General features: G+C 46.5%; 6 protein-coding genes and 3 long non-coding RNA genes across 32 annotated transcripts; 4 read left to right on the top strand and 5 right to left on the bottom strand.

Moving 5' to 3' along the window:
- Positions 1 to 18,512: 18,512 nt before the first annotated feature.
- On the top strand, positions 18,513 to 34,413 carry SKP1 (S-phase kinase associated protein 1). 6 transcript variants are annotated; one of them, XM_060416506.1, is made up of 8 exons: positions 18,513 to 18,614; positions 20,428 to 20,487; positions 21,312 to 21,408; positions 21,881 to 21,973; positions 24,891 to 24,964; positions 27,696 to 27,839; positions 28,771 to 28,911; positions 29,518 to 34,413. In XM_060416506.1, the coding sequence occupies exons 2-8, from the start codon at positions 20,485 to 20,487 to the stop codon at positions 29,551 to 29,553; spliced, it is 588 nt and encodes a 195-aa protein (XP_060272489.1). In that variant the 5' UTR covers positions 18,513 to 18,614; positions 20,428 to 20,484; the 3' UTR covers positions 29,554 to 34,413. The 6 variants fall into 6 exon arrangements, with proteins under 6 accessions (XP_060272489.1, XP_042106457.1, XP_060272491.1 ...); XM_042250523.2 differs by lacking the exon at positions 20,428 to 20,487; XM_060416508.1 differs by lacking the exon at positions 20,428 to 20,487 and having other exon boundaries at positions 21,294 to 21,408.
- On the bottom strand, positions 34,334 to 66,677 carry TCF7 (transcription factor 7). Of its 10 annotated transcripts, XM_042250518.1 has the most exons (13): positions 66,219 to 66,677; positions 65,965 to 66,031; positions 65,316 to 65,440; positions 43,865 to 43,973; positions 42,991 to 43,081; positions 41,450 to 41,542; positions 40,236 to 40,355; positions 39,647 to 39,809; positions 39,427 to 39,534; positions 38,890 to 38,938; positions 37,301 to 37,373; positions 35,797 to 36,041; positions 34,334 to 35,457 (listed from the first exon to the last, which is right to left on the bottom strand). In XM_042250518.1, the coding sequence occupies exons 1-13, from the start codon at positions 66,468 to 66,470 to the stop codon at positions 35,186 to 35,188; spliced, it is 1,767 nt and encodes a 588-aa protein (XP_042106452.1). In that variant the 5' UTR covers positions 66,471 to 66,677; the 3' UTR covers positions 34,334 to 35,185. The 10 variants fall into 10 exon arrangements, with proteins under 10 accessions (XP_042106452.1, XP_042106453.1, XP_060272487.1 ...); XM_042250519.1 differs by lacking the exon at positions 41,450 to 41,542; XM_060416504.1 differs by lacking the exons at positions 65,965 to 66,031; positions 66,219 to 66,677 and adding an exon at positions 65,705 to 65,772.
- A 53,560-nt stretch (positions 66,678 to 120,237) lies between these two features.
- Positions 120,238 to 127,850, bottom strand: LOC132659889 (uncharacterized). The gene is made up of 2 exons (XR_009600860.1): positions 127,444 to 127,850; positions 120,238 to 121,529 (listed from the first exon to the last, which is right to left on the bottom strand). It is a non-coding gene; the product is annotated as an uncharacterized LOC132659889 (long non-coding RNA).
- A 12,641-nt stretch (positions 127,851 to 140,491) lies between these two features.
- VDAC1 (voltage dependent anion channel 1) lies at positions 140,492 to 175,027 on the top strand. Of its 8 annotated transcripts, none has more exons than XM_042249335.2 (9): positions 140,492 to 140,596; positions 157,759 to 157,828; positions 158,367 to 158,416; positions 159,320 to 159,472; positions 159,568 to 159,620; positions 168,221 to 168,448; positions 171,278 to 171,428; positions 173,104 to 173,161; positions 174,085 to 175,027. In XM_042249335.2, the coding sequence occupies exons 2-9, from the start codon at positions 157,762 to 157,764 to the stop codon at positions 174,174 to 174,176; spliced, it is 852 nt and encodes a 283-aa protein (XP_042105269.1). In that variant the 5' UTR covers positions 140,492 to 140,596; positions 157,759 to 157,761; the 3' UTR covers positions 174,177 to 175,027.
- LOC105607070 (uncharacterized) lies at positions 170,964 to 177,781 on the bottom strand. The gene is made up of 3 exons (XR_001040480.4): positions 177,730 to 177,781; positions 175,189 to 175,474; positions 170,964 to 171,517 (listed from the first exon to the last, which is right to left on the bottom strand). It is a non-coding gene; the product is annotated as an uncharacterized LOC105607070 (long non-coding RNA).
- A 58-nt stretch (positions 177,782 to 177,839) lies between these two features.
- On the top strand, positions 177,840 to 190,516 carry C5H5orf15 (chromosome 5 C5orf15 homolog). The gene is made up of 3 exons (XM_004008797.5): positions 177,840 to 178,017; positions 186,276 to 186,799; positions 189,041 to 190,516. Exons 1-3 carry the CDS (start codon positions 177,879 to 177,881, stop codon positions 189,170 to 189,172), a joined length of 795 nt encoding a protein of 264 aa, XP_004008846.2. The 5' UTR covers positions 177,840 to 177,878; the 3' UTR covers positions 189,173 to 190,516.
- A 36,766-nt stretch (positions 190,517 to 227,282) lies between these two features.
- On the top strand, positions 227,283 to 995,454 carry FSTL4 (follistatin like 4). 3 transcript variants are annotated; one of them, XM_060416502.1, is made up of 21 exons: positions 227,283 to 227,335; positions 248,046 to 248,511; positions 290,937 to 291,141; positions 370,376 to 370,480; positions 508,732 to 508,776; positions 521,162 to 521,352; positions 574,055 to 574,190; positions 603,343 to 603,376; positions 765,557 to 765,805; positions 856,806 to 856,999; positions 860,382 to 860,505; positions 934,387 to 934,553; positions 946,277 to 946,397; positions 961,194 to 961,355; positions 961,735 to 961,869; positions 962,800 to 962,826; positions 966,723 to 966,841; positions 971,534 to 971,683; positions 979,580 to 979,687; positions 986,857 to 986,966; positions 989,377 to 995,454. In XM_060416502.1, the coding sequence occupies exons 7-21, from the start codon at positions 574,065 to 574,067 to the stop codon at positions 990,080 to 990,082; spliced, it is 2,532 nt and encodes an 843-aa protein (XP_060272485.1). In that variant the 5' UTR covers positions 227,283 to 227,335; positions 248,046 to 248,511; positions 290,937 to 291,141; positions 370,376 to 370,480; positions 508,732 to 508,776; positions 521,162 to 521,352; positions 574,055 to 574,064; the 3' UTR covers positions 990,083 to 995,454. The 3 variants fall into 3 exon arrangements, with proteins under 3 accessions (XP_060272485.1, XP_042106450.1, XP_027826047.2); XM_042250516.2 differs by lacking the exons at positions 227,283 to 227,335; positions 248,046 to 248,511; positions 290,937 to 291,141; positions 508,732 to 508,776 and adding an exon at positions 324,022 to 324,186; XM_027970246.2 differs by lacking the exons at positions 227,283 to 227,335; positions 248,046 to 248,511; positions 290,937 to 291,141; ... (1 more) ...; positions 508,732 to 508,776; positions 521,162 to 521,352 and adding an exon at positions 566,051 to 566,236.
- LOC106991156 (protein PIGBOS1) lies at positions 751,972 to 752,358 on the bottom strand. The gene has a single exon (XM_042250517.2). It carries the CDS (start codon positions 752,245 to 752,247, stop codon positions 752,083 to 752,085), a length of 165 nt encoding a protein of 54 aa, XP_042106451.1. The 5' UTR covers positions 752,248 to 752,358; the 3' UTR covers positions 751,972 to 752,082.
- LOC132659888 (uncharacterized) lies at positions 983,090 to 989,338 on the bottom strand. The gene is made up of 3 exons (XR_009600859.1): positions 988,972 to 989,338; positions 984,358 to 984,409; positions 983,090 to 983,171 (listed from the first exon to the last, which is right to left on the bottom strand). It is a non-coding gene; the product is annotated as an uncharacterized LOC132659888 (long non-coding RNA).
- Positions 995,455 to 1,153,433: the final 157,979 nt, after the last annotated feature.

The raw sequence follows: 1,153,433 nt of genomic DNA, 5'->3' as shown, positions 1-1,153,433 counted from the left end.
TACACAGAGTATATCATGTGAAATGCTGGGCAGAAAGAAGCACAAAATGGAATCAAGATTGCCAGGAGAAATATAAATAACCTCAGATATGCAGATGACACCATCCTATGGCAGAAAGTGAAACCAAAGAGCCTCTTGATGAAAGTGAAAGAGCCGAGTAAAAAGCTGGCTTAAAACTCAACATTCAAAAAACCTAAGATCATGGCATCTGGTCCCATCACTTCATGGCAAATAGATGGGGAAACAATGGGAACAGTGAGAGACTTCTTTTCTTGGGCTCCAAAATCACTGCAGATGTTGACTGCAGCCATGAAATTAAAAGATGCTTGCTCCTTGGAAGAAAAGATATGAGCAATCTAGACAGCATATTAAAAAGCATAGATAGACATTACTTTGCCAACAAAGGTCCATCTAGTCAAAGCTAAGGTTTTTCCAGTAGTCATGTATGGATGTGAGAGTTGGACTATAAAGAAAGCTGAATGCCAAAGAATTGATGCTTTTGAACTGTGGTGCTGGAGAAGACTCTTGAGTCCCTTGGACTGCAAGGAGATCCAACTAGTCCATCCTAAAGGAAATTAGTCCTGAATATCCATCATAAGGACTGATGCTGAAGCTAAAACTCCAATACTTTGGCCACCTGACGTGAAAAACTGACTCATTGGGAAAGACCCTGATCCTGGGAAAGATTGAAGGCAGGAGGAAAAAGGGACAATAGAGGATGAGATGGTTGGATGGCATCACTGACTCGATGGACATGAGTTTGGGCAAGCTCCAGAAGTTGGTGATGAACAGGGAAGCCTGGCTACAGGGGGTCACAAAGAGTTGGACAGGACTGAGCAACTGAAGTGAATGGCTTAATTTTTGTTATTCAGTCGCTGAGTCATGTCCGACTTTTTGTAACCCCAGGGTGGTGCTAGTGGTAAACTGTTGGGGTCCTTCAATGGACTGGGACCTGGTGGTCCAGAGGCGACGATAAGAAAGTGAAAGACAGGCTGATACTCCCTGGTTTACGCAGAAAACCAATAAAGCCCTTGACACAGAACTTGCGTCTCTCACGAAGGCACCGGGTGACTTCTTGAGAGAGTCTTAAGAAGCCTGGGTAGGAGAGTGAGCAAGACGGGTCTCTGTGCTCCAAAGAATCAGCTGAGGAGAGAGAGAGAGAGAAAGACACGGGGACCCAAGCTCTGATGGAGCAAAGGTGCTTTAATGATTTCTCTGTGAGTATGTAAAGGCTATGGTACAAGAAGTTTCTTTCGACAATGATAAAGATCAGAAAACTAAATGTACAGCAACTGTCACCAATGGAACAAGGGATAACAGCCACAAGGTCAGGAGACAATCCATATCTCAAGAAAGGGGATCGAGACTAAGCAGTTTTGTCGTAAAGAGAATGTTTACTAAAGGAGATTCAAGCCTGTCTCACACAATGACCTCAGTTCCTGGGAGCAGAGTGCTGTTCCGCTTAAAAAGAAACAAAGGACTTGTGAGAATCGGCACGTAGGAATCCTGTTAAACATTCCCTGACAGTAAACCCACCTGCCAATGCAGGAGGCATAAGAGATACCAGTTCAATCCCTAGGTCAGGAAGATCCCCTGGAGGAGGCCATAGCAACCCATTCCAATATTCTTGTCTGGAGAATCCCATGGACAGAGGAGCCTGGAGGCCTCATACAGTTCATGGGGTCACAAAGAGTCAGACACACTTGAAGCGACTTAGCATGCATGGACTGCAGCATGCCAGGCTTCCCTGTCCTTCACTATCTCCTGGACTTTGCTGAAGTTCATGTCCATTGAGTTAATGATGCTATCTAACTATCTCATATAGGTTTCTAAAGAGGCAGGTCAAGTGGTCTGGTACTCCCATCTCTTGCAGAATTTTCCACAGTGTATTGTGATCCACACAGTCAAAGGCTTTGGCATAGTCAATAAAGCAGAAATAGATGTTTTCTGGAACTCTCTTGCTTTTCCATGATCCAGCGGATGTTGGCAATTTGATCTCTGGTTCCTCTGCCTTTTCTAAAACCAGCTTGAACATCTGGAATTTCACAGTTCATGTATTGCTGAAGACTGGCTTGGGGAATTTTGAGCATTACTTTACTAGTGTGTGAGATGAGTGCAATTGTGCGGTAGTTTGAGAATTCTTTGGCATTGCCTTTCCTTGGGATTGGAATGAAAACTGACCTTTTCCAGCCCTGTGGGTACTGCCAAGGTTTCCAAATTTGCTGGCATATTGAGTGCAGCACTTTCACAGCATCATCTTTCAGGATTTGAAATAGCTCAACTGGAATTCAATCACCTCCACTAGCTTTGTTTGTAGTGATGCTTTCTAAGGCCCACTTGACTTCACATTCCAGGATGTCTGGCTCTGGGTGAGTGATCACACCATCGTGATTATCTTGGTTGTGAAGATCTTTTTGTACAGTTCTTCTGTGTATTCTTGCTACCTCTTCTTAATATCTTCTGCTTCTGTTAGGTCCATACCATTTCTGTCCTTTATTGAGCCCATTTTGCATGAAATGTTCCCTTGGTATCTCTAATTTTCTTGAAGAGATCTCTAGTCTTTTCCATTCTGTTGTTTTCCTCTATTTCCTTGCATTGATTGCTGAGGAAGGCTTTCTTATCTCTTCTTGCTATTCTTTGATACTTTGCATTCAGATGCTTATATCTTTTTCTTTCTCCTTTGCTTTTGGCTTCTCTTCTTTTCACAGCTATTTGTAAGGCCTCCTCAGACAGCCATTTTGCTTTTTTGAATTTCCATGGGGATGGTCTTGATCCCTGTCTCCTGTACAATGTCATGAACCTTTGCCCATAGTTCATCAGGCACTCTATCTATCAGATCTAGTCCCTTAAATCTATTTCTCACTTCCACTGTATAATCATAAGGGATTTGATTTAGGTCATACCTGAATGGTCTAGTGGTTTTCCCTACTTTCTTCCATTTAAGTCTGAATTTGGCAGTAAGGAGTTCATGATCTGAGCCACAGTCAGCTCCTGGTCTTGTTTTTGTTGACTGTATAGAGTTTCTCCATCTTTGGCTGCAAAGAATATAATCAGTCTGATTTAAGTGTTGACCATCTGGTGATGTCCATGTGTAGTCTTCTCTTGTGTCGTTGGAAGAAGGTGTTTGATATGACCAGTGTATTTTCTTGGCAAAACTCTATTAGCCTTTTCCCTGCTTCATTCCGTATTTCAAGGCCAAATTTGCCTGTTACTCCAGGTGTTTCTTGACTTCCTACTTTTGCATTCCAGTCCCCTATAATGAAAAGGATATCTTTTTGGGTGTTAGTTCTAAAAGGTCTTGTAGGTCTTCGTAGAACCGTTCAACTTCAGCTTCTTCAGCATTACTAGGAAGCAACAGAACTGGACATGGAACAACAGACTGGTTCCAAAGAGGAAAAGGAGTACGTCAAGGCTGTATATTGTCACCCTGCTTATTTAATTTCTATGCAGAGTACATCATGAGAAACGCTGGGCTGGAAGAAGCACAAGCTGGAATCAAGATTGCCGGGAGAAATATCAATAACCTCAGATATGCAGATGACACCACCCTTATGGCAGAAAGTGAAGAGGAACTCAAAAGACTCTTGATGAAAGTGAAAGTGGAGAGTGAAAAAGTTGGCTTAAAGCTCAACATTCAGAAAACGAAGATCATGGCATCTGGTCCCATCACTTCATGGGAAATAGATGGGGAAACAGTGGAAACAGTGTCAGACTTTATTTTTTTTGGCTCCAAAATCACTGCAGATGGTGACTGCAGCCATGAAATTAAAAGACGCCTACTCCTTTGAAGGAAAGTTATAGCCAACCTAGATAGCATATTAAAACGCAGAGACACTACTTTGCCAACAAAGGTCTGTGTAGTCAAGGCTATGGTTTTTCAGTCTGCTAGTTTATTAATTGCTGAGGGAGGATTATTAAAATCTTCAACTGTAATGATGGATTTGTTTGTTTCTCCTTTCAGCTCTAGTAGTAGTTGGTTTCTGCATGTTAAGCTTTGTTACTCAGTTCAGTTCAGTTCAGTCGCTCAGTCGTGTCCGACTCTTTGCGACCCCATGAATCGCAGCACGCCAAGCCTCCCTGTCCATCACCATCTCCCAGAGTTCACTCAGACTCACGTTCATCGAGTCAGTGATGCCATCCAGCCATCTCATCCTCGGTCGTCCCCTTCTCCGCCTGCCCCCAATCCTTCCCAGCATCAGAGTCTTTTCCAATGAGTCACCTCTTCGCATGAGGTGGCCAAAGTACTGGAGTTTCAGCTTTAGCATCATTCCTTCCAAAGAAATCCCAGGGTTGATTTACTTCAGAATGGACTGGTTGGATCTTCTTGCAGTCCAAGGGACTCTCAAGAGTCTTCTCCAGCACCACAGTTCAAAAGCATCAATTCTTCAGTGCTTAGCCTTCTTTATGGTCCAACTCTCATGTCCATACATAACTACTGGAAAAATGATAGCTTTGACTAGACGGACCTTTGTCAGCAAAGTGATGTGTCTGCTTTTTACTTTTTTATTAATATTTTATCTAAGTTTGTCACAGCTTTCCTTCCAAGGAGCAAGCTTCTTTTCATGGCTTCGGTCACCATCTGCAGTAATTTTGCATCCACTATTGTAGTATATACAGAGTGTTCTCACTGCACCAAATATGTTCTGTGCTCCACCTGTTCACAACTCCCTCACCCCACCCCATTCTGTTGCATTCTATCTAAGTGTGATAATTTTCTTTTCTCCCTGTTAGCCCAAATTGATTTTTGAGTATTCCATACCAAAATGATCCTGGTATTCTAGAGTCTTTAATTAAATATCTGGTATTTTGTACAGGACCGTTGGAAACTAGTCAGTTGTTTAGGCTTTAACAAGGAGAGTAAATGGAAGCTTCTGCTTGCTTTTCATCACTTGACAACCTCTCCTCCTTTCTAAAGACCATTAACTTAGTTGATATTTTAATACTCGTAGTAAATTCAAGCAATAAAGATGTATACAAAAGTCTCCCCCGCCTTACATCCTGTGAGGTTCTTTTGATGATTCTAGATACCTTCACAAGCATACATACCAGCACGTGCCTTCTTGTATGATGGTCATGCTATATCCCTCATGATAATCATGAAAAGTAAATTGCTTCCCTGGGAGTAACTTGGGTTCGCTTTACATTTGTCCATCATCTCCTGGAGTTTGCACATAGTATTCTCTGTGTGTTACTCCTGGCCCTTTTCAAACAAATGGTCACAGACACTTCGGTACACTGCTTTGTTTTAGCACATTATCCAGGTTTTAACATCTTGAATATTGTGCCAACTGTATGCACTTCCACTTATTTCACAAGTAACAATAGAGAGCTGGTGAAAGTATGCTGGGCCTTTGATGTAGCTAAGTTTTGAACAGGGAGGCAAATAAAGTTAATTCACAAGGTGTTTGTTCTGTTTTTGTTTTTAATTTATTTAAGATGTTTGGATATGGTAGTAGTTGGGCACAGTTCCAACACAGGGTGTTTGCGAAGGCCTTGAGAATGTCCCAGGAAGCAGAGCTTTCAGTTTGAGAACTGGAACAGTTGATCACCCAATATGGGGTTCTCTACCTACCTCTTGTGCATACATAAAATCTCTCCTGCTCTTAGCAGCTTGGCAGAATCGAGGCTCTGCATGGGCTGTCATCTGGGTTTCTGGTGGAGGAGTGTGGGAGGGGAGATGGTAGCTGGATGGATACATTCACACCTGAATCCTAAGTCCTATTGGTGGACTGGTCAGCAGGAACCAACCTATATTTAAAAGCCTGTGTCTCTGGGGTTTACTGATTCCCAGCAAAGAGATATTTGTCTAAAGGGGAGATGAGAAGTAGGAGTATCACAGACAAGTGACAGGATGGCCTGGGGATGGGGGACTTGGGAATGATTTTGATGTCATTGAAGCACAAGGCTGTGTCCTTTCCTCATAAGACAACTGGATGGTGAAGAAAGTGGAAGAGTATACTGAGGCAGGCCTCCTGATTGCTGGTGTGTTGTCCTGGGTAACTGTAGCTTTGAAGTTTCTTCATTAGATACTTCTCTTTTGTTAGCCAGGAGCTTCTTAAAATATAACAGACTTTGAAAGTGCAAACAGATTTAAACACTCATTCAGCAACTACTTACTGAGCCACCTGTTAGGTGCCAGGTGTTATTCATTTCAGTTCAGTTCAGTTGCTCAGTCGTGTCCATCACCAACTCCTGGAGCCTACTCAAACTCATGTCCATCGCCTCGGTGATGCCATCCAACCATCTCATCCTCTGTCATCCCCTTCTCCTGCCTTCAATCTTTCCCAGCATCAGGGTCTTTTCCAGTGAGTTGGTTCTTTGCATCAAGTGGCCAAAGTATTGGAGTTTCAGCTTTAGCTTCAGTCCTTCTGATGAATATTCAGAACTGATTTCCTCTAGGATTGACTGGTTGATTTCCTTGCAGTCCAAGGGACTCTCAAGAGTCTTCTCCAACACCACAGGTCAAAAGCATCAATTCTTCAGCACTCAGCTTTCCTTATGCTCCCACTCTTACATCCACATATGACCACTGGAAAACCACAGCCGTGACTAGCCAGACCTCTGTGCACCTGCCTTTTTGTCCCCCATGTCTTAATAGGCAAGACTCCAGCCTCCATGATATTCCCTGAGTTCCAAAGAGCAGAGTCAAACAGTTGCTAATCAAGCGAGGTGGTTGTTATTCAATCACTCAGTTGTGAACAACTCTTTGCGACCACATGGACTGCAGCATGCCAGGCTTCCCTATCCTTCACCATCTCCCAGAACTTACTCAAATTCATGTCCGTTGAGTCAGTGATGTCATCCAACCATCTCATCCTCTGTTGTCCTCTTCTTCTGCATTCAATCTTTCCCAGCATCAGGGTCTTTTCTAATGAGTCAGCTCTTAGCATCAGGTGGCCAAAGTATTGGAGCTTCAGCACCAGTCCTTCCAATGAATATTCAGGATAGATTTCCTTTAGGATTGGCTGGTTTGATCTCCTTGCTGTCCAAGGGACTCTCCAGAGTCTTCTCCAACACCACAGTTCAAAAGCATCAATTCTTTGACGCTCAACCTTCTTTATGGTCCCACTCTCAAATCCACATACATGACTACTGGAAAACCCATGAAAGTGAAAAGTCACTCAGTCGTGTCCAACTCTTTGTGACCCCATGGTCTGTAGCCTGCCAGGCTTCTCTGTCCATGGGGATTCTCCAGACAAGAATACTGGAGTGGGTTTCCTCACCATCCTCCAGGGGATCGTCCCACCCCAGGGATGGAACCCAGGTCTCCCACATTTCAAGTAGCTTCTTTACCATCTGAGCCACCAGGGAAAACCCATAGATTTGACTATAGGGACTTTTGTCCAGATAGGCAAAGATCAAGAGAGGAGCACCCACAAAACTACCTGATTAGGAGAACTGAGCAGCTAAAACCCTCTACCCTAACACCCCAATCTTGTCAGAAACCCTACCCACCCTTTTAAATTTTGTATAAGAGAATGCCAGACTGTTACTCCCTGGATCCTTATCACATAACCCTGCCAGACTATGTAACCTTTCCTTATTCCTGGGGTGGGGGTTTGGGATGGCACAGTTCTTGAGGTTTTAGCCTATGTTTTCCCCTTTGCCTGGCAAATAAATAAATCCACTCTTTCCTTCTCCTCCAAGACTCTGTCTCTATTTCTGTGCACCAAGAGCCAAAATTTGGGTAGCAGCAACATCCCCATCTGCAAGGAGATTAAACCAGTCAGTCCTAAAGGAAATCAGTCCTGAATATTCATTGGAAGGACTGATGCTGAAGCTGAAGCTCCAATACTTTGACCACTTGATATGAAGAACTGACTCATTGAAAAAGACCCTTATGCTGGGAAAGATTGAAGGCAGGAGGAGAAGGGGGACTACCGAGGATGAGGTGGCTGGATGGCATCATAGCCTCAATGGCCATGAGTTTGAGCAAGCTCCAGGAGTTGGTGATGGGCAGAGAAGCCTGGCATGCTGCAGTCCATGGGGTTGCAAAGACTCGGACACTACTGAGTGGCTGAACTGAACTGAATATCCCCAGAGATTTTTGTCTTCACCTGCTGGGACAGAGAGGTTGGGGGCAGCAGGATAGAAGCTGCTGAATGGTAACCTGTTATAATCTAGCCTGGGATTTTCTGACCAAAGCCTGTGGCTGAACCTGAGCAAGCAGGACATGGCTAGGGAAACTGACACAACCATACTGTAGGGACTCATACAAATATCGAAGGGACCTAGTTACCACCAGAGGATCCCCTTCACTTCCTGAGATTTCTTCTCAGTCATCAGAAGGACTGACAGAGATTGCCAGCACCTTCCCTCCAGAACTCTGTTTACCTTGCCTGTTAAAACCAGCACAGTATAATCAGACAAGATCTCTTTCCTTCCTCCTGCCACCAGCTCCATCAGCTTATCTCTAATTTTAATCTTCTCAAGTGGATTATTCTCAGCAGCATAAACAAACATGGCCCATTATCTTCAATCCTAAAAGCAAACTCCTTTTTTTTTCTATACTCCTCTTCTTAGCAAAGCTCCTTAAAAGAAATGCTATCTATTATTTTCATATTATATTCTTATCTCAGTACACCACTTTGCTGAAATGATTAACTTTATTAAGATTGCTTACATACTGCCAAGAACAGCAGATATTTTTCTGAATATTAAATTCCAGTTTCTTGCATTTGAAGGAATTGATCTAAACAGTTTCCTGGAAATAATTTATTCTTCCACATTTACTCAGTTGGAGAAGGAAATGGCAACCCACTCTAGTACCCTTGCCTGGAAAATCCCATGGACAGAGGAGCCTGATGGGCTACAGTCCATGGGGCCAAAAACAATCAGACATGACTGAGCGACTTCACTTTCACTTTACTCAGTTCAGTTCAGTCGCTCAGTCGTGTCTGACTCTTTTCAACCCCATGGACTGCAGCATGCCAGGCAGGCCTCCCTGTCCATCACCAATTCCCGGAGTTTACTCAAACTCATGTCCATTGAGTCGGTGATGCCATCCAACCATCTCATCCACCTTCAGTCCCTCCCAGCATCAAGGTCTTTTAAAATGAGTCAGCATCAGGTGGCCAAAGTATTGGAGCTTCAGCTTCAACATCAGTCCTTCCAATGAATATTCAGGACTGATTTCCTTTAGGATGGACTGGTTTGATCTCCTTGCAGTCCAAGGGACTCTCAAGAGTCTTCTCCCACACCACAGTTCAAAAGCATCAATTCTGCCCCCTCTCCCCTACTTCAGCTCTTATTTTCTTCATGGTACTTACCTGCTTAACAGTCCCTTATTTGTGCTTGTCACATTAGAAGATAAACTCCCTGGTGTCAGAAGTCTTTTTCTTGTTTACCACCGCCTCTAACATGGTGGGGTGCAGCGGAAGCTAGAGAATATGAGATAAATACTCATTGAAGAACTGGCGAAGTCCATATACTGGCAGTTTTCTGGGCCAGTTAGTGGGTCACTAGTCACAGATTCTCCTGGGGAAATCCTTGACACTCATTGGCCTCTTGGCTGATTGGCCTTTCTGCCTGGGCATTCAGTAGTCACAAGCTGACACCTGCCTTGTAGGACCTAATCAAACCACACTTGCCTTCCCTTCACTGATGTCTTCCTGAGTCTGGCTCCTAGAATGCTCAGCATCTCAGGGCCTGGGCTGGATCTCCATAGGCCAATAGCTAGAAGGCGAGGCTGCAAGCCTTTCAGACAGATTGCTCTGTCTGGTAGTCTCTGTCCCAGTGAGCTGGCTCCAGATTCTACGCTGGTACTGGGGTCTGCTGATCCCCCACATAGGCAAACAGTGGGAAGACACAGCTGGAGATTGTAGGTCATGCCTGTCATAGTTTTGTCATTTGCAGAACAAATTTTGATGCCCTGCACTGCCCTGCTCCTGACTGAGCCTAGCTGACTCCTGCTGCCAGGACTTGCTGTGTGTGAATTCGATTTCCCAGAATGACACTGTGGTCCTCAGAACTGCAACAACCACAGTGTGTGTGAAAAAGCTGTCCCAGCATTCATGCTCTAGTAGTCAGACCAGGGATCTGGACAGGATTCTGGGTCCAGAGGGGAGAGGGCAGGGCAAAGAGGACAAAACTCGGAGGGGAAAGACTCAGTAAAGATGCTCCCCTTGGAGAGCCATCTGGGCTCTCAGGCACCATCTGCTGCCTAAAACTAGTCAGTGTTGCTAGTTCTTGGGGATTGTCCAAGACCAGCGTGTTGTTGTTGTTTCAGTTGCTCAGCTGTGTCCGACTCTTTGCGACCCCATGGACTGCAGCACGCCAGGCTTCCCTGTCCTTCACCATCTCCCAGAACTCATGTCCACTGAGTCGCTAATGACATCCAACTATTTTGTCTTCTGGCGCCTGCTTCTTCTCCTGCCTTCAGTCTTTCCCAGCATCAGGGTCTTTTCTAATGTATCAGCTCTTTGCATCAGATGGTCAAAGTATCAGAGCTTCAGCATCTGTCCTTCCAATGAATATTCAGGATTGATTTCCTTTAGGATTGACTGGTTTGATCTCCTTGCTGTCCAAAGAACTCTCAAGAGTCTTCTCCAGCACTACATTTCGAATACATCAATTCTTCGGTGCTCAGCCTTCTTTATGACCCAACTCTCACATCCATACATAACTACTGGTAAAAGCATAGCTTTAACTATATGGACCTTTGTTGGCAAAATAATGTCTCTGCTTTTTAATATGCTATTAAGTTTTTTAAGGAGCAAGTGTCTTTTAATTTCAAAGCCATAGTCACCATCTCAGTGATTTTGGAGCCCAAGAAAATAAAGTCAGCCACTGTTTCCATTGTTTTCCTATCTATTTGATATGAAGTGATGGGACCAGATGCCATGATCTTAGTTTTCTGAATGTTGGGTTTTAAGCCAGCTTTTTCACTCTCCTCTTTCAGTTTCATCAAGAGGCTCCTCTTCGTTTTCTGCCATAAGGGTGGTGTCATATGCATATCTGAGGTTATTGATATTTCTCCCGGAAATCTTGATTCCAGCTTGTGCTTCATCCAGCCCAGCATTTTGCATGATGTACTTTGCATATAAGTTAAATAAGCAGGGTGACAATATACAGCCTTGATGTGTTATGCCCAGAGTCCGAGTCCCCAAAACTGAGAGAATAAGACATCCACAGCAATGCAAAAGCATGAAGGGGTTTTATTTCTAGCTCGAGCTAGGGCTCCCGCCACATCCAACGCAGTGGAGTGGAGCGAGGAGCCCCGAGCCCAGATTTACAGCAGTATTTATAGGTTTTAGAACAGAGAGTTGGCAAGGGCTGATTGGCTGCAGGAGTTTCCTAGTATTTACTAATTGGCTAATCTTTATTGGCTGCAGGGGTTTCCTGGTATTTACTAATTGGCTATTGGCTGCAGGGGGATGTCTTTTACGTCCTGATAAACTCAAACCAGGTTATGGGGAGTATGCTGATTAGACAAGTCCTGGCATCCGCGGGGATGACCTCACTGCTTTCCCGTGAGTCCTACCTTAGTCCCTGAAGCCTATCATGGCGTTTGTTAGGTCCCAACAGATGTACTCCTTTTCATACTTGGAACCAGTCTGTAGTTCCATGTCCAGTTTTAACTGTTGCTTCTTGACCTGCATACAGATTTCTCAGGAGGCAGGTAAGGTGGTCTGGTATTCCCATCTCTTTAAGAATTTTCCAGTTTCTTTTGATCCACACAGTCAAAGACTTTAGCATAGTCAATGAAATAGAAGCAACCTACTTCTACTTTTCTGAAATTCTCTTGCTTTTTCTATGATCCAATGGATGTTGACAATTTGATTTCTGGTTCCTTGAATCTTTTCTGAATCCAGCTTCACCATCTGGAAGTTCTCTGTTCACGTACTGTTGAAGCCTAGGTTGGAGAATTTTGAGCATTACTTTGCTAGAGTGTGAGATAAGTGCAATTGTGCGGTAATGTGAACATTTTTTGGCATTGCCTTTCTTTGGGATTGGAATGAAAACTGACCTTTCCAGTCCTATGGCCACTGCTGAGTTTTCTGAATTTGCTGGCATACTGAGTGCAGCACTTTCACAGCATCATCTTTTAGGATTTGAAATAGATCAGCTGGAATTCCATCACCTCCACTAGCTTTGTTCGTAGTGATGCTTTTTAAGGCCCACTTGACTTCACAATCCAGGATGTCTGGCTCTAGGTGAGTGATCACAGCATCATGGCTATCTGGATCATTAAGATAATTTTCGTATAGTTCTTCTGTGTATTCTTGCCACCTCTTCTTAATATCTTCTGCTTCTGTTAGGTCCATACCTTTTCTGTCCTTTATTGTACCCATCTTCGCATGAAATGCAAGACCAGCCTGTAGGGCAACACTATACCTGTCCCTGCCTTCACGGGGTACAGTCTGCCCACTCTGAGCCCAAAGGGGCACCTACATGTTCCCATAAACTTTCCTTCTGGGAGAGAGAGGGGAACAGAGAAGAACCTGTGTTCTTCTGGGAAACCTTGATTTTTCTGCAGTGAGTCAGCCAAAACTAGGTTCAAATCTCACCTCCCCACTTGTCTGCTGTGTGGCTGGGACAATTTTCATAATCCATCTCAGTCTCATGGGCAGGCCCACTCTGGCTTGACAGTCCTCCAATCGAGCCTGTGCCCACAGTTCTGTGATGGTGCTTGGTACAAATATGGATCAGGACATTTTCTCCTGTACCGTTTAAGTTGGATGCCCTTCTACAGGGAGCTTCCATGGCAACTTCCAGTGGGTGGGTCCATAGTCCTCCAGAGGAGACCCAGGGCACCGACTGGCTGTAACAGAATCAAGGAAGCGGACTAGTGGCAGTTTCCATAATGTTGTCTAAGGCCTCAGTTAGATACTTCCACCCTGGGCAGATGAGACACAGGGGCATGCAAATCTCCTCCACCTTCCCTCCCAATGTCTTTCAGTACTTCTGCAGACTGGGTTGTGGAAGGCTGGTAGCCATGTGAAGGGCAGGCTGTGTGCACATGTGCTCGGTCCCTCAGTCGTGTTCGACTCTGACTCCATGGACTGTATCCCACTAGGCTCCTCTGTCTATGGAATTTTCCAGGCAGGAATACTGGGATGGGTTGCCACTTCCTCCTTCAGGCAATCTTCCTCCCCCAGGGGTGGAACCCGCATCTTCTGAGTCTCCTGTATTCTTTATGCAGATTCTTTACCACTTGAGCCATCTGGGAAGCCCTGAAGGGGAGGCTACAGGGGCTTGAAGTTCCATCTGGATTTGACTCTGGACCCATGCTAAGCACACAACATCCATTTTCATACACCCCCCCACACACACACACACACACTTTTAAATTGCTATGACTTGTATACAATACACAAATATGGTTATAGCTCAGTAAATTTTTATATGTGCATACACCTGTGAAACTGCCACCTGAATCAAGATAGGTAACTGCCAGCATCCCAGAGCTTCCCTCATCAGTACCTGCTTTTCCTGCAAAGGAAACTACTATTCTGTCTTCTCTCACCAACATTAGTTTTGCCTGTTTTTGGTTAATTTTAATGGACTCATAAAATAAGTACTCCTGTGTCTACCTTCTTTTGGTCAACATTGTGAGATACATCCATGGTTATATAAGTGGTTTCTTTTTCATTGCTGTTTAGTATTCCATTGTATAAAGATATAACAATTTATTTTTTCATTTAACAGTTGCTGGATTTATTATTTCTATTTTTTTTCTCTTAAAAGTTACTGCAAACATTCCTAAATATATCTTTTGATGGACATGAGGACTTACTCCTGTTGGAGATTAGTCCAGAATTGGGATTACTGAGCCACTGGGTATATGCATGTTTAGTTTTAGTAGATGCTGTCAATTTTCTGAAATATACCGATTGGTACTCCCACCAGCAACATGTGAGAGTTCCATTTATTCCACATCCTTGGTAATACTTGGTATTATCACTCATGCTTAGCCATTCTAGTGATTGAAATAAGTTTCATAAAAATTCTGAGGTAGGTATTGCCAAAAGCCCCATTCTACAGACATTGAGACTGAGGCTAGAGAGGGGAAGACATAGAGTCCACCCAGATCACACAGGATGTGAAGAGCAAGTGGGCAGCAGCAGATCTATATGATTCCTGTGCACCAAGGATGTATGAAATTTTGTCAGAAATTTTGGGTGTGCCAAAATAATAGGTCTCTTTTTTATATATATAATTTTATTTATTTTTGGCTGTGCTGGGTCTTTGTTGCTGCTCTGGATTTTCTCTAGTTGTGGCAAACGGGGGCTACTCTCTAGTTTTAGTGTGTGGGTTCCTCATTGAAGTGACTTTTTTGTGGAGCATGGGCTCTAGGCCACTCTGGCTTCAGTAATTGTGGCTAATGAGCTCAGTAGTTGTAGCTCTTGGGCTTTAGAGCACAGGCCTAATAGTTGTGTTGATTGAGCTTTTTTGTTCTGCAGCATGTGGGATCTTCCTGTTCCAGGGATTGAACCCATGTCTCCTGCACTGGCAGGAGAATTCTTTGCCACTGAGCCACCAGGGAAGGCTGATGGCTCTCATTACTTTCTATAGTACCTACTTCCATTTGACAGCAAAAATATAACCTGTTCATTTCAAACGGTTGTATGATCACTCAGTCATTTCAGGGGTGTGCTCAGTCAAGTTGAGGGTTTTGTCCCTCTTCTATCCAGGGTCACAACTATATCCTGAGCTTATGTGATCATGGCATGGAGTGGGAGTTGAGGGGGCTGGAGATTGTCTGGCCCTTGGTCAACATCCATCTTCCTCAACTGCTCATCGAGGCAGGTAGACTTGACCCCTACTAGTTGTGAACTGTCATCCTTGATTTCTACTGTGCCCACAGATGTCTATGTCTGTCCATAGTCTCTGGCTTGGATTGACCAGATTCTTCTAGGTTCATTTGGTTCTGTTTATTACATCCCACAATCTACTGTTTGCCTATCTAGGCCCTCTTTGAGCAACTTACACACCAAGCACAGATTCTCTTCACTCTCAGAGCTCCTAAACCTTTCTGGGGAGTCCTATTCTCCCCCTATCCCTGGGTAGAGGGAATTGGGAGAGGAAATGAGAGAGAGTCTCTTCTCAGAGACCCACCCCAGTAGCTAACTGTATTGCTCTCTTTGATATAATTTTTTCCCCACCCCCACTCTTTTGGAAAACTGACTCTGGTATCATCATGCCTTCTTCCTGACTCTACTATTGGTGATGTAAAACATGAGTCCTTTAGCCTCTTGGGCTTTCACTGCTCCAAAAGAGTTTTCTTGCTCTAAACAGCTTTGGGTTTCAAGAGTCCATTTGGCAAATCAAGATCCAAGAATTTCACTTTTTTTTTTTTTTTTTGCATTCGGCACTCTCTCCACAAGAGTAATAAGGAAGTCTTATTTTAGATGATTTTAGATGGAAGACTTAAGAGTTTGACAACAGGGAAGAAGGAGGGGCTAAGCAGAGGAATGTGAGGCTTAGAGAGGTGAAATAACTTGCCTAAGGTTACGTAACAGTCAACAGTGGCTGTGCTCACCACTCTATCAGAAGAGCAAGACTGAGAAAGCTGACACAGGAGGAGAGTACAGCCAGTGGATTTCTGACCATGAAGGCTGGGTTACTTCTTAGCTTACATGCTGTCCTATGGCTATGGGTAGTTGTCTGAGAAAGGGAATGTGATTAGAGGGCAGGTCTTCATACGAATGCTGTCAACCCTTTTCAGCAGTGAAACTATTTACAAAGGGAGATCATCTCTAGAAATGAATTCACCATAAAAACCAGATTTTCCCACCTGGACTGTTTGAATCCCAGGCTTTAGCTTCCCTGGAGGTATAATATGCTGGGAATGGTTAATCAGAAAATATTCCTGGCATTTGGGGATGGGGCTGAAATTCAGTATCTGGGTTGTGGTTACAGAAGCATAGCTGGTGCTGGAACCTCAGCCCTGCTCTGCAGTGGCTTTGTGACACTGGAAAAGTCCTTTCTCTTTGGTTTTATTTTCTTCCTCTATAGCACAAAGAGTTTTGCTCACATGGTGTGTGGAGTAATTGAAGTAAGCATGAGACCTCAGCCTTCTCAATGCCATTTTGGAATCAGTAGAACTCCCCCCACACCCCCATATTCTGAGGGGACTCTGGGGGGGGCTAGTCCTTTCTGATATGGGCTAGCGATTATGTATATGTGCTAAGTCGCTTTAGTTGTGTCTGACTCTATGCGACCCTATGGACTGCAGCTCATCAGGCTTCTCTGTCCATGGGATTCTCCAGGCAAGAACACTGGAGTGGACTGTCGTTTCCTTCTCCAGTGATTATGTATAAATGAGTGGAAATTCATGTTCCCCTGCCTGTAGCTCACAGTCCTGCAACTGTTTTATCTCTCCTGAGTGGACGGTAAGGTTGATTCAGAAAATGTGAAGCTAAATGAGTCACCTTTGACAGACACTGCTGGCCCCTTCTTAGCAGTGCTTCATCACTGAGTTCCTACCATAGTGGTTTCTCAGCTTACCCTTTAAGAATCACTTGAGAGAACTTGTTCAAAGGCAGAAAAACCTGCCCCCAGGGAGTATGATTCATTAGATCAAGACTGGACCTAGGAATCCTCATTTTTCTTGACCTGATACCAATTTTTAAGTAAAGAAATTTTTGAATATGTAATACATTTATATGGATCAAAATCCAAAAGGTAGAAAGGGTATAAAGTGGAAAATGACCCCAACCCTCTTCTCTCTTCACCTAGTTCCCCTCCCCTGAGGCAAACAACTCCATGTTTATCTTTCCTGAGATAATCTATGCATATGATAGCTGTAAGGGTAATAAGATCTGCATTTTAAAAACAAGACTTTCAGGGAGTTCCCTGGTTAAGACTTCACCTTCCAATGCAAAGGGAGCTTCCCTGGTCAGGGAGCTAAGATACCACATGTCTCTGGCCAAAAAGCCAAAATAGAACCAATACTGTAACCAATTCAATAAAGATTTTAACAATGGTGTACATCACAAAAAAAAAAAAAAAAAAAAGATTCTCTTGGTGATTCTAATGCTGAGGGACCACAGACATACTTGGAAAAAGCATACTCTTACTTTATGCCAGGCCCTGTGCCAGATCTTCAGACTAGACGTGTGATTGGCACTGATTAGTATGCTCAACAAGACTAGACGGTGCCACCTGGTATGCCATATGCAGGGGAGCAAAGGGACTCCAGTGGGCCTTGAGGGAGACCAGAAACTGGAGCTACTGAGGGCAGGGTTGTGCTGTGACAAAAAAAGTATGAGGCCTGTAGGTCCTTTCATCTTCCTGTCATCAGCTGTGGCACCTGGCAGACACTGGATACCACAGCCTGCAGACAAAGACCTGGTAACCCAAGGAGCTGCTTGGCCTCCCTGTCCAGTCCCATCCCAGAAGAGCTGTAGGCCTCTGCTTTCTTTAGGGGCCCCTGTGTGGAAGTGTCTTTTGTCTCTTTGGCGTCAGGAAAACCAGTCACGTGCTTGTTGGTTAGGTGAGCTGGCGCCTTGTCTCCTGGGGTGGGGTGGCTGTTGTTCCCTAGGCAGAGCAGGGTAGAGCTGGTCAAAGTCCCTGACTGGCGAGGGTGGGGGTGGGAATTTTCAGACTAACCCCTTTCCCTTAAGGGTTGGGTTCATCCAAAGGAAAATTATCAGGGAGCATCCCACAGAGGCGTTCAGAGCGGGTTGGACTCTGGCTGCCTAGTTTGCTGCAGAGCTCTTCCCCATTTCAGTCCTCACTCCCACCCCCCAACTCCTGCCCCAGGCTCAATACACTTATGCAGAACGGATGTTCACCGGTAGAGAGAGACCTCCACTCTAGACTTGGGCTCTCCCTGGTTATTTTGGACTAGAGGCCTTTTCAGAAGTCCTTGGTAGGAAATACGGGTTAAGAGTATCAAAAACTCCTTGCACTGCCTCGTTTTGAACCTGTTCCCTCGCAAATTAAAAAGGGAATAACGATATTTCACCATATGGATTATTGTGAAGAGTGAGGTAACTCATGTTAGGTTCAGGGGAGGGCACGGAGGCACTAAGCAGAATCTCACAACTTGCTGACTGGAAACGCCAGCTCCATTCTGAGTCCCAGTTTCCCCACCCTGAAAGGGAGTCACAGCCCCTCCCAAACATCACCCACCCAAGAACACCTCTCCTCGCTCAACCCCTGCTTCCGCACCTCTATCCCCATCCTTCTCCTCCCAGTTCACTCCCTTCCCCCTCCTTCCCCTACGCCCGTGGCTTTTAGGCTTTCGGCTTTTCAAGACCTGGGTCTTTAATTCAGTTTAGGACACCCCCGCCTGAAGGACCCCTGGAGACCGTGAATTTCAGCAGCCAGTCCGCTGTTCCTGCTTTGAGGAGAGCGAGCCGAGCTTTCGAGGAAGTGGGTGAGAATCAGGGCCCGCTGGATCTCTCTCGCACAGCCGTGTCTCCACCTTGCCCGCCCCGCTGGCCTCCGCCTGCCGTCAGGCGATCTCGCCGGCCAGCCCCGCCGGTTCTGTGACGTCACGGACCCAGGGTCCTCGGCGCCTTCGCCCGCTCCTATAAAGGCCGACGCCGCGCCGCCCCTCTGCGCTGTAGTGGCCTTGTTCTCCGCTTTTCAGTTTTGCTGATTGACGACGTCGCCCTGCTCACTTCAGCCTGCGGCCCGCCATCTCCTTGAGACCTAACACCGTAAGTGGACGCCGACGGGGCTGGAAGGGGCGGGTTGCGAGCTGGTGGTCATACCGTTAGGGCTTTGGCCAGCTGAAGGCGGGAGGCACCTGGGCCTGGCCTCACCTCAGGCCTGGTGGAACAGTTGTCGACCCCATTCTCCGGGAGGTGCCAGCGGGCCCCATTCTCCCACCCCTTGGGTCGACTCGAGGAGGCCTCCTCTAGTCGCGCGTCTTCACGGCCCCCCGTGAGTGCCCGGCGGGCGGGAGGGAGAAGGTGCGAGTCGAGCCTGGGATTGGGCCTCCTCTTCACCGGGCGACCATCAGCCGCCGCGGTGTTCGGCTGCAGGCCCAGTCTGGGGCCGGGGGCCTCCCTTGTCGGTAAGCCTGCCGGCCCCAGGACCCAGGGCGAGGGTGGCGGTGGGGCTTTTAATGGAGTTCCCGGGGCTGTCGTGAGTGTGGGCGTGTGTCCATGTTTATTGTTTTGGTGTCCGGAGCGAGCGTGGCAGTGGTAGTCCGGGAACGCTGCATTCTTGGTTCATATCCTTTCTCTCCCGTGTATCTGGCGTCACTAGTCACCGGTCCTACCTAACTGTTGGGACCGAATCTTGGCAGAGAGCCGCTTGCTCCTTCAGAATATTTCTGTTTTGCCACAGCCAGGGATTGCTGAAACGGTTGTTGTAATAGCAGATGCCATCGTCATAGTGGTGTCGTTTTTTAGGTGCGTTAACTCGAGGTGCCTGGCTTTTTTTTGAAGGGATATTCATTCCCTGCTTTTTGGTTCACTTTTTAATGGAGACTTAAGGCTTAGATTTGGGGTCATGAATTTTTTTCATCAGAGCCTTATTATAGTGGAAGGTTTCTGTGTTATAGAGCAATGCAGATTTCATTCTACCCCCTAAAAGGTGTTAGAATTTCGGGTCACTTAAGAGACAGGCTTTTTCCTTTATGATGATAAAACCCACCTCTTAGAGGGTGATTTAATTTACAAATACCGGAGCATAAGGAGTTGAAGGAATGGTCTTGAAAGCATTTCAAACAAAATTTCATCCATTATTAAATTTTGCTCTGAATTCCAGATGTTTAACACTAAAAAAGAATTATTTGAGTATCAAGTTTAGTGTTACAAAGGGCATCAAATTACAGATTAAGCGATTGCTTCCTTGCTGTTGAGTAAGATCTCAACTCCTTTAAAAGTAACCTAATACACGAATTTGACTATGAGTAAGCAGATCTTGCTGTTTATCTATCGAAAGTTACTTGAAATATGCTTAAACGTAATTTTATCAGCTGTTTTGCCAGACTTGAGGTTCTCTAATAATGTTCACTCCAGTACATGGAAAGTAAAAAAAACAACAAAGAATGTTTCATAGTTAGAAATTGAACTCACATTAAAATACTTTTTGGGGGATACCTTTTGTTATCACCTTGTTACAGAGAAGGTCCTCTGCTCTGGGTCTTTACCCATGGAGCTTGACAACTGCATTATTGGCAGGTAAGGAGCAACATGGAGAAACCACATATTGGTGAAATGAAAAATGAAATGTGATTCTCTCCAACCATGGATGAGGGAGAACTGGGTATTTCAATGGCTGGTTTTAAAACAACTTTATATTTTTGCTTCCTTGTGCTAATTTGTCTCTTTGGGAAATGGGGATTCTTATCTGGGGAAAGCAGAATAAATATTTTAACTGTTTTAATGGGTTTTAAGTCTTGGGACCTTAACAAAGGTTCAGTCGGTGTTTTCAGTGTCAAATTCTATGTTTTTAAGTTGTAATGACCTCACAGGATTGAAAAATCTATACTTGAAATTGAAAGAGGTCTTGAATTTTTAGGGTCAGGTATTGCTGCCATTACCCACTTCCCTGAAGCACTCCCCCCAAAATCTGAAGATGGTAAGAAATTGCTGGCTTAGAAGCTTAGAACGTTTCAGTTTTAAAGAGGGTTGGTTTTTTTTTTTTTGGTCAGAATTCAGCTCTTTTGAATTGTTTAATTTTATGTAAGAAGTGTCCTTTTCCTAATGACTCATAATTAATGTTGAGTTAATAAATTTTTTTGGAGCAAGTAATAGGTTTTTACTCTGAGGATTTTGGAAGATCTCAAACTGGGGATACCTGGACAGTCAGTAATGAAAGATAAAAAGGAAATTTAAGTTATTATGTTTTAAGTCATTAGGACAACATCTGCTTATTAAATATTGTATTCACTTGTTTATGGTCTTGCATTGATCCAAACATAAGTATATCCTGATCTACTTTGGATCTGAACTCATTTTTCACTGATAAGTCTCACTGCTGGGAAAATTACTATCTTACTTGGTAGCTTTGTTGATTTTGTACTGACCTGTCTCAGGTTTGTAGGTGGTTAATAGTGGCAGTTAACTATTCAAGTAGGGGTAGTCAGTGAGAGCAGAAAGGCAGAGTCAGTAAGTCCATTTTAGATGTATTTTGCATCAAAGTTATAAATTATTTTTTCTAAATCTTAGACCAATGAGAGCAGGTGTTAAAAGCTTCTGTACCTAGGAGTTATACTTAGAAAAAAGGTTTCTATCTTTGTGTGCTAGCCTGTGAATAATGAGTGTTTATAGTGTTATATATTGTAGGTTCTTAGGATTTTATGGTTAATGAGTTGGAAGGGCTCTAACAGGCTACGGTTGATGAAATGCCATATAGAAGTATTATCTCTTAAATTTCAAATTCAGTATAATACCTTTTTTTAGATGCCTTCAATTAAGTTGCAGAGTTCTGATGGAGAGATATTTGAAGTTGATGTTGAAATTGCAAAACAGTCTGTGACCATCAAGACTATGTTGGAAGGTAAGTTTATTAGAAAACCTGAGTCAGGGGAAAGGGGAAGAAATATGTAGTTTGATATAACCTGTAAACATAGTCTGGAAGTAACATTCTGTCAAAATTGCTCAAGGGTATGAAGAGGTAAAGTTTTTTCTTTAAAGTATTAACTACATCTATCTGATAGAAGTCATTTTTTCAGCACTTTCTGAGTTTTTTCTCTTATTAAGTAGATAATATTGTAGGCTGTTAATAATATGGAAATGATTTCCAGGACTCAGATAATGGCCCATTTCTCTTCCAAGTAAATTTGCATTCACATTTCTAATGGCAAAAACTAAAGCCTTTGTAAAGAGATACCTTATATATGGCAGTTAAATAGACCACCTTGTTTCAACAGAGGGAGTAAGCTGAGTATGTAAACCAAGTAAAAAAACCAAGGTGTTTTTTTTTTAAACAAAGTTTTCCCTTTTATTTTGTCATTCCTTTGAAACTGCAGAGCATGAACACTACATAAAGAAGCCAAGAAAACAAATCCTGGAGCATTTTAAAACTTCTGCTGTTAACATGGATCTCTTACTAATATCAGTGGGTTGGTAGACATAAATAATATATGGAGATACACAAATCAGTTTCTAGAACTGGTGGAGGAAAATACTTAGAGTGGTAAGAATGTTCTTTAGTTCAGTTGTCTCTGTATCTGCAAGGGATTGGTTTCAGGACCCTCTGTGAATACCAAAATTTATGGATACTCAGTGGTCACATGGTATAATTAATGCATTAGTCCTAGCGGTGCTATGGCAACATCTTGGCTGCTGTTATTCTTTAGGCTTGTGGAGAGAATATAGTGTGTAGTCCTAGTGAGGTGATAGTTCAAACTAGTAAAGATGTTTTGGGAGAGCATTCTGAGGTAAACTGAGACAGGATGTGTTTAAAATTTGAGGTTTTTTGTTGGGGTTGTGATTGTGATGCTGTAGTTGATAGAGCTGAGTAACAAGTTTGAGGGGAATGGAAAGTAAATGACTTTGAGCTTGAACATGTTGTATAAGAGATTCTCTCAAAAGATCTTTGTAATAACCTACTGGTCAATTGACTGTTGGCTCTTGGTCCCTGAGTTATAGATCGCTGGAGATAGACTTAATTTGGGGGTGTGTGTGTGTGTAAGTAAATGAGATTGGCAAGTGGCCATATTGAGGCAGGATGGGATGTTAGGAATGGAAAAGTCAGAAGTGGAGAAGCTGGAGTAGAATTTATGAAAGCCAAGGGAAAAGGGAGGATTATCAGATTGAAGACTGATCAGTTAGGATTTCAGGGATAATTTAGACTTCTAACAAGTCAGATACTAGGTGTGGTAGAGATGGAAGCTGAGAGGCAGAAGGTTTGTCTTCTGTTTTTTTTTTTTTTTTTTAATCTGAACATGCTTTCAGATTTTCAGTTTTTTGATTTGGTAGTTGACAACAATTATATGGCACTTACAGTCCTGTACACTGGTTAACTTACATGGCTTACTTCAGTTAAGTTGTAAACCCCTTGATACATCCCATAATCACTGTTCATCAAGTACGTGTTGAATGAAGAACTTGGTCACATAGGTGTGAAAGCTAACCAACTATTCCTAAAGGCAGGTGAGTAAGGCTTTATCTAGGAGATGTAGAAACTGATGCCAAAATTACTGCCTAAATACTTGGCTTTGGCAATGAAGTAAAGTGATCTTTACTTCATCTTCGTTGGTGCCTGGCACCCTAATTGGTCCTTTGCTGCTTCAGAGAAGCATTTGCCAGTAAGAACGAACATAGGACTTCTTGGATCACTGAAGCAAGTGAATAGTAGGCAGCAACAGTTCATTTCTCCCCATAGCCTTTGGGCTTCAGAGGTGAATGGCTTTATCTAAAGTACCAGTGGTTCATATAGAAATTTAGCCACTTGAGGACTGGAGTGTATTGAAATGAAATCTAATAACTGTAAAATCAGAAGTGAAAGTGTCATGTATACACATGAATTGACTGATTTCTTCAGGTCTGGAGTGTGGTATCAGGATACAAGTGTTTTTCAGACATTCTTGAAACTAAATAGCTTAAAGGAATGACTCTTGGTACTTGAGCCATCAGTTAGCAAAAAAACATTGCGAATTCTTGGTTTAAATGCTAGAGAAGTGGATCATTTACAACCATAAGGCCCTTATTTTTAACATGAGTTATGGCTTCCAAATAACATTTATATCTTCTAAACAAGCTGGTCTTCTGCATTTCCTCTAATATGTTCACTCCCCAAACCACATGTATATTATATAGTAGAACTTTCTCTGCCCTCTGATTTAAAAATATTTCATACCAGTTCAAGAAAAGCGTAAGTGGTTTGATCCAAATTGAAATATTGTCATTTTGTAGTTTTATTCTCAGAGATGGAATCAGGGAAAGGCATTGGTGGAGAGTAGAGGGGACATGAGTGAATGCATGCATACAGGAAAATAGGAAACTTTTTGAATCTACTCTTATCTTTACCACTTGATTGGAGAAAGCTCATTGATCTCCATGTTGTCAGGTGCATCATTTCAGTTCTCATCTATACTTACTGAGAGCTTCTGACATTTGATCAGTCCCTTCTAGATTTGGCATTCAACATACTTATTACTTACCTCACTCACATCCTGTCTCCCTATTTTTAAAGGCTTCAGTTCCCCAGGATTTGCTTAATCATTGTACCTCTTCATTACATCAATACTCTTTCATTCCTTGGTTACCTCAGCTAGTCTTATAGTGTTCAGAATGATTTACGCATCAATTCCCACCTACAGTTCTGATTTCTTTGGATAATCATAGCTAATTCTTCACTGCCTAGGATAGCTGTAAATTAGGGACTCAGAAGGTTGAGCCATGTCAGCATAACTGATGCTGTGAAACAACCAGTATAGCAATGCAGTAACTTTTGACTTCTAATCTTGGCACTGTTACACATTTCTTTGGCAACTCTGGAAGACAGACCCATTTGGTTTGAAAAACATTCTTTCTTAGAATCTGAGTAACATACAGATTTTAAGTTTTTTCTTTGGAGCTCAGCAACCACTTTGGTAATCTGAAAGTTATGATGACATCTGGAAGCCTGTGTCCCCAACGTGCCATATGATGTTTAGTTGATACATTCAGAGAAACTTTTCGTCCAAAGAAATGCCAAACAACTATTCTACCAAGAAACTGAGACACTGCTATTCTCTGGAATAAAGTTTCATACTGAGATAATTCTGATATAAGATGCCACAACAGAATGCTTTAAAGCTTGGGAATAGGAATTTATTAAATCACTTTTCCTAATTAAGAACTCTGTTTATATAATACTCCTGTATTTGTTAACTCACACGTTTTTATATAGTTTTGGGTGAACTTGTTTTAATGAGAAAAAAGTATTTTACTAAGTCTTTAAGATAAACCTGTCTTGCAAATTACTTGTGTGAAACAGCCTGATTGTTATAATGGAGTTAGATAATAATGGCAACTCCCCTCTTGTTTTCTTAGATTTGGGAATGGATGATGAAGGAGATGATGATCCAGTCCCCTTGCCAAATGTTAATGCAGCAATATTAAAAAAGGTAACGGAGCAAACTACACATAAATACATATGTATCCTTTTTTAAACTAGCAATATGTTGGTGATCTTTTTATAGAGATATAAATATAGTGTCCTTAAAAAAAGCTATAGTAAGATTATGACTAAGGTATTTGTTTTGTTAACCAAACCCTGTGAATATTTAAGATGTCTTTTTCATTAGCAGATTTGAATTATTGACATATGATAGTATAAGGTTAGCAAAAAGGAAAATATTTTTGATTGCATGTCAGTACTGAGTGGGTGTGCCTCAAAAGGAGTTTGAGAACATGATATGTGCTTTTTTTTGGTTGGTTTTTTCTCAGTTGATCACCTTATCCTGTGCATAAACAACCATCTACATATTAGTGTTTCAGGGAGTGTGGCTTCTTAATAGAGCCTACTGTGTAATTGAATGCTCTTCTGAAGAAATGGCATCCAGTTTCCACACTAGGGGGAAAACTGGCTAGGCTTAGAGATGGGAATAGTTGGTTCCAATTGGTCCCTTCTTTTTTCAGAGCCATTAACCATACATAGTTGGATTTTATGTGTTCTCTTGAGCTTGGCATGAGATGCAGCTATACTGCATATTTTTCCATATTCTCACTGTGATTGGCTGTTACCAGTCTTTTTAAGTCCCTAGTGTAGGTAAAAAGTATTTTATAATCACTGTTCTGTGTATGAATTTGACTGTACTGGGTATCTTTTAAAAATGGGATCATAGAATATTCTTTGTGTCTGGCTTATTTCACTTAGCATAATGTTTTCCAGGCTAATGCATTTTATAGTCTTTATAGACTTTATAGGAGTTCTTAATGAATTTTTTTTTTTTACCACATTGCTTTTTGTTTAGTCAAAGTCGTGTCTACTCATTGCAACCTCTTGGAGCCTCCAGGCTCCTCTGTCCTACACTGTCTCTTGGAAAGAGAAAGAGTTTGTTGCTCAGTCATGTCCAACTCTTTACAACTTTGTGAACTGTAGCCTGCCAGGCTCTTCTGTCCATGGAATTTTCCAGGCAAGAATACTGAAATGGGTTGCCATTCCCTTCTCCAGAGACCTTCCCGACCCAGGAATTGAACCCAGATCTCCTGCACTGCAAACAGATTCTTTACTGAGCCATCAGGGAAGCCCACTATCTCCTGGAGTTTGCTCAAATTCCTGAGTCAGTGATACTATCTAACCATCTCATCCTCTGCCGCCCCATTCTCCTTTTGCCTCTCTAATCTTTCCCAGCATCCGGGTCTTTTCCAGTGAGTCAGCTCTTCGGCATCAGGTGGCCACAGTACTGGAGCTTCAGTTTCAGTATCAGTCCTTCTAATGAGTATTCAGGATTGATTTTCTTTAGCTAATGAATATTCAGGGTTGATTTCCTTTAGGGTTGACTGGTTTGATCTTCTCTCAAGAGTGTTCTCCAGCATCACAATTCAAAAGCAGCAGTTTTGTTGGCAAAGTGATGTCTCTCTTTTTTAATACGCTGTCTGGGTTTGTCACAGCTTTTCTTCCAGGGAGCAAGCATCTTTTAATTTCATGGCTGCAATGATTTTGGAGCCCAAGAAAATAAAATCTGTCACTGCTTCCACATTTTCCCCTTCTATTTGCCACGAAGTGATGGGACCAGATGCCATGATTTTAGTTTTTTGAATATTGAGTTTCAAGCCAGCTTTTTCACTCTCCTCTTTCACCCTCACCAAGAGACTATCTGTCATTAGAGTGGTATCATGTGCATATCTGAGGTTGTTGATATTTCTCCCAGCAATCTTTATTCCAGATTGTGATTCACCTAGCCCGACATTTCGCATGATGTACTTTGCAAATAAGTTAAATAAGCATGGTGGCAATATACAGCCTTGTTCTACTCCTTTTCCATTTTTGAACCAGTTGTTTCATATCTGGTTCTAACTGTTGCTTCTTGACCCGCATACAGGTTTCTCAAGAGACAGGTAAGGGGATCTGGTATTCCCATCACTCCAAGAATTTTCCAGTTTGTTACAATCCACATACTCAAAGGCTTTAGTGTAGTTATTGAAGCAGCAGTAGATGTTTTTCTGGAATTCTCTTGCTTTCTCCATGAGCCAGCGAACGTTGGCAGTTTGGTTTGGTTCTTCTGCCTTTTCTGAATTCAACTTGTACTTCTGGAAGTTCTCAGTTCACATGCTGCTGAAGCCTAGCCTGAAGGATTTTGAACATAACCTTGCTAGCCTGTGAAATGAATGCAATTGTACAGTAGTTTGAACATTTCTTTGGCACTGCCTTTCTTTGGGATTGGAATGAAAATTGACTTTTTCTGGTCCTGTGGGCATTGCTGAGTTTTATAGATTTGCTGGTTGAGTACAGCACTTTAACAACATCATCTTTTAGAATTTGAAATAGCTCAGCTAGAATTCCATCACCCCCACTAGCTTTGTTCATAGTAATGGTTCCTAAGGCCCACTTGACTTTCAGACTCCAGGATGTCTAACTCTATCCACACCACCGTGGTTATCTGGGTAATTAAGACCTTTTTTGTACAGTTCTTCTGTGTGTTCTTGCCACCTTTTCTTAATCTCTTCTGCTTCTGTTAGGTCCTTACTGGTTCGCTGTTTTATAAGATCTTCCATTCTCTAGGAATTGTCAAGCTTGGCTACTAACTTTATTCAAGTTAGTATAGCTAGTCCCTGTGTAGAAATGAACTTGCCCCAGCAGTGGAAGTACCTTGTTATAAAATGCCACATAAGAATAAACTTTTTATGTTGTAGGTCATTCAGTGGTGCACCCACCACAAGGATGATCCTCCTCCTCCTGAGGATGATGAGAACAAAGAAAAACGAACAGATGATATACCTGTTTGGGATCAAGAATTCCTGAAAGTTGACCAAGGGACACTCTTTGAGCTTATATTGGTATGTTTTTAATATTTTTGGCATAACCTTTAGCACTTTTCATTTGTTACGTTCATTGATACTGAATTTTAACTTTAAATTTGTGCAGTGCTATATTTAAACCTACGTATCAATAACCGCATTAAATGTAAATGGTCTGTGGGGAGGGAGAATGGAGAATTAAATGTTTAATGAGGACAGAGTTTCAGTTTAGGAAAGTGAAAAATTCAGGAAATAGAAGATGGTAAGAGCTGCACAGCAGGGTGAATGTAGTTAGTGCCACTGAACCGTGCAGTTAAGTATGGTTAAAGTAGTATGTTTTATATTATGTGGCTTTTTACCAGAATAAAAAGATGTAAATGGTCACCACAAGTAATTGGATAGAAAAATAAGACTTAGCTATTTTTACCAGAGAAACTCACTTTGAATATAAAGACACAATTAAGTTTGTAAAGGGTGGAAAAAATATGCTAACAGTAATAACCAAAATAAAACTAGAGTGACTATATTAGATTTCAGGGCAAAGAATGAAAGGATTAAAGAGGTTCACTGTATAATGATAAAGGATCTGTTCATTATTGAGAGGACATAGGAATCCTAAATGTTTTTCTACCTAAAAGCAGAATTTCTAGAAAGTGAAACAAAACCAATAGAAGGATAAGTATGTAAGTCCACAATCATAATTGTAATCTCAGTTGAGATCTCAACATCTGTCTCTGGTGAAACAAGTAGACGGAATCCATAAGGATGTAGAAGATTAATGACAGCAGAATATACTTTCAAGTATATACTTCCAAGATAGACCTGTTTTGGGCTTTAAGATTTAACAAAGTCTTTAATTTCTTAAAATTGACTAGCATTTTAAGGTAAATTAAGTGTTCATTGTTAGTCACTAACTTTGGATTTGATTTAAAGCATCAAGTATATAATAAAAACAACAATTATTTTACAGGCAGCAAACTACTTAGACATCAAAGGTTTGCTTGACGTTACCTGCAAGACTGTTGCTAATATGATCAAGGGCAAAACTCCTGAGGAGATTCGAAAGACATTCAATATCAAAAATGATTTTACTGAAGAAGAGGAAGCCCAGGTAGGTAGCTAACAGCTTGTTCTTAATCAAATGCTTTTAAAGAAACTAAAAACCCATAGCATGCTAGGAATAGAGGTGTTTATATCAATGAGTCTTTACCTTACTTGAGGGGGAATAGGTCCCTTTGGTATGCTAAAAATATACTGATCTCTTAGTCTAAGCACTTAGATGATACTGATCTTTTATAAGCATAACAACAGTTAGTTCTTATAGTGCAGTTTGATGTTTGTTCCTTAGCAGTTACTAGTTTTGGACCTGGGACCTTACATGTAAACCATCAATATTTTGCTTCAGAAGAGCAGGCCCTGTGGATTGTGCCAGGATAACTGGTGTACTGAGAAGAAATGAATGACCAGATCAAATGATTTTGTTGACACAGGTCATGACCAAAGTTGTCATTGCCAATTGTCTTTGCTTTTTTTGATAATTTCAGCAGGGCACAATAAAAAAGCAGGAAGGAAAGAATGGCAACCTGAAAGTATACTCTTAACCTGTTTTTTTCCCCTAGTTTTCAGTCTGTCTTTCTAATCTACCTCACAGGCTATTGATGAGTAGTGGTTTTAGTAAAGACTACTTAAGGTACTTCCTTATATCTGTCTCTTCTAGGTACGCAAAGAGAACCAGTGGTGTGAGGAGAAGTGAAATTTCATGTCTAATGCTGTAACACTGTAAGGATTATTCCAAATACTAGTTGCACTGCTTTGTTTATAATTGTTAATATTAGAAAAACAGTCAACAAATGCAGCAGCAAGTCAATTGTATTAGCAGAATGTTGTCCTCATTGCATGTGTAGTTTCAGTACAGTTCCCAAACTTAAGGCCCAGTTTCTTCTAGGATGATTGAAAGTTTCTTTTCTTTGCTCTGAATAAAATTTAACTGTGGGTTCCCTATAGAAAGTGGCATTTTGGGCTTTCCCTTTTTGTAAAGCAATTTCTGCCTAGTTTATTGTCCAGTTAATTTTAGTTTAGTGACTTTTAAAGTTGGTGTTGTAAATAAAGCAACTTGCAGAAAACCTTCTGAAATAGAATTTAACAATGTATTATCTTTATTCAATTGGAAACTGGATAAAGGCTACTTGAGGTAAATGCTTTGAGTGGGGTTATCAGAGTGTCTTTAATCTTCCTGGAGGAGTAAGTACCCCTGGTATTCACTAGCCTGTATGTAGCAGGGCTTCCTTAGTTGGATCTGAGGGCTTATTTTTGCATTTTTAATCCTCTCCGCTTTGAAGGCTCAGTTACTACTCGGTTTGTGGTTTGGGAGGAGATAGAATAGTTCGCTAGCTTTTCAGTTAAAAAAGATAGCATATATGATGTGTCATCTTTTTATAATCAGTGATCCCATGTGGGGAAAACTATTCATACTACTTGCATGTAGAAAATAATTTAACCTTTAATGGTAAAATGTGTGGCATAACCCAGAAAGCATCCGTCATGAATGCAAGATACTTTCAATAAAGTTACCTAGTAGGTAGTAAATGGTTTGATTTTTGTGTACTTAAATGTTTCTCTTAATATTGAAAGAGTTAAATTTGTGTGTGGTTGTTTAGTTGGAAAAGACTTGGAGGCAGTTCTTGTCCTAGTTCTCTGGAGGCTGCTTACATAACTAAGGTTCTGATAGACTTCTGACTCTTCTAATTGTCATTGATACCATTCAGGGGAACCACTGGCTCAGTTTTTTACTGGTGTTCTCCAAACTGCTCTGCTCTGGTTTCTAGCCTCTCACTTATGGCTGAATTAAGTTTTTCTTGGTAGTTTGAGATAGCTCACAAATTTTTAATTTTCTTTCTTCCTTGTGCTCCCTGTTTTTCTTACTTTAGAATTATCTGTATCCACATGTAGTTTTAATGTGTTCCCTTCGTGTAGCTCTTGTGGCTCAGATCATTACTGAATAGTAGTTTGCCTTTATTTCCTCTCTTATTTGTCTCATATCTACCTTTACAATAGTGTGTGTGCGCTTAGTCATATCCGACTCTTTGTGACTCTCTAGACTATAGCCTGCCAGGCTCCTCTGTCCATGGGATTCTCCAGGCAAGAACACTGCAGTGGGTGCCATTTCCTTATCCAGAGGAATAATTGACACACCAAAGACTATACCTGACCAAAAAGCCTAAAATACTTACTCAGTGGCCCTTCACAGAAAAAGAATGTCAACCCTATCACTACTTCTGGATCCCTGATTCCCTTTACTCAGGAATTAAGCTATTTTTCCATTTGTGCTGGTTTTAGTGGGGAAGGTAGCAGCATTCAGTCTAGCTAGAGTGTCTCATTTCTATTTCCCAGAAGAGAAAGGTCTTCCTGAATATGTAAGATTGAGTGGACAGACAATATAATTATTCCCTTCCTGACTTTCCGTAGACCTTGGCCATAGTCTTTAAATCATGTTTAATAGAGATCTGACAGCTCATCTAAGAAAACAGGCAATTTACCGACACTATTAAGAGGCCCTTCAAACTGGCTGCAGCACTTACCTAACCTTTCCCTCTTTCTGCTGTATACTCATCATTTCTTGAATGTGTCTACCAGTCTTCCAGCCTCTTATTTTATCCAAAGAAAGTGAGGGGCCGTTTCCCACAGCATAACAGCAAACCTGTCAACCTGTCTGCCTTCTCATTTCCGAGTTATTCTGAGCTAATTCTGTAGTATGAAGTCAAGCTGTGAGGCTGGAGTCTTGCCTCTGCCTCTTAGGACCTAGGTGGTTTTGGATAAGTTGAAAACAGTAGCTCGCTGAAGTGTAATGCTGTTGGTGAGTTGATGCTTAAGGATATATGCCCTCTAAGAATTCTTAACCTCTTTTGAAGTGCTATTATTAGCTTGCCTTCATAAATCCATCTTTAATATACAAAGTAGATATTACTTAGTTTTGATATTTTTCCAAAGATTCACAGAGGTATCCCTTACAAAAGTTAGAGATCCCAGAGTGGCATTATACTGTGATTTGCTTATTCTACAATTGTTTGTACATACCTGCTGCTGGAATTAATTAAGCAAAATCTGTCTATATTGTAACTTGTTGGATAGCATGACGTCATGCTAATTCTTAGTCTGGAACTAGCTGGAGAAGGATGGTGGCAGTGAGTCACTGGGCATGTGTGACTCAGGGCTTATGAAGTTTTCTCTGTACCTCTCCCTGCTGTACTCCCTGCGTATATTCAGTTAGGGCTCCTCTGAGACCCCCACTGCCCACTGTGGACAAGCAGACCAATATAGAGAGCCTGAGGTCCATGGTGATTTGAGGTCTGAAATGGGTGATTAGAATAGTTGGGATTAGGGGGTGACACAACCTAGGAACCAGTTTCTGCTTTGCCGACTGGCTCTGTTTCAAGAACCCATGTGTGTAAGCGTGCTCAGTTGTGTCTGAGTCTTTGTGACCCCACAAACTGTAGCCCGCCAGGCTCCTCTGTCCAAAGGGTTCTCTAGGCATTTGCCGTGCCCTCAGGGGATCTTCCTGAGATAGGCATCAAACCCTGGTCTCCTGCTTAGGCAGGTGGGTTCTTTACCACTTAAGCCACCTGGGAAGCGCCTGTGGTGAACTCTTAAAGCTCTCTAGAGACTTGAAGCAGTTATAGTAAAACAGCTTTTCTAACCTGACAGAAAAGGCAGTTTAGCTTTTTTAATATAATGAATTAGTTTTTGGTTTCACATCTTATAGGCCTGGCAAGTCTGTGTTACCCTTGCCCACTCTGTGTGCAGTTTTTTCCCCCTAGAATTGCATGCAGGAACTAATAGCCTTTCTGCTTTAGAACAGTGTAGAGAACCATTTAAGCCAGGCTTAACACTGAATAAGGTTGGGCAGCATAGCTTCTGGGCTGTTCAAAATGTCGTTGCAGTTCTGAAGTTAAGCCACAGGGCTTCATATAGAGGGGGGGAATATCGTCTATTTGGGAGGCTTGGGAAGATCCTGCTAGCTTGTTGGGCAGAGCCCTCACCGAGTGTTCGAGCCCGGGAGGGCAGGGGGAGCAGCTTTAGCAGGGGATGGGACAAGCTCTGTATTTCAAGCAAATCTGCCAGTTGTCTAGGAATCTGTAAGGGAAGTTTGGGTATCTCAGAAATATCTCAGAAAATGACTAGTTTTTGGCTGGAAATGAGGTGGGACTGCTGTGGTATTTGAAATTGAATTTGAGGCTACACTCTCAAGTCACCCTGTGGCCTCACAGGAATGTGCTGGTATGATCTCTGAAGATTTGAGTTTCCTCTTTGAAGTCAGGTTTTTTTTTTAATTTTTATTTTTAAGGCTGGTTTGATTTTAAGAATGTTGCCAAAGCTTTCCTCTTTACTCTCACATACACAAAGAGTGCATTGTTATGTATCCCGTGTGCTTTTAAATAAGACACCAGATCAGATGCAGCAACCCGGTCTTGCATAAGCCTTGGTTAAAATGCGGTTTTTTGAAACAACTAGGCCAGTAGCCAGAGTGGATTTCTTTAAATGGGACAGATGTCAAGAGAATGGCTGGTCTCCTCTAGCACCCAGAGAAAAGCAAGTCTAGGATTACAACTTCCAGTGGCCTACTTCAATAGATACTACCCTGGAAGATTACTTTATATTTTAAAATATAAAGTCCAAAAAGAACTGCATTAAGTGAAAATTGTAAAACATGATGGTGGCCCAGCAGCTGGCTATTGTGACATATCTTGGTCACCATTTGTATCTAATGGTTGACTGACCTTTTGAGCTGGCTCTGTAACTTCAGAGGTTTTGTATAAAATGAATACTTCAGGGGCTTCCCTGATGGTCTAGTGGCTAAGACTGCGCTCTCAATGCTGGGGGCACGGGTTCCATCCCGTCAGGGAACTAGATCCCACATGCCGCAACTAAAGTTCCTGCATGCCTCAACTAATTACCCGGTGCAGTCAAAGAAATAAATTAACATTAAAAAAAATGAATACTTCAGGAAATACATCACACATCTTGCCAGTCTTTGGGAGGAAAGGGTGCTTAAAATACCTGTCTTTTGGATTTTACGATGATACCAAGTTATAAAAGATTGTTTTGTGTTCATGTTTTCCTTAGAATAGGATATGCACTTGTCTTCTGTTTGCCTTCAGAGGGAAATTGAGCCCAGTGATGTGCGCCTGTTTCTGGTTGGGTTGATTTAGGGGCTGTGGGTGGCAGTTTCCAATCCATCCCCGTATAAACAATGGGGGCAGGTTGGCCTGTGCCTGCATCAGTGTGAGGTCAGAGGACCAGCAGGGTTATGATCGAAGCTTGGAATGGGGGCTGTACACCTACCATGAGCTCTCTAGGTTGGAGCAGGCCCCAAGCCCCTTCAGGAGAGGTGACCAGAGTAAATCCCTGGCTCAAGGTCTTGAACATGTGTACCATAGTAGAGAAGAAACCCACAGTTTTGTGACTGTGGAAAAGAAACAAGTGGCTTACTGTCGGTGAAACAGCTTATTGTTCAGAGGCAGGATTTGAAAAAGAAACCCAGTAAAAAGTATCTTTATTCTCATATCAAAGTTTTTCTGTGATATGCATTAACAATACAAAAATATCTTGAATATTACAATGGTCCTTTTTTCTCTCAAGACTTCTTGCAGCACTACACTAGAACATACGATCTTTGGATTCTGAGAAGCCAGTGGCTAAAGTAGGAACTAGGCTTTTGTTGAGGGGTGTGTGTGGGTACAAGGATAGCCCTTTCTCTTTGGATTCAGGCTACGTACAGTGAAGTGGAGGCAAAAAGAAAAAAAAAACTAAATTAAATTAAATGTTTGTTTTTTAAGGCTCAGGGTTGACGCTTGGCTCAGAAATGGGTTAAAGTAGGCTGTGGTGAAAACCCGATGTTCACCACTAGAGGTTTTCTGGGCTCCTGCTTTAGTTGCATGGTCTTCCTTCCTGCAGCCCCATAGGGAAACTGAAGCTGGCCTGCTTACACGCTGGAAAATAGGTACTGGCTGTCCTGAGGTTTGGTTTGCCCTTTCTTACAGCTGTCTAAAGAGCTGGCTAGACTGATGTGGATAAGCTGGAACTGGATCTGTGGACAAGGCTGTCAGAAGTGGGGAAGGATGCACACTGGTTTTGAGCCACAACTGACTTGAACCAGTGACTAGGGCATTAGGTATCAGGGCTTCTAGTAGGTTACAGTCCACGGGGTCGCAAAGAGTCGGACACGACTGAGCAACTTCACCTTCACCTTAGGGGGCTGAATTTCTCAGGAAACATTTCCAAGTAATTTGAACTACAGCCACAAATGCTCACCACCCACACTTGCCTATAAGGTAGTGTCAGGTTATTCCAGTTGCTGGGCTGATAGGCCTAAATCTAACCTATTCCATTCACTTATTGAAAGCTGCTAAAAAGAATGTGGGCAGAAGCTTCCCTTGGTTCAGCTTACAGATAGCAGATGGATTTCTGTAAACAGGGCTTCTCCAGGCCCTTAAGAGAGAAGCAGTGTCATCTTGAGCTTTGTGGTTGTGACCATGCTTACATGTTGTTTGGTAAACCAGCTGGTTCTTGGTCCATGAAGTATCTGGTACAGGGAAGGTGGGGCAGTGGTGGAGGGGATGAGTACGGAAAGCAGCTGGGCTCAGTCCAGTCCACCTATGACCTATAGAGGAAAAGCAAGGGGGGCAGGGGCATCTGGCTGTCAAGACAGAGGGAGGGAGCCTGCCCTAGGCATGGGGGATGCCCCTGACGAAATGACACAACACAGATCTGATTCCCATCACTTGGAGCAGTTTGAATTGAGGGCCTCAGGTTTAGGCAGAAGTTGTGCAGACTCTGAAATCTCCAGGGCCTGAGCTGTGGGAGGGAGCCAACAGGCCCCCTGGCCGGTTTCCACCTGCTTTGGGACTCTGTCGTCTCCTCTCAGAGGGTGAGCCCCTGGAGGAAGCCATGTGTCCTGTGCATGCTAGGCTGCCTGTCTCTGAGATTCCTGTTGCTGTACCTGTGTACTCTGCTGGTCGCTCTGAGGGGGCTGAGAGGCTGAGAGTGGCTGAGAGGCCTGGTGATGTAGGCGCTGGTTCTGCAGGGCTAGCAAGCAGTTCTGTGGGGAGGTGGGGCAGCAGGAGGTACGAGGGCGAATCCTGGGGAGTTGGGGACCTGGGGCAGCCTAGAGCACTGTCATCGGAAGGAACGGGGCTGGGGCAGCGGCCTTCTCCGGGTAAGTACCGAATGCATTTCTTTTTCCTCCTAGGAATAGTGAAGAGAGTTATCTGTAAACAGAGGGTGAATTCATAGTCATACACCACAACCAAAAAATGCTGTCCTTGCACAGGCCTATCTCCCCATGACTTACATACATATGCCTATGCCTTAGGACTTAGCATGGCAACTGCTGGGCCTGGCCCAGACCGTGGACAGGTGCAGTTCTCAACAGAGCCACTAGATGGCACAGGGACCTTTTGTAGCTCCATGTGTGGGCTGCCTGCTGTCTTCTAGGACAGCTGTCTCCCAGTCTAGGCTGTTGCAGCTTGCTTCACGTGTTTGTGAAGCTCAGATCTGATTAATGTGTGCTTGTGGCTTCTAGCCCTGAGCATGTCAGATACTTAGAGCTAGGCTAGGAGCAGAGAAGGGGAAGAAAGGGAATTGCCTCACCCATTCCTACCATCTTATTTTCTGTTTGAGGACAGGGCTGCCTACCATCATGTGTACATATGTACATACACTTATTCCCCCAAATTCCTCTTTGTTCTTGGACAGGGAACGTGGGGGTACCCTTCGGGGCTGAACAAGTATTCCTTAGTCAGTGAACTTACTGCCTGGAACAGCCTCAGCCTTGGCCCTGGCAGGCCTGGCCTGAGCCTAATATAGGTATATTTGGTAGGTATATTTTCTTTTCCCATATACAAATATTGTATGGTGAAACACAGGTTTAATGCCATAGGATCTGAGTATGGGTGCCAAGGGTACCTGTGTTGACCTCTCCCTCCATCTGGTCTCAGTAGGTCACATGGCTATTGTGCATTTGCCTTATTCAGGGTATTCTCTACTGCAGTACTGCTTTGCTGTTCTTAGATTTGAGGCTCAGTATGGTACAACAGGGATCCCAATTTGACGTGAAGGAGCTGGTGGACCACGATGACGCTGAGGCCTGGGGACGGGCTTGAGCCACTTAAATGCTGTGTGCGAGATTTGTCTAATATGGACCTGCTCAGCCTGATTAGCACCAGACAACCGTTACCAGGGAACCCTGGGCACCAGGCCCCAGAGATGCCTTTAAAGCCCGCCTTTCCTTCCATCTAGGATATTCTCTCCTGTTCCTTCCACTTAGACCCAAGTGATCTTCCTCAGAAGCTGTGTTCATTCTCATTCTTAGGAGGCATTGGCTTCCCAGTCTGTGGGTATGTTGGGGTGCTAGAGGCCAAAGGAGGACAGCAGGCCCAGCAGAATCTGCAGAGTCAGGGAAGCAGCTTGAAGCAAAGGGAGGGTGGTGGTGGGGACAAACCCACCTGCACGGACCACACCAATCCGTCTGCTGGTTGAGGCCAAAGCGAGCACGGCATTTCTTAGGCGAGCCAGGGTCTGCTCACAGCCATGCCAGAGGGGCAGAGCAGGGCAGAGGGCGAGCAGGCAGGCAGCAGGGCAGAGCAGGGCCCAGAAAGAAGAGGTAATATCAGTGTTAGCCAGTCACAGATACCCCACAGTCCCTACAGGCAAGGGCCTCTCCATGGCCTGTCCAGTCTTAGTGGGAGGCCAAGGGCCCAAAGCCAAGGTATCAGAAAAGGCTGGCACCCAGCTGGCAGTATAGAGGCAGGGGAAAAATGGTGGGGGTGGAAGGGAGCAGACCCTATCAGGCTGGCTCCTCTCTGCCTTGTGGGGCCCCCTGCAGCAAAGGGGCTGAGAGAAGGGCCTGAGGGGCCCATGGGGATCAAGCTTCTGCCTTAGGGCTTCCCATCCCCTCCCCCAAGGTCTTGCCCATTTTATCCATCTATTTTAGCTGTCAGTTTTTCTTCATCTTTGCCAGTGCCCAGTCCTGCCTGATTGATTTCCCCTATATTATAGCTTAAAGCCTATGCTACACACAATTGAACATTGTCCAATCTTAGAGAAAAGACTGAGGACTCTACTGAGCCCCAGTGCTAGCCTCCTGTGTGGGGGCAGCACAACTGAGAAAGTCATTCATGGATGTGGAGTGTGAATTATCAGAGTTGGGACAGGAATTCACCCACAGGAAGATTACCTAGAGCAGGGTATGGCTTTCCTGGGTCCTCATGGAGTGTACTTGGCACCTCCATGAGAAAGAGGGGTGGGGCAATAGAGAACCTACTAGGCACCAGCCAACAGGCTGTGTGACCATAGGGCTCAGGCCTGGAGCGTGGCTCGCACTCCACCCAGACACCTCCACGAACTAATCTGGATGCAGTGTTTGGGTTTAGTCTTGATTCACACACTCAGTTCCTTACTAGGTTCTCTGGCAGAGGGTGGCTGTTAGGAGGGCTTATAGAGGAGTGTGTGTTTGTGGTGGGTCACAAACCATTGCTGCAAGAAATGGCTTCAGGCTTCCCTGGTGGCTCAGTGATAAAGAATTCACTGGCAGTGCAGGAGACACAGGTTTGATCCCTGTTCTGGGAAGATCCCACGTGCTGCAGGGCAACTAAGCCTGTGCACCACAACTGTTGAGCTGGTGCTCGCAAGCTGGGGAGCCACAGCTCCCGAACCCTGCATGCCCTAGAGCCTGTGCCCTTAGGCGGAAATGAAGGCCCAGCCCAGCCAAAAATAAAATTCTGCTGGTCTTCCCTGGGACTTAAAATAGCAAAGAGTATCAGTCACTCAGCCATGTCCAACTCTTTGTGTCCACTCATGGTGTCAGTCTCCTCTGTCCACGGGGTTCTCCAGGCAAGAATACTGGAGTGGGTTGCTGGAGTGGGTTGCTGTTCCCTTCTCCAGGGGATCGTCCCGACCCAGGGATCAAACCTGGGTCTCCTGCATGGAAGGCAGGTTCTTGACCATCTGAAACTCCCTTGGATCTAGTGCAGCTCTTTCTCTGGTGGGGCTTTGATTTGTGAGGTGCAGGCCTAGCTCTGAGGGAAGGCCTCACCTGAGTTGGATTCTTGGTGCTTTTCCCTCGACCGTCTCTTCTTCTTCCCCTGCAGGGAACAAAGTGGATGCTCAGGACTCTGGATGGGAGTTGGGACACCTGCAGCCTACTGCCTAGTCCGGCTGCCCCTGGGGTTCCTGGCCCACCATCCCCTCTGACCTGGGGCCCTGGTGTTTTCTTGACACCAGTTTTTGCTAGGTAACCACAGGGAAATTAGGGGCTCCTCCTCCCTTCCCCACACTGGCCTCCATTTTGGAGGAGGAGGTGACTTCAGGCTCATTTTCCTCTTTGTGCTGACCTAGTCAAATACTGCACAACGGCCCTGTGTGGAAGCACATCCTGGGGAGGGGACGGATGTGAGCCTGCCTTCAGGGCCGGCTCCCCTCACCTGAGCCTCTCCTGAGCTAGCCATCGAAAGTCTTGAGCCTCTGCTCCACCCTGTCCCCTCCTCCTGTGTGCCTTCAGGACAGCAGTCCTGACTTCCTCTAGGGTATGGCATGCAGAAGGCTCCCCTACTGCGTGTGTCTGGCCACTCACGTAGTTGTCCCGCGCCGACCAGCCTGGGTATAGCTGCATGTGCAGCTGCCTCTCCTTGCGGGCCAGCTCGTAATACTTGGCCTGCTCTTCCCGGGACAGTGCGTGCCACTGCAGTGGGGAAGGGGGGCAGATGGAGGATGCATCAGGGTTGGCAGGCTGCTCAGCGTGAAGGTAGTCAGGGTAGTCACCCCTACCAGCCCTCTTGCCCCCGCGGCCTCACCCGACGGCCCAGGATCTGGTTGATGGCAGCACTCTCCTTGAGCGTGCATTCGGCAATGACTTTGGCTCTCATCTCCTTCATGTATAGCATGAAGGCGTTGAGGGGCTTCTTGATGGTCGGCTTCTTGGCTTCCTTCTCTGCCTTAGAGTCTGCTTGAGCTTTCCTGAGGGACATGTGAACACTCAGGAGCCTTCACGGTGTGCACCTAATGCGCCCCTCTCGTGTCCCGTGTGTCTGTCTGTCTCTGTCTGTGATTGGGTAGATATACTAGGATTTTGTAAATGGTATCTTATTTTAGCTGCCCCAGAGTAGGTGAGCGGAGCTCACTATTGTTCCTTATAGGAATTTTGTAGCTAAGTAAGGAAAGCCCCTCCTCTCTGGGCTCAAACTAAATCCTTGTTTCCCATTCCATCCACCCCACTCCTGCTTCTGAGGGTCAAAAAAACAGTGGTCAGTGGTAAACTGCCACAAGATGGCTTGACAGGGGATCTGGCAGTCCCTGGAGGGAGGGCTTGACCCTGGTGAGAGGAATGTGTGTCCTGGGGTCTGCTTATTTTCCCTCCCCGCCCCCAAGTGTTTGTTCACTCACAGGCTGCGGTCATAGGGCTGCAGCTCCTGCTTCCCTGAAGAGGGTACGATGGCTGGGTGGGGGATGGCTGCGGGGTGACCAGGGACACCAGAACCTAGCATCAGGGGTGGATGGGTGAACCTAGAGGCAAAAGAAGAGTTACCGCTGAGCCAGGCATCACGGCCCGGATCTGTGGACACACAGAGGCCGCCGCACAGCACGCGAGGACAGGCGAACGGTCACCCAACTCCACTGGCTGCATACAAGACACAGAAATACAGACACCTGCTCCCAGCACTGCCCAGACACTGCGAGAATCTACATGTGCAGCAGATTCAGGTGCTTCCTGGCGTCCTGAATAACTTGTGAATCTGTCCCCTTCTCACCTCCTGCTCTCACCAGCTCAGCCTCAACCTGCAGCTGCCCTGTGGGCTTCCTTCCTTTCCTCATTGACCCCTCCAGGTCTCCCTCCATATAACAGCACTTGAGTGCTGTTCCCCCTACTGCTCATAGAATAAAACCCAGGCTTCTTCCTAGGGATTGCACACCCATTCCGCACCCCATTTCCCATCACTTCCTGCCCCTCAGCCATCTCCGGCTGGTTGCTGTTATCTTTGTCCCCCTCGCTCAAGAGCTATCCTCATGAAGCTTGTCCTGACCCATCAGACATGGCTGGGTCTCCTTGGGGCTTCCCCTTCACCCAGATAGCTGCTGTATCTCTCCCTCCCACCCTGGGCTGGCGGCTCCAGTAGGTCTAGAAGTGTCTGCTGACAAACCTGTTCCATGCCTGGACAGGTCTGTCTCCGAGGAAGTGAGCTAAGTGAGAGGACACACGTGGACACATAGTTCCCACTTGTACAGTATGGAGTCACTGAGCAGGTGGCCCCTAAGACATGTAAAAGGTGCTGCCTCAAGTTTGGACAGAGCTCCAGGAATGTCCAAGAGAGGTGTCCTGACCCTTTTCGGGATGCACAAGAGGTGAGTGTGCACACACCTGCACACGTGTGCCTGCACGCTCTCTGGCTGCTCTGGTGCTTTGCACAGTATGACTTGGGCTTAAGCCTCCTACACTCCCACTGGCTTCATTCTCAGTCACAGGGCAGCTCGGGGCTGGAGAATGACAGACGGACGGACAGACGACAAGAGGGCAAGCACTGGTCTGGGCATAGCCTCTTGTGGGCACTGAAGCCTGGGCAACAGGAAGCAGGAGCCTAGCTGCAGGGTGGGGGACTCACCTGGGGTAGGGGGCGCCAGGGGCTGCGGTGGGGGCAGGGAAGTGCTGTCTATATCCGCAGGAAGGGGACAGGGGGTAGAGAGGAGGGCTGGGCCTGTGGTTGGGAGAGATAGCTGTTAGCAGTCTGGCTACTGGCCAACTGTTAGTCTGACTACTGGCCAGATGTGGGGAAGGAGTTCCCCACTGTGCTCAGGCCTGACCCCTAGTGTAATAAGGTAAACTGGCTTCCGCTTGGACCACGCTAGTGTATGTTTTAAACATCTGCCACCAGAGGGCAACCTTTCTCTCTGCAAGCTAACCTTTCTACTAGTGTCTAAGGGCCAGAAATGACAGCACTCTCCTGGCACTGAGCTTAGAAGATCCCTGGGTCCCCTCCAGTCTCATCTTGTGAAATTTGGGCTTGATATTTCCATGCCTGCCAATAGGACCTTCATGCCCACTGTTAACACTTAGGATTGTTCTGTCCCACTTTGCTTCAAACTCCTGGTCATCTGTCAAGGTCTTACTTAGCCAAAACAGCCTTTCTTCTGAAACAGCCCTGGGAATCCCAAGATGGACGAGGTGTCCCCCCAGGCTTCTACAGCCCTCAATCCAAGCACTGCTCCCATGCTTTGTAGCTGGCCTCTTGTCTGAGTTGTACACAAGGTGGACTGAGAGATGAGAGGCCAGGGACCTGAGGATCAACCTGCTGCAGCAGTGCTTCTCTGGTGCCCAGAGCTTGCCCGCCACACGCCAGTCCTGGGGGTAGTCCTGATTTGTCTTCAAGGTGCAGCTTTATCCAGAGAGAATCTGGACATGGAAGAGTGAGCTGAATGTGGATAAACGACAGGTAGAAAGAGGTAGGCAGGCCCAGGGAAGCCAGCCTTTCCTACTTTTGGGTGACTGTCCCAACCTAGAGAGGCCAGAGACCTGCCTCGGTCAAACTGCGGTTGATGAGCAAAAGGTCACATACCCTGCCAAGACCCTGCTCCAGCCAAAGACAGGCCCTTTGGCTCATGGTTGGATTTGCTGCATAGGATCCAGGCTGGCTTTTCCTGGCCCAGCATTAGTGGACTCTACAAGCAGGCTGCCAGGAGTTTGGACTGAAGCAGGCACCATACGGGCACAGACGGACCCTGACCTTCGAGCAGCTCTGCCAAGGAGGGGACCAGCCGGCAGCAGACACAGAGACGAGTGGGTAGCATCCCCCTGTCCGCCAGGCCACTGAGAAACAGCGGCCTCTCCTGTGTCCCTGCAAGCTGCCACCTCCCTGCTCAGGCCTGCCTTTCTATCTCACACACTCATATGACCCTAAACAGCCCAGGGTTCCCCCATTCAAGTCTCAGACATTAAGGCGGAGCACGACAGGGCTGGGTCTCCTGCCTTTCCAAAGGGAGTTTGTGTGGCTGGCTGAGGTATGGCTAGAGGCGCTGGCCAACCCCTGTTACCTGTATAGAGCTGGCAGCAAGGTGCTCAGCACAGAAGAGTGGAGGAGGAAAGTGGAAGGGCGGGTATGGGTCCAGCCAGCACAAGGGGCCCCTTTCCCACTGAGCCCTCACTTACCAGCTCACAGTGTGGGGGAGCTGTCCCATGCTGCCTGAGGTCAGAGAGTAGAAGCCAGAGAGGTCAGGGGTCTGCAGAGGCCTGTGAACTCCTGCAGGGGAGAGGGGCAGAGTAAGTGAGCTAGCCTGACCTAGAAGCCACTCCAGCTGGTTCCTGCATCCTAGAGCCTCCCGTGGGGCCCTCAAGATCCCGTGTCCCTGTGCTAGAGGCCCAGACATACTGGTCTTTTCAGGACTAGCCTGGTGTGATCAGAGTGCCCCATCTGCAGACTGTGGGCACAAGGGCAGATGGTTGGTGTGACTTGCTTGTGGACAGTGGCTGGGTAGTGGCAGAGCTGGAGTCATGAAGGACTGGAAGACCAAACCTTGCCACGCCCTGGCTCATTGCTGATCTCCAACTGGGGCCTCTCTGCTGGGGTCTCTAGCCTGGCTTTCTGGGCAGGAGGCAGACCCCTTGGCCCAGGCACCCAGGGCTCCACCCATTGCTCTTGCCCCCTCCTCCCCAGGGTTGAGTCAGCAGGTTTCCCACAGCCGACAGTGGCTGATTTCAGAATGACTTTGCCCGAGGCTGAGGTGAATCAGCCATCACAACCACCACTTTCCATTTTCTCACTGTGGGGAGGGAAAGACTACAAGTTCTCTATTTATCATCTTCACACAGAGGCCTACTCCCATACTGGCACTGGTTAGCCACTTAGGATTCAGTCTCCTACCTAAACCTCAAACCTTCAAATTTTGACCTGGTACCATCTTGCCCAACCCTTTGGTGCCTTCAAAAAGGGTCTAGCCTCTTGCTCTCAGAAGGCAGGGACTTGATCCCCTTTCCCCACCACTCCTCTGGGTCTTATTGGGCCCTTCCCATCCAGGATCCATACCTTGCTTCTGGCTGATGTCAGCTGGTGCAGGTGTGGGGTGTGGGCTGCTGAAATGGTCATAGAGAGGAGAAAGTTGGGGGACACCATGGGAAGGCTGACTGGCCTTGTTCTGAAAAACAAGGAGGGTGGGTGGGTGAATGGGAGACCTGAGGAAGGCACAGGACTGGGGTGCACATATGAGCAAAGTCCCAATTTGCTGTGTGGGGGTAGCCCAACCATCAGAGCAAAGTGGAGGTGGTCAAAACCACAGGCTTCACTGGACAGAACCCCACTCAAGCCACCCTGTGTCCTGTGGCTCTGTTGCCCTTCTCCACCGCCCTCGCCCCAGACTTTGCTCAAGGAGTCCAATCTCCCAGAGTCTCAGTCTTTCTTTGTCCTCAGCTGTAGGAGGCATTTTCCCCCTGCCCAGGAAATTCTTCCTGTCTCTTGGTTTCAGAGATCCCCCAGTTTCTCTGAGGCCCAATTGCTTGTCTGGTGCGTTGCTCACAAGCCTTCAGCCTTAGGACAGCCTAGAGCTTGCTTTTCTCCTCTGGCCCTTAGACTGAGGGGCTTGTGTCTGACCCTCTGGAGCCACCACTTAAGAGGATTTTATAACAGTGGAGGGGGCCTTTTCTTTCTCAAGGGAGGTGGAGCAAGCTGGCTCCAGGTGTGGCTAGGCTCCCTCCAGAGCCAACCCACCCAGCCTCCACACTTCCTGTTCCCTCGGCACCACAGGACTCTTACTTTTCACACTGGTCACATGGATTTGTCATGAGATGACTCATTCAGGCTGGGACGGGGGCTCCCCATCAGAACCTAGCCACAGGGAGTGTGCTGCTCAGGGCCACGGCTCAGCTCTGCATATCCTCAGTGCACACCTTTGCTGGCTTGGCCCTGGAGACATCATCTAAAACTCAAGGTTAGCACCACTTGTAAAAGCCCACCTATGGGGACGCTGCCGGCTGGGCTCACAGATGAGCAACCACTAACCCATGGCACAGAAGAAGTATCTTTGGGATGTATCTGGGGCAAGACACTAATGATTATAGAGACTGTGGTCTTGGCTTCTTCCCAGCCCATAAGTGAAATTTCTCACTGGATGAATGTAGCCAGTATGATGGATGCGACTCATAAACCCCTTCATCACCAGCTTTGGGGAAGGTTAGGGTAGCTCTTGGTGGGAAGACCTGGCTTAGGTCCTTTGGCACTGGCTCTTGGCAGTCCAGGTGAGGCTAAAGGGACCGACAGGTATGAATCACACTGTAGCCGTGGCAGGAGGCTCCCAGGTGGGCACAGGATCCCACATGTGTCTGCAGCAGTCCTGGCCACCATCTCGCCTACATTCCTGCCTCCAGGGAGCTTCAGGCTGGGCTACAAGCTGCACCCTTCCCCCCAGACTCTGGTAAGTTGCCGACATTACCACCTGTCAGCCTCCCGCTCATCCCTCTGCCATCCACCAGGAGGAGTCTTAGATCCCAGGGCTAATCAGCATGTCTCAGGAAGATAGGAATTAATGTTCTAATAGTGCTGGCTCCTTTGTGGCTGGCATGGATTTGACACTACACCAACTTCCTGAGGCCAATGCCTCACCTCCGACCAGAGCCTGCTCCTGAGCTCTTGGGGCAGGCAGGAGAGCTTTCTGAGGGCTCTCCACTGGAAGCCTGAGAAAGAATCTGCCAGCTAGGTCCAGTTCCTGGAGCTAACTTTATTGCCATACCCGGGCACCCGTTACCCTGTCGCAAATGGCTGTCATGACGCCGTGTAAGAAGCCCCTCATTCACCCTGAAGAGTGAGGATGAAACGCTACTCCTGGTACCTTCCCTTTCCCTCTGGTGCCCGGTGCCACCTGCGCCAGACCCTTTGGTCTTATTACGCCAGAGGAGGCCTGCCTGGAGGCGGCAGACATGCCTGGCAGCAGCACTGGGGAGACTGATGAGTGGCAGACATGCCTGGCAGCATCACCGGGGAGACTGATGACAGGGCCATGTCACTTCCAGGTTTTGGTTGCTGCGACCGAAGGCCAGGCTTTCTGAGCAAGCTGGGGAAAGGAAGGTCCTGTCACTCTCAGGTCCTCTTTTATTCCCAGCACAGACCCAGACAACAGTAACAGGTTTGGATTGTGTCGGGGAATGGAAGGTGGAATGTAGGATTCTTAGGCCCGCAGGTGTCTGGCAGGAGAGAGAGGAAACTGGGACAGATATGGGATATGTGGGGAATGCGATTTCTTCATGTACTGAGTTTTTGCCACATGCCAGGCCCTGTGCTAGACCACTCTCTATTCCCACTCAGGGCACCAGCAGACTGCCATTTCTCCAAGCTGTAAATGTTCGGGTGTTACCTCATTTCTTGCTTCCCTTTATTGCACATCTCAGCAGGGCAGTCCTTGTTCTCTACCTCCAGTCCTCAGCCCTTGTTATCCCTTCATCCAAGCCAGCTTCTTGTCCCCGTCCCTTCACCAGATGACTTGTCAAGGTCCCCAGTGACTTGCACATTGCTGAACGCAGCAGTCAGTTCTCAGTCTTCACTGTACCTGGCTTCTTGGCACATTGAACACAACTAACTTCTCCCTCCTCCTCGCAGTGGGTTCTTCACTTTGATTCCAGAATGCCACACTTCCCGATTGTCTTCTAACCTCTGAGGCCACTGCTTCTTGGCCTTGTTTCTGGCTCTTTATCATTTCCCTGTCCTGACCCAAGCGTGGCCCTCAGTTCTTTATCAATCCTCACCTCACAAGGGTGCCCTCATCCAAGCTCACGGCTTTAAACTTCATCTGATGATGCTACATCTGTATCTCTGCAGCCTCTACTTCTCCCCGGAACGCTACTCTCCAAATGCTCCCAAATGCAACACGTCCAAAGTAGAATCTTTGACTTTTTGCTCCAAACATTCCTCTCCATATTCCTCAGTTAATATCAATTCCGTCCTTCCAGTTGCTGAGACCAAACAGCTTGGAGTCATCTCTGATGCTCCTTTATCTCACACTCCACCTCTAGTGTGTCAGCAAATCCTAATGGCTCTACTTTCTAAATATATCAGAACCCAACCGTCCCTTCCTCTCTCCCTGTGCCCACCCAGTCTAAGCCACAGTCACTTCCCACCTGGCGAATGCAGCAGTCTCCTGCTTCGCCATCCACAGCCATATAAATCACATCATGTCCCTCGTCAACCTGGAGCCTGCTCCAGACTTCCCCAGCCTCTACCACCCTAGGTCAGACCCTAATCACCTCTCCAACCCCAACACCTTCCTCTCTCCCTGCTCATTATGTCCAGGACTTTACCTCGTTGCTTTAGCCTCCAGCCACCTCTTCCACTTACTCCAGTGGTCATTTTTTAAGTGTCCCTAGGATACGGAGGAGCCTGGCAGGCTGCAGTCCATGGGGTTGCTAAGAGTCGGACACGACTGAGCGACTTCACTTTCACTTTTCACTTTCATGCATTGGAGAAGGAAATGGCAACCCACTCCAGTGTTCTTGCCCGGAGAATCCCAGGGATTGGGGGGGGCCTGGTGGGCTGCCGTCTATGGGGTCGCCCAGAGTCGGACATGACTGAAGCGACTTAGTAGCAGTAGTAGGATATGAAGTGGGTTGGGAAGTGCAGCTACTAGGCTTGCTGACCTTTTCAGTGACCTTACCTCTGTAGGATCCAGGGCCAGTTTGCTCCTTGTAAAATAAGCATGAGCCTATTCAACTCTGCTACCTAATTGGTCACAGATGCAAAAATCCTGCTTTATCCTAGAATTTTGGAGGCAGGAACCCAGGGCCTATGAAGGTAGAAAGCTTTCTAGAAACCTCAGTGGCCTCCTTAACCTGATAAATTCCTAGGATAGGGATTAGCCAGATCCGAGGCCTCGTGGCACACAGGGAAGACTAGCCTCAGGGCCTCCCTCGAGAAACTGGGACCTTAGTGGGGGCGTCCCACCATTTGCCATCTTAAGGGCACAAATGCCTGGAGCCCAGCACAGGTGGTGGAGTGAACAGGTCCCTCCAGGCCATAGGGCTTTCAAGTTTAAACCGCTTCAGAGAAGGCCCTGCCATCCCACCTTGGTGCTGGCTTTTCAGCCCTCGGGTAAAAGCCTGGCTGGTGGAGTGGGCAGCTCTGAGCTTGGGAAATCTTAGGAGCAGAGCCTGGGGTCCAAGGTGCCAGCTGTAGGAGGACAGTCCCAGAGTGCCACCCTTCCCAGGCTGGGAGGGTGAGAGGGGGTATCTGCTCCAAGGCAAGGAGAGGATGCCTCCACAGTGGATTTCTCAGCAAACCACCTTCCCTGAAGACGGCTAGCATGGGCCAGAAGTCTTAGAGAGCTCTCTCACCTGACAGATGGCTAGAGCTGACCCTCCTCAGCCAGGCTAGTTAAGCTCCAGGTTGTATGTAGCACAGCTCACGCTAAGCCGAGGAGTCCTCAGAATCTAGCTCAGCCTCAAGCTTGGTATGTACGTGTCCAACAGGGGCAGGTGCACTGAGGCCTCATCCTGTCCACCAGCCTTCCCTGGGAACTGGGAAAAGCCTCATTAAACAGGATTCTGCTGCCAAACCACAGGAGAGGTGCCAGGTGGGCAGAGAGGGCACTGAGAACCTGCAGGCAGCTGGAGGACCCGAGGTGCCAGGGCTCCAGGGCAGAGCACTGAGGGCCTGGCCGGTCCTTCCCACGTTTGTGCAGGCTGCCTCTGAGTTCACTCCCCAGCCCCCTTCACGCCTGGTGGTGGTGGCTGGGGGGTGGGAACTGTCTGGCACAGGACCTGGTGCCCCATGCCCCCCTCGGCCAACAGAACGTCCCGCTCCACGGCCTCAGCACAAGGCTGTCTCAGGGCTAGGCTGCCCAGACAGCAGGGTGGAGTTGCCTGGGGCCTGGCCTGCGTCTGGGGAACTTAGTGACTGGAGCTCCTCTCCTCCCCTGATGGTGACTGCCCCATTCCTAGGGAAGGAAGCAGGCCTTGATGGATTGTCTGCCACCCCTCGTCCCTGAATATCTGGACGGCACAGCCTCTTCTCACCTCTGCAGGCAGAGAGCTGGGCACTCATGGTAGGATGTATAAGCCAGTGACAGACTCGACAGCAGACTGTATTCCTTGACCAGTACACTCCCACACCCTTGTTTTGACCTTTGCATCCAGCCCTTTCCCGTTTCCCTCCAGACTGCAGCACTCAGGACGAGTCCAGGACTCCTGGACTGGGAGGCCATGCCTGCTGAGGCCTTAGCACAGGCAGACCTTCCTGCCTTGGCATTGCTCTTACTGTTCCTCCCACGCCACTTCAAAACCCATCATCCCAAAGGGGGTCCTCATCCTTCTGGGGTTAGCCCATGGCTGGAGATTCCTCACTCTGGTGCCCTCATATGTCCTCCTGTTGAGCAGGCTGGAGCTAGGAAGGGGCCCAAGGGCAGGGCCAGGTAGGAGGAGGTGGAAAGGAGGGACTCCTGAGGTCGGTCTCCCCTGCTCTGGAGGCAAGCTTGGGCCTGGCTGCTCCGGCCTCCCTCTCCCCACCCCCACTTCCTGCAGGCTCAGGTGAAAAATAAACACAGTCGGCATTTTCCCTGCAGACCGCAGAGGTCCGCTTACAGGCTGTGTGCACCCTGAGAGCCCTTGCCACCGCCAGCAGAGAAACTCCCTCGCCTCTGACGGTTGACTCTGAAAACCCCCAAACGCTTGAGCCCCACAACACTTTCCCAGCGAAGAAAGTTGCTGCTTCCTCTGGTCTCAAGCCTGGCGGGGGTGGGGAGCGTGTGAAGCCTGACAAGGTCCTCCCAAGAAGGCCTCCCCTTGGCAGAGGACTGTGCCAGGAGAAGCACCCCCACCCTCCCTGCCCCTACCCAAACACACACATAAACACATTGTACCAGAATTCACAGTTGATCACTATCAGCAGACACATTCAGTCAGACTGTATTTACTAAGCTCCTACTATGTATCAGGCAAAAGAACGTTCTCAGCTAGAAGAGCGAGCATCTGCCAATGGCAGATGATTAGGAGAGGCATAGCTGTACCCTGTGCAGGCATAGTTCTGAGCGCCTTGCAGATTTTAATTCATAGACTCCTAAAGCAAACCTGTGATACAAGGTGTAATTATTATCCCCATTTGATAGACGAGGAAACTTGAGGCAGAGACATTACATAGCTTGCCAAACGTCACACAGTTTGTAAATGGCAAAGCTGAGCTTCCTTCCTTCCACCCACTGTGCTGCAGAGGCCCTCTGGTTGTCGTGGACTGACAAGGGGGAGCAGGGGAAGGAGCCCCAGTCCTCAAATCAGTCTCCCTGCTTCAGCCTAGTTGGTCAGTCACCCAAGTCAGTGCTTCCCTGACCCTAAAAGATGCTCCTGTAAGTCCTGAGACCCCGCACTGGGAGCTTCCCTGACAACAGTATTTAAGACACGACCCCCAGGTCCCCAGCTCACATCACTCCTCACCCTCCCACAGCCACACCCCAGCCTTGTCCAGCCTCACAGGCCTGCTTTTCTCTCACCCAGGCACGCAGCTCAACTTCACCTCAACACCTTTGCCTACCGCTTGCACGCTGCGCTCTCCTCCTAGCTTTCCATATTTCCTCCTACTCTTTGCCAGATTCCTTCTCATCCTGACCTCACTCTAAGGGCCACTTCCTTAGAAAGGGCTGTGACCTGGGAGGGGCTCCAGCAGCCCCCCAGGTGGATGTGCCTACTTGCTGCAGGAGTGGCTGGGGGTCCTGGAGGGCAGAAGGGGTTTGTTGGTCCTCTCTGCCTCTCCAGGGTCTGTACTTGGCTTGTTCACGAAGGCTTTTAAACAAAGGCCTCTAGAAATTCTGGTGCCCCAGAACTTCTGCATGCCCACTCACTCATCCACCATGGACCTGACTCCAGTCTCTTGGCTCCTAGAAGGCGGGGGAGGGTATTCCTGGTGCCTGTTTTGAAGCTGGGGAAAGGCCTTTGGGGACAAGTCCACAGAAGGAGTCAGATCCACACCTTGAACCCAAGGTAGCCTATTGAGAGTGATTGCTGTCTGTGCCAAGGGCACAGACATGAAGTTGAGTACTGTAAACGCCACACTGACGGCTCATTTGAGGCCAGCATTATCCTTCCCATTTTACACGTGAGGGAAGTGAGGCTGAGGGACACTGAGAAAGTTGCTCAAACATACTCCCTCGAGTCAGTGCTGGGGACCCCTTTAGGACTCTCGGGGTCTTCAGCGATGTCAAACACAGTCTCATCTCTCCCCTCCTCTCCCTCTGCTTCAGCCACTGAGGGCTGCTGGCTCAAGGGCGAGGCTGTTCCCTCTGCCTGGAGAGCCATTGTCCACAACTTGCTGGGTCCTCTCGCAGTGTATGTGGGCAGGGCCCAATACAAGCCAGAGTTTAGGGAGAATGAGGCAGCACTGGACCACAGCAGCACACAGGAGGCTGGGAGGAGCTGGGCGACTGCTGGGACTCAGGGACATCCTGCCTGGCACCTGGGAACCCGTGCCGCCTTCCATCTCATCTCCTTTCTCCAGACGGTCAAAGCCAGGGTTGCCAAGTTCATACAGTACCTTTGTGCTAATTGGAAGCAGCACCTCCTCTGGAGAGGCACCTGGGTCCACCCCAGGGCACACGGCGTGGGGAACATAGTGCAGGCTGGGTCTCAACTCCTTGGCCCAGATCCCCTGCGTAATCCCACAGAGTGGCCCTGCTCATAAGGCCCTCTCCAGTTCTCACTTCTCTTCCCTGCATTGCCAGAAACTACACGTGTCAACTCTGAGTGCCCCTGAGCATCCACTCTGGTCTTGATCAGTTCCTCTGGACCCCTCCCAGCTCCAGGGTCCCCTAGCGCCTACCACAGCTCCCCCAGGCCTCTCTATCATCGATGGTGTTTAAGTGCCAAGGAGTCTGGCCAGTTGCTGAGTGGGAACCACCCCCCACCCCCACCCCCAAAGGCCTGGGACAATGAGAGTGAACTTCCCAGAAGGAAGCAGGTCCCCTTTCCTAAGGGGAACTCACCTGCGTATCAGCCAAGCCTTGACGTGTGGGTTCCCACAGATCCCACCTCTGCAGATACACCCTAGCTGGGCTCATGCCCTCTTATCCCCACCCCTACTCTGGGCCCTTCTGCCCAGAACATGGCGCTCTCCAGGGGATGGCCCTCCAGCTCCCCGCCCCTAACAGAGCATGGAGCCGTGGCACTGTGGCCCCGCGGAGCTGGGGGACTGGGGGATGGCTGGACCACCCCCTAGTAGACCAGGAGGCTTCAGTCCTCCCGCCAGCATGGGGCCCTTGCCAGGGATGCACAGAGCCCTACCAGGCCCCTGTGGCCAGTCCACCAGCTGCCTGGTCCTGACATCAGATAGTGGGGCCCTGCCACAGCAGAGGTGAGGACCGGAGACCCACAGGCAGCCTTGGCAAACCACAGGCCTGCTCTAGACCCAGCCCAGCCCCGAGGCGCCCTCAGAGCTAGCGGAACCTCACTGAGTTGAGTGGCCTGGCCCACAGCCTCCAGCGGTTTCTATGCATTCGTTTACTTTTGTTTTCCTTCTTCCTCTTTGAGGTAAACGCCCCTCAGGACAGGATGTTTTTAGAGGAAAATATAAGCTTCCGGGAGCTTCTGCAGCGGAGCTGCTAGTTGATACAGCGACACATTTTTGAGGACACTGCAGCAGCCCTGGGGCTGGGCATCCCCTGGTCCAGGGAGTCACTCTCCCAGCTCGTCGATCTCAGTGCCCAGCCATCTGGGACCCTGGGCGGGCTGAGGCAGGCCAGGGGCACAGCATCAGCTCAGGCTGTCTGAGGCAGTAGGGAAAGCTGGGCTCTTGGAGGACGGCATCTGAGGAGGTCAGAGGTTTTGTTACCCTGGGAGTTAAACCAAGAGGCTTTGTGGAAAAGTCCTGAAGAAGGTGAACGTGCAGGTTTAGAGGTGGCAGCCCCTACTAGTGACAGCCTCCTATATGCCTGGCACCCTGCAGAGTCCCACCCTGCAGAGCCTTCCCAGCCACTGTGTGATCTGTGTGTACAGACTGTGCAGATGAGGAACAGGAAGACAGAGGGAAAATGACTTGCCCAAGGTCTCAGAACAAGTAGTGATAGATCTGGATTTGAATCCAGCCTCTTGGGTTCCCGGCCAGAGGTCTTTACCACTCAGTGACAGGCCCCACAGGCCAGCTGGTGGTAGCCAGCAAGGAGACCACACATGTGAGGCCCAGGGGCCGAGTGGTTGCCAGATTCTCCCTTGCCCACACTGGATCTCCTCACTGAGACCTCCACCCACCCAGGACCCCAGGGATCACTGACTTCGCCAGCAACACCCTGCCAGTAATCTCTCTTAGAAAAAACTGAGCTGCTGTGTGACTCTGACCCCCATCTCGCTCTGTGTGAAGGGCGTTTTCACCCTGCCCTATAGGTGGTGATTTTGGTCCTCAGTCATAAATGACTAAAGGAACCATGAGAAGAAATTCTTCCCACGGGGTCTGGCCTCTGTTTTCCCAGTCCGCGTGCAGCATTTGCAGGGGTGGGGATGGCAGGCAGGGATGGCCACTGGCAGAAGAGTGAGTGTTCTGCTTAGGAGCAGGAGCCAGGCAGGCCCTGGAGAGGTGGGGGCTGATGGTTAGCAATGGCTCGAGGCTGGGAGGTGGAGACTTGGAGATCTCATCCCCAACCTTGGCACTGCACTCCTGCCCCAGTTAATTCCAGCCAGCTTCTGAGGACCAAAGATAAGAGAAGGGTCTCTGAGTTTCCCAGTCTGTTTAGCTGCCTGTACCAGCCCCGGTATGACAATTCTGCCGTGGGGCCACAGTTAGGAAGCTCACTTGGGTCTGACCCTGGCAGCTAAGGCCCTTGGGGCTCTGCCCAGACTCGGTCCAGCTAAAGGTTTATCCCCTGTGAACAAGGAGTGAAAAGGAGTTGCTGGAGGCTTCGGGCCCCAGGATGCTCCCCTCCCCAAACCCTCACGCCCAGTGTAAGCTGACAGAGGAGGGCAGGGCTGCTTCAACTGCCACAGAGGCCCTCGTGAGGTGGAGCACTCTAATGAGGTTGAGTCAGGGGATTCTGAAAAAAGCCACACCAAACAGCTTTTACAGACACACACCTGCGTCTAACAGTATAAACACAGAGGAGAGGGTAAAATGCTACATTCTTGGTGGGGCGGGGAGCCACGGGGACCCAACTGTAGCTAAAAAACCCAATTTTTCAAAAAATGAGTGGATAGCTATGTTGCCCAAGAGGCAGAGTGGCATGTGATAAGGGCAGGGAACAGAGAGGTAGATGTTGGAACGCATGTTTCTCCTCCAGCATGGGCAAGATACATATCTCCATGCTTTGGCTTCCCCATCTGTACTGTGTCCATATCTCATAGGGATGAAATGAAATCATATTTGTGTCTGGTAATTTTTTTTTTTTAATTAATGAAGAAGAAAACAAAAGACAAAGGAGAGCATGTTCCTAGACCAAGGCTTTTCAGGAAAGCTGGCCTTTGTATCAGGCTGGGGCTGCTGGCCCTTGATCTCCTTTGGACTGCAGCCAGATCGCTGTTGGGCCAGACTGCTGAGCTCCTGACTAGCCTTCAGTGACAAGAGCCGGGGTGGAACCAGGGTGGGAGGTGCAGAGGAGGGCAGCGGTAGAAGCAGAAACTCTCAAAATGTCCTAGCAAGGTTGGCAGGTGGATCTGGTTCCCAAGCAACTTTCCCAAGGGGTTTGGGAAGGGGACACCCACACCCAGGGATGCCCTCAGATTCCTCAGTCCAGCCAGTCCCACTGTCTCAGAACCGAGGATACCCCCTAGTCCATTCCTGGACCACACAGAGGAGGGCCCCTGGGCCAGAGAAGTCTAACAATGAGCTTCCAGCTGAGCCCGGACCAAGGTTAGAAAGAGGGAATCCACTGATACACAGTCCTAAACTGTTCTTGCATCAAGCATCAGAACCTGATGCAATCTTGTTTTTTATTTGGCCCCGCTTAGTGGCTTGAGGAACCTTAGTTCTCTGACTAGGGATTGAACCCATGCCATTGGCAGTGAAAGTGCAAAATCCCAGCCACTGGACCGCCAGGGAATTCCCAAACCTAATGTAATCTTGAATGTCATTTATAAATACTTTTCCAGGTAAAACACTTTTCCAGGTAATATTTATTCTGGAAGCCCTGAGGTCCTGCTTTCAACCAAGAAACACAGCTCTTGGCCCTGGTAGCCCTGACCTTGCCAGGCATTGGTCCAGCCCTGACCCAAGTCCAGAACTTTGAGGTCATGCCCGGGGTGGGGGGGTGGGGGGGTAGGAAAGGACCAAATCTTCCCTTGAGACCAGAGGAATCCAGCTCATAAACTCAACGGGAGTGGGGGTAACGTTCAGCTTTGCAGCCTACAGTGACCCCAAATAATTGCACATATTTGAGAGCAGAGGGACAGAGCAGAGTCTGGGCTCTGAGGGAAAAGAGTCCACGTCCTGACTCTGCCAGGTACTAGCACATTCTTAACCTCTCTGAGCCCGAGTTTCCCCATCTGTAAAACGAGAGCTATATAGTGACTACTTTCTTGGCTTCTTGTAAGGATCTTGATATCAGGATTAAAGGTCCCTGGCACAGGTCTGGCACTTGGGAGGCTCTTGACACATGCACTATTACTGTGGCTGTTGTTACTCTTTCAACAGCTGTTTACAAGCACCTACTTATGTGTCATGCTCTCTGCTGGCCACTGAGAGAGTCTAGCAGTGAAGAGGACAGATATGGTCCTGGCCCTGTAGATCCTCTCTCTTGATCCAAACCACCATCCCTAAACCCCTGTCCCAACATGGCCATCAACCCCTATGGCCTCTGCAGGCCCAGCTTCATCTGTCCCACACCCTCTGGTCTATGTTCATGCCCCAGCCCCACCCAGGGGGTTGCCCACCACAGCTGGGAGGTTCCTGGACTGCATACTGCTTCAGAGCCTGCCAGTGAGCTCTGGGCTGGCTGCTGCAGCACAGCATATACTCAGGGCTGCCCTGCCTGGACCCCAGCTACAGCCAGCAGAGGCCTCACTGCAAAACTCTCCAGAGGCTGCTGCTCAGCGTCCCTAAGGGCCCACCCACCCTCTGCCTGCCTGGCCACCAGGCCAGCCACAGAGCCATCTGATTTAAATGAAACTTAAAACTTAATGACTTTCATGCTGGTTATTTAAAACGCAATGTAATTTTCTTAAACACCCTATTATTTCCTTTGATAGCTACAAAGCTTCCCCCAATCCCATAAGCATGTTTATTTTTAGGGAAAAGAGTGGTTTTGCAGTTGGTCATAGAGACCAGAGGGAAAGGAGCCCACAGAAAATAGGGCAAAGAGTCAACCTTGGCAGCCTGGAGACCCACAGCTGCCCTGTGTTCGTGCTGGGACAGATTCCCCACTGACACCATGGGGTCCAGGGCAGGACCCTGCCCTTCTCATACCAGCACATCCACCAGTTGCCCTCCTGTCCACCATCTGACGGCAGTCAGGTCCCCCTTCCCGTGCTTCACCTCCACAGTGCCCCAGTGTCCCTCCTGTGAGACAGTTCCATTGGCTTCCCACAGACATGCCAGCCATATACAGGTCTGAGGAAGGGGGCCTGTGGTTACTGACACACCCTGGGCAGCCTCCTCCTGGCTCCTCCAGACATTGTGCCTTAGGGAAGGCCTTGAGGCCTGAAGCTTTGACCAGCTAGATGAGATCTGTGCTCAGATGAAGTGGCCTCAGGCAGTGGCTGCCCACACTGGGAGGGGGGGGGGTGTGGCCCTGCCAGTGGGGGCTCCCTGGCAAGGGGGACAGCCTAGTGGTGGGTGTGCGTGCGGAGGTCAGCTGAGCCCCGCCAATGCGGGGCGTCCTCTGGGAGTGGCTATTTTTAGATCCCAAGCTTTCATGTGGCTGAGTGATGTGCAGTTTACAAAGCATTGGTAATGTGTTTCAGATGGCGGCCCAGCAGACTGGGAGGCTGGGCCTGCTGCCACCAGAGCCAGGTCAGAGTTAGTCAGAATACCCTCAGCTGGACTCCTGTCACCTGTCCCTCCTGCCCTCCAATTCCTTCTTGCCTGATGGGGAGGCTGGGTGGGGAGCAGTTCTTGCAGTGGCCAGCACAGCCCCAGCTGAGGCCCACCAGAGCAGCAGGCCTCTCCCACTAATGCTTATCTGACCCTCAGGAATCCTCAGGGCCAGGGCTCCCTACCCCCATGTACAGGGGAAACTGAGACCTAGAGAGGTTGACAGATTTACTTGAGGTCACACGCCAGGGAGGAGGTGGCCTTGGCTCCTGGCTTCCTTGCCCAACAGAGCCTCCTCCCGTCATGGGCAAATTGGGCTCCCTGGGAGGGGGTGATCTGCCCTCCCTGGCCAGGCTGCCCAGACTTGGTGGGCTAGGGCAGCTCTGACCACGTAAACCCCCAGAACCCACTGTTCCCTGGGGCCACATCCTGCCCATCCATGCCTGCAGCCCTAGCCACATATTCGTCGTTATTTGCAAGCAGACAGTGTGGGGCCCAGACAGCCTCCTGTCCTTGGAGAGAAGAGATGGTTGTTTCAGTGGGAGGGGTAAAGGGGTTGGCAAAGCATCTGCTTTCTCTGATCTCCAAGGAGCTCTAGCTGTGGAGTTGGCTGTGACATGAAGGCCGTGTGTCACCATCTCCCTCTGCGCTCTAAAGCCGTATCTGCTGGTACAGCCCAGGCAGGCAAGATCCATGGGTGGGATAGAATACAAGGCAGCCTCCCCACAAGAGAGGGCCACACTCAGGCCCACCTTGGCCAGGGACCCTATCCAGTAAGGGACAGTCCCTTTTCCCCCCAGGGAATGGGAGCCCCATGTCCTGCAAGTCCCTCTGACCAGGACAAACCCTCCAGGCTGCAGCTCAGAGACTACGTGTGCCAAGGATGATGAGGTCCACACCTCTTTAAGGGGAGGGAGGCGGCACCCACATCCAAACCCCAAGCATCACAGGTCTGTGAGCTGAGGCAGCACACTACCTGAAAGAAGGAGATAATAATGTCCTGGGTTCTCAGAGACCTTCCACAGACTCCTGGGGCCTTGGAGTCCTGCTAGAGACAGAGCTGATGATGGGGGCTATCCAAACCCTGGCCGAAGCACCAGTGGCTCCACCCCCTTCCCTCCGGGGTTCAGTCCCCTCAGGGACAGGAGGCGAGGCCCTGGCCTCATGACCCTGGAGACAGACTGAGAGTCAAATGAAGTAACACAAAACTTCCACCTCTGAGGCACTCCTGCCTGGCATGTGCCAGCTCGCTCGGGTCTCCCCTGCCCAAAGCCCACCCCCTCCCTGGCCCTGCCCGCCTCCTCCAGTCACCCTGTGCCTCCCAGCATCCGCCTGTCTGCCTCCCCCTCTCTGTCCAGTCAGACCATCTCCCGTGGGCACCATGTTGCCCCTCAGGCCTCCAACTCCTGGGCTGTGGCACCAGTACCGCCTGGGCACATGCTAGGCCTTCCATGCTGGCCCTTCTCCAGCCTCACAGACCCTGGGCTTTGGCGGGTCCTTCCAGTGGCCAAGAACATACTCATTTCTACCCCTCCTCCTCTCTCCAGCTGTCCCCCAACCTAGAGCGTTCCCCCACTCCCGTCTTCAGAGGTTCTGGGCCTGACAGAACAGCCCCCTGTCAGGAAGCCTTCCTAGCTGCCCCACCGGCCCCTCTCCCTCCTCAGCGTGCTTTATCCAACACGGCAGGCACTGAGCCCCAGGAGAGTCTGCCTTGCCAGAACTGAGCTCTGGGGTGGGGGTGGGGGGTGGCGCAGAGGCAGCCGTCCCCTCTGTGCTGAGCCAAGGCCAAGTACCCGGGGGTGCTCAGTGAATACCAGTTAGGGGTCTGGACCAGGATTCCAGATACAGCGGGCACCACATCATTGACCAGCTGAGGGCCCTTGGACTGGCCGGGCGGACAGTTGTCCTCTTTGCTCTGCCCCAGGGGAGCCGGCTGAGGGGCCAAGGACAGAGCGCGTCGGGGGCTTCAGCCCAGCCCCCTTCAGGGGAACTTACTGCACCTGCTGGCACGGCGTCCTTTACAAAGGCCATTCCCCACAGTGTTAACAACCCCTCCCAGGCTGGCACCGACTGTGTGGCAACAACTCCATATACATGAGCTCATTCCATTCCACAGCAACCCAGGGAGCTAGGAACCTTCACTATGCTTTTTTTCAGGTGAGACAATAAAGCCCAGAAGAGTTAACTTACCCAGAGCCACTCAGCCAAGGAGTGGAAGGTAAGGCGTCTGAGGGTGGAGCTTCCCAACTCAGGCCTTCCACCTCCACTCCTCTAAGGGGCCATGGATAAGTCCCTTCCCTGACATGACCTGCTGTTCCCACCTGCAGAGGAGGGTTGGCACCCCAGGACCCATGCACTGTACCACTGGGGGAGGGGGGAGCCCTGTGACCTGATAAAACACCTGTTTCCTCCACCGGAGTCTTGTTTGTCCACAGTGGCAGGAAGCAGCCAGTCACAAGGTATGAGGGAGTGTGACTATATGGCTTCGGGACCGCAGCTGCTCCCCCTGCCCCTCCACGCGGCTCTGTGCCCACCCTGCTCCACCCGGACCTCAGCTGTTGTGTGACTTGAAACCACTGCCCTCAGAGCTCATTCTCACAGCTCAGCTAAACCTCCCTTCATGCGGGGACAGGGGGTGGGGAGTGATCTCAAGAGGGTCCAGGAGGGCATGGGCTGCCAACTGCCTGTGAGAAGGGACCACCAAGGACCCCACCCCCAACTCCAACCCCACTCACATCTAAGTCTCGGGGCGCCTGGGGAGATGGGCAGAGCTGGTATGGACAGCCCTGTTTGCTGCCTGTGACAGCTGGCTCGGGAAACCCTGTTCAGGCCGGGGGAAGAACACCTGGGTGCCAGCGACCCACACAGGGCTTGCTGTCAGCCCCTCCCTCTGCTCCTGAGCTGGAGGCGCAGATGGGCAGTCCTAAGCTAAAGCTGCGGTGGCAGGTAGGGCAGGTCTGCAGGACAGGCGGGCCTCCTCCAGGGTGCCTCCCTGGGCCTGAAAGGCATCACGGAGGCCCCCCTGAAACAGTTACCACCCTGGGGGTATGCGGGTGGGGGGACTGCAGATTTTCCAAATACCACACAGCCCTCCAAGTCAGGAAGGAATCCAAGTCAAAATTACTTTCAAGTCTCACTGCCCAGCTCGAACCTATAAAATGAACAACAAAAGAGGGGAAACGCCATGTGGGCTGGGCTTGGGCTCTGGCAGGAACCCTCCGTGAACTGGGGCCACAGGGAAGCAAAGCCACGATGCCTTCCTACCTCTTGAGCCCACAGTTCTCACACTTTGCTCCAGGAAAACAATCAAACAGTGAACATCATTCCCACTGGTAAAGAAGGCAACCTGTGAGAAAACTAGAAGCCACATGAGGGAGAAGCGAATAATAAACATGAGGGGAGACAAGCAAAGAAGCCACACGTGGGCACTGCCCGGGGTGCACCCCACACGCAGGAAGCACTGGGACGAGACACAGGAGGTTGTGCACAGGGGGACGTGTGAGAAGAGCTCGGAATGGTTCAGAGGCTAATGGCCACGAAGGTCTTCCCCCTTTTTTCCCTTACAAAATAGCTTCAGCCCCTAACATCATATGTAAAGGGCGTCTGTATGGCTAGGGAAGGAGGGACCTCTTACAGACAAGTAGGAGAGGATTCTCAGGACAGAATGAGTGGCTGTGACTGTGGCTCCCAGCCTGGTCCCAGGATTCACACTTTTCCTCCCAAGCATCCATCCCTGGGTCAGGAAGTCATCGAGAAGGGGCCCATATACCCAAGTCCCTACTCCAGCATTCAGACCCCAAACTCTGTGGCCCGAAGTAGAGTTAGTACTACTGAGCCACCACCACTGGTCCCAGAGGGGCCAGGACAGCAAAGGAGAAGGGATCAGTTGTGGCCAAATCCTGACCCCCAAGCCCACACCACACTGGCACCTTCCTGGGCACGTCCCTGGTCCCCCTGCCTGCCCCTAGTCCTCACTCGAATTCTGGGAGGAGGGCTTACTACTCCCGTTGTGCAGAGGAGGAAACTAAGGCTCAAAGATACTTCTGACACATGGGCCGCCTCTGGCCTGAGCATGGCAACTGCATCATAAACCAGTGTCAACCTCCTTGGCCTGAAATGCTGCTAGGGTGGGCAAGGCGGCTGAGGCCTGGGGCAGGGTGTGATGGAGGGCCCCACTTGGATGGTCAGAGCCAAGCATCTCTGAAGAGGTGACATCTGAATAAACCCTGGGTGAGGAATGAGAAAGTGGCATGAGGTGAAGAGCTGAAGAGAATGCCAAGCTGAAGGAATGAGCGTGAAGGTCTTGAGGTGCAAAGAACTCAGTGTCCTGTCAGGGCACTGGGGGGCTGCTTTTTAGGGAGAGAGGAAGAGTGTGGCGCAGATGAGGAGGGGGGTCAGCAGGGGCTGGCCATCTAGGCACTAAGGCTGTGCTGAGTGGCTCAGATTTTACTCCAAGAGCAATGGGAGCCTCTACAGGGTTTAATCCGGTGAGAGATGGGGTCTGACTTCTGTTCAGCTCCTTGGGGATCCTGGATTGAGGGTGAGGGTTAGGGTGGGGACCCAGGTCTGTCAGAGGGACTATAGAGGCGGCTGCCCTCCTAGGGGAGAATGGTTTGGGCTTAGGGGTGGCAAATTCAGTAGAGAAGCAGATGATCTGGGATGTCAGAGAGGAGCCCAGATGCCTGCCAGTCCCTGGTGCCTTTATTTGGCAGACTACTCCTTCAAGGAGCCGCTCAGCAGACCCTCTCCCATAGCCCAGCAGGCGCCAGGTATGCCCAGGACACTGCCAGCAGGCCCTTTTGTGACAGGACTCCTCTGGCCAGGGATCCAAGTCTATTCATCTGTCTCCTCCGCTCAGCTGGGCACCCTCAGAGAGGCTGCTTCTGGTCCATCTGGTACCCAGCCTGGTGCCAAACTCATTCACCCCAACTGGTGACCAACCATCACTAACCCTCCCCCGCAAGGCCTCAATGCTTGTCTTCAGAGGGATGTGGAGGGCTGGGTGGGTGCATCTCTGCAGAGCTCCCCAGGACAGGCTGGCCATGCGTCAGCAGCACTTCCTTCCTCTGCTCAAGTCTTGCTATTACCCTCACCTCCTGCTCCCCCAGGCTCGCTTGCACAATCCTCACTTGGACCTCAGACCTTGGAGTCAGAGAATGTGAGCCCGATGGCCAGGAGCCCAAGCATGAGACCACTGCTTCAAGTGGGCACCTCCACCTCAGAGGTCTCGGGGCATGCCCAGACACCAGGGTGGCACAGGGAAACAGCCCCAAGTCCCTGCAAGAGCCAAAAGGCTCAGCTCAACTTTTTTTTTTTTGGAATTGAGATGTAATTTACATACCTTGAAATTGGCCATTTTAAAGTACACAATTCAGTGGCTTTTAATATGCTCACAAGGTTGTGCAACCATCCCCATGATCTAATTCCAGAACATATTCATCACCCCCAAAAGAAATCCCATACCCATTAGCAGTCACTCCCTATTCTCTTCTTCCCTGAGCCCCAGCAAACATTCCCCTACTTTTTGTCTCTGGATTTGCCTATTCTGGGCACTTCACCTAAATGGGGAAAGGCTCACCAGCCTTCTGGGCCACAGACACCAAGCGGAGCCCCTGGAAAGGGCCAGAAGAGTGACGAGGCCTCATATCCTTTCTGAGATGAGAATTTGCACCAAATTTTCAGTTCTGCACATCCTAGAGTCTGAGTTTCCCTAAGAAGTGATGCCTCACTCATCCCAGAAATCCCTCAAAGTCTGGCCCAGGAGCAGGTCATTGCCCTCCCCACTACAATCCGAGAGTGGAGCAAACAAAACAAACAGTAGCTACGGGTCTAGGTTTGTCTGCAAACCTACATGAGACTCCTGAAAGACATTAGCTGTGAGATTAACTTTGACCTAATTTCCACTTCCAAAACCAGAGTTTGCGAGGAGCTAAGTATCAAAAAGAAGAAAAATCTCCCTCTGCATCCCCCTGGTAGCTCCTGACAAGATTCCAGTCTGCCTACTTTGAGGTGTCCAGCATAGTAGCCACATGGGCGTTCCATCCAGACAAGGGCAGAGGAGGTCCCTGGCATGGGTTTTCCCTACTGTCAGGGAAGGTCAAGCGATCAGCCTTAAGCTCCCCAGCACAACTGTTGACCAGTTGATTCTCTCAGAGAGGGCAAAGAGCAAGAAGGGCTGACTTTCTGCGCCCATGGGCTAGTTCCAAAGCCCTGGGCAGCGTGTCCTCTCTTCCCTGAAGATGGCCTCGGGAAAACACAGCAATGGGGGAAAAACCTCCAAAGGCAGTTCTTCCTGAGGACCTCAAAAGGGGCTCCTAACCCACTGTAAGAGTCTTTCCTCATTCTAGACACAGGAACCTTGAATCACATGAGAAATGGGTTCCCAAAACACAGGGTCAATTAATTTTGCCTTTTAAAAGCTCACCATATTTTAAATGTCCACATAACTTTTCTAGTAACACAAACACCTACTACTCTTCTAGCTGTTTCTTTGTAACAGGTTTGCTTAAAGGAGGCCCCCCATATTCGCGTACATCTTCCTCACCCAGCGTCTCCCCAGTGCAGGCCCTCCTGTGCCTCTGTTCTTGTGTCCGGCCCTACGGAGCAGCCAATGCCAGGGCACAGAAAGTCAGCTCCAGAGCCTGTCCTCTTCCTGGGAGCCCAGAAGCCAGGCTATGGGAGGCAACGGCAGGCTGGGGAGGAGGACAAAGGGATTCGTCCCTATAAGAGAGAGTGTGACACACCGAAATGCATCTGCTGCAGCTTGAGAAAGATCTCAAAGTTTAAAAGGTAACTGATCCAGGCCAGGGGAGTGGTGGTGTGCCTGCTCCAGCCCCCGCTCCCCCGAGTCCTGACTGCTGGAGGCAGCCGGCCATCTGCAACACTCTGACCAGTATAAGCTAAAGGACACCAAATGGTTCCATCACCACACCCTTGTGGAGAACAAGGCACTCCCACTCTGGGCGCTCCCCTACCACTTGCCCAGACTGTGAAAGGAACTCAGAAACACCGCCTTTTCCCTGCACCTCTGTGGGATCACAAGACGCTGGAGGGAACCTGCCTGCAAGGTCTGTTTTGAGCCTTTTGTTTAGTTTTGGTTATCAGCAACCCCAGCCTCCTGTCAGCAACTCAGCTGCCGGTGTTTAGGTAGTGGTGGATTATGTCCCACCACCTGGCCCCAAGTCTAAGAGTTTATACCTTGTAGGGAGCCCCCAAAGCATTTTTGTTAATAGCAGGCTCATGGAAGGTAGAGGTCTCTGAGGAGAGCTGCTGTGTCAGGTGGCAAGGTCAGAAGGCAAGCAAGCCCCTTCCCCCACAGACTTGGAAGGAAGCAAATACCTCACAGACGGAGCCAGAAAGCGACAGACCACTCAACCAACCAACGTGTTCCTTTACAGATGAAGGAACGGGGGTCCAAAGGGCAAGGAGCTTATTTCCAGGCAGCTGTCTACCAGGTTTTCCATCTTGGCTTTCTGGAGAGAAGCCCCAGTCTACTTTCTCACGCCCCACCAGCTTCAGCATGAAACTGCTTTCAGAACCTACCCTCCTCGCTCTTGATCGGAAAGAGCCTGACAGTCATTCTCCACCCTCTGGGTGATGGGTGACCCCCCGCCACTAGCATATGAACATCCCCCTGCTGGCCTGACCTGCACCAGGGTCTATGTTTGCACCCAACACCCACCCACCACAGACCCCAGGCCCTTTCATGTACTCTTGAAGCTCTAATCTCACCCCTGACTTGGGCCAGCTGAGCACAGTCTGGAACACTAATCTGAGTTTTTCGTTAAGCACAGCTTTACTGCTGGCCTGAAGCACTCAGAAAAGGCTCTTCACACTTTAGGTCATCTGCACCAATGGGCAGAAAAGCACGGTTTGTAATGATCATGCAGTCTTCTCAAAGCACTGTGTACTTAAAACAGTTCAATTTGCAAATTGATTAAACAGGCCCCTAACTGACACTACTGATTTGAAACACCTTTGCAAGCCCTTCCTGGTGCATTTGAGACCAAGCCAGCTTCTTAAAAACCTAATTTCCCCACATTGTGGTCAGGTTCTTTCTCTGGGAAGGCCACATTCATGCCAACAAGGACAGAGCGAGTAGGAGATGTTTCTCCTGTACATCCAGAAGACCTGAAGCAGCCCAGCTTTTCTACCCATTCCCCCCAGCTTGGGACTTAGTGGGAGAAGGCTAACAGCAAAACTCAGAACTCCATGCGACTTACACCACCCTGAGGAGGGGGTGGGTGGTCTCAGCTTAAAAATTCTTCAAGAAGATGCCACCCCAGCATCGCCAAACTCCAAGACAGAGCCAGCACCTGCTAGTGACCAAGCTGGGAAGACAAAAGCCAGCCGCTGGAGGTAAGCGGGGGTGCCTGCGGCTGTCCTCTTTCCTTCAGGAACAATCTCTTTCCGGTGCAGATCCCACTGGGTGTGTATGGGGAAAGGGACAAGAACCGCGTTCTTCCGTATCTATTTCGTTCTAGGTAAAAGTCACTTGCCCATGCCTCACATACCTGATGAAGGAGGTAGCAGGCGCAAGGCGGGCTGGGCTGCTGGGGCCACTTACCAGCGGGGGCTGCGGCTGGGGGTGCTGCCCTGCTCCCGAGGGGGGCGGGTAGTGCATGAGCAGATTGAAGGCGGAGTAGACGGTGTCTTTGTACATGCCGCTGGTGCACTCCGGGGCCTTCAGGCCTGGAAAAACCACAGCTGGTCAGAAGCGCCAGCCCGGGGCGGCTGGGGCTGAAGACTGTCTGCTCGATCGAGAGAAGATCAGAATTGCCAAGGGGTCCCCTTCAAGTTCCTGACTTGAAGGGCTGGGGCGTAGGGTCCCCGCAGTGCCAAGGTTTGACGAAGGACCCCGAGTTCCGGCCTCCCTTCCTCGACCCCAACTCCGCCCTCCGGCCAAGGAACCTTGGCCAGCGCTTCCTCCTCAAGACGGGGGATTAGTCAAGTCACCTGGACAGGAGGGGAGGCGGAGATGGCGGGGGTCTGTTTACTCCTATAAAGGTCAGGGCACCGGAAGTGACTCGAGCCTGGCGGCGCCCGGGAAACCCGCCCCCCACTCCCCCACCCCCTCGGTTTTACCGCCTCCTCGAGCTGCCGTGGGGGGCGGGGGGAGGCACCCCCTCGGCTCCCTCCCGTACTCGGCGGCCCGGCTCTCCCACCGAGGCCGGGCCTTAGCGGGAGGAGGGGAGCTGGGCCGGGCAGAAACTCACCGTCTTCCAGAGACTCTGGAAGTTTGTCGGGGAAAAGTCTCTGCGAAGTGTGTGCCCGCCCGAGAGCCTGCGGGGAGATCCAAAGGGGCCTTGAGAGGGCTGGGAAAGCTTGGGGCTCGGGGCCCAGGAGGGGTCTGAGGGATGGGGACCCCTGAGAGCCACGGGAGGGAGGGGCGGGGCACCGCGAGCCGAGCGCCAGGGGCGATGGAGCGACGAGGCTTCTGGGGAGCAACGGGGCGCGGGCCAGCGCTCACCTCCGCCCCGACCTCGGCCTCGCCGCGGGCACCGGCGCCCGCCCCCGGGACCCCCGCGTCGCTGGCCGCGCCCTCGGACTCATTGACGAGCGACGACTTGAGCTCAGCCAGGTCGCGCTCGGGGCCCGCGGCGCTGTCGCGGCTCTTGTCGTCCTGCTCCTCGCCCTCGTCCTGGAAGGCCAGCAGCTCGTCCGGCGCGCCGAGGTCGTCGCCGCCGCCCGCGCCACCCCCGCCCGAGTCCAGCTGCGGCATGGTGCGCTCAGCCTGCGGGGGCGCGGGGCTCGGGGGTGCGGGGCGCGGAGCCGGCCCGGGAGGCGGCGAGCCCGGAGTCCGGACCTCCGAGCCCAGATCGCAGCGGGCGGAGCGCGGGCTGACTCCGCCTGGGCGGGCTGCGGGCGCGGGGCGCGGGGCGCGGGGCGCGGGGTTGAGAGGCTCCGGGAGCTGGCGGGTCAGAACATCAAAGGCGCCGCCGGCGGAGTGCCGGGGGCGGGGCGGGGACGCCGGGGGGCGGGCCCGATCGGGGCGGAGCCAAAGCGCCCCGCCCCTCCTCTCCTGGGAGAGGCCAGGACGCGCCCAGTGGGCATAGTCTTAAAGGGCTCGCTCTCCCAGGCGTAAACCGAATGGTGCGTCGGAGGAGCCTGAAAAGCATCACCCTTCTCCTGAAATGCTGGGAATCTAAAGGAGGTTCTTAACCCCGATTCCTCACTTACAACCAGGGATTCCTTTCCTGCGCCCAGGTTTCTTCCTCAGCTGTATAGTGCTCAGGTCCCCTAGGCCTTTGGGGTTTGGGAGTGCCTTGCTTCCCTGGTGTCTCAGACAGTAAAGCCTCTGCCTGCAATGCAGGAAACCCGGGTTCGATCCCTGGGTCGGAAAGATCTCCTGGAGAAGGAAATGGCAACCCACTCCACTTGCCTGGAAAATTCCATGGACTGAGCAGCCTGGTAGGAGCCTGCTCCATGGGGTCGCAAAGAGTCGGACACGACTGAGCGACTTCACTTTGTCACGTTGGATAGGGAGCCAAGTTGTAAACAGTTTCTGTACCTGGGCTCAGTATAGCATGTCCTGGGCTTGGAACTGGGGTCTTCCTTGAGCTTAGGGGCTGCTCGAGGCTATGCTCGAACACCGGGCGGCAGAGTTAGGACTCCTCAAAACTCCATTCTCTGGGTGCATCTTCCAGCCCTCTGCCAATCTGGGACCTTCTTCCAGGTTCCCCTCACACAGCGCGAGCACAGGCATTATACCCTCTCACACATTTATTGAGTGCCTCTTATATGAGGGACTCATACATTGCATAATTGTGACGGGCCTCGCAGCCACGTGGCGGCTCAGAGGCGCGAACGCAGCCAAGAGGGCAAGAAAGAAGTATCCCTCCAGGGCCCATGCCAATCCTCCAGACCCGACCCACCCCCCACAACAACTCGTCCACCTGAGTTCCATGCCCGGAACCCGTGGCCCGGCCCGGGAGGCGAGGCTTTGGGCAGCTCCATGGGCTGCTGGATTGTGATGTGATGAGGGGTTGACGGTCCCAAGCAACTTAACCGGGAAGTCCCATTCGCGCAGAGTCCATTGACTCCGAGCCTGGCGCAGGCTGGCCTTCAAAAGATCTAGGCTTCAGGGTCTATACGCGGAGGAGCGCCGGAACGTGAGACAACTTCCATCTGAACTACCAGGCCCCTTGGGTCTTGTCCACGCGGGCCTCCTCAGCACACTTGACTTCAGCTCAGCCACTGTATCTAGGCAAGATACAGGCCCTTTAGAATCGCGGTGCAGTGAACCGCAGACCCAGCAGGTTTCCGTGTTGGATTTATTGTTGACCTTACCATGTCTCTCGAAAGCAACCGGTGCTGAGGGTATTTGAGAAGAGAGAGCGTCTTAGACGCTTGTCAGGTTCAGAGTCCCACAGGACTGCAGCGGCGTAAAGCCTGGCCGGAAGAGGGCCGAGCCGCCCCGGCGGGTCCAAGCCCAGCCGGGCTGGCTGCGGATCAAAGAGCCGCCCTTCTCTGCGTTCAGATCCTATCTGCACCCGCCCAGCGGGGCGCCTCGGCCCCTCACTTCAGGGCTAGAGTGCCCATTTTTCCTCCCTTCCTGGTGCTGCGGGTGGGGTGGGGGCGTTTTGGGGCACTAGGACTCAGTTTGGTGATGGAGATGTGGGAAGACCCTGCCCATTAGGTCTCCCCAGACTCCTTTTTTGGGTGTGAGCTGTCTGCTCAATCTCACTCATCCCCGAGAGAGAGAGAGAGAGAGAGAGAGAGAGAGAGAGAGAGAGAGAGAGCGAGAGCGAGCAAGCGAGCTCATCCCCTCTAGTGTGTGTTGAGGCCGGGGTTGTTTCAGCCTGACTCAGCCCAGTTGGGAGGGGAGAAGGTACTGGAGGAGGGGCTCGCAGCTTCCCCCACCTTCTCTGCCCCCGAGGTCGCTGGGTCTGGCCTTTGACTGAGCCTCCTCTGGGAAGCTGAATGGGTGTATAAATCTGCCCAACCCAAAAGGTTTGGAGGTCCTCCTCTGTTTTCGGGTGGCCGCAGCTTGGCAGGAGCCTCCTCTGGCACAAAGGTCCGCAAGCCCGCGGGGTCTCAGTGGCCATAGGCCCGTGGGGATTGAAGGTTTCTCCATGGAGAAAGGAGAGAAGTCAGGGCAACAGTGGAGCGGCTGGTTTGTTTTTCCCAATAAGGCTAAATTTTTTTTCAGCTTAAAGTATTAGCCTTTAGTCAGAGCTTATGAGCTTTCTATGCTATTGGTGTGAAAACAGCCTTTCTTTACTAAAATAATGGTAAGAATTGATTTTTAAAATATTTTCATTTATCAGAAGAAAAACTTGGCCACTATTCCCTCTCCAAAATTTCTTTGGACATTTTATGGGGCTGTGAAATCCCACCGTCTGGGAACTGCTGTCCTATGGGGTGATGGCCCCAACCTCTTGCTCTGCTGGGTGAAACAAGGGAGGGGTAGGTGAGTAGGAAGAACAAGGTGTGAGATGGGGTAAGGTAGGGAGAGAGAGACAGGCTCAGACTTCCACAGCCACGCTAGAATCAGCCTGAAGGTGTACTGAGGGAGCATCTATGCTGTACCAAACCCTGGACTCAGGCTGTGGAGAAGGGAGGGGCCGAGGAGGGGACCTGCCCTCTGGGAGGCATTGACTGCTAAAGAAGCTGAGAAATTACTAGAGCTGAGTCTGCCACTTCATTAACGTATTCAGATGATGGGCAGAAGGAGCTCAGATATGGGGAGATCAGTGTGGCTGGACTGGTCAGGCCGGCTTCCTGAAGGAGATGGACATATTTCATCTGGGCCTGGAAAGCTCTGTAAGGCTTAGGGAAAGAGAGAGGAAAAGATATTCGGGCTTGTCCCCATAAGACAGATCCACCTGTGCAGCAGCCCCTTGTCTGGTCAGCACGGATTCCAGCAGCAGCATCCACACAGAGATGTCATAGTACTGATTACTATGTGCCAGGCATCAGGTCAAGAGCTTCACACATATTATCTCATTTAATCACCATATCAATTCTATAACATAGGGATAGTTATCCCCATTTATGGATGAGGAAACTAAGCCTCAGAAAGTTTAAGTAAGTTATCCCAGGTCTCACAGCTTAGAAGTAAGAGTATTTAGTATTCTGAACCCTGGCAGTCTAACTTTTGAGCTCCCCTAACTAATACATTCTAGTGTTTCATTATGACTTCTAAAATTCCAGAGTGTGTCCTTATCTGCTTTGTGATCTTTGAAGACAAATGGGGATGAATGAGCTGTCACTGGGGACTTCCCCAGTGGCTAAGACTCCACGCTCCCAATGTGGGGGCCTGGGTTTGATTCCTGATTAGGAAACTAGATCCCACATGCTACAAATAAGGGTTTGCATGCCTCAGCTAAAGACTGAAGATACACTACAACTGACTTGGCACAGCCAAATAAAATTTTTTAAAAAAAGAAAGAACTGTCATTAATAGAATCTTAGCTTTCTGGGTGGCTCACGTTGCATACAGGGGCCACCTGGAGGATTGGGGAAACTTCCTGACTGGTCTATATAAAGTAGCTCAAGCCATTTGCTGGCTGAGAGGGCCCAACCAGGCTCGTCTCCCTTGAGTCAGAGGGACCTTGGCCTGTACCATCTCTCCCATGATGTGCCATCTCTCATCCCACTCTCGACACCTGCTCTGGGCACTGACTCAGATCCCAAACAGAGATGGTAGGCTCTGGGGTGTTTCTAAGGGGTGGTGAGTAGAATCTGTGGCTGCTCCCCTGAAGGTGACCAGGGAGTTTGGGGACCAAGGCCAGCTGCAGGGAGGCCCCAGAATCTTCTAATGGGGCTTCATCTTCACGCTAATGAACATGGTGGACTGTGCTGTCATCAGAATCTGAATGCAGGACAAAGTCAGAGCGCTTAAGAGTTGAGGGATGGAACAAAAGAGCTCTGGGTTTGGATTTAGACAGACCTGGTTTCTATCCCTGCCCTGTCATTTGTAAGCTGGGGGACCCCAGACAAATCACTGACCCTCTCTGAGCCTCAGCTTCCTCATGGGTAAAATGGGTATCACCCTGAGCCTGCCTTGCTCTGTGGGAGCGAGGGTGAGATGACTCATGTTTCCTAGGAAAGAGCTTAGCACGACACCCAGCACATTCCAAGCACTCTAATAAATGGCTGCTCTTGAGCTAGATATTTTTCGGAAGTTGTTAGGCTAATTGGCTCTTCATGTAACGTCATGTAAATCATCTAAATGTTCTCATGGCCCGAGCCCACTTAATCACAACTATAAGACTGAAAATATACATTTCCTTTCCTTTTCTTTCAAGTTCCTTTAACATGAAAGGATCACATGAACCCTCTGACCTTTTCTAACAGGGAGACCCTTGAGATGTGGGGTTTCCAGAAAAAAGCTCAAAGGAGCCCCAGATGGATTTGCTAAATTACAACGAGGAGAGGTTCAGAGTGGGTCTCTTCCTGCCTGCCAGCCGCCTGGCATCCTGTTAGGGCTTGCTGAATACTGCCTGGAGGCTGGGCTGCTGGCTCTAGGCAGGAACTCTTCCCGTGGAGCTTTCTTTCTCAGGGCAAAGCCTGGTCACACATCCTAGAGGCAGACTGTGGTTTGTTACTAGAAACACAGTTTGCTCTCTGAAAACTCTGTGTAGTCTCACTGCATGTCTGTGCATGTGTGTCTGTGTGTGTACATGTGGGAGGCTGTGGCCTGCAGAATGGTAAAGATACACGGTTGCTGGAGGCAACAGCTCTGGCAGCTGCCTTTAAAATAAAGCAAGAGGGGACTTCCCTGGCAATCCAGTGGCTAAGACTCCTCGCTCCCAATGCAGGGGCTCTGGGTTCAATTTCCTGGTCAAGTAACTAGATCTGGCCTGCCACAACTAAAAGATGCTGCGTGCCGCAACTAAGACCTGGTACAGCCAAATAAAAAAATAAAAATAAGTAAATGTTTAGAAAATAATAATAAAATGAAGCAAGAGGGTTTGCTTTATAATCTTCTGTGTGTTCTCCCCTAGACTGCTCCCCCCATGAATGGAATAACCAAGAATTACTTTAAAAAATATTTTATTTATTTGGCTGTGAGGGGTCTTAGTTGCAGCATGTGGGATCTAGTTCCCTGACCAGGGATCAAACCCAGGAGCCCTGCATTGGGAGCTCAGAGTCTTAGCCACTGGACCACCAGGGAAGTCCAAGAATTACTTTTAAAGTAGAAATTTAATAATGAAGCTCCATGTTAACTTTCCCTGATGATAACCCAAGGAAGTTTGACCAAATTGGCTTGAGGGGCTGTGGTGGGGAGAGTGTAAAGAGAGCTGCCCCACAAGTTCCTGGGGCTCCTAGGACAATTTCCCAGGACTAATTTACCATATATGGGCCAGCTATTGTTCCCAGTGAATGCGGCTGGAATTCGCTCACCCACCCACCTGCAGGAATAAATAGCCCTGGGTTTCCACTTGAAGGGGTCTGCAGTCACAGGCACTAAGGTGTCAGCAGCAAAGGCAAGCTGGGAGTGGCTTCTGTGTGCCAACCATGGTGTGCCAAGGGCCCTGTGTGCCACCAGGATGCACTGATCTCCAAACAGCTCAGTGACAGGTGGCTGGGTCCCAAACCCTGCTCCACCACTGGACTGCTGGGTGAACTGCCTTCTCCAGGCCCAGGACTCCTTACCTAGTTTCAGGAATGCAGTGAGGAGTCTCTGGCAATGAGTCCAGAGGTAAGAGACAAGAGGCACCAGAAATGCCACAGGAAGTGGGCCCAGGGTCCATGGAAGACGCACCTTCAGCTTCACAGAGGAGTGTCTCCACGTTCACTTCTGTCTGGGGTGTGGGAACACCCCTGGACATATTGACATATGAATGTGTTACCATTCAATGTCTCTTTTTGAAATAGGGATATCAAGGCTTTGCTGCTTATCGCTAGGGTCTGACACAGAGCTGGCCAACTGCAATGCTCAGAAATTTGTAGATGGATGACTTACTGGCTGGATGGATGTATGAGTAGATGGATAGATGGATGGGTGAATCATTCACAGTGGTGATCACTTAGAATAATGGGAGAAAGTAGCAAGCCCAGTACCTGCTTTCAAGGAACTTGTCATCTTGTGGGGGACATCAGGGCAACAGAGTTCCCATGAATCAGGCATTTGGAAACATGACTGTTATATGCATGGTATGGTAGACGAGGAGGGCTTCCTGGAGGAAGAAGGTCAGTCCAGGAGGCAAGTAGAATTTAGGAGGTGGGGCAGTAGCCTACACTCTAGGTTGTGATGAAGTTTGACCCCATAGGGTCTCTGGGGCCTAGGTGAGCCAGGGTCTTGGAGGAGAGTTTGGTTATCTGTTGAGCCTTGCTCAGCGTGGTACATCTTCATGGCCTAGTTCCTACAGTCCTCTCTAGAGTCCCCTCATCCCTCCTGTCCACCAACTGGGACAATTTCTCCTAAGAACCCCCTCTCCAGACACTGGCTCTCCCTGTTTGCCCCCATCCTAGGACAGACTACCTCCGGGGTGCACAATCTACCATCTCGTACTGGGCCTCAAGGCTTTCCTGGCTCTGTGCCCCGTGTGGAATACCCTCTGTTTTCCAGCAGCTAGAGGTAGGGGTGGAGAAACAGGACGTGGAAGGCAGGGAGGATTGAAGCGGATCTTTACCAGATCCTGGAGTCACTGCCAGTCCCAGTGTGCGTGGCCAGTAAAGATTCTGAGAAGTCCTGTACCAGAGAACTCCTGTCTAGCCCCCTTTATTTAGGTGCCTTCCAAGTTTATTGGACCGTAAAACTATTTTTCCACATATGTATGATTTTCCAAAGAACATGGCTCCCCTGAAAGTCTTTTGGGGAATGCTCTTATCTCCGGTTTCAGGAGGCAGGGATGGGCACTCCTTATCCAACACACTTTCCAATTTTATCCCTGATATGGAGGAAATTAGCAACACTTGCACTTCAAATTGGTCTTCACAGCTTTAACCAGGCTTCACTCGAGCCCTACTAGGTTCTTGGCTTCTTGGGATCATAGAACTTTCATCTGTGTCCTTGCTAAGCACTAACGTGGACCAAGCATACTGTGGCATTTAATAAATGCCTACTGACCATAGGCTGGGGCTGTTGTGTAAAAGTCCAACCCAACTCGGTTCCTCAAACTCGCGTGGCTGTTTCCTTTGGTTTGTTAGCATCTGAGAGGCTGTGCTTTTTGAAGGCTCATCTCTGGTCTCTCTCTCATTTAGGAAGCCTTCTTGGCTACTTGGCTCCACAGGGATCTCTCTCCTGTCCAAAAGCAAGATTCTCATTGCTTTTAGAATTGGAGCCCCTCAACTGCTCCTGAGCTGTTCCGTCTGTTTCCTGTGAATGAGTCCTCCTGACCTTTGACTACAGCAGGGCTTGGAGCTCACAGCCTGTGTATGAACTAGGGCTTCTCCACCTATGCACCGTGGGAAGGACCTTGGGCGAGTCACCTCCTTCTAGGAGCCTTTGGTTCCTCATCTGTTAAGAGGGAGTTTTAATAGTATAGTCTGGGACTTTCCTGGGGGTCCAGTGACTAAGACTCTGTGCTTCCAGTACAGGGAGCCGGGGTTTTGATCCCCGGTCGGGCGAGGACCTGGATCCCACCTGTTGCAAATAAGAGTTTGCAAGCTGCAACTAAGACCCTATGCAGCTAAATAAATACATAACATTTTAAAAATATTTAAAATAATCATATTGTCTCAAGAGCTGGGAAGATGAGTTCTTGCTTGTAAAGTCCTTGGCACAGTGTCAAGTGTGGAGTAGTTTCTTGCTAAGTGGCAACCAGTTTCAATTATTATTGTTGCTCCCAGCCAGCAGGGCTGCGCTCAGGCCCAGCTCTTTGAAGTGCTTCACAGAAGCTATCCCAGCCAGCCTGCAGTCCTGCTAGTCACGGGTGGGGAGTGGGGACCAGAGTGGGGAAGGCACAAGGAACCTATCTTCTGAGGCCAGGCCGAGGCCACCAAGTGTTCAGCCTGAGTGGGAATTCCTCATGCCAAGAGATGGCCTTTTCCAAATGTCTGCAGGCCGGAGGGAGCCAGCTGGCCTGTGGGGCCCGAGGGCAGAGACTGGACTAATGGGAGGAAATTACACGGAGAGATTTCATCTCAGCTTGAGGAAGCACGTCTACCAGGCAGAGCTGGCCAACCATGGCCTGCCCAGGCCACCAAGAGGTGGCGAGCTCCCTGTCACCAGAGGTGTGTGAGCAGAGGCTGGGGGCTTCCAAGGGAGGGGAGCCGCTGAGCAGGTTTCTGCCCCTTAGGCCCCTCCAAAGCTGTGGACAGTCTCTTGTACTTCCTGAGTGGGTCTGCCCCTTGCTGGCTCGTCAGTCCACAGCAGGTATCTAAGAGTGAGGGCAAAAGCGTGGGTACCTCTGACTCTAACCTGGGCCTGGAGGCTGGAGAGGAAAGGGTATTGCTCTAAGAGGCTGATCTCAAGTAGGTTAACAACCACAATGTCACCCTCCTGAGGTAGCAACTCAGTGGATTCCACCTTAGGCCTGCTAGGGTCAGGGAAGACAGAGATTGGTGGTGGGAGGGGGCTTATTCTTAAATCAGCCTCCCCCAACTTGCTTCAACTTCTAAAACTAGGGGCTGAGGAGAAAGATGGGAAAGAGCAGGAGAGCAGAGAGCATGGGTTTCAATGTCAGTTCTGGCACTTGGTAGCTGTATGACTTTGGACAAGTCACTTAACTGCTCTGTGCTTCAGTTTTCTCTGTAAGACAGAAAGACAATAACACTTACTTCACTGGGTTCTTGTGATGATTAAGTGAGTGTTTATTTGTGGTCCATAGTAAGTACCATGCAAATATTTGTTAGATAAAAATTAATTGATAAACTCATCTATGCCTAGCCTAGTACCATGCAAGTTTTTTTTTTCTTTTTTTTTTAAGGTATCAGTGACTTCTTATTTTATTTACTTGGCCACACCCTGCAGCATGCAGGATCTTAGTTCCCCAACCAGGGATTGAACCTAATTGAACTTGTGGAGTCTTAACCACTGGACCGCCAGGGAAGTCCCCAAGGGTATTTATATCGTTCAGTTTGTTTAGTCTCCACAACAACCTAATGAGGTTGAAACTACTATTAGTAGTACTATTAGTAGAAAGTGAATCTGAGAAAGTCAAGTTCCTTGCTCAAGGTCCCACTGCTGGTGGGAGGCACAGTGAAGGTTTAAATTTAGGAGGGTCTGACTCTCAGTCCCCCACAGGTCTGCAGCCTCTCTAGGGAGGTAGAGTGCCAACGAGAGCAGGGCAACAACAGATGAGTTGGCAGGAAGGGGTCAGCGGTGTCCCCCTACCCCCGTCCACCTTGCTCAGGAGGGAAACCACCTCTCGTGGCTGCTGCCTGGGAGAGATTTATCTGACTAATTTGTGGAAACATTGCTGGGTGACTTTGATGACAAATTACAGCCTTGCTTCCTTCAGCTGAGTAATCTCCATGGTGGGTGGAGGGGATGGTCTTGGAAGTAGCTGGAGTTCTGGGCTGGCAGTGTTTGCCTTGGGGGTGACACTGCCAAGGGAGCTGTGCCTCCCCAGACAAGCTCCAGGGATAAGGGACAGGAGCTGGGCAAGAGCACAGCCTCTCTGGGTGGTGCAGGGCTATGGACCCATGGTGTCCTGCTCGCTCCCACTTTCTCTTGTCCCAGCTGGACTCCTCTCTCTTGCTCATGACTGTGTGCCCCGGGCTGAGCCAGGGCCTAGCAGAGAGCTGAAGTCCAATAAATACGTGTTGGATTCCAGAGTATCTCCAGACATGGTACTTCACTGTTTATGAAACTCCTTCCCCTCTATTATCTCATCTGATCCTTACAACAACCCTGAGAGGTAGCTCTTTTAACCCCATTTTACAGATGAGGAAACTGTGGCTCAGAGAGAGGAAGTGACTCGCCCAAGGTCACACAGCTCAAACCCCGTTTCTGAGGCTCTTAAATTAACTGCAGCTCCATAGCCCACAGAGATGCCTCCCCTGTCCTTGTGTGAGAACAGTGGGAGGACAGAGGGAACCCCTCGTGGATGGAGGCCCCCCATGGCCTCCTTCGGCACAGAGGTACTCCTCAGAAATGGTCAGGGAAGCTGTTCTTACTTGTCTACTGGGGCACGGAGCCCCTCGGGCTTCAGACTGGGGAGTGGGGGCTCTAGCATGCCAGGTTCTTTCCCAGCCTCTGCTGGATGTCAGATGGACAGGTCCAGGCCCTCAGAAGCGGAGGCAGTTTGTCCTAGCCACCGGCCCAGAGGCCAGCCTCCATTCTGCAGCGGTGAAAGTGCTTCGCTTCACCTCTGGGTCACGGGTGGGCCTCTGCTGACAGCTGCGGTTTTCTTCGTCAGCTCTGCTGTCTTTACTTTTTGTTTGCTGCTCTATTATTACTGATATTTTAAAGGGTTTCCCCTTCTGGTCAAGCTTTGTCTTTTGTTTTTATAATTTGGGAGCTACTCTCCTCTTTTCTTTCTCCTCTCAGCCTGGTTTTGGAAGATGCTGAAGCAGGAGGTGGGTGGGAGGCAGTTTAAAAGCCTCATCCCCCTGCATCCTTCCTCTCCATGTCCCAGCCCCCAGCAGGCCTGAGGAGCCTCCCTGGTGGACCCAGCTCTGAGGGGAGCACTCAGGGTAGAAGGCACTCCTTTGAACTAGGAATTCTTTTTCTTATTCTAAGTGGGGCCCTGCACATACAAACCCCCTTGGTGCCATGACCCCACCCCTTCTCCTTCCTTCCAACATTCTCCCCCCACTCAAGGCTGCCCCCACTGCTAGGGGAAGCTTCTAGCACAGATGAGACCATTGACCATAAACAAGTCACCTTACTTCTTAGCGTCTGTAGTGCCTGGGAATATAGCCCATGGCAGATTCTGATGAGATGGGGTTAGGAAAAAGCTTTTGTGGGGCCTCTCTGCGCATCCTGATTCATTGTGGGACTAGATCTAGGCCAAAATCTCCCCTTCTGAAATTTGCAGCCCTCTCCCTGGGACAGGGGTTTCTGCAGCTGCAACACTTGGGCCACAGCCACTGACCCATTGCAGTGGATTCAGGGCCTTAGGCAAGGGCTGCGATGGCCCTTCCGTCCTGACTGTGGGGCTACTGCTTGGCAGTTGGTATTTGGGAGGGCAGGACTGCAGAGCTCTCAGAGATTAACTTGAATTCCTTCCTCCTCCATCTTGGAGCCAGAGAAATGCTCCTGGCTTCTTGCTCAGCCCTGTACCCAGAACCCTCAACTGAAGGGACAGAGCTGAAGGCTTTTTGCCTCAGTTCTTCCCCCTCCAAAATAGTACGGTCGAGACCTGGCTGATTCTCGAACGACTTGCTTTTGTGACTGAGCTCTAACTTTTCGTTTTATGTTCGAAGATGAGATTCAGATCTGCAGGGGGAAAGGACTTCACACCGCTTTGGTTGCTGAGTCCTGTACCTGGGACAGACCCACAGCACACCAGGGTGGGAAATGCTGGCCTGGCCTTTGCTTTACACCCACAGAAATTCCCAGAGGTGCCCAGGGCACCAGCTCACAGGCTGGTTGGGGAGCTGAGCCATGACGATTGCATAGGGAGGACAGGGCCTGTCTTGCTGACGCTGGTGCCAGAGCCCCCAGAGAATGGGGGCTTGCCGGAGGGAAGTTAGAGGGTTCCGCCACATAAACAAGAGCCTGGTGTAGCTCCAGGCCCCCAGATGGCAGGATCTAGCTGTGCTGGCCTCAGAGGGAAGAGAGCAGTGAGGACCAGAGCGGTCACGGAGGGTCCCCCGTGGAAGGGCCAGAGCTGCGCTGGAGGGCGAGTGAGATGGGACACAGGAAAGCCAGCCCTAAGCACCAAGGAAGGCCAGCTGGTTAGAGCTCAGAGACACCCAGGAGATGGCCAAGACCCCCAGTTGTGCAGACAGGGGAAAGTGAGGCCCAGAGAGGAGGTCTCACAGGCCATTGGAACTGCTTTGTTTATTCCATGGCCCAGAGAATTCAGGAGCCCCTCACCCCAAGTTCAGGACATCAAGAAACATGCAGCAACCTAAACAAAATTCAAAGCACCGCTTTAGGACACTGAGCTTTTTGCTTTTGCAATAAAAAATAAACCACTGAATGTTATTTTTTTTTTAATGCAGGTGGAAATAAACACTTTGGGGATTGGGCGGGGCTTGGGAGCTTGCAGCATTATACTTAGTTCACACCCTCACTGCCCTGGCCCAGGGTGACCAGCCTGAAAGGCTGGCTCCTTCCACAGCCTCCTCCCTACCCATCTTGGGAAGGCCTGAACTTGCTGGGGAGCAGTCGGGTCTGTGTACAGCGCCCCCTGGTGGCTGTCTCTGGAAGAGGCTCTGTGTGAAGGACAAGTTCAGTTCAGTTCAGTTCAGTTCCGTGGCTCAACTGCCTCCGACTCTGCGACCCCATGGACTGCATCATACCAGGCCTCCCTGTCCATCACCAACTCCCGGAGCCTACCCAAACTCATGTCCATTGAGTCGGTGATGCCATCTAACCATCTCATCCTCTGTCGCCCCCTTCTCCCCACACCCTCAATCTTTCCCAGCATCAGGGTCTTTTCAAATGAGTCAGTTCTTCACAACAGGTGGCCAAAGTATTGGGCAGGGGTGGGAATTGAGGAAGTTGGTCCCTGCCTCCCTCCTCAGCTGCTCACACTGAATGCTAGGGACAGGTGCTCGATCTCACTGGCAGAATTCCCCTCTCTCAGTTATCCAGGAGCTGTGACAGGGCTCTCACCTAGGCTCTGGAACAGGCCTGGCAGCCAGATGTACAGATTCAACTGAGCCCAGAAGGGGAGTCTTCTGGAACACAGCTGCTCCCATGGAACCCAACAGGTCTGGCCGGCTGCAGGAGAGCCTGGAAGCCTCTTGTTGCTCCTGAGCCTCAGTCTGAGCCTCACCTTCAGGGTTGCTGACAGACCTGTGGTGTACAGCTGGTGACCGACCGCCCATGGTGTGGGCTGTCCTGAGAGGCCCGGCTCCGCCCCGCTCAGCTGCTCAGGCTGGCAGGACAATAACAACGATAAAGCAGTAGCAATGTCCCTTGGCCTTCACTGAGTGCCCTCTGTGGGCCAGCGCAGCCAAAGCCTCACAACAGCTCCATGAGGCAGGTAGGGTTTTTCCTTTACCTTAAAGGTAGAGATGAATTCGCATACGTCCCGTCACCCCAGTCTCACGGTTGTCAAGAGTTACCACCAGTGTTTCCCTTTTCCTTCCTCCCTTCATCCCTCCTTTCTCTCCTCCTTCCTTCCTTTTCTTTCTTCCTGCCTTTTAAATATTTTAAAGCAAATCCCATATATCATGTCATCTCACTCTAGCATGCGTTAGTGTGTATTTCTAAAAACATGGACATGTGAAATATTTAATTAACTGATTTGTCTGCACCAGCTCTTAGTTGCGGCATGTGGGATCTAGTTCCCTGACCAGGGATCAAACCTGGGCCCCCTGCGTTGGGAGCATGGAGTCTTAGCCACTGGACCACCAGGGAAGTCCCTGGACACTTTCTTAATAACTGCAAAGCCATTATCACATTTAAAAAAATGAGTGCTAATTCCTTGATGTTATCTAATACCTAGCCTGTGAAGCAGGTACTCTCATTGTCCCCATTTTAAAGATGAGGAAGTGGAGATTCTGAGAGGACCGGTAACTTGACCACATGTTACACAGCTTGTGAGTGATGGGGATGGGATCTGAACCCACAGAGTCTGACTTGGGAGCCCACCCACTAAACCATTCTTTCTGATTCCCCAATTTCCCTCTCTGTAAAGTGAGGACTACTTCACAGGATAATGCATGCATGTACCATATTATTCTTACTTCTAACAAAAACAATGAAAATATTAATGAAATAAAACAATCAGAAGAATTAATATGATGTTGATATGACAGCGAAAAAATATGGCAGTTAAAGGAAATTAAGGTTTGCTTTGTCCCCACTCATCTCTCAGTTTATGCTTATCTCATGTAATCTTTAACCCAATCCTATGTTTCCTGATTAGCAGCTTCATTCTATAAGTGAGGGAACTAGGAGGCGCAGAGGCAGGAAGGGCCTTTCCAAGGTCAGGATACTGGTAGCTGACAGGAGGAGGCTTTGAAGCCAGGCTGGTCTCTCGGGGATGGCAGACATCCCTGGGGTGTGTCAGTGAAGATGACCTTTGCTGAGGGCTCCAGGTCATTCTGCCATCACAGGGAAAGTGTCAGCTGGGATTACTACTCGCAAGCAACAGAAATCAGCTTTGGGAATTGGGGGCACAATAGAAGTTGTAAGGATTGTAAGGGTATGGGATGGCTCACAAAATGGACCGGAAGGAGACAGCCAGGCAGTCAGGCTGGGAAAAGATGAATGTGAAGTCACCCTAGGGCCTGGAAGGCAGCAACTACTCAGAGGTCTCAACTGGCATACCCCCCGCCCCACCACCGCCAGCTGCCAATCCACACCCTGGGATAAATCCACTCCTGCCTATTTTTGTGCTTCCACCCAGAGACCTAGGAGAGAGCAGTCAAGGAACCCAGCCTGGAGGCACAGCCACTGCCCATCATGGCTGGGAAAGCACAGCACTTTCCCTGAGGGTTCCAGAGCGCTGGGCGGTGCCAGGGCTTTTTAAAGGAGTGAAACAGAAGGGAGCTGGAGGGGATTCCCCAGAGAAGACTGCCGGCTCTAGTTTTCACACTGTAATTTTGCTTTTAGTGCTTGGTGTGTGAGTCACACGTGAAAGTCTCTTGTTTTTTGAGGCCTGTGTCTGCTGCTGCTACCACCTTCAGAGCAGCTGCCACCTCTAGGTAGGAGGCCCTGTTCAAGGGCAGGATCCCCCGTCTGCCACTGTGTGCTCCAGATATGGGAGCACAGCATTAGGGACTGTCATCTTGGGGCCCACTGTTGGGGAGGGATTTTCCATCCTTTGCATCACAGGCAAAATGGATGCTAATATTATGCAAATGAGTGGATGCCCTCAACACCCAGCTGGGTAAGATGTGAAGGGAGGGGACTTGGCTCTGGTTGGCTTGTGACCTCCAGAAAATGCTCACTTGCCCCAGCTTGCCCCCAGGGAGAGCCTCGACTTTGGGCAAATTTGCTGACACCACCTTCTCCTAGAAGTGTGCCCTGGGCACTGCTAGAGTCTGTACCCCTGGGCACTTAGTATTTCCTGAGGGGCCTCAAATCCTTGCGAGAAGTAGGTAGGACATAAAATCTACATGAATAAACAAAAGGCATCCTGCTGCTGCCATTTGCTCCACCTGTGGTCCACACGCAGGACTGGACACACAAGGCCTGCTGGATTGGCCCAGGGCCACCAAGGAGCTGGGCTGTACCAGCAAGGCCTGGGAGACATGGGGCAACGCCCTTCCCACTGGGCCTAAGCCCTGGGCCTAGATAGTGGCTTTTGGTGAGGCGAGGGAGGCAGTTGGGAAAGGCTGACTCCAGGGAGGGTGTATGAGGGCTGTTTAACAGCTGGCAGAGGCCTGAAAACTTCCTAGACATGATACCCTGCTCTCTGCAGGCTGTGACAGGTAGTTCAGATGAGAAGACAAGCCAGTGGGGTAAGTGGAGAGGAAGGGAGAGGGAGGGACCCCTGTGGGCCTTCGGGGCCCTGAGAGGTAGGAGGGCTTCAACTTCTGGGAACTTAAAGGGCCAGCCCCATCGAGGGGCAATTCTATGGTGATCAGAAGGCAAGCCAGAAACAGTTCCCTAAACCAGGCCCAGCCAGATGCTGACTGGTCCAAATTACAGTCTCCCCAAAGCCCTGCTTCCAAGAGCCTGGCCTCAGCCTGAAGCTCTCCAGGCTCTGGTCTGGTAAATTTCCATGAGTTCTGTCTTTTCTGCCCATCTGTTTACTTTCTCTCCTCCTCCTTTCCTTTCCCTCTCATGCCTTTTCTTCATGAGGCTTCATTATTCCTCGGCCTCAGAATTTTATCTCCACTGGGGCAGCCGTGGAGGGTCTCACCTTCCTGCTCATCATAGTGTAGGATCTGAGCCTGGACTCCAGCCTGGCTTGCTCGCTGCTCCTGAATATACATAGACCCCCAGACTCACAGGCCCTCAAACCCAACTTGGAATCCAGGGTAGCCCGCCTGGATTGTTGTCCTTATGGACCCAGACTTGGCCTGTTTGGATTTGGCTCCCTTGCCAGGGCCTCAGTCTCTCTGGGTGAGCCTCCAGCCGTGATCACCATGGCTTGAGCCCTCTACTTATGCAGCTGCAGATAGTTTCAAGGATGAGGTTGGGCTGAGCAAATTCAAGAAGCCTCAGATGCCTGCGGTCAAGGATCTTCATGTGATGGAGATGCAGCTGGCGGTCAGGGCCACACAGGGGATCACCACCGGTCCAGGCACAGAGGATTGGAGGGTGAGAGGGGAGCAGTGTCAGAAGTTGGCAGAGGATTGTCCAAAAAAAGAAATCCTTGTGTTGGCAAGACCTGTCCGACTTGTCCCATGAGGGTACCAATGGGAAGTTCCCCGGGAACCTGAGCCCCAGTTGCACAGAAATTAGACAATTACCTCCTTGATGGTTGTGACCTTCAAACACACACTGCTGCTCCTGTCCCCCTACCACCCAGAGGGGCACCCACTCACCAGCACCCCCTTCACAGATGGGGGTGTGCAGAGTGGCAGAAAACAAGCACCCTTGAGTCACTGGCGTGACCTCTCCCCGGTGACACAAGGGGGGCTGTGGGTTTCCCGAAAGAGGTGGCTTCCCTATGCCCGTGCCCAGCTGCCGCTGGAAACACTCCCTCACCATTTCATCATCTGGAGATTTATTGAAGGTTTTGTGTTGTGGCTATTCTGGGTGAAGCTCTGATCTTTAAAAGCCTTATTTCTCTGCCTGGACCCTCAGCAAGTTGCCCTAGAGATACTTTAGAGGCAAAAACAGAGCTAATGAGCTTGGCTGTGCCTTTGTGATCCAGAATGTTTTCCATTCTGAGCCCTTAACTTATAATTAAAGATTACTTAGCATGGACTTTTTCTTTTATCATAAATTAATTTCAAAACCAAGTTCTGAGGTTAAAAAATGATTGTTAATCAATCCAAACTGGGTTTCCTTCTAGAAGAAAACCGGATGCCATTGTTTAAATGTTGGGAATGGAATGTTTAAGAATTTGGGGGTTTTGCTGATTGCAGAGATGTTAAGGGTCCTAATGGTGCTGATATGTGTCCATGTCTTTTCATTAGACAGGGATGGGCTTTGCAAAGAGGCGAAACTGGAGATGCTGATAGGAATACGAGCTGGGAGCCGTGAACCTCCAGCTATGTTTTGGGCCTAGGAAATTTAGAGCTCCCTTGAAGGGGACTGTCGGCCCCTTGGCCAGGCCTCAGCTTGCCTGCTGGGGAGCTCATAGGTGTCTACACAAACTCGGAGAAGCGGATAAGGAGGGCTTGCCGCTCGAGCCGCGAGACAGGTTAGGTCCTCTTGCAGTTTCTCATGCTGCCCTCCCCCAGTCTCTCTGTTAGAGAGATTTCTGATGCTTTCCTCAGAGTTTCGCAGGCTTGGTACTATTGACATGTCAGCCAGATAGTTCTTTTTTGTTGGGGGTTGTCCTGTGTGTCGTGGGATGTTTAGCAACATCACTGACCTCTACCCACTAGATGCCAGTAGCACATACCCACCCCTCCCCCACTGCCGAGGCACAAAAAGTGTCTACAGATGTTGCCAAATGTCCCCTTGGGGACAGGATTATCCCCAGTTGAGAACTACTGAATTAAAATATAATACATGTTCATGGTAGAAAATGAGAGAAAAACAGTCTATAATTCCAGTACCCAGAGTTAACCCCTTTTAAAGTTTGTTTGTTTGTTTGTTTGTTTGCTTTTGGCCGAGCCATGTGGCATGAAGGATCTTGGTTCCCTGACTAGGAATGGGGCCATGCCTCTTGTAGTGAAAGCTCTCGGAGTCTTAACCAGTGGACCACCAGGGAAGTCCCCGTTTTAAGGTTGTGATGTTCTTCCTTCAGACTTTTTTTTCCATGGATGTATGAATTTTAGCTTTTTTTTGAACCCAAGGCCATACAGTCCACTGTTTTGTCACTTGCCAAGCCATGGGCTGCACAGTGGATATTCCCCTTCGTCTCCAGATCTACTCCACGGCACCTCTTTTCAAGCTCTGTTGGCAGCATCCGTCTTCAGTAATGGTGAACTGGAGGGCCTGGAAGAGAGGTGTGAAACCCACCAGGATCACACTTTAAGCTTTCGGGGTCTGGGCAATTGACATGCTCATTCACCAAGAGGTGATGTGGGGACTGACCCCATGCACACCCGGGCACCATCTACCAACGAGTCACCCCAGACCCGTTCCTACCTGGCCCAGAGCCTGGTTGTGCTCTGTTGGGCTTGTGTTTCGATGGATAGGCCTGGCGGAAAGCCCACCTTACAAGGAGGGGGATGCAGGGCGGACTAAGGCAAATCAGAAGCTGTCAGGTGCCAGGCAGCAGGTGGAGGAGGTTCTGAGCTTACGATGGATTGTGGCCCCTTTGAGCAGCTGATGAAAGTAGGAGCCTTTCTCAGGAAAAATACCCACATCTGCCTGGTTCTGCATCTAAGTCCAGAGCCCACAGGTTAGGAACTTCTGAGGGCAGTGGTTTTCCTGAGGACTTGTGATCACCTAGCTGGACATACATTCCTCTCTTCTAGGAATATATGTCCAGGCCCAGGGCAGGCTGTGACCTCTGCCCTCCCCACTACACAGGGCAGGGTCTCTTGCACAGGACAGCAGTGTCATTCCAGGCAACAGATGGATGGATGGGTGGATGGATAAATGCAGGCATTCATGGATCTGGAGAACTGGTACTAAGATGTGAGCTTCTCCAATGATAATGTTGATTAAAGCTAGCATTTGCTGAGCCAGGCTACTCACCTGGTGTGCTCGGCTTCCAATCCCATGGAAAGGAAGGTACCATGATTCTAAGTGAGTTGACGTTTTCCTGAGCTGGAAGCAGGCTGAGACTTGTTCAAGGACATGGAACCTTGTGATTGGAGAGCCAGAATGTCCATGCTGTCAACCTTGATGATGTGTTGCATGTATGGAGGGCAAGATGGTGTTGCTGGAGCTGTGAAAGGTGAGTGTACCCTGACCCACTGGGAATTTTGGCCCTGGGCTATCTTCCCAGCTTGGGGCTTCCCCAGGTGGGTAAGTGGTAAAGAATCTGCCTGCAATGCTGGAGACCTGGGTTTGATCCCTGGGTCAGGAAGATCCCCTGGAGAAGGAAATGGCAACCCAATCCAGTATTCTTGCCTGGAGAATTCCATGGACAGAGGAGCCTGGTGGGCTAAGGTCCATGGGGTCAACTGAGCATGCATGCATATCTTCCCAGCAGGGATCATATTTTATGCTTAGAAGCAGGAGGCAGAAGTGTGGGTGAAAGGGCTGGAGTGGAGGGAGGGGAATCAGCCTTTCATGGGCATGGAGTTTGAGTGTGGAAAGATGAAAAAGTCTAGAATTCCATTGCAGAACAATGTGAATTCACTTACACTACTGAACTGTACACTTGAAAATGCTTAATATGGTAAAATTTATGTTATGCGATTTTTACCACAATAAGAAAATGCAGGGGGAAGAAGCCAGTTGTGGAAAGCTGAATGCTGGAAGAAAAGAAAAGGAGAAGAAAGCTTCTTGCTCCGGCCTTGCCTCTTTCCCTTGAAGGTGGGCAGCTCCCCACCTGCTTCTCTGAGCTCCGAGGGGTGGTCTCACCACATTATCTGTAGGAGTCCAATGGGACCAGAGAGAAGCTAGCAGTTTGGGGGAGATCTGTGAGAGGGTGGCACTTGGACCAGCCTAGGGGCTGAGAAATGGAAAATATTTGTGCACCCCAAAGCAGCTTTATGAAAATTTTTTAAATATAAATTTATTTATTTTAATTGGATGAAATTTTATTTTATTATCTTTTGAAAAGACTATAGGTAGTAGGACAAACTTCACAGAGTACAAATAAGCAGTGAAAGTTGCCTCCTTTCTTTCTCCTCCCCTCCCCCATCCCTTCCCAGAGATAGCCATTGCCACCACTTTCCTGCATATCTTTTCAGAAATAATCAATGCTCCTACAAGTGTATTTGTAGGCAATTTTTTTTCTGCCATAAAAGCATATTAAACATGTGGTCCTGCATTCTGTTTTTTTTTTTTTTTTCACTTAACAGTATATCTTGGAGATTGCTTTATGTTAGTACAGAGAGATGGCTCTCCACCTACTTTAATAGCAGAATAGTATTCCACTATGTAAATGAATCATATTTGAATGGATCAGTCTCCTTGTGACCATCACTTGGGTTGTTTTGGATATTTGCGGTCATAAACAATGCTGGCGTGAATGATCTGGTACATTCACCATTTCACACATGGGCAAGCTATTTGTGGGCTGCTTCGCAGCTGTGGAAGCGCTGGGTGAAAGAGGATGTGCATTAGTAGCTGTGAGGGCAATAACCAAGCGCTGTTCCATTGAGGCGCACTGCTCAGAAGGGTGCCGGGCCCTCCACTCCTCACCAACACTCAGTGTTATAAAATGTGTCAGTCTTTTTTGTTCTGATGGGAGAAGGGTGGTATCCTGTTGTAGTTGTTTGTCTTTTTATCTTCTTATATGTTTAAAAGCCGTTTTTAAAGTTTTTGTTGCTTCTTTGTCCTTTGCCTGTTTTTCCTTTGGGTTGTTAACCTTCTTACAATGAGTTTATTGGAGCACTTTTTTTTAAATTTAAGAATTAAGGTTTTATTCTAATGAGAGTCCACCAAGATTTTAATCCAGGAAGTGACATGATTTAACTAACGTTGTTTAAAGATCTCTCTCTCTCTCTCTTTTTTTTTTTTTTTGGCCACATGGCATTCCAACCAGCGATGATCGAACCGGCACAGAGGAAGTGCAGAGTTTTAACCACTGGATCATCAGGGAAGTCCCTAGAGTGCTTCTTGAATTACAGGAGTGTGCCTGTGATTCAAATGGCAGCTTTTTAGAGAAAGAGCCTGTGGGTTCTTGGCCTCTCCCTGCCCCACATCCCATGCTAATGGCCTAGGTTGGGCTCCTGGAGGAACTGGGTGGGGCTAGACTCTGGGTTGAAGCAGTCGCTCCAGGAAAGGAGGGGTGAACTCCCTGCCCTGCATTGTGGACAGTGAGGGCCCCTTCAGAACATGCCCCCTGTCAGCCTGGCTCCATCTAGGGCTGCTGTTCGTGGCCACCAAACTTGGCCCAACTGACGCTAGAAGGCCTTGTTTATGTGGACTGTCGTGTGAATGGCGACACCAGGAATTCTGAGACGTGGTGGCCCTATTGGTCCAAGTAGACCAGGGGTGGGCGGCTAAACTGGTCTCTACCTTCTGGTTATTGGGAAGGCCGTGTGACCTCCTAAGCACGCAGGCCTGGACAGGGCCAGTCTACAGCCAGCTGTGTGTAGACCTACATCCAGGTAGGGCAGGACAGCCACGTGCGGTGTCTGTTATCACAGGCTTGGCTTCCTACAGGGTCTATTAGCTCCCCAACATAGCAAGCTGCCCTGCACGGGAGTGCCCAGGGTACCCTCCCCTTGAGGGAAGGCGCAGTCCTCTCTGGGCAGCAGGGAAGAGGATCCTCATCCCTACTCCCCCCAGAACTCCGTGGGTACAGACCTCTGCCCTGCAGATAAGCCTGTTTTCTCCTGTCCAGATCCAAGCTTTGAACTTGATTTAAGGAACCCTGATGGGAGATCTGGAATGCTCCCTGCTGTCTGCTCTGGGAGGTCTGAAGACACTTCTGTCTGGAAGATCTGGTTGGGCCTTGTGAAAAGACATCACCAGCACCCGGGCAATTATAGGGCTGTCGGGCTTGGGCTGAGGGGGGCTGCTCAGCTCTGCCTCAGTCTGGTGTTCTGTGGCTGGACCTGTCTCCCTGTGAGGGCACTGGACACACAAGCAGGTTACCATGGAAACACTCTGGGAGCACCACTCACATGGGAGCCCTGTGGCTGTGCTGGGGATATACACACACGCGTGTGTGTCAGTCTTGCCCAATGCACATCTTTGCTCAGCGCTGTTCAGTACCCCCATTATTTGACAATCCAATTTGATTGAAAGTAACAGGCAGTGATCTTGCCCACCCTTGGAAACAAATGGCGTCCTTTGGGGCATTTGGAGTGGGTTCTATTGACATCTAAATTTGCAGGACCACATCCAGCTCTATCAGGTGAGAAGCACCTGTGCTCTGATGACTCACATGCATTCGGGTTGCCAAAGGCCAGGGTAGCTGCTGCTCCCAACTACAGCAGATCGCTGGCAGATTTACAAATCCATCAGTCACCTTTATTCCCTGGAAGGATGACTGAGCATTAGATTGAAAGAGACCTTTGCTGCAAGTGTCTTTGGCAAACCCTGGTCAAAACTTTTAGCCATCATCAGGAAACTCCAGCCCTTTTGCTGGTTCCTGAGAAGTTGTTCAGTCACCCAGTCGTGTCTGACTCTTTGCGGACCCCATGGACTGCAGCACATCAGGCCCCTCTGTCCCTCACCATCTCCCAGAGTTTGTCCAAGTTCATATTGATTGCATCAGTGATGCCATCCAGCCATCTTATCCTTTGGCGCCCTCTTCTCCTGCCCTTGATCTTTCCCAGCCTCAGGGTCTTTTCCAATGAGTTGTCTGTTCGCATCAGATGACCAAAATATTGGAACTTCAGCTTCAGCATCAATCCTTCCAGTGAATATTCAGAGTTGATCTCCCTTCAGATTGACTGGTTTGATCTCCTTGCTTTCCAAGGGACTTTCAGGAGTCTTCTCCAGCACCAGAGTTCGAAGGCATCAATTCTTTTGCATTCTGCCTTCTTTACTGAGAAGTGCTAAGGGCCAAAAGCAAGAAAGACTTGGATGTGGATCTGTGGTAACCTATGCCCCAGAAGTGAATTTACTGAACTAGGCAGCGATACTGCAAGTACAGTATCTTTCTTCTGTCTTCGTGTGGGGCCAGTGGAGGTTGGTGGTGGGCATTGGCAGGAGTGGGAATATCTAAAACCCAGAGAAACCTGCACATCTTCTAGATGAGGCAAGAGATCCAGAATGATGATTTAACAGTATGTGAGGGGCAAAGCCTGGACCCCAGCCTTGGCCTTCCATGCCTGGCCCTCATCCTGGAGCCCTCCCACACACAGCTCTCTCTCCAGAACAGAGAGCCAAGACGGTGACTCACAACCCACTTGGCAGTTTTGCTGATAAATTTTGTTGTTTTGAAGCGAGAGGTTCTGCCTCTATTAAAGTCTTTAGGAAATTATAGTGATCTTGACTTTTTCAGACATGTTTGAATTACTCACAGTCTGGAATTCCCAGGCAGAGGGTGAGACCCAGAGAGACTGCACAGAAGTTAGGGGCTCAGGATCTGGGGTCGGATGGATCTGAATACAAAACTGTACTCTGCCGCTTAGTAATTGTAAGCTAACCACTCTGAGCCTCAGTTTCCTCACCTGTTTTGGTAACGAACACCGTGATTTTGCTGGAGTTGCTGTGGGACTAAATGAGGTCATGAGCAGAGAAGGCGTGGCCCCTGGAGAAATGGGCAGTGGAGTCATTCCCTGTCTGAGCTGGAAGGCTGGGGTCTTGCTTAGCAAGCACAGAATAGGCCTGTGCTGAGACCTTATGGATCACGAGCAGGGCTGCCTCAATTCTAATGCAACTCCAACTGAACTGGGGCCCAAAGGACTTGCCCTCTCTGAGGCTGTTTCCCTGAAGGAAGAATGAATGCAGATCATGACAGCGCAGGTCTGTTGCAAGGACCTGCATATTCAGCGCTTAGAATTGCTGCCTGGCATACAGCTGGGGCTCATGGATGATCGCTTCATCACTGTCCCTGTTCTCGCTACCTGTGTTTCCGGCAGGGCAGCGACGGCTCATGCAGAGGTAGTGGGAGAGTTTCCATAGCTCTATTTCTGCCAAATATGGTGTGAATTAGAAGCTTCTCTTGTTAGGTTTGTGGCTAAGCCTTTGCCAATGCTGTTCCATTGCTAAGAAGTCCCTTACTTCTCCATCCCTGTCTCTCAGCATCCTTCCAAGGGCCTAGCCCACAAGGCTGGGGAAAGAATGGGAAGAACTTTCCTGATCTCGCCAGTCTGCAGCCTTCGCTGAAAGTTCAACATATACTTAATGAGTGTCCAGCACCAAGCTGACATTAACTTCCCCATTCTTTTTCTCCAGTCCATTTCTGTACTTGAACTCTTAAATATTCCACCTTATCCTGTAGCATGATTTTTCTCTCTAGATTTTAGAAAGCAAAGGGCCTTATAAAACCAGCAGCCTCTAGGTCTTTTCTGACTTTTCTCCTTGCCCATAGACTCACCCAAGGAGCAGATGTGTCTGTCCCCTACCCCCAGCCAATGGCAGATGAATCTGAGCATGCTCAGTAGGATCGAGGGGGGTACCATCACCCAGCTGGGGATTCAAAGCCCTTGAGAGGTAGCCCCCAAGGAAAGACAAAGGCTTTAAACTGTTATTGTGTGTCTTCTCTCCGTGGGTTGCATGGAGATCAAAGTCTGAAGGAAGTAGAAGGTTGCTCTCTGACAAAAACACCGTATTTTTAGAAGCGCTTGGTGGTTTAGGATGTTTGCCCCAATGCTGCCTTTCAGTGGCAGGGGGTGGGGCTGGGGGTGGAGGCCGAGGGATGGGACCTGAGGCTGAGGGTTGGTGGGAGTGGGTTTCCTGGCAGCAGAGGGCCTGAGGGTGGAGGCTATCATCACTTCTCTTTCCTGAAGAGCCCCCAGACCTGACACTAGGCAGGCAAGAGGGGTGCCTGTGAGGCCTCTGGCTCCATCTCCTTCCAAAGATGGGAGCACTAAAGCTGAGAAAAGGAGCAGAGAATTGGCTAATTTCCACCTCTCCACTCCCTCCACGCTTCCCTGTCTGGGGATTTGGGACTTGCATACATGAAACCGTTAAAGAACAATGCATGCATTCTGTAATCAGTGCTAATTGGTGTGGTTCAGAGGAGCAGGGAGGAATGGCAGGCATTTGGGGCAGGACATCAGTGGGCTGTTAAACCAACTGCTCACGAATAGCCCATGGAGAATTAGAATCACTCCCAGGGTCTGGAAAGGTAAAGGGGTCTGTTAGGATAACCCCACAGCCGTGGGCAAAAGTTAGGAGGTGGAAACTCACTGGGCCTGAACATGGGGAACGATGCGAGACACGCGGTGGGGGCAGGGGCTTGACAAGACGGGAGGGGGCCTCTCTGTACTCCCATTGCTTGGAGCCTGCCTCACTAGGTTCTGTTGAGCCTCATTTTCAATGGTGACAGGGGGAGGTGAACTGGCTACTCCCCACACCCAGAGGGGAGCAGAGAGACTGTTGGGGGGCTGCCCAGCCCAGCCCACCTCTCTTCAGGGCCCCTACCTTATAATCAGGGTGGCCCCTCCTTAATGTTTATGCCAACATCCCACACAGCCAGGCTGGGATGGTGAACTATAATTTATATCATTTTTCATATGGGTTATAGGCTCCAAAGGCTTAGACTCCTTCAAATGGGAACCACATTGAAGAAGGGGTAAGCCAATGTTAAGAAATCTGGTCCCAGGAAGCCACCTGCTTCTCATTTGGGATGTTCCTGGGTTTATTGTTTGTTTCCAAGGCCCAGCTGGATTTGAGAGATGGCAGGGCAACCGTGGATCACTTCCCTTGCCAGGCGTCCGTGCTGAGGCTGGGGTGAGCCTCCACTCTGAGTCCTCGGAGTCTCTGGCGTGCCCCCACGTGGAGCTCTGTGGGGGAAAGCTGTGCGGGAGCACGCTGTCTTTGTACTCGCGTGTCCTCACAGAGCAAAGCCAGCTGGAGACAACCGAGTCTGGGCAAAGCCCCATGGCCTGTGGGAGGCCTGGCGCCCCAGGCTGGTTCCGGGGAGCAGGGTCTCTGGGCCTTCCCCAGCTACTGCTTCTTGCAAACTGAGAGGCAGGGCAGCAAACAGGCCAGGGAGCTGGCTACAGTGAAGATGAATGAACCGAAGCTCCTCACGACAACATGGATGGATCTTAAACACAAGGTGTCGAGTGAAAGAATACGAATGATGGGCTCCATTCATACATGGTCCCAAACCAGGTAAAACTACTCTGTGGTGTTGGAGATAAAACTAAAGTTGGAAGGGGTTACCCTGGAGGTTTGGCTAATGGTACCCTTTAGTGAGGAGTTTGGTGGTTGGATGAGGCAAGGAGATTCCAGGCAGCAGTCCACGTTCTTGCTGGGTACAGGGTACTTTCTGAATAGGCTATTTTTCACAATAAAAAAGATGGGGACTTCCCTGGTAGTCCAGTGGCTAAGACTCTGTGCTCCCAATGCAGGGGGCCCGAGTTTGATCCCTGGTCAGGGAATTAGATCCCACATGCCACAACCAAGACCTGTCTGACTCTGTGCGACCCCATAGACGGCAACCCACCAGGCTCCCCCGTCCCTGGGATTCTCCAGGCAAGAGCACTAGAGTGGGCTGCCAGTTCCTTCTCCAATGCATGGAAGTGAAAAGTGAAAGTGAAGTCTCTCAGTCGTGTCCAACTCTTAGTGACCCCATGGACTGCAGCCCACCAGGCTCCTCCATCCACGGGATTTTCCAGGCAACAGTACTGGAGTGGGGTGCCATTGCCTTCTCCAACCAAGACCCAGTGCAGTCAAATAAATAAATTTTTAAAAAGCCTAAGAGGGAATTCCCTGGCAGTCTACCCACAGAGTAAGTAAAACTCTGTGATTCCACTGCAGGGGCCTGGGTTCAATCCCCAGTCGGGGAACGGAGATCCTATGTGCTGTGTGGTGCTACCAAACAAAAAACAAAACCACTAAGAAAAAAAAACCAGGATGTCTGACGACTGAATGCAGCCCTCACTGCCCTCTCCTCTCCATCTCACTTTGTCCTCAGGGCCCTGAAACATCTCTCCCTCTTCTCTCCCCACCTAGTCCCCACCGCGTGAGTGAGCGGTCAACCCTTTCCACTTGTCCCACCATAGCCTGGCTCAGGCCCAGGCCTTCCCTCATGCTGACGGCGTCACAGGTGAGGGGGGAATTCCTGGTTCCCAGAGGGCTCTGAAGCCCAGTCCTGGGCCCCTGATGGACAGGCACAGCTTTCCTGGCTCTGAGTGGTCCTACCTGGTCCCTCACCAGGTTAAGGGGCGCCAGAGCTGCCTGGACTTCCTGCCTCAGTTCTTGAGTGGATGGGTCAGAGGACTTCTGAGGATGGCCTTCGGATGACCTCTGATAACAGGTCTGCCCTGGCAACTTCAGTTTTCTCTGAGGGATGCCTTGGGGGGACCCTGGGTTCACTGTGAACCAAGGGCAATCTTTAGAACATGCATCATTTTTGAAGAAAAAAAAAATCTCTGATCTTCAAAGTTCTGTTTGCTCTTTTAAAGGGAGGTATAGGAGAAAATGAAAAGTGTAGGGTTGGGGTTCCTGGGTGGGAGAGGCAGGCTCTGGGGACTGACTTCCTCCACACTTGTGATTTCTGGGAGCAGATGAGTCTCCCCCCAGTGCACCCAGGCTTGTGAGGGGGGTAGGGGGCTCTTCCGCAGACCTTTCAGGTGAGAAAACTTTCCATTGTTGCCTTATCTCGCGGCAATCCTTGCCTCGCTGCAACCACAGGTGCGCGCAGATCTGAGGCCCTGATCTGTTCCACTCGCTTTGTGCCAAGCAGAGCTGGGGACGCGAACCCCGGCATGAAACGGCGCCCACAACCGCAAGGCCCGGTGTGCGCCCTCTGAAACTGTAGGTAAAGACAATTACCGGCAATTTCCACAGCACGAATTGTTTTCTGTTCAAAGGCCATGAAGGCATTCTCAGCAGCAGGCCCAAAATATAGTATTCCCACCGCATGCCGCCCTCATAATGTGCGATAAAAGCTGTGGTCGCTTTGTCCCGGCTCTTCCTTTTAACAGTCACCCCTTCAAGTCTGATGTTGAAACTGCTTTTTTCTCAGTGTGTACTTTGATGGCCCAGATAACGCTCCATGATAAGGAACTGCCTTCAAAACCACTCACTGTACCTCGTGCTCACCAATAGGATGCGCGTCACAAGAGAAAATCAGGCGCCCGAACTTATGAGAAGTGGGATAGGAATGTGCTGAGTCTGAAATTCTCCTCTCTGCTGCCTGTACTGAAGATTTTGCAAAGAGAAAAAGAAGCAGGCACCAACTGGAAGAGGAGAAAATGCTGGACCACATCCTAGAAAGAGATGGTTCTCCTTGGCAACAGTTGCCAAGACTATGCACCCAGGTCCATCAGTTTTCTTTAAAGGAAAAGACTCCATGAGGCTGATGTTAATCGGCCTGAAGAGCTTGGGAATTTGGAGGTCTCCTGGGGGAGTCTTGAGGTTCTAGTCTCATCAGGCACTGCATCTCCCATGGTTGAGTGTAAGCTCTTTTATTTGCTCATCAGTATTTGGAATCTAGTAGCTCAGATGGGAAAGAATCTGCCTGCAGTGCAAGAGACCTAGGTTCAAACCCTGGGTTGGGAAGATCCCCTGGAGAAGGGAATGGCAACCCACTCCAGTATTCATGCCTAGAGAATTCCATGGGGCTGCAAAGAATCAGACACGACCGAGCAACTAACACTTTCAACACTTTCACTGAGGGTTGCACTGGAGGGTTCCACTCCACACTGGAGTCATTACCTCAAAATCGGAATAGACCCTTGTATTGTGTAAAGAACGGTTGTTGTATGTGTGTGTTTTTTTTTAAAATATTGGTTTATTTGGCAGCACTGGGTCTTCATTGTGGCATATGGGATCTTTAGTTGTGGCATGTGGAATCTAGTTCCCTGAACAGTGATCGAACACGGGCCCCTGCATTGGGAGTGTAGATTTTCAGCCACTGGATCACCAAGGAAAGTCACAATGCTTGGTTTTTTCAAAGAATTTTTCATGTCCATTATTTCATCTCCCAACCCATGGAGAAGACTGACATCGATATGGTGGCCAGCACAAGCCCCAGGTAAGGTAAGAGTGACTAAAGTGACAAGGTCAAGAGAGGGGCTTCTTAGTGGAGGTCTCATAATCATGTTTGCATTTTCAAAGGTTTCTAAGCTTTGGGCTAAAATCAGTGGCTGCCCAAGTCTCTTGGGAGAGACCATCTTGACTTCATTTCTGGCTCTGACTTCATTTTTCACTTTGCCTTGTTCCCAGGAACCCCAGAGACCCCCAGCATGCGAAGCAGAGGGATTAGAAATGGCTTAGATCACACAAACTGAGGCTTGGTGAGTTACTTTACATCTCTGGGCCTCCGCTGCTTCATCGGGAAAATACAAGTGTCATGGTGAAAGCGCTTCAGGGTCCTTAGTAGGCATGACAGTCTGTGATTTTGTGATTCTATGAATTACCCTGAATTTGCATAAACATAACATCTTATAGGTTTCGAAGCACTTTCACATACCTTTTAGCAGTTCATTTGATCTCGGCCACAGCTCTGTGGGGTAGGTAGGCAGGCAGGCATGCCATATTTTCACAACCCCATTTGAGAGATGGAGAAATCGAGGTGCGGAAAGGTTAAGTGGCTAGCTGTAGGTACTCTGGCAAGCTGGTGCTGGCCAGGACCTGAGCAGACATGTGGAGATTTCTGTAAGGTCTCATGGGTAGCTCCTTCAGTCAGGCATCCCTACTGTGATATCCTGGAGGGATGAAGAAGTGCCAGAGCTTCAAGGTCTGGCTCAGCGTGCCTGGCTCTGGGCTTCCTTATCATGTGCAGCTCCAGTGGCTAGATCGGACAAACTGAGACCCACACAGAACAGCTGGCAACATTTTAGGAGATGCCCTGGGAGCCAGCTACAAAGGCCTTTCCGGGGCCGAGGCAGGGGAATCACCACTCTGGCAGACTCTTCCCACCACAGCCCCTTTCCTATGTGCCTTGGATCACACAGGTTTCCCCCACTGGAATCACCTCATTCCTCCTGCAAGTCAAATCCTTAACTATCCTCAAAGTCCAGACCAAAAAGCCCTCCTTTGAGCCAAGTGCTCTGCATACACTTTCTTATTTAATCCTTTGTTGTCTCATCTATAAAATGGGAATAGAAATACCCACAACCAACATCATTTATCCCCCAGTTTGCAGATGGGGAAACTGGGGCTCAGAGGGTCAAGCCGCATGCCTGAGGTCACCCAGCTGAAAGGGGCTGGAGCCTGTATTTGAACCTTACGATGTAAAATGCTCACGGTTGTAGGCGTCATGCAGCATTGACTTCTTTATGCCTTTCGCAAAGCACCTGGGGACCACCCCCCTGTCTTCTGAGCATTCCATCCTCACTGTATGTTCCATGGATCTCACTTGTCTCCTCCTCTGGGCTCTGAGCCTTGCAGGTCAGAAGTTGTGTCCTTTTTTTCAGCACCATCTGCTCCACACACCTGCTGGGCACATAGCTGGCCTTGGGAAGCCCTTGCTAGCTGAAGGCTCAGAGTGAAGGCCCCTGGTGTGTGGAGGGGGCCTGTCAGCCTGGAGGCTGCCTTTCTGTCCACCTGGTCCCACAGGGCCAGGCTACTGATGCTCCAGCGCTCTGACTTAGCACTTACGGGATGGCATTGCAGTAGGGTAGCCCAGTGTGTGCTTTTCACGTTGCCCACAAACTTGCTCCTGATATTTTTTAACTATATAGAATAATGTGCTATTTAAAAGACAGGGTCAAGTTTGGACACTCTGTCCCCTATCCACTGTGTGACTTGGGGCAAATGACTTCATATATTTTGTGAATCTGATTCCATCCGTCATAAGGTGCACACTATTTTATGTCCCAACAAGAAAGGAAAAAAACCCCTCCCTGCCAGTTAAGCTATGTTAAGCCATCAACTTTAAGATATATCTCAATTTCAGAGATATTAAGACTTGTCTAGACACTTCACACACAAAAATTCAAATGGCTGATAAGCATGTGAAAAGATGTTCAACATTGTTAGTTGTCAGGGAAGTACAGCTTAAAACCACAGTGAGATACCACTACCATATCCATCAAAATGGTTTTTAAAAAATCCCAAACTGACTGTACTGGGTGTTGGCAAGAAAATAAAACAACTGTATTGCTTCCGGGGACTGTAAAACCACTTTGGGTAATAGCTTGACAGTTTCTTGAAAAGCTAAACATATACCCATTAGATAATCCAAACCATCTACTTCTAGATATTTACCCAGAGAAATGAGAACATACGCATACAGTGACTTTTGCATGAATGTTTATAACAAACCTATTTTGTAATAGCTCCAAACTGGAAACATCCCAAATATCTACCAGAAAGTGACTGGATCAACAAATTGTGGTACGTCCATTCAATGGACTGCTGCTGCTGCTGCTAAGTCACTTCAGTCGTGTCCGACTCTGTGCGACCCCGTAGATAGCAGCCCACCAGGCTCCCCCGTCCCTGGGATTCTCCAGGCAAGAACACTGGAGTGGGTTGCCATTTCCTTCTCCAATGCGTGAAAGTGAAAAGTGAAAGTGTAGTCGCTTAGTTGTGTCCGACCCTCAGTGACCCCATGGACTGCAGCCTTTCAGGCTCCTCCATCCATGGGATTTTCCAGGCAAGAGTACTGGAGTGGGGTGCCATTGCCTTCTCCACAATGGACTAGTACTCAGCAATTAAAAGTAGTTAACTATTGCCATCTATAACAACATGGATAAATCCCACAATAATTATGCTGAATGAGGAAATCCCGATAAAAGAGAAAACATATTGTATGTTTTTACTTCTATAAAACTCTAGAAAATGTAAAGGAATCTATATTAACAGCGACTATGTCCGCAGGTGCCTAGGGCTGGGGTGGAAGGAGGGAGGAATGGATTACAAAGAGGTATGAGGAACCTTTGGGGGGTGATGGGAATACTTGTTAAGCTGATTGTGTGGGTATAAACAGGTCAGAACTAGTTCATCGTACACTTTATTTTTATGACTATTGATTCATTTTTGGCCGTGCTGGGTCTTCACTGCTATGTGGGCTTTCCTCTAGCTGCAGTGAGCAGGGGCTACTCTCTGGTCGAGGTGTGAGGCCTTCTCACTGCAGTGGCTTCTCTTGTTGTGGAGCACAGGCTTTAGGACACTCAGGCTTCAATAGTTGCGGACCCTGGGATCTAGAGCACAGGCTCAGCAGTTGTGAAGCCCAGGCTTAGTTGCTCCTTGGCATGTGGGGTCTTCTCGCATCAGGGATCGAACCTGTGTCTCCCGCATTCACAAGCGGATGCTTTACCACTGAGCCAGGGAAGCCCCATTGTACACTTTAAACGTGTACTCTTTATACCTCAATAAAGCTGAACAATGTGTGCATTTAGGAAAGCATGCTTTCCATGTCTGTGACCCAGGAAGATTGCTATGAGGCTTCAGTGAGATAAGACATTAGCCCAGCATCTGGGGCTTTACCTCTGCAGGTGTCTTGCAGTTTTTATTTCACCATGAGGTCCCGTTAGCGACAGAGGCCTGGGGCTGGGACAGGCTGAGGACCCTGCCCAAGGTCTGATGGGGAGTTGGTACAGTGCAGGCCAGCATTCCTGGTCAGAATGTGTCCCTGGCCTCATGTGTCATGCACTGGTCCAACCTCAAGCAGAGAAAAAGGAAACAGTCCCGGTCTCCAAGGGCCTGAGAATGGTCTGGCTGGTGGCAGCCAGGGCCACTGGTGACTGTGACTTGAGAAGCCCTCAGCATCTGATGCTGGGTCCTTCTCGAGGGTGACTGACCGCACCGAGCAGAGTGGATGTTGCCCACCCTGCCGCCTACCCCTGTCAACGCAGTGGTCCTTCTATGCAGCCTGCCCAGGGCGGGCCCCAGGTCCCCTGCCAGCGAGTGATTCAAAGCCACTCTTCACAGAAAGTGTGAGAAGCCCCCACCGCAGGCCGCCTTCGCCTTCGGGGCAGGCCAAGATTCGACATTACTCACAGCTTCCAGTACCTGCCCAAGTTCAAACAGGAAGCCTGGTTTTTCCTCTCGTGTCAACAACAGCCTTTCTTTCTCTCTTCTATTCTGGCCTCTGGGCTGTCTTGTGGAGAGGGTTTCTTGGGGGTGAAGGTCTGAGGCAGCAGTGGGCCCCACCAGCAGATGCCTCAGCCAGTACCTCCTTACCTGGGAAGGCTTGGAAGAGGGTTTTGTGCCAGTAAGCTGTGAAAATGATGCAGCTCATCTACCGCTTTGTAAACCCAGGGAGCACCTGGCCAGGGACACAGTAAGCCTTCCATTTATTTTTGTTCAACTGATCTAGACTGAAATGTAGTACCGCGTGTCACCAAACAAATGCAGTTCCTCCTAGGTTTCCGGCTTAACAAATAGCCTCCACCTGCTCCCTTGGCCTAGACGTGCTGGAGACCGCGCTCTGGCTTCTCTATTCCCTCATTCCTCGCCCCGAGTGGACACCGAGGGCACGGATCCTTCTTCCTCAGTGTTCCCCAATCCACACCTCCCCCAACCCTGTCTGAGGTGGCCCCTTTCCGGCTCCTGTTGTGTGATGCGATCACTCTCACCTCCATCTCCTCTGGCCCCATTCCACCCACATCCACACGGTGCCCAAAGCCATCCTTTCCAGATACTTGAGGGACCACACCACAAGTGAACCCTCTCTGCTCACTGTCCTTGCACACCCTGTGTGGGACACCTAGAGCCCCTCCTGTGGTCTGCAAGGCCCATCTCTCAGAAAGCATCCTGCTCCCAGAACGTTCTCTGTGCTGAGAATACTCGGCCACTTGGGCTTCCCTAAGCAAACCTTAGTCCTCCTGGCCTCCTGAGATTTGCACAATGTTCTGAGCAGGCCCCTGCCTGCCCCTGCTCTCTCCCTTCCAGTGCAACTGCTCCCACCCTCTAGCCGAATTTCCATCCACCTCCCCACGACCCATTGCCCTTCGCCTTTCCTGTGCAGCAGTGAGTTGATTTCCCTCCTGTGCACATATGTGTGTGCAGCTCGCTTTTGTATGCATCACCCATGTGTATTTCCAGCCTCTGAGGGCAGGGGTCCCATTTGGCTCTGTGTGTGCAAGCCAACCCAGCCTTGTTGGGTCAAGGCAAGTCCAACGTGGAGCAGGCAGGTATGTGCTGGATTGCCATTCCTCTGTGCACTTCACAATCTCAGGAGAACTGATTCTAGAAACAGCTGGCACCTGGTGGTGACTCCCCATTTCTCCCTTGCCCCCTGCCCCAGGCTCCCTGATACAGCTTGCTTTATAAGGAACACATCCCATGGCACTGATGATTAGGGCCAGGGCCAGGGGGAAAGGGTCTCTCTCTGGAGGGAATTTCTATGGACATTGAATACCTTTTGTGTCCTTCTCTGGCTTTAGCTGGAGATCTGACCTGTGGCCAAGGCTGGAACGCTCAGATGACTATATTGTGTTTTTTGCCAAGTTCTGAAGACAATATTCCTGGATTGCCAGAGAAAAGGGCCTTCCTGGGTTGGATGCGTGCTAGGAAGACAAAAGGGAGGCCTAGCTCTTCTCTGTGGTTATTGTGGAAATCAAACGGGTAAATATCCATGAACAGACATGGACACATGGTTAGTGCCATATGTCTTGATGGTGGTGGTGGTGGTGATGATGATGGGGGTCTGTGGTTATCCCACTGTGATGGGAAGTGGACTGATCCAAGTATGGGGAGGACAGGCCCCAAGCACATGGGGCTGGGCCACACACCTCTCTCTCATGAAGGCTAAGTTCTGTGAGGGTTGAGGCTGCATCTGACACATGCTAGATGCTCAGTTTTTTGAGAGGAGTTACAGGTTTTGTGTGTGTGTGTGTTTTAGACCAGGTGGTGGTAAAGTTTTTTCCTCCTGTGTCAGGGAAGGAAGACTTTGTGGGACAATTGGGAGTAAGGAGGTTTAAGGATGAATGTTTAATCTCTTAAAAGGAAAAACGCTTTATGTGTTTATTCATGAGGGTAGTGCTAATTAGTAATAATTATTATCTGGTCATTAAGTCAAACCTCCCCCTAGAATTGTTAGGTACCCACACAGACTCAAATTGGGCTAAGAGCAAGGAAACTGCATTTTTTAACAACAACAACAACCTGATTCAGCTCCCAGAGCGTCAGGTATTTGTCTCTCTTGCCCTTTCAGCCTCCTGCACCTAATGGCCTGGGGCTTTGGATGGTGCCCTGTAGAGGCCATCTGGTCCAGCCCTCTGCCTCAGGAATGAACGTACATGGCCACCGTGGAGGAAAGGCCATGTCTTGAACACTTTGAAGACTGTCATGCTGCAAGAACTCTCAGCCTGGGTCTGGAATCCCTCCCCCACAACACAGCTCCTCCGTGGACCTGAATCCCACTGGGTACCAGGTTGTGCTGGGTGCTGGGGAGAGAGCGGCAAGCCAAACCAACTCTACCCTGCTCACACGGGACTCAGGGGCCAGGAGGGGAGGTGGGGAGACAGACATTGCACAAGCATGAGGCGTGCATACACATCATGATAACGTGTGCTGCGTACAAAGGAAATGTCCGAGACGGAAACGAGGCTGACCTCAGCAGGAAGTGACCTGGTCTGAGGGACTCAGGAAGGCCTCCCTGAGAAGCTGGTGTTCAGCAGAGATCTGAAGCACATGTTGGAGTTATCTGGGTGAGTGGGGGTTTGGGGAGAGAGCGCAGTAGGCCTAGCAGTGTGTGAGAAGGTCCTGGGGCCTATTGAAAGACAGAAGGAGGAGGGGCTGCTTGATTGAGCAAGGTTACAGGGGATCTAGAGGAGAGGCAGGGACCCGCCCATGAGGGCGCCCTTAGCTCTGTCTAGATTTCCATGGGAAACGAGCCTTGGGCGTTGGACAGCATGTGCGAAGACTATCTCATACCAAATCTTCGTTCACCTGCTTGACATTCCCTCCATGGCCCACGATTCTTTGCAGGGTGGGGAAAGCATTGTTCTTCTCCAGGTTTCTTGAGAAAGAGGAGCCAATAGTTCTCCCACTGCTAAGCGGTTGGGGTTAAGGTTGCTACAGATACCTTACAGGTTAGGTTGACCAGGCCTAACCAGCAAACATAGTGCCTTCCCCTTGCCTGATCCAGCACTTCCTTCTCCTCCAGGTGCCCTGGTGACTGTGAGCCAGGGTGGGACCTCTGGCATCCGTTGTCCACCCAGGCTCTGTGCTGACACCAGCTTACAGTACACCGCCACCTTAGTATGCTTGCCTCTGGAGTTAATTTTCTTTCTCAAATCAGATTAACTTCAAAGTTTTTATTCATTCTTTTAAATTGACTTAATGATTAATTCTTCCTAATTAAGAGATATTGGAAAAGAAAAATAGTATGGTTAGAACTAGAGTTCTCCCATTCCACGCCCCTCCCTAGAGGGTATCAGTCTTTTTCAATGCATTTTCATTTATATGTATATAAATACATAGACAGATAATTTTGTTTGGTGTATGTTGGATTTTTTTTTTTAATTGAAGTATAGTTGATTCACAATGTGTCAGTTTTTGGTGTATAGCAAGTGATTTAGTTATATATTATTTTTCATGTTCTTTTCTGTTATGGTTTACTACAGGATATTGCATATAGTTCCCCGTGCTATACAGTAGGTCTTTATTGTTTATTTTCTGTATAGTAATGTGTATCTGTTAATCCCAAACTTCTAATTTATCCTTCCCGTATCCTCTTTCCCTTTGATAACCATAAGTTTATTGTCTACATCTGTGAGTCTATTTCTGTTTTGTAAATAAGCTGATTTGTATCCTATGTTAGACGCCACGTATCAGTGCTATCACACTTATGTCTTTGTCTTTCTCTGTCTGACTTAACTAGTGAGGTCATCTCTGTGTCCATCCATGGTGCACGCATGGCACCCTTTCACTCTTCTCTGTCTGAGTGATCTTTTGCTCCATGTGTGCCTCCCCTCCCTTGTCCACCCCTCCCTCATCATAGCTTCTCTGGATCTGCCTAGGAGCAGCACGCTGCCTCATACAGCAAGTCCATTTTTAGTTTCTGAGGAACCTCTGCACTGTTTTCTCTAGTGACTGCATGTCCTTTTTTAAAAAACATAAGTCTGAGTCCTTTGTTTTATTTACTAACTTTCTTTTTCACCTAATGGTCCATCTTGGAAATCTTTGCATATCAATATATGCAGTCTTACAATGTTCCTTTTTAATGACTGCATAGTATTCCAAAGTATATATTCCTATGGGTTATTTACTCATTCTTTCACTGATGAACATTCATTTACATTGTTTACAGATTTCACTATCACAAGCAAATCCTGGTAGGAGACTCTCAGTCTAGCTCAAAGCAAGACTATCTGTCTTAATTGGTGGTGAGGTCTCCATCAGAGGAGGTATTCAAGTGAAAGGTGAAATAGTGTCTTCTTTAGCCCAGAACAGTGATGCTTAAACTTTCCTGTGCATGAGAATCACCAGAAGAGCTTTTAAAGATACAGATTTCTGGGATTGCTGGGCCAGACCCCCAGAGTTTCTGATTCAGGCGGTCTTGGATGGACCTGAGAATCTGCATTTCTAACAAGTTCCCGGGTTAGGCTGCTGGTTTAGGAACCCTAATTTGAGAATCATTGCCTCAGGATGGTTGGCTTCTCAGCCTCTACTCACTTATTTGAAGAGTCATCTCACCCTTGGAAACAATGTTCAGGAAGAATTCACTCTGGGCCCCTCCCTCTGCTAGGAAGCAGGTTTTCTACCCAGCATCCCTCTGGGAGGCAGGGCCCTTCAGGGCTCTGGTAATGGGTCCAGAGGTCTGGCAAGCAAGGCTGTTGGGCAGATGCTCCAGCTGGGGCTGTGAGCTCCAGGGCCTCTTGACTAGACACAGCCTGCAGCACCAGACTTTTCTGGGTACCACCCCCCTACACGCACACTCTTGACCTCACCCCATTCTTCCCTGCAGAGTCTAATGAAGAGCTGAGACTGAGTGAGCTGTTTACACAGCCTGATTGGGAAGTGCTCTGGGGTTTTCATAAAAGAAACAACTGGAGACCACATCCCCAGAGAGGGTCTTCTAAAGGTCTTGAGGTTTCAGGACCCCAAGGCACTCTTTGTTCCCAGCTGGACTGCAAGGGGTCACACTGTAGTTGGGGGAGAGCCTCTCTGGGGTGGGAGTGGGGAGACTAGGCACCTGGACCTTAGGAACTGAAAAGCATCACCCTTCTCTGACCTTCCCGGTGACTGTTTGAAGAGGATACTTCTGTGCTTAAGGGTGGTCAAGATGCAAGTTGACAGTCAGACCCCCATGGGCATTTGGCCCATACCACCTCCCAGAGTGAGATTCTGATACCCTGCAGCTCACCAGGTTCCTTGCTCTTTGACCCCAAGTGTGTTGTCCATGAGCATCAGCAGTCTGGCTCATCAGAAGGAAGCTTCCTCTGAGTTCAGTGTTCAAAGGTAACAGAAGGGAGAAGGGGAAGATGCCTCATCCACTATGCCCCAAAACCACTGGGAGGAAGAGGAGAGCTGTTCCAGGCCCCTGTTATCCATGGGGGCGAAGTTTAGACCCAGTTCTCGTCCCAGGCAGGAATGTCAGTTGAGCCTGTGTGCCGCACTCTCTTGGGTTATGCTTAAGGTTTTGAATATTCTATCTGATTTGCAACCCTGGCATCTAGCATATGGTGAGAGTCTAACAGATCCTTGTTGGATAAATGAACAAATATCTTAGACGGTATTTGCAGGATGGGCTCAGGCTTCACATCCCTTGGATGTGAGGTTAGATCCTAAGGGCAGCTATTCAGCTATTCAGCGCAGCAGCTGTGAGGAGCCGGGTCCCATCACAGAAACCACCTCTACACAATCTCAGATATGAAAGGGGCCCTGGGGCAGCTCTGCCTCCTAAGCGGGCCGTACTCTGGAAGGGGCTGACAGCACAGAGTGTGGAAAGGCGGACTGGCTTCCGGCTTCCCGGGATGCGTGCTTTCAGGGCGCAGCCGAGGTCTGGCGGACTGCACTCAGGGCAGAGGCAAGCCCTGTCCAGGGTCCCATCCCCCATCCACCGCTCCACCCGCCTTCTCTTGCAAACTCTGCAGTAATACTGGAACTGGCGGGGTAGGGAGAGAGAGAGTTTTTTCATCCTTTCAGACTCAAAACTTAACTTCTCATTTATCTCAAGATACCCGCTCCTAACCCAAAAAGCGAAAGCGAGGCTGGGGGAATTCTGCTTGGTGGAAAAGCTCAGGGTGTTACTTTTGGTCTGGGTGGGGCCAGTCTTCCGCGTTCACAAGTCGCTCCTTGCAGCAAACGTGCCCCAGACTGAGGGCATCGAGGGTCTGTGGGTCGGGTCCCTGAGCTGGGTTATGGGGGCAGGGGCACGGAGGACCCCACCCCGCCCACCCCAGGGGCTAGGCGAGGAAGCTGTCCGGCCCCCTGCATAGCGGTGGCACGATAGGGCCACAAGTGAGTTCCCGGCTCTGTGGGAAGGAGCGCATCCTCTGGAGGCTTCCCTCTGTGGGTCTCCAAGCAAGGCCCCTTCCTCTGCGCCTCTAACCGAGCGCTTTGAAGTGGCCGAGTCTGCAGCCCTGGTCCCCAGCGCGGCGCCACTCCCCGCTGTGCCCGCACCTTGGCAGTGGGCTAGTGTTTTACATGGGAATGCGCCCCGGAGCGCCCGCTGGGCTCCCTTTGTAAATTTGTCCCCGGAAAGGTCCCACCAGAGGCCTCTGGGGGACTCGATTCTGGGTCCCAGGGCCGGAGCCTACAGGCTTAGCTTCCCTCCTCACCTCCAAAAGCGCTTCCAGGGTTAGATACCTCCTTCGGACTTAGGGTTGCACAGTCGGAGCCCTCACAGATTCCTCTGAGGAAAGTGGAATCAGCTGGGCAGGACTGAGGAGTCTGCTGGGGCAGGGCATCCACCGAGTTTTCAGTGAAAATCCAACCAGCTATTTGCAACATGTTTGTATCAGTGCTTAAAAACTGTGCAGACCCTTTGATCCAGCAACTCCATTGCTGCTAAGAAAATAATCATTCACTTCAGTCACTCAGTCGTGTCCAACTCTTTGCGACCCCATGGACTGCAGCACACCAGGCCTCCCTGTCCATCACCAACTCCTGGAGTTTACTCAAACTCATGTCCATTGAGTCGGTGATGCCATCCAACCATCTCATCCTCTGTCATCCCCTTCTCTTGCCTTCAATCCTTCCCAGCATCAGGGTCTTTTCCAATGAGTCAGTTCTTCGCATCAGTCCAAAATATTGGAGTTTGAACTTCAGAATCAGTACTTCCAATGAATATTCAGGACTGATTTCCTAAAGGATGGACTGGTTGGATCTCCTTGCAGTCCAAGGGACTCTCAAGAGTCTTCTCCAACACCACAATTCAAAAGCATCATTTCTGCAGTGCTCAGCTTTCTTTATAGTCCAACTCTCACATCCATACATGACTACTGGAAAATTATAGCTTTGACTAGACGGACCTTTGTTGGCAAAGTAATGTCTCTGCTTTTTAATATGCTGTCTAGGTTGGTCATATCTTTTCTTCCAAGGAGCAAGCGTCTTTTAATTTCATGGCTGCAGTCACCATCTGCCATCATTTTGGAGCCCCCCAAAATAAAGTCTGTCACTTTCCACTGTTTCCCCATCTACTTGCCATGAAGTGCTGAGCCCAGATGTCACGATCTTAGTTTCTGAAATAATCATAGCTCTCTGCAAAGACGACTGTACATACAACACATTGGAGTGTTGTTTAGCACTGGGAGACTGCACACACCCAGCTGTGACAGTGTGAAAGTGTTAGTCACACAGTCATTTTCAGCTCTTTGTGACCCCCATGGACTGTAGCCTGCTAGGCTCCTCTGTCCATGGAATTCTCCAGGCAAGAATATTGGAATGGGTAGCTGTTCCCTTCCCCAGGGGACCTTCCTGACCTAGGGATCAAACCTGCGTCTCCTGCATTGCAAGCAAATTCTCTACTATCTGAGCCACCAGGGAAGTCCTATCCAGCTCTAGAGCTTGCTTATATTCACTAATGAATTAGTTTACCAGGGATCAGATATCATTGGAGGAAATACTTAACTTCAAATCATTAGCAATGATGATACAGAATATTTACTACCCCCCTAATCCTCTTAATATTGAATTAAGGCAACAGAGTATATATGTATATGGCAAAAACTGCAAGGTAGAAGATAACAAATTATTAGTGGTGGTTTTCTTTGGATCATGAGATAAAAGATGACTATTATTGTCTTAGGTTTTTCTGAAATGTGTTATAATTTATCATATAATCATGTATTTAAGATAAACTTTAAATAAAACTCCAGTTCTAAGAATTTAAAACACAATCTTGGGGGACTTCCAGGTGGTCCAGTGGGTAAGATACCATGTTCCCAATGCAGGGGATGTGGGTTTGATCCCTGGTCAGGAAACTAGATCCCATATGCCCCAACCTGGCAGAGCCAAATAAATAAATAAAAATATTTTTTTAAAAACCCACAATTTTGTCAGGCTTCTCCATAATTTCTAAATGTGAACAGCATGCCTCACAGCACTTTAATATGTGTTTCTCTTTGATTTTCAGAACAGGCCTCCAGCTCTGAGGGGTGAGTGGGCAATTACTGTTATCCTCATTTCACAGAGGAGAGGGCTGGTGCCTCAGGAGGGATGGTTGGTAGGTAGGAGGCAGAGCAGAGCCAGACACTGGGCCTTCCATGGTGAGAATCTGTTTGCAGACCATGCATGGAGTCAGGGAGTGGAAAATGGGGAGAGGGTGGCGTGCAGAGTGGAGCCTCCTGAGCAGGCTCCCTTGGGCTTCCCCTGCTGCAGGTCAGATATCCCTGCGGGTGTGGCCAGAACCCAGGCATTCTGGGTTTCCTTGCTACCACCAACATGCAACACCCTACCCTCAATGGCAACCCAAACCCTTAATGGTGGAGAAATGAGAAGTGTGAAAAAGTGTCAAATAGCAGGAACATGACCCCCAGTCTCCCAGAGGTCCTGGCTCTGGTTTTTTTCATCCTTTTCTCTGATGCCACTCAGGAACCCCGAGGTGATGGGAGGAGGCTTCTACAGGACTTGGACTTGTCCAGGGTTCAGCTTTCTTCCTAAAATGTGGTGATTAGCTAGCTGTAGGAAAGTCCCTCCACCTTTGTGTGGTCATCCCTCCATCTCCGTAAGTCCCTTCCTGGCTGGCCCCTCACATGGTAAAGAACAGGCATGAGTGATGGGGAAGAAGTGTCAAGGAGAGGTTTGTTGTCTTGGGGTGTATTCAGAGGGTTGGAGCCCAATTGAAATGGCTTCTGTGATAGAAATGGGCCCCTCAGTCTTCCCCATAAGGTTTAGAGAACACTAAAAAAAAAATTTCCCTTTTCTCTAGTTAGCTTCGGTGATCTTTGATGTTCTTGTTTCTAACTTGGCAGCTTATTACTCTAAGTCATTTGACGCTTCTGACTTCTTTAACATTCATCCTTGTTTTCTTCTGAAAGCACAGTAAAACCTGGGGGGTGGCTGTGTGGGCTGAGTTTTGCTGGGGCCCCCGGGTACTGCTGCTAAGTAAAATTTGGTTTCACTAAAACACACAAAAATTACCTCCCCCAAATTTTTCTGTTCTAAATTCACTTTAGACAAAGGTACCAATTCAGTATAGAGATTTTTAAAAGATTGAAAATAAATGAGAAAAAGAAACCAAGAAATTGAAAAGGATGGAAAAGCAGAGGATAGAAAAGCAGGTCAAATACTTCTAATATGAATTTCAGAAGACGATAGTTGAGGGAATGGGAAAGAAGCAACATGCAAAGAGCTGACAGCTACTAATTTTGCGGAACCGATGGGTACAAAAATCTTCCAAATGAGAGGCAGAGTAATTCCTGGGTAGAGAAAATGTAAATTGCCTGTATTTTGCTGCATTGTAGTGAAAATTCACCACACCAGAGATAATGAGAAAATCCTAGGAGAAGTCACAGTAAAAAGAAAAATTCCCTGCAAAGAAGTGATAATTAAACAGCAACGAAGGAGGTGAGAATATTTTGCTCAGAGTGCTGGAAGAAGGAAACGGTCATCCTCAAATTCTCTGCTGAACTACTTGTCCTTCAGAATGAGGGCAAAATAAGGACTTTTCAAACAAAAAAAGGACTGAAGAAGATTTTTTCACTTAGATGCCTCTAATGAAAGCAGTCCTAAAGGATGTTCCTCAGAAAGAAGGAAATTGATACCTGAAGTAAGGGGTGAATGAAATAAGCAACACTGAGGGGAAAAAAGTATATGTTTGGGTAAACCTAAATAAGCCTTGTTTGTAAAAAGCAACAACAGTAACACTGGAAACTGATTGCAGAGGGGTTAAAAATAAGGGGAAAATTTCTAAACAACAATAATTAGTAAGATAGAAGAGGATGATTGGAGTAAAGCATTCTAGGATTTTTCTGTCATTTTGGAAAAGAGAAGAGTAGAAAGGGAATTTATCATGAAGCTAAGGAAGCATGAACTGCAGGACTAATTATCTTACTCTTCTTTTCCTAAACTGAATAAACTGCAGATCCCATAAAACCTTGATCTGCCTCTGTGTGCATGTGTGTGTGCTCACTCAGTCCTGTCCCACTCTTTTGTGACCACATGGTATGTAGCCTGCCAGGCTCCACCGTCCATGAGCTTTTCCAGGCAAGAATACTTGCTGCTACTGCTACTGCTAAGTCCCTTCAGTCGTGTCTGACTCTGTGCGACCCCATAGACGGCAGCCCACCAGGCTCCTCTGTCTCTGGGATTCTCCAGACAAGAACACTGGAGTGGGTTGCCATTTCCTTCTCCAAAGCATGAAAGTGAAAGTGAAGTTGCTCAGTCGTGCCAGACTCAGCGACCCCACGGACTGCAGCCTACCAGGCTCCTCCATCCATGGGATTTTCCAGGCAAGTGGGTTGCCATTGTGGGGGTTGCAGTTTCCTCTTCCAGGGGATCTTCCTGATACAGGGATCGAACCTGAGTCTCTTGCATCTCCTGCATTGGCAGGTGGATTCTTTACCACTGTACCACCTGGGTCAGAGGATCTAGCTCTGGCGTCATGTTAATGTTTTACACACGTTAGTAAAGTAATGTTCAAAATTCTCCAAGCCAGGCTTCAGCAATACGTGAACCATGAACTTCCTGATGTTCAAGCTGGTTTTAGAAAAGGCAGAGGAACCAGAGATCAAATTGCCAACATCTGCTGGATCATCGAAAAAGCAAGAGAGTTCCAGAAAAACACCTATTTCTGCTTTATTGACTATGCCAAAGCCTTTGACTGTGTGGCTCACAATAAACTGTGGAAAATTCTGAAAGAGATGGGAATACCAGACCACCTGCCCTGCCTCTTGAGAAACCTATATGCAGGTCAGGAAGCAACAGTTAGAACTGGACATAGAACAACAGACTGGTTCCAAATAGGAAAAGGAGTACATCAAGGCTGTATATTGTCACCCTGCTTATTTAACTTATATGCAGAGTACATTATGAGAAACGCTGGGCTGGAAGAAGCACAAGCTGGAATCAAGATTGCTGGGAGAAATATCAGTAACCTCAGATATGCAGATGACACCACCCTTATGGCAGAAAGTGAAGAGGAACTAAAAAGCCTCTTGATGAAAGTGAAAGAGGAGAGTGAAAAAGTTGGCTTAAAGCTCAACATTCAGAAAACAAAGATCATGGCATCTGGTCCCATCACTTCATGGGAAATAGATGGGGAAACAGTGGAAACAGTGTCAGACTTTATTTTTTTGGGCTCCAAAATCACTGCAGATGGTGACTGCAGCCATGAAATTAAAAGACGTTACTTCTTGGAAGGAAAGTTACGACCAACCTAGACAGCATATTCAAAAGCAGAGACATTACTTTGCCAACAAAGGTCCATCTAGTCAAGGCTATGGTTTTTCCTGTGGTCAGGTATGGATGTGAGAGTTGGACTGTGAAGAAAGTTGAGCTCCAAAGAATCAATGCTTTTGAACTGTGGTGCTGGAGAAGACTCTTGAGAGTCCCTTGGACTGCAAGGAGATCCAACCAGTCCATTCTGAAGGAGATCAGTCCTGGGATTTGTTTGGAAGGAATGATGCTAAAGCTGAAGCTCCAGTACTTTGGCCACCTCATGCGAAGAGTTGACTCATTGGAAAAGACTGATGCTGGGAGGGACTGGGGGCAGGAGGAGAAGGGGACGACAGAGGATGAGATGGCTGGATGACATCACAGACTCGATGGACTTGAGTCTGAGTGAACTCCGAGAGCTGGTGATGGGCAGGGAGGCCTGGCGTGCTGCAATTCATGGGGTCGCAGAGTCGGACACGACTGAGCGACTGAACTGAACTGAACTGAAAGCAGTCTGTGTGTAAAAAGTTGTAAATATAGCTACTGAAAGTATAAGAAACTGTGTAGTTTCTAATGTGATAAGGAAATTAAAGATAAGAAAATTGATCAAGAGTTCCGCAGTGGTCCAGCAGTTAAGAATCTCCCTTGCAATGCAGGGGATGTGGGGTGGATCCCTGGTCAGGGAACTTAGATCACACGTGCTGAGTGGCAGCTAAGCCCAAGCGCCCTGGAGCCTGCATGCACAGCTAGAGTGCAGGCGATGTTGGCTGTGACAGGCCTCCGCAGGTTGTCCTGTGCTTCCCATGTTAGCTGAGGGAGTCTTAGCAAGCAGTAGAATGGGCAAGACCCAGTGCACAAGTATCTCAAGCCTCTGCCTGTGTCACACTTTTCTGTGTCTCATTGGCCAGATGTAACAAATCACGGCCAAGGCAAGTCTCTGTGGGAGGGATTGTATATTGGTAAGAATACAGGGATAGGCATTCATTGAGGGCTTGTTTCTATAGCAATCAACCAAAACTGTAAAGGAAACATAAAAATCAACCCTCCCTAAATATTATGTGGTAGTCCACATTGGATGCTGGAACAGAAGAAGGACATGGTGGAAAAACTGGTGAAATCTTAGTAAAGTCTGGAGTTTAGTTAATAATGATGTATCAATGTTAGTTTCTTATTTTGACAAATGTACTACGGTTTTGAACCCTTATATTAAATTAGGGAAATCTAGGCAAGATATATGGGGAAACCTCTTTGCTATCTTTGCAAAACTTTTCTGTAAATCAAAACTTATTTCCTGGCAGTCCAGTAGTTAAGACTCCATGCTTCCAATGCAAGGGGCACAGGTTTGATCCCTGGTTGGGGAACTAAGATTCTGCATGCCACACATGGTGTGACCAAAAATAAAAGAACACTTATTGCAAAATTTAAATTTATTTTTTTAAAAAAGAAACCACCCTCCAACACATTGAAGCACAACCCAGATAGTTTCATGGGTGATTTTTGCCAAATTATTCAAGAAACAGATATTCTTTTTTTATTTAGACTTTCAGAAGATGGAAAAAGAAGAGACATCTTGTAATTAACTTTATGAGGTTAGTGTAATCTTAATATGCAAGCTGGTTAATGACAATATGAGAAAAGAAAATTATAGGCCAACCTCAGTTATGAAGAGAAAGGCAAAAATCATAAATCAAATATTAGCAAGCTGAATATATATATATATATATATATATATAATTGACTTAGCAGTTACAAAAGAACAGTTTAAAATGAGAAAATTCAAAATAACTTACCAAATTAAGTGCTGCAAGGAGATTAAACCAGTCAGTCCTATTGAAATCAACCCTGAATATTCACTGGAAAGACTGATGCTAAAGCTGAAAGTCCAATACTTTGGCCACCTGATGTGAAGAGCCGACTCATTGGAAAAGACCCTGGTGCTGGGAAAGATTGAAGGCAGGAGAAGGGGACGACAGAGGACGAGATGGTTGGATGGCATCACTGACTCAATGGACATGAGTTTGAGCAAACTTCAGGAGATGGTGAAGGACAGGGAAGCCTGGCGTGCTGGTGTCCCTGGGGTCGCAAAGAGTCAGGCATAGCTGAGCGACTGAACAACAGCAAAGAAGAGGAAAACTCACATAATAAAGTCAATAGGTGCAAACAGAAAAAGCACTTGGTACAAATTTAGCTTCACTGATTATAAAAACTCTTGACCAATTCAGAATTGATGCAAACTTCCTGAACCTGATAAAGGCTGTCTAGCAAATACCAACAGCAAACAATATCCTTGGTGGTGAAATATTTGAGGCATTTCCTTTAAAATCATGCATGGGAGAAATCTGCCTGCTATTGCCGATACCATTCAACTTTGTACTACATGTTTTAGCCAGCAGAGTGAGACAAAAAAATAATAATAATAAAATTGACAATGGAAGAAAAAATCGCCGTTTTATGTGCAGATGACATGATTGTCTACAAAAACAACTCAAGGAAATCTACAGGTAAACTGTTTGAAGAAAGAGTTCAGTAAGATGGCTGGATGTAAGGTCAATGTATAAAAAGTCATGTACAAATGATGACATGTACAGTGTACAAACTGTTGTCTCCAGGAGGAAAGATGGGAAACAGGATGGAGGATAGGCTTTGGTGACACGTGTAAAGTTTATTTATTAAAGGACAGAAAGAGAAGGCCTGAAGCAAATAAAATCTTACTTGTTAAATCTGGATGCTAAATCTTACCTGTAATAGATATTATGTGGTTTTCTGTTTTAAAAGTTTCTGTATTTTATGTGATTTATGCAACAGATACGTGTCTTGGGAATTATAATTTAAAAATGAAAAGTGAGCCTGGTGGCGACGCCAACACCGTTTTGCTGCCTGTGTTCCGCTTGCCCATTCCTCGTCTTAAGCCCTATCCTGAATGTTGCATCTATAAATTCTTTGCTGTTTTAAAAATAGAGTTTGAGAACTTCCCTGGTGGCAAAGTACATAGGAATCCACCTGCCAATGCAGGGGACATGAGTTCTACCCCTGGTCCAGGAAGATTCCACACGCCTAGGAGCAACGAAGCGCCTGTGCCACGACTGCCGAGCCTGTGCTCTGGACCCCACAAGCCGCAGCTGCCGAGCGCAAGCGACTAGAGCTCTGCAGCAAGAGGAGCCACTGCAATGAGAAGCCCCAGCACCACAACGAAGGTAGCCCCTACTGACCACAGTCAGAGAAAGCCCAAGTGCAGCAGCAAAGACCACAGCCAAAAAAAAAGGAGTTTGATGTATCATATTTTTTCTACACTTTTCCATGTGTTCGAAATGCTTCAAAATTAAAATGAATAAAGCAAAATGTGTCTGTTTACAATCTTGAAAAGAAAAGTGATTCTAAGAAAGAAAATTTGGAAAGAGTACCTTGGTGGAGAACTCTGATTTCTTCTTCTGTGTCCACTTCGTTATTCATGCAACGATATTTCCTGAGCGAGTGCATCCCTAGTGTCAGGAATTGGGGATTTGGGCTCTTAGCATTGTTGGGTGGGTGGCTGAGGCTGGGATCACGCGTGTGTGTTGCACTGGCATGGTGACTGGAGCACGGCTGCCACTCAATGTATGGGGACCATTACTATTATCGGGTCTTAAGAAATGGCACAACTGCCAAGTTTTCAGCTGCCAAGGCAAAAAAAAAATCATCTATCCCTCATTAATCCTAGCCTTGGCTTCACTGTGCCCAGTGCCTGCTCATTCCAGTCAATGTTCAGCCCGGCGTGTAAACAAGTCATCGCCAGTAGGGCTCTTGGTGGTGTAACTTGGGCACTGGAGGGCATGGAGGTTGCAGGGAGGCCTGTAGATTTCCTGAGCCAGAGAGTGAAGGACAGAGCCCTGGTGGGGGTGTGATTGCTCCTGCAGGAGACGCACAGTCTCCCTGGGCCTCTGCCCAGGCCTGGCTTTGGCCCTTCTTCCTCGCTGCCCATGCCTTTCTGCGTCACCTTCAGCCACACAATCAAACATGTATAACAAAAGAAAATAAACAAGACATCCAACTTGGGTAGCCTGGGTAGCATTTACTGTTTGCTGTTGCTGAGAATCTGTCTTTGAACTAAAAGGCACAGTGTGTGGGGCAGGGTTGGGGGTGGGGGTGCAGTATGTCTGGCTTCACTATTCTAGAACAGAAGAATCACCCAGGTCCCTGAAGACTCTGGAAGCCCTTGCATGCTAAAATGGCTTGGGGAATGTGCAGATGCTCAGGAGTCCCGTCTGGTGACTGTGAGCACGGAGGCTTTGGCGCCAGATATGGGGCATGTCTTGGAGGATTGGGGAGCCCCTCCCAGGGCCCAACACCCACTGCATGTGGCAGACGCCCTGGCACTGGATTCTGCTGGAGTTTCGGATGGAAGATGGAGGCTTTGAAACTCCACTAGACTCTGAGGCCAGCCAGTTTCCTTCTTGTCTGGAGCTGGGGAAGACCTGGGTCCAAGCACGTCCAAGCGTTCTCCCTGGCCTTGCACCGCTGAAACTGGGCCTTGGCTCTGTGGCCTGGGAGCTCACGAGCCTCCCTCCCGTTGGCTGGTGGGGAGGGAAGCTGTAGGAGAGCCGGTTTGCTGCTCCTGTCAGGACCTTTCTTTCTTTCCCCATCGCCCCAAGCCCAGAACTCTGTAGCTCCCTGCCAGCGCTGCAGCCTCACAGGCTGGCAAAGCCTGCTCGGACGAAGACTCGCAATTTGTGAGTCATGACTTGTCTCGGACCAGGAACCACGGGCCATGCTGAGTCACTTGGGCTTGTCTGTTCTGAGATGTGCTGGGAGGGCCAGCCTTGCAGGCACTGGGGGGAGTAGTGGAGCCTACCTTCGACTGCTGGGTGGACTGGCCTCAGCTCAGGGGCATCAGAGCCGATCCATTGGGGTCACATCTCCCTGGAGAGAGGCTTTTTGAGAGGCCTTTGGAGCCCAGGTTGGTGTTGCTTTGTCGGGGCCTCTGCCTCAGGAAGCCCTACATGCTCAGGTCCCTGCAGTCCCTGGGACTCTGCTCCCCATCAGCTCTGACTGGGACACACCTCGTATGACTGAGGCTGGTGCAGTGGGCAGTCTGCCCAAGGTCTCTCAGAAAGTATTAAGACTCAGAGTTCTGGGCTTCCCTGGTGGCTCAGATGGTAAAGAATCTGTCTGCAGTGCAGGAAACCTGGGTTCAATCCCCTGGAGAAGGGAATGGCTGCCGACTCCAGTATCCTTGCCTGGAGAATTCTATGGTCAGAGGAGTCTGGTGCGCTACAGTCCATGGGGTCACAAAGAGTCAGGCACAGACTCGACTGAGCCACTAACACTTTCCGTTCAGCCAGGGAGGGCCAGGCTGCTGTCCTGGGTTCTCCAGTAGCTCACTCAGCCTTCCTGCACTACTTACTTGGAAAACAAGGACAGAGGCGACAACATTGAGAAGCACCTTTTGTCTCTTTTTTCCTGCTCATTAGGTTGGCAAAAAGTTGAAAGGACTAATAATGCCCAGTGTTGAAGAGAATACAGGGAAACAGGTACTATACTGTGAATATGGCAGGGAGCAAGGGGCCCAGCCTGCTCCTGACAGGCCAGCTGGCAGGATCTATTAATATTTAGATCCTGCACACTTCTAAGGACATTTCATAAAAAAACTTACACAGTGACACAAAAACATGTTGCAATTCCAAGTATATCTACGAGGGTAGATAACACAGAAAGTTATGTTCATGTCCCTGCAGCTTAGTTTGCAATTGTTAAAAAAAAAAAAAAAGCAAAAACCTTAATGTCTATCAATAGGGTGAAACAAACTAGACTCTACTATTGAATCTTCATGGCTCTTCAAAAAAAGAGGTAAATCTGTGTGTACCAAATGCTATGAAAGGATGTTTGTGATACAAAAGTGAGAACAAGTCACAAAGTGAAAACAAGTCACAGAACCCTGTGTTTAATATGATCTCATTAAACAAATAGCCGTGTGTGGGTGTACATGTGCGCGTGCACATACATAGGTATAGAGCGAAAGGTCTGGAAGAAGATCAGTGGTGGTTTTCCCTGGGAGGGGGCTGATAATTGAGATAATAGGAGACTTTCACTTTTTCATCTATATATTGCTATATTGTGTGATTTTTTTTTTTTTTTTTTTTACTGGTGTGCCTTTACTTTCAAGTAAAAAGAAAAAACAATAAAAAAAAATAAGCAACTGTCCTTATGTGTCATGAGGACTTGAATGAGCCTGCGTGTATATACATGTGCATGCATGTGAGATGGGGGAGAGGTTTCTCCTGTCTCTCCCAGGACGGAAAGCTCTTCCCAGGCAGGCTCTGTCTTCCCTCTGGTCAAATCACCCAGTAGCCACCACAGCTGGGTGTAACTCCCATTCCTAAACAACTTCCCATGTCTACCCTCCCAGCCTCCATGTGACTCCCCGACCCCACGTCCCAAAGCCCCCTGCCCATCTCCTCTGCGGCCTCTTCACACTGGTTTTCCACCACCCCCTGACCACATGCAGTTGCTCTGTGGGTCCCTCCACCATAGGGTCCTGCCCCTCTTTGCTATTCATTTATACGCACACAGAGAGGGGCTTAATAAACGTTCAGTCAGTGACCTAAGAATGAATAATAAAGAACCATGAGTGGGACGGTGGACGGAAAGAGACCTCTGAGATCAGCCAGCCCACTCTTCTACCCAAACACCCAGGTGCCCTTGGCTTGACACCGCTGGTGACGGGGCGGCCACGCCCACCCAAGGCAGCTCACCCCCTCTTCCTGTACCGAGTGAGTGGTTTCCTTGGGTTAATCAGGAGCAGGGGCTGTGGCTGAGCATTTCCAGGTAGATTTAAAGCCCATGGTCAGTTCAGCTGGCAGTTTAGAAGTTGATCTGGCGTGAGATGAAATCCCTCCGTGTCTCCAGCCAGGAGAGACCATAGCTGCTGCAGGTGACGCCTCATCCAGTTTCAGCAGGTCAACCCCACCCTAACCACCACGTTGGCAGAGTAGATTAAGCATTAAAAACAAACTAATTAGTACTTCAGGGTAGCTTCATTCAGAAAATTACCGCACCAAGGAGGTGTCTCATTTAGAACTGACTTAATTAAAAGACACTTGGTAAATTCCTGTAACAGATGAAGACAGCACTTTTCAGAAATGCCATAATCGAAATGTTTTTACTGCATATATCAAATGGTTATTAAATCTTTAATATCCTAATTCCTTAAGAATGCCGTTGTCAGTGACAAACAGCAACCCTGGCAACAAAGGAGCCAATTGTTCCCTCCTCTTGGCTCTGTGAACCTCAGGAAGTCGTTACTTCTCTGGTGGACTCCGATCTGTACATTCTTAATTGCCTGTGAGTACATGCCAGCTCCGGGAGGAATCATCATAAAGATTATTAATGGGAAGAAGACCGCTTCTGACTGGTTGACTTCTGGTTTAGGAAAAAAAAGCATGGCAGGTGTTGGTTGAATATCTGCCATGTGTGTGGGCTGTGGTCTGGAGGGAGCACAGAGAAGCTGAGTGAAGTTGTCCAAGTTGCCCAGCAAGCTGGAGGTTGGAAAGAAGGCCTTGCCCATCAGTGTGTGATGGCCAGGCTTGGCTCCTGCCCCAGATGCGGCCTGAGGCAGGCAGGATGAAGTGAGCAACTGCTCTGTGCCCCCCACCCTCACCCGAGGGCTTCCTTCCAGTCTAGTTCTCCTGGGACCCAGCACTTCTCCCTGAAGGATGGGGGCCAGGCCTTCTCTCAGGGCACCTGGCCTTGGCGTGGCTCAGGAGAAAGTGAAATTGAAGTCGCTCAGTTGTGTCCGACTCTTTGCAACCCATGGACTGTAGCCTACCAGGCTCCTCTATCCATAGGATTTTACAGGCAATAGTACTGGAGTGGATTGCCATTTCTTTTTCCAGGGGACTTTCCCAACCCAGGGATCGATCCCACATTATAGACAGACGCTTTACCGTCTGAGCCACCAGGGAAGTTGGCAAATGGTGGAGGGTTGGGCAGTGGGTCCATTGACCCAGGGGAAGTTGACAAAATGCAGAATCTCCCAGGCTTTGGGAGGCAAGGGGACTGAGGAAGCTTGTGAACAGAGTGGGGGCCCTCTCAGAATAAACAGAAAGTAACCTTTTTGCTGACTTGCTGCGGGGCTTGTAAGTGGCATGACCACTCCTCGCTTCTGTTTCCTCACCTGCAAAAGAGGTGGACGCACCACGAGAGCCTGGTTTGGAGACAGTGTGATCTGAATTTGAATCTTGCTTAGTTGTGTATTTTGGTATTTGGAGCCTTTGTTCTCTAACCTTGCAAAATGGGGAACGTGTCCCCGGGTCATGCAGGTGAGTCAGCATGAGCACATTTGAGGATACTGGGCAGGGCTCAATACATTGATTGGTTTTGATTGTTCCTACCCCTTTGGGCTTCCTTGGTGGTTCAGAAGGTAAAGAATCCTCCCACAATGTGCAAGACTTGGGTTTGATCCCTGGTTTGGGAAGATCCTCCAGAGAAGGAAATGGCAACCCACTCCAGTCTTCTTGCCTGGAGAATCCTGTGGACAGGGGAGGCTGGTGGGCTACAGTCCATGGGGTCGCAAAGAGTCAGACATGACTGAGGGGCTAACACACACACACTCACCCCTTGAGCTGGGTTTGCAGGAAGAGGAAAGGGAGATGGTGTGTTGGTACCACATCCAGATGGTGAGCAGGGGGTCCTGGCTGACTTACCAAGGTTCTGACAACAATCAGGCCCTCAAGATACAGCTGAGGAGGGTTGGTTATTGGTCACCCAGCCCTGTTCAAGCACCCCAGGGTGTCTTTTCTCTCACCGCAGTAGACGGAGCTCACAGTGGGTAGTGCAAGGGCTGCCTGTAGACTCTGAGAATAGACTCAGAGTGCTGTGCTCCATGGCAACCATTGGAATCAGCTAGCCAACAAGCTCATCAGATGGATGGGGGTACTAGGCACAGAGAAGGTATTTCAGGTCCCCATCCGGAGAGCCATGGCTGAGGTCCCTGGTCTTCCGGACACCCCCTACCCTGTCCTTAATGGTTCTTTATTCTTTAAAATTTTATTTTTTAAATAGCTTTATTCTATTTTTCTTAAGTTTTATTTTTTATTGAAGTATCATTGCTGTACAATATTATATGAGTTACAGGTATACAATTACAGTGATTCCCAATTTAAAAAAAGGTTTATTTATTAGGTTGTGTTGGGTCTTAGTTGCAGCACCCAGGATCTTTATTGCATCTTGCAGGATCTTTTGTTGTGGCCCAGGATCTCTTGTTGTGGCGCTCAGGCTGAGTTTCTTCACAGCATGGTGTATCTTAGTTCCCCGACCAGGGATTGAACCCCTGTCCCTTGTATTGGTAGGCATATTCCTAACCATTGGACCACCAGAGAAGTCCCCACAGTGGTTCACAATTTTTAAAGGTAGTACTGTGGCAGGAAGGGGGAACCCTTGCAGGGCCTGAAACTGGGCTCTTGTCTAACAGGCGGAAATGAATTGTCCGAGGAGACACATGTGCTGACAAAGCAAGAGATTTTGTTGGGAAAGGGCACCCAGGTGGAGAGCAGCAGGGTAAGGGAACCCAGGAGAACAGCTCTGCCACGTGGCTCACAGTCTCGGGTTTTATGGTGATGGGATTAGTTTCTGGGTTGTCTTTAGCCAATCATTCTGACTCAGAGTCCTTCCTGGTGGTGCACGCCTTGTTCAGCCAAGATGGATGCCAGAGAGAAGGATTCTGGGAGGTGGTCGGACATGTGGTGTCTTCTTTTGACCTTTCCGGAACTCTTCCGGTTGGTGGAGGCTTATTAGTTCCGTGTTCCTTACCAGGACCTCCTGTCGTAAAACAACTTATGCAAATAGTTACTATGGTGCCTGGCCAGGGTGAACGGTTTCAGTCAGCGTGCTTCCCCTGACAGTACTCCTTTTATAAAGTATTGGCTGTATTTCCCCATGTTGTACAATATATCCTTGTAGTTTTGTTATTTTTATTGGAGTATAGTTGCTTTCCCAGTGGCTTTTGTGGGGGAGGCAGCGAGGTCTTTATCCACCTGGGTCATTGCCCATCGTGCTACTCTGGCTCCTACCACCCATTCACCCAAAGCCCGTTCACTATGAGCCCAGCAACACCCTCATCCCCAATTTGACATATTTTTAATATTCCATTTGAACAATTTTTTGCCTCCTGTAGTTTTTCAAGGAGTTTCTTAAGCCAGTTCTTATTTACAACAGTTCTGCCTTAATGAGGGTCAACCGGTGAACTTGAGAAGCTTAAAGAAGAAATGGACGAGACCTTCTCTGTCCTGTCTTGATTTGCTGAGGAAGGTTGTGTGAATGGTCAAATTGGTACCCAGGGAGGAAGAAGAAAAAATGTCCCCCCTCCTGCAAAACACAGGATAAATTACAGTAATATAAGTAGTGAGAATATAAGAATTCTATTTCTTGGAATAAGCGTTTTCTTGTTCCTAGTTGTAGTCCCTAGTTGTAGGGACCCCCCATTTTCACCTTCTCATACCGTGCTGATTCACAAGAAATAGTGTAACCTTTACAAAAATTTCATCTGAATGAGATATTTATTTGCAATGGTGTTTGAGTACTGTATTTTTTTCCTGTGTATTACGTTAGTGTCATAATATTGTCTTTATTTTAAGATAACGTGCATGCTCTCCTGCCAAGGAACCTTTACACAGATGCAAACAAACAAAAATTCCTTCGTATTCTGAGAAAATGAGGCACAGCATGGAAAAGGAGCAGGAAGGAGAAATCAGTCTCAACTTGGGTCACAGACATACGGCAGAAATGACTGCAAAATCAGTGTACAAAGAAACAGTGGGCCTGGGTGAAGGGTCATGTTAGTAGGACCACTAAATAAAGAATAAATCAAAAGATAAGGGGGGAAAAAAAAGAAGGAAATGGAAGACCTTGGGAGAAAGTCATTCATGTGTAGAAAAAGGGGCTCTCCTTCCCCTGTAATTAGGAGAACACCAAGAATTTCTCACTCTCCTTATTCTCCATTCCCTTTCATCTCTCTCCCCTGCCCAGAGGAGGGGGGATTCCTGGGGGGACTTGGAAGTGTAAATGGGGGCCTTTTCTCTAGCACATTCCCCAAAGGATTCACTGAAGAACTAAAGGGCTAAATAATTTAAAAGCAAACTGTACAACCAGTAGAAAATAGAATTATTAACTTTCTGGAAAGGGAAGATGTTTCAAAGATGGAAAGTGGATAAAAATGTAGACTAGTAGGTAGTGGATTGGCTAGGTCTGAATTTCCATATGTAAACCAAAACCCAAACAAAACATAATTGAAGGGAAAACATGCCCGAAAGCTTTAAAAACACACCATTTGAACCAGTAATTCAATTTCTGGGGAGTCTTTGCTAATGAATAGACATTACACATGGAATTTGGTTATGTATAAAGTTGTTTATTGTAGAATTATTTATGAAAGCAGGGGAAAAAAAAAAACAAAAAAAACCCTGGATATGCTGTGATTGAGGAATAGTGCAGCCCATTGAAAAGAATATTATGAAGTCATTTTAAAGGCTCTTTATAAAAATTCACCGAGAGGCAGTGATACCATGTGTTAGCAACACAGGCTCGGGGTCAACTGGACCTGAGTGAGAAGTCAGGTGCTACCTGTGTAACCTTGGGACTTAATCTCTCTCCCTAAGCTTTAGTTTATAAATCTGTAAAATGGGGGATAATAATAGTACCTACCTTACGGGGTTATTGTGTCACACGAAACGATGTTGATAAAGTACTGAGCTCAAAGTAAGCCCTCAACTGTCACATATTATGATTATTATTACTTTTGTATAACATAGAAAAATGATCTCTGTTCATTCATCTTAATTCAGCAAATATTTATTGAGGTCCTATTTGTGCCAAATACTGTGCTACATACTGGAGCTATAGCAGTAAATAAATTAATGCTAAGTGAAGAGAAATCAGAAGGCCTGCAGCATGAACACAGACATGTTAAAAAATAGAAGATGCCCAGGAGGGAAAAAAAAGATGAAAGAAAAATAAACCAACGTGTTAGCTGTAATTTCTTTGGATAGTGAGGCCATTTGGTGGTCTGTCTTACTACCCATTTTTCTTTAATGAGTATGAATTTCTCTTATGAGTAGTGACAAAGTTTCTATATTTTTAAAAAGTCAGAGAAAAATGCTGGAGCACATTGATTAGCCTTTTAAGGGCCAGGATCACATGAATTAAGGACATATTCAGTACTTTTGGTCACAAGACAGTGAGGAGGCAGCCTCGGGGGAGCGGCCTGGGAGGTCCTGATGTCTTTCAGTCATGGAGTTCCCTGCTGCGGGGCTGAATGAGGACCTTGTGGCCTGGAGATGGGCAGGAGAGCATCTTTTCTTACGGTCCTTGGAGGCCTGGCTCCACCCCCTGCCCTGGAAGCCTTCCCAGTCTCCTGGGAACCTCTCCTTACCCCATCCTAAACTTCTAAACTTATTGTGTCACACGAAACGATGTTGATAAAGTACTGAGCTCAAAGTAAGCCCTCAACTGTCACATATTATGATTATTATTACTTTTGTATAACATAGAAAAATGAGTTCAAGAGCACTTGGCAGCTCCTCTGATGTCACCTCTCCCTTCCAGCTGTGGGACACTTACCGAATCTCTGGTGCCTCTGTGTGGGCAACCCCCAACATGGTGGCGGACCCCAGGGACTTCTTTCCTGAGTCTGCAGTCAGGAAACATCCAGCTCTATGAATCAGGGTTTCTTCCCTGTACCAGTAGGTGGCTTTTCATGCAGAAAGCATCCCTTTGTTTCCTTTCTGAGACCCAGTTAGGTATCAAAGGCTTCCTTCCCTGGGGAGATGCCAAGAAAGTGGCCACCCCACTGCTCTGGGGAGGGGCAGGAGAAGGTCTCCAGGGGTCAAGGGCACTTCTTTGGTTGCCAGTCCTGCTAGGTGCCTGTGTGCCTCCTTCCCTCTCCTGGCCCTCACTTCATGAATTTCCAAATGGGATGAGTTGGGGGTGGGGCAGCTGGGATCACTACCAGGACTGGGACAGTTCAGTCAGGACACAGGCTCATTGGAAAATCAACAAGCCTTCGCGGTGGCTCTCCTCATCACCCCACTTCACAGATGGGAAGACTGAGGTGCTGAGACATTAAACTACATGTCCAAGGTCACCCCGTTAGTAGGTGGTGGAACTGGCATGAAAAGCAAACCAGGTGTGATGGACCAGTCAGCACAGCATATTTAAAGAGACTTAGCTTAGGTTTTGGGGGCCAGCTTCTTTTACCCCATCCTGAGGTGCTGCCCCAAAGGACATAGAACTGGGGCCCTGCAGCCTGAGTTCTGACCTTCACCAAACCCTTCAGACCTTGGGTAGATCCTTTCATTTCTGAGCATGGTAGGCAGAACAGTGTTTACCACCTGCCTAAAATGTCTGGGTCCTAGTCCCCAGAACCTGTGACTACATTCCCTTACATGGCAAACGGGACTTGGCAGATGTACTGAGTTAAAGATCTTGAAATGGGCCTGGGTATCCCAATGGGGCCAAAGGAGTCAGAAGGCTTCTTCAAAGCAGAAGCCGGGAGAGTCTGTGGGAAGAGGGGACACACCCAAGCAGAGATGAGGGAGGTTAAGAGCCGCTACGCCCCAGGTGCTGGATGAGTTCAAGAGCCAGGGAAAGCTGGCTGCTTCCAGAAGCTGAAGAAGGCAAGGAAATGATTCTTTCCTAGAGCCTCCTGAAGGGATGCAGGCATACTGACACACTGATGTGCGGACTTCTGACCTCCAGGGCTTGTTTTGAGTCATTAAGGTTGTGGTAATTTGTTACAGCGGCAACAGGAAACAGATACACGGGGCCTCAGCCGTGCCCCTGTAAACAAGCCTCAGAGTGGCCGGGGGGCCAACACACTGCACGTTCTCCACAGGCGGCCCAGGCTCAGCCAGTGGGGCCTGGAGTTATTTGGACTGATCTTGTGGGTTTTCTTTGGGCTTCTTGATCCCTGGCTGCATTTCCTCACGGAAGGACCTGTTGCTTTGCCTCTTGTTCCTACTGGGGGGTGCCCTGTGATGAGGGCAGGGAGGAAAAGAGTGAGAGAGGCTTTGCAGGGCGGGCCTTGTTGGGGGGTGCTGGGCCCTTGCCTTGAGACCAGCCCCTCAAAGGTCAGTAGTGCCCTCTGGCTCCCATGCATAATTAGAGCCCTTGCTCTGGCCTCTCTCCCTAGACGGGCCTTGGTTGAGGGCACCTGGAAAGAGGGCTCTGCTCTCCACTTGGCCCGGTTCTCTATTGTGTTCCCAGCACGGGCACAGCAACGCTCACGGAGCAGGTGGTCAAGAGTTGTTTGCTGAATGAGTGATACAGTGACACAGACACACAGCTCAGCAAACCACGCCGTTATCTCTGTACCCGGACACACACTAGGTACCTACACACAAGTGAGCACACAAGCACCCCCAGGGAGGAATGCGCACACACACACACGCACACAGGAATGTGTACACGTGCACCTTAATTCAGCAAATATTTATCGAGGTCCTATTTGTGCCCAGGAGTGCACTATATACTGGAGCTATAGCAGTAAATAAATTAATGCTGAATAAAGAGAAATAAGAAGGTAGGCATGCACATGAACACAGACATGTTAAAACATAAAAGACGCTCAGGAGGAAAAGAAGATGAGAGAGAAATAACGGTGTTATCTGTAATTTCTCTGGATGGTGAGGCCATTGGGTGGTCTATCCTTACTACCCATATGCACACACACACACACACACGTTGTTGAAATTCACACGTGTTGTTGAACTCCTCTACTTAAGGAAGAGGAACCTCTGTTTTGTGCAGACAGTTAGGATGCCAGCTAGCTTAGTGGGGCCTTGGAAGTTTTCATGAATCCACTTGTTGGGCCCAGCAGCTGAGGAGGACTAGGCAGGAAGGAGGGGGAAGATTTCCCGCTGATAGTTGGTGGGTAGCCAGATGCTGGCTGCCGTTGGTGGGTACACACACCTGCACACCACGGGAGCTAGAGCTGGGCATGGGGAGGGACTGGGACCCCCACAGATGTCTGAGTCCACCTCCCTCCAAGGGGGCAATGAGCCCCTACAAGTTAGGCCTTGAATCATAACCCACCTGGGATCCTGGAGAAAGCCCAACATTAGGGCCTTCTCAATGTTGATCTGATCTTTTAAGAGACAGGGCAGGGAGGCAGGGTGCTGAACAGGAAAGAGCCTGCTTGGGAAAGGCTGGCTTTGAGTCCAGGCTGTCATTGGCCAGCTGAGTGACCTTGGGCTGGTTGATGAGTGTCAGCTTCCTTATCTGTGAAATAGGCTGATGAAGGCACCAACTTGTCAAGGGTGGAGGGAGGATTAAGAGTCAGGTGCTTAAGTTGTTGCCAAAGAACCAAAAAATGGTCATAGCTTAAGAAAATTGAGACACCCAATACAAAGTCTACTCAAGCCATCCTAGACCCAAATGACGGGGGAGGAGATGAGGAATCCCCACAGCCTAAAATCCTGTTCCAGGCAGGTTGAATCCTGGGAGGGGTATGACCCACGCTGACCAGGTGCTGACTTGCTGTGTGACCTTTAGTAAATTGTTTTGCCTCTCTGAATCCCAGCTGTCCCATTTGAGTTCATGAAGCTCAAATGAGACCGTGTATTTGAAACTTTTAGGATAAGTGAGGAATTCTCACTCAGCTGGGAGCATCTCTGGCTATCCTTGGATATTCATTATTTTTTTAAAATTATTTTTAAAAAGTCTGTTGAATTTGTTACAATATTGTCTCTGTTTTATGTTTTGATTTTTTGGCCATGAAACATGCGGAATCTTAGCTCCCCAATTGACCGGGGATTGAACCCAAACCCCCTACCTTGGAAGGCAAAATCTTTAACCACTGGATTGCCCAGGAAGTCCTGGACTTGCATTATTGATGATACCACTCTGCTAGGCCAGCTGACCCTTAGTCGCTGACCACAGTCCTCCTGCTGCCTCTCACAGCAGGCTCATGGGTGTTCACGGAGGCTGTTGACAGGATCCCGGAGCACCAGCTGGGCCTCTGCAGGCCTGGCTTCAGTTGCTCCTGTTTCCTCATCTAAACTCAGGACACGACCCAGGCAGCGTCTCCAGCCAGCATGGCTCCCGGAGCCCACATGTCCTGGGTGTCAAGATGGGGAGTCCCCAGTCTCTTGGAACATCCTGGATTCTGCCCTCTGTGAGCTCCCGCCTGGAGGTGGAAATGTGGGGGAAATACAAGTCCTACAGGCAGATGAATCAGAGCCTGGCCAGACCCTCCCTGTTGGCACCAGTACTGAGGGGGTCTCACCTGCTGACCTGGTGTTCCCATGAGGCTGGGCTCTGGGCACGTTCACCTTCCTGGTTCCTCAGCGTGGCCTGTGGGTCTGTGGGCTGCTGAGACGGGAGTGGGTTGTCAGGTCGAGTCACTGACCCGGTGTCCATTGCTGCGCCCTGTCTTCTCACCAGTCCTTGCTAAGCGAGGAGGCCCAACCCCCCAGGGCCTGGTCCCCTGCCAAGTCCGCACTGCCCAGGGTGATCGGGAGGGGTGGCTGCAGCCTTGCGCCGCTGTGATGGCTGTCCGACCTGGGTCACTGGTGCCGGGTCGGTGGGTAGCCTTGTCTCCGAGCCTGCCACGCCCTCCCTTGACTCATTCGGAGGCAGCACTTCCAGGAGGGTTTTTGGCCTCTGAATTCACCTTTGGTTTGGTTTCTGCTGGGGCAGCTCAGAGCAGTTTTGTTTTCAAGTGCAAACCCACAGAACTGCTTTCCCCTTTCTCTGATCCCCCAAAACAAACAAAGGATGTTGGTCTGCATTTTGGTTTGTTTTGAAGCTGAGGGAAATGGGTCACCTCAGGAGCTTCGAGGGTGGCCAGGCTGGTCAGGGAAGCGTGAGAGTGTCTGGTGAGGGCTGGGTGGGGGCCCCGGGCGGCGCCTCCCTCCCTCCCTGGGCGGGCTGGCCAGCCCACCCCACCTGGTGCGGGCCCTGCTTCCATATGGTTTCCAGTCACCAACAGGGATGCTTGGAGCTGGGGATTCCTCGTGGGGCGGGAGGCCTGGGTCTGAGGCATGCCTCTGAGGCCCCTTTCTGTGTGATGTCAGGCAAGGCCTGCCCCTCTGTGAACTTTCATATCCTCCCTGGTGAAACTGGAATTGGCTCCACGTTGCCCTCTGGGGAAGTAGGGTAATTCAGAGAGAAACGCCTTCGTGGAGTCCCCTCCTTATTATTTTTGGATTAGACACTATTGGGTGACTGGGTTTTTCTCTAAAGGGCATTTGGAGGTGGAGAACTGGTGACTTCTCTTAAGGCATGAGCACTGTCTGCTTAGAGGGTTCTCTCTTGGTCATCAAGTGGGGAGGTAACTTTCTTGTGGACCCTGGGAACTAAGGCCCCACACCTGGTTCCAGGAAGGACCTATTTTGGTGTTCCTGGAGCTCCCTACCTACAGAGGGTACGCTGGTACCCCTTGTTTTCTTAGTTGACCATATCACAGGTGTGGGGGAATTTGCTTTGTATGTGTGTGACAGGGGCACTCTTTTCAGGATCCCCTGCAGCCCACTAAGGTCCACATGGGACCAACCAGAAGCAATCTGAAAATTTTGGGGAAATGTCTCTGGGCAGATACTCCACAGTCTTAGGGTGAAAAAAAAAAAAACCCAAACAACACATCTCTAGTGGCTGGAGGCTTGGAGAAGGCAATGGCGGCCCACTCCAGTACTCTTGCCTGGAAAATCCCATGGACGGAGGAGCCTGGTAGGCTGCAGTCCATGGGGTCGCTAGGAGTTGGACACAACTGAGCGACTTCACTTTCACTTTTCACTTTCATGCATTGGAGAAGGAAATGGCAACCCACTCTAGTGTTCTCGCCTGGAGAATCCCAGGGACGGGGGAGCCTGGTGGGCTGCCGTCTATGGGGTTGCACAGAGTCGGACACGACTGAAGCGACTTAGCAGCAGCAGCAGCAGCAGTGGCTGGAGGCTAGTACCTTAATCCCTAGGGCTTTGTCTCCTCCCTGCGACCCAGCAGCCCCTTTCGGCCTGATTCTATCGCCATCTGGTGGCTAATTCTCTAATAGCAACCGGGTCTCCGCCAGGCTGTAGAAGGTTCTCAGCCCTGGCTGCGTGGTAGTCACCAGAGAGAGCTTTTCAAAGTACTGGCCGCATCCCCCGCCCCCCACCCCCCCCCCCAGCCCCCGACCAATTAAAGCGTCATCTCTGGGGGTTGGGGCTGGCATTAGGGGTTGGTAGGGCTCTCTGGGTGATACCAGTGTGACGCTGCAGTTGGACATCACTGTAGCACCAATAGTTTGTTTCCCTGGTCCTCAGCCCATCAGCTGGGGAGGGTGTGGGAAGAGACTCCAGACACTTTCTGAAGAACACGCTTCACTTCCCTTGTGTGGACTCGCTCCAGTGCTCTGAATATTCAGAGGCAGGCAGACCAGTGAGTCATGACCAGGACCGTGGAAAATGTGGCAAGTGAAGAATGTGTCTGTGACTGGCCTTTACATCAGTGTCTGTTGACATTTAGCTGAGGGCCACAGGTTTTCTATGGGTGTTTGTTCATTTTATGTCTTGTCTCAGTGATAATATTCACAAGTCAACATAGACGTGTCTTGCATTACCTGGAGGGCTGTTAACTGACTGGTTGATTTTCGTTAATTTTTTGGGTATAAGAAATATTGTCATGGTTTTAGGACAAAAAGATAAACTCAGAGAGAGCACTCCCTCATCATGACTTCTATCCATCCCCCTTCCCTCCTGCTCCTCATCCTTTCCCATCGTCCCTTGTAGGTAAGCATCCTAATTGATAATGAGTTTCTGCTTCCTCATTTTTTTTTCCAGAATGAGCAGATATATATATATTTTCTTATACTCCTTTTTATCTTCTATGAAAATGTATCATACCATAGATACTCTTTTGCATTTTTTTTTTGTGCTTAGTATCTTTTAGGAATCAATTTGTACTAATTTCCTCGTTTTTGTTTATAGCTGCATACTATTCCATCAAGTGGTCACGTCAGAGTTTATTCAACTACTGTCCTATGCAGGAACACTTAGTCATTTCCAGTGTTTTTCAGTTACAGACAATTCTACATCAAATAATCTTGTGCATTCGTATTTCACATTGGAGGTGTAGCTTCAGAGTAAATTCCTAGAAGTGGGTTGCTGGGTCAGAAGGAAGGTACACATGTAGCTTTGTTAGGCAATATATTAGTTTCGTAATGTTGCTGTAACAAGTTGTCACCATTTTGTGGCTTGTGAAAGTCTTTCAGTTGTGTCCAACTCTTTGCAACCCCATGGACTATACAGTCCCTGGAATTCTCCAGGCCAGAATACTGGAGTGGGTAGCCTTTCCCTTCTCCAGCGGATCTTCCCAACCCAGGGATAGAGCCCAGGTCTCCCGCATTGCAGGAGGATTCTATACCTTCTGAACCACCAGGGAAGCCCAAGAATAGGGGAATGGGTAGCCTATCCCTTCTCCAGGGGATCTTTCTGACCCAGGAATTGAACTGGGGTCTCCTGAATTACAGGCAGATTCTTTACCAGCTGAGCTATCTGACAAGCTTAAAGCAGCATGAATTTACTGTCTTACAGTGTTCAGTTCAGTTCAGATGCTCAGTCGTGTCTAACTCTGCTACCCCATGGACTGCAGTAGAGTTCTAGAGGCCAAATATTGGAAATGATTTCGCTGAGCCCAAATCAATGTATTGTCAAGGTCATGTTCCCTCCACGTTTCTAGGAGAGAGTCTGTCTCCGTGCTTTTTCCAGCCTCTAGACTGGACCTGCATCCTTCGGTTCCTGGCCTCTTTCTCCAATCTTCAAACTAGCATGTAGCGCTATTCAGTCTACTACAGGTAATGCATGCTTCCCTGAACTAAGTGGATTTGATCCTTACAGATTTATTCCAAGTCTTCATTTTCCCGTCTGTAAAAGGCAAGTATAAGACCAGAAGGTCTTTGAGGTTCTTCTCTGTCTGAAATCCTATACCTGGGTTGAGTTCTCTCGTAATCAACTGGAATGGTCAGTAATGGCTACTTCTAAATCTGACAAGGTGGTCATCCAGGGCTGCTTTGGGACACAGTGTGAAGTCCTTGTGGTCCATATCATGAATGACAAGTGATGGTAATGAAAGTGGTGGGTGACGAGGGCAGTCTTCCTGTGGGGTCCCCTGGGCTCCCTAGGGGTGAGAACTTGTTCTAGAAAATCTGGGCCTAGTTCATGATTCTAGCACAAATGGAGAGGTGAGGAGAAAACTTTTCTACCCCCAAACCTGCTGGCTTGAACTTTCTTCTTATTAGAGCTGCCAGACAGACCTTGAGAGGCTGTGAGTTCCCTGTCACCAGGAAGATCTGAACAGAGGCCAAATGACTCAAAGATATTCCAGGAGGACCTGCGCATTGTTTAGGGGCCTCACGGTCCAACATGTTAGGCACTAGCTACCTGTGCTATTTAATGCTTCATGCTTATCTCATATTTTAAAAAAACGTAAACTCTTTATTTTGAAACAATTATAGATTTGCAGGAAGTTGCAAAAACACTGCAAAGAGGTCTCATGTACCCTTTGCCCGTTTCTTTCAATGGTTGCATCTACTATTACTGTAGTGCAATATCAAGACCAGGAAACTGATGTTGGTACAATGTGTGTATAGCTCTGTATCATTTTCTCACATGTGTACGTTTATGTAACCACTACCGCAATCAAGAGACGGAGCTACTCCACGGCTGGGACTTCCCTGGCACTCCAGTGGCTAAGACCCTGCACTCCCAGTGCAGGAGACCCAGGTCCTGGTTGGGCATCTAGGTCCCACATGAGGCAACTAAAATGCCGCAGCTAAGGGCTTCTCCGGTGGCTCCATTGGTAAAGAAACTGCCTGCAGTGCAGGAGACCTGGGTTCAATCCCTGGGTCAGGAAGATCCCCTGGAGAAGGAAATGGCAACCCACTCCAGTATTCTTGTCTGGAAAGTCCTGTAGACTGTGGAGACTGGCAGGCTACAGTCCATGGGGTTGTAAAAGTTGGACATGACTTAGTGACTAAACCACCAAGAACTGGCCTGGTGCAGGCAAAAAAAAAAAAAAAAAAAAAAAGACCCAAACTACCATGGCTATGAAAATCTCTCACAAGTTGCCATTTTATAGTCACACCCATCACTCTTTCCCCAAGCATCGCTAACCCCTGGTAACTACTAACCTGCTTTCCAATCCATAATTTTGTCATTTTGAGAATGTTCTATAAGTGAAATTATATACGTGTAATCTTTAAAGTTGAATTCATTAAAATTTAAAAATTCAGTTCCCTGAATCTACCAGTCACATTTCTAAGCTCAGTAGCTGCAGCTGACTAGTAACTGTCACTTTGGACAGCACAGATGCACCGCTGTTTCCTCTTGGAGAAAGATCTATTGGAAGTGCTGCTTTAGGGAATAAGACCAGATCCATGGTTCACTCTTGTTGATTCACAGCTCATGTCACCCAGGAGTGTCATGAAATAGAGAGTCCTGAGCATATTACTCATCTATTGTTGTTTAATAAATTGGCCCCAATGTAGTGACTTGAAACAACAGTCAGTGCATTGGGACATAATAAACAACCTTTATTATCTTGCATAATTTCTGGGGGTCAAGAGTTAAAGAGTGACTCAGCCATGTAAACAGGCTCAGAATCTTCCATGAAGTTGCAGTGAAATATTGATCAGGGCTGCGGTGGCAGGCCTGGGGCTGGAGGACTGGCTGGAAAGGTGATGCTGCCTGTTGGGGTGACTGGACTACTTGCCAAGGTCTAAGAAGTTTCCTGGGATGTGGGGTTTTAGTGTGAATTAATTCTGGGACTGTCTCAGACAAAAGAGAACAGCTGTAAGCAGGAGGACTCAGTTCCTCCCAACGTGGGCCTCTATCAGGGCTACTTGAGTGTCCTTATAACACAGCCATCTTCTCCCAGAGTGAGCGATACTAGGGAAAGCAGGGTGGAAGCTCTGATGTCATTTCTGAGCTGCCTTGGAAGTCATATGGTATCACTGCTACTGCATTTTTTTTTCATGAGAAGCAAGTCACTAAATCCTCTGGTCCACATTCAAGGAGAGGAGAACTAGGATCCACCTTTCGAAGGAAGGACTGTGAAAGAGTAAGTGGACATATTTTAAATCCTCTGAAAAGTGAAAAAAAAGGGAACATGTTAGTCACTCAGTCATGTCTGACTCTTTGTCATCCTATGGACTGTAGCCCACCAGGCTCCTCTGTCCATGGGATTCTCCAGGCAAGCATCCCGGAGTAGGTAGCCATTCCCTTCTCCACAGGATCTTCCTTATCCAGGGATTAAACCTGGGTTGGGTCTCCTGCATTGTGGGCAGATTCTTTACCTACCGAGCCACCAGGGAAACCCTTTTAAACTGACCTATACTTGAGATCCAGATTGGGCAAAGGGGGCAGAGCCCAGGAATCCATACTTTATCAAGGTTCCCTCTTGACCCCTGATGTGAGGTCCATTTGCCCATCTCAAGGTCCTGTCCCACCGTAAGATGGTGGGCATCCCACCTACCTCAGTGGACACTCACAGGAGAGGAGAGGTGGAGGGCAACTCCAGGCTGATGAGATAGGTGAGTTGACCATGATTCCAGAAACTCTTATTAGATGACTAGGATGTCTTTTCCCACAGGATGAACGAGCAACAAATGGGGAACCATTTAGAAAACTCTCACCACACTGAAACATTGAATGCTGTTACAAATAACCAACACCAAACTACACAGCAATAAGGAAAAAAAAAAAAAAAGGATGACACAATGTATACATCCTTGAGGGATGGCTGAAATGCTATAGCAGTTCAGGGTCAAGGTCTGGAGATGAATTTATTATACAAACAGGAACATAGCTGCAGTTACAGTAAGAGGGTGGGGACAGATGGTGAGTAATGCAAAGAAATGCATGTTAGTATTACTTTCAATAAAAGAGGGTGGTTCCTTCTTCAGACTTCAACTGTCACCTTTCAGAGGCCTTTTCAGTCCTCTTGGTTAAAGCTGGTTGAAGCCCCTCTAGTTTTTGGTATCTCAGTACCTTGTTTGTGTCCACATAGCACTCGTTACATTTGAAAATATGCTGTCTGTCCCTGCAGCCTCTGAGCTCTGCGAAATAGGCAGGGAGCTTCCATCCCCTGCGGTCTCTCCAGGGCTGACACAGTGCCTAGGACATGCTTGCGGATCAGGAACTGTTGAGTGAGGCATGAAAGAGGTGAGGTCTGTGAGGAGAGGGGAGACCGCAGGTGAGGGAGGCAACAGAGGCCTCTCATGGCTGCTGGGGGAGGGGAGGCTGGGAGTCAGCCTAGTCCAGTGGCCCCTGGTCTGTGGATGTCTGAAAACTCCTGGGGCACCCACTCTTGAGAATCTGATTAAACTGGTTTTCTCACCTTCGGCACTGTTGCTCCTTTGGGCTAGATGACTCCTGCTGTGGGGACTGTCCTGTGAACGATGCTTGGCAGCGGGCTTGGCCTCTCTCCAGCATCCACCTGAAGCGCATGCTCCCCTGTGGAGACAATTTAATGTCTCTCCAGATGTTGCCAGATGCTCCCTGGAGATTGCCCTTGGAGTTGGATGAGAGAACTAGCCCAGCACCCTAGTGGCCTGAAATCTTTGTCTGAAGATGAGCCGCCAGTGTAAATGCGGGAGTCTAGTCAAGGCTGTGGTTTTTCCTGTGGTCACGTAGGGATGTGAGAGTTGGACTGTGAAGAAAGCTGAGCGCCGATGAACTGATGCTTTTGAACTGTGGTGTTGGAGAAGACTCTGGAGAGTCCCTTGGACTGCATGGAGATCCAACCAGTCCATTCTAGAGATCAGCCCTGGGTGTTCTTTGGGAGGACTGATGCTAAAGCTGAAACTCCAGTACTTTGGCCACCTCATGCGAAGAGTTGACTCATTGGAAAAGACTCTGATGCTGGGAGGGATTGGGGGCAGGAGGAGAAGGGGACGACAGAGGATGAGATGGCTGGATGGCATCACCGACTCGATGGACGTGAGTCTGAGTGAACTCCGGGAGTTGGTGATAGACAGGGAGGCCTGGTGTCCTGCAGTTCATGGGGTCGCAAAGAGTCGGACACGGCTGAGCGACTGAACTGAACTGATGCCTGTCTCACAGGGAAAGCTTCTTAGATAATTTGTTGTTCAGAGGCCTCTTGGTGACCGGCACGACATGTGCTGCCACCTGTTGGTCGGTGTCTGGGAGTGCACCCTTGGCTCAACCAGCCCTGGGACACAGGGAAGCAACTTGCCTTCAGGTGGGCTCCAGTGGGGGCTCCAGTTCAGGGCCTCTCCCTGTGGCTGGGCCAAAGTGAAGTGAAGTCACTCAGTCATGTCTGACTCTTTGCAACCCCATGGACTGTAGCCTATCAGGCTCCTTTGTCCATGGGATTCTCCAGGCAAGAATACTGGAGTGGGTTGCCATTTCCTTCTCCATTTCCTTCTTCCTGACCCAGGGATCAAACCTGGGTCTCCTGCATTGCAGGCAGATGCTTTACCCTCTGAGCCACCAGGGAAGCCCAAGGCTGGGGCAGGGAAGCCCCAAATGAGGCCAGCCAGCGTGTGTGGCAACCAGGGAAGTCAGCGGGAATGGGACATTTTCCTATTATTTTGGTTAAATATTTAATGATGTAATTGTTAAAAAAAATCAGGTCAACTTTATTGATTGCTCTCTCCTCTTCTCAGACTCTCTTTCCCCCATGCTGTTTGGCGCCTCCAATAGTCAAACCCAAATTCGCTGTCTTTTCTATACCTGACCCTCCTCAGAGCTCCCAGTTCAGTACAGACAGCATCAGCCCCTCGATACACAGCCAGAGGGATCATCTCCATCACTGAGCCCTACAGGCTCATCTATCTTCTCCACTCACCCCACCTTCACTGCTGTTCTCGCCATTGTCTGAGCCACACTCATCCGAAGCCTGCGCCAGTGCAGTGGCTCAGCTTGGAGGTTCCTCTGTTCCATATTGTGTTGCCTGGGGTCATGCTTTTGGTTGCATTAAGCTGGGAGCTTGGCAGAGCTGGAGATGGTTACTGGGGATGACAGTAGGGGTGGGAAGGCAGCTGGGCCTCTCTCTCCAGCAGGGTAGTTGCACTTCTTATTTGCAGGGGACTAGGCTATAAACTTGGAGAAGGTAATGGCACCCCACTCCAGTACTCTTGCCTGGAAAATCCCATGGACGGAGGAGCCTGGTAGGCTGCAGTCCATGGGGTTGTGAAGAGTCAGACATGACTGAGCGACTTCACTTTCACTTTTCACTTTCATGCGTTGGAGAAGGAAGTGGCAACCCACTCCAGTGTTCTTGCCTGGAGAATCCCAGGGATGGGGGAGCCTGGTGGGCTGTCATCTATGGGGTCGCACAGAGTTGGACATGACTGACGTGACTTAGCAGCAGCAGCAGCAGCAGCAGCAGGCTATAAACTTGGATTATAAAGAAAGCTGAGCACAGAAGAATTGATGCTTTTGAACTGTGGTGTTGGAGAAGACTCTTGAGAGTTCCTTGGACTGCAAGGAGATCCAACCAGTCCATCCTAAAGGAGATCAGTCCTGGGTGTTCATTGGAACGACTGATGGTGAAGCTGAAACTCCAATACTTTGGCCACCTGATGCGAAGAGCTGACTCATTTGAAAAGACCCTGATGCTGGGAAAGATTGAGGGCAGGAGGAGAGGGGTCTACCGAGGATGAGATGGTTGGATGGCATCACTGACATGGGTTTGGGTGATGGACAGGGAGGCCTGGCGTGCTGTGGTTCATGGGGTCGCAAAGAGTCAGACACGACTGAGCGACTGAACTGAACTGAACTGAGGCTATAAAGTAGGCGGGGTCTTAGCTGCTGTGTAGGCTTTTCTCTGGTTGCAGTGAGTGGGGGCTACTCGAGTCGCGGTGCATGGGTTTCTCATTGTGGTGGCTTCTCTTACGGTGGAGCACGAGCTCTAGAGCACAGGCTTCGGTAGTCGCGGTGCACGGGCTCAGCAGGCTTGGCTCCCGGGCTCCAGAGCACGGGCTCAGTGTTTGTGGCGCATGGGCTTTGTTGCTCCACGGCATGTGGAATCTTCCTGGACCAGGGGTTGAACCTGTATTACCTGCACTGGCAGGGGGATTCTTTACCACTGAGCCACCAGGGAAACCCAGATCCCTGGATTTTAGGCCAGTGTCTGGAAAATAGTAACTTGCAGTGAATAGTGGCTGAATGAATGAGCGAGAGGGACAGGACGAGGGCATAAAGTGAAGCATCTTCCTAGACCGTCATCCCTCTTTACAGCACACAGATCTTGATGAAGAGGGATATTAAAAAATGTTCTGAATTGATTTTATTTAATACCTCAGGGAACTGGTGTTCAGAGCAGCCACACCCTGAATTTCTTCCTGTGAAGTTACGTAAGGTCACAGCCATTCTCTGAGGCTGCTGTTCCAGGATCTCTCGGGGTGCTTGTGAAAAATGCAGGTGCTTTCCCGACCCCAGAAATGTTAACGAAGAAGCTTAAGGGGGAGGCCCAGCCACCTGCACATTCTGCCAGCCCTCCAGGTGACTCTCACATGCACTACATTTTCGGAAGCATCACTTTTCCATTTCTGTGTACCAAGTTTGGATTTTCTTGGGCTGGTTTTTCCTTTAGGCCACCTGTGTGTCTTTTAAGACACTGGTAACTTGATTTATTTATTTTCCCTGAAAGGCTTTGTGAATAAGCTCTCCATTCTATAACCCCTGGAAAACAAAGTGTGTTTCCTTACCTTCTGCTGAGTGAGCCTGAGGCTCAGGGGTCATGAAGAGGTCATGTCGTCCAGTCCTCTGTGGTTGTGAAGGATGATGCTGATATCACACCAGGCAGGGAGGAGGCCAAACTTGGTTCTTTCCTTCTTCAGATTTACTGTGGGTGGAATAATGAGTTTTGTGTTTGGGGTTTAGGGAAAGGAGGGGTGAGCTCCTTGGGTAGGGGTGGAGGGTTAGCACAGTTAACGGGAAGCAAGGATTTTCCCAGAGGTGAGGAGGAGCTGGGGAGCAGTGAGGGAGGGAATAAAGGGCCTTATCTTCTTATGTAAGACTCATAGAAGAGCTGGTTTTATAATACCAGCGTGGCAAGGATGCTAAGTTTAGATTTGAACCTGAAACTTCAAAACTTCAAGAGGCATCGGAAGCTGCTGTCTTGGGCTGTGCTGGCTCTGCAGTCCCTTTCTGGGTCGCTGGGGGAGCTGGTGGGCAGTGGAAGAGGGAGGGTCCTAATAAGTTTTAGGAGAGCTCAGGCACTTCCAGAGAAAACCCTTGCTGGTCAGCCCATCGTCCGCAGTCTCCTCTCCAGCAGACTAGAGTAGTCACAGAGGAGGGGCCGTGAGAGGCTGGGGAGGGACAACGGCAGGGACACTTGGGCTTCCAGCCAACTTGGCTGCTGACTTGTCTACCTGTCACTGCCTACACGGGAAAGTTCTTTCTGGCAGCTGGGAAAGAGGAGTAGAGGAAGCAGCTACTCTCCAGCTCCTGGAGGAAGCCTTGGGGAATAAGAACCAGCAGACGGTGTGGTCCCAACCAGGGCAGACACCTGGTCTGAGAGCAGACCACAGTCAGCCAGGAGAAACCAGGAGAGGCCAGTCTTCAGGCAGTGTGTGTGTGTGTGTGTGTGTGTGTGCATGCATGTTGGGGGGGTTCAGGGCATCTTGTGTGTGTGTGCATGGTGGTGGGGTTCAGGGCACTGTGTGTGTGTTTATGTGTGTATGTGATGGGGGGTTCAGGGTACTGTGTGTGTGTGTATGTATGTATGTGGTGGTGGGGCTCAGGGCACTGTGTGTGTGTGTGTGTGTGTGTGTGTGTGGTGAGGGGGTTCAGAGCACTGCATTTATGTGTGTGCATATGTGTGTGTATGTGATGGGGGTTCAGGGCACTGTGTGTGTGTGTGTGTGTGTGTGTGTGTGTGTGTGTGTGTGTGTGTGATGGGGGATTCAGGGTACTCTCTGTGTGTATATGTGGTGGAGAGTTCAGGCACTGTGTGTGTGTGTGTGTGTGTGTGTATGTGGTGGGGATTTTAGGGTACTGTGTGTTTTGGGGGGGTTCAGAGTACTGTGTTTATGTGTGTGCATGTGTGTATATGTGGTGGAGAGTTCAGGACACTGTGTGTGTGTGTGTGTGTGTATGTGTGGTGGAGAGTTCAGGGCACTCTGTGTGTGTGTGTGTGTGTGTGTGTGGTGGAGAGTTCAGGGCACTCTGTGTGTGGATGTGTGTGTATGTGGTGGAGAGTTCAGGGCACTGTGTGTGTGTGTGTGTGTGTGTGTGTGTGTGTGTGGTGGAGAGTTCAGGGCACTCTGTGTGTGTGTGTGTGTGTGGTGGAGAGTTCAGGGCATTCTGTGTGTGTGTGTGTGTGTGTGTGTGTGGTGGAGAGTTCAGGGCACTCTGTGTGTGTGTGTGTGTGCATGTGTGTGTATGTGGTGGAGAGTTCAGGGCACTCTGTGTGTGTGTGTGTGTGTGTGTGTGTGTGTGTGGTGGAGAGTTCAGGACACTCTGTGTGTGTGTGTGTGTGTGTGTGTGTGTGTGTGGTGGGGGGTTCATGGCACTCTGTGTGTGTGTGTGTGTGTGTGTGTGTGTGTGGTGGGGGTTCATGGCACTCTGTGTGTGTGTGTGTGTGTGTGTGTGTGTGTGTGTGTGTGTGTGGTGGGGGGTTCATGGCAGTGCAACATTAGAGGGAGTACAGTCCACAGAACGATTCCCACTGTCGATACAAACTGCAAGTTTGGGGTCTCTAAGACAGTCTTTACGTTTGCTAATTCACTAGAAGAACTTGCAGAACTCACCAAGGGCCGTTAAACTTCCTGGTTGGTTACACAGAAAGCATACAGATAAAGATTAGCCAAAAGATGGGAAACATGCATGGGGCAGAGTCCAGGAGGGCTGCAAACACAGAGCATCCAGCTGTCCTCTGCCGGTGGACTCCTGGACACTCTTAACTCCTCCAGCAGTGACGTGTGACAGTACACATGGCATACTGCCAACCGGGAAGTTCTCGCAAGCTTTGGCATCCCGAGGTTCCCTGGGGCTCTGCAATCGACTGCCCACTCAGCTGAGAGCAGCCTCCTGTCCCTCTGACATCCTGAGAGTCAAAGCCCTCACCCTAAATCACACTGCTAGCTTATCCTGCGTGGCCAGTCCCCACCCTGAATCGCACTGTTGGTTTATTCTGTGTGGCCACAGGATAAGCCCTGTGGCCTAACCCTTGCCCTAAATAAAGATACTCCTATCTGGCATGACACTGCAAGGGCTGAGATTTCTTTCCAGAAGTCTAGGGCAAAGGTCAGACCTTTCTTGGGTGCAGATTAAATGCTTAACTACATGGACAAATTAAGCAGTCCCAGCCTACTCCACGGCTGTGAGTCCATTCTTTCCAGAGGATTCTCAACACATAGAGCCTGATTCCTAGATGTCCAGCCATTAGGACAGAAAATAGCTGTCCCCAAGGTGTGTGACCTGCAAAGAGGGCTGGTAAGTGACTCCAATTCAGTCCCCTTTCTTTATGCCCCATATCCCTCATCATCTGTTCAGTCATTTATTTACTCACCATTTATTGAACAGCTGCAATGTGACTGGCACTCATTCTAGCGGGGGAGGGGGAGGACAGATAACAGAGAGCAAACCAACTATTCAGTCATTTAATTAATTTAAGTTTTTATTTTTTTATTTGGCTGCACTGGGTCTTAGTTACAGCACACAGGACCTTAGTTGAGGCACGCATGATCTAATTCCCCAACCAGGGATTGAACCCAGGCCCCCTGCATTGGGAGCATGGAGTCTTAGCCACTGGACCTGCAAAGGTCTAGGGAAGCCCCCTATTAAGTCATTTAAAATGTGCAGTGTGCTATGGAGGGGAAAAGGGCTGAGCTCCAAGCAAGGGCGGAGAGGAGAAAGGAACCTACCTTAGCCTGTGGGTGGGGAAAGGCAGCTCTGAGAAGGCCGCACTGAAGCTGAGGCCCAGAGAATGAGAAGCCACCCGCTGTGGGAAAAGCAGCAGACAATGCCTGGCAGAGGGATACATGCGCCTTAGCTGCCAGCTGACACATCCCAACAGATTGTGAAAAGTTGCCCAGAAGCAAAAACACAGGCCTTTCCTTGTGGTGGACGCAGTCTCATCGGGACCGAAGTCTCCATTATCTGTGCGTGGCCGGAATTTCAGCCCCACATATCCACGTGGCTTGTGCGTGTGCAGTGTGTAAACCACTCCTCCCTGCATGGCGGGCCTGGACAGACAATGCCTGGAGCCAGCACCTCTGGGCAGCCCTACCAGGTTGGTGTCAGACACACAACCATTTAAATTTCATTTGACCTCACTCACAATTTAAATAAAAACAAAACCAAAAAGCAACCAAGCTGTGCCTGTTAGCAGAGTCTGTGATGAAGAAGTTGCGGGACTTCCCTGGTGGTACAGTGGATAAGAATCTGCCTGCCAATGCAGGGGACACAGGTTCCATCCCTGGTCTGGGAAGATCCCACATGCTGTGGGGCAACTAAACCCATGCTACTGAGCCCTCGCACCCTGGAGCCTGTACTCTGCAACAAGAGAAGCCACTGCAACGAGAAGCCCGCTCATCTCAACGAGAGAAAGCCTACGCACAGTAACGAAGACCCAGCGCAACCAAAAGTAAATAATTTTTTTTAAAAAAAGAAAGAGCAACTCTTGGTTTAAGTTGCCAGCACAGAGCCTTCTCTCAAAAAAAAAAAAAAAAAAAAAAGAAATTGGAAATTCTTCATCAGACCTTCTTTCAGTAAATGTAAGTATGCAAGTGCTGGGGAAGAGGCAACTCCATTTCTGCCTTTAGGGAAAAGCAGATGTGTTCACTCTCTGGTGGGGTCTGGGAAAGGGTTTCTTATCCCTTGCAATAAAAGGGGGCCCTAGCTGAATTCCCCCTGGTATTCTTCATTTCTCTAAGGAGCCAGCACACGCCGAGCAGAGGAGAAACTCTTGCTTCTCTTAGCTCAGAGGTCTCTGGTAGGATTCTAGGACACGCCCATCCTACTCACAACCCTCACTCCCACCCCCACAGCCCACACCCATGTGCAAAGGCACACGCACTGGTGTCCCTCGTAGGGGACCTGACAAGTACCAGTGCAGGGCCTGGATAGAGGTCTGGGTTGGCCACACAAGGGTAGGAAGGTCTGTGCTCCAAACTGCAATTAGCTTTATATAGCAGGAGTCCCTGCCTCTTTTTATTGTTGTTTGATTTTTATATGTTTACCACGTTATTTAAAAGTTGGAAAGTAGAGAATGTAAAAGAGAAAAGTCACTGGGAATCTTGCCATTTATTATGGACAGCATGTTTGTGCTCCACGCTCCCACCCCACCCCCCCTCTCGCCAATTCAGTTGTTGAAACCCTAATCACCAATTTGAAAGGTCTTGGGAGGAGCAACCTTAGAGAGGTGATTAGGTCAATAGGGTGGGCCCCCACAATGGGATTCATGCCCTGATGAAAAGGAGAGGAGACACAGGATCTTTCTGTCTCTGCACACCAAGGAAGACCCTGCAGGGATGTAACTAGGCAGAAGGCTCTTAGCAAGAACCTGGGCATGCTAACACCTCGATGTCAGACTTTCAGTCTCTAGAACTGTGAGGAGTAAATGGCTCTTGTTTAAGCCACCTGGTCTTCTGTTACATATAGCAGCCTGAGCTAAGACAGCATTCCAATAAATCATTTTTAATATGGTCTTCCAGGGCTTCGTGCATTAGTTTCCTATTGCCATCATAACAAACTGTCATAGGATTAGAGGCTTAAAATAATTGAGATTTATTATTTTACATTTCTAGAGGTCAGAAGTCCAAAGTCAGTCTCACTGGCCTAAAGTTATCAGCAGGGCTGGTTCCTTCTAGAGGTCCTGAGGGAAGAATCCATTTCCTTGCCTTTTCCAGCTTCTCCAGGCTGCCTGCATCACATGGCTCATGGCCTCTTCTTACATCTTCAAAGCCAGCCCTGTAGCATCTTCTAGCTTCTCTTTCTCACCGATCTCTCTTTCTGTTGTTACATCACCTTCTCTCACCCTGTTGTTGTTGCTGTTGTTCAGTGGCTATTAAAAAGCAGAGACATCACTTGGCTGACAAAGGCTGTACAATCAAAGCTATGCTTTTTCCAGTAGTCATGTATGGATGTTAGAGCTGGATTATAAAGAAGGCAGGCACCAATGAATTGATGCTTTTGAACTGTAGTGCTGGGGAAGACCCTTGAGAGTCCTTTGGACTGCAAGGAGATCAAACCAGTCAATCCTGAAGGAAATCAAGACTGAATATACTTTGGAAGGACTGATGCTGAAGCTGAAACTTCAATACTTTGGCCACCTGATATGAAGAAACAACTCATTGGAAAAGACCCTGATGCTCAGTTCAGAACGATTGAAGGCAGGAGAAGGGGGCAACAGAGGAAGAGATGGTTAGATAGCATCATGGATTCAATGGACATGAATTTGAACAAACTCCAGGAGACAGTGGAGGACACAGAAGCTTGGCATGCTACAGTCCATGGGGTCCAAAAGAGTTGGACACGACTTAACGACTGAACAACAACTCAAAGGAGGAAGAGAAGGGTCATTCCTCCAAAGGATAATGTTTAGGCTTGATCTAGTTTGCAAGAGAGGACCTGATTGGCTGCTCTTGGTGCCCATCCCCATCCCAATCAGCTGTGGCAGAAGGAGTGGAGGTGGGCTGGCGGAGGGGCTCTTGGCGGTGTGGTGAGCCTGGTAGGATAGGCTACCTTTACTCAGCTCTTAATCAGGACTGCGGTGCGGAGGGGTCAACACTTGGACCTCAGGGCTTCTGTGACCAGCCTGGTCCTTTCACAGTTTTCTGAGTGTTTACTTCTATGTCTCCCATTTTAAACTCACGGTCAGTTAGTCGGTTCAGTCACTCAGTCATGTCCGACTCTTTGAGATCCCATGGACTGCAGCACACCAGGCTTCCCTGTCCATCACCAACTCCCGGAGCTTGCTCAAACTCATGTCCATCGAGTTGGTGATGCCATCCAACCGTCTCGTCCTCTGTCATCCCCAACTCTCACATTCATACATGAGTAACGACCCTCTAAAGTTGAAACTGAGAGACTAGACCTCTTGCTCAGGGTCACACAGCCAGCATGTCACTCAAAGGGCACTCAGGTGGATTAAACTGTAAGTAGTACCTAGAGGAGCCCCAGGAGCATGGGGCATTCTCCCCAGGCCGAAGGGCATGGAAGGGGGATTGACAGGGAGGTGCTGGAGGGGAGGGGCACCTTGGACATTTGGTTCAAATGTCACACCTGGGCTTTACTGACCCTGGGAAGGCAGCTGCTCCTAGCTCAGGTAAGGGTTCTGAAGCCCTGTCTTTCCAGAGTCTGGCCCTGCCTGCCTCCCTGAGTCCTTCTTGCCCCCAACTCTGCCTCACTGCACTGGTGGGTGACTCGGAGGCTTTTCAGACCCTCTTCCAGGAGTGGGCTGTGCAGGTGAGGACGGCCAGGTTGGGGAGCCCGGAGTCCTCAGTCAGTCATGGGACAGATCATGGACCTGGGCTGAGTTGTGGCGTGGGCCTTCTATTCTCCAGCACCTCAAGGGGCCCAGGAACTCCTCCTCATAGTTTCAGTAAGACTTTAGCCCTTCCAGGGGCCAGGGCGCTGTTCTTCTCCCCACCCCCACCCCTGCCCCCAGCCCCCTGCCTAAGCTGCCTTCTTTCTCAACACCCCAGGACGATGTAACACCACTTGCCACTTCCCGCACTGAAGCTGCCACCTTTTCCCAGTAGCCTGACCTGATTGCCTCTCTCCACGCCCCAGTTGCCTACTCTAATCTGTGCCACAGTTGCTTGTGAGCGAGTGTCCTGATTCTATAGACTGGCGCCGCCTCCAGGGGGGCCCAGGACGCCTCAAGCCTCGGAGAACGTCTGCTGGCTGAAGGCGAACGATGTGCAGAGTTCCCACCTGGCTAGGAATTCATTAGAAGGCAGTGGCGCCCCACTCCAGTACTGTTGCCTGGAAAATCCCATGGACGGAGGAGCCTGGTGGGCTGCAGTCCATGGGGTCGCTGAGTTGGACACGACTCAGTGACTTCACTTTCACTTTTCACTTTCACGCATTGGAGAAGGAAATGGCAACCCATTCCAGTGTTCTTGCCTGGAGAATCCCAGGGACGGTGGAGCCTGGTGGGCTGCCGTCTGTCAATGCGGTCGCACAGAGTTGGACACGACTGAAGCGACTTAGCAGCAGCAGGAGGAATTCATTAATTCTCGAAGTCCGCTAGGGGTGGGTCTCGCAGGCCTGGTAGGGAGACTGCGCACTCTAACCACGCCGGGAGGGGAGGCAGGCCCTGCCTGGAGAAGGGCTGTTGGAGGAGCCCTCAGCTAGTCCGCGCGCCATTGGACTCAGCAGGAGGACATTCTTGCAAAACGAGATTTTCATTTCTCAATGCGAGCGGTTTAAACTGTCTGCCCATCTTGAGTGCATGCTCGGCGCACGGGGGTTTTCTCTGCGCGCTGGGTTCCAAGCCCCTGTCGGGATCCGGATCTGCGAGCCTAGAGAGGCAAGAAGCGGGGTCAGAGGAGCTTGAAACATTGTGTCAGGGGCTGGGAGCCAAGAGCCGAGGAACAGCCTTCGTGGGCGCTACTCTGTATCCGCGCCGCCTCGGGCGCCCATTACTCTGGCCAGAGCTGTAACTGCCCTCAGGGGCTCGGAACCCGCTTTAACAGCCCGAGCGGGCTCTGCTGGCGAGGGGTGGGGGACCTGGGGGTCACTTCGTCCGCCCAGGCCAGGCCGCGGTCCAGCGCCCCCCGCCACATCAAGTCCCGGGGGAGGGGGTGTTGTCTCCCAGCCCTGAGGCCGAGCAGGAGATCCAGAGCCCCGCGTGGCTTCTGTTGGTGCAGAGGACCTCGGCCACTGCTTAGCTAAGCGGAAGACCCCTGCCTCCCTCCCCGAATCCTTCAACCAGGCGAGATTTCCAGCAGGGACGGCCGGCGCGGGCGGCGACAAGCGTGTCCCCGCGCACGCACACAGCCCTGAGCACGTCGGTCCCACGCCGTCCCGCCGCGCTGTGCCCGGGCGCGCGCAGGCAATCACGCGCTCCCGCTCACGCCGCGGGCACAGCATCCGCGGCGGGCCCGGGCTGGGTGGGGCGGTGCCTGGAAGGTCGGCCCGAGGCTCGGGGGCTGGAAGCGGACTCGGGCCGGGCCGGACCGGGGCGGGGTCCCGGGAGGGCCCGGGGGGCGGAGCTCGCGGGCCGGGCGCGCCGGGTCGGGGCGGGTCTGCGCCGCCGCGGTCCGCGCCGCCCCGCCCCGCCGCTCGCTCCGTTCCTCGCGCTGCAGCCCCCGCCGTAGCCGCCGCGGAGCCCACTGCCGACGCTTCCGAGGTAGGCGCAGCGCGGAGGGGCCCGGGCTTTGCCTGCGCCCTGGGTCGCGGGCCGACCCCCGGGAGCTGGGGAAGGAGACGGTGCGCGGGGCGGGCGGGGGCGAGGGGCCCAGGGCCCGGCCGGGGCGGGGAGCGGGAGTGGCCCGCGCGGGCCTGGCGGGTCAGCGGCGGGCAGTGCAGGCCGCGCGGGGCGGGCGGGCGGCGAGCCGGCCCGGGCGCGGGAGCGGGAGCCCAGACATCCCGCGGCGCCTGCGGCTGGGGACCAGAGCCGGCGGGGACCTGCGGGCGGAAGGGCGCGGGCCGCCGCGTGGAGGCCCGGCCGGCCGCCGGTCTAGGTGACCTTCCTCGGAGGCGCCCTCTGGCCCTCGATCCCGCCAGCGCGGGTCGGGCAGGGGCCAGCCCGCCACCTACGCTCGCCGGGCCGGGCTCACGGACCTGTGCGAGCCATACTGTCGCCTCGATCGTGGTCCCGCGGTCCGGCCCTGCACGCCCTGTCGGGTCCACGCCCGGAGAAGCTGGCCTCCAGCACTGTCCGCGCGTGCCAGCGCCTTTCGGGAGGAACGGGAGGCCGACGGTCCAGTTAGGCCGCGGCGACCAGGGCCGGAGCTGGGACCTGGGTAGAAGGTTAGGCGTTGTAAAAGGAGGTTCCGCGGGGAGCCCTGTGGTCTCCTTGGCCTTAGGAGAAATTCCTGTTTAATCGATGGCTCATTCATTCACCGAATGCAGTGGTGGATTCAGGAAACTGGTTGCTAGTCCTTTGGATTTGAGGCCAACAGGATTAGTGACTTGTCCAAGGTCACACAGTGGGGAAGAAACCAAACCTCAGTTTTTTCATCTGTAGAATGGAGCAATCATCCCTCTTCTTCATTGGGTTTTTGGGAAGAATGAGTTGATTAACTTCCAGTGTGCAGAACAGTGCCTGATATGGAGAAGGCCTTGGAGGAAACCTTGACACTTACCCTTGAGACTTTTTGGCGGAATCTAGCCCCACCCCTGCAGACTATTTTGTGCCACGTGGTGCTCTGGAAAGGGTTCAATAACCGTAGCCCCTGTTATTTTAGGCATTATTATTACACATTTGTGTGCCAGGCATTGAGTAACTTTCAGGATAATTCATGAAAAGCCTTTAAGTTTACCGACAGCCAAGGTCAGGCTGGAGCAGGAAGTTGAATGTGGCTGCAGACTTGGGCTGAGCCTAAGCGTGTTCCACCTGAGGCCTGGAGCTGCCGAATCACCTCCCCTCTCCAGGGAAAATAGGGAAATGAGCTCCTCCTTTGCCTAAATATGCTGTTGGTAAGGCCAGGGCACATTGCCCAGGGTCTGCCTTCTTTCTATCCCAGCTCTGAACTGAGTTCCTACAGGGTCAGACTTAAGCCTGATACAGCTTTGTTTTCAGTGCTTGGAGTGGTGCCACTTGGCAGTAGTAGGTACTTGAGAAGGGTCTGTGGGGGTAAATGTACTCTTACTTTTTATCCAAAGTAGACTCACCCTTTTGACAGAAGGATAGGTTTTTGTTTTTTTTTTTGCCATTCCAGCGTGTGACTTAGTAGGTGCTCACTCAGTATCAATATTTGTGGGATTATTGAAGGTTATGTGTAGTGGCTGCAGGCCCAGCCCACAGTCCCTTGGTCATGGACATCCTCTTCGAGGGACACACATCTCATTCACTTCCAGAAGATGATAGTCTTTGTCTTGCAGAGTCACAAATAATTAAGGAGCTACAGCAGTGTGTAGAGCCCTAGAGCTGTGAGAGGCAAAACTGCTTCCTAATTTGAAATAATTGCTTTGAACATGTTATCCTCATTCTGCGACTTTCCGAGTCCTTTGGGAAGCTTGTTGAACTGGTGTTTCTGGCTTGTGGGGAAGGGTGACTTTGGTGAAGGGGGTTCTCCTAAAGCCCGTGGGCCTGGTGCCTCTTCTCTCTCTGGTGGTGAGTGGGTCAGAGGCTTCTGCTGGAGTTGTCCTGAATAAAGTGCTTGACTCTGGGGTTGGAGGCTGTTCTCAGTTGATTACTTTATTTCTGCTATTCTGTAGGCATGGGCTGTTTGTAGATAAATGGAGGGGCTCAGGGGAGGACCAGGAGTGGGGAGTTGTCTGTGGGTCTCTGACCCCATTGGATGCTAGGCGGAGGTGGACAACCACCTCCAAGCTGGTGGTCATGGGGGATCTTCACCCCTGCCTTTACTGGTAAGATGCTTCCAAAGTCCACTTTGCTGTCAGTGGGGATTTCTCAAGGAGTGACATCTTTGGGAAGAGAGGCACATGTGCCTGAGGGTCAGCCCAAGCCTGCAGGCAGCCCCTCAGGGTGCTCAGGGCAGCCTTGGGCTCCACTGTGGTCGCCCCTCAGTTGCACTTGGGCACAAGCTTCCATTTCACTGCCTGCTCTCCCAGGGCTGAGGGTGAGTGGAAATCTTAGCTCTCTGCCTGGAACTATGCTGGAAAGAGTCCTGGGGAGCAGACTGAGCTTGTGCAACACAGCTCTGACATGAGCCACAGGGTCTAGTACACAGGCTGAGTTACTTGCTCGTTCCTGTTTCTCTGCTGTAAGAGTGTGATGATCATCGTTTCAGCCATTCTTTATTGAGGGCCTGCTCAGCACCCTCCTGGCCGGTTGACATATGAACTATGATGTTGAATCCGCTGCCCTCCAAGCCCTGGGGGAGGAGTACTGTTGTTTCCATTTCGTGGGTCGGGAGGCTTGAGCACAGAGTGGTGAGATAGCCGTCCCAAGGTTACACAGCTCAGTGGGAATGGTGTTGGAATTCAGGGCCTGGTCTGGCCAGCCCCCGGTCCTGGTGCTTTCACTCTGCAGCTGCCACTCCAAGGTGCCACTCTGAGGAGCTAATAGATTTGCGTGCCTTTTGAAAGGTAGACCTTGCTGTTCAGAGGGAAAGTGTTACTCTTTTACACACTGATCAGAGTGAGTGTGTACCTGGGTGGGTGAGCAGCAGTCAGTGGAGTCACTCTGTTTATTGCAAGGGCAGTGGCTCAGGGTGTTTGTCAGGAGAAGGGTCAGTTTTTTCTTGGGATGAGGAGGGAGGCATTCTTCCAGGACCTGGCTGGACAGTATTCAGCTAAACAATGCCTCATTATGGCTGGGGAGGAGTCTGGACCCTGTGATTCAGGATGACCTTTTGGCAGCCTGCCCAGCAGCTGTAATTATGATAGGAAACATAAAGTGACAATCTTAAATAAATACTACCTGTGCCTGTTACATGTTTTCTGGGTCCCAGCTACTGTGTTGTTGCTTAGCTGTTTATGTACTAAGTTGCTGCCGTACTAAGTGCTGTATACCAGCAGTCTCATTTAGTCCTTGAGAGGGCTGCTGAGTCAAGTACTCTTACTCTGCCCTGGAACTGAAGAGAAATGAGATGCAGATAGGTTACGACCTGCCTAAGATCTCAGAACGAGAGACTGGTGGTGGAGTAGAATGGGAACTCAGGTGTGCTGGACTCTCGAGTCTACCCGCCCAAGCACTGTCTGTTTTACCCCCACTGGGGCAAGCCAGGCAGCAAACCTCCTGCTCGGGCAGGAGCCTCAGGGGCTCCTGGGACCCAGACCTTGGCATGCTGCCTGCCAGCCCAGGTCTTCTCCTCTTGATGGGTGGGTGGGCAGGCAGGGTGTCCCCAAGTCAGCTACATTCTCTCGAGGCTTGTGGAAGGCTGTGCCGGTGGTGGCTCCGCTTCCAGGGTGTTTTAAAATAGAAGCAACGCTTGGAAAGCCTGGCTGCCCTCTGTGAGACACTCATGGAAGGGTGTGGGGAGGAGGACAGCCGCATTGAGAGCACAGACCTCCCCGAGCCCGGGCATTGCTTTGCCAGCATCCCGGAGATCCAGTCAAAGCCATTCTCCTGGGCTGCCTCTTCTGGTGAGAAAGTGTGGGTGTAGCGAGGCTCCTGATGGTGTTGGCCTCACGTGTTGGCTTTCAGAGCAGCTCTGGCCTCCTCCTGGAGAAGTTTCTTTTCCTGGGCCCCAGAGTTTGGAGGAGTTGCTTTTGCTCTAATCCCTGGCTGGTCGGATGCTCCTCTTATAGGCTGGCCCCGTTCTGCCCTCCATAGATTGTCCAGAATGGCGTTAGAGATAGCAGAGCTGATAATTCCCTGGTGGTCTACTGGCTAAGACTCTGTGCTCCCAATGCAGGGGCTAGATCACTGGTCAGGAAACTAAATCCCACATGCTGCAACTAAAGATCCCCCATGCCACAAGGAAGATCGAAGATCATGAGTGTCACAACTAAGACCCAGGGCAGCCAAATAAATAAATATTAAAAAAAGGAAAAGAAAGAGCAGAGCCAAAGGCTTTTGCACAAGTCTTCCTTCCTAAGGGGAACCAAAGATGGTGATGCTGATGGTGATTGATTGTGTGTGGATTAGGGACCTGTGGGAATCAGAGGTACACTCCCACGGGGTAATTAAAGAAAGCATGATGAAGGGATCATTTGCAAAGGTGTGGGCAGAGTGTGGGGGACCTGAGAGGGAGTGTGGGCCTCTGGGTCCTTTAGAACCAGGAGGGGGCCCTTTGGCAGGAGCTGTGGCCTTGAGTAGAGGGAAGTCACTGCCCACCTGAGGCTGGTACTCCCTGTTGGCTGAGCCTACCCCACAGCCCACAGGATCAGTTCTTTGGGCACAGATTAGGACGCAGGAGGAAAGTGCATCTGGAGGGGCAAACAAAGAGTGTCTAGAGTAGGGGGTTGTGGCAGCACTACCATTTATCGGGTACTCACTGTGTGTCAGACAATTCTCCGTGTTCTGTTTACCTTACTTAATCCTTGCAACAACAGCAGTAGAAAGACTCTGTTGTTAGCCCCATTTTATAGATGAGCAAAATGAGACCCTAAGCGTACCAGTGGCTTGTCCAAAGTCACACAGCTAGAGCCTTTGCCAGTCTCGTAGCCCCTTCCAGTAGTCACTGCGCCCTGCTACCTGGGTACTCAGATGAGTGGAGAAATTCCATGGCAGGTGGCTCTTGATGTTTAGGTCCTGGTCTTCTTATATCCTTGTCGTTGAAAATATTGTCTCTTGATTCACTGGGTGTTACCTGTGTTCAGAAGACTTGCTCTCAGCTGAGCTGTTCCTGCCTGAGCCCTTTGGACCCGTGGCCACTCCGCTCTCTGTATCAGCGGTTGCAGTGGTCGTTGGCTCTCTGAGGGCATCAAGGCCCTGCTGCCTGCATCCTTCCAAGGGAGCTTCTGCGGAGAAAAGAGCATACTTCAAAGTGGGGGATTCTGGTGGGTGCTTGATGCAGGGAGCCAGCCCACTCTTCTCTGTGGCATCTGAGGGATGCCCTGCCTGTGTGATAAGCAGGGAAGGAGGCTTCTGAGTCAGTGCCTCAGGCGAGTCGCACACACTGAAGTTAGGGAGCTCTGCCCTCCTCCTGCCTTCTGGGCAGGGTGGCCAAAGCTACAGCTGGTCACCTGAGGGTCGAATGTGCCCCCCGCAGGCCTTACCTATTAACCCTGCCACCTCTGTGATTTAACTCTCTTCCTGGAACCAGTATCGACACTGAGAGAGCTTTTCCTTCTGGTACTTCTGCTGCAGCAGCCTTTTGCAGTGTGACTTAATTTCAGACACATTTGTTAGGTTTTTAAATTTTCTGTTCTTAGCTTAGAAAAAAATTACCAAGTGCCCAGACAACTTAAGTGATTAAATAGAATCAAAAACGAAAATGCTATTTTAATCTCGCTCCTTTCCTAATCCCCTTTTCCGTTCTAGAAGCAGCTCTGAGGTAGCCACAGTAAGTTTTCCTTCAGCCACATGGAGTTATACGTATTCTGTGACTTGCTTTTTTCATTGACGTGTTAGTGGCTGTCTGTGCCACCGTGTGAAAATCTCCCTCATCCTTTTTGGTTACCACACGGTGTGCCTTAGTTTGCAAGCACCATAATTTTTATTCATTTGTTTCTCTGGTGGTGGACATTTAGGTTGCTTCTGGGTACCGTGTTAAAAACAACCCTGCAGTGAGCACCCTCGTGAGCACTGGGTGCCCCTGCAAGTGTGTTCTTAGCAGTGGCATGGCCACTAGGATTACTGCGTGTCCCCTTGGGCGCTGCCAGCAGTGGGCTCCTCGGGCGCTGTACTGTACTGTAGTCTCCTGCTTGGCGAGAACGGGAGTGATCATTTTCACCAGCAGTAGGTACTGTCATTTGTACTTGTGCAAATCTGTTGGTTGAGTGACCTTCCCAAACACAGATGTGTCGGTCTCTGTAATGTGGCTCCTTGAAGCCCTTTGAACAAAGTCCGTGCTTGGTTCTGAGGTTAGAAGTGGCAGTGCTGTCTTCTGAAGGCGCTTGGTTGGTCTCCTCAGCTTGAGTTCAGCATTCCTTAGGCCATTGTGAGGGTGGGGCACGTTAGTTGTGGGTCTCCCCAACATCCGTGGTGGGCTTGCTGGGTGGCTCAGCAGTGAAGAATCCGCCTGTGAGGCAGGAAACACTGGTTCGATCGCTGGGTCGGGACGACGCCCTGAAGCAGGGCATGGCAACCCACTCCAGAATTTTTTAAAAAAATAATTCTGTTTATTTATTTTCTGGCTGCGCTGGCTCTTCGTCTCTGCGTGGGCTTTTCTCTGGTTGCAGTGAGCGGGGGCTGTCCTGTAGTTGGGGTGCACAGGCTTTTCCATGCAGCGGCTTCTTGTAGAGCACACACTCCAGGCCACGCGCTTCAGTAGTCATGGCACGTGGATTCAGTAGCTGTGGCTCCGAGCTCAAGAGCACACGTTCAGTAGTTGTGGCACACAAGCGTAGTAGCCCTGCAGCCTGTGGGATTTTCCCAGATCAGGAATTGAACCCATGTCTCCTGTGCCTCCTTCATTGGCAGGTGGATTTTTTACCACTGAGACACCTGGGAAGCCCCCACTCCAGTATTTTTACCTGGAGAATCCCATGGATAGAGGAGCCTGGCGGGCTACAGTCCATGGGGTTGCAAAGAGTTAGACATGACTGGGGTCCACCCCTGGCAGCCACCCCCACCCACCAGAAAAGCCCAGCAGAGGGGTGGAGCCCTTGTCGCCCCCTGCAGAGTCCCTCTGAGCACGCCTGCCCACCTGTGCTGGGGCTGCAGCTTCCCAGTGGGCGGAGCTCCTGCCTCCTGGTTACATGTTTACTTGTCCCTATTATCAGATACTGTTTCCTTTTTTTCTACTGTAAAAATACTTTGATGCTTGCTGCACATTTACTCATTAAACAGACATTTATACTGAATACCTGCTATTTACTGGGCCTTGGCATGTTTGCACACATAGCCTTGTCCATATTTTGGATAAATGTGCGCATGCCAGGCTCTGGGATGCTCTGAGTCCAGTGGTGTGATCTGGGGGCAGGTGTGCATTTTTTAGGGGTAGTGGGGAGCTGGGAGCAGAGAAGCTGCCACTGTCATGTAGCTCATGAGTCCAGGAGGATGTGTCCTCCCGTGATGGAGGTTACATAACTGTTACGCAGATCCTGCTGGGCGATACACTATCTCTCCCTTCTGAGCTTCCAGTATGGGCTGGCTTTTCATTCCTCAGCTGGAGTGGAGCTTGCATAATCTGTTCAAGGTCAGCTAAGGAGTGTTGGGTAGGTAGGCTGGCAGGCAGTGGAGGGGAACCAGTGATTCCTGTCTTCTGGTGTGACTTATTTGTCTTTCCCAAAGTCATCAGTGACTACAGGCAGGTCTGCTCAGCCTGACATGGCCATTTCTTGCTTCCCACTTATCTTTGGGAACCATGCTCCCAGGCTTTGCCTTGAAGCCATCACCCAGGTAGAGACCCGGGGCCTTGCCTTCCCCTCTGGTTTCCGTCTGTCCAGGGCTGGCTGCCTGCCCATGTCAGAGTATCCTGTTTTATGCTCAGTCTCGGGAAGCTGAGCTTCTGATAGTCTGTGCTTCATGTGTACATCCTTATGTTTCTACTTCTGTATCCACTGCAGTGAGCTCACCACCAAAAATTGAGTTTCTGTCTGTCACCATATAGTTGATCCTTCACCCTCAGCCCCCGCCCCCGCCCACCACCCTTTTCCCTTCTGGTAACCACTACTCTGTTCTCTGTGTTTGTTTGGGTTCATTTATTTTTGTCTCTTCTTTTTGCATTCCACATATGAGTGAAATCACAGGGGACTCAAAGAGGATATGTCTCTCCAAGATGGAGGTTACATAAAAGTCTTCTCCGTCTGACTCATTTAATTTAGCATGATACCCTCAAGGTCCATCCATGTTGTCATAAATGGCCAGATTTCATCTTTTTTTTTTTCAGTGGCTGAGCAGTATTATGTCACGTGTGTGGATGCACACACAGACACACATACACATGCGTGCCACATCTTCAGTGTCCATTCAGTTGTTGATGGGCTTGTAGGCTGTTCCATTTCTCGGCTGTTGTAAGCAGTACAGCGACGAGGATAGGCGTGCACATGTCTTAACGGATTCGTGTTTTTGTGTCCTTTGGATGAACACTGGAAGTAGAATTGCTGGATCATGTGACATTTTAAAGGATCTCCATACTGTTTTCCGCAGTGGCTGCGCCAGTTTACACCTCACCAGCAGCACTCGATGGCTCCCTTTTCTGAAGACGCTTGGACGGATGCTGCAGAGATGATGGGGAGTGGTCTGGAGCTGATCCAGGTGGTGGGAGGGGCCAGGACCAGGGTTCAGCCCTGTGCAGGCAGGCTGTTAAGTGAGTCAGTGCAGGCAGGCTGTTAAGTGAGAAAGCAGGGTACTGAGTTCTCTCCCCCTCCAGTCCTGGCCTGAGAGAGCATGGGTGGCAATCATTATTTCTACAGTCAGATTGTTTTTGAAGCAGGTGCTGAGAACTGTGTTGGGTGCTGTTTGCCGTTGTAAGAAGGCTGAGCTCAAACAGGCGGAACTGCTTCGGTCCTGTCAGATAAGTGCAGCCAGAGACAAGAGGCAGGCAAAGAGGAAGACCACAGGAAGAGCAGAAGGGGGAGCTACAGCCACGCAGTTGTAGGGAGCCTTTGGCGAAGAGGGCGGCAGGGTCATGCTCTCCTTGGCGGGTGTTGCCTCAGGCTGAGGAGCGGGTTTGGCTCCACTCAGCCCCTGGCTCCTGTGCGCCCTCCCTGCCAGCTGCTGTGCTGGGGATGCAAGGAGGGCCTGGTCTTATGTGCGCTCGCTCCGCCATCCTACCTCTCTTGTCCTGGATGGTAATCTCCTTAGTGGCCACTTTAGGGTGATTTTTGCTGTGGGTGGAGTGTGTTTTGACAGGTGGCTTTGCTTTTCAGTTTTGGGGATTAGGGATAAGCAAGGGCATTTGGGGAGCATTAAATGATGAGTGTTCTGCCTCTTTCCTGAGGGATGGACTGGTCCAGATGTGAAAGTCGCATGTGCCTGGTGAGGTGGGTCCTGGAGCCAGGGGAGGGTACTTGGGAAGGCCTTGACCCCTGAGGTACAGGGGGTCTTAGCTGACCTGGAGATGTTGGGACTGGACCGCTCTCCCTGTCACCCGGCTGGGGCTGAGTTTGTGCCCAGGTGGGAAGGGGACGGCACTGAAGAGGGGTCCTCTGTCCACTGATAACTGTTAGTGCTGGTGTGTGTGCAGAATGTTTGGGGCCCTTTGCTGAGACATTCTGCATGTTTCCTTGGGGCTCTGTTACCTTAGCCGTCAATCCCCGGTTGTTTCCTTGCTTCTCCTGGGAGGGGCCGAGGCCCATCTGTGGGCTAAAGCAGGGAGGGCCTGGTGGTTGGTTTCCTGGTCTGTCCCTGGGGTGGGTGTGCCTACGGGGTTCGTTTGGGGTGAAGGGGGAACTGGTTGGGAGAGGGAGGTCCACAGACTTGGGAAAAAACCAGTCGAAGCAGCCTAAAATGGGTCTTCCCCTGTGTTCTTTGTGCCCTGATCCTAATGTGGGCTGAGTTGTCTTTGGTTCCAGCCTAATCATGTGCGAGAAATAACAACAGCAATAAAAATAGGATCACGTAAACAGCTTACTGGGCTGCTCCTCTCTGCTCTGATACAAAAGAGAGCTGGGACAGAGCTAGCAAAACCTCTGAAAAAAAGTAAACTAGGACTTGGACCGCAGTTTTATAATTTAAACTGTGGAGGCTTGCAGGTTGGTTTGTTTTTAAACATTATGCTCGTGGGTTCTGTGTGCTCCCTGCAGTGTCTTTGAAGTTAAGGCTTTGGTCAGGCTGAACTTACACTTGTGACGCTGCTTCCCCGGGATCACTTGGACCACTTTTCACTGGTTTCCCACTTAACCAGGAACATGCCCTGTGGATGTTTGTTTACGTGGGTACATGTGTATGTGACTTTACACGGGGTGTATGCAGTTCCCGTTGGGTAATTTAGGTGTCCTGTATTTAAAATAGATACATCTTTGGGTTACTTGGAGTTTTGGCCAATTGAGGCTAACAGTTTTGGAGATGGAGAAGATGCAGAAGATAATGCTTTCTCACGTTCCCCTCTCATCCTGGGTGGAGCACGGGGTGTGTGCCGTCCAGATTAGAGTCTTAATTCTGGGTACATAATGTGTCAATGCGGAGGCTCCCAGCAACACAGCGTGGTCCTTAGGGTGAGGACTATTGGGAGTTCTTGCCTTCTTTGAACACTGAGGTGTTTAATAAATGCTTGTTGACTGACATAGTGATATGCATCAATCCCAAGTAGTACTTTGAGAGTCGGTTTTAAAAATAAAGTCACAGTGGTACTCAGTAGATGTTTGTTTGAATTAAATTTGGGAGGGATGTGTTTGCATTTCCTTCCATGGGAAAAAGTTGCCTAGTTAGGTAGGTAGGTTTTACTCTTTCCTCTGTGAGGAATATGATACTCTAAAAGTGGGTTCCCATAAAATACAAATGTTTTGTGAAATGTTGAGTCCATTCTGACACATAGTAGGTACTCCATAAATGTTTGTTGAATGAATGAAATTAGAATTGTTTGGAAAATATGATACTCTGAAAAGCCCTGATTTCTATTCAGTGTATTTAATGTCCTAGCAGTCAATATTTTGTAAGAAGATAATGTTTCATTGGCAAGAGTCCTGCAGTTCAGTAAAGTAGCTGGCTCATGGGAGTGTGTCTTTGACAATCAATTCATTTAGCAAATACTGACTGACTCCTGCCATATTCTGGGCCTGTGCTTAATCCTGGGGATACCTAAGAGAAGAGGTCTCTAAAGTCAGACTGGTCTGCTGTCAATAAAAACCTACTGGGTGTTTCCACCTCTGGCCGCAGAAGCAGCAGGAGACTGCACAGGTATCTTTGTCCACACGTGGGGGAAAAAGGTACCTGGAAGTCAGTGCTGATGATTTTTATTGGTGGAAAATGAATATCTGTAATTTCCAGAGTGTTTATTATGGTGATTCTTTTATTATAGCAGAAGATGGCTGTGCCTCCCACGTATGCAGATCTTGGCAAATCTGCCAGGGATGTCTTCACCAAGGGCTATGGTGAGTGTTGCATGGAGTGGCCCTTCAGCTCAGAGACTGGGTCCGCTTGTTTGGTATTCTGCCCGTCACAGTTGGAGAGAGCTGGGTCAGTCAGCTCTTAGAACCTTCATGTCAGGGGAAAGAGATAAGCCTTCTATGGCTAGTCAGGCAGTTTTGGTTGCGTACCCAGTTCAGGTCGGCGAGCGAATTGCTCAGACTAGTGGACCTTCTTGTTTCCTCTCCCAGGCGGGAGCAGGTCTGGGTGCCGCTGCGGTGGACTGCGGCTTCTAAATTTAGCTTTTCCTTAGGCTGGTGCTCATGCTGTCACACACCTTTTTCTCAGACTCCGCTGGGGCTGCAGGTGGGGCTGTGCCTGTTCCCTCTGCCACTGTTCCGTGGCAACCAGTCTCCATGGCAACCAAGCTCCACCCACAGAGGCAGGCAGCAGTGGAGACTGGTGCCCTCTGCACTCATGGCATTTTTAAGATTTCCTAAGGGAGGCAGAGATGCTGCTCTTGAGTTATTTAACCTATTAACAGTGACCATGTTCTTTCTTTAGGATTTGGCTTAATAAAACTTGATCTGAAAACAAAATCCGAGAATGGATTGGTAAGTTGTCTGGCCCACACGGAGTATGGATATTTATTGTAGATCAGTAAATAATAAATAACTTCCATCTGAGTGGCAAGCAAAGGGACTTTTCTGATTGTGGCAACTTGTGGTTGTCACATTTATTGCCTCTTCTGTGGAATGGGTGGTCCAGGGGAACCAAGCCACTAGGTCCCCAATTCACCACCTATTAATACTCATAGGAATATGAGGCAGGCCTCCGATTTATTTTTCCTTATGTATCTTATTTCAAATATTGACCTGTGTTCCATACCACATGATTATTTAATAAAAAAATTAGTAGTATCTTTTAGATTGTGCATGTAGTAATTGTTGGAAGGAAGAAGTTTTGGGTAGAATTACTGCAATGTCTGCTTTAGCTCAAAGCCTTTTCTCTGTGTGAGCCTGGAGACAGGATGGAAAGAGGACATGATGCCTTCCTGTCCAGACTGAAGAGTTGCAGGGGAGGAAGGAAGCTGTCTCTTGATATAGAATTCTCCGTAAGATTCCTTTAGTTAGCGGATTCCATCTTTAAATAGTTGTTTAGTTGCAAAGTCGTGTCCAACTCTTTGCGACCCCATGGACTGTAGCCCACCAAGCTCCTCTGTCCTTGGAATTTCCTAGGCAAGAATACCAGAATAGGTTGCCATTTCCTTCTCCAGGGAATCTTTCCAACCCAGGGATAGAATTCGCATCTCCTATATTGGCAGGCGGATTCTTTACCACTGAGCCACCGGGGAAGCCTTTTTGACACTTTAAATATCTAATTGAATTATAGATGGAGCTTTTGCACCCAGACGTTCAGGGTCTCACCTTTTGCATAAAGGAAAGTGCAGTCCATTTAGGGGTGGAGTGATGCAGAATGAAGTGCTGGCATGCAGGCTGTGACTGTCTTCTTTAAAGGAATTTACGAGCTCAGGTTCAGCCAACACCGAGACCACCAAAGTGACGGGCAGCCTGGAAACCAAGTACAGATGGACTGAATATGGCCTGACGTTTACAGAGAAATGGAACACTGACAACACACTAGGCACAGAGATTACTGTGGAAGATCAGGTAATGGTCATCTGTGGAAAGAGGCAGTTTTACCAAGTGACGTCTGCTGGCCTGTCTTGTGACTAACCCTGTTGGTGAATTTCTTTTCTGTTCAGCTTGCACGTGGCCTGAAGCTGACCTTCGATTCATCCTTCTCACCAAACACTGGGTAAGAATTTCATCTGTTTTCTCCTTAAGGACACTTAGCAGTGTTTTATGGTGAGGTTCATTCTGTGCTGTTTGTTATTGTTTTACTGGCCTCAGCTGAGGAGGCTGCAGGATTTCTGGTCCAGTGATGCTCCATTCCTTGTGAGTGAGGCTGCTGGTAATGTTAAGTGGCCAAGGCTGTAGGGCGGTGTTTGGAAGCAGGGGCTAATGGGTTGCTGTTGCTAGCCTTATTTTTTTCAGGCTGGAGAGCCCTTTCCCCAGCTTCCTACTTAGGGACACTGAGAGTGTGTGGGCTTTAATTGCAAGGTGGCTCCTGAGGCTGCACATTTCTGCTTCAGGCCCTCCAGCCACAGGCAGATTAGGCTTGCTGGTTATTGAGGACCTCGGTCTTCCATCAGGGAAGGTAATGAGCCATCAGTGCTGCAGTGCACGAGACACAGAAGATGCAGGTTTGATCCCTGGGTCAGGAAGATCCTCTGCAGGAGGAAAATGGCAGCCTATTCCAGTATTCTCGTCTGGAGAATATCATGGACAGAGAAGCCTGGTGGGCTGCAGTCCATGAGATTGCAAAGAGTCGGACATGATTTAGTGACGAAGCACAGCACAGCACGGGAGGCAAGAGGATGTGTTGGTCTGCCTCAGCTCCTGGAGCTTTTCACAGTGACTGAGGGAGTTGTTCTCTTCCAGAACACACTCTTGTTTTTTTCTACTCAGCAGTTGGGTCCTTTAGGTCTGAGAAGGTTGTTTTGCAGACTGATGATAAGCCTCAAGGGCATGTATTGAATTTCATTTCTTATTTAGTTTTAAAATTATGGTAAAATGCACATAAAATTTACTTCCTCAACTATCTTTTAGGTGCGTGGTTCAGTGGCATTCTGAATTCCATTTTTTGCCATTTGATGTTATTTTCTTCTCTCTCTCCTTCCTTTTTCTTCTTCCAATGAATATTTATTAGAGGGAGACGCTCCCGAGTTCAGACCCTGTGCAGGGTGACCACAAGGACTGGGCACATTGGGATCCTGCCTCTAGATTATAGTCTTTTTATAACTTGATTATGGATGGTCTGAAGATTATTGGCCAGGAGCTGAATTTACCTTGTTCTCATCTCTGCTGTAGTTTCTCCTGTAGGAGCATGGCCTTCCTGCTTGTCTGCTTCCCCCCAGGCACCGTGATGGGAGAAGTTATCCAGAAAGACACTGATAGCACAAGGGCTGGAGGATGTGCCCACATGCTTGAATTTGCTGTTTAGGACTTTGCTTGCTGCCCTGAGGTGGCACACTTTGGAATTTGTAAAGGGTTTGCTCACTGCCTTTGGGGAGTTTGCAGAGACGACTCTAGGACTTGCAGTAATATATACATAACCAAAAAGTTTTTTTATTTGGAAATTTAACTATTTTTATACTTAACATATATAAAAATGCTGCACAAATAGTGTACAGAATCCTCTTATATTCTTTACTTGCCTTCTCCTAATGTTAATATCTCATATAATTATCAGACCAGGAGATTTGTTAGCTAATCTTTTGTCCTTCTGATGTCTTATTTCTCATTCATGATCTGGTTCAGGATTCTACATTGCTTTTAATTGCAAAGTGTCCTTTGTCTCTTCTAACCTGGGGCATCAGTTCAGTCGCTCAGTCATGTCCAACTCTTTGCGACCCCATGAATTGCACGCCAGGCCTCCCTGTCCATCACCAACTCCCAGAGTTCACTCAGAGTCGCCTCCATCGAGTCAGTGATGCCATCCAGCCATCTCATCCTCGGTCGTCCCCTTCTCCTCCTGCCCCCAATCCCTCCCAGCATCAGAGTATTTTCCAGTGAGTCAACTCTTCGCATGAGGTGGCCAAAGTACTAGAGTTTCAGCTTTAGCATCATTCCTTCCAAAGAAATCCCCAGGTTGATCGCCTTTAGAATGGACTGGTTGGATCTCCTTGCAGTCCAGTGGACTCTCCAACACCACAGTTCAGAAGCATTGATTCTTTGGCGCTCATCCTTCTTTACAGTCCAACTCTCACATCCATACCTGACCACAGGAAAAACCATAGCCTTGACTAGACGGACCTTAGTCGGCAAAGTAATGTCTCTGCTTTTGAATATGCTGTCTAGGTTGGTCATAACTTTCCTTCGAAGGAGTAAGCGTCTTTTAATTTCATGGCTGCAGTCACCATCTTCAGTGATTTTGGAGCCCCCCAAAATAAAGTCTGACACTGTTTCCACTGTTTCCCCATCTATTTCCCATGAAGTGATGGGACCAGATGCCATGATCTTAGTTTTCTGAATGTTGAGCTTTAAGCCAACTTTTTCACTCTCCTCTTTCACTTTCATCAAGAGGCTTTTTAGCTCCTCTTCACTTTCTGCCATAAGGGTGGTATCATCTGCATATCTGAGGTTATTGATATTTCTCCCAGCAATCTTGATTCCAGCTTGTGTTTCTTCCAGCCCAGCGTTTGTCATGATATACTCTGCATATAAGTTAAATAAGTAGGGTGACAATATACAGTCTTGACGTACTCCTTTTCCTATTTGGAACCAGTCTGTTGTTCCATGTCCAGTTCTAACTGTTGCTTCCTGACCTGCATACAAACTTCTCAAGAGGCAGGTCAGGTGGTCTGTATTCCTATCTCTTTCAGAATTTTCCACAGTTTATTGTGATCCACAGAGTCAAAGGCTTTGGCATAGTCAATAAAGCAGAAATAGATGTTTTTCTGGAACTCTCTTGCTTTTTCCATGATCCAGCGGATGTTGGCAATTTGATCTCTGGTTCCCTTGCCTTTTCTTATTTTTTCCTTTGCCTTTTCTAAAACCAGCTTGAACATCTGGAAGTTCGCGCTTCACATATTGCTGAAGCCTGGCTTGGAGAATTTTGAGCATTACTTTACTAGCGTGTGAGATGAGTGCAATTGTTCAGTAGTTTGAGCATTCTTTGGCATTGCCTTTCTTTGGGATTGGAATGAAAACTGACCTTTTCCAGTCCTGTGTACTGCTGAGTTTTCCAAATTTTGTGGCATATTGAGTGCAGCACTTTCACAGCATCATCTTTCAGGATTTGAAATAGCTCAACTGGAATTCCATCACCTCTACTAGCTTTGTTCGTAGTGATGCTTTCTAAGGTCCACTTGACTTCACATTCCAGGATGTCTGGCTCTAGGTGAGTGATCATACCATCGTGATTATCTTGGTCGTGTAGACCTTTTTTGTACAGTTCTTCTGTGTATTCTTGCCACCTCTTCTTAATATCTTCTGCTTCTGTTAGGTCCATACCACTTCTGTCCTTTATCGAGCCTATCTTTGCATGAAATGTTCCCTTGGTATCTCTAATTTTCTTGAAGAGATCTCTAGTCTTTCCCATTCTGTTGTTTTCCTCTATTTCTTTGCATTGATCACTGAGGAAGGCTTTCTCATCTCTCCTTGCTATTCTTTGGAGCTCTGCATTCAGATGCTTATATCTTTCCTTTTCTCCTTTGCTTTTGGCTTCTCTTCTTTTCACAGCTATTTGTAAGGCCTCCTCAGACAGCCATTTTGCTTTTTTGCATTTCTTTTCCATGGGAATGGTCTTGATCCCTGTCTCCTGTACAATGTCACGAACCTCATTCCATAGTTCATCAGGCACTCTGTCTATCTGGTCTAGTCCCTTAAATCTATTTCTCACTTCCACTGTATAATCATAAGGGATTTGATTGAGGTCATACCTGAATGGTCTAGTGGTTTTCCCTCCTTTCTTCAATTTAAGTCTGAATTTGGCAATAAGAAGCTCATGATCTTAGCCACAGTCAGCTCCTGGTCTTGTTTCTGCTGACTGTATAGAGCTTCTCCATCTTTGGCTGCAAAGAATATAATCAGTCTGATTTCAGTATTGACCATCTGGTGATGTCCATGTGTAGAGTCTTCTTTTGTGTTGTTGGAAGAGGGTGTTTGCTATGACCAGTGCGTTCCCTTGGCAAAACTCTATCAGCCTTTGCCTTGCTTCATTCCATATTCCAAGGCCAAATTTGCCTGTTTCTCCAGGTGTTTCTTGACTTCCTACTTTTGCATTCCAGTCCCCTATAATGAAAAGGACATCTTTTTTGAGTGTTAGTTCTAAAAGGTTTTGTAGGTCTTTATAGAACCATTCACCTTCAGCTACTTCAGCGTTACTGGTTGGGGCATAGACTTGGATTACTGTGATATTGAATGGTTTGTCTTGGAAACGAACAGAGATCATTCTGTCGTTTTTGAGATTGCATCCAAGTACTGCATTTCAGACTCTTTTGTTGACCATGATGGCTACTCCATTACTTCTGAGGGATTCCTGCCCACAGTAGTAGATATAATGGTCATCTGAGTTAAATTCACCCATTCCAGTCCATTTTAGTTCGCTGATTCCTAGAATGTCAACGTTCACTCTTGCCATCTCCTGTTTGACCACTTCCAGCTTGCCTTGATTCATGGACCTGACATTCCAGGTTCCTATGCAATATTGCTCTTTACAGCATCGGACCTTGCTTCTATCACCAGTCACATCCACAAATGGGTACTGTTTTTGCTTTGGCTCCATCCCTTCATTCCTTCTGGAGTTATTTCTCCACTGATCTCCAGTAGCATGTTGGGCACCTATGATCTGGGGAGTTCCTCTTTCAGTATCCTATCATTTTTCCTGGGGCATAGTCTTTATCTTTTATGACTTTGTCACTTTGAAAGATAATTGGCCAATTACTTTGTAGAATCCTTTGATTTGGATTTGTCTGATGTTTTCTCATGGTTAAATGCAGGTTGTGCATTTGTGACAACCTCAGACTTCATGTTGTGTTCTCTCCATCTTGCTGTATGACATCAGGAGATATATGCTAATGTGCCTCATTACTGGGTCACTTGATTAAAGTGGTGTTTGCAGATTTATCTGTAAAACATTTTTTTTCTCTTCATAATTAACCAGTATCTTGTGTGGGAGATGCTTTGAGACCATGCAGATATTTTATTTTTTATACTTTGACTCAACAAGTATTTGGATCCATCAGTGATTCTGGCCTGTAACAGTTATGTTTGGCAAATGGTGATTTTCTGTTCCCATCATCCCTTCTACATTTATTGAGATTTTACTGTGAAGAAGAGTCCTTCCTTCACCACCTTTTATTTATTTGATCAGTTATTTGTATCAGTATAGATTCTTAGACATTTATTTTACTGTACAGGTTATAATCCCTTACTGTATTTTGTTACTCATGCTGTCCCAGGTATGGCCATTGGGAATGCCTTCAAGTTGATGTCCTGTGTGCTTTTGACAAGCCCCTGTCGTGAACACTTCTTCAGAAAGTGTCCTTGTCCTTTTCTAGTCCTGCTATCAGCCATTTCTCCAAGAAGCTTTGGTTCCTTTTATTGAGGAATGGTGTTTAGTAACCAAGACTGTGGGCACAAGATGTACTCATTGCTGTTGGGTATTTGAGGAAGGTTTTGAGCACTTGATGAAGATTGGAAATGAAAGCTGTCTTTCCACGTGTCTGAGGGTACAGCCTGGGAAAGCATCTTGGCTTCCTTTAAGGAGCTAAACATCACCACAGCCAGATGAGGCTGCAGACGACCTCATCAGGACACGGATACCTGCCGCGTATAGAGCCAGCTCATTAACCACAGCTTAGAGTATACCTCTCAGGTGCCTGTCAAATTAGCACCATTGTTTAAATAGCTTCAAAAGAATCCCAATAACATCTGAAAGGGGAAAAGCTCCAAAGGTGTGGAATGCTGCCCTAGAGCCAAGCCTGGAGGGAAACCTGAGTCAATGCCTCAGCAGTGTGCATTCCCTGGGGACCTGGTGCCTCTGGCCAGAACCCATGGAGGTGACACGTGGAGGCACCTTGGAACTGTCCACTGTGGCTGGTCCACACCACTGGTCAGAGGCCCTGGCACAGGTGTTGTATTTTGTGTCAGCAGCAGCATTTTCCCTGTGCTTAGAAGATGCCTGCTATTTCCATGTCTTGGTTTCTCCCTCTTTCTAAATATCAGCCTCTGAGCAGCTGTTTTTTCCATTAGTTATCCTACCCTGCTTGGTGCCAGTTAGGTACATCGTCATAACCCAGGTTTCTTCCCCTAAAGAGCAGGCAGACCTAAATAGGTTTGTTTTCTTTTTTTCCTTTTGGCCACCCCGTGCAGCTTGTAAGATCTTAGTTCCTTGACCAAGGATCGAACATGTTCCCCCTGCATTGGGAGCATGGAGTCTTAACTAGTGGACCATCAGGGAAGTCCCTTAAGTTTTTCTTATTGAGAGAGAGAGAGTTTGGTTGTCACTCCTTTTCTTCAAAGCTTGCAAAAATGCACAGAAGCAACTTGAACAAAAGTTGCAAGTTTCACTGTCACTAGGGAAGGCTGTTCGTTTTATTTTCACCTGTGATCTCTGAAATTTTGACTCATTGAAACTTGGAGTGTTTAATCTTTACATTTTTTATTATTGAAAATTTCAAACATGCAGATGAATGCCAAAAAGTATATTATACCTTCATCATGTTCTCATCACTGAGCTTTTGATAATTATCATCCCATGGCCAGTCATGTTTAATTTATACATCCATAATCAATCCCTCTTACCCTCAGATTATTTTGAATAACAGATATCACATAATTTTATCTGTGTATATTTTAATATGTATCATTAAATAAGATTCCTTTTGAAGAAAGCATAACCACAATATTACGTTGTGAAAATTAATCATAATTTCTTCATATTGTTAAGTCTAGTCTCTTCAGATGTAGCTGATTTCATGAAACTATTTTATAGAATCAAAAATTGTCCATACATAAAGATTGGTTCATATGGCCCCTAAATCTTAGTTTTTAAGAATCTTTTTTTTCCCCCAAGATTTATTTTTTAAAATGAGATCATTTGTTTTCTAGAATTACACATGAATTTTGCTGTTTATATTCTGTGGTGTTGTTTAACTTGTCCCCCTGTCCCCCACATTTCCTGTGGATTGCTAAGTCTAGAGGCTTCATCACATTTAGAGTCCATTGGGCAGGTGTGGTGCTGAAATATGCTTCCATAAGGATGCACACAGGAGTCTGGTTTTCTCTTTGTATGTTAGTGCCATTCATGATCTACTCAAGGGGTTACACACTGGTGATATTTCTACCTTTATCTTTCCTTCATTTTTTTTAGCTGGAATATTTCAATAAAGAGAAACTTCTCATCAACTCTGGTTATCTTGCAGTATAGTTAGTATAGGAAAGGTGGGATACGTGTTTGGTGCCTTTTTAATTGACTTTTCAAAACAAATTGATTCACTAGTCTCTAAAGATGACCAATGTGTATGTGTCTTGAGTTCGTAGGTTGAAATGTTTGATATACTTCAATCCATTGCTCATACTGTCCCATGTTTGAAGCCCTTGGGAGCCTCTTCATGTTAGTTCTCCTTTTGCTCCAACATTGATTCTTTGATAGCTTTGATAGATGCTTCAAGCTCATCCTGCACCTTTCCTGCCTCAACCTGTAATCTGCAGTTTTCTGAGGAGTGTGGGTTCCTTTTAGGAGGGAATGGTATTTAGGGCCCACAGCTGGGTGCTGGAGGTGAAGCTTTAATCTCAGTATGAATGAAGTTGGGGTGGACAGGGCTATGTGGTTCTTGATCCTTGAAGCATACCTGCTTTCTCCTGAGGTCTCCACTGGAAGTGTTCTTGCTGTGGATGAAGTTCATTTTGCAGTTGAATGACAGAAACTATCAGTTGGAAATAGTCAATTTTATTGGATAGATATGATCTTGTCTCTAATGCTGATTTTTGGTAAAAGGCATGAAGATAATGTATTTGAAGGTGACACAACTCACCTGCACTTCCTGAGAAATGCTGGGTCTTGTGAAATAGGGAAGGGAGGCACTGGTCTGGTCATACATGCAAATCTGGGGTCTTGTTCAGACTACAAAGACTTCCTGGCCCCTTATGACCGCAGGAACTCAGGTTCTACCTCACTACCTGGTTCTCTGAAATCTATGCTCATTGGAATAGCATGGATACTGAATTAAAAGCCGCCTGTTGAATTTGCTTAGAAAGGATCTAGTGTTTGTTTCTTAATTTACTAAGTGAGCCACATAGTAAAAGCTGCTGTTTAGGGACTTCCCTGGTGGTCCAATCAATGGTTAGGACTTGGTGCACTCACTGCTGGGGTCCCAGGTTCAATCCCTGGCTGGGGAACTAAGATCCCACATCCTGTGGGATGTGACCAGAAAAGAAATTGTTGAAAAGGAGCTGCTGTGTAGATAGCTACCTTCATGACAGACTTTTTTCCCCCCAACAGATAGGGAAAATAACAAAGATGCATCTGTTTCATAATTACATGGTGGCACTCTACCTAATGAATGCCTGTGTAGGTCGCTACATTAAGCATAGGGAGATGCTAGTAAAAATCACTTAGTGTTTCTTTTACAAGCCTGTGTTCTCACTTCATTAAGGTGGCATTTCTGCATTATTTTGGATTTTGGTTGAAGAGAGGTTGCAACAGCTGCTTAAGGAGATCTGGGGCCCTGACTTTGCCTTCCTACTCCCCTATTCAAATAGGGATTAGTGTTTTAAAATGTGTATTTCTGGAGTGGTTGTCATGAAATGAGTTAACTTCTGATTTTAATATGATTTCTTTTCCTCCAGGAAAAAAAATGCTAAAATCAAGACAGGGTACAAGCGGGAACATATCAACCTGGGCTGCGATGTGGATTTTGACATAGCCGGTCCTTCCATCCGGGGTGCTCTGGTGCTGGGTTATGAAGGCTGGCTGGCTGGCTACCAGATGAATTTTGAGACTGCAAAATCTCGAGTGACTCAGAGCAACTTTGCAGTTGGCTACAAGACCGATGAGTTCCAGCTTCACACTAACGTGTAAGTGTTCATGATTTTTTTCTAAGCTCAATTTTTAATCACTGTGAAATGAGTTTGTTGGAATCAGAAGAGCCAAATGGCCTGCTAGTGTTTTTCTTTTTTCTCACCCATTTCCTGAGGTGATGTAGGTTCTTCCTATTCTGTGGACAGTAACATGTTGTCCCTGGTGCACATAGAAAGACTGATCAGTTGTGGCAAGAGCATGATGTCAGTCCGCAGGAGCATCCCTTCCCTGCAGCCTTACGGACATTGGCGGTCCTTTCATTGTAGTTAATAGGGTGGGGGTGGGGAGTTGTAGCCCTCTCTCTTTCTCTGTATACTGCCTGAGAACCAGCTTGCTGTACTGAATGGAATGTTGGCATGGCAGACAAATTAGGAGATGATTGTCTCAGTTAAATACTGTCTTCTCTGCATGGCAGTCCATTTAAAAGTTTATTAACTGGACAGTATTGTGAAGGGAAGAGAAAATTACAGGGTAGGTTAGAGAGGACCCTTTGTAATCAAACTTGAGGGTTGAAGTAGAGTACTGATTTAGATTGAAGGGAAACAAAAATTTCATCCGTGATATCTCTGCAGATACAAGAAACTAATGAGTGGTATAAATTGGGAACAACTTTACCAGATTTCTTTCTTTCCACTAGAGGTCACTAAAGAAGTGACTTAAAATTTACAGACAAGTAAATGGTATGTGTGTCTAAACTAGTAACATTTCTATTAATAAAAAATGAGTATTTTTTATAATAAATTAACAAAGATGTATATTAGCATAAAAATTAATAAAATGTGAGTCTTTTAAAACTAAAACATCAAAGGAAAACTATAGAGATGGACAGCCCAGTGGTTGAGAGAGGGGAACAGGGAAGGTGTTATACAAAGGGGTGCACAGGGGAGTTTGATTGTGGGACTGTTCTATATTCTGGCCATACAGGTTTGTCTATAAAAACTCACAGAAGTGTATACTCAAAAAAGGTTAAAAAAAAGTAAATTTTAAAAAGATAACATGCAGAAAAGTCATAGGAATAATATCACAAGCATACAACTATTTTTTAATTGAGAATTTTGGCTGATTCAGAAAGTGCTTCCTTGGTTTGGAATTGGGAATTGTACAGTTCTAGGAAGAACAAGAAGGCAATGGCATTCCAGTACTCTTGCCTGGAAAATCCCATGGATGGAGGAGCCTGGTAGGCTGCAGTCCATGGGGCCGCTAAGAGTCGGACACGACTGAGCGACTTCACGTTCACTTTTCACTTTTATGCATTGGAGAAGGAGATGGCAACCCCATCCAGTATTCTTGCCTGGAGAATCCCAGGGATAGGGGAGCCTGGTGGGCTGCCGTCTCTGGGGTCGCACAGAGTCGGACACGACTGAAGTGACTTAGCAGCAGCAGCAGCAGAAAGAGCAATGACTGTTAGTTATTTTTCTTATCTGAGCCTCAAGGCTTTCAGTAAGTGGACATGGTTCATTTTTGGAACTGGCATGGAAACAGCTGACACAGCTAGTTTGGGTTGCCGTGGTCTTGCAGAGGCCCAGATGTGTAACAGATATTCTGTGTGCTTCATACAGATGAATTCTGTACAGCGAGTTCCCTCTGTCTATGGTTTTAAGAGTGCAGTACAGGAAGGAAGTGTTGCTGGTTTTAGAACGCATTGAGAAATCTAACATTTAAACACATTTAAGCCCAAGAAAATTTGCCTCTTTGAGTTATACCAGTCAATCCAGAATCTATTGTGTTTGACAAGCTGCTGTTTTATAGCATACTGACTTTCTGAAGAAGTTAGATTCCCTATGGATCAGGTGGTGTCTGGGCTCTTCCTATACTTTTTGGAATCACAGTGTCTGACTGGCTAAATTTCAGGGGAGAACTTAAGAACTTAGAATGTGTTCTGTGAGCATCTACTTTAGGAGAGTGTATTAGTGAAGAGCAGAGTTTGTAATGAAACAGCAACAATTTTTTTCTTGGGTTAGTGAGTTCTAGGCTCTTTGCTGGATTCCAAAGTATATAGGCTCTGCCTTAACAGTTTCCAGTGTCATTTCCACTGGAGACACTCAAAATGATGGAGCAGAACTTTGACATTGTTTTTTTATATTAAAAATGTCAGGGAGGGGAAGAGGGTATTCCCAGAGGCTGCGAAGAGAGGAAACAGTTTGGTCTGCTGGGTTTCATTCCATTTTTGAAAGACAGAAACATTTTATAATATGGCAGGTTGCTCCTTTTCAGGGCTCACCGAGACTGTAGGTGTTGCAGCATGGCTTAACAGTATGCATGGGCCAGCGAGCCTCAATTATAGGTTAAGTTCTTTTGTAATTGCTGCTCCTCCTACTGGCCGTGCACCCTCAGCAGTGGGTGCAGCAGCTGATGCTAAGCACTGGCTATAGGCTGCCTTCTGAGGAGTATGAATGGCCTGGACTTTCTTACCATTTCTGGCTTTGTTCTTGATGTCTATGTTTATAATACAGCATTTCATAAATATAATAACTTTAGCAGCTGAAGGAAGAAAGCACTCAGAATTCACAATCCCATTGCCCTAGTCTCCATTTTTATTTTAAAGAATATTTTGGAAGCAAACTTCAAGTCCCATGCAGCCTGAGTAGTTGACTGAGTTGCCTTGCATGTTCCCAGTGATGCCTGAGATAGCTTTTACCTTCTGTGAACCCTCCCAGCCCTGGTGTCTGTGCCATTCCTGTCAGGCTGCTTGTAATTTGGTGCCTGTTTTGTGATCAGTTCAGTCCATTTACAACATTCCCATCCTCTGTTAAGACTTGGTTGGCTTTGCCCAGCTCAGCCCCCCTTGCTAAGCTGCTTGGTATCTGTGCTGTGCTTATTTGCAGAAATGATGGAACAGAGTTTGGTGGCTCCATTTATCAGAAGGTGAACAAGAAGTTGGAGACTGCTGTTAATCTGGCCTGGACCGCAGGAAACAGCAACACTCGCTTCGGAATAGCAGCCAAGTACCAGATTGACCCTGACGCCTGCTTCTCGGTGGGTACCTGTGGGATCATGCATCGCTGAGATCCCACCTGATCCCTTGGGCTGATGGAGTTCCATGCTTCAGATAGTGATTCTTCTCACTGTGAAAGGGTTTACCATGAGTAAAAAAAACAATGAGAGTAATAGGACTTTCTGTACTTACTGTGGGTGCCAAACACTGTATGGAGCCTATTATATGTGAATTGCTGTATTTAGTTCTTATACAACCCATTTGAGATAGGTGCTGATTTAAAACTATTCCATCCATGTTTTCACAGATGAGGAACTGAAAGCTCAGAGCAGCTGGGTGACTTCCCCAAGGGCAGGCAATTGCTAAGAGCTGGGGTTTGTGTTTGACCCAGAGTGCCTTGCTGTGGAGCCTCCTTCTCTAACCAGTGCCTAGTCCATGCTGCAGACTGTAAACCTTGAAACCAAGGTTTTAAATGTTTCTTTTCCCCTCAGTTTTCATTCTCCTGCCCTGCTCCTGTACTGCATATTAAGAAATCAGGTCCTCGTATTGACTGATTGGCCTCTTATCTTGCAGACCCCTGTAGCATAGCTTGTAGACCCTTGGGTTGCTGCAGTTTTTGCATTAAATCTTGTTGAGCTCATCTCTGTTGTCATAGGGCACTGCCAGCTGTAGCCCTTTTGGGGTAGAATGAGGAAGTCTCATGTTGCAGGATGCTTCCTGGGCTGGCTTGTGTAATTTACAGTCTCCTGAGATAGGAACTGAATTTGGCTTCTTTAAGGTTAGGCACTTTAAAACAAAGGAAAAGGGGCCATGTTATTTGGATGGCATGGGCAAAATGGAACAGCTAGATGGGGCACTGCCTGCCTGGAGGCCTTCCTTCCTGTTTTCTCCTGTGGGAGATGCCAGGTCTAAAAACAGCCATGTGAGCGGGAAAACATGCGCCCTGGTAGCTCTCGCTTTTGCCAGGACTCGATGTTCTCACAGCCTGAGCTTGCTCTGCTGACCTCTCACTTCCCAGAAAGGGGTCAGGGAGAGGCCTGGATTTCCCTACAACTCAGGCAGGAGAATAAAGGGAAAATTATTATTGACTCATTTGCTTTATTGATTATTAATCAGCACTCACTAAGTATAAGATTTAAGTCATTCTCCAGGAATTCTTTTGCTCCAAATATTCAGGCTTGTCTGTGCTGAATTTCCTTCATGTCATTATGGTTTTTATTTCTGTTTTTCATGAAGAGAAAATTCAAACAATGTTCTGCCACTTAACAAAAGCTTCATAACCTCATCAGATATTTGCTCTGTATTTCCTTATCGCAACAAGTAGATCTTGAAGAACTCCTTTATACAAGAAAGTCTTTCAGGTCTCTGGGCATAAGTGAAGGTGTTCTCACCTGCTCAAAAATACAGATATACTAAAAAATACAGATACACTCAGTATAAATGGAATTGGGCCACATACCATAAGGGATCAAATGTAAATAATAACTTCCCTTTAATTGAAAATTTTGTTATCCCTTTGTGTTATTTTCTGAGACCTAGTTCCTAAATTTAATATATTTCATATTGAATTTAATGAATCCTGTAAACAAAGAGGTCATGAAAAAATAGAATTTGATACTGAAATCCAGAGTTGGTTGGTTAAAAAGCTCTTACTCAGTTCGGAGACGGTAACATGAAGTATTTAACATTTTCACTCTTAACCTTTTCCTTGACTAGGCTAAAGTGAACAACTCCAGCCTGATAGGATTAGGATATACCCAGACCCTAAAGCCAGGTATGTATTAGTGAAATTAGTTGTCTTAAAATGTGGTGCTGGTTTTGCTGCTTTAGGTTAATTGCTTATAAATAACTGTACAGAACATTGTAAATGAGTGTATATCATTTTACAGTTGAATGTTTATAAAGGAGTGCTATCATTATAAAACATTTGGAGAACAGGAGAGGTGATAAGTAGGAGAAAAAAGGCCAAGCCTAACATATATTACATTTTGAGTTATTTTCTTCCATTCTTTGTCCCAGTGTATACCTAATACTTATTTCCAGCAAGTTCTTTAAACCAGCCTGTTGATCATCCTCATTGTAAAACTGGTTTCCAGGTTTCTTCTGCAAAGATAGCTAGGCCAGTCCATCGAATTAATGTTACAGCTATAGGAAATAATACCACCTTGGGGTTAGTTTGGTTAAACTGGGGCTTTGAATTCTGGACATCTAAGATTACATGATGGGCAGAATCAAGCTATTCTAGAGAAAATAGCATTTAGTTGTGTGGGTGTGTATGTATCCATGTGTTTGTATCCGTGCTGTGAGTGGGAGCGTAAGACCTTGGAGTCTGATTCATGGCTAGGGTTTTGTTTCAGGGGGCTTTTGCTAAAGAAGGTTACTGCATGGTGCTGATTACAGCAGGGATATTGAGAGGATAAAGGAAAGCAGTCCCTTAAGTGGATTTGGGTGAGCTGTGGAAGAATCATTATTGTTTTATCAGCTCATCCTAGGCTGCCTAGTCATTAGTCAGATGGTGTTGAGTAACAGGGATTGAAGGGCCCTGTGGTTTTGCTCCTGCTGATCACACACGGCTGGAACAGGTTTTGAACCTGATGTGGTGTCTCCAGTGTGCTGCAGTGATCCTCCTGAGCTAACCTTTCTTCTCCTTTCTTTTCTACCTCTCTCTTCCCTTCCTCTCCCTGATTTCTCCTGCAGGTATCAAACTGACACTGTCGGCTCTGCTGGATGGCAAGAATGTCAATGCTGGTGGCCACAAGCTTGGTCTAGGACTGGAGTTTCAAGCATAAATGAATACTGTACAATCGTTTAATTTTAAACTATTTTGCAGCATAGCTACCTTCAGAATTTAGTGTACCTTTTAATGTTGTATGTCTGGGATGCAAGTATTGCTAAATATCATGTTAGACTTCCAGGTTAAAGATGATTCAGCTTTAGGGTGTTACCCTTTCAGAGGTACAGAAGAAACCCAATTTCAAAAAAGGTCCTTTCAGCTGTAGACTTGGTGGGGAGCTTGCTGGCCCCATGAGATGTCAGGTTTCTTTTTTACCTAGAAATGGCTGCAAGTGGAAGCTGATAATTTGCAGGCACTTTGTAAATTCCTATTGAGTAATCGAATGAAATTGTAACTTCCTGAGAATTGAACCTTGGTTTCCTACCCTAATTGATTGAGGAGAGGCTCTTTGTTTGATGGTGTGTACAAACTTAACTGAAAGGGACTTTTATAGGCAGGGACTTTTTCCACCTCCATCCATCACCTCTTTTACACAAAAAGTAGTCTGCAGGGTGTGGTAGCTGTTTCTTTTGTGCCATTTTGGGGTGGAGAAGTTGTGATGAAGCCAATAATTCAGGACTTAATTCCCTCTCATGTTGTGGTTTTTTTGCCCTTGCACCAGAGTATGAAATAGCTTCTAAGAGCCCCAGCTGCAAGCTGGGAAGAGTCTCTGTGACTGTAATCACATGGTGACAACACTCAGAATCTAAATTGGACTTCTGTTGTATTCTCGCCACTAAAGTTTATTTTTTAGCAGTTTAATGGGTACATTTTAGAGTTCCATTTTGTGTGGAATTAGATTCTCCCCTTCAAATGCTGTAATTAACATCACTTAAAATAAAACTTGAATAAAATATTGAAACCTTATCCTTCTTTGGTTGTCTTTATTAATAAAAGTGTAAATAAACAGGGCTTATGTTTATCTTGTTTCTCAGCCTCTTGCTGTGGTTATATGTGTGTGATATTTTTAGTTTTCTATTGCTGCATAACAAATTACCACAAATTTAGTGGCTTAAAACAATACTTACTCATTTCACAGGTATGTCAGTCGGAAGTCTAAGCACTAGTACCTGGGCTCTCTTAAGATTCTCACAGTGGTGAAGTGAGGATGTCAGCCAAACTGTGACTTCATCTTAGGCTTGGCGTCTTCTTCTAGGCACATATGCTTGTAGCAGAATTAAGTTTCCTTTAGTTCTAAGACAGTGGTTTGTATTGATATTTCTTTGCCAGCCATCAGCTAGGGGCTGCTTCAGCAAACACAGACCATCTGCATTCTTTGCCACGTGGTCTTCTCCATTTTGAAAGCTGCAACAGCTGGAACAGAAAAATTTCACCAGCAAATCCTTGCCACACTTCTTATTTCCTCGAAAAGAGCCCAAACACCTAATTCTCAAAAAATTTTATTTTTAAAATTAAGATATAATTGGCATATAACATTGTTAGTTTCAGGTGTACAACAAATGATTTGATATTTGTATGTATTGTGAAATAATCACCATACCCGGATGTCCAATTAACATCCATTACTTGTACAGAATTGTTTTTTGCTTATGATGTGGTTTCTTTTTTTTTTTTTTTAATGTTTTTATTTATTTATTGGACATGTGGCATGTGGGATCTTAGTTCCCCAACCAGGGATCAAACCCATGCCCCCTCCATCGGGAGCTCAGAGTCTTAACCACTGGACCACCAGGGAAGTCCCTGATGAGAAGTTTTAAGACCATTAATTACGGTCACATTACATTATGGTACGTTACATCCCCATAACTATTTTATAGTGTCCTAATCCTTTCAAGGGCTCACCTGATTAGGTCAGGTCCACTGAAGATAGTCTCCCATTAAAGTCAACTGTCCACATAGCATAACCTAATCACAGGAGTGCTAGCTCACATTCACCTGTCCCTCCCAAGGGCAGGGGATCATATAAAGGTATGGATCACTGGGGATGGATTCTGCCATATGTATTTAAAAATAACACGTGGACTTCAAGCATTTACAAAACATGAATAGTAACTCTGCATGTGTATTACTCAGCTTCATCAAATGTAAACTTTATTCCTATTCATCGATAAATGGTTTTAGGCAGAATTCCTTTTTATGGATGTTTGGAAGTGGCAATTCCAAACAGGTATCAGATTTACTTTTAGCAAACTGGTCACCCCAAACCTGCTGGCCTCAGTATTTGTCATATTTCATTAGGTTCATAAAGACCTGCAGCTATTTCAAAGAGAACTTTGTTAAATGTGTTCAGAGACTGTGGTGCATAAAGCTTGTTGGGTACATCCAGTCAGATGCTAGGTACAGTAATGATATTTTGAAAGGTACAAAGGGCTCTCTGAGCGAATATTTTCCATCTGTATATTGTCTGTTGCATGCAGCATGTCAGAATATTGTGCAAAATGCCCTGAGTTCATGATACACCAGTAGAACTGAAACAATCTAGTACGGGGACAAAGGAACAAAGGGGACAAAAAAGAGGACTGAAGGTGTTTATTACAGGAAAAAGGCTTGATTAAGCCCGAATCTCCCAACATGCAGATGCTACAATTGAGACTTATTGGTAAAACTGAGTGATGGTTTTTGTACTCACAGAGGGAAAGCTCTAGGGGAACTTGGGAGGACTTTGAACCCTGGCTATCCTGAAAGTTTTGCAATAAGGGTACCATTCAGTCTATTTGGGCTTGTGGCTGGCTTGGGGAAATGAATAGATGAATGACCTTTTAGTTTTCTTGACAACACAGAGTTTGTGTCTTTCCGAGCGGTCACCAGGGCCAGATAAATGTTAAGGGAAACCAGATTCAGGAGAACACAGGCCCTCTCTCCTCAGAGAGGCAGCTCAGCTGTATACGGGGGAGGAGCAAGCTTCTTAGGGAATCATGGAGACCCGAGTGGAGAAGCTGTGGGGTGAAATAAATGTCTTGTTTCATGACACGATTTTCCTGTAAATCAATCAGATGTAATTTTATGACCTGAAGCCTACACACATTTATTAAGAAAACATTCTCAGAACACACAGACCACAGCATTATGGCTGGAACCTTAAGGGAACTTCTGGAAGCTTCTAAATTTGCATTTTCATATACTGGGGGTTTTAAGTGACAGGATTTAAAAATAGAAGCTTACTCCTCTTTTCCTAGCCCACTTCTCTGCTTTTCCTTCATAAAACCTTTACCATTATATAGTATGTATTTTACACTGTAGTCTCCCTCACAAGAAAAGAAATTCTACAAAGGTGGGGAGTTTCAGTGCTGTATACTGAAATATGAGGAGGTGCTAAGTATTTGTTGAAGTAAATGGTTATGGGGAAAGGTAAAAAATAAAACATTAACCTAAAATTCCACCACCCATTCTTAATATTTATGTTTCCTTTGCCTTTGGGAGGAGGAGGGCAGTTACTTCTCTTTTGGGATCACTCTATTACGAAGCTGAATACTTATAAAAATCTTCTAAAACAATTAGCTGTAGAGTAGCCCATCACGTGGGAGGGAGAGTCTTCACACCTTACAAATTACATCCTTAGTTTGCAGCCGACTTTGAGGTGCTCCCCCTTGCCCCAAATCCCACTGTACCTCTCCTTTCTCGTTTCCAGAACTCCATTCCGGGCCGCGGCGTCATCACGCTGGGACGCAAACTCCTACGGACGCCGCGATGCTTTACGCAATGTCTGACGTCACGACGCAGAGCCTAGCAACCGCGCAGGCTCGTGGCCGAGACCGTTATGGCTGCCGCCGCCCGGAGAAGGATGAGCGGCGCGGAGCAAGCAAATCTGCTGCCCAGGCCAGGTGTCCAGGTTCCCGGAGGGCTGGCGCGGCCGCTGGTCCTGGCCCTCCTGCTTGCATCCGCCATCATGCCCAGTGGTAAAGGGGGCGCGGCGGCAGGGCGGGCGCGGGAAGACGGGGCGGGCCCCGGCGCGGAGCGCCAAGACGGGCCCCCGAGGGAACGGGCGATTCCGAGTGTCCGGAGCAGGTGGCGGTATCTATAGGAGCAGGGTCTCTACAGCCCTGGCGAGGCTGTCTGAAGGGGTCTGTGAAGGTAGGGTCTTTAAGAGGCCTCAGAAGTGGGCTTGAAAGCTCCGGGGACTCGGGCAGCGAGTGTGTAGATGGGCGGGGAAGGAGGAGTGGCCGTGGTGTCTAGAGAGTCTTGAAGAATGGGTTGCTACAGAGAATGGCTGTGATACGGTCTCCAAAATTCCTTGGAGGTGTGGAGTAAAAAAACAAAACAAAAAACCACAACGCACAACTGTAAGAGCTGTGAGTTGAGTTTATTCAGTGTCTTATTAAAGGTTGTAGCGGGCGGAGCCAGCTTTTCAGTTCTGAGCAATTGTTCGAAGAGGTGGAGAGAGGAGCCAGAATATGTATGATTTTTTTTTTTTTTTTTTGGCTGGGACATGTAGTCGAACATCAAAAGATTATTGCTAGTAACAACAGATCTGAAGGTTATAATTTTAGTACTTTTCTCTATATGGGAAGACACAGGAATCTGGGGTTATTAAAGTTTTTCCTTAAAGAGGCATTTCCTTAGATAGGACCCGTATATCATCCTGTTTTTCTCTGTCCTGAATTCCCCTCAGGCCCACTGTGATGGGCACTTGCAGTGACTAATAGCTTGATTCTTGTGGAACTGGAATGGCACACAGCTTTTTTTTTTTTCTTTTTATTTATAGAGATGGGAGTTAGGAGGGTCTAGAAGAGAGGACAGAGGGGAGAGGTGCTGAAGAGTTTAGAAGGTGTGGTATCCAGAGAGAGTCTCAAGGGTAGGGGTGGGTGCCCAGGGGTTTAGTTGGGCCAAGGGACGGTGAGATCAGCCGTAAAGATGAAGGTGGGTAGGGGTAGTGACTGGACTGAGCTGATGGAATATTTTGGAGAGCGAAAGGGAAAAGAACTATCTTTGAGGACTGTTGCCTCTCTGAGGACTGGGAGGTTCTGGTGCTTGGTAAAGAGCCAGAATGCTGGTGTTGGACTTCTGAGGGGCTTAGGAGGACAGGAGTTCTGGGACAAGTGAGACTCTTTGTAAACATAGTCCCCCTTCTCTGTGTCCCTCTGTGTCCTAGATAGCCCTGCTTCATTTTGATGAATCTGTAGGATTTAAACGTTTCTTTTTTAGTTTTTTGAGTCATGATTGATATATTAGTTTCAGGTGTACAGCATAATAATTTGATGTTTGTATACAGAGATCACCACAGTAAGTCTAGTTGCCATCCAGCACCCTGCATCGTTAACAAAAATTTTTTTTCTTATGATGAGGACTTTGAAGATTTACTTTCTTAGCAACTTTCCAGTATGCAGTATTATTAATTATGGTCACCATGCTGTACATTGCATCTGCTTGTCTTATTTAATTTATAATTGGAAGTTTGTATCTTTTGATTCCTTTCACCTCCACTCTCTCCCCCTGCCTCCCCTACCATTTTGTTTTCTGTATCTATGAGTTTAGCTTTTTTGTTTTGTTTTTTAAATGCCACATGTAAATGAAATCATGATATTTGTCTTTCTCTTACTGACATATTGCACTTTAGTGTAATGCCCTGAATATCCACTCACGTTGCAGATGGCAAGATTCCATTCTCTTATGTCTGAATGATAATTCATCCTGTATATATACCTCAATTTCTTTATCCATTCATTGATTCATGAGCTCCTTGGTTGTTTCTGTATCTTGGCTATTTTAAATAATGCTACATGATTAAGTACTCCTTTTCTTAGAAATGTTACATTGTTAATCAAAATATTGAAGGCCTTATTGAGAAATGAAACCTGTAAACCATGTTCTGAGACTTGGGAGGAACAAATGCACTAATAATTTATAATGCATTTAAGCAGTATCTTGTGTAGTAGCTCCTTTTTATTTTCAGGCCGAGGCACAATCCTTATGCCTAAATCTTTTCTGAGTTCAGATGAAAAACAGTATGAGTAGGATAGTGTTCACTTACTTGCCAGCGGGGCTGTCTAGCCACACATTCCTCTGCTACAGTGCTGTGACTACTTACTTGGGTTTCCCCAGCAGGACTGAGAGTGTGTGGACCACCGTCCCAGAAGTGTTTGTAAGTCTGGGGAAGGACTGTGGTCCATTTTCCTAAGGTCCTTTCACAGCTAGTAAATAAGGGGGATTTCTCCTGTTGATGCAAGTATTCCTGTTCCTAAAGTACTTAAGTAGCATGGTTGTTTTGGTCATTTAATCATCTAAGAAAAAACTGACATGTAAACATTTATATTTCTTGCTGGAATGCTTAAGATATATGGTTTAGGGGTATATGTAGCTGGTAACTATAATTTCAGAAACAACTTTTGAAAGATGGTTGAAAATCTTCTGACATGTGCTTTTAATAGGGAGGCAGCTCCTTGCAGTACAGTGTAGCATGTGTAGAACTTTGGCTAATACAAATGTTCTTTGTAAGTGTACCTTAGGGTAGAGTGATTTCAAAATAGTTACTCTTGTCAGAAGAAAATGGAAGTCTAGCTAGAATGTATTGAGTTTCAAACTTCAAGTAACCGTAAAATGTTAGAAAGTTGCCATATCAGTTTTATTTAAACTTGTTCCATGTTAGATTTCTTAAACTTTCAGTGCTTGCTTGGGTGTATTCTTGGCAATCTCTGAGACTTTTTTAGTTTTATGTGTTTGTTTTGATGAATTAAAACTAATGTAAGCATTATTTTGGATTATGGGATACTCACTGTAAGACCAGGTCTGCCATGCTATTTCAAAAGTGCCTGCTTTCTACGTTCTGCCATCATATTGCTCCCAGATGTTGCCTTAATTTATTTAATACGTAATGTATTCAATTTTTAAGGCATTGTTTCTTAGAATTCAATGTGTGAATGAATTCTCAGAGAAACATTGATACAGTGTAAGGAAGTTTTTAAAAAGGGACCAGTAGAAGAGAAATTAAAAACTTTTTATTTTTAAAAAGTTAAGTTTTAACTAGAGAGATAATATCAAATAGGGAAGGGTAGAGATGGAACATATACTTAGAAATCTAAAGTTATATACATATATGCTGCTGCTGCTGCTGCTGCTGCGGCGGCGTCACTTCAGTCGTGTCAGACTCTGTGCGACCCCATAGACGGCAGCCCATCAGGCTCCCCCGTCCCTGGGATTCTCCAGGCAAGAACACTGGAGTGGGTTGCCATTTCCTTCTCCAGTGCATGAAAGTGAAAAGTGAAAGTGAAGTCGCTCAGTCGTATCTGACTCTTAGATACCCCATGGACTGCAGCCCACCAGGCTCCTCCGTCTGTGGGATTCTCCAGGCAAGAGTACTGGAGTGGGGTGCCATATATATATATATATATATATATATAAACTTGAACAAGTAAATCTGTGAGGTCAGAGTTACCACTTTGTTCTGAATACATGTCATAGCTGACTGGGTCAGCCTCTTTTCTTTGAAGGAGTGGTGGTCCAGAAGGTTGATCTAATTTACATCAAATGTTTCAGATGAATTCCAAGTTTGTTTTCTTGAATGTAACGTCTAGTGTTTTTTATTGTTTGGATGCACTGCAGGGCATGCAAGATCTTAGTTTCCCAACCAGAGTTCAAACCGTGCCCCCTGCAGTGGCAGCACAGAAGCTTAACCACTGGACCACCAGGGAAGTCCTAATTTCCACATTTTTGCTCCTTGAACAGTATTTATTAACTCTACTCCTACCTGGAGCTTCCCTGGTAGACTCCTACCTGATGCTGGTATCGGAGTTACAACAACAAATAGGGTGATGTTGGAGATATCCTTAGAAGAGTCAGTGGGGATTTACCTGGCTGAGAACTATGAGAAAGGTTTTTGAGAGGGTGTGGCACAGACGGTAAAGCGTCTGTCTGCATTGCAGGAGACCCGGCTTCAATCCCTGGGTTGGGAAGATTCCCTGGAGAAGGAAATGGCAGCCCACTCCAGTATTCTTGCCTGGAAAATCCCATGGAGGGAGGAGGAGCATGGTAGGCTACCGTCCATGGGGTCGCAAAGAGTCAGACACGACTGATCGACTTCACTTTCACTTTCAGTAGGTACAGAAACAGTACTTGGGAAGCAGTGTAGGATTTGTGGAGAGAGTTGGGTCAAGAGCATGTTCAGTAAGTGTTTATTGAATGCCTGCTATCTGTTAAGTAGGCAGTGGGGATAGAATAGTTTGGAAGATTAGTAAGAGGTAATAGCATTGAGATAATGGGGACCAGGTCATATAGGAGTTTATAGGCTATTATAAAGGCTTTGAATTTCACTTTTGAGAGAAACGGAGAGCGACTGGGTGGTTTTAAGCAGAGCAGTGACATCATTAAGCATAAGGTTTTACAGGGTGACTGGCTGTTGAGTGGACACTGGGGATTATGGTAGAAGCAGGCAGATCACTTAGAAGACTACTGTAGTAATCTAGGTGGAATGATGGTGGCTTGGATTAGGCAGTAGCAATGGAGAGGTGAAAACTCTTCAAATTCTCCATATATTTTGAAGGTAGGGTAACAGAGTGGATGTGGAGTGTTAAAATAATGACTGCAAGGCTTTAGGCTCGAACAACAGAGAAATGGAGTTGTCATAACTGAGAAGGAGACAGACTGTAGATAGAACAGGGTTTTTTTGTTGTTGTTTCTTTGTCTTCTCTTTTCGGAGTGGGGAGTGAAAATTCATGTCTTTAACCTTTTCGTCTTGAAATAATTGTAAATTCGCTTGCAGTTGTAAAAAAATAAAGTACAGAAATTCTGTGTACCCTTTACCCAGTTTTTCTCAGTGATAGTACCCTGCAAACCTGTAGTGCGGTAGACACTGATATTGATGCAGTCAAGATGCAGAGCACTTCCATCACCATAAGGACTTTCTCTGTGGCTCTTTTAACAGTCACCCTCACTTTTCCCCATCCCTACTCCCTCCTGAATTCCTGGCACCGCTAATCTTTTTTATTTCTATAATCTTGTCATTTTGTGCATGCAACGTATGGAATCATATAATATGTAGCTTTGGGGAGTTGGCTGGTTTTACCTAGTATAATTCTTGGGAGATGCATCTGAGTTGTTTCATGTATCAGTAGTTTGTTCCTTTTTATTGCTGAGTAATGTTCCTTGGCATGTATGTGTACTTCAGTTGTTTAACCATTCATCTATTGAAGGACATCTGAGTTGTTTCCAGTTTTTGGCTATTGTGAATAAGGCTGCTATAAACATTTATGCAAAGATTCTTATGCGAACATAAGTGTTCGTTTCTCTAGGGTAAATGCCCAGGACTGTAACTGCTGGGTCATGTGGTGGTTGCACATTTAGTTTAAGAAACTGCCAAACTGTTTTCTGAAATGGTTGCCACATGTTATGTAGCCATAGCAAAATGTGAGTGATCTTGTTACCCTGTGTCCTTGCCAACATTTGACATGGTCATTATTTTTTATTTTAGCCATTCTGATAGGTGTATGGTGATATCTCATTGAGATTTAACTTGCATTTTGCTAATGGTTAACATCTTTTCATGTACTTGTTTGCCATCTGTATACTCTTTTTGGTGAAATGTCTCTTTATGTCTTTTGTCCATGTTCTAATTGGGTTGTTTGCTTTTTCAGTTTTGAGTTGTCATAATCCTTCATGTATTCTGGATACTAGTCCTTTGATGGGTATGGGGCTTACAGATACTTCTTCCACTTGATAGCATGTCTTGTCTTCCTCACGAAAGTCTTTTACTGAATGAACAAAAGTTTTAAAATTTCGACGGAATCCAGTTTATGAGGTTTTCCTTTTATGTGTTGTGTTTTTGGTCTAAGAATTTATCTAGTCCACGATTCTGAAGATTTTGTTGGCGGTCTTTTCCTAAAATCTGTGTAGTTTTTTAAAAAAATGATTATTTTAATGGATTTATGTAAGCTTTGGTGGTGGTGGGTCCTTGCTGCTGCGTGCGGGCTTTCTCGGGTTGTGGTGTGTGGGCTTCTCTTGTGGGGCACAGGCTCCAGGCGCATGGGCTGAGTAGTTGAGGCACATGGGCTTAGCTGCTCCACGGCACGTGGGGTCTTCCTGGACCCGGAATTGAACCCATGTCCCCTGCATTTGGAGCTGGATTCTTATCCAGTATACCACCAGGGAAGCCCCTAAAATCTGTGTAGTTTTACATTTAAACTTGTGATCCATGTTTTAGTTAATTTTTGCAAAAGGTGTGAGTCTTAGGCCAAGGTTAATTTAGCTTGTTAGATTACATTGATTTTTGAGTATTGAGGCGATCTTGCATCTCTGAAATAAACCTTATTAATCATGGAGTATCATTTTATATATCGGTGATTTCTTTTTTCTTTTTTTGGCTGTTCCATGTGGTTTGTGGTATCTCATTTTCCCAGCCAGGGATTGAACCTGGGCAGTGAAAGCTTGGACTCCTAACCACTAGGTCACCAGGGAACTTTATAGTGCTGGTTTCTATTTGTTAATAATTTGTTAAGAATTTTTGCATTTCTGTTCATGAAGGATACCAATATGTGGTTTTCTTTTTCTGTAGTGCCTTTGGTTTTGGTTTCAGGAGCTTCATAAAAGGAATCATGAAGTGTTCCCTCCACAGGTCTCTGGAGGAGGTTGTACAGAATTGATGTTAACTATTCATTAAACATTTGGTAGAATTCTCCAGTGAAATTTTCCAGTGAATTCTCCATTCTCATTTGGGCTAGGATATTTAATTTTGGGGAATTTTAAAATTAAGAATTCAGTTTCTTTAATAGTTAAAGGGCTAGTCAGATTATGTATTTCATATGTGGTAAGTTGTGGTACTTTGGGTTTTTAAGATTCTGGTCTTAAACTTTCTCTTTTAGTTGCTTTTTATGACATTGCTCTGACAGGGGAGGTGGGGTTGGTGCACATTACTTGCAGTTAAAGCTAGACATCTAGGGTCTCTGCTTGATCTGCGTTGAGCCTTAAGGACAGTGGTGGTCCTGGTAGCTCTGGGCAGAGGTGGGAGTTTCGGCTCCTCTTGTCGCCTGCACTGATGTACTGATGGGGACAGCCTCGTTACTGCTGGGCCATGGCTAAAGTCTTGACTGTCCGCTAGGCCTCCTCTGACACATCCTTTTATGGAGGTGAAGGGGCACCTCACTGCAGCTTGGTCAGGGGGTAATCTAGCTTCCCCACTTGGTCTTTGCTCTGAGTGGAGAGTGGTGCTCTTTGTTTGGAGAGAGTAAGAGCAGTCGTCTAAAAGTTTTCTTTCTTGCTAGGCTGCCTCTCTCCTGATCTTCTGGCGAGAGCAGGCTTTTTTGGGGGCCTGTTTTGTCCATACTCTTGGGTGTTTCCAGGTTACTGCATTCTTCAGCTCCAACTCTGGAATACATGAGGTAAAAAGAAAATTCGGGATAGTCAACTCTGGGTTGTTTCTCAGGTCCTGAGGTCTCTGATCGCTCTGCCTTATTCTTTCCACCTTTCACAGTTGTGTTATTTTCTATGTTATTTTCTAGGAAGAGTTTTATTTGTTTTTAGTGGGAAGAATAGGGAAAAATACATTTACTCCATCTTCCTAGCAGTGAAAGTCAGAATTTCATTTTGAACCTGTTAATTTGAATGACAAATCTAAGCGGACATGTCGGGTAGACAGTTGGACTTCTGAGCTGAGAGTTCTGGTAGTTTGTGGACCTTCTCTTTTGAGGGCTTCATTTTTCTGAGATAAGTCAGGAAGCTATATTAGCCTTTGACAATGAGGAGAACAGAAAAGGTTTTAGAAGTTTGAGGACAGAGCAAACTGTGAATGGTCTACTAAGAGAGTAGAAGGATAAACAGGCTAGGAAAACACAGTATAATTGCTGAGAGTGTAACATGTGCATCTGAATTTGGGTGTTGCATTTAAAATGAAATAAAAAAGTGAAAAATAGAAAATGAAATATTCATCAGATAACAGTTGCCTTGCCAGATAGTAAGAACTTAAGCAGCATAAGAGACCTGTTGCATTTCATAGCCTGCCACCATAAGAAAAAGAAAGAATAGAGAGGGATCTGACTTTAGGTCACGATGGCAAAGTCCATACAGCGCTTGTGTCCCCTGTTCTAATTTCACAAAGGTTGGATTTCACTACCGGCAGAACAGAAAGGTGACTAATCCTAGTTTAGTGAAAAATATAGGTGTATTTCCTTTTAGCTTGGTGGAGATAAATTTGGAGATTTCAGTGTAACATTTCTTTCTTTACTTGTTTTAGTTCAATCACAGATTGAGTCATTGAACCAGCCCATACTCAAGTCAGATGTTTCTACTCCAAATACGAATGCTTTAACAAATGAAAACCAAACCACACCTGCTTTCCAAACCAGCACCACTCTCCCTCCCACAACTAGTACAGAAAAAAGTGGAGTGGCGTCCGTGTCCCCTCATCCCTTGCCTACTACTTCTCTGTCCCAAGAGGAAGGTGATAACAATGAAGATCCTAGCATAGAGGAGGAGGATCTTCTCACACTGAACAGTTCTCCGTCCACTGCCAAAGACACTCTGGACAACGGGGATTACGGAGAACCAGACTATGACTGGACCACCAGCCCCCGGGATGATGAGTCCAGTGAAGCCTTGGAAGAAAACAGGGGCTACGTGGAAATTGAACAGTCAGAGAGACCTTTTAAAACCCCACCCTCAAATATAGAAGAGGAAGATAGCCATTTCTTTTTCCACCTTATTATTTTTGCTTTTTGTATTGCTATTGTTTATATTACATATCACAACAAAAGGAAGGTAAGTTTGAGATTTTTTTCACCCCCTCTAGTTGCCCTCTGTTGTCTCAGTCATACTTCTTATTGATGCTTTCGCTTATTCAGAGGTTTTTTTCCCTCTTTTAGTCAGGTTTCAGTTGATGGTAAAATATTGTGGTATCTCATCAGCTTGTATGTCTGTATGGATTTTTAACAAATGACAGAATACTTTACTGCATGTGAGTGCGTGAGTGAAAGTTGCTCAGTCATGTCTGACTCTTTGCGACCCCCATGGACTATGCAGTCCATGAAATTCTCCAGGCCAGAGTACCGGAGTGGGTAGCCTTTCCTTTCTCCAGGGATCGAACCCAGGTTTTCCACATTGCAGGTGGATTCTTTACCATTTGAACCACAAGGGAAGTCCAAGAATACTGGAGTGGGTAGCCTATCCCTTCTCCAGTGGATCTTCCCAACCCAGGAATTGAACCGGGGGCTTCCCTGGTGGCGTAGAGGGTAAAAGCATCCGCCTGCAATGCGGCAGACCTGGGTTCAATCCCTGAGTCGGGAAGATCCCTGGAGAAGGAAATGGCAACCCACTCCAGTACTCTTGCCTGGAAAATCCCATGGACGGAGGAGCCTGATAGGCTACAGTCCATGGGGTTGCAAAGAGTCGGACACGACTGAGTGACTTCACTTTCACTTTCTCCTGCATTGCAGGCAGATTCTTTACCAACTGAGCTATCAGGGAAGCCTACTACATGTGCTTTTTAAAAAAAGAAGCCAATTGATTTTGAGCAAAGCCAAAGCCCGATGATTTTTTTTTTAAAGGTTTTATGTCTTAATTTGGTATTGCTACTTCATTGGGAGTGCTTGTGGAGAGAGATGTTAATTTAGGACTTATGATTTATTTACATTGAAGGTAATGTTATTTTGATAACTTTTTCCCCTGGTTGTTAAAGTATTAGATGTCTTTTTTAGGGACGCAGAAAAATGTAGAAAAGAAAATACAAGCTACTACCCAAAGCTGAGCATTATAAACATTTTGGTATATTTCTGGCTTGTAAATGTGTGTATGATTCAGATATATATGTGTATGCTAATAATTTTTAAATGAACTTGATTTCATATATAGTTTTATATCTTGCCTTTTACCTAACAAATTATGAGCATTTTTCGTATTATTAATATTCTTTAAAAACATGATTGAATAGCTATATGATTTAACTTTTTCCTGTTGAGTATTCAGGTTGTTTTCAATTTTTGATCCAGAGATAATAATCTGATTATTAGTAGTAGTGTAGAACGTGCTGTACTGACATTGGTTTGTTGGATGACATGAGGCAGAGGAGCATACATAGGACTGCATGGGTAATTCAGTGTGAGGGTTCATCTGGGGGCTCTGCAGTCCCTGAGCTAAACAGTTAAACTCTTTAAATACTTAAAGGGAAATCAAACACAGTGTCCTTTTCAGTACTTACTGGTCAGGAAATCTCAGTTCTTGACTTTTGTAACTTGCTTTGTGATTCCTAGCACCCACCTCCCCTTTAGGACGTTGATTTTCTCACTGGCAAAAATGATACGGAGGTAATTTCAGAATGCCTTCCAGCTTCTAGAGTCAGTGATTCTAATATCTCATTTTTGGTTTTGCGTTGGTTTATTTGCGGTTCATTGGTCTCTCACTAGCTCTGTATTTGTAGGTGGATGGAACTTTGAATGCCAGTTATGTTTTATTCCACTGTTCAGTGTTGGACCATCTCTATTACAAACGCCTAAAGAAAGAAAGGGAAGGTGCTCAGTCGTGTCTGACTCTTTGCGACCCTGTGGACTGTAGCGTACCAGGCTCCTCCGTCCATGGGATTTTCCAGGCACGAGTACTAGAGTGGGTTGTCATTTCCTCCTCCAGGGGATCTTCCCGACCCAGGGATTGAACCTGGGTCTCCTGCATTGTAGGTAGACGCTTTACCATCTGAGCCAGCAGGGAAGCCCTAGGGACTTAAACACCTAAGGGACTTGTTAAACAGGTGGGTTCCTGGACTCCACTGCTATCTATTAGTTCATCCCTGAAGAGAGAGGCCAGGAATCAGTCTTAACAGGGACTTCTGTACACGTTAAAATTTTAAAAGCACTGTTTCAGCTTATTTACAAGATGGAAAACAAAATAGCCCTTTTGTTGTTGACATTTTACTTTTGTGTTTGGGAACCTAGGAGACAGTTATTTCAGTTATAAAAACTTTAAGCATGTCCTCTATTTTCTCTTTTGAGTATCTGATTTGTTTTATTCCAGATTTTCCTTCTGGTTCAAAGCAGGAAATGGCGTGATGGTTTTTGTTCCAAAACAGTGGAATATCATCGTCTTGACCAGAATGTTAATGAAGCAATGCCTTCTCTGAAGATTACCAATGATTATATATTTTAAAGCACTGTGATTTGCATTTGCTTATTATGTAATTTTATTTGCTTGACTTTTTATATGATATTGTGCAGATGTTTGCCATTGGCAGTTCATACTTAAATGGGAGGTGGGCCTCTCTTTATTTTGCCTTGGTGCTTTGGAAATTAAGTATCACGAACAAGGAGTATATAATTTTTTATCTATGTTTTTAAAGGTGAATTCAATCAGGTGTCCAAAATGTGGAGCTAAGTGTTACCTGTTAGTTTTTTATTGTTTTAGATTTCTTTATTGTACTTCTTCTGGAAGTGTTAGTAATGCTACTTAAAAAAAATCCCAAACTTATAATTAAATTCTAACACATCTGATATTGCTGACTCAGATTCTCTTTCTGCCATCCAAATACTGTTTCTTAAGCACACATTTCTTTGTGCTGTCGAACTGTAATCTACAAGGATGTATGTAATAATGCTTTACATATAAGTAACATTTTTTTCTTCCAGGACTCTCTGCTTTGGATATTTTTGGATAATTTATGTATAATTTATTATTGCTCATTCTGACCATGATTTTAAGTAGCACATTAATAAATGTGTCTAAAAATTCTGGCAATAGAGACTCTGCAGTTTGCAGTAGACGTAAATAAGATGTTATAGATAGCTTTTTTGCTTTGAATTACTGAATTAAATTTAGAGGTAGAAATTGTTGTGAACTATTAAATACACATACAATTGCTTTTACTTAGCAATTGATTGTAGCACGGGTTCCTCTAAGCTTTCAAGCAAGGGGCAGAGTTTAAAATTATATCATATTTGTTCACTCGCTTATTTTTTATAGTAAGTTTGAATGAATTTTAGGAGACATTGTAATTTAAATAATATTGGATCTAGGGCTTTCAAATTAAAATGATACCTGTTTGTATACATAAAGGCTGTATATGTACACTGACTCTTTCTTCCTTTGTGTTTGGTTTCTTGTTCTTTTTTAATAGCAACTGGAAATTACTTACTATATTTAATTTTGACTTGTCTTTCTATCATAAGGAGTTGATCAGTATGTAAATATCTGATTTGAAACATAGTTGACTTATAGGTGTCACAACAATTTTTTAGAAAACATAACCCCTAATATATGTTAAACGCCACTCACAAAACCCAGGTGAGCTAGTGGGCATATGGTTTGTGTAGAGGTGGAAGAGGCAGGGTAGGCCATCCTTTCTCTTGGGTGGACAGTTTACTGTTTGAGAAGGAAGGGGGGCACACTGGAAGTACACCTGAACTGTTCTTGCAGTAATTTTTTTCATATCTGAAATTGTATTATTTAATATTTTGAATAAGATTTTAAAAAATAAATGGCAAAGATATAAATTCATGATTTTATGAGCGTGTTTCATTTTAATGATGCGTCCTTCACTGGGTGGTGATAGATGGGTAGTGTATCTTTGGGAGGAAAAAAAAGAAAATGTATTAGCTTGCTTTTGTTCCTTTTAACACTGGGACTCTGCTTCTGTGAATTCCACATAACATTTCTAGATCCTACTTTAGATCTAGTTTATGGCCATGTACTGTGGTTCATTGAAAACCATAGCAAAGTAGGATTGCAAACGAAAGTAAAGCAGCTGAATCAGTGTGCTGCGCTTCTGGCATCCCGCTTCCTTGTCTTCCTGTTGAAGCCTCTCCCATCCTGGAGGATTGCCCCCCTTAGTGGATCTGGGGTCTTTGGTGATTCCTGATGGCACAGTCTTTGCTACCCACGTCCTAGTGCTGCAATCAAATAGCCTCTGACTTGGATCATCAGATTGTACATTGATCAAAAATGCTTCCAAAGGCACCCAAGTCACTGGTCTATAAGTCTGTGTATAATTCAGACGTACATGTGTATGTTAACAATTTTTAAATGAACTTGATTTCATATTGTTTTGCATCTTGCTTTTTACCTAACAGATCATGAGCATTTTCTATGTCATTAATATTGTTAAAAAACATCTAATAGCTGCATAATTTATTTAACTATTTTCCTCTTGACTGTTTAGATCGTTTCCAGTTTTTGGCTCCGAAATAATATTGTGGTGAATGTTTCTGTATTGGAATTGGTTTGTTGGGTTAAATGAGGCAAAGGAGGCATAAATAGAAATGAATGGCACAAATAAGACCTACATTTGAGTCTTACGGCACCAATGTATCCTACTCATATGTGGTGTAGTCTTTCAGTGTCAGTTTCTGGAGAGACCAGGAGCATTGCTCCAAATGTTGGTACTAATGGCATAATAGATAACACTTTACTTACCATTTCTGTGTCTTATCTGAAAAAGAATGTGTTGAAAGTCATGAGGCGGGCAGAAGCGGACACTTAGAATTTGTGCCGGCAGGCATGTCTGTCTGTTTTTTAAGGTTCATATATTTGTGGCTGCTCTAGGTGGTTGTTGCTGTGAGTGTTCTTTCTCTAGTCGCAGTGTGTGGTCTTCTCTTGGCGCGGAGCATGGGCTCTTGGGTTCAGGAGCTGTGGCACACCGGCTTCGTACACCGGCGTCGTTGCTATGCACCGTGTGGGATTTTCCCAGACCAGGGATCGAACCTGTATTCCCTGCAGATTCTTAACCAGTAGAGCACTAGAGAAGCCCCTCAGGAGGGCAAGCATGTCTTGACTGGGTTTTGACTTTATTTTTAAAGATTTTCAATTTTGTTTACTTTTTGATATGTATGTATATTTATTATTCAAAGAGATGGGAATACGAGAACATGTTACCGCCTCCTGAGTAATCTGTATGCAGATCAAGAAGCAACATTTGGAACCGGGCATGGAACAATGGACTGATTCCAAACTGGGAAAGGAGACCATCAAGGCTGTACTGTCACCCCACTTATTTAACTCATATGCAGAGTATATCATGCAAAATGAATCAAGATTACAGGGAGAAATTTCAATAACCTCAGATACGCAGATGATACCACCCTAATGGCAGAAAGTGAAGAGGAACTAAAGAGGCTCTTGATGAAAGTGAAAGAGGAGAGTGAAAAAGTTGGCTTCAAACTCAACATTCAAAACATGAAGATCATGCCATCTGGTCCCATCACATCATTTCAAATAGATGGGGAAACAGTGGGAACAGGGTCAGACTTTATTTTCTTGGGCTCCAAAATCACTGTGGACGATGACTGCAGCCACGAAATTATAAGATGCTCCTTGGAAGAAAAGCTATGACAAATCTAGACAGTGTATTAAAAAGCAGAGATGTCACTGCTGACAAAGATCTGTATAAACAAAGCTATATGGTTTTTCCAGTAGTCGTGTACAGATGTGAGAGTTGGACCGTAAAGAAAGCTGAGCACCAAAGAATTGAGATGCTGGGGAAGACTCTTGAGGTCCTCTTGGACTGCGAGGAGATGAAACCAGTCAATTCTAAAGAAAATCAACCCTGAATATTCATTGGAAGGACTGATGCTGAAGCTGAAGCTCCAGTACTTTGGCCACCTGATACAAAGAGCTGACTCATTGGAAAAGACTTTGATCCTGGGAAAGATTGAAGGCAGGAGGAGAAGGGGGCGACAGGATGAGATCGTTGGATGGCATCACCGACTCAGTGGGCAGAAATTTGAGCAAGCTTTAGGAGATAGTGAAGGATACCCCCTGGCATACTGCTGTTCATGGGGTCGCAGAGTCCAACATGATTGAGCCACTGAAAAACAATGAAACAACATTATTTTTTGGCTACCCCAGTTCAGTTCAGTTCAGTCGCTCAGTCATGTCCAACTGTTTGCGACCCCATGAATCGCAGCACACCAGGCCTCCCTGTCCATCACCAACTCCTGGAGTACACTCAGACTCACTTCCATCGAGTCCATGATGCCGTCCAGCCATCTCATCCTCTGTCCCCTTCTCCTCCTGCCCTCAATCCCTCCCAGCATCAGAGTCTTTTCCAATGAGTCAACTCTTCACATGAGGTGGCCAAAGTACTGGAGTTTCAGCTTTAGCATCATTCCTTCCAAAGAAATCCCAGGGCTGATCTCCTTCAGAATGGACTGGTTGGATCTCCTTGCAGTCCAAGGGACTCTCAAGAGTCTTCCTCAACACCACAGTTCAAAAGCATCAATTCTTCAGCGCTCAGCCTTCTTCACAGTCCAACTCTCACATCCATACATGACCACTGGAAAAACCATAGCCTTGATTAGACGGACCTTTGTTGGCAAAGTAATGTCTCTGCTTTTGAATATGCTATCTAGGTTGATCATAACTTTTCTTCCAAGGAGTAAGCGTCTTTTAATTTCATGGCTGCAGTCACCATCTGCAGTGATTTTGGAGCCCAAGAAAATAAAGTCTGACACTGTTTCCACTGTTTCCCATCTATTTCCCATGAAGTGATGGGACCGGATGCCATGATCTTGAATGTTGAGCTTTAAGCCAACTTTTTCACTCTCCACTTTCACTTTCATCAAGAGGCTTTTAGTTCCTCTTCACTTTCTGCCATAAGGGTGGTGTCATCTGCACATCTGAGGTGATTGATATTTCTCCTGGCAATCTTGATTCCAGCTTGTGCTTCTTCCAGCCTAGCGTTTCTCGTGATGTACTCTGCATATAAGTTAAATAAGCAGGGTGACAGTATACAGCCTCGACGTACTCCTTTTCCTATTTGGAACCAGTCTGCTACCCAAGACTTTAAAAAAAAAATTTTTTTTTTTTTTCCTCACAAAGCAAGAGACTATAGTTAAGGGGTGCCTGGGTGGAGAGCAGTAGGGTAAGAGAACCCAGGACTGCTAGGCCACATGGCTCTGTGCCGGGTCTTAATTGTGGCATGTGGGATCTAATTCCCTGACGAGGGATTGAACTTGGGTCCTCTGCATTGGGAGTGTGGAGTCTTAGTCACTGGACCACCAGGGAAGTCCCTGGGAATTTGATCTTATATGTGAATTATAGAGGGTGAGTGCAAGCTCTTTAATAGAATGTGTGCAGGAAGCAGCTGTCTATATAGTTGTCTGCCCCAGAGTGTGAGCTTGAGACCAGAGCCTCTTACTCATCTCTAGCCCCTTACTCAGCACTGCATGATGCCTGCTAGGCCCCTTGAAATCAATCATTTGATGACATAGTTGTGAAATTAGAGGATGAGAAAATGGGCTCATGAAGCTGGCATACAGTCTAATACTAGTAACATCTGGGACCTGGCACTGCAGGGAGTGGGGAGAACGCGATGGAGTGTGTCCGCTCTGTCTGAATACCCACATTCCTACATGAAGCGAAAGCCCACGTTAATTGTGTGAGACACGGCTTCTTCCCACAAACCCCAGGTTCTGATCAGAGCAGCTGCTGCCCATGAAGGCGAAGGGGATGAAGGTTACTGTGAGCACAGCTACCAGTGTTCTGTTTCTCTCTCCCTCTCCAGCTGACTTTGCCTTTTGCCCTTTTTCTGCCCGATCTGGTGGTGCAACAGTTTGCCTCCTTTTTGGGTTCAGCAGTAAGCTGAAATGGTGTGGAAACATCCCAGCAGAAGCTCAGGAGATTACAAGTAACTTGTGAGGGCCAGAAATCTTCCAAGGGAGCTGAAAAGGGGGCTGTCCTGAGGTTTGAAGTCAGTTATAGTTAAATTCTGTTCACCTGTGGTTTTACTTCCTTGAGGAGGGTAAGTTGCCACGACAGGTTCTGGAGATGGAACTGGAGCTGCCTCTGACTCCCATCTCAAGAGCCCTGTGTGGTTGACCTGCTGTTTAGAGTGAAGTGACTCCAGGGATTTTGGACCTGTAAGCAGCAGCTTTTTCCCCATTAGCTCTAAGCCCACTCTCTTCAAGCTCCCTCCTAAGGAGTCCCAGACCCCTTTTGCACTCTTGATGAGGCTCCAGATTTAAAAGCCCTGCTGTTTTTAAAGGTAGGAGGCCTTTCTATACCTAACACACCAATAATATCTGTGCTCTGAAACCTTACGGTTCTTTCCCTCAGACCCCCAAACCTCTGCTGGGAAATCTAGAGATGCCATGTTCTGGGAGTCTTCCTTCCAACATGCCCTTCTTTATAGGGTCCTTTGGGCTTCTCTCCCAGGCCACCCTTTGGAGTATGGTAGGACAGCACTCCCACCTGAGACCCTTCCAAAGGAGGCAGTGCCTTGCCATGGGTTAGAACTCTGGTGGGCCCTGGAGTCACAGATCTGGGTTGGCTTCCCATTCTGGGCCTGACCTCTGGACCCTAAGAGTCCCTCGCACGCCATTTTGCAGCCTCTTGGGAGAGGCCAAACCCATTTCCTGATCCCCTGGGAGTGAGGAAGTATCTGGGGTCTCCAGGGCTAACTTGCACATCCTGGGCTTGGCTGGGGCTGAGGATGTCCTGGCTCAGGTTGTATCTACCTGTTCTAGGAAGACAGACCTGGGAGAAAAGGAAGGGAAGGAGGAGTATGAGGTGAGGTCAGGGCTGGATGACTTTGGTCTGAGCTCTATGTTTAAGTAAAATGGGCAACTGATAAGATTATGGGTTTGTAAGGAAGAAAAAAATGGATTTATGTTTGTGAAAGAACTTTGTGTATGGAGAAGAGTTCCCAACCTGTCTTAGATGACAGAAGAGCCAGCTCGAGCCTTGGGTCCCCCAAGGGGAGAGGCTGAAGGAGCTGGTAGGAGCTGCCTACAGTCCCGGGACTGCCCACCCAGCTCCCCCCTAGGACTCCCCTGAAACCTCGCAGCTTCCTTCCTATCATGCCTTGGGCTGTTACCAAGAAGCTTCGTCTAGAGGCCGTGAGACCCAGGACCCCAGGGAAGGTTTCTTTCAGGCTCCTCAGTATGCCTGAGCTGGGATCGTGTAGCTCTGCAGTGGATGGGGGGTTTGCAAGGATGGAGGCAGGGCTTGGGTGCCAAGGTTCACCCTCAGGTGTCCACCTTCTGCCATTACCACAGTATTGCATTGAAAGCTGAACACCTGGGCTCCTTTCACTCTGGTTCTGTGCTGCGAAATGGGGAGGACAGTGGGTCAAGGCAGACACTGTCTCTGTCCCCATGGTGCCCTCTGTCAGGCAGAGAAGAAAAGAAATTAAGCAGTCACAGTGAAGTGTGATGAATATTACACACCAAAAACTGGATTTCATCTTTGCTTTTGGTTTGTTGTTGCTGTTTTTGGCTACACCACTTGTCTTGTGGGATCTTAGTTCTCTGACCAGGGATCAAACCCAGGCCCATGGCAGTGAAAGTGCTTAGCCCTAACCTAAGTCCTGGCCCCGAGGCCAGGGAATTCCCTCGCCTTTGTTTCTTCATGGTCAAGGTAATTTAGACTTGTTACAATAGCAGCTAACAATGAGGGTATCCCACGGATCAGGTAAATCACTCTTCCATGTCTGCAGACTGGCTAAATAAGGTGATTACTATTATTATCCCCACTTCACAGATCAGGAAACAAGCACACGGTTAAGCGACTTTCCTGATGTCATAGAGCTGATAAGAGACAGCTGGGATTTGAATTAAGGTAAGGTCTGACTCCAGACTCCCTTAATTACTAATTGCCTGTTAATACAGAAAATGAGACAGCTACTCAAAAGTTAGAAGAAAAACTATCCGAAGCTTTTTCTCCTCTTAGGCCCTAAACATTTAGGTGTATTCTCTTTTTCGTCCATTAAAAATTGCATTTATTATGAATATAACATAACACTCTAGAGGACTGCGACAAATGTACAGCTTAAAGGTGATTAAAAAGCAAATGCTTATGTAGTAACAGCTCTCACCCTCGTCCTTGCTCCCTTTCCCGACCATCACCATCTCTCTCCCTCTGTCGGGAGTTATTAGTTGACCTTCATGGCAACCATTACCTTGCTTTTCTTTTTAGACTTGCCATGTAAATATATATCCCTAAACGCTGTAGTAAGTTTTGGATTGCATGTAAATGGAATCACGCGGTATGCATTGTATACGTTCTTGCGTGGTCGTTGGGTGGAAAGTGAGGTGAGAGGCAGATGCTGGCCTTCCCCCGCTGGGCCTCCGGCTTACCCGGTCCTAGGCCGCTGTGTGAGCTGGTGGCCCAGGAACAGGCTGCGGGCTGTGTCCTACGGGGCTCCAGAGCCCTCACCAAGCCCACCGCTGGCCGGGCCCGGGACTTGAGGCAGTGGGGAACCTGCCCCGCCCCTGTCTCTGTGACCTGCTAGCAGTGACAGACCTGGTGCTCCTCTGGGTGAGGGCCAGTTTGGCGGGTGCCTGGCTGCCTCAGTGGTGACAGCTGGGCAGGGTCTGGGGACCTGGTGCGCAGACTTGGGATTCGGTCACAGATTGAACCGTGTAGTACACAACCTTCTGGGGGTGGCTTTCGCATTCAGCATAATCATCTGGAGGTTCATCTGGGTCCTTGCACACAGCAGTGGGTCCTTCCTTGTTGTTGCCAAGTAGTATTCCATGGTGTGGATATGCCATGTAGTTTTTAACCATTCACCTCCTCAAGGACATCTGGATTGTTTCCAGTTTTTGCCAATTATGAATTAAGCTGCTGTAAACATTTAGGTACAGATTTCTGTGTAAACATAAGTTTTTATTTCTCTGGGATAAATGCTTAAGACTGCAATTGCTGGGTTATATGGTAGCTGCATATTTAGTTTTTTAAATAAATGCTAAAGAGTTTACCAGAGTGATTGTATTGCTTTACATTGCTGTGAGCAACAAATGAGTGAACCAATTTCCCTGTATCCCAACCAGCATTTGGTGTTGCCACCAGTTTTTGCTTAAGCATCCTGCTAGGTGTGGAGCAATGTCTTATGGTTTTAATTTGTATTTCCTTAATAGATGATGATATAGAACATCTTTCCATGTGATTGTCATCTGTATATCTTCTTTGGTGAAAAGCCTCTTCATGTAATTGAAATATTTCCTTTTTTTTTTGCTGTTGGTTTTTTTTTTTAAAATTTATTTTGTATTGTGGTATAGCCAATTAACAATGTTGTGATAATTTCAGGTGAACAGTGAAGGGACTCAGCCATATATAACATATATCCATTCTCTCCCAAATCCCCCAACCATCCTGGCTGCCACTTAACGTTGAGCAGAGTTCCATGTGCTAGACAGTAGGTCCTTGTTAGTTATCCATTTTAAATATAGCAGTGTATACCATCCCAACATCCCTAAATACCCCTTCCTCCTAGCAGCCCGTAAGTCCATTTGCTAAGTCTGTGAGTCTGTTTCTGTTGTTAAGTAAGCTCATTTGTATCCTCTCTCTTTAGATTTCCCATATTAGGGATGGCATATGGTTTCTGTCCTCTCTGTGTGACTTACTTCACTCTGTATGACACTCTCTAGGTTCATCCCTGTTGCTGCAGATGGCATTAATTCATTCTTTTTAGTGGCTGAATATGGTTGATTGTATGTATGTACCATGTCTTGATCCATTCCTCTGTCGATGGACATTTAGGTTGCTTTCATGTACTGGCTGTTGTAAACAGTGCTGCAATGAATATTGAGGTTGCTGTTGGTTTTCTTTTTTAACCTTTTTATTGTGGTAAAACATAGCCTAAATTTATCATTTTACCCATTTTCACATGCGTAATTCAGTGGCATTAATGACATTGACACTGTTGTGCAGTCATCACCACTGTTTCCAAACCTTTTTATCATCCCAGCTGAAACTGCAGTCATTATGCAATAGAAACCCCCTCAAACCTTATTAAGCTCAAATCTACTTTCTGTCTCCATGAATTTGCCTAGTGTAATATTTTACATGAATGGAATCATATGCATATTTTACATGAATGGAATCATAACCCTAACCCTAACCCTAACCCTTATTCACATAGTACAATGTTTTCATGTTGTAGCTGGATTAGAACTTCATACCTTTTAATGGATGAGTAATATTCCATTTGTTCATCCGTTTGTTAATGCACACTTATTTCTACCTTTTCAAAAATTTTGTTTTTGGCTACGCTGGATCTTTTGTTGCTGCTTGTGGTCCTTCTCTAGTTGCGGTGAGTGGGGGCTGCTCTCTCGGTGTGGTGCGTGGGTTTCTGACTGTGATTGCTTCTTTTTGTTGTGGAGCATGGGCTCTAGGGTGTGGGCTCAGTAGTTGTGGCTTATGGGCTCTGGAGCACTGGCTCAGTAGCTGTGTGCACGGGCTCAGCTACCTTGCAGCACATAGGATCCTCCCAGAGCAGGGATTGAACCCGTGTGCCCTGCACTGGCAGGTGAGTTCTCAACCACTGGACCACCAGGAAAGCCCTGTTTCTACCTATAGTGTATTGCTGTAATTAACACTGGCGTACAAATATCTGTTTGAGTCCTTGTTATCAATTTTTCTGAGTATGTACTTAGGGGTGAAATTGCTGTGGTTTAGCTTTTTGAGGAACTACCAAACTACTGCAGCAGCTGCGTCATTTTTACAGTCCCACTAGCAGTGTAGAAGGGTTCCAGATCCACATCTTTGCGAACACTTGTTATTTTCATTCACTCCTTTATTTATTTGTATCCTAGTGGGTATAAAGTGGTATCTTATTGTAATATTGAGAATATTGAGTATTTTTTCATGTGCTTGTTTTTATATCTCTTTGTCCAGATTTTAATTGGGTTATTTGTTTTCTTTTTAGATTTTTTATTTTTTAATTTATTTTATTTTATTTTATTTTTTTTAATTTTTATATCTCTTTGTCCAGATTTTAATTGGGTTATTTTTGTTGTTGTTGTTCAGTTGGAGGAGTTCTTTGTATATTTTGGATCTTAATTCCTTATCAAATATATGACTTGCAAATATTTTCTCCCATTTTATGTTCTTTGATGCAGAAAAATTTTTTAATTTTGATAAGGTTAATTTATCTATTTTTTCTTTTTTTGCTTATGCTTTTGATGTCACTGCTGTATCCAAGATCATGAAACATAGTTTTATTCTAAAAATTAATGGTTTTAACTCTTCATTTAGTTCTTGATCCATTGGGAGTTAGTTTTTACATCTTGTGAGGTAAGGTTACAACTTCATTCTTTTCTGTATGTGGAAATTCATTTGTCTTAGGACCGTTACCTTTTGTTTTTCCAGCACCACTTGTTGAAAAGACTGTTCTTTCTCCATTGAATAGGCTTAGTTAGCATCCTTGTCAAAAATAATTTCTGCAGATATGTGTGTTTATTTCTGGACTCTCAGTTCCATTCCACTGGTCTACGTGTCTGTTCTTAATGCTAGTGCTACACTGTTTTGACTTTTGTAGCTTTGTCGTAAGTTTTGAAATCAGACGGTATGAGTCTTTCGTTATTTTCAAATTTTTCAAAGATTTTTTTCAAACTTGTTTTGGTTGTTTAGGGCCCCTTGAAGTCCATATGTATTTGAGGATCAGCTTTTCTATTTCTTCAAAAGAGTCTATTGGAATTTTGATAGGGGTTGCACTGAACCTGTAGATCTCTGTAGAATAGACATTTTAATAATGTTAAGTCTTCCTACTGATAGCTTAGATTTGTGATCTCCAAAGAAGATTTAACTTTGGGACCAGGGACCAGGCTTGATCACTCAAGAGCTTTTGTGTAGCAGAGTTTTATTAAAGTATGAAAAGGACAGAGAAAACTTCTGACATAGACATCAGAAGGGGGATGGAGAGTGCCCCTCTTGCTAGTGTTAGCAAGGGAGTTATATACTTTTAAAATTAGTTATTACAATAAATCAAAAGACTGTCTCAAGGTTGTAAAGATCTTACTAGACCCACTCCCATAATTTACATTTTAAGACAACAGGATTAGCCAGAAAGTTTTCAGGAAGGAGAAACAGTCCTCAAGCAGGATACATTGTTGTTATATAATCCTTCAGTTCAGTTCAGTCACTCAGTCTTGTCCAGCTCTTTGTGACCCCATGAATCGCAGCATGCCAGGCCTCCCTGTCCATCACCACCTCCCGGAGTTCACTCAGACTCACGTCCATAGAGTCCGTGATGCCATCCAGCCATCTCATCCTCTATCGTCCCCTTTTCCTCCTGTCCCCAATCCCTCCCAGCATCAAAGTCTTTTCCAATGAGTCAACTCTTCGCATGAGGTGGCCAAAGTACTAGAGTTTCAGCTTTAGCATCAGTCCTTCCAAAGAAATCCCAGGGCTGATCTCCTTCAGAATGGACTGGTTGGATCTCCTTGCAGTCCAAGGGACCCTCAAGAGTCTTCTCCAACACCACAGTTCAAAAGCATCAATTCTTCTGCGCTCAGCTTTCTTCACTGTCCAACTCTCGCATCCATACATGACCACTGGAAAAAACATAGCCTTGACTAGACGGACCTTAGTCGGCAAAGTTATGTCTCTGCTTTTGAATATGCTGTCTAGGTTGGTCAAAACTTTTCTTCCAAGGAGTAAGCGTCTTTTAATTTCATGGCTGCAGTCACCATCTGCAGTGATTTTGGAGCCCCAAAAAATAAAGTCTGACACTGTTTCCACTGTTTCTCCATCTACTTCCCATGAAGTGATGGGACTGGATGCCATGATTTTAGTTTTCTGAATGTTGAGCTTTAAGCCAACTTTTCCACTCTCCTCTTTCACTTTTATCAAGAGGCTTTTTAGTTCCTCTTCACTTTCTGCCATAAGGGTGGTGTCATCTGCATATCTGAGGTTATTGATCTTTCTCCCGGTAATCTTGATTCCAGCTTGTGCTTCTTCCAGTCCAGCGTTTCTCATGATGTACTCTGCATAGAAGTTAAATAAGCAGGGTGACAATATACAGCCTTGACGTTCTCCTTTTCCTATTTGGAACCAGTCTGTTGTTCCATGTCCAGTTCTAACTGTTGCTTCCTGACCTGTATACAGATTTCTCAAGAGGCAGGTCAGGTGGTCTGGTATTGCCATCTCTTTCAGAATTTTCCACAGTTTATTGTGATCCACACAATCAAAGGCTTTGGCATAGTCAAGAAAGCAGAAATAGAGGTTTTTCTGGAACTCTCTTGCTTTTTCCATGATCCAGCAGATGTTGGCAATTTGATCTCTGGTTCCTCTGCCTTTTCTAAAACCAGCTTGAACATCAGGAAGTTCACGGTTCATGTATTGCTTAATACAGAGTTTAAACTGAGTTGTTTGTTGTGTAATCATCAGTTCAGGGCTTAAAGAAAAAGATGTTTTATGGGACTAAGACTAAGGAATGTAGAGAAAAAAAAAAGATGTTTGTCTTTTCCTCTTCCTTGAGAATTCCAGACCCCTATCTCTGCTTTGAGAGCCCCAGACCCTTTCTCCTCCTTGCGGACGCTGGACTTCTTATCAACCTGCCTAGGAATTGACTTTCATTCCCCCCTTTTCTTTAAGGAGAATTATGTTGTCAAGGGAAAGGGGCATTGTTTTCATCCCATAACTACTTCCTGCTGTGATGGGGCGCTGTCCCTGAATTGTTAAGGCAACATATTCTCCTAATCCTCATATTGAGGGTCTCTGATCCAGGGGCCTCAAGTAATAGTTGGAGGAGGTTGTGTCACTCATAGGAGCTTGGACAACCGTTTGTAACTTAAAAGCTTTCAGACGGTTAGAAACAAACCCCGTTTTATAGTTACAGATATAAGGCAAAATAGTCATTAAACCAAGTTAAAACATAATCAAAATTAAAAGTTACATTATGTCCATAGTTATATCAGTCCATCTTAGCATTGTTAGATGTCATCACAGAGTTGAAGAAAGTTCTTTCCTTGAAGCAGAGAAACCCACCGTGGGAAGTCTTCAATTGATGAGGAGGGGAGTGCTCTGCAGACCCAGCAATTAGACCGATTTTGGAATGCGGTGTAGGAAGGCGCCCAGGACAGGAAGGTGTTGTCTTGAGGGTCAAATGGCAGGCTCAGGGCTTTCAGAATCACCAGAAGCCAGCTCACCTAGATTCTCAGGCCCATCTTGGTTCCTGGCTCAAACAGCGGCTTGTTTGACTCAAAGACTGGGTCAGGAGTTAACCTCCTGGTAATGTCTGTTGACAGAGAAGGCAATGGCAACCCACTCCAGTATTCTTGCCTGGAAAGTTCCATGGGTGGAGGAGCCTGGTAGGCTGCCGTCTATGGGGTCGCACAGAGTCCGACACGACTGAAGCGACTTAGCAGCAGCAGCAATGTCTGTTGGAAAACTAAAAGGTGAGTCACATAGTTAATTTTAAGGCTTCAGGATCTATGGCAGTGTCTGTGCACAAAAACAGTCTGTCATAGAGACAGTCCCTTTTGAGGAGGGGGCTAGTTCGAGCCCTCATTGGCAGAACTGTAAACCAACTGTCTTGTGTTTCCTGAGTTAGCTTACATGGATGTCTTTTAACAATGTCATTAGCCTTTCAACTTTTTTGAAAGATTGGCGTCTCAAGGAACAGTGTGATACTCTATTCCTAGAGCTTTTGACATCCCTTGCATTACAGCAGCTTTAAAGACGGAGCCCTTGTCACTCTGAACTTTAGAGTTTAAGATCCCACTTACATCATGAGAAGTCAGTACAGTAAAATTTCACCCATTAGTAGACTTACGAGCTTTAGGCATTAGTGAAACAATAGTAACAATTACCCTTAGGCAGTGTGGCCATAGCCTTTTTTCAGTAACAAACTAAACTCTGATCCTGTGGGCAAGCTCAAAGTTGGAGCCTGTAAGAGAGCAGTTTGAAGAGCCTTAAAAGCCTTTTGTGTCTTTGGGGACCAAACCAGCTTGTTGGTTTGGGCCTACTGAGTCTCAGTTAGAAGTTTATATAAAGGCTGGGCAAATTTCCCGTAACTTGGAGTCCAAATGTGGCAATAGCCTGTAATGCTCAATAATCCTCTCCATTATCTTAAAGTCATATTTGGCTTGTTCAGGAATTTCAGACAATAAAGTATAAAGATTAGACACATTATTTGTGTATCTTGAACAAGTCTCCATTTATCATTTGACTTTTTTACACCCAAAATAGGAGTGTTGTGTGGACTATTAACAGGGAATTAATAGCCCCTGCTCCTTTAAATTCTCAATGATGGGTTTTAACCCTTCCTTAACACCTCAGGCTTTAATGGGATATTGCTTTTGATGTGAAAATAGGTGAGGTCTTTGAACTTGATAAAGACAGGAACAGCATTTTGTGCTCGACCCACAGTTTTTCCATCAGCCCATACTTTAGGATTTACATTTTGTTCAGTTAAAAGAGTGGGTTCCATATTCATGAAAACAAAGGCCTGGACCTTGTTCAGTATATCCCTCCCCAGAAGGGGTGAGGGAGACTCTGGCACGATTAGAAACTCGTGAACATAGCACAGCGTCCCAGTTGTAGCTTAAAGGATGACTGAGATAATAGTGTTTGGCTCATCCAGACAGTCCCATTTCAGTAGTGGATCGGGAGGAGAGCAGACCAGGGGCTCAGTGAGCACAGAGAAAGTTGCCCCAGTGTCCTAAAGAAGTCAACCAATTGGCCCTCCACAGTTATTAACACCTGGAATTCCTCAGGTGTAAGTAGGACTGGAGCTTGTGGGCACCCCTTGGCACCTTCAGTCCAGCTTGTCTTGAGAGTCTGACCAACCCCTGGGGCCTACACTTCAGAGGGCAGTCTCTTCTCCAGTGTGGTCCTTTGCAGACTGGACATGGAGCTGGGCGGGGGGGGCTACTTAGATGCCTGAGGGCAATCCCGCTTGAGATGCCCCTTCCTTTCCACAGTAATAACAAGTCCATCCCTTTTCGTCTGGGCATTTTTCTTCAGGCTGTTTCAGAGCAGGTCTAACAGCCGTTGTTGGGGCTTCAGTCTTTTGCCTGGTGCTTTTTTGCCTCTGTTTTCCTCCTCATATTCTCTACCGTAATATACCGCCTGAGTCAGCTGCAACGGTTTTCTAAAGACGGATTTGGTCCAAACGCCTGTTTTCATAACTTATGGCAGATATCTGGAACTGACTGAGTGAGAAATCTATCTTTTAAGATCATTTCTCCCTCGGCGCTTTCAAGATCAACGTCAGTAAACCTGAGGAGAGCCTCCCATGGTCTGTCTAGGAATTTACCAGGAGTTTCCGTCTCTCCCTGTAGTATGTCAGCCAACTTAGCACAGTCTAAAGTCTTGGCATGCACTTGCTTAAGTCCTTTGAGAATACATCGGGCAAAGTGGCTCTGTTATTGGAACCACTTGGCTCCTAGTAGGACGGAAGTCTATTTCATGTTCCCTCTTTCCCCTTGTCTCATGTTCAAGCCATTCATCTCCAAAATAGTAGCTTCCTCCAAAACTCAAGTTTTTGAGTCAGGAGTCAGTGTCTATCCCAAGATACACATTATATCTCTTCAAGTAAGCTCATAAAGTAAAGTTAGTCCTGTGACGGCTTCTATATACTTTTCTGGCTCCTCTAAATAGTCTTGATTGCAATTGGTACTGTTTGAATTTCTGCCGAGACTGAGGCAACCCCTCCTGGAAGGGTGCCCTGATTCTCAGCCTATTCATTTGAGAGCCCTGGATACAGGGGCAAAGTAAGAGGACAGGAGGGAGCTGAAGGTTACACACCCAAACCTGCATCCTTAGGACCTAAGTCTGGCACGTCTCACAGAGATAAAGAGCAACACATATGGCACTTCTACCCATTTCTCTTGTTTCCTACAGAACTGGTCTAGTTGTAACACAGTAATAACTGAGATCCTTCACCAGGTCAGCGTTCCCTGGCTTCCAAAGGATACTGTGGCCATTCAGTACCACAGAAGAAGATCAGGAGTGTCTTTTTAAATTCTAGGGATCAAACATGTCCCAGTTTTTACGTACATTTTAAAGGAGTGGTTCTGGAACTTTTAGCTCCCACCTGTAAGAGAGAAAAAAACGGCATCCACAGCCGTGGCTTTTTCCACCGGAAGCGTCCTTCCCTGCTCTAGGTGGGGGTGTAGATAGACTCTTCACCAAAACTTCCCTTCCCTGGTCGGACTTAGTCCATCCCTTACCGACGCAGGCATCTTACTCGTCCCTCCCGGTTCTACCACTGAGGCCGGGTGGAGATACACCAGGGGTAGACCTGATGGCATCCCAGGTTGATTTAGTTCCATGCCACCAAGACCTTTGTTTGAGTTGCCCTTTGCTCTGATGCCACCCAGAGTGTAATAGAGTAGCTTTTTGGAATGCCTCCCAAGCTAGTACTACTTGCGGGGGGAAGCATCTGTCTTTCATGTGCCTATACACATTCCTGAGAACAGTCCTGACCACAGTAGCAATGGTGAGTCATAAAGGGAGGAGCAACAACCAGGAGTGTCACCACACCAGTATGTGTGATAGCACAAGAGGTTGTGGAGGGTTGGCCAGTGAGGAAAGAGTGATTTTTTCCTCAAGCTACTAGGGCCAACCCTTCCAGTTCATTTCCACAGCTTCCACAAAAGAAATACCTAAGGACTTGAGACAGAAGCCATCAGGGAGCCTTCTCTGGTCTGCCAAGAGCTAGTGCTACCAAAGGAAGAAGCCCGTTGCAGTTCCAATCTGACAAGATCCTGCAGTTCCCAGTCTGTGTCCTCGGAAACCTCATGGTCACCAGCAGGGCTTCTGTGCACATCAAGAGGAGACACAGCCGTGACAAAGACTCACTCTCAGGTCGCTGGCCCCTGAGGGTCACTAGAGTACCCTCTAGCCTGAGAGATGTTCCTGGAGCTAGAGCTCCGCCTTGCTCCCAAATGTTCTCTTGGTAGCTTTCTAGCAAGGCTTGCCTAGTCTAGCATGGCTAAGCGCTTCCATACCTGGGGTCTAAGTAAAAGTGCACAATAACAGCATGGATCACAAGTCCCTTGAAAGTCTATGATCCAACAGATTATGTTACTAGTTGTAATTCCCCGCTCAATTACAAAGTGGTCAAAGAGACCAGGAAAAGGTGACCGAGAAAGGAAAGTTCGGTCCACACACTTGGCCCATTTCTGGCTGCTCCCTTCTCAGGGACATTGGGTGTCTTGGCATTGGCAGGTTGGTATAAACCCCCCAACAAGGCTTCCCTTTTTGGGCCTGCCTTCAGTCATTATGAGGCACCGTGAAACCACAGAGCAGGGCTCCTCACTTGCTTTGCACAGGCTGTGTCATTCATTCACACGAGTACACCATAGAGTTAGTAAAGCAGAGAATGTGTATCCTGAGAAAGCAGAGAGGCTGGAGCTCTGAGTGTTCCTACCTTGTCCTGAAGATCCCGGACGAGCCCCCAAGATGATAGCTTTCGGATTCATGATCTCCAAAGAAGATTTAGCTTCGGGACCAGGGACCAGGCTTGATCACTCAGGAGCTTTTGTGTAGCAGAGTTTTATTAAAGTATGAAAAGGGACAGAGAATCAAGTGATCAAGCCTGGTCCCGAAGCTAAATTTTCTTCTTTGGAGATCTTGAATCCAACATCGATGGTTCACTGTAAGCTATCACTGTCTATGGGCATAGGATGTCTTTGCATTTAAGCCTTTTAAGATTCCTGTCAGCAATGTTTAAAATTTTCAGTGTATACGTCTTTTACTAGATTAAAGTTATTCCTAGGCATTTTATCCTGTTAGATGCTATTGTAAATGAATTTGTTTTCTTAATTTCATTTTTGGATTGTTCACTGGTGGTGTATAGAAACAAATTTTTGTATTTTCATCTTGTCCTCTGCAGCTTTCCTAAACTTGTTTATTAGTTTTAGTAACTGGATTCTTCAGGATTTTCAATATATAGAATAATGTCATTTGCAAATATAGTTTTACTTCTTCCTTTCTGATTTGAATGTAGTTTTTTTCTTTTTGTTTTCTGATTGCTCTGGCTAAAGCTTTCAGTATAATGTTGAATAGCACTGGTGAACACGGGTATTCTACTTTTATTCCGCATCAGTCTTTTGCCACTGAGTATGATTTTAGCTGTGTATTTTTTGTAAATGTTTTTTTTATCATGTCGAGGAAGTTCTCTCTTAGTCCTAGTTTTGAGTGTTTTTTAAATCATGGAAAGTTCTTTCATTTTGTCAGATGCCTTTTCTGCATCAATTAAGATGATTTCCTCCCCTCCCCTTTTTCTATTAATGTGATATATCGCATTGTTTGGTTTTCATACTTGAACCACCCTTTCATTCCTGGGATAAATCCCACTTGGTCATGAAGTATAATCCTTTTAATATGCTGTTGGGTTGGTTTGCTAGTATTTTGCTGAGAATTTTTATATCTGTATTCATAGGGGTATTGGTCTATAATTTTTTTTCTTGTGATTGTTTATTTAATTTCGGCATCATGGTGAGGCTGGCCTCATAGAATGAAAGGCCATTCTCGTTCTATGTTCCCTCCTCTTCTATTTTTTGGAAGAATTTGAGAGGAATGGTGTTAGCTCTTATTTAAATGTGTGGTAGAATTCACCAGTGCAACCGTCTGGTCCTGACCTTTTCTGTCAGAAGCTTTTGATTACTGATTCAGTCTCATTACTTGTTACAAATCTGTAGAAAATTTTCTGTTTTATCTTGAATCATTTAGGTAATTTGTGTGTTCCTGCCTTTTTCCTTTATTAGTCTAGCTAAAAGCTTGTCAGTTTTGTGTGATCTTTTCAAAGAACTAACTTTTGGTTTTCCTGATTCTATTATTTTTCTGTTCTCTATCTCTTTTCTAATCTTTATTTTTTCCTTCTGCCTAGCTTTGGGCTCATTTGCTCTTCTTTTTTTCTAGCTCCTCAAGGAATAAAGTTATTTATTTAAAAAAATATTTATTTATTTCCTTGTCTGTGCTGGCTTTTAGTTGCAGCACGTGGGATCTTAGTTGTGACGTGTGAGATCTTTTTGTTGTGGCATGCAAACTCTTAGTTACAGCGTGTGGGCTCTAGTTCCCTGACCAGGGATCGACCCTAGGCCCCCTGCACTGGGAGTGTGGGATCTTAGCCATTGGACCACCAGGGGAGTCCCACAACTCTCATCTTTTCAGTGACCTACCTCTCAGATTATAGCTGCTTTAGCTGCTCTAAACTCTGATCTCTGCCTCTTCAGCTCAGTAAGCAGTACTGTTATGCTCTGTTTCGACTCCGGTTCTTTGCAACATGATTGGGAAATAAATCAATGAATGAACAAGCGAATAAGCATTCCAGTTTTATATTTGTCTATGGTGGAAGGACTGGACCGGTACTATCTGCTTTATCATAATTAGAGGCAGCATGTTCCCTCTTTCTGGATGAAATGGTTCAGCTCAGTTCAGTTTAGTTGCTCAGTCATGTCCGACTCTTTGCGACCCCATGAATTGCAGCACGCCAGGCCTCCCTGTCCATCACCAACTCCCGGAGTTCACTCAGACTCACGTCCATCGAGTCCGTGATGCCATCCAGCCATGTCATCCTCTATCGTCCCCTTCTCCTCCTGCCCTCAATCCCTCCCAGCATCAGAGTCTTTTCCAATGAGTCAACTCTTTGCATGAGGTGGCCAAAGTACTAGAGTTTCAGCTTTAGCATCATTCCCTCCAAAGAAATCCCAGGACTGATCTCCTTCAGAATGGACTGGTTGGATCTCCTTGCAGTCCAAGGGACTCTCAAGAGTCTTCTCCAACACCACAGTTCAAAAGCATCAATTCTTCTGCGCTCAGCTTTCTTCACAATCCAACTCTCACATCCATACACGACCACTGGAAAAACCGTAGCCTTGACTAGACGGACCTTTGTTGGCAAAGTAACGTCTCTGCTTTTGAATATGCTATCTAGGTTGGTCAAAACTTTTCTTCCAAGGAGTAAGCGTCTTTTAATTTCATGGCTGCAGTCACCATCTGCAGTGATTTTGGAGTCCCCAAAAATAAAGTCTGACACTGTTTCCACTGTTTCCCCATCTATTTCCCATGAAGTGATGGGACCGGATGCCATGATTTTAGTTTTCTGAATGTTGAGCTTTAAGCTAGCTTTTTCACTCTCCACTTTCACTTTCATCAAGAGGCTTTTTAGTTCCTCTTCACTTTCTGCCATAAGGGTGGTGTCATCTGCATATCTGAGGTTATTGATATTTCTCCCGGCAATCTTGATTCCAGCTTGTGCTTCTTCCAGCCTAGCGTTTCTCATGATGTACTCTGCATAGAAGTTAAATAAGCAGGGTGACAGTATACAGCCTTGACATACTCCTTTTCCTATTTGGAACCAGTCTGTTGTTCCATGTCCAGTTCTAACTGTTGCTTCCTGACCTGCATATAGGTTTCTCAAGAGGCAGATCAGGTGGTCTTGTATTCCCATCTCTTTCAGAATTTTCCACAGTTTATTGTGATCCACACAGTGTCGGCAAAAGTGCTGAGACAGATGTCAGGCAGAGCGAGCCACTTCTTCTGATCCCTTGCCTTTGTCAATTCTTTCTGAGCAGTAGGACAATCACTTGTTAGGCTCTGCCAATCAATAGATATGATCTCCCTGTCCTTAGTGTACTTCAATCAAGGGGACTTCTACTATATGAGCATTGATGGCAAGAGTCTCATGGACCCTGGAGGTCCTCCACCTCATTGTTGCCAACAAATAAAGAGTGCGTTCATTTCTCATTGAGAAGTCAACTCTGCCTACATTAGCTTGCCCTTTTTGCAGCAAGGAAATTAAGGTTGTCCTGTTATTTGGTTGAAGGTGGATGGGAACACAACACTTTCAAAATCTATTTGGCTTCTTTGCTGTTGTAAGTCATTAGCACACAGACCAGACTCCAGACCTTGGGCCTGAAGGCAGAAAGCCATGTCATAGACCGTGTTTCAGCAGAGGAGGACACACAAGCAATGTCTTTCAGCCCATTAGGAAGGGGGCACTGCCAAGTCAAACACCAAAACAGAGAAGTTACTCTGAGACATGCTACGCCTATAACCAAGTATAAAGTTTGCATTTCACTCTGCTCCAGGAGCCCACAGGCAACTCATTCATGTAATAGACACTTGATGACTGCCTGTACTGAGCCAGGTCCTATGCTGGCAGCCAGGGATGCAGGGCAAGGGGATGATTCATCCAGGATATGATGCTTGAGTTGGCTCCTGGGGTCAAATCTTGGTTCCAAAGAAAACTGAGGGAAAAAAAATCGCAATAAACTAATTTTCCCCATATTTCTATTTGAATAAAAGAACATACAGACTGAATTTATTTTCTGGAAAGGGACCCAGAGATGCCATTTTGGAGGCTGGGGCACTGGTCCACAGAGGTGGACCTCTGGCCTTCTGGGGGACCCACATACTCTTAGAGCAGGTCCTCTCCAGAGCCCATGTCAAGTTATGTTTCCCCAGCTTAAGGTATGAGAGGACTCTGGTCTTTCTGGAGGGTTGAGGAGCCCTGGCTTCCCTTCTCTTCTCTAAGGAATAGCTGTCTGAGCTTGAGGCAACCCCCTCCTCCCACATGTAGGATTAGGTGTGAATCCTTGGACTCCGTTCCTAAGTTACTCCTGGGACTGGACCCTCTCTTCTTGCCCTCTTGGGACCCTCAGTCTGTAGGTGGGTTTCTGGGAGGTAGAAATGGGGAATTTTAGGTGCTATTTAGCCTCACCCTGGAGCAAGGAGACCATTGGCCAGGGTGAACATTTGTGGATCTGTGTGTTCTTTGAATAAGTGAATCTCCATCCTCAAATAATGTGTTGGTATTTTCTCTGAAGATTCAGTTTCTGTTGAAGGGAGATCTCTGCAGCATCTAAGGGTCCTGAGACTCCAGACACTTGCTATGTTTCCACAGATGATTTCTGGGCTTGCTTATTATTAGTTTTACAAATCCGTCCCTGACTTCCTTTCTTGGTCATGTTCTGTGAGCCTCTGGCTTAGCGGGTCTGAAGCTGTAGAGTAAGGGAAGGCAGGCAGAGGAGGACACACAAGCGATGTCTTTCTTGCCCACGGGGTGTAGTTCTGAGGCTCTCTTGGCCACACTGGTGGATAAGCCTTCCAGGGTGAGGTCAGATGCTGCCCAGGCCTGTGCGCCTGGCGATACCCTTAGCATTCCTTGTCCTGATTTTCCCATCTCTCTCTGCTCCTCCCACCAGGTTGCACAGCCCTTTTCTCATTTGCCCAATGTCCCGGCATGATGGTGCTGCTTACCAACCAACATGGTATCTGTCCATAGGCAGGCTTAGATTTTTAAGGAAACAGATATTTTTTTTGTGTGTGTGTGAGGGAAACAAAGTCTATAATATCATGTTTAGAATTAATTGTGATAGAAATTTATGGATTTAAAAATAAAACAATTAGGTCTGGAAAAGGTAGTTTAGAGGAGGTTCTCTAGGTAGAAGTATGTGGACTATGTGGTATATAGCCTGTGGCTGGAATGGGGTTGACTCAGGAGCTCTAACCCTTGGACCGTAAGGAGATCAAACTAGTCAGTCCTAAGGGAAATCAATCCTGAATATTCATTGGAAGGACTGATGCTGAAGTTGAAGCTCCAGTACTTTGGCCACCTGATGTGAAGAGCCGACTCATTGGAAAAGACTCTGATGCTGGGAAAGATTGAAGGCAGGAGGAGAAGGGGACGACAGAGGATGAGATAGCTGGATGGCATCACTGACTCAATGGACATGAGTTTGAGCAAGTTCCAGGAGATGGTGAAGGACAGGGAAGCCTGGCGGGCTACAGTCCATAGGGTTGCAAAGAGTGGGACATGACTGAACAACTGGACGATAGGAACTGGAGACTGCCCAGAGGAGCAGAGGGAAGCTAGTCAGCACCACCTCTAGGTGGCGACAGAAATCACAGTTGCCGCATTCCTGGGCAGTGTTTTTAACGCCTGCTAGTTCTCAGAATAGGTGTGAGTGCTAGTCAAGAAAGGGGACCCTGTTCTATAACCTCTGTTGTACAAAACAAGTAAGCTCTTTGGTAATACCACCTATGATCACCAGGGAGTAATGGGACCAAGGCTTAGAAACGGAGCTTTGGACTCTCCAGGAATGTACCAGAAGGGGAGGAGAGTTGGGGACAGGGAGACAAGGGGGAGTTCACAGTTCTGACTCAAACAAAACAAAACTAAAGATGACAAATTAATGAATGGCAAAAATATATGCAGCTGTGAGCCAGTATTGGCCAAATGGATCCAAAGCTTTCCCCTAGATAAGACTTTGAGGACTGGGTTTTCATGGTACATGAACTGCTCTCAGCCCTAATGAGTTCAATTTCTCCCTTCTCACTCTCCCATCAGAATGAAAGGCAGCTTTTTTTTTAAAAAAAATATAATTGGCCCTTGAGACAGTACTACAATCACTTTGTGGTCTCCTTCAGCTTATTTTTAATTACAAGGTCTATTGCATTGTTAAAGTATTAACTCTGATAGTTACTTATCTTGGCATCTTTTTATCTTGATGGAAATGAAAACAGCAAGGTCATGTTAGCTCACTTGAAGTTTTGGTCTGCTACAGCTCAGATTGAGCTGGGTCAGCTCAGCTGACATGTGTAGTATGGGGGACAACCAAGTTTGCAGAGGGTTCGCTAGTGGAAAGGGGCTGAGGGACTCTGCACCCTCAGGTGCTTGTTCTGGCTGGTTGGGGCCAGGCCGTCCCTGGGAGTGGGAAGTGCTCTTGCAGGCAACAGTGTTGTAAGCGATGGTGTTGCCGGTGTGTGCCATTACTTTAAGCTCAAGAGGAAGGGCCCTGCACGCAGGGCTCACACTTGCGGAAGCTGTCTTTCTGGTCACTGAGATGGCCAAGGCAAGGTCAGGAAGTGGAGCATATCACGCTGCCTCACCTGATGTGTCCCAACTCTGTTCTGGCTCATGGTCCCCCTTCGGCTCTTCTAACTCCCACACATCTGAAGCCCTTTCCGGACCCCTGCTTCACTACCCGTCTCAGGCCACACTGACCTCCCAGAGTGCTTACTGTATGCCAACACTGACAACAATGACAGAAACTAAACAGCTATGGTAACAATGATGAACGTGTATTGAGCCCTTACTGTACACCTGGTGTCTTGCCCACAGCTCACTCTTCTAGGCTCATGTTTACAAACGCGGGCTGTGGCTGGCCTTATTGTTATTCTGCCTTTTGTCCAGCAGGGGGCAGTGTGGCTACACCTTAAAGGGGACCGTCCTTCACCTGTGTTCTCAGGAAAAGTGAAGCTTCAGTTTCGGAGGAGCCTGGAAGAGGGCTTCTGGCTTTGAAAGTGGGTCCAAGGCTCCGCCTGACTGAGTAAAAGGCTGTGCAACTCTCGCTCCCCTTTCCCTCCAGCCTCGGGCACTTGGGGTTTATCAGTTCCAATGTCAAGTCATTCTGTGTTTGGTCGGCAGCTCTACTGACTCCAAGGAGAGCAAAGGGCAGGCAGGAGCTTGGAGAAATGGCTTGGGCCTCAGTGGACTGAGCTGATTCCACGGCAAGTCCTTGACACCTTACTTCCTTAGGGATATGCAGATGGTTCCCAAATCAGACAGCCACTTGGTAGGAGCTAGAGATTGGGGATGTGCGGATCCCCAGATGTGTTATACACATTAGTGGATGGTACTGCTTTTGAGAGACCAATTGGCCACATGGGGCACTGGTTTCAGTAGGCAAATCTCTAGCTGTCAAGTGTTGCTCAGGTAAAAGCCTGTGAAAAAACCCCATCTTTTTCATAGGCTGGGAGCCAGTTTTTCCCAGTGGGGAAGGGGAAGGCTACTGGTGGGATGTAGTTGTGTCAGCCTGACGTTTCTTGCTCATGGAAGGCCTCGGTGAGAACGTAACGTATGAGCTGGCTTCTGCCCTGAGAAGTTTCTGTTGACCCAGCTCTGGCCGTTGTCTCCTGCTTGAGGAACAGGCAAGAACCTCCCAGAAATGACTCCACTGGCAGGACTGTCAACACCAGGGTCTGCTCCGGACTCTGAAGGCTGACTCATTGCTTTGGGGAGGATTTTTCCCCTCTGGTCCCCAGCAAAGATGGGCTGGGAGATCCCTGACTGACTTCCCTGAGGAGTTCAGATCCCGGGTCCCTCAGTACAGCCCACATAGTTCTGATGAACTTAAAGATCAGTGTCGCTGCCCAGCCTCTTGGGTTCAGAAGTGCTTTCAGTTCAGATGTTCAAAGCAGTCCTGAGTTATCTTTGTAGCTTCTCCAAATCCCTCGCCTATTCTCTAGGGCCCTGTGAAAAGAAAATGCTGATCTATCACAGCCTGCTCCCTCCACCGCTCAGCCGTCTACCTACCGGCAGCCAGGGTGAAAAGATCAATCAGAAAGTGTTGTAGTGGTAAAATGTCTGCATGTTCAAGGCAGTGCCCACACTTGAGGCCTCTTGCTCCGTACCGCCAGGCCCCACCCAAACTGGCTTTTGCTGTAGAAGGGCTTGAGTTCGAGGAAACTGTGTGTATGCGTATTCACTCCAGGTCCATTTTGAGAGACTTGGCTTTCACTGCCCGAGCTGGTGCTGAGGAGGCCTTGTGTCCTACCTGGTAGATGAGTTGGGGTTGTTTGCGTACTCTGTGTACTAAAATAATGATACTAATAAAGGTAATAATGATAACTGACATCTTTGACCACTTTAACGCTAGCTAGGTTCTTCACATAGATTACTCAGTTGCATTTTTGCAAGAGACTTTATGATATAACTGCTATATATATATACATATGATATTATACATGTATTTTTTTATAGTATTTGTAATTTAAGGAGATGAGGGTAACAGAAGATGAGATGGTTAGATAGCATCAGTGACTCAATGGATGTGAATCTAAGCGGACTCCAGGAGATAGTGAAGGACAGGGAAGCCTGGCATGCCGCAGTGCATGGGGTCGCAAAGAGTGAGATGTGGCTGAGCAGCTGAGCAACAACAACAGAGTTCCCACTGTGTAAGATAGAGTCAGAGGTTTTTCAGGGCGGACGTTGCTGAGGCAGAATCTGGGGGATGGGGCTCAGAGGAGGCTGGCTGGGGAGCAGGAGACACGCTTCAGACCCCTTAGTATCCCAGCTTCTCACATGATCTGGAGGGCCCCGAAGCTTGGAGGTATAGCACCACCTGCCCTGTACAGTCTTAGAGGAGGGAGGAACGACCATGGCCTTCAGGTTTGAGAAAGGTCTTCCGCCACAATTGGATGTGACGGAAGGATTGACTCCCTGGAATTCAGGGAGGATGGCCGGGCAAGTGCCTAGCAGATGGGGAAGCTGGGCCAGGGGCCCTCTCAAGTCAACAGCAGGCTTTTTTTTGGCTCACTAGCACCTTTATCTAAGACCACATAGCTCCTGAGTTGAGACTCTGAATGTCTCTGTCTGAGAAGACTGTCCAGTGAGATCAGAAGCAAGGAGGTCACTTAAAATTTTTTTATTTTAAAATGTGATAGGTTAATTTGCATTTAAAAAAATTGCTAAATCATCTACATGAGAGATTAATTAACAATAGTTGTTTAGTCGCTAAGTCTTGTCTGACTCTTTGCAGCACCATGGACTGTAGTGTGCCAGGCTCCTCTATCCTCCATTATCTCCCAGAGTTTGCTCAAATTCATTGAGTTGATGATGCTATCTAGCCATCTCATCCTCTGTCATCCCCTTCTCCTCCTGCCTTCAATCTTTCCCAGCATCAGAGTCTTTTCCAATGAGTCAGGTCTTCACATCAGGTGACCAAAATGTTGCAGCTTCAACTTCAGCATCAGTCCTTCCAGTGAATATTCAGGGTTGATTTCCCTTAGGATTGATTGGTTTGATCTCCTTGAAGTCCAAGGGACTCTCAAGAGTCTTCTCCAGCACCACAGTTTGAAAGCATCAATTCTTTGGCACTCATCCTTCTTAATGGACCAACTCTCAGATCCATACATGACTACTGGAAAAACGGTAGCTTTGACTATACAGACCTTTGTTGGCAAAGTGATGTCTCTGCTTTGTAATATGCTGTCTAGATTTGTCATAGATTTTCTTCCAAGGAGCAAGCATCTTTTAATTTCATGGCTTCAGTTACCATCTGCAGTGATTTTGGAGCCCAGGACAATGCTTCCACTTTTTCTGCATCTATTTGCCATGAAGTAATGGGATTGGATGCCATGATCTTACTTTTTTTTCCAAATAGTATAATATGGTGAATAGTGAAAACTAGGAAATGGCAACCCACTCCAGTGTTTGTGCCTGGAGAATCCCAGGGAGGGGGGAGCCTAGTGGGCTGCCGTCTATGGGGTCGCACAGAGTCGGACATGACTGAAGCGACTTAGCAGCAGCAGCAGCAGCAGCAGTGTAAACTAAATTTCCTTCCCACTTCTGTCCCTTGTTCCTCTCCCCTATATGGTCACTGTTCTTGTGTATCCTTCTAGAGACAGTTCATGCTTATGTAATCATCTATGGATATGATCAGCCCTGGGATTTCTTTGGAAGGGATGATGCTAAAGCTGAAACTCTAGTACTTTGGCCACCTCATGCGAAGAGTTGACTCATTGGAAAAGACTCTGATGCTGGGAGGGATTTGGGGCAGGAGGAGAAGGGGACGACAGAGGATGAGATGGCTGGATGGCATCACTGACTCGATGGACGTGAGTCTGAGTGAACTCTGGGAGTTGGTGATGGACAGGGAGGCCTGGCGTGCTGCGATTCATGGGGTTGCAAAGAGTCGGACACGACTGAGTGACTGAAGTGAACTGAACTAAACTGAACTGATGGATATGTGACAGGTTGTTGAAATGGGTTTTCTACCTAAGTTTCATCCTAGGTCGCAAGCCCAGCAAGTCTAGCAGGAGGGGTTTGCTAAGATCACTTGTAGGAGAATCGCTTGGGTGTGGTCTCTGGAGTTGGGAGTCTGGATAGACACCTGAAGAGTCTAAATGTGAGATAGAAGGGCGTGGATGGGAAGAGGAATCACAAGGAAAGGAGGAGACATGGGAGAGGGAGAGAAAGGGGAGGAAGGAGAGGGAGAGGGAGGTGTGAGGAACATTTGGAGCTGCGCTTCTGCCAGGGCTTCCCTGGTGGCTCAGGGGTAAGGAACCCACCTGCCAACGCAGGAGACGTGGGTTTCATCCCTGGGTCAGGAAGATCCCCTGGAGCAGGAAATGGCAACTTTCCAGTGGCGACTCCAGTGTTCTTGCCTGGGAAATCCCACGGACAGAGGAGCCCGGCAGGCTACAAAGAGTCAGATATGACTTGGTGACCAAGCAACAACTGCGATGCTTTTGCCACGATCAAGGCCATTGATATGGAAATGCTCTTACAGACCAGATGTGGGCATGGGGCAGAGGGCTGGTCCAAAAAGATAGGCTAGGAGGGGAAGGCAATCCTAAAGATGGGTAGACCCACACGTTCCCACAGGTTGAGGGAGGGAGGAAATCGGAAGCCATCTAAAGGAAAATGCAACTAAATGTTCCCAAGTTGGTCTCTAAAGAATCCACGAAGCACTCAAGAGAGGACGGTAGTGCGAACTCCAGCTTCAACAGTTGTGACCAGAGAAGGCCAATGCCAGGTGGCACTGGTGACTCGGGTGTCTTCCTCCTTCCCGCATATTCAGTATGGTAATCAGAATATTTTTGTTCCTGCACATTTTGGTTGGTAGCTGCTCTATCATGGTGCTCCCGGGGATGAAGTAGACGGGCAGCATACTCAAAGACTACTCATTCTGCATAGTAGGAAAAATGAGGTCCAGTGGCCAGAAGCCTGATGCAGAACCCACCATGAATAGCCATGGTCTCTCTTACAGTTTTTCAGATCGATGCCAGGCCACGTCCCTGAAACTACATGACTGAAGAGGGATCCTTAGTCCTCTTGAGGAAGAAATTTACAGCAGTGCCTTGTGCTCCCATGCTTTCCCCAAGGGAACCCAGAGCCCTTTACTGGGGTGATGTGGACTAAGGAAATATGTAATCCTTTTGGGGGCAACTTGAAACTGAAACTTAATCTTTGCTAAGTCCTGGGGATTCAACATGTCACTATAGTCTACCAGTCACAGAAAAGGTTTATGACGGTCAGGTGATCGATGAGGTTTTGGACAATCTTCATCTCACACTGTGTCCACGGCCCTGCTCTGTGATGTTGCCTTGGTCTCTAAATGTGTAATTGGCATAGATATACTCAGCAATTGGCAGAATCATTACACTAGCTCCCTGACCTGTGAAGTGAGAGCTAATACAGTTTCCCTTTTCCGCAAGGATGGTAGGAAAACCAGTATTACATTCTTGGAGGGATTGGTGGAGGGTAGGGGGAGGATTTCAGAGATTAGCATCAAAAAGTCTTGAAAGATGTAGAGGTCGTGGTTTCTATCATATGCCCATTTAACTGGTCATATATTTGATCCATGTAGAAAGTGAGGGGATCTTGGAAAGTTACTATGGATGATCATAAATGTAGATTTGCTGGTAATTCTGGTTGCAGCCACCATTCCAGCTGTGGCATTTTTATTGGAACAAGTCAGCACAGCCCCTGGTACTTCGTATGATCTGCCAGGTACTTTGGATTTTACCTGCCAGGTACTGCTGACAGGGCACCTTTCTAGTGTCATCTCAGGATTATGTCATCTTCCCAGCTATTTACCGTCATATAGATGTAGAGGTCTTGATCATCTTAGCATTCCACAGAGCATCACACAGATACGTTTCACTGATGACAGCTTGCTGATTGGACCAAATAAGCAGGAAGTACTTAGTATCTTAGAACCCTTAGAAAGACACATACAAGCCAGAGGATGAGAGATTAACCTCATGAAAACTCTTCAAAGTGAAAGGAAAGTTGCCCCTTGCTTTTAAGGAGGCACAATGCTCGAGGGGCCTCTTTAGATCTTGGAAGCAATATATACAACATTTGAAAAAAAATTTGAGTGTGCTGCTTGGACCTATTTATTAATTTATAGGTTTCTTTTTTGCGCAGAGCCCAGAGCAAGAGAAGACTCTGCAGGAGGTCCAGGCAGCAGCACAGAGGCTCTGAGACTGGGCTTTAGGACCTAGCAAGTGTCTGTGGTAAATAGGACACTTCACGGAGACTCTAGTAAACCCCAAGAGGATAATAATCAAGGCAGAGACCCTTAGGATTAAAAAAAAAAAAAGCCATACTTTTTAATGCAAATAAATGTTCTCCATTGGAAAAAAACTCCCGATTTCCTCTCAGGCCCTGGTAAACTAAACTCCTAATGTCAGTGACCATGGACCCTGAACTACCCATCAGGCACTGGGTCCTGTATGACCACAGCCACGGCCTGGGCTTCCATAGCAGCAGTCCCTCAGGTGGAAGTGGTTGCTGAGGAAACCAGCAAGTACAGGTAAGGCACATGAGTAAGGAAGCAGATGCTCTTACTGCACTGCCTTCTCTCCCTCAACCCACACCTTTGGCCAGATGGGGGATTTTCCTTATAACTACTTGAATGAGAGAAAAAGAAGGGCCTACTTTGCTAAAGGTTCTCCAGGATATGCTGGCACATTGTGGAGGAGGATTGCTAGGGTAGGAATGTCTCTGAAAGAAAGAAGTGAAGAGAAATCCTCCAAGAGGACAAAGCTTCGAGAACCTCCTGTGGCTGACCATCTTCTCTGGGCTCAGAGGTGTTCACAAGTGTGAATCTACTCTAGTTAATGGGCAGTGGCTGACAGTTTGGCAATTGGTAGAGGTTTAGATAATTGGTAGAGGTCAGTTCAGTTCAGTTCCTCAGTTGTGTCCAGCTCTTTGTGACCCCATAGACTGCAGCATGCCAGGCCTCCCTGTCCATCACCAACTCCCGGAGCCTGCTCAACTCATGTCCACTGAGTTGGTGATGCTGTCTAACCATCTCATCCTCTGTTGTCCCCTTCTCCTCCTGCCTTCAATCTTTTCCAGCATCAGGGTCTTTTCCAATGGGTCAGTTCTTTGCATCAGGTGGCCAAAGTATTGGAGTTTCAACTTCAGCATTGGTCCTTCCAGTGAATATTCAGGACTGAATTCCTTTAGGATTGACTGGTTTGATCTCCTTGCAGTCCAAGGGACTCTCAAGAGTCTTCTCCAACACCACAGTTCAAAAGCATCAATTCTTTGGCACTCAGCCTTCTTTATAGTCCAACTCTCACATCCATACATGACCACTGGAAAAACCATAGTGTTGACTAGACGGACCTTTGTTGGCAAAGTAAGGTCTCTGCTTTTTAATGTGCCATCTAGGTTGGTCAAAGCTTTTCTTCCAAGGAGCAAGCATCTTTGAATTTCATGGCTGCAGTCACCATCTGCAGCAATTTTGGAGCCACCCAAAATAAAGTCTGTCACTGTTTCCATTGTTTCCCCATCTATTTGCCATGCAGTGATGGGACCAGATGTCATGATCTTAGTTTCTTGAATGTTTAGCTTTAAGCCAACTTTTTCTCTCTCCTCTTTCACTTTCATCAAGAGGCTCTTTAGTTCCTTTTCATTTTCTGCCATAATGGGGTGTCATCTGCATATCTGAGGTTATTGGTATTTCTCCTGGCAGTCTTGATTCCAGCTGGTGCTTCATCCAGCCTAGCATTTCTCATGATGTACTCTGCATATAAGTTAAATAAGCAGGGTGACAGTATACAGCCTTGACATACTCCTTTCCCAATTTGGAACCAGTCTGTTGTTCCATGTTCGGTTTTAACTGTTGCTTCCTGACCTGCATTCAGATTTCTCAGGAGGCATGTTAGGTGTTCTGGTATTCCCATCTCTTTAAGAATTTTCCACAGTTTGTTGTGATCCACACAGTCAAAAGCTTTGGTGTAATCATTAAAGCAAAACTAGATGTTTTTCTGGAACTCTCTTGCTTTTTGGATGATCCAGCAGATGTTGGCAATTTGATCTCTGGTTCCTCTGCCTTTTCTAAAACCAGCTTGAACATCTGGAAGTTCACGGTTCATGTATTGCTGAAGCCTGGCTTGGAGAATTTTGAGCATTACTTTACTAGTGTGTGAGATGAGTGCAATTTTGCGGTAGTTTGAGCATTCTTTGGCATTGCCTTTCTTTGGGATTGGAATGAAAACTGACCTTTTCCAGTCTTGTGGCCACTACTGAGTTTTTCAAATTTGCTGGCATATTGAGTGCAACACTTTAACAGCATCATCTTTTAGGATTTGAAATAGTTCAACTAGAATTCCATCACCTCCACTAGCTTCATTCGTAGTGATGCTTCCTAAGGCCCACTTGACTTTGCATTCCAGGATGTCTGGAATGAGTGATCTCACCATCATGGTTATCTGGGGCATGAAGATCTGTTTTGTATAGTTTTTCTGTGTATTTTTGCCACCTCTTCTTAATATCTTCTGCTTCTGTTAGGTCCATACCACTTCTGTCCTTTATTGTGCCCATCTTTGCATGAAATGTTCCCTTGGTATCTCTAATTTTCTTGAGATTTCTAGTCTTTACCATCCTATTGTTTTCCTCTATTTCTTTACATTGATCACTGAGGAAGGCTTTCTCATCTCTCCTTGCTATTCTTTGGAACTCTGCCTTCAAATGGGTATATCTTTCCTTTTCTCCTTTGCCTTTAGCTTCTCTTCTTTCCTCAGCTATTTGTAAGGCCTCCTCAGACGACCATTTTGCCTTTTCACATTTCTTTTTCTTGGGGATGGTCTTGATCACTGCCTCCTGTACAATGTCAGGAACCTCCGTCCATAGTTCTTCAGGCACTCAATCTATCAGATCTAATCCCTTGAATCTATTTGATACTTCCACTGTATAATCGTAAGGGATTTGATTTAGGTCATACCTGAATGGTCTAGTGGTTTTCCCCTACTTTCTTCAATTTAAGTCTGAATTTGGCAATAAGAAGTTCATGATCTGGCCACAGTCAGCTCCCGTTCTTGATTTTGCTGACACTATAGAGCTCCTCCATCTTTGGCTGCAAAGAATATAATCAGTCTGATTTCAGTATTGACCATCTGCTGATGTCCATGTGTAGTCTTCTCTTGTGTTGTTGGAAGAGTGTGTTTGCTATGACCACTGCATTCTCTTGGCACAACTCTGTGCCCTACTTCATTTTGTACTACAAGGCCAAATTTGCCTGTTACTCCAGATATCTCTTGACTTCCTACTTCTACATTCCAGTCCCCTATAATGGAAAGAACATCTTTTTTGGGTGTTAGTTCTAGAAGGTCTTGTAGGTCTTCATAGAACCATTCAGCTTCAGCTACTTCAGCATTACAGGTTGGGACATAGACTTGGATTACAGTGATATTGAATGGTTTGCCTTGGAAATGAACAGAGATCATTCTGTCGTTTTTGAGATTGCACCCAAGTACTGCATTCGGACTCTTTGTTGACCATGATGGCTACTCCATTTCTTCTAAGGGATTCCTGCCTGCAGTAGTAGATGTAATGGTCATCTGAGTTAAATTCACCCATTCCAGTCCATTTTAGTTCGCTAATTCCTAGAATGTTGACATTCACTCTTGCCATCTCCTGTTTGACCACTTCCAGCTTGCCTTGATTCATGGACCTAACATTCCAGGTTCCTATGCAATTTTTTCTTTACAGCATCAGACTTTACTTCCATCACCAGTCACACCCACAACTGGGTGTTGTTTTTGCTTTGGTTCCATCTCTTCATTCTTTCTGGAGTTATTTCTCCACTGATCTCCAGTAGCATATTAGACACCTGCCTACCTGGGGATTTCATCTTTCAGTGTCCTATCTTTTTGCCTTTTCATACTGTTCATGGGTTTCTCAAGGCAAGAATATTGAAGTGGTTTGCCATTGCCTTCTCCAGTGGAACACGTTTGTCAGAACTCTCTACCATGACCCATCCATCTTAGGTGGCCCCACACGGCATTGGATAAAGGATATATTCTATCTACCTACCTATCAGTCTATCTCCCTCTCTCCCTCGCAGGTCCCTCCCTCCCTCCCTCTCAGGAAGGACACAAGGCACGAAAGCGGCTTTATCCCATGTGAATCCTCACCAAATTATATCCACCACGAAGGAGGCTTTCAGTAGTAAGGTAGACATGGTGATATCTTCTGTAAAGCTAGTGAGCCTCTTTCCCCAGTGTTCCCAGTGCTTGCTCAATGGGCCCATGAACCAATAGCCCATGGTGGAAGGAACGGGACTACACATGGACTCAAAAACCCTGGGCTTGTCTGCTCTGTGACTGATCTGGTTATGCCAGCACTGCTGAGTGCTTAACCTGCCAGCAGCAGAGACCAGTGCTGAGCCCCTGATACACCAGCATTCCATGGGATATTTGCCCTCTTCTGTCATGGAGGGGACAGCCATTTGTTCTCTCTGAAATAGACGATATTCTGGGTATGGATTTGTCTTCCCTGCCTCCTGCTGGCACCACCAATAACGGACTTATAGAATGCCTTATTCACTGTAAAATACTCAGGGACGTGCTTCTGACTAAGGAACTCATTTCACTGCAAAAGAGACACAGCAATGGATACATGCCTATGGAATTCACTGGTCTTACCATGTAACCCATTGCTGAGAAGTAGCTGCCTGAAAGTAGGTTGAAACATGTGGAATCGTCATTACTCAGTTGTTTTTGACTTAGAAAATTGGAAATTTCAATAATTCAGCTCAATATGACAGTGGATTGGCCAACTGAGATTCATGCATGGCACCAGTTGGGAGATAACATCCTGAATGATTGGTATTCTGTCTTATACCATGCAGTGTACACTCTGAATCAAGGACCAATTATGGCACTGTTTCTCCTCCAGCCAGTATACGGGGATCCAAGAATCAAGAGAGTGAGTGTGGGGGTGGCTCCCTTCACTCCTATATCCAGTAACTCACTCAGATGATTTTTGCTTCATGGTCCTGCAACTCTGGGCTCAGCTTGTTTTGAAGTCTTGATTTCCAAGGGAGAAAAGCTTTCACCAGCAAACATAACAGTCACACAGTAGACTTGGAAGTTGAGACTGCCATCTGGCCATTTTGGGCTCCTCATGACCCTGAGTCAACAGGCAGAGAAAGAGTTAATTTACTGATCAAGCCCAATTACCAGTAAATTCATTGCTTTGCTTAAGTTAGAGTTGCTTTTCTGTCCTCTGCAACAAAGATATACAATAGGAGCTCAGTAACTACTGAATTATATCAATAGATTAGCATCTCTTCTATCTGTTTGGGTTGTTCCACAGGTGGGTCACAGAAAAGCAAGTGTGATTTAATTTTTTCTCTGGGTGGGAGCTTCCTGTCCTGATGACGCCTAGAGATGCAGTGCGCTCCAGGAGGTTGAAAGAGCAGACGGGACAGAGCAGCAGAGAACAGAGCCAGACTTTTGGTTGGCATTTAAAACGTGAAAAATGAAACAGAAAAGGAGCAATTTCACAGTCATCGGTTTCTGTTTAATTCTCTCCCCCTAAACTCTCTCCAGGATCTCTCCAAGTACAACGTTTGAAATTGTTTCTTTATTGCACACCTTTGGCCAGGGATGGCTTAAGGTCTGAGTCAGAGCTCTAAGTGAAGTTGCTTTTCTTCCCCTTTCTCCTTGTTACAATGTCCAGTGATGCCTATTTAGTGGGTCGGAAATGAGGTCTAGTCAAGGGTTTGAGAATCTTATCTGGTGGTACAGCTTTCACTCAAAATTAATGCGCTGCATGGTGAGGAGGGTGAATAAACTCATCAGGAGAGCTAACCAGCGTCCTCATTGTCGCCTAACAGCATTCATTGTGTGTGTGCTCAGAATAATGTCTTTTCTACAAGCCAAATGCGAAGCTGCTCTAATGCATTTCCCTGAATTTGGCCTGCCACTATTGTAAATTACCTTGCTTAATGGACTCTGGGATTCTGTTATCTATTTGGAAACTTCTGAGCTCTTTGAGAACCAAATCAAGTGCCTTAGTCCCCAGGAAGGGAAGGCAGGCTTAGAAGATTTACAACTCCATGAACATCATTATTGATATCTGTTGTGTTTTGCAAACAACTTTCCAGTGGAATAAGTGCTTATGATGAGGCCATAGTTAGGTTTTTTTTTTTTTTTTTTTTGTTAAGTTTCTCTGAAATAATGACTCCCAGTGCCCATAAATCCCCTCTGGAAATAACATGCCAGGAAGGTATTTGGCAATTATTCCACCCCCACCGTGACCCCAGCTGCAGGTAGGAACCCTGCCAAGGCCCTCAGCAACCTTCTGGCCATTTGCCGAGAGCAGCTAAAATTGTCAAAATGATTGCCGCCACCACCACCACAGCTCACATGGTGTAGAGCACTTTATAGCTGACGGAGAGGTTCACAGGCCTTGTTTCATCCTCTGAGATGTGGAAACTTGGGCCTGGAGAGATAAGCAAGGAGTAAGGGCCAGAAACATGGAACCCAGGCCTCCTGGCTCTCTTCTGCTGTCTTTGCTGTGTGTTGACATGACTAGCCACGGTGCCCAGTTGTTGATTTGAACATTATTCTGGTGTGTCTGTGAGGGTGTTTGTGGATAAGATGAACATGTGAATTGGTAGGCTGAGTCAGGCAGACTGCTCTCCCCAGTGTGGGTGGGCCTCATCCAACCTGTGGACTGACTAGAGCAAAGGGCAGACTCTCTCTTGAGTAAGAGATTCTCTTGCCTGGCGGCATTAGAACTGGAACATCAGATTTTTGGCTGGCCAGTCTCCATAATCACGTGAGCCAGTTCCTAAAATTCGTCACCCTCTCCGTCACACGTATATACTTCCTACTGGTTCTGCTTCTTTCTCTGCAGGTAGTTACATGACATGCCCTGACCACCGGTTCCTGAGTTGAGGCATGGGCCTGTGCCTCAAAAAGGCTACAAGTGGTTGTGAAAGTAAAACTTAAAAAAAAAAAAAAAACTTAAATAAATGTATTCTTAATTGTGATAAATAGCACATTATATAACGTGTAACATCTTGACCATTTTGTTTTAAAGACCTGTGTTTTTAAATTTTATATTGGAGCGTAGTTGACTAACAATGTCATCTTAGCTTCAGGTGAACAGCAAAGTGATCCAGTTATGCATCTATTCCTTTTCAAATTCTTTTCCCATTTAGGTTATTACAGAATATTGAGTAGAGTCCCCTGTGCTATACCGTAGGTCCTAGTTGGTTATTTATTTTCAATAGTGATGTGTACATGGCCTTTCTAGGTGGCACCAGTGGTAAAGAACCTGCCTGCCCATGCAGGGGACCTAAGAGATGAGGGTTCAGTCCCTGGGTTGGGAAAATCCTCTGGAGGAGGGCATGGCAACCCACTCCAGTATTTTCGCCTGGAGAGTCCCATGGACAGAGGAGCCTGGTGGGCTACAGTCCATGGGGTCACAAAGAGTCAGAAACAACTGAAGTGACTCAGCACACAACCAATAAATACGTGTCAGTCCCAAACTCCTGGTTTATCCCTATCCCCCGACCCCATCTTGACCACTGAAAATTGTACAGTTCAGCTTTGTTAAGTGCATTCCCGTTGTGTAAAGTTTGGATTTAAACTGGGGCTGGCTAAGGCTTTTTAATACCTGAAGATGAGATCATTCTTACAGCGAGAAGTGACCCCAAAGTTATAGGATTTGCCTGAGATGTCTCCAAGCGACAGGAAAGGAGATCCAGTGGAGTGCATTTGGAGGCGGGGATGAGAGGAAAATAAAACACAAAGCCCCTGGCTGTTTGCCTCTGTGGAGCAGAGGCCTTTCTGTAAACCAGGAACACAGCCAGCTGCGGCATCAAGGTGAAGCGGGCTGCAGACACAAAGGAGGCCTGGGGGAGGGGTGGCTGAGTTGAATGTTGAAGGACGGTGGGGTTTGAACAACTGAAGATAGGAGGGGGATGAGGGGATGTGAGGCAGAGAGCAGCGTGGGTGAAGACCAGCCCTGCCCTGCACACTGGCCTCCCTGCAGCCAGGATGGTGGTGGTATGTTGCTGGGCTGTGTCTACCGTGGTGACCCTACGTGTTCCCACCAGCTCTGAGGCCCTGAACCTGGGCTGCCAGTGCCTCTGAGTTCTGGAGGAGCACCGTGCTCACCCCCCAGCTCCCCTTGAGCTTCCAATCCACGCCTGAGAAGCAGCATTTTATAAATAGCAGTGCTGACAAAACCTTAAATATAGCACCTCTGGGAGCTTAATTACCCAGTAGCAGAGCTGACAGTAAGTACCATCTGGGGTGTGACTAGTGAGGCTGGTGGTGCAGGGAGGGGCAGGGGGTCTGAAGTGCGGCAGGCAGTCCTGGCTTCATGCGCCCCTCACCCTTCTTGCACCCTCCTCCCACATGCCCACCCACACTGAGGTCATTACCACCAGGCCTGGCCTGGAGGAGCACAGTTGGAGCCCCTGGAAGCTACACAGAGGGAAGTGCCACCCCAGCCCCCTCCTATGGTCCTACCCAGTTCCCTGTCCCTCATCTGGGCTGATCTTTGGGTCCTCTGTCCTGACTGGCTTCTCTTTGGAGACTGTGAGATAGTGGAGGACACAGTGGGGGCAGTTTTTGGAAGGAGCCAGCTGTCGGAGGCAGTCCTGGGACCCTGCTCAGAGGATTTTGCTTGAGCAATTCACTCAAGTGGACCATGTCCCAGGGCTAGGGGCTGGCTATGGCCTGCTCTTAGCACCCCCAAACCTCCACTGTGCTTCTCACACCGCGACCCCAGGCACCTTCCTTTGGGACTTCATAAGCACCAGCCCTGGGCTCCAAACAGTCCTCCTCTCACCTTCCTCTTCTTGCTCTCCTAACTGCCCTTCCCCTCAACCTTCGCATCCTGACCTCACTCCTGCAGGTGGGCTTCCCCTAACCCCTGCACCCCTGCCCTGGTGGAGGGCACCCCCCCAGGGCACACTTGTAAGGCTCTGGGTTTTTCTTGGGTACCTCGGATTCTAATCATTATTGCGTCCTCATTGGTGTTGCTGTTAGGTGCTTGTCTGCCGCGTTTGTGAGACTGCAGGCTCCATGAGGGCAGGGGCAGCATTCGGCTTGTTTCTCCCCGTGTTGCTAACCCCTTGTACAGGGCTTGGCACTCAATATGTGTGCAGTGAGTATGCAGTGAATGAGAGGACTGTCTAGCAGAGCCTACACTACTTGAGAACCAGAGGCACCCGTACTCCATGGCTGAGAGCTTCCTCCACCTCCCTGGAAACATCTGGCGACAGCAGAAGGAGGTGGAAGGGTTAGCTGAAGTCTCTCTGAGACCAGGGTGTACGAAGGATGTCGAGCAGGCAGCACTGGGCTGAGGCCTCTGGCCAGGAGGAGTGATGGGAGCAGGATGATGGGTGCACGTTGGTTCATGGTTGGTGCCATTGCCTGATTCAGAGGGTCAGGGAGACCACCAATACCTACGAGGGAGGCTGTGGAGGGCTGGAGCCTCCTAGGGGAGGGGTGCTCCCCTAGGAGGGAAGCGTAGGCTGCCAGACTTCAGGAGGGGTTACACAAGGCTCCAGGGTTTGTCAGGAGACAGCGATGAGGCAGAGATTGGCCTCAGTTCTCACAAAAGGCCTTAGCCTTTTCTGACGAATCCAGGCTTTGTTCCATACTAGCAGCTTGATGGCAAGGTCATTTGGCTTCCCTGACAGAGAGCTGGAAGTTGGGCACCCCAGCCCAGCAAGTCCCAGGGGCAAGCAGAGAAGTGGCCAGCAGGGGGCAGTTGGTCCAGCCAGGTCTCCATAGCTCAGAGGTCTGAAAGCAGGAGGATGATGGGAGGGGGGCGGGGGGTGGGGGGGGGGAGGGGGGCGGGGGGGGGGGGGGGGGGGGCTGGGGAGTGGGGAGGCTGCAGGAGGGCAGGAGAAGGAAGGAGTTGGAGATGCTCTGGCCTCATGGTCCCTGGGACAGGTCTGGCCAGTCACATGTGGACCCAGTGCTCCCCATGGGGTGCAGGGCCTAGCCTGGTGCCAGGGCAGGGAGCAGGCACCTAAGCCTCCCATTCACAACTACCTCTTTACATTCAGACTTTAGGAATTATTGCAAGTGAGATTTTAATGTTGAAAGAAGTAATTTGTTAAATGTAAGTCTTTAAAACATGCCACAGGTTTATAGCTCTATCTTGGCGTGTCTTTGTTTTTTAATCAGAGGACTAGAAAAGTGGAAGTGGTCCAGATCTCTTGGCGGTGGGCAGCCTGGCAGAGAGCGCCTTTCTCAGGGACAGAGCCCTAGGCCCAGTCTGGACCTGTGCGCTTTTTCTGGGTGTCTCCCCTTGCTGGCTTTGCCTAGGCCGCCATGCACCTCAGGGCAGAGAGAATATAATGATGTTTTCATTGCTTTTGGTTCACCCTAGGATGGTGGGAATGTTGGACACTTAGCTCCCAGAACTGGACAGATGAGACTGGCACCAATTTATGGGTCATGTATACGCCCAGCCTGGGGAAGGAGGACACAGCGCATGAAACAGGGCCACATGGAGGCTGCATGTGGGGATGGAGTGGACAGCCAGGGTTGATGAGTGGCAGGTTTTGTAGTATAAAGAGGGTGAGGTGGCCTCCGTTCCGGTGGGAGGATGTGACTGGCCTGTTTGAGCAATTTAGTGACTGGCAGGGAACTGAGCCCAGTTACTCAGGGTTAAGCAGGAACTGTGACTGGCCCCTGTGATTTGGAAGGTTATTGGTCAGGGCACTTTATCTGTGGGGGCAGGTTGAGGGAGGGGCAAAGCAGTTGGGCTGTTTGAGGGCCTCCCCTCTTCACCAGCTGCCGAAAAGCACATAGTATTAGGCCTTAATTGCAGGTCATAGAGCTCTTGGTGAAAGTGGAAGAGGGTGACGCAGGCTGAGACAGGGCAGACAGCCATGTGTGCAGGGGGCTCATTGAGAGCTTGAGACAGATGAAAGGTTTCCCCTAGCTGGCACGTTGCTGTGGGTGCTTCTTGAGTCTGCCCCTGCTATGTTTAGACCAAATCAAGCTTACTCCCTCTAGAGCAGAGCTCCATTTTCGGACCTGGGGGAGAACATAAGTGTGAGTGTCCTTGGATGAGGGGTTGCAAGGCCTGGAGCCCAGCCACTGGGGGGATGGACTGACCCTGGTAGGGGCAGGCTCAGGCTTCTGGGAAGTGGGGAATCTCTCAGAGTGTCCACTGCTGCCCCCCATCCCTAGACTCTGGAGCCAGGCTCATGGAGGGCCTTGGGGAGCCAGGGGCAAGATAGAAAGATATGGCCCAGAGTCACATATTCCAGATCTCCATGGTTCTGCCCTTGGGTCAGGATCTTTGCCTCCACCTTCTCACAGTGACATGTGAGCCACTCCAAGTATGCTCTTCACTGTAGCAGCCTCTGCACCCTCCCCGCAGGCTTGCTGCCCGGCCCTGCCCTGCCCTGCCCTGCACCAGACCCCAAAACCTTGGCCTTCCCCCGGCCTTCCTGAAGCTCCTGCTGGGATGCCAGCTGCCCTTCCATAGACCTTTTCCAGTGCCACGCACACCGAGCAGCAGTCCTCCAACGTCCTGGTCCCTGGTGCAGCTTCCCGAGGTGTGTGTGACATACAGGGCGCAGGCGGCAGTTAATCTGAATATAGGTCACTTTTGTTCTCGCTGAAACATTTGGGGCCCTTTTCCTAAACATGGGAAGAGGCTGGTGGTTTCATTTGCAGGTTTTACAATAACGGAGATGATAGTGCCCCAAGCCTAGGCGTTCCCTAAGGAGGGGCAGGACCTCAGGGAGGACAGTGTGTGAGATGGGCCTCGCAGCGCTCCACCACTGATGCCACATCAGGGGTGAGCAGAGAGGACTGAAGATGTTAGATTCTTCTTCTTGAATATTCTGCTCTGTACCCCAAGAATACTGCACGACTTTAGGAAAGGGAAAGAGGCCTCCCTAAATCCCAACAGATGTTTGATTTCTCATCAGCCTTGGTGGGTGGCACGCGCGTGAAACTCTTCAAGCTCATTTTATTCAAGTAATTTGTCTCAGGAAATTGGGAACAAATGAAAAAATTTTCATGCAGCCAACTTCAGGCAGAGGTTGGCACAACTGCCATTCTGGTGTCTTACCCTGTAGTCACACCTGATCTGTGTTAGAGGTTTACAGGGTGGAGGTTCACTTGTAAACAGAGTTTTACTTCTGCCTTGGGTTTAACAGCTGCACAGTATTCCACTCTGTGGATGTGCAGTCATATAACACTTTCCCTATTTTGGGTAATTTGGGTTGCTTCCAGTTTTTTTGCTATTATGGGTAATGCCGCAGTAAATATCCTTGCATGTCAAACTGTATGTATGTTTCTGATAAAGTGACTTGTCAGGCGTCACCGTGCAAAGCCTCTGCTTGGGAGTCAAGGAGGTCTCCTGGCCTCAAGGTCCAAAGCCAGAGGCAAACGCCCATCTTTGGAGCTCTCTTCTACTTAGAGCTAAACTTCCCTCTACTTACGTGATATCATTTACACCTTCCCTGCGGCCTTTTAAGGACACTATTCCTGCCCCCACTGGACAGATGAGGGAACCGAGACACAGAGAGAGCCAGTCGATCACCCACGGCCACAGAGTCAGTAAGTGGCAGTACTGGACTCAAACAACAAAAAAAACTCCCCCCGTGGTGCAGAGTGTGTGTGGGGGGTAGTGTCTGCAGCGCCTCTCCAGTGTCTCTAGAGGCCACCCGCTTGCCCCCATCACTGCACTTCACTTTCTCCCCTTGTGTTTCAAGCACCGCAGCTTTCCAGTGGGTGTTCGGATGCTCCCAATTCAGGACTGTTGAGCCTCACACTTCCTCTGCATTTATTCAGCTGAGAGCTGCTGTCTACCTCCACCTACTGCATCGATGCAGTGAGAAGAAGCCTTGAAAATGCCAGCAGGGTGGTCACGCTCTCATGTGGGGGCCCTGCTGTGACTCATGGTTGGGCTCTGAGCCTCTGGAAAAACACTCCTCTTGGAAAGGGATTCACTGTGGCTGGAGGAGCTTGGCCAGCCCCAGGCCCTGCAGAAGCTACCCTGGAATAGAGGACACCCCTGGTGCTTCTGGAAGGGCCCCCATGGTCTCCCACAGCCTCCAGAGATGCTTTGAGAAGCAAGACCCAAGCTGTAGGTGGCACTGGCAAATCCTCGGTCACCACCGCACACTCTGGGCTCTCTCTGGTCTCTGGATCCTGCAAAGCTGCTGGGCCACCTTTCCAGAATATTCTTCCTGCCAAAGCCTGAGGTGCTGAAGAAGAAGAAGCAAAGTGAGACCACGATGCTGGAGAGTATGTGCAGGGGGTGTTTTGCGGGTTGAACCATGCAGGCGTTATGACTACTGTGTGATTGACGGGAAAACTGAGGCAGCACAGGGTGAAACGACACGTCCATGTTGCCGCAGTCTGGGGGGTGAGCCTGACTCCTGCCTGAAGTCCAGGTCTTGTAGCCTGGATCAGTAAGGAACATTAATTAGTACTTGCTAATTTTGACATTGAAAAAGAAAACAGCTGGCCCACCCAGCGTTTTCCAGAATGTGCTCTGAGAACTTTGGGCCCTCAAGTAGCTTTGTGAAAAATCAGCAAACTCTAGTCTCTTGCACAGAGGGCGTAAGGGTACATGTCACTGCACGTTCATCAGCTTATCCAAGGAGCCCTGCAGTGAGGCCGCCCTTTTAACTTCCTGGAGCGCTGGCTTTGCCTGTGACTTTGGACCTTAGAAGCCTCCCTCCTTACTCTTTCCCTTCATTTCTATAAAGAATAACCATGCTGCAGTCCTGGCTCAGCTGTGAAGAATCTGCCTGCAATGAGAGAGACCGGGGTTCGTTCTCTGGGTGGGAAAGATCTCCTGGAGAAGGGGAAGGCTACCCGCTCCAGTATTCTGGCCTGGAGAATCCCATGGACTGTATAATCCATGGGGTCGCAAAGAGGTGGACATGATGGAGCAACTTTCACTTCACTTCCTGCTGCAGTAGATGACTTGGACTCCATCAATTCTTTGGTTTCTCCTCAGAAGAGCCCTCATTTGCCATTTTCAGATGATAACTGGAGAGGAAAAAGGCACAGGGCAGGAAATTCATGCAAAGCCTCAGGTCTGGCGCTGAGTCCTCCTGGTCTCTTGGACTCGGTGATGTTCTCAGGAATCACTGGGCTCCCCGGGAGGAAGGGGACCTCTGCAGTAGCTAGGGGCGCTGGTGGTCCGGGAGAGAGCCGAGTCCTGTGGCGGCAGCTGCCCTCCTAAGCTGAGTGGAGCAGACTGTCGTTAATTATTTGCTTTCCTGAATAGCACTGCCTATCCCTACCAGCGGCTCCCTGGGCCTGATTGCATTACCCCTTTCCATGAAGATTCATCTCCAACTTGTTTGATGCTTCTCCAAAGAGCTCCATCTGGCTCCCTCACCGTTTCTGACAGGTGGCTAACACGGCTCTCTGAAGCCCCCTGAACACCAGGAAGCACCTTCTGCAGAATTGACTTGGCTTTTATGTCATATTTCTGTCTCCCAGTTGTGTATTTGCCACAACCACAGACATTTGTATGAAAATAGAATCGGTGTTCATAAGGGCTCATCTGCTCAGGCTGCCTGAAAGGAGGCACTGGGGGACAATCTGCCAGCCTGGTACCCATCCATGCAGTTCCCCGGTTTCCCACGCGAGGTTCCCCCAGCCTCTGAGAGAGTGGGACACCACCCAGCCTGGGTTTATGGCCTGAGTGGGCCTTCTTGGACCTTGGAAGTGGCTACTTCAACGTTGTGCCATCCCCAGGCAGCTCTCTGGACTTTGGAAGTGGCATGTGGGGCCAGAGAGTGAGGCCAGCCTGCTGGGCCAGGAAGGGCCAGTGTGGTGTCCTGGGCTGATGACTGTAGAGAGGCCAGCAGGGTTGGAGATGAGCCATCAGAGAGGGTATGGAGTGAGGTGTTAGCGCCTGGGTGAGGGCCAGCACTGGCCCCAGCCTGGTGAGACTAGACAGGGAGTGTGTCCCTTTCCCTTCCCTATGAGCGTGGAAATTTAGTCCACTAGTACCTCACCTCAGTGTGGTGCTAGGGGCCAAATGTTTGTGTCTCCTCCAAGTTCACATGCTGAAGCCCTACCCCACAATGTGATGGTGTTTGGGAAATGGGGCCTTTGGGAGGTAATTAGGTTGAGATGAAGTCCTCAGGGTGTGGACCCCATGATAAGATTAATGCCCCTGTGAAACGAGGAAGACACATCAGAATTGCCTCTCTCCACCGTGTGAGCACACAGTGAAAAGGAGACTGTCTGTAAACCAGGAAGAGAGCTGTCAGTAGAATGCAGCCATGCTGGCACCCTGACCTCAGACTTCCCCTGCAGGGTTCTGAGCAGAGCAGTGGTGGTGCCTCACCCATGTTTGGACAGGAGCACTTTGTTGAGAATGGACGGCTGGGCAAGGGTAGAAGCAGGGCGGCCTCCTGGGAAGCTGGCTCAGTGTAACCCAGATGAGAGACAGCACTGGGTGCCTGGACTGGGGAGGAGGAAGTGGAAGGGGTCAGAATTTGACATATTTGCTGACCATTTGGATATGGAGAGAGGAAGTAAAGGTGTTTGTGGCATATGCAAATAGAAGGATGGATTTCCACTGAGAAGTGGCTGATGTACGAAGAGCAGGCTTGGAGCAAAAAGACAGGCTTTCCATCCTGGAAACGTAAGGTTTGTGATGTCTGTTAGAAACCAGAGTGATGTTGTCAAGAGACCCTGGACCTGGGGGGGTGAGTCTGGGATGGAGAAATCAAGTTGGGAGGGTCAGCAGATGGAGTGCGTTTAAAGTCGCAAGACTGGATGATATCACAAGTAGAGGATTGTTGGCAGAAGAAGATGCTTGAAGCTTGTGTCCTCAACTGGCCAATGTTGAACAGTGGGAGAGATGGGGAGAAACTGACAGATTCTGAAAAGAAGGCACCAGGGAGGTAGGGGGGAAACCAGGAGGACATGCTTGCTGGAAGCTGTTTTCAAAGAAGACGCCTATTACATTTTTTTTGTTTCTCAGTGTTTGGTTCACACGTATGACCTGCTGCTGCTGCTGCTAAGTCGCTTCACTCGTGTCCTACTCTGTGTGACCCCATAGACGGTAGCCCACCAGGCTCCCCCGTACTTGAGATTCTCCAGGCAAGAACACTGGAGTGTGTTGCCATTTCCTTCTCCAGTGCATGAAAGTGAAAAGTGAAAGTGAAGTTGCTCAGTTGTGTCCCACCATCAGCGACCCCATGGACTGCAGCCTTCCAGGCTCCTCCGTCCATGGGATTTTCCAGGCAGGAGTACTGGAGTGGGGTGCCATTGCCTTCTCCAATGCATGACCTTAAGTTGGTCTAATTGGAGTACACTTAGGGCCCTTATTGGAATTACAAAGAATAAGAAACATGCTCTCTTTTGCCTCATGGTTCTTAGCTGGAGCTATTAGTGGACATTTTACCCATAAGAGTGAACAGCCAGCACAGAATCAGAACCGAGGAGACACAGAGCCCTGAAGGCATCGTCTCTGCCCTGGATCCCACCATGCCTGAAATCCCTAGACTTTTAGTTTCCCATTTTTGCTTAAGTCACTTTGAACTGGATTTCTGAATTTGCAACCAAAAAAGTTTTGGCTGAGGCAGTGATGCACCCCTCTTCTGATACTATCCATGTGGAGAACACCTCCCGCTGCCATTCTGAGGCGCCCCTTCCCCAGTGTTGCACACCTGTTCCCTGTGGCACTGAGCCTTCTTTCACAGGGACATCTTTCAATAGTTTCCTTTATCTGAGGCTGAACAAAGAGGGACTAAGGAGAAAGCAATGGAGAATCACTGCAGAGGATATTTGTTGTTTGTTTGGTGATTTATTATTTGCTTTGCTTTTTATGATTTGAAAGTATTATTTTTCTTATTATTTGCTTTATTGATTTGTTGTCATTTTTCAGTCGCTCAGTCACGTCTAACTCTTTGCAACCCCATGAACAGCAGCATGCCAGGCTTCCCTGTCCTTCAATTTATTGATTCATTTTTTTAAAAAGGAAGAATGACAGGCACATACTTATATTTTGTACCAGTGACTGATAGAGGTGAACTGGAGGGGCTAAGGCTCCCAGCAGGGTGGGGAGGGGTATTAGGGGAGTGGGCTCCTGAGCTCAGGAATAGGCAGGGTGGTGGTTCAAGGGAAGTGGAAATCTTTAAGAATTGTGACATATTGACTTGAGGGGATGTGCAGAGAATGGTGTCAAGGAGGATTCCTGTTTTGTTTTGTTTTGGCTAAAGCAACTGGCTGGACAGAGGAGAGCCATTGAGTCCGATAAAGTATTGAGAGAGACCATCCCCCAGGAGGGGCAAATTCAGGCCTTGGGCTGGGTGGCCCTCTCCCCAGATTACTAACCTCTTGCTCCATCTACATGTTTGCTTTTGAAGGGCATTTTTTCCCTCTATGCCTCGGAGTCACTTAATTCATTAGTTCATCATTTATGTCCTATTTCATTATGTTATAATCTTTACAGTTGTTAATTTGCAGTGACCAAAAAAAAAAAAAAAAAGCAAAACCCACCTTACCCATGAAAAATGTTATTGTTGTAAATATTAATATAAGTCACAAATGATCACCATCCAGACCCCGTTGCACAGAGCAACGGCTCTCTTTGTCTGAAGCTGGGAGGATTTGGGGTAATTACCAAAAGCAAGAGCTCTGCATGCCCGGAGGCTGAACGATCAGAACCAATCACAAGCCCTGAGATAATGTTAAAAAGAGGCAGAGAAAACAGCACTTGCAGTCATAGCCCACTTGTGCACCTACTGTGACTCTCGATGCAGACCCCGCACCACCTGTACTTGAGGGGCTCAGAGTCTAGAGGGACAGATGGTAGCCTCCGTGCCCCATGGGTGGGGGAGAGCCTGTGCCCAGGAGCTCAGAGGAGAAGCAAGGTTGAGTCTTCCCTGGAGGGGAGCCAGGGAGAAAGGGGCACTGGGAGGGAAGGAGAGAGTGGGTGGTGTGTGAACTGCTGCACAGATTCCAGCCCCAAACCCCTCAATTCCTACTCTCTTGGTCTAGAAGAGGACTCTTGCATTGTGTCTTTTTCAGGAAAATTGCACTGCAAAGAGTCATTTCTTTGCCCTGGAGACCAGAGATGATCCATCCCCTTGAACTGCCTTAACATCTAGACCTGGAAGGAGACACCCATCACTCCTGAGAAGTTTTGTGCTCCCGTCCACCCCCCCACCCGCAGTCCCTGGCCACGTAAGAAGCTCCAGAGCAAATCAGGGGTGGCTGAGTCAGAACTCCTCCTGACGTGCTGGGAGGTTAAGTCTGTTAAGCTGTGAACAGCTGATGCCGTTTCTAGAGCACGGAAAGTACAAAGTGGACCTGGAATATCATAGACTGGAAAGCAAGCAACTGATCCAAGGTTTAATGGGGTCATGTTTGAAAGACATAAGAACCAGCCATAAGGGGATCCCAAGGGTCAAATTTCAGACAAATTTAGTAACAAAAAGAGTCCATCTAGTCAAGGCTATGGTTTTTCCAGTAGTCATGTATGGATGTGAGAGTTGGACTGTGAAGAAGGCTGAGCGCCGAAGAATTGATGCTTTTGAACTGTGGTGTTGGAGAAGACTCTTGAGAGTCCCTTGGACTGCAAGGAGATCCAACCAGTCCATTCTGAAGGAGATCAGCCCTGGGATTTCTTTGGAAGGGATGATGCTAAAGCTGAAACTCCAGTACTTTGGCCACCTCATGCGAAGAGTTGACTCATTGGAAAAGACTCTGATGCTGGGAGGGATTGGGGGCAGGAGGAGAGGGGGACGACAGAGGATGAGATGGCTGGATGGCATCACTGACTCGATGGATGAGAGTCTGGGTGAACTCTGGGAGTTGGTGATGGACAGGGAGGCCTGGCGTGCTGCGATTCACAGGGTTGCAGAAAGTCAGACACGACTGAACGACTGAACTGAACTGAACTGAACTGAACAATGATCATGGAAATTCTAAGACATTTAATGGGGGAAAAATCCAAGAGTCCATAATGATAATCAAAGAAAAAAAAAAAAAACAAAACCGTGTTTTTGTATATATAAGGAGGGAAAAATGGAATGGGTAAGAAGTTCCGTGGGAAAGAATCCACCTGCCAATGCAGGAGATACAAGAGAGATGCATTTGATCCCTGGGTTGAGAAGATCCCCTGGAGAAGGAAATGACAACCCATTCCAGTATTTTTGCTTGGAGAACCCCATGGATAGGAGCCTGGCGGGCTATAGTCCATAGGGTTGCAAAGGGTGGGCCGTGACTGGACGACCGAGTGCACACACGTGAGAAAATGTTAACACGGGTGCGCAGCTGTCCACAGCACTGAGTAGTTTTTCCAAGAAAGGACCGGAGAACCTTGTTTGAACCCTAGATTTGAGATTGACACGTTGAATAATGATTTTGAACAACTTCATTTGTGTCTCAGAGCCTATTTATCCCTCTGTACAATGGACATGACATCGTTTCCATCTCCCAGGCCAGCTGGGAAGGCTAGCTGGGCTAAAGGGTGTGAATTCAGCACAGTGACTGGCACTTATTAAGTCTTAGTAATAGCTAGTGATATTAGCGTTAGTCACAAATCCAGGGCTCAAAAAAGGTGCTCCCTGTCATCCAGAGTACTAAGCATGGACTAAGGTACCCGCAAAGCCAAGGCACTTGCTTTTGCTAAACTGGGCCCCCTAAAAGCTATGTCCATATTCTGGGACTTGTGAATGTGACCTTTTGGGGAAAAAAGGATCTTTGCCAATGTAGTTAAGTTACAGATCTTGAGAGCATCCTGGACTGGGTATGTGTGTTCTCGGTCGCTTCAGTCATGTCTGACTCTGTGGCCCCATGGACTCTAGCCCGCCAGGCTCCTCTGTCTGTGGGGATTCTCCGGGTGAGAATACTGGAGTGGGTTGCCATGTCCTCCTCTAGGGGATCTTCCCGACCCAGGGATTGCACCCATGTCTCTTAGGTCTCCTGCATTGGCAGGCAGGTTCTTTACCCCTAAGCCACCAGGAAAGCCTACCTCAGCCCCAAACCCAATAGCAAGTGCCCTTATGAGAGCTAGAGAAGAAAGAAAGTCACGGAGGAGGCCATGTAAAAACAGAGGCAGAGATTATTGTTCTGTAGCTAGAAGTCAAGGAAGGCCTGGAGCCACCAGAAGCTGGAAGAGGCAGGGAGGATTGCCCCCAAAGTCTTTAGGGGAGCCTGGCTCTGTAAACACCTTTTTTTAAAAAAAATTATTTCATTAAAAATTTTTTATCTATTTTTAATTGATTGATGATTGGTTTACAACATTGATTTAATTTCTGTCATACATCAACATGAATTAACCATTGGTATACATATGTCCCCTCCCTCTTGAGTCACCCTCCCACCTCCCGCCCATCCCTTCTCTAGGTTATTACAGAGCCCCAGCTTGAGCTCCCTGAGTCATAGAGCAAATTCCCGTCGGCTGTCTATTTGCATATGTTAGTGTATATACACCCATGTTACTCTCGGCATTCATCGCACCTTCCTCCTCTCCCCCACCCTGTCCGTAAGTCTGTTCTCCATGGCTGCATCTCCATAGCTGCTCTGCGCACTGATTCGTCAGTACCATCCTTCTAGATTCTCTGTATATGCATTAATATATGATACTTGTTCTTCTCTTTCTGACTTACTCCACTCTGTGTAATATGCTCTAGGTTCATCCACCCCATTAGAACAGACTCAAATGCATTCTTTTCACGGCTAAGTAGCATTCCATTGTATAAATGCCCCGCAGCTTCTTTATCCGTTCCTCCGTCAGTGGACTTCTAGGTTGCTTCCAAGTCTTGGCTATTGTTAATAGTTGCTGCAGTGAGCACTGGGGTGCATGTGTCTTTTTTTTTTCAGTTTCTTCCGGGTATATGCCTACAAGCGGTATTGCTGGGTCATGTGGTGGTTTTATTCCTCATTTTTTAAGGAATCTCCATACTGTTTTCCGTAGTGGCTGTATCAATTTACATTCTCACCAGCAGTGTAGGAGGGTTCCCTTTTCTCCATACATTCTCCAGCACTTGTTTGTGGATTTTTTGATTATGGCCATTCTGTCTGGGGTAAGGTGATATCATTGTAGTTTTGATTTGTATTTCTTTAATAATGGGTGATGTTGAGCATCTCTTCATATGTTTATTAGCCATCAGTATGTCTTCTTTGGAGAAACGTCTGTTAGGTCTTTTGCCCGCATTTTAAGTGGGTTGTAAAAAAATGTATTTATTTATTTTAAAATATTTATTTATTTTTAATTGAAATATGATTGCTTTTACAATATTGCATTGGTTTCTGCCATGCATCAATATAAATCAGCCATAGGTATACATATGTCCCCTCCCTCTTGAACCTCCCTCCTACCTCCTACCCCATCCTACCCCTCTAGGTTTTTACAGAGCCCCAGTTTGAGTACCCTGAGTCATACAGCAAAATTCCCATAGGCTTGCAAACACCTTGATTTTTGACTCCTGGTTTCCAGAACTGTGAAAGAATAAATTCCTGTTGTTTTAAGCTGCCCAGTTTGTAGTGCTTGGTTAAGGCAGGCCTTGGAAACTCATACAGGCACTAAGAGAAAACTTTGCCTGAATAAAGCATGAAAGTATTTACCACAGAGTGGTGTGAGGTCATCTTACACTTTGGTATGATTTGTTTTGTTTTTATCTGGAGTCACTGCTTGAGTCCTCTAAGGTCTTGATAGGCCCAGCTCTGCCCTGTGTTCCTGATGACTGTGGACGCCTGGCTCTGTGGCGTTTGCTATGGTCTGATGTAACTCCCTAGATGTGGAGTGGCCTGCTCTGGGACCTGCATCCGGGGGTCTGCGGGCTGCCTCGCCCAGGGCGCTGCCACCAAGTCCGATGGTCCTCCCCAGTGCAGGAGGTGGCTGGTGGCATCCGTTGTCTGCACCCCCTGTTCCCTCGTGCGTGCACTCAGCCACAGGACTGGAGTGGGAGCACTGAAGGATTGGGGCCCAGGGCAACACTAAGGTGATGCTGATGTGCTGGTCTGGAGCCACTGTCATCGCAGCAGTGAATTTTGGCTGACTAATTCTGAAATTGCTGGGCTGTGGAGCAGCCTGAGCGTGCACTTGCGCCGAACCACAAAACCAGATGAGGGCTGGAGAGGCCAGGGGTTCTGAGAGAGCCTGGCTCTATGAGGCCTGGAGGCTGGAGCCTGTTTGATGACTTGATGACGTGTGTCTGCTGGAGGGCATGGCATGAGCCCCAAAGGGCTGAGAGGCTGGCTGGTTGCAAACCCAGCCCAGAGTCTGCCTGGTGACTCAGGGAAGAGACAGGCACTTTGGGCTCAGCATCTCTCTTGGAAGAGCCAAAGCTGATTCGCTTTTGAGATGTGTCTGACTGCAGGCTTTGCTGAGTATTTTTGCCCCCTGAATGGTTTGGAACTTTTGAGAAGGTGGGTCCTTAGAGGTGAACCAGACCGGGGTGCCTCGTGACATAGGCCCTGGGGACAAGGGGACTCTAGAGGAGTGTTTCTGCATAAGCCCCTACCCATCTCTCCCTGGGACAGACAACCTTGGCCTTCAGACTAGAGGAGGGCAGGAGGAAATGACCTTGGGTCCGAGGTGAGCCCTCTAGCTCTAAAGTTGGGGCATCGCTATGACACTCCTGATGGCCACTAATGGGCAAACAAAATCATAAATCCCGATTAGGGAGACACTGGTTGGCAATGACATACAAAAAAGTTTGTGATTAGTGAACTGTAAAAGCTAACATGACACGCTCATAATTGGGATGTATTTACTGTGCGAAGAAACGCCACACTGCCATTCGAGCAAAGTGACTTTGAGGGAACTTTCGAAAGGAGTCCGACACAACTTCCCTCTTTTGCTTACCAAACAGCAATAACTGTTATTGATGGTGCTTTTCACATGGCAGCTACAGAGAGAGAGGGGCTGTGATTTCTTGTCAGAACTGTTTTATGGTGTCGTATTTTCCGGGTGTTTAAGAAGCCCGGTTCATTTGCAGCATTATCGTGGGTGATTTATGGACCCTCAAAAAGCCTACTTCATTTCGATGGTTTAGGCATTTCGCTTTTTTACAACAAACCTTCTTCCAATATAATCAATGGAGGTTTCTCCCTCTGGCCTGGGAGGGGAGTGCTGTGTGGGTTTATAGCAAAATCAATATGAGGATAAATGGACAGCAAAGAAGGTCCGTTGTCAGGGTGGAAACAGGCTGCAAAGTCCTGGGCCGAGCGGCACAGCCGTCAGTAGGCTCTGGTCCGGAGGCCTTGCTGAATGCGGCTACAGGGAGTTGTCCTGGCCGACCAGCCCAGAGGGACACTGGGAACAACACAGCTGGGCAGTGGGGAGAGGGCTCAGCCACACTTTAGTTAAAGTTTGTTTGTAAGAGACCCTCCCCTGCACGTCCAATGAATGTTTGATGCTGTTTGAGTGTGTTTTCTAGTTAAAGTAAGAAATGATTCCCAAATGCATCAGTGTTCCAACCAGTGAGAAGGGGATGAGAAAGCAAGCCAGATGAGAAGCTCGCAGATGGGGCTAATGTTCCCTGAAGGAGCCCGAGCAGCTGCAGAGGCCCCTGGAGGAACCTCAGATCCACTAGCTAACCCTTGTCCCCCAGTCCTTGCCAGGGAAGTCCTCAGGTTTTCTCTAGAGACATGGTGGGGGCGGCGGCTACCATAGCAGGCTGGCTGCTGCTTCTGGGGGGCTTGGAAGTGGGAGAGTATGAAGCACCAGGATGGGGTCCACTGTACTAATTACCTGAGGTAAATGAGGACATTTAGGACAGATATGAGTTTGCTTGTACAGAAGGAAAACTTACAGGCCTCTTGAGGTCCCTTGGTGGAACACAATAAACATTAACTTAATGAGCAAACAAAGGGAGTTCTGGCAGGAAGTAAAATCCAGCTCCAGGCAGAATGGGCAGACAGGTAGAGGGCCACCTCCCTGCCCTGGGCAGCTTCATGGTGCACGTAGCAGCTGACTGTCCCGTTAGCAGGCCTTGCATTCATTCACTAAGCACCTAGCATGGGTCAGGGCCTGCAGGCGCGGTGATGCCTGGGAAGGTAGGTTTCAGCCCTCAGGGAGCTCATGGTCTAGTGCAATAGTTTCACATGTATCCCTGCCGATGATCAGGGTCATGGAGGAGAAGAGCCCAGTCAGCTCCCCAGCCCCCTAAAGGACCCCTGCTACCCTCTGGCCAGGCCGTCCATGCTGTTCTACTGTTTGATGGATTTGGTTCTGGTCTCAGGCCTTTGTTTAATTGATCCTCCATCTCCAGAAATCCTTCCAAGGAAGGTCAACAGAGCACTCAGGGCTACCCTGCCGGCTTTTCTGCCCCGTCTCCTCCAAGCAGTTTAATTTGAGCCAGCGGAGGTCTTATGAGGTTGGCTCCATGCCAGTCCTTGTGCTGGGCACAGAAGAGTCAGCCAGCAACATACAGAAACAGTTCCTTTTCTCCCAAAATTTACACCCTCATCTTTGTGCCAGGCACCACTCAGCATTTGATTATCTCCTGCCTTGGTTGGTGACTGCTGATCTCATGCATTAGAGTTCCAGTACATCTGGTGGGTCCTAGAGGCTGGGGCCTCACTGCTCACTTGGTGGTCTCCTACAGCGTGTCTGAGCATGGGGCCAGACTCAGAATGGGGCCTCCTGATAAACTTGTTCTTGTTCCCTTGGGAGACTCATTACTTGCTCTAAAACCACAGTGATTCTATCACTAGCTCAACCACACCCAAGCCAAAGCTGTGTATGGCAGAGGTGGCCAGCTGCCCCCCAAAACCCACCCTCCCACAGCCATTGCAAAGAGCAGTGTCTGGAAATCCCATCCAGGAACATTTTCCAGCTAGATCCCCATTTCCCTACCGCTATTCCATGCACTTAAGCATGACTGTGTGACTAGTTTTTTTTGTGACTAACATTTGACCATAGAATGTGAATGGAAGAGAGAGATGTTGCTTCAAGGGCCACATTCTTTGTCCTTTCATCAGCTGTATGAAGATGACCAAAGGCTGTAAGAGATGGTAGAGCCACAGAAATAATGATCCTGGGGCCTTGAATCACGGTGTGGAGGATGCTGTTCACTTCCTGGACACTTGCTTGAAACTGACAGGCAAGCGAGCTGTAAACTACTATTAAGGAAGCAACACCCCCACACATATTTAGGTCTGCTGGCTGGGTGCCTGTCCTCCTTAGTCTGTACACTAGTATGAGACCCTCTGCTTCCAGCACCCCCTCCCCCAGGCTCTGCTTCCTCAGTCACGCACTCATCTCCCTCAGGCTTTTGCTTATGAAGGAGAATTGTGCCTTTGGCTAGAGCAGGTCTCAGAAATCATGTTCTTCTTGTTTGTGTGGTTTTTAAACTTTGTATTATGAAAATATGTATACAGAAAAGTAGAATGAACAGGATAATGGGCGTATATACTGTGACGTGTATTACAGTAACATAGGGAACACTCTGTGCCTGTCACCCGGACTGGACTGCTGTTTACATCATGTCATATGTGCTTCATCTGCTTTTTACGTTGGAAGTATTAGAAAATAAATTACAGATATCATTGCATTTTACCCATAGTTATTTTAATACACATCTCCGAAAAATAAGATACCACTGATACATAATCATAATTCCATTGTATGGTGGCTCAGAGGTTAAAGCGTCTGCCTGCAATGCGGGAGACCTGGGTTCGATCCCTGGGTCGGGAAGATCCCCTGGAGAAGGAATTGGCAACCCACTCCAGTATTCTTGCCTGGAGAATCCCATGGATGGAGGAGCCTGGTGGGCTACAGTCCACGGGGTCACAAAGAGTCGGACATGACTGAGCGACTTCACTTCAGTAGGGGTTCTCCAGAGAAACAGGATGTATATAGGTACATAAAGAGTTATTGTAAGGAATTCACTCATGTGATTCTGGAGGCGGAGAAGTCCTAAGACTGGTATTAATTGTTAGCAAGTGGGAGGCCCAGGAGTAGTTCCATTGTGAAAGCCAGCAGCCTTGACACCCAGGAAGAGCTGATGGTTTGGTCCAGTGTCCCAGCTCAAGCAGGCCAGCAGGAAGCGTGCCCTGTTACTCGTGGGTCAGCCTGACAGCCTTTTGGTTTTATTCAGGCCTTCAGCTGGGCAGATGGGTCTCCCCACATGAGAAAGGGCAGTCTGATTTACTCAGTCTACCTATTCATCCAAAAAACCCTCCCAGACACACAGAGAACAGTGTTTGACCAAATGTCTGAACACCCTGGGGCCCAGTCAAATTGACACATGAAATTAACCATCACAGTAATTATTGTACCTAACATATAACCCCTGATACCATCTAGTACCTTATCTACATTCAAATTTCCCCAAATATGGCTTATAGAATCGTCTCTTCAGACTAGTGTCTAATCAGAGGCCAAGCGTTGCATTTGGTTGTTGCCTATGACCTTTGAGAAGCCCAGCAATAGGGGTCCATGCCTGACTCCTCTAGGCTGGGAGGAGGGGGGGGACGTTTGGTTGTGGAGTTGGGCTGTAGGTCTAAGAAGATAATTATTCATCACTGAGAACAAGCACAAGTGAAGCATCAAAACGCTCAGGGCTCCATCTCTGGTAATTTATGAGCTCCAGCCATCAAGCACTTGTGTGTCTAAGTGCTTTACATCGCTAATTAGATACACCCAGAAACTCCAGCAAGGGCGAGTCACCATGGCCAGGGTTACAGCCAGCAGAGTGTGAGTGGCTGAGCCCACTCAAGGTCACCAAGCAGGTCTGGGTCCGAGTGTGGGTCTCTGCCCCAAGAAGACTGTCCTGGACTCCTCTTCATGGGTAGACGGTGAAGCCCAGCCAGCCAGAGGGGCACCAACCAACCCCGAATTCCTGGGCCCAGAACACTGAGCTTTCTTCCCTGTAGGGATATTGGCAGGACAGCAGCTGGGGCACCCAGCGTTCCCATAGCTTCCCATAAGGTCACAGGCAGGACACCGGAAATCAGACCACATTTTAAATGCATTAAGGAAGCGTGGCCCAATCCCAGGTGGGTCCGTTCCCAAAGTGAAAGATCCTTTTGTTATGTGGATGATTTGTTCCTGAACTATCAGATTTCTGTGAACTGGGTTTTCTGAAAACAACTGTAGACGCACCGGAGTTAAAAGTGGGGGACCCCCGGATCCTAGACTCCACCTCACCACAGGTGACTTATCTGTACAAGCCTCGTATGTAAAATGGGGATTATAGCAGTGTCTCCCGCAGATTCTGAGGGTTATGCAAGATAATGCTTAACTGAGTGACTGCTCTGGGTGTGTATGCTCAGTTGTCTGACTCTTTGCAACCCCGTGAGCTGTAGTCCATCAGGCTCCTCTGCCCACGGGTTTCTCCAGGCAAGAATACTGGAGTGGGTTACCATGCCCTCCTCCAATGGATCGTCTTGACCCAGGGATCAAACCTGAGTCTCCTGCATTGGCAGGCAGATCCTGTACCACTGGGCCACCTGGGAAGCCAAAAATTATAAATTTAATACTATTTAATCGCAACTTAGTGGCTGGCACATTACAAACATATGTGTTGCCTAGCTTTCTTGTTATCATTATGTTGTTATCTATTGACCAGATAGACAAATAGACGATCACACACAGAAAACTGCGCAGAGGGTAGGTTCAAGGTTTCCTACGGGTCAGTCACCCAGAGTGCATCGAAGCCTGGGAGAAGTCCCTAGGGCACAGCGACTACAAGCGTGGCTTCCTGGTGGGGCAGGGAGGCGGAGCAGGACAGGGCGGTTAGAGCCTGGGGAGGTGTCTGGGCTGATCTATGCACTGTCCATCTCCAAACTCAAAAAAAGGTCCCATGGTTCATCCAGGACTGGACTGTCTCAGGCTAGCACAGGACTGAGGCTTGGCCATGTTCCTTAATCTCCCTTTCACCTTAGTTTTCTTGTCTGTCAGATGAGGGTGATAGTGTCTACCTCCCAGCATGGTGAAGCCAGAAGGGGATTCAGTGGTGAAGGTGCTCTGGAGTAGCCTCTCAGAGTGTTAACTTGAGTCCTGAACACTCGTTGAGGGCAGCTCCCAGAGGTGGCAGCCGCCACCACAGGCCAGAATATTGGGGTGTCCGGCCTCCCCAACCAGGTCCAGGGCCTGTCCCCAGCTTCCAGCTCAGGAGTGGAGAATCCCTCTTGGAGTGCCCTGTGGCCCTGTGGCTCTAGATGTCCGGCTGCTCAGGCCCCTCTCTGAGCAGCAGCCCTATATGCTCCTCCTGTGTGCTGTTCACAGCCAGCTGCCTCTGTGCCTCTTGCAACATTCTTTTTCAAAGTGATGACCCAGTGAAGCGATTACCGTTTCAATGGGGATGAGATCTTCCGTCTCTCCAGCCAGCAGGCGAGCTTGGCCTCTGCAGCATCTATTCCTCTCCATGGCTCTTCCTCAGCCTCGCCAAAGACCTTCTCATGTTCACGCCCACCAAGGGTCTCGAGAGCCTCCAACAGCCTGGCCAAACCCCTCTCTGAGTGGAGGCTTTTCCTGAGAAAGGGGGCCTCCCAGGATCCCAAGAGCCTTTGTGAAAAACCCTTTGTTTGATTCCACCCGTGCTGTTTGGATTCTAGGAGATTTTTTCCTCCTCAGAGAGCAAACTTAATGAAAACTGTGCTTTATTTACAGACATGTGATGACTGCAGACTAGAAAGTTTAACTGTGGAAGAGCAGTTCCGTGACGCTTGGCTAGGAATTGGTGGTCTATGAAAAGATGGCTTGCTCCAAGGTGCCCTCAAGAAAAAAAAACTGTGGAGCAGAATGAAGTAAGAAGGGGATCCTAGAAGTTGGGTCTGCACTGATTCCACTTTTGCACAGTGTGTGGACATGGCCACTGAAGGGGCAGGGACCATCTCAGCTGGTGGAGGTGGAGAGTGGGGACCTCAGGTACTCCATCTACAGGTGGACTGTTAACTGCAGGGCTGGGGCCTTGCACGTGGAAGCAGGCTGTGGGGGCAGGCTATGGATGCGCTGCCTTCTCCCGAGGCTTCTGCTCTTATCCCCGCTTACCCCAGAAGCATCCCTCCAAGGTGCTCGGCTGGCTCTGCCAGACAGTCCCCCGGAACCCCCATGTTCCCTGAGAAGCCTTCTCCAGGTAAAGGAACAGGGGACAACCGTGGTGGGTGCGCCACTCCATTGAGCTGCCGTAGGGAGTTCCACCTCCTGAACGGTGTGTGCCCTGTGACCCTCAGCTATGAATCTGGACCAACCTAGGACCTAGGGTGGCAGAGCCCTTGCTCCCACCTGGCTAGGGTCTATGTACAGGTATTTTCTAGTCTCTGAAGAGGCTGTAAATCTGTGTGGCTACAGGTTGCTTTGCTGGGAAGGGGGACTGTGAGGGACATTTCCTGACGCTGCAGTATTCCTCCCAGTTGCCCCGCTGAGGCCGCTCAGTTGCCCTCCTTGTGGGATGCGATGGTCACCTAGTCGTTGCTGTCAGTCTCCAAGTCGTGTCCGACTCTGCGAGCCCATGGACAGCAGCACACCAGGTTTCCCTGTCCCTCACCATCTCCTGGAGTCTGCCCGAGTCCACATCCTTTGCATCAGTGGTGCCACCCAGCCATCTCATCCTCTGTCATCCCCTTCTCCTCCTGCCTTCAATCTTTCCCAGCATCTGGGTCTTTTCCAATGAGTCGGCTCTTCGCATCAGGTGGCCAAAGTATTGGAGCTTCACCTTCAGCGTCAGTCCTTCCAATGAATATTCAGGGTTGATTTCCTTTAGGGTTGACTGGTTGGATCTCCTTGCTGTCCAAGGGACTCTCAAGAGTCTTCTCCAGCACCACAGTTCAAAAGCATCAATTGTTTGACGCTCTGCCTTCTTTATGGCCCAGTTCTCACTGCTGTGCATGACTACTAGAAAGACCGTAGCCTTGCCAGTGGGGACCTTTGTTGGCAAAGTGAGGCCTTTGCTTCTTAACACCGAGGCTTACAGGTAAACCCCAAAGCCTGCAGTTAGGATGCCCCCTTCTTGTGAAGGGCCCGGCTTCAGGGCTGTCAGGACAGTGATGTGTGTTGAATACCGGTGCCCGTTCCCTGCGGGACAGCTCGAGACCGCGCTCTCCCAAACCACAAGCAGCTGGCAGAGCAACTGTCATCACATTGTGCTGTTCTCCGCCTGCATTTACATACCGTTTCTGCAAAGTGCTTTATAATCATTTCATTAGTCATTCGTTTACTTAATTGCATAGCCTTCAATTCAATTAGAAAATCTGATTTTAAATTCAAGTTTCCACCACCACAAGTTTTAATTCAGAAAAAGTTTTTCTTGTTTTCATTGGTTAACATTTAATATGTCTAAGTTTTGAGCCCCATCCTGCCAACAGTGACTGGAGTATGGAAGGAAAGACGTTTAAAAATGGTAGCAGTGGTGGCCCGCTTCTAAAGTCTAGTTTAGAATCGCTGAGGACCCCTGCCTGCCGCCTTGAAACAGGAGTGTCAGGTTGAGCACTAACGTGGCTGTTGGAAAGCAGACTCACAGGACCCCAGGACACGACACTTGAGAACCTGCAGCTTATTGCAGGACAAGCATGCAATGCAGCGAGAGCATTACAGAAAGGACCTGTGTCCTTGCCAAAGTCTGCCTTGAGGCACCACCCAGAGAGGCCAGGGTTGGGCTCCAGCTGTCCCGTCTCTTGGACCAGGAACCTCCAGCACGGAACACCTTGAACTGAGAAGCCTGAAATGGAGTCTTGGCCAGGACTCTTACCCCAACTGGTCACAAAGGCGTATTTCTTGCCTTGATGCTGGCCTAACAACAGAACCTCTTGGAGGTCTTATTGAGACCAGGCAGGAATCATCAATCTCACTGTTTTCAATAAATGATGCTGTCTAGTGGGTACAAAGTGCCCTGAAACTCCTCGGACCCATGGTTGCAAAACAACACTATTAATCAGTGAGTTTCCTGCGCTGTTCGTGGCGGACAGTGCTGGGTGGTATATCTCTTGTTTCAGTAACAGCTCAGCCCAGTACCAGGCCTGCTGGAATTAGCCCTCCCAGCTCAGCACAGGGAATGTGTGTGGCCAAGAAAGAAGAGGGCATAGAAGCCCCCCGCTCTGCCAGCGTGAGCCTAGGGGGTCCCTTGGGGAGAGCCACAGGGCTCACCTAACCTGACCATAGCCTCAGCCCTGCTGGTGGCCACAGCCTCCAGCGTCCCTTCCCATGTGTTCTCCATTGGTCACCCAAGCCCTGCTCCTGAACGTGCAATTTTGGTCATGGCGTTACTTTAATCGAGCCCTTCCCTGCACTCGCTGTTTAGAATTGCAACCCCCCTTCACACTTCCTATTCCTGTTCTCTGCTTTATTTCTCTTTTTCATGTGTAACCAGCATATCTTGCTTCTTATTTTCTATCCCACTAGAGTGCAGGTGCCATGAAGCAAGGGTTTTGCATCTGGGTTTTCACTGTGTCTCTGTGCTTAGGTCAGTGAGTGCCTGGCATGCACTCAGTGTCTCTAACTTGGTGCCTAAAACCCCTACATTCATTCCCCTGGGTATTCAGGATCCTAGCCCGGGCCCTCTCTAGCTTGGCCCAGACAGCCTTTTTGATCTTCTCCTGCATAGCTTCCTCCGTCCCACCTAACACATAGCTGCCATTGCCCCCCACTGCTTCCTGGTCCTTTAACCCCTCCCACCTCACACATACTGTTCCTCTGCCTGGATTCCCTCCTATTCTTCACCTTCCCACCATCCCCAGCATCACTGCCTCCAACCCCACTCTCCCAGTTGCTATCCATCTTTCAAGCTCTCTCTGAAACGTCTCTTCTTCCCAGATGCTTGTCCCTGCCCTGCCTCCCCCAGACCAAACCCACTGTCGTAGCACGCTGTGCTCTCCCTGCCGCACAGCCCTGCCCCGTGGCTTGGTAGCCTGTCTGTGAGCACCTGCCTGCTGCACTCTGAAGCCTTCAGGGAAGTGAGAGCGGTTTCTCTGGCAGCTGCCATGGCTCCCACCATCAGATCCTAGGTGTTAGGTGGAGGGCTTGATGCGGATGATCTTATTTGATTTCTCAGGCTCTCCATGAGGTAGGCATGTGACCACCACCATCATTTTACAGAGGAGGAAACCGAAGCACGGAGAGGTCAGGAACCTCAGTGAGTGTCGCACAGCTAGAGCCGAAAGTCAGACCCAGGTCTGCCTCCAGAAGCCTGTGCTCTTAACCACTCCCATCCCACCTCCTGCTCCCGGATTCCTGACTTAAAAAATTTTTATTTTACTTAATTAAAAAATTTTACATTTAAAAAATGAAATTTAATTTAAATTTTTAGTTTATGTTGGAGTATAGTTGATTAACAATGTTGTGTTAGTTTTAGGTGTACAGCAAAGTGGTTCAAATATGCATATACATGTATCTATTCTTTTTCAAGTCCTTTCCCATATAGGTTTTTACAGGATTTTGAGCAGAGTTTCCTGTGCTATATATTAGGTCCTGGTTGGTTGGTTTTCTATTTTAAATATTTGTCAGTGTTTTTATTCACCGTGATGTTGGGGGAAATATCATTTTCCCACACCTCCGGTTTCCCCTGACAGTTTCTGACCCCTTGCGCCGCCCATTACTGTCCCTGGTGGACAGGTTTGGGGGAGGAAGTGGGTGTACCGCCCTGTCCCTTCTCTTTCGGTTCTGGGAGCCAGGCTGTCCCCAGACAGCCTGTGCTCCTAATTGCTGTCAGTCCTCTGGTGTGTCCCCAGCTGACAGGGTGGGAAAGCCTTCTTATTTTTGAGGTCGAGTATCAGAGAGCCCCTTGCCTTCAGATACAATTCCTCAATTGTATCTGCCTTCAGATACAATGAATTCCTCAATTCATCCTGTTCAAAAACCAAGGTAACCTTTTGGTTTCTCCTTCCCTGAGTATCTTATTTGTCAGTTGACTAAGGCTTCCCTGGTGGCTCAGATGGTAAAGAATCTGCTTGCAATGCAGGAGACCAGGCTTAGACCCCTGGGTCAGGAAGATTCCTCTGGAGGAGGGCATGGCAACCCACTCCAATATTATTGCCTGAAGAGTTCCATGGTCAGAGGAGCCTAGTGAACTGTAGTCCATGGGATCACAAAGAATTGGACACAGCTGAGCAACTGACCCTTTTCACTTTCAGGTTCAGGCAGAGAAGGGGTAGTTATTTACTGGGTCCCTGAATAGAACTGAGGCGGTGTGAAGGGAAGAGAATGTGAGGACCAGAAGACTTGGTGGGGGATGGGGTGCTGGGCAGAGGAGGCTGCACCAGGCTCTTTGCACTGAATGGAGGTGTGCTCCAGACGTAAGGAGAGCCTGGGACAAAGGAGAAGCCACAATAACTTTTCAGGGTGATGAACCTGGGCCCTAGGTGGTCCCATGCTGGGCTTGAAGAGACCAGGGTTATGGGGCAAGGTGGTCCTTAGAGGGCAGCTCCAATGCTGGCATTCTGAAGATGCCTTTGGCCTGGCCCCCATCTGGCTGGCATCCTGCTGGCCCATGGCCAGTCTGCAAGGAGCATGTAGGCTGTGGTCTTTGGTGTTAGGCCAAAGTTCTCCAGACTTTACTCCGGGCCCTGTGCATCTGTCCTGCACACTCAGGCCTGGCCTGCTCCCAGCCAGCTCACCCTGCCCCCTACAGTCCTGCCTGTGGGGCTGTTTGGAGTGTCCATGGCTACAGCTCACCTCGAGACCCCCTTCCCTCCTCCGAGAGCAGCAACTCCAGCCTACCTGCCTGGCCATACTTGGCTGGATCATCCCTGGAGGTGTGACGTCACCCGGAGCAGGCAGCCTGAGGTGAAAATGCTCCCCTGTGAGGGTATGGCTGCTCAGAGCTGAGCACTCGGGGGCTGGGTGGCTGTTCTCTCCATTGAATGTAGCTTCTGAGCCTGGGCGATCTGCCTCTGGGGTTTGGCAGGTGGGAAAATGACAGAGGCTCAGGAGTGTCCACAGCTCAGCCAGAGCCCTCAGCAGCCTCCTTGTTCCCCACTTTCTCTAAGAAGATCAGAGGCTTTCAGTGGGGCTTATTGGGTGCAAAGTGCCTTACACGCAGCACCTAATCCCACCCTCACAGTCCTTTCCCCCCTTACAGCTGGGGCTGGAGAGACCAGGCCTGAGGCATCAGCGGGCGCTGCACCTGTGCTCATTTCTCCATCCTTTCTCCACCAAGGCGGGAGCTTCTCCCATCAGGTCCTTCTGCCTCCCTTTGTGATCAGACGTGCAAGAGCCCTGGAGGCCTGATCTGAAGCCCAGGCGTGCCTGCCTGTGGAAAGCTCCTGCCAGGACCAAGCTCACTAGGGCCTCTGGTTTCCTTTCCCGCATGGTGGTTTTCTGCCCTTGGCTGGATACGTGGTCCTTCAGCGGTCACTCTGCACCCATCCCCTGTGCCTTCTGAGCTGGGAGAGGCTCGGCAGTATTGGTTACGGCCCTTTGGGGCTCTTGGGGTCTATCAGGGCAAGACAGAAAATTCATTAACGTTTCAGTGGCTTAGACCAATAAGGTTATAAAGTTTATTTCTTACACCAGTAGGTGTGACTCTGGTCAGGCAGCTGATACAGTGATTCAGGGACTCAGGCCCTCTCTGCGTCATGACTCTGCTGACTTCAGTGACCCACGGACACTTAGGGGTCGTTTCCTCTCCAGCCAGAATGGAAAGCAGCCAGGGTGACTCCCCCATGGGAGGTCTGTCCGGGCTTGCAAGGAGCGTACAAGGAGCATTCATCGCTTATGTCCACATTCCCTGTGATCAGGACTCATGGCCACATTTCACCACCGGGGCAGCTGGGAAAGGCCATTCTGCTGAAGACCCAGGAGGAGACACGCTTTGGTGAGCATGCAATACTCTGCCCTGAGGCCTGTCTTGGCCATGTGGGTGCCATCTGCATCCGCAGAATCCTGGCATCTCTCCCTGCTGCTCCCTGGGGCATCTCTCCTTGCTGAAGGCCCTACAGCTTCTGCAGGATCAGGGCCCTGAGAGGTGCAGGCTGGGTTTGTGCCTTGATTGATGTGCAGGTGACCACAGATGAAGCCTTGCACCTCTTGTGGTTCTAATACCTGTTGAGCCCCCTGCCTCTCTGAGTGGTCGGAGGAGCAAGTAAAGGCATGCAGAGAATATAAGGTGCTGAAGGGAGGAGGAGGCAGAAGGAAAGGGAGGCTGATTACAGTCAGGCACGGCCCTCAAAAGTCTGTGGACACTCAACCTGAGGATTCTTAGGTACCCAGCACGCGCAGTTCATCAGGCCCTGCCGTCCACGGCCAGGCTGTCCACCTTGACCCTTTGTTTGATCACTTCCTCCCAGGGGATCTTAACACACAAGTAGCATTTGATTCAGCACTGTTCTCCTCCAGTTAAAAATGAGGCTCATAAATTGAGGCCATGCCCTAGGGGACAGCAATGTTATAAGCTCATCACCTGATGATGTTCAAACCTAGTTATAAAAATACACAGCACTTCTGCACTGGGGAGTGAGTGACCTACTTTGTACCTCATGGACTGGTATTAAATTGGTAGGGGGCAGGTCCGGGCCCTTGTTCTGTCTTTAAATTCCTGACAACCCATGCTTTCTGGCTGATTCCGGAAGCCCCTAGCTGGTGTGTTTTCCTGGGCTGGTGCTGCGGCTCGCTCGGCCCTGGGGCTCAGGTTCTCTGGGTGCCTGACTGGGAGGATTCTTGGGTCTCTCTGGTCTCCCCATGGCAGGGTGTTGGTCCGTGGAGTGAGGGGTGAGGCCTTCCCAGGTGCTGGTCTCCCCCTTGCACTGTGCTTGGTGCCGAGGTCTCGGCAGGACGGGCCTCCCTGGTCCTTGCTCTCATTACTCCTGCCTCTGCGGTCAGCTCAGTGACCTTGGAGCCTCCCGTGGGTCCAAGGCCGAGGACAGAGGGGACCACCCACTTGCTCTTCACTACTTCATTCAACAAGTGTTTACTGAGGGTGTTCTGTGAGCCAGGCCTGATGGGCAGCAGGGCACATAGACGTGAAGCCTTCCATATGGAGCTCAGCCTGCTGGGGGAAGGTGGATGTTTACCTACTAATTTCCTGAGTGTGTCTGTTTATATAAATCTCGATCTGTGTTTACAAATCTGTCTATATAAAAATCGACAACGAAGGTAAATTCCAGGGAAGGGGGACACCTTCATGGTATGGTCCTGAGAGGCTACAGCATGGAAGTTTGACCTAGTCACTGAAGTCAGGGAAGGCCCCCTGGAGGAAGTGATGAGGCTGAGGAGATTGAAGATGAGCGAAGTAAGCTGGGTCAGGGAGGAAAATGTAGAATCAGGACATGGGCTGTGGAGCAGAGTGAAGGAGGTCAGCTGAGGACACCTCCCCAGGGCTGCCTAACCACAACCTAACCCTTGGTGCCTCTGGGTCCCACCGAGGGTGCCAGGGCTGGTGGCCAGCGTTGTATCTGCTGACCCTCTTCCTCTAATATCTGTGAGACTGGGTTCACACCATGACTGCACAGCAAGCGCTTGCTGGGTTGCATTCACCCCTGGCTCTCGTCCACTCTGCGTTAGTCTGGAAAGGGCCTCGTTTGCAGTGCACGCTCTTGCAGTGAGGGCTCTGACTCCCTCCTCACATTGGAGTTGATTTTTATCACCTCGTTTGTCATTTCCAAGGTCACTCCCAGCCCTGATTGTGGAATCACCCGACCTGCCACACTGGTCTCAGGGAGGCACCCTGGCGGGGGGGTGGGGGTGGGGAGAGGCCCTCCTGTGTTCTCCCAGGACCTCCTGGAAGATCTAGGATGGAGTCAGGAGGGGTCTCCAGATCTCTGAGGCCAGAACTTGGCATTAGGAGTGTGGCTCGAGAGATCATTGCTGATGTTACTCTTACCCTTTGTGGGATGGTTAGAGTGTAGTCAGGTAAATAAATGAATTGGACAGCAATGGTTTTCCCTTGTTATGTTTATGCTTACCAGAGGGCTTCCCAACTGGGCTCTCATTTATTTCCCTCTAAAATGGTCCTGTCTGTCAGAGGGTATTATGACATACAGGTACTGCTCATCCGATTTGCCAAAAGAGGAAACTGAGGCCAGAGAGGCTGCTTGACTAGCTCCCGTTTTTGAGTCAGTTTGTGGCAGAGCTGTGAAGACATAATGTACGACATGCTTCCTGCCCCTGCTCTTGGTTGCTTGTCCAGAGAAATGAGGTTTAAGGCACAGATAGGAGGCACTCTCTCCCCACCCCTCCTGTCCCTGCATGATCGAAGTCTCAGAGAGAGAGACAGGCTGCTGGTGTCACCCTGTCCAGCATACTCGCTGTAAGACCTTAACTGAGAGGTGAGTGTGACTTGAGGGTCACATGCAGACCTCCCGGGACAATAGAGGGACTGGATCGCTCAGCAGTGGATGTGGTGGGCTCCCAACTAGACATGTTCTCGCTCTGAGCACCAGGGCTAGGGCTTCCTGGCCTCTGTGAGGTCTTCTGGTTCATGACCTGGGTAGGGCAGAGGAGTCAGAAGGGCAGATAGAGCAATCCTGGCCAAACATAGAAGGTCAGACTTAGGGACACTGAAGAGAGAGGGAAGGACCCTGAGAGGCCCAAGCAGATCCATCCTCAAAGAGGGAACACAGGTATGTCTCGGTTCTGACCCCGGCACTCCTCGCTGGAAGGGCCCCGGGGCTGGGACTCTCCCATCGGAACGCTCAGAGTCACCCTAACTCCTGCTATCCAGCCTTCCCTGCCTGATGCATTATTAATGAGGCCGCCTTCATTTCCAGTTTTGGGGTGGCTAATTTGTTCTTACAATCATGATTTCAAATATCACATGAATAATTCAGAGAATTATTTTAGATAAGCCTGTTAGCCGTCACACATCTGAATAAATTAGCTTCTCCATCCCGTGGGGCATGGAGAAGGGGTGCTGGCCATGCAGCGGGGGTCTAGCCCAGGTTAGCATAACACCTGGATCTTGGCTTCAAGAGACCAGGTCTGCCTCGGGGCTGAGGGTATAACAGGCATTGTCATTTGTCGCGGAGGAGTTTGGTTGCTGCGGAGTATGGGTCCTTCCCAGATGACAGTCTCCCTTGCTCAGATCTGGATTGAAGATGTTCAACAAGCCCTGGATATTGCCGCTGAGGCCCCTCAACTCAGAAACGTGTCTAGGGTCCATGCTCTGTGTGCAAAGCAGGGAACTCTGCCAAGTGACAGTTACAAACAGGCTCCGCTCTCTCCCGCATCCATATACTCCTTTCAGGAAGGCGGGGCACAGATAGAAATTAACGTTATATTTAATGTTGCTGTTGGTGGTGGTGGAGTGCTCTGGCTCCATCCCTTATTAAGTGAGTTATCTTTGGGAATTTGCTTCCCTTCTTTGGGGCTTGGTTTCTTTATCTGTAAACTGGTTACAGTATTCTTAACATGCCTCAACCTACTGGGTTTTTGTGAGAGATGAAAATGAAGTAATGAGCATACAAAACCTTTGCAAACTGCAGTCTTATAGGGCTATCCAGGTTATTCAGTGCTGCCTCCTTCAGGAAAAGCCTCCGTCCTCAATAAATAGCTGTTGTTCAATTGTGTCCGACTCTTTGTGACCCCGTGGACTTCCCTGTCCTTCACTATCTCCCAGAGTTTGCTCAGACTCACGTCTATTGAGTCAGTGATGCCATCCAACCATCTCATCTTCTGTCACCCCCTTCTCCCACTGCCATTAATCTTTCCCAACATCAGGCTCTTTTCCAACGAGTAGGCTCTTTGCATCAGGTGGCCAAAATATAGGACCAGGCTCCGTGGTCCATGGGATTTTCCAAGCAAGAATACTGGAGTGGGCTGCCATTTCCTTCTCCAGGGGATCTTTCTAACCCAGGGATCGAACCTGAGTCTCCTGCCTTGCAGACAGATGCTTTACCATCTGAGCCGCTAGGGAAGCCCACCAGCTTTAGAGTCAGTCCTTCCAGTGAATATTCAGGGCTGATTTCCTTTAGGATTGACTGGGTTGATCTCCTTGCAGTCCAGGGGGCTCTCAAGAGTCTTCTCCAGCACCACAATTTGAAAACATCAGCTGTTTGGCACTCAATCTTCTTTATGGTCCAATTCTTACATCTGTACATGACTACTTGAAAAACCATAGCTTTGACTATACAGACCTTTGTTGGCAAGCAATGTCTCTGCTTTTTAATATGTTGTCTATGTTTGTCATAGCTTTCCTTCCACGGAGCAAGTGTCTTTTAATTTCATGGCTGAGAAAAGGCAATTCTGGCCCTCTCCTCAACACCTATCTAGTATTTGAGAATCTATTCATTTCCCTGTTTATGTAACCATCACTGGTCATAAGCCAGGACCTGCCTTTGTCCTCTGTCCTTGTACCCCTGGATATCATTCTCAGAAACAACTCTGGTTAGGAGAGGTGGTCACCTGTGCTGGGACAGCAAAGCTTCTGACTCTGAGGATGGAGCTAGCTGTGGTGTGACTGTCTGAACAACTCTGTTGGTGAAGGAAGGATACAGTGCCCATAGGCCCCCTCAGGGAGCAGCCTGAGCTCCACAGAGCAGGGAAAGAGGCAGGTGTGGCCTGGCAGCACTTCCTGGTGGAGTGCTGGCAATGGCATCATCAGCAGTGCCTCCTGAAAGAATGACCAATCCTTCAATCCTACTTGGACAATGCGGGTTGGGTCCCCACGTGCATCCCAGCTGGAACTCAGCTTGAGGGGGAGGTTGGGGAGAAGCTGGATGGGGCCTGTGAGGTGGATTGAGGTCTGCACCTGGGGTGACCAGGGCTGTGATGGAGGTGAGGTTGAGATCTGGGGCACCCTCACTGAAGGGGAGGGAAGGGACCGAGCAGCTGGGAAGGACTGGCGGGAGAGGGAACTAGGGGCTGGAACTGCAGAGGTTACGGTCAAGGGCAGCCTGGCCTGGAGGAGGATGATACAGGGTCTTGGCTCAGACCTAGGGTCAGTCCAGGGCCCACCACAGCACAAGGGCCATGACCTCTCCAGACTTTGATTTTTTTCATCTGTGAAGTGGAGGTGAGAAATGCACTGGGTACCGTGGTATCCGTTTCGTGAGACAGTACTTTGAAAGCTATCAGCACAGGACCTGGGCTACAGGGAGGATTCAGAACACGTGAGCTACCACCCCTACCCTCATCATTGTACCAGTTGTCATGGGTTTCTAGGCACTTGCCAATTGCCCCAAACTGCAGAGCTTTCCCTGGAGTCCTGGCCAGATGGGTATGGGGGTACCGGGGGAGGAGATATATACGCTGCCAGCCCCTTTCACAGCTTCTCTGAGGCTATGCTGAGCATCTTTCTAGCACCACACACTACCCACTACTTGGGAGTTCAGAACCTCCTCATTGGCTCCAATTTTTGCCTTTGCCTTAGTCTGGGTCAGACGCTTAGGTCCAGCTTAGATGCCCTCAGGGGTGCATGGGTTGACACTTGGTTAATTGAGTTGGAAGATCATTCATCAGTGCGCACAAGCTGGGGCTGGTTGTGGATGTCTTGGGGGAATCCTCAGTATTAGGGAGCCCCAGGACAGAGTGGGAAGACCCAACCTGCCCAGGGAGGAAGGGTTTGAGCACTATGTGAAGGAGGAATCTGTGAGGCTGTGCAAGAGAACAGGATGACTGGCCCAAGATGCTGGAGGCAAGCAGGGCTGCTGAGCAAGCCATCTGTCAGGATCTCGGTGATAGGTATTCAAAAGGAAAAGTATTTGCATTTGTATGTTTTTCCCAAAATGATTAATATTCAAATTAGTGTTGGAGATTCAAATTGCTAAAGTGTAACTAGGCAGAAAAATTCTCTGATAGCTTGTAATTTTCGGTTCGGTCCACCATTCCCCACTCCCCCCATACCTCCCTATCTAGTTCCCAGAAGTACTCTGGGCTCCTACAGACTTGTCCAGAATGGCATCCCCAGAATTCAGTTCCAGCTCCTGACCATGCTGTGGGCACTTGGCCTTCCAGGCCAAAAGAGGGGGTGCCCTGTGACCAGCCAGAGCCCTTGAGGTGCCCACCTCCTAACTTGCTCCCCGCTCCCCACTCAGGCATCTCCTGCACACATTGTATGCCAGAGGTGCCATCTTAAGGCACAGCTGTAAACAGTCCGCCCTGTGCTCTGGTAGTGTCAGTGTGACCCTACTGTTCGCACAACAATCTCTGAAATCCTTTTTCTGGAAATCACCAGACTAGCTTCAGAGCCCTCTAACCTCTGCTTCCTTCTGCTCTGGTCAAATGGGCGCCGCCCCCCATCCCCACCTTCCTCTGTGGGTCCCTGGGCATGAATGCATTCCCCGTCTGGACTGTTTCTCAGGCTGTGGCCTCCATGGGAGTGATTCACTGCACTATGGCATCATGTTTCAAAGTGCTTTGGGGCCCACTTTCCCTTAACCAAACATAATCCCACTTTGCAGTTGGGAAAATGAAACTGGCAGAAGGTGGTAACAATAGTTTTATTTCTCAGGTTTAGCGCAGGCTGTAAATGTGCTTTGCAGTTTAGAGATTGTTCTTTTTTTATGCTATAGAAATATATATTCCGTTTTATTAATACATTAAATAAGATACGCGATATCACTATAGCTTTCATAATTATGAAGTTGTATGGATATAGGTGATATTACAAGGTTTCTGCAACCTCTGATTTGTCATGAAACTATGATTTCTGTGGGTGACAAAGGCACAAGTACTTTTCATCTATTGTGGTTTGTTATCTCCTTTCATAATTGAAGGAGATGATAAATTTCATTTAGTGATAAAAGAAATCAAGGGCATCATTCTTTTCTCATCCAAGTTCACAGACTCCCTAAATCTTACACAAGGAGCCCTTAGGAGTCCATGGAGCTGTGCTTAGAAGCCGCAGAGTTCTCATCCTGATCTCATCTTACCAAGGTATTTCCTGATGCCAGATAGGATTCTTGGAACCAGAACTCCCAAGTGAGGTAAAGGCAAGCAGCAAATAAATGGATGGACTCCCTTGTCACCAATAATAATAGTAACAGCACATACTTTAGAAAAAAAATGATGGACAAAATGTCTTATGTGCCAACACCTTGCAGAAGCCTTTTAGAGATTGTTCTTAATCCTTTAAGATACCCATGGAGGAAGGAAGTTCACTGCAGTTCACTGCAGTTCATTACTTTTAACCAATCTTAGGTTCTAGCTATGAGATCATTTATCTGAGAATGACTCACTGAGCCTGTGTCCCATGAACAAACCTCTAGCAGACTGGTTCTACCAGCCAATCACACATTTCACCCTCTCGTAGTCCCTGCATCCTTATTCTTGGCTTGTCTTTCCTCTTATGCCCTGAGCATTCCCTAAGGGCAGGTATGACTCTCCATGTCGCGGCACTTAGCATCCATTTGCCTATCTGTGCACTCATCCATCTCTTCATCCATTAATCTAAACAATATTTATCAAGCATTTGATGAGTTTTATAATTGCTGGGAATAAAGCAGCTAACAACCCAAATCCATTTCCTGCCCTCTGAAAGCTCCTTGCCTGTTGGCTAAGGCTGAAATGCAAGCAAGCAGTTACGGTGCAGGGTTAGGGGGCTATGGGAGCCAGAGGAAGCACAGACCCAAATACTGTGGGGAGTTGCCTTCCGGAGTAAGTGACGGGTGGGCCAGAAGAGCAGGTGCTTAATATGGGGGATTTGGGGTCTGGTGGCCCTGGATGGGGGGCTTCTCTGGTGGCTCAGATGGTAAAGAATCCACCTGCACTGAAGGAGACCTGGGTTCAGTTCCTGAGTCAAGAAGATGCCCTGAAGAAGGGAATGGCTACCCACCCCAGTATTCTTGCCTGGAGAATCCCATGGACAGAGGAGCCTGGCGGGATACAGTCCATGGGGTCACAGTCCCAGCTGTGCAAGCTGAGGGACTGTGGATGAGTGAGTTCACCTCTCCGAGCTACGGTCTCCTCATCTCTGAGACGGAGATAATAATTTCTGTCTCCTCTGGTTATTGTGGGGATTTAATGGAATAATATATGTAATATACTTAGAATAGTGTCTAGCACTATGCTCAAATCTCTAGCTAGTAAGCTGAGACCTGCAGGCTGAGTAAGAAATAGCCGAAGATGGAGCATTCTAAGCACTGGGGCTGGCACATGCAGAATCCAGAGGTGGGAGAACTCATGGAAGATTCTCTCTCTGGTGGGCATCTTGGCGCTCTCTCCTGCCTCTGGGAGTCGGGTGAGGGCTGGTGAGGAGGAGAAGGGAGAGGGGTCCAGCCTGGTGGAGTGAGTGTAGGGATGGTCACGGCCATTACAGGAGGGAAATGCCTGGAACAGACAGCAGGGGGCGCCATTTCAGAGAGCTGGAGCGGGTGTTCTCAAGTGGTGGCTTAGCCCCTGGTGTCCTTGGGGCTGGGTCCAGAGCCAAGACCAGGCCACATGTGCACGTGTCTGGCACTCAGAACGAGGTCCCAGACCTTGGTTGTTGACTCCAGCATCTGTATCCAGCCACCAGCTTCAGACTGGAGCCGCAGATGCCCCTTTCCTAGATGGGAGCAGGATGAAAGCATCCAGACCCTCCTTCTCTCCAACCTCCTCCCCAACCCCGCCCCAACTAGAGGACCCAGCTTTTGTATGGTGAGCCCCACAGCCAACTTTCCACCAGGTAGGCCAGAAAACCACAAGTTGGAGGCAAAAATACTGATGTAAGAAGGAGTAAGGACAGAAGAGATCAGGGGCATACAGGGCCTGGGTGGGAGAGTTTTAAGGGTGGGTATAGCCGCAGGTGGGTGGGATGCTGACAGACTGAAAAGTGGAGAAAGATTTTAAGAATTTTTACTATGCTTTATGAAGGAGTTTCCTCTTGGAGATTGTTTCAGCTTGCTTTGCAATTTAATTTTTGAACTGGTACTTGAAAAAAAAAAGCAAAACAACTTTATTTTTTGCAGTGCTGGGTTTTTGTTGCTGCACGGGCTTTCTCTAGTTGTGGTGCGTGGGCTTCTCATTGCGTCGTCTTCTCTTGTGGAGCGCACTCTCTAGAGCGTTTGGGCTATAATAGTTGCGGTGTGTGGCCTCGGTAGCTGTGGTTCCCGGGCTCTAGAGCACAGGCTCAGTAGTTGCTCCACAGCATGTGGGATCTTCCTGGGTTAGGGATCCACCCTGTGTCTCCTGCTTTGGCAGGCTGATTCGTTACCACTGGGCCATCCAAGAACCCCTTGGTCCTTTTTTAAAAGCAAAGTTTTACTCAGACTTACCCATGAGGCTCCCTGATGGTTCAGTGGTAAAGAATCCACCTGCAATGCAGGAGACCCCGGTTCAATTCCTGGGTTGGGAATATCTCCTGGAGAAGGGATAGGCTACCCACTCCAGTATTCTTGGGCTTCCCTGATGGCTCAGTGGTAAAGAATCCATCTGCAATGTGGGAGATCTGGGTTCGATCCCTGAGTCGGGAAGATCCCTTGGAGCAGGGCAGGGCAACCTACTCCAGTATTCTTGCCTGGAGAATCCCATGGGCAGAGGAGTCTGGAGGGCTACAGTCCACAGGGTCACAGTCAGACATGATTTGAAGTGACTTAACACATACGCATGCCCATGAGATGGGCCAACGCTGCATGCCTTATATATTAGGGCCTCATGTCTGAGAGTTTGGGCCCATCCTTGGTCACATGTGTTGAGCCAGTGATCACATCTGAGCACCCCACACAGGAACATTCTCCCTAGAACATGCTGAACTGTGGGTAAAATTGCATGTACCTTATTTCCAACCATAACCCACGAGGTTTGGAAATAAATGAAAAGTAATTTGAGGGTGAAGTGTATTACTACACAGACATTTAAAAAGTTGCCTGGAAGTATGCCTAAGTCAAGCGGAAAATCCAGAAAAAAACCCAGAATAATTAAAAGTACAAAATATCAACCATATGGGATGTTGCCAGAATAGTTCATTTAGAAAAACGGTATAATTCTAAATTCCTATGTCTCTAGGAAACATAAAAAGAGAACAAAATAAAAAACCATACACACAGTGAACTGAATCCACTGAAGCTCTTAGATTTGTAAAAAAAAAAAAAAGAGAAAATTAGGAAAGCAGGCAATAATAAACTGAATAAATAAGACAGAAAAAATGAGTATTGATGGATAAAACCAATATTTAAGCCTTTGAAAAAACTCACAAAGCCATTAGTTCAATTGATCAAAGAAAGAACATGTACAGAAGCAAATAGAACCAGAAATGAAACATGAGATGCAACTGATAATATGAAAAAGATTTGTAAGATTTGAGCAGAATATTGACTTTATTTATATGATAAATATGCAGATACGGACATGTATCTGCAAAAATCCAAGATAGAGTTTCCACTGCCACTAGCACATTTGCAAAGAAAATGTATCTTCTTGCTTTGTCACTGAGATCTTTAATGGCTTGAATTGTGTTCCCCCACAAGATAGGTCACGGTCTTAACACCTGGTGCCCTTGAATGTGACCTTCTTTGACGATGGAGCCTTTGCAGATATATTATCAAGTAAGATGAAGTCATTAGGGCAGTCCCTGTTCAGTCTGACTGATGGCCCTACAGGACGAGGGGAAACTTTGGACACAGAGAGAGAAGACACCCTGTGATGATCAGGGCAGAGACTGGAGTGATGCAGCTGTGCCCGGGGCGCCAGGAGGTGACAGCACTGTCACAGGCTGCGAAGAAGCAGGAAAGGTTGCACCCAGCCTCAGAGTGAGCATGACCCTGCTGATACCTGGCTTTCAGACTTCTGGCCCTTGGAAGTGTGAGAGGATTTCTGTTGTTTTAAGTCGCTCAGTTTGTGAAATTTTGTTACAACAGCCCTAGGAACTTAACACAGGTTCCTTCCATATGTCAGCTGTTGGATCACATTTGTAATGTTCCTCTGTAGTTTCCCTATTTATTAATCTTTTTGATCTGTCACTCAGAGAGTTGAATGTACAGTCAGGGGACATTTGTGTCCATCTTCCTGTGTCTGTGCTATTCTGTGGCCATGGTATTTGAGTCACATATACCTCTTGTTGCCATTGTTGATTCATTAAAGAAAAATCTATTCTGTTGTACCTTTGGGTACTTCATAATACTCTCTGCTAGCATCTACTTTGTTACAATGTAATTCTTCGTTAATTTTTTTTTTTAAGGGCTTAGCACGTGGCTCAGTGGTAAAGAATCCACCTGCCAATGCAGGAGATGCAGGGAACATAGGTTCGATCTCTGGGTCGAGAAGATCCCCTGGAGTAGGAAATGGCAACCCACTCCAGAATTCTTGCCTGGAAAATTCCATGGATAGAGGCCTGGCGGGTTGCAAAGAGTTGAACACGACTGACTGCGTGTGTGTGCGCTCACACATACACACACATGTTGTACCGTTGAGTATCTCATAATACTCTTTGCTATCATCTGCTTTATCTATTATAATGTAACTTGGTTAAATTTTTTTTTTTTTTTTGCATACTAGAGCAACATTTTAGCTTTTACTACTTAGGGGTAGGATTTGCTAAGGTTTTTCTTAGGGTTTCTATAGTTTCAGAGTCTACTCGTGAAGTTTTTCTGAGGATTACTTATCATGAAGATGTTATATGCAGGCACAGGATTGGCACTGGGGACAGAGATGCCCTGCATCCCTGACTTTGCCCTCCCAGACCTCAGAGTTCAAGGAAGTTTTTCAAGTATCAGCTTTTCTTTTTGTAGGGAGGTCAGCTCATCTGCAAGCCACGTTGGCACCGACACAGATGGACTCCTCTGTCACAGCCAGAAAAGAGAGAGTGAAGAGTGAAGGAAAGCAGGGGGCGAAGACACGAGGGCAGGATACAGTGAAAAGGCAGGGCTTGAGGTCTTAAGGATCTTCAGAGAAGTGTTATTTTCTTGCAACCAGAGACTTAATAGGGGGTATCCCGGGTTCTGTTCCCTGGAGAAGATGTAATTTCAGGTGGAGGTGGCCCTAGCACTGTGATGGTCTCACATTGTTCCTTTTGGCCGTCTCTAGCACCCAGGCCCTTCCCGCCCGACCCACTCTCTCTGCCTCTGGCGTAGGTGAGGGGTTGGGGGCTGAGAGCAGCTCAGGTTGTTCTTTGTTCTCAGCTCCTGAGTGAGCCGGATCTGTAAACCCTCTGCTGTCATCATGATCAAGAATTCCTTGGAAAACTGGGCTTCTCTGGAGCAAAGCACCTGATTTTCATCTTGGGAGGCAGTGCCTTTTAATTATTTGTATTGGGGTATAATAGCTTTACAATGTTGTAATTTCTGCTGTATGATGGAGTGAATCAGCTATGTGTATACGTGTATCCCCTCCCTCTCGGGTTTCCTTCCTGCCCCTCGTCCTTCCCGTCTGGGTCAGCACAGAGCGCTGAGCTGGGCTCCCTGTGCTCTGCAGGAGGCTCCTATAGCCGTCTGTATTACACATGGTGGTGTGTACATGTCATTTCTGCTTTCTCAATTCTCCCCGCCGTCTCCTTCCCCCGCTACCTCCATTCTCTGTGTCTGTGTCTCTATCCCTGCCCTGCAAACAGTGCCTCATATTCTGATGTCTCTCGTGCCCCTGACTTTAAGAAATTCTGGCGTTTAATGAGAGAGAGGGCCCCAAATCTCACCATCCTCACAGACCATCCAGTTCAGCTGGCTCCCAGGATGGGTGAAGAGACCAATCCAGTGTGACAGCCCTCAGTGAGCTGCTGGCAAGTGGCCTGACTCGCAAGCTGGAGCTCCCTTGGCCCTCGGGGTGGACACTGGTAGAGTGTGTGTGCTCAGCTGTGTCTGACTCTTTGCGACCTCATGGATTGTAGCCCACCAGGCTCCTCTGTCCATGGGATTCTCTAGGCAAGAATACTGGAGTGGGTTGCCGTGCCCTCCTCCAGGGGATCTTTCCCACCCAGGAATCAAACCTGTGTCTCTTATATCTCCTACACTGGCAGATGGATTCTTTACCACTAGCGCCACCTGGGAAGCCCAGGGCATCTGTACTGGTCACCCAAGTCTCTCTACCCAAATGAGACAGCCGAGTCTAAAGCAGTTGGTTTCCTGGCTGGCCTGTTCTGAGCTGGTCCTGGCAGCCAGCACAGGGGCCTGGACAGAAGCGCCTTCTTCTAGCACTGGGTACTGCGTGTTCTTGCCTCACTTTGATTTCCAGCTCCAGTCCAGCCATTAGAGTGAGTGCATCCATCATTCCTACAGCTTCTACCCTGGAGCCTTCACAGTTTAAGAGGCCTCTGCTGAAATAAGCCCTATTAACAAAAGCCATGGGTCCAAGTCTTCACGTGACCTTCTGTGGCCTGGGACTTCTAACTTAGCCAAATTTATTTATCCTGATCTTCATTGGCCATAAGGGGGTAGCCCTAACAGCCCGTAAACCAAACTGTATGGGAAAGGGTTGAGCAGCCTGGAAATAAATTACCAACCCTGGTGACTCTATGCCCGAACTCAGGCCCAAAGACTCAGAGTGACTCCTCTGGCGTCATCTTAGGAGGAACAGAGAGTGGTGGTGGGGGGCCATGCTCTGGGTACGATTCAGAAACAGCACTGTGTGTGGAGTGGAACCGCAGTACCAGAAAACACAAGGAAAGCCAGAGCCTCCACCAAAGGAGACATAGTCTTGCCCTGGGGCCCGTGTGGCCACCCAGCTCACCTCCCGAGCAATGGACAGCAAGCTTGACCAGCCATGCAGCATTTCACTCAAGGCTCACGGCTACCTTGCAAACTAGATGTAATTTTTATTCCCATTCCCATGGTCTCAAAACCAGAAAGTGGCAGAACTGGGGTTCGCACCCAGGCGCCTTTTACTCCAGGTCTGTGTTTCCATGTACCCACTGCCCTCAACTTCATAATTGGGGTGGGCCTGGTGGCTCAGATGATGAAGAATCCACCTGCAGTGCAGGAGACCTGGCTTCAACCCCTGGGTCAGGAAGATCCCCTGGAGGAGGGCGTGGCAACCCACTCCAGTATTCCTGCCTGGAGAATTCCATGGACAGAGGAGCCTGGAGGGCTACAGTGCATAGATTCACAAAGAGTTAGACACGACTGAGCAACTAACAATTTCACTTTCCATTGACTCAATGGACATGAACAAACTCCAGGAGGTGATGAAGGACAGGGAAGCCTAGTCTTCGGTCCCTTCTGGAACTTACATTCTCTGAGTCCTTTCTTTCCACCAACCAGACTATTCATAGGGAAGAAAATGTCCATCAAGCTCACTAGCTCTTGAGGTCAATAGCCTGGTGAGACAAAGGCCAGGAGGCCAGAGGTGGGGCCTAGCTTCCCTGCCAGTCTCCCATATTCTACCAGCACCTGAAGCCCAGTCCCTGCTATACTCCGAGACCAAAGAGGTGCCCCAAAGGTCAGAAGGGGGTTCAGCTCACTTCTGGCCTGGCCCCACCCCTAGTGTCCTCTACACTTAGTCCCAGGGGGCAGAGGTGGGTGTGTGGCTTTCCTAGCCCCTCTGTGAATCTCCTTCCCAGCTCAGCCCACTCAACCATGGCTTAGGACTCTGTCTAAAGATTATTCTAAACAGTGACGGCCATCCCACTGTCATGCCAGACCCTGAAGGCATGCCAGACCCTAAAATGCAGTGACAACAGTTGTCTTTGGGGGATATTTTTAAGGGTAATTGGATCTGAGAGTCATTAGTGCCAGAAATGTGGGTCTCATCTTATTTTAAAAAAACAAGGTGTCGTATCACCAGATGCTCCTGCCGACACCTCAGACCATGTCATCAAACAAGCACAGCCCTGGGGACTCCTGAGTGCTGGGGACACAGATCATCCTGGTGGGCGTCCATGTTCACCCAGGACCTCCATTGCTGTTTTTATTTTTTTAAACTTTCTGTTTTGTGTTGGGATATAGCCAACTAACAGTGCTGTGGTAGTTTCGGGTGAACACTGAAGGTTGTCAGCCATATGTATACGTGTATCCATCCTCCCCCAAACTCCCCTCCTGTCCAGGCTGCCTCATAACATTGAGCAGAGTTCCCTGTGCTATACATTAGGTTCCTGTTGGTCATCCATTTAAAATATAGCACTGTTTACATGTCCGTCCCTAACTCCCTATCTCTTTCCCGCAACCATACGTTCATTCTCTAAGCTAATGAGACTATTTCAGATGAATCATGTAAGATTACCGAAGGATGAACAAAAGATAAAACAGGTATGTTTGGTGAAGTTAATGTATACATTTAAATTTTGAAATGTACAGTATGAAGAAGGCCACGAAATGGCATGTGCTTATTAGTACATTGCTGTTTTTATTAGCTGACACACACCCAGGTAAATTTCCCTTCTCTGAATTGCTGGCACTGATCAGGGCTACAGGAGCACAGAAACCAGAATGCAGTTAGAAGGTGTCTCAGATACTTCACACCTGGAGAGAAGCTGCCTGAGATAGCTCTGAACTTCGGGAAGACTCTGGAAAGTTGAAAACCATACAGGGAATGAAAAGAAATTCCTGAGATTTAATCCCAAGATGCCTGCATCAGTTTCTAAATCTTCACTATTCCAATTTGGCATCTCCGAAACTCAAAGAACAAAAACATCATTAACGTGCACTTTAGTTTTTTGGGAAACCCAGGGGGTTGGGACTCTCAGATGCACAGAGTATCTGGCTCAATGTGTCCCTGAGAGACCTCTAACCTGTGAATGTGGGGGAGGTGAGAAGTGGATTTGGGGGAGGGCTGATGGTTGGTCCGTGAGCTCTCTAGGGAAGGTTACCCAGGAAGTCTTGGTTTGGGCACCCCATCCTGCTGCTGCCCCTCCCCAGCAGCAGCTGAGGTGCAGCCCTTGAACCTGCCCACATCAGAGGGGGCTGGTCCCACCTCCTCCACTCCTGCTCCCTGCACAGACTCACACATCTGCAATCTCCACCCCAGCTGGGCCCCGGAATGTTTGCAGCCTTGGAAATAGTCAGATTGTGCTAAAAATGCAGTGACAACAGTCGTCTTTGGGGGATATTTTTAAGGGTAATTGGATCTGAGAGTCATTAGTGCCAGAAATGTGGGTCTCATCTTATTTAAAAAACAAGGTTTCATATCACCAGATGCTTCTGCCGACACCTCAGACTGCGTCATCAAACAAGCACAGTCCTGGTGACTCCTGAGTGCTGGGGACACAGATCATCCTGGTGGGCGTCCACGTTGGGTCCCATGTCTTCACAGTTCTGACTTGGACAGAGAGCCTGTTGTGAGGATGGTGAGCTCCTAACTCATTGCTTCTCCTTCCACATTTCCCATGAGGCCTACCCTAGGGAAGGGCGACGTTCGGGGCCCTCTGGGCATGAAGGCTACAGTCAGCAAAGGAGGCCCCACATGGAGCAGGGGTGGTTGACCCCTCTGGCCAGTGTCTGAGGCTCAAGCTGCAAGGGGTCTGGGCTCCACAGGCACCCAGAGTGTCCAGTGCATCCTGGTTCTGGAGGGGGACCCAGCCCCCTAGTTGTGGTGCTACACAGGGATAAGCATGAAGCTTGGGGATTTCAGAGGTAAGTCCCCCTCCTCCCCGACTTGTGGTCAGAACTACTGCTCAGATGACCTTTTCCTCTAGATCTGCGCTGTCCTATACATAGAATGCAAGCCAAGTAGAAAGCAAGTAACATTAACTTGAGCAATACATTTAACCCAATCTATCCAAAATGCTGTTATTACAACGTGTGATTTATATACAAAACTGTTAAGGAGCTAGTTGACATTCTTTTTTTTTGTACAAAGCCTTTGAAATCTGCCACATATTTCGTATTCACATGTATCCATTTAGATGAGCCATATTTCAAGTGCTCAGAAGCCTCATGTGGCTAGTGGGTAACATGCTGGGCAGGGTAGGTCTAGGGCCTGTTCTTGGGGAGTGTGTAGAAGGGTTAGAGGGTGGGGAGGTGGGATAGGCTTTGGCCCTGTGGGAGTTGATAGTTTGTCATTCACAGTTGCCTTTTCCTAGGGGATCCAGGACCGCTGGGAGTGCTGGGGTCCCCCTCTGGCCTTTGCACATACAATTCTCTCTCCAGATGGCCCACGGACCAGGTCTTGGGACTCTGGTTCATTGCAGATCCGGGAAAGAGAGCAGAGGCAAACTTCCTGGGGGTGTGGGCCCTCTGAAGAATCAGCTTTCCTTACCTCCTTTTGCCTCCCTCAAAATATGATTTCTCTGTGAGACAAGGAGCAAGGCCATCCATCTTTCAACAAATATTCCAAACCACTGACTATTGGAAAGCTTTACTCTAGGATCTGGGAATAAACAGAGCAGTAAAAGAAAAAAGACAAAAGTTCCTGCTTTCATGGAGCTTTTCAGTTGGGGGAGGTTTGTGGAGAGATTATTAACAAATAAATATCAGTAGTGATAGATGTTGTCTTAGTCTGTTTCGGCTGCTGTAGCAAAATATCATCAACTGGGTTCAGTTCAGTTCAGTCACTCAGTCGTGTCTGACTCTTTGTGACCCCATGAACTGCAGAACGCCAGGCCTCCCTGTCCATCACCAACTCCCGGAGTCCACCCAAATCCATGTCCTTTGTGTCAGTGATGCCATCCAACCATCTCATCCTCTGGCGTCCCCTTCTCCTCCTGCCCTCAATCTTTCCCAGCATCAGGGTCTTCAAGTGAGTCAGCTCTCCACATCAGGTGGCCAAAGTATTGGAGTTTCAGCTTCAACATCAGTCCCTCCAATGAACACCCAGGACTGATCTCCTTTAGGATGGACTGGTTGGATCTCCTTGCAGTCCATGGGACTCTCAGGAGTCTTCTCCAACACCACAGTTCAAAAGCATCAATTCTTCTGCACTCAGCTTTCTTCACAGACCAACTCTCACATCCATACATGACTACTGGAAAAACCATAACCTTGACTAGATGGACCTTTGTTGGCAAAGTAATATCTCTGCTTTTCAATATGCTATCTAGGTTGGTCATAACTTTCCTTCCAAGGAGCAAGCATCTTTTAATTTCATGACTGCAATCACCATCCATAGTGATTTTGGAGCCCAGAAAAATAAAGTCAGCCACTGTTTCCACTGGTTCCCCATCTATTTGCCATGAAATGATGGGACTGGATGCCATGATCTTAGTTTTCTGAATGTTGAGCTTTAAGCCAACTTTTCCACTCTCCTCTTTCACTTTCATCAAGAGGCTTTTTAGTTCTTCTTCACTTTCTGCCATAAGGGTGGTGTCATCTGCATATTTGAGGTTATTGATATTTCTCCTGGCAATCTTGATTCCAGCTTGTGCTTCTTCCAGCCCAGCGTTTCTCAGGATGTACTCTGCATGTAAGTTAAATAAGCAGAGTGACAATATACAGCCTTGACGTACTCCTTTTCCTATTTGCAACCAGTCTGTTGTTCCATGTCTAGTTCTAACTGTTGCTTCCTGACCCTGCATACAGGTTTCTCAAGAGGCAGGTCAGGTGGTCTGGTATTCCCATCCCTTTCAGAATCAACTGGGTGGTGGTTTATAAACAATAGAAATTTATTTCTCACAGTTCTGGAGGCTGAGAAGTATAAGATCGAGGTGTCGTCTGACAGTATCTGGTAAGCGCCTGCTCCTTCATGACCTGATTATGCCCTTAAGGACCTGTCTCCCGATACCATCACTTTGGGAGTTAGGTCCTAACATATTCCTTTGTTGGGAGGCAAGCATTCATACCTTAGTACATGTGAAGATGTAAAATAAAGTAGGAAAAGACATGGGGAGTACCGGGAGAGGATGGCCACACATCGGGACAGGAATCTGAGACCTCTGTGACGGGTAACACTCCTCGGAGACTGGAGGAAAGCTGCAGGAGGGCGGTCAGAGCATGGAGCGGGGCCCGTATAGTGTGGGTCTTAAAAATCTTTGTAAGGTCATTGGCTTTTGCCCTGGGTCAGAGTAAAAGTCAGTGTAGGGTTTGAACAGAGAGAGGACAGCATCTGACTTACATTTTACCAGGCTGTTCGATTAGTTTTCTGTTGCTGCTATAACAAATTTGGTGGCTTAAAAATGGAAGTATATGGTTCATTTACAATGTTGTATTAATTTCTGCTACCCCAAAATTGATTAGGTTGTATACACACACATACATATATATTGTCTTCTTTTTTAGCACTCTTTTCCATTATGGTTTATCATAGGGTATGAATATAGTTCTCTGTGCCATGTAATAGGACCTTGTTTATCCATTCTATACGTGAAAGCTTACATCTGCTAACTCCAGCCTCCCACTCCTTCCCTCCCCCAGTCCCCTCCCCCTTGGCCGCCACCCGTCCTCTACATCCATGGTCTGTTTCTGTTCACAGACAGGGTCATTTGCATCATATTTTAAATCCACATATAAGTGAGTTCGTATGGTGTTTCTCTTTCCCTTTCTGACTTAGGTCGTTCAGTACGATGGTTGTATCGTGTTGCTGCAGATGCCATTGTTTTGTTCTTTTTTGCGGCCGAGTAGTGTTCCCTTTTATATATGCGCCCCATCTTTATCCATGTCTCTGTCAGTGGACGTTTAGGTTGCTTCCATGTCTTGGCTGTTGTGAACAGTGCCGCAGTGAACACTGGGGTGCATGTGTCTTTTTGAAGTAGCCATAGTTTTCTATGCATATGGATAGTTTTATAGAAAATTCTCCATAGTTTTCTCTGGATATAGTCCCAGGACTGGGATTTCTGGATCATATGGTAGCTCTATTTTTAGGTTTCTGAGGAACCTCTATATGGTTTTCCATAGTAGCTGTACCAGCTTATATTCCTACCAACAATTTTAGAGGGTTCTCTTTTCCCCACACCCTCTCTAACATTTGTTTTTTGTAAATTTTTTGATGATCGCCCTTCTGACTGGTGTGAGGTGGTACCTCTTTGTAGTTTTGATATGCATTTCTCTAATAATTAGTGATACTAAGTATCTTTTCATGTGCTTTTTGGCCAACTGTATGTCTTCTTTGGAGAAATGTCTATTTAGATATTCCATCTATTTTTTTTTATTGTGTTGTTTGTTTTTTGATGTTGAGCTGCATGAGCTGATTATATATTTTGGAGACTAATCCCTGGCTGGTCATTTCATTTGCAAATATTTTCTCACATTCTGAGGATTGTATTTTTGTTTCATTTATGGTTTCCTTCCACATCCTTGAATAATGACAATAAAAACAAAAACAAACAGATGGTACCTAGTTAAATTTAAACGCTTTTGCACTGTAAAATAAACCATATACAAAATGTAATTTTCTTTCTGGTGGTGTCTTTGGTTTGGGTATCAGGGTGATGGTCACTTCATAAAATGTCTTTTGGAGCTTTCCCTCCTTTTCAGTTTTTTGAAAGAGTTTGAGAAGACTCAGTATAAGCTCTTCTTTTTATATTTGGTAGAATCAGTCTGTGACGCTGTCTGGTCCTAAACTTTTGTTCATATGGAGTTTTAAAATTTAAGGTTCTATTTCACTTCCAGTGATCAGTCTGTTCAAATTATCTATTTCTTCTTGATTCGATTTTGATGGGCAGTAGGTTTCTAGAAACTTGTTCTCTTCTTCTAGGTTGTCAAATTTGTTGGCATAGATTGTTCATAGTATTTCTTATGTGTTTTTTTTTAAAATTATTGTGATATCAGTTGTTACATCTCCTTTTTCATTTCTTATTTTGTTTACCTGGGTTCTTGCTTTCCTTCTTAGGGAGCATGGCCAGAAGTTTGTCAATCATTTTTATTCTTTCAAAGAACCAGCTCTTGGTTTTATTGATTTTTTCCCCCATTAAAACAAAAATCTCTATTTTATTTATTTTTTCTCTGATCTGTATTATTTCCATCTTTCTGCTGACTTTCAGTTTTGCTTGTCCATCTTTTTCTAATTTTTAAAAGTCATGAGTGTATGTGTGTGTGTGCTAAGTTGCTTCAGTTGTGTCCGACTCTATGCAACTCTGTGGACCATAGCCTGACAGGCTCCTCTGTCCATGGGATTCTCCAGGCAAGCACACTGGAGTGGGTTGCCACATCCTCCTCCAGAGGATCTTTCTGACCCAGGGATCGAACCCTCACCTCTTACATTTCCTGCACTGGCACGCAGGTTCTTTACCACTAGTGCCACCTGGGAAGCTCCTTTTAGGGTAAGTAAATAACAAAAATTTATTATCTCCCACTTCTTTGGGTCAGAAGTAGGACATGGTCTCACCAGGCTAAAGTCAAGGTGCTGGTGCCGGCGCTGTGTTCTTGTCTGGAGACCCTGGGGACGCTTGGCTTCCTCATTCGTTAAGGGTTTGGCAGGATGTGCATTGACGCAGTTGTAGGACTGAGGTCCTGTTTTCTTTCTGACTCCTGACTGGGACTGCTGTTTGCTCCTCAAGCCCATTCTCCAATCTAGAATGAAGGTTCCTGTATCTCAGAGCCGAAAACAGACATGGAATTCTTCTCATGCTGCCCTGTCCTTCTGTCATGTCTCTCTCTGCCCACAGCTGGAAAGGTTCTCTGACTTTATAGACCCGTGTGATTAGATTGGGCCACCCAGATAATTCAGTGTGATCTCTCTGTCCCTAATCACATTGGCCACAGCCCTTTTGCCAGGTGAGGCAACATATTTCCCAGTTGCAGGGATCAGTGAATGAGCATCTTTGAGGGGATAGCAGTATTATTTTGCCTCCTATGGGGATGGATGAGATGGTGGTGGGTGGGGGACAAAGGGTGGAAGCTGCGTGGACAGGAGGAGGCCAGGGCAATGCGCCACTGAGAGGGAGTGCGGGCTTGGCCTAGGCTTGTAGGATGGCAGAGGAGCAAAGTGATCAGATAACGAGTTTGTTCTGAAGGTAGAGCTGACAGCTTCTGTTGTGAGGTTGGGTGTGGCGTGCATGAGAAAGGAAGAAGTCAAACTCCGGGACTCTTCCATTTTGGCCTTAGTCATGGGAAGGATGAACTTCTAGCTGCCTGGCACAGGGGAGACTGTGAGAGAAGTGGGTTTAGTGTTTGGCAGGTGGGGAGGGACTCAGGATTTCTAAGAATTCCTGTTTTCTGAAAAGTCTTGTTCAACTTAGGGAGACAGAAAGATGGGGAATATCATGGAGGAACTGAGCAGCATGTGCCATGGGCTGAGATCACCAGCATAGCAGTGTCCATTGATGAGGGCCAGTTATCTGCCAAGTAGTGCGGAAGGGACTTTATGACATCAGCTCAGTCTGACATTGGGTCTCTGTGGCAGGAGGCTGACCACTACTGTACCGCCTTGCTGTCTCAGCCCCCATAGAGCTTCGGGTCTTACTGAGAGGTCAGAGCCAAGTGCAGAAATGACTAACTGCCAGGGCCAAGCCGCAGCTACCTGGTGCTGGCAAGGGGCCCCAGGGGGAGAAGCTGAGGGCTGCCATCCAGACAGGCCCGTGAGACTGCAGTCCTGGGCTCCTTGGGAAGTGCCCACACCCTCCACTCAGCCAGCGGCCCTGCTCTTCCATATTTGGTGGCTGTGGTACCCAGTCAGTGTTCGTGATTTCCTGTGTCGGGTCCTGGACAGCTGGTGTCCACAGGTGTCTCTGTGTCTGACTGTGATCCCTCTTGCTTAATCGTCATGGTTCCTCACGTCACTGTCCAGCATCTCCCACGTCTGGTGTCCACATTCTCTCGTGTCTGGAGTTTTTCCCTGAAGCAGCCAGCATGCCACCCAGCACCTGGTGACTTCCTTCTGGGAGCACAGGGAGGAGGCGGCTAGTGGGGGCCAGCCTGGATTTCTGGAGGGCTCCCTTACCCTGCAAAAGGAGGAGTCTTATGTGAGGGTGGTGAGAAGGCCGCCTCTAAAGATCGCTTGGTCGTTTTCTCTGTTCCAGATGGGAAGCCGATGGGCTTGGGAGGACACCCTCGTCAAGACGCCCCCAGGAGCTGAGGGCCTTGAACGGCGCTGCTCAGGGCCATTGCCCGGGGGGCTTCTTTTCTCTTTTTATTAAACTCTTTATTTTGTGTTTTGGTATAGCTGATTAATAAACAATGTTGTGATAGTTTCAGGCGAGCAGTGAAGGGACTCAGCCATATATATATATTATATTTATTTATTTATATCTACCTATCTACTAACTACCTATCTATATCCATTCTCCCCAACCTGCCTGCCCTGGGCAGCTTCTCTTCCAGGTCCTGCCCCTGCTTTGAGGGGCATGCTCCGGCTTGTCCTCTGTGCCCTCAGGCTCCTCCTCATGCCATACCTCCTCCTCCTCCAGGTCTCCCTCATCCTCCTCCAGCAGCACCACTCGCCTCCCCTTCCTCCTTGACCAGGCTCCTCTAACTCAGGTCCCTCCTCCTCCTCTTGTTTCTCCTCCTTCTTGTGCAGGCTGTAGGGGTAGTTGCGGCTGGTTGGAGGTAGCATTAAGTGCCCACAAGCTGCCTGGGCCTTGTGGTGGTGGTGGGGGGGGGGTGCGGGCAGTGAAGCAGGAGGCCTGACGGCCATCCTGATGCAGGTTCCTGGCTCCCAGGGAGGGTGTCTGGAGATCCGACTGCCTTTGCTGGGGAACCTTTGGGGCAGAGACTGCCTTGAGAGCCTTCTGTAAGTGGAGGGGACCATCTCAGAGGAAGGCCTGTGACTGTGACCTTCACGGGGCTCCTTTTGTTGGGCTATGTGGTAAGTAACGTCATTAAGATGAATGTGTGTTTTGGTAAAGGGTGTAAATATATGAAGAGTGTCCTCTCTAGCCCCATATATCACCCTGTGTTTATTTTGTGCCTGGTGCATAAGCTACAAGGCATGCATTGCTATTTGGGGCTCTGAGTTTTAAAGTACATTAAAGGAGTTTACTGAAAACTCTTGGCAAACAGATAAAATACAATTACTCTAATTCCCAAGGCACTGCAGACAGAGTGTCCTGAAAACCTGCAGTGTAATAATTCACAGGGAACCGTGGCAGGCGCCCTTTGAGGCATCGGAGACGCTGCTTTTGTAAACTTCAGAGGCGGCCAAGCGCTGTCCCTCGGGAGACCCACGTTCCGTGTTTTATTAACCTCCCTGTTTCTGGCTGAAGAGCTATTGGGGGGGATCTAGCCAGCAGGAACTGGCTCCTGCCCTCATGAGCTTTTCTTGGGTCACCATATCGAGGGAAGCAGGGAATGAGATGTTCCATTTTCTTCTGGCTGTAACCTTCCCCATCTATCTGCTGTTTAGTAGCAGGCTATGCTGGTTAGTTGCCTTGCATGATGGGAAATTCTCGTTGTCCATGAAGTAGGCAGGACTCTTAGCCCCTTACTGGGAAATGGAGGTTTTTGGTGGGATACCTGGAAGAAAGATAGTAGTGCTCAGGTTTTCACCTTCCCAGAGGACTTGAGGTTGATTTCCAAGCTCTACAGAGGGGACACAGGACAAATTGTGATGCAGAGGTGGAGCCCCCATGGGGCTTGAGCAAGATCCCACAAGTGCTCTGCTCTGCCTTGCTTCCCCTACTTGCCAGGGAGATGGAAAATACCCCCAGGGCCTACAGACTTTAGGTACTGCTGAGCAACTGGCATCCTGTTCCCAGGAGAGGCACCACAGCTGAGGAGAGCCTGGGCCCACATGAGGGGGAGGCTTGGTAGACAGTGTGTGACTTAGATTTTGGGCATCTCCATGATGAGCAATGAACAACAACTAACGGGTCAGAACTTTGGGGGCCCTGGACCCTTGCTTCTTGGAGAGGAAACAGTGGATGAGCCTTCCCTGAGCAAGGCTTCTTCCTGGCGCCCAGCCCTGAAGCTCCCAGTCTTGGATCACCCTTCAAAGCTGGCCTGGGTCTGCTGTGTTGAAGATCATGGGCAGGGCCAGAGTATTTGTGCAGGGCAAGCAGGGACCTCTCAGAGGTGGTGTGTTCAGTGGGGAGAGGCAGTCGGAGGGCAGAGTGGGTGAAGACTTGGGTGGCTTGCTCAGAGTAGAGCAGACCCCTTGGGAGAAGGGCCTTCTGTGGACATTGAACACTGCATTGAAGAGATGGCTCAACAGCCAAACCCCAGTCAGTTGCATGAGCTGAAATACTAGGGGCCTGAGGCAGGAGTCAGGTGGGCTGAAAGTTTAGAGAAGATTTCTGGAACCTAACTTCTACCTGCTCAGTAGTTCACTGCAATATTTCACCCTTGCCTGTGTTACAAAAATATAACAGTAAACAACTCCCCAAACAGCAACACCTAGGGTTTATAAAGCAGACACTTCCAGGGTACTCCCAGAGCTGGTGAAGGCCTGGAGAGAACCTGGTTCCTGTAGCCACCTGGCTGGCAGGCCTCATGAGCTGCCCTTTGGAGGGAGGCCCCAGGGCCTCCAGCTGGAGTCTGGCTTTGATGTCTCGAAAATCAGAGACTTGTTTTCTTTTTCATTAGCCTGTTTGTGAGGCTTCCAGCAGCAAGCGAGTCTTACCCAGCCCTGTCATGTAGCACATATGGCCTCGGAGTAGGGCGTCCTGCTTGGAGCCCAGGCAGGGCTCCACTGGGTGTGGGGGTGGGGAAAACTCCAAGTGGTCCACATGGACTCAACCTGGACCTTCTTCCAGTGCCAAGTTCACAGAGGCTGGGTAAATTGATAGCTTTGGCTGAGATTTAATTGCTCAGATAGAGCAGTATGGGAAGTCTCTTGTGAGAGATAAGAGAAATTAGACCTGCTTAACTGGACTGACCCCTGCTCATAAGCCACCGCCACTGTTCACAAGCGCCCTCTTCCTCCACCAGGGAGACTCTGTGAGTGGTATTGTTTACAGTAGTTGTTCGACGGGGCTGCTTATTAATCTAACATTAGTTACGGTAGTTAAGCTTTTAGAGATAATGAAATGTAAATGTGCCTCCAGAACTCGCCACATTCCCCGAAACTGAACACATTCGTGAAGAAAAATTGTTGGGCAAAATGACTACGAATATTAATCGTGTGGATTTACCCCCTCTACAGATGGCAGTGCAGACGCTGGGTAGAGTCAGGACGCCGGGGGGCAGGAAAGGGGAGCTGGGCTCGCCTTGCTCTTCTAGCTGGGAGTGTTGCCCTCACTGGCCACCGAAAAGTCTCACGGGAGTTTCACTGGGGCCAGCGGTGGGGTGGGGCCTCAGCTTGACTCTGAGCTCTGCTCTTCACCAGCTGCCCCACCAGGGTCCCTGGGTGGTCTGCCCACCTGCGTCCCATTGGGGGCCTCCACTGGTCCCTGCACATTTACCCTGACCACCTCCCTCCTCTGCAGCGCCCTCCCACCCAAAGTCAGAAAGGGCCAGTGATGTTTATTTTTTAACCAGCAGTAGTTAATTGTTGAGTGCCTTTGCATGCCAGGCACCACGCCAGGCATCGAGGTTACTCTCACTCATGGAGCTGACGTCCCAGCAGTCAGCAAGTACTCACCAAGTAGCTGTGCAGTTACTGACTGCGAGAAGGGCCACCAAGGCAAAGCAAGGAGAGTGATAGGAGATCATAATATGATGGGAGTAGGAATAATGGCTGACGCTGGGCTTCCCTGAGAGCTCAGTTGGTAAAGAATCCGCCTGCAGCGCAGGAGACCTCGGTTCGATTCCTGGGTTGGGAAGATCTGCTGGAGAAGGGACAGGCTACCACACCAGTATTCTTGGGCTTCCCTTGTGGCTCAGCTGGTAAAGAATCCACCTGCACTGTGGGAGACCTGGGTTTGATTCCTGGGTTGGGAAGATCCCCTGGAGAAGGGATAGGCTACCCACTCCAATATTCTGGCCTGGAGAATTCGAAAAGAGTTGGAAATGACTGAGTGATTTTTACTTTCACAATTATTTACTAGGCTTTCCAGGTGGCTCAGACAGTAAAGAATCTGCCTGCAAAGGAGGAGACCTGGGTTCCATCCCTCAGTAGGGAAGATCCCCTGGAGAAGGGAATGGCAATCCGCTCCAGTATTCTTGCCTGGGAAATCCCAGGGACAGAAGAGCCTGGTGGGCTATATAGTCCACAGGGTCACCAAGAGTCAGACATGACTGAGCAACCAACACTTTCACTTTCGCAGTTATTTACTATGTGCTCCACATGGCTCAAAACACTTTCAGTGGCCTATGTCCTTGATCCTCCTAACTGAGCTATGAATTCCATTTCACAGATGAGGAAACAGAGGTTCAGAGAGGTTAAATAACTTGCCCTTGGTCACAAAGCTGGTAAGCAGCACACATTTGAATTAGGAAGTCTGATCCCAAATTCCCTGCTGCTAACCACTATGCTCTATTGCTTTAGAAAAGAAAGAATAAATTTGGGTGATGCAGGATAGGGAAGACTTCTCAAAGGAAGCCGTGTGTAAACTGGACCCGAGAAATGAACTGGCCAGGTGGGGAAGCCCTCGAGAGGAGAGAGCTTGGTGTCCTGAGGGAGCTATCAGCACCCACAAGGCCAAGGCTGGGAGTGCTGGCCCATGCAGTACAATTCAGTTTCATGGGGACTCTGGGGCTAGTGAGTTCTGAATCCTTATCTTACAAGTCACAGGAAGCTGTGTCAGAGTTTTGAGCAGGGGGTTGACAAGAACCAATCCTTCTTTCCCTGCTTAATTCCCCAGTGAGGCGATGAACCCCCCTTTCCACTGTACAGAGGGTCAGTTTCATAAGCTGGCATTTGGTCTGTAGGTAGAGCATCTAAGCTGAGGGCCGACTGGGTGCAGAGAAGGCATCTGTCAGCTCCACTTTCAGGCTCTGAAGAGGCAGGGGGGAGTTGGGACTTGTCACACTCCAGGTGGTGTGGCCCCTGCGTGACAGATGTGTATGTGAGAGAGAGGAGGAGGGAGGGAGACGCCTTCTGAGATGAGACAGTTGGTGAAGGCATTAGGCACGGGCATGCACGTTTATCTCTGAGGTAGCTGCGGCCAGGCAGTGGCTTATTTGAAAGATTGCAGCCCTGAGGATTGAAACACATTGGTCAGCATTGACCTGTGGTTTATGAGCCCCAGGACCCCTGCCCCTTAGAGGGAAATGACTCCATTTATTGCATAGAGGGAAGCATCCTTTCTCTTAAAAAGGAAAAGGCTGTAATGCATGTCTTGGGAACTGCACTGCGCTTATAGCAGGAGGAGATGGGGACTCAGGAAGCATCTGATTCTGCCCTAGGGTAGGCTCTTAGGCGGGAAGATTTTGGTGGGCATATTATTTTATCAAACTCAGGGAGAAGGCCAGGGTCTGAGATAGTGATTAGAGTAGGTAGAGAGCTGGAAATGTACAACGTACTTATCTCAAAAAATAGAAATACACCAGTGGACTAGTTGAAGAGATGAAAGGGAGTGAATTCACAAGCTGTAAGAAGGTGGAAATCTGGGAAGATTTCTTGGAGGAAAATTCCTCCTGTAGGAATCTCTTCCTTCCTTCCTGGAGGAGGCAGGCCTTGAGCTGGACTTTAAAGCCCTTAAAGCCCTTGTAGAGACCTGGCCCTGGGGAAAGTTCCTGCTTGTGTTGGAGCCTCATGAGGATCTATGAGGCAAGGTTCAAATAACAGCCCTCAGGACTCAGTCCAGGCTTCTCATTCAGTGCCATGCTTTGGCGAGTAGTCCCCACCTGTAGGCCTCTACAGGTGGGGACCACTCAGTCCACGAGTTCCTACATGGATTGAGGGGTCTGTGGAAAGGAAGGCTAGAGGACTGCTGTGTTTAAGCAAAATAAGAAACTTAATTTGCTTATGTAAGCAAATAAGATTGTCTCATTAAGAGTGGGGGCAGTGATGGATCTGAGTGGGCCCCAAAGATAGCCCCAGTCACCCCTTAGCTCTCTTACTGTTTTCATGGTCTGCTCTGAAGCCATTGCTAGGCTGAGGAGTGCTCCTCAATACCAGCCTTCTCTTTGGCTCTTACGTCCAAGGACAGACTTACACATTTTTAATTCCCCAAGGGCTATTCTTGACCTAGCACAATCTCCATTTTTCTGTATCTATCCAGATCCCAGCTATCCTTCAGGACTTTTCCCCAGGGTTTCTTCCTCCCCTCACCATGAGCTCCACAAGTGCAGAGATGCCCAATTTCATTCCCTGGTGTTTTCTTAGCTTATAGATCAGGATCTGGCGGGTAGTGAGTGCTCAGTGGATAAATGTGGAATGAGTGAATGAAGCTTTCCTATCCTTCCAGCCCTGGATTTTTATGACCCTCAGCTGGCAGTTGCAGTGTTCATTCCTGTGGTGGGTTGAATAGTGCCCACCCCCAAATTCATGTTAACCAGGAACATCAGAATATAACCTTATTTGGAAATAGGGTCTTTGCAGATGTAGATAGTTAAGGATCTTGAGATAAAATGATCTTGGATCTAAGATGGATCTAAGTGAAAGTGAAGTCGCTCAGTCATGTCCGACTCTTTGCGACCCCATGGACTGTAGCCTACCAGGCTCCTCCCTCCATGGGATTTTCCAGGCAAGAGTACTGGAGTGGGGTGCCATTTCCTTCTCCAGGGGATCTTCCCAACTCAGGGATGGAACCCAGGTCTCCCGCATTGTAGGCAGACGCTTTACCATCTGAGCCACCAGGGAAGCTAAGATGGATCTCAGATGGGCCCAGATAAGACTGGCATCTTACATGAAGCTGCTGCTGCTAAGTTGCTTCTGTGGTGTCCGACTCTGTGTGGCCCCATAGACGGCAGCCCACCCGGCTCCTCTGTCCTTGGGATTCTCCAGGCAAGAATACTGGAGTGGGTTGTCATTTCCTTCTCCAATGCATCAAAGTGAAAAGTGAAAGTGAAGTTGCTCAGTTGTATCTGACTCTTTGCGACCCCATGGACTGCAGCCTACCAGGCTCTTCCATCCGTGGGATTTTCCAGGCAAGCGTACTGGAGTGGGGTGTCTTACATGAGGAGAAGACATAATACACAGGCAAAGAAGCCATGTGAGGATGGAGGCAGAGACTGGGTTGATGCATCTAAAAAGCCAGGGAATGCCAAGGATTGCTGGCAACTACCAGAAGCTGTGGGAGAAAAGGCATGTGACAGACGCTCCTGTATAACCCCCAGAAAGAGCCAACCCTGACTACACCTTGGCTTTGGACTTCTGCCTCCCGAATCGTGAGAGAATACATTTCTGCGGTTTCATGTTACCTGGTTCGTGGCAATTTGTTATGGCTGTGCTGGAACACTAATATGATCCCTATTGCCAATATTCCTAATGTAATATTGTATATTACAATATATTGTAATATCTCGCTCCCTTCTAAAGCAAGGGCTTGGTCAGGGAGCGAGTCTGGGTTACTGCCATAGGCCTAGTGCCTAGCTCGTTGGGTGACTGATCACTTTGGTTGTCAGGGACTGAGGGGAATCCCAGAATGTAGGATTTTTAGAGCGAGAATAGGGATGCGTGCATGTTCCGCCACTTCAGCGGTGTCTGACTCTTTGCCACCCTATGGACTATATACCCTGCCAGGCTCCTCTGTCCATGGGATTCTCCAGGCCAGAATATGGGTGGGTTGCCATGCCCTCCTCCGGGGGGCCTTTCCAATTGAGGGATCAAACCTGCGTCTCCTGTGTCTCTTACATGGTACGGGGATTCTTTACCCGTGAACCATCATGGAAGCCCAGAATAAGGGTGGTCCTGGGCAAAGCAGGCTGCCTGGCACAGGGTCAGCACCTGGTAGGCGGTGGCAGTTGTGTCTTGAGTGTGGGAAGAGTATGGGTCAGGCCACATGCAGGTGGTATGTGCAGAGAGTTTGTGCGAGATGAGCCTGGAGCCAGACAGAAGAGAACTGAGGAACAGGGAATTTACTCTGGGGAATAAGGAGCCACAGTAGGTCTCTGAGAGCTGTAGGGCTTTTCTTGCGAGACCTGGGGATTCCCATGCTGGAATCCCTGTGGGCTTCCTCTAGGCCTGTTCTCTGGAGGCCCAGGTACTTCGCCTCCAGGAGTTCTCCCACCCCCAGGCTGCTGCCGGCACCTGCTGAAACCAAGTGCAGAGAAAACCTAGGCGTGCCCACGGTCACCCTTCCCCCTATTTGAATATACTGAATGGAGCTGATTGCCTAAATTGAAGGTATTATAGTATAATGATTGTTATAATTAAAACTATTATCATCTGAAAGACACCAGAACATGGGAACCACGGCAAAGACTTTCAAAGCTTTTAAAGCATGTTTCTGAACCAGATAAAAGCTCCTTTGTGTGGAGTGTTTTAAAGAGAGGGAGTCTCTGAGTGGGCACCTGTGGGCTCTGAAATGCAGCCTGGTCCTCCACGAGCTGGGTGGGGGTGGCAGGGATTTTCAGCCAGAGGGTGGCAGCTGCCCCACTGGCCCGGACGTGGTGTGATGCCCTCAACACTGTGGGCGCAGGAGGATCCACTTTGAGGGCCCAGGCTGGGTGGGGATCTGACAGAGGAGCAGCGTTCTGAATGCGGTGCCTTTGGAAGCAGACATGCTGCACCGCCCCCCACATTTGGGAAGGGTAGTCTGGCTCTGGCTGGAGAAAGAGGGACAGTGTTGGGCCTGAAGGTGTGAGGCCCTGAGGGTCTCCAGATGGCAGTAGGGGGCAGACAAGCCTTATAGAGTGGCAGGCTCAGGGAGGGCTCTCAGCGGGCTCTAGACTTGGTTGACAGGAGCCCCCTCTGCTCACAGGACTGGGCTCCCAGATGCCCAGGAGGAAGTGGAGCTGGAGACAGCCTGAGAGGAGCTGGGGCTGGAAGAGCTGGCAGTGGCTCTTCTAAGTCCGGTCACCTCTCACTCCCTTGGCTTCCCACCGGCACATTGTACAGGTGAGGAAGCTCAGGCTCAGAGAGGGAAGCGACGGGCCACGCTCACCCAGTAGGTAAGTGGTAGGGCCCCGACTCCAGACTCTGGACCCGAGCTCCGAAGTGCTGTGCCCTGCACCTTGGCCCTCTCGGCATCTGGTGGCCAGGCCTGGTCGGCTCTCTCAGGTTGGTACTGTGTGTACCCTGTGGTTCTGGATGGGCACTTGGTTGTATCTTGTCCCACCTTGGTTTCTTCCTTTTCCTTCTTTAAAAAGTTATGCAATTAATACACAAAACCATTCTTATTAAGAAATCAAACATTGCGAGTGCTAGTCATGCCAACTAAAGAATGTTGCTTGCCATCAGTTCTACAAGGATTGAGTCATTAGCCTGCAGTTGCTGAACTTGAACACACCCTGAAAGCAATGCCAGGTGGAGATCAGGAATAAGACACTTTGTGCTCTGGGAAAAGTGGTGGAACAGGCCTCCAGATAGATGTTTTTACGAGAAATTTTTATGAACCCAAATTCTCGCAACTTTTCATACTTATAAAAGCACTAAAACCACTAAGATGTCTGTTCCTGGTGCCTAGCAGCAAACTCCTACTGAGATGTGTGCTTGACTATAGGTGCCCTTCCCCTATCTCATGTATACTGACTTGCCCAATCACCACTTTGAAACAGTCCTCAGACCTCTCTGAGAGTCTTGTCTCCCACGCTATAGTCCTCAATAAGACTCTGAATAAACTCGACTCACAGATTTTACACAGTACACTTTTTTTTCAAGTTAATAATAGCTAATACAGAGGAATGATCTTAGATGTGTGTGTTTGTGTGTATATATATATATGTACATAATACATTTACTCCTCATACAACCCTATGAGGTCAGTTTTGTTTTCCCTAGCTATAGAAGAGAAAACGAAGGCCCTTGCCGGAGGCTACATAGCTGGACTTAGAACCAGCAGGCTGGTCAGAGCCTGTGTGTTTGATTCCTGTGCTTATAGAGGAAGTGAAAATTCCCTTGAGACTATCCCTTCCCCTCTAAATCTTACTCCTCCTCCTCCTGGAGTGAAGATTAGTTACTATTTCATGGATATTCTTTCAGACCTTTCTCATGGATTTACACATAGCACAGAATTTTTGTGTACATGTTTTTGGATATTAACAGTATCATTTGGTGTTTACTGATTGCAAATTGCTTCCTTCACTGAACAATACATTGTGGGGATATTTTCTTGCCAGTACATGTCAATGCTGTACCCTTTTAAAATGTTGCAGTGTGTTCCCTGCTTTATTTATGATTGAATAGATACTGGTGCCACGGACTGAATGTTTGTGTCCCTCAATTTGTATTGTTGTTCAGTTGCTCAGTCATGTCCAACTCTTTGCAACCCCATGGAGTGCAGCACACCAGGCTTCCCTGTCCTTCACCATCTCCTGGAGTTTGTTCAAACTCATGTCCATTGGGTCAGTGATGTCATCTAACCAATCTCGTCCTGTGTCATCTGCTTCTCCTCCTACCTTCAATATTTCCTGGCATCATCGTCATGGCACTGTTTGCAGTGGCCGGGACAGGGGGGCAGCCTGGATGTCCATCAGGAGACTAATGGGTGAGAGGGCTGTGGTGTATGTATGCAATGGAGTATTGCTCAGCCATTAAAAAGAATATATTTGAATCAGTTCTAATGAGGAGGATGAAACTGGAGCCTATTATACAGAGTGCAGTAAGTCAGAAAGAAAAACACCAGTACAGTATACTAACACATATATATGGAATTTAGAAAGATGGTAATGATGACCCTATATGTGAGACAACAAAAGAGACATAGATATAAAGAACAGTCTTTTGGACTCTGTGGGATAAGGCGAGGGTGGGATAACTTGAGAGAATAGCATTGAAACATGTGTATTATCATATGTGAAACAGATTGCCAGTCCAGGTTCAATGCATGAGACAGAGTGCTCAGGGCTGATGCACTGGGATGACCCTGAAGGATGGGATGGGGAGGGACGTGGGAGGGGGGTTCAGGATGGGGAACACATGTATACGTATGGCTGATTCATATCGATGTATGGCAAAAACCACTACAATATTATAAAGTATTTAGCCTCCAACTAAAATAAATAATTTAATTAAAAAAATATTTCCCAGCATCAGGGTCTTTTCTAATGAGTCAGCTCTGCACATCAAGTGGCCAAATATTAGAGTTTCAGCTTCAGCATCAGTCCTTCCAATGAATATTCAGGATTGATTTCCTTTAAGATTGACTGGTTTGATCTCTTGCCAGTCCAAGGGACTCTCAAGAGTCTTCTCCAACATCACAGTTTGAAAGCATCAATTCTTTGGTGCTTAGCCTTCTTTATGGTCCAACTCTCACGTCCATACTTGATTACGGGAAAAACCATAGCTTTGACTATACAGACCTTTGTTGGCAAAGTAATGTCTCTGCTTTTTAATATGCTGTCTAGGTTTGTCATAGCTTTTCTTCCAAGGAGCAAGGATCTTTTAATTTCATGGCTGCTATCACCATCTGCAGCGGTTTTGGAGTCCAAGGAAATAAAGTCTCTCACTGTTTTCCCATCTATTTGCCGTGAACTGATGGGACCAGATGCCATGATGTTCGTTTTTGAATGTTGAGTTTTAAGCCAACTTTTTCACTCTCCACTTTCACCTTCATTAAGAGGCTCTTTAATTCCTCTTTGCTTTCAGCCATAAGGGTGGTGTCATCTGCATATCTGAGGTTATTGGTATTTCTCTTGGCAAACTTGATCTCAGCTTGTGCTTCATCCAGCCCGACATTTCACATGATGTACTCTTATAAGTTAAATAAGCAGGGTGACGATATACAGCCTTGATGTACTCCTTTCCCGAGTTTGAACCAGTCTGTAGTTCCATGTTCAGTTCTAACTGTTGCTTCTTGACCTGCATACAGGTTTCGCAGGAGGCAGGTCAGATGGTCTGGTATTCCTATCTCTAAGAATTTTCTACAGTTGTTGTGATCCACACAGTCAAAGGCGCTAGCATAGTCAATGAAGCAGAACTAGTTGTTTTTCTGGAATTCTCTTGCTTTTTCTATGATCCAACAGATGTTGACAATTTGATCTCTTGTTCCTCTGCCTTTTCTAAACCCAGCTTGTATATCTAGAAGTTCTTGGTTCACGTACTATTGAAGCCTAGCTTGGAGAATTTTGAGCGTGATCTTCCTAGCATGTGAAATGAGTGCAATTGTGCAGTAGTCTGAACATTCTTTGGCATTGCCCTTCTTTGAGTTTGGAATGAAAACTGACCTTTTCCAGTCCTGTGGCCACTGCCGAGTTTTCCAAATTTGCTGGCATATTGATTGCAACACTTTCACAGCATCATCTTTTAGGATTTGAAATAGCTCAGCTGGAATTCCATCACTTCCACTAGCTTTGTTTGTAGTAATGCTTTCTAAGGCCCACTTGACTTGACACTCCAGGATGTCTGGCTTTAGGTGAGTGATCATACCATCCTGGTTATCTGGGTCATTAAGATCTTTTTTGTATAGTTCTGTTGATGATGTTGTTAGGTGATATTATTAGAAGGTGGGGCCTTTGGGAGGTGATTAGGTCATGAGAATGGAGTCTTCACAAATGGAATTAGTGTCTATAAAAGAAACCACAGAGAGCTCCCTTGCTCCACCCACTATGGAGGACACAGCAAGCCACTTAAAATCAGGAAGCAGGCCCTCACCAGACACCAAATCTATTGGCACCTTGGTCTTGGACTCCAGTCTGTAGAACTGTGAGAAATAAATGTCTGTTGTTTATAAGCCACCCAGTCTCTGGTAAGTCTGTTACAGCAGCCTGGACAGACTAAGACAACTAATAATCACAAAGATGTAAATCGAAAAAAAATAAAAAGAGGTGCAACTTTTTCATGTGAAAGTTCAGCAAACATTGAGAAGGTTGCTATCATCAAGTGTCAGCAAGGATGCGAGAGGCCTCAGTCACTGCTGATGGCTGTGCACACTGGCACGGCCTTCGTGGAGGGCAGTTTGGCAGCCTCTATTGAATGTAAGCTGGCATGCCTTTGTCCTAGCCACCCAGCTTCTAGGCCTCTAGCCAAGAGTCAGATGTTCATGCACCAGCAAGGCATCCCAGTGGTGTTCACACAGCACTGTTGGTAGTGGTGCAACACTGAAATGGCCTGTTGTTGCTTGCTGTCCTTGTCTTGTGTCTCAGCTGGATTGTAAGCTCCCAAGTTCAAGTGTGGGTCCTTGGCCGGCTCCCAGCCTCCCAAAAGAGGACAGTGACCAGCCCCTATGCCAGGAGGTCAGCAGGTACTTTCTGGGCTTTTTTTTTCTTCGAAGAGTCAACTCATTGGAAAAGACCCTGACTATGGGAAAGATTGAGGGCGGGAGGAGAAGGGGGCGACAGAGGATGAGATGGTTGGATGGCATCACTGACTCAATAGACATGAGTTTGAGCAAACTTCAGGAGATAGTGAAGGACAGGGAAGCCTGATGTGCTCCAGTCCATGGGGTCACAAAGAGTCGCAAAGAGACTTAGCGACTGAACAGCAAAGATGAGTGTTTCTTATCCAGGTTGTGTGTATGTAGGTTCAGAACCCAAATAGAACTAATGAGCTTAGAATGAAAGATGGCGGCGCCCTGCCCCCTGTTCCCTATTCCCAGCTCCCAGGAATCAACTGTATTCAATGTTTAATTCAATGTTTTCTTATATTTTCTCCACATTTCTATACTACTAGATTTAACTGCTTTTACTTGTTCCTCCCCCCACTTCCCCATTTTTGGATATCACCCATATACTTTCTTTTGTGGAAAAGAAGGATTTTTAGTTTTTGTTACTGGCATGGCACTGTCCTTTGCTCTGCCCCTTCCTCTCCACCCCTCCCAAGAGTTTCCCCTTTTCTCTCCTGAGAGTGTTAAGTCCTCATGTTGGATTAAGTCAATATTCAATGTTTACATTATTAGGACTATGTAACTATTATTTACGGAGAGCCACCTGCAATACCGTGATTATAGTTTCTTGTATATGCAACTTTTAATTTTCTCAGAAGTTAATAATCACTCATTTCTTTTCCTTTGTTTTGTTTTATGTGTACCAATTACAAATTATTTCCCATACTCCGTGACAGCAATGAAAATCTCTGAATATTTTAAACCCAGCACCAAGCGACTTGTTTTATTTGCTTATTTTTCAGAATGCCCTGTAGAGCCTCCCCCAGCCTCCAGCTGCTGTCCAGACTGTTCTCTGAAAACAGCACCCAGATTCTTGCTTGAAGTTTCCATCACCTTCTCCAGAGCAGCTCCTGCACCCTGAGTACCACTGCGTCTTCTTCCTTGGGTTCCTCCCTTCTTCTGGGGGAAGACGTCTTCCAGTAGCTTCCTGAGGAAGGGGACTGGGAGGTAAGTTTTTGGAGACCTTGTTTGTCTGAAAATGTTTTTGTTCTAGCCTCACGTTTGATTGATAGTGAGGCTGACTCTAAATTGGAAATCATTTTCCCTCAGAATTTTGAATGCCTTGTTCTATTGTCTTCTTGCTTCCATTGTTGTCGAGATATCAGATGCCTTTCAAATCCTGAGGTTTCTATGTGACCTGCTTATTTACTTTGAAACTTTTAAGGATTTCTCTCCAGTTTTTTCATCTATGCTTCATGATGGTGTTCCTCAGCTTGGTTTAAAAATAAAAAAAATTTTTTTAAAATTTTTGTTTTAAATTTAATTTCATTTAGTTTAATCCATGGTGCATATTCTTGGAATATGTGTTAAATCTTGAAATACATTTCTTTCAGTACTGGAACGGTATCTAATGTTAGTTTTTGATTATTGCATCCTCTCTGTTTTCCAGTTTTCTTTTTCTGTAACTCCTGTTAGTTGACTAATGGACCTCTCAGGTTAATCCTTGGATTTTCTTATCTTTCTTATTTTCAGCTTTTCCCCTAGTTTTAATGGAAATTTCTGTTTTACTTTTCAAGTATCTTGTTGACCTAAAAACTCAGCTCTCATATTTTTAATTTCCAATTTTTTAATTTTCTGAATATTTCATTTTATAGCTCTTTTGTTCTTACTTTATGAGATGAAATATGTTCTAATTTTTCTGAGGTTTTAAAATACAAACATTATGGCCTTTTCTCTTTTCTTCTGTTTCCTGCAATCTCTCTATTTCCTTTGGAATTTTTTTATCTCCTGCTTGCTCTGATCCTGCAATTAGAAGGATCAGAGGTGGGGTATAGGTCTGGGTAAGAACTTTCCAGAAGCTCAGTGGGAGAAGGTGGCATGAGTCTTCACTGTTCAGCTTATAGAATTACCCTTATTCTGCCTGTTATAAATGACTTCTCTGGTGGCTCAGATGGTAAAGCGTCTGCCTACCCAAGTTCAATCAAGTTCAACTTGGAGACCCAAGTTCAATCCCTGGGTTGGGAAGATCCTCTGGAGAAGGAAATGGCAACCCACTTCAGTACTCTGGCATGGAAAATCCCATGGACAGTAAATACGGCCTCATGCTCAGCTGCATCTGCTACCCTTGATGCAGAAACCCTTTGACCCAAACTCTCCAGAGAGCTGGCCTCCCATCTATTTTCATGATGATGGTAGGGTGGTCATCTTGCTGGGAGATGGGGGTAGGATTCCTCGTTCTTCTATGGACTGTCTATAAATCCTCCTGTTTTTAGCCCCATCTATTGCCTCTGCCCTCTGAAGTAGTATTTGTTGCTTCAATTCCTGGACTTTTCAGGGTTCTGAATGGGTTTGCTCATCTAAAAGCAAGCTTAAGTTTCAGCTTTCTCTGATCCACTAAGCCAGCTGGCTTTTGCCCATCTGCTTTCCAGCTTCCAAATTGTTGTTGATAGAACTTGTCTTCTGTCCTCTTCTCTTTGTCCTTGTGGATTCCTGTCACTTTTAGACCTTCACTGCTTTTTTTTTTTTTTGGTGAAGGGGGATGTTTTCTTTTGGTGAGTAGTAGAAATAAGTGTGCATGTTTAGTCCCCCATGTTTACCCTGAATTCCTGAGTTTTTTCTTTATGATGCAAGCATGGGCAGCTGTTTGTTATATGTTCTCATGAGGATAGCAGATAGAAGACGGCTCTGTCTTCTGGCTGGCATGTTGTCCTATGCCAGAAAACCCAACCCAAACAGCTTAAACTGTAAAGGGATTTATCTCATCTAATAATAAGCTCTGGGGTAAGGTGGATCCATGACTGCAGCCAAGAGCCTGTGTGTGAGCTCAGTTGTGTCCGACTCTTTGCAGCCTCATGGACTACAGCCCGCCAGGCTCCTCTGTCCATTAATTTAGCAGTGCAGCAGTGCCACTGAGGGCGCAGGTTCTGTCCGTTTTTCCGCTCTGCTTTAGTTTACTGCCCTTCACTGTCGAAAAATGGCTGCTGTGGTTATACCCGGCCATCATGTCCTTGGACATAAATGTCCACAAGCAGAGAAGATAGCATCCCTTCATTGTTTTACTGTCTTTGAAAATGTAAAATCATGTCTTAGTCTGTTCAGGCTGCTATAATAAAATACTATAGCCTGAGTGTCTTATAAAGAGCAAACATTTATTTCTCACAGTTGTGGAGGCTGGGAAGTCCAGAATCATGGTTCTGGCAGGTACCAAGTTTGGTGAGGGCTTTCTGCTTCATCAGATTGATGTCTTTGTGCAGTTTCCTCACAGGGCTGAAGGGGCCAGGGATCTCTCTGGAACTTCGGTTATAAGGACACTAATTCCATTCGTGAGGGCTCTATCCTCACGACCTAATCACCCCCAACTAAGGCCCCACATCCTAATACCACCACCATAGGGTTTAGAATTACAACATGAATTTGGGAAGGAGACACAGATATTCAGTCCATAGCAAATTGCTTGAATATGTGTTACATCTGCAGGTTAGCAATCTAAAATACTTAAAAAGTAAGGAATAAAAGTCTCCCTATTTACTCCTATCCTCTCTTCTCACTTATGTTGTTGTTCAGTCACCCAGTCGTGTCCAACTCTTTGCGACCCCATGGACTGCAGCTTGCCAGTCTTCCCTGTCCCTTACCATCCCTTGAAGTTTGCCCAAGTTCATGTTCATTACATTGGTGATGCCGTCCAGCCATCTCATCCTCTGACACTCTCTTCTCCTTCTGCCCTCAGTCTTTCCCTGCATCAGGGACTTTTCCAGTGAGTCGTCCGTTTGCATCAGGTTACCAAAATATTGGAGTTTCAGCTTCAGCATCAGTCCTTCCAATGAGTGTTCAGGGTTGATTTCCCTTAAGATTGACTGGTTTGATCTCCTTGCTATCCAAGGGACTCTCAGGAGTCTTCTCCAGCACTACAGTTCAAAGGTTATCAATTCTTTGGCACTCTGCCTTCTTTACGGTCCAGCTCTCACAACCGTGTGACCACTGGGAAGACCATAGCCTATATGGACCTTTGTCAGCAGAGTAATGTCTCTGCTTTTCAGCACACTGTCTAGGTTTGTCATAGCTTTCCTGCCAAGAAGCAATCGTCTTCTGATTTCATGATTGCAGTCACCATCTGCAGTAATTTTAGAGCCCAAGAAGAGGAAATCTGTCACTACTTCCACCTTTTCCTCTTCTATTTGCCATGACATAATGGGACTGGATGCCATGATCTTAGTTTTATTTAGTTTTAAGCAGGCTTTTTCACTCTCCTCTTTCATCCTTATCAAGAGGTTCTTAAGTTCCTCTTTGCTTTCTGCCATTAAAGTGGTGAGAACGCACTAATAGGACTCTGTTATTTATTTCTGATGCCAAAACTTGGCCTCTGTGCACTGGTGCCAAATTGGAACTCAGAGACAGAGTTTTGGGTGAAGTAGAAAGAATAGATTTATTGCTTTGCCAGGCAAAGGGGGCCACAGAGGGCTCCTGCCCTTGACAACTGTGTGTCCCACCCTGGGAGGATTTGGTGAGGAGCTTTATAGCAATGGCTTAAAAGTTGTTTTCAGTTGCTAAAGTCATTTCTGACTGTTTGCAATTCCATGGACTGCAGCATGCCAGGCTTCTCTGTCCTTCACTATCTCCCAGTTTGCTCAAACTTATGTCCATTGAGTTAGTGATGCCATCCAACCATCTCACCCTCTGCTGCCCCCTTCTCCTCTTGCCCTCAATCTTTTCCAGAATCAGGGTCTTTTCCAGTGAGTCGGCTGCTCATATCAAGTGGCCAAATGTGTGTGGGGCCTGCTCTCCTTTAATCTGGTCTCAGATAATTTCCTGATGAAGTTTCTCTGGTTCCTTTAATCTGATCTCAGGTATGAAGACTCTGGCCTCATTCTCCTGAATGAAAAATGCTGACATATTCTATTTGTTGGGGATTTTAGTTCTGTAAAGAGCTCAAAGATACTGTTATGTGTATCCCTTGAGGTGGAACCAGGACTGTGCCCCAAGGCTGTGCTATTGTTCCTTGGCAGCTTCTCCATTGTCTTTGCAATCCTTCCCTTCCCTTATTAGCAACTGTTCAAATCTGCAATTTGGTACTCAGAGAAGGGCATGGATGCTGGAGTCTCTTCCCTATAAACTAGAAACAGGGTACATAGAAAGGCTATCCTCCCCAGGAACCCTTAGGGTCCTGCTCAGTTTCATTCTTCCAGAATCTCTTTGTTACAAGCAAATATGGACATATAGTTTTATCCACCTCATTCTCACTTTTCCAAAGTAACAGTATACTATAATCCTTTTTTGACATTGCTTTTTTTTTTTTGCACTTGTCAGAATATTTTGGTACATAAAGCACATCCTTAACATTGGTTTATAGCTCTATTTTTACTGCATTATATGCATGTAACCTAATTTGTTTAACCAGTCATCTTTTGATAGATATTTAGGTTGTTTCCCATATTTGCTATTATAATAAATTCTGAAAAACCTGTTAGTTTTCCTAGAGGATAAATTCCTACAAGTAAAATTGCTGAGGCAAAAGGGGTATGTGTTTGTGACCTTGACAGTTGTTGCAATTGCCCTTCCCGCTGTTGTACTAGGTTATTTTCCCATCAGCAGTGTAGGAAGGGCTGGTTTCCCTGCAACCCATAGGGTATCTTCTCAACCTTTGAATTTTTTGCCAATAAGGTGAAAAATGGCCCTCATGTCTCTATTTAAGAGCTGAGAAACCATTCCCAGCTTCTCCAGCAGATTGTTCTGAGCAAGTTCTCCTTGGCTGCAATTTTGTAATGTGCTACTTCCTAAGCCAGTCATTGGCAGAGGAATGAGATGGCTCTAATTGGTTTAAATGAATCCAGATTAACATCCTGTGGTGGGGCTGGGAAGGGGTGGCTTTCCCACCGCAGGGATGCCTGGACAGCTCTGGGTTCTGTTAGCTGGGGAGGTGGGGTTAATGCTACGGGGTAGGCACCCAGCAGTGTCGGGGAAGTTCACGGTCCACCACTTGCTAGAGGACATAACCTCAGACCTGTGCATCCAAAGTCCAGAAGGTTGCTTCTAGGAGTCCCCATTCTCATGAGGCTGATTCTGGTAGGCTGCCTGAGCTGGGAGGATGGTCCTTGTTGAGCAAACAGCCTCATCTCCTGATCAGATCTGAGATACTGCTTGCATAAGCCAGGTCAGAGAAGAGTCTAGGCTTCAGAACCTGGCAGCCCTGGGTTCAAATCCCTTTCTGCCCCTTACTAGCTATGTGACCATTTAACCTTTCTAAGCCTCAGTTTTCACAATTGTAAAACAAGGTCAGGAACTCTTGCCTCCGTGACTGTTGGGAAGTTCAGAGGAATGTATACTGTGTACCCATCCCAGGGCCTGGCCCACAGGGAGTTACTCAGCAGAGGCCTGTCCTGGCTGAGGTCTCCTGTCCCCCAGAAGGCAGAGAAGAATATTCCATGACTCTGCTTTGGGTCCTGAGCTCCTGGGGGTTGGCAGGGGAGGGGGCTCAATTGATGCTGTGTCCTCTAGGCGCAGCACACAGCCAGGGGCTTGAGAAAAAATGATCCATCTATGCTTGCTGATTGAATGAGAGAACAGCAATACATTAGTGCAAAAGGCGCTGCTGCACACCCTCACGCCATTTGGCTTTTTCGGCCATATTGAGACAGAATTTCTCTTGATAACAATCTGTATCGAGTCATTTACACATGCCGTGCCTCCTGATGATATGTACTGTTTATCTGGGGCATCAGCTCTGTATTGATTTATCAATGCCCATTTTGCACAGGGATCAATAATTAATTGCATCTCCACAGACATGGGAATACAACCTGTTTGCCTTGTAGAGTGCAGCCCTGAGTCAAGAGCCTGCTAAAGCCTTTGTTTGCATGTTGTGAGTTTTCCTACATCTGGTGCTTCCTTAACGGCCAGTGCTCAGGTCCTGAGTGACCAGCCATTTCCAATGCCCTCCTGGGAGATGTCAGGATCAGGGGAGACCTGGTGGCCATGCTAAGAGTGTGTGAAGGCGTCCAGGTGGGCGAAGGAGCATGACCTTGTGGGAAGGGCAATTTTTTTTGGGTTCCTGCAACTGGTGAGGGCTTCTCTCCTGTGACCCTTCTTGGGGTGGGTGTCACCCCCTTTAGCCCTGTCTCTCTGGTCGTTTCTCCTGTAGAAGGAACACCTCAGAGCAGGATATGTTCTAGCTTGGGTATTTCCCTGGGGCCTGGCTGAATGCTTGAGGATGAAATGTACCATTTTCTGGGTTTCCTTGTGGGGCTTCTAGACAGCCTGGGAGCTGGTGAGCAGAAATGGCAAGGCTCGGGCAGTAGGTGGCGCTCTGTCAAAGTCTGCAGTCAAGTCTGCGAGGCAAGCTGTCAGGAGAGACTCAGAATCTACCTAATGCCAGAATTACACCGAAAATGATGACTGAGCATTGCTTATTTAAAACATACTTTAAATGATATTGAAAATCTTTATTTTATAAATGTTAGGGACTTACATTCAATTAACTAACATAGTACCCATTTGTTAAGCACCTACTAAGTGCCAGGCATGGTATAAGCCTATTAATCCTGATGGAGTATTCATTTCTCTTTATGTAACATGTCCCCCTGTCTAATTTATCTATATTACTTACCTTTTAGAGGAATACATTGATGCATTGCTCTATTAAAAGAGAATAAAGATATTTAAAGTCTTTAATGGGAGAGGAATCACAAAGGAGTTTTTAAGACTAACTTAGAACTATGTAGAACACTCAGCACATTATGCTAATTTTTTTCAAAGGCTGAGCAGCTTAGAGGGTAAAAAATCAGTCTGTTCCAATCTAGTTGCAGAAGCCGGGTAATCTATGTCTCATCAATGCTAACAAATATACCTCCTAATAGCAGTTTGTGTTTGTAACAGTGAGAAATTCTTCCCTGGAAAATATTATTAGCACTTATATTATCTTACAGATTACACTCTCGCTCAACGGAGGGTCCCAGTAAAAATATAATAGCAGATTGCAGCCGATGGCTTTCTCTTTTTATGTTAGAGACTTTATTATTTTGCAAAGTTGAAATAAATTCTTTGAAAACACAGGCGCCTAGTGTACACACCCACTTGCCAGAGCCCCCGCTGGGAAGGAGCCTGGGGTTGGGAGTGGGGCTGCAGCCTGTCCGGGAAGCTAGGGGAGCTGGCAGTCAGTGGGTTGCTGCCTTCCCCAAAATAAATGAAGTGTGGGCTGCTCTGACCCCTTCCTGTTCCGTGGCCATCTTCCTCGCTAGACTGTTGGCTCCATGAGGACAGGGAACAGGGTGTGTGGTTCCTGCTATCGCCTCGGTAGTGGGCACAGAGCCTGGCACACTTACGGGCCTCAGCCATCCTGGATCGCCCCTGGTGTTGGAGCTGCAGGACAAATAGCCAGAGAGGTGGGGCTAAGCAAGGTGTCAGTCAGGGACCCGGCACACCCTGCTTCTGGTGCCTGGGCCAACTCTGGAGGCCTCGGGCAGGAAGGAACCCAGGCTCAGGCTGACCCGAGGGCAGGACTGTGGTCCTGGAGCACCTGAGGCGAGGACGGAGGAGGGGGATCTGTCTGCACTGAGGAAGCTGGTAGAGATGACTGCAGGAGGTGAGATAAGATGTGAAGTGGAGGGGCGTTAGCAAGGCTGGAAGCAGCTGTGAGATTACGGGTATGTAGGCCAGGGGCCCGGGTGGGACAGGGAGGGCCCTGGTTTGATGAGACCGCAGGCTTCCAGACCCCCAGGGAACCCTAGCCCAAAGTCCTTTCCCAATTTTTTGTCCTTGAAAGAGAACCTGGGGCCTCTTCTCTCCCAGAGTCCCCCGTTCCGTTTCTCAAAGGCTGTTCCTCATCCACAAAGCAGTTCTCTGGAGACGGCAGTGCTGCTGCGGGCAGTGAATTGTGGCCAGGTATCACCTGCACATCAGCAGACAGGCCTTTCTCTGAGGCTGGGCTTGTGTGCCGATCAGGGAGGAGCTCATAGCCCAGCGGAGGAAATAGAATCATTGTGTTGGATGCTGTGTTTCACAGACCACGTTAGGAGTCTCTTCTCTAAGTCTTAGGGTCTCCAGGCCAAGCACAAAGCTTGGGCCATAGCAAGCTCTGATGTTGATGAACTGCAGAGAATTAAGGTTAGGGGTCATTGGGATATCGGGGACCAAGAGTTGAGTGGCAGCATCCATGGAATCTGAGGAGGGTTGATGAGCTGAAGGGGGCGAGGCAGCCTAGGTGGATGCAGTGGCAAGGGCGAAGACTTGGAGGTGGAAACAGGGCACTGCTGGGGGTGCCCACCCTATCTGAACTGCGGAGTACAGCAAGAGGGACAGTGCCGTTGGGGCCAGATCACAAGGATATAGGATGCCGGAGTGAGGTGTGTGCACGCGCCTCTCTGCTCTCTGCATGGGGATCTGGGCAGGCTGGGCCCAAACGGGGTGGCACCACGAGGGCGGGACTGTACGGACACCTGAGGTCAGGACTGCCCCTGCCTGGCCTCAGCTGGGGAGGCTTAAGAACTGCCTGGGGGGCATGGGGCTTCAGGCCGAAGCTTGAGGCCAGCTGGCCTCTCTCCTAGCAGGTAATGAAAGAGACGTCAGCCCTTACCCTGGAAGGCGGAGCATTTCACGGGGGTCTAGCGTCAGTCTCCCAGCGGGGCCAGGGGCTGCTCTAGGGCCCATTGCGCCCGCTTATTTGGGGTTGCAGCTCGTGTTCTCTGGGGGAGCCCTGGACCAAGCGGCCTCTGGACCCAGGCAGCCCATGTGCTGTGCTGCCGCCTTCTCTTAGGAGGCTGCATCTGTGAGAGAGTCTTCACTCAGGTTCCACAAACCCTCTAGAGTCTGCACCACAGAAGGTGCCCCTGCCCGCCCCTGCCTGAGTGCCGTGTGAAGTGCTTCGAGGGGCACAGTGGGGAGGCCTCTGTTCTTTGCTCACAGACATGAACTGAGCACCCTGAGTCTTGTGAATGCCAGCGTAGGTAATTTTCCTCTTGGAGCTGAAGTCAGAAAAGTACCTGGAATGGGATGATCTGTTCAGGGAGAGAAGAAAGAAAAACAGCCAGCTTGTACTATGCAAGGGGACAGGTAAGGAGCTCTGAGTGAGCAAGGGAGTTTGCAAAGAGAAGAGAGTAGCAGGCAGTCATCAGCTGTGGCGGTGAGAGCAGAGCTGGGACCAGTGATCTTTGTCCGAGTGACAGGGTCTAGGCTCCCCATGGGGCGCTCAAGGCCCTTCTGCTCAGACTCTGCCCACTTTTCTCCCCCTCACCCCCTGGGTGGCTGCCCAGCTCTCACAGACCCCAGGCCTTTCCTCTGCCTTCAGACCCTCCCTTGTCATCAAGCCCTGTGTCAGGGAGTCTCCAGTGCGGAGGGGCCCTGCTCATTCTGGACCCAGAGCTCCCCTGGTCACCCAAGCATCAGGCTGTTGGCACCCCTCTCTCCCCTTCACCATGGCTGGGTCTCTTGAGGATGGGGAAATATCTTTTTTTAATTTTTTGTCTCTGTGTTTCCAGGGTCTTGCCTGGGGCCTGAGATGGTGTTTGGGGTGTGAATGGATGAGGTGGGAGAGGAAGCATTCTGACAGTTTGGGGCTGACAGAGTTGGTGGGGGTGTTGTGCAGGAGGTGGGGGTGTTGTGCAGGAGACGGGGCTGGGTGGGGGTCCTGACACAAAGCTCGAATGCTTGGAGGATAAATGCTAGTTCCCTAGAGGGCTGCGCCTGGTGCTGCTTGGCAGTCTTTTCTCCGGGGTGCCCCTAGACTCTTTGTGAGTGCGTAGTTTATTCTATTTGTCTCTGTATCATTATAGTCTAGTTCAGGACCTGACAACAGTAGGAGCTCAATAAATGCTTGCTGACTCAATGAGTGGCTGATTGAATGTAGTGTGTTGTAAATGTATGCAGACCCTCTTGTCTCTCTGGGCCTCAGTTTCTCCATCTATAAACTGGGAGTGAGTTGGGGAGGATCCTCAGGTCTCTAGAACTCCCCAGCTGTGACCCTGACGCTGAGTGCTGGGCACCATGGGTCTCTCCAAGTCTCTGCCACCCTCCGCATTTACCAGGTCCCAGAGAGAGTGTATGGGTGCATCCCCAGGGGTGAGCCCACAGCTGCAGGCCCTGCTGACCCACAGGGCGTGGTATCCATATCCTTCAAAAGCACCTGCCAGGGTATGCTTGTGGCTGTGGGGAGCTGTGCTCTGGGACACATGCCAGTGTAGGGTGACAGCCATTGGATGGGCTGCTGTGATTAGCTGGGCTCTGACCTGGCTACGAGGGGGAGGAGGGAGGCAGGGAGAATGGGCGTATGCTGCTCGTGAGGGCTTGGGCTCTCTCCCTTTCCTGGGGGTGAGGGGAGGAGGAGCAGAACCCTGTGGCAGTGGCTTAGCAAGGCGGGAGAATGCCTCCGAGCTGCTGGGACTCTGTGCTTTGCCTCCCCTGGGAAAGGGTCAGAGGCCCCTGGTGTTCTAGAAGGAGACCAATGAAGTTAAAGCCCTGTGTCCAGGAGGCCTGCAGAGCTGTGCACATATTTAAGAGTAAGGCCCTAAACAGCGGGATGGAAGTGTGTGTGTGTGAGTGTGTTGCCCAACAGTCAGCTTCTCTGAGGGTAAATGGAATCGAGGGGTGCATTTGTTTCCTTAGGAAGTTGCGAACGATTGCCATGAAGGGTGCTGGAGGTCGCAAGTCTGAAATCAAGGTGCGATCGCAGGGCCATGCTCCCTGTGCACGCCCTAGGCTTCCTCGCCTCTTCCAGCTTCTGGATGGCTCCTGAGTTCCTTGGCTTGTGGCAGCACAGCTGCTATCTCCATCTTCCATGGCGGTCTTCCTCTGTGGGTCCTTTTCTGTCTTTTTGAGGAAATTCTCCTTGGATTCAGGGCCCTTCTCACATCTTGATTCTTTCCTTCATTACTTCTGCATGGACCCTATTCCCAAATAAGATCACATTCTGAGGTTCTGGGTAGCCATGAATTTGGGGGAAACACTAGTTAACCCACGAATATCTGCAAGCCTCTTTTCTTGTGATAATTTCCCTCTGAGCTGCGTTACCAGTGTTCTCAGAACCAGGCAGGGGAAGGGAGTGGGCTTCCTGCCATTGGTGGCCTTTCATTCATTTTCAGTGGGGTCTGGGGTCCTAGAGGGCAGCCCCTCGGGACCAACCTCTCCAGAGAACAAGCCTCCTGCCTTCTGCATGTGCCCGGGGCTGCTGCTCCTGGCTGTTCCGGGAGGGGAGGGCCCTGGGGGTCCACATGCTTCTTATATAGGTTTGCAGGCAGGCCCTCTGTGCTGATGTCGTCTTTGGGCAGCTCTCAGAGGTGCCCGGGGCCCTGGTGGTGGAGAAGGTGCCGATCCGTCGCTCCTGGCTTGCTCTTTGTTTTCTCTATTCTGCTCTGCCCAGTCGTCTTCAGCCATCTGCTTCTCAGCTTCTCAGATTTTGCTGCTGCTGCTGCTAAGTTGCTTCAGTTGTGTCCGACTCTGTGTGGTCCCATAGACGGCAGCCCACCAGGCTCCCCCGTCCCTGGGATTCTCCCAGCAAGAACACTGGAGGGGGTTGCCATTACCTTCTCCGGATTTTGATCCTATCTGTCTCCTAGTCCATTCACATCTTCGCGGGTGTTACCCCTTTCCAGTCACTCTACCAAAATCTGTCAGTGGGCCCTGATCCCCTTTAGAATGATGCCCAGACTCTGACCATGTTCTTCTGGGCCTTCAGGGGCTGGCATCCCAGCATCCCAGCCTCACCTCCAGCCCTGGGCTTTCTCACGCACCACACACCAGCCTTTGAGTGCCTAAGCGCATCCCTGCTCATCCTTTCTCCTGAAGACCTTCCCAACACTCTCCCCCGTTCATCCTCGTGCTGCGCGCTGCATGCTTCCTCCTGAGCACAAGTGACAATCGCTCTCTACACAGCCAAGGGCCTTGTTCCGTCCGCTCGTTCCTCAGATAGTCTTGGTCCGTCCACCCCGGAGCCGGGAGCTGACCGTGTGGGCGCCCCCAGCGGCCTCCCTCACCTCTGGTTTCTGTTGAGTTCCTTCGCTGGGGTACAGGCAGGAGGCGGGAGGGTGGGAGGAAAGTGAGCTTGGTGTTCTTATTCTTCTGGCCCCCCCCACACCTGGTCTCCATGGGCTGGCTGTGTCCCTTTGCTGAAGGCCTCAGTTGCCATCGGTGGTCCTCTCCACAGGCACATCATCTCAGTTGTCCAGAAACTTCTCTTTCTCTTTAGGCCCTTTAGGGCCACAGCTGGTTCCGCCGCCCTCTTTAAACACTGCCCATGCCTCCAGAAATATTCCCTCCTCAAGCGCAAAGTGTGGCCGTGCCTCGTCTCTTGCTGGCTCTCCTGCATCTTGTCTTGCTTCCGCTTGTCCACCCTTCCCAGACCACCAGCTCTGTGGGGCCCAGCACTGCCTGTGTTCCTTGCTGACCCCCCAGGGCTCGCCTCAGGGTCTGACGCACACTGCCCACTAAACGAGAGAGCATGCCCACAGGTGGGTACACACATGTGTTCATGCAGACAGACAGACACACTCGCACACACTCACGCAAAAGCCTCCACAGGCTGTGGCAGCTTGGAGTCTTCAGAGTTGTGAACAGAGCTTGCTCCATAGCAGGTGGGCCTGGACCTTCTCAACCTCCTTCCACTGATTTGAAATCCAGTCCGTGGAAGCTGTCAGTGTTCTTGCTTGGTGGCCCCAGGGGGTCAGCCTAACCTCTCTGGGCTTTAGTTACAGGGATAGTGATAACTTCTGCGATTACCTTCCTTGGTGACCCAGAAGCTTCTGTTGGCCTGCCAGCGAGCCCTGGGGGTCAGAGTGCAGAGTGCTTAGGATGTGCCTGGTCAGCTATGGGCAGCAGCAGGAGAGTCACATGAGCCTGAAGGGACCTGCTCGGGAGTGAGGCTAGGGAGGGGCTTCTGTGAGGGGGTTTCTAGCATCACATGGCCTTCTTGCTAAGGGTTTACCCAGGCTGCAGTCGAGCCCTGCTTGTCTGTGGGATTTACTGTCAGAAAGGGGAGGCGGGAACCCAGAAGTAAGCTGGGCAGCCAGGTACCAAGAAAGATGCTGGCCCAGCCTTGGCCCCTTGGCTGTGGGGAGACTGAAGGCAGGGCCAGGCTCGTGTGCCAGGCAGGGGGCTGCCCATTCAGTGGAGGGAACTCCACACACCAGAGCCCCCCTTGCTGTGTCCCCCTGCCTTTTCTTGTCTTACCTCCGCTCTGCTGGATTCCTCTTTGCCCTCCCCTTAGTCTGGCCTAGAGAACCTGGAACTTTCTAGAAGGTTTCTTAGGGGAAGCTGGGGAATGAGTCCCATTCTCATTGAGGCTTTAAAAGGAGGCCATAAAACCTCTCTGAGTTCAGGTTTCTATTACATGTGTAGAATGTAGAAGCTGATGATGGTCTATGAAAATTCAATAAACCTTGAAAACAGCATCAGAGTTGATATCTGTAATTTAAAATAATGGATACCAAGAAATTGTTTCTCATTTATCTCACTGCTGAGATTGTGGCACGAAAGAGACTTCATTAAGCGTAGATTTTTTTTTTAAAAGAAAAAATAGTGTCATTTATCTCAATCAATGACGGATGCGGGAGGTGGCTGATGATGGTGTTTAATAATACCCGAATGATAAAAGCCTCTGTTCCTTCACAGTTTGGGACAAGTAAACGGATACACAGAATCACTTCACAGGGGGAGAGGTGCAGAAACTTAAATTCTCCTTCTGACTCACAGGTAGTACTTGTCATGTGTTAAGCAGCACAGCTGGCTTGTGGTATTGTTCAGAAATGAGGCAAGGAAGAGGTGAATAAATTATGGTTGGTCCCAGGCCACATGTGGCCACAAACGGCACCCCTGTCCAGCCCCACCCGGAAGTGGGGGGAGCCGGGGAGAGAGACTATTTGTAGCCCTTTACCTGCCCTCAGCTCCCTAGATGGGCTGTGCTTGGCTGGAGAGATTCCTGAAGTGCGTGTGTGTGTATGCGTGTGTGTGTATATGCGTGTGTGTGTATATACACACGTGTCTATGTGTCTATGTGTCTATGCGTGTATATGTATATATGTGAGTGCACATGTGCCTGTCTGTGTCTGTGCCCTGTCCAGGCTTCTCCCTAGTGAATCAGGAGGCAGCCTTCCTCTTTTTGCCATATTCCCATTTCAGAAACCAAAAATTTGAGATTCTAGTTCACACAAGTGACAAACTGGCAAAGCAGAAGGCAATCCAGGTGACGATGATGAATTAATCCCCCTTTTAGGACAAAGAGCACTTAACTCACCATCTTAAGGCCCTTCACAGTCCCTGCACAGCAGGTGCTGGAGGGCAAGGCCTGCTTCCAAGCCCCAATCCCCAGCGATATGGAAGTGGAGCCTCCACGGAATCCCCTAGGTTTGGGTCACTTGGTCCTTTGTTATGCTGGTCGTGGGTTGTGGGTCAGGTGTGTTAGTGGGTTAGTCGCTCAGTCGTGTCTCACTCTTTGCAAGCCCATGGACTGTAGCCCACCAGGCTCCTCTGTCCATGGGATTCTCCATGCAAGAATACTGGAGTGGGTAGCCATTCGATACTCCAGGGGATCTTCCCAACCCAGGGATCGAATCCGGGTCTCCTGCATTGCCTGTGGATTTTCTACCACTGAGCCACCAGGTCCAGCGTAGTGCTGCCTAAAGCCAAGTGGGGGTGGTGGCAACGATGCAAGATGACCATGGGCACTCAGCTGGGCCAGCGTGGGGGATTCCCACGGTGGGGCCCACTCTGCTAATCTATGAGTTCCTGCCCTCTTCCAGCTTCACACCGACCTCCCTTTCTCTACAGCGCAGGCTTAGGCTGCTTGTGTTTCAGATGCAGGTCCTGTGTGCGAGCCTCTTTCCCCCTTGTACAATGCCCTCCTCCCTGGCACCCCCCTCCCCCCAACAGAAACAGCAAGCCTAGCTCATTCAGCCACAGAGCCAGGGACGTCCCACTGTTAGGACATGGATCAAAGAATGCTAATTGATCAAATATTAAATGCGGGCTAAACACCGCAGTGAATAATTCACCTTTTCTCATGTGAGCAACTTTTGCAGCAGCTTGAATAGGAAGCAGGAATTTTCATGCTGATAACAGTGTTAGCAGGGGAGGGGAGGGGATGTTGTTTGTTTTCCTGAAGTGTTGTGAAATGTGTGAGAACCAAAGTCTTCACTTATTAAATTCAGTCCTGTAGGAATACAGTGTCAAGATTTTCCATCTCAACCTGATTTTTAAAGAATCGGGTGACAGGGACAGGGACATGGAGGGCATGGAGAGGAGTAGGGAGAGAGGCCCTTGGTGGAGGAACAGCTGATGGAACTGGGCTTGCTTTGCCTGGAAAAGAGAAAGGGGGAACCCCACTGTGGTAGGCCAAGTGATAGCCCTCCAAGGTGTCCTTGTCCTGGCCCCTGGAATCTGTGACTGTGTTCCCTTACCTGGCCAAAGGGACTTTGCAGGTGTGATGATGTTAAGGATCCCGAGTTACAAAGGTTAGCCTGGATTCTCCAGGTGGGCCTAATGGAATCGCAAGCATTCTTTCAAGAGAGAGGCAGGCATCAGAGTCAGAGAAGGAGGTGTGATGACATAGCAGGGTTTGGAGTAATGCCGCCATGAGCTGGGGAATGAGGACAGCCTCCAGACGCTGGAGGAGGCAAGGAGTAGTTCTCCTCACCTCCACAGGAACACAGCTCTGCCAACACCTCGATTTTAGTCTTTTACGACCCATTTTGAACTTCTGGGGTTTCCCTGGTGGCTCAGATGGTAAAGAATCTGCCTGCCATATGGGAGACTGGGGTTCAATCCCTGGATTGGGAAGATCCCCTGGAGAAGGGAATGGCTACCCACTCCCATTCTTGCTTGGAGAATCCCATGGACAGAGGAGCCTGGTGGGCTACAGTCCATGGGGTCGCAAGGAGTTGGACACGACTGAGCGACTAACACTATCGCTTTGGACTTCTGACTTCCCAAACAGTAAGGTGATAAATCTGTGTTATTTTAAGTTGCTAGATTTGTGGCAGGAATATAATACAGGTGTCCTTGAGTCTCTCTCCCTATAGCTGACTGCCTCCCTAAAATAAAACCAGCAGACCTACTCCTCTGGGGGCACCTGTGGAAAGTCATATTCTTTATTATAATTTCAATTAGTAACATTCATAAGCACGCACCATGCGCCATACTCCATGCTAAGAGTTCCCCCTGCGTTAGCCTGGTGAGTTCTCACAGCAGCCCTACAGTCTACCGGGCTCAGAAACTCACTGCTGTCCACGCTGCGTTGTTATTTATCTCTGTAACAAGTTACAGGTTAAAACAAGATACATTTATTATTAACATATGGCAGTTTCTGTGTCAGGAATCTGGGAGATGCTTAGCTGGGTGGTTCTGGCTCAAGATCTCTCATGAGACTCTTGTTGAGGTGTTGAGTGGGGCTGTTGTTATCTCAAGGCTCAACTGGGGCAGGTGCCAACTTGCTCACATGACGGGTGGAAGCCCTCGGGTACACTGGCTGCTGGTTGGAGGCACCAGTCCCCTCTCTGTAGGGCTGTTTACAACGTGGCAGCTGGTTTACCCCAGAGTGAGGGATGAGAGTGAGATTGAGGGGCGAAAAGACTCAAGATGGAAGCCATAGTCCTTTCATTACAGACTCAGACATGACATCTTATCACTTCCACCATATTCTATCCATTAGAAGCCAGTGACTAGATCCAGCCATACTCATGTGGGGGGATTACATAGGGGTATGAACATAAGAGACAGAAATCACTGGGGACCATCGTAGAAACTGCCTACCACACCCACTTTACAGATAGGATAACTGAGGTCCAGAGAGGTCAAGCTAACACAATTAGACCTAGGATTTGAATCCAGCAGCAGCAGCACATGGGACTTACTAGAAATTTAAATTCTCAGCTCTTCCACCTCAGACCATCTGAAACAGAAACTCTGAGGGTGAGGCCCAGCAGTCTATAGCTTACCAAGCTACCTGGGTGATTCTGATGTATGATGAAATCTGAGAACCATTGCTCTAGGCCTTAAAAAAGTCCTCTCAGTGCTTTCCCATGTCTTAAAAAGCTCAAAGGTAAAAATCCTCAGTATATAAGCATGTTGGAAAATCTAGCAAAGAAATGGGAATTTAAATTATCTGGAGGTTAGCGTTAACTTACTAGTGTGTCCCTTCATTGTTCTTGGGATAGATGTGTATTTTTAAGTATATATCATATTTAATAGAGTTGGGACTTTTACAGGAAATATAGTTTTGTATGCTGCTTTTGAAACATTTCTCCACATCTTAAACATTCTCCCGTGACATCACTTGTTCCTGGCTCTTATGTCCTCCGTTGTTGGAATGTATCATAATTTAACTGATCCCTGGGACTGTGCCTCCGCTGAACCCTGTAGATAGGCTCGCAGTGTAAACAGATGGCTGGTGAAACCGATGGACTGCGCCCTCTTAGTGTAGAGGGTAGGACCAGTGAAGAGGCTCATGAGAGTCTAGCTTCCCGGTGGAGGCTGGATACAGCCATGGGAACTCAGAGAGAGGGACTGATGAAGGAGATGCCCCAAGTGCCCTTAGCGCGTCTCGTCAGGGAGGGGAGTCAGAGTTTCGGTATCTGTGTAACCCAGAATGCACTGTCATAGGAACACATCTGATCCCATTTTTACTTCAGGAAGGAGCCCCCATAGAAGCAAAAACCTGTCTTTATATGCACCAAAAAATGGGTGGAAAGCTATAAACCAAAATGCTAATGTGATTTCTGAATGGTGATGTTATGAGATACTTTCATTTTCTCCTTATTGCTTATCTATATTTTCTGAATTTTCTATAATGAACATCCATTACTTTTGCAATAAAAACACTGAAGAAGCAACTAGGGAAGTGAGGAGGAGCAGTTAAAAAGGAAAAGGAGCATCTTTTGGGTGGAAGATCCCGGAAGGTTCTGTGTAGTTGGGTTGAGGTGAATGGCTCCGTGGGTGCAGAGAAAAAGAGGGTCAGGGATCAAGGACTTAATTTGTAAACCTTTCTTCCTCCTCAAAATGCCCATGACATCACGGGCCAGACAGAGCATTCTGAAACTGGAAGAGGACCGCAGACCTCCTGTTGGTTGATTGAAGAACTTTTATCGGCTCACAGAAGGTGCTGCCAGGGAGGGGCTCTGTGGCCATTGCACTGATCTTCTCACACCTGCCGTGTGTGTGTATGTGAAGTGGCCTCCTCACCAGTGGGAGGACAGGGGCCAAGCCCCTGACTGGCACTCTGCAGGCTCTGGGGTGGGTCTTGGTAGACACGAGCGCGTCCAGCTCTAGAATCCTCTGCAGATGAAGCTGATTAGGAGGGAGTCAGGACTATTAACCTCTCTTCCTTCTCCACGATTTCACTCATCGCAATGCCCTGAGGAAGGAACCTTGAAAGACAGCGCTCAAATGAGTTTCAGTGACATCCAGTCTGCTGCTCAAGGGGCTGTACTGGTTTTTTATTAAAGTTCATTACTTTCAATTATGAAAGAAGGGGTTTGGAGGGCTTATGTCTTCAAACTAATTGAACCATCTCCCCCACTCCTCTCCCCAGTGTAAAACGTTCTCACCCTTTGGTGCAGAAAACAGCAGAGAAAACATTTCTTCATTTTAAGGAAGTATATTTATCTGTGAAGGGCATTGAGAATTGAAGAAAACATAACGGGCTTGGTTTGGAAGTGGGGGAGGAAGGGGCTGCTACTGGAGAGCCCAACCCTAAGGTCCCTGAAATCCCATACCAGCGGGGAGGGGCCCCCTGTGCCAGCTCCCAGTACTCCTGGGTCTTCTGCTGGGGTTCCAGGGGCTGCCTGGTTCCTGGGAAGGGAAGGCTGCCTTACAGAGAGAGCTTTATACGTTTGATGGAGGCCACTAGCTGAAGGGAGAGTGGAATTGTTCCTGGATAAGCAGAGTGCTCTCTTTCTCCCTTCCCATCCTCCCAACAAGACTTCTGGATTGGAAAAAAATGATCATGGCTGGAGCTTGTCCTTGAAAGGAGCTGAGCTCTGGAGTTCGCCCTTCCGCGGGTCCTTGAAGGGATTTCATAAACAGTGTATGGCCAAGGGGCAGGATCCTGGGGGTTAGGGAGTCAGGAAGATTGGCAGATTTTTTATACACACATATCTCAGCCCTGTGTACACAGAAGCCAATTTGTTTTGTAACATTTTTCCTAAAGCATTTCTGCAGAAGTCCAGTGTTGAAGCCAGGTAATCCAGTGAGTGGTGAGAGACTGGCATGTGGATTAGGAAGCCAGCTCCTCGAGGCTGTTGCTGTGTCACAGGGAGGTCACCACCCTTGTCCTGTGCAGGGGCCTCCCTTGCTCTCCTTCTGTTGAAAAGGGCTGTGGTGGGGACACTCATCCTCCCGGACCAGAGCCCAAGTAGGACAGCACGGTTAGGAGAAGTGAGGCGCGGAGGAGTATTCTGACCAAGTGCAGCCAGGTCTCTGATTACTTCGTCTCCTGCCTTTTATTTGGATGTGAAGGAAACAGGGGAGAAAGAGGGACGGGGGAAGAGTCTGCTATTCTGGTGGAGCTGATAGAGAGAAGGGGGTTTGCTCTGGGACCCTGTGCACTGGCCATCTGATTCTTGGAGGTGGCTCCCAGGCCCTCCTCATGAATCTGACCTCGGCTCCCTGTGATCTGTCTCTTTGACCTCCTCCCACCACTTGTCCCTGGTTCCTTTCACTGCTGGGGCACTGTGACATTGGCAGAGGGGCTGCAAAAGTGACGAAGAGATGTCCCTACTGGCCCAGAGCTTGCTGGTTAGCAGAGAAGATGCCATGTGTCCATCCTGACCGTCCTTCCAGCAGAGGGAGAGAGCATCTCAGGAGAGGGGCTGTCTGGGACAGTCAGGTGGCTGTGGACCCAGAGTCAGGGCAGGCTCTGGGGTGAGGAAGCAGTCCTCCTGGGCTCTGTAGGATTTGACAGGGGAATGTTTGAAAAGGACATTCTGGGGCTGGGGACCAGCAAAGTAAGACTGAAGTTGGGTAGGGAGGGAGTGGAAATGGAGAGACTCGGTCCTGAGTGTGGGTGAGGGAGGGTGGGGGGTGCAGGAGCGGGGAATGGACACTAACTATGGGGAGCCGTGAACACCTTCTAGGGGCTTGGTCACGGATCAGGAGGAGGGAACCTTGGGAGGTCTGTGAGTCTGGGAGCTTACTTAAAGTTCCATTTGAGAAAACTCACTGCCTGGCTGCTGGGTCTAGGGTTGGCGATGTGGTGAGATGGGGGGAGGTGAACAAGGGTGGTTTGGAAGCTGCTTGGGGAAGGGGAAGTGGGGGTTTTCCTCCTTCGTGTTCTGAGCCTCACCATGGAAGTTACCGGCAAATGCTGAATTGGCCACACATGTTCTTGGTGCCCTGACTGTCGTGTCTGAGGCCATGGCTAGGAAATTGGCCCCGTCTCCTAATTCCACTGTTAAAATCTGTGCCCTTGATGGACTGAAGCCTCATCACCAAACAGAGCTGACAATGCTGGCCCTCTGTCTCGTCTTAAGTACTGGAAGCCTCTTGTATTGGTTGTCTGGGTCACGCCCAGCCTTAATATCCAGGTAAGTGGACCTGGATCTGCTAAAGTCAACTACCCGCCCCCCGCCCCCCCCGCATCTTCTGTTTCCCCTGAGTTTCAGTTAATGCCCAAGAAATCTTTGGTGCTCTAAAGACCCAGCCAGTGAGAAGGCTCTTGGTGAGCCCAAGGATGGTGGGCTGATGGGGATGTGGAAACCCAGAGCTGGCACTTGAAATGTGTCATTGTTTTATTAAAGTTTAAAATTTAATAAAGCACAATTTATGGGAGATGTTCCAACTCCCACATACATCATTGGGCTTCTTGCTGACACAGCGTGTTGGGCGCACAGCCGTGCTTCCTTAACTCTGGATGTCAAAAATAGAAGGCCTGGTGGTTGTTGAGGACTTGTGGGGTGGGGGTGGGCTGGTGGGCTGCTCCAACTCACTAGGGCTGGGGGCGGGACAGAGCTGAACCAAGGTCAGGCTGGGTCAGGATCCTGTCTTTGGTGCTGTTCTCAGCCTAACGTTCCTACCTTCATTGCAGCAGCCTATCCTTGACCAGTCCTTGAGGGTACACCGAAAGCCCTTGGATGCCCACATGGGGAGAAGTAGAGCAGAGGGATCCAGGAACAGACGGCAGAGACAAACAGCGGGTTCCTGGCTCTGCTGGCTCCTCACTGCACAAGTTCCTGAGCACTTCCTCATCTGTAAAGTGTGATAACAAGAGATCTTCTCTCATTGGGTTATAGACAGGTTGTGCCAGTGAGGTGCCAGCATAGTACTGACACTTAGCACGAAATAAGACATCACATTTTAAAAATTTTATTATGGGCTAGACACTGCTGGATATTATGTCCCTCCCCTCACAGATCCTGACATCAAAATAAGGGGGCAAGTTCACAGACACTGGAAATACTTGGAGGTATGCTAAGTACTGAGAGGAGCCTGTGGTGAGTGTGTGTATAATCTGGGGAGGCTTCTAGGAGGAGGTGATTTTTTGACCCCGCCTCTTAGGGAGTGGGAAGGACTTCCGTTGAGAGATAGAGACCTGACAGACACTACCTTAGCTAGGTGACCAAGGTCAGCATCAATGGTGATAAATCATGTTCATAGTATATACTCTGGATATGAGAACGAAACTTTATCTCTGTGCTCTTCTACCCTAAAACCAGTAACTCAAGTCAAATTACAAGAAAAACATCAGACAAATTTCAGTAGTCATATCCAAATCTCTGCCTGACCAATACCTCTCAAAACTGTCAAAGTTAGCAAACTGTCAAGTTTATTAAAAACCTGGAGAGCAGAGACGCTCTCACAGCTGAGTGGGGACTAAAGGGCTAAGTGTGGTGCGATATCCTGAATGAGATCCTGGAACAGGTGAAGGACATCAGATCAAAACTAATAAAATCTGAAAAAAGAATGAACTTGAGCTAAAGCAAAAGGATCCCAAATCATTTTCTCTGAAAAGGGAGTAGCTGAGAGAAGCTGAGCATGTGCTTGTCTCAGAGGGGTATTCACAGTGATTAAAGTCTTTAGCTAAGGGCTGGGATTCCAACCATCACTGGTGCTGATGCTAATGATGATGATAACAACAACAACAATAACGATAACAAGGAAAATTTAGGCGGACTAAGGAAGGTGCCTATTGACCTGAGCTTTGCCCTCCTTCCTGGCATACCTCTTAAGAGTGTGTACCATGGCAGATGGCCCATGAGGAAATCTTATTGACAGTATACCCAATGTGGGACAGGATTTCTGATCCCTGGAGTTCGCGGTTGCTGGGGACACTGGCAAGGAAACAGGCCTTGGCACAGGCCATGTTGGCTGTTGGGAATGGGCACACAGACCTGGCTGGGGTGATGTGCGAGGGAGCCTCTGGGAGGGAGCCAGAACACTAGGCGGAACCCCCAGCATGTGCACAGGTCTCCTGGGCAAGGGCATGGTGCTGGGTACCCGCCACAGGCCTCCTCTCTGCACACACAGTCACACCACCTGGACCAGAGCACAGCCTCTCAAAGCAGCTGGGTGACAACATTTTTTTTTTTTTAAGTAGAGAAATGATTACAGTTTGGCCCAGATTTCCAGTGCTGAGAGAGCAGTGAGACATTTGCCTGAAGGCCGTGGAGGGTCTGGAGCTCTCTGCTGTCATTCACGGCTTTCCTTTTAATCACTATTTATTTTTAAATATCTATCTAATGTATAATACAAGTTTAGGCTCTTGAGGCTATCGCCTCCCCTTTCAGGTCTGTTTCTGAAATCCCACTTATGGAGGACAAACAGCTTTTGGGGACAAGAGTCTTTGCCTCTTCAAAGAAGCAGTTAGCAGGCCGTTCTCGCCTGCCTGTGTCTGTCTATGGTTGCAGCAACAAAGTGAGATTATTTTAATTCCGTTTAAACTCTCCAGAGGTCTGGCTGTCGTGGGAGGTGGCTGTTGTCTTTGTTGGCTTCCTTTTCACATGAAACCGCTGTGTGGATTTCTTGGGGTGGGTGGGGAGGGTAGGCACTGACAGGGGGTCTGTTTCTGCCTACTGGCTGCCATGAAGGCCTTAGGACCAGGGCCCAGCATTTCTCTGAACTTCAAAGAATTTCTCAGCACTATCTTTGCGGTAATGACTCAGAAGGATGTTTGCTGAGTTTGTATTTGTGCGTATGAGTGCCCCCAGGCTGTGAGGTCAACTGGATTTATTAAGCATGCTTCTTTTCTGAGCCAGAATTTATGGAGCACCAGCTTCCCTCCTAGCTCAGTTGGTAAAGAATTTGCCTGCAATGCAGAAGACATGGGTTCGATTCCTGGATCAGGAAGATCCCCTGGAGAAGGAAATGGCAACCCACTCCAGTATTCTTGCCTGGAGAATCCCATGGACAGAGGAACCTTGCGGGGTATAGTCCATGGGGTCGCAAGAGTCAGACACAGCTGAGTGACTTTCACTTCACTACTAACTGTGTACCAGTCATGGGCCACACAAAGATGCCCAGGCCCCTGCTAACTTGGTGAAGAAGGAATGTGGGGTGCTGGGAGAGCTCAGAGGAGAGGCACCTGACCCAGTTCTGGAAGGCTTCCTGAAGCAAGTGATGTTTAGGTTGATCTCTGAAGGATGAATTGAGGTCATTCTGCCAGCACTTTCTGTTTCCATGAGAAATAGTCTCATGTAGGTGCTGGAAACACCATGTGCATGCCTGGCACCTTGAGAGAAATATTGTGAGATGGGGACGTGCCCACACACTTGTAGCTCAAAGGCTTGTGGAGGTGATGGCGAGGGGCCGCTGACATCAGAGTCTGCCTGGAAGGAAGGGGTTGCCTCTAGTTGGGGAGGGGAGAGAGGGGGTGGTCCTTGACCTTAGACCCTTGTGACTCACTGAGAGTGTGGCACTCTCAGTGACTCCAGCGGCCAGTCAATCTTCATGAAAGCAGCAGTTTTCGTAGAATAATAACTCCACTGGATCAAAATCAATGCCTACCAGAAATAAGCAAATTCCTTGAGTACCTTAGAAAAGGTGCTCCCTATAGAAACACATTACACAATTTTGAATATTTATATCATGAATGAAAACTTAGAGCATCTTGTATCTTCACCATAAAAGGTAATACCACAGATTCTGAACTTAATGTACTTGAAAAATACATTTCTTTGAAACAGATCTACAGAAACTATGTTAGTCTCAATTATAATGTTTTTGTATTAAGTGTAATTAGGCTGAGTGCTGAAGAATTGATGCTTTTGAATTGTGACAGTGGAGAAGACTCTTGAGAGTCCCTTGGACTGCAAGGAGATAAAACCAGTCAATCCTAAAGGAAGTCAACCCTGAATATTCATTGGAAGGACTGATGCTGAAGCTGAAACTCCAATACTTTGGCCACCTGTTGCCAAGAGCCGACTTATTGGAAAAAACCCTGATGAAGGGAAAGATTGAAGGCAAAAGGAGAAGAGGGAGGCAGGGGATGAGATGGTTAGATAGCATCACGATGCAGTGGACAAGAACTTGAGCAAACTCTGGGAGACAGTGAAGTACAGGGAAGCCTGGCGTGCTGCAATTCTTACAGCTCACAGAGTCGGACATGATCTATCAACTGAACAACAACAACATACTGGAGCTGGTCGAAATAAGGCTGTATTTCACATATACTTACATGTGATACATCATATGAATGGCTTTTAGGAGAAAAACATTTTCTGACGTGGGCTTTTCTGCGTGTAAATAATCAAAGCAGGAAACTGGGAGCAGTTCTTTTGGAAATTAAAAAGAAATAACTGCAGATCAACAGAGCACAATTAAAAGAGTTTAGAAAAGACACAAGACCAACACAGACCGAAGTACGTGCAGGGAAGAAACATGACGGGACAGCGTGGGCATCGGGCCACATGTTCCTGGGAACTGACTTGATTCTACCTCTTAGGACTGGTGTGAACCCTAAAAACAAATAGCTTGGGAACAAATAGGAGGTGTTGCATCCTGCAAGCAAGGAGAACTCAACCAAGAGGTGATGCAGAGGGCCCAGAAACCTCAAATGGCCTCTCCCGCCAGGACCTTCATCTAGGGATCATTTGGCTGTAATGACAGGGCTCTAAGCTGTAGTCAGCAGTGGGGGCAGGTGGCAGGGTCACTGGCTGGTGCTGAAAGCTCTTCTTGCCTTTGTTTCACCTTAGAGTGGCCCCGTTCAGTGCCTGGCTGGGCTTGTTTCCTGGCTGGGGTTCGGAGGACTTGCAAGAGTCTTCCTCAGATGTGTGGAGACTTGTGAGAACCCCAGGTCCCGGCTCTACGGTGTGTGACTGAGACAAGACTGCCTCTCGGCACGCTCTCTGGATGCTCTTGGGCACTGATGGCAGATTCCCTCCTCAGGGAGCCGAGCCCTTGAGCTGTGTGTGGAGCTGGAGGCTGCTTCAGTGTCCCAAGGTGGAGCTGGGGTGGGCAGTTGGCTCACCAGGCCTCTGTTAGTGTGGTAGCACCATAGGAGCGGGTGTTAGAAAACCCAGGTTCTTGCTTAGGGATTGGCTGCGTTGTGCTGTCGGGCCACCTCGCCTGGCTCGGCCTCTGTTCCTTCTCCTTCAGTCCTATCATACAGTGTGGGTGGCTAGGACTACATGTGGCATTCAGTGCTTTGCCAGTGCAGGCTGGTATTCCAAGGGTTATCCTTGGATTAACTCGGGTCTGGCCCTGCATTCTGCAAAGTTCCCTTCTCCCAACTCCCTTTTGGCTCTCCAGGGTCTGGGATTCAGAACACCCACCAGGGCCTGCCTCTCTGGTGACTCAGCTCTTAGAGCACAGGAAAAAGTCAAAGAAAAGAATGTGAAGCTGAACTCAACAGCAGGGTCCTCAAAATAGCTCCTCTGACAGCTTGAGATAGGCGGGGAGACACTAATTTTATGTGCTTGTGTTTCCTCGATTCACAGTGACAGCAAAGTGTCCTTCCCAGATAGGACTAGAGCATGCGCGGTGGTTTTGGAGGCAGGATAGAGGTGCCGTCTGTCTGCCTGTTCTCAGGAGTGCCCTGTGTGAGCAGAGATGCTTGTGTCAGGACTCTGGAGGTTTCAGACCCTGCCCTGGGGAGCCTAGCATTGTTGCCTGGAGAACCTCCAGTTTTGTGTTCTGCAGAATCCCATGTTGGCAAGCCCCACCTTCTGGGAGCAGGGTCTGGCCTGGACTTCAGGCTGAGTGATGGGCAGGCTTTGCTATCCCCATTTTACAGATGAAAGTGCGAGGTTCAGTTTACCTGATTCTTTTCGGCTCACTTGCTGAGTCAGGGGCAGGCTTCAGTCTACAAACACTTTTCTATGCTCTTCCGGTTCTGTCCCAATATGGGTCACCCCAGTGACTTGCTCCCATCCTTCTTCTCTGCACTCATCTTCTTTCCCTCTTCGCCCATCCTCTGGAGCTCTGCTGTCCACATGGTAGCCACTAGCCACGTGTGGCTACTGAGCCTTTGAAGTGTGGCTGGTCCAAAGATGGGCTGGAAGTATAAAAGGGACCCTGGAGTTTGGAGACTTGGTACAGAGAAAGAATGCAGGCTGTCTCATTAATAATTTGTATATGGATTACAAGTTGTTTTAGATATATTGAGTTAAATCAAATATATACATTTATTTTTAATCTACTTACAAGGAAATTTAAAATTACAGCTGTGGCTCATATTCTCTGGGGAGGTGCTGCTCTGAGTCTTGCTACTTGAAGTGTGGTCCCTGGACCAGCAGCACTGACATCACCCGGGAGCATATTGAGAATGAAGGATCTCGGAGGCCCTTACACACCTGCTGAGTTAGAACAGGAATTATGACAAGATTCCTAGGTGATTCTGCAGGCACAGCCCATGTTAGGTAAGGCCCTGCATGCCTGGCCCTGAATCCCATCTGTAAACAAAGAGGGGTGCCCCCCCTTCAGGTCCTTGCTTACTCCAAATGGAAGCAGCTGCTCTGATGAAGAGGTCAGTTTGCAGGCAGCAGGAACAGCCTGGGGGGGCCCCTAGGGCCTCCAGATCTGACGCAAGAGGCCACAGTGAGCCAAGGGAACTATGGCCTTCAGGGACGGCTTCTGCCTGCTGTTGAAAGCAGAGACCTGAAACACTTTGGTTCAAAGACCTTTCAGGATATACACTTGGAAGTTTTTGGATTTCTAGTCAACCAAGAGGGAGACTTATGATAGTAACCCTGACAGTGTCTGGTGAATTTGGGATTCGTCTCTGCAGGTTTGAACAGAGCTTGCCCAACCAAGCCCTGTCTTGATGGGTCTGCTTTCCTCGAGGTGTAATTAGAGAATTGCTGGGGTTGGCCAAAGTAGACACGTTCTCTGAGCGTCCAGGTCCAGGGGGCTGGGGAATGGGTGACTGTACAGTGGGACAATGTTGGGGCTATGCTTGGGCTTCCCTGGGGACTTGCTGTAAGCTGACCCACCCATCAGTGCCCTCTGCTGGGCCTGTCTTCCTGGATGTGCTGGGCTTGGTGCTGTACCCACTGGTGCCCCAGGGAGGAGCGCAGAGAGTGACTCCAGGAAGGGGGAGCTGATGGCTGGCAGCTCACAGACACGCTGATGGCTGTGGCTGTCTTCATTCTAAAGTCAGGATCTGCTGCTGGGACTCATGCCATGCTCCTTCTAGGTCTGGGTTTAGTGGACAGAGTGGGGTCCCTCTTGCCAAGAATCTGATGCTGAAGGAGTTGATTCTGTTCACCCAAGTGTATATATCTCATCTATGATTTTGTAAACTTTGATGGCAACTCTGGCCTTCCAGAATGTGTTCCCAGGATGGAAGAGAAGGGTGTGTGCAGTAGCTCAGGGGTTTGCAAGCAAGAGAGCCCCTGTCCTAGGAGAGGGAAGCTGGCCTGACATGCAATGCTGGGGGAGGGGGCAGATCTAAGGTGGCCGGTGCCTAGCGCAGGGCTGGAGGGAGTGTGTGGCTAGAGAGGCCCTGGGGGTGTAGGCCCTGCTTGGTGGGCCCAGGTCATAGGGACATCCCCTTCCTGCCCTCAGAGGTGGCTGCAAGGAGTCAGGCCCCTGCAGGGCTGTGGACCTTACCTGGGTGCAGGTGGGGGCTGGCTAATTTCCTAGCCACAGTCTGACAGCTGGACCAGGTACCCAGATGACAGGGAGGGGCTTCTGTATGCCTCTGGCTATCTGGCTGGACATCAAAGACAGTGCCTAACCTGAGGTGGAGGAAAAAAATCTGTATTCTTGAAAAGCCTTGTGCTTACGTGTTTACATTTTCCTTATGGATTTCTCCCCCACCCCCAAGTTTCCTACAAGAGTTTCTCTTGAAGAATTAAAAAATTTCACATTGAGGAATTTGCCCCAGTAGCTTTCAGGTAGAGGGAGAAGGTTTGCTTTTGCCCAGATTGGAGAGGAGGGGTAGGGGTGAGGGCAGGGGAGGATCAGGCAGGTTCAGGGAGGGTAGCAGGAGAGGAATCACTGTCCCACCACCCCTTTCCCCTCTTCACATCCTACTCAGTCTTCCAGCTCCAGTGTCCCTTCTTCCAGGAAGCCTTCCTGACCACTGTCTCGTGCACCTGTCTCTACTAAGCGCTTCCTCAAGTTATTTACATGGATCTCTCTTTAATCCCTACAATAGATGTAAGTGACATTACTATTATTATCCCCATTTCCAAAGACTCAGAGAGGTTAAATGGCTCATTTGAGTGTATGTTGTTTGTGAGTAGTCGAGCTGAGACTCCACTGCATACAGGAAGTGCCTAACGGTTTATGGCAGCGGTTGGACTAGGTGTTAATTTCACAGTTCAGTCAGCTAGGCTGAAGCAAGCTACTTAGGCTTGTGATCACACCCGTGGGTGTGGTAGATGGTGGGAGGGGTGGGACCTTGAGAGAACAGACACATCCTGTGCCAACAGAAGCCTCGTAGTGGCATGGAGGCCAGGGTCTGTGATAGGCCACAGAAACACTGGCCCTTGGTGTGGCCCACTGAAGCCAACATCCCACCTTGAACTGGGGCTTCTAGCTGGTAGAGGGTTGGAGGGTATCACCCAGGCCAGCCCTCCATCTGGTGGCCTCGGCCCCTGACGGGCCCTGGCCTCAGTATTGTCCGGCCAACAAATCCTGGTGTAAATCCACATTTTACTTCTCAGTGTTCACTCTTCTTCTTACTGATCATCTCTCCAAGATAAGCATATAATAGGAAGAAATACAGTGTGGAGCTCAAGGCTGTTTCCTTAGCTCTGACATAAACAATTCAGCCCTTTCCTTATATGTCTATACCATGCATGACCACATGGCCTTGACTGTTGTTTAGAGATGGCTTGGTCTTTCCTCCCTGGCCTGGTATTAAAGACCCCACTCTACCTCCTTTTGGTAGGATGAACATGAGGGCAGGGGTGAGCCCTGGCCTGGGTCCTCCTTGCCATGGTGTGAGTCTTCAAGCAGGAGGGCCTAACATAGACCAGCTTTCTGCCTTTGTCAGGGACACCCCATGCTTCTCTGCCTCGCCTGGTCCCTGGCTGGTAACTGTTGGGGTCTATATGGTTTGCAGGTCACTGACCTCAGGGACATGTAGGGCAAGGCTGTTAGTTATTTCTGATGTGTTTATTTAGTCAACAAATATTTGTTGAGTAACCATCAAGACTGGGGCTTCCCAGATGGAGAGTGGTAAAGAATCTGCCTGTCCATGCAGGAAGTACAGGAGATGTGGGTTCGGTCCTTGGGTCAGGAAGACCCCCTGGAGGAGGGCATGGCAACCCACTCCAGTATTCTTGCCTGGAGAATTCCATGGGCAGAGGAGCCTGATGGGCTACAGTCCATGGGGTCTCAGAGAGTTGGACATGACGTAGCAACTGAGCTCGCACATACCCTACCCATCGCGAGCAGCAGTAGCAGGACGCTAATAAGGTGGGGGACACCTCTGTCTGCATTTCGGGTCTCGTCTGGGCCCTGGCAGTCAGGGCCTGCAGAGGCTTTGGTTGGGGTGTGGCTTGTGCTGTGGCTCTGGCCGCTTGGTTTCCAGAGGGCAGTTCGAGACCCCGGCCTCATAGCTCACCTTCCCTAGAGCCCCCAGTCATATGACAGCCCACTTTTATGGCCTGGCACAGCCACATTTTACTGTCGAATTAGTAGGAATAACAGCGGCATTTTAGTAGCTGATTGGGAGCTGTATATTAGTGATTGTATTAATAAGTGCGCAGTGACAGGAGACCAGTGAGAGGGAGAAAATGAGACGTGCTATTTATCCCCTGTGCAAAATCTTTTTTATTATTAAAGGCACTGGGTTAACTGAGGATAGATTTAGTGCCTGCTGGTAATTTTATTGGATCAGCAGCAGCTCAGGGTCCCCACTTCAGCCCGAGCTCCGGACCCCTCATCCAGGATCACTGGATTTCTTGGAGAAGCTGCAGGGCTGGGATGTTGCAGACAGGAGCACTTTCTTGGGACTTGCTCTGAGCCTCCTCCCTGTGGGCAGATGCTGGACAGTTGATACGAGACGGGGCGAGTCTCTCACCCATTTGGAGATGAACAGTGTGGTTGGTGTAGGTTCTGAGGTGTCTGAAGAGAGAGATTGCAGGGAAACATCAGAACTGGTGCAGGACCGCCCCTGACTCTCAGGGGAGCCTCCCAGCAGGGGGCTGCAAAACTCGAAGGCCTTACATACTGGGGGCAGCCAGGTGGTACCCCTCACCCTGTGCTCCATTCTGTCCAGTGCTGGCTGAGTCTGCTGTGGTGGTCCAGAGAGATGTGTGCCTGATTCTGGCTGGAGGAGCCCAGCTGCTAAGGGCCATGTGTGCCTGGAGCTTGAGGTTGTGGCCACCTTGGCACTGTGGGCTGTGGACCATGCATTTTGGCAGGAAGACTGTGCTGAAGACCCTTGGCAGCTCTTGGGCCTCTGAACATTGCAGAGGAGTGCTAGAGGCTAGACTATGAGACAGGAGAGAAAGGCATGGAGCCAGAGATGCTGGCAGTTGATGGTCTCAGCCAGCCCTGCCTCCTCCTCATGGATGTGTAAGCCCGCTTGAGCCTGCTATCTTTTAGCTTCAGTCTAGCTCCCTTGACTGCTTCTCTGTGGTTCTCCTCTGAAGGGTCAGCCCCTCTTTCCTGTAGGTTTCTCAAGGAGCCTCATCTGACCCCCTTTCTTTTTTCTTTTCCTCTGTTCATTGATTTATTTATTTTTAATTTTAATTGGAAGCTAATAACTTTGCAATATTGTGGCGATTTTTGCCATATATTCACATGAATCAGCCATGGGTGTACATGTGTTCTCCATCCTGACCCTCCCTCCCACCTCCCTCCCCATCCCATCCCTCAGGGTCATCCCAGTGCACCAGCCCTGAGCACCCTGTCTCATGCATCAAACCTGGACTGGCGATCTATTTCACATATGATAATATACATGTTTCACTGCTATTCTCTCAAATCATCCCACCCTCAACTTCTACCACAGAGTCCAACAGTCTGTTCTTTACATCTGTGTCTCTTTTGCTGTCTCACATATAGGGTCATCATTACCATCTTTCTAAATTCCACATATATGCGTTAATATACTGTATTGGTGTTTTTCTTCCTGACTTACTTCGCTCTGTATAATAGGCTCCAGTTTCATCCACCTCATTAGAACGGATTCAAATGCTTTCTTTTTAATGGCTGAGTAATACTCCAGAGACATTACTTTGCCAACAAAGGTCCATCTAGTCAAGGCTATGGTTTTTCCAGTGGTCATGTATGGATGTGAGAGTTGGACTGTGAAGAAAGCTGAGTGCTGAAGAATTGATGCTTTTGAACTGTGGTGTTGGAGAAGACTCTTGAGAGTCCCTTGGACTGCAAGGAGATCCAACCAGTCCATTCTAAAGGAGATCAGTCCTGGGTGTTCTTGGGAAGGAATGATGCTAAAGCTGAAACTCCAGTACTCTGGCCACCTCTTGTGAAGAGTTGACTCATTGGAAAATACTTTGATCCTGGGAGGGATTGGGGGCAGGAGGAGAAGGGGACGACCGAGGATGAGATGGCTGGATGGCATCACTAACTTGATGGACGTGAGTTTGAGTGAACTCCGGGAGTTGGTGATGGACAGGGAGGTCTGCTGCTGCTGCTAAGTCGCTTCAGTCGTGTCCGACTCTGTGCGACCCCATAGACGGCAGTCCACCAGGCTCCCCTGTCCCTGGGATTCTCCAGGCAAGAACACTGGAGTGGGTTGCCATTTCCTTCTCCAATCCATGAAAGTGAAAGTGAAGTTGCTCAGTCATGTCCGACTCTTAGCGACCCCATGGACTATAGCCTACCAGGCTCCTCTGTCCATGGGATTCTCCAGGCAAAAGTTCTGGAGTGGGTTGCCATTGCCTTCTCCAACAGGGAGGCCTGGCTTGCTGAAATTCATGGGGTCACAAAGAGTCCGAAAAGACTGAGCGACTGAACTGAATCCTCCATTGCGTATATGTACCACAGCTTTCTTATCCATTCATCTGCTGATGGACATCTGGGTTGCTTCCATGTCCTGGCTATTATAAACAGTGCTGCGATGAACATTGGGGGTACATTTGTCTCTTCCAATTCTGATTTCCTCAGTGTGTATGCCCAGCAGTGGGATTGCTGTTGACCCTCTCTTTGCACTTTCTACCCCACCACCCCACCAGGAAACGTTGGGGATTAGAAGATGTGTGATGGCAGCAAGGGCCTCGTGTAGCATATGTGACAGGGAGCTGGGCATAAGAGAAAGAGCATGGGCTCTGGACCACCATGGGCCTGGGTTTAAGCCCCAGCTCTGCCCTGTGCAGGCTGGGTGACATCAGTCCTGGGTGCACTGCTTATCTCTGAGCCTTGCTGTCCTCAGCTGCCAAAGAGGACCACTGTCTCCACCTCACAGGGGGATGGCTGTAAGACTGAGAAAGGATGAATATCTGTAAAGGGCTTTGTATGCTCTTTGGCACATAGTCGGTGCTCAGTATAAAGCATGCTATTATTTCTAGAACTCAGACTCTTGTGTACTCAGAGGAACACCCGGGCTGCTAGTGAGGTTAACTTGCTCACTCGTTTGTTCCTTTTGCAAGTGTTTGGTGCTGGGTGTTGGTGATCTTGTGTAAGGCAAATGGCGCATGGTCGGTGAATATTTACGGAGTGTATAGCTACAGAGATTATAGACAGCGTTCATCCTTTTGGGGAAGTTTGCCTGGGAAGGAGTCACGCTTGGTGAGTGTTTATTTTCTTGTTTTCTTCAGGCCATTTGATTTTCCTTTGGTGTCTGGTGCCAAGGAGGAAGGCTCTATCTCTGTGGGTCTGTGACATTGCCCGCTTCCTCTGTAGCCTGACATGTTTCTGATATGGGGTCTCAGGGAGAGGTGACTGTGGTTTTTTCCTGCCTGGTAAAGTCAGTGCAGACCTCCTAGGCCCAGTGGCAGGGGTTTGGTGGAAACTTGTGGACACAGTCAGCATTTCTTAGCCTCCTGGGAGTGCTGGGAGCTCTCCATTCCCCTTGCCCTGCAACCATGTAATCCTCTGCCTTCATGCAGCCGAGAACAGACACAGATCTGCCCGGGTGCTCAGTGAGAGATGAGAGAAGAGCAATCATTTTGGGAAACCATCATGTACTGCTCTGGAGAGCCTGAGTTGGGTTCCTGGGAGTGGGGAGGTGTGTATATGGGGTCCTCTCAGGAAGGTTGAAGGGAAAATTATTCATTTCTCTAATGTTGGAGTTTTAGGGGGCTTCCCTGGTTGTTCAGATGGCAAAGAATCTGCCTGCAGTGCGGGAGACCCAGATTTGATCCCTGGGTAGGGAAGATCCCCTGGAGAAGGGAATGGCAACCCACTCCAGTATTCTAGCCTGGAGAATCCCATGGACAGAGGAACCTGGTGGGCTACAGTCCAAGGGGTATCAGAGAGTTGGATACAACTGAGCGACCAGCACTTTCTTTCCTTTTGGAAGGCAGGTCCTTGCCTCCAGTCTCTGCTCCCCAGTGTCGAGTCCTGTGTAGACTCAACCCTGCTCACCCAGCAGGGTTCTGGCTTGAACAGCCAGCTTTGCAAGTAGTTGAAAACAGATGTTGGCCCATTGCCTCTGAAGCTGAAGAGAGCAGACGAAGGTTGAATGACAGTAGTGTGCCGGGCTCGGGAGCATGTGGAGGGTGCCTCAAGGGCCCAGGAGCTGGCAGCCTTTGGGGCCACAGAACTTTCTCTTTCAGAGGCTGATTGTACAGAGACTAGCAAGTGTCCAGGACCCTGTGGTGATTTAGCCCATCTAGGGCTAAGGACTGGAAAATCTGTGTGATTGTGGATTGCCTCCATTTTTTATTATCAGCAAAACTTTAATTACAGTTCTCACTAAATCTACTATTTTCTGCCAACATTTACAAGGCAATAAATTTCCCCTTCTCTCCTTAAACAATCTGAACCTCCAATAGGGCAGTGCATGTGCATCGGAAGATATTGATTCCCCAAAGAAATTATAACAGCATTTGTTCTCAAGTAAACATACAGAGAGGCTATTATAACACCGAGGAAGTGTCGATTATCTTTGCTTTATTAAACAACACAGCTCTCAATTGGAAGCACATCTAAATTATCAAGAAATTGGTAGAACACGCAGGCAGTGATGCCTGGAATGAGGCTTTAAGTAGGAGGACTCTAATGTAGAGGTTAGAAGGAAGGCTCTGTCCCTTTCTCCTTGTTTCTCTGTTTCTCATCAAACCAAATAGCCCCCCACCCCCACTCCTCACCCCTGCAGTCCTTTGGCACTGAAGGAGCATGGATCGTGGCTCTCAGCTAGGGAGTGGGCAGCTCACTGCAAGTTGGCAGCAATGAAACTTGCATAAGGCCGGCCAGCTGGCTAATGGCCCCGTGTGTATTGCAGACAGTAAACACAAGCTTTCTAAAAACTTCTTGTGGTGTTACTGGCAGGTAGAAAAGGTTGATGCATTCATCAGCCTAACTTGGAAAATGGTACATGGTCCATCTTTGCTTTGGAACACCCAGAAATGCATCCCACTGAGCAAAAGAGTGATCAGCCATGACCTCACTCCCACTAGGCAATTTGAGACAGAATATTTTATTATGAACAACTTGGTTCTACAATCCCACAAGAGCAGAGATGGAATCAAAAGTCTGAGGATGTTCTGTGCAATGTGGACATATTTTACACTGTGTTTATGGACTGTTAATTGGCATCCTGTTAATAAAAAGATAACTTCCCCCAAACCAACTTTCCATGATTAAATAAACTCATGAGACATGGGGGTGAGACAAAGTTAAATAGATTACATCACTATAGTACTTTTCAGAGGCTGTATATTAATATGCATTATGAACCTGGAAGAGGGTGAAATATGTGAAGTGCTCTGAATTTTTTTAAAAACAAAATTCACATCCTGTAGGACCAGAGTTTTTACAAAAGAGTCTTTGAAAATAAAGTGAAAGTAGAATAGACCATGGAGTGGTATGGATTTTCTTTGCTGTGTTGGGCTTGGAGAAAGCCTGAGGGATGTCTGACTGGGTAGCAGGAGACTCAGGCTCTGAAGGTCAGGTAGCCAAAACCTTGCCAAAACGGTGCCTGAACTTTCAGTGCACCTCAGGGAAGGTATGCCCAGTGTTGATGTGATGAGTGCTGCCTACATGAATGACGGCTTCACCTGAGCGTAGAGAAGACGCCAAAGCAGAGCTGTCCTTCATTCAAACATAGGTATGGCAGTCTTACCATGATTAGAGAAAACCCCAAATGAATGGAGAAGGGAATCTGTATGCTTGGAAGTGAAATTCTAGCTTATTTTGGGCCAACCTGTGATCAAGAACCACTAGACAAACTGTGGCTGACTGTGTTTCTCAGACAGCTGCATCAATGTCTATTCCGTACCACACGTCCACCTGTGACATGTTATAACGCATTTGATGTTCCTGCATTGAGAGGTAGGCTTTACGTTTCTTCTCCTCGAGCATGGATGGACTTTTGTAGTAGTGCAGACCTACAGAATGTGGCTTCCCTAGTGGCTCCGATGGTAAAGCGTCTCCCTGCAGTGCGGGAGACCCAGGTTCAATCCCTGGGTCGGGAAGATCCCCTGGAGAAGGAAATGGCAACCCACTCCAGTATTCTTGGCTGGAAAATCTGATGGATGGAGGAGCCTGGTGGGCTATAGTCCATGGTGTTGCAAAGAGTTGGACACTACTGAGCGACTTCACTCACTACAGAATGTGGCAGAAATAAAGTTGCTTGATTCCCCAGACTGTGTCATAAGTTCTGCCTGCATCTCCTTTTCTCTCTTGGGATATGTGAATCTTGGGAGCCCTGAGCCAACCTGTAAGAAGTCCAACTAACCTGAAGCCTCCATGTTGCAGCAGTCACGTGGAGAAGTTACAAAGAAGTAGTGAGGAGCCCAGGGAGCCCAATTCTCAGTGGTTTGAGTCTTCCCAGAGCAGCTACCAGATATGTGAGTAGAGAAGCATTTGAGATGACCCCAGCCAAAGCCACCATCTGGCTGCAACTTTATGAGAGACTCTAGGTGAGAATCACCCAGCTGAACGGCTCCTAAGTTCCCGACTGTAGTAACTGTAAAAGATAATACGTGATTGATACAGTTTGGAGCCACTAAGTTTTAGGGAAATTTGTTGTGCAGATATAAGAACTAGAACACACACCCATAAAATTAGTAAAAACATAAGTTGAAGACTTTGGAGAGCTATCAAAACAATAGCCCAAGGGACCAGGATTCTTGAAAGAAGGGAAGCCCCAAGAGGAGAGCCAGACATTTGGTGCCACTTTTACCCTCAAGTTAATTATGGGCTCAAATGCAATAGCCGAGAGGCTGAGCAGGCCATGGCCGCTAAATGACTGAGAAGTTGAACACAGCTCTTGGCATTTTCCTGGGCCTATGGGGGACAATTTGGGTTTACATCCTGACAAATAGAAAGGATCCTGGTCAATACCTCAGACTTTCCTGTGCAACTCCTGACTAAGAGTAAAGTTGAACTTGAAATAGGCAACCTTAATAAAAGCTGATTCATGGGTTGGGAAGATTCCCTGGAGGAGGGCATGGCAACCCACTCCAGTATTCTTGCCTGGAGAATCCTCATGGACAGAGAAGCCTGGAGAGCTACAGTCCATGGGGTTGCAAGGATTCAGACATGGCTTAGTGACTAAGCACACAAAAGCTGAATTCTGCCTTTAAGTCACCTCACTCAGTGACTGGGTTAAGGTCATGTGTTCCTCCTCTATCTGCCACCAGAAATAAATATGAATCCTCGTTTGAGCAAGGCAACATTATCCAGGAATTCACATGGTTTCTATAATATGTGGAATTCATTAATAGGTAGGTGTACACAATACAAGAACTGACTGAAAACCAGAGGAAAATACGTAGTATAATAGACTTATATAGGTCTGGCAGCTGACCTATCAGTTGCTAGAATTATCGGACATGGACTTTAAATCGACTGTGATTAATATATTCAAGAATTTGAGCAGCAACATAGAGAATTTCTGTGGAGTATTGGAAACTATAAAATAAAGGGAAATTTGAGATTTGAGAAATCAGTCATCAAGAAATCAATAACTGAGATTTCAGTAGAGAGATTTAATTGCATATTAGACAGTGAAAGAGCAGATTGGTAAACCAGAAGGAAGATAAGTCCATTTTGAAGGACCAAGGGAAAAAATGATAGGAAGTGCTAGTCAAGGCTATGGTTTTTCCAGTGGTCATGTATGGATGTGAGAGTTGGACTGTAAAGAAAGCTCAGCACAGAAGAATTGATGCTTTTGAACTGTGGTGTTGGAGAAGACTCGTGAGAGTCCCTTGGACTGCAAGGAGATCCAACCAGTCCATCCTAAAGGATATCAATCCTGAGTGTTCATGGGAAGGACGGATGTTGAAGCTGAAACTCCAATACTTTGGCCACCTGATACAAAGAGCTGACTCATTTGAAAAGACCCTGATGCTGGGAAAGATTGAAGGTGGGAGAAGAAGGGGATGACAAAGGATGAGATGGTTGGATGGCATCACCGACTCCATGTACATGAGTTTGGGTAAATTTTGGGAGTTGGTGATGGACAGGGAGGCCTGGTGTGCTGCAGTTCATGGGGTCACAAAGAGTCGGACACGACCGAGCAACTGAACTGAACTGATAGGAAAGAACATAACAAAAATATGGGACACAATGAAATGGTCTAACGTGTATAATGTTACAGCAGGTGGAGGAGCAGAAGCAATATTTGAAAAGATAATGGCCAAAAATTTCCCCAAACTGACAAAAATATCAAGCTACAGATTTAAGAAGCACTGTGAACACTAAGAATTAATTATAAGGAATATACCTAGGCACATCATAGTAAATAAAACTTCTGGAAGTGAAAAAGAGGGAATGTTAAAGGATTCAAAGGAGGAAAGGACACGTTACCTTTGAAGAGCAACACTGAGCGTGATACTGACTCCCCAGAAAGCAATGGAGACTTGAAGGCCATGGTTCATGCTGAAAGAAAACAACCTCCGCGTCAGTCAGCCCGGGCTGCTATGGCAAAGCACCATAAACTGGGTGGTTAGACAGTAGACATTTACTTCCCAGAGTGAGGCTGGGGAGTCCCAGTCGAGGTGCTGGCAGATGCAGTTCCTGGTCAAGACTCCCTTCCTGGGTTGCAGATAGTTGCCTCTTCTTGCTCTGTCCTCACCCAGTGAGGAGAGCGGGAGCCTCAGTACTTTTTCCTCTTCTCATAAAGATACTAATCCTATCATGGGGTCCCATCCACGTGACCTAATCTAGACATAATCACCTCCCAAAGGCCCCACCTCCAGACACCATCACATTGGTATATGATTGTATCAAAAGTGACACGTCCCTCATGGTCATGGGGTCCAGGTGTGCCCACCTGCCTCTCTCAGGCAGCCTGCTGTTGTAGGCAGGGGCGATAGGGAACACTAGGGTGCTTATCTCACCTTGGAAGTAGGGGAGGGAGGCTGGTCCAGGTGACTTTTGCTTAGTACTGAGAGAAACACCTACCTGAATGATCTGGATCCTCAATTCATGTCTTTGTTTTTTAAAAAGTTGCTTTTCTTTCATTATTTTTGCGTACAGTACAGAATAATCAGAAAAAAGTGACAAGCAAGAAGAAAAGCAATCACTCATAATTCTACCCCTAGAGAGAAGTTAATTTTTATTGCATTTCCTTCTAGTCTTTTCTCCTATTTTCAAAAATGGGCTCTAACTGCATATTATTTGATGGCTTACTTTTAAAAACTTTTCAATTGTATGAAGAACTCCTTTTAAAGTGAATAAATGTAGATTTATACTTTTCATTTTAGTACAATTTAATTTTTTTCTAATTTTATAATAATAGAAATATGAAAAAGGGGAATTAAGAAAATTAGCATCTCTAGATATGACTACTCCTATTTTTGGTGAAAAAAATTTCAATCTTTTTTCTATTTATGAATATAATTTCTATTTTCCCCCCTCTAAATCAAAATTAGGCTCATCTTATGCATGCAGCATTACTTTTAGTGACTGAATTATATGCCACAGTATCAATGTGTCATCTTTTATTTATCTAGTTTCTTACCTTTGATCATTTATTTGTTTCTATATTTTTTTGTTGTTGGAAACAATGCTGCATTTATTAGTAGGGTACTCTATATCTTGTGGGAGGGAGTTACTCAGCTTTTTTCTAAAAAATATTTCTTAAAGTTGAATTGCTTGGTCAAAAAGTATGCCCATGCTTATGGTTTTCAGTTCCTATTGCTGCACTGCCTTCTAGAAAAACCACTTGAGCTTACAATCTCATCAGCACAGGGCCTCTTTTCTCCCTGCTCTTACCAACATGTTACGATCTTCCTTGTGAATATGTAAGGCCAGTAGATGGCAAATTGTATCTTGATCTTTAAATCGGCATTACTTTGATCTCTAGGGAGGTTTTCTTATATGTTTGTTGTTCATTTGCACTTCACTTTTAGTTAATTTCCTGGCCACACTAGATCAGTTCTGTTGGTTCCAAACAGGGACGTGTCTGACTTCTCTGCTGAAGGCTCTTATTCAGGCTTCTAGATGGTGTCCTAAATCCCTTTCTATTTTGCTGTTAGTCAGATTGCACAGGGTCTGTTCTAAGTTGTCTGAAATGATATCTAGTCTCAGAATACCTGAACTGAAAGAGCACATAGATGACATTTATTCTACCTCCCAGTTTTACAGATGGGAAAACTGAGACCTCGAGAGGACAAGGGGCATGCCCAAAGCCACCCAGCGTCTCTCTCCATCTCTATCTACCTGCCTGTTTCTTTCTCAGTTGTGTCTTATTAAAATATGATGTTTGGAATGGCTCATTCTGTCTGGAACCATCTGCTGCTCCCTATCATTACTTGGGCTAAAGACGGAAATGTTGGGACTGTCAGTCTTACTGAGTGGGACAGATGAGGAGAAACTAGTGTGAATGTGAATATCCTTGAAAAGGAAATGACCCTAAAAATCCACTGTGATTCTAAATAGATTTAGGTGATGTTGTCAAGTTTCAGCCTGTTCAGGGTTTGTCTTAATGGACAGATTCAAGTCATTTATATATAATTTATGATTTTAAATGAAAATGGGCAGTGCAAAAGACATTTAACGTGTGTTTCAAAAATCATTTTCTGTTTAAAAAAATCATTTCTTTTCTTAAGAGAACTTTCATAGTGAGATTATGTCTATTCCATTAATTCACTTAGAAAAATCCTTCATAGGTTGTTTCAGATAGGATAGGCTAAGTTTGGTGCAGTAGCAAGTAACCCTGCATCACCCGCCACACCACACCCCCCCCCCCCCCCCCCCCCACCACATCCCGCCCGCCCAAATCTCAGGGGTGTAAAAAACAAGAGTGTATTTCTTATTTACTCTAATCTCCAATGGGAACTGACTGGAGGCTCTGCTCAGCAGAGACACTCACGGACCTGGGCTGATAGAGGCTCCGTGTCTACAAGTGTGTCTGTGGTCATCTGGGCAGGGGACATGGATAGAACAAAGAAAGTGAAGTCACTCAGTTGTGTCCCACTCTTTGGGACCCTGTGGACTGTAGCCCACCAGGCTTCTCCGTCCATGGGATTCTCCAGGCAAGATTACTGGAGTGGGTTACCATTTCCTTCTCCAGGGGATCTTCCCGACCCAGGAATCAAACCCAGGTCTCACGCTTTGGAGGCAGACGCTTTAACCTCTGAGCCACCAGGGAATCACCCATCAATTCTTTTGTGGCAGGGATTGGTAAAGTATAGCCTTTGGGTCAAATCTGACCTGTCATCTGTTTTTGTATATTCCACTGGTAGGAAGATATGTATATTTTAAACCGTATCTTCAATTGCTTAAAAAAAAAAGAATCACATTTTGGGGGTACACAAAAATTATATGGATTTCAAATTTCAGTTTGAAAGTTTTTTGAAAACATGGCCACACCCATTTGATTACATGTTATCTCCGGCCGCTTTCACACTGTAGCGCAGAGTTGAATAGCTGTGACAGCAACCACGAGGCTCACAGAGCCTAGATACATGCTCCGTCTGTCGTTTTACTGAAAACGCGAGCCAACCTTTGCTTTAAAGCACCAACCCGGAGCTGGTATATAGTACTCATGCTAACAGTGTTTTGGTCAAAACAAATCCTTTGGCCTTCGCCACCTTTAGAAGAGATGGAGAAATGCCCATAGGAGGGGAACTTGAAATATTTAATGAATCGCACTGATAACAACCCCATAGACAGAGGGAAGATGACTTCTCCCTAGTATCTGGCTGAGATCTCTCCAATTCTTAATGAATTGAATCTGAGCTAAAGATAATTTGCTTTAAATGCCTGTTGAAACTCTGAAGAGCCTATGTTTATATAGACCTGGCCCTGCCTCAGAATGACTGCGATTGATCTGTGATTATTCTCATAACTTCAATTTACAACTTGATAACAACAGCTGGAGAAATTTATAAGCAACCCAATGAGCAATTTTAAGGAAAAAAAAAATCAATTCCTGTTCTTCAGAGTACAAGGGGACATTTGATACTGTAAATTGAGCTCAGCTAGAAAGAGAAAAAGAGAAGTGTTTATTTTCTTTTTTACAGTCTCTATTAGGGTAAGCGTTTTGACCCTTGGGGTGATGTTTCCCAAACAAAGCTGGAGGGGAACTAGCAAGGCTGGCACCATTCCCAGAGACAGTCATAGTCGAAAGCCCCTCTACCAGCTTCAGACACCTTCCCCACATTAAGTCCATAAGTGCTAGGTAAACCAGCAGGAAAATAGGATACGAGTCATTTCCAAACATTATCTCAGGGTTGCTGGATTTAGACTCCCCTCATGAAAGGGCTTCCTAGGTGGCTCAGTGGGTAAGGAAATCACCTGCCGGTGTGAGAGATGCAGGAGACGTGGGCTCCATCTCTGGGTTAGAAGATCCCCTGGAGGAGAAAATGGCAACCCACTCCAGTGTTCTTGCCTGGAGGATCCCCTGGACAGAGGAGTCTAGTGGGCTACAGTCCATGGGGTCGCAAAGAGTCGACAGCACACATATGAAATGTAGACACAGGCTTAGCTTTCCTCCCTGAATTCCTGGTCACTGACACCAGTGTGCAGACAACACAGATGAGCTTCCGGCAGTCCCTCCCTAGCCCCGTGGACATGCAGACCCAAGAGGGCAAGCTTGGGCATTCTGACCAGCAGTTTCAGAGCAACTAAGGCCACTGAGTCAGCCTCACTTACTATGGTTGCCTGTGATGTTTCCTCCCTGCGTCCTCTTCTGCAAGTTACAATCCCTTTCTTTTAAAAATCTGAAAGCTCTTGTGCTTTTGCTAACCACAATTATTTGGAATGAATCATCCCCCGAGGACATGTCTTCATGAAGTCTTGCCTACTTCCTTATGGTTCTGGCAACTGAGTAATCAGAGGATATAAGAGCTCTTGTTCTCTGCCATAAAATACGTTTATAGAGATATAATTAGCAATAGTATTATCTTCATTTGGACTTACCCATGCTAAATGTCCTACAAGAGTGGTTTACGAGGTGATATGAATGGTAATGGTATTAATAACGTGATTAGCCAGAAGTATCAATATTTCCCACCACTTACTGCCTCCTAATGAGGTTGTGTGTGGAGTTCTGGGATGGGAAAGAGCTGGTGGATTTATAGAAAGTTGTAAGGAAGCACTTAAGAGTCATTAAAAGGAACTTGCTAGCTTCAACATGTTGAACTCTTGTCCTTCCTTGAGCTAGTAGCTCAGGGCGGGTTTCCAGACACACAGCCCAGTGGCCCTGGACCCCTGCTCTTTGCTCTGTTCAGGCCTCCATAGATGTTGCCCTCTGTGGCCTGAGATGCCCACTTGTGGCCCATTCAGACATCCTGCCCCAAGGGGCTGGTTCTTCTGCTGCCTCCTTCAGGAAGCATTCAGAGCACTCACTGGGGGGCTTAAAATTATTCCATCTTCCGCTGTGAATGGCCTTAGCTCATGGGTTATCTCATCTTCCAACATGAGTATGGGGTCTCTGAGATGGATGTAACATTTCCCATTTCAGTATCTTTTATAGCACCCAGGGAGAAATAGCCTTCCATCTCCACCCTCTGAGCATCTCCGCTCTGTGTTTTCAGCCTCTGCAGGTACTTTTGCCTGCCGGGTGTCCCTGGAGCTGTAAGGGTAGAGCTGGGGAGGCCTTGGATGCCCTTTAGCATCACCGTCACTTTACTGAAGGGGAACCCGGGGCTCAGAGAGTGATCTGCATTGCCCTGGTCTCACGTGGTGAGTGGCAGAGCGGGGAACAGAGCACATGTCTCCCTGTTCCCAGGCCTGGCTTGGGGATGGGTGGGTGGGAGAGGAAAGGAGAGTCACTGTTGGAGCTCTGATGCTGGGCCAAGGGTAGTTCTGGCCATCCCTGCAGAGTTAGGGGTCTTCTCCCGACTGAGGGAGGCTCCTCTGGGAGTGGGAGGGAGGCACGGAGGAGGCAGCTCTGGGGTCCGTGAGGGGCCAGCTCTGCGCCCTTCCTGCTGGCCATGACTGAGCCTTGGTCTCCTCCTCTGGGAAGTAGGGGCGATGCTCTGCTCTGTGGGCCTTCCTGTGTGTCTGTGAGGATCACGCGGCAGACTTTCCGAAGGTGCCTGTGCTTGTGTGCTTCCCTCCCTGCCCTGGGAGCCGGGGTTAGGGGTGCAGGGAGACTGTGAGTGCAGTGAGCAGGCCCCCTGCCCAAGGCCCTGCCCTTCGGTTGGCAGTGTGATTGGGCCCAGGTCCCTGGTCTGCCTCTGGGAGCTGCTTCCATCCATGTTAGGCGGGCAGCCCAGGGAGCAGGGCGCCCTGTGCAGCCCATGTCACACTGACTGTGACACACCCTCCTGATTCATGGCCAAGAAGCCTGCTCAGTCAGGGTTAGCTCGTCACTGTCCCCTGAGCCTTTGGTCTCGACTTGGGCACACACACCCAGGCACAGAGTGAAGACTGTTGGCCACTAAGTTGGGGCTAGAACAGTCTCACTGGTCCACCAGTCCTGAAGAAGTGGGCAAATGCTTGTTGACTTTGTCACTGAAGCCTGCTTTTTGGGCATCGTGCAGGACATTCCTAAGTGTCTCTGAGGGCAGAGCTGGGCTGTCCCCTTAGTCTCCATGTAAGCCAACCCCAGCTGTCACCAGTGGGCACTCTGGCCCTCAGAGAAGAGAGGGTCTTGGCCAAGGCCTCAGGGGAAGCCTTGAAGGAGGGTGGGTCACTGGACCCCGAGACACCAAGGTCTTCTCACCATGAAGGTGAGCATAGAGGAACCGTGTTTGTGATGGTGGAAAAAGATGACAGGCTGCCCTGGAGCACACCCCAGGATGGGGTCCCTAGGAAGACCTTCTTCTCAAGCCTGGCCTCTGAGAGGAGTCCAGACTGAAGGCCAGGCACAAGGTTCTCCCATTGTTCCCCTGGTGGGCACCTGCAGTGGTCAGCAGTTGGGGCTCTGTTCTATAACTCCGGGGTCAGCAGGGACAGCAGGACCACTGACCCTTTAGCTGCAGCCCCTGACAACGCCAAGAAAGTGCCCGTCAGCTTGGGAGCTCCTGAGCACTGGTGACTGTCAGACTGATCTCATGCTCACCTCAGAGAACAGAGTGGGTGCCTGACATACAGCAGGTGCTGAATGAATGAATGAATGGTTGAGGAGAGTGTGTGGATGAAAGGGTTGTTGGACTTGGTCTTGGGATGTTTTGGAGTCTTTTCTTGGAGGAAGGTGCCTCCTGAGACTCACCTGGAGGAGAGCATCCTTCCAGTGTGCCAGGCGAGCAGTTTGTGGGAGGGGCCAGTGGTGGGAGGCGGCACCTGTCTCCACTCTCCCCTTTGCCGTCAGGGCTGCCCATCCATTGTATATGGCTTCTCTTAGCCCTCTCAGATCCTATTATGCCAAAGCAAATTGAGTTACAGCGTCAAAAGCTCTTTGTTTGGTGAACCAAGCACTTTGTATTAGTTACTACATCTGTCTTGTTATTTTGCGTCATCTTCGCTAGAAGCCTGCCTGCATGTACTCGAGGAGAAAGCTGCAGAGACTAAGTGATTTATGAAATCTATTTGGATCTTTTTGTTATTCTTAAATGGGATAAACATTGGCATGAGGCTCCAGTGCTTGCAGGGGAGCTGAGTAGAGGGTCCAGTGTCCTCCTTGCCCCAGGGGAATCGTAGCGCCCGTGGTTCCTCATCCTGGACACGATCAGTGAAGGTGTGACTGATTTTCTCTATAATTTAATTAGGAACAGTCTGTTAGAAACAGTTCTTGCAGAATGGATGTAGGGATGTGAGGATTACTAAGGCTGCCAATTCTTTGCATCTGTACAGTTTAAAAAATAGCGGTTTTCCCCACATTATAAAAGTATTATGGTGTGCATTGTAGAAGATTTGAAAAATAGAGACAAAGCAGAATGGAAAACAAATTCTAGGTCCCATCACTGAGAGTAAAACACTGTTAACACTTTAGTGTGTGACTTTCTAGAGACTTCCAGGTGTGTGTGTGTGTGTGCGTGTGCGCACACCCGTACATATGTACTTACAGTTTCTACAAGAAAGGGATCAAAAGTATACTCGGCTTTTATCCTCACAGCTGTGGTGTCTTTGGTTCCCCAGGAAGCTGGCTGACTGTCAGCTCACATAAAACCATCTTCTTCCCTGGCCACCACTGTCCCCTAGGGAATCTGATCCATCTCAACACTCAGCAGGGTGATGGGAAATGGACCACATGTCACCAGCACCTAAAGTTCTGTGCCTGCTGGGGGGTCCTCATGGGGGAAGAGTTAGAGCTGAGTCCCCCCTGGTGTCCTCGATGGCTCAGGAAAGACCAAGCAGTTCTGTGCCTCTTGGTGACTCTTCCCTGCCCGGGGCTGGATGGATATTGATGGGGCCCTATGTGGCCGGCCTCTTGGACCTTGAGGGCTGCAAGACCCTCAGTGCTTCCCATGCCTCCTGCTCTGCCCTTTGCCTCACCCTAGATCACTGAGGAGGCCCTTCTGCCTGAGGATGGCTCCAGGGAGGTTGTGTGGCCTTGTATGCAGGGTGCAGAATTTGGAGTGGGGAGGGGTGGAAGAAATTCATGCTTGGCAGGCCTTTCACCTTGTGGAGGAAAATAATACCAGCAGAGCCTATAAACTTCGGTTTTCTCGCCGGCCTTAAGAGAACTTGACTTTTCTTCCCTCAGTCACTCACAGGCAATGTTAAAGGTTCTCTCCCTTAGTTTCGATTTATGAGGGAGTATTTGTTCAATGTCCACTTTCCATTTTCCCGGAGAATCAATCCTCCTTGTCAGAAACACATAGTTCTGAGGTGATGTGGGCATCGAGCTCTCGGGCGGTGGGAGGGAGGCAGGGCATGTGTCGGGTGGGGACAGCGCTCCTTATTCAATATTCTTTGACCTCCCAGCTCACCCTGATTTGGTTCAGTCGATTGTCCCCCTGCTGTCAGGAAGGCCTGCCCTTGAACGTGGCTGAGGATTCATTATCTGTCAGAGGCAGCCAGGTGTGTCTGCACATGGTGATGCCGGGGTCTCGTTAGGCAGCTTAGTAATTAAAAGCAAACAAAGCCCGGGTGGAGACCTGTTGGTGTTGCTGGGGGCACTGAGGCAGAAACCAGTGGGAAGGCCACCAGGTTCCAGGGCCCGGGAAGACATGGTGTCCTGAGAGGGGACAGAGAGGTGCCGAGTCCCCCGCCGTGGGGGGAGCACATGGCCCCATCCCAGGCCATCCTGCAGCGCCACCAGGTCCTCGCTCCCATCTGGGCCTGGGTTGCACCTCCTGCGCTGTTAGAGGACAGCAAGGCCTGTTCTCACATCACAGCCCTGCTGGGTCCTTTATTGGAATCAAACTGGGTGTTGGCAACATTCTAAGAAAGAACTAAATCTTAGTTATTGAGTAGTACAGAGGTGGGCTTCAAAACCAGAGCTGCCTGATCCTTGAGACTTAACACTTGCTCTTTTTTCACAGGTGGCCTGCATAAAGGGCTGAATGGGAGGCCCTCTCCAGAGGTATTTCCATTTCCTTGAAAACTGTAGATGTGACCTTATTTGGAAAAAGGGTCTTTGCGGATGTAATTAAGTTAGAGATGTTGAGATGGGGTGACCATCTTGTGTTACCCAGGTGGGCCACAAGCCCAATGACAAGTGTCCATTTATAATAAGAGAAAGGCAGAAAGAGGTTTGAGATAGGGAGAGGAAGACATAGATAGGAGAAGAGGAGGCAATCTGACCACAGAGAGATTGCGGAGTGATATGGCCACAAACCAAGGAATGCTGAGCCACCAGGAGTTGGAAGAGGCAAAGAGTGGACTCTCCCTTGGAGACCCTGGAGGTTGTGTGGCCCTGATGGATTTCAGACTTCTGGGCTCCAGATCTGTGAGAGAATACATTTGTGTTGTTAAAAAGTTTGTTACAGCAGCCGCAGGGAGCTAACACAGGGTGGCTCAGCCTGTCAGAGCTGAAGATCTGCAGCCCCTTCGCCGTTGTAGCAGCAGCTTTCTGGGTTTGGGGCAGCCCTGCTGGAGTGGGGCCTGGCCATGGCAGCATGTGGCACCTCTTGTATCCATCCTGCCAGGCCTCTCGTGGCATCCACGGCATCACAAGCTGCTGTAGTCTCCATGTCCTTCTCGTGTGCCCCGGAGTCCCCAGCCCTGGAATACAGCGAAAGCTGACCTGGTGTTGCACACACATCTTTTATGAATGGATTTTGCTCAGCTCTGAGGTTGTCTGTTTCTTGCCTGGAGGCAGTGGCAGGAAGTTGGTGCTGTTTGGGGCCCTTTAGCCCTGAAGTGGCCCACTCCCTCTCCTGCCTCACCGGCTGGTGACCTCACAGGAAAGTTATAAATAGCAATCAGGGATGGGTTCTGAGTGCCTCGAAGTGGAAGTACCATCATTTGATGACAGTTCAGTGCAGGGGAGACAGCAGGACGCGGGGGGCCTTTGCTTCTCCTCCGTTCTGACGGTAATCAGAGCAGGCAGATGTCTCCGACAGCTGGGGCTAATAGGCTGTCAGACAGGGCTGGGCTGGCCTGGGACATCTTCTCTGCGTCCTGGCCCTGGTCCAGCCCAGACCGAGGGAAATCAAGCATGGGGCCGAGGAGGGAGGCTGTGGACCTGCTGGAAGAGACTGTGCCCACCAGCCCCCCACTCCCACCCCCAGGATGAAAATTCACTCTCTGGGAGTGGGGTGGGGGGGTCTCCTCCATCCATTCTGGACAGTTTTTCCATTTGTGGGAAATGGTCATTTGAATTATTGATGAGAGATGAAAACTAGGCTAATTCAGTTCAATTTCTCCAGTGGACAAAACTATTTATAATTAACCTAGCATCAAAGGTCAAGGCAGTGGTAAATGACTGGGGTGGCAGAAGAATTGCAACAGGGACCCACTTTGCGCTGAGGTGGAATTTATGCAAGAACCCTCTTGAGAAGTGCTCTGAAATGAATTCCTGACTCAAGACCAGAGTGTGGGGCCACCTGCAAGACCATCATCTCAGCATTGGGACATTTTGAGCAAAAGAGGGTCTGGGTCTGTTTCTGCAATGTGTAGCCCTGAAGAGGGAGAGAGCTGGTGGCTTCTGGGAAGGGAAGCCAAGATGTTCTTGACTTGTCCATCCGTGCAGCTGGGGCTTTGTCTTTGGTAGGGATCTGGGACCAAGGTAGTGTTCAGCAGACTTGACAGGAAGAGGACTCAGGGGTCTGGCAGAGGGTAGTGGTTTCTTCCAGTGCACGCCTGGATCCTCCTCTCCCCAACCTCCAGGGTACGCCTGCACACTTTGGGCAAGAGAAACTTGGCTGTTTTGGCAAAGAGTTCTGTCTCTGACATCATACTGCATCTCTGGAACGTGTTCTCAGTCCTTCTGGGAGTTAGGTTTCTGATTTTCTGAGGACTTGGCTCCCAGTAAGACCTCCCCACTGTATGACTGGTTCCTTAAGACTTAAGGTCAAGCTAAGGCCTCACCACTTCTGTCCTGGGGCCTCTGACGCATGCCCTAGGGAGGGGAGGGGAAGAGTTCTGTCCAACAGCATGTGACTGTAGCTCAGTAGGCCCACCAGGCTGCCTTGGGGCACTCTCTTCAGATGTTTTCCATTTGTTTCTTATTTTTATTTTTAAATATTTATTTATTTATTTGACTGCGCTGGGTCTTAGTTGTAGCATGTGGGATCTTTGATCTTTAATTGTGGCATGTGGGATCTGGTTCCCTGACCAGGGATTGAACCTGGACCCTCTGCATTGGGAGCATAGAGGCTTAGCTGCTGGACCCCCAGGGAAGTCCCTGTCCATTTGACTTGTTTCCAGGGAGGCTGAAACTGATTTTGGAAGGAGCTGAGGGGGATATCTGGGTGGCCCAAGAATGCCTGGTGAAGACCAGATCTGGCTCTGCTTTCCACTTGTCCTCACTCAATGTCCTTGACCCTGTAGAAACTCTTGGCTTCTTGACTGAAGATTTGTCTGCCATGTGTCTCCTGACTATTATGGCACCTAATTACTTTCTAATCTACCGTATGGGGCTTCCCTGGTGGCTCAGCTGGTAAAGAATCCACCTGCACTGTGGGAGACCTGGGTTCAATACCTGGGTCAGGAAGATCCCCTGGAGAAGGGAACAGCTACCCACTCTAGTATTCTGGCCTGGAGAATTCTATGGACTGTATAGTCCATGGGGTCGCAAAGAGTTGGACATGACTGAGCGAGTTTTACTTTTCAATCTACAATATACTTTCCCTGTATATCATATCTGTTGCTTATGGTCTGTTTCCATGTCCACAACTGCAAACGTACGCTCCTCCAGGGCACAGATACTGTTTTGTTCACTGCCGTAGCCCAAGTAAGATCTTAACAGACATTGGTAAAAGGATAAATGAATGAATGACTAACATTTCTTTCCCATAGACCTACAGACTTTTTTTTTTAACCTTTCTCTGGAAGGTTAATTCTCTGCTTCTTTATTTTATTTTATTTTTTTTTGGCCTTTTTTTGAGTGGAGTTAAAGTTTGTGGGTTCTGATAAAGGGTCTGCTGGAGGAATATGAAACTACTTCCTCAAGATGGGTTGAAACAATGCTTTCCACAGACTGTATGTCTGTGCATTTCCATGACAGTCCCTGGGGACCTCCCACCTCCAGTTTTCCTTCATGCTGGACTGTGTGTTATTTCACAAAGCTCTGCTCTCATCTCCTTTGGTTTCTGTAGTTTTGAAGTCCACTCACCTTTCAGTAATGAGGAAATAACCGGTGCTGCTGTGTGTGACCTCCAATTTTAATTGGATTTCAGATCGGGTTTGAATGAATGAGTGAAGTTGTTGGGCTGTTGGAACAAGCGCTTCTAGTAATGAGATGAAACCATTACATTAATTTCTTTGGGACCTCTTTCTTCCCCTGCTCAGATTGTTTGCAGACACTGGTCAATGCTACATATAAATTGAGGTCTCAAAAGGCTAAATTAACAATTAATCGGAAGCATTTCTAAGCCCCTAAAATGGAAATAGTCCCTCGATTGTAAGAAGAAATCTACCTTCAGAGACCGCTTGTTATTGAAGACGTGCTCCTTGGACACATCAGGGAACGTGGAGTGAACTCTGGTTTATAAGGTCCAAAGGGGCAAAGAGTGTTCATACATCAAAGACATAATTCTTAGCGTTTTGTCAGATCAGCTTTTCTCTTTCCTCGTGTTAACGCGAAGTCTTGGAGGAAAAGGCGTATCTGTCAGTCAAGGAGGGCAGTGGGTTTGATTTAGAGATGTGACCCAGTGGCCGCTCATAGTCACTCTTCCCTCTTACTGTGTCTCCTCAGCCTTCTCTGAGGCACTTGGCATCAATGCTCCTGCCTTTTGTGGTCCATTTTCCTGGGCCACCATGCTCCCTGCACCTGGATTTCAGGCGTCTGTCCTTGCCTCCAGTGTCTCCCCGCCCACCCTTTCTGAGCTTGAGGTCTGTAATTACCTGGCTCAGGAACCCTCAGTGACTCCCTCTGCCCTGGGAGCGTAGGAGCTCCCCCGGCTTCCTGCATGCCCTCCCTCCTCGCCCTCTTCCCTACCCTGGTGTGCGCCACTCTCCACACAGGCCGGCTCTTTCTCATGCTCCTGCCCACTCCCCACAGCCCTGCTAAGTCTCGCCTCCAGACTTCTTCACTCATTATTTCTAGGGTGGTCCGTGGTATCTGTTGTGCAAGCTGGGGTGGTTTTGATAAATGAAAGGAGACACTAGTAGTAATTGTGTTGGGACAATGAGTGTAAATCTGATGGTCCCCGGAAACCAGGACATGTGGTCACCTTCGCTGGTCCTACAATTGTTTTCTCACTTTCCATCTCCGCTCTCACCCCCGGCTCAGTTCCCCTCAGATCTTTCCAGTCCTCAGTGGCTCATTTCCAGGAGGTTTCTCTTGGTGAGCTGGAGAGTCTTCTCATGGTAAGTCTCCAAGGTAAGTCTTCTGGCTATGTGCCAGAAGCCCTTTTGGTTCCCCTGGCGCTGTGCTTCTCAGCTGAGCACCTCCCAGTAGTGAGTGGGTACCTAGATCAGGAGCAGGGGTTCTGTATCACGAGCAGTCACTCCTGTTAGTGCCCAGAATCAGGCCACAGGTGACATCAGTGGTGGCCTCTCAGGACCGGTTCTGGAGCAGATGCAGAGATTTTACCCCAGCTGTGCGTCTCCAAGAATGACTCTCTGGGCCTCCTGGTGACTCTGGGTGCTACTGACCATTCTTTATCACAAAAATGTGAACCATAAACAAAAGAGGAAAAAAATCACACAATGAATCCAAGCCCCTGCATGCTCACCAAGCAGATTCAATTATAAAACTCTCTTCGTTTTGACTCCTCTGTTCCCAAGGGCCACGTGGTTTTTGGTGTCAAGGTGGGAGGACGAAGAAAGGCTGGAGAACGCAGACCTACTTCGTAACTGTCAGGAAATGACACCCAGAGTTTCTCATTCCATTTGAGAGAGTCTGTATTATGGCCAGTCCTGGCTACAGGAAAGGCAGGGACATAGAGTCCCTTGCTGGCAACTGCTTGCCAGGGCAGTGTTATCCCATTGAGAGGACACATCCTGGCACTGCTTTCTTGGTTTGTGCAGAGCCTGCTCAAGTGATGCACTCACTCAGGGCGCTGCCATTCCTGCACGTTTTCCTTTTGTTACAGCCTTTGGGTGTGGCCTTCTCGTTCTGCTGGTTGTTGCTCATCTTGCCCACTATCTAATTCTTTTCCTGATGTCCTGTGGTCCTAGGGAGGGTCTTTTTGTAGCCTTGCAAGATCCAGATGAAAAAGAGATGTGGACCACATGTTGCCATCATGCGTCCCTCAGGGAATTCTGCTACTAATCAGATGAAAGATCTTTAAATCAGTTTAATTGATTCTTTCTTTATAATCAGTGCTTTTTACTATTTACCATTACTTTCTTTCCTAACCTCTTAGTAAATTCTCCAAAGGTTGGCAGCAACTGTAACCTAAGTTTAATCAACTTCTAGAGGAATGCATAAAACAAGTTTTCAGAAGACATATCTTTCAAATAAAATCAGTAGCTGCTCTTATAATTTCCTTGTCAAACTTTAATCAATTCCTGCTTTTTTTCTGAAAATAGCCCCTTATGAGTTAGAATGCAGTATTTACTTATAATGTACATTGAGTTGTTCTGCAATAGTTTAATATGCTTTTTTTTTCTTCCAGGGAGGGGATGGGATATTGTATGTCTTGGTTCCTCCTTTATCCTAGCTCAGCGCTGGCCGCAAATATTGCTGGTGGTCAGTAGACTGCTCCTCTGTTGCCCAGAAAAGAAGTGACACACGAAGTCTGAACGCTCACTCTTAAGAAAAGCTCAAGCTGGATGTGGTTTTGGGTTTGGTGCAGTGTTGTAGAGTTGGGAACCTCTGCTCTTCCTGTAAAGAAGCTCTATTTCCTCACTGTTATACACAGGCCAAGGGACTATGAAATGTATAATCAGGGACACTAGGAGGGGTCAAAATGAAGGACCATTTAAATGTTTCATGGGAAAAAAAATGTGCATCAAGTGGGGTAGGGGAAGAGAAGGTAATGCCCGTGCCAGACAAGCCTGTGGTTTTGAGTCAGCTTCTTGCCCGAGGGGGAGAAAACCTACATAGTCACCAGGAGATGTGTTTCCAGCCATTTGATGGCACTATAAATAGCATAAACAATGCCAAGTCCCATGAACATCATTGACGGAGGAATTTGCCTTGAAGTTTCTTCTGGGATCTAATTTAAAGGAACATCTTGGTGAAACTGAGGTCATGAGGGAGGCAGAAATAAGTGGAGAGAAATGCAGTGTGACAGCCGAGCCCTCCCAGCCTGCCTAGCTGTGCTGGCTCTGCTTCGGGGAAGGACTCCAGGGAGGAGGCGCTGGAGGGAAGTGACCCCGCAGGAGACCAGGGCTCAGGAGCAGCCACCCCATAGGTCTGCTGCCACCAAGGCCCTGCAGAACAGAAGTGTGCCGAGCAGGGAAGAGGATCCAGGACGAGAGGATCAGAGTTCCAGTCTAACCTCTGCTGTTTGCTGTATAGAGTTGAGTGAGCTTGAGCAAGTCACGTGACCTTGAGCAATGACACTCCCTCATCTGCAAATGGAGCTGAAGCTGTTGCCCACTTGGGCTGCTGTCAGGACCTGAGTAGTCACATGTCCAAGGGCAGGAAGGGTGGCTGTCACGCTGTCAGTTCATTAATAAGAAGGTGCTGTCCAGGGAAGTTTTTATTGGGTTCCCCAGTCTGAAGAGTGATAAAGAGCCTGCCTGCCAATGCAGGAGACGTAAGAGACGAGGGTTCAATCCCTGGGTTGGGAAGATTCTCTGCAGGAGGAAATGGCAACCCACTCCAGTATTCTTGCCTGGAGAATCCTATGGACAGAGGAGACTGGTGGCTATAGTCCATGGGGTTGCAAAGGGTCAGACACAACTGAAGCAACTTAGCATGCACCAGTCTGAATATTCTTCCTGTTCAAGGCTTTATTTAGGCTTTTAGTTTCTGAAAAACAGACTTTCTTTCTTTAATAAAATCAGAGTTGGGAATATGAAGTTGGAAAGCAAGAGGGCACATCCAGAACATTGCGGGTGGGCAGCAGGTTTCATCTTGATCTCTGGATGAACTGCATATCTCAGGTCACCTAAACATGCCTGCAATCCCAATGCTATCAAGAGTTTAGCAAGTAAAGGGCAGCCAGGCACAGTTCAGTTCAGTTCAGTCGCTCAGTCGTGTCCAACTCTTTTCGACCCCATGAATCGCAGCATGCCAGGCCTCCCTGTCCATCACCAACTCCCGGAGTTCACTCAGAACGCGTGCATCGAGTCAGTGATGCCATCCAGCCATCTCATCCTCTGTTGTCCCCTTCTCCTCCTGCCCCCAATCCCTCCCAGCATCAGAGTCTTTTCCAATGAGTCAACTCTTCGCATGAGGTGGCCAAAGTACTGGAGTTTCAGCTTCAGCATCATTCCCTCCAAAGAAATCCCAGGGCTGATCTCTTTTAGAATGGACTGGTTGGATCTCCTTGCAGTCCAAGGGACTCTCAAGAGTTTTCTCCAACACCACAGTTCAAGAGCATCAATTCTTTGGCACTCAGCTTTCTTCACAGTCCAACTCTCACATCCATACATGACCACAGGAAAAACCGTAGCCTTGACTAGACGGACCTTTGTCGGCAAAGTAATGTCTCTGCTTTTGAATATACTATCTAGGTTGGTCATAACTTTTCTTCCAAGGAGTAAGTGTCTTTTAATTTCATGGCTGCAGTCACCATCTGCACTGATTTTGGAGCCCCCCAAAATAAAGTCTGACATTGTTTCCACTGGTTCCCCATCTATTTCCCATGAAGTGGTGGGACCAGATGCCATGATCTTTGTTTTCTGAATGTTGAGCTTTAAGCCAACTTTTTCACTCTCTACTTTCACTTTCATCAAGAGGCTTTTAGTTCCTCTTCACTTTCTGCCATAAGGGTGGTGTCATCTGCATATCTGAGGTTATTGATATTTCTCCCGGCAATCTTGATTCCAGCTTGTGCTTCTTCCAGCCCAGTGTTTCTCATGATGTACTCTGCATATAAGTTAAATAAGGAGGGTGACAATATACAGCCTTGACATACTCCTTTTCCTATTTGGAACCAGTCTGTTGTTCCATGTCCAGTTCTAACTGTTGCTTCCTGACCTGCATATAGGTTTCTCAAGAGGCAGGTCAGGTGGTCTGATATTCCCATCTCTTTCAGAATTTTCCACAGTTTATTGTGATCCACACAGTCAAAGGCTTTGGCATAGTCAATAAAGCAGAAATAGATGTTTTCTGGAACTCTCTTGCTTTTCCATGATCCAGCGGATGTTGGCAATTTGATCTCTAGTTCCTCTGACTTTTCTAAAACCGGCTTGAACATCTGGAAGTTCATGGTTCACGTACTGCTGAAGCCTGGCTTGGAGAATTTTGAGCGTTACTTTACTAGTGTGTGAGATGAGTGCAATTGTACAGTAGTTTGAGCATTCTTTGGCATTGCCTTTCTTCGGGATTAGAATGAAAACTGACCTTTTCTAGTCCTGTGGCCACTGCTGAATTTTCCAAATTTGCTGGCATATTGAGTGCAGCACTTTCACAGCATCATCTTTCAGGATTTGAAACAGCTCAATTGGAATTCCATCACCTTCACTAGCTTTGTTCACAGTGATGCTTTCTAAGGCCCACTTGACTTCACATTCCAGGATGTCTGGCTCTAGCCAGGCACAGAGGGACCCGTAAATGGGAGCCTACAGATCCATGGGCCCTCAGGCTGCACTTTGTTCAGCAGAGAAGGGGAGATGCCTCGTGTGGGGTCTAGGAGATCAAACACGAGGGTCCTGCTGGCTCAGCAGTGACACCTCTGCTCCTCAGTAGCCCAGCAGAGCAGAGGCCTGGGGCTCCAGAGCCCCTGGAACTTGTTTCTAAACGCTGTCAGGAAGGGTGCTTCCCTCCACAGGGCCCTGCGCTCTCCAGCTATTCCTGTCCCCGCCCAGCTGGTAGGAGACAGAACGTGAGCCTGTTTATTTTCAAAGTGAAGCTGACTTTAGTCTCTTGTTCTAGGTGGTTCTTATTTTAGCTAAACCCTACAGTGTCTACTCTCAAGGCTTCTGGAAAGATTTCACTGTGTACAGCAGACGAGGAAGCAGCAGGCACGGTCCGGAGCCGTGAGAAAGGATTGAGGAAGCTGAGTGCAGCGCAGGCCGTGGGGGTGAAGGGCTGGGAGGATTTGCTTGGTTCACAAAATTCTGTTGATCTTCCGGGAAATGGTGTATGTATATTTTGTGTTCAAAACAATATTTTCTTAAAATTTGTTGGGAGACAAGGGCTGGGGGACTGCATAGGGGAGTTGAAGTTGAGTCCTTTTCTGAGATGAATGGGGTTCTTTCTGGGCTCACAACTGAGGTCTAATTCCTCCTAGAAAAAGAGTCTGGAAAGAGAAAGGATTTGTTATTATTGGTTTTTAATATTTCATTGAAGTGTAGTGATTTACAATGTTGTGTTAATTTCTGCTGTACAGCGGAGTGATTCAGTTACACATGCATACATTTTTTCGCATTCTTTTCCATTATGGTTTATCACAGGATATTGAATATAGTGCTGTACAGTAGGACCTTGTCGTCTATCCATTTTCTGTGTAATCGTTTGCATCTGCTAATCCCAACCTCTCAGTCATTCCCTCCCCCGTGCCCCTTCCCCCTTGGCAACTGCAAGTCTGTTCTCTCTTTCTGTGAGTCTATTTTTGTTTTATAGACGTGTTCATCTGTGGTCTCTTTTAGATTACACATGTAAGTGACGTATGGTATTTCTCTGTCTCTGTCTGACTTGCTTTGCTTGGTGTGATAATCTCTAAGTCCATCCGTGTTGCTGCGTTATTTCGTCCTTTGCTGTGGCTGAGTAGTATTGTGTATACACACCGCATCTTCTTTACTCATGCATCTGTTGATGGACATTTGGATGGTTTTCATGTCCTGGCTATCGTAAATAGTGCTGCTATGAACTTAAGGGTGCATGTATCTTTTCAAGTTATAGTTTTGTCTGGGTATTTGCCCAGGAGTGGGATTGCTGGATCATATAGTAATTCTCTTTTTAGCTTTATGAGGAACTCCCATAATGTTTTATAAAGTGGCTGCACCAATTTTCATTCCCACCAGCAGTGTAGGAGGGTTCTCTTTTCTTCACACCCTCACCAGTATTTGTAGAGAGAGATGGGATTTGGTGTGGGACGGAAGAAGGTGTAGGGGTGTACGAACCTCTTCTTTCGGGTGGATGACACTGGCATCTCCCCAGACTGCCTGGAAGAGATTTGCAGCCTCCTGAGGCTTGCACGATGATGCAGATATTGTAATACATTGCATGAGTGGGCCATGGGAACTGAATTTAATTTTATGTCCGCTGGGAGATTTCAGCAGTGTGTTTCCGTGGTGCGGAATCATTATTTACAATGAAGCACTTACAGAGAAGTAGTAAAGTTAATGGAGGTTTCGGAGGAATTAGCCTATTCCATTCCCCAATGGCACCCCTCTGCGGTAGCTGGATCAGGTGAGGAGGTGGTGCGCTGAGCTAGTGGAGTCTGGGGACAGGGGATAGATGAAATCTGCAAGGACCCTCAAGCAGCGGGATCCAGGCCTTCAGTGACTTGCAAGCCTGCCTGTGATCGGCAACCCCGCGTGGCTTTGTTGGGGGTTCTGGGGTTTTGCTGGCCCTTGTGGCTCGTGGTTGAGTCAGTGCTCTTAGTTCCACTGACCATGTGGTTTTGCTGCTTCTGTAAGAAATGCCAGGAGTTGGAACATGTGCAGGTGGCCTGGGGGTCAGCCCCAGGCTCATGATCACTGGAGGAATGATCAGTCTGCACTGTGGACAGTGACCCACTCAGACCAGTCACAGGCCATGAGGTCCTTGGGCTGCAGACCCCAGTACGAGGCTGCTCCTGCCTCTCCATTCCCTGTGTACCCCCAGGGATAGCAGCCAAGCATATGTGGGTTTGAATCCGAATTCAACTGGATGACTTGAGCATGTTGTGTGGTCTCTTGAGCTTCATTTTCCTTATCTCTAAAGCAGCGACAGCGGTTACAGCCATGTCCTGAGTTTTGGGGAGGGCTGTGTGGCGTTTGGTTCAGAGGCACTGAGTCCTGTGCCAGGCGCTGTGGAAGTCACGAGGCATTTTCACTTGCTGCACCCAGCCGTCTGTGAGTGTTTTGGGGGTGGCTTACCTACAGACTGGGCACCTCAGCCTTCCTCGCCAGGGGGCCTTCTGGTGGGTTCTGCTGGCTGGAGGCCTGAGTGGGGAAGGCAGGGGTGGCCTTGGTTCCTCTCAGCTCTCTCCTCCTTCCCCTTGTGGGTGGTCTCACCCACAGCACCACACTGGTCCTTCCTCCATGCTCCCAGCTCCTGGGAATGAAACCCCTGCTCTCTGCCTGCAGGTTGGTGACCTGGTCTCCTGCCTTTGTGACCCAGCCCCAGGGAAGGTGTGGGCTCTTTGCTTTTCCTCGTCTCTGGGTCCCCTCACCTTCTCCTTCCTACTGTAGCAGTGCCTGTGTATGCCATTGACTATGTTAAATCTCCTCTGTGTAGCGGACTTAGTATAGTTTCTGTGTCCATGACATGACTCCCATCACTTCAGTGGATCTCATGTTCATCATAACAAGAGCATGGCCTTGGAATGAGACCAGGCAAGGTTCGCACATCGTGGCTCCACCCCGTCCATGCTGTGTGATCTCTCTGTGAGCATCTGTAAAATGGGGATGATTATAGGGCCAACTTCATGGGGTTATTGGGAAGATTTAATGAGACAGTTCTTTTATAACAGAAGTAAAATCTTCATATAGTGTGGAATACAGTGACATGGCGTGAGGATATGTTTCTAGAAGTGTTAGTTGCTTTCTCAGGTTGATCCAGGGAGTGCTGCCGGACCACTGGAAAGGGCATGTGGGGTGGTGGACTTGGGCCTGGGTATCCTTGGGAAGCAGGCCTTAGAGGGTTGTGTGGTTGGGGACTGACTGAGCAGTCTCACTCTTCTCCCAGATTAACTCTGAGCTTCAGCTAAGCCCCAAGGGCCAGGCCCTCCGTAGGCCCTTAAGTGCTAAGGCCTTTTCTTTAAGTCTCCAGGGCTCAGATAATCGAGGACAGGTCAGTGCCTCAGTGTGAGGCATCACTGGCCACGTGGCTTTTAAAATCTACTTAGTCATTCATTTTGCCTAATTAGCCAATGACCTCACACCATCCTATAATGTGATTTTCCACTCAGAATGACACTCCCGGGGTTTGGAGAGCTGGAATATTTCATCTGCTGCCGGATGGGCAAACTTCCCAGCATTTCTCATTCAGGCCCTCCAGTGGGGAAGGTGGCACTGGCCCCCTCCTGGGGGTTATCTGAGAGTCACAGGGTCAGTGAGGGAGTCAATAAGGCATCCTCAGGCCCCCCAAGGAGTGCTGGGTCAGCATCCCCACTGTGAATGGATTTCCCTGGAGTTTTTATCTCTAGGATGTAGTGGTGGGGGCAGTCATGATGACCAGGCAGAGACTCTGCCACACTTGAGGGGGATCTGAATCAGCAGTGTTGGGGTGACTTGCACCCTAAGCAGTCTGTCTGGCCTGTGTAGTCTTGCCCATCTGCCTGCACTCTGTTGGACTCTTGTCTTTTCCTGGGGAGCTGGAGCTGCAACCCTGTGTTCAGAAGAGCCCCAGGGTGCAAGGTCCTCCTTTTAACTCCTGCCCTCCACACTGGGGGTTCACTGGCCTCAGGAGCATCCTCTTCTTCAGACAGGTCAGCCCCTAGGTGTACTTTTCTGCCCCTGGCCTTTGCCAGGGCACAGACCTTGCTGGCGATGCCCTCTCCTTTCTGTGAGTGCAGGTCCTATTTGCTCTTTAAGGCCCTAGGGAACTTTCCCTGCTCTTCAGAGGCCCGCTTACCTCTCTCCTTCCCACCTCCTCTGTATTGTGCAACAACCACTTCATTAGGTTTTGCCTGACACGATTCCCCGGGTATTTGCAAATTCAGGCTGGAGACTGTGGGTTTCTGTAAAGCTCAGCTTTACACAACCAGCCATATAGGGGTACAGATTTCTCTTTGGGGCCTTGGGTGCAATTCTGGGTACTCTTACCAGGAAGGCAGAGCTATCAGGGAATTGCTGTGTGGGGCAATTAGTTAGGACTTCTGCACCTGTGGTTGAGGGCTTCCCTGATAGTTCAGTTGGTAAAGAATCTGCCTGCAATGCAGGAGACCCTGGTTCAATCCTGGGTCGGGAAGATCTACTGAAGAAGGGAAAGGCTACCAACTCCAGTATTCTGGCCTAAAGAACTCCATGGACTGTATAGTCCATAGGGTCGCAAAGAGTCAGATACGACTCAGCGATTTTCACTTTCACCTGTGGTTGGGGACAAGCACCAACTAAAGGTTTCTTAATCTGACTTTGTGCCTGGGAAAATTAAAAAATTAATTCCTAGAACTCATCCCCTAACACTCTGTTTTAGTGAATCTGGAGGCAGGGCCTGGGATTGTGTGGTCTAAACCCAGATTCCCAAGTGATTTTGATGTTCAGCAGAGTGTGGACACCCTGGCACAGAACAATCACCTTTATGACTATGCCACATCCTGTGTTTTGGAGGACAGTCTAATCTCAAGTATTCTAATCTCAAGTATCCCATTGCTCCCACAGACTACTGGAATGGTCCAGAATGCCCAAGTTTTGTTATCCCAAATGAGTGTCTCAGGCCACCTCTCAGACATCACTAAGGTAACAAACCTTCTCCGGATCTACAGTCCTAAGTTGGGAAGCAGGAAATGGGTGCCTTCCCATGGAAGCAGCTGAATCATGAGGCATTTGATTTTCACTTCTCTTGGAAACTAAAATTTAGCCGAGGGTAATTCAAGTCTCTGCACGATTTAGTCAGAGCTAGGATGACCTCAGCAAGAGAAGCCCACGCTTGTGCTGTGTCAGTGGCCCCATGGGGGACCCACTGGTTTAGAATTTCTTTGTTCCTGGGGTAGATATCCTTCTTCTTGTCCCTTTCAGCCCTGGTCTTGGTCGGCCCCCTGGAGCAGTGGTTTTCGACCCTGGCTGCCTGTTAGAACCGCACACTGATACCCAGGCCCCTTGCGCTGAGATTCTGACTTAGTTGGTCAGGGTGGAGCCCTCACTTAGGTTCTGAGGTGCCCCGGACCTGAGAAACACCTGGAACAAGCCATGTCATCATATGTATGCACGCTGTACACTGGGAGCTAAATCAGAGCAGAATTTAAGAAAATGCGTGCGCTTTGGCACAATTTAGAACGTTCCTTGCTGAGCTCTAGTTTTCCTTATCCTCAAGGTTCTTTATTCGGTTTTTCAGAAAACCTGAAGCTGTCTTTCTCACTGTAGCACCTGAAACTTCAAAATGACACCCCTGGACATGTCCCCAGAGCCCGACTTGCTGACTGCAGTGGCCTTCTGCCCTTGACAGAGTTGCTTGGGTTACTGCCTCCCCTCCTCTCCTTATCACAGTCGGAGCCCTCTCCAGCCCTTACGCTTTTATGATGGGAAGCTGAACTTCCTGCTCCTGTGAGTTAGCTGGATGTTCTCTCCCCAGAGCATCCCAAAGGAGGGAGAGCAAGAGGAAGTCTGTACTGTGGCCATGTTTCTCTTCACTGTCCCCTTGCTTTTGCGTATCTCCCAGGTTGGCTGCTGCCACTGTCCTCCACAATGTGCAGGGTCCACGGGCACGGAATCAAGATTATCCATGAGTCCCCCCAACTCCTTCTCAATTTGGCTTCCAAAAGAGGAATACGTCCTCTGTGCTGACTACTGGAAGACTTTGTATTTTAAACCAAGTGTGGCTTCCTTGCAGTCTCCAAGGGAAGGGGGCACATGTGGTCTGTCCCTCCATTCTCTCCTTCCCTCACCCCGAGCCTCACGCTGACACCTGGCCAGCCCCAGGACAAACACTCACTGTCTTAAATTCTGTTGAATTTCTTGTTCTTCCTGGACAGGGTTTACTCTGGGAGGCTAGCATGAGGAATAGTAGTGTTAGGTTGTGCGTTCTTACTTCAGCAGGCTGTCACTGTCCTTGTTGGTGATACCCCCTGGTTTCATATGCCCAGTAGCTTGTTGGATGAGATTTTGACCAGCTAGTGATGGAACTTGTTAGCATGAAGGTGTGCAATTCCCGCCCTCTCAGATTTCCGAATAAGCCTCTTCTCTCTTTGGACTGGAACTGCTCTTACCCTTTGCAACTGGCATATAGGATTCATTAGTTCTACTATCAGAAACAGATTCCTATTAAAGTCAGTTAATAAACTGTGATACTCTCTCGGTAGACCTGGAGCCAGGAAATACAGCGGCCTGACCACAGCAATGCCGCGGGGGAAACCTTGCTGCTGCTACTTGGCAGGGGAGGGAAGGTTCCCACCACTTACATGTGCAGTGGATTCAAGGGACTGCAGAGGGTTCTGTTGTGGAAATTTAGGGGAAAGGAAGAAAAATCAATGCAGACTCTGTGTTTTTCTCTCAATGCAGGAAAACTTGTGTCATGTCAAAAGATGAAGCATCTGAGACTAAAATACATCCCATTTTGACATCATGCCTTCCTCAAGTCCTAGCACAGTTGGAACTTGATTATTCTAGACCCATCCTATTCAACAGGATGGCCACCAGCCACACATGGCTCTTGGGCACTTGAAATGTGGCTGGTCCAAATCAAGATATTCTGCAGGTATAAAACACACACTCGAGTCTGGAGACCTAGTACAAAGAAAATATGTAAAATGGCCAGTTAATTTCTTTATATTGATTGAAATACTAATAGTTGAGATATACTGGGTTAAATAAAACACTGATATTTAACTAATATTAAAATTAATTTCACTTGCTTCTTTTTTTCCTTTTTAAAATGTGGCCATTAGACAAGTCATAGTTTCCTATTTGGCCCTTATTTGTGGCTTACATTATATTTCTGTTGGATGGTGTGGAGGGTGAGCTCGCTCATGTTGGACAGGGGACTAATGACTTCCGAAGATGAAGATGGCCTTGTGGTTGAGATGCTCTCTGGTCATCTTGGCCTGTCCCTTGCTCCAGTCTGTTCTCCATGGAAGGCCAATCACTAGATGGTTAACAAGATGGTCCTCGAGGAGGCATCTCCCCAGGAACTTTGTTTCAGAAGCCCTGGCCCAGTTTATCCTTTTTCTTTTTTCAGATCAGGTGCAGCACCCAGTCTAGTGACCATGTCAGAGTTCAGGAAATATCCAGCAAACACCTGACTCTAGTACTCTTGCCTGGAAAATCCCATGGACAGAAGAGCCTGGTAGGCTGCAGTCCATGGGGTTGCGAAGAGTTGGACACAACTGAGCGACTTCACTTTCCCTTTTCACTTTCATGCATTGGAGAAGGAAATGGCAACCCACTCCAGTGTTCTTGCCTGGAGAATCCCAGGGACGGGGGAGCCTGGTGGGCTGCCGTCCATGGCGTCACACACAGTCGGACACGACTAAATCGACTTAGCAGCAGAGTGCCAGGCAGTGGGCACTAGGAAGCAGCAGTGGACGTGGCTGATAAGTTCCTGCCCTCCCTCTGCTGGAGGAAACAAACAATAAACAAGTATGTAAGTTTAAATGAACAGTATGCCTTTAGGGATGAGCGTTATGCATGAACGTGAAGTAAAACAGAGCTGCTGAGTCAAAAATGGTGGAGGAAGATATGGGGAGCAGCCTTTAATTGGGTGTTCTGGGAAGGCATCTCTGAGGAGGTGATGTTTAAGTACAGATTTGAATGACGAGAAAGACTTTGTCACGTGGACACGTGAAGGCTGAACGCTGTCTCTTGAGAGGGATCGTCTCTCGCAAAGACCCTGATGTTTGGACGAGACGTGTGTTTGAGGACCGGAAGAAGACTGATCAGAAGGGGTGTGATGGGAACTGGGGTTGGAGAAATGTCAGGGGATGGATCACATGGGACCTTGTGGCCGTGGTAAGGAGTTCAGGGATTAGGGTAAGAGAGTCTGGAAGCCAGGGAGGGAGAAGGTCATTCTTCTCCTCTCTGGAGGGTGGACAGCCGGCAAACACGGAATCGGGAAGAACAGTGGAGACGGTGCTTCCAGGCAGGTGTGATAGTGAGTGAGCCAGAGTGGCGCAGTGTGGTGGGAAGAACTGGTTATTTTGGGGGTGAAGCTGCCTTGAGTGACTGACTGCCTGTGAGGGATGAAGGAAAGAGAGGAGTCGTGGAGGATGCCTAGATTTTTATCCTGAGCAACTGGATAGATGGATGGTGGGGTTCTTTACTGAGAAGGAGAAGCCTGGGAAAGGAATGAATTTTGCAATCAGTGGAAATCAAGAGGGTATCTGAAGTATAATTTCAGATGTGTTGAGCTAAAGATTCCTTTAGACATTTTATGTGGAGACACTGAGGAGGAGCTTGGGTCTATGACCCTGGATGGAGCTCAGGGGAAAGGTCTAGGCCTGTGATATAAACACAGAAGCCACAGGTACCTGCATGGCATTTAAAGCCACAGCTCTGAGGTGATCCCCCGAGAGCTGGGGTAGAAGGGGAATGAAAGGGTTCTGAGAGTCCTCTAGCACCTAGAGAAGGAGTAGAGGAAAAGGGGGCCAGTAAAGGGCATGGCAAACTTGGTTGAAGGCACAAGAAGCCACACTTGAACTGTCTAATACTCCTGAGCCTACCTCTGGTTGGCTCCAGGTATGCGCTCGTAGGTTCTGGCCATTTGCTGATTGTGTTTGAAGAAACCCTGATGGCTCAAACGGTAAAGAATCTGCCTGCAATGCTGGAGACCCAGGTTTGGTCCCTGGGTTGGGAAGATCCCCTGGAGGAGGGCGTGGCAACCCACTCCAGTATTCTTGCCTGTAGAATCCCATGGACAGAGGAGCCTGACGGACTACAGTCCATGGGGTCACAGAGAATCAGACACGACTGAGCGACTAACGCAGGCCCAGGGAGGCCTCAGGTTGGGTGGGGAAGAGGCAGGGCTCCAGGGCTGCCTCACGCAGTCCTCCTGCTATCTCTGCGTCCCAGGGTGCGTCCAGGATGTTATGAGAACAGCTTTTGTTCAGAATGGGATTTCAGTGAGGTTTCCACTGATGTGAGCAACGTGGAAGATTTCACAGAAGAGGCATCCCCTGATTAAGGGTATGCCCTTAAGCGTACGCCCAGCCCCCTGAAGGGTAGTGAGAATGAAGATGGCAGAAGACCCTCTAGGTTTGAAACCAAAACCTGAGGCAGGAGTAACACGGGGTGTGTGGGGAAGGGGTGAAAATAAAGGGGCCTTTATGAAGCCTGTTGAATTTCAGTAAATGAGATAACTTATTAAGTGGCAATGTCAGAACTCAATAACACTTTCTTTCTCCCAAATAGAGGTTTTCCATGGTTGGGTAGGAGGAATCTGGGCTTCCCTGGTGGCACAGTCAGTAAAGAATCTGCCTGCAATTCAGGAGACCCGAGTTCGATCCCTGGGTTGGAAAGATCCCTTGGAGAAGGAAATGGCAACCCATTGCAGTATTCTTGCCTGGGAAATCCCATGGATCGTGTAGCCTGGCAGGCTACAGTCCATGAGGTCTCAAGAGTAGAACCCGACTTAGCAACTAAACTACCTATTACTAGGAGAAATAGGTCCTGATGGGCCGGTGCCTGCTTGGAAATAGTATAACCCCTTTGAGGAGTGGAATGGTGCAAAACAGGTGGTGTCCAAAGCTGATGAATCTGGCATGGGTCAACGGGAAAGGTGTCTGAGTTTCTGAAATACAAGTATCATAGGCGTTCTGCCCAGGAGAGAGCAGTAAGGCTGGAGATGGGGCACTGAGTAGGTTGTGCAGAGGAACCAGAGGGTCTGACAGCTCTGAGACTCTGGACCAGCCCATGGTTGTTGCCTGTGAGAGGGGCAGCGCCAGGAGTAGTGTCCCCAGGCATCGGGGTAGTCCTAGGACTCAGCAGCAGCAGCGAGAAACCTGCACAGGCAGAGGTATGCAGAGGAAGGCCTTGGGGTGACTCCCAAGCTCTCCTTGCCTTAGACAATGGGTGTAGGCTGAGGAGGGAAAGCGACCACCAAACACAGCACACCGTGGCCTTGAAGCACCTATCCCAACTGCGCATCAAAACTGCCTTATAATTACTTACTAAATGTCTATATCTCCAGCCAGGCCGCACTCTCATGCAATGTGGTATGCCCAGATCGCACCAAACAACAGGTGTCCAGTTAGGGTCTATGGACCCAGTGGAAGCCAATGTTGCCATCTAGGGCTGGGCTGTGAGGGCTGGAGGAACCTGGCATGGAGGAGTGAGTCGTCCTGTCTGTGTTTCCGGCTGGGAAAAGCCGGCTTCTCCCACTTGGCTTTACACTTGGCAGTCACAGGACGCTCACTGGAGTCCTCACGCTGGTAGAGCTCCCTCCTCCTGTCTCCATCCTGAGCTGTTGACTGGTGTCTCTTCTCTGGCCATTTAGTTTGGAGTTTATTTTTACACAGTGTTCTTTTTAAAAAAATCTAGGTGCTACCGTGACTGAGGGGTGGACACTGTCTCTTTGTGTTTTGAAAGTCCAGATCTTGTTATTGAGCCTAATTCTGCTGAAAGTGGGGTGCAGACCCAGGAGAAACTGATGAACCCACCAAACTAAGCTCTTGGAGTTAGGAAGGTAATTGCCCTCTCTCCGCCTCGTCCATCGCCAGTACTCACGTTACCCTCCAAGGTCATCAGATCCACTGCTAAGAAATGGTCCTTCTTGCCCCTGGTCTTTGAACTCAAGTTCACACCACTAGTTCTAAACAAATGCTCTCGAAGTGAGTGGGTTGAGCTACAAGCTGCTATTCATCCTGCAGATCCAACAATTCTGGTGCTTTCACTGGGTTCTTTTTTTTTTTTTTCTTTCCTGTTTTGTCAGGTTTTGTGTGCATGGGCAACAGAGGAGAGAAGACATGCCTTCCTGTCACGGCATCTGGGTTGCCACGAGGCTCCGGGGTCTCCACGTTATCTCTCAGTGCAGAAGCACAGAGGGGCTCTTGAGTGAGATCCCAACTGGCTTATTCCTTGATGTCTTCTTTCAGTGACTTTGGGGGAGGCATGAGAGAAAAAAAAAAAATCCGGACGGCTCCATTTTACCATCAGGCTTTCAAAGTCATTCCAAAGGATACCAGCCAAGATAGCATACTTAACTTTTCTCTTTCATTTTTGGATTTTTTTTAATACTGCAAATTTCATGCTGAAGTCCCTGAACATCTGGTCTTGCAGCTGCAGGTGTTATCCTTGGTTCCCAGACCTGTGCTGACCCTCAAGCCTGGATGGGTTTGAGGGCAAGATGATGGGCGGCTTGTCTGGTAGCAGTTAATTGGCTTGGACCATCAGGACTGGAGACTGAGCTTTGCCAGATGTGCCCCAGATTGAATGACATGACTTTGTTCTGTCCTGGAGATGCTCCCTGTATCTGTGCACCCTCCCCAAACCTGATCCTGAGGGTTCTGTGTGTACTCAGCCCTGTGGTTCTTTGGGAAAACAATGGGTCATGTTTTATGGAGATATGCTAAGTCTTAAAGATGGCAGGACCTTGCATTCCAGTTTGGAGCAGCAGCAATTAGAGAAGTTTAAGTGCTGGTGGGGTTGGGGGGTGGGGAGTTCAACATTTGGCTCTATTAAAAAAGAAAACCTCAGTTGACTATTTCATATTGTATGCCTTAAAAATAAAGTTCGGTGTGTAACCAGCAAGGATTTATTTGAGGGTAAATCTCTTCTTTCAACGAGTTCAAAGTGTCTGGGGTGGGGGAGGGGTGGGTGGAGACACAGCAGAGGGGAAATGTGCAGTGAGAAGGCAGCACCTGAAGCGCAGGAAGTCTGGGGTGGGACTAGGGGTGGGCAGGGTTCTGAGTGGAGTTGGAGAAGTTTCTCCCAGAAGGTACCATCCAGAGCCCATGAGAAGATGCCATCTTTCCATCTCAGGACAAGGTGGGCTCATGTGCTGTGTGCAGATGTTGTCTAAATGTGTCTAGGGCCTCCCTTAGGTTCACCCGGATTTTGCAGTGAGAAGACCTGACCCTCTGTCCACGGAAGCTCTGTCCACAGAGGCAGCTCTGTGGCTTCCCTTCTCACTGCACCTGTTTACTGAAGGCCTCTGCTTTCCACTGGGTTGCTTGAACTGCCCATTCATCAGTCTGTGGCTCTTTTCTGGTTACAGAGTGTCCTCACGACTTTCAGAGGCAACAGTCAGCTGGTGGCAAGCGAAGGAACAGAGTTTCAAGAGAGGAGCAGGGTGACCTGCTTCTGTAAATTCTGAGCATCCCTCTGTTCGTTCAAGTGTCTGTAGAACATCCTCTGATTATTGCATTTGTCTTCCATTTAAAGTGTGAAGAGCCCTCTTGACCCTATGCAAGCCAGTCAAAAATGAATGATTTTAGAAAAACTTTCTGAAGTAGATTTCTATTTACAGAAATGAGATTTGAACACAGTCTCCATCTATATCGTGGGGGAAGGTGAACGGAGCTCATGAGGTTATACTTGCATTTGGAATGCAGCAGCTTTCCCTCAAAAGGTGCTGAGCATCTCAAATTTTATCTACAATAAAGGTAAATAAGCAAACATTACCCCTATCCTGCTGTTGGGAGACTGAGGAACAGAGAGGGAGATGCATGTTTCTTTCTCAGCATCTTCGCTGACCCAGCAGACCACTGGATGTAAAGAGGCTGTTTAACAACAAAAGGGAATGGTGTTATTGTTGCAAGGCTGATGGGATGCTCATGAATATTCATGATGCTTATGCATAGTCACAAAGCAAGAATGTGATTGACAGGCCACACCTGAAAGTTTCCCAAAGTGAAAGTATTAGTAGCTCAGTTGTGCCAACTCTTCGCTACTGCATGAACTGTAGCCCGCCAGGCTCCTTTGTCCATGGGATTCTCCAGGCAAGAATACTGGAGTGGGTGGGTAGCCATTCTCTTCTGCAGAAGATCTTCCTGACCCAGGGATTGAATCCAGGTCTCCCGCATCGTAGGCAGATTCTTTACTGTGGCTCAAAGTGCCAACAAAAGGCTTCTCAGCTGTGAGCCTTGGTGTCTGCCCTCCTCTGGAAGGGCTCTGCAGGGATGAGGCTCCTTCAGGTAACATCTGCCTGGAGGGTCACCTGGGTTCTTGTCTTCCCATTCATACACAGTGGGTGCCCTCACCCAGGTTGTTCCAAGTCCTGCTTTGGGAAAAGAAATATTTGCTTCATGACTCCCCAGTGATGGGGAAGCATAATTGTAACATAAGTTAATCCTCTTGCTTTGGCCCACCCAGCAGCACCCAGGAGCCAGTTTCTCTCTGGGTCAGAAGAGGGGAAGAAGTGAGAAGGCTGGTGCTCTCCAGGCGGGTGCCTGCGATTTCCTCCCCAGGTACTTCATTCATACTGGAAGCCAAGGCGAGGCACATGCCTTCCTGGGACCCATGCTGTGGCCTCAAGATAGTGCGGTCTGCTTTCTCTCTCAGAGCAGCTCTGAGAAGGACAGCAGAGCCTGGGAGTTACTCAGTGGTCCAGGCCCCGCCCCTGCCCCCTGGTTGGATGAGACAGGTGGGTGTAGATGTTGCTGAAGCCTCTGCAAATGAGGAAACAACTGTTTTCCTCCCAAGTCTGGGTTTCATCTGCAGCTCTCCCTCCCCTCCTCACCCATGTTGGAAACCTTGGCACTTTCTGAGCGGGGTGTGAGTCTCCTCCCTGTCCAGAAGCAGGCTGAGCAGGTGGCTTCCACACATGCCACAGAATGTGTGGGTTTCTGCTACTTAATGTTACTGGGGACTTCCCTAATACTGAATGTTGGAGGCTTTTTGTGACCCTGCTGTGTGGCTGTGTGCTGCTCATCACAGAGCTGGCCAGGATTTTCTTGAACCAGTCCCTTGACATAGATCCTACAAGTAGTGCTTCATCTTGGAAGAAAAACCTTCCAGAGTCCAAGTCCCAGTTTTAGCCTGTTGTTGTTCAGCCGCTGAGTTGTGTCCAGCTCTTTATGAGCCCCGTGAGCTGCAGCACGCCAGGATTCCCTGTCCTTCACTATCTCCTGGAGTTTGCTTAGACTCACGTACATTGAGTCAATGATGCCTTCCAACCATTCCATCCTCTGTCGTTCCCTTCTCTTCCTGCCTTTAACCTTTCCTAGCATCAGGGTTTTTTCCAACGAGTCGGCTCTTGGCATCAAGTGGCCAAAGTATTGGAGCTTCAGCTTCAGCGTCAGTCCTTTCAATGAATATTCAGAGCTGATTTCCTTTAGGTTTGACTGGTTTTATCTCCTTATTGTCCAGAGGACTCTCAGAAGTCTTCTCCAGCACCACAGTTCAAAAACATCAGTTCTTTGGCGCTTAGCCTTCTTTACGGTCCAACCCTCACATCCATACATGACTACTGGAAAAACCATAGTATAACCATGTCTTTTACTATACAGACCTTTGTTGGCAAGTTGATGTCTCTGCTTTTGAGATCAACCTGAGTTTGTGGCAGAGGTGGCAGTTCCTTGTCTTGGTATCTTCCAGTATGACAGCTTCTTGGAAGCTGGGATCCTGGCTGACTCATCCTTGCCCCTATGATACTTAGTATCAGACATTGTATACAGTTGGAGCTCAGTAAATATGCTGAGCTAACTCCTGGGCAGTTCTCTCAGTGGTCCTGGGGCATTCAGGTGCCCAAACCTCTGGGCAGTGAACCAGGCCTGCTGCCACCAAGGGCTGCTGCCCCTGTCTTGCATGGACACCCTTGGCAGACCCCCTGTCAGTTCTGGAACTCACTGCTTGGGCTCTGCCTCGATTTAATAGGGTTCCTTAGGGACAGGGGTGCTTCCTTTTCCCTCCAGCCAGCCTCAGTCCTGGGACGAGGCCTTGGAACATGGAACTTAGGAAAGGTTTACTATTGCTCTGGGTCATTTGAGAATCAGTCTGGGTTGTATTAATGGGACAAAAAGTTGCCAAGAGAGGACCAGAAGAGTGAATTAGCCACAGAGCTTTCTGAAGGGTAGAAGAAAAAGAATCAGGACAAAATATCCTATGACAGGGAAACCTGCCCTTTTGTTTGTTGACATACATCTCTGCTTCAGGCTATTTTGTAAATGAGTATTTTATTGATAAAATGAATACGATGAAATGAATGTGTGGAGGTGATGAAAGGATGAATGGAAATTTACCTGTGAACGTCTCTGTAATTGAGTGCCTATCTGCAGGATGAATAGTGGAAGCAAATTATCCACGATGGGCCAACTCTCTGCTTTTCTAGGACTGTGCATGCTATTCTTCCTGCTCAATAGAGGACATTGTCTGCTCCACCAAATTAGCCAAACACAGATAATGTTGTCAGAGAATGGCTCCATTAGATTTCATAGACGCCTGACACCAAGACAAAAGCCTCTACCCTCGCAGCATTTCAACATCAATTTTTTCTTACATGACTCAAAAAATAAATTTGTTTTGTGGGGCAGAGATGATGAGTTTGACAGGTTTTTAGAACAGAAGATAAAAGAGAAGTTAGCAATATTGGCTGGGGGGATTCCAGCAAGTTTCATTAGGCTATTTAACATACACAGGGATGTAGGCAACTTGGTGACCTGGAAGGGACTTTCCTACTGGGCGATGGATGTGGGGAGCCTGGCTCCTGTCCCTATGGGGATGTTAACTTGGTTTGCGCATTCTGCCTCTTGGAGATGACAATGTTGAGACTCAGAGTAGAGACCTTAAGCTAAGAAATCTGGTGGGGAACTGAGGGTTGAAGAGGGGCTGTACCCACAGCCTCCACATGACTGAATTTTTTTTCTTTTTGCAACTGTGCTGCACAGGGAATCTTAGTTCTCCTTCCAGGGATCAAATCCGTGCTTCCTACAGTGGAAGCATGGAGTCTTAACCCCTGGTCCACCAGGGAAATCTCGGAATGTTTCTTATAGAACTCAAAACAGTACTCAGGTAACAGTGCCTAGGAAGTCTCGGGTCTGCTGGGAGAGCTGAGTGGAGCGTGGGGCACAGGGAGGGCATCCCATAAACGGGGCAGCTGTTCAGAAAAAGAGAGGCAGGAAAGCACTGCACCCACGGTACTGGGTGGGCAAATTTCAGCACACACTTCAGGAAGACCTGAGAAATCTAACGAACTCTCGACACTTTATTTTCTTTTCATTGAAGAAAGTCTTATAATAATAGGGAGTCCTAAAGAATAATTCTTCCATCTTACTACCCTGATCCACCAGAGAACATTTTGCCTGTGTCTTCCCATATCCATGTGTGGAAGTTTGGTTTTTCTGTTTGCTCTTCCTATTCCCTCTGGCAGGAGCACGGCACACACCTCGTTTCTGGGGCATACACCGAGTTGGGAGACCTCCAGGGGAGAATGGAGGCAAAGACTCTTTCTGCAAAGGGCACGCAGAGTTAGGCCCGGGGTGGACTCCTTGGCAGAGTAGGGGCCTGGGTGTCTGCTGGGCATTTGATGGGAAGACCAGGGTCTCCTTCATTCTCTCCCTGGGGGCCTGGTTCTCACTGTTAGGTGAGCAAGGGACTGGGACATGGCGGGAGGTTGGGGTGCAGGATGATGGAGTACAAACTCTGGAGACCAAAAGTGGGATTCTGGGAGGGGTGAGCAGAGGGATTAAGAAGCCAAGGAGGCAGTGTGTTGGGGCTCAGAGAGAGGTGGGGTTAAGAGATGGGCTCTCGGAGCATCATGCAGTGGGTCCCAACAGAAGCAGTCCTGAGTGCCAAGAAAGAGTTGGGAAGCCCCTGTCCAAGAGGGCTGCTCACAGATAACAGTGGGGGACTGGGGTGGCCCCAGTGATTCCCCTGGCCCCTTTCTAGATATCACATGGATGAGCAGTTAATCAGGGGTCAGACTGTTTTATTCCTGTAATGGATTGTTGTATCTTCCCCTTTTAGTGTCTAGGGGAAGGAGATGTGTTTATGTACGTGTGTGTGTGTGTTTTCAGCCACAGTATACCCACTAGTTTAAGGTCACTTATATTCGTCTGGTGTGATCCATGTTTTTGACGGCCATATAATCCTTGGCTGAACTGATGACTATGATGTAGTAGGTACTACACAAGATCCATGGTCTAGTGTCCGGCAGGCCCTGAGGACAATGTGGCCAGGCAAGGCTTGAGAGACAAGGGCTTTTCTCAACAGAGACAGAATAGCCCAGCTCTTCATCTGGCTTCATCAGGGTGGCTGTGGAGCAGGCGTCTGGTCTTGCTGCCCTCCCCTAGGATCAAGGCAAGGTCTTTTAGGGGAAAGGGAAGCAGGAACCGCATTAGGCAGGTTGAGCAAAAAGTGGCTGACTATAGGGATTTAGGGACTCACACGATGGTTGGGGGTGGAGTGAAAGTGAAAGTTGCTCAGGTGTGTCTGACTCTTTGCAGGCCCCATGGACTATACAGTCTATGGAATTCTCCAGGCCAGAATATTGGAGTGGGGAGCCTTTCCCTTCTCCAGGGCATCTTGGAGTAGCGGGAAACAAAGGCCAGAAAGGTCTCATTCAGAAAATCTGCAAGTATAAGAATCTCGCAGAAAGCTGTAGATAATGCTCTCAACTGTCTATACCATGGAAGTAGGAGACTCTCAAAGGAGACCTGGAAGCTAGCAACAAAACCTCAGACCACCAGAAGCTTCTCCCAGCTTCTGCCAGAAAAGTATGGCTTCTAGCTCCCCTTAGCTTTCCAGGCTTCACATGAGTGGCTCTCACTGGCAGAATCTAACTGCAGCCCTGTGGACAAGAGACTCTGGGATTTTCATGTGACTCAGGAGAGAGTATGGGAGTCACAGTGATACTGTGTTGGCAATAGGCAATTTGGTACAAGAGTTTTTTTTAGCCCCAAAGGCTAGCATAGTATGTGGCACAGAGTAGGAGCTAAACACACATTTATTGAAAGAATGAAGTGTGGGTGGGAGCACCATTCAGAGGGGTATTTCTATTCTGCATAAGGTGAGGGGTGGGCTTCCAGAAGCTTTACTTCCAATCGAGAAGGAGAGAGGGACTGGAACTCCAGAAAGTGCTCCTGGGTCTGGGAAGTGGAAACCATGGCAGTCGTGTTGAGTTTCCAAAATCCAAGGTGGAGAAACAAGAGGGTTGAGGCATGGAGCCTGAACTCAACTGGGGTTTCTCTTCTCCTGCCTACTGGCCAGGCATGGCCAGGTCTTCCTCTCAGACTATAATCTTAGGTGCTTGGCTTGGAGTTGGAAGAGCCAAGTTTGTTGATGCGTGCTGGGGTCAGTCTTGGGAGCTCCCAGTGATCAGAACTATGTTCATCTCAATTCTTGATAGTAAATAATGGGCAAACCTACGTGAGCCAAAAAGGACATTTGTTGACTTATGTCACTGAGTAGTTCAGGGGTATCTGCCTTCAGGCAAGGTGAGATTCAGCAGCAGAAATGATTCTCTCTCCCCTATCCGCTCCCTCTCTTGGCTCTACTCTCTTTGATGTTCATCCAAGTGTGGGTCTTGTTCTCTCCCGCTGCAGTGGGCCTCCTTCATATAGTCAGGGAAAAGAGCTACTGGCATCTTCAGGCCTCCATGATCCTAGCTTGGTGAGTCAGTGGAAGGTAAGTTTCCTCTCCACGTATGGGTATATAAACCTGAAAATAATTTAGCTTGACAGGTCAAGTGTCCACCTGGACCAATTACTATGTTTAGAGAGATGTGGTACTGTAACTGTTTTGGTTTGGCACACCTGCCCATATCTGTGGCCAGTGGCTGGGGCTGGGGGAGGGGAACTGTGATGGATAGCTTCACAGGAAACACATGGAAAGCTGGAGGGATCGTTCCCCAGGGAATAAAAGTTGCAGAGAATGCAACATGATTCCAGAACTAAAGAGAACAGGAAGAAGCCTAGGCTGGGATGATGGTGACTCTGGGCAGAGAAGGAATACCCTTTGAGAGCCCTCAGCTTGGTCAGCATCATCTCGCATGTACCTGAGTATCCAGCCAGACCCTTCTCCAGCTCTGGGAGAGCTGGCAAGCGTCGAGCAGGTGTGACTGTCCAGCAGCTGGACTTCTCCCTGGGGTGTTGCAAAGCTCCTCACTCCCCTCAATTACATTGCATTTGCCATGGATTTTTTTCTTTCTTTCTTTCTTTTTAATTGAAGGATAATTACAATATTATGTTGGTTCCTGCCATATATCAACATGGATCAGCCATAAGTATACATATGTCCCCTCCCTCCTGAGCCTCTCTCTCCCACCTCCCACCTGTGCCATGGACTTATTTTTAAATGCCATATTTTCCCTGAACACCTTGTTTGAGAAGAACAAGGCTTTTCAGCTACATGGGTTTTACAGTGAAATGTACCCACTCAGGAAGGATCTAAAGCTCTCCCTTTCTCATCTTTCCATCCATTTTGATCCCTTGGCTCTGGCAATCTCCTACTTAGAAATTGCAGGATTATGCATTTATTCAGTCAATATTTACTGAGAACCTACTGGGTGAAAGGCCCAGGGATCCATAAAACAAGTCCAGTCCTGGCCCTCACCAAACTTAAAGACCAGCAGGGAAGTCAACAAGGTGAAACAAACAAGAAAACATGAACATTATCCAGTTGGTGACTACATTACTCAGGGTGATGGGATACATGCTCCAAGGAGGAAGCATGGGGTCATGAGACCAACCTGGCTCTGGGGCAGGGAGGTTCTGTGAGAGGGGGATGTTAGTGTGAGAGCTGAAGGATGGTGGATTCTAGAAAGAGGGCTGAGCACTGAAGAATTGACACTGTAGAACTGTGGTGCTGGGAAAGACTCTTGAGAGCCCCTTGGACAGCATGGAAATCAAACTAGTCCATCCTAAAGGAAATCAACCCTGAATATGCATTGGGAGGACTGATGCTGAAGCTGAAGCTCCAATACTTTGGCCACCTGATGCGAAGAGCTGACTCATTGGAAAAGACCCTGATGCTGGGAAAGATTGGGGGCAGGAGGAGAAAGGGACAACAGAGGATGAGACAGTTGGATAGAATCACCGACTCCATGGACATGAGTTTGAGCAAACTCTGGGAGATGGTGAAGGACAGGGAAGCCTGGCGTGCAGCAGTCCATGGGGTCATAAAGATTTGGACATGACTTAGCAACTGAACAACGCCCCAAAACTGACTGGCAGGGAGGAGGGCATTCCCCTAATTGCACTTGAATCTCTCAAGTCAAGGCTGGGCTGGCAGTGTCACTGCAGGACAGCCTCCCTGGCTGCAGCTGAAGCAGAACAGGAGTTTGGGCTGTTGGGTAGGGAGAGATGGGGGTGCTTGGAAGAGGCTGTTAGCAGTGCAGGTGGCACCAAGTACTGGATTCAGGATGTAATTTGAAGGTAAAGTCATACAAACCCATGGGTGGTGTTGGATAGGATGTGGCAATGAGGAGAAAGAGAAGAATAATTGGCGGAGGTGCAGGAGGCTCAGAGGAAGCTGATTGGGAGGAAATAAATGCAGGCACATGCGTTCTGTCTTGGACATTTTGAGTTGGAGGAGATATTGGAGAGACAGTTGGATATTTGCATCTGGGCTGGAGACACACACCCAGAGATGGTGAGTGAAGTCCTGGCCACGGGTGCCTGTGTGGGGGATTGAGGGAGATCAGGCCGGAGTAACCCAGGAAACAGAGCATTTGGAGGTCAGTAAGAGGAGAAGCAGCCAGTAAACAGATAAACCCGACGGGGCGCAGGCGGCAACTCACCTGTGATAAATCATGCCTGTGCTGCCCAGACTGCAGATGTGGGCTGGGAGGAGCCCCCCAGGCACCAGGGGCCTGTCGCTGGGTGATGGATGAAGGCTGTTCCCACCCACCCGCCACGCACTGGCAAATGCTTCCCACCACCACCAGGCAGTCCCTCGGGAACAGAGAAAATAGCTGAGCAGGCTCACCGTGACAGCTTTTAAAAGAGACTTTTAAAACTTCTGATAATTGTTGATTAAAAGGCCCATTGCTCCAAAGGGTCTGCTTGTGGTGGAAGAAGGAAAGTCAGTTTAGAGGAAATTTCTGGGGAGGTGACGCTTTCCAGCAAATTGGCCAGGCAGCGTTTGCAGCCCCAGGCTTATATTTCAAAAGCCATTAAGAGCCCCTCAAGAAAGTGCTGCAAGGTAGTCGTTTTGAAAAAGGGAAATACTTTTTGGAGAGGAGAAGGAGAAAATACCAGCTGAGGGGCTTGCAGTGGGAGGAGGCGGAGGCCCCCTGTTCACCTTGGGCTTGGTGAAGGGCTGGCCTCCCAGTTTCCTGCACTGCATGCTCGGGCTTTGTGGACTCCTGTCCCTAGCTCTCTTTTCCCTAATAACCCTCTCTGATCTCCGGTGGCCCGTGACTTCTGCATAACCTGTGCATGCTTGTGGACAGGGACCCTCATCCTACTTGCTGTTTTACATACATCACCGGTTTCCCCGGCAGGCTGTGTGTACACTTAGAGGGCACTCAGGGTGCTGGGCATGGGATGAACTCTGCCAAACCTCAGCGGCTCCTTTCCTCCTTGCTAAGTGTGGCCCAGGTGCTGTTGGGGAGCTGGTTCTTAGCACCTGTCATGTTTCTGTCCTGGACCTTGTAACAATGTCCCATGTGGGGCTATCCAAGAAAATGCAGGCAGCGTAAATGAACTGTGTGCGTGTGTGTCCTCTCAACTCTCTATGGTTGTCAAGGTCAGGGCAGTAGACAGGCAGGCTAGGGGAGGACTGCCCAGCAGCATCACCTGGGATGTTTTTGTTGTTCAGTTGCTCAGTCGTGTCCAACTCTTTGTGACCCCATGGACTGCTGCACGCCAGGCTTCTCTGTCCTTTACCATCTCCCAGAGTTTGCTCAAACTCTCGTCCACTGAGTTGATGATGCTATCCAACCATCTCATCCTTTGTCACCCCTTTCTCCTCCTGTCCTCAATCTTTCCCAGCATCAGGATCTTCTCCAATGAATCAGCTCTTGGCATCAGGTGGCCAAAGTACTGGAGCTTCAGCTTCAGTATCAGTCCTTCCAATTAATATTTAGGGTTGCTTTTCTTTAGGATTGACTGGTTTGATCTCCTCGCAGTCCAAGGGACTCTCAAGTCTTCTCCAGGCTCTCCAGTTCTCCACAGTTCAAAAGCATCAATTCTTTGGCTCTCCGCCTTCTTTATAGTCCAACTCTCACATCCCTACATGAACGTGAAAGTAAAGTCACTCAGTTGTGTCCAGCTTTTCGTGACCCCATGGACTGTAGCCTACCAGGCTCCTCCGTCCATGGGATTTTCCAGGCAAGACTACTGGAGTGGGTTGCCATTTCCTTCTCCAGAGGATCTTCCCAACCCAGGGATCGAACCCAGGTCTCCTGCATTGTAAGCAGATGCTTTACAGTCTGAGCCACCAGGGAAGTCTGACTACCAGAAAAACCATAGCTTTTATGATATAGACCTTTGTCAGCAAAATAATATCCCTGCTTTATAATATTCCGTTAAGGTTTGTCACAGCTCTGGGGGTGAAGTGAGGTCATTAAGAGCATGCATACAGCACATGACCAGGGTGGGAGGGGAGACCTGGTGCCTCCCTGGCCCTGGCACCAAGTGTCTCTGGGTCCTGTGGGAGCCCAAGACCTGCATCAGAGCCCTGTGCCTGGGGAGAAGGGGTTGCACTTCTGGGAAGACAGATCTGCTCACCTGACGTGAGCTCAGAGAGGTATGTGGAGGCCCTGCCTGTGGATGCCAGTCTCCAGCCCTGGCGGCTCCCTGAGCCCCACTCCTACACCTGGTTTGAGTCGTTTCTCTCCTGCTTTCCCCATGTAAATGCTGGTTTGTGTAATCGTTTTGAAAGTTTTCTCTCTAAACCTAGTCTCATTGCTGAGTTGACATAAAGCCATGCCCAGGAACCACACTCATGAGGAAGGTTCGTGCGTTCACAGTAACAAAATCTAGTGTTTTAAAAACTTCCCTCCGCACATTCCCTTCCCTCCCCTTACCCTACCCTGCCGTTGTCCTCCTCCATCACCTCGGCTCGAGTTCGCTGTTACGGGAAAATGGGGTGGCTGGATTAGCTGAATTTTAAAGATCATGACATTATGACCCCATTTTTAGAACCCCAAAATACCTGAGTTAAAGTAGGCTTTATTTCTTTTCAGCCTGGTGAGGAGAAACCCATGAAGCACCCTGTCTCCCAGACGGAGGAAATCCGACAAGCAGTGGTGTGGGGAACAGGCCTGTGGGTGAGAGGAGAGCTCGACAAGGTGAGTCATGGACCTGAGGCCACTGGGCTGCCACTGGCTTTGGTTCAGCTTGGGTGGTGTTGGATCTCCATGTGAAGGAAGGGCTTTGGGGCCAGCACCGTCCTTGGATGACAAGCGTGTACTGGCAAAGAATTTTGGGACATCCGGGCCTCTGTGGGTGCTCTGGGTCCTGGAGGATGAGTTTCCACAGGTTTTCTGAGAGTCTGTGGGAAGACCACTTGACCTTGGGGCAGACTTGGGAAGCACAGCACTGCCCAAGGGATGAGATGGACTTTGGAGTCAGAGAGGACTGAAGGCCAAGATGTGGGACTCAGTGATGGAAATTGGAAATGAGGTGCCTGGCCCTGGGGAGGACAGGGTTGAGACTGACTCCTAGCAAGGGAGAGAGGAGGAAGGGTCATGAAGGGGACCAAGGAGTCCTGGGCTCAATGCAGTCTGGTCTTTAATGGATCTGGGGATGGGTGCTGTTAACTCCTAAGATTCCTCGAAGTTTTGTCTTCCCATGGTAATCTGGTGGCAAGGACTTGTTTCTCTGTGGTTGTAAAAGAGGCTTATGTGCTTATCTGAGAGACAGATAAAGAGACTGGAAAGTGGTTGGGGGCAGGAAGGAGTTGGAGGCAGAAGAGAAGGATGGGGACTAGGGATGGAAAGACGGGTGCACAGGGCAGGATCCTCAGGCGCTCAGGGGCATGTCAGGGTCTTCAGTGCTTGGGAGCCCTGTGACTCCCTGAGAGGACCCAGGGACCCCTCCCCTGTGTACCTACCTTCACACACCATGTGTCCATGTGGGCACCAGGCTTGGTAGTGCCCGTCCCTTGCTCACTGTTGGTTCCCAGGTAGAGATTTAGGCCTCATAGAAAAGACCTCACAGAGATTTGACTCCTGTGAACTTTTGTGTCTCTTTCTGAAACATCCTCTAGACATCACTTCACTCCATTTCAGAAGGTCCTAGTGGGTACCAGTCCTGGAAGATGCCCTGTGAATACTGCCTATGGCCTGCTGAATAATTTTGGGGATGCCCCATCCTATGCTTCCTTCTTGGAGATTCCCAATTAACAGTAGCATTCCAAAGGCTCTGAGAAGTCCTTTAAAACGTATCTGTTCAATGTTCCTTAATCCTGTGTTTTCTAAACTCATTTGACTACAGAAAGGTACAGGAAGGCTGTTAAAGTCCTATGCTAGTCTCCCATTCTCTCTCCACACCTTGGGGCCCTCTGATTACTCTATATTCTCATGCTAACTACCTCATGGACTCACACACTCTCAAATTTCCTCCCACGGTGTAGATTAGGCAGGGCCTTTATCATCTGATTTAGGAGCAGGCCCACTAGAGCCAGAGCATGGCACATTGGTTCGCTCTGACCGCTCAGCCAGCCCCTCTGGCAGCCTGAGTTTGCAGACCGATTGCCTCTTGGTTCACACTCTCTGGTTCAGCTGGAGCATTTGGCCCAAAGGTTGCCTGTGTGCTCACCTTCACGGACAAATGCAGCTCGCCTGGGCCTAGGCCACTCCATGGAGAATGGGATGTGAGCAGAAACATTCCATCTGTTGCACCCCGCTCCTCTGCAGCAGCTCAGGACCCAGGCTGTGCTGACTGTCTGGTTTTGCATATATGTTAAAGGGCATTCTTCCAGATTTGAAAACCCTTTTGTCAAGGTCCACGGGCAGTCTGAGCATGTGACAGAGGCCCTCCAGGCTTGGAGAGGGGAGCAGAGGGACACAGAGAGAAAGCAGGAACCACTCCAGAGGTTGGGGCTCCCTTGATAGGCGTCGGGAATGGCTCAGGGTGGCCACCTTCTCTCACCTTGTCCCTGCAGTCTGCTCAAGGTGGGCCCTGCTGACCTGTAGCTGATTCTAGTGAATGTGGGGCTGGAGTCCTGGACTGTGGGGTTTGTAGTTTGTCTGTGGACAAGTACTTGTTACTCTCAGGTCTTGGCTTTCTCCACTGATAAAACTTTGTGGTAGACCAGATGCCCTGGGGCTTGTCATGGCTTAGGTGATAAGATTCTACTTGCAAGCTTGATTGTCTATTCATATGTTTGTTCCCAATGTTGCCTTGATTCCTAGTGAGACACATTGGACCCAGTGGTTGTCCTGGAAGGGAAGATTTCATTTCAAGGGCCCCCCACAGAGTGTGGTCTGTTGGGGCTCAGCAGCTCACCTTTCCTGCCCACTAGTGCTGGAGCTGGGGCAACTGCAGCTAAGAGTCAGGGTAGCATCGGCCAGCCGCATTTCTGAGCTGCCCTCTGAAGATAGCTCCATGACTTGACTCCTGTTTGGCATCCTCACAGGGTTGTGTCTGCATCCCTGTCTGTGTCTGCATTGGGGTCTGCTCTGAGCTCAGACATGGCCACAGCCCCCTGGCATTTCTGATACACACTGTCAGCCTCTCCAAGGCCTTGCCTGGCCTGCAGTTCTGGCTCTCCATTGCCCTGACCTCTGGCTTGGACAAACCTAACTTGACTCCTGGAGTGGCCAGAGCATGTGCAAGGCCTGAATCTGTTTACCTTTGATGACATAGCCCTCCTGCTCAAGGCCACATGCTTACCCATCTCCCAGGGAGAGAGTGAGTGGCCCCCTCGGATGATTGATTAGCATCCTGCATTTCTCTCTGCCAAGGTGTCTCAGAAGCACATGAGCAGATGGCTTCTCGGGGAATTCCTCTGGGGAACCGGGCTCCTACAACCCCAACAACATGGAAATCCAATATTCAAATAAGAGAAGAAGTTAGGAAACAAAACATGCTCTTTTCCCTCCTCTCAGTTAAAACCTGGATACAGAGTTATGTGCTGTGCTGTGCCAAGTCACTTCAGTCGTGTCCTATTCTTTATGACCTCATGGACTGTAGCCCGCCAGGCTTCTCTGTCCATCGGATTCTCCAGGCAAGAACACTGGAGTGGGCTGCCATTTCCTTCTCCAGGGGATTTTTCCGACCCAGGGATCGAACCTGTTTCTTATGTCTCCTGCACTGGCAGGCAGGATTTTTACCACTGCACCACCTGGTCAGAAATAACTTCTTCTCCCCCGGGGTTCTTTTCCCTGTAGAAGAGAAAACAGACCCAGGGCTGCTTCTAGCCTGTACAGGGGAAGGAGCCTCTGAAAAGCTGCTGCTCTGGCATGAAAGTCCTAGGAAGTAGACTTCAATTCAATTGAATAGGCTTTGCTTAAGCATCTACTGTGTGCCAGGCCTGGGCCTGGCTCTGCATGGAATCAGGTCTGATAGCCTATGTCTTTCAGACAGTTCAGTTCAGTTCAGCTGCTCAGTCATGTCCAACTCTGCGACCCCATGAACTGCAGCACACCAGGCCTCCCTGTCCATCACCAACTCCCAGAGTCCACCCAAACCCATGTCCATTGAGCTGGTGATGCCATCCAACCACCTCATCCTCTGTCATCCCCTTCTCCTCCTGCCCTCAATCTTTCCCAGCACCAGGGTCTTTTCAAATGAGTCAGCTCTTTGTATCAGGTGGCCAAAGTATTGGAGTTTCAGCTTCAGCATCAGTCCTTCCAATGAATATTCAGGACTGATTTCCTTTAGGATGGACTGGTTGAATCTCCTTGCAGTCCAAGGGACTCAAGAGTCTTCTCCACACCACAGTTCAGAAGCATCAATTCTTCTGTGCCTATGTCTTTAAAAGCACTTAATATGGATTTGGGTTTTGTTCCCAGCTCTGTTACCTTCTAGTTGTGAGACCTGGGATCAGGGCCTAGGCTGTCTGAGTCTCAGGTTCTCAGCCTGTAAGATGGGATCATAGTACCTATCTCATAGGATTGTTGAAAGAAGTGAATAAGTTAGAGTGTACAAAGCACTTAGCTGAGGCTTGCCTCATAATACACGCTCATTAATCACAGACGCTCTCATTAATCACACAGTCCCAGATCCCTTCCGCTGGCAGAAGAGATGTGCCCTGCGTTAGAGATGGCAAAGCAGAGGCCAAGAAAGGTCATATGAATTTTCCTAAAATCACTTGGGTTGCTGCTGAGAAGGCAGGGCTGGGATTGAGGTCTCTCAGTTCTCTATTAGGGTGTCCTGGCCCTGCTGTGACATGGGGTCCCTTCCCGGGTCTCAGGTCAGTCTGGGAGAAGAGCCTGCTGGCAGGCTCTCTGTCACTCTGCTGTTTGGCAAAGGTTGGGCCGTTAAAGCCATCTCTCTCATTTTAAGTGTTTTTTTGCTACCTTGAGAAAAGTGTAGAATTTCAAGTAATCAGAAGAGCGACCCAGATCCACCCCCCAAGCTGGCAAAGACAGTCCCTGTGTGGAGGAAGAATTTGGAGCCCCCTCCCCATGCCTGTGTTTTACGGGACCCCTTGCTCTCTAGCATTTAACTTTTCCTGTTCCTTTCTCTGAGGTTCAGTCCCATTAATGTTTATGAGCAAATAAAACTTGGATTGCTGCTTTGAGCCATGGGATCAGTGTTGACTTGGGGAGGAAGGTCTGATTTAATGTAATCCTGCTCCTTTGACTTTCCATGACTTCCACTGCATTCCCCTCCAGGAAGATGAGCGAAAGGAGCAGAAATGGGATTAAAGCAGAGGCCTCTCCTTCTCTCCCAACCTTGGTGCCATTAGTCCCCTGCTAAGGGTGGGATGACAGCCAGACAAAGTGTTGGAAGCACAGGTGTTTTTTTTCTTTTCATTCCTAAGTGAACGTGTATGGATGAGCAAGCCACCTTGGGGGACACTTGAGCTCCAGCATGTACGGGTGCTGTGTCAGCTGGATTCCCACAGAATGAGGTCTCAGGGCGGGGCTGGAGGGTGTTTTTGATCATATACACGAGGATGCCCTATCCTTCTTTGGAGCAAGGAATTGAACAACATAACAAGGATAAAACCCAGCTGAACTAGTGTGTGGTGCCATGAAGACTCCCACATGTGTACTGACTGTAGCATTAGTGCCCAGAGTCCTGTTGGGGGTTTTCCTCCAAGGCAATGGGGGAACGGTCTTGGTGGGGCCAGGGTAGGGGCAGAAACGAGGGGGAGGGCTGCACATCACTGTGGCAGGGGAGGGGCCTGCACTTGGGTTGGGGTGATAGAGACTCATCTCCAGGAGAGGCAGCTTATTTCTTCTGGGACTGCTGATGGGGCTGGGAGCCAGGCCAGAGGAAGGTAATTGCATCATTCCATGTCACCCTTGTCTCAGAAGGCCGAATTAGCTGACTCTCCAAAACTAGGGCTTACTTTTGACTTCTTCATTTACAGGCTGATACAGATGCCTGCTAGTGTACACCTCGGTTTTTCTGGCAGAGTGGGCGAGACCGAGAGGAGCAAATGTGGTTCTGACACTGAGGATCTCAGAGGTTAGCAGGGAATAAGGGATAGATCACAATCTATGATGGTGCTCAGGGAGATGGGGATATGGGCAGAGGAAAGCTGTGGAACAGCCCAAGGGCAAGAAACTCAGGGCAAGTACCCCCACTGGGTGCAAGGGCTTCACGGAAGAGATGGGCTGGCTCTTGGAGGATGGATGGGATTTCCACACGTGGAGATGGGTGGGTAAGGCTCTAGGGAAAGTTTGTCCAAAACATAGGTATGTAGACAGAGAGACAGGAGCCACTTGATAAGAGGTGCTGTGGAGGAACGTTCTGAAAGTGGCTGGAAAGGTTGAGACTCTAATGGACTTTGAAGATGCTCAGTGGGCATTTATTGAATAAATGTGTGAGTTTCTGGCTGATTAAGTGACTCAGTTGGTAAAGAATCTGCCTGCAATGCAGGAGACCCGGGGCAATCCCTGGGTTGGGAAGATCCCTTGGAGAAGGAAATGGCAATCCACTCCAAGGAATTCCAAGGAGAGAGGAACTGGGCAGGCCACAGTCCATGGGATTGCAGAGTTGAACATGACTATGTGGCTAGCTTCCACTTTTCACTGGCTGAGGCTTCATTCAGCTGATATTCCTTACTGAGTGATTGCAGTGTGGTGAACACTCTGCTAGGGGGTGGATGTGCAACTGTGAGCAAAACAGATATGTGGCACTCCCTCTGGCATGGGAAGTCAGTAAACAAATAAATAAAACAGAAAAAGAGTACATACAGTGTGTTAGGAAGAGGTATGTGGGAAGGGGGAAGAATGAGTAGAGAGTGGAGACCCCAGCGTGTGTGTGTGTGTGTGTGTGTGTGTGTGTGTGTGTGTGTGTGTTTGGGGAAGGTTGTAATTTTGACCAGGGTTGCAAAGGAGACCTCTTTGAGAAGATGACATTTTAGGAATGTGAGAGGGATGTGAGGAGTCAGCCAAGGGGATATTTGGGGAAGAGTACTCTAGGCATCAGAGCCCGGGGCAGGAGAGCTAATGTGTTAGGAGCAGCAGGAGGCCCCTGAGGCCTCAGCAAGGTGGGTGGGGGACAGTGGTAGGAGAGAAGATCAGAGAGTCACTGGGGGCCTTGAGGCCAGAGCAGGGCTTTGGACTTCAGCCTCAGTGATGTGAGGGCCTCTGGGGGACTTGGCGTGGAAGAGAGAGGTGATGTGACTGCTGTTTTGAAAGTGTCATTCTGTGTGTTGTGTGCAAACCTGACCGTAACAACCTGACCATTTGGGAGGCTGCTGCTGCCCCAGGTAGGAGGTGATGGTGACCTGGGCTGGGGGAATGGTGGCAAGTAGCTCTGTTCTTGACATGGATGATTTCTTAACAGACTGAGTGTGGGTATGAGAGACAGGAAGACTCCAAGGTGAAGCCACAGTTTCAGTCTCATTGATTGGGTTTGAGATGGCCGTGGGTGGGGCAGGTTGGGGTTGGATCAGGAGCTGGTTTAGGCATGACAAACTAGAGATGTCTGTGGATGTCTGCATGGGGATGTGCAGGAGAGTTCTGGAGAGGGACTGTGCTGGAGATGTAAATTTAGGAGCCGTTGGCTTGTAGATAGTGTTAAAGCCACAAGACGAGATGAGATCACCGAGGGGTTGATGGCATATAATGACAACCAAGGCTAATGTTTTGTTGAGCTTTAAGTGCCAGGCATTCTTTAAGCACTTCCCACAATCCCTCTCTTTGCCTCCATCAGACCCTGATGAAGTAGTAGCTGTTATTTCTCCCCTTTTACAGAAAATGAACCTGAGGGTCACAGGCATTAAGTAAAATATTCAAGATCACACAGCTACTAAAGGTCAGAGTCAGAACTTGCATGTTGGTCCGTCTGACTGTAAATTTTTAATCAATGAGCTTACTGACTGTCTGAATTATGGACCTAATTCTGCACAGAGTAGGGAATCCACTAAGGTGTTTAAGAAGAGAAACGACTCAGAGGGGTATGTTAGGAAGGGGCCTGTGGAATCTGGGCGCTCATGAAGAATGTACCAGGGAGGGGGAAAGAGAGACCAGAGGCAGGGGATACAGAGAAGGTTTGGACCACCCAGTGGGGGTTGGAAATGGGGCTTGAAGAAGGAATTTCCTGAGAAGTGTAGAAACCAAATTGTTATGAACTCAGTGTTATGAACTAAGTGTTTGTGTCCCTGTGAAATTCACATGTTGAAACCCTAACACTCGCAGGACTGTATTTGGAGATGGGGCCTCCAAGGAGTAGTTAATGTTAAATGGAGTCATAAGGGTGGGGTCCTGGTCTGATAGAATTAGTGTCCTTATTAGAAGGGTCTCTGGAGAGCTCTTGCTGTCTGTATACACACTGAGGAAAGGCCCATGGAGGACAGGACCAGGTGAGGCCATGTGCAAGTCAGGAAAACACCGAATCACCAGAGCCTTGATCTTGGACTTCTGGCCTCCAGAGCTGTGGAAGTAAATGTCTCTGGGAAAGTCGCCCAGTCTGGTGTGTTGTGATGGTGGACTAGTACACCCAGGCTCTCTGGGATTCTGTTTTTTTTCAGACCTGTGTCTTCTTGCCAGGCTACAGGGCTCAGTCATTTGGAATCAGGTCTCTTAAGGAACTTCTCTTCCCTCCACTCTAAACATTTCTGAATGGACCAGAGGAGTCATTGAACAATTATCTAGTGATTAGCTTCTTGCAGAATCCAGAGAGCTGCTGGAAGAAAATTGGTAAACTCTTTTCATTCTTAATAAAACCTAACATTATCTTGCTAATGCCTGATATTAAGAGTTCAAAGTCAGCTCTATACCATTGGTCTTCAAAGGAAGGTATTTCCTAATTTATTTAACAAGGCCTGAAAAACTGAGGGTGAGGTTCCTTTCAGATGGGAATTTTATTTCAATTTTGTTAAAATCTCTTAAGCATTCTTGTAGAAAAAGTGAAAGTGTTGTAGTTTCTTTTTTTTTTCTCCATTTGAAAACATGAAAGTGTGGGTGTAATGGTGTAACATACGCTCAGTCTGACTCTTCGTGATCCCATGGACTCTAGCTCACCAGGCTCCTCTGTCCATGGGATTCTCCAGGCAAGAACACTGGAGGGGTTGCCATGCCCTCCTCCAGGGGATCTTCCCAATCCAGGGATCGAACGTCTCTCTCTTATGTCTCCTGCATTGGCAGGCGAGTTCTTTTCCACTGAGCCAGTAGTGTGGGGGAGGGATGCAAACAAATAATAAGAAAGATGCTCTTATAACACTATTATTACTGCTGAAAAACAGGAAAATCATTCCAAGTGCTGAAAGTCCAAAGATGACATAATATGATTTTCTTCTGCAAAGGCTTTAAAGGGCTCTGCCTGTTGATCCTGTCTCTTGCATCCAGTGAGGCCATGTCACTCTTCAGTGACCTGGGGGTTCACTGTTGCAGTAAGATCAGTCCAGGTGGCCAAGCACACGGCTTAAACAGAAAAGTGGGAGCATCAGGACGCTAAAACCTTTCCTCACAGAAATGCCGTGGTCAAGGAGACCCTTCGCTGAACCAGGAGGAGGAATGGGACAGCATCACTCCACCCCCAGAGCGGAGGACAGCAGAGCTCCGGGGTCCCACTTCAGCTTCCATTCCCTTCCCAGAACACTGTGAAAAAAGGTCAAAATGATATGGCTGTGAAGAAAGTGCAACATATGTTTAGAAATACCAGCAGAGGGAAACATCTGAGGAGTAAGAAAAGCTTTGCCAGCTTTTACTACAAACGGGGGAAGCAGTAGATCCCAGCCCCAGGTAAACAGACTTGCCCTTTTCTGAAACTTCCGTAGCCTAGGAGGTCAGTTTCAATTTCCCCGTCCAGTGCACTGGACTTTTAGACAAGGCATTGTGGCTGCCTGTGGACCGAAAACACAAGACTGTAATCCAGGGCCTAATTCCAGCTATAAAATCGCCCACATGCCAACAAATGACGTGATGGTAACTGATATCCCACAGCTGGGAAATTTCACAGTATTCCAGATGAGTGTTTTGGAACGAGAAATAAACTTGTGTCACGGCTGACTTCCTGCCACTTCTGGTTCTTGGCCTCCATCGAATCACTGGGTTCAGTGGCAGCTTGCGCTCCCCTGAGCATTCTGAGCCCACCGAGGGGGAGGGGACCCCCTCCACCCGGAGGAGACAGGCACCCTTGTTTCCACAGGAGGCACAGAGAGGCTCTGTGTCGTCAGCCTCTTGGGAAGCAGATGTTTCTGACATCTTAATGTTTTCTCTCCTATTCCTGAGAAAATGCTCTCTCCATAAAAATGAGTTGTCAGCTGCTCTTGAGGCCCTCTGAATTGATTTTGGCTCTGTCCATTACAGGTAGCTTCTGTGTGAAGAAACCGTATAAATCTTACTCAGTCAGGGAGTGTTTAAAATGGCAAATTTCAGAGTAAAGGCTTAACAAAAACCATAAATAAACTTCAGAAGTAATGGAAGTGTTTATAAGCATCTGTGGAATTCCGCACAAGAACAACAAGCGTGGTTTGAGTGCCGAGAGATTGACTGAGGTGCTGTGTTTGCTGGAAGAGAGAGAATATCCATCTTTATTTGGCCTCTGCTCAGGGGGGTTGGACTTGGAGAAGCGCAGATGGGGGCAGGGCTCCGTGGCTGGTGCATGAGAAGGACTTCATCACCGTCAAGGGCCGGGGCGAGTCTGGACTGGGGAGGCTGCCAGCAGGAGAGGAACTCGCCGAGGACCAGACCTCAGTTCCCAAGCATTCAGGCCTACTGGGTGGATGAATGGTGGGAAGGTACCACCATCACAGTGATTGTGTAATCGCAGCAACAAGCGATGTGCTGTGGCCTGTTTTCTAGCTAAGGGGACCGAAGAGAAGAGGGGCCCGTGGCGTGTCCAAGTCCTAGAGCAAGCCATGGTCGGAGCTGGAGCAGAGCCTGTGGCTCCTGTGGCTGGCCCCGGCGGTCCCAGGCCTGCGTTCTCCCTGCCAGGTTCCTTCCTCTCCATCTTTTTTTTTTTAATTGGAATATAGTTGTTTTACAATGTCATGTTAGTTTCTTCTGCACAGCAAAGTGAATCAGCCACAAGTATACATATATCCTCTCTTGCTTGGATTTCCTTCCCATTTAGGTCACCAGAGAGAACTGAATAGAGCTCCCTATGTTATACACTTGGTTCTCTGTATTGATATATCTATTCTGCATATCAATAGTGTATTTAATGTCAATAGTGTATATATGTATCTCAGTCTCTCAGTCTGCCCCGTCCCCCGACTACTCCCCTTGGTATCCGTATGTTTGTTCCCTACATCTGTGTCTCTGTTTCACTTTTGCAAGTAAGTTCATTTATGCCATTTTTTCTGGAATCCACATACATGTATTAATGTACAATATTTGTTTTTTCCTCTTTCTGACTTGCTTCACTCTATGACAATCTCGAGGTCCATCCACATCCCTGCAAATGGCACAGCTTCACTCCTTTTAATGGCTGAGTATTTCACTGTATATGTCTACCACATCTTCTTTGTCCATTGCTCTGTTGATGGACATTTAGGTTGCTTCCATGTCCACTGTAAATAGTGCTGCAATCAACATTGGGGTGCATGTCTTTTTGAATTACTGTTTTTTTTTTTTTTTCCTGAGCATATGCCCAGGAGTGGAATTGCTGGGTCATGATAGTCCAACTTTTAGTTTTTTAAGGAATCTCCAACTGTTATCCATAGTGGCTGTACTAATTTACATTCCCACCAACAATGTAGGAGGGTTCTCTTTCTTCGTCTCCATCTTAACTCCCTCTCTCCAGCAGATAGGAATTGCGTGTTCTCACTCCAGGACCTGGGCTGAGTGTGGGCATTGTGGAAAGAGACATCGGTGTGTAAGGGTTTTTACTCCCCCCTCCCCGGCAGGCCCTCTGTTCCCTCTGCTGAGAGCTGTACACAAAGAAGACAGCACGCGGAACAAAGCCACAGTCGCTGTCACTCACTCACTCATTCATTCAGTAAGCATCTATTGTACCAACTACATTCTAGGTTTTATTCTAGGTGCTAAGTGCATAAGAAGTGTTTGGCGTAAGGGAAGAGTTCTAAGGGTAACCCAACAGGCCTGAGATGGCTCTTGGGGAATGGCATGGGTGGAGCCTTCTGAGGGAAGGTAGGGCTGAGCTGGACCCTGAAGGAAGGTAGGATTGGGGTGGACAGATGGCTTCCCGGTGGGAAGACAGGATAAGCAAAGGCCTCGGGGCTGAATGTGAGGAATTGTGTAGATTTGGGTCAGCCAAGCAAGTAGCAGGTGGACCACTCCTGGCTGTGTCTCGTGGGGGATGGGCTGAGTTTTGCTCTCCTTCGAAGCTTGTAGCTCTGGGGGTTGGACCCCAGCCTGAGGTGTTTTGGCTGCATCCAGGAGCTGAAACACAGGCCTCCTGTTCTGGGAGTAGGTATGTGCTAGGAGGGCAACTTCTCTTTCTTCCCATTTTTTCTCATCTTCCTCCCTTCTCCAGGTCTCTGCTCCTCCAGAAAACTGTTCCCTTGTAAGCCTCTGATCCCTGACAACCTTCAGCTCTCTACTGGGCAGATTAGAATCAGACATGTCTATCGTTTGTCCTGGTGTCCATCTTGCTTCTCTAGACACTCTGGGTTCTCTAAGGGCAGTCTTCTGGGTCCCAGGACCCCCAGCACAGGCCTGGACACATGCTGAATGTTGCCAGGTGACATAGAGATACCTGGTTAAATTAGAATTTCAAATAATAAATAATACACCCACATAAGTATGTCCCAGATATTGCACGGGCTATTGCATGTCACGTCTGGAACATAATTATACTAAAGAATTATTTATTGTTCACATTTCATTCAAATTTAATTGGGTGTCTTTTTTTTTTTCTTTTTAAACAAAATCTGGCAACCCTATGCTAAAAGGCTTGCTGATTGGTTATTGAAACTCAAGGGTTTATAGTTTCCTGGGATATGCAAGTTTTAGGAATTAGACTCACCTAGAAGTTTAGACGGAGAAGGCAATGGCAACCCACTCCAGTAATCTTGCCTGGAAAATCCCATGGGTGGAGGAGCCTGGTAGGCTGCAGTCGGACACGACTGAGCGATTTCACTTTCACTTTTCACTTTCATGCATTGGAGAAGGAAATGGCAACCCACTCCAGTATTCTTGCCTGGAGAATCCCAGGGATGGGGGAGCCCGGTGTGCTGCCGTCTACTGGGTCGCACAGAGTCGGACACGACTGAAGTGACTTAGCAGCAGCAGCAGAACTTTAGAAGAAAACAGGTTAGGAACCTGAGCTCTGCATCAGCCTGCTCAGATTGGAATTCCATTTTTTTCTCACTAACTAACTACGAAGTCTTGAGCAAATTACTTCCTTCTCAGTTTTCTTATCTGTGAAGGGGAAAAGGTGAGAGTCCTGACCTCATGAGTAAGGAATGAACGAAGCAGCGCCCAGAAAGTGCTAGCACAGACCTGGCCCTAGGTCTCAGGAGAGTGGTGGTCACTGTTATGGTTATCATCACAATTCCAGGTAGTCTGTAACTGCCCCCAGGAAGCCCTTTGCTCCCTCCCCTCCTGCCTCTTGTCCCGAGACTGGCCTCTCTGGAGAATCCCCCTACCTTTTGAGCCCCTCGACTGTGTTTTCTAAGTGAAACAGTCTAGACTTGGGCCTCCACCCCTCTGCTTCCGCCTAGTGAAGCTGAGTTTTGCCCACCGACAGGGCTTGGGGAGCAAATCCCTTGTAGTCTTTCTAACGGGACATAGATCATCACAGATGGGATTCAGGTTTTACAAAATAGTTTAGGACATAGATAAATTGGATCATGAAAAGTGCATAAGGGGTATCAATTATGCAAGAGCCAGAAGAATAATTATAAAGTGATCTGGCCTCAGTTTTGGCCCATGAAACATTTAACTGTGGCCATTAAAGTAGAAAACATCCCTTTGCTCCCTGCTTCAGGGAAGTGGGGTGGTTGAGGATATGGCTTTGCCCAAAAGAGGTTGCAGGACAGGTGATGAGCACCTTTGTGGGAGTCTGCGGGTACAAGGCCACCTGGGAGGCATAGAGCACTGGGACTGAGCTCCTGGGTGGAGAAGAGTCTGGAGGGGGGTGGTGTCTGGGAGCACAGGGGGCCAGAGAGGGCTCAGCAGAGGCTCTGCCTGCTCTCTTCACCCAGAGCACAAAAGTGCACAGCAGAATATCATGGGAGAGTCTTTAGATAACATGACTCCTGGGTCCTCAAAACCCCCCAAAAGGAGTCATGCTTGTCCTGCTTCCTTCCCAGCAGCAGCGCAGACCTGGCCCTCAGTGGGCTGGCATCTGCAAATTGCCCCTGATCTAATGGTGCCAGTGAACATGGGAGTCTAGGGAAATCGGTTTATGCCTCCACGAAATTGACTTAGTTTGTGGTCAGATTAGCCATAAATATCAGCAAGCCAACTTTTCAAAGGCTGAAGCCATTTATTACCAGGGTATGCCCTACTCATCTACTTTAAGTTTGCATTAATGGACCATTAATATTATTAATAACAATAGCTAACATTTATCTAAAATTCCTCATGGTGCAAAGCCTGAGTTAAATGCTCTGTATGTGCTTTCCCACCTAAACTCTCAACTCAGTAGATGGTGAAGCTGAGACTTAGAAATATTAAGGGATGTGCCCAAGGTCACAGAACTAGTGAGTGGTGGAGGCGGGGTTGAACCCCGGCAGTCTGACTTCAGAGCAGAAAGTAACAGGTAGGCCTGCATAGGAGGAGCTTTCTGAAGTCCTATGTGTGAGCCCACCAATCCAGAATAAGGCAAACTATGGAGGTGAGGGTGGGAAGGAATTTCTACTGTTTCTTACAAACCTGGTAAAAGGAGCCACGTGAAGGTGATTTCATTTTCCCTCGGATTCCAACACCAGTCAAGTTGTGGTAATTTCCCTTGAACTAAAGACCAGTCTGCAGAGAGAAATGCTTCTACATACCTCTTAAAGACACTGCATGTTGAAACGGGCAAGGCAGCCTGGCACACATACGAGGGGAAGGGCACAAGGCTGGCTCAACCATTTTGTGAGCTGACGGCTGGAAAGAGGACTTGGATTTTGCTTCTCAGGCATTTTGCACACAGCCGAAGGAAGGTTTAAAAGATATTGCCTGGAGTTCAGACTAGGCAGAAGATTCTACCATGATGAAGGAAGTAAGAGGGCCCTTGAGGATGCATGTCTGTGTGGCTGGGGCTGGGCTAATTTATTGCCCAACCACCATGCCTTTGAGTGAAAGATGACGTTAATACTTGCACGGGGGTGATAGCATGAGACGGGAATGTCTTTGGGTACAATTGTAGATTGTGATCCTATTTATTTATTAAAGTGGCCCCTTTTGGCCTGTGAGGAGCTGGACCCTATTTGTCTGATTTGAGTTGTGCCTACATTTAGAAGTCGTGTGAGAATTCACTTAACTGTGTCGAGCTCAGGGAAGAGAAGGAACCTTGGAAGAGGAAAGCCACTGAGCTCCTTGGAAGGCCAGAGGGCTGCAAAGCCAAGAGCATTTGGGAATTTCTATGTTTGGGTTGTTCCACCTAAAGGGAGATCCTAGAGTTTGGGGAATCACGTCTTAAACTCTCCATTTGGAGTCTTCTGTGTGTTGGCGGCCTTACTGAGACTTGGTGGTGCAAGCAATAATTGTAGTTCCTGCAGGAGGGAGTGCCCTGCATCCTCAGACCTCCCCCAGCTGCCCAACAGTGACATGGCACAGGGCTCCCCCACCTCCCAAAGGCAACCTGAGGGCCTGGTGCCCAGCCCACTTTGGGCTCCCTGGGTGTGCTCATGGCTGTGCCTGGGATGAGAACTCAGGCAAGTTGCCATCGTTTCTGAGGGTGACAGGCAGGGGCGGAGGGCTGTGGTGTGGGTGCCTGTTCATTGCTGTGTATGACCACAGTGCTAACTGTCTTTAGCCTGTTCTGGGTCTTGGGTTGTGTGAAGCTGTGTGTAAATGGCATGGTGAGTTTAACTGAATGTGTTTACCGCTGGCTCTCCTGGCCTGTACCTTGCAGCTTTGCACTGGAGAGGGAGTAACGCTTATCCTTCTGTCCCAGTGAAAGCTCACAGGGAAATGTCATATTGGCCCATCCTGACCCACCATGGAGGGCAGGGTGGGTACCTAAGAGGGGCCCAGCTTAGCTCAGAGTTCTGATTCTGGCTATTTGCAGGAGCTGCGAGTGGCGGAAAGGCAGAACATGACTGCTCCACTTGTAGCCACGTGACTGTGGATGGGGTGGTGGGCGTGGGGTGGGGTGGAGGGTGATTCCTTGCTGGAGGGTGCTTTCTCCAGAGGAGGGGAAGATGTGGCAGAAAAAACTCTGGTGGGCAGCACGCATTTTAACCAACAGCTGCAGGGGTAGAGTTGTCAGTCTGCTGATTTGATCGAAGGGACAGTATCTGATTTAAATGTGTATTTCTTGATTTTCAGTGAGATCTGTTGGCCACTCGTGTTTGTGAATTGTCAGTCCATGGTCTCTGTCCGTTTTGTGGTAGCTGTTGCTGAATGTTTCAGAGGAGTAGGGGTGGGGTTTGAATCTGAATTTGCTATTTTCCACCGCCTTTGGTAGGTAACTGTGTTGACTGTATTTACTTTTGCCTAGAAAAGAAAAGAAAAGAAAAAAAAAACCAAGCTGAGTCTTCAGGAAACCACTGTGGAAATCCAAGCAAAATGCTCTCTCCTTAATCAGATTTCTTGTATTATGAATGGTCATTAAATATTTTATGTGAGAATTATAATTACTGATTAGGGCCAATATCAATAGCCTCAGATAATCAGCATATAACACTAATTAGAAGGTCCTGAGTAGCTCCTAGTGACTTGTCTATAGCAATTTGGGAATTGCTGTAATTGTTGGCAAGCTGAGCCCAGATATGGGCATGCTGGCTGAGGGTGGGGGCTGTGTATCTTTGTGACAAAGGTGCTTGGATGGGCAGGGTAAATGCAGTGTGGCAGGAGTCGCTCTGCTGGCCGGAGGGCTCCCTTCAGGTGAGCTGTCCTGTCTGGTGAGTGGCATGGTAGGCCATACTGCGGCGTCCATCTCCAGTCATGTGGCATCTGGGTTAACGAGGTCTTGCTCTGAACTGTGGAAGTTTCCAGCCTGAGAGGTGGGATGTCCGATCACTGCCTCACTCATCTAACTGCCTATGTACGTGTCCCTCCAGCTTCTCTTACCCCTTCCAACTATTTCGCTCTCTCTCATAGATACACACAGCTTAAGAATTACTGGCTGTGTTTGTCTGGAACCTTGTGAGAGTTTTGTTCAACCTCTAGTGGGGCAGCTGAACAGGCTGCCGTGGGATTTACTGGCTACAATGTGTCTGGATCACATCAGCATCCCAACTCTAGTCGCCCAGTGTGTATAGCTTGTGGGAGGAGAGAAGGGCTTTGGTCCTGGGATCCCCATGTCTCAGTGGGAGTCACACAGAGTTAATCCCTCCTGAGAGGATACCTTAGCCGTTGGGCAGTGCTTCCTTGCTCCCCAGGAAGTGGGCTAGAAATCACCACCAGGGACCAATGGAGAGGGCTAAGAGTGTGCAGGAAGCCACAGAAAGAGGGATGGGGCTCTGCTTACGATACCCATGGAAGTCCACTCATGTTGGCAACTTAGTGGGGGAACCAGCTTAGGGATCAGAGTCCCAGCCACACTTCCACCACTACTGGGAAAGTCATGTCACGTCACTGAGCCACTGTTTCCGCTTCTGTAAATAGAGGATAATAATATATACCTTGTGTGTATGTGTGTGTGTGTGTGTGTGTGTGTGTGTGTGTGTGTGTGAGCTGCTCAGTGGTGTTCAACTCTTTGCGACTCCATGGAGTATAGCCCTCCAGGCTCCTCTGTCCATGGCATTCTTCAGGCAAGAATCCTGGAGTGGGTAGCCATCTCCTCCAGAAACTCTTCCTGACCCAGGGATGGAACCCGGGTCTCCTGGACTGCAGGCAGATTCTTTACTGTCTGAGCCACCAGGGAAGCCCCAGTGCCTACCTTGTGGTCATTTTAGAGGTGGTACAGCCTCCACAGCCAATTGGATGGCCTGACTCCCTGTCTACACTTCTCCCCAGCTGTACAACTACAGTCAAGGACCTACCCCATTGGATTACTCAGAGAATTAAGTGAGTTGTAAGGAATTTAGAAAAGTAGCTGTTATACAAGTTCTTGTTAAGTATAATAAAAAAAAAAGTTGCATAAATTGCCTGAGATGTGCCAGGCAGCACTAAGCAAGTGTGCTTAAGATACCCACTATGCTAAGTGCCAGGGACACAGATGAGAGGGAGCCAGACAGGGTCCCCCTTCTAGTCTAGGGGAGACACAGGAGGACAGTCAGTGAGCCAGATCATGGCACATGGTGGTTTGTACCATGAAGAAAAGGAAAGTAGGGTGAGGTGGTGAGAATGACAGGATGGGAGGGAAGGTTACTTTAGGTTGTTGGGCCCACATCTGAGTGGATACCTTAGTGAAAGTAGAGAGTGAGTTATCAGTTCAGTTCAGTTCAGTTGCTTAGTCGTGTCTGACTCTGTGACCCCATGGACTGTAGCACCCCAGGCCTCCCAGTCCATCACCAACTCCCGGAGCTTACTCAAACTCATGTCCATTGAGTCGGTGATGCCATCCAACCATCTCATCCTCTGCCATCCCCTTTTCCTCCCGCCTTCAATCTTTCCCAGCATCGGGGTCTTTTCAAATGAGTCAGTTTTTCACATCAGGTGGCCAATTTATTGGAGTTTCAGCTTCAGCATCAGTCCTTCCAATGAACATCCAGGCCTGATCTCCTTTAGAATGGACTGGTTGGATCTCCTTGCAGTCCAAGGGACTCTCAAGAGTCTTCTCCAACACCACAGTTCAAAAGCATCAATTCTTTGGCACTCAGCTTTCTTTATAGTCCAACTCTCACAACCATACATGACTACTGGAAAAACCATAGTTTTGACTAGATGGACCTTTGCTGGCAAAGTAATGTCTCTGCTTTTTAATATGCTAGGTTTAATATGTCTAGGTTGGTCATAGCTTCTCTTCCAAGGAGCAAGTGTCTTTTAATTTCATGGCTTCAATCACCATCTGCAGTGATTTTGGAACCCCAAAAATAAAGTCTGTCACTGTTTCCACTGTTTCCCCATCTATTTGCCATGAAGTGATGGGACTGGATGCTATGATCTTAGTTTTCTGAATATTGAGTTTTAAGCCAACTTTTTCACTCTCCTCTTTCACTTTCAAAGTGAGTTATGGGATGAGGCACAGGGACAAGCAGGCAGAGAGCCTTTGCTGAGGCCGTGGCTGCTCTGCCCCTGTCTCTGTGCTTCCCTTCCTGGGCTCGTGCACACTCCTGTCCATCTCCGTCGTCCTTCCCTGCCTTCCCTCCCAGTTGCTGGCGCCTGCCACTCTTTGCTGGCAAACTGACCTCAGGCTGCTGGAGCTCCTTTCCCTCCACAGGGACAGCTGAAGATACCTGGGAATTTGCATGCTCTGCAACTTCCTGGAGGCAGCCTTTAACCAGTGACTGCTGGTGCTGGCGTGTACCGCCAGTCGCTTTGTCCTTGAGGGGAGTTTCCCAGATTCCCTGGAGGTAGTGTGTCAGGCGGCCGACCATGGGCCTTTGTAGATGGTACTTGCTTGCCTGGCTTCCTCCGCTCCTGATCCTTATGGTTCACTTCCTTACCGGCTCTGTGGGAATTCTCCCTTCATAAGTCACTTTCATGTGAACATCCTCTCAGCTTCTGCTTCTGGGAAACCTAAATCAGGCTCTGAGTCAGAAACGAGTATGACATGTTGAAGGGATAACGAGAGATGGGTAGAAAGTGGGGAGATGGTGGAGAGGAAGAGAGGCTGCAGAAGTAGGCAGGGTTGGATCATTTGGGGACTTGTTGGCTATGATAGATTTGCATTTTCTCCACACACAATAGGAAGGTATTTGAAGTTTCTAGGTAGGGGAGTAACATTATACAATTTATTATTTTTATTTTATTTTACTTTACACTACTGTATTGGTTTACAATTTATTTTATAAGAAAACATCTTTCTGACTACTGTGTAGAGGATAAACTGTTAGAGGCCAAGAGTGGAAGGAGGGAGACAAGTTAGGGGGCTCCAGTAGTTCCCCAGGAGAGGGATGACGGCCTTCAACTGGGAGGGCAGTCAAGGGGAGGGATTTGGGGTTTGTTCTGAGGATAAGCCACAGTCACGGGATCACACAGAATCAGACATGACTGAGCAACTAACACACTGCATATTGGTAGGTGATTGGCCAGTATTAATGTTTAGACATGTGGATTCAGTTTTATAGTTTGCCCCAAGTCATAGCAAGTCTAAGAGTTTAAACTGGGGATGATGGCTGGTGGGGGGCCCTCACCACAGACATGAGATACAGACACCTCTCCTTCCTCTGGACCTGGGAGCCCCTGTGCGAGCTTTTCCGGTGTCACTGTGTATCTTGTCCCAGCTGCTGGGCCTCTTCTCTGCTGCTGGGCCGTGCTCTTGACCCTGATAGAGGGGGCCTGCAAGAAGAGTCCCAGGCAGGAGGGTGAGGTCTCAGGCAGACCCCTGGGCCTGGCTCCTGGCCTTGGATCCAGAGGAATCAGACGTCCTTAAAGAGGTTTTGTTGAGAGCTTTGCCTGAGGTATGAAAGGCCAAGGGACTCCTACTCAGACCCAGGTTGTCTGGTGAGACAAAGCCCACTGTAGCCGTGATCAGGTTGAGTGGGAATGCATTTTACTTCTGTGAGTTAAGACATCATTTCTTCAGAAAGCAAGGACATTGTTATGTTTCTTCCAGGTATGAAGCATCTGGAATATTAAAATGCTTAGGTTTGACTTTCAGACTCCCAGGGGGTCAGGTCTTTAGAGATGCAAACTCCTTTCTGCATGAGATATAAGGTTCATGGTGAGCTTTAAGTGGGTGCTTTCTCAAAGCTTTAAGATCTGTGAGAAACCTTTCTCCCTTGGCTATACTGCTTTTCATAATCTGAATATGAAATAGAATGCTTCAGGAGACTGGAACCAGGGAGGATCTGTGGTCTGATCCCCAGGGCATATCTGGTGGAGAGTCTTTGTTCTTCCATGCTGGGCAGTCCCTCAGGGACCCCATGAACCCCCGGGAGCTAGGACACCTCACCTCTAGAGCCCTAGGACCCACTGACCAGCTGAGACCCCCAATTTCCCTGGAAGTAGCCAAGGGTGTCTGGGGAAATCTGATCTGTCCTTGGGAACTCTTAATATTAAAATATCCCGATCTTCAACTGGCAATCCCATTTCTTAATGTCTATTCTAGAAACATAGTCCTAATGTATGCAAAGAGACATTCAAGGGACTGTTCATTCCAACTTATTTTTTTTTACAGTGACAAAATGGAAACAAACTTACATGTCCTGAATGTTAATTAAACTGTGAAATAGTCTTATTAGACCTGCTTTTGAAGATTAAAAATCCTTCAGCTAGTTATGTGCGTAGTATTACATAATCCCCCCAAGTTTTATTACTAAGTGAAGACAGTAACTAGCAGAACAGTTTGTATAACAAACCTCTAGTTATGTTCAGTTCAGTCGCTAAGTCGTGTCCGACTCTTTGCAACCCCATGGACTGCAGCACGCCAGGCGTCCCTGTCCTTCACCAACTCTTGGAGCTTGATCAAACTCATGTCCATTGAGGTGGTGATGCCATCCAACCATCTCATCCTCTGTCATCCCCTTCTCCTCCTGCCCTCAATCTTTCCCAGCATCAAGGTCTTTTCCAATGAGTCAGTTCTTCGCATCAGGTGCACCCCACTCCCTGTAAATGAACTTTATGTCTCTACATATATGAAAAGCTACAAAACAAACTGAAAACAGTGATTATCTGGGGAGGGCACTGGGGTTGGCATCCTTAAAGGGGACTTGAGTTTCATACTTACAGCTGGAGTGTTTTAAAAATGAGAATATTTTTCAAAACTACTTGTATAAATAAGAAGGTTAAGATAAAACATAAAGTAATGGATGCCTAGTACAAAACCTTTGTTATATACAGAGCAATGTCACCCCGCATTCCACTGTTAGCATTATGGTGCATTTCCTTCCAGTCCATTTTTTCCTTATGCATTTTTACACAGTGATAGCATACTATATAGATATTGTTTTGTACCCTGCTTTTTCCTCTTTACGTTTTGGTAAAAAATGCTTTCTGTACTGTTTCAGACTCTCCATAAATATCTTTAATAACTGCATAATTTTCCATTGTGTGTATCTAGTCATTTCTCATTTTTCCTTTCCACTGTAAAAGTGATCTCTGTTTGCCTAGGGAATCTTCCTCCAGTCTAGGAGACAACGAAAGTTCTAACTACTCCCATGCCTGGTGCAGTGTGGTACATGGATTGTGATCAGTGCATGTGTTTGTGTATGGACCTGCGTGTGTAAATGAGGGTGATGGGAAGCTGAGGTCCTTCCTGAGAAGTGAATCAGTCCTGGCCATCCCAGGGTAATTCAGGCAGAAGAGGCTGGCAGGTCCAGTTAATGGGATCTTTTGAATATGTGTCTCTTCCGTGAAATGATGGGAGCAGAGGGCACGGGAGCATCCCACACTGGGACCCTAGAGCCTAGGGTTGGAAACTAGCTCAGCGCTGACTCTGTTCTGCTCTATGGAAACACTTTTCACCAGCCTGAAAACTATTTTGCGGTCTGAGTACAGACAAGGGGATTTCTAGAGGCGTGTTCCCTGGATGATGGTGTCCAGGCAGAGCCTTGCGATCTGGTCCCCAGAGAGGCTCCTGCGGGTGGCTGGGGAGCAGCTGGATCCATCCCTCTTCTAGACCTTAGGTTTTCTGTTCTGAGAAGTGAAGCCGCCTGTAGCAGAAAAGAGACAGAAAACCAAAAGGACAATTTAAGAGAGGGTAAAGAGGAAACTGTTTACAGTGGTGTGGGCTGGATGGTGGGAACCTGCAGCAGGTGAGGATGCCCCTTGGGGTTAACGACTGCATGTTTGGAAACCATTGCTACCCTTGGGCCTGAAGGGGCAGGGGCAAGGAGCCATTAGGAACTCAGGGAGAGCGGAAGTCATAAGAGAGAGGCTGTGGAGCAGAATCTATGGTTCTAAGCTGTTTTATAAACTGAAATTTCATATAGAGGGAGCTGGGGGAGTAAGTACAGCCTCTTTTCCCTCCAATTTCCCAGTCCCCTCCCACTGGCAAAACCAGCCAAAAGCCAGAGGTGACAGGGAAGCCTGGGTCATGTGTTCTATCGGGGCCAGCACTGAGGGCATAGAACAGGGTTCTACTCCTTTGTCAGGGAAAAGTACCTACGGTCCCAACTCCACGGAAACACAAAAGCCCATCAGCTATTGGATCTTAGTAGGAGGAGATCCCCTGTAGCTCAGCTAATGAAGAACCTGCTTGCCAATGCAGGAGACACCAGAGATGTGGGTTCGATTCCTGTGTTGGGAAGGTTCCTTGGACAAGGAAATGGCAACCCACTCCAGTATTCTTGCCTGGGAAATTCCCTGGACAGAAGAGCCTGGCAAGCTACTGTCTATGGGCTGCAAAGAGTCAGACATGAGTGAGCACACACACAGGAGGAGATCAATTCAGTTATACTCGCACCAGGAATCTAATCAAAATGCTAGCCTCTACCGGTGTGCATTAAAAGGTAGTGGGAAAAAAAAAGTTAATATAAAATATAGACACTGCAGTCAGCTCTGCAGCTGGTCATAGGCATAAGCTGATAACCATAGCTTTTTTCCCCTCTGTCAGCACCTTGGCTCGTTGAGGCATTTTCTTTAACTTATGGTTAAAACTTTATGTGGGTGTATTGATCAAGTGCTGGGGTAAGTGGGGAAAGAGGTGATGGTGACTGGCTACACAAAGGTGGTCCTTTCATCTGTGTGATTACTGAGAGCCTTTGTGCCACCAGTGCCCTCTGGCGAGGATACCCATGGGACGTGGACTTCTTCACACATACTCTGGACTCCCTCTAAGCTGTCCCTCCTTATACATGCCTATGTCACCAATATTTCCTTCTTGTTCTTGGTATGTTTCTGACAGTCTGTCTACCTGTTGGTAACTGACTAACCAGGGTAGATTTAGTAGGCTCTTTCTCTGTGCATGTAATAGAAACAGCTATGTGTATTTCCCAAGTGTCTGCCCAGTGAGAGGGTTTCCCCTTACCATTGACTTTCAGGGTCAGCCTTGAGTGGGTTCACAATCTACTGTCTACTCACTTCTGACTCAGTTGAGTGTGCTATGTGGCAAACCAGGCCATGCTTTTCCCTTCTCTCTTTACTGGTTGTAGGGAGCTCCATATGAGGCGGCTGTGTGGGTCGAGGCAGATGTGCTGAGGCTGTGGGAGTAAGTGCCAAGAAAGTATGAGCCATTTGCCGTGCAATCTACTCTTCCTTCTGACCTGTGCATGCTTGACCTCATACATACCATTTCCACTTGACCATGGAATTCTGCTCTGTACTTCCAGTGTGACCGTTCAGCAGACCATATAGCACTCAGTTTATGATGCATAGTTTGTATCACATAGTCACTTGGTGTTCAGCCGTGGCCTGGTGTTCAGTCTTTCCCATGGCTTAGCAGGAATCTATCGGAGCTGCTTTTCAAATAGAGTACTATTACTATTATTAGAACTCCTGCTCTAAAACCTTGGGATCTGTTCTGTAATTTTTATATTAGGGCTTGCCACAGACTCTTTATAGCATTTCAGTCTGCCACAGATTTTTCTAGTACAATTGGATGCACTGGGTCATCACATAATAGAGCCATAAGCAGCTTATATCCAGGAACTTCTGTAGAAATTTCTCTGGATTCAGGACTCATTGAAAACAGGAAGACTTACCAGTTATCTGGCAAGGAGTCAAAGCAAGATGCCCACATATGTTATATGTTTCTTCCTACAATCCAAAGAGGCCATATCATGCATTATGCTTTCCTTTGTGGTAAATAGTGGAAGGAAAGGAACATTATTGTCACTTTAGGGAGAATATACATGCATATCTGTTTTGGACTATTGCACACTTAGAAACTTTACTTATATGTCAGGCCCTTGAATTGTTGTAGGTTTTCTACTCCATTTTCTGGCATGCATATGTCTTGCTAAAATAAGTAGGGCGCTTACTCATTCCTTCTCAACAGATCCAGCTAAACATAATTATTTCAGTGTAATAGGCTACTGTGATTTTCTATGGAATAGAAAGACAGCACTGCTGCAGAGAGCAGACTGTGTTGTGGCAGAATAGGAGAGTTGACATAACTTTGGGATAAGAGAGTGAAGGTATACTGTGTCCCTGCCTTGTGAAAGCAAATGGTTTCTGATTATTTTTATTGACCAGGATTTGTCAGACCAGTAACTTTACATACAATTTTTCTGCAAGGGAAATCTGATTTCTTTGTATGTGGATGAGGATCCATTTCAACCAGCCAGGACATTTCAGGAGGACTTAGAGGCTCAAAGTTCTCATCTACCCAAATGTCCCCGTTCCATGTACAGGCTCCTATATCTTCACCAACAGTGCCCTTACCTTAGCACAGTGTCTCTAAACCTTAGGACTACTGACATTTTGGGCTAAATAATTGTGTATGTGGCCATTCTGTGCCTCTCTATAGCATCTCTAGTCTCTACTAGTAGTCCCCGCCACAGTGGTGGTAACCCACAATGTCTCCAGACATTGACAAATGTTCCCTGGGAGGCAAACTGTTTCTGGCTGAGAATCACTGCTTTAGCATGAGACACCTGGCAAAGATCCAGATTCGCGGTATGAGAACTCTGTAATGCTTATACTAAGGTTTTGCGCTTGGTCCTCAGCCACATCTGCCCTGCCGTTCAAGAGGATGCAGAACTCCTTTAGAATCTGCCATGAAGACTTCCTGATATTCTACAGGAATTCAAGGTCTTCTGGTTTGTCCTTTTCTGCCCTACAGCAATTAGAGCAGTTGACCCATCCCAAGGTCTTTGGAATCACCATTGTCAGAGTGCCAGGGGCACTTCAGCTCCCTACATTTTGTTCTCTATTGGCATTCTTCATATACCATCACCAGTGATTTGAATAGTGGTAATACCCTTCCTTGCAACAGAGTGTCACGATCCCATTTGCCCTTAAAAGAAGCTCTCATCAAATAGGCTGGCAGCTCAATTCCCAAATCCCATTTTCAGACCCTATTTCTTGGTGCCACTTCCAGTACTGAGTATTGTTAAGGTCAAGAGAAAAGTGGTCCACTCAAAAGAGTAATTAAAGAGAGATTAGTGAAAGAACTATTTATAAAGGTGTGAGCAGGATGAAGGAATCCAAGTAGACCAAAGGATGTGAAGCATCCAGTAATTAGCACGAGCAGCAAGCCATTCCTTCCCCTGGACTGAAAGAGGAGAGGGAAGCAGCTGTGTCTGGAACCCAGGGGAAGCTGTAAATGAGGGAGAGGGGTCTCTGAAGTTGTTGAAGGCTTAGGTGACAATGTAACTATTGTTGAGTGTCAAGAGGACATAGGGGAATAAATACTGTAACCTTTCCCCCTTCCTAGCCTCTCATCTTATGATGCTTCCTTGTGGCTGAAATGAAAGCCAGGCAGAAAGCAAATCCATTTATGCCATGTAGATAGGTCAACCTCCTGGGACACAGAGTAAGAGAGGAGAAGATTGGAGAGGAATATGACGGATAAACCAGGAATAGTGACTGAGTTGGGGTTTTTGCTATGTTTTGTTATATGAACTTTTTGGCAGTGATTTAATCTCCCAGTCTCAAAAGAATCTTAAATGTTATTTTATTAGAGTTGATTTACAGAAATTAACTTTTTCCCAAGTTTGTTATCCATTTTCACTTCCTCTATTTCAATTTTTGTTTACATCTTAGTTCATTTTCTTTTTATAATTTTGTCTTTTCCTCTCCAATTTTATCTCAATTATATGTATATTTAGGTGGAAAAAATCTAAGACCATAGGTTCTAGAATCACACCACCCAGGTTTGTGTTCTGATTCTGCCACTTTCTTCCTTAAGCTTTTTATACCTCAACTTCTGTGTTTCTAGAATGAAATCAATGAGACATCATACTGTTGTATTGAGAAAAGTATCTAAGGCACTTTCCATACTGCCTAGCACGTAGTAAATGTTCAAGAAGTACTATCTGTGACAATGATAATGGGGACACAGTTCTTTTGCTACTTAAATGTTCATTATTTATCTGGTGATCAAATACATTTTTACCTCTATTCTTTTATCTTTATTAAGGTTTAATTTAAAAAAATTCCCTGAATGTTATTTGGTGTAAGGTATGAAAACAGACTTGAAATTAATTTACTTTCCCCAATAACTGAATAAATATTCCAATATAGTTTATTGAATAGTACATTCCTTCCTCATTAGTGTGTGCCATGACCTTTATCAAATATTTGGCTTTTATACATTTCAAGATCTACCTCTGGGAAACTTAGTGTTTTAAATTTATCTGTTTCATCATCATTGACATAATTATAATGACTTTATAACACCCAATAATACAACTAACTTGCATTATCCTAACTTCTCATTTTTTTCTTAGATATTCTCATAAATTTATTCTTCTCCCAGTAGTATTTCCTAGTCATGTCATCAATTTCCAGAAAGAATTGCTGTTATTTGAATTCAGATCAGAAGTAAATGATACTTACAGAATAACCTGAGAATTGACATTTCTATAATAAGATTTCTTTCCATCCTGAAACATAATGTGTATCCTCATTGATTAAATTCTTTAATATTTTTCAGTGTAATTTTATCATTTCCTATACTATGTAAAAATAGACAATGCTATTGAAAATTGATGCTGTGCAGGGCTTTGTTCTAAATACTCTAAATTATGAATACATTTAACTCTTAAGACTATAAGAGAAATTTATCCTATTTAACAGTGATGAAACTGAGGAATATGAAGCATAGGTGATTTGTCTGTCATCATTGTAGGTCCAAAGTCAGAACCAGAGTCTGTCTCCAATAGTCCATGCTCTTAATTTTTCTGATACACTCATCAGGTACATTAGATGTTAAAAATTCTTAAATATATTATATCATTGAGGCTAAGTGAATGAGATAGTTTCCCCGACCCCAGTATCCTTTTAATTGGTTACTGCTGACACAGAAAGGAAAAATGATGATCTATTATTGATGAACCCTAATGATTTGTAAGTAAAATCTACTTGGAGAGATTAAGAAGAAATACATAAAATTGAGTACAGATTAGATCATGTTAATTTAAACATAATTTTAATTAAATTGAGATTAGTATTGTTAAAGTTTATATTATCAAGTTTATTTCACAAATAGCATTTAATAATATTAATTAAATGTGAGAATAAATTAAACTTTTTCCCATTTAACAACTGATAATAACTTAATAATAAAAATAATGGCTAACATTTGTATTGTGTTTTCTCTATATTAGTTGCTAGTGAGTGCTTTGCAGGCGTTAGTTAATTTAATTTCTTTTTAATTAGTTGTGCAAGAAAAAGCATGCTTTGCCAACAAAATAAATGTGACATCTATCGTGTTTGTTGGGGACTGAGTGTATACTAAAACACAGATTGAAATTTAATTATGTGATTCAACATCAGACAGACAAAAGCTGCTTTTATGACCTGGTGTTTTGGATTCTTTCATTTTGCACTAAAAAAACATAAATGGTTTATTTTGACTGTGTTTGAAATGACAGGATGAGAGTGATGGCCTCAGGCTGCTATTTGTAAGCATTTTGTCACAAATAACATACTGTGTATACGGGCAGTCTCCATTCTCAACAAATGAAAAGCCAAATTGGATATAATTGTCATTATGTTTTCTTTTTAAACATTCAAATTTTGAAGGAGTAAAGATAGCTAGATATACTATAAATGATTTCTGATCAGATGACTGCAGCTTCCCTGTCTGGCAAAAATCACCCTAGGGGGATTGTGCAGAATTACTATCATTTTTTATAGTCTTCATTAATTTATTGTATTTTAACATCAGTGTTTCGTATGCTTCCTGACTTTAACCAATGGCCCATTATAAGTCTAAGTTAAATAATGTATAAAAATAAGGCGTTTAAAAGAACATAATGATCAAACCTACTATCACAGTTAGCACTTGTTCAGCTAAGTTACAAATCAATTAAGAAACTGATATGTTAGCAGGTCTCCACTACCATTCTTGCTCTCTGAATGCACTTTAAGGAGTTCTTTAACTTTTTTAAAAAAATGAAGTATAGTTGAATTGATATACAGTGTTATATGAGTATCACCCGTACAACATAGTGATTCACAATTTTTAAAGGTTATACTCCATATATAGTTATTATAAATTATTGGCTATATGTGTAATATAAGCTATTTTATACATAGTAGTTTATACCAAGGTGTTCTTTAACTTTTAAAGGGTTATTTTCTGTTATGATTTTTTTTAATGGAAATGGAATTCCTTGCTTATGGACTTGGACCCTTGCTGCTGTTGCTAACACTCCCGGTGGTTCGTAGGAACTCTTTGGTCCTACTCTGGTTTTGTCGATGATGATGCTGTGGGATGCAGTGGCTTTGTAGGAGGCAGGGATGAGCAGGCCCAGTGGACTGGAGAATCTGCCCCCAGGAGGCCAGGTGTCCACCAGGTCAGAGCTGGAAGAGGCAGAGCAGATGGCCCAGATCTCTTTTCATATTCTCTGCCGAGAGGAAACAGTCATGGAGATTCACCAGGCCTGATGAGGGCTAGCGCTATCTTTCCTTTCCTCACAAATGATTCAAGACAAGGTTTGCTGTTGAGCACGTCTCCTGCTCCCCTCCCCAGGGATCATGGATCAGTTCCTGTGACACGCATCACGGCTTTTCCGTCAGCTGTCCCCAGTGGCCTGCTGAGGCTGGGGGGGATGACAGAGATGGGTGTTTATCTCTGGAGTCAAGGCGTGACTTCCAATCCTGCCCTCTGCTGTGTACAGCAGAGTGCATTCAAGTGAATTTAGGTCCATGTGGTCCTGTTGTGGATTTAGAAAGCAAACACCCAAAGAGCCTTCCTTGAAACTGGGAGTTGCTGGTAAGGCTAGCAGGTGTAAGGTGAGATGTGCAGGCTGTGTCCTCTTTGGAGAAGCAATGTGGCTTTCCACACAGCAATCTTTGTGACTCCCAGGACCAATCCAGAGACCCTCAAACACCTGATGTAAAATGTAGGAAACCATTGCTGTCTTTCTGGAGGTTGAGGAGCCTCCAGCAGTGGCGCTAACTTCCTTGCATCAAAATGTTTTTCAAAGCCTTTTGAATTGGAGCTTTATTCTCCTTCCACCTTTTTTCCATAACAGAAGGCTCTCTGTTCTCTGAAGGAAGATTCAGGGTAGTCTTTTCTGCTGGCTGGTGACTCTGTCTGCAGCCCTGCATGTTAAATAAGCCTGGATGGCAGTGGTCTTGGGGCAGGCGCAAGAGTGAACTTCACACAAAGACGACACTCGACCAAGATGCGCAGCCACCGTAGGTCTAGTGCTTTCGCTCTGATGGGTTTCTCCCACAAAATGTAGGGAAAATTCCATCTGCATTCATTCAGGGAGGTCTCTGGTCTCCCTCTTGTGACCCCACCATGGACTGAATATGAGTGTTGGGTGGCTGCTGTTTCACTGGTTACTTTGAGCTGTGTGGTTCTTGTCCTTTGAGGGCTCACAGAGCCCTCTGGAAATCACTGAAAGCGATGGGCCATCTGCTCACAAAACACCCACTGCACAGGCACACTGAGTTCCACCAACACTTTGAGGTCAGTGTGCAAAGTATATCTGGTGCAGGATGCTCAGGCTGACAACAGCTGTGGTCCTGTGCAGAACAGTGTCAGACCCATCACAACGTCTACCAGCTTCCTCTGGAGAGATGGCTGCTGGATCCGGGCGTGGACGCTGCAAGGAGGATTACCTTATGTCAGGAAGATTTAGCTGCTAGAAATCCTCTTCTTGGGTTTGCAAACCCTCTTGGGTTTGTAACTTCTTTCCTCCTGTTTTGCTGACTCATATTCCTGCTTCTCTTCCATCAGCACGAGTATTTGTCGAAGTTCTGATCTGAGCCTTTGTCTCTTCTCTCTAAATCCCTTCTGTGAAGAATCTTGACCTTCGCTTGACCTTTTTGCCATTGATTTCCCAGCTGACTTTTCAGTCCTTCGTTCTCTCTTGAGCTCCAGACTCCTTTCCAGTTGCCATGCAAGGAGTCTTAAACCCAGCACCCTTCCAGAGCCCCCACCCCTCCTGCAACCCACCCACTCTCCTCTCTGCATGCCGGCTCTCCCTGCTGACAGCCTGCTGGAATCATGGGCCCCATGACAGCTGGCTTCCAGGCCATGCGTGTGTGGGTTCCCTTCTCCTCATCCCTGCACCGTGACCTGATTATAGCCCCATTGTCACCTTCTGGAAGGTTATGGAATTTGCCCATACACTCACTTGTCCCTTGAATAGATTCTAAGGTGTAGCCATGCCACCTGCAGACTGAGAAGCCTCGTTGCTCCCCATTGCTTATATGCCAGTAGGTCCCTTGAACAGAGGCACTCAGGCTCGCCACAAGCAGGACCCACTGCAGCAGGTGCTGCTTGTGCCAAGCTGGCATCCCTTAGGTGCCACCGCGCCAGAGCCCTCCACCTGCCGCCACCCTCCATGCCTCAGTGCACACTGGTGCGCTGTGCTCCATCGTTCTGGTCTGTCTGAGTCTTTGTGATCCCATGGGCTGTAGCCCACCAGGCTCCTCTGTCTGTGGGCTTCTCCAGGCAAGAATACTGGGACAGGTGGCCATGCCCTCCCCTAGGTGATCTTCTTGATTCAGGGATAGAACCCACATCTCTTGCGTCTCTTGAATTGCAGGCAGATTCTTTACTGTTAAGTTACTGGGGAAGCCCAGTGTCCACAAGCAAAACTGTAAAATATTGGGCCCTGTCAGCAGAGCCCACTCTGTCAGGGCATAGAATAGGGTAGGGGTGCCAGGGAATTAATGCTTCCCTCATCCTTGAGGGCGATCTTCAATAAATAAGTGACTGATGGGAGCTGATATATAAATACCCCAGCTTCCTTGCCTCTTGGGTGGGGTAACTCTGAGGTATATTTTTTGCTTTATCTCTGTCAGGACTGGGGTTTCCTGGGACCACCTCCCCAGATACACTGCTTACACTCAAGTCTTTATTTCAGAGTCTGCTGCTGCTGCTGCTGCTGCTAAGTCGCTTCAGTCGTGTCTGACTCTGTGTAACCCCATGGACTGCAGCCTACCAGACTCCTCCATCCATGGGATTTTCCAGGCAAGAGTACTGGAGTGGGGTGCCATTGCCTTCTCTGGAGTCTGCTTCTAGGGGAACCCAATTAAGTCACAAACTGCCCTTTTCCAGTTCTTCCCCATCACCAGAGGCTCTGCCTTTCTCTGACCTTCTCCTGGTTCCATCTGTCTTTATACCTTTGCTCAAGCCAGGTGCTCCCTCTAGGACATGTCCCCATCTCTGCCTTTGGGACTTCTGCCGTTTTTAGGTGAACTGAAAGGTGGCCTTTTCCAGGAAGCCTTCCCTAGGACCTTGCCCCACCCTCCCCACGTAGTCCTCCCAGCACGCTTTTGCTGGCACCGCTCTCTACATTATATTGCTATTCATTGGATTTGATGTCTATCAAGCACATTGAAAAGCAGAGACATTACTTTGTCAACAAAGGTCCGTCTAGTCAAGGCTATGGTTTTTCCAGTGGTCATGTATGGATGTGAGAGTTGGACTATAAAGAAAGCTGAGTGCTGAAGAATTGATGCTTTTGAACTGAGGTGTTGGAGAAGACTCTTGAGAGTCCCTTGGACTGCAAGGAGATCCAACCAGTCCATCCTAAAGGAGATCAGTCCTGAATTTTCATTGGAAGGACTGATGCTAAAGCTGAAACTCCAATACTTTGGCCACCTGATACAAAGAGCTGACTCATTTGAAAAGACCCTGATGCTGGGAAAGATTGGGGGCAGGAGGAGAAGGGGATGACAGAGGATGAGATGGTTGGATGGCATCACTGACTCAATGGACATGGGTTTGGGTGAACTCCGGGAGCTGGTGGTGGACAGGGAGGCCGGGCATGGTATAGTTCATGGGGTTGCAAAGAGTCATACACGACTGAATGACTGAACTGAACTGAACTTTTTGGTAAGAATTAGTTCTCTTTGGTAAGAATGTTTTGGTAAAACATTAGCCTTTCTAAATGTTTCTATTCCCTGTGGCACCTAACCCACAGGTTGGCACTTGGACCTTCAACAAATTCTTATTGAATTAAACTCCCTTTAGCATGCCCTGCCCCCAGTTTTTGTGACCCTCTCCTTACACGTACTTTGCCAAGACACCCATCCTGAGGCTTAGTGGCCTAGTACCCTGCATTCTTTCTTTGGAGGCAAGTTGAGTCTCCTCCTTTCAACTGTCCTCCAAACTAGAGGCCCAGGAACGTTCTTAAGGTTTATCAGGCAACCAGTATGTTCGAATAGTGAACCATGTACTAAGCATAATGCCTATGGGGATGAAAACACAAGAGTGAGTCTTCAATTCAGAATGCTTACAGTTAACCCAGTAATTCAAGGTTGGCAAACTTATTCTGGAAAGGGTCAGATAGTAAATGTGTGTGTGCGCGCTAAGTCACTTCAGTCATGTCCAACTCTTTGCGACCCCATGGACTGCAATCTGCCAGGTTCCTCTGTCCATGGGATTTTCCAGGCAAGAATACTGGAGAGGTTCGCGACCCCAACCCAGGGATCGAATCTGCATCTCTTATGTCTCCTGCACTGGCAGGTGGATTCTTTACTATACCACGTGGTAAGCCCACAGTGTAGGCTCTCTGGGACACATATAGTTTCTGCCCCTCCTCTCCCTCTTCTCCCTCTTTCTCTTCCCCGCCCCTTCCCTCCCCCCTCCTCCTCCTCTTCCTTCTCCTTTACAACCCTTAAAAATTTTAAAACCATCCTCAGGCAGCACAGTAAGAGGCTATGATCCACCACTGCATTTGTTCAATGATTCAGCCAAGCAGCATTTATTGAGTGCTTCCTCTGTGCCTGGCACCTCTTTGGCAAAGCTGCTCCTCCTGACAGGTCCTCTCCCAAGCTGGTACACACTTGGCATGCATATTATGGAATATTTCTGAGAAGTTGCACTGAGTTGGCCATAGCGTCAACCACAGCCCTGGACAGAGGACCAGGGAGTTCCTCTCCTGTGCTCCTTCTCTGCTTGGCTGCTCTCTAACAACATGGCTCTCTTGACTTGACTGTAATTGTAATTTCAGCTGGAGGTCAGCTGGCCCTTCCTGATTCTATTTTCTGGATAATGGCATAGTATCACCTCTGCTTTTACTTTGGAGGTTGACTCCATATTAACCTCCTAACTGGCCCCCATCCTCTTTTCCGCCACATTTCTACCTGCCTTTCTCTTGTTTGTCTTGCCTCCCTCCACCAGTGTACTCTGCCTCTGGCTTTATCCAATGGGGACGCCTTCCTGACTGTCAGGGGCTTTCCCAAGAATCAGTGATGGCCTTTCTGTTTCTCATTTGTACAATCTCTTCCATTAATGGTCCCCAGGGCTCTGCAGTGGCCCTGGCCCCAGCATCAGCCTGAGTTCACAGCCAGTCACTGCCCAGTGAGGTGTCCCCTTACTGACTGCAAACCAGCGCTGTTTTGGATTCAGAGTTTCCTGAGTGTCAGAGCCCTGCCCTGCCCTGTTCACCATGGTGATTGCCTCTGGGATGCATGAGATGCCTTGGCATCCTTTCTGTCTTCACCTTAAAGGAGCTAGTCATGCACTGGTTCTTTGCAATAGAATATCAGTGGCTCAGTGGTAAAGAATCCGCCTGCCGATGCAGGAGATGTAGGTTCAATCCCTGGGTTGGGAAGATCCCCTGATGCAGGAAATGGCAACCCACTCTAGATTCTTGCCTGGAGAATCTCATGAACAAAAGAGCCTGGCAGGCTATAAGGGTGTCGTAAGAGAGTCGGACACGACTGAGCGACTAAGCATGCATGCATAAGACAATAACATTTTCCATGAAAAACCCTTCTCGGAGGTGTAAATACATGGTAAATAGAAACCTTATGCCTTAAACTGTCCCCCTTTCCCACTGGTGTTCTTTACTTGTAGTTACCCATTCTACAGAAATCCACTCTAATGAAGAGGAGAAATCCTTTGTACATTCCCAAGGTTTACAGAGTTCATTGCCAGCTTTTATAACATAGTGCATTTGAAGTGGTCTTCTTTGCAAATTTTGATTCAGGTATGACTTTTCGGGGGCACAGGGCATAAAGCTTGGCACATTCATATTCACCTGGACAAAACTGTTACCCTCTGCAAGTGAGGAGAAGAGCATTAGCAAGTCTGATGTAGATGCTCTACCCCAAATCCCAGAGGGCAGGAAGTTCACATTCTAGAATGCAGATTTCCCCTACTCTTTTATCTTAAGAAGCTCACCTGCAAGAAACGGTCCTTGGGATGCAGGAAGGTCAAGATCTGAGGATTCGGGTCGAATGTGATCATGATCCATTGAGGGAATTCACCAGATCACGGTGGTATTGGAACAGACTCCTGAGGGAGCACTACCCACCAAAGAGGGCCTTGTATCAGCGGTCTCTCTGCTCAGAGGCTCCTCACCTGGTGTTCTCAGATCCCAAGGGGCTCATCTGTGGGCTTCTAACCCTCTGAAAAGGCATGCAATTTTATGTGCCTGCGGTTCTATGCATGCTTTTGGGCAGAGTCTGGGGCTTTGTTTGGATTTGCAAATGGTTTGGGACCCCCAAATCCTCACATGTGATATGGTCTCAGGAGTTGAGATGCCTCATGAGGTTGGAGCCTTTGGTTTGTTCCCAGCTGGGTCCCAGCTCTTGCCACGGGACTTGGTGCATAGTTGGTGCTCATTGTATGAGTGTGTGCTAAGTCGCTTCAGTCGTGTCTGACTCTTTGTGATCCTATGGACCATAGCCCACCAGGCTCTTCTGTCTATAGGATTCTCCAGACAAGAATACTGGAGTGAGTTGCTGTGCCCTTCTCCAAGGGATCTTCCTGACCCAGGGATTGAACCTGTGTCTCTTACATCTCCTGTATCACAGGCAGATTCTTTACCACTAGTGCCACCTGGGAAGCCCCACTCATTGTATGTGTATGGGTTGAATGATTCATTAAGTGAAGGAAAAACATGGCTGCACCAGGACTTGAACCCAGGCTGCTCAGACCCCAGTGCACTCTGCCCTGCAACCTCCTAAAGGAAAAAGGCTACTTGCTTTTCCAGGAAGGCTGGGCTGGAGGCCTGGCACAGAAGGGGAAGGAAAAGGCTAAATACACCAAAGACTCAACTTATGAATCACAGGCCCAAATCACTGCAAAAGAAATCTCAAAGCAATAACCAAAGCAAAGACTGCCAGAGGAAAGACAAATTGGATTTTCCAAGGCGCTCTCTCTGGGCCATTACGTCTGTGCCTGGGGAGAGTCTGAGCTCCTGCCAGACCTGGATGCTGGTGGGCAGGGATGTAGAGCAAAGTGCTTCTGAGGCGACTGTGGCAGGAAGCAGCTGTCTCAGGCTGGCTCTGGCTTTGGCTCTGGCGAGCAGAAGATGGGCCAGGCTGCCGCCACGTCCGGTTTCAGAAGTACTGCCAGGGGCTGCTGTGGGCATTGGAGGAGGAGGTCCCCTGAAGGGACAGAGGCCCTGGACTGAGAGTCAGAGGGCCTGGGCTCTGGGCCTGACTCTGGCTCTGGGTCAGCCTTGGATCACATGCGCCCCCTCTTGATTTCAAGTCTCTCCCTCCCTCCCTCTCTCCCTTTCTGTAGAATGGTTTGCGGTGTTTGTTTTTATTCTTCCCAGGGTTTGTTGGGGGAGATGGTGAGGATTTGTGGCTGAGTTCTTACCAACTACAAAATACAGAAGCACTTGGGGAATCAGGGACCCAGCTGAATGAGCTGGGCAGGCATCCTCCTGCCTGGGGTCTGGGTCAGTGTGCTCATACTGTGTAGCCCGGCTGGTCGAGCAGATGCTCCTGCTGAACAAGGGCTCCTGCAGAATGCATGGGGTCACAGTTGGCTGGAGCCTGGGAGTGCACGGAGGGGGCTCGGAGAGGATGTGGCACTGTTGTGGTAGACTCATTGGCTACTTGGGTGGATGTGAGGAGAGCCGCTGGTTAGGAAAGCTGAGGATGGAAGGGCCCCATCTGTGTCTAAGCTGATGATCCGGCCCTTTTCAGAGGATAAGAGTCAGTTATTTGAGCCACTTAATTCTAAGATACTGAGCTGGGCTGGACAGGCTCAGCCCACTCCCAGTGGCAGAGCAGGTGCTGGTTCTTCTTGAGGGCAAACATGGCCATAGGCCCCTCCCAGAGTTATAGGGGTGAGGGTGTGTTCCAGTTCATAAAAGGATTTGTGTTCAAAGTAGCTGCAGATTTCCTGATTAGAATCCCGGATGGGAGATGAGTGATCCTCAGCATTTCCAGCACTCCTGCGGTTTGGTGTAGAATGGAGGACACTGCAAACAGTGTTCCTGGACCCAAAGGCCATTTTCAAGGGAGCGGGTGACACTGTCAGGAACAGGGTGAGACCCTCTAGGGTTGGAGGTTTAGTGCCACCCTGTTCAGAAGCAGAAGCAATGGACACTGTGGTTGCCTTGTCAGTATCTGCCGGGGTCCAGCCCCCACAGGATCCAGGGGAACCTGAGGGAAAAACGGCGTCGGCGGATGATTTAGAGAGACATAAGGAGAGAATGTTGTAGATGAGAAAATAGAAGAGAGAAAGAGGCTGATATTCCTTGGTTTACATAGAAAGCCAATAAAACTTCGAGACGAGAAGTTTGTCCTGTTCACGGAGGCCACAGGTGCCTTCCCGGTCTCCCAAGGGAGTGAAGACACAGAACGTCTTCCCGTTCAGGTCTTAGAAACCCAGGCAGATAAGTGAACACAGGGAGTCTCTATGCTCCAGGGGATCAGCCTGAAAAAGAAAGTAAAAGAGAAAAAAAGAGAAAAAATAAAAACATGGGGAGACCAAGCTACTTCAGTGAGCGAGGACCAATAGGTTTATTTTTAAAAGGTACTTTTATACCTTGTCTTTTACATAGAGGGAAATGAAAGATGCAAAGTCATACAGAGTCAGCCCAAACATTACATCTGCTTTGTCTTTATCAAAGCCAGGATTTTTTCTGCAAACCTTTCCCAAAACAATTTTGTGTACATTGTCTTCTGGCCTCGGAGGCCTGTGAACCTTTTATGACCCTCTTTTGATAAAGGCTGTTCAACCAAAAAACTTACTTTCCCTTGAAATGTTTTTTCTTATATTTCTAATCTATGTCAGCCTCAGAAAGTATTAAACAAGTTACTTTTCTCACGGAGCAAAGGTGCAGTGAGTTACAAGAAAGAACCAATTAGCTCAAAAGTCTGATGTGGTTAATTTCAAGGCTACACTTGTTTTTCTTACTTTCCAACTATGTTAACTAATGCACTCCCAGGTGCACAGTGGATAAGAGATATGGGAGCTTAGCAACAAGCATTGGCCCAATAATGAAATCCTACACCAGCACTACTCTAATAACTTTTAACTCTTTAAAAGGCTCTATGTTTTAGGCTTCCCATGCCTCTCACAGTTGGGAGGCTGCGAATAATCACATGCGTAGCTGCAAGAGTCTGGATATACCTGCCAAGCAAGCTATAATACTAACAGAGGGGTTTTTATTGGAAATATTCCTCTCATGTCCATGAGACTTATTAGCTATGGCCCTAAGTTGATTTTCTCCAGAGAAACGTGGTCAGGAATAGTCTCCTGTTAATGTCAGAGGAGTTGGTGAAAGTCATGAAATAGTAAAACAGACAGATTCGGATTTTGGGGTAGATGCTCAAGAAAGCCTAGGGAGCCCCTTGAGTTCTGAAGCCTTGCTTAACAGTTCTCTTCCACATGACCTTGTCATGGGTGGGATCTCCCGTGGTGGCTCCCGGCAAGTATCAACCCATACTCTTTCTGGTCTAGCAGCCTCATAGTTTGAATGGACCTAATTGGTCCAAATCAGTCAGAGAAATCCTACTTCCTCCTTGCTGGAAAGATAGATGGAGAGGTGGTCCAATTAGAACAAAGTCCAGTGGTTTAAGAAATGTCACCCTTTTCCCCTCTGGGTGTGAAAAGTCAAGCACAGAGTCCTGGTTGCTAATGGCAGCCCTTTTGTGACCATGAGGGAAACTGATCTGAAGACAAAATTAGCACATGGAGGGGAGCTAAGTAAGAAGATCACAAAGAAATGGAGCCAGACTTTCTGGAGATGTGAGTCCATAGATCTTCTTTATCATTCAAATCAAGTTGAGTTGGCTTTTCTGTTTTGTTTTTTTTAATCGAAGTATATTTGATTTACAATGTTGTGATTGTTTCAGTTGTGAATCACAGCCAAGTGATTCAGTTGGCTTTTCTGATTCTTGCGTTGAGTGCTTTCCAACTGACCATTGGTTTCTCAGGTCCTCTCAAACCTAGAAGTTAATGAGTTGGTTTTATTTTTTATGTCCTGAGGCTAGATCACAGAGCAGGTAGAAATGAACATTTGGGGCTAATGTTCTCTTTAGACACCCAGACTTTGTGTTGGAGACTACAGTGCTAGAAGCTGATCTGAGCCGGTACCTCTTTGACCAGGTCATCTAAGATCCCTTTACAATCATGGACAGGCTCTCTGCATGGTTGGGACACTTAGGTCTAGAGAACTGTCTATGTTGTGGTTGGTTTGTTGGTGGTGGAAGATGGTCCAGATCTAGAAGAATCCAACCTGAAAATTGAGGTTTCTTTGTTTAAATGGTTTGTGCATAGGAAACTATTAGTGAATTGTGAAAAGATCTTCTAAGTTGTGTTCTTACCTCCCAGAGTCAATTATCTGTAAGTCTTAGAGCTCACTCTGGTACTTAAAATTGTACAGTTCCTAAGCCCGTATGTCAGGGGAAGCCAAACAAACAAGCTTCCATTTTACAAATCCTCAGACGTTTGCACAAAAGCTCCCTTAACTGTCTCTGACAGCAAGAAAATTAATAGATGTAGCTGACAATGTGTAAAACGATCATGTGTGTCGAGGTCTCAGAGGATAACATAATGTCTTCACTAGAAACGATTGGTGTGATGTGGACTAGTAGCGCAGGAGATGGATGGCTATAAAGCCTGCCATGGGTTAAATGCCATCATTACTGGCTCTTTCATTCAGGAAATAGTGCTCAAGGACCTGCAGCCCCTGTAACACTGGGCTGGTACCCAGAATCCACACGTGCTGCTGCTGCTAAGTCGCTTCAGTCGTGTCCAACTCTGTGCGACCCCAGAGACAGCAACCCACCAGGCTCCCCTGTCCCTGGGATTCTCCAGGCAAGAACACTGGAGTGGGTTGCCATTTCCTTCTCCAATGCAAGAAAGTGAAAAGTGAAAATGAAGTCGCTCAGTTGTTTCCAGCTCCTAGCGACCCCATGGACTGTAGCCCACCAGGCTCCTCTGTCCATGGAATTTGCCAGGCAAGAGTACTGGAGTGGGTTGCTAGATGATGTTAAAGGTGGGGAAGAGCATCCCTTGACCTTGAGGGGCTGTCCTGTCAAACCAGGAAGAGAAGGCACTTATATCTACCAGCCAGGGTGCACTTTGCAGATATGTATGTTCTCAGAAGCCCGAAAGAAGGAAACAATGGTTTGTATCTGCGCTTTCTCAGGGGAAATGGGGCTTGAATTAGATTTCAAAGGAATTGAGCAAATTATTATTTGGCCTGGAATTATGTATTATCGAATGAACCTTGAAGCAGCCATTCATTGGCTAGGGCTTACAGATTTTATTTACCGAGAATGTTAGAAAAAAATTTATTATAACAAGAATTGGCCTGCCTTGTATTTGTCCTATATTTAAAACATGTAATTTTTCAAAGTAACAGCAGAGAACATGAAATTTAAATGTAGGTTTCTTTATAGAGTCTTGGAAATGACTTTTCTTCCTGGACGGAATTGGACTATTGACTGTGTTAGGTTTGGTGGTGATTGAGCAAATAGTATTTTCTATTTGATCTTATTATATTTTAATCACATTGCAAGAAGTGTCAGAATAGTACAAAATGAGAAACTTCACAAGCTCATATTTCATTATGAAGTTGGTTTGTACAGAGCTTTGGAAAGGACCTCACTTGCATTGATTTGCTGCGGTGATCAATTATGGCTCAGCTCTAACGGGCTGGAGCTGGTGAGCCACGAGCTTCCGACATGCTGAGCCTGAAGGTCACTTCCCCACACACCTCCGCGTGGAGCTGGCTGTTCTGTTCACTGTTATGTGGCGTGACTTGAATCTGGAGGTCAGTGGATGAAGTGCCACTCACTGTGGCTCAGGTTCACTGCACATGAAGCCATCATGGCTGAACAAATATTGCCTGTGGGCTGAATCATGTTTTGAGATATTCATTTTTCCTGTCTGCCCCTCACCCTCCTGCTTCCCATTCAAGCAGGTAGCAGGGTTGGGGTTTCATTGCCTTGGTGGAATTGCATGGCCAGGCTGTAGGCAGAAGGTGCCTGCTTGACTTGTTGGCTTTTATTTTCTACAAGCTCAAGCCTGTGGTGTAGGATGGGATTTTAGGAAAAAGGCAGAATGCATGGGAAGAGCAAGAGGCAGAGGCTTCTGTCCATCTCTCTTAAGTGGAGATGCCCTGTCTGGGCACCTGAGGGTGGGTGACAAGTCCTGGACAGGATGCATCTCCAGAAATGGAGCTGCAGCCCCAGGGTCCCACAGCCCTGTGTGATGGTATGGACCGTGGAGAGTTGCAGTTCACCAGACAGAGGAGGCAATGAAATTCAGTGGCCAGTCAGCGATTTTAGAAAGTAGAATCTGCCCCTGTCTGGGACCCACATAATTCTTGTGGGTCAGGGAGAACAGGAGCTGCAGAATGACCTCATGGACCCTTGATGTCCAGTGACTCTGTGGCTACCACTCACCACTTGAAGGGGCTGGTGGCCAAGGCTGACCACTGATGTCCTTGTTCCAACCTCTCTGGGGGTTTGGCAGCTTCACAGGAGGTAGCCATGGCAAGCCTCTCTGCCTGCCTCTGCTGGCCCCCCACAGCCTCCAGGAACAGCCCCTCTCCCTTACTATCCCCCTAGGCTTTCTGAGCGGAGAAGGCAATGGCACCCAACTCCAGTACTCTTGCCTAGAAAATCCCATGGATGGAGGAGCCTGGTAGGCTGCAGTCCATGGAGTGGCTACAAGTCAGACACGACTGAGCTACTTCACTTTCACTTTTCACTTTCACACATTGGAGAAGGAAATGGCAACCCCTCCAGTGTTCTTGCCTGGAGAATCTCAGGGGAAGCCTGGTGGGCTGCTGTCTCTGGGGTCGCAAAGAGTCAGATACGACTGAAGTGACTTAGCAGCAGCAGCAGCAGCAGCAGCAGCAGCAGCAGCAGCAGCAGCAGGAGCAGCAGCAGCAGCAGCAGCAGCAGCAGGCTTTCTGAGAGGCCCAGGGAGGCTGGGTTAGGGATGGAGGGGGAGTTGGAGAGAAAGTACTCAGTCTGTCTAGCTCTTCCATAGCAGCCAAGACCAAAACACATCTTGGCATTTAATGTTACTTTTTCTGCCATGCTTATTAAACAGAGGGGCACAACGGAGAATACAAAAGTCACCCCCTCCAGCCCATCTAAAGAAGAATGTAGGACAATCTTATGTTGCAACTGTGAACCAGTTCAGGCTAGTGGTTCGTGGGGCATCCAACAATGTTGAGTATCACTGTGTTTCCCCCCAAAATTAAAAATATCCTGTGACTTCCTATGAGTTTGCTACAGTGCCTGGGGATGTCTTTGTACCCAGTTTAAGGATCATACTGATAGGATTCCATTGTATATAAGTTTTATATATTGTTTGAAACCTTGACTAATTGCATTGTACTATATTGGTATATGGGCCTCCCAAGTGTCTCAGTGGTAAAGAATCTACCCACCAATGCAGAAGCTATAGGAACTGCAGGAGTCACGGGTTCTATCCCTGAGTCCCCTGGAGAAAGAAATGACAACCCACTTCAGTATTCTTGCTGGGATAATCCCATGGACAGAGGAGCCTGGCAACTATAGTCCAGGGGGTCACAAAGAGTCAGACATGACTGAGCAACCGGGCACACACACATATTTGTATATACCTCATATTATTGGACCCTAATGTTGGACTTCAATCGAATTAATAAGTTATCTCGGTTATAAACATTGTTATCATAAAGAGCTGTGTAGGATTAATCTTTGAGCACATTTCTGATTTTTTTGTAGGATAAATTCCTAGAGTGGAATGGCTTAGTCAAGGGTTGTGGCATGTTTAGGGCTGTTGGTGTGTGAATCACCACCTTTCTCTGAAAAGGTTGTACCAGTTTATACTCACATTTATGTATGGACCCATTTTCCATATCATCATTCTTAGTCTGATGGCGTCTGCTTGGTTAATTTGCATTTCTTTGGTTATTACCAAGTCTGAACTTTTTCATATGTTTATTAGTCTTTTCCAAATTTCCTGATTATAACTTTTGCTCATTTTCCTCTTGGAGTGTGTGATGGTTTTAAAATATGCCTGCACATTCTTTGTCACTCTTTTTTCAAAAGATGGAGTCTAAATCTCAGCCACTTGAACGTGGGCTGGACGTAGTGATCCATCTCCAAAGGCTGGAATGTGGCAGAAGTGATGGTGTCTGTCTTCCAAGGCTTGACATGAAGAGCCGTTGCAGTTTTTACTCTCTGGAATGGTTTGCTCCAGGGGAAGTCAGTGGCTCTGTTGTGAGGACATTCAAGCAGTCCGTGTAGTAAAGCTGTGTGGAGAGGAACTCAGGTCTCTTATCAACAGGCAGCACCAACTTGCCAAGTGTGAATGAGTCACCTTGAAAATGTATCTCCCAGCTCCAGCCGTGTCTTCGGATGACTGCAGCCTTGGCTGACACTTAACTGCAATCTCATGGAAGAGGAGGTTAGCTAAGGCCCCAAAGGTGGAGAACAAAATCATCTGACAAGTACTTCGCGTTCTGAAGCAAAGGGTTAGATTTGTGCTGTCCCATATGGTAGCCCCCAGCTGTATGTGGCTATGGAGAACTGGACATGGCTAGTCCAAACTGATCAATTACCCATTGAAATGATAACATCTTAGCTGTGTTAAATAAAATAAAGCCAACAATAAGTCTAGTAATATGTGGTGTATATTTATATATATTTTTACTTGATTGTTGATGATAAGACTACCTTAAAAGTAACTAAAAGTTGATGAACTCAGTGATACATTGATTCTCAGCCTACTTGGGTTAAATGCTTTGAATCTCAATGCCCTGTCTGTAAAGATGGGGGTAATAATAGTACTTGCCTCAGCGGGTGGATTATCAGGATGAAATCAGACAATCTAAGTGCAAGGTTCAGTGCAGTATTTGATACGTAGTGTGTGTGTTAGTCGCTCAGTAGTGTCCAGCTCTTTGCGACCCCATGGATTGTAGCCTACTAGGCTCCTCTGTCCATGGAAGAATACTGGAGTGGGTTGTCATTTCCTTCTCCAGGGGATCTTCCTGACCCAGGAATTGAAACTGGGTAATACATGGTGAGCACGTCAAAAATATTAGCTGCTGCTGTTTTCACTAATAATCAAAGGAAGAAATAACCGAAGCATTACCTCTCCTGACTTCCTTGACTCAGAGAAACCAAACCTTGTATGGAGAGGATGTGCATATAATACCCTGATGAGTTGTTTTACGAGCTCTGACAGAGCCCCAGGCTGCCCTCAATCCATAGTGGTGAGGTTTGACTGCCTCTCAGATGTGTCAAGCCTTTGGATTTGAAATCCCTTGTATGCTGTACAAATTAGTTAGCTTTATTTTACATTGTACACATGTGGAGTTACCACTTCTTGACTTCAGCATTCAAATAGATGTAAAAATCATGCAAATGCTGCTTCTCTGAATTGACTAGAGCCTTGGGTGTCTGTCTGAGGTCTGCGCTGCCTCACACGTTAAGCTCGGCAAAGGCTGAGGCACTCCAACCCTCTTCCCCCAGGTTCTGAGCTCTTGCCAAGGGCGGGACCCCTGGGCTCAGTAAACTGACGATGCTGAATTAGCTCAGTAACTGCACCTTTTCCTGTTTTCTCTGAGTCTAGTGAAGGGCGCAGAGGTGGAGAACACAAATACCCACACTCTGAAGAGAGGGATTAGGCCTGCACTGCGCAGCAAGGTAGCCACCGGTCATATAGTAACTGAGCATGGATGTGGGGAGTCTAAACTGAGAGGCCTTCTAAGTATAAAGTACACACTGGACTCCTGAGACTTGGTATGAAAAAAATGAGTGTAAATATCCCATTAATACATTTTTATATTGACTATACACAAAACCAATACAGTATTGTAAAGTAAAATAAAGTAAAAATAAAAATTAAAAATAAAAAAAAAGAAATGATATTTTAGCCATATTGGTTTAAATCAAGTACACTATTAAATTTATCATCATCTGTTTCTTTTTTTAATGTGGCTACTAGAAAATTTAAAATCGCACAGGAGGCTCCCATTATACTTCTTGCAGACAGGTTAGACCATCTATGCAGGTCTTGTCAAAGAGGGGGTTGTGTGGGGTGGGGGCTAGAGATTCCAGAGTTCGTTGGGGTCTTTACCCAGGATTCCTGTGGATTTGAAGAGCCAGGTGGGGCCCCATCAGGAGAAGAGATCCAGACAGTGGTGGAAACCTGAGAAAGACCCCACCTAAGAGCACTGTGTGGGAGGCATGAGCTGAGCGCTCAACACGCAGGTAGACTTCCAGAAACTGCTTGCTGAGGCAGGTAATGGCAGCGGGACAGGGGGAAGGGGGAGGCTCATGGAAAAAGATGCAGCATTTAGGACTTGCTTCATCCAGAGAGGATGACTGACATATTATAACCCTATGTTTCTGGCCTAATGTACACTCCCTTGCCTTGACCTCCATCCTAGAGGGCCAGATGCTCAGTGTTAGGGGGAAGGGAAAAGGAGATAGGGTACAGAGAAGGCCCTGGCAACCCCTCTTACATGGTGGCTGGGGCTAGGAGAAGGGAGACCTTGGCTGAATTGAGAGTTTGGTTATTCAGTTCAGTTCAGCTCAGTCACTCAGTTGTGTCCGGCTCTTTGCGACCCCATGAATCGCAGCATGCCAGGCCTCCCTGTTCATCACCATCTCCCTAAGTTCACGCAGACTCAAGTCCATTGGGTCCGTGATGCCATCCAGCCATCTCATCCTCAGTCGTCCCCTTCTCCTCCTGCCCCCAATCCCTCCCAGCATCAGAGTCTTGATTTTTTTTTTATAAGCCCACCAAAAAGAGACCCACACTTATTACCCTGTGATATCTTTTTAACCTGGGAGCTGGAGTGAACCTATTAACACGTGGGTTCAATCAGGCCCCTCCTCTGCTCTGACTCCTCCTTTGCTCTCGCTGGGATTAAAGGTCACAGTCCTATAACAGTCTACGGGGTTCTCCCTGAGCCACCCCCTCCCAACCCTTCTGAGCCACATCCCCCACTGCCATCCCTTCCCCCAACTCCTGCCACAAGGGTCTTCCTGCTGCACTCAGACCCTTGCATCTGCTTCTCCTTCTGCCCCAAACACCCTGACTCCAGGTGTCTGTGCAGCTCACCCCTTCCGCTTCCATTTCTCTCAGCTGCCTGCTCCTTACTATCATGCTTAGTGTTTTACCGTGACTTGTGGCTCTGACCCCCCAGAACATAAGCTCTCTGAGGGCAGTGAGGCTGTTTTTGTTGTGTTGTGTTTTGCTGCCTGTTCTCTTCATTGATATATTGATGCAGTGTGAGTCCTGGCAGGTGTTCAACAATATCTGTGGGGAGAGAGAATTAAAGGGACCAAATAGCTGTGCGATTTGCCAGAGGCTTCCCCCAGGTCAGGGAAGGGGGATCCAAAACAGAGTTGATTAAAGGAAACAATTGTGAGAAAGAATAAGGTTGCTTTCTGCTTGTGCCCTACGAGGTGAGCTGCTCCTCCTGGGGCCCACCCAGGAGGGAGGCCCCTCCTGGGTGGGCCTCCCTCCTGTGGAAGGGAGTCTCTGCTCTGAAGAAATTGGTGGCGCAGTCAACACGTAAAGCACAAGTGCTGTGACCAGTGGGGAAGGCTGCTTTGGGCAATGATGTGGAGAAGAAGCAAATTGAAGCCCATTAGGCAGAAAAAGGAGAGCACGCAGTTTAGACAGGGATTTGAGGTGTGCTCAGATAGGGGTTGCAGTCTAGATTGTGTGAACCAGGGGAAGAGGGGGCCTGAGGATCTGATGCAAGGGGCACTCCTGTTCTGTCATTTTGAGTTCAGGGCCATTTCTGGGTCTAAAGGGCCGGTCGGGTATATAACAAGGGTATTCAAGGTTTAGCAGGTGGAGAGACAAGTTCAGTGGTGCTGCTGTTGTCCCAGGACCAGCTCTTGGTCATTAGAATATTTAGAGGCAATAAGAATTATATTTACAGTCAACTGGGGCAGGCACTCTCCATCTTCAGTAGTCAAGACCTGCAATCACAGTTAAGCACTGAAGAGGGGTCCTACTGTGGGACATGGTGGGATGTTTTCACTCACCTGGTAGATGACTTGTGGCCTTGGTGCACCAGTGAGTCTGACTTTCGATAACCAAGGTCTGGTAGCCATCACCTCTTACTGGCCCAGGCTGTAGGTAATGGGCTCTTTCTTGGATTCACATTCTTATTGGTGGCAGACATCCCAAAACCTTAGTAGCTTATTCATTGCATTTGCAGATTCCAATATATATGATGGCACATTCTCTATGTGGACCTATGGCCAAGAGAAGGTAGGGGGAGAGTGGGGCCGTGTATTAGTTAGTTATTGTCATGAGAATGCTTTGTAACAACCTCTCCCCAAACTGAGTGCTTGGCAATGACAGGTGCACTCAGGCTCAGGAATCTTCCAGTTGAATGTGGTTAAGCATAAAGGCAGCACATGGTAGGGCAGCAGCCGGGGGCACCTGGGTATAGGTTGGATTTAGGTCTATTCCATGCATGTTCTTCCTGGGACCCAGGCTCCAGGGGCACCAACCAGCTGGGCAGGCTCTTTCCCTAGTGGGTTACCAGAGCCCATGAGCCCACCTGAACCATGTCTGCTTGTTTAAGGCCTCTGTGTACCTCACTTCTGCTAACCTTCCACTGGGTAAAGCAAGTCACATTACCAAGCCCAACGCCTGTGGGGCAGGGCTGCATACTCTGCCCCTAGTGGAGCGGGTGGAAATGAGTAGCCAAATTTTCACAGGCTGTAGCTCAGAGAAAAGTATCCCAGAGTTTAGAGGCAGGGGTTTGGCCTCAGGCTTAGTAAATGTCTTTATCAGAGAATGTGGTAGGCTGAATATGGCCTCCCAAAGTGGCCTTGCCCTAATCCCTGGAACTTGTGAATATGCCACCTCACACGGTAAAGGGGAATTTGCAGATATGATTAGGGATATTAAGACAGGGACATAATATCCTGGATAAGCTGGGTGAGCTTGATATAATCACAAGGACTCCTACAAGAGGGAAGCAGGAGAAGTAGAAGAGGAGGTTATATTACTCCAGAGCAGAGTGTGAGAGAGAAGTAACCATGCCAATAACTTTGAAGGCAGAGGAGGGGGACGCTAGCCGAGAACTGCAGGCAGGCTCTTGAAGCTGGCAGGAAGACTTACTTTCCCCTGGAGCCTCCAGAAGCAACCAGTTCTGCTGATACCTTGATTTCAGCTCTGTAGGGTGCATTCTTCTTTTTGATCTCCAGAACTGTTAAGAGAATAAATTTGTATAGCTTAAACCACTGAGTTTGTGGCAAATTCTTATATTTCAGGAAATTTTAACAGACTCCAAGCCTTGAATGTTATAAAAAAGTTCCTGAAGGTGGAGCAATGGAGACAATTTGATATCATATTTGGGGATATGGGCTTCTCTGGTGGCTCAGAATCCACCTGCAACGTGGGAGACACTGAGTTCGATCCCTGGGTTGGGAAGATCCCTTGGAGGAGGGCATAGAAACTCACTTCAGTGTTCTTGCCTGGAAAATCCCCATGGACAGAGGTGCCTGGCGGGTTACAGTCCATGGGGTCATAAAGAGTTGGACATGACTGAGTGACTAAGCACAGCACATTTGGGGATATTTGAAGGGTGAGGGGCTAGGCATGTTCTCCCAAGTCACACCACCCAGGTGCACGGTCCTGCTCCTGTCTGCATCTTGCCTCCTCCTGCTACAGATGTGGAATATTGTAGTCTCTCAAGGATCATTGGCCAATCAGCTCTGCTCTGTTCATGATGAGTGATTGGCCATATTTTTCCTTCTCATTGGTGGCATGAGCTTAACACCTTATTAGCTTATGAATTCTACTAGCATTCCTATTCCAATACTTTGCCAATTATATACACACCTGGAGGTAATGTTGAATGCAATCAGTCTTATCTATGGGGGAGTGTGAGTAAAGCAAGGAGGACCATTTGGGCTTATGTCTCAAGAGGAACTGTGTTCTACTTGACCATCTCCCAACCACATATGCTAAGGAGTTAGAAAATCCAAGACATTATGGGTTCTTCTAACTTCATTCTTCTTCCTTCCTGGATGGGATGATGTAATCATATCTGTCTTCTGAAAGCTGGTTAACTCATGACTGTGTGAAGGTTGAACTGGAGTAAGTCAAGCTGGCACATTAGTCTGGAAGTGATGAGAACTTCATCACAGTGACAGTCAGGAACTATTTGGAAGTAGAATGGTCAGGACCAAATGAGTTTGGTTTTAAACCTTCTGAGTTTGAGGAATGTGGTGGACACTGCCCAGCTCCCTCTGTGAGGACTGAGGCCCTCATTCCCCCAGCTGGCCTGGCTACAGGTGGATAATGGATCATAGCTACATCCCTTCAGGGAACTTTCCTTGGCCCAAAGGAGCTGCATTGCCCAGGAAGCCATGGAAACTTGGAAGAAATGTGGAATATTGTAGTTAGGAGAGAGTGGCCTCAGGAGAGAGTGGCCTCAGGAGAGAGTGGCCTCAGGAGAGAGTGGCAGGCAGAGAAGGCAATGTTGAGAGTTTCTGTTGGATTTGCCCGCAGAGAGGTCATTGGTGACTTCAGCGCCATAAGTAAGAGGAAGGGCAAGGTACGGGTTGCAGTGGCATGAAGACCGCCTGCGAGGCAGTGAGGAGGAGCTGGACCTGGGTCCTGAAGGAAAGGTAGAATGTGGGGCATGGGAGTACCTGCCACAAGGAGGGGCTGATATAAGTGAAGGGACCCATGCTGGAGAAGACATCTGCTTTGACTGGAGGCTGAGAAGATCAGAGGGGTGGTTGGAAAAGCAGATGGTGCCAGGGCATGGCTGTTTTAAATTGTAGTCAACCAGACTGTCTCTACGTGTGTATGGGTTCCACTGGCTTCAGGATACTGCTCTCTAGTGGACACTGGGCATTACCGCCCCAGAGTGGGGACTTGGCCAATCCCACGGCTGTTTTGAAGGTGTGTTCTGTGAACGCAGATGTAATGAATTCTCTGAAGGCAGTTCCATTAAGCCAGTTCAACCCCTTGCTCAGTTTCCTAGCCTGTCTAGTAAACTTGTTTCTAATACTTTTATTTTAATTTTACTAAAATTATTTTCAAAAGATTTAATTTTGTTTTGTGTAAATTTTACCAGAGGAATTCAATACCTTTATCAAATTGTATCCATTATAACTTCTGACATTATGAATTTCTTTTTGTGACCATTGCTTCTATCAAATCCAATTTTCCTGGACAAATATTTGCAGACCTAAATTTTACCAAGACAATTATATATATATATACATATATATGTGTATATATATATATATGTATATATATATATATATATAAATTCTAACAAATTGTACTGTGTGAAATTTTAACCACTCTCCATTTTATTTTGAGGAGATAATTTCTTATAATAAAATTCATTATGACTCAGATAAAAGATTGATAGTTTGTATTTATTTCTTTACCAATTTATCACAAAATTATACATAGATAGTAAGATGGCTCTGGTTTGCTCTCCGTCCAGGACTGGGTGATTGAATTATGAATCTCATTCTTCTGTTCCTGATTACTTTGTGAGCTGTGTATGAATGACCGCCTTGGTTGGCAGCCCCCGGTGGGACTGGGGTATCCCCAAGGTCAGTGAAGGCAAGTGGTGGGATTTCCCTCTCAGGTCTGTGACTGCTCCCAACAGAGCACTCATTCTGTGCTGTCTTTGTGCTAACACTTTATAGACATTATCTTATCATATCAAATTCTCCTTTTACCCCATTTTATGGAGGCGCAAACTTAAGTCTAGAGAAACTAAGGGGTGAAATTGGGACTAGAACCCAGGTTTGTTTGAATCCAAAGACCACAGCTGAAACCATTGGGTTATACTGCATTTCACTGTATTTGTGTGCTCAACAGCTACCACTCACTGCCCGGTGCTATTTAGGGTCAGGGAAAGGTTGGCTGGTTATGGTCATAGAATGTGTGGTCCAGACCTTGCCCATCATTGCTGCTGCTGCTGCTGAGTCACTTCAGTCATGTCCGACTCTGTGCAACCCCATAGACGGCAGCCCACCAGGCTCCCCCGTCCCTGGGATTCTCCAGGCAAGAACACTGGAGTGGGTCGCCATTGCCTTCTCCAATGCATGAAAGTGAAAAGTGAAAGTGAAATCGCTTAGTCGTGTCCGACTCTTAGCGACCCCGTGGACTGCAGCCTGCCAGGCTCCTCCGTCCATGGGATTTTCCAGGCAAGAGTACTGGAGTGGGTCGCCATTGCCTTCTCCGTGCCCATCATTGCACATACACATATACACACATTACAAATGTGGAAGCAGAGGCCCTGAGGAGAGAATAAGCCCAAAGTCAAATAGTTACTGGGTTGCACAGCTGGCTAGCGTCCAGGTTTCTAGCCCCCGTATCAACTTCTGGAGAGGGGGCTCACCCTCAGCTTCCCTCAAGCTGCCTGTACAAGTGGCTTCAGATCTCCCCCAACTCACTGGGTGGCCAGTTTGAAAGGGGAGCCAGGCCATGTGAGTTGTCTCAGAGGGGACTCTTTGATCCCAGTTTCCTTTATTTCAGAGAAGTTTGGAGAAAATGCCCCAGTGCCGGGGACTGTTAAGTCACTGCTAGACATGGCCATGTCTGTGGGTGCCTCCGTCCATCCTCGGTCCTTTGGGCCCTTGGCAGGGTCTAGTTCCCCTGTTAGAAGGTTCTGTGTGGGACTTCCAGACCTCTGGCCCTATTTGCGGGGTACTGACCAGGGAGCAGAGGGGAGGACTGCCTCCATAGTTTGTGGGACTCAGAACACAAACACCATTTTTTGGCTCCATCATGAATAATGCACTGAAGTGTTTCCAGTCCTGGAATGACTGCAAAGAAGGCTTTTTCTTTGTATCATGAAAACAGGTTTACTTTTTCTGATTTTATAAAGAATGCTGGTTCATTGTGGTGCAGTTTCCCTTTAAAGGGGTCATTTTATAATGACCATCATAGAATTATAATAGTATGAGGATTAAAACAAGGTCTTTTTCCCCTTCCTCTTTCTTGAAAGCCTCCATTCACACAAAGAAAGGAATTGTAGGGCTCCAAGCATGAGAAAAAAGCTAGACACTTGACCTAGTTAGAAGCCGAGTTGCTGGTAGCAGGCTAGGGTGAAATTTGGGGGGTCTGTGCTGGCAGCACTGCCCCTCACACCCCCCTGTCCCCCACCATCCCTGCACCGTGACAGTCACAATTACACATGCACGGGAAGGGGACTTTCAATTCTGCATCTCAGATATTTCCCATTGATGCTGGGAAAGAGTCTGTAAGGCGAGAAGGAATGTGGTGGGGAGGTTACTGGTGAAACTGGCCAGGGTGTTCTCTCCTTTCCTGCTTTCTTGTGGTCCCAGGAGTCTGACCAGGGGTTCACCATAAGGTGATGACTTTCCTCTTTGAAGCTGGAGACATTCCTACTTTTTCTAATATTCCACCCCAATGAGGACAATATCCAAAGATCCTGTTCCATAGAACATTTTTAGCAGTTAGGCAAACACAAACCCTGGGGCTTCCTTGTCAGTCTGCCTTCTTAGTCGTCTCCTCTGGGGCCACTGTGGACTTCTCCTTGGCTTAACATCTCAGTAGGCTGGTCTCAGAGGTGTGCCTGGGAGGGTGAGATGCTCAAGACGACTGCCAGTGTTGGGCACCCCTTGCCAGCTGGAGCCCCAGCCTCTGTTAGCAGCTGAGATGTGGAGCAAGTCCGATGTGGCTGACCCACCAGTGGATCTCTCTTTGACTCCATTAGCAACTCATCTATCAGACTTTGTGAGATAAAGATTCCAAGCCCCACCTGTGACTCCAAATAGCTTTCCGCAGAAACAGTTGGTCTGTGGCCCTCTCTCAGAGAGTTTTGGGCAGAGAAAGAAGAAATGGCCATGGCAAGGCCCCAAAGCATTTGGTAGCAGGACTGTTTATTCTAGGTGCAATTTATTTTGCCCAGCACCTCTCAGACAGTCAGTAATTCCAGTTTGTCGATGATTATCCTTGTTCCCTCCCCTTCCGTCTGCTACTGGAGTTGGTGGCTATCCTGACAGCCGCCCCACAGAACGTGGGAGCATCTGTCTCTCTAATGACTGGCCGTGGCAACCTCAGCTGTTCAATATGGTGAGATGAAGAAAACATTTAATTTCTACAATATGGGGCACTCCAAAGCCAGATTTGACAACTGTTCTACTGAACACTACTAGTATTTCACAATTTCCTTAGATAACAAGAAGAAGCAGTTCTAACTCCCAGAGGGATATATTTACAAGATAGGAAGTTGATAACTAGGCCTCTAGAATGACAAATGGTTTTGGAATACACCGTGTATTGACTCTGAAGAACGTGTGCTGCCTTCTGGGACAGGGAATTCTTCCAAAGTGTCTTGTCCTTAGCCTGAAGGGCCTGGAGAAGTCGTAGAGAAAAGCTGGGGCCTGAGGTCTGCATCCTGGGGCCGTCTTAGAGTCCGAGAGAGAGTTCTTTGGGGTGAGCACCTCTGGGACAGACGCAAGTGGAAGGTGGGGTCTCCAAGGGAGGGGATCCCTGAAGGGAGGGGGAAGTCTATGGAAGCCTCACACAAAGGTGGGGTGCACATAGGTGGTGAAGGATGGGAGAGCCTTGGTAAATGGGGAATTGGGAGGGTGAAGACATCCAAATGGTTGCAGTGAAAGTGGAGCATGGTCAGTGGGGACCTGGTGGAGGGGCTGCTCTGTGGGTAGAGAAAGGACATTGGACAGAGTCTCAGGACTGTGGCCCTTTGAGCTTGGCTGGGACATATAGGTCCACGGTCGTGCGTGCAAGCAGGGCAGGGTGTGCCTCCTGCCTCGGCCCTGCGGCTGTGGAGGGTGGGGTCCCAGAGACAAGGACCGACAGCAAGACGACCATTATTGAGACACACTGGGCCCAAGTCCTTGGGCTGACTTAGCAGAAGGACCACAAAGGCCCATTGGCATTCCAGGCGCCTGGGACAGGGAGGCGGCCGAGCTGCTAGGACCCTCCTAGACGCGGAGTCCTTGCCCCTTTTCTGGACCCTTTCTGCCTCGTGCTGCTCCCCTCTCATGGGTCATGACCTGGCTCCAGAGCAGCGTGGCTGCCCTCGCCTGCCTGGCACTCAGCTGAGGGAGCACATGGGGGCTGGAATCGAATCTGCACTGGGATACTACCTGTGTGCCCCAGGGGCACCTGTGTTCAGCCCCGGCGGCACATCAGAGGTTCAGGCTGTGATTGGAGGGAGGGAACACCCGGGTTAGGAAATCTCCTTCCACTTCATGAAACCACAGACATCCTCAGAGACTGGAGGAGCAACCACGGGCCCAGAAATTGTACAGTGATTCTCCAAGAAAGCATCGTCCGTCAACATTTTGCTTTAATTCCTGCTGCTTTAGGCTTTTATGAATAATTAACTGGGGGAGCAAGCTCATGCCCTGGATTTTTTAGGTGATAAGTAGGTCAGACACCTACCAGAAAGGAGGACTTCTTGGGGTGCCTCTGGGTCCTCTTGTCTTCCCAGTACTGCCCCCTCCTGGCCCTGCTTTGTGAAAGGTACACCAAGCTTCAACTTGCTTCTTGGTGCAAAATAGGAGTCTATCTCTACTCCCACCCCTCCCCCTCCTCCCACCCTCCCAATAATCTTCTGTCAGCTCACCCCATGGTGGAGTGAATCCCTGCAGATCTGGACTGGGAGCCCCCAGAGAAAAGAGGATTTTGTGACCTGTTCCCCTCTGCAGAACACATTTAACTTAAGAAGGAGGTGGATTAAATAAGCGTTGTTATGGGATTTTCACCATGTCTCTTGAGCTGTTATAATACCAGGCTTAAGTATTTCTACCCTAAACCCTACTCAAGTCATTTCTAAGGTTCAGGGTGACTTAGTGATGATGTGATGATTTTATTTTTGATACTTCTGCCTTGTGGCTGAGCTCGGAAGGGTGGCAGGGATCGTGGGGTGGGGGGGGAGAGCTGGGCTGTCAGATACACTCTATAAGGACGGTTCCTAGTGCTGTCCCCTCGTCAGCTAAATAGGCTAGTGACTCCTGCTTTATCCCTCCACAGCAGATGGGGTAGGAGGCTTTGGAAAGGGCACAGTGTGAACATTAGGGATCAGTACCATACAGGTGGGCCTTGCTTTCATTTGGTGTGGCTGGTATTGTGTGCAACAGCTGGACGCTTGAGCGGGCTGTGCACTGCTTAAAGGCACTCAGCTGAGGGAGCGCATGGGGCTGGAATCAAATCCGCACTGGGACACTACCTGTGTGCCCCAGGGGCTATGTTCACCCCCGCGGGCTCATTTTGTCACTCACAGAAAAGAATAGGCTGGTGGTGGCACTGGCTAGGAACCCTCAGGTTGGTCTCGAGCAGGGCTTGGTCACTCAGACACCCACACCTTGTGAATACCTCTAGAAAAGAGCACTTACACCTGACTCCATGCCTTCTGGCTTCTCATTTGCCCCCACCTCGAGTTCCTCTGAAGTTCAAGCATCATCGCATTCCTTGAGAGGCTTGGAGTCCAGCCTGTGGCTTCTGTCAGGCAGTGCTGACTGATGAAGATCAGTTCCCCTGACCCACTTCTGCTCATAAGCATTGTGCCCTGAGGAGGGTCCTCCACCTCTGACCACCATCTCCTGTTGCCCTGAGGCCCAGCCCTGTGCCATCTTCATAATGCCTGGGAGTCTGTTCCCACAGTTACATGTATCTGCTCCTGACCACGGCCTCTGAGCTTGCATCTCCAGCTCTGACTTTGTAAACCTCTCACCCATAGTCTCAGCTCTCTCCCTGCTTCCTTCTACCTATTCCCAACACGATGCAGTAGGCAGGGCCAGGGGTTGCCGTCCCCACTTCTAAAGGCCTGGCTGGCTCATGACCTTTCGTCTGTCTATATTTAAGGAGAAACACTTTGGCCTGCCTCAGTTGCCTTCAGCCCAGAGCAAAGGCCCTTTCCATCTCACTGGTCTATTCAACAACCGGAGGGGCCTATGGGGAGGGGTTGGCTCAATTAGTTATTATCCCCTCTTGTCTTCTATGCATAAACTCCTCCCAGAGACTCCGCAAAGACAGGGGCAGAAGGCAGGGTTTGGAGGCTCAGAACTTTGTAGCTTAGCCATTTAACTGCCCTTGGGACTCCCTACTTGTTACCCACCAATTTGTCTAAAGCCGTTCTTTGGCTTCTGTCTGCTAGCAGCCTCATCCCAGCTTCTTCAGACCCCACGCAAAGTCTGAGGTCAGGAAGAAGGGGGACGAGACAGTCAAGGACACACAGAAATTTCCCAGCAGCTCTTTAGGTGCTAATCAAAACAAAAAGAAAATGAACCCAGATTCATTCTCTAATTGCTTAGATCTTATTTGAGCCTAATTACATAATCTATCTTGGTTTACATTCTCTCTTAACCTGTTTCTTAATGGGTGATAATAGAGCTTGAGAGTCTCCTGTTGGACTCATACATCTGGCTGGGGTGGGTGGTGGAGGCAATTTACTGTAAGCATAACTCTGGGAGACCCAGAGGTCTCTGCACAAATGAGAGATTGTTACTAACAGTGGTTGCTTTGTGTTGCGGGATTTGCAATCAGGACTGATCAGCATTGCAATAAATGGTCTCTAAATTACCAGGTGCCACAGCTCTGGTAGGATTGTTGGGTCTGGGTTCTCTAGGGGTAATCCTTTAGCTTCCACTGGTCTGACGAAGCTAGCTAGAGAAATTTGGGAAGGGAAACTTTGTGTTTATAGAATGAGGTGGGTGGCAAATTTATTTTGCCAAATGTATTGGTCTTACTCTGTGCCTCCAAGTTCTTGGCCTGCTTTCTCTGCTCCCATTGCTGCCGATGTCAGGGGACCCTAGTCCCAAAGGAGACCTGTGAGAGAAGTCTCCTTTAGGCAATATAAACAACAGGTAAGGTATAACAGGGCACAGCCATGGACTCCCAGCTATATGCCTTATGGTCAAAGAGAAGCTTCTTATCTATCTTCACAGTGTCCCTAGTGGTCAGAAGAAGTTAATGGAGTATTTTTCCATGCCCCTCATGAAGCTTGGGGCTGAGGGATTTTTTATCTGCTCATTCTCTTAGCTGATCAAGGCAGTTGGCAATGGTCTGCCATTGTTATTTTCATTTCCCCCATTTTATTCTTTTTTTTTCTTGATGAAAAAGGAACGTAAATCTTTGCCTATCATCAATGTCATTTTGCAATACCATTTTTTCCTTTACGCTGGTTCTTGCTCATTTAGCTTGGAATTAGTGTTTCCTTTGGTTACCACTGACAGTTTGTCTGACTTTTGGGGCCAGAAATGATTTTTTTCTGCCTGGGGAAAAATGTCACTATATTTGGAAAGCAATTTCCCCAGATTCAGAAGCCAAATTGATTTTATGATTCAGATATTAAATGCTTTTTCTTTTTTTTTGCTTTGTAAGTTTCTAATTTTCCTTTAGAAGAAATATATTAATAGCTGTCTGCATATGCCAGTCTGAAAGGACAGAGCTTTGTAGGTTCGTGAACTTAACGTTTATAATCTCCAGTGGACTAAAAAGAGAGCGAGAGAATGGGATTCACGCTCATGCAAAAGCCTGCTTGCTAACAGATATGCTCTTCAGAATGGTATATATACCGTGTAGTTTGGAATCCATGATTCGAAGGTCTCAAATCCTTTGAAACAAGGAGTGACAAGACAGGCCTCCAGTATAGAGCCTCACTGTGAGTATTCCAAGGATAATGGGGTTGTCTCAACCAAATGGAGTCCTTAATATTAATTTTCTTTGCTTTATTTTTTGAGATGTTAAAAAAAAAAAAACTTGTTTTGCCTAATATGTTAGCATTCATTTCTTGGCTTTGAAAACTAATCCTACTTAGAAAGGAGAGTTTTAAATGTGAAATACGAGGCCTGTATAGCAGTGCCTTGAAATCATCAACTGTCCTTTCAATATTAATTGCAGGCATATCCATCATGGAGCACTTTTTGCCACTCACATGAGGGGGATGCAAATGCCAAAGCTCCTGGAACCCCTCCAGGGGTAACGTTGTCACTCAAAACTTTGTTCTGGAATCGATCTGACCTCAGAAATGGGCTGTACCTATTGACAAAATGACAGTTGGTAGTTTTAACAAAGCTGACAAGTGGCAGTTTTTGCAAATGGAATGGGAGTTGGTTTGTAGATGAAGCCACCAAGCAGCGTTGGCTCTGAGCAAGGTTTTCATGGATGAGTCTGATGAGCCTGAGGGGTCAAAGGGCAGGCCACCTTGGAATCGCTGTTTAATTTCACATTTCTGCCAAGGATATGGCTTATTTGCAATGCAGCCCAGCTGCCACAGGCTTGGCCTGTTTGGCAGAGGTGACATTTATATTTGTTTGGGTTCTGGCTAGAGGAACATTAACCTGAGTGTAATATATTAATATACTCTACCTGGATTACAAAATTTAAACCACTTTCGCACGTCCTCCCAAGAGCCTCCATGGCTTGTCTTCTTATGTGCTTATCGACTTGTATGTTATTGATTCCCTCTTGGGGCTGGTGACTTTTCACTTTTTGCTCTCATTCAGCAATTTTGCCTGTTAAATTCTAATCTGGGTATAAAACATTTTTCAATAAAGCCAAAGCTTGAGGATCATCCAGTTGGAAGGGAAGTTGGATCCATAGAGGGCCCTCAGAGTATTTCCACTGAAAGGGCTTTGCCTGTGTTGGGAAGCAAATTCTCTCACTCTGCAAACTGTTCTGGTCACGGCAGAACAGGCTGGAAGTGAGGGTTGTCCTTTTTAGAACTGAGTTTCAGTTCTTACCTGAGCCACCCTGGTATCTTACAGAACACCATCTTCCTGGAACAGGTGGGGAAGGAGGCCAGAGCTGAGTCTCCATTCCAAAGAGCAAACAGCCTTGACCCCATCCGGTTGAATTTTCCTGCCTCCAACTCCTAGCTCATCTCTTTGCTGGACCAGGGACTTTTCTGTGGTGATGCAGTGTAGGTATGGGAACATCCGATTCACTTTACTCTTCAATAAATTCAATTTAACAAACACTCATTGAATGCCAGCTCTGTAAAATTACCATGGAAACCCAAGTGGAATCTTTAAAATCCTCTGGGGGAGTCGTTCAGAGTTCCCACATGCATTGACACTTCAGAGCGCAAGGAGGGTGACTCTTGGTCCACTGCATACCTGGTGGTATGCTTGCATTCAGCCCCAAACAGCAGAAAGGGGAGACAGATGGAGGACCGTTTGTAAAGCTGATAATGGGGCTTTTTGTCCCTGGTGGTGTTATGTTGGGCTCCCAGGGAAGACAGGTGAGGAGCCAGGGCTTTGATTTCTGTTGGAGCAAAGAGCTGAGTTCAGTCATCGCCGCCTCTGCTCAATAGCATCATCGCCCCCATGCTCAGCACCGGGGCAGTACCTACAAAGGGATGTCTCTGTGGCTGGTGACAGCCTCGTCTGTGCACCTTGCAGAGCAGCAGAGGCTGTGGCTTCCTAAGATCAAAGCCTCGATGAAGTGAGGCGCTCGTCACTCAGCAGGAGCAGGGCTTGTCCCTGACACAGGGCTAGAAACCACAGCACCATTGTCCTACCGGGGGCTTAGAAGAACCGGGAGACCCCATGCTGTTTGTTCTTAAGAAGACAGTAGTTCCAACTGTGCTGAGAAAATTTCCAACTCAGGAAAGGGAAAGACGGGGCTTTGACATTTAAGGTCGTTGTCATGATTATAAATCTTTGAGTTACAAGTGACCAAAATAGAAAGAAAGAAAGAAAAAAGTTAAACCTGCTTAAATTATGGAGGAAATCTGCTGGTACAGTTAGCAGAAAAGTCCAGATGCAGGTTCAAGTGAGGGTGAATCTGGGAACTCACTGATGTCATCAAGGACATCGAGGACACGGTTTCTTTCCATTTTCTGCTCTATCTTTTGACTGGCTTCCTAGATGGGCCCATGATGGCTACTAGCAGTTCCCAGGGCAGGCTTCTTCCTCCATGTCTGGCAGGAAGTATAAACTTCTTTGCCTTGACTTTCTGGGCAATACTGAGATTTGCCCTGATTGGGTCATTTCCAACTTAGACAGCCCGGAACTCTCTGAGTCTGAACTGTGCTGGAAACTGTGCTCCTGGGAAAGGGGGATTTTTTTCCCTCTTGGTTTACTTCTTCCTGCTTTCCAGGTGGCTCAGTGGTAAAGAATCCGCTTGCCAATGTAGGAGATGCAGGAGACGTGGGCTTAATCCCTGGGCTGGGAAGATTCCCTGGAGGAGTATATGGCAACACATAGATTTTTGCCTGGAAAATCCCATGGACAGAGGAACCTGGAGGGCTACAGTCCATGGGGTCACAAAGAGTGAGGTATGGCTTAACAATGGAACAACAATGTAGTTTAGCTGGTAAAGAATCCGCCTGCAATGCAGAAGACCCTGGTTCGATTCCTGGGTCAGAAAGATCTGCTGGAGAAGGGATAGGCTACTCACTCCAGTATTCTTGGGCTTCCCTGGTAGCTCAACTGGTAAAGAATCCACTTGCAATGCAAAAGACCTGGGTTGGGAAGATCCCCTGGAGAATGGAACAGCTACCCACTCCAGTATTCTGGCCTGGAGAATTCCACGGACTGTATAATCCATGGGGTCACAAAGAGTTGGACATGACTGAGCAACTTTCATTTTCAACTTCTTTCTCAGGAGAGAATTCCTTTGATAGGCCTTTGTTTTTCCCCTAAATGAAAGTAATAGTCAAATGGTTTCTTTGCTCATTTGGGGGCATCTGAAATCAGCAAACACATCACATCTAGGGATGAACTTCCAGTGGGTGATGAGGGTACATCTCCCCGAGCTGTGTCCTTTCAGCTGGTGGACTCGGATCGCCACTGCGTTTGCCCCATCGCATCATCATTTAGACAGGCTCTCAGCCCCATTGTGCACGTGCTCCTCCAGGGCCACGGCAGAGCCCACTGGACCTCCAAGTCACACAGACCAATTGGAAGAGCCAACCCCCCTCCCGCTCCTTCCATCCCCAGAGGAGGAAAATTTACTTTTCAGTGGCTAATTGTGCCTTTCATCTGGCCTTACCATCATGATGTCCCTTCTACTCTCTGACTCCTTAGGAACCCCTCTGAGTGTTCAGGGGTTCTCATCATCCAGGCATAACAGGTGCCCCCATAGGTAGGTCTGTTGCTCTGCATGTAGCAACTTTGAATTACTGCTTAACACCTCCCCCCTAGCAGTCACATCTGAGATTTCGCTCTCCTTCCATCTCTATAGGTATCTTTGTCGTCAACCTTGAAAACAGCTTTTGTTTCCTGATACGTCCCTTTTATTTGGGGGGCACTGAATTATCTCTCTTGTGCTGGTTGTGTTTGCGCTCAGCCACTGTGTGTGTGCCATCAAGCTCTGGGAGCAGGCGATGGTGTTCTGATAGTGGCTGGGCATGCTCATTCCCAACATCTGCCTGCTCAGCACACTCCACAGGGCAGCCCTGCTTCTTCCTTGGCATCGTGCAGGCCAAGCACCAGGATGATCGACTGTGCTTGTGTTCAAATTAATGAGCCGCTTTGTCACCGTGTGGGCCTGCCGGAGGTAAGAGGGTGCAGGTGTCTGTGACACTGATGTAGTGACTCCCATGCGCAAAGGGTCTCTGGCAAAGTGCCACGTTCATGTTACCCTTCTTCAGGGTCGAGAATCAGAAGCTGATGCGGTGTGATCTGTCACGATGTGGAGCTGTTTGTCCTAGAGAGGCGATGCTCTGGGTGAAGGAGAGTGAGGGCGTCATCCAAAGATGTCAGAAGCCAACTCTGAGATATGAAGTGTGGCACTGGATGTCTTCTTAAAGACACAGGCATCTCCTAAACTCCATGATGTTAGCCTCAGCCCTGAGGGCTGGGAGGGAGGTCGCATGGACTCTTTGTGCCATTCTTGGTTAGCTTTGTAAAGACTGGCCAGAGCGATGTGTGTGGGTGCCTGAGTTTCACTGTGACAGCCTGAGTCTCAGAATTCCCACCTGGGGAGGGCGGCTCTGTGGTCTCTCTGGCTTTCCGGCTCTTGCATGTGTTACAGGACGTGCCGGCTGCTACTGTCCCCTGATTTGACTCCCTTTCTCCCAGTGCTCCCATTCGCTGGCTGCTGTGTGCTCCAACTTCTCCAGAAGCTTCCCTCTGGCGAATGGGAGCTACTTTGCCCAAGAAGTTCTGCCACCTCAGTCACCCCAGGGGTGAATGACTGACTGACAAGTACAAAAGGTCAGCCCGTGCAACTCAAGGTGGGACCAGCTTCATGGGGGTGGTTGGTGGTTCTGAGCACGCACACTGTCCGGGTGAAGCCTGATTCCAGCTGCAGCCCCACGCTTGCTTGCCCCTTTCTCTCCCTTGTCCTCACTCCTCCTAATAATATTTGTTGAGTTCAATAAGTATTCCTGAGAATGTTTGATCAGCAGATCATGTGGACCCAAATCCCTGCCTTAGTTCTTGCTTCTAGGCAGCCTCACCTCAGATACATTGTCACCAATGACCATTTCGTTGTGTCATCAGTATTGGAATAATGGGTGTGTGTTCTCCATATATTCCAGCCCTTGAGGCCCGTTCTCCTTCTTTGCCTCTCCCAATCTTTTTTCTCTTTTCTCTCCTTTGCTGGTTTACATACTTGCATGCACTCAGCTGCTCACATTTGTCCAACCATCCATTTATCCAGAAACTGACCTTCAAGCTCTCCTATATGGTAATAAAAACCAGATTCAAGTTCTGCCCAGATAGAGACTGCTTGGGTCCACCTATCGCTTCTAGGCTGGGCTTCATTTCTGTACCTGTAGAGAATGGGTAAGGCTGGGAAATAGGAGTAGGTGTCATTGCTTCCAGCCAAGAAGAACACCCCTCCAGACGTGGGAACTGGCCTGGTGGCCCCATAATGACACACAGTTAGTACATTCTTTGCCGTTTCATGGGGCTTGTTTTCGCCGCTTCACCCTGGGTCACTGCAGAAGTGGGAGGCGGAGTGTTTTTCACTTATTAATGGTGTAGGAAAAATAGAGGCGAATTATCTGGCTGCTGCATGAGTGCTTTATTGATTAAAGAGCGCCAATCAAATTAGCTGTCAGAAGAGAATGCAGATGGTACCATGTGGAATGGATTTTCTATATCCTCTAATTGCATTATTTCAATCAGCGGGTGAACATGGCATGGCCTGCGGTGGGACTTGGGGGGTTTGGGGAGAGGGGGTGGGTTGACACACACTGTCTGGGCCAGGCTGAAAATAGTGGTTTGGATGTCATGAGTATTTTCCTATCAAGGTTGAGGCATTAACAACATGGATCTGGATTGCTTTGTGGATTAAAGCAGGTCAGGGCAGAACTTTGAGCAAGTGCTTATAGAAGATGTCTCCCCAACCCTTGCAGGTTGGAGATATGTCAGTCTCTAGTATGAGCAATTGAAACAATTCTCTTCCACCTTTTGAAGGTAGTCTTAATGAGCACATAGGAGCTAAAGTTCTGGTCCAAATCTCAGTTCTATTTCTTACTAGTTGAGTGACTGTTGGCAGGCTACTCAGCCTCTTTAAGCATCAATTTCCTCATTAGTAAAATGGGGCTGATAGCTGTACTGTCTTCACGGAGTTATTGTAAGGATCAGAGGGGATCATGTATGCAACGTGTTCAGCACAGTGCCTGTCACATGGATGGTGCTCAGTAAACATGAGCCCATTCTCCTGAAGCCATTTACCTTTCCTGAGCACTCTTGGAAATTTTTCTAAATTTTCCAGGCTAGATTGTGGAATGGCTGTTTCAGTGATGGAGAAAGACCTAAATGTATGATTTCTGCTTTCTTCAGAAGTTCTTTAAATCGATTTATTAAATTTATATTCTTTTGTGTATTTATTTATTTCTTAATTCTTCTTTCAACGTGGCTCTTCCTCTGATTGGGCAAGAGAAACACGTGAACTCTTCCCAAAGACCCAGCTGGGTGAGATGGTGAGTCTCTGCTGGTGGCGGCATGGTTCTATAGGCAGTCCTCATTTAACACGGACTCCCCAGGGCCCACTGGCAGGCTCACTGCCATGCCAATGCTAGATCCACTCAATCACATAACTGCCTGATGTTGATAAAACACATCAAAGCCTTAATTGGTTTCTCAGACTCCCTGTAGCCCAAATTTTTGGATTACTTGCAATTCGCGATAATTTGTAGTTCTTCCTCCAGGTTAGGGCAGTTGCAACTGGGAGTCGAATCTAACCAGAATCTGGATTTGGTGCTCAGTGAAAAAATGCAGATGCTTTGTTGACAGCACTGTAGGCATCCTCTTGCCTGGTAGCCGTGGTCTCCGAGGGGCTTAGCTGTCTCCATGCCATAGTGGGGGGTGGGGGGTGTGCTGGCTGAAGGCAAGTGATCAGTGAGCTCCAACCCAGTAAGACACATGGCGGCAGCTTCTCTTTGCACCCAGACTGCTGCAACTCCCCAGTGAGGACCCCCACAGTGGAAATAGCTGGGCAAGAGTGAGTGAGGGGGAGTGGTGGGAGAGATATGTGGGGGCCCAGCCTAGACTGAGTTACCTCACTGCTGTTGTTGTTGTTGTTGAGTTGCTAAGTTGAGTCCTACTCTTTGCAACGCTATGGACTGGAGCACGCCAGCCCTCCATGTCCCTCATCATCTCCCGGAGTTTGCTCAAACTCACGTCCATTGAGTCAACGATGCCATCCAACCATCTCATCCTCTGTCACCCCCTTCTCCTCCTGCCCTCAATCTTTCCCAGCATCAGGGTCTTTGAAGTAAAAGTCCATTTATTGTTGGCCTGGGGTGTCATCTGTGACTCACATACCATGCTTGCATCTCAGGAATATCTTTGACTGCCCACGTTGTGGTCATCTGCTCCCATCTTTAAAAAACCTTTTTCATCTCCCAGATGAGAACTCCGTCCTTTCTTGGGCAAGTGCATTACCTACCTGAGAAGAAAAGAGTTCATAGGTAAGAGACAGCTTTCAGATGGTGTCAGGGCCCACATTCAAGTTGGAGAAACAAAAATTTCTTTGTGTCTGAAGAGCAGCTACTCTTACCTCCACCCTGATGACCAAGCAGAGTGGGATGGTACAAGCAGAGGAGGGAATTAGGAGCTTTCCGAACCTTCAAAGGCTCATTCATGTGCTCTGTCCTTAGGTGTTGGGGTCACCAACATGACTTTGGTCAGATCTGTCTGGGTTACAGGAGGAAACAGAAGAGGCTGAGACCACATTTTCATTCTACATGCTTCGCAGATGGAGACAAGGGTCTGCAATATGGAGTATTCTTTGCTTTGTAAGGAAACACGCACAAGCAAGCAAACTCCAGCAAGTTCACAGTTGAGAGTACTAAAATCTTCCAAGAGAAAACACCAAGAAAATCCAATTAGGAAGCCTTTAATCCAATAAGTCTCTGTGCTCTGGGACTGTGTATTGTGAAGGAGAGCAGGAGAAACTGGAAGTAGAAGCCCAGTGATTCTTTCCATCTCAGTTGGCAGGAGCCTTGGGTGAGGGCAGGCTAGGCAGGAGGCTGATGGAAAGCTTCTACTCAAAGAAGCAGAGACAAGTTGAGCGTATTCTGATAGCTGTCTGGTTACTTCAGGTTCCTTCCTTCCCTCTCCATGGGCACTCCCCATGGTCACACACCCCTGGCGTCTCTTGTCTTGATTGTGATGCTGTGGTTCATTCATTGTGCATCCGGGTGAGTAGTGAGAAGGGTCATACGTAACAAATGGCTGATAATAACTAAAGCACTGATGTCTCAAAATAATTTACTTTATTCTGGATTGATGGATTCAAGGTTGCTGTTTAAGCCTCCTTCTGCGATTGCTCTGATGGACGATGAGAGATACCATTACAGAGTCTGGGGAGTTGATGAGACTGATGGCCTCTCTTATTGACATCAGAGCCTATGGTCTGGAAATGTCCACAGGCATGGGTTAGGCATGTCAACATTCCTCAAATTAAAGTAATAATTGATATCTTGGACTTTACAACAACCTCCTAAGAGGTTTCTTGCCGTCAGTCTTTCCTCTTCCCATTCATCTTCTGTAGATAGAGTGATCTTCCTAGAATGCAGCTGAGGTTGTACTTCACAGTTTCTTTTTCCTAAAGGACAAAGTCCACACTCCCTGGAAGCCCCCTTGGTGTGGCCTCTGAGGTCCTGCATGATGGCTTCTAGTTCTCTAACCTCCAGCCACTGTCCCCAGATAGTATTAAAGCCAGGGGTGGCTGAGTGTGGGTTACACACAGTTCCACCCACTGGATATCTTTCTCTGCATTTCCAGCACCAGAGACTGAAGACCTGTCTTACAGAGTCAGAGAGCTGGTGGTACAGAAGTGGATGCTAGCTTTGATGATTCTATCATGACCTGGTTTTGCTTCTCTCTCCTTCTTTCAGCTAAGGTGTAACACTAGGGCGTGTCTTCAGGAAATGCTTCTTTGATCCTTACAAACTGTTGTTCAGTGCTGTTTTGTTAGACTCTTTGCAAACCCATGGACTGTAGCATGCGAGGCTTCCCTGTCCTTCACTATCTCCCAGAGTTTGCTCAAACTCATGTCCACTGAGTTCGTGATGCCATCTAACCATCTTATCCTCCGTCACCCCCTTCTGCTCCTGCCCTCAATCTTTCCCAGCCTCAGGGTCTTTTCTAATGAGCCAGCTGTTCACATCAAATGGCCAAAGTATTGGAACTTCAGTTTCAGCATCAGTCCTCCCAATGAATTTTCAGGGTTGATTTCCTTTAGGATTGACTGGTTTGATCTTGACAAACTGAGGGATAGGAAAAATAAAGTATGTACCATTATGAAGATGTGAGGCCTCTCTTCAGCTTATAGAGGCGCCAGTTTGCTTATAACAAAATAGACCTACAGTTGCAGGTTGGCAAATGTTTTTGTGTTGTTGTTATTGCAAAGAGATCTTCAGACCCTTGTTAATATACCATGGCTTAGAGGCGGGAAGGGAGCAGTAGAGATTAAAAATGGCAAAGGTTGTTTGAAAATGGACACATATTTTATCAAAGAAAAAAACAAACAAAAAAAGAAAGAAAGAAAAGAAAGCAAAGAAAAAGAAATAAAGAAAACCAGCATGGAATATATTATGGCCTTTTCTTCCTAAACTCATGCTGATTTTAGAGAAGAGTTAGGCATGAGATGTTTCTGGGGCCTTGCTAGGGGACTCACTTCTGATGGATGTTGGTGAAGGGGGATCTTTATTGGATGCTGAGAAGCCTGTCAGGAGGAGAGGAAGGTCATAAGGAGGCACTGCCTGTTAAGGTTCCTCTTCTGACAGCCCCACAGTGATGCCTTGCTCTTTGAGGTCCTCTATTAACCAGCCCCCTACTTACTCTCATAATCTCTCTCGCTGGTTTACTCAGGATGCTGATCAGCAGACATACAAGACACCTTCTCTGAATGCTGCTGCTGCTGCTGCTGCTAAGTCGCTTCAGTTGTGTCCGACTCTGTGCGACCCCATAGTTGGCAGCCCACCAGGCTCCCCCGTCCCTGGGATTCTCCAGGCAAGAACACTGGAGTGGGTTTCCATTTCCTTCGGAATGCAAAGGAGTCCAAAGAGGGAAAAGATGACAGACATGGAGAGCAGAGGGTGAATGCAAGGATAGCTGGGGCTCTTGGAGAAGAGAGCAGAGCAGATGAAATAGAAAGAATAAAGATGTCGCAGAAGAAAATATTGAGCTGAGAGAAGATATGTATATGCAAATTGAAAGGGCTCTCGCCATGCTCTAGGTGAGATGTATGAGATCTCTATCTAGCTATTAGTCTGGTAGCATTAAAAAAAATTTTTTTTATTATGAAAATTTCAAGCATAAAAATAGAGAGTATGGCAACGTCCCCCTGCCCCACCCTTGTACTTACCACCCAGATTTTAACAGTTGTCAGAGTATTGCCATATTTTCTTCACTTTCCTCCATTCCTTTTCCTGTTTTTTCTTCTTTCTTTTTGCTTCTTGCCTTTTAAGTTTTGCTGAAGTAATTTGAAGCCAATCTCAGATATAATATCATCCTCTTTATATGTTTAGTATATATCTCTTAAAATGTGTGTATTTTCTCTAGTAGCTATAACACTATTATCATACTTAATTAACAATAATCTTTGGTATTGTCTAGTATCTATCCACAAGAACAGTTCCCTGAATGTTTACAAAACGTCTTTACAATTGGTTCGTCTTAATCGTGATCCAAAGGTCACACATTGCATTTGTTTGCTATGGTGGTTTTAAGGTATGTTTTCAAATTGTTTGACACTTTCTCCTCTTGAATGTGGGCTGGATTTAGTGGCTTGATTTGGTAAGGTGTGTGGCAGGAGTAGCAGTGTGTGACTCCCAGATCTGTGTGTAAAGACGTCAGTGCTCCACTGTGCGCTCCCGTGGGGGGCTCATTATGAGGGAAGCTGGCCGACATGTCATGGGGACATTCAACAACCTGTGGAAAGGTCTGCATGGGGAGGCACTCAGGCTTCCTGCCAACAGTGAGTGTGACTTACCAGCCATGTGAGTAAGCAAACTTGGAAGCACTTCCTCAGACCCAGCAAACCTTCAGATGAGTCCAGAGCCCAGCTCACTTCCTGACTTCAACGTTATGAGAGAGCCTGAGCACCACTACCCAGCTATTCCACTTTTGAATTCTTCATCCACAGAAATTATGAGATAATAAATATTTGTGTTTTTTTAACACCTATTTTAATCCAGAGCATATATTCCAATCCATCCAATACTCCCTTTTATTTTTATTGTTTTCATGCAATGCAAATGGAATCAGTTGTTTTATAGAATGTCCTGTCATCTGGATTTGTCTATTAACTTCCTGATAGTGTCATTTAATTTGTAGTTTTGTCCTCTTTGTTTCCTGAAAGTGGAAGTCAGCTCCAGAACCTTGATTTTGGCTCAGTATTTTTGGCAAGAATACTTTGTAGGTGGAGCTTTGTGCATAAAATGATGAGCATCAGGAGGTACCCAATGTCTAGGCTCATCATGTTATCAGTGTTAAGACTGATCAGTGGGTTCAGGAGGTCTGGCTGCATTTTTGAACTTCAAGGACAAAAGTAAAAATTCCTATGTATTGGGTTGGTCAAAAGGTTCATTCAGATTTTTTTTGTAAGCAGCTATGGAAAAACCTGAACAAAGCCAAGTTTTTGTCCAAACCAATATAAGCACATAATTAGAGAAACTAGATTACCCACCATGAGACACAGTTGGAATCCAAAGATTTTATAACCAGCCAAGCTGGGTTTTATTTGAGAATAAAGACAATAGAATGACTGATTCTGGCATACAAGAGTTCAGAGATATATACCAACCACATATATAATACTTCTTGGGGGAAAGACACTTTGAGAATGTCTGGTATTTATTCATGCACTCATTTGTTAATTCAACAGATATTTAAGAACCTATCACTTCCCCAGGCAAAGTAGCAGCTTTTATAGAACTTGGACCATACATTTCATTTCAATGAATGAAATTAAGCACAGGGAAGTCATGTGTGGTGTGAAAGGCCTGAACCACTGAGCACAGTGAGAAGTCCAGGAAATCGGTTCCAATCTAGTTGTAGACTGTCCTGTCCAGGTTGGGCTGTTGTTCCAAGCCAGCTCAGGGGGCCCCTCCTAGAGGAATTTGATTGAAGATGGTGATGGAATGCTGGGGAACCCCTGGGTGGGGGGTAGTCAGGCCTGGACTGAACTCCAGGTGTCTGAGGATCTGGACATGTGGAAAAGGAAAGAGCCTCCTTGTGGGAAAACACAGGGTAGACAGCAAGGAGTGAGTGTCCGATTCAAAGCAAGAAGGGGAGCCCAGGAGGAAGGCTGTGCGCGAGGAAGGGAGTGGCGACTCATGCAGATGGTTGGGCTTTCTAGAAGATTCTAGACCTGTTCCTGGGGCTGGGCTAGGGGTGTAAAGGGGCATTAATGGGGCTGTGGAGCAGATGGACCCCAGGGGTATGGAGGGAGGAATCGAGATGGCATCCCATTGGCCCTCTGGTTCTGCCTGATGGCTCTTCTGTCAGGAGTTCTAGGATCGGTTGAGAGTGGAGGTACCCTCTTTGCAGGGCTGTCTTCCTCAGGGTCCACAGTGCAGTCCCAGCTGTAGTCAGGACACAGACCCTGATGATAGTCTCTACCACAGCTTTCTCTCCTTCTCACAGTGGCAAACAGACCCAGCAGGGCCCCAGGTGGCCACAAACCACCTGTCAGAGGGTTTTCTGCTTCTCTGGCAACTGGCTCTGAATTCAAGGCATTCCATCCATGGGTCAGACCCATCAGCCCTAGGCACCCATGGGGAGCAGGAGGGTTGGTTGTGCATGAATCACTGGGTACCACTTCTCAGCTTGGGGTGAGTGGTGCTTATCAGACAGACCCTGAGTAGGCTCTCTCCAGCTCTCTAGCAAAGGGGCTGGGAGATGCTTCAGAGAAGCTGAATCAGAATGAGGGGGAAGTCAGAGCACTCATTTTAGAGCTAATTAGAAAGCTATTTCTTCTTTCTCTGTGTAAAAACCTCTGAGAAGACTTAGAGTGCTGGCACCTGGCAGGCAGTGCCTGTGTGCTTTCTCTCAGGTCCAGCATCTTCCCGCACCCTCGAGCGTGCTCTGCAACTCACTGGCCATCCCACTGCCTGCCAGCACTCCCTTTGTACTGCTTTATCTCTTTTCCTTTCCTCTTTATTGCTACTCTCAAGAGGTAGTGTAAAAATAACTGTGACCCCATAACTCCCTTGGCCCCCTACCTTAACCTAGCTCCAAATCTTCTGTATTTTTCCTCTCATGGATGTGTAAATGCCCAGCCTTTCAGTTCTCTGCGAAACCTCCCTTCCACTTTCTAGGTGCCCTGTGCAGAGAGATTGTACCAGGTGTTAAGAGTGTTTATGTTTTAGATTGCTGGGTGGCCTTGGGGATGTCTGCTGACCTCTCTGGTTTCCTGTGACCTTTCCATCTTCAGTCTGCTTTTCTGCGCTGTGTGCAGCAGTGCCCATTGAAACAGTGTTTTGACTCCTCTCCAGGGTGTGGATGACTTCTTTTGTGTCCACTCCTGCCTTCAGACCAGGGCTTGTCCAGTCCAGTCCAACCCAGGCCAAAATGTGAATGCACTATTGTTGGAGGTCCATGGACACAGAAAATTTGATCTCAGCCTCCCTGTGAGAGTGCTCCAGTGTGGGCCTTTGGAAAGTATCAGGCAAGAAAAGTGTGTTCAGCTTAAATTGTGCCGGTGGTTTCTTCAGCCCTTCTCTCTGCTGCTTATATAGAGGGAAACCAGGTCAGGGTTTTGTCCTCCCTTCTCACCACCCCAACTGCCTGGAAGTCCCAAAGCAGATCAGGGTCAGAGCAGCTCTCTGGCCACGAACTGTCCCCGTCAGGTCTAGTCTATGCCCACTCCCAGGGGCTGCCTCCTGTCTCTTCTTTGGGACACATCCGAGGCATTTAGCATTTCTTTCTTGGTCATAGTTCCCACTCTTGTTTGTTTGTGTTTCATTTTCTGCCTTGCAAGTTCTACTATGTTCTCTAATTGCTCCAGAAGTCAGACAGATGGACTGATTTCTTTAGCCAAAATGAAATTTAAAAATCATCTCAAAGTAAATGGGAAGCTCAGATGTTTCAGTTAACTTGCATGTCTCTCCTTGATGTCTAGCTTGCCATCACAAAAACTTCCTGCTTTTAATAAGCCATCTGGGCATGGCCATACCTCCCTCCAGAAGGCATCTAGCAGATTTGCTGGACTTGGCAAAGGATGCTGTTGACCAGGAATGACCAGCTGGATTATGAGTTCCCCCAACTTGTGTAGAATTGGACCATGATTCAGGCTGAATAAGACATGCCAAATCATTCTGTCCTGCCTCCTTGTGTGGCTATGGGACCTGCAGTCTTGAAGGGCAGTTGTCCAGGATCACACAGCTGGGAATAAAAGCTAGGTCTCTTGACTCCTGGTTTAGTTACCTTTCTTTCACATTATGGAGCCCATCACAGAGAAGGGACTTAATAAGATGTTGCTGAAAGAATGAATGGGTGATTGTCTTAATAGGAATATCGAGAGTCTTGGTGAGGTGGGCATGGTTGAGAGACCTGAACTCTTACTCTCTCCGCTTTGGAACTCTCCAGCCTTAGGATAAGAGATAAATAAGATTATATGTTTCCATACCACTTCAATATCTGGTCCCAGGACCTCTGTTCATGTGAAGAAAATTAGGTCCTTAAAAAACTGCTCTGGCCAGGCTAACCTCACGTTAGCTTCATATAGGTGTGTACTATAAGTCAGCTTACTAGTTGCAAGTGGACAAAGGTCTACCAGATGACCAGGTGGTGATGCTGCTCTGCTAGAGACTGTTGGAGGCCTTGGAACAGCTCTGACTATCAAAAGGTTGGGTTGTTGGTGAGCACAGAATAGGAGCCAGGAGTGTTAGGTGTTCTTAGGAATGGTCCCACTGAGCTCAGCCCTCTGTTCCTGAAACTCCTTCTAATGCCCAGGGCCAGGTATTTTTAGAATCTGACATTCACCCCTCTGAGTTTGGGAGTGGGGTGGTACAAAGAACAGTATTCTCTCTACATCTCCTTGCTTGCTTTCTGAATCATATCATCTTGAAATTATCTTTTTCTTCTTCCCTTCTCCCATTGTTAGTAGAGTGTGTTGGTGGTGAGTAAATTTATCAGTCAGTCTGTAGGTGGTAGAATATTGAGCGAGGGAGAAGTGAACGTTACCCAGAAATCCTGGCCTTGAAGTTGGATGCAGTAACTAGAAATGACTTTGGGCTGCTTCCTTTTGAGAAGGGATGAGATCACAACACAGTGTTAGATGGAGGAATCTTTAAAAAGTGTGTGTGAGGAAACCTCTACAATGAACTCCTCCTGGTCTCTTACTGGGTGTCCAGGTGCTGTTCTAAAACTTCACAGGCATTATTTGTTTAATCCTACCAGCAAGCCTTCATAGGGATAGCACCCCTGTTTCACAAATGAGGAAATAGACACGGAAGGTTTAAGTAGCTCTCTCAAAGTCAAGACAGAACTCAAACCTTGACAGTCTGGTTCTAAAGCCCTAAGTTATACTGCCTTCTGGACAGACATGTGTGTGTAAAATGTGTGTGTATGGGCACACACGTGTTCATGAATCTAAATATGTAGGCAAGTGTGTGCCAAGCAGCCAAGAGTTTGTACATGATGAGCTTCTTTTATTTCAGCAACTTGGCTTCTCCCTTCCTTTCTTTTTTCTCTTCCTTTCCTGGTAAGTCTCCTTCTTGTCTTTTGAGGACTTTCCTGTACCAGGTTGCAGGGACCATTGCTCACAGAGCTAGACCAGGAGTGGGCACATGCCTGAGCTGGACCTTCCAGACACCCTCTCCTGGACTTTGAATCTGGAGTAGAGTTGTCCTGAGCTCTGTGCCCCGAGGAGGGTGCATGACTGGTGTCACACAGGGCCGTTCTTAGGGTGACTGACTTCCTGTCCTCCCTAAGACCTTTGATTCTCTGAGTGTCCCTTTAACCATCTGATAAATTCCTTTCTGTTTTATCTTTTCTTTTCCTGGGATCTTTCCTTTCTCTTCTCTTCTTTCTTTTCTTTCCCCCTTCCCTCCCTCCTTCCCTTGCATGTTTCCTTCTGATATGCATTGCTTACAACTAAAGAACTTTATCTGATACTCTCCCCACCTCCATTTTTTTTCTCTCTCTCAGTACTTCAGTTTGTTGCAGACCATTCTGTCTCTAAGTCACTTCATACCATGTTGCAATTCCCAAAAGGACAGTTGTATTTATGCAGACTGAGTCCAGTCTCTTTAACAAAGGAGTTGTCCTTCAAGGACTTAGGAGTCAGTACTCTCTCTTCAGCCCTACTGGCCCATGTCTGGAGGCATCTTGCTTAGGGAACATGGAATCCTGCTTCCAGTGATAAAGTTGGGGTAACTTAGTTAGGCCAGCACCACATTTCCAAATCCTATGGTCCATTCTGGGAGGTTTTCTAGGGTTGCTGCCTTGATGGAAGGTATGTAGGTTCCCAGGACTGTAGCTGCAGAGGCTCTGACATGGACACCTGGGAGCTCTGAACCAGCACCTGGGAGACTTGTGTTTCCACAGCCTTTCATTCCCAGATCCCTGACCCAAGGGGGCCATTTGCGGCATTGTTTGTAGAATATTCATAATCTGCTAAATGCTAGGGAGGTATCCTGTTTTTACTCAATTTTCTATCTCAATTGACCACTCCCAAGTTTGTGTGCATGCTTAGTTATTTCAGTCATGTCCGACTGTTTGTAATCCCATGGACTGTAGCCCCCCAGGCTCCTCTGTCCATGGGATTCTCCAGGCAAGAACACTGGAGCGGGTTGTCATGCCCTCCTCCAGGGGATCTTCCTAATCCAGGGATCAAACCCACATCCCTGAAGTCTCCTACACTGGCAGGTGGGTTCTTTACCACCAGTGCCACCTGGGAAGCACCACTCCCAGGCTTGGAACAATGCAACTCTGTTGGTGAGTGTAAGGTGCAGCCTTTTCAGAAGGCTGGAATGCCATCTCTTCTGTAGGCCTTGATCTGGGTCAGGCGGTAGACAGAATATCCCAGAGCTGGGTGTTGCCCTCACCTTGGCCCCTTTCACCTTCCTATTCTTCCTTTATATGCATAAAGGACCAAGGAAAGTTGTCTGTGAGTAATCAGTCCTTCTCTCTTCCTGTCCCTTTCCTGCCAGACCCATAGTTCCTGATGGGGTTTGAAGGGGTGGCCATGGGCTCCCCCAGGCCAGTGTCTGCCCTTGTCCTCTTGGTTGCCCTAATGCAGTCCTGGAATCCTCTGCATTTTTCTGCTTCTGCCTGTTCCTGGCCTTCTCACTATGTAATGCTGTCAAGGGTTTATTTCAGTGGGATGGCCTCTGAGTCATAACCAGAACTGCCCTTTTTAAATTAGTGTAGAATGGGTATGCGAGACAGCAAAAGAGACAGAGATATATAGAGCGGACTTTTGGACTCTGAGGGAGAGGGAGAGGGTGGGATGATTTGGGAGAATGGCATTGAAACATCTATACTATCATGTAAGAAACGAATCGCCAGTCTATGTTCGATGCAGGATACAGGATGCTTGGGGCTGGTGCACGGGGATGACCCAGAGAGATGATATGGGGTGGGAGGTGGGAGGGGGGTTCATGTTTGGGAACTCGTGTACACCCGTGGCGGATTCATGTCAATGTATGGCAAAACCAATACAGTATTGTAAAGTAAAATAAAGTAAAAATAAAAATTAAATAAATTAAATAAATAAAATAAAATAAATTAGTGTAGAATGGTTCTAGAGTCTACCTTTGTGGAACAAGTTTAAGTCCTGTTTTGTGATCTTCTTCCTGGCCTTGGAAGCTAAGATATTGGCTGCGTCTTCACCTCTCTGTCCCTAACAAGACCTCCTTATCCTACCTCTGCCTTGCAGGGCAGCCTCCACTGGTCCTGGGCTCTTGAAGAGAGCATCCACCAGATTGTCTTTTCCCAGCTAGTCTTATCCCACAGCCCTTGGTGATTGCTCCCCATGCCAACTGGGTAAAACATTGATGACTCCTGCAGATGGTGGGGGTACATTTACTGCATAGATATAACCCTGGCAAGGTGACCACTTCAGCAATGGAAGAAGAGCTCGTGGTGGCTTTTTTTAACAAAAAGTTGAAGCTAATGTTCTGATCCATCTATTACAATTTCTGAGCTCCCCCAGGAAGTAGCCATCTCTATTTCAGCTTCTACGAGGGTCAAGCTAAATCTCCTTCTAGTCATTGAAATGCCTTTTGTTGTTGCCAAGTTTGCTGCCTGTTGGGGCTTTTCCATTTCATTTTCTGTCCCACTACTTCTGAAAGTTGATGGCTGTCTGGGTCCTTGCATCTCCTCTTTGTCTGGGACATAGTTAGCTCTGGATGGAGGATGAAGACATGATTGAAAATAAAGTGATGGATCCCCACCTGCCACCCCACTTTCAGAATCTGTAGTTAACATGCTGACATGCCACTGGCTCCAATTTGAGCTCGATAATAATTCCAACATTAACATAGGAGGCTCCAGACTTTGAAAAAAACGAGACTGCTTTTTGTGTGAAATAGTGCTTTATCTTGCATGTGGAGTGGTGATAAGCCTTTCTTAATTTCATTCAGCAAAGGATGGGAATAAAGGAAAGAATTGTTCAAACTGACTTTATTTTCAATATTTGAAAACTGATTGGTTTTACAAATTGAATCCCTTCATAGTTTTCTTGAAGTTGAAGGTGTATTATTCAACTGGGATCCTCTTTTTCTATTCACAGCCAACTGCCCTGCCTGTTTTAAATCTAGCCCTTTATTATTTTCAGTGCACACAATACGAAAATATGTTAAACCTCATGACTAAAAGAAATGCCCCTTGAGCCACAGAAAAACATTTTGCTGCTTCCTTTGGCTCATCCACAGGGATAAAGGAAATTAGTATAATTTCCATAGCAGCATTTCCTGGAGGAGAGCAAGAATGGCTCTGATGTGGTGAGGTGAAGCACCCAGTAAAGGACATGGATAAAAAGCTGCCCTTCAGCTGCCCCATCCCCTTACCCATGCAGGACACACCAGCTTCAGGACCACCTTTCCTTTTTTTTTTTTTCCTTTATTGAGCAAAAATCACGATACTAGAAGACTTACTACAGTTTCACCATCAATAGCCAGACAAAAAATAAAAGATCATTACAATTGGAAGCCATAATGGAAACATGATTAACCTAACAATATCAAATAATTACATACAATTTGGGGGGTTACGCCCAGTGACGTGGTAAGTGAAAGTGTGTACACCAACGTGTTTTCGTCTGCTCAGCCAGTCTATGTCTTTTGGTTTGTGCATTTAGTCCATTCACATTTAAGGTAATTGCCGATATGTGTGAACCTCCTGCCATTTTCTTAATTGTTTTGGGTTTATTTTGTGTAGGTCTTTTCCTTCTCTTGTGTTTGCTGCTTAGAGAAGTTCCTCTGCATTTGCTGTGAAGCGGGTTAGGTGAAGGACTCCCTTTTCTGAAAGGGAGTTTTCAGGCACTGTCAGCTGTGTTGTGCTCAGGGGTGGATGCCATCTCTCTCTCTCTTTTTTAAATTAATTTTTATTGGAGTTTAGTTGCTTTACAATGTTGTGTTAGTTTCTACTGTACAGAAGAATGAATCCTATATCCCCTCCCTTTTGGATTTCCTTCCCATTCAGGTCGCCACAGTGTATTAAGTAGAGTTCTCAGTACTGTACAGTATGTTCTTATTGGTTATCTATTTTATGCGCAGTATCAATAGTATATATGTGTCAATCCCAATATCCCGATTTCTCCTCCCCACTCCCCACATCTCCCCCTTGGTTTCCATATATTTGTTCTTTACATCTGTGTCTCTATTTCTGCTTGGCCGTAGATTCCACATGTATGCGTTAAGACACAGCATTTGTTTTTCCCTTTCTGACATACTTCACGCTGTACGGCAGTCTCTAGGTCTGGGTGCCATCTCTTGATAGCAAGTAGCCCCATGGCTAGCAAGGCTGAGTACTGCAGGTTACTCAATAAGGTCTAGATGAGTGGCGTGGCCAGGTTGGGTTGTGCAGTCTCTTTTTTCGGCCTGGCTTCCCTCTTTTAGGTGTGAGTGAGGAGGGCTCAATCCCAAGGGTCAGGCATAAGGATAAAGACTAGCTTCTATGGGTATCAGTTCTGCATGGGGAAGATGACATTAGCCACCTGGACATCTCAGCATTTGGGAGAAGGTGAAAGTCAGAAGGCTGGTCTGATGATAATGTTGTACTTAGCTGGCTTAATCTGGGCTCTGACCTCAGAACAGAGCAAGGGAGAGAGGATGGGGAGGTGGTCATTGCCCTTTATGCAGCCATTAAAAAGAATACATTTGAATCAGTTCCAATGAGGTGGATGAAACTGGAGCCGATTATACAGAGTGAAGTAAGGCAGAAAGAAAAACGCCAATACAGTATACTAACACATATATATGGAATTTAGAAAGATGGTAACAATAACCCTGTATGTGAGACAGCAAAAGAGACACAGATGTATAGAACAGTATTTTGGACTCTGTGAGAGAGGGAGAGGGTGGGATGATTTGGGAGAATGGCACTGAAACATGTATAATATTATATGTAAGACAAATCACCAGTCCAGGTTCGATGCATGATACAGGATGCTCGGGGCGGGTGCACTGGGATGACCCAGAGGGATGGGATGGGGAGGGAGGTGGGAGGGGGGTTCAGGATGGGGAAAACATGTACACCTGTGGTGGATTCATGTTGATGTATGACAAAACCAATACAATATTGTAAAGTAATTAGCCTCCAATTAAAATAAATAAATTTATATTAAAAAAAGAAAAAAATTTATCTCATGAATGACACAGGTACTGGTGAAATTTCTGATCTGGACTGTTTCCTCTTTACTTTCCCACATGCATCTACCCTGTGTTCGCAAATGGAGGTACAACTGATGCCCAGCAAAAGGTAAAAACTGACCTTTTCATGTGATTGACTGTAACTGTGGAGTCATGAAGACAGCTTCAGTCCCACATGCCCAGATACTCTCTTTCAAATATTAGGAAGGTCGCTATTAATAACAACCCCTTACTGAGGTGCAGAACTTCATCCTTTTCCAAATCTCCACAGCTCCCATAGTGTTTTATTACCACTCTTTACACTCGTGTGGGTTCCAGTGTGTGATCCAGGCCAACTCACCCAGAGATGACAAGACTCCTACTAGTAACCCCTGGCTGTGAGCCAGGATTTTGCGAAAGGAAGGAGTGAGGCAGAGGCGGCACTTTGAAGGTTGATTGTCTCAATGATTAACAATGTAAAAGAATCACATGCATGTCTGAGAGACATTCATCTCCTAAACAAAACACATCACAGATCTGAGGAGTGAGTGGCTCAGGGAGAGCACGTCTCCAATGGGCCATTTACAGACAGACCAACTCCACAACTCATAAGAGGCCATTTCCCCCATCACTGCCCAGAACTAACCAACCTCCACATTGTGTCAAAGTTTTCCATTTCTGGATCTAGTCTGAGCTTTTTTCTGGCAGGTCAATGCAGGGAAACACCATACTTTGAAATACCCTCTAAAGATGAAGTTCTAACTTTTATATGAAAATGGAAAGGACCTAGAATGGCTAAAACAATCTGAAAAGAGAACACTGTTAGAGGACATATACCACCTGGTTGTAAGATTGTAAGACTATAGTCATCGAGGTGGTGTGATATTGGCAAAATGTAGACACAGAGATCAATGAAACAGAATAGAGGCCAGAAATAGACCCAGGCAGATGTGGTCAATTGATTTTCAACAAAGATGCCAAATTAATTCAGTGGACAAATGGTGCTGAAACAGCTGGATACTCATATGGAATAAAATGATCCTCAACTTTTACCTCAGGTTGTACACAAAAATTAACTCAAAATGGATCATAAACCTAAGTATAAATGCTAAAGCTATAAAATCTCAGGAAAAAAAACAAAGGAAATCTTCATGACTTTGGGATATGCAAAGATTTGTAATACAGAAAAAGCATAAACCAGATAAAATGGATACATTTGATTTCCTCAAAATTAAAATAATTTGCCCTTTTAAAGACAGTTCTTTTTTAATTTTATATTGGAATGTATTTGATTTACAATGTTGCATTAGTTTCAGGCATAGTGTACAACAAAGTAATTTAGTTATATATATTCATATATTTATTCTTTTTCAGATTCTTTTCCCATATAGGTTATTACAGAGTGTTGACTATAGTTTGCTGTGCTATACAGTAGGTCCTTGTTGATTAGCTTTTGTATAATACTGGGCTTTCCTGATAGGTCAGTTGGTAAAGAATCTGCCTGCAATGCAGGAGACCCCAGTTTGATTCCTGGGTTGGGAAGATCTGCGGGAGAAGGGATAGGTTACCCACTTCAGTATTCTTGGACTTCTCTTGTGGTTCAGCTGGTGAAGAATCTGCCTGCAATGCTGGAGACCTGGGTTTGATCCCTGAGTTGGGAAGATCCTCTAGAGAAGGGAAAGGCTCCCCACTCCAGTGTTCTGGCCTGGAGAATTCCAGGGCTGTATAGTCCATGAGGCTGCAAAGAGTCGGACACGACTGAGCGGCTTTCACTTTCGATAGTGTGTATATATCAATCCCTAGCTCCTAATTTATCCCCCTACCCCACCTTTTCTCTTTGGTAACCTTAAGTTTGTTTTCTGAGTCTGAGAGTTTGTTTCTGTTTCATTAGTACAAATTTGTATCATTTTTTTAGATTTCACATGTAAGTGATGTCATATGGTTATTTGTCTTTCTCTGCCTGACTTCACTCAGTATAATAATCTCTAGGTCCATCCAAGTTGCTGCAAATGGCATTATCTCATTCTTTTTATGGCTGAGTAAGAAACACAAGCTGGAATCAAGATTGCCGGGAGAAATATCAATAACCTCAGATAAGCAGATGACACCACCCTTATGGCAGAAAGTGAAGAGGAGCTAAAGAGCCTCTTGATGAAAGTGAAAGAAGAGAGCGAAAAAGTTAGCTTAAAGCTCAACATTCAGAAAATGAAGATCATGGCATCTGGTCCCATCACTTCATGGGAAATAGATGGGTAAACGGTGTCAGACTTTATTTTTTTGGGCTCCAAAATCACTGCAGATGGTGACTGCTGCCATGAAATTAAAAGATGCTTACTCCTTGGAAGAAAAGTTATGACCAACCTAGATAGTATATTCAAAAGCAGAGACATTACTTTGCCGACTAAGGTCTGTCTAGTCAAGGCTATGGTTTTTCCTGCAGTCATGTGTGGATGTGAGAGTTGGACTGTGAAGAAGGCTGAGCGCTGAAAAACTGAAGCTTTTGAACTGTGGTGTTGGAGAAGACTCTTGAAAGTCCCTTGGACTGCAAGGAGATCCAACCAGTCCGTTCTGAAGGAGATCAGCCCTGGGATTTCTTTGGAAGGCCTGATGCTAAAGCTGAAACTCCAGTACTTTGGCCACCTCATGCGAAGAGGTGACTCATTGGAAAAGACTCTGATGCTGGGAGGGATTGGGGGCAGGAGGAGAAGGGGACGACTGAGGATGGGATCGCTGGATGGTATCACAGACTCAATGGACGTGAGTCTGAGTGAACTCCGGGAGGTGGTGATGGACAGGGAGGCCTGGCGTGCTGAGATTCATGGGGTCGCAAAGAGTCGGACACGACTGAGCGACTGAACTGAACTGAACTGAACTGAATGTTCCACTGTTTATGTGTACCACTTCTTCTTTACGCATTCATCTGTTGATGGACGTTTAGGCTGTTCCCATGTCTTGACTATTATGAGTAGTGCTGCAATGAACACTGGGGTGCATGTGTGTTTTCAAATTATGGTTTTCTTCAAATATATGCCCAGGAGTGGGATTATTGCATCAAATGGTAGCTCTGTTTTTAGTTTTTTAAGGAGTCTCTATACTGTTCTCCATAGTGGTTGTACCAATTTACATTCCTACCAACAGCATAGGAAGGCTCCCATTTCTCCATGCCCTTTTCAGCATGTATTGTTTGTAGATTTTTTGATGATGGCTATTCTGATGAATATGAGGCAATCAGATTATAGTTTTGATTTGCATTTCTCTAATAATTAGTGATGTTGTACATCTTTTTATGTGCTTTTTGGCCATCTGTATGTTAAAGACACTGTTAATGAAATGAAAAGTCAAGCCACAGATTGAGAGAAAATACTTTCATATGTATTTCTTACAAGGATCTTTTATTCAGAAGGTATAAAGAACTCATACAAATCAATAATACAAAGACAAATAAGCTAATTTTTTAAATGGCAAAGGATTTGAAAAGATTCTTCATACATGCAAAAATATATGAGGGTCTAATAAAACTAATTCCACATTATTTGTCACTAGAAAAATGCAAATTAAAACTGCAAGACGCTACCACCACGCATACATTAGAATGGCTACAATTAAAAGAATACCTTGTTGGAGAGGATATGGAGCAACTGGAATCCTTATACTTTGTTGGTGAGACTGTACAATGATACAACCACTTTGTAATGCTTTGTCAGTTTCTTATAGAGTTAAAAGTACACTTATTAATTGATAAGACACCTCAGTTCCACTCCTAAGTATTTACCCACATGAAATGAAAGCAAGTTCATGCTAAAACTTGTACATGGGTATTTATAGCAGCTTTATTCATAATAGTTAAATGCTGTAAACAATCCAAATGTACATCAACAGGTGTACATATTATGGTATATCCACACAATGAGTACTACTCAGCAATGAAAAGGAATGGATTAGGTTACATATAAAGACATGAATGATGCTCAGAAATGTTATGCTATGTGAAAGAAGTCAAGACACGAAAGAATAAACATTGTATGGTTTTAGCTGATTGAAGATCTGGAAAAGTCTAATCTTGAGCACAGAAAGCAAATCAGTGTTTGCCTGGGGTTGGTGGGCTTGACTGGGATGGGGCACTAGGGAGCTTTTCACATTGATGGAAGCTTTCTATATTTTGATTGAGGCTGGTGGGTACATGAATGCACGAGTTTGTCAGAATTCATAAAAACATGTTTTAAATGGGTGCACTTTACCCCTGTGTTCATAGCAGCACTGGTTACAATAGCCAAGATTTGGAAACCAGCTAAATGTCTATTGATAAATAAATGAATAAAGAAGGTATAGTATACATATACAGTGGAATTTTACTGAGCCATAAACAGAATGCCATTTGCAGTAACACGGATGGACCTAGAAATTATCATACTAAGTGAAGTAAGTCAGAGCAGGACAAAGATCATATAATACCCTGTATATATGGTGTCTAAAAGTGATCTATGAAACTGAAACAGATACACTGACATAGAGAACTGGCTTGTGGTTGCCAAGGGGGAGGTGGAGTGGAAAAGGGAAGGGGGGGGGGTTGGAATTAGCAGATATAGACTATTATATACAGGATGGATAAACAGCAAGGTCCTACTATACAACAGAGGGAACCATATTCAATATCCTGTGATAAACCATAATGGAAAAGAACTGAGTTTAACTGGATCATTTTGCTGTACAGCAGAAATCAACTATACTTCAATAAAATTGTTGAAAATGGGTACAATTTATAGTCGGTAAGTTGTACCTCAGTAAAGTTAATTTTTAAAAAACAATGTATGGCAAAACCAATACGGTATTGTAAAGTAAAAAAAAAAAAAAAGAACAGAAAAAAAAACAATGACGTTCAAAGGGCATTTTGAAAAAAATTCAGCATGTTTCTTTCATTCTAATGAAATAATAGTATTATTTTGAAGAAAAGAGAAAGGTGTTTCTATCACATGCCTCTTTGGAACTTCTGAAGTTAGTGCCGTTTGCACGAGTGTTATCTGTGATAATGAACTTCCAGGGCTTACTCTCAAAACGGGAGTCAGAAAAAACAATTTATAGGCCAGAGAGTGGCTGCCTGTAGGGCCATTCTGGCTGATGACACTCTGACTTTCAGGGAATAGGTAGGAGACAAGCCAAAAACCCAATTGGCCTAGAGACAGGTACTTACACTCAAAGAAGTGGTTTGGAAGATCTTATGCCAGTTCAGGACCTTAGGAAACACTCTGGGTTTATCCACCTCACTTCCGTTGATTCAAATGCATTCATTTTTACGGCTAAGTCGTACTCCGTTGTGTATATGTACCACAACTTCTTTATCCATTCATCTGTCGATGGACATCTAGAAGCTTCCAGCTTCTGGCTATTTTAAACAGTGCTGCATTGAACACTGGGGGAGATGCATCACTAGAGCCTGTTATACAGAGTGAAGTAAGTCAGAAGGAGAAAAATAAATATAGTATATGAACGCATATATGTGGAATCTGGAAAAATGGCACTGGTGAACTTATTTGCAGGGCGGAAATAGAGACACAGATGTGGAGAATGGGCATGTGGGCCTGGGGGAAGGAAAGGGTGGGCTGAATCAAGAGAATAGCATCGACATATCTACGCTAGCATGTGTAAAACAGATAGTTAGTGGGAAGCTGCTGTAAAACAGGGAGCTCAGCTCAGTGACGACCTAGAGGAGTGGGATGGGAATGTGGGAGGGAGGTTCAAGAGGGAGAGGATATATGCTTGTGGCTTGTTCAGGTTGTTGTACAGCGGAAGCTAATATAACATTGCAAAGCAATTATCCTCCAATTAAAAATAAATGAAAAAGAAACTAAAGTTTCCTTTTAAAAGAATGGAATTGAGCTTTGCGGTCCATAGAAGTTTATATTTGGGATTGATTTCCATTTGGCAATACCCATGAAGGAAGGGGCTCTGTTGTTCTTGCTTACTCATGTGTTCCCAGAGCTTAATGGAGTGCCCAGCACACTCCCTGGACAAGTCCCTGGACAAGTGTATGAATATATGATGTCAGGCTTTAAATAATGAATAAGTTTGTTCAATGTATTAGTCAAGATACAATAGATTATGCTGCAGTTAACAAACACCCTCTAAAGCTCAGTGTGACTAAATGACAAGTTTATCTTTTGCATGGAGCTAAGTATATGGTCCTGATTAATGGCAGCAGGGCTGGGAAACACAGTTTTACATGTCCCCAGAAAAGAAAGGAATGTGAAGTGAGATTTGGTCAACCTGTAGCATTGTTTCTGCCACATGAAGTCTTGAAAAGGTTTGTTACATTTTGAGGCAAGTCTACCGATAGCCACAGGTTTCTTGGAAAAGTGAGCCTTGAGTGATGTTAATACAAGTCTTCCTGATGGTCTCTCTATCAGATGACATGCTCACCTGCGCTTTTATTCTTCATGTCGTGCAGCCCCTTCCATCTGAGCATCGATTTTTAGATGCTCTAAGAGTTACTTCCTCCAGTGATCCATTCCTGGCCCAAGGCCATGATTAACTGCAACTGCATTTACATGCTTACCTGCACTTGGTCCAGTACTTGGTTGCATATAATCGCGTGGTTTCTAATGATGCCACGTATCTAAGGATTGTCTCCTCAATTGGTCCATAAGCTCTTAGAGAGCCAACACACTACTTTCTTTTGCTGCGTCTTCCAGTGAAGCACTAAGCACGAAGTGTATGCTCAGTAAATTTGTGTTTTTGCTAGACATTGGTTGGACAAACCAATGGGAAGCACCCACTCTGCGGATCTGAGTAGCCCAGATTTTGCAGGTATGGGCTGTGCACAGGTCTCCTTGATACCCTTTCTGAATGGTTGAGGCAGATTTCACAAGGCCTTCCATAATGTGTTTTGGGGAAGGTATTGATTTATCCATCTCACATTGCCAAGTTCCCATTGAGCAAAACCAAACCATGTGAGTGCTGAAAAAGAGAGTCCTGTAAGCTATGGCTGCTGGCCCTCTGAGAAATTTAAGAGCTCTGGTCCCAGGTCCCTTCATTACCAGCCTAAATGACGTTAATCTCTCCTTTCCCCCAAGTTTAGGCTGGAGCGTAATGAACAAAAGGCTTTAATCACTTTGGTATCAAGATATTCCTTTCCATCTGTGCAAATGTTCTTGGGTGTGTAATGTGAACATGCTGCACTCATTTGGAGCCATTGTTCTCTCTAAATGAGAAAATGCAAATGAGGCACTCAGGGTACCACACCATAACTCGCTGCATAAAATTCTTGACATCAACATGAAGCTACTTAGCATAATTTTCCTGTTAATAAACTGCCAATTTAGTCATTTGGGTTTCAGCTTCTAAAGAATGCAACAGCATCAGGCTGGATGTTTTTCCCCCTCATATATGCCTGAGTTTATTATTTTGATGTTTATGTTAAAACATAGGAAATTGGAGTTTATGCGATTATTTGGAGATCTTCTACCCTAATTTGTTTACTTTCAGAATTTCAAGGAATCTTTGCTCATTTGAAAGGCAAAACATAATTTTTCAGAGCATTTTCTCCTATTCAGGACAACATTTCCATATTTTAAAAGACTGAGGAACATTTTGAGGATCTGGATGAATAAAGTCTATCCTGAAGGCATTGAACATTGGGGGCCATGCCTGCCCCAGACCCATGTGGAAATCCAGGAGGAGACAGGAAACTCCAGGGCTTGATGGAAGGCTTGGAGGTGTCCAGGGCTCCCTGTCAGTATAGAAGTCTCATTTCTGAAGCCCCTCCCCATTCCCTATGCTCTCTACCTTCCTGGCCACTGTCCGGTCACACCAACCTCCTTGCTGGTCATTTACATCTTCCTTCAAGGAATAGTCACTGTGTGCCTACTCTGTGCCAGTCGTGGAGATGATGCTGAGGTAACACAGACCCTAACGGAGAGACAGATGTTACTCAGTGAATCATAAGTTCACAAGTTCAAATGCAAAGCAGGAGAGCAGTGGGGCTCTGGGAGAGTAAACCAAGGATCTCACTAAGCTTCTGCCTTCACGAGCTTACAGTCAGGATTTACCTACCTATTCATGGCTTGGAAGAAGTTTTATGAAGCTTAAATTATCTGCCAAGTATTTTTTTTTTTTAATGTATAATTTTCCAGGTTGTTGTAAAGTATAGACAAAGCCTGTGAAAGTCGCTCAGTCATGTCCGACTCTCTGTCCATGGAATTCTCCAGGCCAGAATACTGGAGTGGGTAGCCTTTCCCTTCCCCAGGGGATATTCCCAACCCAGGGATTGAACCCAGGTCTCCCACATTGCAGGCTGATTCTTTACCAGCTGAGCCACAAGGGAAGCAAAGACACAGCCTAACTAGATATTTTTTTGAGCATCTATCCATGTCAGATTTTGTTTGAGGCAGCAGATAAGCAGGGTTCTTGCTCCCAGTGAAATCGCTGGAGGGCAGTCCGGTTGGTCTATTAAGAGTATGGGCTTCTGGGTTCGGCAGGCATGAGCTGGTATCCGGTTGATACCACTTCTTGGGCATGTGTCTTGGCTCTGCCATTTGTAGAATGAGTAGCTGAGTCGTAGAGTTGTTGCAGGATTTAATGCGATGGTGGAGCACAGTACTTGGCGCCCTGAGGGGGCTTGATAAGTTATGGTTATTCTATGCTCCCGGAGAGGAGTGCCCATGTTGGATAAGAGCTGTGGCTGGCAGTTTTGTAGCTCTCCTGTGTCTGGACCAGGGCTGAGCTGGAGGGAGGTCCTTGTGGAGCTGCCTCTGACCATATTATCATTGTGTAATTCCAGCCTAGAGCCCAGCCTCCGGCTGTTTCTGTCTTCTCACCTCTGGGTAAGTGGACAGGGGTCTGGGAGAAGTCTGCAGAAGGAGACCTCCTGCAGAGTTCCTTGGTATAGAGAAACTGGCAGCCTGGGGCTCCAGGGTTCTAGCTGGTAGAGCAGGTCAGTGTCCAGGTGCTGTCTGTGGGCTGGTGTGTGGGATGCCTGTAGACATGCTCTGTCCAGCACAGTGGAAGAGCAAGGGCTGAAATGGCTTCACCAATACAGCTTCCCTGGTTTCAGCACTGGAAGGAAATAGACAGTCTCATCGCTCCCTGTTTCGTGGTTCATCTTGTCTGAAGTCCTCAGATCCAGTAGGAAGATCAAGGACTCCACATGCCCACTCTCTCCTGGCCCCCATCTAGGACCCAGCAGTTTGGTTTATATAGCCAGATGAAAGCTCGCTGGTGGGGTGTTGGCCTGGACCAAATAGGGAGAAGATGGAAGGATCCGCTAAAGCTGCCTGGTAGCCAGCTTGAGCCCATGGTTCCTTGATTCAGCGCATCTAACCTACCTTCTGCGGGCTTTTGTTGTCTCTCTTTTCATCCAGGTTCTCAGCGTCCCCGTTCTGTGCTTGTTTCCTCCAGTGCAGAGGCAGCATCAGTCAGCTCTGGACCTGCAGGGAGTGTAGCCTGCAGGTTTAGGACAGCTGAAGCCAGGTGAGGGAGGACGCTGCTGGGCTTTCTCCTTTCCATCACACCATGCACCCAGCTTTGCTTTTCTATGGATTTGTCCAGAGAAAATGCTGGAATGATTCTGCCAACCCATCACTTACCTTTTGTTCATTCTAATAATTAGCAGAGTTGCAATGATCATGTTTAAAAAGATAAGCTAAAAATAAACATATCTTTGTCATTTTTCATTTTAATTTTCAAGACAAAGTCTGAATAAGAGCTTTTCTTCACTCCTTGTTGTGAACTGAGTGGACTCACAGAGGCCTTTGACTCTGTTACCGGTTATCTTTGAAGAGCAAAGACCTCCTCATAGATTTATTTTTAAAACACTGATCGAAATATTGATGTAAAGAATAGAACATAATTTCCGCCTTCCAGAGAGTTTCAGACCCAGCTTCTTATGTGCTCGTTTGTCTTCAATAGAGGCAGAGAAAGAGGTGGCGCGGCTGTGAGCACTGAGCTTAACCCAGGGGGGGTCCTCATGGGCGGTGTTGTCCTGTGGGCCGCTGTGCCTGCTGGGGCAGAAACCTGGGTGTGCACTGCTGATAGGGTCCAGCCTCCCACCCACCTTTCCAGGTGCCTGCATGAACTCATGGGCATCAACCTTCAAAGGCCCTCTTGGGAATCCTGGCCCTCTGGCCAGCTGGACTTTGGTGTCGCACTCTGCCGGGAAGGCCTCCAGGACAAATTCAGACAAACTGCTGCTCTTTCTTGAATGGTCTACACAGGCCTTTTGTATTTCTCAGAGTGAAGCTTTACTTCACAATGGTTCAAGGACTGTATGTATGATAATTCACTTAATCCTCACTTTACAGATCTTGAGACAGAGCCTCAGGGTGCTTCAGTAGCTTGCTGCTGCTGTTGCTGCTAAGTCACTTCAGTGTCCGACTCTGTGCGACCCCATAGACAGCAGCTCACTAGGCTCCTCTGTCCCTGGAATTCTCCAGGCAAGAATACTGGAGTGAGTTGCCATTTCCTTCTCCAATGCATGAAAGTAAAAAGTGAAAGTGAAGTCGCTCAATCGTGCCCGACTCTTAGCGACCCCATGGAGTGCAGCCTACCAGCCTCCTCCGTCCATGGGATTTCCCAGGCAAGAGTACTGGAGTGGGGTGCCATTGCCTTCTCCGGCTTCAGTAGCCTGGCAGATCACAAAGATGGTGAGATGGGAAGATGGGATTTGAACCCAGTGTCCTGGCTCTGGATCCGTGCTTCTGGCCCACTCTGCTGGAGCAGCTCCCAAGGGATGCCGTTGCCACCAGCAGCAGCATCGCAGTCAGGCTGAGGCAGACAGGCCAACCTTCTTCCCCACCCGCCAGGCCTATTTATGAAGCACCACAATTGCCACATCAATACTGGGGCGATGTCATCGATTTTAGTGGTGTTTAGATCACAAGAGCCTGTCTGGAGATGCGCCCCGAGATTTATGCTCCCCACATCCATTAGGGCTAATGGGAGATGTCTGCATAAATCATGAGCGGCGATGAGAGTTACAACTCTTGGGTTGCCCTTGATGCATTTTAACTGCCGGCTCTGGATTGGAGTGCTCACTCTCTCTAGTTATCACATGTCCCCTTGCATCTCTGTTGCTGCTCTTCTTGCAGGAGGGCCTGGTTTGGGGAGAGATATCCAAAGGACTGTGATGGTTATTTTTGTAGCTGTGTGACCTCTGGTAAGTCCCATCACCTCTCTGAGCTGCCCTTAGTTTTCTCATCTGGAAAATGAAGAGAAGACCTTGGAGCACTGTTTTGAGAAGAGTTAATGCCCCAAGTCTTGCAAATGTTAGCAGTCCCTTCCTTTCCACTATCTCTCCTCTCAGCTCAGGGGATGAAGAGAGGCTGCACTGCCCTTTGGTAGCTAAACTTTCTGGCTGAGCGAGCAGCCAGGTATCATGCTACCTGGACTTGGAGAGCCTGCAGAACTCAGAAATGAGCGCGGTTCTGCCCGCAGAATGCAGATAAAGACCAAGGCTGCTTCTTTTTACTTGCTTATTTGTAGCCATGTTTGGTTATTCAGCCATTCCCCCTGCAAGTTTATATATATATATTTTGTACAGTATTTATTTGAAGGTTGGGGACAAAGTGCCACAGTAGTATCCTGACGGTGTGAGAACTTGATGTTCTCTCCACTCTCATCTTAACAAACTCATAGATGCTAAAACTGGTCCTTCACGCTTGGCTGCTTGTCTATTTGCTCGTGCTTTAACCACTTTTTGTACAAGCTAGGTACCTAAGTCTGGATCATGCTTTTTAGCTGGTCTTGAGGCAGCTCTGTGTGGTCAGCCTGGGGCTGAAGGCTGTGGAGTGGACCGTGGGTGAGGAAGGAGAGGCTGTGGCCAGCACCCCAGGAAGGTGGGCTTGTGCCTCCTGAGCCGGGCACACGTTTGTGATCATCTGATGGGGACCCCTGAGGGTGCAGGCTAAGGACAATGAGAGAAATTGTGCCTGTACAACTTATCATCCAAACGGAGACATTCAAATGACAGGGAGCACTATTAATAATTATAACAGACAGGAGGTGCAAACCAGGCCTGGCTCAGGCCGACTCGGGCATCTGGTCTCCTGTCACGCCAGGCTCGGAGGTGACTTGATGCAGAAGAGAGCCCGGGGGACAAAATGGCATTCAGATCACCCCCCACCCCCCAAGGAAAGGATGGTTTGGTCAAGTGCAAGCAACTGTCCTAAAAGTAGGTGCTCTGGGGGCTCTGCTTTTCCCTTTTCCTGTGGACTAGGCATCAGAGACGGCTGATGGCTGACAGTGGCGGTGAGCACTACCTTGCTGAACATCTGGCTAGAGCGTAGACCCGCACGTCCTGGGTGCAGCTTTCCGAGCCCCTCCACGCCAGCCTCAGTTAGCCCAGATGCAGATCTTCCTGGAGCACGGAGCAGGGAAAGACAAAGCTCAGTTGCTGCAGGCTTGTTTCCTAAACTCCATGTCTTTCTGCTCCTTTTGCCAAGTGTGCGCCGGGGACAGCCCATCGCTTCCACAGAAATTTGTGGAGGTATGTCAAAGCCCCTTTGTCTCCCAGACAGTAGAGAAAAAATTGATGGCCTACATAAGTGACTGGCTAGCCAGGTGGCTCCGTGGGTAAAGAACCTGCCTGCCCGTGCAAGAGATGTAAGACCCAGGGGTTCGATCCCTGGGTTGGGAAGATCCCCTGCAGGAGGGCATGGCAGCCCACTCCAGTGTTCTTGCCTGGAGAATCCCGTGGACAGAAAATCCCACTTGTTTGGTAGGCTACCATCCATGGGATCTCAAAAGAGTCGGACACGACTGAGCAACTAAGAAACTAAACAAACCATCCTCTTGGAGGGCTCCTTTTGGCAGGTGGGGTGTGAGCCCTATTCACCATGGGTCTCTGGCCCTTCAAGTGGCTTGAGACAGGGCCTCAGGGCAGTGAGGGAGGAGCAGAATGAAGGGACAGTAAATCAGAGCAAGTCACCAGCCTAAGAAGGTGGACGGGGGAGCTCCAACCTGCTCTGAAACACTCCAGAGGGGCCCAGGCTGAGCTATGCCAAGTGTGTCTTAGGGCCGCATCACTATATTTCATGAGGGGAAATAAACATCTCCAAAAGTGCCCTTCCTGCTGCCGAGAAGGAAAAATACACCTAGGAAAATATACTGAAGGTGCCAGTGTTTTTAGAAAAAGTGAAGCTAGGCCTTGTTGAGCTCATTTCTCAAGCAAAAGTGAATTGTGGAGCTGGTACATGAGGGAGAGAGTGTGGTTTATCTGACAAAACTGCCAGCTGGCGTCTCAAGATTGGAGCTGATTCTAGTGAATAAATGGGCTCTTACTTGGGGGAATGTTCAGTCCAATCACCGTAAAAACCTTCATTTTCTCCCCTGTCTTCTCAGCTCCTCCTAAAGTGGTCAAAATGGGTTTGACACCAGTGGTCTGTAATCTGGAAAGATTTCTTTCAGCCCGTTGGTAACAGCTGTGCTTTACGTTGAGCCTGGCCTCGTGTCTAAAGTGTTGTGCAGAGAAAGATTTTCAAGTCGAATCTGTTTTTAATGCGCTGGGGAAATTTGTATGGATTGATATTATCACTGGTAATGACAGGTAGTATTTACAGCCAGCCTACTGTGTGCCAGAGGCTGTGCGGGGGGGCGGGGGGGGGGAGCAAAACGGTGGGGAATGAGGCCAGCATGGCCCTTTTCTCGTGGAATGGGCATTCTATGAGAGAGAGAGAGATGAGAGAGCCTTCTTGTGCTCTCCTTCCCGGGGAAATTAAGGCTGGCTTTGGGTGTCCCCCAACACCATCTCGGGGAGACCCAGACCAAGGCAACCTCTCCCCTGCCCTGTGTTTGGGTCAGACTAACTGGTCAGTTCCCAGATTTTAGAAGGAGAGAGCATGATAGTGTCAGGACACAGAGCCGCAACTCCCTGGCTGTGTGTTTGGGGAGAACGCGGCAGAATCTCTGGGGTAAGAGTACCATGAGCTGGTGGTTGTGGGCAGCCTGTGGAGTGAGGTGTGTTGCTGCCATGCAGCAGGGCAGTCCCCTGGCCTAGGAGAGAGAGCAGTCAGGTCCGTGGATTTGGTTCAGGGTCTCAGGTCCGGCAGTGAGGAGGCTGGTGGGTAACAGGGCCACATGTCAATGGATGGGGTCACCTGGGATGTGGGCCTACTATGGTCCCACCCACTTCAAGAGAGCAGAGATTCACCCACGGGTGGGAGGGGACCAGAGCCGGGAACCCAGGAGGTAAGAGGGGGCAGTGCCAGGAGGCCTCCCTTGAGGGGTCTACAGTCAGGGTCCAAATAAATGCAAACCATCCAGGGGTGAAGGCAACTCGGCATCACCCTTACATCTTTCCCCCTCCCTCCTCCCTCCCTCCCTCCTCCCTCCCTCCCTCCCTCCTCCCTCCCTCCTCCCCTCCCTCCTCCCTCCCTCCTCCCTCCCTCCCTCCTCCCTCCCTCCCTCCCTCCCTCCCTCCCTCCTCCCTCCCTCCCTCCCTCCCTCCCTCCCTCCCTCCTCCCTCCCTCCCTCCTCCCTCCCTCTCTCCACTTCCCTCTCTTCTTTCTACCCCATAGCTATTTACTGACAATACCGCACACCTGGCTCTGTTGTAGGCCCTGGGAATGCACCCAACCTGGTTGTCAGGGAGCCCTAGGCTGATTTCTCATGTGACAATCAAACACACATGAGGGAGCACCGATGGGAAAAGAACCCTGGTGCTCTGCCTTGAGCAGGGAGGGCTCCCCAGTGGCTGGGGTTCCGGGAAGGGCTGTGCAGACCCAGGCTCCCAGGAGGAAGCCACATAGGTCTGTTTTGGAGCCCAGCCAAGGGCTGAGACTGTGATCAGGGTCGCTGGGCCTGTCCCTTCCCACCCATGCAACTTCACAAATGCTGATGCACCTGGGGTTTGGTCTCTTTGGCTCAGGCCCTGGGAGGTTTACAAGCCCCTCAGGTGATGCTAATGCTTCTGATTAATGGATGCCCAGGTGAGAACCACTGGTCTGAGTTGGAGGAAAGGTCACATGAATGCGGGGGAAGAGGGAGGAGGCCACGGCTTCTGAAGAAACTGAATGAGGTATGGAGAATGAGAGCTAGCAGCTGAAGAGGCGGCTGGGGACTTCTAGGTGAGGGGGCTGTGGATGGGGGGCCAGGGGTTACAATGGAAAGAGTCCTTGGGGGTGCAGTAGGGTCAGGAGGGAGGGAGCAGTGGGAGGGAAGGAAGGGGAGGGTTGGCTGGAGGAAAGACACTGGAAGTCGTAGTGAGCTGTGGCCAGACCCCGAAAGACAGTCAGAGGCGCTCAGATTGGTGTCAGGCACACCTGCAGGAGCCCTTTGCCCCAGGTAACCCCCCAACCTGGTACAGCTCCCCAGGGTGGCTGTGTGAGAAGTATAGGGCAGACTTCACGTCTCCTTAAGAAAGGAGGCATGGTGGCGTTTGGAGTTCTGCAAAACAAACAGCTGCCTTTCCCCTTCTCTGGACCCAGGGGACACAGAGCTGCCTGGCTTTCAGCCTCGTGAAACTCAGAACTCCGTGGCTCCTCACGGTGGGTGAGGGGGTACCCCCCTTCCCCTTCCCCATGAGCTGTGGCCTCCTGAGGGCTGTCTTTGCAGGCACCTCTCAGTGGTTTGACATGACCTCTGTGGAATTCCTTCTGGCCTCTTACTGTTTCTTTTCTGGAGAAACTACTGTTGAGTGCTTGGAGCACAGCATCCCTAAGCCAGCTCACTTCATCCTAGAGGCCTGAGTGGGGCAAGGGCTCCCTCAAGGCCAACAGCGGCGGCAGGATTCACACCCAGAGCTTGGGCCTCAGGGCGGTCTGCAGAGACTTTTGCTAGGCCAACTGTAGTCTTTCTTCCCTGCGTGCGCCATTCATTTTTCCCGAGTATTTGGCGCTGTTTGGTTTTATTGTTTCATTTAGGTCCTGGGAGATGATTACATTCCATGAAATAGTGTGATTGATTGACCTTTTGAAATGTCAGAAGCCGCTCCCCAGCTCTGGGGGATTCTGTGGGCTTCATCAGCCCTCACCTCGTGGGCCATGTGAGCAAACCTCTGCTATAATTGGCAAGACAGCCGTGAGGGGGGAGCTTCCTGTGGGCCAAGGAGCTTGGCAACAGCTCATGGGCTGGATCCTGGAGAAACTGGGGCCCCAAATCTTCTCTGTTGTTTAAGTACACCGGGATTGGGTTAGGGAGCAGGAGAACGGCAGAAAAAAGGAGCCTGAGTCAGCTAGTCGCCCAGATCTGAGTGGGCACTAATTTAGTCCCCGGACACCCTCTTCCTTGTAGGAGAGGGGAGCTCACCTAAGCCCTGGAATTGTCATGGTTGCTTAGCTTCTGTGGAAAGAAATGATATTATGCTTTTGAGTGAATGATGATGCAATATGAGCATGCCTTTTTGGGTTCAGCCAATGCCGGGCCTCCCTTCGCCTTTCTCCCTGGGTCAGGGAACTCAGCCCACCTGGTGGAGATTGTAGCCTCTCCGGGGCCTAAGGCAGACCTGATGGCTATCAGGGGATCGTGGAAATTGTTGTTTGTGTGGGGCCTCTCAGAACTGCTTTAAGGTTACTCCATGTCATCCTTCCTGAGTCATGCACTCATGGTTTCTAAACTTGAGAGCTCTGGCATATCAGGGGGGAGGGATGGGATTAAACTAAGCCATTTCTGCTGCTTTGGCTGGAGATGGAACAGCTGTGTGGAAGGGGCCTGGTTAGAGGTATATGTTCATGAGTATTTGCGTATGGCAGGTCTATAAGGTTGGGTGAAATCTTCTTCCAGCAATCAAAAAACACTGTGAAATGGCGTTTATGACATTTCCCAGCACAAAATGGTCAGGGTTCTCAGTGATGACTAAAAGCCTTAGGAGAGTCTTAAACATCTTCGGATTCATCAATTATTAAGTTGTAGTATATGCTATTTTCTTCCTTGCAAAAGTTGGTAGTTTTAGTATGGCAGCTCTGATAAATTTCTTTTAACCTAGATGGTTAATTAATCAGAACATTCTTTTCCTCACCAGTTAGGAAAGGAGCTTAGTAAAAGAGGTATTATTAAGTAATTTTCCATTATTGGAAGTTTCATGCCATATGAATGATTCCAATTGCTGAGAAGTACTGGAGCCACTGGGAGAAGGGAAAAGGAGAGGGGAGTGAGGGGAGGGAAGGAGGGGAGACAGACACAGAAGTCCGACTCATGGAAGAGAGGCAACTTGGTTTGGATCCTGAATAATGCAAGGAAGGTGGTGAGGAGATGGGTGAGGGCTCTGGCTAGAGGCCAGAGGACCCATAATAGGGGGAGAGAGAAAATTGAAGATGCTATTCAGACAGGTATTGAGTCTCTCTGGGTGTAACACCACATCCCTGGCTTGCCCTTGATGAGCTCCCCAGCGGGGTCCCTGCAGGATCAGAGGAACACACAAGATTGGCCTAGATCCCATAGTGCTTGGCAGGGATCCTCTGAGAAGGACTCACAGTCCATCTGAGTCTGCCCCAAAGGCAGGAGCAGAGCAGACCTTCCCAGAGGCCTGGAGGAGGCCAGGGCTGCGGACAGACGGAGGAAGGGGGTCCCTGTTCCAGCAGGTGTGTGGAGGCTGCAGGCAGATTCTTTGTCCTTCCTACGACCATGGCTGATCTGTAAAACCCGCAGTGCATTAACCTTCACCTTCCCCCACCTTCCCTCTGGTCCTTCAGCTGGTATCCGGATGCCTGTGCAATTTGTCCCCAAAGAAATGTATACATTGTCACCTGAAGTTTCAAGTCCCAGAAGAAGGCAAATGCCTTTTTGTGTCCCCAGATCGCAGTTGAACCCTGATTCTGTCTGCTTCTCCTCTCGGGACAGCAGTGGGTGTGCCATCAGCATCCAGCATTGACCTGCTTGACCCTGTGTGACACAGGGTGATTCTGGCACTGGTGACAGGGAGTGATTGTGCTGAGATGGGGAGCTTTGTGGAGGAGGGTGTCCCCGAGCTCCTGTGAGTTTGATTAGGAGAGGCCCCTGGCTACATCTGAGGACTCCCTAAGTGCACCTGCTGTGTCAGAACATAGCATCCTTGCACCTTTGGCTACTTTGATGGGCATCCCAGGTTTAGAACCGGCATTCTGTGCCCCTGGTTCAACCTGAGCTAATGGTAGGGGTCTGCCTCTTGCCTGGTAGCCTGGCTTTCAGCTGTAGGGAGACACAAGAGTCAGGAGTTTGGTCTCTTGGTTCTCTGCTTACCTGCTCTAGATCCTTCACTAGGGCTATGCCTATAGGACCCCAGAATTGCCAGTCAGTTTCATGAAGCTGTCAGTTATACCAGTTTCCTGGAATGATTAGCAAAAAAAAAAACAAAAAACGTTCAGATGGAAAACATAAACAAAAATGAGCAAACAACCCTTCAAGCAAATCAGTTATGGGGCTGAACTTCCGGTTTCCCTGTCCATCATGCAGATGGAAACTTTTCCTGAGCTCTCCTCCAATTCCCATTCAAAACCCTCACCTGTGGCCTCTGTGACGCTCAGGTGGCATGCTTTTCTTCCTGTCAGTTTTCCTTCCTGCCAAATGAGGGTGGACCCTGCAGCTCCTCCCCACGGCCCACCTCCTGCTCCAGCGTGGTGTGTCCTAAAGTGCATGTCGTCCTCCGTTGGCCAAGGGCTCCTCTCAGTGCGGGTGGAGGGCCTCTGCTATGCACCCCCCAACCCGCCACACCTCACAAGCCTCCAGTCCCAGGACAATCGGCCCACACCTGTGTGGTAAGTAGCAGCCAGTTACAAGTGTGTTTTCTCTTTCCAATTTTCAATTGGAGGACAATTGTTTTACAATATTGTGTTGGTTCTGCCATACATCACCATGAATCAGCTTCAGGTATACATAGGTCCCCTCCCTATGAATCTCCCTCCCACCCCTCGAGGTAAGATAGATCGCCAGTAGAAATTTGCTCTATGATGCAGGGAGCTCACAACAGTTGCTCTGTACAAGTGAATTTTGAATACAGTCATTTTCCTTGACTCTCTTTTCCTATATTGTTTTTTGATGGAGAAAAAAGGCACCTGGATTGAATGAGAAAATCTTGTCGTGGTGCTAGCTGTGTTTCCTGCAGAAGCTGGGGCTTGGCTGGGCCCTGGGTGGCTTCCCGCCTTGCTTCCCCTCGTGTATAGGGCCTTCCTCTCTGGAAGTCTGCTGGGCTTGCGGTCCATTTGCCTGCATCTGTGCCCTCAGTGAGCATCTGGCTTTCTCTAACTGCCTGCAGTCCTACAGAGTTTGTCTCACTTTCTGTTTCTGTGTTAGGCTGAGTCGAGGGGTTCCTGCTCTGAGCTCTCCTTTCACAGTTGGCTCCTTCTCCTCTCTGGAAGTTTACCCAGGTACAGAGTCCTTTTCCACTCTCCTGGCCCCTCTCTTCACCAAGGGCAGACTGTGGTCATTTATGTAGTTCGTCTAGTGTCCTGCAGAAGCGTCTGGTGAGGAACAGTCAGCTGATGGTAAATGGATGAACATATTGGTGCAAACAGTCCCGGCTCTTGCCTAAGTGACAGTCCATGAACAGAGGGACAGAGGCCTGGGCAACTGTGGCTGAGACTGCCCCGGCTTTGTAAATGCCTTTTCCTCCGTGGTCCCTTAAAGTTGATGTCGACGCGGGAGCCCCTTTATAATGATCTAATTGGAATGGTAACGGATGTAGCATTCTGCCACAGCTAACAGCAAGATTGGAATTTGAGGAGACGCAGAGACAAATTACCTCTGAATTTTCTTGCAGCCATAAAAGCTTTTACTGTATAGTAATTTTCCATTTTTGCTGCAGGCATATTTGCATACTGCTTAACAATTTATCTCCTGTCATTTGTCAGATATTATCCATCTCCTGTTAATAAGCTAAGACAGGCCGTATTAAGATTTTGCAGGCCGCCTGTGCGCACCCTCAGCCCACTCTCCTGCCCACAGGGCCTCTCTGCTGTGGGAGCAGACAGGGCGTGATGGGGCTGTGGCCTGGCTCTGTGTCAGGGCTCTCTCTGCTGGCCCTCCTGCTCCTGCCCTGGGGTAGAGGGATGATGGAGGTGTGGTGTGGCCTAGCCCTGTTCCTGGTCTTTGGAGGAAGCTCTGGTACCTCTGGTCTCCTTAAACAGGAGCTGGACTTCTCATGCAAGTGGAAACAGTCCTGCTCTGGGTTCTGCTCTTGGCTCTGACTCCCAGTCTCTCTAAGATTTTGCCTAACTGTCTTCTCCCACTCTAGAATAAAGATTCTAGGATATGGTTAATTAACTAGTTCTTCTTTGTCTTTTGCTTTTTAAAATATAAAAGCAGTAGCATCCTTTTTTCCAAACTCAGATTTTCATGGAACCTCAGCCTATAGAACAGGAAGTGTGAACTATATTGGGGAACGAGTGGAGAATGGGTCCTGTTTTCCTGCCTCTTTCCGCTGACTTCTCTTGCATCCCCACACAGAGAGGGCCCTGGGTACCTCCTGGCTTCCTGAGGTCCTGTAGAGCTCGGGACGAAGGTGCCTGGTGGGATAATCTTCGTCCTGTCTTCTGCCCCGACTTTCAGGCTCTGGGGTGACCAGTACCTGTTGCTGACCTGGCTCTCTGCCCGGGCTGAGGAGTGACACATTTTCCAAACTTAAGATACTGGGACTCTGTTTGCTCTGGGCCTCGAATTGGTAGTAGTAGGCTCAGCTGGCCAGTAGTAGATGGCTTTTGGGAGGAAAGAAAAATGGCTTGATGCTGAATATATGATGAGATTTGCATAACTGAACTGAAATAGAATTAAAGGGTCATATGTTTACACAGCAATGCCTAAAATCAGATTGCAGTGATGTGTACTCAGTACTAAAATGAGATCCTCAGGGACGTGTGGCTCTCTGCTTTCCAGAATCTCAGCAAGAGCTAGAGAGAAGTTTCTGAGGGGGTGGGAAATGGTTTGGGGGATGACTGTCGAGGGGCTAGTGGGTACTGATGACAACGGTAGTTTGCTGTGCACTTCCTGAAGCCAGACTATGTGCTAAGGGATTTGCATAGCTCTCCTTGTGGAAACATCCTATCTGATGTAGGTACTACTACTGTTCCCCTTTAACAGATGAGAAAACTGAGTCTCAGGTGGTTAAACTATTAAGAGAGGGAGGCAGGGCTTGAACCCTGGGGCAGAGGTATAGAATTTGAGCTGTTGTCTGTGGAACTGAGTCGTTGGGCAACCTGTTGGGAAAACATGCAAGTATGCTGTAGTGCATACTCTTTGTGACTGACCTTATGCTTCTTGCTATCATATCTATTTAGAAGTTTCATCCCTGCTATCATCCCTGGCTTGAAAATACAGTGCTCAGATGAGCATCAGATGTGTGCAGGGAATGAACAGTTGGTGAGGAAGAGTAAGAGATGCCTGTGCAGTACTGAGCTGTGTCTGGCAGCCATGAGGAACCATGCTGCCCAGCAGTGTCACTGTGCCTTCGGGGAGCCCAGGTTGCCTCTTTAACTGTGTGTGTTTCTCTGACCAGATCCTCATCTGGTTTGGCATGGAACATCCTCTCTAAGACAGTCAGTCTGGCCAAGGCTTGACGGTTGTCATAATTATGACTGTAATTGGAAAGTGTTGGTTACACAGCCATGCCTGATTCTTCACAATTCCATGGACTGTAGCCTGCCAGGCTCCTCTGTCTGTGGGATTCTCCAGGCAAGAATACTGGAGTGGGTAGCTATTTCCTCCTCCAGGGGATCTTCCCAACCCAGGGGTTGAACCTGGGTCTCCTGTATTGCAGGCATATTCTTTACTGTCTGAGCTACTGGGGAAGTCCTAATTATGATTGAGACACCGACATTTCTCATTTATGTGGATGTGTTTCAGGATCAATCTGTGTCTGAACGGTACAGAGAGGTCCATCATTCTCAAGGTTGCAGGGCAGCTCTGCCTTTTTACCTCATCTCTGTCTGGAAGACAATTTCCAGATGAGGACTGGGAGAGACTTTGTCCTAATCCACCCCCAGGGTTTCTTGAAAAAGTCTTTACACACCACCTTATTTGATCCTTAGAAACCCAACAATGTAGGTCATGCTATACCCAGTGTGTGTAGGTGAGAAAACTGAGGCTGAGAGAGTGGAGTGACCTAACAGAGGTTACACAGTAGCTGGGGTCGCAGAGCAGTGAAAAGAAAAGGCTTTCTGGATTTACCTCTTGGCTCTGCTCCTTGGGAGCTGTGTGATGGTGGTAGGCTGGGATACTGTCTTGAGTCTGCACTCCATCCTGGAATATGATTAGGCATTTAGGTCCTTGGCATGGGCAGAGCACATACCTGCCTGCACACATCATGGATGCCTGACTTGGCTGCTGGGACACCAGTGGATGTGATGTAAGCAGAGGCTTTCACTGTGCTCTTTGGTTGGGCTTGCTCTCTCTCCTGAGCTGCCTGACCCATCATTTGGGTGCTGCACATCCTTCAGCATGGACCACAGGATGAAGACCCAGAGGCAGACGCGAATCTGACATGAAGTCTGGAATCGAGCCTCCTGCTGCGGCCAAGCCCAGACTAGATGAGCCAAATCATAGCTGATCAGCAGAGCTGGCAAAAGAAATGTGAAAAAGGCCCAGAGATGTATAACCTTTTTGTTATGCAACAAAAATCGACTAGCACAATGTCCTTGGGCAACTAACTTCCTCTTTGGAGCCTCCATTTCCTTATGAATAAAGTAGAAACACCAGTGCCAGCCTAGAGCTGAGATGAGATAAGCACTCTCAGTGGCACATAGTAAGTGCTCAGGGTTTTGTTTTGTTTTCTTAGGGTGGATTTTGATGCTAATGCTATTGTTGCAGAAGGAGAATCCTTGCCTTTGGGGTAGAGGCTGATACCAGCAGGGTTTGGCCCTCTTGGTGTCCCAGTGGGCCTGACTAGCTGAAGCAATTAAAACATAGCATGGGTTCCTCAGGCCCCAGCTGGGACTGCTTAGCCTGAGTGACAACATGGAAAGGCTCACCATGGATACATTTTCATTCCTCTTAGTTGTAAATGTCATGCCTTTCCCATTGGGGAGTTGAAGGCTGGCAAAGGGCCAGGGTTTGGGAGCCTGGATCCCAGTTGGTCCCAGACTTTCATGACACTATCCCACTGGCTGCTGTTCCTTCTGGCTACATCAAGATTCTGTCCTGTGAGACGCAGACCTTATCACCATCATCCTGGGATGGAGAAGTCAGAGCAGCTGCCTTGGTTTTAAGAACAAATCTCTCTCTGAAGAGAAGGCAGAGCTCTGTGTCTGCATGCTCTGGGTTACTATCCTTTGAGGAGATGGCCAGGTCTCAGACCCACTGCCCAGGCTCTCTAGGGCTTGTTCTACCCCTGGTCATTAGTCCTTCCAGCCCAGGAGGGAACTCTGGCCGTCACTGTGAGTGGATCCAAAGCTCAGGCTTCTCCAGGAGCTTTTCAAACTTTTTATTTTCTATTAGAGTATAGCCAATTAACAATGTTGTGATAGCTTCAGGTGAACAGCAAAGGAACTCAGGCATACCTATCCATGTATCCATTCTCCCCCCAGACTCCCCTCCCATCCAGGCTGCCACACAGCATCCAGCAGAGGTCCATGTGCTGTACAATAGGTCTTTGTTGGTTACTCATTTTAAATGTAGCAATGTGTACATTTCCATCCCAAACTCCCTGACTGTCCCTTTCCCCCATTCTCCCCCACCCCCAGCAACGGCAACAGTAAGTTTGTTCTTGAAGTCTGTGAGTCTGTTTCTGTTCTGTAAGTAAGTTTATTTGTATCATTTCTTGATGGTATTCATGAACGTATTTGTAGGGTAGCAACAGCAAAGGGAGGCAAACATAGAGAACAGACTGTGGACACAGTGGGGAAAAGAGAGGGTGGGATGAATGGAGAGTGTCGCGTGTATATTTTGCACAGATACATTACCATGTGCAAAATAGACAGCCAGAGGGGATTTGCTGTGTAACACAGGGAGCTCAATACTACGCCCTGTGACAACGTAGAGGGGCAGAATGGGGTGGGGCGTGGGAGGGAGGCTCCAGAGGGAGGGAACCTATGTATATCTGTGGCTGATTCATGTTGATATGGCAGAAACCAGCACAATATTGTAAAGCAATTATCCTCCAATAGAAAGATTAAAAAAAGATACATATAGGGGATGTCATATACTATTTCCCCTTCTCTGTCTGACTTGCTTCACTCAGTATGACACTCTCTAGGTCCACACGCATTGCTGCAAAGGGCATAATTTCATTCTTTTTAATGGCTGAGTAATATTCCATTGTACAAGTGTACCACATCTTCTTTATCTATTCTCGAGGAGCTTTTTAGGACAGACCTGGGAGCTTCTCCCCGTCCTGGTAGTGAAAGCACTTCCTACGCCCTGGTGCTGGCTTGGCAAGTGTTGTGGTGAGCATGCTCTGTCCATACTTGCCCGGAATCATCATAGCTCTGTCACAGGGCACTGTTTCTGGTGCTGTTTTGTAGAAGAGGAAATGGAGACAAGGGAGGTGGAGAGCCCCACCCCAAATCGTCACTGTGGTTGTTTAGTCACTAAGTCGTGACTAAGTAGTGACTTAGTCCAGTGCTTTGACCCCATGGACTGTATCCTGCCAGGCTCCTCTGCCCATGGGATTTCCCAGGGAAGAATGCTGGAGTAGGTAGCCTTTCCCTTCTCCAGGGGCTCTTCCTGACTCAGATTGAACCCAGGTCTCCTGTATTGGCAGGCAGATTCTTACCTGGGATCACTCAGCTATTAAGTGGTGGAGCTGGTATTTGGAGCCTGGTCTGTGACTTCACTCTGTGCTCGTCTTTCTCACAATGATGGTCTCTGTCCTGCTGTGTCTGTCCCTCTTTCTTTCCCTGGAATCTGGCAGCAAAGGTCCAGCCCTTCAGTATGAATGCTCTTCTCTGGAAGCTTCTGGAACATTGCTCCTTCCATTTCCCTGTGGACCCTCCTTAATGCTATCTGTGTCTCTGGGAGCCAGCAGGGTGTGAGTTTAAGGTTGGAGGTTATTTTTTTCCATGTGGCTTTGACTTCGACAGACTGGGCTCAGAGATTGTCCCCCCCCATTTGATTTCTTCCATGAATTTCTTTTCACAGGGTGGGTGTTTGATCAATCCCCATTGACTGAAGTCAAAAGGAAAGAAAAGAGATGGGCCTCAAGCAAGTTCTAGAACTCTATTGGAAGTAAAGCTGTTACACTGTGTGTTAGGCTTGGACAGGAGCCCTCAGCTATGAGTTTTCTTGTGAAAACTTCTCTTCCCCAGGTGACAGGGACAGAGGCTGAGGCAGGTGTTCATGTGCAGGGAAGCAGCCGTCAGAAATCTCAGCTTGTCCTGGCACCTTGATGGCTTTGCAAGCTCTGCTGGTGGGTGGTCTCACAGCCTGGTCAGAAGGTGGGGCCACGGGCAACTAGCCTTCCTTCCCCTATGTCTGGGGACCCAGCATGCTGGTGCTGTGGAGACGATCACTGTGTCACGCCAGACGGACTCACTTCAGACTGAGTTTTATAAATTCAGCCTCTTAGAGGGGAAGAGATGCGACAAGTGGGGCTTCAATTTTCACTCCCCATTAGCTGCTGATGTGCCGTGACTTTTCTTGGTGAATTCACATGAATGGGGGAGGTGGTGGTGGAGACTGTCTTTTTCCCATTGCTTTTGAGGGTGAAAGTGCATTTTAATGAGGAGGAGGGGTGATGTCAGCACAGTCTGGGCCCAAGAGCTAGGCACTCACTGATTCTCCACTCTGGCTACTCAGCGTGGCTGGTGGAGGCTGCCCTGGGCTGAACTGGGTGGCGGGTTTCACCTGGGGTGGCCTCTGTGGACCTTGGCCAGGCTGCCTGGCCCTTCCTCCTGGCGGTGGATGGGTGAACTTCCTGTGTGGTGCCTCCTGGCCCACAGCCCGCCAGTAGCGAGGGCCTAGTCCCCACAGAGAGCACATTTGCTGCTTATGTAATGCCTCTGGTATTCACTGGCAGGGACAAAGAGCAGAGCCTCACAAAGGGTGTGCTCGCAGTTGCCATGACAGTTTCCAAGCCTCCCCTCCGCTAATTCCACCTAATCGTCCTGTGTTTCAGGCACTGCAGCTGAGGTGGCCATGCTGTCTGGCCCAGGATCTCACACTGGGTATTGGAGTTTCTCTCCCACAGATGGCCTCTGAGGCAAGCGCAGGTCTACTTAAGCTTCAGGGGCCCTACACCATGGGTCACCCATGGGCTGCCTCTCAGCTTCACATCTTGGCAATTTCACAATAGAGTTTCAGGAGCCCTATCTCCACATGCAAGCATGTGCACGCACACCACCTGGCCCCCCCCCCCCCCCGCCCCAATCCAGAGACAGTAGGGTTGGGAAAGTACTTATCTCCATGGGGCTGCCAGCTGGGCCTTACCCCTCCCTCCCCACCACCCTTCTTGCCCCACCCAGATGAATTAGAGCCCCAAGAGGAATCTGTCCATTTGTCCATCTGCCCATCTGCTTGCCCATCCATGTGTACAGGTGTTCGCTCAACAGGCACCTTTTTGAGGGCTGGCCACCTGCCCAGGTAGTGTACAACACAGAGCTGGTTAGAGTGGGCCCACTGACAGAGGAGGCAGACATGAGTAATTGAAATGAGGAATACATTGTCTAAAAGGGGAAAACAGACAGGGGACATGGGGCCCTAGAGGAGAGGGAGCCTTAGGCTTCCAAGCACTTCAGAGGCGCCCAGGTGGGCCAGGAAGTCAGCAGAGGGGTCAGCGTGAGTAGAGGCATGGTGTCAGGTTCTTGTTCATTTGCTCAATCCTGTCCTACTCTTTGTGACCCCAGGAACTGCAGCACGCCAGGCCTCCCTGTCCTGCGCCACCTCCCAGAGCTTGCTCAGACTCATGTCCATCGAGTCAATGATGCCATCCAACCATCTCATCGTCTGCCATCCCCTTCTCCTCTTGCCTTCAGTCTTTCCCAGCATCGGGGTCTTTTCCAATGAGTCTGCTCTCCTCATCTGGTGGCCAAAGTATTGGAGCTTCAGCATCAGTCCTTCCAATGAATATTCAGGACTGATTTCCTTTAGGATGGACTGGTTGGATCTCCTTGCAGTCCAAGGGACTCTCAAGAGTTTTCTCCAGCACCACAGTTCAAAAGTATCAGTTCTTTGGTACTCAGTCTTCTTTATGGTCCAACTCTCTCATCCATACATGACCACAGGAAAAACCATGGGCTTGACTAGACGGACCTTAGTCGGCAAAGTAATGTCTCTGCTTTTTAATATGCTGTCTAGGTTGGTCATAACTTTCCTTCCAAGGAGCAAATGTCTTTTAATTTCATGGCTTCAGTCACCACCTGCAGTGATTTTGGAGCCCAAGAAAATAAAGTCTGTCACTGTCTCATCGTTTCCCCATCTATTTGCCATGAAGTGATGGGACTAGATGCCATGATCTTCTGATCTTGTTTTCTGAATCTTGAGTTTTAAGCCAGTTTTTTCACTCTCCTCTTTCCCCTTCATCAAGAGGGTCTTTAGTTTCTCTTCATTTTATGCCATAAAGGTAGTGTCATCTGCATATCTGAGTTATAGATATTTCTACCAGAAATCTTGATTCCATCTTGTGCTTCATCTAGCCCAGCATTTCACATGATATACTCTGCATATAAGTTAAACAAGATGACAATATACAGCCTTGATGTACTCCTTTTCCAATTTTGAACCAGTCTGTTGTTCCATGTTCAATTCTGCTTGCTGCTTGACCTGCATACAGATTTCTCAGGAGGCAGGTCAGGTGATCTGGTATTCCCATCTCTTAAAGAATTTTCCACAGTTTGTTGTGATCCACATAATCAAAAGCTTTAGCATAGTCAGTGAAGCAGAAGTAGATGTTTTTCTGGAAGTCTCTTGCTTTTTCTATGATCCAATAGATGTTGGCAATTTGATCTCTGGTTCCTCTGCTTTTTCTAAATCTAGCTTGTACATCTGGAAGTTCTCAGTTCATACACTGCTGAAGCCTAGTTTGAAGGATTTTGGCATTGCCTTGCTAGAAAGTAAAATGAGTGCAGTTGTATGGTGGTTTGAACATCATTCTTTGGCATTGCCCTTGTTTGGGATTAGAATGAAAACTGACATTTTCCAGGCCTATGGCCACTGCTGAGTTTTCCAAATTTGCTGGCATATTGAATGCAACACTTTCACGGCATCATCTTTTAGGATTTGAAATAATTCAGTGGAATTCTGTCACCTCCGCTAGCTTTGTTTGTAGTGATGTTTCCTAAGACCCACTTGACTTCGCACTCCAGGATGTCTGGCTCTGGGTAAGTGATCACACCATCCTGTGATGGGTGTTGGCGGTCTGGCTCTATCTAGGGCCTAGTGAAGGGTTCTGATGTTCAGTCGTTAAGTCGTGTCTGACTCTGCGACCTCATGAACTGCGCATGCCAGGCTTCCCTGTCCTTCACTATCTCCTGGGGTTTGCTCAGATTTCTGTCCACTGTGTCCACGATGCTGTCTAATCATCTCATCCTCTGTCACCCTCTTCTCCTGCCCTTAACTTTTCCTGGCATCAGGATCTTTTCCAGTGAGTCAGTTCTTCTCATCAGGTGTCCAAGAGTATTGGAGCTTCAGTTTCAACATCAGTCCTTTCATTTAATATTCTGGGTTGATTTCCTTCAGAATTGACAGGTTTGATCTCCTTGCTGTCCAAGGGACTCTCAAGAGTCTTCTCCAACACCACAGTTCAAAAGCATCAATTCTTCGGCACTCAGGCTTCTTTATAGTCCTACTCTCACATCCATACATGACTACTGGCAAAACCATAGCTTTGACTATATAGACCTTTGTCGACAAAGTGATGTCTGCTTTTTTAAAATGCTGTCTAGGTTTGTGAAGGGTTCTAGGGGCTTGCAATGAGGCCAGTGTGTGGTGTAGACCCCCAGAAAGACAGCCATCAGAACATCAGCAGGACTCTAAGGTGAAGCTGGGAGCCGGGACCATTTCTGCCCTCAGCAGCCTCAGACAGAGTCAGGACAGTCAAAGATGTCACTCCCCTGTCCCTCCTTGCCCCTGCCCTGCATCCCCAAACCCAGCAGTGAACAGGAATGTGGGAAGGGCAGGAAGCACAGTGGGGAAGTCAGGGGCCTCTGGAAGCAGATGGACCCAGGGACCGTGCCCCATGAACTAGCTGGGCAATCAGGGGTCTGCCGCATAACTTCTGAATTCCGTATCCTCATGATGAGGGCCATGTGTGAACAAAGATGAAGTTTGATAATATAGAGCTTAGGATATAGACTCTGCCACCATAATTAAATGGGGATGTGGTTTTCTTTTCCTACAAGAAGAGATGCGAGAGAGAGATGCATGTGGCCTCAGTCATGCATGGAGCCTTCAGAAGCAAACACTGGGGTCTGGGCTTTATTTTGTGGGCAGGATAAGCCTGCTCAAGGCTGAGCTTGGAGAAGGCTGCTCCCAGTCCTGACTCCTACCTTGTCCCTCCTCAACTGCCCCCATTCTCTGCTTCCTCCTGGTTTGCAGGCAGGAGACACCTTTGGTTTTGGGCTCTCCTGGCTCTGGCCAGGGTCTCTGAGTTCAGGACTGCTGTCTGGCTCTGAGCTGTGCCAGGCTCCTACCAATGTCAAGTTTAGAAAGTATGGCTGAGGCAGGTGCAGGACTTGAGTTTGGTGGCCCCCAGCACTCTCCCTCTTCTTGCCACTGCCCTGTAAATCCTGGGTCATTGGCATGAGGCCTCTAGGTCTCTGATCTCTTTGGTCTTAGGAGATAGGATTGCTTGGAGGGAGCTATGTTTATGTATAAGCCTCTGGAAAAAAGTAATGGCTTAAGGAAAAGTTCTGCCTGTTCTGCCTTGGGAAAGCCTGCCTTTTCCTCTGCCATAAGGAGGACTGTGCTGTTCGGGGTGAGGGTGCCATGGGTTGTGCTGGGAGCCAGGGCCCCCGACCACTGCTATGAGCCCCAGCTTGCTCTGAACCATGGCAGAACAGTTTGGAACCAGAGGGGAAGATGAGAATATGTGAGCAGAGCGACTTTGCTGGTGGGAGCTCAGGAGCTGGTAGCCTCCAGAACGTTAGCGGGGATCCTCACGAGGAGGAAGGGACAGAATACAGAGGGGCGCTGTCGACTGCATTATCACGGCAGGCCTGGCAGGGCCACTGTGCTCATCCCTACGGCTGATGGGATAGACCCGGGGGTCTGAGTTGTCATCTGGTGCCACAACATGGGTGACTCAAGACAAATGGTAACAGATGCGGAAGAGACACCAGGCAAGGGCCCTGTGTGGGGCCTATGGCCACGTTTGTACTTACGAGAACTCTGAGCAGTGCCTCTCACTCCTACTGGACTGTGGGGACCAAGAGGGCAAGGACCAAGTTTAATTTTTCTCCCCATTGTGTCCCTTGTACCTCACACACTGCCTGCCCACAGTACATGCTCAGTTAATACCTGGTGAATGAACGTTGTTGAGTGAGTGGAGACCAGGGAATTTCCACGGGGTGGATCATCGAGGCAAGGGCAGCCCTAGGAGGACCTGGGCCCATGCAGCACTCACAGATGAGGCCTGCCCTGGGTCCGGGGAGAGTGACGCAGTCGAGATACCTTTGGAGGGAGGGAGAGGCTCTGTGTGCTCTCCCAAGTTCTGCCCCATCGCAGGCACGTGATACAGCGCTGGATGGTGTTCATGGCTTTGCAGGGAGTCAGAGGGATCCCTAGTCTGTGCCTCCACACAGAACTTGGGTAGTGCTCCTTGGCCTGGCACAGGCAGCGTCTGTCTGTAGCAAGGTGGCCGTCGGAACCCTTGGGAGGACAGAGCAAGGGCAACCGAGTCAATCAATTTATCAATAAAACAGGTTGCTGACACTGACCTGTGCAGATCCCCCTCAAGCTCTCAAATCAGAACCCCTCTTTCCTTCTAGGTGGAAATAGAAGTGAAATTTTCCTCCAGAGATACGTAGGGTATTGCAATTTGGGAAGATGCAACCTATTTTTTATAATTGTATAATTTGTATATAATTTTTTGGTAATAAAGTGTGATAATGATAGCTTTGTTCTCATAACAGGCTCCCTAATCTTCTAATTATGAAAGGATGTTTCCTGGGCTCCAGAATGGTCCAACTTTAAAAGTTTTATTTTTAATTTTTTTTTAAAATGACAGTCAGTGTTGGCTATATGATTTTCAGTGGGTCTAAATCTCCTGAACAGAGCAGGGACAACGGCTCTGTTCAGTCCTTGGTCTCATCTTCCAGGAGGATGACCAGGAGGGGAGACTTTTCTTACAAATGGAAATCTTTCCATGTCTGCCAGAAATGTTATCACCTTTAACCTTTAGCCACCTTTAACAATGTATGTGGCTGACTTTCTGCCACATCCATTAAACAAACACTAACTGAGCACCTACTGTGTGCCAGGCACTGTTGTAGGTCTACCGTCATGTAGGGTCTACCCACATAGAGGTGAGAGACAGACATGAATCAAACAATCACTCTGAAGAACGTGACATTGCAACTGTGACATGAGCTGTGATGTGAGGTGCCCGGGACAGCCGCAGCAGATGATGGTGGGCCTGACCTAATCAGAGAGGCCAGAGAAGGCCCCTGAGGAAGAGACTTTTGAGTTGGGACATGAAGGATAAGTGGGGGTTACCAGGATGAAGGGTAAGGGAAACACTCCAAGCGAAGGAAGCACCCTGAGATGGGAGGGAGTCTGACCTGTTCTCACACTGGAGGGGACACCACTTCTTGCCACCTCCCTCCTGTGGCCAGAGCAGTAAAGATCTCATCCTGGACCACCTGGAGCTCACGTCCCTGATGGAGAGGCCGGAGCCTCTTCCCATCAATGGGAGTCAGCCTCTCCCATCAGTGTCCTCCAGGAGGGTTTCTTTTTAGTCAGCATGTCTACTTGGCACACAGTCACAGCTCTGGGGGCAGAATCCAGCTGAGCTTCACAAGTGCAGGCCACCATTATCCCTTACCATAGCCCACCTGGATTGACAACAGCCTCCTCACCACCCCTCACAGCCAGAGGACAGAGCTGACCACATCACAGCCCGCTCAAACCCTTCAGTGAAGTCCTACCATCAGTGGATAGAATCTACACTCAGACTCTGGTCTGCACACTGCAGACACTGAACTTGTCTCAGGCTGGCGGGTGTACCTGGCTCTCCCTGTCCTCAACATCTTTGTTTTCTCATAGTTATGTATTTATGTGGCTGCACCAGATCTTAGTTGCAACATGCAGGATCTTTCCTGGGGCGTGCAGGCTCTTCGCTGTGGCATGTGGGATCTTAGTTCACTGTCCAGGGATTGAACTCAGGCCCCCACTGCATTGGGAGAGCAGTCTCAGCCACTGAACCATCAGGGAAGCCTCTCCTTGTGTCTTCGCACGTGCCATTTAATCTTCCTGCCCCAGCCTGACCCTGCTGTTGTTGTTGTTCAGTGACGAAGTTGTGTCCAGCTCTTTGTGACCCCATGGGCTGCAGCACACCAGGCTCCTCTGTCCTTCACTATCTCCTGGAGCATGCTGAAACTCATGTCCACTGAGTCAGTGATGTCATCCAACCATCTCATCCTGTGTCATTCCCTTCTCATCTTGCCCTCAATCTTTCCCCTCATCAGGGACTTTTCCAGTGAGTCAGCTCTTCGCATCAGGTGGCCAAAGGATTGGAGCCTCAGCATCAGTCCTTCCAATGAATATTCAGGGCTGATTTCCTTTAGGATTGACTGGTTTGATCTCCTTGCCCTCCAAGGGACTCTTAAGTGTCTTCTCCCACTCTCATATCCATACATGACTACTGGAAAAGCCGTAGCTTTGGCTGTATGGACCTTTGTCGCAAGGTGATGTCTCTGCTTTTAAATACTGTTTACCCTTATCTATTTGACAAATTCCTTCCCTTCCTTCTCTTCTGAGCTTAAAAGTCACCTCTTCTGGGAGGCCTCCCATGACTCCTGCGGCAGCCCCTTTCCAGCTCCTGGATCTAGTCTTCCACTCCACTTTTCTCCAGATGCTTGTTTAGTATTAGTGTTCCCCTTCTGGAATGTACATTTCCTGACACCAGGCACATGTCTGTCTGATTCGCAGCGTGGCATGTCTTCAGGGTCTCTACATACAGACACGCAGTGTGCAGTCAGCAAGTGAGTGAGCACTGAGGTTACAGCTCGGCGGCTGTGTCCTTCCTCTGCCCTCCCACTGGGATCTTCACTGCAGCCCCTTATCCCTCCACGGGCTCTGGCTTCCTGTTGATGTCGATTGTGGAGTGTCCCTGGGTGCCATTTTTCAGCTTGTGGAGGGAGTCTGTCTAGGGGACAAACAGCCTTTCCTGCATTTGCCCCAGCCTCGAGAGTTCAGCCACTCGGGGGTGGATGTGAGCAGGTGTCAGTGGGAAAATTGGACCTACAGGGAGTTCAGTGGGAGCTCTGTGTCAAACCTTTTCTGGGGCAAAAGGGAGTAATTCAGGAATCTGTAGGGAAATGATATGGGGAGTCCATTCCCCCAAGTGTTCAGCTCTGGGCAGCTCAGTCAGAGCTACCTCCATGATCACAGCCATCTCGGTGGCAAGACACGCCAGCTAGGCAGGCCATCTGTCTGGCAGGAGTTGGCCCTGTGTTGCTAGCAGTGCAGGCCTCTGGGAGAAGACATTAGAGTCACATTGTTTCCGGAGGCTGCAACACAGTATATGGCCTGCAATTATCTATTTCTGATCCATTAAAGAATGCTTTGACATAGGAAATACAGATTAGGAATGAAATTGTAATATAATCAAATTGCCTTTTTATGGAAAGTACTACATTTTTCCTCTAAATAAAATTCAGTAACAAAATTTTATTTGCTTTTCCCCCAAAATGCCTTTTCCAAATTGATTTTTCAGAGAAATTGTGAAAACCAATGTGGTGAAGTGGAAGAAAGGTCTAAAGCAGAGGTCTTTGATCCTAAGCACAGCATGGCTATTATTGGTGAGGTCAGGATATCTGGGCTCAGGGCTTCTCTGATTCCCAGTGCACTCCTAGCTAGTCAGCTTGTCTTACACAGAGCTCTCTGGGAGGTGGCATAAATCCTGAGATGCCCCTGCCAGGTAGAAGAAACGTGATAGCAAAGGATGGCTTGTTCTTTAGTCATCCCACGGTAATGGAGCAGCAGGCAGGTGTTCAGAGGAAAATTATTAGAAGGAACAGATATGAGGTGTAGAGTTTGGAAACTGCTGGAGAAGAGAACGTGCAAATTACTTTCTCTGTGGGCAAAGCTTTGCAAAAAGGATTTTAAGCTGTCCATGCTTGGTTCCAAAACATTCATATGAAAAGTTAAAAATTCAGTTCATATAAAAAATAAAAAATTCAGGGCCAATGTTTGCCCTGTGCCTTTATATTTGGAAAATCTGGGTTATCACTGGAATTTGTTACCCACCCTCATGCTTGATATTCCTTACATGGGGCCAGCTGTACACACACGAGCAGGAATTGAACGTGATATGTTCTTTCTGTGATAACTATAATCAGCTGTCAAGTTTTTAATAACTGTAATCACCAATCAGATATTTATTGATCTCTTATACTTGGCAGATGCAGGGTACAAGACACACATCATATCCTTCACATAAGGAAAGTGGCATCTTGTTTGAGAGACAGAATCAACAAACATGGCACACGTCACCCTTGATTCTCTCTTTTGTTCTAACCATGAGGTGCTGCCTGCGTGTATGATAGGAACCAGAGAAGGCTGGGCAGCCAGGAAGGCTTCTTGGAGGAAGAGGACTAAATCCGTATCTGACCTTATGCCTGGAATTTAAGATAATGAGTGGAAGGAGGGTCCCTTTATGTTGTGTGTTAGTTGCTCAGTTGCGTCCCACTCTTTGAGACCCCATGGACTGTAGCCCGCCAGGGTCCTCTGTCCATGGAATTCTCCAGGCAAGAATACTGGAGTGGGTAGCTATTTCCTTCTCCAGGGGATCTTCCCTACCCAGGGGTCAAACCCAGGTCTCCTGCACTGCAGGCAGATTTTTTCTGTCTGAGCCACGAGGGAAGCCCCTTTATATTAGGGAAAGAAGATGGGCATGTTCACAGCAGGGCAGATGAGTGAAGGGGAGGATGAGTTGATGGAGGAAGGGGAGTGTGGATGGATAGTTAGAGCACTGAGACCACTCACTTGCTTGAGACTGTGGGTTTGGAGGAACAAGCAACATTAAGCTTGACTAAGTGGGTGTGTGAAGGCTTCCCTGGTGGCTCAGACGGTAAAGTGTCTGCCTGCAGACAGGGAGACCCGGGTTCAATCCCTTGGTTGGGAAGATCCCCTGGAGAAGGAAATGGTAACCCACTCCAGTACTCTTGCCTGGAAAATTCCGTGGACTGAGGAGCCTGGTAGACTGCAGTCCATGGGGTCGCAAAGAGTTGGACACGACTGAGCGACTTCACTTCTTCTTCACTTCTTCAGGTGTGTGTGTGGGGGACCAGATGGCCAGGGCCCTGAACCCTGAGAGAAGAGGTTTCTCTTTACTTAGGGGACTGAGGTTCCCAGTGAGGAGTCACTGTTTGTGCAGGGGGCCCTTCCTCCCGTCTACATGCCCAGCACAGCACTGTCTGTAGATGGAAGAAACAACTGTTCTTACAAGGGTTCCCGCAACTGTATCTGATTACATTGAAGCTGGTATGAGAAGAATGCGATTTTATTGAAAAGACTGGCTGAATTTGAAGCAACTGCTTGGCACTGTAATTGTCTGGAGTAATGTTTTCTGAACTTGGATGACTGCTCTCAGGTTAAGAAGTTCATCCTGCTGTTAGGAACCTCCTGCCTAAGAGAGAGGATGCCACTGCCCCAGGTGGAGTCAGCATGGGAGGTGTTTGGACAGAGAGGGTGCTGGTCCAAGGTGGATTCTGAGGAGATGGTTCTGGAGCTGAGTCAAGGACAGATTGGAGAGGTCAGAGAGAGGAGGCCATTTGGCCAGCAGGGGTACTAGGGAGAGAATGGGGTGCAAGGGGCTTGGAAATGGGGTATAGAGCAGGGGAAAACCCCGAGGACCGTGGGGATGGGCAAACAGCTAGGGTGCTGGTGCAGCACCCTGTTCAGAGAGGCGGGCAAGGACACTGGCATTGCTTCTATTCCCGAGTGGCATCACCTCTGGTTAGGACCCCTATCACCCTGAGTCACTCCTGTCACCCAGGAGCTAAGGGACCAAGCGGTATGAGGGACCTACAGGGTTTTGTTTTCTAGGCTATGAAATTTGATTCCCCCCAGCCACATCAGAAGAGTGCTGGGGTTACTCCTTGCTTGGGGGTACAGCTGATGGCTTGAGAGGCCTCTTGCGGGACAAAACAGAAAGCCAAGGGAAGTTAGCAGCTAAGCACCTGACTTCTACCCTGCAGACTGTCAAAACCATGGGCCCTTAGTGTTTTCTATCAAAGTCACATGTTTACCGAGGGAGTCTGAGTGATTGAATTCAGAAAAAAACGAGTCCCAAGTCAGGCCCATTTATCCCCCTTGAAGGTTAAATCCAGTTGTCTGGCTCTTGTGTGAGCAGTGTCTACAGAGTCTCTGTTCTGCCCCAAGAATTGACTGGGACGAGAACAGTGGAGAGCAGCGGCGGTTTGGAGGCTAAGTCAGAAAGCATTTTCAAGCTACTGACAAAGCACGGAAATCTCTTTATTTTTTTCTTGTAGAGAGACAAGTTGGCCCCCAACATCCATTCTGTCTTCTCTAGAACCATCACTTTTCAGTTGGCCCATGGCTGCACTTGCCAGCCTCGCTGCCAGCTCGCTCTAGCCGCTTCCTAAATGCTGGCCCATGGGAGGTGAGCATAGCAATGTGAGCCACTTCCCAGATGTGCCCTGAAACTGTGTGCCTTGGTTTTCCTCTTTTTTCCCTTCCCATTTTGTCTAGATGCAGACACAGTGAGGTGAGCTGTCTAGGATCGTGAGGACAAGGTGGCCCCCGCCCTCCCGGGGTGGGTGGAGTGATCAGATAGAAAGGGTCCAGGCCAGCCTGGACTGATGATGCTCAAATCATCGTGTCTGAGAGAAATTGGTGTCTCCTATATTGAGCTACTGTTCTTTTGCATCTCTCTTCATAGCAGTTCCATCTAGATCACTATTTATAATTTTTTCACTTGAAAGTTGAATGCGTACAGTTGGAGAATAAGGAAGATGTATAAACAAACCCCTTTAAGCTTTTGGCAACTCAAAAATTGTTTGGCTCTGCCATCTTGGGGCATTCCAAAAGACGTGCCAGTTGGCAACGAACTTTGAAAATTTACCATCCTGGGAAGCTCCTTTGGTTATTCTCCAGTCTCATTTCAGTTATCACCACCCTGGCTGCGAAGTTCATCATCTCTTACTATATTGAAATGTAAACTCCAGGAGAACAGAGAGTTTTGATTCACTGCTTATCCTAACACCACAAAATGTATCTTGAGGATAATAGATGCTCCGTCCTTGCTGGCTGGATTAGTATACGTAGAACTGAAACTCTCCTGGCTTCTGGGCTCACGGCTCCCTTACCCTAGGGTAGTCTACACAATCATTTTCTTAATGTTGCTAACATACACATCTTCTGTAAAAAAAAAAAAAAAAAAAAACCCAGATATCTATATTCATTTGCCCTGGGTCTTGGTTGTAGCACGTGGGATCTTTAGTGGCACCATGTTGTGGGAGGCTTTTAACTGCAGCCTGTGGGATCTAGTTCCCTGACTTGTGATTGAAACCGGGCCCCTTGCATTGGGAGCACCAAGTCTCAGCCACTGGACCGCCAGGGAAGTCCTGCTACCACACCCATCTTACCACTCAGTTCATCCCTCACCCCAGCCTGTCATCAGATCCCTGAAGGATAGCATCTGCTAAGTTGCTTCAGTCGTGTCCAACTCTGTGTGACCCCATGGACTGTAGCCCACCAGGCTCCTCTGTCCATGGGATTTGCCAGGCAAGAGTACTGGAGTGGGGTGCCATCGCCTTCTCCGAGGATAGCATCGATACTCCTTGAATTACACACACAGGGTCCCAGTTTCTCCTCATTGCGCCCCTGGGCCCCGGGCTCAGTCCTTGTGCGTCTTGCAGCTCCCAGGCCCAGGTGCCATTGCCTGCATCCGTGCCATGCTGGTTTCGCCACCTCTGCTTGCAGTGTTATTCCCAGTCCTTCACCCCGTAAGTTTCTCCTTCTCTGAGACCCAGCCCATACTGGTTGGCCTCTTCCTACCATTGTCCTGCAGAGCTGGCCTCCCCCGCCCTGCTGCCCCATGACACAACCGCACTTCCCCTGCAAAACTTTCTTCCGCTGATGTCAGTTCTCTGGAGTTTGCCCGTCTGTCACCGTGGCTTCCTGGAGGCAGAGCCCAGGTTACTTCCAGCTTAGTTCCTGGCCGCCAGATCAGAGTAGACATCAGTGAAAGTAAGAAATGAATTAAGCGACTCTGACTTTGCCCTGTCCTTGTAACCCTCAATAAGCCATTTCTCTGATCCTTCTGGCCTCAGTCCCTTTGTGTGTAAAACAGGAGTAATAACAGTCCTTCTACCATCTCATCGGGCCTTTTGAAGAATTGAGGCAACACGCATAGAGAGGTGGGGCTTGGCTCAGACAGCGAAGAACCTGCCTGCCATGCAGGAGACCCGAGTTCGATCACTGGATTGGGAAGACCCCCTGCAGAAGGGAATGGCTACCTTTGCCTGGCACGGATGTATACATCAGTCCTCCAAGGCGTGATGTCGGGATGGCTTCTGAGCCACATCCAGCAAATATGGTCAACTCTGACATGAACCAGCAGAACTGCCCAGAGGATGGGGCTCATTTATTTGTACCAACACTTACAAAGCACTTACTGTGTGCCAGAGACTGGTTATACAGCATCATCACATTTAATCCCAGCTGCCACTCCCTGAAATGGGTACCCCTCTCATCCCCATTTCACAGATGGGGGAACTGAGAAACAGTTGAAAACATTGCTCGAAGGCAAAGGTGGTAAGTGGAGGAACTCAGGTCTGAAGGCAAGCAGTCAGGCTCTGCAGTCCGGGCTGTCCACCTTAGCACTCACCAGCTTTCCAAAGCCAGCAAGGGCCAGATGGGTTGGCTGAGTTGGGAAGGGGAAGCTGATATGGCCCAAAGAATAAAACTTCTGACAGTGCTCACCAGGAATCCGATATATGCTATGTATTCACAAAGGAAAAAAAAAAAAACAAAACACAAAACCCAAAGTACAGAATGTGGCAGATTAAACAAGCGATGCGCATGTACTCAGAAACAGTGAAATGCTGTTAGTATCAGGGACAGTTACTCCTTGTTGCTGTGTCTATGTGACAGGGTTGTAACACTCCTGCTGCTTCCTGGTACTGCCACAAGCCCTGCCTAAGATGGTAACTTCGTTATGCCAAATGTGTAGGGTGGTCATAATTGTGATTTTTATTTGGCATCAGAGGGGAACATAGACTCCATCCCCACAAAGTGTCTGTCTGGTGGGCTCTGTTCAGACACAGGCCATGACTTCACAGCAATACATGCAAACCTCTTAATCAGGTGATCTGACAACTGCACCATTTGCCAGGGAAATGATGCCCCTCTAGAAGTGATTGTGGGGAGAATAAGAAAAACAAATGAGTCGGGAGTATGTCAGAGCTGATAAGCCTCAGGGACACGACTGGAACACAGCAAGGACGGGCTTTTTAAAAGCAGTGGCTGGCACAGCCATTGGGCCGGGTTTCACATCCATCTATCACTGGGGGATCGTGGCCAGCCTGCCCCTTGCCAGCGCTGGTGCTGAGCCCACATCCTCTGGCTCATACCTGGCTAGTGGTTCCAGACTTCCATTACTGTTACGACTGGCACAGAGTAGCTGCCTAATAGGGCTCAGATAACCCCATGGAATCATCTGCGGGTGAAAGAGGGTGGAGGTAGTTTCATCTTAGGCAGGGCAGCACGAGCATTATAACTTTGTCACACAGATGCCGCAGCGAGGAGTAACTGTCCCTGATGCTAACATAGCATTTCACCATTTCTGAATATACGTGTGTCCCTTGTTTAATCTGCCACATTCTGTACTTTAGGGTTTTTTTTCCCCCTTTGTGTGCTGTGCTTAGCCACTCAGTTGTGTCTGACTCTCTGCGATCCCATGGACTGTAGCCCGCCAGGCTCCTCTGTCCATGCAGATTCTCCAGGCAAGAATACTGGAGTGGGTTGCCCATGCCCTTCTCCGGGGGATCTTCCCAACCTAGGGATCGAACCCAGGTCTCCCTCATTGCAGGCAGATTCTTTACTGTCTGAGCCACCAGGGAAGCCCTTTCTTTATGTAGATAGAGCATATACTGGACCTTAGGTGACTCTTGTCAGAAACTTCATTTTTTGGGCCATTTCAGCTTCCCCTACCCAACTCAGCCACCCAAGGACCTTGCCCCAGAGTAACTGTGTTCTGTGTGAGGTGCCATATTGAAAACCCACAAACTTGGAATTGGATGGAGAGGAGATAGGGCTTGTCACTTTCAAACTGGATTTCTAGCAGAAGAAACAGTATAGTTTCCTGGAGACTGATGGCTCAACCTCAGAAGAGTTTCTGAGTCTTGGGGACAGGTTATTGACATCAGGAGAGCTGTTGCCCTGGCCCTTTGAAGATTAGGACCGTGTGTTTCTGTCACTATTGGTTGGTTGACCTTGCTAGGGCTGGACTGACCCTAGGCACTCGGTCAAGAGTTCAGTGCTGCCATTTAACAATTTGTTAGAGAAGAATTCATAGGAACTTAGGATCATGTCCTCTGGGTATAGACTAAAGCAACGTGACTGCCGTATAAATCTTGTCACAAATATATCTCTGTCCCTGGAGCTTCTCTTTGGGAAGAAGCAGGATGCCTGATAAAACAATGAATCATAATTTGGGCATGTTCATTATTTACAGCTGCCCCAGTTCATCTGTAAATTATGCAGCCCTCAACTCCACTTGATTTCTTCTTTCCACTGGCCTGTCTCTCCAGACTGCCCTCAGCGTGGGTGAGATCCATGCACCAGCTAACTGTACCAGGAGGGCAGTTTCCCATTTCTTGAAATGCTTCAAGTCCCCTGGGTGAATGCTCCTGTTCCACAAACTCTGTGTCTCAATGATGAGTCCCTGGATACTTGGAGGCAGAAAGACCTGGGATTAGGCTTGACATGGAGAGAGCGAGCCTCTCTCTTCCGGGCATTAAAGGAAGGCTTCAAGGGTACCTGGGGAACAGCAGTTGCCTGGGGTAAAGGAGAGGGTCAATGCCAGTGGTTGGCTCTTTAAGGGGACCTCAGCTTCCCCTGGGGAAGCTCAAGGGGGCTGAGAAACAACAAGTGAGGGCACGGTGGTGGGTCACATCGTCTCTCAGACGAGCACGACCAGTGAGTGGAGTTGGGGTTCAAGGCTCTGCTCCTGGTGATGCTCTCCTTCTGTAACCATCCAGAGCTGACCAGGAGGGCGGGTGGGGAGGATAGAGGAGGTGGAGATGCAGGGCAGCGACTGGCCAGGCAAGGTGAGCATTCCCCTCTGCCTTTTGCTTACCCGTCACTTTTGGCTCTGCACTTGGCATGTAACTGAAAACAAGACCTTTCCCTAACGCGGAGCTTAATGATCCTTTTAATGCCCAAGCCACAGCATCGCTTCTCTCGCGCGCCTGTTCCCTGTCAGCCATGGGGCATTAAACCGGTGATAAAAATGCCTTTTTTGTATGGTCCACAAACTCACCAAGAGGCTCCTGGTAGCAGTATAGCCATCTAGCATGAAATCAAGAGGCAATCACCGCGGATGAGGCGAGATGAGCTACGCGCAGGAGCAATTAGCGGAGCCCGCATTCCGGGTCTCGTCCTTCACCATCTCCTTGTGTGGGCACCCACCGCCTCGGCCCCAGCAGGGAGCGCTCCCACCCCACCCAGCCACCTTGCAGTCCTGCGGCCCAAGTCCAGTTCTGCAGAAGGGGCTTTTCCTTTCCCTCTGCTTTCAGAGCAGTAAAAGATGCTTCATCACATCTTTAATCCAATTGACTACAGCATTCCTGACCCAGCTGGCCCCTGGGAACAAATGTCCTTGGTTATGTTTTCAATCCAGAATATATAAAACACAAAGGAGGAAAAAAGGAAAGAAATGGCCAGTTATGAATATGCATTAACATGATGCTGCGTTTGGAGCTGGAAGCAGGAGTCATTTATTTTAAGCAAATCAGATCTTGATACATGGCCATGAACGTGCTGACTTCTCTATCACGCAAACACGCTGGGAGAGTTTGATTTATACAGTGTGGCTGGGAGGTTTTTTCCCCCCAATTAAGAACAAACTGAGAAAAATCATTAATTTAACTACTGTATATTAAATTTGCATTAAAACATCCGTTTGTCTATATTTATATGTGTATTATCGAAAATGTGAGCTCATGAATTCTAATTTTTAAGATCACATGCCAAATATTGAAGATAAATTTTATTTATTTCTGCAATTAATTCTATGAGAACAAATAGCTCTAATTTAGGGAATGGCAGATGTAACTGTCCGCTGGTGCCCTCCTGCATAACAAACATAACATTCATCTTTTCTCATTAAGTTTTTCCTGTGCCTGGTCTCAAGACATGCAAGCCTGGGCTATCTTTCTGTACCTTGTGTGTCTAACCACCCTCTGTAGACTTGCCTAGAAAATACTTGGAAAAATATGGACCATGTCAAATATCTTTTTTTCTGCTTCTCTATGATGTGCAAAGGCTCAACAAACATTTCTTCAAAGGATATCTTGTCGTTAGCCACTTGGGTGGAGGAGTTGGTGCCTTCAACATCAATACCTGGATCAAAGTGGGGAGGCTACCTAGTCTCTTACCTGAGCACCAGGACCTCTGGCTACACTTAGGACTTTGCATCCCCCATTCTTTCTCTGCAGGAGGTCATCCCCAAGAGCCCAGCTTTCTTTGGTTGGACTGTATGTGTTGAGGATTGCAGGCTGCAGGGCAGTCATGGCCCATGAAGACACACTACTTCTGAGAATATACACGACTCAGGGCTTCAGTCACACGGCTGCGGTGACAAATGGTGCTCCAAGTGTGTTGTACTCAGGAGCTCTACCCCAGGGAAGTCAGATGCTGTTTGTTATCACCCAGGTGCCTAGAACAGACAGCACATTTACTATAAAGGCCTTCTTTGGGTATGCTTATTGCCAGCACTGGTGTTAATGGGTAAGTACTTTGTACCGAGCGGGTAGTACATGAGGTTTATACCATTTTTAGCCACTAGTATGAATCAGTCCTGACCCTGAGGGAACAAATTAGGCAGTGATGATGCGTGTGTTGGGTGCCACGGTTACGGCCAGACCAAGGGAGTTGCGAGTGAGAACTGGGAGGACTTCTGCCTCTGCTTGGGAGGACTCCTGCCTCTGCTTGGGAGGCTGCTCGCTGACTGGGTGGCTGAACTTACACTTCTGCCTCTGAGGAGTTTTCACTGCGTCAAGAGTTTTTTAGTTCCACCCCGATGGTTGTCAGTCTCTATAGGGACTGATGTGCCCAGATCCCTGGGTGGTGCTCTGGGCAGAGCCGTCTTGGTGTAAGGATGACGACTGGTCAGAAGGAACTATGCCGCCTATGGGTGAGGTCCTTTTGCTGCACCACGAGATACAGAATCTCAGTCTGTATCCTCCCTGAAAGCAGGGCTAAAGCCTTTCTTCCATTGGCTCATGCCACCATGAACCTGTTAGCAAGAGGGCACATTCTCCATGCTCAGAGTTCATTTCCTGAGCGTGGCTTGCTGGTTTCGTCCTCTGGGTCTGATTACAGGACAGGTGCAAGGGCAGTCTTGTCAGTGGCCTCTGCTGGGGCCAAGGGGTCACTCCCAACCATCACTTCTATAGGAGGCTGAGTCAGGAATACTGTATCTTTCAGAGAGTGGGCCCACCCTGCTAGGGGTGAAACAGGAGCTTCCAGCAGCTGGAATTTCCTCTGGCCTTGCCTCTCCCCATCCCTCCATCTGGTTAGCAGCATTTCTAAAAATCACAATTTATAATAATCAGCTCTAGGAACATGCTGGTCAAGTATATCACATCATCAATGACAATTGTCATGTCAAGGTCTTTTTCTTTTCCCTCAGTAACAGGATGATCAGAGAGTCTCCCTTTTGACTTTCAAAGAGTGCATCACTCTTACATTTGGCTTCAGAATATCTTAACATTTCCAGGAAGGGATCACAGACTCAATGGGGCCACAGCTGAGTTCTTCTGGCAGCTGTTCATGGGAAGCGTCTGACCCAGGGATGTTGGAATCAGGAAGGGCCATAACAATCACCTTTTATTTCCCTGAGGTTGGAGAACATATGCCTGTGGGGTGGAGGTTTGGCCTGCTTCACTCACTACTCCTGGCACAAACCTCACATCGTTTTGCAGCTGCTCAGGAAAGCAGACAGTGGGGTGACCACTTGCCATGGTCTGTTTGGACAGTCAAACAGCTGGAAACAAAGCCAGAGGGAGGCCAAGGTTGGGATGGTGCCAGCCCCCCACCTGCGGTCTCTCCTCCCACATTAGCGCTCACTCGGAGTGGCTGGTGCTGTAGCAGCAAAAGCGGGACAGGAGAACTACTCGAAGGACATGGCCCATCGCTCCCACTTGGGCACGCCTGTGTCACATTCTCTGCCTGCACTGCTACCCCTGCTTAGTTCAGACTCTCAGTTCTCCATAGAGGAGCCACAGCACCCAGTGGGAAAGACTCTGGCTCTAGACTCTCAAAGATCTGGGTTCCGTTCTGACTCTGCTGGTGACCAGCTGTATTACCTCAAGTAAGTCATTGCCCTGTTCAGCTTCAGTGTCCTCATCTGTAGAAGGCCGGTGATGAGTGAGAGTGACAGGAGGTCATGCATGGGATTTTATCAGCACAGAACCCAGAACGCTATAAATCTTTGCAAGCGGTGGCTGTTGGGATATCAGTATTTAGTCTGCTATAACCAGATTACCACATCACTTTGTGTCCAAGCTTATTCTCCGCCAGAAGGTGGGATGTGAAGTGAGTTGCTCAGTCATGTCCAAGTCTATGCGAACCCATGGACTATACAGTCTATGGAATTCTCCAGGCTGGAATACTGGAGTGGGTAGCCTTTCCCTTCTCTGGGGGATCTTCCTGATCCAGGAATCTAACTGGGGTCTCCTGCATTGCAGGCAGATTCATGATGGGGTGCCTGTAAAGAGGGGCTTTCTCCTGTGGGCTGGTGACAGGTTGTCATTGGACGGCTGTGGGCAGAGGACTTGCTGGTTGTCAAGCTTACCAGTAATCATGGGTTGTTCCTTGTCCTTAGTGACATCCTGGAGGAGAGGGGAACACTAGAGGGTGAAATTTGGTAGTCCTCTAAGAAGTGAGACCTGTGCTATGAGAACGCTGAACAAGGAGTTTTGCTTTAGGTTGAGAGGAGCCCCAGAAGTCTGCCTGGAGGAGGTGGCATGAGGCATGGCTGGAAGGGAGAGGGCCACTTCTTTAAGGAGGATCCTGTGTTTGGAGGTATACTTATGACCCCCAAGCAGAGGTGCTGCGCATCTGGTAGAAAGCTTCATTTCACAGCTGTGCCTCTTCCCTCAGCTGCATGATTCTTGGGGTAAGGTGGGGTGAGGAGAGGATGGTGAGCTGTTTGTGTATCTCCAGAGTCGAGCACAAGGCCTTGTAGTAGGTCTCAGAAATGAAGAAATGAATGAAAACGTGAGTGAGTGAGCAAATGAATGAGAAGGCATGAAAAGTTGTGCCATTTTGTGGAATGCAATTTGGGATTTATTATATAGGCTTTAGGGCACCAGCAAAGGTTTTTGGAAATGATCAGACTTAGGATTTATGAATCCAAATCAAAGAAGGCAGCTACCTGCCACTCTGACATCCCAGCTCATCTCATCATCTTGACTTTGCTGAGATCTATTAGAGCCTTACCCCTGATTTTGCAGGTATCTTAACTACTGGGATCACCCTAGGGCAGACTGCGTAGGAGGGTGAAGACAGGAAACTGCCTGGCTGGAGGGAGGGGGAGGCTAGTGCCCAGGCTGTCACCACCGTCCAGAGAAGTGAGAGCTAAGATCTGGGTGGGCTGGGGCCTATGGGTTTTAGTGAAACTAAGGGGCAGGTCGGGGGCTGTGAGCAGAGAGACCCTGCAAAGAAGGGCAGCTACCATCCACTGAGGACCAGAGCAACATCTGCTCTGCTGATGAGTGACTGATGTACCTTTTTGCAGGCACTCTCAGGGAGTTTACTTTCAGGAAGTGAGGCCTGGAATTAATCCGATTAGCTTTCCAGCTCTCTGAACCTGTGTCCAGCAGGTCACCTCTTGGCTGCCCAAGTGAGAGTTTCGTCTTCTGGGACTTTTCAAGAGTTTGGGTTCCCAGGTTGCTGAGAAACACCTCAAGACCAGCATCTAGCACTCAGATGCTACAGGAATTGCAAAAGCAGAAAGCATACCAGGCATTGTGCCTGTCTGGCCTTACCTCCTGCAACCATCTGCTCAGTTGCTCCACTTGTATACCAGATAGGCATCTTGAAATGAACATGTCCAAAACTGAATTCTTGATCTCCTCTTCTGGACACACACACTGGCCTGCCACATACTCATACACAGGTCTACCCCTTCCCCAGGCTTCCCCATGCCAGTTACTTGTCTTGACACTTACGTGGTTGATGATCAGATCTATGGTATCGGGATTGTCTTTGCTTTCTTTATTTTGTTATACTCCATCTCCAAACCCTCAGCAAAGGCTATCATCTTCACTTTCAAAATAAATCTAAAATATGACTAGTTCTTGATGTTCTACTGACAGCCCTCAAAGCTATCATGATCTTTGATTGATTGGTTTTCTTTTTAAAATGAAGTATAGTTGACTTACAATTTTATACTAGTTTCAGGTGTACAGCATAGTAATTTGATATATTTATAGATTATACCCCATATAAAGTTACTATAAAATAACTAACTGTATCCCTGTGGTATACACGACATCCTTGTAACTTATCTAACTATTTTATACCTAGCGGTCTCAATCTCTTAATCTCCAACACCTGTTTTGCCCCTCCCACACCCCTCTCCCCTCTGGGAACCACCAGTGTGTCCTATATACCTCTGAATCTGTTTGGTTATATTCATTTAAAAAATTTTTTTAGATTCCACATATAAGTGATATCATACAATATTTGCCTTTCTCTGTGTACTATTTCACTTAGCCTAATACCCTCAAGGTCCATCCATGATACTGCGAAGGGCAAAAATTTATTCCTTTTTTGGCTGAGTAATATTCCATTGTGTGTATAGAATGTATCACACACACATCTTCTTTATTTATCACATCTTCTTTATCCATTCATCTGTCATTGTACATATAATTTGCTTCCGTATCTTGGCCATTGTAAATAATGCTGCTATGAATATTGGCGTGCTATATCTTTTCAAATAAATGTGCTCATTTTCTTTGGATTCTTTTGCATTGCCTTTCTTTGGAATTGAAATGAAAACTGACCTTTTGCAGTCCTGTGGCCACTGCTGAGTTTTCCAAATTTGCTGGCATATTGAGTGGAGCACTTTCACAGCATCATCTTCCAGGATTTGAAACAGTTCCACTGGAATTCCATCACCTCCACTAGCTTTGTTCATAGTGATGCTTTCTAAGGCCCACTTGACTTCATATTCCAAGATGTCTGGCTCTAGATTAGTGATCACATCATCATGATTATCTGGGTTGTGAAGATCTTTTTTGTACAGTTCTTCCATGTATTCTTGCCACCTCTTCTTAATATCTTCTGCTTCTGTTAGGTCCATACCATTTCTGTCCTTTATTGAGCCCATCTTTGCATGAAATGTTCCCTTGGTATCTCTAATTTTCTTAAAGAGACCTCTAGTCTTTGCCATTCTGTTGTTTTCCTCTATTTCTTTGCATTGATTGCTGAAGAAGGCTTTCTTATCTCTTCTTGCTATTCTTTGGAACTCTGCATTCAGATGCTTATATTTTTCCTTTTCTTCTTTGCTTTTTGCCTCTCTTCTTTTCACAGCTATTTGTAAGGCCTCCCCAGACAGCCATTTTGCTTTTTTGCATTTCTTTTCCATGGGGATGGTCTTGATCCCTGTCTCCTGTACAATGTCACGAACCTCATTCCATAGTTCATCAGGCACTCTGTCAGATCTAGGCCCTTAAATCTATTTCTCACTTCCACTGTATAATCATAAGGGATTTGATTTAGGTCATACCTGAATGGTCTAGCGGTTTTCCCTATTTTCTTCAATTTGAGTCTGAATTTGGTAATAAGGAGTTCATGATCTGAGCCACAGTCAGCTCCCGGTCTTGTTTTTGTTGACTGTATAGAGCTTCTCCATCTTTGGCTGCAAAGAATATAATCAATCTGATTTCAGTGTTGACCATCTGGTGATGTCCATGTGTAGAGTCTTCTCTTGTGTTGTTGGAAGAGGGTGTTTGCTCTGACCAGTGCATTTTCTTGGCAAAACTCTATTTGTCTTTGCCCTGCTTCATTCTGCATTCCAAGGCCAACTTTGCCTTTTACTCCAGGTGTTTCTTGACTTCCTACTTTCACATTCCAGTCCCCTATAATGAAAAGGACATCTTTTTTGGGTGTTAGTTCTAAAAGGTCTTGTAGGTCTTCATAAAACTGTTCAACTTCAGTTTCTTCAGCATTACTGGTTGGGGCATAGACTTGGATAACTGATATTGAATGGTTTGCCTTGGAGACGAACAGAGATCATTCTGTCATTTTGAGATTGCATCCAAGTACTGCATTTCAGACTCTTTTGTTGACCATGATGGCTACTTCATTTCTTCTGAGGGATTCCTGCCCACAGTAGTAGATATAATGGTCATCTGAGTTAAATTCACCCATTCCAGTCCATTTTAGTTTGCTGATTCCTAGAATGTCAATGTTCACCCTTGCCATCTCTTGTTTGACCACTTCCAATTTGCCTTGATTCATAGACCTGACATTCCAGGTTCCTATGCAATATTGCTCTTTACAGCATCGGATCTTGCTTCTATCACCAGTCACATTCACAACTGGGTATTGTTTTTGCTTTGGCTCCATCCCTTCATTCTTTCTGGAGTTATTTCTCCACTGATCTCCAGTAGCATATTGGGCACCTAATGACCTGGGGAGTTCCTCTTTCGGTATCCTATCATTTTGCCTTTTCATACTGTTCATGGGCTTCTGAAGGCAAGAATACTCACAATAAACTGTGGAAAATTCTGAAAGAGATGGGAATACCAGACCACCTAACCTGCCTCTTGAGAAACCTATATGCAGGTCAGGAAGCAACAGTTAGAACTGGACATGGAACAACAGACTGGTTCCAAATAGGAAAAGGAGTACGTCAAGGCTGTATATTGTCACCCTGCTTATTTAACTTCTATGCAGAGTACATCATGAGAAACGCTGGACTGGAAGAAACACAAGCTGGAATCAAGATTGCCGGGAGAAATATCAATCACCTCAGATATGCAGATGACACCACCCTTATGGCAGAAAGTGAAGAGGAACTAAAAAGCCTCTTGATGAAAGTGAAAGAGGAGAGTGAAAAAGTTGGCTTAAAGCTCAACATTCAGAAAACAAAGATCATGGGATCTGGTCCCATCACTTCATGGGAAATAGATGAAGAAACAGTGGAAACAGTGTCAGACTTTATTTTTCTGGGCTCCAAAATCACTGCAGATGGTGACTGCTGCCATGAAATTAAAAGATGCTTACTCCTTGGAAGAAAAGTTATGACCAACCTAGATAGTATATTCAAAAGCAGAGACATTACTTTGCTGACTAAGGTCTGTCTAGTCAAGGCTATGGTTTTTCCAGTGGTCATGTATGGATGTGAGAGTTGGACTGTGAAGAAGGCTGAGCACCGAAGAATTGATGCTTTTGAACTGTGGTTTTGGAGAAGACTCTTGAGAGTCCCTTGGACTGCAAGGAGATCCAACCAGTCCATTCTAAAGGAGATCAGCCCTGGGATTTCTTTGGAAGGAATGATGCTAAAGCTGAAGCTCCAGTACTTTGGCCTCCTCATGCAAAGAGTTGACTCATTGGAAAAGACTCTGATGCTGGGAGGAATTGGGGGCAGGAGGAGAAGGGGACCACCATGGATGAGATGGCTGGATGGCATCACGGACTTGATGGACGTGAGTCTGAGTGAACTCCGAGAGATGGTGATGGACAGGGAGGCCTGGCGTGCTGCGATTCATGGGGTCTCAAAGAGTCGGACACGACTGAGCAACTGAACTGATTTTCTTTGGATATATACTTAGGAGTGGAACTGCTAATCATATGATAACTCTATTTTTAATTTTTTGAGAAACCTCCCTACTGTTCTCTTATATTGAGTTGTAACAGTTCTTTCTATGATTTGGATATTAGCACCTTATTGGTCATATGATTTGCAAATATCTTCCTCCATTCAGTAGTCTGTCTTTTCATTTCATCGAAAGTTTCCTTCACTGTGCATAAGCTTTTTAGTTTAATTTGGTCCAATTAGTTTGTTTTTGCTTTTGTATTCCTTCCCTGATAAGACAGATCCAAAAAAATATTGCTAATGCCAAACAGCATATTGCCTTTTTTTAAAAAGGAGTTTTATGGCTTTAGGTCTTAAACTTATGACTTTAATCCATTTTGACTTTATTTTTGTATATGGTATAAGAAAATGCTTTTATTTAATTCTTTTATATATACTTGCTCAGTTTTGTTCATTCCCCAAAATTACTTAGGCTATTTAGGGTCTTTTTTAGCTCTATACGAACTTTAAGATTATTTGTTCTAGTTCTTAAAAAGTATCATAGGTATTTTGATAGGGATTGCAATGGATGCACAGACTGCTTCGAGTGGTGTGGACATGTTAGCAGCATTAATTGTTCCAGTCCATAAACACGGGGCAGTGCTCCTTTGAATGTGTCTCCTTCAGTTTCCTTCTTCAGTGTCTTACAGTTTTCAGAGTACAAGTCTCTCATTTTTGTGCCTACATTCATCGGGAATGCTGCAGCTGCTGCTGCTAAGTCGCGTCAGTCGTGTCCGACTCTGTGCGACCCCACAGATGGCAGCCCACCAGGCTCCCCGTCCCTGGGATTCTCCAGGCAAGAACACTGGAGTGGGTTGCCATTTCCTTCTCCAATGCGTGAAAGTGAAGTCGCTCAGTCGTGTCTGACCCTCAGCGACCCCATGGACTGCAGCCCACGAGGCTCCTCCATCCATGGGATTTTCCAGGCAAGAGTACTGGAGTGGGGTGCCATTGCCTTCTCCTCATTGGAAATATTAGCCTGTAATTTTCTTTTTTGGAGTGCCTTTGTCTGATTTTGGTATCAAGGTAATGCTGGCCTCATAGAATGAGTTTGGAAGTATTCCATTCTCTTCAATTTTTTGGAATAGTTTGAGGATAGGTATTAACTCCTCTTTAAATGTTCGGTAGAATTCCCCTGTGAAGTCATTCAGTCCTAGACTTTTGTTCATTGAGAGTTTTTTTGATTGCTAATTCAATTTCAGTCCTCGTCATTTGTCTGTTCATGTTTTCTGTTTCTTCCTGATTCAGTCTTGAAAGATTCTGTTTCTAGGAATTTATCCATTTCTTCTAAGTTGTCAAATTTGATGGCATATTTGTTTGTAGTATTACCTTATGATTCTATTTCTGTGGTATTTCTCTTTCATTTATAATTTTGCTTATTTGGGCTCTGTTTGGATTATTTGTTAACACATCTAACTCTGCCTGCCTTGAGTTTGTTTTCAACCCGATAGCCAGGGTGATCCTTTTAAAACATATCTTCATAGCAATGATGTCACAACTCAACAGAATCTTTGTTCATTTGTTTATTTTATCTGTCTCCTTGTGTTAAAATATAAGCCTCATGAGAGTCACTGCTTTATTGGTTTGTTCAGTTCTGTCTCAGCATCTAGAATAGCTGCTTCGTTTCGGTGATTATTTGTTGAAGAAATACATCAATAAACACAACAACTTGTTTAATCCTCACAATAACCCTTTGTTTGAAGACATTAAAACTCAGAGCAATTAAGTAACTTGACTGAAGTCATTAAGCTATTAAGTAGGAGATTTGGGATTTGAATTCTCTTTCGAGTCCAAAGTTATACATCTTAACACTCTGCTAGACTCTCCCATATTTGTGTCTACCTCCTAGGCTGCTCAGACCTGAAGAGAATATTTCCCTAGCATCAGAAATGAAAGATCTAAATCTCTATTTACGAAACTACTTTATTCCCAAGCCTTTGATCCTTGTCTCTAGTGGATGTGATCCACTCTGTGTCTTAATTGAATCTCTTCACTCTAGAATTTCTGGTTTCTACATGGTTCCCTCCCTCTGAAGTCATAATGCAGTAGAGACCTCAGATTTCATTATTGTACAGTCTCTGGGAAGTGAGGTTAAAAGGTATTCCTGATTTCAAACCCATCCATGCTTATACAGCAGACAGATCATAGATAAAGCTGCCCAGATTTCATGGAATTCTGCTAAATGACCTCCAGAACTCAGGACATGGGTCTCTAGATTTGCATGCTAGGAACAGAATCTTAGAAGAATTTTTATTCGAGGGGAAAGTAAATGTTTTATAGATTTATGCTGATATAGATATATGAGAATGATTCTCTATTTGAGGATTTCAGCTTTTAAGCAGAGGCACAATTTGTCAGTTTTGGTTCCAGTTTTACAAGCACTATCTTTTCTGAAGACTAAATTTGTGTGAGCACGAACATACTAATGAAACATGACATTTTCCTCTATTAAATGCACCTTCTCTGGGGAAGGGTTCTAAAAGAGTTCATAAAACTTCTCATGGCATTTGGGGAGGACATTATTATATCTATAGATGTTTGAAAGCAGAGGTAAAGCCCTTGTGGTGGAAAGTACTCAGAGTAATTTAAACTATTAACATCAAAGGACTAAACAGAATACAGAATTAGACGAGGGAAGTATAGGGATACACACTTTTCTCCCTTCCACTTTCTGATAAGGGACTGGCTTGCAAATGTAAGAAATTTCCATTATGACAATATTCACAATTTAATTTTCAGGCTGACACAAACTTGACTCAATTTTATCCTTAGAAGCCCAGAAGAACAATCTATCTTTTAAACATCTGAGCCTGTAGATTTAGTCAAAATCAAAACCTCGTGGTGTTCATACATCTTCATGTGATAGAAAATTGGCAGTATTAACACTAATGTGTTTTGCTGTTTAACTCCATACTGGTTATTACCCAGCTCTTTCTAAGCCCAAGGAAAAGTCTTTACTAAGCAAAAGAAAATGCATGAAGAACAACTATATTTCAAAGCATTTCTGAAGAACTGGATTCTTGAAAGAAGAAACTAATTAATGAAAAGTCTTGTTAAAATCAGAATTACTTTCAGAGAGCTAAGAATTCATGGAATGTTAAGTGTTCTTAACAAAAGGTATTGTTACAAGTTTTTTTCCCATCTGAAAGTAGTTGAAGAGCAACAAGAAAAATCCCAGGAATAATATTAGTCCATGGGGTTACAAGATAGCCCCCCTCCCCAAAGTAAACCTCATTTCTTCAAACTAATGTTAGTGTTACAATTTTTTGTTTTAAAGAGAAATCTTTGGGATAAGATATTTCTTAGAAAACAAATATGATGAGCAGATACCAGTCCCCTCACCAACTATTGTATTTTGCTGTGGTCTCTAAAATGCCTCGGAGAAGGCGATGGCACCCCACTCCAGTACTCTTGCCTGGAAAATCCCATGGACGGAGGGGCCTTGTGGGCTGCAGTCCATGGGGTCGCTACAAGTCGGACACAACTGAGCGACTTCACTTTCACTTTTCACTTTCATGCATTGGAGAAGGAAATGGCAACCTACTCCAGTGTTCTTGCCTGGAGAATCCCAGGGACGGGGGAGCCTGGTGGGCTGCCGTCTATGGGGTCGCACAGAGTCGGACACGACTGAAGCGACACAGCAGCAGTAGCTAAAATGCCTCTGTATCCCCTAGCCCAGTATAAATTATACATTCTTTTTAATCTATGTATACATTCAAGGGTCCCCTAGTCCCCTGGCACCTGGCCAAGGAAACTGAAATGAAAAGGGGTTGTCCTAGTGGGGAACTCACCAAGGGAAGAGCTCAGGAGCATCCCTCTGGTCCCTGAGCCTGTCCCCCAGGGCTGACCCTGCAATCTTGGAGAGAGTCCGGGCCCGGAGGTCAGACAACAGGGTTCCCCACAGCCGAGGCGGTCAGGAGTGAGGGCGGCTCCTTCCTGCCCCTCACTGTGATGTTCACAAAAATCCACACTGGTGAGATAGGGAGCTGTGCTCACTGAATCCCTGAATTTTTGTTGATTCCTCATTTTTGTGTATTCTCAATCCCAGCCAGTTGAGGGTGCCGGTGATGGGCTTACTTTACAAACCAGCCTCTAAGGGTCAAATCACAGGTCTTGAGGACAGACCTCGCCAAGGACGTTTGCTCAGCCCATTCCAGTAGGTGTTTACAGCCCTCTCCTTTCTGCCAACAGACTGCGCAGTGTGAGGCATTGACGACAAGCCCTAGTGTAAATGTAGCAAATGGTCTCATCTGATCCTCAGAAACACTACTGTGGGTCAGCGGCCTTGGCCTTTTCAGTTGGAAACGGGCCCGAGTGGTGAGTGGTTTGCCTGAGGTCCATGGTGAGCACAATGCCTGACCATCCCATACCTTTCCACCACCACCTCGGGTTGCCATGAATGGGGTGGTTTCAGAATTAGTGGCGTCTGTTCACTCCATCATGTTGAGATTGGTAGACAAATATCATTGGCAACAAGTACTACTGTTTTTTTAAGTGTCAATTTTAAAGCATCATTCCCACATTTTAAATGATCCCATGTTCCCATTTCCATTCCAAGCTCTTTCTCACATTAGGTTTCTTGTGCAAGCTGTTCCTTCTGCACCCATGCTTTTCCTTCAGGAGTCACAGAAAGAAGCTAGTGATCTTTCAGGTTTCTGCTTAAATGTCATGCCTCTGAGAGGTCTTCTTGGCCCAACCCCCCTATGCCAGCCAGGCACTATCACGTCACTGTTTGATTTTCTCCATAGGACAAATCACAGCCTGATTTTTCAGTTTTCAGCTTCACTATCTGAGTCATCACTAGACTGCAGTCACCAGAGGAGGGGCTTGTTTCCTGCAGTGAGCCCAATACCTCAACGAGCCCCTGAAACCTAGCATGAACTCAGTAAATGTGGAGTAAATAGATTTCTTGGCCAAATTAATGAATATGTGATTATAATGAGAAATCTGCCAGCTTATGTTGAGAATATTTAATTTTTGACCCTGATACCTATGGACAGTTTCTCTTTTCTCTACCCACACAGCTCATGAGATTGGTCTACTGCATTTACTGAGTACCTACTGTGTGCCAGGCATGGCGTTCTAAGGCTCACCATCTGTGATCTTCCAGTAGCAGAACAGGAAAAGTCTCTGTTAATTCATATCTGGCTTCTATTAACTTACATCTGCACATGGTCAGAAGCCTCTTTGGTCTTTCCTGCTTCATTCTCTGTGATTTGTCAAGGTTTCTTTGTCTTAATGCAATCTGAATCAATAACCTTGGCTTCCTTTTTTTTTAAAATTATTATTATAGTAGGCATATAACTTTTTCATCTTCTGGTTACTTTGTTCAAAGGGTGGATCTCAGAGTGACAAGTAGTATTATAAACAATAACACTCCAGCCCCCACAGGAGGTCAGAATTGCAGTGACCGCCACCATTAAGAAGACAGCTGAAAGCTCTGAAGTGGGTAAGGAAACACACCTCATGGAGGGGTGTGTTATTGTCATCTAGCTGATGCCTTTTACTTAGTGGAAAGGCAAAACAACCCCACAACTTTGTGTGGCAGAAGTGAGTAGGATAGGAACTGCGATCCTCAGACATCAGTGTGTGAGTCCTTTGCTCACAGAGGGAGACAGCGGTCCCCTCTGACGACAGAGCTACCTGGAGCCTCTGGAGGCCACCGCCCTTCCTACAGTGGGGCCTCTGTTGCTACTGCATCCTTGCCTAACACTGTAATTACTGTTGTAGTCATTGTTCTTGCTGTCTAGCTGCTCAGCTGTGTCCTGTTCTTTGCAACCCCAGGGCTGTGGCCTGCTGGGCTCCTCCGTCCATGGGATTTCCCATGCAAGAATACTGGAGTGGGTTGCCATTTCCTTCTTCAGGGGATCTTCCCAACCCAGGGATTGAACCTGCATCTCCTGCATTGACAGGCGGATTCTTTACCACTGAGCCACCAGGGAAGCCCATTACAGTGATTGCAAACATTTAATTATGTTCCCAAGACTGCTCATTATTGAGGAAAAACCAATAAAATTGCATTGTAGCAAATTATAATAAAAACACACAGACAAGTAGGTCCAGGCCCTGAGGGGAACTTGGAGAGCTTGAATCTCACCGATTCACCCTGTTTTCTGGTTGTCTTTGGCCCTCTAATGCAGCCCTTCTCAAACGTGGTCTTGAATTAAGGCCCTCTTTACTGACAGACATCTGTCTCCCTTACTGGACTGTGAGTCCCTCCAGGGAGAGAGGATGTTTTTATTTATTTCGTGGCCATAGCTCTGTGCATACAATAGCCTCCAGATAAGCATTTGTTTATTTGCATAGAATTAAGTTTGGTATTGGAAAAGTCGCCTAAATTGGAGAGTTCAAAGTGGAAGCAGATGAGTTGAATTTGAATCCACAGTTGCTGGTGGGTAACAGGAGATGTCAGATTCAGGATGTGAGTTGATAAATCAGAAGATCTTGGTTAGTTTTGTTGAACAGGTTTGAGTAAGAGGATGCTGAGAAGCCATCCTAATTTGAGGGCAAGAAAATCCAGCAGTCAGTAGCAACCAGGATGGTCAAGCCAGGAGGAGATGCCCCAACCACAGGAGGGACCCTGGATGTCCCAGTCTGGGGTTCCCTGAGGCAGGATCACTTACAAGCTGATGCTGGGAAAGACTGAAGGCGGGAGGAGAAGGGGACGACAGAGGATGAGATGATTGGATGGTGTCACCGACTCAATAGACATGAGTTTGGGTAAACTCTGGGGGTTGGTGATGGACAGGGAGGCCTGGTGTGCTGCAGTCCATGGGGTCACAAAGAGTCAGATACAACTGAGCGACTGAACTGAACTGAACTGAACCCAGAGAGAGAAGGACTGGAGTCCCCACCCATGCTCATGGCTGCTCCATTGTGCCTGCTTTGAGTCAATTCTTCAGAGACCTTCTGATGCAAAGCAGTAGCTGGCTCTCTCTTCAGCCCCGTGCACAGTTTTGAAGGGCTGTGGCAGGAGAGACCTCATTCCTACACTCCCTAGATGCTTGCTTTGCCTTCTCTGACCTCTGGATTGAAAATGTGTTCCTCTGACCTCTGCTGTCTCAATTGCATTCATTTGTTGTCTTTAATCTTTTTTCTCCCATTTCAGTTAGTGCTGTTGGTCTTGCTCATCCTTTGGATAGAAATCATTTACTTACCCATTCATTTGTGAGTGAAAGTGTGGGTTTTGGAATGACACAAATATGAAATTTAATCCTGACCCAGCCGCTGTATCAGTTAGGATGGGCTAGGCTGGGCTGCAGTGATAATCCCTAATCTCAAAGACTTAGACTAAAAAGGGTTTATTTCACTCTCATGTGTGATATCCATCATGGGTTGGCTGGAGGCTGTCCTCCAGATCACATTCAGAGACCTGGACAGAAGGGACAGCCACCACATGGTGCATCTCTGTGTACGGCAGCAAGAGGAAGGGAACTTAGCAAATCATGCGTTTCCTTCAGAGTCCTTCTCCTGGAAGTGACACACATTGCTTTCACTTAAGCTTTCATCCAAAACAAGTCCTAACACTCTGCTCCACATCAGTCTCACCAAGTGCCTGGGAGGAGAGCCAGAATATTGGTACATAGCTCTGGTGACTACAAAGCCATTTGCTAGCTGTATGCCCCTAGACAGTTGTGAGACTTGCTCTGAGCCTTAGGTCTGCCTAAAGTAGGGATAATGGGTCCTGTCTCTCTGGCTGTTGTGTGAATTACAAGAGATGATGCATGTGTATCAGTTATCTACTGCTGTGTAACAAACTTCAGTGGCTTAACCAGCAAGCTCACAGTGTGCAGTTTGGCAATTTACATGGGGCTCATTTGGACAATTTTTCTGGTCTTAGCTGGGCTCCATCAGGAGGAGGCTGTGCTTCTGGAGGCAGTCTGGTCTTCAGCTGACTTTCAAGAGTTCTTTCATCCTGCAGCAGGCTCACCCAGGCTTATTCTCAGAATACAGGCAGGCAACCAAGGAAGAGAGCTGGAGAATAGAAGAAGCCTTGAAGCCTGGGCTTGGAATTAACACACCATTAATTTCTTTGCATCCTATCAGCCAAAGAATGTTCTCAAGTCAGCCCAAAGTCAGAGGGTCTGAAGAGAGATGCCGCATCTTGATGAGTGGAGATGCCAAGCTATATTGGAGAGGCTGTGGACACAGAATTGGGCCATTTGTAAAAGTGATCTGTTAACTCAAAAAAGACATTTCAGGAGACTGAAAATAGAAAAGAATTTATCTGAGGTCTTAGGAACTGCATTTTGGGAGATACAGATTCAGGTAACCCCAAAAGAGTGTTCCAAGGAAGAGAAAGGATTAGGAACTTGTAAAGACAAAAAGTACGAGGTTGTTAAGAGTTGCCTGGTGAGAATTGTGATGGACTTTGACACGAGTCAGAAAACATTTGTCCTTAAGGAATCACAAATTGCTTTAGGGCAGAAGTCCAATTAGTATCTTGAGTTTCTGGCAGGTCAGTAGGTCAGATTCCATCCAGGCTGAGATGCGCATAAGTCACACTTCCTTAATGGCCTCCTGGCTCTATTTTATTATTATTATTTTTTAATTTATTTTGTTGATATGTAGCTGATTTACAATGTTGTGTTAATTTCTGCTGTACGGTAAAGTGATTCATTCATATATGTGTGTGTGTGTACATATATATTTGTATGTATATATTCACATTCTTTTTCTATTCTTCTCCATTATGGTTTATCACAGGATATTGAATATAGTTCCCTTTGTTGTTTATCCATACTGTATACAATAGTTTGCCTCTGCTAATCCCAAACTCTGAACCTCCCTCGCTGCCACCTTCCCATCAACCTCAAGTCTCTTATCTATGTCTGTGAACCTGTTTCTGTTTCATAGATGAGGTCATTTGTGTCATATTTTAGATTCCACATATAAGTGATATCTGAGGGTGTATATCTTTTTTCTTTCTGACTTACTTCATTTAGTCTGATAATCTCTAGGTCCATCCATGTTGCTGCAAATGGGATTATTTCATTCTTTTTATGGCTGAGTAATATTCCATTCTATATATGTGCCACAACTTCTTTATCTGTTCATCTGTCAGTGGACATTTAGGTTGCTTCTATGCCTTGGCTACTGTAAATAGTGTTGCCATGAACACTGGGGTGCAAGTATCTCTTTGAGTTATGGTTTTTTCTCCCCAGATATATGCCCAGGAGTGGGGTTGCAGGATTATACGATCGTTCTATTTTTAGTTTTTTTGAGAAACCTCCGTACTCTTTTCTATAGTGGATGCACCAATTTACAGTCCCATCAACAGTGTCGCAGAGTTCCTTTCTCTCCACACTCTCTCTAGCACTGGTAGACGTTTTAATGATGGTCATTCTGACTGGTGTGGGTGGAACCTCATTGCAATTTTAACTTGAATTTCTCTAACAATTACCAATGTTGCGGGGTCCGTTTTAGAGAGCTCTCTCAGCAATACCAACTTTATTTTGATTGTCCTTTCATAGATCTTCTCCAGTCTGTCCTCTGTCAGAATGATCCACTTTCTTTCCCCATGCAAAATGTACTCATCCTTTCTGAAGACTGTGGGATCTTGCCCTTAAGTTTCTAAAGCCCATTTGTATATCTGGGAAGTTCTACTTGGTTAATTCTTCTTTTTAAAAAGTGCTGGGCCTTAGTAGCCATATGAGTGATCTTTAGTTGCATCATGTATAATAGGATCTTTAGTTGCAGCATGGAAACTGTTAGTTGCAGCTTGTGGGATCTAGCTCCCCAAACAGGGATCAAACCTAGGCCCCATGTGTTGGGAGCACAGAGTTTCTTAGCGCTAGACCACCAGGAGGTCCCTGGGTTAATTTTTTTACATGTCTTAACAAAATATCTTACAGCCACACACTGATTTGATTGATGGTCCTGGGTTTTATTATTTTTAACAGCATTATGGGAATAATTGACATACAATAAAATGCACATCTTAAATCTAAGTTTTGACATGTATATACTGGTGACACCATCACATACCCACCATGTCCAGAAACTTTTGGGGACCCTTTGTATTTCTTCCCTCCCACCCAGGCTAGCCCCTGCTCCACCACTACAAACACTTTCTGCCTCTGTGTATTAGTTTGTATTGAACAAATGGAATACAGTGACATTTCCTAGAACTTTAGATAAATGAGAATGGCATAGTATGTATAATTTTTTGGTTTAAATCTATTTTTGATTAGCATATTTTGTTTAGATTTGTTTATATTTTGTTTATATTTCTTTTGCTTAGCATATTTGTTTAGAAATCATCCACATGGCTGATTTATCAATACTTTATTCCTCATTTTTGGTGAGCAGTATTTTATTATATGACTGTGGTAAAATTTGTTTACCCCTTCATCTCTTGATAAATATTTTGTTGTTTCTAGATTCTATTACATGTAAAGCTGCAATGACTATCGAAGTACAAGTCTGTAAGTAGACACACACTTTCATTCCTCCTGGTTAAATACCTAGGGGTGGAGTGACTGGGGAATATGATCGGAATATATTGGTATATACTTTTTATAAACTGCCTCACGGTTTCCCAAAATAGTTGTATAATTTTATAGCCCATGGGGTTGCAAAGAGTCAAACATGACTTAGTGACTGAACAACAGCTAAAACCAGTCGTTAAGAGCTTCAGTGGCTGTGCATCCTCACTCACACTTGGTATACAACCACAGTCTCTTTAGCCATTTTATGACTGTGATGTGGTATCTCATTGTGATTTTGATTCGTATTTCCCTAATAACTAAAGATTTTGAGCTTTTTCAAGTGCTTAATTACCATCCATGTTTCTTGTTTCACGTATGTCTGGTCAAATACTTTGACTATTTTAAGACTGAATTGTTTGTTTGAGAGCTTGTATTGAGAATACTTTCTATATTGCGGATACAAGTCTTCTATCAGATAAATGATTTCCAAATATTTTCACCTAGTCTGTGGCTTGTCTTTCTATTCCTTTAACAATGATTTAGAAGAACAGAAGTTTCTTAATTTTGATGAAATTCACTTTTTCCTTTTAAAGATCATATATTTACCATCGTATTTAAGATTTGATTCCCCAGGATTCCTAAACGTCTTACCACTACCACCTGTTTTCAGGATGCCTGGTCAGTTTTAACCTGAATCCTCTCAATTCTTTAGACTGGCTCACCAACCGATATGAATGAAACTCTCAGTCAGTCAGTTCAGTCGCTCAGTTGTGTCCGACTCTTTGCAACCCCATGATTTGCAGCATGCCAGGCCTCCCTGTCCGTCACCAACTCAAGGAATTTACTCAAACTCATGTCCATCGAGGCGGTGATGCCATCCAGCCATCTCACCCTCTGTCGTCCCCTTCTCCTCCTGCCCCAATCCCTCCGAGGATGAGAGTCTTTTCCAATGAGTCAACTCTTCACATGAGGTGGCCAAAGTATTGGAGTTTCAGCTTTAGCATCAGTGCTTCCAGTGAACACCCAGGACTGATCTCCTTTAGGATGGACTGGTTTGATCTCCTTGCAGTCCAAGGGACTATCAAGAATCTTCTCCAACACCACTGTTCAAAAGCATCAATTCTTCGACACTCAGCTTTCTCCACAGTTCAACTCTCACATCCATACATGACCACTGGAAAAACCATAGCCTTGACTACACAGACCTTTGTTGGCAAAGTAGTGTCTCTGCGTTTTAATATGCTATCTAGGTTGGTCATAACTTTCCTTCCAAGGAGTAAGCGTCTTTTAATTTCATGGCTGCAGTCACCATCTGCAGTGATTTTGGAGCCCAGAAAAATAAAGTCTGACACTGTTTCTACTGTTTCCCCATCTATTTGCCATGAAGTGATGGGACCAGATGCCATGATCTTTGTTTTCTGAATGTTGAGTTTTAAGCCGACTTTTTTACTCCCCTCTTTCACTTTCATCAAGAGGCTTTTAGTTCCTCTTCACTTTCTGCCATAAGGGTGGTGTCATCTGCATATCTGAGGTGATTGATATTTCTCCTGGCAATCTTGATTCCAGCTTGTGCTTCTTCCAGCCCAGCGTTTCTCATGATGTACTCTGCATAGAAGTTAAATAAGCAGGGTGACAACATACAGCCTTGATGTACTCCTTTTCCTATTTGGAACCAGTCTGTTGTTCCATGTCCAGTTCTAACTGTTGCTTCCTGACCTGCATATAGGTTTCTCAAGAGGCAGGTCAGGTGGTCTGTATTCCCATCTCTTTCAGAATTTTCCAGTTTATGGTGATCCACAGGTCAAAGGCTTTGGCATAGTCAATAAAATAGAAATAGATGTTTTTCTGGAACTCTCTTGCTTTTTCCATGATCCAGCGGATGTTGGCAATTTGATGTTTGGTTCCTCTGCCTTTTCTAAAACCAGCTTGAACATCAGGGAGTTCACGGTTCATGTATTGCTGAAGCCTGGCTTGGAGAATTTTGAGCATTACTTTACTAGCATGTGAGATGAGTGCAATTGTGCTGTAGTTTGAGCATTCTTTGGCATTGCCTTTCTTTGCGATCAGAATGAAAACTGACCTTTTCCAGTCCTGTGGCCACTGCTGAGTTTTCCAAATTTGCTGGCATATTGAGTGCAGCATTTTCACAGCATCATCTTTCAGGATTTGAAATAGCTCAACTGGAATTCCATCTCCTTCATCAGCTTTGTTCATAGTGATGCTTTCTAAGGCCCACTTGACTTCACATTCCAGGATGTCTGGCTCAAGGTGAGTGATCACACCATCATGATTACCTGGGTCATGAAGATTTTTCTGTACAGTTCTTCTGTGTATTGTGGCCACCTCTTCTTAATATCTTCTGCTTCTGTTAGGTCCATACCATTTCTGTCCTTTATTGTGCCAGTCTTTGCATGAAATATTCCCTTGGTATCTCTAATTTTCTTGAAAGATCTCCATTCTATTGTTTTCATCTATTTGTTTGCACTGAAAACTGAAGAAGGCTTTCTTATCTCTCCTTGCTATTCTTTGGAGCTCTGCATTCAGATGCTTATATCTTTCCTTCTCTCCTTTGCTTTTGGCTTCTCTTCTTTTCACAGCTATTTGTAAGGCCTCCTCAGACAGCCATTTGGCTTTTTTTGCATTTCTTTTTCTTGGGGATGATCTTGATCCCTGTCTCCTGTATAATGTCATGAACCTCTGTCCGTAGTTCATCAGGCACTCTGTCTATCAGATCCAGCCCCTTAAATCTATTTCTCAGTTCCACTGTATAATCATAAGGGATTTGATTTAGGTCATACCTGAATGGTCTAGCGGTTTTCCCTACTTTCTTCAATTTAAGTCTGAATTTGCCAATAAGGAGTTCATGATCTTAGCCATAGTCAGCTCCTGTCTTGTTTCTGCTGACTGTATAGAGCTTCTCCATCATTGGCTGCAAAGAATATATCCAATCTGATTTTGGTGTTGACCTTCTGGTGATATCCATGTGTAGAGTCTTCTTCTGTGTTGTTGGAAGAGGGTGTTTGCTATGACCAGTGCGTTCTCTTGGCAAAACTCTATTAGCCTTTGCCCTGCTTCATTCCGTACTCCAAGGCCAAATTTGCCTGTTACTCCAGATGTTTCTTGACTTCCTACTTTTGCATTCCAGTCCCCTATAATGAAAAGGACATCTTTTTTGGGTGTTAAGCTCTAAAAGGTCTTGTAGGTCTTCATAGCACCATTCAACTTCAGCTTCTTCAGTGTTACTGGTTGGGGCATAGGCTTGGATTACTGTGATATTGAATGGTTTGCCTTGGAAACGAACAGAGAGTACTATACTAATAATCTCTTATAGTATAACAGTGATGTGTCATTACTTTTATTTATTTTTCTTTTTCAAATTTATTTAAATTGGAGGCTAATTACTTTACAATTTGTGGTGGTTTCTGCCATACATTCACATGAATCAGCCATGGGTGTACATGTGTTCCCATCCTGACCCTCCCTCCCACCTCCCACCCCATCCCATCCCTCAGGGTCATCCCAGTGCCCCCGCCTTGAGCACCCTGTCTCATCCATCGAACCTGGACTGGCCATCTATTTCACATATGATAATATACATGTTTTCAAAGCTATTCTCTCAAATCATCCCATGCTCGCCTTCTCCCACAGAGTCCAAAAGTCTGTTCTTTACATCTGTGTCTCTTTTGCTGTCTCACATATGGGGTCATCGTTACCATCTTTCTAAATTCCATATATATGCATTAATGTACTGTATTGGTGTTTTTCTCTCTGACTTACCTCGCTCTGTATAATAGGCTCCAGTTTCATCCACCTCATTAGAACTGATTCAAATACATTCTTTTTAATAGCTGAGTAATATCCCATTGTGTATATGTACCACAGCTTTCTTATTAATTTGTTTGCCAATGGCCATCTAGGTTGCTTCCATGTCCTGGCTATTGTAAACAGTGCTGTGATGAACATTGGGGTCCACGTGTCTCTTTCAATTCTGCTTTCCTTGGTGTGTATGCCCAGCATTGGGATTGCTGGGTCATATGGCAGTTCTATTTCCAGTTTTTAAGGGAATCTCCACACTGTTCTTCATAGTGGCTGTACTAGTTTGCATTCCCACCAACAGTGTAAGAGTGTTCCCTTTTCTCCGCACCCTCTCCAGCATTTATTGTTTGTAGACTTTTTGATAGCAGCCATTCATTACTTAAAAAAAAAAATCAGAGAGAGAGGATGGGGAGAAATAGTGTACTGAGAGAAAGTGTTTCTTCCTACCTTCAAAATAGAACTAAGTTTTAGTGGTTTAAGGGAAATTGCTTAAGTTCACAAGGGTCATTTTTTTCTTTTAAGGATCATATATTTAACATTGTATCTAGGATCTTTGCCTGTCCTAAGCCATGGAGATTTCCTGTTAGGTTTTCTTCTAGAAATTTTGTAGCTTTAGGTTTTACTTTAGGGTCTTTGAACCTTTTGGCTTATTTTCTTGTATGGCACATGTGGATCAAAGTTCCTTTCATTTTTATGTATTAGTTGATTGCATATGAATATTTAATTGTTTCAGCCCATTTGCAGAAAGACTGTCTTTTACCCAGTGAACTGCCTTCACACCTCTGTCAAAAATCAGTCCACTGGTATGAATACTTCTGGACTGGCAGAGTAAAGACCTCTGAAAGCCTACTCCTTCATAAAAGCCATGACAGTACTGGTAAACACACAAACTATCAAGATTAACTTTATCAGAACTTTGGAAATTAACCAAAGGCTCGCAACAGTATTAGGAGTGCTTGTTAAGAAAAACAACTGAATCTCAGTAAAAATCAGATTTTCTTGCATTCTAACTTACTCTATCTCGCCCTCTTTTACCATCCCATCTTTCCAGAACAGGACCAAGGCTGACCCTTGGGAGCGTGGGATGGAGCAGGCCTTGGTTGGCAGAGGCGAGCACACCAGGCCTCAGTGTATGGGCATCTTGGGAGCTGTGCTTGTAGCTGAAGGCAGGGGTCATGTGGGAAGGTGGTGGGAGGAGGCCTGAGAATGGACAGCACCCAGATCTTGTGCAGCTAGATATGCTGGGCCAGTGCATGCATGCTAAGTCACTTCAGTTGTGTCCAACTCTGTGTGACCCTATGGATTGTAGACCGCCAAGTTCCTCTGTCCATGCATTCTACAGGCAAGAATACTGGAGTGGGTTACCATTTCCTTCTCCAGGGGACCTTCCTAACCCAGGGATTGAACCTGGGTCTCTTATGTCTCCTGTACTGGCAGGCAGATTCTTTACCACTAATACTGGGCCAGGGGGTGGGCCTTTTTCTTGAGGCTGTGGGTGTGTGTGCTTAGTCACTCAGTTGCGTCTGATTCTTTGTGACCCTATGGACTGTAGCCCATCAGGCTCCTTTGTCCATGGAAATTCTCCAGGCAAGATTACTGGAATGGGTTGCCATGCCCTCCTGAAGGGGATCTTCTGAACCCAGGGTTACTGGGAAGTTATTGATGACTTTTAAACTGAGAAAACAGCAGTTCAGCCTAGCACTTCAGAAGCCCCTCTAGTTGCTTGGGGGAAATGAGCGTGGACTTGGGAGTGGGTGGGGCTGAAGTCCAGGGGAGAAACTCACTTTCCCAGAGGGGTCACTGTTGAAAGCAGAGGCAGAGGCACTGGGAGCCTCAGCATCATTGTTTGATCAGGGGCCTGTCTCCTCTAGACTTGCCTTGTTCTCAAGCATGAGCATGAGTATCTATGATTATGTCACAACAGGATCCTTTACTTGCTCCAGAGGCTCAGCAGGAACCTGGCTGAAGGCAGGCACAGAACCTAGTGGGTCCTCAGAGGTGCCCTGACTGGTACTGTCAATTGGAGCTGCTCTGAGTGCAGGGCGCACCCCTATCCCTCCTGACCTCAGACCATGGCAGAACTCTTCCCTGTCTGAAGGATGTCCCACTACACAGTTCCTGCCATTTCTCCTGTGAATTTGCAGAAGACGTTTGCCTCTTGAGCAAAAAGTGCTCTCCTGAAGACAAAAGGTCTTCAGCAGGAGTGGGTCACTGTGAAGACGATTCGAGAAGGGGAAGCCTCCTGGGGTGCAAAGTGGCCTCCGGGAGCCTCCCTTCCTGTGCTCAGTCTTTCCTTCAGGGCTCTCATCTGCTCCACCCACTTGCCGGGGAGGGCTAGGCCTGAGTGGCTGTCACCTCCCACCCTGAGAATGTGTACTTAGAAGAGGAGCCCAGGAAGGGTCACCTTTGTCCAGCCCTGGTGGGTGAATCAGGCTGTTGAAAAGTGATTTAGGAGAAGGGATTTTTCTGATGTTCCTTAAATCCTATCAGTGAGGCAGCCAATTATGCCACCTATGTGAGGCTCTAATTATTAAAGTATCCTGAATTGTGATGCTAATAGGAAATTTGCTAAATGGAAATGAATTTTTAATATCATAATTCGCCTTTTCCTCTTCATCGGATTCATTTTCTTTCTAGATGTCACTTCATAAGAGCAAATGAGACTTGGAAACATTTCTTGCCCTTTCTGCTTGTGACATGTTTAGATCTCATCACATCTTAGAATTTTTCAGGATATGTTGAAAGCAGCTCACCCAGTGGACCCGGCTCATTTATATCAGTGACAACTGATCCTATCCCTAAGTATTACCTCCGGCTTGATGAGACCACAAGGCAGAGCATCCAGGACTTGGCAGACCTGGTGATGTCCTCCAAGTGGGGCCCAAGTTTCCCCAGGTCCAGCCAGTCCTTGGCTACTGATGAAGTCCTGTTAGCAGCATAATCCAAATGTCAGAAGGTCTTTGCCCCCAGCTGCTTGAGCCCTCAGTCCGTGCTGAATGTTTTGGAAGTTCTCCGGGAGTATTTCTTTGGCTCACAGCCTAGTTCATGCCTGTAGCTCACTGAGCTTGGAGGAGACAGAGCTGGGTAGTGTGTGTGGTAGAGGAGGGAAGTTGCTTCTCAATTGTTTGAACCCCTGTCTGCAGGTCTACTAGCACTTGGTGAAATCCAAATTTTTTACTTATAACCCTCTCCTAACCAGAAAGGTGTTGGAGGCAGTCTGATTTACCCATATCCATGTAGCTATCTTCAGAATCACCCCTGCCCTCTGACCCCAGCAGCTCTGTTTTGTAAGATGAGTGATCTGGGGGTATCACAGTCCCTGGTGTGACGGATTTGTACACAACCTCACCTCACTCCATAAAGGTATCTGCAGTGACTGACCTGGTGCAGACAGTCCAGCTCAGAAATAAGATCCAGCGTGCAGCCTATGGGTACATTCAGATGTTGCACATCATATCCTCAAGGTTTGCTTACAAGGCTTATCCCCTGCTGATCCGGCAACAAGGAGCCCCTGGGCCTGTCATAGGCTCATGTACCACAAATGTGCAAGTGAGAAGTGTTAGAAGGCATGAAAGGTGGGAATCTGTCCCTAATTTATCCAAATGCATTGAATCTTATTTATTCAACAAACATTTGTTAAGTGTCTACTGTGTGCCAGGTATCATTCCTAAGTGAATAGACACAGCTGTGAACAAAACATAAAAATCTCTGCCCTTGTGGAGTTTATATACTAGCAGAAGGAAGTGATAAAGTATGTTAGATGATAAGAAGTATGAAGGAAGATGCAGTAGGGAAGGGAGGGCAGGATAGCAGTGAGGATGCTATATCTGTGGTCATCAGTTTGATGAAGGAGCAAGAATCTTGTAAATGTCTGGGGAAAAGCATCCTTGGCAAAGGAACAGTCAGTGCAAAGGTCCTGTGGTGGAAACACATCTGGTGAGTTTGAGAAACAAATGCCCTGAACTTGAACTGAGTGAATCAGGAGAGAAATGTAGGAAATGAGATGAAAGGGAGTTTTATGGGCCATTTTAATAGCATGTTGCTTTAAAAAATTCTTTTAGTTTATTCAAGTATTTATTCACAGCAAAGTGATTCAGTTATACATATACACATATACATTCTTTTCCTATTTTGTCCATTATGGTTTGCCACAGGATATTAACTATAGTTCCCCATGCTATACAGTAGGACCTTGTTGTCTATCCATTCTTATATATACCAATTAGCATTTGCTGATCCCAAACTCCCAGTCCGTTCCACCCCCAGCCACCTCCCCCTTGGTAACCACAACTTTGTTCTCTCTCTCTGTGAGTCTCTTTTGTAGATAAGTTCATTTGTACCATATTTTAGATTCACATACAAGTGATATCATACAGCATTTGTCTTTATCCTTCTGACTTACTCTACTTAGTATGATTTTCTCTAGGACCATCCATGTTGCCGCAAAAGGCATTATTTCATTCTTTCTTATGGCCGAGGAGTATTCCACTGTATATATGTACCTCATCTTCTTTATGCATTCATTCACTGATGTACATTTAAATTGTGTCCATGTCTTGGTTGCTGTGAATAATTATCCTATGAATCTTTTTGAATTACAGATTTGTCTGGGTGTATGCCCAAGATTGAAATTGTTGGATCATACGGCACCTCTGTTTTTAGTGTTTTGAGGAACCTACATACTATTCTCCATAGTGGCTGCACTAATTTACATTCCCACCAACAGTGGAGGAAGTTTCCTTTTTCTCCAAACCCTCTCTAACATTTATTACTTGTAGATTTTTAATTATGGCCAGTTTTTAAATTTTTTTCCCTGATGCAGACCAGTTTTAAAGTCTTTGTTGAATCTGTTACAATATTGCTTCTATTTGATGTATTTTGGCCTCCAGGCATGTAGGATCTTAGCTCCCTGACCAGGGATTGAACCTGCACCCCTTGCACTGCAAGGTGAAGTCTTAACCTTCGGACACAGGAAAGTCTTCCTGATGGTCGTTCTGATCGGTGTGAAGTGGTACCTCACTATAGTTTTGATTTGCGTTTCTCTAATAATTAGTGATGTTGAGCATATTTTCATGTGCCTCATGGCCATCTGCATGAATAGGACTTTGCTTTGACACTGGGAGGTCATGGAGAGTTTAGAGCACTGAAGTAACATGACTCTCTTTATGTTTTCAAGAGATCATTCTAGCTAACGATGGTGTTCAAAGTAGCCTCTAGGAGGGCTAGGTCACAATGAGGGAGAAGACCAGTACAAAAAATGTAGGCAAACCATGATGGTGGCTTGGACCAGAGTAATGATCATAGAGTTGATAACACATAGTCACATTCTGGACAAATTTTGAGGATGGGGCCAATAGAACTTAGCTGATGGGTTGAAAGTGGACTGAGAGCAAAAGCAGAATGAAGGATAACTGCTGTGCTTCTGTCCTGAGAGACCTGAAGCACAGCACTGCCCACTGTTGAGAGGGAGAAAGGGCAGGGGGGTGGGGTGGGGCGTAGATTTGCGGATCAAGGATTACGTTTTGAACATGCTCACTTACAATGCCTGTGAGATAACAAAGTGCAGATATTAAATAGGCATTCAGCTCTGTGAGCCAAGGATTCGGGGGGTGGAGACAGAGAGAGGAATCATCAGCATTTTGTTGGTGTTTATGGCCAGGGAATTAGAGCAAAATATAGGCATCAAGGCAATCATAATACTTTAAACACACATGTGCGCAGTGTTTCCAGGACTTGAAGGATAATACTTAAGATACCCTTTCCAATATGATAGCAACTTTCTTGATTTCTATTTAGTTTCTCTGTCCAATTGTCTGTTTTGATTCTGAATAAAAGGGAAAAAAGTTTTCACTGTTAAAAAAAAAGTTGATTAACATAAAATTGCCTCAAAATCAGAATCAAACTGTGATTCCCCACTTGAGGTCTTTCAGGGAAGAGAAGAGCCCAGGAAAAATGGCTTCGCATGTGCTTCTGTGAAAGGGGGTTGGAGCTACCGGGGTTCTGGAAATAGACTTTATTTTCAACAGTGAATGGTTGAGAAAAACCTTTTAACATTTTAAATGTCCTTTAACCATGGATATTTATTTCTGTGAACTGATTTACATATAATTAGAATACCTTCAGGTTCTGAGAGGAAAATGCATCCTTATTCTGAGATAGAAATACAACGTTGAAGGCTTTTCAGAGAATAGGGAACAATAAAATAAGAGAAAAGTATCAGAGTTCAATTGCTTTTATAATTTACCAATATTTTCAAGGTTCCCAAATAGATTTTTTAAACTAGCTATAGGGAGGTACTTCTAGATTTTCCGTCACTTTTCTAATGAAAACAGAAATTGGAAGAAAAAAAGGTACTTCGTTCACTGAAATGATTCTTTACATTGAAGAGACTACAACGTGAATTTCATAATAGTATAATATAATATCTGAACAGCATGGCTGGTTTACTTGCAGATAAGATGCTGCTACCACTTACAAGCTATTTCTTTAGTGATTATCTTTATTTTTTAAATTGGCACAAGAGATATGATATGTAGGATACTCCGACGCCCGACTTTTCCATGGGGGACTTTGGCCAGTATAAAGCCAGTGATGTCAGGGTCTGGAGAGAACACCACACCTGAGCAGCCGTGGTCCCAAGTCTCCCCTTGCGCAGTGCCCTTGGATTCTGTGGCAGTCCGACTGCTGGCTTTAAGTAGAGCTGCCTCCCTGGGCGCTGGGAACAAAGAGCTGTGCAGAGGCATGGCCGTGCTCCCTTGCTCTGCATTTCCTTGATGGTTGGGTGCTTTCAGATCTGAATAGAGAGGAGGAGGGAGGAACTCTTGCAGCACCCTCCAATGTGTGCCCCAAGTCAGCCAGATGTTCCTGGCGGTCTGGCATATCTAACTCCTGACTTTGCTTCCAAAGCGGTTTCTGGGCTCCGAGTCCCAGTTCTTTCTCAATCACAGAAGGGAGACTGCTTTTCCAGTCCAGCTTGCACACCAGAATAAACCTGGATCCATGGCAAGAGATAAAGTTGGGATACAGGTGCTAAGAAAGCCATTCCCAGGGGTTTAAGCCCTTTGTTCTTCCTCAGCACCCAGGCACTCCCTTGTGTTTCTCAGATCTGCTGTCAGGCTCTGGGCTATGTCTAGTTCTGGCCAGTGGGCTGTGAGTTAAAGGCAGTGAGTGTCACTCCAGGCCCAGGCATTTAAAAGTGGGCAAATACCATCAGGAAATTAAGACTATATGCAGTGAGATACCTACATACCTGTTAGAATGGCCAAAATTTGGAACATTGACAACACCAAATGCTGAGTTCTCTTTCATTGCTTGTAGGAACGCAAAATGTTACAGCCACTTTAGAAGATAATTTGGCACTTTCTTACAAGAGTAAAAGTATGTACTCATACCATACAGTCCAGCAATCACACTCCTTGGTATTTAGCCAAAGGATTTGAAAATCTGTGTCTACACAGAAATCTGCACACATGTGTTCATAGAAAGTTTATCCATAATTGCCCAAAGTTGGAGGAAACCAAAGTGTCCTTCAGTAGGTGAAAGGATAACTGAACTGTGATACATATAGACAATAGAATATTAATCAGTGCTAAAAAGAAGTGAGGTGTCAAGCCATGCATGAAAAGATCAGGAGGAACTTTAAATGCATATTACTAAAATTTGAAAAGGGTACATATTATACAGTCTCAGCGATATGACATTCTGGAAATGGCAAAACCATGGAGAAAAAATAATATCAGTGTTTGCCAGGGACTGGGGAGGAGAGATGAATAGGTAGAGTACATAGGATTTTTAGGGCAGTGAAAATACTATCTATGATACTATAACAGTGGATACGTATCAATATACAATGGTCCAAACCCACAGGATAGTCAATATTGAGAGAATGTTAACTATGGACTTTGAGTAATTATGATGTATCAATATAGGTTCATCAGTTGTAACAAAGATACCACTCTAGTGGTCTTCCCTGGTGGCTCAGATAGTAAAGAATCTGCCTACAATGCAGGAGACCTGGGTTCAATCCCTGAGTCAGGCAGATCCCTGGAGGAGGAAATGGCAACCCACTCCAGTATTCTTGCCTGGAAAATACCATGGACAGAGGAGCCTCGAGGGCTACAGTCCATGGGGTCACAGAGTCAGACATGACTGAAGTGACTAATACAGACAGATGGTGGGCAATGTTAATAATGGGGGAGATTATGCATGTATATGGGGGGGAGTATATGGGAAATCTCTGCACCTTCCAATTTTCCTGTGAACCTGAAAGTTCTTTAAAAAATAAAATCTTAACATGGAAGAAAGGAAGGAAGGAGGGAAGGAAGGAAGGAAGGCAAGGAAGTGGGTGGGGTTTTTTATTCCCTCTCCTCTTCCTGCTGCAACAAGATGGAAGAGGACAGGATTAGTTGCCGAGTCACCCTGCGGTACGGCATGACCAAATCTCATTGGAAACCTTGTGAGAATGAGAAATAACCATATGTTGGGTTAAGTCATGGAGATTTAAATGTTTAGGTGTTACTGTATCATAGCAGAGCCTATGGTAACTAATGCAACTCCTTTCTCATAGCTATTCTCACACCAGTGTCTTCATTGTTGGAGTGATTTGGGCCCAGGAGGACTTATGTTTTGGAGAAGGAACTTCAAACTGCCTTTTTTGGGACTGTTATAACCCTGCATGTTGATGACAGATTTCCTGAGTGATGGTAACCAGATGGGTGTTGGAGTCAGCTTCTTAGCTGTGGCCAGGTGACTAAACAGGTATGTTGATGTCATTCGCTTTTCATAATTTGCATGAAACTAAATCAATCTCAATCCTAATCAAGGAGACATGATCTTCAGTAGAAAGAACAACATCACATATGAAATCGTGTGTCTTGGGTCATCTTTCATCTACCTTTGAAGTGATTTATGACTCTCTAAGCTAATAAAACACCTTGCTGAAATAAAACGATTTGTCCAAGCAAATAAAAACCTTGACAGAGTTGCTGTATGGCATTTCCTAGGGAGCTATAACTATGATAGCTAGTTCATTGAGAACTAAGTAGAAAACCCCAATACTGACAAAGCTGCAAAGGAGAAATGAATCACCATTGGAGGGAGTCTGTGCCAGGAAGCACTCTGAGGTCATAAAATATAGGGACTCTCAGTGCATGAGGACTTCAGCTGGAGCCGGGCTGGCTTCTTGCCTCGGACATGCCCAAGCTATCATTCACCTGGCTTCACACGTTTACAGAGCTTGTCTTCTGCCCACCTTGTGCCAGGCTCAGTGGGGGAGGCAGGAGCAGTGCAGGCCGTGTCCGTCTTATCAGGAGGCCTGGAGATCTGCTGGGGAGGTGAGATTCATTTGGGGACAGGATGAACCACCAAGGAGTTAATGGATTTAGGAAAACAGATTCATACTAACGGAGTTAGCAAAATTAAAAGGGAAGAGTGGCACTGAATCTTATCTTCAGATCAGAGTGCCCTACCTCCAGTGTCTTTATTGTTGGTGTCATCTCCTTAGAATGGGATAGAGGCCCTTCATGGGGATCCCTTATATCATGCTCGACAGGTGGTCATTTGATCTATGTTCAAATATTTCCAGTGTCTGGGAACTTATTACCTGTCAAAGAAGGTCTCTTGGAACAGTTCTTTATATTGAATTGAAACCTGCTTTCATCTAGCTTCTCCCTGCAGATATAAGACCTGCCCTCAGAGTTAATATAGGGCAGATCTAATCCATCTCCCACACAACAGCCCTGTAGATATTTGCTTACAGCAGCCGGGCTGTACCTCCCCACATATAGACAAGGCTCACACCTCTCATCCGGCTGAGCATCCCAGCTTGATTCAGAAGTACAGTGTGGCTTCCAGACTGTCCTTCAGTTGTTAAACACCCTAGTGAGAGCCTGACTGTCTGTGTTGGCCCTGGCTGCTGAGATGCCTCACGGTGTGACTCTCTAAGATACCCTCTAAGTCACATCCTTCCTCCAACCTTGGCAACTGCTGATCTGCTTTCTATCACTAAGGTCTTGTCACTCTGAGAATACTGTATCAACGGAATTGCACAGTATGTAAGTCTCTGAGACTGGCTTTTTCCACTCTGCATAATTCCCATGGATATCTGCTGCTTACACGTACTGTGTGTGTGTGTGTGTGTGTGTGTGTGTGTTTATATGTTTGTGCATGTGCACTCAGTTGTGTCTGATTCTTTGCAATCCCCTGGACGGTAGCCCACCAGGCTCCTCTGTCCATGGGATTTTCCAGGCAAGAATATTGTGGAGTGGGTTGCCATTTCCTACTCTGCGGAATCTTCTGGCAGGCAGATTCTTTACCACTGCATCACCTGAGAAGCCCCTACATGTACTTATGGTCCTAAATCATTACATGGTTTTATATTTTTATTCTGGACAGTGTGACAAGGCCTCCTCAATGCGTACAGTGATTCACACTGCCATGGTGGTACATGGAGCATTGGCTGCATGGGCTGGGTGACCCCAGGAAGGCTGGTGCAGCACATCTTTGCAGAGTTCCCTGGGGCTCTGGAACTTTGAATGTGACACTTTCGAGTTTTTGCCTTCCTCTTCTATCTTTGTGCTATGAAACACCAACATTTTTCATCGCCTAAAGATTTCAGCACTTTCAAATGATGGGCTAAAAATCAAGAGTGATGAAACTTGTCAACCTTTAGTTGTTTTTCTCCCAGGGAAGCATTTTAGCAGGGTCTATGCTTAAAATTCTCCAAGCCAGGCTTCAGCAATACGTGAATCGTGAACTTCCAGATGTTCAAGCTGATTTTAGAAAAGGCAGAGGAACCAGAGATCAAATTGCCAACATCTGCTGGATCATCGAAAAAGCAAGAGAGTTCCAGAAAAACATCTATTTCTGCTTCATTGACTATGCCAAAGCCTTTGACTGTGTGGATCACAATGAACTGCGGAAAATTCTGAAAGCCTGCCTCTTGAGAAACCTGTATGCAGGTCAGGAGGCAACAGTTAGAACTGGACATGGAACAACAGACTGGTTCCAAATAGGAAAGGAGTACATCAAGGCTGTATATTGTCATCCTGCTTATTTAACTTCTATGCAGAGTACATCATGAGAAACACTGGGCTGGAAGAAGTACAAACTGGAATCAAGATTGCCAGGAGAAATATCAATCACCTCAGATATGCAGATGACACCACCCTTATGGCAGAAAGTGAAGAGGAACTAAAAGCCTCTTGATGAAAGTGAAAGAGAAGAGTGAAAAAGTTGGCTTAAAGCTCAACATTCAGAAAACGAAGATCATGGCATCCAGTCCCATCACTTAATGTCAAATAGATGGGGAAACAGTGGAAACAGTGGCAACTTTATTTTTCTGGGCTCCAAAATCACTGCAGATGGTGATTGCAGCCATGAAATTAAAAGATGCTTACTCCTTGGAAGGAAAGTTATAATCAACCTAGACAGCATATTGAAAAGCAGAGACATTACTTTGCCAACAAAGGTCCGTCTAGTCAAGGCTATGTTTTTTCCAGTAGTCATGTATGGATGTGAGAGTTGGACTATAAAGAAAGCTGAGTGCCAACGAATTGATGCCTTTGAACTGTTGGAGAAGACTCTTGAGAGTCCCTTGGACTGCAAGGAGATCAAACCAGTCCATCCTAAAGGAGATCAGTCCTGGGTGTTCATTGGAAGGACTGATGTTGAAGCTGAAACTCCAATACTTTGGCCACCTGATGTGAAGAGCTGACTCATTTGAAAAGACCCTGATGCTGGGAAAGATTGAGGGCAGGAGGAGAAGGGGATGACAGAGGATGAGGTGGTTGGATGGCATCACCGACTCGATGGATGTGAGTTTGAGTGAACTCTGGGAGTTGGTGATGGACAGGGAGGCCTGGCGTGCTGCGATTCATGGGGTCGCAAAGAGTCGGACATGACTGAGTGACTGAACTGAACTGAACTGAGTACTCTTGCTGAGTATGTCAACTGTAAATGAAAAAGTAGATAAAAATTGAGGATTAGATGGAAAAGAGAGTTGCTCATGTTTTAGGAATGAAAATGATTATTTAGTGAGCTTATTGGAGAAGGCAATACTCTTTTCCAGTACTCTTGCCTGGAAAATCCCATGGACGGAGGAGCCTAGTAGGCTGCAGTCCATGGGGTCGCTAGGAGTCGGACATGACTGAGTGACTTCACTTTCACTTTTCACTTTCATGCACTGGAGAAGGAAATGGCAACCCACTCCAGTGTTCTTGCCTGGAGAATCCCAGGGACGGGGGAGCCTGGTGGGCTGCCGTCTATGGGGTCGCACAGAGTTGGACATGACAGAAGTGACTTAGCAGCAGTGGCAGTGAGCTTATATATGTATAGCATTGTACTAAAGAAGAAATTTAGGGTTTCTTCCCCACCTTTGAGAAATCTGGGAAGTTTAATGGAATGAAAAATTTCTACAGCATTCTCAAAAAGTAAAAAATTATTTGATTTAGATTAGATCATTTGTTTCAGAGGTCAAGCAAAGTAAAACAAGAATTTTATGAATGTGATTAAACGTGCAGTGTGTGTGTGTGTGCACACGTGTGCATGCACATGTAAGCGTTCATGTGTATGGTTGGATGCTGGTAATAAGTTGTTGTTTTTTTAATTCAATAAACATTGGCTGGTGCCTACTTTGTGTAATGCCTCTCTGCTAGGCATCCAACGAATATTTGTTGACTAAATTATGAATGAATGGACAAGGACAGTTTAATAAGGGTGTGACCAGATACCCTGAATCCTTAAATGAGCAAATAATGCAAACTTCAGGACAGAAGTTCATAAGGAAAATATTTGAATCCCTTTGCTTAATTACCAAGTTATTTTATGAACTAGAGCTTTGTATTTTGCTTAAACTGATTCAAAGAACTGAGTGGTAAATATTATAGATTAGGTATCATGCATCTATGGGAAACCACTCTCCCTATTTTCTCACCATAAAAAATAATGATACTATGTCCTTCGTTAATTCTCCCAGTTCAGGCTGTGATGTAGTAATTCTCATGCTAATGCTGATGATAACAGCAATACTAAGCAACTCCATTTCTGAGCTCTTCTTAAGTACCAGGCTCTGTGCTAAGTCACAAGCAGGTCCTGATTAATCTTTACCACCTTGTGAAGCTATTACTAGTCTCTTCACAAATGAGTAATCTGAGACTCAGAGCACTTCAGTCTTGTTCCCAAGGTCACATGGCAATAGTGGTAAAATCAGGGTTTGAACCTAGGTAATTGTTCCCAAAGTGGGAGCTCATAATCTCTTCTGCTCTTTTCCATGCTCTTTTCTCTTTCTATTCATGATGGCCAATGTGGATGGCATTTGAAATGGGCCTCACTGAATTTACTGTAGCTCCTTAGAAGCAATAAAAGTTGCTCTTTTCCTTCAAATATTTCCTAACTCAGACTCCTTCCTTGATCCATCTAAATGAGTCTGATTGTGCATGAAAGAAAATTAAGGCATGGAGCAAATATGTAGGCAAGCTACACAGAGAAGGGGTTGGTCTCAGGAACCAGTGGTCGCGTTGACACCAGTTTCTGCTTACATGCTGACACAGCCTGGGGAATGGGACAGGGTGGGGACCTTGTGAACTCTGGGCATGTGGACTGAGAGGACTTGGGCTGTTAATAAACACATGGCTTCATGGCAAGTATAAGTACCATAGCCTTGGCCACGTGGATATGTCCTCCTCACAGTCCCATAAGATGCAGAAGACCAGTGGCCAGCAGCAGGGTGGCAGTTAAGGCCAGCCTCTGCTTTTGGCAGCCACTGGTGGAGGAGCGACGGCCTCCAACTATAGTGCATGGGTAACTTCATATGGGAGGATTTTCCTGATTCCCACAGACCAGGTTGGGTTTCCCTTGCTGGATACTTCCAAGGTGCCTGTACTCCTCCTATTCTGATGTAACTGCTTTAAAAAAAAATGTTTTGAAGGACAGTTGATTTACAGTGTGTTAATTTCTGCTGTATAACAAAGTAATTCAGTTATACATATTATTTTTCATATTATTTCCATTATCGTTCATTACAAGATACTGACTATAGTTCCCTGTGCTATACAGTAGGACCTTATTGTTTGTCCAGCTTACATATAATAACTTATATCTAATAATCTCAAACTTCCAGTCCTTCCTTCCCCCCACCCCCTCCTCCCCACCTTGGCATCTCCAAGTCTCTTCTCTATCTGTGAGTCTGTTTCTGTTTTGTAGATATGTTCATTTGTGTCATTTTTAGATTTCACATACAAGTGGTATCAAGGGGTATTTATCATTTTTTGACTTGCTTCGCTTAGTATGATAATCTCCAGGTCCAGCCATATTGCTGCCAATGGCATTATTTCATTTTTTTTAATGGCTGAGTAATATTCCATTGTATAATATTGCTGTTGTTTTTCAGTCACCCAGTTGTGTCCAACTCTTTGTGACCCCATGGACTGCAGAATGCCAGGCCTCCCTGTCCCTCACCATCTCCTGGAGTTTGCCCAAGTTCATGCCTATATGTGTGTGTATGTGCATATATATATATATATATATATATATATATATATCGCATCTCCTTCATCCATTCATCGGTCAGTGGACATTTAGGTTGTTTCCTTGTCTCGGCTATTGTAAATAGTGCTGTTGTGACCATCACGGTTCATGTATCTTTTTGAATTATAGTTCTGTCTGGGTATATGCCCAGGAATGGGATTATTGGATAATGAGGCAACTCTAGCTTTTTGAGGAAGTTCCATACTGTTTTCCATAGTGGCTGCATTAATTTACATTCCCATCGACAGTGTAAGAGGGTTCCCTTTTCTTCACACTCTCTTCAGTGTTTGCTACTTATTGGCTTTTTAATGATGTCTTTTGTGACCAGTGTGAGATGGTACCTCCTTGTATTTTTGGTTTATATTTCTCTGATAGTTGTGAAGAGCATCTTTTCAATGTGCCTCTTGGCTATCTGTATTTCTTCTTTGGAGATATGTCTATTTAGGTCTTCTGCCCGTTTTTGGATTGGGTTGTTTGTTTTCTTCTTATTGAGTTGTATAAACTGTTTGCATAGTTTGAAAATGAAGCTTTTGTTGGTCACATCATTTGCAAATATTTTCTCCCAGTCTGTAGGTTGTCTTTTTGCTTTGTGTATGGTTTTCTTTGATATACAAAAGCTTGTAAGTTTGATTGGATCCATTTGTTTATTTTTGCTTAAATTTCTATTACCTTGGGAGACTTACCTAAGGAAACATTAGTGCAATTTATATCAGAGGATATTTTGCTTCTGTTCTCCTCTAGGAGTTTTACAGTGTCATGTCTTATATTTAAGTCTTGAAGCCATTTTGAGTTTATTTTCGTGTGTGGTGACAGGGTAGGTTCTAACTTCATTGATTCGTATGTGGTTGTCACAACACTGCTTGCCGAAGAAACTGTCTTTTCACCATTGTATATTCTCATCTCCTTTGTTGAAGATTAATTGACCATAGGTGTATGGGCTTATTTCTAGGCTCTTTATTCTGTTTCATTGATCCATATGTCTGTTTTTATCCCAATACCAGGCTGTTTTGATTACTGTAGATTTGCAGTATTGTCTGAAGTCTGGGAGGGCTATGCTTCCTGCTTTGATGTCTTTCTTCAGGGTAGCTTTGGGAAGCCTGTGTCTTTTATTGTTTCATATAAATTTTAGGATTATTTGTTCTAGTTCTATAAAAAATGTCATGGGTAATTTGATAGGGATTGCATTAAATCTGTATATTGTTTGGGTAGTATGGTCATTTTAACAATAGTAATTCTTCCTGTAATTGTTTTTTTAAAATGATTTACTCTGACTATGAGTCCTGGGAAGGCAAGGAGAGTGTCTACTAGTTCACTGCTTTGTCCCCAGGCTGAACGGAGGACCTGGAACACAGTGGCTACTTAGCAAATATTTATGAAATATTTTGTAATGCTTTTCCAAGAAAGGAAAGAAATGATCTGAAGATATTACATGACAAGAATGAATGAAGCCTAGATTTTTTCTCACTCTTGGAATTTTGATCATGCTGGATGTGCAAGGCTCCTTGCTTTATTCCCTCAGACTCCAACTCTTTTTGTTGATTTATGTTTTTTTCCCTTTTTGTCTGTTCTTTGTTGACCTTTTGCTCCCTAATTTACTTTCTTCATTTTACCTTTTCTGTGTTACTTTGCTTGGTATCGTCTATTTCTCCGAAATTCTTTTTCTGGAGGAAAAAAAATACATACTAATAGCTTAAGAGGGAGAAGGCAATGGCACCCCGCTCCAGTACTCTTGCCTGAAAAATCCCGTGGACTGAGGAGCCTGGTAGGCTGCAGTCCATGGGGTCGCTAAGTCGGACATGACTGAGCGACTTCACTTTCACCTTTCGCTTTCATCCATTGAAGAAGGAAATGGCAACCCACTCCAGTGTTCTTGCCTGGAGAATCCCAGGGACGGGGAGCCTGGTGGGCTGCCATCTATGGGATCGCATAGAGTCAGACACAACTGAAGTGACTTAGCAAAAAATAGCTTAAGAAAGTAATACGGGGAAAAATAGTGTTCTTAATAACTTAGGGACAGTTACTTGAAAAATAAAAATAGACTGCATAACTTTTACACCAGGAGAAGAAAATTCCATTTACTCAACAAAATAGGAAAAGAAGAAAAGGATAAAAAACAGAAGGCATGGACAATTTGGAACATAAGAAAGGCAGAAATAAATATTGATATGAGAAATTATGATAAATGTAAACAGTTAAAACTCTTCAAAGTGTAAAGACTCTCTAATAGAATTACATATAAAATCAAGCTATATATTGCCTATAAGATACCTATTAAAAACAAAAAGGTATGTAAAAGATAGGAAAAGGTTTATCAAAATAAGCCAGGATAGAAATTATAATATGAAGAAATATTAATTTAAGGCATAAAATATACATTTAAAATTAATTTATTTTTACTGAAGGATAATTGCTTTACAGAATTTTGTTGTTTAATGTCAAACTTCAACATGAATCAGCCATAGGTATGCATATATCTCCACCCTTTTGAACCTCCCTCCCATCTCCCTCCCCATCCCACCCCTTTAGGTTGATACAGAGCCCCTCTTTGAGTTTCCTGAGCCATACAGCAAATTCCCGTTGGCTATCTATTTTACATATGCTAATGTAAGTTTCCATGTTACTCTTTCCATACGGCTCCCTCTTTTCCCCTCCCCCCTTGTCCGTAAGTCTACTCTCTATGTGTGTTTCTCCACTGTTGCCCTGTAAATAAATTCTCCAGTACCATTTTTCTAGATTCCGTGTATATGCATTAGAATACAATATTTATCTCTCTCTTTCTGATTTACCTCACTTTGTATAATAGGTTCTAGGTTCATTCATCCACATCATTAGAACTGATTCAAATGCATTTGTTTTTATGGCTGAGTGATATTTCGTTGTATATATGTATTGCAACTTTTTTATCCATTCATTGGTCGATGGACATCTAGGTTGCTTCCATGTTCTTGTTATTGTAAATAGTGCTGCAATGAACAATGGGATATATGTATCTTTTTCAATTTTTGTTTCCTCAGGGTGTAAGCCTAGGAGTGGGATTGCTGGGTCATATAGTGGTTTTATTCCTGACTTTTTAAGGAATCTTCATACCATCTTCCATAGTGGCTGTATTGATTTACATTCCCACCAACAGTGCAAGAGCGTTCCCTTCTCTCCACACCCTCTCCAGCATTAATTGTTTGTAATCTTTTTGATGATGGACATTCTGACTGGTGTGAGGTGATATCTCATTGTAGTTCTGATTTGCATTTCTCTAATAATAAGCGATGTTGAGCATCTTTTCATGTGTTTGTTAGCCATCTGTATGTCTTCTTTGGAGAAATGTCTGTTTAGGCCTTTTTCCCATTTTTTGATTGGGTTGTCTGTTTTTCTGGTATTGAGTTGTATGAGCTGCTTGTATATTTTGGAAATTGTTTGTCAGTTGTTTCATTTGCTGTTATTTTCTCCCATTCTTAGGGTTGTCTTTTCACCTTGCTTATAGTTTCCTTTGCTGTGCAAAAGCTTTTAAATTTAATCTGGTCCCACTTGTTTATTTTTGTTTTTATTTCTGTTACTGTAGGAGGTGGGTCATAGAGGATCTTGCTTTGATTTATATCATCGAGTGTTCTGCCTATGTTTTCCTCTAAGAGTTTTACAGTTTCTGGTCTTACATGTAGGTCTTTAATCCATTTTGAGTTTATCTTTGTGTGTGATGTTAGGAAGTGTTCTAATTTCATTCTTTTGCATGTAGTTGTCCAGTTTTCCCAGCACTATTTATTGAAGAGGCTGTCTTTGCCCCATTGCATATTCTTGCCTCCTTTTCCAAAAATAAAGTACCAGAAGGTGCATGGGTTTATTTCTGGGCTTTCTATCTTGTTCCGTTGATCTATATTTCTGTTTTTGTGGCAGTACCATACTGGCTTGATGACTGTAGCTTTGTAATATAATCTGAAGTCAGGAAGGTTGATTCCTCCAGCTCCATTCTTCTTTCTCAAGACTGCTTTGACTCTTTGGGGTCTTTTGTGTTTCCATATGAATTGTGAAATTCTTTGTTCTAGTTCTGTGAAAGATGCCATTGGTAATTTGACAGGGATTGCGCTGAATCTGTAGATTGCATTTGGTAGTATAGTTATTTTCACAATATTGATTCTTCCTACCCAGGAACAGGGAATATCTCACCATCTGTTTATGTCATCTTTGATTTCTTTCATCAGTGTCATATAATTTTCTGTGTACAGTTCTTTTTTATCCATACATAAGTTTATTCCTAGATATTCAATTCTTTTTGTTGCAATGGTGAATGGGATTGATTCTTAATTTCTCTTTCTGATTTTTCATTGTTAGTATACAGAAACGCAAGTGATTTTTGTGTATTGATTTTGTATTCTGAAACTTTGCTAAATTCACTGATTAGCTCTAGTAATATTCTGTTAGTATCTTTAGGGTTTTCTATGTACAGGATCATGTCATCTGCAAACAGTGAGAGCTTTACTTCTTTTATGATTTGGATTCCTTTTATTTATTTTTCTTCTCTGATTGCTATAGCTAGGACTTCGAGAACTATGTTGAGTAATAGTGGTGAAAGTGGACACCCTTTTGTTGTTCCTGATCTTAAGGGGAATGCTTTCAGTTTTTCACCATTGAAAGTAATGTTTTCTGTAGGCTTATGATTTATGGCCTTTACTATGTTGAGGTAGGTCCCTTCTATTCCCATTTTTGGATGAGTTTTTATCATAAATGTGTGCTGAATTTTGTCAAAGGCTTTTTCTGCATCTATTGAGATTATCATATGGTTTTTATCTTTCAATTTGTTAATATGGTGTATCACATTGATTAATTTGCATATATTGAAGAATCCCTGGAATAAACCCAACTTGATCATGGTGTATGAGCTTTTGATCTGTTGCTGAATTCTGTTTGCTGAAATTTTGTTGAGGATTTTTGCATCTATCTTCATCAATGGTATTGGCCTGTAGTTTTCTTTGTTTGTGTTGTGTTTGTCTGGTTTTGGTATCAAGTGGCCTTGGAGAATGAGTTTGGAAATGTTCCTTCCTCTGCAATTTTTTGAAAGTGTTTTAGAAGGATAGGCATTAGCTCTTCTCTAAATGTTTGATAGAATTCTCCTGTGAAGCTATCTGATCCTGGGCTTTTGTTTTTTGGGAGATTTTTTATGACAGCTTCAATTTCAGTGCTTGTGATCAGGTTGTTCATAGTTTCTATTTCTTCCTGATTCCATCTTGGGAGATTAAACATTTCTAAAAATCTGTCCATTTCTTCCAGGTTATCTATCTTATTGCCATATAGTTGTTCATAATAGTCTCTTATAATACTTTGTATTTCTGCATTATCTGTTGTAACCTCTCCTTTTTCATTTCTAATTTTGTTGATTTGATTCTTTCCTCTTTTTTCCTTGATAAGTCTGGCTAAAGGCTTGTTAATTTTGTTTAGCTTCTCAAAGAACCAGCTTTTAGTTTTATTAATTTTTTTTTAGTTTTATTAATTTTTATTATTGTTTCTTTCAGTTCTTTTTCATTTGTTTCTGCTCAGATCTTTATGATTTCTTTCCTTCTACTAATTTTGTTTTGTTGTTGTTGTTGTTGTTCTTCTTTTTCCAGCTGTTTTAGTTGTTAAGTTGTCTGTTTGATATTTCTCTTGTTTCTTGAGGTAGGATTGTATTGCTATAAACTTCCCTCTTAGAACTGCCTTTGCTGCATCCCATAGGTTTTGAGTTGTCATGTTTTCATTGTCATTTGTTTCTAGAAATTTTTGATTTCCATTTTGATTTCTTCAGTAACCTGTTGGTTATTTAGAAATGTGTTTAATCTCCATGTGCTTGTGTTTCTTACAGTTTTTTTTTTTTTTTTACACTGTAATTGATTTCTAGTCTCATAGCATTATGGTCAGAGAAGATGCTTGATACAATTTCAATTTTCTTAAATTTACTGAGGCTTGTTTTGTGACCCAAAATGTGGTCGATCCTGGAGAATGTTCCATGTGCACTTCAGAAGAAGGTGTATTCTGCATTTGGATGGAATGTCCTGAAGATATCGATGAGATCCATCTCATCTAAAGTACCATTTAAGACTTGTGTTTTCTTGTTACTTTTCTGTTTTTATGATGGTCCATCGGTGTGAGTGGGGAGTTAAAGTCTCCTACTATTATTGTGTTACTGTCAATTTCTCCTTTTATGTCTGTTAGTGTTTGTCTTATGTATTGAGGTGCTCCTACCTTGGGTGCATAGATATTTACAATTGTTATGTCTTCCTCTTGGATTGATCCCTTGATCATTATGTAGGGTCCTTCCTTATCTCTTGCAATCTTCTTTATTTTAAGGTCTGTTTTGTCTGATATGAGGATTGCTACTCCAACTTTCTTTAGCTTGCCATTTGCATGGAATATATTTTTCCATCCTCTCACTTTCAGTCTATATGTGTCTTTAGGTCTGAAGTGGGTTTCTTGTAGACAGCATATGTATGGGTCTTATTTTTGTATCATTCAGCCAGTCTGTGCCTTTTGGTTGGAACATTTGATCCATTTACATTTAAAGTAATTATTGATATATATATTCCTATTGCCATTTTCTTAATTGTTTGGGGTTGATTCTATAGATGTTTTTTCTTCTCTTATATTTCTTGACTATATACGTCCCTTTAACATTTGTTGTAAAGCTGGTTTGGTGGTACTGAATTTTCTAAACTTTTGCTTGTCTGAAAAGCTTTTTATTTCTCCATCAATTTTGGAGATCCTTGTTGGGTACTGTAATCTTGGTTGTAGATTTTTCCCTCTCAGTACTTTAAATATATCTTGCCATTCCCTTCTGGCCTGCAGAGTTTCTGCTGAAAGATCAGCTGTTACGCAAATGGAGTTTCCTTTATATGTTACTTGTTGCTTCTTCCTGCTGCTTTTTAATATTCTTTCTTTGTGTTTAGTCTTTGTTAGTTTGATTAGTATGTGTCTTGGCGTGTTTCTCCTTGGATTTATGCTGTATGGGACTCTCTGCACCTCTTTGATTTGATTGACTATTTTCTTTCCCATGTTTGAGAAATTTTAACTATAATCTCTTTGAAAAATTTCTCATACCCTTTCTTTTTCTCTTCTTCTAGGACCCAATAATTTGAATGTTTATGCGTTTGATACTGTCCCAGAGGTCTCTGAGACTATCCTCAGTTCTTTTCATTCTTTTTACTTTATTCTGCTCTTTAGAAGTTATTTACACCATTTTATCTTCCAGCTCATCGATTCATTCTTCTGCTTCAGATATTCTGCTATTGATTCCTTCTAGAGTATTTTTAGTTTCAGTAATTGTGTTGTTTGTCTCTGTATGTTTATTCTTTAATTCTTCTCGGTCTTTGTTAATTGATTCTTGCATTTTCTCCATTCTATTTTCAAGCGTTTTGATCATCTTTACTATCATTATTCTGAATCCTTCTTCAGGTAATTTGCCTGTTTCCTTTTCATTTATTTAGACTTCTGTGTTTCTAGTTTGTTCCTTCATTTGTGTAGTATTTCTCTTCCTCTTCATTTTTTTAACTTATTATGTTTGAGGTCTCCTTTTCTCAGGCTTCAAGTAAAGTTGAATTCTTTCCTTGAAGAAGGTTGAATTCTTTCTTTCTTTTGGTTTCTGCCCTCCTAAGGTTGGTCCAGTGGTTTGTGTAAACTTCACATAGGGTGAGATTTGTGCTGAATTTTTGTTTGTTTGTTTTTCCTCTGATGGGCAAGTCTGAGTAAGGTGGTAATCCTGTCTGCTGATGATTGGGTTTGTATTTTTGTTTTGTTTGTTATTTAGATGAGGCATCCTGCACAGGGTGCTACTGATGGTTGGGTGATGCTGGGTCATGTATTCAAGTGACCTCCTTTGTGTGAGTTCTCACTATCTGATACTCCCTAGGGTTAGTTCTCTGGTAGTCTAGGGTCTTGGGGTCAGTGCTCCCACTCCAAAGGCTCAGGGCTTGATCTCTGGCCAGGAATGAAAATTCCACAAGTGGTTTGTTATGGCATTAAGTGAGATTAAAACAAATATCTGAAACAAGAAACCAATGATGAACCCCAAACAAATGGCAATTACAAAATCAGGCAAATAATAACTAAAATAATGGAATATACATATACACCCATGAGCAAAGTAAAAACAGTCCAACAAAAATAAAGTACAGTAGATTGACCTGGTGAACAAAGGAAATAAAAAATCATATTTACCAGTTAAGAACAAAACTAACTAAAGCACAGACTGGAAAACAAACTAAAGCAGGGTGCCAAGTGGGGAATAAGGCAATGAAAATAAAGCTAACAAATATGTTGAGAGGAAAGAAAAGAAAGAAAGAATAGATATGCAAAGTTAAATAGAGGTAGATTAAGATTTATATACATTAAAGATTAACGGCAAGGGGAAAAGAACAGTAGGAAAGGCAAACAAAGGAGTAAATGTAGAAAAAATATAACAGGCTTAAAAATTATAAAAAAGAGAAAAGAAAAAATGGAAGAAGAAAGAAAAAAGGAAAAAAAAAACTCCGCAGAATTGCAAAAGCCCAATGTAGAGGCAGAGAGGCAAGAATATTGGAGTGAGTTGCCATTCCCTTCTCCAGGGGATCTTCCAAACCCAGGGATGGAACCCGGGTCTCCTGCATTGCAGGCAGAGTCTTTACCATTTGAGGTACAAGGGAAGTCCCCATGATTGCTTTGAATTTGATCATATATTCATCATTAAAAAAATAATCTGAGAAAACCAGAATAAAAGAAAAATTTCCAATCTTAACAAAGTTTATCTACTAAAAGCTTATTTTTTAAAATGTGCTTTCTTATAATATCATTTATAAAGGAGGAATATGAGGAAGACCAAGTGCCCTCCTTTAGGAGAATGGATAAGAAAATATAGCCTATACATCTGTTTTTTAAGAAAACAAAACCCTCCAAAACCAGTACACAGTAACTGGTCAAAATAAACTAGGTTTACATATAGTAATGAAAATAGATCTTAATATAGGATTTATAAAAAAGAATGAAATTTGTAATTTTTGAGTTGTAAAATCAAACATATATAAAACAATACATGTTTTTCATGAATACCTAGATATCTAGTGGCATTGACAAATATGTTAGAGAGAGTACCTATGGGCAGGGAAGAAGAGATAAGCAAACAGAGGATTAGGGGAAATAATAAAATACAAAGCCAGAGACAAACCCTGTGTGAACCAGTGAAGACTTTGCATTGAATTGAGCAACATGAGCCACTCAGCTAAAAAGCTCTCACCTATCTTGAGTAATGAGGTAGCTTGGGTGAGCCCCACTGTCTCCTGGGGCTAACTTTTCTCCTGGCTTTCTCAGGCTCAGAGCTACCAGTCTTGCTGCATTCCAGCTCTCCACTGTGTTTCTGAGTCCACCGTGCCTCTTCCAAGCTGTGTGAGCACTCTGCATCCCAGGCAAGGTACTGCCTCCGGAGGGCTCTCCAGAAAGTTTACAGCAATGGAGAGGCAAGGGGAGGCGGGTATGGTCACAGCATAGCAGAGCAAATTTAATCAAATTCTTCCTCGAGCTCCAGCCTCATGTATTCAACAGTCTGTTAACAGACATTTCAAACTAATTACCCAAAACACTTCAGGATTTCCTCATCCACTGCTCTGAATTGGTGTCTCCCTCTAATATCTCCATCTCAACAAATGACTCTTTCATACTTCATGACTATTCCATGGAGTATGGAATGCTAATTCTGATCAACTGTAAATTTAAACTATAGCCTGAATCTGACCACAATTTAAATGCCACCCTAGTCCATGCCTATGTATCTGTCGCCTGAACTGTCAGAGCCTCCTAACTGGTCGTCTTCTTCTATTCTTGCCCTCTACTGTCCATCTTTCACCCAGAAATCACATGACCTTTTAAAGACATAAATAAAGTTACTCTCTTACTCTAAAACTTTTCGTGGCATCACCATTGTGCTGAAGTTAAAATGCTAAGTTCTTACCATGATCTCCGAGTCTCTACATGGCCTAGCCTCTGATGCTCTCTCTGGCTACAATTCCTACCACGTTGGTCACTCAACTAGCCCTCCCTTTGCTGCTTGAGCACACCAAGTTTGCTGTCACCTGTGGGCCTTTTCACATGGTGTCCCCTTTGCCCGAACTGCTCTAGCAACTGCTGTTGGTGCCTTGACCATATCCTTTTGGGCCCCCACATCTCTGTGCACACAGCCAAAATTCTACCTGCCAGCAGCTGCTCCTCTTCTTCTGGGTACTCTATCTGGTGAGAACCCTCTCTGCCTCTGCAAATGGCCAGTTAGAAGGGCTAGAGAAGTCTTGCCCCTGAAAGCAGCACTCCACCACGAGACGGGGTTGGTGGATCAGTACCCCAGCTCCCACGGCCCTTGGGTGGGAATGCGATTTAGAGGCGTGTGCTTTACACTGGATCCCAGAGCTCCTCCTGTAGGATTGGGCTCCATCTGCCCACATTGGTAACTGGCTTGATGGCATACCCTTTAGAAGCTGCTGCCCATTCTCTCTTTTAGTTTTCCATTCCTCTACCAGGGCTTCCTTGGGTCACCTCTTAAATAACTGTAATCCTGTGAATCGTTGTCTCAGTTCTGCTCCTGAAAGAATTCAGAATGAGAGACTGCCGATCCCAACCATTTCAACTGAAGTACCACCCCCTGGAGAAGTGGCGGAGCACAATGTTTAGAGTGGATTCTGAGGTCAGGTTGCTGGGGGGAAGCCTGGCCCCACTGCTCAGTCTGTGGACTTGGGCTCTTGTGCTCAATTTTCTCATCTGTAAGATGAGAAGCAAAAACAGTAATGAGGCCAAGAGCGATTTTTGCTGAGGTATTCAGGGATCACAAGGTAACATTTATTGAATGCTTACTACACACCAGGCTGTGTTCCAAGTATACCATATTTATTAATGCATTTAGTCCCCATGGCAACAAATCACTGTCTGAAATTAAAGTCCATCCTGTTTGCTCACTCTTGCTTTCCGTCTCCCTCAGTAGGATCCTTGGTCCCTGAGCACAAGGACCCACTGTGTAGCTCCCCACTGCACACCAAGCTCCTGGCATGTGACTGGCTCACAGGCACATTTGTTTTAGTAAATGACTCTTAGTCAACACTTTTCTTGTAAAGCCCTTGAAAAGTTTCCCCACTGGGTACCTCCCACTGGACAAGATAGCACAGTTTGAAAACTGGCACTGGAAGCTGTGTGTACTGAGGGAGGGAGAGGGCCTTGCTGGGTCTGAAGCAGGGAAGAAACCTGATTCAGTGGTGAGCCTCCAGAAGCTCACTCTGGCAGTAGATGAGGATGGACCATGGTAGCTCCAGGCTGGACATGGGGGTCCTGTGAGAGACTCTGGCTTAGCCTAAGGCAGATGTGAGGTGAAGAGATGAGATCCTGGATACAGGACCGATTGTGGGGAAGAAGAGAAGGGCCTGGTGGGTGAGGGAGGGCAGAAGGGAGAGTCTGAGGCCTGGAGCCTGGTTCTGGACTGACTACAGAGAGTGAAAGAGAGAAAAGAAAGAAAAACAGAAGGAAATGGGCGTGGGTGAAAGATGACGAATCTAGTTTGAACTGTGTCACATTTGAAAAATAGAGGTCTTCTGGTGTGGACAGATGGTGGTGCCCAGTTAGATATAATGATCTGCATTGAGGGCCAAGGTAAGGCTTGATGACAAAAATTTGTGGCTTTGTTGTTTCACGGAGAAGGTTGGAGTTATGGACGGGAGTATGGTCACCAACTGCTGTCCAAAGAGAATCCCAAGCAGTCCCAGAGGGCTCTGCGAAGATCTAGATGGGCCAGGGAGCCCTGGGGCTGGTTTTCCCACTGGGAAGGGCCTGGACCCCTGCCTCCCTGTGGATTCCTTTTGCATGTGTACCAGCAGCTCTCCATCAAGGATGCTGGCCTTTCTTCCCGTCCTTGCTCCCCCTTGCCTGGCATCTGTGGTTCTGCACCCAGCCCTGGGAAGACTGAGTCCAGGTTAAGAGAAATCCCTTCCACATGATGGGTACAATCAGCAGACGGAGGAAAGACAAAAAGAAGACTTCACCCAGAGTCACCAGTAAACCAATGGTGGGGAATGCAGGCAATGACCGCCTGTGACCCAGCGCAGTTTTTGAAGTGAAGGCTGTCCCCAGGGTGTGGGCAGTGAGGACAAACATAGGCTCTGAAGTCTGACTGTCCAGGCTCTGCATCCCTGTTTTGCAGCTTGGCAGCTTGGGCAGGTTCTGTAACTTCTCTGAGTCTCAGACTTCTACTACGTGAAAGAGCACATGAATTGTATTCACTTCAGAGGGTTGTGGTGAAATCAGGGAATTCACACAATGGACCCAGTCTAAGTGCCTGGTACATAGCAAGTCTTAGTACATGGGGGCTGCTATGATTCCAAGCACACCAGGCTAGAGAGAGAGAACAGGTTTACATAAGGCCACTTGACCTGCAAGAGGCAGAGCTGGAGATGTTAGAACCTGCTACAAATACACACTCAGATTAATTATATCCAGACTGTTTGCCTAGAAATAAGGAAAATTTAGCCCCCCCCCCCACAGGAATCTTCTTCCTGCTTAGTGCAAGACCTTTTTATAAAAAAGTCCAGAGCAGATGAGGAAAGGTTGAATGAACAAATAAATGAAAGAATGGAGGAATAAAGGAATAAATAAAGGAATAATGAGCCTTCTGTTACGGCCTTTCAGCGCTGACCTTTCTCTGATTTCATACTGTGAATCGTTGGGAGTCGCATTTGAGATGCAGTCTGGTGCAATGTCTAATTAGCTGACCTGTGTGTGTGTGTGTGTGGTGTGAGCGTGCGTGCATGTGTGTGTTAACACAGGAATAAATCACAGATGTTTAATCTTCTTGGCCTCTGACAGGCCAGTTAAGCAGAAGTTATCAAAGACGTAATTTCACGTGCATTTCTTTTTCGGCTTCCATCAATCTCAGCATGGAACGTGGTGGACTGCAAAGTGCCTCATGAATTAATAAAGAGACATCAGTTTATCCAGCCTTCACTGCTAGATTGACTTCATTTTAGGATTTGACCACAATAAACAGCAAAGAACTCATTTCCTGCCCAAGATGCAGCATAGTTAATCCTCAACAGGAGAGAAGATTCTAGACAGGAGCTTGCGTTGGAGCAGGGAGGGGGTACTCTCCTGAGGAAGAGGTTTCCAGAGCCAGTGTTTGAACAGGGCCGTCTCCTAGTGACTGAAAGAGTTTGGGGTTCTGTAGAGGCCTCCAGCTACTTGACGTGGGTGCCTAGTGGGGTGAGCTTTACCTCCGTACGTTTGTCTGCTGAGGATTTGAGGCCTCAGGGACAAAATGCTGTGTGAACCACAAAGGCCTGTGAGTTGAGCTGATGGTGTTTGGCCTGGAGGGGATTTTACGATTCCTCCTTCTCCCTTCACCTGAGTTTTCCACTCACAGAAGGAAAAGACTGAGCCATTTCATTGCTAAAGGCCCTTCTTGCACGAACAACTTATACCTCGACTCGGCACACATGTGTTCTGGACTATGAACATGCGTGTGTGATGTGTGACTTGTTTTGTCTGAGGCCGAAGGCAGCATTACACAGTACTCACAGGGAATGAGCATCATGTACATGGTCATTTCTGGGTATGTGAACTCACTCCTGGCACAGTGGGTCATTTTATAATCAAAGCGAAACATCTAATTGGTGGGATGTGAGCAAAGTGCCCATTGGCACCACAATGACCATGGATGCTTCTCCTAACTAGCCATTCTCACATTTATGTTTACTTAATACAGCTATTGGAATTTTGTCCGGATATCAATGTTCATCAAAGTACAGATCTTTGTTTTCAATTTTAAAATGTCAGTGCTGAGTTCCTTTCTATGCCTGTAGCATCAGTGCCCAGCAGACCCCTTGAGGCCAGGAGAGCTGAGGCTGATGAATACCCCATGACTCAGCAGGCGGCTGTGAGTGGCTTCTTCCAGGCTTGGAGCTGTGCTGAGTACACCACAGGCGTGTGGCACATGCCTACCGTATTGAGTTGATATTGACTGCTCTTTCTGAGGGTCAGCCTAGAGAGTTCATCTCAGAAAAGATTGGTCCTGACCACCTTAGTCAGAAGAGACTCATCTTTGCCCAGTAGCTGTCTTGGCACCACTAATTATTAAGTGAAAATCGCTCAGTTGTGTCTGATTCTTTGCAACCCCACGGACTGCCAGGCTCCTCTGTCCATGGAATTTTCCAGGCCAGAATGCTGGAGTAGGCAGCTGTTCCTTTCTTCAGGGATCTTCTCAACCCAGGGATCAAACCCAGGTCTCCTACATCACGGGCAGATTCTTTATTGTCTGAGCCACCATGGAAGCCCAAGAATACTGGAATGGGTAGTCTATCCCTTCTCCAGGGGAATCTTCCAGACCCAGGAATTGAACTGGGGTCTCCTGAATTGCAGGCAGATTCTTTACCAGCTGAACTACCAGGGATTAAACCATGCAGTGCTGCCCTCTAGGGTTACTGAATTGAATGGGATTGTTTGCCCTGGTACTATCTGGCCCCAAACTTTTCCAATTCTTATTTCTGCTTTTTAATTTCTGTCACCTCTTTTGTTCTCAAGCTTTCAGCTAGCCATTCATAGTTATTGTTTTTAGTTTCCTGTGAGTGGGAAATCAAATTATCAAGAATGTTAGTATTAGACATGGCCTTAAAATAAGAGATTAAATCAATGCTAAGGAGGGCAGAGTGAAGCTAGAGTGAATGGATTTCTGATGAGAAATATGCATAAACTTTGGCAAATAGTGTGAGGTCATATGTGTATTTTGCCTTCTTCCTGCATCTGAGGAGTATGCTGTATGTTAGAGAGGAATGAAAAAAAAAAGGACCCACATAATGGATTTGGGAGGTGATTCTTCAGACATCTTCTCCAGAAAGAGTATCATCTAATATTTTACCACAAAATTTCAGCTGTCCGGCAGACCCTGAGCAGGCTCCATCATCATTATAGTCCTTGTCTCTGTTGCCTTGAAGGCAAGTTTGGACCATGTGGACATGTTATCTTTTATAGAGTAAATTGCTTATAATATATGTTTGGAGGGAAGATTGGGGAAGGGTAGTCAATTTTTAGAATTCAAGAAACTGAGGTGACATTGACCTAGAACATAAAATGTTCTAGTGGAGTGTTTGGTAAGTAGTGGTGTGTTCATGTATTCAGGAGATATCTTTCAGTCATTGTTTCCCCCAAATCATCTTATGGTGCCTCCAACAGGGTCGAAAACATGGTAAATGATTAGCAGAGTCAATTGGATGGGGTGAGGGTATTATTAAATTAGATCCTGATCATTGGAACCCTTAATTAGAGCAGACTGTGGATGCCGCATGGGAGACAGGACAGGTATCTCTCTGGAAGACCCTACTCCCTACTTCTGCTGGTTTTCTCCGTGTGTTGTGGTGAATGGTGTTAGGGGCTTAGATCTAGGTGGCCAGTGGTCTTAGTGCTCCTTTTGCAGGAGCCAGGACACTTTTCACTGGGTCCCTAAAACAACAGAAACTGGGCTAACTTTCTTTATCTCAGAAGACTTTATTGGCACTGTGATGGGAGTGGGAGCATATTTCCTGGTTTCATTCTTCTCCCATTGCGCTCCTCATTGTCTCATCTGAATTAATGGTACCAACTTATACCCCGTTACTCAAAGCTAAAATCTTGTCTTCATCCTTAACTCATGTCTTTCGTGCCTTCCCAGTATCCATCAATTCCCGACAGTTCTAGCTCCAAGATATGTCTTCAATTCACCTCCTCTTCTCCATCTCTAAGGGATCACATAGTCCATCTTTAGAGCTCAAATAGAAGATTTTAAGAGTCTACTAACTGGTCTCCAAGCTCTCCCTGATCCCCTGTCCCACGAACCAGAGGAATTGACATAAAACCTTAAAGTAGCCCACAGTATCCAGCTTTCAACCATCAGATGCCTTTTCATCATAGAATAAAATACCAAGACCTTATCATGGCCCCTAAGCCTTGTGTGTCCTAGCCCTCCCCACCTCTCTGACCTCATTCTACCTATACTGGACTTCTTCATGTTTCTGGAATCTGTTTCCAATCACAAAGTCTTCAGCTTGTTGTCTCCTCTGCCTGGAGAGCCCTTTCCTGAGAGCTTCCTATGGCTGGTTCTTTCTCACCTTTCAAAACTTAGCTCAAAGTTCACCTCCTCAAAGATGCTTAACCTAAACTCCAATAAATCAGATAAATAAAGCATTCCTCTGCACTCTTCTCTATCCAAGTATATTGTTGTTTCATCATAGTCGGTAATTACTTAACTTTGATCACTTGTTCATTGTCTGTTTGCTCCCCTAGACAGTATAGTCTACGAGGGTAGGGACCGTGTATGTTTCGATCAGTATTCTATTCTCAGAACCTAGTGTATTAGTTTCCTGGGGTTGCAGTTATAAAGTATCACAAACTGGGTGGCATAAAACAAGAGACATTTATTCTCATAGAGTTCTGGAGATCAGAAGTCTCAGATCAAGATGCTGGCAGGGCTGCGCTCCCTCCAAAGCCTCCAGGAGAGGACCCTCCTCTGCCTCTTCCAGCTTCTGGTGGTTTCTGATGTCCCTTGGCCTGTGGCTGCGTTGCTCCAGCCTCTTCCTCCAAGGTCGCAGTGCCGCCTCCTCTGCTGTCACACTGCCTTCTCGTTCACTCTTGTAGGGGCAGTTATCACTGGATTTAGGGCCCACCCGGGTCATCCAGGATAAACTCCTCTCAAAATCCTTGGTCACAACTTTTTCCATATAAGGTCATATCCATGGGTCCTGGGGATTAGGACATGGACATATTTCAGGGGCCACTCGTCAGCCCACTATACCTAACGAAGTTCCTGGTACCAGTAGATGCTCAAAAACACGTGTTGAGTGGATGAATGAATCATAACAACAAGGGATGCTGTGATCAGAAAAACCAGCCAGCTTGTCTCACTGACCCTCACCCTTGATTAGAAATGTTTACCTTCAGGTATCTTTTCCAAGTGAGTGCTGGGCTTGCCACATTAGCGCTTACCTGTACCTGAGGGGTGTGCTTCACCCATCACCCACCATGGCTATCTCTCAGGGCTTCCTTTTGTTCAGGAACCATCTACATCTCCCAGGAGGGATGAAAAAGCAGACTCTCAAAGACAAAAGGATGGCATATGTATCATTTAAGATCTTGAAACAGTATCCACCCAGATAGGTCAATTGAAGAGGTTTAATAAGACTACTTAAATTAGTATGGGAATGGGAAAGGAAACAAAGAATAATGAGGTCCCCAGGGGCAAGGTCTTACCACCCTTAGGACCAAAGGGATGGGGGAGCGGGGAAATAATGTTAACAGAGTCCTATGAGAGCTAAGCTATGGAGCTTTCTGGAAGGAGCTATAGTCATAAAATAAGGAGGGAGCAGGGAGAGAAATATACAACATGTCTCTCTTTCCCCATTGGTGTTCTCAATCGGCAGAACTGAATAGGAACCAGAGGAAAGGGGACTTCTAGGTGCTGCCCATAGTCCACAGTGGTCATTCCTTTGGGTACAGAGCCAGGAAGAAGACAGGGCATAGGCCTGGAGGAGACACAAAGGGAAAATGACCAGCAGGGACGATTGCAAGCAATGGCTTCATTTGAAGGGTCAGAGAGGCAGGAGGCGTAAGGAAGTTGTCTCTTGGTCTAAATAAGGGAGCAACAAGTAAGAAACTTCCCTCTCTCCCCTGCCATTCTCCCTGCTATCACCACCCTCCATGGAAGCAGGGAGACTACCTCAGTTGTTCCAACACTTGTGACACTGTTGTCACCCTGAAGGTTGGGGACAGGAAGAGCCCAGCCACAGAACTGCCTTTGCCAAAGGCTCTGGAGGGCGTTAAAGTTCAACATGCAAAAAACTAAGATCATGGCATCCAGTCACATCACTTCATGGCAGATAGATGGGGAAACAATGGAAACATTGACAGACTATTTTCTTGGGCTCCAAAATCACTGCAGATGGTAACCGCAGCCATGAAATTAAAAGAACTTGCTCCTTGGACGAAAAGTTACGACAGACCTAGACTGTGTATTAAAAAGCAGAGACATTACTTTGCCAACAAAGGTCCATATCATCAAAGCTGTGGTTTTTCCAGTAGTCAAGTAGAGATGTGAGAGTTGGACCATAAAGAAAGCTGAGCGCCAAAGAATTGATGCTTTCTCACTGTGATGCTGGAGAAGACTCTTGAGAGTCCCTTGGACTACAAGGAGATCAAGCCAGTCTGTCCTAAAGGAAATCAAGCCTGAATATTCACTGGAACGACTGATGGTGAAGCTGAAGCACCAATATTTTGGCCACCTGATGCGAAGAGCTGACTCATTAGAAGACTCTGATGCTGGGGAAGATTGAAGGCAGGAGGAGACGGGGATGACAAAGGACGAGATGGTTGGATGGCATCAGTGACTCAATGGACATGAGTTTGAGCACACTCCAGGAGATGGTGAAGGACAGGGAAGCCTGGGTTGCTGCAGTCAGTGGGGTCACAGAGAGTCAGACACTGAGCAACTAAACAACTGGAGGGTGAAGATGCTTGTGGAGAGCAGAGGCTGAAGCCCAGCAAGACCTGAAGCAGGCAGGGAGAGGATCTTAGCAGAATCTTTAATTCTACCGTGGGGTTCACAGATCAGTCCCTGCCCTGCCCCGCCCCGCCCCAGGCCTAGGGAAAAAAAGGGAACTTTAACCTCCGGCTTGCAGGCTGGAGCCAAGGAAAGTATGAGAACTGGACTGGTCTTTCTCAGCACAGCTACAAGTTGAACTCTAGTGACCAGAAGGGCTGGTCCAGCTGAAGGCAGATTCCACATCTCTCCTGGACACTTGGACATCCAACCTGGGTGAACCCTCTCTTTTTCTAGCAAAGCACACTCCTATGGCCCTGGGAAGGACACATTTACCAAGCCCAACACCTTTACCTTTTTCTCACCATTTTATTTTGATAGCTGCTTGAATTTAGGTCTTTTCTTCCCCATATTATTTACTGAAAGAATAACGGAAGTATTAGAAACGGTAGACAGGATAAGCTGCCTTCCTGTGAAGTAGTCAGGTAAGAATAGCTCTGTTCTGTCCTTCGGCTTCTCTGCATGCTGTTGCTTCTCTTCCTGAGCTGCTGCCAGGCTCTCCTTTCCCTCCTTGTAAGCAGGGGGATGCGGGCTTCACTCTGTTTTCTTTCTGATCCTTGTGAGCTCTGTTGGCCCATGCTGCCTTGGGGGCAGGATCTCACTTTATTAAACAGAACAATCAATTAGTTGTATTCACCCTGAACAACATTGTTGGCCAGTTTCTCTTAAGAAAGTGCTTAGTTCTTGTGTCTGTTGACAGTTGTATGGGAGGGGCACCTGTCTGGTGGGGGACCTGCTTTGCCCTCAGCAGTGGTAAACCCTCTGTTCATTGGGAAAAACTCCAGAGGGCCACCATGGGAGTGTGTGCCTACCCCCTAATTTTAGGAATCAAGATGTAAGGCCCAGAGGAGGTGGCATGATAGAAATGATCCACACATCAGGCTGCAGAAGGGGCCGGGAGAGGACAGAAGTCTCCCAAAGCCCAGGGTCTGGGACTCATCCTTTCATAATAGCCCCAGGTCTTAGGAGGCTCTGACAAGCCATCCTATTGTTTTTTCACAATGGAAATTCCTTTTGGGGTTTTGATGATTTTGCTAGTAAGTAAAACTTGCTCATTGCAGCATTTCAAACACTTGAAGGCTGTGTGATCTTCCAAAGACTAGTGAAATTTCCTACCTTTCTGTAGCCTGTTAATTCAGCCTACAGAATTAACAAGTTTTGAGAGCTTGCAGGGAATAGTTCCAGATTTTTAAATGTTCATAAAGCTGGGGTCAAACCTTTGCTTGCTTTATCCTATGCTATTTTATTGATACTTCAGAAGGTACAGGCAGTTCTGCTTTCCACACATAATGCATTTCTGAAAAGATGTTCAGAAGCTAAATTTGCAAAAGTAAATAATCGACATACGTTTTCTAAGGTAATTGCAATCTCAGAAATCTAAATTATTCTGGCATCTCATTCTTTGAATTTGCTCTTATACTTTGCGGTTGAACACAAAGTCCACAAGCTTAAGTCTATGAGCAGCAAATCAAGGCTGAAGATTTTCTCCTTGCAGTGCCCCAGTAATTTCTTTGTTTCAATTTTATCAGGCATATGAGACCTTGTCTTCTTGTTGTTAATATCAACATTTTAATTTCTCTCCTTATTTTCATTTTAATGAAACAAAAGGGCATGATGCAATAAAAATATTCAAGGATAATTATACAAACCTGCCTGGCCATGCTCCTTAACCTGGATTGGGGGCTGGCAGACAGTGCCACCCTGCAGATCTCAAATATGCATCCTTCTGGTGAGTTCTGAAGGTCTGAAGCTGGTACTTGAGTGGTGGCTTAGAGGGTCTCCACATGTGTTGTACGTAAGTGTGGGTGATTGAAAAGTTGAAATTATGAAGTCAAGGATACCTGTATTGTGAATATCTTTGCAGGCAGTGGAAGCTGACCTAGCTCTTTAGGAAGAACACAAACTTACTGAAAAAGATGGGCTGCTCAGAAAGGTGTTAGGGGCCGGAGCACTAAGTCCAGAACTCTGCTTTGAGGAGCAATGGCCAAGGTCATGATACAGAGCTGCCCTGATGAGAAAACGCTACCAGGAAACCCTCGGGGCTACAGCTGCTGTACTGGGAACTCACGGCACATAGCTGGGAACTCAATGGGAACTAGTGCTGAAAGTACCCCTGCCACTGGCGCTGACAGGACTCTGTGTCAGATTCTTGCAAGTCCTAAAGTAAGCCATCTCAGGCACTCTCCTCACCAGCAAAACATTACCCCTCTCTGAGCCGGTCTCCTCATTTTCCTTGTGAAGACCTGTGTGCTGTGTGCCTCTGGTGGAACCAGATTGCAACTCTGTGTCCTAGCTGCAGAGCAGTCTGGGAAGTGGGATTTCTGGCTTCTGCCATGGGAAAAAGGTATTGGCTTGGCCGAAGAGTTAATTCTGGGTTTTCTGATTTTAACGGAAAGACCCAAATGAACTTTTTGGCCAACCCAATGTTATAAGACAGCTGATTCCCCAAACATGAAAAGAATGTTCAAATTTGCTGGGACTACAGACAAGAAGAAGAAGGAGAGAAGAAGGATAAGAACTGTCCAAGTACAAATAGCTATGTTATTCACTCAGTCGTGTCTGACTCTTTGCAACCTCATAGATTGTAGTCCACCAGGCTCCTCTGTCCAAGGGATTTCCCAGACAAGAAAACTGGAGTGGGTTGCCATTTCCTTTTCCAGGGGATCTTCCCTTCCCAGGCACTGAACCTGGGTCTCCCACATTGCAGGAAGATTCTTTATTGTCTGGGCCACCAGGGAAGCCCAACCAATAGCTATAGTAGATTATTTTAAAGTCTGTGTAGTATTGCACTTTATGCATATAATTCATTTAGCAAATACTCTACTAGTATATATTCAAATGATTTCCTTTGTTTTTGCTGTTAAAAATCATATTTGCATGTGTGTGTATATACACAGGTATACACTAACATGCAAATATATTTGTATACTTTAACTTATTTTTGTAGGATTAACTCTTCAGAGTAGAAGTGCTGGTCACAGGATATTTAAAATCTTATATTTTGAGATGTATCATGACATTGTCTTCATAAAATCTTGTTGAAGTGCCTGTCAACAAAGATAGGTCATGTTTAAAGGAGTTATCAAGTTTAGAGAGTTTTCATAATATTCAAAGAATTAAAAATGAATCATTAACAATACATGTTTGTACAGGACAGCTTTATTAGCCAGAGTATCTAGAATAAATGAAATAGACCCTTGCCCTACTGAGCCTGATAACAGAATGTTCACTGTACTAGTTATCTGTGGGTCTATACATGGGTTTTTCAGGCGATTATCATGGACACTGTGAAGCTCGGTCTTCGTGATGAGTGTTAACTCCAAGTTGCTCAATCACCCACAGGGCTGCTACATATGGTTGTACGGAAATGACTTCCTGGCTTTAGGAGGTGCTGTTTCACAATGTAGTCTATGGAAGCTGTGACCCCCTACCCACACCCTGAAGTTGTGCAGTAGGGAACCTGCACAACAGCACACAGCACCCCTGCCAGCCAAAGCAAAAGGAGTCACTTGGAAATCTTTCCCATCTTTCTTTCGGAGTTTTAATTCATTTGTCTAAGGCAACTGATAATGAAACATTAAGCCTGTTTCCTTTCCTGGGCAATGAGGCAGCTATGGTGACAGTTCCTAAGTACATAAGAAATGCATCTTGAATTCTGTGACATTTCACATTCCCTACTCTGCCCAGCGGCCAATGGCTTCTTCTTCCAAGTGACATATTGATTGTACATACATGCAGGGTGACTCTGACTGCGTTCAGTGTTTTGAGCGCATCATCTGTTATCCCATTCTTATTGTCATCCTAGGCCCAGACAGTATCAAATTGGAAGCAGTAGTGTAGAAAATTATGAACAAATAAAAAAAGACTACAGCTGTGAAATGAATCAGGCCATCGTTCCACATTTAGTATTTCCCCTGTTATAAACACCTTGCTTCTTTCTTCACCCTGTTAGGAGGTCTCAGAGCCAGGAGCGGGCTGGGATAATTAGAGCTAAACTCTGACCTTGCTTTGGAGTTGGGTACAAGGTGTCCCTGAGAGCGGCAAATTCTGCTGTCCTAGAAAACCTGTCACATCTTCGAGGCTGTGGGGTGGCTCACTAGGGTGTGACAGCCAGGAAGCTGGGGTTGACACGTGGTGATTTACGTGATGTGAGTGGCAATTTCACTCTTACAGGGCACCGGGGATGGCCCCTTCCCCCAGGCTTTATGAGACTGTCATTAATCACACCCCTCCAGGTGGATTTGTGACCAAGGGGATAATGAGAGGATGCCATGTTGCTGGCTGGCACAGATGTAGGTGCAGCTCCATCCGGGTGGGTAATTTCACGCACCAGCAGAAGGAGAAGCCTTAAGGAACTGCTCGTGGGCCAGGCGCACCTTGTCACTGTGATGACCGCAGGCTCCTCTGCCACGGCACTGTGCCTGTTGTCTCTTTTGTGTTTGTTTAACATACCTGTGGTGGATGTGACTGGGGCCTGCCTTTCAATGTTAATCAGAACCAGTGCAGATTCTTTCTTCCTGTTCTAAAAAGTAAAAAAAAGTGAAAAAGTGAAGTCGCTCAGTTGTGTCTGACTCTTTGCAACCCCATGGACTATAGCCTACCAGGCTCCTCTGTCCATGGGAGAGTACTGGAGTGGGTTTCCATTGCCTTCTCCATCTAAAAAGTCAGTTCTGACCCTTTTTATCCTAGCTCACCAAGAGTCTGTGTAAAGAAGATGGGGATGGAGAATGAGCCTGTAGGAAAGACCACCATGGGTAGGGTGGCCACCTTTGTCTCTTCCCCAGGCTCAGCCCTGGGCTGGGAGCACACAAGGTTGTACGTGGAAGCTTGTGGGACCCTCTGAACCTGGGTGGTCAGAGATAATGCTGTACAGGGTAGGGCTGGAGGCTCTGGTCCTTGCAGGCTCCATTCTGCCCACTGCTCTTCTCTGCCCTCAGTGCCTCTTCCTCAGATGGCCCCAGGAAGGGGAGCTTGCCCCTTCCTGCTCCAGGGATTTGGCCCTACTTGGAACTTCCTGACTTGACTTAGAGCTCTGCTTTGGAAGCAGAGAAAGCTCTGAGGACAGGATGAGGGCCTCTCTTGAGGAAGGAGCTGAGGCTGTTGGAAATCTGCCTGGGAAATCTCTCCCCTCTCGAGTCACCCTATGAGCTCCACATACCTTCTCTGTTGACTTAGGGCTGGGGAAAACCTGATGACCAGTCATAGGGCTTCCCCTGTCTGACACTCAGGATCTCTATATATGTATTTAATCATCCACTCAACAAATGTTGATGGATCTATTGCCACACTGGTCTAGGGATTGAGGATATACTAAGGAACTAAAGAGATACATGCCCAGCCCTCATGGAGCGCACATTCCAGTGGGGAGAGAGAGTTAAAAGCAAAATATATAGTATATTGAAAGATGATAAGTGCTATGGGAGAAAAATAAAGCAGAGAACAGGGATGGGGCATGTTCTGGTGGGGAAGGGTTGAAATTTTAAGTAGGCTTGTCAGGAAAGGCCTCGTGAAGAAGCAGAGCCCTGTGGGAAGAGCAGGGAGCCAGCAGGGGTTGGGAAGGTAGCCTCAGGCAGGCGCATGCCTGGAGTGTTCCGCAAGGCCAATGCAACTGCAGCTGAGTGAACAAGGAGGATGGAAGGGAGACTCACATCAGAGAGATGATGGGCTGATTGTGTAGGGTCTTACAAGCTCTCATGAGGACTTGGGATTTTCCTTGAAGTGAAATGATAAGTCTTTGGGGGAGGGGGTCAAGAAAAAGAGTGGCATGGTCCAAATGATATTTAAGAGGAAGCTCTGCAGTTTTGAGAATAGTCTAAGGTGGGGTCAGTTTCGGGGGGAGGGAAGCAAGCGCTCGTGATGTAGCTGAGAGTTGGTGGTGGCCTGAGACAGTGCTGGGTGGCCGTGAAGGCAGTGATATGCTGAGAAAGTGAAGCTGAAAAAATTTGCTGTTTATGTCAGAGTGTTCTGCCTATGTTTTCCTCTAAGAGTTTTACAGTGTCCAGGCTTACATGTAGGTCCTTGATCTATTTTGAGTTTATTTTTGTGTATGGTATTAGGGAGTGTTCCAGTTTCATTCTTCTACACGAGCTGTCCAGTTTTTCCAGCAGAACTTATTGAAGAGACTGTCTTTTCTCCATTGTATATTCTTGCCTCCTTTGTCATAGATTAGGTGTCCATGGGTGTCTGGATTTACCTCTGGGCTTTCTATCCTGTTCTATTGATCTATAAAAACAAAAATAAACAAATGGGACCTAATTAAACTTAAAAGCTTCTGCACAGCAAAGGAAACTATAAACAAGACAAAAAGACAACCCTCAGAATGGGAGAAAATACTTAACAAAGTAACTGACAAGGGATTATGCTCCAAAATGTACAAACAGCTCAATACAGATCAATATAAAAAAAAACAAACAAATAACCCAAACAAAAAATGGGTGGAAGACCTATATAGACACTTCTCTGAAGAAGACCTAAAGATAGCCAACAGGTACCTGAAAATATCCTCAACATCACTAATTATTAGAGAAAAGCAAATCAAAACTACAATGAAGTATCACCTCATACCAGTCAGAAGGGCCATCATCAAAAAATCTACAAACAATAAATGCTGGAGAGGGTGTGGAGAAAAGGGAATCCTCTTGCACTGTTGGTGAGAATATAAATTGATACAGCCACTATGGAGAACAGTGTAGAGGTTCCTTAAAGAACTAAAAATGGAATTACCATATGACCTAGAAATCCCACTCCTGGGCATATACTCAGGGAAAAACCATAATTTAAAAAGATACACACACTTCAGTGTTTATTGCAGCACTATATACAATAACCAGGACATGGAAGCAAGCAACCTAAATGTCCCTCAACAGAGGAATGGATAAAGAAGGTGTGTTGTACACACACACACGCACACACACATGCGCGCACACGCACACACACAGAGGAATATTACTCAGCCATAAAAAGGAACAAAAGTGCAATTTGCAGAGGTGTGGTTGGATCTAGGGACCGACATACAGAGTGAAGTAAGTCAGAAAGAGAAAAACAAATACTGTATAATGTCACTTATATGTGGAATCTAGAAAAATGGTATAGATGGATTTATTTGCAAAGCAGAAATACAGACACAGTTGTAGAGTACAAGCGTATGAATACCAAGGCGGGAAGAGAGGTGGGATGAATTGGGAGATTGGGGTGGACATATATACACCACTGTGCATGAAATAGGTAAGCAATGAGAACCTATTGTATAGCACAGGGAACTCAAAGTTCTGCAGTGACCTAAGTGGGAAGGAAATCCAAAAGAGAGTAGACATATGTATATGTATAGCTGATTCACTTTGCTGCACAGCAGAAACTAACACAACCTTGTAATTATACTGCAATAAAGATTAATTGAAAAAAAGATTTGCTGATGGATTCAATTGGGGTGTAACAGAAAGAGAAGAGCTGTGGATGACTTCAATGTTTTGGACTGAACAACTGAAAGGATGGGGTTACCATGTTCAGATCTGAGGAAGACTGAGTGGAGAAAATTCAACTTTGAAGAAAGCAAAGTCAGGAATCAGACTGAGCCCATTAAATTTGAGATGCCCTTCAGCTATTCACAGGCCCCACCTGGTGGCTCAGATGGTAAAGAATCCACCCGCAATGCAAGAGACCCAAGTTCAATCCCTGGGTTGGGAAAATCCCCTGGAGAAAGGAACGGCTATTCACTCCAGTATTCTTGCCTGGAGAATTCCATGGTCAGAGGAATCTGGTAGGCTACAGTCCATGGGGTCACAAAGAGTCAGACATGACTGAGCAACTAATACTTTCACTTTCAGCTACTCAAGGGGACTAGCTCAGGGTGGGCCATATAGGAGCCTGGAGTTCAGGAGGATGGTCTCCAGGCTAAAAAGATAGGAGTTTCAGAGTTGGCAGCTTGCACAGGTGATAAAAGCCATGCACTGGAAGAGCTCCTGAACAAAGCAAGCAAAGGCGCTGAAGGGCAGAGATCCCAGGAATGGGACCCAGAGCACCTCAGCATCCAGAGGGAGGAGACACAAATGGAAACAAGCATAGCAGATCAAGCAGGAATGGCCAGGGAGGGACAGAAACCCAGAGAGTGACATCCTAAAAACGGAGTGGAGGAAGTATGGCTAAGGCAAGCAAGTGATGAGCTGTGTCCAGTTCTGCTGATCACTGGACTGCAAGTTCATGAGCACAGGGACTCTTCCTCCATTACTCTATGCTTGATAGAATAGGACCTGGCACAGAAAAGATGCTCAACAAACAATCTGTTGAATGAATAAGTCAAGCAGGATGAGGACTGATAATTTACCATTGGAAGTAGCAGCATGGAGGTGACCTCACAAGAGCCATTCCAGTGGTGCGGTAAGGATGAATGCTCATGGATGTGGGCTCCAAGGGAGAAGAAGTGCAGGCACAGGACGGAACTGAAAAGCGAGCTTCTAGCTGGAGAAGAGACAACATTAAGTCCAGTCTGTCTTGTCACATCACTAATGGGGTCATTGTCCAAGAGCCTGGCTTTCACCTTGTCACTGCAGCTCCTCAACAGAAAAAAGCCCAAAGCGCCCTGACACAATCCAGTTGCCATCCGTCTTTTTATGCTATCCTTAATACCTTTCTTTTCCAGTCAAACAATGTAGATCCCAGATGCCTTATGAACTGTGTAACTATCAGTAAGTCACTTAACCTTTCTGAGACTCAGTTTCCTCATCTGTATAATAACGATAATTACTGTATTCAAGGGGTTGTTAGGGAATTAAGCACTAGTGTTCAGTTGATATTCAATAAGTAGCAATAATTTTTATTCCTATTTTTGCACATTTGCTAGTGCTAGGGTCCACCCCACCCCAGCTCCCCATAGTCCATCTGTTAAAGTCTGCTCCAAGATCCTATTCGAGACTGTCTGTTCATTTATGCATAGCTATAATAATAATAATAAGAGCAAATATTTACACAGCACTTAGTCCTTACTAAATGAGTGCTTTGTACATATGAACTCATTTAATTTTCAGAGCAACCCTGGACATCAGGTTGTGTTATTGTTCCCACTTTATAGAAAAGGAAATCAAGGTAGAGTGGTTACGTGCCTTGCCTCAGGTTGCACAGCTCTCAGGTGGAACAGTAAGGTTGTTTCAAACATCCTCTCTGTAGAAAACTGTTATCTAATGTGCATTGTGAGCCAGGCCCTGTGCCAGACACTGGTGGTTTTGAAATGCAAAAGATTCTGCTATGTTCTTAAGGAGCCCTCAGCATGGCCTTCCTGACTACTTAGGGCAAAGGCACATCTGTTGAATTCCTGTAGCCCTTACTGCCTATCCCATTCATGAAGTGTGAAGGTTGCTGAACATTACTCTGACGTACAAACCTGCAAGCTCCTTGAGCCATGCTAGTGGGCATAAAATAGTATCTTATTTTGATTTGCATTTCCCTAACGGCTAAGAATGTTGAGCATCTTTTCATGTGCTTTTTGGCTATTTATATATCTTCTCTAAATAAATGTCTATTCAAGTTCTTTTTCTGATGTTGAGTTGTGAGGGTTATTTATATTTTTATGTTGTCTTCTTATCAGATATAGGATTTAAAAATATTTTCCCCATTCTGCTGCTGCTGCTAAGTCACTTCAGTCTTGTCCAACTGTGTGTGACCCCATAGATGGTAGCCCACCAGGCTCCCCCGTCCCTGGGATTCTCCAGGAAAGAACACTGGAGTGGGTTGCCATTTCCTTCTCCAATGCATGCATGCATGCTAAGTCGCTTCAGTAGTCTCTGACTCTGTGTGATCCCATGGACAGCAGCCCACCAGCCTCCTCTGTCCACGGGATTCTCCAAGCAGGAATACTGGAGTGGGTTGCCATTACCTTCTCCTGGTTGTCTTTTTACTTCCTGATAATGTTCTTTGATACATGGAAGGTTTAAGTTTTTATAAAATCCAATTATTCTGTTTTTCTTCTGTTGCGCATGCTTTTGGTACCATATCTAAGAATACATCTCTAAATCCAAGGTCACGGAATTTTACCCCTATGTTTTCTTCTGAAGGTTTATGGTTTAAGCTTGTATTTATGACCAAACTAGACAGCATATTAAAAAGCAGAGACATTATTTGTCAACAAAGGTCCATCTAGTCAAGGCTATGGTTTTTCTCGTAGTCATGTATGGATGTGAGAGTTGGACTATAAAGAAAGCTGAGTGTAGAAGAATTGATGCTTTTGAACTGTGGTGTTGGAGAAGACTCTTGAGAGTCCCTTGGACTGCAAGGAGATCCAACCAGTCCATCCTAAAGGAGATCAGTCCTGGGTGTTCATTGGAAGGACTGATGTTGAAGCTGAAACTCCAATACTGTGGTCACCTGATGTGAAGAGCTGACTCATTTCAAAAGACCCTGACATTGGGAAAAATTGAAGGCAGGAGAAGAAGGGGATGACATAGGATGAGATGGTTAGATGGCATCACCAACTCAGTGGACATGAGTTTGGGTAAACTCCTGGAGTTGGTGATGGACAGGGAGGCCTGGTGTGCTGCGGTTCATGGGGTTGCAAAGAGTTGGACACGACTGAGCGACTGAACTGAACTAGGTCATGTATCAGTTTTGAGTTGATTTTTTGTTTGAAGTTAGATAGGGGTCCAGATTCGTTCTTTTGTATGTGAAAATCCAATTGTCCCAAGTGCCACTTGTTGAAGAGACTGTTCTTCATTAAATAGTCTTGGTTTCCTTGGTTAAAATCAATTGCCCATATGTATATGTTGCTGGACTCTCAGTTCTATTCCATTGGTCTACGTTTCTGTCTTTTTTTCCAGTACCACACTGTTTTGATTATTGTAGTTTTGTAGTAAGTTTTGAATTTGGGAAGTGGGAAACCTCCAACTTTGTTTTCCCTCCAGTCTTCTTTCTCATGATTGGTTTGGCTTTTTAGGGACCCTTGAAAAGCTTTTTCAATAAAAGACATGGTGCAATTTGACAAGCTTAGAGGAAACAAAAAGAATCTCAATCTAAGTGTCAGACCTCGAATGAAAATTATCTCACAATGATGACTGACTTAAATGTAAAACTATTAAACTGTAATTTTAAAAATAGAAAAATCTTTGATCTCTGAGAGTTAGAAAGTGACAATGTTAAGTTGCTCAGTCATGTCTGACTCTGTGTGGCCCCATAGACTGTAGCCTGCCAGGTTCCTCTGTCCATGGGATTTCCAGGCAAGAACACTGGAGTGGGTTGCCATTTCCTTCTCCAGGAGCTCTTCCTGACCCAGGCCTCCTGCATTACAGACTGGATTTTTTTTACTGTCTGAACCATCAGAGTGAGTCTTAGACTTGATATATATATAAAAAATCTGTAACAAGGAAAAATTGACAAACTTTACTGCATCAAAATTAAGACTGTTTGCTCTGCAGAAGACTCGATGAAAAGACAAGCTAGAGACTGGAAAAATATATTTTCAAACCACATGTCCACAAAAGACTAATATTTAGAATGTATAAAGAACTCTTAGTATTCAACAGTAAAAACAAGCAACCTCAATAAATCCGATTAGCAAGTGGCCTAAAGACATTTCAATAAGGAAAATATACAGATGACAACTAAGCACATGAAAAGATGTTCAGCATCCCTAGTCACTGCTGCTGCTGCTGCTGCTGCTAAGTCGCTTCAGTCGTTTCCGACTCTGTGAGACCCCACAGACGGCAGCCCACCAGGCTCCCCCATCCTTGGGATTCTCCAGGCAAGGACACTGGAGTGGGTTGCCATTTCCTTCTCCAATGCATGAAAGTGAAAAGTGAATGTGAAGTCGCTCAGTTGTGTCTGACTCTTCACGATCCCATGGACTGCAGCCTACCAGGCTCCTCCATCCATGGGATTTTCCAGGCAAGAGTACTGCAGTGGGGTCATCGCCTTCTCCTCCCTACTCACTAGGGAAATGTAAATGAAAACCACAAGGTATCGCTACACACCTATCAGAATGACTAAAACAAAAAATAGTGACACCAGTAATGTAGGCTGAGAAACAGAATCATTCATGTATTGTTGTAACATGCTATAGTCACTCAGGAACAGTTTGATCATTTCTGGAAAAGCTAAACATGCAGCTGTCAGCCAAACCAGCAACTGTACTCAGCATTTATCTCAGAAAAACGAAAATTGATATTCCTATATAAACCCGTATACAAATCTTAATAGCAACTTTACTTGTAATAGCCAAAAATGGAAGCAACCCAGGTGGTTAAGCAACTGTGGTACTTCCATGCCATGGAATACTACTCAGTAATACAGAGGAACTATTGATATGTCAAACAATTTGAATGAGTCTCAAGGTAATCATGCTGAAAAAAAGCCAATTCCAAAGGTTAAATATTGTATCTTTCTCTTTGTGTAATGCTCTTGAAGTGACAAAATTATAGAAATGAAGACAAAGTAGTGGTTGCCAGGGGTTAGAGATAAGGAGTGAGAGGCAGAAGTAGCTATAACAGGACCACAGAGGGGTCCCTGTGGTGGTGGAGAGATTCTGCATCTTGACAGCCACAGTATCAGTATGTGGTTGTGATACTGGACAAAGGTCTTACAAGATATGTGGCAAAGAAGTGGTAAGTGACAAAGATGTATCCCTGGGGGAAGCCAGGTAAAATGGACACAATTGCTGTGCATTATTTCTTACAACTATACGTGAATCTCCAATCATTGAAAAATGAAAGGTTTAATGAAAAAACAGTAAGTGGTACACTGTTTAATTTTTTCCATTTGTAATGAAAGACTGCAAGCTTGTTGGTGTGTGACACGTGAGCACACATAGTGGTTAGAGGGATGTCAGATGAGGACACTTATTTTTCCATCACTCAGTTTATCTCTTGGCTGAACAGCACTGACTGCTGGGATGGTCGAGACTGTTACATTTTAAATTGTTTTTCTTCTTAGTCAAATATGTTTGATTTGTGCCCATAATAGATTACATTTAAAGACTAGAAACATAAGGAACCCGATGATGAAATACAAGATAATTAAGAGCAAAAAATGGCAAAACTGTAATCCTACTTCAAAATTACCTTCTCCAATCTGAAAATTGCATTCATCTGATAAAAAAAAATCCTTATATGGAGCATCAAGATGTCCTTGGTACTTCAAAAACAGTGTGAAGAGGAGAAAATAGAGTAACAATTATACCCAATTTGGCTTTTCATTTATTGAGAATAAAGGGTCTACCCACACCCACAATGAGCTATTTGCAGAGTGCTTGCAAATAGCGGCCTAGAATCTGTCCCCTCTTGTCATTTATAAGCAAAACATAGAAATTATAAAAATAAACCAGTAGTGTTTTTAGCATAAAATTCCATAATTTTAGACATAAATTCTTGGAAAACAGCTTTTGCTTGTACTGGTGCTGCATCATGGAGTTAAATCTCAAAGTATTTTTAGTGTACATACATTCTCTAAGCCAGATTTGACATGTCATTTTTTAGTATATTCAGTATAATGTAGAAAATTGTGCTTTCTTTTATATAATTTTAAAAGAGTTAACTGCGTATTTGTTGTTAAATGATACAAAGTGGAAATTTGTCTGTAATGACTACATATTATAAATATTATTAAGGAATACATTAAAACAAACTGTAGCATACAATACTTAATATGATACTCTTAAATAATTTGAAGGTTAAAATCACTTCTTTGTCACATACCACAGAAAAATGGCAAACCCAGTTTAAAATTTTTTGAAGACAGTAGTAGTGAAAGGCATTTGCAAGTCACATATGGCTGGGCAGTGTGCTGGGTGTGCATGTATTTGTCAGCTTTGAAGTATTCTGAACACATCAGCTGTTAAGTGCCCACTGGCACTCATCTAGGGCAATTAGGAAATGCGGGTCCTGGTTAATGACATGTTCTCCATAACTGAAAATTACTATAGGTGTGAGCACTGGATTGGGGTCAAGAGACTTCAGTCTTTCACTAGCCTGGGGTTCTTGGACAAATTAAGTGGGATGATGACAATATTAATAGACACTCATCTCCCATGGCGGGCTTCCCAGGTGGCGCAGTGCAAGAGAATCTGTCTGCCAGTGCAGGAGACAAGAGAACGAGGGCTCGATTCCTGGGTCAGGAAGATCCCCTGGAGTAAGAAATGGCAACCCACTCCAGTATCCTTGCCTGGAAAATTCCATGAACAGAGGGAGGAGCCTGGTGGGCTGCAGTCCATGGGGTCGCCAAAGAGTCGGACATGACTGAGCACACACGTGCATCTCCTATGGGGAGTGTCTAAAGCCGATCAAATCAGCTTTTATTTACATTTTAGCTTCTTTCTCATTTGGTATGTTTTCTACTCTAAGTAACAGAAAGCCAACTCAATTGGTTTAAGTCGTGAGGAAAATAGAAAACTAGGATTTAGGGCAGCCTCAGAGTTGGTTATTTTAGCAGCTCATTTCAGCAGTGCGTGAAGGTCCTCGGTTCCTTCCTGTGTTCTGCCATCATTCATGGCCCACAGGGCTTCTCTCAGGGTCGCAGGATGGTGGCCGTGGGTCTAGGAGGCCCTGCAGGTCATGGGGTATCTAGAGAGAAAAGCAGTACTGCCTCCTCCAGTGCACTTCTTTATCTCCCCAGCTGCCTTTCTCGCACCTCTCCTGGGTCCCCTGCTCACCCCAGACCAGATTCCAGCAGGGAGAATGGGAGCTCCGTGACTGGCTTAGACTGTGCCGAACACAACTGACATTCCGCAGTCAGAGAAGAGAGAAAGACTGTGTGTCTGGTTTTGATATGACAAGGGTTCATGGTGAGGACAAGTAAGTACACATACCAGTAGGTTCAGAACAAAAGGTTTTCTAGGCACTGGTGTGTAGAACATGACTTCTGAGATCTGGATTAGCTGCCAAGAGTTTAGACACTCTGTGCCACTGATGCAGAAGTGTGTCATGCTGGGGAGGGCAGGCTTGCTCACATCCAAGCACTGCCATTTGCCAGACAGATTGCCTGAGGTAAGTTGTGTACCTTCTCTAAGTTGAACTTATAAACCGGGGATGTTATGGAGTTAGCTGTTCGGAGAATTAGGTAACATATCTGAAGGATTAGGCCTAGTGCTCAGCGTATAGTCGGCCATCAGTGAACATTCGATGCTGGTGTGATGCAGTGATGACCACGATGAGCTGATATGACCTTGTACTTCTCAACAGCTGACTAGTTGTTTCTCCTGCTTTCACTCTACTTTCAGCCAGTATCCCCTCTAGCCGTCTATTCTCCATGGAGCATCCAGAGGGAGCTGTTAAAAACATGCAGGAGATCATGTCATTCTCCTGCTCAAAACCCTCTCATGGCTCTCATTACACCTAAAATCAGACCTAAAGTCATTGTGCATCACAGCCTAGAGTGCATACGGTCTGGCTCTTGCCGAGCTCTCCGCCTTCTTCAGCAACATGACCCATATCCCTCTGCTTTGTTATGCTGGCCTGAATCACATCAAGCCAGATCCTACATCACATTTTTTATGCCTGTTGTGCCTTCAGCCTGAAAACTCCCCACTAAATTCGTTTCACATCTTGTCCCCTCATTTATTCATGTAAGGAGGTGCTCTAAGCACCTCCTCAGAGAGACCTTTGTCATTTGCCTTCTTAAGGACAGTAACCATACTCACTCTGAGTTACTCTTCCTCTTAGCCTGGATTGTCTAGAACAGGGGTCCCCAACCTCTGAGATCTAATGCCTGCCCATCTGAGGTGGAGCTGATGTAATAATAACAGAAACAAAGTGCACAAAAAGTGCAATGTGCTTGAATCATCCTGAAACCATCACTCCCTCATGGTCCATGGAAAAAGCTGTCTTCCACAAAACTGGTCCCTGTTGCCAAAAAGGTTGGGGACCACTGGTCTAGAAAACAACCTGAAACAAAAGCTCATGTGCTGATACTTGACTGAGGAGAGATACAGTCTCAGGGAAGCAGGAACAAGGAAGAAGAAAGACAAAATACTGAATGGGCTGCAGCTTTGCAAGCACTGTAGCTGAGGGCTTGGTCTCCAAGGATGTCTTGAGATGAGGCACAGAGCTCTCTGCACCTCTGTACAGACCATCCAGGGCAGGGAAGTAAGAATTGATCTGCTGGCTCCCTCCTGCACCCCATCTCCCACTGGTCAGGTCCACCCACCCCTGAGGCAGAAACTCCCCACCCCCGCTCCACCCCGACCTCTATGATGTAATGAGTAGCCCCTCAGGTAGCCTCTGGGGAAGCCAGAGCTGCAGGGCTCCAGTCTGACCAATGCCAGTATTTCTTTGTCAGTTATTGCCACACACAGGGCATCTTGATCTGAGCTGCTGGCAATAGCAGCAGAGGCACCTGGCTCTAAGAATGTGCGAATAGTACAGAGCAGTTGATCAGGCCACTCTGGCCAGGAAGCAAGGCAAGTAGCCAAAGCCCTGGTGGAGGATAGGGGCAGAGAAGTTAGCATGCCTGCTCAGATTTCAGCAGTATACAAACTAAGTCCAGCACCATCTGATACATCCTCATCCTGCATAGCTCTCTTCATAACACTGAAGATGACCTGCCATAATATTGCATATTCATTTGAATGAAGCAGATATTCAAACAGATGAAATCTGCATAAGTAGGAGCTCATCTTTGCCAATGATCCCCTTTTCAGATAGTCATGCTATTTACCATCCTCTACTAGTGAGCTGGAAAATGGGGTCATGACAAAAATATCCCTTGTGACTGAAGGAGGTTGGCCCCTCCCTTGGCTCTCCTACCGCGTTGCCTCTTTCACCTTGCTTTCTAATCCTAGTGCACATGCTGCTTTGTGGGCTGGAGGCCTGGCCTTCTCATCCCAGATGGTCCCTGGGCACATGGAACTCTGAGAGCAGCTGAGCATCATTTCCTCTTGTTATCAGTGGCTTTCTTAAGGCCCCTTGTACCATCAATCTAGGCCCTGGGAGTTTGGTGGGACTTTTGTCTGTGGAACAGTACTATGGTGAAGGGTTTTGGTTTTCATCTCCCTCTACTCTCTCCAGTCACAATTCCCTTTCCATCACTACATCTTCTCATTCATCCCACCTTCTTAATCAGAATTCCGACCCTACACCAATTCTTCATTGCCTTGAAAAATTTCCCAAATCAGTTTTCTCCTGAGCGAATACCTTATCTCCATGCTGACTCCCTTTCTCCCTAAATCAGAGTTTAAAGTAATTATTTCTGAGCGTGATTTTAGGTCTAGGATTTTGAATTTGGTGCCTACACTGCCTTAAATTCTAGATGACAATGAATCATCACTTAAGAATTAATATTAGACTTAAGGGAAACCTTTCATGTCACAGCTTTAGATCAGAGTAGGCCTAACTTCTAGCAAAATATAGGCATCGACTTGCAGGATTGAAAATGCTCTCAGAAGCTCACTGAATATGACTGCCTCCCCCTCCACCCTCTCCCAACCCCTTCTTGAGAGCTGAGGAAACAAGCCGAGGAAAGGTAGGATTCATCCTGACTCACACAGCCAAAGAGGGACAGAGGCAGGCCATGGACCCGGTCTTTTTGCCTCTCTGACCAGGGCTCTCCTAAGATCCAGACTGCTTCTTCAATCAACTACATAGTTTGGTTTGAAGATTTACTAAGACATTTCTGGGGAGGAAGCAGAATGTTAAATTATGCAAGACAAGGAATACTGTTCCTTGCCTGTTCCCACCTTCTAATGTGACCTCCTGGTCTGGCTTCTAATGGGTATTTCTGGGGACTTGTCTTGCCCAAGGTGGACTTGACCCAAAGCCAGGGACAGAGTAACTTTTGGTAGAATCTGACCCTTCTTATCCCCACAGCTGTGTGTCATCTCTGGGTATCTAATGTGCAGCTGCAATCTGAAATGACCTGTAGGAGACACCATTATTTGGCAGCAGTTTTTGGTCATATGGTTGTGGTTTTAGTAAGATTAGAGACCGAAAAAGTTTTAAAACTGGCAAAGTAAAATCCCTAATACATATCGGGAATTTTTTAACTTCCTGATCTGGTAAAAAAACGCACCGATAAGTTTCTCTTGTGTGTCTCTGAATTTGCCTGGGGAGTAATCTGAATTTATGTTGCCTTTTAACTTTTTCCTTTCAAACTTACCGAATTGTATGATTTCAACATTTAAGCATCCCAGTTGGCTACTGAGAATCATCAGTGTGCTTGCAAGTCCTGAAACAAGATTTCAGGCAAATTCTGAAATACTATATGTAAAATCTAGCCCATTTTCCAAGTTGGGGAGTATTATTAAACCAAGAATTGCCCTAAGAGGTGAAAGCATAGAGCAACTGAAAGAAGTGTCAAGGTCTGCTGGCATCTGATGCTGCCTCCCTGAAGGCTTGTTTTATTTCGTCATTCACACTTCACCTTTTTTATTCCAAGGTGACTTTTAATTCCAGTCTTATTTTATGCTCAGTAGTCACAATAGCTCACTTCAGATGTTAGCATTATCTCTAAGGGATATTCCGAACATCTGATTCGCAGCAGCTACATTTCTCTGCTTCTGTGGGAAGTGGAGGAAGTTTATCGAAGTCCAGTCCCTGCATTAAAGGGAGCTATTTCTGATCTCAGTCGATCAACTTACACATGACCCTGAGTTATTAAAAAACACATACCCCAAGGCCTGCCTTGGTTATGTAATAGGGTCACTAGGCTGACTCAGGGACTTTGTGTTCAGAGCTAAAAACAAAAACTGGCTTTTCCAAACACCTCAAAGTCTGGGAAGGCGGCTGAACCCAGCCTCCTGGCTGTGGAGACTCCATCTTGACCACTGACTTCAGAGGGAGGCTCAACATGTTTCCAAACTTCCTGGCTTCCTTTTACATGTCATCTTCATCTTCTTTTTCCCACGATGAAAAGTGCTGTCCCTTTTCTGGTCTGGCTGCAGAGAGTCTGGCCTCATGCCAGCCTTGGAGTTTCAGTCATGGGTGGCCTTGGCAAAGATTCATGGTCAATTCTGAGAGAGCATCATGCCTGCCAAGGCCAGGGGCGTGGAACACGGAGCAGCCTTTATGCTTCTGAGGACAAATCATGGTATCCAAGGGAGAAGTCGCAGCAGAGTGAGACCTGAAAGTCACCCAGATTTCCTCCAAGTCCTCATTTTACAGATGGGGAAACATACCAATAGCAGAAATACAAATGGCTCTGGGTTACAAGCTGAGTGATAATAGAGGGAGGGCTGCATCCCAGAACTAAACCTGTGTAAGGGCAGGGACCATGCTGGCCCATCCACTGCAGTCTCCCCAGCACCTCCTACAGTGCCTGGTAGACACGAGGCCCCTGTAGAAGGAACACACAAATTTAAGAGCTCTTCTTCCATGCCAGTTTTGCTTCTCCTGATATTTGACTAACCTTAACAGCAGAAAAGCCCCTCTGCCCCTCCTCCAGGCCAGGAAAGATCACAGAGGCATGAACAAGACACTGTTCCCCCATGCCAGGGGATCACCTGCTGCCCACACAGCCAGAGCAGAATCCCCCCTCCACCCTTCAAAGGCTCCTGCCCATCAGGTAACTAGTCTAGTTACCAGCAGACTAGGCTGGCTGGAGTCTCCCTCCTAAGTCTGATGCCACCCTGGACCCACAGTATGACCTTTGGCGGGGAGGGGACAGGGCTAGTTGTTACAAAGTTTCCAGTTTATTTGGTCACCAAGACTGATCTTTAGGCCAATTAAAGAAAACAACACGATCACTGGGCTGCAGTCTCCAAAAGCTGTAGATGTTGAGAAGGGATCCAGAAAGTTTTGGGAGCCCCACGCTTGGAGGCGAGGTCTGGGCCTCATGTCTGGTTTCAAGCTTAGGAGAAGGAAGGACGCTCCGGTCGGACCTTGGCCAGGCTGGGCAAGCGCCACCTGGGACTACCTCTGTATGCGTGTGGTTTCGTAAGATTCTGCAGTGATAGAAGGCAGATTCAGGGAGAGAGGAGAACTTCGCTGTTTAGCCGGTGGTTGGTACTCAGCAAGGGGGTGTTATTTGACTTTGCCTCCAGGGACAGCTCTCTTGGTGTAGTGTACCGGCCCGCCTGAGCTGCACAAGCTATGGCAGCTGATTAAGAGCAGCCGCGCATCCTGAGAGCACAGCCTTCGGGAGCCCCGCCGGGAAAAGAGCCAGAGGAGAGGAGGGGTGTGTTGGGGCGGCCGGTGGGAGGGCTCGTTGCCTGCAGGGATCCACAGATCCAGGGCGGGGAGCCCCCTCCGCCTGCGGCTGCAGAGATCGCCCCGGAGCCCTCCCACCCCGAGTGCGCGCCGGGCTGCTCCGCGCACCTGCCACGGGCCCCGCGCGGGTCTGAGCTGCCGGCGGGCGGCGCGCACAGGTGGCGGCGATTGGGCAGGCGGGGCCGGGAGGGTGACGTCACGGGCTCCGGTCCCGGCGGCAGAAATAGGGCAGCCGCCGCGGCGGTGCTACAGCAGCGGGCAGCGGCGGCTCAGAGAGCTGGAGCCGCGATAGCCCTCCAGCGCGCCCAGGGCCCGCCGACAGCCAGGGAGACTGACCGAAGGACACGGGGCCGGGTCGCCGCTGCCACCACGGGGCGCTCCCTCCCGCCCGCCGAGTCCGGCCACCTGGTCTTCCTCTCGGCCCCGGCCGCCTCAGGTACGCGGCACAGCTTCGGAGCGGTTGTGGGGAGGGTGCCAAGCCGCCACCGCCGCCAGCCGGTCCCCCTGCACCCCGCTGGGATCCGTGCGCCTGCGGCCCCGCGTTTGCCTGCAGGGCCCGGCTGGGTGCTTGCTTGTCCTCACCGCCGCTCCGGGTGAGCTAAGTTTGCCCGCCTGCGGGGAGGCGGGCACGGGACCCCTGCACCCGAGCTAGGCAGGGCTACCCCGGTCGGGGCCAGGACTCCGGGTAAAGGCTGGGGCGCCAAGGCATGTGGCAAGTCTGCAATGGGGACCAGAGTGACCGGGCTGGCGCGGAGCACCGCGCAGAACCACTCGGGCCGAGCCCGCAGCGGGCGCCGGGCTCTGAGTCCCTGCAGGTGCGGATCTGGGGCTCTGGATCCCGAGCGGCCTCGGGGAGCGCGGTTGCACCTGAGCTCGGACTTGTGCCCTTGACCCGGGGCTGGGGCGTGGGGCGGGGGTCCTCACTACCTCTTTCCTCCAGCTTTGCGGGGAAACTTGGCACCTGCTTGCTGCAGCTCAAAGGGCCCGCGGCGCCCGGGCCTGGCCCTCACCACCCGGAGGGCCGCCGCGTCCAGACTGAGCGCTTGGGCTCCGCGGAGAAGGTGGGGAGAGACCCGGGACCCCGCTCGGCTCGGGCAGCCCGCTACTCCCCTTCCGCTCGGCCGGTCGCTGTTCCAAGCAAGCTCCGGTGTTACTTGCTGGGGAGTCAGTGGCAAGCAGTTTGTTTAGGGGATGTTGAAGCACCGCGCTTGGTCCTAAGAGCTTGTAAAATGGGTGATCTCCCGCCCGTCTTTGCGCCAGCACAAAATGTGTTCCAAGTTTCGGGGGTACCTAGGCGACTCGGGCAGTGCGCGCTCCGCTTTGGGAGCGCGTGTCCCCTCTAGTTTAGGGAGGAGAGCTTGGCGCGACCCTTCGGGGCTGCCTTCAGCTGACAAAGCGGTGCCCCGAGCGCCTTCGTTTGAGGTGTGCCACCTGAGGACTTTGGCGCCCACCCCTCCGACAGGAGCAGAAACCTGCTGGAAGCAGTAGGGTTTCTCACCATGCCCGGAACGTGCCGAGCATCCTGTGCCACGTGTCCGTCTATGTAAGCTCCTAGGGACAAGGCAGCGTTGGGCCGCCTAGGTCTGCGTCTAGCCCAGAGTTGGTCCCCCGTGCGCTGTCCAGCAGACCTCGCTCCTGATCGCCGTCGCCGACATTGATGAATAGCGCTTCCGCAGCCTTGCCTTCGCTTCCCTCTAGGTGTCGCTTCCGCCGAGGTTTCCGGCGAGCGGAAAACAACGCCAATAGCTGTGGTCTGTTCCCTTCGTGAATTTGTAGCAAACCTGTGCACCAGAAATTGTGCTAGATGGGCCCCCGAGACACAGACATCCGTCCACATTCTCTGGGCCAAACAGAATTTTAGTAGGACGTGGCACTGAAAATGTGCACCCCAAAATGGGCCCATTTCACAATCCCATGAGGAGAAAAAAGGGGTCAGGAAGAAATTCGGACTTTTCTTAAAAGTCTTGAATTATTTTCCTACCATCAGGGTTAGGGGAAAGCGAGAGATGAATTTTATCAGTGTCCTCTTGATCCTGGAATGATCCAGACAGGCCATGGGTCTGGGCAATGGTCAGGCGGAGCTGCTCACCTGGGAAGGACAGTCAGGGGAGTGAGGGATGTGGCATCTCTGACCCCAGAGGCCCATCAGCCCTTAGGCAGTAGCTCTCATGGAAGACCTGAGCTGATGTCCTACAGGGCCATGTCTGCTTCCCATCTTAGTTTTGTGAGAAGACACTGCAGTATTACTAGATTTTTTCTGTTTAAACACACTCAGATGAATGTTCACTTTCTTCCCATCCTGTATAAAAAAAGACAGCCGTCTCTCCAAAGACTTCAGACAGAGCAAAGGTCAGTGCAAGAAAATAGTCTTTGATGTAATGAATATAAATTGCTTAATAAAAGTTACAATGGATTTTCCTCTCTTCAATTTTTTTTGCCCACCTTCTATTATTATTAATTCCAGGAAGGTTTATTTTTTTTTCCCCCCCAAGAGAGGGGCAGCTTGTTCTGGGTAAGGGGAGAAGCTTTATCCCTTTGGCTGTGTCCTAGAGGTAGTTGAGGGAGGGATAGATTGAATTTTTCTACCTTGATCTGCTAGTCATTCAGGATTCTTCTCCTCCTAAGGGCTGAAGGCTTCCCCCAGCCCTCGCACCCTGCTCCCCCCCTCCACCCCTTTAGTGATCTTCATGATGTGATCTTTTGTTTGACAACATTATATTTCAGAAATTGGCACTGACTAGTCAGGATTTCCTAAAAACTCCTTAATTGCTACTTTGCCTTTTTTGGTATTTTTTTGCAAACTCAACCTTCTGGTGATGCTGTGTGCTTACTAGTTAATCAAATTAGGCAGTTATTTCAAGAGCACATCTTTGCTTACATTTTCTATCTTGGTGCATAACACAAGGCATGCAACTTCAAGTAAATCACAACCGCAGTGGAGAAAACATGGTACTCCAGAAGTATAATCTGAATGTTGAGGATTCTATATGTTAACTTCATAGTAAATAGGAGTGTCATAGGTTTACACATAGACTAATTTAGATATCAAATTTATCAAATGTAGGAACAATTAACCAAAGAGAGTAGATGATTACTGGGGAATGCAATATAACTTCATTTTGGCTTGCTTCATGGTTGCCTTCTTATGTTTCCATGCCTAATTTCCTTGGATTGGTATTCTAGAAACTATTTTAGAAAGTTTGAACCCCTTTCTTTTTTCCTAAAAGACTCACCTATCAAAACTGCAGTCCTAAGCCTTGCAAAAGAAATTAGCAGATAGCTTCCTGGTTTTAGTTTGGGCTTTTGATGTGTTGGTTTTTTTTTTTTTTTTTCCTTTGAACATGGGGCAAGCATGGAGAGAGAACTGTAGGATTTTGGTGTGTGTTGTTGACTGCCAACATCACATGTGTAAAAGGCAAGGCACCTAAAAGCAGTTGGCTAGAGCATACACTTTTCAATGAGGTTAGAAGTTCAGGAGGCTCAAAGTCACAAACCTTACCGTCCTCTTCAAGGCTGGATGGTGTTGCTCAGTTCTGCCAAATCATCTTTGTAATTTCTGGTCCTGTCTGTGACAAAGAGGAGCCGTTTCTGCGTGACTACTCCATAATGTCTGGACTGGTAATGTCACCATATTCTGAGAGAAAAGATAAGAGAGAACAAACCAGGGAATAATCTTCCCCAGAGCTCTGAGGGTCAGAATTCTTCCCAGATTCTTCCCAAACAGAGCTGGATCCTGGAGGAGGAAAGAGAAGTTTGTGTTTATGTCGGTGCTTCTCTCTGGCCTCTGACCCTGTTCAGTAAAGACAGATTGCGTGCCGCTGTGTGTTCTCTGGTGGGCAGCTTTGGAGTTTACGTATTCATATCTATTTCTCCCCGACCATTTGCCTTCTTTGGTCAAGGTTTTTCCACTTTCTTCAGAAAGCAAGTCAGTATTTGGAATGTTACAGTCTACAGAGGAGTAGTACCTCTATAATTTTAAATACAAATAGATAATAGTACAGCTATCAGCTTATAACACCAGGAAATCCTGTGGTTTTCACAGCAAGGTGAAATAGCAAGATGAAATAGGGCTCATCCATAACTTAAAAAAAAAGCAAAACCAGTCTGTCTAAACAGAATGAACACATATTCCATATGTAACTTTAAGATGATAGAAGAAACAAAGCAGTTGCCTAGGGGGTCAGTATGCTCCAGCGTTAGTCTAGGTCTGGCCACTGAGTTGGCTTTATATATTGGGTGAATCTTTCCACCTTCCAGGCCTTTGGTGCCTGTGTAATCAGGGCCAGCCTGGCACCTGATTCTCCTGAGCATGTGGAAACATGAGCCTCAGGTGGGAAACCCCAGAGGAAGCAGTGAAGTGCTTTCCTTGGAAACGAGATATCTTAAATATCAAGTGATTGTGTTTTATAAGTTGTTTGAAAGGAGAAATAGTCCCAGGTCTTTTATGAGAACAATCTCAGGTAGATTTATAACCAATCTTGGGACTCTAGCATGGATTGGATGAAGCTTATAAACCTAAAGTGATTTCAAAAGGAGCTCTAGGTTGAAAAAGAGGGTTTGTGACCTTATTGGTGATACCTTCCTACTTCTATGATGGGGGGATTCTTGTTGTATGTTCTTCTGTCTGAGGGCCAGTAGCACTATTTGAATTTGAGGAGTAATTAATCTTTCAACAGATCCTCTTTCCCCAAGTGACCATCTACCAGGCTGATTGGCATTGCCAGTGAGCTGAAGGGCACCCTTGCTGCCTGGCATCCTTTGCATCTCCTCATGGTTTTTTTTTAAATTTCAGCCACATTCATTCTAGGCCAATAAAGACAGCAGTGATGAGGGCCAAGGAGAGTGTGCTGTGTGGCCCCATCATAGGTGGAGTGTGGGGCAGGGGGCAGCTTGACTTCCCCCTCGCTCTGCTCCTCTGGCCTTGCTGGAGCCATGGAGGCTGGAGGAACAGGGTCTCAGCATCTTTCAGAGGATAGACTTGGGGCTCAGGGCCTCCGATCTTGTTCTATGTAGATGTTTCCCCATCATACTAAAAACTCCCATTCATCCAAATGAAATATTGCTAAGTATCAAGAGGCCTCAGTGGACAGGGTTTGAATATAGATCCACGTCCACCTGGCTGGCTTGGAGTCCCAGCTCTGTCATTTATTTGCCACATGGCCTTGGCAGGGTGCTTAACCCTCTCTGTGACCCATGTCCTCTGTTATCTAATTAGGAGCTAATCCTTGCCCTCCTCATGCAATAGCAATGAGGGTTATGAGTGAGTACCTATAAAGCATTTAGAACAGTGCCTGACACATAGTAATTGCTGTATAAGTGTTAACCAAATAGATAATCTCTATTTGGTTATTAGACAGATCATCAAAATTGATTTAGACCCAGTATTAATTCTTTTTTTTTTTATGAACTGAACTGTCATAAAACTTGAGTTGTAAATTTTAAGGCTGTTGCTGCTGTAGATGGACTGAATTGTCAATCACCCTGAGTATAAAATGACGTCTCAGACGCATCTGCCGTGCAAATGAGGTTTGATCTGGTGGTGGCCAAGCTGAAATAAACTTTACAGAGAGGCTGCCTAGGAATATTTCAGGAGTTGGCCTGGCTCATGTTTCCCTGTCATCCAGTAAAATCCTATGGGGACCTCAACACGATCTAGACAAAAACAGAGATGATTCCAAGCGCAGAAATGCTGCAGCTCAGGTTGCTGAAACACAGCTCAGGACAGCTGGGTAATGTCAGAGGTCTGGGTACACCCTCTTGAATGAAGTGATTTGGTGCTTTCCAAAACAATTGAACAGAATTTATTCTGATGCTATCCATTAATAATAAAATATCCAAAATAATTGGTCTTGGATTACTAGACAAATTGAAAACTAAATACTCGATATTGTGGCTTGAATATTTTATAACTCCAGGAATTGACATCTGTAAGTTATCAAGAGTAAGTTTTGATTATCTTGCTGTTTTTTTAGTTTATTTAGGCTTGAAGGCATGAAAAGGGAGAGAAGACCTGTGATATGTATGCTTACTCCATGAGCACCGTGTGGTGGTGGATAAATAGGGAAGAATGAATAGAAGTGGAGTGGGAAGCAGTGTCTTTCTTGTTCCAGCTTGAATTACTGTTGCTTGTTTGAAGAAAAAAAAATTCCAAAAATCGAGTAGCAGCTTTTTGCAGTCTTTGGAACGTGGCTCTGTGTTCAGAGAATAATTTCTGGAGAGTAGGGTGTTGCCCTATTTATTTTTAGAAAAACTGGTTGCAGTTAGGGAAAGTCATTTTTATTCTCTTTTAGTCCTGAATGTGATTTTTCCCTCCTCCCCTTCCCTGTAAGAACACACACCCTAGCTCGAGCCCTGGATGGGTAACGTAGTGCTGGGTGGCTGCTGATAACGCTGCAGCCTTCTCCCAGGTAGCTGCTGTACCAGTTCCACCTTGCTCTGCCTTCTTCAGAGGAGGGAGCTGGTGCAGAGGGCGCTGAGACTATGACTGTCATGTTGTAATTACTGGCCACCAGACTCTTTCCCCCGTAGCTCCAGCTTTCCCTACAGATGTCCAAGGTGAATGGCTGAAGAAACATGGGTAGGAGTAGGAGCCTGTGGACTCCTTAAAAAAAAAAAAAGAAAAAAGATACCTTCCTTAAAAGACAGCCATAACTTATAGCCTTGCCTCTCATAGGCCAGTGTTACATGCCCACAAGTTTCAGTCTAGCTCCTCATTGCTGTGGGCATTCTTGTCTCAAGTTGGGGACATAAAGCAAGTCTGGAACAGCAGCTTTATTGGGGTATGGAAGGCAGCCAAAGGAAGCCTGGAAGGTGGCAGGCAGTGTATTTGTTTGGCAGCCCTGGCAGCAGCTCTAGTGATCGTTTGATCCCTCTCCTTGTGTGGCACAGGGATCCTTCTAAACTGTTGGCTTTGGGGGTGAGCATGGGTGGATCCTTCAAACAGGCTGTACGGTCTCTCAAGCAGCTCATCATCTCTGACTTGGACACTTGCTTTGGACCAGCCCTGAGCCACCTCACAGGGGTGCTGGCCTCCAAGGCACTCTGTGTTTCATCTCCACAGCCATGAGCACTAGGCAGTGTGGACCACATGCAGTTAAGCACTAAATTGTGTGGTGCTCACAGAAATCAATAACCCTTAAAGTTTCCTTGGGTAAGAGTTGTAAATACTGCATGATGAGCTCTATCTGGCTATGTTTCTCAGAGATACTGAAATTAAGGCTGGAATATGTTCACAGTGGAAACCTTCAAAAGGACAGCTAATTGGACAAATGCACCAGTCTGTGTCTTTGTCCTCTTAACACAATGCCCAGCATATATTAGGATGTTGAATTTTTATTACAGCTGATCCTTTGTGTTTTTTGCATCCATGTAATTCTTTTATTACTTTCAATTGCCCATTTCTCGTCCTCTAGTATTTTAGACGATACTAAAGAGAGTCTCATAAAACATCTTAAATGTTACTGAAATCCTGTTATCCAGTGGATGCTTGAATTCTACTACAAGAAGGATTGGTCTTAGAACAGAAATGAAAAGAGTAGACCCCTTAATGTTTTGAAGTTCACCATCTTGTTAACTGATGCTGAGAGGGGTTGGGGGCCTGGCGGAGAAGGGGATGACAGAGGATGAGATGGCTGGATGGCATCACTGACTCGATGGACGTGAGTCTGAGTGAACTTCGGGAGTTGGTGATGGACAGGAAGGCCTGGCGTGCTGCAATTCATGGGGTCGCAGAGTTGGACACGATTGAGTGACTGAACTGAACTGAATCTGGTTACCTGAGTCCTCAGCTACAAACAGGAATACTACAGATTTAACATGATTTCTCACCAGTGTTTACTGTGTGCCCAGCTGCAAATGCTGTCTGCAGAAACTGAAGCATGGACACATGGTAACCTATCAGTGCTGTCTCAGCCTTTCCACCCTCACTTGTTCTTACAGATGTAGTGACAGGTGTATTTCAAGTGGGTTTCTGCATACCAGTCAGCATTTAGAGTTTTTACTGTGTGCCCAACCCTGCCTCCTTCAGCCCTCACAGTAGCCCTATTGGGTACATATTATTGACCCCACTTTAGAGATGAGTAAACTAAGGCTCCAAAGCAGTATAACTTCTCCACGGTAAACCAGAAGACCTGGCGCCAGCACATAGAGTCATGTTTATCTGATTCTGGAGAGCAGGTGCTCACTCACTCACTACCCCTTGACTTGTTTACATTTTGCAGTGCTTAGTGCTGGGCATTTGTCATTTTCTCAACAGACTCAACAAAATGAGACCAGGAGGCTTTTGGCTGCATCTCACACTGTTTGGAGCCTCCCTGCCTGCTGCGCTAGGATGGATGAACCCAGGAGCCAGCGGAGGATGGAACGTGGGTGTGGGAGAGTCCCCGGCAGAGGTATAGTCACGTCACATCTGGCATGACATTTAAAACTCATTGCTTTTGATTGTTACAGTATCTGATTTCCTTTCTGCCTGTAGTTTATAGCAAGTAGATTGCAGTGGAAGTGAAAACCCTGCTCCCTTTGCAGTAGGGGACAGAAGGAAGCCATGTGTGTTGATAGGGACTGGAGGTTTATATGATGCTATAACAATGGTCGGAAATCTCTCCAGGGTTGAAGATATATCCCTAAATCAAGCTGTGGTTGCAGGTTTTGTCTTCTACGCAGACCCTCCCTAGAATGGCCTCTGTGTATGTTTAATAGTACTCTGAAAGTGCCGACTCATCGGTGGAACACACCCCTGTGAATTAATGAAGTCTTTTAATTATAAAATATGTTTTAAAGGAAATAGACTCCTTTTCAGCTATGTAGATAAAAGAACCAGGCAGAGTAAGAACTGGCGGGTGGAAGTCCTGAGGGAGCCGGCCTTAATGAACAGATAAGAATGATTAATGGCATGTTAGGTATATATAAATGCTTCTAAAGTGCTTGAAAAACTTGTTCTCAAATGCCTCCCGGGAGAGTCTCGCCATCCTGCTAATTGCTTAGTGAACTCTGGTCTGGAGTGGTGAAGAGGAGTCCTAAACAGCATCCGCCCTGCTCAGGTAGTGGGCTGCATGAACTGGGGGCTTGTGAGGGATGTAGACTTTCTGACAAAAAATGTTTTGTACATACTGAACTTTAAGAAATGACTAGACCATCCTTCCATTAAAACTACCTAGGATTTCCTTGATGCGGTGAATACTAATTCTCACCTGAGAGCTTTCCAGGGCATCTTAATTGCCATTGTTTTCCAAGATGGACCCCCTTTTGCTTCACTCTGTGCCTGCATCCTGTCCTGTGGAATAAGGAAGAAAGTGAAAGTCGCTCAGTTATGTCCGACTCTTTGTAACCCCATGGACTGTACAGTCCATGGAATTCTCCAGGTCAGAATACTGGAGTGGATAGCCTTTCCCTTCTGCAGGAGATCTTCCCAACACAGTCACCCCCAAAACTCAGCATTACCTGGAGAGTGAACAGTGATACCTGGTATATGGTAGGATTAATGCATTATTTGATCAAAAGACATGATTTCTCTTTCATTATTACTTAATTGTAATGCAGTCCCAAACCTACAAGCCTTACTCTTCAGGGAGCCTCAGAAGTAATTTAATGCACACACTTTTCCTGCTGAAGTTAGTGTGGCTTCCCTTTGTGGTGAGCAGATGATTAAATAGAAACACTATCTCTCCCATCTAGCTCCATGAAGGATGCAGTGTAATGCTCTTTTGAAAGAGTCTGAAGGCCGACTTGCCAGCAAGCCCGGCATTTCCCAATGGGAACCATTTAATCACTCCACTCGTACTCATATAGAGGGAAAACGATCACTTAGATCCTATAAATATATTGTTGAATATTTACTAGAAAAGCAAATAGACAAACACACAGAAGGTGTGTTTAGTCTTCTTACTGTTGGAGCTCATTGGCCCACTGTTTTAAATTGCTCATTTTAGTTAAAACAGTAGAGCCAATTAAGGTGGGTTTTAGCTGGAGGTAAATTGAAGGTAAGTTGATATCAACCCAAGGCTTCTTTATTTTAGCTATTAACACCCTAGTACTTTGTATACCAACAAGAAAAAGCAGATGCTGCTCATCCTGAGGAAGTGAGGCTCTTTCGCTTGGGGGTATTGTTGTGCTCCCTGCTTGCCTTTTTAGGATAGAGCCCCAGAGACGCCATTGTCATCCAGCTTTGGGAATTTCACTGCTTCAGGGAAAGGAAGTGATGCCTCTGTGGGCTCTGGAAGGCAGAAACATCTGCCTTAGCCCTCCAATTCTCTTTGCTGTAGTCTTTTTTGTGAGTGCTTGTTGAGTCTGCTTCTGCGAACTTTTAAATGAGATGATGAAGATGTGAATGCGCCCAGGACATAGGACAACCTCTGTGAATGTTTAGAGAGGGCAAGACATGTATTGTCCAACATTGTTAACTGGTTAGTTGGCTGACCTTGATCACACTTAATGCATGGTCCCACTGTGGCCTCACTTGCTAGGGTCCTCTTATTCCCTCCTCCCCTTTTTTTGCAAGTCTGAATCAGCCACTTCTCCAAGGCCTTGCTCTGGTTCTTACCTTTTCTTTAAAATCTTCTTTGACCACTCTTGATCATGTTTGATCTCTCTCTGAACTCCTACTCCTAATCTTTCCTATCTCTTTTTCTTTTTAACTCTTAAATTTTATTTTAGCATAAGAATGAAGCTGTCTTCTTTATCTTCCTCTTCTGGACAGAGGCGTATTGAGTTTTTCAGTCAGTCGATATTTATTCAACATTTGGTACTAGTCATGAAGTCACCTTGGTGCTTTCAATTTTGCACTAGACTGTCATGTATTTAAATGAGTTTTTAACACCTCCTGTGCTGAAGGCTCCTTTCCGATGGGGGCATGAATGGTCCCTCCCAGCAGACCTGTAAGCAGCTCGTGGGCTGAGCAGTGCTCGTACTTTATCAACATCCAAGATAGTCCTGTGTGTCACAGGGTCTGGGTAGTTTCTTCTTTGAACCGTAGCTCTTAATATATCCAGAGCTCACCTCACAAACCATATTAAACTCCTCCAGCAGTTTCCTCAGGGAGTCTTATTTTCTAGAAGAATCAAAACCAACAGTTTCCTGAGACTCAATAAACAAATAAATCAAAAAAACCTTTCCAGGAACTAAATGGTAAAATGTTTCCCTGTGTGTTTTCCTGCTGATAGGAGTACTTCCCAAAACATTCATTGACTTGAGATTTTTGAAGTACTTGGAAAGCATTAATGAGATTTGATTTGCCTTTCAAGTTATTATGCCAATTACTCAAATGTCCTAAGGGTAAACAAGGATTAAATGACCAATGTGTGTGTGCTTGCACATCTTTAAAGCAATTATAATGAATATGAATTTTGTTAAAATATTATTTTATGTACAAAGACTGAATCTGAAATAGCTTCAAGGAGTTTACCATTTTACAAACGTAGATAAAAAAGGAATGTAGCTGGGTGGAGTGCCTGTTTAATAAGAGCTGAGTGGCATGATGTGGTCTAGAATACTAATGCAATCCTGAATATACAGGAAACAATTTGAAGAGATACAACTTATTGAAATTCCAAAATAGTTATATTTTCCTCTTTGCCCTGATACTCTGGCCAAGATAGATACAGTAGTAAAAATCAATATTCGTAGAATTTTATAATGGGGGGAACCTGGAAAGTGAGAAGGGATGTGGTAACAGTCCCTAGTGACACCCCCTCTTGAGCGCCAGGTGTGTGTGGGAGGGTCCCCTCCCCCTTTGAGCCCTAGATACAATGTTGCGTCACTTGCTCTCTGCCGGGGTTGGATGGTGGCTACTCAGCCTTCTTGCCTGCTTCCTGATTTTACTGAAGTTTTCCTAAATTGCTCTTCCCTATAGTTTCTAGTCACATACTAAATATCTGTAAATATTGATACTGGTTCCATTTAAAATTGTTAGCTTTGTATGCCTTGGTGCTTACAGAGCAGAGATGTGCTTTGAGGTCAGACACCATTTTTTTTTTTTTTTTTTTAAGTGTCTGTGAAGTCACACAGGGATCTTTGAGGAGCAAGATATATAGGAGTGGTATCAGAGTTAGGATGCTTCCCGTCCTCCCTGACCCCAGGGGTCAGCCTGAGAGAGCAGGATCCCACTGGGGCTGGCCTGCCCTTCCCCTTTCTGCAAGGGTTGGCTCCAGACACAGACTGCACTCCTCTCCCTGGGAGGACGCCTTCAGATTTTAGAGAAGTTAAATGATCTGGCTTCTCTCTACATTGGTTGGGCACTCAGGAGGACTCAGGCTGCTAAGACTGAGCATTAACCTAAAAAACACTTTTCTCCCTTAATAAATGTCCTTGTACATTTGACTGAATTTAAGACCAGGCTCCCCTCCCCTTTCTAGTGATAGTCTGCCCCACCCCCTGCCCCCAACTTCTTTTTGATTGATGCCTGGGGAAGATTAGTTGATCACTCCAGCCCCTCACTCTGTTTGTGGGAAGAGAAAGCCGGCTCCCTCCTTCCTGGGGGACCCCAGACAGGGTCCAGGCTGGTACTCAGCATTTCGTAGGCCTCACCTGCAGCACAGGCCTGCGTACAGGTTTTATGTCTGTATTCTGTGGGATCGCCGTTCCTCAGCATTCCCTGGTGCCAGACTCCAGCACTGACTATCTTTCAAAGACGATGAGACTGGGTGCACCACTTTTAGCAAGAAAGTGCGATGGGCCTTTCACCTTTCACTGGATGTGGGGCACTGGGATGTAGATGGCACTCCTTATATGAGACGTCTGCTGCAGGGGTGGTTCTGGTAGGGGGAGGCCTCTTTGCTCCTCCAGCTCTTGCTGCTGACTGTCTGTTGATTACTCTGTGTCAGAGGGTATGGATGTTAGCTTCTTGGGGATAATCAGGAGATTGCAATCTCCCATCTACAGATGTGAATAAATTCGTAATTTCCAGGGTGAAGGGTGGTGACAGTACTCCAAGTCCCAGGGACATTGGATGAGCTGGCTTTAGAGACTGTGTGGGCTGTACCTACTCCAGTCCAGGGTCTCTTGAGCTTCAGTGTGCTTGTGAACAGGCCCTAATACTTCCAGTCCCAGAGGACAGTGGGCAGAGAAGCCCTGGAGGCATCCCACAGCCTCCCTCTCCCACGCACACATTCAAGAAGGAGAATCCAGTTGGTGATGAACCCTGGCCTTTTTTTTTTTTTTTTTTTTAGCTTCCTGCTAACAGGTTGATGTTAACTGTAGTCAGGAAGAGGAGAGAAACACACAGGCTGCAGTCATGCTGGGAAATAGCTTGCCATGAAATTGGCTTGGGGGAGAGGAGGCAGGGGCAGGTAGGTGAGGGGGTCGGTGAATTGGTACAGCCTGGGTCTGAGTGGAGCAAGCAGGCAGATGAGTAAACTTAGATCTCTGAATCCTGGGTCGCACCTGGCTTGTCCGTAGGTGATTGATATCCAGAGGTCAGCCCACACTCCCATGCCCTCACCATCACCTGTGCCTCCCGCCCTGGTGTCCCATGGCTTCTGGCCGCAGCGCCCAGCCAGGCTGCTTTGGGGACCACGACTGCTGGGCTGGTGCTGTGTTTGGCGGTCTTGTTTTCATTTATAATCCATGGACAGGGCAAGCCCCATCTTCGGGTGTTCGTCCTCTCTTGCCGGTTTTGGCAAACCTACTCTGTACCAGCTAGTGTGCTGTGTGCCCCTTTGGTATTTTCGTATCATTGTTGACAGAGTTTTAATTGGTTCTGAGTTTTAAAAAGTTCTGCGACCCAGGAAAATAAACATTTATGAGTTCACAGAAAACCATCATTCTTCTTCCTCTTAATTTAGCATTTACGTATCTATTTTATTTATGCCTCTGCTGCTAAATAATCTATGCTTCTCTAGGAAACTTCCTATCCTTGTATAATCAGGACATTAGGCCAGGCGTTGTAAATAGGGCTCTGATTTCCATTTTGGGGAAACTTGGCAGCATCAGCTCTGCCAGGCCCCAATCATCTGCTCGATTAGTTCTCTGTGATTGTGGGTTGTCTCTTTCGTCTCCCATTCAGAGACAAGAAAATGCCTTGTTGGTGTCAGACTCCAAGAGGCCCCCTCCATGGGGCTCTGCTTCTCTGTCCTGCAAGCCAGGCTCATTGTCCTTCTGCCTCCACTGCCTCATCTTGTTGCCAGCCCCCTGGGGAGGGAGAGGGGCACCGGCTCCAGGGAGGGAGGGCTTAGGATGCTCTGGGTCCAGGACCTGAGAAAACTGCAGCAGGGCCAAGCGGATGCTGTTGGGTGAAGGAAGCAGCCCACCTGACCCCCCAGGGCTTGGAGAAGCCATCTGTCCAGAGTCTGGTCCCTCACTTGCCAGTGACACACACTTGCATCTTGGCCTTAGAAATTCTCTGAGTCAGGAAGTCCTAGATGCAGAGAAACCCGATCTCTTCCCTCATGGGATCATGGTTCTAATATCTTGCAGGTTCTTTCTTTCCAAAAGTGAAACCTGGGTATCCTCACTTACTCCTTCGGATGACTGGGGCCTCCAGCTTGCCCTGGGGACCAAGCTTTATGCTTTGCTCAGGTATTTCAGGAACTGTAGTGAAATTCAGAAAATAAAATGAATTTTGCTTCAGTTTAATTTTACAGTGTCTCCCTGATAGCACTGCTGGGCTTAGTAGGGAGTGGTGACACAGAGTCTAGCCCTGAATGGACTGTTGCAGGGTAGAAAATTTTGGAAAAGATGCTGACACTGGAAAAGATTGAAGGCAGGAGGAGAAGGGGATGACAGTGGATGAGAGGGTTGGATGGCGTCACAGCCTCGATGGACATGAGTTTGAGCAAGCTCCAGGAGATGGTGACAGACAGGGAAGCCTGGCGTGCTGCAGTCCATGGGGTCACAAAGAGTCAGACACGACTGAGCAACTGAACTGAGGGTAGACAGGAAACAGAATTCTGCCAGAAGGGGATGGGGAGGGGAGGGCCAGGGCAGTGATTTACCCAGTGCTTCTTGCCTCCTCCAAGGGTGGGTGTCCTACAATCAGGTTTTGGAGGAAATAGTCCCTGAGGGAAGGATCTGGGTGTGTTAAGGACAGACAGAAAAGTACAGGGGCAGGATGGAATTGGGAGGGTGGAGGGAGAGAGCTGTTAAGTGCTACTGCGGGTTGGTGGGGAACTGCCCAGCTCTGGAGGTTGAGCTGGGCTGACATGCGGTGTGTGCCGTAGGCTGGTGATCCACCTGTGTTTCCTGGCTTAGCCATCTCGCTGTGGTCCCAGTAAAGCCTGTCAGCCGTTTGACCCAATCCCAAAATTGAGAAATGACCCACCGGGAGAGAAGAGAACAAGAACAAGCAGAGCCCCTTAAACACTGTTGCAGCCTCATAGCTCAGAAGTTCAGTCTGCCCCAAGCCTGCGAGTCTCGGGGTGAGAACACAGGACTCCTGATTGGGCTCGGTGTCTCAGGTCTAGCCTGGCACAGCTACTTCCGTGGACTTGAACCACTTCCTTCTCTTCTCTGGACTTCAGTTTCCTGATGTGGAGAGTGAGGGGTGATCAGGATGTCAGGGGAGGTCCCTTTCAGGCTTGCTTCACACCTAAATTCTATCGCTGCAGACTGGGCCCCTTTAAAACATGAGCAGAAAGCTCAAAGTGTTCTTTCAGATGTAGTGCTACCTCTCTTTCTTAATCCTGTTTGGCCAAGTAGCAGGTGTGAAGTCTGAAGGCGTGGCCCGTCTTGCTTTGTCTGAAACCTCCTGGGTGCACACCTCTGGGGAGGAATAGCTTTGAGGAGCTCTGCATGGAGACTGCGTGGAGTCTGTTTAGCCAGAAACACTGCCATATCCCACATACAGACCTGGGTTCAAAGAAGGCTCCCCTGGGGAAACTGCTGCTGGTGTCAGGGAGAGAAGTTCTCAGCATGCTAAGGAGAAAGGAATTGAATCTGTCTCCTTACTCAGTGTCTAACAAGGGCTGCGTACCTGCCATGTGCTGGGAACTATGCTCAGATAAGGGCTCCCTAGACCTTTTGACTTCACAAAGCAGAAACATGAAAACTTTTTAAAGAATGAACTCAACTAACTCCAGGAATCCCTATCACCTCCTTATACCTTTGTACCTTCTTATTTATAAAGAAGAATAGAATCCAGAGTTGGAGGAAAAAGGGCAGTCCATCCCATGGAAGCCTGACACTGGCATGTTCTAGATTGCCCACGCAGGTGGGTTGTGTCTAAGGGCCAGTCAGACATAACTGTTAAATCACTGGAACATCCATCTGTTGGGTTGGCCAAAAGGCTCATTTGGGTTTTTCCATAACATCTTATGAAAAAAACCCAAACACAGCCTTTGGCCAACGTGGTAGTTCACATGGAACTGAAACCCGCAGAACCGTGTGGTAGTGTGGCCTGGAATTTCCTGCTGAGATGGAGTCTGAGCCCTGTCAAGACATTAGGTCCCAGACCTAGTTCCAGAGTTGTAGTCTGTGGTGTCTGTCCTAATTTCATGGCTGGAAAGCTCTATTAGCTCCAAGATGGATAGGATGGGTGCTCGTCTCAGAAAGAAGCCCCTGGGCCCTCCGCGTAGGTGGTGGCGAGTCCCCTACAGATAGGTTTCCATGGTCACATCCAGCAATCCTATATGTGGAGGTGACAGAAGAGCTTCAGGGAAAGTAGGGTGAGGATTTCTTATTCACGATCTTGAGACTTTCTTGCCATCTCTTGCTCATGAAACCTGGCACGCCACTGCTGTTTGGTGGACAACCTCTTCATACTAATAAAAGGCAGTCTTGCTTCACTTCCAGTTGGAAAGAAGAAAACTCGAGAGAGTTTGCTCTTGGCTAGAATGAAGAATGGAGGGTGAGTGGCCTGTGGGACTCAGGCCTTCCCCTGGCCAAAGGGTGCATTTCAGCCTGACTCTGTGCAGGGTGGGAGCGGAGAAGCTGGTGCCGACAAGATGCTGGGTTGGCCTGTAGGGAACCACTACTGTTTTCCCTTCAGCTGTAGGCGGTTTTAGAAGAGCACCTGAGAGTGATTGCTTGATGCTTCACCTGGAGACTGAGCCCTGCTTTCCCCGCTTTACCACTGTTCCAAGAGTGTCTTGAGTTCAAAGTAAAATGCTTCTGAAGTTTTAGTTGGAAAGGAAAGCTACCACTGTTAATTTTGTTAATACTTTAACCGTTGAGGGTCTGGATTGGGATAGAAAGTGTATGTGGGTGTTTTTTTAAGAGTTGGGAAGTCATCACTGTATTTCTCAGGAAAGTTCTTTCCAGGGAATACCACTGGTGACCAGTGAGCCCTTAATGGAATAGGAAGTGGCTTAAAGAGCCATGGTGGCTGGTCACCTAACCAGCTCTGAGGGAACTGGCAGATTGGCCCCACTGCAGAGGTGGCCAGCATGACCACCTGGGTTTCGGCCCCTGCCTCTGGAGCATGGCCTGTTTTTCTGACCACACAGTTCTCCCTACTGAGGCTGAGAGTTGTGTGTGCTCTTGGTGGCTTGTTGGCTGGTGGTGGGCAAGCTCTTAGCATAGACAGGTTGTAGGCAGCCTTCCCCGCCATGACCTAACTGGACCCTGGAGGTTCGACATTTCCTCTTCATCCTCCATGATGTTTATTGTTGCTTTAAAATCCCATAGTTGCTTTTTCCAGCTGGGACCAAACTCTTCACTTGCTGCACTGCCTGTCTGCACTGCTGCCTAAGGAATCTCCTATTCTGCCTTTGACTCTGGGGCCCTTTGTCAAAGGGCGCAGGGGCTCAGATCTGCTGCTTCCTTTCCAGCTGTGTGGCTGAGGGAAGTTCCTTATTCTCTGACCTTCAGCTTAGCATTGAGTAGAATGCAAGCAATAAAAGCCCTGATTTCAGAGTTGTCATGAGGACTAAGATGGTACATGTATCTCCGGCATGGACAGCTGCTGAGAACACAGCTGCTGGAGCTGTGGTTTGTGCGCTTGATCTCAGAACCCTGCTAAGCACCCATCAAGAAGACTTCTCTCACACCGAGAACCAGCATGTCACTGCCGCCGCAGTACCTGTTGCTCAGTGTTCAGCAGGGCGGCTCTTGTGGTGGGAGGCACCCCTCTCTGGTGGAATGGTCAGTGTCCTGGAGTCTGGGCCCCCTGGGCCCCCAGTGTCCCGGGGGGTTGGCGCACAGTAGGGTATTCAGATACTTGTCAAGTAAGTGAATGAGTCAGAGACCTTCTGTTATTGTTTTGGCATCACATAGGAATTTAGACAAGGAGACTTGAGTTTCTAGGACACCTTACAAAAAAAATCCCTGGAGAGACCAGACGGTTCTTTGGTTTCCACTTATAGTAGAATCCAGTCACAGTTTCAGATCTTTCCAGCATCCTTTCCAGCATCCAGTAGAAGCATAACAGAGTCCTATGGGTTGTGTATAGGGGAGGGGGTTGAATCCCTGACTCACTTGCTGTCTCTCTCATGCGCTGGGCTTTGGGCCTGCCTGACCTTGATGGTCCCTTCTGCAAAGAGGCTGGAACACGAGGCGGGCACACTGGACCCTCACCTGAAATGGGAACCCAAGAATGCAATGTAAACTCAAATGCAGGATGTTCTGTTTATGTTTCACATTTTCAGGGTCAGCAGAAATAGCCTGTGGCTCCAGGGAGGGTAGCTGCCAACTATCCCTACAAAGGGAGGAAGGGATTGAGGGCAGTGAGAACAGAAGTTGTCTCTGGGGATGTTGCTAAATAGGTGTAAGACTCCTGATGGCTTTTCTTGATGCTCCGTCTTAGGTCAACTGGAGTGAAGCTTGCTTAAGCCGTTCTATCTTTTAAAGCTTGCTGTCTAAGTAAAGAACACAGAACTCTTCCCATATATTTGCTTCTCTAGCCTTGCATTTAAAACATGCTGGAAAACTTCCTCTCTAGTGAAGACCTGAGGTTTCTGCGGTTCTGCTGATGCCACATTTTGTGCATTCATTCCAGGGAAGTAGACTTGGGGACACCAGGAGATTTGAAATGGGGGCGGCCTGCCAGGCGATGCTCTGATTGGAGTGCTTCTAAAATGTGCCCCACTGTGCCGCCTCTTCCTCCTCCACTCACTTCTCTTTGGTTGTTACATATGCTGTTATTTTCACTTTAGCATTTGGCTGTGAAGAAAGGAATTCTCTGCCTTGTGCTTGGGTGTCCCTCCCTTGGCAGTGTAGTTTAGGAATATGTCTAAAAGCAGAGCTTCCCACTTGCCCTTCTCGGGATGCAGTATACCTACCTGGTATGGGTCTCTGGACCCTGGGATATCTGGGCCAATAGGGACATCAGGTGGTCTTAAATCCTAGTCATCAGCGGGTATCCACTGAGCACTCTGCTGTGTGCTTGGCCATGTTCTAGGGCCGACTGGGTGAGGAGAAATGGGACTGATTGTCTTCTTGGGGCTTGAGGACCAGTGGGGTGGAGAATTGAGAAGGTGATGGAGCACTTGGCTACTAGAACCTGAGTTAGTAGAGGAGTTTAACCCTATGTTGACTTCAGCCTAAAGGAAATGAGGTCTCTTTCTCAAATAACAAAGCAGGAAGCAGCGCCCCCCACCCCCACTCCCTGGTTGGCTTGGCCCGCTCCTGGTCCCGTAGCAGGATGCTTGTTCTCACCGTCCAGACTTTCTCCTCTGCAGAAGGGCTGTGGCTAACAGCAAACCTAGTGTCGTAGGTTCATCCAAGGCCCATGATTCAGCTGCCCTGGAACCCTCAAGAGGGCTGGTTGGGGGCTGGAAGAAGCTGGCATCTCAGGGTGTCACCCCCACAAGCCGGACACCGTGGGTACCGCAGCAGCCAGTGGTGCCCACCAGGGCAGGCGTGCATCCCTCCGGGCTCTCTGCTAAGGTGGTTCTGTCCAATATGGCCCTGGCCTTCTTCATGGCCCAGAGGACTTTATCTGGCGACAAGGAGGGAATTGCTGCCCATTGCTGCTCTGTCTCATCTCACCGAGGATGCTGTCATGTGTGACGGTGCCACCCTGTTGCCCAGACTGTCACACCTGGGAGTCTTATCTCTTCCTTTCGAGTCCCATCTTGAGCTAGGTTTCCGTCCATGTCCAATGGGTTGTGCCAGTTGGTCCAGTATTTCACAGGAAGAAAACACTTCTGTGACCATGCTGACTAGGACAAAATTATCTATGATTCATTATACATTCTAGATGAAAATGTAAAATAGACTTGTACCCTTACCTCCTTGAAAATGACTGTTCTTACACTACAAGAAAGGAGGGTCCTGAGCTGCATTCTGTAGGAAAGCCCTGTAGGTGGTGAGCTGATGTCTCACCTCGGGGTTATGAGAAGGGAAAGGGAATCATTACAAATGGCTCTAAGAAATCACCCATAACATGCGCATGGTGAGCAGTTAATGCAGTGTGGAATGTGTTCCGTTAGCAGTGTGGGCCTAACTGTGGGTGACGGAAGAGTTAAGAGCAGAGAGGCACTGGGTGGGAGGCAGGCTGGGAAGGACCTCTTGGAGATGGAGGGACTTGGAGAGGCTGGCAGAGATGGGGGTGGGGAGAACACTGAAGTATTTGAGGAGGAGGGACTTTTCGCGTGTAGATGTGCTGGAGCAGGACCAGGTCTGTTGGGGAAGAAGAGGAGGGACTCTGGGCATGGTTGCCCAGGCCTGCTGGCCAAGTGACTCATGCGGGCCCCCTGGTGGCTATGAGCAGAAGCACCTTCCGGTGGGTTTGCATACACAGGGGTGTCATCTTGGAGCCCTGCAGGCTAGCTCGGGGGTACAAGGCTAGAGTCTTCAGGCAGCCTGTGCCCCTCTCCAGCTCGCCATCTCCAACATGCTCCTCTCTGCTCTCTCCCTGTTCCTTCTGGAGACCCACTTCTCTGCAAACCTGCAGATCCTGTCTCAGAGCCTTTATCTTATAGCGTTGCCCTGCCAGTACACCAAGCTCCGGCCTCAGGGCCCTGGGCTGCCCAGTCTAGGTCTAGTCTCAGAACCTGGTTGGCTCAGCTTGGCCAGGCATTTGTGTTGGTCCCATCACGTGTGGCCAGAGGTTAGGTCCCCAGAGGAGCAGTGCCATTCAGGGGCTCTGAATGGAGGCTGTGGGTACGGGCCTGGGGGGCTCGAGTGAAGGAGCGAGAGAGCAGGTCACCGTGGTTGGCCGGGGTTGCTAAGGCTGAGCAGCCAATCTCGAACCTTTCAGCACTTGGAGCAATGTGGGCTGAATTTTCAGAAGTGCTGGCAATTTATCAAGTTGTGCTTTTTTCAGAGCTGGAACTGGGTTAGGACACCTGCCTACATGGTCTTAAGTATTTGCTCTTCTGCTTTGTATGCCCGGCTTCTTCTACCTGTCTCCGTGGTACCTTCACCATGTCAACCTGGGCCGTCTGCGGCTAGGCAGCTCGGAAGCCCAGTTTACCCTCCCTGGCTCATCCCAGCTCACAGACAGGCTGTAAAAGCTGCTTGATGTCCATGTGCTGGCTCAGCATTTCGCCAGTTGTCACCCTGACCCTCCCGGCCCCCCGTGACTGTGTTCACGCCCCCTCAGCAGTTGAGTAAAGGGCAGCAGGCTGTGGGGCTTGGAGGTGGCCCTGCGACTAGCGCTCATGCATCTTGAAGGGCAGGGAGCTCTTTAGGACAGCTGCCTTGAGGTTTAGATGGACTTGTTCTTGGAAAGAAAGGAGGGGCTTTGTGGGAGGGGAGTCGTGACTTTACCAGGTGTCTCTTCTTAGAGGGGCTGTCACTGTGGAATCCAGTAAGTAACAGCACAACTGAGCTGCCGTGAGATAATTAGGCCACAGAATCTAGACACAGTGGATGCTCTCTCGGTTCTGGGGCTGAGCTTTGCTCCCAGCCAGGTGCAGAATCTTGTTGCATTCGCAACTTGGGTTTTGCTGTCGTGTCTATTTCTGGGTAACTAAGAGTGTGGAGTGTTAGGGAATCAGGGACACTGCCAGGGTGGGAGATGTCAGGCCAGTGGCCCTCTGGAGCTCAGAACTGGGCATCTGAAGACACTCCTCATAAGGAATAAGTAGATTCCTGATAGAGACTCCTTTGAGTTGCATAGTTATGAATGTTGATAACATTAATAAACAGCTCTCATTTTGTCAAAGCTTTAAGTATGTCACTTCATTGACCTCTCAAAAAGATTCTATGAGGTACCATTACATTTCTTATTTTATTCATGTGGAAGTGGAGGCTTCAAGATAATGGGTGAGTTGCCTGAGGTCTCCTATGTGTGGAGTGGTGGAGCTGGGCTTTGCATTGGCCTTCTGACCATCCCACATGCTCCTCTCAAGCTCCAGCTGCTTTCCCCACCCCCACCCCTACCTTATATATTTTTGAGGCTCAGGAAAGGATGTTTGGGAAATTCCTTGGTGGTCTGGTGGTTAAGACTCCACACTTCTAAAGCAAGGGGTATGGGCTCCATCCTTCATTGGCGAAGTAAGATCTTACTTGCCTAGTGGAGCAGCCAAAATTTAAAAGAACATTTGATGATGAACTTTGGAGGCCAGAGAAGACTCTATCACATCAGATAAGACCCTTTCACCTCCTAGCGGGCAGCACAGCTTGAGGGAGCCTCCTGCCCTGCCCTGGGGGCAGTGGCAGAGAATGTCCTCCCATCCCTCTTCAGCCTGGCTCCCCAACACACAACTCTTTCTCTTGCCTTCTCCCACTGTGGGAAAGGGCCTATGGGGCAGCCATGGACCCCACAAGCAGAAACATCTCTTAGGCTATTTTCTTCCCTTTATCAAGGGGGCGTCTAACACGGACTTTGCAGCAACTGCCTTGTGGATCCCTGAGCATCTACCCTCTTGTAGGGCAGAGCCTAGCCAGGCCCACTGCAGTTCCTGTGTACATAGAAAGCTGGGTGTCTGGGCTCTGGATGGAGGCCTAAGCATGACAGTGATGAGTGGTTTTCTCTGCTTCTGCTTCTAAGAATTGGCCTTGGAAAGTGCCTAAGGGTTGAGAACTGTCCAGGATTGAGAATTAGGAAGCTAGACTCTGAGCCCTTGACTTTAGGGAAGAGGCAAGAGTCCTGGAATTGGTGACTAAGGTGATTACTGTCAGATACAGATTTCTGGAGGGTCAGTAATCCCAGTGGGAAAATGCTGGTGTTTGCTGACTCTTCTACTGGCCCCTGGAAGAGAGTGAGGGAGTCAGTGCTGGGTTACAGCCAGAGTTCCTTATGTACCTGCTGGAACAGAAACCACCATGGAGGGTGGTCCTCTCTTCCCCAGAGGTGGGAGTGGTCGGGCAGCCCCAGGTGCACAGGGCACTGAGGTTGGCTCAGCTGTGGGAGCCGGTGCTGGCCCCTGTGGAAGTGTGCTTGCCTCCTCCAGTGGGGGTGAGCACACCAGGAAGTCTTGGCTCCTGTCTCATGGATGAGGAGGGAAGGGCAGCTCTGGGGGCGGGCAGGCCCCCACTATACAGTATACAGAGTGCCCACTGTAGAGCCCCAGGGGGAAGGAATCTTGGCATTTGAGTGTGCTGGAGCCAGTCAGCTCTTGGGCAGCACCAGAGGGTCAGAGAAGGTCAGGGTAGATAGCCTGGGGTGGGTGCAAGAAGAGGAGTGAAGGGACAGCTCTGGCTGGGTGTTGGTGGTTCACGATTGACACTGTATCAACTGATGGAGCCATCCTTCACCCTGTCTCTGCCTGTTATTGCCCACTAGGGCAACGAAACTGCTGGCCCCTCCCTGCTCCAGGGGCCCCAAAACACTGATGAGTACCTGTTTGGTTCTGGGCACTGTGCTCGTGGTTGGGGACAGGGCGATGCTGGACAGTCTCCCAGATAGTGTCCATAGCTGGGAACTGGTAAGTTACAGCAGCCACCAAGAACCCTTCCTCTGTAGGGTCTCCTAGCAGTCTCACAGGCACTACCTTGAATCCCAGCTTACAGCTGTGGTCACTAAGGTGGACCTTAGCACCTTGGAGCTGGAGACCCAAGGTGCTGGGGCCCAAATGAGCACCTTTACAACCATTTAAAGCCAACTCATGTCCTCCAGGCCAGTCATCCTGTTCTTCCCAATCTGGGGAGGCTCCCAGCTCTGGTGCTGAGCCTGCCCTTCCCACCTGTACCCAATGGCTGCTGAGATCTGGATACTGGGGTCGCATGGCTCCCCAGGGAAAGAGAGCCCAGGCCTTCCCCGTTATCCACCTGCTTTACTAAATCTTGCTGGGAAAGAAATCTGTGCTTCTCTGAACAGTGGCTATGCCTGGGAAAGCCTTCCTGGTACCTGCCGAAGCCCTGGTGGTCCATTGGAGGCTGCCTGGCTCTGTGATGAGCAGCACTGACGAGCAGGGTGAGAGCCTGTTCTGGGGGAGATCGTATCCATACATTGAAACCAGGTTTATAAAAACCACTGATGCCTGTGTCCCTGCCCTAGAGGCTGTGATTTAATTGGTCTGGGGCATGGTCTGAACTCTGGATTGCCTAAAACATCCCTGTTCGAGAACCACTGGGTTGGCTTATGGAGGAAGTGCAGATTGAATGCCCTCAGAGTTGTCCTTCTCAGCAAATGCTCTTCGGGGAGAGAGATGGTTCCAGCTCTTGGAGACAGTCTCATGTGCCTCTGCCCCAAGTGCAAAGCCCTCTGTGAGGTGTGGGTGCCTAAGGCTGGCCTGGCTCCTGACCAGTAGGTGGAGGGCAGACGTCTCTCCAGCTGAGCAGTGATGCTCACAGTTCTTTGCACACACCTCGTTCTATTCTCAAAACCACCTAGGCACTGCTCTGAATGTCATCTCGTGGGTGAGCAGACTCAAATTTCTGGAATGTCCTACTTAAGTGCAGCTGGAAAAGGACAGGAGAACACTATTGGTTTTATCTCACACTTTCAGAAGCGCTGGCTACTCAGTGAATAGCAGTCCAGCTATGCTGACCATTGGGTGCCTTTCTTTCTGACTCTGTTATAAAAGAAAATTGAAAAGGAGCCTTATTGTGCCTTAAAGGCCTTCTTAATTATATATAACTCATTTAATTTAAACTACTTTAGGTTCCATTTTTAATACAAGTTTATAGTGGTACAGTGAAAGTGCTTTCCAATCAAAGGGTGTTAGCAGATTTATCTCCCTGTGTAGAAGCAGATACCCATAGGAGCCTAGGCTAATTATTTACCCAGACAACAATCAAAAATTGCCAAGAGTTGAGTGGGAGGCATGGTGGTAGAGGCTCATGGGTGGCACTGGGGATTCATCTGTGGTGGAGTGGGGGCTGTGAAAATTGAGGAAGGTGGGTGTGGAGAGGGCTCAGCAAACAGAAGTGGCCCTCGTCATACTCGCTGCTATTTCTGGGGCTGTGACTGCTTCCATTGCTAGTTCTTACTGCTGGTGCCCCAGCTGTAGACAGGGAGATGAGAATGGAGATGGAGGCTTGCGTGGTGGCTTCAGTTCAGTTCAGTTGCTCAATCATGTCTGACTCTTTGCAACCCCATGAACTGTAGCATGCCAGGCTTCCCTGTCCAACACCAACTCCTAGAGTTTACTCAAACTCATGTCCATTGAGTCAGTGATGCCATCCAGCCATCTCATCCTCTGTCATCCCCTTCTCCTCCTACCTGCAATCTTTCCCAGCATCAGGGTCTTTTCAAATAAGTTAGTTCCTCACATCAAGTGGCCAAAGTATTGGAGTTTCAGCTTCAACATCAGTTCTTCCAATGAACACCCAGGACTGATCTCCTTTAGGATGGACTGGTTGGATCTTCTTGCAGTCCAAGGGACTCTCAAGAGTCTTCTCCAACACCACAGTTCAAAAGCATCAATTCTTCGGCACTCAGCTTTCTTTATAGTCCAACTCTCTCTCACATCCATACCTGACCACTGGAAAAGCCATAGCCTTGACTAGATGGACCTTTGTTGGCAAAGTAATGTCTCTGCTTTTTAATATACTATCTAGGTTGTCATAACTTTTCTTCCAAGGAGTAAGCATCTTTTAATTTCATGGCTGCAGTCCCCATCTGCAGTGATTTTGGAGCCCCCAAAATAAAGTCTGTCACTGTTTCCACTGTTTCCCCATCTATTTGCCATGAAGTGATGGGACCGGATGCCATGATCTTCGTTTTCTGAATGTTGAGCTTTAAGCCAACTTTTCACTCTCCTCTTTTGCTTTCATCAAGAGGCTTTTAGTTCCTCTTCACTTTCTGTGGTGGCTTGAAGGGATGACAAAATGGTTCTGAGCAGGGGAAGGTCATGCTGGGCACAGCAGGGAGCAGGGAACAGGTCTGTAATCAATGCAGCCCCTGGAGGGGCCCTCCTTTTCACAAGTAGAAAACCTCTGTCATTGTTTCCCTTCCCTGCTTTGTCTATGACTGTGGCACTTGTTACTATGACATGTTCAGTACATTTCATTTGCTTGTTTGTTGTCTGTCTCTCTGTGTGAGATCGTAAGCCTCATGGGGACAAGGGTTGTGACTGTCTTGGCATTGCTGCGTCCCCAGGTCAGTCAGTGTTTACTGAATGAACAAATACATGGACAGATGAAGGTAAGAATAAATGAACCGGGCAGGAGAATTACCGGGAGCTCTGCTGGGAGTGCTGGGTGAGGGGCTGTGTGTGTCTCAGGGAAAATCAAGGCGGTGGGAATGACAAGATAAGGCCTGACAAAAATGTTCTGCAAGGATGAGCCTGCAGAAGCAGAAAGTGATAAATGAGGAAGTAGGGTTTATGCCCCAGGGGGCAGAAGGGCCACTGGCCCAGCAGCAGGACTAGGGAGGAGGGGATTGTTTCTGGGCAAGATGAGAGACTCTGGTTGTGGCACTTGGACTAAGGGGTTTTCACTATTTCTTTTGGAGGAAGTGAGCCTGTCATTCATGTGCTCACCTTCTCACCCATTACCTGCCTTTTTCTCTTTCCTACTTGTGCCCATAAAGCAGTATGTCTGGGCTGCAGACTTAGGCTCAAATGGGAGGGACAAGCAGCCAATTACCAGTCTCAGTGTGTTCTGCCAGGCAAATTGTAGCTACTCTCTAAAGTCAACTCTGAAACTCTTAAGACTGAGTGATGCAGGTAGTCACGGAAGAGCCTTTTAGAAAATAGGCAACAGACCACTTCCAGGTTATTCAGCTAATGTGACAGAAGTTGCCAAATGAAAAAATGAATGAGTGTAAAAAAAATACAGCTGTATTGTGTGCTACACATTTATTTGAATAATACTTATTATTCAAATTGAATAATTTGAATTATTTCAAATTGAATTGAATAATATTTATTATGCAATAAGTATTGTGTGGTTTGTGGGTGGAAAAAAGAGCCCCACCATGGCTCTGTAACCTTCTGCATCTTTAAGTCAGGTGATCTCTATCTGTGAACTAACCCCACTCCATGTGTAAAAGCAAGAATGAAAAATAGACATGACAACCCTGCCAGAGGGCAGCCCTTTTCCCTCTTTTTTCTCTTAATTTTTCAGACACAGGTTATTCTAAACCTCACTGTGGCTTGTAGCTGACAGAAGAAAAAAAAGGAGCAGATTTTAATAGCATATGAAACAGGTTGATGTTAAATTACATTGTCTATTGGGTGGTACCCGGAGGGGATAATGAATAATTAAAACGTAAACTACTGTCCCTTTCCCAGGGGCCACCTGTCCTCCCCAAACACCTGTAACATGGTCCTGATTGTCTTGTGGCTCACGGATGACTAGAACACGGGATAGGACAGCTGGTGGGCATGAAACCTGCCAGAATAAGGAAGGCATCCTTGGCTGTCCCTGATCCTGTGGAAACTTGGCTGAAAATGGAAAATATGGAAAGTCAGACTTCAAAGGCAGTCAGTGTGTTCCGCAAGCCCAGAGGAGACCCTCATAACCCCATACTCTCCTCAGGAGACCGTGAAAGAAACTGACTTCTTTCTTGCAATCCATCTGTTGAGGGTCTGTGACAGGCCAGACCCTGCGGTGGGATGAAAGAGGAATGAGATGCAGGCTGTGGGGGAGATAGATGCTGTCCTAGTTCACGGCAGTCCTGTGTGACTGTGGCACGTTGCAGCTCACCAGCTCTGCGTGGTGGGCTGGGCTTTGTCGAGCCTGTCTGGTGTCCCTGGAGAGGATGACTGTTAGTTGATGGGGTGGTCCCTGGAGTGCTGAGTTAGAGCCCCAAGCTGCTAACTCTTAGAAGAGACCTGTGTGGGGATTGCTTGTCCTCAAGCAGAAATGATACTGTGCTATACTTTTCAAAATAAAAAACTTAATCAGTTTTTAATTTGTTGGGTTGTCAGATGAAGCTGGGAAGTGCCCCTCTGTCCCTCTCAGTCTGTTCATCTGGCTGTGTGCAGATGATGGTGTTTAACGGGTTGGGCTGATCTATTTGTCATTGACGTTTATTCCATCAAATGTAAGTTAATGCTTGCTTGTACTGTCACTTTGGTAGATTCACCACAGAAGACAATTTTAAATCCAGAGCCAACTTTTCTTTTTTTGATTGTAAATGAATAACCTTTAATATATAGCTTTAAGTAATACTGAGAATTTAAAATCCCTAAATCCTCAGATGATAAATCTATTCATTCTTTGCTTCTAGAAACAAGAAATTGAACATCCAAGTCACCTGAATTTCTGAAGGCCTGGCACATATTCCCATTCTTTCTTTTCTCTGTGGTGTCTCATAATCACCATCAATACTTTTCTCCTTAGAGCATCACAGCTTTCCTCCAACGCAGCCCTCTGTGTTCCCCATCAGAAAGCACTGAGAACTGCCTGGGGGATTCCGCCTGTGATTCTGAATGGTCGCCTCAATCCGCCCTGTCTGGGCAGTCTGATCTGCCCATTCACAGATGGGGAAGCTGGAGTGGCAGGTGTCTGGGCAGCTCCCTCAGTGCTGCGGCTGCGGGTGTACTTACTAACAACAGGCTGCTCAGACCCCCTGGAGGCTTTGAGGGTCTTGTTTCCATCTCCTCCATGGACATAAGGAAATTGATGTTCCTCACAAGTGTTCCCCACAGGGAGGCTATTGATGGGTTCATATCAATGACTTAAAAAAGAGATGCCTATAGCTTAATCATAAGGAGATTTCTGTGATATTCTTTCAAAATTATCCATGCATGGTCTCTTCCATTTGTTTCAATAAGCCTCCAATAAACACTTGGGTCCTGTGTAAACACCAGTTTGCTTACACTGATCCACTTACTGCTGGACAGGAAGTAGAAAGGACACAGAACTTGCTCACTGTATGGGGTCCACCTTTCAGCCCTGAAATGTGGAGAAGGTCTTTTCATTGCCTGTGTGGTCATCCTCCCCACCCATTCCGTGCCTGGTTTCCTGATAGAGGCCAGGGAGGCTTCACTGGCTTGGGAAGCTTGTGGCTGAGAGGGGAACAACCAGGCCTGTGCCCATCTCCCTCTGCTCTCTCAGCATCCTGAGGTGTAGGGTGGTCAGCTGTGCCTTTCCCACCTCTAAGGCAGTCTACCTGAGAGGACACACCGCTCTACACAGAGGGCTCCTAGCACTGGGTGCTGTTCTCAGGGAGGTAGGAGATGAGCTCTGACCCCTCGGCGAGGTGGCATTCCTCAGGAGCAGGCACCTCCTAGTTGATAGTTTCCTCGAGCTCTTGCTGTGGGCTCCACATGACTGGAGGAGAAAGCTGATGTTCAGACATCCCCTCTACACCCTCCAGGAAATCCTGTTGTTAGCAGGATTATTCACCTTGGCTCTCAAGCTGGCTCTTGAGTTTAGGGTTAATCCCCTAATTCTCTCTTCATCCAGCTTCGAAGGCCCTGACGTGATGCCGTGGCAAATCTAACAACAAATCTAACAGAGGGTTTTCCTTCTGCCTTTACCTGGACAATAGAAGCGAGATAAAGCGTACCTCAATAAGCGGGAGGCAGGAATCGAATATATGCTACATAAGGCATCCCTTTATTTCACTGCGTTCTACCTGTCCATGTGGCTTTAATTGCAGAGTGGTGTCCTGCTAGCAAAAATCAAAGTCGTTAAGAGTCAAGTTTTTAAAATTCAAATGAATAAATGAAAGGTTGTAAGAAAGATTGTTAAAGAAGTATTAGTGTTAAAAGCATCTCAGACATGAAAACCTTAGAACTTAGATGTCAGTATTTCAGTAGTGATGAGTGCTGTTAGCAAAGCTTGCATCCCAACTGTACTGAGTGTTTTATGAATTGAGCACATGGGCTTCCTGTTGTAGCTTCTCCAGGCAGTAGGAGCCTGAGGAACTCTGAAGCAGGGGGCTGCCTCAGCTCCCCTGATGCTGGACTGAGGTGCTGCCAGTCATGGGCTCACCACCAGGACACTGGCAGGGCTGAGGGCCTGCAGCTGCCCAGCCCTCAGATGCCCTCAGCCCCATCTGCACAAGACTCACCTCTGCTTCATCTGCAAAACCCTGGCCACATCAAGCTTCATTCAGCTTCATGGTTCCATGGCTTCCTCTTCTGAGCAGTGGGTGTTTTGATTCCTACTTGGCTAACTCACAGAGCCAACATTTTCCCAGAAGCCACTGAATCCCGTAACATTTTGAGTGATAAATTGAGACATTCTCTAACCAAGGATGACTGGATTCATGGCCAAGGAGCGGTACATTTGGTCTGGGGCCAAGGTCCACCCTTCTTTTCCTGAGCCTCACATATAGCCTAAGATCGTGAGCACCGCCTAAGATGGATGAAAAGGATTCAGGCACAGAATCTGAGGATCTTTATTTGTCCTCTTTCAGCAGCTTGCAAACTACATTTTTGGTAGCTGAGAATCTGTAATAGATTTTTGGATTATGAAAAATATTACTCAGCACTCACATAATAAAGATTATGCAGTTCAACTGCACAATAAAATACAGCTTTATGGGATGGTAATTTTTTACTTAAGTTCTCCTACGTTATAGTGGAAGATAATGGATTCAGGAAGGGCACAATGAGGAATAAAGCTGTTGTATTGTATTGGTTAAATGGCGTTTTAAATGATTTGGCTGTCAAATTCGTGGAAAGGTTATGAACACTAAATGAAAAATCTAAAATTAATTCCCTACTTCAAGAAAGTGTGATTTATACCATAATAAAATTAGATTTTTAGTTAAAGAAATTTAGCCGTTAAATAATGCCCATGTGCTAACTCTCATTTATAACCATCTGGTTTGAAGCTTCTGCAGCAGATAATTTCTTCCTTAAGCAAAGTGTTTGGGGTCTTGGTGTCACTTCTGTCAGTGAATTCTATTCTGTTCAGTTCTGCTACAGGTTTTGGGGGAGTACTTTTTCAAGTACTGGGAAGACGTTCTGATTGAGCCACAATAATTGATGGAGACATTGAACTCATTTCCCTCCCCAAGTGATCTTACTATTTCTCCGCCTTTGTTGTCTTCATTAATGACAATAAAGAGGGTGATGGCCACCGTTTCAGGACTACTGTGTGCCAGCCACCATACTGAGTGTGCTACAGGCTTGTATTTCACTTAATCCTCCTAACAACTCTGTGAAGAAGGCACCATTCCTACCCTTATTTCACAGATGAACAAGCTGAGGCTCAGAAAGGCGAGATAATTAACCAAAGGTGGCAGGGCCGTGGCCATCGGGAAGAAGCCAGGATCCAGCCCAGACCCATCTGACTTCAGAGTTGCATCTTTTAGCTCCTGTCACTTGTTTCCAGCATATTCCCTGAGTATTTACTTGAGGCAGCAGAACACAGTGGGCTCCCCAGGAGGCTCAGTGGTAAAGAATCCGCTTGCAGTGCAGGAGCTGTAGGAGCTGTGGGTTCGATCCCCGGGTTGCGAAGATCCCCTGGAGGAGGGCATGGCAGCCCACTCCAGAATTCTTGCCTGGAGAACCCCATGGACAGAGGAGCCTGGCAGGCTACAGTCCACGGGGTCGCAAAGGGCCAGACATGACTGAAGTGGCTGAGCACACACTGCAGAGCACGGTGGTGGGATTTCCAAGACTTGAGTCTAGCCTTGCCCTGGCCACTTGCCACCCTATGACAGCTGAGCAAGCTGTAGCCTTTCCTCCTGTAGAACCGCCCTCATCTGTACATTAGGGCATGTGATTTATTCCCCTTCTTCAACAAATTTCTGCTGTGTACTATGAGTACTTTGTCCTATTATATATTTAAATTTTCAATTGACATGTATCAAACATATTGGAAAGTGTATACATCTTAAGTGTAGAGTAGAACTCCATTAATTTTTACAAAGTGAACACACCCAAGTGACTACCACAAAGATTGTAATTTAGGACATTCCCAGTAGCCCCAGAAACCATCTTTTTTTAAAATTTATTTTTTAAATTGGAGTATAATCACTTTACAATGTTGCTCTTGCTGTACAGCATGAATCAGCTATAAGTATACATGTATCCCCTCCTTCTTGAACCTCTCTCACATCCCCTCCCACCCCTCTAGACTATGAAGTTAGGTAGGTACAAGTTTAGAATTGCTATTAATTCCTATTAAATTGTTCTTTTATCATTATAAATCTAATGTAGTCCTCTCTCTTCTTTATTCCTTTCCCCCTTTTCTCTTGCTTTTTTGTTTGTTTGTTTGTTTTTGTTTTTGGTAATCCCACTCCTTTGACTGTATAGCATTGCTTTTACAATTTTTTAGATATTAATACAATTATAATACTTAAATTCCATTTGACCTCTTGAATTTGTGATCATATTGTCATTCATTTTAGTCCTGTAAATAGTATTACCTTAGAGAGCATTATTGTTGTTGTGTTAAGCAGCCAGAACTAGATTTGTTCATTTTTTAACTCTTTCTGTTCTTTATTACTTCTTGGACAACTATGCATTCATCTGAAAACACTTTCCTTTTGACCGGAGTGTTTCCCTGTATTGCTCTTAGTATTAATCTGCTGACAATGTATTCTCTCAGTTTTTGCCTGTCTAGACATATCTTCATTATATCCTTTCACTGGGTATAGAATTCAAAGTTTTCCAGAAATTTAAAGATGTTGTTTCATCTTTCATTTAAAGATGTCACTGAATTTATGTATCCAATTCAAGCATAATAATGTAACTCAAGAGGAGGCTGTGTGGATTATTGAGTTCATTTCTTTCTGATTCCCTTTTCTAGGATGGCAGACCCTCTTCTGGTTCCATTATTTTCTCCTGTAAAGTTGGCTATCCGATCTTTGTAGGAGATGTGCCCTCTTCACCTTCACCACCCACTCTCTGGCTATTTTAAAGATTCTTCTTTTTGTCCTTGAATATTCAACTGTATTTTCATGAGCACCTAGTTATGGTGTTCATTGTATTTATCTTGATTAGAGTTTCTAGAGATTCCTAAATCTTTGGATTGATGTCTTTCATCAATTTTGGAAAATTTTCAAGCGTATCTCTTCAAATATTGATTCTGCCTAATTTCCTCTATCTGATACTTCAATTATACTCGTTAGAACTTATTAGTTCTACAGTGTCTCTCATACTCTCCTGTGTTTTCTACTCTTTATTATTTCCTTTCAGATCTTCAGTCTGGTTATTTTCTACTGATCTAGTCTCCGGCTTATTAATCCTCTGTTCAGTTGTGTTTAGTCTTCTGTTAGATTCCTGTTGAAGCTGACAGTCATTTATTTTTTAGTTCTAGGATTTCCATTTGATTCTTATTTTAATTTCAGTTTTATGGTGAAATTCAACATCTTCTGTTTTCCTGAACATATTAGTCATAATTATTCTAGAGCTTGTATCTGATAATTCCAAAGTCTGGATAACCTGTGGGTCAGTTTATGCTGTCTGTTTTATTGAATTTTAGTCGTCTGATACTGTTTCCATCATGCCTAGTAATTTTGGTTTGGATGTTGCACGTTATGTATTGTTAAAAAAAGTAATAAACAAAAGCCTCAATTAAATAGAGCTGGGAGACAAGAAGGGGGAGTTCTCATATGCTGTGACCAGAGCAGAATTCAAAGGAAAAAGAAAGACTCCTTTCATCTCCTGGCAACAGCCTAGCCAATGAAAAGCCATTACCTCTGCATTCACTATTACCCTCTCAATTTATCAATGGTTTTCACTGCTATAAAAAAATTTTCCTTCCTTTGCCAGGTGGGGACTTGCACATGGCTCATCATGGCTATAGACACTGAATTTCAACTCTCTTCTCATCCTGAATAATACCCCCCCTCTTTTTTTTTTTCTGGAGGGATAGCTAACAATTTATTAGTTTTAGGTTAAAGCTATGAAAAATATATGGTGTTTGGATTACTTTATTGTCTCTCAGAGAGGACTTTTATTTGTTAGATACGGAATGCTGGCAGATCATCTTGATCTACTCAGGAACAGAAGTTCTTTGAGAGTATGATATTAACTGAAAGTCAGCTGCATTTCCCAGGACCACTGCTCCTTTGAGCACTTAATTTTTGTCTTCTGAGCACCATGATACTGTCAAAATCTGTTTTTAGTGTTTTAGTTAATTTTTTAGTTTGAGGCGATTTTTTTGCTTATTTCTCAACCTCTTGTTCTTTATATATCCAATTCAACCATAATAATGTAACTCAAGAGGAGGCTGCACAGATTATTGAGTTCATTTCTTTCTGATTCCCTTTTCTAGGATTGCAGATCCTCAAGTTTTGGTTGCTTTTGTAACCTCAACTCAGGTATCTCCCAACTCAGTGAGGCTACTTTAAGCTCCAGAAAATTACTTTGTTTGACTTGTCTGAAAAACCACAAATTCCCCAAAGGGCAAATCTGGCAGTAAATATAGGGCTCTCCACCAAAGCCTTTTCTTCTCTCCAAATATTGGCTAAGTTCTGTCTGCCTTTGTTGCTCTCACATGCCTTCAAAAACTTTTTTGTTGTTGTTGTTATTTATCCAATTTTTGTAGTTGTTATTAGCAGAAGGATTAGCTTAATACAAGCTATTCTTTCATGGCCTGAAGCAGAAATCTATCTCTAATTTTCACACTATTAATTGAGTGGAGTTAGAATGTTTTGTGCATAAGCTTTGCAATTAGACTTTGGAATTTAAATCCCAGCTGGCCATTGACCAAAATGTGAGAACTTGGACAAATTTTAATCTCTCTGACCCTCTACTTCCTCTACTTTTTAATAAATATCTGAGAAATAAAGTTGCAGAAACCTTAAAGGTCAGATAACTCCACTTGTATTTAAACTATTCCAGTGCATAATAAAAGGGAAACTTCCAAATCCAGTATATGAAACTGATAATTTTAATTCCTAAAACTGAGAAAAATGACACCTAAAATTATAGCTCAATCTCATTTATGAATACTAATGCAAAAATGTGTTTAAAATCATAGTGAACAGTACCTAGCAGCATATTTTTAAAAAAACATATCATGATTAAGAAAAGCTTACTCCATAAATATAGATATAATTGACTACTATGAACTCTACTAGGTAAGCCATCAAATTAATAGAGCTGAGGAGAAAAACATCATAGGATACCTCCATAAGTGCATAAAAAGTATTTGGTTAAATTCAACACACATTTATTTTATTTTCATTCAACAAATATGTATTGAGCATCTGCCCTATTATAAATAACACTGAAAATGCAAGAGTGAGAGAGATGTTGGCACCATCCCAACTCCCATTCCAGTGGAGGGAAAGAGCCAATAAATAAGCAAGTAAGGGGACAAGCTAGAACATAAATTTATTTTAAAAAGTCTATAAAATATGCATAGATTTCACTAATATGATAAACATATCTGGGCCAAAAGCCAGTATTTTACTTGACTGGGAAACATTGCAGGTTTTCTTCTTAAAATCAGAAAGAAGACCAGGATGCTCACTGTGTTCAAAATTCTTAACATTAGAGAAAGAATTAGCTGTAAGAATAAGATGAGAGTAAGCAACAATAGAAACTGGAAGGAAGAAAATCATTGCTATTTGCATATTGTATAAATCAACAAATGGAGATGCCAAAAGAGTCATTTGAAACCTATTAGAAACAATAAGAAATTCAGTCAAGTGGTTGGTTATATCAATATGTAAACTTCAATCGCTGTCAGATATACAAACAACAAACAGTTGTAAGATATAATGAAAGATAAATTCCATTTATGATAACAAAAGGTATGTAATAAAGACATTTTCAAAATATATACAGGAAAATTATACTCTTGAAAGAAATAAAAGTAGACTTGAACACATTATTTAAAATACCATGTTAAATAAGGAGATACATTATACAGAGGTCAACACACCCTAAGGTAATTTATAAATTTTATGCAATTACAATAAAATTCCCAGAAGGTTTTTTTCTCGAGCTGTAACGGTTGATTTCGTGTTCCGCAAATACTAGTTACTTCCAGGGGTGGCGGCAGCCCCTAGAGCAGAGTCTGAGCAGCAGTGTAGAAGGAGCTGGGTTTACTTAGTGTGCGATGTGCTTTGTGGCTTTGGCAGCTCTTGTTCCAGTTATTGTTCTCCAAGCTCCCTCTTTTGACCCTTGAGCTTATGAAGAACCAGCATTTGGGAAGCCTGTTTGGATAATTGCGCCTGCTGCTATGCTGCTGGCCTGTGACATGGTCTTCCATTGGTCTCCACTTGGCCTTTTGACTCATTATAGAGATGGCGGGGAGAAAGTGTAATTTAGGCAAGACAGGACAATCTTTTCAGTGCCTCCTCAAGTTTCCTTCCTAATATTGGCTCCCTCTTCCTTGCCCCATAAGAATACTAGACGAGAATGCTAAGCTATGAAAGACATACTAATGCTAAGGTATTTAACCTTCTGTTCTTCAGTTGCTAGCATGGATTTTCACCTTAATCTCAGTATTAGGCTCTTTATCGTAACCGGGTCATTTATAACAGATTGTAGATGCTTTTTACTAGTCATGAAACCACAACAGATTTCAGCCTTTCCCTGCATTACTTCTCACTGGGCCTTTTCCTGCTGCCTGACCATGCCTTGTACTTTTTGGCCTTTTCTTAAGCTATTCTCTCTTCCTGGTACACCCTCCCTCCCATATTGCTATCTGAAAGCCTGCCCATTCTTCTGTGCTATTTGCAAAGGTTCTTTAAAAAACCTTTTTTTTTTTTTCTTACATTTTTCATTTGATTGTGAACATATTGGTATTTGTCAAGGAAAAAAATCTCCTCTTTGTTTCTCAGCAATTTGTGTTTGTTCTGTACCCTTCTGTTCAGCTGTAAATATCTTCAAGTCAAGGACTCTGTCTTTAACCTATGTAATTTCTGAAACACTTTGCTTATTGCTCTGCACATTTCAGGAAGATGAGATTGAACTAAGAAGAGCCAAGGCCAGTGGCGTGGAGTGGCTATCCAAATTGTCCATAGTTTCCCACACTTTGGAAATTATTGAGGAGCATAATCAGTCACCAGATCATGCCAGTGGCCTGCACAGGAACAGTAATGGTCTTTACCATGGCACCACCAATCACAGCCTACTTTTGCTCACTGCATTCTGGCTCCTGCCTGCTTATGTTTTCCCTACAAACACTTGCCGTCTAGGTCAGGGTGGGAATTCAACTGAAAACAGGGTATTTCCTAACAATTGGAACCAGCCCAGTTTCCATATAAGGAAGACCATGAGAGTTGGGTCTGCTCATTAAAAACTGCATGATTAACAGTATTTTTGCTTAAGCCAGCAAAGCAGTAAGTGGTTTGCATTTACAGATGTGTGTGTATATGTTGAGAGTTTAGTAGCCCCAACACTGCTGAAAGTCTTTTATTTATGAGATTGTTCACCCTTCTGTGAATGAATGTCCAACAAGAGGTGAGGTATTTGCAAGTATTTCTACATATGCATTATTCTTCAAAAACACCAAATCTTTCTTGTCTTGCAGGAATCCAGAAGCCTTGATGTCGCAAGAAGAGAAGGTAGGGAAGATGCACTCATACTCATTTCATTCTCATTGTGGGCATATGGATGTAGTTTGGTAAAGTTAAGATTAACTTCAGACTGCGGGCAGCCTGTTCTTTGAAATTTCATGTGACCTGTTCTGGGTGCTGACTGCTCGGCGCTTGCCTCAGGGACTGCAGGAACAAAAGCTGAAGTTTGCTTGTGAGAGCTGTGTCTTCCACCTTCAGGTATCAGAGATGGGGTCTAGGCAACTGGCTCGTTCGTGACAATGTTTGCAGTCTCTCAAAAGAAGCCTCATTTCTGAGTGAAGTTTGAAATAATTAACCTGGTGAAAACTACATCAACAATCAAAATTGTTTATGGTTTGAGATATTTCAATAACTGGGAAAAGGTGCCACTGTGAAAAATATTTCTGATTAGATTTTTACGACTTTAGTTAAGCGGAAGTAGATATAAGTACGTAATTTTCCTTTTGAAAACAATTCCACCATGTTTTATTTTCCTTGCGAGAGTTCCTCTAGTGCATTCGTTTTCTGATTACTAAGGTAAATATATATGGGTGGTAATTTCTGAAATCTTTTAGTGGAAATTGAAGTTACTCTTACTTGCTTTCAGTGATACCTAGTCTCTAATAAGAGACTGTCTTTGGTATGATTGGGGCTTCTCTGGTGGCTCAGAGGTTAAAGCGTCTGCCTCCAATGTGGGAGACCCGGGTTCGATCCCTGGGTCGGGAAGATCCCCTGGAGAAGGAAATGGCAACCCACTCCAGTATTCTCGCCTGGAGAATCCCATGGACGGAGAAGCCTAGTAGGTTACAGTCCACTGGGTCACAAAGAGTCGGACACGACTGAGGGACTTCACCTTCACCTTTGTATGATTTATGGAAATCACCACCAGTCATCCCTTTATTTCAGGGATGGGAGGATGAAGTTAGGAACCAAAGTGCGTTCTTGGTCTGGGGTCTGGCCTTTAGTTTTAGCTGTAACCACACCTCCTTCTTGGTGGTATTGTCTCCAAAAAGAGCACCAATCATTAGAAGTGAGAAAATACCATACTGATTTTCAAACCTAAAAACCTTGCCTCTTGGTTAGTTCTTATTTTATGCAACACAGTGAAAAACACAGAAGGGTCACGTTACTGAAGTGTGCCTCTAGACTTAAACTTTCCATACTGTCTATACTCATGGGTTCAGAGAACCAGTTTGCTGCTGTCTGTGGTACTGGAATCCCGGATACAAAGGATCTGGTTAGTCTAGCTCTTGGATGAACTTTCTGGCTTTCACTCTCATTCGCCATTGTCTCTGGTCTGGGGCTCAGCGTCCTCTGAACTGCATCCATAGCGTAAACCACAGCGTTTGGACATCAAAATCAAATGGTACTGGATTAAGGTGGGTGGGGCAGGGAAGGCCTGTTTCTGATTCAAAGTTGTGTTCACAATGGATATTATGACCATGTAACCTGGAGAAAAATAGCCATTAGGAGACAAGTTGGCATGAACTTTGGTTTAGAATACTATTCATTCCACTACTCCTGAGTGTGTGTGCCTGTTTGGTGCACAGCACTATTTGCGTTATGGAATCACACATGAGCTTAACTGTTTTGGACTCTTACTGTTCTTGTGTTAGAAATGTCTTTAAATAGTAAGGCTAGGATATGAGAAAATCATGTGTATTTTTGCTCAAAGGCATAAAAGACCTTATTGTACCTGAGACTCCAAATTCCTAGAAGACTATGTGTCTCAGGGTGAGCAAAGGCATGGTTAGGCTGTGCTCTATTTTCCCATAACCCTCTTCTTTCTTGAAGCAGCATCTTTCATAACTGGCTTACTGGGAACATATGCCTTGGGTTTGTACTGGTAAATTTGTCTTGATGTAACAGAAACATTTTTCTTCCTCCTGTGAGCTGATGTTTCTTGCTTGCTTCTGTCAAAATTGAGTGTTTGAAAATTCCTGAGATCGCCCGGTGCCTTGGTGTCAGTGCTTATAACCTGGCAGGAAGGAAGGAAGAGTGGGACCTTGTAGGTCAGTTCTGAGTATTTTTTAAGTCTGAGATTCAATGGCTTGGGTAGTAGGGTTGTTAATCTTCCCCAGAACAGTGTATGTGTATGGGTATAAAAGTAGTAGAAGCACTGTGAATATTTCAATAAACATTCCTGCAAACACAAATAAGACATTATTGTCTAGCAATGAACACTTAGCTTTGACTTGATCTGGCACTGAAAGAGGAGCAGATAATTAACCCTCTGAATTTTTCTGCCTAGTCTGCCAGGCCCAGGATATCCTAGAAAGGTCTAGAGGGGTAGCCTATGGACCACAAAACCTAAGATACTTTTCTGGTTTTGTTTTTATGTAGCATGTGACTCAGGATATCAGCTCCAACCAGGGCTGATAGCTACACATGGATGACCAATTGCCACTTTACACTCTGTAACATTGGAAGCTCTGGATTAAGTCTGTGGAGTGAGCGGTGAGGGAGCTAATCTTAGCAGTGGGAACGGAGTCCAGGCTAGGTCACGGCTGTGCTGGAGATCGTTAGGGTGGCGCGAATGCACCCCGTGCCTCAGATGGGCTCTGGGCCTTAGTTCCTCTGTGCCCCTCCCGTCCAGTGCTGTCTTGGTTCTCAGATGGTAGCCCGGCTGTCTTGCCTCACGCATTGTCCCTGCAGCCTGCCTGCTCTTTGTCCCTCATCTTGTGAAATCCCACCTCTCTCCTATCCCTTCCAACTCTCTTTCTGAAGAGTTTTGCTTACCCTACTTTACCTGGGAGTTAAGGACTTCTAGTAAGTCATTCATTTCCTAAGAGTTGAGACCCTCCCCTCTTTCACTCCTAAATTCCTCAAGGCCTTAGCCCGGGGCCTATAGTTGCTCAACAATCATTTCCTGAATTAAGTGCAAATTTTAAAATTGCCTTGTATATGTATTTTTCACTCTGATCCTGTCCCAGTGATATACAAGAGAGGCGCTGAATCATTTGGTTCTACAGAGGCACTTATAGGAAGTGTTCTGTGGATATCCAGATATTCCCAGCTGGTGCATTGATGAAAGTGCTCCATGTTCAAATAGGTTTGGTATTATAGGTTGGATTGTGTCTCCTAAAAAGATATTTTGAAGTTCTAACCCAGAATATGTGAATGTGACCTTACTTGAAAATATAGTCCTGGCAAATGTGTAATTACAATGAGGTCATATTGGATTAGGGTGGACCATGATCCAATAAGTGCGCTCCTTTTGAGGAGAGCGATTTAGACACAGACACAGGGAGCATGGCATGTTCTAAAGGAGGCATAGACTGAGGGCATAAGCCAAGCAACACGAAGGGCTATTGACAATCAGCAGAAGCTGGGAAGGAGCGACCGAGAATCCTCCCCTAGTGCCTTCACAGGGAGGGTGGTCATGCCTACACCTTGATTTCTGACTTCTAGCCTCCAGAACTGGGAGAAAACAGATATCTCTCATTAAGTCACTTACTTTATAGAACTTTGCTACAGCAGCCATAGGAAAATAAATCACTTAGTAAATGCTGGACTCAATATCAAGCTGGTTGTTATTTTTATTGCAGAATCTCTTAGGTTGTGAAGATGTTAAATAGGACTTTGAAAAGGGAGTGTAATAAGCAGCATTTCCCAAACTTAGTTTCCCATGGCATCTTGGTTTGTTTTTAATCATCTCTGGCTGGGCTTCCACACAGTGCCCTTTGCAAGCCCTGCTGTAAAGAGTCCACAAAGAGGGACCGCTTTGACAGAGCCTAGGACATGCCCCAGCGTGTGACTGTCTTCCAAAGGTGGTGTGTGGAGAGAGTGGTGAGATAATGTTAATTGTATCTTAGATATTCTGAAGTTTTCCGAGTTTCGTGTTCTTTATCTCCCTTGACTCTCAGTAACCCATGATATAAGCAGAGCAGATGGCACCTTACATGAGACTCCTTCCTTTTCATGCTTGTTTTAGTAGAAATAAAGAGCCCTTTGGGCCAAGGTCCCTCTGGACCAATGTCTCTCTGAGACATTGAACCTCTCTCTAATGGGCAGGAGATGATTTGATCTCGCTCCATCACCCAAGGATTTCTAAGCCTACATGATCACTGCCAAGCCCAGAGAGCTGAGAGGGCCTCTTGGAAGAAAACTTTCTAGGGGAGCTTTGTTTCCAATTAAGATTTGTGGGAAGGACTCTCAGGGGAGCCTGGAGGGCGACGGAGGATCAGATATTATGGCAGGACAGCAGCCTTGGGAGGATGTCTCTTGGTACCCCAGTTGGCCCTCCTTCCATCTCCAGGGCAGTCTTACATCATCCTCTTGTCCTGGGCCCCCCTTTGCCAGCAGCACGGGGAAGGCAGATGGCTGCTTCTTCATTGCCTCTCTAATGCAGGCGTTTTTACACCTCCCTCTACTCACCTACAATTTAATTTCAACTTTTTTTCTGAAGCTTCCACAAAAGGTGCCAACCTCACCTCACCGAGACACTCCCATGTCCACTCTGAGAGCTGATGCTGATGATAACTGCCGGGATCCATCTACCCAAACCGGTGCTTTTCTCTAACTGATCCCATCACACTGAATTACAGTCATGAGAGAACACTCGAGTGAGCTGAGCAAGTGGCCAGGATAATTCAGCCCTTGTCAGCCGCCCCTTAGAGCATGGGGCGATCAGTAAGCTATTCCAGATGTCTGTGACTGTGCTGTGATTAGAGGCTGTGGGTTTTGGGGGTGGGCGCCAATGTCATACTGCATTACCCATCTTCCCTGCGATGGCTCACTCACACATTGCCTTCTAGACCAGCCTGTCGTGGCTTCCAGCAGGGCTGTGAGGGAGACTTGAGAGGAGGGATGCTGCTGTCTTCACAGAAAAAGAGAGGAAAGTGACAGTCACACAGCCAGGGTGGCTCTGTCTCCTTAGCAATGCAAATCTCCTGCATAAACATGACCTGCCAGTCCTGAGTGTGTAACTAGAGCCTCACTTTGTGAAAACCCTTGGAATTATTCCCTTAATTGGCAGCTGCCTCTAATAGCCCCTTTTTAGTTCTTTGCATCTGGGTGAACTTCAGCTATCAAGAATTGCAGTCTGTTTACCATTAATTTTGATTTTGTTTAGCAGATGTTTTCTGGGTCTCTCGGTTGCCTGCATAATCTATCTTGGTATAATGTAAAGTGGCTGACTCTTTTCAATGAAACAGATTAATAAACTCCTAACTTCTTTTGAGATAACTTCTTTAATGGCTGCAGATGTAGGGAACTTAAAAGGAAGCCATTCAGATTTGTCAGTGCCTGGGGCAGTGGGTCCTTTTCCAATCAAGACTGCCATCTGGGGAGAGAGATGGGATTTCCTTCCCTATCCTACCCCCCACTCTATACAGCAGAGCTTGCTTGTTCTCTCCAGCAGTTATTGGGCTCCAAAAAGTTGGGGGTGGCACCTGTCTCCTTCAGTGTCTAATTCCACAGCAGTTGACTCTTTCTGGAGAGTGCTTTCTCTTCAGCTGCTGGAAAACTGATATTGTACCTCTGTGCCCCAGGTTGAGTGGGGAGTGGATGGCACCACTGGCTGGTGTCTTCTGGTTGCATACAACGATGTGGCACCCAGTTTGGCCACGACCAATTAGCAGAATCCTACTTCTCCGCTTACTCACAGTGTGACTTGGGGGAAGTTACTCAATCTTCTCTGAAAAAGCTTCAGTTCAGTTCAGTCGCTCAGTCGTGTCCGACTCTTTGCGACCCCATGAATCGCAGCACGCCAGGCCTCCCTGCCCATCACCAACTCCCAGAGTTCACTTAGACTCATGTCCATCGAGTCGGTGATGCCATCCAGCCATCTAATGCTCTGTCGTCCCCTTCTCCTCCTGCCCCCAATCCCTCCCAGCATCAGGTCTTTTCCAATGAGTCAACTCTTCGCATGAGGTGGCCAAAGTACTGGAGTTTCAGCTTCAGCATCATTCCTTCCAAAGAAATCCCAGGGCTGATCTCCTTCAGAATGGACAGGTTGGATCTCCTTGCAGTCCAAGGGCCTCTCAAGAGTCTTCTCCAACACCACAGTTCAAGAGCATCAATTCTTCGGTGTTCAGCCTTCTTCACAGTCCAACTCTCACATCCATACATGACCACAGGAAAAATCGTAGCCTTGATTAGACGGACCTTAGTCGGCAAAGTAATGTCTCTGCTTTTGAATATACTATCTAGGTTGGTCATAACTTTTCTTCCAAGGAGTAAGTGTCTTTTAATTTCATGGCTGCAGTCACCATCTGCAGTGATTTTGGAGCTCAAAAAAATAAAGCTTAGGACAGTAATAGTACACACCCTTAGTCCTGACTGCATTGTAGAAACCCAGCTTGCACTGGCTAACGCCTAAACACCTTGTGAAACTGCAGAGTCTAAGGGAGAGTGGATCCGGCCTCAAAGACAGCTCCTGGAAGACCTCACACTCCTTTTCTTTCCTCCTCTTGGCGTTTTGGCCTCTTCCACTCAGCCTTGCAGGCTGGCTCCTGGCAGCTGGTGCTCACAGACTCCTGGCTGACTGCTCACTATCTGAGAGGGTGAAACTACTTTCCTCCCGAGTAAGCGGAGAAAGGTCTCCATGAAGATTCTGATTTGCTGGCCTTGTATCATGAGTCAAGCCCTAAACCACTTACTGGCAAGGAGGGGTTGAAACAGTGTGATTGGCCAGGCAAGATCATGTGTTCTTCCCCTGGGGATTCGCCCTCACTCAAATGCCAGAGAGTGGGTACAGGTTTGGTCCACAGAGAAAGGATGCTGGGCAGCATGCCCTCACAGCTTCCTGGACGCATTATGGGGAGGGATTCAGCATGGAGAGCCCTTGGCCCAGTGTGGGCTGTGGCGTCAATGCACAGTGAAGTTGGTGGTCTTCACTGTGGCTGTTTTCATACTGTATCTGTAGGTTTGGCCTCAGATATACCACAAAGAACGTCTCAGTCACCAAACCCATTCCTCTGTCTTCAAGCTGACTTACAGATGATGTTGCAAATCTTAGTGTGTTAACTTTTCCTGTGAAGGATTTTCTGAAATTTAGCCCAGAATCTTGAACTCTCTGCTCAGATTCTCTTATTCTGCAATCAGAGAAACAGCTCTCTTCTTGATGATGTCTTTAAAAACTTAACCACAAACACGCATAAAATTTGTATTCCCAGATTAAGGGTTTTCTGGGCACTGAGGTCAGAAACTGTCTTGAGCATCACATGCTAAATCCTTCCTATTTCCTTTTAATTACTTCATCATAATAAAACTCAGGCAGACAATGGCCTTTCCCAAGGACCAAGCACAGCCTTAGCCAGAGGATTCTCAGGCTGTGGGTGACCCCAAGCTTCTGTTCCCCAAGCTTCTCGAAGACAATTCTAAGCGTCTGGGCATGGAAACACCAGCCGTGGACTAAGCCTGAGGGAACCTGAGTTGTCTCTGCTGCCTCTTGCATGCTCTCCCTTAATCAAGGGTCTTCCAGGCTCTGGGTGAGTGCTTCCTCCTATCACCTGGCCAATGTCTGCTTTCTCCCTGATTTGGAAGAAGCAGGACCTTGCTGTGTATAGCTCAGAGAGCCACTCGTGCTACCGATTATGTGTGTGACACCATGCCTGCTGCCTCAGTGCTATGGTGCATGGCGCTGGCGGCCGAGGTCTGCTGCGCTCCAGTGGAGGCTCCCACACTGCTGTGTAGGGTGAGCCCCGGGAGAGAAGGGATCAAGGCCCTTCCTTGCGGGTCTCCCACCTGGTCTCCCACCTGGTACACACAGATCCCCACACACCCTAGGGCTGACCCGGCTCTCTCAGAGAAAGTAAAATTTCTCAGAAAGTAAAATCGCAGGTGTGGGGTTGCCAGGTTGTTCAGCTGTGGGCACCCTGTCTCACCTACTGCACTTACTCTTCCCACCGCCGCCCTTGGGAGGGCTCCTTCTCCTTAATGACCATCCTTAGGGAGCCACTCTGCTCTTTCTGACACCTTGTGCTTATGGTGGGTCTGGGTGGGGTGAGGAAGCCCTGTGCAGTGAGCTGTGTTGGTGGTGAGAAGTCTCCTTGGGAGCGGCTGTTGCAAAGTGTGTCCCTAGGCCCCTCTCTGGAATGGCTGGGGAAAAAGTCACATTGTCTGAGAAGTCATACCCCTCAAAGGGTATGAACCTCTGCAGCTTCATAAGGACAGTAGGGCGAGCCCTTCCTGAGACGGCATCACTGTGAAGCACACTAAGCTGACTTGTCAAGACCCGGAAACAGAGGTGATGGCACCCCCAGTAGACCTGCTGAGATCCCATCTTTCCCCAGGGAAGGAGGCAGTCCCTTCTCTTCTCTGAGATCCCAGCAATAGAGGCTGATATTTGTCATCTTCGCCCCTTGCCTGGCCCCTAAGCCTGAAGCGGTTTCTCTACTTTTCAGGAACCCTTGAAATGATCTGTTGCGTACAAACTCTGAGGTCCTTTTTAAACTCGTTAAGCCACTTGCCCCAGCAATATTAATGTACCATCAGTGAGCCTTTGGGGTTAATTATCTGTGACTTAAAAATCATTTGTTTCTGTCTCTTCTATTTTATTGCTACTCAGCAGTCTTTCTTGGGAACAAGGTACAGAATCTAACTGACCATTGTGATCTAATTCCTTTCTTGTCATCAGAATTAGTTCATCTGTTAAAAACTCTTAAAAAAAAAAAAAACAAATCTCCCACTGCCTTATTTTCAGAGTGTGTTGTCTCAGCATCAAATCCTTCCTCTCTCAGCTTCCTCAGACACGGAGCCCACACGGGGAGTAATCTGCAAGGTGATGAGTCCTGTTTGGAGGAGTGAGGCCTGGCCGTGCGCTCTGTCCCAGTCAGCCCCAGTGTCTTGTGGGCACTCACTACTGCTGTGCCACTGGCCTATTTCTCCCCTTGGGTGCAGCGAGGGCTTCACGGGGTGCCCTCTGGTGCAGACGCTGGCCGTGGTGAACAAGCTGCATGCCCCTGGAGGGCCCCTGCAGGTCAGGCAACGAGGGCCAGGGATCTAGGACTTTACAACCCACCTTGTGGTTCTCTGCACACTCATTTTTTGAGTATGCTTTTTTGCTGGGACTGTCAGTGGGCTTCAAGAAAATGCTTCAGGGCGTGTGTGTGTGTAGACAACTCTTTTTGCAAAATGTTGAATTTTGCATGAGGTAACATTAGCTTGCTTTGTGCTCTTGGAAAGTCAGGAAACACGGGCCCCAGAAATGAACAAGCACTGACCAGCCACCAGCTCTGTGGGGTGTGGGCAACGACCAGCAGCCTCTGGTGCTGGGTGCGGGCAGCAGGTGGCCGTCCAGGCTGGTGTGTGAGCACAGTCAGCATCATTGAATCGTGCATGGGGCTAGTTCACCCAGGTACCTAGGCCAGTTGTTGTCCACCCACCCACTCTCCAGAGGCCACTGTGGCGAGCCCTCAGTCCCTGAGTGCTCCCTGCCTCCTGCAGTGCTTCTGAAGCAATGTTGAGGAGCTTGGTTTGGTCATGACTACTTCTAAAAGATAAATCACTCTGGTAGAAAGGTAAGCACCATTCTTGGGGTTTTGTGAAGGCTTATTGGGTGCTAATGAAAGTTTCCTTGGATGGGCTGGAATTTGCTGGATGTGCAATGATGACAAGGTGTGGTCCCTGCCTTTACAGAGCATGTGCGTCCATGAAAGTGTCAGCTGGGGAGATACAAGAGTCTCCTGCAGACAGAAAGGCCACAGCTGCCATGTATCAGGGCCAGGTGCCTTGTAAGGGGCAGACCCCAAAGCAGGGGAGTATTTGCTCTATGAACACCAACATGGGAGCCAAGGGGAACAGCTCCCTGAATAACGTGGTGGAAATGATGGTTCAGAGTCTTCTCTCCAAGGGACAATTCTGTTGGCAGAGGGTCTCTTTTGGGCACACTTGATTAGTGGGGACAATTTTGTTGTTGGAAAAGTAGCCCAAACAAAAGGAACAGCTTGTTGGCTTAGTCAACTGGAAAGCTGGGTGGAGGATGGAGGCATGAGGGGTGCTGGCTTCAGGCAAACCTAACGTAGGGTACCAGGATCTGGTTTCACTCATCTCCCCTCTTGCAGTTGACTCCCCGTGGTGAGTGCCAACCTCCCTTACATCTCCAAGTCTTTTCCTCTGGAAGTGCTACTCAGATTGGATGGGCTCAGGTCACATGCCCCATCCTGAATCGGTGCCTGAGGCCAGGGGGATGCTGCACGCTGCTGGGTTTAGCAGGGTCATGGCTGTGCACCTGAGGGTGAGAGGGAGGTAGATGCCCAGATGACAACGGGGGCTCTTCCCACAAAGGGGACATGATGCAGGAAGGTGCATGTTATCAGTTACTAAGTTATTCCACATCTGAATGTGTGTTACATCCTCCACCCCCGAGGCGTGCTGAGTGCCTCAAAAGCAGGCTTAGGCTAAGCTGCAGGAAGCATTTACCTAGTGTTTCCGGGTAGGGCGTTGCTCCCATCTTCTAAGAAGGAAAGGGGATGTGGCTTGGAACCCAGATCCCTGATGACAAATGCAGGCCTATTTGGTTTTCTTAAATCACAGCTGCCTCCAGCAATGGGGTCTCCTGCTCCTTTGACCCCCTTCCCTTGTGACAGACATAGTGACCTGGTAAGGCGCAGTAAGCATCCTCTGGCCTGGACTGTGGCTGTATTATCGTTTGTTTGGACCCCAACCCATTCTGCTTTCCTTAGCTCTTCAGCAAAAGAGCATGAAGATCAAAAGCTGATATCAAATCTCCCCCCAGCCCCACCCTTTGGTGACTTAGTATTTCCCTCCGTGAGGCTTCCAGGAGCTTTATTTTCCATTTTTGATGAGAGATCCTGCTTCTTTCTTGGAAAGGAGATGGTGGGAGCTCTCTGCACTGCTGCTTCCAAATGGGCATTTGATAGCAGGCAGGGACACAATTGAGGTGGGGAGACCTGGTCCTCACAGAAAACCAGTGCTCTTGTTCACCAGCCACTTTTAAGCAAGCAGCTTCTTGCGCTTCCGTGGTCGCTCAGACCTGGGTTTGATCCCTGGGTTGGAAAGAGCCCCTGGAAAAGGGAACAGCTACCCACTCCAGCATTCTTTCCTGGAGAATCCCATGGACAGAGGAGCCTGGCGGGCTACAGTCCATGGGGTCGCAAAGAGTCAGACTGAGCAACTTTCACTTTCGCTGATTTTTTTTTACTGATAGATTAGTATAGTAGTAAAGGCTTACTTCACTGCTTTAATATAAATTGCTTAGATCAGAAGAGTTCTTAATGGAAACATTTTAACATACTCATCTTTTATTTAATCCTCATAAAAGCCCTCTGACACAAGCATTGAAATTTTATTTTGTAAATAGAGAAAAACGGGGAACCCTTTGAACGCTGTAGGAAATTGATCAAAGAATTAAAATGGGCTTAACTGAGGTCATCCAGGAAAGCACGTTCCTGATGGAAATTCAGCAGTGTTTGTACAATTCTGATGGAAATACTCCCATTTGCCAGCGGGACTCATCACTCTGCAGCTGAAGTACCCGCAGGGTTAGGGTGATGGGACCCTGCAGGCTGCCACTGCCAGAGAGAACCAGAGACCTCCACATTGAGAAGAAATGGGCCTTAAAGGAGAAAATCACAGGTCTGGAAAAAGAGTTGTGGGAGTGAAAATACATTTCAGCCTGTTTGTTTTACTAATTTTTGCAGTTATTTGTGCTCTCTTTTTGCTGGAAGCAGCATTCCCATCCAGCTGCTTGGCTGCTTCATTTGAATTTTTATCATTTGTGTGAATCACTGCATATTTGGGCACAAAATAGGAGTCCTGTGGCTAAGAGGAGACATTTATCTGACAGGGTCAGATCTAATCTCATGCTTAGAAACTTCAGCTGAAAATAAAATGAGTTGAGGTTTTTTTTTTTTTTTTCATTTTCTTTCTTTCTTCTTTTTTTAAAGACAGCAGATCTGCAAAGCTGTTCCTCGCCCCTTTATACAGAATGTACATCTTATACTTGGATAGTGTTACCAGGCCACTTTTTGCTTTCAAAGGACTTTCTCGTTTGTCATCTCTTTCACTACCTTTAAGAAAGCTGTGCATGGGGTGGCGTGAAGATACTATCATTGGTGACTTGAAGAGTGGAGAAACACGATGTTCAGAGGCAGCAAGGGGCTTGTCCCTGGTCACAGAGCTAGCAGAGGCGGGGCTGGAGCTGTGGCGTCAGCTCTGTTCTCCTCCCCACCAGGCTTCCTCTACACAAGTATGAGTTGACAGCAGACGTTTTCAAATTAAAACACAATGGGAAAGTGCAGAATTTTCAATCCTGTTATGGTTCTTTTAAGAATAAATTAGTGTGAAGACGACTTTTCTCATCTGTCAGTGTAATGATTCCATACCTTGGGGATTCAGAATATTCAGAATGTGTGTGGGGGAAATGGTAAAAGTTAATCATTTTCACAGTGTCTGTCTGTGGTGAGGTTTAATTATCACTTGACATATTTCATGGTTTAAAATGATGACAGTTTAAAATAGAGCCAGGGAGAGCCAGAATATCCATTCATTACTGTGTGCCTGGCGCTGCATTCGAGTAACCCCACAAATACAGATGCTCCCCACACAGACGATTCTGCAGCCTGTTCAGATAGCCGCATATGTCCCTGGAACTGAAACCCAAATTAAGAACTCCATTCTGACCCTGCTGTCGTCATCCAGAAGGAGCCTGGGTGAATCTAGATTCACGGCTTGTCTGTTGGGTCATATTCCAGATGCCAGCCTCCCCAGCGCTCTCCCAACCCAAACCTGGGCCTTCTGCAGAATTCCTAATGAACAAGGCAGTTTGTTGTGATGTGTGCTTTGAATGAATGAATGAAAGATACTTAAACTACAAGGGGTGATAAACATGTCCGTGTGTCTCTTAGGGAACTGTGTGTCTTCCAAAATGAAAAGGTTGAGAAGCAGCCGCCAGTTGTGGTTGTTGTGTAAGAAGCTCAGCTGTTTGTGTAGGAAATAATTAAATAAGTGTTTCTTTCCCATGGGATTTCTGGAAGAGCTGCTGCCCAGAGTGGACCCGTCTGTCCAGATTTCAAATTTCACTTTGGAGAGTCCAGGGAGAGGGAGCAGATGAAGCCATCTCAGAAATGCAAATGCTGTTTGACATCTATTAGCTCATTGCTTATCCAGCGCTGACAGGAGGATCCATCAGGATGCTGTTATCATGGATCAGAGACACTCAGTGTGTAGCGAGAGACGTGCCAATGCCGTTCGAGCCCCATTTCGGAGGTCTGAGACCATGCTGGGTGTGCTCCTAGCCCTCTGGTCCAGGAGCCACCTCTTCCCTCGCCTCACTGTTTGTTTCCAAGGCCAGTCCCACAGCCAGTCTTCAGGACTGCATCCCTGCCACCAAACAGCTGCCTGAATGCTCTGCGTGGCGGTGGTCATGGCCTCCTTGGAAACTCTAACTCTCTTTCTGGCGCTGACATTCATGGAATCATCCCATGATTCAGCCCCACATCTGGAACATTCCTTCGGGGTCAACCATCATTTTCAAAGGTGGAGACATGCTTGAGCAGCAAAAGTGATGGGCTTGAAGTCCCATGGCTAGTGAGTAGCAGAGGACGGATTTGAGGTCATGAACTGGTGTGCGTAGACCTCTGGGCTCCCTATGGTTGCTTTCCCTTCCTTTTCTTCCCACCCTTGGGGCCAAGTTTTCCTGTCTCTCAAGGTGGTGCAGTGTCCAACATGCCCTACATACTCAGCTACCATTTCCTAGTGATGGGCATCTTGATTGAGATTTCTAAAGTCTCTGCTTTGACTTTTGCTTAAAACGTTTCTAAATATTTTCTTTTCCTCTTGAGGGAAGGGGACCATGGGGAATGAAATATGTGGCGGCAACTCTCATTACTGAAGCCCCCACTGTAAGCTTTGCTGAGTTAACTTGTCTCCACACTTGGCAGTCCAGTGTGGCCTGCTTGTGTGACCTTCTATTTTATGGATGAGGGAACATGGCCTTTGGGAAGGTTAATGATTTGGTAGGCTGGGTGCTTCAGTTAGTAGATGACCCTTACATTAACCCTCATTGTAATAGAATATTCAGAGTCCTCTGTGAAGACGTGTTCCTGTGTCTTTCTAATGTGGCCTCCCTAGGACCCTTGTTCCGAGGACTCTCAGCTGTCAAGCATATCCTCAAAGCCATTTCTAAATGGTCAGCCCTTGGAAAGCTTAAGGTCAGGTACCTCTATGGCTGCCCCTGATGGGGGAGAGGGAGCAGTGTAAAGGACTGGTGGAAATGTCAGGCCAGATACCATGAAACTCAAAGCAGAGGTGAGGATGTTGGCCTAGGCTATTGATCTTGGATGAACCTGGGCTTCCGCCCTTTGATATAGACAGTGTACTGCCACCAGGCTCTTTCTCCCCCAGACCCCCAGGAGCCTGGAGGGAGAGTTCTGTTCTGTGGGCCAGAATATGGGCCAGGATATTGGATGGCAGAGACTGAAAGGCCACCGTGGTGGGAGTGCAGGGCCTGGTGGGCACAAGAGACTTGGCCTGGAAGCTGCCTTGTCTTGCACCTGGTGGGTCCTGGGAATTCTGGGACTCTGCTCCTACATTCAAGGGGCTGAAAGGACTTTTCGCCCCCACGTGCCTCCCTCCTGTCTACTTGTTAATACCTAAGCCCACCATTACTGCTTCAATCCCATCTTTCCTTATGAACACCCCAAAGTCATTTTGAGTCCTGAAGAAGTCCCAAAACTTCCAAAGAGCCATGTTATACCCGACCTGGGCAACTCACCAAGCCTGTGTGCCTCTTTGTCAGAAAACAAACACAAGCTTTTCCTAAGACCCCTAGGCCCAGTGTCTGTTCCGTATTCGTTCTGTGTGACAGGTCTCAAACTGGTATTCTGTGGACTGGAATAATCTGGTGGTCATATTGTTTGATTGTTGACCTGCAAGGGGGTTGTTTGTATTTCTATTTTAACATGAGTAAGTTGTCAGCATTTACTATAAATAAATAAGGAAATTTAGTAACAGATCCAATTAGGATGATTATCTTGGAGAGTGAAATCCTTTGTTAACTCTGGGCCGTGTGACTTCTTGGCAAGCATAGGCTGGAGTGAGTAGCCGTGTCCTTAGAGAGTGCACACACTTGCCTGTTTGCCCCAGTCTGCACTGCTCCCTAGTGCCTCCTTGAAACTGACATGGAGCATCAGCTACACTTCTGAGAAATCAATAGGAACAAGTTGAAATGCCAAAATATCCATGAGCATTAAGATACCTGAGTGTGCTGTGAAGGTACTGAGTCCTCATTTGGACTCAGATACAGGACTGGTAATAACAGCCCAGGAGAACCCCATGTCAGTATGGGCGGAGGTGGGAAAGAGAGCAAGTAGCAATGAGGAACTTAGTGGAAAGGCAGGAGTCACCCTTATCTACTCAGCGTCTCTCCAGCATCTCTGATGAAGCTGATGTCTACCAGTGGGTCCCTGGTTTAGACAGTTAAGTCTTGCATTGAACTATTTTATTTTGTGGTATTTATTCCATGGTCTGTAAACATTAACTCTGGGCTATAAGTCTGCAAGTGAGTTTCCAGTTTGGTAATTAATACTTGTGTGTCTTCATGTAAGTTAGGTCTTTAATATGGATCAGTTGCTTTAAGCATTTACAAACATTCCACATATATTGTAAAGTAATTACTTTCCAAAGATATTTCCCACTGATATTTCGTTACATCTAAATATACATTTATAGTACTCAGTAGACCAGAATAGTTCTGATTTATGTATTTTGGTTCACTGGGTTACAAAAGATATTTAAAGTACCTTTTAATCAATGTATTTATCCCAAAGATTCTCTTGGCTCTTCCAGAGTCAGTTGCATGGTGTTGGAAAAATAATAAACATGTTGTGTTCTCTGAGCTGATTTAGAATTTAATGAGAGATGACATCTCAGCCTGATAGTGAGCATGGCTAACTTTTAATCTGGGCTGTGAAGTATCCTAGAGCTTGGGAAGCATATTAACGTCTTCTGTGTGAATTTCTTACCATGCAAAATTCAGTTGATAAACATTTACTGCCCTTATGTGGTGAGAATTAATGCTTGCCGAGTAGCAAGTACTGTTTTAATAAAATGGTCTTAATTGTTTGCTTTGTACATTTTATGCTTTATTATTTTTATTATTTTTCTTGCTTCTGCAGTTGGTAGTTATTGGGTTCTCATTATTTCTATAATAGGCATTTTATAAAAGCTATCTTGTGACTTGTCCTCCTTCCCATACTTGTTTTTCCCCCGAAATGTCATCAGCAGAGGCAAGAAGCAGGCAAACATTGCTGGCCTCTAACAGAGTTGGAGCTACAAGTCATGGCCCGCCCCTTGCCTTTAGAAACAATGCTTCCCAATTTGTTGGCTGCTGTGCTGTGAAAGGTCTTACATGAAGCCAAGGAGATTTACTAGAAAAGCACCATAATTAACAGAGGGCAGGATGTAGGAGGAGAGGAGCAAGATGTGCCCTTCTTGTCAGGAAGCGGCGTAAGTGTGCAGTGGGCACGTCATGGGGAATGTTAGTTACATCAGCGGGCAGGCAGACCATGCCCACAGTGCAGAGCAGCCCCAGTCGGTTCTGCCTATCAGCTGGCCCCGCTGCAGCAGTTCCAGCCATTACCTGCGCACTCTCTCCTACTCTTATTTCTCATATAATCTCACATCCTTTACCATGGTGTTCTCTAACTTTTCTATGTATTTTTTTCAAACTTGCATAGCCAGACATTCTGAGTATGACCCAACTTACTAGCTATGTTATTTTGGACAAGTTGCTTAATCTTCTGTGCCTTGATTTACTCACCTCTAAAGTGGTAGTAATAATTCTATCTCATGGCACTTGTATGGATTTAAATACATAATTTTAAAAAAAGCTTAGCATAGTGCTGGCCCATCTTGTGAGCAGACTCCGTGTTTGCCAGTATGGTTAGCTGTTATTCACCCATGCTAGGGCTTGGCTTGGCTGGGTTGTATCTTGTAATTCTAAATGGATCTATAGGAAACTAGGACATGTGGAGTGAGTACTTTCTGAAATGAACTGGGTTAGACAGCTTTGGATTGAGTGGACCTAGTTATTTTCTTTCATCAAACCTAAGTAATCACATTTACCCACTATTTCAGGAAGAGTGGGCAATAATAAGACAAAAAGTTTAGAACTATTTGTGCTGGCTTTTGTTTCTAGCTGTGTGGCTAGATTCCTTAGCTGACTCTTTCACTTAAAATAATTTAAATGATGGATAAAACATTTAAATAAATTTTTTAGTGATGCCAGTGAGAAGCAGGAAAGTGGAGATTTCCTAAGAGGTCACAAACAGTAAAAGTTGAAAATCGGAGCTCTGAAGCTGCCTTGAGCTGTGAGGATGTTTGCCAAATGCAGGTGACTTTGAGCTTTGAATGTTAATGATGTCAAGAGACATGGTAGAGGGACTTGATCCATATCCTGGTGATCCATTGGTTAAGACTCCATGCTCCCAGTGCAGGAGACCTGGGTTCAGTCCCCAGTCAGGAACTAAAATTCCACACATCATGTAGTGTGGCCATAAAGGTTTAAAAGGAGAGAGAGCGATATGGGGGACAGGAACAAAGCCCAGCACATGTCAGTCAGGAAACCCATGCTGAAGCCTCAAGAGGCTGCACGTGTCGTGTGAGGGTAGATGATAAACATGCCTGTCACCCCTTAGTTAAGAAAACTGCCTGCCCCCAGACTTGGTGCCAAGGGAAGGGTCAAAATATCTCCTCTGACAACCAAAACCATGAGCTGGGTTTTCAGTGGAATTCATATAGCAGACATGTCTGAAAAGACCTCAAGCCAGGAATTTAGTTCAAAGCTGTCCTGTGGGTAGCGCTCCCAGGCACATGGCAGAGGGAATGCAAATCCTGTCTAGCAGAACCTTCTTCAGCAGAGGCCTCAGATGATTTTGACAGGTTGCCATCCAAAGAATGTGAGCTCACAGTCAGAAACCAGAACACATTTGTAAAAAGTTTTAAAAAGACACCAAAGTAAAAACCAGTGAAAACAGAAGTTCAGATATTAGAATTAACAGGCACGGCATAAAAAAGTAAAAAAGGTAGAATATCTTATAAAGATATATTTTAAAAAGGACCTGAAAATATGAACAAAGACTAAGGCTGTCATACATATCTTGATTATTTAAAAAACAACCAAGTATCATGTCTGGGTGCACGCATGCTTGGTCGTCTTTGACTCTGTGTAACCCTATCGACATAGCCCACCAGGTTCCTCTGTCCATGGGATTCTCCAGGCAAGAATACTGGAGTGAGCTGCCGATTCCTTCTCCAGGGGATCTTCCCGACCCAGGAATCAAACTAGCATCTCCTGGAACTCCTGCCTGGGCAGGCAGATTCTTTTACCACTGAGCCACCTGGGAAGCCCAGTATAATGTCTAGAAATGAAAAATATAATGGAAACTTTAAAAATCAGAGGGAGAGGGAGAGGGTAGGATGATTTGGGAGAATGGCATTGAAACATGTATACTATCATGTAAGAATCGAATCGCCAGTCTATGTCCGATGCAGGATACAGCATGCTTGGGGCTGGTGCACGGGGATGACCCAGAGAGATGTTATAGGGAGGGAGGTGGGAGGGGAGGTTCATGTTTGGGAACGCATGTACACCCGTGGTGGATTCATGTCAATGTATGGCAAAGCCAGTACAGTATTGTAAAGTAAAAATAAAAATTTAACAAAAAAAAATTAAAACATAAAAAAATATATAATAAAAATCAGTAGATGCAATTTGTCGTAACTAAGAGAACTAAAAGCAAAGTTTGAAATTGTAACCCAGAGTGCACACAAGTGGTGAAGGGATGTGTTTCTCATATGTGCACAGAAATTTTAAGAATCTTGCCTCAAGCTAAACCATAAAGCAGTTCTCATAAAATTTCTGCCCTGATGCAGTAAAGTAAGAAATTTGAAAAAGAATACTAGAGATACTCCCATATGTTTGAAGATGAAATACTTTTCTAAGCCATACATGAGTCAAAGAAAAATGAGAATATCTAAGTAAACAATAACAAACATTACATATTAAAATTTGTGGAATGCAGCTAAAGTAGAAATTGGAGGGAAATCCATCATCTTACATAATTTCATTAAAGTAGAAGGACCAAAGTCAGTGAATTAAATATCCAACTCACAAAGGTAGGTAAAGACTAGTGGAGGAAACCCAAGGGAAGGAGAAGGAAGTGAGTAACAAAGTATATTACAAAGAAACAATAGAGTTGAAACAAGAAATCAACAGACATGATAAAGGCAAATGCAGATTGTTTGAAAGAACTGATAAAATGGACAAAACTCTGAAAGAGAATAAAGGAAAACTGGGGGGAAGAGAGAGGAGGGAAAGAGAATAAATATATAATAGGAAAAATAAAAGGCGATGTAATTATTGAAGCTGCAAAGATTAAAACCATAACAGAATCTTATTTTGCCAATAGATTTGAAAGCTCTGATGGTCAAATTCCTAAAAAAGAAAAAAGTAAAATTAAACTTTGCAAAACTTACTCAAGTAGAAATAAAAAACCCAGTTTGTGATCATTAAAGAAATAGAATCAGGCTTCCAGTTAGAAAAATTCCCACAAAGATGATATCAGGTCCAGATAGGAGTACTAACAAATTATCAAACATTCAAGTAATAAAAATTTCGATTTCACACAAACCATTCTAGAATGCAGAAAAAGTGGGTATACTTCTGAGACTAGAATGAACTTGATACTCATACCTAGCAAGAATGGTATTTACCAAAGAAAGGCAAGTTTTAAACAGCTGTGAAAGACCTAATCAAAAATTAGCAAACTAAATTTAGCAGTGTGTTAATAAATGTTGTGTGTGCGTGCATGCTCAGTCATGTCCGACTCTTTGTGACTCCATGGACTGTAGCCCGCCACGTTCCTCTGGCCATGGGATTCTCCAGGCAAAAATACTGGAGTGGGTTGCCATTTCCTCCTCCAGGGGACCTTCTACTGCACCAGCTGGGAAGCCAAATAGAAGATAATGAAACATAATAATTTGGGTGTATCCCCTAAATTTATATTTAGGTTACCACTAGAAATGTCCTGATGTGTTTGTTTTCAGCAGCATATCATGGGATCTTGTCAAAAGGATACAGTTGCAATTTGAAAGGACTCTAACAGGCCACATCTGGACAATCTGGGCTTAAACAAGGAAGAAAAAAAAAGACAGCTGGGCTTCCCAGGTGGCTCAGTGGTAAAGAATCCACCTTCCAGTGCAGGAGATGCAGGTTCGATCCCTGGATCAGGAAGATCCCCTGGAGAAAGAAATGGCAACCCACCCTGATATTCTTACCTGGGAAATTCCATGGATAGAGGATCCTGGCGGGATACAGTTCATGAGATCACAAAACGTCAGACACAACTTAGTGACTGAACAACAACGACAAAATGTATCTGTGGCAGATTTTCCAAAGACAGTCACAACAGTATTTCACATTTGTAGGTTCTTCTTAAAAGTGCCTTTGAAAGCCTTCTCATTGAGGGGTGTGGCCTATGCTCCTTCTCCTTGAATCTGGACAGACTTGTGGTATGGCAGAAGTGATACTGTGTGACTTTCAAGGTTGTCAAAGGAATGAAAGCTTCTACCTTGCTGGCTGGAGCACTCATGCTGGAGCCCTGAGCTACCATATAAACTAACCATCCTGAGGTCACTGTGCTATAAGGAAGCCCAAACTAGCCCCTGAGGAGGAGGAGCTACATGGAGGGACCCTGGGACCTCATAAAGAAAGAAGGATTTTACGTCAGCCCTCAGCAGCCTGTGCCCACTCTTGTAGCTTCAGCCACCGTCTGACTACAACTGCATAAGAGTCTGAGTCCAGCTGTACCACTCAGCTGTACCCTTCCCACGTTTCTGACCTACAGAAATACTGAGAATAATAAAAAAACGTGTTGCTATAAGTCACTAAGTTTTGAGGTGATCCACTGCATAGCAACAGGTAATCATAATAGATTTGAGACCTGGTTGTGAAATGGTACCACAGCAAAAAAATCAAAGCATGTAACACTGGTTTGGGGACTGGATGGGAGAAAGAAGCAGGATGGGCTTTGAAGAGATGGCTGGTAAGAGCTTTAAGGGCTTTATGAGAGTGTTAGCAGAAACCTGAAGAGCCTTGAGGAGGCCCTCAGTGAGAGCTTAGAGGCAAGAAAGGAAAACATTATTAAAAGCTGGATGAAAGAGGATGGTTTGGTAATATTGTCACCAGTGATAATATAATAATAGGAAATATGCCAAATGAATTAAATGATCCAGCTAAACATATTATCAGGTAGAATATCCAAAGTACCCCCTGGCTACTGCTTCCTGTGATGAAACATGAGAGGAGAGAGATGAGCTAAGGATGTAAGGAGCCAGGACTCATTGACTTTGAAAATTCTTTCTCATTTTCAGCCTCTCAAAGTTGGTAGCAAAAAGTGGTCAAATTAAGAAACAGTTTCAAGGCGAAGATCAAATCCATGGAAGGTTTATAAAAACCTTTTTTTAAAACTCCTCCAAATTTTAAGGTATCATTGACTCTTACACAATCAGAAAAAAAGAGAAAGAAAGATGTCTTTAGATCTTAAGATTATGCCTTTCTATTGAAAGAGCATTGCCCCATAGCAGCCTTATGGGGGCCCAAGATCTGGTAGGGTTTATCTTGAAGAGGTTTGTGGGTTTGACTTTTGTCTAAAAGAGATTTAGACTTTTGTCTAAATTTGTTTGTCAAATTTCTGCACAGAAACAGAACTGACAGGATATGTTTTTATAGAATGATTTATTTTAAGGAATTGTATTACATTTTTGTAGAGGCTCACCAGTCCAAAATCTGACCTTTAGGCCAGCAGGCTGTAGGAGACCCAGGAAAGAGTTGCAGTTGGAGCCCGCAGGCCCTGCACTGACAGGGTTCCTTCCCTCTCGGGGGAGGTCAGTTTTGTTCTCACCAGGCCTTCAGCTGACTGGTTGAGGCCTACCCACATGATGGAGGATTGCCATGATAGGACTAATAATCCATAACAGGATTACTGTAGGAGCCAAAGCAAAATGGTGCCCAGCTGTGGATGTGACTGGTGATGGAAGCAAAGTCTGATGCTGTGAAGAACAATATCACATGGAACCTGGAATGTTAGGTCCATGAATCAAGGTAATTGGAAGTGGTCAAACAGGAGATGGCAAAAGTGAGCATAGACATTTTAGGAGTCAGTGAACTGAAATGGACTGGAATGGGCAAATTTAAGTCAGATGACCATTATATCTACTACTGTCGGCAAGAATAGCTTAGAAGAAACGGAGTAGCCCTCATAGTCAACAAAAGAGTCTGAAATGCAGTACTTGGGTGCAATCTCAAACATGACAGAATGATCTCTGTTCATTTCCAAGGCAAACCATTCAACATCACAGTAATCCAAGCCTATGCCCCAACCACTAATGCTGAAGAAGCTGAAGTTGACTGGTTCTATGAAGTCCTATAAGACCTTCTAGAACTAACACCACAAAGATGTCCTTTTCATCATAGGGGACTGGAATGCAAAAGTAGGAAGTCAAGAGATACCCAGAGTAACAGGCAAATTTGGCCCTGGAGTACAAAATGAAGCAGGGCAAAAGCTAACAGAGTTTTGCCAAGGGAATGTACTGGTCGTAGCAAACACCCTCTTCCAACAACACGAGACGACTCTATACATGGATATCACTAGATGGTCAACACTGAAATCAGATTGATTATATTCTTTGCAGCCAAAAATGGAGAAGCCCTATCCAGTCAGCAGAAACAAGACTGGGAACTGACTATGGCTCAGATTATGAACTCCTTATTGCAATTCAGACTTAAATTGAAGAAAGTAGGGAAAACCACTAGCCCTTCAAGTATGACCTAAATCAAATCCCTTATACGGTGGAAGTGACAAATAGATACAAGGGATTAGATCTTATAAACAGAGTGCCTGGAGAACTATGGATGGAGGTTTGTGACATTGTACAGGAGGCAGTACAATTTCTTTTTCTAAAGAAACTTATAGTTACTTTCCCCAAGAAAAAGAAATGCAAAAAGGCAAAATGGTTATCAGAGGAGGCCTTACAAATAGCTGAGAAAAGAAGAGAAACTAAAGGCAAAGGAAAAAAGGAAAGATACACCCATCTGAATGCAGAGTTCCAAAGAATAGCAAGGAGAGATAAGAAAGCCTTCCTCAGGGATCAACGCAAAGAAATAGAGGAAAGCAATAGAATGGGAAAGACTGGAGATCTCTTTAAGAAAATTAGAGATACCAGGGGAAATATAAAGATGGGCGCAATAAAGGACAGAAATAGTATGGACCTAACAGGAGCAGAAGATATTAAGAAGTGGCAAGCATATACAGAAGAACTATACAAAAAAGATCTTAATGACCCAGATAACCATGATGGTATGATCACTCCCCTAGAGCCAGACATCCTAGAGTCCGAAGTCAGGTGGCCCTTAGGAAGCATCACTGTGAAGAAAGCCAGTGGAGGTGATGGAATGCCACCTGACCTGTTTCAAGCATTCTGAAAGATGAGGCTGTTAAAGTGCTGCACTCAACATGCCAGCAAATTGGGAAAACTCAGCAGTGGCCACAGGACTGGAAAAGGTCAGTCTTCATTCCAATCCCAAAGAAAGGCAATGCTAAAGAATGTTCAAACTACTGCACAATTGCACTCATCTCACACACTAGCAAAGTAATACTCAAAATGCTCCAAGCGAGGCTTCAACAGTATGTGAATCAAGAACTTCCAGATGTTCAAGCTGGATTTAAAAAAAGCAGAGGAAACAGAAATCAAATTGCCAACATCTGTTGGATCATCAAAAAAGCAAGAGAGTCCTAGAAAAACATCAGCTTCTGCTTTATTGACTATGTCAAAGCCTTTGACTGTGTGGATCACAACAAACTGGAAAATTCTTAAAAGGATGGGAATACCAGATCACCTGACCTGCCCCTTGAGAAATCTGTATGCAGGTTAAGAAGCAAGTTAGAACCAGACAAGGAACAACAGTTCCAAATTGGGAAAGGAGTATGTCAAGGCTGTATATTGTCACACTGCTGATTTAACTTCTGTGCAGAGTACATTATGTGAAATGCCAGGCTGGATGAAGCACAAGCTGGAATCAAGATTGCCAGGAGAAATATTAATCACCTCAGATATGCAGATGACACCACCCTTATGGCAGAAAGTGAAGAAGAACTAAACAGCCTCTTGATGAAAGTGAAAGAGGAGAGTAAAAAAGTTGGCTTAAAACTCAACATTCAGGAAACCAAGATCATGGCATCTGGTCCCATCACTTCATGGGAAATAGATGGGGAAGCAATGGAAACAGTGACAGACTAGATTTTGGGGCTCCAAAATCAAATCATTGTAGATGGTGACTGCAGACTTGAAATTAAAAGATGCTTGCTCCTTGGAAGAACCTGCATACACCTAGACAGAATATTCAAAAGCAGAGACATTATTTTGCCAACAAAGGTCCGTCTAGTCCAAGCTATGGTTTTTCCAGTAGTCATGTATGGATGTGAGAGTTGGACTATAAAGAAAGCTGAGCACCAAAGAATTGATGCTTTTGAACTGTGGTGTTGGAGAAGACTCTTGAGAGTCCCTTGGACTGCGAGGAGATCAAGTCAGTCCATCCTGAAGGAAGTCAGTCCTGAATATTCATTGAAGGACTGATGTTGAAGCTGAAACTCCAATACTTTGGCCACCTGATGTGAAGAGCTGACTCATTGGAAAAGACCCTGATGCTGGGAAAGATTGAAGGCAGGAGGAGAAGGGGATGACAGAATGAGATGGTTGGATGACATCACCAACTCAATGGACATGAGTTTGAGAAAGCTCCAGGAGTTGGTGGTAGACAAGGAGGCCTGGCATGCTGCAGTCCGTGGGGTTGCAAAGAGTGGGACACGACTGAGAGAGAGAACTGAACCCTCTCTACTCAAAGTCCACCATTTTAAATGTTAGCCTCATCCAAAAAGCACATTCACAGAAACATCCAGACAAATGTTTGACCAAAATCTGGGCATGGTGGCCCAGCCATGTTGATACATAAAATTAATCACATTGTACATTATTTTTTAATATAATATATTTAAAAACATACTTTTTAAAGCATTGTATACATTTGGATTGAAAATGGAAGAGACAGTACGAGATGAAGAAGCCCTTAAATGCTGTAACTTCTATGGGTAGGAAGCAATCTCAGAAAACTACAAACACAGGCTACTTTTTATAGGAAAAAAAAGAATGATTCCGAGGGTGGAGCCAAGAGCCATGGAGAATTTTCCTGGGCAGGAGTAATCAAGAAATAAGCTGATGCTTAATTTCAGAACTGCTGTGGATAAATAATTAAAATGTGCTTCACAATTTTTTCTTTGTTCAGTGGAAATATCTATAAATACTGTCGTTGTCCCACTGTTTTTAAATTGGTGTATAGGAAGGTGGTGGAGATTATGTTTCTTTAGTTTTCAAAAGGCATCAGATTAAGAATGGTACTCAAGAAGCTGAACCAAAGAATTTTGCCTGAGAAGTCTTAGCTGAACCTGGACCTGATTTAGATAACAACATCCTGGATTTTTGTTGTTGCACTAATAGACTTGGGGATATTAAGGAAAAGATAGCTTATGTGCCTGTGGGAGGTATGCAGATTGCTATGGTCAAAGGGTGGAACACGGCAGACAGTATTGTCCAAAGATGTCTGTAACAGACTCTCTTTATCTCCCATTACATACCTTCCCATGGTGTTCTTTGCTCTTTTTCCTATCAAGAGATGGGATGTATTTCCTGCTCCTTGAATCTGGACAGGCTTGTGACTGTGATAGAAATTATGTTGCATGACTTCTAAGGCTTGGTCAAAAAAGGTAACAAATCTGTGTTGCTGACTGGATTACTCACAGTAAAGCCCTGAGCTGTCATGTAAATGGTCTAATTACTCTGAAGTCAGCATCCTCTGCTGCTGCTAAGTCGCGTTAGTCGTGTCCGAGCCCACCAGGCTCCCCCATCTCTGGGATTCTCCAGGCAAGAACACTGGAGTGGGTTGCCATGGGGGACCCAAATGAGCTGATATGAGACTGTCTCATGGGGCAACTCTGAGACTGCAGGAGGAGAGAGAGAGAGAGAGAGATGTCCACCAAAGCCCCAGTAGCTGGCTAGTCCCCCACGGCTCTAGTTCTGGATGTTGTCTGATTGCAGACACATGAGGGACCTGAGCTAGAATCAGTCCTGCCAAAATTCCCAACCCATAGAAACTGAGAGGTAATGAAATAGGTAGTGTTGCTTCAAGCCACTAGATTTTCGAATGATTGGATTATAACACACTGACTAAAATAGGAATCTGTGAGTCCATTCTTACATAAATGGATGAATAAACAGGGGTAACGGAAAGCTCTTCCTTCTGGTGTAATGCCAGATAAGAAATATAAAAGGAACTGTGTAGTTTAAAAATAAAATCATCAGTGGATACGGAAAACCAATAGCCAAAATTTGATAAGGAACAGAATATTAGATTCTGAAAGTACTTCTTAAGGGTAATTACTCTCTTTTGAGACACTGGTGGATACCACCTTACCCTTGAAGCTAACATCACTGGTATCAGAACAAGGTGAAATATGTGCCTCTTGATGTGATGTGCTGAGGACAAAATGGCAGTTTTGTAGTATTCTTGTGAAAATTTGAGAACTTGAATCTTGTCGTGAGAAAGTATCAGACAAATCCAGGTTGAGAGAGAGTCTAGAAAATAACTTGCCTGTACTCTTCAAAAATACGGAGGTCAAGAAACACATAGAAAAGCTGAGAAACGGTTCCAGATAAAGGGAGAATAAAGAAGCATAACTGAACCTGTGACCCTGGGGTGAAGGTGGGGTAGGAGAGAAAAAGAGATACAAAGAACACTCCTGGGACATTCGACAAAATTTGAATTTGGACTGTGAATTAGATAATTGTAGCAAGGCTGAAGTGTACATGGTACTGCAGAAAAATGTTTTGGTTTTAGGAAATATATGCTTAGGGTTAAAAGCACATTATGCCTTTAAGTGAAACTGAAAGTCTCTCAGTCGCGTCCGACTCTTTGCAACCCCACAGACTGTACAGCCCGTGGAATTCTCTAGGCCAGAATACTGGAGTGGGTATTATGCCCTTAACTTGTTCGCAAGTAGTTCTCCCCAAAGCGTGCCTGTGTATGTTTTGGGCTGGCCAAAAAATTCAGTCTGGTTTCCTGTAAGATGTTACCTGTATATATTTTTATATATACACACACTTAAAAGTATGTGTGTCTGTATATATACACACACACATATATACATGCGTGTGTGCATCTATCTATATGTAGCATGCTAAGTTACTTCATTTGTGTCCCACTCTTTGCGACCCTATGGATAGTAGTCCGCCAGGCTCCTCTGTCCATGGGATTCTCCACGCAACAATACTGGAGTGGGTTGCCATGACCTTCTCCAGGGGATCTTTCTGACTCAGGGCTGGAACCTGAGTCTCGTATCTCTTGCATTGGCAGGCAGGTTCTTTACCACTAGCACCACTTGAGAAATGCAGAGAAAGAGATAAGAGATAAATGATAAGCAAATTGGGCAAAATGGTGAATCTGATTTTAAAAAATGTTTCTTGTACTATTCTTGCTGTTTTCTGTAAGTTTGAAATTATATGAAAATAAAAGTGACAAACCTACAGCAAATATTGTTTTTGAGAAACAGTAAAAGCATTCCCTTTTAATGAGCAAGATTATAAGCAAGATAAGGGTTCCTGCTAATGTCATTTTTATTGAACATTGTGCAGAATGGCATAACTAGTGCAATAAGACAAGAAAAAGAAATTAACAGCATAAAAATTGGAAAGTAAGAAGTGAAACTGATTATAGAATCATATCATTGTGAATAGGGAATCCAAAAGACTGAATAAATTAATTCAGATTAACCAACAAATTTTAATGTGCTTGTTAAGTATAAAATTAGTATACAAAAGTCCAATTGCATTTCTATACTACAGCAAGCAAGAAAAAACATAATTTAAAATAATATCCAGATCACTGACATTAAAAGGTTTCTAAGAATTTGTATAATTAAAATATGTAAGATATTCATGGGAAAAGGGTTTTGACAATTTATTGACGGGCCTAAATTAATGGATGAGAAAGTTCAGTATTGCAAAGAATAATAATACTCCCCCAGAATAATCAGTATATTAACTTACTATCAGGGATATGTGCGTGTGTGTATGTAATTTGATACACTGGTTCTAAAATTTATATGGAAACCAAAGGACCAGAAATAGTGATAGCCATCCTGAGGAAGGAGCACACATCAGTGGGCTCTAATGCATACACCATGGGGGAGAATCTAAATTGTATGAGTCCTTTGGAAAACAGTTTGTTCTTATTTAGTATAGCTAGTAGTAGTTATACCATGCGAACCAGACATTCCACTCTTGGCATATATGCTCAGAACTTCTTGTATATTTATGCTAGGAGACGTGAACAGGAAAGTTATAGCAGCTTCATTTATAATAGTTTAAAACTATAAGTAACTGAAAAGAGTAGCAACAGAAAAATGTATAATTGTGATAAAGCCTATAGTGATAGCATAGTGATCTATTTTCTAGTGATATAAAGAAGACAGATACAGAATACTATAACCAGTGAAAATCAATGTATTCCATGTACAGGTGATAACACTGATACAACATTCTAAGAAATATTGAGCAAAAATAAACAAGTTACAAAATGATGTATTTATATTAAGTAAACACTAATTTTAATCATTGTTATTTTATATGCTACATACTTTTATACTTTGTCTCTGTACAAAAATTAATTTTACACTTTAAAAATGTTTATCATAGCATTATGTATAATAACAAATTTTTATTTTAAACTAAGAAAAAGCAACTAAAATAATTATGATAGATCCATGCCATAGCATGCAAAGCAGCTCTTTAAAACAATGTTGTACAACATTGTACAACAAACAGTGATGTTTGTCAAAATGGAAGGTTGTTTACAATGTGCTGTTAAGGAGGGAAAAAGCAGTTATAAAAAGAGTATGCACTGTTAGATCCTATTTTGTAAAAATATTAATGAGATAAATACAGAATTATATAAAACAAAAACTCAAGAGGCTTATTTCTAAGTAGTCAACTTGAATGATTTTTCTTTTCCTCATGACTATCTGTATTTTCTAATATTTCCCTGACTAAACGTGTGTAAAGGGGTAAGATCTGCTGCTAGCCAGAGGTCAGTGGGTAAGAACATATTCCACGATGAGCTCAGCTCATCATCCATTAACTGACTATCTGCTGTGTGTGTGAGGCTCTCTGCTTGGCACTAGGAAAAGAAAGATGAGCAAGGCATGATCCCTGCCCTGGAGGAGTTCAGTCTCTGTGTAGGTAAGACAGTGTCATATGTACTGTGATAACAGTGCCTGACACTCTCATTAATACTAGGGTGAATGCTACCTCTCCACTTCTTTCCATCAACCTAAGAAAGTCTTATCATTTCCAGCACAGTTTTGACACCCTCTATTCTTCTTCTTTGCTCAGTAAGAGAGAATTTGGTCCATGTATTAAAAGGATAAAGAGATAGTTCTGTGCATGCTCAGTCAAGTCTGACTTTTTCGACACCATAGATTGTAGCCCACCAGGCTCCTCTGTTCAAGGAATTTGCCAGGCAAGAATACTCGAATGGGTTGCCATTTCCTTCTCCAGGGGATCTTCTGACCCAGGGATCAAACCCGAGTCTCTTGTGTTACCTGTACTGGCAGGCAGATTCTTTACCCATTGTGCCACCTGGGAAGCCCCAAAGAAGTAGTTGCACGGAGGAAAAGCCAGAGCACCTGGGAGTGAAGAGGTTACAGCAATAGTGGGGAGCATGCCTAGGACAGCTAGGAGTGCAAGAACAAAGAGGCAAGGAGAAAAAAGATGCTACCATAATTTACATATGTGTATCCCAGTAGCTGTTTTAGAAAAAAGCAAGTAAAGAAATTGTGTTGTTTGTTAAAATGATTTTTGACCTTGGGGCTATATTCCTTCAACCACATTATTCTTCCAGGACTGGACCTTATGGGTCTGGGTTTAATGATAACATAAGAATGGTATAGTAATGAATACACAAAGGATGGAGTTACCCAAGAATTTTATCACCAGGAATAAAAGCAAAATGGGCAGCGAGAAGAAATACATCAGCATATAAGGAACTCGTTACCGTAGTTAAGTGTATTAGACAAGATCAACAATAAATTTTCCTTGCAACTTACCCAGAGGCTTGGTTCCTTCCTGTGCCTGGACTTGTCAGCGTTTAGACCAGGTTGCGGAAAGCAGGGCAGACCTTGGCTGGCTGGGAAATGGCAGAGACCTTACAGACTGACTGACCTTTCTTGAAATTCAAGTGATATAAAAAGAACTTTTTTGTTGTTTGTTTATGTATCAGAACAAATTTTATTTGCATCAAATAGTTTAGGATGATCTGTTAACTGGAACACGCAGACTCCTATTGCATAGGAGGTTTTGATTAAAAAAAAATTTTTTTTCTTATTTTTGCTTTTTAAAATACAACCAGTTTATCTTCTAAAGTGACTTGTTTCAGCCTCAGGAGTCCCTTTGGATGTGTGGGTGAGGGGGCACAGCTCTGTTACTGCAGGCCCCTCTCCCAGTGGGAGGCGAGGAGGGGTGGGGGTGGGGGTGGGCAGCTGCCGGCTGCTGGGGGGAGGTCAGGAGGCAGGAAAGGGTGGTGAGTCAAGATGGGGAGTCCTCAGGGTTTGATCGGCCATCCCTCTTCCTCAGAGGGCATCTAGGTCAGTCTGCTCTGAGATGTGCATACAGGATGAATCATCTCTAACATGAGGTGAAGTTGAGGACAAAGGTCCGTCCTCAGCTGGCTTTGCTGGAAGTCTGTCCTGCCCAGAGTGGCGTGGCGGTGCTCATGGAGAGCTCGTGTGTCTCCTGTCCCTGCTGTGACGAATTGCCACCATCTGTGTGGCCTACAACAGCATACATTTATTCTCTTGTAGTTCTGCAATTCAGAAATCCCAAATTAGTTTCCTTGGGTTGTAAGCAAAGTGTCAAGCTACATAATGACCACAGGGGTTATTTTCATGGACTAGCTGCTAGTCCATGATAAGGCCCTCCAGGCTCTCTCGTTTCCTGAATTAGCTCTTAGGTCCACAAGGTACTGCTTGTTGGTGGCATGAAGTTCCTGGGACCGTGGCTCAGGAATGTCACAACAGAGATGAACATCTACAGGGTTTGTCCCTGTGGGGTAGGGGGCCGGCTGCTCTGGAAGTGTTTTGGCCTCCTGATGGCTGGAACATCAGGGCCTCTGAGCAAAGGGTAGGATCAGGCTTAGTGCTCTAGGAGGCTGGTGGGCGGCCCACCTGGGACTTAGCCGCTATGAGTCAGGACAACTGCAGATAGCGGTACCACTGCCGACTTTAGTGAGAGCTCTGACCTGGGCCATCAGAGCAAGCCCAGCTGTGTGATGTGTATGTTTGCCCTCTTGTGTTTGGAGAACCAGAAGTCCCCATGGGGTGGATAAGACCCAACTCTGAAGCCCCAGGGTCTGTTTATAAGTGGCTCGTGAGAGGGTCTCAGTTCTTCATAGTAAGTCCTCGGGAGCTCTATACTAACCAGCCTGCCTACTTCCGCACCTGTATTACAGTGGAGGCTTTTTTACACAACTGCGCATGTTCTCAAACTCAGACCTGGAGATTCTACTGACTATAATTCTCTATGCTATGGAGTTTTAAAAAATGTACAGCACGGAGATGATGCTGTGAGGAGCATTTGTAGTAGCTGCAGATTTCTGGAAGTTATCAAGGTTGCTTAGTCTGTGTAGCCTCAGACAAACACCAGCCAGTGCTTCCTTTTGGAGACTCGGTGGGCGGGGTGCGGGTGGGGGATCTGCTTCCTTATAGTTTTTAGCTTCTTGAGGTTACTTGCCTTCTTGATTCATGGCCCCATGTCACGCTGGCTTCTCTTCCTATTGTCACATCTTCTCTGTCCCTTCTGCCTCCCCTTTATGATGACCCTGTCATTGCATTGGCCCCACCAGGATGCTGTAGATAATCACACCCTAAGACCTCTAACTCAATCACATCTGCAAAGTCCCTTTTGCCAGGTAAGGCAACATGTTCACAGGTTCTAGGGATTAAGCATGGACACCTTTGAGAACAGTATTCTGTCTACCACTCTAATACTTTGGCTACCAGATGGGTAGAGCTGACTCATTGGAAAAGACCCTGATGCTGGGAAAGATTGAGGCAGGAGGAGAGGAGGTGACAGAGAATGAGATGGTTGGATGGCATCACCGACTCAAAAAACATGAGTTTTAGCAAACTCCAGGAGATGGTGAAGGACAGGAAAGCCCGGCATGCTGTAGTCCATGGGGTCACAAAGAATTGGACATGACTGAGCGATTAAACAGCAACAACAAATTCTGTCTGCCGCAGAGCTGACTTAGGGACCACTCCCTGTCCAGCTTTGCCTGCTGGAGCATTGTTCTTGGTTTCTCATCCCACGGTAAACGGACACAGATTATTGAAGTGATGGATGCCATGAATGAGCTCACTAGAGCACTTTAATATCATTCGTTTGAGACTAGGACTATGACCGAGGCATCTGATGATTACCATTCCTATCACTAACCTGTGATTTTGTAAACCAAAACTTGACTGGCAATTTGGGAAGGATCATCTTTCTCTTTCTGTTTTCTCATTTCATACTGATTTATTTCAGGTTGTAGCTCATAGTCTTAGCAAATAAAATGTTTTGTTGCTTATTCTATTGCTGTACATCGCCCCCCCCCCCCACCTCCCCCCTGCCCCTGCCCCGAGATGAGAGATCTCCTTGGAACCATATTCCCTTAGGTAACTAGCTCAGCCAGGCAGGGCTTGCTTTCTCTTGTGCAGGGAGGGCTACGCCACATGCAGCTCAGGCCCTAGTTCTTCCCAGAGGATCTTTAGCAGCAGAAATAGGATGCTCAAGGCTTCCTGACTCCGTGGTAAAAATAATTCTAGAACTCACCATTGTGGGTCTCTCTCTGGCAAGGTGGCCACCGCAGTCCAGGCTCCAGCCGTTCCACTCCTCTCCCCTTTCATGCCTCTCACTCGTAGCACTGGAGGGCAGCACTTTCTCCAAAAGTGGTACCTTGTATTTATTACATGATGGAATGTGTCACTGAGAATGTTGCTAAGATTTTGACAGAGAGATGCTGGAAAAAAAAAAAAAAGAAAACAAAATCACATCAGTGTTGCCCAGAGAGACGCTAGGAGAGGATCAGTCAGGGTGGCTGGAACCCCATCTTTTTTCGCATTAGCTCTCCTTGCAAAGAAGACTGTTGGCTCCACCTGGGCCAATCTTGTCTCCAGGCTTACCCCTCCCCGCCCCAGGTGTTGGCACCTGGCCCCATGTCAGGTCTGGGCTCCGCCTATTGTGGGTCCATATATTGGGCATTGGGGAAAATCCTCCTCTTGAGTCTTGGCTGTTGCAGATCAAGTAAGTGTGGCAGGATCCAGACCCGGGTTTGTGGGTACTAGTGTTTGGAGCACACAGACCCCACCTAGGACCTGCTTTGCTCTATATCTCTGCCCCAGCTCTGTTTGCCAGATGTCTACACTGGAGCACAGGGCCTGAGTCCAGCTATTAGCAAGGGGTTATTTGGCTCTCCTCTGCCAAGCGTCTTCTGTATTTGGAGACCTTGTAGGGATGGGGCACCGTGATTGGGGCAGGGTCCCACCTCCCAGCAGGCCAGACACAGTGATTTCTCAGAGGAGGAGATGAGGTGCTGTTTCTGAGTATGACTGGATCTTCTCCATGATGCAAGAAAGCATAATATGTGAGTCTCATCACCTTGCCTTGACTACCCTGTCCTTGAAGACAGGGATGATGTTCTTATATAAAGTGTGGTTGGAAGGTGCCTAGGCTAGTGCTGAGTATAAAACTACTGGTCACGTGACTCAGGATTGCAGGGGCCCTTGGAAACTGCTGTGTGAGCTACCCTGGAACAGCCAGTGAAGGGCGGGGAGTCCTGCAAGGAGGATTTCACCTGCTCTCACCTTGAAGTTGGTGTGAGCAGCGCTGCAGCTCCGGAAGATGCTGATACGCCAGTCTTCCCTGCGCCCTTTTTCCTTCTGTCAGATCAGTGATTCCCACTGTCAGTTTTACAGCACCCCAGGGTGTCTCCAGTTGTCTCAAGGGCTGGCACAGGATTCTCAAAACCATTTGCTTCAAAAGAAAAACAAATATGCAGAACACAGCAGTTTCAGCTGTGTTGGGGGGGTGGAGGGGAGAAACGTGTCACAAAATCCAAACAAGCAAATTGGGTGTCACACTCCAAAAGGTTGGCTGCGCTGCCTGAGAAAAGAGAAACGGTTACACAAAGCCATTGTCTTCTTGTCGTGGTTTGGATCAGGGTTTGGGGGCTGCTGCACAAATACAACCATAGGAGATTTTTTTTTTATTAAAAAAACCATTTTACTGCTTGCTTTTCCTTCTCTGTAGAAAATAGATGAGTAATGTTATACAAAAAACAACCAAACATTCAACAGAGATCTGAAGCAGTGACTCTAAAGTAGCGAGTCTCTACTGAAGCAGGATGTCACTGTTTGTGGAGCCTTGTGGGCTCCGGAGTGAGTTCAGGATTGGAAATGCTCTGACTGGGTTGGAGGACTTCCAGCTGCTTCAGTTATCAGTAGGGAGGCAGAAGTACTTCAGCTTCCTCATCCCTAATGGAGATGATGATCATATGTACCTCGTGAAGTTAAGAGAATTAGGGGGAGATTTATAATAACCTTCGGATGGAGCCTGGCACATGGAAAAAATTATGTTGCTATTGTTGTTCAGTCACTAAGTCATTTCCAACTCTTTGCAACCCCACGAACTGCAGCACGCCAGGCTTCCCTGTCCTTCACTATCTCCTGGAGCTTGCTCAAACTCAACTGAGTTTGAGTCCATTGAGTCAGTGATGCCATCCAACCATCTTATCCTCTGTTGTCCCTTCCTCCTCCTGCCTTCAATCTTTCTCACCTTGAGGGTCTTTTCCAATGAGTTGGCTCTTTGCATCAGGTGGTGAAAGTACTGGAACTTCAGCGTCAGTCCTTCCAGTGAATATTCAAAGGGAATTTCCTTTAGGATTGGTTGGTTTTGATCTTCTTGCAGGGAGAGCCTTCTGTGTACTGGGGTTGGTGCTGGGTGGGCCCCTGGTAGCTGATGTCTAGTGGTATCAGAAAAGACAGAAGGAGACAGCTGAACGCAATGCCCTGTGGTGAGTGTAGGCCAGCACAGAACTGTGGGAAGATCCCTTAATTAAAATGTGGACTCTGGAGCTGGCCTTGGTGGGCAGTATTTTGGGAGAGCCATCTGTCTTCTCTAAGCCTGGGTGTGTGAAGGCATGACAGATGACAGTAACAAGGCAGCCCCGCCGTTTCAGTGTCTCAGCACAACAGAAGTTTATTTCTTGCTTCAGAGACATTTCTGGACAGGTGTTCCGATGGTCAAGGCAGCTGTCCTCCACATGGTCTTTCAGGGACCCAAGCTGATGGCAGCTTCCAAGACTGCCCTGGGTGTCAGCACCCAAGCCAGCCTGGGAAGGAGGTAGAGACATGTGTGTGGTGTGGTCTCATGGCCAGACTTGGAGGGGCGCTCTTCCTGCCCTGCACTTTCTGGTCAGCGTGACTCATCATGTGGTCACAGTTAATAGCGAGAAATCATTGCTCTTGGCCTCCATAGAAGAGCCGACTTTTACCAGACATTTGCTCCTTTCTAAAGTGGGCATGATGTTCCCTGCCATACTGACTCATCTGTGTTGTTGGTTGTCAAGTCACCTGAGCTAAAAGGAGCCATGTGGGGCAGGACATGGTGGCCTAGGCTTGTGGGAGAGCAAGGTGGCAGGTTAGCCGGCATTTCAACGTCATTCCCTTGTTGTCCCCTGGCCAGTCACCGACTGTTTGCAGAGTCATATGTGCCAGGCCCGCCCTGGGTGCTGGGGACACAGTGGCTGCATGACAAGGGCAGATGTGAGAGTCACAGAGACATGTGATGCCGTGTGGGGCGTGGGGCATCTGATCGGGACAAGGTGCCCTTCCCTGGGATGGGATGTCTACCGGAGGACAGAGCAGCTGGCCTGGCAGGGGCGGGTGGAAGGAGGGTGTCTAGACCAGGGGAACCCCAGGAGCAAAGCCGTGAGGGGGTGGGAGCACAGTCTGGGGGAGGAACTGAAGGCAGCGTACCCAGACCTCGGGTAGGGGAGGGGAAGGCAACAGAGCAAGGGCTTGGCAGGCGGTGCGGTGCTCCCTGGGCTGTCGTCGAGCCTGACGGGCGGCTCACTGCCCTGTGGGCAATGCCCCTTTATGAAGATAACTTGTTTTCTGCAGCCATGGTGGTAGATCCTAGAAATTATTACTGAAGCAACAGGACAGCTTCTGGTATTTTACCTCCAACCATGGCTCAAGGGGCACACTAGTGGCGAAGAACCTGCCTGCCAGTGCAGGAGTTGTAAGAGATGCTGGTTCGATCCCTGGGTTGGGAAGATTCCCTGGAGGAGGGCATAGCAACCCACTCCAGTATTCTTGCCTGGAGAATCCCGTGGACAGAGAAGTCCATTGGATTGCAAAGAGTCGGACACGACTGAAGCAACTTAGCGTGCATGCACATGGCTCAAGGACTGCCGTCCACCTGTCCATGAATTACGCCCCTGAGGCGAGTGGCGGACATCACCAAGGTTACGCCGTGGTGCTTGGATGGAGCCTGATGATGAGGGTTCATCTTCATTCCCAGCACGGGCTGTCCAAGTAGTGGGAGTTAAGTTAACTCATTACAGACTTGTCTTTTAGACTGTTTTACAGACTTGTAGGTGAGTGTACCATGCTCGTTGGGGCTGGAAGGTGGAGGCAGAGTAAGGCTGATCCTGGCCACTGGGGGCTCGCTAGGATCCTCCTGCCTGAGCCCAGAGCTGCACACCTATCTGGGCCACGAACGCTGCTGGTCACCACCCCACAGCCCACTCTGTGTGTGCTTGTGGCTATCTCACACCTTGATGTTGCCAAATAATGGGAAGAAGTGAGAGGAAATCGATAAAATGTGAATGACTCTTGGTGCCCTGAGTTCCCTCAGCTCTTGAGTTTACAGTTCTTACAGGATCAGTTCTGGCCTGCATTTTCAAAGGTGATTCCTGGTTGTTTAACAGCAGTCTGTGTCTGGAATGCTTATGACACCGGCCAGTATTGCCATGACCACACTCATGCTCACACTTGGGAGAATAAAACTGAGAGGAAGGGGGAATGGAGCCCCTCCCCTGGGGTATGGGGAGCACCCTGGTTTCCGTGAGGAATCAGCAGTTTTTGGTGAGCGTAATGTGTCTCTATGAAGTATCGGCCTGCATCAGTCTTTCTAGAACCTTGACTAATTCTTGATTCTCTGATTCTGTTAGCCAAGCATTAGACGAGGCACCAAAATGCGCCCTTCAATTTACAGAGAAGTGGAAGGTGTTCAGACACAGAATAAAAATAAGGGATAATTTTTCATCTTCCACTGAAACCTCTCATTTTCCAGCAGCTTAGAAACAAAAAGAGAGGCAGAGGAAGCATGTGGTGACTGAGAGGCAGAGTCCGGGTGCTGTGAGGCTCTCTAGGCAGAGGGTGTGCTCAGGAATCCTCACTGCCCACTCCGCTCATGCTCCCATGGGTGTTCACAGGGTGTCATTCCACCTGCCCCTCTGCTGGCGGGAGAAGAACTGGGAAACTTCCTCACCAGGTCCTTTTAAAGATGGAGACAGTCAGCTCCATCCACCTGAGCACACAAGCTCCGTTTGCTCACAAGTCCCCCTTGGTCCCACGTTGCTCACATCCAGGTTGGCTACACGTTCTGCCCACTTCTCTTTCAAATCCAACCCTCCTTGACCCTTTATCCTCATCACTGGTTCCCTGCGAAGGTGTCTCTGGCCCCAGTCTGCCCAGCAGCACTCCTCTAAGCATCCATGGTACCTCCTCACTCTTGGCCAGTAAGCTCATTCACATGGAGGTCTAAATGGCTGATTTGGAGGTCACTGGGCATCATTCCTGCTCCTTTGACAGGAGTTCCAAGGCCATCCTTGATGTCTCAAGTGCCCCCATCCCGCTCTCACAGCTTCCTTCCTTCCAGCTCTACACAGGGGCGGCTTCTAGTTGTGAATACCTTTCCTATATCCTGCAAGATCCGGCTAAGTTCTCATCTCACTTTCTCTCTGTTCACCTGCTCTTTCCTCACCACCCCAACACCACTTCTTACTGTCCAGTGCTTGATAATGAGGTTTCATGGGTCCTTTCATCTCTCCCAGCTGCATGGGGAGGAGAATGAAGACAGTTATAGCATACTGATTACATGCTACAGGCCAAGGATTAGGCCAAGCCCCTCCTAAGTATCACTGCACTTCACCACTCAGTAACTCTGTGTGCTTGGTATCAATGTCGCATTTTAGCTAGTAACTCCCACTGCCAGAAATCAAAGCTGTTCACCTAGAAAAGCACTGCTGTTAACCAGCACCCTCACTGTGTGTCACACATAATAGGTGCTCAGTAGATAGTTATTGCCCTGGGTTGGGAAGATCCCCTGGAGGTGGGCATGGCAACCCACTCCAGTATTTTTGCCTGTAGAGTCCTTTGGACAGAGGAGCCTGGTGGGCTACAGTCCGTGGGGTCATGAGGAGTCAGACACGACTCAGCAAGTGAGCACAGCACAACGCAGAGAGTTATTGGGCTTCTGGGTGGCGCTGGTGGTGAGCAATCTGCTTGCCAATGCAGGGGACCGAAGAGACCAGGTTCCATCCCTGGGTCAGGAAGATCCCCTGGAGGAGGGCATGGCAACCCACTCCAGTATTCCTGCCCGGAGAATCCGCATGGACAGAGGAGCCTGGTGGGCTACAGTCCATGGGGTCATAAAGATTTGGACACGACTAAAGGCCTGGCGTGCTGCAATTCATGGGGTCACAAAGAGTTGGACACGACTGAGCGACTGAACTGAACTGAAAGTGACTTAGCAGGCACGCATGCACAGATAGTTATTAAAAGAATGAATGAGCCCTTTTGTCTTCCCCATGACCCTGAATCTCAGCATGATACATGTTTGATCAACATATTTTAAGAGAGAAAGAGGGCGAGAATGTGGACAGCTCATCCTGGCTACTGGAGTGACCTAGCACTGTGGTTGTCAGTCTAGAAATCCAGATTCGGGTTCCGGCATTCTACTAATTGGCCGTGGGCCTTTGGCCCTTAATCATCCTCAGACATAATTTCCTTATCTGTATGATAAGGGGTTGTGCTCAGGTCCTGCGAAGTCTGAAATTCTTAATGTTTTTATTTTTGTTCCCTGAAGAGGTTAATTAGGATGTGGTGCTCTTTAACTGGCAATTACACAGCTGAGACAAAGCTTGTTAGTGAGGATGGCATCATTGCCAAGGCCAGTACGGTTACTGATGACCGTGTGCCAGTCTCAGGAGAGCAGAGACCATGAGGAGATTGCTGAAGATGAATAAAAATTCTCCCCCACAACATTAAATAGGAAAGCTGTGGGTCCGAACCTGGGCACATCAGCGGGCAGGATGTTTTAATGTTCCTCTTTTAGCTAGCTCTAATCCATCACTTCATGGGAAATAGATGGGGAAACAGTGGAAACAGTGTCAGACTTTATTTCGGGGGGCTCCAAAATCACTGCAGATGGTGACTGCAACCATGAAATTAAAAGATGCCTACTCCTTGGAAGGAAAGTTATGACCAACCTAGATAGCATATTCAAAAGCAGAGACTTTACTTTGCCGACTAAGGTCCGTCTAGTCAAGGCTATGGTTTTTCCAGTGGTCATGAATGGATGTGAGAGTTGGACTGTGAAGAAAGCTGAGCGCCGAAGAATTGATGCTTTTGAACTGTGGTGTTGGAGAAGACTCTTGAGAGTCCCTTGGACTGCAAGGAGATCCAACTAGTCCATTCTAAAGGAGATCAGTCCTGGGTGTTCATTGGAAGGACTGATGCTAAAGCTGAAACTCCAGTACTTTGGCCACCTCATGCAAAGAGTTGACTCATTGGAAAAAAACCCTGATGCTGAGAGGGATTGGGGGCAGGAGGAGAAGGGGTCGACAGAGGATGAGATGACTGGATGGCATCACTGACTCGATGGATATGAGTTTGAGTAAACTCCGAGAGTTGGTGATGGGCAGGGAGGCCTGGCTTGCTGTGATTCATGGGGGGTTGCAAAGAGTCGGACATGACTGAGTGACTGAACTGAACTGATCCTTCCTGAAGCATGTCTTCATTCACGTTGTGAAATAAAGGAGCTGCCTTTGAGTGGGCACTCAGAGATTCCTAATAAGAGGAAGGCAGGATAGGCTAACCTGATGGACAGGAGAAGGGGTCTAGCTCCTTGGAGCTGGTCCTCATTCTACATCACATTTGGCTCTCTTGGCTTGGAGTTGGAATGTGAGTGATAAGCTAATTCACACAGAGGTCTAAGTGGCTGCCAAGGATCATTTGCATTTTTAACCAAGGGATTCATAATGAATGGAAGACTTGGACTTACCATCCCTGGGGCTGTTATGCCAGAATGGTGAAAAGGCTGGAGCACTGGTCTTCTGAGAAGATGCCACATAGCTGGGTTTAAAAGGTGAAGTTTCAGAGGCCTGTTTAAGAGCTTAGTGCTACATGGATCTGTTCAAGGATTCCTTATCTAAAACTTACACATGCAAATAAGCAAGATTAGGTGGTTCTAAAGGGCGCTAAAGGGCGCTGGGTACAATGAGGTCAGATTCAGTCCTGACATCCAACGTTCACCCATTGGATGGTGAACATCCAGCGGTCTGGGTTGGTGCCCGGATGAGGTGTGTATTGCCGGGGGGACAGCGAGGGCCCGGGAGGGCTGTGTGTTGGGTGTGACCTTCTGAGTCCCACTGCGCACATTTGAATTGCTGCAGTGTCATGCGAGCCACCAGAGCAGGGGTCCTCGGAGGGTCCTCCGTGTGCAGATCCTCTGGCCAGAGCAGTGGCTGATGGAGAAACCACGTGTCTCCCGTGCTCTGTCTGAAGCAGGCTCGTCTGTGCCAAGCGGCTCTCAACCTCTATCTCCCAAGTTACAGCCATCTGTGACAAGGCAAGGTGACAAACGGTGTGTGTTCCTCATAAACTCCTTGGGGCTGACGCTGCTTTGACCCTTTCCTCTTACGCTGCCAGAGGCTGCGACTCTGGTTTTTCACCCTTCAGTCATCATAAAGCCTTTTCCTTATGTCTCGTCAGCCTTTGAAAAACCCAGAGTAATGGTCATGATTTATCTTCTTAAACCCTCCGCTGGCCTTCCATTATGCTTAGGATAAAATCCAATTTCTTCGCAGAGCACACAAGGCCCTGCATGATCTCACCCCTGCTGTCTCTCCCTATTCATCTCCTCCCTTCTCTGCCTGCTCCCCGTGCTCCAGACACAAGGATTTGTCTTCTCTCTGCCCCTCAAGTAGAACAACCTTGATTCCACTCTGGGCCTTAGCACTTGCTCTTCCCTCTGCCTTGAAAGGCTCCCTGAGTTCATTCTCGCTGCCGCCCCCTCACCATGTGGTGTCCCCTCAAATGGTGCCTCCCTGGAGAGCCCACTGCTGACTTTCTCATCTTAGGAGCCCTCTCTTCCCTCCACTGTCCATTGCTTTGTTCTAATTCTTTCACAGCAGTTATGATGATCCAACATCGGCTTATTTACTGTCTAGTTTACTGTCTGTCCAGTGAGCTGGAATGTAAGCTCCAAGTGCAAGATACCCTGAAGGGGTTGGTGACCACTGTATCTGTGGTGCAGGGACTGTTATTGCTAAATGAATGAATGGGGGAATGAATGTATGGCAGTAATGATAGTAGGCGCCACTATTTACTGAGCCCCTGTTATGTGCTAGGCTATATTCAGTAACCTGTGCAATCATCACGGCAGTTCCAAGGGCTTGGTGCTATATCACCCTCACTTTGCATATGCAAAAATCAAGATGCATAGAGCTTAAGTTCACTGCCACTTTTGTAGTAAACATAATGGCCATGATTCAAACCTAGATCTGTCTGGCCTGGGAGCCAGTGCACTATCTGTAAAGAACAAGTGAGTAACTTGCTACATGTCCACCGTCCAGTCTCTAGCACTCTTGGCTCACCTGGCTTTACCTCCTTAGAGGTCCTTTCTCCAGACAGTCACACTGAAGGTTAGGACTTTAATATAGGAATTTGGGGGAGAAAATTTCCAGTTCCTTAGCTGTACTCAGCTGACTGATAATACAAAAAGTCCCTCAAAACAAAATACTGAAATACACAGTTCCTGCCCTCAAGGAACTTATTAGAGTTTCTGATGATCATGTCATTGCATTGTATGCCCTGCTAATGGTAATGGGCCTTTAGAATGCATTCCGGATGACGCCCCTGCTGAAGCCCCTGGGCTCTGAGGGACCACCAGGGCAGATGCATACTGAGAATGTGTCGATGGGATAATCAATTAGCTTAATTTGAGAAGTGGCAGCCACCGAAATATTAAATGTGAAAGACACAACTGAAAATGGTTTAGGCTGCAAGTCACATCAGAAAGATGTCTGCATCAGCATTATGCCATCAGCTTTGGCCTCCAAATTTTAGGCAGAATGTGAAAAGCCTGGAAGAGGTCCAAAAATGAAACAACAAGGGTGAATTAAGGGACAAAAAATGATGCTGTGAGGGAAAGCGATAAGAGTTGTGGCTTTTTATTTTTTTAAATCCCAGTGCCCGAGAGACTATGGCAAAAGGGTAATTTATTATCTTCCAGGGTAGTTAAAGGAAGAATGCTGACCAGGAAAATGCTTTACATTTTCTTGGAAATTTTAGTAGGAGTTATGGACTCCAGTCCAGCAAAAGAAAGGTGGAGGAGGCAAAGCACTGATCATTTTGATTTTCGCTGTGATTAAAATCGGAACTGATTGACCAAGAGAATTGCACTGCCGGTGGTCCTGTCCCAATGGCCCTTTGTCTTGAGTGGTTACTGTGCAATAAACTCAAGCCCACTAACAATTTCCCCTGCAGCTCTGTGTCCCTGTGGGGACTCTGGGGCCTGGGGCTCTGCACCTCTATCTCACTTTGTGCGGTGCCTCCTTCCTGAAATGTCTGCATCTCTGTCATAAAGGCAGCTTTACATCATCTTGGACTCCCTCCTCAGTTGCTTCACTGTGCTCTTGGGACAGCCTGCTGTTTAGAAACCCAGCCACCTGGAGGCAGGAGATTAAACCAGATGACCTGTGAAGCCTCTCTGTGGCCAAAACACCCTGCATGTTCTTACTTAGACTTAACAATGGGTGCCATATCGTGGTTGCCCACACTGCCTCTCCGTGAAAAGGAATTCAATAAAAATGCCCACTAATACGTAAATGGCCATAGAGAGTTAATAGGGTCCCTCTTGGGGAGTTAATGTAGAAAGCACTTATAGGATAATGGGAAGCAAAATGGAAGAGGAAGTGTTTACTGAGAATCATTTTTTCTTTTTAAAATATAGCTGATTTATGGAGGAGATGCCATAATTCCACTTGAATCATCCTTCCAGTGATTGCACAAAGGCCAGCTAGACACTGGGCAGTCACAGGTGCTGAGCAGGGGATGGTAAATGTGCAGCTCCTGTCCTCTGGGAGCTTGCAGTTCCTCATCCGTTAGGATTTATAATCGCAAGTAGCAGAAATCCAACCAAAATGTCTTTAGCAAGAGGGAAAGGGATGTATAACTGGAGAGGCCAGTGATAACTGGCTCCACACATGACTGGGTTCAGAACTCAGTTGGGAAGCAGTAGACGACCCCTCCCCAGCTGCTTAAGCTCAAACCCTGAGGTCTCCTCTTGCTGGACCACATTGCATCTTGGGCCCATCCTCCAACAGCCATTATGCAGAGGAGAAGCTGCACCTAAGGTCAGATAGACACCAGGTTCCCCCGCAGCCTGGTGCTGGGGATGAGGACAGCGTTGCCCAGAGAGTGGGGCTGGGGTGGTCACTCTAAAGCAGGTGCCTGGTACTCTCATCCTAAGAAGAAATAGGGGGTGCTTGGTGGGGGTGGGGGAAACAGGTACTTCTCACTACACCAGTGAAAGTGAAGTGTTAGTCGCTCAGCCGTGTCTGACTCTTTGCAACCCCGTGGACTGTAGCCCGCCAGCCTCCTCTGTCCATGGGATTTCCCAGGGGAGAATACTGGCGTGGGTAGCCATTCCCTTCTCCAAGGGATCTTCCCAACCCAGGGTCTGAACCCAGGTCTCCTGCATTGCAAGCAGATTCTTTACCTTCTGAGCCACCAGGGACGCCCACTATACCAGAGAAGGAACCAAACTGCAGTGAGCTTAGATGATCCACTCAGGGCTGCTGGACATTGATCCCAGAGCTTCCCCTTCACTGTGCTCCTTCAGGAAGCGTCCAGCAGTGTTTCCCTGGTCCTCTCTGCAACAACAGTCTTCCTCCTTATCAGCACCTCCAGATGCTTCGCACACCCTGCCCTTTCACCCATCAGAACTGATCTTAACGTCTCATTCTCCAGTGCCTAGCTCTTTGTTTCTGAAGCAAGGTGTAATTCTAAATTATTATATATAACATATACATCTGTTATTATATACTCACATATATGACTTTTCATATAAGCAATGTTGTTTATAAAAATCCCTACATTGCATACTTCCCCCTCCCACCTTCTTCTGTCCAGTGCCTGAGCTCAGCATTATGCTTTCCAATAACAGAGACCTAACACCTCCCTGGTCTCAGCACTGCCCTGGACACACAGCAGATACCTGTGAATGTTTGCCGAATGCCCAAGGGGCTGTTTTCTCCTCCTGGAGTACCATGCTCGCCTCGCACCTTGTTTGTGTCCTGACAGTTCTGCCTGTCCCTTGCTGCCTGGGCGTCTGCTCTCACCCTGTCCCTGGCCCCCTGACACCGGGTATGTCAAGGGGCAACCCTGTACTTCTCTTTCTGATGCTGTGCCCAGTGTGGAGTCTGTGCAGTGTGGAGTCTGTGCTCAGTGTGGGCTGGTAGACTGGAATGGCTTCCTTGAGGCCACACCGAGGTCTGCAGAGCTGCAGGGAAGGGTACAGGGTCCAGACCTGACCTGTTACCCCGGATTCTGCTTTGAAGTCTAGTGACTCACTACCCATCTGCCTTCGAGACATCTTCCCCTCAAAATACAAACCCTGTGTGTATTTTTAAGTACGTGAGTGATACAATCAGATTGCAAACAGAAAATGAGGAAGGCAGGCAGGCAGGAAGGAAAGGAGGAAAGGAAGAGAAGGGAGATGAATAAAAGAAAGGAGAAGGAAAAGTGAAAGAAAAATATGGAAAGCCACTTCTTTTTGCCTCTTTGGTTTATTTCCTTCCAGGGTGTTTCCATGTACATCTGGTTTATGTTGTTACTTTTTAAAGTCAGTGGTGCCCACTGTCTAATTTAGCTGCTTGTTTATCCCAAGTAATTTTATGTAATTTTTTTTCTATAGAAAATTTACTTTCAATCTTCTGGCGCCCTCCTTGCCAGGGCTAACACCTACATCTACTGCCTACGTGTCGTAATTAGACCAAGAATGAATGTATGTGACTTGTGGGGTCGCAGGCCCAGTGCCCTCTCCCTCTGATTAGAAGATCTTAGAGATGACATATCTTGAATTCTCGTTCCTGATTGCGCCTCTTAGAGCAGAAGTGATTCTTGCTAAACAACAAAATTCTCTGTAAAAAGCAGCTTGCCGGGGAAGGAGGGATAATATCTGGTTGGAAAAGTACAGCTAGTTATTGCATGAAAAATGCTAGAGGGGCGCAGGCGCTGTTATTACTGTCATCGCCCTTCTCTGAAAGGCATGTGGCCACCTAGCCGCCTTGAGGTGCCTGGGGCTACAGGGACCCTCCTGGGCATTGTTACTTTGGGGAGAGAGGGCTGCAGGAAGCATAAAAGCCCCAACACTACCCAGCACAGGCTTCCTGAGCACCAGCTCCTCACAGGTGCTGGGTGGGAGCAGAAAAGCCCTGGTCTCCGGTCTCTGGGGGTGCTTGTGTGGGAGGGAGGCAGCTGGAGGGTGATTGTTACTGACCATTGAGTCACTGCAGCATGTCCAGGGAGCAGTGGGCACGTTCTGGTTCATAAAAGGGGAGCTCTAGAGTGGAGATGTGCTATTGGTTTCTACAACAATCCAAACAAATGGTAGCCTTTGTAAAGTGACATAAGTGACATTAAACAATAAGGACAAGCAGTGAAATTGGGGGCAGCGGTGTGAGGGAGGGGACCCCATCCTTGCTTGGGGAACCTTGGTCCCCACCTGGCAGGTGAGTCTTGGAACCCAGAGCTTGGGTTTCTGTCTAGGTCTCAGTACTTTTATCTGTAAATTAGTGCTAATAATAGTCTTTCTTCTCTCTCTGTTCTGATGAAAGTCTCAAAAAAGGACTAATCACGTACAAAGATTATTGTTAATTTTATTACATGCTTTGGTGGTCAGGGAATAATATCCTTTGTAATTGAGTTTTGAGAGAGCTTTTTATTTGTGTTCTGTTTCCAAAGTGATGTATCTGTATTGTAGTCAATTTGAAAAATACAACAAAGCACACAGAAAATATTTTTAAACCGCCACCTGGACCTTAAACACTGTTACTGTTTGTATAATATGTATGTCCCATTAGGCTTTTTTTTCTGCCATGCATGGATTAATAGTGACAAGCATTTAGTATCTTTGTTCGTACATCCACATCTATATATTCCTAATTTTTTCCTTAACGTAGTGTTTTAGTAGTGACATTGTTGGAAATTGAAGCAGCATATATTCAGAGTTTGAGATCTTTAGAAACATAGTGTCAATTTGACATTTTGACAGGGTACTTTAATTCGCATCTCCACCAAATTAAACACAATGCTGTTTGTTTTCCCTTTACCTGCCCTTTGCTGAGTGTTGATATTCTTAAAGATCTTCACTCCTTTGATAGTATAAAATGGCATGTCCTGGTTTAATGTGCCTGTCTTTGATTACTGGTGATGAGGAACCTGTCTTCATCTGTTTATCAGGCACTTATATGGATTTCTCTGCAGCCTTACTGTTCCTTTGCCCTTTTTCCTGCTCACCTGTTTTATCATTTTCTTACTGATTTGTAAAATAACATTTTAATATATTAAAGACATCATTCTTTCAGCATATATTTTATAAATATATCCCCAATTTATAATTTGCCTTTTAATTTTATTTATGATAAGTTTGACATACAAGAAATTTTTTTAACATGTTTATTTAGTCAAAATTTTCATTTTTTTTCTTTATACTATCCACATTTACTTATATGCTAGAAAGTCCTTTCCAAACCAGGGATGATATAAATATTATCTTCTAATACTATTATGATGTCAGTTTCTTCATTCTTTTATTAGTCTGTCAAAATGTAATGTTTGATGTGAGGCAGAGATTTAATTATCTCCCCTGTGGTTAACTAGTTGTCCCGACATCATAAATTGAACGGCATTTCCTTTCTTCTTTGTTTTGAAAAAGCACTTTGATCATTTATAAGTTTTTCTTCCTGGATTTCTTAGTCTGTTATTTTGATCTGTCTGTTCCTACTCCCATACCCCACTGTTTCAGTTTCCTTAGTTTTACAATGCAATTTAATGTTGGATACATACACCCTATATTGCTTTGTCTAAGTACTTTTTCGGGAATTATTTTCCACATGCATTTGAATCTTTGTTCCAAAAAGAACCCCCTTGGGATATTTATTGGAACCACGTTAATGTAGGTTAGTGTAGAGAAAATTTAAATTTTTACAAAATCCCATTTAGTTGTCTCTTATTTTTCTCAATAAAATCTTGTAATTTTCTTCATATATGTTTTGCATAGTCTATAGTCATTTTCTACTTCCAATTGCTATTGTAAAGTGAGTTTTTTTGGCCATCATATTTGTTTTCCTGTTAATTTATCTTATAAACAGTTGCCTTACTAATATTTTTATCTTATTACTTTTGCTTTAATACTTAATGAATTCTTATAGTAATTTTGTGAATTGCAGATTTTTTTCCAGAAAAAGATTATTTTTCTCTCCTAAGTTTTTTGACTGCTATTGTATTTTCTTGTCTAATTGCAAATGACTAGACCTTGTTGAAAACAAAGTCATACATATTGTATGCAAAGATCTTTGTCTTAATTCCAAAAGTAAAGTGAATACCCCTAAGTAAAAGTGAGTGGTCACTGATACAAACATGAGAAGTAATTTCATCATTTCATGATTGAAAATGATGGTTGTTTTGAGGTCACTAGTATTTAACATATAGAGCAAGCATCATGTTCCTACTTTTCAGTAAGATCTTTACATTAGCAATGACTGGAACTTTATCAGCTGTCTTTTCTACACCTGTGAAGTGGTTTCTCATCTTTGGCAAAGAGGTTAAGAATTGTAGGCCCTAGATCTAAACTTCAGGGTACAGATTCTGTCATTCCCCTTTACTAGGGATTTTGGACAAAATACTCAGACGTTTCACATTTTGGTTTCCTCACCTTTAAATAAGGATATAATAGTTACTTGGTAAATATTGGCTATTAACTGTTATGGCTATTATTGCCATGTGTGAAGTTCATTCCCCCCAGATAATCACCAGATTCCTAAAATTAGTGCTCCTTGGACATGACGGACTTGGACTTATGGTTTTTTCTTTGCATGAATTTTCATGAAATAGAGCTGCAGTTTTCAGTTTTTATGTTTTATTTCTCATGCTTGTATCAGTGATCCTTCACTTTGTAAGGAGCTGGGAAATTCCATTGTTTCCCTAATAAATTGAACTGTTAAATACTATTGACCACCATATCCACACAATGTGTAATGTGACGATTACCAACCCTACCTTTCTGTAAATTGGTTTTTCTGATATTCATTTATCCAGAAAAATATTTGCTGAACACATACTATATTTTAAGCATTGATTTTTATTTGTCCACCTGTATTTTCTATGTTTTTCTTATTTAAAAAAGAAACAAGTGTTATTTGTTGAGCCAATCAAGTATTTTATTTTATGAGTATTTAATCTGCTTATTTTATGTGTTGTGATTGGAATTATTTCTTTCAGTTTATTTTGTTTTCTAAATTTATGCTTCTTTTGTCTTTGTTTTCCATAGTTTACTCAAGGATCTATCCTTATTTCATTTTCATGTTTTAGTGTTTTATTTCGTATTTTTTGTTGTAAAATTTCATTTCCAATTACCAGTGAGAGTTGAGTATTTTCTTCTGCTCTTCCACAATGTAACTTCCCCCTTGGTTTTGTTAAAATTGACATATAACATTGGTAAGTTTAAAGTGTACGACGTTTTGATTTGGTGCATTTATTTACTGGAGTGGTTACCAACATAATATTAGCCAACACTTCCATCACATTATGTAGTCAATATTACTTTTTTGTGGTAAGAACATTCAAGATCTAAAGCTGCTAAACTCTGTAAGCAGCTTTCAAGTATATGATACAGTTGTTCAGTCGCTAAGTTGTGTCTGACTCTTTCCAACCTCATGGACTGCAGGATGCCAGGCCTCCCTGTCCCTCACCATCTCTTGGAGTTCACCCAAGCTCATGTCCATTGAATTAGTGATGCCATTCAACCATTTCATCCTCTGCTGCCCTCTTCTCTGCCTTCAATCTTTCCTAACATCAGGGTCTTTTCCAGTGAGTCTGCTCTTTGCATCAGGTGGCCAAAGTATTGATACAGTATATGATACAACATTATTAGCTATAGTCACCATGCTGCACATTAAATCCCCAGAACTTGTTAATCTTACAACTAAAGTTTATGCACTTTGGCCAGTATTTACCTGTTTCCCCTACTGCCACCTCCCATCCCTGGTAACCACCACTATATTTGTTATTTTTCTGAGTTGAGCTTTTTTAGATTGCACATATAAGTGATATCATACAGCATTTGTCTTTCTTTGACTTCGTTCACTTAGCATAATGTCCTCAAGATTCATCCAAGTGATTGAAAACAGCAGGATTTCCTTCTTCCTAACGGCTGAATAATATCCCATTGTGTATATCATTGTGCACACCACATCTTCATTATCCATTCATCCCCTGACAGACACATAGGTTATTTCCTATCTTAGCTATTTTGAATAATGTTGCAATGAACATGGGGTTGAGATATCTCTATGAGATCCTGATTTCTATTCCTTTGTATATATATTCAGAATTGAAATTGCTGTATCATATGGTACTTTTATTTTTAATTTTTTGAGGCACTTACATACTGTTTTCCATAGTGGCTGCACCAGTTTACATTCCTGCCAACAATGCACAAGTATTCCTTTTTCTTCACACTATCACCTTCTTTGTAGTTTGTTCCCTGTTCTTAAAGTTTCCCACATTTAAATTTTCTGAAGCACCATAAATCCATCTTTCTCTAGCTTGAGTCCATTGAAACAGTGTCTTTTGAATTTCAGTATTAACTCATTTTAATAACTCTTTACCCTCCTTTCTGCTTCCAGTTTCTTTCCCTACCTCTATACCACTTTTTGGTTTCTATTAATGTTAGGGGTTTGGTGCCAAATCAATTTTTATTTTTTTTATTATTTTTTTTTTGGTAAATGCTGTTTTTTTCTTAATTTTATTTTTTAAATTTAATATCTTTAATTCTTACATGCGTTCCCAAACATGAACCCCCCTCCCACCTCCCTCCCCATAACATCCCTCTGGGTCATCCCCATGCACCAGCCCCTAGCATGCTGCATCCTGCATCAGACATAGACTGGTGATTCAATTCTTACATGATAGTATACATGTTAGAATGTCATTCTCCCAAATCATCCCACCCTCTCCCTCTCCCTCTGAGTCCAAAGGTCCGTTATACACATCTGTGTCTGTTTCCCTGTCTTGCATACAGGGTCGTCATTGCCATCTTCCTAAATTCCGTATATATGTGTTAGTATACTGTATTGGTGTTTTTCTTTCTGGCTTACTTCACTCTGTATAATCGGCTCCAGTTTCATCCATCTCATCAGAACTGATTCAAATGAATTCTTTTTTACGGCTGAGTAATACTCCATTGTGTATATGTACCACAGCTTTCTAAAACTTTAAAAATCTTTAAGAATAAAATGTTGACATTGATGAAGGAAATTGAGGATGATGCAAATAAATGGAAAGATATCCTGTTCATGAATTGGAAGAATTGAAATTGCTAAAATGTCTGTACTACCCAAAGCAATCTACAAATTTAATGTAATCCCTACCAAAATACTCATGACATTTTTGACAGGACTAGAACAAATAATCCTAAAATCTGTGTGGAATCACATAAGACCCTGAATAGCCAAAACAATCTTGAGGCAAAAGAACAAAGCCAGAAGTACCATGCTGCCTGACTTCAGGCTATAGTATGAAGCTGCAGTAAACATAACAGTATGGTACTGGCACAAAACTAGTCACAGAGATTAGTGCAACAAATATGGAGCTCAGAGACAAACCCACACACGTATGGTTAACCTATGACAAAGGAACAAAAATATACAACGTGAAAAAGGTTGTTGTTCGGTCGCTAAGTCATTGCTGGCTCTTTGCCATCCCATGGACTGCAGCACTCCAGGCTTCCCTGTCCTTCACTGTCTCCCAGAGTTTGCTCAAACTCATGTCCAGGAAAAAAGAAAAGGAGAGTTTCTTCAATAAATGGTATGGCGAAAACTGGACAGGTGCATATAAAACGTAAAATTAGAGTATTTTCTGAAAATGGCCACCCACTCCAGTATTCTTGCCTGGGGAGTTTCATGGACAGAGGAGCCTGGCGGGCTACAGTCCATGGGCTCTCAAAGAGTCAGACATAACTAAGTGACTAACACTTACTTAGAATATTTTCTCATACTATATACAAAAATAAACTCAAAATGGATAAAAAATCTAAACCTAAATATAAGACCAGAAATCGTAAAACTTCTATAAGAAAACATAGTGTGCTCTTTGACAGAGGTCTTAGCAACATTTTTTTGGATCTGTCTCATCACACAAGGAACACAAAGGCAAAGATAAATGGGACCTAATCAAAATTAAAGGCTTTGGCACAGGGAAGGAAACTATCAGTAAACAAAAAGACAACCTACTGAAGGGGAGAATATACTTACAAATAATGTGTCAGATAAGAGGTTAATATTCAAAACATAGAAAGAACTCACACAACTCATGAAAAAAAAACCTTGTTAAGGAGTGGGTAGAAGACCTGAACAGATATTTTTCCAAAGAAGACATAAAGATGGCCAACAGACACATGAAAAGATATTCAGCATCACTCATAATCAGGGAAATGCAAGTCCAAACTACAATGAGTTATCCCAGCACACCGTCAACATTGCTATCATCAAAAAGACAGAAAATAATAAATGTTGGTGAAGATGTGGAGAACAGGGAACTCTAGTATCATGTTGGTGAGAATATAAATTGGTACAGTTACTGTGGTAAACTATATAAAGGTTCCCTACCTGCCCCCAACGCGCCCCGCCCCGCCCCGCCCCGCAAATAGAAGTATGCTGTGATCCAGCAATTCTCCTCCTGGGTATATAGTCAAAGAAAATGAAAACACTAATTTGAAAAGATATATGCACCTCAATATTAATAGCAGCATTATTTATAAGATCAAGATATAGAAGTTACCTAAATGTCTACCCAAAGATGAATGAATAAAGAAATGTGGAATACGTGTATGTAGGTATGTGTGTGTGTATAACAAAATATTACTCAGCCATCAAAAGGAATGAAATTTTGCTATTTTCCAAAACACAGATGGACCTGAAAGTGTATTATGCTTAGTGAAATAAGAGAAACATAAATACTGTATGTTTTCACTTATATGTAGAATCTCAAACATGACATGAATGAAGGTAACACGACTGAAGCAGACTCACAGACAGGAAGAAACAAACTAACAGTTAACAGTGTGGAGGGCAGGTAAGGGCATGATAGGGAAGGGGGTAAAGACATACAAACTATTCGGTATAAAATAAGGTACAAAAATGTAGCGCACAGCACAGGGAATGTAGCCAATGTTTTATAATAACTTTAAATTGAGTATAATCTAGACAAATATTGAATCACTGTGTTGTACACCTGCAGCTAATATAAAAATGTAAATTAACGATAGCTCAGTAAAAAAAAAAAAGTTGACTTTTTTTCAGTTTATCAACCAATATAATAACATTTATTTTGATTTATTGATTCTTTATTTAATTGCATGACTTATTGAGGGTTCTTTTATAGTTTCAGGAGGTATTAACTTTCTTCTCCTGAGTTAGTTGTATTAATACTATATTTTCAAGCAATGCTTTTGGAGGAAGAATGCATGAGTGTTCTATTGTCAGAAATGTTGCATCTCTAAGAATATAATACTTTTATACATGAAAGACAACTTTCCTGGCTATACTTCTTAAATAAAATAGAATTATTTTCCTTACATCTCCATAGGTATTACTCCACCGTCTTTCAGTATTTTGTGTTCCAGAATAAAAATCTAAAGGAGGCCTGATTTCGTTTTCTTGCAGAAAATCTGTTTGTCGTTGTTCTTTTCTTATTACAGTGCCAGAACCACTTGTACTTCATTTTTGCTACTAACAGGTTTTGTTTAGACAAGTATAGTTATATGTTTGTTTTCAGTTTTTTTTCTTCCAGAACATGGTAAGCATTTTTAATCTGGGCTTTGATCTTTAGGGAAATTTTCCTCAACTCTGTCTTAATTATTCACTCTGGTTTGTCTACCGAGTTATCTGTGAATGTAGATCACTATTGTGGGTCCTGCACTGTGTCCTCTGTCTTCTCTTTGCTGAGAGAAAGCTTCTGAAGTTTGTCTTCTGCATCACTGATTCAATTTTGTACCATTTCAGTTCTGCTTTTTACTGGCTCCTAAATGGCTGTTAATTACACAAATTCCTTTTCTGCCCCTTAAAATCTCCAGTTTTCTAAGCAACCTCACATTAGTTTTCCTCATGTTGTCCTTCCATCCTTTTCTATTGAATTGATTCATTCTCTTGTCTTTTTATATATTCCTTTTCTCGATGAATTTCTGCTTCTCTCTCAGAAACCACGACTTCTTGAGTTCTCCTGAGGTACAGAATTTTCTTAAATTTCCTTCTGAATCCTAGAATTGATCATTTTCCTGATATGACTCCTCAGCGAGATATTCTCCTGATGGGCAGTTTTCACCTCCACCCTCATCCCTACCCTTTTGCCCTTAGCCTCCTGTTAGGTTTAAATCCTTTACTCATCACTGAAATAATGATCCATTCCCATTGCTTGTTTGCCAAAACACAGGGTGTTTAGATGCTCCTGTCCTTGTCTGTCTATGTGGGCTGCTGAGCACAGGTTCGCTAGAATCCAGTCCCTCCTGCAAGTCCTAGGAGGAACTAAGCTCATGATGTGTGTCTAACCAAGTGTATCTTTTCATCCCATTCGCCGCTTCTCTGACACCACACCCTGGACATATGGATAGGTGCAGGACAGGCTGTATTCACAGAGTGTACGGCTGCTGGGATCTCTTCTCTCGTGCACTGTGTCAGAATAAATTCAGTGTGATCGCTGCTCATTCTAGTGGCAAGCCTCGTTCTCTCTGACTAAAGAACACGATTTAACTTTTGTCCCATATAATAATGAGTCATGTTTATTTATGGAAAGAAATAGTTATGCCCTGTTAGATGTATATAATTTTCATATCATATATAATGTATGTGTATATATATGTGTGTGTATGCATATATATGTGTGGGTACATGTGTGTATAGCACACTTAAAGTTGAGGGTTCATCATCAAAGCAAAATGCCCATTCAAAGCATTCAAAGGTGCAGTTCTCTGAAGGAGGCCTATGAGACTGTAGAAAATTGTATCCATTTTTTTGGTGATTGTTGTTCAGTTGCTGAGTTGTGTCCAACTCTTTGCAACCCTATGGACTGCAGTGCATCAGGCTTCCCTATCCTTCACTATCTCCTATAGTTTGCTCAAACTCATGTTTATTGGCTCAGTATCACTCGTTTAATTTAATCCTGCCTCTGGGTTGGCAGCTAAGGCTACTGTCAGCGTCGTGCGCAAGACCTATTCTTCCTGAGTATGTAAGTGTCTCAAGTCTGTATGTATGTGTATGAATGTGCAGCACGTAACGCATAACTTAAGACACAGAATGAAAGAGACCGAAACACACATGCATGCTGGCTGAATTGCTGTTGAGGATCTGTAACAGTATAATTGAGTGATATGTATGTAAAAATCTAATGCATCAGATTCTGGGGAGAAGCACCACATTATTCAGTGCTGCTATTATTCTCTCTGTCAAAAAATAAATTGAAGAAAGCGTATTGAACAGTAGTGTATTTCCAGTTGTAAGTGTCCAGTCCAGTTGCGATCCAAGCCCCCTCATGAGACCATAGATCTTTCTTCCTATGTGTTTGTTCGTTACCAGCATTGTTCGCTAATCGGCTGTATTTATGGAGGGCCCAGAGTAGAATCCATGAGTTGTGGGGACACCTGTGTGGTCAGAGTTGAGTTTTAGTGTGTGCTGGACTGTGTGTGGCAGAGAGAGAGGTGACAGGGCCTGGGTAAGGAGCCTCTGGCACCGAGTGGGTGCAGAGCCAGGGGCAGCAGGGCAAGCGCTGCAGGTCTGAGGCTTTGGAGGAGGGAGTAACACCCCTGCCCAGTGTGAGCCCCACAGCCTGTTGTTAGGAGTTCAGCACTGGAGGTCTGGAAAGCTTGGCTGCATGGCCCAGCCATGCCATTTGACTCTATGGCCTGAGACCCGTTGGTTAACCACACTGAGCTCAGTTCCCCCAACTGTAAAACGGGGATAATACTCATGCCTACATCATGAATTATTGTCAGCATTTAAAGCAAATACACACATGCTAAGTCACTTCAGTCATGTCCAACTCTGTGACCCCATGGACTGTTGCCCGGCAGGCTCCCCTGGCCATGGGATTCCCTGGGCAAAAATACTGGAGTGGGTTGCCATTTCCTCCTCCAGGGGATCTTCCTGACCCAGGGACTGAACCCTCATCTCTTATGTCTCCTGCACTGGCAGGCAGTTTCTTTAGCATTAGCACCACCTGATAGCATGTATACAGGGCCTAGCATCCGGTGGGCCCCAAACCTTAGCTATGAGGTTAAGTATGAGTGAGTGGGCCAGATCTTTCACCTGTTCTTTCTGTAGGAGCTCTAGCATCTGGGACTTGGGGCAGACATTGGTCCCCAGAGCCTCATAGGAATTTGACACATGGATGACTTCTGAGGTCCTTACTCAGGTTCAGAGCAGGTGCTGGGAGGTCAAAGCCCTTGGCCAGGGGACACTGCCTAGGGCAGCAGAAAGTGCGGGGCTGGCACACCGCCCAGCTCCTCATCTGGCTCGATGTCTTTCCTCTTTTCCTGTTGCTTCTATACGTTATTGTATTAGGCCCATTATCCATAATGAAACACTCAGAGTGTTTAGCAACCCAGATGCTATTGCAGTCCCACACTGAAGGACTCTGTTGTTATGAAATGAATCATTTCCAGAGAAAAACAAGAGAAAGCTCCCACAGCCATTTTCCTAGGCTGAGAGCAATAACTGTTTGAATAGCTAGAGCGTGCGCTTAGTGGTCCAGCCCCTTAAAAGGTTTTCTCGGGATGAATTGAGCGATGTGCATCTCTGTGAGGGTACCCAGGGTGCAGTAATGAGAGAGGAGGAGATGGGTCAGGGACGGCCAAGGTTCCTCTGTGATGAAGAATCAGAAGAGAGGAAATCAGGACAAGAAAAATCTAAACAGAACATGGAAATGAAGAACACAGTAGGTTGGCCAGGTCTTTGCTGTGTCTGTAAAGGAGAGGAAGGCTGTGCCCCAGAAGAGCCCGGAAGCCCAGCTGAGGGGAGGCCCAGGGCAGCGGGGGCGGGAAGCGGCAGCCCTGTGCCCACGGCACAGCTGCAGGAGGAGGGCTCCCCACTATGGCAGGGGCAGCTCTCCCGAGGTCTGAAGAGCCTTCCACACAGGGATGGCCACGTAAGAGGGTAGAGGGAACATGCCTGCATTTTGAAAATTGTTGCCAGATTTTTTGTTTTCATATGTGGGTATTACTTTCAAAAGGGAGCATTAGATCACTGAGATGGTAAAGGGAGTTTCTGAGCCAGTTTCAAAGCAGCCTTCTGGTTGACCTGCAGAAATGACCCACTGGGCCCCAGCTCTCTGCAGCCTGATTGGAGAAACTATAAAGAACTGATACAGCATGGTGCATTGTTCATTTGTGCTTTAAAAATCCCATTCTAATTTATTTCAAATCAGTCTTGCAGAAATTCTTACTGTTTTTTTTTTGTTGTTGTTGTTTATTCAGCTAGCCATTCCTCCAGCAAGTATCTATTGAATGACCCCATTTGTGCCAGGCACTGTTCTGGAGCCTGGAACAGAGATAGACATTTAAACAACTCTGCTTTCAACCTGATTCTCACCTTTGTTTGTGCCCTGCCTCGGCCCTCAAATCTGTGGAATGTTTCTGTCACATCTGTTCTCACAACGATGCTGCCTGGATGATAGCCCTGCCACACAGGTGAGAAAACAGACAGCGTGATTAGTGGTTGTACGAACTACCAAAGGCAGTGGTGAATCAGAAGCCAGGATTTTCATTCTGCCCTGTTGAGTTTCCGATTGTTCTTCTCTCCCTCCCTGCTCATCAGCTCTTACCTGTCCCTCCCCTCATTCTTTCAAGGTTGAGTTGTTGACTTTTGAGGGTGACAAGTGATGGAGTCAGCTCCTCTGTGCTAATGGTTGGGACGTTAATCACTCTTATGACTCAGTTACCCTCTGTGCACCTGCTTTACCTGCCACAAGGTCGGCAGCTTGTCGCACACACACCTCTCACCTTTGGTTCTGTAGATTCCCTGTTAGCTAGAGTTGGGGGTACACCTGAACTAAAACTTTATGAATAGGAAAGAGCATAATTCTGCCATGTCACAAATCCCTGGGAAACCAAATGGATTGTCAGCCTTTTCTCTAAGAGCTGAGTGTGGGTAACAGCTTTGATGACGCTGCGTGCAAGGAGGTCTCTCTGAAGTTAAAGGTCTTTCCCCAGCTCTAAAGAGACCCCACCTGGCTGAGGTTGACAGGCAGTCCCTTGCCCACTCTCTAGAATTTTGCAGTTGTCTGGCCTGAAGTAAAACTACGTGAAGAATCTATTCCCAGGCCAAGTGGGATGGGTATTTTTGATGGGGGTTGAGATGAGATGTAGTTTATTGGATTTTATCTTGCAACTGATTTGTTTCTGCCAGATGTTGATATGCAGCCCTGATGCTGTGATTTCAGGCCTCAGGAGTATTCACATTATAAACAACCTTCCATTGCTTCATCTGCTAGTAGGAACCTTAATTTATCACATAGATGTTAGAGTCGCAGTTTCTTATCCACTCGTAACAAAAAATATAAAGTAAAATTGGCAGCTATAGGGAATGCATCTCCTTTCTTAAAAATTCATTTTAAGGAATAAAAGAGAATTTATTCTGAAATGTCTTCATCCCAATGGAAATAAAAATCCTGCTTAATGGCCAGGAATCTCCCCTGGGCTTTGATTAAGAAGGCATTATGAAGACAGCCATTTCTTCTGTTTGTCTTCTGGGCTACTCAGACTTCAGGAAAAAAAATCTTGTCTTAGGTTCTCCATGGGGCCAGGACCTTCTAGTACATAGCGGTTGGCTTGTGAGAACCAACTGCTGCCCAGAGTGTGCTATGGGGATGCTCACTGCTTGGGACCAGAGGTAGAGGAGAAGGGTGGGGGCCTCCTTCATTCTTTAACTTCAGACACAGTGCCCCTTCTGCTATGTTCTTATACTTAAAAACAATACCCTTCACAACATTTCCCCCTGATTGTAATAATAGAACATGTCCTTTGTTAGAAAAAAAAAGGAAAAAAGAATCTCTGTGTAGACAGGGAGGCAAACGTTGCTTGTAATACCAGAGATGATCTTCTGAGTTATATCCAGCCTGTTCTCTGTTAAAGCATCTTTGATGTTGCTACAAAACTTGAATCTTCCTATGCATTCTGTTCTGTAACCTGGTTCTTCTCACTTAACAGTACAGTTTTCATTTATTGCTATTAAAAATTACACATTCTGCATCTCTTCATGAAGAAGTTGCGGTGGTTGTGAGGACACAGACTCTACCCTCAGACCCCAGCCATTTTCAGCCAATCATGGATTCTTTTGCAATCCACAAGCTGATGATCCTCAAATCTTCGTGTTCAACTCAGGGCCCTCTGTTGCATTCCAGTTCGGCTTGGCCAGTAGCCTGTATGCTGTCTCCTTCCCAACCGGCACATCCAGCTTGGCATGCGTAAACCAGAGGTCATTATCTATGCCTCCAAAATCCTGGTCCTCTCAGTGTTCCCTGTGTCAGTATCCAGCGCCTTTACTCAGTAGAGAGAGACTGGACCCACTGGACCAGCCCTCACTGCGTGCTCATCCAAGAGAGGGGAGAGGGCATTAAACAAATAATGACTCCAATGATTATTTGAGTACAACTGTGCTAATAGCGATGAATGATAAAGACAGGGGACTGTGGGCACCTGCTCGGGTCTGGGCATTGGGAAGGCTTCCCTGAGGAAGTGATGAAGGCAAAGAGCTGTGCCTCTTCAGCTCCTTCAGGCCAAGCCTGTCCGCCTTCCTTCAAGATAACTTCCCTTCATACTGCTTTGTGAATCCACATGGAGTGTTGAAGCCAGCTCTCCTGGTTCATGAGAAGTTGTATTAAATTTTCAGGAATTTTGTGAGCCAGTTATTTACAATCGGCCACCATAGGAGCGCTCCCACTGTGGAAATTGGCAGATGTAATTTAGGGTTTTTTTTTTCCTTCCCCATCCTGGAGAGCTGGTTGTTAAACTTTTACTAGCATACCACTGTTTCTAACTAGCTTTATTTCTAGTGTGATTTGGGGGGTTATTTCCGCTGGAATCTGAGAAGGAGACTTTTTGATGATGGCTTTCATATTTCTTCTGAAAGTCTCTGGTTTTGTTCTAAATGACCAGCCCCTTCTGCCAAAGAGGGAGTGAGCAAATGATCGGTTGAGACTGTGAACTTCCTCAGTCCCCGTCTCAGCTTTCTGTCACTGCCACAACAGATCACACACACGGCAACCTGAAGCAACACAAACCTGTCAGCTCAAGGTTTCTCTAGGTCAGAGGTCCACCTTGGCCCAGCTGGGTGCCCTGTTTAGCGTCTCACAAGGCCCAAATCAAGGGGTTGTGCAGGCTAGGCTGTTGTCTGGAGGCTCTGGAGAAGAAACCCTGGGTCTTCCCAGTTGGCACTAGTGGTAAAGAACCCGCCTGCCAGTGCAGGAGACATAAGAGATGCATGTTCACTCCCTGGGTCAGGAAGAACCCACTCCAGTATTCTTGCCTGGAGAATCCCATGGACAGAGGAGCCTGATGGGCTACAGTCCCTAGTATTGCAAAAGAGTCGGACATGACTGAAGCAACTTAGCATGCACTCGAGCTCTTTCATGTTGCTGCAGAATTCAGTTCCTTCTGAAAGTGGGACCGAGACCCTTGACTTCTTGCTGGCCTCTGCTCAGGGTCACTCTGCTCCTAGAGGTTACTTGCACTCCTTTCCACGTGGTCCCTCCATCCTCAGGTCATCAACAGACCATCAAGGAACCTCTGACCTCTCTGTCTTTAAGGAATCACGTCATTAGATCAGTCCTACCTAGATAATCCACCTATCTTATGGTTAACTATTCTTGTCTTGGTTTCCTGGGGCTGCAGCAACAAAGTGCCAGTAACTGGGTAGCTTAAAACTTTGGAAATTTATTCTCACTGGTCTGAATGCTAGAAGTTCACTATCAAGGTGTCAGCAGGGCCCTTCTCCCTCCAAAGCCTCTAGGGGAGGATCTTTCCTTGCATCTTCCAGCTTCTGGAAGCCCCAGGCATTCCTTGACTTGTGTCAGCACACCTCTGATATCCGCCTTCATCCTCGCACGCCCGTCTCCCCTCTGTCTCTGTGTTCTCCTCCTTGTGTGAGTCCATGTTCACTTCCTATAAACATAACAGTCAGGTTGAACTGGGGCCCGCCCTAACGACATCATCTTAACTTGATTACATCTGCAAAGACCCTCCAAATAGTGACATTCTCAGGTACCAGGAGTTAGTACTCCTACAAGTGTTTTTAAAATTTTTATTTTGTATTGAAGTATAGTCAATTTATCAGAGAAGGCAATGGCACCCCACTCCAGTACTCTTGCCTGGAAAATCCCATGGACAGCGGAGCCTGGTGGGCTGCAGTCCATGAGGTCGCTAAGAGTTGGACACGACTGAGCGACTTCACTTTCACTTTTCACTTTCATGCATTGGAGAAGGAAATGGCAACCCACTCCAGTGTTCTTGCCTGGAGAATCCCAGGGACGGGGGAGCCTGGTGGGCTGCCGTCTATGGGGCCGCACAGAGTCAGACACGACTAAAGCGACTTAGCAGCATAGTCCATTTATAGTGTTGTGTTAATTTCAGGTGTCCAGCAAAGTGGTTCAGTTATACAGATTCATATATCTGTTCTTTTTAAGATTCTTTTCCCATATAGATTATTCCAGAATATTGAATTTAGTTATCTGGGCCAGACAGTAGGTCATTGTCAATTATTTTATATATCATATGTATATATGTTAATCTCAAACTCCTAATCTATCCCTCACCCCACCTTTCCCCTTTGATAACCATAAGTTTACTTTCTATGTCTGTGAGGCTATTTCTGTTTTGTAAATAAGTTCATTGCTATCATTTCTTTTTAGGTTTCACATATAAGTGGTTTCATATGCTGTTTGTCTTTCTCTGTCTGACTTGCTTCACTTAGTATGATAATCTCCAGGGCCATCCATGTTGCTGCAAATGACATTATTTTATTCTTTTTAATGGCTGAGTAATATTCCATTGTATATAGTTGCCACATCTTAACAAATGTTTATGAGAGACACAGCTCAACCCGTAACAGGGCCATCGCACATATAAGATAATCACAGAAATGGGATCTCATCATGTTGTCAGGTTCCAGAAATTAGGGGCCTAGACTCTTTGGGGGATGGGCACACTTTTAGAATTCTGCCTACCAGGGTCTTCAGAGATGCCCTTTAAGGAACTGTCTCATTTGCTGCCTTACCTAGAAATAGATTCCATGCCCCCGGCAATCCTCTCTGTGTGACCTCAGTTCACACCTTTCCTTGTCTCTTCCAGTTTTGAGTGTATTGTCTGCCTTCCCAACAAGACTGTCTCATGGAGCATACTGCTCCTCTTTCTTGGGGCAGGCTTAGGAGAAATTGAATTGGTACAAGACACAGTGATAAGAAAGAACTCTCCTATCCTTGAATCATGACCAATTTTGTACTCTACTTATCAGCAAAGGAAAGTTTGCTTTTTATTTCTCTCTTAAGATGGTGGCGTGTGTAACAAATTGCTCCCCATTTTCCCTTGTATGGTTGTGGTTGGGGGATGTCTTCCTTTCCCTGGCGCCCTCTGCACCCCATTCTGCCGCTCACTGGAGGTGCATCTGTGCAGCCTAGAGTCATCCATGCCCACCTAATTGCAGCCTGCCCTCTCTTTTCATCTTCCCCTGGAGTGCCTCTCCCACTGTGAATGATGGCTGAAATTATAGAGCACTTAGAGTCTCCCTTCATCTCCCCTTCCTCCAGATGTCAAGCAAATTCAAAAGTTAAAGCATACATTTGGTGAGGCGAACAGGAGTCTTGTCGGTGTCCAAGTTGCACAGGAATGTTGAGAGCTCCATGGTTTCCCACTGTGTGTCCAGTTTGTTCTCTTCTGGGCAATTTCCTGTGGACAGTTTAATTATGCTAAGTTACCATATGATCATCTACTCCACCTAGAAAGGTTAGAGAGGAGAATTAGTCATTAGGAGATCCTTTTTGGAAATGGGTTTGGTTATTTTATCAGCTTTTATATCTTCAAAGGTTAACATGTTAATTGCTTTGATTTTTTTTTAAAGCACTGCTATTTTGTAAAATAGCCTCAGAGTACAAGCTTGGAAAATTAACACTGTTGTTATTCTGTGTCTCTGGACACTGACCTTTGCACCCTAAGATGACACATCACCCCTAGAGTCTGGAGGTGACTGGGCTTTCTTGCTGCTGAGGCCGAGTTCCAGGCACATGTGCATCTACTTGGACTCTTTAGGCTCAAAGCTTTGCATGCGGGTCATTCTGTGCAGACAACATGAGGAAGGGCTGCTTCTGAGGAGGGACTTGGACCCACAACCTTAGTCCTCTTAACCTTGCTCACTGGCAGCATCACGCCACATGATGAGCTAAAGACCAGGGCTCAGTCAGTGTGATCACAGTGTCTGTCCTGAGCCTCATTGTTGTGTGAAACCAGGACAGGTTGCTGAACCTACCATGAACACTGTGTTTCTCTGCAGAGTGCAGGCTCAGCTTCTCTTAGAGGGACGTGGGGAAGCTTGCATGAGTTCATAGATGTCAACGTGGTATGTTGGTGGGGAAGAAGAGGATGGAGGGTACAACTCCTGAGATAAAAGACCCTTCAGCTGAAAACAGGGCCCACGAAGGGTTCTTAGGAACTCCTCTCCTTCTGCAGCAGAACAAATACTTATTCAATGCTCCAAGTGTTTACAAAGCACCTTCTACATCCCAGCCTTCTGCTGGCCCAGCAGAGGAAGCATGCATGCTTTGCAGCCCCACTGGTCTAGTTGTAAAGATAAGACTTGTGCAGAGCTGGCTCTGAATACATACTGATTGATTGAATAAATGAATGTCAAGCAAAATGCAAGAAAGCAGAACTTGGGTCCTGCCTTTCCAAGATCCCATGGCGGTGGGGCTGAGTAGAGATCATTGCTGGCTGGAGGATTTCAGAGGGATTGGGCGGCATGGTCCCAGCAACAGCCCCACATCCCCAACACAAGATGGATCTGTTGAGCGTCAGTTCAGTCACAGAGGGATTTAAAATCATGTAAGTGTGTGCGTCACCTAAGCAAAGATACATTGTCCCTGTTGTGAAGAGCAAATGTTTCAGCTGAACTGAAAGTCTGGGAGGTTGTTTTATTCCTGGGTTTGAACCCATTGAAGCAGCTGGCAATGATAATTTGTGCAAGTCTTTCCTGTAAACTCCAACCCCACAGCCCTAATCAAGGAAGTCTCACTTTTTCTTCTGCCCACAACAAAGTGAGTCTCCCCTGTGTGTTACTAGGGGACTCCTACATGCCTCCCAGATGCCCTCAGGACCCAATGATGTGTGTAACCAAGATGAACCTCTGCTGAAATGGTCAGGTCCCTCCAGAGATTTCAGCAAAGACTTGGCATCCAGTTAATCTTGGATCTGTTTCCCTAGCTTTAAACCACCCATTTCAGGACCAGGTGAGACTGGGATCAAATAAGAGCTGCTTAGATCTCCTGTGTGTGTGGAACTTTGAACATGACCATGAAAACGGCTGAAGTTTAGCCAGACTGCCGCCATTTGTCTGAACTGGGCATTTATGGCTGGGATTCATTCTGGCTGGCCACTGCGCATGCCACACTAGTTGTTTAATATCTGGAAAATAAGCGGTGGGTAAAAGCAGCGTGTTGGAGCACTCTGTGTTTGTGTGCACAGTTTGTTGATGGTGGGAACATGCTCAGTTCGGGTGATCTGAGAAGCTTCTATATTCCCTGTCAGACACCCACATTATGATTGTATAGGCATTTCCTCTAAACAAGAAAGATGGATGTTGACAAAAAAGATGGGAATCTCCTCCTCTGAACTCAGCCCTCATAGGCACTGTCTCTGAGGCCAGCTGTAAGGTATCTGACTCACCACAGAATTATCCAAGACCTTCCTTTCTGCACTGTGGAGGCGCTTTCCCAGATGCAGCAGGGCTTAGCACTCTGGACTGACACCCATGTGAGTTCCAATCCTGGTTCTGCTACTCCAGTAGCTGTGTGGCCCTGAGATGGTCACCTTCTGGGAGTCTCCTCTCCAGTAGGATGGATAGAGGAGGCACGGAAGTCAAAATACATCGTGTGAAGCCCTTGGCACACTGCTTGATTCCGAGCACCTGCTCAATAAACAGTAGAGTGGCGATGATGATTATTGTTTGAGGGTCAGGGCCAGAAACCTCAGCTCCGTGCTCAGGCTGAGCCCAGGGAGCCCTGCACTTGGTTCCTTATCTCCGTTCATCAGGCCTCTTCCCCAGAGATCTGGTTGTGGGGGACAAGTGCCCTTGATCCTAGGAAAGTGCAGGCCAGGTCTCTGTCAGAACCAGAAGCTGTAGTGTCACACACACCAGAAGTCAGCCAGCAGGGTGCTGGAGCTGAAGGCCTCTGACCAGGCTCCAAGGCTGGAGCCCACAGTGCACTGATGTCTGGCATCTCTGATGAGTCTGAAACATGATTCACACCCAGATACATGAGCTTGGTGCTCTCAAGGGGTCCCTGGGTCTGTCTGTTCTGCCCACTTATTTTTTTTTCTCTTGTTCTTTAAATGGAATGCAGAACAGAATGCGCTTATACAATTTTATTTATTCATTTGCCGGTACCATGTGGCTTGTAGGCTCTTAGTACCTGACCAGGCATTGAGCCCTTGCCGTCAGCAGTGAAAGCATGGAGTCCTGACCACTGGACTGCCAGGAAAGTCTCCTGTTTTTTTTTAAAGTGGGAGATGCTCCCACTTTAAAGAAAGCCAGGATTGATGGATTGACTTTTGGCCATACTATGCAGCTTGTGGGATCTTAGTTTCCCCAAGCAGGGATTAAACCATGGCCCCCGGTACTGGAAGCAAGGAGCCCTAACCACTGGACTGCCAGGGAATTCCCAGAAAGCCAGAATTTAGAGATAGGTTTAGAGGAAGGAGATTTGCAGGGAAGAATTTACCTAGAAGGTACTTCTGCTGAACCCACACGAAGTGGTCTGTGCACTGTGCTTATCTCTGACTTCAGGGGTCTGTCTGTAGGCATGGCCCCACCTACATGCTGGTGGCGCCAAGAGGGGCTGGTGAGGGAGACTACAGCTCTCCGATAATATTAATATTTTTCAGCACTTCCCTCAAAGAGCTACACTCTGATCAGAACAGTGAGTGTGCTGGGCAAATGAGGCTTCAGGGTAAATCCTCAGGTACCCCTGCTCCCAGGACAACTGACACCCCAAGCTGTCCTCCTAAGAGCTTCCAGAGCTGCCATTCGTGTTCATCCTACATCCTTTCATCTCTTTCCTCAGTAAAGGAATGCTTGAGGAAGTTTTCTGTCCCCAGGGCTCGCTACTCATGGCCTTGCCTAATAACAATTGCAACACAGATTGATAAGAAGTGGGATTTTATCATTTTAGACTCTTCACATCAAAGTTGTCCCTTCACAAATAATAGATCATATCTTTTAAAGCCCTTGCCAACATCCTGAAGCCTTTTTCAGATTTCGTAAATGACCATCATTCTCCCCTCTCTACCTACTCAGTCCGTACTGATTCGCTTGCGTTTTCCTGGGTGCCTGCTGGGTCGTCTGGGGTGGGCTGCTGATTTGGTAGAACTGGAATGGGAGTAGGAGCGGGTGCAGCCCTGGACCTCACAGAGGCTCCGTGGGATCAGCACAGCTCAGGGAGTGCAGCTGGAAGGAGATGCACGCATGGTGGAGAGACCCGGGACTGAGGTGGGCAGGGAGGCCCCTGGAGGGAAGGGGAGGCGGCTTGGCCCTGAAGGCAGATAAGCGGAGAGGACTAGGTTGGGCCTCCCCAGACCAGAAGATAGCCATCACCGAGAGCTCCCACTGGGAGGGGTCGCCGTGCAGGTGGTGGTCCTGGCTGGCCCCACGGGAAGTGAACAGGAGCAAGGCTAGGCCTGAGCAGGGGAGGATGGAGCAGTTCATGGGGCTTGCTGGGAGTGGGAGAGACTGGCAGAGAAGAGCCCAGTCCCAATGCTTTAGTCTTCCCCAGAGTCCTCTGTCCTCCTCTGGGACAGCTCTAATCTGATAGGCAAAGGCAAAGGTGGTGCAGGATTTCCTTGTTCCTCATCCTTGCCTGTGCATTTCCTGTCGAGGCCTCGCCCCCACTTACATCCCTCGGGAGAGGTGGTGAAGAGGCTCATCTGGTTGATTTGGAATCTCATTCAGCAAATGTCGCTCTTCCCCTAGGACACAGGTCTCAGGGTTCTAGGAGTCATTTGATGGGAGAGTCACGTGGCCAGGTGTAGGGGAACAGCTAAGTCAACAGTGGCCTTTCTTCAGATCTTACACCTCTGCAGACCTAGGCAGTGGAGGGGCTAACACAAGAGAGCGCTAGGTGTCATGTTCTTCCTGCCCACGTTAGCATCTTAAAGAGCATATTACATTTAAATCTACAAGATGGCTTTGTTTGTTAAAATGTTTTTACCCTTGCAGAAGGCACACTATACCCACCAGCTTTATGTCACAGGAATACATTCTAGTTAAAGAAACCAAGTATAGATGGTTTTGGATTTCAGAGCATAATTCTAGACATGATTAGTCAGGAGGGTGGAATCCCAGTTATGTGCTATAGGTGGCACTGATCCTTTTACTCCCAGCAGCAGAGCTGCTGCACCCCACACCTGCCCCTCCTCTGCCCGCTGAACATCTTGGAGCCCAGAGGCACCCAGAAGCCCTCTGAGCTGTTCATCCTGAGGCCACAGCCTGTGCAAATGCTCCTGATTACTTGAGAGGAGAAGCCTCTCTCAGGACTCAGAGCCTGGTGACTCCTGCTTTAAACAATTCTAACCACCTTGATGATGTGGATTCCCAGCCCATGAGCAATTAGATGGAGGAAAGGAAAAACCAGAGGCAGCAGATTCTGGCCACAGTGCAGGGGACTGATGGCAGGGCAAAAGCAAACTGCAGAAGTGGACAGAAGGTTACCAGTTTACTCAGAGTTGGCCCAAACCTCCCTCCAGTACCTTATTAGGCCCTGGGGTCATCCTGGGAGTAGAATCTGTAGGCCGCCAGCCTTCTCTGTCTATGGGATTTTTCAGGTGAGAATACTAGAGTGGGTTGCTATTTCCTCCTCCAGGGGTTCTTCCCAACCCAAGGATCAAACCCATGGGAACTTGCATTGCAGGTGGGTTTTTTTACCTGCTGAACCATCAGGGAACCCTAGAGGCTATTCGGTTCTCTCTGTGTAAAAGGGTGTGTGTCACACCCTAGAGAAGGGACTCACCCAAAATAACTGCACTTAGAAGAAAAGTTTTGCCATGCGAAGGTCTGAAGCTCAGTTACTTGAATTATTTGCTCATCTGCTTAGAGATACCCTTAAATGTGCCAGCTTTAAGGTGTGATTTATAGCAAATGTGATTTATAGGCTTCCCAGGTGGTGTTAGTGGTAAAGAATCAGCCTGCCAATGCAGGGGACGTGAGAGATGGGGGTTCAATCCCTAGGTTGGGAAGATCCCTTGGAATAGTGGCATAGTGGAATAGTGGCAACCCACTCCAGTATTCTTGCCTGGAAACTTTCATTGTCAGAGCTGGGCACGACAGCACAGTGAATGTCCCAGGATTGATGTTCAGTTTTATTTCATTCTCTTCATTGATAGCCAGACTGCCTTCTAGGTGTGACCATGACATCTGAGACACTTGCTCTTTCACTTTAAAGCCCTGGAAATTACCTGCAGAGTTTCCCTCAGAGCTGGGAACGACCCTGCCCTGTCCTTGCCCACAGGGACCTGGGCAGGTCCCCGCCTCGGTCAGTAACAGCATGTCTCTGACATCTGATATCAGCTGCAATCCTTCAAACCTAGCCAGTTTGTAAGCAGACGAGCATTTGTGTTGATCCTTCTCATCAGTGATTCCCGTGTATGTTCCCCGGACTGATTCCTGTCAGGATGCTGCGGGCCAAGGCAGGAATCCTTCTTCTCTTTGTTTGTTCAACACGCTATGTTTGGTTTTCTGCCTCAGAATGAAGACAGTTGTTTGCAGCCTCACCAGTCAAAATATTTGCTAAATGTAACCTGCAGTTCTAGGACTGAGTAGGGAAAAAAGACTTTCCAGGCTGATCAAAGCATTTGTATCAGATGCCTTGGCATGCAAGTCTGCTGCCTCTCTGTGCTGGGACGTTGTGTTCACGCTAAAGTCCCACCAGTGGGTTTTCTCAGGCTGCAGGCCACCTTCTTTTAAATGTTGTAACAGAAATAAATGTGTGGGTAAGCCAGACCATGCTCTTCAAAGGACATCAGGATTTCACAGTGTTCAGATACAGTTTAGTCCCATGGAATTCAGATTTCAGTTGATCAAAATCTATGCTCGGAATTCCATAAGGTCTAAGGACGTAGTTGTTGAACATTTTATCTTCAAAAAAAAAAATACTACTTCTCGGTGTATTCTGTGCCGGCAGGGTATCCATATGTCTGCAAATGTGTTTCAAGTGTGAGAGTCCATGTGTGCTAATATCTTCTGTACATTAGTAATAGCACCAGTGATTCCGTGAACTTACTCCTGTGTAATGCTGAGCTTGGGAAGCTTTCAAGGAAATTAAATTACATATCTGTACAACACAATTTTAAAAAAGACAGCACCACGAGTATCATCTCAGGCAGAATAAGCCAGTATTAAACCCTGAGTGGCAGAAAGTAGTTGTGAGACTGCGGCATATAAAATCCTCTGTCATTCTAACTCTAGGAAAGTAGAGATGTCTTCCTTTTCTTCTTTCTGCTGCTGTTTAGATATTGTTAAACAAACAGCTGCTGTGTGTATTTAGCCTCTCTGTTCCTCGGCTTCCTTAACTGTAAAATGGATGGTAATACTGACCTCGTAGGACTGTCATGGAGCTCACATATCTCAGTGTGCTTGAAATCCTCAGAAAACACCTGGCCCACAGTGGGTCTGCTGTTGTTACTGCACAGGCTACAGCTCCGTGCTTCACTGTTGGAGTTTTCTTTCTTTTAACTTTGTTTGAAAAGTGAAAGTGAAAGTCGCTCAGTTGTGTCTGACTCTTTGCGACCCTGTGGACTATAGCCCACTAAGCTCCTCTGATCATGGAATTCTCCAGGCAAAAATACTGGAGTGGATAGCCGTTCCATTTTCCAGGGGATCTTCCCAATCCAGGATCAAACCCAGGTCTCCTATATTGCAGGCGGATTCTTTACCATCTGAGCCACAGGCTAGAGTTCCATGCTTCACTATTGGAGTTTTCTTTCTTTCAAGTTTGTGTTGGTTGAAGCAATAATTGGGGGCTCTTTTTTTCCTCCAAAAAAGAGCAAATAGTCAAGTGAGGGGCTCAAAGACTCACTTTCTGACGAAAGAATGATCTGGCTTGACGCCAGACAGCTCACTGTCCCCACTCCAAATATGTATAAATCATGGATAAAATATTAATATTATTGGGGGAAAAGGTTGGTTGGCTGGTTTTCTAAATACATGGTCGAACCTGAAGGTATGGAAAATCCCTAGGTGCCAGAATGAACAAAGAACTCGAGAAGGCAGTGATTAGTGAGTCAGCCACTGTGATGGCACCCTGCAGTTTCAGAAGGTGGTGTCAAATGCACATGTAATCCATGAGAGACGGAAACAGAGGCTTTAACACCCATGTCAGGGCAACAGATGTGATCTGCCTACACCATTGAGAAAGGCCCCTACCAAAGGCCAAAACCAAGGGAACTGCCGGGACTATGAGCATTTTACCTGCTGGGCCAGGAAAGTAGCAAGTGATTTGTGATCTGCTGGAGTTCTCTCCATTACACAAGTGTGAGGGTCTGCATTGACACTATAAGTGGTTCTGCAATTCTAAACCTAGAAATTAGCATGCAGGTAGTTCCCAGATCAGTAAAACTATCAGAGAATCTAGAAGAAATACATGTAAATGTGTTTTAAAGGAATACCTCCACACCAGAACATATGGGATTCCCATGGGGAAAAGAAACCTGAGAATATAAAATTGCTGATCATAAGGAAGTTATTTGCCATGAGGAAGAGTTAACCAGACTCAGTACACTGGAGGGTTAGTCCCTTCAGATTCTTCAGGTCATAAAACAATGTAAGAGTAACTATTTTAAAAGTTGTGTTTGAAATTATTGGAATAGTAAAAAGAAAGCAAGGAATTAATTATAAAGGAAGAATTGTAGAGAAAAAACACAGGTAAATTTGGAAAAGTCGAATTTCCAGAAATTAAAGTTATTAAAATCGATAACTCAATGGATGGGTTAAAAAGCATATTAGACATAGCTAAAGAGAGAATGATTGAACTAGAACATGGATCTTGGAAAATTATCCAGAAAAGAACTCAAGGGACATAAAGATGAAAAGTATAGAACAGATATTGAGAGAATATTAAGACATTGAGATGTTGAAAGATATTAAAAGATTTTTGGGGAAAGAGAATAGCAAGGGCTATAAGAAAAGTATGAAGGGAGTGGAAGAGAGGAAACATTGAAAATGATAATGGTTAAGAATTTCCCAGAATTGAAGGAAGACATAAATGTCTAGACTGAAGAAGCTCACCAAGCCTTTAACAGGATGAATACAGGTTATATAACAGTGAACTGCAAAATACCCAAAATAAAAAACAGAGAGGAAAAAATTAACTGCAGAGAATGGAACAATTACAAGCTTTTCATTGACAAAAATGGAGGCCAGAAGGCAATTGAATAATACCTTCCATGTTATGAGGGAGAATAGTTAACTTAGAATTATATTCAGAAGTGAAAGCAAAGGTACTTTGTGACAAAGATTTGACAGGTGACCATTAACAAACTCTCTCTGGAAGAAGTACTAAAGGGTATGCTTTAGGAGGAAGGTGACTGATTCCAGAAGATAATAATGGAATATAAAAATCACTGTCAAGAAAGGTTAAAGGCAAACATGTAGATAAATATAAGTAAACATTGACTGTAGAAAAACAGCAATTATAAGATAACTATTCTGTGTGTCTAAATATGAGATGGGAGGTGATGATGATTAAAATGCTAAAGCATTTTATAATTTTGCTGTAATTTTAGAAGATCGTAGGCCTTAATAAACTTTAGATCTTTAAATCAAAATGCATATTAAAAATTTAGGAGTAACCTGTAAAAGAATATAAATGGAATATAACTTCTAATACAGAAGAGTGGAGAAGGGATTTTGTTAGATAACACTCAACCAAATCTATAGAAGGCAGGAAAGCAGACAAAATGAAGCAAAGTGAAAGCATAAAGTGGTAATAATATACAATAATAAAATAGTAAGAAGTAAATATACAAAATAAGATGGCAAAATAAGTCTGACTATATCAGTAATAATCATTAATGAACTTGACTCATCTGTTAGTAGTAATTCTCAGATTGAATTTTTCAAATCTAGAGATGTACTACTTAAAAGCATCATGTCTAAATATAACAAAAAAAATTTTGAAATGGCATCTATGGGAAACAGTATACTAGTAAAGACATACATACTAAAAGAAAAAGTATGCTTTGTAGTAGCATTAATATCAAAGAGTACTTTCAGATCCAGACACATTATTGGGTTTACTGCACACTGAACAAAAGAAACAAGTCACTAAGAAGCATAACAATTATGAACCTATATGTACCTAACATAGCTGCTAAATAGACATAAAGCGAAGCCTAGAAACTTCCAGGAGAAAACTGACAAATCCACCACTATGATGGAATATTTTAGCATATATTTCATAAAATAAGCAAGCCAGAAGTCGTTAAAAACAGATATTTGAGAATTATAACTAATACACTTAGTCCAGTCACTATATGTAAAACTGTGTACCTAGTATACATCCTTTGCATATGCAATTACCAAAGGTAACCATATTCTAGGCCACAAAAATGCTTCAACAAATACAAAGTAATTGATAGACCAGTCTTGAACCAATCTGCAATAAAATTATAAACCAATAACAAAAAACCCACGATAAATTTGTACATTTAGAAACTTAAATATATACTTCTAAATATAATGTTGTACACATGAAGCTTACGTAATGCAAACCCGTGTTCAGTTCAGTTCAGTCACTCAGTCATGTCTGACTCTTTGCGGCCCCATGAATCACAGCATGCCAGGCCTCCCTGTCCATCACCAACTCCCACAGTTCACTCAGACCCATGTCCATTGAGTCGGTGATGCCATCCAGCCATCTCATCCTCGGTCGTCCCCTTCTCCTCCTGCTCCCAATCCCTCCCAGCATCAGAGTCTTTTCCAGTGAGTCAACTCTTCGCATGAGGTGGCCAAAGTACTGGAGTTTCAGCTTTAGCATCAGTCCTTCCAAACAACACCCAGGGTTGATCTCCTTTAGGATGGACTGGTTGGATCTCCTTGCAGTCCAAGGGACTCTCGAGAGTCTTCTCCAACACCACAGTTCAAAAGCATCAATTCTTCGGCGCTCAGCTTTCTTCACAGTCCAACTCTCACATCCATACATGACTACTGGAAAAACCATAGCCTTGACTACATGGACCTTTGTTGGCAAAGTAATGTCTCTACTTTTGAATATGCTATCTAGGTTGGTCATAACTTTCCTTCCAAGGAGTAAACGTCTTTTAATTTCATGGCTGCAGTCACCATCTGCAGTGATTTTGGAGCCCCCCAAAATAGTCTGACACTGTTTCCACTGTTTCCCCATCTATTTGCCATGAAGTGATGGGACCAGATGCCATGATCTTCATTTTCTGAATGCTGAGCTTCAAGCCAACTTTTTCACTTTCCTCTTTCACTTTCATCAAGAGGCTTTTAGTTCCTCTTCACTTTCTGCCATAAGGGTGGTGTCATCTGCATATCTGAGGTTCTTGGTATTTCTCCTGGCTAACCCATGTTACCTCAATTTAAATATATACAGTAGTGTGTGTGTGTGTGTGTGTGTGTGTCTAAGCAACTGTAGGGTCAGAGAAGTGGTCATAATGAAAATGATTGAATGTTTAGAAGTAAATAATAATGAGTTCATTGTATATCAAAATATATAGGATGCTGCTAAAGTGATACTTGGAGGGAAATTTATAACCTTCATTACAATGTTAGGAAATTAGAAAAGTCGCAAATTAAAGAGCGAAAAGAGTTAACTCAAGAACACTGAAATAATGCATATAAATATAGAAATTAATAGAAAACAAAGACACAATTGTGATAATCCGTGAAGCCAAGACCTGGCCTCCTGAAATAAATGAATAAAATACATTAAGCTCTGGCAAAACTGATGATAATACTACTGCTCATGTGCCACAGACTTCCGTGTGCCTTATGTTTAATTCACTTAAAGGCCAAAGCAACCTAAGAGACAGGTAAGTATAGTGTTTCGCCACATAGCTACTCGTGCGCCGTGGGACCTGAGCCGCATTCCTCTGTTGTAGGACACTCCATTTTTTATGACAAATGTAAATTTGTTTTAAAAATGCAACAAAATCATAAACGATTTGAAAAGGATGGAAGGTAACTTATGATGAAGTACAATTTTACATAATTATGTATAATTACTAGGGCAGGTAAAATAAAAGTTAAAAATGGAAGAAACAAATTTGGCAAAAAGGAGAATGTCTTAAACTAACAACCTGAAATGAGATGATGGTTCCTGGCAGTCAAGGTTAATGCGGAAATGGGTATTTCCTGGCAAAAGGGATGAGCTGTATGAAATGATGTCACTGGGTGCAGCATTCAGACTGAAGCCTTGTTTTCAGGGCGGAGGTAAGCCTTTGACCTGGCTTATGCATTAATACATCAGCGTCTCTTCAGATGTCAGTGATGAGTGGCTCGTCATCCTTTGTTAGCCCCTGGGGAGGCTCAGAGCCCCCTGGGACTACCTGGAGCTGAGGATGTGGGGGTTATTTAGAGGGTGACGTATCCATCGCTGCCCAGACACCGTGTGCTGCCTCGGGGAGGTTTTCTTCCAGTGCTCTAACAGGGAAGTTTTCTCCACAGAACAAACACCGGTCCCTCAGCTTGTGCATGTTTTCCAAGACCGGTTCAGTAGTCTAGCCTCAGGCTCTTCTGAGGGTCCCAGATAGCATCTAGGATGATAGAGCCTCTGGACGGGAAGTCAAAGGGTTCCTTCTTGGAAAACGGAGGTCCTGCCTCTCTGCCCCCTGAGGGAGTCACTGACAGCCCCTGGCAATCAACAGCCAGGTGTCCCAGAGGTTACCTGAAAGTGGGTTCCCCTGAGCGCCAGCCCCTTCAGAGATTCAGAGTTGGTGTTTCTGTTAAGAGTCCGGGCCTCCTCTGGGCCTTCTTAGTAGTACCCTGTGTCAGGCTGGATTCAAAGGAAGGAGAGATCAAGCTTCCAGTGGCACCAGCTGCTCTTGTTAAACTCCAGTTCCCTGGCCCCTCCCAGTATCCGACTCTCAGCCCAGTGACGGCTTTGTGAGATGGCCTTAGGGGATAGGTCCTGTGGCAGGAGCTTCATGGCGCCCAAGCCCTGTGGATCTCTGATGGGCCGTCTCCAGGAGGAAGACCAGAGGCAGGGGAGGAGCAGGGTCCAGCGGCAGTGGGAGGAGGGAGATGCCTCCCTGGGGGGCGGGGAGCACCGTGGGGCCTGTGAGCTTGGGGCGATGGTGGGTCCTCTGAAGCACACCCAGTGATTCACAGCCTAGCATCCGACCTGTGTATACCTCCCCAGGGAAGTTCTTGTTTTAGTGTTGTTATGTCCCTCAAGAATGAAAATTGACCTCAGTTTGGGAGTTTTTCTCCCAAATTTACCTCTTTAATAACATTTCTCAACCAGAGGTAAACTCAGGATCTCTGCTCTGCGCATGGCAGGTAATGCTCCAGCCCTGATCTGTATAGGATTCCCACCACAATGATCATTTCATTTCTCCTGAGCTTTTAAAAACATCCTAAATAATATTAGATGGCTTTCCATGGTGGCTCAGATGGTAAAGAATCTGCCTGCAGTGCAGGAGACCCAGGTTTGATCCCTGGGTCAGGAAGATCCCCTGGAGAAGGAAATGACAACTCACTCCAGTTTTCTTGCCTGGAGAATCCCATGGACAGAGGAGCCTGTCATAGGTGCTGAATATCCTTAACATAGGTGCTGAATAGACAGAAAGCAAAGTCTAAAAACTTACTAAATATTACATCAGAGTGCTAAAATATTCCATCATAGATTTGTCAGTTTTCTCCTGGAAGTTTCTAGGCTTTGCTTTATGTCTACTTAGCACCTATGTTAGGTACATATAGGTCCATAAAGGTTATGTCTTCTCAGTGACTTGTTTTTTTTGTCAGTGTTCAGTAAACCCAATAATGTGTCTGGATCTAAAAAGTGCACTGATATTAATGCTACTACAAAGCATATTTTTTCTTTTAGTATGTATGTCTTTAATAGTATACCTTTTCCCATGCAGTCCATAGCTTTGCAAGAATTGCACACGACCTGAGCTACTAACACTTTCACTCCACTTTTCAACATAATTATATCAACAAAATAAAAATCAACAGTAGTTAATAATAGAAAATGTATATTATAAAATAGTTAAAAACACACACAGTCATATATGATCTGGTTTAGCGTTTAGTCCTTTGGTACACAGTTGTGTAGGAAGAGGTCTGAATTTTAGTTCCTCGGCAGTCTTTGCATGAGGCATGACCCCTTCCCTCCTGGAGCATCCTGTTTCCCATGTGTGAGACAGTAGTGCTGGCCTGGACTATCAGTTTTGGCCCTCCCCCGTATGCTTGGTCCTAAGGATGGAGAACCCGAGGCCTGCAGCATCAGGGTTGGAGGTTGGAGACCCAGGTCTCCCAGACTCTTCTGAAGATTAGAGACGGCCCGAGGTGCTAGCCCTTCGCTGTTGTTCTGCAGCGTGCTCAGCTGAGCCAAGCATTGGAGCTGGTCGGCACAGTGAGAGATGATGGTGAGGAAGGGTGAGTGGGGATCCTGCTGCGTGTTGGGGGGAAGCGGCCTCCTCCCATGGCTGACTCTCTTTCACTGAGTGAGGACTTGCCATCTACCAAGCACTTTGCTAATTTGTTCATATCACAGTACACACTCCACATGACCCAGTGAGGTACAAATTTTACATTTAATAGTGAAAACCTGAAGCTCAGAGGCAGTCACTTGACTGAGTTCACAGCAGAACAGTTCACTGAGCGGGGGACCTGCCACCAGGTATCCAGGGCCCCCGGTGAGTGCTGCTTAACCTCAGAGAGGCTCACGCTCCATCATCCGCAAGGAAAGATGGTGACAGCTCCGACCGCAGCAGGAGGAGAATACCAAACAGCAGATAAATCGTGGGTGCCTGCCCTTTGTGTGTTCATCAGGAACTCCAGCACCCCTGGGTGCCAAAGGTGTGGAGATGGAAGCACTTGATGTGGGTGGTGAGACCAAGTGTCAGGCCACCTCCCGGGGCTCACAGGGTGAAATGCCCACAGTGGAGTGTCCTCTGGGCTCACGGGGTGCTTTTAGATGGCATCAAGGATGCACTTGATGTCTGCCTGCTCTGCATAGCCTCTGCTAGTTTTTCTCTGTGTTTCACTATGTTTTGGGTTCCAGGGTCAGACCCAATTCCTCTACACAGCTACTACCAAGGGCAGTGTAATGTATGAAATCTTTGACAAAGCTCAGTGCTCTGCTCAGAAGGCGGGCACCAGGGCCTCCTGCAGTAGTCATGGGGGAACCCAAGGTTCTCCTCCTACCACTGCGTAGCTTCAAGCACACTATCCTGCCTGAGCTTGCGTTTCCTCATCAGTCAAATGGGGATAATATTGCATAATTTTGTAGAGTTTCACTGTATATGCCATGCTGAAGACAGCATGGTCCACAGTTCCCCTCGCCCCCCAGTCCAGCTCTCAGGCTCACTAGCATGTATAGACCTGTCCCCTGGATGTGGCCTTAGGGAGGTGGGAGTGTCTCTAGGTTCTTCTGGTAATTTATTGATAAGCTATGAAGGGTCACCCGGGTTGTTTCTGCTTCCTTAGTGTAAGCCAGTGAAATAACTTGTGTCGGGCGATACAGTTTTCACAGGGAAACATTTTTCTTCAAATATCCCCTCAAGTGCATTTTCAGATGCGGTTGATGATTGAGCTAGAAACTGGGGACAGAGCAGGGCAGGAATGCTTGTCTGAGTTCTCTTTTTCTCGTCCCTTAGAGAAACCCGTCTCTCCCCCTCTGTTTCCTTCAGTCTCTCTGTCTCTGTATGAAGGTTTCCTTGAGGTCGGTCTTGTTGCCCATCGTGGTCTTTTCTTCCCTCTCTGTAGCCCCTCTCTTCGCTTTAGGTCTCTTACAGTCTCATAGTCCCTTCCCCTAGCTTGCTTTCTTTACCAGCGCCCTCTGTCAGACTCTCGCCGTTAGGCTTTCTCCCCATCTCTCTCTCTCTCCTGTCTTTCTGCCCCTTCCCCCTCTTCCTCTCTCGCTGTCCGTGTCTCTCTCTCTCAGTCCTGCTCCCCCTCCTCCCCTCCGCAGACACAGACACACACACACAGACACACACAGACACACACAGACACACACAGACACACACAGACACACAGACACACACAGACACACAGACACAGTCTCTCTCTCTCTCTCTCTCTCTCTCTCTCTCTCTCTCTCTCTCTCTCTCTCTCTCTCTCTCTCTCTCTGCTGTCTCTCTCTCTCTCTCTCTCTCTGCTGTCTCTCAAGCACAGAGGTCTCTCTCAAGTCCAAGCCCATGTTTTGCTGATGCCGACATGAAGGTCACATGTTTAAGAGTGTGAGCCAATCCTGCTGGGACTGCTTTTTTCCCCGGGGGCAGGTAGTCTCTGCTCAGCTTGAGGATACGTCCATTTACCAACAGAAAGACAGTCAGCATGGTCCAGGACTGGATAAAGTAGCAATTTGCCTCTTGAAGGAGAGTTTGTCTCCTGCAGTAAGCATATTATCACAGCTGATTGGTTGGGGTTTTAAGGATGCACTCCTCAGATAACCGTGGTTCAGGACCAGTGTGAGCCCACGTATGGTGGACCTCAGCAACTCAGTCTTCTATACAGTATCTGACACCCAGAAACTGGCTGAGTGTTCTAGGCAGAGAGTGTTTGCAAGGACGCAGGCACTGTCCGCAAACCTGCGGCAAGGCCTGCCTCCTGCCCAGCCAGCAGCTTGTTTGCAGATGCCTGGGCTATTCCCATTGGCATATTGGCTTGGAACGTACTGATTATAAATTCTTTACCTCTTATAAAGTGGGTTTAAAGGACCTCTGCCAAGCAGCAAGTCCTAGTCATACTTTCTACTCTGTGTTGCTGTAAAACCAAAATTAAATTAGATTTCACTTTCAATGTTCCCAAGCTCAGCTACCACTAACATAGCTGGTCAGCCTCCCAATTAGCCTAAAGTGGTAAGGTTTGCCTACATGGGAAGCAGTGCCACTACCTGCCCATAAAGGGTTCCCCCGCTGCTTCCTCCACGAATCTCCAGACAGGTATTTTTTAAATATCTGCTCCCAAGAGCTGGCTGGGGCTGTGAACTCTGCCCCTGAACTAGTTCTAAAGCTCAGGCTAAGAGAATGGGTGTTCCTACAGCTGAGGCTGCTATGAGGTCCTCTCAGGGCCATTGGGAGAAACTCTTGGTGCTCTAGAATGTCCATAAACATTTCCCCCCTCCCTGGGCTGAGGAATGGCACTATGTAGGAGCAGTCACATTTCATTTTTAAGTCAAAATTCATGGCTACTGTCAAGGGTAATATAAATGTATTGAAATCACTGATAAAGAGATAAAAACAAGGGAAGAACTAACAAAGTTCTTTGGGTAAAGTAACCATCAAATCATGCCTGGATTGAGACTTAGCCCAAACTGCATCTTTCTTACAGCAATAATAAGAACAATTGCTTAATGAATAAATACAAGGTGCTTGCATTTAGAGAGCTGTCAGTTGTCACATTTGGAAGCTCAATTTATCCTTAGTAAAACCACATGAGATAAGAAGAAAGACATCCCCATTTCACAGAAAGGAACTCTGAGGCCCTCATGCTGCCATCAGCTGTAGAAGTGGGGCTAGATTGAAAGTGTCCTGAATGCTGGCCCCAGGCTCTTATCATTGTATCATGCTCTCGCTTAAGAGCCAGTAGGCACTGTTGCTAAGCAGTGTGTAAAAAGTGCCACCGCCAAGTGTACTTAAAGTGACGGAAGCCCAGGAAGTGGAAGTTCTCTTTACAGTCAGGCGAAAGCAGGATGAGATCCTCAGATGAGCTGTTTTCAACCTTATCCAAGCATGTTTTTCCTTGACACATGATGGTTCTCATAAATGTAAGAGAATATAGTTCTTCTTGCATCTAAGTATCATCTTCTACTTTTCCTTCTTAGCTATCAAGACAGTGAGATTTTTATTCTTTTTATTAAAAGCAAATTGCATCCTATTTGTGTAAGTGGCCTCTCTTATAGTGTCATCATCAGAGTTTTGTATGAGAGGTCTTTGAGCAAACCATCCTTCTCAGAAAGCTTTTTTTCTTCCTGCATTTCCATTTTCTTCAAAGAGGGGCTCAGAGATGGTGACAGTACCACTTCTAAGGCTGCCTTCCCTTCACTTCAAGGGGGCCATGCCTGGGAGATGGAAGAAATTGCCCATTGTGCCAAGTAGCAGAGAATGAGCCATACCCAGGGGAGAGAAAACCTTCATGGACCTGCTCCTTGGGCAGAGGCACATGTGGGGATGGGGGACAGGACCCAGTTGGGGACACTGAAAGGCAGGCATGTGACTGGAGCCTGGACATGGAACATATGCATTCTGGAGATTTGGAGTGGAGGTGGGGTGGGAAGAAAGTTCTGAAGAAATGAAATGGGAGCGGACCTTCTTGCCAGGAGACCTGGCAGGATGCGGAGGAGCTGGAGGTGGTGGGGTCTGTGCGGTTATCACCTCTAGCACAGACTCCAGGGAGACTTGCCTGGGTGAGGGACAGGGAGGCAGGTGGTGGGCTGTGTGGCAGGACTGACAGCAGGGGGAGATTCATCTTCCGCTGAGCCCCCCTCTGCCTCTGCTCAGGGGCTCCACCTGCCCTGAGACCTGCTGGTGCCTCCCACTAGCATGCTGCACGTATACTTTGCCAGGTCACAGAAACTAGTATAAGCTCTGTGAAATAGTGATACCAAAAGGAAAAGGTTACCTGGTGAATTCGCCTTGGCCTCCAGGCTGGACAGTGAGGCCAGATTGAGGGATGAACTATAATCAAAGAATAAATTATGGCAAGCCCAACCATAGAGGATTTGAATGATGGTGGAAGGTCAGGCTTTAGAGAGAGTCCAGTCACAGCTCCAGCCAGCAGCACATCCTAGCCCTTTTGCTAGGGTGGGGACTGGACACGGGTTCATGGCAGTGCACACACGGTTGGGGGCGTGTGTACACATACCTGCCCAACAGGGGCGCACCTTCAGCCACACACCCTTTGCTGCATGCATGTGCTTTCTCTGAGGACGGATTTACGAGAGCCTGAAAGCTCTCTGCAGCACTCCTACGGTCTCTGTAGAGTGTCTGCGTGCAGTCAGGGGTCATCACTCCCAGAGACTTAGAGCCCCTGTGGGCCTGCTCCAAGCCTTTTTCCTCTTGTGAAATTGCAGCTGAGCCTTGCACTGGCTGAGGGAGGATTCCTGGGCCTCTCCCTTTCAAGGGAGGCCTTGGGTCCCCCACCCCCGGAGCAACTCCTCCCCCTGTCCCCAACTCTGCGTCGCAGACAGACATGGCCTGACTGTGGTCCTGCTTATCATTCTCAGATGCTTTTCTTTCCCACCCGGAGTCAGCTGCCTTCCCCTCCTCGCTTCCTCCTTCTCAAAACAAATCAGTGCCAAGAGGAAGGACCCCCTTCACTCTGCCTGATGGCATGGGTTTGGCATTGTAGGGGTGCGCTCTTAGATGCCAACAAGAGAAGCCCAAAATTTACAGCCCCCGTGTGATTCCTGCATCAGACTGCCCTCTTTGGGGGCAGGACTTTGCCCCTTGGTGGTGGGTCCATTCTGGATCACTCCCTGCAGGTAGGGAATGTCCTGACCTGTCACCCTTGTGAACGCAGATGGTGGGACAGGGCCTGGCCCACAGTGAGCACTCAGTAAAGACTTGTCAAATGAATGTACAAATCAAATGTCTTTTGAGCTGAGCAGATGACCACTTATGTTAAGTTCCTCCCACAGTAGTGCCTTGCAGCTAATGAGTGATTAGGATAAAAAGGAAAATCTACAACTTAGCTGCCAAACTGTTGTTAGACATCTCAAGGCCACAGAGACCTGGACCACACACCTGCCAGCTTGTGGAGGCACCAGACCTGTACTCAGGATGTTGTCAGCAAAAGCACGGTCTCCAGCCCCTGGTAGGCTTGCTTTTTAAACCAACAGCCACTGGCTCTATAGCCTGGAACCACGCCCCCCACCCCAGAAGTGTCTGGGATTGCCAGGGCTATGCCTATGTCAAGGGATGGCCTGTCACCTGCCACCTCCCACCCCTACCTCCCCAAGCATTGTGTTCGGTCAGGAGTTACCCTTTTCTTGGAAGTGTTGTTGAAAGGCAGACCAAAGCCTTCAGGAGAGAAATCTCACTTTAAAATTGGGTTTGTCTTCCTGAGAAAACAGAGGCTCATCATCTAGGGAAGCATTTCTTCAGGATCATGTGGAAGGTCATTCCAGAGCAGAGGCTTTAAGAATTAGATGTGAGATTGTAAGGGGACTGCTGAGGGGCATCGCTGGGGAAGAACAGCGGAAAACACTGTTTAGGACAGAGGGGGCTTCATTCCCTTGAATTGCTGAATCAGGTACAATCCTATGTATCATGTTTGGTTCATCTATCCATCAGTTAAGGAAGATCTGGATGGTTTCTTCTTTTAGACTACTGTATTATCTCATCCTCTTTGATTGAAAAAGAAACGGAGTCTCGGCTTGGGCCCTTGTTATAGCTACATCTTCAGTGGAGTGAGGGAGACTCAGACTGGGGCCTTCTGGCTCATTCACTGACCCAAGCGAACACTTATATAGCTCCTTCTGTGTTCCTGGCACTGGGCTTGACCCTGGGAACCCTGCAGTGAGCAAGACGCAGAAGGTCCCTGCCTTCGTGAGACTGTCACTCTAGTGGAGGCAGACAGTTAGCAAGTAAACATACTTGAAAGTTTGAGTGTTTCCAGTGATAAGTGCTGTGAAGGAAAGAACGGAAGGTAGTGTGTGAACATGTAACAAGGAGTTCAGAATCTTAGCATTTTTAAACTTCTCTAGATTTTTTTTTCCCTCTGTCTCTTCCCTAGTGGCTCAGATGGTAAAGAATCTGCCTGCATTGCTGGAGACCCAGGTTCGATCCTTGGGGGAAGATCCCCTGGAGAAGGGCATGGCAACCCACTCCAGTATTCTTGCCTGGAGAATCCCATGGACAGAGGAGCCTGGTGGACTATAGTCCATGGGGTCACAAAGAGCAGGACATGACTGAGCGACTAACACTTTCTCTAGATTTTTTTTCCCCAGCATATGAAATTTCTATTTTACTTAAAGAATTATCCAAGTAATTTCACTTGGCATGGAAAATGTGCAGAAATTTATGACAGAGGACCCCATTTCTACCCATATACCTCAGAGACACATAGGGAACGGCCTTGGGGGGCGGCGTGTGTCTTCTTTGCACACTCTGTGGAGTTTAAACACACACGGTTCTCTCGCCCATGCTACCTCACACCCACCTGGCAAGGTAGTGTCCTTTCCATTCCAGTTGGGGGCAGCTCAGAGGCCTCAGGAGCCTTTAGCTAAAGCTGCATTAGTGTGTGTGAGCAAATTACCCCAGTTATCTGGCCATGTAGAAAGCTACAGTTTTGCTCTTCATGAAAAATTAAAATCTTGTCCGGATCTGATGGAAGGAAACGGATGAGGCAACTTAAGTGAACTCAGCCATTGTTGATCAGGCACATGATAAACTACACATTTGCTTGACTCAGGGGATCAATGGAAAACCTTAAAGAGAAAATCAGAGAAGAAATTAAGATTAAATTTGCAAGCCTGTAATATTGGGAAGGCATTTGAAAACTGCAGCGAAATAAGGCTCTCTCCTGAAAATGCATTATTTATTTCCTGCCTGTTACCACAGTTACAGATGCTTCTTCCTGTGGTTTGGACCCCAGTCGGTTACAGAAGCAGACCAGAGACAGATGACTTGCAGTTCACCAGCAAAGTTGGAATTTCAGATGAGCAATCGAGATATTTTTAGAATGTTTGTGTGTACAGTCGCATCATAAATCGTGAGGATGAAGGTAGCTGCGTGAGTCTAAATCCAATTGGGGCCACAATGCTGGCTTTGTACAACATAAATTTTATTAAGAGAAAAAAAATCATGGAATTGGTTATGCAGTTCATTCCCACATATTTTTCATTAGTAAAATCTTGGAGGAACATCAAAAGTGGTTTTTGGTTCAATGGGGACCTTCAATGGAAGAATGCAATTTGCTTCCTAATGAAACTGGCTCATACAATAATATGTACCAGAGTGAGATTCAGAAAGAGAAGATTGTCCCACTGGTGTTAATGGATTGGCATCTGCCTCAGATGTCATCGCTGTTAAAGTCACACAGGGCAGACAATGAGAACTTTTCAGTAATTGCAGCATCAAGCATTACGAAATGTCCCCAACGAGAGGTGTGCTTCAGTACCCACGAACAGAGTAATCAATTACCTGGGCAAAGTTCTGTCTGAATTCTCTGGAAAACTGGCACTTTTAAGAGGCGGGAAAAAAAAAAGGATTTTTCAGAGTTTTGAAGATAAAGTTTGAAAAAGATGCTTTCAGAAAAGTTGTCGCCCAAGCCAATTAAACTTTCAGCAAGGTGTTCTCTCAGAAGAGAAGCAGGCGAAACATGAAAGGGTCATGTCTGCAGCTCTGCCTCTTCCTGAAGAAAGAAGCACTGCAGGCTGCTTAAGAGTGGGGGTCTGGGAGTAACAGGAAGCTGTCCTGGCACTGCCCAGGGCTGTGGCTGCAGGCCGGCCACGCGTGCTCTCCGCCTCTGCTTCCTCACCTCGGAGGTGGAACATCATAAGCCCCATCTCCACAGGGTTGCTGTGAGGATCCAGTGAAAAGTGTGAAAGTTACTGAGCAAAGTATACAGCATGAAGTATATGCCCAACACGATGGCAGTCTACTCGAAGGACATGGGAGGAGTGGAATTTATTAGAATGGCAGAGAGAACATGGTAGAGCTATTGATCATTAGGAGAAATTTGACTTTCTCCTTTGAGAAATCAGGGCAATATTCTTATAGACCAACTAATTATATTAGCAGATTTTAGGAATGTATTTAACCCTTTCCTTCCCTATCTCCTTCCCCCCTCCCTCCATTCCTTCCTTCCTAGATTTTTTCCTCACTGACAATTAATGAGTCATTTGAGCAATTATTTTAAGCCACACTTTAAACACAGAAGGTAAACATTTGCAGGTCAGTGGTATTAGTCTGTTGACTTCTTGAGCAGAATGGTGATGGCGGAACACATAAGTCTTCAATGATAAAATGATTTACTAAGCACACACTATGGGTCAGGCGCAGCCCTGAGTGTTTGCCAGTGAGGCCAGGTTATGGATACGGCCTTCAGATGGGCAGTTGCTGGTCAGCCTGAAGGATCCTGTGACCCCAGACTCAGGGCCTGAGTATCCCTGACCCAGGCTTAGGTTGTTTGCTCATCCAGTCATCCCCTGGAGTTTACACAGTGCCATCAGAAGGGACTTAGCTAGTCTTTCAGTTGTCATTACAGTGTGCGTGCATGCTAAGTCACTTCAGTCATGTCTGACTCTGTGCCACCCCATGGACTGTGACCCGCCAGGTCCCTCTGTCCATGGGATTCTCCAGACAAGAATACTGGAGTGGGTTGCCATGCTTTCTTCCAGGGGGATCTTCCTGACCCAGGGATCAACCCAGACATAAGAACCTTATGTCTTCTGCATTGACAGGCAGATTCTTTACCACCACTGCTGCCTGGAAAGCCCATGAGGTTATCATACATGTACGTAAATCTGAAGATCTCTCAACGGGCATCCCACTGACATGAAGCCAGTGAGGTCCGCTATCCATAGAGAACGCTCCTTAGCTCTGCCTCCTGAACAAAGGAAGGATGGGGAGCGGTAAGCGAGGGCTCAGGAGGACGCAGTGGGCACTTTCACGGGGCAGAGACTCCTCTTTGTTCAGAGAATGAACATTCATTGGTGAAGATGGTAAATTTGATATCTGATGCACTTTTTTTTCCTGAGTAAAAGTTTACCACCAAGGTAAGTGGCTGGTCTATAAAAATTTCACAGAATCATCTTCTTCACCACGACTGCTCTCTAGCTAGCTTTCCTATCACTCATGAATATTTATGCCTTAGCTGCTTAAAATGCTTGGAGAGGGGAGGAAAACAAGCAAACTTTGTTCTCAGTCTCCAATTTTTCTGAGGTATGAAAGCATCAGTATAAGATAGTAATGGCATACTGCTGAACCAAGTACTTAGACAAATATTCATTTAAAGCTGAGGTCTGCTCTGTATTAACTGCGAATTGTAATAAGGTATACAGGAGATAAGAATGTTGTGGGAGGCATAAACACAAGATGAACTGGTCTCTGCTTCCTTCATCTTTTTGTAATCGAACTTAACATAATTTACTTGAAACTAAGTGATGAAGCTTCAGAAGGTTTGGAGATTGAGTCCATGTGGTTCGGATACTCATCAGGACACTTGTCTGGTGCTGTGATCTTTGCTTTGGCTCCATGAACCTACTTTTCCACCTTCCTCAGCCCTTTTGATGCCTGGCTCCTTTCCTCCTCTCCGCCTGACTCCTCCTCCCCGTGGAGCCGTCCTGATGGCTTCTCCCAAGACCCCAGGAGGCCGATCCCGCCTGCCCAGACAATGCTTGAGGGTGGGTCTTAAAAGGCAGTTCTGGCACTCAGAGTTTCTAGAAAGCAGGGTCTTACATGCATAGAACAGCAGAGTAGCAGAAGTGGCTCGTGAACGCAGGTTCCTTCTCAGGCAAATTTTTGGAGTCGGGGTGGGGGTGAGGTGAGCTGATTATGCAGAGACTCCAAATTCAATCTCCTAGGTCATGTTATCGCTGGAGCTGGCAATGGAAAGCACTGCCCAATAATTCAGACTTGCCTATTACTTATTCTTTATCTAGAGGAAATAAAGAGAAACAATTACCTTGGTGTGACATTCTGCCATCTCTACAAAGCCACCTGCACCTGAGACTTTGCCAGCAGCAGGAAGAATGAGTTAAATGCTAAATATTTCATAGAGAAGAGAATAGCAGGGCTATTGAAAATAAATTTAAAAGACCTTCATGTATTCTGGTCATATATCCCTGGCATAAGACTTCTCCAGAGATAAAATAGCTTTCTAACAGGAGGGTTGGGGTCGGGGAGGGGTCCGGCCCAGTAAGGCGGGGAGCGAGGAAAGGAGCCCAGGAAAACCCACACGACCGCCTGTTACCAGACGCCGCGCCTCCTTCGTGAAGGCATCTTTGAAATGATTGAAGGCAGACTATTACTGCAGAGCCCTTTTCAGTAATGAATTTTAAATTATAAATGACATTTTGTTGTGTGCCCTTCGTGCCCACCTGTTGGTAGTTAACAGGGAAAATTGATGTCTAGACAGAGCAAACTTCTTGGGAAGTTAAGCCTGAAGCTCTGTTTGTAGCTAAGAATGCTCCTTGACTTAAATGTCTGCCAAAGCCGTGTCCCGGTCCCAGCCTAGGCTGGGTGCTGGGCTCACGGCCCCCTTGAAACCAGCGTGCATTCCTTTTCAGCCTCCTCCTGTTGGGGCTGGGCTGTGGGAACCTACTATTAGGATGATTCAGGCCCACAGGGTGACTTAGGCTGCCCCAAGGAACGTTTGTGCCTGATTCCCTCCCATGGGCTGGTGGGTGTCAGTGAGAGCCATCAGTAAAAATCACAGGACTAGTTTAAGGGGACAAATATCAGTCAGAGATACAAAGAAATTGCTGTTGATTTATTGTTTTAAGTGAAAGTGTTAGTTACTCAGCCGTGTCTGACTCTGCAGTCTCATGGACTGTAGCCCTCCACGTTCCTCTGTCCATGGAATTCTCCAGGTAAGAATACTACAGTGGGTAGCCATCTTCTCCAGGGGATCTTCCTGACCCAGGGATCGAACCCAGGTCTTCTGCATTGCAGGCAGATGCTAGGACAGCGAAGATAAATCAGGAGTAATTTGTGCACCAGCCCTTTCCGCTGACCCTGGCACTCAGAGTTTTTCTCTCCTTACATCAACCAATCTTGGCAATTAGATGTGTTTTCCTTATTAATGCCAGGGGAGGGAAACAGAAAAGGAAGGCCCTTCTTTGCAAACAACTGCTTTGCAAACTGCAAAATATCGGCAGTACCTGCCTATAAGTCCCGAAAGCTGCGGAGGCTTGCCCATCCCTGAGCACTGAATGCCCTTGGTGACAGCTGCAGAGTAGACGAGTGATACTGATAAGCAAGTCCTAGCATTTCCTCTGGCCTGGGCACTGCCCAGTGCGCCGGAGGGGAGCTGGCACGCTCTGTCACATGAGCTGGGGTGGGAAGGGCCTGATGCCAGGAGAGTCTGAGGCCCCCTACAGAGATGCCACATCCTCTCCCTGAGTCCTGAGCACCCATATTTCTCAGCAGGTCTTTGGCTCCTTCTCCCCTTTATCCTGCTCCTCGGGCGATGTGATTGAAGCTGCTGGACTTGGCAAGGGAGCAGAATGCAGGGGCCCGGAGCTGGGGCATCGAGAGTTTGTGTGTGTGGGATTGTGGGTCTCCCTCTGGTTATTAGGCACCAGCTGTGTACATGTCACCACACTACATGTCTCAGTTTCCAGGGGTGACGTAGGTAGCACGGAAGGTGGGGACCAGCGCCAGTGCAGCCGCACTGAACCTAGAATGGGAAGAAAGTGCAGCAGGAAGAGTTGAGGTGAGACCTGAAATCTGTTTTCTCACTGTGAATAGATCACGCCACCGCTGGCGTGAGATTTCTCTGACACTTCTGTCTTGGCTATTAGTCCTTCCTAAATTCCTGAATGTGGAAGACATTCTGTGGAAGCATATCAAGGTAGTGGCACTGGTCCTGTGGCAGAGGAGGGACCTAGCTGACCTCTTGACCCCCTAGCCACTTGGGCAGCCATCACGTCACCCCCAGCATGACTGATCAGTCCTGATCTCAGACTCACAGAGGCCCCGGGAGGGATATGCTGCTCGTGACCAAGAGCCACGCTGGCCAGTCCTGACTGGCAGGCCCCCCAGTGCCCTCCCTGGTGATCTGCAGACCGAGGGCTGCCTACTGGCCACGTGCCAAGCGGCTGATATGCTTTAACGTGTCACCTCTACAAAGCACACCATTGATTTTTTTTTTTTTTTCAAATTGGAGCCTTTCCAATAGCATCCCAAAACTAAAGGAACAGAGCACTAGATTAGCACATGTTAGACAGGCAAGGTTATCTTCCCTAGAGAGGGAATTGACAGCTGTCCCTACTGGGAGGAAAACCATCTAAAGGAACAGGGCCGGGAAGCCTTCTCAGAACGAAAAGTGGATGAGAAACTGCAAAAGTCGAAACAGCCTTTGCTGGGAAGGCAAGGTCACAGGCACAGGCTCCCCTGCCTAACTTGTTGATAGTGAATCAAGGCAAGTGAACAGGGCATAATGAGGGCAGCAACCAAGACCGCTTTCCTCCAGTTCCTACTCTGCCCTGAGGGGCCTTGGGAAACTCACATCCCTATTCCAACTCCGGTTTATTCATCTTCAAAGGCTAGGGTTGGAGTCAACAGCCAAGATCTGGCCCTCTCATGCCAGCATTTGAATCATCTCTCATCATTTGTCTGTAAGATGATTCTAAAGGTTGAGGACAGACAAATTACATTTGTATTATTACAACTATGAAACATTGCTCCCTGGGGAATCAATCATGTCCTAGCTTTTCATTTCCTTCTCTATGTACCAGCGTACTGACCCCATGTGTCACTTAGTGAAGACTGTTTTCCTGACATTAGGTTCAGAGAGCATCTTTTTCACCCTCCATCAGTTGCCTTTCGCATATCCTCACCTACTTTCTTACTCTCTCTCATCATCAGTTGTAACTTGTGCCGTAAGTCCTCTCTTCTGGAGCCTGTTTTTCTTGCTCCAATCTAGAATGGGTTTGTTTTTGTTTTTTTTTTTTTCTTGATTGTGCCACTCTTCCTAGTATGGCCTGACTTCCTTTGTTAGCTCACATTTTATTTTTGCTGGAGTACACACTTGTGTAACTGCCTCAGAAAGCATGTACAGGACCTCAACTTTCTATTCCTCAAATGTCTGAAAATGCTTTTCTTTCTTCATACTTGACAGATTGGATGTAGTATTACAAACTGAAAATTTGCCTTGTAATAGTCAAGGTGTATGAGCGTATGGTGCTCAGTTGTGTCCAACTCTTTACAACCCCAAGGACTATACAGTCTGCCAGGCTCTTCTGTCCGTGGAATTTGCCAGGCAAGAATGCTGGAGTGCGTTGCCATTTCCTTCTCCAGGGGATCTTCCTGACCCAGGGATTGAACTTGCATCTCTTGCATCTCCTACTTTGGTAGGCAGATACTTTACCATTGCACCACCAGGGGTCCCAATAGTCAAGGTGGGATATTTAACTCAAATACCAGTAGTGTAACAGAGTTTATTATGCTCACATCCAGCCTGCTCATTGCTCTGTAATTTTGGGATGTTCTCTGCTCCATACAATATTTCAGAGACCTAGAAAGACTCCTCCTATATTGTAGCCTCCAAGGTCACTGTAGAGAAAGATATGCGAATATAGAAAAGGCCCACCAACTCCTAACTCAATCAGCCTAGAGGTAACATATTCTATCCACACCTTCTCTGTAAGAACTAGTCACATGGCCCCATCTAGATGCATGGGGAATAGGAAGTGTAGTTGGTATAGGCTTGTAGAGAAAATCATATCTTCATACTTTGAAAGGCATCATTTTCAAGCCGGAAGTGATAAGTCCAGTGCTAGACTGATTTTTGTTCCTTGTGGGTGGCCTGTTTTAATCTATCTGGAAGCTATTAAGGATAATCTCTTTGTCTCCTTTAAGGTCCTTGAAAGTAAGGACTCTGTCTCACTGGTTTATCTCCAGTATCTCTGCCTGTCATATAACAGAGATGGGATTAAGGCAAGGTAATTAAGGCCCTTACTTTCAGGACAAAAAGTCAGTAGTCAAGATAAACATTTAATGTAGTAGTTTGCAAAATAAAAATTATTACCCCAAAAAGGTCCATGATGAACAAAATAATAATTAATATTCTTGGTGTTATGAAAATTTGCAATGATGTGTTTGGCTCTGTGGCCTCTTCTGTAGGCTTTTTGATCTAAAAATATATATCCTTCCTCAAATGAAAGCAATTACAGATTTTTAAATAATTTTGTCTTGTCAGTTTCTCTCTTGTCTTTCAGAAATGTTAATTGGATATATAACCTGCTGGATCAGTATTTGCTATCATACATTTCTCTCAAAGCTTCTGTTTCCATGTATCTTTTTCAATATTCTAGAAAGTTCCAAAGCATACTTTCTCACTCTCTGATTTCTCCAAGTGACACCTTGAAACGATCTGAGGCTACTAGTTAGTAATTTTTGGTTTGCTGTTTGAGTTCTGCTTTTTCTTTTACTTGTCTCTTGTCCTGTGGGGAATCTTTGTATGTGGTTTTCTTTAATTGCTCTTTTTTGTTGATCTGTTTTCAGATTGCTCTATTTTGAGTTGTGGGTCTGGTGTTTCTTGGTTGACTGTCCAGATGTAAGAATGAAGAAGGTACAAATGCTGACATTCAGGGCTTGTCAGCTGGGGTTCCACTTGAGGATCAACAGGCTGTGAGCCAGACATCATGTTGCATGGCCGAAGTGCCAGATGAGAAGGGCGCCAACACCCACGTTAACTGCCATGGTTCTCAGGCAGTTCATTCCATTTCTTTAGAGAAGAGCCCTCTTTGTGTTTTTCCAAATGAGGGTGTTTTGTGGACACACAGCTTCAATTTCCCTGCCCATCTCAGCCCTGCTCTGGGGGAGGGGTGGTACAGCTGCTGCCTCTTCTGCGCATGTTCTAGGCTATGGGCTGAGGTGCCTTCTGTCCTGCTCACCAGTGAATGTTCTTTGCCACGTGTCTTTAAATCCTTTGCTCACTGAGGGTTCTCTTCATCTCTGTGATTTATTTTTTCAAGGTTTTTTTGAGTCTCAGGAGGAGAAGGGAATAAATGGTGCAGCTATCTCTGTCGTTTGAACCCTCTTCGCTTATTTCTAACCTGTTTGGAAGATCTGGCCTCTGGTGTTAGCACTTGGCGTCTCAAGCTAAACGTGCCCAGGGTGAAACAGTTGCAGTCCCTCTGCCAGCCCTCAGAAGTCTCTGCTCCTCTGGTCGTGCCCGCCTCTGGGAATAGCACTAACACCCACCCACTTGTTAGGCGGTGGACTGAGTTGCCCGCCATTCCTTCCTTTCCCATCTTCATGTCCACTTGGCTTTGCCTTCTGTGTTTGTACCTCAAATCTGCCCATATCCCCACCCTTAGTGCCACCGCCTAGACAAGCCAAGACCTTAGTCCCCTCTGTACTGGTCTCCCTTCTTCCATTCTTACCCCACAGCCCATCTTCCTGGTAGAGAAATTCCATCTCATGCCTCCCATCACCCTTTCAATAACATCCAATTCCCCACCAGGCCTGTCTGCATGGACTAGCTTCTTCCCACCCCCCAAACCTTGGCACATTCTCATCTCCTCTGTCTCTGGCTCCAGCCACTGTGACCTCCGCCAAGGAGCCATGCTCACCCTGCCCCCAGCGCTCCACATGGCACCCCTTTTTTCATCCTTAGGCCCTGCTCAGGGTCCGCTCCCTCTAAGTCGGTTCCTCTCACTCATTATTTTCTTGTCCTGTACCTATTCATTTTCTCCACAACCCTATCCCAATTCTTATTTATATACAAATGTTTCTTATCATGATGTTTTATTTACTAGTCTATTGATAGGTGGTATGCTGGACCCCAGGTACCCACAGGGCAGGAATCATGCTGGTTTTTTTCCTCCAGTGTATACTCAGCCTCATGGTGTCTGGGGTAGTTATGTGCACAAGTTTTGATGTGCAGATGAGGGAACAAGGGAGCAGATGCTCAGCATGAGTGGGTCTCAACTCAGCATTTGGCTTGTGGGTTGATGTCTTCTCTTTTGACTGATCTTTTTGGCAGACCTCCTGACTCGTCTGTAATCTGTAGGTGACGCTCTGGAGCAGTGACACCCACGTGACCCTGAGGAGGTAATGAGCTAGAGGGGTGAGTGCGGCTCCTGGCTCACGGGGACAGGAAGTAATCTCTTTATCTTCAACTTCCAGTAGGAAGAGTTGCTAAAGGATTGTGAAGTGTGATGCCTGTCCTTTCCATGGGAAAGGAAATGGGCACACCTTTCCCATGCTGAGGCACCTGCCTATGACAGGACAGGCAGATTGCCCCATAAATGATGGACCCAGAAGCAGTGTGCCAGGCGCAGGCTGTGCGCTGTGGAGGCTGTTCCCTGTGAGTGCCCCATTCTGAAGGCAATTAGTCTAATTGCTTTTGTTACTTCAGAAAACAAATTAAGCCACCCGAGTGTTTCAGGGCAGAAAAACGTCTGCAGTGTATAAGAAACGTTTCAGGAGCATTTAGTTCACAGCCAGCAGTGTCTGAGCAGACAGGCACCAGGGAGGCCTAAGGGACCAGGCGCTGAGGAGGTTGGGGCCTTTGTGGGCAAGCAGTGTGCCGCGTGGGAAGAGGTCAGGGGAGTCTCTACTCTGCTAGCTGTCTCTGTCCTCAGGGTCCTGCTGAGGCAAGGGAGCCATCCTGTACCCCTGCCCCCTGCCCTCTGCCCCCAGCAAGGTCTGTGGATGCTGCGTCCTCTCGCCCATCCCTGTCATCACTGTGGGCCCAGGCCCACCCTTTGCAGTCAGGGTCACTAGAGTCGCCACCAAGTAAGCTCCCTGCCTGCTTCCCAGCCGTCACACTCACAGCTGTTGAGGGGGCTGCCTGAAACACAAGCAACAAACACTTCTGAACAGCTTTGTTGGGCTTCCCAGGTGGTGCAGCGGTAAAGAATCCGCTTGCCAAAGCAGGAGATGCAAGAGACGCAGGTTCGATCCCTGGGTTGGGAAGATACCCTGGAGAAGGAAATGGCAAGCCACTCCAGTATTCTTGCCTGGAGAATCCCATGGACAGAGGAGCCTGGTGGGCTGCAGTCCATGGGGTTACAAAGAGTCAAACATGACAGAGCACACAGTTTTGTGGCTTCTTATAGGACAGCAGGCAACCCTTAGCATTGGGGAGGTGGAGGACCAGCCTCCACCTAGGCCCAGCCTGCCTGCAGACCTTGAACAATCACCCTGATTCATTCTGCCTTTGCCTTCTGCTTCATGCTGCTCTTCCTTTGTCCCAGTGGGGTGTGATATTCGTGCCGATTCTCAGGCACACACATGCACACGTACACACATATATGCCCTCCGACCATAGACACCCCCCGTTCCTCAGCCTTCAGGCCTAGCATCCTTGCCTTGTGAGTCTTTCCTAACACAGTGGGAGGAGTTAGGTGGTTTCTCCTTCATGCTGTGTTAGGCCTGGGACTCATCTCACATCTATGCTGTGTTGCCTCCATTTGTCTCTCTGTTGTTCTCACCAGCTTGTGTGCAGCTAAGAGAGCAGGGGCCTTGCCTTGTTCACTTTCTGCGCCTGGAATGTGGCAAGAGACCTATTACTCGGAGAGAATTCAGTACGTGTCAGAAGGATAGATGGGTAGGTGGAGGGACAGTGGAGTAGTGAGTAGCCCTGAGGATTGGGAAAGGCTCTTGTCCCAAGTTCTTCCACCTCAGCACGACTCAAAATCAAGAACTAACCCAGGGGAAGAGAGAGAGAGGGATGGATTCAGTTGAGGACTCTGTTCTCCACTAGGCACCACCCACTCCTTTGTGGGGAGCAGAATCTGGTGAGAAATTTATTCAAAGGCTGGGTCAGCTGTTTCACAGAGACTCTGTCCTGTTTCCTTCTACTCTGAACCAAGTTAAGTTCACAGATCAGCCTTTCTTCCTGCCCCGCAGCTAAACACTGAGCCAGCTCTGCCTCAGTCTCTCTCATAAGCACTGGAACCAGGTTGGTGTAGGGATGGAGGTCTGCCCTCATTGACAAGCTAGCCACCCCCTTCTGTGTCCCTACAGGAAGATCCTGAAACACAGAAACACCTGTCCATATAAAGTTCTCCTTGATCATGTGCTGGGAAAATAGAGGAGGATACAGCCACAAGGTCTCCCTGTTCTCAGGACTCACGCGGCTCTCAAATCGAGGACGCAGACCATTTGCACCACAATTCCTGGGAGGGTTTCTTAGAAATCGGCTCTGAGCCCCCTACTCAGTCCTGCTGAAGCAGAGTCTCTGGGGTGGGGGAGTCTGGGAGGGACATCTTAAGCGAGCATTCCTAGAGATTCGTATGCCAGGGAAGGTTTGGACTCACGCCCGAGAGATTCCGGTGGTCACTGGAGATGAATTTTAAGTGGCATAAACTTGAATCACATACATCCTCTTCTCTCTGTCAGGCCCCAGATCTGGCCTCTTGGAAACCCATCCACTGGTTCAGCAGCCTCCCCACTCTTTTCTTTGATCTGCTTCTCCTGCCTCTGCAGAAACATATCCTGATCCCACATCTTCAAAGCTACCATGCATCTTTGACCGTTGATGCAATTACTTGGAAACACCGCTTCCCGGGCAGGATGTATTTGAGCCATGCTTGTCTGTGTGCCGCTCCGTCAGAGGCATCAGTAAAGCTTTTTTCCTCCCCGCTTCAGCAGAGGCGTTGTCGTTCGTTCCGTTCACACTGGGGCTGTCACACAGCTGAGCCTGTGTGTCTGGCCTCGTGCTGAGGCCTGGCTGGAGATGACATGCTCCCTGAAGCAGCCATGGCACCTTCTCCAAGCCCGCTGGGCCGCTGCCTGGGCTTCCAGTGGGTGTGATCTCACTGTCCCCTTCCCAGAGCAGGGACAGACTGCTGCTGGGTCACATGCCGCTGAGATCTCTGGCTCTCTGCCCCTGCTAGTTTGCCCCTCCCCCAAAACCCCCACTGCTTCCCAGGCTCGAGCCCCAACCCTGTGCTTAGCACCATCAGGGGCCCTCACGGGACGAGTGGCATAGGGCTGCCCTCAGGAAGCTGACTCCATACTGGGGAGAACACAGCACTCAGGAGGTACAGAGACTGTATCAGACAGCACAGGGTGCCTCCTTGTCCATATAGAGCAGTCCTGGGACCTCGAGGCACTCAGAGGAGAGGGGTGTGGGCTGAGCCACACAGGAACAGCTTTGAGAAGCAGCCAGAACTGGAACCCAGCTTTGACAGGTGAAGGGAAGTGGAGTGGTCACTCTTGCTGGAGTGGAGTGGAGGTTACTCTAGGTGGAACCAGGCAGGACAGAGGTCAGGACAGGCACGGTGGCACCTGTCGGGGCTGGCAGTGAAACAGCCAGCCGCTCTGTGCGCAATGGGCCTTTCACCCAGAACAAGGGAGACGCCTACAGGTGCACTTCACTACACAGACCGTCCAGGTGAAGGTGGGCCCTGGAAGGGTTCTATATAACTTACTAGTTCACTCAGCAAGGTTTCATAGGAAAAGCATAAAACGTAAGAAAATGGCCTTCTTTTTCACGCCGCCTTTGAGAATTCTCCCCCATCAAACCCTGCTGTTGGGAGTCACCTGCCACTGGGGTGACCTATCCCCAGGCTCCCGGCACAGGCTCGCCCTGCCGCTTCATTACTTCAGTTGCTCTCTGTCTTTGGGGTCTGAGGCACTGTCACCCTGTGAAGAAGGGGCTTCTGGGCAGGGAAGAGCAGGGAAGGTCCCCGGTGCTTCCTCCATAGCAGTCCGAGGAACATACCCACCAGGCTGGTGATGCTCTGCTGTAAAACTACAGTGAATCATCTTCTGAGAGAGAGAGTGCTGTCTCCTTCGGACCACTTGAACATTTTAAGCTGTTAAGTTTTCCTTTTTAGGCTCTTTGGTGGTAGCGGTGGGACTGTTTTTCTCATTATTTAAATAGAAAATGCTACATGTGGAGTCCACCTAGAGAAGAATGGTTTGTCACTGGAGAAATGCAGCCACCCTGATGCCGGTAACTGGGCTGTTTGGGAGCGGAGACTCAGATGCCCTGGTGTGGCTGAGGCAGGTTCAGTGCCTGTGCTGTGCTGCTGGGGGAGGAGAGGTGCTTTAACATCCCTGATGCGCGTGCGTGTGTGCTGCCAAGAGCGGAGTTTCTGCAGAGGACATCTGGGGAGGTCCCAGAGACTTGAGGTGATTATGATACCCCCCATTCAGCGTCTGTCCCGCGGGGAGCCAAGCGCACTGAATTTAGGATGGAGGCTTGGTGCAGATGTGCTGGAACCACTTGGTGCAGGAAGGAATGGGGCTGTCCCTGCAGCAAGTTGGTAATGCAGGTCAGTCCCTGCCTCATCAACCTCCACCTGCCTTTTTTGTCCTTTCTGTCCTCTTAGCTGCCTTCAGATGCTCAACATCCTGATTTATTTAGCCTTGTGGGCAGCTGTTAGTATTCATTCTGTTATCATTTGCTCTCAGGAAAAGGTATCAACTATTTACAACCTCGGTGTGTGTTAAGTCAAACTCCTTGACACAGGATATTTGCGCTTTCGACCTTAATCCTCATGGTATGGAAAGCGCTGTTTCCTATTTATGTAACGATTTTGTGCCAGGAGGTTGAGATGCTGGGATGAGATGTGAGAGGAGATGGTGCTTTGAGTGACAGGTCTCTTCCCAAGTGTTGTTGCCTGGGTATGAACCATCTGAAAGCAAAGCCTAGACTGCTGAGGAAGGATGATGGGTAGTGTCAGAAGAAATTACTCTAACAGCAAGAAAGATTTTATTCAAGACTGTTGATACACACACACACATATACACATAGGAATACTACTCAGCCATAAAAAAGTATGAAATTTTCCACTTGTAACAATGTGGATGGACTTGGAGGGTATTATGCTAAGTGAAATAAATCAGACAGAGAAAGGCAAATACTATATGATATCATGTATATGTGGAGTCTAAAAAATACAGAAAAATTCATGAATACAATGAAAAAGAAACAGACTCACAGATGTAATGTACAAACAGTGGTTACCAGTGGGGAGAGGGAAAGAGAGAGAGACAATAGGGGGTAAGGGATTAAGAAGTACAAACTCTTAGGGTATAAAATAAGCTACAAGGATGTATTGTATAACACAAAGAATAAAGTCAGTTATTTTATAATGACTGTAAATGGAGTATAACTTGAAAAAATTGTGAATCACTGTTATACACCTGTAACTTTTATAATTTACATCAACTATACCCCAAATTAAGAAAATAAAAGAAGAGCATAGAACAGAAAAAAAGAAAATGTATAAAATTTAAATAAAATTGTTTTAGATTCTTGCAGTAGAGGAGAGAGAGAATCACCTCAACTTCAAATCAACAGTGACAGGCTAGAATTTATAGCCAGCAGGCAGAATGAGGGAGGGCATGGGAAATTACTGAGGGGACCTTGGCTAGGTATCAAGGACATGGAGGGACAGGAACTTGAACGACTGTCAAGAGTTGGGAGATTCTGGATTAACTGGCTTAGTAGGATTTTTTCCTAACACCGGGCCCAGCAGGCGAAGGCCAAGGCCTGGTGGAGAAGAGGACTCAAGGAACCTGACTGAAATGTGGTCAAGCCTTTGTCACCAGGTGCTCACAGCCTGGAGACTGACCCGTGAGGCCCAGCACATGGTTACTAAGGATGCTGGAATGGCCATCGGCTGTTGTGAGTTCTCATAGGTGCTCCACGCATAGTAAAGACCGTTTAACTCCTGAAATCTAGAAGGAACTCCATGTGGCCTCCTCAGCCGGACCCTGTTGGCTTGTGAGCTTCAGAAGAGCAAAGGCTCCTGAGGGTGTGTCTCCCATCCCTGAGCTCCTGCTCGCTCAGATTACAGAGAGCTTCACTCAAAATGGCTCAAGCACATGGAAAGATATTTTCACAGCTATCCGCGGGTAGGGCTTCCCTAGGCTCCAACCATCAGTGATGCCTGGAAGACTGCCCCTGATACTTCATTGACTGAAGTGGGATATATGGCCCCTTCTGAGCCAATCATTGGCATGGAAATAGAATTTCATTACTGTCTTGAATCATTTGGAGTGAAAAGAAAGTGAAAGAGTCAACCATCCCATCCTTACACTTGCTAAATGGAGACCACTTGAGGTGGGAAGGGAATTCTGAGCTGCAGAGCAGAGTGTTCATAAACTAGAAGCTAAGTAAGGAGTGAGAGCGGAAGGGAAGGTGAACCCTGACAGCTAAGGGGTGCAGTGCTTTGTAGGGACCCTCCAGAGTGTTGGGGAGACGCAAGTGCCAGGGTCCCGGGCATTGTCCCTGAGGGTGGCGTGTGCCAGGCCTGTGCGTGAACACCTGGTCAGCCCCTCACCTGGCCAGCTTTCACTCTGAGACCACTCCATCTGCTACCAGACCCTCAGAGACAGGAGGGGATGTCATAGGGGCAGATGTCACTGGCTGGCTGGCTGGCCCCAGTGAGGAGGTAGCTGTGAGCAGCTGTGTCTACATTTCTCCATGCTCACTATCCCCTTCTTGGATGACACCTGTGGATAACTCAGAACGAGGCCAGGTGGTTGTGAAAGTATATGCCTCTCTTATTGCCTGAGACCGTCATCTACTCATATGGTAGCGCCGAGGGTTTTGTGCATAGCAGGACTCGCCCTCTAAACCTGAATAGGCCTAGACCTTTCCTCATTCTCACTGAGAGCTGGAAGGTTCTGAGGTGTGGTTGTGAGAATGTATAGTTATTTCCTTATTTGAACACCCTAGGTCATTTGATGAAGAAAATTGATGAGATTTTTTTTTTAACCCAGGCTGATCAGATGACACAGTAAATCATCTAAATGTTATAAAATCCTTAGATATGAATAACATATTAGTGAACAGGGTTGAGCACCCGCCCATCTCCAAGGGCACTAGTGTGATATATATGAACTCCCTTTGTCTTGTTAGTCACCCGCAGGGGCTGTAACCTGTAACTTCAGTAGAATTTCTTTGGAAACTTGGAAATTCTTTTGGTTCTGGGGGAAAAACATCAAACATCAAATATGCATTCATCCTAAGATGTTTCAAGGACAGATCTGCGGCAGCAAACGTTGGTGGGTGAAAACTGGGAGATTACACCGTGGAGCTGGGATGTGGGACACGGAGTCTGTAAATGCCCCAGTTCACTACTTAGGAATTGAATTAAGTCCCTTGCAAGAGACCAAACTGCTGAGAATGAAAGAATCACCCATTGTCCCTGAAGAACCACTTCTGAAGGCAATCAGTCTGTTATGACAGAGGAAGATGGATGGCAGTTCCCAATATCGAGACATGGGATTGAAACCCACACTAGTTATGGCATTTTCCCTTTAGATTGGAACTTTGTAATAGCAGAGCAGTGTCAACAGATGGAATTTGAGTAACTGATTTTACAAGCCATCCACAGTTCACAAGAGGGTTTTGTTCCCAGCAGTCTGGCGTCTGGCGTGAGGCCGTTGTTTGGACCTTTGCAAACTAAAATGCATTTTTCCACAGACATATTGCCCAGAATGGAGGGTGGTTTATAGACAAGGCTCCAGAACTTTATTTAACCCTTGATATAGCTAAAAATACCATACATGCTTGGTTAATGTTAGAGACCCTAGTATTGTAAGTAAAACAATAACACTGGAGAGAAAAATATTTCTTTTTTTCCCCTTTCTTGGTATAACATGAAGGAAGGTGACAAGCTAAGCATGGGAAGGGGTTGAGTGATAGTTGAGTTCCAGCTCTCGTTTGTCAAATGAGGAAACTGAGGTTCAGAGAGGTGAGGTAGTTGACTGGAGGTCACACAGCCAGTGAGACTAGAACCTAGTCCTGCCCTGACCCAGTGAAGATGGCCTGTGGGAAGTTTGCAAAGAGACTATCAAATACATCTGGGGTCTTCCAAGTTGTGTTGGGCCCTATTGGATGTCTGGTTTTCCCCAGTTTCAGTATGAAATATGTCCTGTTCCTTCTTTATTAAGGGACTTCCCTAGTGGCTCAGACAGTAAAGAATCTGCCTGCAATGCAGGGTACCTAGGTTCAATCCCTGGGTCAGGAAGATCCCTTGGAGAAGGGAACGGCTACCCACTCCAGTGTTCTTGCCTAGAGAATTCCATGGACAGAAGAGCCTGGAGGGCTACAGTCCACGGGGTTGCAAAGAGTCAGACACGACTGAGCCAATAGCACTTCCTCATTAAGTAATGATGATCCCTAGGACTGCTATTAACTTCTCTAGGAACAACACCATGGAGCTCACAGACAGTGTGAAGAGGGCAGAAACACGTGTTCCTGTGAGAAAGAACAGCAAGGTCAAAGTAACAGCGTCGGAAATAGCAGGAGAGCAGAACTGAGACAGTATGGGGGCGCCAGGCTGGGCCTCTAGGAGCCCGTGGGGGCTGCAGAGCTCCATGCCAGGGGGCGCTGCAGAACTGAGACAGTATGGGGGCGCCAGGCTGGGCCTCTAGGAGCCCGTGGGGGCTGCAGAGCTCCATGCCAGGGGGTGCTGCAGAACTGAGACAGTATGGGGGTGCCAGGCTGGGCCTCTAGGAGCCCATCGGGGCTATAGAGCTCCATGCCAGGGGGGCGCTGTCACCCCCTGCAGCTTTGTGGCTGCCCTGGTTGACAAGGGCACTATGGTAGAGAACCTGCTCCATAATGGGGAGCAGAGGGTCCATGATGAAGGAAGGGGAAGGTGGTCATCTAGAAACATAGTTCAGTCACCAAGTATGCATGGCCCGTAGCCCATTGAGGGTAAGACAAGAAACAAATACCAAAACATCTCATAGCACAGAGCTTAGGCTGGCATTCAGGCGGGCACAGGCCCCCATGGATTCCCTATGCCCTCTGTCTGAGAGGTGGCCTCAGACGCTGGGAACCCACATGCCTCTTTCCTCTTCTGTCTGAAACTCTTTGCCTCAGATGACACTGCTTGGGGACAAGAGCTATTTTTTGTTTTGTTTTCAATTCTCTATAGTCCCCTCAGCAGATGTTTGATAATATCTATTGATTGAATTTACTCAAGCTTATAGATTTCTAAGAGCAAAGCAATGTTTTAAAAATAACACAGTTTTAAACTTGTACTTGAAATTCCAGACAGATGTTTCTTTAAAATCTAGAATTCAGAGATCTAATCCTAATTACATTTGACAGTCCCAAGGATTGAGTGGCTCCTGTGATGGTAGTCATTCCAAGTGCAGGCTCTTGGCAGGGTGGTGGCTGATGGGCTCCTCACCCCTTCCCTGGATCCAGGGTGATGGGAAAGGACTTGGGAGCACTTGGTGGGTTTGCTTTGCTCCTTGCCTAGTCTCTCAGGCCCAGGGAAACTGGAGAAAGCCGTGAAATCCTCTCCATTTCTGGAAGCCTGCTGGCTAAAAGGTCCCTTGGAGGGCTAAACCCATGGGTCTGTTACAGAAAGGGGAGATGACAATGCCCTGCCCCTTAGAGAAGCTGAGGTCGGAGCTGTCCATCAGCAGCAGCCCACTTTCAAGGCAAGAGAAGCTGGGACACCTCCCTTTCCCCCTGGTTCTCCCCGCCAACCCCCACTAGAAGGTGGCAGTGCATGAACCTGCCCTTCATCCCCTCCTTCCACTTTGTAGATGACCAGGTGCTCCATTGGGCTGTTTCATATCATTCCCAGGAGGCTGGCCAAGACCTAAGCACACAGCAGGTTGTTCAGGAAACACCTGCTGAAGTCAAGAAAAAAGAGGCAGGTTTCAAAGCACTGCACCCTTGCTCACCCCATCCTGTGTTTAATGACAGTACTGCTGCTGATAAGGACAGTCTTTGAGGGCCTTGTAAGTGGCCAGCAGTTGCCCATCATCCCAGTGTACACCCCTGAGGCCAGGTCATCCCCATTTCACAGGTGGGGTCAGACTCAGGACAGAAGTCTTGCCGAGTGTGGAGAGGCGGGGATTCCAGCCCCAGGGCACCTCTATGGAGCTGCCATCCAGAGAGCCTGTTTCTCACCATGTGAACTGTGTGGAGTGGGACGCAACCTTGGCCAGTTCTAAGACTCACTTCAGGCTGGGGTGCAGACCCAGTGGAAATGGAAGGAGGGTGGCTATCTCTTCTCCAAGAAGGTTGGGGGACATATGCATGTTTCCTCCCGGATATACTGGCTGAGATTGTAAAACCCAAAACGGGTATTTCAAGGCTTCCATTACTATTTTCTTAAGGACAAAAATCATTCTCTTTTATTTATACATAAATAACTGTTTTCTTGAGCAGACCCAAAGAAATGGAACACAGATGGCGATAATGTTGAAAATGTTTACCTATTTCCTCTCTGAGGACATCAGATTAGCCTTTCTCTGGGCAGAATGTGTAATCTGCTGGAAGACAATATCATCCTTTTGATCTTGCAATACATTTTTCATATCTTTGCCGCAAAAGCTGATTATTATCGTGACATTTTTAAACAATGACTGTTCACGGTGCAGAATGGGATGGGGGAGCTCAGCTGAACATATAGATAGATGGATGCTTGTCGAAGGCCAGATCGTGCAAATGAATTTTCCTGTGTTGCTTTGGCCTGCTGACACTGGCATTAACTCCTTCATCCCTGGACGCAGTCTTATGCACTATTTGGAACCTGATGCTCAAGCTCTTCAAATGGCCTCTCCTTGCTTGCAGAGACCATTGATTAATGGCTTTGTCCACTCCTTCCAAGGTCGCTGTGCCCCCTTTTCTTTCTGGAAGTCAAAGGATTCTTGATTAAATGGCAGAAGCCGATTGAATGGGGAAATGTACGGGGAAGGGCTTTTATAAACCATGTGGGGCAATGCAGACTTGAGATGCTGATGGTGCCTTTGTAGATGGAGCCCATTGGCGCCTGCAACACAGGCGGCCGCGGAGCATTTGATTGGCCCTGCTGCCCCGGCTCGCAAACATGGAAACTGACGTTTCTGAAAGGCTCCTTTGCACTGCTGTTTCGCCTCCCTTCAGGGCTTTGACTCGTTTCAAAGGAAAGGCACTGGATAAAGGAGAAAGCAGCAGAAGTGGAAAGGACACAGATTTCAAAACCTGTTCTGTTTCATTTTGGCTTCAGAGAATTTTGTCTGTGCGGGGACTGGAGTGGGTCTCTCTGAGTCAGGTGTGCCCACCTGCGTGCCCCAGGAGGTCTGTGATGTCCCACCCAGTTGCTGAGATCAGCCAAATGCCAGGCTGAGTAGCAGTGGTGTGAGGGCTGGAGGCGGCCAGCACAGGAGGGATTAACGTCACCCAAGCTGTTTGCAGCTCCGTGGCCTGCAGCATCGCACAGCCAGGCCATCCTGCAGTGGAGTTCAGATTCCCCTGCAGCCTCAGGGAGGGAACCAATAAATCATGAATGAATTTGAAATTATGGTTCCTTCTCTTAGGTTTCTTTTTTTCTTCTTTTTGTTCCTTCTGTACCTCCCCACCCTGGGAACAATGTTACAGAAAATTGTAGGTTGTAAATTCCACCCAGTGCATTTAGCTCCAGCCTGGCTAAGGTCTATGGAATGGCATCTCTCCAGGCCTATTTCATGGGACCTGTCAGGGAGTTCCGCACTATGCAGCCATCCGAAGAGCAAAAACAGGAAGTCTCCAGGATGGAAATGGAGCCAGAGGTGGGCAGAGGAGCAGAGGGTGGGTATCCTTTGGGCCTATCTCCACTTAGAACCTGTAGTGTCATGGGTTGGGTACAGTGGGGCCTTGTCCCTGTGCTGGGCCAGAGCGGGTGAAGAAGACCTCAGGTTTTGTTAACTTGTGCTGAAGGGTTGTTTCTTTAAAGCAAAAATGTGTGTGATGCTATGTCTTGACCATTGATAAGTCTTTCTAGGGAAAAAAGAAAGCTTCCTCCTCTTGGGTCCTAACCCAAAGTGTCAGTGCAACCAAGGGCTGTCGGCCTGATCAGAGGAAGCCCATCTCTGGGCCTCAGACAGTGTTTGGGAGGCAAGGAACCAGCTGGCCATCCACATTTGTAAGCTGAACTTGACTTCACAGCCAAAGGACTTCATTTCTACCCACTGAGACATTTGGTCTCTAGTATGCACCTGTGTGTGAATGGTGTGCTCCAGATGTAAAGCAGAAGTCAAAGCTATGGAGTGGCCTTGCGGAGCTCCCCTGAGGACCCCCAGGGTTATCATGAAATCCAGAAATCAGCTCTGAAAGCCTGATTCACTCAATGAAAAGCCTCAGGCTCTTTGCAGGAAATATGCAAGCTACTAATGTCATTGTTCCAGAACAGCCCCTACCACACCAAGGGCACCTGCGGGGCTTGCTGATGGCAAGACCTCAGGACGGCTGGGGTCTGAGCAGAAGGGCTGGCTGACCAGGCCCTCTGAGGGCTTCCCCACACAGCCTTTGGATGCTGACCAGCCTCGAGGCTCTCCTTCTTGCTCAGGGGATGGGGGCCAGTATAGATTTTCACTGAGCAGGGACTGCCTGCCCAGGAAGCCCTATCCACAGGCTGGAGGCTAGGAGTCTGGTCTATAGATTCGTCACCTTTCGAATTTTCATCTTTTCACTTCTCTCCCGAGACCTTTAATATCATCTCGTGCTATGGAAGCCTCCGTGGTCTGGTCTCTCCCTGGAATAAGCCACCTCTGAGATTTTTCTCTGTTCTTGCTCTCTAGATTTCTTTCTGCCCTCAGCCTGTGCTGGTGAAGACTGTATGCCTGACCCTTTCTAAAAGGGTGAATTTATTTGAAAAGGCAATCCATATAGGTTAAGAAATAGAATCAGTAAGGTGCATGTACGTACATGTTTAAAAACCAGTTTCTTTCATCTTTTGCTGTGTTAGCAATGGCAGCCGCAGTGCATCACCTCCACCCAGGGGGCATGGTACCTGCCACACTTGCGTTCACTCTTTTAGGTTAAATATTCCCTGCCTATTATTTTCTTAGGAAATAAAAACACTTCTCAGGGTACTATGCCTGGCATTTTAATATAATGAGTATATTCTTTCTTTGTAGCAGAAAAAATGAGAACGTACCCAGGTGAGGAGCCTGGGAACGTGAAGAAAGTAAAAGGAGGGAGGGCCAGGTGGGGAAACTGCTGGACGTGCTATGGGTGCCTTTCTCTCTCCCCCTCTGCTCTTGTGCTGGAAGCTTCTCTAAGCAGGGCTTCTCTGGTTCACCTCTGCACGCTCCTCCCTTGGTATGGAGCCTGCCACTCGGGCATTTAACAGCTCACATGGAGTGAGGCCGAGACCATGCCGAGCTCTGTGCTGCCAGAGTGAGAGTGAGACAAGACGTGGTCCTCTCCCCCGGCGCTCCAGTCTGTAAAGGAGACAGGCAGCAGAGCAAAAGGCTGCGAGAAGGGCCCAGTGGTAGGACAGAGTCCTTTTCGGCTCACATATCTTGGGGTCTCAGCAATGGCAGGCTCACTCCAGCGGCCAAGGGACTGAGGGCACTGAACAGAAGACTTCCCGCCCCTGCCAGTGACTGGCAGACCGTGTGGCATCGTAACAGCCAGAGGCCGGTCAGCAGGATGCAGATGGCTGCTCATCATAAGCTGTGGCAGCTGCCTTGCCGGGACCTCCCCAGGCTCCCAGGCTCTATTCAATGCCACCTCTGAGGGCAGAGGGAGCTTACTATCTTGGCAAACGTTTCGTATGTCCAAGTAGCCATCTGTCTTCTTTGTGAGTGTACCAACCCCAGTAGCTGCTGCTGCAAGTTCAAATTCAGGATTGAGGCTGGCATTCATGGAGCTGGATGTGGAGGAAGGGATTTCATTGATGCCAACCCACCATTAAGGAGAAACCAAATCCAGTACCTTTTCAAATGGAGCTTGCCCAGGACATCCTCACCAAGCTTCGTTTTTAAAAGCTCTGCAACTTTACTTAGATGTATGTGTTTTTGCTTGGTAATCAGATTTTCACCAAACTGATATATCATTAAACCTTTGTTTTTACAATACATGCTTTATTGCAAAACCAATTCCAACAAAGTATTGCAGATGCAATGCAATTTTTGTCTTAGTTGTTTTCTTTTTTGGTTGCTAGGGTACCAAACACTTTTGAGGAAGTAGCTTGATAGTATCTATAATACGGTGGTTTTCTGGATAAGAGATTGCGTTATCCCCATGTAATATATTTGGGCAGACTGTATCCATCATGGCTTGGCTAGATAAATAAATTAAAACTCGCTGATTGAGGGAGAAATGGGATATTTCTCTTGCTAAGAGGGGTTTATGCTTCTCTTCTGACAGCTGCTGTGTTGACAGGATGCCTCAGCTCCGCCCAACTTAGCAGTTTCCGCTTCTTACGGAAGACAAAAGTGCTGCAGGGACTTTCAGAACTATGCGAACGCTGCCTCTGGGGTTGACGGCCTCCCCCACTCTGAACCCGCAGCCCCTCAACCCAGCCCCTCTCCCGTAGTTAGTCACAAGGGCCCCTACTGGGCACTGTGTTGCTCCACATGGTGGGCCCTGAGGGGACCATCCTTTGTCACCTATGAGTGTTCTGTGGCTCCCAGCCATGGACTCAGGCTGGGAGACCGTGGAGAAGATGGCTGCTTCCTTCTCTCCCATCTCTTTCCCCAAGGAGGCAGGCTGGGCTGGGCAAGGGTTAGGGTCAGCCCAGAGTCTGACCTGGATCAGGCTTTGATCCCCTAAGACAGCCCAGAGGAATTGGAGCACAGTCTCCTCTGTGAGGCTCCTACACCGGGCACAGCCAGGAGCTGCTCCCAGGGATGGATGCCATTGCCAGGGTGCGGGGGGAAGTGTGCATTCCAGAGTCCATCTAGTCGCAGTGAGTGAACTCGGAAAGTTATAATACGACAACTGTATACAGTGAGGCCGTGAGGATGAGGAGGAGAGGGTGGCATCAGTTGGGTCTTTAGGGCGTGTCTATTGCTGGGCTCACCTCTAACACTTCCCACTCGTGAATGAGACCCCCTTCAGGAGAGAAAAAGACTGTGTGTCCTTTCTGCCTTCTCACTGCCATTGTTGTCACTGGATCAGGAGGAATGTGTTCATCCATCCATTCATTTTGGAGCGAGTTTGTGCTCTGGGCACTTCCGTGGACACTGGCATGTATCCAAGTTGCCAAGGCATTGTTGGTGTCATCCCGACACGTCACTTTCCCTCCGCACCTTGGCTGCACCCCAGGGCTGTGGGCGCACTCGGTGACTCAGTGAGACAGTGCAGAGTGAGCCTGCGTAGAGGACGCCTCCTGACCTATGTGTTTCTGGCTGAGGTCAGCACAGCTGTGCTGTATGGGTGAGAGTACCACCAGCACACCTCTCGCAGCCCCCTGGGGCCCTGCTTTCCTAGTGAAAGACCACTAAGCCCTTTTTTCCATGTCAGAAGGTCTTAGAAGCTCAAAATGGCAAAGCATTTCCACTCTTCCCTGTTGGAAAAGTCCCTCTCTGAATCCTTTCTGAGATGAACTCCCCAAAGCTATGTCAAAGTCCACAAAAGCTAAATAAATCCCTCCAAACTACCTGCAGAGGTCATTGGAAGCGTGAGCAATTCTTGTGACAGTTAATTTAATGTTTTCTCTATGGACCATTTACCATTCCTGGCACATCCATGGTTAAGATGGCAGTTTCTGTACCCAGACTGTGCCTGGGTTTAAATCCCAGCTGTGCGATTTTATAAGCTGAATAATCTTGGCCTAATTACTCAACTTTTCTCAGCCTCACCACCCTCGTCTGTAAAGCACGTGTAGTAGGAATAAGTACCTCACAAGGTAGCTGAGGATTAAGTGAGTTAATGCACACAAACCTCTCAGAATAGTGCCTGGCACCCAGTAAAGCAGTGGGTGTGTTAGCCGTTGTTTGTGTTTCAGAAGGAATTTCCATTTAAATGAGAACTGTCTACAGAAATTGCCTGCACAGAAATCTCTTAGCTCAGGAAAATTTTCCCAGCTGTAGATCCCACTAAGTATTCCTTTGTTGTTTCCCTCTCGTAGTTTGGTGCAGCACAAATACCTTTGTCATCTTTTAAAAATCCAATTCTTTGGTTTGGTACTTGAGGGATAAGAGCAAAGGATGATGGAAACGGGGCAGTCTATATCTTCTTAGACAAGCTTCTTCCCAGGTAATCAGACAGGCCACTGAGACACTCAGCAGTGCTGCTCGAGCATTTATAAGGGGCACTTGGCCCAAGAGCTCACCCTCCAGACCGCTGACACCTCCTCTCCCAGCAGCCTTGGTCTGTGAGGGTCGTGACCTCCCCAGTCACAGCTCTCAGCCCCGGCGGTTGTGCACACCCACAGGCTGAGCCCAGGCTGTGGTTCCCAGCGTATGCTGTGGCTTCTAGGTGGGGATCGATGTGCGACTGGCCTAGAACCTGGGGGGTGCTGTCAGGGGCCACCTGTGACCTGCACTGTGCCCTCTATGAGGTCGGGGGCTCCATTCTCTGTGCTCCCGCAGCTGATGCATGGAACACATGGAAGCCCCGGGTACTCCACAGGTCTGCCTCCCAGCCAAGCATGGGCTTCTGGAGGAAGAGGGACTGTGCTTTCTCTGTCTGCACCCGCAATGCCTCCTGAAACAGGGCAAGTGAGGGGCCGGCAGACAGCAGGACAGGTGGCCCCCTCTGTGTGCCTGTGGCCACCTTGGGGCCCGCAGCTCTTGGTGGTCAAGCAGCGCACCCTTTCCACCTTGTGAAGAGTTAGAGCAGTGTCATTGCCAAAGCAACAGAAAGGTCCGCTTTTTCTGCCTGCCTCCAGCAATTCTACAGCCTTCTGAATTGTGCCCCGGGGCATCGGAGAAAGCCCTTCCCTGGGTCTCAGTTGTCTCGTCTGTGAGGGGAGTGCTCTTGCCTAGCACTCTTGTCCACAGCCCAGCCAGTGGCTCTGTCCACAGCTGTGTTTGAGCCCTGTCCCTGCTGCACTGCTGCTGACATTCTCAAGTTTTCTCTTTGTCTGTAGTAGGCCTCAAGAGATTTCTTGATCGGAAAGGAAACACTAGCAGAAGGAGTCAGTGTGTACAGTACCTGCCTGCCCGGGTCAAGTCAACCTGCCCTTGAGGGGTTTTGCCAAAACAGGGGCCAGGGTCTGGGGGAGACTTCTTCCAGGTTGCTCAGGCCCACAGCAGACTCTCCCCTTCCACCATCCCCTCCCTCGCTTTCCTCTGCCTCCTCCATCCTCAGCCCCTTCTCACTCCTCCCTCTGGCTCCCTCTCTGTCCCTCTGTTCCTCTCCCCTGCTGTCCCTCTCTCTTTCTTTCCTAATCCTCCCGCCCTCCCTCCCTCCTTCCCTCTCCTCCCACATTTTCCCTGCACTTGGCCCAGGCCCGCTGCCCTGCACACCAGTGTGAAGAGCCAGGCCACCTGGGAATACCTGGAGTCCAGGTCTTGTCCAGCATGCACTAAGTGCTGGTCTGGCTGGCCTCTCTGCTGGTTGGTCTGCGGCCCGCCCTCCCCTCCCCTGTGAATGCCCCAGATCCTTGATGGATGTGATCTGAAGAGGCGCTGTAGACCCCTGCGTCAAGTCAGCTGCTTGCGGCACCGAGATGACAGGTGTGATGTTTTCCTGGGGATGCTGAGCTGGGAAAAGCACCATCTCCCGTCGTAATAGAGCTAATGGCGTTCCGCTCAGGACAGCTGCACTTACATCTGGTGTGAAACCACCGTTATTTAAACTTTATGACGCGAGAGGATGCCAGCTCGTCCACTTGCAGCATATACATTATGTCGACTGCTCATGCACTTTTTTTAACCCTGATTCTCCTGAATTATGGAAGAAGGACAAGGCTGGTGATGGTTCTCAGGGCTCCCCTGAGCCCGTGAGCTCAGTGTGCAGGAGCCCTTGCACGAGCTGTGTGCAGATGGCTAAGTGGAAGTGGTAGGGCCGGAGCCCGGGGCTGCCCCCAGCACTGACTGGCCAGGATGGTGCCGTCCTGGCGGGGCCGCCAGCTCCCGAGGGAAGCCGCATAGGGTGAAGCACTGGGGTCGTTCAGAGTGGAGCGAAGGCACAGCCCCCCTGCCCCCTGGACTGCCATGCGCTTCAGTGAGGTGCAGCAGTGTTGAATGCATGCTGCAGGGTACACACACCAAGGGGTCCAAGGAATGGGGGCTCAGGCACACCTCCCTGCCCTCCCCCCGACCCCATTCCTTTTTCAGTGTTTGTCTGTATGCCTAAAGGCCACCATTAAAAGGTAATGTTCTCTGGGAGGGAAAACCTGTTCGAACAATTGTCAGAATTACCTCCCCAGTATGAATTAGTCAGTTGGCCATTAAACATCTGGGTGTGAATTAGTCGATTACCTGAAACAGTGGTGGCAGCTGTGGTTTAAAAAGAGCACTGACTATTGGAACCTGAATTTAAATCCCTGTCTTATCCCTGCTAGTGGATGTCAAGCTGTCTTGTGCACCCTGACACACGAAGTGTTTGTTCAGAACACAGGACATTCAGAGCCTGCACCCTGGGATCCTGAATCCCATTCAGGACACATTTTAACAAATGCTGCGGGAGGTCAGAGCCACCCTTGGAGGAATGCTGAAGAAGATCTGACCTTGGGAGTCATCAGCCATCTCTGTCAGCTTCAGCCTCTGTCTCTAAGTGAAAGTGTTAGTCGCTCAGTCATGTCTGACTCTTTGAGACCCCACGGACTGTCACCCGCCAGGCTCCTCCGTCCATAGAATTCTCAGGGCAGAAATACTGGAGTGGGTTGCCATGCCCTTCTCCAGGGAATCTTCCCAACCCAGGGATCAAACCCAGGTCTCCTGAATTATAGGCAGATTCTTTACTGTGTGAGCCACCAGGGAAGATGAGGGTGTTTATGTGTCTCTGACCATGCCCTTGGGAGGAGACTGAGAAACACCAGCCTTTGGGGAAAGATGTGGTTGGTGGTGGGGAGGCCCTGGTCTTGGATGTGGCCCCACCGTCAGCCCCAGGGGCAGAGGGGCACTGGCGCTGCGTGTGCTGGGAGGGGCTGTGCTGCTGTAGGGGCGGGAGCGACACCCAAGGGGACAGGCCAACAGAGGCCTTCTGCATACACTCCCCAGCTCGTAGAGCAGGAAGCCAAGCGCCTGGCGTTCAGCCCTGGGTGCCTCTCCCCTTCAGACGGGTGGGCACTTGCCCAGTGCTCTCCCATGTCACTGAGGAAGGTCGTCCCCCTTGCAGAAGACAGAGGGTGCTGTGAGAAGGGTGGAAGCTGTGACTCTATTACAGAGTCGACAGGAACCGTCAGCAGGGTGGCCCCGGGGAGGGAAGCGGCATATGGTGTCAGCAGGGGCAAATGAGTGCGGTGTTATCTTCCCGCTACTTTATGATCACTGTTTGCAGAGAGTGCTTAATTTAAAGTGTCTTCTCGGCATCTCAAGTGTGAGCAAAGACTAAACACAGCTCCTTTCATGCAAATATATGACACGTGGTGTACTCGCACATGCAGACATGGGGTAGAAATAACAATTTCCTCGTTGAAGTTATTTGAAATAAAGATCTTGCCATCTGTTCCAAGAAAAGAAAAGGGTGGTGGTGGGGGGGGGGGGTGTTCTGTTGAAAGATTAGGAAGTTTCCACCAGAATGGTAGAAACACATAGCTTGCACTAAAATGATATTTAAAAATAATAACCATGTGTACATGGTTGCTTTTTGTGTGTTTCTATGAGCTTTATCCAGTTTGAGTTGCAAGAGTCTGACCCTCCATCTTGCCTGGCATCTTGTCTTGTCCCCTGTGCCAGCCAGGGTACTTCTCTGGAGCTCCAGGTTTGGAAATTTCCAGGAGATGCGTTTGGTCCTGCTTTGACACATCGAGTAAAGGTTCACCTTGGGAAAAGGCAGAATAGCACTATGGTTTAGAGGGGAATTGGGCTCTAGGTGGCCCCACGTGGCCCTGAGCAAGTCATTCCCTTGCTCTGTGCCTCAGTTTCCCCAACATGGGCTGGTGGTGACGCTGACCCCGTCAGTGAGGCTTGTCACGTGTTTAGCACCCAAGTCCTCCTGGTGCCTTGGCCGTGACTGTTCCGCCTCCTCCCTCCACCACACCCCCGCCAATGTGGTGCACATGTGATGACTCCTGGGCACAGGCAGAGGAGCTCAGTGTGAACTCTCTGGGTTGGGCCCTACAAAGTTAGACGGAAATGAACCTTCGTAATAGAGGTAATAGGAGTCCTCTCTTCTCTCCACCCTACATGAGCTACTTGGTCATCCAAACCTGTATGTGGTAGACCTGTGCTGTCCCAGCCATACCTCCTGACTCCTCTCTGCTGCTCCACAGCCTAATCACTGGTGGTCAGAGAACCCAGACAGTAAGGTCCAGGAGCTGGGGGTGCCGTGCTGGCCCACACAGCTGATGAGGACTGGACCCAGCCAGAGGGAGGGCTCTGTTATTCGCAGACATGTTCTACTTGGAAACAGGAAACCTCTGTGGAGGGCGCTGGGATGGGCAGGGCAGTGGGAAGGCCAGACAGAGAGGCCAGCTCCAGGGCTCCCTCTCATGGAGGACCCTGGAGGGAAAGGCCAACATGTTGTATGTTAGGGCCAGGCTGTCCTGATACAGGGCGCCAGGAGATGGGGTGATAGGCGTCATTCAAAAGAGTGAAGCAAACTTGAGAGGGGGAGGATGTGGACCAGGAGCTGGGGCACACAACAGCAGCAAGCTCAGCAACAGAAGAAGGCTGTGGAGTCTCGGTCAGATTGTCGTCAGAACCTGCCTGTGGACAAGGGTTTGGGAGCCTTGATGGGCTAAGGTGGCTCTGGGTGCCACTAGAGTAGGAGGAGGGAGGAAAGCCTCCTCAGGAGAAATGAAGGTCACAGCTGTAGGCATTTTTATGCTTTACAGTCAATCACTCAGAAGTCACTAGCCCTTGAGTTTATAAACCACATATAAACTCAGAGTATCCATTAAAAAGAGCTGCCGGGGGACACATGGTTTGCCTGGAACAGCACCCAGCCTGCCATCTGCTCCCACATGTAAATTATCTGTGTTTTATAACCTTTCAATGAAACTTGTTTAAAGAGGGTTGTCTTTTTTTCCTCCTTCTTCAGAAACTCAAGCATAAATTCAGAACTCAATTAAATAATCCCCCAACACCCTCTGTTTTCATGCTACTGCACCTTGGCAGGTGAACTTGCAGGTCTGGGGGAAGAAAACCCCAGCGAGGTGTATTCTGTCCGCCCCCCCCACCCAGCCCCCAGCACACATGCTGGTCTCCCCTGGGAGGGAGCCGTCTGGCCCCATGAGCTGGTGTCTTAGATACTCTCCAGGTGGGGCTGACTGGCTGCTACGGGTTGTACTTGGTCCCCAGGTATCCCTGGACAGAAGGGTCTGGCTGACACAGTGTGCCCCAGAGCTGTGCCAGACACCAGGGCAGGCAGAGCCAGTGAGGAGGCAGCCACCCACAGGTGGCTGGGGCGAGGCTGAACCTTCACAGAAGGCCTTTGTGGCTTGGGGGGTGGTGATCTGAGGGTGCACACCTGCACCGCACCTGAACTGATCCTTGGAGTGGATCCTTGGATCCTGCACACCCTTGGAGTGATCCTCAGAGGTGAGGCCTTGGGAGGTGGCAGTGCCCCTCTCTTTCTCTGAGTCTTAAAGGTGGATGGTGCGTCCCATGTCAGATGAAAGCAGCTGCTGCTGCTAAGTCGTTTCAGTCATGTCCAGCTCTGTGCGATCCTATAGACAGCAGCCCACGAGGCTCCTCTGTCCCTGGGATTCTCCAGGCAATACTGGAGTTGTCATTCCTTCTCCAATGCATGCATGCATGCTAAGTCACTTCAGTTGTATCCGACTCTGTGCAACCCCATGGATAGCAGCCCACCAGGCTCCTCCATCCACAGGATTCTCCAGACAAGAATACTGGAGTGGGTTGCCATTTCCTTCTCTAGAGGAAAGCAGACTCACTGTTTAATTTGAAAGTGAAAAGTTAGTGGAATCAGAACCAGATCTGATGGCTAGGTCCTCGAATACAGTATTTTGAGAGGAGCTACATGCCGGGCTCGGGGTCTATGCTTTCCTACCTGCTGCCTGCCCTACCCTGGGCCCCCCTCCCTCTCTGCAGCTCTGCACCAAGCCCAGTGGCCGTAGTGGGAGACAGTGAGGGTTGAAGGGGGACTACAGGCAATCAGGCATCGTGCCTCCTTCCTGGGGCTGCACAGTGGAGTCTGAGGAGGAGGATGCCGTGGGCTCAGGGCAGTAGGGGGACGGACTGCTTGAGACCTCCACCCTGCCCAGTGCCTTGCAGGAACCCCTTCTTCACCTTCACCCCTGCCCAGTCCCAAGAGCCCCTAGATTAAAGAGAAGGGAAACAGGGCCCAGAGCTGCCGCCCACCAGTTCATGGCTGGCCAGGGCACAGACAGGGCAATAGCTCGGGGCAGACAGTGGTCCAGCCAGAGAGAGAAAAATACAAGGGCATAGCACAGACCATGCACTGAGTTGGGCAGAGAGCGAGCTGAGTCCGTGCAGGAGTGGGAGCAGAGAACCAGAGTGATCCCCAAAGAGCAAGACCTGGCTGCACGCTGGCTGCCGGTGAGGCAGATGCTGAGCACCTGGACTGCCGTCGTTGGTGATGGTGGTAGAAAAGCAGACTGGCCGGTTTCGCTCAGCACGTCTAATGGCCTGAGCAGTCTGCTGGGCAAGCCCTGCCATGGGGTCTGTCTCAGTCACTGGGGTTGCTGTAACAAAGCACCACAGACCGAGGAGCTTGTAAGCAGCTGACCTTCACTTCTCATGCTCTGGAGCCTGGGAATCAGATCAGGGTGCCCACGTGTTGTGGTGAGGACCCTCTTCCAGTTGCTGACTGCCGACCTCTCACTGTGTGCTTATGTAGTGGAAGAAGTGGGGAGCTCTCTCGGGCCTCCTTTAGAAGGGCAGTAATTCTATTAATGAGAGCTGGGTGCTCATGACCTAATTACGCACCCCCTCCAACACAAACCCTATCTCCTAATACCATCACCATGGAGGCTGTTTCAACATAGAAATTGGGGATGGGGTGGGGAGAGACACATTCAGACCATAGCAGAGGCCGTGGACAAGGAGGCAACTACCTGTCTGTCTGTCTTAATATTTTGCTCTTCCTTCCTTCCTTTCAGTTGTTGAGTCATTTAAGAAAAGCTCTAAGGAGCTGGGGATGGAAGGCACCCTAGACAGACATGATTCCTCCTCCTTGGGCTCGGGTCTGACAGCAACAGCTCAACACAGCTGTCTGTCGGGAAGGAAGGAGGGGTGCTATAGGAGCATACAGCGGGAACCCTAATCCCCAAATGGAGATTTAGAAGGTGTCTCAGATGATGTGATGTTTAAACAGAAGGGCAAAGGCAGGAGGCAGGGGGTCATTATTCTCAGCAGAGGGAACAGATGTGCCAAAGTCAGGGCAGGGGGAGTCTGGTTCAGGATGGAGGCCTGCTGTGGGCGGTGAAGTCTGGCTGGAATGTAATGCAGGGGGCAGGGTCAGGTGAGGTTTCTCGTGAGGCTGGAAGGCCCTGTGGGCAGGAATTGACCTACCAGTGCTGAGGCCCTCAGAACATCAGGCTGAACCCGCAGAGGAACTGTCTTGGAGGGTTGGATGCCTTAACTAAGAGGACCCCAGGCACTACCACCAACCAACTCCCTTCCCCACCCCCACAGCAGTCCAGACACTCCCATCTAAAGCACAGTGCCTGCCTGGTTTAAGACGCAGACACAGTAGCAGAAGGGGTGGGGGACTCCCCAAAATGTGCATGAGTTGTCCCAACACCAGAAAGTATAAGAAGTCTGTTCAGGCTTGGATATTTAGAACATTTGGGCTTTCCTTTCCCAGATGGGAGTTCTTAAATGTTGCCATTTCTTCTTTAAGGCACATTAGAGGAATTGAACTCCCCTTATCATTTCCTTGCACCTGGAAGAATCTTAGATAGGAACAGTTGGACCTTGAGCGAATTTAAATTCCACATGTAGACTCCACCACCCATGTTTGATTTCTAATTAGAATGTCACACTTACCTTATGAACACAAGGTGTTGTGCTGAAAACCTTCTGCAAGGGAGGTTGGGGATGTGTGGAAATAAATGTGGCCCATATGGAACAAGAATGATATTTCTGCAGGGGGATTTAGAGATAATGATCTCTGATAAACTGAACCTTCAAAAGTATTCTTTAAAATCATTATATTTGACTTAATGTGCTTTGTTCACATTTAATAAGGTAGGCAGGGTACCTATTGTTGCTTTAAAGAAGGTACAAAATATGCAATTATAGATGGCAAAAAGGTACAAATGTATATGAAGCCTGGCGGTCTTGCTGGTATTGGGTCAATGGTATAATGTGACTTAGTCACTGAGTAGTTTTGTCCTGGTAACTGCTGCTGCTGCTGCCAAGTCACTTCAGTCGTGTCTGACTCTATGTGACCCCATAGACGGCAGCCCACCGGGCTCCCCCGTCCCTGGGATTCTCCAGGCAAGAACATTGGAGTGGGTTGCCACTTCCTTCTCCAATGCATGAAAGTGAAAAGTGAAAGTGAAGTCACTCAGTCATGTCCAACTCTTCGCGACCCCATGGACTGCAGCCCACCAGGCTCCTCCAACCATGGGATTTTCCAGGCAAGAGTACTGGGGTGGGGTGCCATTGCCTTCTCCGTCCTGGTAACTAGGAACACCCAATTGAACCTATGTGACTCAGGAGAAAGGACATTGATGAGGTCCTTTAATGGACTGGAACCTGGTGGTCCGGAGTCAATGATGAGAAAGTAAAGGAGCTAGAAAGAGGCTGATATTCCTTGGTTTACGCAGAAAGCCAATAAAGCCCCTGTCACGGGGCTTGCTCTGTTCACGGAGGCCTCAGGCGCCCTCTTGATGGGGTGAAGGTGCAGAGTGCCTTCTCGAGAGGGTCTTAGAAGCCTGGGCAGGAAAGAGAACTCAGAGGGCCTCTGCGCTCCAAAGAAATAGCCTGAGAGAGAGAGGGAGAGAAAGAGAAAGAAAGACAAGGGGACCAGAGCTCTGATGGATCAAAGGCGTTTTAATCAACATGGTGTGGGCATATATACTGTAGTTATTCTCAGCAAAGATAAAGATTAAAATTCCAGACTTACAAAACATAGGCGATCTACATTAGAGAGAGAGAGTTGTAAACAATCATTTTTACCGTATGGTTCACAAGAAGGAAGAGGGCACTTATCACCTTATAGAAAAACTAACGAAGGAAATGCTTGGATTCTTCAGCCCCGGGAGAGGCTTGCCTCTCTTAATTCCTGAATATTCAGGAATTAATAAGGAACAGAGAATTCCTGACAGATCCAAAACAGCACACAGGAAGCCTCCTGTTAAATGCTTCCTGACAGGACATGAATTTTGGGGTCCCTCCTCTGAGGGTCATTGCAGAGATGCCTCTGTGTTTTTCCCTTCTTACTTCCACCAGAGTTCAAGATGATATACCATCACATGGGAGCTTTTTAAAAAGTAAATCAAAGAATGACATCCCTGCTATATTATATTGGTTTTACTAAACATGCTTCTATTGACTCTGGTCGAAAACAGATGAGAATTTTTTCCCCTTTATTTTGATAAATAGAGATAGATAAAAAGCATCAACATCATATCTCTCAAGAAAAGCTGCAGAAGAGGATGGTCAATAAAAATGGATCTGACACCATGCTTGTAGGGTACGGAGTTAGAGAAGGCAAGGTTCAGCAAAAGAACGAGACCGGCACTTTACAGGAACAGGTCACCTTTAATGAGGCGAGAAAGGGCAGCAGTCAGATTAGTGAGCTGCTGCACTAACCCAAGAAAAGAGTAAGTATATATAGGCATATATGTGGAAATCTACTGTCTTAAGGGGGCCTGTTCTTCTCCAAGGTTGTTCAGAGTAGTTATCTCTTAAATGGCTGGGGCAAGGAATTCTGGAGATCAGCCAGAGGCTGGACCAGCTGGGAGCTGGGCAAATCAATCTTAATGTCCATTCTTTTTCCTTCGGTGAGAGAGTTCTTTGTTTTGCATAGAATGGTGGGGAGGACCCCCGAGAGGAATTTAAGTCCAGGCTGTTTTGAGCTGTGTAACTTTCCTTCAATGCTAGTCTAGACTAGTTAGCATCTTTTATTCCAGTGACTTAATGGCGAGATATTGCAAGTGTATAGTTAGCAACAAAGAAAAATGACTGGGAGCTGAAAGGGATGCCTGTGCTATCAATTTTCAGTCTTGTTGCGTCTTCCTATAAGCATGTAGAGGGAGAAAGATAGCTGGGGTCTTGTTACCCCGTGGCACAGACCTTAGCTGTCCTTAGCCAGTGAGCCACTGGGAGGTTGTTCGCCACCTCACATTGCCCAGGGAGACTGTCCCATGGACATGCCTCCTTGTGCCTCCTGGAGGCTGCTGCTGCATGGCTCTGCCTGTGTGCATGGCTGGACTTGCTTGCTAACATTTCGGATCCAGGGAATGGAACTCCTCTGGGTTCTGTGTGACAGAGAGGATGTCCCTGTCCCCACGGGCCCAGCTTTTCACCATCAGGACGATGATGTTGGCAGCCGATGAGTTGACTGGCACGGCTGTCCATACCCACTCAGAGACACTATGCTCCATCCTTGAGCCCCTGTCCAAGACCTTGCCAGCCTGGACTGGAACCCACGCACAAGTGGAGCCGGGCTAATGAGGTGAACAGAGGCCTTTACAGACGATGTTGTCAGTATGGTTAGCCAACCCAGCCACACGGGAGCATGCCTGTGGGAGGGTGGGAGGCAACACTGCAGGCCAGGAGTCAGAAGGTCTGAGTTCTCTGCTCCTAACCTTGCCACCAGCCATCCTCGTTCCCTAGTATAAGTCACTCAATTTTCCTTGTGTTGAGTCCAATATTCCTGTCTGTCGAGATGCTGGCCTCAGGCCTCCACTCAGCTCTTCATGCCTTGCCCTGTCCTCTGCGGTGATGGATCAGCCACCTGTGACCCTCCCTCTCTGAAGCTACATATCTTCACCAAACAGCTCTTGGCCACTGTAGTGGACATCACCAATGCTCTGCCCTTGGCCCCAGTTCTCAGTTTCCGACACAATGAAGGTGTCTCCTGCTGCTTCTCCATGGGCCTTTCCCTGGCTGCCAGAGTGTGCTCCATTAGTGCTCAGGGCAGGCCAGGAGGGCTGGGGCATTAATGTCCCTAGGAGCAACCTTGTCACAGAGACAGAAGGTGCAGCCCAAAAGGGAGTTCAGCATACATCTAGCCATTAGGACACATGCTTCCTCTTTGAGGTGCACAGCAGAGGGCAGTGGGCACAGCAGAGGTGCAGTGAAATGAGGAGTGATGCCTGGACCCCCATCTTCAGGCCTGGCCTTGGCTGGACCTCCTCTGCAATCTCCACTGTCTTCTCCTTTGTCCAAGCTCTCAGAGGTTGTGTCTGTGAACCAGGCGACTGTCCTAATGCTGCCTTCCCCACCACTTGGAGAACCATTACAGTGCTTGGCACATCCATCTGGATCACCAGTGTCCTGCAAGTGATAAGCTGAGGCCAGCACTGGTGACTCCCTAGATGGAGCTGATGTCTCAGTTCAGCCAGGCATTGCCATGAGCAGCTTGTCATCCAGGCAGGTGGAAGGGCTCAGTGCAGCTCCAGACCCTGGATGCTGAGTGATTAGGGCAACACATGGGCCTGTGGAGCAACCACCAGCAGACTTTGATCCTCTCCGGAAGCAAGTGCCTTGAAGTCCAAACCCCTCCCAAGATGGGCCTGGGGGATATCGTAAGGCACCCTTGAGCTGCACCCATGTCTGCCCCTTTCCCCCACTGCCGTGTCTGTTTCTCCACATCATCTTGGTGACCTGTATGTGTGTCCCTGACTGCAGGAACTCCACAGATTCATTTCTGTTTATAACCGCTAATATATTTCATTCCACCAACGCGATTTATTCTCTTTCTGATCGATACTGCCTAACCCAAAAACATATCCTGGAAAAGGTGTTGAAATATATACACATACAAAAATTCTACTGGCATCCTGGAAGAAAAATCTGAACGACTCATGAGTTCTTGTCTATAAATACTGCATGCCAGAAAATTCTGGAGCAGTAGTTAGGGACTTTGGAGGACAAATGATGATCTAAGACTTTTGTTCCCTGCCTAAATGTTGTTTATGTGAGAAGGTAAGAGAAAGACATTCTTACGTATGTAAGAGTTCAAAAGCATATAACATCTCCCTGCTTTTTTCATACCACACACCATTGATAAATGCATCAAAATAAATATCCAGAAAGAGAAATTGTGTCATAAAAGAATGGGCCATGAGATTCCAAATGAGTTAATTATAGAATTAAGTGTATATAATCAGAGTAATATATAAAAACTCATTAATAATAAGAAAGAGAAAGAGGGAAAGAAAGGAAAGAGGGAAGGAGGAAGGGAAGAGAAGGAAGGAAAGGAAGAAGGAAAGAAAGAAAAAAGGAAAACTTGACCTGTGGAGCTGAAAAATGGAAAAATAATAATATAAAGAAAAAGACAAAGCAAAGAAACATCAGTCACAGAAATAATGGAAAAGTGATTTTAAAAGAATAGCTTCCCAATGGAAAGGCAGACTCCTAAATCAACTCAACCCCTACCCTAACCTGACTGTATACAATTTACATTAAATGTTGGCTGATCAGTGTTCTTTCCTCAGGCTCTCATCTTAGAGATTGTCTTAGATGATCTTCTCTTCTGACTCCATATTCTTAAGTCACCTCACCGATGCTCAGAGTTTCAGGTGCCACCAAGTGCTGTGACTCAACCTTATAGCTCCTACTCAGATCTCTGCTCAGATATCCAGGCCCTTAAGTCTAGCTTTCTACTTGGCACCCGCACTGTAGTATCTCACAGGCAACTCAAACTCCTAATGTTTATATTTAAATTTATGGTCTTTGCCCATCACCAACCCTGCTGCCAAAACAAAAACAAGACACTTCTCAACCAGCATTCATACTCAGTAAATGATACCACCATCCATGCATTCACAGAAGCCAAAGGTCTGGGAGCCATCTCCGTACCTCTTTCTCCTGTAGCTACCCAAACGAGGCCCTCACCGTATCTGTCCAGCTCCACATCCTACATGTGTCTCCCTCCACTTCTTTCCATCTCCACTACAACTACTCTGACTCAAAGTACAGTTATTTCTTAACAAGATGCTCATAACCACATCCTAACCAGTCTCCTTATATCCCCTCTTCTTCTCCTGAAGCTATTTTCTACCCAGATAGCAGAGTGACTTCAAGATGCAATTGGTAATTATGTCAGTGCTTAACAACCAGCTCTGCAGGGGTGAGAGCCCTGATATGTAGCATTTGCCAGTATCTGTGGCATAAATACTAACACCATGGGTGGTTATTTATTTGGCTGCACCAGGTTTTAGTTGCATCACAGGGGACCGTTGATGTTCACTGTGGCGTGTGGGATCTTTCTGTTGTGGCATGCAAACACTTACTTGTGGCATGTGAGATCTAGTTCCCTGACCAGGGATCAAATTAGGGGCCCCTGCATTGGGAGCATGGAGTCTTAGCCACTGGACCACCAGGGACGTCCCCATGGGTAATTTCAAGTGACTGGTTCAGTGCTATCACTGAACACAGAGTTGGAAAGAGATATGCCCAGTTCTGCTCTTGTGTGCACGTCTGCAGGACATCTCTGCCTGTAAATCCTCTACTTTAAACGTTTGAGTGACTTTTCATTGCTTCTAAAATGAATGCTCAAATCCTCAGCAGGATCTAAAAGGTGCTTCATGATCATACCCCCTGACCTTTCCAACCTCAACCCATAACATATTCTCCTGGTCCTCTGCACCTGGGCCCACTTTCTGGCAACAAGCTCTTTCATGCCGTACCATCATCATCTGTCTGGCATGCTTCCAGTGCCCCCACTCCATCTGGTTAATGAAACATCCTTTAGAGCTGAGCCTAAATGTTTCTTCTTCAGGAAAGCCTTTCCTGAGCTCTCCTCCAAGCTCAATGACATCATTCCGTTATAAACTTTTCTACCACTTAGTAGTTCATGCTGCCCTCTACCATAAAATAACAGTAATCAGAATTAGGCAAATTAAAGTTTATTACCATTGTAAATTCACATATGCTTATATGTATACTTACTATACATTTCAATGGATCATTGTCTAGCTTTCATACTGCAGTTGAATTTTTATGAAGGTGAGCGCCATATTTATTTCATGATCATCATTGTATTCCTTAGTGCCTAACACTTGGCATGTTGGAAGTACTCAATACATTTTTTTGGTGAATGAGACAATGAAAACATATACAATTAAAATCAAATGGCACAAGGAGGTTAAAGGAAAGAGAGTGGGAAAATATCTATTAGTCAATAACACAAAAGAAAGGAAAGGTAGCAATTTTATAGACAAAGTAGAATTCAAGGTAAAAGCATTAAATGAGAAGAAAGGAGGTTGTTTTACGGTGATAAAATCTATAAAGAAGATGCGGTAGTCAAGGAGCTTCAGGTACCAAATAACATCAGCTGTTAGTGTTAGAAGGAAAAACGAGAGTTGTGGTGTGAGGCTTTGACATACCAAGAGAATTGAATATAAGGGCCAGGAACAAACCTTAGAACACAGAACATTAACATAAAGACGGGATTTAGGTACTGTGAGAAAGGTATTTAGGTACTATTTCTACATGTTGCTAGGACAACTAAGTGTTTGTTTTTAAAAATTGAATTTGCTTCATAATTCGTTCGATAAAATGGCTCTTCTAAAGCTTGTCCCAAAACACTCTTACAGGATAGTAATAATCATAATAGGAAAGAAGAAACATTACGTTAAGCCAAGGTAAGCACATTTCTTTATTGCAGACTTATCAAAATCTCTGTTGCTTCTGTGAACTAGATAATTTCAAGACAGAACTTTACTGTTGCAGAATTTCTTGACCACAGAACATTGGATGAGACTGATGTTTCATGTTCTGCAGAAACCACTTGGGAAATGGTAGCTTAAGAACTAAACAACATCATATTGGGTTGGCCAAAAAGTTCATCTGGGGTTAAAAACAAAACACCTGAACGAACTTTTTGGCCAACCCAATCAATTCAGTTCAGTCACTCAGCTGTTTCCAACTCTTTGCAACCCGGTGGACTGTAGCACTCCAGGCTTCCCTGTCCATCACCAACTCCTGGAGCTTGTTCAAACTCATGTCCATCGAATTGGTGATGCCATCCAACCATCTCATCCTCTGTTGTCCCCTTCTCCTCCTACCTTCAATCTTTCCCAGCATAGGCATCTTTTTAAATGAGTCAACTCTTCACATGAGGTGGCCCAAGTATTGGAGCTTCAGCTTCAGCATCAGTCCTTCCAATGAATATTCAGGAATGACTTCCTTTAGGATTGACTGGTTGGATCTCCTTACAGTCCAAGGGACTCTCAAGAGTCTTTTCCAACTCCACAATTCAAAAGCATCAATACTTCAGCACTCAGCTTTCTTTATGGTCCAACTCTCACATCCATACATGACTAGCGGAAAAAACGTAGCTTTGACTAGATGGACCTTTGTCGGCAAAGTAATGTCTCTGCTTTTTAATATGTGGTCTAGGTCCTTGATAGTTCATCTGGTAAAGAATCTGCCTGTAATGCAGGAGACCCTGGTTTGATCCCTGAATTAGGAAGATATGCTGGAGAAGGGATAGACTACCCACTCCAGTATTCTTGGGCTTCCCTTGTGGCTCAGCTGGTAAAGAATCCGCCTGCAATGTGGGAGACCTGCGTTGAGAAGATCCCCTGGAGAAGGGAAAGGCTACCCACTCCAGTATTCTGGCCAACCCAATAAAAGGCCTCAAATAAATATACACAGATATTTATATACCTTTATCAAGGTGAATAAGGCTTTCCTAAACCAGTCCATTCGAAAGGAGATCAGCCCTGGGTGTTCTTTGGAAGGAATGATGCTAAAGCTGAAACTCCAGTACTTTGGCCACCTCATGCAAAGAGTGGACTCATTGGAAAAAACTCTGATGCTGGAAGGGATTGGGGGCAGGAGGAGAAGGGGACGACAGAGGATGAGATGGCTGGATGGCATCACCGACTCGATGGACGTGAGTTTGAGTGAACTCCGGGAGTTGGTGATGGACAGGGAGGCCTGGCGTGCTGTGATTCATGGGGTCGCAAAGAGTCGGACACGACTGAGCGACTGAAATGAACTGAACTGAAACCAAGCAAGAAAGGAGGACACAATTAAGGAAGCAGTTGATATATTTGATGACATACAATCTTTAGGTTTCTAAATTTCATAAAGCCAATGAAAAACTGAAGGGGGGAAAAGTAGTTGGCATTAGGAATGACTTTACTATATAAAGAGGTTTTAGTAATCAGTAAAAAAAAGATTGCCATCAAATTAGCATAGTTGGTGAAGAGCAGGAATGGAAAGTACATATACACACGCTCTCACGTTCACTTGCATCCAGCAAAGATGCATGACGGTTAAATACTAGAAAGATGCTTAACTTGTAATCAAAAAAGGCAAGTTAAAACAGCATAATATATTATTTTGGCTATTAAGTTGGCTACTTTTAATGATAAAATTCAATTCCAGTAAAAGCAGGCACTATCATATACAGCCAGTGGGAATATGAAATGATACCACCTCTCTTGCTGGTAATTTGGCAGTACCCATTCATCAAGTCTCTTTTTCAAAATGCCTTTGACTCAATAATCCTGCTTCAGGCAATTTATCGCAGGGAAAAAAAGTTAGAGATTGCCTAAAGATTTATGTACAGGGATATTTACTGCAGCCTTGTTTATAATAGCAGAAATATTGGAAGCAGCCTAAATGTCAAGCAGTGATTGGTTAAAGAAATTATGGTATGCCCTACATGATGAGATATTATGCAGTCATTAAAAAATATGACTTACAGAAATATTCACAAAAAGAACATTAAGTTGAAAATCATGGTGTAAAAGTATATCCAGAATCCAATTTTATAAAAATGCATATGTATGTTTATGTAACTGGAAAATACTAGGGTAAAGTATACTAAAATGTTGAGTTATTCTCTCTGAAACACATTGCATTTATTTTATAACCATCCCCCACACCTCCACATGTAATCCATCAACCAAGTCTTATCAACCTGACTGCCAAAGCATTTCCCGAGTCTTGTCGACTTCCCGGATCCCCAGCTCTGTGCCCTGGTCAGAACCACCACCATCTTTCACCTTGACAAACACAGCAGCCTCTCACTGGTGTCCTTCCCTCCCCTTTTGCCCTGTTATAGGCCAATCCAGAGTAACTTGTTTCTAATGTAAATTTTATCACAATACTTCCTGCTTAAAACCCTCCAGGGTTTTCCCATTGTACCTTGAGTAAGATCCCAAGCTCTTTCCTTTGCCAGGGCCTGGAGGCCCCCAGAGATCCTGGGAAGCCCATGTGACCTCAACTCCAGCTGCCCCCTCCTCCCACTCTGCTGAGGCCTCTCCCTCAGGGGAGCTACCCTTGACCTGGCTCCAGTCTCCTTCTGCCTGGGATGTTTCCCCTGTCCTTTCCGTGTAGTTGATTCCCTCCTGTCATGTCTCAGCTTACATGTGACCTGCTCTGAGATGCCTCCTGATCAAAACAATGTATTTTAATTCTCTGCATAGCTTTCATTACCCTCTGTATTTTTTTTTCTTATGTGTCCATTTCTTTGTGTATTTTCTACACTTCTCCCACTAGAATACAAACCCCATCACAGCCTGCTGTATTCATTTAGAACCTTGCCTTAGTAGACAATAAGTGCTAGCTGACTGCATGAACTAGTAAGCGAAACTAAAAATGTTTCATTAAAGCGGGAAAAGTTAAATCACGATAGGCTACTTGACCAACAATCTTCCAAAAAAAAAACAAAATAGATAATCTGCAGGTTGGAGGGGGAATCCCACCCTCGTGTGGATGCCCTACTGCCAGAGTGTTGTAGGAAATCCCTCCCGTCGTTAACCTCCCAGACCAGAAAATGACATTAATGTGGGTGGGCAGGTGGAATAGATTTGCAGTGTCCCCCACTTCACAAACAAATAACACTATTAGGCTTTTGTCGGTCTCTGGGGGAACTCGCCCAGGTTTTGGTGAATTCCAATGAGCTCCAGTTTGAATCATGCAAGATTTCACCTCTGGCTTTCAATTCACTGAAGGAGAGAGCAGCTTCGATATTTGTTTGCCTCACAACTCTTAGGAATGTCTCTTTCCCAGTGTGATAACCTGAGAAGTAAAGAACTTCGTGGAGCCACCCTTCAATGGGACAGGACCCAAGGAGCATTCCCTGCTCTTCGTAAGCCGTTCCTCGGGACTGCTGTTGAGAACTGGGCCGTGACCTCACATGGCAAGGCACTAGAGCACTGTCATGTTGCTGTGGAATAAATTTGAATTAAGTGTGATCCGAGGCTGCTGTATGGAGCTGTTAATAGATCACTTAACTAGTAAGTGGGCTTAGCCACCCAGCACCTCTTCCCATAGAGGCTTCTACTCAGCATTGGAGTATGAGATCTTTAAGAGACAGATTTCTGCCTATTTTGTTCTCTGCTGAATCCCTTGTGCCTAAAACATCACATGCACCTCATGGATACTTACTAATTAATGTCAAATGAGTTAATACATGAGCGATGGTATTTGCCGCCACTTACTAGGCACTTCCTGTGTGCCTTCCCTGGCTCAATTCACTTAGCAACTTGAGCTTAATCCTCACACCACCCCCACAAGTGGGTTTTGCAGAGAAGAACTTGAGGTTAGGTACTACAAATCTCTCATGCAGCACGTGTCTCTTAGAAAGTTAGGGTTAACTTCCTTTGTAGGATCCTGTCTAATCTTCATATTGAATAGATAGTGTGGGAGAGGCAGACATGGTGGCGGTGGATGAAATGGTAAGGAGAACCTTCCTCCACGTGTTTAGAGAGGCATTGTGATGTACAAAAAAGCCACTGGCCAGGGAATTGTCATCTCTGGTTTCAAATTCCATTTTCTGTGTAAACTAGTGTGAACTTGAACAAATCACAACCTCCTGAGTCCCGGTTTCCTCATATGTTAAAATACATATATACACGTGTGGTATAAAATGAAACCAGCCTTGTCCAGCTCACACGGGCTATAGTGAGGCACCAGTGAGAGAACAGACATGATTGGATGCCTGTCAAGCCCTTTGCTCATTGAGTCAACTCTTAACAAGGTAGATTCATCAGCATTTGGCCCAGTTCGTGGGGGTTTGGTATCAATTATTGAGTACTTGGGGAAATTTTACGTCTAAATGAATTATTCCACATAAAATGTTTCTGGGTATCTTGCACATAGTAAGCACTCGGTAATACTAGATTTACTGTTGTGTTACTGGAAAAACCTCCAAAGACTCTTGTTAGTCTCTGAACACATTTTTATCTATACCCAGGGAAGGCCAGTGAGTTTGACTTTGTGTGATACATTATTTATAGTGGTATAACATCACTTCATGGAAAACAGATAGGGAAACAGTGGAAACAGTGTCAGACTTTATCTTTTGGGGCTCCAAAATCACTGCAGATGGTGATTGCAGCCATGAAATTAAAAGACACTTACTCCTTGGAAGGAAAGTTATGACCAACGTAGATAGCATATTCAAAAGGAGAGACATTACTTTGCCAACAAAGGTCCATCCAGATGATTTTTCCAGTGGTCATGTATGGATGTGAGAGTTGGACTGTGAAAAAAGCTGAGCGCCAAAGAATTGATGCTTTTGAACTGTGGTGTTGGAGAAGACTCTTGAGAGTCCCTTGGACTGCAAGGAGATCCAGTCAGTCCTGGGTGTTCATTGGAAAGACTGATGCTGAAGCTGAAACTCCAATACTTTGGCCACCTCATGTGAAGAGTTGACTCATTGGAAAAGACTCTGATGCTGGGAGGGGTTGGGGGCAGGAGGAGAAGGGGACGACAGAGGAGGAAATGGCTGGATGGCATCACTGACTCGATGGACATGAGTTTGGGTGAACTCCGGGAGTTGGTGATGGACGGGGAGGCCTGGCGTGCTGCAATTCATGGGGTTGCAAAGAGTCAGACACGACTAAGTGACTGAACTGAACTGAACTGAACAAGTTACCCCCAAACTTAGCAACTTAAAAGCAACAACCTTTGTGTTAATATCTCATGACTGCATGTGGAATTTGGCAAAGGTTCAGCTGAGTGATTCTTTTCTCTGCTTCAGTGGCAGTGTTGGGGCTACTCAGTGGTACCCACAGGCTGGCTGGGCTGTCGTTGAGGGTCCCAGCCCTTGTCACTCACGTGTCTGGCACTTTGGCAGGGTCAGCTGGACTCCTCTTCTCCTCCCATGTAGTTTTAGATCATTTCCATAATTCGGTTCTGCAAGATAGTGAGAACTCTAAGGTGGTGGCTGGGGCTCCAAGAGTGCGTGTTCCAAGACACTCCTGTGGAACACACAAGGCTTGTAAGCCTCTGAAGTCTGAGGTATGGCTGCCACTTTCCAGTAGTCAAGCAAGTGGCTCGGGACAGACCAGATGCGGGAAGAGGAAAATTGAGAGTCTGCCTCGGAGAGGCACTGGAGACTTGTTGCCTTCTTTATCTACCACAGTGTAACTCATACCTCTCGGTAGTATCTGCCTGCAGTGACATGACAGAGGAAGAAGATGGCCACCCATGGGTTCAGTGGGCATGAGTGGGGTGACTCCCATTGTCTGCCTTTGGAGCGGGGGCATGAGTGCCCTGTATTTGCCATCTCTGACTTGGACCTTTCTCCCTCAGAATGTGTGCCCAGCCCCCTCTCTCTCTGTTACCTTCTTTTCTTCCTATCAGCGTATTATCCTGATTGTATTTAGCTATTGTCTACCACACAGTAGATTCCATACATTTGCAGGTAATTTGATTGTTCACTTCCACTTTGCAGAAACAGTGGGGCCTTAGATCTGTGCTGGGGATTCTTTGCTTTATCAGGTACCCCTTTTCTCTAAGATTTGTCTGTGCTTCTTAAGGCCTCTGGCTGCTCTCTATAGCTTTACCAAGCCACAGTTGAGCAAGTCTAATCGTGGGTGTGTCCTTCAAGAAACAGTGAGGAACACAAATGATTGTGTTACTTCTAACTATACCAAATAGACTCATGTCAAAACACAAATTGGAAATTTGTGGGAGAGAGGGAGAGAAGAAAGGAGGAAGCTTACTATTTTGGAAAGCTATATTCCACTCTTTTGTTCTGTAGAGTAAGATTTTGACATGATGAGTTTGGCTGAAGCAACACACGTGGTGAGCTAAGGCATGCCTGAGCAGCTATTCCTCCACTTCTTTCATGAGCTCGTGAATGCATCTGTAACCAAACACATAAGGGCTCTGACTTGTCCATTGCTCTCCCAGGTCCTGCTGAGATGACAGTGATGAACTGGAGACTTTATATTCATTACCATGGCAACAGGCATCACTATCCCAGGGCCACTCCCTGAAACCTTTGCAAATGCCGCTTTCCCATTAAGTCCAACCCCTGGAAGAGAGTGGAGTGTTGGCAGAAGCAGCAAGACCCACCCACAGGCACTGCGGCTGGAGCAAGACTAGGCTTCAGAGGAAGCCTGTCCAGCTCCCCGTACCTAGGAACAGCAGGGGGGATAAAAGACAATTAACTCAATCGACTTTTCTCCAATTGTTTTTTTTTTTTCTCTTGTGAAGTTTGCCCCTAGTGTGAAAAATCTTACTTTCAACTTACGTTCCACACCCAGGCAGCTTTACATCTAGAATTTGGAAATTGTCTGGATAAGGAAAAATTGCATCTCACATTTCCCAAATGCTTTGTGCATCTTGGGGCCACCCAGCCTTTCTCAAGCACTAATTATGAGCATTTATTTACAGCTCATGTCTCAAATGCTGACGCTATACAGTGTATGTCTGTGACCAGTGACCTGCCATTAATCAATAATCAGAGATCTGAAAACAGGAGTATGTGAGCTATGGTACAGGCCCAATTAACCTGAAAAAGGAAGGGAGGGACCTTATGTTCTAACTGAGTTACATCTTGGTGTGGTGTGTGCTGGTGGATTCTGGGAGGTCACTGAGGGAGCATGACCACAGGCTGAGAGTCTGTGCCTTGCAAGGAATGGATCCTAAGCTTATCCTGCTTTGCCCTGTTTCCAGAAGGCGACCTGGGGCATAGAGAAGACACCCATAAGACAGTGAACCCTGATGGCCTGACCTGTCTTGAAGCTTAGGAGGCTCGAGATCCACAGTCAGAGGACAGGCCTAATTTTGATCAAGGCAGGTTCTGGAAGGAGAAAGAGCTTGGACTTAGCGTCCATCCTGGGCATCTTCTGTCAGCATGACTGTTGTCAGAGCTACCTTATTTCTTCCCGTTTCCCTGGATGGTGGTCTGAGCACAAGATCTGATCCCAAGCATAGAATCCTAGCCCTGCCGGTCTTCTCGCCTGTACCGCGGGAATACCAGAACCCCATCTCAGGACGTTGTTGTGAGCCTGAAGCGAGGAAACAACCCGCCCCACCCACCGCCCAGGGCAGCTACACAGTGAGTGTCCAGCCCACGTGGTGCCTTCAGCATTGTCATCCTCTCCACCATCTGAGTTGAGGGCTAAGGGCACAGCTACTCGTGTTAGTGACTCGATGGAGTATGGGCTTCCTGAGAGCAGATCTCCACTGTTGTAGGTTTTGCAGGGGTAAGCCAATTTAACTTCAGCCAGAGCCCTGGTCAGGCCACTCTAGAGACCAGAGTTCTTTTTTTTTTTTTAAAAAAAAAAAAAAAAGCAAAACTTTAAATTTTGAATTGGGGTATATAAACAGTTGGGGCTTCCCAGTGACTCAGCGGTAAAGACTCTGCCTGCAATGCAGGAGACATGAGTTCGGTCCCTGAGTAGGGAGGATCATGTAGGAGGACATGGCAACCCACTCCAGTATTCTTGCCTGGAGAATCCCATAGACAGAGGAGCCTGGTGGGCTATGGTCCATGGGGTCACGAAGAGTGGGACACGACTAAAGCGACTGAGCGTGCACACACACGCAGCCGTTTAACAACGTCGCGACAGTTTCATGTGGACAGCGAAGGGACTCAGCCACACGTAGACATGCATCCATTCTCCCCCAAACTCCCCTCCCATCCAGGCTGCCACACAGCATTGATCCGAGTCCCCTGTTTTATACAGTAGGTCCTTGTTGCTTATCCTTTTTAAATACAGCAGTGTGTATAGGCAAGCATAAGTTCATTCTGCGTCAGTCTCTATAAGTTTATTTGTATTTCTTTTTGGATTCCACATATAAGGGATATAGTATGATAATTTTCCTTCTCTGTCTGACTTATTTCACTCAGTATGGCAGTCTCTAAGTTCATCCATGTTGCTTCAAATGGCATCTTTTCATTCTTTTTAACGGCTGGGATGCTGGGAGGGATTGGGGGCAGGAGGAGAAGGGGACGATGGAGGATGAGATGGCTGGATGGCATCACCGGCTTGATGGACATGAGTCTGAGTGAATTCCTGGAGTTGGTGATGGACAGGGAGGCCTGGTGTGCTGTGATTCATGGGGTCGCAAAGAGTCGGACACGACTGAGCGACTGAACTGAATAGTCCATTGTGTAAAGGTACCACATCTTCTTTATCCAGTCCTCTGTGATGGACATTTAGGTTGCTTCCATGTCTTGGCTATTGTAAAGGGGGCTGCAGTGAACATTGGGATGCTTGTATCCTTTCAGATCATGTTTTTCTCTGGATACATGCCCAGGAGTAGGATTGCAGGTCCAGAGACCAGATTTCTTTGTGAAATCTTAGTGTTTGGTTTCCTCCCGTTTGTGGTATCCTTAGGAGCCCAGCTCTAAGGCAAGAAAGGGAAAATTAAAATCCCTGCCTGGGGACAAGGAGAAACTTGCTCATTTCTTTAAAAAAAAAAAAAAATGCTTTTAAAGAGTCACGTTGAGGTTAATGGCCAAATAGAAAGGCACATCCTGAGTTGGAGTGCCCACGTGAGTGCTTGCAGTGCAGGCCGGGCTGGTGTGCTGCGCGTGAAGATGGGCACCCTGCCCGTGGCACACTGGCTCTTGTGCGTTCGCTTCCCGTTCACACAGGGTAGCCCCGTGCTCAGGGCTCTGGGCTGCTGCCAGGTGGAGCACCTGCCCAGCGTCCCCCACTCATGTGTCTCTCATGGGAGGAATGTCCGGGCTTCACTGTGGACCACAGGAACTCAGAGTGGGCCTGCCCCAGCCCTCCCCTCCACCCCCGCCCTCTATCTTTCCTGTTTTGCTGGCTGTGGGCAGGGTGTGCCCTCACATCCCTCCAGAGACCCCCGTGGCTCCCGTCAGAGGCAGCAGCAGCGTGAGGTCAGCCAGGTGCTGGTCCAGGGGCCCTGGGACAAGGCAGGGAGCCCTGGGTCACAGCCCAGGTGGTGCAGCAGCCCTGTCTCCTGCCATGACACGTGACAGGTTACATCTTCTGTCTTGTGTACCCAAGTACAGGAGACCAAAGCCCTGCCTGGGTCCACATGCACTGGTGCAGTCCCTTATACATACGCAACAGGCTTTCAGAGCGCACATGTGTGAGAATGAGATTTTTATCAGGATAAATTTAAATCCACTCAAAATTCATTATCTTGAAAGTAACTCATTCCCAGTTTGGCACCCCTCAGGTATTGTTATCCACACGTTACTCACGACCTCACAACTAACAGAAGCTGACATCTGGTTTTAGAGGGTGATTCTTCTCCCATTAGGGGCTTCAGCAGAGTCCTTGAAATAACCCCCTCCACCCCAACTCACTCTCTCTTACCCTCTGGGCACCCCTAACCTTCCAGAAAGATCCATAATGGAAAGCAGATGTCCTGTGCACCTGCCCTGAGAGACACGGATGCCCACATTTCTCTGGAGCATGTGACCAGGTGAAGCCCCTGAGCAGGTGTGTTACCCTCAGCACAGGCAGGGCTGCCGCCCGGGTCAAAGCCTTGTGTGTCCCCACCACGCGAGCTGGAGCCCTGCGGGGCCTCTCAATGTGTGGTCCACAGCTTTGCAACCTAACTTAGCAGGGCACTCATTAAAAAGGCACGCTCCCAGGACCTGCCCCAGAACTACTGCATCAGAATCTCTGGATGTGGAGTCTAGGAATTTGCATTTTTTACCCTGAACACCTCCCCACCCCCAGTTACGTGTACTCCTAGCAGGAAGCACTGGTGAGGAGCACTCCTGTATAGCCCTTTCCTCACACCCTCCCACCAGGAGGAGACCAGTGTCTCGGGCCTTGGGGAGCCCTTGGCGGCCACTCTGCTGTGGGGAAAAGCAAGCCCCTGAGATGGAGAGTTACAGCTCCTCAGCCGGGAGGGGCTCTGTCGTCCTCTCAGGCTTCTGGAGTCTTTACTTTTTTTTTTTTTTTTTTTTTTGCTGTGCTGGGTCTTCATTGCAGTGTGTAAGTTTAGTTGCCCCATGGTGTATGGGATCTTAGTTCACTGACTGGGGATCGAACCTGCATCCCCTGCATTGGAAGGCAGATTCTTAACCACTGGACCACCAGGGAAGTCCCAGGTCATGCCTTTCGCATAGAGTTTGACTGAAGAAGCTGATGGAACAAGGAGTGCTTCCAAGTACTGAGAACCTTCTAAGTTGGGTACTGTGCCTGAGCCCTCTCTTACCCTTTGGCAAGGTATTGGTTGTTATCTCTGCTCTATAGCTGTAGAAACCTCTCTGAGGCTCAGAGAGGTTGTGTGACTGGTCCAAGACTACACAGCTGGTGAAAGCAGAAGAAGGCTGTATCCCAGGGCTAGCTGACTCTCTTCTGGTGACACTGCCAGCATCTTCTGGTGGAGATTGATGTGGTCAGCCTGTGAGATGGAACATTGGGTTATTTTCTGATTCAGTAAAACCAAACTTCCCCTGAGCCTTTGAGCTTAGAGATCCAAGGCTGAGCATGTGACAAGGTGCCTTGAGACTAAGGTGGTTTTAGGATCTCAAACGTCGGCGTGCTCCTTCCCAAACCTGTGCTGACTCTCTGAAAGGAGGAAATGCTTTGTCTGGGGTTTGGGTTCTTGCCTTGTGGAGGCAGCGCTGTTTGTTAACCTGAAGAAGGGACTTGGAGGTTCTAAGCACGTGTCATCACTGCAGGGATTGGCAGGAGGGCGGACGCTCATCGGTGACTCCTCCCCCAGCCCCACCTCTGCCACCCCTTCTGCCTTCATCTCCTCTCCTCTGCAGCTGCCCGCTGTCCAGTCCATCAGGAGATGCAGAGCTGTGCAGATCACCCCCCAGTGATGCAGCTCAGCCTCCTCTGCTGTTAATTGGCCAAGGGAGCTGTGTTATGAGTAATCAGAATTGTTACTCTCTCCCCTAATGACCTTTGTCAGGAGACCACCTTCAGGACGTTCTCCAATTAGGGAGCTTCCAGGCTGGCAGGGCAGCACAGTCTGTCTGCCCAGAGCCCCCACGCAGTGATGGTGGCTCATTATACTGGAGCCCGAAGTCAGCCGGTCCTGCCGGTCGGCCCAGCCCTGCAGAGGGATGGGAGGCAGGTCTCCTCCACACATCTTCAGGCTCCCAGATGCTCTGCACTGGTGGGTCTTCCCTTGGTGGGGAAGACCCTCCTATGGTCAGCATAAAGGGCCACACTCACTAGACCCTTAGCACATTCTCTGTTTGAAGAATTTTTATCTGGGACAGATGGTTTCTTTAGAGATCAAAGGCCTGTTCCGGGAAATGGTGGCCCAATCAGGGCAGATGAGAGCTACGAGGAAAGTCACAAACAGTCCAGTCGTACCTGCCCCCAAAGAGAAGAGGAGGGGGCCGAGGCCAGGGAGAGGAGGGTCTTGTCTAGTGGGTTCCACAACATGGGGCCGCAGGACGCGTCCACCCACGTGGCCCTGCTTCCCTTCCCCTCACCCCAGCTTCAAACACAGAGTCTTTTCCACATCTCTTTCCTCCCATTGAGGCCTGGTTGTGGGCCAGGAGGAGGCCTCTGCCCACACCAGTAGGCTATGCAGACATCAGCGAGACAGTCATGGTCCTGTAACTCTGTGTTCAGGACAGTCTTCTCCAGAGCCTTCATAGGCATTGGAATTAAAGTGTCCCCAATGGGCAAACAGAGCACTGGGAGTTCTTGGCTTGGCAAGTAGAGGACACCTTTGTTCAAAGACAGTAGTGTCCCTTCATCCAGATAAGTTCAGTCTGATGCCAGGAAACGTAGACCGTGAACTAGCTTTCATCCCTCACTGGGCGCTGCGTGGTGAGTAAACTGCACTGCCATATAGAGTAGCCATGAGCTTTGAGGACAGGGTCCAAGTCTTTCCTGCTCTCTGTTGTATTCCCAGGACATAACGCCTAGCCCGTAGTAGGAACGCAAAATCATTCAGTAAGTGAATGAGTGACTGCTTCAACTGTTTAAAGTATTTATTGTTATTTTTTAATTTGTTTGGCTGTGCTGGGTCTTAGTTATGGCATGCGAACTCTTGGTCATGGCATGTGGGATCTAGTTCCATGACTGGGGATTGAACCCCGGTCTCCTGCTTTGGGAGCATGGAGTCTTAGCCACTGGACCACCATTCAGTCCCTGAATACTTTAACTTAAAGTTCAAACTTACACTTTCTGAGAGGAGCCCAGAAGGGCCATCCCAAGAAATGAATCTCCAACAGTGGAGATTCAGCTGTCATGAGTGCCTTAGAAGGTCAGCTGGGCCTTAAATCTTCCCTCACAGGAGTCTGCTAATTACTTTGTCAGGTTTTCTGCTGAAGCATCTAAATGCGCATTCAAAATAGTTTTCCCTTATGTCTCCTTCTTAATATCTCAGCATAGTTCCTGCTGTGGACAGTTGTTAAGCCTCAGGCCTGGCAGTTTAACAGCTTTGCCGCCTGGGAAGGGCCTTGTCTTGTGTGTTTTGCTTTGTGTCAAGATGCTTCGCTTTGAGTCTCCTGCTACAGAGCAGTTGGGACAGGCTATCTGAATAACTGGAGAACAGCTTCTGGGACAAATCTTGGGCATAAGCTAAAACTCATTTTTTTTTTGTCATGAATGAAATTTTAATGTTAAAAAGATGCACAAACTAATACCTTTGTAGTAAAGTGTTTTTACAGTTTGGTACCACCTTCACCCATGAAGAAAATCTATATCAAGCACTTTTACTGTCTAGAACATAGTAAATGCTCACTAAATGGGAGCCCATCAATCTTTTTTAATCACTGTTCACTTGAAATAGGTTAATCCACAGGCTAAATTTTCAGCGCAATCTGATAGAGATGAGAAGTTTCATGTAAAGGATGTTTTGATTTGTTTTCATCAATTTCCTCTCAATGGAATGTCTTTCTATTGGGAAGGGGAAAAGAGCTAGCATTTTTCAGGTACCGGCTGGGGGCTATGCCAGCTGTTTAATGTTCATTGTTGTATTCTTCTCTGCTGACCTCAGGGGAAGGTTTGCTCTCCTATTTTCCAGAAGAGGAGCTCAGGATTGTTGAACTCCAACGCCAGTATGCTTTCCCTTCTCTCGTCTTTAGAAGTGAGCCCAGAAATGGGAACTGTGCGTGGTGAAGTCAGCCAAAATGGCCCATGTGACGACGTGATCAGGTCACTGTCAGCTTCCCTGCCCAGACCAGCCTTCTATTGGCCTTTCAGAGGACACTGTGATCTAACCTGTCAGTATTTCAGCATCACCAACAGAAAGGTAGTGTGGGCCAGCAAACCAAGGTGCCCCGGACCACCTCAACATCAAAACTGAGTGGCTGCAAACTCAGAACTCTTCACAGCATGCTGTTTCCTTGTCTCTAACGTGTTGAATCAAAATATCTCCCTATCCCCCATGTCCAAAACATTTCCATCGGGTTGTACATTTCTCAGATTTTCCGTGAACTGCCTGTGTTGTCAGCTGGTCCCGGGAGGTTTTCATCATTCTGATATGATTATTTCATAAGATTTCATGATATAGCCTCCTGCACGGCCTACAGATCTCCACTAGTAACCAATGAATGGAGTCTCTCCGCACTGACTGTTTGAACTGCTAGAAAGTTCAGGGGTGCTGTCTACCCAGGACCCGCAGGCTGCCTCAGGTCCTGGTGGTCCCAGAAAGCCGGGGTACAGGGGCTCCCTCTAGCGGTGTCACACAGAATGCCCTTCCTCTTGTGCAGAAGGTCCTAGTTTCACAAAGGCAGGTGTGGCCGTTTATTTGCAAGCGCCTCTTGTCTTGGAACAGAGGCGACACGGGGGTGGGTTGGTTGTTGTTTAGTTGCCAAGTCATGTCTCTTTGTGACCCCATGGACTGTAGCACGCCAGGCTCCCCTGTTCCTCGCCACCTTACCCTTGGAACTACAGCACCGTTCCGCACCGCACCCCCTCGGCTTAGAACTTCCATGTACATGGAAGGGCGCTAGTCCTGGCCTGTGGACACCCAGCCTTCACAGACCTATCCTGTGTTCTTGTGTATAAAAAGGCTCATTCTAAGTCATTTCCTCCTGCCCTGTGCAGGTCCCCTGACCTCTGTGGTGAGTCGTTTAGGGGACTCATTCTCAAAGGGGAAGAAAATGGTCCCACCACTGGTCCCCTCCCTCGCCACCATGGACCGCCACCATTCATCTCCGCAGGCATCCCACTGCCACTCAGCCTTCCTCCCCTTCACCACTGCCACTGCCCCCACCCACTCTGTGTCCCCACTCCAGGCCCCTTCAGAGCCTCCATCCACCTCTTGGTCTCCCCACTGTGACTACCCCCTTTCCAGCACACAGCTGACTGGAAGCTCCTATTTGCATGTGACAAGGCCTTATTTCCTCCTGTCGCTGCGGTCGGGCAGCACCCTTTGCCTTTGAGGGTAGAGAACAGACATATGGAGCATCTCTCAGCGGGGAGCCCTGTGTGCAGCCCCACAGTAGGGGCACCAGGGTATGTGAGGCAGCAAGGCTCGGGCCTCCCCCTGGGAGGAAGATGCATGGTCTCCAGCTCCTAAAATGCAATGGGACAGCTAAGTGCCTCCTGAACGGGGTGACGACTGAAGTTTCCACTGATGTAAGTGAATGCACATTCGGGTACCCTCTCCATCAAGATGAGCAGTGCCAAATGGTCAAACAGGAGCTGGAAACACTGGCCAGGAAACGGGTTACTGTGTGCAGTCTGAGGACAAAGCCAGCATGCCAGCTCCAACGTGTTGTGATGGTAATACCAGGGGATCTTCTCTTTCTTCCTTATGGTCCCCATACAGAAAGCATGTACAGGGAACTCCACAGCTGGAAGTGCACAGCTCGTCTTTTTCCTGCTCATCTGGCCTCAGGCTCTCAGAGCACCACATTAGGAGCCTCAGTTATCAGAACATTAACCCAGTCCCTGGGACCTTGGGTCTTGTTTCTAAAATGGAACAACTTGTAAAGGAAAAAACAAGTTTGGCAAGAGTTTCTCCTCAGGTAGCTTGAATAACCTAATTAAACATGCAGTTTTCGAATTAAATTTCCTACCACAGAAGTGGAATTGTTAAGTTTCACAAATTTCCACACTTGATACTCGTCTAAGAATAATTTTTTTTTTTCAGGCTAACCCTCTTTTCTTCTTTGTCCGCACTGTCCCTGGGTGATGTCATCTAGTCCCATGATTTTCAAATCTTGCAGTTCTCTGTCTCCAGTTCACACTTGTTTCCTGAACTCCAGGCCTGCAAAGCCAACTGCTCCCTTGCTTTTCTGTGCTTGGACACTTAATAGACTCCTCAGTCTTCGTGTAGTTGGAACAAATCTCTTGAATTTATGACCAAACTTGATCACCCCTCCTTCTCCCCACCTAAGTGAAGAGCAAGCAGCCTTCACCTGGTTATTCAGGAAAGAACCTTGACCACCCTCTCTTTCACTCAGAGCATCGCCTGCTGTGTCAGCAAGCCCTGCCTGAAACAGCACAGGAACCCCTCCACTCTCCCTACAGCCCACCCCAGCGCAGCAGCCCCCCGCCAACCCCGCCCCCCCCAGTCCAGGCCGCAGCATCTCTTGCCCTGACAGCTCCAGCAGCCTCCTAAGGCAATCTCTCTGCTTCTCCTTTGGCCACTGTCTCAGCCATGCTTCCTCCCACCACGCCACTTGAAGCCAGAATCCATTTAAAAGCATAAATCATATCGAATTGTTCTCCTGCTCAGAATCCCCCAGCAGCTGGCCATCACACTTGGGCTGCAGTCAGGGCTCCGCGCACGGCCCTGCCGGCTCTGGGTCACCTCCTTTCCTCACCTCTTCAGCCACTCTCCTCCTCTCTCCACCACCCCAGACACTCATCTTGCTCCTCCTTGAAAACACCACATCTGTTCCTACCACAGGGACTCGGCCTTTGCTCTGTCCTCAGATCCTCTCTCTTTCTTCGCTTCATACAAGTCATGAAAGGCCATCTTCTCCAAGAGGCCTTCCCTGACCACCTCATCTAAACAGTTCTTCACCCCTGCCCTCCTCATCCACTTTCCCTGGTATCATTTTCTTCATGCCACTTACCACTCCTGTCTGGCTCCTCCACTTGAATTTCAGTTCCCCGAGGGCAGGGATTGTGTCTGTTTTGGTTACTGCTGTATCTGCAGTACATAGACTAGAGCCTGTCATGCAGTAGGAGATAAAATATTAGGACGAATGAATGAATGAGCAAGAATAACGCCCGGCCCAGCTTGCTTCTGTGTCCTACAGCTACAGCTAAGTCGCTTCAGTCATTTCTGACTATGTGTGACCCCATAGATGGCAGCCCACCAGGCTTCTCCATCCCTGGGATTCTCCAGGCAAGAACACTGGAGTGGGTTCCATTTCCTTCTCCATTCTATGTCCTATGAGCTTGCATACAGGGTGAGAAGATAGTCTCACTTGTGATTTTCCCAAAAGCACCATTTAGGAATTGTTTCTGAATTGAGCACATAAGATATCAGAAGGCCTCACTTCTAGAGCCACATGACTGGTGTCACCCAGAGCCACATAGTGTCGCCCAGAGTGTGTTCTTGGAGAACACACAGCAAGGGAGCAGGTGCAGAGTTCACCAGATGGAAGCAAGGCTTCCTACAGCACAGCCATCTAGCCCAGGGTCACGCAAGAGGTGAAGTGCAGAGAGCAGGCAGGGAGTCCAGCACTGACCTCGAAGCCAGCCCTAGCTGCAGTCCCAGAAAGCTGAGCCAGCCAGGGCTGCTGTGTGACCCTCTCTGGCTTCAGAAGCACCTCTGGAAGCAGGCACAACTCGCGATCTCTGCCAGACTCGTTCTGGCAGCACTGTTGAGATCATCCTGTTCCACCAAGGAATTTGCCCAGGAATCATGTGCACTCAGTCACTCAATCAGAGTCGGAGGTGAGTGAGCACGCACTCCCTGTCTCAGGGCCCCACACGCCTCCCAGAACCTAGACCAGAGTCCTTCCACCCAGCCAGGACGAGAGGTAAGCCCTGCAATTGCTGAGTGAGGTATTGGAGCAATATTAAAGCTTTCTTCACTTTCTGTTTGTGATCATTTAATCTTAAGCATTGTCTTGAAAAAAGTAAAACCTGAATGTGGATTTTTTTTGTAATTGAAGTATAATTTACATGCAATGAAATGCATAGGTCTTTGTTAATAATTCGTAACAAACATATATGCCATTACTCAAATCAAAACTTTAACCATTTCTATCACCCTAGCAAGTGATCTCATGTTTATTCTGCCCTGTGCTTTCTCTCCTCTCTTGAAACTCAAATTACATGTATGTTCAGGTCAGTTCAGTCGCTCAGTCATGTCTGATTCTTTGTGACCCCATGAACTGCAGCATGCCAGGCCTCCCTGTCCATCACCAACTCCCGGAGTCCACCCAGACTCATGTTCATCGAGTCGATGATGCCATCCTACCATCTCATCCTCTGTCATCCCCTTCTCCTCCTGCCCTCAATCTTTCCTAGCATCAAGGTCTTTTCCAATGAGTCAAGTCTTCACATCAGGTGGCCAAAGTATTGGAGTTTCAGCTTCAACATCAGTCCTTCCAGTGAACACCCAGGACTGATCTCCTTTAGGATGGACTGGTTGGATCTCCTTGCAATCCAAGGGACTCTCAAGAGTCTTCTCCAACACCACAGTTCAAAAGCATCAATTCTTTGGTGCTCAGCTTTCTTTATAGTCCAACTCTCACATCCGTACATGACCACTGGAAAGATAATAGCCTTAACTAGACGGACATTTGTTGACAAAGTAATATCTCTGCTTTTTAATATGCTGTCTAGGTTGGTCATAACTTTCTTTCCAAGGAGTAAGCGTCTTTTAATTTCATGGCTGCAGTCACCATCTGCAGTGATTTTGGAGCCCAGAAAAATAAAGTCAGCCACTGTTCCCCATCTATTTGCCATGAAGTGATGAGACCAGATGCCGTAATCTTCGTTTTCTGAATGTTGAGCTTTAAGCCAACTTTTTTGGTCTCCTCTTTCACTTTCATCAAGAGGCTCTTTAGTTCTTCTTCACTTTCTGCCATAAGGGTGGTGTCATCTGTGAATCTGAAGTTATTGATATTTCTCCCGGCAATCTTGATTCCAGCTTGTGCTTCTTCCAGCCCAGCATTTCTCAAGATGTATTCCGCATATAAGTTAAATAAGCAGGGTGACAATATACAGCCTTGACATACTCCTTTTCCTATTTGGAACCAGTCTGTTGTTCCATGTCCAATTCTAACTGTTGCTTCCTGACCTGCATACAGGTTTCTCAAGAGGCAGGTCAGGTGGTCTGGTAGTCCCATCTCTTTCAGAATTTTCCACAGTTTATTGTGATCCACACAGTCAAAGGCTTTGGCTTAGTCAATAACACATGTATGTTAGTTCTATTCAGATACTCTCCTAGCTCTCTGGTGATCTGTTCAATTTTTTTTTTTTTTACTGTATTTCTTCTCTGTGTTCAGTCCTTTTTATTATTGACTTATCTTGGAATTTGATCTCATTACCTGCTCTGTCTAATCAGCTTATTCTTATTTAAGTCCAGTTAATAAATTGAATATATTGTATATTCAGTTCTATTAAAGGCTTGCTCTTCTCTGAATTTGGTTCACTTAGACATATATTCCTTTATTACTATCACATGACTGTAAAAATAAGGTATGAATTTTAGTCCTTCTGAGTCTTTTTTGTTGTTATAATAGGAGTAGCAATCTTTTGGAAATTTCTGTGACTTATACAGAGGTATACTTCTGTCTGAAATTTTAGATGCCTATTTTTTTAAAAATATCTTCCATATTATTGGAAAATTGTAAGAACAGTACAAAGAACTCCAAAATATTCTTCACAGAGGACCTCATTGAAGTTTCATCCTAACAATGTCCTTTATAGTAAGAGAAGTCACATCGAACCACCCATTACATTTAGTTGTCATCTATCCTCAGCCTGCTTCAATGCAGAACAGGTCTTTAATCCTTTTTTGGCATTCATGTCCTTGACATTTTTTAAGATTATAGGCCAGTCATTTTAATAATATCTCTCAATTTGGGTTCATCTCATGTTTCTTTGTGACTACACTGAAGTTGTGAATTTGGGGCAAGAATAAAACTGAAGTTATGATGAGCTCTGCTCCTCAGTTCAGTTCAGTCGCTCAGTCGTGTCTGACTCTTTGTGACCCCATGAACCGCAGCAACGCCAGGCCTCCCTGTCCACCACCAAGTCCCAGAGTCCACCCAAACCCATGTCCATTGAATTGGTGATGCCATCCAACCATCTCATCCTCTGTTGTCCCCTTCTCCTCCTGCCCCCAATCCCTCCCAGCATCAGGGTCTTTTCAAATGAGTCAGCATCAGGTGGCCAAAGTATTGGAGTTTCAGCTTCAACATCAGTCCCTCCAATGAACACCCAGGACTGATCTCCCTTAGGATGGAGCTCTGCTCCTGCATCCCATCAACTAAGTATTGATGGCAACCTGTCCCATCAGTGGTAATGTTAACTTTGATCACTTGAATAAGAGGATATCTACCAGCTTTCTCCACTGTAAAGTTACTCTGTTTTCCTTTAAAACTAATAAATGTTTTTTAATGAGATATTTTGAAGCTGTGTAAATATCCTGTTATTCCTTTCTCACCCACCAGTTTTAACATTTATTGATTTTCTTGGGCTGAAATAATTAATACTATCATTGCCAAATGAAAATTTTCTACCGCCTTCATTTCTTCTATTATTATTAATTGAAATTCTATTGTAAGGAACACTTTTCTACTTTACCCCATTTATTTGCTCAGTTTTTAAAACTTGCTGTGGATTTGTGGATTTCTGTTTATTCAATGGGATATTACCTGCTGCTATCATTATTTTCAGGAGGTCCAAGATTTGGCCAGTGGGAGCTTCTTCAAACTATATTCTGCATCTTTTGATATGTTCCATGATTTTTTAAAAAAAGACTTTTCCTTACTTTCTGGTACAAGATACCCTGGGCTATTCTTATACTTTCCCTGCCCCTTCCCTGGAATAAGCCATTTTTTTCAAAGAGCCTTGGTTCCCATTAGTGGTGAATTGCATTTAGAAACCAAGACATGAGAATAAAATGCGCTCCTTACTTCTACTACTACTAAGTCGCTTCAGTCGTGTCCGACTCTGTGCAACCCCATAGATGGCAGCCCACCAGGCTCCCCCGTCCCTGGGATTCTCCAGACAAGAACACTGGAGTGGGTTGCCATTTCCTTCTCCAGTTTTCCTTTAAAATTGGAGGAAGTTACAGTTCAGTACACACAGGCAAAGTCGTATCTGACTCTTTGTGACCCCATGGACTGTAGCCCACGATGCTCCTCTGTCCATGGAATTCTCTAGGCAAGAATACTGGAGTAGGTTGCCATTGCCTTCTCAGGGCACTCCTTACTACTGGAGTTTTACTGCTCCTGGCTTCTCTCTAGAAAAGACATCCAGGACACACACACACACACACACGCAGTTCATTTTCTAGAGTTCCTTTTAGCTTCCCTCTTTTCTTATTTGTAGCTCTCTCCTGTGAGAAACCTGGCTCCCATTATCCTCTAGGTATCCATCTATTGCTTGGTCCCCCTGTATATAAAGTCATGTCCTCACCCCATCTTCCTCCCTGGGCCCTTGTCCCACCTGCCACTGCCCATGCACTACTGCTAGAACCAATCTTGCCTCATTCTTTGGTCCCCTTCCTTGTGGTACCCCACTCCCCACTTGGCCACCACCATGCTCTGCTGCCTACCTCTTAACTTGTGAAATTAAAATAATATTAGAATTTTCTCCCCTTGGAATAAAATAGCAGAAGTCATCCTGACACGTTTGGAAGTAAAATGATAAGTATGCTTGTTGTCACAAATCAAACATCGTTTTGTTTTGGCCAATAAGACCTGCTTAGAATGATCAGTTCAGTTCAGTCACTCAGTCGTGTCTGACTCTTTGCAACCCCATGAATTGCAGCATGCCAGGCCTCCCTGTCCATCACCAACTCCCAGAGTTCATTCAGACTCACATCCATCGAGTCCGTGATGCCATCCAGCCATCTCATCCTCTGTTGTCCCCTTCTGCTCCTGCCCCCAATCCCTCCCAGGATCAGAGTCTTTTCCAATGAGTGAACTCTTCGCATGAGGTGGCCAAAGTACTGGGGCTTCAGCTTTAGCATCATTCCTTCCAAAGAAATCCCAGAGTTGATCTCCTTCAGAATGGACTGGTTGGATCTCCTTGCAGTCCAAGGGACTCTCAAGATTCTTCTCCAACACCACAGTTCAAGAGCATCAATTGTTTGGCGCTCAGCCTTCTTCACAGTCCAACTCTCACATCCACTCATGACCACAGGAAAAACCATAGTCTGATATTTTGGTTTTAAATATTGTCCCGTTTTGCCACTCTAGATAAGGTTGATCCAATAACTGATACAGAATGACTTCTTCCCAGGCTTTAGTTAGAAATGTGTCAATGAGAGCAAAGCCCTCCCTCTCTGCTGATTCCGCCTCAGGAGAGGAGGACCAGTCAAAACCAGGTTTGTTCTGGTCAATATAAACTAGAGATGAGATGGTGTTATAGGTCAGAGACCCACACTGTGCCTAAAGGCATTGCTTATTCAGAAGATACTTCAAACCCAACTCAGTCTTTTTTTATTTCTGTTATCACACGTGGTCTGAGAGTGGTAAGTCAGTGATCTTGTATTTATCACCAGCCACCTCACTACACTGAGAAATGTCCTGCTCCTAAGTGGCCCTGCTCTGAGCTTTGAGGTAGAAGACAGGGACGTAGGTTACTGGTGGTAACTATGTCTTTTTCCTCCACTGCATCCCATTCACAGACTTCTCTTTAATTTGTAACTTTCTGGTGTTGGAAGAGCTGAAGTTTGCTTTAAACATGCAGGTTCAATTCAGTTCACTTGCTCAGTCGTGTCTGACTCTTTGCGACCCCATGAATAGACGCACGCCAGGCCTCCCTGTCCATCACCAACTCCCAGAGTCCACTCAGACTCACGTCCATCGAGTCGGTGATGCCATCCAGCCATCTAATGCTCTGTCGTCCCCTTCTCCTCCTGCCCCCAATCCCTCCCAGCATCAGAGTCTTTTCCAATGAGTCAACTCTTCGCATGAGGTGGCCCAAGTACTGGAGTTTCAGCTTTAGCATCATTCCTTCCAAAGAAATCCCAGGGTTGATCTCCTTCAGAATGGACTGGTTGGATCTCCTTGCATTCCAAGGGACTCTCAAGAGTCTTCTCCAACACCACAGTTCAAAAGCATCAATTCTTCGGCGCTCAGCCTCAGGAAAATGACAATAGGCTATCTGGCAGTGACTCCAGGCTTCCCTGTCTCTTCTGTGGCAGGAACAGTTCTCAGCCACTTTCCAAAGAGCTGCCTAGTGCTGTGTTGAGTGTCGTATCCCTGTATTTACCTCAGCTTTGTAACTGTTATATAATACTTTTAAAACTCATAACCTAACTTCTGCCTCTGGCAGTGTGGCAGAGAAATATATTTTTAAATCCTTTTAGGCACTGATGTGCTGGTAAGAATGTAAGGAATACTTAGAGGTTAAAAAAAGGCAAGTGAAATCAGGAACCCAGAGAGTAATGTAGCTGGAAGCTGGCTTTGCCTGGAGGGCTTTGGCCAAACTGGGTGAACCTTAGCTTTGGTTTGATCACCCAGCATAATTCAGGGCAGCAAGGACAAACCCCAGGGTCCTTCCAAGTTGGATATATCTGGAAAAATTTCTCTCCTTCCCATCATAAACCTGAAACTCCATGGGGTTCCATCCACAATGGAGGACTGAACAAGAAAGAAACATACCCTGTCACAAGCCAGTGCAAGAAAATGTGCTTGTCTCAAGTCTTGGCACAAAATTAAGAGTAGAAAACAATTAGGGGGAAAAAAATCTCATGATAACATATAACCATATGGTGATCTCTGTAAGAAATTGTAACTCAGATGCAGACTACCTAGGTAGTCTGTAAAATCTCAAGTGTAAAATTGAGCTTAAAGCAGAATGATAGAGTACCTAGCACAAGTGCTTAGCTCAAGATGAGCCCATCTTCAAACTGTGCATCCAGAATTTTCACAGATCTACTCCCAAGAAGTGTGAGATCACTCTTAAAAAAATAAACTTGAAATGCCATGGGGGAGAAACACCATGCAACAACCAGCATAAATAACAAAGTGACTCGGAACATAAAATATATATATGTTCAATGATTTTTGAAGGTGTAAATATGGTAGAAAATCAAGAGATTCTTGAGATGACCATTCATCCTCATGAAGAACTAAATAGAACTTTTAGAAATAAACATTCAAAGATAAACGCTCAGTGAGAGAGTGCAAGAGTAGATTAGAAAAAGCGTGAAGAATTCAGGAGCTAGAAGATGAATTAGAAAAAAATTACATAGAATGAAGCACAGAGAAACCAAATATGGGAAATGTGAAAGAGATAAACAGATACTGAGATAGAAGGAGGTAGAATGAGGACTTGTAGCATGTGTCTGATCAGAATGCCTGGGAGGGAAAAAAAGAGAAATAATGGAGCAGAGACGATATGTAAAGAAAGATGGCTGTGATGGATTGATGAAAGACGTGAATCCTCACTTCCCAGAAGCCAAATGAATTGCAAGCGGAACAAATGCAGAGAAATCTGCATACTTACCTAATAGAGGGGCTTCCACGATGGCTCAGATGGGGAAGAATCTGCCTGCAATGCAGAAGACTCGGGTTCCATCCCTGGGCCAGGGATGGAACCAACCAACCCTCTCCAGTATTCTTGCCTGAAAAATCCCATGGACAGAGGAGCCTGGCAAGAGGAGTACATGGTGTTGCAGAGAGTCAGACACAGCTGAGCGACTAACACTTTCACATCATGGAGAAACTGCAGGAAAACAAAGTGAAGATTTTAAAATGATCCAAAGAGAAAAGATGGATTACATACAAAAGAATGAAAAGGCTGTCAGCTGACATCTCAATAACAAGGAAGCCAAAGAGCAGAAGAATAAAATGTTTATTGAGTTGAGAGGAAAAATCTGTGGACATAGAATTACAGAGCATCAATCACTCTTTTAAATGAGGGTAATGTGGATATTTTAGACAGACACAACTAAGAAAACTCGAGGCGTAAGAAGGAATTATGAGGAATAAACATAGAATTAATATATACTATTTTCTTTTTTTTTTTTTTAAGTGTGCAACTCAGTGGTTTTTAATATATTCACAAACACATCACTGAACACCACTATCTAGTTCCAAAACATTTTCATTATACTAAAGAGTAACGCTATATCCATTAGCAGTCACTCCCTATACCTTCTTCCCCTTAATCACTGGGAAATATTTAATACTAATCCACTTTGTCTCTATGCATTTACCTATCCTGGACATGTCATATAAATAGAATCACACAATATGTGGCCTTTTGTGCTCAACCAAGTAATATTCCATTGCGTGGATATACCATGATATGTTTACGCGTTCACTGGCTGAGACATTTGGATTATTTCCACTTTGGGGCTATTATAATAATGATGCTTTGAGTATTCATTTACAGATGTTTATACAGACATGTTTTCACTACTCTGGGATACACATCTAAAAGCAGAATCGCTGGGATATATGGTAACACTGTATGTTCTTCTTTTTGAGGAACTCCAAACTTTCACAACGGCCAAACTTGTTTTATATCCTCACCAGCAATATTCAAGGGTTTCAACTTCTTCACATTCCCATCAACACTTACTACTTCCTCTCTCTTTGACAGCAGTCATCCTAGTGTATGTGAAGTAGCATCTCACTATAGCTTTGATTTGAATGGCTATTTAGCAGCAGCAGCAGCAGCAACAGCAACAGCAGCAGCAGTAACAGCAGCAGCAGCAACAGTACAGTTCAACTCCATGTAGTATCAACTTTTCTTCTCTTCTGAGTCTTGTACCAATTTCATCTTTTCTTTTAACTCCTTCTGATCTCTGGAATACTGTTCAAATATTGGTTGATAAATATATATTCCTCCAGCAATTCCAAGGATGCTAGCAAAAAGCAGTTGTGGAAAAGTCAATCTTCCAAACATTTTTTCATCAAACACTTCACAGCCCAAGGATGGGTCTAAAAAAACAAACTCCACATCCGGGAACTCTCTTCAGGTCGTTCTGCTTCAGCTCCCCGCCGCCTCCTGCCTGCACCCGCAGAGTTGAGATCCAGTTCCTTTCAGCAGTTTCCGGACCCAAGCCGCAGAGACCACGAAACCAAAGGAAGGGAACAGTCCCTCGAGAAAGAAACGTAGCAGGGAAAGCGCGGACCAGCCCGCGGCGAAGACGTACACGCGAATATATATACTATTTTCATATATTTAGGTCAAGGGAGGAGTGGTTATAGTTCATATGGTCTGAGGTTCTTCCTGTGGAGGGTAAAGTTATTAGTTAATTTTGCGCTTAGGTTAATTTATACATTTTTAAATTTATGGATTAGAGAGTAGAAGAATAAGAGTATACTTAATTTTCATCTGAGTAGAAGAAAAGAATGAAAGGTGAAGTATTCAATCCAAAATAAAGAAAGAAAAGAGAGAAAGAGGACCATGGGAAAAAGCGATCAACAATCTAAATAAACTATACAGATGAATAATGGCATGTGTGTACAATGGGCACCATACGTGAAAATGAATTGCAGGCATATGCAAAGGTGTGGTGAGACGAGACAGTATAAGAGCGAGGAGGTCACTTCACAGGTAAGTAAGTATAGGGTGTTCCATTTCTGTAAAGTTCAGAAACACGTTTAAAAAAAGAGCAGTATATTGCATAAAAATACAAAGATGAGCTCAAACTACAAAGAAAAACAAAATAATAATAGACAAAAATTCCAGGTAATATTTACCTCTGAGTAGAAATGAGGGAATAAAATAGGAGGAATTCAAAACTAATGAAACTTTTTCAAGTGCACTGATGAGTACATAGTTGTTTATGGTATTGCATGCTTCGGCTGTGCACAAAGTATATAAGTATTGTTATATTCACTCATCATTTCATAGGAATAATTTAAACATGCACAGCCACTTTAATTTTGTCTTTTATGTTTAGTGAAAAGTTTCTGATGCTGTTTCATTCCAGGTGCGATAGCTAGGCGAAATATAGTGACTATCGTTTATCAAATGACTATCCTGTTCCCTATGCAGTAGCCGCTCTTGTCATACATCGAATTTTCAGATACATGGGGATTTATTTCTGGACCCTCTTCTATTTTATTGTCACATCTACAGTCATTGATCTGTCTATTCCTCAATCATTATCTTATTGATTTGATCATAGCAGCTTTCTGGTTTGATGTTCTGATATCAGGAAAGGCACATCCCACTTCACTATTGTTTTTCTTATTTTTCTTGGTTATCTGGGGCCATTTATTCTTCCAAATAAACTTCTTGAGATTATTTTATCCAATTCCCAAAAGAGTGCATTAAATTTGTAAATTTATGGTAATATCTTCCCACCCAAGAATATGAAATGTCTTTGCATTTGTTCAAATCTTATTTTATGACCTTCAATAAGATTTTGTAGTCTTTTTCATATCAGTCCTATGGCTTTCTTGTTAAATTTATTCATAAATATTTTATGGTCTTATCATTATTATGAGTGGACTATTTTCCCTTTTTCATTTCTAATTATTTTGCTAATGAAGAGAAGAATGGTTAATTTTGGCATATTTATCATGTGTCCAACCACGCTCATCATAATTCTCTTAAAATTTTCATATTTTTTCACTAGAACCTCTTGGTTTTCTAAGTATACAAATATACAATTAGTGAAAAGAGATAATTGTTAGTTGCCTCTTCCAAACTTTTACTAATGTTTCATCTTGTTTTATTACACTTCCTTTTTGAATAAAAATGGTGATGACAAGTACCCCTGTCTGGCTCCTGATCTTTACTTGAAGCAGTGGTTGACCATTTAAAAGGACATATTTAGAAGTTGTCCTCTGTGCCTTTTTTCCTTAAAGTTTTTATTTAGAATGACTACTGTATTTCAGAACTTTTTTTTTTTTTTTCCCATTTTTTGGTCTGGGCCTTGAGATACATACTCTACTTGATCTTGGAAGATTTGAGTCCCAGTGCTGACCATTCTCTTTTAAATTCCTCTGATTTTCTTTTTGGTTCAAAAATCATGACTCTTGAAAACCCTCTTTGTGCTGTGCTCAGTCCTCCTGGAGTTTTGATATCTTGTTGACTGTTGAAGTTATTATCCTTCTCCAGCAGCTGGAATTCTGGTTGTTCTTTCTCCCCCTGGAGGCCAGACCCCCTAATATAGATGGTTATTGTCCACTGCCTGCTCCCCGAGCTCAGATTCAGATGCTGAATCCTTCACTGGGCCCCTGCGGAGACATCTGAAGGAAGTCTCCCACTCGCCATTCAGCGTGTGCACTGCTGGGCTCAGAGCTGGAGCACACCCAGCTGTTCAGGCAGGATAGATAGCTAGCCTCCCTGGGCCCCCAGGCCCACCTGCCAGAGGCCTCAGCAGCTGCTCGGTTCAGGCAAACCAGAGTAGAAATGGAAGTATCTATTTAATACTCTTCCTGAGCTTTGTTTCTATATTATCCAGCATGTATTTTTATGATTGAGAGAAAAGCGCAGGTCTTTAAGAGGAGAAACTGATACCCTTCTGGTGGTTATTGTTGTTTAGTTGCCGAGTCATATCCGACCCTTGGCAACACCGTAGAATGTAGCCAGCCAGCCTCCTCTGGCCCATGGGATTCTCCAGTCAAGAATACTGGAGCGGGTTGTCAATCCCTTCTCCAGGGAATATTCTGACCCAGAGATCGAACCTGCATCTCCTGCATTGGCAGGCAGATTCCTTACCACTGTACCACCTGGGAAGCCTGCCCTCCTTACTAGAAAGTACTAAATTTTTCTGTGCTAATATCAGATATTTTTGTTGCACTCCATTTCTTGCTTTAAAGGAATAATCAAGAAGTACATATTATTCAGTTTTGTAAGATACACCAATGACAGGTGATCTACCAAGATAATGTGTCGACCTGGGGGCAGCATTTGTACAGCAGGTAAATGGCCCTGGAAGGATTTAGCAATCCCCTCTGTGCTCATAGGTCTAAAGTGTTAGGGAGCATCCTGGTGGCTCATGCTGAGTGTCTCCACAATAATCCTCGAAATAATTGGAGGCAGCCCAAGATGTCACGGCCTTGAATCATTAGCTGGTGGAGAAGCAGGAACAAACCCACATAATGAGGTATCAGCAAGAGAGGGGACCCACCGAGAGCAGCAACATCTGCCCCCCTCAGCTGGAAGACGCAGGGACCCCCGAGGACCCAGAGAAAGTGACAAGGGAGCTGAGTACCAGGAGGAAAAATGAGGGCCCTGGAGACAGAGCGTAAGACAGATGTGAACTGGAGAGGCTTTAGGCAAAGAATGGAAACCTGGGGATAGGAATGTATTTGGAGGAAGTGCTCTAAAACAAAACCATTTTGTTAAGGAAACTCTCCCAGGGGCAAAAATCCAATTGTGCTTCACATTTTTATGCAGCTTTTCTTCCCAAGAATGTCTTCAAAATAACCCTTCAAAGGCCAGTTGAGATAACCTGGTAGGACAAATAGAGGCAAAAACAAAGAAGGAGGGATTATCATAGTTGTACTACAGCCCAAAGATGTGCATGTTAGAACACAAGCTCTCACAGACATCCTAAATCCAGTCTCAGGGAATTTCTAGGTACCCCCTCATGTCACTGATATGGAAACTGGGCTCACGTGTGACTTGCTTTGGTGGAATCCAGACAGAATCCAGTCCAGTCCAGTCCATTCTCCCACCAAATGCTGTCCGCTGTTTCTACTCTATTACTCAAGTTGCCATGTCTGTTTCTTTAGAACCATTGATTTCTGGTAACTCAGACCTCCAGCCAGCTGTCTTAGGTCTCTGAAGTGTGTTAATAAGATTTGGTCTTTCTTCTGATGTTTTTCTCAGCCCTCTCTGTGCCAGGCCCTGTGCCAAGCTCTCATCAGCAGTAGAACCTGGTCTTTGCTCTGAAACCAGAGAGACCACTGCATGCCCACCCTGGAGCTCTGAGTGATGGTGGAGATTGGCTACAGAGGCCCTGCTCTACTATCTGGGGAGCCATGTGAGTGGGGGTCCCCACTTTCACAGCGAGAAGTGCTGAGCGCCAGCAAACAGCCAGATAAAGATCCAGGCTAGCAGTCTGGGAGCCGCTTTTAAGTGGAGTATGCCTGTGGGAGGCCTCAGGGAGAAAGTTCTAGAAATCATGACTTGGGTAGCTCTACTGTCATCAATACACTATAGAGGGAGGCATGGCATGACAGTGCGAAAGTTTCCCAGCGGGGAGAGAAACACCAGGACCGACTGAGGAGAGCAGCCTGCTACAGCCACCGGACGGGGGCCCACGTCCAGGCTGCTTTCGAAACTGTGCTCAGGTCAGAGGCCCTGAGGTGCAGAGTGGAGGCTGCAGGCCAGTGCTGCTCACCATGCAGCAGTGCTGAAATCACCATGTATGATTTCAGATGTCCCCGAAAGCTGGGCAGACTTAACTTGGGTCAAGCAAGTTTCCAGTGCAGGGGAAACTTCAAGGGAAGCATTTCCTCAAAATATTATGAAGTGTGCTATTGTGACTCTGCCTTTTAAAACCAGGCAATACTTGCAGTAGGAATTTGTTCCCCTTTTCATTAAGGCAGACCTCCTGAAAACTATAACTAACCCACACTTTACGTACACTTACGTCAGTAAAACCAAATGGTTTCTTATTTTTCAGTCTGTTTATTCAACCTGTCATTCCAAATGTTTGAATTGAGCACCTAATATATGCCAAGCCATTCACATGAATCAGCTCATTTAATCCTCAAAAAAAAAAAAAAAGATCCTGTAAAAGGCAAAGCATCATTATTCTCGTATTTAAATTAGAGGGAAAAGAGAGTGGGAAACTTGACTGGGCTCACACAGCTAACAAGCCCGGGGCTGGAACAATGTGAGCTTTAACCTTGAGTTACTCGAAACCTGGGTGGGATTCAGGAATCACATAAGGTCTAGGATGAGTCCACCGTACACGTCCAGCTCCAGCGTGCCCTCACGTTCCCACACACCTCATCTGTCTTTCTCGAGTGAGAGTCCAGCAGAGCTGAGCTCGGTGGTTTGCAGTCTCATTTCCTCCTCCTGGGGTCTTTTGTGAGGCTGGGGGCTCCACAGGAAGGAGGCAAGGATGAAATTCCTGGCAGCTGACTCAGGTGACATCTGCCACTGTTGTTGACATTGGGAAAATTACCCAGAGCTTGGGAATAAGGCCAAGGGAGGGTGGCGAGTCCTCTTGTGTCATACAAGAACATCTTTTAACAGACTCGCCCCAAATTGCTGCACCATTCTGAACTAGGGAGTTATATCTCTGTTCACCTCATTAGTTTGTGTCATCAAAGGCCCGCACTATGCATTACACATTAACTTGCAGATTTGTTTCCAGTAAAAATGCAAACTATTTCTTGCTGGTGGAAAAAATAAACCCCAAAGGGTATGGTGTTCTTGCCCTGTAGGTCATTCCCCAGTTGTCTGTCTTTCCTGGCAGTCTTATCCCACCTAATCTCTGCAACACCCGTACCTCCACCAACTCTCCTTTGAACCAGCTTCACCTCCCTGAGGGTCCCTCGTAACCCAGTTGAATACATCTTAAACACTGCTCATTTTGTATCCTCATCAGAGTCCTGTTTTCAGGTTTTAGAGGAGTGTCCTTTGGCACTTACATTCTTCATCCCTGACCAGAAATAGTTACCTCCAGAAACCCTGCCCAGGGAGGTGGGACAATGTGTAATGTCCTGGTCTGGGCTTTGGTCTGCTCTAGAATTGGTTAGAATCAAACTCCTCAGGCAGAATTGAGAGCCCGCTGAGGGTTAGAAGTCCTTCTTCCCTCTCTGTGTGCCAGGCATTTCTGGCTTTGACTGATTGGTGTGTTTTGAAGCCAATTTGTCAGACCTTAATTTAGTATCTGTGAGCCACACACAGAACAAGTACCATTACCTTCCAGTGATGGGTAGCCATATGTTTCTATTAAGCTTTGGAAGCTGGAACATTGGTCAAGTGTTTCTAAGCTGGTCAAGCTTCTTTCATGAAGCACACAGTGGTCTGGGCTTAGGACGTGCTGTGTGGTCACTGAGAGGATATCACGTCTGCCCAGCAGTCACCTTAACAATTTCAGGGGGAAAGGCCAGAGGAGGGGGGCAGGGGGCCACTGAGGCTGAGAGACATCATAATGGAAGGAGGGGGTTGCAGGCCAGGTGTCCATGCATGCAACGTGCGGGTTTAGAATTCCATGTTCTAAGATCCAAGCAGGACTTTCTCCTGTGATGCTGTAAGCCTATAGCCCTCAGAAAAGTTGCTAAATTGGCCTCCAGGCTGCGTATTCTTGGGATGTGTGAGCAGCAGAGATCCTGCTGACCAGGAGTGCTGATGTCTGTGTGTGTCCTGATGTTGGAGAAGCCCAGACTAGACATCTGAACCCTTCTGGCCTGGGTTCCTTGAGGGAACTCATATTCCTGGCTGAGCTTATTATTCCAAGTCTGAGAGATTTGGGGTGAGACTCATTCAAATCTAGGCTCCACCACCTAAAGTCTACTTGCTGTCTGACCATCGGCATGTCACTGCAGGACTCATATTTCCCAGTCTGTAAAGTGGGCAGATGTACATGCCACATTCAGAGTGAGGTCAGTGCATCTACCCCAGAGGGCTGTTACAAGGGCTAAGTGAGGATTAGATAAGCTCCTGTAAATATGAGGAATGGTGCCTGGGCTGGCGTCGGGGGTGAGGGGGCTTGTATTGGAGGACAGGCCTTTCGACCAGGTGGGGAGCAGGTGATGCTGAACCCAGGAGAGGGGGCTCCCTTCCAACACTGAGTTCCCACAAGCTGACTGAAGCTTTCAGGGAGCCAGAGTCACCCCACTTCCCTGGGAATACAGATGGGCAAACAGCAAATTTGACTCTACAGACTGGTTCTGCCCTGTGAGATCTGCCCAGAAGCAATCCAGGCCTGACCCTGCTGCCTCTCCCGCCTTGTTCTGTACCCCGGGCTCTGGCACCCCAAGCTGCTGTGCTGTCCAGGGTCTGGGGCTCTGCCAGATCTCAGACCTTTCAGATCTCAGGTCCTCTCTCACCTCCTCTCTTCCCTGACCTCCAGACGGAAGCCGGCCCACTGCAGTGCCCTGTTTAACTCCTTCCTGCCCTCTTCTCCAGCCCACATTTGCCCGTATGTGTTCACTTGTTCACATTCTTGTGCGTCTTTCTGTGATATCAGTGAACTGAAGCCAGGGCCCCCGTCTGCCTGTGTCCCCGGCCCCTAGGATAGGGTCCTAGAGTAGTGGCCCATGGCAGGTGCTCCATAAATATTGACTGGATGAATGGGTGGATGGAGGGCTGGCTGGCAAGCTCTCCTGAAGTGCCTGGTTGTTAGCCCCAACTCCACACGGTGTGTAGAAACTGCACTGGCTGTAGACCTGGGTCTCTGCCTGGCTCTCATACAAACCTGAATTCTGCAACCACTTCCAAGGCATTTGGCTGTCTTCTGCAATGACAGATTCAAAGTTTACCAGACACCCTGTCTCCAGACCATCTTGGGCATGTCTAAGGTTGAGTTGTCAGGGAAGATGTGGGCAAGTACTGTGACCATTACCCAGCTCCAGCTGATACAGCCCGCGTCACTGCTCCTCTACACACACTCTTCCAAATGCAAGCCCTCACTGTAGGTCTTTAAAAAACGTGCCCACAGCACAAGATACAGGCTTCAGCTCCCTGCTGGATCCCTAGCGAGGCACAGAAAGTAACACATATAATCTCTGCATGCCTGTGTCTGCTGACAGGTGGGCCCTTCATCCCTGTGCAAATACATTCTGTCTGCAGAAACCAGAGGCCACTTCAGTGACAGGCAGGAGTTCAGGGCAGGCAGCAGTGAGGCCATCAGCAGGCAGTGAGGCCATCAGCAGGCAGTGAGGCCATCAGCAGGCAGGGTGGCCAGTTCTTGGGACTGCATGTGCGCCTCTCACCTCCAGTGTCCACATCGCACTCTCCGTGGCCTGTCTGGGGCCCTGCAGAGTGTGCAGCCACCGTTGTTTTTGTTCACTCATTCAGTCGTGTCCAGCTCTTTGTGACCCCGTGGACTGCAGCACGCCAGGCTTCCCTGTCCTTCACTATCTCCCAGAGTTTGCTCAAACTCATGTCCATTGAGTCGGTGATGCCATCCAACCATCTCGTCCTCTGTTATCCCCCTTCTCCTCTTGCCCTCAATCTTTCCCAGCATCAGGGTCTTTTGCAGTGAGTCAGCTCTTTGCATCAGGTGGCCAAAGTATTGGAACTTCAGTTTCAGCATCAGTCCTTCCAAAGAATGTTCAGCGTTGATTTCCTTTCAGATTGACCGGTTTGATCTCCTTGCAGTCCAAGGACCTCTCAAGATTCTTCTCCAGCATCACAGTTCAAAGGCAAGAATTCTTCGGTACTCAGCCTTTTTATTTCTACTGTCCAGCTCTCACATCTGTACGTGACTCGTGATTCTGCAGCCACCATAAAACCACGCCATCACCTCACTAGGGCTTTGGGGTGGGGTGGGGCCAGGTAGTGGGGATTTCAGCTCAAGCCCTTCCCCATGGGACTGAGGCAGTACTGCTTATAGAGAGACCAAGAATGACCTCCACAAGCTGTGTGAGGGGAGGGGCTTCCTCAGAGGGCGAGCTGAGGCTGAGTTCTCAGACGGAACACCGGAACACCGCACTGGGCAAACGTACCTGAAGGCAATGAGCATCCCGGAGTGGAACTCTAAGGGGTTTCCCCTCCTGTGCCGTTCGGGCCATATCCTGCTCGGAGAGGATGCCCGCTCATTGGTGTGCCCTGTGCAAGGAACCAGTTAGAGACTGAGTCAGAGTTTGGAAGCGAAACAGCCAAATTGTCTGTGCTCTGCCCTGCGGTCAATGGTCACAAAACAAGAAAGGCTTCCTGCTCCAGGTGAATGGGGAAGGCTTGCTCCCTCTGATCCCTCCCCTCGGGCTGAGTGGCTTGTCTGACCACTGTTATCTTCCACTGCCTCCACCCATGCCCTGAGGTAGCAGTTCCAGGTCTGAGGCAGTCACGTGGAGAATCCTCATTTGAATCTCAGAGGGAGGCTTTAGCACTGACTGGTACAGATGGACTTGTTTCTTCTGCCACCATAACTTTCATGTAACAATTCCCATGTCTGACTGTGTTCAGTAAATTTAATTAGTGTTGAAAAGCACTTATTTGGTGAGATGATCGGTTTCTAACCTGGGTAAATGGCTTTGTTTATGACTATAAATTAAGCGCATTATATCTTTTCCAGGCATCGTGGTCGTACTCATAAATACTGTAGGCAGTTGCTGGCAGTCTCACTTGGTTACCTTTCCCATTACTGGTTTAGCATCGTCCCGGTAGGACTGGGGAATTCATTCTGTTTTAATAACAAGGAGGAAGTGGCGACAAGGGGCTCGTTTCTGAAACCACACTTGGCAGGTGTCTCGGTGGCGGGGCCGGGGCCCCTGCACCCCTGTGCACAGCCTTCTCAGCTCTCTGTGGGCCTGCCGGCCACAGACTGGGAAGGACAGTGCAGGGCTTTCAAGTGACTTTTGTCCTCACTGCAAATCATTAGGGATCACATATGTGCCAACAGCCCATTTCCATGTCGGAGAGAACCTGAGTGTTCTTGGCAACTTGGATGAGCACAGGTCGGCCCGAGTGTTTTCTTGATACTGGCCCCTCAGAGCACAGCTTGGGAGAGGCCCCCAGAGCCGCAGCGGCAGGACGGTCAGACCTGGGCAGTGCAGCGCTGCTTGCTCCTCAGAGGCGCTGGCTGCAGCCTGGGCTATGGGCATCTCAGAGGGCGAGGCTCAGGTACAGGGGGTTCTCCCTGCACCTGCCCATGCCAACTGGCCCTTCCTTTGATGTTTGCACTGGACTAGGTGGTGGGAAAAGGAGTACGTCGAGGCTGTATATTGTCACCCTGCTTATTTAACTCATATGCAGAGTACATCATGAGCAACGCTGGGCTGGAAGAAGCACAAGCTGAAATCAAGATTGCCGGGAGAAATATCAATAACCTCAGATATGCAGATGACACCACCCTTATGGCAGAAAGTGAAGAGGAACTCAAAAGCCTCTTGATGAAAGTGAAAGAGGAGAGTGAAAAAGCTGGCTTAAAGTTCAACATTCAGAAAACGAAGATCATGGCTTCTGGCCCCATCACTTCATGGGAAATAGATGGGGAAACAGTGGAAACAGTGTCAGACTTTATTATTTTAGGCTCCCAAATCACTGCAGATGGTGACTGCAGCCATGAAATTAAAAGACATTTGCTCCTTGGGAGGAAAGTTATGACCAACCTAGATAGCATATTCAAAAGCAGAGACGTTACTTTGCCAACAAAGGTCCGTCTAGTCAAGGCTATGGTTTTTCCAGTGGTCATGTATGGATGTGAGAGTTGGACTATGAAGAAAGCTGAGTGCTGAAGAATTGATGCTTTTGAACTGTGGTGTTGGAGAAGACTCTTGAGAGTTCCTTGGACTGCAAGGAGATCCAACCAGTCCATTCTAAAGGAGATCAGGCCTGGGTGTTCTTTCGAAGGACTGATGCTAAAGCTGAAACTCCAGTACTTTGGCCACCTCATGTGAAGAGGTGACTCATTGGAAAAGACTCTGATGCTGGGAGGGATTGGGGGCAGGAGGAGAAGGGGACGACAGAGGTTGAGATGGCTGGATGGCATCACCGACTCGATGGATGTGAGTTTGAGTGAACTCTGGGAGTTGGTGATGGGCAGGGAGGCCTGGCATGCTGCGATTCATGGGGTCGCAAAGAGTTAGACATAACTGAGCGACTGAACTGAACTGAGGTGGTCTCCGAAGGGCCTTCCTGCTGTGCCCCTCCTGGTTCCAGCCCCCTGTACCCCAGCGAAGGCCCATCTCTGCAGACAGTTGCTTCCCCTTCATACTGTCATCCCTCCAGCTCCCCACTTGGAGAAAGCAAGAGAGATACACCCCTGAGCAGATCACCGCATACGGGCCCTCTCTACCCTCCCATCCCAGCTTCTAGCCTAGAGGTTAAACAGAGTTAGGGAGGACAGTTTTGAAAACTATTGTGTTTCACAAATCCTGAGTCAGTGATGGGGGCAAGGGCAAGAAGACAAAGGCTCTGTACCCTGGGCATCTCCTGAGGCCAGAGAGTCAGGCAGGCCCTCCTGGGCTTAGAGGATTCAGAGAGGGGCACTCTTACTGGCAGGGGCAGCAGAAATGGGCCCCAGGGGTACACTGAGGCTGAGGTACCCAGAGAGATGGCATAGCTTGTCGGTGTGGGCACTCCAGCCAGGGCAAAGCCCCCAAAGCAGGCACTGTGAGACCAGAGGCTCAGAAAGCTGGGCTCAGTTTCTTAAATGGAGCCGCTAGTGGGTGTCCTTCACATCACATGGGAAAGTTGATGAAAATAGTGATACAAAGGCATCATTATCTTGAAAAGAAACAAAGGATGATATTTTTAGAGCCTGTTAGTTTCTTCTAGTAGCTGCCAGCACTTTCCCGGGTAACCCAGGAGAATTTTGCCAATCAAACAGGCTCCGTGGCAAAGCAGCCATAAACACTGTGGGTGGGGGGCCTCCAGCCCAGAGCCTCCCACTGTCGAGCCAGCAACCTGGCTTCCTCTGCCCGTCAGCCTTGCCAGCAGGGTGAGCGGGGGCCCATGAATGCCACTGAGTCTTTGCAGTGACACGCCAACAATTAGCAAAGTGGATAAAAGGAGATTCACACGCCCACTTAGGATCTGTACTTTTATACTGCTAAGAGATTTTTTGACCTTCTAGTTTATTGTGATTCAAGAAAAAGTCAATATTTCTTAGCTTTCCAAGGCTGGAAGAATTTAAATGAGTTATTGAATCAAGCAGTTAATCTACTGATAACTGACTTTTTTCCTTTCAAATCTATAATGATGAAAAGCAGACTTAACCAAAAACAAGTTTTTCTTTTTTTTTTTTCCTTAGGCATTTTAATCCCATAGAGTAGGAGTTGAGGCTGAAAGTTCAGTCTTGACTGCCAGGGCCATTCTGTCTTGCCAGTATTTTGAAGAAAATTTAATTAAAACTTAAAAGCAAAGACTTCTGTGGCCATAAAATCTGTATACATGTCTCAATTATTTGTGTTTTGATATCCCTTTATAACTCTCAATTTCCTATCTGTTGCCATTAATGCCATGTGGCCATCATCCAGTTTTCTGGGCTCCTGAGGAATGTCCCATAGGTGATGGATGCTTATTTAAGCGTCCACGTAAGTGAGCCTTTTCGGCAAGAAACCACTCTGCCCCACTGCTCTGGTGTGTGAGCTCAGGACACCACTGCCTGACATCGTCATGGGTGTGTGTTGGGTACAAGAGACACACAGCACCGTGGCAGCTGCTGTTTCCATGATCTCAGCCCTCCTGCCCGTGGACACAGGCTGTAGTATTGTGCCAGAAGGACTGTTGTTATTGTTAGTCACTCAGTCGTGTTGGGCTCGTTGCTACCCCATGGACTGTAGCCCACCAGGCTCTCTGTCCATGGAATTCTCCAGGCAAGAATACTGGAGTGGGTATCTGTTCCCTCCTCCAGGGGACCTTCCCAACCCAGGGACTGAAACCCAGGTCTCCCGCATTGCAGGCAGATTCTCTACCTTCTGAGCCTCCAGGGAAGGGCTGAGCAGTGGAGTGCTGGTGCTGCCACTGCTCCTGTGTCTTGGAGAACCGTACTCTTTCCAGAGGAAATGGTCAACCTCTGACCTCCCTGCCTTGGCTGCCCCCGTCCCTAAACACTTAGAGAACCACGTTCTCGTTACTGCACTGTTACTCACTGGTCTCCACCATGGCTCCCCAGTGCCTAACACATCAGACTGAAGTTCCACTTGGCTCTCTGAATCTAGCAAGGCAGACCCACATCTTGCTACCTCTTACTTCCCACCCCGACTCCTGCACAAAACCCCTCCTCACGCCAGGTCTCCTCCCTAAGGCAGGCAAATGCTCGCTGCATGGTGGTTACAGGAACCTTGGCTCAAGCCCCCATCCCTTGTCAAGCCCTCCGCTTGTCAGTCAGCAGGGTCCACTGGTACCTCACCACCTCCACATGGCCCTCTATTTACGCCTACAGGCAGGGGTTGTGTCTGAGATGTTTGGGGGGGGCCAGACATAAAACCTGGGCTCTACATGACAAGGCATTGCTTGTAGCCTCCTGTCCACCACCCATTGGAGGGGCAGGGGCCCCATGGGGTGCCTGAGCCCCGATGCCTCGGCTTCGCAGACTCTGGCCAACACAGCCTGAGAGAGCCATGCAGATGGCCCATGCGCCTGCGTGCTGGCGGCTGACCCTCTGTGTTTGTGTGCCTCGCAGGACTTTCCAGCCGTGACGAGCAGCCGGCCTCCTGCGGGAAGAAGTTGTGTGGCCGCGGGAGCAGGTGTACGCTCAGCAGGGAGACAGGGGAGCCCGAGTGCCGATGCCTGGAGGCCTGCCGGCCCAGCTACATGCCCGTGTGTGGCTCAGACGGGAGGGTTTACGAAAACCACTGTGAGCTCCACCGTGCTGCCTGCCTGCTGGGGAAGAAGATCATCACGGTCCGCAGCAAGGCCTGCTTCCTGAAAGGTGGGAAGATGGCTCCGTGCCTCTGTGCTTGTGGGTTTTGTCACAGATCCTCTAATGCCTTTCTGACAAATGACCTGGGTGCTGAGTCTACAGGTTACATGTGTTTTTAAAAAATAGAGAAATAGGAAGATTGGAGCCTTAAAAGCAGTAGCAGTGTTTCAGTGCTGCATGGGCATTTGCGTCCACCTCCAGAGGCTCCTGCCCTTGAGGAAGGGCCCAGGAAGTCTGGGCTGGTGCAGAGCCCACGTCCGTAGGGTCCAGGCTGAAAGACACTGCCCGGGTCTCTCTCACAGGGTGGGTCCTGCCAGGTGGTGGCAGGGAGCACACTGACCCCTCTGGACTATGTATCATGAGTCAGAAGGTCACTCTGTGCATAGGAAGTAGTCAGATGGGCCCCTCCCCACCCCAGGACAGAGGTTCCCAGCATGGCAGTCACTCCATCTCTGGCCTAGAGTGGTCACCTGGCCTGTCTAGAGCACCTCAGAGCTACATAAGAAAGGTCCTGCATGGATATCAGACCATCTCCATGGAGGAGGGGGCCAAAGTGTTCATGCCCTGTCCTTGAGTGAGAAGAGCAGTGCCAGCTCCTGGCAGAGGGTAAGAGCCTCAGGGGCAAGGCCTGTGGCTCTTTGTACAGGAATATCATCTTACTAACATGTGGCTCAAGGCCTTGTTGACACCAAGAAGGTGTCAACAGCTCACAGATGTTCCAGGACATGAGAGGCCACAAATTTCTATGTCTCTCTGGCTGCGATGAATGCAGCATCGCATTCAGAGGCTGTAGAAGTGTTTGTGATGCTGAGCCTAAATGGCCACACGTGAATAATCTAGGTGATGTGAGACAGCAGAAGCAGCTTGTATGCAGGTGGGAACAGGTCCTCTGGCCTGAGCTGTGGGATCTTGGAGGTCGGGGGGAGCCCACGTAGGCCTGCGTGATGTCCCAGACCTGCTGTGGGGCAGGGCCGGGAGGGGAGGAGAAAGCTGGGATGGAGCCCCGCTGCCAGTGAGTGCCTGTGACACTGACAGAAAGGGACTTTTGTGCGGTCACAGCTGGGGGCCTGGGCTGCAGGAGGAAAGGGCCAAGCTCAGGCCTCCCTCTCCCAGGCATCAGGTCCGTGTGGCAGGAGCAGTCACGATGCAGGAGCCAAGTCTTATGGGCCTCCTGTAACCCTAGAGAAGGTAGCTTGCCCTCCTCGCCCACGGGCGCTGGCAGGGGTTCCTGGAGCAGGTGGGTCTCTGGACTGTTGAGTTTATCCTGTGATGGCAGGAGTCTTGGACCCTTTCATGGGTGTGCTTGTGACATGAATGCTGAGGCACTTCAGAAATCACGAGGCCCAATATGGAAATCAAACCAAAACAAGCACAGGAAAGATGTTGGAGGCCTGGAAGCCCTGCCCAGTCCAGGCCTGCCTGTGCCTCGGCAGCCGTGAGCACTAAAAACACTTGGCCACTTGCTCCAGCTTTATTGGTCATGTTGCATTTTATAGACTGACGTTCCATTCTCCAGTTTCCAGTATTCCCCCAGACTGCATCTTTCTAAAGGTTTTTATTTCTACATCAGAGTGTTCACGGCCTCCCTCACCATCTGTTATTCAAACAGCATTTCTCATTTCACGCGAGGGAAAGTCAACCACCACAGAACCTGCTGCGATGAGGGGTGACGGGAGAGTTGGGAAGGGGCGAGCAGATTAGGTCTCGGTTCTGCTTCACGCTGATTGAATTTATCCACCAAATCCTTCTGATTCAATGGGGTTTTCACTGGTGTTGTGAAATCCCACCCACTCACCATGGCAGCGCCGATCTCCAAACGATCCTTTTTCAATGGAGAGAGGTGCCTGCAAGGTCCCAGAGGGACCTGGGTTTGCAGGCCAGCTGTGCGACCTTGAGTGCGTGACTCTGCTTCTCTGGGCCTTTTGCTCAGCTGTAGAAGGGGCTGCTGGCAGTTTCCACCTGCTCTGTGGAGAAAAGTAAGATGCAGCACAGAAACCACTTAGCATGGGCCAGGTACATTACACATGTCGGGTATTAATGACACCTGTTGTCATCGTTTATCTAATTCGTGGTGGCCTCAGGCCTGGAGCAGGGAGACGCACGAGCTGTGAGGGGGATGCAGAGGCAGGAACAGGCACTCCTGCCCAGCAGGTCTTAGGCGTGGACAGCTTGCTGGTAGATGGAGAGTGGAGGTGGGAGGTGCTGAGAGTCAGGCTATCCTGGAGATGTCCACCTGTAGCTAGGGTTCCCCTTTCAGCAGACCTCATCCCCTGGCTCTGAATCCCACAGAGAAGCCTTCACTGCCTCTGGTTCAGCATCAGCTCCAGTCCCTGGAGGCAGGAGGGCCAGCTGGCTTCTCCTCCCCTAGTGTTTACATAGGGAATACCCAGCAAGCAGTTCACTGACCCCAGAGTCCCGGTGGCCGTGGAGGCAGGCAAGCCCGAGGAGGGTGCTTTGGGGGAGAACCTCCATCTTTGCCAGAACCATGGGTTTCACAGGGAGCAGGAGGTAATGGATGGACAGAGTGCTAGAGGGAGGCAGGATGGGATTCTTTGGGGGAAGGAGGGTGGGTATAGAGGACAGCTTCCTACAGTCCTCACCCAAGATGGCAGCAGAATGTTTAATGCTGTCTTGAGCTCCAAGGATGACAATGTATCTCTGTCCCAAATGTCCAGGGAGTTATTGATCCAGGAAAATTGAAAATACCTTTCTACCTGTCCAAACAAAAATTATAAAATCCTTTGTGTTTCATTCTCTTTTCCCACCAGACTTTACAAAGAGAAGTTACAACTTCATTCTCTGAGGTTTTCTTTACCCCCAGAAGTCACTATATTAGGATGGTCCTTATGGGGTTGGAGTGTGTGGAGCAAGGGAGATGTGGGCTTCCAGGCCAGGCCACCGCAGTTCAGAGCAGTTGCTCTGCTGCCAGAGCCCCTCCCTACACCCTTGTGGGGGGTGGGGTGTCTTCTTGGGGATACCACTTAGGGTCACACGGTGCTTACTGCTGTGCAAGGAGGGAGAGTCAGCATTCAAAGACCACATACAAGAAAACTTGTGGTAACACATTCTAGTTGCTATGGCAATGGAATACTGTGTGAATACAGAATGAGATACAACATCATTTAGGGATCATTCACTGGTGAGAAAATCAAAATTGAACTCTGCAGCCTTGTCTCAGAGGCCATGGGCAGCTTCCATACCAGCTCTCCTGACATCCGAAAAGTCAGGGGGATGAAGGAGGTGGGATACTGTCTGTCTGTCTCCTCGGGGCAGAATTAGTCACGTTTGTCCTCAGCACCGAATACCTCCAGTGAACACCGAGAGTGGGTAGATTTCTCTGTGCCTTTAACTTCTTCTAGAGTTTGTGTCTGAAGTTATCTTGTGACATGGCCTTCCTATTTGTGTACTGGTTGGCACTTTTAAAATGATTTTTCTGACTCAGTTCTGAGTTCATGCTTTATCTCCTATGCTGTGGGAGAAGAGAAGCTTGCCTCTCAGCCATCACTCAGCAGGCCAGGCTTGTATTATTTCAGATGATACAATGTCATAGTTAGGCAGTTTTCTAAACAAACCATGACATTATGGAAGAAAGGAGCCTATTAGAGGTTCAGTTCTGAACAGACCCTTAAGCTTCCTCATCCTGCATGGCATTTGTAAGTGCACGTTGGTGCTTCAGAGGGGAATTCCCAGACTTATGAAATCAGAGGAAATAATTGCCACTTTATTTTGAAAGTTAAACATACTATAGGCTCACTAGCAAACTTTTTTTTTTTCTGAAGTGTTACTGAACACAGGAATAAAAACTCAACCTTCTGTTACAAGTTAGCAGAGCAGATACAACTTGTTGCCAAAGACTTTTTTTCTTCTTTGGGGTATTTAGATGTTGTTGTTACTTTAGCATCTTATACCTTTAGGAATATAAATTGAGTCCCATGCCTCCAGGGCATTTCCGCACTTCCCTGCCCTGCCAGGGAGAGATACTCTCATTCCCAGCTGTGTCGGCCCAGCCTCAGGCAGACTCTCAGCTTCCCCAGGTGTAGGGGCAGCGGGCACAGGGCTATGGTGGGGGCAGACATCCTAGGGATTTGGTTTTATGCTGCTGGAGAGGTCCCTACAACAGGGAAATGCTGGGGCCTGAGGAAGCATCATGGGGAGGCCCACACTGAGGGAGCAGGTGGCACAGGACCAGAGGCATCAGCTTGAGGCCAGCCATGGGACCATTCCACACTGCCTTGGAGAAAACATACGCTCTCTCTGTCTCACTTACTACGTCTGGAAGATAGGATGATGATAATGCCTACCTCATAGAATGCCGTGAGCATAAAGTGAGCAGTGCTAGGCACATGGTCATGCGTGCTCTTCTCTAAGCAGTATCGGTATCACTCAGGATAATGGTGATGTCATGGCGAACATCGGGGCACGATCAAGGGACAGATGCAGGAGGCTCCAGAAGCCCTGCTCACGTGTGATTACACTCGGTATGGGCTTAGACGTCAAGGGTGTGAATGTCCTGTGAACAAGGGGAGAGAAGAGCATTTGTCCTCCATGTTTACTTAAGGAATGACTGGAATTTGATCTCCAAATGATCAAAATTCCAAAACCTTTTCCAACTGCCTTACTTTTTGAAAAGAAATGTAGTGAGTCATCCAGGTTCACCTGGTAAGCTTGTAGAGGTGGAAAAGAAGAACCAAGAACTCCTGATTCCAGGTTTAGAGGAAGGTTCTGGAATGCATGAAAGGCTTTCAGGAACTGCCAGCTGAGGGAAGGATTGGTCCACCTGAGGATGAAAAGGGGAATGTCTAGGGAGGGAGCTGGAGAAAAGACAATTGAGTTGAATCTTGAAGCGTGAATAAGGGCTTCATAGGGTGCAGACATGAAGTGGTAATACATGCAGACTCTTAGGACGGAGCAAGTGATTAAAATGCAGGTCCTGACGGAGCTGGGGTTGATGATTGAGACTATGGAGGAGTGGAGACAAGAGGGTAAAAGATAGGCCTGTGGCCAACCTAGGTAGTTGTCAGATGAGATAGGCCAACCTTCCCATTTCCCCACATGGGGACCCAGAGCCCCAGCGAGGCCCCTAGTCCTCGAGCTCTGCTGATGTAGCCCACCCTTCATCATCACCCCCAACTTTGGGGCTGTTTTTAATTCAGTCCCAGCAAGTCATGTTCACAGTAGGCGAGACTGCCTTTTCCTTTTCCCCCAGGAGACTTTGTGGAGGAAGGACTCAGGTGCCATAGTCAGTGGGCAAGGCCCCTCTGCTGGGCTGGGCCTCCTGGCTGTGCAGGTCAGTAAGAGGCCCAGCTGGGAGCTTCTCCAGGAAAGCCGGCTGCTTTATCCTGAACTCACAGCCCCCCCCCCACACCAGAGCACCAGCCACTTCCTCTCCCCTAAGGAAAGAGAGGGAAACTCAGCAGCTGCCATAGGGGCCCAGAGGCGAAAATCAGAGCCTCTGGGTGTGCCCTCCTTTAGCATGCTCTGGCCTCCACTTCCTCCTGACCCCCTTCCTGTTTCCAGTCTCTTCCAATTGCCCTTCCACTCCTGACCCCACCCGCATTCTGTCAAAGGCCACTGCTACTTCCCCAGGCCTGGCAAAGGAATCTCTCTGTACCCTCCCTGGCCTTCCTTGTGAGCTCCACACAGGGGAATGTGGCCATTTTCCACCAAGCTGTCTCACTCATAGATGCTGGTTTGTTTCTAATTTTCTTGGAGTATAGTTGATTTACAGTGTTGTGTGTGCAGCAAAATGACTCAGTTATGCATGTGTATCCTTTTCCATTATGGTTTATCACAGGATGTTGGATATAGTTCCCTGTGCCATACAGTGAGACCTTGTTGTTTTGCCGTCCTATATATGATAGTTTGCATCTGCTAATCCCAAACTCCCAACCCTTTCCTCCCCAGCCCCTCGCCTCTTTGAAGTGAAGTGAAAGTCGCTCAGTTGTGTCCGACTCTTTGCAGCCCCCTGGATTATACAGTCCATGGAATTCTCCAGAGTACTGGAGTGGGTAGTGTTAGGTAAAAGACGACCAGGTACACCAAAAGAATGTCTTACAGGCTTTAATGGCGAAGCGCTCTGGGGCAGAGTTCCCGGACCCGAATGGGGCAGGTCGAGGAAATCCGCGCGCCCCGACCATGTGAGAAGTTTGTTTATATATGCACGCTGCGAGGGGTGGCTGGGCTAGTGGATGGGGATTTGGATAAGTTGCCGGTTCGCGGCATTCTGAGCTGATAGGTTTTTCTATGTGGCTGGGGCGGGGCGGCTTTAGCTGGCGGAGTGTGCTGTCATTGGTCCCCGGGATCCAGGAGGATCCTTCTGTTAGGGACCTTCTCGCAGAGGTAGAGGAGGGGCCGACCCATCATGGCCCCCGGGGGCCAACCTTATAGGTAGCCGTTCCCTCTCCAAGGGATCTTCCCAACCCAGGGATTGAGCCCAGGTCTCCCGCATTACCGCTGGCTTCTTTACCAGCTGAGCCGCCAGGGAAGCCCACTCGCCCCTTTGGCAACCACAAATCCGCCCTCTGTGTCCGTGGATCTGTTTTTGCTCCATAGATACTCATTTGTGTCCTAGTTTAGATTCCACTTGTAAGTGATATCCTATGGTATTTGTCTCTTTGTTTCTGATTTACTTCGCTTAGTATGATAATCTCTGGGTCCATCCAGGCTCCCTCACATGGCATTACTTCACTCTTTTTGATGACTGAGTAATATTCCATTGTGTGTATCTATGTACATACATAGATGCATGTACATTTATTTGTTTATCTCCTGATGGACATTTAGGTGGTTGCCATGTCTTGGCTATTGTAGATAGTGCTGCAGTGAACATAGGGATGGATTTGTCTTTTTAAATTTAGTTTAGTCTGAGTATACACCAAGGAGTGGGATTACTAGATTACATGGTAGCTCAATTTTTATTTTTTTGAGGAACCTCCATACTGTTTTGACTGAACCAATTTACATTCCCACCAATAGTGTGATAGGGTTCCCTTTTCTCCACACACTCTCCAGAATTTATTTTTTATCAGCTTTTTAGTGACGGCCATTCTGACTGGTATGAGGGGCTACCTCATTGTAGTTTTGATTTGCCTTTCTCTACTGATTAGCGATGATGAGCATCTTTTCATGCACCTACTGGCCATCTGTATGTCTTCTTTGGAGAAATGTTTATTTAAGTCTTCTGCCCATCTTTCAATTGGATTGTTTGGAGTTTTTGTTATTGAATTGTAGGAGCTGTGTGTATACTTTGGAAATTAAGCCCTTGTTAATTGCATTATTTACAAATATTTTCTCCCATTCCATAGGTTGTCTTTTCATTTTGATTATGGTTTCCTTCGCTGTGCAAAAGTTTATATGTTTGACTAGGTCCCATTTGTTTATTTTTGCTTTTATTTGTATTGCCTTGGGAGACTGACCTAAAAAAACACTGATACAATTTATGGTAGAGAACATTTTGCCTGTGTTCTCTTCTAGAAGTTTTATGGTGTCATGTCTTATTTTTAAGTCTTTAAGCCATTTTGAGTTTATTTTTGTGTGCAGTGTGAGGGTGTGTTCTAGCTTCATTGATTTATATGCAGCTCTCCAACTTTCCCAGCACTGCTTATTGAAGAGATAGAGACAGTGTTGAATGTCCACTGGGTGGCCAGGCTGTGCAGGACCTGAGGGCACCAGAAGGGTCAGGACTGGAGGCCTGATTTCACAGAACTAACAGCCAAAAGAAAGGTCGGAGTCGCGTCTGCAGCACTCCTATTCTCTGGGCCATTGTGTGGCCATGCTGTAGCCAGAGACATCCCCAAGACCTCAAGGACCAATGGGAGTCTTCATGGACCATCTCCTCCTTGCAGCCTCCCCCATAGGTTCTGCCAGCATCAAAGCATCACCAATAGCCTCCCAGCACAATGGCCCTTGGGTCCCAGTCATCCTATTTATAGTATCTGCTTCCAGGATCAAGAAACATAACTTACACATGTGTTTTCTCTGGATATTTACTCTAGATTTTATGCAAGTCCTAGTGTGAGCACCCTGCAAGTGTGCAAGGCTGCTATCAGTTTAGCATTTGTGGTGTGCTTCACAGAACTGCCACATTTTGGATGAATTAATTACATTTCAGTAATTAAAAATTGCTAATAAATTATTGAGCTGAGAAAGTCTCGCACTGCATTGATTTCACTTATGGAAACAAGTTGCAGTCTCTGAGGCCCCTACAGTGTTCCCTGTTCTTTCCCAGCACCCGCTCCTTGATCCAACCACTCCTCCTCTGTGTCCACTGACAGGCTCGCACGTTCTCATGGCAAAGCCAAGCAGAGCCGGCTTTATCCCAGCATCCCTAAGGTACCATTTCTCCTCTCCCTTTCCCTCTCTCCCAGTCACCCAAAGCCTTGCCTGAACTAGCTGCCTCCATGTCCCCAGCTCCCCCCACACTCTGCCCACCAGGGTCTGCACCTGGCTCCTATCCCCACCAAGATCACTCTGCCCTTGTAAATTCCAAGCCCAGGTAGTGCTTTCCAGGCCTTGTCTGACTACATTTCTCCCACAGTGCTATCGTCACTCTTCCTGGTCCTGCCAGCCCCAGTCCTTCTGACTCTTCCCAGACCCCCTGTCCTGGCTCCTGGTCAGAAACATCTTCAAACCCATCTTCCATGTGGCTTTAAGAGTGACCCCCCCCCCCCCCAAGAGGTAACTCTGGCCACATTACTCTGCTGCTTGAACTCTTCCTTCCATTCACTCAGAGAACATTCACTTTTTATGAGTCACATCTTCTCTGGGCACTGAGAATACATCAATACACAGACAGACAGGATTCCTGCCCTCGAAGTGCATACAGTTTTGTGAGGGGGACAGTAAGCAAGAGAGAAGGTGTCTTGGGTGGTGACACGTGCGACAGAGAAGAAGACAGGGAAATAAGTTATAGAATCTAACATGAGAAGTGAGTTTTGAGCAAAGGCCTGGAGGAGGCTGGGAGGTTAGGGAGCAAGGTGTTTGCATATCCAGGGAAAGAGCATCCCAGCAGAAGGAATAGCCAGGGCACAGACCCTGATGTGAACGCTCTCCTGGAACATTTGGGGATCAAAAGGGGGCCAAGGCTGCTGAGCAGAATAGAGAAAGTGAGAGACGTCCGAGAGGTAGAGAGACACATCCCCAGGTGGGGCCTTGTCAGCACTGAAAACCCAAACTCTTAGCCACCATGCCATGTTTTCTTTCTAGTTTTCAGCATCCCCACCCAGGGATGGCCTTGAGGGGACCTCCTCCTTCATCACCACCCCAGGAAGCTGGGAGGGGTGTGCCATGGGCTGGAAAAGATGGCCTGTCTAGGAGCTCCTCATCAAGTATTTCTAGCTTCACCCTTTAACTGAGATAAACCTACAGGGCCCGGGGGATTTCCTGCCTAAGTCCCAAGCTACCGTCAGAGCTTCTAGCAAGAGCAGTGTCCTCCCTTGGTTCTAACTTCTTGTTAGCTGGCATGTTGTTGTTGTTGTTCACTCGCTAAGTCACGTCTGACTGTTTGCAACCCCGTGGACTGCAGCACTCCAGGCTTCTCTGCTCTTCACAATCTCCCAGAGTTTGCCCAGATTCATGTCCATTGTATCTGTGATGCCATCCAACCATCTCATCCTTCTCGTGCCTTCAGTCTTTCCCAGCATCAGGGTCTTTTCCAGTGAGTCAGTTCTTCACATCAGGTAGCCAAAGTATTGAAACTTCAGCATCAATCCTTCCAATGAATAGTCAGGATTGATTTCCTTTAGGATTGACTGATTTGATCTTCTGGCTGTCCACGGGACTCTCAAGTGTTAACGTACATGTCCTGCTATCCTGGGTGTCCTTATGAGTGGGGAAATGTGATTTGTCTTTCCATCCTTTGCTTATTGGAGATGTTCCATTCATTTCATAGATGAATGCACACGTTGATGATTATATGTTAAATGGGGCTCACACAGTTCCTGAGGGGGCCCCATGTGAGAGGATGGGAAGGCCTAGCTGGAAGCCCTCCATTCAACACAAATCACAGGGTCCCAGCCGAAGAGGTGTGGATCCATAAGGAATCCTCCTCAGATTCTGTTCCCTGATGACATAAGGAGTTGAGGGGACTTGAGAGAGGAGGAAGGCAGAAGAAGGTGGAGTGGGGGGTGACATGGAGCATCCTGCTCCCCGAGCTTCTGTGTAGGAGGCTGCTCAAGAAACGCCCTGCATGAAGAGAAGGGAGGCCCTTGGTTCAGCGTGCTTAGCACCACTTAGTGGAGCCCACGGCCAAGACTTGGGGAGCTTTGGATGACGATCAGAAGTCAGATGTTTAATTACTGGAGCGAGAAGAAGTTGATTTGGGACTTCTTTAAGGTTCTCCCCTATTGCGCCTTCAATTAAGATCAAGGCCCCCGTGTAGCAGCCGCTAAATGACACCGCATTTTGAATCTCTGTGCTCAAGCAGTTTATCTAATTATCTGTGTGACAAACTCAGCAGCTGTCAGACCAGCCACAACTCAAATATGTTGACTCTGCCCCTGCCTGAAAGTGTTGGCTGCTTACTAACAGGCTGAGGGCAAGGGCTCTCTGGCTCTTCTGGGCATGCGGAGTCCCTCTCAGGTTCTGTTCCCTGATGACATAGGAGTTAAAGGGGCCAGTGGCTGGGAGGACGGTGGGTCCATGAGTCCAGTAAGCCTGTTCTTGGTTCTCGACCCCACCCAATCCCCAACTCACCTGCAGCCCCTGTGGCTGACATGGGTGCCTACTCTCTGCTTGCTTTTCTGGACAGGGAAACAAGGTACTAGTCTGAACCATCTTTTTTCTCCTAAGAGAGGGAGGTGCCACTTACCACTGTGCCAAATTAACTGAAAGAAGTCAGAGGAGTTGGGGGAAGTGGTCACGGGGTAGCCCACGGAGAGGTGACCTTCCCCAGCAGAGTGGGCTCCTCAAAGGCATGCTTAAGGAGATCTAGCTCTCTCGAGTGGAGCTGAGTCCCCGCCCGGGACAGCCAAGGGACAGAGCTACAGAAAGCCGGGGCCCAGTCCTCCACAGCGTCTTGAGGCGCAGGAACCGCCCATGTTCCTATTGTGGATAGACTCGTGCCCAGCCCTGTGCCACGTGCCACGGAGGAGCAGTGTCCAGAACATGGGGTGTTCTTGAAGCTGCTGAGGGCAGAGCTCCCCAGGGACTCCCGGACTTGGGCACCTGGTCCCCACAAGCCTGCCCTCTGCCCTGCTTCTCATTGTTCTTGCTTCTCCTTTGATGAGTTCCGAGCCCTCATTAATGAAGGTACTCGGAGTGAAACTGTTAATACTTTCACGAAGCTCCCCTAAATGAAAGGAGTAAAATCACTTTGATTGCAGGTAATTAAAATCACCAGATGCAGTGAACTCCATTCACTTGTTATAAGCAGGGGGTGTGAGTGGTGCGCGTCTCTCTGTAGCGGGAAGAAAGGGCTCATCCAGTGGACTGGCAGGCGTGTCTGTTTCCTGCTCTTCCGTAGGGGACTGTGTCCCACTGCCTGTCCCTCAGTCCACTCCCGCCCACTTTGGTCAGCTGAGGTGCGGCCGCAGGCCTGTCCCTGGTAGTCTAGAAGACGCCTTGGTGAGCCCCGTCTGCCCTGCTCAGGGTGCCCAGCTGAGCTCTCTGACCCTCTGCCCACACCTCATCCTCTCTCCCCCTGCCCACTTCTCGCCCCTCTCCTCCCTTCGCCTATGTTCCTTCTCACCCCCACCCCATGCCACCCCCTGCCAGACAGTAGTAGCGTGAAGGTCTTGTTTACATGCCAGGCTTCTCTCAGTAAACGCTCTGCTCATGGTGTTTTCTGTTTGGTTGGCTTTTACTGAAGTATAGTTGATTTGCAATATTGTATTAGTGTCAGGTATGTATCAACATGATTCAGATATATATATGTGTATATATATATATATTTTTGTATGTGCTTATGTTATCCTTTTTAAAAATTCTTTCATTATAGGTTATTACAAGATGCTCAGTATAGTTCCTTATGGTATGCAGTAAATCCATGTGGTTTATTTATATATGGGAGTGTGCATCTTTGAATCCAATATTCCCAATATATCCCTCCCCCGCCCCCACTCCTTCTTTGGTAACCAGTAAGTTTGTTTTCTGTGTCCGTCTGCTCATGGTTTTAAAGCAACAAACTCTCCATTTTAAAGAGTTTTATGGCTCTCAGGGCAAACAGTTGCAGGTATCAGGAAGACCTAATGAGAACAGGGATCTGTTAAGAAGGAAGGCAGAGCCCACTGCTGGGAAACGTGGTTTCTTTCCTGTGAGAAATGCCGGCAGGAGCCCATGGACTCATTTAGAGAAACAGTTGGCAGGAAGCAAGATGCACCCTTGAACGTGCCTGTCTAGAAGACTGGGGAAAGAAGTAACTCGAGCTGAAGGCTCTGCCAGGCTTCCTTTGGTTGCAGCTCCTCAGGGACTCAGTTGGCTGCATTTACAATCTCCAAAAATTGCAGCAAATTTTTATGAGTTCACGCATCTCATCCTTTTGAAGAGATCAGAGGTTTGGATGAGAATGGAGGGCAGGTAACACAAGCAGCGCACGCTGCGTGCTGCTCCCACACCTGGGTACTCATCACCCTTCCTCACCATCACACCTTCCTCACTGTGTGTCAGTCCACACAGCCCTCCCAGATAAAGACTGTGATTGTCCCTACTTGGCAGGTGAGGAAACTGAGGCTCAGAGAAGTTTAGTGACTTGTCCAAGACCACTCAGCTGGTGAGGGGAGAGCTGCCCTCCAAGCTCACATCTCTCTGGCTTTCTGATTGTGAATGCTTCATGTTGCCTTGGCACCCACTTCTCTGCCACGTCCGCCTCTTATACCTATAGCGATTTTTATGATTAATGAAAGGAAGCAGCTTTGAAACTCTTCGGACCCTTAAAGCACTAGGTGATTGCTGCTCACCATCGTTTTATAAAACTCACAGGCAGATGGTGCCTGTGTCCCTATTCTGTTCTGAGGGAGGCATTTTCACACATGGAGCTGACAGTAACCTTGCTGTTAGCCACTACTCTTGTCCCAGCAAAGAAATGGTGTTTTTTAAAAACCTTTTCTTCCTTTGTGGTCTTTGCTCCTCTTATGCTTTCTCTGTGTGTGCTGATTTTTATAAAAGGACAGAGCTGTTGCAGTGAGCCCTGCCCAGTCTGGCCCTGGATCCGGATGAGCTGGGAAGCATGTGTGTGCTCCTCAGCAGCACCAGAGGACACAGCAGACTTGGAGCCAAGCCACCGACCAGGCCGGCTGTGAGCAGACTCGGCCTCTCACTGCAGCCCCGGGGGGGCTCCTGCGGGGACCAGGGGCCTCTGGGGTGGCCTGAGATGGTGTTCCTGGAGAAGGGGGTCTGAGCAGGTGTGATCAGGAAAAAGGCTGCTTCATGAAGGATTTCCAAGCAGCTACAGGGTGTGCCCTGACTTAACGCCACCTGTTTGCTCAGGTTCCCAGAGCAAGTAAAGCAGTGGGCCTGTCCTCAGCATTATGTGGACCAAGTCTTACCCTTGGGTTTCAGGATTACTTAAAACAACCTGTGATTCTTGTATCTGGCTGTTCATGACTTGCCAAGACTCAACAACTCAATGTTTCATTTATTTCTCAAGTTCTATGCATCAGGCCCAGTTCAGGGGCTGGGGATTCAAGAGGACTGTGAGGTGGCCCTGCCCACGGAGAGCTCACAGTGGAGATGTATGTAAAGCTAGGTGAGGAGCACCATGGTGGAGCATCTCTAGTCTTCTAGTCTGTTATGGAAGGAACCGGAAGACCTCCCAGGGGAGGTGCCATCTGGGCTGAGTACTAAATGATGGGTAGAAGTGGATGAGTCAAAGAGGGAAGAAAAAGGCCTTTTAGGCCAAGGGTTAGGATGTGAAACCAGTATGGGGAGCCACAAGCCACCTGCTGTTTTCCCAAATACAAATTTCAAGGTGAGAGAACAATGCAGCAAGAGATGAGTCTGGGGAGGGGCTCTGGCCAAGCCAGGGCTAGACCTTGAGCTTTGGGTTATAGGAATGGCTTTTCTTTTGCAGGCAGGATTGGAATTTTAATAGTTGAGCTGGTGTTTAGCAGCATCACCCAACATTTCCATGGGGAGCAGCTTTGAGCCGAGCCCAGTGAGGAGGCATCGGATGCATGCAACAGAGAGACGTGGGAGCCTGAATTAAGGGAGTGAACAGACTGGGGAACTCTTCAGGAAAAATCAGTTTGGCAGGATCAGGGACTGGTTGAACACACTGGGAGAAGGAGGTGGAGGTGATGTGGAGGCTCAAAGCCTTGACACAACGCTTTTCTTTTCCCCAGAATGGGAATGCAGGGTAGGACTTGTGAGTGGTGGGCTCATCCCATCTGCTGTGGATGTGGGGGAATCTATAGCCATGCAGGAAGGCTGGGCGGAGAGGGACTCGGGTTCTATTAAAAACCTGCCCTCTAGACTTCAGCCATTCCTACCTGAAGAGACTTTCAAACAGTTGGGGGATGACAGAGTCAGGCCTGCCTCCTACCCCTACTGCCTTAGTCAGGGCTCCCCAGAGACACAGAACCAATAGGATGTGATTAGAGAGAGGAAGAGATTTAGTATAAGAAATTGGCTCATATGATTGTGGAGGCCAAGATGTCCCAACTCTGCAGGACAGGCCAGCAAGCTGGAGACCCAGAAAAAGTCTGTATTCTGTTTAGAATCTGAAGGCCATCTGCTAGAGAATTCTCTTACCTGAAGGAGAGTTGATCTTTTTGTTCTAGTCAGGCCTTCAACTGATTAAATGAGGCCCACCCCCATTGTGGATGGTCATCTGCTTTACTCAAACTCCACTGGTTTAAATTTTAATCGCATCCAGAATACCTCTACAGAAACATGCAGAACAATGTCTGATCACCTATCAGGGTGCTGTGGCCCAGCAAAGTTGAGGCATAAAATTAAGCACTGTCTACTCACCCAAGTTCCCTGGTGGCTCAGGTGGTAAAGAATCCGTCTGCAAAGCAGGAAACCTGGGTTCAGTCCCTGGATTGGGAAGACCTCCCCCCACTCCCCCCAGAAAAGGGAATGGCAACCCACTCCAGTATTCTTGCCTGGAGAATCCCATGGACAGAGGAACCTGGCGGGCTACAGTCCATGGGGTCACAAAGAGTCAGACATGACTAAACAGTGTTGTTCTAACCACCTTCTTCAGACCTTAGCCAGTCCTCGTCTAACTGTAAGTACAGGTGATCGCTGGCTAGGTCAGCATGAGCATCTTCAGTCAACAGGAGCCAAGCGTCCCTTCTGGACCATGCTCTGAACAGCCCTGTGGCCATGCTGGCCCTGTGTCGGGGCACAGCCCGTTGCCACTCCACCTGGAGAGGAGGAAGGAGGCACTGTTCAGACGTTCAGGGATGCGCGTGCTTCCCTTGCCCTGGGGCTCGGTCCCTGACCCTGAGCTGCAGATGGAGTGTTGACTCTTTGGGTCATTGTACCTGCCTCCCGTGATTCCAGCCCAGCCCTCACTCCCTACACCTAGCACCCACAAGATCCACAGAAAGGTAGGGGGGATGGCACTTACCCCACAAGTCCCCACCCTCCTGTACCCGCCGGTCTGAGAGGTGCTTTCTGCCAATGACTGTTTGCTCAGTCAAGTTCTTCTCTACCTCAAGCTTAATAGTGAAAACAGTAACTGAAATTATCCTCCACCACTCTGATGATATAAAATGCAAACTTGAGAGGAGAAAAATCAAAAGGCAAGAGAGGCATCAAATTTTTCCGAACACAGGGAAGGTGCACAAGTGGTGGGAGACAGCAGTAGGACGCAGAGGCTGCGGATTAGATCCTGACATTCTGTTCCAGGGATCCTTTTGTCTGGAGCCACGCACCTCAGCTGGCAAGCTGCCACGTTCAGAGAAACAGGAATCACAGTATTCAATCAGCCACCTTGGTTGATGGAGGGCTTTGAGGGAAGAACAGGGAGCCCAAGTTTCTCCTCTAAAGCGGCAGTGAAGGTGGCATCAGGAGTCTCGCCTCTTAATAAGACGGCGGCCAGTTAACAGAACAAATGTCTGAGGTGTCCCAGCCGAGGGCCGGGACGCCTGCTTCTCTCCCAGAGCTGCCCGGGGGCCAGCCAGTCAGACAGGCAGGCACGTGACTTAAGTTAACTGGGAATACCTCCTTCTAGGGAAGCGAGCACTGGCTTGTCACTGATTGGGACCCAAGTTTGTTTTTGACAGATCTCTTTGCCTGACCCCAGATAGACGCATCCTTCCGATGGGCTCCCCTGTCCCTACCTCCCACCACCACGGAGACTGTATGATTGGGGGTATCTCACCAGGGCTCTCACAGAGCCAGAGGGCGTGGCCAGGAATCTACAAAGCCAGGAGAACTTGGTGGTAGAGGCCTGTGCCCAGCACACCTGGTCCGTGGTCCACGAGAGGGCAGCTCTCCTTCCTTGTCCAGTCTGTGTCCAGAGAGCCCCGGCCAGGACCCCACCTGGATCTGGACTCCAGAGGTGAACTCCAGGAGCAGGTACTGAGGGTGGCCCACGGGAGAGGTGTGACTCAGGACAGGGATGCTTAGGGGAGGGCAGAGTCAGGTGGGCTAGGCTTGCTCTGATGGGGAGGAGGTGGTTGTGTCACGGGAAAGGTAGATTTCCGAATGTGCTGAGGAGTGGAGTAGCATGCTGTAAGGGCCCCGTGGGCACACAGGCCCAGGTCAGCTGCAGTCGGAGGCCGGTTAAGGGGGCGTAGCTGACTGCATATTCACCAGGCAGGCACAGTCTCCCCTTCTCTCTCTCCTTCCCAGGGCTCCATCCTCTCACCTCCCCCTTTCGGCTCTCCCTCTCCGCCCCTCTCCCCAGGAAGTCTTACTTGAGTGTGCCCACACATATCTAAAACAAGCGGCTGGAAAATTGTTTCTCAGTGAACTGGATGGCACAGGCCATTTTAATGACTTGAGCAGTTTTACTGGCATTTAGACACGATTGAAATACTGAGCTGTCCACCCTCCCCTGGACATTGTCACCCAGGGTGGGGCAGGAACCTGGAACCCCTTCCATGTGACTCTCCTGGTGTGTGTAGGGAGGCAACTTCATGAGAGCCAGCAAGCTTTCCTTTGTTGGAGGATCCTTTTCTCCAGCTTTTCCATCAGTCTAGATTATAAATAAGGGACTAAGTCAAAAAATAAGTGAGTGATTTCTCCGTGTTCTTGCCTCCAGTTTAAAGAGGAAGGTGGGGGGGGATGATGAGAACAGTCAGGTGGTTGGGTGGGAATTATTGCCCCTTGTGAAGAGGAGGCCAAGGCTTCCAAAGCATGCTGGGCTCTGTGGCAGTAACAGAGTCTCAGTAACCCAGGAGACGTGTGCTTGTCACCCCCACCACAGAGCCAGCCTGGGTCAGCACAGCGTAGTCACAGGGACCCGCCTCAGCACCCGCTCCCCAGCACGGATGATGGGGAAGGAGTATGGTGAGTGAGCACAGCTCCTGCTGGGCTGTTTGCTGGGGCTCTCCCACTCCCATGTTAGTTGAAGTCAGGTGTGAGACCACATCTATTGGCACAAATGGACACCTACCCTTCTGTGAGAACAGGTTCCCAGATGGATGTGCAATGGAGAAAATTAAGCCATGTTCCCTTTTGTGTCTTGGCCCCTCTCTTCCGCTGGGGGAAATCCGTATGGAGGTTGTAAATCCTGAAAACAGGACATAAAGGATAATGGGTTTAAGGCTAAAATTCGTCTTCCCACAGCATCAGAAGAAAACAGTCTCCTTATACATTGTCTTAGTGCCTCCCGGTTTTAATATCTACATTTAACTTTTGCCCACCAGGTAGCACAAATACACAAACAGAAATGACAAAGCCACAGAATGAAGCTCTTCTTTTAAGTTTCCAGAGAGAGCAGATCGAAACTTTTAGCATAACAAAAGCAATTACATCCACCATACACAAATTGCTTCCTAGTGACCAAATTTTACATCCCTGAAACCTCCAAGTGTTTAAGAATAGCCACAAAATTCATATTTTATGGACAGGACTAAAAGACTTCATAATGTTTTCCAAAGTTTCTGTCCTGGGCCCAGATATGGGCTTGGCTTAACAAGCCTGAGTGTATAAAGCCTAAATGTCCCTCTTACGTATTGAGGCATGGTTTGCTTCTTCCCAGTTTTGAACTTAATATAGTGACTGTGCTGTAATGTCCTGTTTTGATTTGCTACTCTCACAAGACATCATATCTGTAAGACATCCGTGTTGAGTATAGCTGCGGCTTGTTTGTGTTACTGAAAACCCCTCACATAAATATACCACCATTCATCTATCACACTGCTGACAGGCAGTAGCATTTCCCATTCAGGTCTACTGCTGAAATCATTTGTGTATATGCCTTTTGCTACGGTGGTTTAGTCACTGAGACATGTCCGACTCTTGGCACCCCATGGACAGTAGCCGGCTAGGCTCCTCTGTCCGTGGAATTCTCCAGGCAAGAATACTGGGGTGGGTTGCCATTTTCTTCTCCAGGGGATCTTCCTGACCCAGAGATCGAACTTGCATGTCCTGCATTGCAGGTATACTTTTTACCAACTGAGCCACCAGGGAAGTCTTCTGTCTTTCGCTGTGCATATGCAGAGCAGCGTGCTTCTCTAGCCTTACTAGAGATTGGCGTATTGTCTTCCAAGTTGCTGGCCATTTCACCCTGAAAAGAGCAACATATGAGAGCTCCTGCCCTTCACACTGCTAGCACCTGTGACAGTTAAGCATGTTAAATTTACACTCTCTGGCAGCGGGGTGGGGGTACGAAATGCTGTTTCACTGTGGTTTTAACAGAGACTTTTCTCATCACCAGTAAGACTAAGCATCATTTCATTTGTTTATTGTCAATTTTGATTTCATCTTCTCTCAAGGACCTACCCAAGTTTTCTGTTCATTTCTCCATTCAGTTGTTTATCTTTTTAAAAGATTGATTTATAGTAGTTCTTTCTATACTCTGAATGCTTATTCTTTATTGATTATATTTATTACAAACATAGTCTTCCAATGGTGGCTTGACTTTTCACTCTGTCTTGGTTTATTCTTAAGGATGAAAGTTCTTCATGTCAATGTAGTTTAATTTATCAAGCTTTTCCTTCATATTGCAACATAGAAATGTATAAAATCAACATGTATCATTTAAACATGCCCAGTGTTGTGTGTCAGTTATATCTCAATGTAAAGAAAAACTTTTCCATCATGCTGAGTGGATTTTCTGCTTTTTAAAATAAATCCTTCCCTGCCCCCTACATTATTCTATGTTATCTTTATAGTGTTGCTTCTTACATTTAATTTTTAAACATAGGAGTTTTACTGAGTATAATTTGCATACCATTCAGTTCTCTTATTTGAAGTGTGCTGCTCAGTGGTTTTCAAAATATCCCAAGAGTTGTGCAACCATCACTATAAAAAATTTTCAAACATCTTCCTCACTCCCAGAAAGAAACCCTGAACCCATTAGCAGTCACTCCTCATTTCTCCCACACCAACCATGACCCCCTCGCCCTAGCAAACACAATAATCGACTTTCTGCCTCTGCATATTTGCCTGTTCTAGACATTTGAAAGAACATGTGGTCTGAATTTCATGACTGGCTTCTTTCACGTAGTATCATGGTTTCAAGGTTCACCCATGTTGTGGCATATATGAATACCTAATTCCCTTTTATTGCCAAATAAAATTCCATTGCATGGATAGAACAGATCTTATTCATTTATCAGTTGATGAACTTTTGGATCATTTTCCCTTTGGGGCTGTTATAAATATGCTGCTATAACGTTTTTGTGTGGACATAAATATATTATCATTTCTCTTGTGTATTTACGTAGGAGTAGAGTTGCTAGGTGGAGAAGGCAATGGCAACCCACTCCAGTACTCTTGCCTAGAAAATCCCATGGATGGAGGAGCCTGGTAGGCTGTAGTCCATGGGGTCGCGAAGTCGGACATGACTGAGCAACTTCACTTTCGCTTTTCACTTTCATGCATTGGAGAAGGAAATGGCGACCCACTCCAGTGTTCTTGCCTGGAGAATCCCAGGGACAGGGGAGCCTGGTGGGCTGCCGTCTGTGGGGTCGCACAGAGTCGGACATGACTGAAGCGACTTAGCAGCAGCAGCAGCAGAGTTGCTAGGTTATATCTGAACTCTGTGTTCAAACTTTTGAGGACTGTCAAATGTTTTCCAAAGTGACTACACCATATTACATTCCGATCAGCAGTGCACAAGGAGTCCAATTTCTCCATTTCTTTGCCAAGGGTTGTTATTATCTGTCTCTTTAATTACTGTCTTCCAAGCAGATATGAAGTGGTTTCTGATGTGTTTTAATTTGCATTTCCTTGGTGGATAATAATTTTGAGCCTCTTTTCATGTGATTATTGGTCATCTGTATATCATCTTTGGAAAACTGTCTATTTATATCCTTAACCCGTTTTTAATTGGACAATTTGTTTTACTGAGTCGCAAGTGTTCTTTGTGTATTCCTGATACATGTCTCTTATCATATATATGCTTTACAAATATTTTCTCTTATTCTATTTCATTCTTTTTCATTTTGTCATCCCTTGAAGAACAAAAGTTATGAACTTTGATGAAGTTCAGTTTACCTATTTATTATTTTGTCATTTGTACTTTTGATGTCATATTTAAGAGAATATTTACTATAGTGTTTTTCCTGAATCCTACAGTTATAACATTTACATTTCTATCTTGCATTTTAGCATTTACATTTAGATCTTATATTTAGATCTTAAGTCCATCTCGAGTTGATTTTTGCATACATTTTGATACAGGGTTCCCGTGTCACATTGTTACGTGTGAATATCCAGCTTTCCCTCTACCATTTGTTTTAAAGACTGTTCTTTCCCTTTAAATTGTCTTGGCATTCTTGCTGAAAATCAGTTAACCATAATTGTAAGGGCATATTTCTGGACTCTCCATTCCATTCCATTGATCTGTATATCTATCCTTTGACTAGTGCCACGTTATCTTGATTACTACAGCTTTGTAAGTGTTGAAATCAGGAAATGTGAATCCTCTGAATTGGTTACTCTTTTATAAGATCGTTTTGGCTATTCTGGGTCCTTTAGATTTCCATATGAATTTTTGGATCAGCTTGCTAATTTCTACAAAGAAACAGGTAAGATTCTGATAGGTGTTTCATTGAGTGAGTCAATCATTTTGGGAAGTGTTGACACTTTAACAATATTACGTCTTCTGATCCATGACCATGGGATGTCTTTCCATTTATTTTGGTCTTCTTTAGTTTCTTGAAACAATTTTTGCAGTTTTGAAATATAACTTTTGCACTTCTTTGGTCCAGTTTATTCCTAAGTATTTTATTCTTTTTCAATCTGTTGTAATAGAATTGTTTTCATATTTTCATTTTCAGAGTGCTTATTGTTAATATATAGAAATACAGTTGATTTTTGTGTATTGACCTTGTACCCTGAAAACTTGCCAAACTTATTTATTAGTTTGAATAGGGCCTTTTGGGTATGACTTTGAATTATCTACATTTAAGACAATGTGAGCATAAATAGAATTTTACTTCTTTCTTTCTAATCTGGGCGCCTTATGTTTCATTTTCTTGCCCATATGCTATAGCTAGAACCCCCTGTGCAGTGTTGAACAGAAATAGCAAAAGCAGACATCCTTGTCTTATTCCTGATCTTAGGGGAAAGCATTCAGTTGTTCACTATTAAGTGCGATGTTAACTGTGAGCCATAGATGTGTATTACCATGTTGAGAAGGAAGTGGCAATGTCAGTCGCTCAGTTGTGTCTGATTCTTTGCGACCTCATGGACTGTAGCCCACCAGGCTCCTCTGTCCATGAAGTTCTCCAGGCAAGAATACTGGAGTGGGTTGCCATTCCCTTCTTCAGGGGATCTTCCTGACCCAGGAATCAAACCCAAGTCTCCTGCACTGCAGACAGTCTGTAATTTCAGCCACAAGGGAAGTCCCACCACATTGCGAAATTTTCTTCTATTCCCTCTTTGTTGAGGTTTTGTTTGTTTGTTTTTTTAAATCAAAAAGGAAGGTTACACTTTATCAGTTTTTTCTACAACACTTGAGATGATCATGTGGTTTTGTCCTTTTTTTCTGTTTATATTGTATATTACATGAATTTATTTTGTATGCTAAGCCAACCTTATGTTACTTGCATAAATCGCATTTGGTCATGGTATAAACCTTTTTTATGTGTTGCTGGATTTGGTTTGAATTTGTTAAGGGTGGGGTTTTTTGTACCTAGAAGAGGGTTAAGAGATGTTGGCTAGTATTTATTTTCCTGTAACACCTTGTCTAGTTTTAGTATCAGTATGATACTGGCCTCATAGAATGAGTTGGGAAGTATTCCCAGCTCTTCTGTTTTTTGGATGACTTTATGAAGAATTGGTATTAATTCTTTTTAAGTGTTTGGTAGACTTCACCCATAAATCCATCTGGCCCTGCACTTTCCTTTGTGGTAAATTTTTAAATAGTTAATCAAATGACTTGTATAGATTTTCTGTTTCTTCTTGAGTCAGTTTCAGTAGTTGGTGTGTTTCTACGAATAAATCCAATTTACCAAAGTTATCTAGTTTGTTGGTATATGATAGCTCATATTATTACCTTATTATCCTTTTTATTGTGTAAAGCCAGTAGTAGTGGTCCCCTCTTTCTTTCCTGCTTTTAGAAATTTGAGCCTTCTGTATTTTCTTCTTATCAGTCTAGCTAAAATTCTGTGTTTCGGGTTTTTTGTTTTTTTTTGTAAGGAAACAAGTTTGGTTCTGTTGATTTTACTTTTCTATTCTTTATTACACTAATTTCTACTCTAATCTTTACTATTTCTATCCCCTACTTGCTTTAAGTTTAGTTTACTCCACTTTTCTAGTATGTTAAGGTAAAATGACAGGTTATTGATTTGAGATTAATTTTCCTTTTCATGAGGCATTTACAGCTATAAATTCATTCCCCTCTAAGACTCCTTTAGCTGCACACCTTAAGTTTTTTTATGTTGCAACTTCATTTTCATCCATCTCAAAGCACTTTCTAATTTGCCTTGTTATTTCTTCTGTGATTCATTGGTTATGTAGGAGAATGCTATTTAATTTCCACATATCTGTGAATTTCCCAAATTTTATTTTTGATATTGACTTCTAATTTCATTCCATTGTGGTAGGAGAACATATTTTTATGTTATTTCAGTCCTTTTAAATGTATTAATCCTTGTTTAATTGTATAGGATGTAGTCTAGCCTAGAGAGTGTTTCATGTATACTTGAGAAAGATGTGTATTCTGCAATTGTTGGATGGACAGTTCTATAACGATCTGTTAGATCGGGCTGGTTTATAGTGTGGCCCATGATTTGAATTTCCTTGTTTATCCTCTGCCTAGTTGTTTTCTCCATTATCAAAAGTGAGTATTGAACCCTTCAACTGTTACTATTAAATTGTTTATCTCTCCCTTAAATTCTATCATGTTTTTGCTTCATGTATTTTTGGGTTCTGGTTGTATATATGTTTATAATTGTTATTATAAATTTTCCAGATGAATGGATCCTTTTGTTATTATAAAATACTTCTATCTCCTAGTAAGATCCTGAGTGTGGATCTTTTCATGTGTATCCTACCTGGAATTCATTGAGTTTCTTGGATGTGTAGATTAATGTTTTCCTCCAATTTGGGAAGTTTTCAACTATTAGTCCTCTAAATATTTTTCTCATCGTTTCTTCTCTCTCCGCTCCTTTTAGTACTCCCATTATACAAATGTCAGTGTGCTTAATGGTATGCCGTTTGTCTTTGAAGCTTTGTTCATTTTTATTTTGTTTGTTTTCTTTGTGTGTTTCCTGTTCAGTTGACCAGCCTACAGTCTAGCTTGTTGCCCTCATTGAGCTAAGAGCCTCCTCTTAATTGCCTAGCACCAAAATCAAATGGCAACCCACTCCAGTATTCTTGCCTGGAGAATCCTATGGACAGAGGAGCTTGGTAGGCTACAGTCCACGTGGTCACAAAGAGTCGGACAGGACTGAGTGACTTCACTTTCACTATGGGGACCCTGAGGCTTAAACTTCCGTATTCTGTTTTCAAAACACAGTTACTTCCTCTTAGTCACAGCGCTCCTTTTTTTTTTTTTTTTTGTGCCCTGCCTCTCCCCATGGGCAAAATCTCCAAACCAATGCTCCAGAGCTTGAGGCAGGCATAGTGGCCCATTTTTCTCAGAGTGACACTTCTGGTTTAGGATTGCGGTGCTACGTGGGGTTGTAATCTCTGGTCTTCTCAGCCGGTCTCTCCCATCATGGGACCTCTGACCTGTGAGTGAGCTAGGATGAGATCAGCTGGGGCCTCAGTATCCTTGGCCTGCCTTGCCAACAGTAGAATGTCCCTCTTATAACTCAGGCCTGTACATAAGAGACGTAAGCCCCAGATCCTTCAGCTGCACTTGACTTAGATTTAGCTTTTGCAAAATGAAGGAAGGAAGGATGAGAATTGCTGGTGTCTTGCCCTCTCAGGAAGGTAGTATAGGCTTTGACAGAGAGCTGAGAGAGAAGGAACTCTGTCTCCTGGGCCACTCCCATCTGGAGTGGAGAGGGCAAGTCATGGTTCAAGTAAGACTCTCACTGTTCTTACTGAAAGTTAATAGATTTTCTTTTTAAAAAAGTTTCTTCATTTGTCCAGTAGTCATGTACAGATGTGAGAGCTGGACCATAAAGAAGGCTGAGTACCAAAGAACTGATGTTTTCAAATTGTAGTTCTGGAGAAGACTCTTGAGATTCCCTTGTACTGCATGGAGATTAAACCAGTCAGTCTTAAAGAAAATCAACCCTGAAAATTCATTGGAAGGACTGATGCTGAAGTTTCAATACTGCACCTGATGTGCAGAGCCAGCTCATTGAAAAAGACTCTGATGCTGGACAAGATTGAGGGCAAGAGGAGAAGGGGATGACAAAGGATGAGATGGTTGGATAACATCGCTGACTCAATGGACATGAATTTGAGCAAACTCTGGGAGATAGTGAAGGACAGGGAAGTCTGGTGTGCCACAGTCCATGGGGTCATAGAGTCAGACACGACTTAGCAACTGAACAATGACAATGTCCAGGCACTTGAAACAGTGCCGTTTATTTATTTTTGGCTCTGCTGGGTCTTCATTGCTGCACAGGCTTTTCTCTAGCTGTGGCAGGAAGGAGCGACTCTTTAGTGGGTGGTGTGCGGGTTTTTCACCGTGATGGCTTCTCTTGTTGCAGAGCACGCGCCCTAGGGCATGGGGGCTTTAGTGGTTAGGGCACATGGGCTCCGTAGCTGCAGCTACTGGACTCGAGAGCACAAGCTCAATAGTGACGGTGCATGGGCTTAGTTGCCCCATGGCACATGGGATCATCCCTGATCAGGGATCGAACCCGTGTCTCCTGCATTGACAGGTGGATTCTTTACCACTGAACCACCAGGGGAGCCCTAAGCAATGGTTTTTAAAATCTTACCAGTTATGATTGTTTCTCTGGGAAGCATGCCTCCAGAGCTCCTTATGCCAACATTGCAGAAGTAGAATCCCCTATTTATTTTTCAGTCTACATGGAAGTAATTTTTTTATGAATGGTATCAAACAGAGGCCATTTATTCCCACATTGTGCTTGCATCATTTATTAAGAGGTCCGTCTGTTCCCCTGAGACCTACAATAACATCTCTCCTATAGCAAATGTTCATATTTTCAGGGGAAGATCCCTTGGAGAAGGGAATGGCTATCCACTCCAGCATTCTGACCAGGAGAATTCCATGGACTGTATAGTCCATGGGGTCGCAAAGAGTCAGACTCAACTGGGCAACTTTCACACTATTGTGGAACCCTTTCTTCTGTCCATTTGATCCATTTCTGTACATTGTTTCAGTAGAGTTTCATGGTAAGCTTTCCTGTCTCATAGTGCAGGCCCTTGTCATTCCTCTTTGGGAATACTGCAGCTGCCCTCGGTCCTTTTCATCTATCAGTAAATCACAGAATGAGCTGTTCAGTGCCTGCGCCCCTGTGTATATATGCACACATACCTGTATGCACACACCCTGTTGGAAATATAATTTGTATTGCATTGAATCTATGGGTTAGTTCAGGAAACTTAACGTTGTTTACATAACTGTATCTTTTAATCCCCAGACCTACCATATCCCTCCATTTGTTTAGGTCTGAATAGCAGTTGATAGAAACAGTATGTCTATTCTCCAGGCTGGGGGTCTTTCAGTGACAGGTAACATTTTCTCCTGTCTCTACTCCTTGGTCACAAAGGTTGATCTCACTGTAAGCCGTGTTGGTGGGAGAGAAACAAATTAACCTTAGAGTCCGTTACTGATCCAGACTTGACAGAAAGCCAGATTTCCAAACAGGTAGATATTTGGGGAGCTGCCTGTAATGGAATGACTACACGCAAGGGGAGCAAGAATAGAGGAGAGTACGTTTTGGTCACAAAGGAGCACCCACTTTGAAGCTCCTCCACCACTTTTAACTAACCAGTTTGTTTCATGCTTTCACTGACTTTCCAGCTGTTTGCTGACAATGGGGAACTAGCGTGAGGCTCTGCTACTTCAATCAAGGCAGGAAAACCTTGATTGGGGTTTTTTTAAAGTAACCACTGTTGCTTGCTTTCTATTGTTGTTTTTCTGATTACAAAGATATTATGTATTATTTGCAGAAAAAGAAAAAGTACAGGAAAGCACAAAAGAGCAAAATAAAACACATTTACCATCAGAGAGAGCCATGGATAATATTTTGGCATATAGCTTTAGAGACTTTTCTTTTGTGTGTATATATACACCCATGCACACACTATTTTCCCCCCAAAAGAACACTTTATAAGTGTTTTTATAAGTTAAGTCATCACTCTTTTGGGAGAAGGGCCTCCAGCCCAGGCAAGGCAGGTGGTGTGGATGCAGAGGTGCCTTGCAGGTTAAGTGGGCAGAGAATTCCTTCAGGAGGGGAAGGAGCGTCCAAACTGAAACAGCTCCCACAGTTCTGCATCATATAAACATATTTAAAATCACGTGCTTCATTAGGTGACATGCCAGCTCACTGGTGGCACTCGGTCCACTCATTTTTAAATGGTTAACTTATGATTTTTCACGGCCTTTAGGTTTCTTCCAATGCCAAAATGTTGGGGTTTCAACATGTCCCTGTCATAGAGCTGAATAGTTGCAGTGAGGATGTGTTGTTTAACTTTTCACCAAGAACATGGTTGAAAGTGTCTGTATTTAACCAGGATTAGTGCTATTGCTATTTCCATCTAGAAGGGAAAAGTTAAAAGGTCCTTCCATCTGCACAACTTACTTGTACAGAGATGAGGCGGTGATTCAGAGCTTGTCTCTGGTGAAGTGTCTGTGTGCCCTGGGCTCAGGCCCCTTGTTGAGCCCCTGCCCTTTTCCCTTTAGCTCTGCCACTGACATGAACCCTCCTCCGGAAAGACCTTTGTCCGCAAGTGTGGACAAACTTGTGTCCGTAGTGACTGGATAGGAGAAATTGGTAAACTATCTTTAATTATAAAATAAACTCCTTGTGCCCAGGGCAGTAAGCTTGAGTGTGGGGAAGGCGGGGGAGAGGGGGCAGGAGGACCTCCCCAGAACTTGTAAAATCACCCTAAGTTGCCACCCACGGTGGGCTCAGGGTTCCTGTGTCCAAGGGCCTCCATTTCAGGTCCATGGGGGTAGGAGGCCTGACCTTTCTATCTGCACGGCTGGATGTGCACTGCAGGAGGGAGGCAGAGCTTAAGGGGAGACATTTCCTGTGCTTCCCAAAGGGAGGAGATAATTGCAAAGCTCTGTGGACTGTTCTGTTTAAGCCAGCAGGGAGAAAGGCATCACTTCCTAAGCCAGATGATCCTTCATGCTGAGATTTGGGCGACTATCCACAGCCACCCACGTTAGCACCCCACTGAGGGGGTACCAAGGGGCTCGGTGGCCCCATCCCAGACTGCATGGCCTAGGTTTCGGCCAGGGCTCCCCATGCAGAGAGTGCGGGAGTTGTGGGATCTGCCCCAGATGGTCACTCAGCGAGGGGCCAGCACCCCAGACTCACTGCCAGCCTGCTCAAGGACTGTGTCAATCTGCACCAAATCATTAAGGCCAGATGATATCGGTGCCCTTGTGGCACTCAGCCCCCTCAGCTGCCTCAGCCTCCCTATGGAGACCCCGCGGGGAAGCCAGTACAGTGGGCTGTTACTGGGTAGACTGGCTTGGCCCCAGGAGCAGACTGTTGCAGCTCACATGGTCCCCCATTGGCACTGCTCCTCATTCACGGGGTTCCCTGTCTTGTGCACAGTGAACGTCTTCTTCTGCAGACACGGCCCTCCCTCGCAGGCCACTCCCTGCGGATTTCACATTATCACCCTTGAGATGTGCTTCCAGGAGGACTTGCTTCTTGTTACCTGCTGGAACAAATGCTCCCAATCCCCATCACTTCCCGAGGTCAGGATTTAAGGGGCAGACAGCCCCCTGTGTGTCCCCACAGATGCAGCAGCTGACTCCCCATCACTTCCGAGGTCAGGACTTAAGGGGCAGACAGCCGCCTACATGGCCCCATAAATGCAACAGCGCAGTTCCCGGCCTCAGAGCCCCAGCCCCTTCCTCTGTGGGGAAGGTCGGCCACACTGTCCACACCAGGGGACAGCCGCTAGGAGAGCCTGAAACAAGGAGCCATCCTCCCTCTGGGGGCAACTAGAAACAGTGTCCTGGTCAGTCTTGAATTTCCACTTCCCACCCTGGAAGCCCCATCTCCACCATAACACGCCACATGTGGAAGGATTTCTGGAACCGTCCAGAGAGCATCCCCATCTGCCCCAGGTACATGGAGTTAATACTGCAACACCTGACTTGCATTCTGGCTTGTTATTCTCACTACACGTGGCACTGGGAACTGGTCCAGAGTGAAGCGACATCTCTGTAATTGCCCTTGTTGGTTTTTTCCCACTTTAAAAGTCATTCCACGGAAGCCTGGAGGTGGGATTCCTTCTGGCTCCAGGAGAGGTTGTGAGACTGTCTGGCTGGACAGTGACCAGGAGGCCTGAGCAACGACCTGATCCTCACAGGGACCTCGAGGGAGGGGAGGGACACCCCACTAGCACTGGCTGGACCAGGCTGCGGGGCATAGTCTCTCCTTGGTTTTGCGTGTTTAGGGGGATTCTGACAAGTAGGTGGCCTCCAGCGAGGGAAGACTAGGGTAGCATGCAGTCTAGAAATGTCATCCCGTGGGACAGTGAAAACAACACTGGAGGTTTTCCACAACAGTCCCCAGGATCTCAGCATAAAGCAATGTCTCCCTAAGAAGAGAAACAAGAAAACTCTCGGAGTGTGAAGGACCTTCATCTGGGAGTTGGCTGTGGGTGTTTGGGCCCTAAGGCAGGTGGACACTGGGCCTGTGGGTGGGAGGCAGAAAGGCAGGTTTCAAAGTCTGCTTGTCAGTAGCATGACTTTCATCTCCTCCCCACGCCTCTCCCATGAGATGATGAGCCTTCCAACAGCCTGCACTTTTTATGTGCAGCAGAGTATGGGGCCTCCCATCCTGGGATACAACAGTAGCAGAGAAGAGAGAGAGGACTCAGTCCTGTGAGGGAGGGTCACCTGGACAGCCTCCAGCCTTGAGCCTGAGTGTCTGCTCCTGTAGACGCTGCTGGACCTCAGTATTTTTCAAGCCTAAATCAGTTTCTTTAAATGAAGCTCCCATAACAAAGAGTGCCTGATGATCATTGTGACCATCTTTTTCCATCGCACTTCAAAGGGGTCTGACAACAAAGGAGGAGATGACATTTCCTTGTCCTCCAGTGGATGTTTATGCACATGAATCAGCTGCCGCTTGCTGTATTGTTCTGTGGGCTCGTCACTTGGACAGCAGGCTCCCCCCACCCCTGAGAGTTCTTGGGTTGTGCAGACATGAGGCCGCCCTGCCTTAGGGACACCCAGGCAACTCCTCACCTCCCAGACAGGCCTCAACCTACTGCCAGGCCTTCCACACTCCCCCCAGATCTCTTCAGTCATGCTGCTTTTTCAGTCACGGGTTTAAGGGACGCAAACCAGCTCCAGCTTTGAATTCCACGAGACCCAGGTGGCAGATAGATCTCAGTAGCAGAAGTGCTCAGGGCCAGGAATGCCACCTGCTGTGAGGGCTGGCAGAAAGCAGAGCCAGTTTCCAGGCAACCCTGAAATGTGGGCAGAGCTTACCTGGTCAGTGGCTGCTGAGGCCCAAGATGGGTGTGCTCGTCTTGGTCCCCCAAGGCTGGCCTGTGTGGGTGGCCTGGGAGTGGGCCCCATTCTCAGTGCTTCGGGATGCTCAAGCAGCTCTGCCCTTCTCCATGTGCCCGTCTTGCCCAGGCTGCCCGAGAGTCAGGCCTGATGCAGGCAAGGGAAGCAGCACAGTCACCAAGGCTAATGTTTTAGCCCACATCCATGCTGAGGCCCAGGTTGTACTTGGTCACCTCATCCAAGACGGAGCAGGCTCTGAACCCCGGGTTGATTCAGCACACAGCCTCCTCCCCACCGGCCACCCCTGACCTGCCCTGTCATTCCATGGAGCCAGTCACCTCAGACTTGGATAGGTCATCCTTTGAACTCTCTGGCCTTCTCCCTCCCTCCCTCAGCACTGCTTCATCTCTCAGCCCCTATCTCAAGCTGATGAAACTGTGGAGTCCAAACCTTGATGCCACCTATCGACCAGGCTTCCTGGCCCCAACCCGTCCTCAGGTCCCTTACCAACCTGGTTTGCCCTAGAGGCAAACCAGTTGTGTCTGTTTTCCAAGCAGGGACAGGCCCTCTCTTCCTTTAGGTATCCTCCGCCAGGCTTCCTGCAGGGTCCATAGCTAATGTTGTTAAAAATTAAAACTTCCCCAGTAATAGGCTCTTTAAATGATCCAGATGATTCACTGTAGTGGGACTGGCCTCAGGGTCAGATGCCAAGTGGGGGAACCATCTCTGGAAAAGCGACAGGGCTGGGAGCGGTCTGTCCAGCCCCTGTCTGGCTGCCCATCGCCCAGCCTGCCAACCACGGCTGCACTGTCCAAGTTACCCTGTCATTCCCTTGGCCCAGAGCTGAGCGCTCTTGGAGGCAACCAGCCCTCTCCCTGTCCTCTGCCCTGCAGAGCTCAGAGTCTCATCAGGACAGATGAGATAATCAGGACGTGATTCAGGAGGATGCTCGCCAAGAGAGACAGTGGGGCTCTGATTACACACATGGCAAGACTACAAAGCAGTTGGGCCAGTGAGTGCTGCCGGAGGAGGCGGACAGTGGGGCTGGGGGCCTTCCTGGAGGAGGTGGAATTGGAACCAAGCAGAATGGTCTTGGGTCAGAGCCAGGACCAGCCTCGACAAAGGACACCGAGAGCAGGGCCTCAGTGTCACGTGGCAGACAGGTGCTGCTCGTTCAGCCCTGTCAAAACTCTGTTGGCCCGTGTCCTGGCCACCCTGAGCTCTGCCCTCAGCTCTGAAGCTCTGGGGCTTTGGAAGAGGGGAGGGGAGCCTGCTGAGTTCTTGGGGTCCTGCTGACAGCAGGTGACTGGTGACCAGGTGACTAGGAGCCCACCCAGGAAATGGAATAACACAAGTGCCATTTAACAATGTCATCTCAGGCTCTGCATGTCAGTTGGGAGTCTCCAAAGTGTCCCCACGTAGGAGACGCCCACCTGTCAGAACAGGGCCCGCCTAAACTGAGCTTTTGTGGAGAATGAGGAAACAGGCACCAGGGTGAAGGGAACAAGGCCCACACTGAGCTCGCGTGTGGTGGGCTGGCCTGGCATTCCAACCTCTGGGGGTTGCAGCTTTGAACAAACCTGGTCCCTGCCTTGCCCCCAGGCAGGTGGCCTGTCTCCTTCTGTACAGTGAGGGATTGCCCTGATTCTCTGTCCCTTCCCACGTGACATTCCGTGACTCTTCCCTGTGCAGCATGACATGTCTCAGTGGGGGCTCAGCCCAGGTCCTGCTGAGGGACCCCGGGAGTGAGGAGCCCCAGAGGGGCAGCTGAGGGAGGGACGGCACTGGCTGGGCATTAGCTGGACGCCAGTTGTCAGATGGAGCAACTTGCATAATTGGTGTTTTGTTTGAAGAGGCATGATTCTGTTCAATCAATTTTCAAATGCCAAATGGGCACTGAGCTTTGAAAGATATAAAGAGATTAACATTATCAAGGAAAGGGCAGACTTGGGTGGCTCGGAGGCCGGTGACTTTGAGCCGGCCCCATGCAGGTGGGCCTGCCAGACCCCGTGCGAAACCCAGGTAGACCTGGAAGGTAGCGCCTACAGCTTCTCTGTCTACTGGGTTGGCTTATCCACCTGTTGGGAGGATCACCTATATTTGGCTCAAGACAAGCTTTTCCCACCAAAGTGTTGTCAACCAGAAAAAAAATCTCCTTTTGCAGGAAAAGGCAGTTGGCATTAGGAGAAAAATCCTGGCCCTGCCAGCTGATCTTCACTCAATGAAATAAAATGACAGGCCAGAGGAGAGGCCAACAGCCTGTCCACATTTGGGGCACCAGGAAAGGACGTGGTAGAAGGACCCAGGTGCGTCTCACAGCAAAGCCAAGCGCACAGGTGCCTGTGGGCGCCGATGGCAGGGGCCCTGCCGACACGTCTGTTCTAGCGTGTGTCTGTTTCCTAGCTCGGGGCAGCTGTGTGTCACACCCCTGAGGTGCTGGGGAACTGAACTGCCCTCAGGAGGCCTGGTTCTCTTCTGAATCTCCCTCCTGCTCACTGGACCTCAGTCTCTGCAGAGCTGGGTAGGCCTCAAGACCTTCCTAACTTCAGACACCAACTGCGAGTTTAGGAGTCCCCAGGACCACCCCCCTGTTTGACGATTTTCTGCAAGGACTCAGAACTCAGGAAAGCCAAGATACTACTCTTGTTGTTGTTTAGCCACTTAGTCGTGTCTGACTCTGTGCTACCCCGTGGACTGTAGCCCGCCAGGTTCCTCCGTCCATGGGATTTTCCAGGCAAGAATATTGGAGTGGGTCGCCATTTCCTTCTCCAGGGGATCTTCCCAACCCAGGGATCAAAACCGTGTCTCCTGCATTGGTGGGTGATTCTTTACCGCTGAGCCACCAGAGAAGCCCTCAGTATTCTAGTGGTTGTGATTTACTGCAGTAAAAGGATACAGATTAAAATTACAGCAGAAAGGGGGGCCATGCAGGGCACAGTCCAGGAGGCTCCACGGGCAGCGCTTCCAGCTGTCCTCCCCAGCAGTTGTGCTCGTGTGCTGGCTTCTTCCAGCAGTGATGTGTGGCAATACCCAGAGTCTTGCTAGCAGAAGACACTCACCTGAGCCTTGTGGCCAAAGATTTCACTGTGACTCAGTTGCATAAATGTGATTGGGTGCCCACATGGCTGGTCGGTCTCCAGCCCATGCAGAGGTGGCGCTGACACCATGTGGACTGTGGTCCCCATCATAAATTGCATTGTTAGCATAGACTGTCTGGTGTGGCCCAAAGCTCACAAGTCAACAAAGACTTCTACCAGGCCCGACATGCCAAAAGCTTAGCAGTCACCTCCCAGAAGCCAGGAGTCAGAGGCCAGACTCTCCCTAGACAAGGTTAATCCTTCACTATAGTTTCCATCTGAAACTATGAAGCAGGTGAGAGAAGAGCCTGGTCTCCTGACTCCTTCAAGGTCTCAAGCTCTGGGGTCTTGTTCCTGCCTGTTGGGCCTGGGTTTATCAACAGCAGAGCTTGGAGAATGAAGTTCCAACCGACCAGCCAAACACAGTGAGAAACTGTTAGGTTTCTGTTCAGGTACATCCCGTATTACCTGTGGAATTGTGTTTGATTTGTTCTCTCCCAAGGATCATAGCCAGCAGACCCTTTAAAACCATTAGCTTTAATTTCCTTTTCTGCTCTCCTGATCTTTGATTCCCGACTCCTGGTGTGGCCTACTGCAGAAAACCCCTCAGCGGCAGGCAAACCTGCTTCCTTGCACTTCTGAACATCTTTCATCCTCCAGGTGAGCGAGGGCCAAAGGGAGGGAGCGTGAGGCTGTTCCATGGTTCAGTTCACTGCAGATGGGCATCTGGAGTGAGAGTGCTCACAGAGGAATGCCCAGGCCTCTTCATATCACAATCCTAAACATGCAGGGTCTGCCTGGAAGGAATTGAAAAGCAGCTTTGGTTGGATTCCTAAAAGAACTTCTGAGAATCAAGTCCGCCATACAGCTGTTTCTTTGTTTACCTTAGGGCTGGAGGGAGACATTCTGGCCAGACTATTCTACACTGTTCAGAGACAATCCTTCCAACCCCACACATGTTTCAGTTCAGTTCAGTCACTCAGTCGTGTCTGACTCTTTGCGACCCCGTGAATCGCAGCACGCCAGGCCTCCCTGTCCATCAACAACTCCCAGAGTTTACCCAAACTCATGTCCATCGAGTTGGTGATACCATACAGCCATCTCATCTTCTGTCGCCCCCTTCTCCTCCTGCCCCTAATCCCTCCCAGCATCAGGGTCTTTTCCAATGAGTCAACTCTTCACATGAGGGGGCCAAAGTATTGGAGTTTCAGCTTCAGCATCCGTCCTTCCAGTGAGCACTCAGGACTGATCTCCTTTAGGATGGACTGGTTGGATCTCCTTGCAGTCCAAGGGACTCTCAAGAGTCTTCTCCAACACCACAGTTCAAAAGCATCAATTCTTCAGTGCTCAGCTTTCTTCACAGTCCAGCTCTCACATCCATGCATGACCACTAGAGAAACCATATGTGTAGGTCCTGCTAAAAACAGTGCCCCCCCCCCCTACTTTGTGGGGTTGTGGACATGTATCTCAGCCTTTCGGAATCGGCATTGCTGGTTGATCAGAGTCTTCACTCCCTTTTGGGCCAGTGCTTCTGGGTGTCACGGTATCCACCCCTCTGTGCTGCCTTAAGCAGGTAGGTGGTCCAGTCTGCTCATCCCTTGCCAGCCCTGAGCTGAGCTCCCCATGGGAATGACGGCTCCTCTCCACCTGCATCTGCTCCAAAGCCTCTAACAGAGTCACTCTCAGACAGGCCTTCAAGGGGAGGGTGTCGAATCACGCAGTCTCATCTCACAAGAGTAGATACTGTTTAGTTTTAACATTTCAATATAAATCCAAGTTTAGATGGCTCATTGGTTGGCATTGAAGTGCCCTGCACCAAAAAATTAAGCAAAAGCTATTTGTAGAGTTTTTTTCTTTTCTTGTTTAGCTAGGGTGAGTGCTTTAAGCAGGCCTAAATTCAAACCTTCGGTTTATTGCCACAGATGTTGCTGCTGCTTTGTGCTTGTATGAGCAACTTCTGCTTTAGATTGGTCACTTGCTGTTATTTTGAGTGAATAACTGCAGTGAATTAAAATCCTGGATGCTGAATTTCTCCTGGCCTCTGTGTCAGGGGATTCTCTCCCACCGCCCCCACCAAGAAGGGGTGAGAGAGTGGCAGAGCAAAGCAGGAGGAGGAGAGCTTTCAGTGGCCATGGTGGCATTTAAATTACAAGATTATGTTTTAATAAACTGTGCTGTTGATTTCATTCTCTCTTCCATAACAAATTACCATAGATTCAGTGGCTCAGACAACAAACCTTTATTTCTCACAGTTCCAGAGTCTGGAAAGGCTGAGATCAAAGAACCGGTAGATCAGTGTCTAATGAGGGCCTGCTTCCTGGTTCACAGATGGCAGCCTTCTCCTGTGTCCTCCCGTGATGGGAAGCAGAGGAGAGGCAAGCTCTTCCTACTCTACTTTTAAAGGCACCAGTCTCATTCCTGGGGGCTCCACCCATACAACCTAGGTATCTCCCCAAGGCCCCTACTTCTAGATACTATCACACTGGGGATTAGAATCTCAACATCTGAAATTTGGGGACACACAAACATTCAGTCCATGACAGCCAGTAATCCTTTTTGAGGACCTGTGACTTTGCCAGGCACCAGTGATATGGCGGTGACTGTGACAGACAGCATCCTGCCCTTGAGTTGCCTACATTCAAGCAGCAGGAGACAGAGAATAAAGACATGAACAGATGAGTATGGTAAATGACTCAAAAAAGAAATAAATAGGATGGTGTTTCAATGGGGAGTTGTTTCATGACTAGGGGGTCTATTGGGAAGGTCTCTGTGAGGTGACATTTGAGTTGAGAGTTAAATGTTCGCAAGGAGTCTGCCACTCAGAAATCGGGGGAAAGAGGGATCCATGCTAAGACTCAGCCCGTGCAAAGGCCCTGAGACTGGAGGGAGCTTGGGTTGCTCAAGGCACAGAAAGGTCACTGTAGCTGGAGCATCAAAAGTGAAGTCAAGGCTGGTAGGAGATGAGGTCAGGGAAGAAGTCAGAAGCCCAGGCAGAGGGAGCCCTGGAGATCTGTCTGCTAGAGATAGGAGAGGGACTGCGGGTGGAACTTCATCCTTTTGTCAGGTCCCTCCAGAGACCAAGGGATGAGAGCTTCGCAGGCTGCAGGACGCTAATGCCGATGGTGAATGTTAATACCCATGGCCCTAGTCCGACCTTTTCAGCACTGGGTGTCCTGATTAGCTGGCTGTTCTCCCACTTCAGCACACAGGAAGACATTTTGTTCAGGAAAAAGTTGAAATGGCCAGCCCATCTAATAACAGAATATTGAAAAGGTCATCGCAGTACAGCTAAGTCTTCCAACCTACAAATCACAGAGAGTGTCTGCTCAGATAACTCATTCTCCTGACAAATCAAGGAGCAAGGACTGAACTGCACAGCTGATTAGGCTCATCGGAAATCAGAGGACCAGGGAGAAATCGATGGGAGAACATCTTTACCCCATGCAGGGGGTCAGGGCAGTACCGAGCTGATGAACTGATCAGCAGGTGGGGGGTCGTGCTGCCCCCTGGTGGCTGCTCAAATGATAGCGGCATCTGGTGGCGAGCTGGAGGGCCCAGAGATGTCTGGTCAAGGTCCTGTCCTGGGGAGGGATGCCCAGTCTATGGGTCCTTCCAGACCTGTAGTTTAGCCTTTTCTCTTTTACCACAAAAAGTATTAAAAAGCACATTTCCCTAAACATAAAAAAGGGTTAAATAAAACCCTTGCCATTAAAATTTCTAAAGTTGGAATTTTTTTTTTTCCTATTTAGGGTTTTTTAGAAATTAGCTTTTTGCCATGAGCAGCCATTGGAGAAAGAGTGAGAAAGAACAGTCAAAACTCAGACTCCTCATAAAATGAGGGCAGGTTTATGGCTTCATTTATTATGGCATTCCACAAACAACATTCAAGAAAAATGACTGATTTAATTAAAGACTGGGCAATTAACCTTCTGCGTGCTAAAACAGAGGGCTTTGCGAGGGCTTTCCACAGAAGCGTATCTTCATCTGCGAGGCAGCAACCACAGAGAATCTTAATAGATTGGCGAGGCCGGATTGAAGTGGAAGGCTCACCTTAAAAAGAAATCTAAGAAGATTAAGAGAGGGATGAACATCAAAAATGACTCTGATTAAACCACGATAAAGGGTGCTAGAAACTGAAAGGGAGAAACAGGATACACAGAGTATATTTTTTAAACCAAAGGCACAAAGATTTCAGTGGGCTTTGGAGATAAGGGGGACTGACATTTTGAGAACAGTTGATTAAAAGCTTTTCGGCACAAATGTTCATTTTCACTGGGGGTTGAGCACAAAAATCCATGGAGTAAATTGAAATTCTAAATGCTAAGAGAAGACTAAAAGATTTACTGCCACAGATTCAATTAAGTGGCTAAAAAAATGTACCATCTCCTTCAGGATTCATTTCGGTGCCTGCCTTATAACTGCACAATTTCCCAAACACTGTTTGCTAATGTGTGTCGGGAGGGATGGCTCGCGCAGGAGGGCCAACGCATCTTGCTTATGGGGCCTCAAATCAGGACTCAGTGGAGTTGGAGACCGCTCCAGGGCAGCCCCGCCAACTCTCGCCTTTACAGCCCCACTGCCACCTAGAGTAGGGGCCCCTCATCCCCTGGAAGCATGATGTTACAGGGAGGCAGCAGGCTTCATAGCGACCACCACAGCCCACCCTTGCCCCACAACAGAACCTGACTTTAGAGCTTAAAAACAGTCTGGGGTCTCTCCAAAACTGAGCCTGGCTCAAGATGTACTTTGAACTCATCCTTGCTGGCCAGTAATTGGAACTGTCACCCCACGGGCACACTTGGCCTGTGTTTCTGAGCTCACAATCTGCCTGCCGATGCTGAAATTCAGTATATGCCACCTTAGCCAGTGTGTTCGGTAGGAAGGGGTTATTTAAAGATCTGTTCCTAACAGCATATTTAAGGTCCAGAGGTGGGCTGCAATCGGCAGGAAGGCTGGTGAATTACTGCAAAGTGGCAAGTGTTAATTTAATGCCCTCTGTACCACCGTCTCTGAATTAACCCAGCCATAGAAAACTATCGTTAGCTCAGTGTGAAATGGTCTCAGTGATAGGCCTGCACACAGTTTTAACGCTGATAGGAGGACAGGGCGTGGAGCAGGGTGTGGGCGGCCTTCATTTTAAGCAACCCTTGGTGTGAGAAATTGCTGCAGAACCAGCTAGTGAATGGGAGCTGGTTCCTCTGGTCTCCAACCACGCAAATCTGAGATTCCCCTCACCCCACAGTCCACGTGTTATCCTGCAGCACCAAGGGTACTGTTTGTAGGTTCAGGAACAACCTTGCTTGACCTCCTACGTGGAGGCTAAATGCTGTCATCTTTAAAAGAAAAGAGCAAAGGAGCCAAACTGAAAAGAAATATTTTGGGGGGGGAATGTCGTTGCTTTACAGTGCTGTTAACTCCTGCTGTGCGGCAAGGTGAATCAGACACGTGTATGCATATATCCCTTCTTCCTTGGATTTCCTTCCCATTTAGGTCACCACAGAGCACTGAGTAGGGCTCCCTGGGCTCTACAGTTGCTTCTCAGTAGCGGTCTGTACTATACATAGTAGTGTGTATAAGGCAGTCCCAGTCTACGCCGCTCCTCCAGCCCCCTCTTAATATCCATGTGTTTGTTCTCTCTCTGTGTCCTATTTCTGCTTTGCAAATTAAGTTCATCTAAGGAAAGCAAACGAGGCAATTTGAGAAGGTAGCTGATGGAGTTAGAGGCTCGAGTTGCGACTGGCCGTAGGAGCTCAGGGCTGTCAGGCTCCTGCAGGCCGCAGTGGTTGGAGAGGACTTGCCTGGGTTGGCTCAGTAGAAGGCAGGGCTGGAGACAGGAAGGAAAAGGAGTCATCTTGGGTGGGAGATTCCAGTGTTTCAGGGGAAAAGCAAGTGTTGAGGGGGCTGCTGTAGATGATTCCCACTGCAGGGCTGGAACTGGGAGTCAGGAGCCTTCCAGAGACCACCACCCCCCCTCCCCCCGCCACCGTATATCACAGCCCACCCATGGAAGCACAGGAGACCTGCTCCTGTGAGAGACTGTGCCCGGCCCGTCACTGCCAGCGGTGTCCCCGCCAGTGTTGAACCAGGAGGCTTTCTCTACACCTGGTTTTTCTCTCTGTAGACTGTAAGTCATCCAGATTATTTGGAAAGAGAAAAAATAAAAAGAGGTTATTATTTTCCTCCAAGAATGATAGAGCAGACATAAAACCCCAAAATGGAAGCAAAGCAGGCATAAGTTAGAAGAGCGGAGAATCAATAAAACGGATGAAGTTTAAAACAAGAGGTTGAAAAAGCTGACAGCTACACAGGCAGGAGAAGAGGAATTAGAAGACTCGAACTGAAATCCCGAATACTAAACTTGAGATAAAATAGAAAAGAAAGGAGTAAAAGAGCAGAGTGAATTTTGAAATAAAGTATTTAATTTCAAAGGAGATAGGTTAAAAGCATAGAAATTAAGTGAAGATCAAATAAGAGTAGGATTCAGAGTGTTAAAATATGAAGTAACTACAGTGAAGAAATAGTCGTAGAGCAGAAAAGAGGTGGATGTGACGGGAGGGGTCTGGGCAGGTGAGCCTGGGAGAAGGTGCTAGAGAGGGTGCAGCCCCCACGCGTCCTGTGTACAGCTCCACCCTGGGTCCCTTCTTCCCGCACCAGAGGGGCAGCAGTTTTCAGCTTGGGTGGAAGAGAGCTGTCCTTCCTTTATTCTCAAGCAGACCCAAAGACCTCAGAGCCAGGACCCATCAAAGAAACCCCCAGGGTGCAGCTAGAGAACCTCTCGTCACCTAGGAGGCAACTTGTGCTGGGAAGTGAGAACCAAGAAACCGATACATAAGCAAATATACAATCAGAGGTTTCCCTGGCCCTCTCCCACGAAGGGAGGCTGGGTTCCCCAGCCAAATCTTAAGCCCTAGCTCTCAGCTCTATCACACCGGCGTGTGTATGAACTTAGTCGTGTCCAGCTCTTTGTGACCCCAAGGACTGTAGCCCACCAGTCTCCTCTGTCCATGGGATTTTCCAGGCAACAATACTGGAGTGGGTTGCCATTTCCTACTCTGGATCTATCAGACCCGGTGCCCACTTTTTATCAAATTATTTGTAATGCCCCCTTTATTACTTTGAAATGAAAATTATAGATAATATAATGTGCTTACGCATGTAATTTTGAAGGAAGGTGTGCTGATTGAAATATAAATGAAAAATAACAAAGAAAGTAATTTGTAGTAAACTACTATGTCTTTCAATATGTGAGTGCTCATGCAAGATCACAACAGAATTCTTAATGAGGAAGCCAATGTTGGCATGAAAGCAACCTCCACAAACAAAACTGATTCAGGTGTATGGAGCTGGCGGCTCACACCGCAAACATGTGTTGCCATTGGCAATGAGGTCATGCTGAACAGCTTTTGATAAAGTTCTGAGCAAAACAATGTATGCTTTTCCCTTGGTTTTCATAGCAGCTTATCCCAGGAAAATTCTAAATATATTAAAACCATGCACAAGATATCTTGTATTTATGTATAATCAGAGTTAGGGTTTAGGCTTAAATCATTATGTTTTCACCTTACATGGATACCCAATGAGACATTCTCCCAAAATGGGGATATGTGATAATACATCATTGTGCAGAACAATTCTGTGCAATGCAGAAAGGCTGGCATCCAAGGTTCTTTGCTGTTTGATACTAACAGCAACCCTCCCTTACCCACCATACCCCCAGTCATTGTGAGAATACAAAATGCTCCAGTGATTTCCAAAAAAAAAGCACTAGGAGGCAGTTCTGTCCAACTTAGGACCAGTGTTAGGGAGAAACATGGCTAATCAAGAAGGCATTTGGTCTTTTGCTCATTTTTTGAATTTTTTTTTCTTTATATTGAACTGCATGAGTTGTTTGTGGTTTTTTGGAAATTAATCCCTTGTCAAATGCTGCATTTGCAAATATTTTTTTCCCATTCTGAGGGTTCTTCGTGGTTTTCGTTACTGTGCAAAAGCTTTTAAGTTTAATTAGGTCCCATTTGTTTGTATTTGCTTTTATTTTCATTAGGAGGTGGGTCAGAAAAGATCTTGCTGCGATTTATGTCAGAGTGTTCTGCCTCTGTTTTCCTGTGAGAGTTTTATAGTGTTCAAGTCTTACATTTAGGTCTTTAATTCATTTTGAGTTTATTTTGGTGTGTGGTGGTAGGGAGTGTTCTCATTTCATTCTTTTACATATAGCTGTCCAGTTTTCCCAACACCACTTACTGAAGAGACCGTCTTTTCTCCATTGTATAGTCCTGCCTCCTTTGTCTGGAGAAGGAAATGGCAACCCACTCCAGTATTCTTGCCTGGAGAATCCCGTGGATGGAGGAGCCTGGTGGGCTGCTGTCTGTGGGGTTGCACAGAGTCAGACACAACTGAAGCAACTTAGCAGCAGCAGCCTCCTTTGTCAAAGATTAGGTGATTGTGTGTGCGTGGGTTTGTCTCTGGGCTTTCTATCCAGTGATCCATAGTTCTGGTTTTGGGCCAATACCAAAATGTTTTGATGACTGTAACTTTGTAGTATAGTCTGAACTCAGGGAGCCTCATTCCTCTAAGTCCATTTTTCTTTCTCAGGATTGCTTTGGCTATTCAGGATCTTTACATTTCCATACAAATTGTACAGTTTTTTGCTCTACTTCTGTGAAAAATGCCATGGTCATTTGACAGAGGTTGCATTGAATCTGTAGACTGGGAGATTGGGATTGACATACACCCACTAACATATAAAAAATAGAAAACTAATACAAATAGAAAACTAATACAAACCTACTGTATGGCACAGGGAACTCTGCTCAATACTCTGTAATGGCCTACATGGGATAATAATCTAAAAAAGAGTGGATATGTGTATACCTATAGTTGATTCACTTTAGTGTACAGCAGAAATTAACACAACATTGTAAATCAACTATCATAATTTAAAAAAAGGTATTTGACAGCCTCATGGACCTCCTCAGGGCTATCTGGGTACATTTTCCAAGCCTCAGAAATGTCAGGGAACTTTTGGTGGGGGGAGCGGGGGGAAGTGGTGTGGGAGGGAAAAGAAAGTAATTAGGAGCTAGAGCAGGAAAGCCTGAAAGAGAGGCCTTGAGCTTTGGCCAAGATGAATGTGTGGAATGCTGTGGGGAGCTCTGTAGATTCTTGGGCAGGGAACGGTGAAATGGGTCTCAGGGAGATAGAACGCAGCTGCTGGAGAAAAGGAGAAGTATGAACTAGAGTAGGGGCACAGGACTCCCTAGAGAGCCGGCTGCTTGTTGTACAAGGAAGAGCAGATGACAGAAAAGAGGATGCTTCTTAATTAGAGCAGCAAATAAAGACTAAGACTTAGTGCAATTTACCATAATGTCTCAAGATAACAGATACAGGGTCAGAGGTTAGGTGCTCCCATGCCTGGCATGGTGTTCTTCTAGGCACAGTGCTTTTCATCTAGTTAATAAAAATCTCTGGAGAGAAGCCAGCACTGCATAGTTGGTATGTGAACCCCTCCTTGGAAAATTTATTAGAGCAAGAAGAGGTCAGGAGTCATGTTTCAGACTTGGTCTCAGTTGGAAGGGCCCAGAAAAAAAAAGTTAATCGGATGTTCTTACTCTGGGTCATTTAACCCACTTCTAAAATTGGCTTCTTGCTCAGAGCAGAATTTTGAGGTTTATAAACTCCAGGGAGAGAAGAAAGTTAATACACAGTTGTGTTATTGTGATTGAACCATTTTATTCTCAAAGATTTAATTCCCCAAATTTTGCTTTAGGAAAAAAAAAATGCTATACACAGTAAGATGGCAATTAAACTCCCTGTGTGCAGGAATATTACTCACGGTGATAACTGGGAACATGACAGAGAATGGGACATGCCATCTCAGAAGAGATGAGTCTTTGCAATTACTCTGGAAGTTTATTTATTGTTTTTGAAGGGTAAATGCATTGCTGCTCTTAACTGCCTGAAATTAAAGTGAATTTTGAAGACATAGCCTCTTCTTTGAGCTTATTTTTATTTTTACTGAGCATAATTGGATGATGTAAAGAGAAGTTTACTTTTTAAAATGTGTCATCTCTTATTTCTCTCAAGCTGTAATCACATCAGTAGGAACTTTCTATGGGGATTGTATTGCCTTCTCTAGCTTCCTCTTCCAGTCTATCAAACTTAGTGAATTTAAAGGTTGTCCATGAAGGATAAATGCCAGTTTATTGCAAAAAGTTTTTATTGCCTGAAAAACAAACTCGAAGAGACACTAATAATAACACTTATGATTTTTCACTTCAGATGGGAAGTGAGAGTGTTTTCAGATTTAGAATCTATAAAACAATCATTGGACCACAGCACATTTTCATACATTAAGGTCAAGTCATGGAGCCAGCTTTGACTTAAACAATTGGTTCTTCCTTTCTCACCATAGAACAGGTTTTAAAAGATCAGAGAACACTTAGGTGCATGTAGGGAGGAAATCACCCAAAGTCCTTGTTCACAGTTTGAAAAAAAAAAACGCCAGGAGAGTGTTGTTCTCGGACTGTGTGATGCAGCTCGATGATTGGCAGTGGAGGGACGGGGGGCCGGGGTGTTGCCCTCAAGCACCTGCATCTGGTAGAGGGGGAAGCCCCAAGCCTCCATCCACTGATGGAGCACTGCGAGAAGTCTGCTCTGCTTAGAACTGCCTTGTGGCTGGTTGTGGGATTTAGGAAGGAGTGGGCCTAGGGGCCTGGAGGCAGGCTGGAGCTCTGGACACCTGACTCTGCTCTCTCCAGGCAGTTTTGAATCTAGGTCCCAGGAGAGTCAGGGAAAGTGCCCAACCCTCTACACCTGCGCCACCCTCTCCAGTTCTGGAATACTCCCTGGAGGGATGCTGAGACCACGTCCAGCAGAGGAACAGAGAAAGAGGGTTTCAGATAAGTTTTCATGAAGACACAGAATAGTAAAGAAATGCTGTTAAAAGCAGAAGAGGACAGGGAGAGAGCTGACTTTACTTACCTTTGTGCATGCTCTGCTCAGTTGCTCAGTCATGTGACTCTTGGCAACTCAGTGGACTGTAGCCCCCAGGCTCCTCTGTCCATGGGATTTTCTAGGCAAGAATACTGAAGTAGGTTGCCAATTCCTTTTCTAGGGAATCTTCCCAACCTAGGGATCGAACCTGCAACTCTGGTGTCTCCTGCAGTGGCAGGCAGACTCTAGTGCCACCTGAAAAGCCCTTACTTATAAGGCACTCTAAATCTATAAGAATCAAAACACTAACATTAACATTAAGAAGGGGCCAATTCGGACATTTTGACAGATGCATCACACCTGCATGACTGCTATGCCAGTGGAAATGTGAAGCATTATCATCACCCTAAAAAGTACACCCACGGTCCTTTCTCGGTCTGTGGCCTTACCTACCAGGGCAGTTGCTAGCCTGATTTCTATCATTGCACATTAGTTTTGACAGTCCTAAAACTTCTACCAAGTGTAATCATATAGTATGTTCTCCCTGGTATCTGGCTTCTTTTACTCAGCTGGGTATTTTAAAATACTTGTTTATTTGGCTATGCTGGGTCTTAGTTGCACCCGCGGCACCCTTTGTGGTGGCACACGGGTACTCTAGCTGTGGTGCTAGGTCAGGCCAAACCCTGAGAAGAGATGAAACCCTAGCTGGAAAGGAATCATCACCTGAGTGAACTTGGGGTGTCTATGCATGGCCTCAGGGGTCATAGGGAGAGAGCTTGGGCCCCCCCCCCCTCATCCTCCCAACAGTGCCCTTTCATGGTGGGGCCTCCTTTGCTATCAGAGTCCAAGCTTTGCTGTTTGATCCTTTGAGAAAGTGACATGTGAAGCATAATTTCTCTAATGAGACTTTTTCAGTTAGTGTTGAGCTGACCGGTTGAGTTGGGCAGTGTGGGAGGCAGAGGGATGCTCATTCCCAAAGGTACCACACCCTAATCCCCAAACCTGTGACTGCTCCTCACATGGCGATGGGAACTTTGCAGGTGTGAGAAAGTGAAGGCTGTTGCAATGGGGAGGCTATGCAGGCAAGCCCAGTGGTCCTTGCAAACAGAAGAGGAAGGTGGAAGCACTGACACCTTAATTTTAGCCCAGTGAGAGCCATCTTGGACTTCTGACCTCCAGTTCTGTCCTATAATAAATCTGTACTGTTTAAAGTCACTAAGTCCATGGCAGTCTGTTCAGGCGGCCACAGATGACTGCATTTGCCCTGAGAGAGAAGGACCAAAGGGGAACAGCGGGAGAGGCCATGCCCCAGGGGAGGTGCGGGAGAGCCCTGGCTGATGCAGGTGGGTCCAGGCCAGCTGCATGCTTCACCAGGCTGAGCTGACACCACGATCAGCTAACTGGTCATCCTGGGCAGAGCTGCCCTGCGTGGGCTCTCCACCACTTGTCGCCAGCAGTGGGGAGGGGCTGGAGAAGGCAAGGCAGGTATGTTCTCAGGAAGGGCCTGGGACGAGGCTGACCCCAGAACACTCTTCCTTTGGGGGCTTCAGTGTGGGTGTCTCAGAGCCCAAGTTACCTGCTCCTGCCTCATGCTGAGGAAGGGGGCTTGTAGAGAGTGAGACTAGAGGGGCAAACTTTCAGAACTGAATCAGGCAAGAAACCCCGTGAAGGCAGCTGAGCCTGTGAAGCCTGTGGCAGGCAATGAGAGAGCACTGGGGAAGGTTGGAGGGTTAGGATTGGGGGGTGGGGGTGGGATGCGGTTCTTACCATTAGGTCATCTGGGAAGGCAAGGGAGAAATTCATTTTTGCTTAACAAAGGATGATGTCAGATAGAGCTTAAAGCTGTCGCTGAAATCAGCACCTTCTAAACTGCATTTTATAAAATGGCGACAACCCAAACACAGCTAGAAAGTGGTTCCCTGGCTCCCAACCGGGTCCAAGGACCTATTTTACTTCTTGCCAGTTGGTTCTTTGTGTGATTACTCATCGGCATATCCTGGGAGTGGGCACTAAGGATCCATCCAGGAAAGAGGAGAGAACGCCCAGTCTGGAGGAGACAGACAGCAGCAGGACTTTCTGCCAGGGGAGGGGTAGGGATACAGGACCACGCAGACTGGAAGGAAGTGAGAAACTACCCAAACCGTCATGTTTGCTCTTCTTAGCCCTGAGCTGAGGCTACAGTGGCAATCTCAAATGCTCTCTTTCCTCCCATACCTAACAGCGGTCTGATGTGGACCCCTGGCCAGCATCTTGCCAGTTTCTACCTGGAGGTTGCCTTCTGATCCCCATGCACCCTAGCTCCACACTCAGGCTGCCTGAGCTCTCAGACTCCAGGACCAATGCAGTTTTAGATGGTGTCTGCACACCTTCTTGCCTTGGACCATAAAACGGACCTGAAATTTAAAAAGGAGAAAAGTGTCCCTTTGTTTAGATGTGAGCGAGTCCACTTTGGGATGGACTGTCCAGACCAGGGGCTGTGTGGTGTGGTCTGAGGGCCTCATTGGCATGCCCCATGTCCTCATCAGAGTCCTAGAGGAAGCTTCGGGGGGCTCTCTTAGAAAAGACCACATAGGCTCAAGGTTCCCAGTGAGGCAGGCCAGAAGGCAGATGCAGAGCAGCCTGGAACCATGATGGTGGGCTCCTTACTGCTTTTTGGGTTTAAGTTTCTAGTCTCCTGGCATCCCCTGCAGCTGCTACCTACAGAGTGGTTTGTAGTCTCTTGCATTTCGACCTGGAGAAGGTTGAGGAGTCCCCTGAAATTTGCTGAGGGGCCTCCAATTTGTCCTCTCTGGCCTGGCCTCGCCCCACAGGTCAGCACCTAGCCTTGGCCACCCAGACTCACCGTACCATGCTTCTTTCTCTCAGTGCGCCCTCCACATACCTCTTCCACGTGGCCCTCCAGACATCATCCCCAAATCCAGGTTCAGCTCCAACCTGGGAATAACCAGAGCACCCAGAGCTGGCGATGTCCCAGCTGTGTTCCTGCGGTCTGGCACAAAATAGACACGTGGTATGCATTTGTGATTGAATTTATGGTAAATAAGAATTTGCAACATAAATAACATACCTCCATGTCTACTTTTTAAGACTATCTCTTTTTTTCATTTTTAATAAACTTTTTATTTAGGAATAAATTTTTGAATTTTTATTGGAGTATAGTTGATTTATAATGCTGTTTCAGGTGTATAGCAAAGTGAATCAGTTATACATACACATATATCCACTCTTTTTTAGATTTTTTCCCCATATAGGCCATGACAGAGTTACTGAGTAAAGTTTCCTATGCTATACAGCAGGTTCTTTTTACTTATCTGTTTTATGATGGCTCATACAGTAAAGAATCTGCCTGCAATGCGGAAGAGCTAGGTTTGATTCCTGGTTCAGGAAAATCTCCTGGAAAAGGAAATGGCAACCCACTCCAGTATTCTTGCCTGGAGAATCCCACGGACAGAGGAGCCTTGGCAAGGTTCAGTCCATGGGATCTCAAAGAGTCGGACACGACTGAGCAACTAACTGTGTATATAGTAGTGAGTATGTGTCAATCCCGATCTCCCAATTTATGCCTCTCCCCTTTTGCTCCTGGTAACCATAAGTTTGTTTTCTACACCTGTAATTCTATTTCCCTTTTGTAGAAAAGTTGGTTTGTACACACATAAGCAATATCATATGGCGTTTGTCTTTGTCTGCCTTACTTAGTATGATCTCTCAGTCCATCCATGGCACTACAGATGGCGTTGTTTCATTCTTTTATTGTGACTGAGTAATATTCCATGGCATATATGTACCATATCTTCTTTATCTATTCCTCTGTTGATGGACGTTTAGGTTGCTTCCGTGTCTTGGTTATTGTAAATAGTGCTGCAGTGAATATTGGGTGCATGTGTCATTTTGAATTATGGTTCTCTCCAGATATATGCCCAAGAGTGGGGTTGCTGGATCATATAGGAGTTCTAGATGTAGTTTTTTTGGTACCTCCATGCTGTTCTCCATAATGGTTGTATCAATTTACATTTCTACCCGCAGTGTAGGACCGTCCCCTTTTCTCACACCCTCTCCAGCATTCATTGTTGGTAGAATTTTTTATAATGGCCATGCTGAGTGCTATAAGATGACACCTCACTCCAGTACTCTTGCCTGGAAAATCCCATGGACGGAGGAGCCTGGTAGGCTGCAGTCCATGGGGTCGCTAAAGGTTGGACACAACTGAACGACTTTACTTTCCCTTTTCACTTTCATGCATTGGAAAAGGAAATGGCAGCTCACTCCAGTATTCTTGCCTGGAGAATCCCAGGGACAGAGGAGCCTGGTGGGCTGCCGTCTATGGGGTCGCACAGAGTCGGACACGACTGAAGTGACTCAGCAGCAGCAGCATTGTTGTTTTGATTTGCATTTCTCTAATAATTAGTGATGTTGACAGTCTTCATGTGCTTTTTGGCCTTCTGTATGTCTTCTTTGGAGAAATGATCATTTAGATCTTCCACCCATTTTTAAAATTAGGTTGTTTGTGTTTTTGATATTGAGCTGCATGAGTTGTTTATTCTGGAGATTAATCCCTTGTTGGTCATTTCATTTGCAAATATTTCCTCCCATTCTGAAGGCTGTCTTTTCACTTTGTTTATGGTTTCCTTTGCTGTGCAAGAACTTTTAAGTTTAATTAGATCCCATTTGTTTATTTTGGTTTTTATTTTCACTACCCTAGGAGGTAGATGAAAAAGAACTTGCTGCAATTATGTCAAAGAGTGGTCTATCTATAGTTTTATAGTACCTGGCCTTACCTTTAGGTCTTTAAACTATTTGAGTTCATTTTTGTGTATGGTTTTAGGGAGCATTTTCATTCCATTCTTCTACATGAGCTGTCCGGTTTTCCTAGCACCACTTATTGGAGAGACTGTCTTTTCTCCATTGTATATCCTTGTCTCCTTTGTCATAGATTAGGTGACCAGAGGTGCATGGGTTTATCTCTAGACTTTCTATTCTGTTCTGTTGACCTATATTTCTTTTTTTGAGTCAGTACCAAAATGTTTTCATGACTGTGTCTTTCTAGTATAGTCTGAAGTCAGAGAGTCTGATTCCTCCAGGTCCATCTTCCTTTCTCAAGATTGCTTTGGCTATTTGGAGTCATTTGTGTTTCCATTCAAACTGTACGATTTTTTGTTCAAATTCCGTGGGAAAAAAATGCCATTGGCGATTAGATAGCAATTGCATTGACTCTCTAGATGCTTTGGATGGTAGTCATTTTCAACAAGGTTATCTTTTAATCATGAAGACTTCTTTAGCAGGACCCCCTGAGCTCTTGGCTGCAGAGAGGATTTAGGTAGAGTCAAACCTGACCTCCATGACCCTGAAGGCCCCTGGGGACCCCCCAGCTCCCATGCCTCTGTGAAAGGCCTTGAGAGTCTTTCTCTTAAAAGATAAAATGCCACCCAGGAGGCCTGGACATGTCCCTTCGTGACCGTCAGACATTCCCTGACACCTCCTCCCACAGACCAGGTCACAGCCACGAGCGTCAGTTTCAAGGCCCCAGGAGTACGAGCGTGACCTCGGACCAGCATTGAAAGGAAGTGCTGAGTCTGAAATAAGGGATTAGAAACCCCTTCTTGGCCATTAAAACTTAAATAGCTGAAGGATTTGATTTGGGATCTTCTTTTACAACTAAATTTGGCATTGTTAATGCTGGTTCTCAGTTTCCACTAGAGTTTGGCTTGCCTCCTGGGCCTGAAGAAAGATTCAGTCACATTCAGTTTAGTTCCAGGCTAAACATCACATATTTGTTTTCTGTCTTCGAAACTTGATAAGCCGTCTGGGAATATCTGTGAACTAGACTGCTGAGGCGTCTAGAACCCTGCTCCCTCAACTATTTTGGATAAACGTGTAGCAGAGGCTGCTACCGCCTGTGGCTGGTATTCTGTATTTCCAGTCTTTTCACATGCAAGCTACTTACTAACAGCTGCTCGGGACCAGTAAAGTCTACATCGCGGCCAGAGCCTGACTGCTGCTAAGCGTGGGGCTTCCTAAATTCAATTAGCAGTGGACAGAGTCCACCGTCGGCATGACAGGAGCCAGCAGGCACCAGGCAGGCGTGAGGCTCACAGCAGCATTGGTGGTGACATTTCCCACACCTGTGCACGCACGCGCACTGCTGCCGTCACTGGGCTGCCGTCAGTCTGTTCATTCGGTGGAAACATAGTGCTCCTGGGACTCTAGGTCAGGTGTAAGGGACGTGAGATCTGCAGGGGACACAGCCATGACCTTTGGATTACAAGACTGTCACAAAGCCATCAGCTAGAGGGCGGGTGCCAAGCCCTCTTAGTTATCTAATACCTGCAGGTGGTCTCATCGATTACCTGCCCAGTGCCCAGCTGGTAGCTGGCCTGCTCTCTGCGGCTCCATCTGAGGATGTAGCAGGGATGAGTCCGGCCTGTGCACAAGGAGTTTATGCGGTCTCACTGGGAAGGTAAAAATGAACCCATACCCAGTAGTAATGGACAAGGCCAGAGACAGAGTGACCACAGGGCTGCTGTGGGTCAGAGGGCAGAGGTCACCGAGGGTCTCCACAACGTCCTTCCCATCTCACAGCTTCCATGCACACTCAGCCAGGAGGGCTGAGCTGGGAAACCACCGCATCTCCTCCACAAATCTCCATCCTGCTCCATTCACGTTCACGGGGACCCTTTTAGGGAACCTCCAATCATGTTTCCGTTTGGGCAGCAGGGTCATTTGGGACTGGTTTATTGGTGTGTGTGGTTTTAGCTCCTTCTCTCTTTTCACCCTGGTAAGAGCTGCCCATCACTCTGGGGTGGCATTACAAGCTTTCCATGCTTTGTTTTATTTTGCTCTGTTTTCCTGATATCAGTTCTCTCAATCCTGAGGATAGTCCTGCATCAGGACTCATTTTGCAGATGGACAAACTAAGGTTCTGAGAGGATGTGTGAGCTGCCTGAGGCCATGCAGTGGGAGCAGAGCCCAGACCAGCCCCGGCCCCATAAGCCTGTACACAGCACAGAATGGCAGGGCCCCTCTTCTCTAAAGCCCACCCCTTGTTCCTCTGCTCCTGTTGGTCATAGCTCTGTTCTGACTCATCCTTGGCAGGGGAGGTAACAAGGGGAACAGTGCTCCCTGCCCTACCCAGCATGTTTGGGGGACCTGTTGCCTCTGGAAAGAACTGAATACTAGGCATCTGGTGACACCTGAGGCCAGCAAAGTCCCAGCAGACAGCATGCTTCTTCCGCTTCTGAAGTTGTTTCAGGTGTATGTGTGTGCGTGCGTGTGCGTGCGTGTGTGCACACGCATGCACATACCACTCCTCACAGTCTCCACTGTGATACTGTCAGGAGGCAGCTTTCCAAAGAAAGCCTTTCAGGAAGCGTGAACCTGCCATACTGTGGCTCCAGCTGCCCCCACCCCCATCTCTCAGGTATTGGCCCTTCAGCACTTGCATTCTCACTCCACGTTGTTGCCATCCAAGGAAGGATGCCCCACACACCCTCCCACCAAACCCCAGGGAGGCCGGAGCACAGCCTTGCCTCCTTTGGGATGTAGAAGGGACCCCTCATGTACCCTTCAGGCTGGGGAGGCAGTCTGGCTCCAGCCCACCTGCAGACCTTTGTTTTCTCTTCTGCAGATGGGTTGTTTGTCACCATTATCTCCAGAGTCACCAAAAATTATCTCCAGAGTCACCAAAAGTTATATCCAGAGTAAGAAAAAAAGAAAATTCAAGAAAAGTTCCCAGCTCCTCCTCCCATGGACCAGAGTGCACCTTGGCTTGGCTGTGAATAGCCTTTATAAAGCCTAATAACATAAACACCAAACATTGAGCTAACTGAAATATATTTCTACTGGGAGGAAGGGTAGACAGGACAGTGATTTTCGATAGTGAGGACGAGGGAAGAATTATGCAAAAGAAAAACCAGCTAAATTCTCATCTTTCATACTGGAAAGTTACTGGATAATGCCTAACACTAAAAAAAAAAAAAAAAGAATTTGAATGTTTTTTAGGTTAATTCCAAAATAACCAAGTAAAAATGCTAAATGGGATTTCCTCTAGGAAAGGGAAATGAAAGAAAGGGACAAAAGGCTTGCTGATTCCATAAGATGCCTTAAGACACTATTGGGCTCTTTAAATTATACACTTATGCAACATGTTTTAAATATAACTTTTTAAAGTATATTAAATATTTAAAGATATAAGGAAGATTAGATCATCCTGAAAGAATTAAATACTCTAAAAAGAGCCAAATGGAGCTAGTAGAAAAAAAAATTTTAATTGCCATTATGTCTAAGGATTTAAACTATAGTTTAGACAGCTGAAGAGAAAATTAATGACTTGGAAAACAGCTGCAGAAATAACCCAAAATGCAGCATGAAGACATAAGGAAAATTGGAAACAACAGCTAAAATATGAATGACAGAATAAAACGATCCAATACACGTCTAATAAGAGTTACAGAAGGCAAAAACAGTGAGAATGAAAGAGAAGCAATGTGTGAAGATAATGGCAGGGGATTTTCCAGGATGGAAGAAACAATTTAATCTTCAGATTGAGAAAGTACAGCAAGTTCCAGGCAAGATAATAAAAGTCGATCCAAGATTAAACAAATAATAATAAAACTATAGGCCACCAGAGACAATGAGAAAAGAGCAGCCAGAGATTTAAAAGCTGTATTATCTACAAAGGAGAAGTTCTTAGCCTGGCAGAAGACAACAGTAGATGCTGGAGCACAGTGTAATAATGCTAAGAACTGAGAGGGAGCCTTGGGGATTGGGAATGGAAGTGCAGTGAGGGGAGGTGGGGAGGTCTGCGTCCAGTTCCCTTTGCTCACCAAAGTAAAAAATTTCCATAGGACAGGCAACTGATAGCTGCCTTCAAATATCTTCTCTCCACCTCCCTCATCAGTAACAAATCTCAAAGTTACTTGGACACATTGCCATTTAGACAAAAGGCTATGTTCCTGGCCTTCCTCATCACTCAGTTGGCCTTGCAAATAAGTTCTGCCCAATGGGATGAAGCAGAAAGGCTATGTGAGATTTCCAGAAAGCTGATTACAGTAGAGGGGTCGTGCCCTCCCCTTCGCCCACATTGCTGCCAGGAAGGACGATATTTTGGCTGAGGCTCTAGCTCGATCTGGGACCATGAAGCCAAAGGTCACACCAAGGGGTCAGGGAATGGTGAACTAGGATGACCAGATCTGTGACGAGTTAGTGGACACACCAACCCAGCTCTGAATTTCCTACCTCTGGATTCTTTTACATGAAAACGATGAATGACAAAAACTTATGTTTAAGTCACTGTTTGGGGGTTCCAATCACAGCAGATTTAATCTTTTTAAAAAATGTTATTGAAGTTTAGTTGATTTACAGTGGTGTGTTAATTTCTGCTATAGCAAGTTTACTCTTAACTGATGTTGAAGAGATTGAAAAAAACAACTTTTCCTTTAATATTTATTTGGCTGTGCCAGGTCTTAGCTGTAGCACGTGGGATCTTTAGTTGCAGCATGCGAACTTTTAGTTGCAACATGTGGGATCTAGTCCCCTGACCAAGGATCAAACCCAGGCCCCCTGCATTGGGAGCATGGTCTTAGCTACTGGACCACCAGGGAAATCTGATGGTGAAGAGCTTTTGACTGCAGAAATGAAAACAGGAACCCAAACCTTGGGAGAAACCTTGAAAAAGAAGGGTGCCGGGGAGAACCAAGGGAGGTGGTCAAGCCTGAGAGCCTGGGCCTGGAGGGAAGACCCTCCTGTGTTGACAGAGCATGGGCCCTTCCTGCAACAGTGAGTCCTCACTGGGCAGGAGGCCAAGAGAGGCTGACCACGGCTCAGCACAGCCACGCTGTCCTCCAGGGATTGTACTTCAGAGCTTCCAAAAACAGTCACCCTTGGGAGATATGTGACACTCTCTCCAAGGATGAACAAAGATACAGTCCACCCCATAAAGTGGGTCTTTTGTGGTATGATCACTCAGCTGGCATCGCAGCCTTACCATTCAGAGTGCTGAGCTGCGCTGGCTGGGCTCTTAGTTTCTATGGTGCAGTGAGATTGTGTCCTATTGGTCAGGGGTTTTGGTACTGTTGGAAGCTCCTCAGAGAGCTGGGCCACAGGGAAGAGGAGGAACACAGAGAAACCCATATGCATGTGTGTGTACATACACGCGCAACACAGGCATGTACCTACACACAGGCTTCCAAGAGGAGGAGCAACCGTGCACTCAATTTTCTGGCAGTTAGAAGAGCACTGTTTCTTTCCCCTCAGGAGTGCCCAGTGCTTCTCTCTGGGCTTGTGATACTCACACAAAGGCAGGCTCTGCACCCCAGCCTCTCCTCTGCAAAGAGGAGTGAAGTTGTCACAAGATGCATTTCATATTTGGCCTGTGAACTTGAGAGAACTCTGCTGAGTTTTCAGTGAATATGATTACAAACCCCACAAGCCCTTGCAGCCTGGCTTTAACAGGCAGTTATTGAAAAGATGATGATGACTTAGATGTCTTAATTAGCCTGCTTGCAGGAGTTCCCTGGTTCCGCTTGTTTAAGTGAGTTGATTTCAAAGCCAGCGTGATGGTGTTAGCAACGATAATAAGAACCACGTTTCTCAGGCAGTTTCTCTGTGGCAGGCTCTGTGCTAAGGACTTTGCATGCATCATCTCACTTAATCCTCAGGACCACCCAGTGAGGTCAGCCCTGTTACTTGTCCCCGCTTTTCAGATGAAGACACTGATCAGCTGCTAATTCCCTCCACAAGGAAGTGGAGGAGGCAGACCATGGGTAAGTTTAGATCTATTGGACTTGAAAGTCATGGGAAGTAAGGTGGGGACCCCCAGCTGACAGGGTCCTGCTCCTGCCTACAGACTCACCCTCAAGGATACCCCACAGCCCTTCTGCCCTCCAGCTCCCACTCCCAGCTAGACCCAGGACCTGTCTAATCTAGCAGACTTGCGCTGCTCTCCTATGGCACAAGCCTCCTATCTTCTGGGACCCCCACCAGCCTTTATGGGGTTTTGATCATCTCCTCCCAGGAAAGGGGCCATAAGACACCACCCTCCTCTAGAAGAGGGACCCAGACACAGCCTTTCTGGTGTCAGGGCCCTGTCCTCTCCTCTCCCAGTCCGGTGACTCAGTCTCCTCCTGGGAGGGAAAACGAGCCCTTGGATTCTCACATATCCTCCCCAGCTCAGACGCTTATGCTCCACATTTTATGAACTCCATAGCTTTATTTCTTGCTATTAAAAGTCAAGCTTTTAGAGCTTTAGAAATAAATTATTTTTCAGAAAGCTTGTCTTCTGCAAATTGAAAGCCTTAGTTTCCAGAAAATTGTCTCTGCTAGGAGCCAAGAATTTGACACCTTTGTGCTCTGTGCTCCAGTCCCTCCCCGGAGGCCTTAACGCTCAGCCTTGGGTCTAGTTTTAATGGTGAAAGAACATAGGAGAAAAAATAATTTGCTGAAAATGAAAAAGCACCAGCTATCATTTTGAAAGACTATCCTCCTCCTCTGACCATGACTTTGGGTAAAACCCAGCCTTGGGCTCCTTGTTTTTGAGGGAGGACTTAAACTTGCTGGTCTCCCCATCCTTACTGGCAATGACACCCCATGATTCCTGCATTTCAGCAGGAATTCCAGCTGGGGCCCTTTCCAAGGCAAAGAAGGGTCTCTCTCCTCCACAATTTGAGGCATTTGGGGAAATTTGGGATCAGTTGGAGCCTCCCACTCTGCGTGAACAAGATTAGGCCCAAGACAAATGGTCTCACCAGAAATGAGAAGCCAGCAGTCTCTATCTGCGGGAATGTAGAATTGGGGTTGTTATGGGCCTGATTTGTGAACTTGAATGAGGGCTTCTAGAAAGCTATTTGTAAAATTCATTGCTGTCTCTAGCTGCAGCTAACACATTCCATCTTCCATCTTCAGACTTGGTGATTTCACGTTCCATGCATTCATAGAATAGAGTGCACTGTGGGAGGTGGGCTGTAGGGGAGGGGATGGAACAACAGGGTGGAAACGGGGCAAGTGCCACCGGGCAGAGAACCACAGATGCCACTGAATGGGAGTTCAACTACCGGACACTTCCTGTTAGCTTCCACTGTCTAGCACCAGGGACTTCCCTTGCCTGCTTTCTTCTGGGAAATCCTCAGACCTGGCTAGAATTTTGCCCCTATTTTCAGAGTTTTAAAAGCCAAAGGAACTTTGCAGCTGAATGCTGGTCTGCACCTCTGCCCTCCTCTTCCTATCTCAGTGTGTCCTTTGTTTGTGGCCTGGTAGGGGACAGGCCTTCTGAAGGGGTTTAGGTCCCATGACCAGGACATGTTGGGAAGAGCCCTGGAGCTCTGGTGCAGCTGGAGCTGGGCCCCAGGGGAGGAACGGGAAAGATTTGAGACTAGCAAAGAGGAACTGGCAAGCTTGACCAGGCTCACTGAAGCCTCACACACTTTAAAGGACTTGAAGACACCTTAGATCCTTCTGGAACAAGGTTTTCTCTGTCCAACAGCCAGTACACTTCTGGGGCATCTAGGGCAACTTTCTGGATCAAAGTGTAATTTTAATCTAGAAATGGAATTAGTGGAGAAAATTAACTTCCCAAGCTATTCTTTTACGCCCTTAGAGGAATTTGACTAATATATTCACTGCCAAGCCTCAGTTTGCCTATCTACAAGATGGGCTGATCCCCAGGCTCTGCTTGCCTCCCAAGGCTGCTGTGATCCTTGGTAACTCAAAGCATGAACAGATTTTAGGGCATTCACATGACCACAGGGGTTATTTTCAGTAGCTGCTAGTCCATGATAAGGCCCTCCATGTCCTCTTTTGTTTCCTGAATTAGCTCTTAGGTCCACAAGGTACTGCTTGGTGGCAAGAAGTTCCTGGGACCATGGCTCAGGAGTGTCACAACGGAGATGAACATCTACAGGGTTTGTCCCTGTGGGGTAGGGGGCCGGCTGCTCTGGATGTGTTTTGGCCTCCTGATGGCTGGTTCTCTCCAGGAACACAGGGCCTCTGAGCAAAGGGCAGGATCAGGCTTAGTGCTCTAGGAGGCTGGTGGGCGGCCCACTGGGACTTAGCCGCTCTGAGTCAGGACAACTGCAGGTGACGGTGCCACTGCCAACTTTAGTGAGAGCTCTGACCTGGGCCATCAGAGCAAGCCCAGCTGTGTGCTGTGCAGTGTGTATGTTTGCCCTCTTGTGTTTGGAGAACCAAAAGTCCCCATGGGGTGGATAGGACCCAACTCTGAAGCCCAGGGTCTGTTTATAAGTGGCTCGTGGGAGGGATAAATCCTTCTCAGGAACTCTTTACTAACCAACCCACCTACCTCCCCAGCCATGTTATCATGGAGGCTTTGTTGTATAACTATACATCTCAAAAGAAGGCTATTTCTCCCCAAGCTCAGATCTGAAGATTATACTGAATATAATTCTCTACACTATGAATTTATAAAACACACAGCACAGAGGTGATAAGGTGAGGGCAGCTGGTAGTGATTGTAGATTTCTGGGATCTACAGTCTGTTCTGTTGGCCTCAAACAAACGTGGAAGCAGAGCCAGAAAAAGCAAGGCTCTGGGGCTGCCGAGAACTCCTTCTGGCTCTGCCGCATCCCACGTGTGTGAACTTGAGCAGGAGTCGTACAGTCTTTGAGTTGTTCCTTGCCTTTAAAATGGAAAGATAGAGTGGTTTGGGGAATTTAATAAGATAAATGGAAATAAATCAGTTATAAAACATCTGGCTCAGAATAGGCCCTTAATGAACAATAAGAACTATTTTGTTTGGTTTTGCTTTTATTAGTTAATAATTGTCTTACTCAAAGTCCTCTTGAGGGCTAGTTTCCTCTTGAAACTGCATGGGGCAGATCTGATCTCAAGGAATGGGAAGTCCAGGAGACTGGGGCAGGACAGCTTGTCTATGCATCCTGAAATGAGTCACTGTGTTCCTCCCTCCCCACCTCTTCCTCTCCTTCCCCTCCTCTCCCTCCCCCCCCCCCCACCCCCCACACATCCACCCCATTATGCACAGAGTTCACAGTCAGCCCTCCCAGGGCAAGCTACACAACCACAGAGGAAAGGAGTGTCAGCCATGTGCACTAATCAAGCTAATCACATACAGATAACTTGGACAAGCAGGGTCAGGAGACGTTTAGAGAAAATCAACAGCCTAAAAGAGAAGCACCAAGATGAATGCCAACAGAAAACCCCACAACTAACCCTGGAGGATATGGAACAAAAGAAATTTTTTTAATCTAGTAAAAACCCTTAGACTTGAGTATATGTTTTTCATTAAATAAGAAAGAGCTGTATGAGAAAGAAGAATAGAGCAAGAAATATGTCTTGGAAATTATAAATACAGTTACTAAAGTTAAAAATTCAATAGGATTTAAAGGAAGAGTTGAGGAAGTGTCCTGTAATATAGGCTAAAAACATAAGAGTAGAAAAGGTGAGATTAAAAACTGAGTGATATGGACGATCAATCTAGGGGAACCAATATCTATCTGCTCAAACAAGTTGACTTAGGGAGAACCGAGAAATCCAAGTGGAGGAAATGATCAAGGGAGTCACAGAAGAGCATTCCTCAGAGCTGAATTAAAACACCTTCAGATGGAAAGACCAGATTGGAACTGAGAAAGAGGGAAATGGAAAAGCTCCACAAGTGCATATTCTCTTTGGGTGAACTCCGGGAGTTGGTGATGGACAGGGGTGCCTGGTGTGCTGCGGTTCGTAGAGTTGCAAAGAGTCAGACAGGACTGAAAGACTGAACTGAACTGAACTGAGATTTCAGACCATCAAGGACAAAGAGAAGATTGTAAAAGCTTCCAGAGAGAAAAGATGTGTTATCAACAGAGTCAAGAGATCACTGTTGTCAGATAGGAGTTATCAACGCTAGAAGGCAGTGGGGCGGTTGCCTTCAAATGTCTGAGGGAAACAACTTTTACCTGGAATCTTGAACCAAATGAAGACATTTTCAGACATGTAAGGACACAGAAGGAAATGGCAACCCACTCCAGTGTTCTTGCCTGGAGAATCCCAGGGACGGGGGAGCCTGGTGGGCTGCTGTCTATGGGGTCGCACAGAGTCGGACACGACTGAAGCGACTTAGCAGCAGCAGCAGCAGGGACACAGAAAATTGTCTCCTTTCTTAATTTAGAGAAAAAGGGGGAGAGTGAGAGAGGCAGTTTAATCCACTAAAGCAGAAAAGGTGTTTAATAAGAAGAGCTGGTCCAAGAAACAGCAGAATCAAACCAGATGTGTAGTGAAAGGGGCCCCACCATGACAGGTAGGGTAGGTGGGTAAGGAACCTGGGAGATGATCCAGTCAGGTGAGAAGAAGAAGCCAGAAGGTTCTGAGAAGAAAGTCGGCAAAAACAAAGCAGACTCCATCTCATAGAAATCAGATTAAGATGCTCTAAACCTCCATGCTGTGAAAGTGCTGCATTCAACATGCCAGCAAGTTTGGAAAACTCAGCAGTGGCCACAGGACAGGAAAAGGTCAGTTTTCATTCCAAGCCCAAAGACAGACAATACCAAAGAATGCTCAAACTACCGCACAATTGCACTCATCTCACATGCTAGTAAAGTAATGCTCAAAATTCTCCAAGCCGGACTTCAGCAATACGTGAACCGTGAACTCCCTGATGTTAAGCTGGTTTTAGAAAAGGCAGAGGAACGAGAGATCAAATTGCCAACATCCGCTGGATCATCGAAAAAGCAAGAGAGTTCCAGAAAAACATCTATTTCTGCTTTATTGACTATGCCAAAGCCTTTGACTGTGTGGATCACAATAAACTGTGGAAAATTCTGAAAGAGATGGGAATCCGAGACCACCTAACCTGCCTCTTGAGAAACCTGTATGCAGGTCAGGAAGCAACAGTTAGAACTGGACATGCAACAACAGACTGGTGACAAATAGGAAAAGGAGTACGTCAAGGCTGTATATTGTCACCCTGCTTATTTAACTTGTATGCAGAGTACATCATGAGAAATGCTGGACTGGAAGAAACAAAAGCTGGAATCAAGATTGCTGGGAGAAATATCAATCACCTCAGATATGCAGATAACACCACCCTTATGGCAGAAAGTGAAGAGGAACTAAAGAGCCTCTTGATGAAAGTGAAACAGGAGAGTGAAAAAGTTGGCTTACAGCTCAACATTCAGAAAACGAAGATCATGGCATCTGGTCCCATCACTTCATGGGAAATAGATGGGGAAACAGTGGACAGTGTCAGACTTCATTTTGGGGGGGCTCCAAAATCACTGAAGATGGTGACTGCAGCCATGAAATTAAAAGATGCTTACCCCCTGGAAGAAAAGTTATGACCAACCTAGATAGTATATTCAAAAGCAGAGACATTACTTTGCCGACTAAGGTCCGTCTAGTCAAGGCTATGGTTTTTCCTGTGGTCATGTATGGATGTGAGAGTTGGACTGTGAAGAAGGGTGAGTGCCGAAGAATTGATGCTTTTGAACTGTGGTGTTGGAAAAGACTCTTGAGAGTCCCTTGGACTGCAAGGAGATCCAACCAGTCCATTCTGAAGGAGATCAACCCTGGGATTTCTTTGGAAGGAATGATGCTAAAGCTGAAGCTCCAGTACTTTGGCCACCTCATGTGAAGAGTTGACTCATTGGAAAAGACTCTGATGCTGGGAGGAATTGGGGGCAGGAGGAGAAGGGGACGACCCAGGATGAGATGGCTAGATGGCATCATGGACTCGATGGACGTGAGTCTGAGTGAACTCCGGGAGATGGTGATGGACAGGGAGGCCTGGCGTGCTGCAATTCATGGGGTCGCAAAGAGTCGGACATGACTGAGCAACTGAACTGAACTGAAACCTCCATGATAAGAAAATAAACTTTTTAAAGACATTTTTAAAGCAGTTAAAAATTCTGGGAAAAACAAACTGCTAAACAAAAAGACATAGTCCCATGTTAAGCAAACTAAGATATGTCACATTTTGAGTAACTGAGGGAAGGTAAAAAAAGCAGAACTATTTGACTGAGGGCTGAAACCGCCTCCTTCAAACAGCACAGTGGAGTCGGGGGAACTGCCAACTTCTCCCCAGTGACAGGGAGGGTCGCTGTTTTTCTGCTGAGGGTGATGGACCAGAATGTTCTCAATGCTCTTGATTCATTTTCGCTTTTGGATGCAATGAACAGAAACTGGCTCTTAGTATGTACAGTTACAGAGTGCAGCAAGGTGAAGATGAATGTTGCAGATCATTGAAATCAGAAGTGACAGGGAAGGATCCAGGGTTGGATTTCTTCCGCAGTGAAGGGGCAAGAAAGACTGCCTAATTGATCTTTTTTGTTTTGTTTTGTTTTTGTGAGTTAAGTTTTATTCAGGATCTTCCTGAGAACTATAGCGTGGGAGACAGCCTTTCACTCAGTTAGCTCTAAGGAAATTGCTCAAAGAAGTAGGAGACGCCAGTTGATAATTTTTGACTGGGAAATATATGCAGTCAAGTACCACATCTTGGGGAACAGAGTATTGCTGATCACAAAGAACAGACATCTCAAGTTAATGATTTTAGTCCTGTTCTATGTGTGGGAAAGAGGAGAGAATCTGATTCATTGAGATTCTTAGCGAGGTATGCATCTATCTACCTAAGGGCCTGTTCATCCAAAGCACACAGTTTGGATGAACAGGCAAAACAACATGAAGCAAACAGCCTCATCCTGTTTTACAAACTGATCTCCCCCTCAGGGTATGCTGTCCATGGGTCACTGGGACACAGGCATGACTTAGCCCTTATAGAACTGGGTGGTGAGCAAGGCTCTTTGTTATTTGTTCTCAAAACCCTGGACAAGAACTTTGACCCTTGCACTTATTTAGTTTAGAGCATGAAACAGTTTGTGCTGTATCAGACACAGCCTAGCTCTTTTCTAAGTGACTGAGCTTCTCAATCAGTGACTTAGCAGTTCTTGGGTATAGCAGAAGACTGTGCTATAATCCATCAACCTGCTAGCAGGGTAGACTGCCTAATTGATCTTAATGTGTTCTAGTTTAGGGTTTTGTTTTTATGGTGAAGGTAATTTGCTTTCAAAATTCTTTGAAAAGTGGTGCCATGTTGAACATTTGAAGAGTTTCTACCCAATTCTGTCACCAGCTATCTCACGCTTTAAGAGTTTGCTGCATTTTCTATTCTGTGCCTTTTGCTGTATTTTTATTTATTTGCTGCTTTCCAAAGATTTCCATTTTGAATTCCTCAATATATTTTCTCAGCGAAAAATGTCCATGTAGTCATGTGGTGAAAAAGCTACTATGTATGTGTATATCTAGAATTAGCATAGAGATGATTAAGACTGTTCAGTGTTGATCAATAATCATATTTGATTTGGGCTTCTTACTTTGCTTCCTCAACCATCCTGTACTTTGATATTTATTACCACCTACTGCGATTCTGGCCTTGACTAAATAGAAGTTGCTTGAGGAAATTCACAATCCTAGTGATTGAATTCCAGTGGCGTTGCTCTTGGAATGACAACACAGAATTAGATCTTGCAGAGTAAATAGAAACCCAGTAAATGGGAACCACGCCGCTAATAAAAATGTCTCTTATTGCTTTGAACACAACAAAGCAAATATCACCAAATGCAGCCCCCAGTCATAAAAACTTTATGTCGCAAGTTTAGGGTCAGAGTCCTCTTTCAAATGTGCTAAGCCGTTTGAGCAAAAAAGTGTATTTTTGACTCATGTGATTTTAGATCTGAGACTCTCAAACCCCAGGGTTTGGAAGGATGACACAGTGTTTGAAAATTTCCCTGTATTCCACATTCCATGTGAAGCTCCAGGGTTGCTCAGATGTTTCCAGGACAGACAGGTGGCCCTGCGCCGACCTCCCAGGGAGCCCAAAGTGCGGCTGGCTGCGGGCGGTCTCTGCATCTGTGCTGAGCATCCGGGCCTCTGTCGGCACAGCCAGCAGCCCAGAGGAGAACTTCCACATCAGAGCCAGCCTCAGCCTTCTCTCTGTCCTCCTCACAGAAGGCTCAGAGGATGCATCCAGAAACTCTCTTTTTCCAGAGTTGCTAAGGAAATCTATGCCTGGCTTTACTTCTTGCTAATTAAAATGGATTTATCCAGGGCAGGTGGGCCCTCATTACAATGCATAATAATAACACGCATGACAGGAGCATCCTTTATCCAGATGAGCTGGCAGGGGTGCTCCCAGGCCTGTTTCTCTCCAGAAGGAAGGAAAGCCCCCAACCCCACAGTCACTATGATAAGCCCTGGGGTGTTCCACAGATGGTGGTAAGTGGACCCCCTTGCAGTAAAAAGATCCGTGAGCAAATGGAAAAACAAGAGTCTTCCCGGAGACCAGTTCAGTTCAGTTCAGTCACTCGGCCGTGTCCAACTCTTTGCGACCCCATGAATCACAGCACGCCAGGCCTCCCTGTCCATCACCAGCTCCCGGAGTTTACTCAAACTCATGTCCATCAAGTTGGTGATGCCATCCAGGCATCTCATCCTCTGTCGTCCCCTTCTCCTCGTGCCCCCAATCCCTCCCAGCATCAGGGTCTTTTCCAATGAGTCAACTCTTCGCATGAGGTGGCCAAATTATTGGAGTTTCAGCTTCAGCATCAGTCCTTCCAATGAACACCCAGGACTGATCTCCTTTAGGATGCACTGGTTGGGAGACAGTTACGAAGGCACAACTGTGGGAGTCACGAATGTTGTCATCACCATGACGCAAACATGCAACATGAAGGCAAAGAGCAAAAGGGACCGTGCAGAACAGAGGTGGCCTTGCTGTCAGAGGCTCAGGAATTACTGGTGGTTCTTTTTTTCTTTTTCAAAATTCTCTCAAAATCCCCATGAAAGAGGAACTTTTAGGGCTACCATTTAGTTATTTGCATTGAACGGAAGTTTGCCCCATGCCTTGGATTCTTCATCATTTTAAAACAAGCAAGCCACCTTGCAGGGAGGAATGAGACTCATCCACACTGCCTGCGTCTCACCTCCTCTCCTCCTCTCTCCTGTTGTCAGCAAGGGGAGAACACCTCAATTACCTACAAATCCAGGCTCAGAGAAAAGAACACTTTTCTGTGTCAGAGACAGAGCTCTCCCAGGACATCCTCAGCTCAGGAGGGGGCTGAAATCAGCGATACACGCAGATCTCCAAGGACGTGCTGAGGCGGGTGCCCATTAAGTAACAGGTCTGGGCAGCCCTGGGGCCCCATCAGCTGTCCCAGGCCTTGCCCCGGGGAAGCCACCCTGCCTAATGTCCCATCTGTTCCTCCTGCTGCTGGTGTCGAGGCTGTAGGAGAGCCACCCATCCTCTTCCCACCGCACCTGACCAGGGTACAGACATGTCCTCTCCGTATCACTGGTTCTCGCATCCTATGTTTACACATGCGTCATGGAAGCACAGAGGCCCTGTGTGTCTGCAGCTCACCCGACCATCCAGAGCAGTCCTCCCTGACGATCACATGGTTCCTGCGTGCTAGAACACCCTGCAACACATGGCCCCTCCAGAGCCGAGAGGCAGAAACCGACTCCAAATGTTCCTTCCTTGGCTATTTGGGGTAAAAACGTAGTGAATGAGCAAGTCAACAGCTTGTCTCCTCACTGAAGTATTGGTTAGTGGAAGATGAGCAATGCTGCTCATTCAGGGATGAATTACACAGGTTTCCACACGCTTCTTGCCAGTGTGCCTTACTCTAATGAAGACACAGTCATGTTTTCTCTGGTTCTGAGCTGTCTTTGCTCCTGCCCCTTCCCTGCACTCCAACTCCACCCCCTGCCCCCGACCCTCTTAGCCTCTCCTCAACGCCTCCTCCTGCCATTCTCTGGCCACGTGAGGACCCAGCAACTTTTGCCCTTCTGTTCCACGCCCACTACCCCCTGAGCTTCAAGTGATGCTGCCTCAGCCTCTCCAGCCCCACCTTTTCCGGGGCGGTCCTTCCCGGCTCTCCTTCCTGTCCTCTTGTCGTCTGGTCCCAGCTCCCCTATCAACCCCGCTCTGTGGGAGCACTGTGGGAGCTCCCAGGGCCAGAGATGAGGTCACTTGGGCCCCGAGGAGGTCCCTCAGGCAGCTGTGGGTGCCTGAGAGGCAGTGCTAGAGCAGGGACCAGGCCCTCTTACACACCTAGGGCAGGCAACTGCACTCCTGTGGGTCTGGGGCTGGGGGGAGGCATGGCTGACAGTGCGCTGGAGGCCTCAGATATGCTAATAATATAGGTACTCTTACAGCTCTTGCTTCATGAATAGGGTTCAGAGAGGTGAAGTGACTTACCTGAGGTCACACAGCTTGTAAAATGGCATATCCAGGATCCACACCTAGGCTTTCTTAGAGGAAGACTGCTTCAAAATGGGCCTGAAAAGACAAGATGAGCCCGGAAGGAGCAGGGCATGGGGGCTGTGGTCCAGAGGAGTGACAGGATGTGGAGTTTGTACAGAGGTTTTGGTAGCTGGATGTGCTTCATTTGTCAATAGTAAGAGGGAAGAAGGGAAGAAGTTTTCCTCCATGAACGGTCTCCATGACGCTTTTCTCACCCCCTCTCTTCTGCACACGTGTGCGTACATATGTTCACACAGCAGCTTGGCAGAGAGTCCTGGGACCTAAACAAGGCTGGTGAACTTTCTTTGGTTGTGTTCTAGGAGTCCATGACCAAGCCTGCCTAATGCCCAGTAGGAAGCCAGCTCATGGTAAGGGACAGTCATCTTCTAGTTATCTTGACCTTGGCTTAGATCTTAAGTTGTTGGTGGTGGTGTTCATTTGCTAAGTGGTGTCCGACCTTTGTGACCCCACAAACTGCAACATGCCAGGCTTCCCTGTCTTTCACTATCTCCTGGAGTTTGCTCAAACTCATGTGCATTGAGTCAGTGATGCCATCTAACCATCTCATCCTCTGTCTCTCCCTTCTCTTGCCCTCAATCTTTCCCAGTATCAGAGTCTTTTCCAATAAATTGGTTTTTCACATCAGGTGGCCAAAGTGTTGGAGCTTCAGTTTCAGCATCAGTCCTTCCAATGAATATTCAGGATTGGTTTCCTTTAGGATTGACTGGTTTGATCCCCTTGCTGTCCAAAGGACTCTCAAGAGTCTTCAGCACAATTCAAAAGCATCAATTCTTTGGTGCTTAGCCTTCTTTACGATCCAGCTATCACATCCATACATGACCACTGGGAAAAACCATAGTTTTCACTATACGGACACTTGTCAGCAAAGTGATGTCTCTGCTTTTTAATATGCTGTCTGGGTTTGTCATACCTTTTCTTCCAAGGAGCAAGCACCTTTTAATTTTGTGACTATTGTCACCATCCACAGTGATTTTGGAGCTCAAGAAAATAAAATCTGCCACTGTTTCCACTTTTTCCCATCTACTTACCATGAAGTGATGGGACTGGATGCCATGATCTTAGTTTTTTGAATGTTGAGATTTAAGCCAGCTTTTTCACTCTCCTCTTTCACCTTCATCAAGAGGCTCTTTAGTTCCTCTTTGCTTTCTGCCATTAGAGTGGTAGCATCCACATATTAGAGGCTGTTGATATTTCTCCTGGCAATCTTGATTCCAGCCTGTGTTTGACCCAGCCTGGCATTTCGCATGATGTACTCTGCATAGAAATTAAATAAGCAGAGTGACAGTATTCAGCCTTGACGGGCTTCTTTCCTGATGTGGATGACTGAGTTCCTGCACGCATTTTCTGCGTTACCCTGTAGTACTTTAGGAGAGAGATGATGGCTGAAGTTGCCATCATCAGAGCTTGGCTGCCTCCCCCTGGCTGGGTGACAGAGACATAAGTGGGCTGGTGGTTCCCTGGGACAGTAACTTCAGAGGACCTTCAGGGATCACATACCTGGACTCAAGCAGTGGTTCAGGAGCCTGGCCATGCTTCCATCTACCCCACGAGCCTTTGAAAACAGAGGCCTGGGCCCCATCTGGAGAGGGTTGGTGAGACTGAGACCCAAATAAGCCTTGCTCCCAGCTGCTCAGGGGCGACTGTACGTTTTTGTGGAGTTATCTGAGTGAATTATTTTATTCCTGTTTTATGTCCCGAACAAACCCACATCATCATTTTATTAATGCATTTGCAATTACTGCCTAACAATTTCCAGTTCCGTGTGGTCTGTGATATGGGGATGCTTAATCAAATATCCGCATGATGGGCCTTTAAGTTCTCTGGGACCAGAAGCTTTTCCCATCAATTAAGCTTCAACAAAATGAGTTTTAGGCTCATCTGCAACTGTATTTTTATGTTTCTTTTATGGCTCCCCTGCCTTCCCCTGGTGTCTTTAGAGATACCAAAAAATGTGGTGTGGGGCTGAGGTATTTATTAGCAGTGTGCAGAGAACAGGTTTATAATGGTCATTATGAAATATTGAAGTGCCTGCTTTGAAGTAGAATAATTTATATTTCCATTACAGTCATTTCACGGGTGCCCTCTCCCACCCACTGCCAGTGCCACCAGGGAGAGGGGTGTCCATCCTGGGCCCTGTGGGCTCCCTGGGGTCGAGACCCTGGAGGTGTTTCCTCTGTAAGGAGATTGAACTCATAGAAACTTCCATGGACCCCACACTCACCACACACCCGGAGGTCTTGGGAATCTGACCTATTAAATGCAAAGAGGATTTCCCAGCCACCCAAGGTGCTCCTCCTTGGGCCAGGTGAGGTGCCATCCAGGGCCTCTGAGTCCAACAGCCCTGGGGACAAAGATGGTCAGGCCCCTCGCACACATGAGGAAACACAACTCAGGGAGAGAAGAGCGAAATTCCCAGCAAGCGGGCATTGCTCTGCTCACACACATAACCCGAGCAGGTGCACACAGTGCTGGCGGGCACGCCCAGGCCCTCCTGCCTGTCCCGTGAGCACGCCTGGGGGAAAGTATGAAGTGAAAGAGGGCCTGGAAGGGAGGACTGTCTGGCCACTGTGACCCCAGCCCCCGTACTTCCAGACCCTGAGCAGAGCTCCCTCGCCCATCAGTGAAGGAGACGGCAGATCCCAGGCGGCCCAGGCTGGCTCCTGGACACGGCCGGGGCGCCCCATGCTCAGGCCTGCTCGTCACCATTCCTCATTCCTCTTCTCCTGCCCCCACTCAAGTGAAGGAGGTGGGTTTGACTGGAGGGAGGTTCCGAGTGGAGGGGAAGGAAGGCCTGTGAGCATGGAATATCTGTGTTTAGCTCACCCACTAGCTCTTCTGTGACATCCTGGGTCAGAGGGAAACTTAGAGGCCTTGTGTGTCTCAGTAGAAGGGACTCTGGGCAGAAGTCACCTGCCTGTGCGTCTGGGCACTCCTTCGTCTTTCTGGTGTGTTTGCCGAATGCTGACCACATGCCAGGACCTCCACTGGTTCTCAGGCCATGACAGGAGGGGCGTGATGGGCAAGCAGGGGAAGTGGAGGCTGTAAATGTCTGAAGGACGTGCCCGTAGGGGACTGAGGACACACAGAGGAGCGTGAACCCGGCCAGAGCAGACGGGACAGTGACATGCAGGGGAGGCCACATGCCAGCTAAGACCTAGAGGTGGTGAGGAGTTTGCCAGGATGGGGTGTGGTGTGGCTGTGGTGCCCTGAACCAAGGGTGATGCCAGGCTGGTGTGAGATACTGAAGGTGGCCCAGGGTCCCTGGAGCAGGTGTGCACATGGGAAGAAGTGAGGCTGGTGACGGGGCCAGGCCAGTAGGGGAGGACTCTTCAGGCCACGGGGAGCAGTTTGGCTCTCCACTGAGGACAGTGTGGGTCCTCAATGCCGAGTGGAGGGGGTTGGCCAGAGCAAGATTGGAGCCACCAGCTAACCAGGACAAAGTGGTCATCCAAGTCATGTTAGTGGTTTCCTTGAACTAGAGTGGAGACAGAAGGAATGGGGGAAACTGGCACCATCAAGAAGTACGTAGGAGTCGGATTTGCTGCAATGTGGATGGACCCAGAGACCGTCATACAGAGTGAAGTCAGACAGAAAAAGACAAATGTCCTACGTTATCACTCTATATGTGTAATCTAGAAAAATGATACAGATGAACTTATTTGCAAAGCAGGAATAGAGTCACAGGGGTAGAAAACAAACTTATGGCTACCATGGCAGGTAGGGAAAGTGGGATGAATTGGGAGATGGGATTGACATATAAAAACACTGTGTGTGAAATAGATCACTACTGAGAACCTGCTGTATGGCACAGGGAGCTCTACTCAGTGCTCTGAGGTAACCCAAATGGGAAGGAAATCCAAAAAAGAGGGGGTATATGTATACATATAGCTGATTTACTTTGCTGTACAGCAGAAACTAACACAACATTGTATAGCAACTATACTTCAATAAAAGTTAATTAAAAAAAAAAAAATAAGGAGACACTTAGGAGGCAGGAGTGGCCTGAGCCAGGACTGATGGGCTGGGGACGGCAGGGTGGCAAGGTCAACGTCGGGTTTGTGGTTAGGCAGCTAGAGACGCTGGCGGAGGGGCCGCTGGCTGGGATTGGGATATAAAGCAAGGAGTAGTCTCGATGGCAGGTTCACTTGGGGCCAGGATGAGTCAGAAGCCTGAGGGACAACGTGGAAAGGTGTCAGACCAGCATCAGGGTATGAGGTCTGGAGCTCAGGAGAGGGTATGGGCTGGACAGTGAATAGAGACCTCTCCAGGCTTCCCCGACTCCAGCCCCTGATCAAAGGGACTGAGTCTACTGAGGAGCACCCACAGCTCTATCCAGCTCATGTCATCCCAGTCTCCAAAGAACCAAAGCTTCTAGGAACCCAGAAAGCACTGGAGCTGGAAAAACAGTCAGATACCCCAGCAACGACCAGGTATGGAAGGGCCTGCACAGAACAGGGCAGGAAGATGGAGAGGGGCCAGTCCTGGGGGCCGCACTCATGTCCTGCCCACAGGAGCTGGTCCAGAGAGGGCCACTGGCGTGAGCACGTCAGTGCATCCCCAAGGCTCTGGGGCCTCCAAGAGCCGAGTGTGATGTTGACAGGGCCAGTCAGTGGTCCACGTTGCTGCCTCCCTTGGCAGATAGCAGCTTCTACAGCGCACAGGGTGGTCTGGGCCAAGACAGAGGTAGTCAGGGTGAACCGGGCCCCTCCAGAGACATGGCTCAACCAGCACTCCCTCATGACCTGCCCAAGGCAGGCAGAGGTGCCAGAGAGGACCAGCTCTCTCCAGCCCCCTCGCCCAGGCTCACCTACCAACCACATGTCTCCACATGGGTGACCGAGGGGACTGATGCACCCAGAGACTCAGCCTCACACTCACACACCTGTGATACACAACACCCCCAGAACCCCACTGCTAGATGCCGTCCACACATGTACTAACCACCCCAACACCCTCCTCTGGAGTTGCATGGGCCTCAGTGACTTGTAGGCAGGAGGCATGGCTGTTTTCAGTACTAAATCTCCATTTCTGCAAACAGTGTCCCCAGGATGCTCACTCCATTTCGCTTAAAAGCTAAATCAGCTTCACTGAGCTAGCTGACCTTGGCAAGGATGCTTCTACAGCTCTTGGTCTGGCTTTCTGATGAATGGGGTGGTGATCTGTCACTCTGGTGCACGTTTAAAGCTCTGAGAGGCGTGTAGCTCTAGCATGCCGCCTGAAACTTGGAGATGTGATTCGGGAGAAGAATCTCCTAAGGCAGGGGCAGCATTTTAATGTAATTATCATGGTATGTATTCCCATTGTGCGGCCCCAGATTTTGTGCCAGCAGACTCCCTCCCTACGTATTTACTTTTAGTTCCACTCTCTTTTCTGTGATCCGTTAGTTCTACTAAGTCCTTTAAAGGCTAAGATCATGGCCATTTGCTCAGGTGGACATGATCCAGATAAGGGAACCCAGACCCTCTGCTTGAAGATGTGCCAGGCTCCAATTCTGCACTAATGCACCCCAGTTAACAGGCAGAGCCAGCCCTGCCAGTTTATCTCATCTCCTTTTAAAGACAGTAAAGCAAGTGCACAGGTGTAGCAGAGGATTCTTTACAGCTCTCCCCTTAGCTGGAAAATGTGCCTTTGGCTCTATCATTTGGGTCACAGGGAGAGACGCCCCCACCCAGAACACAAGCGTCATTCCCCTGGGTGGGTGGCTTGTCTGATGAGCCTGTGCAGCTGGTCCAGAGGTGGGACCAGGCATGCCTATCCCATCTCTGCACTCCTGAAAGGGCAGGCAGAGGGCTGTCAGCCTCACTGGGAAGGACGCTGCCCTGAGTCGAGCCCTATGGGCTGCAACCCCTCACCCCACCCCCTGCCTGGGGCCTGCCCCGCTGCAGGTGAGGAGGCAGCCCCGTTGTGCTGTTCATCTTTTCACGTCCTGTGGCCTGGCCTTCTGGAGAGCAGGGCCTGTGCCTCGTCCCCTCTGTGCCCCACTGCCTGGCCCAGGGCTGGCACACCCTCACCCCGAGCGCACCACGAGTGTACCACGAGTGTCTGTGTGTCTACTGAGTGAATGGGGACAGGACCCAGGGACTATTCAGGGCTGGCTGTGCTCGTTCCCCACACCCCATCCCTCCCTCCTTCCCCAGCTGAACAACTTTACTGGGGAGGACGCCAGCGTGTTTTCTGGGGCCTCTCAGTGAGCAGGGGCGGGGATGCCGCCTGGTTCGGGGTTTTCAGAACTCTTTGCCCAGTGCCCCTGTGGCCTACATTTGGCGTGAAATACAGAGTTACAGTAAGCCAGGCAGTAATTCATGAGCTCGTGAATTCACAGAACAGGGGTAAGTGACGAGGTTGCCCGTCTCTGCCAAGCCAGACATCCAAAATGGTTATAAATTATCTCCCGCTGTGGAGTCAACCGCCCTTTGCTCCCTGGATGTAAATTATCTAAATGTCACGTTGCTGAAGACCAATTAGTCCATCCCCAGGGATGGAGCATCCCACATGGGCATGGTGGGTGCTGGAAGTGCAGAGAGGGCCCACACCGTTCCTGCCCCTGCAGCTGCCATCTGCTTGGCAGGTGTACCACCCACTGGAGAGCAAGTTCGTGCTGAAAGTCAGGTGCAGTGTCCAGACCCTAGTTGCCACAGAAGAGGGGGAGGGGACTGGCCAGGGACAACTTTCAAGGAGGGGACTTGCACTGTGCCTGCGAGGGTAGGCCAGGGCCTTGACGGGAGCGATGTGGGGAGAGGAGGGTATGGCTGGGCCTGCTGTGCCGCTGTCATCGATAGTGAGTTGGGCACGACTGGACCATGAGGTGAGGTTGCAGAAGGGTCCGTCTCACTCCCCTCTGAGCAGAACACCTTTGATGCCCATTTCTGGGCCACACGAGTTAAACAGCCAGGGCCACTGAGGTCGGTCCCAACTGAGCCTGAGCCCTCATTTCAGTTCAGCAACTTGGGAACCCGGTAGAGGACAAGAGGGCAGAGCAGGCCCTGCTGTGGTCTGTGAGAGGTTTCCAAGTCCTTCCCCACTGGCCCTGTGCGCTCAGGGGCCTCTAAGGAGGCCGTGGTGATGCCAGGAACCTTTGGTGAGCCCTCACCGAGAACAGATTGATTCCACAGCAATAGCTCTGAGCCAAGAGCCACCCACTGCCAGCTGGGCCTGAAACGTGAGCCAGGGTCCACAGAGGGGTACCTTGGAGTGTTGCCCAAGGGCCTGTGAGGGGTCATCCCAGCTGCTAGACTGAGCTCCCAGCCAAGTGTAGGGGTGATGCCAGGATGCCCCAGGAACTGGTGATTCCCTGGCCTCAGCTTCTTCCATTCATACTCCTAAGGCTCCTTTGCAAACCCCAACCCCTCCACAGAGACGCAGGCCAGAGGACCTAACAAACCACACCTCCAGGGAAGGTAGGCAACCTGGCCCCCAGGCTGCTATATAGGCCAGAGTCACGCCCCAGGGTAGAGCTTGAGTGGCCAGGCAAGCAGCTGCTGCACATCACAGACCCCCTCCTTGAGCCCCACTCCCTGTCTGTGTACCCAGACTGGTGCCTGGCCAAGGACAAAGACCTCACCTGAGGCAACAGACATTGAGAACTGTCAGGTTGCCGCTTTTAAATAAGTGTATTGTTGAAGTATAACATAGACAGAAAATGAATAAATCGTAAGTGTAGAGCTCAATGTGTTTTTACAGAAAACACATCTCCTGACCAGCACCCAGAAGCACCCCCACACAATGCCCCATTCAAGTCTCCATCCAAGCATCACCCTATTCAGGTTGCCTTTTGAAAGAGGAACAGATGCGACAAACCAGATCAGAGACAGAAGCCGCCTTGTCACTTAGAGGAGGCCCCAGGAAGAGGGGGCGCACTGGGGAACGGAGCGCAGACCAGAGGGTTAAGGAAACTGTGAGCGTGGAAGAAAGTGACCCAGTGAGTGTGGCAGACACAGGCCGGCTGTGATGTCACTGCACTTACGAAACCACAGAAATGTGTCTCGGCGGGGGAGCTCTGAGGAGCTCCAGCGCTTTATGTCTCAGCCCAGAAAGATTTAAGCGAGAGGCAAAGTGATAGATGGGCCACTTGTGAGGTTTATAAGCCAGCACATGAGAGGTGCTGCCCCAAGAACTTAGCGAGCTGCAGTTTTATAAATCCAAGGAGGAAAGGGGAGGGGGAGAAGACCACCTTCTTCCTCATCCTTGAGGAGAGGTCAAGCTTCCATCGTCAGCTCCTCCTCCACGTCAGGCAGGGGAGTTTTCTTGTCTCTACATGGTCAAGCCAGGACTGTCATAGTGTGATGGCATGAACCAAAAGGTGTTAACGTGGACCGAAATTCAGTAAATCATCTCGGGCTTCAATATAGTGTCCGTTTTCGCTATATTTTTGTCTTTAGTGTGTGCAGAGGAATGTGTCCTAGGAATTATATGGGTCTCATGCCGCCGCTATTGTATTGTTTGGGGTCATGTCTCATGGCTCTGCGGCAGGTCTTGTTGCGAAGCAAGCCTGCTTGTTTTTGTGGTGAAGCAAACTGGCTTTCTTGAATGATCACTAACTTATAGGGTCTCCCATATTTTCTTTACTTACGGTCCCTTAGTGGGATTAACTGTCTAATCACTTGCTTTGTCCCTTTACTCTGTCCTTATCACTTAGAACACAAAGCAACAATATATAGCAATAATATATAGATTACAACATCAGCTTCTAACTTGGGCCCTTTCTAGGCTCTACACCCAGAGGAAAAGAGACTTGTGAACGGAAACAGTAAAAATTGTTAGTGGAGTAGAAAATAGATGTCTCCTGTCGGATCTTCCTGCTGTTGGTGATTCCCTGGCACTTGGGTGGGGCCTGGGTCTTCGCATGCCCCAGAGGTCAGGCACAGGGCATTGAAGACCCCTCTCAGGTCAGGGTGAGTCCAGTCCATTCTGCCCTCAGGCTTGCTAAGAGCAGCTCTGAGCCAAGGCTCCTGGCCATGAAAGACCAGACCTGCCAGTGTGTGGTGATAATAAGATTTGCCCAGGAAGAGGCCTCACATCTGGGCAGGGTTTCCACCTCCCCCTCATGCTACAGAAAATCCCATGCTCTCCCCCACCACTGTCTCCTTCATCCTTCCCCACAAGTGTATTCACATCTTGTGGAGTTTCTTTGCAAGAAGGCTGGAAATAAAAGAGAACGGAGGTGGAGCTAGGTCAGGAAAGACTCCCAAGGGTATGGGCACAAAACACCAGGCAGGTGATAAGCTGGGTCCATCACCCACACCCTAGGACCCAAGACAGACCCTGACTGTTCCTGGCCTCAGTTTCTGTGTCGGTGCAATGAAGAGTCTGGACTACACCATGCTAAAGCCTTTACCCCGTGTTCTTAGGGTCTGTGGCCTATTATTTATGCTGGACAGGCTGTGTTTAGTTCAATCGCTCAGTCGTGTCCGACTCTTTGCGACCCCATGAATCACAGCATGCCAGGCCTCCCTGTCCATCACCAACTCCCAGAGTTCAATCAAACTCATGTCCATCGAGTCAGTGATGCCATCCAGCCATCTCATCCTCTGTCGTCCCCTTCTCCTCCTGCCCCCAATCCCTCCCAGCATCAGAGTCTTTTCCAATGAGTCAACTCTTTGCATGAGGTGGCCAAAGTATTAGAGTTTCAGCTTTAGCATCAGTCCTTCCAATGGACACCCAGGACTGATCTCCTTTAGGATGGACTGGTTGGACCTCCTTGCAGTCCAAGGGACTCTCAAGAGTCTTCTCCAACACCACAGTTCAAAGGCATCAGTTCTTTGGCATTTTGCTTTCTTCATAGTCCAACTCTCACATCCATACATGACCACTGGAAAAACCATAGCCTTGACTAGACGGACTTTTGTTGGCAAAGTAACATCTCTGCTTTTTAATATGCTATCTAGGTCGGGCATAACTGTGTAGGGGTCTTTAAAAGACCAACAGGGATGGGGGACGCGGCAGGGGCTGAGCCCCTGGCACAGGACCAGTCACTGGGCTGCACCCCTGAATCAGCAGCTGTGTGTGTACGTATTCATCTGTCTACCTGCATGGGGACTTTTTATCCAGTGTCCTCTGTGCACCTGGCCCTGGGTGACAGGCTGAGGGCCTACAAAGGAAATGAAAGAGCATTTCACCCCACGCTCTTGAAAATCTCAACAGGACACCATACTCACCACACTTACAAAACTCACAGCAAGGTGAGAGTGGGATTGGCTTATTTAAATGACAGCTCCGTGTTTATTAGGAGCCATTAGCATCATTAAGTGGCGGGTGTAGAGCCTCACCAGGTGGCTTTTCAGATTTTCCCTTCTCCATGGAAAGGTCTTTGTGAATGTTTTACCCACCTTTTTCAAAGCCCAGCTCAAAAGAGGGCAGGTAAGCCTCCCCTGAGGTTGAGGCCCAGCATGCCAGTCCTGTGACAAGTGTAGGCTGCACCTTGTCTGTGGGGATCCACACCGGACACCTGGTCACAGCCTCAGGTGTGAAGGACAGTGTCAAGCTGTGGGGCCCTGGCCCCGCTCTGCCTGACCCCAGGGGTGCCCCGGGCTGTATACATCATCCTCAGGAGCATCCTGGAATGTCCCTGTCTCTCCCATCTCCTGTGGGTGTTGAGCCCTCTTAAAAGACCTGCATCCATTTTCATGACAGATAAAGCAATGAGGAGTCCATTCTTGGGATGCGAAAACTTATAAGTAAGCAGGGCAAGGAGCAGGCCCAGCGATTTCCCAGCGTGTGAACTGAATGAGAGTCAGCGCATCCTCAAATCCCACCGCAGTGTTTGGGGAGCGAACAGAGCAGCCAGAGCAGTGATGCGGCTGAGCTGTGTCTGGAATAACTCGACTTGCTGCAGGGGAGGGGCTTTCTGAGCCACAAAGGAGCTGAACCCTGGATGCCTCTTCAGTCCCACTGCTCCCCACCTTTGCTGTTGGCCCCCAAACCCCCATCGCCAGGCTCTGAACACCGAGCCAGGGCCACTGTGGCCCACCCATCCGCTTAGACTCGTCCTGCCTGGAGCTGACTTTCACGGAGACAACAGTTTCTGGGGCTCTATCTGTGGGCCGCCTGCATTTTGATAGGTTTCCAGGGTGGATAATCCCTGAACAGCAGAGCAGACGCAGAAAGGAGAGCCTGCTCTCTCTCCTCCAGCGGCTCAAGCACTGGAAAGGCTCCAAAGCTCTCTAAAGGCTGTTGTTCTCTCTCGGAGTTGTTGTTGTGGAATTTTGTTTTCCTTTGTTTTGACCTGGGATTTACTGTCAATCATACAAGTCAGAGAGGTTCAGATAAATCTTCAAACCTCAGGGAACTTCTCCAAGTCACGTCAGGTCTAAAAGCCTCTGTTCAGGTAATTCTCTCCAAAATGCCATGCCCTACCAAGGCCACATACAGGATGAATCCCCGACTTAGAGCAGACCTTGCCTTCTGAGCATGTTCTCAGGCAGTTTTCCTCTAATACCTTTCTTTCTAAAGTAAATGTCCCACGAGCCCAGCTAAGCTTCTGCTGGTGGAAAGGTGGACCTTGTTCACATTTGGGCAGTTCTTTCCTGGAGACCCTAGTTCAATGGCAGAGATTTGCAGTCCACACACCCCTCATGCCAAAGAAGGAACGTCTCTGCTAGTTGTCTTTAAAAGTCAGTGGCTCTCTGGCATGCTCTGAAGCTGAGGATTACTGCATCTGAGCACACACCCCAGACAACACAGAGAAAAGCAACACACTTCAGGCCGTGCTGACATGTGAGACACGGGTTCAGAATCTTCCCACCCCAGTCTCTTCACCTGTGGGCGCAGAGTGTACGGGCCCCACCCAGTAGGCATCCCAGAAGGACAGAGGCAGGGAAGAACCCCATTCTGGAGAGAGGGGGAGGGAGGTGGGTCCTGCCCTGTGCCCTGGCACTGCCCACATAGGACCTGTTGTCGCCAGTGGGGCAGGCACGAAGCCCTGTCCTTGGGGGCTGCGGCTGGCTGCCGCCCTAGGAGTAGGCAGCTCCACAGCCCAAAGCGTGGCCCTGCCCTCTCTGCCTCCCTGTGCTTGGCCTTTGCAGGCTGGGCTTGCACACAAGTACAAGTGTACATGGCACAGCCATGGGGCTGCACACACACACACACTCAAGCGCACTCCTATACCTTTCCCACTGTCCTTTAAAATCCCAGAACCAAGCAATGTCAGAGGAAGTAAGGCCACCACTTCACAGCCATTAGGACAGCCGCTCACAGTAAAACAGAAAATACTAAATGTTGGCAAGGCTGTGGAGAAATTAGAACCATTGTGAGCTGTTGATGAGAATGTCAAATGCAGCTGTGGAAAACAGTATAACAGTCTGTCAAAAAATTGAACATAGAACTACCATGTGGATTCCAATTCTACTTCTGGAATTGTATCCAGTTCTGCTTCTGAGTATTTACCCTGGAAAATTGAAAGCAGGGTCTTGAAGGGTCATTTACATACACGTGTTCACAGCAGCATTATGCACAGTAACTAAAAACAGGAAGCAGTTCAGGGTCCATCAACCAGTGAACGGAAGAGCGAAATGTGGTGTCTATGTGCAATGAAATGTTATTCAGCCTTAAAAAGAAAGGAAATTCTGACACGTGCTACTACATGGATGAACCTTGAGAACAGTATGCGAAGTAGAAGAAGCCAGTCACAAAAAGACGACTAGCGTATGATTCTATTTATCCACTCCTTTACATGTCTCAAATAAACAGAATCATACCGTAGTCTTTGTGACTGGCTTGTTCTACTTGGCGTACTGTTCTCAAAGTTCACCCGTGTTCACTCGTCAAATGTGTTCTATTTATTTGAGATTCGTAGAGGAGAGGTGGCTCAGCTGGTAAAGAATCCACCTATAATGTGGGAGACCTGGGTTTGATCCCTGGGTTGGGAAGATCCCCTGGAGGAGGACATGGCAACCCACTTCAGTATTCTTGCTGGGAGAATCCCCATGGACAGAGGAGCCTGGCAGGCTATAGTCCACAAGGTCGCAAAGAGTCGGACACAACTGAGCAACTAAGCTCAGCACAAAGGAATGGAAGTCACAGAGACAGAAAGAATGGTTTTTGCAGGGGCTGAGGGAAGAGGGAATAGGTGACTATTGTTCAATGGGGACAAAGTTAAAATTCTACACATGGAAAGAGTTATGGAGATGGATGGTGGTCATAGTTGTACCATAGTCTGAATATCACTGAGCTGTATACTTTAAAATGGTAAGTTTTATATTATATGTATTTTACCGTGATAAAAATAAGCTGAGGAAAAACATATTTTAGTTGTTTCCATAGATGACTAGTCTTTAATCCTTCCAGACTCGAAGTTACCTTTCCATAGCAAGTATCCTGTAACGTCCCTGTATAATCTTGAATGAATATGTGTCTTAACCAAAACTAGGGTATAAAGAAAAGTCCTAGGCATAAAGCATGCATTTTAAGTAACTGTTTGGATGCCAGCTACACACTCCACCTCACAGTGGTAAGATGTCAGCCCCGGCATGCAGATCTTAGTAACACAATGGCTGCAGATGGAGCCCATGATGGGCACGTTAGGTTGGCAGTTTGAGTACTCATGTGTCCTTGAGTGAGGAAAGATGATTCTCCAAAATAGTGGACAATTCTTGATAAAGTTGTAAACAAGGGAATTCCTGGTGGTCCAGTGGTTGGGACTTCATGCTTTCACTGCCAAGGGCACGGGTTCGATCTCTGGTCAGGGAACTAAGATCCTGAAAGCCACAAGACACAGTCAAAATTTTTCAAATATATATATTTTTAAATTTTTTAAAGATGTAAACCAAATTTACAATATACAAGAATAAGTGCATCCTTGGAAAATCCTTTTCAAGGCCAGAAGGGGATGTATTTTGTGTGTAACACCTCGGTAGGTCCTAGTAACCCAAGAGTGGTAAGTGGGTCTTTCACTCCAGTAAGAGAGTGGCCACCACCCCCACTGGCTATGATTCCATCGATTTTGTTCTTGAGAATTGCTCGGAGGCTTCATCCTCCAAACAGCTAACCAAAAGTGACTGTCCATGGTGCAATTTGAAATGTTTATTGGACAAGACAGTGCTACAAAGAGCAAGGTCCCTAAGGTCCCTGGTCCCAGCCATTAAGTGCCACCAGGGCCCCCGCCAATCATTGTGAGAACCAAAAACACCCCCCATGGAATTTCAGAACGCCTGCTGGGAACAGCACTGCCCTTCTTGAGGTCATTTACAGAGTGCTTCTCCTGTGCTGTGAGTCCTCGCAGAGCAAAGTGATCCCTTTACCTGGATGTAAGCCTGGCTCTAGGGCCAGGAGACCTTGTCCCCACCATTCACTCAGTCCATAGCAGCCTCAGACCCTGCTGCATCTCTGGGCGAGGTTCCCCTCAGCTCAGAGGCCACTCGAAGATCAGAGCGGCTCAAAGCAGTGACATTTTTTGGACATCTGACCCCGAGGAACTAAATTTTTGCAGCCTCAATAGCAGGACATTTCCGTTTGCTTAGGCATCTGGAGGATGAAGCCTCCCAGCAGTTCTGGGGGAATCACAGCCGACGAGGTGGTGCTCACTTTTTCTCCTCTCGTCCCCTCCAGCTTCCCCGTCTGCCATCCCCTGGTCTAGCACCACCGCTTCTCCTCATGGTGCAGGTAAGGGCAGGAGAGGAGCAGGCAGGGGACAGAGCTTCTGGGCAGGGCATTAGGGGAGCAGAGTCTGGAAGGAGCCCGTGTCCTCCTCCTAGAAAGCGTGAGTAACTTGGTAGGGAACCTAGTCATGTGGGTTTCCCACAAACGCAAGAGTAAAAGCTAGAGTTCTTAATTCCAGGAGGGCTTTAGCATTTATTCAAGTTTTCAAACATTACTCTTTCACTCAGGGGCCACCTGATAGATGTGCCACTCAACCATAAAAAGTGTATGTGGATCCCTCTCCTAGGAATCCAACCAATTTTGCTTTCTCTAATAGGAATAGAAGAGAGGATTGTAAATGTCAAACAGCAGATTGTATAGCAACATCAATTGAACCAGGCATTCATGAGCAAATGTACCATTTATCTAGCAAAGCTCTGGGTGGTTTTGTTAATTTAAATTACCTGATGCTGGGGAAAAACTTGAGATGAGGTTTTGTCCACAAATTCAGGTTACTTCCACCCAGCGTCCGAGCAGCCTTGATCAGCTCTGGTGCGGGCAGCTAGGGAATGAGGTGTGTGGTCTGTGTGGCATGTGTGTTGGGCCAGGCAGGGCAGAGGCCATGTGGAGCCCTAGATGTGCAAATCCTGTTTGTGGGCCTAAAGTGGGTCTTGTATATTCAACTCAGAAGCCGGGATGATGAATAGCATTGTCCATGGAAGAGAATAGAGAATGCTGAGCAAGGACAGTGACCCAGCCTGATGCTAGGCCCTCTTTGGAGTCTGGAACAATGAGGGGCTGCTAATGAGTGTGGTGGGCCTGCTGTTGGTTCTGGAGTGAGGATTAGAGAGTGAAGAGGGGAGACAGGCTGAGCACCGTGCATAAAAGACAGGCAGGAACTTGCCAAGCCCTTCATAGCCCATGACAGCATCCAGTGTGGGTCCCCGTGGCCAGTTCTCTAAGACACTGAGGACTCTTATGAAAGAGATACCAAGGCTTTGGGACATAATTTATGGAGGAGACAGGCAGAGACGAAGACAAGATGAACATGTGTAGCTTGTCAATGATGCCATCCAATCATCTCATCCTCTGTTGCCCCCTTCTCCTCCTGCCCTCAATCTTTCCCAACATCAAGGTCTTTTCCAGTGAGTCCACTCTTTGCATCAAGTGGCCAAAGTAGGAGCTTCAGCTTCAGCATCAGTCCTTCCGATGAATATTCTGGGTTGATTTCCTTTAGGATTGATTGGTTGATCTCTTTACTGTCCAAGGGACTCTCAAGAGTCTTTTCCAGCGCCACAGTTTAAAAGCATCAATTCTTCAGTGCTCAGCCTTCTTTATGGTCCAACTCTCACTACTGAAAAAACCATAGCCTTGACTATATGGACTGTAGCATATTGGTGTCTCTGCTTTTTAACATACTGTCTAGGTTGGTCATAGCTTTTCTTCCAAGGAGCAAGTGTCTTTTAATTTCATGGCTGCAGTCACCATCCACAGTGATTTTAGAGCCAAAGAAAATAAAATCAGCCATTATTTCCACTTTTTCCCCATCTTATTTGCCATGAAGTGATGAGACTGGATGCCATGATCTTCATTTTTTGGATGTTGAGTCTTAAACCAGCTTTTTCACTCTCCTCTTTCACCTTCATCAGGAGGCTCTTTAGTTCCTCTTCACTTTTTGCCATCAGAGAGGTATCATCTGCATATCTGAGACTGTTGATATTTCTCCTGGCAGTCTTGATTCCAGCTTGTGATTCATCCAGCCTGGCATTTGGCATGAGGTACTCTGTATATACGTGAAATAAGCAGAGTGACAATATACAGCCTTGACATACTCTTTTCCCAATTTTGAACCAGTCTCTTGTCCTATGTCTGGTTCTAACTGTTGCTTCTTGACCTGCACACAGGCTTCTCAGGAGGCAGGTAAGGTGGTCTGGTCTTTCATCTCTTTAAGAATTTTCCACACGTTTGTTTTGATCCATACAGTCAATGGCTTTAGTATAGTCAATGAAGCAGAAGTAGATGTTTTTCTGGAATTCCTTTGCTTTTCCTATGATCAAATGGATCTTGGCCATTTGATTTCTGGTACCTTTGCCTTTTCTAAATCCAGTTTATACATTTGGAAATTCTCACTTCATGTATTTTTGAAACCTAGCTTGAAGGATTTTGAGGATTACCTTGCTAGTATGTGAAATGACCACAATTGTATGGTAGTTTGAGCATTCTTTAACATTGCCCTTCTTTAGGATTGGAATGAAAACTGACCTTTTCCAGTCTTGTGGCCATTGCTGAGTTTTCCAAATTTGCTGGCATATTGAGTGCAGCACTTTCACAGCATCATCTTTTAGGATTTGAAACAGTTAAGCTGGAATTCCATCACCTCCACTAGCTTTGTTTGTAGTAATGCTTCCTAACACCCACTTGACTTCACACTCCAGGATGTCTGGCTCTAGGTGAGTGACCACACCATCGCGGTCATCCAGATCATTAAGATCTTTTTTGTATAGGTCTGTGTATTCTTGCCAACTCTCTTAATACCTTCTGTTTCTGTTAGGTCCTTGCCATTTCTGTCCTTTATTGTGCCCATCTTTGCATGAAATGTTCCCTTGGTATCTCTGATTTTCCTAAAGGGATCTCTAGTCTTTCCCATTCTGTTGTTTTCCTCTATTTCTTTGCATTGTTCACTTAAGAAGACTTGCTTACCTCTCCTTGCTATTCTCTGAAACTCTGCATTCAGTTTGGTATATCTTTACCTTTCTCCTTTGCCTTTTGCTTCTCTTTTTTTCCTCAGCTATTTGTAAGACCTTCTTAGAGAACCACTTTGCCTTCTTGCATTTCTTTTTTGTGGGGATGGTTTTGGTCACTGCCTCCTGTACAATGGTACAAACCTCCATCCATAGTTCTTTGAGCACTCTGTCTATCACATCTAATCCCTTTAATCAATTTGTCACCTGTGCCATATAATCATAAGGGATTTGATTTAGGTCATACCTGAATTGTCTAGTTGTTTTCCTCACTTTCTTCAATTTAAGCCTGAATTTTGCAATAAGGAGCTAATGGTCTGAGCCACAGTCAGCTCCAGGTCTTGTTTTTGCTGACTATACAGAGCTTCTCCATCTTCGGCTGCAAAGAATATAACCAATTTGATTTTGATATTGACCATCTGGTGATGTCCATTTGTAGAGTCATCTCTTTTGTTTTTGGAAGATGGTGTTTGCTATGACCAACAAAATGGACAGAGCACCTCCTTAGAGCTGGACCTTGGCAGTAAAGCTAGATTTGAAGAAAGGGCCTTCCAGGAAAGGGAAGCAAATTTGCAGGCTGCTTTCTGGCAGGTAGTGGGGGTAGTCAGGAACTGCAGCTCAGGCCACGGTGTAAGCACTTCCCCAGAGGCCCTGAGTATGGCAGCAGTGACCCATCTGCTCAGAAGTCCTAGGTCCCAAGGGACAGCCAGCAGAGGATCACCAGGTGGTGTGACTTTGAGTACACCTGTTTGGGGGTTGTGAGGGGACCATATCATGTGTGCTTAGCAATCTCTAGAAATTGTCAGAATTTTGTGGCTTGGTCAACACCATCAGTAAAACTATATCACGTATTAGCAAAAACATATTCTAAAGATAAACCCATTGGTTTTGGTATTTATTGTTAATTGAATTTTCCCAGAAATGGCAGCAGAAAGATTGTTAATGTTCATGAATTTACATCAAATTAAACATCTGTTCCTCTTAAGCTAAACTCCAGTAAAGTTATGGCGGCTCATAAATTAGATGGGGGAGGAAAATGCTTCTTGCTCTTTGCACAGCTTAGCAGTTTCAAAATAGACCTCAGAATGCCACATTGCAGCTGAGGCCCATGTAACACAAGCATGTTGAGCTGTGATGTTGGTGCCAGACGATTAAGCTGAGTTTTTGCTTTGGTGGTGAAGATGGCAGCTTTGTCTTCAGCAGTGACATTACTTCTCAGGCCAGCTGGGGACAGTGTGGGAACCAGGGAGGCAGATGCTTGGGTGGGGGTTGGGGCAGAACCTGCCCGTGAGCAAACCCAGCAGCAGCCAAGAGACTGTGGGCACACCTGTGAGGGTCCTCCCAGGAGAGGGATCTGGATCTGAGCCCAGGGGCTGGGCCACCTGGCCTGGTCAGGAAGGACTGGAGTCCAGAGGCTGTGGCTCAAGGGCATGGGAGGCTGTTGTGTGGCTTCTGAAGGGACCTGTGTGCAGCTCAGGAAGGGAGCTGCCCTCCCCCAGGTGGTGGCATCTCAGAGCGTGACTCACCAGCCCCCACCAGGCACGTTCTTCCTTCCCATCCCCTGCTCTTTAGCTCACACTCATCCCCAAGTGAGATGACTCCTGCTTATGGCAGAAGAGTTCTTCATGGTATCTAGTAACCTCTGTCCTGAAGTCCCCTCTCCCATAAATTTAGGGGTTTGCCAGGGACTCTTGAAGTACAAGGCTGCCTCAGTAAGGGAAGGGCCAGCACCCTGGAGGCCATGGGGGCTGTCTTCATAGGGGCCTCAGGATCCCCCTAGCCCCGACTCCCCACAGTTCCACCCACATGTAAAGTTCTCCTGGAGCTTGGAGGGTCCCCAGGGTCAGCTTTGTGTTCAGTTACTGATCAGAACCCTCGTGTGGCACCGAACCTTTCCTGAAGCTGTGCCACAACTGAATTTGCCCTCAGGCCTCCCCACCTGGGCACTGTTCCAAGCAGAAGCCCCTTGCCTGGCCTTTTCCCGGGGCCGTCCAGGGCTGTCCTGACCAGCAATGGCAGAACCAGAGGACAGACCCTCTCATCCTCCTCCCGTCCAGTGGCAGGTCCTGAAGAGCTGTGTGTTCCCTAGAGGGGCTCAGAGGAGACACTCCCATGTGACCCCGTGTCCAGCAGGGTGACAGCCTCTCTGTGGCCCCCCACCTCCTTGCCACCATGATTCCCAGGCTTGTTTTGCAAGACTCTTTGGAGCTACTGCTGCAGGTTTTGGGGTGCCCCCCCTAGTGAGGAAGAGTCCATGCCCCTGGCAGTGAGTATGACACAAACCACACACTAGGGCTGCCTCACACACTCATGTGTCATGCCCCCTGCAGCCAGGAGCTGATATGATGGATGGCATGGCCCCCCAGTCGCTCTAGAGTTCCAGACCTCAGTCACTATGCCTCAGGATGGCTGAGATTGTCCCTTCCTCAGGACAGGGCTGTAGCCACTATCCACCAAGATTATACTTTCGTCCAGTCAGCAGACATTTAATGAGTACCTTCTGCATGCAGGTGCATGGGCCAGGTGCTGGCATCACACCTACAACAAGGCAGGGCCCTGGCTTCAAGGGGCTCCCATGTAATGGGGCAGCCTGATGCCAACAGTGTATGAATAACAGAGTGAAGGCTGGGGAAAGGACCACGACAGACAAGAATGGGTCAGTGCACAGGGACGTCTTTAGATGAGGATGGCTTGGCAAGGGAGGCAAGCGGAGATGGTCTCTCTCCAGTCTCCCTACCACCTCTATTCCTAATGCCAGGAGTCTCCAGCCCACCCTCCCTCCTGCCTCCACGTCCCCCCAGTATCCAGGCCCTGGGCCTGTCCAGGGCCTTGACCGCATGGCCTGTCTCCCTCTCTGTTAGAATCTGAGCTCCCTGCTACCTGGCTGGCTCTCCCTCCTTCCCCACGCTGTGCCACACCTCTTTCCCTGACTCTGGAGCCACCAGCCCCTCCCACATCTGTGCCCAGAAGCTTTGCCTGCCACAGCGAAGACCGTCCCCTGAGGCCGACCTGGCAGGGGCGCACGTGGCTGATGGAATATTCAGTGTCTCCCTGGCTTCTCTTTGTTCTGCAGGAGAAAGCATGCCTTTGATAGACGTTCAATTCCAGAGGCTGCTACCTGCGTCCTATCTCTTTGCTCAAAAAATTAAATGCGGACGTGCCTGTGCTCCTGCTGTAATAATCTCCCTCAGAGTGGAGGCAGTGTGGCTGGAATGGGAGAACATCAGAATCTTCAAAGAGGGACAATTATTGAGGGAACTAGATTAATGAGGTGTCATAACAACTTAGCCAGATCCGCGGCTGACCTTTTTCGTGGAGAACGGGCTTGATAAATGTAGTTCATTACCAAGTTCTGACATGAAAATAGGATCACACTCCGGGCTCCTCAGCAAGCTGATCAATATTTTATCTGCCAAAACAGGCCTGTGAGCAGGAGGAGCCCCCACACACATGTGCCAGCAGGAAGCCCGAGGCCAGTGCCAGGGCCTGGCCAAGCGGGGCCAGTGCTGCTGCATGGGGGACACCGCGGCCAGCGGAGGATGGCTGGGTCCTTCAGAGGGCCTGCTGGGGATTCTCATCACTGCCAGGCTGGAGGACATGAGCCTCCCTCCCCAAGAGGCCCCAGAGCAGAAACGTTCATGGAGATGGGTAGGCGGGAGGAAGTCTCCACCGATTTAGTGGCCACCTGTGCTAGGCGCTGGGCATCAGTGAAGGGGCCAGAGACAAATGCACCCGACCCTGGGGCTCCTGTAGGGCATTTCGTGCAGAGAGGCCCTCGGGCCTGGCAATCACGCAGACACTGCGAGGTCTATTTATGCTTCCTGTGAGGTGTTTATTGTCCCCATTCTAAGGTAGGAAATGGGGGCAAGAGAGGCAGGAGTGGCTGCCTTTCCTGGGGTCTCACAGCCACTCAGAGGCAGAGCCTTTGCTCTCCTTTGCTCTCCTGACACCTTGTCCGGTGCTCCGTCCAGCCTTGCAGTGACTGTCATCAGTGGAGTTGCTGTCAGGTGTCGCAGCCCACAGTGAAGCCTGTCTCTACCTGAGGACCCCAGGAAAGGTTGTTACAGGGTGGCCCAGTCACCCTGGCTTCTTGATGAGAGGATCTGCCCTGGAGCCGCAGGACTCAACCACGGGTTCGCAGGCGCTTAACACTGTCCCACCATGTGCGCGACTATCCAGGCTGGTCCCACAGCGGGATGTGGACGGCACTGACAACACCCCATCCAGGTTCCTGTAGTCAGCCCACTCTCCATCATCGTGGTCAGCCCCCACGTGGGCCCTGGGGAAGAGTGTTGTGGTCCCCAGGCCTCTGCTATACTCCCCTCCAGGGACTTTCCCTCCAAAGGGGCAGGGTCCCTCCCTGGGACCAGGCCCACCCCCAAACATGCAGAGCACAGAGAATTATGAAGCCAAAGGGCTAGTTTAGATCAGGCGCTATTTCAGCTGTGGCCAAGATGCAATGAAGAATAGGTCAGGCAGAGATGTGGGTAAAGAACACTGAGGGGAGCAGTAAACGCTGCCCCCATGCAGCACAGTCGTGTGGCCAGTGCTGCTGAGATTGTTTCTCCCTCCACACCCCAACCTCCTCAAGTCCCCAGTCGGCTTGCCAGGTGGGTGGCCGGAAATGACCTGCATAATAATGAGAAGCACCCAACCTTTGGGTATTGAAGCTCTTGCCTATGTTTATTAAGAGGAAGGGAGATCTGAAAACAGAGGCTATGGGCCAGGCCTCAGGACGCATGCATCACGTGAGGCCAGCCAGGGCTCTGCTAGCTTGGCTCCTGGCTCAGGGTCGCCTGTGCCAAGGCTAGGCTTCACCCCCAGCCTGGCCACCTCTGGAAAAGGGATCATGGGTAATTTACTTTCTTCCTTTATATTTATCTGCACGTTCCAACTGTTTTCTTGCTGTTTTGATGCTTGTGTTCCTTTTATACTAAGACAGAGGTTTCAAACTGGCAGCAGAGCGAGACCCTTTAGCTGAAGACCAGCTCTGCAAGGACTCACAGGTGCCCACACCCCGCCTCGGGGAGCCGTTACATCTGACCCCACCGTGTGATCAGGAGGTTGTGAATGAAAAAGTAAGGCTGGGACTTGGTAAACTAGCACTTTTACATGCCTCTCTCAGAAGCTATGCATCCTGGAGACCAAAAGGGACGGCTTTTGAGAAGCCTCAAAAGTCTTGAAAGAGGCTGAATTGTGGAAGCTGAAGTGGCCATCTCCACGGGCCCAGAAACGCCACCATCACGTGCCCTTCCTCTGAGGCTCATGCCTCCATAGAGCTACACAGATATTAGAGGAGCCGGGAACTTTGAGGCAATGATTTATTTATTCCAGGTTGAGACTCGTAAAGCAAAGCTGCTCCTGGGATAAAAGAAGGATTTCAGGTCACCTTCTAGGAGCAGGACCTAGGAGCAGGGGGTTTGTCTTAGGACCTCCATGCCCAGCAGCAGCCAGGCACAGTGAGGGCCTCAGTAAAGGAAAGGACAGAGGACGTTTGGCAAAGTGCAGTCTGCTGGGCCTGGCACTCTGCCCCAGCTCCACGCTTCCCTCTAGCCTCATCCAAGCCCTGCTCCCTGCTACCCTGGCCCAGCCACACCCGCCTCCTGGGGCTCTGGACACATTGTGCTGCTCGCTCCTATACCTGTGACCCCTGTGACCCAGAAATCCCTTCCCCTGGCCTCCTGTGCCCACAGATCCCTCATCCTGTGGGGCTGACCCGTAGCGAAATTTCTTTTACTTTGGCCTCGTTAGCTCTCCTTCCATGGGCACCCTCGATGCCCAAGACAGAAAGCTCCATTGTATACTCAAAGTACTACCCACCATAGAGCACAGAGTTTGTGAGTAAATGCTGGTAAACAGATGGAAAAGGCACGGGTGGCATGAGCCTAGCAGGAGGCCAGACCAGGGATTCGGGGAGCAGGCCCTGGACACTGAGGCCCTTAACTCTTCTGCCGAGTTTATATCTAGGCATGTATATACTTTCCTGACCAGCAGGCATGGGCTGGGCATTGCCAGGGTGGAGAAGCCTCCATGAACTCACAGTGAACTGTAGGGGTGTGATAGGAGAGGTGAGCCAGGGGAGGCACTGCAGCCCACCCGACAGGACCTGCGTAGCTGGTTTTCCTGGCCACCAGAGTGGGAGGTACTGTCAGGCTGCGTGAGGACGCCTGGCCTGGGGCAGCAGGCAGCTCAGAGATCTGTGCCCCACCAAGATTGGGAGGATGAGACAGCTCTGCCCATCTGACCTGGCCCAGCCTGCTCCAACCTTCAGATGTATTCTTTTCTTTTGTGGAGGCAGGGGGAGCTTAATGGTATGCTAGCATTTCTGAACTGAGCCTTCTATCAATCCAACATCCATCTGCTGTGAACACCAGCTTCCCAGTGTTGGGGCACAAATGCCTGTCCCCTGGAAAGCCTGACAGGCCTTCCATTCCAGGCCCCTGCAGATCCCCCACACATTTCCACCACCACCTCCACTGAAGTGTCTCTCTGCCCTCATACAATGCATCCAGCTTCTGCCATTTGCCGGGACTGGTTTTATCCTCTGGGGAGCTAGGCAGCAAGATCTGGGCAAACCTCTTCCTCTTCTTTCCCCAGACTGGCCTTTGTCCAGCTCAGGAAGCCGAGGACAGACCCTGGGCAGAAGAGTATGGCTGTGGGACACAGCCGTGATTTTCACTGTGCAGACTTGAGAATCAGGTTTACCAATTGGAGGCCCTATGAGCTCCCAGGAATGGATATGCTACCAGGCCAAAGAGGAGTGGGAGAGCTATTCTTGTCAGAGCACAGAAACTCCTAGAGAGCAAATAGATTTGATTATATTGAACACAGCGATTGATTTTTTTCTAAATAAACATGCAGGATGAAATGGTAACAGACATCTGTTTCTGACAAGAATCAGTTGACCCCAAATTGGAGGAAAGAAAATCTAGAAACACAAACAAGCACAAGAAAAAGTGGTCGGACCATCCAGGCTTGTCCAGTAAGGAAGGGAGAGAGACAGACAGACTTCCCAGCAGCCCTGTCCCCACCAAGCAGCTCCCTGTTTATTGCTCTTCAGCTACTGTGGTTCCGATAATGACAAAGGGGAGAGTAGCTATGATTTTATGAGCCCTCAGTCAGTGCTAGGCCAGTGCCATGCCTTTTATTATGTGCATGTCTTATTTAACCCTCCTAACAGCCCTATGTGGGAGGCTCTGCTCTCCCCCACTTCACAGATGAAATCACTGATGCACCCTGTGCAAGATACACACTCAGGCAGCCACAGAACCAGGACTCAAACCCAGCAGACCACAGAGCCAGGGCTCTCCAGCACTGCTTATATTGCCTCCAGCCCCGAGCTGATACAGCCTGCCCTAAGCTGGCCTTGAAATTAAGGCGAAAAGACCTAGACCTCAGACACTCCCTTGCTAGCAGCACTCTGGCTTGAACCTGGAATGGATGAGGAGGACCGCATACCCATGCCCCAGGATTCGGCAAAGCCAGGAGGTGGGGCACATCCTTCATCCTCATCCCAGGAGGAGGCGAGGTGGGGCAGCAGGGAGTGCTCACCTGCTCTGCTCACAGCCCTGTGGGTGGGTAACATCTCCATGGCCCGTTACCAGCACAGTTAAACTACATCATGTCACAGTGTATCACAGGCCTCATTTGCCAAAATACTGTGTGGTTCGGATGCTATGGACCAAGCACAGCCATGAGGAAAGACCTGAGAGCAATGGGCTGTGAGCTTCGGGCTGACTTTTGTAAAAGCTGCCTTTTGTTTCTTGGTCATGGGCTTGTGTACACATGTTCATCTTGAAGTAATCCAGCCCTGGGAGTGTTTCTAATTATCTTAAGCAAGGCTTATTAGTCCTGTTAACTGCAACTCCCTGATCTATGAGGCCACGGATTCCAAAGGAGCCTTTAAGGTAGGATTAAGGCAAAGATGAGCCGTTGCAAAGTGGAATTGGGGCCAGCTTTCCTAAAGCTGCTGTGGGGCTGCACTGCAAAATTCCCCAGATGAAGACTCCCATTCTGTCTGATCATCACCCTGTGTCTGGCTGTAGAAGGTGCTCGATCAACATGTGCAGGGTGAACGAACAGGCTCCTCCCAGCGTTTGCATCACGTGTGGCTTGTATCCGGTGCTCAGTGACTGTCTGTGGCATGCCTCATGGATAGGTCTCATGTCCTTGGGCCACACCCTGCACTGCGTCTAGCAGGTGCCTACTACCTGCCGATGGGTGGTGGGTGGAGGGAGGTCTTCTCAAGACTGGGGGAGGAGTCTGACTGAAGTAACCCCATCTGCTCTTCCAGGTGACCCATGCACCATGGCCGACTACGCCCGCCTGAAGAAGGTCCTGCTGGCACTGCAGAGCCGCCTGCAGCCACTCCACGTGGGGGACAGCAGACAAGAGCCCACCTCCCAGAAGCGCCTCCTGGTGGAATCTCTGTTCAAGGACTTCGATGCAGATGGAGACGGCCACCTCGGCAGCTCTGAGCTGGCCCAGGTGGGTACAGCATGGGGTGAAATCCCATTACGGGAGGATCCAATTTTCCATTCAGGGTGTGTAGAAAAAGAACCAGCAGACCCATGTGGGAAGAGTCGTTTGTCACTCTCTGAAATGGGACGCTGAGGGGGCCTTGCTCCTGCAAGAGGAAGCATCTCCCAGGAGTCAGAGAGCTTGTGTTGAACACTTGGAAATATCTGACAAAATGATGCCAGTGTCTCTTTCCCACCAGCCACCTTCAGCCATTATTTACCAACAAGCTCCGAGCTAGCTGGCGAAGCACACACTGTACACAGGCTGAGCTCTGAGGCTTTCATTAGGAAACAAGTCTTTTCTTCCTGAGTCCTTTACTGTCCTTAGCAGGAAGGTTCAAAGAAAGCAGATTTGGTTTTCACCAAGAGCTTTGGGAGCTGTAACACGCTGTCCCCACGTCCTCTCCCCCTCGGACCTCACCAGTAGTGGTACCTGGGTAGCAGCAGCCCACACTCCAGCCTATGGCTTGCAAGCAGCCCTGTGGCCACCCCCTGAGCACTGCTCTCCCCTTTGAGAAAACACTCGAATGGAGTCTGTGGTTTGCTTCCCTCCCAAACACAGCACATGTGGCCCTTTGCCCAGCTACCAGCTGGTACAAGGGCCATAAGCATCTGCAGCAAAAAGGAAGAAGGAAGGAGCAACCCAGGGCAGCAGGCACACCAGCTGTAGGACAGGCCTGTTGGGTGCTGGTGGCAGAAAGGCAGGCTGGATGGGCCCAGGGGTCTGCATTCCTGCTCCTGCTCTGCTGGTTTGGGTCTGAGAGCCTGGGGTCCCAGAGCCACACCAGGTGCAAAGACATGGAGGGAGGCTAGGTCAGCCGCCCTGGGGCAGCTCTGCCCCTGAGACCACAGAGTGCCCTGCCCCCTGAGAACAGATACAGGATGGTTCCCCACCTTTGATACTACTTTAAAAAGATCTTCCACAGGGCACACCAGTGACCTCATCAAAACTGTGACCAGGTCACCAGGAAGACCAGGCTAGGGAGGGCCGTGGCATTTAGAGCACCCACTAGGGGCTTGGCACTAAGCGAGGCCCTTTACCTGCCATGTGCCCTACACAGGCAGGTCCCTCACTCTTCAATAGAGTAGCTACGAACACAGACTTCACAGTCAAACTGCCTGAATTCAGGTCCAACTCCAGCATTTACGGGGACCTAGGAGGTCTAGGCAGACAACTGCCTGGCCCTGTGCCCCTTTTCTTGTCTGTGACTGTCACAGGGTCATCAGGAGGGTTAGATGAGCAAAGAGGTGTGCAGTTCTCAGCCTAGTGCCCAGCAGGTGGTACATTCTCAGAAGGCAACAGCCGTTAGCATCCATTTGTCACCATTACCTCTATTGTTGTTATTTCCTCCTTAAACCTTCCAGCCACCTTTTGCTGTGTGGTAGGTGCTGCTGTTATCCCCACTTACCAGGTATTTTTAGATGAGGAAGCGGAGGCTCCAAGAAATCGAATGGTTTGCCTGCGGAGCACTCATTGCCTAGGATGTGGTGAACTCAGACACAACCAGGGTGCCAGGTGTGCATGGACCAGCTCTCCTCACACTACATGGGACTCCCTGGGAGGACAGCTCCCAGCACCAGCTCCACCTGATCCTCTCGAGGTCTATGGGGACAGCAAGTGCCCAAAAACTCGGAGTAGAGCAGTTGTCCAGACACTTCCCCATGCAGGGCCCCCTTCTCAAGTCCAGCCAGTTCAGAGCTGGCTTCCAGGGAGTGGGTGGGGAACCACAGATCCTAAGGCACTTGCAGACCCTGCTCTGCTCACTCATACCTGGCATCACAGGCAAGTCCATCCGTGGCCCACACTCCGGGAAGCCTCCCAGACACACACCAGCCTTCATGTCACTACTTCCTCAACCCTCAGCCCCCAGCTATGGTTAAGACCCCATGGGCCAGGACCAGAGGCCCACCAATGACCCACGCTGCTTTGGGGAGAGCCCAGGTCCTGCTGGTCACGGTTACCTGAGAGAAGAGCCACCTAGCAGTTCGATTCCCCACAGTGCAGGCTGTGTGGGGAGCCCAGAGGGCAGGCATCTCTGTCTTGCCCCAGACAGAGGCAACTGTGGGATCTCAGTGCCCCAGGCCCACGTGGATCCAGGTAGCTGCCAGGTAAACAGAACATTTCCTGGGCGCATGGCTCTAACCTGGCAGAGACATGCCCTGAGGCACCTGCAGCCATTAACAAGTGTGGTAATTGGACTATGATTTCCTCTTTAAAATTTAATGTGTTTAAAGTCCATTTCATAAATCTGCCAAGCAGGGCCCAGCTAAAGTGGGCCTTTCCTTGACACTGAATCAGAGGCGTTGGGGAAAACTTGTAGATCCTATGAAAAGTTAATCAATTTCCAGCACAGAAATAGACAAAGGGAAATTTCCATCTTTGCAAGATTGATTTTGGGCGTTATGGTTGATCTCCCTTTTATCGAACACTCTTATTTGCTGGGTGAAGGGTCATTTTTTTAACATTATCACATTAAATTGCCTTTAATATACCAGGCCCAGCTGAGACTGTTAAATAAAGAGAAAATACCTCTGTTCCCCTCTTCCCCCCCAAAAAAAACCATTTTCTTTCTTCTGAGATTTCCTTCTGAGTATTTTCTTTGCAAGACTCTAGTTTCAGACCCACACACAAATGGTCCTACTAGGGAGGCCCCCACCCTGCAGCCCAGATCACATCCAGAGAGGAGTTCACAAGGGCCCACCCATGGTCCCCTCAATAGAATCCCAAGGGTAGTGGTTTGTATTCCTGGCAGGACAAGGCAGCAGAGCAGGGGCTCAGGCCTAGGTCAATAGAACAGCAGCGTCCTCTCCCCAGGAGTAGTACTGTGGCTAGGATGTGCTGACCTGAGATTGGTGGGGGTTGGAGGGGGTGGGGAGGGGTACACTGATGGAGCAGTGACCTTCCAGCTCTACACAGTTGGGAGCCACTGAGTATGGCCACTGTTAATTGGGCTTATTTGATCAGGCCCCTGTCTCTTCCCTGTTTCCCAATCTATAACACAAAGGGGTAGACCAGATGGCCACATGGATCCTTCTCACTTCAGATCATCTGGGGTCTGTTTGCCCTGGCAGGGAAAAGACAGACCTGAAAGCTACTGACTCAGGCCCAGTCTCTGTGTGACCTTGAGAAAGTCCCTTTCCTCTCTGAGCCTCAGTTTTTCATCTATACAAGAAGAAGGTCACCAAAGAGATTTGGATGCTCCCCAAGGCCTACGGAGCTGTCGCTGGTGTCCATAGGCACACACACAGACACATCTGCCCAAACAGTGACTGCAGCCCCACTTGGCCTGATAGTGCCCACAGCTCTGAACTCACTCCTGACTCTAGCCTTCTCCCTTTCTCACCCACAGCACATGCTGAAGGAGCAGGACCTGGAGGAGGACTTCCTGGGTTGCTCGCCGGGTGACCTCCTCCGATTTGATGACTACAACAAAGACGGCCTCCTGACCCTTCATGAGTTCTACACAGCCTTCCGTAAGTCAGGCCGCCGTTGGGGCTCACAGTCAGCAAAAAGACGTTTCCTCACCAAAGTGGTGTCAGGGTCTGGAGTCTGTCTTTGGTTGTTTTCCAAGGTTGGCTTCTATTATAGGTGAGAGTAGTTGAGTTTGTTTTGCAACAAGCCTGAGATTTAAGGAAAGAGTAAGGGGAGGGCAGAAGTGGGGGATGGGATACTTGCTCTGTTCCTTTTGGATGAAGGTTCTTCTCGCTGTTGATATCATTTGAGGAACCCAGGACTGTGTTTAAGCATGATTCAGAAGGCACTGCCTCACATGGCTAGGGGGTCCTGTGACTGCACTTGGACAGAGCAGATGTTAGGGTTCTCCCAAGGAGGTGGCCCAGCCCCACCAGAGAACCCTGCCTGGGGGCAAATCCTGCAGGAGGGTGCTGGAGGCTTGGCCAGGTAGACAAAGGAGGAATCACAATGCAGGATAATGAAGAACGAGGGTCCAGGTTGAGGAGAGGTGGTAGAGTCCCTGGGAAAGAAGAGAAATGGGGCTGTTCTGCCTGAAGATGGAAGAGGTGCTCAGAATGGACCCTCTGCGGGGTCACTGGTGCATATGGTGAGCAGGCACAGAGTCTGAGGGACCCAGGTCTTCTCCCTGAGGTGCTCTTCCAAGAGATGACCTCATGTCAACCATAGCTAGAGCTGGGACAGGGCTTCCAAGAGATGTGAGATGCAAGAAGCTCCAGCCAAGTTCACTAAGAGATGGGAAGCAGTGTGGGACCCTAACTCAAGACAAGAGGGGACATTCTTGGCCCCAAAGAAGTGAAGCTCCTTTTTGTCAGACAGCATGTGGAGCAGGCTCTGTTTAAAGCAGGTAACGTGAGTACCCTGTATGAAGCACCTTTGAACATGACCTGCAAGCTCGCAGCTCCTGTGGGCCCTGCAATTGAGGAAGCAGGGGTGAGACCCCCAGGGTCCCTGAGTACTCTGAGCCACAGGTCCAGGCATCCTGGGTCCCATTCTCTACCTGGAGGTATGTTTTCTAGGAAGCTGTTCCTGCTTCATATCAGCATCTCTGTGGGCTGTTGTTACTTCATTCACCAGGCCTGAGGGGGCATCCTCATGACTTGTTGACAAGAAGGGCTCTTGTGGCAGGTAGAAGAGGTACTCATGTGACCTGAAAGGAGAGAAACGAGTGTGATTCTTCCCTGTGGGAAGTGTCCATGAGCTTATTGCAGGCTGCGCCTTTCCAGTCCACGGCGTCCCAGTTACCAAGGACCAAAATCCAACCCCCAGTTCCCAGGCTCTGCTTGATACATGATTGACTGTGTTGCTCCGCAGCCTCCTCCCTCGTGCCCACAGTTTAAACTCTACGAGTGGTGGTTCATAATAAGGTGTGAATGGCTGGTAGATTCAATCTGCCTGGGAGGTGTTTGCTTTGTGGATTGAGGAGCTTATTCCATGAAATGAATCTCTAAATTTTAGAATGTGTGGCAGTATTGGCAACTCTGGAGACCTAGCTCGTGCAATGATTGTTATATTTTCAGGACTTTTGCAAAGGCAAACAGTTACATAGATGGAAGATTTAAATCAGCCCTAGTAGGACTGTTTACAACACAGAAGTCTACATATACAATACCAATGCTGCACAAGGGGCAGGGGGCTCTTTTTCCCTCTGGAGAGCCCATTGTGAGGCACTGACCTGCACACGCTGGACAAGACCCTCCCTCCCCACCTGTCCTCACCACCTCCTGGAATCTCCTCTGCATCCACCTTCTTCAACCAGAGCCCCCTTGGTGATGCTAATCCCACGGGAAGTGAACAAGAAAGGAGTAGATGTCAGGCCAACGACAGGGTGAGCAGGTGGAGCTTCCCTCCTCATCAGAGAAACAGCAGCACGCTTTCTGGGGTCAGTTCTGAGACATTCCCAGCATGCCTTGCGCACTCAGCACCCCCCTTCTCCCATCTGTAGAAGGAGCTGTAAAGAAAAAGATCACTGCGTTTTCAGAGCTGGGGGCCAAGGCTGGACTTCAAGGATTTGGGGATACACCAGAGCCACACACGAGTGTCCCACAATGGCATCATTAGGCAAAAAGTGACACTCTTTGGGTACCATCCTGGTACCAGTTGTCACAGAAGCCTCTGATCTGTGAGCCCACTTCCTTCCTGGGAACTGGTCTGTGACCAAGCGGGGCTATTGGCTCTCCTTTCAAGGAAATGGCAGCATCCCTGTTGCCCCTGATGAAAGAGAGGCCGCCCTGGCCTCCCTATTGAAGGTTGTTAAGAGCAGGAGCTGCCCGTGGAAAAGGAGGGACCTCCTCACTTCACTTCTGGTCATAAGTCCCATGTAGAGCAATGTGCTGTCCGTTTCCCTTGTTCCTGGATTATTATTTGAAAAGCCTTATAATCATCATTTTTAAAACAAATTAGATTCTGCTGTCGCCTTGGACTTGTTTTGAACTGGGCAGCCAAACCATTCATCACAGCCCAACCCAAACAATAGACATGCAATAAAACGTAAACTCACAGCCATTAAGGAAGCCACAAAATGAGTTAACCCTGCTCTCAAGGCCCAACACACAGTCACTCGGAGCACTTGGAAACTCAGCGTCAGTCGGGATCGGTGGTCTTTCAAAGTCACAGGAACTCTAAGTTCCCCTCGCTCTGGGAATGGATTTATGGTCCAGTGGATATTAAATAGGAAATTGAAATGAGACACACAGGTACAACTGATTACCCAGAAATCAATGGGCATTAAAGACATCTCACTAAAACGCAAAAAGTAGTATCTCAGACATTTCAGCAACAACATTTTGGACTTGATTTTCAAAACTGAAGCTGACTGGCTGGCAAAGGTTGAGACTTTACAGTTCCATTTTCTAGTCTCTGTTTTGCCAGGATCCTTGGGTTCCAGGCAGGGCAGGGTATGTAGCGTGACTGGCACAGATTCCACCACTTTATTAAAGGATAGGATTTGGAGGGTTTTTCCCTGGTGAAGTGAGTTGTATTAATATTTACAAAGGTGCTTTTTTTTTGGGGGGGGGGAGCAGTGTGCAGTCTCCTAAGTCATATTTTCTCATGCAGCTGACATAGCCCAGGATACGCTGGTGTTTGCCACTGTCTGCAGCTGGCTGAGGGCAATGCCAGCAATCTCAGGGCTGGTGGCTGCCGTGCTCAGTTGAGTGGTTCGTGGTGGGGCTGCACCTTCCTCCTGGCTCTGCAGAACAGATGACCCCCACCCACCTGAGAAGGGCAGAGGACAGGTCCCTTAGCCATGAAAGTCACAAAAACTGCCCATCGCTTATCTCTGTACAGTGATGGCAGTGAACTGTGAGGCTGGCCTCCCTCTCTGCCTCTATTTGTCACCTAAACATTCTCCTCAGGTTGCTTTTGGTTTTCCAAATCATAGACTGATCTTGGAACTAACGGTCCAGTGTCCTCTCAGCATGTCCCCCAAGCCTTCCTCCTCACTCCTCCTTCTGCCCCCATCCCCCCCGCCAACCCCCAACAAGCCACAGAACCTCCCACCCCTGATGTGAGGCAGAGACCCAGGCCCCAGGGGTTACTGGTGAGTGAGATGCGTGCCCGCCTGTCTGTTCATCTCAATGAATTAAAAAGTTGCTTGCTTAAAAATCTTTTCAATAATGCATGTTTTTGCACTTTTCTGAATGCTTGGGTTGGGATTGTGGGAAAAAAACACGTTGTTTAAATGAGAATTTTTCTCTCACTTTAAATTCATTACAAGTTCCTTCTGCTTTTTTAGAAAGATACTTGTCCTTTTAATTAATCCTATGAGAGCAATGTGCTGCATGTAAAGGACAGGCTCACCATGCAGGATCAAGGTCTTCCCGCATTACCGTCCAAGGGTCACGGATGCACAGTGTCCAGGAGGAGGACCTGAGTCAGGGGGACCAACATGTGGGAGTCAGATGCCCTCCGTGCCAGGCCAGCAGAAAGAAAAACAGTGATTTAATCTGATTATTGTGGTACTTCTGTATCCAGGGCAACTCTGTAAACCAGAGGAGGTGGTCACTGGGCAAACTTGCAGCTGTTTTTTCTGCCATTGTTGCTGCATTATGAAAGGGTACTGTGGGTTCATCTGGCACGTGGTTATCCTCTGGAACAAATAATGCCCGCACAGGGCAGATGCCTTGCCAGACCCGTTATCATAGCCCTCACCACCACCCCATGATAGTAAAACAACAGCAACTATCCCTCCTCCAAATCTATCCAGCCCCTTATCCATGTAGGGTGAGTTCAGACAGGAAGTTCAGCCAGTAAAATCCCACTTTATACTCCTCCATTCCTTTCCTCCATTTGGGATATTGAATAGGAAAATTTCATATGGCATCAGTTCAGTTAGTTCTGTCGCTCAGTCGTGTCCAACTCTTTGCCACCCCATGAATCGCAGCACGCCAGACCTCCCTGTCCATCACCAACTCCTGGAGTTCACTCAAACTCATGTCCATCAAGTCGGTGATGCCATCCAGCCATCTCATCCTCTGTCGTCCCCTTCTCCTGCCCCCAATCCCTCCCAGCATCAGAGTCTTTTCCAATGAGTCAACTCTTCGCATGAGGTGGCCAAAGTACTGGAGTTTCAACTTTAGCATCATTCCTTCCAAAGAACACCCAGGGCTGATTTCCTTTAGAATGGACTGGTTGGATATCCCTACAGTCCAAGGGACTCTCAGGAGTCTTCTCCAACACCACAGTTCAAAGGCATCAATTCTTCAGCGCTCAGCTTTCTTCAGGCAGTCAAAATATTGGAGTTTCAGCTTCAGCATCAGTCCTTCCAATGAATATTCAGGACTGGTTTCCTTTAGGATGGACTGGTTTGATCTCCTTATAGATGGCATAGAGTCCATCAAAAATTTTATCTGAATCTATTTGGCTTTTGAGTTTGGAAAGCAAGAGTTACCTGTGTGCAGTTACCTGTGTCAGTGTTGGCAGAGTCTACGACCATTAGTGGGGTGACTCCCTGAATCCCAAAGGGAGGAACTGGTTGCCTCATGCAGGACTTGCAAATCAAGTGGCAAAAACACTGATTCCCTGGCGGCCCCTCATTTGCTCAAGGGCATAAAAGAGCTAAACTGAGCTGCCACTGGAAACTGGTATCAAAAAGAGCTGTCAGTCTCAGTACTCCCTGCCAAGGACTTTCTCCTCGCCTCCAGCAGGGAGAGGGCCTCCAAGAAGGCTTCGGTGTGAGTTTGCTATACGCCCCTGAAGCCAAAGTCAACGGGCCAGCCCATCTGGGTGCTTTTTTGCTTATTAATAGCGCTTTAGTTAGTAATGAGCTCTTACCACTCAAGTCATATAAACACGATTGTTGTTGTTCAGTCAGTAAGCTGTGACTCTTTGCGACCGCATGGACTGCAGCACGCCAGGGTTCTCTGTCCTCCACTGTCTCCCAGAGTTTGCTCAGATTCATGTCCACTGAGTTGGGGACGATACCTAACCACCTCATTCTCTGCCGCCCATTTTTCCTTGGACAGGTCTTTACCAGAGGTTAGGCTGAGCTTCAATTTCCTTACGTGTAAATTGGGTATAATAACCACCACATAAGGTTGTTGTCCAGTCACTAAGCCATGTCCAGCTCTTTGCAACCCCAGGCACTATAGCATGCCAGGCTCCTCTGTCCTCCACTATCTCCTAGAGTTTCTCAAATTCATGTCCACTGAGTGATGCTATCTGACCATCTCATCCTCTGTTGCCCCCTTCTCCTCCTGCCCTCAATCTATCCCAGCATCAGAGTCTTTTCCAATGAGTCGGCTTTTCACATCAGGTGGCCAAAATATTGGAGCTTCAGCATCAGTCCTTCCAACGAATATTCAGGACTGGTTTCCTTTAGGATTGACTGGTTTGATCTCCTTGCTGTCCAAGGGACTCTCAAGAATCTTCCCCAGCACCACAGTTCAAAAGCATCAAATCCCACGTAGGGTTACTCAACACTAAGTGAGATAATTTGTGTAAGGTGTTTAGAATGATACCCTGTGTATGGTAAATGCTAGAAGGAAATGGCAACCCACTCCAGTGTTCTTGCCTGGAGAATCCCAGGGATGGGGGAGCCTGGCGGGCTGCCGTCTATGGGGTCACATAGAGTCGGACACAACTGAAGCAACTTAGCACCAGCAGCAGCAAGTGGTCATTAGCCAAGTAGGTCAATGATGGAGGTGATGATGGTGATGATAAAGATTTCTGTGTGTTCCCAGCCCCTGTCACTGTGTTCTGTCATTGTCATCTGGCCCGTAATAGTCCATAAGCTCCATGAGGCTGGAGGCTGTTTTGCTCACCATGGACTCACGCCTAGCGTGGGATCTGATGTCCAGAAAGCCCTTGGTACATCTTTGCTCAGTGAGAGGGATGAAGCATATGAAGAAATAAATACACTTGGCAAGCAGAGGGTCTTGGAAGTTTCAAATTGAGACCACTTCTTTCCCATCTCCAGTGATTTGCTGCTAACAGCTGCATCGTAGAGCCCAGCACTTGCTAACATTGTCAGGAGCTGAGATTTCAAGCATTTTCCATTTTTAAAGATCCCAGCTGGAAGCTGTCAATGGCCTTAGTGCAGAGCAATTGAACAGTAGAAAATGAACTAATTATAGGTTGTTATTGAAAATCTATTATGTACAAATTGCAAAGAAAACTCATTAAAATGCGATGCTTTGGTGATTTAAAAAAAACAAAATGAAAAAAATGTCCTCTTCAGGGGAGAAGCAGGGGCAGGGTGGCTGGATACTTTGTTTGTCCCTGTTCCGGGGTAAGGACTCCCAGCAGGACTGCAGCCAGACTCGGGTCTTATGCTCACATATCACCCAGGAAGCCTGATGTACAAGCCGTAGAGAGGCTTACATTTTGTACAGAACAGACAGCTCTCTGAATGTTAGTAAATACATAGAAATGGCTGCAGATGAAACAAAGCATTTCATTACAAAGATATAAAATGAGAACAAGTTAAATGTCAGCTCTTTACCAGGATGACACCTCACCGTCCTTGTAAATCTTGTATTTTTGCAAAGCTTTTGTGAGGACTCCAAAGGCCCTAAATGTGCAATTAAGCACTAAGTTCACATTATTGATTTCCAAACTTGCTCCCTGGGATTGGGGTGCTGGGAAGGTTTGAGATGTGAATGGCTGAGCTGCCCAGAGCCCAGCTCTGCAACGGACCCCTCAGATGCTGAGACTGCCTCCCAGACTCCAGGCAAGAGCCCAGAAAGCAAGGCAGGGTGCCCCTCTCCCCCAGCTCACTGCCTCCTCATCCCACCAGCAGCACCTGAGTCTCAGTGTGGGTGTGGCCTTGGGGTGGTCTCTGTGGCTCCTGAGACCCGCAGTGCTCTGAGGCATGGAGAGACCCACCAGGTATGTGTCTGAGAGCTCTCCCAGGGCTGTACGTGCCCAGGAAGGTACTTGGAGCATAAATCCCTATCCTCTGCCTCGTGGTCTTTCCTTCCTCTCCAGCCACCTTAATTCAGGCTCTATGACAGTGCCCCATAAGACCCCCACCTCCACCACCACTCTGCTTGCCCAGCTTACGGTCCGCACAGGAATGAGATGCTGGGGAGTGGAGGTGCTAGGGCTCTGCTCACATGGGCACAGCGACCACCTGGGTGGGCAGCATGGGGGCCACCCTTGAGGCAGGAGCAGGGGGGCACTCACTTCCCAGCCCCAGGATTGTCCCTGGCAAGGTGGTGGCTGGAGAGCCAGGCCCTGGGCACAGACGGGACCTGGACAGGCAGAGAAGGGAAGGGTGGGGGACGCCCAAGCTGCTGCTGCTGCCTGAAACAGGCACTCCGGTGGCACACTAGGGGCGAGTTGGAGATTCTAGACCACCGGCCGTGACCCATCCAGGTGTCCTCTGCATCAGCCATACCTGCTGGCTCACCGGTCCTCATTTTATCATGAATGTTACTCTCCAGCCACTCTCCAGCCCGAGGGCTGGGGACGGTGGTGAGTGACTAAAGCATGGGCAGAGGCCACATGACCAAGAGTACGTGAACGCAGGTAGCAGCAGAACAGGCGAGGCAATAACAAAGCCAGGAGGCAAAGAGGGCAAAGTAGGGGCTGCCTCGGAGAGTGGGCAAGGTCGTTGTTTCTGAGGCATCGTGTTCCCGCTGGAGGACGAAGGAGCAGGAGCGAGATAAACCCAGAGCTTTCCATGCGGCGGGGACGGTATATGGCAGGTGCTTGAGAAACACTTGTGGGGAGGATGAAAGACCATGATGGAGTTTTCTAAACAGTAGTGAAGAGAGATGGTTCAAGGCGGTTGTAGTGGTTTTCGGGGAGAATGCAAGTCAGGGGGGTTCCTGGTGGTGGAGGTAACCCTACTGCCCACCTGTGGCACTGAGCGGGGTCAGCTGCCCACTATTGCTCTTCAGGTCTGTTGTGTTATCTGTATCACTGGGTTGACAGAGAGGTGCCCTCTGCCAAGACAGCCCTCACCCCTGCTCTACTTTATTCACCCCTTTCCTGGTGGGACTGGTATTTCCCTGAAAGCTGGCCTTCTGTGGGGGAGTGCAAACCTACTGTGTGTGTGCGTGCGTGCGTGCGTGTGCATGTGTGTGTGCGTGTGTGTGTGCGTGCGTGCATCGTTCAGTCCTGTTGGACTCCTTTTGACCCCATGGACTGTAGCCTGCCAGGCTCCTCTGTCCATGGATTCTCCAGGCCAGAATACCAGAGTGGGTAGCCATCCCCTTCTCTGGAGGATCTTCCCAACCCAGGGATAGAACCCAGGTCTCCTGCACTGCAGCAGGTTCCTTACCAGCTGAGCCACCAGTAGTAGTAGTATTGCTGCTCAGTCATGTCCGACTCTTTGTGACCCCATGCGCTGAAGCCGCCCAGTCTCCTCTGTCCAGGGGATTTTCCAGGCAAGGACACTGGAGTCGTCTGCCGTTTCCTTCTCCAGGGGATCTTCCTGACCCAGGGACTGAACGTAGGGCTCCTGCACTGCAGCAGCTTCTTCACTGACTGAGCCACCAGGGAAGCCTGCAAATCTGTCTTTAGATCCGCTTATATTTGCAGCATCTGACAGTCCTTACCAGAAGCCTCCCGGAGGCCAGCCTGGACACTATAAGGAGGCCCCAGGCCAAGGAGTGGGTTGGAATTAAAATGCCCTTTGCAGCAAAGTGGGGACTTGGGAGGCATCCCCACTGATGGAGAATATATTCCCATTCTGGTGGGAGGCGAGCTGTTCCCAGCCACGTGCTCCAAGCCTCAAGTTCCTGTTTCAGCTCACACAGAATCTGGTGGGGTTCTGGAGGCTGGCCTTTGCCTCTACTTCTGGACTCTGCTTGGACCCAGGGATCCAGGCAGGGACTGGGACAAGCAACATGCATAAGCAGTTTGTTGGACTGCGAGCAGCCTCAGCAGAGGTCCAGGCAGACCAGTCTCCTCTGTGCAGACCTTCCAGTATCTCCCGATGCTCCTCCTGCCTGTGGACACTCGGGGGGCGGGGAGCTGAGGACTGCTGATCAGTTGGCCTCCTGTTACTCTCCACGTATGGGCTGCTTGACAGTGGCTTTCCATTTCAGGCTTCAGCCAGCATTCCCAGTCCCCCACTCTGGGACCCTCCACAGTGTGGTCTGCCCAGGGGAGGTAGAGGGAGGCTGTGCGAGACCCCCCACTCCCAGGCAGCTGCAGGCTGAGCCCTGGGGAGCTGTTCTGCTCCAGATGGCTCCGGCATTTGTCTTCAGGTGTTTCAGGCACAATAACTGTTTGTACACTTGTCAGGATTGCAAATCGAATCCAAGTGGGAGTGGAAATGGGGCCCAAAGACTCGGCCCTCCACAGGTAGTAGGAGGGGCAGTGAGGTGGGCTGGTGGCCCCCTGAGTGCCTTCTTTGGTTCACTCATCTTCCTGAACACTCTCAAGCCTCTGCAGATACAGCCCCCCTGATGAGGCACTGACAGGGCTTCAGAGGCGTGTGCCAGATGCTGCGTCCATCCCTGGCAGGGCTTCCTCCCAGCCCCATGTTCTGAGAATAAGGAAAACTGAGGCCAGGAGGCTGGGGGCCTGCCAGGGGCCCACAGCTGCTAACACAGACACCAACACAAAGGCAGGTGTGCATGGGTCACACCTGAACACTGAGTCACCAGCTACATGCCCTACCCTAGACAAAACCTTTTAGAGTCTCCAGTTTTTCCCCCAGAGTCCAACATCCAGAAAGTCCCCCACGATCTGTGACTCCGGGACGGGACAGAGGGAAGGATCTGTGAGGCCGCATCCTCTCTGAGGGCCGTTCACCACATGCTGGTGCAGAGCAGGGCAGCCGTGGGCTCTTCCCAGATCCCGAGGTCTGTGGGTCGCAGGTGCTTTCAGACGCTTTACCAGGTCCCATGGCACCACGGAAAGAGCCCCTTAGGGCCAGTGGGCTTCAGCCCCACAGGAGAGGGTGGGGCCCCCCTAGGGAGTAGGCCTGTCACTCAGAACAGGTATCCCCATGCTCCCAGGACGCCGTGGAGAGATGCTTTCCTTCCAGACCCAAATCCATTACGCAGTGATTCCCTTCTCAGCTCCCACAAGTGAAAGCACATCAAGTGCCTCCTCTTCTCGGGCATGTCCAGCCCTATTGGTTCAGTTCAGTCGCTCAGTCATGTCCGACTCTTTGTGACCCCATGAACCGCAGCACGCCAGGCCTCCCTGTCCATCACCAACTCCTGGAGTTTACCCAAACTCAGGTCCATTGAGTCGGTGATGCCATCCAACCATCTCATCCTCTGTCGTCTCCTTCTCCTCCTGCCCTCAATCTTTCTCAGCATCAGGATCTTTTCCAATGAGTCAGCTCTTCACATCAGGTGGCCAAAGTACTGGAGTTTCAGCTTCAACATCAGTCCTTCCAATGAACACCTAGGACTGATCTCTTTTAGGATGGTCAGGTTGGATCTCCTTGCAGTCCAAGGGACTCTCAAGAGTCTTCTCCAACACCACAGTTCAAAGCATCAATTCTTCTGCACTCAGCCTTCTTTATAGTCCAACTCTCACATCCATACATGACCACTGGAAAACCATAGCCTTGACTAGATGGACCTTTGTTGACAAAGTAACATCTCTGCTTTTGGATATGCTCTCTAGGTTGGTCATAACTTTCCTCCAAAGGAGTGAGCATCTTTTAATTTCATGGCTGCAATCACTATCTGCAGTGATTTTGGAGCCCAAATAAATAAAGTCAGCTACTGTTTCCACTGTTTCCCCATCTATTTGCCATGAAGTGATGGGACCAGATGCCATGATCTTTGTTTTCTGAATGTTGAGCTTTAAGCCAACTTTGTCACTCTCCTCTTTCACTTTCATCAAGAGGCTCTTTAGTTCCTCTTCACTTGCTGCCATAAGGGTGGTGTCATCTGAATATCTGAGGTCATTGATATTTCTCATGGCAATCTTGATTCCAGCTTGTGCTTCCTCCAGCCCAGCATTTCTCATGATGTACTCTGCATACAAGTTAAATAAGCAGGGTGACAATATACAGCCTTGACATACTCCTTTTCCTATTTGGAACCAGTCTTTTGTTCCATGTCCAGGTCTAACTGTTGCTTCCTGACCTGCATACAGGTTTCTCAAGAGGCAGGTCAGGTGGTCTGGTATTCCCATCTCTTTCAGAATTTTCCACAGTTTATTGTGATCTACACAGTCAAAGGCTTTGGCATAGTCAATAAAGCAGAAATAGATGTTTTTCTGGAACTCTCTTGCTTTTTCCATGACCCAGCGGATGTTGGCAATTTGATCTCTGGTTCCTGTGCCTTTTCTAAAACCAGCTTGAACATCTGGAAGTTCACGGTTCACGTATTGCTGAAGTCTGGCTTGGAGAATTTTGAGTATTACTTTACTAGCGTGTGAGATGAGTGAAATTGTGTGGTAGTTTGAGCATTCTTTGGCATTGCCTTTCTTTGGGCTTGGAATGAAAACTGACCTTTTCCAGTCCTGTGGCCACTGCTGAGTTTTCCAAATTTGCTGGCATATTGAGTGCAGGACTTTCACAGCATCATCTTTCAGGATTTGAAATCGCTCATCTGGAATTCCATCACCTCCACTAGCATCACTACTTTGTTCGTAGTGATGCTTTCCTAAGGCCCACTTGACTTCGCATTCCAGGATGTCTGGCTCTAGGTGAGTGATCACACCATCATGATTATCTAGGTCGTGAAGATCTTTTTTGTATAGGTTTTCTATGTATTCTTGCCACCTCTTCTTAATATCTTCTGCTTCTGTTAGGTCCATACCATTTCTGTCCTTTATTGAGCCCATCTGTGCATGAAATATTCCCTTGGTATCTCAATTGGTAGCCCTATTGGTCCCAGGCCTCAAATCCCATCTCTCTGCAGCAGTGCTTAGAAAGGTGCTGCTGCTTATCAGCAGGATGGCTGGGAACAGCACTGCCATTCAGGACCACCCTCACCCCCTTGGGTTCCCCTGCTGATGCCTGGGTGTGGGGTGACAGCTGAAGAGAGCGTGGCAGGCTGAGCACTGTCCAGGCAACAGCTGCATTGGCCCATGTGTGGGGCCACCAGCACCCAGCGCTCAGGGCACAGTGGGGGGGTCTAAGGGTCAGTGGAAGCCACCCATGGCTGGCTCAGACAGATCAACAGTGGGTTGGGAGTTTTGCCAAAAAGGACTAGTGGTCAAATAGGAGCATCGACAGTGCTCTTAAGGTTCCCCATGGCCCAGCCAGCCCTGACACCTGGGCGTGCTGGGTGGACAGGTGGACTCAATGGCACTCAGGCTGTCTCTCTCTCTGTGGAGACAGTGGTCCTGGGGCAGGTGGGAGCTGAGGGCAGAACTGGGGGTCCTGCTTTGTCCTGACCACACCTGCAGGGTTGCAGCCCTGCCCCCACTGGCGACCCTGGTGACCCGAGGGTTGGGTCATGTGCAGAATTACCATCCTGTGGACTGGTGGGCAGTCAATGAAACACTTTCTGATGCAACTCAGGGCTTCAGGCTTGGGAAGAAACCGGACATGTGGAAGGTTCACAGGTGGGAGGGTGGAGGGCTGTGGCTGTGAAGCAAGCAGGTCGGGGGCGGTGTAGACAGTGAGCAGCAGGGGCTACAGCTGCAGGGAGCCTCAGAGGCAACCTGGCCTATCTCACCTGAGACACGTGTCCACGGATTCTCAGGCTGTGCCCCACACAGAAGTCGTGTGGGTTTTCCCTGGGGCCACCCTCCCCAGCCCCACCATCACAGAGCAGCTTGCTACCCCTTCCCTTTCTTCCAGCCAGGGACCCACACACCCTGTCCCAGATAGGAAGGCAGGTGGTGGGAGGCTTTCTAAGTGCTGCCAGTGGAGCTTTTAAGGGAGCAGCAGCTTCCACCGTATGGAGAGGCAGTCAGTAGCTGCCTCTAATTGAAGAGGCATGCCAGTGCGCTTCCACTTGGAATGTTTTCCTTGAATTCTCTAAATTAACAATGAAAGCATGGGCTGAGCAGGGCTCTCGGTCCCCCAGAGTCAGGCCTCCATCAGTCAGAGGCTGATTGTTAACTTTGGAACAATTCATGCCCAGATTCCAGCCGCCTCCCTGCCTCCCACCACTACCTGGTTAGAATCTGAAAGCAGCTCTTGTGAAGGGAAGGTGGAGAAGGAGGAGGGAAAACTCTAAGCAGTTAGATGGGCTGTTGATTAGTGTCTCCGGGCAGCTGTGGTGTTGGAGAGGCGGGCAAACCTGGGGTTAAATGGACACAGGAGGAGGGATTCTGTTCATGTGGGTTGTCTGTTCATGTGGGCCCCACCTGAGCCTCCACACTTGTGTGATTCTCTCCCTTTGAGGTCAGGAGAGGCTATTGATCTTGCTTAGAGGGAAGGGCACACTCAGCCCAAGCCCATGATCCGTGGCCACCAGACTGCAGGCCATAGCTCCTCTGTGGGCAGTCCCAGCTGGGCAGCTGGGTAGACGAAATTGTCACAGGCCCAGACTCTGGGCAGCTTGACTTTGAAAGGCCTGTGTTGGACTAGACTGTCTGCAATAAACCTGCTCCTTTAGAGAACAGCCACTCAGAAGGCTGAGGCCCTGCAGGCTCTGCCAAGATGTCCAGGGAGTGGGAGATGGCCTTCATCACAGGCCAGCATGTGGTCCTTACAACAGCACAGCCAAGGCGTCTCCCTGAGGGTACAGGGGTGGCTTCCTGACCCCAGTTCCCATTTCTAATCCTTGAACGGGGATACTCTGGTGCTTCCAGGATGAGTGGCCTGACCAGCAGCTGTCCCTGTGGTCCTTGCAGAGGGAACTGAGACATGCCTGGCAGGTGTCAGGTGGCTCAGTAGTGCGGCCCAGTTTACTGGAGGAAGCTTTTCGTGTGGCAGCCGTGGTCTTTGAAGTCGCAAAGCCATCAGGTTAGGAACGGTACCGTGGCACGGGCTAGGTGCCCAATGAGCATTGGCTCTTAATCCTGTTAGGTAAACACAAGTTGAGGGAAACACCGCCAAGCAGAACAAGAGGTGAATACTTGCTCGCTGGCTTCCACTCATGCTCAACAGGTGGCTGGCTGGGCCCTGGGGACACAGCGGTGACTGCAGCAGGCCTGGCTGTGTCGCCCTGTCCTCAAGTTGCTGGCTGAGGCAGTGGTTTGGGCCCACATGAGGAAGCCCTCCCATGATGGGATGTCTGCTGTGGGGGCTGATCCACAGCCCAACACTTGGTGCAGACGCCCCAGCCTGCTGGTGCAGAGCAGCTTCAGGGCCCGGCATGTGTCACAGAGCTTGCTTCGGAAGCCGTATAATCAGTCTCAGAAAATAACAACAGGATTAAGAGCCAGTGCTTATTGAGCACCTAGCACTGTGCCGTGGTACAGCTCTAAGTGAGTCCATTAATCCTGGCAGCAAGCTGCGAGAGAGGAACCATTATTAGCCCCTTTCTGTAGAAAAAGCCCCGCAGCATCGAGTGCTGGAGCACCTTGCTGCATCTTAGAGCTGGAATTGAGGGTCAGGACTGGAACCCAGGAGTCTGGCCTCAGAGTCCGAGCTCAGCTGCACTGCCACTCAAGGAATTCCTGATGCTGTGACGCCCACAGTGTTTTAGCGGGGTCCCTGTGGTACCTCACATTTGTCAGGTGTTGGCCTCGTGGGTACCAGGGATTAGGGGAGTGGGGTGTATCCAAAGAAGTGGACGTGGCTCGCCCAAGCCCACGCACTCACACCCCGCAGCGTCCTGGCCCACACAGGCCTCTCCACCAGAAGTGCCCTTCTTCTGTCGTCTGCCCAACCCAGAGGTCTATGAAGGACCGCAGTGGGGCTACAGGGCCCTCCTCCCAGTTGGCCAGGACCCCTCTGGCAAGCTCTTCCTGAGGCTCCTGTGTCCAGCTTCTGTGGCTGTGAGTGACAGGGAGCTGGGCCAGTCAGGCACACAGTAGGCACACAGGGGAGGTAGGCAGCAGGGGCTGTGGCGTTTGTTACCAGTGGTCACACTTGTTGGGTGTTAACCAGTTTTGTATTATCTTACCTAGTGACAGCAATCTTGATGAAAAGGATACCATTTATGTCCATTTTAGAGTTGAGGAAATCAAGGCTCTGCAAGATTGAGGAACTTGCCCATGGTCCCCCAGCTGGGAACCCAGAAGGCACTGCAACTGCAGCGCCCTCCACGCAATACTTCTGTGATGAGCCCACTTGTGACCACGTTTAAGCCTCGGCTTGAGGACAAGTGGGAGTTTCCTCTCCATGCCTGGCACCCCGGGACTCCCCACACTCCATCCTTATGCCTGATTCAATCATGAACTGAGTCTTCTTTCTTTAATCAGGGTACTGATTCCTCCTCTCTCTGGCAGGGATGTTGAACAAATCAATTAGTACGTGCTTGCAAAATGCTTTGCGATCTCACACGTGAGTCAGGACTCATTAGTGCAAGACAGTTTCGAGCGATGCCCTTTGCCATGAAAAACGGTCCTCTTGCCTCCTGTGCTGCTGCTGAGTCGCTTCAGTCGTGTCCAACTCTGTGCGACCCCATAGACAGACACCCACCAGGCTCCCCTGTCCCTGGGATTCTCCAGGCAAGAACACTGGAGTGGGTTGCCATTTCCTTTTCCAATCCATGAAAGTGAAAAGTGAAAGGGAAGTCGCTCAGTCGTGTCTGACTCTTAGCGACCCCATGGACTGCAGCCCACCAGGCTCCTTCATCCACGGGATTTTCCAGGCAAGAGTACTGGAGTGGGGGGCCATTGGCTCCGTAGAGAGCCTTTTTTCAAGACATTTTGCATCGAAGTTGCAATTACTGATTCTAGAGGGCCTCCTGATGCAGTGGAGATAGGCCAGGGTGTCCTACCCACGTGGCCTCACAGGTGCCCTTGCAGAACCCCCAACCCCTTGAGGTTGGTCTGCAGGTGAAAAGCACTTAACCTCAGAAGCAGGGAGCGGTCACTCATACAACAAACAGCTCCTGGCAGCGCTGTCCTAGGCCATGGTACTCACCAGGTTTCAAAACAGAGCAGACAGAGTCTCAGACTCATGGAACTGCATCCCAGTGAGGAGACAGAGATAAACAATAACAGAAATATAGATTAGAAGGAGAGATGTGATTTTGAGATCAACACAGAGGACCCAGGAGGACAGGGCGGGGGCAGGCAGCAGGTGGGCAGCAGAAGTTAAACACCGTAGTCCAGGGAAGGCCTCGCTAAGCAGGGGCTGTGTGAGCCAGGTGATGGAGGGATGGGCACTTAGCCACAAGGTCATCTGAGAAGACACATCCCAGGCCCTTGGGTGAGCATAGGTCTCGTGGCTGGAGGGGTGTAGGGTGGAGGGCGTGAGGTCAGAGGCCCTGCAGGGCCCTGGATGCTAGTGTGAGGACTTGTTTTTACACTGGATGAAACATCAAGTCTTTGGAGGGTTTCAAATTGAAGAGTGACATAATCTGGCCTTATATTCTAAAGGAGTCACTCTAGCTGCTGTTGTGAGAATAGACTGTTGCAGGCCAAGGGTGGAAGAAAGCAGCCAAGACAGGAAGCTGTTACAATAATCTGGTGGTGAAGGCCAACGTGACAGGTGGTGAAAAGTGGTCAGTTATGGATGTGGTTTGAAGGGTAACACCAAGGAAATTTGCTGGTGGACTGGGTGTGGTTACAAGAAAAGAGGTGAGTCTAGCGTGACTAGGAGGGCTTTGGCATGAGGACCAGAGGGATGGAGTTGCCATTCCTTTGATGAAGGAGACTGTGGGTGAAGTAGGTTTGGGAGGGACAATCGCTGTTACACTGGGGGCATATGGAGTTTGAGGTGCCTACCAGACATCCAAGTGGCGATGCTAACAGGCAGCTGGGCATACAAGACTGAGTTAGAGGAAGGTCCAGCCCCAAGATGGAACATTCCAGTCCTTAGCTTACTGGTAGTGTTTGAAGCACGGAGGCTGGATAAGAGATCACTGAGTGGTGAGTGTCGATGGAGAAGAGCAGCCAAGACTGAGTCTTCAGTGTGAAGAGGTCAGGAGATGAGGGTGGGGGAGCTGGCAAAAGAGAGTGAGAGGAAGAAGCCAGAGAGATGGGAGGGAAACCAGACAAGCACAATGTCCTGGAAGCCAACAGAAGACTATGCCAGAAGTAGTGAGTGGTGTGGATGCAACTGGGAGATTCAGATGAAGACAGAGAAGAGAGTGCTGGACGCTGAGTTCTGGGGTCTTTAGTGGCCTGGAGGAGCAGTTTTCACTGGATGGCAGGGCCAGAGGGCAAAAGTGAGTGGGAACTGGAGAAACAAGGTATAGAGAGCTCATCCGAGGAGTCTGGTTGTGAGGAACAGAGAAGCTCCTCTGAGCAGGTGAGGGCAGGTAGAGTCTAGTGCTGGGGTGATGGGGCTGTCCTAGGGCGAGGCTGGTGGAGCCGTACCAACAGGAGAGAAGCCTGCTGGGTGAGTGCAGGTGCGGGTAGCTGAAAGGGTGTGGCAGTAACCCGTGCAGACATCTATTTTCTGAGTCAGGAAGCAAGGTCCTGGCTGAGAGTGAGGATAGAAGAGGAGATGTGGCGGCCTGAGAGAGAAAGTGTGGAGCAATCTGTTAGGAAAATGGGAGGGTGGACAGTTGGAGAGAAGGTGAGGTGCTCACCAGGCAGCATGAAGGGCTCACATGACGCACAGAGTCATGAACTCAAAGGGACCCGGGTCAGCAGGGTGGTGGCTGTCCTCAGCCATTTTCAGCTACTCAGATGTAAGCACACAGCACACACTTCAGTTCAGTCGCTCAGTCGTGTCCGACTCCTTGCGACTCCGTGAACCACAGTGCGCCAGGCTGCCCTGTCCATCACCAAATTGTGGAGTCCAACCAAACCCATGTCCATCAAGTTGGTGATGCCATCCAGCCATTTCATCCTCTGTCATCTCCTTCTCCTCCCGCCCTCAATCTTTCCCAGCATCAGGGTCTTTTCCAATGAGTCAGCTCTTCACATCAGGTGGCCAAAGTACTGGAGTTTCAGCTTCAGCATCAGTCCATCCAATGAACACCCAGGACTGATCTCCTTTAGGATGGACTGGTTGGATCTCCTTGCAGTACAAGGGACTCTCAAGAGTCTTCTCCAACACCACAGTTCAAAAGCATCAATTCTTCGGCACTCAGCTTTCTTTATAGTCCAACTCTCACATCCGTACATAACTACTGGAAAAACCATAGTCTTGACTAGACGGACCTTTGTTGGCAAAGTAATGTCTCTGCTTTTGAATATGCTCTCTAGGTTGGTCATAACTGTCCTCCCAAGGAGTAAGCATCTTTTAATTTCATGGCTGCAATCACCGTCTGCAGTGATTTTGGAGCCCCAAAAAATAAAGTCAGCCACTGTTTCCCCATCTATTTGCCATGAAGTGATGGGACCGGATGCCATGATCTTTGTTTTCTGAATGTTGAGCTTTAAGCCAACTTTTCCACTCTCCTCTTTCACTTTCATCAAGAGGCTCTTTAGTTCTTCTTCACTTTCTGCCATAAGGGTGGTGTCATCTGAATATCTGAGGTCATTGATATATCTCCTGGCAATATTGATTCCAGCTTGTGCTTCCTCCAGCCCAGCGTTTCTCATGATGTACTCTGCATACAAGTTAAATAAAGGTGACAATATACAGCCTTGACGTACTCCTTTTCCTATTTGGAACCAGTCTGTTGTTCCATGTCCAGGTCTAACTGTTGCTTCCTGACCTGCATACAGGTTTCTCAAGAGGCAGGTCAGGTGGTCTGGTACTGCCATCTCTTTCAGAATTTTCCACAGTCTATTGTGATCCACACAGTCAAAAGATTTGGCATAGTCAATAAAGCAGAAATAGATGTTTTTCTGGAACTCTCTTGCTTTTTCCATGATCCAGCGGATGTTGGCAATTTGATCTCTAGTTCCTCTGCCTTTTCTAAATCCAGCTTGAACATCTGGAAGTTCTTGGTTCACGTATTGCTGAAGCCTGGCTTGGAGAATTTTGAGCATTACTTTCCTGATGAGTGCAATTGTGCAGTAGTTTGAGCATTCTTTGGCATTGCCTTTCTTTGGGCTTGGAATGAAAACTGACCTTTTCCAGTCCTGTGGACACTGCTGAGTTTTCCAAATTTGCTGGCATATTGAGTGCAGCACTTTCACAGCATCATCTTTCAGGATTTGAAATAGTTCAACTGGAATTCCATCTCCTTCATCAGCTTTGTTTGTAGTGATGCTTCCTAAGGCCCACTTGACTTCACATTCCAGGATGTCTGGCTCAAGGTGAGTGATCACACCATCGTGATTACCTGAGTTTTGAAGATCTCTTTTGTACAGTTCTTCTGTGTATTCTTGCCACCTGTTCTTAATATCTTCTGCTTCTGTTAGGTCCATACCATTTCTGACCTTTATCAAGCCCATCTTTGCATGAAATGTTCCCTTGGTATCTCTAATTTTCTTGAAGAGATCTCTGGTCTTTCCCATTCTGTTGTTTTCCTCTGTTTCTTTGCATTTATCACTGAGAAAGGCTTTCTTATCTCTCGTTGCTATTCATTGGAACTCTGTCTTCAAATGAGTATATCTTTCCCTTTCTCCTTTGCTTTTCACTTCCCTTCTTTTCACAGCTATTGGTAAGGGCTCCTCAGACAGCCATTTTGCTTTTTTCCATTTCTTTTTCTTGGGGATGGTCTTGATTCCTGTCTCCTGTACAGTGTCATGAACCTCCATCCATAGTTCATCAGGTACTCTATCTATCAGATCTAGTCCCTTAAATCTATTTCTCACTTCTACTGTATAGTCATAAGGGATTTGATTTAGGTCATACCTGAATGGTCTAGTGGTTTTCTCCACTTTCTTCAATTTCAGTCTGAATTTGGCCATAACAGCACACAGACAGGACTAACCAAGGCTGAGGGAGTGCTGAGGGAGCAGGGAATTGAGGGTGTGTGCAATGTATGGTTCCAGAGATGCAAATTCCATGGAGCTGAGGCTGGGTGAGAAGGGAGTGACACCATAAGGGGATTGGTGGCAAAGTAGATGGTTGGTTGGTAGATTGTGGGTCCCAGTAGAGTTGAAGACTTTTTGAAATCTGGATACCAGAGAGGACAAACCAGAAAAGATCTGGGAGTGATCAGAGAGGAGGATGCTTGAAGATCAGCTTTTTCAGTCTGTTATTTGTAATGATGCTCTCTAGGCTTGGGATATAGTCATGGGAGTGAGGGCTATAAGGTGGAGGGTTGGTAGGGTAATCTACTTGGATGTTTATATCACCCAGTGGATGTGAAAACAAGAGAAGCATCATTGAGACTATGGTCAGTGAAAGGCTATGCGTATCAGAGTGGGATGAGGAGAGAAGCGCCCCAGCCATAGCCAACGACCGTAGCAGAGGCGTGGGGGTGGCCCATGGACCTGGGACCAACTCCTGTGAGATGGACTCTTCTTTTTCATCCCTGTTTTACAGAAGAGGGATTGAGGCCCCAGATTGTCAGTAAGTAGTAGTACAGCTAAAACTCAAATCAGAGGGTCTGCCCCCAAGGCTGGCTCCCCGGCCACCACACAGCAGAGCTTCTGACTCTGGGCGTGAGGGAGATGTGGTCCCTGCCCCCAAGGAGTTCACCGTCCTGTGGGAAATCAGTACATGTGCAGAGACAGGTTTGCCTTGTCTGTGAAATGGGCACCCACAGAATGCCCTGAAAGCGGAGGGGGGTGTACCACCTCCAATCAGAGAGATGCCAGAAGTCTTCAGAGAAGGACGGGTGCCATTACATAGGCAAAGAGGGAAGGGCAGCCAGTTAGAGGGAACGGCCCAAGAAAAAGTGCAGACATGGGAAGGCCTCAGGCCATCCTGCATGGCCAGCGCATCCCGTGTGACAGACAAATAAGGTGTTGCTGGAGGGAGAGATGAGAGCCAGAGCGTCAGGGGCTCGTGTTAGGGAGACTAAGTGCAGGCACGGACACGCCCAAGTCTCAGGGGTTTGACAGTACAGATTTCCTTCTTCCTCATGTAATAGTTCAGTGCTGGGGTTCACTTTGTGGCCACACAATGAAAAAGGGACCCAGGCGTCTTTGTTTTTGTGGCTCTAGTATACCATCTCACAGAGCCTCAGATTCCTTAACCGGTGGCCCTGCACCTGGCCAGTATACGGAGGGATAGAAAGAGTAGAAGATCTTGTAGGAGATTTGGGGGAGCCCAGCTAGGACGTAGGTACATCCCTCTGACATACTCCAGTGACCAGAACTCGGTCATATGGCCATGCCCGACCACAAGGGCAGCTGGGAAATGTAGTCCAGCTGCATCCACAGGAGGGAGAGGAAGCAGGTTAGGAGAACACATAGCAGGCTCTGCCATAGGCCCCCAGATCAGGCCGCAGGGTTGGAGCTGTTCAAGGAAATCAGGAAGAGACTTGACCAAGCTTCTCCAGCTTGAGGACTTAGCGGGGGATGCACACAGGGAAGGTGATGGAGACCTGAACGTGGAGGCAGAAATAGGAGCAGAAAGGGCCGCAGAAAGAGATGGTATTGAGAAGCCCTTGTGGCCAGTGGCTGGTGCAGGAGTCTCTTCCCGCAGGGCCAGGATGGCGGCCTGCCTCCCCATCTCCACAGTGGGGGCACCAAAAGGCAGGCTCGGGCCTCGGGAAGATGAAGTGGCTGCAGGTGGCCCATGACAGTCCTCCTTGAGCCGCAGCCTGGCCCCAGAGAGGGGGCTTAGAAAGGACCTATTTTAATTTTCTTCTTGGGCCTCCACATGACAAAGGAGAAATATCACCCAACATTATTATCTCTCAGAAAATACTCTCTGGAACCATAAAAAGGAAAATACAGTGAAGCCAGACCACGGAGACTGCCCCTTAAATCAGGAGCTTCTAAATTATCATGGTGGCGCTCTCTAATTCCTCTGGATGAAAACATTAAAGATGACAATGTCCCTTTAAATCAAATGCCCTGGGAGTTGCTATAAAGAGTCAGTGGGCTTTTTTTTCTTTCCTTGTGAGAATTTTTTTTTTGTCTCTTTTCACCTTGTAATAAAATATAAACCATAACTTGTGGGGGCAGGCTCTACAGAGCAAGCTGTGAACATGGATTTTCTGAAAATGAAGGTGTTTGGTTAATGGGAATCATCTCATCTCAGGAAACGTGAGATTTTCAAATGATGAGTTTGCTACTTAGCTTCACACTTTTTTTTTTTTTTTTGGTTTTCTGTTTTGTTTGGTTTGGTTCAAGGGCTGGCCCCCAGGTCTAGCTGTGGCACCACTGTGAAGAATCATGAAGACTCACTCCAGGAGGCCAGTGGCCGGGAGGGAGGGACCCCTCCTGGAATGGATCACTGGGCCTGGGCTGAAGGAGGTGGGACTGAGACCCCAAAGCCCATGGTGCAGGGAGGCACGGTCTTGGGAAGGAGCGCTTAGAACAAGGAGGACTGGGGACAGGCCTGGCTGGCTGAGCTCTTGGGTCACACAGAGAACCCAGGGGCCAGTGCAGCCCCAGGAGGAAGGGATGGAGCCTGCAGCACACGGCCTCAACTCAAGAGACTGAGTAGACGTGTTCCAGGCTCCGGTGTGGAAAGTGGGTGCGAGGAAGGACTGGTGAATTGGCCCTGGCAAGGGCCAGCCCTGAGGAAATAGGAACATGAGGTTTGGGCCTGGGCCTGCTGCTCCCCTCTTACCCTCCAGCTCCCATTTCTGCACACCCAGGTGGAGACTGCTAAGGCCAAGTCTGTAATGCTGACTGGACAGTTGTATCCCAGGCAGGAAAGCAGCCGTGTATTTCACAGACGTTTTCAAGGCTTGGCTCTGATATAGAAGAGTTTACACCCTAATGCCTGCAGCTGCCTCTCCTCCCTGAAACAGTCTAGCATCCCACCCACAGGTCATTAGTGCCCACTGACTCTGTGGCCCTACTCCTCACTCTCATTCTTCTCTCTCCAGCCTGTCTACTTCCCTCTCCACCTCCTCCACACCCTCATACAGATGAGGGAGTTAAGGCCTGTGACAGCCACTGGTGGTCTCCATTGGCACGTCCAGCAGGGACACGCCTCAGCCTCTAGCGGGTTTCACCTCTACAGGCCCTACTGAGCCCGCCCTAGAGACGCCTATTTGCCTTCCACCCCTTCTCCACCTCCTTTGTGAGTGAGCTCCTCTCCTCTGCCAGCCTCTTATAGGTTTCCTGTCGATAGCCAGGTAGTGAATACTCTGACACTGTGACACAAAAGCAACCGTAAGAACAATGAATGTGGCCGCGTTCCAGTAAAACTCTATTTACACAAGCAGGCAGAGGGCCTTCCTGAGACACTTACGGGGGTTTCTCTCTGCAGGAGATTTTTGTCCCACCCACAACTCCAGAGACCAAGTTTCCAGCTGTAGGTCTTCACCAGCCCCTGGCCCCGCCCCAGGAACCCTTGGTCATCACTGTGGAGAGTGAACTCGCCATCCTCCCCGCAAGCCCAGCTCTCTTCCTGTATCTCCTATCTCACCAGTGTATTCTCACCTCTTCCCTTCAGTGTACTTCATTTTTAATCAGATTGCTACATGCCTCGGGGTGGGTGGGTGGGCCTTGGAGAAGCTGCAAGAGTCAGTGGGAAAAGGCTCTGGGGATGGAGAGGAGGTGGAGAATGAGGGCCCCAGGGGGAGACTGCAGCACCAGAGTGGGAAATTGCAATTAAGGGTTTGCTGGGCTTGGGTTTCTGCCTGCCAACAGGCTAGCTGGCCAACAAGCCAATATCTTGGCCTTTCAACAGGGCCCCACGGAGTTATGCTGAAGGAAAAGGAGCCTGGGGGTGAGTTTACCAGGTGCAGACAAGTGACCACAGGTGAAGGACAGCTGAGATTCAGGGGCTTCAGACATCTATGTGAAGATCACAGACCCTGCAGAAAGTATAACTCCACAATGGGCCCCCGTTTCCCTTGTGGGACCACCTCCCCGAGGGCTGCTGACATGCCAGGAAGCAGAGCAACAGACCGAGGTGGAGACCCAGGTTTGGGCTCTCCTGCCTCCATAAGGCCTTCCCTGGTGGCTCGGGTGGTAAAGGACCCGCCTGCAGTGCAGGAGACCCAGGTTTGATCTCTGGGTGGGGAAGATCCCCTGGAGGCGGGCATGGCCACCCACTCCAGTATTCTCGCCTGGAGAATCTCTTGCAAAGAGTCGGACACGACTGAGCGAGGGTCACAAAGGGTCACGTGGAGGAAGCTGGCAACCTACCCCAACATGGTCTTGCTGGGACCCTGCCCTCCAGCTCTGCTGTGGGTGTGCATCTGGCACTGGCTGGTGTTTAAGTGGTGGGTGCAGGTGCTGAGTGTGCCTGCTGATTGATGCAGCTCTAAACATTCTGTTCATTTAGAGCAGCAAATAGTCTCACTCGCTTGCTTCCTGGCGCGTGTGGAAGTAAAATTCCATCTTACTCATTCACTCTCCTCCCTGCTGTCCCTGACCACCTACATGATAATTAGTCACTGAGCACCCTTTAGGAGGGGAGAGGGGCACACCCACCTGGAGGACACACCTCCCAGTGCTGTGCCTGTGCCACCATGAATAGACTGTGAAGATTTGCTCCAGGGCCTCGTGTTTCATCCTGGTCGTTCTCTCAGGGATGGAAAGCCGTCACATCCCCTGGTACCCAGACCCTGCTCTTGGCACACTTGGGACAGCACTGGAATTTATTTTGCCCATTTGGATACAAATGCAATTGAGACAAAATTCCTTTTGTTTTGGAAGCCATTGCTCCATTTCTGTTTCTGAAGTGAAGTGTCGGCCAAGGAGAGTGGAAATAAACCTTGTGCCTGGCTGTGGCAGGTGAGCTAAGTCCTCCACCTCTTATTACCACGTAGAGCCCCCATGTTATTTTTCCAGCCAAGGGTTTATGGCCTGGCTTTGGGCAGCTCTGAAGGCAGATGGCAGGCATGGGGCTAGTTCTGTGCCAGGACAGGCCACTGGACCCCCCAGGAGTTGGGTGAGCCGGGAGACATGTGACCCCACCTGCAGGACACCTGTCTAGCCATGCTGTGGTCTCTCACTCATCCTGGGGTCTGAAACTCTATCTGAGAAGGCTTCTTTCTCAGCAGAGACTCTGGGGAATGGAGACATGGCCAGTCATTCACTTAGGAGGTAGAGGAAGTGATGGCCCAGGGCTTGCACTCTGTAACTCCCAACCCATCTAGGGAAATGAGGCCCAGGGCAAAAGGCAATGTGTGAATATGGGACTCTAAACCACAGGAGCTGTGTGCTAGGTATTGTGGAAATATCATGAGGGTCAGCAGGCTTCCTGGAAAAAGATGGACTTGAGACGGCCTGAAAGCATGGAGATGGGATAGAGAAGGAAAAGATGGATGTACGGAGAGAGAAGGAAAGTATTCTGCCTTGTGGTAAGACAAAGGTTCAAAGGAGGGATTAGGCAAGAGTTCACGAATTGACCTTCATTCAGCTCTGGCGAAGCACCTGCTGTATTCCTGGTCTGCATGACTGAAGGACTGAAGTTGGACAGATGATGGTAGGACAGCTGGAACTGAGCCTCCAGGCCAGCCAGAGACATGTGACCTCCAGCTCTGTCCTGCTTGGCCCTGGGGCTCCAGACCTGGCAGCCTCCAAGGTCCTCTGTGTTATCCCAGATTCCCAGGTGGTAGGGGTTTTGCTCAACCCATGGGCAAGGGAGACACGGTTGTCCTCTGTTCCCCCGGAGTTTCTGGGACCATTAGGATGTTGACTGAGCAGCCGGAAAGCCAGTGCTTCTGAGCTGTCTTGCTCCTGGTGAGTGCCCCATTGGAGAGGGGTGGTTCCTGGAGCTCCCTTGCCCAAAGGGCATCTTACAGGCCTTACTGTGCTTCCTGAGCCCAGGCTGCAGGGGTGGGGAGAAGACACAGCACTATCTCTGGGGTGTGGCACGCAGCCATCGATGGACTCTGACACTTTGGAACAATTAACAAGGTCGTCAAGACCCAGAGAGGCAGCGCCCCCTTAGTCCCAGGGGCCCCTCAGTGCTGTCCAGCTGTAGACACTTGGGTAGAGAGAGAGTGTGTTTTTTCAGTCACTATGTGTCCAACTCTTTGCAGACTATAGCCCACTAGGTTCCTCTGTCCATGGTGATTCTCCAGGCAAGAGTACTGGAGCAGGTTGCCATTTCCTCCTCCAGGAAATCTTCCCGACCCAGGAGTCGGACCCGCATTTCCTGCCTGTGTCCCCTGCATTAGCAGGCAGGTTCTTTACCGCTTCAGCCACCCAGGAAGCTCGGGCAGTAGCAGAGCTAGGATTAAACCGAGGCAACTCCAACTCCTAAACACACAACTTGTCCACTGCACTATGCTGCTTCCCAGGGGAAAGAGAGGCTAAGAGAGGGATGCAGGTGCTGGTGGTATGGCACAAGCTCCTTGGAGGAGCTTGGAAAGCTCCTTGGAGGAGGTGGCATTTGGCATTTAAATGGCATCCAGAAGGAAATGTGTGATTGAACCAAATGGCAGGAAGCACAGTGTGAGAGAGGACATGGGCGCTGGAGGGCGCTGCTATGTCTCAGAGCGTGGGGTGCAGGCAGTAGGGGGCAGTGGAAACCAGAGGTGAGGTCACCAAGAGCACACAGGCCTCAATGGCGGACCGGGGGCAGCCAGCTAAGCTCTGGGCAGAAGGGAGGTGGGGCCAGGGCTGAACTGGGTGGGTGTCCCAGGCCTGCATCTTGAAAAGGAAATGACCCAGCTGCTGCCAGTGTCAAAAGCCAGAGTCCAGGTAGCATCCTCAAACCAACGCTGATGTAACGAAGACAGTGACTCTAAGTCTCCAGACACAGCACTCCCTTCCCCTGCAAAATAGTTTCTCTGCAAAGCTTTGATATACTCTGAGCTGAGGCTTTCTGGCTGAGAAGCACTAGCATTTGGTTTGTGTATATAAAGATGGGATCACCAGTCCAAACCCACCCGCCGTTGAACCTTTGTTTTTAAGAGAGATGGAAAGAAATTTAAAATCAATACTTTTTGGATTAGGTTTTCCTTTTATGGAATTAAAAATGCTCCATTCAAGCCCAGAGGAGGAATGTGGACTGGAGGCAGCTTCGAGGTGATTAGTGTGTCTCATAACTTCCAGACACTCACGTACGCTTGGAGTAAAAACAAAGAACCAAAATCACTTCCACACAGCAGCTAGGAAGGCCCGCCAGCTTGTCAGGATTTTCCCAGCCACTGTGGGCCAGTTCAAATGCCCCCTCTACCAAGAAACTGTCCTCACCCCTTCCTTCTGGCCCTTGCTTGCATTGGATGTGTGGGCGGAGGGCCCCATTGCCAGGATGTGGCCATGAGCTGAGGGCAGGGTCTCCGTGAGGGGTTAGACCCCTACCCTTCTCCCCTCCCTAGGCTATGCTGCTCTCCTCACACAACAACTTCTCTCAGGTGATGTGTTTTAAAAATTAAAAAGCTGAAAAGCCCTTTTGAGCTGTGTGGCCTGTGGGTGAGAAAGAAGTTTTTGTCAAGACTGAAGAGGTGATGAATTTATAGTGGGTGGTGTCTAAAATGTGCTTCATAGAAACAAGAGCTCTTTGGGGAAAAACTCACTCCAGGTGTTTTAGGTACTTGAGTTTGAAGGTCTGGAATGGTCTCCCAAAGCCTAGAATCTGTTGCTTCTATCTGAGTAATACCATGAGCTATTGCTGTTCAGTTGCTCAGTCATGTCCAACTCTTTGCAACCCCATAGACTGCAGCATGCCAGGCTTCCCTATCCTTCACCATCTCCTGGAGCTTGCTCAAACTCATGTCCATTGAGTTGATGATGCCATCCAGCCATCTCATCCTCTGTCACCGCCTTCTCCTCCTGCCCTCAATCTTTCCCAGCATCAGGGTCTTTTCCAGTGTGTTAGCTCTTCTCATCAGATAGCCAAAGTATTAGAGCTTCAGCTTCAGCATCAGTCCTTCCAGTGAATATTCAGGGTTGATTTCCTTTAGGATTGACTGGTTTGGTCTCCTGCCAGTCCAAGAGATTCTCAAGAATCTTCCCCAGCACCACAGTTCAAAAGCATCAGTTCTTTAGCACTCAGCCTTCTTCATGGTCCAACTCTCACATCCATACATGACTACTGGAAAAACCATAGCTTTGACTAGACAGACCTTTGTCACCACAGTGGTGTCTCTGCTTTTTAATACGCTGTCTAGGTTGGTCATAGCTTTTCTTCCAAGGAGTAAGTCTTAATTTCATGGCTGTGGTCACCGTCCACGGTGATTCTAGAGCCCAAGTAAATAAAGTCTCTCACGGTTTCCATTGTTTCCCCATCTATTTGCTATGAAGTGATGGGACTAGATGCCATGATCTTCACTTTCTGAATGTTGCATTTTAAGCCAGCTTTTCCACTCTTCTCTTTCACCTTTATCAAGACACTCTCTATTTCTCTTCACTTTCTGCCATTAGGGTGGTTTCATCTGCATATCTGAGGTCATTGATATTTCATGAGATGACACAATGCTAAGTACTTTTTACATATTCAATCCTCATGGAAAGTCTGTGAGGCAGATCCTAGTATGCTTCCCATGTTATAGAAGAGGAGAGCAAGGCCCAGAGAGGTAAAGGAATTTTCCCAAAGTGGCAGAATCAGACAGTAGTAGAGGTGGGATCAGAATCCAGGCTCCCAAGCTCTGCTTGACCTCATACTCTGGGTCACTCAGCAGTCAGCTTCATGTTACGACCATATCACACACACCCAGGCTGCAAGCTCCATGAGGGCAGGCCAGGATTCTGCTGTGCATGGACACCCAGAACAGAGCTTGGTGCAGAGCCAAGGTATTAACGCCCTGGTGATGGGGCCACTGATCCTGCTGCCTTCCTAGTGTCCAGTGTTCAGGTCTGTGGTCAACCCTGAGGATGCTGAGAACCCCCAAGGCAGGTCTTGACAAAGTCTGTGCCTGGCCATGATTGAACCCAAAGGCCCATCCTGAGGTCTGCAGAGAGCTAAATGCCAGCTCCTTCTGCTGCCGCCGCCAGGGCATCCCAGCCTGGGCTGTGTCAGGCAGTGCTGAGCTCCAGGGCCTTGAAGACCCCTCTGGGAGAAGAAACTGAGGGTCAGGGAGGCTCCCTGGGGTGGCAGTGTTTGAACCCTTGGCACTTGGAGGACAATGGGATGTGATTCCTTTGGAACTGTGGAGAGGACACGTGAGAGTTCAGATCCTACCCCATGGTGTCTCTAAGGGGAGGGGTCAGAGCCAAGGGAGAGGGCAGGTCTCTGCTGCAGGTCAGAGAGAATCTTTGGTGCCAGAGGCAGCCTTTGGAGAAAAGGTAGGGGTCCCAGCTGGGCTGGCACTTTCTGGAATTTTCTCCATTCCTCTCATTTCACCAAGGCACTGTACAAAAGCAAATGTCATTCCTGTTCCAGGGTTTTAGCAGTTCCCTCTCCATCATGGTTTCCCTCTGTGTGTTCATTTTTCTTTTTGTTACTCTTAAATATGTCTTGGCTTCTCTGTCTCCTCACGATCCGGGCTCTGCCTTTTTACAGGAAGAGGGCACAGGGGACTGGGCCAACCTCCCATACCCCATGACCTTGCCAGGCACAGTGGGGGCAGCATTGAGAGTCCCAGGGCTGAGCCAATGCCGTGCCCTGACCACTTGCAGAGCTTCCTGGCAGGGCTCCCTAAGGTCACCCGTTGCCATGCGCTCACATACACATAAGCCTCCTATTTCCTGCCTCATTGAGTCTTAATACCTCGGCCTGCTCCTTAGGACTCATACCTCAGTAGGCCCTTTCACAGAGCCCCGAGGCCCCAGCCAGCTGATTCTTCCCCTCTATTTGCATTCCCTCAGCACTTACCCTTCCCTGCCCCTGCAAAAAAAAAAAAAAGTTTATTTGTTCAAGGAGGACGGGGACGAATGTGTCTAATTCACCTGTCTCTCCAGTGTCTAACACTAAACATCCTCTCAGATTTTACAGTGTTAGTCTACTAAGCATTTTAAAACAGGAAGTGGGGAGGAGATTGGCCTTACCCAGGTCTTGGATGCCCGAGTCATCTGCAATAGGGTTGGCTAAGGACTTGGGGAAAAGACCAAGTGCCCAAAGCAGAGTCAGGGCCCAGAGTGGTTCCAGAACCCCACATGCCGGGCACAGCACCTGTGCTGTGTCTGCACAGGCCAGGGAGGAGGATGAGGAGCAAACCGGGAGGATTCATGGGAGAGGAGGTAGGAGGGTCTTAACTGGAGGGCCACTGCTCATATCTGCAGAGGCCTCAGCTACAAAAACCAAAGATGCTGACATCCTTCCCCCAGCTTCTAGAGAGGAGTGTCACACTTCAACAATAGAAAGATCATGTTTTTAGTGACATGACTCAGTTCTAAGTCAAGAACTCAAGACTTTGATTGGCAGCAGTCTGACCTGGGGGCATAGACTTGTGAGGTTTGCTCCTTACAATGTGCTCAGAGTTCCAGATGTGCAAATGGTCCCTCCCAGGGTGCGGCTAGGTCAGGGTAGGGCCTCTGCCCACATCTGTGCAGGTCAGACCTCACCTTGCACGTGTGTCTCCTCCTTTTGCAGTGCTGTGAGCCAGCACGCCTGTCCACAGTCCCCAGAAAAGTTTCCATGAGCCTTTACCAGCTCCATCTGCACCCTCGGGCCAAACACATCCAGGGCCTGCTCTCAGTTCGCCCCAGGCAGCTCCCAGAATTTGCTCACCTGGTGATCTGCTGCCAGCAGTCTCTATGAAAAGGAAAGCTGGGTGCCTGACATGATTGAGCAAGAGGGCAGACTGCCCCCTGGATCTGGACCTCATATCAAGTCACGTCTCGGTGACTTGTTTTGTTTGATTTTATTTCTCATCTCCAGTGGGCACAGCTTTCTAAGTCAGGGCCCCAGTTTTTGTCCACTGTCTGGACAGCCAAGGCGCAGCCCCAGAGTTGGATCCTGAAGGCTCAGCACAGCCCCATTAGAGCCTTAAAGACACCACACACTGGGCTCAGGGCCCGAGGGCCCCAGGAAGAGCTCCTGAAACACACCTTTAGGGGGAGAATGGTTAGGGACTCAGTACCTCCACCAAACTCTGTCACTGGTGACCAGTCCTTAGAAGCAGGCAGCAGGTCCCTCTGTGGCCTGGTGACAAAATAGCACATCTGCTGGGACGGGGGCGCCTCCGCCTTCCCAGAATGCCGACCTTGTGCCCACAGGCATTTCATGTTCCTCTGCTCCCAAATTATTTCTCAGAACTTGATAAGTGTCAACTGCTGTGTTCTTGGAAGAGGCAAACGTCAGATGAGCCTGTGAAACGTGGTGTTCGTTTAGACAAAACCATCCTCCTGGCGTGTGTGTATGTTAGCTGCTCAGTCATGTCTGACTCTTTGCGACCCCATGGACTGTAGCCCACCAGGCTCCTTGGTCCATGGGATTCTCCAGGCAAGAATACTGGAGTGGGCTGCCATTCACTTCTCCAGGGAATCTTCCCGACCCAGGGATTGAACTCGAGTCTCCTACATTGCAGGCAGATTATTTACCAGTGAGCCACCAGGAAAGGCTCTAGAGGAAACCACCCTCCTGGTAAAGAGTCTGTTTGTTCCTTGTGAGAAAAGATCAGTCCACACCCTTCCAGAACAGAGTCCTGGGACACAAAGGACTAGAGTGAGAGTGACAAATCCCAGGTTTGATGGGGCCGAGCCCAGGCCAAGGCTCAGGGCAGGTCCTGCTGATCAGACAGAATCAGCAGCTGCACCCATGGGTAGAATGACCGCTCAGGGAACCCTGGGGGCAGCCCTCACCTGGGTGGGGCATGAGGGGGCATCTTCTGGAAGAGAAGGCCTCGACTCCGGCCCCAGGAGCCACTGCTGTGCCTCTGTCTCCTCTCACAAGGGGAGTCCTACGGGGAGAAAATAGTCCTGCTGCTAGTCGGATTAAAATACATTGTAAGTTTTCCAATTACATATTTCAATTACTCTGTGAATGTTAATTGCAACAGTACAACTGTGAGCTGGCAGGAAACCAGAACCGACAGCTTCTCCCCCAACTGGCCACAGGTTCCCACCCCCAGAACACACAAGGATATCCCAGGACTCCTCTCGGCTCCAGGCAGTTAAGGAATTTCCACCATGCTCTCAGTCCCCAGTGTGTGGCTTGGTGCTTCGGCAACTGCTCATCTGTCCCCATAGCAGGGTGCCAGACCTTTACACGTACTGTTTCCTCTATTTGGAACCACCTCCTGGGTCCCACCCTTTTCTGTCTTCTGGTTAAAATCCTTTGAGGCTCAGCTCAAGTTTCCCCTGCTCAGGGTGGCCTCTGAGGACACAGAACGGATACCCCCGCAAAGCCTGTGCTCACCACCCAAGTCTATCCTCAGCTCCCTCTCCTGGACTTAGGCACTGACCTTGCCAACCAGCTCCACCTTGCCAACCAGGTTCTGGCCTGACCTGTGGTCTTGGAGCCACGAACCCGAACCCCAGACCCAGGTTTGCCAGCCACTCGTGTAGTGAAAGGACTTCCCAGGTGGCGCTAGTGGTAAGAATCCACCTGCTGATGCAGGAGACTTAAGAGATGCAGCTTCATTCCTTGGTTTCCGGAAGATCCCCTGGAGAAGGGAATGGCAACCCACTCCAGTATTCTTGCCTGGAGAATCCCATGGACAGAGGAGCCTGGCGGGCTGCAGTCCATGGGGTCGAGAGAGTCAGACGTGACTGAGCGTCTGAGCACAGCAGCAGCATGTAGTGAAATCCTGGCCGCTGCTGGGACCAGAGTTCCTAATAAAACCTCATGGCCACACCTGCCTCAGACTGGCTCCCTTGAGACCCAGGCCATGGCTGGAAAAACTGGGCACCCGTCTGGGAGCCCTGCCCAGTGCCGCCCCTGACCTGGTAACTCTTGAGAAAAGACAACCCCTCCCCACCACTCCCCTCACTCTCCAGTCCCAGCATACTCTTCCCCTTTCAGTCTCTTGTTCCAGCTGTTCAGCTCAAATCTCAGGAGAGACCTGGACCAGGACTGGGGCAACCTTTAGTGGGAGCTCAGGTGGGGAGTCCTGAAGAGCTGGGTGGCTTCATTTCCCCGAATGAAAACTGGTTTCAGTTTTCTCATCTGTACAATGGGAGTCAGTGAAAGTGAAGTCGCTCAGTCGTGTCCGACTCTTTGCGACCCCATGGACTATAGCCTATTGGGTTCCTCAGTTCATGGAATTTTCCAGGTAAGAATACTAGAGTGGGTTGCCATTTCCTTCTCCATGGGATCTTCCTGACCCAGGGATCGAACACAGGTCTCCCGCATTGCGGGCAGACGCCTTACCGTCTGAGCCCCCGGGGAAGACCACAATGGGAGTCAGTAGAGCACCTGTTTATGATCATAGGGTTGTTCTGAGGGTTCAGTGAGCAGTGTGTTTATAGGACCCAGCCAAGTGCAAGGCAGGATGCCCAGGGAATATTAGTTTTTATTATCTGTTATTGGCCTGCTAAATCCAATCTGTTTGGGAGCGTTTCCTAGAAAGTAAGTTCCAGGCTACAGTCAGCAGGGGTCTTCTGGGGACTCTGAATCATGACCTTCAAGTGGCCCTCAGGGCCATTAATGCGAATCACAGACATCAGGCAAATAGGAAAGTTAGCTGGCTCAGGACACCGGAGGCCTGGCTCCAGTGAGACAGGAATCAGGTGACCTCTCCCCCAAACCAGAACATCCCTGTGCGTCCCAAACTCAAGGAGCCAGTGTACATACCTCTCTGCCCACTTACTAAGTGTTAACCTCTGTTTCACATGCCAGGCACTGGGCAGGTGGCTGGGATTCAGTGGTGAGCAAAACCAGATGTGGTTCCTGCCCTCTGAGAGCTTATAGGCTATGGAGAGAGATACAGAAACGACCCTGGCCCCTCTGGATAGGGTAGTTTCAGTGAGGCGCCCCACTGAGAGGGTAAAGGAAGATACCTATAGGGTGAGAAAGAATCAGCCAAAGCCCAGATCAGGCACACAGCCTGTGCACAGACCTGGGGGTGGGAATAGGCTCTCTGTGTCCCCAGAACAGGAGGCAGGCTGCATGGCCAGGATGCGGTGGTGTGGGGATGCTGAGGGGCTAGGGGAAGCTCTCCAAAGAGGGTGGCTTTTACAGTTTGCGGTGGACAGCTACTTATTAAACATCTCCGTGGCCCTGGGTAGGGCTTGGTTTGTTCCAGGCTCTGTGCTGAGCCCTGCAAGACCACACAGCCTAGGTCCCTGACCTCGGAGAGCCTCCATCTGTTGGGACGTGTCTTGTGTCCTTTGGGGCTGGGGGCTTTGTGCAGCCACATTTCAGGAGCAATTTTCAGAGCAGGTGACAGATGACTTTCATGCCTCATTTTCACCCACCTGCCACAGTACACCTTTTTCATGGCGTGGACCTTGGCTGGGAGTTTGAGATGCCTGCAGTAACTTGGCTCATGAATATTCATGCCTGGGCTTGGAGTACAGAGCGCTGAGCTAAGTGCAGCTGGGTAAGTGGCTAGACTGAGCCTATGGCTTGAGACTTCAAGCCCTTCCTCTCCATGCCCACCTGCCACTTTCCACCCCAGCCAGCTTAAGTAATGTGGCTTCCAGAAGCTAGAGGACACTGAAATGATTGGCCAAGGTCAGAGCAGGTAGCCGAATGCAGGCCTGTAGGGCGCTGCAGGTTGATACGACCCCCTGAACTCAAGAGAGTGCCCTGCATCAGTGTCCCTGGACTGCCATGGCAGAGAACAGCACCTTGTAAATTTATTCTCTCAGAGTTCAGGAGGCCAGAAGTCTGAGATCAAGGTGTGGAAGGGCCGTGCTCCCCCTAAACATTCTGGGAGAGAACACTTCCTTGTCTCTTGCAACTTCTTGGGCTCCTGGCGATCCATGGCTTGTAGCAGCACGGCTGCTGTCTCGGACTGCGTCTGCCTCCTGCCTCCATTTTCGCATAGCCTTCTCTTTGTTGCTCTGTGTCTTTTCCTCTTCTTGACTGTCTGAGCCACCAGGGAAGCCCTATAGTGACACCAGACGTTGGATTTAGGGCCTACCCTAAATCTAGGATGATTTTATCCTGAGACCCTTAAATAATTACATCTGCGAAGATCCTACCTTTCTTTTGATAAGGTTATATCCCGAGGTTCTGATGGGCCTGAATTTGAGGAGGACACTATTCAACCCAGCAGAGCCCATAAATAGGAGGCCCTGGCAGGGAGCCGGCGTTGCTGTCTTGGCCCTTGCAGATGCGTGCCCTGTGTACCTCTGCACCCCAACCACTCCTGTGCTCTGACTCTCGTCACCATGTCCTTATGTTCCATTTGTGTCCATTCAAGGAGCCCCTGGGCTTTCCAGGATCTTTGTGCACTAGCCAGCCCAGGCTCAGCCCGCACCTCCTCCCAGGCACATGGGAGGCAAGCTTGGCGACAGTCTAGGGTGCTGGAAATCAGAGAATGCACAGTCAGCTCTAGAGAACTTCTCTACAGAAACTGACCACCTTCTACCCAGAAACCCCGCATCACAGCTGCACTCAGATTGCAGCCACGCAGGATGAGCGGGTTGTCCAGGGCTAGGGAGAGACTCCTGTGCCTGAGGGTTGGACAGGTATACAGCTGCCTCTTTAAGAAATGATGCCCAGGAACCCCACCCCAGCCTGGGAGTCCAGGGGCTTGAATTTTAGAGCCAGCAAGGCCATTAGCACCCTGGATACCTGAAGCTGCCTTGGTTACATGTCCACAGGAGGAGCAGGGGACCAGATGGTCTTCAAGGGCCCTTCCCTCCCTGGTGTCCTGAGTGGGAAACACAGACATGCACCTGTTTAACTGCCTGGGAGTGGCTGGAGTTTTTGAGGTGAAAGTGACATGCAGGTCTTTCAGAGGTCCCCTTGTGAGGGCTGCCCTCTTGCAGCATGTCCTTCTGAGCCCAGCACCTGGTACTCAATCTTCCACTATGAACTTCCTCCCACCTCTGATGTTCCTTGAGGGGGTCCCAACACACCTCTGCTGGGATGGCCTCCCAGGGCAGGCAGGGGAACCGATCCTGGCTCCCTTAGACTGAAAGGAGGTGGTGGTCATCGTTACACCGCATCTGGGTCATGACAGAGCAGGAGGCATAAGCTGGTGATGGCCCTGATGAAATGTAGGAAAGAAAGTTCCAACAGAGGCAGAGCCCCCTGGAACGCTTGAGAACAGAAGGCTGTCCATGTAGGGAGGTGTGAGGATAAGAGTCAAGCCCACGCCCGGGTCATGGCAGAAGTCGTGGTGAGCCAAGGAGGGCAAGAGCCCCTGCAAGAGTTACGTAGGGTCTCCCAAGACCCCTTTTGCTCTAAACACACATGCCACGTTGGATCCACAAGCTGCAGGGGAGGCAGGCTTCTGGACAGGGTGTGGGCACCTGGCCCGCCCATGGACTGGCACTTTTTAGCTGGTAGTTGTGGGACCTTACAGTGCTTTTGGACATCACTAAACTAGTTGTATCAGCCCAGCTGTGCTTTGCAGAGCCTGTGAGACCAGGTCCCCACAGATATGCTGGCGGTGGTGCTGGAGGTGCCCATGCAAACCCTTTAAGGTCCCTGAGAAGAATGGTCCCCTCTGTGAAGTAGGCATGCCTTCCTGCTATTTGAGGGCTCTGTGGTCCAGCACCCAGATGCTCTTGCTCCTCCCAAGTATAACTATTAACCTGCCTTTCTAATACCGTAGAGTCATTTTGCCTGTCTTTGAACTTTCCATCAGTGGAATCATATAATATGACCCTTTTGTGTCTATCTGCTTCCTCAGAACTGTGGTTGTGAGACTGACTCATCTATTTATTTTCATCAGTAGCAGAGGTTCGTTCCTTTGCATTGGTATACAGTGTTCCATAGTGGATATACCTGGCTTGTTTCTGGTTTGGGGCGATTATACACAATGTTTCTGTGAACATTCTCTTGCGAGTCTTTGACCTCCATTTTTGCGGGAAATGTATCTTGGCAGGGCAGTTGCCAGTCAAGAGTAACAAGGTCTTGTCTGCTGGTTTTAAATGTGCTCCTATTGTGAGACTGGGGGCTTAGACCACATGGGGAGGTGGGGGTGACCTTTAGCCCCAGAGCACCTGTTCAGGGTCAGCTAATGACACAGCCTTGAGAGGTCATAACTGCCACGCACACACACATACACACGTGTAGTCTTGAGCCCCTGGGTGTTTCTTCAGGCCTTTCCATGTTTGGGGGCCAGGGCCACTCTCCAGGAATCTAGATTATAGGCTGAGGGCTCCCTGGGCCAAGGCAAATGATGTGGAGCAGCAACCAGGAGAGGAGCCAGGGCCAGACAGACCTTTGGGGGCCCACCTGGTTCCTGGGCAGAGGAACCACCTGCCTTCCCCGCCCTCTCGCTCCCTCCCTGTCCCCACCCCCGCTCTCCACTGGGGCCCCTGCATCCAGCCACCCTGGCTCCCGCTTGCAGCCAGACGAGGGGCGGGGCTGTGAACACCCCCTGTGGCCCCCACCCTGGGGGACAAGAGATGCATTTCCCCCCTGGAGTAATATGCAACCCCCACTTAAAGCGGGAGTCTTGTGGTTTCTCTCTGTTGACTTGAATTATGTTTAGTATACTGTTAGTTAAATATGTGTAAACATAAAACTAGGTACACATTCCTTATGTGTAGAGCTCTTTTATAACCATAAAGCTAAAACAAATTTATAAATGAAATAAAAACAAACTGTAAAACCAATAAACTTCAAATTAACAACATTAATTTAATGGGACAAATGATATTGTTTTCCTGAAACTGAATCAGCACTCACAGCATGATTCTGGGGCAGGCTGCTACAGTTCTGGGAGGTTTTCGCGACTTCACCATGGGCTGAGGGATGACTCAGACCTCCTGCCGCTTTTCTCCATTCAGAACACTTTGAAACCATTCCAACAGTCTCTGGACTTCTCTGGGTCTCTGTTTGTTCATCTGTAAAGTGGAGAGAGTAATAGGATTTGTTGTGAGAATTAAGCCAATTGATGCACAGAGCCAGGCTGACCTGAGTGGACGACCCCTGCAGCCTGCAGGCCTCCGTCTTCGGAAGGCCCCATGCGTGCATGCTGTCATTTCAATTCTGTTCAACTGTTTGCAACCCCAAGGACTGGAGCCTTCCAGGCTCCTCTCTCCATGAGATTCTCCAGGCAAGAATACTGCAGTGGGTTGCCATGCCCTCCTCCAATCCAGGAATCAAACCTGTATCTCTTTAAGTCTCCTGCATTGGCAGGCAGATTCTTTACCACTAGCGCCACCTGGGAAGCCCTCAGAAGGCCCCGTGCTTGGTTTAATGCTCTGCCATCTCCATCTTGAAATTCTTAGTACTTTTTTAAACAAAGATCCTGCGTTTTCATTTTGTACTGGGCCCTGTAGATGATGTAGCAGGACCCCTGCACGGCACAGAGCCAGACACACCAGTGGCACTCGGTAATGGTTAGCTGCTGCTGCTGGTGCCCTGTTCTTGTTATGAAGTATAATTCCTTTGTGGTGTTTCCCACCGAAGACAGTTTTATCTTCCCATTATTTAGTAGAGGTGGGTGAGGCCACCTCATGTGGGTAATTGTATTTGACTAATTCTTGGAGCTGAGTGTGTGCTCCGGGGCAAGGACACGGGTTTGTTGATGGGGATATTAGCATCTGTGACCACATGGGCAGGCTGAGCAGGGTGACCCATCAGAGCACTGTGGCTCAGTACCAGAACCCCAGGCTCTGCTGACATTCAATCACTTTTATTGTAACTGGTGCAAAATAGGGCCAGGCGGAACACTGCTATTTTCTTGAAACCATTTAAGTAGGTGACCAGAGTTTAAGATAGCAGGTTATAGAGTTGAAGACACTCTAATGGATTAGAAGCTCACACAGAGTTGCTAATTTAATTTCCCTTTTTTATTGCTGTTCTCCTGAAAAAAAACAACCAGCACAAATAGCCCTTTTCCTAGAGTGAGATATTAATAACCAGGGCCTTCTGCAAGAGCAGGAAAGGGCATGAGAATTTTTCAAGGTCTCTCTATTTGTCCCTGATTTCTTGAGGCTCTCAGTTGGCCCAGATAGGGGACAGACCCAGGGGACTAGGACGTGGAAGCAGCACTTAGTGGCTATCACCAGACTCAAGTATAATAAAACCCCAGAGCACATCTCTGCAACAGCCCTCCATCAGGCCCTGGCCCGGGTCTGCCGAAGGAGAAGGACCACCTTGGCCTCAAAATGCAGACGTATTAATATCCCAAGTGTCCCCATCATGGAGGACTTTGTTCCCCAAAGAAAGTCAGTCTTTCCCTGGAGGACACAGTAGGCTAAGGACTAAAGTTACTCCCTGAGCTTGGTAATCAGGCCTCACAGCTAGTCTCCTGATGGAGAGGCAAGAGGGAGCTGCCCACCAGTTGGGGCATCCCATATGTGCCCAGGGTCATGCCTTACCAGGCAGGAAGTGGGTTGAGGAGAGGAAGTGGACCCTCCCTCCCATCAGTGTCCCCGTTAGCACTGGAGTAATTTTCCTCCTTCCACCACCTGAAACCTGGATTTCCCTTTGGCCCCCCAAGGGGGCCTAGGGGCAAGGAAAGATAGAATCTTTGCAACTGCTTCTTCCCAGCAGTGATCCCTTCCCGGGCCTGCTGGGTTCCTGCAACCTCAGGGTCAGACAAGCCTCAGAGGTCATCAGTGGCCAGCGAGCCCTGTTTTGTACCACTGTGGGAGCTTCACCAACTTCTGCAGGCAGAACCCTAGGGCCCCAAGCAGCTCCCTCCTCAATCCAGGGGAGCCACAGACACAGGGGAGCCACAGCCAGGCTGCACAGGGGACCCTGCCTGAGGTCTCTGGAGCGTTATGGTAGACACTGGTTCCATGTGGACACTGAACCCCTGAAATGAGGCTCACCCAGAGTGAGATGTACATACCAGATTTTGAAGCCTTGCATGGGAAAAGAACATAAAATAGCTCATTAACTAACTTTTGCATTGACTACATGTTGAAATGATATTTTAGATATATTGATTTAAAGAATATTAAGTACATCAGTAGCCACTGTTTCTTTTTGCTTTAGGTGGCTGCTAGACCATTTAAATCTGCTAGGTGGCTGGCACTGCATTTCATTCCCACTAGACAGCACTGCTCTAGAGGGACCTCTGGATTGACTCAGAGGTCAGCCAGGAAGCTTATATTCTGGAGGAACCATGTCCCCAGCAGACCCACAGCAGGCGATTTCCTGAACCCTGCCCCCAAAGGCCTCCTGCACTTGCTCCTGAAGTGAGGCAGTGCTGGTGGGAACTCTAGCCAAGGGGCCCCCAGAGCGCAAACTCAGAGGCTGTGCTATTACAAATACGATCAGGACCAGAAAGTCACAGTGGGTTTTCAGGGGTCACCCAGTAGTAACAGGTGGTCCAAGTGTCCATAGTCTCTTCTGAGTCTTAGAGAAAACTCTAGAGGAATAATCACAGATCCACTGCCATGTTGGTGCCCGCAGACATTCACTGTTCCCGGTATCTCCCTCAGTGCTAACGCAGCACAGTCGTTTGCAGAATAATGAATCGGCAGAGTTGTTATTTCTTTAAAATGCAGACATATCTGGGGTATCCGCTTAAGGATGCACATGGAATAAATTACTTTTGGATGACACTTTTTAATTGAATTGAACTAACAGCTTAGTAATATGTTGCAATAAGAAGAATATTAGGATGATTAAAAGATATGAAAACTCTTGTGAAATTAAATGATTAAACAGAATGCTGAGTAAATGAGCAAGCCTGTGTATATTAATCAGTTGTGGGCCTCAGCAAATGGCTGCGTAACTAAACGCGTGTTACGGACCTCAGCACGCATGAGTTCCCAGGCTCTCTGGGCCAGCTCTCCATCACATGCTCCTTACTGCCACTTGGGCAAGCTGCTTTCCCATGGATAAACAATATGTTAGTCGTTTAGTGAGTGTGTTAGATGGTAAGAGCTCTGGCTTCCTGGCAGACTTGCATTCCTCCAGTTGCAGACTTCGAGGAATGGCCACATCGTTCATTTGCTGTCTTGGTTTTTTAACTAAATGAAACCTTAAATAAGGGGTGAATTTTATTAGAATTCTGGCTTCTGTTCTGGTCAGGGGCACTGACCCTTTTTGGAGATGTCACTGTTTCCTGTCAAACCTGTCACCTTCATGTGCTTGACTTCATTTCCACAGAACTGTTAGCTGGGTTCAGAGGAACCAGGAACAGAGACTGGAAATGTCACACTAGGGAAAAGTGCTGATTCCCAGGGCCGATGCTGGCTGCCCTGGGGTGGAGGAGGAGCAAAGATCTCTGGGGTGGGGCAGGGCATGTCCCAGGAGATCCATTGCCCACCCTCAGCCAGCACCTCTCAGGTGCCTTTTGTGTGACCTAGAAAACTGATTAACTTCCTTTCTTGGTTCATCCCCCGCCTGCCTAGAGATTACACAGGTAATTTCTGATCGCATAAATCTTTCATGCCCAAGTCGCACTTGTAATTAGCTGCATAAAAATTCAGGTTACGACTCAGACAGTTATTAGGAAACATGAAAACAGTGAAAAGTTTGGTTTCACTCACTAATAAAAACTCTCAAGGTCCCTGTTACAGAGAACAGAAGGGACATGGTATCTCATTAAGGGTAACATTCAGCTCGGCAGAGAATGAATGAGTCTAGCTCACTTGCTAGACTTGATTCTGAATATAGTTAAAAAAAATAAAAGCCCCAGCCACTGCCCCCAGGCCTGTGCTCACCCGCTCCCTGCAGTGCCATGGTGGCCTCCCCAAGTCACTTTCCCTCACCAGGGCTAAGAGCCTCGTGCTTCCTAAACCAGTGTAGCAAAAAGCCCAGCAGAGGCATCTTCTCAAATGAAAATACATTCCCCAAACCAAAGTGCTGACCCAACTAATTTTGCAGAACATCACGCTGGAAAATAATACAGTGAATTCCATTAAGCCAATGGTTCCTAAGGAACAAGTCAGCTGAAAGTTCCAGATAAAACACTGCAATTGTCTCAGTGGTCTAGTATAATAGACTACCAGGGGCACTGGATTCATTTTCCCCAATTGGGCAAATTCAGAGCCATAGAAAGGAATCGCATTCCCATAATTACCCAGGAGACAGAAGCTCCTCAAGGCAAGGCTTGGCAGGCTTTCCTCCCCTCTGCAGACAATGACCCTCAGTCTGGCCCAGCTTAGGCCTGGAAGCTGGGCTTATGAAGAAGCACTAGCTAGAATCCAAGTTAGAATGTCAGATGCCCCTCAGAGAGCCAAGGGGTTGAATTCCAAGGATGAGCCTAAATTTTCCCAGAGCAGACCAATCCTCTGACCCAGGCTCATTATGAGTTATTAAACTCACCCTTTCCAGAGGGACCATGCCTTCTTAACCCTTTTATTGTTGTTCAGTCTCTAAGTCATGTTCTCACTCTTTGCAACCCCATGGACTGCAACATGCCAGGCTTCCCTGTCTGCCACTATCTCCCAGAGTTTGCTCAAAGTCATGTCCATTGAGTCGGTGATGCCATCCAACGATCTCATTCTCTGTCATCCCCTTCTCCTCCTGCCTTCAATCTTTCCCAACGTCAGGGTCCTTTTCAACGAGTCAGCTTTTCACATCAGGTGACCAAAGTTTTGGAGCTTCAGCTTCAACATCAGTCCTTCCAATGAATGAATATTCAGGATTGACTTCCTTTAGGATTGACTGGTTTGATCTCCTTGCTGTCCAATGACTCTCAGGAGTCTTCTCCAGCAGCATTTCAAGTGGACTGGGCTTTTGGTAATTTAGGGTATTTTATTATGCCACCAGGTCGGGAAGTACAGTCTGACGGTTGCCTATGCCTCATGGAATCCCAGCACCCATGTTGTCACCTGTAGCGAAGTCATACCCTCAGCTCAGCAGATATCATTCCTTACTTTTCTCCAGGGCAGAAATGCTGAAAACATTAATTTGTCAAAACTCTGAAAACCATAGGCTGGAGCCAACAAGGAAAAGAGCAATCAAGGCTTTGTCATCAGAGGAGGCAGACGGCCCCAGTGTCCTATCAAATGTAGTCCAGAATGTATTTTGCCATTATCATAACTATGCCCTTCAGCTGCCACACCGGTTCAGGAAGGGAGTGCTGATACATTCTGTGGCACAGTCTCTTTATGGGGAGGATGGGACCCCAGTGCCCCTTGACAGAGAGAGAATAATAGCATAATGCAACAGAACATTTTTGAAATGCTAATGCACGCTCCCTGCAACTTAATTTTATTTTTTTCTTATTGGCTTTTTTATACAACATTTCACAGTCCTGTAGCCTCAATAGCTAGATCGGCATCATAAAAATGACAACACAGTGATTTAAGGTGGAGAGTCCATCATAGCGAAATGGATGGTGTGCTTTTAAAGTATCAGTTTAGCACCTCTTACCTGGGGTCAATGTTCATTTTCAATACATCATTAAAGCATCCTGTTAAATCACTCAGAGAGTGGCCATGCTCATCTTCTCCATCGCCACGTTGGATTAGGGAGATAATGAAGTGGCATCCTATAGGAAAGGCCATGTTAGGTACCCATGTTCTGTAGAATTAGGGGCTACCACGGAAGGGTGGCATGAATTAAAGGCTTGAAAAGGGATGGAAAGAGAGAAGATAGCCAGATATGTGGGCATTCAGGTTTCCATTCAGAAGTTGGTAATGAATGACTGATGGCATCAAATGCAGCCTCCTGTCTCCATCTTTATGAGTACAGTGTTCACCAAACCAGTAACCCTGAAAGTTCAAGCTGTAGTAAACTCTGTAGCCTATAACCCAATAGGAGAAGAGAAGACACGCTACCATGCCCTGTAGAACTCTAGAGATTCCAAAGTCAGTTCAAAGGCAAGTGCATTAACAGGTCCAGCAAACCTCAGATGGAGCAGAGCAAAGGCCTCACTTCTGGCAAGGGCTTGGACCAGAGCATCAGGCTGATTGAAAACTCCCAGAGCATGAATTCCTGAGAACTCATCCTTCAAGTCCAACTGCTCCCATCCAGTCATTGTGAGACCCTGAAACAATGATGCTCCCAAGGGCTTTCTTTCATGTTCTTCAAATCTCAAAACCCAGTCCCAAACCCTGACCCCCAGTCCCAAGCCCCAAGAAAAACCTCCATTGACAAATTGGTGGGACCCATCCAGGCTTTCTTTAGTGTGTGTACAAATATCCACACAGGTATATTTGTGACCTAGGATTAGACTCTATGCATTGTTTTACAATTTGCTTTTCTCACTTAAAAACCATATCAAGTCAGTACAAATAGATTTACCTGGATCTTTAAAGAGCTGTATAATATTCTGTTTGGGGCTGAAACATAGTCTATTTAGCCAGTGCCCTGGTGATGAGCATCAGGATATCCTTAGTTTTTTATTATCACAAACAATACTGCAGTCAGCATCATTGGTCAAAGGCATCTTTGCACATAAATACACCATCACATCAACTCACAGAGGTTTCTGGAGGGGCCTGATTTTGCAGGTTCCTGCCAACCCCTCCAAAAGTGATGCACTCTCATCTCGGTATCTTTTGGTTTCCAAACTTAAGGAGACTAAACAGCCCACTCCCTCCTCCTTGTCTTGGAATGAGGAGGGAGGCAGCTGAGACTTGCACTCAGAGTTTGCTCCTGAGAAGCTGGTCTACAAAAACAAATGAACTGTGCCTCCAACACCTCCAGATTGACCTCCCATGGCCTCAGAAGTCTCTGAGTGTCTTCAGTCATCCAGGAACTCATATACATCAGCCCAGCTTCTCAAACCAACTCCCATGGCAGGTGGTGGTAGCTTACAGACTCTTCCCCACTAAAAAGCAGCAGCACAGAAAGTGGAATAGTTGGAGCTCTGGGTGTTGCCATGAAACTGTCCACTGGTGAGAAAGCACAGCTTTGACCAGCTCTGCATTTAAAAACCCAAAGTCACCTGCACTGTAGCCTGGTGACCTCAGAGCTCAGGCCGCAGTAGATATAGCTCCTGGGAGGAGGGACTCCAGCCTCTGTTCCTGGTGTGCAGTGCTCCTTCTAAGGCCTGCAGGGTGTGTTTATCCTGAGTTATCCTTATCTTCTGACTACCAACCTGGATGTCTCTAGCATCTAGGTTTCCAAAGTGAAACCCTCTTTAAGCTTGAGTGAGTGAGTGAAAGTCACTTGGTCATGTCTGATTCTTTGCAACCCCATGGATTATACAGTCCGTGGAATTCCCCAGGCCAGAATACTGGAATGGGTAGCCTTTCCCTTCTCCAAGGGATCTTCCCAACCCAGGGATCGAACCCAGGTCTCCCGCATTGCGGGCAGATTCTTTTCCAGCTGAGCCACAAGGGAAGCCCAAGAGTACTGGAGTGGGTTGCCATTTTCTTCTCCAACAGATCTTCTCTACCCAGAATTGAATCAGGGTCCCCTGCGTGGCAGGTGGATTCTTTACCAACTAAGCTATCAGAGAAGTCCCTAAAGTTATGATCAGCTGGACTTTTCAGAAATTACTGTATATTGGTTACAATTTTATTTAAGCCCATTTAACCAGTTTGGGCTTTTTTTTTTTTCTTTAAATGAAAAATTGCTCACTTTCAACCCAAGAACTGGTGTTTGTGAGAGCAGATTCCTCCCCAAGTTGCTGGCAGACACAGCATATCAATGATACTGTTCTTTTCTGCTGAGCCTGGATGGAGCCCAGAATCCTTCTCAACGCAGCCAATAAGAACTGGTACAGACACTAAACCACCAGCCATCCCTGCCGCCATAGGCGCAGGAGGCCAACCAAGAAGTGAGATGTGAGAGCTGGCACCCCAGCATCAAACCAACACCTGCAGTACCCAGATTACACACACTTAGTTTTTTAGCTTAAAAACTCTTATGTTTTTCATATAATTTAACTTTTTAATCAAAAACAGAAATTTAGAAGACTGATTTAGGGTGGCCAACTTTTCATTTGGCCAAGTAACGATAAGTAGCTTCTACAATGACCACAGCACCATAAAAATAAGGAAGTTAGAAAGGAAGTCAGAAAAGGAAATAATTTCCATAAGTCAGAAAGGAAGTAATTCCAGACAGAAGGAATAGGCAGCCTGGCAGTAGTGCCAAGAACATCATACACACATTCACACCCCGCGCTGCCCTCCAGAGAAGACGTCTTCCCCAGGGCAGCACTAGCTCTCAGACCAGAGTCTGGTCTGGTGCCCCATCTAAAGGAGAACATCTGGATGCGGGTGGACTCCCCAGCTCTGTGCAGGTGCCAGCACTGGGCCCTCACAGCATCACCGCACCCAGATTGGGCCTGACATCTCCCTCTGCTGGTTTGACTGGTGGAAGGGAAGACCTCTCCCATCTGCTTTCATGGTGGAAATGCCTGGCTTCTCAGCCATGTCAATCCTCATCAGCTTGGAGGACAGTACCACCTAGGGGCAAGAAGCCACCGAGGGAGCAGGTGGGCCAGCCAGTGAGTTAGAAGGACCTGGCAACGTAACCTATACACCCATCAGGAGAGCTCCTAGACCCTGTTGTTGTTCAGTCTCTAAGTCGTGTCTGAGTCTTTGTGACTCCATGGACTGTAGCAGGCCAGGCTTCCCTGTCCTTCACCATTTCCCAGACTTTGCTCAAGCTCATGTCCATTGTCAGTGATGCCATCCAACCATCTCATCCTCTGCCACCCTCTTCTTTTGCTTTCAATCTCTCCCAGCATCAGGGTCTTTTCCAGTGAGTCAGTTCTTCACATCAGGTGGCCAAATATTGGAACTTCAGCTTCAGCATCAGTCCTTCTAATGAGTATTCAGGGTTGATTTTCCTTAGGGTTGACTCATTTAATCTCTTTACTGTCCAAGGGACTCTCAAGAGTCTTCTCCAACACCACAATTTGAAAGCATCAGTTCTTCAGCCCTCAGCCTCCTTTATGGTCCAACTTTCGCCCGTACATGACTACTAGAAAGACAGTTTAGCTTTGACTGTACAGACCTTTGTTAGCAAAGTCATGTCTCTGCTTTTTAATATATTAAGTTTGTCATAGCTTTCCTTCCAAGAAGCATTTTGTAATTTCATGGCTGCGGTCACCATCCAGAGTGATTTTGGAGCCTAAGAAGAGAAAATCTGTCACTGCTTCCACTTTCCCCCTTCTATTTGCTGTGAAGTAATGGGACCAGACGCCATGATCTTAGTTTTATGAATGTTGAATTTTAAGCCAGCTTTTTTACTCTTCTCTTTCACCCTCATCAAGAGGCTCTTTAGTTCCTCTTCATTTTCTGCCATTAGAGTGGTAGCATCTGCATATCTGAGATTGTTGGTATTTCTCCCAGCAATCTTGATTCCAGCTTGTTACTTGCTCCGTGGCCACTTCTGAACCCGGCCCCCAGTATCTTGTTAGACAGTAAGGTGCCTGAGCCAGTTCTCTCCTCTTCGGCCTTCCCTGGTTTCTTTTCTTTCACCCCTTCCTTCCCTCACCCTTCCCAAGAGGATCTGTCAAATCAAAATCACCCAGGTTCTTCCTTCTGCTACCATTACCAGCTCCCAGGAGAGTGGTCCTGAGAAACAGGGTTATGGAGACTCCAGGGGAATAGGCAGTGCAAGGACGGGGGTCCACCCTGCCCAGCTGGCAGCCCAGACCCTCCACCTTTGTGACTTGTGCATACTCAGTACTCTCCAAGTATGTGGTGGGGAGTCACATGCTTACTCCTAGCTGGTTCCTACAGGCATGAGCAGGGTCATGACTGTTCTAAAGGCTGAGTGCACCCCAGCAGGGCCAGGGTCAAAGGGGAAGCCTGGTCACTGTTCTGGACCAGTGACCCCTGCAGTTAATGCCAGCTGATCATGCCTACTCCACAAGGAGAGGTACCCAGCTCCCAGGAGGCAGGGGCAGATGGTGTCCTTTGCTGTCCACTGCCACGGACTCCCCACTTCTTGGTCAGTGAAAGGATGGGCAGAGAGAGGCAACTGCTCACCTGCATCTCATGAAAGACAGAGATTTCCTGGAGCCCTGGCCCTCCAGGCTCCACTGACACCCAGGCCTTTGTTTCACACACTTCTTGGCTCACCATCTTCTCTCCAAGGTCAGGAGCCAGTGTGGAGGGTGTCTCTTGGGGAGGATGGTGAGGCTGAGGCTGCTAAGCGGACCCTGCTCCAGCCAGACCAGCCCACGGTTCACCAGGCATCCGCCCTCAGCTGCTCCTCAACCAGGAGAGGGCCAGGCCTCCTGAACCACATACATTTTAATGGACACCTTTCACTGGAGACTGCCCCACATGTGCAGGAGCTCATTAAAAACGCTGTTGTTTCAGGATAGCTGGAAGCCGTCCTATCCACGACTTCCTGGTCTGTCTGTAGAGCCGCCAGGAGAAAGGAAACTCATCTCAGTTCCTAAGGTCAGGGCTGTGGAAACAAGATTCTGCAGCCATACTGGCTGTACATGCTATGGTTTGTTTACCCCAGGTTTGCATGCAGAGAACCCCCCCTACACACAGTGGACAGATGCTCAGCATTTTTGCCAGTACTAACCAGGCTCACAGTGCCCAGCCCAGAGTGAGCAGGAGTGCTGTGGTCACAGGAAGTGGGGCCCTTGAGCTTGTCAGCTCTTGAGGCTACCATACTGGGTAGTCACTGTACGCTTACCCTTACCCAGAGCCCCGTTGTGGGCCTGGGGTGTCGGGGCAACAAGACTGGGACTTGCAGGGCCGCTGCCCACCTTTGGGGAGAGTCCCTCCTGGCTGGAGTCATTAAACAATCTCCATTGCTTGGTGAGTGTGAAGGGAAAGGGTGCGAGGCAAAATAAGATGCTTGATATGTACCCCAACCTCACTGCTTGGGGTAGTGTGCTCATCTGGTGGCTAAACCTGAGCTCAGCCATGAACCATCCCTCCTCCCTGAGCCACAGGGTCAAGGCAGCACCCTCCTGCGTGGCTGTGGCATGAATCAATTCCCATGGCACCCATGCACAGAGGGCTCAGAAACCAGGGCTGCCTTGACCCATGCCCCTCCATTCCCTATCCTCCTCCACGGCCCAGTGCTCTAGCTCCCTGCCACTCCTAGTCTTCTGTCCCTCTGTACCTTGGTGGCCGGTTTGTCCCTCTTCAGTCCCTAAGCTTATTTTTCCTGGATTCAGTTGGTGTTTCTTAGGGTGAGCTGAATGCCAGGTCCCATGCAAGGTGCTGAGGGGGAAGCTGAAAAGCAGGCAGGGAGTTCCTGCCACTCCTGACCCTGCCTGCCACTCACCCCTACCCAGTGTGCCTTGCCTGGAGCCCCTTTTCTGCTGATGGCACCTTGTTTAGGGTCTGTTCACCTGGTTGCCACAGAACATAGCACCAGATGTGGTATGGTGCACCCTGCAAAGGACGTGCTTCCAGCATTAAGTGCAAAGGGCGTGGGCGTGGAGGCAGGAGGCCTTTGGAGGCTCTGGCCTGTGGAGATGGGAGTGGACAACAGGTTGAGCTGAAAGGCTTGAGAAGAAGAAAGTGGCCAGTCCTGGGTCCATGGGGGCAAGAGCCTGAAGGAATGAGAAAGGATGGTGAGACAGAGCCTGGGAAGGAGGCCCGGCTGGGAAAGACAAGGCGAGGGGAAGGCCAGGCCATCTAGAACAGAGGTCCCTTGGACCTCAGAGCACAGATCCCTGAGGAGCGCCAGGGGCCAAATGTCTCCGAGCATACAGGGCCTGGCTCCCAGCAGGCACTCAGCCCACAGGGTGTGGCGTGAGAGACTGTGTAAACCAGCAGATGGATTTTCACATTTGTAACTGGTTTCCAACCATGCCACACTGGCTTGAGCAGGCAGGGCTCGGCTAGGTTCCAAGACCTTAACTCTACTCTCCTGAAGTGCCGTGCGTTAAACAGAAGGAGCCCGTGGTCAGTGACTCCTGGTTCTTCCCAAGGACCACTGGGCTGGCCCCTCGTCTGCTGGGGGACCGTGATGTGTGGCGTCTGTGGAGCTGAGGACAGATGGAGGCCTCCAGGTGTCAGGGTCATTTCCCCAAACCCAGCGTTCCCACAGCACCTGCCCCAGAGGGCTCAGGTGTGCAGAGCTGAGCTGAGAGAAGCAGCCAGGCCGGGACCTGAGAGGGTCACACGTTTGACTGGTGTCAGCTTCTAGTTTCTCAGAATCCTTTCCGTTTTGATGGGCCGGAGTGGAGACGGGGAGGTGAGGCTAAGGGAGATCATCTTGGCATGAGGCCGTTACAGTGGGCAGGAAGAGCTGCTTCCCGGGGCTGCTCCAGAGAACCAGGTGTTGGTATAAAGCAAGCAGGTGGGGAGAATGAAACTGGGGTCTCCAGGGGTGAAGACAGGCTCCTGGGGTACCTGTGCAGTGTGTTTATAGGTGTGATGTCTGTAGAACCCAGATGATCATTTTATTCCAAAGAATTCTGAGGCCTTTGAACTTGAACCTGAGCCTCTTTGTACAAAGCACCGAAGAGAAACTGGGTCTGGGCCCATCCCAGCTTCCTGAAATAGGCTGCATCCCAGGTGAGACCCAAACACATCCCCACACACCATGTGCAAGAGCCATTTGTCACACGTTGACCTCTGCCCAGGCTGTGCATGCGCCCTCTCCCCCCCAGGGCTCTGGGACCCCTGCAGCAGCCCAGCCTGTGTGAGATGGTTCAGTTATAACCATAAAGTCATTCAGCACCACAACCAGGAGCGGAACACGTGAGATTAAGATAATCAGTCCCCTTGCCAGGGGCAGTGGCGTCACTGCCGCACCCTGGGGCATCCCCTGCCCCTCAAACAGTCTGGCTGAGGGGCTATAGGGGCAGTGTTTGGCGAGGGGGGCGGGAGTGAGGAGTACCATGTTTAACTCTTTGGTTCCCTTTCTCCGAATTGTTCATTGCTTGAGGTTGAGACCCAGATTCTCTTCTTGAGATTATCAAAATCCCTCTCCCTCCAGCTCCATCGAAATGGGATGCTAAGAAGTACCCAGCAGTGTTCAGAACTACAGAGTGTTGGTCCCGCCTCTGTGACTCTGGGCATCGCTTTCCCATCCTCCATGTGGGGACCCAAGACCCAGATGGCCTGCCCTGCAGGGATGCTGGGCAGCCTGCCTGTTGGGCGGGCATGTCGGGTACCTCCTGCCAGCCTGTGAGTCCCCAGTGGGGGAATGACTCCCCTGCATTTAGTCTGGAGGTCTCTTCTCCAAAATTCAGCCCACCAAGTGCTATATTTTTCAAGTTGTAGAGGCTGGTGTATTTTCACCACTACTCTTATGATCATTGGAATTTCTCTGACTTCAAGGGTTTCTGCCCCAAGTACCCTCTCTGGGTCCAAACAGGACACATGTGGAGAGTGCGTGCAGTTTGGCTCAGACTAAAGCAGGAATGGTGGGGGATGTGGCTAAAAATAGGTGCTTGTGGGCCTTAAACACCAGGCAGAGTAGTTGGGCTCTCTCCCAACACAGCAGGCAAGGAGGAGCCCTGGAGGGGGGCTGCCCATTGGTGGAGAAATTCCCAGAGAAGAAGCTGCTGTGTTGGCCAATAATGATGTTCTGACCAGAGCTGCCTCGGATGAGTTGAGGAGAAAGGGGTGAGCTTGGAGGGGTGCTAGAGCGGTTTGGCTGTAATTGTAAAGATGGGGAGAGGTGGATGATATTTTGGCTCATTCATCCCTAAAATGGACCGCTCACTCAGCCAGCCCACAGCCTCCACGTGTGCCTCGCAGGACAAGTACTACATTGTCGGATGCCGCCAGAAGCAATTTGCCGTGGGTCAAGATGTGGAGATTTCCAAACTGACGGATGGCAGAGGAGTCTTCAGAGAGGAAACAGAGGCATTTTTCTTACCAAGATCTGTCCTTGGACAAAGCATACATTATAGGGTTCTCTCTGAAAGATAATTTAAAGAAACTACCTGAGACAAAAGAGAGAGATAAATACCCCAAGCAAGAAGAAGAGATTTCTCACATCCCAATACTGTGGTGCCATGCATCATGCCTGACACAGGGAAGGTTTCGGCAAAGGGAAATGAGTTGGTTTCTATGTCACAACTGTGATGACTATAACACCCACTCTTCTGAGGTGCCCCCTCCCCAGTCACTTTCCTGCATGGAGACCCTCCACCCCAGGAGCAGCAGGGAGTCCAGCAGGCCCAGTGTCAGCAGCAAAGCATGATGCCTGAGCCCCAGGGTAAGGTTTGGCCTCAGCAAGCTGGGATGAGGGATGAAGGGCCTTCTTTAACCCACACAGTGTAACCACCAGGACATGGGTTAGTCTACACAGGGCTGCGTGCACGCCGGCCCTGCTTAGGAGAGGGTAGTGAGAAGCAAGACTTTCACTTCGAGGGCTAAGGTTCTTGGAGGGCTGTACAAGTCACATTATTACTGTCCAGTTCAATTCAGTTCAGTCACTCAGTCGTGTCCAACTCTTTGCGACCCCATGAACCGCAGCACACCAGGCCTCCCTGTCCATCACCAACTCCCAGAGTCCACCCAAACCCATGTCCATTGAGTCAGTGATGCCATCCAGCCATCTCATCCTCTGTCGTCCCCTTCTCCTCCTGCCTTCAATCTTTCCCAGCACCAGAGTCTTTTCAAATGAGTCAGCTTTTTGCATCAGGTGGCCAAAGTTATTACTGTTAGTTGTAGTTATTAACATAAACCACAGTCCTTCACGGTGCCACTGTTGACCTTTGGGGCTAGATTATTCTTTGTCGTGGGGACTCTTGAGTGCCTTGTAGGGTATTTAGCAGCATCCCTGACCTATCCCTTAGATGCTAGTAGGAAAATACTCCCTTCCAAGGAGGACACCTAAAACCATCTCCAGAAATCTCCAGCTGTCTCCTGGGGGTCAGAATCACCCCGGGTTGTGAAGCACAAATACGTACCGCACGTACCTTTCCCCTCGTCTCTCACCACTGGGTACGCTTCCCCATGCCTCTACCTGCACCCAGCCTCTGCCCACCCTGTATGAAGCACAGAGCCTCTGCCCTGTCAGGGGCCAGGCCTCCACTTATTCTCTAGGGACTTCCTGCTTTCACCCACTCAGAGACTTTTCTGCTAGAATTGTCCCTTCTCTCTTTTGTATCATGAATATCTCCCTCTCCATTCGCTCATCCCCACAGGTTTGTTTTTTAAGCTGTTGCGTTTGCAAGCCAGAGTTTCCACCCTCCACTCTATTTCTCTGCTCCCCTTCATGACAAAACTCTTCTAATGAGCTCTTCCTCTCCATATCCTATCCTCTCAGTCTATTCCAAAGATAACTTCACTCTCCAGGGCCCTAATGAAACACTAGAGGTTCCAGACATTGAGTTCCTGAGTGTCTTCCACGTTGCCAAGCCCATGATCTCAGGCCCAGCCTGACTGGAACACTGGACACAGGTGACTTCCTCTCTTCCTCACACTCCTGCCCAGGCTCATTCTGACTTCTCCACATCCTCCCACCTCTAAACTTCGGTGTGGACCGGGACTCAGTTCTCAGATGTCTCCCCTCACTTCGTGCACTCCCTGGTGATCTCTCTGGGTCCTGTAGTTTTAAATGTCACAGAGCATTGATGAATTCTGAATTGGTTTCCCTGGCATGGACCATTTTTCTTACCAAGGCATTTTTCTTACCAAGATCTTTCCTTGGACATACAGGGAGATACCTCTGTTTCAGATACCTACCTCTCAGTCCACCTACTATGGGAAAGACAGAACCTGAATTTTACCAAAAATGTCTGCCCTTTCTTCCTCAGCCTTTCAGTAAATGGATCCAACCCCCATCCAGTTTATCTGGCCAAAATATATAATATTCATGCTTGATTATTTCCTTTCTCCCCATCCCCTTATTCAGTCAATCAACACATCCATTGACCCTACCTCCAACAGTTGTCCCAAATCAGCCTGGCTTCTAACAGCTCTCCTCACTTCCTCTGCTGCCTGCTCTGTCCACCCTTCCTGGAACCCCCAGCAGGTCACCCCAGCACTGTGCACCCTTTTCAGACAGAGCTTCGGTCAGCCCACCTCCTCCCATAGCCGCGTGCCCGGCCAGGCCAGTCATGATGGTTCTCTCTGGTGGTTGCTTTGGGTAAGCATGTGATGCAAATCTGGCCAAGGAAACCTGAGGGGGAGTCAAGGCGGAACCTGAGGGGAAGTCAAGGCAGAAACTGAGGGGAAGTCAAGGCGGAAACCTGAGGGGAAGTCAAGGCGGAAACTGAGGGGAAGTCAAGGCGGAAACCTGAGGGGAAGTCAAGGCGGAAACTGAGGGGAAGTCAAAGTGGAAACCTGAAGAGAAGTCAAGGTGGAAACTGAGGGGAAGTCAAGGCGGAAACTGAGGGGAAGTCAAGGTGGAAACTGAGGGGAAGTCAAGGCGGAAACTGAGGGGAAGTCAAGGCGGAAACCTGAGGGGAAGTCAAGGTGGAAACTGAGAGGAAGTCAAGGTGGAAACCTGAGGGGAAGTCAAGGTGGAAACTGAGAGGAAGTCAAGGTGGAAACCTGAGGGGAAGTCAAGGCGGAAACCTGAGGGGAACTCAAGGTGGAAACCTGAGGGGAACTCAAGGTGGAAACTGAGAGGAAGTCAAGGTGGAAACCTGAGGGGAAGTCAAGGTGGAAACTGAGAGGAAGTCAAGGTGGAAACCTGAGGGGAAGTCAAGGCGGAAACCTGAGGGGAACTCAAGGTGGAAACCTGAGGGGAACTCAAGGTGGAAACCTGAGGGGAGGTCAAGGCGGAAACCTGAGGGGAGGTCAAGGTGGAAACTGAGGGGAAATCAAGGCATGAGGGCTTTGGGAGAGGCTTCCTTGTTCCCACAGCTCAAGCACAAGAGAGTCCCTCCTCATGCTCCAATGCAGCACCTAAAGCTGTGCCACACAGCCACAGGCTGAGGGCTGCAGGGCAGGTAGGGTAGGGCCTGAACGCTCCATGCCATCTTGGGACCACGGGATGAACCTACCCAGGAAACTCCCCCAAGGGCCCTCTCATTGTGTCAATAGTAGCTTTTCCTTACTAGGCAGCCCCATTCCCAATTGGGGTTTCTTGTTAATGCTGTGGAAAATGTCTCAACCAATCTACAGATGGTCTTTAAAAGTATAAATCAGATCACTTTACTCTCTGGCTTAAAATCCCCCACTGGCTTCTCATGGAATAAAACATCAGCTTCTCACCATCATCATGGGGCCCTGCCAGCCCAGCTCCTGACATCTCCAGTCTCACCTCTGACCACTGCCCCCAGAGGCCCCCTCCCTAATTCCGTGCTGCTCATTCCTGGCTTATGCCCATAGCAGCACCAACTGGTGAGGGAAAGGTCCTTCAAATTCAACCCTGACCCCTCTCTGCCAAGACCCAAGCCAGGCCATCAGGGCCAACACCTCACACTGACCTCCTCTCCTTCCAACAGTTGGACTCAGCTGAGCTCTCTGCCATGTTAATAAATACTCAGTGACCGAAGCTACAGAAGCAGAGGGAGGACACAGAGGGAGAACATAGTTTGGACATGGCTCACCCTTCCCTGGTGGGTCAGGGTCCTTAAGACCGAAGTTGGCAGGAACTCCATGGGCCCTGGGGGCAGCAGGCCCACCACTAGGCTCCAGAACCCCTCCTCAGGAGTTCATCCGAGCTGTGGTGCGTTCCAGAAGGTGGGATTGAGACAAAAAACAAATACACTTATAGAAGCTGTTTCCAAAACGGCGTGCTGATGCCTGTTTATGGAACGCAGCCATGACTTAGCATCCTCAGGAGACTGGATAATTAAACAGAAAAGAAGCTGCATTTACTCACACGAGACCTGATGGCTTCTCCCCTTTGCACACGTGAAGCCCAGTCCCCACTCAGAGAGGGCATGGCCTGGGCTGCAGGGTGGAGGTAAAGAGGGAGACACATCAGGGACAGCTCCCTGTCTGGCTTTTGCTGCTTGGACACATTCCAGCCCCTGTACAGTAGAGGACTGTGTCTGTCCCTCTTCCTCAGCTGAGGCTGTGGCACAAAAGTGCCACAGTTTAGAAATCCTCTTCTCATCTTATTCACTAAAGAGGACAGGAACATGCTTGTAATCTGCATTTCAGATCACACGCCTTGAGAAGGCTTAGCGACTATCAGTCGAGACAGAGGTGCCACCTCATATCTGTGTGTGGGTCCCTGGACCTCTACTCCCAGCTCACCTCATCGCAGGGAATGGCACTGTAGTATGCAAGAGGATGAAGCCAGGGGCACAGGAGGAAGTCATCCTGAACACCTTTCCCTTGCCCCTTTCACAGTTTCCAAGCCCCAGACCTTCCTCTTCTCCCCATTTCCATAATCACCACCTGTCTCCCCTGAACCCCTGCCTCAGCCTCTTGGATGGTCTTGCCACATCCTCTCTTCTCTCCCAGTGGTCCATTATTCCCACAATAGCCACAGTGATCCTTTTAGCTTGCAAATGAGATCGCAGCCCTTCTTGGCCCAAAATCCTTCCCATCACTTTCCATTGCTTTAAATTGAAACTATTACATCTTCCCTTTAAGGAACCATGGCTCTGCCTGTTTCACCTGGCCGCCTTCCGCCTCTCTGCATCTGTACCATGCACACCTGCCCTGTTCCCTGCACTTTGGCCACACTCGCCTTCTTCAGTTCTCAGAGCATGCTAAGCCCCATCCAACTTCAGGGCCTTTGCACAAGGTCTCTCTGACTAGAACGTCCTCCCCCTCATTCCTGGCCTGGTTTCTTCTCATTTTATAGATCGCTACTTAAATATCTCCTACTCAGAAGTCTTCCACCACTACTCACCACTTTCATCTTTTTCTTTATCTATATATACATTTTGGGGGGCTTCCCAGGTAGCTCAGCTGGTAAAGAATCCACCTGCAATGCAGGAGACCTGGGTTTAATTCCTGGATTGGGAAGTTCCCTTGGAGAAGGGATAAGCTACCAACTCTAGTATCCTTGGGCTTCCTTGGTGGTTCAGATGGTAAAAAAAATCTGCCTGCAAGGCGGGAAACCTGCGTTCAATCCCTGGGTTGGGAAGATGCCCTGGAGGAGCGCATGGCAACCCACTCCACTATTCTTGCCTGAAGAATCCCCATGGACAGAGGAGCCTGGTGGGCTCTAGTCCATGGGGGTGCAAAGAGTTGGATGTGACTGAGTGACTAAGCACAGAACACCACATACAATTTTTAAATTGAAGTATAATTGATTTATCACGTTGTATTTATTTCTGCTGTACAACAAAGTGATTCCATTTTACATATGTGTCATACAATATTTGTCTTCGTTTTTCTGACTTTCTTCACTTAATAGGATCATCTCTGGTTTCATCCATGTTGTTGCAAATGGCATTGTTTTGTTTTTACAGCTGCGTAGTATTCCGTTGTATATATGTATCACATCTTCGTTATCCATTCATCGGTCAGGAGACAGGTTGTTTCCATGTCTTGTCTCTAGTGAATAAATGCTGTTGTGAACATAGCGCTGCATGTGTCTTTTTGAATTATAGTTATTATCCAGCCCAGAGTGGGGTTTCTGGATCATATGGTAATTCTATTTTTCATTTTCTGAGGAACTGCCATACTGTTTTCCACAGTGAATGCACCAACTTACATTCCCACAGTGTAGAAGGGTTCCCTTTTTCTCCACCCTCTCTCCAGCATCTGTTATTTGTAGACTTTGATGATGGTCATTCCGACCAGTGTGAGGTGGTGATACCTCACTTTAGTTTTGATTTGCATTTCTCTAATAGTGAAGCTGAGCATCTTATCATGTGCCTATTGGCCATCTGCATGTCTTCCCTGGAGAAGTGTCTGCTAAGGTCTTCTGTCCATTTTTCAGTAGGGTTATTTGATTTTTGTTGTTGAGTTATATGAGCTGTTTATATATTTTGGAATATACTAACCCTTGTCACTCACATCATTTGCAAATATTTTCTTCCATTGTGTGCATTGTCTTTTCATTTTGTTCATGGACCCCTTTGCTGTTCAAAAGCTTTTAAGTTTGATGAGGTCCCATTTGTTTATTTTACTTTTATTTCTCTTGCCTTGGGAGACTGGCCTAAGAACACATTGGTATAATTTATGTCAGAGAACGTTTTGCCTATGTTCTCTTCTAGGAGTTCTATGGTGTCATATCTAATGTTTAAGTCTTTAAGCCATTTTGAGTTTATTTTTGTGTATAATGAGAGGGTGTGTTCTAGCTTCATTGATTGATTTACATTCAGTTGTCCAACTTTCCCAGCCCCACTTGCTGAAGAGACTTTTTCCTGTTGTATATTCCTGCCTCCTTTGTCAAAGAGTAATTGACCATAGAGTATGAGTTTATTTCTGGGTTTCTCTCTATTCTGTTCCACTGATCCATATGTTTGCTTTTGTGCCAATAACACACGATTTTGATTACTGTAGATCTGTAGTATTGTCTGAAGTCTAGGAGGACTATGCCTCCTGCTTTGTTCTTTTTCTTCAGGGTTGCTTTGGCAACTCTGGGTCTTTTATGATTCCAAATGAATTTTAGGATAATTTGTTCTAGTTCTGTGAAAAATGTTGTAGGTAATTTGATAGGGGTTGCATTAAATCTGTGGGTCACTTTGGGTGCTATGGCCTTTTAAATAACATTCTTCCAATCCAAGAGCATGGGTTGTCTCTCCACTGCTTTGAATCATCCTCAATTTCCTGCATTAATATTTTGTAATTCTCAGCATAGTCTTTTACCTCCTTAGATTTATTCCTAAATATTTATTGTGGGGGTTACAATTTTAGAAGGTATTGTTTTTTACAGTTCTCTTTCTGATGTTTAATTGTTGGTGTAAAGAAAGGCAACTGACTTCCATATGTTTCTTGTATCCTTATATCCTGCTGAATCTTTTATCAGATCTAGTCATTTCTGTGTGGAGTCTAGGATTTTCTATACATAGTATCAGATCATCTGTATAAAATAAGAATTTTACCTTTTCCCTTTCAACTTGGATACATTTTACTTCTTTTTCCTGTCTTCCCATCCTGTGTTGAATAGAAGAGGTGAGAGTGGGCATCCTTGTCTTGTTCTGAATTTTAGCAGAAACATTTTCAGCTTCTCACCATTGGGTATTATATTGGCTACGGGTTTATCATAAATAGTTTTATTATATTGAGATATGTTCCCTCTGTAGCCATTTTGTAAGAATTTTTATCATTAACTGAATGTTGAATTTTGTCAAATGTTTTTTCTGCATCTGTTGAGATGATCATGTGGTTTTTTTCTTTTTCTATGTGGTGTATCACATTGATTGATTTGTGTATGTTAAACCATCCTTGTGAACCTGGGATGAATCCCATTTGATCATGGTGTATGATCATTTTATGTCTTGTTGAATTTGGTTTGCTAATATTTTATTGAGAATTTTTGCATCTATATTCAATGAAGATGAAATGAAAGTGAAAGTCGCTCAGTCGTGTCCAACTCTTTGCAACCCATGGACTATACAGTCCATGGGATTCTCCAGGCCAGAATACTGGAGTGGGTAGCCATTCCCTTCTCCAGGGGATCTTCCCAGACCAGGGATCAAACCCAGGTCTCCCGCATTGCAGGCAGATTCTTTACCAGCCGAGCTACCAGGGAAGTCCTGGTGGTGTCTCTTTTGGTGGTGTCTTCAGCTGGTTTTGGTATCAGGGTGAGAGTGGCTTCATAGAATGTCTTTGGGAGTGTTCCTTCCCTTCAGTTTTTTGTAAGAGCTTGAAAAGGATCACTATAAGTTCTTCTTTGTATGTCTGGTAGAATTTGCCAGTGAAGCTATCAGGTCCTGGACTTTTATCTGTAGGGAGCTTTTTAATTGCAGATTCTATTTCTCTTCCAGTGATTGGTCTGTTCAAATTATGTTTCTTCTTATTCAGTTTTGGTGGGCTATATGTTTCTAGAACCTTGTCCACTTCTTCTAGGTTGTCAAATTTGCTGGCATAGAATTAATTGTTCATAGTATTCCCTAATTATTTTTTGTATTTCTATAATATCAGTTGTTATGCCTCCTTTTTCATTTCTTATTTTGTTTATTTGGATCCCTTTCTTTTCTTCTTGGTGAACCTGGCCAGAGATTTGTCCATCTTATTTATCCTTTTTAAAAAGCTTTAAAAGCTCTTGGTTTTTATTAATTTTATATTTTTTTCAGACAAATTGAGTTTTTATTTATTTTTTTAAGTTTTTATTTTTTAAATTTTAAAATCTTTAATTCTTACATGCATTCCCAAACATGAACCCCCCTCCCACCTCCCTCCCCATAACATCTCTCTGGGTCATCCCCATGCACCAGCCCCAAGCATGCTGTATCCTGCGTCAGACAGACTGGCGATTTAATTCTTACATGATAGTATACATGTTAGAATGCCATTCTCCCACATCATCCCACCCTCTCCCTTAATCCCTACTTTATTTCCTATCTGATCTTTATTATCTCCTTCCTTCTGCTGGCTTTAGGTTTTGTTTTTTTAATGATTTATTTACTTTTTTTTCATCAGTTCTTTTTTTTTTAATTTTTTATTTTTTTATTTTAAAATCTTTAATTCTTACATGTGTTCCCAAACATGCACCCCCCTCCCACCTCCCTCCCCATAACATCTCTGTGGGTTTAAAGTTTTCTTTGTTCTTCTTTTTCTAATTCGTTTAGACGGTGGGTTAGGTTGTTTATTTCAGATTTTTCTTTTTTTTATTTTATTTTTAGTTTTACTTTATTTTACTTTACAATACTGTATTGGTTTTGCCATACATTGACATGAATCCACCACAGGTGTATCCAAGCTCCCAATCCTGAATCCCCTCCCACCTCCCACCCCATACCATCTCCTTGTTTCTTAAAGAAGGCCTGTATCATCATTAACTTCCCTCTAAAAGCCGCTTTTGCTGAACCCCATAGATAACGTATGGCTGTGTTTTCATTGTCATTTGCTTCAGGTATTGCTTAATTTCTTCTTTGGTTTCATCTTTGACACACTGGTTTTTCAGTAGCATGTTGTTTAATCTCCATGTAATTGCTTTTTCTTTCCTTTTCTGTGGGTGATTTCTAGTTTTATGTCATTATAGTTAAGAAAGATGCTTGAGATAACACTCTTAAATTTGTTGAGGTTTGTTTTGTGCCCTAGCATATGGGCAATCCTAGAGAATGTTCTGTGTGCACTTGAAAGGAATTTGTATTCTGGGTTGTTTTTTTTTTTTATGTAATGTTCTGAAAATATCAATTATGTCTAACTGTTCTATTATATTAACATCATTTAGGATCTCTGTTGCTTTATTGATTTTCTGTCTAGAAGATCTGTCTATTGATGTGGGTGGAGTGTTAAAGTCTGGTATTGTATTCTCATCAGTTTATCTCTTTATGTCTGTTAATATTTGTTTTATGTATTTGGGTGCTCCTATATAGGTGCATAGGCTTCCCAGGGGGTGCAGTGGTAAAGAATCTGCTTACCAGTGCAGGAGCTGCGGAAAATGTGGGTTCAGTCCCTGGGTTAGGAAGATTCCCTGGAGAAGGAAATGGCAACCCATTCCAGTATTCTTGCCTGGACAAGAATTGACAAAGGAGTCTGCTGGGATACAGTCCATGGGATCACAAAGAGTCAGATATGACCGAGCAATACACATACACACACACACACACACACACTCCTCCCCTACATATCATGATTTTGATGTTTTCTTTTACATCTTTATGTTCATCCTTTTGCTGTTCATTGTGGTTATCTTCACTTTCACAGAAATTTTTTTTAATTTAATTTTTTTAATTTTTTAAAATTTTTTTAATATGCGTACTGGTTTATTTAAATGATTTTCTTTATAATTGTGATTTTCTCCTTTCTATAGATTCTTACATCTTTTCTATTTAGAGAAGACCTTTCAATATTTTCTTTTAGATAGATTTTTTGTTGCTGTAGTCTTTGTTTTTGCTTGTCTGAGAAATTCTTTATCTCTCCTTCTCTTCTAAATGGGTAAAGTATCCTAGACTGCAGATTTTTCCCTTTCAGCACTTTGACTATATCTTGCCACTCCCTTCTGACCTGCAACATTTCCATAGGGAAATCAGCTGACATCATTCTAGGGGTTCTCTTGTAATTAACTCTTTGTTTTTTCTCTTGCTGCCTTTAGAATCCTCTCTTTATCTTTAACTTTTGCCATTTTTACTATAATATGTCTCAGTGTGGGTCTGTTTGGGTTTATCTTTTTGGGGACCCTCTGAACTTCCTATACCTTCATATCTGTTTCCTTCTTTAGGTTTGGAAAGTTTTCAGCCATAATTTCTTCAAAAACATTTTCAATCACCTTTCCTCTTTCTTCCCCTTTTGGGATCCCTGTCATGCATAGATTGTCATGCTTTATATTATCTCATAGGCCTCTTGTATTGCTTTCTTTTTTTGTTTGTTTGGCTTTCTGTCTGCTGTCCTGATTAGGTGATTTCTGTTATTTTGTCTTCCAGGTCACTTATTTGTTTTTCTGTGCTATTCATTTTGCTCTTCATTGCCTTTAGCTCAGCTTTTGTTTCTGCCAATGAATTTTCTAATTTTTCTTGGTTCTTCTTTATAGTTTCCAGTTCCTTTTTACAATACTCTGCAGTTCTTTTGCTAGCCTTTCTTAATTCCTTTAATAGTTTCGTTATCTCCTTTTTGAAATTGGTGTTTGTTAGACTGATGAGATCTGTTTCATTGTTCTTTAGGGGAATGCTCTTAGTCTTTTAACTGAGAGTTCTTCTGTGTCTTCATTTTACTTGTATTTCTCTTACTTTGTGGGTTTAGGAGAAACAGTTATCTACTTGGTCTTAGAGGGCTATTTATATGTGTAGCTTGTATGGGTTTAATATATGTGGTGTGAGGCCTGTTTTTAGTATTGATGCCTGTAGCTTCTTTCCTCAATGCGTGCTGGTCATTATCCATTTGACAGGGGATGTGCAAATGCAGCAGCTGGTTCCTAGTCCTGGGGTTCACAGGGGCAGTGGCAGCTCAGACATGCCCCCAGAGTCGTGCTGGGAGCAGAGGTATCTCCTGCACTCCTGGAGTCTGCAAGGACAGAGGCAGAAGCTCACAACCACTCATGGTCAGCAGGCAACAGCTGTGGCTCACAACCACCCCTGGGGACTGTGCAGGCAGTGTCCTGCCATCTGTGAGCATGTGCAAAGGGAAAAGGCTACAGTCCAGGGCCTCCCCCTCCCCTAATGCATCCCCGAAACAATGGCAACTGGCCACTAAGGCAACCTCGGTTTCCTCTTCACACACCCTCAGTTGCAGTCACACAGGATTCCAGCCTCCCTAAACTGTTTCCACATAGCCTATCCCAGTCCTCACTCTGCTTCATCTCCAAAGCTCTAGTTCCAGCCTCCAAGAAGACTGTCTAGGGCCATGGTTGCACATCGCAGGCTGGGGAGTGCAGGACAGCAGCACTGACCCTCTGTGTATTCCTCCCTCTGCTCTGGCTGCCACGAACTGGCTGCTGCATTTTCCTCTGAGGCTCTGAAGCTCCCCTTCTGTCCCAGCTGATCTCCCCTCCCGTGAGGGGGCTTCCCAGGGTACAGGAACATTTCCTCTTTCACAGCTCCCTCCCAGGGGCACAGGTCTCACCCCAATTCCTTTTTTCCCTTTTCTCCCACCCAGTCACATGAAGGTTTTCTTGCCCTTTCCGCAGTCTGAGGTCTTCTGCCAGCTTACAGTAGAGATTCTGTGAGAATCGCTCCTCATGTAGACATATTTTTGCTGTTTGTGGGAGGAGATGAGCTTCACATCCTACTGCTCCACCAGCTTGATCCTGAATGTCTCCACTTGTGTCTTGATAGGGTTCCCCTGCTTTTCTCTCTCTCAGTATCTTGTTCCTTCCACCCACAGAGCATATTATATTGTGTAATTTATTTACACATTCTCTCCCATCCTGCCCTTAGATGCCACCTCCCTTGGGCACAAAGTTTGGACTGTAATAGTAAAAGCAGTGGAAACAGCTATGGGATGAGAGAATGAGATCCCTGGACAGATGCCCTAGGGATTGAAACAGAAGTTAGGTCTCCTCTTGTCAGAGAATTAGCAGAGGCTTCCTGACCCAAATGCCTCACCCTCCCAAAGGTCCCTTCCACATCTCATTACAATTTCTTCCATGGAAGTAAATTAACTTATATTTCTTCCTCTTGGGGTAGGGGATGGTATATTAGATAATCAACACCAGATGCTATAGAAACCGTAAATCTCAGTGGCATAATGCAGTAAAGACTGACTTCTCACCTTTATCAGGTCTGATAGGGTTATGCAGCTCTCCTCCAGCAGCAACTAGGAGGCTATGTTCTTTGTTCTCACAAAACACCTGGCCATACAGTCTCCATGGAAGGAACAAGCGAGCGTGGATGATAACTGCATGTTCTCCAGAGTACCAGAACCAAAAGGATGGATAGATGTATGGATGGATAGATGGATGAATGGGTGGAGGAGGAGAAAGAGAGATCTATTATAGTGAATTGGCTCACATGATTTTAGAGGCTGAGAAGTCCCAAGATCTGCAGTCAGTAAGCACGAGCCCGAGGAGAGCCAATGTTATAAGTTTCAGTCTGAAAACTAGCAATCTCAAGACTCAGGAAGAGATAATAAGGGCTTCCCTGGTGGCTCAGTGGTAAAGAATCTGTCTGCAATGCAGGGGGGACAGGTTCGATCCTTGGGTTGGGAATATCCCCTGGAAGAGGAAATGGTAACCACTCCAGTATTCTTGCCTCAAAAATCCGATGGACAGAGGAGCCTGGCGGGCTACAGTACATGGGTTTGCAAAGAGTTGGACATGACTGAAGCAACTGAGCATGCACTCACTGAAGGGGAGAAAAGACCTGTGTCCCCTCTTGAAGACAGTCAAGAAAAGAACTCTTTCTCTTACTCAGACTTTTTGGCTTATTCAGGTCTTCAGTTGACTGGATGAGGCCCATGGACACTAAGGAAGGCAATCTGCTTTACTCAGTCCGCTGATTCAGATGTTCATCTCATCCAGAAACAGTCTCGTAGATACACCAGAATAATGTTTGACCAACTCTCTGTGCACCCCCTGGCCCAGTCAGGTTGATCCATAAAATTAACCATCACAATGAGTGCTTGTGAAGCCAGACATGTTCATACACTTTTAGTCAGAACCTGTTGTATATCTACATCCTGGCTCCAGGAGGGGCTGGGGAATAGTCTTAATGAGTGCTCAGGGACTGGAAAATGAATTAGCATCTGGGAACACATAGCGTGGCACCCTCATGCTAGTCAGATAAAAGTTGCCTGCTCATCTCCACCAACAACTTGTCCAGGAGATTCTAGATCCAGTCTGACATCTGTATGAATTTTTGCAAATTCTGAGTAGCTAGTATATAATTGCATAAGATAATACAGTCTTTTCCCTACAGTCACCAAAAAACAACTCTGGGTTGAACAGAGGTGCTCCCATCCCTTTGGGAGCAGACTCATCAGGGAATGGGAAATACATAGACTGGCTGGCCTGACTGAGGCTCCCCCAGGCACAGAGACCAACCAGGGAGGGACCACCTAGCCCGTTGACCAGGAGGCTCCGGGCTTTTCACCTCGGCACCAACCCTGTTCTTCCACTGATGCCTCTGCTGCCTGCCACACCCATGGCACCCAGAGCACCCTGAGACAGTGGCGTCACAGTCTTCGGATGCTGAGCTCAGCTCTTGCCTCTCCTCACCTGCCCACAGCAGTCACCTTGAGGTTTAGTTTTCCCAAATTTGAAAGGGTTCATCGGCCAGAAGAGGCAAGACAACCCTGAGCTCGGAGAATGCCCAGGTGACCTGGCTCCTGCATGGGTACTCCCTGCCTTGCAAACAAAGAGAAGGCTATGCCAGACCTGGGCTCCTTGGGAGCAAGACATGAGTTAGCCTTCCACATCCACCCCTGCAGGACCCACCACTGGGCACATGGGGAGCTCCACCAAAAGAGGCTGATCAGGCTCTGCAGGAACCAGGGCTCTGCACCGGGGTCTGTGGACAGGCTCAGGGGTGTGCTCTCCCTCCAGGTGACACTTCTCTCCCTGCTTAGCCAGGAGTCCCAGGTTAGCAGGATCTGGGCATGATCTGCTTTCTGGTATATTCCCACTGTATCCTAGTACCTAGGAAGTACTCAGTATATAATTGTTGAATGAACACTGCCCTAACTGTTTACTTGCTTAACATTACTTATTAAGTGCTTTTATGTGCTAGGAACTGTGCTAGGTGCTGGGATACAAAAGAAATAAAAGAGATATGGTCTGTCTTCATGCAGCTTGTAAAGGTGTCTGTTTATATCAGAGAGCAGAACTTAATAACTAAACTGCAAAAATGCTTGAAGAAACCCCAAACAACATAAGTCAATTGAGAAAGTAAATTACCCCCCCAGATCTGGAGGTAATTAACTAGTAAATTTATTACCCTCCCCCAAATGAAGCATGCCAGAGGGAATCCAACAGTGACACAAAAATGGAATCTTATTATACATAAAGAAACGGGAAATTCTGAAGGAGTGCAAGTCAAACTGGTCTAGGCCTCCTGCCCAGGCTGGACATGCCCCAGTGCTCAAAACATGCGGGTTGAGATGAAGGACCACATGTTCGCAGCCTCCCACCCGTACAGTTTCAGTAGACGTTTGAAGGGAGCCCAGAAAGGCAGGTTCTGGTGGAGGGGACCAGGGGAGTCACAAAGCAACCCCATCACCTCCCCACAGCAGCCCTGCCCTGTACTTGCCAGGGGGGGCTGTCAGGTCCAGGCAGTTAGACATTGCCTGCCTCCTACTTGGTCAGATGGCCTTAGGCAACACACACTCTACCCTGGTTTCTACCCCACTCCCCATCTCATAGCATGGCTGGTCACAGGAATGAGACCAGATTAGTAGAGACTGTCCAGAGAAGGCAATGGCACCCCACTCCAGTGCTCTTGCCTGGAAAATCCCACGGATGGAGGAGCCTGGTAGGCTACAGTCCATGGGGTCACCAAGAGTCGGACACGACTGAACGACTTCACTTTCACTCTTCACTTTCATGCATTGGAGAAGGAAATGGCAACCCACTCCAGTGTTCTTCCCTGGAGAATCCCAGGGACAGGGAAGCCTGGTGGGCTGCCGTCTATGGGGTCACACAGAGTCAAACACAACTGAAGTGACTTAGCAGCAGCAGTAGAGACTGTCACATGGGGCCGCACCTGCTTTGGCACCTCCCAGGCCACTGGTGGGAAGGGTGTTCCCCCAAGGCACGGGAGAAGCACATTTCTTGTTGGAAGTGAACAGTGTGAAAAGAGGCCACCTCTGGTAGGTCTCTGAGCACCTGGTCTGGGGTCTCTCTCCAGGCCTCCCTGGTTCCCAGCCAGCCCCTGAGCCCAAGTTTGCCCTGAGACAAGCTCAGTCCACACAGGGATGTGGGAGCCAGTAGACTGAGCTTCGGACAGAGTCTTTCCACCAAGAGCATCATTTGAAAAATGGCAAATGTCCAGGTAGGAATGTGTTCCATTAGTGCATTTCTAGCATAAGAAAACTAACTCCAACTTGACAGGAATTTGAGAAATTTAATTTCTATTGCTGTGAAGCAACAGAAGCCTGCTTGAGAGGGTGCTGATGGGTTTATGAGTGTCTCATCGAGTTCAAGTCAGTGTGAGAAATAGTGCCTGAGATTAAGGGAAAGCTGTAATAGGAACTAAAACCCAATTCTCCCGTGACTCAAATTTTATGGCCTCCTGCTTCCAGGAAGGGTGCTTGTTTGCTTGCTCGTGGTGGGCCCATTAATCCCCCGTACCGCCCCGTCTTTCCAAGCTCCAAGGAGCACCGAGGGCATATGTATGGGGAGGGAAGTGAGGGCTGTGTCTGGAAAACCAAGGGCATTGCCACTGTGGCTTGAAGGGCCTTGAGAGCCAGGGACGTGTCTCCCAGGACTGCACCTGAAGCCTCCCTGCCTTGTGCCAGGCACTGTGCTAGTTACCAGAGGGTCAGACAGCCCTGGGGGGACCCCCACCACCATGCAGCCTGCTGAGTGTGATCTCGGGTGTCTCAGCCTGCGTCAGCTCGAAGCAGAGTCTCAGCTCCCTGACCAGAGATTGAAGCCAGGCTGAGGCAGTTAGAGTGTCAAATCCTAGTCACTAGACCACCAGGGACAGTGGCCAGTGAATAGTTCTGCTTTGGAGAAAGGGATTATGAAGAGGTGGAAAGAAGTGAAACAAGTAAAGCATTTATTAGGAGGAAAAAAGTAAGTGTGGATATACACTAGTGGGCTCAGAGAAAGAATCATGGCTTTGGGGTAGTTTAAATCACTTATACCGGGCAGGTCTTCCGGTTTCCCCTGGCCAATCATCTTGCTTTGCCTGGCTCTGAGTCGACGTTTGGTCTGATTCAGCACTGCCAACCATGTGCATACACATCTCTTAGCCAGAATGGATTCCAGGGCAAGGGCTTCTGGGAAATTGACGAAACATATTATGGTCTGGAGCCCCCTCCCTTCTCTGACCTCTGAGGAACCTTTCTGTGCATGTGTAGTTTGGGAGAGCTCATTGACTTCAATAATGAGAAACCTGTGATATCTCTTTCATCCGAGCAGGACTCAGCTCCTCCTCACTCCTGCCATCATCTTCATCATGGAGCATCTGTCCACAGGGGACAGGTTCCAGCTGCTCAGCCTGGGCCCCATCTATCTCCTGCCTCAAGTGAAGCAGGAAGGTCTCTCTTGTGCTGAGCAACCCACATTGACTTTGGTAGTCATGGCAATGCTACCTAAGCCGCCTCCTCCCACGAGGAATAAGGGGAAGCTGACTAATGTCCAAAGGCTTAGCCTATAGGAAGACAGATGTCCCAAGCTGTGAGGAACCCCCATCTCCCTTGCCCTCCTCCAATTGCCTACCACCTGGCAGCCTTCCAGTGTGGCTCTTACAGCAAGGACATCATCTCTCTGTGGGCACCTCTGCCAACAGTGCTGGGCAAGCTCCCCAGTCCAGCCCTCTCTTTCTAGAGACCCTAGACTCTTTCTACAGAGGTCTTCTCACCCCGGACCTGAATAGAGCCCCCAGCCCAGCCCTCTCTCACTGCCCCCAATGTACTCTGGGCACAAGGCAGGTCTTGTTGCTCGGTGCCCCAGAAACCTATGGACACTTCCCACAGAGTGGCCAGGAACCACAGATGGTCAGCACCATGGGTGCAGCAAAGCCACAGTCAAGAGTTGGAAGGAACCCTTGCTGGCCCTTCCACAGGCTGCTCCCTGGAGGGCTGCAGTGTGGCTTCTCCACCTCCCTCTCCAATGACTCTTGACCCCACCGGAGCAGAGTTCAGGTCCAGGCACATCTGAGTCCCCTCATCTACAGGCGTGCCCGGGCAGTGGTGAGCTTCAGCCCACAGTAGTTCAGTCAGTGTGTTCACTGAACACATATGAGGACCATCTCCACAAATCCCAGGCTTCTTGGCCCTCCTCCGGTCCCCATCACAATGGGAAACTTAAGAGGGTTGTGGGGTCCCCTCAGCGGGTCCACAGCACCACCACAAAGCCCTCCGCTATTACTCTGTAGTGAGCAGGCATGTAGTCGTGCGTGCATGCTAAGTCACTTTAATCATGTCTGACTCTTTGCTACCCTATGGACTATAGCCAGCCAGGCTCCGCAGTCCATGGGATTCTCCAGGCAGAAATACTGGAGTTGGTTGCCATGCCCTCCTCCAAGGGATCTTCCTGACCCAAAGATCAAATCCGCCTCTCTTACATCTCCAACACTGGCAGATGGTTTCTTTCCCGCTAGTGCCACTCAGCAGGTTGGGAGTAGGTGCAATAACTGAGATCACATTTCCTTCTGATGACTCTCATTGTCTTCACAACACAGCTCCACCCATCTTCCCATTATCATCTTTCACCATGCCTAGGCTTCCAGATGGGGCTGTGAAGGGATGGAGGGAACCAAAGAGGACCTCTTTGTGTGTCTCCAGTGGCCACAGGGTATTGATCTGCCCAGTACACCCTGTTTGGCATGACATTTGACCCCACCTCTAACCACCCAGCACCTGGTCCAGAGGTGGTCACATGGCCCAGCGCTGTGGGTCAGTCAGTCCTGTGACTGCAGAGCACTTCATCTCCTATGTTTCATCTCTTCATGAAAGAACATAGGAGATGAGTCTGAGTAATCGGAGTTTAGTCCATGCTTTTTTGCAGGGCCCTTAGGAAAGATTTGGGCCCTTTCTCCAGGATCCCACATACAGGGACAATGTGAGCATGAGGCCACCCCTGGACTCCTTGCAGCCATGCAGAGAGTGCCGTTGTCAAGGGCCCTGGATGCTTGCAGTCTCCTCCACCCCTGAGCTTTCCCAATTACAGGCATGAAGATCAACCCCTTTCTTTTCTCTTTTCCTAAGTGTGTTGAGCATTTCAGAGAATTTCTGTTACTTAAGCCTGAAAAAGTCATGACAGGTTCACCAGGACAATGTTCAATCTTCTTCACCCAATGTCTGTCTAAGTTTCCCCTTATGTGAAGACTGCAGGGTCGCAGAAACATCCCATGAGGTCATCCTAGAGACTGGGCTAAGGGTCTCAGAATAGACAAGTAGAAGGTGCCAAGTAGGCACAAGCTTAGGCCCCAAACCACAGTGAGATGGGAGCCAGCAGGTACCATTGAGTCACCTGGGAAACTATGGGGAAGGTCAGGGACTGTTCTCAATGCCTGACGAATCTGGGGGTGATGGGGAGCTGCTGGTAGCTTCTGAGCAGAGCCATGATATACCTTGTCCTCCAAGTGGTGACCAGGACACTCAGGGACGTCAGGGACAAAATGGGGGTTGGAGGAGGCAGTGACCACATAGGAGGTTCTCGAGGACCTGTATGGAGAGGAAGGGAGGGCTCAGGGAACATCAGGAGGGAACCCCTGGGGGCTTGGCATCTGTTTGTGCTGCCCCTTGAGGCATCATTTGTACCATCACGGCAAGTGGGCAGGGAACAGAGGCAGATGGTGCTGGGGAAGCAGCAATCAGGCACTGGCAGGACAAAGGAGGATGACAGGGACGTCTGCTCAGAACCGTGCACGCAGAGTCCAGAGCCTAAAAATTGGCCAGGCTCCCAGAGCCCTCCCAGACCTCAGCCCTCCATGACTCAGCTGGGGACCAGGGATGGGAAGGGACCTGCCCAAGGCTACCTGGGGCTCTCTAGCAGCTCCCGGGGCCAGGTGTCCAGAGCCACAGCCCCACATCTGCCCGATTCACTCGAGCCCCAACCTGGGAGGCTGCCTCATGTTTCCCTCGCTGGGAAATCACCCTGGGAGGGAGATCACTTAGCAGGGAAGTGGGGCCTGCCATGGAACACGTGTTAAACGGTAAAACACCGGCAATGAGGAGCAGTTTGTTGGCCATAAATCTCTCTAGAATTTTTAAAGGACCTAGGGAATATTGACATGAACTAAATCTAATAAAACATTCATTTAATTAAACTTTAAATGATCCAAATATTTGCTGTTTGGTTAATATTTGTGTAGCTGACATGAGCAGAATTATGATGGTTTTGTCAGTATTCACGCATTCTAATTTTGCCTGAGTCTTTCCTGTGAAATCGCACATCTTCAGACATACAAATGCCTTGGGGCACGCTCAGGAAAAATGTGGGAAGCAGCCGTCCCAGCAGCGGATGGTGCACAGGCTTCCCACTTGGGTTCATTTGCTTGTTTGTTTATTTTCAGCCCTGTGCTACAGGCTCCTCCAGACATTTTTCTACAACTGTTAAAACACAACTTTGTGTTTCTGAGTGTAGAGGGAGACATACGGCTGTCTGTCCTCTGCCACCTCTGGTCCCCACTGCAGGGCCCCCTGGTTGCCCTGCCCACAGGCACCCTCAGCAGGGATCAGCACCACTGTGCTCCTGGCCTGGGCACTCTCAGCCCAGTGGAGTCCAGAGTCCCATGCTTCCCAACAGTTCTGCCTCCCAAGCCTCCTCTGGCACAGTCAGGCTCAGGTCTGAGAGTCCGACGCCATCCTCAAGTACAGAGGCACAGAGCACACCATGGCCCAGCCATGAACCATCGGGCCCCTCCACACCACCCAGGATCAAGGGGGCTCTGGCAGATGAATGCAGACCCTGGCTCTCTGCCGCGTCCGTGTGGTCACTCTAGGTGCGGAGGTGCGCCAGCCGGGTGAGGGAGGTTTCAGCCTCCTCTTCGAGCCTCCTTGGTTCCCCTCACCTGCATACTAGCAGGCAAGTTCTCTGCCCTTCCCACTGTGTCGCTCCCTATTCCCCTGGGGACAAGGGGGCTTTCCACACTCCTTCCCACTTCCATAGAGCCTTGAGGCTCATCTCAGGAGGGAGAACGGTCTCCTCTGTACTTGGGCACGGAGCTAAACAATGTTAGTAAATCCCTCTCCCAGTCTCTGCCCCTCTGAATGTCTGAAACCTGGGTCCTGCTACAGGGGGGTTAGTGCCTTCTCTGCCCTGAGCAATAAGCCTCATGACTCAGAGGTGGGAGGGCAGCAAGTTGAACATGATTTAAGAGGGAGCTTGAAATGCATCACTTTAGTGTTTATAAAATATTATGCCGTTTGCATCTGCATCAATCACTCGGTGCTTATCTTTTCCTCATGTGGCTCCTTCACCAGGAGTCCCATTTTTCCTGTGTGTGATTGACCCCTCTCCACTGGCCTGTTGCCTTTTCTTCCCTCTGTATTTCTGTTTCCTTCATTTTTCATTCAGCCATCCAACGAGCACTGATTAAGCACCTAGTGTATATCTTGTTCATCTTTGTGGGCCCAGGGCTGGGCCATGAGTGTTTGTAGCTGGGGGAAGGGCTTTGCTGCCCAGGACTGGACTGGTCTCTACTGCACCAGCTCTCACTGCACCTGCTCTGCGACGTGTGGCACCTGTGATGGATTTTGCTCCCCTTCTCCACTGCCCCCCTCCCCCTGACACACACATACTAGCAAGAGAGTGTGAGCCTAGGTGTGCTGCCTGGTCACAGCTCAAACGTGTCCCACTAAGTCACAGAGCTCAGGTCCCAACTCTGGGCCTTGCTCCACACCTGTCAGGGCCCCCCAGGTCCTAGCACCCTTTGCTGGCATCCCAGAATCAACCCAGGCCCCCAGAGCCAGCACGCCTCCCTCTGCCTGCGCTGCCTCTCCAAACTGCCCAAGAAGATAGGAGGGAAGGGCAGTAGGGAGGCCATGCAGTCAGCAAAGCTAGCGACTCCCCACTCCAAACCTTATCCCATTTTGGCATTTGAGTAGCCTGAGTTTGATTTTTTTCATTAACCCTGAGAATTCTGAAAGGCCTGTGATTCTGAAAGGGAGATAATTTAGACCCTCCCCATTTGCCTGACAAGTAATTAGTCTTAATGCCAGTTATCAAGTGTGAAGTGGCAAGGATTAGTCATTTGTGCAGCCCAAATTACACTTCAAAAAAAATAAAGGCTGCAGTGCATGGTCGCTGAACAGAAACCCAAATCCAAGTTCACAAGCTCCTTAGGCAGCAGCAAACCTTCAAAGGTCAGCCAGTTCTCTCCCCAGACTGCAGACAGTGCAACCTTTAATTTGCCCCCAGGTGGGCGAGAAATCTGTTGGCCCAGCCAGCGGACCTTGACTGCACTTGGCAAGGCCCAGACTCCATGGGGCCTGGTGAGTGCAGGGCGGGGCTGGCGCATCTGGCTCCCCAGTTTCAGCGGGGCAGCCCCATGGCCCCAGCAAGCCCACCTCCCTGGCTTCACTCATAGATCCACAGCCCTGAAAGTTCCCCTGCGCTAACTATGGTTCCGGACCTGATGTGACTCACAGAGCCCTTGGAGTGTTTGATAAAAGTCGTGGCCCCTCTCCCAGGAATTGTGTCTATCTGTCCATTTAGCCAGCCCACTGTGGATAATGCTTCTGATCCCTGAAGTTCCTGGGCCCTTGACCTGCAGTAGATCCCCTTGGCCACATCCTTTCGAGTAGAGACTTCACCCACGTGGACCTGCAGCTGACAGCATCTCCTTTCCCTGCAGAGGTGGTGCAGCTCAGCCTCGCCCCCGAGGAGCGGGTCAGTGTGGCCACAGTGACCGTGGGACTGAGCACGGTGCTGACCTGCGCCGTCCGCGGAGACCTGCGGCCACCCATCATCTGGAAGCGCAACGGGCTGGCCCTAAACTTCCTGGATTTGGAAGACATCAATGTAAGTCACCAGGCTCTGTCTGAGCTCTGCCCCACCGCCTGGGGAGGCCAGCTGTGTGAGATGCCTTGTGGGAGCTGCAGGGCCAGAGGGCTTTCTTTTCATATCCCCAATTGGTGCCATCCAGCCTGGTGTCTGGAGTTATCAGTCCCACCTTGTGCAGAGAATAGGATGGGTGGATGGTGTCTGCAAACTTCCAGCCAGGCCCAGAATAAGGTGACTACTGGGGGGAGGTCTGGTAGGTGGGGCAAGAGGTTCCCAGGAAGGGGAGAGCATCTGGCTTGTGGGTGGAGATGCTCTCTCTCTCCCGGGGGAGTCTCTAGATCCTGAAGCTGGGAAGGGCACAGACAGCTGGACACTGGGGAGAGGGCACCCCCTGTGGAGGGCAGAGGTGACCTCTGGGATGCTGGAAGGCAGGGGCAGGGGGCGAGGTAAAAGAAACCGAGATCAGACCAGAGGGACCTGCCCAGAGGTCTTGTTTGCTGGGCAAGGAGTATGGATGTGATGAGTTGAGAGGAAAAAGAGAGTTCCCGTGTCGTCACAGCCCAATGTGAGCAATGGGGGGTCTCCTGGGCTCTGAGGGCCCCAGGCAGTGTGCACTGGGGTCCCAGCATCACCCCACTCTGCCGCTATGATTGGACAGTTTCTTAAGTGGATCCTCAGTGAATTAATCAATTAGAAAAGCAACGTTAGTGGTGCCTCCCTTCTGTGGGCCTTGAGGAATAGAAGGATTGAAGAGTATGCACTGGCCCTGGTTTGGCACGGGGCGGGGGGCGAGGGGGCGGTGGTTTCCCAGGAGTTCACGTGAGACGATGGAGTAATGTCACCCACGAAGGGTGCTGCCAGGATGGTCTATAGGTCTTGAGCTACAGTGACAGGAATTCAAGTTTCAGGCAGAGACAAGCAGCCCTGGTCTCCTTGGCTCAGGACAGGCCAACCCAGAACGGGCCACTTGGCCCCAAGACGGAAGACCTGTGGAGTCAGTGGTCAGTTCACACTAGCAGCTGTAAGGTGGGGGTTAAGGTGCCGAGGCAGAGAGAACTGGCCTGGGCCATGCAACCCCATGAGTTGGACTAGCACAAAGGGCCAGGGTGTACCCCAAAAAGAGACCAATCAGAACTGCTTGGATGGAGCACCACTCCAGCCATCAGCCCTGCCCTGCACTGGAGTGACCCATCACATCAGATAGTGAGCTCCCCATCCCTAGAGGCATACAAGCTCAGGGTCATGGTAAACAGTGCTGCGAGGAACAAGAAGGCAGCTAAACCCCATGGCCTTAAAGATGTCGTCCAGTTCTGAGACTGCTTTGTGGAAAGAGAGGGTAATAGAAATCACAAAGCTGGGACTCCGCTACTCTCTGGGTCCCTGTGATGCACACTGAAGACAGTTGGGGAAGCAGATGAGAAGCGGGGGTCACTCTGGAGTCCAGCCCTGCGCAGGGCTGGGTAGAAGTGCCCTTCCCCCACCTTTGTCACACCAGGCAAGATGGTTTCCTTGCAGTTTCCCCTCTATAGTGAGCACGGACAGCATCCACCCACCTCTGAATGTCAGTGCCATCACAAGCCTGGTTGCTTGCTGGTCAGATGCTCAGTGGGCAGAGTTCTTCCCCTGAGCCTAAGATGCCCAGGGTTGTCTGAGATCTTAGCAAGGAAGGCACCGTCCTGCTTGTGAAGACTGGGGTGTGTATGTCTGTGCATGTGCAGGTTATGTGTGTTGATGAGGTGCACGTTCGTGCGTGCAAACCTCTCAGGGTGGGTTGTCAGCGTTTAACCATGATTGGCCAGTGGTGATTAATTCAGAACTAGGTCAGGCCTGCCTGTGTCTGAACGTCCATGTGCATTGCTTGATGCTCTATTTAAAGACAGTAGAAATAAAGGCAGAGGCAGAGCTCCTTTTAATGCACTTGCCATCAGTTAATTAAATTACTTTGAGTGTCTTTCCCCTCCCTGGAACATGCCTCCAGCACCAACTCAATTGCATTTCTACTTTTCACAGAGAGGTTAGCAATTTGGGTAATTGTGGTGCAACTGGAGATTAATGGCCTCTCGTTACCTCCCAGGAAACCCTTGCTCCTCTGGGCAAGTGAGCAGCCCGCGAGCAAGCAGGGCCCTGTGCTTCTGAGAAACCCCCAAGTGCGGGCGCAGGGCAGTGCTAGCCCCACAGGGGTCCTGGCTTGATACATGCAAACACACACACAACACACTCACACACACACAGACACGTATACATACACAGACATGTATAGCTGCCTTCAAGAGAGGAGAGAGACAGCACAGCCTTACTCATGAAGGGCACAGGCTCCAGGGTCAAAGGGGCCTGGGTTTAAGTCTCAGCTCTACCACTTCCTGGCTTAGCGACCCTGGAAACGGCATTTGACTTCTCTAAGCCTCAGTTTCCTCTTCTGTGGAAAGGGGATGAATAATAGATCCTGTCTCATAGGGCTATAATGAGGATTAAAAGACACATGAAGTTCTTAGCACATAATGTCCATGCTATTATGCTCTCATTTTCATTATTTCTAGTATTACTACTTCTCCCACCAGACAGCACTTTCAACCCCTTGCAGCCTGAGTCCCCAACCAGCAGTCAGCATGGTCTGGTGAGGCCCCCGTCGGGCAGATGTGACTCTGGGATGGTCCCTGCTGCCTGTCGTCACCTTGATTCAGGTCAGCCTTGATTCATCCAGGGGGAGACACTGACCAGCACCTCCAGTGGGTCCAGGGCCTCCCTGGGTGAGCCATACATCTGCTCTGAGCCTGAGGGGCAGCAGAGATGAGGTTGTCCTCCTTGAGAGGGCATTTTCAGGCTGAGCATGTTGGCAGGGGGGCACCCCACCCAGTGACTGGCACACAGCAGGGGTTCATTAAGCACAGCCCTGCTCTGGAAGGTGAGGGAAATAGCCATAGGAGGAAATTAGGCTGGATCAGGGCAAGGCTGGGTCATCAGGATACACAGGGCATTCCTGAAGCAAGACGGGTCACAGGAGAACAGTCCAGGGGGCTACCCTGGTAGAGCAAAGATCAGGGATCAGCCTGTGGCATCTCAGCGCCTACCCCATCCTGCCGTAGTCAGAGATGAAACACAACACGATCACAGGCCTTGTAATGAGCAACTGGCTCCGAAACGCTGCACTGACAGGGAAAGCTGATCAGCTTACAAAACCCAAGGCGGGGAGATTAGAGAGCACACAGAGGTGTGGGCCTCCTTTCTTTGTCATTTGTATGAGACATCTTGATTGGCAACAAAATATTAATCACTTTTTCACTACTCTCTTAATGAGAAGCTTTCATGGGCAACAAAATATTAATTTGTCTTGTCTTATCTGTTAAGAATTCCGTTAATGAATTCGGTCACAGAGCTATTACAGAATGCCATGCTAATGACACATGTAATTAAACTTCTCTGACTTGCCAACATCAAGGAGGCCCCAAGCATCAGAATAATATTTGCTCAGAAAGTAAATGTACCCGTTTAGCCCGGAGCCGCGCAAGGAGGAACCCCTCAGATTCCCCAGTGAGCGATGTCGCTGTCAGGAGCAGGCAGGAGTCGCCAGTGTGTACATGGTTTTCCAGACAGCACAAGTGAGGAAGCCTCCTCTGGATTCACTTACGAGTGACAAGCCCAGTGCCAGCATAGAGTAAAGACACTCTCCCTGGCTTCGAGGGGACAGCACAGCACAGTGTAGCAGGTCCTAGGGACCTGGTGTTCCCCGCCCCCCCAAAGAATGCCTGAGCCCTGCCCCCAGCAAGACATCTCAGTCTCACAGCAGCCCGGACCATGAGGGGCCCTGACTCAGCTGCAACCAGAAAAACAAACCCCCCGAGCAGAAGGCAGCACTGGGTACTAGGAGTGCAAAGGCCTCCCAGACAGGCGCCCCCAGCTGGGGTGGGAATCTGCCCCCCTCCCGGCAGTGGGTCTCCAGATTATGATACCTCCTTCTGTTTGCATGACAGTTTCTATGCATGCACTATCTCCGGAGCTCACAAAGGGTGGCCTGTAATTTGTTTATTTCCCAGCCAACTGCTGGGATCTCTACAGGAGCAGCTGTGGGTCTGGCAGCTTCAGACCTAGTCCTGTGCCCCCCACCTCAACCCTCAAGGACTCAGGGCCATGGCTCCAGCTCAGAAGGTGCCCTGGTCTCGGGCCAGGCTGCTGGCCAGGAGGGCACCTACGCTGGTGTGCCAGGGTGACCCTGCACCTCTCAGCACCATCCCCAGCCCCGTGGACCTGTGGTCAGCCCGCCCAGCCTCTGTCCTGCTCTGCTCAGACAGCACAGGGCCACGTGGGAGAAGGGTACCCCCATCATCCCAGGGGGCCACAACCAGAGCCTGTCGGAGGAGCTTTTGCTAGGAAAGGACTCTGCCTTAGGAGGCAGTAAGATGCCCTCACCACAGGTACCAAAGCAGGAAGAGGACCAAACGGGTCCCCTTTGAGGGCTCTCTGGGCCCTGGGGTCATGTAGTGCTGTGATAAGGAAATCACCTGAGTGACAGAGCCCTGTGGGATATGAGTCCTGCATAGGAGCCAGGAAGCTCCCTTTTTCACTGGACAACAGAGCCTCAATCTTCCTTGTCTCATAAGGGCTCAGAGCCAGTCTTCAGTCCGGGGTGGGGCCCATCTCAGCAGCAGATCCATACACTCACCTAGCCGGGCCTGCACACTGGGTGTTCTTCAGGGTTGGGGGAGGCTGCCCCACTATCCGCAGAAGCAGGGCCCATCCCGGCCTCAGCGCCCTGCCCAGACCACACAGCAGCTACTCAAGAAGGGAAGGGACCGTCCCCAAACCCAGTCTGCACCCCCTGCTCCAACAATATCACCTGCCCTCGCCATGTAACTGTCTTCCTCACTGTCCTTTATGTCCCTAGGGACAGGGGCTGCCCATGAGGGGAGCAGAAGCAGGGAGAAGACATCCCTAAAGTCCCAGAAATTAGCTGATCCCCAAATCCTTGCTAGTGTTAACACAGCTATTTCTACCATCAGTACCAAGATGCTGCTGTGTCTGGGGGGCCAGTCTCCATGATAGTCCATTCAGAAGCATCATCTCATTTAATCCTCATCACAACCCTATGAGGCAAGTAGAATTCTGTCACTCGGGTTTCAGGAACTTACCGGAGCCTGCAGCCAACCTGCACACCCCAGTTAGAGCTTCATGGGTTCCTTGCTATGGACAATAGCATCTAGCACCCAGCATTGCCAGGGTCTCACTCTGGGGCAGCTGAACCTACCTTCTGCTCTAGCAGTAATAGCTACAGTACCTGAGCCCCAGTGGATGTGTCCACTCTGGGTGCAGCCGTATGTCTGGTGCCCCAGGTCTCATTAGCTGCTGGCTTCTGCCGCAGCAAAGAGAAGGCAGAAAGCTCTTAGACCAGCACATGGAGTTGTTTGGCCAAGATATTCTCAGGGAGAGGAAACATTTTTCTATTGTATTCTTCTTTTAAAAAAAAGCTCACAACAAACCCTGGTATACTGCAAATGACTTGAAAGAGCCACTCTTTTTTGTTGGTTTTTTTCTTTCACCAAATCTCCCTATTTGGGGCTTTCAAATGTCGACAGGCAGAGTACAGTGATAAAAGCAGAAAAACAAAACCCATTAGAAGAAAGTATTTGTGGCAGTGTTTGAAGGATGTGTTAAAAGGTTCACTTTTTCCCCATGCCTAAATGGTGTAAAACCATGAACAAATAACTCTAATGAAGCATACGCTCTCAGCCAGCTCTTCTTTGGAAGTGAGTTATTAAAAAGACCAAAAGAGAATGATTTAGGAGCTCATGACTCATTTAATTTTTATTGTCTTTATATGAACCAGTCATGAATCCGTTGTAAAAAGATGAGAGGCGTTTGATTAGCATGGAGAGCTGTTTGCAACATGCTAGACGGTGGTTGTAGGTTCTGCATTAAAATAATCTCATTAAACGCTTGGGTACATTTTGTTTTAAGATCTTGGAAAACACTCTACTTGAAGCATTCAAAGGCTTTGGCCAGTTCTCTCCAGCTCCTGTCAAATAAACCCTGGTTACGGATGCACCTCCAGTTCTTTTGAGCTTTGGATGAGCTCAAACCACTAGGAGGATTGGCCAAAGCTCTCCTAGAGACAGAGCTTGGCCTATGGTACAACAGCTTGTAGAGCTCATGGGGGACTCTGCCCTTCCAGGTACCTCATCTGGCCTTAGCTTTCTCAGTGGCCTCCTCAGGGTCACCCCTCATTCTCATTCTTAGTGACCATTTCTGGCCCCATCTCAAAGGGACAGGGCTCCTCAAGAAGGTTCTGATCCAGCTTCTAGACCCTAAATGCAGAGCTCCAAGCCCCATGCCGGGAGCTCACGTTCAGGCTGCTTTTAGGCTTTGCATCTGCAAACAACACTGCAGTGAGCATCTTTGTACATACCTCTTTGCACATTTCTCTAAGTAGTTGTTCAAGTTCTTAGAAGTGGAGTAACTCCATCAAGGGTGGACACATTTTCTGTTTTGATGGATGTTGCCAAATCTCCCTACAAAAAAAAGTTGCACCAAGTTTATAGCCCTTCCAGTGGTGTACACAAGTTTTAAACACCATAATAGGTGAAAATTCCTGATTGTAAGCCTTGTTGGTCCCTGAAATGAGCCATGGAAGGAAATTTAATCAAATCCTCTCCGGGATGTTTCATAAACAGCAAGAATGCCGATCAGCCATCTTGGCTGACAGTGTGATCCAGGTTAGAGGAGCTGGGAAGGCCCTCTTGGCTTGGGGACTCATGATCCAAGTCTTCCCGAGGGAGGGCTGCAGTCTTCCCAGATGAAGGCAGCAGGTTCTAGACAGTTTGAAACTTCAGTTTGTTACCGGCCAGGGTTCTTGGCCTTCCCTCAGTCAATAGAAATTCCCTAGGGCCCAGACAAGAAATTCAGGCAAGGCTTTATTGGGGACCCTGCTGCAGCAGAGGGGAGCAAAAATAAACGACAGTTTCCCTTGCTTGCTTGCTTCTGAGGGGGACAAGCTGATTCCTCATGTGGGGTGAGGGTAGGGGTGTGGCCGGGGGTCTGGCTAGAGGGGTGGTTTAGGTGTTTTGCTCACCTGTTAGGTAGTGCTGTCTGCAGGGGGCATGTGCAGTGCGGACATCTCTGAGGACCCGCCATCACCAAGGCGCTGCAGTTTGGGTCCATTTGTGCAGGTGGGATGCTAGGGTTCATGGGATTCATGGGGACAGAGTCAAATCGGCCTGGAGGGAAAGACCCTCTACTTTCTCCATCCTCTCCAAAGAAAGCCAAGGAAGCTCCTAAGAAGGGCAGAGTTAGAAAAGCTTGGAATAAATGTCTCTAAATGGAGTTTTAAACTTGTAGCATTGACAGTGAAAAGTGAAAGTCACTCAGTAGTGTTCTACTCTTTGTGACTCCATGTACAGTCCATGGAATTCTCCAGGCCAGAATACTGAAGTGGGTAGCCGTTTCCGTCTCCAGGGGATCTTCCCAACCCAGGATCAAACCCAGGTCTCCTGCATTGCAGGCGGATTCTTTACCAGCCAAGCCACAAGGGAAGCCCAGCATTGACAATACCATTAACTTCACCTCTGAAATCATTTTGGAGTCCTTGTGTTTAACATTTAGTCACTAAATAGTCAGCACTGATGGCTCATTTTCATATTACTTCGACCTGACTCACATGTATCACTGTGACAACATCTCCCATCTTGCCTCTGCTTAAATATTGTTTAATACTCAAGTCTTATTTAATTGCATGCTTTATTAAGGGCAGATACCTAGAAAATAGCTTCTTAAAAGGCAAAACCCATTTCTTTAAGTAAAATCGTCTCTTTTCCAAAGACAGATGTGCATCAATACAAAGAATGGTCTAATCTAGCATCTGTTTATTTCTGGAAGGAACCTTGATTTTGCTAATACATTTCTATGCATCAGAGCAAAAGAAAAAAAAAGCCATCCATAAAAAGACAATTACAGAGATGCAATCAAGCACTGATAGCAGTATTCAGACACATCTCAGAGAACCTTCAGGAGAGAAAGGATTGTAGCTTTAGTTTTATGTAACTTCTAATAAATCAATTTTTAAAGTAATTTCTTTACATCCAATGAGGGAAATTTGATTTCTGTAGCCAGTATTCATGTCCCAGAAACAATATGCACTTTTTTCTATAATTATATGATGCCCATTGTTTCAGCCCAGAGATTTTTTTTTTTGAGTACAGAACCACATTTTCCCCAGAGCCTGAGTCACAGGCTGTTAATGAGTTAGGTGTTCCAAATAGTGCATCACCCGTCCAGCAGCCCCACACCCTCCACACCTGAGGGACCACACCTCTGCTCCCAGGAACACTGAGGGAAAAGCAGAGGCTAAGCAACTCTGATGCTGCTGCTAAGTCGCTTCAGTCGTGTCCAACTCTGTGCGACCCCATAGACAGCAGCCCACCAGGCTCCTCCATCCCTGGGATTCTCCAGGCAAGAATACTGGAGTGGGTTGCCGTGTCCTTCTCCTAAGTCCCTTCAGTCATGTCCGACTCTGTGCAATTCTGTGGACAGCAGCCCACCAGGCTCCTCTGTCCACGGGGTTCTCCAGACAAGAACACTGGAGTGGGTCGCCATTTCCTTCTCCAAGCAACTCTGTTAGAGGCTCACAGAAGCCGTGAGCCTAGTCTGGGGGTACATGGACTCTGCCAGCTGCCATGTATGGAGCCCTCCCAGCGTGCCCCGGTCTGAGAATGCAGTGTGGAGAAGGAAGCAGGGTGGGGAAGTGGGGACAAGGCCTGAGATTGGCTCTCTGCCTCCCTGCCAGCCACTTGATTTGTACCCCCATGTGACTGGCAACATCTGGGGGCATGGTATGTCAGGACACGTCCTGGACATGTCCATTGTCCAACCCGAAGAACCAAAATCAGGAAAGCCCCTGCAGAGAGCCCAGCTCAGGGCCTTGTACCGTCTGCTCAATGAGTATCTACTGAGGGCCACCCTGTGTCAGTCCTACGCCAGGTACTGGGGACACAGCAGTGAGCAGCGGGCACCAGTGTCCCTGCCCTCCCCCAGGGCACTCACATGCTAGTCAGGGAGACAGGTGGCAAACAGTACGCTAAATGGGAGTAAGACAAGGGGCGTCGCTGGGCTGTGATGCGGAGGAAGGAGGCAGAGCGCAGCGGTGGAGCTCACTGCATCGAGCCTGCGGCAATAGCAGTGGAGGTGGTGGAGAAGGTCAGACTCTGAATATATTGTGCAGGAGGGCTCTACTTTCTCATCCTGTAGGGACTGGCTTTTGTTTTGCTTTATGGTTTTCAGGGCTTTTTTCTGAGGCTTAAACCAGGCGATGTGTGTCAAAATTCCCAGCACACAGTTAGCTCATGAACCCTGAGCTGGTGGTGTTACCTAGCACCACCCTGCAGTGGACCTGTGGGCACCTCAGCCTTGGGACCCTTCTCAGCCTGCAATCCCCATGACCACACCATCCCATTGAGGTGGCAGTACGAGCAGAGGGTGCCAGAACCCAAGACTGGCTACAAGGGCCCTCCTATAAGGAAGAGCGGTGGATAGGAAGGCTCAGGAAGGCAGCCCAGAGGGAAATGCCAGGGGACTCCCCCCCAGCACCAAACTCCGAGAGCAAATGGGTCTGGTGTCGCCCTTTGGGATGGAGTCTGTAGTCTGTCTGGGAACCACCCAAGTGAGGTGCAGAGGGGTTCCCAAGGTAGGGGCCACACCCAGCTCCCCAGCTCCCCAGCCCTCTCTCAAGATGCCTTTCCAACCTCTGAGACTCCAAGCAAAATGTATTTTCCTTCAGACTTAGGTTTTAACACGGGAAACAGCTCAGATTAGAAACATGTCATCCCCAGAAGCGAGTAACTATTAACTTTTCATAAGCAACTCAGGTATGAACCCTTTATGACTGTGTTCTGACACAGGACAAATCAGCTATCTGGTGTTTTATTTTTATTATTGAAGTTTCCACCGGGTAATCGGAATGAGGCTTTTTAAAGCAGAGCAATGTTTCAGAGAAAACTCTTAAGGGTTCCTGCAGCCTTCTCCAATGTTTTACCCCAGTGGGAGCACTTCTGAGTATCATTTTCCTTGATACCAAGAGCAGGCTGCATGCATCCACTTTCCGCCTTCCTTAACCCAGACCTCACTTGGGCCTGCACCTCTCATTAGGTTAACTAGCCAGAAAGCCTCCTTAAAGGACTTGTGATTGTGACTGGGCCCTTGCCACACTGACTAGTGGCCTTTGTCCCTCCTGCCACCGAATTGCTTCCGTGGGAGGAGGGAGCTCAGGAAGGACAAGAGAAATAACAGGAGGGATGGTTTGGTGTTGTCTCCAAGGGATCAGGAGGAGTTTTGCATCTTCTGTTAATAATAAGAAAAGTAGACAAATGTATACCTATGGCTGATTCATGTTGACATATGGCAGAAACCAACACAGTATTGTAAAGCAATTATCCTTCAATTAAAAATAAATAAGTTTTTTAAAAATAAGAATAAGAAAAGGAGCAGCCCCATGTCTGTCATGCTTCCCATCGGCAGACAGGGCATAGGAATTTTCCACAACCTCCAGGCAGGGGAAGCCAGTTCCCAGAGGGATGAGGGGACATTGGTCAGTGACAGTTCAAGCTAAAACCTGAGTCTCCTGTGTGTACCGCGCTTCCCCCATCACTCCTTGCGGCTAGGGCTGCCAGCCCCATTTCTTACCAGGGAGTCAGGATCTGTTCTGCCCCGTAAGCTCTAAGTACCACACCTCAGACGTGTTTGGTAGCTAACACCAAACTCCCTGAAACGCCAGGCAATTCCATCCCCAGCCTGTCTACAGCTAGTGCCTGGATGGGGCCAGCATTGTGCAGGGCTCTGCAGAAGAGGCAGCTGGCTGGAAAGCCCTTGGAACAGTGCTTCCTGCCCTGTGCTTAGCAGGTGACTTTGATCAGCCCGAAGCTCCCTGCTGCTCATCCCTCCCAAGGTGCTGGCCAAATCGGACCCCACAGTGAGGCTGCAGATGTCACAGGGACAAGGCTTACCACTGAGCCATCTCTCATGGAATGGCTGACATGGGCCCCACCTGCTCTCTTTTACATCCTGCCCTGTTTCCTGTTTGCCTTCATTTTCCTCAGAGTTCTGTTTTCCTTTGCTGAGGTTACCCAGATCTCTGCAAGCTGCCTGAAATTATTTGGGGAGGGAGGTAAGATCTAAACCAGCGATAGGCAAACCATACCCTGTGAGCCAAATGCAGCCCACCCCATTTTTTAATAAAATTTCATTGAAACATAGTGATACTCATGAATTTAGGTATCAGTATGGCTATTTTCACGCCTCAAGGCAGGGTTGAGTAGTTGACAGAGCCCTGTGGCCCACAAAGCCAAAATATTTGCTATCCAGTCTTAAGAACAAGTTTGCAAAGGAGGCCGCCCTCCAGAGCATCTCAACAGGTGGACAAGAGTCCAAAAAACCAGCCAAGCAGCAGCAGGATTAACAGGCAAGGCAGGTGAGGCCAGCTGTATAAATGGAGTTGGAGGGTGCTGGGGAAGGCATTCAGCCGGGCCTCCCAGAGAAGGTGAATCAGGTCGTAAAATGATGTACAGGGTCTGGGCAATCAGCATGGTGGAGACATGGCGGTCCTGCTGCCCAGCCCCACAGGCAGCTCTGGCTGAGCAAGGGGCCAGGCAGAAAGGACATCCTCGCAGCTGCAGGGTTTCTGTTTTCTGGCAAATCCCAAAATCTGGCTGTCCTTCCCAGCCCACTCAACAGAGAAGCCAATCTTGTCTTCCTTGCCCAAGCAGGACTTCGGAGAGGACGACTCCCTCTACATCACCAAGGTGACCACCATCCACATGGGCAATTACACCTGCCACGCCTCCGGCCACGAGCAGCTGTTCCAGACCCACGTCCTGCAGGTGAATGGTTAGTAAATGGCTCCATGCATGTTGTTGCCCCAAAGTGTTCCCCAAAGGCTGCTCAGAATAACCCTCCTCCTCTCTTGCATTCTGTCTTCTTGAAGAAATACCTGACCCCAAAGTGTCCCATTGCTCCCGTATCTGGGGCGGTGGGCAGGGGCAGAGTCTGCTAACTCACTTCCCAGTCCGGCTCTTCCCTGAAGCCTCCTCTGATGAAGTGAGTCCAAGTGGGAGGGGGTGAGTCATTTAGGTGGGTCAGCACCCCAGGGAAATTTGACGTCTCAAGCCATGCCCAGCTGGGCCCCACTGCTGGCACTGAGCAAGCCTGAGCAGGGTGTCTGTGCACCAGAGAATAATGTGAAAGCTCCAAGTCAGTCCCAGATCCTTGGTGCCAGCCAGTGTCCGGGGCTTCTGTTTTAAGATAAAGTGTACACAGTGTTGAGGATCATTGCATCACAAGGTTCAGTATCACTTGCCTCTGGGATCCTGGGTGACAAGCCATTTAAGGACAACAGAGTAAGCCCAGCTTGCCTCTGCATTTGTCCTATAGGATGTTTTAGGGATTTTTATATTCATACTGCCTAAGTCAGATTTTATTAGTATTTCCCTTGAGCTGGGACATACTTAATCCTCTGGGGTTTTGTGGCTATGCTTGTTGGCTTGACTCCAGATGTACAGTGAAGTTGCTGGATTTCATCAGAAATAACACACAGGTTCCTAGTTATAACATCCCTTGGATGAGCCATCCAAGCTGGCATTCAGAGTTCATTTGTGTGTGCAGCCGGTAGGCAGTGTCTGGGTCACTCCAGGGGCAGATTGTGTGCTCTGCAGTGTGAAGAGGGCACTGCCAGCTATAGCTGGCGAGTGGTACCCAGCGCTGTACGGTGTTGGTAAATACGTGGGAGCACAACAACTCCATGTGACTTGGCACAGCTCCCTCTGGTCCTCAGACCCGCTGAAAATGGGAAATCAAGAATTCCCAGATCCTCCATCCAACCCTTCACATCTTGCCCCCACCCCACAAGAACTGAGGGCACAAGGAGAGGGCTTGAGCCTGTCCCCTTCATTTCCTCCAGAACAAATCTGTGGGGAGAGGGGCCTGGGTGGGGGAATCCACCTGCCCAGGAGCCAGAGTAACTCACGAGTGAGAACCTGTCCTCACCTCAGGCTTCTGCAGGAGATGCTGTGGTCTTAAATACTTTCAATGTACAAATTGCAGGTCCACACAAATTGCTGGGGGATCCTTCTGCCTCATGGTCCCCCAGAATTCTGAGACAGAGCTCATGATGGGGGATGAACCATTTCCTCCCTCCCAGTGCCGAGTCCGGGAGCAGGGCCCAGACCTGTGGACACCATGTGCTGCTGGCTTTAAAGCAGAGACTAGGCTGCTCCCTGTCACTACTTGGGTGGAGAGTGGGCTGTGCAGCTAGAGAGTTTTGTTCAAGCCTCCCTACCCACCCACCAGCCTCTTGCTAAAGGGGCTGCTTGGGGCCTCAGGAAGTTGAAACAGCAAAACCTCCCTGCTGAGATCCAGAGAGACGCCACTCGAAATCCATTTTCTGAGTGCTGAGAGGTTTAAGGCTTCTCTTTAAGCTGAAGTCCTAGAGTCAGAGGCAGCACACGGGGACCTCTGTATTTTTTTTAATAATTTTATTGGTTATTTATTTGTATATCTGGTGCATCAGGCTTAGTTGCACAGTCAGGATCTGCGTTGCACCGTATAGGATCTTCCGTTGTGGCGCAGACTCTCTAGTTGTGGTGCACAGGCTCAGGAGTTGTGGCCTGTGGGCTTTGTTGTTCCGAGGCATGTGGAATCTTAGTTCCTTGACCAGGGATCAAACCCGTGTCCCCTGCATTGCAATGTGGATTCTTAACCATTGGGTCACCAGGGTAGTCCCAGGACCTCTGTATTTTGCAGTAGGCTTTCTACCTCACTCCATGGCGCACTGTGTTTGGCTCCATGGCGGTCAGGCTAGGCCATCCGGGTGGGCCTCACTCCAGGAGCCCTCGAAGTCCCTGGGCTGGGCTGGCCACTGGCACCTGGGGTGGCATTTGGGTCCATTAAGCAACTCCTCATGCAGGATAGCATGAGGTAGACCCAGTATTGCCTCCCAAGGACATGAGTCCATTGCTGGTTGACCAGGGACAAGACACAAGGTTTTCCGGAAGTGTATTCCAGAAGTGAAGCTTACTGTGTTGACTGAGAGGAAGACCATCCTATCTGTGTGGGAAGATGGGAAGATGCTGTTGAAAGCAGAATGGCATGAAAGACACAATTACAGTAGGAACGTTTCCCAGATACCTACTGGACACCTTCTCTGTTTCACAGATGAGGAAACTAGGGGTTGGAAACTACAGAGAGATTAAATTACTTGCCCAGGACCCTCAGCCCTACAATTAGTAACTGCACAATAGATTTTGACACCAAAGCCTGGACTCTTAATGCCTTTTCCGCCCCTTCACTCTGGAACATTGCATTGTGGCTGCTGGAGAATCCAGGTGTGGTCGGTCGGCAGGTTGGTGTTGATCTGCTAAAGGGGCACACTGTAGGGGTGGGGGGGTGTTGCAGATAGGAAACAGCAAACCTGCCTGGCCTACCCCCGCCTCAGGTGCTGAGCGCAGGCCAGAAGCAGCAGGCATCCAGTGAAGGACTTACAGCTCAGATGTAAGAGCAGCCCCTGCCCTCAGCAGGACTGATGTCGGTGACCTGCAACAGCTTGGTCGTCCAGCTCTTGGTGGGTTCAGCAGACCCTGTGCAGACACCGATGCTGCTCAGGATCCCAGGGTCAAGAGGGCTGGGCTTCTAGGGAAAACTCACAGAGGCAGTGGGCTTGGGGGCTTCCAAGCAGAAGGACTGGGAAGGAGAGAAGGCACTGTCTGCGCTCAGTACAGAAGCAGCACTACCTTGCTGGGTCATCTTGTTGGGAAGTTGTGAGAGAGCAGTAACAGGTTCATCTGTAGGGTTTGTTCCTTTTTGTCATTCACCCCCAGCATGAGTCAAAGCATGAAAGGTGTCCCCTAGTAACCTGGGTAGAATCAAGTGTGGTCACTCAGCTGTGCTGCAGGTGGTGAGGTTTGGTCTCCTCTTGGCCTGGAGAGGGCCTGTGGCTTATTTAAGCCGAGGCAGTGCCTGGGACACAAAGGGAGTGATGTTCTATGTCAGTTCCTCCTGATAGCTTCTCCTCGGTCAGAGTGAGGACAGGAAGGGGAGGATGATGAAGTGGGGCGGGGGGGACGCCTTGGCCAGCGCCCTGCCTCTCAGAAAGCTCAGAATTCTCCAGGCAACCAGCAGGCGTGCCAAGTATGTAGCTGGTGGGCCCAAGAGACAGAGAAATCATTCATGCGAAACCACTCGGACGAATAGGAACTGGGTGAGGCTGTTCCACCCAAGGCACAGTGCAGACCCAAACTGGAGACACTTTTGTCATAAGGTCAAGGCATGAACTCTGAGCCAGAGAGGCCTGAGTTCAAATCCTAGTGCTGGTACTTCCTTGACATGCATCTTAGGTGGGTAAACTCACCTGTACAGTGGGAATAACAATATACCTTATAGGCTTGATGAGATAGGATACGTGTCAAATGCTTGGGAAATACCTGGAAAGATGTAATTCAAAGTCCAGGATGGGACAGATATAGGGGAGATTTTGTTTTGTCTCAAACCATATTTTAACCATAGTTGGTGCACACAGATGGTCTGAGCTCACAGAGCTTGCAACCCATTATACAGATGGGAAGATCAAGATCCAGAGGAAGTTGCCAGGCCAGGAATAAAATATAGACTTCTCCCTGGAGCTGCTCTATTCCCTGGTGGCAGGGGCAGGACCACACATACAGGCTGAGCTTCTGGGTGCCTTCTGGGGCTTCTCCATCCAGAACTCTGCCTTGACCTGGTTTGCTAAAGGGAACACTTCTAGGCAACTATTTCCTTTCTTTCTCAAATTATTAGTATAACTTCCCCATAGACCAGGCCTCCCAGAGATGAGACCCAAACACTGACATGATTTATAACTTCATGCAAACCTCCTGCATTGCTTCCATAAGAAAGAGGAAAAACTTCCATAAATGATTAATCCATTAAATTAAAAACACCCTCGACCTCCCCACGGTTCAGACAAGTAACGATTCATTCCCAAAACACAATAGTAATCTCCCGAATCTGTTGATTACTGCAGCTTGGTACTTTTGTGAATGTGCCTCTGACTTAAGACATATTTATGCTGCCTTTCACCTTGGAAATGATCGATGTTTCCCAAAGAAAATGTGCTGTTGCGTTATGTATTCAAATGTTTTCACGGGAAGGTTTTGCAAATTTAAAAGGAAATGAATGTGTTTACCCAGGACAACATTAATTTCTAATGATTTTGGTGTGTGAATTAACACAAAGGAAGAGAGGAGATCAGGGCCAAAGGAAAGCAATTGGGCTTTGCCTTGCTTCTGGCAGAGAGCTGCATCTCCACCCAGCCCCGCCCTGGAGAGGGGAGTCTCTCACAAAGAAAATGCAGGACTTCTCTCTGATGGGAACCTACCCAAACAGGGACCTCAGGTACCAAGGTCTTGGACACCTCCCTGCTCAGGGTTCTTCTCAGGCCCTCCCTCTCCTGGCAGGAGGCTGGATCCATGCCTCTGGCTACAGTGCTCACTCAAACCTGGTCCACACCACCTCAGTCTTAGCGATGCCCCATCGCACTTGAGGAACACAGTTGGGTCCTGTAAGCAGTGACCAGGCTCCCACCCAAATGATGGGATGGTTTTATTTTTTCCCTCTAACATCCTAGTACCAGTTATCAACTCTGCAATGGTCAAGGCAGGGCAAAATGGGCTTCTCGGTGGAGCTCCTTGGTGCCCTGGAGCCTGCCTTCCATTCACAGGCCACCCTACCCTCCACTCCACCATGCAGGCTGTGGGGCCGGGAAGATCCAGGAGGCTGCCAGCACTGATCTAGCCCAGGGGCCTGGGTCAGTCTGCAGGGCCCCTTCCCATTGCTGCTGGCTGAGCTGGGCCACTTTGGCCTCCACCGTGCCAGTCTCTCAGGAATCATGGGAGTGGAGGCCCAGGCCACTGTTTCTCAGAGCGGCAACAGCAGCTTCCAGGCCCAGGAGCCCACGTATGCACACACACTGAGACCTGGGCCCTGCCCCACCCCTCCCACATGCTCCTACCCTGTGAATGCCTCGCTCCCAGACAGGCCTGCCCTGCCCCTCTGACTCCCCTGCCCTGTACTGATTGTTCCCTCGGCTAAGAATCTCCCTTCCCACCCTCATCCCCCCTCCACCCTGCCTTGCCACCAACACCACGTCATCCTCAGGATGGTCATTCATTCAACAAGCATTTACTGAATTTCTCTCCATAACACTCACCAGGCTAAGCACTGAAAACACAGCAGTGGAGACACCAAAATCCCCATCCTTGTGGAGCAAGTCAAAGGGTGGAAGATACTAAGGGGGAAAATGTTTTAAACAAGAGGGGATAAGGAGACTCCAATAAAAGCTGGAAACTTTAGGCAGGATGGCAGGTCAAGGCCTTACTGAAAAGATGACATTGTGTCCATGTGGTGGGAAAGTCAAAGATGCCTCCAAACGATCTTTAAGGAGGAAGAGTGGCCATTCACTGAGCGGAGAAGAGGGTGAAGGAGCAGGCTTGGGGAAGGAAGATCAGGAGCTGGTGGTGACACGATAAAGACAAGGTGTTATGTAGCCCATGTGGTATCTAAGTCTGGAGTTGAAGGGAGAGGTTTTGACTGGAGGAGTAAATGCCATATGCCTCACAGGGTGGGTGGTGTTTAAAGTCAATGGACCAAGGTAGATGCTGAAGGAGAACAGATAGAGAAAGTCCAGCAAGCGGGCATGATAGCACTGGGCGCCTTGGGGGCGGGGGGGTGGGGTGGTGGTGAGAAAGAGCAGGCAGGAAGGCACAGACAAAGCCAGAGATAGGAGGACCAGGAGTGTGGTATCCGGGACGGAGTGATCAGCTATGCTGAATTCAGCCAGAGGTAGGTCAGGGAAGGTGAGGACAGGAACTGGCCATTGGATCGGGTCAGTGGAGCTGGGCGTCACTGAGGCCCAGAGCAGAGACGTTTCCATGGTGCTGCGGGGATGGGTCTGCTGGAGCTGGCTCTGGGGGGAAGAGAAGTGAGAGCCACCAAGTGCGGATAACTCTTCAGGGTATTTCTAAGAAGAAAAACAAGGCACGGTTGGGGAGAGAAGCAGAGGCAAAGATGTTTGGGTTTTTTCCCCCCAAGATGGAAATTAAAAGCATTTGTGGACTGATAGGAAAGATCCAGTTGAAATGGGGAACTGATACAGGAGGGAAAGAAACGTGCTGGAGCAGTGTCCTGGATGAAATGTGAGGGGATGGAATCTAGGAATTAGGCTCGTGGGACAGAAAACTCAAAACCAGCGTTTTTGTGGAGAAGGGAAAGAGAGGGCCTGCCCCACCTCCCAGCCTATGAGGTAGGGGACGAAGGGGAGAGGGAGCCGCACCCACTGAAGAGGCTGCAGGAGAAGTGTCGCCAGGCTTCCATCTGAGTGAGAAGGTGAAGGGACACTCACAGAAGAGTCTGAGGAGAGAGGATATTTTGCTGATGGTGGAACATGAGTTCTAGAAGGTACAATAGCAGGTTTGGGATAAGGGATGCCCCCAGAGACCTCAGCTCTTATGAAGACTGACAGGATCCCAAACCAAGGGCATGAGCAAACGTGTCCTGGTGGTCCTGAGTTGGAGATGAGACTGGGGACGGGGCCACTGGGAGGCGGAGCATTTGAGGAGTGAGGCCCATCTTTAGTCTGATGGACAGACGGAGGTCTGAGGAGGAGTGGTTGTATACCCCAGGATGGCTTCAGCAACTGGAGACTCCAGTCCGGTCAAGGGTGCCCCTCTCGGCACCCGGGAGCTGTCTTCTAACCCCTGCCACTGGAGGCCCAGTGTCTTTGCCCAGCAAATAGACCCTTGTTTTTGAGTGGATGATTCCACACCTTCAACTTTCAGTCAGGGTTTGTTTTGTTCCACAATGCTGCCACCTTTTTCAGTTCAATCCATCTGTGAGAGCTTCCCCATCAGGGCTGACCCAGCATCTCACCTACAACCTGACGAATAGAAACCAGTCCCCCAGCCCTCTGGAATCAAAACACTGTGGGGTGGGCCCAGGATTGTTTCAACAGGCACCCCACCCCACCCTCCCACCAGGGGATGCAAGTGCATGCTCAAGTTGACCTCTTCATGGGTCCACAGAGTCCCGTCAGACCTCAGGGCAGGGGCAAAGGGAGTCTTCAAGGCTGGTGCTGGCCACCAGGTACCTTACTGAGGAGGGCAGTCCACAAACCCACAGCTCACAGGACAAACCTATTATCAATGAGGGGGGGGGGCACCATGGCAGAAGGAAGGTTGGTGTTTCCTTTGTGAGGTGGAGAGAGTGCATCTGAGTGCTCTATTCAGATAAGTCTTCCCAGACCCCATCCCCATTCACCTTCTTGCCATGCCCATCACACTAGCAATTATGTTATTCACCTTCCTCCCGACAGAAAGCTTCATGAGGCCAGAGACTGGGCCAGTCTTTTTCACCACTCTGTGTGTAATGCCTGACACTTGACGGTTATTCAGTCACTTATTTCTGTATGATTCTTTGTGACCCCATGGACTGCAGCGTGCCAGGCTTCCCTGTCCTTCACTTTCCTGGAGCTTGCTCAAACTCATGTCCACGGAGTCGGTGATGCCATCCAACCATCTCATCCTCTGTCACCCACTTCTCCTCCTGCCCTCAATCTTTCCCAGCATCAACATCTCTTCCAGTGACTCAGCTCTTCGCATCACGTGGCTGAAGTATTGGAGCTTCAGCTTCAGAATCAGTCCTTTCAATGAATGTTCAGGGTTGATTTCCTTGAGGATTGACTGGTTTGATCTCCATGTGTTCCAAGGGATAAGAGTTAATAAATGTTGGCTGCACAATATTGAGTTGACAGAACTTTGTAAACATCAACCAAGACCATTAATGTGGTGCTGGACTCAAAGATGGGAATCCCTCAGCCCTCCTCACCACCGCCAGTGCCCCTGCGGTCTCTCCCTTTCCCTCTTCCTCTCCCCCTCCCCCATTAGCTATTGTAATTCTTGAAATACTTTGTGATACCTGATATGAAAAAAAGGTCACACCATGACCTGTTTTTCAAAATTTCTTCTTCTCTTCTTGCACATTCTTCCTTCTAGCTAAATTTGAGGGTTGTTTTGTCAAGACCCCACCAATTGATTTGAACTGGAATTAGATTAAATGTTTGGCATAATTTGGAGTATCTTGTTTCCTAACAGCAGTAAGCCTTCCTATCCAAGACCATCTCTCTCTAGTTTTTCAAGCCTTTTTTCAGTGTCTTCAGGGGGATGTTATAATTTCCTTCCTGTCCGTCTGCTGTGTTTTCTGTCTCGTCACTGCAAGTACACAAGTTTGTCTGTTTGGGTGCTGGCCCCTTTACAATATTCACTTCTAAAACCTTTCATTTTTGGTTCATTATCTGGACCATATCCAAACAAAGTATCATTTTTCTCCATCTCTTTAATATTTGTTTCTTCCCATTTCTTGCCTTCTGTTGACAATAACATCCACCAAATGTTGGCAGTCTGGTATTACCTTCTTTCCTCTTTTGTTTTTTTCCCCACTTCATGTTTCACCATTCTGAAAAGAATGGTGCCATTCTTTCATTTTATAGAGATATTCGTCATTGTAGGAAGAAAATGTTATTCTGTTCCTATTTTATTGAGGTTTTTTCCCCCCAGGAAATGCATTTCGAGTTTTTCTTTCAAATGCCTTTTAGTGTCTAGCAAGATTATCAAATGGTGTTTCTTTTTTGACTGCCTTTGACTTGGATATGATTAAGTACAGAGTTCCTAATAGTCATTGAAGCACGTTATACTTGGTCCCAGTATGTTCTTTTAATTCCATGCTAGATTTGATCTGCTAATATTTTATGTGTGTATTTGGTTTTTTGTGTTTTTAATTTAATGATTTTATTTTGGAGCATAATTGATTTACAGTGTTGTGTTAGTTTCAGGGGTCCAGCTAAGTGATTTACTTATACATATACTCATTCTTTTTCAGATTCTTTCCCCCTCTAGGTTATTACAGAATATTCCGTAAATTTCCATGTCCTATACAGTAAGTCCCTGTTGATTATCTGTTTTATATATGGTATGCTATGCATGCTAAGTCACTGAAATGGTGTCCAACTCTTTGCAACCCTATGGACCATAGCCAGCCAGCCTCCTCTATCCATGGGATTCTCCAGGCAAGAATACTGGAGTGGGTTGCCATGCCCTCCTCCAGGGGATTTTTCCCACCCAGGAATTGAACCCGTGCTTCTTTTATCTCCAGCATTGGCAGACAGGTTCTTTATAACTAGTGCCACCTGGAAAAGTGAAAGTGTTAGTCACTTAGTTGTGTCCAGCTCTTTGCGAACCCATGGACTATAGCCCACCAGGCTCTTCGGTCCATGGGATTCTCCAGGCAAGAATACTGGAATGGGTTGCCATTCCCTTCTCCAGGGGATCTTCTCGACCCAGGGATCAAACCCAGGTCTCCTGCTTTGCAGGCAGAAGCTTTGTGGTCTGAGCCACCTGGGAAGCCCGTTGTACTCATGTACTCATTCACTCAGTTGTGACTGACTCTTTGCGACTCCATGAGCTATAGCCCACCAGGCTCCTCTGTCCATGGGATTTTCTAGGCAAGAATACTGCAGTGGATTGCCAAAACTCCTAATTTATTCCTCTCCTCTACATTCCCCCCTCTGGCAAGCATAAGTCTGCTTTTGAAGTCTGTGGGTGCCAATAAGTTCATTTGTATCATTTTTCCCACATATAAATGATATCATATGACATTTCTCTTTGACTGCTTCTCCTGTCTCCAGGTCTGTCAATATCTGTTATTTTTACTTTGTATTGGAATGTGGTTGATTAATAGTGTTAGGTTTGTTAGTTTCAGGTTTACAGCAAAGTGATTCAGTTATACGTGTATCTATTCTTTCTCAAAAAGTTTTCCCATTTAGGTTATTACAGAATATTGAGCAGAATTCCATGTGTTATACAGTAGGTCATTTTTTAGTAGGTCCTATTTTAAATATAATGGGGTATATAGGTCTATCTCAAACTCTCGATGTATTCCTCCCCACAACCTTTCCACTTTGTTAACCATATGTTTATTTTCTAAGTCTGTGGGTCTGTTTCTGCTTTGCAAATAAGTTCATTTGTATCATTTTTATAGATTCCGAATATCAATGGTATCATATGATATTTACCTTTCTCTGTCTGACTTACTTCACTTAGTAAGATAATCTCCATGTCCATCCATGTGGCAGCAAATGACATTATTTCATTCTTTATAATGGCTTATAAATTATACCACATATTCTTCATCTGTCAATAGACATTTAAGTTGCTTCCATGTCTTGGCTATTGCACATAGCACTGCAGTGAACTTTGGGGTGACTGTATCCCTTTAAATCATGGTTTTCTCCAGATGTACGCCCAGGAGTGGGACTGCTGGATCTTACGGCAACTCCTTAGGGATGTTTTCAGCTATTATCTCTTCAAATATTTTCTCAGATTCACTCTCTCTCTCTTCTCCTTCTGGTACTCCTATAATGTGAATGTTGGTGCATTTAATTTTTTCTCTTCTGGCATCAGCTGTGCCAAGTGTCTTTCTTAGGGCATTTCATGTTGTCCCAGAGGTCTCTTAGGTCCTCATTTCTTTTCTTTCTTTTTTCTTTACTCTTTGCCATGACAGTGATTTCCACCATTTTGTCTTTCAGCTCACTTATCCATTTTTCTGCCTCATTTACTCTGCTATTGATCTCTTCTAGGGTATTTTTCGTCTCTTTGTGTTTGTTCTTTACTTCCTCCAGGTCTTTGTTAAACATTTCTGGTGTCTTCTTAGCCTGTGCCTCCATTCTGTTTCTGAGATCTTGGATCACCTTTACTATCATTACTCTGAATTCTTTTTCAGGTAGATTGCCTATCTGCATTTCACTTAATTGTTCTTCATGGTTTTTATCTTGTTCCTTTGTCTGGAACAAATTTCTCTGCTGTCTCATTTTACCTTTTTGTGTCTGTCATCTCCTTCCCACAGGTTGCGGGACCTTTTTGCTTCTGATGCGTGCCCTCTGGTGGGTCAGGTTGGCCCAGGGGCTTTTGCAGGCTTCCTGGTGAGGGGGACTGGTGCTGCCTAGAAGTGGATGGTGCTGTGTCTTGTCTCTCTAGTGGGCAGGGTAATGTCAAGGCATGTGTTTAGAGGTGACTGTAAGCTCAGCGCAACTTTAGGCAGCCTGTCTGATGATGGGTGATGCTGTGTTCCCACTTTGCTGGTTAGGTTTGGCTTGAGGTGTCCCAGCAGTGGAGCCTGCAGGGCTGTTGGGTGGGCCAGGTCTCATTGCCAAAATGGTGACCTCCAGGAGTCCTCACACTGATCAGTATTGTCTGGAACTCTGCCATCAGTATCCTTGACCCCACAGAGAGCCACAGCAACCCCTGCCTCCCCATGAGACCCTCCAAGACCTGGAGGTATGTCTAGCCCAGGCTCCTATGGAGTCACTGCTTTGTGCTGGGTCCTAGTGCATGTGAAATCTTGTGTGCACCCTCCAAGAGTAGAGTCTCTGTTTTTCCCAGTCCTGTGGAGTTTTTCCCAGTCCTACACTCAATCCCCACTAGCCTTCAAAGCCAAATGCTCTGGGGGCTCCTCCTCCCAGTGCTAGACCCTCAGGCTGAGAAGCCTGGCTGGGGCTCAGAGCTCTCACTCGTGCAGCAGAACCTCTGTGATACAATTATTTTCTAGTTTGTGGGTCACCCACCTGGCAGGTATGGGATTTGATTATATCACAAAAGCTCCCCTTCTACCATCTCCTTATGGCTTCTTCTCTGTCTTTGGATGTAAAATATCTTTTTTGGTAGGTCCTAGTCTTTTTTTTCCCCAACGGTAGTTCAGCAATTAGTTGTGATTTTGGTGTTTTTGTGAGAGGAGGCGTGCGCAAGTCCTTCTATTCCACCATCTTGTCTGGAATCCTGATTTGCTAATATTTTACTTGAGATTTGGGTATATCTAGTGCTGAGTGAGTTAGGTCTGTAGTGTACTCTCTTTGGCAGGTTTCCATGTCTAGGTTATACTAGCTTCAGAATAAAACTTGGTACATCTTCTCTGTGGTATGCGCTAGGAATTAGCCATTCCTAAAAGGAACTTCCTTATGAAACTAATCAGAGTGCTTCCCTATGAAACTAATCAGTAGTGCTTTTTTAAAAACAGCTTTATAGAGGTACAATTTATATACAGATGTTTAATATATACAAATTCATGACTTTGGACATGTACACACATAGGATACTACCACCACAATCAAGGTAACAGACATAGCCCTCACCTCCGCAAGTTTCCTTGAGTCCCTTTGTGTTTCTTGTTTGTTTGTTTTGTGGTGAGAACACAAAACATGAGATATACCCTCTTAATAGATGTTTAAGTGCACAATATAACATGCTGATTATAGGCCCGGATTGTATAACAGATCTCTACAATGTATTCATTGAATAACTGGAAAGTAGTGTTTTTAAATGTTTTAAATATTTTCTTCTTGATTCCATGTCAATACCTTAAAGTTTCCTTTTGAGTGATTCGTCTCATTGAGATTTTGATATTTATTACCTATAATTGAACATAGTGTTTCTATACTTTTAAACCTCCTCTGTGTTCTTTTTTTTTTTTTTTTTTTAGTAACCAGCCTTGCCAGAAATTTGGCTACTTTATTGATTTTTATGAAAAGCCAAGTCTCAGATTTATCAGTTCCTCTTTTTTGGCAAGTTTATTCGTTCCTTTCTGATTCTATTTTTGTTTATTCTTCCTTGTGGTTTCTTGGCAGGCTTGTATAAATAAATAGTGATTTAGCAGGAACCAAGGTTATTCACTCCCAGGTCCTGGCCTCCCACATTCTAGAACCCAGGGTACTCCACCTCCTTATCCAACTCCCCACCAGTCCAGTGCTCCTAGAGCCCCCAGCCCTATCTCTGAGCCTTGAGCAAAACCCTACTAACTTTTCCGCTTGAACCCCATTCCTCCCTTTACAAAATTCAGGTTACAAGGCGGTTTCCTAGATAAATTACTGTTCCTTTGCTCTTTGGACCAAGGGGAGTCAGAGAAGGGAGATCCACTTCTGTGTTCTAAGCAGCCCTCCAGGTACGCCTTTGCTAGAGCCCCATTTGCGTCCTCCATCCCCAGTGGCCTGACCTGTGACAAGGACCTTCTCCCACCTCCTGGAACTCTTCCCCTTGAACTGCAGACAAAGAAAAACCAAGGAAATGACTCAGACTTTATTGTTGTTTGGTCTCTGTGGTTAGCACCTCCAAGCTGATATTATGCAGACAGCTCTGGTCACTCTGAAGGTGGGTTTGTGCCCTTTGCTAGCTATCCATTTGGCTTTATCCTTGGCCTCTTACTTTGTCCCAAAGCTCAACCAGAGGACAGACTTGAAACTCAAACTAAGTTGATCAGATTATTACCAGCTTCCTGAAGAGCTACAGCATCCATTTCTCACAATGAGGGGATAGAATTTTTCTTTTGTCCTCAGCCCATCCAAGCACAGATCACTAGAAGTTTTCAGGTTCTGGGATCAGCTTTATCACTTCCTTCTATATGCACATCAATTTGTTCTATCTCTAGTCCCAGAGGAAATCTCTCTCCTAACATACTGGATCACTTTCTTTTATCAGACAATGTGCTCAATCACTTCAATCGTATCCGACTCTTGGTGACCCCATGGGCTATAGCCTACCAGGCTGCTCTGTCCATGGAATTCTCTAGGCAAGAATACTGGAGTGGCTTGCCTTTGGGAGTGTCCAAAGAACTCTGGAAAAATGTTGTTGTTCACTTCAGGAGGAATCCTCCCACATTTCCAAAAGACATATGATGTGGTTTTTATTGTTGCTTAGTTTCATATCCATGCCATTACATGACCCCTCACAAAGCCTTTTTGGAAGTATATAGAGTTAAATATATGAATAAGTAAGAGCCAACAATTCCACTGAAAATGGTAATTATTTTATTTCCTGGGCCTAGAGCTCAGGGTAGGAGGGAAGACCCTCAGACAACCCTTACTTCTTCCTGCCCTACAGACAGACCATGTCGGAAAGACCAGAGCGGGGAGGGTGCTGACACCCTGCCCACCCCTGCTCATCTGATGAGCAGGCCTGGTCATATCCCCAGTTCCAAACTTGACTGCCAGGGCCCACAACTGAGTCAAGAACGAACAAGGTGGGGCATATGCCTTGTACCCATGTTCCGGTGGGTGAGAAGTGGAGAAATAAAATGACCCACTGGAAAATCAATGGGCTTCCCTAAGCAGTGATGTAATTAGTAGCCCTGCCAATCAGTGCCCATAAGTGCTTTGTGAAGCACTTCCTGCAAGAAATTAAGTCCCTGTCCAATGGCTTTCCGATAACAGAAATAATATATCTGAATTTTATTCATTCAGAAATATATTTTGGCGGTTGTTGCTCTTTATGTGTAGCAGCTGAACGGCCTTAAATATTTGGATGCCTTTCTGATCATATTTAGAATAATGATGAGTGCCATGAATTACAGAGTACAAAGCCTGACATGTTTATTGCCTACAATCCATTTTATAGCCCTTTCTTTTAGAGCCTGAGTTGCTGCAGAATGTTTGCAAACTAGTTACAAAAAGAACTCCAGAGTCGCCTCTCGGTTCAGCCCTCTGGGCAGAGTCTCACTGTGGGACCACAGGCCCGAGGCAGGTGAAGACCTCTTCTCACCAGCACTAACTCTCGCCCACAGTGCCACCCGTCATCCGCGTCTATCCAGAGACCCAGGCACAGGAGCCCGGGGTGGCGGCCAGCCTGAAATGTCACGCAGAGGGCATTCCTATGCCCAGAATCACTTGGCTAAAAAATGGCATGGATGTCTCAACCCAGATGTCAAAACAGCTCTCCCTTCTAGGTAAGAGCCCCCCTTGATGTCTCTGTGCCATTAATGCCATCAAGTTCAAGCTGACACTCTCTCTAGGAATGGGAATAAGAGGAGTGATTTGTTTCTAAGTCAGACACGGGGAGCAAGCAAATGTCTCTCCCGATTTTCCTGCTCTGTGGTTTCACACAGATCTCTCTGAGCACAATGATGAGATGCTGTCAGCTAGGTCCCAGGTCACTTGCAGTTCAGCTCCGCTGTTCTAGCCCTTCCTGGGTATATATCAGGGTACTGATTGCCCTCAGCCAGCTGAGGCGCTGTACTTTTAACCTCAATGCTCTCAACAGGAGAGAGAAAGGCAGGGGGGCGGTCCCAGCTGAGTAGGCCACGCTGCACTCTGTTCTTTCTACAGCCAATGGGAGCGAGCTCCACATCGGCAGTGTCCGGTATGAAGACACAGGGGCATATACCTGCATTGCCAAAAATGAAGTGGGTGTGGATGAAGATATTTCCTCCCTCTTCATTGAAGACTCAGCTAGAAAGACCCGTGAGTCCACTTTTGCCTTTGAGCTCCTTACTCAGCTGGTTGGGAGACCCTGGGTTGCAGGGGCCACAGCTACCAACCATGAACCCTTGGAGACAGGTGTAAACCTTATGTCCTTCCATGTATTCTGGGACAGAGGATGACCAGAGGTGAGAAAACTTTGCCTGTAAACCTAGACAACTCTGCAAACGCAGGCAGGGAAAGTCTCTGGACAGCAGACAGAGCCCATGGCCACAAGGAAGCCCGCATAGCCTATCCCCAGTTCTGCCTCCTACTTGCTCTGTCCTTCATCTACAAAATTGCTCCTACTAACCACTCACCAGCAGCTGCTGCCCTCCCATGGCCCAGGAACTGGCCTGCACATTCACCCAGACATGCTTTTACTCCAGGGATTGTTGCCTACTTGGGGTGCTAAGCAGGCTCTTCCTCATAGCCACTGCTCCCCAGTAGGCTCTACAGGAGTAATTTCATGGACATGGGTATTAGATATGGTCTCTTTCCCATGATCAAAGACCTTTAGCTGAGTCTTTATCATCAAGGGAGAAAATCAAAAAAGTATTGCGGATGATCTTCCTAAGGAAAATCCTAGCAGAAAACCAGCATGCTCCTGGAAGTAGTCCAGGAGGTCTGAGGGGTGTTGCTTGCTGTTTATCATCCACAGAAGAGAGAATCCCATTAGCTTCTGTGATCTTGGGACCTGATTCACTGGGAACCAAAAGGGTCCTGAGCCCTGGAAGCATTTGTCTCTGCCCAGTATCCCCTCCTCAGTGTTGTGGGGGGCAATGAGTGGTGCAGAGTCCGTACATGATAGACTAGATACCAGTGTGTTCTTGAACTGAACTGAATCACTGCAATGTTCTGATGTTGCTTTTTCTTTTTTATTTTTCTTCCCTTAATCATGTACCTGCTGTCTTCATTTCTCTGATGCTGCAGTTGCGAATATTCTATGGCGAGAAGAAGGTACCAAGCTTATTTATTCTGTATTGTGCCTATAATCACATGTGTTCATGGCCCCATAATATGCCATCTTTCCATGCACCACCAATAGTTCTTTCAAACATCAAGCAATCCCTACAAGTGGGGTCCACAGGCCAGATTAGAGGGGAAGTCCACATCAAACTCAAGTGGCACACTTGAGGCAGGTTTAAACCTCCTAGTGTCTTTAATAGGCTTCCCAGGTGGCACAGGGGTAAAGAATTCACCTGCCGGTGCAAGAGACATCAGAGACGCGGATTCAATTCCTGGGTTGGGAAGATCCCCTGGAGTAGGAAACGGCAACCCATCCCAGTATTCTTGCCTGGAGAAATCCATGGACAGAGGAGCCTATCGGGCTACAGTCCATGGTGTCACAGAGTCAGACAGGACTGAGCATGCACAAGCACAGATGTCTCAATGGACATTAGACCATTTGAATTTTTAGAACAAAAGTTTCCATTTAAAGCTATTTTGAAACTTCCAATGAAGCAGACTTCTTGGCAGGGATCCTGGTTAGAACTGGGCCTTAAAATATTTTCTAGTAACTGATGTTGGTGTTGGGGTTTAGTGTTACTTTGAGAAAATGCTAAAGAAAAAAGCTACCATCATGTCTGTAAATACACATTTGCATGTATATTTCTAAATGAATAGGTTTTTTAAACCTATGTGTATCTACCCAACAATCTTTAGATATTAGGCCAGGCCATACAAAACTGCCATTTGGGGGGAATTACCTGACAGTCCACTGATTAGGACTCCACACGTCTACTGCTGGGGGTCCAGGTTCAATCCCTGGTCAGAGAACTAAGATCCCACAAGCCACATGGCCAAAGAAAGCAAAAAACAAAATTGCCATTTTTGAATATCAAAAGTGGTCTAATAATATGGTTCAAAAATAGCAAGCACACGTGAGCACTGGGTTAAAGAGCCTGAGTCACTGTGCTGGGTGCATTTGCAATGGACCCCCCAACTCTCCCTCTGAACCCCTCCACCAGAGACTCCGGATCACCTGAGGTACCTTGTCCTCTAGCTTGGTGGACAAAGGGGAGAGGATGAGCACCAGGAGAAGGCACCGTGTGATCCAGGGTTAAGCGCTAATTCTCCATTTTTGAAAACCAGCACATTTCCTCCTGTTTCTTCTTAAGAACTTCACAGGCTGTTACCTGCCATCTAGCATGCGCGTGCATACAAGCACTCAGAGTAATTTCCTGACCGTCAGGCACTAATGCTCACACAGTCTGGGAGCAAAACAAAGGCAGAGCCTGGAAAATGAAGGATTGTTGCCAGTAGGTTTTAGGAATCCTCAGAAGGAAAGTCGTAGCAACGGTTGCTAATCAGGGACAGCGGTCCCTTGACACTGCCTCAACCTGGCTTCTAGGCCACCGCGCACAGAGAGCTTTGGCTCTGTTTCTTTAAAAAGTGCTTTCTAAGGGGTGTTTACAAGTCTCAAAAGTGGAGAACTGCAGAGAGAGCAGGAGACCCTGGAAAGTGTTAAATGCAGCTCTGGAGGCCCAAAGGCCAAATTAAGACCCACAGCTGCCTCGGAGCTTAGGGCTGGCTGGTGCTATGCTGATATTGGACAACCCAGCAGTGAACAGACTCCATCACACCTGGACAGCTGTCTGCCCACACCCTTTCCTGCTCATACTCAAGGACCCGAAGTTGGAGAATACAGGAGCAAAAGCAGAGGTTGGCAGGGCTCTCCCATCTCTGAATAGGAGCAGTGACATGATGGACTCCCAGTAGCAGGGAATGTTCCCCTGTGCCCCTTGGTCAAGCTCACCACAGACAGAACCTTCCAGGGTCTGACTCGTGAGGCCAGCTCTTGTGAAATCAATTACTTGTGGAGCAAGGGCTTGTTGAGCTTCACGTTGCACTGTCCACTGTGGCAAGGCTCGGTGCTCAGCCCGCAGCACAGCTGCAAGCCCCACGTGGGCTCTACAGTTTTCAGTCTCATGTTGGTTCTTCCAGCCACTGATTTTCTAAGAAACTTGGGAGCCTGTTGTGGGGTCTGTGGTTGTTTTGCAGGGACGACCTCCTCTGGCCCCTAAGTTTGAGCAAGAGGAGCTTGCCAAATGACAGAGTATAGAAGAGAAAGTCTTGCTGGGGACAAGATAGATGGGGATCACAGCAAATGTGTGCTCCCTACCCCGCTCCATACACTGGCCGCTGTGTGGGAGGCACAGGCCCACTTTGTCTGGCTCTTGGGAGAGGCTGCCCAGCACACAGGATTCCCTCTGGGACCTGTGCAGAGTGCTCCCAGGCGTTCCCAGCTTCCGAGAGGCTGTTTATAGTGGCAGGAGCCCTCATCTCGGCACAGAACCAGAGGCAGGTGAGGCTGTGTTGTGGAGTCAGGGACCCCTGTCCACACTTGAAGCCACGGGCACTGGTGAAAGTGACCAGCAGAGCCACTGAAAGTAGGCAGAACAGGATTCCCATTTGCCTGTTTTATCATTTTCTCACTCACTAAAAACTTACTCCATTAGTCAATTAAGTCAGTACACTGGTTTTCTTAGCCTGCTAGGAAAGAATTTTTCACGTAGGTAATTCTCTTAGAATTCCTACTAATCTTTTCAATGTGTTACCTTTAAAAGCAATGAAGGGAGAGAGGATGGGGGGGAGGGGAGGAAGAGGGAGAACTCTAGACCTTGCCCATCCCTGTGCCATGCTGACCTTGTGTGGAGAGCAGGGCGAGGGGACAGAGCCCAGGCGCAGGCTCCAGGTCTGTCACAAGGGCCTGTGGCCTCAACCAAGCCCCTCTTCATCTTGGGCTTGGTTTTTGTGGTTGTTGTTTTTTTCTGTCTTTAAAATAAGGAGGCTGAACTAGCTGGTCGCCAAGGCCCTTTCTCTGCTGATCTAAGGAAATTTCTCCCCAGACAGCCATGGCCCTGGGCTAGGATGAGGTGGGGGACAGGCAGCTGGCCTGACCCAGCTGTGGGCTCTGTCACCTGGCGTGGGGCTGCCACGGGGAAACTGGTAAGGCAGAGGTTGGAGCAAACTGTCTTGAAGGAAATGTTCACTGGCACAGAGACCAGGTTTGGACAAAAGAATACCAACCCCAGCATTCGTAGGCCCTCATGTTCCAAGTGGCAGCACTGTATATAAATGTGTTTAAAAAAAAAAAAAACAACTTTGTTTCTTTGGCATCATCTGATCCGTTCTGATTTGCCTAGTTGACAAGGACCAAGGGAGACTTTGCCTTTCAGGATGTATGTGCATTCAGTTGCTTAGCCTTGTCTGACTCTTTGGGGCCCCATGGACTGCAGCCCACCAGGCTCCTATGCCCATGGAGTTTTCCAGGCAAGAATACTGAAGTAGGTTGCCACGCCCTCCACCAAGGCATCCCAACCCAGGGATCCCAACCCAGGTCTCCCGCATTGCAGGTGGATTCTTTACTGGCTGAGCCACCAGGGAAGTCCAAGAACACAGGACTGGGTAGACTTTCCCTTCTCCAGGGGATCTTTCTGACCCAGGAATCGAACCAGGGTCTCCTGCATTGCAGGCAGATTCTTTACCAGCTGAGCTACCAGGGAAGCCCTTAGGAAAGGTCAAATGTATGTCGCAGCCAGAGCTGTCCTTTATTTGAAAACTTGTGTTGACAGCCAGCTGTGGATGACCTGGGGCAGGTGTGCATGTCTGGGAAGACAGCTGGGGATTGGAGGGCCCTCGGTGTACGTGTTGATTCTCAGCCCTCAGGCGCTTGCTCCCTACACACTGCCTGCTTATCTCGCCTCACCCCTCCTGGACCAGACCTCGCACTCTGTGCCTGCACCTGACGCAGCCAGGCTGCCGGTTTCATCTGTGCCCAACATGGCCTGTGAGCCAGCCTGGGGACCAGCTGCTAGGAAGGGCATAACCGTGGCTGTGCTTGCTCCTCACAGGCCTCAGTGTGGGAAACATGTTTTACGTCTTCTCCGACGATGGCATCATTGTCCTGCACCCAGTGGACTGTGAGATCCAGAGGCACCTCAAGCCCACGGAGAAGATCTTCATGAGCTACGTAAGTGTCTGGCACCTGGGACACCCCACATCACATCCAACATCCCAGCAACATCCCTTTCATCATGTGTGCCACGGGGTTTCTTGAATTCCATTTGCTATACATGATGTGGTTCCAGATGCCTTCCTTCAGTGGCCACTTCCATGCATGGAGCCTGAAGGACAGATGGGTTCCTGGCCTCCACAAGTTCACAATCAAATGACAGAGACAGTAGCGTGAATGGACAGCTTCCAAACAGGTGCTGCTAGAAGGATGTATAAGGTACATGGGAGCAAGGCCTCTCCAGGGGCAGTCAGAGAAGGCTCTGGGGGCAGGTGGCGCCTGGGCTCAGTTGTAAAGAACAGGTAGGAATTGATGATGACTGTTGAGAGGAAATGTCATCAACATGGAGCACAGGAGCATAAAACATCAGGTCATATGCCTGGAGGACAAATGGATGTGAGAAGGGCCTAAGATTGAGGATGACAGTAGGTAAGGGTCAGGGCTGGTGAGTCCTAAGGGGAAGCACCGAAGGACTTCAGGCGAAGGATGGCCAGCATTCAGGTGCTTTGGAACATGTGGGGCCTCACCGAGGGTGATGATCAGAAGGGCTGCACTAGAAGCACAGAAGTGGGTAGAGAGGCTGTTGTGATGATCCAGGAGAGGATGGGGACCTGGGTTAAACCAGAGGCGGTGAGAATGGGAAACATTTAGTAGATTTTTGCGCTTGGAGGCCCTCAGTGGTCCCCAGGGAGCAGGGGAGAGTGCAGGAAACGTGTGAGTGGCCTGAGCATCAGAGCTGCTATGGACAGTTCAGAGGCTGGGCAGGAAATGGCAGTGCGACATGCAGGGGCAGAGGCAGAAGAGACGACTGCAGGCAGCAGGTCCAAAACAACTCTCCCAGCCCCCCAGCCCCCCAGCCCCTGCTGTCAGGAGGCATCCTCAGGGCTGTGCCTCCCACCCCTCGGTTCCGTCCCTTCCACTGGTGTCCCACTTGGCCTTGCGTTGGTGGATTCTTACTAGAGGTCTGACCTAGCTGATCCCTGGCTTCTTGAGGGTAGAAGTATGGCATTAATCCAAGAGTCATCTAACAGCCCCCATGAGCCCTCTACTCAAAGACATACAGAGGATACCCTGGGCCACAGTGATAGGCTTGCAGCTCACAGAGCAAGTGGGCTTGGCCCAGACAAGTGCCTAAAACAAGTTTATCACATTGCTGTGCCGGCCAGTGGTGTATTTCACAGTGCTGTGTTTCTTATATTTGCAGCTTGGAAACAGCTCTTTTCCAGACTATTTCATTTGAATTAATCATGCTTTAAAGTGCTAACCTCTGATAAGTTTTCCCTCCACGTGATAGCCATGAAACCATCGAGAAAGAGTTGTTGTTGTTTAGTTACTAAGTCGTGTCCAACTCTTTGCAACCCATGGACTGTAGCCTGCCAGGCTCCTCTGTCCATAGGATTCCCCAGGCAAGACTACTAGAATGGGTTGCCCTTTCCTTCTCCAGGGAATCTTTCTGACCCAGGAATCAAACCCGTGGCTCCTGCGTAGGCAGCAAATTCTTTACCACTAAGCCACTACCAGCCCCCTAGTAAGAGTGGTCCTAGTTAATTTCTAGCAGTTAGGTTTGAATAATTGCAACCCATCACATTGGCACTAACTTCTCATATATTTGCAATAACCTGACCTGTAGCTTGCAAGGGAAATCTCTCAAATCCTAAGCAGGGCTCAATTTTCCTAAGAAACTAGAACATACACAGTAAGAGAGGCCCTGTAGGCATTTCAGGCAACTCAAACCTCTGTGAGCTATGGAACAGTCCCAAATAACAGTTTGCTCACCTACAAAGTGGCCAGAACCTCCCAGGAGAGTTATGATGAGCTGACCCTCTTCCTCAGGTTCTGGGTGAGTAGGTAGTTGGTGCTTCTCATCTCTGGCCTCTCTGCTGGATGAGAGTCCATTTTGCCCAGCAGGATGCTGCAGGGTTAGTAGGTCAGGGCACAGGCTGTAGAGCAGGATCTGCACAAGTGATATCAGAGCCCACCTCCATCACTCAGCAGGCCCAGTGGCTTAAGAAAAGTGTTTAACCCCTCTAAGCCCCTGTCTTTTCTCATAGGTAAATTAAGGTTATTGTGAGGATTACGGGCTTCCCAGGTGGCACTAGTGGGAAAGAACCCACCTGCCAATGCAAGAGGGCATAAGAGATGTGGGTTCAATCCCTGGGTCAGGAAGATTCCCTGAAGACGGGCATGGTGACCCACCCCAGCCTGGAGAATCCCATGGGCAGAGGAGCCTGGCCAGCTACGTCCATAGAGTTTCAGAGTCAGACATGACTAAAGCAACTTAGCACACAGGCATGTAAGGATTAAATATGATGACAGAGAGAGTAAAAGGAGAAAGACCTGCTTCAAAGCTATTGCAGCTGCTTAGGAAAGAAACTGGGCTTAAGCTAGAACATAGAACTCCGAGATTTAGGAGGCAATCTCTGTAGTCCTCAGGGACTGATTCACAGTGAGTTGTGTGGGAGAAGGAAGCATTCAGAATGGTGTTCCTGCTTTGGACTCGGCTGCCTAGATACCATTGAGGACCCAGCAGGGATGGCGGCAAAGACCAGATCACATGTGGACGGTTGAGAATGAGCTGACTGTAGGAGAACCCATGGGAGAACTGGGGGAGGATGGTTCTGAGCTAAAGACGCAGATCTGGGGGCCTCAGCATGTGAGTACTGATGATAGCCAAGATAGGAGACAGGATCACCAAGGGTGCATGTAAGTGATTGGAGCTGGGCACCTGCACAGAGCCCTGGGGCTGGCACAGAGGCTGAGACAGCATCGCACAAGAGTCACGAGGAAACACGTGAGAATGTCTGTCACAGAAGACATGGGAAAAGAAGGCCCTCTTTTCTCTCATTTATTCTTTATTTATATTGATTATGTTATACATCTCAAGCACCAGTTCTGTGTCAGGCACTTCACTAGGTGCTAAGAATAAAGCAGTGAGCGCAACAAAGAGCTTGCTCTCAAGGAGCTTACGATCTAGTGAAAAAGGAAAGACTAAATATAGGTAGACAAACAAAAAAACAAAGAAGATCAAGCGGTAAATGAGAAATGTAGCAAGGTGAGGCAGGGTGGGTGCCAGGGTACGCTTGGTGAGGCTAGAGAGGGCATCTCAGGAAGGTGACATGTGGGCTGACATGTCACCTGAAGGACATGAAATAAACCAGGTAGACATCTGGGAAAACCAGTTGACCAGCACATGGGCCCTGGTGCAGGAGTTCAGCATGAGTACAGAAGATGCCGGCACAGGCGTGCACAGGATGGGTGGGAAAGGGAGAAAAACACTAGAGACAGGTCAGAGGAATCCCAGGAAGCAAAGTGTTCAGGGCCTTGTTGGCTTCACGAAAGACCTGTTCTGAGCAAGAAAGAGTGTTATCGTGGTGAAGTGCGTTGGGCTGACTTGTATTTCACAGGGATCCCTGTGGTTGATGAGTCAAGAATCTGTCAGGGGAGGCCAGGGCGGAATCAAGGAGCACAGTGTGGATGCTGTAGCAGTCACTCAAGGGACAGATGTGGCTTGAGTTACGGTGCCAGAGGTGGAAGTGGTCGGAAAGTTTAACTCTGAATATGTTCTTGGAGGTAAAATGGAAATGATTTTTATTCATTGGATGAAGGCTGAGGGTATAGAGAGAGAAAGCAGAGTCAAAGATGCCTTCAAAGATTTTGTCTGGGAAGTAAAACAAGGGAAATGAGCAAGACTGGGAGGCAAAACTGAGTTGATTTCAGACTTACAAATTTGGAATGTAAATAAAATAGCTACTTAGGAAAGTAGCTAAGTCTGGAGTTCAGAGAAGAGGGCTGAGCTAAAGATACAAATTTGGGAGGTGTTAGCACAAGAAGGAAATGGCAACCCACTCCAGTGTTCTTGCCTGGAGAATCCCAGGGACAGGGGAGCCTCATGGGCTTCCATCTACAGAGTCGCACAGAGTCGGACACGACTGAAGCGACTTAGCAGCAGTAGCAGCAGACTGTATTTAAAGTCACAGGTGTGGATTAACAATGATTAGCAAAGGTAGTGGATTTTAGAGAAGTCATCCAGTAGTGACCCCTGAGCATTCTGGCATCTAGAGATGCCATGTAGAGAGAGCAACAGAGAAGGGTCAGACACTGGGGAGGGTGGAGGGAAAAAAACCAAGCAACAGTCAAACAGTGTCAGATGATGCCCCAAGTTCAAATAAGATGATGGCAAAGCTTGAATATAACTGAGAAGTCGCCCGGGGGTTCAGTGAGAACACCGCCAGCTCTGTGCAGAGGACTAGGAGCGTGTGAGAGGCGAGGCCGCTGAGAGTGTGTGTAGGTGACTCCTGCAGGAGGCTGGCCACTGACAGAGCTGGGTGCGATGGATGGGGATGAGGAGAGGGAGAAGGCCACGCTCAAGAGGGGAAGCACACGGACCTCTCAGCTGCTGACCGAAAGGCCAGCAAAGGGAGTTACAGCCTCAGGAGGAGCAGGGGAAGATGAAAGATGAACGGAACGTGGAGTGAAAAGCTCCATGCACGGTGATGCGAGAAGCTGTGTGTGCTGTGCTCCCTTGGATGCTGCAGTGGCGAAGAATTCTGAGAGGAAGAAAGGAAGAGGGGAGGGTGAAGGGAGCGGAACCCAGCGATGGCAGGGGAACAGGGGATTAAGAAGACTTATGGCAGCCTGTCTCCTTTACAGGAAGAAATATGTCCTCAAAAGGATGGGGACATCACCCAGCCCTGCCAGTGGGCATCAGCAGTGAACGTCAGGCACCGCTACATCTACGTGGCCCAGCCCACACTGAGCAGAGTCCTCGTGGTCGACGTGCAGGCTCAGAAAGTCCTTCAGGTACATCTCTCTGAGGGAGCGGGGAGCTTCCAGTTCTGGGGCACAGCCTGCCACATCCTTCTTTGTTCTCTGCACACTTCCCAGCTCCCAGGAGAAGTGGTCAGGCTAGTGGAAGGATGTAGAGAAGATTCATTTTAGAGAAGTGCATTTTTCATTAAGCATGCATTGCCTACTGTGTGCCAAACTTTGGTCTAGGTGCTGGGACAAATAGCCATGAATGAACAGGTCCCAGAAATTATATTCTAGTTGGGGAAAGAGACCATCATTTAGAATTTTAGGGAGCTACAGATGCTAAGAGCTATTTACATGTTGAAAGGGAAAGACGAACCGAAAGACTGTTTTTAAATGGCCCTCCCTCTGGAGGTAAACAGGATCTGAGATCTGAACTCCAAGTGGGATTGGAGCTTTGGAGCACGACCATGGCAGAGGAGAGTGGGACGCAGAGGAGAGTGGGACGCAGAGGAGAGTGGGACGCGGAGGAGAGTGGGACGCAGCAAAGATGGAGATAAACTAAGGCCAGTGAGATAGCAAACCGTTCAAGTCTTTTAATCAGGGGAGTGACATAATCTGACATCTTTAAAGAGTCAATCTGCTGCTCAGATTAGAAAATAGAGATGTGGTCATTGAAATAATCCAGGAGAGGATGACGGCAGTGGAAGCAGTAAGAAGTTATCAAAGTCTTGCTATATTTTAAATGTGGACCCCAAAAGATTTTCTGCTCATTTGAATGTAAGGTTTGAGAGAAAGGAATAATAATAATAATTTAAGCAGTGGTAGAATGGTAATGCCATAAACTGTGTGCGGTGGGTGGAATAATGGCTCCCAAGATATCCACACCCTCATCCCCAGAACCAAAGAATGTCACCTTATATGGCAAAAGGGATTTCACAGGCGTGATTAAGGATTTTTGATACTTTTTACTGGACTATAGCTGATTTACAGTGTTGTGTTAGTTTCAGGTGTACAGCAAAGTGAATCAGTTATACATACAGATATATCCCCCTTTTTTTTTTTAAGATTCTTTTCCCATAGAGATCATTACAGAGTATTGAGTAGAGTTGCCTGTGCTATACAGTAGGTTCTTATTAGTTACCTATTTTATATATAGTTAATTCTCTTAAATCCCAGTCTCCCAGTTTAGCCCACCCCTCTTTTCCCCATCTGTGAATTCTATTTCTGTTTTTGTAACAAGTTCATTTGCATTATTATTTTAGATTCCGTATATAAGCAATATCATATTTGTCTTTCTCTGACTTAGTATAATAATCTCCAGGTCCATCAGTGTTGCTGCAAATGGCACTATTTCATTTTTTTATGATTACTATTCCATTATACATACATATTGGACATTTAGGCTGTTTCCTTGTCCTGGCTATTGTAAGTAATGCTACAATGAATGCTGGGTGTATCTATCTTTTCAGATTATGGTTTTCTCCAGATACTTGCTCAGGGGTGGGATTGCTGGGTCATAGGGTAGTTCTGTATTTAGCTTTTTAAGGAACCTCCATACTGTTCTCCATAGTGGTTATACCAATTTACATCCCCACCAAAGGTGCAAGAAGGTTCCCTTTTCTTCACACCCTCTTCAGCACTTATTATTTGTAGGTGTATTGATGATGGCCATTCTGACTAGTGTGAGACCTCACTGTAGTTTTGATTTGCGTTTGTCTAATAATTACTGATGTTGATCTTTTCATGTACTTCTCGGCCATCTGTACGTCCTCTTTGAAGAAATGTCTATTTAGGTCTCCTGCCTATTTTTTGATTGGGGTTGCTTTTGTTTGATATCGAGCTGCATGAGCTCTTTGTATATTTTTTTAGATTAATCCCTTCTTGGTTGCTTTCTTTGTACATATTTTCTCCCATTCTGTGGGTTGTCTTTTCATTTTTTCATGGTTTCCTTTGCTGCGCAAAAGCTTTTGAGTTTAATTAGGTCCCATTTGTTTGTTTTTACTTTCATTACTCTAGGAGGTGGATCAAAAAAGATCTTGCTGCCGTTCATGTCAGAGTATTCTGTCTGTTTTCCTCGAAGAGTTTTATAGTATCCAATCACACCTTTGGGTGTGTAATCCATTTTGAGTTTATTTTTGTGTATGGTGTTAAAGAATGTTCTAATTTCATTCCTTTACATGTAACTGTCCGGGTTTGCCAGCACCACTTATTGAAGAGACTGTCTTCTCTCCATTGTATGTTCTTCCTCTGTCAAAGATTAGGTGACAGTAGGTGTATGGGTTTATTTTGGGGGGTTTTAACCTGTTCCATTCATCTATACTTCTGTTTTTGTGCCGGTAGCATACTGTTTTATAGCTTTGTGGTATAGTCCAAAGTCAGGGGCCCTGATTCCTCCAGCTCCATTTTCCTTAAAATTGCTTTGGCTATTCAGGGTCTTTTGTGTTTGCATACAAATTCTAAAGATTTTGTTCAAAGTAAGGATTTCTAAATGGAATTTAAAGGGACTTACCTTAATTATCTGGGTGAGCCCTGCCTGCAAGCACAAGTATCCTCATAAGAGAGAAGATGTGACAACACAGAAGAAGGAGACAGTTTAAGGACTAAAGCAGGTTTGCTACACTGCTGGCTTTAAGATTGGAGGGCAAGGCCATAAGCCAAAGAATGCAAATTTTTGGATTCTGGCAGCTGGAAAAGACAAGGAAATACCTTCTCCCCTAGAGCCTCTAGAGGGAGCACTACCATGCAGATGTATTTCTCCTGCCAGTGAAATTAATTTTGGACTTCTGGCCTCAAGAACTGTAATTATGGGGAATAAATTTGTGTTGTTTTAAGCCACCAAGTTAGTGGCACTGTTGCTACCGCAGTAGGAAAGTAATGCACTCTGATAGAGGCTTTGAGCAAGGCAGTGGATGAAGCAGATACAGAGGGAAATTAGTAATTCAGCTTTAGATTATGTTTAAGCTGCTATTATATATATAATCTATATCTTTAAAGATGTCATGTAATAGGTTGCATAAATAGGTCTGGAGTCAAAGGAGAGGTCTAGGCTGGAGAGATGAAAGTGGGCATCATCACCACGTGAATTTGTTAAATCCAGTGACCTGGAGGAGATCATGGAGGGATATATAGTTAGAGAAGAGGTCACGGTTGGAGCCCGGAAGTACTCCAACCCTTAAAGATCAGGAATGAGAGAGAACCAACAGAGGAGACCAAGGAGGAGTAACCTGACAGGTAAGAAAATGAGGAGAGGGTGGTTTTCCAGAAGCCAGGAGCAGAGTATTTTTAGGGAGAGTTATTGGCCAATGGTGTCAAAGGTTGCTGAAAGTATTTGTATGTTATGAAAATTGAGAACTCAGCTTGGATTCAGTACCACATGGATCGCCTTGGCAGGAACAAACAGGACGATAATGGCATAATGTAAACCTGAGCAGGGTGAGTTCAAGTCAGAATCAGAGGGAGCAGAGATGGTGAATACAGACAACCATTTTGAGGGGTTTTGCTGAAATGTGAGTAAAAGTAGACAAAGGAGGCGGTAGCTGGCAGAGGATGAAGAAACTTTTAGGCTAGATGACACTCCAGCTTTGTATGCTAACGGGGAAAACTCGTGCAGTTCTTCCCTTTCTTCTGCGTCACTGAAGCAGGCAGTGGAATCCAGGACATATGAGCAGATACACCAGCCTAGGATGAAAGCACGTTCTCTCATCAGAGCAGGAAGAAACCGGAAGTATTCAGGCACGGGTGCAAACAGGTGATACAGTTGGTGGTAGCTGGGTGACCTTCTCTTCTGGTTGCCTTTGAAATAAGGAAAATTATCACCAAGGCTGGAAGTCTAAGGAAAGAGGTGAAAGTTGGATGTGAGATTAAACTGACCAGGGAAATGTGATAGGACCGCAGGGCAGTGATGAAGGTCCAGTTAAGGATGAGGGGTGCAAATTTAAAGTCAAACCAGTGACGAGGCTTGTGTTGTTTTTTTTTCCCAAGGAATGCTCAACTGTGCAGGTTGCTCACTGTTGGGAGAAAGTTACATAAAACCAGGGTTTTGGTTGTGGTTTCTCCTGGCAAATATGACAGGAGATTTTCTAGCTATCTTTTTGTTATTGATTTACCTGGTCAGAGAAAATCCTCTGAATAATTTCAATCCTTTGAAATCTATTGAAGCTTGCTTTATAATCAAGCTAATCGACTTTGGCAAATGCTCCATGTATACTTTAAAAGCTTGTGTTTTCTAATGTTTTTAAGTAAGTCTGTATGTGTGTCAAGTTGGATCATTCTATTATTCAAATATTCTACGTGACTTTTGTTTACTTAGTCAACTAGCTGCTGAGAGGTATGTTGAAATCTCCCGCTATGATTGTAAATTTATCAAGTTCCATCCATTTTTGCTTTGCTTTAAAATTGTAATATCTTCCTGAGTGGAAGACTTCTTTCAAAATATCCCTATTTATCTCTGGTAAAGCTTCTTGCCTGAAAGTCTATTTTTGTCTAACAGTATAGCTAAATCAGATTTACTTTGATTAGTGTTACCATAGTATAATTTTTCCATTCTTTCACTTTCAATCTATGTCATGTATTTAAAAGGTGATCTTTTATAAAGCTACTGTATTTGGATTTTGGCTTTTATCTAGTTTAATAATCTTAGTCTTTACTCAATTATTTGATCCCTGTATATTTATTTGACCTGTTTTTTTCTCTTTTCTCGCTTTTTTCTGGATTAGTCAAACATTTTTATTATTCTGTTTCTCCCTCTAGTAACTTGTTGTCCATGCATTCTTTGATCATTGCTATTATTATGACCACCCTAGAGATCACAACCTCTAACCCTAACCTCAGTACAGTCTCATACAAGGTATTACTTCATTTGCCTAATAATGGGCTTCCCTGATAGCTCAGCTGGTGAAGGATCCGCCTGCAATGTGGAAGACCTAGGTTCAATCCCTGGGTCAGGAAGATCCCCTGGAGACGGGAAAGGCCACCCACTCCAGTATCCGGACATGACTGAGCAACTTTCACTTTCATTGCCTAATAATGAGAGAACCTTAGAACACTCTAACTCCGCTAACCCCCGTCCTGCCTTTGGCACTATAGTAGGAATGAATTTATTTCTACACATAATTTAACCCTGCAAAACATGACTATTATTGTCATTTATATTCTTGCATATATTTACCTTTTTCATTGCTCTTTATTCGTTCCTGAAGTACAGTGTTCTGTCTGGGATCAGTTTCATTCTGACTGAGCAGGTTTCTTTAGTGCAGGTCTGCTGACAACAGATTCTCATAGTTCTTATTTGTTTGAAAATTTTCCCTTTATTTGTAAAGGATGTTTTCACTGGATACAGAATGTTACATTGGCAGTTATATTATTTCGACTTTAAGATGCCATTTCATTATCTTCCACTGGTTTTGTTAACAGGGCAACCGTCAAGTTTTACTCTCTCTCTTTTGAAGATGACGTATCCCTTTTTTCTCTCTGGCTGCTTTCTAGATTTTCTCTTTCTTTGGTCTTTAATATTTTTCATCAGATTGGAAAATTCTTAACCGTTGTTTCTTCAAATATTCTGAGGCCTCATTCTTTCTCACCTCTTCTTTGAGAACTCTGAAAGAAAAAAAAAATAGACCTTTCCATTGTGTCCCACACATCTCTTTCACTCTTTTCATATTTTCCATCCCTTTTTGTCTCTTTGTAGTTCAATTTGGGTATGTGCCTCAATTGCATTTCACTTTACTAGTCCTGTCTTCCACCCTGTCTAAGGTATATTTAACAAAATCTATTTATTGAGATCTTCATTTCAGGTTTTGCATTTTTTCACTTTAGAATTTCTGCTTAATTCCATGTACATACACACATATATATAATTATATGCACATAATTTTCTTATCTTTTTATATTATTTGCAGTCATATAAGCTGTATCTTGAAATGCCTAGTTATTTTTTTCTGAATGGCAAACCTTCCATATAACATTGTAGAGACTTTATATGGCTGTCATCCACTGAAGAGGGTTTATCCTTTTCTCTGCTAGGGAGAGCGTAGAGAATGAATCCCTCTAATCAGGTACTCTGTTGAGTCAAGGCTGAGTTGCAGCTTTTATAAAGCTTAGTCAGCCTCCAATTCACTCCTAGTAGGTCACCCTTCCGGTCCTCACACTGAAAGCCTGGTTTGTTCTTCAGGACCTTTTCCCTTCCATGTCTTAGCTCCTTAGCATAGAGACTGTGGAAAGCTCTGTTCTGAATTTAAGAGATGGTGGGGGTGGGGGTAGGTTTTCCATCTCCTGCTCCACACCACCTCAGTCAGAATGAGAATATGAACTATGTTTGGAAAAGGTTAGGCAGAAAGGACAGATAGTGCCTGCAGTCCAAACTTCAGGGAAGTTTGTGAAGAGGGTGGACAAATAAGATAGCTGGAAGAGCATGCATAATCAAGAGGGTTTTTAAAAGAGAGAGGAAAAGTACAAGACTCTAGAGAGAGCGAGGTATCATGACTGGTGAGTTAAGCTCTGGGAAGAAGGCGGCTGCTGGATCCTGAAGCCTTTGGTAAATGATGGGAAGGGACTAGGAAGCTGGCAGAAGAGAGGAACAATGAGCCGCTGGAAGCATGAACAATGGACCGGGGGTATATGAAGGTAGGAAAATAGAAACAACTCTGCTTAGGACTTCAGGGTAGAGCGGATTTTAATCTGAAAGTTGATGACTGGAGAAGAAATAGATGTCAACGGGGATGGGCAAAATCAAGAGTTTAGGTTTGTATAGAGTTGTGGTCATCAACAGAGGAATGAATTTTAGAGTACAGTGGGTTATCTGAAGCCATGTGCTGAATGAGCTCATCCAGGGAAAGGAGGTAGAGAGAAGGTCAAAGACGAAGATGTGGAACGTGCCAACATTTAGAAGTCAGGATGAGGAAGGGAAGCCAGGGAGGTGGGGGGCTGAGGAAGGACTATTTCCAGAAGGGAATGGTTAACCATGCTGAAAATTCAAGTTAGAGGAGGATCAAAAAGTGATCTCTGAATTTCACATTAAGCTCTATCACAGTTCAGTGGAGTGGTGAAGACAATTAAATGCTTTCAGGGACTCCATAGACATTTCTTACGGAAAGTTCTAACCAGTGGGGACAAAGATGCCCCCCATGACTAGATCAGAAAGGCTAGAATATGGTGGACTAAAATTGAAGTTTCAGAAATTTGTCGACAAGGAATACGTTACGGTGGCTGCAGCAGGGAAGGGAAAGGAAAAAGATCACTGAAACCAAGAAGGAACTGAGAAAGCAGGGCTTTGAATGAAGGCACCAAACTAGGGATCTTTAATGAACAAAGAGAGTGGCTACGTCAGTGCCGAAAAGAGCAGGGGTCACAGCAGCATCACAAACAGTGTTTTGGAACTTAGAAACCACATTAAGAGAAGTAGAAAACAGCCTCCAGGTGACTGAGGAAGCTCTATTCTCAGAGAATAGCAGAGTTTCAGTCACAGCAGTAGAAAAAGACTCGCCTGATGCTAAAGTCCAAGTCCCGGAGGTTCCAGGTGGGTGATGTACAAGACAGTCTGCACGAAGTTAAAGGACATGTGGTAACGGAAGCTTTCCAAGTCAGTCTCAGATGATGCAGGTGGAAGAGCTTGGGAAGGATGCTGAGGGTTCAGGAAGCCTCCAAGGCTTACAGGAGAAGTAATGGGAGGGTCCTGAAGCTGACTGTGAGTGGAAAACTGGAAAAAAGGAAAACCTGTGTTTATGTTTTTGCCAAGATGGTATGGGTCTTCTTTAAGTAAAACTTGCAAGAAAGGAAAACATTACTGACAACCAATTTTATGCCCCTGAAGACAAACCCACAAAGGTTTCTGCCCTGGGTTCCCAAATGGGCTCATTACCCAGGCTGCTAGGCTGGATAGAGAGGCCTAGAAAAGAATCCCTTTCTGCAACAACAATGATCAACTTGTCGCTACTTTTTTTTTTTAAGTCCATAGGTGTCGATCCTCTGCCGGCTAAGCTGTCCTATGACAAATCACATGACCAAGTGTGGGTCCTGAGCTGGGGGAACGTGCACAAGTCCCACCCAAGCCTCCAGGTATGTTGGGTACATGGAGGACAACACCCACCAGCAAGAAAGAACTCTCTCCCCAGCTAATCACATTTCCCCAAAGTATGTCCATGAAAGAAAGTAGGAAACATCCTCAGGACCACGCCCCTTACAGGCAATCAGCAGGGCATCTTCCGCCAGGCCTGCCGCTAAAGACAGCAACACTGATGGTGCATGGGACTCTGCTGTCATGACAACCAGAAGGTGGCGCTTGGGCCCCGCCTAGCCCAGCCCCCAGGCACTTGTCTCTTCTCAGCCAGGAGCTCCTGGGGCCAAGCAGGAGTGAACCTCTGGACTCCAAAGGGAGCTAGAGCTTTCTCCACCTTGGGCTGCACAGGCTGGAGAATACTGCCAAAGCAGGCACCAGACAGTAAGGAAGCAGAAGGAAAAGCAGTGGCAATTTTGTTCATAAGTGAAAGCACATTACTGAGTGCTCATGGGGTGCTGGGGCGCAGGAAGGTTCAGCAATTGGCCCCTGCTCCAACCTACGTATATGTTGAGCCCTGCAGTCCAGCCACTGTACTGACTCCCCCTTGGGAAGAGCTTGGGCCCAGCACAACTGTGGGATCCCTTCTTCCACCCGTCAGGGAAGGTCAACACCAACCTGTGTTGAGTGTGTCTGGCTCAGCCTTTCTCACCGAGGTACATGAGATGATTAAGCCCTACAGAAGGTGATTTAAATACCTGTTCCCTCAATTTTCACAATGATGGTACATAGAACCATTCCAGATGCCCAGAAGTTAACTCAGCGCATACAATGGATTCCTCAGGATATTAGGATTTATTCTCTCAGAACCCCAGTTGAGAAGGGCTGCAGATGGAGCCAAGTTCACCTTTTTCCCAAGACTGGTAAGAGGCCAGGGGACACCCTGTCTACAGAAGCTTCCTCCTGGGGACTGGCCACCCTCCTGGGCCAGGGGAAGGACACTACTTCATCTCCTACACACCAAGACTACTGCCCCTCAGTGGATGCCATCAACACCTCCTGGGCCCCAGCGAGCTGATGACAAATAGTAATAATTCATTAGAGGATCTAGGAGTCAGAATAAGGTCGCTCAGAAAATTGGTTTCTCTGGCAGCCCTAAGAAAACAGGTAAGGAAATTTGAAGGGGGGGGCCACCAGGAAATATTTTTCTAGAGCTAAAAATTAACAAAAATGATTACCTAATTTAAAACTGCAGGAGATGAGTTGAAAAATGCATGGTTTCTACTGAGACTCAAATTAGTAGCCTGAAAGATAAAGAGCAAGAAAATCCTCAAATCACAGAACAAATATAAGATTAAGATATGAAGTCTCAAAAGACATTTCAAAGTCAAAAGAAATTTAGAAAAAGTAATAGTTGGAATGGAGTCAAACATTCAATTTAGAATAAAATTTCCAATTTAAAAAAAGTACATCTTGTAGATAGAAAGTGATCCAGGTTAACATGATAACAAAGAACACATCTCTGCTCTTCCTGGTAAAACTCTGGACTTTTAAGAATAAAAAATATTTCAAGGCAGAAAGAACAAGTCACCTATAGAAGAACAATCAGATTTCTCACCTGCAGCAGTAAAGACTGTGGCATTGTGCCCACATGCTACTAAAAGAAAAGGGTTGATATCCAAGGTATCATTTACCTGTCAGGACAAAAGAAAGACCTAAGCATATGCAAGAATTCAGAGAGCATATCATGAAAGATAGCAGAAAAATAGCAGGTGAGCCAGATTAGAGACATCGAGATGGAGGAAGATACAGAAGAGACAAGAGTAACTAAGAAATCTAGAGAGGAAGGTCCAAAATTGAAACAAGATGGATGAGGAGAAACTAATGTGTGAAAGTGAAGTCGCTCAGTCATGTCCGACTCTTTGCAACCCCATGGACTGTAGCCCACCAGGCTTCTCGGTCCATGGGATTTTCCAGGCAGGAATACTGGAGTGGGGTGCCATTTCCTTCTCCAGGAGATCTTCCCAACCCAGGAATTGAATCCGGGTCTCCTGCATTCCAGGCAGACACTTTACCATCTGAGCCACCAGGGAAGAGAGGAAGGTCCAAAATTGAAACAAGATGGATGAGGAGAGACTAATATATAGTAAGTGCTAAATAAAGGCATTTGAATTAGGAGAGATGCACTGAAAGAGATATTCTGATACCAGGCTCTAAAGATGGTAAATTATTTCAGTAAAAGTAAAGATAGGGAGTAGAGGAAAGAGAAGGGAGTGAAAAGATTGCAACGTGTCATCTTATGAGGATAAGAGAGGATACAGAAAATGCTTTTTGAAATTAATAGTTGAGCTAGGTAACTATCTAATTATTCCAAATATGACAAACTGATTTCTTCTGTTAAAAGCAGAGATGATGAGATTGGGTTTGGAAGGAAGAGAGGGAGAGAAAACTAGCTATAATTTGTTTACAAGAGGCATATAAAGTGATGATCGGTGGATGAAAAATGTTTGAGTGTAATATTAATATAAGACAAGGTCAGATTTAAGGTTACAAGCACTAAACAGCGTAAGGAGAGACATCATGTGAAGATAAACAGCCAACAGATAGCAAACAACTGAATACATGACACAAGAGTGATTAACAATTCAAGAGTTTGATTTTAAAATGCACTTAAATTGTACATGCCAAGGAGACAACATAATGACATGGGAAAAGTGAATAATATGAATAAGGAACTCGGTTTCATAAATATATAGAAAACCTTTCCTCTGCCAAATAGAATTTTTTCACATGTCCACATATACATGTATCAGTAATCACAAAATTTTAACAAATTTTGCAAAAGTCAGTGTTATAGGCTATATTATCTGATAATTAGAAATAATTACAATGTGACCTACCTAATGAGGAAACACTCCTAGATTGTTACTGGAGCAAAGAGGAAATTAAAACGAGAAATTACAGTGTCTGAAAGCAATGAAAAAGAGACTCCTCCTCATCAAAACCTACAGGATAGAGAGAAAACCATACACAAGGGAATAGTTGTGTCTTAAAACCTGCAGAGAATATACTTGTATTAAGAAATTAGAAACAGAACAAAATAACTGGCAGGAAGGAATTATTTAAAAGACCAAAATTAGTAGAAACAAAAAAAGAACAAAAACCAATAAATCCTTCATAAACCTGATAAAGAAAAAAACATAAAATGAAGGATGCAGAGAGAGATTACTACAGATGAAGGAAGATGAAAATAATTGTCAAATAGTATACTGCAACTCTGAGGTGGCAAATTTTAAAACCTAGAAAAAACGGATGATTGCAAAATCCAGAAAAAAATAAACTGATCTAGTCAGAAAGAGAAGATATCGTATGACATCACTTATATGTGGAATCCAAACAATGATGCAAATGAACCTCTCTCTGAAGCAGAAAGAGACGGACAGACATAAAGGACAGACCTGGGGTCAGCAGATGCAGATTGTTACACACAGAATGGACGGACGATGAGGTCCCACTGCAGAGCACAGGGAGCTTACAGACAGTGTCCTGGGAAAAACCATAGCAGAAAAGATACAATATTTATATAAATATAAAAAAGTATGTGTGTGTATATTTATGTACAACTGAGTCTCTGTGCTGTACAGCAGAAATTAATGTAAATCAACTACACTTTAATAAATAATTAAAAAACTGACCTAAGGAAAACCTGAAGTAGAACAATTAACAGAGGGTTTTTTAAAAAAAAAAAAAAAAAAGATTAAAGGTCTACCATAGACAAATGTACAGCCAAGTTTCTGATGCATTGTTTAACAATTAGATTAATACTTAGGCAAGAACACTCAGACGTATGTATTCAGAAAAAGGCAAGTCATGAGTGGAGATTTTTCAAAACATATTAAAATACATCGAAGTTGGCTAATTAATAAATTAGTATTGATCCTAGAAACAAATACATTTTAGTGATAGTTGCTTAAAATGTGATAACTGATAAATGAAGCATATGAAATTGGTAAGGCAAATGCTTTCGGGACCATAATCTTATCATTTATGAAAACCTAAAGTTGATCATTTAATCTTATTTCTCAGACCATTTGTATTCAGTGCTACCATTAGCTTTGTGAGAGAGGCTGAGCATAGTATTTATAATTGGAACTGAGCAGAAGAGGAGCTTTTGGGTATAGCCAAGTTAGAGCAACGCTTTCAAATGCAGATAGTTTTAGTATCATTTGAACTACCTCAGACCATGTGGGGGAAATGTACAGCTCCTTAGTATTAAAAAATAAAGCTATCAACTAATCTCACAAACACAGAAGCAAAACTCAACATGGTATTAAACATAGAGTCCAACAATGCATCTAACTGCTTGAGCAGGGAACAAATTCCCAGGATGTAATAATGGTTCACTCTTAGGAAATCAGTCAATATTACTCATACCACAAATTAAAACAGAATAAACTATAATATTTTCAATGAATGCTGGAAAGGCATTTAACTAAATACAGCAGCCATTCTTAATTTAAAAAAAAAAAAACAACTGAAAATAGGAATAGAAGACATAAACATAATGAAGACTGTTTCCCAGAAACCAAGAGCAAATTTTGCCTAAATGACAAAACACTAAGAGCATTTTAATTAATATCAAGAATTAGACCATGATGCCCACCATCACCATAATTAGAAAGTCTGAGAAATGCACTCTGACAAGAAAATGAAATAAACTGAATAAACCTACCTTCATCATTGTGGACTAGTGTTCAGGAAACCACTGCTTGCAAAAACTGCTCCTGGAAATGACAAAAGGCAGAGCCTTTGTGGTGAGCAATTTAGAAATGTGAACCAAAAGCCTCAATCCAGCAACGTGACCCCTCAGAACTTATCCAGAGGCCATGATCAAGGATGGGCACAGAGATTTAGTTACAGCACTATGTGTTACAGCATTATTTACATTTGCAAAACGTTCAAACTGCTATCCTAAGGTTTCTAAATAACACTGAGGGACTGGTTAAACAAACTTTGCTATGACAAAATGAAAGTGGTTCTATAAATGAGGCTTGTTCCACCAAGGCCCTCCCCCAGAAGCCAGTGTTTAAACCTTTGGCATGTTGCAAATTTTGCCCATCATTTTCTTGTCCACCACTCCCAGGTCCAATTTTTAGCTGCATCAAAACTTTGGCTTCCTGCTCTTCCCCAACTGTCACCTCTTAGCTGGCTTCATCCACGCCTCTGGAGCAGATGCTCAGCCTTCCCATCCCCATGCTACCAGCTGACATCTCCTGATATCTAGCCACCTGCCTGCATCCCCAGCCAAGCCCATAGATCCAGCAAATTTGAGAGGCTCAAAAGCTATCTTTAGTCACCAACATGCCCAGCTATGTGTTGGGACACAGGCCAAGAAGGAACTCATGACTCATTGGAGAAGTGCGGTTGACTAGCCCATAGCAGTTCAATGGCTCATGATACTGGGTTTTGAAGAAGTCACCTCTGCACACAGGGTGTTAGGGTGGTGAAGCGTGAATGACATTGACTGCTGGCAGCCTGTAATTTTCCATCTCTATTATAAGCTAAAATGACAGACCTGATATCAAGCAATGATTGCATGGTTTCTTGGAATTCTCTGGCATTTTCACCTGAACATTCTAAGATCCAGTTTCCTAATACTGATATTTTTTCTCTTTTTCAAACTTTTTATTTTGTATTGGGATGTTGTGGTAGTTTCAGGTGAACAGCAAAGAGACTCAGCCATGCATGTATCCATTCTCCCCCAAATCCTCCTCCCGTCCAGGCTGGCACATAGAAGAGTTCCATGTGCTATAGTAGGTCCTTGTTGGTTATCCATTTTAGATGTAGCAGTGTGAACATGACCATCCCAAACTCCCTACCTATCCCCCAGCGCAACTATAAGTTTGCTTTCTGTTTTTTAAGTAAGTTGACCTAATACTGATATTTTCTTATTGTCTAGTTCTAAGTTTTTTCCCATGGACTTGGCATGGAAATGTCATTCCGGCTTTTTTTTTTAATTACAGGAAAATAACCTAACTTTAGAATTTAAGAGCTGCCCTAAAACTAAAATTCCCAGCCTACATCTTTCTAATCTCCGGCATTCTGCCTGTTGACCCCTGGAGGGAAAGCACCATCCCCAAAACCCCAGCCTCAAACCTGCCAGAGGAGGCAGGGCACTTGCTGTTTGTCTTGTTGTTAAAAAAAAGAGCCAGAGGCAGTCCCACTCTTAAAAGGTTAAAGCATCCAGAGCTCTAAGCCTTGTGAATCACAAAGCCCCATCAAAGACTATCCAAAAATCTGAATCCTTCCATCTCTATACATGGTCACAATATAAAGATCAGAAAATGTGTCTCCCCTCCCTGGTCAGAGTCTGGCATCTGCTTTCTGTCCTGCTAAGAGGATCTGGGCTTGTCCTTTGGGTCCTCCAGCCAAAACTGCCCACAGGTTGGCCAAGCCCCTCATCTGGCTGCAGGTCTGCCACCTATCTGGAAATCACCTAGAACCTGGAGGCGGATGAGCACATGCAGAAGGCAAGAGGACACAGGCTGTCTGGCTCAGTGTTTCCAGCCTGCCTGTGCCAAGGTCTCAGCAGCTGGTAGACAAAAACCCAGCCTGACCACAGGGGGCTTTCCAGCAGGGCCTCCATCCTGTCTAACCCCAGATATCACTCAGCTCTGTCCAGGACTGCCAGGGTACCCTTCTCTTATACAGACACAGCAGGGACACACACCAAGGAACTGCTCAAGTTGCCTCCTGCCAAGTCCACAGGGGATAAAATTGCTCCTCCCAGGGAACAGAGACAGCCATGCTCTGTCACTCCCAATTTGTACAAAACACAGGGCCTAATTCTCCACTGCTCATAGCAAGTCCCATTTGTAAAAGTGGAACCCTCCCTTGCATCCTAATCACCGACTCTAAGTGACACAGCCAGCATCTCTGAAAGATGCCTGTTTTCTCTATTAAATTATGGACTAACAGTGCTCAGAGAGCACCTCTGCAAGCAGCATACGGTGGAGACTCTCAACACAGCAACCTAGGCACCTGGTGTCAAGGGAAAATACAGAACCAGTCAACTCCACCATTGCGTGTTTCGCTACTTAAAACCCCTCTCCCCCTTTTCCCAGCCAAAAAGAGGATCATTACCCGAGTGTGCCTGGGTCTGTACGTTTCCACCGCCCACCCCACCTCCGCTTGGATGGACCCTCACAAGGACTTCCATTCTATGTTATAGGTGATCACAGAGGCCAGCACTGGCCAGGGCCAGCGCCTCATCCGCACACCCTTTGCCGGAGTGGACGACTTCTTCATTCCCCCAACAAACCTCATCATCAACCATATCAGGTGAGACTAGCCCACAAGCCCTAAGCTACTCCACGCCCCAGCTCAGCCCTCTATGGGGCAGCTTTGCACCAGGGAGGCCCTGCTCCTTTCTCTTTCTCCCTAACTCCTTCTTTGGACCACATCAGGAAGGAACAGAGAAACAGCCCCATCCCTGTCTTCACTGTTAAAGTTAAGAAAGGCACCCAGCTCCTAATGCTCTCAGGGACCCAGTGAGGTCAGGAAGTCTTATAACTGTGGTTAGCTGTGTACTCTATCCTTGCTATATGTTTAAAAAAAAAAAAAAAACACCTAGTAGATAGAGGTAGTCCTCCCACCTGTTTTATGGATGAGGAAACTTAGGCCCAGAGAACGGAAGACACTGACCTAAGTCACACAGTCAGGAACTGGCAGCGTCAGACTAAACATGGGTCTCCCACAGAAGGGGAAGGAGGTGGGGATGAATTGAGAAAGTGCCATTGAAATATACACATTACCGCGTGTAAAACAGATAGCTTAGATATCTAAGATAGATAGTGGGAAGTTGCTGTGTTACACAAGGAGCTCAGCCTGGTGCTGTGTGATGACATTACCTAGAGTGGGGTGGGAAAGGGCTAGGGAGGATCAGAAGGGAGGGGATGGAGATATATATATATATACACATATATACACACACACACACACACACACACACACTGATAGCTGATTCATGTTATTGTACATCAGAAACTAACACAACATTGTAAAAGCAATTATCCTCCAATTAAAAATACATTAAAAAAAAATTTTTTTAAGCCGGGTCTCCTTTCGGTGCCCCCTTTGGCCTCATCCTCTAATAACCACAACCTGCGGCTCCTCTCAGAGGCCCTGCAACACCTGCTTTGCCACCATCCGAAAGAACAGCTTAGTAAGAACAGCCGTGGCCTCAACTGCAAACCCCATCCCAGCCTGGCCACTGCCCTTCCCTCTTCCTTTCAGAGAACCTTGACACTTAGTCAAGGCACCACTGCCAGAAGGCTGAGTGTGCCCTTTTATAAAGTCATCAAGACCCAAATGTCTTGTGGCAGTGTTTATGCCTTCCTTTACTCTGACATCAAGCACCTTTTTCCAGGAAGAAATGACTCATTTTTGCAAGCTGAAGCTGGACTTGTAAAAATAAGGCTCATCCATTTATATCCTTGCCCAAGGGAGAAAATAATGGCCTTCTGACCTCCCCACCTCACTCCAGAGAATACTTGGGGAAGAGCCTCTAAGATGGTTATAAATGGTAAACCACCTTAAAGAAGCTGAATTCAGACAGGAGTCATGCAAACTCAGGCACTGCAGAGCCTGTGTGTGACTTTTACATGACAGCTACCTACAGGCCTGGGGTTTTCTTTCCTGCTCTTCACATGCTCTAGCTCTTTAAGGATGCTTTAAAGATGCCATCACATGGGCATTTTCCCATCTCTGAGGCATAGCTTGCTATTCAAGAGAAAATTGTGGAAGACATTTTTCTCTACTCCGGTAGGTGTACACAACACCCAAAGGCCTCTGTAAGCAAGGGGTTTAGGCAGACTCTCGTGCTCAGAGTGAGTCCTTCCTGGAGTCAGACCCATTTGCAGCTCACAGCCAGCCTCCAAAGAGGAATTTCACCAAGTCCAGATGCGGCAACCACCACCTACTGACCTCTTCCAGTAAAGTGCCCACTCTAAGATTTAATCCTCCCAACAGCCGTTGGAAGGAACTACCCTCTTTCAATTTGCAGAGGCTCAGAGGGGTTCAGCAGCTTGCCCCAGGCTCTGCAGCTAGCAGGCACCATGGGAGTGCCAGGCCTTCTGGCTGTAAAGGTAAAAGCTGTCCTCAGCCCCAGCCCAGGGTTCCTCTGACCAGCATCGTCAGTGTAGCCAGGGGAGAGGCTGCCCTCACGTCCCTCTCCAAGGGTCAGGGGGCATGGATAAGACATCTGTCTGTCCTTGTTCTCTTGTATCTGCATCCCCAGGTTCTGACTCACCCGTTAGTCCACAAAACCACTCAGAAATGGGCTCACCTGTCCTGTCCTCCTAGCAGGCAGAGTCAGGGCAGACATATCTTGTCCTTTCCCTCCAGCCACGGGCCCACTACTTCTCAGCTGGCACAAGGTCTCTGGGAAGCTGAATCAAAGACATCCCGGAGGGAGGAGCTGCTAAGGCATAATTCCACTCCTTCACCATTTCTAAAGATGTGTGCATGTTATAGGAGCGTAAATCCAGGAACATTCTGTAACTCAGCTGCACTTGGCTTGAGATCATAGATGAATCACTTATGAAACCATCTCCTGCAAAATAGGAGATCTTATTAACAGGCTATTAGATCAGCAAAGGATAGAGGACAACAGAAAGGATGCCATCGTTTAAGGCAAAAGACAGATCCTTAACCCTCCCGCCTTCTGACCTCAGTCTTCATCCCCTCCCAGGTTCGGCTTCATCTTCAACAAGTCTGACCCTGCCATCCACAAAGTCGACCTGGAAACGCTGATGACCCTCAAGACCATCAAGCTGCAGAGCCACGGCTGCCTGCCGCAGGCCATAGCCCACACCCACCTGGGTGGCTACTTCTTCGTCCAGTGCCGGCAGGACAGCTCTTCTGAAGCACCCGCGCAGCTGCTGATCGACAGCGTCACAGACGCGGTGGTCGGACCCAACGGCCAGGTCACTGGCACCCCGCACGCATCCCCGGATGGGCGCTTTGTAGTCAGCGCCGCCCCGGGCAGCCCCCAGCTGCACGTGCAGGAGATCTCACTGCGCGGGGAGATCCAGACCCTCTACGACCTGAAAGTGAGCCCGGGTGTCTCAGATGTGGCCTTCCAGCGCTCCTTCACCCAGGGAGACCAGTACCATGTCTACGCCACACTCGAGACAGAGCCAGACATGCTGTTCCTGGAGCTGTCCACGGGCAAGACGGGTGTGCTGAAGGGCCTGAAGGAGCCCGCGCCCGCAGGGCCAGCCCGGGCCTGGGCAGGGCCCCGCAGGATCGTGAGGGACAGCGGGCTGTTCGGGCAGCACCTCCTCACACCCGCCCGGGAGTCGCTGTTCCTCATCAACGGGAGACAGAACGCACTACGGTGCGAGGTGGCGGGTGTGAAGGGGGGGACTACGGCGGTGTGGGTGGGCGAGGTATGAAGCAGTCCCGATCAGGCACCCTGTACATTTCTACAGACAAAAGCAAAAAACCTGTATTCGCTTTGTGGTTCAACACTGGTCTCCTTGCAAGTTTCCTAGTATAAGGTATGCGCTGCTAACGAGATCGGGTGGGTTTTAGGATGTAGGATTTCTGCCTTGGGCTGCGATGAGAACCTGCTGCCATGTAAAGGAATCATCGTGCGCCCAGCTACGCGCCACGTTACCTGGGCCGCCCTGGAACCAGGAGCTCCAGCTTTCCAGGCGGACGCTTCTGTCAGTTGCCTTTGCATCCTCATTCTTTAACACCGGGTCCGTCCAGACTTCACCCTGCTGGAGTGGCCTGAAGCCGGGGGCTCCCAGGAGCAGGGCCCTCCCTCCTGACCTGAGAGCCTCATCCACTCTCCCTCTGGACCTCATTTTCTCCTTTGCAGCTGCTTCTCGCTTGTCTTTCCATTTGACTTGTAAGCCTGAGGGAGAGCCAACAAGACTTATTACATCTTGGGGATGGGGAAATCACTCACTTTATTTTGGAAATTTTGATTAAAAACTAATTTTTTATAATCTCAAATGCTAGTAAGCAGAAAGATGCTCTCCCAGGTCCAGCTGTATTCTTCCCTGCCTTAGGCCACGTCTCTGAGAGGCACTACCCCACACCTGACAGCCAAAAAGAAGACAGTGGCCATCAAGGGGACTGGGGTCCTCTACATCATGGACACCCCCAAGTGCAGATCAGACCACCACATTGGTAAAGGCTTTTTCCGGGTTGGGACCCCAAGAGACCAAGACAAACCCTGTGTGCCTGCTTATCACCACTCAAGGGGGACATGTATTAGCCTGTCCAGTACCCCAGATTCTGGGCTGACCAAGCTTGCCTGCAAACGTGCCTGCAGAACAGTGGCCTCCAGGATTCAAGTGGGGTTCCTTAGGCTATCCCTTTAAAACCCCACTCTCTTCTGCCTGCGGCCCTCACACTCAACTCGTACCCAAGTCCCTGTATCCACACAGCACAGACAGCACATGTCAGTGTTCCTTACACACGGGTCCCTATCTCCCCAGGAACACACAAGGATGCAGGAGGCCACTGCCACAGTACTGCCACATGTGTAAGCTGTGGTGGGCTCTCCAGGGCAATCAAAGAAGTACAACCCAACAGATCCCATATCGGAGAATCTCAGCAAGAAGAGGCTCCCTTGGGCTCTCAAAGCACCCTTCTCGTGCACATCGGCAGGTTTGAATGGTCATTTTTCAAGCCACCTGAAGTAGGAAGGGGTGTGGTCCCATCACAGACACATCAGTTTAGATGCCCTTCTCCTGCCAACGTGGCCATGATTTTCCTGAGCTACTGAGAAATGGCCTCTTTCAGAGAAAGAGAGACATAGACCCTGTCTCACTGGAAATACAGCATCTCAGTCCCACCTAACTGCCCAATCCACCTGCCCCCTCACAGAGCTCCTGGTATCAGCCAGTCCTCTGATATGTCTCATGCATCTTAGTCCACCATACTCTTGTCCCCAAAAACTCCCGGGAGTGTGCCTAGACATATACATTCACAGATTTTTTAAGATAAAATATGTAGATATTTGAGGAAACAGACCTCAAAACCTAATTATTTAGTTTTACAATAACTGGGATGGATGGAAAACACATCTCACCTTTTTTGTTTTTACTATTATTCCTGCCTCAGTCTCTTGGCACATTTGCTTGCACGTCTGTCACTGAAATTTTCCAACTTTCACAAGCTTCTTCCTTTGGGAAGACCTTCTGAACTGTGGCAGCCCCTGGAAGAAAAAGAAAGTCTCTGAGTCTACATGAAGAAGAACCCACCAACTGCCAGGCCAGAACATCAGCCCCTCTGTGTTACAGGATTCCTGAGTAAGAGACCAGTCGAGCCGCAACTGGCCTTTTTCACTGGGAGTGACTTCAGCGGCACCCGTTCCTTTTCCACGATTCCTTCCACTTTCAAGTGTGGAAAGCTTATCAGCCTCTCATTGTCATCACTATGTAGTTACAAAGCTGGAGACAGCCAGTTTAGGTCTTGCTGCCAGCATTTCAGATACAATGAAGTAGGAGAAGGGAATCACAGCCCTGAAAATTGTGAAATTTGAAAATTCATAAAGGCAGGAACGTCCATGTTTTTTCAGCAGTGCAGCCAACTGAAAGGCTGGCTAGGATTCCACCTGCCTCTTCCTCCCATACTTCATCCCCAGCGGAATTTCATGGAACACAGTCTGAAAGCCACGGGGATATGAAGTCATTACAACAGCCAAGATCCTTCTTATGAACACAAATCATCAGCTATCTACCAATATTTATATTAAAGGAATATTTGTTTTACCAAAAGAGTCACCCCAAAAGTCAATTACGTAATGAACTATTTCAAAATTACTGGATTTTGAAATAAAATTCATTGCAGAAAAATTCAACGTAGATTTTTTTTTTCAGGCTAACAAACACACAAATAAACCTATAGTGACGTTAAGAATTTGAAATAATACCCTCATTCTCCTTCTGCCCAAGTGAGCAGGACCCTACATGGAGGTACTGGGTCCAAAAGCCCGCCCAGCCATTCACAGACTGAGAGTTGAAAGAGGGATTTGTCTGCTCCTAGAAGCCTACATGGACTTCTGCACAAGGAAGCTTGGGTGTGAATCACACACAGTGAGGCCAATGCCATCATCCCAGCCCCACAACACTGAACCAGCAAGTCCTGCCTGGGGCTGGCCCAGGCTCCCTTCTTAAGTCTTCATTCAAGTCATTCCAAGATCCTACTATTTTCCCCAAGCCTGCAGAGGTAGCTGGAAGAGCCCTGTAAAGTCTAGGCAGGAGCCACACTCATACCGAGCTTCAGATTCTATGACCTAGAGACGGCAGCGCAGGAGACAGAAGCTCAGTCCCTGCGATTGCCACCCCAATCTCAGCCTCCCAGCTCCAGGTTAGTATCCTGGAGGATAGCTCTCAAGCCCAGATAAAGCCGAGAACCACCTGCCACCCTAGGAAATTGTAACAGCTGAGTCTTCACAGAGGAAAGCCACCTGGAGCTGGCTTCGTGTGGCCCCACTTCTTTTCTGTTGACCAAATAACCTGTGAACTAGTGGAGATTTCAGAACTGAGTTGCAAAACAGATTCACGATGGATAAATTTTTCCACAAGGGGCTTAAAAAGTAATCCGATTCGTTTCCATAGTGTGTTTCATCCAAATGCCATGGACGCTGCGCCCTCTTCGTTATTACATTGCACAGCTCACTCCCCTATCTTCCTCTTCAAAAGCCAGCCTCCAGGAGCACTGATACTGCTCCCAACTCTCTCCTACACATCCACCAATCTACCTCACATCCTCCTCTTCCTCGCACCCAGCACCCCCCGGAATGTGCACTCCAAAGCAAGACACCAGACGGGCAAAGTAAGATGACAATGATGCTGACATGAAGTCCTTTGCCATCTTTCCCCACCCTGGATCCCAGATCCCACTCCAGGTGCAATCAGAACCCACGGGGACATAGCTCCTTGCTGCTGAAATCACACCCCCAAGCCCTAGCTCACAGCCCTTTGGAGTTTGACGAGCAAGACTAGAGAACTCAGAACTATCAGAGAAGTCCGTTATGATCAGACAGAAACTGCAGGGCAAGAATAGAGACCATGCCATCTCAGCCAAGCCCTAAAGGGCTGAGCTACATCCCTCCATCCTCACCTTGTGCTCTGCCTTTCCCACCTCCTTCCTATGCCTGGAGATGCCCGCTCATGAACCACTCCAGGGGCAACTCACCTAATCACCACACCAGCTCCCCCAGGGGTCTTTGCGTGCTGCTTCCTGGCTTTGGGGTACAAGTGAAAAGTCATTCATCGGGCCAAATCCTATACTATTTGCTCCCAGATTGGCACACAGGCAAAGCAGTTTTGTTCAAGAAAGTCATTAGCTGCCTTGATTGCTCTCCAAAATCATAGAGATCATATAGAACAGAGGGGCTTAAAAGAATCAAGGGGAAAATACATAGTATTTATCCTCAAGGTGCAACTACAAGACCCCAGATATCTGGTGGAATGCAACCCACTTTCTTTAGTCTACACCAGGTTACCTGCTGAGCCACTTGAGAATTTGAGTGTCTTATCTGGACCTCCAGGATTTAGGCACCAGCCACCCAGCAGACACTGGGAGCCCAGTAATAATAGTCTCCTGTGAGCAGCACTGCGAATTTAACCAGACACAATGTGTGAAATTATGGAAGATAGGGAAGAGCAGGGACTGACCTTCAAAATTCACAGCAAGGCTTCATTAGCCAGCATGAGAGTGTTGAGCATGTGCTTGGTTTTTGCACAAAACCACACTTCACACATCCCTCTTCCCAAGCTTACCCCGTGGCCCCAGGGAGCAGGCCATGCCCTAAAGGGCTGTAGAGGACTCGGCCTACATGCCATGAAAATAACTTGACCCACCTCTGCTCCCACCTGGTGACATGTGGCTCTCCACCCGTCACCAAGGCAGGATCAGACAGTGCTGCTCCCTGGGGGCATCTTCTTCAAGAGTGTTTCAGAGGAATGGCAACCATGAAAAATTGGCTGGAGATGGGGCCCAAGACATTTCCTAACTCTAAACCTTCATCTGCTGCCCAGTATAACATCTGCCATAGCTTTAATAGTTGTTGGTCCCTGGCTCCTTCAGCTGCTTCAGAGAGGTGAGGGACAGCAGTCTGCAAGCGCCCCCTGCACCCCAGACCCACAGCACAGCCCTCTGCGGTACCCCCAACCCACACCCTGACTGCCTGCCACTGGCCAGGCCCCTTCTCATTCCTGGACCCTTCATACACCACCCCTCTCCCCTCTACTCATGCTCCCTGAAGGCCTGTGAGATGATCTGAAAGCAGACTAGGCATGGAATTTTGCTGCAGTGTCGCACACACTGTGTTCATGCTATAGTGCAGTGAACGACCCTCGCAATGTGAAGTCACACACACACACTCCATTTGCCCCGTTAGGATTCTCCTCCTGCCCCACCTCAGAAAACTTCCAGATCTCTCATGTCGAGGCAGATTACATTATTTTGAGCAGTTGTGTAGACTCCAAAATATATTTTCTGTAATCACTGGTATTTCTCGAAGGTCTCCTGTAATTACTATACATGTGAATTTTTCCTTATTTATAAAATATATATAAATTATTTTTAATACATCAATTTTAGTAGAAATTTGTACCAACACAGTAACTGTATGTGGCATTGGAAATAAGTTTGTGTTTACGTTAACGTATTGCACAGTATTGGACACGCCATGTATTTGCAGTACCACTTGATATAAAGATGTTTCACAGAGTATCATAAAGTATTGTCATTGTAAATGCTCTTTTTCTGAGGATTTTACAATAAAATTTGAAAAAAGTTACTTTTTGGTGCCAGTCTATGTGCATTTGTTAAAGTGAGGACTGATTAAGGCAACCCAGGCCTGTATAGGTCCATGATGGTCAAGGCAAATTGGCCCCTGTTCTGACCCAGTCCAGGAAGAGGCTGGACAAAGGCAAGCACCTGACCCCAGAAGTATTTCTTCCCCATGTCGAAGTTTCAGCTCCCAAAATACACAACTGACATCTGGTCCAAAACTTCTCATCACCTGCCTTGCAGTGCCCTTAAAATCCACCCCAGCCCCCAGACTAATTCACTCTCAACTCCAGTCACCCTTGTTTCTCACTGCAGTAGACTTTCAACTGGGATACAGAATGTGTAAAGTGCTCAGTAATCGCCAAGCTACCCACGTGGAACACCTGCCATGAGCCACATGGTGCTAGGGAGGGGGCCAGAAACTGAAAGTGAAGTCACTCAGTCGTGTCCAACTCTTTGCGACCCCATGGACGGTAGCCCACCAGGCTCCTCCCTCCATGGGATTCTCCAGGCAAGAGTACTGGAGTGGGTTGCCATTTCCTTCTCCAGGGGATCTTCCCAACCCAGGGATCGAACCCAAGTCTCCTGCATTCCAGGAAGACACTTCCAAGGGTCACACAAAGGAGACACAGTCCCTGCCTTGGTGAGCTTCAAGTCTACTTCACCATGACCAGTAGTGCAAGTTCTTGAGAGAGAGAGAGAGAGAGAGAGAGAGAGTATGTGTATGTATGTGCGTGCGTGCGTGCGTGTGTGTGTGTGTGTGTGTGTGTGTGTGTGTGTCTGTTTCCAAGGTAAGTGGGCTGCTAGAGACCCAAAGAAGAGTTGCAGTTCAAGTTCAAAGGTGGTTTGCTGGCTGAATCCCCTCTTCAAGGAAGCTCAGTCTTTTGCTCTTAAGACTTTCAACTGATTGGATGAGGCCCACCCACACTACAAAGGTTAATCTGCTTTACTCAACAGTTAATCTAGGGACTTCCCTGGTGATCCAGTGCCTCAGACTCCATGTTCCCAATGCAGGGGTTCTGAGGGGTTCAACCCCTGGTCAGGGAACTAGATCGCACATGTCACAACTAGGAGTTCACGTGCCACAACTAAAGGTCCCACATGCTGCAAATAAGACCCAGCAAGCAGCCAAATAAATATTTACAAAGTCAATCTCACTGAAAAAAAATAATACACGGAAACATCTAGAATAGTGTTTGACCAAGTATCTGCAGCCATGAAATTAAAAGACACTTACTCCTTGGAAGAAAAGTTATGACCAACCTAGATAGCATATTGAAGGGCAGAGACATAACTTTGCCAACAAAGGTCCATCTAGTGAAGGCTATGGTTTTTCCAGTGGTCATGTATGGATGTGAGAGCTGGACTGTGAAGAAAGCTGAGCACCGAAGAATTGATGCTTTTGAACTGTGGTGTTGGAGAAGACTCTTGAGAGTCCCTTGGACTATAAGGAGGTCCAACCAGTCCATTCTAAAGGAGATCAGCCCTGGGTTTTCTTTGGAAGGAATGATGCTAAAGCTGAAACTCCAATATTTTGGCCACCTCATGCAAAGAGTTGACTCATTGGAAAAGACTCTGATGCTGGGAAGGATTGGGGGCAGGAGGAAGAGGGGATAACAGAGGATGAGATAGCTGAATGGCATCACCAGCTCGATGGACATGAGTTTGAGTGAACTCCGGGAGATGGTGATGGACATGGAGGCCTGGCATGCTGCGATTCACAGGGTCGCAAAGAGTCGGACACGACTGAGCGACTGAACTGGTGAACTGAAGTATCTGGGAACCACAGCCTAGCTAGGTGGACACAAAATTAACTATCATAATCACGCAAGCAATGTGTTGTTCCCCACCCTCCTGAGGAAGTAAACTGCTTTGCACCCAGCCCTGTGATAAGCACTTAATAAGCATCTGTCTTTAAACCTTACCACATCCAACAAGGCAGGAGGTACTATTATCATCTCTATTTTATAAAAAAAAAAAAGAAAAAATGAGGCTCAGAACAGAGCCAGAATTCAAATTCAAGTCTTCAAGGGCCAAACACGTGCTCTTAACCAATAAACCTACTCTTTTCAATACCCACCTTGACAAAAAGATGGAACCCCAGCTGCTCCAGATTCACTTCTTTGCAGACCCAAGGGGCACAGGCCAAACACATTAGGGGCTCTGCTCTGCATGAACTTCTGTCTCAAAGAGACGACTGCCCAGACTCTGGGGATTTGGGGTCTGGCCAGTCCCCCTAAGCAAGAGGAAGTGCATCTCACTAGGACCCAAAATCTCTTGGTCGAAAGCAGACAGCAGCAGTCGGCTTGCTCACTGCCCACAGAGGCTGGACTTATCACCGCACACACTCTGGATTTCTCCTTCAGGCTCACAATCCCCAGGATGCCAAGTATTGAGACTGGGGGTGTGCTGGGACAGCAAAGCTGCAGCCCACCATCAGACCCACCCCCAAACAGCTGAGAGAAGCTTCTATCCTACCCAGTGTTCACACATTCCCTCCTAACCAGGCTGAAAGGAGGCCACTCAGAGAGAGGCAAAGCACTTGGTCCCAGGCTTCCCAGGTCTGGGAGATGGAGGAGGAGGGCAGGCTTGCCAGCTCTACTCACAGCCAGAACACCTCCACAGCCTTCACAATGTACTCCCTCTCTTGTTCAACCAACATCTTCTAAGAACCATCTCTGTACCAAGGTCTGGCCCACGTGTAGCCCACAGTCTATAAAGAGTTAAATGGACCCAAGAGGAACCACTGGCACACAGATCACTGAGGGACCTGCAGGGGGCTTGGTGAGGAAGCGCTCTTTTGGAGAAAGTGAAAGTCACTCAGTCATGTCCAACTCTTTGCAACCTCATGGAATTCTCCAGGCCAGAATACTAGAGTGGGAAGCCTTTTCTTTCTTCAGGGGATCTTCCCAACCCAGAGATCAAACCCAGGTCTCCCACATTGTAGGCAGATTCTTTACCAGCTGAGCCACAAGGGAAGCCCAAAAATACTCGAGTGGGTAGCCTATCCCTTCTCCAGATACGGAAGTCAACAGGAAGTCCTGAGTGAAGAACAGTGGGGGTGAGAGCCTGCCTGCAAATAGGAACAGCAAAGGGCTGACCCAAGAGAGGAGTGGAGAACAATGGCACCGACCGCAGGCACAACAGCTCTGTGAGGGGTGGTCACAGTGCAGCAAGGCCAGTGGCTGTACGGTGGAGTGCCATGTTGTTGTGGCACTAGAAAGATGGTAATGATTAATTTATTTGTAGGGTAGCAATGGAGAAACAGACATAGAGAACAGACTTATGGACACAGTGGCGGGGGGTGGAGAGGGTAAGATGTACAGAGAGAGTAACATGGAAACTTGCATTGCCATGTATAAAATAGATGGTCAGTGGGAATTTGCTGTATGACTCAGGGAACTCAAACAAGGGTTCTGTATCAACCTAGAGGGGTGGAATGGGGAGGGAGATGGGAGAGAGGCTCAAGAGGGAGGGGTCATGTATATACCTAAGACTGAATCATGTTGATGTTTGACAGGAAACAAAATTCTGTAAAGCAATTATCCTTCAATTAAAAAATAAATTTAAAAACTTAAAATTAAAAAAAAAGAAGATATGGTACCTATATATAATGGAATACTGCTGCTGCTGCTAAGTCGCTTCGGTTGTGTCTGACTCTGCCAGCCCACCAGGCTCCCCCATCCCTGGGATTCTCTAGGCAAGAATACTGGAGTGGGTTGCCATTTCCTTCTCCAATGCTACTCAGTCATAAAAAAGAATGAAATAATAATTCATTATTATGAATCATCATAATAAGGAAGACAAAAACAAATATCATATGATATTGTTTATATGTGGAATATAAAATAATGATACAAATAAACATATTTACAAATAGAAATAAAATTACAGATATAGAATTCCCATGGACAGAGGAGCCTGGTGGACTACAGCCCATAGGAACTAAAGAGCTTCTTGATGAAGGTGAAAGAGGAGAGTGAAAAAGTTGGCTTAAAACTCAACATTCAAAAAACTAAGATCATGGCATCTGGTCACATTACTTCATAGCAAACAAGTGGGAGAGAAATGGAAACAGTAACAGACTTTATTTTCTTGGGCTCCAGAATCACTGAAGATGGTGACTGCAGCCATGAATTTAAAAGATGCTTCCTCCTTGGAAGAAAAGCTATGACCCACCTAGACAGCATATTAAAAAGCAGAGACATTACTTTACCAAAAAAGATCTGTACAGTCAAGGCTATGGTTTTCCAATAGTCATGTATGGATGTGAGAGTTGGACCGTAAAGAAAGCTGAGCACTGAAGAATTGATGCTTTTGAACTGTGGTGTTGGAGAAGACTCTTGAGAGTCCCTTGGACTGCAAGGAGATCAAACTAGTCAATCCTAAAGGAAATCAGTCCTGAATATTCATTGGAAGGACTGATGCTGAGGCTGACGCTCCAGTACTTTGGCCACCTGATGCAAAGGGCTGACTCATTGGAAAAGACCCTGACGCTGGGAAAGATTGAGGGCAGGAGGAGAAGGGGACAATGGAGGATGAGATGGTTGGATGGCATCACCAACTCGATGGACAGGAGTTTGAGCAAACTCCAGGCATTGTTGATGGACAGGGAAGCTTCGCATGCTGCAGTCCATGGGGTCACAAAGAGTCAGACATGACTGAGCGACTAAAAAACAAATGACCTAGTATATAGCACAGGGAACTATATGCAATATCTTGTAATAACCTATAATGGAAAAGAATCTGAAAAAGAAATATATATATAAAGTACATCTATATATTGGGAGGTGGGAAGGAGGTTCAAGAAGGAGGGGATATATGTATACATATAGCTGATTTACTTTGTTGTAAAGCAGAAACTAACACAACATTGTAAAGCAATTATACCCCAATAATAAAAGTATATATATATATATATACACACACACACATATATATATATATATATATATATATATATAATTGAATCACTCTGCTATAGACCGGAAACATTGTAAATCAACTATACTTCCATTTTAAAAATTAGTGTCAAGGTTTTAGAAACTAAATTTGATGAAATAAATAGTACATTATATTATTCTCAAGTCTAGATGGGTGTTATCTTTATGTGTACAAAGGTACCATTTTTATATGTTCACAGAAAATGAGTTTGTTTCCTTAGCTCCCATTTCTCCAAGGTCACTGGCCATCAGAGTTCATCCCTTCAAGCCTGAATTTTCTGCCAGCATGAACCCAGTTACCAGAGAGAAGCTATTGGTCAGCAATGGCCAGAAGAACTGCTGGACAGTGTCCTGAGAAGCCCAGGAAGAAAGACGGCAAGTGACAACCAACAGTGCCCCCTCAGTGCACAAAGATCAACCAATGACAGGGAGACTTTCAACATCCCTGGGGGATAAGAAAGAGAGTATGACTCATGATACCCCAAGGAAATCCTAAAAGGAGCCACAGCCCTTTGCACACATTGGTCAGGCTTTCTGAAAACCCAAGGACAATTTGAATCAGCACTAGCTGATGTACTGCTAGTTAACCACATTACTGTTGTTTCAGGATATAAAAAAACAACAACAACAACAACTCATGCTGTATATTATCACCTTGATAAAAGAATACTAGAGAGGAAATGGACCCAAATGTTTATCACTAAATTCTGGGATAATATGTAGGCTAATTTTCTTCTATACATTTATTTCCATGTTCTAAAATTTCTACAAGGAGCTATGCACACCACTTTTGTATTAAGAGAAATCTAACATTGACATCCACTAGTGAGTCACACAGGTGCACAGCAGAAAGCACTCTTGCTCCCTTTGGGTCAGGTGAGGACAAGAAGGACTCTTATCTTTGGTGAGTGGGGGCACCGTGAACAGAAGCACTCATTCCCCAGGTAGAAGCAATGACAGCAGAGCTGAGCCTACCTTATCCTTATGCATGCAACTTGAAGGAAGAAAAACAAAGCAGATGAGAGCTGATGGAAAGGCAGTGGACTCATTCCTATGGCCCAACCACCACCACATAAATGCCTCATCAATTCCTACCTCAGAGCCAATCAGCAGACTTTCCTCCCTAAGCATACAGCAGATTCAATCACTCAGATGATTCTACTATTAACAATGCTAGATAAACAACTCTCAAAGGAGAACATCTTCCTAAACACCAAGTAGGTGAGAAGAGCATGAAAAAATAAAAGTGAACCCAGAGACAGAAGCAGGGTGGTCAGGCTATCTCCTTGAGAGTCCTTGTCTATCCAGGTAAATAGGCTTTCATTTCAACAGCCTCACAGGGTAAAGGGAAGGACCCACTTGAGGCAGGAGTCTGCTAGGACACATTCTCCTACAGAAAGCTCAGGCCCCAAAGAGCTATACTCTCAGGCTAAGGGTGAACTAGAAGTTGAGCATCCCCACCCAGCCCCAGGGAACCTCAAGAAAAGTTGCTTTAAGGCTAAGAAGAACAGAAAGGTCCTGCAGAGTCATAATCACATCTGCAGACCAAACTCATATGGATGCAAGGATTCTTCAATATCTACAAATCAATCAATGTAATTCACCACATTAACAAACTGAAAAATAAAAGCCATATGATTATCTCAATAGATGCAGAGAAGGCCTTTGACAAAATTCAACATCCATTTATGATTTAAAAAAAAAAACTCTTCAGAAAGCAGGAATAGAAGGAACATACCTCAACATAATAAAAGCTATATATGACAAACCCACAGCAAACATTATCCTCAATGGTGAAAAACTGAAAGCATTTCCCCTAAAGTCAGGAACAAGACAAGGGTACCCACTTTCACCACTACTATTCAACATAGTTCTGGAAGTTTTGGCCACAGCAATCAGAGCAGAAAAAGAAATAAAAGGAATCCAAATTGGAAAAGAAGAAGTAAAACTCTCACTGTTTGCAGATGACATGATCCTCTACATGGAAAACCCTAAAGACTCCACCAGAAAATTACTAGAGCTAATCAATGAATATAGTAAAGTTGCAGGATATAAAATCAACACTCAGAAATCCCTTGCATTCCTATACACTAATAATTAGAAAGTAGAAAAAGAAATTAAGGAAACAATTCCATTCACCATTGCAACGAAAAGAATAAAATACTTAGGAATATACCTACCTAAAGAAACTAAAGACCTATATATCGAAAACTATAAAACACTGATGAAAGAAATCAAAGAGGACACTAATAGATGGAGAAATATACCATGTTCATGGATTGGAAGAATCAATATAGTGAAAAAGAGTATACTACCCAAAGCAATCTACAGATTCAATGCAATCCCTATCAAGCTACCAGCAGTATTTTTCAGAGAACTAGAACAAATAATTTCAAGATTTGTATGGAAATACAAAAAACCTCGAATAGCCAAAGCAATCTTGAGAAAGAAGAATGGAACTGGAGGAATCAACTTGCCTGACTTCAGGCTCTACTACAAAGCCACGGTCATTAAGACAGTATGGTACTGGCACAAAGACAGAAATATCGATCAATGGAACAAAATAGAAAGCCCAGAGATAAATCCACACACCTATGGACACCTTATCTTCGACAAAGGAGGCAAGAATGTACAATGGAGTAAAGACAATCTCTTTAACAAGTGGTGCTGGGAAAACTGGTCAACCACTTGTAAAAGAATGAAACTAGATTACTTTCTAACACCACACACAAAAATAAACTCAAAATGGATTAAAGATCTAAATGTAAGACCAGAAACTATAAAACTCCTAGAGGAAAACATAGGCAAAACACTCTCCGATATAAATCACAGCAGGATCCTCTATGATCCACCTCCCAGAATACTGGAAATAAAAGCAAAAATAAACAAATGGGATCTAATTAAAATTAAAAGCTTCTGCACAACAAAGGAAACTATAAGTAAGGTGAAAAGACAGCCTTCTGAATGGGAGAAAACAATAGCAAATGAAGCAACTGACAAACAACTAATCTCAAAAATATACAAGCAACTTCTGCAGCTCAATTCCGGAAAAATAAACAACCCAATCAAAAAATGGGCCAAAGAACTAAATAGACATTTCTCCAAAGAAGACATACAGATGGCTAACAAACACATGAAAAGATGCTCAACATCACTCATTATCAGAGAAATGCAAATCAAAACCACAATGAGGTACCATTTCACACCAGTCAGAATGGCTGCGATCCAAAAGTCTACAAGCAATAAATGCTGGAGAGGATGCGGAGAAAAGGAAACCCTCTTACACTGTTAGTGGGAATGCAAACTAGTACAGCCACTATGGAGGACAGTATGGAGATTCCTTAAAAAATTGCAAATAGAACTGCCTTATGACCCAGCAATCCCACTGCTAGGCATACACACCGAGGAAACCAGAATTGAAAGAGACACATGTAACCCAATGTTCATCACAGCACTGTTTATAATAGCCAGGACATGGAAGCAACCTAGATGTCCATCAGCAGATGAATGGATGAGAAAGCTGTGGTACATATACATAATGGAGTATTACTCAGCCATTAAGAAGAATACATTTGAATCAGTTCTAATGAGATGGATGAAACTGGAGCCAATTATACAGAGTGACGTAAGCCAGAAAGAAAAACACCAATACAGTATACTGACACATATATACGGAATTTAGAAAGATGGTAATGATGACCCTGTATGCGAGACAGCAAAAGAGACACAGATGTGTAGAACGGACTTTTGGACTCTGAGGGAGAGGGAGAGGGTGGGATGATTTGGAAGAATGGCATTGAAACATGTATACTATCATGTAAGAAACAAAGTGCCAGTCTATGTTCGATACAGGATACAGGATGCTTGGGGCTGGCGCATGGGGATGATCCAGAGAGATGATATGGAGTGGGAGGCGGGAGGGGGATTCAGGATTGGGAGCTTGTATACACCCATGGTGGATTCATGTCAATGTATGGCAAAACCAATACAGTATTGTAAAAGTAAAATAAAGTAAAAATAAAATTAAAAAAAAATCTTAAGCCTAAGATTTAAAGATGTCTCAGCAAAATATACAATAGGTAACACAATCACAGAAAGAAAATAAATTCAAGGGACTTTGGGACACAATAGTTTGCTATGGGTAGTTTAAGGATGAATAGTTTGCTCATCCTTAGTAGGCATATTAAGAGCTAAAAGAACTGCAAAAAAATATTCAACTTCAGTCAATAGTCATTGCTAATATTTATTATTATAATGTATAGTGTATATTATAATGATATATTATTTTTAATATTTGTATTTTTAAGCTATCTTATGCATTTAGCAAGATAAAGCAAATTAAAAATGGTATCAATCTGGATAGGAGATTTTGCTGAAATAATAATCAACTTTGGACCCTCGGTGGCCTGAAACAACAAAGATTTATTTCTTGCCCATTCCCTACATCCAGTGGGGCCTGATAGGATGCTCTGTGCATTACAGTTTCTCAGTGACCCAGTCTGATAAAAACTCCATCTCAGAGCTTCCCTGGTGGCACAGTGGTAAAGAATCCGCCTGCCAATGCAGGACACGTGGGTTTGATCCCTAGTCCGGGAGGATTCTACATGGCGTGGAGCAACTAACCCCCTGTGCCGCAACTACTAAGCCTGTGCTCTAGAGCCTGGGAGCCACAGGTACTGAAGCCTGAGTGCTCCAGAGCCCACACTCCGCAACAAGAGAAGCGACCACAGTGAGAAGCCGGCGCACGACAACTAGAGTAACCCCTACTCGCCACAGCTAGAGCAAAGACCGCGCAGCAACAAAGACCAGCACGGCTAAAATAAATAACAAGTACATAAGTTTTAGAAACACTCCATCTCAATTCATTTCCATAACTGCTGAAGCTAGACTAAAGAGAATTGAAGCCAGATAATCAGGAATTAAGTGCTCTAGCCTGGAAGTGAAAAAATTCTCATTCTCCTCACAATTCATTGGCCAGAACTACTTCATATGCACAAATCCAACCACAATAGGGGCAGAAGTTCAGAATTTTACTTGCCCTGCAGAGCTGAAAACAGTATCAAAGAGCAACATTGAAGACTACAGAAAATTTGTGTTATCCCACAAGAAAAGAGGCACAAACATAAATTCCAGAAGTTCATTAAAGTCCTACAATTCAAATATGGATTGGAAATATCAATATAAATCCATATTTGTTGAGCAGTCACACAGTCATGTCTGACTCTTTGCAACCCCACGGACTGCAGCACGCCAGGCCTCCCTGTCCCTCACCATCTCCCGAAGTTCACCCAAGTTCGTGTTCATTGCATCGGTGTTGCCGTCCAGCCATCTCATCCTCTGACACCCTCTTCTCCTCCTGCCCTCAATCTTTCCCAGCATCAGGGACTTTTCCAGTGAGTCATCTGTTTGAATCAGATGACCAAAATACTGGAGCTTCAGCTTCAGCATAGTCCTTCCAGTGAATATTCAGGGTTGATCTCCCTTAAGATTGACTGGTTTGATCTCCTTGCTAGCCGAGGGAATTTCAGGAATCTTCTCCAGCGCCGCAGTTTGAAATTCATATTTATACTTCCACTGATCAAACTGACACTCAAATTTCAAAAGGACAAATAACTAAAGCTCACTCAAGAAGAAATAATCTGCATAGCTCCACAGCTATTGAAGAAAATTCATAAATGGAAAATTTTCCACAAAGAGAACTTTAGGCCAGATGGTTTCACTGGTTCATTCTTCCAAATACTCCCAGAAAAATAGAAGAGGAGGGAATACTTCCCAACTCATCCAATGAGGCAAAAGAAAACAAAACAAAACAAAAAAAAAACAGCCTAATCTCTCTCAAGAACAAGAACATAAATGTCCTTAGCCCTATTTTAACAATTTCAATCCAATTAATACATAAATAAAATAATACATCATGACCAACTAGAATTTATCCCAAAATGCAAGATTGGCTTAACATTTGAAAATCAATTAATGTAATTTACTACATTAACAGAGTAAAAACAGGAAAATCATGTGATAATGTTAAGAGAAGCAAAAAACTAATTTGATAAATATCCATACCCAATCATAATTTAAAAAAAAAAAAAAAAACAACTCCCAGCAAAGCAGGAACAGAAAGAAGCTTCCTCAACTTTAAAAAAGGCACCTACAGAAAACTTACAGCTAATGTCACCTTTAACAGTGAAATACTGAATGCTTCTTGTGATGGTTAATTCTGCGTGTCAGCCTGGTTAGGTCACAGTACCCACATATTTGATCAAATATTATTCTAGATGTTTTGGTTAATGTGTTTTTGATGATATTAATATTTAAATCAGTAAACTTTAAGTAAAACAGATTACTTCCCTGGTGGCTCAGACAGTAAAGAATTTGCCTGCAATGCAGGAGACCTGGGTTCGACCCCTGGGTTGGGAATATCCCCTGGAGAAGGAAATGGCAACCCACTCCAGGGTTCTTGCTTGGAGAATTCCACGGGCAGAGGAGCCTGGCAGGCTATATAGTCCATGGGGTGCAAGGAGGCTGCCACAGCTTGGTGACTTAACAGGTTTCGTTTCATCCATAGTGTGGGTGGACCTGATCTAGTCAGTTGAAGGTCTTAATAGGGAAATGACCTCCCTGAAAAGAGAATTCTAGCAGACTGCCTTTGGACCCAAACCGTAGCATAAACTCATCCCTGGGTCTCCAGTTGCCACCTACCCTACAGATTTTAGACTTGCCAAGCCTCCACAACCATGTGAGCCAGTTCTTTCAGACAGATACCTGCCCACATCCATATGTCCATTCTATTGGTCCTGTTTCTCTGGAGAACCCCAGTAGACCTTCCCTCAAGGTTGGTGTGCTAGTTATCAACTGATTATCTCTCAACCCCAAACCCACCCTTCTTTCCTCTTCATCATGACACTGGAGCTGAGTGAGCTCTGTGTGCCTTTCCCCAGGCCACCTGCCTCAATGTTCTGCTTTTCTCTAGAGGGCTCTGGGAGACTGAAACAGCAGTGGAAAGAAGGGACTTTCCTTTTGGAATCCACTTCTCCTTCCTTTTCATTAAGCTGAGGAGCCAGAGGACTGTTGTGGAAAACTGGCTGGTACTTACTTCAGCAGTCCTCGCACATCCGGCCAGCTGAGCTTTCAGGGCCACCGCCAGCCGTGGTCTCCTCACTTGGAGTCCACGTTTGTGACAGTCGGGCCAGAGGGCCTCAGATCATACTCCCACCGCCAGCAGCCTCCTCTGCTGCAACTCCAGCCACACCTCAGGCAACTATCTCCCCACCTGCCAAACCAACTGTGGCTCACTGTCTCTAAGCAATTTTCTTCAGCGCCAGCAATCTGTGTGCTCCTGTAGCACCAATGCTCTCCTTGGCTTGCATCTCAGTCTTCATGGAGGGATGAGGTATGGCCTCCCTCCTCAGCCCTAGTTCTCTCACTGCCCAGTCTTCCAGAACAGTATCAGTAACTGTTTGCTACTTGGTACTTTTGGATGCCACAGAATCTCCTCAAATCTCTTTTAGTAGTTAACCACCTGATACTAGCTAAGAAATCCTTTATATAAATTTCTGCCATTCAAACGTATGTAGACTTTGTCTCCTGATTGGACTCTGACTGATATAACTGGGAATAAGGCAACATAATTGGGAATGCACTCATCACTGACTTTTGACAAACGTGCAAAAGCAGCTCAGTGGAGAAAAGAGACTTTTCAACAAATTGTGCTGAAGCAGCTAGATATCCATGGGCAAAAAAAAAACAAAAAACCTCAGCCTATATCTCACATCTTATCAAACAATTAACTCAAAATAGATCATGAACTTAAATGTAAAAGATCAAGCTATAAAACTTTTAGAAGATAAAAACAGTAGAAAATACTCAAGACCTACAGTTAGGCAAAGAGCTCTTAGGCTTGACACCAAAGACATGCTTCATAAAGAAAAATCTGATAAATTAGAGCTCACCAAAATTTAAAATGCTTGTGTTCTCTGAAAAATCCTGTTTAAAAAATGAAAGGATAAACTTCAGACTAGGATAAATTACTAGCAAACGATCTATCCAGCAGAGGACTACTAACTTTGTTCTTTTTATAAAGAACAACCAAAATCAACAGTAAAATAGCAACCAACTAGAAAATGGGCCCAGGACATGAATTCCAAAACTGCAAAACTCATTTTACCAAGATGATACGTAGATAGTAAATAAGTACATGAAAAGATGTTTTTTAAAAAAAAATCTATGGTTACCAAAGGGGAAAAGGTGGGGGGGATAAATTAGGAGTTTGGGATTAACAGATACACACTACTATATATAAAATAGATAAATAACATGGGCCTACTGTATAGCACAGGGAATTACAGTCAATATCTTGCAATAACCTACAATGGAAAAGAATCTGAAAAAGAATATATATATATGTGTGTGTGTGTGTGTGTGTGTGTGTATATACGTATGTATAACTGAGCCGCTTTACTGTACACCTGAAACAAACACAACATTGTAAACCAACTATATGTGCTGCATCCGTGCTGAGTCGCTTCAGTTGTGTCCAACTCTTTCTGACGCTATAGCTCACCACCATGGCTCCTCTGTCCACGGGATTCTCCAGGCAAGAATACTAGAGTGGGTTGTCATGCCCTCCTCCAGGGGATCCTCCTGACCCAGGGATCGAACCTGAGTCTCTTAAGTCTCCTGCATTGGCAGGCAGGCTCTTTACCGCTAGCACCACCTGGGAAGCCTGTCCATCAACTATATGTCAATTAAAATTAATTAACAATTGTTATCTTATTATCTGATAATTATCTTAATTACCTTTGTTGATTATCTTAACTAATTAAGATAAAATATAGTAAAATAAAGATGTTCAACATCGTTAGCCCTTAGAGACATGTAGATTGAAACCACAATGAAATAACACTACACAGGTAGCAGAATAGCTTAACTATTACACTGCTAAAATAAAAAATAGTGACAAAGCCAAATGCTGCTGAGGATGCAGAAAAACTGGATCACTCATACATTACAGATGGGCACATAAAATGGAAGACAGTTGAGCAGGGTTTTTTTTTTTTAAATCAGCACTCAGCTCCCATATGACCCAATAATTACATTCCTGGGCATTTATCCCATAGAAATGAAGATTTATCTTCACACACAAAAAAGGGGCATATAAATGCTCATTACAGCTTTATTCATAACAGCCACAAACTGGAAAGAACTGAGATGTTCTTCATTCAGAGGATGAATGATAACACAGACTGTGGCACATCCACACCATGAAACACTACTCAGCAAAACAGGGAGCCAACTACTGACATGCAAGAAGCCCTGAATGGACCTCCAGAGAATTATGCTGACTAGAAAGGTCTATTCCATAAGGCTGCATCCTGAACACATGATTCCATTTATATTACAGTCCTGACGTGGCAGAATGAAGGACTCATTAGTGGTCGTCAGGGATTAAGAAAGGGTATGAGGGTGAGAGTAAACCGGGTGTAGCTCATTGGAAAAGACTCTGATGCTGGGAGGGATTGGGGGCAGGAGGAGAAGGGGACGACACAGGGTGAGATGGCTGGATGGCATCACCAACTCGATGGACGTGGGTCTGAGTGGACTCCAGGAGTTGGTGATGGACAGGGAGGCCTGGCATGCTGCGGTTCATGGGGTCGCAAAGAGTCGGACATGACTGAGCGACTGAACTGAACTGATGAAAGACAACATGGGAAATTCTTGCGGCGATGGGAATGTTTTGTCTTAATTGTACCAATGTCAAAATCCTGGTTGTAAGATTATACTATGATTTTTCAAGATATTACTTTTGGAGGAAATTGGGTAAAGGATACATACGATTTCTCTGTATTCTTTCTCACAACTGTATGTGAATCTACAATTAGCTCAAAATTTTTTTAAATATTTAAACTTCCAGGCCAGGGTCACCAATGAATTCTATTAATATTAACCATTTCCAATTTTACACAAACTCTTCCAGACAACAAAAAGCAAAACAACAACAAATACAAATACAACAAAAGCAATAAAATTCCAAATTTATTTTGTGATATTAGAATAACTCTTTCATATTGAAACCTAACAAGATCAATTCAAGACAGAAAAAAATTACAAGCCGATTTTACTCATAAAATAGATATCAAAATCCTAAATAAAATATCAGCAAACTGAATGCAGCAACTTAGAAAAAGGATAATGCATTATGACTAAGTTGAATTAATCCCAGAAGTGCAAAGTTGTTTTAATATCAGGAAATAATAATTGATGTACTTTACCACATTATTGGATTAAAATACAGGAGAGACTAGAAAAGGCATTGAAAATATTCTAAGTTCATTCACTTTCATGGTGTCCTCTTTGCAAAGTAGAAACAGAATAAACTTTTTTGATTATTAGAGACAAAAATCTACACCAAACATTCTTCATAGTAAAACTGCAGGCATCCCTGTTGGCTCAGTGGTAAAGAATCCACCTGCTAATGCAAGAGACTCGGGTTCGATCCCTGGTCTGAGAAGATCCCACACGCCATGGAGCAACTAAGCCCATGCATCACGACTATCGATCCTGTGCTCTAGAGCCTGCGAGCCACAAGTACTGATGCCCACGAACCCTAGAGCCCATGCTCTGCAACAAGAGAAGTCACAGCAATGAGAGTCCTTGCACCACAACGAAGAGTAGCCCCCCCTCACTGCAACTAGAGAAAGCCCGAGTACAGTAACAAAGACCCAGCACAGCCATAAAATAATATATTCAATTTTTTTTTAATTGCAAGTGCTCCCATTCAGATAGGGAATAAGACAAAGATCTCACTTATTGCCACTTCAGTTCAGTCCTATGCACCATGGTTCTAGCCAGATCAATACGACAAGAAATTGCAATAAAAAGTATAAGGGCTTCAAACAAGCAAACCAAAAAAAAAAACAAAACAAAACAAGATTATATGACTGTGCAGGTAGAAAATTTTAATGAACATATAAGATATATTATTAAAATTAATGAGAGTTGAGTAAGGTTACTGGATAAAAAAATTAGGACAACAACAAAATCAATTCTGTTTCTATATACTGTCACAAACAATAAAAATAAAACTTATTCTTTTGAAAGATACCATTTACAATAATGTCAAAAGAGTGTCCAGGAATAGAATCAACAAAGGTATATAAGATGTATTTGACACTATTAAATGGAGAGATATACCATGTTGATGGATTGGACAGTTTACTAATATACTGATGTTAATATTCCCCAAACTGATTATAGAATAATAACCATCTAAATCATAACTTCAAGAGGTAATTTTGGCAAGCTAATTCTAAAATTTATAGAAGTTTGAAAGGCCACAAATAGCTAAGAAACTCAAAACAAAAGCTGAAGGAATTTACCGTATCAAATAATAAGACTTAGTATAAAAATATAGTCATTAATCCACAGAACAGACTTGTGATTGCCAGTGGGGGTAGGGTAGGGCAGGGGAGAGATGAACTGGGAGTTTCGGATCAGCAGATACAAACCATTATATATAGAATGGATAAACAGCAAGGTCCTACCTAGTAGCAAAAGGAACCGTATTCAATATTCTAAAGTAAACCTTAATGAAAAAGAACACTTATCTGTATCTGAATCACTTTGAAGTACCCCCAAAATTAACACAATACTGTAAATTAACTATACCTCAATTTTAAAATATAGGCATCAGGGACTTCCCTGGTGGTCCAAGTGGTTGAGAGTCCATCTGCCAATGTAGGGAACACAGGTTCTATCCCTGGTCCGGGAAGTTTCCATATGCTGCAGGGCAATTAAGTTTGTGTATGACAGCCACTGAAGCCCTCACAGCCTAGAGCCCGTGCTCCAGAATAAGAGAAGCCTCTGCAATGAGAAGCCCGCACACTACAGCTGGAGAGTAGCCCCCACTCCTGCCACTAGGGAAAGCCCACGCACAGTCATCAAGACTCAGCGCAGCCAAAAATAAATTAATTAGTTAAAAATATAGAGGCATCTGCTCCCAGGTCAGCTGAGGGCAGGATGCTGAGGAGGAGGTGGATGAGCCCCAGGTGACCAATGGAGCCTCAACATTAGAACAGCCCTGGGACTGAGTGGAGAGACTCCCCATTTCCACTTCCAAATAGTTTAGACAATTAAAAATGAGGGAAGGATGGAGAAGACAGAAGAGTCAGATGGGGGGCTAACCTTCTCCCACAAAAACATTAAAAAGTACATCTGCGAGTGGACCAGTTCACATAGAACATCTACTGAGCACCATAAGAAGACTTCAGACTCTTGAAAGGGCAGGAACACCAGCACATAACCAAGTAGGACAAAGGAAAAAGAAAAGGAAAGGGATCATGATGAGGCCTGTGCCCAGGGAGAGAGCTGTGAAGGAGGAGAGGTTCTTACACCTGGAAAGTCCCCTCACTGGGGTGGAGCTCAGCCTGGATGGAGGAGGAGCTCCAGAGCTCAGAAGGAGACCGCAGCAACCAGCTTGCAGAAGGCTAACTGGAGAGTAACCTGCACAGAAGGTTAGCACCCAAGGCCCTGTGCTCCCCAGCATGAGGGACTTGACCGTCAGTGCCAGTGGGAGCTGAATGCTGAAGTTCAGGCTTCGGAGGTCAGACTCAGGGAGAAGACTGGAATTGGCTACACAGACACAGCCCAAAGAGGCTGGACTGTGGCAACTGAGGGTGTACTCGAAAAGAAGTCTGGGCCCACCAGAGAGGCAAGGTGCCATTACTGGGGGCAAGAAGGAGAAGGGTGTGACCACTGTAAGAACTTCTTTTCCTATGAGTGCTCCCAGACTACAGGAGCTCCCAGGGCAGACACAAATAGCCATCACCATAGCGGGCTCCAGAGTTAGCCTTGGGCTACCACTACAAGAGCCACAAGCAGATCCCAAGCACTGCTTCTGCTGCCCCAGAAGTACACAGAGAGCAGCCACCCCTGGGAGACCCACGAGCAAGCATCAAGTGCCTCCCCCACTGCCACAGGACTATTCAGACCACAGCCACCCACAGGAGACCTGCGAGCAGGCCCCAAGCCCTGCCCCTGCCATTCCACTGCGTCTGCACGCCTGATATCAAGGGGATAAGGGCCAGCACACACTGAGGACAGAGATAGCAAGCATCTAAACTCAAAGCAGCAGTCCCTCGATACTGGACTTGAGCTCAGCTCCTCTCACAAACACCAACTCACAATGAACTGCTGAATGACCGTTGACCAAAAAGACTGGAACTTACAACAAGACATTTTACACTCAAAGACAAAGAAGATGGCAGAAGGAGATGGTAGGAGGGGCTCTCTGGCAATATAATCAAATCCCATACCTTCCTGGGGGAGGTGGAGGGACGGTGAAACACGAAGCGGCAAGTAATCATATTGGAGAGGTTCTCCCACAAGACTTCTGAGTCCACCTCAGGCTCCCTAGTCTAAAGGTCTGGCATCAGGAGGAGGAGCCCCCAGAGCATTTGGCTTTAAAGATCAGCATGGCTTGAGTGCAGGACCTCCACGAGACTGGGGGAAAGAGAGACCTTACTCTTGATGGGCGCACACAAGCTTTCATGTACACTGGGACCCAGCATAAAGCAGTAATTCCAGGGCCTAGGCTGGACCTAACTATAATTCTTGGAGTGTCTCCTAGTGTTGCAGGGGTTGGCTGTGGCTCACTGGGGAGGCAAGGACACTGGTGGCAGAGGCCCCAGAGAATACTGATCAATGTGAGCTCTCACCAAGGTCATCATGAGGGCATCAAAACCAACAGCCTATGGGTTCTAGTGCTGAAATGCCTCAGGCCAAATATTAACCAGAGGATAGAAATACAGGCCCACTCATTAGCAGACAGGCTGCCTAAAGCCATACTGAGCCAACAGCTACGTTTAAACACAATCCTTGACACAGCCATACCCAGCAGAGAGACAGGACCCAGCTCCACCCACCAGAGGACAGGCACCAGTCCCTCCCACCAAACCTGCACAAGTGCCTATATGAAATTCACCCACGAGTATGCAGACACCAGAGACAAGAGGAGCTATGATTCTGCAGCCAGCAGAAAGGAAACTACCAACATAGAAATTTAGACAAAATTAGATGACAGAGAAATATGTTCCAGATGAAGGAACAAGATAAAAAATACACAGATTTAAAAAAAAAATAAGTTGAGACAGGCAACTTATCTGAAAAAGATTCAGAGTGATGATAGTAAAAGATGATGCAATGTAAAATGATGATAGCAAAGACGATGCAAATCTTGGTAGAAAGTGGTGGAAGAGATAGAGAAGATACAAGAGATGTTTAACAAAGAGTTAGTAGATTTAAAGAACAAACAGATGAATGACACAATAACTGGAATGAAAATATACTATAAGGAATCAACAGCAGAATAACTGAGGTAGCAGAATGAAGAGGTGATCTGGAAGACAGAATGGTGGAAAATACTGCCACAGAACAGAAAAAAAGGGATTTAAAAATGAGGACAATCACAGAGACTTCTGGGACAATGCAGAGTGAAGTCAGTCAGAAAGAGAATGATAAATATCTTATACTAATGCATATATATGGAGTCTAGAAAGATGGTACCAATGGTCCTATGTGCAGGACAGCAAAGGAGACATAGATTTAAAGAACAGATTTGAACTCAGTGGGAGAAGGAAAGGGTGGGATGATTTGAGAAAAGAGCATTGAAACATATACATTATCGTATGTAAAAGAGGTAGCCAGTGGGAGTTTGATGTATGATGCAGGGTGTTCTGTGACAACCTGGAGGGATAGGGTGGAGAAGGAGATGGGAGGGTGGTTCAGGAGGAAAGGACATGTGTATGCCTGTGGTCGATTCATATTGATGTATGGCAAAAATCATCACAATATTGTAAAGTAATTATCTTTTAATTAAAATAAAAAGTAAATAACCCTCCCAAAAAAAGCATCAATATTCACATTATAGGGTCCAAGGAGGAGGAGAAAGAGAGAGGAAAGACCTGAGAAAATACCGAAAGAAAATATAGCCAAAAACTTCCCTAATATGGATTGGAAACTGTCACCCAAGTCCTGGAACTGCTACTCAGTTTATCCCAGGCAGAATAAACCCAAAGAGGAATGTGCCAAGACACATAGTAATCAAACTGACAAAAATTAAAGACCAAAAAATACTAAAATCAATGAGAGAAAAGCAACAAAGATGAATAAGGGAATGCCCAGAAGATTATCAACTGATTTCTCAGCAAAAATTCTGCTGGCAAGATGGGAATGACACAATATATTTCAAGTGATGAAAGGAAATACCTACAATCGAGAATACTCTACCTAGCAAGGCACTCATTCAGATTTGATGGAGAAATCAAAAGCTTTACCAACTAGCAGAAGCTAAAAGAATTCAGCACCACTAGACTACCCTTGTCACAAATGCTAAAGAAAATCCTCTAGGGAGAAAAGACCACAGCTAGAATCAAGAAAATGACAAATAGGAAGGCTCACTGGTAAAGGCAAACTTACAGGAAAGGTAGGAAATCATCCACACACAAACACAATATCAAAACCAGCAATCATGAGGAAAGAACAAATGCAAGATACTGGAGTCCATCTGAAATTAAAAAACCAGGAACTTAAGTATATGTATGTATCTGTATATATAAATATATATGTGTATATATATATATGTATAAATGTATATACATGTGTATATATATACACACACACACACACACACACACACACACACGAACTCCTTATTGCAAAATTCAGACGTAAATTGAAGAAAGTAGGGAAAACCACTAAAACATTCAGGTATGACCTAAATCAAATCCCTTACAATTATACAGCAGAAGTGAAACATGTTTCAAGGGATTAGATCTGATAGACAGAGTGCCTAAAGAACTATGGATGGAGATTCTTAACATTGTACAGATGGCAGTGATCATGACCCTCCCCAAGAAAAAGAAATGCAAAAAGGCAAAATGGTGATCTGAGAAGGCCTTACAAATAGCTGAGAAAAGAAGAGAAGCTAAAGGCAAAGGAGAAAAGAAAAGCTATACCCATCTGAATGCCGAGTTCCAAAGAATAGCAAAGAGAGATAAGAACGCCTTCCTAAGTGATCAGTGCAAAGAAATAGAGGAAAACAATAGAATGGGAAAGACTAGAGATCTCTTCAAGAAAATTAGAGGTACCAAGGGAACATTTCATGCAAAGATGGGCACAGTAAAGGACAGAAATGGTATGGACATAACAGATGCAGAAGATATTAAGAAAAGGTGGCAAGAATACATGGAAGAACTACACAAAAAAAGATCTTCATGACCTCTGCAGATAACCACAATGGTGTGATCAATCACCTAGAGCCAGATATCCAGGAGTCCGAAGTCAAGTAGGCTTTAGGAAGCATCACTACGAGCAAAGCTAGTGGAGATGATGGAATTCCAGTTGAACTATTTCAAGTCCTAAAAGATGATGCTGTGAAAGTGTTGCACTTGATATGCCAACAACTTTGGAAAACTCAGCAGTGGCCATAGCACTGAAAAAGTGCCGGGGTCCAGCCCCGGTGGATCCAGGGTAATTCAAAGGGGGGACAGCATGGTGAGGAAATACTTATTTAGAAATATAAACAGAGATTAGGAAAAAATAGCGTAGTAGGAAAATTTAGTGGAGAAAAGATGCTGAATAACTTGGTTTACACGGAAAACTAATAAAACCTCGAGACAAGAGGTTTGCACAATCTTCGTTAGGCCACCGGCACCCGCTTGAATAGCAGAGGGTGCCCCACCTTGGGCTCCCTCTCATGTGGGTCTTAGAAGCCAGGACAAGTAAGTAGATGTGGTGAGCCTCTGCGCTCCAGATGGGAATTCAGCCTGAAAAGGAGAGGGAGGGAGAGGGAGAAAGAGAGAGAGAGAGAGAGAGAGAGAGAGAGAGAGAGAGAGAGAGATTCGACATGGGGGAAACCAGTCTTTCCAGTGACTGGCCCATCCTTTATCGTCCGGAAAGCTTTTTATACTTTTGGTTGTACATAAAGATCAATGGATAATACAAAATTATGCAGCGTCAGCAGCCCTGACGCTTATCGAGACCAGGCTTTCTCTGCATACCTAGCTGTATACACAAGTCTTAGGTGATTTACATCATCTTCTGGCCAGAGGGCCAATTAACATTTTATGGCCCTTTTGTGATAAGGGTCTGTCAACCAGAAAACCTTAAAAGTGTTGTTCTTCCCAAAGTCTGGTGCCACTCTCAGAAAGCACTAAATAAAGTTACATTCTTACATAGCAAGGACACAACAATTTATAATAAGGAAAGAGGAGTACAGTGATTTATAACAAAGAGAAAATTCATTAACTCAAAAGTCTAGTATTGCTAACATCAAAACTACTATATTCCTATTTCTGCATCCTGTTTACATTAATTAATATCCTCCCAGGTACCTAAAAGATAAAGGATATGGAGGCCTGGTGGCAAACATTAACTCAACAAACTCTTCACCAAACTAATTCTTAGCTCTAAAAGGCTCTATATCTTTAAGATGTTTTAAGCTTTGTGCCTCTCGCGGTTGGGGGGCTGTAAACAATCACAAGTTGTAAAAGTCTCCAACTGTCAGGCAAGTTAGAAAGCCATCAGAGGGATTTGAGCTGAAACATTCCTTTCATATGCAGGAGACCAGTTGGAGCTCTAAGTTAACTTTTTCCAGAGAAAGTTAGTTGGGGATAGCCCCCTGTAATGTCAGAAGAGTACAGTGCAGCAGACAGTAAACAGACAGATTTTGGTTTTGGGGTAGATACTCAGGCAGAGGACCTCTTGAGACCTGACTCGCCTTGCCCATCAGGTCTCTCCGCATGACCTTGTCATGGGTGGGATCTCCCATGCTGGCTCCCAGCAGAAAAGGTCAGTTTTCATTCCAATCCCAAAGAAAGGCAATGCCAAAGAATGTTCAAATTACCACACAACCTGGTTTAAATCCCTGGGTGGGGAAGATCCCCTGGAGAAGGAAATGGAAATCCACTCCCGTATTCTTGCCTGGAAAATCCCATGGACAGAGGAGCCTGGTAGGCTAAGTCCATGGGGTCGCAAAGAGTTGGACACGACTGAGTGACTTCACTTTCTTTCACATGCTAGCAAATTAATGCTCAAAATTCTCCAAGCCAGGCTTCAACAGTATGTGAACTAAGAACCTCCATATGTTCAAGCTGGATTTAGAAAAGGCAGAGGAACCAGAGATCAAATTGCCAACATCCACTGGATCATCAAAACAGCAAGAGAGTTCCAGAAAAAACATCGACTTCTGCGTTATTGACTATACCAAAGCCTTTGACTGTGTGGATCACAACAAACTGTGGAAAATTCTTAAAGAGATGGGAATACCGGATCATCTTACCTGTCTCTTGAGAAATCTGTATGCAGATCAAGAAGCAACAGTTAGAACTGGACATGGAACAATGAACTGGTTCCAAATTGGGAAAGGAGTTTGTCAAGACTGTATATTGTCACCCTGCTTATTTAACTTATATGCAGAGTACATCATGCAAAATGCCGGGCTGGATGAAGCTTAAGCTGGAATCAAGATTGCCAAGATACATCAATAACCTCAGATATGCAGATGACACCACCATTATGGCAGAAAGCAAAGAGGAACTAAAGAGTCTCTTGATGAAAGTGAAAGAGGAGAGTGAAAAAGTTGGCTTAGAACTCAACATTCAGAAAAGTAAGATCATGGCATCTGGTCGCATCACTTCTTGGAAAATAGATGGGGAAACAGTGGAAACAGTGGCAGACTTTATTTTCTTGGGCTCCAGAATCACTGCAGATGGTGACTGCAGCAATGACATTAAAAGATGCTTGCTCCTTGGAAGAAAAGCTATGACCAACCTAGACAGCATATTAAAAACCAGAGACTCGACTTTGCCAAGAAAGGTCTGTCTAGTCAAAGCTATGGTTTTTTCAGTAGTCATGTATGTATGTGAAAGTTGGACCACAAAAAAAGCTAAGTGCTGAAGAATTGATGTTTTTGAACTGTCGTGTTGGAGAAGACTCTTGAGAGTCCCTTGGACAGCAAGAAGATCAAACCAGTCAATCCTAAAGGAAATTAGTCCTGAATATTTATTGGAAGGACTGATGCTGAGGCTGAAGCTCCAATACTTTGGCCACCTAATGGAAAGAACTGACTCACTGGAAAAGACTCTGATGCTAGGAAAGATTGAAGGTAGGAGGAGAAGGGGACAACAGAGGATGAGATGGTTGGATGGCTTCATCAACTCAATGGACATGAGTTTGAGCAAGCTCTTGGAGTTGGTGATAGACAGGGAAGCCTGACATGCTGCAGTCCCTGCGGTCACAGAGAGTCAGACATGATTGTATGACTGAAATGAACTGATACATATACCCAAAATCTACAATAAATACGTACACCAAAAAGAAAAAACAAAGCAACCCAAACACAACAATAAAGATAATCATCAAATCATGAGAGAACAAAAGAGAAAGAGAACAAAAGAAAAAATACCTTCAGAAACAAGTCCAAAAGAATTAGCAACAAAAACATACTATATCAATAATTAACTTCAATGTAAACATATTAAATGTTCCAACCAAAACACATAGACTGATTGAATGGATACAACAATATATATGTTATCAACAAGACACCCACTTATGATATGGGTACATATACAGACTGAAAGTGAGGGGATAAAAAAAGTTATTTCATGAAAATGGAAACTAAAAGAAAGCTGGAGTAGCAATACTCATATGAGACCAAAAAAAAAAAAAAAACTTTAAAATAAAGAAAGTTAAATGTTACAAGAAACAAAGAAGTACTCTACATAATGATCAAGGGATCAATCCATGAAAAAGATAATTACAAATATATACACACCTAACATAGGAGCATCTCAATATGTGTCAAATAAACAGCCATTAAAAGAGATTAACAGTTACACAATAATAGTGGGGAACTTTAACATCCCACTTTCATCAATGAACAGATCACTCAGACATAAAACAGTAGGGGAAAGGCCTTAAATGATGCATTAGACCAGATGGAATTTATCTGTACAGAATTCCATCCAAAAACAGCAGAATACACATCCTTCTCAAGTGCACATGAAACATTCTCCAAGACTTATCACATACTGGGTCACAAAGTGAGCCTCAGAAAATTTAAGAAAACTAAAATCATATCAAGCATCTTTTCCAACCAGAACACTATGAGATTAGACATTAACTACAGGAAAAATTACTGTAAAAATAAAACCCCACAAACATGTGAAGGATAAACCCCACAAACATACTAAACAACCAATGGATCACTGAAGAAATCAAAATAAACCTAGACACAAATGAAAACTAAAGCATGACAATCCAAAACCTATAGGACACAGAAATAGTGATTCCAAGGGGAAAGTTTATAGCAATACAATCTTACCTCAGGAAACAATAAAAATCTCAAATAGACAATCTCACCTTACTCATGAAGCAACATGAACAAGCAAAACCCAAAGCTAATAGAAGGAATGAAATCATAAAGATCAGAGCAGAAATAAATGAAATGGAGACAAAGAATACAATAGAAAAGATCAATTAAACTAAAAGCTGATTATCTGAAAAGACAAAACTGATAAAACTTTAGACACAGTCATGAAGAAAAAGAAGGGAGGGGCTCAAATCAATAAAATTAGACATGAAAAGAGAGATATTACAATGGACAGCACAAAAATACAAAGAATCATAAGAGACTACTACAAGCAAATATACAACAATAAAATGGACAACCTAGAAGAAATGGATGAATTCTTAGAAATGTACAATCTTCCAAGACTGAACCAGAAAGAAATAGGAAATATGAACAGGTCAATCACAAGTACTGACACTGGAACTGTGATTTTAAAACTTGCAACAAACAAAAGTCCAATACCCAATGGCTTCACAGGCAAATTCTATCAAATATTTAGAGAAGAGTCAACACCTATATTTCTACAACTCTTCCCAAAAGTTGCAGAAGAAACACTCCCTAGCTCATTCCATACGGCCACCATCATCCTAATACCAAAACCAAAGATACCATCAAAAAATAAAAAGAAGAAAGTTATGGGCCAATATCACTGATCAGCATAGACACAAAATTCTCAACAAAATAGCAAACAAAATCCAACAACACATTAAAAAGGTCATACACCATGACTGTGTGGGATTTGTCCCAGAAATACAAGGATTCTTTGATATCCACAAATCTATTAGTGTGATACACCATGTTAACAAACTGAAGAATAAAATCCATATGATTATCACAACAGATGCAGAGAAAGCTTTGACAAAATTCAACACCCATTTATGAAAAAAACCCTCCAGCAAGTGGGCATATACAGAACTTACCTCAACATTAATAAAGGTCATATGTGGCAAACCCACAGCTAACATCATTCTCAACGGTAAAAAGCTCAAAGCATTTCTTCCAAGATCAGGAATAAGTCAAGGATGTCTATTCTTGCCACTTTTATTCAACACAGTTGCGGAAGTCGTAGTCACAGTAATAAGTGAGGAAAAAGAAATAAACGGAATCCAAATCAGAAGTAAGGTTGTCACTGTTTGCAGATGACATCATACTATAAGTAGAAAATCCTAAATATGCTACCAGAAAACTACTAGAGCTCAATGAATTCAGTAAATTTGGAGGAAATGAATTAATACACAGAAATCTCTTGCATTCCTATATACTCACAATAAAAAAAGGAAGATAAATTAAGGAAACAATCCTATTTACCACTGCATCAAAAAGAATAAGAACACCTAAGAATAAAGCTACCTAGGAGGCAAAAGACCTGTACTCTGAAAACTAAGATGCTGATTTAAAAAAAAACTGAAGATGACACAAACAATTGGAAAGATATGCTAAAATGATTATACTACCCAAAGTGAAAGTCACTCAGTCGTGTCTGACTCTTTGTGACCCCGTGGACTATACAGTCCACAGAATTCTCCAGGCCAGAATACTGGAGTGGGTAGCCTTTCCCTTCTCCAGGGGATCTTCCCAACCCAGGGATCAAACCCAGGTCTCCCGCAATGCATGTGGATTCTTTACCAGCTGAGCCACAAGAGAAGCCCAAGAATACTGGAGTGGGTAGCCTATCCCTTCTCCAGGGGATCTTCCCGACCCAGGAATTGAACCTGAGTCTCCTGCATTGCAGGCAAATTCTTTACCAACTGAGCTATGAGGGAAGCCCCATAGGAACTACCCAAAGGAATGCATAGATTCAGTGCAATACCAATGGCATTTTTCACAGAACTAGAACAAAAATATTTTTTAATTGTATAGAAATACAAAAGACCCAAAATAGCCAAAGCAACCCTGACAAGGAAAAGCAGAGCTGCAGGATCAGGTTCTCTGACTTCAGACTATACTACAAAGCTATAGCAATCAAAACACTTTGGTACTGGGGCAAAAACGGAAACATGGATCAATGAAAAAGTATAGAAATTCCAGGAATAAACCCACACCCTATGATCAATTAATCTATGACATAAGAGGCAAGATTATACAATGGAGAAAAGACAGTCTACTCAAAAAGTGGTGCTAGGAAAATTAGACAGTTACATGTAAAAGAATGAACCCAGAACATTCTTTAATATCATCCACAAATATAAATTCAAAATGAATCAAAGACCTAAATACAATGCCAGACACTGTAAAACTTAGAGGAAAACATAGGCAGAACTTTCTTTGACATTAATGGTAGTAATATCTTCCTTCATCTGCCTTTTAGAGTAATGAAAATAAAAATGAACAAATGGAACCTAATTAAACTTAAAAGCTACTGTACAGCAAAGGAAATTATGAACAAAAGACAACCCACAAAATAGGAGAAGACATTTGCAAATGAAGCAACCTATAAGTGATTAATGTTCAAAGTGTACAAAATAGGCAGAAGATCTACATAGACATTTCTCTAAAAACAACATACAAATATCAAGAAGCGCATGAAAAGATGCCCAGCATCACTAATTATCAGAGAAACACAAATCAAAACTATAATGAGGTATTGCCTCATACCGGTCAGAATGTCCATCACCAAAAAATCTACAAACAAACACGATAGAGCTCAGAGATAAACCCATGCACCTATGGGTACCTTCTCTGACAAAGGAGGCAAGAATATACAATGGAGGAAAGACAGCCTCTACAATAAGTGGTGCTGGGAAAACTGGACAGCTACCTGTAAAAGAATGAAACTAGAATACTTTATAACACCATACACAAAAATAAACTCAAAATGAATTAAAGATTTAAACGAAAGGCTAAAAAACTCTTAGAGGAAAACATAGGTGGTACACATTTTGACATATATCACAGCAAGATCCTCTTTGACCCACCTATGAAACTGAAATAAAAACAAAAGTAAACAAACAGGACTTAACTAAACTTAAAAGCTTTTGCACAGCAAAGGAAACAATAAACAATATTAAAGGGCAACCCTCAGAATGGAAGAAAATAAATTGCAAATGAAACAACTTACAAAAGATTAATTTGTAATCCTTTGCAAAGGATTTGCATCACATGCAACTCAATATCAGAAAAATAAACAACCCAATCAAAAAATGGGCAGAAGACCTGAACAGACATTTCTCCAAAGAAGACATACAGATGACCAACAACCACATGAAAAGATGCTTAATGCCACTCGTTATTAGAGAAATGCAAATCAAAACTACAATGAAGTATCACCTCACACCAGTCAGAATGGCCATCCTTAAAGAATCTACAAACAATAAATGCTGGAGAGAAGTGGAGAAAAGGGAACTTTCTTGCACTGTTGGTAGGAATGTAAATTGATACAGCCACTATGGAGAACAGTTCAAAATAGAACTACATATGACCCAACAATCCCACTGCTGAGAAAAACACATAATTGAAAGAGACACATGTACCCCAATGTTTGTTGCCACATTCTTTACAATAGCTAGGACATGGAAGCAGTCCAGATGTCCATCAATAGATGAGTGGATAACGAAGATGTGGTACATATATACGATGGAATATTACTCAGCTATTAAAAAAAAGAACACATGTAAGTCAATTCTAATGAGGTGGATGAACCTCGAGCCTATTGTACAAAGTGAAGTGAGTCAGAAAGAGAAAGACAAATACTGTATATTAATGCATGTATGGAATCTAGAAAGATGGTACTGATGAACCTATTTGCAGGGCAGCAATGGAGTTGCAGACATAGAGAACAGACTTGTGGACATGGTGAGGGAAGGAGAGAGTGGGATGAATTGAGAGAATATCATGGAAACATACACATTACCATATGCAAAATAGATAGCAAGTGAGAATTTACTGTGCGAAACAGGGAGCTCAACTCAGTGTTCTGTGACAACCTAGAGGGATGGAATGGGGTGGGAGATGGGAGAGGGGCTCAAGAGGGGACATATATATATCTGTGGCTGATTTGTGTTGATATGTGGCAGAGGCCAACACAATATTGCAGAGCAATTGTCCTCCAATAATTAAATTTTGTTCTATACTTCAATATTGCACAATCATAATTTTAACAATTATTAGCTACTCAAGAACAGTTATGTTCTATGAGTATTGTTAAATTGTCACCACCAACAGAATGATACTCAGATGCATTCTTTCTATAAAACTGTATAAGTAATAAAAAAGAAAAAAGTCTACAAACAATAAATGCTATAGAGGATATAGAGGAAAAGGAACCCTTCTACACTGCTCTTGTTCAGTTGCTCAGTCATGTCCGACTCTGCGACCCCATGGACTGCAGCATACCAGGCTTCCCTGTTCTTCACGATCTCCTGGAGCTTGTTGAAACTCATGTCCATTGAGACGGTGATGCCATCCAACCATCTCATCCTCCCTCATCCCCTTCTCCTCCTGCCTTCAATTTTTCCCAGCATCAGGATCTTTTCTAATGAGTCAGCTCTTCGCATCAGGTAGCCAAAGTACACTGTTAGTGGGAATGTAAACTGGTACAGCCACTATGGAGAACAGTATGGAGATTCCTTTAAAAAATAAAAATAGCACTCCTGCTGCCTCTGCTAAGTCGCTTCAGTCGTGTCTGACTCTGTGCGACCCCATAGACTGCAGCCCACCAGGCTCCCCCATCCCTGGGATTCTCCAGGCAAGAATACTGGAGTGGGTTGCCATTTCCTTCTCCAATGCGTGAAAGTGAAGTCGTTCAGTCATGTCCGACTCTTCGCGACCCCATGGACTGCAGCCCACCAGGCTCCTCGGTCCGTGGGATTTTCCAGGCAAGAGTACTGGAGTGGGGTGCCATTGCCTTCTCTGAAAAATAGCACAGTATCATATAATCCAGCAATCCCACTCCTGGACACAATCCAGAGAAAACCATAATTTGAAAAGATACATGCATCCCAGTGTTCATTGCAGCACTGTTTAAAAAGCCAACACATGGAAGCAAGCTAAATGGCCATCAACAGGGGAATGGATAAAGATGTTGCACAATGGAATATTACTCAGCCATTTAAAAGAATGAAATAATCCCATTTGCTGCAACATGGATGGAGCTGGAGATTATCATACTAAGTGAAGCAAATCAGACAGAGGAAGACAAATATATGATATTACTTTTATACACGATCTTTAAAAATGATACAAATGAACTTATTTACAAAATAGAAAAAGACTGACTTTAGAAAATGAACTTATGCTTACCAGGAGGAAAGGGAAGAGGGAGGGATAAAGTGGAAGTTTGGGACTGACATGCACACGCTGGTATGTTTAGGATAGATAACCAACAAGGAACTACTGTATAGCCCAGGGAACTCTGCTCAATACTTTGTAATAACATAAATGAGAAAAGAATTTGAAAAAGAATAGATGCATGTCCGTGAAAACTGAATCACTTTGCTATACACCTGAAACTAAAACAATATTCAGAGTCAGCCATGCTCCACTGTGGCTTGGTGTGCCACCTCCATTTCTCTCACCTTCAGTCTCTGTCTGTGCCTTTCACAGAGCTTCCAACAGAGCTAGGTGGGGACAAGGCACCTGGAGGTTTATAACCTCTGTGGTCCATAGGAACCACTGTGAGGAGGGGCCAGGGAGGAATTTACCACTTTCAGTAGAAAACTAGTGGTTATTATGATTTTGTACTTTGGATCTGGATTTACTGCATATTTCTGTATAGTAAGACACCAAATGCTTAAAAAATAATCCCTGAGATATGAGGAGGAGCATTTTAAGAGATGTAGTCTCTTTGAAAAAAGGACCAAACTCTTGAACTTAGCATCCTAACTTATGGCATAAATCCTTAATGCCTCTTCTCTGAAATATGGAACATGATAATTGAGCTTGTGCTTTTCATTTGGATAATATTCCATTATTAGTTTCTTAATTAAATATGTACATGATTTAGCTTGTTTCTTTGTCTTTAAATTCTGAATTTCAATTTTTGATTGCTGAGTCAGGAATTTGTCAGTAATTCGTTGTAAAAAAGAAATGCAAACTTCTCCAGTAATTGTTTTTTAATTTAAAGGGAGAAAAATCCACTTTTAGGGTTTAACTTGGAATGAATAAATTCATTTTTTTCCATGAGCAATAATTAATTATTAGGAAAACTAGTAGTGTATTCAGATTTATTTTTAAGAACTCCATTTTATTTCTCTAGACCTGTACCATAAAACTGAAACTTTTGCCTTGACAAATGTACTACTGACCAACTTAGTCTTGCTTAGACTGAATGAAAGAATATTTGAAATGGAATGTAATAGTATGTGAGACAATATAAGAAATATTCCCATTTTATTCTGGAGCTATGACTAGTAGAAATGGGTTATGAGATGGCTCTATAAGCAATGTATCACTGAATCAAAATTATGAGTAGTGAAATGCTGCTTACCACTTAAAATGTAAAGACTTAGTTCCTAGGGCTTTATATTAGGGCAGGGGGTGGCGCTAAAGGTAAAGAATACACCTGCCAATGCTGGAGATGCAAGAGACATGGGCTCCATCCCTGGGCTGGGAAGATCCCCTGGAGTAGGCTATGGCAACCCACTCCAGTATTCTTGCCTGGAAAATTCCATGGACAGAGGAACCTGGCAGTTTGTAGTCCATGGGGCCACAAAGAGTTGGACACGACTGAGTGACTGAGCACACACTGAATATTTTAACCCCGGTTTGGTCACTAGAATACCTGTCTTTCTTGAGGCTCCTCAGTAACCATCTGGCAACTACTTAATGTGAAGAACCAGCTCACCAGAAAAAGACCCTGATGCTGGGAGAGACTTAAGGCAAAAGGAGAAGGAAGTGGCAAAGGATGAGATGGTCAGAGAGCATCACCTACTCAATGGACATGAATTTGAGCAAACTCCAGGAGACAGTGAAGGACAGGGAAGCCTGATATGCTTCAGTCTATGGGGTCACAAAAGAGTTGGACATGACTTAATGACTGGAACAAAAACAACTACTACTACTACTTAAAGATGGATGTAATTTAGTCTAAATGACTGTCCAGCTATTCCATGTATTTGTGTCATTTATCTTTTTTTTTTTTTTACTTTATAATACTGTATTGGTTTTGCCATACATTGACATGAATCTGCCACAGGTGTATATATCTTTTGATGAGTCAGATGTTTTTCTGTGCTATGAGAGTTTTTCTATGTAACAGTAAGAATTTTTACCTTTGGGAACAGAAGAAGCAAGAGTAAGAGTTTAGTCAGTTCAGTTCAGTCGCTCAGTCGTGTCCGACTCTTTGTGACCCCATGAATTGCAGCACGCCAGGCCTCCCTGTCCATCACCAACTCTCAGAGTTCACTCAAACTCACGTCCATCAAGTCAATGATGCCATCCAGCCATCTCACCCTCTGTCGTCTCTCTCATCCCCTTCTCCTCCTGCCCCCAATCCCTCCCAGCATCAGAGTCTTTTCCAATGAGTCAACTCTTCTCATGAGGTGGCCAAAGTACTGGAGTTTCAGCTTTAGCATCATTCCTTCCAAAGAAATCCCAGGGCTGATCTCCTTCAGAATGGACTGGTTGGATCTCCTTGCAGTCCAAGGGACTCTCAAGAGTCTTCTCCAACACCACAGTTCAAAAGCATCAATTCTTCGGCGCTCAGCTTTCTTCACAGTCCAACTCTCACATCCATACATGACCACTGGCAAAACCATAGCCTTGACTAGACGGACCTTAGTCGGCAAAGTAATGTCTCTGCTTTTCAATATGCTATCTAGGTTGGTCATAACTTTTCTTCCAAGGAGTAAGCATCTTTTAATTTCATGGCTGCAGTCACCATCTGCAGTGATTTTGAGTAAGAGTTTAGGGTTCAGAAAATGATTTTTAATTCTTCGTTCAAATCTTTGCTGAGTTACAAATTTAACCTTCCAGATTTTCTCAGAGAAAATGGGAATAAAACCTCTTTTCTGTTATTTTGAGATTTGTTGAGCTATCTAAAAACATTTTAAGTGCTGGTAAAAAAAACTATACTCCAATATAAAATGAAAATTTTTAAAGAAACTGTTCTGGTCATATTTATAACTCACAATAGACTTTCAAGAAAATAGTAAGAATAAAGAGAGTTACTACATGATAAAAGTTGCTGTTCACCAAGCAGATAAAACAAATTTTAAAACCATACCCTTATAAAGTAAATTTGATAGTATTACAAAGAGGAACTGAAAATCTACCACCACTCCAGGAGATTTTAACATTAACTCTCACAGTAATTTTCTTGAGCAAATAAAAACTGATACCGGTATAAGATTTGAACTATACAACAAATAAGCGTGACTGATACATGTATGTAGAACCCTGGAATTAAAGAAAACAAAATATTTTTCAAACTCACACAAAGCCTCACAAAAAACATATACCAGGTACAATGCCACAGAAAAACTTTTCAGTACCACATACTCAAAATTATAAAATGTTCTCTGATCATAATGCAGTAAAGCAGAAATAAATAACAGAAAAGAAAAGAACCTGCACATTTGGAGGCTTAAATGTGTAATTATAAATAATTCATAAGTCAAAGAAGAAATTATAATGGATGTTATCATTTTGAAACTATTACAAATTAAGTGATTAGGGATACATCTATATATATTTATTTGATATCTATTATAGGTATATATCAGAACTTGTATGATGCACATACAATCACAGATAGCAGGATATATTTGCCTTAGGAAAAATGCCTATATTAGAAAATAATAAGAAGTTTAGACATCAGAGTTCTGAGCATTCAACTCAAGAAATTACAAAAGAACATCAGAGTAAACCTGAAGAAAACAGAAGGCAAAAAGCAGGGTGGGGAGGAGGGGCAGCTAACAGCAAGCATTTTAAAATAGAAAACAAACAAGGATTAATAAAACCAAAAGAAATTCTTTGCAAAACCCAATAAAATAGCAAACCCACAGCAAGACTGATCAGGAAAGAGAGTATAAACAATATTAGGAATGAAAAAGAAGACATCATTATCACAGATTTAGCAGAGATTTTTTTAAAACATAACAGATTACTACAAAAAACTTTATGCAATCTATATGAAAACATAAATGAAATGGACCATTTCCTAGAAAGATGATTGCCAAAATGAACTCAAGAAGAAATGGAAAGCTTGAAAAGCCTATAAAAGAAGGCAAGTCAATAGTTGATCTACTCACAAAAACAAAAACAAAACACCAGGCTCTGACAGTTTAAGAGGCATTTCTATCTTATACAAAATGTTTCAGAAAATAGAAGGAAAAGCTCCTCAATTCATTTTATGTTGCTAGTAAACTCTTAAAGCCAATGTCAGACAAGAACAGTAAAAGAATAAAAAGTATGAGCCAATCTCAGTTATGAACCATAGATAGAAAAATTCCAAATAGAACTCTAGCAAATCAGATTTCTAGAAGATAAAACCTCATGACCAAGAAGAGCATATCCCAGTAACACAAGTATCAATAAATTCTAAGCTCCTAGTGTAATTCTCTACATTAACATATTAAGGAAGAAAAATCTGTGACCCCTCCCCCCAATAGATATAGAAAAAAACACATAGAATTCAACACCCATTTATAATTTCTAAAAAAAAAAAAAAAGCTTAACTAATTAGCAAAACCTTAACTAATTAAGTAAGTTTTGAGAATTATCCCTAGTAATGTCCTCTGGATTCAATTACTGGCACTTGAAACTGAGTGGATGGGGGCTCTCCTGGTGTCTGCCTGGTGGCATCTCATCGTTGCAGCTGAGCAGGGACTGCTGTGTGTGTCCTTGTCCTTCCTTTTCTGAAGAGAAATTCATGTAGGGCTCCATCCTGCACTTGCTTCACCTCCAGTCCTTTGCTGAGGAGAGGGGAGGGCTGGGACTTGTCTTATGAGTTCACAGATGATCGGATGACATGACACTACTGTGCTGTGCTTAGTCGCTCAGTCGTGTCCACCTCTTTTCTACCCCAAGGACTGCAGCCCGCCAAGCTCCTCTGTCCATGGGGATTCTCCAGGCAAGAATGCTGGTGTGGGTTGTCATGCCCTCCTCCAGGGTATCTTCCCAACCCAGGGATCGAACCCAGGTCTCTCTCATTGCAGGCCCCCAACTCACCTGTAACCTGTCAGGCTCCTCTGTCCATGAGATTCTCCAGGCAAGAATACTGGAGTGGGTTGCCAGGCCCTCTGCCAGGATCTTCCCTACCCAGGGATCAAACCCAGGTCTCCCGCACTGCAGGTGGATTCTTTACCATCTGAGCCACCAAGGACGCCCATATAGAAGGGCAGACTGTGACAAAAACTACCTGGCTCTTCAGAAACCTCATTTCCTCTGCTTTCCTTCCAGTGTACTGGAAACTTGTCCACTACAGAATCCAGTCTCTATTGCAGTTAGGTGTGGCCATATGACTGAATTCTGGTTATATGAACATAGGCATAAGTGGTGCACACCACTTCTGGGCCTGATCTCTGAAATTGTCTTATGTATGACCCTTCCAGCTTCCTGCCACTTCTGTGGTGGTCTTGAAACCATATTTTGGAGAGAACTTGGATCCTTTGTGTGATTATTTAGAGAACTATCCACCCACCAGCAATCCATGACATGAAAGTTAACTGAGCAAGAAATAAACTCACTCTCTGGTGCAGACAGAGATTTTGAGGCCTATTACAGCATCTAATATTATCATAATTAATAAATACATCCTCCATCATATCTTAGGTGTGTTAAACGCTTCTCTTTAGGGTCAGCAACAAATCGGGCTTCCCTGGTAACTCAGCTGGTAAGGAATCCACCTGCAATGCAGGAGACCCCAGTTCAATTCCTGGGTCGGGAAGATCCACTGGAGAAGACAAAGGCTAACCACTCCAGTATTCTGGCCTGGAGAACTCCATGGACTGTATAGTCCATGGGGTTGCAAAGAGTTAGACACAACTGAGTGACTTTCACTTTCAACAAATCAAGAATGCTCAATGTCTCATGGAGATTCCTTTAAAAAACTAGAAATAGAGGGACCATATAATCCAGCAATCCCACTCCCAAACATTTGTCTTGAAAAAACAAATACTCTAATTTGAAAAGATACACACACCCCAATGTTTATAACAAAACAATTTACAATAGCCAAGACATGAAAGCAACCCAAGTATCCATCAACATATGACTGTTTTAAGAATATGTGGGGTATGCTGCTGCTGCTAAGTCGCTTCAGTCGTATCCGACTCTCTGTGACCCCAGACACGGCAGCCCACAAGGCTCCCCTGTCCCTGGGATTCTCCAGGCAAGAACACTGGAGTGAGCCGCCATTTCCCTCTCCAATGCGTGAAAGTGAAAAGTGAAAGGGAAGTCACTCAGTCGTGTCCAACTCTTAGTGACCCCATGGACTGCAGCCCACCAGGCTCCTCCATCCATGGGATTTTCCAGGCAAAAGCACTGGAGTGAGGTGCCATCGCCCACACACATGCAAATACACACAAACATAATAGAATATTGTTGTTGTTCAGTTGCTAAATCATGTCCAACTCTTTGCAACCTCATTTTTAGACCTGCTTGACCATGTCCAATTTACCTTGATTCATGGACCTAACATTTGAGGTTCATGAATATTACTCAGCCATGAAAATAAATTAAATATTACCATTTGCAGCAACATGGATGAACTTAGAGATTATCATACTAAGTCAGACAAAGACAAATATATGATATCACTTTTGTGTAAAATGTAAAAAATAGTACAAGTGGATCTATGTACCTAACAGAAACAAACTCACAGACATAGAAAGCAAATTTAGGACTGCCAAAGGGGAAAGTGAGGGATAAATGAGGAGAATGGGATTCACAGATACAAACTAATACACATAAAATAGATAAACAACATGGATTTACTATATAATACATGGAATGATAATCAACATCTAATAACTTATAATGGATAATAGTCTGAATATATATATGTATTTATATAACTGAATTATTTTGCTATACACCTGAAACTAACACAGTATTGTAACTTCAATAAAAGAACACAAAGAATGTTCACTCTCTCCTCGCCTTTCATATGTGTCAGAGACTAGCAAATATAGTAATAAGATGAATGGATGGGCAGAAGGATGAACTGATAGATATGGGGAGGTGGGTGAAGACTGAAAAGGAAAAACAAAAATGTAATTACTTATGATGCACATAAATGTGCAGGAAATCAAAGTTTCTAAAGACACACTATTAAGAACAAATAAAACTATTTGGCAACTTTGCCCAGAGATACGGAAAAGTCCCTTTTGATTTTAAACAATTTGAAAATGTCATTCTTAAACAATGCAGAATATATAAGAGCACAAAAATATACAAGATACCAAAGAATCACTCTAAACAAAGGGTATGCACATGTTTTAGGGAAAAAACTCGTATATTTATAAAAGACATTTGAAAGACATACAAATGATGATGTATTCATGACTGGGAAGTTCTCCCCCAAGTTGACTATAAATTTTATGAACTTCCAATCAAATTCAAATAAAACAAAGAACAGCCAAGACGATCCAGAGGGGTAGGAAGTGGTAGATGAGAATTCTTTCAAAGCTTGAGCCATTAAAATATAGTCATATTGCCGCAAGAATGAATAAATACACCTATGGAAGTGAATAGAAAGGCCAGAAACAGATATAGATAGATAAGTAGATAAGCCAAATACACAACACAAGAAGCAGACTTTTTAAAGAAATCAGAGAGAAGCACTTCCCTGGCAGTCCAGTGGTTAAGACACCACGTGCCCACTGCAAGGGGTGCAGGTTCAGTTCCTGGTTGGATAACTAGAATCCCACCATGCCATGCAAAGCAGCAAAAATAAAAACAAAATAAAAAGTCAGGGAGAAACCATATGCAATTCAATCAGTGGTTCTAAGATAATTAATTATCCATATGAAGACAAGACAAAGTTAGAGGGGTGGAAAAGGGTGGGAGGTGAAAGGGAGGTTCAAGAGGGAGGAGAAATAGGCACACCTATGGCTAATCCATGTTGATGTACTGCAGGAATCAAACCAATACTGTAAAGCAGTCAATTAAAAATAAATAAACATAATTTTTAAAAATGATAAGATAAAGTTAGAGCAAAAAATTGTAAAACCTTTAGAAGAAAACATAAAATATCTTTACAAATTTTTAGGATACACAAACAGTTCATAGAAATCAACAAAAAAAGGAACAACCCAACTGACAAATGGGCAGGAGGCCTACATAGACATTTCTCCTAAGAAGACGCATGGATGACAAATAGACACGTGAAAAGATGCTCAACATTGGTAATTATTAGAGAAATGCAAATCAAAACTACAATGAAGTACCACCTCACACCAATCAGAAAGTCTATCATTAAAGAATCTACAAATGACAAATGCTAGAAAGTGTGTGGAGAAAAGGGAACCCTCCTACATTGTTGGTAGGAATGGAAACAGGTGTAGCCACTATGGAAAACAGTATGGAGGTTCCTCAAAAAACTAAAAATAGAGTTGCCATATGATCCGGAAATCCCACTCCTGGGCCTATATCCAGACAAAACTCTAGTTCAAAAGATGCATATGCACTCCTATGTTTATAGCAGCACTATTCAAGTAGCCAAGACATGGAAACAACCTAAACGTCCACCAGCAGATGAATGGATAAAGAAGGTACGGTGCATCTTCTATAATGGAATGCTACTTGGCCATAAACAAATGAGACAATGCCATTTGCAGCAACATGGATGGATCTAGATATTATCATACTAAACGAAGTAAGTCAGAAAGAGAAAGACAAGTACCATATGATATCACTTACATGAGGAATCCAAAATACGACACAAATGAATATCTCTATGAAACAGACTCACAGACATAGAGAACAAACCTGCAGTTCCCAAGGGGGAGGGGAGTAGAGGAGGGATGGGTTATGAGTTTGGTATTAGCAGGTGGAAACTAATATACACAAGGTGGATAAACAACAAGGCCCTACTGTAACTATATTCAATACCTTATGATAAACCATAATGAAAAATATGAAAAAGAATGTATGTATGTATATATGTGTGCATATAACTGAATCATCTTGATGTACAGCAAAAATTAACACAACATTGTAAATCAACTACAATAATTTTCCAGTCAAACATGTTTTAATTTTTATTAGAGTATAGTTGATTTATAATTTTGTGTTACTGTACAGCAAAGTGAATCAACTATACAAAAACTTATATCCCCTCTTTTTTGGATTTCCTTCCCACCTATGTGATTGCAGAGCACTGAGGAAGTACAGTTTCCTGTGCTATACAGTAGTTATCTATTTTATATATAGTATCAACAGTGTCTGTGTTGTTTTTGTCGCTAAGTCATATCTGACTCTTTTCCACCCCATCCATGGACTGCAGTGCACCAGGCTCCTCTGTCCATGGGATTTCCCAGGCAAGAATACTAGAGTGGGTTGCCATTTCCTTCTCCAGGAGATCTTCTCCACCCAGGAATTGAACCCCCATCTCCTTCACTGGCTGGCAGATTCTCTACCATATGAGCCACCAGGGAAGCCTCACCAATAGTGTATATATGTCAATACCAATATCCCCAGCTTCCCTTGGTGTTCATACGTTTGTTCTCTACATCTGTGTCTATTTTTGTTTTGCAAATAAGATCATCTACACCATTTTTCTAGATTCCACATATATGCATTAATATGTGATATTTGTTTTTTCTCTGATTTACTTCACTGTATGACAGTCTCGAGGTCAACTCACATCTCTACAAATGATCCAATTTCATTCCTTATGATTGAGTAATCTTCCATTGTATGCATGTACCATATCTTCCTTAGCCATTCCTCTGCTGATGGACATTTAGCTTGCTTCCACATCCTGGCGAGTACAAACAGCACAGCAATGGACACCGGGGCGCGTGCATCCTTTTGAATATGGTTATATCTGGTTATATGCCCAGTAGTAGGATTGCGGGGTCCTATTGCAGTTCTATTTTTAGTGTTTTGAGAATCCGCCACACTGTTCTCCATAGTGGTTTATCAACTTACATTCCTACTAACAGTGCAAGAGAGTTCCTTTTTCTCCATGCCCTCTCCAGCAGTTATTGTTTATAGATTTTTTAATGATGGCCATTCAGATTGGTGTGAAGTGATACCTCATTGTAAAAAATAAAATACCTGTACAACTGAGTAAAAAAGTTTTCTTAACGAGTAACTACAAATACAAACCATAAAGGAAAAAATAAATAAATTTGACTACATTTTATATTCCGGGAGATATTTGTACTTGCTTGCTCATCTCTGCACAAAGAAATCCGGAAAGAAAGAAATAACAGTGCTGAAGGGCTAGACAGATGGAGAATACAAGAGTGAAAGAAAATCATTTCATTTATATTTACAAGAGTGTTAACCATGTGACTATAGTATCTATTTTAAAAATATTTTTTATTTATGGTATCTTCAAAGGATTCCATAAGTACAGTGAAAAGACAAGCCGCAATCTGAGGCAAGATGTTTACGGTCACATAAAATTGTATTAGTATGTTGGACCATGTAAAGAAATTTTTAATAAGAAAAAAGACATTTCAATAAAAACTAGGCAAAAGTATGAACACACAAAACACAGAAATGAAACCTGATGGGAAATAATATGAAAGTTTACTCAACTTCATAATAACTAGGAAAATGCTCTAAATTTACATTGCAGTACAATTCTACCCTCATAAGAGTAGCAATAATTAACAAGTTCAATAGCACCCAGTGTTGATGAGTTCCTGGGGAAGCAGGGTCTTTATATGCTTCTAGAGGAAGTACAAATTGGCACCATCACTTTGAAGAGCAATTTGGTAAAATCTAATTAAGTTAAAGACATGTATATCCTGTAATCCAGCAGTTAACATTTCCAAGTATATACCAGAGAGTGTATGCAAAAATAATATTTAAAGAACAATCACAGTACCACCGTTTATAATAAAGAAAAACTGGAAACCTTCTAAATGACCATTGGCAAAAAAAAAAAAAAGATAAAGAGTTGTAGTCTATTCACAGAATGGAAACATTAAATGAATGAAATAGAACTACGTGTATTAACATGGCTAAATCCCCCAAAAACCTAAGATTAGATTTAAAAAGCAACTCCTTTAAAGATATATACAATATGGTATCTTTTATATCAAGTTTTTAAAACACTGAAAATACATACTATACATTGTCTGTTGGTACATTCATATGTAATGATTGTAACAAAACATAATAAAGACAACCAAAATAATCCCTGTCAGTGGTTTGTTATCAGTGGGAGTGAAGAGAATAGGATAAGGCAAGGGCATGTAAGAGACTTCAACTGTACTTGTAATATCCTATCTATTTTTTAAGGTTTGTTTTTTTTTTTATGCGGGCCATTTTTAAAGTCTTTATTGAATTTGCTACAATATTGTTCCTGTTCTACATTTTGGTTTTTTGGCTGTGAGGCATATGGGATCTTAGCTCCCCAGCTAGAAATCAAATCTGCACCCCTGCATTGGCAGGCAAAGTCTTAACCACTGAACTACCAGGGAAGTCCCTATTATCTTTTCACCTAAAGAAAATATGGCAGGATATTGACATATAATAAATAGAGCAGGCTAGTGGATAATAGGTGATGAGCACAGCAGACTCTGCTATATACTTCTCTATAGTTTTTTATATAATGAATACATTTTTAAAGTTGGACCCAGACTGTAAATAATGTAAGAATCTTTGAGAGAATGGCAACATTTATCCTTTACTCTATGTCCTATTTTTTAAAAATTCATTGCTATACTTTTTATTAAAGTGCAAATATACAAATATAAACCATAAACTGTAATAATCTATTCTTTAATATAAATATGACTCTGGAGGGTGGGTATAATTTAATTTTTCTAATAAACAAAAACTCTTTTCAAAATTTCAAAAAAAAAATAAAAGAAAAAAAAATAAGTTTCACTTTTAAGATGATAAACTAAATCAAGGCCACAGTCTTCTCCTTTGGGAACAAATCCATAAAAATGTTGGCAAAATTGTTAGTATATGCTTAAGTTTAAAACAAGAAAGGACACTCTAGTTGACTACAAAATGTGAAGAATCAATCCATGAAAGGCAAAAAAAATAGAGAGAAAGCTGAAAGCCACAAAAGGATAAAACAAAAACAATTCACATGCTCCCTCCTCCTCAAAAAAAAAAAGATGGGGAAAAAAGGAAAGGGTGAAAAAGCAAAAAAAAAAAAAAAATGTTTCTTGCTCATAGAGAAAACTCAGGCCCAGAGAAGTTCTGAGTCAGTGGTGACTAACAGAGACCTGGTAACAAGATGTAAGCCTGCACATTCCCACTACCACCAAGCATCAGCATGAAGGTGTCTGCCCCCAGGGAGGACCAGCGATTTCGGATGCTTAGGTAAGAGAGACAGGTGCTATCCCAAACAGAAAGGGAACATTGCTAGTGGTCCAGGCTCACTCATGCCCCAGATCATCCCCCAGGTGTCCTCCTCAGTAAAGCAGTAATTGTGGTTCCCATCCAATCGGACAAATGTTCTGTGCACAGAACAGATAGACACTAAGGGTCACTCAACTAAAAATAAGCACACAGGGATGGTTCACCAAACATCAACAACCTGAGAGAGGGAAACTTTGCAAACAGGACAGCTAATTCCAAGGAAATAGAGTTAGGAAAGCAATTATGACAGGATTTTTTATTTAACAGAATGTTTTACATACTTAGAAAAGTATGAGGATAACATAACCATTAAATAAAAAGAACAGGCTATGAAAAATCACATCTTAATAGAAATTAAACTTTTAAGGTTTTTTTTTTTAACTCAAAAAATGGGCTGAGTTGCAGAATCGATACATCTAAAGAAGGAATCTGAGACCAGAAACTCTTTCAGAACAGGGAAACAAAGAATGGAAAAAAAGAAACTACATAAGAAAATTAGTGAGGGGAAAGTAGAGGGAAGAAAAACAAACATTAAACATAGCCCACAACTGAAGATATACATGCATCTGCAAAAAGAAAGGACCCAAGGTGTGCTAAAATAAATCTCACACACCTACTAGGTATGAAAACTTGAGATAAAACCTCTATGATTAAAATAGCATGATACCATGCATGACTAGACACAGGCCAATGGAACAAAAGAGAAAAAGCAGAAATGCAAAAATTTAGTTTTCAATAATGTACTATCTCAAATCAGCAGGGAAAAGATGGGCTTTAAGGAAAAAATTGTGTTGGTACACTAGACTATCATAGAGAAGATAAAACTTGATCAGTTCCTTATACTACACCCCAGGATAAACTCCAAACAAATCAGAGTTCTAAAAGGTAAAAATGAAACCATACAAGTATTAGAAAAAAATGGATGAAAATTCAGCATGATTGGAAAAAGTGGGAAAAACGTTTCTTACTCCGTTTCTAAATCCAGAAGTAATTAAAAACAAAAACACAAGTTTGACTACAAGAAAGTCAAGATTTTACAGGACAAAAAAATCAATAGCTCCTGTATACTAACTCTAACCAATTATAATATGCAGTAGAAAAAAAAAGATATCAGTACCATAATGTATCTTAGAATATACCTAATAACAAATATGCAAGCAATAGTACAGCTATAAGATTTATTTAAAAATAATTAAAACATGACCTAACTTAAAAGATAATCCATTTTTGAGCCTGGGAAGATTTATCATAATAAAGCTGTCAATTCTTTCCCAAATAATCTAGAAATTCAATGTAATCATAATTCAAATACCAATAATATTTTTCAAGGAATTGCATTAGGAAATTCCAAAATATATATGAGGATGGGGAAGGGAAAGCTGGGCCAAGGCAATCAAAGGTACAAACTTCTAGTTACAAGTATTAACAATGTAATGCACAATATTATAAATATAATTAACAGTGCTATATGTTACATATGAAAGCTGTTAAGAGTAAATCCTTATAGAAAACCTAGAGATAAACCCACACACCTATGGGTCACATAATCTATAACAAAGAAGGCAACATTATACAATGGAAAAAAACAGACTCTGTAATAAGTGATGCTGGGAAAACTGGACAGCTGCATGTAAAAGAATGATATTAGAATACTTCCTAATGCCATACACAAAAATAAATTCAAAATGGACTAAGAGCCTGAATGTTAGACTTGACACTATCAACTCCTAGGAGAAAACACAGATAGAACACTCTGGCATAAATCATAGCAAGATCTTTTTTGACCCATCTCCCAGAGTAATGAAAATGAAAACAAAATAAACAAATGGAACCTAATTAAACTTAAAAGCTTCTGCACAGCAAAGGAAATCATAAATAAGACAAAATGGCAACCTTCAGAATTGGAGAACATATTTTCAAAGCAAATGACAAAGGTTTAATCTCCAAAATAAAGAGCTCATGCAACTCAATATGAAAACAACAAACAACCCAATTTTTAAAATGGACAGAAGATCAAAATAGACATTTCCCTGAAGAAGACACAAAGATGGCCAAAAAGCATATGAAAAGATGCTCAACTATACTAATTATTACAGAAATGCAAATCAAAACTGCAATGAGGTGTCACCTCACGCTGGTCAGAACGACATCATCAAAAAATCTACAAACAATAAATGTTGGAGAGGGTGTGGAGAAAAGGGAACCCTCTTGCACAGTTGGTGGGAATGTAAATTGATACAGTCACCATGGAGAACAAGGGCTTCCCAGGTGGTGCTAGTGGTAAAGAACCTGCTTGCCAATACAGGAGACATAAGAGACACAGGTTCGATCAGGAAGATGCCCTGGAGAAGGAAATGGCAACCCACTCCAGTATTCTTGCCTAGAGAATCCCATGGACAGTGGAGTCTGGTGGGCTACAATCCATGGGGTCATAAAGAGTCGGACATGGACCAAGAACAAGATGGTGGAGGAGTAGGTGGATGTGGAGTACGTCTCTCTTCATGGATACATCAGGAATACACCTTCAGACACAGAAGTGCATGCAGAACACCAGCTGAGAGCAGACAGGAGTATCTGACCAGCAGAAAAGGATATAAAGAATCACGCAAAACTCAGTAGGAAGTGGGAAGTGGGGGAAAAACTGGAGCATTAGTAGGACTGGACCTGCCCTCAGCAGGTGAAGAAACTGAAACAGGGGTCCAATCCCCACATTGGGGCAACTGTCTGAGTCAGAGGAGAAACATTTAAGGCTGAGAGTGAAAGAGCTGATCTGTGGCAGCCTAAATGGAATGGGAATCAGACTGTTCTTGCTGCAGCCATACAAACCCCAGACAGGGACGCAGGTCACCTAGAAGGCACAGTGGCTACTAGCTGGAGTTTAGGGATTGTGGAGCATCCCAGGGTGAGGGCTGCTGTTGACTGTGGAAAGATGGTTTGAGGGGATATGAGAGAGAAGATCGTGGTGGAAAATGACTGTGGAGCAAAGTCAGGCAGCCATGGGAGCTAGGGGATACTGCTGAGTCATGAGTAGGGGGTGGAGCCATCACCATAGCCTTTCTCTCCCCACAAGCCAGCATCTGCAGCTGAACAATAGAGAGGCTGGCCCATCAAGTGCCTGACACACCCGAACTACAGAGTAGGACCCCACCCAGGGTGCCCCTTTCAGTGTCTGATTCACTGATCTACAGGGTAGGACCCCAGCCAGGGGGGGCCCCTCTATGTGCCTGAATGGGCGGAGCTATGGAAAAGACTGGCCAAAGAGAGGCCTTCTGATCACCAGCTACCAGAGGCTCAAAAGAAGACACTAATAGGACCATAACTCCCGCAGCAGAGGCAGCCCATGTCCCTACACACTTGGTACTGCCAGGGTCCCCGCAACCCAAGCAGCTGCACCATCTTCATGCTCAACACTCACTGGAGCAGAGCTGCCACAGGCAAAAAGAAAAAGTCTTGCATCTATGCATGCAGGGTCACTTCAGTTGTGTCCAGCTCTTTGTCACCCTGTGGACTGTGGCCTGCCAGGCTTTTTGTCAAGGGAGTTCTCCAGGAAAGAATACTGGAGGGCACTGGCCAATACTGGTTATCATACTCTTCTAGAGCACTATATTTCCTGCTGCCCTACCTGCCAACTCCCCTGAATACCTGGTGCTGCCAGAACCACCTGTGACCCAAGCAGCTGCACCACCTCCACACTTGGCCCTCATTGGGGGCAAACCCAAGTCCTCCAGGGCAGCCTCAGGAGCAAACCCCAGTGGATGACCCACATGCTGAGATGGAAATAAAACCATAATTGAAACCCAGGGGCAGTGTGGCTAAGGAAGGAGACCCAAAACCTTCCCACCAGCCTTACAAGCTGTAGATTAAATCCACAGAATCAACTAGGCAGACTCTGTGTCTGTGGAATATATAAAAGGACACTGAGAGCTCCCGCAAAAGAAAATGCACTACTTCTGATAGCTGTGGACATTGAAGGCAAGAACACCAGGAGTAGGACCAGATTAGATTATGAGATGCACCCCACAGCAGGTCCAGAGACCAGCACAGTGTTGGAGGGCATTCTAGGAAGGTGGAGTGGGCTGTGACTCCCAGTGAGGGAAAGGACTCTGATAGCAGTGACTCAAGAAAAACATTTATTATTCTTGTGTTTTGACTTGTTCTATAGATTCTTCTGGATTTTTTTTTTTTACTTTTTTCTTTTTTTTCCATTCCCCCCACCATTGTCATTGTTACTTTTATTGGCACTATGAAATCTAATTAAGCTTTTGAGCTTTTGTTTTTCCCTCAGTCACATTTTTTTATCGTTGTTATAAACCTCTGCCTCTACACTGGACTTTTGCTGTTCTGTGGAGTTTTCCTCTTTTTTTATGTTTTTCTTTTTTTCTTCTTTTTTTTCTTTTCTTTTTTAATTCTAATTTTTAAAATTTATCATTTTTTCTATATTTATTCCTTTGTTTGCTTTTCCTACTATTCTTTTCCCCTCACAGTTAATCTTTAGTGTATATAAATCTTCTTTATCTACCTCTATTTAACTTTGCATATCTATTCTTTCTTTCCTTTCTTTCTTTCCTTTCCTCTCAACATATTTGTTAGCTTTATTTTCATTGCTTTATTCCCCACTTGGCACCTTGCTTTAGTTTTGTTTTCCAGTTTGTGCTTTAGTTAGTTTTGTTCTTAATTGGTAAATATAATTTTTGGTTTCCTTTGTTTACCACGTCAATCTATTTTACTTTATTTTTGTTGGGCTGTTCTGATTTTGCTTATGGGTATATATGTATATATGTATTTTCCATTATTCATTATTTGTCTGATTTTGTAACTGCCATTTGTCTGGATTTCATCTTTGGTTTCTCATTTTGGGGTATTTGTTTCAATCTCAGTGATATAACAAAACACTTGCAGAATCTTCATTCCTGACCAGAGATCAAGCCCTGAGCCTTTGGAGTGGGAGCACTGACTCCAAGACCCTAGACTACCAGAGAACTAACCCTAGGGAGTATCAAATAGTGAGAACTCACACAAAGGAAGTCACTTGAATACAAGACTCAGCATCACCCAACCACCAGTAGCACCCTGTGCAGGAGCTTCATCTGAACAACAAACAAAAGTACAAACCCAATCATCAGCAGACAGGATTACCACCTTACTGAGCCTTGCCCATCAGAGGGAAAAAGAAAACAAAACTCAGCGCAAATCTCACCATATACGAAGCTTACACAAACCACTGGACAAACCTTAGGAGGGAAGAAACCAAAAGGAAGAAAGGATTCAACCTTGTGGCCTGGGAAAAGGAGACCACAAACACAGTAAGTTTTTTTTTAATTAATAATAATAATGAAAAGGCAGAGAAATACTACACAAATGAATGAACAAACTAGAAACAGAGAAGTCCAAATAAATGAAGAGGAAATAGACAAACTACGTGAAAAAGGATTCAGAATAATGATAGCAAAGATGATCAAAACCTCAAAAACAGAATGGAGAAAATGCGAGAATCAATTAAAAAGACCTATGAGAGTTAAAGAATAAACATACAGAGACAAACAACACAATTACTGAAATTAAAAATACTCTAAAAGGAATCAATAGCAGAATATCTGAAGCAGAACAAATTGGTGAGTTGGAAGATAAAATGGTGGAAATAACTTCTGAAGAGCAGAATAAAGCAAGAAGAATTAAAAGAACTGAGGATAGTCTCTGAGATCTCTGGGACAATATAAAATGCACCAACATTTGAATTAGAGGGGTCCCAGGAGAAGAGAAAAAGAAAATTTTTGAAGAGATTATAGTTGAAATTTTCTCCAACATGGAAAAGGAAATAATCAATTAAGTCCAAGAGGTGCAAAGAGTCCCATATAGGATAAACCCAAGGAGAAACAGGCCAAGATGCATACTAATCAAATTAACAAAGATTAAACACAAAGAAATAATATTAAAAACAGCAAGGGAAAAGCAATAAGTAACATAGAAGGGAAACCCATATGCTTAACAGCTGATCTTTCAGCAGAAACTCTACAGGCCAGAGGGGAATGGCAGGATATATTTAAAGTACTGAAAGGGAAAAACCTACAACCAAGATTACTGTACCTAGCAAGGATCTCATTCAAAATTGATAGAGAAATAAAAAGCTTTTCAGAAAAGCAAAAGTTAAGAGAATTCAATACCACCAAACCAGCTTTACAACAAATGTTAAAGGGACTTACTTAGTCAAGAAATACAATGGAAGAAAAAGATCTACAAAATCAATCCCCAGACAACTAAGAAAATGGCAATAGGAACATATATCAACAATTACTTTGAATGTAAATGGATTAAATGCTCCAACCAAAAGACACAGACTGGTTAAATGGATACAAAAACAAGATCCATATATATGCTGACTATACTTCAGACCTAAAGACACATTTAGACTGAAAGTGAGAGGATGGAAAAATATATCCCATGCAAATGGGAAGCAAAAAAAAACTGGAATAGCAATCCTCATATCAAACAAAATAGACCTTAAAATAAAAAAATATTACAAGAGAAAAGGAAGAACACTATATAGTGATCAAGGGATCAATCCAAGAGGAAGACATAACAATTGCAAATATCTATGCACCCAACATAGGAGCACCTCAGTACATAAGACAAACACTAAAAGACATAAAAGGAGAAACTGACAGTAACATAATAATAGTAGGAGACTTTAACACCCAACTCGCACCAATGGACAGATCATCAAAACAGAAAATTAATAAGGAAACACAAGTCTTGATACATTAGGTGAGATGGATCTCATTGATATCTTCAGGACATCCCATCCAAATGCAAAGAATGCACCGTCTTCTCAAGCACACATCGAACATTCTCCAGAATAGACCACATTTTGGGTCACAAATCAAACTTCAGTAATTTTAAGAAAATTGAAATCATATCAAGCATCTTTTCTGACAACAATGCTTTGAGACTGGATATCAATTACAAGAAAAAAAACTGTAAAAAACACAAACACATGGAGATTAAACAATACACTTCTAAATAACCAACAGGTTACTGAAGCAATCAAAAGGGTAATCAAAAATTTTCTAGAAACAAATGAAAACAAAAACATGTCAACTCAAAACCTATGGGATACAGCAAAAGCAATTCTAAGAGGGAGGTTTATAGCAATACAATCCTACCCCAAGAAACAAGAAAAACATCGAATAGACAAAGTAACTTTACACCTAAAACAACTGGAAACAGAAGAACTGAAAAAAAAATTAGCAGCAGGAAAGAAATAATAAAGATCAGAGCAGAAATAAATGAAAAAGAAATGAAAGAAATAATAGTAAAGATTAATAAAACTAAAAGCTGGGTCTTTGAGAAAGAGTCAGACATGACTGAAGTGACTTAGCACAGGACATGGACAACAGTATGGAGGTTCCTTAAAAAACTAAAAATGGAACTACCATAGGATCCAGCAACCCCACTACTGGGCATATACTCAGAGAAAACCATAATTCAAGAAGACATGTATACCCCAATATCCATTCCAGCATCATTTACAATATTCAGGATGTGGAAGGAACCTAAATGTCCACTGACAGATGAATGGGTAATGCAGATGTGGTACGTAGAGGCTTCTGGCTCAAGATGGTGGAGTAGAAGGATGTGCTCTTATCTCCTCCCATGAGAGAATCAAAACTGCAACTAGCTGTTGAACAACCATCAGCAGGAAGATGCTGGAACCCACCCAAAAAAGATACCCCATTGTCCAAAAACAAAGAATAAGCCATGCAAGATGGTAGGAGGGGCACAATCATGATAAATACAAATTCCATACCCACCGAGTGGTGGCAACAGACTGGAAAACAACAACAGCCAAGAAGTTCTCCCACTATTGTGAAGGTTCTGAGCCCCATGTCAGGCTCCCCAGCCTGGGGATCTGACAAAGCGACTGCGAATCCCCAAGGAAATCTGGCCTTGAGGGCCAGCAGGATTTGATTATAGGCTTCCAGAGGACTGAGGAAAACAATGACTATAGTCTTGGAGGGCACAAACAAAATTTTTCACACACCAAAACCCGGAGGAGAGGAGCAGTGACCCCACAGAAGATTGTGTTAGAGGGCCTACTGTGGAGGTGTGGGTCAGCAGGGGATCACACAGGAAGGGGGGCACTTGAAGGTCCCCCTTGGTATAAAGCCTCTTGGAGTTAACTGTTAAGGCTACCATAGAGCCTACAGACGCCAGGGCTGGGTTGCCTCAGGCCAAACAACTACCAGGGAGGGAGTGCAACCCATAAGACAAACACTAAAAGACATAAAAGGAGAAACTGACAGTAACATAATAATAGTAGGAGACTTTAACACCCAACTCTCACCAATGGACAGATCATCAAAACAGAAAATTAATAAGGAAACACAAGTCTTGATACATTAGGTGAGATGGATCTCATTGATATCTTCAGGACATCCCCAAGCCCTCCAAGGCTATAATTATCAGCAGATAATTGGATTAAAACTTTACTGAGGGACTGCCCACCAGAGTAAGACTTAGTTTTTCCCATTGCCAGTCCCTCCCATGAATAGCCTCTTAGCCTCATCCATCAGAGGGCGAATAGGAGAAGCAAAAAGCAGCACAGTCTCACAGCAGCTAAAACAAAAACCATATTACAGAAAGTTGATCACAATGAAAAAGCAGAAACTTATGTTCCAGATCAAGGGACAAGATAAAATCTCAGAATAACAACTAAGTGAAGTGGAAATAGGCAACCTTCCAGAAATAGAATTCAGAATGGTAGTGAAGGTGATTCAGGATCTCAGAAAAAGAATGGAGGCAAAGATGGAGAAGATGCAATAAATGTTTACCAAAGACCTAGAAGAACTAAAGAACTAACAAACTAAGATGAATAATACACTGCTGCTAAGTCGCTTCAGTTGTGTCCGACTCTGTGTGACCCCATAGATGGCAGCCCACCAGGCTCCTCCGTCCCTGGGATTCTCCAGGCAAGAATACTGGAGTTGGGTGCCATTTCCTTCTCCAATACACTAGAATAAATCAATAGCAGAATAACCAAGGCAGAAGAACGGGTAAATGACCTGGAGGACAGAATGGTGGAAATCACTGCCACCGAACAGAATATAGAAAATGAATGAAAAGTAATGAATACAGCCTAAGAGACCTCTGGGACAACATCAGACCCACCAACACTCTCATTATAGTGCTCAGAGAGAGAAGACAGAGAGAAAGGAGCTGAGACAATATTTGAAGAGATAATAGCTGAAAACTCTCTGAGCATGGGAAAGGAAATAGTCAACCAAGTCCAGGAAGCACAGAGAGTCCCAGAAAGGATAAACCCAAGGAGGAACATACCAAGATAAATAGTAATCAAACTGACAAAAATTAAAGACAGATAATATATTAAAAGCAACACAGGAAAAATGACAAATAACATATAAGGGAACTCCCATCAGGCTACCAGCTGATTTCTCAACAGAAACTCTACAAGCCAGAAGGGAATGGCATGATATATTTAAACTGATGAAAGAGAAGAACTTACAACTAAGAATACTATACCCAGTAAGACTCTCCTTCAGATTCAATGGAGAAATCACAAGCTTTCCACACAAACAAAGGTTAAGAGAATTCAGCACCACCAAACCAGCTTTACAACAAATGCTAAAGGAACTTCCCTAGGCAGGGAACACAAGAGAAGGAAAAGACCTACAGAAAATAAACCCAAAGCAATTAAGAAAATGGTAATAGGATCGTATATATTGACAATCACCTTAAATGTAAATGGGTTAAATGCACTAACCAAGACAGACTGACTGGGTGGATGAAAACATGTGCATGTATGTACTTCTACTTACCACATCACTCTGCTTGGCCTCCCCCCCGACCAAAATTCTATGTAATTATTTTATATTGTTAAATTAATAATGTTTCCAGTATGGCTTGCAATTGTAATCATCTTTTATTTTTTGTCTGGCTATCGATTGTGAAAGCTGATAAACATCTTTTACTACTGTGATTATGTAACTATTACTCACTTTATACCATTGTATCATGACTGATCATCAGAGAAGTAATAGAACTCTATATCACCAAAACTATGATTTAATAGAAAACCCTGTAATCACTTTTTGAAATCCAGGTGCATATGAGAATTATCTTGAAATTTTTTGAAAAATACAAATGTTCAGGTATTGCTCTTTTTCTCCAGAGCTCCAGATAAGTTTCTAATAAGCAGTCATTTTTAAAAACAACTGGACTATATGATGATCTTTTACTTTTATCTAGTTTGTTTCATTTTTTCTATTTCATATTCAGTGCTCCCATTTCATTTAGTTTATGTTCCCTAATGTCTCTTTTTTCTGATATTCTATCTTCAGCCTTTATCAAGTGTAGTAGAAAAGCTTTTGTATACATACATATACAAATGCATAATATATACATCTTGGAAAACATGAATTTTTGCCTAACTAAAAAAAATTATAACATATTGATTGGACTTATTATAAATAAAATGATAGATTTCTAATTGAAAAATAGATATGCAACAAGCAACAAAGGTTTACCATATAGCATAGGGAACTATAGCCAGTATCTTATAACAACCTATGATGGGAAATAATTTCAAAAATAACATGTGTATTTGGGTAACTGAATCACCTTGCTGTGCACCTGAAATATTGTAAGTCAACAATACTTCAATAAAATATATCTATTTTTTTAAAAAATACTTCAATAAAATACATCTATTTTTTAAAAATGATGTGGTACATATATACAATGGAATATTATTCTGCCATTAAAAGGAACAAAATTGGGTCATTTATAGAGATGTGGATGGGCCTAGAGTCTGTTATACAGAGTGAACTGTCAGAAAGAGAAAAACAAGTACCATATATGTGGAATCTAGTAAAGTGGTACAGATGAACTTATTTGTAGGGCAGGAATAGAAACACAGACATACAGAACAGACATGTGGACACAGGGAAAGAAGACAAGGATGGGAAGAATTGGGAGATTAGGACTGAAATATGTACACTACCATCTGTAAAATAGATAGCTAGTGGAAACCTGCTATATGGTACTGGGAGCTCAGCTCACTGCTCTGTGATGACCTAGATGGATGGGACAGGGGTGGGGACGGGGCGGGGGGAGGTCCATGAAAAAGGGGACACATGTATACATATAGCTGATTCACTTCATTGTACACCAGAAACAAAACATTGTAAAGCAATTATACATCAATAAAAGAAAGAATAAATCCTTACAGTTATCACAATGAAGATTTTTTTCTATTTCTTTAGTGTATCAATATGAGATGATGAGTGAGTGATAGTCACTCAGTCGTGTCCAACTGTTTTGCAACCCCATGTACTATAGCCTGCCAGGCTCCTCTGTCCATGGAATTCTCCAGGCAAGAATACTGGAGTGGGCTGCCATATCCTTCTCCAAATATGAGATGATAAATGTGCACTAAACTTATTGTGATAATCAAGTTAATTAACTAAATGCATATATAAATGTAAAAATCGTTCATCTACTTTGGAAGACAGTTTGGCTGTTTCTTATGAAACTAAACATCCTCTTACCACGTGATCCAACTGTATCCCTTGATATTTACCCTTAGGAGCTGAAAACTCATGTCCATATTAAAAACTTGCCCATGGATGTTTACAGTACTTTTATTCATAATTTCTAAAACTGAAAGCAGCTAAGATATTCCTCAGTCTGTGAATGAGTAAACTGATATAGTCAGATAATGGAATAGTATTCAGCTCTAAAAAGAAATGAGCTATCCAGTCATGAAAAGATATGGAAGAACCTTAAATACATATTACCAAGTGAAATAAGCCATCTGAAAAGGCTGCATACGTACTGTATGATCCAAATCCTATGACTTTTTGAAAAGGCAAAACTATGGAGACAATAAAATATCAGTGGTTGCCAAGAGTAGGAGGGAAGGATGAATAGGTAGAGCATATGGAATTTTTAGGTAAGTGAAAATATTCTGTACAGTGACCTAAGGATGTATACATGTCATTATACATTTTTGCAAACCCATAGAATGTACAACACCAGCATGAATCCTAATGTATGGACTTTGGGTAGCATGGCAACATAGGTCTATCACTGTAACAAATGTACTACTCTAGTGAGGATGTTGATAATAGGGGATGCTGTGCATGTGTGGGAGCAGGAAGTATATGGAAATCTCTGTACAGTTCCCTCAGTTTTGCTAATAATCATAAACTTCTCTAAAATTTTTATCTTAATAGAAAAATAAATTTAATTTTTTTAATTTTTAAAATGTAAATATTCAAATGTAGTAAAAACAAGTTTAAAAAAGAAGAGAGCTTGCTCTACCAAACATCAAAACATATTCTAAAACTGTAGGAATTAATACGGTTTGTATTATTGTAAGGATAGGCAATAGACCAGAAGAATGTAATCGACAGCTCAAAAATGGATTCATGTGAAACAGAAGGAAACTGGATCTCTTAAAAATGTTATTGAGATAACTGATTCTCCATTTGGGAAATAATTATGTCCCTACATACTATTCTCAGAAGTAAACTCCAGGGAGGGATAAATTAGGAGTAAGCCTGGTGTGATGCAGTCCATGGGATCACAAAGAGTCGGACACACTGAGCAACTGACCTGAACAGTTCTGGGATTAGCAGATACACACTCTCTATATAAAACAAGATTTACTGTATAGTAGAAGCAACTATATTCAATATCTTGTAATAAACTATAACAGAAAAGAATATGAAAAGGAATATATATACCACTTTGCTGTACACTTGAAATTATTAATAACACAATATTATAAATCAACCCTACTTCAATTTTTTTTTTAAAAAAGGAAATTCCAGATAGAGGAAAGACCTAAACTTTCCAAAAAAGTCAAACTTTTAGAAGAAAATGGGAAGTTAGAAAGTTCTTTCAAATAACAAACAGATATAAATTAAAACTTTTAAATTTGACTAAATAAAAATGTAAAAGTTAACAGATCTCTTCAAGAAATTTAGAGATACCAAGGGAACATTTCATGCAAAGATGGGCACAATAAAGACAGAAACAGTGAGGACCTAATACAAGCAGAAGAGATTAAGAAGAGGTGGCGAGAATACATGGAACAGCTGTACAAAAAAGTCTTAATAACCTGGATAACCATGACGGTGTGGTCACTCACCCCTAGAACCAGACAGCCTGGAGTGTGAAATCAAGTGGGCCTTCAGTTCAGTTCAGTCACTCAGCCGTGTCTGACTCTTTGCGACCCCATGAATCGCAGCACACCAGGCCTCCCTGTCCATCACCAACTTCCGGAGTTTACTCAAACTCGTCCATCGAGTCGGTGATGCCATCCAGCCATCTCATCTTCTGTCATGCCCTTCTCTTCCTACCCCCAATCCCTCCCAGCCTCAGAGTCTTTTCCAATGAGTCAACTCTTCACATGAGGTGGCCAAAGTATTGGAGTTTCAGCTTTAGCATCAGTCCTTCCAAAGAACACCCAGGACTGATCTCCTTTAGAATGGACTGGTTGGATCTCCTTGCAGTCCAAGGGACTCTCAAGAGTCTTCTCCAACACCACAGTTCAAAAGCATCAATTCTTCAGCACTCAGCTTTCTTCACAGTCCAACTCTCACATCCATACATGACCACTGGAAAAACCATAGCCTTGACTAGATGGACCTTTGTTGGCAAAGTAATGTCTCTGCTTTTGAATATGCTATCTAGGTTGGTCATAACTTTCCTCCCAAGGAGTAAATGTCTTTTAATTTCATGGCTGCAGTCACCATCTGCAGTGATTTTGGAGCCCCCAAAAATAAAGTCTGTTTCCACCGTTTCCCCATCTATTTCCCATGAAGTGATGGGACCAGATGCCATGATCTTGGTTTTCTGAATGTTGAGCTTTAAGCCAACTTTCTCACTCTCCTCTTTCATTTTCATTAAGAGGTTTTTTAGTTCCTCTTCACTTTCTGCCATAAGGGTGGTGTCATCTGCATATCTGAGGTTATCGATATTTCTCCCAGCAATCTTGATTCCAGCTTGTGCTTCTTCCAGCCCAGCATTTTCTCATGATGTACTCTGCATAGAAGTTAAATAAGCAGGGTGACAATATACAGCCTTGACGTACTCCTTTTCCTATTTGGAACCAGTCTGTTGTTCCATGTCCAGTTCTAACTGTTGCTTCCTGACTTGCATATAGGTTTCTCAAGAAGCAGGTCAGGTGGTCTGGTATTCCCATCTCTTTCAGAATTTTCCACAGTTTATTGTGATCCACACAGTCAAAGGCTTTGGCATAGTCAATAAAGCAGAAATAGATGTTTTTCTGCTTAGGAAGCATTAATACAAACAAAGCTAATGGAGGTGATAGCATTCCAGCTGTGTTATTTAAAACCCTAAAAAATGATGCTGTTAAAATGCTGCACTCGGTATGTCAGCAATTTGGAAAACTCAGCAGTGGCCACAGGACTGGAAAAGTTCAGTTTTCACTCCAGTACCAAAGAAAGGAAATGCCAAAAAGTGTTCAAACTACTGTACAACTGTGTTCATTTCACAGGCTAGCAAGTTTATGCCCAAAATCTTTCAATCTAGGCTTTCAGCAGTACTTAAACTGAGAACTCCCAGATGTACAAGCCGTATTTCCACAACAAAATTCTAGCAAAGAGAATTCAACAACATACTAAAAAGATCACATATCATGATCAAGTGGGCTTCATCCCAGGGATACAAGAATTATTCAATCTATGCAAATAAATCAATGTGACACACCATATTAAAAAATTGAAAGATAAAAACTATACAACTATTTCTGCAGATTCAGAGAAAGCCTTTGACAAAATTCAACACCCATTTCTGATAACACTCTCCAGATAGTAGACATAGAAGAAACGTATCTCAAAATAATAAAAGCCATACAGGACAAACCACAGCAAACATTATCCTCAATTGCAAAAAGTTGAAAGCATTTTCTCTAAAATCAGGAACAAGACAAGGGTGTCGACTCTCACTACTACTCTTCAACATAGTTTTAAAAGTCCTAGCCATAGAAATAGAGAAGAAAAAGTTCTAGCCATGGAGAAGAAAAAGAAAAGGAATCCAGATTCCTTTTCCAGAATCCAGAATCCAGAAAAAAAGTAAAACTCTTTGTTAGCAGATGACATGGTTCTCTACATAGAAAACTCCAAAGATGCCACCAGAAAAGTACTAGAATGAATCAATGAATATAGTAAAGTCACAGGATATAAAATTAATATACAGAAATCCCTTGCATTCCTATACACTAAAAATGAAAAATCAGAAAGAGAAATTAAGGAAACAATTCCATTCACCATTGCAATGAAAAGAATAAAATACTTAGGAATATATCTACCTAAAGAAACAAAAGACCTATATATAGAAAACTATAAAACACTGATAAAAGAAATCAAAGAGGACACAGATAGATGGAGAAATATATCATGTTCATGGATCAGAAGAATCAATATAGTGAAAATGACTATACTACCCAAAACAATCTGTAGATTCAATGCAATCCATAACAAACTACCAATGGTATTTTTCATAGAACTAGAACAAATAATTTCACAATTTGTATGGAAACACAAAAGCCCCAAAATAGCCAAAGCAATCTTAAGAAGAATGAAACTGGAGGAATCAACCTTCCTGACTTTAGACTATTCTACAAAGCTACAGTCATCAAGACAGTATGGTACTGGCACAAAAACAGAAATATAGATCAATGGAACAAAATAGAGAGCCTGGAGATAAATCCAAGCACCTATGGACACCTTATCTTTGACAAAGGAGGCAAGAATATACAATGGAGAAAAGACACACTCTTCAATAAGTGGTGCTGGGAAAACTGGTCAACTATGTGTAAAAGAAAGAAATTAGAATACTCTGTAACACCACACACAAAAATAAACTCAAAATGGATTAAAGATCTAAAGGTAAGACCAAAAACTATAAAACTCTTAGAGGAAAACAGGCAGAACACTCTCTGACATAAATCACAGCAAGCTCCTCTATGACCTACCTCCCAGACTAATGGAAATAAAAACAAAAATAAACAAATGGGACCTAATTAAATTTAAAAGATTTGCACAATGAAGGAAGCTATAGCCAAGGTGAAAAGACAGCCCTCAGAATAGGTGAAAATAATAGCAAACTAAACAACTGACAAAGAATTAATCTTCAAAATACACAAGCAGCTAATGCATCTCAATATCAGAAAAATGAACAACCCAACCAAAAAGTAGGCAGAAGACCTAAACAGATATTTCTCCAAAGAAGACATACAGGTGGCTGGTTCAGTCACTAAGTCAGTCCGACTCTTGAAACACCATGGACTAGGAAGCTATCAGGCTCCTCTGTCCATGGAATTCTCCAAGCAAGAATATTGGAGTGGGTTGCCATTTCCTCTCCATACAGATGGCTAATAAACACAAAAGTAAATGCATGACAAAACTCATTATTCAGTTCAGTTCAGTCGCTATGTCGTAACTTTGATTCTGAATTTTGCTCTGTATTCAGTTCAGTTCAGTCGCTCAGTCAAGTCCAACTCTTTGCAACCCCATGAACCGCAGCATGCCAGACCTCCCTGACCATCACCAACTCCGGAGTCCACCCCAACCCATGTCCATTGAGTCAGTGATGCCATCCAACCATCTCATCATCTTTTGTCCCCTTCTCCTCCTGCCCTCAATCTTTCCCAGCATCAGGGTCTTTTCAAATGAGTCAGCTGTTCGCATCAAGTGGCCAAAGTATTGGGGTTTCAGCTTCAAAATCAGTCCTTCCAAAGAACACCCAGGACTGATCTCCTTTAGAATGGACTGGTTGGATCTCCTTGCAGTCCAAGGGACTCTCAAGAGTCTTCTCCAACACCACAGTTCAAACGCATCAATTCTTCTGTGCTCAGCTTTCTTTATAGTCCGACTCTCACATCCATACATGACTACTAGAAAAACCATAGCTTTGACTAGACAGACATTTCTTGGCAAAGTCAAGTCTCTGGTTTTTAATATGCTGTCTAGTTTGGTCATAGCTTTTCTTCCAAGGAGCAAGAGTCTTTTAATTTCATGGCTGCAATCACCATCTGCAGTGATTTTGGAGCCCCAAGAAAATAAAGTCTGACACTGTTTCCATTGTTTCCCCATCTATTTCCCATGAAGTGATGGGACCAGATGCCATGATTCTTTTCTGAATGTTGAGTTTTAAGCCAGCTTTTTCACTCTCCTCTTTCACTTTCATCAAGAGACTCTAGTTCCTTTTTGCTTTCTGCCTTAAGGGTGGTGTCATCTGCATATCTGAGGTTATTGATGTATCTCGACAATCTTGATTCCAGCCTGTGCTTCATCCAGCCCAGCATTTTGCATGATGTACTTTGCATATAAGTTAAATAAGCAAGGTGACCATATACAGTCTTGATGAACTCCTTTCCCAATTTGGAACCAGTTCATTGTTCTATGTCCAGTTCTAACTGTTGCTTCCTGTCCTGCATACAGATTTCTGAGGAGGCAGGTCAGATGGTCTGGTATTCCCATCTCTTTAAGAATCTTCCACAGTTTGTTGTGATCCACACAGTCAAAGGCTTTGGTATAGTCAATAAAGCAGAAGTAGATGTTTTCCTGGAACTCTCTTGCTTTTTCAATGATCCAGTGGATGTTGGCAATTTGGTCTCTGGTTCCTCTACCTTTTCTAAATCCAGTTTGAACATCTGGAAGTTCACAGTTCAAGTGCTATTGAAGCCTGGCTTGGAGAATTTTGAGCATTACTTTGGTAGCATGTGAGATGAGTGCAATAGTGTGGTAGTTTGAACATTCTTTGGCATTGCCTTTCTTTGGGCTTGGAATGAAAACTGACCTTTTCCAGTCCTATGGCCACTGCTGAGTTTTCAAATTTGATGGCATACTGAGTGCAACACTTGCACAGCATCATCTTTTAGGACCTGAAATAGCTCAATTGGAATTCCATCACCTCCACTAGCTTTGTTCGTAGTGATGCTTCCTAAGACCCACTTGACTTCACATTCCAGGATGTCTGGCTCTAGGTGAGTGATCACACCATCGTGTTTATCTGGGTCATGAAGATCTTTTTTGTATAGTTCTTCTGTGTATTCTTGCCACCTCTTCTTAATATCTTCTGCTTCTGTTAGGTCCATACCATTTCTGTCCTTTATCGAGCCCATCTTTGCATGAAATGTTCCCTTGGTGTCTCTTATTTTCTTGGAGAGATCTCTAGTCTTTCCCATTCTATTATTTTCCTTTATTTCTTTGCATTAATCACTGAGGAAGTCTTTCTTATCTCTCCTTGCTATTCTTTGGAACTCTGAATTCAAATGAGTATATCTTTGCTTTTCTCCTTTGCCTTTAGCTTCTCTTCTTTTCTCAGCTATTTGTAAGGCTTCCTCAGACAACCATTTTGCCTTTTTGCATTTCTTCTTCTTGGGGATGGTCTTGATCATTGCCTCTTGTACAATGTCATGTATCTCCATCCATAGTTCTTCAGGCACTCTGTCTATCAAATCTAATCCCTTGAATCTATTTGTCACTTCCACTGTATAATCATAAGGGATTTGATTTAGGTCATACCTGAATGGTCTAGTGGCTTTCCCTACTTTCTTCATTTTAAGTCTGAATTTGGTAATAAGGAGTTCATGATCTGAGCCACAGTCAGATCCCAGTCTTGTTTTTGTTGACTGTATAGAGCTTCTCCATCTTTGGCTGCAAATAATGTAATCAATCTGATTTCGGTATTGACTACCTGGTTATGTCCATGTGCAGAGTCTTCTCTTGTGTTGTTGGAAGAGGGTACATATATACAACAGAGTATATTACTCATCTCTAAAAAGGAAAGCATTTGACTCAGTTCTAATGAGGTGGATAAATCTAGAGCCTATTATACAGAGTGAAGTAAGTCAGAAAAAGAAAGACAAATACCGTATATATTCTTATATGTGGAATCTAGATAAATGGTAATGATGATCCTACATGCAGGGCAGGGCAGCAAAGGAGACACAGATATAAACAACAGATTTTGGACTCAGCAGGAGAAGGAGAGGACAGGATGATTTGAGAGAATAGCATTGAAACATATACGTTACCATATGTAAAACAGATAACCAGTGCGAGTTTGATGTATGGCACAGGGTACCCAAAGCCAGTGCTCTGTGACAACCTGGAGGGATATGGTGGGGAGGGATGTGGGAAGGGTGTTCAGGAGGGAGGGGACACATGTATACCTATGGCTGATTCATACTGATGTATGACAAAAATAAACACAATATTGTAAAGTAATTATCCTCCCTATAAAAACAATACATTTTTTTTAAAAGAAAAGGCAGAAGACCCAGAGATCAAATTCCCAGCATCCATTGGATCATAGAAAAAGCAAGAGAATTTTTTTTAAAAAATCTACTTCTGCCTCACTGACTATGCTAAAGCCTTTGACTGTGTGAAAGTCAGTCAGTTGTGTCTGGCTCTTTGCCACCTCATGGACTATACAGTCCATGGAATTCTCCAGGTCAAAATACTGAATTGGGTAGCCATTTCCTTCTCCAGGTATCTTCCCAACCCAGGGATTGAACCCAGGTCTCCCGCATTGCAGGTGGATTCTTTACCAATTGAGCCACAAGGGAAGCCTAAGAATACTAGAGGCGGTAGCCTATTACTTCTCCAGCGGATCTTCCTGACCCAGGAATCAAGCTGGGGTCTCCTGCATTGCAGGCAGATTCTTTACCAACTGAGCTACTGTGTGGATCACAACAAACTGGAAAATGCTTAAAGAGATCGGAATATCAAACCACCTTACCTGCCTCCTGAGAAAACTGTATGTAGGTCAAGAAATAACAGTTAGAACCAGACATAGAACAACAGACTGGTTGCAAATTGGGAAAGGTGTATGTCAAGGCTATATACTGTCACCCTGCTTATTAACTTATATGCAGAGTAAGGTAAGGTAAAGTCACTCAGTCGTGTCCGACTGTTTGCGACCCCATGGGCTGTAGCCTACCAGGCTCCTCTGTCCATGGGATTTTCCAGGCAATAGTACTGGAGTGGATTGCCATTTCCTTCTCCAGGGGATCTTCCCAACCCAGGGATTGAACCTGGGTCTCCCACATTGTAGACAGACGCTTAACCGTCTGAGCCACCAGGGAAGTACATCATGAGAAATGCTGGGCTGGATGAATCACAAGTTGAAATCAAAACTGTCATGAAAAATATCAACAACTTCAGATATGCAGATGATACCACTCTAATGGCAGAAATCGAAGAGAAAGTAAAGTGCCTCTTGATAAAGGTAAAAGAGGAAAGTGAAAAAGCTGGCTTAAAACTCGACATTCAAAAAACTAATATCATGGCATCCAGTCCCATCATTTTGTGGCAAATAGATGGGGAATAAATGGGAAAAGTGGCAGATTTTATTTTCTTGATCTCCAAAATCACTGAAGAGGATAACTGTAGCCATAAAATTAAAAGATGCTTGCTTCTTGGAAGAAAAGCTATGACAAATATAGGCCACATATTGAAAAGCAGAGAAATCAGTTTGCCAACAAAAATCTGTATAGTCAAATCTATGTTTTTTCCAGCAGTCGTGTATGGATGTGAGAGTTGGACCATAAAGAAGGCTTAGCACCAAAGAATTGATGCTTTTGAACTGTGATGCTGGAGAAGACTCTTGGACAACAAGGAGATCAAACCAGTCAATCCTAAAGGAAATCAGTCCTGAATATTCATTGGAAGGACTGATGCTGAAGATCAAATACTTTCGCCACCTGATGTGAAAGGCCAACTCATTGGGGAAAACCCTGATGCTGGGAAAGAAAAAAGGCAGAAGGAGAAAGGGATGACTGAGGATGATATGGTTGGATGGGCTCACTGACTCTATGAACATGAGCTTAAGCAAATTCTAGGAGAAAGTGAAGGATAGGGAAAACTGGTATGCTGCATTTCATGGGGTTGCAAAGAGTCAGAAATGACTTACTGACTGAACAACAACAAAAACAAGATCAACAACATGAAAAGTCATGTTACATACTGAAAAGTACATTTACCACACCTAACAAAGCATCTAGCCTATATAAGTACTCCCAGGAAAAAGATAACCCAATAAAGAAATGGATAGATGGGTAATCATTACAGAGAGAAACCATATCAACAATAACATAAAATTATATTCCCTCTCCCTTCCCTGCATGATTTCTGGTGACTATTGGCATTCCTTGGCTTGTGGCTGCCATCACTCCAATCTCTGCCTTCGTGGCCCCACTGCCTTCTCTTCTGTGTTGTAACATCTCACTCTGCCTCTCTCTTATAAGGACACTTGTGATTTTATTTAGGGCATACCCAGATAATCCTGGACAGCCTCTCCTCCTCAAAATCCTAATTTAATCTTATTGTTTGCCATGTAAAGTAATATTTCTCCTTTTTCATGTAAGGTAATGTTCACAGTTTGCATGGATTAGGACTTGCTTATTTATCTCTGTGAGAAGGAAGGGGCATTATGCAACCTACCACAGGCTGATTCCAGTTTTCTTGGTGTAGAGTGGAATTAACAATAACTATCCAATAGGGAGAGTTGAACGATAAAGAAAGCTGAACACTGAAGAACTGATGCTTTTGAACTGCGGTGTTGGAGAAGACTCTTGAGAGTCCCTTGGACTGCAAGGAGATCAAATCAGTCAATCCTAAAGGAAATCAGTCCTGAATATTCATCGGAAAGACTGATGCTGAAACTCCAATACTTTGGCCACCTAATGTGAAGAACTGACTCATTGGAAAAGACCCTGATGCTGGGAAAGACTAAAGGCAGAAAGAGAAGCAGGTGAGATGGTTGGATGGAATCACCGACTCGGTGGACATGAGCTTGAGCAAGCTCTAGGAGTTGGTGATGGACCGGGAAGCCTGGCGAACTGCAGTCCATGGGGTAGCAAAGAGTCAGACGCAACTGAACTGAACTGATCCAATAGGGTTATTGTGATAATTGAATGAGTTAATGTTCAATATATATACATATGTATATATACACACACATGGAACGCATTTAAACCATGCCTAACACACAGTAGCTGTTCAAGAATTAGTACCTGTTACTACAGGTAGTGTCTTTCCAGGTACGCTAGTGGTAAAGAACTCGCCTGTCGATACAGGAGACATAAGAGACATGGGTTTGATCCTTGGGTCGAGAAGCTCCCTTGGCAGAGGGCATGGCAACCCACTGCAGTATTCTTGCCTGGAGAATCCCCATGGACAGAGGAGGCTGGTGTGCTACAGTCCATGGGGTCTCAAAGAATCAAACACAACTGAAGTGACTTAGCATGCTCGCACTACAGGTAGGAACAATAGTAGTATTAAAGGATTTTGTGAGCAAAATATAAAAATTCAAAACTATTTTTAAAAAGACTGATTTTTAAAATTCAATTCTGTTAAAATTTAAAGTATCTATACAACAAAGAACACTATAAACAAAGTGAAAAAAAAATACTTCAGAATGGAAGAAAACACTTGCAATGCACTAATGAAAGATTAAAATCTACAATGACAAAGAATTTCTATAAATAAAATAAAAACAACCCTATTAAAAAATAGGAAACAGGCTTAAACGAGCAACTTGCAATAAGGAAACATAAATGGGCAATAAACACAAAGTGATATTGACCCTAACTAGTAATCAGGAAAATACTGCAGTGAGATACCATTTCACTCTATCAGGTTGGCAAAACATAATTGTTACAACTGATGTGGAGATCAATCCAATAAAATGTTCATCAATGGTTATGCCACATTTCATCAAATCTACAACACTGATTATAAGATTCATCATTATTTTGTATGCCAATAGAAGAATAACACTAAAATAATTGTAACTCATGAATTTCAGAGATGTTAAAATGAGAAAAAATGGTACATCTCAGACTTTATGAAATACAGTCATAGTGAAAAAATTGGAGATAACCTAAATGTTCATTCATCACAGAAATGGCTCAATAAAATGTACTATATATTCATATAATGAAATTCTTATAGGAGTTAAAAAGAATCACACAAAAAAGATATTACTGAATAAAAATAACAAAATGCAGAAGCATATCATACAGTATGATATTTACATTCACATCCACACACATACAGAGAAATCACATTAAACTTTTTTTATTACTTTTTATGGTATATGGATTGTACCAGTGCCTCCATTTTTTCATACTTCCCTGAATCTATGCCTTTTTGTAGTGCCTGCTCATACTGACTCTGGGCTTAACAATATGACTTGCTTTGGCTAATAGGGCAATAAAAAACTCTAAATAAACAAAAGCTTAAGATGTTACACTATAGGCCATGTCTGCTGGACACAGAGAACCAGGAATCAAGAACATTGCCTGGCAGACCCAGAGTAACAGTGGTTAAGCATAGAAAAGATGAAGCTCTTTTAAAATAATGGGTGTGGCTTTTAGAAAATAGAGTTGGATAGAATCAGACACAAAGAAAGCCCATAAAGTTTTTTGAGAATATTGTATAAGTGTTTCCAGACTGGGTTAAAATTGTTCAAGATATAAACAGACCTCTGGGCAGGAAAAGATTTGGGAAATTGTTTAAAGGGCATATTTTCTCCTCAGGTATGATCAAAGGAAGGTAACAGAAAATTAAAGATGTCTCAGAGGGTAATGTCAAGGGCCTTGGAATACAATGAACTAAAAAGCCACTCCCAATAAGCAGAATTAAGTGCCAATCAAAGGACGTTCACCATCCAGGAACTCTGGTGCAGTCCAGTGGTTAGGACTTGGTGCCTTTCACTGTGGTGGGCCTGAGTTCAATCCCTGACCAGAAAACCAAGATCCCGCAAGCTGTGCCGTGGCCAAATACACACACATAGACATACGTGCCATCTCTGAAGTAGCAGGTCCTGGAATGAAGTCCTGCCAAAAATAGGGGAAGCTGGCACTATTTTTCCACCTTGATTTTAGAAGTGCTATGAACAACAATTCAATGTGCCCCCTCCCTGTTCTTTCCCTTTGAATGGTAGTGTCTGTTGCAGGTGTCCTGTTCCTGTCTCATTTTTATACTAGGGGGCAGAGAGCAGGGGCCTCACACTGACTCTAGAGCTAACCATGGAACTTCCTGTAGCCAGCAGGACAGTAGCAAATGGGACACAAGTACTGTCTTCAAAAATCACTTAAATGTTTCCATTTCCTTTCTTGGACTCATAACAAGAGCATTTCCAGAATACCCTAATGGAAGGATAAGTGGAGAAAAGGAGTCATTCCAGTCCAGACCATTCAGGACAAATAGACCCCAGCCACCCAGCCATCTGATCACTAGGCCAACCCCAAGGATAAATGGTGTGTTTTAAGCTGCTAAGGTTTGGGTTGATATGTTAAGGAATAGGGTAGTATTCAAAGGGAACTTAAGACTTACTTGTAATTTTCCTTTTTGATTTAAAAAAAAAAAGGTGATGAAGAATAAGATACAGATTATTTGTGTGATTAAAATTTGATTTCTTAAGTGGCAAAAGCTACAAAGAGTTAATTCTTTTTTAAAAGTTTTTTTTGATATGGACTATTTTTAATCTTTATTGAATCTGTTACAAGATTGCTTCTATTTTAGGTTTGGTTCTTTGGCTGCCAGGCCTATGGGATCTTAGCTCCCCTTCCAGGGATTGAACCCACACCCCTTTCATTGGAAGGTGAAGTTTTAACCAATGAATTGCCAGGGGCATCCCCAAATAGTTTATTCTTAAAAGAGTAAATGCTGTTCAGTCACTCAGTCATGTCCGACTCTTTGCGACCCCGTGGACTGCAGCATTCCAGGCTTCCCTGTCCTTCATTATCTCTTGAAGTTTCTTCAAACTCATGTCCATTGAGTCAGTGATCCCATCCAACTATCTCATCCTCTGTTGTCCCCTTCTCCTCCTGCCTTCAGTCTCTCCCAGGGTCAGGGTCTTTTCCAATGGGTTGGCTCTTTGCATCAGGTGGTCAAAGTTTTGGAGAGTTTCAGCCTCAGCATCAATCCCTCCAGTGAATATTCAGGATTGATTTCCTTTAGGATTGACTGGTTTGATCTCTTTGCAGTCCAAGGGACTCTCAAGAGTCTTTAACACAACAGTTCAAAAGCATCAATTTTTCGGTGCTCAGCCTTCTTTATGGTTCAACTCTCACATCCATCCATGACTACTGGAAAAACCATGGCTTTGACTAGATGGAACTTTGTTCATAAAGTAATATCTCTGCTTTTTTAATACTCTGTTTGTCATAGCTTTTCTTCCAAGGAGCAAGTGTCTTTTAATTTCATGGCTGTGTTCACAATCTGCTGTGATTTTGGAGCCCAAGAAAATAAAGTTTATCACTACTTCCATTGTCTTCCCATCTATTTGCCATGAAGAAATGGGACTAGATGCCATGATCTTAGTCTTTTGAATGTTGCGTTTTAAGCCAGCTTTTTCACTCTCCTCTTTCACTTTCATCAAGAGGCTCCTCACTTCCTCCTCACTTTCTCCCATAAGGGTGGTGTCATCTGCATTTCTGAGGTTATTGATATTTCTCCCAGCAGCCTTGATTCCACCTTGTGCTTCATCCAGCCCAGCATTTCACATAATGTAATCTGCATATAAATTAAATAGGCAGAGTAACAATATACAGCCTTGCCATACTCCTTTCCCAATTTGGAACCAATTCATTGTTCCATGTCTGGTTCTAACTGCTGTTTCTTGACCTGCATACAGGTTTCTCAGGAGGTAGGTAAGGTGGTCTGGTATTCCCGTCTCTTGAAGAATTTTCCATAGTGTTGTGATCCACACAGTCAAAGGCTTTAGTGTAGTCAATGAAGCAGAAGTTGATGTTTTTCCGGAACTCTCTTGCTTTTTCTATGATCCAACAGACATTGGCAATTTGACCTCTGGTTCCTCTGCCTTTTCAAAATCTTGCTTGAACATCCTGATGTTCTTACCTCATGTACTGTTGAAGCCTGGCTTGGAGAATTTTGAGCATTATCTTGCTAGCATTTGAAATCAATCCAATTGTATGGTAGTTTGAACATTCTATGGCATTGCCCTTCTTTGAGACTGGAATGAAAACTGGACCTTTTCCAGTACTGTGCCCACTGCTGCATTTTCCAAATTTGCTGGCATAATGAGTGCAGCAGTTTAACAGTGTCATCTTTTAGGATTTCAAATAGCTCAATTGGAATTCCATCACCTCCACTAGCTTTGTTGGTAGTGATGCTTCCTAAAGGCCGCTTGACTTGGCACTCCAAGATATCTGTATCTAGGTGAGTGATCACACCATTGTGGTCATTAAGATCTTTGACTTTGCAGAGTCAGACACAACTGAGTGACTGAACTGAACTGAAGATCTTTTATGTATAGTTCTTCTGAAGTAGTGCATCCATTCCAGTGGCCTCATTTTATAGTTCTCACTTAGGGCACAGACTCCAAGAGCTGATTGACACAGACAAATTTTCTGTGGTCAAGACAATCGCTGACAATTTTCTGCCCAGCTCTACCATATTCTTTTCACTTGAATTTTCAGAGAAGTAACAATTTTCCCTTGAGCCTATTTGCACTATAGTGATTTTTTTCTGGTGAAGCCTATTGAAAAAATAATTTCCTAGTGAGAATTAAGATGCACATTTTGGGAAGGATTTACCAGATGGTGGAGCAGAAGTACATGACCACACCTTTTTTTAAAAAAACAAAAACATCAAAATCACAACTAACTGCTGAACAAGCAACAAAAAAGTACAGGAACCTACCCAAAAAATACCCTACACCCAAAGACAAAGAAGAAGCCACAACAAGACAGTAGGAGAGGCACAATCACAGTAATATCAACTCCTATACCTACCAAGTGGGCAACCCACAAATTGGAAAACAATTGTATCACAGATGGAGAAGGAAATGGCAACCCACTCCTGTATTCTTGCCTAGAGAATCCTGTGGATGGAGGAGCCTGGTGGGCTGCTGTCCATAGGGTTGCACAGAGTCGGACACAACTGAAGCGACTTAGCATATATCACAGAAGTTCTCCCACAGGAGTGAAAGTTCCAAGCCCCATGCCAGGCTCCCCAGCTTCAGAGTCTGGCAACAGGAAGAGAAGCCCCCAGAGAATCGGGCTTTGAAGGCCAGAAACTCCACTCTTCGAGGGCACACACAGGGTCTCCTATGTATGCTGAGACACACAGTAATCAAATTGACAAAAAATAAGACAAAGAAAAAATATTAAAAGCAGCAAGAGAAAAGCAACTAATAACATATAGGGGAATCCCCATAAGGTTATCAGGTGATTTCTCTGCAGAAACTGCAGGCTAGAAGATAGTAGCACAATACATTTAAAGTGATGAAAAAGAAAGCCTACAACATAGAATACTCTACTACCCAGCAAGATTTTCATTCAGATTTGTCGTGAAATCACAAGAGAAGAACAAAAGAAGGGAAGGAAAAAGACCTACAGAAACAAATCCAAAACAATTAACAAAATGGGAATAAGAACATCAGTTCAGTTCAGTCGCTCAGTCATGTCCGACTCTTTGCAACCCCATGAACTGCAGCACACCAGCCCTCCCTGTCCATCACCAACTCCCAGAGTTCACTCAGACTCATGTCCATCGAGTCAGTGATGCCATCCAGCCATCTTATCTCTGTCGCCCCCTTCTCCTCCTGCCCCCAATCCCTCCCAGCATCAGAGTCCTTTCCAATGAGTCAACTCTTCGCATGAGGTGGCCAAAGTACGGCAGTTTCAGCTTTAGCATCATTCCTTCCAAAGAAATCCCAGGGCTGATCTCCTTCAGAATGGATTGGTTGGATCTCCTTGCAGTCCAAGGGACTCTCAAGAGTCTTCTCCAACACCACAGTTCAAAAGCTTCAATTCTTCAGCGCTCAGCCTTCTTCACAGTCCAACTCTCACATCCATACATGACCAAAGGAAAAGCCATAGCCTTGACTAGACGGACCTTAGTTAGCAAAGTAATGTCTTTGCTTTTGAATATGCTATCTAGGTTGGTCATAACTTTTCTTCCAAAGAGTAAGTGTCTTTTAATTTCATGGCTGCAATCACCATCTGCAGTGATTTTGGAGCCCAGAAAAATAGTCTGACACTGTATCCCCATCTATTTCCCATGAAGTGATGGGACCGGATGCCATGATCTTAGTTTTCTGAATGTTGAGCTTTAAGCCAACTTTTTCACTCTCCTCTTTCACTTTCATCAAGAGGCTTTTTAGTTCTTCTTCACTTTCTGCCATAAGGGTGGTGTCATCTGCATATCTGAGGTTATTGATATTTCTCCCGGCAATCCTGATTCCAGCTTGTGTTTCTTCCAGTCCAGCGTTTCTCATGATGTACTCTGCATATAAGTTAAACAAGCAGGGTGACAATATACAGCCTTGACGTACATGCTGCTGCTGCTGCTGCTAAAGTAGCTTCAGTCGTGTCTGACTCTGTGCAACCCCATAGACGGCAGCCCACCAGGCTCCCCCATCCCTGGGATTCTCCAGGCAAGAACACTGGAGTGGGTTGCCATTTCTTTCTCCAATGCATTGACGTACATACATATTGATAACAACCTTAAACATAAATGGGTTAAATGCTCCAACCAAAAGACTTGGACTGGCTGGATGAATACAAAAACAAGACTCATATATATGCTGTTTACAAGAGACTCAGTTTAGACTGAGGGACACATACAGATTGAAAGCGAGGAGATGAAAGGGGTATTCCATGCAAATGGAAATCAAAACAAAACTGGAGTAGTGATACTCATATCAGACAGAATAGACTTTAAAGGACTGTTATAAAAGACAAAGAAGGACACTACATAATGATCAAGTGATCAATCCAAGAAAAAAGATGTAACAATTATAAATATATATGTACCCAACATAGGAGCACCTCAACATATGAGGCAAATACTAACCTCCATTAAGGGAGAAACTGACAGTAACACAATAATGGGGAAGTTTAACACCCCACTTTCATTCAATAGACAGATTACCCAGACAGAAAATAAGGAAACACAGGCCTTAAATGGCATATTAGATCAGATCAATTAATTGATATAAGTATAATATCAGTATTATGTATAATATACTGTATATTATATATAAAATATGTAAGTATAATGATATAATTAAATATCAATTAATTGATATTTATACAGCATTCCATCCAAAAGCAGAAGAATATACATTCTTTTCAAGTGCACATGGAACATTCTCCAGGATTGATGACATGCTGGGCCACAAAGCGAACCTCAGTAAATTCAAGAAAACCAAAATCATATCAAGCATCTTTTATTAACACAATGCCATGAGATTAGAAATCAACTGCAAGAGGGACTTCCCTGGTGGTCCAGAGGTTAAGAATCTGCCTTGCAATACAGGGGACACAGGTTTGATCCTTGGTCCAGGAACTAAGATTCCACATTCCAAGAGCAACTAAGCCCATGTGCCACAACTAAAGAGTCCATATGTCACAACGAAAGATCTCGTATGATACAGTGAAGATTTGGCATGCCACAACTAAGACCCAACACATCCAACTAAGTAAATAAATTTTTAAAAAGAATTCAACTACAAGAAAGCAACTGTAAAAAGCACAAACACATGAGGCTAAATAATATGCTATTTAACTAACAATGGGTCACTGAAGAAATCAAAGAGAAAATCAAGAAATACCTAGAGACAAATGAAAACAGAAATATGATGATCTAAAACCTATGGGACACAGCAAAACACATTCTAAGAGGAAAGTTTATAGCAAAACAATCTTACCTCAGGAAATGAGAAAAATCTCAAATAAACAATGTAACCTTACACCTAAAGCAACTAGAAAAAGAACAAACAAAACCCAAAGTTAGTAGAAGGAAAGAAATCAAAGAGCAGGACAGAAATAAATGAAATAGAGACAAAGAGAACAACAGAAAAAATCGATGGAACTAGAAGCTAGTTCTTTGAAAAGAAACAAATGTATAATCAGATTCATCAACAATAGAAGGAAGAGGGCTCAAATCAATAAAATTAGAAATGAAAAGGAAGAAGTTATAATGGACACCACAGAAATACAAAGGATTATAAGAGACTACAACAAGCAACTATATACCAATAAAATGAACAACCAAGAAGAAATGTACAAGTTCTTAGATAGGTACAATCTCCCAAGACTGAGCCAGGAAGAAACAGAAAATATGAACAGGCCAGTCACAAATACTGAAACTGAAACAGTGGTTTAAGAACTCCCAACAAACAAAAGTCCACAACCAGATGACTTCACAGCCAAATTCTATTAAACATTTGGAGAAGGGTTAACATCTATCCTTTTATTTATTTTTTTTATTTTTTTTATTTTTATTTTTACTTTATTTTACTTTACAATACTGTATTGGTTTTGCCATACATAGACATGAATTTGCCACAGGTGTACATGAGTTCCCAATCCTGAACCCCCTCCCACCCCATATCATCTCTCTGGATCATCCCCGTGCACCAGCCCCAAGCATCGTGTATCCTGCATCAAACATAGACTGGCGATTCGTTTCTTACATGATAGCATACATGTTTCAGTGCCATTCTCCCAAATCATCCCACCCTCTCCTCTCCCTCAGAGTCCAAAAGTCCATTCTATACATCTGTGTCTCTTTGCTGTCTCACATACAGGGTTATCATTACCATCTTTCTAAATTCCATATATGTGTTAGTATACTGTATTGGTGTTTTTCTTTCTGGCTTACTTCACTCTGTATAATCGGCTCCAGTTTCATCCATCTCATTAGAACTGATTCAAATGTATTCTTTTTAATGGCTGAGTAATACTCCATTGTGTATATGTACCACAGCTTTCTCACCCATTCATCTGCTGATGGACATCTAGGTTGTTTCCATGTCCTGGCTATTATAAACAGCGCTGCGATGAGCATTGGGGTACATGTGTCTCTTTCAATTCTGGTTTCCTCGGTGTGTACGCCCAGCAGTGGGATTGCTGGGTCATATGGCAGTTCCATTTCCAGTTTTTTAAGGAACTTCCACACTGTTCTCCATAGTGGCTGTACTAATTTGCATTCCCACCAACAGTGTAAGAGGGTTCCCTTTGCTCTACACCCTCTCCAGCATTTATTGTTTGCAGACTTTTGGATCGCAGCCATTCTGACTGGTGTGAAATGGTACCTCATTGTGGTTTTGATTAGCATTTCTCTGATAATGAGTGATGTTGAGCATCTTTTCATGTGTTTGTTAGCCATCTGTATGTCTTCTTTGGAGAAATGTCTGTTTAGTTCTTTGGCCCATTTTTTGATTGGGTCGTTCATTTTTCTGGAATTGAGCTGCATAAGTTGCTTGTATATTTTTGAGATTAATTCTTTGTCCATTTCTTCATTTGCTTTTATTTTTTCTCCCATTCAGAAGGCTGTCTTTTCACCTTGCTTATAGTTTCCTTTGTTGTGCAGAAGCTTTTAATTTTAATTAGATCCCATTTGTTTATTTTTGCTTTTATTTCCAGTATTCTGGGAGGTGGATCATAGAGGATCCTGCTGTGATTTATGTCTGATAGTGTTTTGCCTATGTTCTCTTCTAGAAGTTTTATAGTTTCTGGTCTTACATTTAGATCTTTAATCCATTTTGAGTTTATTTTTGTGTGTGGTGTTAGAAAGTGATCTAGTTTCATTCTTTACAAGTGGTTGACCAGTTTTCCCAGCACCACTTGTTAAAGAGATTGTCTTTACTCCATTGTATATTCTTGCCTCATTTGTCGAAGATAAGGTGTCCATAGGTGTGTGGATTTATCTCTGGGCTTTCTATTTTGTTCCATTGATCTATATTTCTGTTTTTGTGCCAGTACTATCCTTTTAAAACTCTTCTAAAAATTTACAGAGTAAGGAACACTCCCAAATTCATTCTGTGTGGCTATCACCACCCTGATACCAAAATCAGACATCACAAAGAAAAGTACAGCCCAATACCACCGATAGACATAGATGGTAAAATCCTCAACAAAAACTTGCAAACCAAATCCAACAGTACATTAAAAGGACCATACACCATAATCAAGCGGGATTTATCTCAGGGATGCAAGGATTTTTCAGTATCTGCAAATCACTCAGTGGTATACACGTTAACAAGCTGAAGAATAAAAACCAATTGATTGTCTCAATAAATGCAGGAAAAGCTTTGTACAAAATTCAACACCCATTTATGATAAACTCTCCAGAAAGTTGGCATAGAGTAAACCTACCTCATAATAAAGGCCATATATGACAACCCACAGCTAACATAATACTTAATGGTGAAAAGCTGAAAACATTTTCTCTAAGGTTAGGAACAAGACAAGGATGTCCCCTCTCACCACTTTTATTCAACATAGTTTTGGAAGTCCTAGTCATGCCAATCATAGAAAAAAAAGAAATAAAAGGAATCCAAATTGGAAAAGAACTAAAATTGTCTGCAAATAATATGATACCATACACAGAAAGATCCTACCAGAAAACTGAGAACTCATTTGGTAAAGTTGCAAGATACAAAATTAACACACAGAAATCTGTTCCATTTCTATACACTAATAACAAAAGATCAGAAAGAGAAATTTAAAAAACAATTCCACTGACCATCACATCAAAAAGAATAAAATATCTAGGAATAAACCTACCTAAGGAGATACTGACCTGAACTCTGAAAACTATAAGACACTGATGAAAGAAAGATAACACAGATGGAAAAGTATACATGCTCTTGGATTAGAAGACTCAATATTGTCAAAATGACTATATTACCCAAGGCAATCTACAGATTCAATGCAATCTCTACCAAATTACCAAAGGCATTTTTCACAAAACTAGTGAGAAAAATCTTAAAATTTGCATGGAAACACCAAAGACTCTGAATAGGCAAAGCAATCCTGAGAAAGGAAAAAAAAAAAAAAAAACTACAGCACCAATGATAAAACATCTAGGTTAATGATGAAAAGTTTCTCCACAGTGAGGGACACCCAGAGAGGTACACAGAGTTACATGGAGAAGAGAAGAGGGAGGAGGGAGATAGAGGTGACCAGGAGGAGAAGAGGGGGATTCAAAAGGGGAGAGAGCAAGCTAGCCAGTAATCACTTTCCTAAGTGTTCTCCACAGTCTGGATCCCTCAGAAATGTTCACGAAGTTACACAGAGAAGAGGGAGGAAGGAGACAGAGGTGGCCAGGAGGATAAAGGGGGGAATCAAAAGGAGAGAGGCAGATCCAGCTAGTAATCAGTTCCCTAAGTGTTCTCCACAGCCCAGAACACACAAAGAGATTCACCGAGTTGGGTAGAGAAGAAAAGAGGGAGGGGGGAGATAGAGGCGACCTGTTGGAGAAAAAGGAGAGTCAAAAGGGGGAGAGAGCAATCAGGCCAGTGATCTCACTCTCAAGTAAAAATGGGTACTGAAGATTTGGGTTCTTAAAAGTACAAGTTCAGTTCAGTTCATTTCAGTCGCTCAGTCATGTCCGACTCTTTGCGACCCCATGAATCGCAGCACGCCAGGCCTCCTTGTCCATCACCAAGTCCTGGAGTTCACTCAGACTCACGTCCATCGAGTCAGTGATGCCATCCAGCCATCTCATCCTCTGTCGTCCCCTTCTCCTCCTGCCCCCAATCCCTCCCAGCATCAGAGTCTTTTGTAAAGGTACAAAGTTGATAACAAATACCAAAAATCAAAGATTAAAAATCTAGAGCAGAGGTTAGATTCTCAAAATTACAATATTAAAAAAAAGTCACAAAAATTATAAAATATATATATATATGAAGTTTGCTTTAAAAATAGGATCTTTCTCTTTTTTTGCAAGGTAATAGTAGGTTATAAAAAATGAAAATTAAAGGAGTAATGGGGACTTAAAAATAAAATTAAATTTAAATTTTTTTAATTTAAAAAATGATAACAGTAAAAATATATCTAAGACTTTCTCTAGAGCTGTTGCAGACAGTGTGGGGTCAGTTCGTTTTCAGATAGTTCCTTGGTCCAGCTTGTACTTCTCAAGGTCTATAGGCCCCTTCCTATGTAGTCAGTGCTAACTATGGGGTTTTAATCTATTGCACCTGTCACTTCCAAAGCAGTTCCCTGTGTTTATTTTAGCTTCTTCTGTTTGCTGGTCTCTTCAGTGTCTAATTTCCGCCCTGACACAAGGGGTGCAGTGGTGGTCACTTTTTTTTTTTTTTTTTTTAGGCTCGCTTGTTCAGTGTGCTTTGGGGAGGGAGGAACACTGCAAATAAATATCACTGGTTTGTGCTCACAGTGATTCAGCCACACTGGGTTTGCCCCCACTCACGGCGTGTGTGCTTTCCCAGTCTACACTGCTCAGACTCTAGGTTGCTCTGCCAGGAACTGTCTGATGCAGGCCCTGGTTTGCATGCACTTCCCAGGTCTAAGCCACTCAGGTTCAGGTTCCTGGGTATTCCACAAAGGCACAGACTTGATTGGGCCTGCATTTTGCACCTGTCCCAGGTCTGAGCAGCTCAGGTGACCAGGTGCTTGGCATGCATAGTCTCCCCCAGCTGAAGGCTGTGGCTTATCCCTTCCCCCATCCCAGCCACATTAACAAATTGAAAAATAAAAACCATATGATTTGTCCCAGCACATTAACAAATTGAAAAGTAGTTTGTCCCAGCACATTAACAAATTGAAAAATAAAAACCATATGATTATCTCAATAGATGCAGAGAAAGCCTTTGACAAAATTCAACATTCATTTATGATAAAAACCCTCCAGAAAGCAGGAATAGAAGGAACATACCTCAACATAATAAAAGCTATATATGACAAACCCTCAGCAAACATTATCCTCAATGGTGAAAAATTGAAAGCATTTCTCCTAAAGTCAGGAACAAGACAAGGGTGCCCACTCTCACCACTACTGTTCAACATAGTTTTGGAAGTTTTGGCCATAGCAATCAGAGCAGAAAGAGAAATAAAAGGAATCCAAATTGGAAAGAAGAAGTAAAACTCTCACTGTTTTCAGATGACATGATCCTCTACATAGAAAACCCTAAAGACTCCACCAGAAAATTGCTAGAGCTAATCAATGAATATAGTGAAGTTGCAGGATATAAAATCAACACACAGAAATCCCTTGCATTCCTATACACTAACAATGAGAAAACAGAAAGAGAAATTAAGGAAACAATTCCATTCACCATTGCAATGAAAAGAATAAAATACTTAGGAATATATCTACCTAAAGAAACAAAAGACCTATATATAGAAAACTATAAAACACTGATAAAAGAAATCAAAGAGGACACAAATAGATGGAGAAATATATCGTGTTCATGGATCAGAAGAATCAATATAGTGAAAATGAGTATACTACCCAAAGCAATCTATAGATTCAATGCAACCCCTATCAAGCTACCTATCAAGCTATTTTTCAGAGAACTAGAACAAATAATTTCACAATTTGTATGGGAATACAAAATACCTCAAATAGCCAAAGCAATCCTGAGAAAGAAGAATGGAACTGGAGGAATCGACCTGCCTGACTTCAGTCTCTACTACAAAGCCACAGTCATCAAGACAGTATGGTACTGGCACAAAGACAGAAATATAGATCAATGGAACAAAATAGAAAGCCCAGAGATAAATCCACACACCTATGGACACCTTATCTTTGACAAAGGAGGCAAGAATATACAATGGAAAAAAGACAATCTCTCTAACAAGTGGTGCTGGGAAACCTGGTCAATCACTTGTAAAAGAATGAAACTAGAACACTTTCTAACACTATACACAAAAATGAACTCAAAACGGATTAAAGATTTAAATGTAAGACCAGAAACTATTAAACTCCTAGAGGAAAACATAGGCAAAACACTCTCCAACATAAACCACAGCAGGATCCTCTATGATCCACCTCCCAGAATATTGGAAATAAAGGCAAAAATAAACAAATGGGATCTAATTAAAATTAAAAGCTTCTGCACAACAAAGGAAACTATAAGCAAGGTGAAAAGACAGCCTTCTGAATGGGAGAAAATAAAAGCAAATGAAGAAATGGACAAAGAATTAATCTCAAAAATATACAGGCAACTTATGCAGCTCAATTCCAGAAAAATAAAAGATCCAATCAAAAAGTGGGCCAAAGAACTAAACAGACATTTCTCCAAAGAAGACATACAGATAACTAACAAACACATGAAAAGATGCTCAACATCACTCATTATCAGAGAAATGCTAATCAAAACCACAATGAGGTACCATTTCACACCAGTCAGAATGGCTGCGATCCAAAGGTCTGCAAGCAATAAATGCTGGAGAGGGTGTGGAGAAAAGGGAACCCTCTTACACTGCTGGTGGGAATGCAAATTAGTACAGCCACTATGGAGAATAGTGTGGAGATTCCTTTAAAAACTGGAAATGGAACTGCTTTATGACCCAGCAATCCCACTGCTGGGCATACATACCGAGGAAACCAAAATTGAAAGAGACACATGTACCCCAATGTTCATCACAGCACTTTTTATAATAGCCAGGACATGGAAACAACCTAGATGTCCATCAGCAGATGAATGGATGAGAAAGCTGTGGTACATATACACAATGGAGTCTTACTCAGCCATTAAAAAGAATACAATTTGAATCAGTTCTAATGAGATGGATGAAACTGGAGCCGATTATACAGAGTGAAGTAAGCCAAAAAGAAAAACACCAATACAGTAGACTAATGCATATATATGGAATTTAGAAAGATGGTAATGATAACCCTGTATGTGAGACAGCAAAAGAGACACAGATGTATAGAACAGTCTTTTGCACTCTGAGGGAGAGGGAGAGGGTGGGATGATTTGGGAGAATGGCATTGAAACATGTAAATTATCACATGTGAAACAAATCACCAGTCCAGGTTCGATGCATGATACAGGGTGCCCAGGGCTGGTGCACTGGTATGCCCAGAGGGATGGGATGGGGAGGGAGGTGGGAGGGGGTTCAGGATGGGGAACACATGTACGCCCACAGTGGATTCAAGTCAATTTATGGCAAAACCAATACAATATTGTAAAGTAAAATAAATAAATAAACTAAAAGTTAAAAAAAAAAAAGCTAGCGAAATCAGGCTCCCTGACTTCAGACTATACTACAAAACTATAGTAAAGAAAACAGTGTTTACTGGCACAAAAACAGAAATACAGATAAATGGAAGAGGATAGAAAGTCCATAAATAAACCCATGCACCTATGTCGATTAATCTATGACAAAGGATGTAAGACAATACAATTGAGAAAAAACAGTCTCTTCAACAAATGGTGCTGGGAAAACTGGAGAGCTACATGTAAAAAAATGAAATTAGAACACTTGCTAACACCATACACAAAATAAACACAAAATGGATTTAAGACCTAAAAGTAAGACTGCATATTATAAAACTCTTAGAGGAAAACATAGGCAGAACATTCTTTGGCATAAATCAAAGCAGTATCTCTTTTGATCCATCTCCTAGAGTAATGGAAATTAAAACAAAAATAAACAAATGGGATCTAATTAAACTCAAAAGTTTTTACACAGCAAAGGAAACCATAAACAAAACAAAAAGACAACCCATAGAACATGAGAAAATATTTGCAAACAAAGTGACCAACAAGGGATTACTCTCCAAAATTTACAAATGGCTCATGTGGCTCAGTATAATAAATTAAAAAAAAATCAAAAGTTGGACAGAAAATCTAAATAGACATTTCTCCAAATAAGACATACAGATGGCCAAGAGGCACATGAAAAGGTGCTCAACATTGCTAATTATTAGAGAAATGCAAACCAAAACTACACTTAGGTATCACCTCACACCATTCAGAATGGCCATCACCAAAAAGTCTACCAACAATAAATGTTGGAGAGGGTGTGGAGAAAACAAACCCTCTTACACTCCTGGTGGGAATGTAAACTGGTACAGCCACTATGGAAAACAGTATGGTGGTTCCTTAAAAAACTAACAATAGAGTTACCATATGATCCAGCAATCCCTCTCCTGGGCATATATCCAGAGAAAACCATGATTTGAAAGGATATATGCATCCCAATGTTCACTGCAACATGTTCACAATAGCCAAGATATGGAAGTAAACTAAATGTCCATTGACAGAGAAATGGATAAAGAAGATATGATATATACATACAATGGAATATATTAACCATAAAAAAAGCATGAAATAATGCCATTTTCTGAAACAATAATGGACTTGAAGATTTTCATACCAAGTGAGGTAAGTCAGATAAAGACAAATATCACCTGGTATCACTTATATGTGGAATCTTATAAAAATGATACAAATGAACTTATTTACAAAATGAAATTATGGTTACCAAGGGGGCAGAGGAGAGAGGGATAAATTGGGAGTTTGGTATTAACATATACACACTACTATACTTAAAACAGATAATCAACAAGGACCTGCTGTATATATTCCTACAGGGAATTCAGCTCAATATTCTGTAATAACCTAAATGGGAAAAGTATTTGAAAAAGAATAGATGCATGTATATGTATAACTGAATCACTTTGCTACACTCTTGAAACTAATGCAGCATTGTTAATCAGCTACACTCCAATATAAAAATTAATTAATAAAAAAAATTCAACATGATAAAAGCATGTTTAAAAAAAAAAAAAAGCATAGCAAGTGCTGCCTCACTGTGAGACCAGATGATGGGTCTAACCACTGAACAAAGTTCCCAGACTCTGTATGACTTTGGAGCCTCTGCCTCTTTGGTGCTAGGGCCCAGTCCTGACCTTAAAGGAAGGAGTTTAACCAATAATGCCCCCCAGTGCCACACAACCCCACCACAAGGGCCTGTGTATCCATATAGACTTGGGCCCAAGTGAAAAGAGCAAATCCAGTAACCAGGTACAACTTCTTTCTCAGCCAGCAACACTGAGTTTTGTCAAGATACAATGAGCCTACTCTTCCATGTTAGGCCCACTCCGCACACTGAGGGACCAGACATTGTACCTGCACAGGAAGAAGGCTCTGATATGGGGGGTGGAAAGGCAGATGTGCACGTCTGCCACCAACTCCTCAAGTCCAGGGATATGCCTGAGGGAACCAGTAAAGACAAGTAAATTTTACAGGTGAGCAGCCATGCTTTTGTTGTGAGTGTTACTGTAAAAATGACTGCAGGCTGTAATAGATTCCATAACGAGAATTCCATTTGTTAACCAGTCAGGTGTTATACAAAAAAGTGTCCCCATGGCTACCTGGCAATTGAATGTCTTGACCTTCAGTTCCACTTCACTAGAGCAAGTCACACCATGTTGATTTGATGTATGAACACACAAGGAGGAACTAGATGAAATATGAAAATATTCAAGACAAACAACATTTTATAGAGCTAAATAAACTAGATGGAGATCTCACTCTCCAGTGAATTCTCCACTTTGGCTCATTTTAATTATCGTTCTTTTTCTCACTTATTTTTAGAAAACTAGCTTCAGAGGCTTTTGAGAATAAACACTTTTCCAGATAAACAATGGAAAAGACAGAAAGACAAAAATTCTCCGGCTAACCAGAAAACCAGTTCTCCTTGTCCTGAGGAGAGAACATATATGTGGAAATGATGGGCATTTCAGCTGCATTTGCCAACCATCCTTTAGACTGCCTCTGAACCTACAGACAAAACACCAGCAACAGAGAGTGAGGTGCCAGAAGGCAAGACTTGAGGGGAGTTTGATAAACATGGTGTCTTATTTCCACTAAAGATTTCCTAACCCCAGAAAACTGAACCTGTGCAGCAACCTTCTCACAGCATCTATAACCCTGGGTGTTTGAAAGATGAATAGAAAACCTCTGGAGCTTAAAGAGCCTTCACCCTGGGCAATTCAAAGCTCTGCCCATCACCCATTCTTCTCCATGAGCCAGAACTCCTGAGGCATAGTGAGGGAGCTTTCAATAATGTCCACGGTTAACCTGTCACATTCACAGGGTTAGGGGTGCCTACCCTCCATGCAGTCAAAAACCCATCTGTAACTCAGTTGGCCTTCTGTCTATGCTGTTCCCCTACATACACAGATTCTACCAGTCATGGATCATGTAGTATTGTAGTATTTTCTACTGAAGAAAATCATGTATAAGTGGACCCGTGCAGTTCAAACCCATGTTTTTCAGGGGTCAAATGGACAGTGAGGAGTAGTGGCATAGGCATGAGGACAGGAGAAGAAGAAAAGTGTCACACAGCAAGTAAATGGAGGAGGCCAACTTCCAGGGTTGGCTCTTTTCCTCTAGGTCTTCTCACCTGGGATTTTGCTTGTGCGCTGTTGAAACCAGCAGGCCTAAGACAGAGTGTGAAGTGGAAGGTGCTGGTGGACACTTTAATAAGCAGTTCCTTTAATAACAGATCCTTGGGGCTTCCTCAGCGGTTCGGCAGTAAAAGAAATCACCTGCAGTGCAGGAGATAAGGGTTCAATCCCTTGGTCGGGAAGATTCCCTAGAGAAGGAAGTGGCAACTTTCTTCAGTATTCATGCCTGGAAAATCCCATAGACAGAGGAGCCTGGCGGGCTACAGTTCATGGAGTCACAAAAGAGTTGGACATGACTTAGTCACTGAATAACCACAACAAAGGGATCCTTGGAGCTCAGGGAGCAACTGCACATCTCTCAGGGCTGCCGCCCTGCTGGTTCTCACACCATTATCTGATGAAGTGTGTTCACTAGGTGGCAGATGACTCCCTCAAGACTCTGGGTTATGTGTCCATTAAATCAGATTGCTAATCAGGAGGTTTTAATGTTGAGTATGAATCTTTGAGCAATAACTGTTTTCAAGTTTTTGTACTAAATACCACAAAACAAATCCCTAAACAAAAGAACATCTGTCACAGAAGCAGCTATAGTCAACATTCGACAGCTGGGCCAATTCCTGGTCCCTACCAAGCATAGAGAAGTTTTCTTGGACACATACACAGCACAGCTGCCTTCTCCTGCTGAGCCATGCACAGATGATAATACAGGGTGAGCCAGACTTGCCACAGGAAGGTCTTTTTTAACGTACCCCAACCACATATAGCGTAGAAGGCAATGGCATCCCACTCCAGTACTCTTGCCTGGAAAATCCCATGGACAGAGGAGCTTGGTAGGCTGCAGACCATGGGGTCGCTAAGAGTCGGAAACAACTGAGCGACTTCACTTTCACTTTTCACTCTCATGCATTAGAGAAGGAAATGGCAACCCACTCCAGTGTTCTTGCCTGGAGAATCCCAGGGACGGCAGAGCCTGGTGGGCTGCCTCCTATGGGGTCGCACAGAGTCAGACATGACTGAAGCGACTTAGCAGCAGCAGCGACCACATACAGAACTCTTACACACACCAAACATTTCTCTTTCTGTTGTAGTCACACTGTCTACACTTTAGGCAGAGATAACCTGAAACAAAATAGATTCTTCACCAAGTGGGGAAGCCTAGAACTAGCTGGAATCTCTTCCCAAAGTCTTTTTACTGAACTTTAGAGTTAATTACTCTCAGAATCAGAATCCATTTGAATCTACTCTGGGAAGAAGAGAGACTACAGACACCAGAGTCTGGTAGCAAGTAAGAGGCTGAAATCTAAATTCAGCATGAGTCTGGGATTCTAAATAAGAACTATACCTATCCTATAGTTGACATTTGTGATGTGGCAGGCCTAGCAGTAAGAACTTGCTTTATCTCATTTTATTGTTAGTCATAACCACCCTAGGAGGCTGTGGTTGTCATCCTCAGCTCAAAGACCAGAAACCTTAGGCCCAAAGAGGAAAATGGCATGCCCAAGATCACAGAGCTAGTATGTGATGGAATCTGGATTCCAATCTGCTGTCTCAATTACTAAGTGCCTCCCAGCAATTAAAAAATTATACACACACTCCTTGTGAAAGGATGCATTAAGTGAAAATAGATACAAGGGCAGTGACTTTCCTAAGCTAGATGTCATGCCTTTGTTAACTGATGGACACTGTTGGCCACACTTCTTCCACATCAAGGTCCACAGGCTTAAGACTTGATCTCGGACCTTGCAACATCACCAAGGGCTTTCCCAGGATAGTTGGCACTCTCTTGGTGCTTTGCCTGTGGCTCTTCATGCAAGATCCAAGCCTGAAACACGGGATTTATATAACGAGTATCTTGATCACCACATGAAGCCCATAATAAGGCAGAAATAGGGCATCTCTTTTTTATTTCAAACTGAAAAATTGTGAGTTTAGGAATATGAGAATCTACCTGGTTCATAGCCTGCCAACAATGGTAATAGAGAACAAGCAGGCCTGTGAAGCACAAAGCCCTCAATCGCAGCCAGAAATTCCCATCAAGTTACAAATCTCAGAATGAAACAGGGAAACTGAATCCTGCCCTTAACTTGCTTGAAATTCAACAAATACCTATTTCCGGAGGGAGATTGGAGAGAGATTCCCTCTCAAGGGGTCAGGGCAGCTTCCTAGGTGGGGCGCTTGATCAGCTGAGGCCCAGCTATGATCCCATATTTCTAGCATTTTTCCACCCTCCCTCCACACACACCAATTCCCAGTAGTCTGTGCCCTTGGACAGCCCTTCGAGCGCAGGAACCAGCAAAAACTCAGAGCCGATGACCATGAAGGAGGCAGCAAAGAGGCTACACACTGTGATTCTTCCCAGGGACCAGAAGCTGTGAAGGCGATTCATCCCAGCACTGAGCACATGCTGAAGTTGGGGCCGCAGCCCCAAGGGCCCTGGGCCTGCACTCACACAGGCCACCAGCCAGCAAGGCAGCTTGTCAAGTGAACAGACACTGACAGCCCAGTGTGACCAGATTGTGATACAGGGGACTTCCCTGGTGGTTCAGTGTTTAAGAATTCACTTTCCAATGCAGGGGATGTGGGTTCAATCCCTGGTCAGGGAACTAAGAGCCCACATGCTGCAGGGTATCTAAACGCCAACGCTGCAACTACTGAACTGTTTGCCCGAAACAAAAGATCCCATGAGCCACAACTAAGACCCGATGCAGCCAAAAATAAGCAAAAAAAAAAAAAAAAAGAACTGTGACACAAGACGTGCAGGGTCCTCTGGAAGGACAGGTGGTCACTATTCCTGGGAGAGGGTGTATGTCACGGCAGAATCAGGGAAAGCTCCCTGGAGGAACCTCTAAGACGAGGCTTGAAAATGAGAGGTTACTTTGGCAAAGCAGAGAAGCTGGTGGGGGGAAGGGCAGGGGACTGTGTCCCTAAACAAAGGACTAATATGGTCAAAGAACTGAAAGCTGCTGCAGCTGGCTTACAGCATGTGCTCCCTGCAAGTCCTGCAGGATGAGGAGTGGGGCAGGGAGACAACCCAGGGCCTGTGCAGGGGAGGCAGGCCCACCACGGCTCAGCAGCCCAGACCCAGCCTCCTCTGAACACATCCTCCTTGTGATGTTCCAGGGATCCTGACGTGCCTCAACCCAGCCTGTCTGGCCATACATTTCATAAGGGGGTCACCACCACGATGAGAATAGCAGTCCTTGTTATTTGGGGGTTGAGGGTGAGTTAGAGGTGATGTCAGTCTTATCACAGTGGACCAAGGTAAATTCAAGGAGCCAGAGAGTAAAGCTTATCAGGGGCTAGGGGAGAGATGTGGAGAGTTACTATTTACTAGATACAGAGTTTCTGTTCAGGCTGATGAAAAAGTGCTGGAAATGGATAATGCTGATGGAAAAGTGCTGGAAATAGAAAATGATTGTACAACATTATGAGTGTATATAATGTCACTATGAATGTATATAATGTCACTAAGTTTTATACATAAAAAAGGTTAAAATGGGAAGTTTTGTGTTACATAATTTTAGCACAGTTTTTTTAATTGGCCAAAGCAGGAGATCACTTAAATTGCCAGTTCTTCCTAGCCCCAGGGAATAATCAACAGTCTAGACATTAACCAGATATATAAAGGTCAAGTCTAGTATCTGACATATAGCAGAAGCCAATACACGATGGTTACTATTCTATTATTACTGAATCCACACGGCTTCTCTTGCAATCACCTATTTGGTATATTACAATTAAGTATTAATTAACAACCACTGTAGAATTCCTATTATAACTCCGCATCACAGATTTTCAAGTTTAAGTTCAGCTTCTCCTTCCATTACTTCCTCCCATCTCCCGCAATAAGCTGTTTACCATTTCAATTATTTTAGTTCCAACCACTGTGATCACCGTACTTAAAATTCAATCAGGCTTCTAATTTTAAGCATCTTTTTTGCATATAGCGCCAACAATTGACAAGCGTCCTGAATTTAACATCTGTTCCCAGCAGTAAATGGTTTTAAATCTGAGAAGTGAAAACACATATAAGGCAATTACGAGCAGTTTTTGCACTGTGATTCATGGCTGGCATCAGCAACTTCCTGCACGACAGCCATGGTCCTGAGAGATGGGGCCACAGCCTGCAGCATTCCGCAGCACAGATGCTGAACAAACCACCTGGACACTCTGTCACTGCCAAGATGCCTTTTGACTAACAACAAAGGAAAAACCTACTGTGCACCAGGAAACCTGCTGGATAATTTTCTAGGCTCTTTCTCATGTAATCTGAATTTGCCCAGAACCTGGAATAAAGACAGGGTCTCTTGCACTCAGACAGCTCCCTCTGGGAGTCTCATTGACACCCACAGCCAAGAAAGCATGGAAGGTGGCCCCTCATCCTCCCTTAGTGTCTCCTTGATGGTGTTAATGTCTGTGTCAAGGCTCTGTCTGCTGTTCAGAAGATGGCAGGGCAGGAGGAATCTAGCCAGAAACTGTCCCACTGGGCTCATAGACTCGGATATGAGTTTATGGAAAGACAGGAGGCAAATACAACCAAAGATGCTTTTCATTCCATCTTGGGAGGTGACACACCAGCTAAGACAAGGGAGGGATCATTAAGTGTATGAAAAGAAAGCAGCCATTTCTTTGGCCTCAAACAAATGTTAATTATACATAAATTGGTAAACTGTGAAGGGAAATAAGTATAAATGCTAGAAATATACTTTATTATTAAGAATATCTAAATTTTTCAATTAAGAATTTTAGTATTCCCACTAGGCCTTCTAGAACTACATATAAGACAATTACAAGCAGTTCTTGCACTATGATTCATGGCTGGCATCATGTGGCAACTTCCTCCACAATAGCCACAGTCCTGAGATGAGATTCTCCAGGCCAGAATACTGGAGTGGGTAGCTGTTCCCTTCTCAGGGGATCTTCCCAATCCAGGCCTCCCCCATTGCAGGTGGATTCTTTACCAAATGAGCCATCAGGGAAGCCCAAGAATCCTGGAGTGGGTAGCCTATCCCTTCTCCTGCAGATCTTCCCGACCCAGGAATCAAACTGGGGTCTCCTGCACTGCAGGCGGATTCTTTACCAGCTGAGCTACTAGGGAAGCCACTAGAACTACAGCTCCATAATTTAAAAATTCCGTATCATCAGCCTCTATTCAAAAGTCTGAAACCTGGCTTTCCATGAAGGATGCCACTTCCTCAGTCCCTCGGGGATGGGAAGTGGAGTCCTCTCTCTCTGCTGTCACTCCAATACTTCCCCACCTTCAATAGCTGCCTCCTGCATCACCCCATGATTGGCAACTCATTCATCTAACACCTGGCACCTATCTTCTCCTTTACCTCTGCTCCTTCCCCCTTCCTGGGTAGCCAGCATCTGTGTGGATAACCCATCCTGCACCCTGACCTCCACTTCCTAGACCACCTTGTTCTAGGGCGCTCCTCCTCCACTCCATCTCAGCCACCCAGAGTCACACCTTGGACCTTATCTACCAACAGTACTCTCCTGTTACCATCATTCATTCAAATGTTACATCTGACCACACCCTCTTCTTCCCAACATGTTTGTTAGCCTCCTACCTCTCTGGACATTCTGCGGCCAGCCTTGGACCTCTGATCCACCACCCCTTCTTTGCCCAATCCAGCAGTGCAGTGCAGGCACATGAATAGAAAGACCAATTCAACAGGTTTGTCTTTTTCCGTGTGTAAATCTGAATGCTTTTACTCGTAACTATAATGCTGACTTATATTGGGGGTGTTGTGCACATGGTTTTTTAAAACCACCTTACAAAATTATATCAACCTATAGAGGGGTGGTCAGGAAGGCCTTTACTACATTTGAACACAAATCTGAAAAGAAGAGACGGAGCCACGTGGCTTTCTGGGAAGAACATTCCAAGCAGCACAAACAGTAAACCCAAAGGCCTAGAGGCAGCAGCATGCTTGCCAAGTTCAAAGAACAGCAAGGAGACCAGCACAGCAAGAGCAGAGCAAACTAGGGGAGAGTGGTGGGAGGGGTAACCTAAGAAATGGACCTCGACGGCAGCAGGAGGCAAACTGCAGAGAGCCTCCAAGGCTAGGGATGGACTATGGCTTTTACTCCAATGGGGGCATTTTGATCGAAGAAGTAATGTGCCCCAACTTGCATTTTGAAAGGCACTCACTGACTTCTGGGTTCAGAATTGCCTCTGGGGCAGAGCTAGAGTGGAAGCAGGGGTTCCAGATAACAGGCTATGATCACAATCCAACTAAGAGACAGGAAGACAGAAGTGCTAAGAAATGGTCAGATCTACTCTGAAGATGGTATTTTGAAGGTAGAACCAACTAGATAAATAAAGACAGATGGATAGAAAGAGAACTGATAGACAGGTGAGAGCTGGTAGATGATAGATCAATAAAAGAAGTAGGTGCATATTTGTATCTGAAGACATATCCACAGTTTACGGCTGAGCGAGAAGCCTATCAGAGCAGTATATATGATCATACATATTAAAAATACATAATTATACATGCCTGATCTGCCTCTTGAGAAACCTATATGCAGGTCAGGAAGCAACAGTTAGAAATGGACATGGAACAACAGACTGGTTCCAAATAGGAAAAGGAGTACGTCAAGGCTGTATACTGTCACCCTGCTTATTTAACTTATACGCAGAGTACATCATGAGAAACACTGGGCTGGAAGAAACACAAGCTGGAATCAAGATTGCCAGGAGAAATATCTATCACCTCAGATATGCAGATGACATCACCCTTATGGCAGAAAGTGAAGAGGAACTCAAAAGCCTCTTGATGAAAGTGAAAGAGGAGAGTGAAAATGTTGGCTTAAAGCTCAACATTCAGAAAACGAAGATCATGGCATCTGGTCCCATCACTTCATGGGAAATAGATGGGAAACAGTGGAAACAGTGTCAGACTTTATTTTTGAGGCTCCAAAATCACTGCGGATGGTGATTGCAGCCATGAAATTAAAAGACGCTTACTCCTTGGAAGGAAAGTTATGACCAACCTAGATAGCATATTCAAAAGCAGAGACAGTTTGCCAACAAAGGTTCGTCTAGTCAAGGCTATGGTTTTTCCAGTGGTCATGTATGGATGAGAGAGTTGGACTGTAAAGAAAGCTGAGCACTGAAGAATTGATGCTTTTGAACTGTGGTGTTGGAGAAGACTCTGGAGAGTCCCTTGGACTGCAAGGAGATCCAACCAGTCCATCCTAAAGGAGATCAGTCCTGGGTGTTCTTTGGAAGGACTGATGCTAAAGCTGAAACTCCAGTACTTTGGCCACCTCATGCGAAGAGTTGACTCATTGGAAAAGACTCTGATGCTGGGAGGGATTGGGGGCAGGAGGAGAAGGGGATGACAGAGGATAAGATGGCTGGATGGCATCACTAACTCGATGGATGTGAGTCTGAGTGAACTCCGGAAGTTGGTGATGGACAGGAAGGCCTGGCATGCTGCGATTCATGGGGTCGCAAACAGTCAGATACAACTGAGTGACTGAACTGAACTGAGGAAGATATTTGGAATGATATACACTCAAGTGCTAACAGTGATTCCCTCTGATGAATAGAGGTAGAGGGGCATGGGAAAGCTATCTTGTACTTTATATGCATTTGAGGTTTAAACAATGTGTATACATACTCATCAGAGAAGGCAATGGCAACCCACTCCAGTATTCTTGGATGGAGAATCCCAGGGACGGGGAGTCCTGATGGGCTGCCGTCTATGGGGTCGCACAGAGTCAGACACAACTGAAGCAACTTAGCAGCAGCATACATACTCATTACTCATGCTGAATGGGACAGGTCATTTGGTAGTAAATACCACTCCACAAGAGGTGGTGACCCTACACTGGATAACCAAAGGATAATCCCTTTGGTGACATGGGTCAGTCACCTAAGAAGTCAAAAGTTAGATAGCACATTGGACCTAAAGAGTCCTTCCAAGCCTTGGAAGTTTATCCCAAGATAAACCATTCTGTGTGATCCCCTCATTCTCTGAGCCTCAGTTCCCTCACTGGTAAGACAAGGATGGACAGTACCTTCCCCAGGTCCGAGATAATATAAACTGGGCTTCCCAGCTAGCACCAGTGGTAAAGAACCTGGCTGACAATGCAGGGTACATAAGAGATACAGGTTAGATCCCTGGATCAGGAAGATCCCCTGGAGGAGGGCATGGCAACCCACTCCAGTATTCTTGCCTGGAGAATCCCATGGAGAGAGGAGCTTGGAGGACTACAGTCCATGCAAAGAGTCAGACATGACTGAAGCAACTTAGCACAATCGCAAAGTGTCCTGTACAGGACCCAGCACACAGAGACTCAGTAAGCATCAACTCTCCTTCCCTCCCCAGGAAGGACTGCAGGGAAATCCAGGAGATGGGGCTGCTCCCAAAGGCTCAAAACACCCTACCTAATATTACAGGTTCCAGTGAAATAGGAAGGGTACTGGCCAAAAAGTGTTTCCAGTGCTCCATCCCTCAAAGCAGGAGGATCTCCCTCAGAGGGAAGGATACAGATGCTTCCCTCTCACCCTCTCTGGAGAAAAGCAAAGAGTAAGGTAGAAATACCCCCACTCTACTAGCAACGGAGAAGGCAATGGCACCCCACTCCAATACTCTTGCCAGAGAATCCCATGGATGGAGGAGCCTGGTAGGCTGCAGTCCATGGGGTCACTGAGAGTCAGACACAACTGAGTGACTTCACTTTCATGCATTGGAGAAGGAAATAGCAACCCACTCCAGTGTTCTTGCCTGGAGAATCCCAGGGACAGCGGAGCCTGGTGGGCTGCCGCCTCTGGGGTCACAGAGAGGCAGACACGACTGAAGCAAGTTAGCAGCTACTAGCAACAACATATGGCTGGACTCCCCAGAATTCCAAGTCAAAGCTCAGAAGTTTCTGACAGTGTATGATTTTCTTCTCCTGGCTCGGGAGGAGGCCTTGGGGAGAGGGAAAGAAAAGCTGGATGCTATTTATCTAAAATCACTAATACTTTTCAAGAAGCTATAAAAAGTGCATGCTCTTGCCAAATGAATGTCGAAAGAGCTTTGACATCCATTTTGGCTGGAAATGATCCGTTCCCTTCCTAACGCAGATATATGGGTTTTGTGTCTCAGATCTGCCCAGTCAGATGCACAGTGCATTCTTAATTATTTTGAAATGATTAAAAATGGAGTCATAAATCTATGCTTTGACACGACATGGTGATTTGACCCCCCAGACATAACGTAATGGGTTATTAACAATGCTTCCCAAATCTATTGAAAATTTTTTTCCAAAGCTATTCACTAATTAATAGCTGTTCACACAATGATCATTTTTGAGTAATTATGAAAGTGTGTCACATTTCTTGTGATGAGAACATAATTATATCCATTAAAATTATTTGTATAGTTTTTAACCTTCTACCAAAAATAAATGAGGCTAGTCAAAGGGTAACACGAACTTTGTGACAATACCTAGAGGTTATCTCCTCCATGACACTTGCTTCCCAGAGTTTGTTTTGTAGCCCAGAAACTTGCTTCTTGTCCTTCAGCTTTTTCAGAGCTCCTGGAGGCAAATGGCACTGAAGCAACGCCTGGGAGGGAGGGTCCCTGTGATCTTGCAGGATTCACATCTCTCCCTCTATAGCCATCGAGCTGTTCCCCCTCAGCCTCTGGTCATTTCCTGCACGGCCCCCTCACCCACCTCACCCCTCCAGTTCGTCCTTCTAACCCAGCCCCTAATACACAGTATATATAACTCCCAGCCTGCCCAAACTCCTATTCCCTTGCTCCACCTCCTTGCACTGACTGGGACCTGCTGGCAGGCAGGCAACTCCTCTCACTCATCTCGGTGTCCAGCAGAGCCTGTGCGACTGAACTTGCATCTCCTACAAAGCCAGAGGAGGAGGGTGTAGACAGCTTGCTTAGTTTACACTTGCACTTGAGGAGCAAGACCAAGTGGGATGAGTCCAACAAAGGCTTGGCTTTTTGCTGGGGCTATCTTAAAGTGTGTTTGGAGTTGAAGGGAGGCTTGACTTACTGCCCTCCCAATGTGATGCCCAGGTTCTAGGAAGCCACCTGCCTCAGATCAAGGTAAATCAAGAAGCCCCAAACCATGGGACTTCTATAAAAAAGTATTTGACGTTCATCTGAAATTCTAATTTAACTGGGCGTCCTGCATTTTATCCTGTAACTCTAGATGGAGACGAGATGGAGGCAGGTGTCCACCAGATGGGCCTCTCCCCAGCCAGCCTCCCTCATTCCTGAGGCATGAGCTGCGGCAGGGTCACTCCTATCCTCAACACACCAAGGATCCTTGGCTCAGACTGAAAGCTCTGCAGGGCCACAGATGAAACCTTACCTGAAGGTGTTCTTCACCACAATAACTGCGGGCTCTTGCCTCGGCAGCTGCCCTTGTCCCGTACCTCCATACCGTCAATTTACCTCTTATCTAGCGTGCACCTTCACCTTCCAGGAGACAGCCTTCTCAACACCTCCAAGCTCCTGCCAGCATCACTAGCTGTGGCCACAAGAGACTTCACCACCTGAGGTCACAGGCCTGGGAGGATACACCTCGAAAGGGCCTGGCCCCTGGCACTGGATACCACACACTCCAAGAAAGACCATCCTTTGTAATGTGTGTGGAGCAGCTGTGGGTGGGGCAGGAAGGAGAAGCAGGAGCAAAAGCTAACAGTGCAGTCAGGCCTGTGACCTGTGTGAAATGAAAATATCTCCTGCCATATCAAGAAACAAAAAGGTCACAGCCACCAGTGATTTTTGGCCTCCAAATGTGAATGAAGGCTTCCAAAACTGTGATCCAGTCGAAGTTCATCCAAGTTCAAGTCCATTGCATCGGTGATGCCACCCAGCCATCTAATGCTCTCTTCTCCTTCTGCCCTCAATCTTTCCCAACATCAGGGACTTTTCCAATGAGTCAGCTGTTTGCATCAGATGACCAAAATACTGGAGTTTCACCTTCAGCATCAGCATCCTTAACTTGATACCTGATCTTTGATGTTCAGACTGCCTGCTCTCTCTGTTGCAAATGTATATAACCTGACTTTCCCTCCTGCCTCCTTGGAACAGTTTTCTCAGAGCTACTGGGATGCTGTCTCTCAGGCTCGGAGTCCTAAATATTCCCACGAAATAAAGTAACTCTCTACTTTTAGGTTGCACGTATTTTTTCAGTTCCTCCACCTGAACTCTAGAAACTGTAGCCATGGTACCAGCAGAGGCCCCTTGTGTCCATCCACTTCCTTAGGAGTTCAGGACAGATTTGAGTCAGTCTCTCCTGGTTCTTGAATCTCCCATACTGGTTGAGATCTTGAATTTTTTATTTGGTGGGGCATAGCAGGTACTTGCCCTCTCCCATTAATGTACTGGAGGAAAGGTATGGTTGAAAGACACCAGGAGATGTATCCACCCAAGGTCTAGATACTGGATGGGGCTCAGTATCTAGAAAAAACCAAGGCTCCATTGGAAGACACCGAGGTGGCTCCATTGTAGAAAGACATAAGGAATGGAGCTCATACTTGCAAATACATAGTTAACTGGAGAAATTAAATCTCAACCTAAATGTTGAGGGGGCTCTTCAATGCATATGTAGTTAAAAATTAAAAGCTGACTTGGTAAAACCTTAAACAAGGGCTTCTAGGAAGAAGCTCAGATTTCTCTGTGTCTTTGAGATGTATCTGACCTTCCTAGGTCATTCTATTGTGTGTGTGTGTGTGTGTGTGTGTGTGTGTGTGAGAGAGAGAGAGAGAGAGAGAGAGAGAGAGAGAGAGAGAGAGAGAGAGTTGGGCCTTTAAGAGATCTTTTTGCATTCTTAACCATTTGCATCTCTGTGGAGATATAATTTATTGGTGGCCAAATGATGGATCCTTTGAAAATTAGAGAAACTAACAAATTATTAAATCTAGAGTGCTCTCATAATAAACAACTGTTTTGTTGGTAACAGTATGTTAGGAAAATTAAAAGAATAGTCTTGTTTAGGCTTCAGAGACAAAGCAGAGCAGCCTCTGACTTTGCTTCTAACCTGCCTGGACACTGCCCTGACTGGGAGTGACTGTAAGTCACTGCCTGCTCTGAGTGCAAGACTCGCAGCACCTTAGATAAAACTAGGGAGGGATCTTAAGATTGTTGAGACCCTGAAGGGGGCCTGGCCAACCAAGCCCCAGCTTAGCTACATTCCACATTTTACACAATGAAACAAATAGCATTAACAGGAAACCAGGCTTGCAACTTGGTCACAGATTGATGTGATATTAGTTTGCTTCCGTCCTGGGATTATAAGCAGGAACCCTGAACTGCAATCTTTGAAGTCTCACCCATGGAGCGGACATGCTGCCTGGAACCCCTTCCCAATTGGGACTCCAGATGTGCTGTGACATGGAACTTTCCAGCACTGATTAAGTCTGGATGTTGGTCAAAACATGTTGGTGATGTTTTCTTTGCTCTATTTCTCTTTTCTTTTAATGTTAGTATATTGAAATAAGCTGGATAATTTTGTTGCAGGAAGGGGGACGCTTTCCAGGGCCCGAAACTGGGCTCTTGTCTAACACTTGGAAATGAATTGTCCGAGGAGACACATCTGCTGACAAAGCAAGAGATTTTGTTGGGAAAGGGCACCCGGGTGGAGAGCAGTGGGGTAAGGGAACCCAGGAGAACTGCTCTGCCACGTGGCTCACAGTCTCGGGCTTTATGGTGATGGGATTAATTTCAGGGTGGTCTTTGGCCAATCATTTTAATTCAGAGTCTTTCCTGGTGGTGCATACATTGCTCAGCCAAGATGGATGCCAATGAGAAGGATTCTGGGATGTGGACTGACACGCGGTGTCTCCTTTCAACCTTTCCTGAACTCTTCTGGTTGGTGGTGGCTTGTTAGTTCCGTATTCCTTACCAGGATCTCCTGTCATAAAACAACTCATGCAAATGGTTACTATGGTGCCTGGCCAGGGTGGGCGATTTCAATCAATGTGCTTCCCCTGACAACTCCCTAAAAAATATTTGTACTATTTATTTGTATATAATGAGTGGCTTATTTTGTTAACAAATCCTTTGAACCTGAGACAACAGTGAAAACTTTCGGCAAAACACAGTATGAGAACCGAGAACTTTCGGATGTACAAGCTGGATTTAGAAAAGGCAGAGGAACAAAAGATCAAAGTGCCAACATCTGTTGAATCATAGGAAAAGCAAGAGAATTCCAGGAAAACATCTACTTCTGCTTCATTGACTATCCTAAAGCCTTTGACTATGTGGATCACAGCAAACTGTGGAAAATTCTTCAAGAGATGAGAATGCCAGACTACCTTACCTGCCTCCTTAGAAGCCTGTATGCAGGTCAAGAAGCAACAGAACGGGTCATGGAACACAAGCTGGTTAAAAATTGGGAAAGCAGAACATCAAGGCTATATATTGTCCTCCTGCTTATTTAACTTATATTCAGGGTACGTCATGCGAAATGCCAGACTGGATGAAGCTCAAGCTAGAATCAAGATTGCTGGGAGAAATATCAACAATCTCAAATATGCAGATAACATCACCCTTATGGCAAACAACGAAGAGGAACTAAAGAGCCTCTTAATGAAGATGAAAGAGGAGAGTGAAAAAGCTGGCTTAAAACTCGACATTCAGAAAACTAAGATCATAGCATTCAGTCCCATCACTTCATGGCAAATAGATGCAGAAGAAATGGAAACAGGACAGACTATTTTCTTGGGCTCCAAAATCACTGTGGATGATGACTGAAACCATAAAATTAAAAGACACTTGCTCCTTGGGAAAAAGCTATGACAAACCTAGACACAGTATTAAAAAGCAGAGACATCACTTCTCAGACAAAGGTTCATATTGACAAAGCTATGGTTTTTCCATTAGTCATGTATAGATATGAGAGTTGAACCATAGAGGAAGGCTGAGAGCTGAAGAACTGATGCTTTTGAACTGTGGTGCTGGAGAAGACTCCTGAGAGTCCCTTGGACAGCAAGGAGATCAAACCAGTCAATCCTAAAGAAAATCGAAGCACTGATGCTGAAGCTGAAGCTCCAATACTTGTCTACCTGATATGAAGAGCTGACTCATTGGAAAAGACCCTGACCCTGGGAAAGATTGAGGGCATAAGAAGGGGGTGACAGAGGATAAGATGGTTGGATGGCATCATCAACTCAATCGACATGAATTTGAGCAAGCTCCAGGAGATAGTGAAGAATAGGGAAGCCTGGCACACTGCAGTCTGTGGGGTCACAGAGTCGGACACAACTAACCAACGACTGAAAAACAACAATATAATACACAAAAGTCAAACTAACCTAACAACTGTTTTTGAATGAGAAAACCTGGTTTAGGAAGTTTCACTGTGGCCTTCCCCTCAGCGGGCCTTACAGATGCAATAATAATAGCAATTCAACAAAAAGCTTGGGAAAGAAAAAGTCTAGCTATTATTTCAACAAGGTAAAAAAAAGATTTTTTTAAGAAGTTACTGAAATGAATAAAAACTTCTTTGGATGGTTACTTACAATGGGATAAATAAAAGAGACATTTATGTGATTAAAGATTTAATATTACTAGCTAAAATTAATGAGCCAAGTGAAAGTGTTACTCACTTAGTCATGTCTGATTCTTTGTGATCCTACAGACTGTAGCCTGCCAGGCTCCTCTGTCCATGGAATTCTCCAGTCAAGAATACTGGAGTGGGTTACCATTCCCTCCTCCAAGGGATCTTCCTAACGTAGGGATCAAACCCGCATCCCCCATATTGCAGGCAGATTCTTTACTGTCTGAGCCACCAGGGAACCCCCAAGAGGGACCAGTGAGCCAAGAGGGACACCTACTGGTCCTCAACATTAAAAGTTAAACAAATCTGTTCTATTTACCCCAGTTTTAAGTTATATATTTAAAGAGCTAGAAAAAATATACACTGACCAATAATTTCGGGACATTAATCTGACTAGTTATTTTGGGACAATTAAGCCAAAGGGCCTGACTTTCTTGGCTCTACCCGACTCTGGGGATTCCAGAGCATTTCATGTAAAAGTAGGTAAAAACAGGCAGAGAACAAAAAGAAAAACGAAGTTGGGCATACTGCAGGAGACGGTGAAGGACAGGGAAGGCTAGTGTGCTACAGTCCATGTGGTCACAAAGAGCTGGACATGACCGGGTGACTGAATAACAACAAAAGACCTTATGAAAACTGAAGTTAAAGGTATAGAAGCTGCTGGATTAAATAAATGTATATAAATTGGTATATTTAAATAGGTTTTATATGAGTTAGTTATGGCTTTTATTTAATTATATTGTGAGATAAACAAGGCATATAGATTGCCACTAAGGAAATATTAACTAAATGCACTGAGGAAACCAACAGTTACCTGAGCCATACAAAGCAAGTAAACACTGAGAACTAACATGCAAGGGCTAATAAAATAAAAATAGTCATTTTGCTTTGGTTTAAGTTATAAACTCAGAAAGGTCTTTGCCAAATGCCTTGCACAAACCTTTGAAGATGTGATCAATTAAAACTCTAAAGTTATAAAACATAAAACTTCATAAATTACTTTTCAGTTTGATAAAAAATCTTGCCACTGATTTAAGTAGCTTTAGGCAACAACTACTCTTGCCTGGAAAATCCTGTGGACAGAGGAGCCTGGAAGGCTGCAGTCCATGGGGTCGCTGAGGGTCGGACACTACTGAGCGACTTCACTTTCACTTTTCACTTGCATGCATTGGAGAAGGAAATGGCAACCCACTCCAGTGTTCTTGCCTGGAGAATCCCAGGGATGGGGGAGCCTGGTAGGCTGCTGTCTCTGGGGTTGCACAGAGTCAGACACGACTGAAGCGACTTAGCAGCAGTAGCAGCAGCAGGCAACAAAACCATTCTTTATAAAACCAAACAACTGCCTTTGTCTCACAAATGTATAAACCAGAATATGAATGAATACAGGCCCCAAGGACCTGGTTTAGTTCAGTAGTGTTTAACTCTTTGCGACTCCATGAACTGCAGCATGCCAGGCTTCCCTGCACATCACCAACTCCCAGAGCTTGCCTAAACACATGTCCATCAAGTGAGTGATGCCATCCAACCATCTCATCCTCTGTCTCCGCTTCTCCTCCTGCCTTCAATCTTTCCCAGCATCAGGGTCTTTCCCAAGGACCTAGACTAAGCCCAATTAAGCAAGCAACACCTGTAAGACCAAGCGGGGGAAAAAAAGTGGCAGTTTTAAATCTAAACTGCTGAGAACGTTCCCTCTGCTAAACGTTACAGATTGTTGCTATTGTTCAGTCACTGGGTCGTGTCCCACTCTTTGCGACCCCATGGACTTCAGCACACCAGGTTTTCCAATCATCTGAGCAAGCCACTTTAAGTTATTTCAACTGTTTATCAACTAGCAACTTTATACCAATATTGTAATACCCAGTTCATATCTAAATTTTAGTAACACCATGAGATCTCTAGTTTGTAATGGCTGTCTACACATTACACATGAGCTATCTCTTCTTCTAAAAGGTATTATTAGATTTAGAAAGAGCTTTATTTAACTTTAATAAAAAGTACTTACATTTAAAGAAAACTGGCCAACACAACTTTCAGGTTCACATGAAATGAGAAATATTTACTATCAAGTTGATAGCTGATATTAATGTTTAAGTTTGTGGATCTAATTAATAGAGACATCATTAAGAGTCATCAAAATTAAGTATAATACTTTATTGTACCTAGGTTTAATAAATAAGATGTTACTAATCTCTTGCAAGGAAATACACTGACATGATAAAACTTCAAGGTAAATGTAAATGAGATAAGAACTTTGGGATAAAAGGTTTAAGGTAATCATATTTTAGAAATGTCGACTTGAAATGCTCTTTCCAAATGTTTGGTAACTTAAGATTCTAAAACTGTGTTAATTTAAGCTAAGTTATGAAAGTTTACTTATTTAAAAGATACTGAGACATCAATTACTAAATAAAAAATTAAAAGTATTTTAGAATATTAATGAAAATATTTGGTATCACCTAAGATGTTCTCTATAAGAAAACAAATGTTTTTTAGCCTCTTGAGAAATCTGTATGCAGGTCAGGAAGCAACAGTTAGAACTGGACATGGAACAACAGACTGGTTCCAAATAGGAAAAGGAGTACGTCAAGGCTGTTTATTGTCACCCTGCTTATTTAACTTACATGCAGAGTACATCATGAGAAACTCTGGGCTGGAAGAAACACAAGCTGGAATCAGGATTGCCAGGAGAAATATCAATAATCTCAGATATGCAGATGACACCACCCTTATGGCAGAAAGTGAAGAGGAACTAAAAAACCTCTTGATGAAAGTGAAAGTGGAGAGTGAAAAAGTTGGCCTAAAGCTCAACATTCAGAAAACGAAGATCATGGCATCCGGTTCCATCACTTCATGGGAAATAGATGGGGAAACAGTGGAAAGAGTGTCAGACTTTATTTTGGGGGGCTCCAAAATCACTGCAGATGATGATTGCAGCCATGAAATCAAAAGACGCTTACTCCTTGGAAGGAAAGTTATGACCAACCTAGATAGTATATTCAAAAGCAGAGACATTACTTTGCCGACAAAGGTCCGTCTAGTCAAGGCTATGGCTTTTCCTGTGGTCATGTATGGATATGAGAGTTGGACTGTGAAGAAGGCTGAGCGCCGAATAATTGATGCTTTTGAACTGTGGTGTTGGAGAAGACTCTTGAGAGTCCCTTGGACTGCAAGGAGATCCAACCAGTCCATTCTAAAGGAGATCAGCCCTGGGATTTCTTTGGAAGGACTGATGCTGAAGCTGAAACTCCAATACTTTGGCCACCTCATGTGAAGAGTTGACTCATTGGAAAAGACTCTGATGCTGGGAGGGATTGGGGGCAGGAGGAGAAGGGAAGACAGAGGATGAGATGGCTGGATGGCATCACTGACTTGATGGATGTGAGTCTAAGTGAACTGCGGGAGTTGGTGATGGACAGGGAGGCCTGGCGTGCTGTGATTCACGGGGTCGCAAAGAGTCGGACACAACTGAGCTACTGAACTGAACTGAACTGAAGATGTTCTCTATAAGAAAACAAATGTTTTTTAGAAATTATCACTGATGTTTAAGCTCACCAATTTATAAAATGCCATATAAACATGTTTATAAAATTAAGGTTTTAAAACTTGAAGATTCCAATCTAAACATGTAATTAAAACCATTAAGAATCATACAATAAGTTTTCAGGATAAGAAGGAAATAAAATGTATATTTTCAGTAAAAAAGATATGAGAAATGAAATAACATTTCAGTGGGAAAAAATAAGCTGGTTATTTTTACTTAGATGAAAAATGAAAGGCTGATACAAAAAGTGATGAGAGATTATGAAGAGGAACTCTGACCAAAAAAGTTTTATACATAATCAGGATTAACTAAATTTAGATTGAATTAATTAAGTAAATAGACCTTGTTAAGTGAGCTAATGCAAGACTGGAAATTTTATCTCTCTCTACAGATTGTGTGAGTCTCTGTGCCCTTAAATGGTGTATATTTATCTTGTTTGTGACCTTGGTTAAATGAATAGGTATTGTTTCAGTGACCTATGATCCTGTGTTTTAAAATCTTTTTCATCTTTTTAACAAAATTCCCAAATATCAAGATCTAACCAAGTTTTTTAGCCTCCGGCTGACTCTAGGATGGGTGCTTCAAAGAAACATCTCTGAGGAACCTCAGAAAGAAAGACATGAAAGTGTAGTCTCTCAGTCGTGTCCAACTCTTTGTGACCTTATGGACTGTAGCCCACCAGGCTCCTCTGTCCATGGGATTTTCCAGGCAAGAATACTGGAGTGGGTTGCCATTTCCTTCTCCAGGAGATTTTCCAGACCAGGGATCAAATTCAGGTCTCCCACATTGCAGGCATACCCTTTTCCCTCTAAGCCACCAGGGAATCCCTCTGAGGAATCTCAGAGATGAATGTTAAGCTAAGTTTATTTGGTTATTTTTAATTCAAAAACATTGTCAAGCAATTGAAAGTGAAGTTTAGGTTGTAATATAGATAAATATCATTAATACAGATACTCCAAAATTTATATGAAATCCTTAACATTTGACATGTCCTGATATAATGTTATCAGTCATAATTCTAATAATTATATTAAAATGTTATGTCATAATTCTAGTAGTTATATTAAAATGTTATATGTTGCAGAGCTGTATAAAGATCAGGAAGCAACAGTTAGAACTGGATATGGAACAGCAGACTGGTTCCAAATAGGAAAAGGAGTATGTCAAGGCTGTATATCGTCACCCTGCTTATCTAACTTATATGCAGAGTACATCATGAGAAACGCTGGGCTGGAAGAAGCACAAGCTGGAATCAAGATTGCTGGGAGAAATATCAATAACCTCAGATATGCAGATGACACCACCCTAATGGCAGAAAGTGAAGACGAACTAAAGAGCCTCTTGATGAAAGTGAAAGAGGACAGTGAAAAAGTTGGCTTAAAGCTCAACATTCGGAAAACGAAGATCATGGCATCCGGTCCAGTCACTTCATGGAAACTAGATGGGGAAACAGTGGAAACAGTGGTTGACTTTATTTTTCTGGGCTCCAAAATCATTGTGGATGGTGACTGCAGCCATGAAATTAAAAGACACTTGCTCCTTGGAAGGAAAATTATGACCAACGTAGACAGCGTATTAAAAAGCAGAGACATTACTTTGCTAACAAAGGTCCATCTAGTCAAGGCTATGGTTTTTCCAGTAGTCATGTATGGATGTGAGAGTTCAACTATAAAGAAAGCTGAGTGCCAAAGAATTGATGCTTTTGAACTGTGGTGTTGGAGAAGACTCTTGAGAGTCCCTTGGACTGCAAGGAGATCCAACCAGTCCAGCTTAAAGGAGATCAGTCCTGGGTGTTCATTGAAGGGACTGATATTGAAGCTGAAACTCCAACACTTTGGCCATCTGATGCGGAGAGCTGACTCATTTGAAAAGACTCTGATGCTGGGAAAGATTGAGGGCAGGAGGAGAAGGGGACAACAGAGCATGAGATGGTTGGATGGCATCACTGACTCAATGGATGTGAGTTTGAGTGAACTCTGGGAGTTGGTGATGGACAGGGAGGCCTGGCGTGCTGCGATTCATGGGGTCACAGAGTCGGACATGACTGAGCAACTGAACTGAACTGAACTGATATAAGCAAAACTAGGATCTAATAGAAAAACCTATAATCTATAATCACTGTTTAAAATCCAGATGCATATCAGAATTATCTTGAACTTTTTTGAAAAGTATAAATGTTCAGGTATTGCTTTTTTCTCCAAAGCTCTAGATATGTTTCTAATGAGCAGTCATGTTTAAAAACAACTGGACTAAATGATGATCTTTTATTTTTATCTAGTTTGTCTCACTTTTTCTATTTCATATCCAGTGCACCCATTTCATTTAGTTTATGTTCTCCATCTCCTTTTTATTTTCTGACATTCTTTCTCAAGCCTTTATCAAGTGTAGTAGGAAACTTTTTGTATACATATTATATATATTAGAAAACTTATGAATTTTTGCCTAACTGTAAAATTATGACAATTTGACTCTACTTGTTTGACTTAGTATGAACATAATCATAGATTTCTAATTGAAAAATAGATATCCAACAAGCAACAAAGGTTTACTGTATAGCATAGGGAACTATAGCCAATATCTTATAATAATCTATGGAATATCATGGAAAATAATTTCAAAAATAGTATATGTATATTTGTTTAACTGAATCACCTTGCTGTGGACCTGAAACATTGTAAGTCAACTATACTTCAATAAAATACATATATTTAAAATAAAAAAGAAACAGTGGCTAAAATTAAAGATGTTTATTCTTTACCTTGGCCTAAGGCCCTTGGACTGCAAGGAGATCCAACCAGTCCATCCTAAAGGAGATCAGTCCTGGGTGTTCATTGGAAGGATTGATGCTGAAGCTAAAACTCCAGTACTTTGGCCACCTCATATGAAGAGTTGACTCATTGGAAAAGACTCTGAAGCTGGGAGGGATTGGGGGCAGGAGGAGAAGGGGACAACAGAGGATGAGATGGCTGGATGCCATCATGGACTCGATGGACATGAGTCTGGGTAAACTCCAGGAGTTGGTGATGGACAGGGAGGCCTGGCGTGCTGCGGTTCATGGGGTCGTGAAGAGTCAAACACGACTGAGCAACTAAACTGAACTGAAGGCTCTTCCATAGGTTCTCCTCAACCTGAGATCCACTCCTTTTGGCAAACATCATTTGTCTACCTTTGAGATTATTACAGGGAGACACTGAGATTGGATGAAGGACTATATAATTTTATATTATTTAAGGGAGATGTATTATATTATTTCAAGTGTTTAATCAAAATACTGACAAGTCATTCTAAACTTGTTTCTGAAGCTTATCACAGTAATCTATCCTCAAATGAAGGTCAGATGTCCCATGACTTACAACCAGGAGATTATGTATATAAGAAAAGACATATAGCAAATGAAGCAACTGACAAACAACTAATCTCAAAAATATACAAGCAGCTTCTGCAGCTCAACTCCAGAAAAATAAACGACCCAATCAAAAAATGGGCCAAAGAACTAAATAGACATTTCTCCAAAGAAGACATACGGATGGCTAACAAACACATGAAAAGATGCTCAACATCACTCATTATTAGAGAAATGCAAATCAAAACCACAATGAGGTACCACTTCACACCAGTCAGAATGGCTGCGATCCAAAAATCTGCAAGCAATAAATGCTGGAGAGGGTGTGGAGAAAGGGAACCCTCCTACACTGCTGGTGGAATGCAAACTAGTACAGCCACTATGGAGAACAGTGTGGAGATTCCTTAAAAAATTGCAAATAGAACTACCTTATGACCCAGCAATCCCACTTCTGGGCATACACACCGAGGAAACCAGAATTGAAAGAGACACATGTACCCCAATGTTCATCGCAGCACTGTTTATAATAGCCAGGACATGGAAACAACCTAGATGTCCATCAGCAGATGAATGGATAAGAAAGCTGTGGTACATATACACAATGGAGTATTACTCAGCCGTTAAAAAGATTTCATTTGAATCAGTTCTGATGAGATGGATGAAACTGGAGCCGATTATACAGAGTGAAGTAAGCCAGAAAAACACCAATACAGTATACTAACACATATATATGGAATTTAGGAAGATGGCAATGACGACCCTGTATGCAAGACAGGAAAGAGACACAGATGTGTATAACGGACTTTTGGACTCAGAGGAGAGGGAGAGGGTGGGATGATTTGGGAGAATGACATTCTAACATGTATACTATCATGTGAATTGAATCGCCAGTCTATGTCTGACGCAGGATGCAGCATGCTTGGGGCTGGTGCATGGGGATGACCCAGAAAGATGTTATGGGGAGGGAGGTGGGAGGGGGTTCATGTTTGGGAATGCATGTAAGAATTAAAGATTTTAAAATTTAAAAACTAAAAACTAAAAAAAAAAAAAAGAAAAAAGAAAAAAAAAAAAGAAAAGACATAATTTAAAGGACTCCTTCCAACCTAGATGGAAGGGCCCTCATCAAGTTTCTTTGACTAGCTCAAGCACAGAAAATTTGAAGGGAATTGACTGTTGGATTCATATTTCCCACCTAAAAAGGGCTCCTGCACCAGACTGGTCTATAGAGAGAATTGCTGACCTCCAACTCACCTTTAAACAATTCGCTGATAATAAGGAAAATCCAACACCAGGATGAGAAGAAGATAACATCAGAAGTAGACAGCAGTCCCAAGATGTTGGACCTGACCCATATGATTGTTCATAAGTTTTCTTCTTAGTTTCTTGGACTCTTACGCATGAATCAGATGTTTTTCCTATCATGGGCATGATCTTATGGAAATTTTAGAAATCAGTCAAACTGTTGGGTTTGTGGTCAATTACCCACATCCAGTACATCTGGTTTACCTTGATGATTTTCTTCCTTTCAAGGCTCTGATTGGATGGCTCTTAGAAAGTTTATCTTAGAAGAAAGGAATTATAGTTCTGTCTGGGCTAGTACTGATATCACTAGATGGGACCCACTCACTTGGCCAACCAAACATATTTATTCTAACCCTGGCTGTAAATATGAATTTTCCCTTAAGGTTATTCTAGCTCAGTCAAAACAAACAGCTAAATTCCAGTCAAAAAAAAAAATATATATATATATATATAAAATATATATATAAATATATATATATATATATATATTCTAGACTATTGGGAAGGACACTCCCTCAGTTACGAGATAGATTTATCTGACTAACATCAGTTTATGGTCCTCTAAGCCTAAAAGCCCACCTATGCTGGGAACAATTAAACCATACCAAAGATAATCAACCTAAGAATACTAGAAAATTAGGCTGGATGCCTTATGAAAAAACTACCAGTATACTATTTCCCGTAAAGATGATGACTGGTATGGAACAGATTGGATTAGACATCCAGAAACATACTGGCTGGCACCTAACAGGAATTCACGGATTTGTGGATCCAATCTACGACCCTGGCTTCCACCAGCCAGCTAGGAAGGTATATTTTAGGATTCCCTTGGGCTCAAGGCCACTATGTATGAACTTAGATGTGACTCCAGCAAATTTACCATCAGTATGAGCCCGATGGACCTAGAGATCTGTGTTTCACTATTATGATCACTTAGCAGCTATTTTTGTGCCTTCAGTAGGATTGGAAACTGTTATTTCTGACATTAAAGCCTTAAAAAAATTCACTCAAAAGGCATTAAATGATAGCAACTAGGCTATTATCCTACTAAATTCTGAGGTCTCTCTGTTGAGAAAAGCTGTCTTACAAAATTGTATGGCCCTTGTTATCCTTACAGCATCTCAAGGTGGCACCTGTGCTGTAATTCAAGCTGAATGTTGTTGTTTACATACCAGATAAATCCTCTAATGTGATGTTTTAGGGAGATGGTTTTGTTCTGAAAGCTCATGGATTAAATCCCTATTTGTAACTTTAATCATATTATTAGCTATTGTATTTGTTTGTTTTATAAGATTGCTCTTTTGTATTACATGATGTATAATCAGACCTCTGGCCAAATTAACGACAGCTAAACATCTTGAATAAGCAGGGTGACAATATACAGCCTTGATGAACTACTTTTCCTATTTGGAACCAGTCTGTTGTTCCATGTCCAGTTCTAACTGTTGCTTCCTGACCTGCATACGGGTTTCTCAAGAGGCAGGTCAGGTGGTCTGTATTCCCATCTCTTTCAGAATTTTCCACAGTTTATTGTGATCTACACAGTCAAAGGCTTTGGCATAGTCAATAAAGCAGAAATAGATGTTTTTCTGGAACTCTCTTCCTTTTCCATGATCCAGCAGATGTTGGCAATTTGATCTTGGGCTCCTTGCCTTTTCTAAAACCAGCTTGAACATCTGGAAGTTCACAGTTCATGTATTGCTGAAGCCTGGCTTGGACAATTTTGAGCATTTCTTTACTAGCGTGTGAGATGAGTACAATTGAGCGGTAGTTTGAGCATTCTTTGGCATTGCCTTTCTTTGGGATTAGAATGAAAACTGACCTTTTCCAGTCCTGTGGCCAATGCTGAGTTTTCCAAATTTGCTGGGATATTGAGTGCAGCACTTTCACAGCATCATCTTTCAAGATTTGAAACAGCTCAACTGGAATTCCATCACCTCCACTAGCTTTGTTCATAGTGATGATTTCTAAGGCCCACTTGACTTCACATTCCAGGATGTCTGGCTCTAGATGAGTGATCACACAATGATTATCTTGGTCATAAAGATCTTTTTTGTACAGTTCTTCTGTGTATTCTTGCCACCTCTTCTTAATATCTTCTGCTTCTATTAGGTCCATACCATTTCTGTCCTTTATCGAGCCCATCTTTGCATGAAATGTTCCCTTGGTATCTCTCATTTTCTTGAAGAGATCTCTAGTCTTTCCCATTCTGTTGTTTTCCTCTATTTCTTTTCATCAATCGCTGAGGAAGGCTTTCTTATCTCTCCTTGCTACTCTTTGGAACTCTATGCAGAGTACATCATGAAAAATGCTGGACTGGAAGAAACACAAGCTGGAATCAAGGTTTCCGGGAGAAATATCAATAACCTCAGATATGCAGATGACACCACCCTTATGGCAGAAAGTGAAGAGGAACTCAAAAGCCTCTTGATGAAAGTGAAAGAGGAGAGTGAAAAAGTTGGCTTAAAGCTCAACATTCAGAAAACTACGATTATGGCATCCGGTCCCATCACTTCATGGGAAATAGATGGGAAACAGTGAAAACAGTGTCAGACTTTATTTTGGGGGGCTCCAAAATCACTGCAGATGGTGACTGTAGCCATGAAATTAAAAGACACTTACTTCTTGGAAGGAAAGTTATGACCAACCTAGATAGCATATTAAGAAGCAGAGACATTACTTTGCCAACAAAGGTCCATCTAGTCAGGGCTATGGTTTTTCCAGTAGTCATGTATGGATGTGAGCTGGACTATTAAGAAAGCTGAGCACTGAAGAATTGATGCTTTTAAACTGTCGTGTTGGAGAAGACTCTGGAGAGTCCCTTGGACTGCAAGGAGATCCAACCAGTCCATTCTAAAGGAGATCAGTCCTGGGTGTTCTTTGGAAGGACTAATGCTAAAGCTGAAACTCCAATACTTTGGCCACCTCATGCGAAGAGTTGACTCATTGGAAAAGACTCTGATGCTGGGAGGGATTGGGGACAGGAGGAGAAGGGGACGACAGAAGATGAGATGGCTGGATGGCATCACCAACTCGATGGACATGAGTCTGAGTGAACTCTGGGAGTTGGTGATGGACAGGGAGGCCTCGCGTGCTGCAATTCATGGGGTCGCAAAGAGTCGGACACTACTGAGTGACTGAACTGAACTGAAACATCTTGAATAAATAGATCACATTTACAATGTAAAATAATTGTAATAGTATGATTCTAGGTATGGGAAGAAGCAACAAGGGAAATATCTCCTGGATGCTATTAGGTTAGAAGATAGAGGATCCAGAGAATATTTTATTATTTATCAATGAGCCTAACTCAGAAATTAACACCTAGAATGACATATCATTGAGGACCTTCACCTGATCTGGGATGATCCAGATCAGCACCAGGGGACCAAAAAAAAAAAAAAAAATGGTCATAAAATGTCTCCCAAATATGGTCAAATTATGACCACAGGGAGGGACTGTGAAATGAAAATATCTCCTGCCATATCAATAAACAAGAAATGACACAGCCATCAGTGATTTCTGGCCACCAAATGTGAGTGAGAGCTCCCAAAACTGATCCAGCCGATGTTGCCACCTTCCACGGTGCTTGCTGAGGAGCTGGGGGAATGCAAGAAGCAGCCATCTGCCACTCCTTAAGGTGGGCAAGGGAAAGGATTGCTCCAGGTAGCTGAGGTGCATTTGAAAGGAATGAATCCAGTGAGCCCAGAGACTTGCATCTTCCCAAGCAGAGAATGCTAAATTCCTTAACTCTGCTCTTGATGTTCAGACCACCTGCTCCCTTTGTCGCAAACTTGTGTACAACCTGACTTACCCTCCTGCCTCCTTGGAGCAGTTTTCTCAGAGCTACTAGGATGCTGTCTCCTGGGCTTGGAGTTCTAAATGTTCCCACCAAATAAAATAACTCTCTACTTATAGGTTGCACATATATTTTTAGTGGATACCTGTCTCCCCCTACTCCCCATCCCCAGGAGGTCTTCCCGGGAGAGGAGGCTTCCAGAAGTTTCCCACCAGTTTCCCAGATTCATTCTGTTACTTGGCCAATAAATACATACTGCACCCTACTCTGTGCCAGGAACTGTTCTGGATAGTTGGGATATATCACAGAGAAAAAGAACAAAGATTCCTGCCTTGTAGCACTGAATTGTACAGCAACCCAGAAATGCCAAACTCAGCAGCAAAATAGTCAAACAGATCAAACAGGAAACCAAGCTTACACTACATGTGTGAAAAACAGGCAATGCTGACTTGGAATTAAAGCATTAGATTATTTAGAGAAAAGCAGAGAGGAACTAAATAACTCAAACAATAACATAAGGACATTAATAAATACACTTAAGAGTGTGCTTCAGGTTTTCCCTGACTATTTTAACTAGAGTTAAGTCAAATATCTGGCAAGTAACAAAAAAGACAAAATTCTAAATGAGAAAACATGGAGCAGATACAGGGAAAAAATAAAAAGTATAACGCACTCAAATTGTTGTCTAGTTGCTCGGCTGTGTTTGACTCTCTGCAACCCCATGGACTATAGCCCGCCAGTCTCCTCTGTCCATGGGATTTCCCAGGCAAGAAAACTGGAGTGGGTTACCAAGTCTTCTTCCAGGGAGTCTTCCCAACCCAGGGATTGAACCCAGGTATCCTGCATTAACTGGCAAGTTCTTCACCACTGAGCCACCAGGGAAGCCCCTTACACACTCATACCTATGGGCAATTAATCTTCAACAAAGGAGGCAACAACATACAACAGGGAAAAGGCAGTCTCTTCAGCAAGTATTGGGAAAGCTGGACAGCTACATGTAAGTCAATGAAGCTAGAACACTCCTTCACACCAAATACAAATATTAACTCAAAATGACTTAAATACTTAAACGCAAGACATGACATAAAACTAAAAGAGAGCATAGGCAAAACATTCTCTGACATAAACTGTACCAAGGTTTTCTTAGGTCAGTCTCCCAAGGCAATAGAATGAAATCAAAAATAAACAAAGTTATAAGCTTTTGCAACAGCAAGGAAACCATAAACAAAATGAAAATACAACCTATAGACTGGGAGAAAATACTTGCAAATGATGCAACTGACAAGGGTTTAATTCATAAAATATACCAACAATTCATACAGTTCAATAACAAAAACAAACAATCCAATCAAAAAATGGGCAGCAGACCTAAATAGACATTTCCCCAAAGAAGATATACAGATCGCCAATAGGCACATGAAAAGATGCTCAACATTTACTAATTATGGAGCTTCCCTGGTAACTCAGCTAGAAAAGAATCTGTCTGGAATGCAGGAGACCCCTGTTGGACCCCTGGGTTGGGAAGATCCCCTGGAGGAGAGCATGGCAATCCGCTCCAATATTCTTGCCTGGAGCATCCATATGGACAGAGGAGCCTGGCAGGCTATAGTCCATGGGGGTCACAAAGAGGCTAATAGGCACATGAAAAGATGCTTAACAGTACTAATTACTAGAAAAATGCAAATTAAAACTACAAGGAGATACCCCCTCACACAGGTCAGAATGGCCATCATTAAAAAGTCTACAAATAACAAATGCTGGAGAGGATGTGAAGAGAAGGGAAGCCTCCTACCTTGTTGGTGGGAATGTAAGTTGATGCAGCCACTGTGGAAAACAGTATGAAAGTTCCTCAAAAATTAAAAATAGAGTTGTCATATGATCCAACAATTCCACTCAGGCATATACACAGACAAAACTATAATTTGGAAAGATACATACACCCCAGTGTTCATAGCAGCACTATTCATAATAGCCAAGATATGGAAACAATATAAATGTCCACTGACAGATGAGTAGATGAAAAAGATATGGTATATATACACAATGGAAAGCTACTCAGCCATCCAAAAGAACGAAATAATGCCATTTGCAGTAATGTAGGTGGACCTAGAGATTATCATACTAAGCCAAGTAAGTCAGAAAGAGAAAGACAAATATTACCATGATATCACTTACATGTGGAATCTAAAATACAGCACAAATCAACATATTTATGAAACAAAAACAGACGCACAGATACAGAGAACAGATTGGTTGCCAAGGGGATGGGGATTGGAGAGGGAAGGATTTGGAGTTTGGGATCAGCAGAAGCAAACTATTATACAGAAAATGGATAAACAACAAAGCCCTATTGTATATCACAGGGAACTATACTCAATATCCTATGATAAACTATAACAGAAAAGAACAATAAAGTTTTTATTTCTGTATGTAGACTATATCTGAGTCACTTTGCTGTACAGCAGAAATTAACACAATGTTGTAAGTCAACTATACTTCAATAACTTTTTTTTAATTTTTAAAGACTTTCACCCCCCCCTAAAAAAAATTGTAAGGCACTTAGCTATTATTTTTTGCTAGTGAATTTGAAGATCTCAATAACATGGATGATTGGGGAAAACAGAACTTACAAAAATCAATCCTCTAAGAATTCTTTAATACCAATAATTGAGGGGAAAGTTACAGAATATTTACTCCCAAATATTAAAATTTTCATTCCCATGTGTCAAATTTAACTTTCAAGAAACTGCTAATTCTTATCATGTGAACTGTTTTAATATGTAAAAACAAGTTGAACAGCAGTCTAATTTATTTTATGGCACTATCCTAACTCTGACACTAAAATCTGAGAGCGATAGTAAACATGTATACTCTGCACTTGGGAAAATAAGTGTAGGGATTATCAGATATAAACTAATATATATAGAATGGATAAATAAAAAGGCCTATTGCATAGCACAGGAAACTATATTCAATATCCTGTGATAAGCCATAATGGAAAAGAATGTATAAATATCTATAACTGAATCACTTTGCTGTATAGCAGAAATTAACAACACTGTAAATCAACTATACTTCAATAAAATAAATTTTAAGAAATGTAATAATACCAAATAAAATACCATAAAATAGAATTCAATGGAATATTAAAAGTATAATGCTTAACAGTAAAGTAGATCTATCCCAGGACTGTAAAAGTGATTTAGTGTTAGGAAATTAGTCAGTCATATAATCTCCCAGATTAGGGCATCAATTTTTTAGTGACAGTCTTATGCTTAGACTCTTGTTAAATTTAACATCTTTATCTTATAAAAATTCTAATTCTGGAAATAGAATGACACTTGCTAAACATAATAAATATATATTATATATAGAATTTATCTCCCATGAGGATCCTGGTTATATTCAAATAATTGTGTATTTAATAAATGTATGACATTATCAATGGGAAGAAAATACATAAATACTCTCCTCAGTTATCCTAGTTCCTTCACATTGTTGAAATAAACCTTTCAATCAATGTGTAAGGTTATATTAACTAATTCCTTCTCCTCCTCTTCCCATCAAGTGGGTACATCTTAGAACCAATAGCTTAAATCTAAGGAAATCAGATTTATCTCAAATGAAAAACTCACTCCACACTTATTGATGTAACTCTCCAGCTTTCATATGAATATCAGGAACAAGACAGGGATGTTCATTATCACCATTATTATCTGAGACTATTGAAAAAGGCCTGACCAGTACAATAAGAAAGAGCACTTAAAACTCTAACTATTAAAAATGAGACTATACTATCATCTTCATTCATTCACTCATAAGATTGTTTTCCTGTAAAATTTGAGACAATTTAAAAAACTATCAGAATTAAAAACAGTTCGGTACCATGTTACTAATATACAAAACTCATGAGTTGGCAAGGGTCTGGTGAAACAGACATATTCATATGTTGTTCATAAGAATTTAAGTTGGTACAACCCTTTTGGAAACAATTTGTCTATAGGTATTAGAAATCTTAAAATATTCATACAAAAATAAACAAAAGTTAATTCCCCTTATAGGAGATACTATTGCTTTCCCAAAAGATTTTAGATTTTCCTGACAGAACCGAAACTTTGGGGTGTATTCAGCCAAGATTTAAGGCAGGCATGGTAGTTCTGTTACCTTTTGCCAATGATGGGTCAGGAATGCACATTCAACTAGATCATAGAAAGGGAAGTCTACTTGAGACATTAGCCTCTGCAAACAGAAAGCTCTTAAGAATAAATCCCTTCTGCCTCTACCCTTTTCTCCCCTCCTTGCTGCTGCTAAGTCGCTTCAGTCGTGTCCGACTCTGTATGACCCCAGAGACGACAGCCTACCAGGCTCCTCCGTCCATGGATTTGCCAGGCAAGAGTACTGGAGTGGGTTGCCATTGCCTTCTCCCCTCTTCTCCTTGAGATTCTATCAAATAATGATGTGATACTTGGAGCTATGGCAGTTATCTTGGATCATGAGGGCACGCGTTATCAATACACTGAAAAACAGAAAGCACCTGGGCTCATAATGACATTCCAGCCTGTGTAGTATTTCCCCAAGTTTGCATCTGAACACATAGCAGGCATTCTTGGCTGTCTGACATCTTTTTAATAACCCCATGATATTTTGGTAGTTTCACATACGTCTTACCTACCTGTACTAGGAATTCAAAGATCTACTTAGACTTTCTTTTTGCTAGACTGCGGACATGTGTCCCAAATTCTGCCAGCATGGTTCACCGATATGAGACTAGATTCAGAAGGGAGAGGTGAAATGACAGCAAAGAGCTCAGTTTTCTGTGCTGTTGGAGGCAACTGGTCCTCCTAAATAACCTGTGGCAGAGTTTCTGGAGTCTAGAACGTGGGAGTCATTAGAGCAAAGCAGCAGCAATTGGCATATCGGGTCGCAGAGTCAGACACAGCAGCAGCAGCAGCAGTGTTTTGCTATTAATACAAAGTTCCACAATGGGATGGAGCACGGATTCTAGCTGCACTGTTCCTAGCAGTCATATCCGAGACTAGTTGTCTGCATCACCACCCCAACTGCCCAGAGATACCTATTATCTTGTGTAAAGATTCCTTTCTGCTTAAATATACCCCATAGATTCTCTTATTTGCAAACAAGAGCCTGAACCTTTAATTCTACATCTAGCAAAACATTTCAAAGAAAATAATTCAAAATCTAAAAGGAGCCTTATACACAGATGACCATTGCTGTATTATTTATAATAGTTGAAAGAAATTTTATACCAGCTAAATGTCCCACAATGAGAAAATTATTAATGAGTAATTTATAATAAATCCAGTTGAAGTCTGTAAAATGTATATAATATGGAAAACTACTAAAATCAGAATGCAATAGGGCAAAATCACAGAGTTTGATCATAGCCATGTTAATAGAACAAGTCTCATAAGCATTTCTCCCATTTTTATTTATCCACCAAGTACCTCCTATGGTCTGTATAGTCGAAGTTATGGTTTTCCCAGTAGTCATGTACAGACGTGAGAGTTAGACCATTAAGAAGTCCGAGCACCGGAGAAGTGATGCTTTCAAATTGTGGTGCAGGAGAAGACTCTTGAGAGTCCCTTGAACAGCAAGAAGATCAAACCAATCAGTCCTAAAGGAAATCAACCCTGAATATTCATTAGAAGGACTGATGCTAAAGCTGAAATTCCAATACTTGGCCACCTGATGCAGAAAGCTGACTCACTGGAAAAGATCCTGATGTTGGGAAAGATTGAGGGCATGAGAAGAAGGGGGTGACAGAGGATGAGATGGTCGGATGGCATCAGCAGCTCAATGGACATGAGTTTGACCAAACTCGGGGGGATAGTGAAGGACAAGGCAACCTTGTGCACTGTGGTCCATGGGATCATAAAGAATCAGGCAAAAGCTGGCAACTGAACAACAAGCATCTCCTATGGTAAATACCTTGGTGTGTCGGCACAGTCCATGAGTCAGCCCATCTTCCCTGAGAATTTGCCTCCCCAAATCACAAGTTTGGGTCCTGGCAGCCAAGCTTGTCCCTCATGACCCCTACTCCCTGAGCACAGTTGACTAGACCTGGGGAGACCACGTGAGCCAAGCTGAGTCAGTGAAAATCTTCTCCAGGTATATGAACTCAAATATTAATGTTAACTTCCTCGTGTGACTGGAACTGTATACCAAGTGAGAGAGGTGGAGGGATGGGGGAAGAAGGGGAGGCTGAAGTTGGGGAAAGGGAGAGGAAGAGAGTGAGCAACTCTCCAAATTCTCATCTCAGCCTATTCTTGAGTTCTAACTTCCTCCTTCTCTTTGGGTTGTGGAAGAAATGTCTATGTCCTTATGAAAACTTTTTGCCACTAACTAGTTTGAATGGGCTTCTGTTCCTCAGAATCAAAGATGGTTTTACTAGCACATTTCTAAAGGTGAAACCTCAGGATGCCATTGGCAATTTGAGGGCATCTCACTTTCAGCATCCCTGACTTATTTCCTGTCCACTTTCACCTTCCCAGAGGCTTAACCTTGTACCTCAGCCTGCACAAGTAGGTCAAAGTCACTCTTAGCAAATTTGGCCAAACTAGCTTGGACCCTGAGCTACCTTCTCTGGACCAGTCAGGGTGGGGAACAAGGGAAGGATGGGAATGAGGAAAGCCTAAAGGTATCTATATTAGAATGGACTTGTCTTATGAAATATTACTCAGCCATAAAAAGGAACAAAATTGTACAATTCATAGAGAAAGGGATGTATCTAGAGACTGTCATACAGTGTGAAGTATGTCAGAAAGAGAAAAACAAATAACTAATATTGCTTATCATTCACTTCAGTCACTCAGTCATGTCCAACTCTTTGCAACCCCATGGACTGCAGTATGCCAGGCCTCCTTGTCCAACTCCTGGAATTCACCCAAACTCATATCCACTGAGTCAGTGATGCCATCCAACCATCTCATCCTCTGTCATCCCCTTCTCCTCCTGCCCTCAATCTTTCCCAGCATCATGGTCTTTTCAAATGAGTCAGCTCTTCGCATCAGGTGGCCAAAGTATTGGAGTTTCAGCTTCAACATCAGTCCTTCCAATGAACACCCAGGACTGATCTCCTCTAGGATGGACTGGTTGGATCTCCTTGCATTCCAAGGGACTCTCCAGAGTTTTCTCCAACACCACAGTTCAAAAGCATTGATTCTTCGGTGCTCAGCTTTCTTAATAGTCCAGTTCACATCCATACATGATTACTGGAAAAACCACAGCCCTGACTAGACAGACCTTTGTTGACAAAGTAATGTCTCTTCTTTTTAATATGCTGTCCAGGTTGGCCATAACTTTCCTTCCAAGGAGTAAGCATCTTTATATTTCATGGCTGCAGTCACCATCTTCAGTGATTTTGGAGCCCAGAAAAATAAAGGCAGCCACTGTTTCCCAATCTATCTGCTATGAAGTGATGGGATTGGATGCCATGATCTTCGTTTTGTGAATGTTGAGCTTTAAGCCAACTTTTTCCCTCTCCTCTTTCACTTTCATCAAGAGGCTCTTTAGTTCTTCTTCACTTTCTGCCATAAGGGTGGTGTCATCTGCATATCTGAGGTTATTGATACTATTCCGACAATCTTGATTCCAGCTTGTGCTTCTTCCAGCCCCGCATTTCTCATGATGTACTCTGCATATAAGTTAAATAAGCAGGGTGACAATATACAGCCTTGACGTACTCCTTTTCCTATTTGGAACTAGTCTGTTGTTCCATGTCCAGTTCTAACTGTTGCTTCCTGACCTACATACAGGTTCCTCAAGAGGCAGGTCAGGTGGTCTGGTATTCCCATCTCTTTCAGAATTTTCCACAGTTTATCGTGATCCACACAGTCAAAGGCTTTGGCATAGTCAATAAAGCAGAAATAGATGTTTTTCTGGAACTCTCTTGCTTTTTCAATGATCCAGTGGATGTTGGCAATTTGATCTCTGGTTCCTCTGCCTTTTTTAAAACCAGCTGGAACATCTGGAAGTCCACGGTTCATGTATTGCTGAAGCCTGGCTTGGAGAATTTTGAGCATTACTTTGCTAGCATGTGAGATGAGTGCAATTGTGCAGTAGTTTGCATCTCTTCTTTTCACAGTAGTGAATATATGTCAACCCCAATCTCCCAATTTACCTCCACTCCACTGACTCTGGTTATTCACATGTTTGTTCTCTACATCTGTCTCTGTTTCTGCTTTGCAAATAAATCCATTTTTCTAGATTCCACATATAAGCCTCTTATCCTTCTTCATCAAAGGACAGACAGACTGAAAACCACCATCACAGAAAACTAACCAATCTAATCATATGGACCACAGCCTTGTCTAACTCAATGAAACTATGAGCCTTGCCATGTAAGCCACCCAAGACAGACGGGTCATGGTGGAGAGGTCTGACAAAATGTGGTCCACTGGAGAAGGGAATGGCAAACCACTTCAGTATTGCTGCCTTGAGAACCCCATGAACAGTACGAAAAGGCAAAAATATAGAACACTGAATGATGAACTCCCCAGGTCCAATATGCTACTGGAGATCAGTGGCGAAATAACTCCAGAAAGAATGAAGGGATGGAGCCAAAGCAAAACAACATCCAGTTGTGGGTGTGACTGGTGATGGAAGCAAGGTCTGATGCTGTAAAGAGCAATATTGCATAGGAACCTGCAATGCTAGGTCCAAGAATCAAGGCAAATTGGAACTGATCAAACAGGAGATGTAAGAGTGAACATCGACATTCTAGGAATCAGTGAACTAAAATGAACAGGAATGCATGCATTTAGCTCAGATGACCATTATATCTACTACTGTGGGCAAGAATCCCTTAGAAGAAATGGAGTAGCCATCACAGTCAAAAAAAGAGTCAGAAATTCAGTACTTGGATGCAGTCTCAAAAATGACAGAATGATCTCTGTTCATCTCCAAGGCAAACTGTTCAATATCACGGTTATATCCAAGTCTATGCCCTGACCAGTAATGATGAGGAAGCTGAAGTTGAACAGTTCTATGAAGACCTACAAGACCTTCTAGAATTGACACCCTAAAAAGATGTCATTTTCATTATAGGGGACTGGAATGCAAAAGTAGGAAGGCAAGAAACACCTGGAGTAACAGGCAAATTTGGCCTTGGAGTACGGAATGAAGCAGGGCAAAGGCTAATAGAGTTCTGCCAAGAGAATGCACTGGTCATAGCAAACTCCCTCTTCCAACAACACAAGAGAAGACTCTACACGTGGACATAACCAGATGGCCAACACTGAAATCAAATTGATTATATTCTTTGCAGCCAAAGATGGAGAAGCTCTGTACAGTCAGTGAAAAAAGTCTGGGAGCTGACTGTGGCTCAGATCATGAAATCCTTATTGCCAAATTCAGACTTAAATTGAAGAAAGTATGGAAAACCACTAGACCATTCAGGTATGACCTAAATCAAATCCCTTATTATCATACAGTGGAAGTGAGAAATAGATTTAAGGGACTAGATCTGGTAGAGTGCCAGATGAACTATGGACGGAGGTTCATGACACTGTACAGGGGACAGGGAGCAAGACCATCCCCAAGAAAAAGAAATGCACAAAAGCAAAATGACTGTCTGAGGAGGCCTTACAAATATCTGTGAAAAGAAGAGAAGCGAAAAGCAAAGGAGAAAAGGGAAGATATACCCATTTGAATGCAGATTTCCAAAGAATAGCAAGGAGAGATAAGAAAGACTTCCTCAGTGATCAATGCAAAGAAATAGAGGAAGACAATAGAATGGGAAATACTAGAGCTCTCTTCAAGAAAATTATAGATACCAAGGGAACATTTCATGCAAAGATGGGCTCGATAAAGGACAGAAATGGTATGGAGCTAACAGAAGCAGAAGATATTAAGAAGATGTAGCAAGAATACACAGAAGAACTGTACAAGAAAGATCTTCACGACCCAGATAATTACGATGTTGTGATCACTCACCTAGAGCCAGACATCCTGGAATGTGAAGTCAAGTGGGCCTTAGGAAGCATCACTATGAACAAAGCTAGTGGAGGTGATGGAATTCCAGTTGAGCTATTTCAAATCCTGAAAGATGATGCTGTGAAAGTGCACTCAGTATGCCAGCAAATTTGGAAAACTCAGCAGTGGCCACAGGACTGGAAAAGGTCAGTTTTCATTCCAATCCCTAAGAAAGGCAATGCCAAAGAATGCTCAAACTACCGCACAATTGTACTCATCTCACACACTAGCGAAGTAATACTCAAAATTCTCCAAGCCAGGCTTCAGCAATACGTGAACCTTGAACTTCTAATGTTCGAGCTGGTTTTAGGAAAGGCAGAGGAACCAGAGATCAAATTGCTAACATCTGCTGGATGATCAAAAAGCAAGAGAGTTCCAGAAAAACACCTATTTCTGCTTTATTGACTATGCCAAAGCCTTTGACTGTGTGGATCACAGTAAACTGTGGAAAATTCTGAAAGAGATGGGAATACCAGACCACCCGACCTGCCTCTTGAGGAACCTGTATGCAGGCTAGGAAGCAACAGTTAGAACTGGAACAACAGACTGGTTCCAAATAGGAAAAGGAGTACGTCAAGGCTGTATATTGTCACCCTGCTTATTTAACTTATATGCAGAGTACATCATGAGAAATGCGGGGCTGGAAGAAGCACAAGCTGGAATCAAGATTGTTGGGATAAATATCAATAACCTCAGATATGCAGATGACACCACCCTTATGGCAGAAAGTGAAGAGGAACTAAAGAGCCTCTTGATGAAAGTGAAAGAGGAGAGTGGAAAAATTGGCTTAAAGCTCAACATTCAGAAAACAAAGATCATGGCATCTGATCCCATCACTTCATGGCAAATAGATTGGGAAACAGTGGAAACAGTGGCTGCCTTTATTTTTCTGGGCTCCAAAATCACTGAAGATGGTGACTGCAGCCATGAAATATAAAGATGCTTACTCCTTGGAAGGAAAGTTATGGCCAACCTGGACAGCATATTGATGCAGGATACAGGATGCTTGGGGCTGGTGCACTGGGATGACCCAGAGAAATGATATGGGGAGGGAGGTGGGAGAGGGGTTCAGGATTGGGAACACGTGTACACCCGTGGCAGATTCATGTTGATGTATGGCAAAACCAATACAATATTGTAAAGTAAAAAAATTAATAAATAAAATAAAATCTGAAAAAAATTAAAGTAAATAAATAAATAAATAAAAAGCAGAGACATTACTTTGTCAACAAAGGTCTGTCTAGTAAGGGCAGTGGTTTTTCCAGTAGTCATGTGTGGATGTGAGCTGGACTATTAAGAAAGCTGAGCACCGAAGAATCGATGCTTTTGAACTGTGGTGTTGGAGAAGACTCTGGAAAGTCCCTTGGACTGCAAGGAGATCCAACCAGTCCAGCTTAAAGGAGATCAGTCCTGGGTGTTCATTGGAAGGACTGATGTTGAAGCTGAAACTCCAATACTTTGGCCACCTGATGCGAAGAGCTGACTCATTTGAAAAGACCGTGATGCTGGGAAAGATTGAGGGCAGGAGGAGAAGGAGACGACAGAGGATGAGATGGTTGGATGGCATCACTGACTCAGTGGATATGAGTTTGGGTGAATTCCGGGACCTGGTGATGGACAGGGATGGACCTGGCATACTGCGGTTCATGGGGTTGCAAAGAGTTGGACATGACTGAGCAACTGAACTGAACTAATAAGAATCTGCTGTATAGCACAGTACTCTGTGGTGGCCTAAATGAGAATGAAATTCAAACAAGAGGGGATATATGCATACATACAGCTGATTCATTTGCTGTTCTGTCGAAACTAACACAACATTGTAAAGCAACTATATTTCAATAAATTAGTTTTTGAAAAAAGAATGGACTTGTGCTTACTGGAAGGAAAACAAAAGTGTTCGAGCTAGGAGTTGCTTAAAAGGCCTTGGCCAGAGCCAGAAGGAACAGTAAAGGAAGAAAGACAATCTGGAGACTGGGCATTTTGGAGAGAAAGCAGAGGTCTGAGCAGTTGCTAGAAGACCCAATTTTCAAGGACATAAACAGATAAAGGAGAATGTTTAGAAACTTTGCTGATAACTGCTGGTTGGTGGTCCCATTAAGAAAGCCTCAGCAAAGCTGTTCTTTATGCCCATCTAGGTTCTGAGAGAATGAGCATTTCTTTCAAAAGCTTAATTGTACTGAGACTGCCTTAATGAAAAGTAATCTAGGTTTTTTTCTAATTTCACAGGAGGGGGTGGAACGATCCATGCATTACTTGGATGGAGTATAGAAAATGAGATTTAGTGGTTGTGATCCTAAATATAAAAGGGAAGGGAGCACAGGAGGGTTTGTGCATTTCCTGAAGAAAGCGCTGCTCATGAGCACACATTCCCACAGCTCCCCAGAGTGTAGAATGAGCTGCGGTGTGCAGAAAACCTCCTTCATCCTTCTGTACCATTTGCAGCAGAACCTCTCCAGGAATCCTGCTAGAAATGTAATTCAATTAAAGGTGATGAGCTGACTGCTGATCAGGATGATTAAAGCCTTTGCTGAGGCAGAAAATTCAGCACTTCGAAAGACCAGACCTGGCATGTCTCCTCCAGTTTCCCTGGGCAAATGGTGCAGCCCAACCAGGACAGAGCAATCTGGTCTCCCCCACACACACCCACAGGACCCGTATCACTAGGAAGACAAAACTTCCCTTCCCAGTACACATCCCTGACATCTCCAGAGAAACAATTCAAATCCAGAGATAAGAGAGAATGCTTCCTTCTCTCTGAGACTCATCTTCCACAAAGGAGACAGGCTTTCCCTGGGCCTCCTAGGACTGCTGAAAAAGGAGACTGGGCCATCCAAGAAGGCACTTTCTGGAAGGTCCACATCTGCACATGTGAAGACACTCCCACATGGGTCCCTAATGTCCTGAAAAGAAGTTGATGTCCACCTTGTCTCTCCCATCCCATTAACTCAGAATCATTCCAGACGCTTTCTCCTCCCTCTCCTCAGTCACATTTTTGATTCTGTGGTTGTCTGCAAAGTCCTGTGAGGTTTGTACAGAAAGATGACTGACCTGTCGTGAAGAATTCCCCACACACAGTCTCAAAAACACATCACTGCCTGAACCCCATACACATGTCCCAGCCTGCCCCCCACAACTGACAGAGTGGCCCACCACGGAGCTGACAGTTCTAATTAGGCAGAGAGACTTAATTAGCATAGCCACAGCAATGAGAACTCTCTGGAGAATCCAATGAAAGCCTGGAGGATCTCCAGACACATCTGTGCAAAACAGTTAGGGGAGAGAAATGTGCCACACACTGACCATGAAACTCAATGTCCTCAACCTGCCCTGACCAAGGCTTGGGTTGGAATGAGCCCCTTCATCCATCCTCTCTCCATCCTCCATCAGCCACCACCCAGTCATCCCCTCCACCTAATCGTCCATCTTCCTTTTACCTACTCCATCTATTTGTGCCTCCACCCACCCACTCATCCGGAGAAGGCAATGGCACCCCACTCCAGTACTCTTGCCTGGAGAATCCCATGGACAGAGGAGCCTGGTAGGCTGCAGTCCATGGGGTCTCTAAAAGTAGGACACGACTGAGCGACTTCACTTTCACTTTTCACCTTCAAGCATTGGAGAAGGAAATGGCAACCCACTCCAGTGTTTTTGCCTGGAGAATCCCGGGGACGGGGGAGCCTGGTGGGCTGCCGTCTATGGGGTCGCACAGAGTCGGACACGACTGAAGCAACTTAGCAGCAGCAGCAGCACCCACTCATCATCCTTTCAGCAATCCAGCCACAGAATGACCATCCTCTTTTTAATCCACTCTTTAATTCATCCATCTTTCTGCCCAACCAGCCATCTGTCCGTCTCTCTGAGTTGCATCCAGTTAACCTGTCATCCAGTTGCAATGTTTTCAATCTCTAGATTCATTTATGCCATCAAACACCAGGCTGCCACACATCCACTCACCTATCTATCCAACCAGCCTACTGCATGCAGGATCTATGCCAGGGTCTGTGGCTACAGAACTGAGTATGAGCTGCTTCCCTCCCAACCCCAATAAAGACATCTCAGTCCAGTGAAGAGGGGCCTTTATGAAATAAATCCCCTTTTTTATAAAGCCCACATGGTGAGCTCCTCTGGAGATCTGAGTGTGTTCTCTGTCTGGATCCCCAAGCAGCACATTCTGGTTGCCCTACCCCACCAGCTCCATCATAGCCTGGCCCAGGGACATTTTCCTAGCAGACCTAAAGGCCAAAGAGAGGAGCAACATTCCATGTGGAACTGCTGGAGACCTGAGTGCCCAGTCACCCACAGTGCCCAAGTACCTGACCAGGCAGGGGTGGGAGAAGTCTCTCTTCAAGGTACAAAGGGTCCCTCATCTATACCACTTCCTCCCTTCAGCCTGTAGATCCATGCTGGTCAGTGAAACTATAATGTGAGTTACATATTGAATATTAAATTTTCGAGGGACCACATTTTCAAAAGTCTTTAGAAAGGTGAAATAAATTTAATATATTTTACTTAACACAATATGTTTAAAATATTTCCATATGTATACAGTATAAAGATTATTGAGGTAGTTCACAACTTTTGGTACCAAGTTTTCAAAATCCGGTGTGTGTTTCATACTTAGAGTACATCTCGGTTCAGACAAGCCAAATTTAAAGTGCTCAATACCACACACAGCTAGCAGCTACCATATTTTAAGGCCAGACCCAGACATTGAGGCCACCCTGATAATTTGGGGCCTTTTCAAATTGATATTTGCCAAGTGTTTGCTAAGCACTCAATCCGAGGACTAGCTGAGCAATGTGACAGGAAGGACAGGAAAACAAAAAGCACTGCAGCCTCCTCACAACCCCTCTCCACTGTCCTGAGCCACTAAGGTCCAGCCTCAGACCAGCACACCCTCTCTGCAAAACCTAGGCCCTGCAGTCACCAGACTGACCTCCGACACACATAGCCTAACCACCTTGAGTTGCTTGACTGTGCCCCCTAGGGGTCTGTCTCCAGTCTTAGAAGTCCCCAGAGGAATCCTTCCCAACCACAGGGAGTGAGAGCTGTCATCGTGGCTCCATCCATGTTCAGGGAGCACCTGGTTCCTCTGAGAGATGGGGTTCCAGGATGCTATCCAGCCAGCCTGCCTCTCCACCAGCTTTACCCCTGCTCAGATTCTCTTATCCAGGACCAGCCAGTGAGGCTGGAGAAATAGAGAGGTATTGGTCCCCAGGACAGAGACTGCCCCATGCTTGCATACTGAGTGGTCTCATGGCTTCTCTGAGACCCCTGAGAAGTCTATGGGGTAGGGAAACCCTGTCTCATTCAGTAGATAAAGAAACTGAGGCTCAGAGAGCCTGAGGGCCTTACCCAGGCATATAGGGTATCAACAAGAGTGGGGCAGCAGATTGGACCCCAGGGTGCCCACTGTCTATGCCGCTGCCCTGCCACCCTTCCCCACTGGCAGCCCCTCTAGACAGAGGGACCAGGCAGAGGAGAGGGCTCTTAAAGGCTCCTCCAAGGTCCCAGAGCCATTCTACCACCAAGGCAGGTCCAAGGTGAGGCACTCTCACCAACCAGTCCCACCCTCCTCCCATCCTGTCTCCCAGAAACAGCATGCCCCGGAGAGCGCAGCCCGCAGGTGCCTACAGCAAGCTCAGAGCCTTCACACCTCGGTGCCTCTGCCCATGCTTCTCTTTCTGCCTGTTATGTTCTCCTTTCCCCTTCCTGCTCAGAAAAGTCTACTACAGCCTTCACGGCTCCCTCAGAGCTCAGCTCAGTGAAGCTTTCCATAACAAGCCCAGGCGGAACAACTGCTCCTCCTGCATTTTCCCCTGTGAACAACACATCTGTTGGTTCGGGTGCCCCTCCATACTCTGGCCCCCACAAAGAGCAGATACGGATCCTATAACCAAACCAGTGCCCAGCAAGCAGGAGACTGGCACTCGGTAAGGACTCAGAAAATGCTTCTCAATAACCAGAAGGAAGCTTACAGTGCAATAATAACCTGTATCACCAGTGGGCTGTCTGGGTCCCCACTATTCTTTTCTTTTTAAATTTTATTGGAGTAAAGTTGATTTACAATGTTGTGTTAGTTTCAGGTGTACAGCAAAGTGATTCCGTTTTACATATACATATATTCATTCTTTTTGAGATTCTTTTCTCCTGTAGGTTATCACAGAATATTGAGTAGAGTTCCCTGTGCCATACAATTTGTTCAGTTGCTTAGCCATATCTCTTGGCGATCCAGTGTACTGCAGCACGCCAGGCTTCCCTGGCCTTCACTATCTCCTGGAGCTGGCTCATTTCCACTGAGTTGGTGATACCATCCAACCATCTCATCCTCTGTCGCCCCCTTCTCCTCCTGCCCTCAATCTTTCCCAGCATCAGGGTCTTTCCTAATGAGTCAGCTCTTCCCATCAGGTGGCCAAAGTACTGGAGCTTCAGCTTTAGCATCAGTCCTTCCAATGAATATTCAGGGTTGATTTCCTTTAGGATTGACTGGTCTGATCTCCCTGCAGTCCAGGGGACTCTCAAGAGTCTTCACCAGCACCACAGTTCAATAGCATCAATTCTTCAGTGCTCAGCCTTCTTTATGCTGCTACACAATAGCTCCTTGTTGGTTATCTAGCTTAGATAGAGTAGTGGGCGTATGTTAATCCCAAGATCCTGATTTATTCTGCGTTCCCACTCTTAATCACAGCCTCTTCCCATTTCTCTGGAAGCCCATGCACCTGTGGATCACCCCACCTCGGTGCAGCAGGGCCATTGGGAACCCCTGCACACATGTTCACTTGCAGTTTCCCTCCTGGACAGCCTCTCCTAGGCACCCAGCTTCCATCTGTAACTCTCTGTCCCCTTGGTAGAGGCTACCCAGGAAACAAGCATCTCCTCCTCCCCAGCTACCCACTGAAAGTGACATCCTCTTGGGGGATATCAAAAGTCACAGGTAATGTAGTTTGCTCGAGAGCATTTTGGAAGATTATTTATCTGTGTTCTCCAGAAAATGAAGGCTGTACTAGATCTTGTTGGTTATATTACCCCACTGAGAGGCAGAAATAATCCTGAAGGTGGCAAGTTAAATCACTACTTTGTAATTTACTAAAACAAAACTAATACCCAAAGAAATGTTTTCTCCACCATTTTATAGCAATTTCACCATTAAACTGTCTTTGATTGCAATTCATAACAATGAATAAAGAAAAGGAAAAAATATCTTCAACCCAGCCAGAAAACTTACTCAACACTAACAATTTTCCCCATGAGCAACGTGGCATCATCTCCAGAGTAGCCATGGACACCTAAAATGATGAGTGGGAATGACCACGGTCACTCTGCATGACAAATAGCTTCATACTCCCTCCTCCCCAGAGAAAGCTGCTGAGTCCTCTTGCTGAAACTGAACCCTGGAGGTCCTCACCGGAGCAGCCAGGATGAGCCAGCATGGCAGTGTGTGGACTCCCAGAGAGCCCTGGACTCTAGGAGTCAGCATCTTTGGCCTTCATAGTCCAGGAGTATTTATGGGCAAGGGCTCCTGGCAGGTGGGGAGTCAGCTCCTAGGTAGAGATGGACTCTGGGAGTGTCTAGACATCAAGCCACACGGAAGCTGGCAACAGTCACTGAGAAAGGGAAGCCAGACCATTGGCGTTCTTCAGCCACAGCCTCCTCATTGAAGGAACCTACCCCCCAGTACCTGTAAAACCCCCAGAGGCCAAGACGTGCCCCTCTGGGTTCCAGACCCCCAAGGTGAGCAGCTGCACACAGCCTAGGATGGACAGGAAGGAAGGAAGCAGGGCACTGGGCACTCTGCTCAGCTAGGTGATCCCTCCTCACTTAGACGTTCTCCTTAGTCCATCTCCCTTGCCCTTGTGGATTCTATGACCACGTGACTCTCAGATATGCCTCTCTCTGGCCACGTCACTACCCTGAGTGCCAGACTAAAATAGCCAACTGCCACCTTGACATTTACTCTCAGACACTTCAGCATCATTACACAGTGAAGCTCTGATATTTTGGCCACATAATGGGAACAGTCCCTGATGCTGGGAAAGATTGAAGGCAAAAGGAAAAGAGGGCTGCAGAGGTTGGGATGGTTAGATGGCATCACCAACTCAATGGACATGAATTTGAGCAAACACTGGGAGATAGTAAGGGAAAGGAAGCCTGGCGTGCTGCAGTCCACGGGGTTGCAAAGAGTCAGACACGACTTATCAACTGAATAACAATAACAACAGTGGACATTTAAAACTCAACGATTCAAATCTGGGCCAGTGATTTTCTCCACCAAACCTGACTTTTCCTATTTAAGGGAGTGGTACCTTCATCCAACTAGTCATCCCACAGGGCAAGCCAGACACCTGGAAGCAGACACCTCAGCACCTCCCTTTTGCTTACACGGCATGCCCACCACCACCACACATACACAGTCCTGGTGATTCCATATTTTTTTCCTTTTTTTGGGCATGTGGCATGCAGAATCTTACTTCCCCAACCAGGGATCAAACTCATTCCCCCTGCCGTGGCCCTGGTGTCTTAACCTAAACTGTTCCACCAGGGAAGTCCTTGATTCCATTTCTTTCAGTTCAGTTTAGTTCAGTCACTCAGTCATATCCGACTCTTTGCGACCCCATGAATCGCAGCATGCCAGGCCTCCCTGTCCATCACCAACTCCCAGAGTTCACTCAAACTCAGGTCCATCGAGTCGGTGATGCCATCCAGCCATCTCATCCTCTGTCGTCCCCTTTTCCTCCTGCCCCCAATCCCTCCCAGCATCAGAGTCTTTTCCATTTCTTTAATTCCTCTCAAATAAATGCATCTTTCTGCATCTACACCTCCACTACTGGGCCAAGCCACCACTGTTTCTCACCTGGACAACTGCACTCATCCCCTGACTGGTTTCCCTACTTGCATTCTACCCCTGGACAATTCATTCTCAAACAGGAACCAGGGTCACTCACCTTCTACTTAAAACCTTCAGTACAATCCACTGCTCTAAGGTAAAGACCACATTTCCTCTATAGCCTTCATGGCCCTACATGGTCTAGCTCCAGGCCCTCTCCCTCCCATTCCACCTCCCACTATGGCCCCTCGCTCTCAGCTCTCCAGCCACCAGCTTCCATTAGGTCACTTGAACTCACCTTGACCATCCCATCAGAGGGAAACCCCATCTCTCATGCCTACTTATCTAAAGGTTATCCTTCAGGTCTCAGTTTAAACATGCCTTTCTATGGTAGGAAGTCGTCCTTACCATATACACATTTTCCTTCCAGCACTCATTACTGTTTATGGCAATGCTTCCATGTGTATGGATATTAAATGCCTGGCCCCATCAGGATCTAAGCTCCATGAGGGCAGGGACCACAGATTATGCTCATCATCATCCCTCTAGGGAATATTATAAAGATGAATAATGAATAAAGACAAAATCAGGGTTATAGTGCCATGGCTCAAGCACCTTTTCTCAAAGGAAGAATATACTTTCCACATGACTCAACCTAAATGTCAGTCCCCAATGGCCCTAGGCTGTCACTTGCCCCCAGTAGAAAACTGACTCTGAATACCAGTCCCTCACTTATTCCTCCCATGAGTGAGAGTGTGTGGATGGCTGAGTCATTTATCCACATACTTGAAGACAAACACCTCAGTGTCACCCAGGAGCACCCATGGGGAAAGCAGTGACACCATGGGAAAAGAAGCACCATTAACCCATGGGAAAAGAAGCAATAAGCAGAGCATGATCAAGATGGTGGAGTAGTAGGACATAAAGCTCACCTTCTCCTACCACTATTTTAAAAAGTAATTGCAGTTTTTGCATTGTTGAACTTTGCCATTTGATATTAGAACACGTTCTTAAATGTGGCTATGTAATACATCATTTTAATGCACATTTATTGCTTTGTGTCTTTTGCTGATGAACTGAAACTTACCATTTATCTTATATGTACTTTAGACTATGGAAATGATGTTAGACAAAAGGCAAATTTGAGCAATTTTCATACTTGAGTTCAAAATGAGTCATAAAGCAGCAGAGACAACTCACAACATCAACAATGCATTTGGCCCAGAAACTGCTGATGGACATACAGAGCTGTGGTGGTTCAAGAAGTTTTGCAAAGGAGATGAGAACCTTGAAGATGAGGAGTATAGTGGCTGGCCATTAGAAGTTGATAACGACCAATTGAGAACCATCATCAGAATGGATTCTCTTACAACCAAATGAGAAGTTGCCTAAGAACTCAATGTCAACCATTCTAGGGTCGTTTGGCATTTGAAGCAAATTGGAAAGGTGGAAAAGCTCAGTACCTGAATGTCTCATGAGTTGATAAAGAAAATAAATAAATAAATAAATCACCACAAATAAAATCATCATTTTGAAGTGTTACCTTCTTTTCTTCTGTGGAACAATGAACCATTTCTCAATTGGATTGTGATTTGCAACAAAAAGTGGATTTTATACAACAACCTGCAAAAACCAGCTCAGTGACTGGACTGAGAAGAAGCTCCAAGTACTTCCCAAAGCCATCCTTGCACCAAAAAAGTTCATGGCCACTGTTTGGTGGTCTGCTGCCAGTCTTATCCACTACAGCTTCCTAAATCCCAGCGAAACCATTACATCTGAGAAGTACGCTCACCAAATGAGCATACTTCTCATTGATGAGATGCACCGAAACTGCAATGCCTGCAGCTTTGTTCAACAGAAAGGCCCCAGTTCTTCTCCATGACAACACCCGACCACACAGTGTACCACCAATGCTTCAAAAGTTGTATGAACTGGGCTACAATGTCTTATCTCATCTGCCATATTCACCTGACCTCTTGCCAACTGACTATCACTTCTTCAAGCATCTCAACAACTTTTTGCAGGGAAAATGTCTCCACAACCAGCAGGAGGCAGAAAATGCTTTCCAAGAGTTTGTTGAATTCCAAAGCATGGAGTTTCATGCTACAGGAATAAACAAACTTATTTCTTGTTGGCAAAAAACGTGTTGATTGTAATGGTTCCTACTTTTATTAGTAAAAATATGTTTGAGCCTAGTTTTAATGATTTGAAATTCAGGGTCTGAAACTGTAATCACTTTTGCACCAACCTAATACATCTACCTGTGGCATGATTCTCACAAAATAGCTATTGAACTCTGCCAGAAGACTCAGACTGCTGAAACTACAAGAAAATTTCCATGTAATTAGTAGGAAAAGGAAAAGAAAGCAAGAGAGGATCCAGGTTGGGACCTGGACCCTTTGGAGGCAACTGTGAGAAAGGAAATGTTCCAGCACCCTGGGAAGCCCCCTCACTGGTGGGGAGATCCGTTGGGACAGGGAGCTTCAGAGCCTCAGAGGAGAGCACAGCAGCTGGGTTGGGGCAGCCAAAACAGGTGTGCAAACCCCATGGCTGGTGAGGGCTGGGTGCTAGAACTCAGGCTTCAAAGATTAAACCAAGGAAAGGACTGGGGTTGGCTATATGGAAATAACCTGAGGAGGCTGGAATCAGTGTGACCGCAGCTGAGTATACTAGGAGGAATCCTGGGCTGCCTTAGAGACCAGTCACCATTGTTAGGGGGGATGCATAGGGCAGAGGAGGAACATGGGTTGTAGCCTTTTTCCCTGTGTGCATGGTCACAAAAAGCAGGACACTGCCTGCGTGGAGTCCATGGGCAGTCCCAAGCCTCCACCACCTCCTGCCCAGAGGTTAGGAGTGGTCCCGTGCCTTCACTGCCTCCTCCATGGACACCAGGAGTGCTTACAAGCTCCCACTGCCTCCCTCCCAGGCTTCAGGAATGGTTACCAACTGCTGCCACCACCACCCTGGCAGATTCCAGGAGGAGTCAGAAGCTACCTCCTCTCCCACGGCATACTCTAGGGCCACACCTGAGCTGCCACCACTGCCAAGAAGCTCGGAACTGGGAACCAGCCACCACATCTCCCCAGGTGGCTGAGATGGTAAAGAATCTTCCTGCAATGCAGGAAATGTGGGTTCAATCCCTGGGTTGGGAAGATCCTCTGGAAAAGAGAATGGCTACGCACTTCAGTATTCTTGCCTGGAGAATTTAATGGACAGAGGAACCTGGCAGGCTACAGTCCATGGGGTTGCAAAGCGTCAGACATCAGCACAGTCCCTATCAAGGGGACTGTTGTTGTTCAGTCGCTATGTCTTGTCCTACTCTTTGCGACTCCATGACCTGAAACACACCAGACTTTCCTGTCCTTCACCATCTCCTGGAGTTTGCTCAAACTCATGTCTATTGAGTCAGTGATGTCATCCAACCATCTCATCCTTTCTCAGGAGGATAACAACCAGCACATGCTGAGGAAAGAGGTGACAGACATCCATACTAGAAAGAGTCCTCACTCCAAATATATTAAACCCGCACAAGCTACACAGAGACACCCCCACATATAAGTAGCCCTCCAAGATCAGAGTAGATAACTGTTTCCCCTAAACTCACAGAGTAAGAGAAAATATAAGTAAAATGAAGAAGCAGAAGAACCACTCACAGATAAAAGACCAAGAGAATTCCCCCTGAAAGAACAATGAAAAAGACCTCTTCAGTCTAACAGAAATCAATTTCAAAAAGGAGATAATGAAAATACTGAAGGAATTAAAAAAGGCTATCAGTAGAAATGCAAGATACAGTTTTAAAAAAAAGGAATTAGAAACTAAAAGAAGAATCAGGAAAAATTAGAAAACTATTTGCTGAAATGAAAGCAGAGCTAAAGGAAATGAATAGCAGAATGAATAATCCAGAAAAACAAGTAAGCGACCTGGAAGATAGAATAAGGGAAATCATCCAGTCAGGACAGCAGGCAGAAAGCCAAACCAAAAAAAAAAAAGAAAGCAATGTAAGAGAGCTATAGGATAATAAAAAGCATGCCAATCTATGCATAAAAGTTATCACAAAAGGGGAAGAAAGAGAATTGGGGATGGGATCAAAAATGTATTTGAGGAAACAGATATGCAGGTACAGGAAGCACAGAGGATCCCAAAGAAGATAAATCCAAGCAGACCTACACCAACATATTATAATAAAAAATGGCAAGGTTTCCCTGGTGCTCAGTTGGTAAAGAATCTGCCTGCAATGCAGAAAAGCCCAGTTTGATTCCTGGGTCGGGAAGATCTGCTGGAGAAGGGATAGGCTACTCACTCCAGTATCCTTGGGCCTCCCTTGTAGCTTAGTTGGTAAAGAATCTGCCTGTAATGCAGGAGACCTGGGTTGGGAAGATCCCCTGGAGAAGGGAAAGGCTACCCACCCACTCCAATATTCCAGCTTAGAGAATTACGTGGACTGTATAGTCCATGGGGTCGCAAAGAGTCAGATACAACTGAGCAACTTCCCCTTTCCCTCTCCCTGGTGGTCCACTGGTTGAGATCCTCCAATCCGCACCTCCAGTGCAGGGGGTGCAGGTTCAATCCCTGGTCAGAGAACTAAGATCCCACATGCCACACAGTGCAGCCAAAAGCTAAAAAAACAAACTAACAAAAAACTTAGTGACAAAAGTTAGAAATAGAGAATTTTTAAATGCAGCAAAAGAAAAACAAGGAGTTAATTACAAGGGAACCCCCATAATGTTACCAGCTGTTTTCTCTACAAAAACATTGCAGGCCAGAAGGGAGTAACAAGAAATATTCAAAGTCCTGAAATAGCAAAGTCTGCAACCTAGGCTACTCTACGCAGCAAGGTTATCATTTTGAATCAGTCACTCAGTCATGTCTGACTCTTTGTGACCCCGTGGACTGCAGCATGCCAGGCCTCCCTGTCTATCACCAATGCCTGGAGCTTGCTCAAACTCATGTCCATCAAGTCAGTGATGCTATCCAACCATCTCATCCTCTGTCATCCCCTTCTCCTCCTGCCTTCATTTAGAATAGAAGGAAAAATAATGAATTCCTCAGACACGCAAAAACTAAAAGAATACAACAACACTAAACCGATCCTAAAGAAAATATTGAAAGATCTTCTCTAAGTAAAAAAGAAGAATCTGTAGGAAAGAGAACATCACAGTTGGAAAGTAAACCATTAAAGAAGCCAGTACATACATTTTTAAAACACCAAAATATTTCAGTGAAAGTGATGATAAATTAAAGCTGAAGGATGAACAGAAAGACTTAAAAGAGGACATCAAAATCATAAAATGTGGGGAAGGAGACTAAGAAAATGTAGAGGCTCCTTTCAGAGAATGTGTTTGAACCTAGATGACAACTGGTCTAATGCCATCAGAGATTGGAAGGGGTTAGCATACTTGAAAAACAGGGTAATCACAATTCCAAACATACAATAGATTTACTAAAAAGAAGAGAAAATCAGTACAATACAGAAGAAAATCAAACAACAAAAGGAAAAAGACAAAGAAGAAATGTAAAATCAACGGGAAAACAAAAATGACAATACGTATCAATAATTACCTTAAATGCCAATGGACTAAATGCTCCAATCAAAAGACACAGATTGGATTTTTTAAAAAAGAGCCTACAATGTTGTGCCTCCAAGAGACCCACTCTAGGGCAAAGGACAGTCATAGATTGAAAATGAGAGGATAGAAAACGATATTTCATTCTAATGGAAATAACAAGAAAGCTGGGGGCACAATACTCATACCAGACAAAACAGACTTTAAAACAAAGGCCATAAAGAACGATAAAGAAGGACACTATACAATGATATAAGAATCAACACAAGAAGAGGATTTATATTCATCAACATATATGTACCTACTATAGAAGCACCCAAAAACATAAAAGATATAAAGGGAGAAATTGCCAGGAATACAGTCATAGTAGAAAACTTTAACATCCAACTCAAATCCATGGGCAGATCTTCCAGACAGAATCAATAAGGCAATAGAAATCCTAAATGATACAATAGAACAGTTGAAGTTAATTGATATTTTCAGGACATTACATTCAAAATAATAAGAGTACACACATCTTTTTCAAGTTCACATGGAACATTCTCTAGAACTGACCACATACTAGGGCAGTAAACAAGCCTCAAGAAATCTAAGAGTTTAGAAATTATCTCAAGCATCTTTTCTGACCACACAGCAGAAAACAAGAAATTAACCACAGAAAAAGAAATGAGAAAGAAAAAATTACATGAAGACTAAACAACAGGCTACTGAAAAAAAGGAGGGGTCAACTATGAAATCAAAGAGAAAATTTTAAAATACCTTGAGGCAAATGATAACAAAAACACAACCAGACAATATCTATGGAATATAGTAAAAGCACTTCTTAAAGGGAAGTTTATGGCAATATAGGCTTTCCTCAAAAACAAACAAAAAACTCAAAAACACAACCTAGTCTACCACTCAGAAGAATTAGAAAAAGAACAGATAAAACCTAAAGTCAGGAGAAGAAAGGAAATAATAAAAATCAGAGATGAAACAAATGATATTTTTTTAAGAGGAAAAAATATCAATAAAATCAAGAGCTGGTTCTTCGAAAGGATAAACCAGATGACAAACTTCTAGCCAGGCTTGCCAGGAAAAGAGGGAACCCAAATAAACAAAATAAGAAATGAAAAGGGACCCTGAGAAAACCATGACTGAAAAAAAATATGTATCCCAATGTTCTCTGCACACTATTTACAATAGCTGGGACATGGAAGCAACCTAGATATCCATTGACAGATGAAATGGATAAAGAAGCTATGGGATACATATATATACAGTGGAATATTATTCAGCCATAAAAAGGAACACATTTGAGTCAGTTCTAATGAGGTGGTTGAACCTAGAGCCTATTATACAGAGTGAATTAAGTCAGAAAGAGAAAAACTGATATCACATACTAATGCATATATATGGAATCTAGAAAGATGGTACTGATGAACCTATTTGCAGGGCAACAGGGGAGAAGCAGACACAGAAAACAGACTTGCGGACACAGTGGGGGAGGAAGAGAGTGGGATGAATGGAGACAGTAGCACAGTAGCATATACATTACCATAGGTAAAATAAATAGCCAGTGAGAATTTGCTGTATGACTCAGCTCAGAGAGCCCAAACTGGTGCTCTGTGACAACCAAGACAGGTAGGATGGGGTGGGAGGTGGGAGGAAAGTTCAAGAGGGAGGAGACATATATACCTATGGCTGAGTCGTGTTGATGTATGGCAGAAACCAACACAATACTATAAAGCAATTATCCCTCAACTAAAAATAAGTAAACCTTTTTAAAAAGAAATGAGAAAGGAGACATAACAACTGATACTGCAGAAATACAAAAAGCATAAGGATATGTTATGAACAATTATATGCCAACAAATTCAACAACCTAGAAGAATGGACAAGTTTCTAGAAACATACAGTCCACCAGAATTGAAAAAAAAAATAGATAATTTGATCACTAAAAGTGAAATCGAATCTGTAATTTTAAAACTCCCTACCAAAAAAAGCCCACAACCAGGTGGCTTCACAGGCAAATTCTACTTATACCAATCCCTCTCAAACTCTTCCAAAGAATTGAAAAGGAGGGAACAGTTTAAAGACATACTATGAAGCCATCATCACCCTGATATCAAATCAAAGACACCACCAAAAAAGAAAATTATAGGCCAATATCTTTAATGAATAGAGATGCAAAAATTCTCAACAAAATATTAGCAAATGAATCCAACAACATATATAAAAGATCATACACCATGACCAAAAGGGATTCATCCCAAGTTCACAAGAATGGTTCAATATGCACAAATCAATGTGATATACTACATAAGCAAAAGAAAAGATAAAAATCACATAATCATCTCAAAAGATGCATTAAAAGCGTTTGACAAAATTCAACACTCATTCATGATAGAAAAATAACTCTTACTAAAGTCAGTATAGAGGGGACATATCTCAACATAATAAAAGCTATTTATGACAAACCCACAGCCAATATAATACTCATGGTGAAAAATTGAAAGCCTTCCTGCTAAAACCTGGAACAAGACAAATCCACTCACTCTCACCTCTTCTATTCAACATAGCATTGGAAGTCCTAGTTACAGCAAACGACAAGAAAAAGAAGTAAAAGGCATCCAAATTGGAAGGGAAGAGGCAAAATTGCCATTAAATGCAGATGATGTAATATTGTATATAGAAAACCCAAAAGACTCTACATAAAAATCACTAGAACTGATAAACAAATTCAGCAAGGTAGCAGGATACAAAAATAACATATAGAAATCAGTTACCTTTCTTTACATCAACAATGAAATATCACAAAAAGAATGTAAAAAAAAAAAAAACTTTTAAAATTGCACTTAAAAAAAACAAACTTAGGAATAAACCTGACCAAGCAGGTGAAAAACTTATTCACTGAGAACTATGAAATGTTAATAGAAGAAACTGAAGATGATTCAAAGAAATGGAAAGATATCCACTGGAAAAATTAATCCTGTTAAAATGGTCTTACTAACCAAAACAATCCACAGATTTAATGATATCCATATCAAATTATCCATGACATTTTTCACAGAACTAGAACAAATAATCCTAAAATTCATTTGGAGACATAAAAGAAGAGGAATTACCAAAGCAATCCTGAAGAAAAAGAACAAACCAGGAGGCATACCCTCCCAAATTTCAGATAATACTACAACACCATAGTAACCAAAACAGTGTGGTATTGTCACAAAAACAGACATATGTTTCAATGGAACAGACTAGAGAGCCCAGAAATAAACCCACACACCTATGGTCAGTTAATCTTCAATAAAGGAGGCAAGAATAATCAATCAAGACTGTAAAAGACAGTCTTCAGCAAGTGATGTTGGCAAAGTTGAAAGGAGTATGTAAATCAATGAAGCTAGAGCACACCCTCATATGCACAAAAATAAACTCGAAATGGCTTAAAGACTTAAACGTAAGACATGACACCATGAAACTGCTTGAAGAGAACATAGGCAAATCATTCTCTGGCATAAATTGTACCAGGGTGTTCTTAGATCAGTTTCCCAAGGCAAGAGAAATAAAAACAAAAATAAACAAATGGGACCTAATCAAACTTACAAGCTTTTGCATGCAAACCATAAAATAAATGAAAAGGCAATCTAACAAATGAGAGAAATATTTGCAAATAATGCAACTGACAAAGGCTTAATTTCCAAAATATTCATCTCATACAACTCAACAAAAAAAAAATTTTTTTTCAATGGGCCCCCCGAAAAAACAGACAGAAGACCTAAATAGACATTTCTCCAAAGGAAACATACAGATGGCCAATAGGCACATGAAAAAGATGCTCAAACTTGCTGTCATTAGAGAAATGCTGGGGCTTCCCTTGTGGCCCAGTGGTTAAGAACCCACCTTGCAATGCAGGGGACTTGGATCCCTGGTCCAGGAAGATCCCACATGTGGCAGAGCAACTAAGCTCATGTGCCACAACTATAGAGCCTGCTCTCTGGAGCCTTCGAGCCAGTACTGAAGGCAAGTGCCTAGATCCTGTGCTCCGCAACAAGAGAACCCACTGCAACAAGAAACCCACACACCACAACTAGAGCATAGCTCCCACTCAGTACAACTCAAGAAATTCCTTACATGGCATCAAAAATCCAACACAGCCAGGAAAAAAAAAGAAGTGCAAATCAAAACTACAGTGAGGTACCCTCTCACATTAAAAAAGAACCCTCCTGCACTGTTGTTGGAAATATAAGTTGGTGCAACCACTGTGGAAAACAGTATGGAGGTTTCTTAAAAATATAAACCAGAATTACCCTGTGGTCCAAAAATCCCACTCCTGGCCATATATCCAGAGAAAATTATAATTCAAAAAGATACATGCACCCATATGTTCATAGCAGCAATAGTCTATGTTCACATTCTAAGTTCACAATAGCCAAGATATGGAAACAAACTAAATGTTCATCAACAGACGGATAAAGAAGAGGTGATACATATATATGATGGAATACTACTCAACCATAAAAAAGAACAAAATAGTGGCATCTGCAGCAACATGGGTTCACTAGAGATTATCATACCAAGTCTTTCAGAAAGAGAAAGACAAATGCCATCTGACATCACTTACATGTGTAACTTAAAATATGACATAAATGAACCTATCCATGAAACAAACAGAATCACAGATATAGAGAATATACCAGTGGCTGCCAAGGGAGAGGGATCTGCGGGGGGGATGGAGTGGGAGGCTGGTGTTAGCAGATATAAGCTTTTATATCTACAATGGATAAACAACTAGGCCCTACTAAATGCAATGTCCTATAATAAACCATACTGGAAAAGAGTATTAAAAGAAATATATATATTATTTTTATTATATGTAATATATAATATATATAATTATATAATTTGATATATTAAATCTATAATTTATATAATATAAATATATAATATATAAATAACATTAAATATATTATACACATTGTTATATATATATGTAACTGAACCCATTTTACCATATAGCAGTTATTAACACAGAACTGTAAATCAACTATATTTCAGTAAAAAATAAATAAAAATAAGGCATCAGCCCTTCCAAAAATTAGTTAACATTTAAATTTTTAAAAAAGAAACAATAGGCTTCTCTCTCAGAAATTTGGGGACCACTAAGCAGAACCGCCTGTTCATCCATGGGTAGCTCCATCTACCCTTGTCTGTGCCCACTCCACATGCAGCCCTCATCATTCAGGCCTGTCAACATCCCTCAGAGGAAAAACATCCTCCCTGAACAATCCCCAGCAAAAACCATGGGTAGGGGGAGATACTTCAAGCTAAGGCTGGCTGGGCTCTTAACCAGCGAGCTTGACAACAGAGTACAATGAGCTCCCTGGGTGTCCAGCTGCTGAGACACTGAAGTATCTCCCAGGAGAGGACTTGTCATAGGAGAAAAACAATCAGGCATGACGAACTTAACCCAGAGACCAAGGCTGATGATGTGATCAACTCTGTCCCCAATGATTCAACCAGGGTGTAAGAGAGAAGAGGGCTATAAAGCAAAACCAGGACCTCCTCTCCTACGAACCCTGCAGTGCAGCAAGACGTCAGGGCCACAGGCATGAACCTGAAATACCCAAGAGACTCCAGGGAGAGATGACAATGCCTTCAGAACCAGGAGGATCTAACCAGGGTCAGCAGGGCCCAAGGGACTGACCAGAGCCCAGCAGCTGGAGTAAATGAGAACACAACCCAGACACCATCACAATCCCAGACTTAAACTGTTCACGGACATAAAGGTCAATCACAAAATACATGGGGAAATCATTCTGGGAAGTGATTCCCAATGGGCTAAGGGTCAAAAAAAAAGTGTGAAATGGGCCAGTCTGAAGAGTTTAAATCCCCCAGTTACTTTTCAAAATTTGTAAAAATCAAACTGGTCCTCAGAGACTGAGACCTTCTAAATCTAAGTCCATGGAGACAGATTTATGGATCATTATTAAACTGCTGAGAAAAGGTAAAAACCAGGAGACTATTAGACATAAATCAGACAAGTGAGTCTGCGGCCCCATCGGCAACAAGGAGATGTGGACGTGGGCCAGCAGCACCTAAGTCTCAGGGACGCTGGCTCAGAGCAGGGGAGGGAGAGGGAAGGCTCAAGCCTGAGTTTCACTCCCCTCACTCCAACCAGACCCAGCTCGAATTCTCTGCCCTTGGACTTCAGGCCCTGATGAAGGCGCCCAGCCAGGCCCATAGAGAGAAAGGATCAAGCCCTAGAAACTGTTGTTCCCTGAGCAGGCAGGTGTCCTGGGAAAGAGGAGAACTTGATGTCAATGGAATTTTCCTGGGTTGGAGTTGGGACTGAGCCCCAAAGCTCAGGACTTTGTGAAGACAGGCCTACACATTTCAAGCAGAACAGCTCTGCCCACTAAATAATACGTGGCCAGAGGGCTTCCTTGGTGGCTCAGTGGTAAAGAATCCGCCTGCCAATGCAAGAGACTCAGGTTTGATCTGTGGGTCGGGGAGATCACCAGGAGAAAGAAATGGCAACTCACTCCAGTATTCTTGCCTGAGAAATCTCATGGACATGGGAGCCTGGTGGGCTACAGCTCATGGGGCCACAAAGAGTCAGACACCACTGAGTGACTAAACAAAGAGGCATGGCCAAGCAGGCTCTTCCTATTCACCCTATCACCCTCCGGCCCAGAAACACTCCCACGCGAGGATCAGAGAGGGTGTTCAGCCCCCTAGCTATGTGGAAACGTCAGGGTTGCTGCCAGGAGGGAGACCCCAGTTCATCCCCCAGATGGTCCCTGAACTGTGGTAGGACAGGCCCTGGTGTCTCTAGAGCTCTAGAAGTGTGGTGCGGGGAAGGGGAGAAGGCAGAACTCCTGCATCCTCTTCACACACTGAGACTCACAGAGGTTACATGACCTATCCAAGACGAGGTAGCCAGGCACCATTGCCTGTCTCTCCTCCTGCCTAGGTGGGCAGATGCCAACATCTCCTAACGTCCCCCCTATGTGGACTGGACCAGTCACAACCTGAGGCCACCTGGCCATGGGACCACATTCCAAAGTCCCCCCCCTTCCTTGCCCAAGTGTCCCCTCCCCATTGCACCTCCAAGATTCAAGCACCAGGCTGGGCTAGAACGGACTCCTGGAAAAAAGCCAGCCCTTTTTCAGACCCGCATGGGAATACTAGCGCCAGAGTACCAGGACAAGGCCAATGGCACCAGCATCACTGAGGGTCTTTTGTTGGCACAGATAGCTTTGTGATGAACAAAGGGAAAGGACAGGACAAGCCTGCCACTCTTCCCATCCCACCCTCAATGCCGGTGACCAAGCCACTCTCCTGCTGCAGCAGAGCTGATGCCAAGCTTGATTCAGCAAGAAAGGACACCCTTTTATTTTCCTGTATAAATTACTTTCCTGAGGAAAGGCATAAAATTGAACAGGAACTGTTGAGTTTAAATAGTTTAGGATGTTTTTACCTAGGAATGTCAGTGGGGAGTGAACAAAAGTCCAGGCCCTGAAATGGGCCTCTGCCACTTGAGGCCTGACCTCTGCCATCCACTGAGATGACCTTGGTACTGCTGCTTTATTCACTGAGCTCCTGCGGACCACCCATGTCATCCTGGGTGTGTCATAGGCACTGGAGTACAGCAGGGATTAGGTGAGACTGTGGTTCCTGACTTCCGGGAGCTTACAGTCTAGTGGCTATGATACTAGCAAGTAAGATGAGTAAAGACTGTGATAATAATCATGATAGCTTACACTCCCTGAGCATTGACACTAATGGCAGGCACTGTTCAGTATTTTACGTGTATTAACTCATCTGATCCTATGAGGAAAGTTCTATTATCTCCATTTTACACAGGAGGCACGGAGGGATTAAATAACTCATCCAAGGTCACTCAGTCCATGGAGGGTCAGGAACAACACACACAGATGTGTCTGGTTCTAAGCCCTCTCTCTCTCAGCCCCCTCACTCTGCATCTCTTGTGATAAAACCACGGAGGAGACAAACAGAGTGATGGGAAAGAGCAACTGTGGGGAGTCAGTTTCACTTAGAGGAACACAGAACGGCCAGAAACCTGAGGAAGCGAGCCAGGAAACACATGGGCCCCTGCAGAACAGGCTGCTGGCCACAGAAACTGCATCACAAACCCCAGATGCAAAACGAAGTATAGAGGGATTTCTCTGGTGGTCCAGTGGCTGAGACTCTGTGCTCCCAATGCAGGGCACCCGGGTTCAATCCCTGGACAGGGAACTAGATCCCACATCCCACACTAGAGATTATGGGAGTTGAGAGGGTTGCTGTTAGAGTGAACACCAAGTCCCAGCAAGACTGAGCAAACCAGTAAAGTCAGAGTGAACAAAGGAACCTCTGATGGGAGAGTTGGGGTGCAACTAAGACTTGGTACAGCCAAACAAATAATTTTCTTTAAATATTTTTTAAATATTTTAAATTATGTTTTTTAAAAAGCCACTTGATGGGTGATGAGCACACACTGAGCCAGGGAGAGTGACAGCTCCCCTGGGGGATTCCCAGTCATCCCCACTCGGGGGAGGGGGCAGGGCAGGGCCCAGAGACTGAGTCCCATTTCCTCATCTGCCAGGGGGACCCTGGCACCTTCTGGGGCCTTTGGGGAGATCACATATAGATAAACCCATATTATTGATGGAAAGCAGAGATCTTACACACTCCCCTGGGGAGCCAGACTTCCAGAGAGCAGCACAGAGCTGCCCCAGAGGGAGGCCTGGGAAGGGTAGGCTCAGAGCCCCAGCTGCCTGTGAGGGTGCCTTGGAATCCAGCTGGCAGACAATGTGGCCTGAATTCTGTGCCAAGCTGGTCTCTCCTGCCACTCACTTCCCACTTAGGGCAAAAGCCATCTTTTTTTCCCCCTCTCAGATCTGTAAATGCCTAAAAACTAATTACAACCACAGTCCTATGCCACAAGATCTAAGGTTTTCTGTGGTAGCTTAGAGTTAGGGTGATATAAATACAGATGTATGCTAATCATGGAGAAAGGGAGGGCCTTTCTCCAAGATTATTTTGGCCTCAGTCCATCCCCCGGTCTGTGCCACGTGCCGACAAGGTTCATCTCCTCGGTCATATACATTCACCTCCTCTCCATGGACCAGGGAGATTTAGGGGGAGGAGCAGGGTTCAGAGAAAAACTGTTCCCTTGATGTGAATAAACAAGTTTCTAACAATGAAACCGACATTCACTGAGCCAGACACTTAGTCTATTTCATCTGCTCCTCACAACAGGCCTATGAGATAGGCAGTGTTCTTGTGCCCATTTTGTGGATGAGTAAGTGAAGCGTCAGAGAGGTTAGTCACGGTCCCAAGGTTACACAGGTGACAGGGACAGGATTTGAACTGGGCCCTGCCCCACACCAGAGTCTGTATGCTGAAGCCTCACCAAGAGAATTTTTTCACAATCAAGACCCAGGTGGGTTTGATCTCACACTGAATGCCAATCTGCCTCATGTAACCTGAGAAATAAGATGAGTTAACTTTTACTTAGGACTACAGGGATGATATGAAGGTGTAGCCTGGGATTCCCATGAATTTAAGGTTATACATATTAACAAATTACAGGTAGCCCCAACCAATCTACCTCAGTATGATCACAATGGGACAAAGATCTGTATTTTACTGGTATGACCATTCAGCAGCGTGTGTGTGTGCGTGCGTGCGTGCGTGCGTGCGTGCGTGTGCCTTCAATGGGGTTGGAGGATGAAATTGATCATATCTAAGCCTTGACACATCTAAGACTGCCAGGAGAAATATCAATAACCTCAGATGTGCAGATGACACCACCTTTATGGCAGAAAGTGAAGAGGAACTAAAAGCCTCTTGATGAAAGTGAAAGAGGAGAGTGAGAAAGTTGGCTTAAAGCTCAACATCCAGAAAACGAAGATCATGGCATCTGGTTCCATGGGAAATAGATGAGGAAACAGTAGAAACAGTGTCAGACTTTATTTTTTTGGGCTCCAAAATCACTGCAGATGGTGATTGCAGCCATGGAATTAAAAGATGCTTACTTCTTGGAAGGAAAGTTATGACCAAACTAGATAGCATAATAAAAAGCAGAGATATCACTTTGCCAACAAAGGTCCATCTAGTCAAGGCTATGGTTTCTCCAGTGGTCATGTATGGATGCGAGAGTTGGACTGTGAAAAAGCTGAGCACCAAAGAATTGATGCTTTTGAACTGTGGTGTTGGAGGAGACTCTTGAGAGTCCCTTGGACTGCAAGGAGATCCACCCAGTCCATCCTAAAGGAGATCAGTTCTGGGTGTTCACTGGAAGGCCTGATGCTGAAGCTCCAATACTTTGGCCACCTCATGCAAAGAGCTGACTCACTGGAAAAGACCCTGATGCTGGGAAAGATTGAGGGCAGGAGGAGAAGGGGACAACAGAGGATGAGATGGCTGGATGGCATCACCAACTCGATGGACATGAGTTTGAGTAACCTCCAGGAGTTGGTGATGGACAGGGAGGCCTGGCGTGCTGCGATTCATGGGGTCACAAAGAGTCAGACATGACTGAGTGACTGAACTGAACTGAAGCCTTGACAACTTTCATAAGATTTAAATGATAGTAACCAGGCTATTAACCTATTGAATTCTGAGATCTCTATGATGAGAAAGGCAGTGCTACCCAAATGCAAGACCCTTGATACCTTACTGCATCTCAGGGAGATATCTGTGCTATAATTCAAACTGAATGCTGTATTTTTGTTCCTGATAAATCCTTTAATGTAACACATTTGAACCACATGAAAAATCAGATTTCTGCTCTAAGTGACCCATTCCCTAGTCTTGAAAATCTTTAAAAAAAAATTTGTGTGGGAGGCTCATGGCTAAAATATTTACTTTTAATTCCACTAATGTTATTAACTATACCATTTGTATTTTGCTTGTTTCACAAAATTATTATTTTTGTATTTCCAAGTATATGACTGAGCCTTCAACAGAAATGATGAAGCAGTTGATCAAATGTATAGCTCGATGTATGATCAATGATCTCAATAGTGTAACTCTAGAAGGCAATGGCACCCCACTCCAGTACTCTTGCCTGGAAAATCCCATGGATGGAGGAGCCTGGTGGGCTGCAGTCCATGGGGTCGCTAGGAGTCGGACACGACTGAGCGACTTCACTTTCAGTTTTCACTTTCATGCATTGGAGAAGGAAATGGCAACGCACTCCAGTGTTCTTACCTGGAGAATCCCAGGGATGGGGGAGCCTCGTGGGCTTCCGTCTATGGGGTCGCACAGAGTCAGACACGACTGAAGTGACTCAGCAGCAGCAGCAGCAGCAGGGGCCAGGTGTGGCAGTAAGCACTGACACACACTATCTTGTTTAGTCTCCACAGGTAGATTCTGTGCTTATCCCATTTCACAAATCGGGAAGCTAATTGCAGTTTCCAGGGCTGAGTCACAGGGGAACCAGCCTTTGGGCTCAATGCTGTCTGACCAGTCACAGGGGTGCTCTGGAGCAAACTGGCATCAGGGATTTCTCATCACTCCCCACCAATCCATGAAAGAGGCCAGACTAAAGCTTGCCATTATGATGAGGGAATGCTGAGCTGTCTTGGGCCGTGCACTCCCCAGAGGAACATCCCCAGCTCCAGTTCTTCCAGGCAGGTCCACACCAAATGAGTTGTGCCAAGGTCAATGGGCCAAAAGAGAGGCCGCACACTGGCCAATCCCTCTGCCCCACAGCACCTCAAACCCTGGAGTGCAGAACTGTTGGATCCCCATCATTCCTGCATCCTGGGAATGCCCCACCATGTGGACACAAAGAGGAGGCACAGCCAGAACCCACCCCCAGATAAAGGACATTGAGTACCACCCATCTCAGGGTCCCCACCCCTGACCACAGCTCCTACTGGGCCTTTCCCGGCACCTCTGGCCCTGCAGGAGTTGAGTCAGGGTGGGTGGACCAGTCAGTGGATGAAGGGTCTGGCCAAATAACAAGAAGAGCAATGTGACTGCTAGCATGGAGGCCCAGATGAGCCAGGAAGGACGCTGCAATACAGGGGGAACACTGCCCACTCTCCCAGCCAGATGGCAGTGCACGGCCAGCACCTAGTCCGTCTCCTGTGCAGGCCCGCACCTGCCACAAGGAGGCAGCCATATGGAACCCACCAAACCCAGCGCCCTCAACTGCTCCTGTGGACAACCATCCGCCCAACTCCCAGCTCTTTGATTCAGCCCCCTCCCTTCACTTCCCAGTACTAATATTCCACTTTGTGGGGTCTCTCTGTGTGGCCAGGATGGTAAGCCTCACACACAGTCTTGTTACTCCTCATCACCTCCATTTCACAGAGCCTTGCCAGGGTCACCCAGCTGGTTCATGGTAGAGTCAGGACTGAGGCAGGTGTGTCTAGTTCCAAGACCATCCCACATTTTCCCTCATCCTCCAGGCCCTATCAAAAATTTCTGCACCCAAATCCCCAGTGCATCAGATCCCCAAGTGAACCCCCACCACCCTCACCTCCCCTTCCGCTGCCTCCTTCCCAGGCAGATGTAACTTCTCTCCCCACCTCCTGCCCCAGGCGCCCCGTGTTGGCAGCTTCTGGACTAGCGCACTGACAGGCAGATGCTTCAGACTCCCTGGCTGCAGTGTGGCAATATCAGGCTCCCCAAATGTTGTTTACTAACAAGTCCCTGAGAATTTATGATAAAGTTGATGATGCCTAACTGATGGGTCCAGGACCAAAGAGAGCCAATTACCCAACACTCACTGCTATGATCTTAAAACAGATGTTTGAGTGTGTAAAATTACGGCTTGTGGTTGAGAACTGCAGATACATTCCAACCTTCCCTTTTATTGCCACTCATAAATGTTAAATGCAGCAAGATCTACATCTGAAATTCAGTTGTTGCCTTTAGGTCCCAGGTTTCTGAAGCCAAGGCTACTTTGGGGGCTGGGGTCCTGGCGATCACTCTGAAACCCCAGGAACAACATATGAAAACAAACTGACACCAAGTGCAGCAGAGGACAGGCCCCCAGGGCACAGGTCACAGGGGTCAGCAGCCTCTGCCCTCTAGTGTTGATACTTGAGATGACCCAAACCTGGACCAGTAGACCACCCTTCCAGAACCCAAATCGGCCTGATTCTTGGCGCATATATACAGGCCAACTAGGAAGGTGGATTCTTGCACATTTGGGTGTGACTTACATTTAGAGTTATTCCTGGTTCTCTGGAAGTTTCCTGGGCCACTCACAGCAGGGTCTCTAGGAAGCTAGCCCTGCTCACATGTGCCGCCTCATACAACTGCCCACAGAGCAAGTCGGGGGTGTGGCGGTAGGATGGACACAGAAAAGAGAGTCTGGGAAAGTGGTGCCCCCAGGCCAGAATTCTCAATAGCAAAGTTTGACATTCTGCTCAAACCTGGAGACCCTTGCTGAGGGACCAGCCCCTGGACCTTCTCATAGGGCAATCCCAGAAACTCAGTCAACCCACCCTCGTCTCTGAGAAATTCACACATAAAGGGGCCACATGTGGGTTGATTGTGTCCTTCACAAAAGGATAGTGTGAAGTCCTAAACCCAATACCTCAGATTGGCACCTTATTTGGAAATGTGTTGTTGTTCACTTACTAAATTATGTCCAACTCTTTGTGACCCCATGGACTGTAGCACACCAGACTCCTCTGTCCTCCACGAGTCCAGAGTTTGCTCAAATTCATGTCCATTGAGTCGGTGGTACTATCTAACCACCTCATCCTCTGCTGCCCCCTTCTCCTTTTGCCATCAATCTTTCCCAGTATTAGGATCTAACAGAGCCCTTACAAAGTGAAATGAGTTCATCAGAGTGAACCCTAATCCTATATGACTTGGCATCCTTATAAAAAGGGGAAATGTGGGCACAGAGGCAGACCTACATGGAGGGAAAACAATGTAGACACAGAAGAACACCATCCACAGCTAAGGAACACCTGAGGCCATCAGAAGCCAGGAGAGATCACAGGTAGATTCTCCACCACAGCCTTGGAAGGAACCAGCCCTGTCCATGCCTTGATTTCAGACTTCTGGCCCTCAGAACTGTGAGAGAATGGTTCCTCAGTCATGTAAGTTCCCAGCATGGGGGGCTTTGTGACAGCAGCCCCAGGAAATCAATACCCCATTGTCACTGGGACTATAGCTGGGCAGAGGCAGGGCCGCCCCCCAGCATGAGCCTCCTCCAGTCCTGGTAAAAGGTCCTCCTGAGTTGTTCACATGGTCCCCTGTTTTTGGTGAAGTTGTTAACTGAGACACTCTAATACAAATATGGCTGAAAACAAAGGAAATTTAATCACCACCAGGAGGACCTATGAAATAAGAAGAGAAAGACTCAAGGGGCTTCCCTAGCGGTCGAGTGGTTAAGAATCTGCCTGCCAAAGCAGGGAACATGGTTCGATCCCTGGCCCGGGAAGATCCCACATGCTGTGGAGCAACTAAGCCCACGTGCCACAACTACTAGCCTATGCTCTAGAGTCTGGGGGCCACAACGCTCAGCCCACGTGCCCTGGAGCCCTGTGATTTGCAACATGAGAAGCCACTGCAATGAGAAGCCTGCACCCCACAACAAAGAATAGCCTTCTCTCACCGCAGCTAGAGGAAAGCCCCCCCCCAGCAATGAAGACCCAGAACAGCCAAAAATAAAATAAATTTTTTAAAAGAAAAGAAAGGCTCAAAACTGGCATGAAAATAGAAATAACTGTCCCCAAAGACGACTTACCCGTATTTTCCAACCAGGAACAACAACTGGGATGCCTGACACCCTTGCGCTGGACTGGTCTCTCCAAGACCCAGGGCAGGTGTTCCTCTTCCCTGCTCCCTTCAGAGAAAAGATGAGGTCACCCAGTTGTCAGTACTCAATTGCATAATTGCAATTATGCATGGGGGAGAAACCTCAGCCAAACCCATTTTATACTCAATGTTGGAAATTGGGGAGTTGAACTAGGAGAGCAAATAGCCAGCATGTCCTTGGCGCTTCCAGAGACCCCGGGGCCTGAACCCCTCTCCATAGCCATCTTTGGCAAGCCACCAGCATCCTTATCAAGGTGTCTCCTCCCACAGAATCGCCTAGGCCTCATCTTTTATCCTCAACTCCCTCTGCCAAAGGGCCAGGACTTGGAGGAGGTGGTCTGAAAAGAAGATACATCCCAAACAGATTGTCCCGCTTGTGGCTCACAGGATCCCCACTCTGAACACGTACTGTGTTTTCTTAACATATGATACTGTGCATTTCCTAAAAGGCAGATTGATTCCTTCTGATTCTACTCATAGCACATGTGAGCCCCCACCTAACCACAGAAACTGGCCAGATCTCCGGCCACCCACCTTCAGTGAAGCACCCAGCCCCAGGATTGCTATTTCCCAGAGATAATGACCCTCTGCCCTGACCCCGCAGCCCACCCACTAGGCCTCACCCCAGACCCTCACCAGCCCCCTTGCTGCCAGTCCGTCCCCTCCTCCTTTCTCCCCACAAACTGCCAGACCTCTCTATAGTGCAAATCAAATAAACTGTGTCTTTGCTTAGAAACTTACCAGGGCTTCTCAACACCCTCAGGAGAGAATCAAGGCCATTTTTGTCTCTTAAGAAAGATCCAAGGCCCCAAGCTCCAGGAAGTCCCTTCCCAAGTGCTTGGGACCTCCCCCAGGAAGCTGCATGCATGGATGACTTACCCACCACATCCTATAACGGGTGCCAGGCATCAGCATAGCCCCCACATAGATGACACCCACTGAATCACCCACCCCTTTGTCCTGCCTGTTCAGGAGAGCCACACTCAGGCAAAGGTGCCTGGGCGCCGGCTGTCACCATGCACACAGCGAGGTACCCTTGAGCTGCCGGGGAACAGGGTGAGGGCGTGCCATTCCCTGCTCCTCCATCACCAGGCCAGATTCCAGCTCGCTTTATAGACCCTCTCATGGAGCTCTGTGGCCTTTCCTAGAATCTGACCTTTCTCCCAGCACCCTTGTCTGGTGGTGTTTTACCATCCTCAATTTTGAAAGACCTTGAACTCCCATATAAAATAATGGCTGCAAAAAGGCATCCTGGGAGGGGCATTTTGTGACTCCACCCACTGATCCCCTGACCCCCTTATCTCTGGGCATTCCCTGCCCTTACTTTCCATCCAGAGCTGTGTGCCCATCCCTGCCCACCTTTGGTCACGCTCTTCCCTCTGCAGCTCCTGCACCAACCCTTCTCTCTTTACTTGCCTATGCGGCCACTGCCCGCTCACCCATCACATCTCAGTTCCAATCCTACCCTGCAGGTTGATTCTCAATTACCTGTTGATTTCTAGGCCCCAGCAAAGCACTGTAGGGAGATAGCTCTGGGTCCAGGTGATATTTGCATCCTCAGGACAGGGCAGAGCCCCATGGTTACTCAAGAAAATGTTTGCAGAAAGGACCAAGGAGCCAACAAATGAAGCCCAGGCTCCCATTAGTTGCATCCTCCAGGTTTTCTGGGGCAGTTGCCATGGCTGCCAGGGGCCATCCTCCCAGGCCACTGCCAGCAGCTCACTCTGGGAGGTGGGCGCCATGAACAGCAATGCCAGATTATTGGAAACCATTTATTTTGTAAACTCAAATTAACAGGAAGCAATTTCATTAACAGATAGTACTGCTTGATGAGTTCGTTCCGATTCAGGGCTTTTTTTTTTTTTACTTTTATTTTTTATTTTACTTTACAATACTGTTTTGGTTTTGCCATACATCAACATGAATCCGCCACAGGTGTACACGTGTTCCCAATCCTGAACCCCCCTTCCACCTCCCTCCCCATACCATCTCTCTGGGTCATCCCAGTGCACCAGCTTATTTTTAAACTGTCCTTAAACACTATGTGTAGCAGGCTGAAGAGCGGAGTCTGATATAATGGAAAGTGCATGACATTATGCCTCACCTGGGAACATCGAAACCCTGAAGCTTTTCTCTTGAACTGTTAGGGCCCTTCCAAGCCACAGAAATCTCCTCCAGTTTGAGGAAGGGAATAGACAGGGGTGTGCTCTGGAGCATGTGGGCCCAATTCAAGAAGGGAACCCAGCCCAGCAAGTGCTTCTCCACTCTGGAGAAGCTCTCAGCACAGTCAGGAAAAAGACACACACTGAGAAAAGGAAATCACAGCCTTACCTACCCTGGGGGAAGCAAGCTGCCCTGTAGAGAGAAGCTGAAGGCCGGGGGCCCCAGAGGAGAGAAGCCCCACATGCTAGAGACCGCAAGTCAGGGCCAGTTCCTGAGGCCTTGGTCACGCCGGGACTCGTGTAAACTAGATATTGTGTCAAAGAGACACATCATCCTGCCGTTACAAGTAGTCTCAAAGGAGTTCCAAACTTGACTTGGCATTTCCAAAAATAATGCTGCATCTTCCTCTCCCTCTGCTCCCCACAACTCTACTTTCTCTTTCCACCTCCAGCCCACAACCACCTTCACCCTCAGCTGTTGGTTGTATCAATCAACAGCCTCATTTATTCCGTCTTCACCCATCCCCCAGGTTCTCTACACCCAGAACAAAGGCATCAACCTCACCTGAAACTTGTTATATATACAAATCTTCAGACCCCACTGCAGCCTTTCTGACTCAAAAACCCAAAGGGGCTGGGGTGGGGTCAGATTTTAACAAGCTCCCCAAGTCTTTGAGGCACAGTGGGGTCACTGCTTCCCTGGGAGGGGAGTCCAGGAGCTGATCCACAGGGAGGAGCCTCCCTACCACTGTCTGCCCCACCACTTCAGTTCATCCTCCTGATCTGGTATGAAAGGAATCTGGAAAACAAGTGGCCAAGACAGAACTCCCACAGGGTGGGCTGTGGCAGGAGATAATCCTCTTAAATGAATGGGAGTGGAGGGGAAGAACAGGGACCCTGCTGCACGAAGAAAGCTGTATCTTTCATACCACTTAGAACGGGGTACCTACCACGAGGCAAGGAGAGAACACGAAACTAGGTGTCTGAAGGCTCCCATTTCCCCCAGTCCTTCTGAAGCGGGTCATAATCCTCTGCAGCAAAGTCCAGGATTCAGAAAGGCACAATGCTGATTCCTGGGAGTCTCTATGCCCAGCTAGAGACCCTACCCTCTACAGAGGTCAGGAGCAACCCCCCGGCTTCTGGGGCTACCAATGGGGTCACACCAAGTCAACAGGAGAGGCTTAGGTCAAAAGGCGTGTTGGGGCCTCTGGCGCTCGGTAAGATGTACAGCCCAGGGGCAGGAAGCAACACTGCTTCCCCAGCCTACCAGTGGAGGTGGAGGGGCGGGGGGAAGAGGGGCACTAGTGACCATACCCACTAGGAGGTCAGTGCCTGTAGGCTCCCTAGCCTGCCCATCAACAATGTTCCTCAGAATCTGGGCTACTGGAAGGATTGTTGTTCAGTTGCTCAGTCATGTTCGACTCTTTGTGACCCCATGGACTGCAGCACACCAGGCTTCCCTATCCTTCACCATCTCCTGGAATTTGCTCAAACTCATGTCCATTGAGTCGGTGATGCCAGCCAACTGGCAGGATAAGGGCAAAAAAGAAATTTCTTCCACAGCCCTGAAGCTGCTTATACCTGGGTCAGCTGCTCCTTGTGCTGCTAATAGGGCTTAAAAAGGAAAATTACATGCCTAGAGCTTGCAGGATCTTTATCTTTTTCGTTTGTCTAGAATGTCTTCCACATCCATCATTTCATGTGATGCGCAGAACTGGTGTGACAACTTCACCAATGGAGAAACTAAGGCTTCTAAAGGTTAAGTTTTTCAAAGTCAAAATATGGTCCACTGTGAGCATCACCTGGGAGCTTGTTAGAACTGTAATCTCCCAAGCCCCTACCAGATAAGTATCTGCCTTTTAGCAAGAGCACCAACCTAGTCTGAGAAGCACTGGGCTGGGTGCTTAAGATCTGGGGTTAGTCCAATATTCTTTTATAACAAGCAATACCACACTTTGAATGATAAGGACATCTTACAAGCAAAAGTTCATAAAAGTTCCCTGCCTTCTAGCCTGAGGCCTCTGTTAAACCACGTTTTTTTGCTCTCAGCTACCCCAAAGGAGAGGAATTGAACGTCTGCATTCTCCTCAACTTCAGGACTCCTAAGGCGCAAAGCTGCTACTTAGTCTGACACCAGGCAAAGGAAGAGCGATGTCGCCCTCAAGTGGCCACTTCAACCCTGCCGCTCACACCACACCAGATCAAAACTGACTGGAGGAGGGGGATCGGATTCTCAGGAAGCCAGTGCTACTCCAGATAAAGCAGTATGCAGCGTTATTGTTTTGAGGGAGGTAAAAGCCCCATATTCCAGGCACACACTTTTCCAGAAGATTGTTATTGTTCAGTCACTCAGTCATGTTCAAGTCCTTGTGACACCAGGGACAGCAGCACGACAGGCTTCCCTCAGTCAGCTCAGTTGCTCAGTCATGTCTGACTCTTTGCAACCCCATGGACTACAGCACACTAGGCTTCCCTGTGCATCACCAACTCGCGGAGCCTACTCATACTCATGTCCATCGCATCAGTGATGTCATCCAACCACCTCATCCTCTGTCATCCCCTTCTGCTCCTGCCTTCAATCTTTCCCAGCATCAGGGTCTTTTCCAATGAGTCGGTCCTTCGCATCGGGTGGCCAAAGAATTGGAGTTTCAACTTTAGTATCAGTCCTTCCAATGAATATTCAGGACTGATCTCCTTTAGGATGGACTGGTTGGATCTCCTTGCAGTCCAAGGGACTCTCAAGAGTCTTCTTCAACACCACAGTTCAAAAGCATCAATTCTTCGGCACTCAGCTTTCTTCAAAAGCATCAGTTCTTCGGCACTCAGCTTTCTTTTGGAGAAGGCAATGGCACCCCACTCCAGTACTCTTGCCTGGAAAATTCCATGGACAGAGGAGCCTGGTAGGCTGCAGTCCATGGGGTCGTGAAGAGTTGGACAGACTGAGTGACTTCATGTTCACTTTTCACTTTCATGCATTGGAGAAGGAAATGGCAACCCACTCCAGTGTTCTTGCCTGGAGAATCCCAGGGACGGTGAAGCCTGGTGGGCTGCCATCTATGGGGTCGCACAGAGTCGGACACGACTGAAGCAACTTAGCAGCAGCAGCAGCTTTCTTTATAGTCCAACTCTCACATCCACACATGACTACTGGAAAAAACATAGCTCTGACTAGAGGGACCTGTGTTGGCAAAGTAATGTCTCTGCTTTTTAATATGCTATCTAGGTTGGTCATAGCTTTTCTTCCAAGGAGCAAGCGTCTTTTAATTTCATGGCTGCAGTCAACATCTGCAGTGATTTTGGAGCCCCAAAAAATAAAGTCTGTCACTGTTTCCATTGTTTCCCCATCTATTTGCCATGAAGTGATGGGACTGGATGCCATGATCTTAGTTTTCTGACTATTGAGTTTTAAGCCAACTTTTCTACTCTCGTCTTTCACTTTCAAGAGGCTCTTTAATTCTTCGCTTTCTGCCATAAGGGTGGTGTCATCTGCATATCTGAGGTTAATATTTCTCCTGGCAATCTTGATTCCAACTTGTGCTTCATCCAGCCCAGCGTTTCTCATGATGTACTCTACATGTGAAGCAGGGTGACAATATACAACCTTGACATACTCCTTTCACTATCTCCCAGAGTTTGTTCAAATCCATGTCCATTGAGTCAATGATGCTGTGTAACCGTTGTATCTTCTGCTACCCCCTTCTCCTCCTGCCCTAAATCTTTCCCAGCATCAGGGTCTTTTCCAATGAGTTGGCTCTTCCCATCAGATGACCAAAGTTTTGGAGTTTTAGCTTCAGCATCAATCCTTCTAGTAAATATTCAGGACTGTTTTCCTTTAGGATTAACTGGTTTGATCCTCCCGCAAGTCTTTTCCAGCCCCACCGTTTGAATGCATCAATTCTTCAGTGCTCAGCCATTCTTTATGGTCCAAATCTCGTATCTGTGCATGACTACTGGAAAAACCATAGTAGGGATTCCTGGCTCTGCCATCCACCTGCTCTGTGAGCTTTGCCTGCTTTGACCCTTTCCTCATTCACAAAGTAAGAGTTTAATGTTTTCAAATATAGTTCTCGTTTTTATTCACTGAAAATATTGTACGTGTGGATTCAAGTATTCCGTGCTTCACGCCGGCTGCCCAGGGCAGTGGCGAACAAGGCAAGATCATTCTTCAGTTGGAAAATATAGATAAGGACGAGACTCAAAGAGGAAAGGCCCCTCACCCAGCCTCATTTAGGGCTGCATGTATGCTCTCAATTTTCTAAGTTCTACCCCACACAACCCTCCTGGTCCTCACGGCAGTCTCATGTGAGTTCGAGGCCTGTCCACCAGCATTGCTGAAAGGCACACTATCATTTAGGCCATCATTTTCTGGAACATCTACTAAATTCCGCTGATCCTGAGAAGTGCTTTACCGGGATTTACAATCCTTCGCTGAGACACTGAGACTGTTTTCCAAGTGTTTTCAGTTTTCTCTCCCCCAAGCATTTACCCAAGTCTTGACTGAATAGTCATCTATTTTAAAATGCACATAGAAAAAACAATGTACATGTAAGGGCCTGCTTACTTGTGATACGAATTTTGATCCTCCGTAATCCAGGACTCCAAATCTTACAAGTTCACCTGACCTTTGAAGGATGTAAACACAGACCCAACTAATAGAAAAGGGCCCCAAACACAGCTGTCTATATTGTTTTTTCTGTTGGTTGTTTTTGAAACCAGCAAATCCTGGGTTAGAAGTAAATATTTCCCCTACTCTCCCTCCCTGCCCTTACCGCTGTATCAAAACCAGAATGACAAGGTCAGGATTAGCCTGGCAGTTGGTTGTGTGTATTGGACAGATCTGGAAAGCATTCTGTATTTGGCTCACATCCTCTGAGGTCCTCCCTTCTCTGATCCACCAGAAATGCACTCTCTCTTTTATCTTCCCGATGCGTCTACCCCAACATGTTAATTTTCCCATTTTGCCTCTAGCCTGCTGCTTAAGAGGTCCCCTCCTTCTTTTCTACATTGACACCTGCCCCAAATGCGGAATCCAGCTCAGATGACCAGGGCAGTGAGGGTCATATCCCAGGGCTGCTCCAGCCAGAGGCAAGGGAGCGTTACCCAGGGAAAGAATGCCAGTTTCCAGGTAACTGGTGGAAATTCTCCCCATTTGCACACAGGACAGTGGGCCTAGGATGCTGCCTAACTTCCTTCCTCCCCAAGTTGATTTCTTAACTAGGCCAAGCTTCCTGACCAATTGCTCTCCTCCGCCTTAGGCCTCACTGCATGCTCCTGAAGCAACCCCACAGCCACCTCTCCCTTCTCCAACTCCCTCCTCCCTAACATGCCTGAGGCATGGTCATTCCCCCTGGCAGCTCCTTGTTTCCTTCAAAGCCCCCACTTCCTGACACAGCCAAAAAACCATCCTTTACTCCCCTAAGGCAGGAACACACCCTGACCTCCAAAGCTTCCTTCCACAGCAGCTGTAGCTACAGGATCCCTCAGTTCCATGTTCTACAACTTCCTAATCTTATCCAGACTCCCAGGAGTATCTGCACCGACTCCTATAGACCAGGACCTCCATCTGTCTATTACGTCCCTTATTCCAGCTTTGAAACCTTGGAGCCATTCTTCTTAACATATACTTCTAGGGACCTTCTCTCATGGTTCAGTGGCTAGGACTCCACGCTCCCAAAGCCGATTCGATCCCTGGTCAGGGAACTAGATCCCACATGCCGCAACGAAGAGTTCACATGCCTGCTACACCTGAAAAGATCCTGCATGCCACCACAAAGATCAAAGATCCCATGAGCCACAACTAAGACCTGGTGCATTCAGATAAGCACAAAAATAAAGCAAACCAAAAAGTCTAAAAATAAGTCAATACACTTCTAGTTTGCTTAACATTAGAAAACTCCAAAATGCTTATTACAGAAATCTTAAAAAACACAAACAAGCAAAAATTTCCTAACAAAAAACCACTCCAATCCCACCTTGAGAAAAACCCATTTCATTTTGAAACATTTAGCCAGATTTTACTTTTATGCAAACACATTCCACATTCTTTCCAAACAAGAAATTGTGCATAACTGACAAATTTTACATAAGAAATGACCTGTTAAAGCCACTTAAAGGAAAATGATTAAAATCAACCAAGGATACAAAAGTGTATTACCAAAAGCCAGATCAATAATATGCCACTTGGTCCTTGAAGGCTGGCCTGCATGCCCTTGTCATCAACCCATAAAGACTGGCTACTCCCCCTGCTTCTAACAGCACGGTTTCTTAATCACTTTTCCATCTTCCCTTTCCCTCCAGTACCAAGACTTACCATTTACCCCTTCTTCTGGTTCACAACCCTAAAACATGGACTTTAAAAATTCTACCTCCTCCAACTTCCCCCAGGTCCAACTCACTCTGCACATATCACAAGCATCCCTAAAACACTGTCACCCTCAGGTTAGAAGCCCAGTGCTCCACACTAGGTCTCGTCTTTCAGCCCTAGCAAGCCCTACCACCTCTTTCACCTCTGACAGTTCCCGTACAAAAACCCCTTAAGATGCTGTCACTGGTCTAAAGCCTGTGTGAATCCTCACCAACCCCATGGGAGCTGTGAAAGAAGTTCTTCACATTAATCTGAAGCTGCCCCGTTGCAAAACCTTCAACACCAGCCCTAGCTCTGCCTCCAACACCCTCTTCCCCAGTGACACAGAATGCTGGTACCTCTCCCAGATAAACAAGTCTGCTATACTCTCCACGCAACTCGCAACATCCCTATAAAATGGCTACACTCTGGATAATCAGTAGCTTCCTGGCTGGGCCCAGGCTTCCCACTCACAATACCAGGTGTCCACTCTTCTCCCAGAGGCCCAGAGAAAAACAACTTCACTCCAGACACTTCTTCAAGGTGGCGAGTACCGGCTCTCTCAGTAGGCCTAGCACTGGGACTATTAAGTGGCAGGACTACAGGAAGGCCCTGTGCCCCTCCACATCTCGGCCCCATGCTTTGTGCACCTACGGTCTCTCCTGACGGCTTCATCCCCTTTCAGCACTCACCACCACCCCACATACACACCAACACACACAGGCATGCGCACACTACTCCAACTATTATGGTAGCCACTGTTAAAAGCACTTTCTGGGCCATGTCCTATTATCTGAAGGGGCAGGCAGCAGTCTGG

Source organism: Ovis aries, chromosome 5 (assembly GCF_016772045.2).
Source record: "Ovis aries strain OAR_USU_Benz2616 breed Rambouillet chromosome 5, ARS-UI_Ramb_v3.0, whole genome shotgun sequence".
NCBI lineage: Eukaryota > Metazoa > Chordata > Mammalia > Artiodactyla > Bovidae > Ovis > Ovis aries.
This window is presented reverse-complemented; position numbering and strand designations above follow the sequence as displayed.

Bases quoted from the DNA above. Each gene is read 5' to 3' on its own strand.
- SKP1 (XM_060416506.1), top strand. The intron at 21,409-21,880 runs GTAAGTTTATTA...TTGAAACTGCAG, and splicing joins CATCAAGACTATGTTGGAAG to AGCATGAACACTACATAAAG. The intron at 28,912-29,517 runs GTAGGTAGCTAA...TGTCTCTTCTAG, and splicing joins CTGAAGAAGAGGAAGCCCAG to GTACGCAAAGAGAACCAGTG.
- TCF7 (XM_042250518.1), bottom strand. From the start codon at position 66,470: ATGCCGCAGCTGGACTCGGGCGGGGGTGGCGCGGGCGGCGGCGACGAC. The intron at 43,082-43,864 runs GTATGGATCCTG...TCTCCCCTGCAG, and splicing joins TGACATCAGCCAGAAGCAAG to GAGTTCACAGGCCTCTGCAG. The intron at 41,543-42,990 runs GTAAGTGAGGGC...TCCCAACCACAG, and splicing joins CTCCCCCACACTGTGAGCTG to GCCCAGCCCTCCTCTCTACC.
- VDAC1 (XM_042249335.2), top strand. From the start codon at position 157,762: ATGGCTGTGCCTCCCACGTATGCAGATCTTGGCAAATCTGCCAGGGAT. The intron at 157,829-158,366 runs GTGAGTGTTGCA...TTCTTTCTTTAG, and splicing joins TGTCTTCACCAAGGGCTATG to GATTTGGCTTAATAAAACTT. The intron at 171,429-173,103 runs GTGGGTACCTGT...TTCCTTGACTAG, and splicing joins ACCCTGACGCCTGCTTCTCG to GCTAAAGTGAACAACTCCAG.
- C5H5orf15 (XM_004008797.5), top strand. From the start codon at position 177,879: ATGGCTGCCGCCGCCCGGAGAAGGATGAGCGGCGCGGAGCAAGCAAAT. The intron at 178,018-186,275 runs GTAAAGGGGGCG...TACTTGTTTTAG, and splicing joins ATCCGCCATCATGCCCAGTG to TTCAATCACAGATTGAGTCA. The intron at 186,800-189,040 runs GTAAGTTTGAGA...GTTTTATTCCAG, and splicing joins CATATCACAACAAAAGGAAG to ATTTTCCTTCTGGTTCAAAG.
- FSTL4 (XM_060416502.1), top strand. From the start codon at position 574,065: ATGAGACCAGGAGGCTTTTGGCTGCATCTCACACTGTTTGGAGCCTCC. The intron at 979,688-986,856 runs GTATGTTGGGTA...TCTATGTTATAG, and splicing joins AGTCCCACCCAAGCCTCCAG to GTGATCACAGAGGCCAGCAC. The intron at 986,967-989,376 runs GTGAGACTAGCC...ATCCCCTCCCAG, and splicing joins CTCATCATCAACCATATCAG to GTTCGGCTTCATCTTCAACA.
- LOC106991156 (XM_042250517.2), bottom strand. From the start codon at position 752,247: ATGTTTGGAAGATTGACTTTTCCACAACTGCTTTTTGCTAGCATCCTT.